General features: G+C 44.9%; 8 protein-coding genes and 3 long non-coding RNA genes across 23 annotated transcripts; 6 read left to right on the top strand and 5 right to left on the bottom strand.

Moving 5' to 3' along the window:
• Positions 1-32,358: 32,358 nt before the first annotated feature.
• LOC139184502 (uncharacterized) lies at positions 32,359-55,893 on the top strand. 2 transcript variants are annotated; one of them, XR_011567998.1, is made up of 5 exons: positions 32,359-32,601; positions 34,508-34,604; positions 34,807-34,899; positions 36,128-36,394; positions 54,871-55,893. It is a non-coding gene; the product is annotated as an uncharacterized lncRNA (long non-coding RNA). The 2 variants fall into 2 exon arrangements; XR_011567999.1 differs by lacking the exon at positions 34,807-34,899.
• Positions 55,894-126,054: 70,161 nt separating this feature from the next.
• MSRA (methionine sulfoxide reductase A) lies at positions 126,055-511,709 on the top strand. 3 transcript variants are annotated; one of them, XM_070794409.1, is made up of 6 exons: positions 126,058-126,469; positions 287,784-287,852; positions 310,987-311,106; positions 373,348-373,452; positions 412,352-412,458; positions 510,944-511,709. In XM_070794409.1, exons 1-6 carry the CDS (start codon positions 126,334-126,336, stop codon positions 511,106-511,108), a joined length of 702 nt encoding a protein of 233 aa, XP_070650510.1. In that variant the 5' UTR covers positions 126,058-126,333; the 3' UTR covers positions 511,109-511,709. The 3 variants fall into 3 exon arrangements, with proteins under 3 accessions (XP_070650511.1, XP_070650510.1, XP_070650512.1); XM_070794411.1 differs by lacking the exon at positions 126,058-126,469 and adding an exon at positions 174,669-175,083; XM_070794410.1 differs by lacking the exon at positions 310,987-311,106 and having other exon boundaries at positions 126,055-126,469.
• Positions 511,710-513,863: 2,154 nt separating this feature from the next.
• Positions 513,864-525,681, bottom strand: LOC109562439 (serine protease 52-like). The gene is made up of 5 exons (XM_070794412.1): positions 525,255-525,681; positions 521,402-521,594; positions 519,382-519,623; positions 517,941-518,083; positions 513,864-514,311 (listed from the first exon to the last, which is right to left on the bottom strand). Exons 1-5 carry the CDS (start codon positions 525,334-525,336, stop codon positions 514,042-514,044), a joined length of 930 nt encoding a protein of 309 aa, XP_070650513.1. The 5' UTR covers positions 525,337-525,681; the 3' UTR covers positions 513,864-514,041.
• A 668-nt stretch (positions 525,682-526,349) lies between these two features.
• On the top strand, positions 526,350-542,612 carry LOC109562792 (uncharacterized). Its single transcript, XR_002181221.2, has 3 exons — positions 526,350-527,084; positions 538,983-539,056; positions 542,327-542,612. It is a non-coding gene; the product is annotated as an uncharacterized lncRNA (long non-coding RNA).
• Positions 531,499-543,485, bottom strand: PRSS51 (serine protease 51). Its single transcript, XM_070794408.1, is given in 6 exon segments — positions 531,499-533,222; positions 533,224-533,460; positions 533,894-534,036; positions 535,779-536,038; positions 537,005-537,102; positions 543,387-543,485. Coding segments are annotated over 5 exon segments (723 nt in total). The 5' UTR covers positions 537,025-537,102; positions 543,387-543,485; the 3' UTR covers positions 531,499-533,159.
• Positions 543,486-557,121: 13,636 nt separating this feature from the next.
• On the top strand, positions 557,122-573,479 carry PRSS55 (serine protease 55). Its single transcript, XM_019965811.2, has 5 exons — positions 557,122-557,253; positions 558,537-558,729; positions 560,577-560,827; positions 562,358-562,500; positions 573,152-573,479. The coding sequence occupies exons 1-5, from the start codon at positions 557,199-557,201 to the stop codon at positions 573,452-573,454; spliced, it is 945 nt and encodes a 314-aa protein (XP_019821370.2). The 5' UTR covers positions 557,122-557,198; the 3' UTR covers positions 573,455-573,479.
• Positions 573,480-580,499: 7,020 nt separating this feature from the next.
• RP1L1 (RP1 like 1) lies at positions 580,500-638,755 on the bottom strand. Its single transcript, XM_070794333.1, has 8 exons — positions 638,148-638,755; positions 637,268-637,409; positions 630,311-635,329; positions 615,187-615,281; positions 598,505-598,849; positions 595,886-595,976; positions 580,863-580,923; positions 580,500-580,746 (listed from the first exon to the last, which is right to left on the bottom strand). Exons 1-8 carry the CDS (start codon positions 638,742-638,744, stop codon positions 580,500-580,502), a joined length of 6,597 nt encoding a protein of 2,198 aa, XP_070650434.1. The 5' UTR covers positions 638,745-638,755.
• A 40,900-nt stretch (positions 638,756-679,655) lies between these two features.
• On the top strand, positions 679,656-710,572 carry C8H8orf74 (chromosome 8 C8orf74 homolog). The gene is made up of 4 exons (XM_019965645.2): positions 679,656-679,754; positions 681,263-681,455; positions 709,081-709,484; positions 710,201-710,572. The coding sequence occupies exons 1-4, from the start codon at positions 679,707-679,709 to the stop codon at positions 710,435-710,437; spliced, it is 882 nt and encodes a 293-aa protein (XP_019821204.2). The 5' UTR covers positions 679,656-679,706; the 3' UTR covers positions 710,438-710,572.
• A 22,146-nt stretch (positions 710,573-732,718) lies between these two features.
• On the bottom strand, positions 732,719-739,727 carry SOX7 (SRY-box transcription factor 7). 2 transcript variants are annotated; one of them, XR_011567994.1, is made up of 3 exons: positions 739,334-739,727; positions 734,490-735,802; positions 732,719-734,328 (listed from the first exon to the last, which is right to left on the bottom strand). XR_011567994.1 is itself a non-coding variant. In XM_070794406.1 (2 exons), the coding sequence occupies exons 1-2, from the start codon at positions 739,569-739,571 to the stop codon at positions 734,877-734,879; spliced, it is 1,164 nt and encodes a 387-aa protein (XP_070650507.1). In that variant the 5' UTR covers positions 739,572-739,727; the 3' UTR covers positions 732,719-734,876. The 2 variants fall into 2 exon arrangements, 1 of the variants encoding a protein (XP_070650507.1); XM_070794406.1 differs by having other exon boundaries at positions 732,719-735,802.
• Positions 739,728-739,789: 62 nt separating this feature from the next.
• Positions 739,790-755,990, top strand: LOC109562789 (uncharacterized). 8 transcript variants are annotated; one of them, XR_011567997.1, is made up of 7 exons: positions 739,824-740,059; positions 741,137-741,244; positions 741,724-741,859; positions 744,357-744,413; positions 744,975-745,134; positions 755,213-755,351; positions 755,470-755,990. It is a non-coding gene; the product is annotated as an uncharacterized lncRNA (long non-coding RNA). The 8 variants fall into 8 exon arrangements; XR_011567995.1 differs by having other exon boundaries at positions 739,825-740,095; XR_002181218.2 differs by having other exon boundaries at positions 739,812-741,244; positions 741,724-741,958.
• On the bottom strand, positions 755,986-821,775 carry PINX1 (PIN2 (TERF1) interacting telomerase inhibitor 1). Of its 2 annotated transcripts, none has more exons than XM_019965810.2 (7): positions 821,643-821,775; positions 816,741-816,850; positions 814,374-814,466; positions 812,446-812,524; positions 804,389-804,481; positions 798,028-798,101; positions 755,986-756,681 (listed from the first exon to the last, which is right to left on the bottom strand). In XM_019965810.2, the coding sequence occupies exons 1-7, from the start codon at positions 821,659-821,661 to the stop codon at positions 756,220-756,222; spliced, it is 930 nt and encodes a 309-aa protein (XP_019821369.1). In that variant the 5' UTR covers positions 821,662-821,775; the 3' UTR covers positions 755,986-756,219. The 2 variants fall into 2 exon arrangements, with proteins under 2 accessions (XP_019821369.1, XP_070650508.1); XM_070794407.1 differs by lacking the exon at positions 821,643-821,775 and adding an exon at positions 820,797-821,349.
• Positions 821,776-883,917: the final 62,142 nt, after the last annotated feature.

Below are 883,917 nucleotides of genomic sequence, written 5' to 3'. Positions count from 1 at the left end.
GCCTTAAATATTTTAAAATAAGAGAAAGGAAAAAAAAACCCACAGAAAATGCTCACAAATCAAACTGGAGAGTGAAATGGGAGAAGGGATACTGGTTAGAGGATTAGATTAATAAACTCTGAGTCCAAAGTCAGTCAACATTGTTTTGGAGAAATTATTTCAGGAGTAAAACTACATCTTGTGAAAGCCTTACATAGATTTAACAGATACTGAAGTGTTCCTTTATTGTCAGTTCCCATCTTTGGAAATAGACCCAGATAGTTCTGCAGTGACTGCGGCTTTAAAAAAATTAAGCAATTTTGGAGATATTATTTTAGTGGCATAACTAATGATGGAACCCTGGAGATCATTTGGTTTCTTTCTTACTCGAATAGAAGAGGAAAACATGGCCTAGAGAGAAGGAGAAATTGCTTCTAGATATCATATGGATGGCTTGTAGCAAATTCAGCGATAAAGTTAAGAACAAAACCAGCTCATATTTTGCCTGGATGTTTTTCTCATATCATACTTGAACTTTAGGTTTTCTTAGGATTTTGTAAGTAACAGCCCACCGATCCTAGCAAGTACCTTTTGTGTGTGGGTGGGATTTAATTTTGAAATTCAAGTTTTTCTCTTTAGATTCTCGAGTTTGATGGATATTTCAGAACAAATTTAGGAACACACACACTGCCAACCTCTTATGGCCCCAGAAGGACAGGCTAGAGTCACACAAAAGTTTCCGAGCATGTGGGAGAGTGAATTAAGCGCCACAACAGGCCTAGAAGATAATGACATAAAGCCGGAGCTGGAGGTTTTGCAGAAGGACCCTGGGACAGAGGTCTGGCAAACGACGTCCTTTCATAATTATTTTGGAGAAAGGATAAGGCGTGTGACAAGTTTCCTGATACAGACCTAGTTTATCAGGTGGCAGTTCTAAAGTCAGTTTGTTTTGTTTCTGCATTATTTAATAAATTATTCATACTGTACAAAAAAAGGGATCTTTGGGGGAAAAAAAACCCGAAAGTGAAAGAAACTGGGGCGTGGTAAAGATGACCTCTATGACCTTGGGTGAGTGAGTCACTCTATCATAGAGGATATGAAACCTTCAACAGGAGATACTTGGAGTAGATGGTTTCTAAAGTCCCTTTCAACACAAATAACATTTGATTCTGTTGTTTAAAAAGCAGAAAATCCACATATTCCCCAGTCTGGAAAATATTGTTTCCCTTTTAAGATCTTCTCTTAGATACTGTTCTTAAGATATCTTAAGATACCATTCAGGTCCTGAAAAGTTGAACCTAGAAAGCTTTAAGGAGGGTTGTATGTGTGTTTCAATGACATTCATCTGAAAGTACAACGCTCTTTATTCTTGATGACTCTCTGGGTCAGGAGAAGGTCCCTTCAGCAGGTGAAAGCATTTTTCTATAGCTCTGAGAATCCCTTGCCACAGTGGAACTGTCTGCCTGCTGTGCCTGCACATAAGCAGATCCAAGCTGAGCCCTGTAGCAGATTTAAAAGCCCTTCCCTTTAGCTCCATCCTGACCTAGATTGCCGGATGAAGACTAATGATTCATTTGCAATGCTTATGATGGGCATCCAGGCAGGGTCTTCCCTCCCCCTTGTTCGGAAAGAAGCCCTGTTATCCTTATCATATGATATTACCACAAGTAAATATTTTTGTTCAAATTGCTACATAGGGCATGAGGCTATTTCCTAATGAATTATCTGCCCCAGGGAGATCTATAACTTGCCAGTGCTTCAGGCAATTTTTAGCATGTGTCAGATTGTGTTTGCATTAGAGAATTTGGACTGGTTTTTTTTTTTTTGGTGCAGTCAAACTATTCGGTTTTTTCTTTCTGTCTTCCTACAGAGATACACAATTCAACATACCTTTACAAAGAAGAAAGCCTTGTTTGTATTTAATAAGAGTCTGACGGGAGCACGCATGTAAACGGTGTTCTTATACATAAAGGATCTGGTCGTGAAGAGGAAAGAATGTTGGCATTCATATGCCGGATACTGTTTTAATGCAAACTGGACAAGGCTTTCTTTGGGTTTCATTTCAAGGCAGCTACCCAGTAAGTTATGAAACCAGCGCGTTACCCTTGGAAAAATGGTCCTGACTAATAATGAGATGCCAATTGTTGTGTTCACTGCATATACAGATTTGAAGCAGAATTAGTAGAAATTACTGAAATGGAAATCGTGTCAATCACAACTGAGACAGCTGACAAGTCAGAAGGAAAAAAAAAAAGCGCCAAATGTGATTCATATCTTGTAGGATTCTGTCTGAGGATGATTTAAATAAATTTGGACATTAGGTGGTGACAAGATGAAAATGAAAAATAACATCCAATTGGGCAAAAAGACTGTATAGTAGGCCTGGGGGAATGTGAAAAAAAAAAAGGAAAGGGGAAAGGGAAGATCGAGGGGGTCGTTTGGAGGATGGCTTGTTTGTAATGAATGAATGAATAGATGAAATTTAGAATATTTATTTCCCAGTAGCTGACACTCAGTAGACATTCAACTGTTGTTCATAAAATAAAATCAGTGTCCCTTCTGTGTTGAGCAGCATCAAACAGATTATCTGCATATATAACTCTGCTGGGAGGCCACCGTATCCGCAGTGAGCAGTGTAGCACGGGCAAAGTCAGTTTACTACCCATCTTTAATTTCCAAATGCGGTGGACAGGCATTTAAAAAACAGTGTACAGAAAACAAAGGGCCGCTGCATGCCAGGCAGCTACGGGCCAGGCACAGTGCTGTTCAGGTGTTTTCCTTGTGTGATCTAAACCTCACAGCCTTACTAACCCCATTTTAAAAGAAGAGGTAACTGCTTTCCCGAGTGGTTAAATGACTTTGTCAAGTGCATAGACTGGAATTGGAATCCAGTTAAGACCAGCCTCTAAGACTCCATGCCGCAGGCTTCCCAGAAGAAACAGGAACGACGGTATATAATGTAAAGCTGATACAGAGCGTTTGTCCTGCTTCCTGTACCAAGTTGAAGCCAGTAGCACGAGACTGACAGAGCAGATGAGAAACACCACTTAAGATAATTTCTCCTGCTAAACTCTGTTGTACACTATGCAAATATGATTGCAAAAGTGGAACATGATCAACACTTTCATGCTAGTTATCTTTCAAAGATGATACTTGGAGCAATCAACATAAACTTAGTATACTGTATCCTAAATAATAAAAATGTTGGCCTGCATCATTCTGACATCTGAGTACAACCTAGGAAAGCCTATCTGGATGATATGTAGTGATAATAACCTCCATCCAGACAGCATCTTCACAGCCACAGCTTTTTGTCACCTGGGGTAGGGTGGGGGAGGGGAGCTGGAAAATAGAAAAGGACTTAGGGGCTCCCAGAATACCTGGGGGAATTCTTGGGGTGGAGGACTATAAATCAAGATGAATGTACTTCCATTTGGTTCTGGGAGGTCTCCTGCATCCTGTCTCCCTCAAGGCAGGACTGAAAAGCAAGAGCCTTGCTCCGCAGAGATGTTTCCTGTTTTCTGTGCGTGACTAGATACCCTGAGCTGGTCCTAAACAGCCACCACCACCAAAAAAGAAAGAAAGAAAGAAAAAGAATTAAGAAGAACAAGCCAAACAAGGGTTGAAGCAAGTGATGGAAAAGGCAGAAGGTAAAAATAAATTAAAAAATAGAATAAATAAAAAAGAGAAAAGGTAGGAGGGAATAAAAAAAAGGAATGATGGGAATTTAGTTTTTATGGGATTTGTTTCTCTGTTTAATATTTATTTTAAAACTATTGAGCTGCCCGGAACAGGGGCATTGCATTTCAAATTCCTTAACTTGTCGTATGTCAACGATATTACAGATCGTTGTTACGATATTACCAAGAGTTCCTGGTCTGGTAGAGGAGCCAGAGTGCCCACAGAATGCTGTCTGCGTGGGGTGGGCTACTGGTCTGGGAGCCAGGAGGCCAGGTTTCTGGGTTTGCTGCAGTGACCTTGGACAAGGCACTTTCCCCAGTGGGGATGCAGGAGGTGGACCTAGGGCTCCAGCCTGCATTTGTTCTGTTCCCCACTTCTCAGGGCTCCCTCCTGATGCTTGCAGGACAACGTTCCAACTCTGAAACCATCACCTCACTACGTTTCTTATCCTCATGCGTGCATGCTAAGTCACTGCAGTCGTGTCTGACTCTTTGCAACCCTGTGGACTGTAGCCCATCAGGGTGCTCTGTCCATGGGATTTTCCAGGCAAGGATACTGGAGTGGGTTGCCATTTCCTTCTCCAGGGGATCTTCCCGACCCAGGGATCAAACCTGTGTCTCATGTCTCCTGCCTTGGCAGGCGGGTTCTTTACCACTAGCACCACCTGGGAAGTCCTTCGTCTCCTCAGGAGATTTTAGGAACCCCTGAGCCACTGAAGGATGGCTAGGGGAGACAGAGGAGGCTTTACTGGCATTTCTGAAATTGTACCGGCTTTGCATGGGTCCTTGTCTTCCTCCACCATAGAGGGTGGACTCTCTCTCGGAGAACAAGCAGGAGTCTGGGGGTCCAGACAGATGCAAGACCACATACCAGCTCCACCACCTACTTGCTCTGTTACTTTGGCTAGTTTTTCACATGGAATATGGGAATGATGATAAGGCAGACCTCACAGGGCTAGTGTTCACTGAGAGAACATCCTGTAAATGCCAGTTTTAGACTTCACTTTCTGTGTTCTCTCTAAAAGACAGGAGGGGGCCAGTGATGATCTCCGCTCCTGTCACCCCCTGTGCCTCCCCAGTAAAAGAGGATGCAGGGAAGTGGGCAGGGAAAAATGCCATGGCCTGTGCTATGAGGTCCGTGGCTGGCCCCAGTCTGAGCAGAAGGCGGACCTGGGGAGGGTTGAGTTCACGACTCACATTCTGTAGTTGATCCACCATGCTCTCACTGAACAAGCAATTTGAAAACAGCACATTATGAAATAGGGAGAAATACAGCTATGAACTCCTCCTGAATCCTGGTGGGAACGTTTTGGAATCCTGAGGGTCTCAGAAGCTGCCACGTGAAAGGAGCTGGAGCAGGTGGGGGTCATTGCCTTCTTGAGATGACCAGCCATCTTGGCCCCCACCCCCATTTTGTGTGGAGTGGTCAGAGATGGAAGAGAAATTCAGAGCTGGAGGAGTGAAGCACCTTCCCTTGGCTCCCTAGTTACCATTAGGTGACTGGAATCAAAGGGGACAGGGCTGCACAAGTGTGGGAAGGGGCAGAGGAGGGTACAGATGAGAAGAGTAGAATTCTATGCAGGGGGCAGGGCGGAGGTGATGTGGAGAGCTGGGGACTTGTTTCCGCCCTGGGCCTGAGCACACCTCTGGCAGAACTGCAAGCTTCTGAGGGTCTCTTTCAGGTGGGTAACAGCTATTCCTACCTCAGAGAGTGGTAATCAGGATAAAACGGCACAGTGTATGACAGACGCTTAACACAACGCCTCGTCAGAGTACGTGCTCAATCATATTAGCTGAAGACATTTTTTTTAACTAAAAAACAAGAAAGAAAGGCAGCCATGTTGCTATTCACCAAGGAAGACTGTTAGGTTATCGGCTTTCTTCTTAGTGAAAAAGCCAGGGAAGTTCCCCAACTGCCCGTGGTAATGACATCACCATTAATGGCAGAGAAGGCCAATTGTAACTCCATTTTCCAAGGGTCTAAGTGACCCTCTTTCTTTCGGAGACCTGACTCTTAAAGTTAAGGTCTGTTTTCAAGAAATAGAGAGGCCTACAGTATCTACTCTGTCATCATTTCACTTGTAGTACTGTCTATTAGCAGGAACACAAGGAGACTTGGAAGACTTTAGCTGTGGATGTGAAGTTCTTTGGGGATATATGAGAGACACAAGATAAAATTCAGGACTTGTTTGGTGTGATGGAACAGCACAGACTGAGTGAGAGAAAGAGTCAATTTTTAACATCCTAAGGGCGGCGTTGTAAAAAGACATCTTCTTACATAGCAGGGTCCTAGACCCTTAATTTCTGGCAATAAGAAACCTGAAAACTTCATGAAAATTAGCACCTAAAAATCTTAGATAAGATATATGAATATTCTTTTAATTGCCTAGTAGAGTTTGAAGGAAATAAATACAACTGGACCAGAGATAAAATCCGCTGCTGCTGCTGCTAAGTCGCTTCAGTCGTGTCCGACTCTGTGCGACCCCATAGACAGCAGCCCACCAGGCTCCCTGGTCCCTGGGATTCTCCAGGCAAGAACACTGGAGTGGGTTGCCATTTCCTTCTCCAAGAGATAAAATCTAGCTATATATTATTCATAACAGTTGCATCCAAAACATGAAACAAAAAAGCTAAAAGGAGAAAGATGAGAAAAGAAATAGTAGGTAACTAATAACCAAAAGAAAACAGACGTAGTTTATTAATGTAATATAAAATAGACTTGAAGACAGATATTACTAGTGATAAAGATGGTCTTCACATGATGAACAATTTAAAAAGGACAATTAAGTAGAAGAATAGTTCTAACATTGTATGCCCCTAGAAACATGCTTCAAAATATAAAAACAAAAAGTGAAGCAATTTCAGGGAGAAAGTGATGAATTGGAAATGATATGAAAGCTTGCTTAGTCATGCCTGTCTCTGCGACCCCAAGGACTGCAGCCCGCCAGGCTCCACTGTCCATGGAATTTTCCAGGTAAGAATACTGGCGTGGGTTGCCATTTCCTCTTCCAGTGGAAGTAATAGTAAGATCCTTTAATGCACCTTTCTCCATAACTGATAAAAACAGAAAGGATCATCTAGAAGGTGTGAACAAAACATTCTCAAGCTTGCTTTAATGGATATGGTTGGAAACCCCTTATTAATAATTAGAAAAATCACATTCTTTTTGTGCATATGTGGGACACTTAGAAAATCTGATCATGTACTAGCTCAGAAATGAAGTCCCAACAAATGCTGTGATATAATATCATACAGATTGTATTATTTGACCACAGTATCATGTAGTGAGAGATCTTGGCAAAAAAAAAAAATCCACCTGCTTCTCTTCATACATTTGGGAGTGAGGGGAAAGGCATTTCTAAATTACTCACTGGTTCAAGAAGAAATCATATGATAGTTAATTAATGAATTAAAATTCTACTTATCAAGATTTCATGTCTTTCAATCACAGAAATAAGTAAAGGATATCACATAGGCTGAAAATGCTTATATTAGTAAAGAAAAAACACCAAAATTAATGATCTATGTCAAGTGGAGGAGGTGAAAAAAAAGGAAGAAAAACAGAGTAAGACCAAAGAAAGGAGAAGAAAAAAAAAATAATGGAGGAAAAGGTGATGAGATTCAGACTCTGATGACATCTGGAATAGGTCCATGGTTACTTTATGGTCGAGAAACATCATTCCATTGAAAATACCTATCCCTTTTAGGATCATATAATCTCTCTCCCCACAAAGACCCTTCCCACTGAATCTGCACCATCTTTGCAATGGAGGGACTAAAATCATGTTTTGTTCATCTCTGTAGGCTTTATGTCTAGCATAGGTGCTCAGAATTCTATTCGATGACTTTTCCTTTGGAGTTATTTATTTACTCTCTTGGCTGGATTATAAACTCTTTGAGGCTGAAACTAGATCTTTCTCAACTCTGCTCCTCCACAGCCTGTAAGCTAGGATTTGTGAAAAGGAGCCACCTGATATTTAAATGTGTTTGAAGTTGTATTGAATTTGTAGAGAGAGCATTAGCTTATAGGCTGGAAGAGAAATGGAAGGAGGAAGGTGGAGTGATTTCTGATTCGTTCAGACTTGGGAATCTGATCATATTCAGAATAGGCTACTGATGACTTTCAGCACAGAAAGAAATTTTCTGATGCCTGGGCATGATTTTAAGTCTTCTTAAGAAACTTGGAAAAAAATTACTAAACTCTCCATTGGGGAAGGAATATATACCTTTCTGATTCCTGTCTGTGGTGGGGATGAATGAGTGATTAGGTGTAGAATGTTTTAGAGTTGGATGCTACTTAGCTTTAAGTTCCCCTTTACTTTTATTATGATGATTAGATATCCGTATAAAACTTATCCCTTTGGCCATGTTAAACTGTACCATTCAGTGGCATTAAGTACATTCATAATGCTGTGCAACTGCCACTGTTACGTATTTCCAGAACTTTTCCAATAATGATCTCAAACAGAAACTTCATCCCCATTCCTTTTTAACTGTGCAATTTTGCTAGTTTCTTCATCTGAGAATCAGGGCTAATCATATTATCTATTGAATAGGATATTGTCCAGATTAAATGATGTAATGCATGAAAACTGCTCAGCACAGTGCCTGGCACTGTGTTTCATTGGGTAAGCAGTCAACAAATGTTATTATAGAAAAGAGCAAGGGGAGAGGAAAGTCACGTCCTCAAGAGCTGGGAGGGTGGCTTGAGGTAAGCATAGTTCAGGAAAGCATGCTGGACAAGGTCTTGATGGGGCTGCTCTAGAATCACACAAGTACCCTCTCCAGTCTCAAAGCTGCGGGACTAGAGGAGGTTATCTCCAAAACTCCTTCCACCAGCGTCGCACCTGGAGTGTCGCGGGACCTCAAGAAACGCGCAAGTGAATGAATGAAACATAGGCAAACATTTCACTGCTCCCTGGGAAGTAGAACTCGCTTAGTCTTAGTTGTCAGGTTATAAATCAGAAGACTGAGGCTCAGAAAAGTAAAGTGACTTGTTTCCAGATCACACAGTTTGGGGGAGAGCTGCGTTAAAAAAAAAAAAAAGCCAAAGTTCCTAAGCATATGGTGTAATCTTAACTTGAACCAGAACCCAGAAAAATAGGAGGAAAACCTGAGAAAACCCGAAAGGTCCAGGCAATGCCTAATTTTAGAGGCAAAGTCTCCAAATGTTCGGTGACATTTTCCTGCTCTGACTACATATCTGATCCAGAATGTTGCAGATAATTGCTTTTTGTTCAGGGGAGAACATTTCCTACCATTTCAGGGGCCATGGTCATTCTGGTAAGGAAGACCACAGAAAATAACTATTTTTAAAACCGTAATTCTTGGAAGAGCTAGAAATTTTTAAAAGACCCAAAAATAGCCTGCACATTTTCATCTCATCCAGCCTCAGTTTTACTTGTCAGGTATAAATAATAATACCAGAGACGCAGCAGTGAGAATTAAATGAGATAAAGAATGTCACGGTCGCTTTTGCAGTGCCTGGCATATGGATGCTGTTCAGCAAATATTTGTTCCAAGCAAAGGGAGGTATTATTGATGAAGCATACCCTCCATTCCTATCAGCAGCCCACTTCACCCTGCTGGGAAGATTTGCTGGTGCTGTAGACACTTTGTTTGCAGTGTGACCCAAAGAACAACCTAGAGGGGAGGAGGTAGCCATTAGGACTGAAGCAATTTGTAGCAAACAAGTGCTGGGTTTTTGCTTTTCTGCCCCAGGCTGCAGTTAGTCGGAAACTGCTTCCCATGTTTCCTGGAAGCATCCAGAAGGGTTTCCGGGACTTGAAGGCTGTGCCTGTAGGTTTTCAGTCCATTCTCAGGGACAGAGGTCACTTGGCATAGAGGGGAGTCCTCTTATACCCAGACAGAGCGGTGGGAAGACTCCTGTCTTGGGAGCCAGGATGCTGGCTTCTAGACCTGGCCGCTTACTAGCTCTGTGACCTCAGGCAAAGGGCTTCACCTCTCTGAACCTCAGGCTCCTCTTCTGTGAACCAAGGGGCTTGGAGTACATGATTTCTGTGTCTCTCTCCATCTTGACCACACTACATTCTATTTATTTATTCTACTCACAGCTTTCCAAGTATTGCTGCTCACTGAAAATATGAAATGTCCATACATGTGTACAGTCACACACACACACACACACACACACACACACACACACACACCCTCTTGCATCCAGAATCGTCACCTAGGGAAACAGAGCAAAAACCTAACTGCCCAGTGAATAGCCATGTTACTCACCACCTTCAGAGTGACAAAGCCCAGCAGCTTCTGGACTAGAACCTCATCTTCCTTGTGACCCGGTACTTCTGCTGCCAAATGAGGTAGAAATGCTGCGATCTGATTTCTAACCCCTAGAGCAACTGCTGCTGTGGCTGCTGCAGCCGCCCGCCTTTTCGACCATGGATGCAGCATCAGCACAGAAATGCTGAGCACAGCACATTTCTCAGCATTGGGAGGCGGACTGGGTTGCTGCAGAGGAAACTGGGTTGCCATTCCTCCAAGGGCTATTTCTACCCAGTGAGTTTTGGTGGTGGGAGGATATTTACTTTTAAACCTTGCACTCCTCAAAGGGATGACTGTGAAAAACCTTGGCTTTTGCTAAGATCAAGCCTCCCTTGTGGAGTCAGATTCAGTCATCAGGAGATTGTGATCTTGCTTCCTGCCCCAGACTTAGAGATCTTGGTGCTTGTGGACGAGGATGGTGACAGGGTCTTTAAGCATCCTTAAATGCTAGGGGAAATGCCTGGCTTTTTTTCTAAAAGGGTAATATTTCTGTGGGCTTCCAGGGTTCCAGGAGACCTCATTCAGTCTGATAGGATGAGATATGCTTTGTGGTGCAGGCTTTCTTGGCATAATCTTTTAGGAACAGAACAGGGCAGAGCCTGGAACTCATTCGCTCTGGGGGTGGAGTTTGCTTATTAATTTCCACAGATGTCTCCCTGAATTCCTCACTCAGCTTTTGGGGTGCAAGTTTCACTGGTGGCTAGTCTTTTTCAAAAAAATTTTGTTTATTTTTAACTGGAGGATAATTGCTTTACGATGCTGTGTTGGTTTCTGCCACACATCAACATGGATCAGCCATGGATCTATATCTGTCGCCTTTCTCTTGAGCCTCCCTCCCACCCCCACCCCATCCCACCCATCCTGGTTGTCACAGAGCACCAAATGGAACTCCCTGCCTCACACAGCAAATTCCCACTGGCTATCTATTTTATATATGGTAATGTATATGTTTCCATGCTACTCTCTCTGTTCGTCCCACTCCCTCCTTCCCCTGCTGTGTTCACAAGTCTGTTCTCAATGTCTGTGTCTCTATGGCTGCCCTACAAATAGATTCATCGTTGTCAATGGTGACTAGCTTTTGCTTCCCCATACATTCTGTAGCTGATGGGCTCTGGGAGTTTTTGTCATCCTGAATTTCAGTCTTCTCATCTGCAAAATAACACCACCCACAGGGTGATCAGGAAGAATTTACATGATTTATGGCAATGGTCTCCAAATCTTGAGTGTGCTCTCCATCAGTAAAAATTTATTTGCGAGTGTACCCCCAGTGTAGGTATGTTTATGTATTTGTAAATTATATAACACACATGCCATTAGCTAACACCTCAAGTCAAAATATACACTAAAGATGACGTTCATTACTAATGGTAGTGGATGTTAAATGGTATTTCAAATGCTTGTGATAATTTCAAAAAACCTTGGCCAACTTCTCTTTTGGACCTGGATAAGTCACCATTATTTTGATCTTATATTCTGGTTATGAATATGGTTGTAGCATGGTTGATCTCTTACTAGGACTGAAGGTGTCAGCTTCACCTTTTCTCATTGCTTGTGTTGTTAGTATTCATCTCCATTTGGGATTTCTTCATGGGCATATTTCTAAACCAAGCATCCACTGTATGTGTGTGGGGTTAGTTTAAAACTAAGATGGTTTGGGTAGCCAACAAGGCCCTACTGTACAGCACAAGGAACTCTGTGTTCTGCCAGGCTCCTCTGTCCAAGGGATTCTCCAGGCAAGGATACTGGAGGGGGTTGCCATTTCCTTCTCCAGGGGGATCTTCTCAACCCAGGGATTGAACCCAGGTCTCCTGCATTGCAGGCGGAGTCTTTACTATCTAAGCCGCCAGGGAGGCCCCAAGGAACTCTGCTCAAGGTTATTTGATAACATGGATGGGAAGGGAGTTTAGGGGGAGAATGGATACATGTATGTGTACGATGGAGCGCTTTGCTATTCCCCTGAAACTATCATAACATTTTAAATTGGCTATCCACCAATATAAAATAAAAAGTTTTAAAAAACAAAACAACTAAAATGGTTTGCTCTGCAACTCCACTTAACTCTTCTACATATGGAACTCTCACTCTCATGGACTCTATACAGTCCATGGGGTTGCAGAGTCAGACACGACTGAGCAACTTTCACTTTGCTTTACTTTTAACTTCTTTCTGACATTTAAGACAAAATAGACGTTCTCATATTGAAGAAGGAATTCATAGGGCCTGGACTCCATCTTAGGCCTGTTCATGCTGACCATGCTCAGCCACCTTTCCAATGGACTCTGAACTCTGTGTTTAGTGCCTATGAAAACAACAACAGAAGGATAAGACCCCCTCCCGACAGGGGAACCTTGAAGATCGTACCTAGGTTACTCATCGCCTAAGAGAAAACATACACTAATCATCCCTTCCTCCAGACAGGTCATAAATTTGTCTGTATCTATTGGAGTGTAACCTCGGGTTTATTGATTATTGGCTAATTGTTTGACTGTTTGAGCACATAAGCACATAGCACATGAATGATGGGGTTATTGGGATTGTATTTTCCTTGGTTTAGGTAAGTCTCAAGGAATTTGGAGTGGTGGGTTCAGACACGTACTCATGGGGTAGAAAAGATTTTCACAAATGCTGGTCGGGGTCCTTGGCTAAGAGGAGACTCTGCCTTGGGCCCGCCGGTGTAATAAACTGCACTCCACTATCTGCATTGTCCTGAGTGAGTTGTTTCCCGGAACGTGTGGCTACAACAATATTCTTTCTCCTGCACTTCAGTGAATGGCTCTGCGTGTCTCCTGCGTGCTGCTCAGTTACTTCAGCCTTGTCTGTAGCCCCCGGTGTACCTATTTGTATCCTTGTTTGGAAATTCCTGAGTTCATGGATGTAAATGTGCCTTGTAAGCTGCCAAGAACAGACTACCTGAAAGCAGCAGTGAGGAGGCATTCTCAGGGAAGAATGTCTTCATAGGTAGAACTGTTGTTACCTAAAGCCCTAAGGATTTCTGAACACTGTTCCAAGAAGGATGAACCCACTGGTGCTCACCAGTGAGAACAGACACACCCGGATCTTCTTGACCCCAGCTATGCTTCCTGCACAGAAGCACCTTAGCAGAGATCCCAATTCCTTATTCGTTGGACTAGAGACCTAAGAGAACGCTCGGAATTGACTTGTGGACACAACAGGGGAAGGAGAGGGTGGGAGCTGACAGAGTAGCATTGAAATATACACATTACCATACGTAAACTAGCCAGTGGGAAGTTGCTGTTACAATATGGGGAGCTCAGCTGGGTGCTCTGTGATGACCTAGAGGGGTGAGGTGGGGCATGGGGTGGAGGTTCAAAGGGAGGGTATGTGGCTGATTCATGTTGATATATGGCAGAAATCAACATAACATTGTAAATTATTCTTCAATTAAAAATAAATTTTAAAAATATTTCATAAATGAAAAAAAAAAAAGAATGCTCTGGAAGAAGGAAGTTTAGTGTGGCTATAGGATTATATTCTTTAAGCCTTTAAGCAGTGTTGGGTTTATTTGTCGCAGCACCGCAAAGCTAACCTTAATTCAATTACTGCTCGTGTGTACGTGTGCTCAGCTGTATCTGACTCTTTGCACCCTCATAGATTGTAGCCTGCCAGACTTCTCTGTCCATGGGATTTTCCAGGCAAGAATACTGGAGCAGGTTGATATTTCCTACCCAGGGATCAAACTAGCATCTCTTGTGTTGGCAGGTGGATTCTTTACCACTGCGCCACCTGGGAAGCCCAATCTCATTGAGCAGTGAGAAACAAAACCTGACCTGAGAACTAGAAGACCTGAATCTTATTATTATTTTTTTTTTTCAGGAGCTCTCTCTTTTTTTTTTTTTTACTTTGAACTTCACCTTTCTTGACCCTAATCTTATCTGTAAAATGAAAGTGTTGGATTAGATCATGATCATTTTAAAGGTTTATTCCAACATTAATAATCTGTGTTATCTTCTTTCTTAAAAGTATCTCTTTATGAAGCTCTAGCGATATCCAGTGGAGGTTGTATTCGATGAAAATTTCCACCCAAGCAAAAGATTTGGAATGTGACCTCCACCATGACCTCTGTTTTGCTTCTCCTCCTTTCCCTTCTGCCCACACCACCTGTCCTCTCTTCCTTCCTGATTCATCTCATCCACCAGCCAGAGAGTAGGTCCAGAAAACCTCAGTCATTTCTTTGAGCTTAGCTGCTGCTGTATGCTTCCAGCTGAAATTCCATCTGGAGCTAATGTTTTAGGCCAGCTCCCCCTGTGAGAGCTGTCTTTTTTTCTGTTGCGCCTCTCTGGCCTGCACCCCAGGGGTGGTTTGGGCAGAACTGGCCACTAAGGACAAACACTGTATTTTTTCTTCCCCAAGTCAGAGCTCTTTTGGAATCAGGATGCTCTTGATAACTCCCTCTGGGAATGTGAATCTGTGCTAGGCACTGTATTCGGCAAGAAGGACCCGGCCTTGCCTTCATGGCACTTACATGCAAGCTTAGGTACTGCCACTCAGTTAGAAAATGGTTAAGCTTTTTATTTCACGGTGCTTTGAAGTCTAGGAAGTGTGTTTTTATGGTAACTCAATTCATCTCTAAAATAACTCAGTAAGAGACCCCCTGCCAGTCCAGCGGGTAAGACTCTGCACTTCAGACGTAGAGAGCAGACTTGTGGACACAGTGGGAGAAGATAAGGGTGGGATGAATAGAGAGACTAGCCTTGAGAAATATACACTACCATGTGTAAAATAGATGGCTAGCGGGAAGCTGCTGTATAACACAGGGAGTTCAGCCCCGGTATTCTGTGACAAGCCAGAGGGGTGGGATGGGGGATTGGGGGAGGTCAGAGGGAGGCTCAAGAGGGAGGGGATATATATTTATATATATGTGTAATTATATGTATATGTATATATGTGTATATACATACATGTATATGTAAATGTATATTTATGGCTGATTCACATTATTGTAAGGCAGAAAACAACACACTCTTGCAAAGCAATTATCCTCCAATTAAAATTTTTTTAAAAAATTTAAAAAGGACTGTTTCCAATGCAGGGGGCAAGGGTTTGCTCCCTGGTCAGGGAACTAAGATCCCTCTTGCCACATGGCCAGGCTAAAATAGAATAAAATAGCTCAGTAAGTCTGGTATTTTTCTTCTCCTGTGACAGGTGATTCTCCTAAGAAAACATCATAATGGGCAGAATTAGGGCTGGAATCCACATCTTCTAACCATGAAATCTACACTTTTTTCCTTTTCCCTTTCATTAATCTAATAAATATCTTCTCTAGATCCATGCCTAGATCCTTCAGGCAGGACTCTGAGCACCCATGAAACTTGGCTCATGTGTTGGTGTATAAATGATTGGTTTGTAATATGCCACCCATCCTCCCAACTGGATTGGAAATGCATTGAGAATAGAGTCTGTTTCTCAGCCATCCTTATGACTAAATAAGTCTGGTTTATAAGTTAAGTGTGTTTTTTTCTATAGCACCAAAACCCTTCACATTGTGTCATGATAATAGTAACCAGGACCGGCTATCTGTTGAGATAGTAAGAAGTTGCTTTTGGGTGTGAAAACCTGGAGGACTCCCCTTTTCTTACTGCCTCCCAAATACCTTTCTTCATGATTAAAAGAAAAAAATTCGGCTGTCATGGGTCTTTGTTGCTGCATGCGGGCTCTCTCTAGTTGCGGCGAGCGGGAGCTATGCTTTGTGGCGGCGTGCCAGCTTCTCTCTGTGGTGGCCTCTTTTGTTGGGGAGCACGGGCTCCAGAGAGCAGTAGAAGCTTCGGTAGTTGTAGCATGCAGGCTTTAGGGGTTGTGGTGCACGGGCTTAGTTGCCCCAGTGCATGTAAAATCTCCCCAGACAAGGAATCAAACCCATGTCCCTTGCATGGCAGGTGGATTCTTAACCACTGGACCACCGGGGAAGTCCCCAAAATACCTTTCTTAAGTGGTAGTGTAAACTTTCATTTCAAGGCATGTAAGATTTCAAATTAAGTCCCACACAGATGTGAATTCACTACTTTGTGAAAGATTTCTCCCAGACTCTCTTTCAAGATCAGGCCTGGGAAGCAGTTTGTGGAAGAGCTGCACTTGAGACAGGGTGAGGGAGAACCACAGAAAGAGAGAATGAGGACATGAAAAGTGGACTCATGCACTCAGGAGGTGCATGATCTGACCTGGCTGTTTGCCTGGTACTAGTCTTAAAACTTCAAAAAGCCCTTTTCTGGGCTTGCGAGAAGCTGGCTTGAGTGGTGAGAGTAAAAGTAAAGGTGGGCGTTTAAGGCACTCTGGCCCAGATCTGAAACAGGCAATTCAAGGGCCGCATGACTCCAGAGTGAAATCAGACGCACAGCCTGGGCTGTCACCCTTGCTGCCTCTGCGAGTTCCCTGCGCCAGGCTGTGCTACTTCAGCACCGAAGACAGCGCCTCGGGAGCCCCTTGACTCTGAGCTGGGACTCTGTGGCTGTTTACATTGGGGACTTCTGTCTGTTTGATTCAGTGTTCTTGGCAAGCTGTGCTGAAGATTGGGACCTGGGGAAGGCTCAGAATCCTAGGAACTAACCCAGATTCCCTTAAAGTACATTCTTTGGGCTCTCTTTTTTCCAGCTGCTTGAGGCATTTATCTAATCTTTTCTTCCCCATTCTATCAGAAAGAAAGAAGATAGAGTCCTATGGCATCTCTTTCCCCATCCCCATAACTAATCTGGTTCCTTCTGGTCTAAGTATGCTCTTTTTTTCCTTGGACCCCTTGCTGTTTTCCACGCAAGAGTTGTCTAAACTACCCTGGATTTTGGGGAAAGTATGGATAGGCACTAAGGTATAACTGACAAGACAGCAGAATGCCTATTTCTTTTCCACTTTCCCAGGTGGTACATGGACATTTTGCAGCGCCTTAGATCAATGGATATTCTCCCACTAGTAGGAATTTCAGGTTCAATTTCAGGCCACGGTAGAAGATAGTCTCCAAGAATCTTCAGGGCCTCAGAGATGCCACAAAGCATGCAATAAAAGGCACATTGATATTCTACCTCTACAAGAGGCTGCCCTGGTTATAGTTCTAATTCTTCACCAACTGTGAAGATTAGAACAGGTCACTTAACTTCCTGGAGCCTCAGTTTCCTCAACTATAAAAAGAGGGTAACAACAAAAACCCATCTTGAGTAAAAATTAATGGGATCATTCATGAGAAATCCTGTTGTTGACTGCAGAGTACTACCCAATAATTAATAATAACAGTCCCTGCAAAACCACTGATAGGAAGATATCGGCATTTCTGGTTTCCAAACCCCAATGTGGGCTGTGAGAGGGTCAAACAATGCCTGTCAGAGAGACACAGATAGTGATGCCAGGACAATTCAAAAGGACACTTGTCATCCTACCTTGAGTTGGCCATTGTCTCTGAGCTTGGCTTTAGTCCCTTCTGTATCTGAATTTTTTTTCTTTCATTAACTTAATAAGCCAGGGACACTCACACTGACACCCTTGATTTATCAGACAGTCACAGTGCTGCTGGAAACAGCTAGTGACACATCCCTGCCTCCACCTCACTTCCCACTGGCAGTTATACATCCCAGAATCTTGCAGAAACCTATGGGTTTTTATTTGTCATTGCCCACATGCTCTCATCCACCCCTCGGCTACCTTCATGTCACTTCCACTCATTGCTGCCACATCTTTTAGATAATTTGACCTTCCTATGGAGTTCCTAGGGAGAAGGCAATGGCACCCCACTCCAATACTCTTGCCTGGAAAATCCCATGGACGGAGGAGCCTGGTAGGCTGCAGTCCATGGGGTTGCTACGAGTCGGACACAACTGAGCAAATTCACTTTCACTTTTCACTTTCATGCACTGGAGAAGGAAATGACAACCCACTCCAGTGTTCTTGCCTAGAGAATCCCAGGGACGGGGGAGCCTGGTGGGCTGCCATCACACGACTGAAGCGACTTAGCAGCAGCAGCATGGAGTTCCTAAGAAAGACTACTTTGTGTTTTCTCTAAGAGAGGGTAAGCCCTAAGGCTGTGGACAATGCAATTCCTGCCTCTATGCTCACAGAGGCGTTCAGGCTTTGCCAGTCCTAGGGTGGTCTGTACAATGATCATGCTTGGTTATCTACACCGACTCCACTTCCCCTTCTTTTCTAACAGAGCTGCAACTGGGTTCATGTATCCTCCATTCCCCACGTAGCCATGTACCTGCAGAAAGCTGACCTTGTCCCCCAGCTCCAGAGTAAGCCTCTGTCGTCTCCCCTGTGCCAGTGGTTAGTGCTGTGAGGTCTCTGGAAAAGGCTTCCTTACCTCTAAGAGACGGTGACATGTCTGGATGAGATGCTGAGAACTGTTGCTGCCAAACTGCTACTGGCCTAATATTAAAGCCAACAGCGTGGATGACAGAGAAGTGAAAAGAACCTAGGTTCTTGGTCACATTGCTATGCTACCAAATCAATCAATTCTGAAGCCTGCATTTCTTCTGGCCTTCCAGTTTTGTGAGATAGTCAAGTTCCGTGTTGATTGAGCAGGGGTTTCTGTTACTTGCAGCTAAAAGCATTCTTTTCTAATACACTCAGTTGCTGGTCAGGAGATGAGTCTAGGTCATTTGTAAAAGATACAGTGCACACTTGACCTGCTGTTGAGCTCCACAAACAGTACTCCAGATGAATTTACTGAGCTTAAACCAACAGCATTTCACTTACTCCTGCCAATCTCAGCCACATGTTTCCAATGATGTAAGCTGGCAGTTGTTAGGAGACATATTCTGCGTTTATGGATTCTGTTTTCTTAGATACTCAGATTTGTTCTTAATCATAGCTGATTCTATTTCTTCTGGATGCCAATCCTCATCTTCTAACTCAATTGCTTGATGTACATAGTTTTTTTTTGTTTGGGTAGGAGAGATATCCTCTGGTTACACAGAACAAGAAGCCTACCAGGGTAGGAGATATTTGTCAAGCAGCAAGACTCTTTTCTCCTTAGAAGCCAGTTTGGGAGCCCAAGATTCTATATATAAAGGGTTTCTGGAGGCCATATTTGTTAATCTTCCTTGAAGGACCATATTAAGAGGGTATCATGCCCACCCTTCTAGGCAAGACTCTTCAGCTGACAATCTGTCAGTTACAATAATGATTTCTTCCTCTCAGCTCTGTGTATTGTCTGACTCACGGGGGTGGTAGAAAGTGGAGGAAGCCATTAAAAAAAAAATTTTTTTTTGGCCATGCCTTGCAGCATGAGGGATCCTAGTTCCCTGACCAGGGATCGAACCTACATCCCCTGCATTGGAAGTGCAGAGTCCTAACCACTGGATCACCACGGAAGTCCTGGAGGAAGCCATTTTTAAAGACTGATTCTTTACACTCATAGATAGATGACTGATGAGCCACTAGATGGAAATCAGAAAAGAAAGACAAATGGGGAAACAGGGGGACACAGGAAGCTGTAAGGAAACTAGTTTCGTCCTCCCAACAGATGCCATAATATAACCCGGTCAAAAAATCATATTGAGGGCCTCCGAAGTGCAAGTGTTGTTGAGAGAGAGCACTGAGATACTTTCTCTATCCTTGGGGTTTCATAGTCTAGCTGAAAGACGATATAAACAAGCAAAAAGTTACTTTTAGCTGTAAAACTAGCTGAATAGAAAATAGGAATTAAAAAAAAAAAGAAAATAGGAACAATTGTTCTGGACAACAGAGCCATCACAAAAAGATAGATCACTAATTTTTCAATTTTTCCAAATGAAGTGTATAGATATCAATTGAGAAGAAAGGGAATTTTGGGCTACAATGACTAAGAAACTATGAAGGATATGAGAATACTTTCAATATCATCCCTATCATAATCACTATGACTACTGCTGCTCCGACAATAAGATATTCTGTAACTTGAGCATCTACTGTACGGCGATACTTGGCATTTCACTATAATCACTTAGTGTCTGCATTAGCATTTTAAGGTATTGTCCTCATTTTGTAATAATGAAACTGGGAATTAGATGCCTAGGAATTTTAAGAAAGTTTCATTGAGGTGTAGTTCACTTTCCATACAATTCACTCATTTAAAGTATACAATTCAATGCTTTTTAGAATACTCACCATAATGCAATCATCACCACAATTTTTGAACATTTTCATCACTGCAAAAAGAAACCACAAGTCCATTCTCCCCAGATTCCTGAGACTTTTGCTTAAGGATTAAAAAAAAAAAATCTTTTGGCCACACCCCATGGCATATGGGATCTTAGATCCTTAATCGGGAATCATGTGGTATCTTAGCTCCCCAACCAGGGATCGAACCCACAACCCCCTGCATTGGCAGCATGGAACTTTAGTCAATAGACTACCAGTGAAGTCTCTTGCTTAAGGATTTTGAACTCAGGCCTATTGGGCACTGAAGGATTTGTTAATGCTTGCAACTCTGGCATGAATAGAATATTACTTGGCCTCCCAAGTCCTACTAACTTTGAGACTAATTCTGACAAGACAAGGAAGTAGATAGTTCAGTTTAAATATGAGGATGAATTCCTGAATGAATGCTTTCTAAATAGTGCCTAGAGGGTTCGATTTTCCAATGTACTGAGATATTGGAAGTTCTAGAACTGCATTTTTGTCCATTTCTCTCTTCTATGTTTATGTGCTGCCCAAGGCTGAGACTGTTGGAAATTTCAAATAAAATTTCCTTGGCAGTGTGGGCTGAGAGCTGAGAAAGATGATTCATAGATGACTAAACAAACAGTGCTTAACACCCTTGGCCTTACCTTCAAGCAAGGAAATTGTTACTGAATAGCATGCTCTACGAAGGCAAGGGCTCTGTCTCTTCTCTCATCCCTGAGTGGTTTAACCAAGTTGGAAATCTCTAACCAAGTTAGAAATTGATCTGTCGGGAGTTCTGAACTCCCAACAGATCGCTCTGTAGGAGAACGGGTCAACAAAACTTAAAGCATAGTGTGTAAGTATAAAATCCTGGAGGGCTGAGACATGGACTCCAGAACTGAATGTTAAAACATCTGAACTGCAAGGACTAGGATGTTGAAATATTAAGCAAGGACCTGGACTCTTTTTTCTTTTAGTTTAAGGGCTTTAACATTTTATTTCGTTTCATTGCACTTAAAAAAACCTCTCTGAGTATTCTGTCTTTTGCAGACTCTTTGCGATCCCATTGTAGCCCACCAGGCTCCTCTGTCCATGAAATTCTCCAGGCCAGCATACTGGAGTGGGTAGCCTTTCCCTTCCCCAGGGGATCTTCCCAACCCAGGGATTGGACCCAGGTCTTCCGCATTGTGGGTGGATTCTATACCAGGTGAGCCACCAGGGGAGCCCAAGAATACTGGAGTGGGTAGCCTTTCCCTTCTCCAGTGGATCTTCCCGAGCCAGGAATCAAACCAGGGTCTCCTGCATTGCAGGTGGATTCTTTACCAGCAGCTCTCAGGGAAGCCTGTGTATTCTGTCAGATGCAATATAAGATGAGTAAAGAGAATATATTCTTGTTTCTAGAAATAGTGGCTCCTAGAAGTTCTCCTGTTCCTGCTATTTTTTTAATCTTAGAATGAACTTTCATTTATTTTAAAAATTTATTTATTTTTGATTGGAGGATAATTGCTTTACAATATTGTATTGGTTGGACTTCCCACATGGTGCAGTGGTAAAGAATCTGTCTGCTAATGCAGGAGATGCAAGAGATGTGGGTTTGATCCCTGGGTCAGGACGATCCCCTGGATGAGGAAATGGTAACACATTCCAGTATTCTTGCCTGGAGAATTCCATGGGCAGAGGAGTCTGATGGGTTACAGCCCATGGGTTTGCAAAGAGTCAGACATTACTGAGCACACAACACAACAACAGCATTGTGTTGGTTTCTGCCACACATCAACATGAATCAGCTATGTATACATATGAGGATCTGGACTCTTCTGATATCTTATTTGAGTAACCTAGAACAGGGAATCAGAGTGTTGGACTTCAAATGGGCCCGTCCAGACTGTTTTTGGCCCTGAGATGCAAAGAATATTAAGTAACTTGTCTAAAATCACAGTTTTTCAGTGGAGAAAGAGCTGAGCTTTAAACCCAAGTCTGTCTGATTCCAAAATGCATGTTCTTTCCACTACGAAAGTGTTAGTCACTCAGTTGTGTCTGACTCTTTGCAACCCCACTGACTGTAGCCCACCAGGTTCCTCTGTCCATGGAATTCTCCTGGCAAGAATACTGGCGTGTGTTGCCATTCCCTTCTCCAGGGAATCTTCCAGACCCAGGGATCGAACCCGGGCCTCCTCCATTGCAGGCAGATTCTTTACTGTCTGAGTCACCAGGGAAGCCCTCTTTCCACTATACCAATGTGCTAAAAGCAAGTAGTCAGGAAGGAAAACCAAAGACCCAGAAGAATGAGTGATGAACAAAACATACTCTGAGCATCCTGGAAGGGGTAGAAACTGCTTCTCTCCTGGCCACAGGAAAGGTAGTCCCAATCTCCAGAGGCTATTTTGAAGGTGAGGAGCTGAAGTTTGCTCCTTTCAGTTTGTTTCATCTCTCTGGGCTTCTGTTTGCACCTCTGGAAGATGCGAGGTAGGTTATGGAGAGGCGGGGAGGTCAGAATGGGGCTCAGAACAGTAAAGTCCCTCTCATCTCTAATAGTCTCCACACCTCGCAGCATATTTATTTCTTCATCTTTTAAACTTGATGGGGCAAACCACGGGCCTCACATAAATTCCCACTTTCATGTAACATTGCCAATGGTGTGACATCTTTATTTTCCATGCTGGTAGGAAAAAAATGAAGAGGAGCAAGTTCAGACACATGGGCGGGTGCCGTGAGCCTTCCTCTAGTCTCACCCCGCAGAGAACTGCCCCGGTCAATTCTCTGGTTTCTTTTCTGAGGTCCTGCAGAGAAGAATGAGATCATGTCTGAAAAGGGAACTAAGCTTCTTGGAGCAAGAAGCTAAATAACTCCAATGCCCACAAGTGCCATTATCTGGCTTCCATTTCGAATCCTGATTCAAGGACCTGATTGAGTTTATCTTTTGAAAGAACTGGTCAGCTCTTGAATCAAAGAGTTGAGTCCTCTTCTTTTCCTCTTCTGGGTTTTTGAATGGTGTTGAGAGCCCCTACTGCCATGGCAACAGGAGATGTGGAAAACTGAACCTGAAATCGTGGGATGGAAAGGACCCTGTGGAGAAGGCAGCCTCTGAGGGACCAGAGAGTCCTTATTCTGAAGGTGGATAGGAAGCTGGTTCTTTGCTTCATCCTGACATTGTCCTCTGTGGCTAAGATTTTAGGCACAAACGTTGACTGGTTCTGGTGTCATGCAAACCTCAGTCTGAATGCCAGCTCTGATATGCCAGCTCTGTCACACGGCTGTGCGACAGCTGGCAGGCTGATTAACCTCTCTGAGCCTGTGCTGTAGGACTGTTGTGTGGATTGTATCAGAGGATAAATCACTGGGTGCTTGGCACTTATTAGATGCTCAATAATTAGGAGTCCTTGTGGCCTATTTTAAGTGTTAGTTTCTTAGCTCTTGTTCCACGTGCTCTGCTGGCTGTCTCTAAAGATGTGGTTCCATCCATTTGGAAGCATATGGGTAAAATCAAGTTCCTCTATGTCAGGCTTACTTAGATCTTGGAGGATCAGGAAAAACCTGCCTGACATTCTCCTTGTACACCCGGCTCTTCTCTGCTCAAGTAGTGATGATGATGGAGGGGAGAGACATTTGCAGGCAGAGAACCAGGAACCAGAAAATCTGGATTCCTCCAGCCTCGGCACACACAGACACTCTGGGCCAGTCATTTCCTCTCACTGGCTTTGAACATCTGCTCTGTCACATGGGTTCCTGAGGCCTGTAACCTATTGCCCAAGCCTTCTCCCCTGGGCTAATCCAAGCTGGGTGTTGTCTGCCAGGCCAAGTGCAATCTCTAGTTGAATCACCATCTCTCCACAGCTCTGGAAAAGTTAGGAAAGGACAGCCGCGGGCAGGGGTGAGGAGGGACGAGTACATAGAAAACCAAAGCTGCTAGATGCCGTTGCATCCTCTGCCTCGGGCATTTTGTCAACAGCTGGGCCATTGGTCACCTACCAACAAATCCCCATGAATCAGGAGAGAGGCTAGAGGGACTCAGAAGCTCACTGCATGCATTTGGGCAGGTCGCTCCATCTCACTGGGTCCCAGAATCCGCATCTGTAAAATGAGAGGGTTTGATCCTTTCAACTCTGCTGCTCTGATAATGCACTTACATGGGAGGATGCTGCCTGGGTTCCAAGGGCCAGGGGCCAGCAGCCAGGAACTCCAAGGTGGGGCTCTCAGTTCTAGCTTCTCCGCTGCTGGAAGCCTGCTCAAAGGGAAAGGCAAAGGTCATGGCTTGAACTGAGGTTTTCTTTGCCTCTTGTGTGGTTTTCTTCTCCTCTCTTACAAGCCATGGAGGAGAGAAAGAGCTGATGGGGAGAGGAATTCTTCAGGAAGCAGGCGTGGTGCATTGAAGGGGACCCCCTCTCCCTTTCTTGTTTAGTATTACTGTTTTTTCTCAATAAATATTTATTGAGCACCTATGATGAACTCAGTACTTGTTCACATCAGTGTACAAAACACACAAATCCATGTCTTTGTAAAGCATATGCTCTAGTGCAGGGAGACAGACAGTAAAAAATAAAGGTAGAAAATCATATCTTAACAATATTTTCTTGGCTATAAAGACTAGAAGAGATACGGAATCAAGGTTGTGACTGTGGGGTTTTGATAGAGGGCAGTGGTAATAATTAAAATAGTTGACTTCTGAAGGAAGATTGATACAGGCTGGCCAAGGGGAGGACAATATTTAGAATATAACTACATTTAATATTCACAAAATGCTTTTTAATAATGATATTCATTAGTGCTACTTGTTAATAATTAATAAATGAGCCATCCTCCGTTCATCCGATTTTTTCTTTCATAAAGTCTTCCACAGCTCTGGGGTGTCCCCGGCTGTCCAACTTTTATTCTCTTTGTCTCCCTCCTCTTATGGATGTTCTTGTTTCTTGCCTGGTCACCTGGGCTTTTTCCATCTCGAATCTTCCTCCGGCCTCGCCCCTCCTCCACCCGCCTCCCCCCATCCCGCTCTGCTCTAGCTCTCTGGCCAGCCTGTCAGTTTCAGTCCGATGAGGGCAAACCGAGTGGAACAAGCTGGTGGATGGGGGAGAAGAGGAAGGGCAAGCCTTCGAGCAGCCAGATCTCATAGCGAGATCCCCCGCCGCGGCTTGGGCGGAAGTTCCTTCGGCTCGCGTTTTGGAAGTGGCTGGGGCGCTGGGGACTGACCGTACTGCAGTTGAGCGGGGAGGGTGGGGCGGAACGATGATGATCTCCTCTCCTTTCCGAGGAAGAGGGCCACCTGGAGCATAGGCGCTCCACGGCGAACCCCTGCTTCTTCAGATTGAGAATAAGGGTAATGATGCTAGGCTAGTCATCATACTAGCTCAGGCTTCTTGTGAGAGATCAGTTTTAAAAGTAGAAGACAGGGCTTTGGTAGGTGCTGTGCTAAATCTCAAGAGATTCTTCCCGAGGCCGAGCAGGCGGCTCTGTGCTGGGTTCCCAGGGGAAGGGCGATGACGACACCACCTTATGACGTCCAGGAGTTTGTGTTTCCCCATGGGGGAGGAGCGGGGAGGCGTGCCACTCCCTGTGGCAGAATGCAGGCTGTTTTAAAGCCAAGGAGAGGGTCTGTCCTGGCTGGAGGACTAGTGACCACCCCTCTAGGTATTGCACTGGAGTATATGTAACTGTGACCACTGTATGTTCACATTCCAATGATGACTTGGATTGAAAAGGTACAATTGAAGGACACGTTTAAATATGGGATGGGTCTCAGTTTCACATAAGGAATTTGGTGACCTGACGTGCTGGGTATCGCTCAGGATGCTGAGTCTGGTGTGATGAAGGCAAAAGGGCTGAGAATGTTGTTACCATGCTGGAAAGAAGCCCTTTCCCTACCAGAAGGTTCACGCCTCACTGATGATCTTTATAGATGCTGGTCCTTCAGACTCCTTGGTGAACTGCGTGTATTTTTACATTCTGTTCCAGCAAAACACTTAGAGGCAAGCATGTTTGTCATTTGTTTTTGTTTCTGAATCACCTACTTGTGCTCTGTACCCATTTTCCATTGTTTTATTTTTTGTATATTTTTTCTTTGTTGGGGCTTTTAATATATTATGACTAATACTCTTTTTCTGACTTGCTGCCAATAATTTTTCAAGTTTGTTTGTCGTATTTTTTTTTCTTATACCTTTAGGGGGTATAGTTGTGTACAATAAAGTGCACATAGTTAAAATGTTCAATTTTGTTTGAAATAGTATTTCAAAACTGGTATAAACCGGTGGTATAAACTGGTTATACCAGTGGTATAAACCAGTGAAGCCATCATCATAATCAGATTAACATGCATTTTATTCACCCTTCAAAGAGTTTTCAGACTTCCCTAGCGGCTCAGATAGTGAAGAAAATGAAAACCAAAGTGAAGGTGGTTCAGTCATGTCTGACTCTTTGAGACCTCATGACTGTATAGTCCATGGAATTCGCCAGGCCAGAATACTAGAGTGGGTAGCCGTTCCCTTCTCCAGGGGATCTTCCCAACCCGGGGATCGAATCCATGTCTCCCTCATTGCAGGCGGATTCTTTACCAGCTGAGCCACAAGGGAAGCCAGTAAAAAATCTGCCTGCAATGCGAGAAGACTGGGTTTGATCCCTGGAAAAGGAAGATCCCCTGGAGAAGGGAATGGCAACCTACTTTGGTATTCTTGCCTGGAGAATTCCATGGACAGAGGAGCCTGGTGGGTTACAGTCCATGGGGTTAAAAAGAGTAGGACACGACTGAGCGACTACACTTTCATTGTCAAAGAGTTCTCGAGGCCCTTGGTAACCCCTTATTTCTCTGTCTTCATCCCCAGGCAGCCTCTTGATCCCCTTTCTGCCACTATAAATTAATTTACAATTGCTAGAATTTTATATAAATGAAATTATACAGTATATGCTCTTTTTCATCTGGCTTCTTTCACTCAGTGTAATGATTTGAAGATTCACCCCTGTTGCTGCTTGGGTCAAGAGTGTGTTCTTTGTTGCTGAGTAGAGTCCATTGTATGGATATACCACAGTTTGTGTATCCATTCACCTGTTGATGGACATTTGGATTGTTTCCAGTTTGTGGCTATTAAAAGTTGAGCTTCTGTGAAGATTTATGTATAAGTCTTTGCATTTCAAGTAGGTTTTGACAGCTGGAGGTGAAAATATATTTCAGACAAAAGGTCACAGAGAAGCAAAGGCAAGAGGTGGACAGGGAACAGGGTTGTAGCAGTCTGGGGTAGATGGCATGAAGGATATTCACTTGGAGAGCAAGGTGAGAAGAGAACAGTTTGGGGGTGGATCTCGGGGGCTTTGGAGCATATGCCTTGGGCTTTATTTCATTCTATACACAATGGAGAGCCATGTAATTTTTTTTTATTGAAATATGGTTGTTTTACAGTGTTGTGTTAATTTCTGCTGTACAAAAAGTGGTTTAGTTATACATATACTATACATTTTTTTTTAACCATTATGGTTTAATTTTTTTTTTTAAGGCAGGAAAGACACAATTGGAATTCCAGCTCTTCAGATTAACAGCTCCTCAATCCATATTTTGCTGAATGTGTGTGTGTGTGCTAATTGCTTCAGTCGTGTCCGACTTTGTGCAACCCTATGGACTGTAGCCTGCCAAGGTCCTCTGTCCATGGGGTTCTCTCCTCAAGAATTCTGGAGTGGGTTGCCATTTCCTTCTTCAGAGGATCTTCCAGAACCAGGGATCAAACCCGTGTCTCTTAAGTCTCATGCGTTGGCAGGTAGGTTCTTTACCACTAGCACCACCCAGGAAGCCCACATTTTGCTGAATAGTTAAGCTAAATGGTCAGTTTGCTTTTCATGTTAGCATGGGGAGAGATTTTCTTATGCTGAAGTTCAGAACCAGCAGTAGCAGAGTCTCAAGGTCATGGAGGAAAGGAAAGTCCTCCTCTCTTATGCTCCCCACTTGTATAAGAAAATAATTCTATTGAACTCTTCCTTGTCCAGGTATCCCGTAAGTAGTGGGATGTATACACTCTGAAAGGGTTTGTAAAATGTAAAAATGGATTTCAGGTAAATAAATTCAAATTTCTCATTACTTTCTATTAAAAAAATTGGAGCTGTATGACTATAGAAAAATCCCACCTTAGAAAGATCATCCTTATAAAGTGAATTCGTCAGGGTCCCAACAGGAAAGAGGCAACACACTAGAATTGGGTAAGTCAAAGGGACATAAAAAAAAAAGAAAAAGCTCTTTACAAAGGTGTGGGGCTGTAGGGTGGCCACAGGAGACAGTGACATAATCAGAAAGGACAACTGGAGAGAGCGTTACCGGAGCCTGAAGGGAAAGCTGTGTAGAGTCAGCCTCCCTTTGTGGAGGGACACACTTAGCCTGAGATGACCAGAAAAATAAATGCTGTGTTCACATCCTTGTCTTTGCCAATGGTTACCCCAGCTAGAAGCCCGAGATCATGGGAAGCCTTCGATATGGTCCACGCAAGTAGAAAGTAGGAGGAAGGGTGAGAATACTTTTGGGAGGCGTGTGAAATTAACTTGTTACATTTGCCCCCACCCCTTGTCCCCCATCCTGATCCACTCTCCATCCTTCACTCTGCTTTGGGCCTCAGGACCACCCTTGCCCTCTGGCTTCAGGATGCACCACCTGGAGGAGTGGCGGGGCATCTATTTCCCTGGCTTCCTCCTTGCTGCCTTGCTACAGATGGCTGTGTCCCTGTACCAAAGGCCACAGCTCCTATTAGGGAGCATCTCTTTATATAGTTACTGTCCTGGAGGCAGCAGTATTATACTTCTTCTCCTTTTGGCTCCAGGAATGGTAATGGGTTCCCAGTGTTGCTAGCCCTGGGGTACCACGCCATCTCTGGTTAGTTTCTTCTTATCCCGACCACTCCATTATAAATAGTCTCTTATTATTGTCTCTCCTCTTTTACTTGGCTTGAGTTGCCATCTGTATCCTGCCAGGACTCTGGTTGATACAGAAGTCAAATACATGTAAAATTCCACTTGGCTGACCTACTCTATCAGGTTGATTCTGTGAACCTGGATGAACAAACAGGCACCTAGACCAGCTGGCCCATTCCATCATCTCTCCTGGCCGCTGGAGTCCTCAAATCTTCCTGCAGATTGTTCTAGAGCCCCAGGAACCCTTTGCCATTTCAGCCTCCTGCATCTGACTGCTCCATCTTACCTGATCACTGTTGGGAGCCCCAGGTAGATGCTTCCCACATGGTATCTGATTTTGTACATAACCCTATGACTCTATGGTCTCTCCTTGGGTAACAGTACACTTTGCATCTCCTCTATCAGATTGCATGTACCTTGTCTTAAACCCTTTGAGCTGCTACAACAGAATACCATCGACTGGGTGGCTAATATAAAAAAAGGAAATTATTTCTCACTGTTCTAGAGCCTAAGAAGCTCAAAACCAAGTTTTATCAGAAGACTCAGTGTCTGATGAGAGCCCACTTTCTGGTTCACAGATGGCCATCTTCTTGCTATGTATGTCTTTACAAGGCAGAAAGGGAGAGGGAGTTCTCTGGAGTCTCTTATAAGGACACTAATCCTACTCATGAGGGTTCCACCTTCATGACCTAATCACCTCTCCAAAACTCCACCCCCTAAGACCATCAGGCTGAGGGGTAGGTTTCAACATATGAATTTTGGAGGGACACAAACATTCAGTCCAGAACATACCTCTAGGGCAACTCTGTATTTTTCATGGTGCTTAACATAGGTACTTTCGATTGGTGATTATTGAAAAATGTCGAGTAGTTGCTCTTGTTGTTTAGTCATTAAGTCATGTCTGATTCTTTGCAACCCCATGTACTGTAGGCTGCCGGGCTCCTCTGTCCATGGGATTTCCCAGGCAAGAATACAGGAGTGGGTTGCCATTCCCCTCTCCAGGGGATCTTTCTGAACCAGGGATTGAACCCAAGTCTCTTGCATTGGCAGGCGGATTCTTTACCATTGAGCCACCAGGGAAGCCAAAAATAGTTGCTAACACTTACCAAATATTTACTACCTGTTAGGCAGCACTGTCCTGACTATTGATGCGGGCAAAACCTCTGTGAAGGAAGAGGTACTACTACTCCAGTTTTATAGTTGAGAGAATGGAGGTACAGAGAATATTAAGTAAATTGACTAAGATCATAGAGATTAAAAACAAAAAATCAGAGTCACGATTTGAACCCAGGAATCTGGTTCTAAAGCCCAGATGTTCTAACTACTGCACTAAACTGACTCCAGAGAGGTCTTTAATGGGGTCGTATATCCAGACAACACAGTCAGGACACAGGGATGGATAAAGATGGTCACACAAGATCTCACGTTCTCGACATGGAGGGAGGGCTCAACTTTCTGATGTCACTAAGGCATTTCATTCATTTGGCTCCAGGGCTGCTTTAATGGCTCACATCTGCATTTGAAGAAGTTGCTACAGATTCCTTAGAGTACATTTGCTTGTTCTTTTCCTTGCAGTCTGCAGATCTTTCCAGGCTCTTTTACATAGTATCCATTATGCTTTTGAAAAACTTCAGAGCTTCGATTATACAGTGGAACAGAGTGAGTGAAACTAACTGAATTACGTACCTGTGATCTTCTAAGTTTTTGTCAACTTCTAGTCCATTCCCGGAAGTTGGCCAACTCAAGAGGCAGTGGGCCAAAACTGTGGGCTGGAGCCTAGACCTTTATTTGGCCTTCTCTGTGGCCAAGGGCTGTGCACAAGGAATTCAGCTTCTGTGAGTTTCATCAGCTGGTGGTATTGGGTTGGCCAAAAAGTCTGTTCAGGCTTTTCTATACAATGTCATGGAAAAATCCAAATGAACTTTTTGGCCAACCCAATATAATGGAAAGACCTTTCCCAGCTTGACACTTTCTGATTTCCTGTCATTTCTGCCCTACCTGTCAGACTTTGTTCTCCAAACATTTATTTGTGGACTATGTCTTAAGCCCAGCTAAGTGTAAGAGAGAGATGATTTTTTTTTTTTTACCTTGAAGAACTCCTGGTCTGGTGGACCTAGAGAATTAATATGCCAGAGAGGGGATCATCAGGCGCCAGAACAAGCTGTGTGCTGTTCTTAGTCGCTCAGTCATATCCGACTCTTTGTGACCCCATGGACTGTAGCCTGCCAGGCTCCTCTGTCCATGGGGATTCTCCAGGAAAGAATACTGAAGTGGGTTGCCATGCCCTCCTCCAGGGGATCTTCCCAACCCACGGATCAAACCCAGGTCTCCCACATTGGAGGCAGATTCTTTACCATCTGAGCCATCAGGGAAGTCCTGGTGAATAAGCTGAGAGTAAGCTGAGGAGCCAATTATGAATTCAGATTCCTGGGCTCCACCTCCAATGTACTGAATTAGAGTCTCTGGTTCTTATGCAGAATCAGGTGGAGAACTCTTGCTGGGCTGCATTTGGATGATGTTGGTGATGGACCACAGATGGGATGCCCAGCAAGAGGTTCCATGGAAGATGGTATTCATCCCTGGACCACCTTCATGTTCTTGGCCATAACTGTGTGAGTCTGCTGTATTATTTACTTCATCATTTTCTTTAAATTTATTCACTTGGAGACCTGAAATGTATTTATTGAAAAATGAAAACCTTATGCCAGAAATGGAGAAGTAAATATTGCCACAATAGAAGGCAACTGTAGAGGGAACATGACAGAGGAAAGAAAAAAGGTTATGCAATGCCAGCTAGATACAGCTAAGGGCTCTAGCCCACAATTTCTCAGCTAAAGTGGGAAATTTGCAAGTGTCAGAGAGATGGGAGTCTGGGCTCAGAAAGAGGAAGCCTGATCACTGAAACAGAGGTCAGCTTGATGTTCAATTTGATGTCATTGATGCTAAACATTTCAAGGTTGAACAAGAAAAGAGACTTTCAAATTGATTTTCTTGACCTTTCTTCAGAAAACATCTTACATAAAGATCAGTGTGTAAGACAGATTAAAAGCAACAACAACAACAAAATAAAAAACAAAGCAGCTGCTCTGAAAAAAGTCAGGGGAGGGGTCCATTTCCTGCTGTGTCAGACCCCAAAGCATTCAGTCTGCACTTTGAGAAGTAGTGGCCTTGGGGAACCACGGGGTTCTGGAGGCTGGTGGAGTAAGTGAAGGTTGAGGACCCGGGCACAGCGACAGGACCCCGCAATCTTTGTGGCAGCAGGGACTGAAGGAGGAGCATGGGGGTAGGTCATGGAGAATTGAAAGGTTGGCTATACCTGCGGTGGGGGAGGGTTATGAGATTTCTGAGCTAGGAGTGAGTTTCTATTTTATTTTACTAGTTTCTTTGAGTCTAAGGAGGCAAAAGGACAGTGGTTTCTTCGTCTGGAGTGCATATCTGGGTTTATCCTTTGGTCAGGAGGGACAAGGAAGTCTCGGCATTGTGATGAAGAAAGGTACATTTGTATTTCAGAGTATTTGCAAAGGCAAATCTTCCTGGAATTTGGGGTTACCTGTGGCCTGGCTCCTGTCCCTGTCACTCTGATGAATCCAGGAATCATCTGATGCTGGAAAGAAACATCACGTGGTCATTCTCAACACGTCTTGAGAATATCTTATGACAACTAATGGGAAGCCTTTTTGACTCCTGAGAAAAGTCTAAGGTGAATCAGTGTGCTCATTTTGGGAGGAAAACCAGAGATGGCTAAGTTGTAATTCTTATCATGTGAAGGTTAGTCAAGACAGTAGCCAACTCTCATGGATATGCTGGCATCCCACCTAGATACCACCCCCCTTTTTAAGATTTTTTTTTTTGATGTGGGCCATTTTTAAAGCCTGTAGTGAATTTGTTACAGTATTGTTTCTGTTTTTTTTTTTTTTTTTTTTGCCTCGAGGCATCTTGGATCCACCTCGAGGCATGCGGGATCTTAGCTTCCCGACCAGAGGTTGAACCCATTGAAAGGTGAAGTCTTAACCACTGGACCTCTAGAGAAGTCCCTAGAGCTCCTTTTGGGGGCTGAAATTCCCAACCCTGGTCACCAGCAACACTGGCCTTGAAGGGTTCAAGATTGTGTCTCTTGTTGCTGTTGGCTCTGGCAGCAGGTGTCCAAGGTTCCAATCCCCTCAAGGAGTGATCTGCTCCATGCCTCGCTAATGTAGGGACACAAAGGCTGGGCCCTTGTCTTCACACTGGGGCAACTCTGCAGGGCCGTCTTAGCTCCAGAGCTCTGTGTAGGATTGATTTGGGTTTTAGTTGCAATCTCATCCTGGGTCAGCTCCCATCTTCCTGTGTTCTTGGTAACATCATGATATGAAACCAGACAATGGAATTACATAATATTAAGTTTCCAGGAAAGTGGAATTCTCCAGAGGAATAAGGATGTCTCCATGAAATGAAACTGCTCAGAGCCACAGGAGCTCCTCCTAAGCCTCCTATATGGGGTGGCTCTTTCCTGGGGACAAATAAAGTCTGAGTCAATAAGATAATACCTGAATGTGTATGTCTACATATACATTAGATATATTTAATGTGTATATATACATATATGTGTATTATGTGTTTTATATATAAATATATAAATATATATATATATAATGTGTAACCTCTTTCTCCCAGGTGGCGCTAGTGGTAAAGAACCCACCTGCCAGTATAGGAGATGCAAGAGATGTGGGTTTGATCCCTGGGTCAGGAAGATCCCCTGGAGGAGGAAATGGCAACCCACTCCAGTATTCTTGTCTGGGAAATCCCATGGACAGAGGAGCCTGGTGGGCCATGGTCCACGGGGTTGGAAAGAGTCAGATGCTACTGAGCACACAGCACACAGCGCGTGTGCGCTCACACACACCCGCAACCTTTCCCCTAAGCCTCCTGTATAGGGTGGGCTCTTCCTCAGGGACAAATAATAACATCTGAGTCAATACAGGTAACACTTGAATGTATGTACATATATTATATATAAAATGTATATATTTTATATAGCATGTACACATTATATAATGTATACATACTATATATACTATATATTTTATATAGCATGTGTATATTATGTAATGTATATGCACATTCTATATAATGTATATATTATATATATATACACAGTTCAGATATAAAAGTAGCATCTTCATGAGTAGGTGTTCATCTGTGTGTACATCTGTTCCAAACCCAGTTTATATTCCTGCCTGATTTGCTCAGCCTCACCTACTCTCCAGTTCTTGGCTGCCTGATCAACGAAGAACCCCAGCTGCTTCCTCTGTCACCTCGTCTCCTAACACTGCCATCTGTCCCAGCTCCCCAGAGTGAAGGCCAGACTTTGGCAAAGCCTCATTGCATCTGCCGTGGTTGTAGCCACCACAGATCTGGTGCCCAAGGGTGACCAGATGCACCTATAGAGGCTTTGGTTTCAGGGGAAGCCCCAGGTCCCTGCAAGCGACTTGGTTTCCCCAAAGGAGCTGGCTAACATAACTTGCAGGTTTAGGGAGGTTATAATGTCCCATTGGATGAAGTTTGACCACAGGGAGAGACAGGAAGGAACCAACAAATAAATGACTCCCTTTTTCTCCCCCTCCTAGACCGTTCCAGGTGCCCTGACTCCATATGGTCTTTCTGGAGACTTCCGGTGTGAATGAGCGGCTGGCTGTGTTGTCTGATGAAGTCGAAGCCAGCTTGGTAATTACCACCTTGCATTCGTCTCCATCCTTTCCCTCATCTTTTCCCTCCCCTACCTAACCCTGGTGGTCCTGAGATTGCACTGCTGGTAACATGTTGGCACCTAAGATCTGCTTCAGAGGGCTTTCTCTTGGAGACCCACCAAGGTAACGCAGTATCCGAGAGCTTTTCTATGCATTGAAATGAATATTTTGTATTTCAGTGCTGTGTTTAGCATCCAAATATATGAAATGAAAGAAATGAAATACCAACATGTACCTAACAACTGAGCTGGACATATGTGTCACAACTGAATGTGAGTGTTAACATTCAAACAACAGTGGGAAACGGCTAGATTGGTGTCCATAGCTGTGGGGTCCATCCTTGTTAAAGTTGGTGCATTAGTTCTCATCTATCGCTGTGTTATAAGTCACCCCAAAACATTGTTGTTCAGTTGCTAAGCTGTGTCTGACACTTTGTGACCCCGTGGACTGCAGCACACCAGGCTCATCTGTTCTCAACTGTCTGCCAGAGTTTGCTCAAATTTACGTCTACTGAGTCAGTGAGGCTATCTGACCGTCTCATCCTCTGCCACCCCTTCTCCTCTTGCCCTCAACCTTTCCCAGCATTAGGGTCTTTTCTAATGAGCCAGCTCTTCGTATCAGGTGGTCAAAGGATTGGAGCTTAAGTTTCAGCAACAGTCCTTCTAATGAATATTCAGGGTTGATTTCCTTTAGGACTGACTGGCTTGATCTCTTTGCAGTCCAAGGAACTCTCAAGAGTCTTCTCCAGCACCACAGTTTGAAAGCATCAGTTCTTCAGTGCTCAGCCTTCTTTATGGTCCAACTTTCACATCCATACATGACTACAGGAAAAACCATAGCTTTGACTAGATGAACCTTGGTCAGCAAAGTGATGTCTCTGCTTTCTAATACATGTACAGCAGCTGAGAACAGCGAATGTTTATTATCTGACAGTTCTAAGTGGGTCAGGAATCTGGGAGCAGCTTAAACAGCAGTTCTGGCTCAAGCTCCCTGACGATGCAGTCAGGTTGTCAGCTGGGGCTCCAGGTTCAACTGGCGGAGACTCTGCCTTCACGCTCACTCACGCGGCTATTGGCTGGCCTCAGGTCCTCTCCACGTGTGCCTTTTTGTGGGGCTGCCTCGAGCGTGGCAGCTGCCTTCTTTGAAGAGAGCAGAAACAGCCTCCAAAGGAAGCCATAGTCTTTTTATAGCTAAATCTTGGAAGTGGTGTACCATTATTTCTGCCATATTCTATTCATTTGAAGTGAGTCAATATATACAGCCCACATTCAAAGGGAGGGGATTACACAAACGTGTGAATACCGAGGGTGGGGATGCTTGGGGGTTATTTTAGAGGCTACCTACCAACCACATGGGTATACTATTCCAGTGGTAACTTACATCAACTGTCTCTGCTGAGTCTCAGAGAAATTCCCTTCTGTCTTATTCCAGGAGCCTCTTGGGTTTATTCTGGAAATTTTTCTGATTGGGCTGAATAATTTCTGCTGTTTTCGTCTCCAGTTGTGTGGGAGCTGAAAAATCTGTGTTGGTGTTGGTATTTTGGTCAAGCCTGGGAGAAGTGTGGCGTTCATGTAGGAGTGAAGATGGACAGACCCCTGGAATGCCACAGGGACAAGTCACCCTCAAGCGTCCTGACAGTGGAACCACGGGCCTGAGCCACGAGGACTGGACTGTCCAGGCTGCATGACCAATCTCACCTCTATTTGGGAAGCAGAGAATGTCGTGCAGCATCTCTCACCCACACCGGCTGCCTCAGTATTGCCGCAGGTACCATGAGGGATGATGGACAGTTGAATGAAGACAGTCTCTGTCCTCACGGCATTTATTTATATGAGCTTAGAGCTCAGAGTGGGAGTTCAAGGCTACACGCATAAATTTGGGACGCATCAAGCAATAGAAACACTTTTCGGCAGTGGTCCTTAACTTTTTTGGCACCGGGACCAATTTCGTGGAAGACAATTTTCCCACAGATATGGCAAGGGGGTGGTTTGGAGATGATTCAAGTGCATTGCATTTATAGTACACTTTATTTCTTTTATTATTACATCAGGTCCACTTCAAATCATCAGCCATTAGATCCTGGAGGCTGGGGATCCTTGCTTTAGGGGAGTGAGTATAGATAGAGTCCAAAGAGGCTAAAAGCCTCCTGGGCACTCCAATTTTAGTGATTAGGAAGAGGTGGAGCTGCCAGCACAGAAGACAGAGAAGTCCCATCTTATTTGTCCCTAAGCAACGTTTTACCCAGCAGACCAGTGGTTGACCTGGTTAATCCCTGCTTATGAGACTGCCTGTGGGTCCTCACAGCGGCTCCAGGCTCCCAGACCTCCAGATGAGGATAAGCACAGAATAAGGGAGTTCTCAGGCTTCTCTGGGAGTTCAGATGGTAAAGAATTTGCCTGCAGTGTGGGAGACCTGGTTTTGATCCCTGGGCTAGGAAGATCCCTGGAGGAGGGCATGGCAACCCACTCCAGTATTCTTGCCTGGAGAATACTGAGGAGCCTGGTGGGCTACAGTCCATGGGGTGGCAAAGAGTCGGACATGACTGAGTGACTAAGCATGGCACAAGGGAGTTCTCAGCCTCAGGTATTGTTTCTTTTTTTTACATAGGCTTTTTTTTTTTTGGAGCAGTCTTAGGTTCACAGCAAACTGAGCAGAAGCTCAGACTTCAGAACTCAGAAACCGAAGTTTCCCACAGACTCCCTGCCTCCACCCCCAGGCATGCCTCCCCTATTATCAACACCCCATTCCAGAGGGGCGCACTTGTTATAACTGATGAAGGTACACGGACACATCATTATGCCTCAAAGTCCGGTGAGTTATGTTAAGGTTCACTAGGGATTTTTCTTGGCGTTGTATATTCTGTGACTTTGGAAAAATGTCTAAGGACAGGTAGCCACCACACAGTACTTTTGGTGCCCTAAAAATCTTTGTTCAGCAGTGTTTTTTAAAACCTCTTTTTAAGAGCAAAGTGGAAGGGGTTGGGGAAGTAAAGGAGCACCATGCTGCTTGTGGCTTCTAGAATAATCCCAGATGTGGTCCTCTGTCTCACTCACAATTGGACCAATGTCTACTGGAGCTGAGTTTCCCAACCCTGGACACTGGAACCAGCAGCTGCGGCTTCAATCCTGCTCACACTTGCCCTCATTTTTCTGTTCCATCTATAGTACATGGGAATATTTGTTGACTTCTGAGTCAAGCTATCCATTTGAATTTTCCCCCTAAGATCATGTTATCTATTAACACTATATAGATGGAGCAGAAAGGTCCACCAGATTTTGAACTTATTGCATCATTTTGAATCCAAGTCTTTTTTGGAGTCAGATGTGCTCCTTTTGGGTATGAATGATCCCCAAATCTCAGATCCCAAGAGTTGAGTCTGATAACAGGCGCAAGAAGGCTAAATTTTATTTAGGTTATTATACCTGAGGCAGGTGAGAGAACATTGATTCTTGATTGTGAAATAAGAAAAATAATATCTTATTTTGCATCAAGTGTCAGTGAAATGATAATGTGGCAGTGTTTCATAAACTGTCAAATGCCCTGTGAATTATAACTGTTACTAAAGAAGGGCCATCAAACAGGGAGGGGGCCCTTTCCATAGATTTGGCTCATGGAAACCTAGTATACCCACTCTACTTTCTTCCAGCAAAGTGCAGTCAGCAAAACTGTGGGTTGAAGAAAAGAATGCACATTCGTTTCTCATTCATCCTTCCTGTAGGCTCTAGTGCTGTAACCAGATATGGACCTGAGGCCATGCCAGAATGAAGGGGAAACATGTGGCCAATTTAATCAATTCAATAAAAGCATCCTTTCAAGCTGGTCCAGAAATTTGGAGCCCAGAGCTCTAGGTAAATGACTGCAAAATCTTCTGATTCAACTGATAAGATGTTTTGGGGTTGTGTAGATACTACTTAAGAGATCAAAGGTCAAGCAGTAAATGGAGAATCTAATTGGGATTAAAACCTGGAGTCCTTAGGCGGTGCCACTGCAGGGTAGACGCTGGGGAGAGATGGATGAGTCCTGGAAGGGACACATCTAGTTCATTCTTCTGGGCATTAGTCAGGGAACTCCTTTCTGTGGGTCCCTGTCCGCTGGCTCTTCCCAGATTCATTTTAAATGTCACGAGTGATGAATCACTTCCTGGGGATGCCCTTTCCTTAATGCACCATCCTCCGGGAACTGTTCTTTCCTGCTCTTCTCCATGGAAGTCTCCATTTGGGTCAAGGTCACACTGGGGATCTCAGCCTATTGAGACCAGTCTCTTCTCTTTCCCAGAATCATTTTATGACTAAGACCAAAGACAGGCTCAGAGGCCCTGCACAGCAGGAAGGAAGCTCAGGAAACAGAAGCCAGGATGGTTAGGGGAAAACTAAGCAAGGTGGAGAGGGGAATGAAGAGACTTTTCCATAGCATATTATGTCTATAATGACTATTATTATCATCATGGTCATTTGCATCTCTCATGGCAATTTGTTTCTTGCCACTTTGTAATGGTGAGAGAATGGATGCAAACTTCCTAGCATTGGACTTGACACGAATTGGTGCTCAAGGAAAGTTTTCTTCTCTGTATGTGTCTTCCTTCAGGCTTCTCTGTATCACTCACAGTGCCTTGCAGGAAGCTGATGCTGCATTCAATCTCTTGACTGAATAGAGATACTTCATTCTATTTGACTTAACCAGCAAGCAAGCTGTTCAAAAATGTTTCTCAGTTAAGAGCACTGTTTGTCGAGGAAGGGAAACCATGGCCACTCACATCACCGCATGCAAGGGTAGCGGGGCTGGATGTCTGCAAAGATAAGGACAGCCCTCTTCCCTCACAGGTGAGGGGGAAGCCATGTGAGTTTAGTCTTCCTGAATTTCTCAGGGGGTGTTGATAGTTGCTCCCTGCATTACATATTCATCCACTTACTTCTACCCCTAATTGGCTGCCCTAAAAAATTTCACTTAGGACTCAGGACTTTCACTTAGGACTTTCCTGGTGGCTCAGATGGTAAAATGCCTACAATGTGGGAGACCCAGGTTCAATCCCTGGGTCAGGAAGATCTCCTGGAGAAGGAAATGGCAACCCACTCCAGTATTCTTGCCTGGAGAATCTCATGGATGGAGGAGCCTAGTAGGCTACAGTCCATGGGGTTGCAAAGAGTCAGACAGGACTGAGCAACTTCACTTTCACTTTCAAAAAATTTCACTCAGAGACCTCATAATACCTCGTGGCTAAGCAAGGTCCTGACCCCCCTTTTTTCAGAAAGCTGCCTTTCTAGACCTGCTTCCTGCTGTTACCGGAAACACTGAAATGACCCACTCTGGCCAGGTACTATAGTAACCATCTGCATTAGTTATTTTACAACAGGAGGTCCTCGTAAGGAACATGAAACCAACAAGCCACCACCAACCAGAAGAATTCGGGAAAGGTCAAAAGGAGATACCACATGTCCTGCCCTCCCAGAATCCTCCTCGCTGGAATCCATCTTGGTTGAGCAATGCCTGTGTCACCAGGAAGGACCCTGAGTCAGAATGATTGGCCAGAGACAACCTGAAAACTAATCCCATCACCATAAAAACCTGAAACTGCAAGCCACATGGCAGAGCAGTCCTGCTGGATCCATTTATCCTCCTGCTCTCCCCGTGGACAGTCCTTCCCAACAAAGTCTCTGCCTTTGTCAGTACATGTGTCTCCTTGGACAGTTAATTTCTGAGTGTTAGATAAGAGCCCACTCTTGGGCCCTGTAAGAGGTCCCCCTTCCTGCAACATTGCCACTCCAGGACCTGAGATATAAAAAACCTGAAGCTCATGCAGCTGAGAAAAGTAATCCACAGAGAAGCACAGCTGCAATCAGAACCCAGGGCTTTGGACTCTCCACCCAGTGCTCTTCCGATTTTACTTAAGCTAGTGCCCCTCTTCTTTTAAAAATATGCAACCCATGAAAGGTTCCATTTCTTTGTGTTCTTAGATGATCATTTCTTAAAAAGGGAATGAATCAAATTAATTTCTAATGAACTCAGCATAAATGACATCCCCCAGAGACATGGCCACTTTTCAAGGTCCCCTCTATGGGGTATCTCAGGTGCTACACTAGGTTGGACCGTGGCAGGAGGGGGTGTCTTTTAAGTAGGAGGATTCTTCCTGAGGGGTGAGAAGAAGCTGCAGGACACTTGGGAAGTTGGCTAAGCATCGGTGGTGGGTGGATGGGCTCCAGATTTGAAAGCCCGGCTCGTTTGTCAGTGGGCTACCAGACAAGTGAAAGTGAAAGTTGCTCAGTCGTTTCCGACTCTTTGCAACCCCATGAACTATACAGTCCATGGAATTCTCCAGGCCAGAATACTGGAGTGGGTAGCCTTTCCCTTCTCCAGGGAATCTTCCCAACCCAGGGATTGAACCCAGGGCTCCTGCATTGCAGGTGGATTCTTTACCAGCTAAGCCACAAGGGAAGCCCAAGAATACTGGAGTGGGTAGCCTAACCCTTCTCCAGTGGATCTTCCTGACCCAGGAATCAAACCAGGGTCTCCTGCATTGTGGGTGGATTCTTTACTAACTAACCTAGGCAAGGGTGTATAAAAGTTTTTCCTCATCATAATTTAGGCTGAATAGCCCTCTTGGCTCAGCTGCACTAGTTTGATCTGTTTATTGAAAGTGCAAGTCCCAAAACTGACCTGGTTGAACATTATTTTTGATCATTCCTCAAGTCCCATCTCTAGAAGTAGAAGTCCCCTGTATAGACCACATTAAAGTGGGACAGGAAGAGCTTGAAACCAGACAGCCCTTGGTTCCCAGTCTGGCTCTCCTGACCTACCAGCCAGATTAGCTTAGTAGGGATAATGATACCAGTCTTGAGGGGTTATTGTTGTGTGATTACATGTAATGTATGTATGTGCTAGGTATTCCATTGGAGAAGGAAATGGCTACCCACTCCAATATTTTTGCCTGGGAAATGCCATAGACAGAGGAGACTGGCAGGCTTCAGTTCATGGGCTTGCAAAGTGTCAGTCATGACTGTGCGACTGAGCATGCATGCCCTAGGTATTCCATGCGTGATAGCTACTATTGTCATGAATATTGTTAATTATGTAATCTTGGGCAAGTTACTTAACCTCTTTGAGATTCTCCTCTGCAAATTAGGGATAATGTTAATTTTATTGTAGTCAAATTTATCAACCTTTTGAAAAAGAAATTGTTTTGTACTCTGAGGCCATGAAGATTCAAGCTCCCTATTACTTTTTTTAAATGGGGGTTTTGTTTTTAAAGAACATCTGTTTTTTTAAAAAATGTTTATCTGTTGATATTTTTATTTTTGTCTGCATTGGTCTTCATTGCTGCCTGAGGGCTTTCTCTAGTTGCAGCAAGAGGGACCTACTTTTTTGGAGCACAGGCTCTAGGTGCATGGGCTCAGGAGTTGTGGTGCCTGGGCTTAATTGTCCTGAAGCACATGGACCTTCCCAGATCAGGGAGTGAACCCACGTCCCCTGGATTGGAAGGCGGATTCTTAATCACTTGACCACCAGTGTGTGCTTAGTCACTCAGCCATGTCCAACTCTTTACAACCCAAAGGACTGCAGCCCACCAGGCTCCTCTGTTCATGGAGATTCTCCAGGCAAGAATACTGGAATGGGTTGCCATGTCCTTCTCCAGGGGATCTTCCCAACCCAGGGGCCGAACCCAGGTCTCCTGCATTGCTGGTGGATTCTTTACTGTCTGAACCACCAGGGAAGCCTAAGATTACTGGAGTGAGTAACTGAAGAATACTGGAGTGAGACCACCAGGGAAGATGTGTACCTTTCTTGTCTTAAAAGTTCTTTATAGACATCAGCGTCCCTTAGTAACCCAGAGTTTTGCTTGCATGCCTCCTATGATGACTGTGAAATATCTAGTGCCTGTCCTGGAATGGGCTGTGTCTGTTTGTCCTGTATTCTGTGGGAACCATGCCATATAGCTTCATACTATCTCTATGAAATATGTGTTAGAATTATTCCATTTTATAGGTGAGGAAGTTGCCTTATATGATTATGTTTTTTGCTTACAGCAGACATGTTAACTTCTGTCTTGCCTCCTTTGACTATAAAAGGGTGAGAAAGCTAAATACTCATTCTCCCAGACTCCTCTGCAGCTAGAAGTGTCATCTGACAGTACTGATCAACCTAAATGAGAATGTCTAAATGCTTCAAGGAAAACCCTGTTTTCCTAATAAAGTGAACTGGAGTCACATCCCTTCTCCCTTCTGTCTTTCTGGAATGCAGATGTGATGCCTGGAGCAGGTGCAGTTATCCTGAGACCGTTAGATGACAAAAACCCAACAAGCTAAGGATGGCAGAATGGAAAGATGGACTCAGAATTGCTGGTGGCATCACTGAAGTCTAACCCAGTAGAAAAATAACTACCTACCTCCAGGTGTCTAACTCTAAAATGAAGAGCTCTGTGGACATCTTGGAGGGAGTTGCAAGAGCCCTCCTTAAGCCAAGAGGGGATCACAGAACTTCTTGGCTCTGTCTCAGGGCAGACAGAAAGGGGCAGCTGAGCATATGAGGACATTTGCTTTCTTTGCCTTATTGGGAATTTTGAATGCATTACTAAAACAAGCTCCACAGAGGGACCTGCTTTGAGCTGTCCACCAGGGTGGTGCTGATACTTCATGTTATGCAGCTGAGCTAGTGAGAAACCTGGGTGCTGTGCCTGCAACTGCCACAGCATGGCAGCAGCAAAAAGAGAGGACAAGGTATGTGTGTGTGTGTGTGTGTGTGTGTGTGTGTACCATTCCAGTAATTTATGCCTGACAGCTGGGAGAACTCACTGGCCATGACATTTCCAAATATTCTTTGCTAAGAAGGGAGAACAGGAATCTGGTGGGGATGGAAGGCTAAGAATTCTTGTGGGACCCCAGATCAACTGTGAGAGAGCTTAACTTATTTTCCAGTCCACTTGGTTCAATGTGGGACACCACAGGGGATCTAGGAAGACTGATCACGTGATTTGGTTCTGCTCTTTCAGGTAAGTGAGGAATAAAATTCTGAAGTATCCCAAGGAACTGTCCCACCAAGGGTCTTCTGGGGCAGTTCACCTGAGAGCACATCTGGATGTCAGAGATGCCTCCAGGCTTTGATTTTTCTTTTCAGGACTCCAAGAATTAGACCTTTTACTCAACTTTTTTGCTCTCCTGTCTTGTCACATATTTTTCCCCCTTACCTCTCATCCCTCAGTAAATGGACAATCCTAAACACCCTTTTTTTTTTTTTTTTCTGATATTAACTACAGAGAAACTGACTTGGATAAAAACAAAACAAAAAACAAACATAGGTCAGTTGCTAAGTTACACGAAGTCTTAAAAGCTTTTGAGAAATAGCTGGTACTGATCTTGGTTGAAATCTAAATGGAACTTCTTTTGACGCCACTTAACCCCTTTCTGACCCTTTCACTGGCCCATCTCTTGAATTTCTTTTTCATCCCAGGAATTCTTTTTTGATTCACTGGACTGGTGCTTCTGTATCTCCCAACCTCCTGCTGATTCAGCCTTCGCCTATAGGAAGGGGGCATTCTACTTTATAGAAAGTGTGAGGTTCTGAGGTTGATCCTAGATGACTTTTGGGAAGAGGAGTGTACTTGGTTCTTATCTGCTCATCCTGGGCTCTGTCTTGGAGTCCTATACCATGCTTATAAATGGATATATCTTTCTATTTGGGAGTTCATGACTTATGCTTGATAACTTAAAGAGAGTTTTAAAGAACTATACATTTAATTCTGTTTCATTTTTCCTATTATCAAATTACCAAACTTTGCCCACCTTTTATTTTTTGCCTATCTTTCAATTTGTCATTCAAGTTCCTTCTGTGAAGACATTCCAAGAAGTCTAATACAGAAGAACATCTCCTTTCATCCCTTAGACTCAGGATATGCGAGATCACTTGATAAAATTGCTTCTGTATTACACTGCTCTCACCCAGAATGTCTCTCTAGCTAATTAGGAATTCACAGATACTCCTCAGGTAGTCGTGTTAAGAGAATTTTGAAACGTTCTAGATACCAGCACTATAAATCTTGAGATGAGTAAAAGAAATATTTAATCATAATTTAGGTACAACCCCCAGACTTTTTGTGTTCACTCATCCTTTCTTCTGTTGCCTCCAATATACTGTCTACTAATCCATCTGCTCTTATCAGTCTTCCACCTACTTCGCTTGACCCTCGAGTCTTAGATTTTCTTCTAGTCACCAAGTTATGTGTTATTATATCTACAGATCCACTTGCCTCGGGGATAGTACTCTCCTCTCCTTTCAAGGGTGGGTTCCCTAGGCTTTCTTTATAGAATTCATTTCTGTGGCATACAGACAAGCTGTCCTCCACTGGACGTCTGTGGGGGTGATTTTCCAATCACGGTGTGTTTGGGAACTTCACCTTCACAGAACTCCAGATTGAACAAAAGCTTCATTAGTGAGTGATTATCTACTTTACAAAGGATTCCTTTAAATAGCAAATTCCCAGAGTGGATTTGAAATAGGTTTAATTTAACCCCAGTCCAAAGGTATACCCCATTCAATAACAAACTGATTGTTAAGGATAAGGTACACTTGTGCTTATACATAGACTAATTGCTTGTTTGTCCTTCTGACCCCCCTACTTCTTACCTAGTAGAGCACACTTCTTTCAAATTCTTCAAGATTCACTTCCGGGGGAAGGCTTTTTTTCCGATGAAAAGGAGTGCCTTGGGGAAGACCCAGCTTAGTCCCGTTGTCACTACTTCCCATAATGAAAGAGAGGAAGTTATCTCTATCAAAGGCCACCTCGTCAAGACCCGCAACCTCTCACACCTCTTTTCAGATTCTCTGTCTCTGTCTCTATATATCTCTCAGCATAGCCAATCAGCAATTTTAAAGTTCACAACTGATTTTCATCTAGGTCTCTGATTCCCCACTACCGAGATAGTGTTCACCTTACACATGGTGTTTGAAATAAAGAGAGAAAGGCTACGGTCTCATTGCTACACCTATTGTCAAAACTAGATTAAAGGAACTTTTCTTCCCTTCTGCTGAAACTTTACCTGAAATTCCACAATGAGCAGCACTGCATATTCCAGTGTATACAACCTGTGGTTCTCATACTATAGTAGTGTCTTTAGGATTCTGGCTAATCTGGTGAGAAATGAAAAAAAAATTCAGATTGTCTATACAAGTGTTGCTTGAGTGTTTCATTACCGACTGGATGTTTCGGATGAGGGTCTATCTGTAGGTGTTTGTTAAAGAACTGTTTCAAAGGGTGGTATAACGAATCATTACCAAAGCCTCCTAACTGGTCTTTCTAAAGTTTTACCTTTCTTTTTCATGAAAATTTCTCCTTTTAGCTATGCATCTCCAACTTTAATTTGTGTATGAATCATCTGCGGAGCTTGTTAAAATGCAGATTCTGATTTAGTACATTTGGGATGGGAATGGAATTTTTTTTTTTAACTTCTAACAAGCTCCCATGTGATCTTGATGTCGACCTGTGGACCACGCTTTGAGGGGTAAGGCTCTATAAACTGCTGGATGAACATTCTAACTGTGAACCTGATCCTGTCACTTTCCTACTTGAAATCCATCCATAAACTCCATCACTTTCAAAGTTAAACCCCAAATCCTTAGATGACATACAGGTCTTTATCTTCTGCTCCTTGCCTATCTTTCCAGCTTTATTTATCACTCTTGCTGTTTCCAGAAATGGTCATGCACCTCCTCACTTGGGCACAGCTCGTGGACCCCACTGATCTAGCAGACGTCCACCCACCCTTTTAGAGTCATCTCATGCTTACCTGTTCTAGGAGTCCTCATCTGTTACCTCAAGGCTTCTTTGCTCCTCAGTGCTCCCCAGGCACTGACTGTGAACTTCAGTTACATATTGTATGCCAGCAAAGTTTTGTCTCCAATTCTTCCTTCCTGTTAGCCTGTCAGTTCCTATAGGGGCATCATTTTCTATTCTCTTAATCTCAGACTCTCTCTACCCTAGCATAGTGCTGGGCACATTTAATAAATACTTGAGTGAAGGTAGACATGAGTTTGTAGTTCCGTCTTGTTTCTTTCATGGTACTTGCTCAGCCAAGGTCAGCCTGTCTCTGGTTCTTGTCTGCCAAGCTCTAGGTCTCGGAAATCCGTGTTCAACCCTCTCTCTGGGGAGATGAATCTGATGCCTTACAAGTCATGTCTAATTCCATGGTCTGAACATTAGCAGCAGTTTAAGTCATTGCTGTTGCTTGGAAAATGCTAGTTAATCAACATGATTTGTCTGGTGCTCAAGGGAAAAAGTCAAACTTTTAAAAGCAGCATTTACCTCAGGTAAGTGACTTCTGTTAACTAAGGCGGGAGGTCTCAACCCAGGCTGCCCACTGGAACCACTTGGGAATCTTTTAAAAAACACTGTTGCCTTGGCCCAGCCCCTAGGAATTCTGATTTAATTGGCCTGGAGGTAAGGTGTGGCATCAATAGTTTAAAGAACTACCCGTAAAAATCACTGTACCAAATTAGGCATCATAACTCTTCTCTTTTTAAAAAAATTTTTGTATTGGAGTATATTTGCTTTACAAAATTGTGTTAGCTTTTGCTGTACAACAAAGTGAATCAGTCACACATACATATATCCCTCTTTTGTGGATTTCCTTCCCATTTAGGTCACCACAGAGCACTGCTATAACTCTCCTCTAAAAGAGTTGCCACTTATCTGATGGATTATCCAACCATTGTTCTCCCTCCTTGTAGTTGTTCAGTCACTAAGTTGCTTCCAACTCTTTGTGACTCCATGGACTGTAGTTAGACTGCATGCTAGACTCCATGGGGTTCTCCAGGCAAGAATACTGGAGTGGGTTGCCATTTCCTTCTCCAGGGGATCTTTCTGGACCAGGGTTCAAACCTATGTCTCCTGCATTAGCAGGCGGATTCTTTACTACTGAGCCACCAGGGAAGCCCCTTGTTCCTCCTTAGAAACTCTTGATGTAAATTTCTTCTCGACATAGTTAGCAAAGGTGATTAAGTTCTTATTTCAGCTTATTCAGTAGCTCTCACTTACAGTTATGCTCTATGAAGTCTGTAATCTTACTAAGAGGACTTTTGAATGAAAACTCTTGCTCATCAACTCCAATTGACTTCGAATCAGAAAGAGGGGAAATTGGTTTTGGGATGTTTTATATCAACTATGGAAGTATTCTCTGCTTATCTCTAGAATGGACACAGGTAAAGGAGAAGTTCAGCTGAGGGCAGGGGTAAAGCTTTTAAGTTTTCCCTGGCTTAGTTTGGATGGAGTGATTTCTCTGAGGCATTGTGCAGTTGGAGCCCCAAGATATGACTTTGGAATCAGCTATAATTCTGAAAAACAGCTGCTCATGATATTCCTCCCTTGGCACAGAGAATGAATAAGAAACCTTATAGAATCAGAGGTGCTTTTATAGTGGGTGGGCTTCCTTGATGGCTCAGATGGTAAAGAATTCACCTGCAACGCAGGAGACCTGGATTTGATCCCTGCGTTGGGAAGATCCTTTTTTCTTCAGAGGGGATGGGGTTTTTGTTTCTGTTCTTTTTTTGTTTTGTTTTTTGGCCACACTGCACAGCGTGAGGGATCTTAGTTTCCTGACCAGGGATTGCACCCCGTGCCCCCTGCATCCCTGCATTGGAAGCGGGGAATCTTAACTATTGGATCCCCAGGGAAGTCCCAAGGGGATGGGTTTTGATGGGGCCTGGTCTGAGAAGGTCCTCTTTACCCCTGCTCTCCTATAGTTGGCATATATACAGGGTCCTGGGAGCCACCATCCCATAAAGGGGAATTTGAAGGCCATCCATAAACAGTAGCCAAGAGCACCCTTGTATGTTTCGTAAGGCTGTAATACTTTCAGATATCAAACACATTGGTGCAAAAGCTCAGTGTGAGGGGTAGGACAAAGGCTGGTAAACTCTTGGCCAACACTTGGCAGTTTAAAGTCACTCATTTTACCTAGTCTGGTTTAAAGTCACTCATTTTACCTAGCCTGGTTTAAAGTCACTCATTTTACCTAGTCTGGTTCAAAGGAGAGTTAGCTTTTGGGCTCATATATATTCCAAGAAGATTTCCCACCTCTGGCTTATAAAGGTGACTTCTGAACAAGGGTTTTGATGTGGTTTTGACTCAGGCTGGTAGCACCTTCATGACCCCAGAAAGAAAGTTGAGATTTTTTTCCTGAGCAGTTTATAGGAAAAATTTAAACGTAACCTCACTAGATGTAATTTGTTTGAAAGTAGGGGGCTATTTTGTTCTTTTCCCTATTCTTTTTTTCACCCCTTCCCCACTTTGCTTTGTATATTATGGATTCCCATAAATGATAGTAAATAATTACAGCTAAAATTTCTGAGCACTTATTAGTTTTTGGCCTCACTGTGTGGCACATGGCATCTTAGTACCCCAACCTCATCAGTCCTGTGCCTCCCCGCACCGGGCATTGGAAGGGTGGTGTCTTAACCACTGGACCTCCAGGGAAGTCCTGCCTGGTATATCTTAAATGGCCCTAGGAATATCTCAACTAGCGTCATGGGGTGGGGAAGGTGATTTGTGGAAATTCAGATTTCTGGGCTTGATTCCCACGGGATTCAGGTTCAGCTGATTTGGTGTCAGACCCACTCGTCTTTAGCGTCTCAGTCACAAGCTTTTTGAGTTGTCTGGCACGACAACCCAGCTCTCTTGGTGAGTAGGTATCCTCATCTTTGTCTCATGTGACGCTTGTCAGGACACCTCGAATGGTTCAAACCTCATGAGTCCAGACTTTCCGTAGCAACATTAAGCCCTCTACACATCAAGGGGAGTTCTTGTATAACACAAATCCATTTCACCTCAGTCTCCTATGAGGCAACTAGCTTCACCTGTTTACTGACGCGGCCCACCCCACCTCACTCACATCAGTATTAATGTATAATTCACATACAATGAGTGAAAGCTCTTGGAATATATCAAGTTCCTCCACCACTGTAAACTGGGCTCTTGTTCATATGCTCCAAGTGTGGTATTTCCATCAGCCTTAAATATTTATCCTGCATCACTTCGTAAAGGTGTTGGTCCAGATTCTCAGGTAATGTGAGCTTCTTCTTTCCTGCAAGTTCTAGAATATGACTTAAGGAAGAATCTGAGACTTGGAGCAATGGAAGGAAACTCTGGAATCCTTTTCTGACCTCCCACCTGCCCTGTGCCTGATGGAGGGGAATGTCTGTAATTGTTTGCTCCGTTAGGGGGCGCTCATCCTCTCCAGCGACAGCTGGATACAGCTGGTTGACCGCTGTAGTTATTCCTTAAAATATATATATTTATATAAATATATAAAATATATAATATATATGTTCAGGAGATGTGGCTTTGATCCCTGGATTGGGAAGATCCTCTGGAGACGAAAAGTGCAACCACTCTAGTATTCTTGCCTGGGAAATCTTGCCTGGTGGGCTACGTCCATGAGGTCTCAAAGAATCGGACACGACTTAGCAACTAAACTACCACCACAACAGCAATGGGCTTAGCTGCTCCTCAGCATGTGTGATCCCTCAGTCAGGGATCAAACTCGCGTCTCCTGCATTGGCGGGTGGATTCTTTACCACTGAGCCACCTGGGAAGCCCAATTCTTTCTTTCTTCCTTGTATTATTTTTCATTTGTATTTTTTAAATTGAAGTATAGTTGATTTATTAAAAGGTTTCAGGTGTGAGCAAAGTGATTCAGTTATACATATAAACATATCTATTCTTTTTTCCGATTATTTTCATTATAAGTTATTACTAGATATTGAATATAGTTCCCTGTGCTCTAACAGGAGGTAGGTCCTTGTTGTTTATTGCACATATAGTGTCATGTATCTATTAATCTCCAATTCCTCATTTATCCCTTCCATTGTTTTTCTTATAGATGGCTTTCACCTGCCAGAAATAGAAATGATTTAAAAAATAAACAAACATACTTAATAAGTGAAAATTATCACTAGACACCACCATTTTCTTCTTTACTTAAATCAAGATATAACTTCTAGTGTTAAGAAAACTTCCCTGTAAAATCAGCAGCTATAGGGGAAATATAGATCTGCATTCTGAGTTTTCTAACTGAGGAGTAAGGCAAGAGCAAACTCAGTTTTCTGAGCCCTGAATTTGATTTTAAGCCCTTTGACGCCATCTGTGTCCTCTTCCTTCCCTCTCCTAAGACATGCCTTGAGTCCTTGAAAACCCAGTGTGTATTCACAGTGAGCTATTAAGAGACTCAAGACAGCTATGACGTTGAACCCAGGAACTTGCCAACTTTCTACCATTTTTTATTATAAGGTCATTTCATATGGTCCAATGTACCATTTTGGAGAAGGCAATGGCACCCCACTCCAGTACTCTTGCCTGGAAAATTCAATGGACGGAGGAGCCTGGTAGGCTGCAGTCCAGGGGGTCGCTAAGAGTCGGGCACGACTGAGCGACTTCACTTTCATTTTTCACTTTCATGCATTGGAGAAGGAAATGGCAACCTACTCCAGTATTCTTGCCTGGAGAATCCTGGGGACAGAGGAGCCTAATGGGCTGCCATCTATGGGGTCGCACAGAGTCGGACACGACTGAAGCAACTTAGCAGCAATGTACGTTTAGTTTTCCAGATCTGACCCATTTCTTCTCGGGCCTCTCCCAGCAGATCTGTTGAGTGATCCTTTCCCAGAAATGGAATCTTTCCATTTCGAGGGGCTCAGAGAAGTCTCGAGTCCTAGATAGGGAAGTGTGTGTGTGTTTGTGTCTGTGTGTGCTCAGCCATGTCTAACTCTTTGTGGCCCCATGGACTGTAGCCCACCAGGCTCCTCTGTCCATGGAATTTTCCAGGCAAGAATACTGGAGTGGGTTGCCATTTTTTACTTCAGGGGATCTTCCTGACCCAGGGATCAAACCCACATCCCTTGCATCTCCTGCATTGGCAGGTGGATGCTTTACCACTGAGCCACCAGGGAAGCCTGGGTAGAGAAGCGTGGCTTCATCTTATCTCCACAGCCAAGCTTTTCATAGTTGTTACCAGAACCTAAGTCCAAGGGCCAGCCCTCCTCCCCACCCCAGGTATCCATCAAGGAAGAGCCTGTTTCATTCACAGTGGATAAATCATGACCGACATGTGAACTGTTAAAGAAAAATTATTCATGACACTTGTTGGTGACGATAAGGAAGCCTTTATTCAAAGGGGTTATTACAGTGGGATTTTTTAAAATTCCATTTATATATTTATTTTTTAACCCCCAAAACATTTTGTATTGTGGTACAGCTGATTAACAGTGGGGTTTTGCAGGATGAGAGAGAGACTGGGTTCAGCTCTGAAAACAAGAAGGAGAAGTAGGGATTTCTAACCAAGGAGGAGGGTTGATGGGGGAGGTCAGTGGAAGGAAAATTACTAAAAGAAAACATCAGGAAGAGCTGGGTTCTTGCTAAACTGACCTCACAGGGTCATTGCTGAAGGCAGCCTGGGGTAAGGGGATATCACTCAGGGGCTTGGTGGGGACAAGGAAATTTGATCAGATATTGAAGGTAGGGATTCACTCTAAACTGATGGAGCAGGATTCCTGCTAAAACTGGATCTATAAGGACAGAGATGGAAGCCCAAGTTTGGGCCTAGCTGAGCAGAGGGCTCAGGGAAACCTGGTTAAATTTGGTCAAAGAGAGATTCTTTGAATGTAAGTAGGTAACCGTGTTTATTACAGCCAGGGGTCCAGTTTCTCTCTCAAGCACTGTTGCGAATTTGCAGCCCGAGCCATCCTTTGTCCTGAATACACTTCTACGGCCACCCCAATACATCTGTTGTTGTTGCTTATTCTCTAAGTCATGTCCCGCTCTTTGCGACCTCATAGACTGTAGCCCACCATGCTCCTCTGTCCATAGGATTTCCCAGGCAAGAGTACTGGAGTGGGTTATCATTTCCCTTTCCAGGGGATCTTCCCAACCCAGGAACTGAATCCACATCTCCCGCACTGGCAGGTGGGTTCTTTACCGCTGAGCCACCAGGGAAGCCCCTCTGCCCCAATACATCTATGCTTGACTGAAATCAGGATTTAAATTGGACAATGGTTCAGCGCTTCTTCTGACCTAGAAAAACTGATACATATAATTTTTGGAGTAGAGAAAGGTTTATTGCAGGGCCAAGCAAGGAGAACCGGTGGCCCATGCCCCAAATCTGATTTTTATTTTCAAACTATTAATGTTCACACAAGACTAGGGGCCAGGGGCTCTGTCCACCCAATGTAAAAATAACTGTTTTTCATTCTAGCAATTGATCAGTTCTGTGAGGGAAAAAAATCACAAAGGCTGTTTGAATTTCAGTCAAAAGTAGTCAATCTATTGACCCTGGATTAACATATGTGTTTCCTGGAAGGCCAAGAGATGAATTTTCATTGTCATCCCATTTGAAAGAAGGGACATATCAGTTTCTGCCTGCTGAAGTCTGCCTTAGAAAATTCACGCCTGCCACTGGCCCTCAAACTGCAGGACAAGCTGCCAGAGGCTGTCACAGGTTACTGATCCTGTGCTCAGAGACGCGGGCCTGAGAGCCCTAGCTGGGCCACTTGATGGGAACCTTACCCTGTCTCCTTTGTGGACTTCTGCACACACACAGGGCTGGCACACATGTAGACACAAACACAGAGATCACCTGCAAACCTACACAGACCCACACTCACACCATGGGTGCTGCCACAGACCCCTACTGTTAGCTGCAGGGCAGTCGCGACAGAAAAGCAGTGGAATCCAATCTCAGCTTAATCAATAGGCAATCTCTCAAATGGCGTAAGTAAAGGTCTGGGCAGCAGCAGATCTGAATCTATAGTAGATCTGAATCTGAATCTACAGTGCGTGACTTTGGGGCGGTAACGTCACCTCTCCGTGTCTCAGTGTTTCTATCTGTACAGGGTGAGTGTTGAAATAGCACAGCAGTTCTCAAACTTTAACGTGGAGTCCTGTCCGGAGGCTGGGGCTTCCCAGGTGGTGCTAGTGGTAAAGAACCCGCCTGCCAACGCAGGAGATGTAAGAGGTTCGATCCCTGGGTCAAGAAGATCCCCTGGAGAAGAAAATGGCAACCCACTTCAGTATTCCTGCCTGGAGAATCCCATGGGCAGAGGAGCTAGAGTCCATGGAGTCGCAAAGAGCTGGATATGAGTGAAGTGACTGAGCCAAGGCCACAAGTGTGAGGCCTTGCTCTAGGGCCACAGAAGCTGAGCCCAGAAAGGAGGTCATCTCCGGAACTGACAACCCCTTTGTAACTGTTGCCAAAAGCCCCCCTGATTATCACCAGCAGGTTTCCTGATCCCATATTAGTCAAAAATGCCTGCCCCCAGTACTCACCCTATAGCATCCTAACCTGTCACCTAAGGCCACTCTTTCAGCAGGAATTTTCTCTGTCTTGAGGTTATAAAAACTGGCTGCTGCTAAGTCACTCCAGTCGTGTCCAACTCTGTGACACCATAGACGGCACCCCACCAGGCTCCTCCTCCCCACCAGGATTCTCCTGGAGAATCCCAGGTAAGAATACTGGAGTGGGTTGCCATTTCCTGGCTACTAACCCATGAAAAGTGTCGGCTCTTCCATGAGCCACCCGCTGTCCTAACAGTGTCCTGTTGACTCTCCCTGATCTCTCAGGAGTTCGACCCACTGGGCTCTCAGCGCCCAAATTATCTCTGCTCTCTGTTCTTAGTAAACTCACTCCTTTCTGCAATACTCCATGTCTGGGAATTCTTTTCCAGCTCATGTTCAGACTGCCACGACATTTAACTCTAGTCCGAATCACCTGGAAGGCTTATTAAAACAGAATGCTTGGGCCTCATCCTAGGGTTTTTGACTCAATCTGGGTGGGGCTCCCTAATTTGCATTTTTAACAAGTTTCTAGCTGATGCTGGTCAGGAGCACCACACTTTAAGAATCAGAGGAGTAGAGGAACGCTCTTGTTTTTATTAGGTCTGAAAAATTTCAACTTTGGACAGAAGTCAGGACTAAATGTAAGTTGTCTCAGTTCTCAACCAAAGCTGATTCTGCCTGCAGGGGCCATTCGGCAAGGTCTAGAAACATTTTTGATTGTCTTGGAATCAGGATGTGTTGCTCCCTGCCTCTAGTAAGTAGATGCCTGAGATGCTGTTCAACATTTGAAAATGCCCAGGACAGTCCTCACTACAAAGAATTATCTTGTTTAGAATATCACTGGAAAAAGCCGAGGCTCTTTCAAAGATTTTTTTTTTGATGTGGACCATTTTTAAAGTCTTTATTGAACTTATTATAATATTGCTTCTGTTTCTAGGTTTTGATTTTTTTGGATCTGAACCCACCCCTGCTGCACTAGGAGGCAAGGTCCCAAGCACTGGACTGCCAGGGAAGTCCAGAGAAACCCTGCTCTAAGTGATCCAACTGGGCAAGACTTGGATTTGTATAAAAGTGGTGGACGTTGGAATATACCTCAGGAGATGATTGATGTTGACTTTTCATTTCCTGGAAGGAAAAGATCCTCAAAAACTACCTAACATTCTCTGAAGCTAGATTCTGCTCCTTGCTCCTGGATCTCACTCAAGGATGAGCAAGACAGTTACGCCTCTCAGGAAGCTTGCAGATTTCAGATCCCAGGGCAGCCGCCCAACAAAGCACCAGAGCTGGCTCCCAGCGGGGCATATTCCCAGAGCAGCATCCATCCGAGATCCGCATCCGGCAGGCCTTGCTCTGCTCTGCATCCTCGCTTAGGATGGCATAGGTGTTGATTACACCGTGTTCCCATTCTCTGCTTCCAACCCATGGGCTAACGAATGAGGGCAGTCCTCGTGGGTTCTGATTAGAATCTTCACATATCCGTCCCTAAATTTGCAGAATATCATAAGCCAGAAAGACTGTGTGTGTGTGTGTGTGTGTGTGTGTGGGGTGAGAACCACATATTCGAACCATTCCCTATTTCTGCACCTCATCCTGCCAATTACAATCTGCTTGGTGGTGTGAAACTGACAGCCCGCAGCAGTGATGGAGACAGGAGAACGATGAACAAGGGCTTTGTGCATTCTCAGCTTTAGAGAGAATGTTCAGTGGGGCGGACAGGCATGTAACTGGCAGGTTTAGGAATCAGTAAAAACCAAGAACTGGAAGTCCTAATTTATCGTCTGTTTCAGTACAAGGCTAGACACAGGCTATTTAATATAATGCATTGTTTACAAGTGGAGGAGAGTGGAAGTTATTGATGCATTACAAATGCAGGCAAATGCATCTCATAAGCCAAGGGGTAGGTAATAACAATTGCAGGAGACTAAATTTGACTTTAATCCCCTGAAGAATGGCATGCATACAGCTTAAAATGATAAAAGCTGGAGGGGGTGTGGGGAGAGGGAAGGAGGGAGGGAGGAGATCAAGGGAGACAGAAGGAGACAGAGTGGGTGGGTGGAGGGAGAGAGACAGAAAAAGAGAAATGAGAGCTGGCTTTCTCCTGGGATTATGCATTTCTCGATTAGGAAATAGAGTGGAAATTGAAGGAAAGATTTTTTTAAACCTTGTTTGGATAAACAAGCATCACGCTTGGCAGAGTGTTTTCAGTAGCAGGTCTGGCGTCATGGTCAAGCAGCTTGGAGTGATTTAAAGACCTGCCAATCCCTTAGATAACCCCCAAAGGCAGAAACAGAAAACAAGTCTTCGTTTGATCAGTGCGTGTAGGCTGTTCTGCGTCCCCCATCCCGGGGTCATTAGCACCTCAGCCACACTGGCTGGGTGTAAACAAACTTGCCCAGCCTTTGTGGTTAAAATTCCCCACTGTTGACACTTAGTGCCCAATGCTTTGGACATGGTTGATGTCCCGTGAACGTTGGCTGAGTGGACTTGGGGTGATGCAGATGCCCATAAAGAAGTGATATAGCTAGCCTCCATATTTCAGAGTCCCTGCAGGGAATGTGGCTTTGGAGTCAGTAAAATTGAGTCTACCCCCCACCCACACTGAAATCTCCTCTGCCACATTATTGACTGCAGCTGCTGCTGCTTAGTCACTCAGTCGTGTCCAACTCTTTGAGATCCCATGGACTGTAGCCTGTCAGGCTCCTCTGTCCATGGGATTCTCCAGGCAAGAACACTGGCGTGGGTTGCCATTTCCTTCTCCAGGGGATCTTTCCGACCCAGGCATCGAACCCACGTCTCCTGCATTGGCAGGCAGATTGTTTACCACAGAGCCATCCAGGAAGCCCACTGTGTGGCAAGCACTGTGCTAAAACATCCATGTAGCATTTCTTTAAGCTCCTCTCCAACTTAGGAGGCAGCAAGCATCATTTATTTTTAAAGATGTGGAGATTGAGGCATGGAGAGTTTTCACAGCTGGTGCTGCTGGGGGAGGCTGGCTCTGCGGGGCATCCTTGTCACTGCTGAGGATGTTCTTCGTGTGGACCTGAAGCTGGCCTCCCATTCCCACCCAGCAGTCCCCATGGGCTAGTGTGCCCGATGCCGGATTTCCACTATCAACACGGTTCACATTTGCCTAGTTTGTGGATGCGTTTACAGTGCACCATCTGCCTTTTCTGGTGATCCAGGGGCAAACAGAGGGAGAAAGAAGACTGGCACTGAAGATCTTTCTATGAGAGCTCTCTGAGTGTGGAGCCAAGTGCGTCCAGCCTGGGTCATGGAGCACGGAGGCCCTGCTCATCACTGCGAGAAGCCAGTGTTTGTGGATCAGTCCGGGAGAAAGAAATGAACTTACTCTGGAGAACAAACAGTGGTGTCAGTGACCCATCTGTGTGCTTAAGCCGGATGAATCCTGAAGGGAGCCAGTAATGTCACCTCTCTAGGCGAACGCCAATCTGGTAGGTCCTCAGTGAACATTCGTTGAGTATCTCATCAGACAGCATTCTGGCTGATGGTTGTGCTGCCAGCCCGTGTCCTCAGAAAGGCTAAGCCTGGAGAGAGAAAACATTTTTTTATTTGGAAGAATGATCTTGACCACTTGCCTCAGACTTTGGGTAATTAGACCTCACCATCTGAAGTACTATTTCCTTGCAGCTGGTTTGTATTTTGGGGCTATGTGTCTTCTGGGTGTTTGCCCTTGAGGCACGATGGGGCTCATCCCTAGTTTTCTGTGGGAACCTGTGGGCAAGTCAGCTCCTCTCTCTGGGATGTGTAAGACTTCCCTGGATATTCCAAAGAGAGAAGCTGAACTATTCCGTGGTTGGCAAGCCCTGTCCATTTTGATTATTTCCTTTCCTTTCTGAGAGCCAGTTCTTTTTCTGTTTGTTTGTTTTTTTTTTAAATTTATTGGACTACAGTTGATTTATAATGTGTTAGTTTCTGCTGCACACCAAAGTGAATCATATATATATGTATATACACACATATATCCACTTTTTTTTTAGATTCTTTCCCCATGTAGATCATTGCAGAGTACTGAGCAGAGTTCCCTGTGCTATTGACATATGTCTGTGAGCAGTCAGTCAAGTTCGACTTTTTGCAACCCCATGGACTATAGTCTGCCAGGCTCCTCTCTTCATGAAATCTTCAAGGCAAGAATATTGGAGTGGGTTGCCATTTCTTTCTCCAGGGGATCTTCCCAACCCAGGGATTGAACTTGCGTTTCTTGCATCACCTGTGTTGGCAGGAGGGTTCTTTACCAGCTGAGCCAGTGGGGAAATGCTGTTGACATATGTGTGTATGTGTTAGTCACTTAGTCATGTACGACTCTTTGCGACCCCATAGGCTGGAGCCCACCAGGCTCCTCTGTTGGTGGAATTCTCTAGGCAAGAATACTGCAGTGGGTTGCAATTCCCTTCACCAGGGGATCTTCCCGACCCAGGAATGAACCCAGGTCTCCTGCATTGCAGGCAGATTCTTTACTGTCTGAGCCACCAGGGAAACCCCTATTGACATATACATACTACTATATATATATATATGTAAAATAGATAACTAATAAGGACCTACTGTACAGCCAGTTCTTCTAATGGCACCTTTTCACAGTCTAACAGGCTTGAAAAATTAGAGGCATCTTTGTCCTCGCTCCTGACTCTTATATCCAACCAACTGTCCTTTCTAGTGACTTTATCTCGGAAGTGTCTCCTACCTAGGCCAGTCTGGCCTTCATGATTGCTCACTCATGCAATGGCAGGAAGCTCTGAACTGGTTTTGTTGCCCCCAGCTCTCAATCCAGTTTGCCCCTGCACAGGCAGAGAGCTTCCAAATGCAGTGTTTACTGGTGACAATGAGCAGAACACCTTTTACCAAGGAACGATGAGGGAGGTGCGATGGAGCTTTGTGATGGTATTGGTGCATGATAAGGGATGCAGACATCGTGGTAGCTGGATCATTTAATGAGCACCTACTCTGTGTCAGACTGCTTCAAATGCTAGTCAAACATAATTTTTTTTTTTAAATTTCTTGATAGGGATCATTTTCAAAGTCTTTAGGTACTTGTTACAACATCGTTTCTGTTTTATGCTTTGGTTTTCTGGCCACAAGGCATGCAGGATACCTGACCAGGGAATGAACCCTCACCTCCCGCATTGGAAGGCAAAGTCTTAACCACTGGACTGCCAGGGAAGTCCCCACAATTTCTAATCTTTGTTAACAGGCTTGATGCCTCTATTATCATCTCAGTGGTAAAGAAGCCTCCTGCCAATGCAGGAGACATGGGTTTGATCCCTGGGTGGGGAAGATCCCCTGGAGAAGGGAATGGCACCCATCCCAGTATTCTTGCCTGGAGAATTCCATGGACAGAGGAGACTGGTGGGCTACAGTCCATGGGGTTGCAAAGAGCCGGACACAACTGAACGACCAACACTTTCACCTTTTTATGGGACCATCAGATGTATTTTGTTTTTCTCTTTTTTAAAAATATTTTTTGGCCACATCACATAGCATATGGGATCTTAGTTCCCTGACCAGGGATAGGATCTACCCCCCTTGCCTTGGCAGCACAGAATCTTAACCACTGAACTTCCAGGGAAATCCCCATCATGTGTATTTTAATACAAATACTGTTTTATAGACTCAGGGTCCAAACTTTCCTGTAGGATTATAACAAGGTTGCTCAGATTGAGATCTAAACCAAATCGGGGGAAAATATTCTTTTATTTACATATATTTGATCGTTAAATACAGTTTCCGCCTATGGTAACCCACCCTCAACCAATCCTTAGAAAGTGAAAGTCTATAAAGGCAAAAAAATATGATTCGTTTTTTAAAGCTCATGTATCCTTGAAATGTTTCAGTTCTTAATTGAGTTCTTGATACAATAGCAGTGTTTTACTATGGTCAGAATGCAAGGAGAATCCAGTTTGGTTGGGGGCAAATCTGGTAAATTTGTTCTCACACAACAGAGAATGTGAAATGGTCAAAGAATCAAATCTAGCGGATTTCCCTGGTGGTCCAGTGGTTAAGAATCCACCTGCTAATGCAAGGAACACAGGTCTGATCCCTGGTCTATGAAGATTCCACGTGCTGTGGGGCAACTAAGCCTATGCACCCAAACTACTGAGCCTGAGCACCCTAGAGCCTGTGCTCTGCAACAAGAGAAGCCACCGCCATGATAAGACCGTGCACCGCAACTAGGGAGTAACCCCACCCGCCACAACTAGAGAAAACCCACTCAGCAACGAAGACCCAGCACGACCGAATAGGAAATGAATACATAACATTTAAATTTTTTTAAAAAAAGAATCAAATCTAGGGCTACTGTTGGCAGAGAGGGTGTGCCAGAAGTAGCAAGCCAGTAATGATTTTGCAGAGGTGGGGAAGAGAAACATTTCTATATGGATTTGCAAAAGTTATTATTCCTATCAAAAGGAGCAAGCTTCTAAATGTCCTATCTTTCTTGAGGATTTTTTTGGGGGCAACCCAGAGGTTTCAGACGGGTATTCAGGGAGAGACAGAAAGCCACAGTCATGGAGGAGAAAAGGCCAGTCCCATGGTGATAAATGGCTGGCAAATAGGCATTCAACAGAGAGCCCTGGGAGAAAAGCAAGCACTCTTCTGTAAGTACAATACATGAAGACTCTTTAGAAAACCTGAGGCTAAGAGACAGACATTTTCTGAAATTAGTGGTAATGATGCTGATATCAGGAAATAACCATTCCGGCACAGAATGGCCTGGAACAAGAACAGCCTGAGATGCAGAGGATCGGCCGAACCGGGATCACACGAGAAGAAAATCCCCACAGGACCAGACAGAGGCAGTTCCCGTCACCTTTGAAGAAGGCTTTTCACCCATTCTCCAATGAGGGGAGATTGGAAGTGAGCATCAGAACCCTGCTGTACACTTCTTATCGTTGTCCCTTGTATAATTATATTTAAGTTAACTGTACAGGAAACTCTGCAGCTCTTATTCCATGGGTCGGACCCCATTCAACTTTTTGTTGTCTTCATTAATGCCCCGAGTGAGACAGCCACTTCAGGTGTCCTTGTACACTGATTTGTGGACCAGTGGAACCTTCTGACTTCTGCACATGAAATTCTGGTCCAAGCATGGTCCTCATGGAAGTTGGACTTAGCCTGGAGTATTCCTGTCTGAGTGTGCTGCACCTCCCCAGACCACTGTTTAAAAAATGGCAATTTACTTGCAATTTCCTGCCTTGATGGATTCCTTTTTTTTAAAAAGTTGTTGATTTACAGTGTTTTGCCAATCTCTTCTGTATAGCAAAGAGACTCAGTTGTACACATATATACATTCTTTTTTAATATTCTTTTCCGTTATGGTTTATCAGAGAATGCTGAGTGATAATTCCCTGTTATTAAAATCCTCGTATGGTAGGACTTTGCTGTTTATCCATTCTAAATGTAATAGTCTGTTCGTAACTCCCGATCCAGAGAGTCTGTTCTCTCCCTCTATGAGTCTGTCTCTGTTTTGTCTTTGAGTTCATTTGTGTTAGATTCCACATGTAAATGATATCATATGGTATTTGTCGTTCTCTTTCTGACTTCACATACTCTGGCTGTACCCATGTTGCTGCAAACAGCATTCTTTTTATGGCTGAGTCTTATTCCATTTGTATATAGGCACCACATCTTCTTTATCCATTCATCTGTTGATGGACATTTAGGTCGTTCCCATGTCTTGGCTATTCTGAAAAGTGCTGCTAACGAACATAGAGGTGCATGTATCTTATTGAATTATAGTTTTGTCCAGGTATATTTCCAGGAGTGGAATTGCTGCATCATACGGTAATTCAATTTTTAGTTTTCTGAGAAACCTCCATACTGTTTTCCATAGTGGCTGCACAAATTTACATTCCTGCCAACAGTGTAGGAGGGTTGCCTTTACTTCACAGCTTTTCTAGGATTTGTTATTTGTAGACTTTTTATTGATGGCCATTCTGACTGGTGTGAGGTGGTACCTCATTGTAGTTTTCATTTGCTTTTGTTTAATAATTAGTGATGCTGAGCATCTTTTCCTGTGCCTACTGGCCATTTGTATGTCTTCTTTAGAGCTGCCTCAATAGATTTCTGGGGCCCACCAGCCTTTTTGTTTTCTCCAGCTATTTCTTAATGCTCCTAAACATCTCCAGAGATGAATGCAGGAGTGGGGAGACATATACTGATCAAGGACAGAGTTCCTCAAATGGTTTTGCTCTTGAATAGAAAGTAAGAAGAGAAAAGGCCAGTAGGTAAGTAATCAGACTGACACTGGGAAGTGGCTAGAGCCTTCTGCAATGATTATATATATATATAGGCCTCCCTGATATCTCAGTTGGTAAAGAATCTGCTGCAATGTAGGAGACCCTGATTCAGTTCCTGGGTCGGGAAGATCCACTGGAGAAGGGATATATGCTGTGCTTAGTTGCTCAGTCATGTCCAACTCTTTGCGACCACAGGGACTGTAGCCTACTAGGTTCCTCCGTCCATGGGGATTCTCCAGGCAAGAATACTGGAGTTGGTTGCCATGCCCTCTTCCAACGGATCTTCCTGTCCCGGGGATCAAACCCAGGTCTCCCACATTGCAGGTGGATTCTTTACCATCTGAGCCACCAGGTAAACTCAATGCAATGATGATGCAGCAGCCTAAACTTGAGCAGAGAACGTCTACATCTGGCTGCCTGTCAGCTGCTGGCTCTTGAGGTACAACCCTTGAAGCTTATTAAAGCAATCAGTCTTTTGAGTTGCTAAATCTTCCCTCCCAGTGCTTGTTTACACACCCTGGTACAGAGCAATTGCTTGGCTAAGGGCTGCCCTGTACCAGACCATGTTCCCCTGTGTGACTGCCTCAGAAGCCAGCATCCTTGGTGGCTTCCCTGTATGGAGGCACTTGACTTATGTTTCTCCCCCAATTTTTTCTGGGGAGGACGAAGGGTGGGAAACATGAAGATGGATGAGGGTAGGCTCATTTTCCCTGAAGTAAGAACAAGCTGCCTGTTATTTGTTAATCTTTAATACTTATTCATTTATTTGGCTCTACTGAGTCTTAGTGGCAGCATTCGGGATTTTTAGTTGCAGCATTTGGGATCTAGTTCCCTGACCAGGGATTGAACCCAGGCCCCCTGCATTGGGAGCCTAGAGTCTTAGCCACTGGACCACCAGGCAAGTTCTGCTGCTTTTTATTTTTAGTTAGTTGTTCTTTGGCCTGGCTTCTGGGGCAAAATATGGTATTCGTCCATCAAGTTCTGAGTCACCATTGATTTTCTGGATCATCTCAGGTGGGACATCTTCCTTAGCCTCTGTTTAGATATCTGTAAATTGGAAAATTCCAGGTCATTTTTCTGTATAGTTCTTAGGGATATAGAAAACCCAGTAAGACTGTTCTACACGATAAAAGAAGTATTGGGGTGGGGGAAGAGTCCAGACTCAACTTTCTGTCATGTTTTCATAGATGCGAAAGGCAACTTGAGAACATTTACACCTCGGCACCTTCCATCACGGGGCTTCCCTGGTGGGTCAGCAGTAAAGAATCTGTCTGTAATGCAGTAGATCTGGGTTTGATCCCTCAGATGGGAAGATGCCCTGGAGAAGGAAATGGCAACCAATTCCAGCATTCTTGCCTGGGACATCCCATGGACAGAGGAGTCTGGTGAGCTGCAGTTCATGGGGTTGCAAAAGAATCAGACAGGACTTGGTGACTAAAACAACCACCTTCTATCACATGTGACAGAACTACAGTGCAGGACGTGACAGAGGTCCTAAAGGACTCCATGGCTGGCTGCCTCTAGGACTCAAAGTCTCCAATTCTGAAAGCATGCCCCTTCCCCATTATACCTTGCTCTTTCCCCATTGCCTTTGTTTAAGGTACCTCACAATTCTCAAATCTTAGACCTTTAGGCTCCTGGGTGCACCACTCAAAAGAAATCATTCTATGTAGATGTGAATGTAATTAAAGTTGCTTTTCTTAACAATGTGGTAAGATTGACATTTTAGCAGCTTAAGTCCTTTTTTTCCCCCTGACAGATTATTTTCTTTATTCAGATAAAGCCTGTGTTCTATTTTGAATGCTGGGAGAAGGCAGATTTTTTTTTTTCATTTAGAGTTTGAGGCAATTAGAGCTACAGATTAATTTCTCACATGAAGAGGAATGTTTTGTCTTCAGATCTGCACCTGCTCAACCCCCATTTCCAGAGAATCATCGTAAGTTGTAGTACTAAAGAGGAAGAGGAAATACTTAGCAGGGTCAGAGGGAATCACTAACGGCAAATCAATAATGGAGTGTTTCAGAGCTCTAAAGAGACATGGCATAGTGTAATGGAAAATGGTGGGATCATTTAGGTGTGGTTTCACTTGTGTGGGGCTACTGGAAAGAGCCAGAACTGACCATCAAGCATCAAAGAACTATATGTCTTTCGTTGTTGTTTAGCCACTAAGTCATACCTGACTGTTTTGTGACCCCCATGGACTATAGCCTGCCGGGTTCCTCTGTCCATAGGATATGTCTCTTAGTTCTTTCCAACAACAAATTCATGTGTGCCCCTTACCTCTCTGTGCCACCCTCAAAAGTGCTTCTCCTCTTATATTTCTGGTCTTTGTTAAGAGCATCTATGTCCTCAGCTAGCCACGCCAGAAATCTTGGGGCCATCTTTGATGACCCCTTGTTCCTTTTACTCTATCATGGACCAGAGTTGACTTCTTTTTAAAATTATTTATTTACTATGTATTTATTTATGGCTGCACTGGGTCTTCACTGCTGTGCATGGGCTTTCTTTAGTGAAAGAAAGTGAAAGCAGTGAGTGGTGGCTATCTTCATTGTGGTGGCAAGCTTCTCATGGCATTGCTTTCTCTTGCCGTGGAGCATGGCTCTAGGCACTTGGGCTCAGTATCTGGGGCATGTGGGTTCTAGGGTGTTCAGGCTTCAGAAGTTGCAGCACGCAGGCCTGATAGTTGAGGTTCGAGGGCTCTAGAGCCAGGCCCAGTAGTTGTGGGACATGTGCTTAGTTGCTCCGAGGCATTTGGGATCATCAGGGATTGAACCCATGTCCCCTGCATTGGCAGGCGGATTCTTATCCACTGCACAACCAGGGAAATCCAAGAGTTGGCTTCTTACCTAGCATCCATTCCTTCCCTCTCCCATTGCTCACAGCCTGCAGATTTCCTTTGAAGAATCACTTCCTTACTTTGTATTGCTATGCGGTTTGGGTAGACTTTACCCTGCCCTTCACCCAAGGGGTGGGCTCCTGATTAGACTCAGTCAGCAAAATTCTGTCTCATGTCACAGAGATCGGCTCAGAGGTCCAAGCTGTTCCCTGTATGGGCACTTCTTTACTCCAGAGTTTGGTTCCGTTTGATCCACATGGAATAAATGCAGGACTTCTGTATGAGAGCTGGAGGAAGGAATACCTGTTTGTTTTTTTTCCTTTGAATGAGGTGGTATGCAAATATGAGGTCTGGAAGGCGGAGCCCATTTTTCTACCACGAAGGTCAGCAAGCCGATACAGTTGCAGAAACCAGTAATAGAGAAACCAAGCACCACCCTCGGGGAGTTGGAGAATTCAGGTTTATTACCTCGGCAGGCCCAGAGCTCTGAGCCCCACACAAAGGGGTCACAGAGTTTTTATAAACCTACTATAGTGGTCACCACAACTGCTAATAGGCTGGTTTAAACCAAGTGGTTTCACACATGTGGGAACAGCAGTCAAGACGAGGAGGGGGATGCCTGACCTTTACACGGACAGGCATGATTAAGCAGGTTTCCAGGGGCTGGGCAATTGCAAAGAGCAGGACCAGGGTGAGTGAGATAAGCTCCAGTTCCTAGTTTTGTAAATCCCTGCTTTCTGAGACCATGTGACCTACGTGATCCAGTAAGCTGAGTTACAGAGGCAGAAGGAGCAGGAGGTTACGTAAAACTTTAACTTTACCTCTTCAATACAGACCATTCCTCCAGGAGAACAGAGCCAATGGGTGATAGGGATGCAGAACCGGAGCCCAGGGTTTGTCTTTTTGTGACTGGTTTATTTCGTTTAGCGTGACATCTCAGGACTCGTCCATGTTGTAGCACATGATAGAGTTTCCCTCCTTGTTAAGGCTGAAGAGCATCCCACTGTGTGTATACATTACCACATTTAGTTTATCTGTTTATTCATCGATGGACATTTGGGTTGCTTCTACCACTTGGCTTTTGTGAATAATGCTGTTATTAACCTGAGTGTGTAAATATCTCTTCTAGATCTTGTTTTGAGTGTTTTGGATGAATTCCCCAAAGTGGAATTGCTGAATCTAAAAATAGTTCTATTTTTGATTTTTAACGAAACTCTATGCTGTTTTCCATCTGACTGCATCATTTTACAATCCCACCAACAGTGCACAAGGGTTTCATTTTCTCTACATCCTTGCCAACACTTGGTATTTTCTGGTTTTTTTGATGGTAGCCATTCCAATGGATGGGTTTCCCAGGTGGCTCAGTGGTAAAGAATCTGCCTGTAATACGGGAGATGTGGGTTCAATCCCTGGGTAGGGAAGATCCCCTGGAGGTGGAAATGGCAACCCACTCCAATATTATTGCCTGGGAAATCCCTTGGTCAGGGGAGCCTTGTGGGCTATATTCTGTGGGATCACAAAGAGTTGAACATGACTGAGCGACTAACACTTTCTTTTCTTTCTTTCCTCCCCAGGAATACTGGAATGGGGGAGACGGTGATGTGTGTATTCTGAAGAAGTTTCTCAAGTAATTCTGATGCCCCTCTCCATCTGCATTTCTCACCCCAGGATCACCCTCAAAGGAGATCCTGCATCTTCTTGTGTCTTTTGTTCAGTTCAGTTCAGTTCAGTTCAGTTGCTCAGTCATGTCCGACTCTTTGCGACCCCATGAATTGCAGCATGCCAGGCCTCCCTGTCCATCACCAACTCCCAGAGTTCACTCAGACTCACGTCCATCGAGTCAGTGATGCCATCCAGCCATCTCATCCTCTGTCATCCCCTTCTCCTCCTGCCCCCAATCCCTCCCAGCATCACAGTCTTTTCCAGTGAGTCAACACTTCTCATGAGGTGGCCAAAGTACTGGAGTTTCAGCTTTAGCATCCTTCCTTCCAAAGAAATCCCAGGGCTGATCTCCTTCAGAATGGACTGGTTGGATCTCCTTGCAGTCCAAGGGACTCTCACGAGTCTTTGTACTTCTGCCCAAATTCTTCCCTATATTCTGACTATATTCAGTCTCTGCCTTTGCTGGTGTTGTTCCAGAATGTTCTTTTCCATACCAACCTTCTGTCACACCCGAGATCCTCCTGCTCACACCTAGCATCCCCGAATGTTCTCTTCTTCACTCTGTCCCCAAATCTTCTTTCCCCCTCAACCCATGGTTAAAATAAAATTCACGCCCCTTTGGGCCACCACATTAACTTCCACGTGGGGACAGAAACTTTGCCTCGCTATCACTTCTTTACTTGCCTTCTGGTCCTACCAGAGGTGAACCCTTAGAGGACCAGGGCTGTGTGGGTTTCATCTTTAGAGCTTTGCCAGGCACACGCGGCGCTCAGTCACTAAGTGAGGGAATACATGCCTGAACACATCAGAGAGAATAAAGTCCAGGAGACGTTTCGTAAACCAGACAGTGCAGCAAAGATGGAAAGCATCATTATTTATTTTATTTACTTATTCGGCTGTGTGGGTTCTTTGATCTTCATTGTGGCATGCGGGATCTAGTTCCCTGACCAGGCATTGAACTTGGGCCCCCTCCACTGGAAGCATGGAGTCTTAGCCACTGGACCATCAGGGAAGTCCCCAGGTGGAAAGCACTGTTGAAAGTGAAGTCACTCAGTCGTGTCCAGCTCTTTGCAACCCCATGAACTGTAGCCTACCAGGGTCCTCTGTCCATGGGATTTTCCAGGCAAGAATACTGGAGTGGGTTGCCATTTCCTTCTCCAGGGGATCTTCCCAACCCAGGGATCGAACTCCAGGTCTCCCGCATTGCAGGCAGATGCTTTACCATCTGAGCCACCAGGGAAGCCCACTGTTACCACTATTTAATAAAACTGAAAAATCTAGAAAGTCTTCAATATTTTCTTCCCTGTGAATATCTATCTTGATGTTCCCCAAGACAGAACTGATGACTCCTTTCTGGGGACTCTCTCAGTAGGCTGGCTTTGATATTTTCTCCCAGGATTCTTTATGCGAATTACAATTCAGTCAACTGTCTCCCTTTAGGAGCCCTTTAGGAGAGGGGTGGGACACCTGCATCCCGTGGATCCGGACTCAGACTCACCTCAGTGCTTGGACCATTAATATTAGTGGATTTTCTGCCCTACTTTTCCCTCAGGGCAATACCTTCATCTGCACCCATCTTCTTTTCCTTCTTCAGCCTCAGAGAAAGCAGTAAACCTATGCTATTCTCCTGTGCCCTTGGGAGCTGAAGATGTGGGTGGATCTAGAGCGTTCCTTAATAGATGACAGCTAAGGTGTCCACGTGATGGATAAACACAAGAGCCCACTTTGCCTCCCTGGAGAGGACTTTATGCATGTGGCTTTCTTATCAAAAAAAGAAAAGGAGGAGAAACCAGGGACCAGGGCTGAGAAGGAGCAGCACAGAAAATAGAAACTGGGCTGTGTTGAGGAGCAGACTTCCTGAGTAGATACAGAAACCCCACAAGGATCTGCTGGTGCCTGTGCAGAGCTAGAAGCATCCTTGATGGAGAAAGGCACCTGGGATCGCCTGGACTTAATCAGATTGGGCAAAACCTTGCAAGAGCAGCCTTTGAGCTGACCTCTGTGTCTAGCCTGAGGTTCAGTGCTTGCCTGAGATGAACACGTACAGTATTAGGCCCTGTTTATAGATCTTGCCTGTCCGTGGTGGGGAAGCTATTTTCCTCAAGATGGAGACCTATATGTAGACTGTGAGTAGGTGACCAGCCCAAGGAGGAAGCTGAGGGGAAGGGGAAGGGCCAGGGCTGCAGCCACAAACAAAATGCAAAGCTGGTGGATGGAGCTGGCCAGCGTGACCCAGTATCACAGGATTCTGGAGCAGGAGGAATTCTTAGAGATCATGTGGTGTGTCCTTTACTGTACGAGCACCCTTAAGATGAGGCCTCAGAGAGGTTAAACGACTTGCCCAAGGTCATTCAGATAAGCAGAGCTTCAACAGGATTGCAGGTCTCACAGCTGACGGGCTAGTGCTCTGTCCACAGTACCACAGATTGGGCATCTGGGTAGAAAAAAAGGGCTTTATGGAGGTCAAACCAAGGATAGTCCTTCATCCTCAGGGGCTGGGAGCCTAGGGTCAGGAGAGAAGCTGGTTTGGACCAAGGAGATGTTGAGATAGGGCGGAGAGTAGCTCTTCACTCCAGGCATAGATCGTGTTTGTTTTACCCAGCAGCTAATTAGATCAGTTCTATTACTACTTGCTAATTGTCTACTTGTGCTATATAAGGCTGACTTCCTCCTTGCCTCTGCCCTTCCCTTCTTTCCCTCTCTCTTCCCTTCCTTTCCTTCTTCTTGCCTCCTATCCTCCTTCCCTCCCTTCCTCTCTTCCTTCCATCCTGTAAACTCCCTTCCTCCCTGTCTCTCTCCTTCCCTCCCTCCTTCTTTTTTTCCTGACCACTACTCTCAGGTCAGATGTCATGTACTGTTGATCAGAGATGGAAAACATCCATTTCTGTCTTCTGTGAAAACACACAACATACGGAGGGGAAGAGATGAGCAGGGATTGGGTGCTGATGGGGGAATTCATCTTTGACCCAAGGGTTCCTCAGGGGTCTCATCATAAGGAAAAACACTGGTAACTGAGTGAGGTGATGGGTGTTAACTAGACGTAACGTGGTGGATATTTCACAGTATATACAAATGTCCAATCACTGTGCTCTCTGCCTTAAACTTGTAAAATGTTGTATGTCAATTATATCTCAATGAATCTGAAAACAATTTGTTGATTTAGAAAACGAATGACTCTGAAATGAGTTTGCAAAGGCAGCATACAAAGACCGCCCCCTTGAATTTGGTGTGTTTCCCTTCCTCTCAGTCTAGAAGACAGTGTGGCTGGGATTCCTCAGCCTGTATTTCAACCTCCTTCTCTCTAAAGGGCTGCTAATTATAGAGTCTGAAAAGCCAAGCATCCCCTCCCTAGACTCCCTTGCAGTTCCACTTCTGATGTGATTTATTTTATTTTTTAAAAGGTTTATCTTATTTATTTATTATTTGTTTGGCTGTGCTGGGTCTTAGCTGTAGCTTGAGGGATCTTCCATCTAAGTTGCAGCATGTGGGATCCAGTTCCCGGACCAGGGATTGAACCCAGGCCCCTTGCATTGGGAGCGTGGAGCCTCAGCCACCGGACCACCAGAGAAATCTCCTGGTGTGATTTAGATCCTACCAACTGGTTACACTGGTGGGAAAGGCACCTTTGGAGGTGGGAGGGGCAGGAGGCTGCACCGCAGCAGATGTGTGGTTCTGGATTCAATGGTGTATTGACAGCTTTGGGATTTGACCAGGAAGTTCCTGATTGTGGCCAGAAACCTGGCAGTCTAGTTCTGTGGTGTGTGTTTGAAAGCTGTTTTAGAAGGTCAGGGCAGATCTCTCTCCAAAGCCCTCTGCCTCTGATACTGTGAACCGTGAGTACAATTCCTTGCGAATCTCCTTCTGTTTGAATCAGGGAGAGTGGATTGTGTTATTGGCAACTTATCTTGATTAGTACACTTTTGCAGGGTGCATGCATGCATGTTTGTGGTCGTTCCTTTGTTACTCCATGGACTGTATAGCCAGGCAGGCTCCTCTGTCCATGGAACTTTCCAGGAGTGGGTTGCCATTTCCTCCGCCAGGAGATCTTCCTGACCCAGGGATCAAAGCTGTGTCTCCTGGGTCTCCAGGGACAGATGCCTAAACTTTAGGGAAGGTAGAGTTCATGTGAGTCAATTTGCTTTCTCACTAATGTATCCACATGGACTGGTTATGAGAGAAACAGACTGCCCATCTTCTCAAATAATAAAATCTTACATGTTATTTGAGATAAAGTGTTTTTTGTTTTTTTTTTTTAAATCCAGTTACCTTGCAATCTGGAACTGGAGAGGAAGCAGGAAAGCTAGTAGGAGGCTATGGGGCTGTAAATCTAATAAGAAAGTAACAGAAAGTAGGAGTCAGTTGACTCATTGGGAGACACAATAGTCAGACATTGTAGGAGGTCTGAATTCACAGTGTGTACTGAATGTGTGTGTACCCCCAGACTCAGATACTGAAGTCCTAATTCCAACAATGTGGATTTTGGAGACAGCCTTTGGGAGGTACTTGGATTTGGAAGAGATCATCAATGGAGCCCTCAGACCAGGATTGGGGCCCTTATAAGGGAATTAAGAGACCAGAGTTCATTCTATGCCACATGAATACTCAGTGAGAGGGCGGTCATCTACAAGCCAGGAAGAAGGTTCTCCCCAGACATCAGATCTGCTGGCACCTTGACCTTGCACTTCCCAGCCTCCAGAGCTACAGCAGTGAGCCCGACAAAGTTCTTGCCTGGGGCTTGCCTTCTAATAGCGGATTACAGACAGAAAACAAAGGGACGATGAAATATGTGACCCAATGGACTATGACCCACTAGACTCCTCTGTCCAGGAGGTTCTCCAGGCAAGAATACTGGAGTGGGTAGCCATTCCCTTCTCTAGAGGATCTTCCCTATCCAGGGATCAAACGCAGGTCTCCTGCGCTGGCAGGCGGGTTCTTTACTGGCTGAGCCACCAGGGAAGCCCTAAATGTGTAATATGTCAGGTCAATTCACTAATGGTTTAGTAGATGCTTGCCCCAATTTTTAAAAGAAATTTGTAAGAACCTTGTGGGAAAAAGGTCTACCATTTTGTGACCCCTAATAACCCTAGCACCAGACTCATGGTGAGTCATAGAGAAATGCTTGTCAACTTATAATTTGAGGTGAGCTGGATTTGCATGGCAAGACAGCCTCGCTTATGTAACTCCAAATGCCACGAACAATTTGCCTCTTTCTGGGTTGGAAGTAATATTTCTAAGGTCCCTTCTAGCACTAAGAGCTATGGAATTTTTTTCCTTCTTAACTACCATGATTGTTTTAAAAATCAAATGGTACAAATATAGACTGAACATATATAATATTTATTTCAAAATGACTTGGTTAAGGAATGGTATCAAAAGGAAAGAGAAGGAATTTTATTAAAATCTTTATAAACATGGTCCCGAGCGTACTGCTCTAATATGTGCAATTAGCCTATATTCTCCCCTTTAAAATGGATTTTTCCCTCCAAACCTACATAAATTTTGCTTTATAGCCTTTTGCCTTCTATATCCATATATCATTAAAACTTTATTGCTTTAATACAAAATTGTGCGCTCCTTCTGATTACAACCAAACAAAATTATGTGTTCACATGGACTAGAGCCAGGAGAGAATAAGCATTGAGTGGGAACAGTGAGATGCGTGGCTGTTTTTTTTCTCCCTTAGGTGATCCTTGAATGCTATTTTTTAACTTTTGTACAAGACTAAGATTTACTAGTGATTTAATTTGAAAAAAATGTTTCTCTACAAAGAGTTTAAAACCCAGCAGAGCAACCCCTCCCGCTGGCCTCAGTGAAGGAGTGCCCTTGCCTGGGCTTAATACACCTACAGACTGCAGAAAGGATTTCCTTGCCCCAGGTGCCCAGCCTCTCAGGTCCAGGATCTCAGATTCAGAAGGGCCTCAGAATTTTCTGGAATGGCCTAGTTTGGGAAAGGACTGGGCAGGGAGACCTGGGCAGGCTCAGTGATCAGTTACTGCCATTGAGGCTCCTTTGTACCCCCATCTGTGTTCTCTGGGCTTCCCTGGTGGCTCAGATGGTAAAGAATCTGCCTTCAGTACAGGAGAATCTCCCCTGGGTTGGGAAGATCCCCTGGAGAAGTGAATGGCTACCCACTCCAGTGTTCTTGCCTGGAGAATTCCATGGACGGAAGAGCCTGGTGGGCTGCAGCCTATGGGGTCACAAAGGGTCAGACAAAACTGAGTGGCTGAACAACATAGAATACTCTGGTTGAGGTGAGCAGAGAGGTCTCAAACCCAGAAATTCAATTGAGTCACCCACCCTAATCAAATCAGCGGGACCTCCTTAGATTTAAAGACAGCATTGCTAGATAAACTTGGACTTACCACTTAAAATAGAATTCTATTATTAATTCATAAAGCAAGGAACTTTCAACTTGCTAGGCAGATACACAGTACTTGGCATCCAACACACACAGGTTTGCAAAGACAGGAAGGCAAGGTCGTCCACTGGAGGCGGGGAGGGAGTAGAGGCTGTTGGTGTGTATGGGGCCTTCTTAAAACATTCTTTTTACGTATTTAGCAAATTTCTTTGACTGCGCTAGGTCTTAGTGGGGATCTTAGTTCCCAGACCAGGGACTGAACCTAACTGGGAGCATGCATTGGGCCCCCTGCATTGGGAGCATGGGATCTTAGCCACTGGACCACCAGGCACCTTCCTATGTTGGTCATTTTTAAGACAAAATCCAGAGAGCCAATTCAAAATCAGACTTGCTGGCTTATGCTATGGTCTGAATGTGTGGCCCCTGCCTTCATATGTTGCAATCCTAACCAACCTGGTGATGGTTTTTGGAGGTAGGGCCTTTGGAAGTGATGAGGTAATGAGAATAGAATCTTCATGAATGGGATTGATGCCCTTATGAGAGAGCTCCCTCGTCCTTCTCACGAGGACACAGTGAGAAGACTCTGAGGAGGCTGATTTTCGGGGGACATCAAATCTGCCAGCACCTTGATCTTGAACTTTCCAGTGTCTAGATCTGTGGGAAATGAATTTCTATTGTTTATAAGCCTCCCAGTTTGTGGTATTTTGTTAAAGCAGCCCAAAGGTACTCAGATAGCCTGCATAATTAAAAGTCCAGTTCTGCACTCAGCTTGACTGAGAGAGTCTAACAAGTCATCAGACCTGAATTATTCTCTCTGTCTCCAGATCCTGGTCACCTATGCAGCCTTCACTCTGAGCCAATCCCTCCGCTCAAGGAGCCTCAGGGTTCCAAGGAGACATTGTTCTCACTTCGAGGCTCATTCCCTAGGACAATCACTTTTTTCAACCATTCCTGTTTTGGGTTCTTTTAGTTAGTCACTTTTATAGTCTCTAAGACATATAGTGATATGATAACATTGTTGTTGTTTAGTAGCTTAGTAATGTCTGAGTCTTCTGCAACCCCACTGGGAACTCATAGGGAAAGGAATTTTAAGAACCAGTTTTGTTTTGTCAAGATGACACACTACAAAGCCACCACACTCCCAGATCTACAATTCTGCTCAGAAAGATGATGTGAATTATTCAAAGCACAATAATTTTTTAGTGGTAGAACTTAGACTAGACAGAGGTCTCTTGATTATCAATTCAAGTGCCTTTTTAAAAGTTTTCCCCCTTATTATAGATATATTATGATTTAAAAAAAATTCAGTAACATAGAAAAGTTGGGTGAGATTAAAGATTACTCATAGTTCCATCATTTAAGTTCAATAGTCGCTAATTCCTTTTGTCTTTTTTATGCATATCTGCTTGTATTTCCCTAATTATACATACATACATATTTTCATATGCATGAAAGTCTTTATTAGCATCATAAAACTATTTGTCTAAAAATAGACATTAAGGATACTTCTTTTTTAAAGAAGAAGGGCTTTTAAATTTTTACTATTTATTTAATTTGGCCATGCTGCTTGGCATGTGGGATCTTAGTTCCACAACCAGAGATTGAAACTGTGTCCCCTGCAGTGGAAGCACAGTCTTAACCACCGGGCCACCAGGGAAGCCCAAGGATACTTCTAATTTTGTTGCTATTACCAATACTGCTGAGTATACAAAAAGTGCTGAGTATTTTGTGTAAATATTTTATCCATTTTATCCTTATGAGAAAATCTTCAAGTTGAAAGTAAACACCCTGATATTTCTTTCATCAAAAATTTTACCCATTGACCAGAGTATCTGTCTTCCTAAACCTTTGCAACATTGGATATCATCTTTTAAATATTTTTATTACCAAACTTTATTTTTTCATTGTTTCAATTTGTATTACTTTGATTACTTGAGAAGGTGAAAATTTCATCTGAGTTTATTAATCGTGTTTAATTTTGGTGAATTGTTTCTTTATTCACTTGTTAATTGAAGACCTTAATTTTTTGTGTCATCTTTTTCTATATTAAATATACTTACTCCTTGTTATTTTGTTGGAAAGTTTTTCCTCTAATTCGGTACTCTTAACTATGTCATAGTCATAACCATGACAAAACAATGGGCCCCTGGAAACAGAAGCACTGCCACGCAGAAGGTGGGGACAAACTGACATTTGGAAATATTCTGTCAAGAGTTCTGACTGGTGTTTGTTGAGGATGCTGTTGTGAAGCCCAGATGAGTCATCAGGGGTCAAAGGTAACCCCCAAGCAGATTAACAGGGTCAGGTGGGGGCTGGGAACAAGACAGAGGGGGATGAAGGGCACAGGCTCTGGGGTGCCTTTAAAATCCGAAAAAAGTATCTGGTGAATGGATGTGATGGGAACAGTTGGAGAAAGTGACTCTGATATCTTTGACTTTATAGGCAAGGACTGTCCTCAGATTTTGGAGAAAGCTTCTTTGAAAAAGTTCAGATGACAGATGGATGCAATTTCATTCCCTAGGATGAAGGAAAGCTGCTCAAAAACAAAATTATGACAACTGCATACAGGAGGATCCTAAAAATTTAAACTTGTAGAAAAGAGCCAAAATATTTTGCTTTTCAATGTATGGAGAACAGTGGGAAATGTGTTTGAATAGGGATTTTATTCTGGAATGACAAGTGAATTCTCTACACATTGAATGGGAACTTGTATTCTCACCTACATAGCTTGTAACTATCACATAGCTCATACATATTGCAAATATATATGTTAAGAACAGAAAACATACATGATTAAGGGGAGGGTATTCCCTTATCTGAAGAAGGCTTTATTTGTCTTGAAGAGAGCTACTGAGGAGAGAGTTTCTGACTAGGTTTGAAGTAGACAGGATAAGAAAGGGGATTTTACAGAAAGTTACTAGACTGTGTTTACAGAGGTGAGATTATGTAAATTAATCAGTAATAGTTATTTCAGAAAGCGCTAAGCACATCCAACATGATCTGAGCTTCAGACAGACCTCAATTCAGATGCCAGTCCCTGTGTTTGTGGCCATATGATAGTAGTAAAGGGTAGGCTCTCTGAGCTACATCTCTGAAAATAAGGCTAATAATTCACTTTTTACATATTCTTGGGAAGAATGAATGAGCTGCTAGCCAAGTGTCTACCATAGTGTTAAAAAAAAGTTGTATTATCAACAAATAGTAACCATAATTCATTGATTATTTTTAAATACACTTTTTGAAGTGAACTTATTTTGAAGACCTCTAGTATCCTGTGATATGCTGGCTATTCAGTGGTACCTGCTCTTGGATTTTTCCCCATTTATATCAACAACCTCAGATATGCAGATGACACCACCTTATGGCAGAAAGGGAAGAAGAACTAAAGAGCCTCTTGATGAAAGTGAAAGAGGAGAGTTTGGGTAAGCTCCAGGAGTTGATGATGGACAGGGAGGCCTGGCATGCTGCAGTCCATAGGGTCTCAGAGTCAGACACGACTGAGGGACTGAACTGAACTGAATGGATAAATGTTAGTATCAAGTTGATTTAAGAAAAAATATTTGTTCAAATGGCATCTAACTAATTTGTGAGATAGACAGACACATCAGATGTAACAAATAAAAGATCTTCTCAAAAAAAAAAAGGGGGGGAATTCACTAAATGTTGCTGTAGCCTATGTAAATTTCCTTTAATGTTTCAATAGAAGTGCGTTAATAGTGGTATCCCCTTTTGTTTTTTATTGTCTGTCGAACTGTACCTTTTGGTAAAGAACTCCAAAACTGAACTGCTTCTGCTGCAGTTCATAAAGGTTGTGTCTTCTTTAAGATGTTTTAGGGACTTATTTTTAGAAAAAGAAACAAAAGCAAATTCCACAATTTCTCGTTACATATGTTAATAGGATTAGAGAGAAAAATTACTGTTTTATCTTGAGATTAAAAGCATGGATTTTTGTTGTTGTTTAGTCGCTAAGGCATGTCCAGCTCTTTGCTACCTCATGAACTGTAGCCCACCAGGCTCCTCTATCCGTGGAACTTTCTAGGCGAGAATTCTGGAGTGGATTGTCCTTTCCTCCTTCAGGGTATCTTCCCTACCGGGGATCGAACCCTCATCTCCCCCTTGGCAGGTAGATTCTTTACCACTGAGCCACCTGTGAGATTGAAGCTCTCACTGAGCTTCTACTGAGATTAATTTTATTTCAGAACGATTTTTTTCTATGTTTACAATTATTTCTTTTTAAAAATCTTTTTGTAAAATTTATTTATTTATTAGGGTATGGTTGCTTTACAATGTTGTACAACAAAGTGAATTAGCCATCAGTTTATTTCAGTCGCTTAGTTGTGTCCGACTCTCTGTGACCCCGTGGACTGCAGCCCGCCAGGCTTCCCTGTCCACGGTCAACTCCCGGAGCTTGCTCACACTCATGTCCATTGAGTGGGTCATGCCATCCAACTGTCTCTTCTGTTGTTCCTTTCTCCTCCTGCCTTCAATCTTTCCCAGCATCAGGGTCTTTTCCAATGAATCAGTTCTTCACACCACATTTAATGTACTGGAGCTTCTTCAGCTTCAGCATTAGTCCTTCCAATGAATATTCAGGACTGATTTCCTTTGGGATTGACTGGTTTGATTTCCTTGCAGTGCAAGGGACTCTCAAGAGTCTTCTCCAACACCACAGTTCAAAAGCATCAATACTTTAGTGCTCAGCTTTCTTTATGGTCCAACTCTCACATCCATAAATAATTATTGGAAAAACCATAACTTTCACTATATGGACCTTTGTCGGCAAAGTAATGTCTCTGCTTTTTAATATGCTAACTAGGTTGGTCATAGCTTTTCTTCCAAGGAGCAAGCATCTTTTAATTTCATGGCTGCAGTCATTATCTGCAGTGCTTTTGGAGTCCAAGAAAATCAAGTCTGTCACTATTTCCATTGTTTCTCCATCTACTTGCCATAAAGTGATGGGCCCAGATGCCATGATCTTCATTTTTTGAATGTTGAGTTTTAAGCCAGCTTTTTCACTCTCCTCTTTCACTTTCATCGAGAGGCTCTTTAGTTCCTCTTTGCTTTCTGCCATAAGGGTGGTGTCATCTGTATATCTAAGGTTATTGATATTTCTCCCAGCAATCTTGATTCTAGTGTGTGCTTCATCTAGCCCAGCATTTCACATGATGTACTCTTCATAGAAGTTAAATAAACAGGGTGATAACATATAGCCTTGACATACTCCTTTCCCAATTTGGAACCAGTCCATTGTTCCATGTCTGGTTCTAACTTGCTTCCTGACCTGCATACAGTTTTCTCAGGAGGCAGGAAAGGTGGTCTGGTATTCCCATCTCTTGAAGAATTTTCCAGTTTGTTGTGATCCACACAGTCAAAGGCTTTGGCATATCCACTGAAGCAGAAGTAGATGTTTTTCTGGAATTCTCTTGCTTTTTCGATGATCCAATGAATGTTGGCAATTTGATCTCTGGTTCCTCTGCCTTTTCTAAATCCAGCTTGAACATCTGAAAGTTTTTGGTTCATATACTGTTGAAGCCTTGCTTGGAGAATTTTGAGCATTATTTGCTAGCATGTGAGAGATGAGTGCAATTGTACAGTAGTTTGAACATTCTGTGACATTGCCTTTCTTTGGGATAGGAATGTCCTGTGGCCAATGCTGAGTGTTCCAAATTTGCTGGCATTTTGAGTGCACACTTTCACAGCATTGTCTTTTAGGATTTGAAGTAACTCTTCTGGAATTCCATCACCTCCACTAGCTTTGTTCATAGTGATGATTCCCAAAGCCCACTTGACGTCATATCCAGGATGTCTGGCTCTAGGTGAGTGATCATACCATCATGGTTATCTGGATTATTAAGATCTCCTTTGTATAGTCCTTCTGTGTATTCTCGCCACCTCTTCTTAATATCATCTACTTCTGTTAGGGCCATACCATTTCTGTCCTTTATTGTGCCCATATTTGCATGAAATGTTCCCTTGGTATCTCTAATTTTCTTGAAGAGATCTCTAGTCTTTCTCATTCTATTGTTTTCCTCTATTTCTTTGTACTGATCACTTAGGAAGGCTTTCTTATCTCTCCTTGCTATTCTTTGGAACTCTGCATTTGGATGGGTATATCTTTCCTTTCCTCCTTTGCTATAAGTACACATAGATGTCATCCCTCATGGCCCTTCCTCCCACCCGCCTCCCAAGAAAAGCACAGATTTTCATCCGAATTTTGCCTTTAACCTTGGTGTGTAGAAAAGTAAGATATGATAGTATATAGCTTTGTACTCTTGAGGCCTTTTTGTGTGTGTTTATTTGTGCCTCATTTCATTTCATAGTTTCACCTTTCCTGTCTTTGCTCTGATGCTTCCCTTACTGGGAATAATTCCCTTCCTTTGCTTCTCCATCTGGTAAATGCCTACACAAAATCCAAGAGCCAAATGACTTATCACCTGCTCTGTGAAACCTTCCCAGTTCACCCAAGGAGAATGAACTCTGCCCTTCTGAATGCACGGCTTCCTAATGTATGGCTATCACATTGGATTGTTAATGAGTATGTGCTTGCTCAGTCGTGTCCTACTCTTTGCGACCCCCTGAACTATAGCCTGCCAGCCTCTGTCCATGGGATTTCGCAGGCAAGAATACTGGAGTGGGTGGCCATTTCCTCTTCCAGGGAATCTTCCCAGCCCAGATATTGAACCCACGTCTCCCAAGTCTCCTGCATTGGCAGGCAGATTCTTCACCACTGAGCCACCTGGAAAATCCTTGGATTGTTAATAGTTTCTGCTAGATTATAAATGCTTTGAGGTCTCATTGATTTCTACATTTCCAGCATCTAACATAGAGCCTGCAGGGTATATACGCATGAGGGACTGAAGCATGAAGCACAGAAAGTCCTTTATGAGGAATGGATGGTTTATACTTCTCTTTGTGTTTCAATATGAGGGACTTAGAACAGGAGTCCCCAACCTCTGGGATCTAATGCCTGATGATCTGAGGTGGAGCTGATGTAGTAATAATAATAATAAAAACAAGGTGCATAATAAATATAATATGCTTTAATAATTCCAAAACCAACCTCCTAGTCCATGGAAAAATTGTCTTCCACAAATTAGCCCCTGGTGCCAAAAAAAGGTTGGGGACCACTGACTTAGAGTAACACTCTGGCTTCCCCTTACCCTGCTCCTTACCTCACACTTCCTAGGGGAGGAGGTTGATGCCTCTGATTAGCCTATTTTGACTCATCTGATGAGCCAAGGAACTCTGATCAGTTCCTTGGTCTACCTGTTTTGCAGGCAATCAGACCTGGGTGGATAAGTTTAATTCTGGGGCGAAATGTGAGGAAGTTCACTGTGGCCCTGAATCTGTACCAGCTGTTATCTGTAGTAAGTCTGATGAGTTGATCTGCAATCTGGCTGACTCCCCATGTGTCTCTGTCTCCACTGGTTTCTGACTCAGGAATGGAAGAAATGCATTATCTATTGCTCCCCTGCTAAGCCACCAACATCTGACATTTGTACAGTGCTTTTCAGTTTACAAAGCACTTCCACATCTATTATTTCAAGGGCTATAAATGAGGTAACGAAGGGCTATGGGAGTCTGGGGAGCCAGTGATTAATTTCAGTTGGGAAAACCACGTGGAGCTGCCTGTTGGTGAGCCTCATTCAGCACAGCTGTTGGGCCAGAAGTTCCTGAACTCTGCCCCTTCCATGTGCTAAGTCACTTCAGTTATGTCCGACTCTTTGCAACCCTATAGTCTGTAGCCTGCCAGGCTCCTTTGTGGATGGGATTCTCCAGGCAAGAATACTGGAATGGGTTGCTGTGCCCTTCTCCAGGGGATCTTCCCAACCCAGAAATTGAACCCATATCTCCAGCGTCTCCTGAATTGCAGGCAGATTCTTAACCAATGAGCCACCTGGGGAAGCCCCTGCCCTTCTCGAGCCCTTACAAAAAGAAGGAAAGTGGCAAAGGACACTAGCCCATTTCCAGAATTTGCCTCCAACATCTAGTTTTCTTTTCTGGTCCACCGCACACCTAGAGCAGCTTTTCCTGATTTCTGATATCTATCGGTTATGCCTAAAAGATGATGCTGTGAAAGTGCTGCACTCAATATGTCAAATTTGGAAAACTCAGCAGTGGCCACAGGACTGGAAAAGGTCAGTTTTCATTCCAATCCCAAAGAAAGGCAATGCCAAAGAATGCTCAAACTACCACACAATTGCACTCATCTCACACGCTAGTAAAGTAATGCTCAAAATTCTCCAAGCCAGGCTTCAGCAATATTGAACTGTGAACTTCCAGATGTTCAAGCTGGTTTTAGAAAAGGCAGAGGAATCAGAGATCAAATGGCCAACATCTGCTGGATCGTCAAAAAAGCAAGAGAGTTCCAGAAAAACATCTATTTCTGCTTTATTGACTATGCCAAAGCATAGCCTGTGTGGATCACAATAAACTGTGGAAAATTCTGAAAGAGATGGGAATACCAGACCACCTGACCTGCCTCTTGAGAAACCTATATGCAGGTCAGGAAGCAACAGTTAGAACTGAACATGGAACAACAGACTGGTTCCAAATAGGAAAACGAGTATGTCAAGGCTGTATATTGTCACCCTGCTAATTTAACTTATATGCAGAGCACATCATGAAAAATGCTGGACTGGAAGAAACACAAGCTGGAATCAAGATTGCTGGGAGAAATATCAATAACCTCATATATGCAGATGATACCACCGTTATGGCAGAAAGTGAAGAAGAACTAAGGAGCCTCTTGATGAAAGTGAAAGAGGAGAGTGAAAAAGTTGGCTTAAAGCTCAACGTTCAGAAAACTAAGATCATGGCATCTGGCCCCATCCCTTCATGACAAATAGATGGGGAAATAGTGGAAACAGTGTCAGACTTTATTTTTGGGGGTTCCAAAATCACTGCAGATGGTGTTTGCAGCCATGAAATTAAAAGATGCTTACTCCTTGGAAGGAAAGTTATGACCAACCTAGACAGCATATTCAGAGAAGGCAATGGCACCCCACTCCAGTACTCTTGCCTGGAAAATGGACTGAGGAGCCTGGTAGGCTGCAGTCCATGGGGTCACTAAGAGTCGGACACAGCTGAGCGACTTCACTTTCACTTTCCACTTTCATGCACTGGAGAAGGAAATGGCAAACCACTCCAGTATTCTTTTTTTTATTTTTATTTTATTAAAAAATTTTTTTTAATTTTATTTTTTAACTTTACAATGTTGTATTGGTTTTGCCATACATCAAAATGAATCCGCCACAGGTATACATGTGTTCCCCATCCTGAACCCTCCTCTCTCCCCATACCATCCCTCTAGGTCTTCCCAGTGCACCAGCCCCAAGCATCCAGTATTGTACATCGAACCTGGACTGGCGACTCGTTTCATATATGATATTATACATGTTTCAATGCCATTCTCGCAAATCATCCCACCCTCTCCCTCTCCCACAGAGTCCAAAAGACTGTTCTACACATCAGTGTCTCTTTTGCTGTCTCGTATACAGGGTTATTGTTACCATCTTTCTAAATTCCATATATATGCATTAGTATACTGTATTGGTGTTTTTCTTTCTGGCTTACTTCACTCTGTATAATAGGCTCCAGTTTTATCCACCTCATTAGAACTGATTCAAATGTATTCTTTTTAATGGCTGAATAATACTCCATTGTGTATATGTGCCACAGCTTTCTTATCCATTCATCTGCTGATGGACATCTAGGTTGCTTCCATGTCCTGGCTATTATAAACAGTGCTGTGATGAACACTGGGGTACATGTGTCTCTTTCAATTCTGGTTTCCTCAGTGTGTATGCCCAGCAGTGGGATTGCTGGATCATAAGGCAGTTCTATTTCCAGTTTTTTAAGGAATCTCCACACTGTTCTCCATAGTGGCTGCACTAGTTTGCATTCCCACCAACAGTGTAAGAGGGTTCCCTTTTCTCCACACCCTCTCCAGCATTTATTGCTTGTAGACTTTTCACTCCAGTATTCTTGCCTGGAGAATCCCAGGGATGGGGGAGCCCAGTGGGCTGCCGTCTATGGGGTCACACAGAGTGGGACACGACTGAAGCGACTTAGCAGTAGCAGCAACAGACAGCATATTCAAAAGCAGAGACATTACTTTGCCAACAAAGGTCCATCTAGTCAAGGCTATGGTTTTTCCAATAGTCATGTATGGATGTGAGAGTTGGACTATAAAGAAAGCTGAGCACAGAAGAATTGATGCTTTTGAACTGTGGTGTTGGAGAAGACTCTTGAGAATCCCTTGGACTGCAAGGAGATCCAACCAGTTCTTCCTAAAGGAGATCAGTCCTGGGTGTTCATTGGAAGGACTGATGCTGAAGCTGAAACTCCAATACTTTGGCCACCTAATGCTAAGAACTGACTCATTTGAAAAGACCCTGATGCTGGGAAAGATTGAGGGCAGGAGGAGAAGGGGACGACAGAGGATGAGATAGTTGATCACTGACTCAATGGACATGAGTTTGAGTAAACTCCAGGAGTTGATGATGGACAGGGAGGCCTGGCGTGCTGCGGTTCATGGGGTCACAAAGAGTCAGACACAACTGAGTGACTGAACTGAAGTGAACCGATTGGTTATGCATTTGTATTTCTGATTCTTATGTCAGGAAACCCTGGCTTTGCCAACCTCTTCAGACATGCTCTTGTGACATGACCTGGCATCCTCTGTGGGTCAGGACCTGAGGATAACTCTCAGATAATGCTCTGTGACTAATGCTCCTTTCCCTATCACACCTCCGTAAATCAGGGGGCGTGGACAGCTCTGTGCTCTAACAGTCTATCATCATTGGACTTAATAACTTTGTTCTCAGAGTTATTTTTCCCAGTTTTTACTTTTTGGCTTCACCAAATAGTAGGGGGCATGCGACAGCTCTGTGCTCTAACAGTCTATCGTCATTGGACTTAATAACTTTGTTCTCAGAGTTATTTTTCCCAAGTTTTACTTTTTGGCTTCACCAAATAATGCATGGGAGTCTTAGTTTCCCGACCAGTGATCAAACCTGCACCCCCTGCAATGGAAGTTGGGAGTCTTAACCACCGGATGACCAGGGAAGTTCCTGGATGTAATAATTGTAAAACAACTGGGTCTCTTTCCTCTTTGCAGCAAAGGCTTCACGACATCAGAGACATTGTCATTCCTAAGACACACACCAGGTGACTTTGTAGTCACCCTCAGTTTCCTTTGGGTGTGGGTCCACCAAAACATCAATGTGGATGTGCTTAAAGGCATTTTGGGAACAAACAGCTTCCACAAAATGGCCAAATTCTTTTTTTTTTTTTTTGCATAAAAAAACCCTTATTTTATATAGGATTATAGCCGATTAACAATGTGATAGTTTCAGGTGGACAGCAAAGGGATTCAGCCACAAATACACATGTATCCTTTCTCCCCGCAAATCCCCTCCTATCCAGGCTGCCATATAAGATTGAGCAGAGTTCCCTGTGCTATACAGTAGGTCCTTGCTGGTTCTCTATTTTAAATATAGTGGTGTATACCTGTCCATCCCAAACTCCCTACCTATCCCTTCCCCCAATCCTTCCCCTACCTCCCTGAGAAGTGCCAAATTCTAATTGACGTTGTTTTTCAAAGTGTTGGAATATAATTTGAATTTCAAGGCAAAGGGAAAAAATTAGAAGTGGAAGTCAAGAAAGGGAATTAGCAAGCAGAAATGAAACGAGTCAATCTAATTTCGAAGCCTGTCCTGAATCAAGGGTAAAATAACAAATAGGACTTGTGAAAAAAGAGAATCTAATATTTTTATAAGGAGTTCCACATCTGAAAGATGATAAATGGCACTTAAGAGGAAAAGCTGCATTAGAAAAATTGTCTTGACAATGAACCCTTTCACATGCCTGTAGAACTTGTCTCGTACATCTGTTGTAGCCCACATACCAGTCTGTCCCTGGTAGTAGCTGAAGGGTTATTTTTCTGAGAAAAAAATCTGTTTGACTTAGAAGCTAGGAGAAAGAGAGGGAGTCTCAGAGATTGGAATCCAAATGAGTAATAGAAAAATTTCAAATGCCACCATGATGGGAAAAAGAAGAACAAGTCTTCGATCATTGACACCTCTTCTTACATTGCATTCCATTCTATATGATCTTCCACCTAAAATTCTTGGCCTGGGTTAACATCATTGAGGGCAATTTAGAATCATGATAGAGAATGTGACAAGGGAAGTTAAATCAGGAAAATGCATTGTTGGGTGAAATTACCTCTGGAGATCAGACCCTTGGAGATGGGACACTGGTGGTTCTGACACTTCTGACACTGGTGGTGCCCCTTCCCTGATACCAGTGGGGCAGAAAGAATGAGGAGGGAAAGACTGAGTTCAGAGATGGGGGTGTACAGATTTGTGTGGGTAGGAAGGGGCACACACAGATGGTGTTTGTGTGCACACACCCATGCAGGTGAGCAATGAAGAGTGAAAATCAGAACCTAAATCGTGGGGTGAACGGGTGCGGTCAGGTGATGTTGTGGCCGGTAGTTTTTGCTGCAGTACCTCCCTTCTTTGCTTCATGATTCAGCTTTCTTTGTTGGTGATATCCCTTATTCAGAGGAGGTGTATAAGACATTGCAGTCTTTATAAGTGCCACTTGCAGTTTTCAGTAAATGACCAGTAATGGCTGCTCACAAACAGGCATTTACGACGAGTACTTCAGTATTGAGAAGCTGGACAAAATGATCTCTTGGGCTCTACCCCATGGATGTAATCCATCTTAGCAAACCTTTAGGCTGAGCTGGAGCACAGAGTGGAGCGCTTATCACCTGTCTTGAACTGTTTTGGAGGAATACATCTTATCTCCTGAACTGGTAAATTCTGGGAAGGCAGAGACGGTTACTTTTTATTCATCTCCATAGCTCTGGGTGCAGGGTGGAGCACATAGTAGGTAGTCAGTAAACACTGACTGATTAAGATCTTCTAATTCCAGATGCTTATAACACCAGGACACTTGAAGTTGGGTCAGATCAAGGAAGGACTCTAAATAATGATCCTTAAGAGCCATTGTAAAATATAGTAAAAACAGAACAAAAATATTATAGTGCATTAGGTATTCTAAGTAATCCACAAATGATGCAAAGTTTACAAGAGGATGTTTATAGGTTATAGCCAAATACTGTGCCATTTAACACAAGGGATTTGAGCTTCCTGGGATTGCGGTGTCTGTGGGGGTTCTGGAATCCCCACAGATGGTGGCTCAGATTGTGAAGAATCCTCCTGCAGTGCAGGAGACCGGGGTTCAATCCCTGGCTTGGGAAGATCCCCTGGAGAAGGTAATAACTAACCAGTATTCTTGTCTGGAAATCCCTTGGACAGAGGAGCTTGGCAGGGCTATAGTCCATGGGATCTTAAAGAGTCGGGTATGACTGAGCTACTAACACTTTCACACAGATACCAAGGGGTAACTCTATACATCCTCCTGAAAGTGATGCTATAAATTGAAACATGCTCAAATCCGGATGGAGACGATCAAATTGAGGGGACATCTTTATACTGTTACTGGGATCAGGGAAATGGAGAGAGAGAGGAAGTGAGCAAAAAAGGCTCACTCAGTCTAACTGTTAGGGATACATCTCAAAACAAAACAGGCAATATGTTCTGTTCTCATGGAGCTTGCAGTGTGGAGGAGGAAAACACAGCAAATAAATATTATATGGTGTGCTAGAAGATGACAAGGCAAGGAAAGGGATGGCCAGGAAGGGGATAACAGGATGTGGGATGAGGGATGCAATTTTCAATACAGGGATGAGGGAAGGCTGCAAGGACCAGGTGATGTCTGAGTGAATCCTGAAAGTAGAAAAGAAAGTGAGCTATGCAAATAATTACACGGAATGCATTCCAGGCAGAGGGAGTAGCAGGCGCAAAAGACTGAGGTCAGAGGCTGGATGGCTTGTTTAAGAAACAGCAAGCAGGGTACTTTCCTGGTGGTTCAGTGGTTAAGAATCCACCTTGCAATGCAGGGGACATGGGTTTGATCCCTGATTCTGGCGCCCATGTGGAGCCAGAATGAATGATCCTGCATGCTTCAACAACGATGCTACATGCTACAACCAAGACCTGAGGCAGCCAAATAAATAAATTAATAAAAGGGAGAGACCCAAGCCATGGAAACAGAAAAGAAAAGAAACAGCAAGGAGACCAGCATACCTGAAACTGAATGAGCCAGGGAAAGCGTAGCAGGAAACAGAGTTAGAGAGGTTATAAGCCAAGGGATAAAAGTGTTAAATTTTATCCAATTCCTTTTTTGCACCTGTGACATGATTATGTGATTTTTTTTTCTCCTTTGATTTCTTAATGTAGAAAATTATGTTTTATATTTGTCTATGTTAAATGTTGTCACCTTCCTGAAAGTGAAAGTGAATGGGTTAGTCGCTCATGTCCAACTCTGCAACCCCATGGGTTGTAGCCCGCCAGGCTCCTCTGTCCATGGGATTCTCCAGGTAAGAATACTGGGGTGGGTAGCTATTCCCTTCTCCAGGGAATCTTCCTGATTCAGGGATCGAATCCAGGTCTCCCGTGTGGAAGGCAGATTCTTTAGAGTCTGAGCTACCAGGGAAGCTTTACCTGCCAGGGCTAAGCTAAATTTGATCATGATATGTGACGTGTTAATATAAACTAAATTTAGTTTGGCAATTTTTTTCAGAATGTTTGAATCTATTTTCTTGAGTGAGTGGGGCCAGTCATTTTCCTTTTAATACCCCCAAAGTCATACTAGCCCTCATGGAAAGTGTTCCCTCATTTTTCACAGAAATTGTTAGCTTGGATTTACCCTCGCGTTTGTCAGTTTTCTTGTTTTCATTTCCTTCTTGCATCACAGACCTCCTTATAGTAGTATTTTCTTTCTTCCTAGAATACACATTTTAGGAGCCCCTTTAGTAAAGCAATGCTGCGATAGAGTATCATACTTCTATTTATTTGACAATGTCATTATTTTGCTTTCGTTTCTTTTTTCCGCTTTCATTTCTGAAAGATAGTTTTTCTGGGCTTATAGTCCTCAACTGACAGTTACTTTTCCTTCAGAACTTTGAAAATAGTATCAAACTTTGACTGTGATATGATGCATATCATATCAATTTTGTAAATGGACTAGGAGTAAACACAAAAATGATCATGAACACAGAACCCACATGACTGAAGTTCTCTGTCTGTCGCCCCTTCATTCAACCCCCTTACCTCCCCAAACAGAAGGCAAGTCTCTTGAATTTTCTGTTTACCTTCCCTTTACTTAAAAAACCCCAGAAGTTGTAGAATTAAGGTCAAACAACTATGAGACTATGGTGATAGAACAGAAAATAGGTATTATTATATACATTTTCACTGGAAGAAAGAATAATATAACTGAAAAACTAAGACTAGGAAAGGAAATATGAGAAATGCCATTTCCTTATCTTTCATTAGAGACAGTATTTTTGTCTATAATTTTTTAATTTTTGTCTAAAATGAAAACATATACAGATCTTTTATTTTTAACTTCTAATTTTACATGGGAGCAAACCAATTACCAATGTTGTAAGTTTCGGGTGCACGGTGGAGCAACTCAGTCATACATATACATGTACCACTCTTCCCCAAGCTCCCCTCCCATCCAGGCTGCCAAATATCATTGAGGAGAGATCCATGTGCTATACAGTTGGTCCTTGATGGTTATCCTTTAAAAAATAGCAGTGTGTACAAAAACATGTACAGATCTTAAATGACTCCAATCTGTTTTTTCCTTAAACCTTTTTTACTTTAATTTCATAAAATGATACCAAGGGAATATTTCATGCAAAGACAAGCACAATAAAGGACAGAAACAGTACGGACCTAACAGAAGCAGAAGATATTAAGAAGAGGTGGCGAGAATACACAAAAGAAGTATACAAAAGAGACCTTGATGACGCAGATAACCACCATGGTGTGATCACTTACCTAGAGCCGGACATCCTGGAGTGCGAAGTCAAGTGGGCCTTAGGAAGCATCACTACGAACAAAGCTAGTGGAGGTGATGGAATTCCAGCTGAGCTACTTCAAATCCTAAAAGATAATGCTGTGAAAGTGCTGCACTCGAAATGCCAGCAAATTTGGAACACTCAGCAGTGGTCACAGGACTGGAAAAAGTCACTGTTCATTCCTATCCCAAAGAAAGGCAGTGCCACAGAATATTCAAACTACTGCACAATTGCACTCATCTCACATGCTATCAAAGTAAAGCTCAAAATTTTCCAAGCGAGACTTCAACAGTACGTGAACTGAGAATTTCCAGATGTTCAAGCTAGATTTAGAAAAGGCAGAGAAACTAGAGATCAAATGGCCAACATCTACTGGATCATTGAAAAAGCAAGAGAATCCAGAAAAACATCTACTTCTGCTTCAATGGATATGCCAAAGCCTTTGACTGTGTGGATCACAACAAACTGTGGAAAATTCTTCAAGAGATAGGAATACCAGACCACCTTTCCTGCCTCCTGAGAAATCTGTATGCAGGTCAGGAAACAACAGTTAGAACCAGACATGGAACAATGGACTGGTTCCAAATTGGGAAAGGAGTATGTCAAAGCTATATATTGTCACCCTGCTTATTTAACTTCTATAGCAGAGTACATCATGTGAAATGCTGGGTTAGATGAAGCACACGCTGGAATCAAGATTGCCGGGAGAAATATCAATAACCTCAGATATGCAGATGACACCACCCTTATGGCAGAAAGTGAAGAATGAAAGAGCCTCTTGATGAAAATGAAGGAGGAGAGTGAAAAAGTTGGCTTAAAACTCAACATTTGAAAAATGAAGATGATGGCATCTGGTCCTATCACTTCATGGCAAATAGACGGGAAAACAATGGAAACAGTGTCAGGCTTTATTTTCTTGGGCTCCAAAATCACTGCAGATGGTGACTGCAGCCATGAAATTAAAAGACGCTTACTCCTTCGAAGGAAAGTTATGACCAACCTAGATAGCATATTTAAAAGCAGAGACATTACTTTGCCAACAAAGGTCCGTCTAGTCAAGGCTATGGTTTTTCCTGTGGTCATGTATGCATGTGAGAGTTGGACTGTGAAGAAGGCTGAGTGCCGAAGAATTGATGCTTTTGAACTGTGGTGTTGGAGAAGACTCTTGAGAGTCCCTTGGACTGCAAGGATATCCAACCAGTCCATCCTAAAGGAAATCAGTCCTGAATATTCATTGAAAGGACTGATGCTAAAGCTGAAGCTGCAATACATTAGCCATGTGATGCAAAGACCGAATTGTTAGAAAAGACCCTGATTATGGAAAAGATTGAAGGCAGGAGGAGAAGGGGACGACAGAGGATGAGATGGTTGGATGGTATCACCAACTAATGGACATGAGTTTGAGCAAGCTCCAGGAGTTGGTGATGCACAGGGAAGCCTGGCATGCTGCAGTCCATGGGGTTGTAGAGTCAGATACAACTGAGTAACTGAACTGAACTGATCTGAACTGGAGTGGTCTAGAAAAATATTTATCTAGGCTTCAGCAATTCCTTTAAGTTTTACTTTATTTTCTCTTCTTTCTATAAAATTATAGCAAAATTAAATGTAATACTTTTTAATAAAAATAAAAGTTATATTATGATCCTATTTTTATGAAAGTGTTTCTTCTATGTAGTTTATATATGATGGAGAGCTCCTGGAATGATATGCATTTTGGTATTTATAACAATTTATTTCACGTCGTGGTGTTTGGGTTAAAATTTAGCTTTGTGTATTCCATGTTATTTGAATTCCTTGTTACTTGTATGTACTATTTTTAAAAAATCATTTAAAAATGCAGTATCAGCAACTTTGCAGGGCATTCCTTATTGAGACAATTTCCCCCTCTTCATCTACTCCTTTATTCATAGACTTAACCCTCAGCTTCACTTCTTTTCTTACTCCAGAAACTAGTCAATATATGCAAGCTAATTATAGCTGTAGAATTTCATATCCTCAGAGTTCTGCCCTGCAGTGTGCTATATCGACAGAATGTGATCTGGAAATTCATATGTTAAAATCCTAACATTTGGTGTGATGGTATTACTAGCTGTGGATTTTGGGAGGTGACTAGGTCACTAGAGTGCCATCCTCATAAATGGAATTAACATCTTTTGTAAAAGCCACCCCAGAGCAATCCCTAGCTCCCTCCATCATGTGAGGATACAGTGAGAAGATGAGTGGCTGTGAGCCAGGAAGTGGGCTCTTACCAGACACTGAATCTGCCGGCACCTTGATCTTGGACTTCCCACCCTCCAGAACTGTGAGAAATAAACATCTGTTGTTTACAGGCCACCCAGTCTGCAGTATTTTTGTTATAGCAGCCTGAATGGATGGAGGCAGGTGTCTGGTCTGGCTTGAGCTGGACTTCTAGATGTCATTTTCCTAATCTTGGAGTTTTACATTGTTTTTGATGAAGTTGGTGATTTTTTAAAAAATTAATTATTATTGGAGTATAGTTGTTTCATAATGTTGTGTTAGTTTCTTCTGTACAGCAAAGTGAATCAGCTATACGTATTCATATGTCCCCTCTTTTCTGAATCCAAAAAATCCTTCCCATTTAGGTCATCAAAGAGCATTGGGTAGAGTTCTCTGTACTACATGGTAGGTTCTCGTTAGTTACCTATTTTATACATAGTACTGTACACACATCAATCCAATCTCCCGATTCATCCCACCAAGGTTAGTAATTTTAATCTGCCGCCATTGTTCTTCTACACAAATCTTTGTTCATAACTTTCTTTACTTCTTAGGATGAAATCTTAGAGGTAGGGTTAAAGCATGTGGCTATTTTCTTAATGCTTATGATTTTATACAGCCAAATTGATTTTCAGAAGAGTTATACTAATTGATGCTTTCACTAGAAGTATTTATAGAAATGCCTCTTCCTTAACTCTCTTGCCAACACCCATCCTGTCTTTGTTTGACATCTGTCCCCATTTGATAATCAAAAAGATATTAAATGGCTGTTTTAATTAGCATTTTTATTATTTGTAAGGTTGAATACTCTTCATATGACGATTGAATTTTTAAAATTTCCATGGAATTCTGTAAGTGGGCAGAAAGCATGATCACATTTATGTTTTAGAACTGTAATGTGGGTGGGAGTGTTGCAAATGGGTGGTGGCTGGAGGAACCTGAGGTCAGGAATGCCAAAGGAGAACTCAGTGATGGGCTGCTGATAGATGATGAAGGCCTAAACCAGGTGGGGAATCCAGAGACCTGACAGCATTCCGGCTCCACTTCTGAATTTTCAGGGTTCCTGAGTCCCCATTATTAATACATTTTCCACTTTGAAAAACTAGGAGAGTAGCAATGGTGTTGTTCAGTCACTCAGTCATGTCTGACTCTGACTCATGACTAACCGCATGGACCGCAGTACGCCAGGCTTCCTTGTCCTTCACCAACTCCTGGAGCTTACTCAGACTCGTGTCCATTAAGTCGGTGATGCCATCCAACCATCTCATCCTCTGTCATCCCCTTTTCCTCCTACCTTCAATCTTTCCCATAATCAGGGTCTTTTTAATGAGTCGGCTCTTCACATCAGGTGGATAGAGTATCAGAGCTTCAGCTTCAGCATCAGTCCTTTCAATGAATATTCAGGATTGATTTCCTTTAGGATTGACTGGTTTGATCTCCTTGCAGTCCAAGGGACTCTCAAGAGTCTTCTCCAACACCACAGTTCAAAAGCATCAATTCTTTGGCACTCAGCCTTCTTTATGGTCCTACTCTCACATTCATATATGACTACTGGAAAAACCATAGCTCTGACTATACAGACCTTTGTTGGCTGAAAAAATGTCTCTGCTTTTTAATATGCTGTCTAGGTTGGTCATAGCTTTTCTTCCAAAGAGCAAGTGTCTTTTAATTTCATGGCTGCAGTCAAAATCTGCAGTGATTTTGGAGTCTAATAAAATAAAATCTGTCACTGTTTCCATTGTTTTCCCATCTGTTTGCCATGAAGTGATGGGACCAGATGCCATGATCTTCATTTTTTGAATGTTGAGTTTTAAGCCAGCTTTTTTACTCTCCTCTTTCACCTTCATCAAGAGGCTCTTTAGTTCCTCTTTGCTTTCTGCCATAAGGGTGGTGTCGTCTGCATACCTGAGGTTATTGATATTTCCCCCAGCAATCTTGATTCCAGCTTGCGCTTCGTCTAGCTTGGCATTTTGCATGATGTACTCTGCTATAGACGTTAAATAAGCAGGGTGACAATATACAGCCTTGACATACTCCTTTCCCAGTTTGAAACCATCTGTTGTTGCATGTCTGGTTCTAACTGTTGCTTCTTGAGCTGCCTACAGGTTTCTCAAGAGGCAGGTCAGGTGGTCTGGTATTCCCATCTCTTGAATAATTTTCAACAGCCTGTTGTGATCCACACAGTCAAAGGCTTTGGTGTATCCATTGAAGCAGAAGTAGATGTTTTTCTGGAATTCCCTTGTTTTTTCTATGATCCAGTGGATGTTGGCAATTTGATCTCTGGTTTCTCTGCCTTTTCTAAATCCAGCTTGAACATCTGGAAGTTCTCGGTTCATATATTGCTGAAGCCAGGTTGGAGAATTTTGAGCATTACTTTGATAGCGTATGAGATGAGTGCAATTATGTGGTAGTTTGAACATTCTTTGGCATTGTCTTTCTTTGGAATTGAAATGAAAACTGACCTTTTACAATTATATGGCCACTGCTGAGTTTTCCAAATTTGCTAGCATATTGAGTGCAGCATTTTCACAGCATCATCTTTTAGGATTTGAAATAGCTCAGCTAGAATTCCATCACCTCCACTAGCTTTGTTCGTAGTGGTGCTTCCTAAGGCTCATTTGACTTCACACTCCAGGATGTTTGGCTCTAGGTGAATGATCACACTATCAAGGTTGTCAGGGTTATTAAGATCTCTTTTGTATAGTTCTTCTGTGTATTCTTACCACCTCTTCTTAATATCATCTACTTCTGTTAGGTCCATACTGTTTCCATCTTTGCATTAAATGTTCCCTTGGTATCTCTAATTTTCTTGAAGAGATCTATAGTCTTTCCCATTCTGTTGTTTTCCTCTATTTCTTTGCATTGATCACTTAGGCAGGCTTTCTTATCCCTCCTTGGTCTTTTTTGGAACTCTGCATTCAGATAGGTATATCTTTTCTCCTTTGCCTTTTGCTTCTCTTCTTTTCTCAATTATTTATAAAGCCTCCTCAGACAACCATTTTGCCTTTTTGCATTTCTTTTTCTTGGGGATGGTTTAGATCACCACCTTCTGAACAATGTTATGAACCTCCATCCATAGTTCTTCAGGTATTCTGTCCATAAGATCCAATCTCTTGAGTCTATCTGTCATTTCCACTGTATATCATAAGGATTTGATTTAGGTCATACCTGAATAGTGTAGTGGTTTTCTCTACTTTCTTCAACTTAAGTCTGAATTTGGTCATAAGGTGTTCATGATCTGAGCTATAGTCAGCTCCCAGTCTTGTTTTTGCTGACCGTATAGAGCTTCTCAATCTTTGGCTGCAAATTTGTAATTAATCTGGTTTCTTCTTTTGGTGTTGACCATCTGGTGATGTCCACATGTAGAGTCATCTCTTGTGTTGTTGGAAGAGGGTGTTTGCTATGACCAGTGCATTCTCTTGGTAAAACTTTGTGGGCCTTTGCCCTGCTTCAGTTTGTACTCCAAGTCCAAACTTGCCTTTTACTCCAGGTGTCTCTTGAATTCCTATTTTTGCATTCCAGTCCCCTATGATGAAAAGAACATCTTTTTTGGGTGTTAGTTCTAGAAGTTCTTGTAGGTCATCATAGTACCATTTGACTTCAGCTTCTTTGGCATTAGTGATTAGGGCATAGACTTGGATTACTGTGATACTGAATGGTTAGCCTTGGAAACAAGCAGAGATCATTTTGTTGTTTTTGAGATTGCACCCAAGTACTGCATTTCAGACTCTTTTGGTGACAATGAGGGCTACTTCATTTCTTCTAAGGGATTCCAACCCACAGTAGTAGATATAATGGTCATCTGAATTAAGTTCACCCATTCTGTGAACTGATTTCTAAAATGTCTATGTTCACTCTTGCCATCTCCTCTTTGACCACTTCCAATTTACCTTGATTCATGAACCTAACATTCCAGGAGGTTCCTAGCCATATTGTTCTTTCAGCTTCGGACTTTACTTTCACCACCAGACACACCCACACCTGGGTGTTGTTTCCCCGTTGGCTCAGCTGCTTCATTCCTTCTGGAGCTATTTCTCCACTCTTCTCCAGTAGCATATTGGGCACCTACCAACCTGGGGAGTTCATCTTTCAGTATCATATCTTTTTGACTTTTCATACTGTTCATGGGGTTCTCAAGGCAAGAATTCTCAAGTGGGTTGCCATTCCCTTCTCCAGTGGACCACATTTTGTCAGGACTCTCCACCATGATCCGTCCAATCTCATGATGCTCCCAATCTATTTAAATTTGGGGAGATTTTATAATTCTCCTGAGAGGTCCATTTCTTCACTTCCCATCTACAGAATCAATAACTCAGAAAGGAATTTGACTGCAAGATGATGAATTATGTCCCCCTGTGACTTGGCACTAGTGGTAAAGAACCTGCCTGCCAATGCAAGAGACTGTAAGAGATGCGGGTTTGATCCCTGGGTCGGGAAGATCCCCTGGAGGAGGGAGTGGCAACCCACTCCAGTATTCTTGCCTGGAAAATCCCATGGTCAGAGGAACCTGGCAGGCTATAGTTCATAGAGTTGCACAGAGTTGGACATGACTGAAGCATCTTAGCACAGCATAGCAGCACAGCACACATGACTCCTGCACTGGAAAAGTGGAAAAGGATTCTGTAGGTCCAAACAAGCTGAAGAAATACATTGATCTGCTACTGGCTTTTGCTAGTATTGGTTAGTCTCTTGGCTTTGACTTTAAAGCCCTTCCATGTTACACTTTTAAAACAGGGAAATGAAACATACATAGTCAGGTTTTAGCCAAAGCTAACCCTGATGGAAAAAACGACCAGCCCTCTGTAATTCTGAGCTGAATTGTAATTCTTTGTTCTCTGTAGACTTCAGATAAAAGGATTCATGTGGAATGGTAGATAGTGCAGTTTTAATTTGGATCATCTGGACTTAACTGCTGGATTTTACACCAGCCATGCTGAGAGGCAGGGTCTTTGTTTTCAGCAATTATCAAACTAAGCCTAATTAAACTTGCTTGGCTTTGATGTGCTGTAATGTTTTCCATAATTTTATATTATGAACCATTTTCCTAAGTCCTTGTTTGAAATCAAGGATAGACTGTGGATTCATTTTCTATCTGTCATGCCATGATTTCTTATGTATCTAATCAGGTTTTCAGATGCTTACTTTGGGTTGATAGAATTCAACATGCTTCTTGTGTTTTTGCAATTTGAATGCATGGAATTGTTTTTAGATAAAATATGCTAATATACTAAATTCAGTAGATACATGTGAAAGGAAAGTGCAAAGATTTTCAATCCTACCAATTAAATATAGATCTTAAACCATAGAATACAGTCTTCTGTCTTGTAAAATGCAATTGATTCCCCTTTTCCTTGTGAAATTCCTTAAGGGGACTCTTGTTTTTTTAAAAAGCTCATCTGGTCCAGTTGACTCCATGTATATTTCGTTTGTGTAGATGAGTTAAACAAGGTACTGCACTGTCTGTTTTGCATTTACAAGTTGTTCAGTACCCACTTACTGGTGCTTCTATTAGATCTCTTTTGCTTTTTGGGTGCTAGCATACAATACGTAAGTGTTCTTTAAAGAGCATTTTTCTCTACCATGAAATAGAAATAATTTAAAGGCACATTTATTTCACTCAGCTAGTACCCTACCTGGGGTTCTTGTTAGTCTCCATGTTCTCCTCTGCCTTTAAAAAGGAGTTGATTGTTCTTATTATTTTATCCTAATTTCCTGTAACTTTTAGCCTATCAATTGGAATGGGCAAAGACTACAAAAACCTGATCAATTATGTGGCATGAATTCTTCCTTCAGCCTGTATGTGAAGAGAACTTTGATATGAAGAGCCGTTTAAGCATCTTTGAACAAAGTAATTCTTCTTTCTGAGATTTGTCTTGAAGAAGTATTACTCTTATCTGTTTCTATAAAAAAATGAGGAAAACATAGAGCTAAACTATTATCAATATTAAAAAACTGCAGTTTGATCATATTTTTTAAAAACTTTGTGTTGAAATATAATATACATAGAGAAAAGGGCATGTATCATGAGCACACAGGTCAGTGCATTTTTACAAATTGAACACACTTGTTTTAACCGGTACTCAGACTGAGAGAATATCACCAGCACCCCAGAATACTCACATGTTGCTAATCAGTCTTTGATCCCCACCGGCTTATGCCCGGACACCCGCTTTCCTGATGTCTAACGACATAGCTTGGTTTGGCCTGCTTTTTCGCATTATATATAAGAATTATATGGCACACATCCTTCAACGTCTACCTGCTATCATCCAACAGTTCGTGTGTAGGATTCATCGGATTATTGAGTGTTGGTGTAGATGTTCATTCTCATTATTTGTGGTTTTCCATTGTTTGACTATACCACAATTTATTTATCCTTTTTGCTGTTGAAAGGCAGCTTTATGTGGGGGTGGTGGTGATGAGAAGGCTTGGGAAGAGGGGTCACGTGACTTCACCTTTACTACTGTGCACCAGTACCTGATTAGCAGGAATCGTAAGCAAGCAAAATAGATTTGGTAGCATCCTCTAAGTGCTTACTCATTCTAGATAGTAAATATCTCGAGGACAGGGACTAGCTTTGTTTACCCTCCTCCTCCCCACTAACTCAGTGCCTCCTACAAAGGTAATTCAGTGAAAGGTGATAGGTTTTAAAACAGCTTGCCCAAATAGAGAAATAATTAAATGCAATTAAGAGGATGTACTGGAGAAGGAAATGGCAACCCACTTCAGTATTCTTGCCTGGAGAATCCCATGGATGGAGGAGCCTGGTGGGCTACAATCCATGGGGTCACAAAGAGTTGAACACAACTGAACAACTTAGCACAAGAGGATGTAAAACATGAGACATGAAAAAAATAGCTCAGGACTTTCCAGAAGGAGAGCCCACCAAAAGACAGAGAAAGCAGAAGAAGCTATAACGTGAAACAGCATAAAACAATACTTATTTATCTTGCTATCACATAAGTGAGTTTAATTAAATAGATTTTGTGGGGCTCTAGTAAATCCTCTGATAAAACATATAAATAAAACAATGGTTGGGTTTGCTATTTTCTTGCTCACTGCTACACAGTAACTTCCCCTGACCTCCCATCTTTGAATCTTTGATCATTTTAAATGTGTTTTTTTAATTCACATGATTTTTTTTTAATCCTCAAAGCGTCTGAACTGAAGAAAGCAATAATTGTATAAAGCTGATGTTCATCACAGCCATGCAAATGTTTGGTATTTCAACCAGTTTTGCTTTTCTAGTTTGTTTTTTGTAGTTTCTAGTTTGTTTACTGTGGATTCTATCAAATCTAGTTTATTTATTTACTTATTTTGGTAAAGCACATGATAACTTCTATTATTTTTTCACTTCTTATATTGACTTGATTGAAGCTGCTCCACAATCTCAATAATCAGTACACTAGTATGTGAATAATTGTTGCCATATCCCAGCAAGTGGTAGTAAGATAATTGTAGAACTAATACCAGTGACATACATAAATTATTCATTGAAACATCTAGTGCCTATTTAATGTATTGCTGCATTCTCCTAGCAAAAACATCAAATACTTTATTGGAGTCTCTCATTTTAATAAAAAAAATTAAGATGACCCATTCTTTCTGACATTTTTTACATCCTATTCTCTTTTAATTTTTTTTTATGGTAAGGTTAAAAAAAAAGCTATAGTCTATAGAGAATAATCAAATACTGGAAAACACCACTGAACATCACTGAGTAATATTCAAATAATGTAATATTTGGATATCCTAGTAAGTACTTCACAGAATCATGTGTTGGCATTGCCATTATTTTTTACCTACTGATGATCATATTTTCATTTGTTATTGTTTTTTTGTTATGGCTGCTCCATGTGCCACGTGGGATCTTAGTTCCCTGACCAGGAGTGGAACCCTTGCCCCCTGCAGTGGAAGAGCAGAGTCTTAACCACTGGACCACCAGGAAGTCCTAGCATTGCCAAGTGAAGGATTCATTTGTTTCCAAAACTTATTTCTTAGAATATCACTCATTGAACTTACATAATGTATTCTATGCATTCAAACTTAATACTATTCATTTTGTTCGCAGGCATAGTTTACCGTTAATAGCAGAGTAGCCCAGGAGACACACTTACCACAGGGCACCCACAAGCAGACCCACTCATGACACATGTGACCTCCTTCCTTCTGCGTGTCCTATCCTGGTTCCCAGAAACATCATAACTGACTGTGGTCAAGCCTAGCTGCCCTTGCTTTTAACTTGGTGTCAATGGGTTGCTTCAAACTCTGTCTGTCTGATGATTGTACAAGAGAAATTCCATTTTCCTGATTTTTTTAAAGAGTCTGCCTACAGTGCAGGAGACCCAGGTTTGATCCCTGGATTGGGAATATCCCCTGGAGAAGGAAATGGCAACCCACTCCAATATTCTTGCCTGGAGAATCCCATGGACTGAGGAGCCTCGCAGGCTACAGTCAATGGGGTCACAAAGAGTCAGACACGACTGAGCGACTAACATTTTCACTTCTTAGGATTCAGAAAAAGGGGCCTAATATACTACTCTCCAGAAGGAGCCCTTCCTAAAGGAAGGCAGGCACACTGGTTGGACCTTAAAACGACGCCTTAGTGTTCAGAGCACTGGGATGCTTCTGAGCACAGTTGGAATCTCCCTTGGGAGTGGTCTTCTAGGGCAGCTCCTCTGGACTCTGAGTTCCGTGGAAAGAAGGGGCCAAAGCCAGAACACAGGGGAATGTCTTCGCTGTAGGCTCTGCAGCATAATATGTTCTAGAACACTGTAGGAACTGCGGTGGGAGGTGGGGCTGGTATTTTATGGGCATAAGGAGACAGAACACGCAGTACTGACATTCAGACTCTCTTAGTGAGCCCCAGGGGTAGAGGAAGAAGGGAGAGCTTCATGTGGGCTTGTGAGTAGCTAGGTGTGAAAGGCAAGTGTCTCTATTGGGACAGAAAAGCATGAAAATGGTAGCTATCCTATTGGTATTAGGATAATTTGTTCACTAGCATTGTCAAAAGTGAAAGTGAAGTCACTCAGTTGTGTCTGACTCTTTGCGACCCCGTGGACTGTAGCCCACCAGGCTCCTCTGTCCATGGGATTCTCCAGGCAAGAATATGGAGTGGGTTGCCATTTCCTTCTCCCGGGGATCTTCCCCACCCAGGGATGGAACCCGGGTCTCCTGCATTGCAGGTAGATGCTTTACCCTCTGAGCCACCAGGGAAGCCTGCTAGCATTGTCAAAGACACCTGGAAATTCCAAGAAATAACTAAGGAGGCTTTCTTTTTCCCCCAACCAGGGATTGAAACTGTACCCCCTGTATTGAACCACTGGACCACCAGAGAAGTCCCACGAAGGAGGTTTTCCGAGGCAATGGAAGTTTTATAATAGAGGGTGAGAGAAATATGACTGTGAATATGATCACTGATCACTCCTGGTATCATCATAGCAATGTGTGACTTGGGAAACTGAAAAGAACAAAACCCTGCATAATAAATGACCTTGACCCTTGGCATCAGAGAAGGCAATGGCACCCCACTCCAGTACTCTTGCCTGGAAAATCCTATGGATGAAGGAGCCTGGTAGGCTGCAGTCCATGGGGTTGCTAAGAGGCGGACACGACAGAGTGACTTCACTTTCACTTTTCCCTTTGATGCATTGGAGAAGGAAATGGCAACCCACTCCAGTGTTCTTGCCTGGAGAATCCCAGGGATGGGGGAGCCTGGTAGGTTGCCATCTATGGGGTCACACAGAGTCGGACATGACTGAAGTGACTTAGCAGCAGCAGCAGCAGCATGACCCTTGGCATACAGAGCTCTCCTATACTTTCGCTAACAAAAGACTGTAAGACTGTAATCAGCAAACGGCTGCCCATCTCTGTGCTATCATATGTGCTGGGTATAGAAATGCTGGAAAAGGCCATTCGTGCTTCTTTGCACAGCCAGAAAAGGATCAACCACTGCTTTCTTCAAAGGCTTAAGATGAGACTAGCAGCCCTTTGAGTCTTTACAAGAAGTCTATGATAATCTTGAAAGACTTCTGGGAGGCACTGAAAAATGCCTGGGGATATTTGATCAAAGTTTGCTTTGTTTTTCATTTTTTTGGAGTATGGTTATTTTATAATGCTGTATTAGTTTCTACTGTACAACAAAGTGAATCAGCTATACATATACAGCTGGATTTGGATTTCCTTCCCATTTAGTTGACTGAAATTTTGATTTAAGTTCTTTAAAAGAGTTGAGGCCCATCAAGGATTCTGCCACACAGTCTACCATGTTTTACCTTTGAGCCTGTTTCAGAGCATAAGGCATAGTCTGTACCTTCTGACTTCATTAGAACTGCTACCAGAGATGCTGTGCATAGTTTAAGCAAGATGATGAAGAACCATTTTCAGGAATGATAGCATGATCACCTCATATAAGGCAATGTATGACTAGTCATGTTGAAATCTTGTGTATGATTTAATTTCCCTAAGCAGTGTCTCATAGGCATTCTTCAATATTTCCCCTCCCCATTAATCCTTCAGACTGCATCAGCCTGAAGAGAAAATGACCTATGGAGGTGACATATTATAAGCCAGAGTATTCAATAGTCAATGACCCAAGCCATTCGTATTCATATTACTGCAGACAAGCACATAGATCTAAGTCTTAAGCAGACATTTCACCACTGCATACATATGTAAGCCACACACAGCAGAAGGCATGAGAGAGGAAAGCAGTTAAACTCCATGGGGCAGTGGGTGTCTGCTTTAAATTCCAGTTGCAGTGAAGGAAGAGGGTGGGGTGAAGAGGGTGGGGAGTTTCATGGTGGAGGCAGGGCATAATCTTAGGAAAAAATGGCTGCTGCGTGGTGGGGGAGTGTTTCAGGCTGTACTTGGAATTAAAGGCCATTACATCATCTAAGGACATGCAGAGGATGCTCAGGGTGAAGGCCAGGTGTAGAGTCATTCAGCGTTGGAGGGGAATCACCTCCACAGCATTTTCTACATTTCTTAGTTTTGTGAAAGGCAAACAAGGAAAGACATCACAAGAGCAGTAAAAATGCTCTTAATATTTTTGATGCTCAAAGCTGGTAGAGTGAGTTTTGAGCAATTGTGGATGGCACCTAGGAGAACTTTGAAACCAGAAAGCAAATGGACTATTATGAGACCTGCGGGAAAAGCAGGCAGCAAGACACCTTTGTCCCCCAGACGCCCAAACCAGACCCCGACTCACTACTGCTTCCTTCAATTTCCTCCTCTTGCCTTCAAATGAGTTATTTCTAGTTTTTTTTTTCTCTTAAGAATTATATTGCTATGGACATTTTATACGTATTTCCTGGTACATTTGTGCAAGAATTTCTATAAAATGATACCAGATTGTTTTCAAAAGTGATTGAGCTGACATTAAAACCACACACAGTGCCTGAATCTTCTGCTGGGTAAAAATGTAAAAGACGTGTTTGGGACAAGTGAGAAAATTTGACTATGGAATGAATATTGAGTGATACTGTGGAATTACTGTTAATTTAAAAAGTATGAATGGTATTGGAGTTACGTTTGAAAATGTCCTTTCTTTGTTCTTTCAGAGCATTTAGGAGTGAAGTGACAAGATATCCATTGTTCATTTTCTTTCTTTTTTAAATTTATTTTTTAAAATTGTAGTGAAGTAATTTTGGGGGGCTTCCCTGGTGGCTCAGATAGTAAAGAATCTTCCTGCAATGCGGGAGACCCGAGTTCAATCCCTGGGTTGGAAAGATCACCTGGAGAAGGGCATGGCAACCCACTCCAGTATTCTTGCCTGGAGAATCCCATGGACAGAGGCGCCATTAACATTGAGCAGAGTTTCCTGTGCTATACAGTAAGTCCTTGTTGGTTATCCATTTTAAATCTAGCAGCGCCCCTGTCCATCCCAAACTCCCTAACTACCCCTTCCCCCTACCCTTCCCTCCAGGAACCATAACACACAGCACCATTTCGAATAGCAAGAACATGATTCTAAAACAACTCAAGGGTTCAACAGTACAACATTAGATAAATATAGGTTATTCTTTAGGTGGAATACTCTGCACCATTTGGTAAAAACTGCACTGTGAAAGTACGTCTGTTGACAATGAGAGATGTTTATGATATTGCTTAGTTAATAAACCGTGTTGTAATAGTGCATGTATAATGCAGTCTCATTTGTGTAAAAAATAGATAAATATAAGTGACACTTGAATGAACGTTCACCAAAATATTAACAGTATTTATCTCTGGGTGGCAGAATTATGTATGATTTAAGCATTATTTCTGCTTGTCAACAATTTCTAGTCTTTCTACAAGGAACATATATTTCTAGTGAAATGAAAAAGAAATGTATGTTGTATGAAAAAAATTCTTTTAGGATATGAATCCCAGTCAGCCAGTTGACCTCATAAAACTCTGCAATAAATATTTAACCAATCAGTTCAGGTGCAGAGTCAGCTCTGTTCAGGGAAGGAGCCCAAGCTCAGTTATTAATACCTATATATGCTTAGTTGCTCAGTTGTGTCCGACTTTTTGCAACCCCATGGATTGTAGCCACCAGGATCCTCCGTCCATGGGCTTTCCCAGGCAAGAATACTGGAGTGACTTGCCCTTTCTTCCTCCAGGATGCTTGGTTACCTACCAGTTTTTAAAGACCAATTTAAAAAAATTTTGATAGAAGTCCACTTCTTTTTTTTTTTTTTCCCCTGGAAACTTGTGCTATAGAACAGTAATAAGCAGATAAGGAATGATCAGACCATGAATATGGCATTATTTTATTGCTTCAATTATTGTAAGGGCCAACCTCACTGCAGAGTATGGGTTGCATTTAACCCATGGGAAGACATAAACCACCAGAGCTCTCGCTTTGAATGGCTTGTCCTGCTCCTGGACATATGGAACAAGCACCAGAACTTAAACACTTAGATGAATGCTCTTGAAGATGTGTGTTTGATGATGTTATTAATCAAAGCCTTTTTGGAGAAGTCTTTTTTGATCCATAACAATGGCAGTCATCTGGTAAGCACCATGCCTCTGTGACTGCTCTATATGCATTGTTTCTTTTTTTTTTTTTCATTTTAATTGGAGGCTAATTACTTTACAATATTGTGGTGGTTTTTGCCATACATTCACATGAAAATCAGATCATCACTAATCTTAAAGGATGGTTAAAAAGAAACAATGTATTCACATGTACACCCATGGCTGATTCATGTGAATGCGTTGTTTCTTTTTAACAGTCCTTTAAGATTAGGGATGATCTGCTTTTACTGAGGAGACAGGCTTGGAGAGGTTAAGCCACTTGCGTGCATGTGTGCTCAGTTGTTTTAGTCACGTCCTACTCTTTGCGACCCTAGGGGCTCCTAGGGTCCCTTTGCCACCCGCCAGATTCCTCTGTCCAAGGGATTCTCAAGAATACTGGAGTGGGTTGCCATGCCCTCTTCCAGGGGATGTTCCCAACCCAGGGATCAAACCCAAGTCTCTTTCGTCTCCTGCATTTGCAGCTGGGTTCTTTACCCCTGGGAGGACCATTAAGCCACTTGCTGCTGCTGCGGCTGCTAAGTCGCTTCAGTCGTGTCCAACTCTGTGCGACCCCATAGACATTAAGCCACTTACTCAAGGTCAAATAGTAAGCGGCAAAACAGATTTCAGACCCTTTCTTTCTTCCTGGCTTCAAATCAAGTGCAGGAACTTGGTCAAGCTGTTTCTAGATCTATACTGAAAATCTATCCTGTATCTTTATAGTCAACCATGTTTGATCTAAAATATGAGTGCTCAGTTTAATCACCTGCTATGTTCTCCGTGTTCCACTCAGAAAGCCTTCAGAGTTGAAGATTTGCCACTTCAGGGTAATAAATAATAGAATGTACATCAGGGGACTTCCCTGGTGGTTCAGAGGTTAGGGCTCGAGCTTCCATTGCAGGGAGCATGGGTTTCACCTCTGGTCAGGGAACTAAGATACTGCAAGTCACATGGTGCAGCTCTGCACCTCCCCCACCCCCACAATGTACATCAGGTTCTGAAGACCTGAATCTTTGAAGTGTCCCCCAAATGAAACAAAGAACAGCTAATCATCAGAACTGCTGTTTAACCTGCTAAGAAATAGCTGTGAAGGGCATTATGTATTTGAATAATTCCAAGTCTTCTTGTGAAAGACAATGCATTGTTTTCTTTAAAATTCTGTCACCTGAAACTAACATGATCTTGTAAAGCAGCCACACTTCCATTAAAAAAAAAAAATTCCCCTCTTTGATTCTGTTACTTTGAGAGTCTGAATGGAGGTTTTAGAAAATCCACAGCTTTATATGTATGGAATCTAGAAAGACGGTCCTGATGAACCAATTTGCAGGGCAGCAATGGAGATGCAGACCCAGAGCACAGACTTGTGGGCCCCAAGGTTGGGTAGGAGAGGGTGGGGTGAATGGAGAGAGCAGCATGGAAGCATGTGAAGTGAAGTGAAATGAAAGTCGCTCAGTCGTGTCCGACTCTTTGCAACCCCATAGACTATACAGTCCGTGGGATTCTCTAGGACAGAATACTGGAGTGGGTAGCCTTTCCCTTTTCCAGGGGATCTTCTCAACTCAGGGATCAAACCCAGGTCTCCTGCACTGCACACAGATTCTTTGCCAACTGAGCCACAAGGGAAGCCCGGAAACACATATACTACCACATATACAGTAGATGCTGCTGCTGCTGCTGCTAAGTCGCTTCAGTCGTGTCCGACTCTGTGCGACCCCATAGATGGCAGCCCAATAGGCTCCCCTGTCCCTGGGATTCTCCAGGCAAGAATACTGGAGTGGGTTGCCACTTCCTTCTCCAGTGCATGAAAGTGAGAAGTGAAAGTGAAGTCGCTCAGTTGTGTCCGACTCCTAGTGACCCCATGGACTGCAGCCTACCAGGCTCCTCCATCCATGGGATTTTCCAGGCAAGAGTACTGGAGTGGGGTGCCATTGCCTTTTCCCATACAGTAGATAGCCTGTGGGAATTTGCTGTATGACTCTGGGAGCTCAAACTCGGGCTCTGTGACTACCTAGAGGGGTGATTTAACAGTAAATATATATATATTTAAAAAGAAACAATAATCCAGAGACATTTTGAGTCAGAGACATTAGACCCTGTCCCTTAGCACCTGTGTGATCTTGGGCTTGTCATTCACCCGTTCTGAGGCTCAATTCCGCCACCTTTGAAGCAAGTCGTACCTCAGCTTCATTACGTTGTTTTGAGGGTTAATATTTGGGCACCCAGTCTCTTGTGCCTGGCCTAGGGAATCATTTTCCATGGAGCACAAGCACGGAGAGTTCCTCCTCCCATAAAGTAGTTTTGATCCTCTATGGCTGATTAAATCACAGAGGTAGTGTCTTTCAACGCAAGTTATATATATATATGAAATGAGGTGCCAAGTTAACAGCCCAAGAAAACAGAAGGCTTATGTTTTTCCACATAATAAACTGTGAGGAAATGAGTCAGGCCAGCTTTCCAGCCCCTCCAGGAGCACGATGTGCCTGTAAAACGCCACGGACACGCAGGGTCTTCTTTAAGACACAGTGTCACTGTGAGTGAGGAGTCGCATGCTCCAGATCATCCAGAAATTTGCTTGAATATGCAGCTAAACTGTAAAAGGCAGGTCTGTTCAGTTCAGCACTTGCACAGGAATTCTATTATGCACCAGGCACTGAGTATGAAAGGTTCAGAAATAAGTAAGCCCACCTCCCCCAACAGAATCCTCGATCAGGGAGGGGGCGGTGAGAAAGGCACACGTAGACCCTTTTAATTGTCTGTGGCAGAGCAAGGATAGAAGATTTACCAGAATGAGCTAGGAGTCCAGCGGAGAGATGTTTAACTGATTCACATACGAAGAGTGAGGCTGACCTATGCTATTAACAGCAATATGAACCTCGATGAAGCTCCCATATGCTAAGTCACTTCAGTCGTGTCCGACTCTGTGCGACCCCATAGACGGCAGCCACCAGGCTCACCCATCCCTGGGATTCTCCAGGCAAGAACACTGGAGTGGGTTGCCATCTCCTTCTCCAATGCATGAAAATGAAAAGTGAAAGCGAAGTCGCTCAGTCGTGTCTGACTCTTAGCGACCCCATGGACTGCAGCCTACCAGGCTCCTCCATCCATGGGATTTTCCAGGCAAAAGTACTGGAGTGGGGTGCCATTGCCTTCTCCGGAAGCTCCCAAGTGGGCTTCAAGAACATAACGCAGACATCACATGGGGAGAAAAGGGTCCTAATTCCTCCAGAGTGTTAGCCCCATCCCCATAGCCACCTCCCACATGAGTGTCAAAGGAGCTGCTCAGGACTACCCTGGTGGTCCAGTGTTTTAAGAATCCGCCTGCCAATGCAGGGAACTTGGGTTTGATCCCTGGTTCAGGAAGATCCCACATGCCACGGGACAACTAAGCCCGTGTGCCACAGCTACTGAAGCCTGAGCCTTCTCTGCAACAAGGGAAGCCACTGCCATGAGCAGTCTATGCACCACAACTCGAGTGTAGCTTCCATTTGTCACCACTAAAGAAAGCCTGTGTGCAGCAACAAAGACCCAGCCCAGCCAAAAATAAAAATAAATAGATTAACAAAACAGTGGTAGCTGCTCAGCCAACCCAGGGTGAGGCCTCAGCTTTGGGGATCTGAGGAGAATGAGTGCGTTTCTCTGTCACACCTGCTATGAGACACACTCTGAAGGGGAAAAGTGAACAAGGCATGACCTGCCTTCCAGAAGCTTGTAGTCTAGTGGGGTGGGCTAGTTCCATACAGCTGCCATGACAAATTATAAGCTGGATGACTTAAAAGCACGGAAATGTATTCCCTCACAACTGCAAAGGCTGAAAGTCCAAACAATGTGTCTGCAGGGCTATGATCCCTCTTAGACTCTGGGGTGATCCTTCTTGGCCCTTCTTAGCGTCCAGTGGGGGCAGCAATCCTTGGTGTTCCTTGGCTTGAGCTCCATCACTCCAGCCTGTCTCCATCATTCCATGGCATCTCCTCTGGGTCGTCCCACCATCTTCCTATTAGAACACTAGTCCTATTAGATAAAGAGCCCACCTTACCCCAGTATGACTTCATCTTAACTGATCACATCTGCAATAATGGCTTTCTACCCTGGGTCGTCCCACCATCTTCCTATTAGAACACTAGTCCTATTAGATAAAGAGCCCACCTTACTCCAGTATCACTTCATCTTAACTGATCACATCTGCAATAACCCTATTTCCAAAGACAGTCATATTCTGAGATTCTGGGGGTTAGGACCTCCAACAAACCCTTTGGGGCCCACAATTCAACCTTTAACAGGGAGTGAAGGTGAACCCACAAGTGTGACTGTGTATCAGCACTCCTCCAGCGCCCCGCTTCCCCCTTCCCTCTTTGGGAGGGAGAAGATACATGTATACATGTGGTTGATTGACTTTGCCATACAGCAGAAAGTAATGCAACATTGTAAAGCAATTATACTCCAATGGAAAAAATAACACTGCTTACCTCTGGGGCCTGTGTCTCGCATCACCCTCTACTATATGACCTCTCTCCCCTTGCCTCTCCCCACTGGTAGCCACTGGTTTGTTCTTTATATCTGTGGGTCTGCTTCTTTTGTTATATTCACTAGTCTGTTATGTTTGTTTTTTTAGATTTTTTTAGATTCCACATATAAGTGATAACATACAGTATTTTTCTTTCTCCGTCTGAGTTATTTCTGTGAGCATAATACCTCCAGGTCTATCCACGTTGTTGCAAATGGCAAAGTGTGTTCTTTTTAACAACTGAGTAGTATTCCATTATACTATTTGTGTATATATTTATATATACCACAACACTTTATCTATTCATCTGTTGATAGATCCTTCCATATTCTGACAACTGTAAATAATGCTGCTATGAACATTGAGGTGCATGTATTTTTCTGAAGTGGTGTTTTTGTTTTTTTACAAATACATACCCAGGAGTGGACTCACTGGGTCATATGGTAGAGCTCTTTTTAGTTCTTGGAGACACGGCCGTACTGTTTCCATAGTTGGTTGCACCATCTCACCAACAGTGTATAAGAGTTCCTTTTCTCCACATCTTCACCAACATGTTATTTGTGTCATTCTGATCGGTGTGAGATGATATCTCATTTCTCTGGGGATTAACAATGTTAAGCACCTTTTTGTGTGCCTGTGGTCATTTGGATGTCTTCCTTGGAAAAAAATGTCTACTCTTATCTTCTCCTTTATTTTTTAATCAGGTTGTTTGTTTTATGATGTTGAGTTGTATGAACTGTTTATATAGGTTAGATATTAACCCCTTACCAGTCATGTCATTTGCAAATTATTTTCTCCCATTCGTAAGGTTGTCTTTTTGTTTTGTCAATTTCTTTCACTATGCAGAAGCTTTTAAGTTTAGTTAGGTCCCATGTGCTTATTTTTGCTTTTATTTCTTTTGGTTTAGGAGACAGATCCAGAAAAATATTGCTATAATTTACATCAAAGAGTGTTCCGATTATGTTTTTCTCTAGGAGTTTTATGGTTTCTGTTCTTGCATTTAGGTCTTTAATCCATTTTGAATTTATTTTGTATAGGGTCTTAGAGAATGTTTTAATTTCATCCTTTTATATAAAGCTGTCTAGTTTTCCAGCACCACTTATTGAAGAGGCTGTCTTTTCTCTGTTTTATAGTCTTGGCTCCTTTGTTATAGGTTAATTGACCGTAAGTACATGGGTTTATTTCTGGGCTCTCTATTCTGTTCTGTTGATCTATATTTCTGCTTTTGTGCCAGTAGTCTACTCTTTTGATTACTGTAGTTTTGTAGTATAGTCAGAAGTCAGGAAGTGTGGTTTCCCTAGCTCTTTTTTTTTCAAGACTATTTTGGCCATTCGGAGTCTGTGGTGTTTCTAAACAATTTTAAAATTATTTATTCCAGTTAGGTTAAAAATGCCCTTGGTATTTTGGTAGGGGTTTCATTGAATCTGTAAATTGCCTTGGGTAGTATGGTCATTTTAACAATGCTAATTCTTCCAACCCAGGAACACTATGTATCTTTCCATCTGTTTGTGTAATTTTCAGCTTATTTCATCAGTGTCTTATAGTTTTTCAGAAAACTATAAGTACAGGTCTTTTACCTCTTTAGTCAGGTTTTTTTTTCTACTTATATATTAAAAAAATTTTTGGATTAATGTGATGTATACTTAAGTCTATATAAACTCAGCTTTCTGTTGCTATTCAATTTTTCTTCCTAGGTTCTTTGAAGTATAATATACATATAACAATAGTTCCTCAAAATATAAAGCATTTTCATCACCCAAAAATAGTTCTTCTGCTACTTTGTAATCAAGCCCATTCCCCAATCCTTGGCCCAAGGCAACCATGATCTGCTTTCTGTTACAATAATTTATCTCTCCTAGAATTTTATATCGTTAGAATTATACTGTTTTTAGTTTTAGTGTCTCATTTATTTTACTTAATAGACACTTTTTGAGACTTGACCATGTTGTATGATTTAATATAATATTTCCCTTTTATTTCTAAGTAATAGTTCATTTTATAGCATATGTAACTCATGTATCAGTTGGTGGATATTTGGGTTGCTTCCAATTTGGGGGCTGCTATGAGTAATGAGACACATACACTCATGTACGTGTCTTTGTGTGAGCATACATTTTCACTTCTGCTGGGTAAATACAGGGCGACTTCACGAGTGGGAGCAATGGGCCTTGGCCCTCAGAAGGGCTGTGTGCTCGGTTTGATGTTCTGCCTTGCTGTCTTGAGCAGTTGTACCACTTTGCACCCCAGTGACAACACACGAGATTTCCAGTTGCTCTGTACCTTTATCAGCTCCTGCTGCTTTCTACCATAGTCGTCTCTTCAAACCTGTAAATCTAGAGAAGGCATTAGTATGTTGTAAGGGTCTTAATGCTTATCCGTGATAACCCCCACCCTCTCTGTCTCCTTTGGACTCGGGCTTCCATGACTTAATAAAACACTAAATAAACTGGTGAGATAGGAATAGTAGAATTCACAGAATCATGGAGTTTTACATTTATGGTCCTCTCTTTGTTCTCAAGCTGACATTGTTATGTAGTCTAATATTAATAGCCATACACCGGGAATTTAAGCACAGGAATATTTTCTAAACAAGTAGACCAAGAGAATTACATTGCTTTTTTTAAAAAAAAAATTCCATTTAATACAATTTTATTTTATTTTTAGCTTTTATTGAAGTAGAGTTGATTTACAATGTTGTGTTAATTTCAGAGGTAGAGCAGTATCCATACTTTTCTTTTCCCATACAAGCCACAGAGTATTGAGTAGCATTCCCTGTGCTACAGGAGGTCCTTACTAGTTATCTGTTTTATATAGTAGTGGGTATTTGTTGCTGTTGTTTAGTTACTAAGTCGTGTCTGACTCTTTTGCAACCCCATGGACTGTAGCAGCCAGGCTCCTCTGTCGATGAGATTTTCCAGGGAAGAATACTGGAGTGGGTTGCTATTTCCTTCATTAGGGGATTTTCCTGACCCAGGGATCAAACCTGTGTCTCCTGCATTGGCAGGTAGAGTCTTTACCACTGAGCTACCTGGGAAGCCCAGTAGTGGGTATATATTAATCTCAATCTTCCAATTTATCCCCCATCCCCAACACCCCAGGTGACTGTGATCAACAGAAACTTTGGGAAAAGTTATTTGGGTTGTCCTGTAAGAATAATGTATGTTTGTCATATGGCTATTGCCTTTTAATTTAATAAATAAACAGAGTTAAACAGCCCCTTCTCACATAGAAACTCTCCAACAAAGGAGTCAGCACCAGAGTATTCTTTTGTGACAGAACCATTTTCATTAAAAATAAACACTTCCTGAAATCCAAGTGCTTCACATGTAATTCTTCACTCCTATCTAAAAGTCAGCTATCTTGATCAAAAAGAAAACAGATCTATCTGACATTGTGTGCTCTTCAAAAACCACATTTCCTGCAGTCACACTGTAATTTTGTAGGTATTTCCATAAAGCAACCAAAATGTAATTTATAAAACAAGCCATTTCTTCATAAAAAAAGATGAACTCCTACATTTTTCTCTATTTTCCGTGATTTCTTAAAATACCATACTAGAAATACTTCAGTTCTTCAAGTGTCACTCTAGCTTGCACTTTTGCACATATTTTAAGTGCAGCAAAACGGTTGCAAAATAACAATGAATAAACTTAATAGGTAGGCCCACATAAAGAAAATGCTGTAATTCACTGAGGCAGGAAAAGAAGGAAGAAATGGAGCGATCTATCACTCTTATGGATGTGAAAACTGAAGATGTCTGTTTTCTCCAATTTATGACATAAAAATGAAAAGATTTCAATCAAAACCCCAAAGAATTTGGGGGAGCCACTGACAAACTTATTAAAAATCTATCCACAAAAATGAATAGGGAGAAGGACCAAAGTAGTTTGAAAAAAAATACTAACAAGGGAATACTTACCTTATTAAATGTCAAAATATTTTATAAAAAGTGCTTGATCTCATTGAGGAAACTATTCTGTTTATCTGACCATGTTAATAAAGACAATAATAAATATTAGAGCAGAAATGTGGTGAAGTATGTATACGTTTTTTACTTTTGAACATTTCAATAAGGGAAGTGAGGGTTCTTTCCACGAGGTTCAAATTCATTCCAATACTATCCTTGTATGGACATCTCTTCCTTTAGAATATCTTGCTGATTGCCTAAAAGTGACAGGGAGCTCTTAATATTAATAAAAGGGCTTAGTATCTTTCCATTAGTGCATCGCTTATAAAATAATGTGAGGATATTCTGATTGGTTTCAAGAGCAGATGGATACTGAGAGCATTTAAATGATTGAAAACCAAGTGTGTTGTTGATACCCAGATTAACAGACAGACTTGGTGAATCACAAGAGCTGTGTCCACAAGCATCCTTCATAATTTCTGGATACTCATTTTTGTATTAACTGGAATGCGTTTCTTTTAAAATATAATAGGATGGAAGATGAGAGAGGAAAGTTGATTTATTGATAGAAGGAAAATAATCCCCACCCCCTAAAGAATTAGGTAGCTTTTAAATTTAAAGTTCCAGTAAATGAATAGTGTTGATATTTCTTCAGAGTGACCTTGATTGCCATTTGCCCCCAGTGTGAGATGGCCAGAAAAAGATAGAGGTGCATTTTTCATAGCTCCATACTGGCCGCTCTCATCTCTCCTCACTTTCCATTTCACCATGCTGGTTGGGTCCAGGGTTTAATGCTCCAAACAAGGCTGAAGATAAGCAGTGATAGCCTCCTGTGGGTAAGTGTGACTGTGACTTAGCACTTTGACTTCCAGTATGGTAAAGAATTTGCCCGCCAATGCAGGAGACATAAGAGATGTGGGATCGATCCCTGGGTTGGGAAGATCCCTTGGAGGAGGAATCTACAACCCATTCCAGTATTCTTGCCTGCAGAATCCCAGACAAGAGGGATTTGGACAGAGGGCAAATCCCATGGACAGAGGAGCCTGGCAGGCTATAGTCCATGGGGGTGAAAGAGTCATACATGACTGAGCAGACAGGCAGACAGATAGGATATTAATGCAGCTGGACATATACTTGGTGGAAAATTTATTTTTAGAATTATCCACAACATCTTCATGAACCCAGATCTTCACTTCCCTCCAGGTCTCCCCCTACTTGACTCCAATGTCATTTCCAGGCAGTAGTCTGCAGAAAAAGCCAGGCTGACTTCCTCCTATTCAACCTGCTGGGTGTTCTGTAAATAATCAGGTGTATATAAGAATACAGGTTTATTCATTTGAAATGTATTTAACACATCTCTTCCAAAGCGGATACCACAATATTTTGGTAAGGCTGTATCTCATTACCCTTGAACAAAAAAATGTTATTGGAACACTTTCTGAGTTGAAAGGTTCGAGAAGGTTCCTGAGAGGTTGTGAAATTTTGGTGGAACTTTGATATTATTTTCTGGTGTCTTGTGTATTCTTGGAGGGAATAGTGCCCATTTCCTGGTGTCCAGTGGGAGATAAACGAGCCCAGTGAAGGTCTTCCTGTCTCCACTTCAGCATGGCTATTATATTAAATAACACTTAGACTCTGTTCACATATCAATTTGCCCCTATTCCCTGAAAATATGGGAACTGCATTGGTTTTTCTAACCTATGCACTCTGTCTGGCACATGGTGGGTACTTCATAAACCTTATCTTATTATATAACTGTAATAAAATAATATAATTTCTCTGAGTCCATCACCCATAGCCTCCATCATGTTGCCCTTGATATTCATGTGTTCCCGAGGTGAAAATCATGACTACTTCTCTTGGGTTTTTAACACCTACACATTACTTAGGTATCATGTCATCATAACATCATGTCATCATAACATCTCATAAGAGACATTAAGAAAAAAATGACCGAGCTTGCCTGTGTTGAGGGGTGTAGATAAGTGCTGTTTGGCCATTTGCTGATGTTGTAGTTACAAGTGAAAGCCACCAGATGGCTTAAGGAAATGAGTTTATTTCCAGTTGAGATGTTAGCTGAGAAATCTAGGATCAAGAAGTAAAGCATGATTGAAGGCGTTCAAAATACTCTCTGTGGTGAACCCCAAATAACTCACAAACCCCTCACTTACCAATGTCACCTGATTTCAGGAATGGGTGTGTAGAGGCTCTGAAGTGAAAAACACCGAAGTATGCATCCTCCTCCCAACATCTACATGCTTTAAAAATTACAGAATAATTACTGAAATTCAATTTAATCCCACAAATATTTATTAAGTGCCTAAGTCCCAATTAGACCTTCTGGGAGCCTGATTGAAGCACATGACACATGAAACACAGCTCACTCAAGATGGAAAATGTGCACGAGACTGGAGGTAAAAATGGATGCGTTTTTCCTCTTTGTGTGCCCTGCTGCTGGTTATAGTTTCAAGGAGAGATGCTGGTGGAAAATAATGGTGACCTAGAAAATTTTTGCATCTTATCTTCAGGCAGAGTAGGTAAAAGACAAAACAAAAGAAAGCAAAGCAAAACTTGAGAAGACCACATTATTTCTAAATCAAAATGTGTTTTATATGGTGTTTGTCTATGAGAACCAGAATTGAAATTTCAGACCAGATTAAAAAATGTTTTAATGAAGCAATTTAAAAATAAATCTATATTTAAAAAGATCTGAGAGGATGTATGCCAATGATAGAATATGTTCAAGTGGCTGCTTTATCTCTGGATGTTCTGTACTGTGTGATGTTTTTGGAACAAGCACATGTTTATTTATAATTTTGGAGTGTAAAGAATGACATATAAACCTAGTTAAAGAGAATTTCATTCATTTATTTGTCAAATATACTAAGGGGTAGCCACCGTGAGGGAAGCAGAACTTGAAGATAGTCTTGAATTAGAGATCTTAATTTCTATTTATACTCACATTGAGATAGTTGACCTTTCAGTTGAAGATATTTATATCTGGTTCTGATTCTGGCAAACTGGAAGTCTAAACTAATTTGAAGTCCTCCTAACACAAGTATTTACAATTTAATTTTTAATGAAATTCATAATTGAGAACAACAACAAAAAAAAACCTTTCGAGATTATTTAAAAATTATGTCAATCTTCAATGCCTACTTTTAAATATGTTAATATATTTAAATAAATAATATACTTCAAAATATTTTAAATGCTGCTTTTTAAAACATGCATTAAAAAGCCTCTTTTTAATACTCAATATCAGATCATTAAATTACTGAACAAATTTGAAGTAGGTATAAAGGAATTCAGCAAATATTTCTGAGGGCACATGCATCTTATAATTATTGGTTAGCAATTTTTAAATATTTATTTGCTAATGAGAATTGAATAAAAGAAGACCAATAAATAGGGAACCATTCCCTTTTCAAACATAACCTAAAATTGGACAATTAACTGTTGAAAGCACTGGTTTCTTCTGAAGGTGCAGAAAGAATATTTTCTTTTGCTGATAAAGCAGTTTTATCCTCCTATTCAGGTTATGAATAAACCAAAGGAGATAAAAATTTAAGTTAATAAGATAGTCCAGTATTTGAAGTTAAGAGAAAAATTGAACTTGTTAAGACAGTTTACTTTTTTTTTTTTTACTATTCTATAATTCATCTTTGCAATAATCATTTTTTGTTGAAATAAACTATGTTCTGATTACAAAAGTGATACATATATACTGTAGAAAATTCAAAAATAGAAAAGTATAATGAAAAAAATAAAAATTAACCACAGTCCCATTATAAAGAGAAAACCACTGTCAGCATTTGGGTTACAGGATCATCTCAGAGATATTGTGGGTGGGGTTCCAGACCACCCAATAAAGCACATATTGCACTAAAATGAATCACATGAATGTTTTGGATTCCCAGTGCATATAAAAGTTATATTTATGTAATACTGCAGTCTACTGAATGTGCAATAGTGTTATGTCTAAAAAAAGCAATGTTTATATCTTAATTAAAAATATTGCTAAAAAATGCTACACATTATCTGAGCCTTTAGTGAATAGATAGCTTTTTGCTGGTGGAGGGTGTTGTCTGGATGTTGAAGACTGCTGACTGATCAGGGTGGTGACTGCTGAAGGCTGGGTGGCTGTGGCAACTTCTTAAAATAAGACAACGAAGAGTCTGCCATATCCACTGACTCTCTCATGAATGACTTCTCTGCAGCCTGCAGTGCTGACAGCGTTTTACCCACAGTGGCACTTCCTTCAAGACTGAAGCCAGTCTTCTCCAACCCTGCTTATCAACTGAATTTATGTCCGATTCTAAATCTTTTGTCATCCTTTCAATAATTAAGTTGCCTTCTTATATGGGTGTGGTTTGTGGTGCCCCAAAACAATTACAACAGAAGATCACTGATACACAGATCACCAGAAGCAACATAATAATAATGAAAAATTTTCAAGTACTGCAAGAATCACCAAGTTGGGACACAGAGATACTAAGTGGAGCATGTGCTGTTGGACACAGGATTGTCACAAGCCTTCAATTTATAAAAAATGCCATATCTGCCAAATACAACAAAGTGGAACATGGTAAAATGAGGTGAAAGTGAAAGTTAGCTGCTCAATCATGTCCAACTCTGTGTGAGGCCATGGACTATAGCCGCCAGGCTCCTGTGTCCACGGAATTCTCCAGGTGAGAATACTGGAGTGGGTTGCCATTTCCTTCTCCAGGGGATCTTCCTGACCTAGGGATCGAACCCAGGTTTCCCACTTTGCAGGTGGATTCTTTACTGTGTGAACCACCAGGGAAGCCCCATATGAGGTATGATTGTATTTTATTTTGTTCTTTTCCCTCTGATTTTAAATATGACATATATGTCACTGGATGCTGAGGGAAATCTCACTTTTTTCTCTGGAGTTGAAGAAGACCCAAAGAAGACCCAAAATTTAAGAATTATTGTTGATAACCAATAGTCAAATAAATACGTTGTTTGATAATTAAGCTTTAAAAAGCCTATCTAAATCAGCTTTAAATTAGATAACACTGGATTGTTCACTGTTTATTCAGCACATAGTTACTGAGACTTTCTGTGTGGCTAGAGGCGTTTTCTGGGCTAAGAACCAGACAGTCTTGTTTTTCAAGCCTGAACAACTGGACAATATCACTTTCGGACTCTGGGTGAACCCGATGAACCAGCGCAGGGTTCTGCCAAATGCTCTCTCAGGTTAAAAAGTTGGCGACTCAGTGCATTTAGAGAAGTTGTGACTTCTCTCTCCTCTTGCTTCAACTTTACAATGACAGAAACTAAGAGACATATAACTAGGGGAAGACCACAGAACTAGTTAATCCAAAATGAGTATTGTAAATCAGCACTCACTCCTTTTTTGTACTCATTCGCTTTGCCATTTATTCATTTAATCTTCAAATGTCTATTGTCCCTCCAAAGGCGGTCCAGGCCTCTGGGCTCGTCATTTTCCATAACAAAGACAAAATAATAATAACAATAGCTACTAGGCATTAGTGAAAGTGAAATCGCTCAGTTGTTCCGACTCTTTGTGACCCCATGGACTGTAGCCCGCCAGGCTCCTCCGTCCATGGGATTCACCAGGCAAGAATACTGGAGTGGGGGGCCATTTCCTTCTCCAGGGGATCTTCCCGACCCAGGGATTGAACCTGGGTCTCCAGGGATTGAACCTGGGTCTCCTGCATTGCAGGCAGACGCTTTACCGTCTGAGCCACCAGGCATTAGGGACTATATTAAGAATTCTCGCTTGGATTATCTTGTTTAATGGTTATATAATCTCAGCAAGCACTTAGAGCAGAAAAAATAATGCTGACAAATTACAGCATTCTTTTTTAAAACTATTTTTATGGTGGTAAAAGTCACATATTAAAAAATATACTATTTTAACCATATTTAACTGTAGAGTTCAGTGGCAGTAAGTACATTCACACAGTTGTGCAACTCTCACCATCCTCTATCACCCAAATTTTTCACCTTCCTAAACTGAAACTCTGTCCTCATTAAGTACTCAGTCTCCCTGCCCACTCCCCACTCCAACCCTTGCATCTACCAGTGTACTTTCTGACACTATGAATTTGACTGTTCTGGGTACCTTGTATAAGTGGACCTAGAGACTGTCACACAGAGTAAAGTCAGACAGAAAAACAAACATATTGATGTGTATATGTGGAATCTAGAAAATGGTACTGAGGAACCTATTTGCAAAGGAGAAATAGAGACACAGACGTAGAGAACAAACATACGGACGACAAGGAGGGGAAAGGGGGTGGGGTGAGTTGGGAGGTTGGGAATGACATATACACACAACTGAGACTATGTATAAAATAGATAACTAATGAGAACCTACTGTGAAGCACAGGGTAAAAAGAAGAAGGTACAATCTGTTGTGGAACATGTATTAAGTTAACCTTAAAAACTACAATATTCTTAATAAACTTTCTGGAGAGTCCCGGTAGGGGAAGTAAATAGGCAGAGCACAGAGGATTTTTAGGACAGTGAAAATACCATATATTATATGATATTATATGTATGGTATTATAGTCACAGATATATGTCATTATGCATCTGTGCTAAGTCTCTCAGTCGTGTCCGACTCTATGTGACCCCATGGACTGTAGCCTGCCAGGCTCCTTTGTCCATGGAATTCTCCAGGCAAGAATACTGGAGTAGTTTGCTATGCCCTCCTCCAGGATATGTCATTCTACATCTGTCCAAATCCATAGAATGCACAATACCAAGAGTGAACCCTAAGGTAAACTATGGCCTTTGTGTGATTATGATGCGCTAATGTAAAAATCTTTGGTAAGGAAATATACCATTCTAGAGAGTGATGTTGATCATTGGGGCAGTAGTCTATGCTTGTGAGGAAACAGAGGGTTAGTGGGAAATCTTTGTACCTCTCTCTTAATTTTGTTGTAAACCTAAATATGCCCTTTAAAAATTGTCTTATAAAACATCCTAAAGAGATCTTCTGGCTATTTATAATAGCGAGAACATGGAAACAACCAAAGTGTCCATCAATGGATGAAAATAGGCCATATACACACAATGAAATATTATCCAGCCTTTGAAAAGAGAGAAATTCTTTCATTTGCGGTACCATGGATGAGCCTGAAGGACATTATGCTAAGTTAAATAAGTCAGTCATAGCAGGACAAATACTGCATGATTCCACTTATAAGAGGTACCTAAAATAGTCAAACTCATAGAAACAAAGAACAGAATGGTGGTTCCAGGGATTGAGAGGTGGGGCAAGTGAGATGTTATTCAACAGGTATAAACTTTCAGTTACAAAATAGTAATGAGTTCTAGAAATCTGCTGTACAACATAATGCCTGTGGTGAACAATACTGTATTGTGCATTTAAAGATTTATTAAGAGGGTAGATCTCTTGTTAAGTGATCTTACCACATGAAACCAAATCAAAACAAAACAAAGGGAGACGAGAATTTTGGAGATGATGGAAATATCTGTCACCATGATTGTGGTGCTGGTTTCAGAGGTGTTTGCCTGTGTCCAAACCAACCAAATTTATCTATTAAATATGTGCAGCTTTTGGATATCAATGATTCATCTTGATAAAGCTGTTAAAATAAAGAAAACTCTCCTTGCATCCTTCGGGGGACGCTGACGTGCATGTGTCTGTGTGTGTGTATGGAGCTTAACTTATATACTAACTAGAGAACACTTAGAGGCAAAATAAGAGATCAGTCAGTCCTACTTGCATCAGGACCCATCAGACATTGAGGAGAAGTAGAAAGAAGGAACTTTTGGAACGATTTGTCCAGTTGGTTCCAGAGCCGCTATGATTGATTCATGCGTTCATTTGACCAATATTGGCTGAATGCTTACTGTGACCTTGACACTGAGTAGGCAGTTGGGATAAAACGGAAAAAAAAAAAAAGGACATAACATAACGTCTATTCCTAGAGTTCATGGTCTAGTGGATGAGACAGATTTCCAACAATCACACAAATAAATGTTTAAAATAATTATAGCTAATATTTACTGAGGGCTTCCTATGTGTCAGACATGATTTCAGGCACTTTTCTTGTATTGACTTATGCAATCATCACCAAGAAAAAAAACAACCAAAATAAAAAATCTGAGTTAGGTGCTACTCTTACTATCCGCAATTATTTTTCTGATACGAGCTACGAAGGAATGGTTCATATGATATGAGATCATTCCTTAGGGAAACTAACCTGGCTTGGGGGCATACCCCAAGGAGACTGAGAAAAGATTGTCACTGGCTGTCCTGCCTTCCAAGGTGGCAGTGAAGTGAAAGTGAAAATGGAAGTCGCTCAGTTGTCTCTCTTTGCAATCCCAAGGAATTCTCTAATTAAAACAAGGTGACCCCTGAACCCTAGGGAGTGGCAGCCACATAGGGTTGGCAGTGTCAGATGCTCTGATGGTGGCAGCATGAGAGTGGCATCTGTTGTGGCAAGGTGGGGCTTCTCTGTTAATGGAATTCTCCAGGCAAGAATACTGGAGTGGGTCGCCGTGCCGTCCTCCAGGAGATTTTCCCAACCCAGGTATAAAACCTATGTCTCTTATGTCTCCCACGTTGGTGGGAGGGTCATCACTAGTGCCGTCTGGGAAGCCCACGACAGGGTGGCTAATAGGTGCTTAACAACCAGTAACTAGAGTCATTCCTCTGTATCTTTGAGGATATTGCCCAAGCTACCCAGTAGATGCCTGAAACACGGCAAGCATGGAACCCTATCTCTGTGCTGTGCTTTTTTCTGTACATACATTCTATGATCAAGCTTAATTTATAGATTAGGCATAGAAAGAGATGAACAACAATAACTAATAATAAAATAGAACAATTAAAACAATGCACTGTAATACAATTTATGTGAATATGGTGGAGCTTTTGTTCTCAAAATATTATACAGATTTAATGTCTTTTCCGTCTTAACTACCCACTTATCACTCACTGTGGCTGTTAACTTTTTTGGCCTGAGGTGTGACAGCAAAACTAGCACGAATTTCTCTTTCCTTCTTCACACTTTCACAGATAGATTTGTTCTTACCGAAGATCTTCACAACCTCAGCATATGATTTTTTTCCTCTATCTTTTCAAAGATTTTTTTTTTTTGATGTGGACCATTTTTTAAGTCATTATCGAATTTATTACAATACTGTTTCTGTTTTATGTTTTGGCTTTTTGGTCCCGAGGCAGGTGGATCTCAGCTCCCTGACCAGGGACTGAATCCGTCCACCCTGCACTGGAAGGCAAAGTCTCAACCACTGGACCGCCAGGGAAGTCTCGATGAAAGGAAGTGCTTTATGGCTGCTCTTGACTACTACTACTAAGTCGCTTCAGTTGTGTCCGACTCTGTGCGACCCCATAGACGGCAGCCCACCAGGCTTCCCCGTCCCTGGGACTCTCCAGGCAAGAACACTGGAGTGGGTTGCCATTTCCTTCTCCAATGCATGAAAGTGAAAAGTGAAAGTGAAAGTGAAGTCACTCAGTCGTGTCCGACTCTTCGAGACCCCGTGGACTACAGCCTTCCAGGCTCCTCCGTCCATGGGATTTTCCAGGCAAGAGTACTGGAGTGGGGTGCCATCTTTGGCACATCCCAATTTCCAGTTTCACCAATCTTGCCCTTTGGGGCCATTATTAAGTAAAATAAGGTTTACTTAAACTCCTGAGACACCTGAAAGTTGCTCTGATAGTGGAGTAAGCTACTAAGTAACTAATGGATGGGATATGCAGAACAAAGTGATGATTCATGTGGGGCTGGGGGCGGGGAGTGTTGCGGGGGGAGATGGAGAGGGACAGCAAGAGTTCATCACACTGCTCAGTACGGCACAAAAATGAAAACTTTTACATTATTTATTTCTGGAATTTTCCATTAAATATTTTCAGACTGAGATTGACTTCAGGAAACTGAAACCCTGGCAAGAGAAACTTCAAATAACTATATTATTATTGTGATTTTTCTCCTCTTAAAACACAGTAAAATAATCTAAGCAATGAATTAACATGCTTAAGATAGCTCTGAATCTTCTACAGACAGACCATAAATAAGGCACAGGGTTTTAAGTATGCAAACATCAAGTGTCAGAGTAAGCTTTCTGTTTATTCACTTACAAGGGTGTCTCTTGCCTGCTGAAGTGGATTTCTCTAAAAAGACCAAAAAAAGCCTTGTATCAGTTTGAGTCCACCAGGTGCCCCCTGCAGTTATTCATGGTTTAATAAAGAACAGGGGCAGAGCTGAAATGCCTCTTGGAGGGGACAAAGCTCACCCTTTGCACCATTTAGCTCAGTTGGTAAATAATCCACCTGCATTGCAGGAGACACCGGTTTCGATTCCTGGGTCGGGAAGATCCACTGGAGAAGGGATAGGCTACCCACTCCAGTAATCTTGGGCTTCCCTTGTGGCTCAGCTGGTAAAGAAGCCGCCTGCGATGGGGGAGAGACCTGGGTGCGGGAGACCTGGCTTTGATCCCTGGGTTTGGAAGATCCCTTGGAGAAGGGAAAGGCTAGTGTTCTGGCCTGGAGAATTCCATGGATTGTATAGTTCATGGGATCTCAAAGAGTCAGACACGACTGAGTGACTTTCACTTTCTTTCACTTTGTACCATTTGTCCTTGAGTTCATCTTCCACACCTGTGACAGCTCTTTTTTCAGCCCTGGGGCATGGACTCCCATGTTCAATCTTTTGAGGTTCTCTCCAAGGCTTTCCTTATTCCTTTCAAGACAATATCTGGGTTCTTGGAGAGCTTCACATGCTCCTGGTCTCGTGGTGTCCCACTAAGGTGTCTCTCGGCTTTGGCCCCCGTCCTAAGCATGTGTGTCGATGTGGTATGGACTCCTGGTCACTGGGCTCCTGCCAGGCTGAGACACAGTTGTTCCTGGATGTCCTTTGGGCATCAGGCAGGCTCCTGCTCCAGATGAGTGAGGGCTTTGCAGTTCCATCTGGTCACATGGTCTCAGCACTGGGGGCTCCTTATTCTAACTCCAGGCTTTATCTGGGTCATGGGTTCTCTCAGTCCTGCCACATCCCCATGCACCTTGGGAGACCTGGCCACGCTCTTCTGCTTTCTGCACACTGAACCTGCTGGTGCAAGTACCTGTGAGGCTGTCCTCTGGTCCCTGGCTTTGGCCCTGCCCTTAGTCACCGCTCCCCCTGTGCACAGGCACTGGAGTGCATGCCCTGCGGAAAGTAAGGGCCTTCTGAGAATTTATAGTCTTTTTAGAACACGGCTTTCAAACTTTGTAAAGAACAGACATGGTCTGGCTCAGTGCTGAACCACCTATTTCTGGATCGTTACATAATAGAAGAAATAAACTTATTTTGTCTACACTGCTGTATTTTGGCTCTTTATTGTACCAAAGAAGATGGTTAGACTGAATCCTAAAGAACATACATTGTTAGAATTCGTTGGAAAAGCAGAGCATAATCACAAAAATAACACATCAAAGCAGTGTGTGCCCAATGGGGAATATGGACAAAAAAAGACTCTCAGTGTGGAGAAGCTCAGAAGGGATTAGGAGCAGTTTGAAGAAAAGGAAACTCTAATGATGAAAATGGCATCATTGAAGGCAACAACAGTCATTCAACAAACCAATCTCAATTCAACTTTTCTGTCATCTATTCTGGTAAATGAGGTAAGAAACTCCTGTTTTATGAAATCAGGTATTTTTCTCTTTTAAAAGGTTTATTTTTAAAAATAATAATAAAAGTAACACAGCTATTGGAACATCTGAGAACACTGTAAAAATGTAACTATTTCAACCCAGAAGTTTAAAGCAAGAGAAAACTAGTCAGCCATTACCATGATCAACAACACAACTGCAAACATCATTTTAATTTTTTCTAGCCTTTCTTCAGTGGGTGCCTAAGGAGAGGTGTATGCATTTATTATAATGTCGAAGAATTGATGCTTTTGAACTGTGGTGTTGGAGAAGACTCTTGAGAGTCCCTTGGACAGCAAGGAGATCCAACCAGTCCATTCTGAAGGAGATCAGCCCTGAGTGTTCATTGGAAGGAATGATGCTAAAGCTGAAACTCCAGTACTTTGGCCACCTCATGCGAAGAGTTGACTCATTGGAAAAGACTCTGATGCTGGGAGGGATTGGGGGCAGGAGGAGAAGGGGACGACAGAGGATGAGATGGCTGGATGGCATCACCACTCGATGGACATGAGTCTGAGTGAACTCCGGGAGTTGGTGATGGACAGGGAGGCCTGGTGTGCTGCGATTCATGGGGTCGCAAACAGTCGGACAGGACTGAGCGACTGAACTGAACAGACACTACATACTACACATAGACACTCTGTAGCTTTGTTGTGCCTTCTTGCTTAACACAATTTTAAGTACTTCTTGACATGAAAAATTCTTCAGCTCTTAATTTTATACAATCAATCACAAAAAACAGAAAAAGCAAATCAGGATGTATCAAAATGCAGAAATGAAAAAGAAAACAGACTATTTCCTTTGACAGAAGAATGATCTTACCACCCAGAATGGACACCTTGGAGGGTTTTCAGGAAAGGCCTACAGAAACTACTTCCTGTAATCTCATAGCAAAACCAAATAAATAAGAAGTAAAAACCGAGGCACACTGCCCAGACAGAATCCGTATTACAAAATAAACACTTTCAATTTTAATATTTCCTGTCAGGCCATATCCTACATACAACACAGGAGCGCTAATCCTCCTATCCTCATGTTACAGACCACATGAAGAAAGCAAGGAAACTGAACCGGTGTGGAAGGTTGGGTCAAAGCCTTCTCATCTCTGTGGGTGCTAATCTGAAGTTCCTTTCTTCATGAGACTATCTGCCCATTTTGGCATAACATTTGCGGAAAACCAACATTTCACATATGGAACTCCCAAGTCACCCATCTGCCTCCACCCACCTTATTTTTTGCTTCGAAAATTTGTCACAGAACAAATGTTATGCCCCGTGATTTGAAAGGCAAGAATGATCCAATGGCACCCTTAAGTTCACCTGGACTGCGTTAACAAAGTATTAGTATCTCGCTCTTTTCTTCCCCCTTGTAAAATGGGGGAAATACATTATTATGATAATCATCAATGTATTATTTATATGTGTGTATATGTGTTATATATAAAACATTATCTTCCCTATTCTTTTTGAAAATTGTGGTTTTCACTTTCGATAAATAATCCATCTTTTGAATTATTTATCATCATATTGGCTCCAGTGGAAACAGACATAGATGCTAGTTTGAAAGTCAGGTCGTCGTACAGCTTACTGGGCATACCCAGCAATTGGTAAGGAAGCTGTGAAAACCGTAGTGACTTTAAAGTCAAAGCAGCGGAGTATTATTATTATTTTGGCCTCTTCCGCTTCACGTACTTTGCACTGCACTGCCATTAGGACACTCGTTCTCTGCCCGGGAACTTTGTACGGAAGGGGAGCCAGAACTCGCAGGTGCCTCCCTGCACAGGCCCTGCTCAGGGCGAGAACACGCCCTCTGTCTTGGCTATCCCGGCCCGAGGCTGAAGTAATAACCTCGGTTCCGGGGCGGCGGCAGCGGCACAACCAGCGGCACACGTGTCGTCGCTGACCCGCCCGCCGACCCCGCGTCCAGTGCACGCAGCTCCCGCCGCGCCGCGCCAGCCGCCCACTCCGCAGCGGCGCCTCCGCTCCCGACCGCCCGGCGGCCCCTTGGCCAGCGGCCCGTCCATGCTCTCGGCCACCAGGAGGGCCCTCCAGCTCTTTCACAGCCTCTTCCCCATCCCGAGAATGGGTGACTCCGCCGCCAAGATCGTCAGCCCCCAGGAAGCCTTGCCGGGCCGGAAGGAGCCCCTCGTCGTAGCGGGTAAGGACGCGACCACGCACCGAGGGCGCGGTCCTCGCCTCTGCGCACGCGCATGCTCCGGCCGCCGGAAGGGAGCCGGGGGCCGGCCTGGCCGGGTCGGCAGCTGGGGGTCTGCGCAGGCGCGGAGGGCGCTGGGAGTGGAGGGGGACGAGGGATTGATCGTTTTTCTTTGTTTAGGTTTTCATCCACTAGAACAACGGAAAACACACTGAAGGGATCTAGTACGTTGATACGGCCCACCTAGACTGTAAATACCCCTCGGCGGCTTCAAACTTCCGCCCTTTCTCACGGGTGTGCATCCACTTTCCTTTCTTTTCTGCTTCGGCGGCTGGGATTCGGGCCACTTGGCAGCAGTAGCAGCAGCAGCAGAGGTGGTGCGGGTTTGTGTTGTCACGGGAGCTATGGAATAATACAGAACGGTGTATATACTGAGGTTTTGAAATTGTTTTTCACGCCAGTGTTCTGGTTGCAGGAGTTAGCCTCACGCTGCCCTTATCCTCCAGAACTGCCCGATTTCCCCGACTTGTCAGGAGCTTCCCCTGGCCCCGTGCTCCCGATTCTGCACTTGTGTATCAGTCATGCAGAAGAGCTGTACTTGCCAACTTAAAAATAATTTCCCAATCGTATACCAATACTTTTGGCGACTCTAGTAGAATATGTAAAATGTAATAACAGTGAGATGCTAGGAAAACGAAATAAAGTGAATAAAATGAAGGAAGAAATATGAAGTTCTGGAAACTGCTCTAAAAGTTTTGAAAGCTTCACTCTGTAAATTTCTTTCAGCACCGTAGAAGGCCGCAGACAGCACAAGTCCACCAACCGGTTGTTTAGTCACTCAGTCGTATCTTGACTGTTTGCGACCGCATGAACTGCAGTACGCTGGGCTTCCTTGTCCTTCACCATATCTCGGAGCTTGCTTAAACTCCTAGTTCCTTGAGTCAGTGATGCCATCCAGCCATCTCGTCCTCTTGTCCCCTTTTCCTCCTGCCACCAACGTGAGGATCATGCTTTGAAAAGGATTACCTTGGTGCATTGCTTCTCAAAGTGTTATCTTTTAAACAAGCCCTTCCAGTGATACTAATGCATTCAATAGTTGAAAACCGCTGCCTTAGAGCTGCTGGAGAAGGACATGGCACCCCACTCCAGTGTTCTTGCCTGGAGAATCCCAGGGACGGGGCAGCCTGGTGGGCTGCCGTCTATGGGGTCGCACAGAGGCGGACACGACTGAAGCGACTTAGCAGGAGCAGAGCTGTTGGAGGGTTAAGTGGTGATAAATCTTTCACGTATGGTTCGATGCCAAGATAAATTATACTTTTACAATTTCTTAGGGATTCTCATTTTTCTTTTCCTTAAAGATTTGTTGAGTATACACAGGAGAAGATTGTTCTGTGTAGCATACACCCTACTCAGTACGAGAATGGACAAGGTAGAGGTCTTTGCGTTTGAGGTAGTTTGGGAACTGACGGTGTGTGACCTGTTTCTCATTCACCTACATCAGCAGCTTTATATCCTATGTCCCCCATCACTTCACTCCCAACTCATCAAGAGCCTTAAAAAGCTTATTTTAGACTCAAATTCAGAGAATAAGTTTCAAAAAAAAAATCCAGATTATTTCTAAACTATATAACCCTATTATCTAAATTTTATTTATCTTGAAAGTGAATTCTCCTTTAACAAACAAGAATTCATAAATGGATATTTAAAGGCAATGCTTCTCAATGCTGAACTTCCCCAACTTGTATGAAGCTTCATTTTTATACACTAGTATCTTTGGTGTGTCCTCCCAGACAAAACAAACAAGCCTGATCAGATCCCCAAACTGGTTGAAGATTAAAATTTTTCTGAATTTAGTTCTTTATCTTAACCAAAGTCTTCCCAGTCAGTTATTTAGTATATAGATGACACTTTTGGTAAAAGATTAGCTAGCATGACAGAAATGAGCCAACAGGTTTTTTTTTCTTTTTTTTTTTTCCCTTTTCTCTATCCATCTACTAATTCTGACTGCAAAACCTCAAGACCTAACTCTTCTGTCTTTCTGTATAGCCATGCATACATTGCTGGACCAATAAACCAATTTTTTTTTTTTTTTTTTTGGTGTAGGGCTAAGCCTATAATGCACGTCCTTTGTGTTCAGCTGCTGTAACCCCGCCCCCTCCCCCCCCCCAATACTTAAATTTTAGATAGTGGCTTTCCTGTCTCTACCCTGGGACTGCTGCCTTGACAGGTTGTCAAAGGTTCTGATTGGCCTCAGAAATGGGCAGCGTTACTTCTCAGGTGTGTTTTCAGTGGCTTAAGATTGAAGCCTACAGACTTAATACTATTGCTTTGGAAGTTAAATTCATCTCTGCTCTAACCTCCAATCTGTTTAACAGCTCTTCACCTCTCTATATTACCTCTGTCTATATCTGTTGTTATTCGCACCCCTACTCTCTGAAAAATTCTGTGGCAAAAGCATCACCTTTTGATTTTAGAAGACAAAGCCTATCTGTTTAGTGTCTTTGGCTCAGTGTTTTTGGCTCAGCCTAGTACCAGGTGTGCACTATTACCAAATACGTTTGGGGTGAAGGGTTATCATCTTAGCTTTAACCCTACCTTTTTTGGGTATTCTTCTGGAAATGTACACCCTTTCATAAACTACAGTCTAGTAGTAGATTTCTACTTTGCAAGAAGTTGAGATTCAACCCTTCAGACTTCTTTAATTTCTCCCAGGCTACCTAAAGTGGATCAAAACATGAGGAGGCCTACTTTGGGTGGCTGGTTAGAACTAAACCTGGCCTAGACTGCCTCATCTGAAGCACGCTCTGTTTAGATCAGGGGTAGGCTCTGGGCACCACTGACTGGCAGGGCATGCAGGAACTTGCTGGTCTTTTTATGTAGTGGTGGTCTCTTTGTTTCAGTACCTGCCTACAGAGCAATATTCAGAGAACTTTGGGACTCGGGGAAAAGGGGAATTCATGCTTGCTGGACTGAATTGGTGGTCAGTCAATTGCTAGAGATAGGCAGGAGGCAGAAAGCTTATAATTAAAACCTCAGAGTGCCTCCTGTGTTATTAAAATCTAAGTTTATTATAGTTAGAACTGATCTTCATGGGAGGGATAAATTAGGAGTTTAGGATTAAAATATACACACTACTATAAGTAAGATAAGTAACCAACAAGGACCTAAGGTACAGCACAGGAAACTATTCTAAATAGCTTACAATAGCCGCCTATAATGGAAAAGAATCAGAGAAAGAATGTATCTATATTTGAATATATATATCTGAATCACTTTGCTATACATCTGAAACTTATACAGCTTTGTAATTCAACTATATTTCAATAAAAATTTTTTAAAAATATAAAAAAGCAATCAATAGAAAAAGAGGAACTGATAATATTTTTAATGAATTAATTATTGTGAAAGCCCAGCTTTTTATTTATATGGCTCATTTTTTCCCAGCCATATTGAAAATGTGGCTAATCTATTTTTTGATCAGGTGTTTGCGATTTGGGTATTTCATCCAAGAGAATGTTGGCAGCTCCCGTCTAATCTTTGCTTTCTTGCCTGTATATCCGTAGGTAGTGTTTGCTGTATTTATTACTGTGATGTCTCTTTGGGGAGAGGAAGAGGTGTAGAACACCTGCTAAAGGTTTGCTCTTCTAAGAACTATAAATATAAGCAGAAAAACAGAACAATGTGAGTAATTGTTCAAAGGTGGCTCTTTGAAAAAAACAATTGTACTGTGACTATTAGCTATCTAATAAAGGAGAAAAGGAATAAAGTACAAATACATGAAATAAGAACTGAAAGAGTGAATGTGGCGGATTCTTTATGATATTTGGCAAAACTAATACAATTATGTAAAGTTTAAAAATAAAATAAAATAAAAATAAATAAAACAGATGAATAAAGACTCATTTTAGGCAGAAAAAAAAAGTTGAAGAATCATAAGGGACTATTTACTCATTTCTTTTAAAATAAATTTGAAAACTTGGATGAAATAGATAACTTTTAGGAAAATATAACTGACCTAAACTGACCCCAGAAAGAGAAAATCTTAACAGATTGATTTTTCTAGAAGAAATAAAGTTGTCAGAGATTGCCTCCTCTCAAAGCATTATGTCCAGTCAGTTTTACAGGTGACGTCTAAATAGTTAAAGAACGTATAATTCCAATAGTATATTTAAACTGAAAGGATTGTCAAATTCTTTTTATGAAACAAGTATAATATTGAAACCAAACCTGATAAATACTGCACTGAGAAAAAAACAAACCATTCTCACTTATGAATGTAGATACAAAACTGCTAAATAAATATTAGTAAGCAGAATCTAGCAATGGGATTTAGTCTAAGAATGCAAGGACTTGTCAATATTAGGAAATTTATTAATATAGTTCGTTGTGTGTGGCTCAGTTATATTGGACTCTTTGTGACCCCACGGACTATAGCCTGCAAGGCTCCTCTGTCCATGGAATTTTCCAGGCAAGAATTCTGGAGTAGCTTGCCACTTCCTACTCCAGGGGATATTCCCCACCCAGGGATTGAACCCATATTTCTTGCCTTTCCTTCATTGGCAGGTGGATTCTTTACCACCGTGCCACCTGGGAAGCCCTTATTAATATAATTCATCATTTAGTTAGTCTAGGGAGAAAAATGATATAACTATTTCCCTAGATGCTGTGAAGTTATTTGACCATATTTAACAACCATTCTTGGTAACATTCAGAGATGGCTACTTCTTAATGTGATAAAGCATATCGGCCAGCATCATGCTTAATAAAGAGATATTAGAGATTTCCATTTAAGTCCCAGTCAAGAAAGTACGTGGAGGTGGTTAATGCTTGCTTTGCCTGGTGGCAGGTGTGCACGGTTACTGAATTTTGTTCTTAAGGGCCATCATCTTGGCTTTAATCTTACCTTTTTTGTGTTCTTAAAAAATCTCCATCCTTTTATGAACTGTGGCCTGGTAGATGACTACGCTGCAAGAAGTTAAGAGTCAAACCTTCAAGTTTCTTTACTGCTTAGTTTTTCCAGGGCTGCCTGTGTTGTATCAAGTTACGACTTGGCCCACTTTGGATGACTGTTTATTATTACCGTTGTGTTGTAGGTGCTAGTCAATACAGTCAGAGAAGACAAGGCAATTAGAGATGTTCATATTGGAAAAGAGAAGGTAAAACTAATGCCATTTGCAGATGATAAGATTGTATAACTGGAAAATCCAAGAGAGTTTAATAAGGTATCGATTTATATACTTACTAGACGGAAACCAATAGCTTTACTCTAAACAACCTGTTGGAAAATATAATGGAAAAAAACACCCCTTTTGTAATAGCAACCAAAAAAGTTAAAATTTAAGAATAAACTTGGCAAGAAATATGTCCAATCTTTGTGAAGAAGACATACAGAGGAGCACAAAAAGAAAACTTTAACAAATGGAAGAACATACCAGTTTATTGGATTCGAGGACTAAGCAGGAAACATATATCAGTTGTCCTTAAAGTCAATTTATAAAGGTAACATGATTTGAAGAAAAATACTAATGATATTTTTATTTTGTTTTAGAAATGCTGCTACTGCTAAGTCGCTTCAGTCGTGTCCGACTCTGTGCGACCCCATAGACGGCAGCCCAATAGGCTCCCCTGCCCCTGGGATTCTCCAGGCAAGAATACTGGAGTGGGTTGCCATTTCCTTCTCCAGTGCATGAAAGTGAGAAGTGAAAGTGAAGTCGCTCAGTCATGTCTGACTCTTAGCGACCCCATGGACTGCAGCCTACCAGGCTCCTCCATCCATGGGATTTTCCAGGCAAGAGTACTCATTTTAGAAATGGATGCATTCATTTAAAAAATTCGTTTGGAAAAATAAACAGGAATAGTTATGGTAACTGTAAAATAAGAACAAAGAGGAACAGTTGGCTCTTACAGATAGTAAATGCAAAGCTTAATAATTTAAACAACATGGGACTGTTCATGAACAGATAAGTCAATATACAGAATAGAAAGATCAGAAATTCTTAAATATGTGTGAAAATATAGTATATGATACAGGTGACATCTTAAATCAGTGAGGAAAAATGAAATATTCAATAAATGGTTATGGTACAACTGTGTAGCCATATGGAAGAAACAAAACCAGAAAACCCTCCAAAGTTGGATCTATACTTCACATTCTTAAACCAGGGTAAGTTCCAAAAGATATATGTTGATAATAGCTCATGCATAGTGAGTGCTTAACTATATGCCAGACACGGTAGTAATTGATTTACATTTGTTGTTGTTTAGTTGCTAAGTCATGTCTGACTAATGCATTTATTCTTCACCATAACACCCCAGGAGGTGTAACTGTTTTACCCTCACTTGTTGGAGTGGAAACTGAAGCCTATGGAGTTTTAGGTGACTTATGCAAGGTCACTTGGCTAATAAGTGGTAGATCTGGGATATGAATGTAGGCAGTTTGCCTCTAGAGTTTGTGATCTTAACAGTACTAGATGTACTGTTTTTTCATTTAGTTAAATGTAAAGAATGAAATAATTTAAGAATGAGCAAGGGAGAATTCTTTTAGAAAGCAAAGCCTTTCTAACCACAACTTGAAAATCAGAAGACAAAAAAGATGGATAAATTAGATCACGACAGAATGAAAATCTTCTGCAGGCAAAAATTACTGTAAGCAAATTCAAAAGACAAACTGGGGTGAATACTTGCAATTCATATCATAGGTGAAGGACTAATCTCCCTAATATATAGGAAACTTCTAGAAGATAATAAGAAAACAACATCCATTAGAAAAATAGAGGTTAGAGCAGTTCACAGAAAAGGAAGTATAATTTGCTCTTATACATATAAAAAGATGCTCAACTTCTTTCATAATGAGGAGAGTGTAAGTACCATTTTTCATTTTTCAGATTGGCAAAAACCCAGAACTCTGATGATACAGTTTGTTGGTAATCCTTAAGGAAAAAGACACCCTCCTCCTTCGCTGGCAAGAATGTAGATTGGCCCAACTCTTATGGAAGGCAATTTGGCAACATCTACCCAAAATTTAAATGCATATACCTTTTGACCCAGGAATGTAATTTTTGGGAATTTATCCTACAGATATACTCGCATTCGTGCCAAATGATGACTGTACCAGGTTATTCACTGCAGCTTTGTTTGCAGTCATCGACGATTGGAAACAACCCAAACGCCCATCAATAGGGGCTAGTTAAATAAATTATGGTTCCTCCTCACAATGGAAAATGCAGCTGTAAAAAAGAACATGGAATATCTATGTGAATAGATACAGAGAGATTGCCAAGGTACAGTGTTAGGTGGGAAGTGCAAGGTCAGAGCAGTGTTATATATTAACTTTTGTGTGAACAGGGAGGAAAATAATAATAGAAACTTTGAAGCTTTGGAAGGATAGCTCAGAAAGTAATGGCTACGGATATGCTGGTGGTGGAGGGGGACACAGCCAGGAGACCTGACTCTGTGCTTTTTAAAAAACTTTTGATTCTTGTAAATCTGACTGCATTACTGAATTAAACAACTCCGCTTTGCAGATGATCTCCTTCTGATATTTTTAGTCTAATTGACCACCTTTCTATCATCTTTTGTCATCCCTATTTCAAGTTCTGTTTTTTTTCCTTCTTTTTAAATTTTGCTCTTTTTCATGTCAAGTTCTTTTTTTCTGCCCCAACTTGCTTTTGTAATCAAAATCCACATTTTGGCGTGATTTAAAAATCTAAATTTAGAGGGTGAAATTGGAATAAGTTAATCCAAGTCATTTTACATTTCATAAATATTCATTTTTATTGAAGTGTCAATTGTGGTGGCATCATTTATACAAAGAAAAGATCTTTGGGGACAGATTTATTCCACTATTATGTAGAAGGAATTATGTGTATTTCTTTTATTTTGAGTGATGTACATAGACTTTTTAGAAGAAAATGATAGAAAACAATTTTCCTTTTAGAAAAAATTTTCCCCAGTGTGCGATTAATTTCTAAATTGTAGGACACAGGACTATTATCTTTCCTCTCTGCATCCCGTCTAAAGCTCTTTATTTTCCCCTCTATTTCAGAATCTGCAGTACTTCTCTGAAGTCCCTGGGATAAGGGGATTCCAGAGCTCCCACAATCTAACCCTCACCTTCCCAGCTTTTCTTCCCACTGTGCCCCCTGTAGAACAGGGGTCCCCAACCTTCTGGACCTAATATCTGATGATCTGAGGTGGAGCTGATGTTATAATAATAGAAATTAAGTGCACAGTCAATGTAACGTTCTTGACTCCCCGTGGACCCACCCACCACCCTGCCCCCATCTGTGGAAAAGTTGTCTTCCATGAAACTGGACCCTGGTGCCAGAAAGGTTGGGGACCACTGCTCTAGAACCCCATCTTCTGGTTAGCATGTGGTTCAGTGTTTTGCCTCTGGAAAAGTCCAAGTGGGATCCACACTCAAATCTTTTCATTCAGTCACCTTTGTTAAATGTTTGCTAAATGCTTGCTTGGGTGAAATATTGTGTTTTCCATATAGCCTTATCCTGTTCTTCCTCAAAACTTTCCCTGCTTGAATATAATTTCTCCCATAAACTCATCTGCCTCCCATTTCCAAATTCTTGTATTCATTCGTGTCCGACTCTTTGCGACCCTGTACACTGTAGCCTGCCAGGCTCCTCTGTCCATGGGGATTCTCCAAGCAAGAAAACTGGAGTGGGTTGCCATGCTCTCCTTCAGGGGATCTTCCCAACCCAGGGATTGAAACTCGGTCTCCCACGTTGTAGGTGGATTCTTTACTGACTGAGCCACCAGGAAAGCCCTAGAGGATTGTATATCGTGCCATAACCCCAAACTCAGTTCTAAAACCAAACCATTTTCCCTTCAAAACATTGGATGCATATTTTAATTTCCCCATTTCTGTTGGTGACATTACTCCTATGCTCTCAAGTCCCCCAAACCTTAGCCACATGCATCTTCAACCCTTGCCTCTGTATTTAAACTGGCCCTTCTCCAACAAATCTTGATTGTTCCTTGCCTTCTGTATTAGTCAGGGTTTTCCAGAGAAACAGAACCAATTGTATATGTGTGTGTGTGTGGGGGGGGTGTGTGTGTGGGGGGTGTGTGTGTGTGTGTGTGTGTGTGGTGTGTGTGTGTGTGGTGTGTAAAGAGATTTATTAGGAGGGATTGGCTCACATGATAATGGAGGCTGAGGAGTTCAAGATCTGCTGTCTGTAAGCTGGTGATGTAATTCAGCCCAACCCTGAAAGCTGAGAACCAGGGGAGCCAATGGTTCCAGTCTGAATCCTAAAGCCCGAGAACCAGGAGCATCTGAGGGCCGAAGGAGATGGATGTTCCAGATCAGACAAGGAAAGTGAATTTACCCTTCTTCCACCTTTTGTTCCGGTCTGATGGGACTGGATGAGATGCACACCTGCCCTCCTCTGCCTCCCCGCACCATGTTGGTGGGATCACCTTCTTTACTCAGTGTATAATTCAAATGTTAATCTCTTCTGGAAGTACCTTCACAACATACACAGAAATAACGTTTAACCAGCTGCCTGGGCATCCTTTAGCCCAGTCAGCTTGGCAGAGGAAAGTAACCATCGTACTTTTCTTGGTTACTGCTTTAAGTCTTCTCAGTCTGTCATGAGCACCACTATCAGGCATCTGTTTAAACCTCAGATTTCTTTCTGTCACTTCTAAGAAAATAAAGATAACTCTGTGTGATCTGGCAATGACTGTTCATCCTGGGGTTAGAAGCCTTCTTTAACTTGCTGCTAATCCCAGTGTTCTTCATTTCTGCTTTCGCCCCTGAGCCTGACTCCTGCTCTTAGTAACTTCCTCCGGGAAGTTGGCTTTCTTCATCACAGCCCATTTCAACCTTCCCGGGCCTTTCAAGGCCACTCTCAGTTCTGCCCCTTCCGTGCTGCTTTGGGGGACTGTTTCAGCATCGATTGCTCTTAGAGTTGGACGCGGAGCTAGAGCTTTGAGGCCCTGTTTGACACTTTTATTCCAGTGTGTCTCCTTCAGGGTGGTGGAGTTGAGTTCCTTCAATGTCTTTGGAGCTCAGAGATTGCCACTTTTCTCCCTTGTGTTTCCTTAACTTCTCGCCTGGTTACATGACCAGAGCTCGGGGATTGCAAGGACCAGGCCGCTTGGTCTTCTGGTAACATCCTCTCTGGGAGTCCTGTTGGAATGTTCTTCCCTTTTGGCAAGACATTTGACTACTTTGAGCATGATGCTGTTAGCATAAACTTATATTAAAACTTATAAGCTTTTAAGGAGTTTATTTGAGCAAAAATTCATTTGAATTGGGCTGCATCCAATCTCGCTGATAGAAAGGAGCTCTGAGGAGCTGTACAAAGTGAAAGATTCTTAGAGCCAGAAGGGAGCAGAAACAAAGAAGTTGTGCTAGGCAGGGTGGTTATAGTAAGGTTACTTTCCTCCCAGCATGGCAGGATGTCTGCCACATAGATTACCCAGCTAGTGCCCGTCAGGAGATTCCTGATTGACTCGTTCTTAAACCATTTCTCTCCCATTTTGGGGAGAGCCAAAACCATAGATAGCCAAGGTAAATCTTGATTTGGTGTCATGGGGCTTAGCATGTGCTCAGTTGCTGAGTCGTGTTCAACTGTTTGGGACCCCGTGGACTGTAGTCTGCCAGGCTCCTCTGTCCATGGGATTTCCTAGGCAAAAAGACTGGAGTGAATTGCCATTCCCGACCCAGGGATCAAATCCACATCTCCTGCATTTCTTGCATTGACAGGTAGATTCTTTACCACTGAGCCACCTGGGAAGCCATGAGGCTTAGCATAAGTGACTCTATTTGAGGCCTATTTTTGGTTTGTTTGTTTTTAAAAACCACCAAATGCTTGGTTTTGCCTTGACCAGAGACTGCCATACCCTTTGAACCAGCTGGGACCTCTTCTGTAAGCTAGGTCTCTTATAAAAGGTTGACTAAGGCTACTGCCCTTGACAGAGAAAAAGATGGTCCCTTACATTTCTGTAGAACTTTCGTAACATTTCACATGGGCATATCTACAAAGTTTCTCAGCAGGGTATATTTCTGATCCACTAGCTTGCTGAATAAGTGTGTTAAATTTGCATTATAATACAGCAAAGACTGCTAGTAGTGAAACTGGAGGAAATGCAGCATTACAATATGTTTTGATGAATATATTATCATTACATTTTTTAAAAATGAAGAATAAAATTCAGAAACACTGACTGTGTTCCCAGAGCGTGTATATAAAATGAATTCTTTTGAAAATGTTACCATGGTAAGGTAATACCATTAGTGTTGAATTTTCCTCTGGAACTTTTTCATATTTTACCTTTAATTTTTTTTAAACTTGTAGTTTACTCTTAGGCAATTTATAGTTTGCTTAGGTCAAACACAGTGTGAAAAATTAAAAAGCATTGTTCCCAGGAGGCCCAAAATTATTCTTTGGCCAGCTGAAGAAAATTTGATATTTTAGCAGATTTTACCCAGAAGGCGAGAGCCATGAAAATGAAATACTGCAATGGAATTCAGAGCTTTCCAGCTGGAGCAAATGAAACCTCAAGAAAAAAAAAAAAGTCCCGAATGTACCGTAGTTAGCAGATGAAAAGGAAACCACGTTAGGGCTGGCCGAATGGAGCAGCCAGCTTGCAAATAGAGCCCCGGAGAAAACACTGCATGGCTGCAAATCTCCATTTCCTTACTCTTCCTAAGAACCAATTCATGAAGAACGACGTCATCCAGCAGGAAGCCCAATGTAGCAAGTCCTGCTGGTCCCTGGGGTTCCTGGCCCACCACTTAGCATTCCTCGCACACCAAGCTGTGTGCACTGGCACGAAGCAGCTGCATGGAGCTGTCCGCTCCACCCGCGCCCCCCCCCCGCCCCCCACCAACCTAGGCTGCACCTCGCCAGATAACAGCCTTGCTCACCAGCTCCTCTCCCTGACAACTGGAGGCAGGTTGCCAGGAAACCGCACCCCCCCTCCGCCCCACAGAGGAGACTCTGCACCCAACTGCCTCTGCAAATAAAAGCGGCTGGAGGAGGCCCTTTGCAGATAACTTTATTTTCAGAAATTTAAAAAAACAATTTTTTTTTCTCTTCTTCAGGATTATGCTCATCCTAAGAAGCTCTGTGGATTTATTTTGATAAGTAGAGTAAAAGGGAATAATTATTTTCTGGTAAAAATTAGGGGTCGGATGAGTGAGATAATATAGCTGTTTGCTGCAGTATTTTGGGGGGCGGTAAACATACAGGAATAAGCTATATAAATGTACATAGGAATTTCCAGGGACAAAATATGAACCAAGGGGTTTCTGTGAGTATGATGGAGCTTAAGCCTTAGCTGTTTCAGTTAAATAGAAACCCAACCATTATTTTTCTCAGAAAAACGAGATTGATTAAAGACCGGAAGCCTAGGCTTCTTTTTCTGTATATGTTTGCTTTGCAACTTATTGGGTGGTTGACAAACGAAATTGATATAATTTTAAAAATGAGGATTCTCTATTGTTTGCTCTCTTAGAAAGGAACCAAGGTGTTTTTGCTCTCAGTCTCTGGGTTTTCTTCCCAGGGAGTCTGAACATAGCCTCTTCTCACTGTTCTGCCCAGCCTGTGCTGAGATGGCTTCTCTTTGCTTCAGGGCCTTTATTAAACCTTAAATTTTTATCCATATTTTTGCTCAAAGTTTGGAAGTTTTTAATCATTTTTATTTTCTTGGGCTCCAGAATCGCTGCAGATGGTGACTGCAGCCATGAAATTAAACAGGCGCTTGCTCCTTGGAAGAAAAGCTATGACAAACTTAGACAGCATATTAAAAAGCAAAGATATTACTTTGCCAACAAAGGTATGTCTAGTCAAAGCTATGGTTTTTCTAGTAGTCGTGTACAGATATGAGATTTGGGCCATAAAGGAGGCTGAGAGCCGAAGAATTGATGCTTTTGAACTGTGGTGTTGAAGAAGACTCTTCAACTGAGTGACTGAACAATAACAACAGCAAATCAGTTTTATCCTCTTCTCTCAGCTTTCCAAGTAACCACTGTCCAGAACCAAGGGGGCATTCTTTAGTGCCTTTCTTCATATCCATAAAGTCCTACCTAAACACTCACATTATTTATTGTTGCTATTTTATAAAAGTGGATCAGTTTGCATTCTCTGCATCTCACTTTTCTCGCTTAACAGTGCATTATGGAAACACTTCCTTGTCAGCTGGTATATCTTAATGTAATTCATTTTAACAATATTAATAGATTTAATTTTTTGGAGAAGTTTTAGGTTTATAGCAAAATCGAGTGAAAAACACGAGTTCCCATATACACCCGTCCCTCCACCCAACTCCCCCTATTATTAATATTTTGCTTTACTGTGGTACATGTTAAAATAGACAAGTCATAGCAATATGTTATTATTATCTGAAGTCCATACTTTATATCAGAGTTCATTCTTTGTGTTTGTACATGCTGTGGGCTTACAAAATGACAGGTATCTACTGTTACAGTATCATGCAGGATAGTTTCACTGCCCTAAAAACCTCTGCCTTCCACCTACTCTTCAGTTCCTCCCTGATGCACTGCTGGCAACCACTCATCTTTTTACTGTCTCCACAATTTTGCCTTTTTGAAAATATCATTTAGTTGGAATCATACAGTATGCAGCCTTTTCAGATTGACTTCTTTCACTTAGAAGCATTTAGGGTTTCTCTGTATCTGGATAGCTCATTTCTTTTTAGTGCTGAGTAATATTCCATTGTATGGATTTATCACAGTTTGTTTATCCATTCACCTGTTGAAGAGCATCTTGGTTGCTTCCAGGTTTTGACAGTTATGAATACATTACGGTAAACATTCTTATGAAAGTTTTTGTGTGAATGTAAGTGTTCAGCTCCTTTGGGATAAATACCATGGAGCACAATTGCTAGATCTTATTACCATAAGAATATGTTTAGTTTTGTAAGAAACTGCCAAACTGTGTTCCAAGTTGATTGTACCATTTCAGATCCTCATCAGCAATGAATGAGGTTCCCGGTGATTCGCATCCTTGTCACTATTTGGTTTAGTCAGTGTTTTAGATTTTAGCCATTCTAAAGGTATGAAGTGGTATTTCATTGTTGTTTTAATTTGCAGTTCCCTAATTTGGCCACCTCATGCGAAGAGTTGACTCATTGGAAAAGACTCTGATGCTGGGAGGGATTGGGGGCAGGAGGAGAAGGGGACGCCAGAGGATGAGATGGCTGGATGGCATCACTGACTCAATGGACGTGAGTTTGAGTGAACTCTGGGAGTTGGTGATGGACAGGGAGGCCTGGCGTGCTGCGATTCATGGGGTTGCAAAGAGTCGGACACGACTGAGCGACTGAACTGAACTGAACTGAACTGAATGACATATGACGGACATCTTTTCACATTCTTATTTACCATCTGTATATCTTCTTTGATGAAATGTCCGTTTATGTCCTTTGTCCACTTTTTAATTCGATTTCAAGATTTTCTTATTGTTGAATTTTTAAGAATTCTTCTTATACTTTGGATAGCAGTTCTTTATCAGATATGTATTTTGCAAATATTTTCTCCTGGATTGTGGCCTGTCTTCTTATACTCTTGACAATATCTTTTGCTGAGCAGACATTTTTAATTTTAATGAAGCCCAACATCGATTTTTTCTTTCACAGATAATACTTAGTATCTCAAAAATCATTGCCAAATCTAAAGTCACAGGTACTTTCTAGAAGCTTTATAGATTTGCATTTTAAATTTTGAGTTAATTTTTGTCAAAGATGTAATATCTAGGTCTAGATTAAAAATTTTTTTTTTCTTGTGAATGTCCAGTTGTTAAGCACCATTTCGAAAGACTATCTTCATTCCATTGCATTGGCTTTCTTCCCTTTCCAAACATCAGTTGACTGTATTTGTGTGTGTCTATTTCTGGGCTCTTTATTCTATTCTGTTGAGCCATTTGTCTATTCTTTCACCAATACCACACTGTCTTGATTATGGTATTTTATGGTGAGTCTTGAAGTTGGGTGGCATCAGCTCTCTGTCTTTGTTTTCTTCCATATCATGTTGTCAGCTTTGGCTCTTTCCCCTCTCCGTATGAAGAATCACTGCAGATGGTGACTGCAGCCATGAAATCAAAAGACACTTGGTCCTTAGAAGAAAAGCTGTGACCAACCTTGTTGTTGTTGTTCAGTAGCTCAGTTGTGTCCAACTCTCTGCCACCCCTTTGACTGTAGCCCACCAGGCTCCTCTGTCCATGGAATTCTCCAGGCAAGAACACCAGAGTGGGTTGCCATTTCCTTCTCCAGATGACCAACCTAGACAGCATATTAAAAAGCAGAGACATTACTTTGCCATCAAAGGTCTCTCTAGTCAAAGCTATGGTTTTACCAGTAGTCATGTATGGATGTGAGAGTTGGACTATAAAGAAAGCTGAGCGCCGAAGAATTGATGCTTTTGAACTGTGGTGTTGGAGAAGACTCTTGAGAGTCTCTTGGACTGCAAGGAGATCAAACCAGTCAATCCTAAAGGAAATCAGTCCTAAATATTCATTGGAAGGACTGATGCTGAAGCTAAAGCTCCAGTACTTTCTTTGGCCACCTGATAAGAACCGACTCATTGGAAAAGACCCTGATGCTGGAAAAGATTGAAGGTGGGAGGAGAAGGGGACGACAGAGGATCAGATGGTTGGATGGCATCACCGATGCGATGGACCTGAGTTTGAGTAAGCTCCAGGAGTTGTTGATGGACAGGGAAGCCTGGCTTGCTGCAGTCCATGGTGTTGCAAAGAGTCAGGCATGACTGAGCGACTGAACTGACTGGCAAAATAACTTGTTGGGATTTTGATAGTGTTGAATCTATAGATCAAGTTGGGAAGACTTTACATCTTGATAGTAATGAGTCTTCCTATCCATGTGCATGAAATATCTCTGCATTTATTTAGATATTCTTTGATTTCTTTCATCAGAATTTTATAGTTTTCCCTATATAGATCTTGTACATATTTTGTTAGATGTATACCTCAGTATTTAACTTTTTTAGTGCTAATGTAAAAGGTATTTTTAAAATTTCAAATCCCAATTATTCATGGTTGGCATATAAGAAAACATTTTGCTTTAGTAAAATTATATCCTGTAATCTTTTTGTTTTTGTTGATTCATTGGGATTTAGACAATCATGTCATCTGCAAACAAAGGCATCTTAATTTCTTTTTCCCCATCTGTATACCTTTTATTTCCTTTTCTTATTGCATTAGCTAGAACTTCCAGTATGATGTTGAGTAGTAGTGGTGAGAGGGGACATGTGTGTATGTGCGCCAAGTCACTTCAGTTGTGTCCAACTCTTGGTGACCCTATGGCATCCTTGCCTTATTCCTGATCTTAGTGGTAAAGCATCTGGTTTCTCACCATTAGTTATCATGTTAGCTTAGGCTTTTTTTTTGTACATGTTCTTTATCAGGTTGAGGAAGTTCCCCCCATTCCTAGTTTGCTGAAATTCAATATGGTGTTTTAAATGGTTGCATAATGGCCCTCTGTATGTATGTTCAGTTCAGTTCAGTTGCTCAGTTGTGTCCGACTCTTTGCGACCCCATGAATCGCAGCATGCCAGGCCTCCCTGTCCATCACCAACTCCCAGAGTTCATTCAAACTCATGTCCATCGAGTCAGTGATGCCATCCAGCCATTTCATCCTCTGTCGTCCCCTTCTCCTCTTGCCCCCAATCCTTCCGAGCATCAGAGTCTTTTCCAATGAGTCAGCTCTTCACATGAGGTGGCCAAAGTACTGGAGTTTCAGCTTTAGCATCAGTGCTTCCAAAGAAATCCCAGGACTGATCTCCTTTAGAATGGACTGTATGTATGTAGCCCATATTAAACTATAGTTTATTAAAATAAGCAAAGTTGAACTCTTGATCAGTTATTATGTGTTTGGCTCCAGTAGTGCTGTAGCTATGTTTATTAATCATGGTCTGTTGTGCACATACTGTAAGCACGTATGAATACCTTCCTGGTAAATCCAGTCAAAGGAGGTAAAGTTGGTGCCAGGTTGTGCAATGCCTCGAAGCCAACCTAAATAAGGGGTTTGGATCAGAATAGAAAATGGGCAGAATGTAGGTTCTCTGATGATGCGTACGAGGGAAAGCCAGAGGTTCAGGTGTGCAGAGGTTTGCCCTCTGTCCACGAAGTATAAACGTCCTGTGGGTCGTGGATGCTTGCTGGTACTGTTTGGATTGGTTTCTGGATACAGCTTTGCAACCAGGTTATGGAATTATTTATTCTGGGAACTAACAGGTCAGTTTACATCTGGAGTTATAACCTGGTTACATGTAATGAATTGGACTACACAGTTTCAGTACCTTTACTGTGCACTAGGGGTTGGCAGAATATGGTCTGTGCGTCATATTTGGCCTATACTATGGTCTGGTTTTTTAAAAATTAAACTTTTTATTCTGAGATAATTATAGATTCACACACAGTTGTAAAACAATAATACAGAGAGATTCTGTATTTTTCTTTTGCCCAGTTTCCCCAAAAGTTGCATCTAGGAAATCTGTTGTACACAGTTAGGATGCTGACAGGGGCTGAGTCAATTTCCAGAACAGTTCTGTCGCAAGGATCCCCTGAGTGGCCCCGTTACAGGGCACCTATAGAAGGCGGCACCCACCCCCACCTCCTTCCTCACACCCCTGTCCCCAGCACTTGGCAACCACTCATCTCCATTTCTAATTTTATCAAATCAAGAGTGTTATATAAATGGAATCATACAGCATGTAACTTTTCAGGTTGGCTTTCTTCAGTTCGTGTAATTCCCTGGGGATTCAGCAAAGTTGCTGCGTGTGTCAGTGTCAACACTTTGTTCCCTTTGATTGTGGAATAGTATGGCACCCACTCCAGTACTCTCACCTGGAAAACCCCATGGACGGAGGAGCCTGGTGGGCTGCAGTCCATGGGGTCGCTAAGAGTCAGACACGACTGAGTGACTTCCCTTTCACTTTTCACTTTCATGCATTGGAGAAGGAAATGGCAACCCGCTCCTGTGTTCTTGCCTGGAGAATCCCAGGGATGGGGGAGCCTGGTGGGCTGCCGTCTATGGGGTCGCACAGAGTCAGACACGACCAAAGCGACTTAGCAGCAGCAGCAGCAGTATCCCATGCTACGGTATGAATGTACCACAGTTTGTGTAACCATTTACCCACTGAAAGACATATGGAGTATTTCCAGTTTTTGGCTATTATAAATATATCTGTTATGACCATTTGCGTACAGTTTTTAAAAATTTATTTATTTTAATTGTAGGCTAATTACAATATCGTGGTGGTTTTTACCATACATTGACATGAATCAGCCACGGATGCACATGTGGTCCTCCCATTGAACCCCCTCCCACACTCTCTCCCCATCCCATCCCTCTGGCTTTGAGTGCCCTGTTTCATGCATCGAACTTGGACTGGTCATCTATTTCACATATGGTAATATACACGTTTCATTGTTATTCTCTCAAATCATCCCACCTTTGCCTTCTCACACAGAGTCTAAGAGTCTGTTCTTTATATCTGTGTCTGAAACCGGCCAGCCTTCAGAATGTTCAAGTGTTTATGTGAACATAGTTTTTTTTCTCTGGGGGTCAGGGCCCATGAGTGCAACTGCTGGATCATAGCGTAGTCCCGTGTTTAGTTTTATAGGAAAGTGCTGAAGTATTTTCCAGAGTGCTTGTACCATTTCGTGTTCCCACCAGCAATGTCTGAGTGATTTCAGGCTCTGCATCCTCGCCAGCATTTGATGTTATCACTTTTTGGTTTTTTTTTTTGACTGCACTGTACAGCTTATGGGATCTTAGTTCCCTGAACAGGGACTGAACCTGTGCTCCTTGCATTAGAAGCACAGAGTGTTAACCACTGGACTTAACCAATGGAGAAGTCCCCATTATTTTTTATTTTAGCCATTCTGATAGGTGTGTAGTGATGTCTCATTGGTTTAAATTTTCACTTCCCTCATGGCTAAGGATGTTGAACACCTTTTCATGGGCTGTCATGTCATTTGTATATCCTCTTCCGTGAAATATCTTTGGTAAAACGTTAGACATTTCTATTTGGATTATATGCCTTTATACTGCTCATTTTTGTAAGTTCTTATATATGTTCTAAATATCAGTTCTCTGTCAGATACGTGGCTTGCAAATATTTTCTCCTATCCTGTAACTTGTTTTTTTTTTTTTAAATTTTCTTATTAGAGGCTTTGCAGGTAAAAATTTTCAATTTTGATGAGTTCCAGTTTATCATTTCTTCCTTTTATGGATTATGCTTTTTGTGTTAAGCCTAAGAACTCTGCCTAACCTTGATCTCAGAGACTCTCTCCTATTTTTTTTTTTTTTTGGTAAAAGTTTTGTAGTTTTACATTTTACATTTGAGTCTGTGATCCATTTTGAGTTATTTTTTGTTTAAAGTTTGAGATTTAGTTTGAGGTTCTTCTCTCTTTTTTTGCCCTATGGATATCCAGTTGCTGAAGAACCATTTGTTGAAATCTCATGTTCCAAAGCAATGGCACCCCACTCCACTACTCTTGCCTGGAAAATCCCATGGACAGAGGAGCCTGGTAGGCTGCAGTCCATGGGGTTGTGGAGAGTCAGACATGACTGAGCGACTTCACTTTCACTTTTCACTTTCATGTATTGGAGAAGGAAATGGCAACCCACTCCAGTGTTCTTGCCTGGAGAATCCCAGGGACAGGGGAGCCTGGTGGGCTGCCATCTATGGGGTCGCACAGAGTCAGACATGACTGAAGCGACTTAGCAGCAGCAGCAGCAGCATGTTCCAAACATTAGGGGGAAAGCATTCAGTCTTTCGTTGTTAAGTGTGATGGTAGCTGTAGAGTTTTTGCAGATCTTCTTTATAGAAGTGACGTAATCCCACTGTATTCCTAACTTGCTGAGACTTTTATCATGAAAGAGTCTTCTACCACCTGTTTTTGTAAATAAAGTTTTATTGGAACACAGGTATGCTTATTGGTTTGTCTACTATCTCTATTTTGACAGTACAACACCAGAACTGAGTACTTGTGACAGGGATCTGTACAGTTCAGTTCAATCACTCAGTCGTGTCTGACTCTTTGCGACTCCATGGACTGCAGCACGCCAGGCTTCCCTGTCCATCACCCAACTCCTAGAGCTTGCTCAAACTCATGTCCATTGAGTCAGTTATGCCATCTAACCATCTCATCCTCTGTTGTCCCCTTCTCCTTCTGCCATCAATTTTTCCCAGCATCAGAATCTTTTCCAGTGAGTCAGTTCTTTGCATCAGGTGGCCAAAGTACTGGAGTTTCAGCTTCAGCATCAGTCCTTCCAATGAATATTCAGGACTGATTTCCTTTAGAATTGACTGGTTGGATCTCCTTGCAGTCCAAGGGACTCTCAAGAGCCTTCTCCAACACCACAGTTCAACAGCATCAATCAATTTTCATTCCAATCCCAAAGAAAGGCAATGCCAAAGAATGTTCAAACTACCACACAATTGCACTCATCACACAGGCTAGCAAAGTAATGCTCAAAAGTCTCCAAGTGAGACTTCAACAGTATGTGAACCAAGAAATTCCAGATGTTCAAGCTGGATTTAGAAAAGGCAGAGGAACCAGATATCAAATTGCCAACATCTGTTGGATCAGAGAAAAAGCAAGCGTGTTCCAGAAAAACATCTACTTCTGCTTCAGTGGATATGCCAAAGCCTTTGACTGTGTGGATCACAACAAACTGTGGAAAATTCTAAAAGAGATGGGAATACCAGACCACCTTACCTGCCTCCTGAGAAATCTGTATGCAGGTCAAGTTAGAACTGGACATGGAACAATGGACTGGTTCCAAGTTGGGAAAGGAGTACGTTAAGGTTGGTTTATTGTCATCCTGGTTATTTAACTTCTATGCCGAGTACATCATGTGAAATGCTGGGCTGGATGAAGCACAAGCTGGAATCAAGATTGCTGGGAGAAATATCAATAACCTCAGATATGCAGATGGCATCACCCTTATGGCAGAAATCAAAGAGGGACTGAAGAGCCTCTTGATGAAAGTGAAAGAGGAGAGTGAAAAAGCTGGCTTAAAACTCAAAATTCAAAAAATGAAGATTATGGCATCTGGTCCCATCACTTCGTGACAAATAAATGGGGAAACAGTGGAAATGGTGAGACACTATTTTCTTGGGCTCCAAAATCACTGCAGATAGTGACTGCAGCCATGAAATTAAAAAGACGCTTGCTCCTTGGAAGAAAAGTGAAGTTGCTCAGTCATGTCCAACTCTTCGTGAGCCCATGGACTGTAGTTTGCCAGGCTCCTCTGTCCATGGGATTTTCCAGGCAGTAATACTGGAGTGGGTTTCCATTTCCTTCTCCAGGGTCCTTGGAAGAAAAGCTATGACAAACCTAGACAGCATATGAAAAAGCAGAGGCTTTACTTTGCCGACAAAGGTCCGTCTAGTCGAAGCTATGGTTTTTCCAGTAGTCATGTATGGATGTGAGAGTTGGACACGGATCTTGTGACCCACAAAGCCTGAAATATTTATTATCTAGCCTTTCATAGAAAAGGTTTTCTGACTGCTACTGTGGTTCATAGTCTTCATTTTGGTCACCTTTTTTTTTTTTCCTTTCCCCATCAGAATTCCTCCTATTTCTTGATATTGTAAGATGGTTACAAACTCTTAATCACTCTACATGTGCATCTTCAGTTGTCCAAGACTTATACCCTGAGTTGTTGGCAGTTCCCACCTTGAAATGTGGTATGGGAAGGGATGTGTGAATATCTGGCTGACTTCCCAAGGCCTTCTTTACTGTAAACATGTCTGTATTTCTGTTAATATCAGCGGTAGTATTTTGCGGAGTTCTTGGCCAGTAACTACTGTTAACTTCTTACCTTGACCATCCACCTGAACAAATTACTTGCATTACACTGGCCCTTGTTTCCTGCCCAAATTCCTGGACTCTTACTGTACATCATCTGCACTGCTGTGTTTCAGAATGTTTACATGATGGGATGACTCATGATTTTAGTGATCTCTAAAGGGTCCAGACTCTTGAGAGTCCTTTGGACTGCAAGGAGATCAAACCAGTCAATCCTAAAGGAAAGCAGTTCTGAATATTCGTTGGAAGGACTGATGCTGAAGCTCTAATACTTTGGCCACCTGATGAGAACTGACTCATTGGAAAAGACCCTGATGCTGGCAAAGATTGAAAGCAGGAGGAGAAGGGGACGACAGAGGATGAGATGGTTGGATGGCATCACTGACTAATGAGTTTGGGCAAGCTCCGGCAGTTGATGATGAACAGAGAGTACTGGCTGAATACTGTTCTGCAGTCCATGGGGTCGCAAAGAGTCCGACATGACCGAGCCACTGAACTGACCTGAAAAGGTCCAGTGGTGTGTGGTGCTCCACACTCAGTGACTCTTTACACTATAGATACATATTTGTTGTGTTGTGTTTTGTTTTTCTAAGCGGTTTTAGAATTTTGGCAGGTGTGTTGCTTTGGTTGAAAATGAGGACCTGGATGAATGATGGCCCTTAAGTTAGGAAATAAACGAATATATTCCTTGGATCACTGAAAGGTAAACCATTGTAGGTTTGTGCTTATAGATTATTAATTGGTAGAGATATTACGTCCTGCATCTCTGCAGATACATTTTGTTTAAACTTGCTTGATCTACTCTCTCCAGAACATGCTTTGACCAAAAATGCATCTCTTTTTTTTCTCTTCACCTAACTTCCTTTTCACGTTTACCACCTCCATCCTCAGCGATGTCTTCCCTTACACTCCAAGCCATTTGATCTTGTCTCTTAGAACATTTAGCATATTTTCTTTACCATTCATTGAATGTACAATCTTATTCTCTGAAGATGTCTTATATTGTTGTCTTACCATTGTTTAACTTTATAATAACAATTTAGCTTTAATATATGTACATATTTCTCTATAACTGCCTTTTTAGTGATGGCTTATTTACTTATTCATATCGAGTAATATACAAATTTGTATAAGTAGTTTACCCATTTGTATAATTCTATGCCTGTGTGTGTTTATGTTACATAGTAATTATTAGTTAAGTGAATGAAAGAATGATTGAGCTAATATTCTGTGTAGTATTAAGTTTGGAAGTTGTCTGTTCAATAAAGTCTTTTTAGTATGATGCAGGTCAATACATAGTAATATTAATTGAATCTCAATAAATGGGTGTTCACTTTTAAACTTATCTTCCAGCAGCATGAGCTATCCATCTTTAGAAATTTGATTATGACTGCTTGTGTGAACCCAATGGCTGACTTTCCAAATAGTTGTTAGAGGAGATCTGAGCCCTTAGCTGTTACATTGTAATTTGTGTTTCATATTTATGGGAGAGAAGTCTTTCTACAAATATGTAAAAATATTGATGAGTGAAGGAAATGGCTCCCACTGTGACAGAAGAAAATATCTTAAAAAAGATCCGTAGTTATCCTTGTTTCCCCAAGGTTGTGTTTACATAAAAAGACATTGTTTTATGTTCCAGAATCAAGAGATGATTTTATGATTTAACACTTTCCACTAAGAACGTTTGTAAGGTTATCATCACCAGCATAACTACTACAGAGATCACATAATAATATTAGTCTCTGGATTTATTGAGTTTGTTGTGTTCCTGTGGCATCATTCATAATTTTCTCCTGAGGATTTCCACTTTCCCCTCTTGACTTAATACCAAGATATGGAAACTCGTTTACACTGCAGCGTACGGTGCTGGGATATGAACGCCTGTTATCTCACTCTGCAGGACCTGTCACGACCATAGGTGGACGTTTGCCGCCTCACCATCGATAGGCGATGTTCAGAAATGTATTCTTCAGTGAGCGGTGAGTTGGGAGGGTGGAAAGCACAGGCACATAACCTTCGGACAGTGACTCTGAACTTCGTTTTGTGTGCTTACCAGCTGCGTGAGCATGAATAGATTGGCCTCGGTTTTCTCATTTGTAAAACGGACACGGTGGCACCTTCCTCAAATGGATGTTTCTGGAAACAGCTGAGATCACAGGGAAAGAACCGAAAGACCCAGTGTGACACCTGGCTGTTGGCAGATGCACGGAATGTTGCTTTTGCAGTGTGATGTCCCAGTGGAGAGGCTGAGGGAACGGCTTCCCCCCGCGTCGTTGCCCCTGTCCTGTGACTCTGGTTGGCGGTTGTCTTATGAGCGTGCTCACCAAGAGCTGCGGGACAGGTCAACAAAGTGACCCGGACACAGGCTCATCGTGACCTCAGACTCACTTCATTTCCTTTTCTAGGCTAGCTTTCCTTTCAGAAGGATTGACCCTGGATCCACCTGTGGCACAGGGAGGTCCAACATTACTTATACCGTACACCTCTCAGAGGACTTTAGGTGGACAGCAAGGGGTGTGCGTGTACTTAGCCTCTGTCCTACCGCTCCCTGGAGATGGGTCCTTCTTGACTGCCCACTCCATTCTCTCATGGCTGAACTGCTTTGTGGTCAGTGAGCTTAACTCTGACCCTAACCCTCACCCTAACCCTAACCCTGATCCTAGTGTTAACTGCGTTAGTCACCCGCCAGGCTCCTCAGCCCATGGGATTCTCCAGGCAGAAATACTGCACCGGGTTGCCATTTCCTCCTCCAGGGGATCTTCCCGACCCAGGAATGGAAGCTGGATCTCCTGCATTTCAGGCAGGCTCTTTACCATCTGAGTCACCAGGGAAGCCCACCCTGATCCTAACTAACCCTGATCCTAACCCTAACCCTAACACTGTCACTAGAAGAGTTCAAGCAAAGCCTGGGTGATTCTTTTTTTTTTTTTTTAAATTGCAGTATGATTGATTTACAATGTGTTAGTTTTTGTGTCAGCACGAGTGATTCCTTACTGAGAAGTTTGCAGAGCCCTGGTTGACAGTAGAGGCTGCAGTTGTTGCCATGAGGGTGCCCCTCAGCTCTGGGTTCCTTTTCTAGAGTCCAGAGCCTGGACCCATGGCTCTCTGCTCCCATGAAGTATACAGCGTCAAAAGGAGAGAGAAGAGAGTCTTGGGATGGGGTGTGGTAGAATCCCAAAACTTAAGAGCGAAGGAGGATGAGCCATTGTGGATGCACAGAAGAGGCAGTCAGAAAAGAGAAAGGAGCACTCAGGAAACCAAGGGGAGAGCAAGCGGGAAAGATGGGGACAGTCAGCCAGAACCACTTGCTTTGGTGGGCATGGGGACAGGAGGGCAGAAACTGGTGGCCAGGGTTGGCTGGTGAGGAAGTGGAGAAAAGAATGGATTCCATCTTCTCTTTCAACAAAGTTGGTTGGAGTGGAAAGCAAATAGGGCAATAGTTAAGTTCAAAAGGGAGATAGTTTTTAAAAAAGATGGGAGTGACTCAAGAATGTATATATTCTGAAGGAGGAAGATATGGGAGGATGTTATAGAAAAGAGGTTCATTTAAATTTGCCCTGCTTTTGGTCATTTTACGGGTGGGTTCTTCTCTTCCTGACTACCAGTCCTCGTTTGTTTTTCTAATTCATGATTATTTTCCTGCTTCATTTTCCTTCTGGTAACTTCCCTTCATCACTGCTTCCTTCACTCTCTCTCCCTCCTTTCTTCTCCTCCTCTCTCTCCTTTTGAGATTTCTTTTCTTCCTCCCTCCTTTTTTTTGGCCACACTACACAGTATATGGGATCTTAGCTCCCCAACCAGTGATGGAACCCATGTGCCACGAGTGTTAGCCACTGAACTGCCAGGGAAGTCCCCCAGTATGAGATTTCTGACAACTTGTCTATTAATTGATGTCTTACAGTCCTGTCCCTTTGGATATCACGAGTACGACAAGAGTTCTGGGTATGACGACTTCTTATTAACCTTTTAGGAAGAAACTCATATTGTCTATTGGTCCCAGTCATTTGTCTTCAGCTATAAACTAATCCTTCCTAACGCTCTTTACATTGTTTACTGCCTGATTTGTTATATGTCAAGCCACATCTCAGGGCACTGTATTTGCCCTGTGCCATTTCTAAGTTTTTCATGCTTAATTCTCTGTAGGTTTTCAGATGCAAGCCCAACCAGCTTTTGTCAAGAGCAGTGGCACAGGAAATGAAACACACAAAATAATTTTTTTTTTTTTTTTGGTTTTAGAACTGATACAAAGCCCATGTGGGAAAACTTAGTTACTGCTTTCCAATGAGTGTTTTGTAATTGTGTTTGTTGGAGGGGGAGAAGTGAGTGCAATGAGGAGGCATCTGCAGTTTTGAAACTTCCTTTCTGTTCTTCTGTTCGACCTCATGGACTGTAGCCCACCAGGCTCCTCTGTCCATGGGATTTTCCAGGCAAGAGTACTGGAGTGGGGTGCCATTGCCTTTTCCATTCCTACAGTGACTTAAAGTGCTTTCTTTATATTATACTTATGATTTTCTCTTTTCCCTTCAGAATTAATCTCCTTCCTTAGAAGCTTATTAACTCCAGCTCTAAAGCCTGCATCTTTCTTGCATGGTTGTACTTGCTTTCTTCTCCCTCTTCTTTTCTGTTCTTTTCTCCCCTTGAGGAAAAGGCAGAGAAAGGGAAAGAAAGTGGAGGCATGCAAGGTGGTTGTGCTTATGGTTACAATATTTCCTGATAGCTTGTTTCTCAATCTGGAGGAAGTTACTTTGGCAACTGTGAATTCATCTCTCTGCTGCCGAACTAACTTTGTTGTTCAGTGGTCAAGTCGTGTCTGAATCTTCTCAACACCATGGACTACAGCACACCAGGCTTTCCTGTCCTTAACTATCTCCTGGAGTTTGCCCAAATTCATGCCCATTGAATTGATGATGCCATCCAACCATCTCATCCTCTGTTGTCCCTTTCTCCTCCTGCCTTTAATCTTTCCTAGCATTAGGGTTTTTTCCAATGAGTCAGCTCTTTGCATCAGGTGGCCAAAGTATTGGAGCTTCAGCTTCAGCATCAGTCATTGCAAAGAGTATTCAGGGTTGACTTCCTTTGAGATTGACTGGTTTGATCTCCTTGCTTTCCAAGGGACTCTCAAGAGTCTTCTCCAGGACCACAGTTCAAAATCATCAATTCTTCGGTGCTCAGCCTTCTTTATCCCTCCTTATTTCATTTTAATGGGACAGCTTAGTCTTATATGCATTTTATCAGCCTCCTCACTCCCCCTCTGGACAGTAATATCTTTAAAGACAAGAACTGTTTCTACTTTATTACTTTGTCCTGTACCATATACCGAAGAGCCTTGAACATAGTAGGTATTCAGTAAATATTTACTGAGTAAATAGATGGGTCATAGTAGTGCTAATGGATGATTTAAAAAGTTAATGATCTCTTAAGGAGTTTATAGTTCATTCAGGAAGATAAAAATAATAAAGTGAGAATAGTTAAGCCATGAACCTTGTGGCACTGACGAGAAGGTAAATTTATCAAGAATTTGGAAGCACTTATTATTATTTGCATTCTTTGTTGTGTATGGTTTTCTTTTGGACATTCTTGGAGATCAACTTTTCCCCACTATACATGAATATTCCAAAGTACAGTCGAAGCAAACCCACACTGTGATTTTTTTTTCACTGAGCAAAGTTCTTCCCACACAGACTACACGTGGACCTTATTCTTTGCAGACTCGGTCCAGTTCCCACCTGTAATTCTGTCTCCTAAACGTGGAATTTGTCTACAGCTTTTCCATCTGAAGTCTAGTCTCCTCCTAATCATGGTGCCCAGGTCTTCTGCAGTGCCTGTGTGGCCAGCCCTTGTCCTGTGAGCTCTCGGTGTGAAAAGAGAAGTAGTTAATGGGCTGCAGAGACAGTTGCGGTTGTGTGCTGGGGAAATGCTTGGGGGAGGTGTCACACACAGGTAGAAGCAGAAGTGGACTGGGGCTGGATAGGGGCAGTCAACACAGCGGGAGGTGGCAGCCCCGGTTAGGGTTATGTGCCGGTCACCATCAGGAGGGGGTGGTCAGGAGGCATCATCAGGACCAGTCTGGATGAGACCAGGTGTAGGGGACCGCCTCTGAAGCTACTGGCACCCCTTCATGCTCTGAACCCCGCCTAGCTGACTGTGTAACTCACTTGCCCGTGGGGACCTCCTGCTCTTGACTCAAACCCCAGTTCCTAACCGTGAAAGTCCCAAGCCATCCTTAAGATTCCTCTGAATTCTGGAGTATGTGTGTGGGATGCTTGTATTGTCTTGATTACCACTGCCTCCCTGTTCCTGCATCCCCAGGTATTCTCTCTTTATCACACTGAATTGGCCCCGTTAGCCTTTATCTCCCAGACCCTACATAGCAGAAGGGAGCACGTCACAGGCTGGACTGAAGGTTGGGCCAGGAGTGCTGGAGGGGGGTTGACTGCGCAGAGCAGAGCCTGTGCCCATCCGGCTCACCTGCGCCTTTGGCCCAGCGGCCTCCTCCCTGGCCCTCCCCAATGCGGGCCGAGCCTGCCCCCTCTGTATCCTCTCAGCTCCCACCCCCTGATTCCTCACTTATTTCAGCCTCTTTCCAAGAAAATGTAAATCTTCTCACATGAAACAGACCTAGCACTTCTCTATGACTTGCCTGCGTGCTCAGTCATGTCCGACTTGTTGCGACTCCACGGACTGTAGCCCGTTAGGCTCCTCTGTCCATGGGATTTACCAGGCAAGAATACTGGAGTGGATTACCATTTCCTCCTCCACGGGATCTTCCGAACCCAGGGATCGAATTCACATTACCTGTCTTCTGCATCGCAAATGGATTCTTTACCTGCTGAGACATTGGGGAAGCCCCTCTCTATGCCTTGAGTTCCAGCTAATATCCAGTTCTAAGGGTCTTGTCTAATGTTTCAAAAACATATCAAGTTGTTTTCTCAAAGACCAAAGACTTTTCCTGCGTTGACCTAGGATTAAATTTTGTAATATAGGAACTTGAACTGGATGGCAAACTAAATAGGTTTCAGACCGGGAAGAGGGGATGGTAAAGAGCGATTGGGTTTAGAAGGCCCTTCTCTCCCCTGAGGGATATTTGCAAACCTCTACTCTTATATGCATTTTATATGCATCAGCCTCCCCACTTCTCCCTCTGGACAGTAGCATCTTTGAAGGCAAAGACTGTTTCAGCTTCATTAAATAGTTTATCCCTGTAGCACTTACCAAGGTGCCTTTTAACATAGTAGGTATTCAGTAAATATTTACTGAGCAGATAGATGGGTCAGTGTGGTGCTAATGGAACAGTTTAAAAATTAATAATCCCTTAAGGAATTTGTAGTTCAGTCAAGAAGACAAAAATAATATAGATAAGAGTAGTTCAGCCATGAACCTTGTGACACTGATGCGGGGTTGAATTTATCAAGAATTTGGAAGCATGTACTGTTATTTACAGTCTTTGTTGTGTATGTAGTAGTATTTAAATAAAGTTCAGACTTCTATCCAGCTTGTCACTAAATCAGATACATTTTTTCCAGATTAAAAGCAGAAATGTAAAGACATATTTCCAGGGATTTAAAGGGTACATCAAAGACTATGCATTTCATCTTAGTATCAGCAAATGACAATTGAGTTTTAATAAGTTATTTTGAACTTGAGTTCGGTTCAGTTCAGTCGTGTTCGACGCTTTGCAACCCCATGAACCGCAGCACACCAGGCTTCCCTGTCCATCACCAACTCCCGGAGTCCACACAAACCCATGTCCATCGAGTTGATGATGCCATCCAACCATCTCATCCTCTGTCGTCCCCTTCTTCTCCTGCCCTCAATCTTTCTCAGCATGAGGGTCTTTTCCAGTGAGTCAGCTCTTCGCATCAGGTGGCCAAAGTATTGGAGTTTCAGCTTCAACGTCAGTCCTTCCAATAAACAACCAGGACTGATCTCCTTTAGGATGGACTGGTTGGATCTCCTTGCAGTCCAAGGGACTCTCAAGAGTCTTCTCCAACACCACAGTTCAAAAGCATCAATTCTTTGCTGCTCAGCTTTCTTTATAGTCCAACTCTCACATCCGTATATGACCACTGGAAAAACCATAGCCTTGACTAGATAGACCTTTGTTGCAAAGTGATGTCTCTGCTTTTTAGTATGCTGTCTAGGTTGGTCATAACTTTCCTTCCAAGAAGTAAGGGTCTTTTAATTTCGTGGCTGCAATCACCATCTGCAGTGATTTTGGAGCCCCCCCAAATAAAGTCTGACACTGTTTCCACTGTTTCCCCATCTGTCTGCCATGAAGTGATGGGACCGGATGCCATGATCTTAGTTTTCTGAATATTGAGCTTTAAGCCAACTTTTTCACTTTCCCCTTTCACTTTCATCAAGAGGCTCTTTAGTTCTTCTTCACTTTCTGCCATAAGGGTGGTGTCATCTGCATATCTGAGTTTATTGATATTTCTCCGAGCAGTCTTGATTCCAGCTGTACTTCATACAGCCCAGCTTTTCTCATGATGTACTCTACATATAAGTTAAATAAGCAGGGTGACAATATACAGCCTTGACGTACTCCTTTTCTTATTTGGAACCAGTCTGTTGTTCCGTGTCCAGTTCTAACTGTTGCTTCCTGACCTGCATACAGGTTTCTCAAGAGGCAGGTCAGGTGGTCTGGTATTCCCATCTCTTTCAGAATTTTCCACAGTTTATTGTGATCCACACAGGCAAAGGCTTTGGCATAGTCAATAAAGCAGAAATAGATGTTTTTCTGGAACTCTCTTGCTTTTTTGATGATCTAGCAGATGTTGGCAATTTGATCTGTGGTTCCTCTGCCTTTTCTAAAACCAGCTTGAACATCTGAAAGTTCATGGTTCACGTATTGCTGAAGCCTGGCTTGGGGAATTTTAAGCATTACTAAAGAAAGCTGAGCGCTGAAGAATTGATGCTTTTGCACTGTGGTGTTGGAGAAGACTCTTGAGAGTCCCTTGGACTGCAAGGAAATCCAACTAGTCCATCCTAAAGGAGATCAGTCCTGGTTGCTCATTGGAAGGACTGATGTTGAGGCTGAAACTCCAATACTTTGGCCACCTGATGCGAAGAGCTGACTCATTGGAAAAGACCCTGATGCCGGGAAAGATTGAGGGCAGGAGGAGAAGGGGATGACAGAGGATGAGATGGTTGGATGGCATCATCGACTTGATGGACATGGGTCTGTGTGGACTCCGGGAGTTGGTGATGGACAGGGAGGCCTGGTGTGCTGCGGTTCATGGGGTTGCAAAGAGTTGGACACGACTGAGCAACTGAACTGAACTGAACTAAACTGGCATGTGAGATGAGTGCAATTGTGTGGTAGTTTGAGCATTCTTTGGCGTTGCCTTTCTTTGGGATTGGAATGAAAACTGACCCTTTCCAGTCCTGTGGCCACTGCTGAGTTTTCCAAATTTGCTGGCATATTGAGTGCAGCACTTTCACAGCATCATCTTTCAGGATTTGAAATAGCTCAACTTGAATTCCATCCCTCCACTAGCTTTGTTTGTAGTGATGCTTCCTAAGGCCCACTTGACTTCACATTCCAGGATGTCTGGCTCTAGGTGAGTGATCACACCATTGTGATTATCTGGGTCATGCAGATCTTATTTGTACAGTTCTGTGTATTCTTGCCACCTCGTCTTAATATCTTCTGCTTCTGTTAGGTCCCTACCATTTCTGTCCTTTATTGAGCCCATCTTTGCATGAAATGTTCCCTTGGTATATCTAATTTTCTTAAAGAGATCTCTAGTCTTTCCCATTCTATTGTTCTCCTATATTTCTTTGCACTTATCACTGAGGAAGGCTTTCTTATCTCTCCTTGGTATTCTTTGGAACTCTGCATTCAAATGGGTATATCTTTCCTTTTCTCCTCTGCTTTTCACTTCCTGTCTTTTCACAGCTATTTGTAAGGCCTTCTCAGACACCCATTTTGCTTTTTTTTTGCGTTTCTTTTTCTTGGGGATAGTCTTGATTCCTGTCTCCCATACAATGTCATGGACCTCCATCCATAGTTCATCAGGCACTCTGTCTATCAGATCTAGTCCCTTAAATCTATTTCTCACTTCCACTGTATAGTCATAAGGGATTTGATTTAGGTCATACCTGAATGGTTTAGTGGTTTTCTCCACTTTTTTGATTTCAGTCTGAATTTGGCAATAAGGAGTTCATGATCTGAGCCACAGGCAGCTCCCAGTCTTGTTTTTGCTGACCGTATAGAGCGTCTCCATCTTTGGCTGCAAAGAATATAATCAGTCTGATTTCAGTGTCAACCATCTGGTGATGTCCATGTGTAGAGTCTTCTCTTGTGTTGTTGGAAGAGGGTATTTGCTATGACCAGTGTATTCTCTTGGCAGAAGTCTATTAACCTTTACCTTGCTTCATTCTGTACTCCAAGGCCAAATTTGCCCGTTAGTCCAGGTGTTTCTTGACTTCCTACTTTTGCATTCCAGTCCCCTATAATGAAAAGGACATCTTTTTGGGGTGTTAGTTCTAGAAGGTCTTGTAGGTCTTCACAGAACTGTTCAACTTCAGCTTCTTTGGTGTTACTGGTTGGGGCATAGACTTGAATCACCGTGATATTGAATGGTTTGCCATGGAAACGAACAGAGGTCATTCTGTCATTTTTGAGACTGCATCCAAGTACTGGATTTTGGACTCTTTTGTTGACCATGATGGCTACTCCATTTCTTCTAAGGGATTCCTGCCCACAGTAGCAGATATAATGGTCATCTGAGTTAAATTCACCCATTCCAGTCCATCTTAGTTCACTGATTCCTGGAATGTCAATGTTCACTCTTGTCATCTCCTGTTTGACCACTTCCAATTTGCCTTAATTCATGGACCTAACATTCCGGGTTCCTATGCAGTGTTGCTCTTTACAGTATCGAATCTTGCTTCTATCACCAGTCCCATTCACAACTGGTTGTTGTTTTTGCTTTGGCTCCATCCCTTCGTTCTTTCTGGAGTTATTTCTCCACTGATCTCCAGTAGCATATTGGGCACCTACTGACCTGGGGAGTTCATCTTTCAGTGTCCTATCTTTTTGCCTTTTCATACTGTTCATGAGGTTCTCAAGGCAAGAATACTGAACTTAGTATATCTAAAACTCCGGTTAGTTTTGTTTTCTGGCTAATTATTCTAATGGGGAGATATTTCCACAGAGGTATTAGGATAAAATATTGTTTTTGGATATGTGACATGTTTCCTTGTATTTTTAAAATCTCTTGGGTATTTTAAGGGAAATTTAATCCGTCTGATTTTGATCTAAATATAATTTACTCACAATAATGGAGAAATACTTGATATCCAGAGAAATCTATTGATGCTCTTAAAGCTTTTCTCCTGGGAAATAAGAAATCACATTTTCCCAACTTACAAAGTTGAATTTTTCTACCTTTTTAACAAAGCCTGAGTTTAGCATCAAACCAGGCAGTCCAGATAAGTTATTTTTGTTCTTAATTTTTTGAGTCTTTCTTTTTCCATGCATAGAGCGTTTTCTTTGAGGAGGTTTTCTGACAGTTTTATCTGCTATCTTATTTTTTTTTTCAAACAATGATTTTGGAAGATTTAAGGTAATAAAGCAATTTTTATGTCTGTGGATGAATGGTGTCGGTATTCAAGATATTTCAGACCTGTCAGAAGCTTGGAAATGCCATTTAAATGTGTATCTTAATTTTAATTTTAAAACACTCTGTCTGAGAACTGGATACTAGCCCTAAGTGTGTATTTTGAATTTAAAGGAGGTTTAGGCCAAGATACATCCATATTTCCTGCTTTTGAAAGACCTGAAATCCATTAAAAAAAAAAAAAAAAAAAGAGGTCATGGTGTTGCTGTTACTTTTGGAAGTGAAATATGGACGAGCTTAGTGTCAGAGTGTAGGAGGTCTTTAGGGGCAGCCCAGGGCCTGGTGTCTCAGCCACCTGGCCGCTCTGAGACGCTGCTCCGCTAGCACCTCTTTGCTCGCTCTGGGCTCATCCCCACGTCCAGGGTTGACTTCTCCTGGTCCCTAAGGACGGTGGTGTCCCTAGCCCTTCTGTTTCTGGTGTAGGCTGTGCATCTCTGACTTGAGTCTTAGGCCTGTTTCCCTTCTGCATCGGAAGTCCCTGGCTGGAAGTCTGGGCGGGGGGGCCCAGCTATTGCTCCACAGCCCTCTACTGCCCTCTGCTGTCCACAGCAAATGGCAATAAACCCTTCCAGCCCAGCTGCCCAAGGGATCCGTAGTTGCCTGGGTCATTGCAGTAGTCTTCTGGCCTCTCTTTCCTTTAGTTCAGCAAGCAAATCATAGCCAGATGAATCTTCCAGAAATGTCATTTCACATGAGAATCTGCTCAGTTGCAATGGTTAAGTTCATAGACTGGAGACAGGCTGCCTGGGTTCAGTCCCAGCTCTGCCATTTATTAACTGTGTGACCTTGGGCAAGTTGTATGACCTTGGACAAGTTAGTTAAACTCTGTATGCCTCAGTTTCTTAATCTGAAAATAGGTTGACAGTACCCTTTTGAGGTAGGTATTGTTACTATGAGGATTACATGAGAAATGTTTAGAACAGTGACTGGCACGTAGTAAATGCTAAATAAATATTAATTATCCCTTCTGTCCCGCTCCCCCGCCCCCAGGATTTACTGTACTCCAGCATTTTCCACAATGTGGAACTCCTAATACAGGGTGATATTAGACAGTTCAAAGCTATGGCATAAATGAGACTAAACCACAGAGAGAAAGCTATTCATTTTTTCAATTGTCTTTAGCTCTTCCGATTATATCAAGGAAAGTACCAGTTTGGTGCTTGAATGTTGAGTGTTTTTAAGCCTTCTCCCTCACTTGTTAAGTCTTTCTTTTTAATAGAGATAGGCCTCTGGCTTAGAGATGGCTTCAGGCTTTGACAATTTAATACACCCGTATTTATAGTATTTTCTGTTTTTGGCAAAGATGCTAGTTTTCATCGTCTAGTTGTATTATAGTCTCCTTTAGAAATGAATCTAGGTAAAATAAGTGAGAATTATGTTAAGCCAATAATACATAAATCATACTATAATTTTAAATATGGCAAAAATCATAAACGTGGTGCTCAGATGCCTGAGGTCTGAGGAAGCCGCATGAGAAGGCCCAGGCTTCATGCTTCCACGGTTGCTGGGCCCCTTTCTGCTCTCTCCGTGGCCTCTGTTTCGGCCAGCCTGCCCCACTAATTGCTCATTCCTGCCCTGGGTCTTTCCTCAGGACGGCCCTCCAGATCCCACTTTTCTGATGATCATCCATCCTTCAGAGGTTAGTTAAACCTAACCTCCTCTGTAAGGCCTCCCCAACACCTTGCTCCCCATTGCTCTGGTCTTTGTCACATTCACTGCCTGTTCCATTTATTGGGCGGTCATTTTTTGGTGTGTGATGTCTGTGATGTCCATGTTCTCTTTCTGCAATTGGAAGAAGGGGGCTGGGAGCTCCTTCAGGGTGGGGACAGTGTCTTAGTCCCTCCTTTGGGGCCTAATACAGTGTCTTGGATGAAGTAAATTATTGCTAAACACTTCAACTGTTCACCTGTCCTGAGTGTATGGTTTGATGACTTTTAATAAATTGAAGTCTTGAAATGAGCAGTGCAGTTCAACTGAAAACACTTCCCTCACCCTGCAAAGTTCTCTCTTGCTTGTTTGCTGTCAATCCTTTCTCCTACCCCAGCCCCACACCACAAATGATCTGCTTTCTGTTTCTGCAGTTTTATCTTTTTAAGTGTATTTTATAGGCATTGGATTGTGCAACATGTAGTCCCGTCTGTCTGCCTTTTCCCCTTTAGTACAGTGTTTCTGAGCTTCATCCACGTTGTTGAATTTGTTAGTAATTTGTACCTTTTCACCATGTAGTAGTGAAAGGTAGACCACATTTTGTTGTCCATTCCTCACCCGGTGGACTGTGGGTAGTTTCCAGTCTTTGTCTATTAGGAGTAATTCTCCAGTGAATGTTCCTGCCCAGGTCTTTGTGTGGACATGTGTTCTCACAGGTAGACTTAGGGGTGGACATCATTGGCTCCTTCAGTGAGTATAAATTGAACTTTTAAAGAAACTGCCAAGGTGTTTACCGTGTTACATTCCCATCACAGTGTAAGAGGTTCCAGTTTCCAGCATCCTTACCAGCTCCTGGTGTTAATCTTTTTCCTTTTAGCCTTTCTAGTGGCTGATGGAAGATGAATCCGGGATGACTCTTGGACTCTCGTTTAATGGAGGCTGAGGGAGGAAAGAACTTTTCTAAGAGAAATCAAGATTTCTGGTTTGGCCAAGTTGGCTTTGAGGTGCCACTCAGAGTTTACCACCCAGAGGGATTGTTCAGTAGGTAAAGGGATGTATGAGGCTGCTTGTGTTCATTGCATCTTCTTAACTTCCTCAAGTAATGAAACCTGGCATAGTTGCTTCAGTTTTCTGTACTCTAGATAGGTGTCTGATGCCCTGGACAAGTCATGTAACTTCCTTTGATGTCAGTTTCCTCTATAAAGTAAGACCTGTCTTCCTCCAAAGGCTGGATGAGGAGTGAATGCATTAGTGAATGTGAAAGTGCTTATTATCATGATTATTATTACTAATATATGAATTTTATTTCATTTTTGTGTCCATTGTGGCTTCTGACCCTATATTTTGTACATAAGCAAGTGCTCAGTAAATAGTGACTTAATGAATGCAGGTAACAACTAAATGCATGATGTTAGAGAAGGGAGAAAGAAGAGAAGTAAGAAAGAAGGAGAAAGAGAGAGGGGAGGAGAGAGGAAAGAGAGAGTGGATATAATTTGGATTGGCTTTAGGAAGGATGGCCGTCACAATTTCACACTCAAGCTTTGTAGACAGGCAATTTATTTTTATATTGTGTACTCCAGGAAGGAACATGGGAACATTTGGATTTGGGGAGATATTTTTATTTACTTATTTACTTTTTAAAATTAATTTTTGATGGAGTATAGTTGCTTTACAATGCTGTGTTAGTTTCTGCTGTACAGCAAAATGAATCAGCCATACATATACCTATATGGGGAGATATTTAAATAATAACATCTATCACATAAAGTGGAGTATTTTGTAGGTATCTTATCTTCGTACTAGACTTTCAGCTTCTTGAGGGCTGGGGTGATTTCTGATGTGCCTCTGGATCCCCCAGAGCATTAACTTAAGTGTAATATGAACACAACAAATGTGTATAAAATGATTTGAGTACACTTTTTAAACTTCTCTATTCATTCTAACTAGAATGACATGTGTTTGACTTTTAGTTGGTGGGTAGATGACTCTTCAGCAGCTTATTTCTTTCCTATGTCCGTAGGATGTTGTGGACATGCTTCTCTCATAGCTGACAGATGACCTGGAATTGTAATTACCTGTTGACATATCTGCCCTGTGATGGCAGGGGCTTCATGTCCTTGCACACACCTGGCACAAAGTCGTCATTCAGATAGTGCTTGAGAGAGTTATTCCTGAGCGCATAACTGTATTCAAGACTTATAAATTGCTTTGGGTAAGCTACCAACAGTATTCTTCACAGAGCTAGAACAAATAATTTCACAATTTATATGGAAATACAAAAAACCTCGAATAGCCAAAGCGATCTTGAGAAAGAAGAATGGAGCTGGAGGAATCAACCTACCTGACTTCAGGCTCTACTACAAAGCCACAGTTATCAAGACAGTATGGTACTGGCACAAAGACAGAAATATGGATCAATGGAATAAAATAGAAAGCCCAGAGATAAATCCACGCACATATGGACACCTTATCTTCGACAAAGGAGGCAAGAATATACAATGGATTAAAGACAATCTCTTCAACAAGTGGTGCTGGGAAATCTGGTCAACCACTTGTAAAAGAATGAAACTGGACCACTTTCTAACACCATACACAAAAATAAACTCAAAATGGATTAAAGATCTAAACGTAAGACCAGAAACTATAAAACTCCTAGAGGAGAACATAGGCAAAACACTCTCCGACATATATCACAGCAGGATCCTCTATGACCCACCTCCCAGAATAATGGAAATAAAAGCAAAAATAAACAAATGGGACCTAATTAACCTTAAAAGCTTCTGCACATCAAAGGAAACTATTAGCAAGGTGAAAAGACAGCCTTCAGAATGGGAGAAAATAATAGCAAATGAAGCAACCGACAAACAACTAATCTCAAAAATATACAAGCAACTCCTACAGCTCAACTCCAGAAAAATAAACGACCCAATCAAAAAATGGGCCAAAGAACTAAATAGACATTTCTCCAAAAAAGACATACAGATGGCTAACAAACACATGAAAAGATGCTCAACATCACTCATTATCAGAGAAATGCAAATCAAAACCACTATGAGGTACCATTTCACACCAGTCAGAATGGCTGCGATCCAAAAGTCTACAAATAATAAATGCTGGAGAGGGTGTGGAGAAAAGGGAACCCTCTTACACTGTTGGTGGGAATGCAAACTAGTACAGCCACTATGGAGAACAGTGTGGAGATTCCTTAAAAAACTGGAAATAGAACTGCCTTATGATCCAGCAATCCCACTGCTGGGCATACACACTGAGAAAACCAGAAGGGAAAGAGACACGTGTACCCCAATGTTCATCGCAGCACTGTTTATAATAGCCAAGACATGGAAGCAACCTAGATGTCCATCAGCAGATGAATGGATAAGAAAGCTGTGGTACATATACACAATGGAGTATTACTCAGCCATTAAAAAGAATACATTTGAATCAGTTCTAATGAGGTGGATGAAACTGGAGCCTATTATACAGAGTGAAGTAAGCCAGAAGGAAAAACATAAATACAGTATACTAACGCATATATATGGAATTTAGAAAGATGGTAACAATAACCCGGTGTACGAGACAGCAAAAGAGACACTGATGTATAGAACAGTCTTATGGACTCTGTGGGAGAGGGAGAGGGTGGGAAGATTTGGGAGAATGGCAATGAAACATGTAAAATATCATGTAGGAAACGAGTTGCCAGTCCAGATTCGATGCATGATGCTGGATGCTTGGGGCTGGTGCACTGGGACGGCCCAGAGGGATGGTATGGGGAGGGAGGAGGGAGGAGGGTTCGGGATGGGGAACACATGTATACCTGTGGCGGATTCATTTTGATATTTGGCAAAACGAAAAAAAAAAAAAAAAGACTTAATGCGTAGCTGGGAAAGAAGATCAGATTCATGCTCTTTGGGGTTTCAGATTATAACTCTAAAGATATAAATCTAGGGAGCAAAAGACAGTAGGTAAATGGTCCAGTAACTCTATTTTCTATCTTGTGGATGAGGTAGATATAATCTCAATATGTTAGGGAGTAGCTCCCCATGACTATCTTAAATCTCAGATGACAACATTAGCTCATATTGTAAACATTCTGAGAGGGCTGCAGTCTTAGAAGTCATTGTCAAGTTAGCTCGTTAGGGAGTGTTTTCCTGAATTGGCTTAAAGTAAAGGACTGGTGGTAAAGAATCCGCCTGCAATGCAAGAGATGCGGGTTTGATCCCTGGGTTGGCAAGATCCAGTGGAGAAGGAAATGGTAACCCACTCCACTATTCTTGCCTGCAAAATCCCATGGACAGAGGAGCCTGGTGGACTATAGACCATAAGGTCACAAAGAGTCAGACACGACTAAGCACGTATATATACATACAAAGGAAATTAAACTTTTTTTTTTTTTAAAGAAAACCTTTTTTTCTTTTTTTGGCCAAATAGAATCTTGTGTGAACCCCAAACATACACATCATAAAAGCAGAACTACTCTGGTCAATGCAGGGCTTTTGCCCTAGAACCCTGCCTGCTTATCTTTTCTTTCACCTCTGTGAAGGCCCTGAAGCATCTCCAAGGATCCGTGCAAGGAAGTTTGAAAAACCACAGGTTTAGAGGAAGTCTTGCATTTTGACCCCGTATTTCTTCTGCTGCCCTCAATACACTTTGGCTGTCTGTAGAAAGACCAAGCTCCTATCTGAAACCACTAACTTGTGGGTTAGATAAAACTTCTGAGAATCAATGCCTTCTGAGTGTACTTTCTCTCGGAGAGTTTGAATCAATGGAAGGTTTTGAGGCCACCGGTGAATCAGATAAACAGTACACAGTGGAAAGAAATGTCCCATGTTTATGAATTTGGGGTCTCCTGGTCAGTATCCTGGTGGGTGTGGGGAGTAGTGTCCCACTGAAGTGGGGAGCTGGGAGCAGGGGAACACAGAGAGGTGGAGAAAGGCCGAGATTAAAAGGTTGAGTCAGAACATGGGTTCGCACCGAGAAGGTCTTGGTAAGCCCTCTGTCATTGGACTGCATGGGAAGAGCTAATGTGTAGTATTTCCTTTAAGAAAGAGGCTTGAAGGGTTTTTGAGGGTTTACCCGGGGGTATAATTGTTTATAACACTTAGAAATACTGGAGAGATGGACTGCAACTCTTTTCTTTATTGAGATATAATTGACATACCGTAAAATCCACCATTCTGTAGTATACAATCCAGTGGGTTTTAGCTTCTCAGGTGGCTCAGATGGTAAAGAATCTGGCCTGCAATGCAGGAAACCCAGGTTCAGTCCCTGGGTTGGGAAGATCCCCTGGAGAAGGGAATGGCTACCCACTTCATTATTCTTGCCTGAAAAGAATTTCATGGACAGAGGAGCCTAGCGGGCTATAGTCCATGGGGTCTCAAAGTCAGACATGGCAGAGTGACTAACACTTTCACTTTTCACTTCCCAGGCTGTAAACCCCACCATTCTGTAGTATACAGTCCAGTGGGTCTTAGTATACTGACTGTGTTGTGCAGCCATCACCACTAATTCCATAGCACGTTCTTCACTCCAAGGGGAAACCTCGTACCCAGGAGCAGCCACTCCCTGTTGTTCTTGCTGCCCAGCCCCTGGAACCGCTAGTCTTGTGTCTGTACACTTGCCTGTTCTGGACCTTTCAATACATAGAAACATATAGTATGTGGACTTTGTGTCTGGCTTCTTTTACTTAGCATACATTTTTCAAAGGCCATCCATATTGTGGCATGCATTGCGGTTTCATCCCTTTTTATTGCTGAATAATATTCCACAGTATGGAGAAAACACATTTTGTTTACCTGTTCAACAGTTGATGGACATTTGGATTGTTTTCACTTTTTGGCTATTATGAATAATGCTGTTATGAACATTTGTGTACAGTTTTTTTGTGTGTAGAAATATGTTTTTGATCCACAGTGACAATCTCTTGTCTTGTATTGATGCATGTAGAGTATTGGTGTTCAAGGTGAAAATTGATATACTTGGATAAATATCTACCATGTTTGTTTCTCTTTTCTATTTGTTGCCTTGTTTTATATCTGTTTTTGTCTTGTATTTTTCCCCTGCCTTTTGTGGTTTTAATTGAGCATTTCGTATGATTCAGTTTTCTTGCTTTTATCAGTATATCAGTTATACAACTAATCCAAATCCAGTTTCAAATAATGTTATACTCCTTTATGGGTAGCATGAGTGCCTTATAATAACAAAATAATCCTAGTTAATCCTTCTTGACTCTTGTATCATTGCTGTCATTCATTTTGCTTATATGTAACTGTACATCAGCATATATACATATATGTATTTTTTTTTTTTTTAGTTGCTAAGTCATGTCCTACTCTCTTGTAACCCCATGAACTGTAGCTCTGCCAGGCTTCTTTGTCCATGCGGTTTCCCAGGCAAGAATTCTGGAGTGGGTTGTCATTTCCTTCTCCAGGGGATCTTCCCGACCCAGGGATTGAACCTGAGTCTCTTGGTTGCAAGCGGGTTCTTTATTGCTGTCAGGGAAGCTCCCACATGTATGTATATGCCTAAGCATATATAACTGAATACATTATTGCTATCATTTTGAACAACTGTTATCTGTTTGATCAATTAAAAATAAGAACAATAAAAGTTTTTACCTTCATTTATTCCTTCAGTGCTTTTCCTTTCTTTCTGAAGACCTAGATTTCTAATCATGAAAGGTATTTGGTTTGTCAGATGCTTTTTCTGTCTTTTGATGCAAGTGGTTTTTATCCTTTATTAATATAGTATATTTCATTGATTTTTCTGTGTTGAACCAATCTTGCATTCCTGGTCTAATTCCCACTTGGTCAAGGTTTATGATCCTTTTTATTTGTTGCTACATTCAGTTTGTTAATGTTTTGTTCAGAAATTTTACAGGGATAATCATAAGGGATATTGGTGTGTGGTTTTCTTACAGTATCTTTGATTTTCTGTGTCAATTTCTATTCTCTATTTCATTTAGTTCCACTCTCAGCTCAGTTCAGTCGCTCATGACTGACTCTTTGCAACCCCATGGACTGCAGCATGCCAGGGTTTCCTGTCCATCACCAACTCCATGAGCTTGCTCAAACTCATGTCCATTGAATTGGTGATGCCATCCAGCCATACTGTCCTCTCTCGTCCCCTTCTTCTCCTGCCTTCAATCTTTCTCACCATCAGGGTCTTTTCCAATGAGTCAGCACTTGCATGAGGTGGCCAAAGTTGGAGCTTCAGCTTTAGCATAGGTCCTTCCAATTATTCAAATATTTAGGACTTATTTCCTGTAGAATTGATTGGTTTGATCTCCTTGCAGTCCAAGGGACTCTCAAGAGTCTTCTCCAACACTACAGTTCAAAAGCAACAATACTTCAGTGCTCAGCTTTCTTTGTGGTCCAACTCTCACATCCATACATAACTATTGGGAAAACCATAACTTTGACTATAAGGACCCTTGTTGGCAAAGTCATGTCTCTACTTTTTAATAAGCTGTCTAGGTTGTCATAATTTTTCTTCCAAGGAGCAAGCATCTTTTAATTTCATGGCTGTAGTCACCATCTGCAGTGATTTTGGAGCCCAAGAAAATAAAGTCTGTCACTGTTTCCATTGTTTCTCCATCTACTTGCCATGAAGTGATGGGACCAGATACTATGATCTTAGTTTTTTGAACATTGAGTTTTAAACTAGGCTTTTCACTCTCCTCTTTCACTTTCATCAAGAGGCTCTTCATTTCCTCTTCACTTTCTGCCATAAGGGGGTGTATCTGAGGTTATTGATATTTCTCCTGGAAATCTTGATTCCAGCTTGTGCTTCATCTAGCCCAGAATTTCACATGATGTACTCTGCATAGACGTTAAATAAAGAAAGTGACAATATACAGCCTTGACATACTCCTTTCCCAATTTGGAACCAGTCTGTTATTCCATGTCTGGTTCTAACTGTTGCTTCTTGACCTGCACACAGATTTCTCAGGAGGCAGGTAAGGAGGTCTGGTATTCCCATCTCTTGAAGAATTTTCCACAGTTTGTTGTGATCCACACAGTCAAAAAGGCTTTAGCATAGTCAATGAAGAAGTAGATGTTTTTCTGGAACTCTTGCTTTTTCGATGATCCAGCGGATGTTGGCAATTCGATCTCTGGTTCCTCTGCATTTTCTAAATCCAGCCTGAACATCTGGAAGTTCTTGGTTCATGTACTGTTGAAGCCTAGCTTGGAGAATTTTGAGCCTTACTTTGTTAGTGTGTGAGATGAGTGCAACTGTGCGATAGTTTGAGTATTCTTTGGCATTGCCTTTCTTTAGGATTGGAATGAAAACTGACTTTTTCCAGTCGTGTGGCCACTGCTGAGTTTTCTGGATTTGCTGGCATATTGAGCACAGCACTTTCACAGCATCATCTTTCAGGATTTGAAATAGGTCAGCTTGAATTCCATCAGCTCCACTAGCTTTGTTCTTCGTGATGCTTCCCAAGGCTCACTTGACTTCACATTCCAGCATGTCTGGCTGTAGGTGAGTGATCACACCATCGTGATTATCTGGGTTGTGAAGATCTTTTTTGTACAGTTCTTCTGTGTATTCTTGCCACCTCTTCTTAATATCTTCTGCTTCTGTTAGGTCCATACCATTTCTGTCCTTTATTGAGCCCATTTTTTCATGAAATGTTCCCTTGGTGTCTCTAATATTCTTGAAGAGATCTCTAGTCTTTCCCATTCTATTGTTTTCCTCTCTTTCTTTGCACTGATCACTTACGAAGGCTTCATCATCTCTCCTAAGGCTTCATCATCTCTCCTTGCTATTATTTGGAACTCTTCATTCAAATTGATATATCTTTCCTTTTCTCCTTTGCTTTTCACTTCTCTTCTTTTCTCACCTATTTGTAAGGCCTCCTCAGACAACCACTTTGCCTTTTTGCTTTTTTTTCTTGGGGATGGTTTTGATCACCACCTCCTATACAATGTTATGAATGTCTATCCATAGTTCTTCAGGCACTCTATCAGATCTAATCCCTTGAATCTATTTGTCGCTTCCACTGTATAATCATAAGGGATTTGATTTAGGTCACACGTGAATGTCCTAGTGGTTTTCCCTACTTTCTTCAATTAAGTCTGAATTTTGCAGTAAGGAGTTCATGATCTGAGCCACAGTCAGCTCCTGGTCTTGTTTTTGCTGGCTGTATAGAGCTTCTCCCTCTTTGGCTGCAAAGAATATAATCAGTCTGATTTTGGTGTTGACCATCTGGTGATGTCCATGTGTAGAGTCTTCTCTTGTGTTGTTGGAAGAGGGTGTTTGCTATGACCAGTGCGTTCTCTTGGCAATACTCTGTTAGTCTTTGCCCTGCTTCATTTTGTACGCCAGGGCCAAACTTGCCTGTTCTTCCAGGTATCTCTTGATTTCCTACTTTTGACAGTGTTGTTCAAATCTCCTATTTTCTTGCTAAACATTCCACTGTAGTCTTTATATTTTTTAATTGGTTATTCAGGAGCATTATTTAATTTTGATATATTTGTGACTTTCCTAATCTTTTTCCCTATTACTGATTCCTACATTTATACCATTGTGGTTGAAGATATACTTAGTATGGTTTCAAATCCTTTAAATTTATTGGAGCTTGTTTTATGGCCTAAAATGTTGTCCTGAAGATGTTCCTTGTGCCCCTGAGAAGAATGTGCATTCTGCTGCTCTTGAGGGCAGTATTCTATAAATGTCTGTTAGGCCTAGTTACTTACCAATGGTGTTCAAATCTTCTATTTTCATGCTAACGTCTATCTAGTTGTTTTATCCATTATTGAAAGTTGTTTACTGAAGTCTGTGACCATTATTGAATTGTTTATTTGTTGAATTGTCTATTCCTTCATTTATTTCATGTTTTGCTTTATGCATTTTGAACTTTTTTGTTTTGCATATATATGTTTATAATGGTTGTATCTTCTTGATTAACTGACCCTTTTATCATTAGAAATTGTCCTTATTTTCTTCTAATAATAATTTTGTCTTAATGTTTATTCTATCTTATAGTAGTAAATCACTCCAGCTTTCTTTTGGTTGCTGTTTGGGTGGTGTAGGTTTTTTTATTCTTTTCTTTCAACCTATTTGTTTCTTTGGACCCAAAATGTATCTCTTATAGAGAGAATGGAGTTGGGTCATGTATTTTTACTCATCCTGCCTATCTGTGTCTTTTAATTGGAGCCTTTAGTTTATTTACATTTTATTAAATACTGGTAAGGTTGGATTTACTTTTGCCATTTTGTTATTTTCTATGTGTCTGTCTTTTTATGTCTTTGTCCTTTCATTACCACCTTCTTTTGTTTTAAATAAATATTTTTCTATGGTAACATTTTAATTCCATTGTTGTTTTCTTAGTGATTGCTGTGGTAATTATAGTTAACATCTTAATTTATAGTGATGCAATTAAGATTAATACCCACTTAACTTTAGTGGTACACAGAAGCTTTTTCCTATATAGCTGGTTGATCCTTCCTTTATTCTGTTGTTGCAAATCTTCATACATTATGTGCCTATCAACAATATTTTATAATTCTGCTTTATGCTTTTGTCTTTGAAATCAAATAAAAGAAAAAGAATTACAAACAAAACATATATTTCTACTGTTTTTAACATTTGCTTCTGTGGGTTTACCTGTGCTTTTTATTTCTTCATGTGGATTTGAGTTGCTATCTAGTCTCCTTTCATTGCAGCCTGAAGGAAAATTCCTTTAGTGTTTCTTATAGGGCAGATCTGCTAACAATAAACTCTTGTTTTTGTTTATCTGGGAGTGTCTTAATATCTGCTTGAATTGTGAAGGAGAGTTTTGCTGACAGAATTCCTGGTGGGTGATGTTTTCCTTTCAGGGCTTTTGGTGTGTCATACCACCTCCTTCTGGCCTCCATGGTTTTCACTGATCAGTCAGCTGTTAATCTCTTGAAGCCTTCTTTGTTCAGTAAGTCCCCTGTATACGAACACATTCCATCCCCAGAGCACATTCATAAGCCCAATTTGTTTGTAAGTCCAACAAAGTTAGCCTCGGTACCCGACTAACACTATTGGCTGTATAGTACTGTACTGTACTGTGTAGGTTTATATCCTATAAACCTTGCTCCACTCTCTAAATTATTTTCACTTTAGTTTCCATTGTTATCGCCTGGCACTTCTTAGCAGGACCAGCTACAGAACTGCTGCTTTAACACTTGCTTTTGTACCTCCTGGACTTGAAATAAAGATATTCTACTGCTTTAGTACAGTAATGGAGTACAGTAAAGTACTGTACAGTTAAGTACTTAAAAGCTCAACCGCTTGTAGAAGATGCATGTGTGTAACAACGTATGCCAGACATGTGAACTGACTTATGTAATTGGACAGGTAAACACACGTTCACATCTTTGAAAGTTTGCATCTTGAAGGTTCATATGTAGGGAACTTACTATACCTGAAGAGTCAGTTCTTGCTACTTTCAAGATTTTCTCTTTGTCTTTGGTTTCAACACTTTGATTAGAAATTGCAAATCCACTGTCACACTGCCTGTCAGTCCTTATTTGAAAGGTTAATATGGAACCTTTTGGTTACTGCTTTAGTTTGTCCCTCAAGGTATCTCTGTAGCATTTCTCTCATCTGTCAACTGTATGGTTTAGTAGGATGTTGTTTGGTTTTTCAGTGCTATATTTCATAGTTTTATAGAACTTCAGAGTGATGTTTATATGATTGATCCCCATAATTCATTCACAATAGATTTGTTGAGCTCCTGCATACGCAAGACTCCTTGCAAGACTTTCAGGTTTCTTAGGTAAGTGACAAATGGTCCTCTATATGAGGATGACACATTTGGTTGGTAGAGGACACATACTCAACCAATTATTATACATTTAGAATGGAGGTATACTGAATATAAACAGAGTGTTTTGGGAGCACAGAGGAGGAAATCACTGATTTTTATATTTGATAGAAAAGCAAACTAAGTATTATATGGATTAAGCAGTTGAAAACCCTGAGGTTACATAAGTTAGAAGGACTGAGCCAAAGACTAGAGGCTACTGTTCTGGGTTCTTTCTATGAAACCATGTCTAGAGTATTCTGTATTTTCAAACACCAGAGGTAAAAATGATTTCTTAAATGAAATATGATTTTGTAGACCGCGATGCTCTTGGTGCTGGAATTTGAATACCATACCCACAGTTTCCTGTTTTTAAATGTATTACCTGATCCACAAAGGACAGGTATGTGTGTGAAACACAGACTGGATGTTTCGCTTCAAAAGCTGTGCATGCTGCAAATAAAAATAAACAGCATTTATTTATACTTATTAGGTGGTATGAATTTAGTAAACAAGTGGCTGTGTTGATACTTGAAGTTCAGAATATCAAAAGATGCTTAATTTTACTCTGTCCACTCTTTTTTTCCCCTTTTAATGATATTTGTGTTTTGAAAAGAAAATTTTCTGCCTTTCATGTCCAGTAACATTTTGGATGGGTACAGTTAATAATAGAGTTTCCTTGAACATAGGAATTGCTGATCAATCAGAACTCTGTTCTTTTCCTTTAGGATAAAGCATGACTTATTTGGGCATACAGTTTTAATTTTAATCTGCATGCCTCCTTCTCTATTCTCCCATGATTCTTTGCAGCAGGGCAAGGGAAAGCAAGCCTTATAAAAAGAAATACAGTATGTGGTGCTTATTAAAGTTACATACATCTCTTCTCACAGGAGAATTTTGATTTACTGCAGGTTGTGCATATGTCGCATATGGACATTTCTAGGGAACAGATTCCTTATCGCTGAACAGTGAATGGCTTCTAGTACTCCATTATTGCTCCGGGAACATGTTAGTAATGATGATGAAAGGTAGGATACCATGAAATCTGTAAGGTGATTTGGCAGAAGTCGATGCTGTTGGTGCCAGGATTGGGGTACCGTACCACAGTTTTCCTGTTTTCAGATGTATTAATTGATCCGCAAAGGACATCTTTTGGAGACAAGAATTCAGACAGGCTGGCACAGGCTGGACCTCCGCCAAGACTGCTCGGAAGGTTGCCATACTGGGAGCAAAAGAGTGAGAGAGAGAAAGAGAGAGAGAGAGGGAAGGGAGAGAGAGGCAGAGGGAGAGCTGAGGAAAGAAAAAAAGGCAAGACTTGGCACAGCTCAGTCAAATCAGCTTCTTTTGTCTGCTTTCTCGGCTTGAGCTTCAGGAAAGAAAACCGTCCTGGGGTACAGAAAACTCAGAACTTTTTGGTTTTCAAACTTAGAAGGCTTTTTAAGTCTCTTGGGCTATTTGAAAGTGTTGGTACATACAATGATGTTTAGGCACCAGTATTAAGGGAAATAAAAGCCTTTTTCAAAATGAAGCTTCCACAGTGTCCATGCATTTGGGAAATACTGTATTTGATTTTTTTTTTTTGCATGTATGATTATACTCTGAGAGACAGGATTGACAGTGTAGAAGATGGCAAGGCAAAAATCTAATTAGAGAGACTATTAATTTTCTACAAAATAAACTTTGTTCATCAATACAAACCTGCTTTCAAATCAAATCAGACCTCCTTCGGAATGTGTTCAGAACGTAAGTTTTTAGATTTTATCTTATTTTATTTTTTCCCATTTGTAGACATTCACTTGTCAAGGAGTGTTTCTAAGATTTTATGCAACCCAGCCAGGAAGTCAGAGTAGAAGTTGTTTTATCCATGTGTTTAAGAAAACGTTTTCTTAAAGCAACAGCTTTTATTTCTGCTGCTTCATGCTGTCCTAAACTACATCCCCCAGCAATGAGTGACAACACTGAAGACCAGAAAGGCAAGCTGAAGACACCAGACTTCGCTTGAAGGGCAAACAAGAAATGTGAGCTTGGTCATTATTTTTGTGTGTGTCTTTGGTCTGAACCAGTTTTTGGAGGTGGGTGGGGAGGTGGGTGGGGAGGTGTCTCTGTCTAAAAGATGTGTGCGATTAGGGAATTCTCATTGTGAGAAGGAAATGATAAAAGGTAATTTTTATGATGTTGGCAGAAATGGCTGGGAATGGCAGAGAATAGGCAATTTAAATCTTTTGGATAAGAAGTAGTGAGCTGTGCTTGAGATACTTGGAGAAAAATTCTATTGTGTTTAGTTGATTAGATTGTATAATTAAACGATGACTATAGCCTGCCTCTCTCAAAATGTTTTTAAGTGGAAGGAAAATCTAGAAAGTTCATCGATTTCCTTTCCAATACTACCTGGTGTTCTACTTAGATATATATATGCTTTATATCTAATTTCTTAACAATAAATACTTCCTATTAGGCCTGGGTATGGTTGGATTGTGATAGTTCTGCTCTTAAAAATCAGCATTATTATAGGAGAGGTGCCCTGTAAGGCACGTATTTTTGTCCACCACCCTCATTGTCAGTGAGTATTCGATTTCTAAAGAAGAGAGTTTGAGTGGTAGAATTAGGTTCTGACTTCCTGTAATAATATATTTTCTTTTACATTTTGTGTACTAAAAGAATACAGGAAATTCATGTATATTCACATAAGTAGTAATCATTTTGGGCAGTTTAAGAGATTGCTCCATGAGCCATGCTTTTGTTTTGAGTTTGTCATCATGGATCTGTGAATCCTTTGACAAAAAAAAAAAATTTCTTTTTTGTTTGTAGCTTGATATTATTGTGCGCCTTAGATAATCAATTGTTTTAATTGGTTTTTATGGTATTATCATGACACATCAGCAGTTGTGAGGATGACATGGAGTACACAAATACAATTTAAAAATATGTGAAATCTAATACAGGTGTTCTGCATAGTCCAGCTTAAATAGTTCCCTCAACTTTTTTTTTTTCACTCATCAACATTTTGATCTTCATTTTATTGAAATCACTCGATGTTCATGTGGGTTGCCAAAATGACAACCTTTGTTTTCTAAGCTTCTTTATACACCACCTCGCTGATGCTCTAAAATGGACGCCAAGACATAAAAGACGTGCTGATAGGCACTGGAAGGGATGTTTGCCTGGCTACCGTCTTCCCTTTTGAAATGATCACAGGATCATTCATGCCTCCACTAAAAACCAACCATATAGGAAACAAAAGCAAAGTTCAGTAAATAAGTTCAAATTAGAGCTACATTTTAATAGTGACCGACCGTCTTATTACCGATTTATATTTACTTTCATTTACTTCTTAAACGTTTGACATAACCTCTTGTCATTTAGATCTGCTAGATGTATAACTTCTCTTATTTATTGAAGACTTTTATTCTTTTATTTATTTCCCTTTAAGGTAGAATAATTATTTGCTAGGTTATTTCATAATTTCTTTGCGGCGAACTCAGTAAGAACAAACTTACATCCAGACTATTTTATCCAGCTATTTTCTAACAGTATAATAAAAAATAAGTGAATTGAAAAACAAAGATAACAGAACATACCTATAATAATAATGAATTTTTCGATAGTGGTAAAGTTACATGTTATAGTGTTTATTAGACTTAAGATTTGGTAATAAACATAAGCTGTTATAGCTAATAAAGTTTCTTACTAGTATATTCTCTCTGGCCTACTTGTTACTTATCTTGAAAAAATTTCTGTATTAAGTTGATCCTTCTTAATGGGATATAATAGAGACTTTTTGTACAGCCTTTTTTTTTTTTTTTCAAAGATGTGTTTAAGAAGTGTTGGTTACATTGCCAAATACACTTATCTAGATTTAACGTAGTGCATTCTTCTTTTCTTTCAGACCTTTTATTTTACAAACACATTGGCATTTAGTTTATAAATTTCCACAGTAGTGTTAATATTTCAAATCTTAAAGTGTGTAAATACAAGCGATATGATTGTAAATGAACTTTATCTCAGCATTTACTCATTGTAGTTGTATTGTGTCATATTTTGAAGTAGATTTATTAAGGCAGAAATAGATTAATATTTAACTGCTTCTTGATGCTTGTTATTAAGTCCTGTTTAGATATACCTGAACATACAAATGCAAAATGCTGTAATAGTACTAATACAAACCTCCTGGGGGCTTTAGTCCAACATTTTATAATTATTCACTCATTTATTCATTTATTGAACAAATGTTTATTGAGTACCCGCTCTAGTATGCTAATACCTTATTGATCTGGGGTAACAGGGAAGGAAGCCACATACATGATTGGAAGAGGGAAAAGATTTAAAATAGAACTACAGGATTCTAAAGAGAAAGGAGCACTACTGTAATGAGATTTATTTCAATAAGTTACAGTTTTGTTAACTTTTGCTGTACGGTATTGTTGCGTTTGTTTCAAAACAATCAGGAGATTAGTAGTAGGTCGTATGGATAGCTCTGAGGGTTTTGTTTTACCATTATTTAGGTTTCTACATCTTATTGACCAAAAGTCTTCAGCTGCTCAAGTCTTCTGATGGACATCTGAAATAAGCAATTCAAATATTAAGAGGCGGAAATTAAATAGGGAGGATGGAACCACCACTCACAGGCTAGAATTTTGTGTATGTCCAAGCAGGTGTCACTGAGCCTTCAAAGATGTGGCTGCAGTGTAAAAAACAGTGGCTTCTTTACGAGGGAATATTTTTCCTTTCCTTTGTTTTCTTTTGTGAGAAAGAGGAAGAAGAGGAGGCCAAGCCCACATCTGTAAGCCAGCATCGTCCTTAGGAATAAGTGTGCTGGAGGGCGGTGTACTTTAAATGGACCAATCTGTTCAAGCTCTGCGTTCTCTCTGTTTCCTTTTGTCTCAGTGTTTCCCTTAGCTTTGTTCACCAACATAAAGACTCTTGGGCATAATACATCTAGACATAGAGGAGCATTTAACTTAGTGGCTTAACTTTCTGCCATGCAGTTGGTCTCTACTATAAAGAGAACCTGGCATAGGTTCATTTTCTGAAAGGAGGTAAAAGTCACAGGACCCAGGGAACAGAGCTTGGAGGCATTTGTGGCAGCAGTGGCCTCTGTCTGGGCTGGTAGCCGATGGAATGGAGACGAGAAATGTTTCAGCTGCAGGCGTGCGCCACTGAGTCCTTCAAGTGAATATTCTCAAAGGTGCTCTGCGCCAGGCACCATGTGGAATGTAGGGGATACGAAGATAGAATTTCTGCCCAGAAGGGATTCAGGGTCTAGTTGTGGGGAAAGGGAGGATCAGAATAACTGGCAATTGTATAGGTCATCACAGTTTACCAAAGGCTGTCACCTATTGCCTTTAATTCCAGTGGCAATGCCTGGCACAGGAGCTGGTTCATAATGGCCACCCAATAAGGATTCCTTGAAGGAACAAACCAAGTTGTGAACCAGTTAATTATCTTCTTCAGTCTTATTTAATTAAGATAGTTTTTCTCCCTCATGGTTGCTTTTGTCCTGAGCCTTTGTTGCTAGTTATGGTTTTAGAGAGGGTGAAGTGTAGGGCCACATTCTTGTGACCACATTACAACCCCTGAGTCTGCCGTCAGAGACAACACAGAACAAGGATTTGATCGATTTCACAGTGGCCCTGACCAGCTCTTCCCTCCAGCCGACCCTCCATCGTCTCATTCTGTCACTCCTAATCTCCCCGAGGGAGAAGCCAATGGCACCCCACTCCAGTACTCTTTTGTCTGGAAAATCCCATGGATGGAGGAGCCTGGTGGGCTGCAGTCCATGGGGTCACTGAGAGTCAGACACGACTGAGTGACTTCACTTTCACTTTTCACTTTCATGCATTGGAGAAGGAAATGGCAATCCACTCCAGAGTTCTTGCCTGGAGAATCCCAGGGACAGGGGAGCCTGGTGGATTGCCGTCTATGGGGTCGCACAGAGTCGGACTTAGCAGCAGCAGCAGCAGTCTCCCTGAAGGATCCCATAACTGTACCTTATGCCTTGGTGGTGTGGCCTCAGCATGGAGGAGACCAGCAGTTGTCTAACAAACTTAAGCCTCTCTGATGAGCCTGGGAAGAAAGCTGAGGGGACTGAGAGAGAGAGTGCGATGAGGGAGCACATGGAGAGCTGAGGGCAGTGCTCAGTGGTTGGCTTCAGTCTGACGGTAACTTTACCAGGAGAATGAGGGTGCAAGTGGGGTCTTGGGGTTAGACTGGAATATCAGAAAGAGCTCGCTTTGAGGGTGACAATGACGAAGGGTTGCTGAGGCTAGTTCATGTTGACCAGCATCTTTCTAGGTCTTTCTCCAGGGCTGTTTTGAGGCTCAGGAGAGGGAGGGGCAGGTCAGGACCATTGTGAACTATTGTGTACTGCAGGGGCCTCAGGGGTGGGGGTGCTGAAATTCAGCCTGCCCTTTCCTCCCCAAGCCCTGTGCCTTGGTCGGCTAAAGGAAGGTACAAAGTCACTCCGGGTGTGAGCAGTGGCCCTGGAGAGAGAGAGGGCCTGGGTTGAGGCTTGGAATTGGAATTTCAGGAAAGGAAGAAGGTCTGAGGGTCTGGGGTGGGGAGGGAAGCATTCCAGTATTTGATTTAGGGGTCCAGGTGGGGTGTATGTGTGTATGTATGTGTGTGTGTGGCTCACATACACATGATCTGAATCTTTGCGACCCCATGGACTGTAGCCCGCCAGGCTCCTCTGTCCATGGGATTTTCCAGGCAAGAGTACTGGAGTGGGGTGCCATTTCTTTCTCCGGGTGTGGTAGGAGATGTGATTAGAAGAGTTCCAGAGAACACAGTTGAAAACAATGAGAGATGAGTATCTAGAAATTCTTGTGGTAAAGTGAAAGAAAAGGTTTGGAGAATACTGAAGTTAGCAGTTATTCTGAAACCCAGCAGGCTGTGAATAATAATAGCCCCAACTGCAAATTGCCCCAGCCAAACAAATCTCTTAGTTTGGTCATTGGTTGTTTTAAGGCCATTTTATTTCTTTAAAGCTTCCCTGCTAGCTCAACTGGTCAAGAATTCACCCGCTATGCAGGAGACCCTAATTCGATTCCTAGGTTGGGAAGATCCACTGGAGAAGGGATAGGCTACCCACTCCAGTGTTCTTGGAATTCCCTGGTGGCTCAGCTGGTAAAGAATCTACCTGCAGTGTGGGAGACCTGGGTTCGATCCCTGGGTTGGGAGGATCTCCTGGAGAAGGGAAAGGCTACCCACTCCAGTATTCTGGCCTGGAGAAGTCCATGAAGTATTCCATGGGGTTGCAAAGAGTTGGAGATGACTTTCTCTTTCACTTTTTTTATTTCTTGCAAAGCAAGTGTAGAAAAGGAAAAAGGTTACCTAATTTCCACAATGTTGTAAGAGTTTAAATTCTCTCTTCTGTTTTGCAGTTAGGAATCTCTTGGTCCTATATAATCAGAATACCCATGAAGTATGGATGTTGAGGTTTTGTGGGACATACTTTGGTATTAGAGTTTGGGTTTTGAAGAATTAGCCCCTCTGTAGTGATGTCATCCTTTTCATCTCATATGTCAAAGCCATTTGTATCTTTTCCATTAGACACTCTAAGTGACTTTCCCCAACTTGAGAAGATCAGGTTGCTCTCTGACACTCAGGACTGCTTTATCCCAGTGCCTTTGAAAACAGCCCTTTACCATCTTAGGTTAGAGAGAATGGGCTTCAGAGTCTCACCAGTGTCCAGTTGAATTTTAACTCCATTTTTCACTTGTTGAACTTTGGTCAAGTTATATAAACTTAGTTTCTTCTTGTATAAAACAGGGATCATGATACCTTCCTCAAAGATTGTTGGGAGGAGATTTAGGGAAATATATACAAAGCTCTTAGCATAGTGTTTGGTACATAAAAAGTGCTCAATGAATGCCAGATATGGTTTTTTCAAATTATTATAAAAATTCATAACATAAACTTTACCAACTTACTTTACCAACTTAACTATCTTTAAGTGTTCATTTGGTGGCATTTAGTATATTCATTTGGTTTTTTTGTGCTGTCATCACCATGATCCATCCTCAGAAATATTTTCATCTTACAAAACTAAAACTCTGTCCCTATTAAATAACAACTTCCCATTTCCCCTCCTCCTAGTTCCCCGGCAGCCCCCATTTTACTTTCTGTCTCTATGAATTTGACTACTGTAGGTACTGCATGTAAGTGGTATCAGACTGTATTTGTGACTGGATATTTCACTTAGCATAATGTCCTCAAGGTTCATGCATGCTGTAGCACATGTCAGAATGTCCTTTGTTTTTAAGGCTGAATAATATTGCATTGTATATGTATACAGCACATTCTACCTACCTGTTTGTCTGTCAATGGACACTTGGGTTGTTTCCACCTTTGGCTATTATAAATAATGCTGCTTTGAGTGTGGGTGTACAAATATTGGGTTGCCCAGAAAGTTTTCTCGAGTGTTTTCATAACATGGGAAAACCCAAATCCATTTTTTGACCAACCCGATATCTGTATGAATCTCTTCTTTCAATTCTTTTGGTGTATGCCCAGAAGTGGAATTGCTGGTCAGAAGGCAGTATGAACTCTCACAGCAGGTTGTGTTTTTGAAGAGCTCATTGTAAGCTGAAAGCTGTAAGTTGAATTAGACTTTCCAGCATAGATAATGGTGAAGTAAAAAGAAAGTTATAGACTTGACTAAGGGCTCATGATGTCTAGATTTTGTGGAAATAACCCAAACACCACATTCATCATCTGTAAATTATTTTATGTGTAAAATGTTGCCTGGTGTGTTAATCAGGGCAATACTGTAATCACCACATAAAATAGTATTTGTACATTATCATGGGATAGTCCTATTTCTTTCTTAACCTAAGTGGTTTCTTTGCATTCTTGCCATTTCTTTTTTTCTTTTTTAATTTCAATACAGTTGATTTACAATGTTGTATTAGTTTTTGGTATACAGCATTGTGATTCAGTTTGTATGTGTGTATGTGTGTGTGTATATATCTTCTTTTTAAGGTTATTTTCCATTATAGGTTGTTACAAGATACTGACTGAGGTCCCTGTGCTATACAGAAGAAACCTGTTGCATTCTTACCATCTCTGTTTAGGTATTTTCCTTTGGCCATTCTTTTAGGGAAGGTCTGCTGGCAACAAATCTCTTAATTTTCCTTTATCTGAAAATGTCTTGATACCCCCCCCCCCCCTTTTTTTTCCCTGAAGGACAGTTTTGCTGGGTATAGATTTCTGGGCCAGTAACTTTCCCCTCTGTCAGCACTTGAACAGTGTACCACTGCCTTCTGCCTCTGTGGTTTCTGGTGAGAAACTGCTGTCATTCCAATTGTTTTCTACTCTCTGTAAGATGTTTCTTTCTCCTGACTTTCACAATCTTTTGCTTTGTCTAGTTTTCAAAGAGTTTGATTATGATGTGTCTTGGCATGGATTTTTTTGAATTTATCCTAGTGTTCACTCATCTTCTTAAATATGGGGGTTTATGTTTTTGTTTTTGGTTTTTTGCCAGATTTGTAAGGTTTTCAGCCATAATTTCTTTGAGTCTATTTTTAGGCCTTTCCTCTTTCTCGTTTTCTTCCAGAACTTGAATGATATGAATGATAGATTTTGTTGTTGTTATGGTCTTCCAGGTGCTTGACACCAATCATGTCTTTTTTAAAGCCTGTTCTGTCTTTATTGTTCATATTGGGTAATTTCTGTTGTTCCTATCTCCGGGTTCACTGATTCTTTCCTCTGTTACCCTCATTCTGTAGTTGAGGCTACCCAGTGAGTTTTAATTTGCATTTTTATCTGCCATTCTTTGCTGAGACTTTCTGTTTTTTTTTTTTTTTCATGTGTTCAGTGTGCTTATTGAAACAGTTTTATGATAACTGCTTTAAAATCCTTGTCAGAGATAATTCCAGCATATGTGTCAATTTGGTGTCAGCATCAGTTCACTTTCTTTTCTCGTTTGGGTTGAGATTTTTCTTGTTCTTAGTATGATGAGTGGTTGTGATTGTATCTCGGGTGTTTGGGGTATTATGTTATGAGAATGTGGATCTTACTTAAATCTCTGTTTTAATACAACTCCTCTGACCCCCCTGGCTGCAGGGAAGAGGAGACACTTCCTCACTACTAGGAGGTGGGGGTGGAAGTCCAGGCTCCTCACTAGCCTTCCTTTGCAGCTTGGATGGGAAGGGTGCCTTGCGACTGCAGGTGGGGGTGAAGTTCAGGTTCCCCTAGGTGATACTGTTATTCACGTTGTTTGTTTTATATGTGGTAAAATAACCTGAACAGAACTGGAGCTGTATCTTGCTTAAAATTTTAGCTTATATTGTTGGTGGTACTTATGTTTGATAACTTATTTAATGATATTTAAATTCTCAAATTAGGAACAAGGTCCTGTCTAATCACTAGCTTTCTTAAGATTGGTATGTGTTTACCATGAGCACATTGAATGAAAGATTTTAAGTGAAGAAACAAGATTATAATTTCTAGTTGATTAACTTTGAACATTTATTAGAAATAATTCTGTTTATTTATTCACCTGTGCTGGGTCTTAGTTACTACGTGGGCTTTCTCTAGCTGAGGTGAGCTGGGACTGCTCTCCAGTTGCGTTGCCTGGGCTTCTCATTGCCGTGGCTTCTCTTATTGCAGAGCACGGGCTCTGAGAAATGCAGGCTTCAGTGGTTGCAGCCTGTGGGCTCAGTAGCTGTGGCTCCCAGGCTCTAGACACAGACTCAATAGTTGTGGTGCATGGGTTTAGTTGCTCCATGGCATGTGGGATCTTCCTGGATCAGGGATTGAACCTGAGTCTCTGGCCAAACTGCATTGGCCAGTTTACCACTGAGCCACCAGGGAAGCGCTGAACATTTATTTTTAAAAGAAGAAGAAAAGCCTGCTGGTGCAAGGTTTCCAATTTTCCTATTAATAACATGCTAGATTTTATCAGACTTTTGTACTTATTTTTAGAAGAGGTCAGTATATTAGAAATAGAATAAAAGGGTCTGACTGGGTGGCTTTAAAAATTTCAGTGATAAAAATATTTCATTTCATTTACTTACTAACACCTGTGGTTTCAGGTCAATAGCACAGATCTTGATGATGATGTGTATGTCTTTAGAGTAATTGATTTTCAGAGTTCTTAATGGTCATCTGAAGTATAGTAATGACAATACTGAATCCCAGGACTAGATCGCTTACTAACTAGGTGATCTTGAGAAAATCTCCAGAAATCTTAAGGTTGACTTTTCCTCTCGGAAAAGCAGATGTCATAATATCAAATCAAAAGATTGTTAAGAACATTAATTGAGGCAATATGACCGAAAGCATATTGAAAGTATTGGTGAAGATGTAGAAGATACAGACATATGAGAACTTTGATGCCCTCATGCAGGAATGTTAACTGGGACATGTGCTTTGATGAATAACCTGGCAATATTGAGTAATTTGGGTGTCCCTGCTGGCTCAGTCAGAAAAGAGTCTTCCTGCAATGTGGGAGACCGGGGTTCAATCCCTGGTTTGAAAAGATCCCCTGGAGGAGGAAATGGCCACCCACTCCAGTATTCTTGCCTAGAAAATCTCACGGACAGAGGAGCCTGGTGGGCCACTACAGTCCATGGGGTCACAAAGAATCAGACACGACTGAGTGACTAACACTTATACTTGTAGTGAGTAATTTGACATATTTGGCAACACAGCCTCATTTCTAGGTAATTCCCCTAGAGATCACAAATATGTGTAGAAGGCAAGTTCAAGTTAGCCATGATAGCACAGTCAGCACAAGACAAAAAATTTAAATGTCCATCAACAGAAGAAAAGATAAACAGAAGAAAGGATAAAATCATTTATATACATTTTAAATTATGTAAAACAACAGATACATTGTTTATGGCTATATATATGTATGTGTGTGCCATGTCACTTCAGTCGTGTCTGACTCCTTGTGACCCTATGGACCGTAGTCCACCAGGCTCCTCTGTTCATGGGATTCTCTAGGGAAGAATACTGGAGTGGGTTGCCATTTCCTTCTCCAGGGGTCTTCCTGACCCGGGGATCGAACCCATGTCTCCTGTATTGGCAGGCGGATTCTTCACCACTGAGCCACCTTATGACTGTTGGGAAGTGTTATTTTGCTGTTTGCAGAGCCTCCTAAGCCCACCAATAAGGCATGTTGCTATTGAATCAGCAGCTTCACCAGAGAGGGGCTCTCAGACTCTTAGCAAGAATGTTCTGTTGATCTGCTTACACTGATTTCTATACAGTGAATAATCTCGGTGCAATAAGCACTTTCTCCTTTCCCTCACCAGTCCTCTTGCTAACAAAATAACTTAATTGAGAAATTCAAACTGTTGGGGCAAGGGGGATTGAGTTGTGGCAGAGGCTTCTTGTGAATCTTTTGTGGTGCAATCAAGTAGCACTTATTCCCCGACTTTCCGCAGCCATCCCGCCTAAACAAAACCCACCTAATCTCCCAAATCACTTTGCAAAACAAAAGAACACACAGAAGGTCCCGAACCCAGAAGACTGGGGGCGGTTGCTGGGTGTTGTGTGTGAGGCACGCCCTCTCCTTTCCCAGCTCCTTGCAATTTAAGTGGAACTGACTGGCGATTGTGTGTGTTTTAAAATCTGCGTGTGTATATGTGCTCCCAGAGAAAACTTGAATGTTCAGACCATTGGGCACTGCTGTCTGTTGGATGCTAGCTTGCACATAACCAAGGGTAATGCTCTAGATAGAAATTAACAACTGCTAGAAGAGTGGACTTGCAGTTCCAAACCTTCAGGCAAGACTCGTGGCCTGCACTTGGCATCCTTGCTTTTTTTTTTTTTTTCCTTTCTTTCAGTTTTCTTGAGATATAATTGACACATAGCACTGCATCAGTTTAAGGTGTACAGCATAATGATTTGACATACAAATATCATGAAATGATGACTACAGTAAGTTTAGTGAACACCTGCAACCTCATACAGATACAACATGAAAGAGAAAAAAAGTTTTTCCTTGTGATAAGAACTCTTAGGATTTACTCTCTGAACAACTTTCATATATGACATTGGCTGAGGCTTAGTTGCTCAGCCATGTCTGACTCTTTGCGACCCTGTGAACTGTATCCCACCAGGCTCCTCTGTCCATGGGAATTCTCCAGGCAAGAATACTGGAGTGGGTTGTCATGCCCTCCTTCAAGGGATCCTCCCAAACCAGGGATCAAACCCACGTCTCCCTCATTGCAGGCGGATTATTTATGGTCTGAGCCACTAGGGAAGCCCGTATGTAACATCAGTTCAGTTCAGTCGCTCAGTCGTATCTCTTTGCGACCCCATGGACTGCAGTATGCCAGGCCTCCCTGTCCATCACCAACTCCCAGAATTTACCCAAACTCATGTCCATTGAGTCAGTAATGCCATCCAACCATCTCATCCTCTGTTGTCCCCTTTTCCTCTCGCCTTCAGTCTTTCCCAGCATCAGAGTCTTTTCAAATGAGTCAGCTCTTCTCATCAGGTGGCCAAAGTATTGGAGTTTCAGCTTCAGCATCAGTCCTTCCAATGAACACCCAGGACTGATCTCCTTTAGGATGGACTGGTTGGATGTCCTTGCAGTCCAAGGGACTCTCAAGAGTCTTCTCCAGCAACACAGTTTAAAAGCATCAATTCTTCAGTGCTCAGCTTTCTTTATAGTCCAACTCTCACATCCATACATGACTATTGGGAAAACCATAGCCTTGACTAGACGGACCTTTGTTGACAAAGTAATGTCTCTTCTTTTAAATATACTGTCTAGGTTGGTCATAACTTTCCTTCCAAAGAGTAAGCGTCTTTTAATTTCATGACTGCAATCATCATCTGCAGTGATTTTGGAGCCCCCCAAAATAAAGTCTGACACTGTTTCCTCTGTTTCTCCCATCTATTTGCCATGATGTGATGGGACCGGATGTCATGATCTTTGTTTTCTAAATGTTGAGCTTTAAGCCAACTTTTTCACTCTCTTCTTTCACTTTCATCAACAGGCTCTTTAGTTCTTCTTCACTTTCTGCCATAGGGGTGGTGTCATCTGCATATCTGAGGTTATAGATATTTCTCCCAGCAGTCTTGATTCCAGCTTGTACTTCATCCAGCCCAGCGTTTCTCATGATGTACTCTGCATAGAAGTTAAATAAGCAGGGTGACAATATACAGCCTTGACGTACTCCTTTTCTTATTTGGAGCCAGTCTGTTGTTCCATGTCTGGTTCTAACTATTGCCTCCTGACCTGCATACAGATTTCTCAGGAGGCAGGTCAGGTAGTCTGGTATTCCTATCACTTGAAGAATTTTCCACAGCTTGTTGTGATCCACACCGTCAAAGGCTTTGACATAGTCAATAAAGCAGATGGTTTTCTGGAACTCTCTTGCTTTTTTGATGATCCAGCGGATGTTGGCAATTTGATCTCTGGTTCCTCTGCCTTTTCTAAAACCAGCTTGAACATCTGGAAGTTCACGGTTCACATACTATTGAAACCTGACTTGGAGAATTTTGAGGATTACTTTGCTAGCATGTGAGATGAGTGCAATTGTGTGGCAGTTTGAACATTCTTTGGCTTTGCCTTCCTTAGGGAATGGAATGAAAATTGGCCTTTTCCAGTCCTGTGGCCACTGGTGAGTTTTCCAAATTTGCTGGCGTATTGCGTGCAGAACCTTCACAGCATCATCTTTTAGGATTTGAAATAGCTCAACTGGAGTTCCATCACCTCCACTAGCTTTGTTTGTAGTGATGCTTCCTAAGGCTCATTTGACTTCACATTCCAGGATATCTGGCTCTAGGTGAGTGATCATACCATCGTGGTTGTCTGGGTCGTGAAGCTCTTTTTTGTACAGTTCTTCTGTGTATTCTTGCCACCTCTTCTTAATATATTCTGCTTTTCTTAGGTCCATACCATTTCTGTCCTTTATTGTGCCCATCTTTGCATGACATGTTTCCTTGGTATCTCTAATTTTCTTGAAGAGATCTCTAGTCTTTCCCATTCTACTGTTTTCCTCTATTTCTTTGCACTTATCACTGAGGAAGGCTTTCTTATCTCTCCTTGGTATTCTTTGGAACTCTGCATTCAAATGGGTATATCTTTCCTTTTCTCTTTTGTAACATATGTAATATACATATGTTACATACCATATGTAACATACAATGGTGTTAATTATATTTCACATGTTGTATATCACATCCCCAGGACTTATAACTGGAAGCTTGTACTTTTGACTGCTTTCATCCAGCCCCCCTTCCCCAATCACCTACCCATCCATACCCACAAATCTATTCTCTTTTTCTATGATTGATTGATTGTTTTTATAATTGACCTACAAGACTGTGTTAGTTCCTGGTGTACAACATAGTGATTTGCTATATCTATGCATTTTCTTTATTTTTTTAAATATTTTTTTTGATGTGGACTATTTTCAAAATTTTTATTGAATTTGTTACAGTATTGCTTCTGGTTTATGTTTTTGAGTTTTTTGGCCACTAGATATGTGGGATGTGAGTTCCCCAACCAGGGATTGAACCCATACCCCTGGCATTGGAAGGCAAAGTCTTACCCACTGGGCTGCCAGAGAAGTCCCATTTCTATACATTTTAAATTTATCACCACCAGACTCGCCTTTCTTAAGGGCAGTGGCCACATGCTTTGCTCAATGCATGTTTGCCTTATTATAATGAAAGTGTTAGTCATTCAGTCATGTCCAGCACTTTGCGACCCCATGGACTGTAGCCTGCCAGGCTCCTTTGTCCATGGAATTCTCCAGGCAAGAATACTGGAGTGGGTAGCCATTCCCTTCTTCAGGATATCTTCCCAACCCAGGGATCGAGCCCAGGTCTTCTGCTTTGCAGGCAGATTCTTTACCATCTGAGCTGCCTTATTGTACTTGTTGGCTGCTTAGTGCAGTGAATGAGGGTCCTGACAGCACAGAAGGAAGCCAGCTGAGTGTCCTCTCCTTGGCTGTGCTTGTACATTTCTTCTTTCTTCCATTTATTGAATTCTTCCCTAGAATCAGCTGGCAGGGAGAGTCACCATCCCTGTATCACCCCTCCACTGTTTAGAAGTTTTGGGAAAAGTTTAATAAAGAAAGTGTGAAAATTATGATTACCCTTTGTTTCGTCACAAACCTTGTTTTCTCTGTATCTGCAGCCTAAGTGATTGCAACAGCGTGAGGCACACACACACGATACATACAGCATACACACTTCAAGGTGAGCAAATTGAAGCACAGAGAGGTGAAGTACCTGACCTAGTTAATGACAACACTGCTTCCCTTGTAGCTCAGTCGGTAAAGAGTCTGCCTGCAGTGCAGGAGACCTGGGTTCGATTCCTGGGTTGGGAAGATCCCCTGCAGAAGGAAATGGCAACCTACTCCAGTATTCTTGCCTGGAGAATCCCATGGACAGAGGAACCTGGCGGGCTACAGTCCATAGGGTTGCAAGAGTCGGACACGACTTAGCGACTAAACCACCACCAGGGCTCTTTCAAGTCTTCTGCCTCTAGAATATCGTATTCATTCCATTGCTTGATTTTTGTTCACTCTGTGATGGGGTCACTAGGAGGAGAGTAAGTTGCTACTTTTATATTAGCTCTTCCCCTTGAAACTGTGTACTGAGGTTAATCCTCTGCTCTTCATTTATTCATTCAGACACTCAATTCATCATTCATTTACTATCTGAGTGTCTATTAGAGCTAAGTATTGAGGATGCTGTAGTGGATAGAACATAAGCAATCTCTGCCCTCATGGAGCCTGTAGTAAAGCGGTAGAGAAAAGACCACAAAAAAGTCAGTTCAATCAAATGTAATGTCAGGTATGCCAGGTAAAGAAAGGCCTGTTTAAAAAGTCTTCTTTCCCTCTTCAAATAAAGGGAGAATCATTAATATCCATGTACTTTAAAGAACATGGAGCTGTTTGACTGTAAGACTCTTTTGCATTTTTAAAATATGACATTGAATATAAATCCATAAAATGAACAAAGACTCCAGAATTTTAGAATCCTGGAGGTCAGTAAATCTGCCTCCTTGTGGCCAGAGCAATGGGAATCGCCTTTCTTAGCCTCCTAAGAAGCAAATCTTAGAGTCTCTGGGTGGTAGTTTCTGTGCTAAACAGCACCTAGCAGAGAAGTGCATGATGAATTGTTTTATGTGTCTCTGGCTCAGAACCTTCTCCTCACTTAATCGTCTATCCAGATTCCTTTTAATGCATTGGAATCACAAACTGGTGCAAGTGACCTTTGTTTGGCTATTTCTGGATGTGTGTTAGGAAAAGGAAAAAAAATAAAACGACACAAAAACCCAACTTGCAGTTTAAATAAAGAAAAATGTGTTTTACTTCCAGGAGAGCTTTTGCCATTTCCTTAATGCTTATTCTTCTTCAGAGAGCTTATTATTGAACAGAGTGTGACAGTAGTTTACCGTGGTGGATGTGTCCTGTCCGGGCCAGGGGATGAATTAGAGCACTGATAAAGGCCAGAGGAGCAGGCAGAGCTCACCTAAATTACCCCCAGATAGTTGCCAAGCTATTCTACTTTTTTAAAGACCTCCAGAGAGCATCCCTAATCGCCTCTAGTTTCCCTTTTCTGTGTTTAATAACTTGAGCTGTCAAGAACATCCTCCTCGTATTTAACCCGGTTTTCCCTTGCCACAGTTCAGTCCCATTTCTCTTGTTGTCCTTGGTAGTGACAGAATAGCAGGTCATTATCTTCTTGATAGTATCCTTAATGTTCTTGAAAGGCATCAGGGCATTTCCCCTAAGCCTGCACTTCTCCCAATGAAATAAACACTCCTGTTCCCCCTGCCCGTCTCCCCCTCCTCCAGGGTCCTATTTGGAAGTATGATCTCTGACATTTTGCTCTTAAGTATCTGGTCAGAATAGTCCCATTCATTGGTTCTTTGACTCACACCTAGAAGGAGGGACCAGAATGTTTCTTGCCCCTCCTGTTCTTTCTCATAGTCTATGGATTGTGCCTGCTGGTTTCTCTTTCCACAAAAATGTTTCCTTCTGATTGCTGTTTTGGTCCATTTTGGATTTCCATTGACTTCATCCTCAGGACAATATGGTACATCAGTGAAGTTGGCATTATCTGGTTACTGGTGCTCTCCTCCTTCTTGATTCAGTTTTGTTTTGTTTTTTTTTAGTTTAAATTAAAAAAATTTTTTAATTTTATGGCTCTGCTGTGTAGCATGGAGATCTTAGTTCCCCCATCAGGGATTGAACCCTTGCCCCTTGCACTGGAAGCTTGGAGTCCTAATCACTGGACTGTCAGGGAAATCTCCTGATTCAGTGTTGTAGATGCTGCAAGGGAAGTTGGAACATAGAAACTTTGCCCTGTAAGCAATGAGTGAAGATGTCCTTCCCATCAGATTCTGTATGATCCTTACGAGGAAGTGAGATTGATTCACATCCCCCAGTACTCAACAGAAATGCCTGACATGTTTTAAACAGATTTGGCAACCAACTGTTGGTTGGTTGCCAAATGAGTTACTGGGAAGCTGCCTTCATTTTGTTGTTTGAGGTTTCTGTCTCCTTGCCCCTTCTACCCAAACATAAAAGCGGCTTCTGGCCTTTGCCTGACTGCCGGTGTAGGCAGCCTCCCACTTCAGCTGCCAGGCTTGTAGCAGATGAAATAAAAATATCTCTATAACTGGTCTCTGGTAGATTTCCTCCCTACCTGTGCTAGTGCACCATCAGCAGGTGTACTGAGCAGATGGAGAGGCTTTTAATTTTTTCAGTTCAATTAGATAAACTCTCCAGGTTCAGACCAGTGCACCCTCTTCCTTACTTAGTTTCTTCCTCCTGGCATTAAAGTTGTTGAGCATTGCAAATACACATTAAGACCAAGAGGTAAAACAAATATAGTGCCTGCCTTTAACACAAATTATTTAACAGAAGGACCACATTGGACATTAGATGAAAAACCAGTTTTAACCAGTTTCTTACCTACTGTTCAATTTTATCATTCTTTAAATTAATAGATGGAATGCTAAAATGCTGGAGTATAAATGCTGTCTTTTTGCTTATGATGTACCTTTAGCCTTTGAAATTAACCCATTTAAAAATACACTGTTTTTGAGGCAACAGTTTGTCTCTGATAGTTCAGTGGATATTAGAGAGAATTTTAATGAGAAGCTGAAGAAGCTGATTTCAGGACGCTCTTTTGATACCTTGTTTCATTGTCAGCTGACTTGTCCAGGATCGTGATTTCATGCTAGCCTACAGTCTCAACCAGTTTGCATGGTGACCCTACCTGGCTCTGGGTTTTACTGTCACCAACCTGTGAAAGATAGGTTGCCACAGTTTCTGGCTTTATATGTAGGTCCTTTCTACTTACTATGCTTGCCCCCAGCAGGTTGTATGCTCTTTTGTTCCCAAGATCCCAGATTTCAGTTTATCCCTGGCTCTCAGATATGAGGCTGGACTGACTGCCTTGTTCAACAGACTTTACTGAGCTCCTGCCCAGGGCTCTGACATGGCCTCCAGTGAGGCCCTTTGTCGGCCTTGTTTTGCTCCCTGAGCACCATCAAAATTATTTCGTTACTATCCATTGGAATCTGGGGTAAAGCAAGCAAGACTTGACCTATTATTTCATGATAGGGATCTTAGTTCCCTGACCAGGGATTGAACCCATGCCCCTGGCTTTGGAAGCACAGAGTGTTAACCACTGGACACTAGGAAAGTTCCTTACTCACTTCTTAATTATTTCTGGGTGAGTGTTTCAAGGATATGCAGTATCCAGATGTGTGGCTCCTTCTCTAGCTTCTCTCCCTTTTTACTGCCTATTAAGACTGTGGTAAAGACCCTACCTGCAGTGCAGGAGATGCAAGAGACTTGGGTTCAATCCCTGAGTTTGAAAGATCCCCTGATGGAGAGCATGGCAACCCACTCCAGTGTTCTTGCCTGGAATATCCCATGGACAGGGGAGCCTGGCAGGCTACAGTCCGTGGGGACATGACTGAGTGACTCCACAGCACAGGTTTGTATTGGCGATGTCCGGAGCTGAAAAGAGATTCAGATGAGTCATTCTCACTGCTGTCTAGAAGTGGGGTGAGGAGTTTAGTTAGGAGAAGCTATAGGAACAAGAGCCACCACTTCTCGTCTGTCATTCTGATGAGTGCATCTGAAGATTCCCTGTGGTTGTTTTAATAGGAGCTCATATTTGGGAGACGATTGAAATGTTATCTGGCAAAATCACTTCCCTGATCCTTCCACATTCTTTGCAGAACCTGAATGACTGTCTTGGTTTCACAATAGCGATCTTGCTTTCTCCCAGCCTGGCTGACCCATGTGATCTTGGGTTATTCTACTGAGCTGTGCTGCTGTGATCTTTTCTTCCTGTACTTTCATCTGCTGATCCTCCTTCTGCCTCTTGGGGTCATACAGAACAGAATCGAATCCCAACACGTGGCAGCCTTTCACATCTTTGGAAAATGCCCCTCTGTATGTACCATTTATACGTGACATGATGTAGTTACATGGCTTTCCTCTCACCTGCTCCGGTTCAGCTGTCAGCTACCTCTTTATTATGGAGTGGCCTCAGGAGAGCGCCATCTCATCCAGGTGCAGTGTGACAAGTGCCAAGAAGTCTGGGCCATCACTGTGCTATTTAGAGGTTAAGCGAGTCTGGTGGCTTCCTGTTTGCTTGGTTGGACTGAACAGAGCCTTGTATCCCTCAGCAGGACAGCAGGGTTTCTGCTGTATGCAGCGCCAGGTGGGATGTTTCTGGACTGTGATAGATTCACTCTAATCGTCTGGGCCTCGCTTACCGTCACTCTTGGGTGCCCCCTATGTGGCTGTGTGTTTGTGGTGTGTGAATGCATGGTGGACAGTATCACATGGGCACTGAATGACAAATTTGGGGCTGTCTGGAATGCCGATGTGGCCTATGAAAGTGACTCTCTCCTTCCCCCAGCTCCTACCCTCTTTAGAGGGCCACTCCACTGTCTGTCTCCCTCCCATAGGACCTCAAATCTCATCTCCTTTTAGAGACGTTGTAAAAGCCCAAACAGCAGGATGCTAGGCTCTCAAAGTATGTAAATTCAATCCCCAGATGAACTCTGTGATTGATTTGTCTGCCTTTTCTCTTGTAGTGAGTAGACTTGTCACCAGGAGGGACCATCAGACAGGTTTTGAGGGGATTGTTTTCTTCATAGCATTGATGTATCATGCCTAGTTTCCAAAGGGGACAGCTGTGTGATTGGGTTGAGAGTGTCTGAATGTAGGAATGTTCAGTTTCTCCAGAAGTCCCTGGCACATGACAGGCATTCAGTATGTGTTTGTTAAATGAATGAATGAGGCAGGTGGCCATCCTGTGGCCACCATTGTTTCAGAAGCTGTTGTGCCACAAGAGCACCAGAATTTCCTCTTTCAGAAATGAGGAAATCCTGATACGTCTTCAGCTGGTGACCATACTTGGTGGGCTCTAGGATAAGGGTCTCTCGAATCTCTACTGATATGTCAAATCCCCAGGCTGTCTTAGGTGAAGCCATCTTGCTCGCAGACAAACAGTTGCCTCATGTAGATTCACATACTTAATTTATGACAAATAATGTTCCTCAATAGATTCTTTTTTGAGCATTTACATCTCATATGTAGATGAAACATAACTCCAGCCAAACTCCCAATTAAAACTCTTTGAAGGATTCACTAAAATAGATATGAAGTTCAAGTGGAAATAATACATGCATGAAAATACCCAAGGTATGTTTGGAGAAAAAAATATATATTTGGGGACAAAAGAACAATAATGATGAAAACTTATATACCAGTTATTAAAGCATGTTATAAAGTTAGTGAGCAGTGTGGTTTTAGCAATGGAATAAGCCAGTGGATAGATGGAAGAGAAGAGGCAACCCAAGTTCCTGTGGGGATTTATTGTAAGGCAAAGATGACATTGCATCATCAGAAGTGAAAGGATGGTTGACTTCATAAATGGTGTTGGGGCAACTATATTAAAAAAGTAAAGTTATGCCCCTGCCTCAAACCTTATAGCCAAATCAGTTTGAGATAGGTTAAAATTTATGAGGAAAAACATGTTCATAGAACATTAGAAGAGAAACTTTGGCAGTTGGGTGTGGGCTCGATTTTGTGGGATGGTGGGGAGACCAGTGATACAGGGAAGAAGGCCATGTGAGGACACTCAGGGAAGATCGGTCATGCTAGAAGGAGGCCATGTGGAGACGCCTGGAGAAGGAGGCCATGCAGAGATGGAGGTAGACATTGATGTGATGCCGCTACATACTGGGGAGCACCAAGGGTTGCCAGGAGTCACCAAGGAAGAACCCTTGCCTACAGCCTGCAGGAGGAGCATGGCCCTGCTGTACCCTAATTGTAAACTTCAGGCCTCCAGAACTATGAGAGAATGAATTTGTTTCAGCCCCCAAATTTGTGGTAATTTGTTAATGCAGCCCTAGGAAATGAATACAGTGATGAATCAGATTTGATTTGACAGAGGGAGTAGTCAGAAACATTACTGAGTTTTCGAAAAGGTTAATACCAGAAGCTGTGTTTGATTATTCAGTCCTCGGATAGATAAGAAGTACGATTTCATGGTTAAGGCGGCCTCACAGATCCACATGATGAATCTCAAGAGTCTGGACTGGCCCCAGAGGGGCAGAAACTTTGTCTTAGTCACCACTGTTTCCCCAGCCTTTAGAACAGTTAGAACAGAATGTAGCTGACACTCAGTGACTCTTTAATGAATGAATTAATAAATGGAAGATATGCCGAAGTACAATGTGTCCATTTTTAAAGCAACGAAGACACTGATTTGATTAAAAATGAGGCTGTGGGAGACGGTAGGGCCAGAATAGCTGTAGTTCCTGTAGATCCTTCATGCTTCTTTATTGTGTAACCACCAGTGACAAAAGATGGAGGAGGTGTCACTTCAGACCTAGAGCCCCTGCTGTGACCCAGTGCTGCTGAAGTAGTAGCCTGGTTCTCTGCTGTAGGACACATGGCTTGAAGCTGTGTCCGAGAAGGAAAGAACCATCACAACCTAAGTTAGATTACAGTCTTAATGTACCAAAGAATAGTTCACTGATTTCACATATTGAGTAAAAACGTATTCAGTTGACAAGCGTTACTGAGCACTCACTATCTTCTGAGTAATGTGCTGGGCTCTAGGGTACAGAGATCAAAACTATAGTCCCTGCTCTTAAGGCATCTACAGGATTTGGAGGACTAGAGGTCAGACAAGTAAACACATAATTTTGATCCAGTGTGATAACATGTCAGTGTTATAAGCCTGGGATTATAATATTGTTATTAAGCCTGTGCCAAGGTACAACTAGGCATCTTAGAGTTCAGAAGAGATTAAGTTCTATTTGGACTGTATATGAGGGAAAGGCTTGGCCACTGGCAACGTGATTGGTCCATTTACCTCATGGAATAACATGAGGGGTGCTGAAAACACACACTTGCCCTCTTCCCACCCCCACCAAAGCTCTGGCTGCATAATGCCTCAAATTGTAAAATTGTACCTTGGACAGTTATTTCTTCATCTTGTACTTTCCAGGAGGCCTCTTTCAGAATGCAGATTCTTCTCTAGGACTTTGTGAGGCATTCTAACTAGGCATTCCTGCTTGGTTGGGAATTGATTTCCCAGATTGGTTTTGAAGGGAAGAGCCAATGATGAAGGATGGAACACTGGGTAAGCCTAGAGAGGGGATGCTCCCTGGGCCCAGAGAGAGCACTGGGCATTGAAGGATTTAAGGACTGCCAGGGAAGAGAGGGGAGTGCCTGGAAGGGGCCCCAAAGAGAGTCTGCAAAATCCACTGCCTCCCCTTAGGCTGGCTTGGCCCAGCCTTCTTTTCCAGCACCCTGGACAGCTGCCGTGCGCATAGAAGGGGGAGCGTGGGCTGCCCTATCCTGTGAGTAAGTGTAAGCTCATGCCTCTTCTCTTTCTTCTCTTCTCAGCCAGGAGAAAGAGACTGGCTTTTGTAAGTGTGAGTTTCTATATTCTGGGTATTAGAATGAATCTTAGTTATTGGGACCATGTCTTTTATTAATCCAGTAGAGTGTCTTGTATGTATGGATAGTCAAATAGTGCCATTGTGAATAAAATCAACACCTGTACTTGGCCTGTTATCTTCAGATCGAGCAAATATGTTTCAGGCTTTTTGGTGATGGCTGTGACTGTTACTTGCTAGTATTAAAATATTTGAAATTTTGATACCTTGGACTCCCTTTGGTCTGATGAACCAGTTAGAAATGTTGTCAGAGAAAACCTAAATTTCCTTTCATTTTTAGTCGTGAATGAATCTCTGATTGCTGTGATGAAGAAAAATCTCAGGTCCTGACTTCCTTGCTTGAATTCACACAAATGTGACATTCCATCTTGATCAGGAGATACCAAAGGCTGAACATAAACAAAAACACGTGAGCACTTCATCACTTAGAGGAGAAGTTTAATTTTCATCAGTCAGGAAAGACACAGACACCAAATCAAAGGTGCTTACAGTGTTTTAGTAGAAGTTTCTGGTGATTTTATTTTTACTGGGTTTTAAGTGTCGCCCCAGGCTAAGTTGGTTGGCACATTTGAGCTTTAACTCTAGCTTTTCTTATCCCTCACTCCTGCATTGGAGGCAGGGTTTTATTTCTTTGTCTGTGTAGCCTTGGCAGGTATAATCTGTTACTGCTGTCTATACTTGATAATCTGTCATTGCTGTCTATCCTTGATTATTCGAAAGACTTCAGAAATAATGACTCTTTTGTTCATTCATTCAGTGAAAAAGCAGACTGAGTATAAACCATGTGTAGTGAACTATGGGGAATGGTAAGAAGAAACAGAAGTATGTGAATCATGGGTCCAACAGTGTGTAAAAGACCCTGGATGACAAATAATCACAGAAGGCATAGATTTACCTCAAGTGGTTTCTAATCTCACTAAGGAAATACCAGAGGCCTTACCATCTCTTTTCAGAGACCCTCAGTGGCTCTCCGTTTTCCCCATGATCAAGTCCAGACTCTTCTGATGAGTCCTTCCAGTTCTCTATGATCTCACCCCCAGCCGTCTTGATATGCTGTCTTCCTCCCGAGCTTCTCCCTACCCTGTGCTTGGTCTTTCCACCCTTCCCCCAGATTCCATGATCTTCCCTACCCCTGTGTCTCTGAACCTTCTACTTTCATTGCTTAGACTACCCTTTTTTATTTTCACTAGCTGGTAAACTTCCACACATTCCCTAAAACCATATCCTCTGTTCCTCTTTTGTGAAACTTCTGTCTAATTTCCTTCTCTCCCTCCCATGGCAGACTTGGTCACTGGGCTTGTCTCTAGAACGTGTGGGATGTAGGACCACTTTAGGTTGAAGTCTTTGGTGCCCAGAATATTGGAAGGCAGCCATCCTCAGCTTTCCTGGCTCAGCCCAGGTTGATTTGCCCTCCTTTGAAGAGAATCACAGTCTCTATGAAGGCAGATTCTGGAGACCCTTGAGGAGAATATCCTGTTACAGAGACCCCCGGAACCTTCTGAGGGTGTGGAAGACCTAGAGTGTGCCTTGTAGCTCTCGTACATATGCGTCGGCATTACAGCCATTAACTCCATGCAGATCCATTACCCTGGATATTGTTTTAGGTGTGTTTTAATATTGCTATATAATTTGTCCACAAAATACATGTTTTCATAATAAAATTATGAATGGGTGTCTGTTGAAGGAAAAAGATTTCTGATGATCAGGATGGTGGCAGGACACTCCTGGAGCCTCTTATTTAAGTTCTCATTGGTCACCATCCTTTGCTTCTTGAGGAGGGAGTGAAGGCCATTTGGCTAATGTGCTTTTCTGTTGCAGCCTTGGAGAATGGTGATTCATCCTACACTTGGGAGTGGTTTGCAGGAGGCTGAACGATTGAAGTGTGGAGTTACTCTAGCATAGAAAAGCAGGCATGGCAAGGTATTTTCATATGTATTTGGGTTTCTGATAAGCACTTAGGTTACTGAGATAATTTAATGCATAGCCTTGCCCTTTTGTAGAGAAACTCATTCAAAGAAATGAGTGAAAAAGTGTTGAGTGCTCTCATAGAATCTTGTGCTTGATTCTTGGCAAGTTCCAGGCTGTCAGTGAAGATTAGTCTTAGGGGTAAGACAGGAGATGTGGTTGAGGGGAGGATTTCCCAGAATTTTGGCCTTGAGTAGAATACCAATAACAGTAGATTCTTGCAGTGAGCTCTGTGCATAGTGGGCAAAAGGACTGTCTTGATCAGAGTCCTGGTATAAATACACTCACGGCAGATAACTGGAGAAAGCTGAATAAGGGTACCATTTACCCGTTTGTAGGCAGGATGATTAAAAGAAACCAACAAGGGCTGGTGGAGTGCCCAGGAACTAGCAACAACTTTACCACTTCTAGACCCAAAGGGGCAAGAGGAGGGAGCAATGAAGAGAATGCAACTGGGGTTGTTGGACAGGTTACCCTACAGGAATGTGGCCTTCAGAAGGGGAATACAACCACTGCTAAATTCTGGCCTGGCAGGGAGAGCCAGGGGAATACACTGTCAGCCAATCTCTGTGCTGTCCAACCTCCCAGCGGTGTCTCCCATTGGCCAAACTCAACTAGAAGCTAGAGATCAAGGGAGCCTATTGATACATAGTCAGTGCAGGACATGAACAGGGCAGAGAAGAGTGGAGAACTGTTCTGGAAAAGCAAGCAGACTATCTGGCAGAGGAACTTATTTGACATACATGAACATAATATTCAGCAACACTGAGGCTCTGCTCACAATTGACACAAAGAATCTGTAATTGTACAGACTGTAAAGAGGAAGGAGATGGGCATTGCAGTGGGTGAGCAAGGAGAGCTCTCTTGTCACCTGGAAGAGATGCCACACTAAGACCTCGAGTCTGCCAGTTGATTTCTGACCCTAGCACCATGAAATATGTACAGAGGGGTAGTGACACCAGCTTAAGGACCCACCTTTTTATTCATAGCTCAGTCACACCAGAAATGCATCTATAACTTTTTGAATAAAGAAGACTGAGCACCAAAGAATTCATGCTTTCAAACTGTGGTGCTGAAGAGGACTCTTAAGAGTCCCTTGGATAGCAAAGAGATCAAACCAGTCAATCCTAAAGGAAATCAGCCCTGAATATTCACTAGAAGGACTGATGCTGAAGCTCTAATCCTTTGGCCACCTGATGTGAAGAGCTGACTCACTGGAAAAGACCCTGATGCTGGGAAAGATGGAAGGCAGGAGGAGAAGGGAGTGACAGAGGATGAGATGGTTGGATGGCATCATCGGCTCTATGGACATGACTTTGAGCAAAGTCCGGGAGATAGTGAAGGACAGGGAAGCCTGGCTTGCTGCAGTCCAGGGGGTTGCAGAGGGTTGGACACACCTGAGTGCCTGAACAACAACCACCACCTCGGTTCAGTACGTGTCAGTTTAATTCAATTCAATTCGGAACATTTGCTCAACATCTCTGATTTCCTTCAAACCATGCTAGATCTGCTTAGGAGAAGGCATAGCACCTTTCCTCAAGGAGTCAGACTACAGGAGGGGAGATGATAATGTAAACAAATTGTATAAATAAAGTATGATAAATATGAAACAGGACAGAAGAAACTTGACTGATATCTACTTAAGAGACTCACTGTATTCATTCATAAGCCTTATTTTCTCTTAAAGTATTGTGACTGAAGTATTGCTAGACAAATGCTTTCAGCTGGTAGCCAATATCTTCATGTACCTGTGCACTTCACTAATTTGTGTGCTTTACGAAGGGTCTACTGTGTTTGATCCCAAACTTTTTTATGTCACTTGGGCTTGTTACTACATTTATGTAATTTAATTACTTATTAGGCAAGTCAGCAAAATATAGATGCAAAAAAGCCTTTAATTTGCATTAAATTAAGTCAAAAATTTTGGATAAACTTAACAAATATTAGTCACTTGAAAAAAATACTGTTGGAATACATATGGATAAGACAGCACCTCATCTCCTGAACTTGGCAGCGAGGATGATCTTGACAAAGATAAATGTGTTGATAGTGGGCACAGTTAAGATAGTACCTTTTGGGGTTTCTAGATTTTTATGTGAGGTAGGAGTGGGCAGTGAGATGAGGGCATGGGGGCTTGAGGAGAGTGAAGAAGCCTTGAAATGGATTATGTGGACTGGGACAGAAGCAGCTCTTTGGAGGCATATGGAAAGATTGTAGCGATGGTCTTCCTGAGGCTGGAGACCATCACTTTGTCAGGGCACCAACCTGAATGACCACATGACCTCCTCTAGCAGTCCCCAGGAACTGATTTCGAAGTGGAGAAATAGATGCTTATAGCTATCCAGGTGTGGGATTTTGTGGAGCAGTCATGTCAGAAGTTTCAAGGGAAAAGAGGGGTGGACGTTGAGGCAAACAGTGATGTAAGCTTTTTTTGGGAGCTGCCATTTTCCAGTAACTCTCAAAAATGACAAATGCAAAGGGAAAAAGGAGGGGCACCTGCCCTGTGTCCTCCAGGCTTTTCAGAAAACTGGAGTTGCCCACTTGGCAGTACACATATGTGTCAGGAAGTGGAATGACTGCTCTTCAAAAAGGACTGGCCCACAGCTGTTACCATGGAAAAACCAGGAGAGGCTGTGGCGTACCCACCACGCAGCATTGGTGTAAAGAGACACCTTAAAGGCAAGGTTATTGCCAAGATGTTAATATACACGTTGAGCATAGTGAGTGTCCTGAGAGCCAAGCGAGCGTCATGAGATGCTTGAAGGACAATGACCAGAAAAAGGAGGAAACCAGAGTTCAGCTGAAGCACCACCCTCCTCTGTCCAGAGAAGCATGGTTTGTGAGAACTGATGGGGAAGAGCCTGAGCTGCTGGAACCTGCCCCCCATGAATGCCTGGCATGATAGATATGCATTTAAAAAGACTTCTGGTCATTTAAAAAAGTGATCTAAATGATGAATTGTGATGTACAATCTGATGAGGAATGAACTGGCTCCAGAGGACATGGTGGGGCCAAGGGGATGGAAGGCTTGATGAGGTTAGCGAGCACGTGTGATGAGAGGGGAAGTTCTGGCATTTGGGGTTGCCGAGATGGAGGGATTTCTGGTCTGGGTGTGGCGTGGGTGACGCGGGTATATAAGTGAAGTGGCAGTGATGGTCGGTGGAACTGAAGTCATCTAGAAACTAAGAGGCAAGGGAGTTTCAATGCATTCTTTGCAGACATTGAGAGCACCTCAAATGATGTCAGGATCTGGCATGGAGAGGTGGACGGGGAAACAGTTGACAAAGTTATTGACCATAGGAAACAGTTCCAAGGAGGTCCGTAGGTAAGAGGCATGAATGCCAAAGCGTTTTAAATTGTATTACCCGCATCTTCTGTGTCTCCTGCCTTGCAGGTGGTTTCTTTACTGCTACTTCAGGGAAGCCCTCCAATTAATTAATTTTTAAAAACTTTTATTTATTTATTTTTGGCTGAGCTGGGTCTTCTTTGTGGTGAGTGGGCTTCTCTAGTTGTGGCAAGGGATTAGTTGCCCTGATACATGCGGGATCTTAGTTCCTTGACCAGAAATCAAACCTGTATCCCCTTCATTGGAAAGTGGATTCTTAACCACTGGACCACCAAGGAAGTCCCCCTGAAGGGTTTTCACTAAGGAGGGAATGATGGCTTCACAATTCTAATTTCAAAGTGACAAGTCAGAGCTCTTCTTCTACAATATAAGTGCAAAATTTGTGCTTGTAATTGGGCAAGGTATCTACCCCACTTTGAGCAGGCATCTGCTCTGATATATGTATGAATCTTACAGAAAATCTAAAAGTAACTTTCATGCCATATTGGAAACTGAGACTCACTTCTTCCCCCTCTATGATTCTACTTCGACATTAAATAAGTTTTCCTTTAGAAGACATCAGTAAGTAAATAGAACAGAATGTATGGTTAAATAATTAAAATTACTTTCATCATTACAATTATAATATGTCTTGCCATTTCAAACCAAATATCTACTTATCATTCCTGAAATTTTGTGAGAAATCTATTATTCAAGGGTGCAGAGATGATTTTTTTTTTTTGGTTGAGTTAAACATTTTTATGGATTAGATATGAATTCAGTAAAAATAATTGAATTAAATTGGATGGCATGAATAATTCATGACATGTAATTTCACATCAGTTACAGCATAAAAGTAAAGCTCTTGGTTTATGTGCTGGGAAAATGTATTTTATTATTTAGAAAGGTAGTGAACATTTATTAGTTTGGGAGATAATTCACTTTATGATTAAATAGAGATATTAAATTGTAAGATTGAAAGAGAGCGTAAAATTCGACTAAGGCCTTGATGCAAGTCACCACTTCCATCTACCTGACGAACCACCAGTTGCTGTGTATTAGTTGTCAGTGATTTGAGAAAATCAGCCTCCATCTTACCCATTGAGGATAAGTCCAGTTATTGTGCCAGAACATTCTAGGGAGTGTAAAGGCTGCCTATTTCCTTTGAAGAGCAGAGCACACCTTTCTGGTTAGGTCTGTCTTCTGGGGCTGGGTCCTCAGACCCTTGACTGTATGGGCGATGTGCCCCTCCTTCATCCTGCTTCCCAAGGCACAGGCTGAGCACCTCTCCTCTGCTGGTTATATTTTACATCTTTGCCAGAGGGGAGCATGCAGTTTGGCCCCTGGACTGACTCCTGATGCATATAGAGAGCTGGCCTTCTGAGATCTCAATCTGGTGCTGCTGACCATGGGAGCCCATTCTTCTTAAAACAAAGTCGTTAGTTAATGACTTCATTCATTCGTTCAAACACATTTGCCATGTGCTTCCTCTGTGTGTAGTCCAGGATACTGGGACCTCTGGTTGAACATAGCTTGGGAGTTCCTCACGGGGTTACATAGGGTGATATGGTGGGTTGGAACCAGTAGCAGGGAGACAGGGATCAAAGTAGATCAAGTAGAAGCTGTAACCATGAAACAATAATTCCCCATATCCTTCTCCCCTGAGCCCCTGGTGCCCTCTGTGTTGCCTCTGTCTCTATGACTTTATCTGTTCTAGGTGGAATCAGTGATTGTGTTTGTCCTTTAATGTCTGACATTTATTTCATTTAGCATAATGTCTTGAAGGTTCAACCCATGTTGCAGGGTGTATTAGAATTTTATTCCTTTGTAAGGCTGAATAATGTTCCTTTGTGTGCATATACCACATTTCACTGGATAATCAATCCACTTTTTGAATTCGGTTTAGGGTTCATGCTTATGCTTAGTGGTACTTTTACAGGGTAAATTTGTTTCACAAGAGACGTTACTAGACGTCAGCTGGAAGGAATGGACAGAGGGAGATGTATCTCTTCCAGGGGATCTTCGCGACCCAGGGATGGGTCGTCTCCTGCATTGGCAGGTGGGTTCTTTAACTCTAGTGCCACCTGAGAAACCCTTCACCCAGGGCAGTGTTTCTTAAACTAGGGTGAGTCATCAACCTTTCCATGGTGGGAAAGAGGAGGAAAGCAGATATATACCCCTGTGGATGCATTATTCAGGAGATCTTTAAGAAATTTCTATCTGAATTCCAACGAGAGTAAAACCTTCACAGAAACATATTCAGGATCATGTGGCATTACTGGAATTGCCATTTCTCATTTTTACTATCTTTTAGTATATCCATCTGTGTGATTCATATTAATTTATAATTCTTACAGCGCATAGCTCTTCAGGCTGGTGTGGCTCCCTTTGCTAGTAACTGAGCTTCGAAAACCAGCTACTCAGCATTCACCTCTCAGCTTGGCTTTGTTATCTGTACAAGTGTATTTTATGAGGGGAATCCTACCCCTGGTGATATTCCAAATTTAGGCCAGTCTCCAGAATGGGAAGGGATTACGGTATCATTATCTTTTGCCTTTAGACAGTGCTAAAGACCTACTGTAAAGATCTTTGCTCTCCAGCTCTTCCTTTTCATCAGAGGTACTGTTCATCACCTCATTCATTCACTCACCCAACATTGACATGCTGTAATGAATCATATCAGAAGCTTGTTAATTATACTTCGTGTATTTTTTTCCAGGATAGGAATCAAGGAAGACATTCAGGTCTCCTTGGTAAACAAACAAAATATGAAGCAATGTATAACATGTGCTTTTTCTAAGTCTGAATTTTCTCACTGCTTTGCAAGCTCCCCCACCCCCAAGGGGAGAAGACTGTATCATAACATCCCGACTCTTATGAGCTACCAGAAGGGCTTTGTGACTAACTGATAGGTTTCATCAACCCTATCTTGTTCCATCTTGTGCCTCTAGATTCTGGCTGCCCAAGACTGTAACTGCAGTCAGACATGAATTTGCTGCCGGTTCTCTCTTGCTGTGGACACTCCTTGGCGTTATTGTTACTCTCATCATTATTATTAGTGGTGATGGTGGCTTAGTGTGACATCGTGGAGGCAGAGAGGTAAAGAGAAGCCAGTGCAGTTTTGGAGCAAACAGGTTTCCCATCTGCTCCCTTAGAAAACGTATTTGGCCTTAAATGAATGAAAATACACACCTGTTTGACAGTTGCTGAGAAAATTAAATGAAGTAATATATATAACTGCTGGTGCAATAACTCAAAACAACAATTTCCTTCATTTGCCCTCAAGCTGATACCCGCCCCCCAGCCCCACTGTTTTGGGTCTAGGGGAACCATGAACACACCAAGAAGCAAAACTTTGAGGAAAAGAAGGAGAAAGACCACTTTAGATTTTAATAACAAAATTAGAACACAGAATTCACTGAGTGGGACTGTCTGTGCACGTCAGCAAGGGAAGAAATGCTATTAATGGGAGGTTTTAGGTTTTCTCTCCCCGTCCTGCCTTCTTTGAGTCCCAGGAAGCTCAAAACAGTAAAGATAACAGTTATTAGGAGAAAATAAAGACCCTCTGTATTTGTAAATGGCCGAGTTGAATCTGTCCAAACCTGCCCTTACCTGTGAAGGCAGCGCACACCTGGCTAGCTCACAGTGGGCAGTGACCAACGTCCCTCCACTCTCCACATCTCCCCTTACTTTACTGCCTTATCTCGCTAGTGATCCTTATGTTTATCTAACCCATAGAATATGTAGTCACAATGTGGATTGTAGAATGTGTGTGTCCCCGTCGGTCCACACCCAGAAGCCCTCACCTTCCTCAAGAGAAGCCGGATGGCTGGGAATTTGGGGGTGCATTTCTGGGAGTCAAAATGATTAGGGATGGCTACTGACATTATGAGGGATGCAGGACCTTCAGCAGAGGTCAGGAAAGCCCCCCGCCCAACCCTCCCCCCATTGAAGACCATCCTGCCCCAAGTGTGGCAGCAGGCCCTTTGAAAAACACTGCGTTTATGGTGTGGGAAGAATCCTCAGCCACTTGATGACCCAGAAACTGTTTATAATTCGATCACAAAAGAGGACAAGTTTTCAGAGGAAGTGAGAGAGCCTGTGCCTTGACCAATGTATTACTTGGTGATAACACTGCATCTTGATGCCTGTTGTGAAATTCTAGAGATGTTATATTCTGACCTACATGGGACTATTATTTCAGATTTTAGGGCCCTGCTCTCACTGTTCTCTTAATATAGAAAGGGGTGAAATAAGGGTTGTTACTGTGTAGATTTTTCTCCCCCTAGACATTCTTTCATTGGGAAGACATTAGATAAAAATTGGGTAGGCTTTGTAGACAAGACATTTGACCAGAAAAATAATCTTTAGCGTCACCGCACACACACACAGAGACAGCAAGCACAAAGAAACTTTGGAGGGCTCTTTTGATATGACACAGGGAACCCGACAGTGCCAGTAATAGCACGGGGCTCTATCTCGCACAGTGCTTTTGAAGGCATAGAAAGCAAGCGCCAATTCCAGCAGCAGCTAAGATATATTTTGCAGTGGCTGGAAAGAAACGGGCATTCTTACAGGAGTCCAGGAAATTGTCTTTGAGCCTTTGAAGGCACACAGAAAGCTAATGACACCTCAGAGGAATAGCACTCTCAGGTTTTAGACGCCACAGATGCCAGCAATGCTAAAGCCAGGATATAAAACCCCTCTTATAGGGCCTTTAAGAATCCTCAGTGTGCTTTTATTAGCAGGCTGAGTGTGTATATGGAAATGTTAATGGTCTGTGCAGCAAACTCAGCTTGTTTTTGCAAACTACAGAACTATAAAAGTTATCCGAAAGGGCACTCCTTCTCCTTCCTTCCTTTGTTCTTTGTTCTCATTTGTTTCTTTCTCTATATAGTAACAGAGCGCCTATATGTGCTGGGGGCCGTAGACACAAAGGTGAAGACAACGTGGATTCGTCTCTCCAGAGGCTTGCCATCTAATGTAGGAGAAACGTGTGTGTTAATATCTACAAGGGAAGGTGGAAGGTGGTAATGATGCAAATAAAGCACAAATTAAATGGAAATGTAGCCACAGAAGAAATTACTTCTAGCTGATAGGATCAAAGAAAGTGACAGGGAAGAAAGAGTGGAAATGGTATTTAACTGTTTTCAAGCACATGTAGGATTTGGGCAGGTAGCAATTAGCTTGCGGGGAGAAAGAAGAGGGTGTTGGTAAGGGAGGGTGTCCCAATGGGTGGAAGAGCCCTGAAGAGGTTAAACAGGAGTAGTGTGAAATGAGGGGCAGCTCAGGAGTAGAGGGGGTCCTGGCCTGGGTCCTACGGACCGTTCAGAAGAGCCTTCATTTGCTGTTATTAGAGAATGATTTGGAGTCCTGGCCCTCACGTTCTGATGTGCCTTAGAAATTCCTCTGCGTGTGTTAGTCGCTCAGTCGTGTCTGACTCTGCCACTCCATGGACTGTAGCCTGCCAGGCTCCTCTGTCCATGGCATTCTCCAGGCAAGGATACTGGAGCGGGTTGCCATTTCCTTCTCCTTCCATCTCCAGGGGATCTTCCCGATGCAGGGAACAAACCCGAGTCTCCTGCATTGCAGACAGATTCTTGACTGTCTGAGCCACCAGGGAAGCCCCAGATGGAGCTTGTTAAAAATTCCAGTGCCCGGGACCCCCTCTGTACGTCTCCATTTAGAAGATCCCATGGGTCCCGTGGTCCCCGTGGCCATGGCCAGTGTGGACTCCACAGCCAGCTGCCGGAGTGTCTGCTGTGCATGTTTGTATGTGTCACTGAGGAGCTGGGACGCGATGCTGAAACACCAGAGCAGGAGGGAAATGGAAATTACTTTTCTAAGAAGTACGATCCCCCAATCTCCTCTTAAGCAACTACAATAACATCTCATATTTTATTTAATTTTCTTTTAATGGAAAAACCAGTTATACTAAATGAAACCAAATGACTGGTAAAGAAGATCTGAATGATGTCTATAAGCCTTTTATATGATTTTTTTATTGAGGTTTTTGGTCTCCTAATTGATGAATAAAGGGAAGATGGGGAAGACGGGCATGTGTTATGTTCTGTCAGGGTTCAGAGAGAGTGAAATTATTCCCACCCTGCCAATAAAATTCTCCAGGTTGATTGCTGTTTTTAATTTATCCAAGCAGTGGTTTTCAGTGAAGTGACATTGGTCCTGATCGTTGTGTAAATAGACAGTGTTAGCTGAGGAAGTAAAGTCCTCTCCTCAAAGAAAGCTGGGTTTTCTGCTTTGTCTGATGCACAGCATCTGATGACCGGCGATGCACCACAGCAGTCCTCCCAGGCCACTGTCTGGGTTTGTCAGCAGGCTCCCTCCCTATGGGGTCCTTGACCCGAGTTGAGCCTCCCACCCCACCCCTAAGCCTAGGATGTGGTGTATGTTGCGTAACCTGCCTGAGTATGAAGAGCGTTCTGACAATCAGTAAGCCACACATTCTTGTCCGAAACACCGAGGGCTGCTGTTCTAACAGCTTGACTTAGAAGTTCCCTGCTTCCCAGCCTGGTCCAGCCGTCCCAGCCCTGACACTTCTCTGTGCATTGAAAGCCCCCACCATAGTCGTGAGTGTGTAAATGCAGTAAGCATGCTTGTTCTTTACTGAGTGCCTGTTTTTCTGAGACTGAGCTCAGGTCGGAAAGGTTAAATGGCTTCCCCGAGCTCAGAAAGTCAACAGGTGGCGGAGTCAGTCCACTCAGGTGTGTCTTTAGACTTTTCCGTCTGGATGGATCCCTCTTAGGGGAACAAGGTCTCAGCCATTTACTCTCTGTCACGTGGGCGAGAATGCTGGAGGTCTCCATACCAGGCCTGGCCTCACACACATTGTAGCATGGTCTGGTCTCAGGGAGGCAAAGCCAGGCTGGCTGTGATGTTCTGGGAAGATGTGCCTGGTCCCTGGTCTGCATCAGCCAGACCTACATATTGAATCCTGTTTTTCATGAACTGTGCGGGGAGGCAGTGAGGGTGGTTGGAGGGGAGGGAGTTTCTGTGGATGGACTGAACACCAGCTGCCAGGGGCTAAGTGCTGTACATTCTGTTCTGGCTCAGTGTGGCCTCAGACCACGCGGTGAGGTTCTTAGTATAGATGTGTTTTAGAAACGAGCCCAGGCACTGGGACTCCCCGCTCAGGGAAGCTCTGGGCCCACAGCCAGACCCTGCTCTGCTTGTGTTGACACTTGAGTGCCAAGATCCTAGCCATGGGCATGACCGGGTCCTGGGGTTCTCCCCTCTGACTCTCAGAAAAGATGTGTTAAAGACACACCGTGCTAGGGTCAGCTAGCCCAGGTTCAGACCTGGGCTTCACTGTGTACTAACCAGTCAGCCTTGAGCCTAGCCAGACCTTTGTTTTATTGTCCCTAAAGGAGGAAAAAGTACCTAAGTTATAGGATCATCACTGGGCTTCAGTGAGAAAATTGATGCAAAGTAGGAAGCATACAGTCTGGCACATGGTGAGTGCTCAGGAAATGGTGATGGCCGTTGTCACTGTGATTCCTTGAGGCTGAGAATACATATCCTCTCCCACAAATCCACCTCTTTGGATTCCGTCTGAAAAGAACGTATGTGATGGTAAATTATAAAATGTCTTTTCCACGCCATCTGGTTTCCCACGTTCACTCTTCCCCTCTCTCTACCTTCCCATTGTTCAGCTACAGGTGAGCTTCTCAGAAGCCCAGGTGCAAATCTGTTGCCCGACAAGAAAACCAGAGCTAGAGGAGCTTACCACTTCCTGGTGGTCACCAGTTAGAAAGCCCAACACAGCACTTTTCAGTGTTGAGCTCCTGTGTAGTCTGCATTCAAATTGGAGATAAATTAGTTTCACGCCCAACTAGTTGGTACAAAAAGGGAACTAAAAAAATTTTGTACAGTTTTGAAAGATTACTTTCCACTTATAGTACATGTATCGGCTGTGGTCCTTGCATTGTATAATACATCCTTGGGCCTGTCTTACACCCAGTGCTTGGTACCTCCGTTCCCACCCCTAGCTGGACCTCCCCTCCCCACTGATAACCACTAGTCTGCTCTCTCTGTCTGTGAGTCTGCTTCTCTCAAAAAGGGAATTTTATTTGCCACTCTTGCTCTCGAGTACAGGTGAGAGTGACGTATCTATGTCTGTGTCACACACTCAAGTCACTGTCAGGGCTTGTTCGGCTCAAGGACCCTTTTCTAAGAGGCTCAGTTTTGGGCACAGTCTCTGGTCTAAGTTTACCCCGTGGCCCATGGCCATTCCCTGCACAGTGGGTCCGAGCTCTGAAGCCGGTGGTCCAGAACCAGCCTGCTGTTTCAGAGAGAAGTGTTGAGAAGGATAGGCTTTTCCCGCGACAGAAGAGAGCAACAAAACCAAGTGCTTGGTTGAAATATGTCTGCGATGAACCCGCTTTAACTTTTGTTTAAAAATGTCATTACATGTTCTGTTCAAATGTTTTACAAGCTGTGTTCTGACTACAATGGAGGCTTTCTAAGAAATCAATTCCCAAGAACTCTTGGTGGAATATTCTGTATCCAGGGCTATAAAAGTTAGAGCTGTTGCCAAGGAAACCAGCGGAGGAATTTAAATGTATAAATCTCGCTATTATATTTAAATTTCATGGAACATCTGACCCAAGCTTTACTTTGAGGTGAAGAGGAAAACAAAGTAGAAATTATAACAAAGACTCATGAGGTGGCCACCATCATATTTTTTTTTAAAAAGATTGTCTACCATTAGTGTTTATATTTTACAATAAGCAATTCTGGTTTTCTTCTTACAAAGGTCCCAGGTACACTATACCTGCAGAGGCGCCCTGCCTTTCAGGCCAAGTCCTCGGTGAAGGGAGTTCCCATGGCTGGGGGTGGCTTACCTTCAGAGAAAGGCACAGTGATGAAGAAGTAGTTCTCCTGTGTTTTTACCATTGACGCCAACATTGCTAGAGTGACAGAAGAAATTCCACCATTTAGTTGATGTGATTTTTTTTTTTTTGGTCAGTTCCATTCTACCTAAAATGCTTTTTTGGACTCTTAAAATACTGGATAGAAAGAAGTAATTTTTTTGTGCTGAAGACTGATCAGACCCTTTCCAGGGAGTAGGAGACATAAGACAATGTGGGTTTGATCCCTGGGTTGGGAAGATCCCCTGGCAGAGGGCAAGGCAACCCACTCCAGTATTCTTGCCTGGAGAATCCCATGGACAAGCAGCCTGGCAGGCTACAGTCCATAGGGCCAGAAAGAGTCAAACACAACTGAGCAGCTGAGCAGCAGCAGCAATACTAATGATTACATTAGTAATATTGAGATATGATTCATGCTGAGTATCATCCAGTTGACCCTTGGGTAACTCAGGGCTCAGGGGTTCAGACCCCTGAGCAGTTGAATGTCCATGTATTATTGTACGGTCAGTACTCCATACCTGCAGTTCCACATCTGTGGAATCAACCAAGCACCCATGGAGCATGTAGTACTGTAGCTCTATTTAGTGGAAAAAGTCCATGTATAAGGGGACCTGCACAATGCAAACCTGTGCTGCTTACTGTATTAGGAATTTAATTGCATTATTGCACTTAAATGTATACTGTGATAAGACAGAGATGTGGTTCATTATCCCAAGCATGTAAAATGCACAGCAGCTGAATATGAGATGACAGCAATGTTCTCAGCATCAGCGTGTGCCCCTATGCTAAAAATATTTAGAGTGAACCATATGAAATTGCTGTTTTGTGAGCAGAAAGAGTCAAATATGGGCAGTTTCATGTGGTTCCACACAGCATGGGTTGGTGTTTGTGTATCCCCACCTGGCAGACACAGGTCTCAAATTTCCTTGGGGATATATCTGACGTTTCACAGGCATGAAAACATGTGGAATTTCCCACAAATGTACAACTAGCCCCACAGGAAAGAAAAACTGTTAAAGGTTCTTTCTAATAATCACAGATCTGAAGACCCAGAAAATTCCCAGGGTTTATGTGGTGGGCCGGCCTGGTTTTAGAGAAGCAGGTCCCTGGGAGGTGAGGAGACATGCCCGTCCACTCTCATGGGTGCATTGGGACCAAGTGTGAGGTGGGGACACAAGCCCGTGCTCCGTCTGTAACACCTGCTTGGCCTTCCACTACTGACTGTCAATTACAGGGCATCAAAGGTAACGCCGCAGATGACGTCTCCAACTTAGATGTCAGCTCCCTGAGCTTGACTGTACCCGGCACAGAATACTCGGCAGTAGGCAGTCCTGTAATGCCGAGACAGGGATGGGGAGGGAGGTCGACGTCCTGTGTGGAGGCGACGGAGGGTGTCAGCTGATGGTCAGGTGAGGAGGGGGCAGCCAACTCGGAGCAGAACCCTTCTGGGGGGTCAGTGAGATGGACCGTGGGCAGATAAGTCACTCATGATGATGCATGTTGGCCTGAGAGGAAATCCACTTCCATTTCAAATCCCTGTTAAATACTGAGGGTTATACGCTTAACAAACAAGACGTGTCTTGTTCACTGTGACTTCGAGTGGCTCAGGAACTCATCAGTGGTGGCTTCTTCATTGTGACCCCAGCTACAGGAAATAGCATTTCTGCCTCTATTTCTCATTTTTATCCAAAAGTTTATTTTTAAAAAATTGGTTTTCTGTATTTGTGTATAAAGAAATTGTTTTATGGTTTTGTTTAATTTTGGGGGCTTCCCTGGTGGCTCTTGGGCTCCAAAATCACTGCAGAGGGTGACTACAGCCATGAAATTAAAATATGTTTGCTCCTTGGAAGAAAAACTATGACAAAACTAGACAACATATTAAAAAGCAGAGACATTACTTTGCCAACAAAAGTCTGTCTAGTCAAATCTATGGTTTTTCCAGTAGTCGTGTGTGGATGTGAGAGTTGGACCATAAAGAAAGCTAAGCACCAAAGAATTGATGTTTTTGAACTGTGGTATTAAAGAAGACTCTTGAGAGTCCCTTGGACTGCAAGGAGATCAAACCAATCAATCCTAAAGGAAATCAATCCTGAATATTCATTGGAAGGACTGATGCTGAAGCTGACGCTCCAAAACTTTGGCTACCTGATGTGAAGAACTGATTCATTGGACAAGACCTTGATGCTGGGAAAGATTGAAGGCAGGAGGAGAAGGGGATGACAGAGGATGAGATGGTTGGATGGCATCACTGACTCGATGGACATGAGTTTGGGCAAGCTCTGGGAGTTGGTGATGGACAGGGAGGCCTGGCATGCTGCAGTTCATGGGGTCACAAAGAGTCAGACATGGCGGAGAGACTGAACTGAACTGGTGGCTCAGATGGTAAAGAATGTGCCAGCAAAGCAGGAATCTCAGGTTCGATCCCTGGGTCGGCAAGGGATCGACCCTGGAAAAGGGAATGGCAACTCACTCCAGTATTCTTGCCTGGAGAATTCACGGACAGAGGAGCTGAGCAGGCTACAGTCTGTGGGGTCGCAAAGAGTTGGACACGACTGAGTGACTAACACTTTCACACACTTTAATTCAGGAACTTTGAAGTGCCTGCCATTTTTCATGGCAGTCATTTGAAAGATCCTTTTGACATTCAGAAGTTAACTGCCTTCTTTGAAAGCCAAAAAATACACACTTGGAATCAGCATTAAAAACAGAAATCCATGCCTGTTTCATCATAAAAGGATTGTGATATACTAAGAAATGAATTCCTCAGTGGTCAATGCAAAGAAATATAGGAAAATAATAGAATGGGAAAGACTAGAGATCTCTTCAAGAAAACTAGAGCTACCAAGGGAACATTTCATGCAAAGATGGGCACAATAGAAAGGTATGAAGGTATGGGCACAATAGAAAAGACAGAAATGGTATGGACCTAACAGAAGTAGAAGATATTAAGAAGAGGTGGCAAGAATACACTGAAGAACTATACAAAAAGGATCTCTATGACCTAGATAACCACAATGGTGTAATCACTCACCTAGAGCTAGACATCCTGGAATGAGAAGTCAAGTGGGCCTTAGGAAGCATCACTACGAACAAAGCTAGTGGAGGTGATGGAATTCCATTTGAGCTCTTTTCAAGTCCTAAAAGATGATGCTCTGAAAGTGCTGCACTCAATATGCCAGCATATTTGGAAAACTCAGCAGTGGCCACAGGACTGGGAAAGGTCAGTTTTCATTCCAATCCGAAAGAAAGGCAATGCCAAAGAATGTTCAAACTGCCGCACAATTGCACTCATCCCTCACTCTAGCAAAGTAATGCTCAAAATTCTCCAAGACAGGCTTCAATAGTATGTGAACTGTGAAGTTCCAGTTGGTCAAGCTGGATTTAGAAAAGGCAGAGGAACCAGAGATCAAATAGCCAATATCTGCTGGATCATCGAAAAAGCAAGAGAGTTCCAGAAAAACATCCACTTCTGCTTTATTGACTGCCCCAAAGCCTTTGACTAGGTGGATCACAACAAACTGTAGAAAACTGTTCAAGAGATGGGAATACCAGACCACCTGACCTGCCTCTTGAGAAATCTGTATGCAGTGTAGAAAACTGTTCAAGAGATGGGAATACCAGAGCACCTGACCTGCCTCCTGAGACATCTGTATGCAGGTCAAGAAGCAACAGTTAGAATTGGACATGGAACAACAGACTGGTTCCAAATAGGGAAAGGAGTACATCAAGGCTGTATATTGTCACCCTGCTTATTTAACTTCTATGCAGAGTACATCATGTGAAATGCTGGACTGGATGAAGCACAAGCTGGAATCAAGATTGCCAGAAGAAATATCAATAACCTCAGATATGCAGATGACACCACACTTATGGCAGAAAGCGAAGAGGAACTAAAGAACCTCTTGATGAAAGTGAAAGAGGAGAGTGAAAAAACTGGCTTAAAACTCAACATTCAGAAAACTAAGATCATGGCATCTGGTCTCATCACTTCATGGCAAATAGATGGGGAAACAATGAAAACAGTGACAGACTTTCTTTTTGGGGGCTCCAAAATCACTGCAGATGGTAACTGCAGCCATGAAATTAAAAGAGGCTTGCTCCTTGGAAGAAAAGCTGTGACCAACCTAGACAACATATTAAAAAGCACAGACGTTACTTTGCTGACACAGGTCCGTCTAGTCAAAGTTATAGTTTTTCCAGTAGTCATGTGTGGATGTGAGAGTTGGACCATAAAGAAAGCTAAGCACCGAAGAATTGATGCTTTTGAACTGTGGTGTTAGAGAATACTTTTGAGAGTCTGTTGGACTGCAAGGAGATCAAACCAGGAAATCCTAAAGGAAATCAGTCCTGAATATTCATTAGAAGGACTGATGCTAAAGCTGAAGCTTCAACACTTTGGCCACCTGATGCAAAGAACTGACTCCTTGGAAAAGTCCCTTATGCTGGGAAAGGTACTTGAAGGCGGGAGGAGAAGGGAATGACAGAGGATGAGTTGGTTGGATGGCATCACCGACTTGATGGATGTGAATTTGGGCAAGCTCTGGAGTGGGTGGTAGACAGGAAGGCCTGGCATGCTGCAGTCGATGGGGTTGCAAAGAGTCAGATAGGACTGAGTGACTGAACTGAACTGAACTTAGGAAATAAATTCAGTAAAACTCATCTCATTATAAATGAGTTAAGCCATTAGAGCAAACTGACCATCAGCTTAATAGGAATCATTCATGTAATGCTGGAGCTAACAATAACAGTTAATGCAGTGGTTTTCAGTCTTTTTTAAAGTGGGAAGGACTTTCCTAGTGGCTCAATGGTAAAGAATCCACCTGCAATGCAGGAAACACAATGTTTGATCCCTGAGTTGGGAAGATCCTCTGGAGAAGGAAATGGCAATTCACTCCAGTATTCTTGCCTGGAAAATCCCATGGACAGAGGAGCCTGGCTGCAGTCCATGGGGTCACAAAGAGTCAGACACGACTGAAGCGACTGAGCACAGAATGCAACACAGCATAAAGTGGGAAAGTTCTTTTCTCAATGGAAATCTTGAAACCCTGTGCTTAAAACAGACAGAAGCTGAGTGGTGGTCGGGAGGTGGAAGGATCCCAGAGTCTGGGCAGTAGAGCCTGCTCTGCACCTCTCCTCTCTCGCTGGTCTCCTTCTCAGAACCTTGAAAACCGTTATGCTAAGGCATACATTACCTACATACAGTAATCCTTTAAGTGAGCATAAGTGTTGTCATTTTCCAGGCATGTTTTTATACATCACTTTATATGACTCTGGAGAATAGACAGCAAAGCCTTACCCCATTGTCCTTATTTTTCATCCAAGGAAATTGAGGATCAGAGAGGTTAGTAACAGATCCAATGCTGCACAACTAATATGTCAAGCAGCAGGGTTTGGAGTATAGTTCTTCCGACTCTCAGTTTAGGGTTCATTTCACTGAATCATAGGGTTGTCTATGGATGAAATAAAAATCCAGGCTTCTTTGAGCTGGTGAACCTCCTTCTAGAATGTTTTGTTCTGTTCTTGTCGTTCCGTCGCTCAACTGTATCCAACTCCTTGCCACCCCATGGACTGCAGCATGCCAGGCTTCCCTGTCCTTCACTGTCTCCTGGAGTTTGCTTAAACTCTTGTTTTATTCTGTGGTGGATGGTCAACAGAGGATGTTCAAGCTGGGGCAACTGGACTACAGTGCTTCTCATTGTAGGTAAAAGGAAAAGATTTTGAAAATGGACCTGTCTTTTAGAGTTCATTCACTGATATGGCCTGATTTTGTAAATGCACAAGATGCTTGGTAATGAGGGGCTTGAGGCCTAAAGGCTCTGGAGCCTCAGGACAGGGTATGAAAGTCACAGCGAAGGGAGAGAGAGAAGAGAAGGGAGAGAGAGCTAAGTTGACACTTCTGCAGCTTCAGAGATGAGCATTCCTGGCTGAGGGAACACATGCAGCCCATCAATATTTAAAATACAGCCTTTGTCCCTTTTTTTCAGGATAAAATTTAAAGGCTGCTTTCATGTTTCTACTTCTCAAATATGTCAATTTTTTCAATGACAGCCTTTCACTCAATATAGTAGGTAATCTGAATTGTAAGAATATTGTATAGTTCCCCCTGGGACTAAATTAAGCTATTTGCATCTTGAATGGAATAAAAGGCTCCAAAAACATTTTCCCCTCCTGAATCATTTTTGGAAAAAGAATTTGCTCGCCCCTGATCTATTTCATAATACTATCTGGGTAAAAGCCACTTTGCCGAAAACACACGTACCCGAATGCAACGATGCTAGCATAGAATTCAGCCCAAAGGGTGGAAAATTTAGTGAGAAAGGTTTTGGTTCAACCTGACAGCAGCAGCAGCAAGGTCACAGCAGCAGAGCTAGTCGCCAGGAGTAGGTGGGCTTGTGGTCCCATCTCCCCATCCCTGGAGACATGCACTGCCAGCTCCGCATCAGTGATGCATTAGACCGCTCGGGTCTTTTGAGGCCCAAGATTCTATTGTTTTATTATTTGATTGCACTTATCACTTCATAGGGCTTCCCCAGTGGCTCAGCAGATAAAGAATCCGCCTGCAGTGCTGGAGATGTGGGTTTGACCCTGGGTCGGGAAGAGCCCCTGGAGGAGGAAATGGCAACCCACTCCAGTACCGTTGCCTGGGAAATCCCATGAATGGAGGAGCCTGATGGGCTACAGCCCATGGGGGTCGGAAAGAGCTGGACACGACTGAGCAACTGAGCACTCACATCACTTCAGAAAGAGTGCTTTGACTTTCTTGCATTTGAGTACATGATGCTGAAGAATACTTAGGCTTAAGTTACTTATGTTTCATGAATTTCTCACTTTTGAAATTTTTATCAGAAAGAATCTGAGAACATTATGGTATTAATTGGACCAGGTTTGCTAATGTATTTTAAGAGCATATAATCTGTGAGTTAAAAAAAAAGTCACCTGAATATTGGATGATAAAACAATAGACTACATACTTTTTCTTTTAAAAATACTATTTTTTACAAGTCTTGGAATGACAGTGGTGTTGACAAATGTGTCCTCATAGTAGATAGTAGAGAGGGGGTGCTGAAAGTTGTGTAAATTCCCCATATTTTCTATTATTTGCATAAGTTTTCAAAGATTTTCTATTTTTATTTTTGATTCATTTTCAGATTTCAGGTATTTTCCCCCAATGCTTAGTTTTACCTTTCTTTATCACTATTAGTCCTTAATGGTCTGTAATAAATTCATTTTTTCAATGTCATAAGGGCACAATATCGTAAACAACAGTAAAAAGAACAAAAGCCTCTAAATGAACTCCTTTGTGATACACATAATTTTTCAATTTATCTATTTTATACCCTGAATTTTCTTGCAGCAGAGGTAGAGAGCACTTTTTCTACCCTAAGTCACTGATCCATGGGAAGAATGAATCAAGCTCTACTAAGTAAAGAGAAACTTAATTTCTTTAAGAGAGAAATGCATTCTATTTCTCTGCCTTAAAAAATAAGAGCAGGAAACATAAAACTCTATTTTAATAAATGCTAGAGATAAAAATTAAGAGAGATTGAGGATGAAAATAGGAAAGAGATCATAGAAACACACACACACATATACACATGTAGGTAAAAATGAAGACCTGGGAACACACACAGACACACACACACACACACACACACACACGCACACATAAACACACAAAGGTGAAAAGACCTAGAGTGAGAATTGGACACAAAATGGAACAGACACCGGAAGATGAATGTCCAGGGACCTCCGCAAGGCTGGCAACATGGAATCTTTCATGGAGGCCAGTCAGGCAGTGATGTCACATAATGTGGTGGTTTAGTCGCTAAGTCGTGTCTGACTCTTTGCCACCCCATGGACTGTAACCTGCCAGGCTCCTCTGTCCATGGGATTTTCCCAGCAAGAATACTGGAGTGGGTTGCCACTTCCTTCTCCAGGGGATCTCCCCAACCCAGGGATGGAACCCACGACATGTCGTGTTTCTCCTGCATTGCAGGTGGGTTCTTTACCACCGAGTCACGTCATGAGAGGTGGGCAAATGTGGAAATTGTGGCGTGCCTGTCCTGGCTGAAGACACTCAAATCCCAAAAAAAACCCCCATAACACTAGGAAATCCTATTATCTGCTGGCCACCAAGTTAGACCCCTGGCTTATGAACACCCACAGGAATGAGAGCTAACATTTACTGAGGGCCTACTCTGTGCCAGGCCGCGTTCCGTGTGCCTTACTTTTAATAACCATAATCCTCCTAACATCCTTGGAGGCACATGCTACTGCCGTTATTCCCATTTCACTGGTGAGGAAGCTGAGACACCAAGAGGTTATGGGACCTTCATAACTGGTCCTCGGAGGAGCTAAAGTTTGTACCCAAGAAGTTGGGCTGCAGAAAGGGCTTTGTGCACAAAGGAAAATCCACACAGAGACTGGCACTGACACCTAGGCCCAGCCATCAGCCCTGTCCCTTCACCTGCCTCATAGACATGCAGACTTGAAAATGGCAGAGACAGAGAAGGCATCTTGGAGAACACGCAGGAGTCTGAGCTAGGCTCTCATGGGATAACCTCCCAAGCTTCTGACTTTTGCTGAGTGCATAATTTGTATCATGTTTGTTTTACCGTAATTAAAAACACTTTATTGCTTAAAAATGCCAACTTAAAGTGACCAACACTGTTGTCTACCTACTAAAGGTGTATAAATAAATGGGGCCAGGATAAAGGAGTCACTCCCAGCAAATGCCTTCTTTTTAAATGAAACAAAGCGTGTTTTATTTGTTTGCCTGTTTTGATGTGGTGGAAACTTAAAGTGACTGAATCTGTTAGAGACAATAAAAACTTGACACCATTTTTTTTGGTAGAAGAAAATGGCATTTTAGAAGGACTGTCATGGCTGTGTTGTGTCCAGCATGTGGTATACACTCAGTAAGTGTTGAATATTCAAATCACAATGTTAAGCAGTTCTTTGACAACAGACACCATTGCTCTTTTCAGGTTGTATGTACGTGTGTGTGTGCCTGTGTGCTCAGTCGTGACCAGCTCTTTGCGACCCCATGGACTGTAGCCCGGCAGGCTACAGTCTCTGTCCATGAAATTTTCCAGGCAAGAGTACCAGAGTGGGTTGCCATTTCCTTCTCCAGTATTTATGCACAGTATTTGCTAATTATGGCAGAAACTTCTTGAGTTAAGCAAGGTAGGTGTTGTTATTCGCATTTTACAGATGAGGAAACCAAGACCCTTGGGGCCAAGGGACTTGACCAGGGCTCACAGATGGCAAGTGATCCATCTGGAACCCGAGGGCTCTGCCTCTAAATCCATGTTCTTTCATGAGACCCTACTACCCTTCCATGATTTAAATTGAAAGCCGTGGATAAATCTTGAGGAAACTGTGTTTTATTTTAGAGTTGCAACATTTCTGAAAAATGTGAAGCTCTGATTTTTTCCCCCTGTCTTGAAAAGAGGAATATTAAATATCTGCAGTATTTAAATGTCCATGACCCCCTTTCAACCTTTAACCCCTTTTAAGAGGATGTTTGCGAGGATGATTTCTCTGTTTATTTTTAATGTCTCATTTTTTTATTCCTCTGCAATTGAAAGAGAGCATCGAGTATGATATTTTAATGCTGAAGATTTTTTCCAAGGCTGTTTGATAAAATCTGTTTTATAAAAGGTTCACCACCAAAGTCAATTGCAATAATAGCCACAAGAATTTTAAAGAGATAGGGACCAATGCAAATTTTTCTATCGCACAATTCTGAAATAATTTCAAGTAGCTTTTGGAAAGTACCATTATTTTAAAACTCTGTTCTTATTCTTCAAAATCTTAAATGGAGAGACTTCCCTGGCAGTTCAGTGGTTAAGACCCCGCCTTCCAACGCAGGGGGGTGCAGGTTCAATCCTTGCTCGGGGATCCCACAAAACCCGGGGCTCCAAAACCAAAACCAAACCATAAATCAGAAGTAGTATTGGAACAAATTCAGTGAAGATTTTAAAAATGGTCCACGTCAAAAAAAATCTTAAAAAAAGCAATCTTAATTGAAAATTAAGCATCATGGGGACAAAGGAAATATCTTCTTTCCCAACCCCCACTCTGCTCCTCTATTTGTTCCTCTCCCTATAAATTCAGAGAACTTTGTTATTTGGAGTGAGAGGTGAATATTGTACTGGGCCAGGCTTCAACTCCTCCCACTCCCTAAATCAAAGAATTAAGCATTATTTCCTCAAAAGAATGATATGAAAGGAAGATTCCCTTTGCCATAATTTTGTTTTGTCCTCTTCTTTCAGGAGAGAGAGGGGCTGAAATGTGCTGAATTTTTTGGCTGTATCTCCTGCACGTACATATTTATCTCTCATATTATCTGAGACCAGCTGAAGAGGGAGTGTTTAGAAAGAAAGAGAGGAAAGCTAATACATGTTGAAAGTAAGATGCTTGCATCTTAATTTTAAGAGAACACAGAAGGCCAAATGCTTTCAGAAAAGGGCCCCTTCATGGAGTAATTTGCCTGGTGTGGCATCACAGTTTGTTGTATAATTTCAGCCCTGTTACTATGGAAACCTGCTTTAGTGTAGCAGTGACTGTTAATCAGGATTTGTCGTTATTCCCCTTTCATCACAAGGCTCTATATCCTTATGGATTAAATCACAGTTCTCATTGACAATGGCATAGATCAAACATTATTGCCACACATAAAACCCGGGGCTGCTCCCTGTCATTTCCTCCCATCACTAAGAGCTGTGCATGCCAGCTGAAGTCTTAACTTTTACTAGGAAATCAAGGCTCTTCTCAGCTCTTCTGCTATCTGCCCTCATGACAGAATGCCGGGGAGCTGAGGAAGAGGGCCACTTTCATGTAGACCCACCCTGTGACCACGGGAAAGGCGAGCATCGTCTCATGTCTTCCCAAACTTGCATCTGTGGGTGCAGACCTGGGCAAGAAGTTGTTTCAGGGCAACCACTGACTTCTTCAGTCCTGTTCCTGTGTTTGCACTTCGTCAGGCATTTCCCTGAACTCTAAGGAGCAGCACGCTTGCCCTTTCCTTGCCGTGGGTTTTCTGGAGTTCTAGCTGCGGCCTTGCCCTAGGAAGACTATCAGGGTGGGGATCCCAGTTCAGTGGTACACCCTTGAGAGCCCTGTGGGGCTCTGGCTGTTCAGTGGTATACCCCAGAGAGCCCTGTGGGGCTGCCGAGTGCCCTCTGCCCTTCCCATTTTGGAGAGTTGGATGAGGACCTTATCTGGACGGAGATGTTCACAACCCCGGACTACCGGACTTGGCCCCCGCCTCTGGGAAAGCCAGCTTGCAGGAATATGGGAATGACAGAGCCTGAACCAGGCCTTGTTTCGGCTTCAGGGCCCTCACCAGCCTCCGTGTGCCTTCTGATTGCTAGCTGATTTGAGAGCAAGAATCTTTAAACTCTGCTGGTTCCCGTGCAGCCTCCGGATTCAGTCTGCCAGGGTTCCATTTATAACCCTCCCACTTACTAGCTGTGTGGTCTTGGCAAGCTGTTTAACCTCTCTGAACTTCCTATGTAAAATGAGGTTAATAATAGCACCTACCCCATGGTCATGAGGAAGAAATAAACCAGTGTTTGTAAGATGCTCAGACTAGCGACTGGCACCTCACGAGTGCTGAATAGGTGTTTGTTTGCACATAAATAGAAAAGAAACATCATGCTTACGTGTATTCAAAATATATTCCAGATCAGATTATCCAGATATTAGTAAGGTGTGGAAAACAGCGCTCCCCTCCCCCCTGCAGTCATCCGCTCCTCTTCCCTGCCCCTGCTTTCTCTCCTTCATCTCTGCAATGTGCCCAGCCCCCTAGTATAATTCTGATTGGCTAAATTAATTCTGTAGCATCCTGCTGTGAATAATTATGTTGATCCAGTGTGTATTCTGATGCCTTTTTTTTTCCCTTAGCCTAAATTATAATGTGACAATTGCGGCTCACAGCTGGCTCATCAGAGGTGGGCAGTTTGGGAATTGGCGCATCTGAATACGCTTCTCTGTTAACCCTCTGCCTTGATTGCTTAAGACAAGACATATGTAAACCCCATGATTATTGCCATTTGTTTGGACTTTGCAAAGACTCTGCCTTCAAACATAAAGCTGCTGGGTTTGTTTTGGGGGAGGGGGACCTGGAGACCTCCCCTCCCCTCTTCCCCTCCCCCCTTCCCCTCCCCCCCTCCCTTTCAGACAATAAATAGCTGTCAGGCTTATGTCAAGGATGAAATTATAGGTGCACATGAGGCCTTGATTACATTGTTTTGGAGACATTGCTATTAGCATACTGAAATGAAGTCTAATTTTTCACTGACGGAGCTGAGTCAAAACTCCAGTGACAGAGGCCTGGCAGACAGTGTGAGGGAAAAAGGGTCCCGTCTGAGCCCCTTGTTTCACATGGGGGTGGCGGCAGGGGTTGGGGGGAGTGGCGCTTCTCCTTATCGAACCAAACAATAAACACAAAATAGTTGATACGAAACATATCTCATTGGAAAAGAAAGGCTGACTGATCAAGGATGAAATAAGACGTTGGGGTTGGATAAGGTCCTCTGTGAAGTTACCCTGTGTGATTTTCACGTGTATTTAATCCACGTTAAGGCAGAGTTGAGATGTGCAAGTCAGCCTGTGTTTTAGCTGAAGAATGTACTGTCTTGATTTTTCGCTTTGCTTGCTGCTCGCATAATTCATTTCCTCCTGCCCCTTTCCCCATGCACGCATTCTCTGAACATGCTGCTGCTGCTACTGCTGCTAAGTCGCTTCAGTCGTGTCTGACTCTGTGTGACCCCATAGATAGCAGCCCATCAGGCTCCCCCGTCCCTGGGATTCTCCAGGCAAGAACACTGGAGTGGGTTGCCATTTCCTTCTCCAATGCATGAAAGTGAAAAGTGAAAGTGAAGTTGCTCAGTCGTGTCCGACTCTTCGCTACCCCATGGACTGCAGCTGTCCAGGCTCCTCCGTCCATGGGATTTTCCAGGCAATGAATGCTTGTGATTCCTGTATCTGCAGGGCGAGTGCCTGGGCGGTACTTCTGCTGTTTATCCATTCTGATGATGTGAATGCACAACTTGTTCATTTGCAAAACCCTTTATTTAAAGAAAAGTTCTTTGCATGTGGTTTCCTTGACTTGTTTGAAGGACTGGTGCCTCATGTGGTACAAATTTAAGAATCACACACACACATTCACTGCATGGTTGTGCGTGCATGTACCTGAGCATATGTGTGTGTGCGTAGAAAGATTTTGGCATTGTAAGTAACTAGAAAGGCTGTTCCACACCACTGTTTCATTATTGCTTTTATTAAAGGGAAAGAAATGGACATTTAGTGTGGATGAGAGAGAGAAGAGAGTGTTCTTCAGTTTGAAATCTTGTGACAGTGGAGAAAATGTGTGGACAGACCATATTTTTATTTATTTGGAATACATATTTTAAGTACCTGTCAAGTGCAAGACCCTGCACTGTAATTATTACTGTGGGGCTTCAGAGGTGGATTAGAAATGGTTCCTGCAGTTCCAGAACGTGTGGTCTACACAGGAAGAGCACACTTTGCCCACCAAATTCTAGTGGAGCCAAGAATAGTGGGGCTGGAGGCAAAGAACCGGGGTTTACTTTGCTACTTGCTCTCTAGGCGATGCCAAAGTAAATGGAGAAAGAGGAGGAATCACTGAAGGTTTAATAGAAGTGCAGGAGGGAATTTTATACAGAGAAATGGAACAAAAACCTCCCAAGCAGAGTGCAACTTGTAAACTGGTGACCGGTCTGGTTTGGCTAGAGGTCCCCACCCTGGTTATGCTTTTGCATTCCTGGAGAACTAGTAATCATGCCTGAACATGGATGGGTCTAGAAGTGATCATACTAAATGAAACATACGAAGATTATACTAGTAAGACAAAGACAAATACCATGTGATATCACTTATACGGGGAATCTAAAATCTGATACAAATGAACTTATTTACAACACAGAAATAGACTCACAGAGATAGAGACATTTAGGGTTATAGACCAGGAAAGGAAAGGTGGGGCAGGGAAAAACTGGGAATTTGGGATGAACAGATACACACTACTATATGTAAAACAGACAGACAACTAGAACCTGCTGTATAGCACAGGGAATCCTATTTCATGTCTCGTAATAACCTGTAATGGGCTTCCCAGGTGGCACTATTGGTAAAGAACCCGCCTGCCAATGCAGGTAGACTTAAGAGACACAGATTTGATCCCTGGGTTGCGAAGATCCCCTGGAAGAGGGCTTGGCAGCCCACTCCAGTATTCTTGCCTGGAGAATCCCATGGACAGAGGAGCCTGGCAGGCTGCAGTCTATAGGGTCACCAAGAGTTGGACATGACTGAAGCGACTTGGCACGCATGCACGCTATCACCTACAATGGAAAAGAATCTGAAAAAGGATATGTATGTATGTATTTTAAAAACTGACTGCTGCCTGAAATGTACAGAGACAGAAAGCAGATTAGAAGATGCCTAGGGCAGAGTGAACTGGTGGAGAAAGGGAGTGATTACTGATGGGTAGTGGGTCTTGTCAGGGTGATGAAAATGTCCTCAATTTGAGCATGGTGATGCATACACAAATCTGTAGATGTACTAAAAAACTCTGAGTTGTGTACTTTAAATAGATCAGTCATATAGTATGTGAATTAGAGCTCCTTGAAGTTGCTATAAAAAATGACTGCAGTCTGGTGCCCATGCCAGACCAATGAGATGAGAAACTCGGGAGTGGCAGGTCCTCAGGTGACTGTGTGACATCAGGTCCCCCTGCCGCTACCACTCAGGGTGGACCGAGGAGCCACAGGGGTGCCGGCTGGAAGGTTGGGTGGGCTTCATCTCAGAGAGCCTCGGCGCAGGTCCTGCTTAAAGTTTTGTGTTTATACCAGCCAAAGGGAACCGTTGGTGGCTTTAAAGTAGGGCCTTGGTGACATTAGTGTTCTTTAAGAAGCCACTCATAGGTGTATGGGCGCTTCCCAGGTGGGGCTAGTGGTAAAGAACCCACCTGCCAATGCAAGTAGACGTAAGCGACGTGGGTTCGATCCCTGGGTTGGGAAGATCCCCTGGAGGAGGACACGGTAACCCACTCCAGTATTCTTGCCTGGAGAATCCCATGGACAGAGGAGCCTGGTGGGCTATGGTCCGTGGGGTCGTAAAGAGTTGGATACCACTGAAGCAGCTTAGCATGCATGCATAGGTGTGTGAAGGATGGATTCTGGAAGACGAGAGCCAGCTGAGGCTGTTTTAGCTTGACATCGTAGATGCACAGTGGCCCTCAGCCAGTGCAGGTGGGGGTGGGCAGCAAGGATGAAGAGGAAGAGACAATAGGAGAGACACGGCAAGAACAGAGCTCTTGCTGGGCCTGCTGGCTGCCTGGATGAGGGGGATAAGGTGGGGGGGCTGTGTTTCTGGAGGGACTTGGAAGAGAGGCCGGACAAGGAGGTGGAGGTGCAGGGAGGGGCAGGCTGGAAAGAGAAGACACGCAGAGCTTTGCATAGGCTGGGCTCGAGGGACCCATGATCCATCCACAAGCAGTGCTCTGCACTGGGTGGGGCATGTGGCTGTGGGCCCAGAGAAGAGGCTGATCACAGACAGCCGGGAGTCTGCAGCCCGGGGCCTCATGCCACCTGCTTCCCTAGTGGCTCACTCACCTGACCGTGGGCAGGAAGACCCAGCTCCTCACCACGTGGGCTGCCTGCTGTCCTCCCAAGACAGCCGCTGGCTCCCCGCAGAGTGAGTGACCTGAGATTAAGCAAGCTGAGGTAGAAGTCAGTCAGTGCTTTTAGCGACCTGGTCTTAGAGTGACACTCCATCATTTCTGCAGGATGCTTTTGTTCACACAGACCAGCTGTAATGAAGGGTCAGAGGGACCCCAGGAGGTGTGAACCAGGGGCCACTAGGGGCTCTCCTGGCCTGGCTCCCACACCCTGATTCCCAGCACGGTGCTGGCAGTGGTCAAAGGAACAGTGTTGACACTGACACTGAAAAGTGTGTGATGGGAAGCGCGCTCAGGTGTCAGGCAGCTACAAGCTCACTGCAGGGACGCCTACGCTGCCTAGGGGCACCCCTGTGTGCAGAGGCAGGAAAGGAAAATGAACATGGGCCCGTCTGTCACACCTGGAAGTTTAGTGTCCCCCGTATCTGGAGGGCCAGCGGGTTGGGGTTGTCCCCAGTGCCCAGCCGTGATGCACAGCTCTGATGAGAGGAAAAATAACTTTGGAGAAATAAGAAAAGGCAGTATTGATAAGTTTTTCCATCATCTGAAGTATCGCTGCCTACTGGTCTGTTTTGTCGCATTGAAAGTGACTGCCTCGTGCCTCAGACAGTAAAGAATCTGTCTGCAATGCGGGAGACACGGGTTCGATCCCAGGGTCAGGAAGATCCCCTGGAGGAAGGAATGGCAGCCGACTCCAGTGTTCTTGCCTGGAGAATCCCATGGACAGAGGAGCCTGGCGGGCTACAGTCCATGGGGTCACAAAGAGTTGGACACCACTGAGCAACTAAAGAAAAAAAAAAGTGACTCCCGTTAGAAACACCATCATTGCAGCTGCCAGGAAGGGCTGCATGAATGATCTCAGGCTGACATCACATCTGAGCCCAGTGAACCAGGGTGAGAGTGGACAGAGTGAATCTTCCCAGCTCCGCAGCATACTCGATTTCATCCCATGAAGCTAGAAAGGGGAAGTCTTTTTCGAATAAGGGTGACTGATTGATTTCTGGGGACACAGGAATGAGATGAGCCCTCTTAAATGGCGTGGCCTCTGATCTGTTAAAAAGTATATGAACATTTATCCCCCAGTGAAATTCACCCTGTTTTAATTTTGGCATCAGAGCTGAAGAGTTTGCTTCTATTTAGAAATGAGAAATGTTGTTTTTGAAATGAAGGATAGGAATTTATTTGTATTTAAAAAAGTAATGAGTTCTAAATGGAGAAGGGAGACAGATAAGAGTGGGTTTCAGAGAGAAGGGACTTAGCGCAGTGACGAGTTGGGGGCCGGGAGTGGGGAGTGGTGTCCAGGGGTGCATTCGTCCAGGGTAACTTTGTTTACATCACCTCTGTCCGGCCTGCCCTCCTAGACCCCCAGGTCCCCTTGGATCCCCCTGCTTAATGAAAGGAGGTCTCACCTTCACTACCTCATCAACACCTCTCTAGTACTCGCTGATTTCCTTTTTTTTTTTTTTTAAATGAAGAGAGAGGAGGGCTCAGAAGCCTTGGGTTGGCTAACACTTTAGTGACATTGGTTTTCATTGTATTTATGATGGAATTACTATATTTTCTGTGGTCAGTGAGACGGGGCTTCCATTTCTGGCGTTGGTGTGGCATTTTCTCTCTGGAAAGTAAATGCATATACATCTCGGAAGTGGTTCATGTGAAGGATATCAGATAATATTACAGTGGACAGAAATCGTGAGGGTGGTAGTGAAATGACTGAAATTTAGGAAGCACCACCTTAGAGCACGTCAGTTTGGCATCATTCATCGAGTCACAGACGGGTTGTCCCAGGTGTCTCCGGCTGCCACAGCAAAATAATGTGGGCTGGGAGGCTTCCATGACAGACACTGACTCCCCACAGCTCTGGACATTGGGAAGTCCAAGGTCAGGGAGCCGTCGTGGTCTGCTTCCTGGTGAGGGCTCTTTTTTGGTGTGCAGATGGCCACCTTCTCACTGCGTCCTCACACAGTTCTAGAATGAGCTCTGTTCTCCCGCCTTCTGTAAAGACACTCAGCCCATCATGGGGGCCCCATGCTCAGGACTACATCTCAACCGAATCACCCCCCCAAAGGCCTTGCAAACTAACGCCATCACACAGGGGGGTTGGGTCTTCAACATATGGATTTGGGGGAACTCAGAGGTCAGTTGCGGCGTGACGCGTTGCTGTATGTCCATGTTGTGGGGAATGGCACTCTGTAGGAAGTGCCGGGGTTGGTGTCATCACATCTTGGGTGTGTGGAGCTGACAGATCATTCAGCTTCACTTCCTGCATCTCTAAAATGGTGTTTAGGACTATTCTGAGGCACAAATGAAGGAACATTTGTGTAGCTTAGATCACTTCAGGCTGGTAAAATGCCCCTCTGTTAAACTTGTTCTTTTATCGTGTATGCAAGATGGCTATTAGAATAACCTATATTTTTATTAGAGAACTTGGAAAATATTAAAAGATACATCTTAGATCTAAAATCTAAATCTAAAGTACATATAGCCATATTTTAGTTTTGTTATCTTGATTTTCAGATGGTATTATTGATCTTCAGACCTCACTCCTTTTCATGTCAATTAAGAAAGAGTTAGTCTCTTCCTCCCCTCAGCTCCTGGCTTTCCCTGTAGTTCACCTTCCAGGTCAGTCCGTGTCTCCCCCCACTCCACCCCCCCGCCGTCCCCCAACCCCTGCAATCTTTAACTTTATTAAACGAGGAACTTAAACTAGGAATTTACTCCTGCTTGCTCATTTATTTTTATGTTGGAGAAGCGCTGAGTCCAGGACTGGGGCGTTGCTGGAACGTGTGTGTGTGCACGCTGGGGTGCCATGGCTGATGACCGGGCAGGCCGCCCTCCCTCTGCTTTGTGGAGGGGAACACTAAGCAGGGGTCGGCACCGTTAACGGAGTCACTCCTTTTTTCCAGCACAGCTGCCTTTGCGCCCTCTGCACCGGGTGGGGCGAGGCGGCCCTGGGGGCAGGGTCGGGGCAGTTTCTCTGGTAGCATCTGGCTGCCCTTCAGGAGACAAAGGACTAAAGCCTCTTCAGTGCTCAGGAGTTGGCGGGGTTCGGGGTGGGGAGGGAGAAGGCGTTGTGCCTACACCACCACGTTTCTGGGCCCTAGCAGATATTTCTGGAACCCAGTGGATAAAGGTGACAGGCAGGGTCTCATAGGAGACCTCAGTCTGTAACAGCGATTTTGTTGATGGACAGACAGGGAGGATGTTAAAACTGAGCCCATAAGATTCATGATTGTTTCTCATGAATCAGGGATTTCACTTATTTATTTATTTTGTTAAGGACAGCAGTTAAAAAAAACACTCTGACGTTTTTGCCACCTTCATCTGCCATTTTACTCAGCCCATTGGTAAGTGCTGTGTTTTTCTACCAAAAGTAGTTAAAGCAATATGGGAGGCTTTCTCGCGCTCGGACTGTGATAGTCTGCTAGGCTGGGGAAACAGCAGCCTAATGATACAGGAAGGCTTTAATGCAGTTGATACTGTGGGAATGTTGAGAGCTAGCTGAAATGCAGAAAGAGAAGCTTTCTGAGTGACTGATTGTCAAAGAGAGAAAAGTGGAGCTCGATGTGGCTTTTAGGATGTCCACGGCTTCTCTAAGCTCTTTTCAAACCCAAGCATGTGGATGACACAGAGATGTTGCTAATTACATCTGTGAAGAAAGTGAAACAGCGCAACCAGCTCGGAGCAAAGACCAAAGCAACTTTAGAGAGAAAATCAGTCTGTCATATTTATACAAATATGTGCACTTCAATGATAATTGCCATAGTCATTGTTTACTATTGCTACACTATATTAATTATCTATTCAATGATAATTAAATACAGAATTCTAAGCATCATCCCCAAACAAATTACCTTTTATCAATTGAAACAAACCAATTAAAAATTTCAAAATGCAACCATGTAATCAACATCTTAATACATGTTAATTATGACCAAAATTTCAATTAATGTGTTAATATATGACCTTAGATCTCCAGAAACAAACAACAAAAAAAGCAGCCTCACATAGCAATTACGGTCTTGTTTGATTGACAGTTATCTGTGAATTTGTTTTTGTGTCTGGTTTGGTAATTTGACTTATATCAAAAAAGCCGGCTTCTTCTCTTCTCTGTTCTGAAACCGCTGCATAAAAAGCTCGCAAGGTCTGAAAACGCAACTCTCTTCTCTTCAGCATCTGCATCCTGCCTTCCTGCGCTGTACCGTCTGTTGTGTCTCTTTTGAGCCTGGTTTCAGCTGCTCCACGAACCCACAGAGGGGCTAGCACAGGCTGTGATCTCTTCATTTTGCAGATGGGTAAGGTGAGGAATGGGGCATCCCTGGCGGCAAAGTGGTGAAAGAACCCACCTGCCAATGCAGGAGACTCAGGTTCGATCCCCGAGCTGGGAAGATTCATGGGAGAAGGAAATAGCAACCCGCTTTAGTAGGTGGGATGGCACAGAGTCGGACGCGACTGAAGCAACTCAGCAGCAGCAGCAGTTAGTATTTTTGCCTGGGAAATCCAATGGACAGAGGAACCTGGTGGGCTACAATTCATTGGGTTGCAAAAGACTTGGACATGACTGAGCGACTGGACAGCACGGTGAGGAATGGACAGGTTCATGCTGCTGCCTGAAAGTGCTGGTGTTGGGCTGTCTGAGGGCCTCCTCAGTCTATGCCCTGACCAGTAACACTGAAGAAGCTGAAGCTGAATGGTTCTATGGAGAGCTACAAGACCTTCTAGAACTAACACCCCAAAAAGATGTCCTTTTCATTATAGGGGATTGGAGTGCAAAAATAAAAAGTCAAGAGATAGCTGGAGTCACAGGCAAATTTGGCCTTGGAGTACAGAATGAAGCTGTATAAAAAGCTCTGCAAAGGCCTTACAAATAGTTGTGAAAAGAAGTGAAAGGCAAAGGAGAAAAGGAAAGATATACCCATTTGAATGCAGAGTTCCAAAGAATTGCAAGGAGAGATAAGAAAGCCTTCCTCAGTAATCAATGCAAAGAAATAGAGGAAAACAATAGAATGGGAAAGAGTAGAGATCTTTTCAAGAAAATTAGAGATACCAAGGGAACATGTCATGCAAAGATGGGCTCAATAAAGGACAGAAATGGTATGGACCTAACAGAAGCAGAAGATATTAAGAAGAGGTGGCAAGAATACACAGAAGAACTGTACAAAAAAGATCTTCATGACCCAGATAATCACGATGGTGTGATCACTCATCTAGAGCCAGACATCCTGGAATGTGAAGTCAAGTGGGCCTTAGGAAGCATCACTATGAACAAAACTAGCAGAGGTGATGGAATTCCAGTTGAGCTATTTCAAATCCTAAAAGATGATGCTGTGAAAGTGCTGCACTCAATATGCCAGCATATTTGAAAAACTCAGCAGTGTCCACAGAATTGGAAAAGGTCAGTTTTCATTCCAATCCCAAAGAAAGGCAATGCCAAGAATGCTCAAACTACAGCACAATTGCACTCATCTCACACGCTAGTAAAGCAATGCTCAAAATTCTCCAAGCCAGGCTTCAGCAGTACGTGAACCGTGACCTTCCAGATGTTCAAGCTGGTTTTATAAAAGGCAGAGGAACCAGAGATCAAATTGCCAACATCCGCTGGATCATCGAAAAAGCAAAAGAGTTCCAGAAAAACATCTGCTTTATTGATTACACCAAAGCCTTTGACTGTGTGGATCACAACAAGCTGTGGAAAATTCTTCAAGAGATGGGAATACCAGACCAACTGACCTGCCTCCTGAGAAATCTGTATGCAGGTCAAGAAGCAACAGTTAGAACTGGACATGGAACAACAGACTGGTTCCAAATAGGAAAAGGAGTACATCAAGGCTGTGTATTGTCACCCTGCTTATTTAACTTATATGCAGAGCACATCATGAAAAATGCTGGACTGGGTGAACCACAAGCTGGAATCGAGATTGCCAGAAGAAATATCACTAACCTCAGATATGCAGATGACACCACACTTATGGCAGAAAGTGAAGAACTAAAGAGCCTCTTGATGAAAGTGAAAAAGGAGAGTGAAAAGACTGACTTAAAACTCAACATTCAGAAAACTAAGATCATAAATCTTTTCCCATCACTTCATGGCAAATAGATGGGGAAACAATGGAAACAGTGAGATACTTTAATTTTGGGGGCTCCGAATTCACTGCAGATAGTGACTGCAGCCATGAAATTGAAAGGTGCTTGCTCCTTGGAAGAAAAGCTATGACCAACCTAGACAGCATATTAAAAAGCATAGACATTACTTTGCCAATAAAGGTCCATCTAGTCAAAGCTATGGTTTTTCCAGTAGTCATGTATGGATGTGAGAGTTGGACTATAAAAAAAGCTGAGTGCTGAAGAATTGATGCTTTTGAACTGTGGTGTTGGAGAAGACTCTTGAGAGTCCCCTGGACCGCAAGGAGATCCAACCAGTCCATCCTAAAGGAGACCAGTCCTGGGTGTTCATTGGAGGGACTGATGTTGAAGCTGAAACTCCAATACTTTGGCCATGTGATGCGAAGAACTGATTCATTTGATAAGACCTTGATGCTGGGAAAGATTGAAGGTGGGAGGAGAAGGGGACGACAGAGGATGAGATGGTTGGATAGTATCACCAACTCAGTGGACATGAGTTTGAGTAAACTCCAGGAGTTGGTGATGGACAGGGAGGCCTAGCGTGCAGGAAGTGGTCGCAAAGAGTCGGACATGACTGAGCTACTGAACTAAACTGAACTGACAGGGGCTGTCAGAGAGCCCTGGCTGGTGTGTTCACACATGAGGTTGCAGGGCCACGGGGATGAGACATGGCAGGAATTCATCACTTGCTCTTTGTTCCCATTGGGAACCATCTTGAGCAAGATTAGAGGAGGGAGAACTCAGGCATGCCTGCTGAGTGTCAAGAAGGGCCTCAGGGAGGCGATTTAGTGGATGGAAAGGATATAGACATTGGGGGTGAAGAACATTCTAGCAGAAGAGTTGGGTCAGAATACAAGTTTGACTGGAACTTACAGTCATTGGAAGAAAAACAGTGATAAGTTCACCTGGGAGGATGAATATATCAATCTTTATTTATTTATTTATTTTTAAACATTTATTTAACTTGGCTGTGCCAGGTCTTGGCTGTTCACATGGGGTCTTCGATCTTTGTTGCAGCACCTGGGGTCTTTAGCTGTGGCATATGAACCTCTTAGTTGCAGCATGTGGGATCTGGTTCCCTGACCAGGAATTGAACCTGGGCCCCCTGCGTTGGGAATGCAGAGTCTTAGCCCCTGGGCCACCAAAGAAATAGCCAAACATATCTGTCTTATTTCTTTTTCTACATACGCTACTTGATAAGAAGGCCTGAGGTCGAGGATGAGGTCATTTAAAAGGCTACCTGACCTTCTCATCTGACTTAAAATGTTTCACAACCACATAGCATCTATGTTCCATCACCTGACCCTTGTATCCTTGGTTTCTTATGGCCAGTTTATTGTGAGACTATACTTTGGCCACCTCCTGTGAAGAGTTGACTCATTGGAAAAGACTCTGATGCTGGGAGGGATTGGGGGCAAGAGGAGAAGGGGACGACAAGAGGATGAGATGGCTGGATGGTATCACTGACTCGATGGACAGGAGTCTGGGTGAACTCCAGGAGTTGGTGATGGACAGGGAGGCCTGGCGTGCTGCGATTCATGGGGTTGCAAAGAGTCGGACACGACTGAGTGACTGATCTGATCTGATCTGATAGTTGATTCAAAAGAAAACTGGAGGTGCTTCTAAAATACTTCTTTATTTTAGCTTGAACATACTTCTACTCTGAAACATGGCTCACTTAACTGCACTGGCAATTTTATTATGTGCTATAAATTGTGAGCGTATTTTTTATGTATTGAAGTGGAAAATCCCCTTGGAAATTCAGCAAACTGGACTTTAGCTTGAATAGGACAGATGAAGAATAGAACTCACTGTGTGTAAATAAATGTGTATATGTGTATGTATAAAATGTTATATATTCATATATTAATATATACATACACATATATAAACACGTGCATCAGTATGTGTATGTAAATAAATAAAATTGGATTGAGTCATAAAAGTATAAATATGTCAAATATAAAATCTATTAGGAAAGGAGTTTGTTTTTATGACTCAGAAGGGAGGTGTAATAAAGAAGTATTTTTAAGACCAGGAACTAGTGTGTGTCAGTTTCTTTGTGTTCAGTTCCTCATCTTTTGACAGGAAGACGAGTCACTGGATTTGAATCATAAGGCTGTAAAGGATGCTGGGGCGAACTTATTTCAGGCTGAATATTTAGAAACATCAGCAAAGTCAGCGGCTGGATATCTGAGTGGATTGGGGAATCATCAAAACAAATACTCCTCTTCAGTTGTTCAGATTCTGTGGATATCCTGCTGAGTACAGAAGGATCTTTAAAAAAATTAATAGACAGATCATGCTGTCTGTACATTCTAAAGGAGGTTGTTAAAAATGACTGGAGGAGCGTGAATACCCATGTTCATTGCAGCATTATTCACTGTGGCCAAACAGTGGAAATGATCAGGTGTCTGTTCAACAGGTGGACGGATAAACGAAATGTGGTCTGTACATACGGGAGTATATTATTCAGTCTTGAAAAGGAAGGACATATTGATGTAGACTACAGCATGGATGAACTGTGAGGACCTTGTGCTCAGTGAAATAAGCCAGCTGAGCGCCAAAGAATTGATGCTTTTGAACTGTGGTGTTGGAGAAGACTCTTGAGAGTCCCTTGGACTGCAAGGAGATCCAACCAGTCCATCCTAAAGGAGATCAGTCCTGGGTGTTCATTGGAAGGACTGATGCTGAGGCTGAAACTCCAGTACTTTGGCCACCTCATGTGAAGAGTTGACTCATTGGAAAAGACCCTGATGCTGGGAGGGATTGGGGGCAGGAGGAGAAGGGGACGACAGAGGATGAGATGGCTGGTTGGCATCACTGACTCAGTGCTCATGAGTTTGGGTGAACTCTGGGAGTTGGTGATGGACAGGGAGGCCTGGCATGCTGCGATTCATGGGGTTGCAAAGAGTCGGACACGACTGAGCAACTGAACTGAACTGAAAGGACAAATACTGGATGATTCTACTTTTCTGTGGAGTACCCAGAAGAGTCAAATCCACAGAGACAGAAAATGGAAAGAGGCTTACCAGCGGCCGGGAGAAAGGAGGAATGGGGGATGCGTGTTCACTGGGGACAGAGTTTCAGCTGTAAAGATGAGAACATTTTGGAGATTGGTGGTGGAGATGGTTGCCCAACAGTGCGAATGTACTGAGTGCCACTGCACTGCAAACTTAAAAAATGGTCAGGATGGTACATTTTATGTTCTGTGTGTTTTATCGCAGTTTGAAAAATCAGCAGGACATTTTATTCAGGACCTGAGAAAGCAGAAGCCCGAGAAGCTGGCGTGGCTAGACTGTTGTCTGGGATGGAAATGCCCATAAGCCACTAGGTGTGGAAAGAAGCACTGGGTCTTTCTTCCAGTAAAATAATTCTTTCCACCACATTTTCCACCTTCATTTCCAGCCCCCCTAGTAATGCATCCCAGCTTTCACCTCTTCATTTACCCATCAGTCTTGACTCCCTCATCTTTAGTCTCTTCTACATCCTCGGAGAACACTCACATAAGTATCTTTCTTCTGCATCAGCCTTCTAGGCTCTTTTTTCGCTTTTTAAGGCACAAGACTCAAAGTTGGGTAGACATGTAGTGATGATTTTTTTGGCTGAGCATTAGGGTTTTGATGTTGGTCACTTCCCAAGGCGATAGCAGCCGGTACCACCTCCAGTGAGGACATTGCCCGCTGTCAGAAGCACATGACATGCATTGGCTGCTTTTCCTCGCTGAAGAGTGTGTTATTGTTGCTAAATAAATCTGCTTCTGGAAGAAGCAAGTGAAACAGACTTAGAAAAAAAGTTTGAGAAAGGGCATGCAATTGGTTTTTGAGTCTTGTATTCTCAATCTAAATAAAATTCATTTTATTTAGGATCAGGGTTTTAGGATGTTCTTGTTGGTATCATTAATTAAAAATTATGTTAACACCACACAGAAGGAACACAGCAGTGGTGTTTTGACCATTTACATGCAGGTAGTCAATGCCTGTGGGCACTGATGGCTCAGTGGTAAAGAATCTGCCTGCTAATGCAGGAGATGCAGGTGTGATCCCTGGGTCAGGAATATACCCTGGAGGAGAAAATGGCAACCCATTCCAGTATTCTTGCCTGGGAAATCCCATGGACAGAGGAGCCTGGAGGGCTACAGACCATGGGGTCGCAAAAGAGTCAGACAAGACTTAGTACCTAAACAACAGCTATGGTTTTGTCCTAAGAGTTCTGTACTTTCAGAGATAGTCATGGAGAAGAGGAAGTAATAATCTGGGATCCTCAACAGATATTGTAGGTTTTATTTGTTGAAAATAGAACACAAGAAGGGATAAGACCTGATCTTGAGGAACCGAGCCATTGACTAAACGTGCATGGTGGGGACACCTGCTTTCCAGCCTTGCAGAGGAGTAGCTGTCTTACCACGGTCACAGTAGATGTGACTATGCAATTAAAAGCACTGGTTACTGAGGTGCTACCAAAATCTGCTTCAGCATGATATAAACCTCAAGGCCATATTTGTGTTTTATAGGAACAAGAGATTTCCATTTTAAATAGAACAGTTTCATTTATTTCTTGTGAAAGAATGTTAAAGCATGAATCAGACTTATTAATTGTTTGAAGGTCATCTTAAGAAAATTACTTACATATTGAAAAAATTTTAATTTTTTTCTTGGAAATAGCGATGTATTTCGATGGAAATTGGAACCATGGTTCTTAAAAGCTCTGTAATGTTGACTAGCTTAACATTATCTATTTAAATATCACAGGTCCTCTAAAACTTAATGTGAAAGCTAATTTTCATAGTTTGATTATTATGTGTATATACGTATTGGTATTATCTTGAATTTGCATGTTGAGAGAACAGACTAATTTTATGATTAGCAGACTCACTGAAGAGATCTTTTTATTCTAAGCTTGCCAGACTGTCCAGTATTTAAAGAATTCTGTCCATACTAGACATAGTTTAATGGCAAAAGGACTTCTGTTGATAGAGATACTGGTGATGAAATTCTGAAAACATGTGTCTATTTAAGAGAGAGCAAATAAGTAAAGGTATTGATGTGTTGGAAACCAGAAATTGTGCTGCAGATGAGGGAGTAACACACATATGGAGAAGAGGAAATGTAAAGGAGGCTCTCAAGGTATTGGATTTGAGTTGAAAGTATCAGTATGAACTCATGTTAGACAGACAGACAGAAACCCCCCACACCCCACCCCCCACACGACTGTAGCTACTGAGAGAGCCTAGAAGTCACGTCATGCCAGTAGTAATGAGCAACTCAGTGCCTGGGTATTGGTTTCTAAATTTTATATTCCACTAAAAGAATTCACTGAGCTATTTGGTTGTGTCAGAAGCAAGGAAGTGCTGAAGGCCTAGTGAGGTCATGTCAAGGGACCAGCTGAAAGGGACTCTGAGGACCCAAACCTTGGGAACATCTCAGTATTCAAAAATGTTTTGATGGCCATGGATTATAACACATTACATTTTTCTAGAAATCACGAGTTAGCAATGATGAGAGGGGTACAGGAAGGTGGGAGTTGGCAGATGCTCTACTTAGAGGAAGGTTAGCTGATAAATATAGAAGGAATTATAGAATTGAAAACAATCATTGTTTTGTAACACCAGTGTCATCACTGACTCAGGATGGATGCTAACACTGCTGGGACAAAGGTTGATGTTGAAGAACAGAGTGTTCTCATGTCCTCCACAGAGTCCTTAAGAGAACAACGTGCCTTTGACGTGGAGAGATTGGTGGTCAGCACCTTAACCAGTCAGGCTTGACATCACAGATCCTGAGACCCTGATGTGTTGGAGTGGGGGCACACAGCTTCCGCAGGATTGGTCTGCACCCCATTAACTGTTTAATGTCCTGAAGGACAGAGGAAAATGGAGAAGCTGTATTAGATTTAGGGAGACTGAAGGGAAATAACAGCCAACTGAAGTGAGTGAAACTTAGTTGGATTCTGAATCAAAAGAAGCCAAATAGATCTAAGGGTCATTTTTGAGACAATGGGGGAAATATTGGATGATCATAGTAACGTTCAGCTTCTTAAAGTTGTGTTTAGGTGGGAGAAGGTCCTTGTTCCTGAAGGGTGAAATAGTGAGGTAAACAGGGTGAAATTTCATGATGTCTTAAGCTCAGTTTTGGAAAGTTTAGCAAAAGGAAAACATATACATATATATATATAAGTGAGTGAAGTGAAGTCGCTCAGTCTTGTCCCACTCTTTGCGACCCCATGGACAGTAGCCTGCACCAGGCTTCTCCATCCATGGGATTTTCTAGACAAGAGTACTGGAGTGGGTTGCCATTTCCTTCTCTGATATATATATATATCATATATATGTTACTATATATATATATATATATATATATATATTCATATATATATATATTCATATCAGAGGAAGACAGCCAGAGACCTAGAGAGACGGAGAGAGAGGCCGGGGGGAGAGGAGGACTGTCAGAACGTGAACAGCTGATGAATCTGGATGAGGAGCACGTGAATGTTTAGTGTACTGTCGGTTCAGCATTTCTGTAGGCTTGAAAGTTTTCAAAATAAAAAAATTAATTAAAAACAAATGAAAAAGGATACTGTTTATATATATATAGAAGCATTTATATGTATTTATTTATATATATATATATACTTTTTATATAGGTATATAGATATACTGTACTATATATATATAGGTGTATATATATACGTTTTTCCTTATAGAAGCAAAGATTTGGTAGTGGAGTGCGTGTGCTAAATTACTTTAGTCTTTGTCCGACTCTTTGTGACCCCATGGACTGTGGCTCTGCCAGGCTCCTCTGTCCATGGGATTCTCCAGGCAAGAATACTGGAGTGGGTTTTTCCCATGTCCTCCTTTAAGGGACCTCCCCAACCCAGGGATTGAACTCATGTCTCTTATGCCTCCTTCACTGACAGATGGGTTCTTTACAGCTAGTGCCACCTGGGAAGCTCTGGTAGCAGAGTAGTCCCTGGGCAATGATTTGCAATAAGACAAGTATAATTTTTCTCCACTACTCCCACTGTGGAAATGTGATTGCTACTGCATTCACATTTGAGCAGTGGTAATGGGGTGGAATTTTCTAGTGATTCAGTTGTCCTTGATTTCTTTGGGCTGTCTATCAATAAACTTAGTTTCTTATAAATTAGATGATTCTTTATATGTTAGTTCAAAGCGGATTTTTTACGTTTCCCCCAGTGAATTATGGTTAGTAAGGTAACACGGGAACTAGTAATAATGCTCATCTATCATTTATTGAACAACTGCTATGTGCTTGGAAATGTGCTATTTTATTTTTTTCACTTCACTTGTTTCCATTCTTCATTATCTTGTATTATCTGTTAGGAAACAGGCTCAGGGTGTTCAGCACCTTTCACAAGGTCACGTGATAAATAAGTTAGAGAGTTCAGGTTTAAACCCAACTGTTTCTGACTCTGCTTTTTTACATATTCATCTTACGTCATGTTGTCTATACCTGAAAATAGATGACTTCGAATGGTTTCCAAAGTCATGCCGTTTTTTTTGAGGACATTCACAGTAGTAAAGATCAAGTTAATATTTCTCTGAATGCGTGATATTTAAATGTTAGTAAACAGAGATGGTGAAGGACTTTTACTGGGAGTAAAGTCCTGGCACCAGTTCTAGTTCTGTTACTAACGATGTGCCCCGGGGTGGGCCTTAGTCTTCTTGAATATAATCATTGGTTTGTCTGATTGATATCTCAATAGGTTCAAGGAATTAAGATAGCATCATGACACTTTCAAAGAAGTTTTAAAAAGGTCAGCGTGGTAGAGATAAGGTTTAGGGGTAGAGATGAGAAGGAGGGCTTGGGAGGAAAGTGATGGGAGAGTCTGACTGCAGAGAGAGGCAGGGCTAGCTTATTCAGGTTCTGTGAGCCATCTCAGAAGTTTCAGCTAAATTACAAGGGCAAGCGAAAGTTCTTGTAGGGTTTTGCTTTTTCACTTCAAAAATTTAATAGCCGTTCTCTAATGTCATCAAATATTAGAGTCGGTGTCAATTTTCCCTCGTTTATAGTTTGTTCAAATCAGGATCTGAAGAAGGTTCATACATTGCAATTGGTTACTTTCTCTCTCCCTCCCTTTTAATAACAGATCTGTTGAGATATAATTCATGTACCATACAGTTCACCTATTTCAAGTGTGCAATGCAGCGGTTTTTAGTACAGTCACACAGTTGTACAAGCATCACCACGGTCAGTTTCAGAACATTTCCCATCACCCAGTGTCCCTGTCAGCAGTCGTTCCTCATTTCCTCTCAAACCTCTCCTAGCCCTAGGCAAACACAGGTCTACTTTCTGTCGCTCTGGATTTGTTTGCTATGGACATTTCGCATAAATGAAATCATATGTGGTCTTTTGGCTCCTTTCGCTTTAGCATACATTTTCAGGGCTTGTCCATGTTGCAGCATCTATCAGTGCCTCTCTCCTTCTCATTGCTGAGTAATACTCCATTGTATGGATGCATTACATTTTATTTATTCATTCCTCAGCTGATGGCCATTTGGGTTGTTTCTATTTTTCATCTATAATGAATAATGCTGCAGTCACTTGTGTATAAGTTTTCATGTCTTAAAGTTGTTTTAATTTCTCTTGGGTGAGTATCTTGGAATGGGATTTCTGGGTCATGTGGTGACTTTCTGTTTATTTACCTTTTGCTAGACTATTTCCCTACACCATTTTACAATCCTACCAGCAGTGTATTCTGTCAGCAGAGGGGTTCAATTTCTCCACATCCTCCCCAACATTTGTTATTATCTTTCTCTCTCTCTCTTTGTTTTTTTTTTGGCCATGCCACACAACATGGAGAATCTTCCCAGACCAGGGATCAAACCTGCACCCACTGCAGTGGAAGCATGGTTTCTTAACCACCAGACCAGTAAGGAAGTCCACATCTGTCTTTTTTAAAGCTGTCTAGTGGGTGTGGTGGAGAAGGCAATGGCACCCCACTCCAGTACTCTTGCCTGGAAAATCGCATGGATGGAGGAGCCTGGTAAGCTGCAGTCCATGGGGTCGCTAAGGGTCAGACATGACTGAGCGACTTCCCTTTCACTTTTCACTTTCATGCATTGGAGAAGGAAATAGCAACCCACTCCAGTGTTCTTGCCTGGAGAATCCCAGGGACAGGGGAGCCTGGTGGGCTGCCGTCTATGGGGTCGCACAGAGTCGGACACGACTGAAGCGACTAGCAGCAGCAGTGGTGGCTTGCTGTAATTTTGATTTGCATTTCCCTGATGGTTCCTCAGAAGGTTTTACCTGGTAGAATGCCAGTCTCTGAGATGTAAACTAGAAGCTCATTCTTACTGTGTCATAGAGCATGGGTGAGGGGTGTATAGGAGATAAACAGGTGAAATAAGCCTGGGGACAGACCAAGCTAGTGGGAGTGAGGAAGGTGAGAAGGAGATGGATTCCAGGGCTAAGAGATACAGGAATTTGGGAGTGACTGGATGTAGTGGGTGGGGAATGAATGCTTGCAACTGGATTTCTTGCCTGGGCAATGGGGTGGAGTGTGATGGCATTTACTGATGTCTTGGACAGAGCCTTGCAGAGAGGGGAGTATGTTTATATTTGAGTTTGAGGTAATGGGCTTCCTTGGTGACGCAGTGGTAGAGAATCTGCCTGCAATGCAGGAGACACAGGTTCAGTCCTGGGGTCGGAAAGATCCCCTGGAGAAGGGAATGGCTACCCACTATAGTTTTCTTGCCTGGAGAATTCCATGGACAGAGGAGCCTGGTGGGCTACAGTTCTTGGGGTCACAAAGAGTTGGACACAACTGAGTTTCTAACACTTTAGCTTTCGGAGGTGATGGTGGTTATTGTCAGGAGGGCAGATCAGGAGAGAAGTCCAGGCTGGATGTATGCACTCGAGGATTATTGTCTATCAGAAGTAATTCAAGATGGGGAGTAGGGGTGTGCTCTGAGAAGTCAGCCCATGGGGACAAGGAGTTCAAGGGCAGATCTGACCCATAGATAGGGGCACATTCCCACCCCTGCGGGTGGGGAGCTGTGTCAGTGCCACGTGGGACACACTCCCTACAGGGAATGAGTGCGAGGAAGATGACAGGGCCAGCTCTCTGGTCCCTTTCCTCCTCCCTCGTCACCAGGCCAGAGGCAGTTTAGGCTGGCATGGGGTCAGTCCAGGTGAGATGACCTCTACATCCCTTCCAGGGCTTACATGCAAGCATCGGGGAAAGAGCTCCGAACTTTCTGTCCTGGGGGCTATGTGGAGGGACCTTGATGCATTTCTAGAGTCCAGTTGCTTTCCCTTCTAAAGATGCATAGAAGTGCTAGTCTACTCAGTACAGAAGGTGGTGAGAGAACCACTTTTCCTTCAGTTCACTGAAATCTGTTCCGGGATGACATCTCTGCCCAAGTTTTCTAGTGAGTAGACTTGTGTGTGTGTTACGCCAGTGGGGAGATGGGAGAGAGGTCTCTTGTAGGCAGAATTTGGTTGGCATTACCTCTTGCAGCATTATTTCCAGAAAAAAAATCTTGTTAACATGCTGTTTGGATTTAACTGATGATGGGTGGACAGTATTTCAAGAAGAGGTGCACTGATGAGAACTGCCTCTGAATACTTTTTAAAAAGTTTTTTCAGGAGATACATTCTTCATGTGAAGGACATTAATTGTTAACAGACATCTTATAATTTAAATTCGTTAAATCGTAAAGTTTCCCTTGGTTTTTCCCCAGGAAGGCACCTTTATAACTTGAAATCTTTCAAAATCCTTTCGAAACATGAGTTACTATAATTCTGAGTGGCATGTTGAAATCAACTACTTTTGTTTTCTTTCTTTGCCGTTTGTCAGTTGATGTGCAAAGAAGTCCATTTGAAATTCTCATTGGGCCACTTAATTCAACTTCATCACGGAGGAAGTGGGATGAGAATAATATCAAACAAGCCCAATAGGTGACTAGAAATATAGTTGTAGCGAATCCACGGCTCATCCTTAAAATGGCTTTGTTTTTCCATTTCATGAATTCATCCAGGGAAGGTCCTTCTTAGCTAAAACCCTAGACTATCTTTCCTTCTGTGCAGGGTTAGTTAGAAAGGATGGGCAAATAGATTTTAGCTATTAAAAGTGTGAATCCAAGAAGTCACTTGAATTCCAAATAAATGAATTTATAAATTCACTTACATCCTAGAATAAATGGAAGTAATTATGACTGCATTAGTGCAGCATTAATTAACATTGCTAATTCTTTGTATGCAATTATGTCAAATAATAACACTCATAAAATGTAAATATCAAATGAATAAGAGAGGTGCCTCCCTTCTCTTTTTTATGCCGCCGTGTCACAGCGTCAGATGATGAACGCGAAATATCATTAAGCTTCCAGACACCTACTTTCTAAACACAGGCTGTGTGAATTCTAATGAAAACATGAATTCCACGGTATAAATTTTCTCTGCTGCCTGGTTCAGTGAGGGGCTGCCCAGTAAGCCAATAATTCCATTCCTCGGAGCATTGCTGAGAATATTTATCTAGTTAAATATCGTCTGTTTCCCCATTTAATTCCTGGTGGCTTTTCTTCTTCCCGCCACCGGCTTTTTTTTTCTTTTGCTGTTTCCTTGTGCAGGAATGGCCATAGCTCTGATGGATTATCTTCATTAGCTACTTGGGGTGATGAGTCCCTGAGTGAAGCTGAACTTGATTTACCGCATTCGAAAGCTGAATCTCTCTTGGAAGCTCTAAGTAGGGCAGGTTTTATGCAGCCTTTACACTGGTGTGTTTGAAGAAGAGAAAAAAAAATCAAGTTTTTCTTTTAGGAAAAAATTTGGGGATGTATTTTGGTCTCCTGGGAGAACTTCCTTTTACATGATAACACCGAACTGCTGATGTTGAAAATGCTTTTTGATAAAGAAAAGGTGAATGAAGAGCATGGTGTTCTCCTGAGAAGAACACAGGGGGCCTGGGCTCTGAGTCTGGGGGCACTGCTGACACGAGGCACAGATTTTTGGGTCTCGGGAAGCTGGGGAACTGGATTGGCAGCTCTCCAAGGCTCCTTCCATCCAAGAACCCAGCTCCCGGGAAGGTCACCTAGTCTCCCTAAGCCGCACGTTCTGCATCCTAAAAATGGGGACACGCCGCTCGTTACAGGTCACTTCGTCGCCCGGCCTCCAGACAGAGGAGTGGTCGGCCGTGGAACAGGGTCCTCATTCTTCCTATAGCTCTGAGCCCAAGCTCCGGTTCATTTTCAGAAAGGGCGCTGGCAGAACTGAGGCTTTGGGGCTGTGATGTGTGATCGTGAGTGCATCCTGCTATCATTAGTGGGTATTTGACGATCTGCTTGCCAATGCAGGAGATGCCAGGAGAGACATGGGTTCGATCCCTGAGTCAGGAAGATCCCCTGGAGTAGGGAATGGGAACCTGCTCCAGTATTCTTGCCTGGGAAATCCCATGGATAGAGGAGCCTGGCGGGCTGCATCCATGGGGTGGCAGAGTCAGACATGAATGAGTGACTCAGCAGCAGCGGCAACACCCAGGGGTGTCAACATTGCCTCTTCTATAATTCATAGGTAGTTTGCTTTCTGAGTTCTGCTGTGAGGCGCTTGCTTTGGGGCTGGCCACGTGCCGGTTGGAGGGACCAGCCAGCTCCCTTGAAGTTGGGCAGAGGGGCTTTTCTTGAAGGCCTTGTCCAATTGTGGCAAAGGGGCAATCTGGAGGAGAAGTCTGTGGCGAAGATGCTTGGCCTAAAGGACCAAGCACAAGAAAAGACAGACCAAGAAAACAGTCTTCTTTTATACCCTCAGGCCTGGGCCCAGTAGCCTTAATCTCCCCTGTGGGTTGAGAACGCAAGGTATATTCCATCATGTGAATTACCCATTCCTAGCCCCGAGGCTTCTGCCACTCCAGGAAGCGGGGTCTCTTGGCGGTGCTGCCACGTCATTGGCTGCAGAATGTTCCCGTCATTTCCATGGCTGCACCCTGCCCTTGTTTCCCGAGAGACCTCGGGGAAGAGGAGGAAGACGGAAGGCAATGACCTGGAGGTCAGGGGCTCCTGAAGAACAAGAAAGAAGGAATGCAGAATTCGGTAGCCTCCTCAGTCAAGGCCACTTGCAAATGGTAGAAGCACGAGGGGCAGGGACGGTCTCCAGTGGGCCTGGCTGGGAACCTCTGTGACAGCACAGATGCCCCCACCGAGTGAAGGTAGTAATAACAGCAAGAGTGGCTGGTACATATTGACCGAATTCTGTGTTTCAGCCTTTGTTCTAAGTACTTTATATACACCGCCTCACTGACTTCTCACAGCTCTCTGTGGGTAGGTACTAACATCGTTCCCGTTTGTAAATGGGAAAAGTGAGGCTCAGAGACGTACAGTGACTTGCTCAAGGTCTCACAGGTTAGAAACCAGGACTCAAAGGCAGGCACTCTGATCTGAGCTTTCTCTCTCTTAACCATGACTGAGATGTGTGTTGTGAGAGTTCCAGAGTGACACGGTGCCTTATGTGCTAAGAACCTAGGGTGGATCTTTACCGGTTATTTAACTTCTCCTGGGGAATCTCTATTTTTTCTTGGATATAATAATACCCAGGCTTCCCCCCAGTGGCTCAGTGGTAAAGAATCCTACTGCAATGCAGGAGACACAGGTTCAATCCCTGGGTCGGGAAGATTCCGTGGAGGAGGAAATGGTAACTCACTCCAGTATTCTTGCCTGGTAAAGCCCATGGATAGAGGAGCCTGACAGGCTAGAGTCCATGGGGTCACAAAAGAGTCAGACATGACTGAGCAACTGAGTGCACGCACACATGGGAAGAGGACAGGGTGACGCAGAGAAGCCCGTCTTAACAATAGCTGTAGAGGAGTGGCAGGGTCAAATCCCTCAGCTCCTGGTTCTTAGGCCTTACCCACTCTCCCCTTTCTCCTTCTCTCCGCACCATCCTCTTCCAGCATCGCCCTTGCCTGTAAGCCCCCCTCTCTCAGGCAAGGAATTAAAATGTTTTGTCTGGAAATAAGCAGACTTGACAAACACGGCCGGGGCTCCTGCCGCAGCTGTGTTCAGCGTATTTAGATGCCGGCAACGCCAGCTTTAACATGGAGATTGGTGTCCAAAGGCACCTGATATCGTTATGTCCATTTCCATTGTGCCCAACAGCACGTGGAAACCCATCAAATAATGATCTTGGGAATGAAATATTCAACGTACAATGTTATTAACATATAAAAGACTTATGGGCAAATCACTTTTAAGTATGACAGGGCTTCAAAATGTGTTTCATTTGAGTATAGGAAGGAAGGTTTTGGGGGTTGTTTATCAGCAGTACCATGAGGAAGGCTTATTTTTTCCCTTTAAATCTGGATGAATATGCATGTGTGCGCTGCATGATAATAACAATCACGCAGCCAGGAGATTAGCTGAGCTCCTGCTCCAGTGATTCCTGCATGCAAATGCGGACAATGCAGAGCCGGCGAGGGAGGCGCAGGCAGCACCCTCCACTTGTCTGCCCCCCAGCCTTCATGTTGTCTCCTGGGTGTGTGTCAGCAACGGCTGAACATGGCAAAGTCACAAGGCTGCACAGCTGGAAACTTGCCCAGGTGCCAGTCCACCTTGTCTTATTGTGAGACATACCAACAGAAAAGTACATGAAATTTAACGAGTGATTATGGATCCATGGAGCTACCCCATCCCCCAAGAAACAGAATGTTGCCAGTGCTCTAGAAGAGCCCCGTATGCCCCTCATGTTGTTTAAGAAAGCTGGGCTCCTGGAACAGGCACATAGGTGGCCATGAATGGAAAAACTGTTAGGACTTGGCAATGCCACTTCTTGACCAAAAGATAGCTCCTTTCTTTTGCTTTAGAAAGTCTTTAGGAGGCAGTAGGAAGTCTGGAACCCAGCGATGGGTTGGAATCTCATCTCTGTGACCTTGAGCAAGACCCTCATGCTCCCTGTGCCTTAGTTTTCCCATCTGTAAAATTGCAGATAATGAAAGTATCTGTTTCATGGAATTGTTGTGAGGATCACGTGTGTTAATACATGTAAAATGCTCAGAACAGTGTCAGGTGCCTATATATATTATAGCTACTGTTGTTCCTAATTTTATTAATCGTCTTGGTTCTATATATTTGTATAATTCTATGGGAATTGTCAGTCTGGCAAATAATATCAATGCATCAGATTTCTGTGTTATTCTGGTCCATCTACATCACCAAGGTGAGGTCATCCCAAGCCAGGTCAGGTGTCACTGGGTAGGTCTCAGGCATATACTTTGTTTCTCCCTTCACTCCCATGTAGAAAATTGCAGCTGGGCACAACTATAATGTTTAAGAGAATTCTAGAGCATGAATGTGATTGTTGGGAAATAGGGAGGAGACAACTAGATGTTGATTGAATATCTAAACAGTGCTATTTAACCCTGGAGAGAAAAAAAAAGATCTCTGTAAGATAAGGTACTTTTAGTTCATTTTACAATTAGGAAAATGAAATACAGAGAAGTGAAGCAACTTGCTATTATCACATAGCTAGGAAGTGGTTCAGCAGGGATTCGACATGCATGTTTTCAAAGACTTAAGGGACCTTAAGCTCATTCAGTTCAACCTCCCACCCATGCAGGAGTACTTTCTTCCATGTACCTGCAAAGCGATAACCCAGGTTTTGCTTGAATAAATCATAAATTTAGAAGAGCACGACATTATGCCAAGTATGTATCAGTACACCTGATTTATTGCTTCCTGTCACAGGAAAGGCTAATTGACTTTAAGTCATGTATAGCTAGATATTCATGATCAAAAAAAGCACAAAGTAACTTATTAATCACTATGTGGTATGGGCAGGATGTAAGGTAGAAGTGAATAAAGAGAATGTTGTAAATGTACTTGGCATTTTTATAATTTTTTTCATAACCTTCTCTAGTGATGGTAAGAGTTATCTCTCTTACCCAGATGCTAAATTGAGACATAAGCCATAGCAACCTACTAGGGCTTCAGAGTGATATTAGAGAAGACAGTGGTGGAATTCTGAGTCTGTTTGGCTGTTATTGGAGACCAGTATATTTATTCCCTCACTTCTTTATTATTCTAACTGCTCAACAGAAGAACTTATACAACAGGAAAACTGGCAAAAACTTTATCATACTCATCAACTGGCATTGCTATATTAATTGCATCTCTTTGCTTCAACAAAGGAAGTTAGCAGAAAGATTGATTTAGCTGTGTGTGTACCCTCTGATTTTCATCGATTTTTCAGTTTCCTGTGTTAGTGCCACTTTAGTTTATGAGAGTTTGCTTAATTCAGAAATACACTCTATGAGAATAACTCAAAATGGAGGAGGAACCTAAATATGAAACTTAAAACCATCAGGTTTCTTGAAGAAAACATTGAAGAAAACTTGTGTGACCTTGAGTTAGGCAAATAATTCTTAGATAAGACACAAAAATCACAAACTATAAAAAAAACACCCAAAGGCCAAATTGGACTTCATAGAAATTTTTTTTTTTAGAGTGCTACACATAGTATAATGCTTTTGTTTATTTTTATTACATAAGTTTCAGTTGTCTAATATTATAGTTCAACATATCCATTCATTACAGAATTATCTCCACCACAAGTCTAGATACCATCTACCATATAGTTACCAATTTCACCCACCCCCAATTCCCTTCCTCTCTGGTAACCACTAATCTGTTCTCTGTATCTATGAGGGTTTTTTTTTTTAATTTTATTTTGTTTGTTCATTTTCTTTGGACTTGACTTTTTGTGGTTCTATACCAATTTTAGAATTATTTCTTCTAGTTCCAGGAAATATGCCATTGGTATTTTAATAGGAATTGCATTGAAATAATAGATTGGTTTGGGTAGTATGAACATTTTAACAATATTAACTCTTCTAATCCATGAGCATGGAATATCTTTCTATCATTTACATGTCTTTCTCAATTTCTTTTGTTAGTGTCTTATAGTTTTCAGTGTACAGATCTTTTGCCTTCTTGGTTATGTTTATTCTGAAGTATTTTATCCCTTTTGAGGCAATTTTATTTTATTTTTTAACTTTACAATATTGTATTGGTTTTGCCATATATCAACATGAATCTGCCACAGGTATACATGTGTTCCCCATTCTGAACCCTCCTCCCTCCTCCCTCCCCATACCATCCCTCTGGGTCGTCCCAGTGCACCAGCCTCAAGCATCCAGTATCATGCATCGAACCTGGACTGGGGACTCGTTTCATATATGATATTATACATGTTTCAGTGCCGTTCTCCCAAATCATCCCACCCTCTCCCTCTCCCACAGAGTCCAGAAGACTGAAATTTTTAAAAAATATGTTCTTCAAAAGAAATTAAGAAAATGAAAAGACAAATCTTGCATATATTTATTCCTAATCTCTTCATTTTGTCTGGTGCTGTTTTAAATGATACCTTAAAATGTTTTTCAGTTTCTAACTGCTCGTTGTTAGTACATAAAATTAACTTGATTTTTTTCTGTTGACTTTGTATCTTGGAGGCCTGTTAAACTCACTTATTAATTCTGGTAACTTTTTTGCCTATTTCTTGGTGTTTTCCACATAGTCCATCCTGTCTTCTGTGAATAACGATTTCTTCTTTGCCAGTCTGAATGCATTTTATTTCTTTTTCTTACCTTATCACACTGGCTAGGACCTCCAGGATGATGTTAAGTAGGAATGGTAGAGTGGATAGCCTCACCTTGTTCAAGATTTTAGGGGAAAATTATTTACCATTAAGAATGATGCTGGCTGTTTGCTTGCTAGCATCTAGTTAGGTTTTCTGCCAAATACTTTCACTTAGGCATTTCAATAGAGATGTTGAAGCTTCTTAAGTGACTTTCTCCTGAATCTTTAACAGTCTTCTGATAGGTAGTGAAAGGAAAGGCTGGACCAGATGTAGTCTAATTAGAAAAACCTTCTATTTGGGAGTCAGTTTTAATTTATTTTAGAAATATTTGATCTTGCTCTCCTGTAGACCAGTGCAGGCATATTCTTTCCAGGGTGTCCTTGTTTTTTTCTCTTTCTTCTCCCTGGACCTGAAAAAGACCTCAAGAGCTAACATTTTATGTGTGTTACTACAATTTAAACCTTAGTTTTTGAAAATAGAACTTTAAGAAAATGAATAGTGCTCTACATTTCCTTGTATTTGTGACAAGAATTCATATCAGCTTTTAACCCTCTGGTTTCTGTGAGAGAAAACAAGCACCTTATATTTTTGTTGATAAGACACCAAGTAACTGATATCAATGAATAAAACTGTAAGAAGAAATTTACTTTTTAATTTGTCAGCACTGTTCTTTCCCCAGTGACTAAATTGCTGCACATTTGACAGCACTGGCAGCAATAGCAAACTACCGATACGGAATCATCCAGTTAATTAAATAAAGATTATATTACTGGAAAAAGCTAAATCATCAGCTCAACCATGTGAAAACACTTTTAAAATCATGTTAAAAATGTCTTTGCAATTTGTTTAGCTTGTAGTAGAATTTGTGCAAAGTACCAATCATTATAATAGCATTATAGTTCTGTTAGCAACTACTTGAAATCAGAAAGTGTTTATTTTACCTGTTGTTTAGATTTTGCCAAAGCATTTCTTTTTTTTTTTTTGGAGGAAATAGAAAGGTGGCTTTATTTTTTTATTTTTGTTTTCTTTTTTTTAAATTTAAATTTATTTGTTTTATTTATTTTTTTAATTTAAACTTATTTATTTTAATTAGAGGCTAATTACTTTACAATATTGTATTGGTTTTGCCATACATCAACATAATTTTATAATGTTATAAGGTGTTGATGTGATTCTTCTTAGAAGAGACAACACCGTATCTGAAGTCTGAAGTAGGCAATGGAATCAGAGAAATTTAAGTTCTGGGCTGGGGGTATATAGATGATGTCCTAAATATAATGACAGTAGCAGCAGTAGTAGTAATAAAAATAATAATAAAGCTGAGAAACTCCTTCCCCGATTTCTCTCTGGACTAGGGAGTACCCTCCAAAGTGGGTGGGGTCAGATTTAGAGACATACATTTCTTCCACGCTAGTGTCTGAGAAGGAGGTGACAGGGTAAAAGTCAGTGGGACTTGGGGAGGAAGGGTGGCTGGAGTGACAGTCTCCTTGCATGGGAGATGATGCTAGACTACTAAAGGAGCTCATGGGTTTCAGAAGAGCCAAGGAATGAGTTTTAGGAGTGCTCAGAAAGTACTGGCTGAGGTTAGAGGAACAAAATAAGCAAGAATGAGGTGGACTCTGACGCCTGAGGCAGAGAGTTCAATTCTGGTCATTTGACAGGGGAGGGGAGATGGGGAAAGAGGGAAAAGAAAAGAATGACATGAAACTCGTAGCTTGGCCCACTGGTTGGCTGGTAAGGTATTAATTGAGAGACAGGGGTTAGGAAATGTGCCAATTAAGGAACCAGTTGGTAGAAGGAATTAAGGCGCACTTGAATGCAAAGTCAATATGCACTCAATATGTTGGCAAATTTGGAAAATTCACCAGTGGCCACAGAACTGGAAAGGGTCAGTTTTCATTCCAATCCCAAAGAAGGACAATGGCAAAGAATGTTCAAACTGCCACACAATTGCACTCATCTCACACGCTAGCAAAGTAATGCTCAAAATTCTCCAAGCCAGGCTTCAACAATATGTGAACCTTGAACTTCCAGATGTTCAAGCTGAATTTAGAAAAAGCAGAGGAACCAGAGATCAAATTGCCAACATCTGTTGGATCATCGAAAAAGCAAGAGAATTCCAGAAAAACATCTACTTCTGCTTTACTGATTATGCCAAAGCCTTTGACTGTGTAGATCACAACAAACTGGAAAATTCTTCAAGAGATGGGAATACCAGACCACCTGACCTGCCTCCTGAGACATCTGTATGCAGGTCAGGAAGCAACAGTTAGAACTGGACATGGGAACAACAGACTGGTTCCAAGTTGGAAAAGGAGTACCTCAAGGCTGTGTATTGTCACCCTGCTTATTTAACTTGTATGCAGAATACATCATGTGAAGTGCCGGGCTAGATGAAACACAAGCTGGAATCAAGATTTCCAGAAGAAATATCAATAACCTCAGATAGGCAGATGACACCACCCTGATGGCAGAAAGTGAAGAGGAACTAAAGAGCCTCTTGGTGAAAGTGAAAGAGGAGAGTGAAAAAGCTGGCTTAAAACTAAACATTCAAAAAACTAAGATCATGGCATCTAGTCACATCACTCCATGGCAAATAGATGGAAAAACAATGGAAACAGTGACAGACTTTATTTTTGGGGGCTCCAAAATCACTGCAGATGGTTACTACAGCCATGAAATTAAAAGACGCTTACTCCTTGGAAGGAAAGTTATGACCAACCTAGACAGCATATTAAAAAGCAGAAACGTTACTTTGCCGACAAATGTCCCTCTAGTCAAAGCTATGGTTTTTCCAGTAGTCATGTACGGATGTGAGAGTTGGACTATAAAGGAAGCTGAGCGCCGAAAAATTGATGCTTTTGAACTGTGGTGTTGGAGAAGACTCTTGAGGGTCTCTTGGACTGCAAGGAGATCAAAACCAGTCAATCCTAAGGAAAATCAGTACTGAATATTCATTGGAAGGACTGATGCTGAATCTGAAGCTCCAATACTTTGGCCACCTAATGTGAAGAGCTGACTCATTGGAAAAGACCCTGAGGCTGGGAAAGATTGAAGGTGGGAGGAGAAGGGGATGACAGAGGATGATGGCATCACCAACTCGATGGACATGAGTTTGAGCAAGCTTCGGGAGTTGGTGATGGATAGGGAAGCCTGGCATGCTACAGTCCATGGGGTTGCAAAGAGTTGGACACGACTGAGTGACGGAACTTAATTGGACTGGTAGAGGGAATAGAGGATGGACTAAAACTCAGGCTAAGCAGACAAAAGAAATAGCCAAATTGGTATTGGGAATGGACATTAGAATGAACTTCTAGAAGAGAAGCTAGGGCCAGGGTATATCTTGACAAGAAGAAGTGGTTCACCAGAGAGGGGACACCAGGGAGCCTTGGAGGAATGGAGTTATGTTCTATTCCAAGCGGCAAAAGACTCTGGATGCCTGTACTCACCTGCTCCTTAAGTGGATGGAATCTTTTGCTCATTCATCAGGCCATATATATCAAACACTGATCTCTTTGCTCATTAACCAGGCCATACATGAAAAGTACCTATCTCTTGTTCCAGGCATAGTTGCTGTGGTACCAAGAGGATTAAAAGAGTCTCCAGGTTATGTGTGAGAAGGGGACAGACTGAATAGTTAATTACAAATAGAATACGAAGTGGAAATTACCCCAACAAAGAAAGGAGTAAAGGGAAGTGACATTTGAGTTGGGTCTCTAAAGGGTTTGGAAGGTGAAGGGGAGAGAGGAAGGGGAAAAAACATTCCAGGCATGAATAAAGTGTGTAGAAGGACCTCTTAAAAGCACATACTGTGTGTATGTGCTCAGTTTCTCATTCGTATCCGACTCTTGTGACTGCATGGACGGTAGCCTGCCAGGCTTCTCTGTCCATGGGATTTCCCAGGCAAGAATACCTGGGTTTCCCAGGCAAGAAATGGGTTGCCATTTCCTTCTTCTGGGGATCTTCCCAACCCAGGGATCGAACCTGAGTGTCCTACATTGGTAGGCAGATTCTTTACCACTGAGCCGCCTGGGAAGGCGAAAGAGCAAATAGCACTTTCAGAAATAAATGAGCATGGAGGGAGAGTTACTTCTTTCTCTCAGCAAACTCTGTCCCTCATGAGCTCTTTTTGTCTTCATTGGTACAGACTGTTTAATTTAAAATATTAGTAACTTTTGTTCATGTGTGTGGTTTCTAGCTTTGCAGAGAAAAGGCAATTTAAGGCCAGGGCACCTATTGAGCTTAAGGTTCTCCGTGCTTGACTGTTTGTAATCTGTGTTCTCTGCTCTGTGAGACATTAAACATGGTACCAGCAATCTCACCCAAAGTTAGTTTGAAATCAAGAAGTCACTCTGGTGAAGAATCTGAGAGTGTAGACTAGACTAGTTGAAATGGCCACTGTCAGGTTTAACTTGGTCCAGTAAAGACAGGGGTCATTTTCAGTAGCTGTTGTCTCCTTTCTTCTCCTGCCGAGTACTCTGTCTCTGTCCCTAAACTTGAAAGAATCAGCCCCTTCTGGCTGGTTCCAGGCATTGCCCACACTTGGAGGCCACAGCAGCTCTCCAGCATCTCCCTGACACTTGAAACTGAGCCCTTCTTAGGCCCCACGCCCAGGAATCTTTCCGCTTGTCTCTCTTCTGGGCTTGCAGCCAGGCTCAACTTTTCAAGATGCTGTCTTCCAAATCCTGCCTTGATTAACTCGGTCTGCAGCCCCTTCTTTGTCGCTGTTTTCTTGTCACTCTTTTAGTTTTTCCTGCAGTCATCTGTGTTCGTAGTCTGTCTCATCTTAGACATTTGCATTTGCAAATGGCTACATTTCCATTTAACGCGCAGGAGGCAGCTTGTGTAGACTGCAGAAAGAAACACCTGGACCACACAGAAAACCGAAGCACCCGGGCTCGTCTGCCCGCGGGGGTCATGGGTGTGGTCGTCGGGGCTCCACATCCAAACCGTAGCAGATCGGTCTGGGCAGATTTTTTAAGACAGGCACTCCCAGCCCTATGGTCATCTACAAGAGGTTTTCGGGGAAGGGAACTGGGAGCAGCCAGAGCCCTCTGCATATTACTAAAGGGGATATGGATGTTGTTAATGGATGCGTTGGTGAGGGTGTGTGGTGGGGTGGAAGTAGGGAGCTTGTGCCCAGCCCTGTAGGAGGGGAGAGGGTGTGAGGGAATGCAGATGGTGGAGCTTATGGTAGCAACTAGAAAAGGGAAAGCAGGCCAAGTAGTCCCAAGTAGTGCCTGGGGCATGTGGGTGGGAGGAGAGATGACTAGGCATGGCCTCTGGATGGCAGAAACCCAGACTGACCAGTAGCAGCCGGTATGTTTGCAGCCATTCCTTCCCGTGGCTCTTCCTTCTTGGAGCTGATGACCTTGTTATCATTCTCCTCGTCCCCAATGATTGCTTCTTCTCCAGACACCTTACCAGCTCACTTCAACCCATTGCCCTCTTTTTTGGACTCAGACCCCAGCCCGAAGTTCAGCTTCCCCTTCAGGAGCTCACCCATCCTCCTAGCTTTAATTATTACCTCTGTGGCCACACATGCCCAAATCTTTGTCTGCATCCTGGACCTCTCATTTGATCCTGTTCCCCATTTGCATTGCCTCTTGGACATGTCCAGTGGCTGTCCCACTGTCATCTCCGACTCAGTGTCGTGTACTCAGAGGATGTGTACTCCTCCTCTTCTTGGAGGAGTCCAATTAAGTGACCGCTAAGGTCTCTTCCAGCTCTGAATTCCTGTGGCTTATGGAAAAAGACAAACTCACCATCTTCACCTCTTTAAATAGCATTTTCTTCTGTTTCCAGGTAGACTTCAGCTATTTCTGGTGTTACCTCTCTCTTCACTGCCTTGTTGATCTTGCATCAAGCTCTTCCCCTTGGGTCCACGTGGTCACCACCGCTTCTGAGTTTGTTCCTAAACACCTGACCTCTGACTCACCTGATCTTCTGTGACCCACCCTGTCAGCCTCAGCACCCATCAACACTGCTTCCATCAGTCATGCGACTGGGACTTCTCTCCTATTTAGCCCTTCATTCTCCAGCTTTTTTTGCCCTTACCTGGCTATTCTCCAGCCACACCAGAGCGCCTTCCACACTCTAGAAGCTCTGCATTCAAGATGCCAGGATGCAAACCTTCCCAGCCTATATTGATCATCCTGTTTTTTCCTTTATTCTTCTAGAACAGATCATTTCTGCTACACAATTTAACACTAACCATATACGTTTAGTGTTTTCTTTTTCAAGTATTTTCTCCAACTTGAACATACACTGTTATCAAATCACAATGGTCGAATGTTTTTCTTGTCTTCCTCCCTAATGCCAAGAATGTGAAGTAGGCTCAACAAATAGGGGTTAGTCAATAATTGATCACTGAGAGTCTGGATTGAAGGAAAATTTTAGTTTAATGAGCTTTAAACTCCAGGTGGGAAGTCTGGTCAGATATACCCTCCTCCATTTGCGGATGGTTAAGGTGACTATCTTGAATCCCTCTTCCCCTTTCCCTCCTGTGTTTCTCCCGTCTTCCTGCCAATGCCAGTGGGTGTCTTTGTCATCAATCTCATGTCCTTCCCACTCAAATTAGAATATGTTTCCAGTACTTAAGTTACTCCCCTGCTTAAAAACCAAATGTTGACGAGATACAGTCTAGCTCTCTGTTATGATATTTGAAACCTTCCATGATCTGGCTCCTGCCTGCCCACTTTCTCGGACCCAACCTAACCCAACTTCTGGCCCAGCCATGCTTGTCGATGATCCACCCTCCACTGTGGTTTCATTGCTGTGCGCACTCGGCACCCTCTGCCTGGAACGTGGGTAGTCCCTTTCTTCACCTGGCTTAACGCCTGTCCCTTTGGAGACTCATCTCTGGCAGTCATTTCTCCTAGAATTCTTGCATGGCTCCATCTACTCTGGGTTAGCTGCAACAGTAACACCCTGATGTGGTCCAGTTTCACCCTGTGTATACATTTCTGTCAAACAGGTACCATGTTATGTTACAGTAGTTGGGGGACTGACTTATCTCCCTAACAGTCCTAAAGCTTCTGGTGTTTCATTAACGTTTGTATCCCCAGCACCTAGCCTGAAACCTTACTGATTGAAAAAGCTGTTCAATGAGTATCTGTTTCAGCTTTTCATGTTGAAGATGTTTGGTTCAGATTCAGTCCTCTACTTAGGCAAGCACTGCAGCTCATGCTTGGAGGGCCTTCAAACCAGTCATGGATTCAAGGAGGCATTTTGCTTTCTCCTTTAATCTAGGTAGACACGACTCTGTTTTACATTTTTAATATTCACGTCTGGACTTATCACTCTATCAAGTTTATTGATATTTGATTCATCCCTTACAACTGATGGAGCAGAATGGGATAAGGCAGCAGCATTTCTTCCATCCCTTTTAAACTCTTATCAGCATTTTGTTATTCACGTATAGCTTTGCCTTAGTCATCAGTATTGGGCTGATGGACTGGAACGGCCCAAGTTGAACGGTAATTACTTACTCTGTTGCTGATAGCCCAGATGAGAATAGGACTTATTAGATCTGTAATAATGGAAATCTGTGTTTAATGCAGATCTTTTAAGCAGTTTGAAACGATCTCAAATTCATCTCTCTTTGCCATATGTTAAAATGTCACATTATGGTTTTAAAATTCAGGATGAGAACTGAAGTTTCAGAAGAAACTGTGGAAAAGTTCTCAAATCTGTCCTTTCTAAAATCAGAAGCATTTGTTCATCTCACATCAAGCCTCCACGGAGAGGCAGCGCTGTCTGTGCAGTACCCCAAAAGGGGGTGCTTCCAGGAAGCAGACGGCCTGTTTCACCAGGACCCAGGAATAGGCAGGGTAGAGGGGAAGCAGGTGTGGAGACCCCTGGGGGTCCCTGGGGGCCTTCCTAGATGCATAAGGCTGGACTTCAGCAGATGAACCCAAGTCGAGGGTTCTTTAAGCTCAGAGGTCAAGATGGGCACCACATCTGAATGCTCACCCTTGAGTCATTAGGCGGTCTCTTGTTTCAGCTGTGGCAAACTTTAGCATTTCCATCAGTCCTGCCTGATTTCTTCTTTCTCCTTGTCACAAGAGGAAGAAAGTTAGAAGAAATCTGACTCAAGAAACTGCTGTGACTGGTGCTTAGTAATCATGATCCACCCTCCTCATTGTGCGGACCTGAAGACCAGATCAAGGAACTTTAATAGCTCACTCACGGGCCCGTATCATGAGCGCTGCAGTAGGGATGGAGGCAGAATTGAGCGCTCACTCAGGGGTCCCACCATCACTTTTAGGAGTATGTTCCTACAGGGTCTTTGGACCAGCCCAGCCGCTGTGTTTTCAAGTTATTTCCACTAAACCATATCCTTCTTCTTGACTGGGAAATGGCCTACATAATTTAGCTTCCTGTCTTAGAATAGAGTCTTGTCTGGAGACTTATTAATAGGAGCTGTAACTCACTGAATTTTATAAATGAAGCAGGGTCTTGAAAGACCTCTTGTTTCTCAGCAGAGGTCTTATGAGTGAGAAATGGTTCTGCAGACTCAGATGCAGCTTTTCTCTTTGGTTCAGTGAGTCTCATGCTTCTTTGCAAACAGTAAATGTCCTGAGTGGTGTCATTATACTGTTGGAGAGCTTGGTGCTGGTCAATTGCACCAAGCATCTACCTCTTGCGATTTTGAAAATGTCACAGCTTTCCTGTGAAAGACAGGCTGATGCTAATTCTCTAGCTAGAGATTGCCTTGGCTCCTATGACTCTATTATATATATCATCAACTTGATAGGCCTGATATAACTGGCAAGGTACTCTGATGGATGTTGTGGGGGATAAAAAATCCGAGGATTCTCTGGACTCAGCGTGCTTGTATATACTATCAATATATTTATTTGTGTATTTATCTTTCTTTCTTTTTGAGATACTTATTTTTGGCTGCATCTGGTCTTGGTTGCTGCATTCAGGATCTTCATTGCAGCTTGCAGGCTTCTCTCTAGTTGTAGGAAACAGGCCTAGTTGCTCCACAGCATATGGGATCTTAGTTCCCCAACAAGGGATCGAACCTGCATCTCCTGCATTGAAGGGCGGATTCTTAACCATGGGACCACTGGGGAAGTCTCTTTTCTTTTTACTCTTGAATCTTGATACTTTCTTGTTGGTAAGCTTTTTGAGTTCAATGAGCTTGCTAGGTGCATGAAAAGTGGAATGAAAGTGTTAGTCGCTCAGTCTTGTCCGACTCTTTGCGACCCCATGAACTCTAGCCTGCCAGGCTCCTCTGTCCATGGGATTCTCCTGGCAAGAATACTGGAGTGGGTAGCCATTCCCTTCTCCAGAAGATCTTCTGGACCCAGGGATTAAATTGGGGTCTCCCACATTGCAGATGGATTCTTTACCATTGAGCCACCAGAGAAGCCCTTGCTAGGTGCATATTGCTTTATGGATTTTAGCAACTCCTACTTTGGGAGAAAATAGTCACGTTTTAGTACTTTCCCCAATAACTTTAAAACCGTATTATGTGATATATTGTCATTGACTTAAAAGTTGCTCATATGTATTTGCCACATGTTTTGGTAACACAATGTGGAAAAAGTAGGGAAATTTGAGGACTTTTTGGGAACAAAATTCTCAGCTTGTATCTGATATTTGTTGATGAACAACAGCAGTATTCTATGAACAGCCCTGAAATTTCTTAAAAACGTTCTTGTAAAGAAGACAAGCTATGGAATCCTTGGATGCCTATTGAAAGTCCAAGTTACTTGTATAGTATCTTCCTCATTTGAGGATGTCTGTCTATGGGTGAGGTCCATGAGGGTTTTTAAGAACTGAAAGGAGTCTTCTGGGTCCCCAGTTGAGAAAATAGAAGTAAAGAGGCAAAGCGACTTCTCCAGAATCGCTTAGAACTAGAGAACCTGGGTCTTCTCACCTCTCGACCTGCATTCTTTCCACCACACCACCCGCTTCTTTTATTCCAGAAAAATAAACAATTATTTTACATCCGATCACCTTCTAATGAGTACATCTATTCCCGAGACTGGCAAACTTTGTGATTCTATCAGCAGGCAATCTTATTTGTAAAGAGGCTGGCTAATTATCCATGACATTTTAAATGTCTGCATTGTCCTTGAGCTAAGAGTATGAAGTCAGAAGACTCAGGGGTGTATACACTTCCTGATAGATTTCACTTAGTTTAGCACACTCTGACAGTAAAAACAAATCTTAGCTGTTCAACGACAGTAACATTCCAACCGGGAAAGTAATTTTAAAAACCTGTTAACTGTATTATTGCTAATTTGGTATCACAGGAACTACCAGAGTTGTCAGTATAGCTGTGAAGTTACGATAGACATATTTTGTCTAAGAAAAATGAAAAAAGCAGATACTCACTTTGCATCGGCATCGATGACAATAGTGGTCATTTTTGTAAACCTAGGTTTTATTTCTTCAGTTGAAATTCAAAGTAACCCAGGTGGAAAAGATGGCTATTATGTTGAAGGATTGGAAGCTCTTGATTTTATCAAGGATTAGAACTAAGATGAGATACTGTGGGATGTTTTACTAGATAAAGAGACAGGGGAGATGACTGCCATCTGTGATTTGAGAAGACCCGCCGCCCAGACATGCTTGCTGCCCAGTAAAGAGAGTCCTCCACAAAGGCTTTTATTTCCTGGTATTTCTGTTTTCTGTTTTTACTGGAAGGATGTATCTCTTATTAATTATACTTACACCTGGTTTCAAATTTCTGGGTGTCCTGTTGATTCAGGGGTATTGTTATTGCTGTTGTTCAGTCATGTCCGACTCTTTGCAATCCTATGGACCGTAGCCTGCCAGGCTTCTCTGTCCATGGGATTTCCCAGGTGAGAATACTGGAGTCGATTGCTATTTCCTGCTCCAGGGAATCTTCCTGACCCAGGGATCAAATCTCTGTCTCTTGCATTACAGGTGGATTCTTTTACTGTTGAGCCACCTGAAGAGCCCTACAGGGACTTTAGAAAGAACTAAAACCCCTTTTCCATCCCAAGTTCCCCCTTGGCCATACCTGGTTCAGTCTGATGACTGTAGTGGGTCTTCCTCCCCACCCCCCACCCTGCCTTGGTCATGGCTGCCGCCCAAATGAGCAGTATCGTTGGATAAAGTGAGAAAAAATTATTATTTTGGCCTCCATAGTATTTTTATTTGTATAAAATGACTATTATTTTTGCCTGTGTGTGGTGTGGTGATAAGAAAGATCTTTATTTTTTAAAATGTAGCAACATTTTCAAGTTTGAATCAATCAAATTTATTGTAGGAGCTGCAGATATATATATACGCTGTATACTGAATAGATAGCAAGGGCAGAAGCCCAGGGGTTTCACTTCTCTAACTGTGGGACTCTTGGTTCTGGGAGGTGATCTCTTCCCCTTTCTGGTACAGGGATAGGACTGAGTGGTGTCTATGGTTACCTTCAGCTCGTACAAGCTCTCATTTATAATTATAATGCTTGCTGCATCTGTGCATTTCAGTCCTTCTGAAAAGAAAGAAGGCTTTGTCTTCAAATGGTACATCTATTTTTATTTAATGGATGGCCACTGCCTGGTTCTGGCATGCTCCTGTCTCGCTTTCTTCTCTGTAGACATTCCTGGTTTCTAGTCCAGGCCTGAATACATCACCCAGCTGATGAGACACGTCATTAAAATGGGCTCTGGAGTTGAACACACCTGAATTTAAGTCCTGGTTCTAAATCCCAGTTGGGCTAGTTTTCTCATATGTGAAATGGAGGTGATGTTGACTTTGTGGGTTGATGTGAGATATTGAGGGTAAAGCCCTTGCTTGGCACAGAGCCGGGTTCCTGCCCATGCCTGCCTCATTCTCTATTCCCCTTCTCCCAAGTAAAGGTTCCTCTGTGCAGAAATATGAAACATTAAGTTGTATATCACTGGTTCTATTCTCTGTTTTTATGGTTCCGCTCTTTTAGATTCCACATAAAATGATATGAAGATTGTATTTATATTTAAGACAATGACTGTCTTATCAGGTTGGGCTGCTGTAACAAAATACCATAGATGGAGTACATTAAATAAAAGGCATTTATTCTCATAGCTCTGGAGGCGGGGAAGTCCAAGATCAGGTGCTGGCAGACTGGGATCCCGGTGAGGATCTCTGCTTGGCTTACAGACAGCCACCTTCTCATTGTGCTATCTCGTGGAAGAGAGTAAGCGCTCAACCTTTTCCCCTCCTGTTATAAGGATACTAATTCCACCATGGGGCCCTCACCCTTGTGATCTCATCTAAACCTATTTACTTCCCAAAGCTCCCACCTCCAAATACCATTGCACTGGGGATTAAGGCTTCAACATGTGAAATTGAGGGGAAACATACAAATTTGTTGTATAGACACAAAGTTGTCTATAACAACTCACAGGTTGCTCAGTAGAGAATAGACTGGGGGTGGGGGAACCTCCAGGCGTTTTTCTAGCAGAGGTAATTAGCTGAACTAGTTGAGTAGTGATGGAGCTGGTGAGATGTGGTTATTAAGTCAGTGGGACTTCTTGACATCAGGTAGAGTTCGTCTCTCTACATGCTCAGTGCACTAGGGGCCTTGCTTCTGTCCTGTGGGTCATGCTTCTCCATGGGAATAGCCTTTTGTCTTTTCCCATCTGTATTGGCCTGACAATGTGATTGGCGTGCAATTTGTGTGAGGGGTGGGTGAGGGGAGATTAAGGGGCTTCCCAGGTGGCGCTAGTGGTAAAGAACCCACCAGGAGTAAAGAACTCCTGCCAATGCAGGAGAAGTAAAAGACACAGGTTCAGGTCGATCCTTGGGTTGAGAAGATCCCCTCGAGGAGGGTGTGGCAACCCACTCCAATATGCTGCAGTCCATGGGTTACAAAGAGTCAGACAGGACTGAAATGACTTAACATGCATGCATGTGTGGAAGGGAGATTAACATAAGAAACTACTTTCTCTTCTCAAAATATGGATACGTAGGTGAAATACAAGGAGGAGGGGAGAGGAGTTGCTGTTCTCTTGGCACATGATTCCATCTACAACTTCACAGCTCTTTTCTCCTGCCCTCAGACTTCTTGAGACTGAGGCATGGACATGGAGGTGATTGAGAGGCTTTCATGACTTTCCTGCTATGGCACCTAAATTAGATTTCCTGGTTGCTGGCCTCAATTCCAGGTGATCCTTCATAGATATACAGAATTCCATAAGAACATCCAAAGCGAGAGGCAGAGATGCAGCCCATCAAGGCCACGGATACAAACAGTGCTATGTGTATTAGTTACTTATGGTTGTATAATAAATTATTACAAAGCTTAGTGGCTCAGAGCAACATACATCTATTGTCACACAGGTTTTTTGAGTCAGGAATGTAGCACAGCTTTGCTGCGTCTTCTACTTCAGCTTCTCTTCCAAGGCTGCACTCAAGATATTGGCCAAGATTGAGATCTTGTCCGAAGGCTCAACTGGGGAAGGATCTGCCTTCAAACTCACTGATGCGGTGGTTGGCAGTTCCTCAAGGGTTGTTGGACTCAGGGCCTCAGTGCCTTGCTTGATTTGCCTGGAAGCTGCCCTCAGCACTCTTGCTGGGTTGGTCTCTCCAGCCTGGCAGCTTGCTTCACTAGAACATGCAATAGAGAGTCTAGCCAGATGGAAGTCACAGTCTTTTGTAACTTAATCACAGAAGTGTCATCTCCTCAATGGTGCCATATTCTGTTGGGCAGAAGCAAGTTACTCAGAGAGAAGGGATTACACAAAGCCATGAATGCCAAGAGGTGAGGCTCTTTGGGGCCATCCTAGAAGTTGCCTGCCACAGCTGTATATCATGGCTTCATTCAGTATATTAGAGCAGAAAGGACCTTAGTGATCATCCTAGACTCTCCTCATTATTTTTCCTTTTTAAATATTTATTTATTTTTAATCGGAGGATAATTGCTTTTCAGAATAGTGTTGGTTTCTGCCCTACACAACCTGGCCTCATTTTTATAGGCAAGGATAGTGAAGTGATTTACTCAGGGCCATAACTACTCTCAGGTAGAGCTGGCACTTCTGACTTGCATCCCAGTGAACTGTAAGTGGGCTGTACTTAACCTCCTAGGCTGGCAGGTAGCGGTTGTTCAGTTTGCAGTTTCAGCCTCAAGGAGCTTTATTCTTCTGCGTATGTGCACTGCCACACGTGTTGGCCCCAGGCCAGACTCTGAGTGGGTGTAAATGGCGCGCCTTGGGCTTTGTTTGAGACCCAGGGCATAGAGGCTTTGCCTAAGCATATCCAGCTTAAATTCTATGCTTTCTATGTTTTATCTCCCCTTTACATCATCATGTCTTTAAAACAACATGCACCGTGATGCAATTAGCTGTCTCACCTGTTTTTAACATTTCCCTCATAATCTCATGTAATGCTATAGACCACCATGTTAAGAACCCTCAGTTCTATCAGTTCAGTTCAGTTCAGTCGCTCAGTCGTGTTCGACTGTGTGACCCCATGAACGCCAGGCCTCCCTGTCCGTCACCAACTCCCAGGGTCTACCCAAACCCATGTCCATTGAGTCAGTGATGCCATCCAACCATCTCATCCTCTGTCGTCCTCTTCTCCTCCTGCCCTCAATCTTTCCCAGCATCACAGTCTTTTCAAATGAGTCAGCTCTTCGCATCAGGTGGCCAAAGTATTGGAGTTTCAGCTTTAGCATCAGTCCTTCCAATGGACACCCAGGGCTGATCTCCTTTAGTATGAACTGGTTGGATCTCCTTGCAGTCCAAGGGACTCTCAAGAGTCTTCTCCAACACCATAGTTCAAAAGCATCAATTCTTTGGTGCTCAGCTTTCTTTATAGTCCAACTCTCACATCCATACATGACCACAGGAAAAACCATAGCCTTGACTAGACGGACCTTTTTTGGCAAAGTAATGTCTCTGATTTTTAATATACTGTCTAGGCTGGTCATAACTTTCCTTCCAAGGAGTAAGCATCTTTTAATTTCATGGCTGCAGTCACCATCTGCAATGATTTTGGAGCCCCCCAAAATAAAGTCTGACACTGTTTCCACTGTTTCCCCATCTATTTCCCATGAAGTGATGGGACCAGATGCCATGATCTTAGTTTTCTGAATGTTGAGCTTTAAGCCAACCTTTTCACTCTCCTCTTTCACTTTCATCAAGAGGCTTTTTAGTTCCTCTTCACTTTCTGCCATAAGGGTGGTGTCATCTGCATATCTGAGGTTATTGATATTTCTTCCAGCAATCTTGATTCCAGCTGGTGCTTCTTCCAGCCCAGCATTTCTCATGATGTGCTCTGCCTGTAAGTATAGTTTATCTTGAATCTTAACTCTGTGCTTACTCTTAACTCTTGAGGCTGCTTGCTCTCTAGACTTGGCATTATGTTGGCCCCTTTTTCTTGGCTGTGTGTTATTTTAGGCTGTTGTCACAGGAGGATGTAGGAGGCAATGGAGGCATGTTAGTTATGCTCAGGACTCGGATTGCATGAGACAGACCTGAGGCGTGTCACCTGGAACTTCCAGGGCCAAATGTGAGTGACAGTGGTCAGACAGTGGGACATTCAGAAAATGGCTGTGGTGCTCCCTGGGATCTACTCTTGAGAGCCAGGATCCTCCAGTGAAGAAGTCAGAACAGTGCCTGGGAGTCTTTTGAAGCATTAGTCACCTCAGACCAAAAATCTGGGAGTGACACAGTAGCAATCAAGGCAGAAAGAGTTTAAAATATAAAAGTTCAATAAAATAGTAAAATAACAATGCCAGCAAGAGCCAGACCAGTTCATTCTCTAATTTTGTCCCCAAGATTTTGTCCCCTTTTCTTTAATTTTTATTCTTCAGTGGAAGCTCAGACATAGATGTAGAGGCCTTGTATTTTTTCATGCTAAATGGAGAAGGTATAGCATCAGAGGAGGCAAAGCTGAGCCTGGTGCTTTTGAAGTTGGTAGTGGTGTTGTGGTGCTGGTGGTATTGGTGATGTTGGTGTTGGTTGAGGTATTAATGGTGGTGATGGTGGTGGAGGTATTGTTGCTGGTGGTGGTGGTGGTAGTGGTGATGGTGGTGGTGGAGGTGTTGTTGCTGGTGGTGATGGTGGTGGTGGAGGTGTTGCTGGTGGTGATGTGGTGGTGATGGTGGTGGCAGTGATGGTGGTGGTGTTGTTGGTGGGGGAGGTGGTGGTGATGGTGGTGGTGATGGTGGTGGTGGTGATGATGGTGGTGGAGGTGTTGCCAGTAGTGGTAGAGATGGTGGTGGCAGTGATGCTGGTGGTGGTGGTGCTGGTGGTGGCAGTGATGCTGGTGGAGGTGTTGCCAGTGGTGGGGGAGATGGTGGTGGTGATGGTGGTGGTGATGGTGGTGGCAGTGATGCTGGTGGAGGTGTTGCCGGTGGTGGGGGAGATGGTGGTGGTGATGGTGGTGGTGATGGTGGTGGCAGTGATGCTGGTGGTGGAGGTGTTGCCGGTGGTGGTGGTGGTGCTGGTGGTGGCAGTGATGCTGGTGGAGGTGTTGCCGGTGGTGGGGGAGATGGTGGAGGTGTGATGGTGGTAACACTGGTATTGCTGGTGCTGGTGGAGTTTCAGTTCCCTCACTGCTCTGAAATCCTTCCCATCTTCTAGACCCCACCACTCCCTCCTTAGAGATTTATAGACTCCAAACCTCTTTCCATGATGTAGAAAGAGTCAGTTTCCTGTCCCTGGAAACAGAACACCTTGATAACTACATGCCCTCTAGATGTGGAAGATTTGCTTACTATGTTATATTTAGTGAAAATAGCAGAAAAGCCCTCTTCTCCTTCAGGCTGGGATTAAATGGCTTGGTTTACATTGGATTCTAGGTTTTTTTTTTTTAATACTTCTTTTCCCATGCCAATTCTTTAAGAAACTGGCAAGAATCATTGAAAATGAAGATCTGTGTAAAGAAACACTGGGACCCTTAGGTTTGTCTGATGCTTTAACTTACCACACCCATCTCCCCTCCGTTTTCACTTGACCCACTTAACAAGCTTAGCAGGCAAGTAGAGCAGGCATGGTCCAAATGTGATGGCTGAAGAGCTCTAGATTCAGAAAAGGCAGGTGATATGTCAAAGGACATACATAGCTGTAGGCCATACAGCTCAAAATCATAGGCAGCCAGGATTCCTACCCGGGCCTTCCCCTTCCAAATCCTGTACTCAAATCACATGGAAAATAGCCAGATTTTATCACCCAGCTTGTGAAAGAAGAGAAAGCAAGGGTGAGCCAAGGGAGAGACGGTAAATGGTGCTGAATAAAACATGAGGCTAATAGTTTGCATATGTAGCCTCATGATTCTTATTGCAGGACTAAGACCTGCTTTTTGAGTGTTCTTTGCTGGTGCCGTCTGCTTTTTGTAAATATTCCCGACATTTACCGTGATATCCTCTACCTGCAGGCTGCTGTTCTCATCTGCATGGCCCTTGCTTCTCTTTCATCTCTGGAGACTGTCTGTGCCCTTAGCGAATGGGAATCCCCCTGTGGACAATTGGTGATTGAGGGGGGACAGCTGGCTACAAGGGCTGGTTCATCAGTATGCATCGTGATCAAGTCCTGCCAGTTATTAGAATTCATTATAAATTACTCAGAATCCCAGGAATCTCATTTAGTTCTTACTCAGCAGCTGGAACAGGCTACCAGCTGTGGCTCTAGGGTATCCCCTAAGGACTTCACCTAAGCATGGGGGGCAAATAGGTCAAATGAACTGATGCTGACTGGACGGGGGTCAACAGGAAAGCCTGTTTCTACCTTGGAATAGATGCTCTGCAGATGCCATGTTTTTGTTGTTTAGTCGCTCAGTTTTGTTTCCAACTCTTTGTGAACCCATGGACTGTGTAGCCCACCAGGCTCCTCTGTCCATGGGATTCTCCAGGAAAGAATACCGGAGTGGGCTGCCATTTCCTTCTCCAGGAGATCTTCTTGACCCAGGGATTGAAGTTAACGTTTCCTGCATTGGCAGGCAGATGCTTTACCACTGAGCCAGCAGATGCCATGGAGGGAATTAGAGTTGTGGACACAGTTTAGTTTTTGGCCTCTGATGAACCAGGGAACACTCCAGTGTGTCTTTGAGGGTGATTGGAGAGAGGGAACAGAGAAGGGAGAGAAGTAAACAAAGGGGGAGTGAAAAGAGTTGTACATGCTAGCTTTTCCATCAAAATCTGGCCTCTGATTGCCTCTTCTGCTCTGACACTTTTCACTGAATCCTAGATGATGGCCCGAACTGACCATTCACTTACTCCTCTGGACCTTTGAACCCTGTGTTCTTTCAATTTCAGACATTCCCTTTCTTCTCCCACTTTCCACTTGCGGACACCTCCTAATCTTTCAAGGCTCAGGCCCAGCAGGCCAGGTGCTTTCATGTGGATCATCCCCTCACAAGTCGAGACATGATTTCCATTCACTTTTTTTTTTTTTAAGATAAGGAAACTGAAGCTCCGAGGTCTTATGTGACTTGCTCAAAGGCATGGTTCTGGTGAGGAGTGGAGTCCTCTGGCCACGGCTTTTCCGCATAATACTGCATGTGTGTCTTACTGGTGCTCCCCTTCCTCATGACATAATTCTCTGCTGGCCCTGACTCGGTGGTGAGGTCAGCCACGTTTGAGTTCTGTTTTCCCGGCTCTTTGTCATGTAGCCCTTTCCCTGTGTAACTACCTCTTCGTTAAGGAAGGGTAAGACCGTGACCTCACATCTGGTCCTCAGATGCTCTGCCTCTTAGAGCTTTGCACTAGGACAAAGGTTGGAAAACTTTTCTACGGAGGTGTGAATGGTAAATATTATAGGGTCTGCAGGCCATACAGTCTCTGTCACAACTACACCTCTCTTCCATTGCAGAGCGAAAGCAGCCATAGACAACAAAACAATGAATGAGTGCGGCTGTGTGCCAATAAAACTTTATTTAATGACACTCAGTTTTGAATTTCATGTCAGTAATTTGCATGTGTCACAAAATTTTTTTCTTCTTGTTTTTTTTCAATCATTAAAAAAAAAAAAAAGCTACACTTGGCTCATGAAAGTGAAAGTGTTAGTCACTCAGTTGTGTCCGACTCTTTGCAACTCCATGGACTGTAGCCTGCCAGGCTGCTCTGTCCATGGAATTCTCTAGGCAAGAATACTAGAGAGGATTGATTTTCCCTTCTCCAAGGGATCTTCCTGACCCAGGGTTCAACCTGGGTCTCCTGCATTGCAGGAAGAATCTTTACCCTCTGAGCCACCAGGGAAGCCCATGGGTCACCCAGAAATAGATTGGTTGGTGGGCTTTAGTTTGCCAGCTCTTGTTCTAGAACTAATTGGGTAGCAGTCATTCGTATTTCAGTAAAATTGTCACTGTGTCATTTCTTCCGGAAGCACTGACAGTGTAAGCCTTTAGCATCAGGTAAAAGGCTTTGTCACCTCCTGAAAGGATTTTGGGCAGCTGTGGCTATGATGGTGGTGGGCTGGGAGAGGTGATGCCAGGGCATAGATTCCTCCACGTAAAATAAGGTCAGTCCTGCTTTGGTCCTCTTGTCTACTAGTGAAAATGTTAGATTTAAATCCTAAATGTTATTTATCTTTGAGTTTTGTATAGAGGAAAAGATTTTGCTTTGGTTTTTGTATGAATACCAGGCTTAGATCTTTTTGTGTGAGCTGTTATCAGCCATTGTAATTGTTGATCTTGTAAATTCATGCTTTTTAGTGCTGGTGGAAGGATTGCTTTTGTTTCTGAACAGTTTCAGTAAGTGTTTGTTTCAGTAGGGAACTTGCATTGAATTTCAACTTTAGCTATGTTTTTCATCTCAACTGGATTTGTAAGATGAGCAATTGCCAGTTATGCTACAGAGGAGTGCTTTGGAATCCTTTTGGTGTCAAAATAAAAAAAATGATCAGTAAGAGCAATGTTAAGTGGCTTCCTCTAGGAGTTTTATGATTTCAGGTCTTACATTCAGATCGTTAATGCATTTTGAGTTGATTTTTATGTTTGGCATAAAATAAGGATCCTGTATCATTCTTTTGCATATGACTATGTCCAGTTTCCCCAGTAACATTTATTGAAGCTATCCTTTGCTTAGTATATATTCTTGACTCCTTTGCTATGAATTATTTGACCACACATGTGTGAGTTTATTTCTAACCTCTCTTTCCTGTTCCATTGACCTATGTGTCTGTTTTTATGCCAATATCATACAATTTTGATTATTATAGCTTTGTAATATAGTTTTAAATCAGGACATGTAATGCCTCCAGCTTTTTTGTTTTTATTCAAGATTGCCTGGGCCATTTAGGGTTTTGGTGGTTTCCACTAAAATTTTAGGATTATTTATTCTATTTCTGTGAAAAATGCCTTTAGAATTTTGAGAGGGTTGCATTGACTCTGTAGATTGCTTTTGGTAGTATGGACATTTCAACAATATTAATTCTTCCATTCCATGATCATGGAATATCTTTCCATTTATTTATGTCTTCTTCCTTTTCTTTCATCAGTGTTTTAAAGTTTTTAGTGCATGGGTTTTGTTTTGGTTATTTTAAGTCTTTTGACTTGCCATATAAATTTTAGAATTAACTCGTCAACTTCTACAAAAGCTTCCTGAGGTGTTCATCAACATTTGTTGAACTGTAGATTAATTTGGGGAAAATTGACATCTTAATGATTATTAAAAATATTTATTATTTTTGAGCCTGTGCTCATAAAGGGTGATTTGTCTGTAACTTTCTGTGTCTTTGTCTGGTTTTGTTTTCATGGTAATACTAAACTCATAAAATCAGCTGTGAAACATTGCTTCTCCTCTGTTTCTTTTCTTGTAACCATTTTCTAAAAATGGAAGCATAGTTAATTTACAATATTGTTTTAGTTTCATGTGTATCTTCTCTGTTTTTGAAGGAATTTACCTAGGATTGGTATTGTCTCTTCCTTAAATGTATCTAGAATTTCAATCCACAAACGTATTCTGTTTCTCCATTTATTTAGATATTCTTGAATTTTCTCAGTGTTTCATGGTACAAGTTTTATACCTATTTTGTTAAAAATCTCCCTAAGTATTTCATTCTATTTGATGCTATTGTAAATGATATTACTTTTCTCATTCTATTTATTTGTTGCAACTGTATCAGTTCAGTTCCTCAGTTGTGTCCGACTCTTTGCAACCCCATGGACTGCAGCATGCCAGGCCTCCCTGTCCATCACCAACTCCTGGAATGTATTCAGACTCATGTCCATTGAGTCAGTGATGCCATCCAGCCATTTCATCCTCTGTTGTCCATCCCCTTCTCCTCTCACCTTCAGTTTTTTCCCAGCATCAGGGTCTTTTCCAATGAGTCAGTACATCACATCAGGTGGCCAAAGTATTGGAGTTTCAGCTTCAGCATCAGTCCTTCCTATGAGTATCCAGGACTGATTTCCTTTAGAATGGACTGGTTGGATCTCCTTGCAGTCCAAGGGACTCTCAAGAGTCTTCTCCAACACCACAGTTCAAAAGCATCAATTCTTCAGTGCTCAGCTTTCTTTATGGTCCAACTCTCACATCCATACATGACTACTGGAAAAACTATAGCTTTGACTAGACAGACCTTTTTTGGCAAAGTAATGGCTCTACTTTTTAATATGCTGTCTAGGTTGGTTATAACTTTCCTTCCAAGGAGTAAGTGTCTTTTAATTTCATGGCTGCAGTCACCATCTGCAGTGATTTTGGAGCCCAAAAAAATAAAGTCAGCCACTGTTTCCACTGTCTCTCCATCTATTTGCCATGAAGTGATGGGACTGGATGCCATGATCTTTATTTTCTGAATGTTGAGCTTTAAGCCATCTTTTTCACTTTCCCCTTTCACATTCATCAAGAGGCTCTTTAGTTCTTCTTCACTTTCTGCCATAAGGGTGGTGTCATCTGCATATCTGAGGTTAGTGATATTTCTCCAGAAATCTTGATTCCAGCTTGTGCTTCCTGCAGCCCAGTGTTTCTCATGATGTACTCTGCATAAAAATTAAATAAGCAGGGTGACATTATACAGCCTTTACGTACTCCTTTCCCAACTTGGAACCAGTCTGTTGTTCCATGTCCAGTTCTAACTGTTGCTTCCTGACCTGCATACAGATTTCTCAGGAGGCAGGTCAGGTGGTCTGGTATTCCCATCTCTTTCAGAATTTTCCACAGTTTATTGTGATCCACACAGTCAAAGGCTTTGGCATAGTCAATAAAGCAGAAATAGATGTTTTTCTGGAACTCTCTTGCATTTTCGATGATCCAACAGATGTTGGCAATTTGATCTCTGTTTTCTCCACCTTTTGTGAATCCAGCTTGAACATCTGGAAGTTCACAGTTCATGTACTGTTGAAGCGTGTTTTGGAGAATTTTGAACAATACGTTACTAGCGTGTGAGATGAGTGTAATTGTGCATTCTTTGGCATTGCCCTTCTTTGGGATTGGAATGAAAACTGACCTTTTTCAGTCCTGTGGCCACTGCTGTGTTTTCCAAATATGCTGGCATATTGAGTGCAGCACTCTCACGGCATCGTCTTTCAGGACTTGCACTTTATAGGAAGAGTTTATTTTTGATATTGCCCTAGTACTCTGTGATCTTGATAAAACTTAATTGTTAATACAAAAAAGTTTCTTGATAGATTCCTTGGGGTTTTTAATTTACACAATCACATCATTGACATATACAGATAGTTTTTTCTTCTTTTTTCCTTTTGGCATGCTAGGTATAGGTTTCTTGTAGATATTCTTTATCAAACTGTTTTCCTGATTTACTGAGAAATTTAAGAAATCATGAATAGGTACTGAATTATGTCAGATGGTTTTTTAGCTTCTGTTGAGATGATCATTTTTTCCCCTGTTAGTATGATAAATTACATTGCATTTTTGATTGTTAAAAGAACTTTCAGTTCCCTAGATGAATCTCATTTAGCCATGATTATTGTACTTTTAAAATATATTCCTGAACTTAATGTTTATTAAAAATATTTATTATTTTTGAGCCTGTGCTCATAAAGGGTGATTTGCCTGTAGTTTTCGGTGTCTTTGTCTGGTTTTGTTACCATGGTAATGCTAAACTCATAAAATCATCTGTGAAACTTCCCTTCTCCTCTGTTTCTTCTTTTGTAACCACTTTTTTAAAGTGGAAGCATAGTTAATTCACAATCTTGTTTTAGTTTCAGGTGTGTCTTCTCTGTTTTTGAAGGAATTTATATAGGATTGGTATTGTCTCTTCCTTAAATGTATCCAGAATTTCCCAATGAAGCTATGAGTCTGGAGTTTTATTTCAGATTTTTCCATTTCTTTTATGGTTTTGGTAATTGTATAGTTTTCAAAATTTGTTACTAATTTATTGCTTCTCAGCTCTGAATTCATCATTCTGAATAGGCTCCATGATAAAGGAGTTTCTCTAGTGTTTTTCCTATGCTGTGAGCATGGTGTTGTTTCAGTAGAGGGCGCTGGGGAGACTTTGTGCGAGGAGTCTCTTGCTGTTTCGGTTGTGGCTGGTGGTGGTGGTGTGGATACCTCCAGAGGAGCCTGCCCCACCCACCGCCCAGAACTCAGTTCTGTGACCGTACAGCCTTGGCCTGGTGGTAACTTTTCTGCAGCCCTCTTGACAAGGAAGCCAGATTCAGTCTGAGTCTTAGAGTCCCTGCAGATGCTCACAATCTCCCGTGTGCCTGGATCCCACTGTGCACTCACACCTCTGGTTTCTGATCACCTGCATTCTGGAAGATAGCCTATTGTTTGCCCAGCATCTCCAGATTAGCTGTAGCCTACAAGCCAGTGAACTGTACTATCCCGTAGCTTAACTGCACCTTCTCTAAGGAGGTTTGAATCCTTCTAAGTCTGTCCTTCTTTAGGTACCCTCAGTCCACAGATAGCATAGAGTTTCCTTAGATTATATAGTTACTTCTAAAATTATGGTTAATATTCTCTATGTTAGACTTCTGCTGTCTGACCTACTGTGTGGTTTCCATCTCCTTGATTGGACCAGACTGCTCCACAGGGATTTCTTATGAGCACTATTTGGGTTGAGACTTTAGTGATCTGTGGGTGTTGTCCTCATGTCGAGAAGGGTAGGAAACATTGCCATGTATTCAACTGGTATTTTTCCTCCTTCCCTCACTCACCCCACTCCCCTTGGGCTTTAATCTGAGATTTAACTAAAGTGACAGGGCATACCAAGAGTGTGGTGAGTGATATTTTTGTAAGAACTGAAATTTGGTGAACAGTGAGCCAGGAACATGGTTTCCTAAATCACTGCAATGACCAGCTCAAGCTTAACCCTTCTAGTGTCTTATGGTAGTTAGCAGAGATGTTTGGAATTTCTTAGCACATGGTAAACACAGGATATAATAGGATCCTGCTATTTGGCTGCTTAGAGTAGCCTTAAGCTGCTGTGGATGAAGTGTCCAAGACTTGTAGAAAAACCAAGTTTAATATCAGCAACAATTTTGATTTTTAGCTTGTATTTTGATTCTCATAGAAAAGGGGGAAAACCGTATTTCTTATAGGTACCACTATAGATAAAAATAATCCAATTGTCTTTTTGCTTCCATCTAGTCAAAGAGGAAAGCCCCCAACTCAACTAAACAACCAATCAACCAAACAAAAAACCATTCAAATAGAGAAGATTTTCTCCATTGCTGTTAAGGCCTTTGGCATGAATTTAAATTTAGCTTCCCTGGGAATTTTGGAAAAACATTTTTCTTCATTGTTTTTGTAAGCCCTATGAGGCAAAGATATAAATTCCCCAAACAAAGCAGCAGGAAAAGCAACTAATAGTCCTCTGGATGATGCAAATGAATAAAAATTGCCAGAATTATTGCAGAAATGCTGAAAGCCTTACTCTGGTATTTTATACACTATTCCTAGACTTCAGTAGTTCAGGAATGCCTGTTTTAGCAATCCCAGCACACTAGAGAAGAAGTTGGTGGAAAAATAAAATTACATAGGGGTAGTCTTCAGTTAGAAATGGATCATTTGCCAGCGGTTGACTTGTAAGTCAGACTGGAAATACCTTTTTCCTTTGTATAATATACTCTAAGTTCTCTGTGTGCATGAGTGCTCAGTTGCTGTAAGTTCCATACAGCTTTATAAAAGATGGTTTGAGCTCCTGCCAAATGTCAGTAGTTGTCCTTTGCTCAAAACTATATTATTTCCCCTTTATTAGAACATGTTAATGGTTATCTATTGCTGTATAACCAATTATCTCCAAATGTAGCAGCTTAAAAGAAAAATCATATATGATCTCATATTTTTTTTGGATGGTAGGCGGTTAGGAAATCTGGGTGTAGCTTAGCTGGGTGGCCCTGGATCCAGGTCTCATGAGGCTAGAATCGAGATGTGAGCTGTGCTGCGTCTTCTGAAGGCTCTTTGTGGGGAGGATCTATGCTACAGTTCAGCAGGCTCAACCTTTTGGGCACCAGGGACTGGTTTTGTGGGAGACAATTTTCCATGGATTGGGGCGGTGGTGGGATGTGTGGTTTTGGGATGATTCTCATGAGGAGCGTGTAACCTAGATCCCTCGCATGAGCAGTTCATAGGGTTTGCGCTCCTATGAGAATCTAATGCCACTGCTGATCTGACAGAAGGTGGAGCTTAGGCATTAATGCAAATGATGGCAATTGGTTGTAATTACAGATGAAGCTTTGCTTGCTTGCCCACTGCTCACCTCCTGCTATGTGGCCTGGTTCTTAACTGGCCAGGGACTAGTATCCGTCTGTGGCCCAAGGACTGGGGACCCCTGCTCTAGCTCACTGAGGCCTGCCATCAAATGAGCTTGAGAGCAGTCCTTTCCCGGTCAAGTCATCAGATGAGACTGCAGCCCTAGCCAGCATCTTGACCCCAGCTTGTAGGAGACCCTGAACCAGAACTACCCAGCTTTACAGTCTCACCTGCAGTGACGCCACTGAATTTAAAATGTACTTGGCATTTGAATGGCGAATTTCTTCCTCTTTGGGGGAAGAAATCTGCTTTCTACAGTGATGAATAAAGTGGAGATTTCTTTCTACTGTGAAGTTAGTAGCTGGTCAGGTTGAAAAGGTAGGGAAATGTATTCTGTTCTCTAGCTGTAGCTTATAGCCAACTTGGCTGGTGTGAAAGGGTGTGTTCTTGGTGTCGTAGGGTAGAACTTAGAGTATTTTTTCGTGTTGTGACAGTATCTCATGCATGGTGGTTAGAATCCTAGAAAGAGTTATATTTGAAACTATTACAGGTTGAGCAGGCTCTTGTGGGCTAGCTTACCACCATTTATAACAGCATGTTCATGAGAAAATGGATTCTGTGTCCCAGATGTCCATCTCTTAAACATGCTTTTGAAATGTGACTCATTTTAAAGTTGGGGACTTGCCTGTATTTCATTAGCTCCTCTCCAGCTACTTTCCTCACAGTAGTTTACATTTTGAGCTATCAGCCTTTTGGGAAGATAAAGTGACAGAAAATAGAGATGACTATAATTTACTCCTAGCACTAAGAGCCTGGCAGGCCTATCAAGGCATAATTTTATTCAAAATCAGACTTTCTGTTGGGCCTGCATTGAAGTCCCTTTATGGTTGAGTTTTACTGGGTCACATTCATCTCCTTTTGTAGAATTCTAGAGTCTTAATCAGGTATTTCCAAAATCACTCAATCAGATTTAGTATATGAGAATGTACCAAAATGAGAAATACTCTTGTTCTGCCTTATATCCCTCTACTCCCAGCTCGTGTCTCTGTGGAAACTGATGGCCTTCCAGCTGGCAGAGACCATCATTTGGGCCCTGGGAGGGCTCAGTGGAAGGCTGCTTGCCTTGGCCATGCACGTGCTTGATATTTTCAAACACAACACTCATTTAATTCAGCAATGCTCCAGCCAGTTGTTAGAGAATTCATCCCAGAATCAACCCATCGCTTAAATATCCAAGGGTCTGCTTGAGCACATATTCAAGGAAGATAACCCAGTAGGCTTTGCTCTGCCGCCTGTGCTCTCTGTCCCTTCATTAAGTCAGGGGACCAGAAGCATGTCTGAAGAACCACTCCTGTCCCCACTCAACTTCCCTGAATTAGAGGTTCAGGTTTTGGTCACTCTTTCATGGTAGACAAGTATACAAAAACACCATAAATTCTGTATCATTTGTAGAATTGTAGTTGAAGATTTTGTCTGCCATATTCCCTAATGTGAATATGCACTAGGTCATCAGGCATCCCTTAGTCATGTGACCAAGCCTGCTCTCTCAGGACAAGGGTCTTCAAAGCGGATGAGCTACTGTGCTATTGCTCTAAGAAGAGCTGGATTAAAACATTTTTTTTTTCACTGCTTTTGGGAAACCAGTGGAGACCTTCATAGTAAAAACTTGATTTATCTTTCTTTTGAGGGAAATATAGAACATTTCCATCAGTTTTAAAATTATGAATGATGAGCTTAATCTCTATTCAGTCAATCTAAAATAGATTTTAAAATAGCCTTTTCTTCTTTTTTAGAGAAAAATTACAAGGATGAGAGAAACAGACAGGATGAGAGAGAGGAGGGAGAGGGGGCAGAGAAATAATATATGTGTATATTATATTATTTTAATATGTATTTAAGATATATATATTATATAAAATTCCAGAATGGCAAAGTACTACTGATATACCAGTCTGTTTCTTCCTTTCCTGCTTCCTTTCTTCCCTTCCTCCCTCCCTCTTTCTTCTTTCCGGTAAAATAAAGAAAAGGTAAACCTAGAAATAGGGCTTCCCAGATGGCACATTGGTAAAGAATCCTCCTGCTAATGCAGGAGGCGTGGGTTTGATCCCTGGGTCGGGAAGATCCTATGGAAGTGGAAATGGCAACCCACTGCAGTCTTCTTGCTTGGAGAATCCCCATGGACAGAGGGAGCTTGGCGGGCTCCATGCAGTCCATGGGGTCACAAAGAGTTGGAGATGACTAAGCATACACACACACACACACACACACACACAAACCTAGAAATACTTTTTATTTCAAGATAAATGATATTTTAATCCCATCTAAAATTTATAGTGGTTGATCCTCTTAAAATCCTTTTCCTTTTGAAAGGAGGATAATCAATCCACTGCTTTGGAGAAGGCAGATGGAAACAAGTGGAATCACCTCTGGCATTTGTCCTGAGCCTGGATAAAATGTAAACATGGGGCTGAGCTGATCTGATTTCAGGGGCTGCTTACTCACCACTGGCCGCTCTTGCGTCTCCGGCGTGCCCTCAGCCCTGCCTGGGAAGAAGCTCCCAGGCTGCAGGGGTCATCACAGGGTAGCAAAGGCTGGGGACATTTAAAATGTCCTTTGTTTCTGTTTTCAAGCAAGTAATGCATCCCATGGAGCAAAATTCAGAAGGTAAAAATAGGGTATTAAAAAAATTAATTGTAGCATATTATGCACATTATCTTACCTATTGGTTTCCCCCCCCAGTTAATGATGCCTCTTATGGATAATTTCATGTCTTAATCTATAGAATTACTTCATTCTTTATAACGGGTGCATATTATTCCCCATTCTGGACTATTTTGTGTAAAAGGTTAGTGCCAATCTCTTACACACAATCCTGAAACAACTATCTGTACATGAGCGAAATGTATTGTAGGAGCTAATGGGTGATGAATCTGGTTAACGGTCAGCGTTGATGTCACATCTCCTTATCAATGTTTGATTCCCCTCAGACTATTTTATCTCTTTCTCCTTACCTCTGACATCAGTAATCATTTAATAGATTGAAAATGTATTGATTTCAGTGGAAGCCAATGTTTCTATCCATGACCATTCCTCTTTCTTTCTAATTAAACTCCCAGATTTAGCTGTATCTCCTTCATTTTTAATGTCAAAGGATAGTCGAGAAAAGTTCCTGTAAGGCTTGTAACAACATATTCCATTTTTTTTGATTAGCAGCTTCCACTTAGAAATGAAGTTCTAATTCGTTTTTCTGAAACAACAGTCACAGAAAGCAGATTGGTCTGGCCTTACCCCGGTGCAGGCTCGCTTGGCGTGCTCAGGGGGGCTTTGCGGGGGAAAGATTGGTGATGGGCTGAAACAGATTGCAAGGGGAGGTCCGTCCCGTCAGGCTCAGCTGAGCAAAGGGCCCGGGCATTTATCACTGTCACAGGGGGTGGAGGTGGGGGTGGGGATAGAGGCGTCACTGGGCCAGTCGGCCCATCAGCGGCCTGACAGCAGATGCTGTGCCACCCAGGGGCAATGCGTGTCCTGCTCGAGGCCGCTGCCAGGGTCACAGGAAAGGAGGAAGCCGACCGCTGATTACTAGGGTGCTTTGCTCCAGACAGGCACGGCCTCTTCTCAGGGTGGTGTGTACAGCTGCATGTAAGAGCCGATTCAGCAGTCTCAGTGGCAGACACGGAGCGTCCTAAGTGATGCTAGATGCTGCTGATGAGATGAGAACGTACCTCTGTGGGGCTCATGCTTTAATTCCATTCCCAGGACTCGGATGCTCTGTATCACGCTGGTTATTTTCACATGGGGAACTGACACTGGTAAACGCAAGCTGGGGGCACCAAGTCTCTGAAGGGCAATTTTTTTTAAGCTTTTTATTTTGTATTGGGGTATAGCCGATTAAACCCACTCCAGTGTTCTTGCCTGGAGAATCCCAGGGACGGGGGAGCCTGGTGGGCTGCCGTCTATGGGGTCGCACAGAGTCGGACTTAGCAGCAGCAGCAGTAGCAGCAGCAGCATAGCCGATTAACAAACAAAGGTTGTGATAGTTTCAGGTAAGCAGCGAAGGAACTCATTCTTACATATACATATATCCATCCTCCCCCAAACTCCCCTCCAATCCAGCCTGTGAAGGGCAACATTTTAAAAAACAATACTAAAAAGTATGATCTCTGTGAGATCCTCTATAGGTACATTTGACATCCATCTTTGAAATCTAAAGTATGTTTTAGGATCAATAACAAGCATCCCTTAGAAATCATTTTGGTGTACAGCCACATTTTTCAATACAACTGTTTTCAGCACTGTTATTCATGAAGAGGTCACATTCATCAAACTGACATATAGATCTTAACCCTTCAAGTAAGCTTATTTTTAAATGGAATTTCTCATCTCAAGATTGTCTAATTTGGGTGGTCATTAGGAATTACTTGTGTTTAGAGGGGGCAGGGAGATTTCACAAAAATCAGGTGGAGATTTTTCCGTCGATTAATATCACATGCTTAGCATAGATGCCTAAGTTGACATGGTTCTTACATGTGGTAATTAATAACAGTATTACATGAGTGAAATGGAGTCCTAAAAATGAAATGAACAATGATGGAATGCTTTTCTTGGGATAAAGTAGCATGAATCGGGAACTCATGCTTGTCTGAGAATTGTAACAGGATGCATTAGGAGCTGTAGGCAGTGCTGCTAACACAGGAGATGTGTGTAGACGTACCTGGTCTGCAGCCCTAACAAGTGGGGCAGAGTCGTTGCTGGTCAGTGAAGAATGAATAGAAGGCAGGCACTGTCTATCCTGTAGTAACACTGACAGCAAACCCAGTGCCTGGCACATAAGCTGTGTTCCGTCATTGTTTTCTGAACTGTAATTTTATTTGGACAGAATATAGATCCCTGTGCCTTGACTTGGTGGAGCAGATATGTCCCCCGAGTCCCTCCATCAGCCTTCCCTCCTCCAGCCCCTGCACGCCTGCCTTCCTGGGTCCATAAGCCCCAGAGCCCTGCACATCAGAGGGGGTGTAATAGGGCAGCCGTGTTTCTGGGCTGGGTTGGTCCTGAAGTCCCTGAGCATCCCCAGTGGCACTCAACATGCAGGGGCCGTGGGCTCAGGGACAGGCAAGAGTTCAAGGTACTCTGGAACCCTGGAAAGAAAAGGATCCTTACGTGATCAAGCAGTAAGCAATCTACCCGTCAGTTATTCTCATTTAAGAGAGTTTCTCTCGTTTCTCTTGCTCTTTCTCCTCCTCGAAGAAAACAGAGGAACAGGGTTCAAAGGAAAATGTTTAGATTTGTACAACTTGAAAATCTAGGTAAGATCTAGATTTCTTCTTTTATCTTACTGTTTCCCCACTTTAATGTTTATATATATTACTATTTTCTGATGTCATGATAAAAAAAAAAACTACTAATGGTCATACTTTTTAAATTGCTATTATTCCATCTGAGGCTGTGTCACAGTTTACTTCATTGTCTCCCTTTTGGTGAGCCAAGTAATGGTTTTTCATTCTTATAATCAGTTCTGCTGTAATTTGTGTTGTTTAGTTGCTCAGTCGTGTCTGACTCTTTGAGACCCCATGGACTGTACCCCACCAGGCTCCTCTGTCCATGGGATTCTCTAGGCAAGAATACTGGAGTGGGTTGCCATTCCCTCCTCCAGGGGATCTTCCCGACCCAGAGGTCGGACCCATGTCTCCTGCATTGGCAGGTGAGTTCTTTCCCACTGAGTCACCAGAGAAGCCCTTGTTTGGAAACCTTTGCCTCAGTTCTGATGATTCCCTAAGGTAGAAATAATTCACTTGTGAGGTTTGTCACAGCTCAAATGACTGAGAGTAACATAGGACACAACTTGGTGGCTGAACAGCAACAGCAACAACTCAGGACATGTTTAAGTTGGTTGTGATGTGTGGGGTGAATAACGTGATGGTGGGGGCTCACACCACCGGGTGGTCTGCAGCCCTGAGGCTTTAGTCCAGTCCAGGGATGGTTCTGGGCCCAGCAGTGGGCCTGGACTCCCAGGACAGTGGCAGCAGTTACAAGACTCTTCAGTTAGCTGGTGTCGCCAATATGACCTGTCTGGAGAGGCTTGACCCTTTAGGAGAACGTGGGGGCCCACTCTCCAGCCCCCAACGAAATACTTTGCCATTTACCTTATAAATCCATGCCCTCCCCACCCAGAAGATAGAAATTTTAGCTCTCAACTTGAGCACAGGACACGGCACTAATCGCCAGGTAGTTTGTGTCTGTATTTGCATTGTTGCAAGTACATGGTTGAAGAGTTTTACTGTGTTTTTGTCAAGGAAGAAGACAGTAATAAAGTCTGAAGTGCATTAGACATTCATAAAGCAAAACAAGAAGCAGCGTCAGTATCATCTTCTAAAGCTTTTGAACGTGTTCCTCCGAGCCCCGCACCAAATCCCCTTCAGAATCTCTCCGAGAGTTGACTTTGACCCAGTCTTGCTCTAATTAACCTCCCTGCTCCTCAAGCACTGGGCTTTCAAGATAAATGGAAATCTATTCCTCGTCCTCACACGCCCTTGACTGAGGACACGTCACGGCCATCAGCCCAGGTCGTCCCCCTGGAGTGCGGCACTTTGGAACGTGTGCCCACAGCGCCCAGCCAGCCAGACGGGAGGCACCCGCCTGCTGGGCCGGGCAGCAGATGTCCTTGTCAGACGGACAGACCCCTCCTGTCTCCTGCTCTGCTGGTGATCAATACTCTCAGTGCCCAGTCAATGAGAGATGGCTCTGTTTAGTCAGTTTGATTGTTTCTGTGGTGAAATGTGCCACCACTTTTGAAAAAAAAAATATAAATGCTTTTTAAAAAATATTTTTAATTATAAATTATAAATGCTCCTCACCCTCCAGTCTCATCTGACCTTTAGAATATGCTTCAGCAGTCTCAGGTTCTTTGGCCCCCGAGTACTTGCCTGAGCAGAGTGTCAATGGGAAGCTGCCCTTGGTCTGCAGGACTAGAACTGCCCTTGCTTGGTTTTTAACACCTCCCCTGTTCTCTCCTTCTGGAATAGAAAGTAGCACACAGTATCTATTCTCTTATCCATAAAGCCGTATAGAGTCTGGAGGCTTTCAAAGAGTCTTTTTAAAAAATTGCAATGGGTGATGTAGAAATGAGAAGGAAAAATGGCTTCTTTCTTTGTACCATCTTTATGGTTTATTCACTGAGACCAGGAATAGCAGAATGATTTCATCACACATGCCTTTCCTGAGGAGTAAGAGACTCTGTGGGGTGCTAAGTCCAGACGAGATTTTGTGGTCATAATCAGGGAATTGTGAAAGTGTGCTGGGATTGATTAATGATGTCTGCCATGGACATGGACGTGGAGGAGAGGTACATGTGTGCCGTGTATTTGCCAGTCCTGACTCAGATCTTGGGTGAAGCAAGTCCACATGTAGATGCTGATACAAGCCTGACAGTTGTGTGTATTGTGCGCCAGGCACTCTTCTCAGTGCCTTACATATATTAACTCCTTTGATTCTCAGAGCAACCCGTGAGGTAGGTACGGATGAGGAAATGGAAGCACAGAGAGGCTGCGTTGCTGAGCCAAGGTCATACGACTAGGCAGCGGGAGAGCTGAGATTCAGGGTCAGACAGTTTTATCGCAGAGTCCAGGTCCTTAGCCCTAGATTCTGCACTCTTTATCCTTGGCTAATGCTGTGTCTTTGCTCTCCAGGGGATGATGTAAGGCTCAGCTGTGGTTCAGAAAAAGATGCAAGATCAAGTTTAGAGCCTTGTTATCTTTGGGCCTCAGGCTGCAGAATGAAAGATAAGACAGAGTCCCGGAGAGCCTGGGCAGTGAGGAGGGAGTTGCTTATGAACTTCCTCCTTCCTCTCTGGGTAGCATGTCCAGTCTTTCCACTTCTACCTTCTCAGACGGGAGAAGGTGGTTTGGAAGGGAAGAGGAATGGTGTTTAGGGACTGGAACAGAGGAGTTCCTTGGTCTCCAGGCCATCCGACTGGGGAGACTTTCTGAGTGGCCTTTTTCAATGATCATTTATGTATAAGGGACACATGTGTGTGTATGTAGAGATACATCAGTGTATCAAATAATAATCTTTCATAATGGCTAAAGAGGGACTTTTTAGTACCTTAGTAGTTTGTTTCCCTTCATTAATTTAGCAGCTATTCATTAAACACCTATGTTGGGTCTTACAATGTGAGGAAACTGTGGGAACCATGAACCCATATGAGCCCTGCCTTCTCTGAGCTTGTAGTCTACTCGCTGAAATAATGACTAAGTGTAGGGTGCAGCTCTGACTGTAGTCGAGGGAATGAGGGGCGGAGGTGGCCAGACCACATGGGTTTTTGAAGCTGCATTGAAGAGTTCTGATTTCTGCGTATGAGCAGTGGGAAGCCATGGAAAGTGGGGGAGAGGACCAGGGACTTGGTGTTATATAATCAGTTAAAAGATAATTGTGATGATAATGGGAAGAATGAATTGGAGATGGGATATGGAAGAGCTGGAGGTGCTTGTAAGGGTCCAGGGCAGAGGCCATAAGAGTTGGGACGAGGGTGGTTTGGGTGGTGAAGGGAAGAAGTGAAAGGATTCTAAAGCTATCTGAAAGGCAAAATTAGCCAGATTTGGTGATGGATTAGGTATGCGTAGCAAGGGAGAGAGAATGGGCAAGGATGCCTCGAAAGTAGGAGTATGTGGTCCTATTCCCAGGGGTAGGGATGCTGGAAGAGGGTCCGGTTTGGTGAGGAAGGTCATCCTGCATTGGAAGTGCTTTTGAGCTGTGCCCGAGGAGATGTCAAATAAGCCACAATGTTTATGGAAGCCATGTAGTGGTTTGGCTGGCTATACATATGTCCTGATGGACTGTCCTGGGACACTAAGTGCTGCAGAACAAATTTTAGAAATCTACAGCTTTGTTGACTTCGAAAAATTCAAACAAACATTTTCATCTGGGAAGTAAGAATCTAACAATGACAAAGACAACTGATAGTGATAAATATCTTGCATAATATTCATAGTTATTTTTGGTTTTGCATATTTCTCTGCCAGTCTTTTCCCACAAGCATTCATATTTTTGTTAGCCGTCATTATAGTCTGCATTCAGTATGTAATAGCATTGTTTTCACTTACTATTATCCCAAATATTTTTTCACATTTCTATTTCTCTCTCAAATACTGTGTTTAAAATGTTACATGATATTCCATGCTTGTGATAAATTATGAATGATAATTTTCTATGTTTTGATAATGTTTGATAATGATAATGTTTCTCTGTTTTTGGATATTTAGTTGATATAAAGATTTATTACCAGTAGTACATGAGTAAATATTATGTCTACCACCTTTTTTTTTTTCTCTCGCATTTTTCTTTAAATTCTCATGAGTGAGCTTAGTGGGTTAGCCTTTGAATGGGATTATAGCTCTTTGATATATGTTTTAATACCTCTGACAGGGGCTCTGGGGTCCTAACTATAGAATAGAGCTGTGAGTTCCTCGTGGAGCCTCACCACCTTCCTTTGGATTCAGTAACCAATGATCCTACCATTGTCTGAACACTGTCCAAGGTACCACGGCCACCTGTGACCTTACCTCCTGCATCTGCTGGAGGGGCCAGTTAGTGCCTTGAGACTGTAAGGCTCGTGAGCCAGGTTCAGCCTGGTTCCTCCCCTTCACCCAGTTCTTCTGTTCCTCAAATAGTACACCGTTGCTTAGGAACCTGTGGAGGCCCCTGAAATGATGGAAGAGAGGCAGGAATCGACTAACCTAGACTGAACCTTATCAGCCTCCAGGTTCTAAAAGACCTGTGGTCTGTGGTGTGGTGCCACGGCGGCTGTGGTGTAGCTGTGGTGCTCCGGCGGCTGCCTAGGGTCTTGTGGGTTTGGATGGGAATCTCAAGACCTTTTATGATCAGGTGCCTGCCTACCAATCTATCCTTAAGTGCCGCTGCTTCTCAACACATCACCTTTACTTGCCTGGACTAGTCTGTCCTCTGGCCCAGGACAGTGTCTTGGCTGCATCGACTTCTGGCTCTCACTCGAGTTGCTCCCTCACCCTCTGCTTTTCTGAGTCCTAGTCCTCCTTTTAGACTCGACACTAACTGTAATTTCCCCAGGTCCCTGGCTCCACCTTGCAGCTGACTGTCCCTCTGCTGCAAACTCTTCCAGTACCTTTAGTCCCCACTCCAGGACTTAGCACATCATTGTAAACTTGCTTTTGAAATTTTACCTCTTGAAGATAATTGTACACTCCTCATAAAGGCAAGAATCATGTCAGTCTCCACCCAACTCTGCCAAAGCCCTCAGTACCTAGCTTTAGTGCTGAGCCCTGTGCCAGAGCTCAGTAAATCTAATGTGACCCATTAGATCAAAATATCCATGCACCATGATGCAGTGTCAAAGTGTTTTCGATGTAAATGTCCATGTTCCCAAATTGCTTAGGCTACTCATAGATGGGCCATACTCAGATCTTCTCTTACCTGGTTTTGGTTTGGGAGCTATGAGAGTAAGTTAAGGCTGGAAAACCATAAGCCGGTCACTTTTAATTTCTAAGTCCTTGATATGCATTCAGGTGGAAGGGTGACTGGCGGATGTGATGAGGCTGGATGAGGGGTAGTAGGAAGCAGTGAAATGAAGGTCTGTCTGGTCTTTAAGAAGGCAAGTGTCATTGGCCCCTGAAATGGTGCTTGACTTGCGAAATGATGCTGTCTGCAGTGTTACCCTGTTGTCTTTTTATTATGGTTATTTTAATACTTATGCGTTTATTTCTTTGGTTGCGTTGGGTTTTAGCTGCAGCGTATCTTTGTTGTGCCATGCGGGATCGTTTGTTGTAGTGCACAGACTCTCTAGTTGTGGCACACAGGCTGCATTGCTCCTCAGCATGTGGGATCCTAGTTCTGCAACCAGGGTTCTCACCTGCATCCCCTGCTTGGCAAGGCAAATTCTTAACCACTGGATCACTAAGGAAGTCCCTACCCTGTAGTCTTTACAGCTTACTTCTGATCATCAGCAATCCTCAGGGAGAGCCACCGCAGTTCACCCCGAGCCCCACGCTCCCTTTGTTCTCCAGGGCATGTCCTGGCACAGAGGGACCCTCTGGCCGGGAGTCAGGAGCTTCCAGGCCGGCTGGCTTTGCCACCCCCAGCTGCACGGCTCTGCACATACTCGGGCCTGGGAGTGCTCACTGGTGAAATGCCATGCCCGAATGAGGCCATCTCTGGGCTTTTTTGTAACTGAGATTAAAAAAAAATAATAATTGAAACTCTCTTAAGAGGGTGAACTTTAGTGCTGTTTCTAACTAAAAATGAGAAATAGGCTCTCTGACACATTTAATGACATGTGTTAGTATGTGTGTAGAACTTTACACTTCACTTGATTTTCTTTCTTTCTTTCTTTTTTTCTAGCCAAACATCATGTCAATGGCAACAGAACAGTTGAACCTTTCCCAGAGGGAACACAGATGGCTGTATTTGGTAAGATATCAATTCTGAAAGAAAACCCAAATTGTGTGCAAAGACTCGTGCCAAATTTCTGAGTTTTAGCAAGTGTCCTCAGGGCTTCAAAATCTGGGCTCTTCTAGATATTTACAAGTTGTTGCAGCCAAAAAATTATCGAGTTCTTAGAATTTCAGGGATCAGAAAAGCTTATTCTATAGAATTTAGTATGCTTTCCTTCCTCACTTTGCAAGTCAAATATCAAACTGTATATTTACTATTCTTATGTCCACACTCTGAATTAACCTGATAATTTAGGAGTTGAGTTTTTCTTCCCTAGGAAAGATTTTTTCCGTATACACATATACATATATATGTGCATGCTCAGTCTCTTCAGTCGTGTCCAACTCTTTGCGACCCCGTGGACTGTAGCCTGCCAGGCTCTTCTGTCCATGGGATTCTCCAGGCAGGAATACCGGAGTGGGTTGTCATTCTCTTCTCCAGGGGGTCTTCCTGAACCTAGGTCCTCTACATTGCAAACAGATTCTTTACTGTCTGAGCCACCGGGGAAGCCTATATGTATACATACATGTACTATACATACATGTGTATATGCATAAAAGCTGGGGTTCAAATAGCTTTGAGATGTTATTCCACAGAGATCAATCTAATTGAACAGTCTCTTTCTCCTCCATTATGAACTGAGCATATTCCTGTTTTTTGTTTGTTTGTTTCTCTGGTTCCTTCCCCTTAGCCTTTAGACACATTCTCTGATCTCTTTCATCCTAAAGCCCTCAATTCCCCTGACTTCACACCCCCTCCAGCTTCCATCTCCCCTTTGGTCCTGATGGAAGTCTCCTGCAAGGGCTTTTGATGTAAAATTGCTTTAAGCACTGAAGTGTCTTTGAGCCAGAAATTAGCCTTCTGACAACAGTGTCTCTAAATTAGCATATTCAGGATAAAATGTTTCCCTAATCCCAGAGTTAGTCATCACTGATGATTAACCCTGGAGAGTTATGAAACAGGGACCCACTTCTGCCCAGGTGTTTGTAAATCTTGCTGTGTGTGGGCTGTCACCTTTTAAAATATACTGGTCAGTAATTAGAAGTTCTAATGCCCAGAAATTTAAACGCAGTATCTGGTTTTTGTAGAAAAAAGCATTTGTTGTTGTTCAGTCACTAAGTTGTGTCTGACTCTTTTCAACCACGTGGACTGGAGCATGCCAGGCTTCCCTGTCCTTCACTGTCTCCTGGAGTTTGCTCAAATTCACGTCTACTGAGTCGGTGATGCTGTCTAACCATTTCATCCTCTATCGCCCCCTTCTCCTTTTGCCTTCAGTCTTCCCAGAAGAAGGGAAAAAGTCGGCTCCAGTGAGTCGGCTCTTTGTGTTGGGTGGCAAAAATATTGGAGGTTTAACTTCAGTATCAGTCCTTCCTATGAATATTCAGGGTCGATTTTCTTTAGGATTGACTGATTTGATCTCCTTGCATTAGTTATTACTATAAGATGTGTGCTCACTGTTTGATTTGTTAAGTTTCCTCTGAGAAATTACATTCAATGACAGCATTTTTACTCAAGTCATAGACCAAGCTGAGTGTCTGTTACCAGGGCACGAAAAGAGTCATGTAATTGTACAAAGGGTTCTTTCGGTGTCTTTTAGCTTTGTGAACCCCCAGAAACTAGGTTAGAAACTAGGTTCCATGTCATACTGGGAAATGTGAAATGAGACTGACTGGTCATAGATTTCCTCCTGTCCTGATATTTTAGGAAAGACTCTTTCCCAAAGGACTAATAATGTTGTTGGCCACATAATTGAAAATATCAGTGCATAAAGCTCTGTAGCGGGATTATTATTACTATAAGTTTGTGAAAGGTTTGCTTTAGAGTGACTTCCCTAAAAATCCTAACCCAAGGCCTTCATTGTTTGACTGGGCAAGCAGCTCCCCCTCTCCCAGCCTCAGTTTTCTTAGCCATGGAGTGGGGAGGCTGATGGGGTTCCTCTGAGACTCTCCCCTTGGCTTCTGCATCTTCCGTACTCCAGGCTGTAGGCTCATCTGGCTGCAGGCTACCCTGGGAAGCCCACTGTGAATGGCCAAGGGGTGTGCTTTTAAAAGAAACAAATTGTGTACCTAACCTCTACCAGTGCAGAAATATACAGATCGTAAACCAGAATAACATCCCCTGACATCTGAGGAGTTTTGCTTTATTAGAACTGCAGTTTGCCTCTTCCAGGTGCTTAAATGAAGGCCTCTGCTTTGGTTAACTGCACGCAAACATTTGATATTTGTGCTTTCAAAACCATCCTCTCTTGATATAGCTTGTCCACCTGGTCTGTGCTGGGGAGTGGATGGGTTTTGGGGTGGGGTTCCGTCATTCAAGTTGTTTATAGTTGTACTGAAAAAGTAAGACTAACTGCAGCTTCTTGACACGTCTTGGGCATTTAGTCCTCACAGTACCTTGTAAAGCTGGTCGGAGTACATAATCCCCTTCTCAGAGAGCTCATATGATTTATCACAAGTCCCTCAGCCATAGAGATGATGGAGCTCAAATGTGAGCCTAGGTCTAACTGACCGGAAGTCCACACTCTTTTCCTCATGTCCCCGGACACTTGGCTCTGGTTACAGGAGTCCTGGGACAGTCTGGTAGAGTCAGAATTGCCTTTCAGCTAGATCATCCATGCACAAAAGCATGATTTCCAGCCAAGTCAATTTAGCAAATTGATTTGTGAATTTCTGTGCATTTCCAGAGTGCTCTGAAGGACTCTTGAGATACAGCTTTTGCCGGGAAAACACTGCTTGGAGTGACATCTCCTACTATTTATCATTTCCCCCCATCTGATCTTAGTAGCAAGCATTAACATGCAGGAGAATGTCTTACATCAACTTCCCTGCGAGGTCACCAAAGCAACAGTGGCATTGTGTACTCGTCCAAACTCATTCTTTAGCCTGGGAAGGCTTTAGTATTTTATGCCAACAGAGTATCAGCTATTCCTGTTTCATTATCTGTCAGTTAATCATTTGAATGGACCTTATGGAATGCTGTCTAAATATAAACTTTTAAATTTAATCCACTCTGAAAATGCACTCCCATTAGCATTTAGCTTAGGATGGGTGATGTAAGGAAGGGTACAGTGAGGGTCAAGGGCAGGTTTCATTCTAAGAAATGTATGAATGTGTTATTATGTCAAGTGGCCAGATAATGTATGGACAGTTCCTTAAAAGCTGTTTCTGGCATGCAGTCTTCAAAGATTATTTTTAAGACAAGACGTTCATTTTTTTCAGGCTCTCTTTTGTGGCCCAGTTAGTTTTACCCTTGTCTTGTTTTTCTGTGATCACTGTTCTTTAACTTTTCATGGCTCTTTTCTTCCCTCCGCACTTTAGGACAATGATAATGAAGGTAATAGGCCTGCTCTCCCGGTGGGCTTCTCCTCGTCTGTGCGTGTTGCTCTCTTTCAAGTCAGTGGGAGCCCCTTTTTCACAGGCTGGGGAAGTGGACCCGAACATTTTGCAATTACTGAGTGTCTTTGTTCCTGGCGGCTGAGTGCCCAATGGCAGCCAGCCCTTTGATCACACCACAGCCCTGTGAAGTGGGCATCACTGGGCGCTTTTAGAGACGGAAAAACTGAGGCACCCAAAGATGAAAGAGATCTGGTCAAGTAAAGGGAGTGCTTCCTCTGGCACAAGGACATCCCCGTGACAGTTGCCCACATGCTGTGCCTGACTTTGAAGGGTCCTCTCCAGCTCTCCGTATCTTAGTGAAAGTGAACAGAGGACCCCTCCACCCAGGCAAAGAGCATGAGCCCCTACCTCTGTAGTGGTCATTCTCAAGTATGGAACAGCTATTCAGTTTACTAAAGGTACTCCATCGTCAGGAAGAGTTATCATTTCCAAATAAGATAGGAATTTGTTCATTGAGAAGAGTGCAGAGAAATCAGGGGTGTGTGGGGCGCCAGCCTTAATATGTGAAGAGTTTTAGTGCAATCTGAAAAAGTGAGATACAGAGTTTTAAAACTTTCGAGTTCAATACTTGATCATAACACTTATTATCCAAACTCAGATACTTTTAGGAGTGAAAAGGGTGCTGTTAAAAAATGTTATGTATTTAAAAATTTTTATTGGAATGTAGTTGCTTTATAATATTGTGTTACTTTCTGCTGCACAGCAAAGTGAATCAGCCACATGTACACGTGTATCCCCTCTCTTTTGGATTTCCTTCCCATTTAGGTCACCATGACGCAGTGAGTAGAGTTCCCTGTGCTATACACACATACACGTACTCACACATAAGAATCCTAATGAGAGTGTGTATTGTAAGCTATTGTGCCAAGAATAATAAATACATTGAGTAAAGTTGCATTGAAAAATAATGAACTTAGAGATATAAAAGGAAATAAAAATTCCAACACAGTAGCCTTCCCTTATGTACCACAGAGTCAATACCAGTAGTTACATTAACTTCCAAGATTTTACTCAGTATACCTGGCTGTTGTTATATTCTTTCTAAATGCCTTGAAATGAATAGTTAGTTCATATTTATACCTGGCTATTGTTATATTCTTTTGAATGACCTGAAATGAACAGTTAATTCATATTTATACCTGGCTTATAGCACTTAAGTAAGAGATGGGGAATTATCTGATTATACCTTTGCAATTCTAATATTGTACTAGTACCGTCCAGTGGGGCTTCCCTGGTAGCTCAGTGGATAAAGAATCCGTCTGCAATGCAGGAGATATAGGACACGCAGGTTTGAACCCTGGGTCAGGAAGATCTCCTGGAGGAGGACATGGCAACCCACTCCAGTATTCTTGCTTAGAGAATCCCATGGACAGAGGAGCCTGGTGGGCTACAGTCCATGGTGTTGCACAGAGTCGTACACAACTGAGCAACTAACACACACTGTCCAGTGCTGTAGGGCAATGAACTCTTCATCAGTAGAGGTATTCAAATGGGAAATCAATTCTACCTAGTTGGGAAGTGGAAGTAAATAACTTTTAAGAGGTTTTCTTCTCAATTAATGAGAATTGTCTTTGTTTCAGAGTGTTAAACCATTTTGAAAAAAATTACTTCTAACTGTAAATTCTTTGGTGCTGTCGTTTAGAAACCCCCATCTAGGCAGTTTGGTGAGAGGTAAAAATTCTGCAGTGAGAGGCTGCAGTGGTCAGGAAATGATAGATGACAAACAACAACAGCAGAAGTAGCTCAGGGAATTCTTAAGGTTATTCTGGGTTTTAGGCTCCCCCCAGCCTGGCAGATCAACATTCAGAAAACGAAGATCATGGCATCTGGTCCCATCAGTTCATGGCAAATAGATGGGGAAGCAGTGACAGACTTTATTTTGGGGGGCTCCAAAATCACTGCAGATGGTGACTGCAGCCATGAAATTAGAAGATACTTGCTCGTTGGAAGAAAAGATATGACCAACCTAGACAGCATATTAAAAAGCAGAGACATTACTTTGCCAACAAAGGCCTGTCTAGCCAAAGCTATGGTTTTTCCAGTGGTCATGTATGGATGTGAGAGTTGGACTATAAAGAAACCTGAGCGCTGAAGAATTGATGCTTTTGAACTGTGGTGTTGGAGGAGACTCTTGAGAGTCCCTTGGACTGCAAGGAGATCCAAGCAGTCCATCCTAAAGGAAATCAATCCTGAATATTAATTGGAAGGACTGATGCTGAAGCCGAAACTCCAATACTTTGGTCACCTGATGCGAAGAATTGACTCATTTGAAAAGACCCTGATGCTGGAAAAGATTGAAGGTGGAAGGAGAAGGGGATGACAGAGGATGAGATGGTTGGATGGCATCAGCAACTCGGTGGACATGAGTTTGAGTAAGCTCCGGGAGTTGGTGACGGACAGGGAAGCCTGGCATGCTTCAGTCCATGGGGTCACAAAGAGTTGGATACGACTGAGCGACTGAACTGAACTGATCCTGGCAGGGATAGCTCTGGAAACTCAAACTACTACAAAACCTGTTTTCTGTGTCCTAGTCTTTTGGGCTCTTCAAACAAGAGGAAGCAAAAGACAACCCAAGACATCATGAGAATGTACTGTGATCTTGTTACACTTCTCTGTTTCTAGCCACAGAGCCAAGAATTTGCTAAACTCTTTCCCAACTAGCTGTGTGGGAGGACTGATCCCAGAGCAGGGGCCAGTGGCTGTCAGAGGCCCATAGACATGCCCCACCTCAGGGGACACACCTTCTGTAGGAGAAGGGCTCATTGTCTGTAAGATGAACCAATCATAAGATATCTGCACCCCCCTCCCCACCCCGAATTGAATCAGAGGTGATTTTTGAAACAGCCACAGTTATTTTGTCTCCTGGCCAAGAACACAGCATTGAAAGCAGCAGGCAATATGTCAGACTTCAAAGGAAAAATATATTGGTGTCTCGTTGGCCAGGATCCAACATTATGTTGGTAAATAATCAAATCCCGGTGTGGCATATTTCTCCCTGAACCTTGACTGAAAACTATGGAAGACTATTCTGTGAGCTGTGGAGCGGCAGTCACTCATTCCAAGGAAAAGGCCAGAAAGAATGACTTTGAAATGTGTTTATAATTAACCAAACAATCTAAATTCACAAGATGGTTAGAACAGCAGGCTGCTCACTGGTGCGAACTTCTGAAGTGAGGAGGCACTTGGGGAAGCCAAAATAGGCCTTTCTCAGGGTAATCTGAGACACCTTTAAGGGACATGTAGCTGGTCATGTGGAGACATGCTTTAAGACACATTTTATTTTATGTGTCTTTTGCATGTGTGTAATGATCTCAGCTTTCATTTCCTTTTTGAGTGTGGAAAGGTCAAATAACAGGGGCAAGGCGGGGAGAGACTTTTCAAAGTGCCATGTTGAAAATTCCTTTTGTTGTGTGTGGCACTGCCCAGGATTGTCCTGGCCCTGGTCCTGGTCCAGAAGGCACAGGCATGGTGTTGGAGATGCCCGTCCTGGGGTGGGGAGGGTGAGAGCATGGCAGCTGGAGGTTGGTGGGGATTTCTGTGTCTGGAGAAAGCAACTGCACCCTTGGTAGGAAGCAGTGGGTCAAGTAGTGTCTGATAAAGTAACCCTTGATTGGTCTGGAGATCACGTATCCATCAACCCCAACCACGTGGAACACTTGTAAGAACCAGAAAGTAAGCACACCCTCCCACCAAAAGTTGCAGGGTCCCTGAAGAACTCAGAATTCACAGACATCTTTGGAGTTAGGTGATGGGCTTCCCCAATAGCTCAGACGGTCAAGAATCTGCCTGCAATGCAGGAGACCTGGGTTCGATGCCTGGGTGGGGAAGATCCCCTGGAGCAGGGAATGGCAACCCACTCCAGTATTTGTGCCTGGAGAATCCCACAGACAGAGGAGCCTGGCAGGCTACAGTCCATGGGGTCACAAAGAGTCGGACACGACTGAGTGACTGAGCATGAGCCCTGTTATTTCTTTCAGTGGAGTTTTAAAAAATGCTTAATTTTTCATTCTTTATTATGAAAAATCTCAACCATGTGTAAAAGTAGACTAATATAGTGAAGCTTCAGTAACTCAGCTTCAGCAGTTGTCACTCAGGGATTATGTGCTTCATCTCTGTTCCTACTCACACTCTCTTCTCCATCCCAGGTTGTTTCACAGCAAATCTCAGGTATCATATCATTTCATCCCAGGAATAGTTAGGCACGTATCTCTTTCTAAGAGCAGATTTTAAGAAAACGTACCACAATGCCATTATCATACCTCAAAAAATAGTTCCATAATATCATCAAATATCCCATGAGTGCGTATTTCTACTCTTGTCTTATAAATGTTTTTTCAAACCATCCCTTTGAATCAAGATCCAAATAGAGTCCATATACTGCAATTGATTTAGTCTCTTTTGGTCTATAAATTCACCCTTCTATCTATTTTTCCTTATAATTTATTTGTTTAAAAAACTAGATCATTTATTCTGGTACTGTCTCCTTCAGCCTGGATTGCATGAACATGCTTGTAAAGCCTCTGTATTTTCTGCAAATTGGAAATTAGAAGACTGATCAGAATCCATAGGTGGGGTGTGTAAGCATCCAGGAGACATTGAATAACTGGTTCTCTCTCTTTTGGTGAAGTCAGCAGCCCCTAATGATCATTGTCTTAATCTGTTATTTTATTAGAAGCTGCAAGATGGTGGTATTTAAATTCTTGCATTCCCCTTTATTTATGGCCTACAATATTTCTAAAAAAAGAAACTTCCCTTTATCAACAATTTGGTTACCTTGACCTCCGGTTGATTAGGAAAGCAACTTCGTTTTTTTCCCTATGTTTACTGTTTTGCTCCATGTATCTGAATATGGATTAAATGTATATTCATGAGTCAGAAGCATGTATAAGTATAGTTGCTTAAGTCAAAAGTGATTTAACAAGTGATGGAAACCTCTTTAATTGGACTGAATGACCATTTTCACTTGGGCATTTAATCAACCTATTAAAACTTGTAACCATTTGGTCAAACATTTGAAAATATAATCACAGTAGACAGATTGCCTCAACAGATTTGGGTAAAACAAAGAAGCAGGCGCACAGTCAGGTGGCAGAAGCAAAGCTGGATCTGAGGGGCCACCATCTTCTCTCTAGTTCTCGCCCCAGATCTTGTGACCAGATGCTCCTGGGCATGTCCCAGTCCTGAACTTCCACAGCCCAGGGTGTAAAAGCAACTCCAGAGAGGGCCTAAGGGCTCGGGGCTGGCTGGCTTCTAGAGGTGACATGCTTTCAGAATATCAAAATGATGACAATGTATGAGGATCCAAGCAGTGACAAAGCCTTCCCAGGAATGCTGCCCACTGCAAAGACTAACAGCTGGGCTCTCTCACCTGGAGCTCTTTTTTATGTTTTTGGCTTAATATTGTGACTGTGTTAGAGGTAACAGGAGACATATTTATCAGGGTGCGTTTTCTCTGCTTTCCAGTTTTTACAGACAGAGTAGGTAAAACCGTCTGTGATTCTCACTGCCAAATATTTTGAAATTCAAGAAGGGAAGCTATTTACTGACTCATTTTTGGTCTCATTTTATTTTTATTATTTATTATTTAATATGTTTTTTTGGTAAGTTGTCTCAAATTCTTCTTTTGGAATAATGCTGTGTATAAGTAAAGTAAATAAAAGTAAAGTAATTCCTATGAATGAAATTTCTTATGCCCAATGCAACAGTTTTTTTTTTGTTTGTTTGTTTTGTTTTTTTAAGGGCAAGGAAATATAGCACAGGGAGCTTAGCCAGTACTCTGTGATGACCTAGAAGGGTGGGACGGGAGGTGGGTGGGAGGGAGGTCCAAGAGGGTGTGTATGTATATATACATATGTATATATGTATCGGAGAAGGCAATGGCACCCCACTCCAGAACTCTTGCCTGGAAAATCCCATGGACAGAGGAGCCTGGAAGGCTGCAGTCCATGGGGTCGCTGAGGGTCGGACATGACTGAGCGACTTCACTTTCACTTTTCACTTTCATGCATTGGAGAATGAAATGGCAACCCACTCCAGTGTTCTTGCCTGGAGAATCCCAGGGATGGGGAGCCTGGTGGGCTGCTGTCTATGGGGTCGCACAGCTGATTCATGTTGTCATACAGCAGTAACTAACACAATATTATTAAACCATCATGTGTGTGTGTTAGTCGTTCAGTCATGTCCAACTCTTTGTGACCCTATGGATTGTAGCCTGCTGGGCTCCCCTGTCCATGGAATTCTCCAGGCAAGAATACTGGAGTGGGTAACCATTCCCTTCTTCAGGGGATCTTCCCGACCCAGGAATCGAACCCAGGTTTTCTGCATTGCAGGCAGACTCTTTACCATCTGAGCCACTGAAGGGCATCCAGGTATGGCTCTGGGCAGAACCTGGAGGGAACACAGTTCTTGAAATAAGGGAAACAAACTTGGTAAGCACCACACTGAACCAGCCTTTTCCCTGAGGGCACTTCCAAAAGTTCACAGTTGCTTATTTAAAAGAGTAAGAGCAAGCAGGCGAATAGAAAGTGTCTCCCTTACTAGGCTGAAGGGGCAGAGTCTAAGGGCGGCTAGAGTACCGGTAAGTCACTGGGAAATATTCCATAAGGAAGGAGTAATAGAAAGAAACAAACAAAAGAGATTAATAGTTAAAGGAAAAAAGTCAATAGAAGCAGACCAAGAGGTGAGTCCGATGTTTAAATTAGCAGACGAGGATCAAAAATAGATATTATAAATACATGAAGCAATTTACAGGAAAAAGATGGACAGGGTGGGGTAATAGAGTAATATCAACAGAGAAATGTAAACTATAAAATAATGAAATAGAATTTCTAGGACTGAAAAACACAGCATCTGAAATTTAAAGAGCTATTACTGGATTATCTTCACAGGAGATTGGACTTTACATTAGAAGTGATCAGTAAACTTGAAGACAAGTCAATAGAAATTATCTACACAAAAGGACAGAGAGAAAAAATAATTTAAAAAAATGAAGAGAGCCTTGGTAATTATGAGACCATGTCAGTTGGTCTAATGTATGTGTAATTGGAGTGTCAGAAGGAGCCCAGAGAGAGATACTGGGGCAGAAATACATGTTTGAGGAAATAATAGCCATAAATTTGATGAAATATTATTGGGAGGTAGTCAAGATAAATGCCAAAACTGGAGAGTCAAACGCAAGGCTCAAATCAGGACCAAGGAATAAAGTTTTGCGTGGGCATAAAGACTTAGTGATGGAACAGCAACAACAGCAAAGATTAATAAACATGGATGCATATATAGTGGGGAGGATCTGTTTTTCTCAAAGGCCACCCGTTTCCCCATTTTCACTCTCTTAACTCCTTCTGGAAGGCGTTGTTCCCCCTTCTCTGGTTCCATGGTGACGTTGAGATGGACTCAGACTTGGGTTCAGATCCTAGCTCTCCTTCTCACTAGGAAATCATTGCAATCTGCATCCTGGAATCATCATTTATTAAATGAAAATAATGATAACTTTTTCACAGGGCAGGTCTCAATGGTATAGACTACGTGCATTTTATAGAGTCACAATGGCCATATCATCGTAGGCACTCAACAAATAATAATTTCTTTCTTCTGCTAAACTGAATCCTCATTGTGGTTAGCTGGCATCACTACCCACCCAGTTAGCCAGGTTAAGGAAATTGTGCTTTATCTTAAGGGCAACAAGAACCATAGAGATGCTTTTCACCAACTGTCCTCCCACCAACTGTACCATACCGTTCCTTCTTGACGAAGTGGAATGATCCAGGCTGACCTGAGCCTCCCTTTAATGTTTTTCTGTTTCTCAGGAAAGATAAGAAGACGGTCCGATTGTACTTCGTGGTTGCAGATTATCTGGGCGGCCTTTCAGGAAAATTCCTTTATCTGGAGTTTCTTTTCCGCCTCCACGTGTCCTACATTTTCTCTTAGGATTCAGCTAGAACTGAAGGCCTTCTGCTGTGTTAATCAGCACCCACTGGCAAATGTCATGTTCATTTGTTCACAGAAATTCCATCAATCTCTCACCCACTGTAAAACAAATTTGCAAGTGCCTAGAGAAGGCATGGCCCATGAACAGACATATCTAGGAAATAGAGTAATACTAAAGGATGCTTCCTAGGAAAACTGAATACTATTTTTTTTTTCTTAAGGCTTTCTTTTCTTTGCCCCGGCGAGCTGTTGAACATATTTGTCAGGCCCTGATAAAATGGACTGCTCACTCTAACCTGGCTTGGTCTCCAGCCTTGTGTTCACCTTCACAGGAAGAGCGTGTTTCTCCTGAATCGGTGCAGCTGTCCATCTGTCATCGATTTTCCTCTAGTCCAGCTAGCAACCACTTGCTTTCCAGCAGCTGGGAGGACCATGATGCTTCCAATGAGCTGGTTTGTGAAGCCTATAGGCTTTCCAGTGCTGACATGGCCAGGGTCATCCTGTCCAGGGCACCACTGCCTCATCAGCCCATTCCTGGGGAGTGGTTGTGGCTCCACTGTCCTTGAAGGGGCCCAGACACACTGTGCACACTCTGAGGAAAGCACATGGTGAGCAGATTCAGAAATCTGTGTAGTGAGGAAAAGATGAAGATGCTTGTAATCAGCTTGCAAGAGGAGGTTCATGGAGTTACCAGAGCCTGCAGATGGCCAAAGGGTTGAAAAGTTGTCCTGAGGAAGAGGGGCTAAATTTGTCCTGTATGACCTCACAGGAGAGCATCAGAGCGAAGGAGGGAGCACTCTAGGGTTTTGGCTCAGTGGAGGAAAGAGCTTCCTAAATGTCGTTAGATCTACAGGGGTGGACTGGACTGCTTCAAGGTTAATGGCAGTTCAACTGTTTGCCATGATGCTGAGGAATGTGTTAATAATATTAATAGCAGGGTCTTGGGACTTCCCTGGTGGTCCAGTGGTTGAGACTTCGCTTTCCAATGCAGGGGTTGCAGGTTCTATCCCTGGTCAGGGACCTAAGAGCCCACATGTCCTGGGGCTAAAAAAAAAACACAACATAAAACAGAAGCAGTATTGTAAAAGATTCAGTGAAGACTTTAAAAATAGTCTGCGTTAAAAAAAAATCTTAAAAAAAAATACCAGCAGGGCCTTTAAGCTACTTGAGAGATCAGGTCCCTTACAACCTTGGAATTCTCATTCTTGAATCCTCTTGGTGAATAAAGATCTACTGCTCTTCAGAGGCTATTCCCAGGGTAGAGGGTGAAACACAGCAACGTGTAGAAAGACCTGGGAGCTGCATTCATCATGGAACAGCAACACAATGTGTCTATATGGACATGTTTTAAATGTGGGAAGAGACTGCAAAGAATACTTAATAAAACTAAAGCAGTATTAGGAATGACGTGGACAGAAGGTAATTAACTGTTACCAAACACTGATAATATCAATCAGATTCTGATTGCTGTATGGTTTCTTGTGTTAAAATTGTATAGTTTTCAAGTAAAAGTTGTGATACGTAAAGCATCTTACTGAATTATTTAATATGATGTGTGTGTGTGTGTGTGTGTGTGCGTTCAGTCTCTCAGTTGAGTCCAACTCTTTGTGACCTCAAGGACTGTAGCCAGCCAGGCTCCTCTGTCCATGGGATTCTCCAGGCAAGAATACTGGAGTGGGTTGCCATGCCCTCCTCCAGGGGATTGAGAAGTTAACAGGCAGGAAGGCCAGGGGTCTCCAAAGGGAGGAAATAGGCTGCAAGTGTCTCTTAAAATTCTTTGTTGCTATGATGACACCTGGTTCCACCTGAACTTAACCTTTCTCAAACCTTGAGCTAACCAATACATTTTTCTTACGGAAGTTTTTTTTTAAGCTGTGTTAATGAAACTATGTATTTGCTTTGGAATTTGCCTTTCTTCAAAATGGTTCCACCTAAGGCTAACTTTTGGCTGATAATAGCTCAACAAACCAGTATTCATATCAATTGTTTTATGGCCGGGGGATGACACACCTCATGCCTTCCTATCTCAAAAATGCATATTGTGGGAGAGGGGCCTGGTGAAACTCCCTCAGCCTTGAGGTGTCTCTCTTATCTGATTAATAACTTTTTAACAGACATAAAACAGCTTGCTAAAACTAGCAGGGGGCACTGTCCACCCCGCTTCTGATGTCTATGTCAGAAGTTTTCTCTGTCCCTTTTTATGCTTTAATAAAACTCTGCTATACGAAAGCTCATGAGTGATCAAGCCTGGTCCCTGGTCCCGAAGTTAAATCTTCTTTGAAGACCATTCACCGTAAGCTATCAGGCCCTTCCCAATCCAAGGATTGAACCTGTGGCTCCTGCATTGCAGGCAGATTCTTTTCCGCTGCACCATCTGGCAAGTCCCAAGATTCTTACATGTTACCTACTCATGATTTTAAAGAAGACAAAGAGCAAATTTGAAAGTGTCTGTGATGGAAATTGACTTGAAAGCGGTGGGTGGGGTGAGGGAGCGGGGCTGAGGTACGAGGACAGTTGAAGAGGCAGCAGCTGATCGGGACTAGGATGGTGGGGGCAAAGGGGTGAGGGTGAGGGGCTGGACCCCAGGAAACTGCTGAGGCTGAGGCAAGTGAAAGGGAAGAATAGCAGAGACTCCCAGATTTCCTATGAAGGGTCTAGGAAAATGCCAGTAGCATTAAAACAGAGACATCGAAACGATGCTGGCTTGCTTGGTCAATTAAGTGTTAGATGTTTTGAATTCAGGATGTCAGGGGGCCTTCCAGGTGGAGATAACGCAGGAGGGAGTTGGAAATGCATCTTTCTAAAGCTTTCTTAGCTGGGTGGTCCGGGGTTAGACCTATGGGTTCAGAGCCATTTCCAAATAGATGATATGTGGTTTGAACCGTATAGAAAAAGCCTGCTTTAAAGGCATAAAAAGGCAAGTGTAAATGTGGACCTTACAGCAAGTTAAAAACAGGCAAAGTGACTTTGTGAGCTTGAGCTGTCAAACTGCAAAGGAGCTGAGGAAGATGGGGAGCCTGTGATCTCAGGAGTAGGAAGGCTGTGTCTCTCTTGCTGTCCTGTCTGACTTTCTGAGATCCCTCTCATGGAGGTAGCTCTGGAAATGACTGGGAACATGGCTGTGTTCTGAGTAATGTCTAACGGTAGGGCAAAGAGCTGGAAGAGAGGAAGCATTTGGATAAAATGTGAAAGAAATATGGATCACAACACATGTACTATTTTTTAAGAGACATAATTTCTGTGTGTTTACTTGGCTGCATCAGGTCTTAGTTACGGCACGCAGGATCTTTCGCTGCGGTGCTTGGACTCTCTACTTGTGGCCCTCAGGATCAGCAGTTGCAACGCGCAGGCTTACTTGCTGCACAGCATGTGGGATCTTCCCAGACCAGGGATTGAACCCGTGTCCCTGCATCGGCAGGTGGATTCTTTACCCCTGGATCACCAGGGAAGTCCCAAAGATAAAATATTGTTTAAAGAGTCATTTTGTTATATTCTGTAAATGACACCTCTTATGCTCCAAGTATCCAAGGTTCACCTGTCTCAACAGATTTCAAAAGAACACAATAAAGACCATGTTCTCTAAGTGCAAAGCAAAAAATGAAGATACAGTGTAAGAAACAGGCCATATGTTTGAAAGCTAAATTTTATACCCTTAAGTAATCCTGCGTTAGAAGGAAGTAACTTGGAAATTATAAAATATCTAGAAAAGAGCGACGAGGAAAGTACCACATATTTAAGTATGTGGGATGTATCTAAAGCTTTAAAGTTGTTTATCAGAAAATAAGAACACTTGAAAATAAACAGCCTAAGTATTCATATCAAGAAACTAGGGAAGGAACAGACTAAAAGTAAACTGTATAACAAGATAATTGTAAAGAAAGAGCAGATGTAGAAAACTAAAAAAAAGGGGAGGAATCACTGAAAGCCAAATTTTGTTTTGTGATGAGAATGTCTAAAAACAGAAATAGAAATAGGACCACTTGAATAAACTCATGGCAGTGAAGCAATCAAAGTTTTTCCTAATGCCTCCCCTCTCCTCTCCAAAGACACAAGGTCTAGGGGGTTCAGAAAGGTTTATTATAACTCCAAGGACCAAATAAATTTTTCTAATGCAGCGTTAAATAGGAGAAAAAAGAAAAAAATGTTAACAATCCATTTTATGAGGCCAATATAACCTTGATTCTAATTGTGGACAAGGTCGTACAAGGAAATAAAATTATGACATATTTTCCTTACAAACATAAATGAAAACATTGAAGTAAAATATTCATAAAAGTATTTCTTTCATATTAAAAAGCATTATGAGTAGGTAAGGTTTATTGAAGGATGGTTCAGAAAAACTTATAAATGTGATATATTACTTTGAGAGATTAAAAGGTTTGGAATCTCTATGATCTTCTCAAAAGGATGCAAGCATTGTTAAAACTCAAAACTTATTCACGGCATAAAGCTCTTTACAACTCGGAATGGAAGGAAATGTTCCTAACCTGAAAAAGGATATTTGCCGAAAACCTGCAGCAAACCTCATCCTTATTGGAGCATTCTCACTAGCATTAGGATGAAACAAGGCTTTCTCCTGTCACCCCCATTATTCAGCCTTGTGTGGAAGGTCCTAGCCAATGCAATAGGATGAGATAAAAGAAGGACAATAATGATTGGACAGGGAGATACAAAATTGTCATTTGTATGAAGTATTATATAGAAAATCAAAGAGAACATGGAGTAAAACCATTAGAACTAGGAAGAGAATTCTTTAAGTTTTCTGAGTGTATGAAAAGCAAACTAAGATCAGCGGGTTTTATATATCCCAGCTCTAACCAATAAAAAGGTATAATAGAAAGTTTATAGCAGTGACACAAATCGTAAGATACACAGAACTGTATGTAATAAAAATATATAAGACCTTTATGGAGAAAACAATAAGATGGTATTGAAGGACAGCCAAGAAGACCTGAATAAATGGATAGCTGTATTATGTTCATCGACAGAAAGAGTCAAGAATAGCTTTTTTTAAATTTTCTTTTCTTTCTTTTTAAAGTTTTTCCTAATGCCTAATGCCTAAAAAGAAAGAAAAGAAAAGAAAAAAAGAAAATTTTGAAGACGTGTGAGATAAGAAGACTTGCTCTACCAAATTAGTATGCCTCATTAAAATTCAAGTGATTGCAACCCCTGATCTTTCCCTACAAACCATCCCCACCCACACTGTTCTCCACTCAAACCAATAATCTTAGAACCATCCTTGCCTCTCTGTTTCTCTCAAACCCTGCTGTCGGGAAATCCTTTTGGTTCTACAAGATGTATCCCACATCTGATCATGACACGTGACTGCTCTCTGGTGTAATCCACCATCATCTCTCACTTGGATCACAGCAGTGGTTTCCTCCCTGCTTCTCTGCTTGGTCCACTCCAGTCTGTTCTCAGCAGAGAACAGCCAGAGTGGACCTCGTGAAACATGAGTTATATAATTTCCCTCTCCTGCTCAAAACTTAGCCATGGTTATCCATTTCATTCAAAGTAAAGTCCAAAGTCCTTACAGTAGCCCCCAAGACCCTGTGTGATCCAGCTTACTGCTGTGTATCTCACTGCTTCTGCCAACTCCACCCATCATCCTGGCGTCTTTCCTGCCACTTCAGACATTGCAGGCATGTTCTTAGTGCCTTTGTGGTGATGCTTTTCTATTCCAAGAACATGGGAGAACATGTTCTTGGAATATGTCCAAGAACATATTCCTATGGCCCAGAAAACTGAATGGGTGACCTCTTCACTGCATTCAAGTCTTTGTTGCAGTTACTACCTCTTTGAGGTTCACCCCAAAACCTTATTTAACATTGCACCTTCTCCAGCATTCCTGATCCATCTGACCCTGTTCAACTTTTCTTTTTTTAAAAAAATAGCTCCTTACCTCTAACTTGCCATATCACATGCTTATTTATTATTTATACTGTATATTATCTGTCTTTTGCCACCAGAGTATAAGCACTGTAAAAGTTAGGCTCTTTGTTTTATTCATTCATGTACTCCAAGTGCCTAGAGTACTTCTTGACACCTGGTGGGCAATGAATAAATATTTGTTGAATACATGAACGAAGACCAGTGTGTTATTTGTACAGAGTCGGTCGTGTCCAACTCTGTGCAACCCCATAGACGGCAGCCCACCAGGCTCCTGTGTCCCTGGGATTCTCCAGGCGAGAATACTGGAGTGGGTTGCCGTTCCCTTCTCCAATGCATGAAAGTGAAAACTGAAAGTGAAGTTGCTCAGTCGTGTTCGACCCTCAGCGACCCCATGGACTGCCGCCTACCAGGCTCCTCCATCCATGGGATTTTCCAGGCAAGAGTAGTGGAGTGGGTTGCTCATGCCTTCTCCTAATAGACAAATGAGTGGAACATAATATATAGCCCAGAACAGGATCACTCAAAATGATATAGGATAGAGATGAGATTAGAGATAAATGAGGAAATAATAGATTATTTAATAAATAATAATTTATTTTGGATACTTGGTTATCCATATAGATGGATGCAGTTCCAAGAGGGAAGTGTATAGTGATGAGTGCCTACATTGAAGGAAAAGAGAGATCTCAAGTAAACAGCCTTACTTTACACCTTAAGGATTTAGAAAAAGAATACTCTAAGACCAAAGTTATCAGAAGGAAGGAAATAATAAAGATCAGAGCAGAAGTAAATGAAATCGAGAGTAGAAAGACAACAGAAAAAAATAATTGAAACAAAGGGTTGGTTTCTTGAAAGAGAAAAGAAAATTGACAAACCTTTAGCTAGACTAACCAAGAATAAAGGAGAGAGGGTTCAAATAAACAAAACTCTAAATGAAAGAGGAGACATTACAACTGATACCATAGGTATGGAGAAAAGGGAACCCTAGGGCACTGTTGGTGGGAATATAAATTGGTATAGCCATTATGGAAAGCAGTGTGGAAGTTCCTCAGAAATTAGAACTAGAACTACCATATAATCAACTAGTCCCACTTCTGAGTTATATATCTGAAGAAAACGAAATCACTGTCTTAAAGAGATATCTCTACTCCCATGTTCATTTCAGCATTATCCATGGTAGCCAACAGATGGAGACAACCTAAGTGGCTATCAACAGATTAATGGATAAAATGGTGTGTTGTTGCTGCTGGTGCTAAGTCACTTCAGTCGTGTCTGACTCTGTGTGACCCCACAGACGGCAGCCCACCAGGCTCCCCCGTCCCTGGGATTCTCCAGGCGTGTTATTGATGTGTGTGTAAATATATACACACACATAATGGAATAATTACTATAATAATAATGATAAAAACCATAAAAAGCCACTAAAAACAGGAATTCTGCCATTTGTGACAACACGCTAGAACTTTCAGGCATTATCCTAAATGAAATAAGTCGTACAGAGGAAGACAGATACTGTATCATTTCACTTACATTGGAATCTAAAGAAACCGCCACATTCATCGGAACACAGAGTAGAATGGTGGTTTCCAGAGTCTGTGTGTGGGGGATAAAAAATTCTAGTGATGAGTAAATTCTGGGGATCTAATATTCCCCATGGTGACTATAGCTAATAATACTATATAATTGAAAGTTGCTAAGAGAGTAAGTTTTACATATTCTCACTACAAAAAATTGGAATCGTGTGAGGTGATAAATGCGTTAACTAACCTTATTGCTTTAATTATTTCACAGTATGTTTGTGTGTCAAGTACGTGATGACATTCTTTACAGTAAACTTACATGTCATATGTCAATCATATACCAATAAAGCTGGAAAAACTTTTAAAAAGTTAAAAACATACCATAGTACCACCCATAGTTTTGCCAAAGGATGAAATCTGAGTGTGGATCACACCTCTGGATCCAGCAGCAAATTTGCAGGAAATATTAAGGATAGAGGAACAGGTTGACTTGCACCAGGAGAATGCAATTGGCAAAATCTACACTGTGGGAAATTCTGCAGGTCAAGTGGCTTGAGTTTTCTTCAGTGGATAAAGGATTAGAATGGAGTGGGAGCCTGTCCACTGAAAGAATTTAAAAGACATAATCAGATTTTTTAAATGAGTAGGACCAAACTGTAGTATCAGGATGGATACCTAGAATGATAAAATGATAAAAGAAGCATCAATAAGTAAACACTATAAAATTCAGACAGTGGTTAGCCTTGGGGGAAGAAAGAGAGTTGTGATTGGGGTGTGATGTAAGGAAGGTTTCCTGGGGTGGATGGCAAATTCTAAATTTTGAGCTGGGTGGTGGTTACTAGACTGTTCGAGTATAATAACACACTGAGTTGTGCATATGTTGCATGTGGGTTTTCTGTATCTGGTTTATTTATAATAAAAGGTTAAAATATAAAATATTTTAAATAAAACATATTTTAGATGATATTCGTGTTGCTTACTAGACCCATAAATTCTGAGACATTCTGCCATAAATAAACCTCTCTTTGTTTAAACACATACATACTCAAAGGCAAATAAAAGAATGCTTAGGTTATACTGGAAGCCACTAGATAAAACATCTGATTGCTTCAAGGAGTTTTATTCTTACAGCCACCCCCATCCTAAGTTAAATACCTTTACAGAAATATCAACCTTGGTTATATACCCTGGGACATTATTTCAGCCACGCCCCTCTTGGAGACCTTTTCCCAGATGGAGCTAGTTCATTCTCCTTGCTATCAGAGTTCTTTTCTTGATCCCCAGTAAACGAAAAGGGGGGTGGGTAAATATTTCTCTACCTTCAGTAGATTTTTGTTTGGTCGTTTTAAGTTTTATGAATCTATATCATGAGGATGTAGTGAAGACATAGGAGATTTAGACTCTGGGGGCATAGACAGTAGGACTGTAGACGACGATCAGGGTAAGCTGGCTGCTAAAACAACCTGTTATAGACCCTGTGTGGGCTTCCCTGGTGGCTCAGTGGTAAAGAATCCGCCCACAGTGTGGGAGACATGGGTTCGATCCCTGTTCCGGGAAGATTTCCTGGAGAAGGGAATGGCAACCCACTCCAGTATTCTTGCCTGGAGAACCCCATGGAGCCTGGAGGGCTACAGTCCGTGGGGTCACCAAAGAGCTGGACACGACCTAGCGACTAGACACCAGCACCATACCGTGTGTGGAGAATACTGAAGGCGTGCAGTACTCTTTCGTACCATCACGCTTAGTCACTGTGAGACACAGAAATATTTTCTTCAGCAACTCCTACAGACTACTAAACTTCGGAGGCTCAGGTGCCTTCAGCTTGCACACTGCCCATCTCCTGGATGGCTCTGTGGCCTTTTCTGTGCAGTGGTACTGCCCAGCTCCTTTTTCACCCGTCTTTCTCCAGAGATTCCCTGTCGTCATTCCCGTGACCGATCATTTTATGTGTCAACTTGACCTGGCTCTGGGATGCCCAGAAAACCTGTGAAGCGTCATTTCTGGATGTGTCCATGAGAGTTTCTGCAAGAGCTTAGCATTTGAGTCAGTACATGGAATAGATCAACCTCACCAGCGTGAGTGGGCATCATCCAGTCCATTGAGGGGCTGCATAGAACAAAGCAGGAGACGGAGGGTGAATTCACTCTGTCTGAGCTGGGACACCCATCTCCTCCTGCCCTCAAACATCAGTGCTCTGGTTATCAGCCTTCAAACTTAGACTGGGATTCACATCATTGGATTCCCTGACTCTCAGACTTTCAGGTTTGGACTAAGATTATGCCTTTCCTGGGCCTCCAGCTTGCAGACTGTAGCTCATGGGACGTCCTTGCCTCCATAACTTAGGATCAAATTCCTCATAATGAATCTCTCTATATAGATCTGTTTAAATCCTGTTGGTTCTGTTTCTTCAGAAAACTCTGACTAATATAGTCCCCTCATCTCAGGAATGCAATGAAATAAAATTAATAGTGAATTCTTGTTCCAGAGACTTGAGGATGGTCAGTTTTTAGGAATACTCAGTAAATACCTAGTCATATTCACTCCTGCATTGTAGGCAGATTCTTTACCATCTGAACCACCAAGGAAGCCCAGTTACATTCACTAGTAGCAAACAATTCACTTGTAAACAGAAAAAAATGATATTTAGTGGCATGTAACTCGAACAATGCAGATGCTTATTTTTTCTTTGAATTGTTTGCTTTCCTTTTTAAAAGGTATGTATTTTTGTTTTTAAAGTAATGTGAACCTATTATATAAGAACTTGAAAAAAAAATTGTGTATTCTCACCACTGTAATATAATCATGATTATGATTTTATGTATTTCTTTCTAGTCTATTTTGGTATGAATATTTTTTCATAGTTATAATAAGAACACGCCTATAATTGTCTTATTCCCTTTTAAATTTAGCTTTGGGTTAATTATGATGCAGTTATATACATATTTCCATATTGCATTGTTACCACAACAGTAACTTTTTACTGCATTAAATTTCATCATTTGGCTCTATCATATTTTTTAACTTAGCCTATTTTCGGTTAGTATGTTTCCCATCACATTTGAGCAAGTGTATTTTTGTATAATGTATAACATCATGCACATTTGGTTTTGGTGGTTGTTGCTCTGAATTCTTAAAGTAGAATATTAACAAGTGTCAAGAATTTCACTAAACTTCTAATTTTTCTTTTAGCTCTGTCATCAAATCTAACAGATCTAGTGATTGTTAAAGCAGGAGGCATATATTAATTTGATAACTGTTGTTCTACCCAATATTTTAATTATATATGACTTAATAAAGCCAGGTAAACTTGAGTAAGGCAGTAATCTTGTTTACGTCTAGAAATTGACCACAGAATAGTTGTGGAAGTTTAGAAATTCATGGTAGAAAAAGGAAGGTTCTTTATCTGGAGACAAGGAAATGTAATACAACATTTTAGATGAGTGTAAGTATGTGCATTCTTGGGAGGTAGGTCTTAGTTTTCATCATATATTCAAAGGAATCTAATACCTAACCACTGGTGTGAGCACATGTGTGCTAATTGAATGGAAAACAACTTTTGTGCCTTTATTTGTTACTCTCTTTCCCTGCCTTCCTCTGTCTCTTTCTTTCTTTATCATATTCAGTAATTGAACTCAGAAAAATGTTCTTTTTGGTGAGCAGTGATTTATCACATGAAAATTTCTAATGAATTAAAAAAAATTTCAAACTGAACACATGTGTGAAATTGTTAATCAAATACTGTGTCAATCTGTTTTGATCTGGGGGATGTTTTCCCATTTAAATCAGTAATTTAGTGTTACCTTCCTTTGTTAGAATTTTTAAAGAAAGCCTGACCAGGATACTGATCATTAAATAAATTTCTACTGTTCCTACAACTTATTATGTTTTGACAAGTCCATAATGAATGGAGTGTGGAAATCATTCATCAAATCCAGTTATCCTTTTGCTATATTATTTCAAAAGGTATAACTTTACAAACTATTAAAATTTGAGGTTTTTTTAAAAGTTTTTACACAACTAAAGCAAAGAGGATGAGATGATTAGAAAGCATCACTGACTCAATGGACATGAATTTGAACAGACCTGGGGAGATAGTGGAGGACAGAGGAGCCCGGCATGCTGCAGTGCATGGGGTCAAAAAGAGTGAGACATAATGACTGAACAACACTAACAAAAGCAAAGAGACATTCTGTGAAAACAACCTTAAATTAAATTCTTTATAGACGTTAAAAACTCTACTTCTTTAAAAGATAAAATCTTACTCATGTTTGATTACCAGATAACAAGAAGAACGTTTTCCTAGTGTGACAGAACTCCTGATATGCAATGACTGCCTTGTTTTTAATAAAGGACTAACCAGTATCATGTTTTTCTTAGGAATGGGCTGTTTCTGGGGAGCTGAAAGGAAATTCTGGACCCTGAAAGGTGTATATTCAACTCAAGTTGGTTTTGCAGGAGGCTATACTCCCAATCCTACTTATAAAGAAGTCTGCTCAGGTAGGAAGACTTTCCGGACTTGTCCCTGCTGGCAGGTGACAGGATCTTCAAAATGGAAATATATTTGGCAAAACTAATACAATTATGTAAAGTTTAAAAATAAAATTTAAAAAAAAAGATAAAAAAAAACAAAAAACAAAATGGAAATAAATTTTTTGTGTGTTTTTTTCAGTTTTCTCTTGCCCATTTCTATAAATATAGTTGCTGACCTTTCACTTTTTATATTCAGAAAACAATAGACTTCCTACAGAACGTGCCATGTAGCTTTTCTTGCAGAAGAATCACCCTGAAACGTAATCTCTAAAATGATCATTTGTTACCTTATGATTCTGTGGGTCAGCAATTTAGACTACGTTCAGCTGGATGGTTCTTCTGCTGATTTCATCTGGGTTCATTCATGGGACTGCAGTCGACTGTTGGGTTCCCTGGGTGCTGATTGGTCATCAGTGGCTTCATCATATATTGGGCAATTTCTGCTGCCATCACCTCTTCTTGCCTAGGGTAATGAGGATGATGAGTATATCTTCAGCACCCTGGCCTGGGTAAATTCACGCGATAGTGGATGCAGAGTAAGAGAGAACAAGCGCCATTCTGCTAGTACTTTTCAAGTTTCTGTATCACATTTACTATGGTCCCATTGACCACAGCAGGTCACATGGTCTAGCCTGGAGTCTGTGTGTTTACAGGGTGATGTGAAGAAATTGGGACCGTTACCGCATCATTCTATCACCTGGGACAAGAATGTCATCTACCAGACTTCTTTCTTGAGGGAAAAACATGAAAAATCAGGCTATACTGAGGGAAAGGCAAACTGTGGCTTGGAGGCTAAATTCTGCCTGCTGTCTGTTTATATAAGTAAAATCTTTTTGAAACACAGTCGTTTGCTCTTTGTTTATGTTATCTGTGAATGTTTTCATGCCACAGTCTCAGAGTTGAGTGGATGCCTCTGAGACTGTATGTCCTCTGAAACCTAAAATGTTTATGATCTGGACCTTTACAGAAAAATATTTGCTGACCTGGATAGGCAGATGCTTCCATGACATCCTCTATCTCAATTACCAAATCGTCTTTCTGGAATTTGTTTTGTTTTATTGTTTCTGGCCTTTGAAGATTTTTTGTCTTTCTGCCAGCTCCAGGAGCATTTAAAACGTATTATTTTTCTATTTTAAAACTTTATTTTTCATTTTTAAAATAAAAGTAGTATATATTTAAGATGTAAAATGTGATACTTTGGTATACGTAGTGAAGTTATTCTAATAATCAAGCTAATTAACATACCCATCTCCTCACAAACTTTTTTTAATGTGTGATGAAAGCACCTTTGATCTATTCTCTTAGACGATTCCAAGTATATAACACTGTATTAAGTACAGTCACCACACTGTACATTGCATCTCTAGAACTAATTTGTTTTACATGAAGGAAAGTTTGTACGCTTTGACCAACATCTCCCCATTTCCCTGGTAACCACCATTCTACTCTGCTTCTGTGAGTTCAGTTTTTTTTAGATTCCACTTCTGAGTGAAATCGTATAGTATTTTTTTCTGTGTCTAGCTTATTTTGCTTAGCATAATGTCCTGCAGGTTCATCCATGTTATTGCACATGGCAGGATTTCCTTCATTTTTAGGCTGAATTATGTTCCATTGTGTATGTGGCATGTCTTCTTTTTCCCTTCACTGACAAATACTTAAGATTGTTTCCATACCTTGTCCATTTCAAATAATGCTGCAGTGAGCATGGGAACCCAGATGTCTCTTTAAGACGTGGATTTCTCTATCTTTGTATATATACCCAGAAGAGAGGTCATTGAATCATATAATAGTTCTGTTTTGAATTTTTTGAGGCACATCTATACTGTGAAACACATTTTTTAAAAGAATATTTTATTTACTATCTTAAACAGTTCTTAATAGAGAGAGTTTATCTAGCATATAGTCCATCACATTGACAGAAGTAGGATTTTTAAAAATATGTAAATAGTTTTATTGTTTAAAAATAAAGGTTCACATTGGTGTTATCTGTGGAGGGCCCTCTCAGCTCTTTAAGGGCACTGAGGATGAGTCAGGGAGGAACTGGAGTGTAGGAATTTGTTCAATAATGAGCATGTTGATGTGTTTGCTACAATATGAATTCTGGTTTTGATGTGAGATTTGAACTGTGCAACTATGAAATTATCATAAAAATATTCCTATTCTTATTTTTCTTCCTTCTGGAGAAGAAGTGAAATATTCTGATTGATGTTGAGAATATAGTATATCAGACAAATTTGTTAATGGTTAATCTTCTTTTTCCCTTTGCTTCTGTTTCAAAATGAAACAGCTTATGCAGAACTATAAATAGAGAGATTCAGATGAACCCTGGAGATTGCCCAGGTGTATCCTCTTAAGTCTTAGGAATGGAAATGAATATATTCCTTCCTATAATTGCAGACACAACTTAATAGCTTAAGAGAAAAGGTTGCTAAGATAACATCCAGATATCTTCTGCTTATATTGTTACTCTCTACCAGCAAAATGTTAATCATCAGTTAGAATATTGTGGTTGCTGTTTGCTCAGACTCTCTCCAATTAAGTTCTTCACCATAAGAAGAACAACATGATAATTGCCCTTTGTTGAGTTCCTACTGTGTGCCAGACACCATTAAGTAGCTTGTGCTCAGTCATATCCAACTCCTTGTGACCCCATGGACTGTACCCCTCTAGGGTCCTCTGTCCATGGGATTTCCCAGGCAAGAATCCTGGAGTGGGCTGCCATTTCCTTCTCCAGGGGTCTTCCCGACCCAGGATTGAACCCGTATCTCCTGAGTCTCCTGCATGGCAGGCAGGTTCTTTACCCTTGAGCTACTGGCCAAACATTGTACAAGAGCTTTTTTCATCTTTGCTTTTTTTTCCATCCAGTCTTTCAAACAGCCCCATGAAGGGTCTCAGTTTCTGTTTTTCACGAAGGGAGTGTTGAGGCTCAGAGAAAATAAGTGACTTAGCCAGGGTCATAACTCCCAACCTTTAGGTCTCAGCTCAAAACTGATGCCATTGACCATGGTGTAAGTCACCCAGCTGTCATCATGGCCCAGCCATTTCCCATCCACCTATTCATGCTTCCCTTCTTCCCACGTTTTCTTTCATGTATACTTTTGAACCTTTTGGTATGCTTTTTCATGATTACTGTAAGGAAAATAGCAAGCAGTCTTCTGGGTCTTGGTGATGTTTGCAAGGAAAAAGGAAAAAAATCCCTTTTAAGATATAGTTCATGCCGACATCTGGCATGTTACAGAGGCCTGTAGCAATGGTGAAATACAGAAATCACGGAGGTTGGTAAAGAACTCTCTATTTGATGTGAACACTACCTGCTAAGTTAGTGGTGGCATTCGGAAGCATGGTTGTCATGGAAACTTGCTCCTGATTGGGCAAAGATAGTTATAGGGTTTTTTCCAGACACAGAGGGAGAGATGATTTCTTTCCCCAGGCTTTTTGTTGTTGTTGTTGCTGTTGTTGTTGTTCTGATCATGAAAGAGAAAAACAAAAATGCATAGAGAGGCTGTGATGGAAAGGTCCGTCTGGCCCAGAAGTGATGGAGCCTTCAGATTTGTGGGAATAGCAGGGAAGGAGAACAAGCAAGGTCCCCAGCTAGCATAATTATGGTAACCAGCTAATTAAAGGTTTTTGACCAAGGAGAGGGATGGGGGAAACAGAGAACAAGCTGTAGTGGTTGGGCCTCCCTACTGGGGCCTAGGGTGCTCAAAGCCTTGTTGAACAAGTCAGCCCTGGGTGGGTCTGCCTTGCAGGAGAGAAAACCCCAGGCTCTGATAAGATGTATAATCATTGCTGAGGTTTCATGTGAGAGAAATACTAGTCTGTGCTTTGGTATTTGCATTTATTTCAAATTGCTTACTCTTGTGTTTGCAGTTAGGCTTGGAAGACATTGGTCACAACCAGGAGTCTTTTTAAAGATATTCCTTCCTTCCTTCCTCCCTCTCTTTCTTCTTTCCTTCCAGAAAAGAAGCCTAAGGACCTGGATTGTTTGCCAACCTCCTTCCCTCACAGAGAAGGACACCTGAGTCTGAGTTGCCATTGGATTTCTTGGGGCAGGTTCCAGAATTACAGGGCTCACACTCAGGAAGGGGTTCTCAAAACCCATGAAATTAGCTCTTATTCCCTTCTGCCATGAACGATCACCTTGGAGGTGCTTCCAGCAGTGAGAGCTTGTGTCCGAGCTTCCACGAGTATTGTCTTGATGAACAGATCAGTGATCACAAACCATGGAACCAGAACCACTTTATGAAGTTGGTCATGCCCACTTGCTAGTGGGTATGCATGTGAGTGTGAAAGCAAGTATGTACCCAGACAGGCTGTCTATTAATGTCTGACCAGTGGATTTCTATGTGGTTATTGATGGGCCAGCAATTCAGAAACCTGAACTGGAGTTGTGCCTCGGCATGTGGAAAAGACCTGTGCCTTCTAGTAAGAGCCAGGAGAGGAGGCGGCCCCCATGAGGCCATTCATTAATGATTCCCCAGCGGGTCTGTTACGTGTTGGGTGATGTGTGTGCATCTAAAGCCTGACACACGTAGAAGATCCTTGGGGAAAACAGTTCCTTGGGCGTTTGCAAAGTTGCCTTTTAGGAATGAAATAAACCTGTAACGCATCAGAGCTGAGATAGGCAGTCTCTTAGAAGAGAGCTCGGCTTCTGGCTCTTCAGGACCTCCGAGTAACCTGGAAAAGGGGAGGTCCTGCTGCCTCCCACCCCACATAGGTTGCTCCGTAAGGTTTGGCTGAAGGAAATGGCAACCCACTCCAGTGTTCTTGCCTGGAGAATCCCAGGGACGGGGGAGCCTGGTGGGCTGCCGTCTATGGGGTCGCACAGAGTCGGACACGACTGAAGCAACTTAACAGCAGCAGGTTCCCAGAGCCTGAGGCCATGACACTTTTAAGTTCTATCACTAACTGCACTTGATCTGATCAGCACTCTGTAGAAACTTCTCATCTTTTGTCCTCCTAGGGAGGTTATTTACAGGAAGAAAGAGCAAGGAGACAAGGCCAGCCAGATAGTTCTAACGCTCATTTCCAATTCAGTAAGATGCTATCCTGAGACGTATGTGTCAGTCGGTTGTGAGTTTAGTCTACACAGGTCATTCTCTCTGTGTTGGATTAACCTTGTTAAATTCAGTGTAGAAATGGAATTTGGCCTTCGAAGCTGAGAGTCGGGAGCCTGGTCACCATGATTTTCCAAAGGCTGTGGTCTTTGCATTTCCTTACAGATCCCCTGTCCCTCACACGTGTCCATCATTTCATTTCAACCTGATTTAAGAGTGACCACCCTCCTGTAATAGGCACTTAAACTTCCCTTTCTCAGATTCATCAGTTGGCGCTGGAGCTCAGAGACTGAGAAACTTGCATCTGCCAGGTGGTTTTTTTTTTAATCTGTATTTATTTGTTTTATTTGTCTTTATTTGGCTGCACGAGGTCTTAGTTGTGCCCCTCAGGATCTTTAGTTGTGGCATGTGGGAGTTCAGTTCCCTGACTAGGGATCGAACCCTGCTCCCCAGAATTGGAAGTGTAGAGTCTTAGCCACTGTACACCAAGGAAGTCCTTGCTGGGTATTTTAAGCCTGAATTCTGAGTCCTCTGCGAGCTGGCCACCACCAGCTCCTGCACCAAGAATCCAGTCTCAGCTGGGATGCAGGGTAGCATTGCTCACAGCCACTGTTAGGCTGCTCTTGCTCATTTGTCTGGTCCCCATCCTTCTGTTCCTAAAATGATTTCCAAGGATTCATTCATTCACATGGTGTTCCTTAACAGCTGACTATATGCCTGGCACTGGAGAACCCGTAAAAGCCTGGGAGGGCACAGCCAGGAGGAGCCTCAATTTCATGTAGGCTTTCTTGTATGAATTAAATTCACCATTCATTGGGAATGTACCATATATGCAAGACATTGTATTAGGTACTCTGTATCATTGTATGTGAAACAGAGTTGAAAAATGCTAGTACCTGTCTGCCAGAATTCTTTCTCTGTAGTCAGATGAAAGCTTGATCTTTCACATTTAAAGAGTTGTGCTGACCCTGGTTGTAGACACACACACATACACAAATACACACATGCATACTCACACAGATCGCACACTTGTTATGCAAACCAACTGATTAACTGGCATGCTGTTGCTTTCCTACGTTGATTTTAGAAGTAATTGAGCCATTCAGTGTCTTGAATACCCTGATAGAGAATTATCCTTACATTTTATAATCACGACGACACAGATGAAAATATGAAAAGACATTCTGCCATGGATAAGCATTCTGGGTTAATTTCAGTGCATTAGCCTAATACACAAATAACCCCATTTCTGGCAAGAAAACCCAGGATGTTCATTCACTGGGTAATATCTTTTCGTATTTTGCTTACAGATGTTCAGAACAATTCCATGTTCATTAGTCTATTCAAAAGCTTTTAGAAATCTGCACAGCCAAGTGGCACCAAACCCAGAAGCATGAAAGAGGCTGTACAACTTTCTCTCATAAGGGAGATCTACACAGTCACCACGGAAACTCAAAGGCCCAGACATTTTTCTTTATCATCAGAAGACTCTGGTGGATTTTCACGCGGTGCATTTGGTAGAAGTCTTGAGCAGGTGCCAGGGCTTGGGAGGAGCAGAGATTGGGAGGGTCCTGTCAACTCCCACTGCGATGTCCATGCCAAGGCCATATTACTCTTTATCCTCAAAGAGTTGCCTTTCTTATAAAATGGGGGGTATTGCTGATCTATGAAGCCCATAGAGTTATGGTGAGGTTCTTATTTGAAAATCAAATCATGTCATATTGGGAGTAGCAAATCCAGGACATATGCTTTCTGTGACTTCAGCTCTTGGGCATATTAAAGATAAAAGCAGTGGGTCAGGAAGCGTCGCTTGGCAGGGTCATGGGCTCAGCACACGGAATGTGCTCATGACACAACAAACAAAAGCCGATGTTTTCTTTTCCTCTTCTGTGTTCTCAGGAGGTCATATCCAACCCCCTCTCCACATGCAAATCCTAGTTTCCTCCATGCTTAAGAGCTCTAACAAAGCACTGAGTAATTTTCCCACTAATAGAAGAAACTCAATATGCTTTTTTAGTTCGACTTGATTTCTGAAGTGTTTGGGTGGATGTACATGTCTGTGTATCTTGCGTGAGATTAATGACCCCATTCTTTTCCAAAGTAGTAATGAGTTCTGTTATTAGCAGATTTTACCAAGCAACATAAAACTCTTTCTTAATTCCTTGCAGACTACATTAAAGCTCTCTTTAGTGCATAGTTAAGTCTTATTGTACTCTTTTCAGTGTCAGTCAAGGTAAATTACTAAGTTATTGACATGTCCCTGAAAATGCAAGAATTCTGCTCTTCAAGTTCTTGCTATAAGCAATTTGATCACTTTCTGCTCCTTTTATATTAGACGTAATATTAACCTTGAACTTGTAGTAGGCAGGATGAAAATGCTTACCTCTCTCAAACCACCAGGCAGAAAGCAAACCCTGAGGTTGGGGTCCTGTGATTCCTAGTTATAACCCCTAGGACCAAATACAGGCTGTCCATTCATCATGGCCTTTTAAGTGAGGATGGGAATCAAGATTTCAGAATGGATGTGGCTGTTGAGTTTGAAAATGTTAAGATTTCGAGAGATCATTATTTTTTGTCAGCTAAGTCCTGGTTATCATTTCAGTGAAGCTAGATTTTGTTTTTTAAAAAAATCGAGCGCTGGGATTTTTTTACCAGTCAGTTCGTATGTTCTGAGACCTGGATGCTCTCAGGGCTGAGTCTAGGAGCAGCCAGGAGCAGAGCTGAGAGTGTAACAGCAAAGCCCACCAGAGCCTCTCCTGTTAACCTGTATGCTGGCATCTCTCATTTCCCTCAGCCTCGGAACAAAAAAGGAAATCATCCGACCAGTGGGTGTTACTGCCTCGCCCTCTTTCAGAGCTTCCCTAGGTCTGGTTTCCAGTCTGGGCTGTGGACCTGCAGGGCCTGTGGAGTTGGGAACTGTCTGCAAATTGATTTTGTCCACCAACCAGTCCCGAAGGCCCGACGAACCCTCTCTCTCACGTCTACTCCTGATCTTCAGTCTGTAAGAGAGATGACATTGTGAAGATGAATGACACATTCGTGCACTCTTACTGAACTCAGAGAAGCTTTTGGTCCTCACAGTATGCTCTTCACCCCTGGCTTCCAGAACCAGAGCGCCTGTACCTGGGCAGAGGCTTGACAAAGTCACGTGGTCTCTCGCACTCACACAGCCATGGAGCCACCATGCTAACAGGCTGTCCAGAGTTCCCAGGGTTGGAACACGGTAGACTTGAGCACCCTTTGCTAGAGATATTTCGAGTTTGCTACAATAATTCAATCCAGCAATTAAGCATCACAGAGGAGGAGAAAGATATTTCTATAGCTTCAAAGAGCTGACAGCTGGCAAGCACCAAAACAGGAGGCAACACAAGACCTCGGCTCCTCAGGCTCATAACCTTCCCTCCTTGCTGTGTTTAGTGGCCGAGGACACCTCTGTATTATTTTCTGTTGTTTGTCATTTACGAGGAGAGTTGATGAATGAATTTTGATGCTTTATAGAGTCTCTGAAGATATTGTATGTTCAGTATATTCTTCTTATGTCCTTGATGTTTTCATTTTCTCTAGCTTGTTTGACTTTTCCATCACCTCTCTCCTTGAGCAGCTTAATTCACAGTTGGGAACAGGTGTGGTGGTCAAAGGTCAATAGACCGACAGACTCCAAGTAGTTACATGTGTCAGTATTTCGGCATATCTGATGTAAAATTTGAATAGGCCATTTAAATGGAGAATAAATGAGAAGGAACAATAGTAAAAACATTATACTCATCCAGCACTAGAAATAGGTTGTTCTTTCATTATTTTGGGATTATATTCTCAGAGATTTAGGAGGGAGATGAAGAGGAGTTTGCTATAGCAAGCAGTTCTTGAAACAATTGCAAAAGCAATTGATGAATATGCCCGCATCGTTATTTTCAAATCACATCTAATGGAGTCGTAATGTAATATGAGGAAAAAACCCTTAGAGGGGGGTTGAGCTGTTCGAGGAGTTTTATGTAATACTTTGGGTCTTAATTACTTCATAATGACTAACAATTTTTAAAACTTGAGAATGAGGTTTCTTTCTTTCATTTTTTTTTTTTTTTCGTCTAAGTGACATCAGAAATAAATATCTGGGTCAGTTGTTGCCCCATCTGCCAAGGTAAAACTGCAAGGGACTCTCATGAAAACACGGGTGCCCATGGTGCAAGCGACTCGCCTGGTAGAAACAGGGCAGCTTCGGAGAGGCCACTGCTCTGTGCCAGGCCAGCCTCGAACTTGCTGGGGCCTCGTCAGCATGAGAGTCAGTCACAGGTCACTGAGTCCCCTCAGCCGTGGGCCAGGCCCTGCTTAATAACCCCTGCTCTCTGATGCATGGAACTGCAGGGTCCTCTGAGGGTGCTGAGAGGCAGGGCTGACCTCAGGCTCTTCAGTCTGCACACGGGAGCCAGCCCCCTGGCTCTGCGGCCAAGGCTTTCTGGGGAGAATGCTCACCCGCAGCAGGGTCGGACCCTCTTATCTGTAGTTGTCTCCTTCCTCTTCTTCTCATCGTATTCTCTCCCTACTTCTCCTTCCCTCCCTTGTTTTTCTCTTTCTTCCCTCTAGTTAATGATAGGATGCTTTTTTTTACTCCAGTACTATTAATGTTACAATAGTCCTAAAAAAAGTCACAAGAACTAGTAATGTATATGGTGCCCATCTTAGGTTTAGGACAGTTTATAACATAAAATTCTCAACAGATATTATTATAATTGTTGTTGTTCAGTCGCTCAGTCGCGTCCGACTTTTTGCGACCCCATGGACTGCAGCACGCCAGGCTTCCCTGTCCTTCACCATCTCCCGGAGCTTGCTCAAACTCATGTTCATTGAGTCAGCGATGCCATCCAACCATCTCATCCTCTGTCGTCCCCTTCTCCTCCTGCTTTCAATCTTTCCCAGCATCAGGGTCTTTTCCAATGAGTCGGCTCTTTGCATCAGGTGGCCAAAATATTATTATAATGGTGCTTATATTATTCCTGGTTTATACAATCTGTGAAGCATTTCCAGTGACTGAGCTTTGTTACAGGTCTGTGAATGGGGTAGCATTGTCGCTCCTGCCTGTAAATGTGCAAAGCCCTCTGGAGCAGATAGTTACTCATAGAGTCACCCACTAGATAGAGGTCCTGCCATCTCTTCTGATGGCATTTCCTTTGAAGAAAACAGAGTTTATTTTTCAGACCATCTCCTTCTAAGCTTTTTCTTTATCCATTTCCAATAAATGCATTTTCACACACCTTTCTTGAGAATTTTAGGATACTTCAGAATATATTAAGTGAGGAAGTTCTTGTAGGAATAAACTAGAGTTTAGCAAATGGTATATTTAAAAATTTCTGATAGTCTGAAACTATTTAGGTGACCTATATAAACATGGATTTCTTTTTCTTTTCATTGAGCATATCTTAGAGGTCATCTGTTTCAGTGACTGGTAGGGCTTTTGATAAGCATTCAAATATTTTCTTCTGTTGAAGATTTTGCATAGAGGTCTATTATTAAAACACGATGTCCAAGATAAATACTCTGATTAGTGGGGGAGGGGTGGGCTCCCTCTACACAAGGGTTTCCCAGGTGACTCAGTGGTATAAAGAACCTGCCTGCCAATGCAGGAGATGTGAGTTCAATCCCTGGGTCAGGAAGATTCCCTGGAGAAGGAAATGGCAACCCACTCCAGTATTCTTGCATGGAAATCCCATGGACAGAGGAGCCTGGCAGGCTACAGTCCTTGGGGCTACAGAGTGTTGGACATGACTGAGCAACTGAGAACACATGCTCCCTCAACACTGTCCTTGTTCTTTAAGTCAAGAAGATGCTTCCTTGGGGCCAAGTTGGAAAGAAGTTGAGGAACAGGGACAGCTTCACTCTGGGCTGAAACATACACTGAAAAGGCGAAGACCTCCCAACCACATTATACACTAGAGGAGAAGACCTCCTGATACTTTATGCACTAGGGAAGAAGACCTCTTGACCACATCACACATGAGAGGGAGCTCCCCTTTCTGACCACAGTATACACTCATGCCTGCTTTAAGGCTACACACTAGAAGTTACAGAGTTCCTGGGATTGTCAGGGAGACCATCCAGAGATAAAGTACTGGAACATGTTCAAATGGGGCCTGGTATCCTCTGCCTTCTCAGAAGTGTAGTTAGGTGCTGAGATGTCCCCAGGAGCCTTAAGAGTAGACATTGTTGTGTGCGTTCTGAGTCTTGAGGCAGAGGCCCAGAGCCTCCAGTTTCTTCTAGGCATTTGTTTGTGTCCATTTTCAGTTTCAGCTCTGGCGCCCTGAGCATGTTGATTTTAAAGCCTTCCCTCCCCTTCTCCTTCTTGGAGGTAAGAAACCGTTGGCTGCTGTTGTACCCAGTCCGCGGTCTGCGCAGCTGCCTGGCTGCTGAAGGGGAGGTTGACAAAAAGTCATAGGCGCCTGAACTTGTGCATCTTTGCGCACAAGAAAAAGAAAACTCTGTCCGCTTGTTTAAGGCTTGTTGGTTTGTGTCTGGTGACTTGAAACTGCTCCAGGGAAAACCATCTGTCCACCTTGGAGAATCAGGTTATAAACGGGTTAAGCCACTTACTTGCAGGTGAGGTCGGCATGGGAAAAAGCTATCTGTTTTTGGCTTTTTTGGCTCTAACAGTTTTTAATTAATAAACTTTATTTTTTAGAGAACTTTTAGGTTCACAGCAAAATTAAGAGGAAGGTACCCATATACACTCTGCTTCCACCCCACGACTTCCCCTTGTTCCCACCCCCTCCATATGGTGCATTTGTCACAGTTGAGGACCCTACAGTGACACGTCCCTGTTACCCAGAGGCCCCAGTTTACATTAGGGCTTACTCTTGGTGTTGTCCATGCTGTGAGTTTGGACAGAGGTACACTTGTATCCACCATTGTAGTGTAACACAGAGTAATTCTTATCTTCCATTCTCCGACTTTGCAAATTGTGGCTGCTGCTCTCCTGGGTTTTTCTCTTTGGGTTTGTAGCTTTGCTCTGCTCCTTGGTGTTCCTGACATTGGTGCTTCAGGCTCTGCCTGCCTCGCCCTTACCTCGTGCATGGATGGGTGGCTCTGTTGCTCATGGTTCTGCTTTGTTATACTCAGATAACCTCCACACAGAAGCTTCAGAAGGCAGTGGCAGGGGTGGGGCTAGACCTGTTTCCCTGAGATTCTGTAAGATTTGGAGGTTCAAGTAAAGAAAAAGACAACCTCCTTACTTCGGCTTGTTTACATATATGGATTGGACACAAACACTGCTGATACAAAGTGGACACCATAGGATCTACCAGAATAAATGGCAAAGAAATGGGAGCAGTCAGCGGCTGTGTGTGAGTCATTGGTGAATGGGGCACACTCTGTGATTTGGACCGGTTGCAGCAGAATAAAAGCTCTACTTGTAAGTGAAGAATTGCATGTGACCAACGAGCAAAAGCTACTTAGTGCCTCCATGCCCGGGCCAGGTGTACAGGGCACAGAATTCCACTTAGTGATGAAAGTGAAGTAAGTTGCATATAGCCCAAGATCCATGGAATAGAGAACTGGCAACATTTCCTTGGCTTCTTAGGGGAGGGGAGCGGAGCGGGGAGGAGGGGATGGGGGAGAGGGAGAACACCTCACAGCACTAGCAGCACGGGTTTGTAAGTGAGGCAGCTCCTAATGTGGACGGGCACAGGTGGGCTGGTCACGTAGCCTGGAGTTAGGGCAACTGATGGACAATGCATCACATAAATTGGATACCCAGGAACCGCAGTGCCTGTTGGGAAATCCAAGGATGCAGCTGGTTGACCCAGTGACACCATACCTGGGCAGAGGTAGAACTCAGGTGCTCGTGGTCTAAAAGGGAAGTGAATAGCCCTGTGCACTGGTGGGGAGAAAAGCGAAATTCAGTAAGAATAAAGGAAAACCCATCATCGGCATGCGTGTTTAAAAAGTGTTCTTTGTAAGAGCACTGACTGTCTTTCATTTATCTTTACAAGACCTGGGCTTATTATGTCACTTCTGAATGTTGTGATCATATCATATTCAGAGCACTGGAAGGGGAAATAATATTTGGGTATTTGATATATATGCACAGTATATTTGAAATAAACTTTCTTAATATTGAATTTTTACTCTAAGCACAAACTGAAAAATTAGTTTCTTGAAAAGAATGATAGAATGTGGTTCAGTTTTCAAAATACAGTATAAGATATAGAAAAGATGAAGCCTTTAAAAACCAAACAATATTAAATTAAAACAAAAATAATTCTATGTGACTCCTCATAAGTCACTTTAATAGGGTGTCACAGTAGCTATAGTCAGCTCTGATGGTACTGATAACTTTTCCATTTGATGATAAAAATGAATGAAATGGCATGTTTCTAAGCTGCTACATACTCAGCCTTTTTATATACACTTAGTAAGTGTACGCATTCATGTTGGGGTCTCCGTTTAGTTCAGTCACTCAGTCGTGTCCGACTCTTTGTGACCCCATGAACCACAGAACGCCAGGCCTCCCTGTCCATCACCAACTCCCGAAGTCCACCAAACCCATGTCCATCGAGTCTGTGATGCCATCCAACCATCTCATCCTCTGTTGTCCCCCTTTCCTCCTGCCCCCAATCCCTCCCAGCATCAGGGTCTTTTCAAATGAGTCAGCTCTTCCCATCAGGTGGCCAAAGTATTGGAGTTTCAGCTTCAACATCAGTCCTTCCAATGGACACCCAGGAGTGATCTCCTTAGGATGGACTGGTTGGATCTCCTTGCAGTCCAAGGGACTCTCAAGAGTCTTCTCCAACACCACAGTTCAAAAACATCAATTCTTCTGTGCCCAGCTTTCTCTATAGTCCAACTCTCACATCCATACATGACTACGGAAGAACCATAGCCTTGACTAGATGGACCTTTGTTGACAAAGTAATATCTCTGCTTTTTAATATACTGTCTAGTTTGATCATAACTTTCCTTCCAAGGAGCAAGCTTCTTTTAATTTCATGGCTGAAATCACCATCTGCAGTGATTTTGGAGCCCCCAAAATTAAAGTCAGCCATTGTTTCCACTGTTTCCCCATCTATTTCCCATGAAGTGATGGGACCAGATGCCATGATCTTACTTTTCTGAATGTTGAGAACCATCTTTAAGCCAACTTTTTCACTCTCCTTTTTCACTTTCATCAAGAAGCTCTTTAGTTCTTCTTCACTTTCTGCCATAACGGTGGTGTCATCTGCATAGCTGAGGTTATTGATATTTCTCTTGGCAATCTTGATTCCAGCTGGTGCTTCTTCCAGCCCAGCATTTCTCATGATGTACTCTGCATATAAGTTAAATAAGCGGGGTGACAATATACAGCCTTGATGTACTCCTTTTCCTATTTGGAACCAGTCTGTTGTTCCATGTCCAGTTCTAACTGTTGCTTCCTGACCTGCATAAAAATTTCTCAAGAGGCAGGTCAGGTGGTCTGGTATTCCCATCTCTTTCAGAATTTTCCACAGTTTATTGTGATCCACACAGTCAAAGGCTTTGGTATAGTCAATAAAGACAAAAAAAAGATGTTTTTCTGGAACTCTCTTGCTTTTCCGATGATCCAGCAGATGTTGGCTATTTGATCTCTGGTTCCTCTGGTCTCCGTTGAAGGCCTTTAGATGTTCATCACCTACTCTGTGAAAGTTCTTGTGTCAGATACAGTGGGAGGCAGGAGAGATTAGTTTTTGTTTTCATGAAGGTACACATACAGGGAAGCCTTGATGGATGGGCCAGGGGTACTGTCTCTGGTATCCAGCCCAAGTAAATAAAATGGGAATAATGTGAGAGGCCAAAGGAGAGGGTCCCAGGAACTCAGTTAAATAGAGAGATGGGCTGATGTATTGAAGAGATTGAAGTAAGAGCCAAATGTGGAAATGGGGGTCAGGCCAGTCCTCAGAGGAAGAGGAATCTTTAAACCCAGCTCTGAGAGTATGCTTCCACTGGTGCGGGGATTGAGTGAGTCAGGGTTGGCTGCTGGGATCAGGTCATGGCAGACTGAGGGTTTTGCCTTTGATTCAGGAAACCTAGAGCATGGAGCACCAGTGCTTACGTTTCACCTGTGGCTGTTTGGAGGGAAAGTCTGAATGTCCTGCTGGTGTTTTCCCAGTGAAGTCCTGCCTGTCTGAGAGGCCAAACCATAGTCCAGAATCAGACCTGCTGCTCAGGTGCCAAGTGGCTGATGAAGGAGAGCTTGACCAAACACCAGCTGGTGCAGAGAGAAGAAGGAGGCAAAGGGCACAGGCTGGTCTGGGGCAGCCACACAGAGCCAAGGTTGATTCCTGGCTGTGGGGTACACTGGATGGTGATTCGGACAGGGATATCACTGGGGCCTTCTGAGTGGCTGTCAGCTCGGGGCCTTCCCTGTCTTCCAGGTCTTTAGGCTGATTGGAAGGGCCTGAGATCATCACAAACTTACGACTGCTGGAATGAGTGACCCCTGGTGCAACCAAGCTGACAGAACATGAAGGGCTTGTGGAATCATCTCTTTTCACACAGTGGGAAGTGAAAACTCAAGAAGGCTACTGTCATTAACATTGACATTGTACAGTGTACAGCACTGACTTGGTCAGGACCGGAGCCTTTTGTTTTTATATAATTGACGTATAGTAAAATACACATATTTAAAGTATACAGTTTGGTAAGTTTTAACATTTGTAGACACCATAAAACCATCACCACATTGAACGTATCCTTCACCCTCAAAGTTTCCCCATGGACCTTTGTAATTCTCCTTTCCTGCCTTCTCTGTGCCCCCTTGCCCCTGCCACCCAACCACCAGGACTCCAACTCCCCATGCCCAGGCAACCTCTGATCTGCTTTCTCAGATTTCTAGATAAATTTGCATTTTGTGAAGTTCTATATGGAATCATATGCATACGATTATCATACGTCTGGCTTCCTTCATTCAACATAACTGTTCTGAGATTCATTGTGTCTTTTTTTTTTCCTCAATAGTTTGTTCCTTTGTATTGTTGAATAGTATTCCATTGTGTAGATATACCATGAGTTCACCTGTTGGTTAATATTTGTTTCAGTTAGCCTGTTACAGATAACACTGCCGTGAACGTTCATTCCAAGTCTTTGTGTGGACATATCCCTCTATTTCTTTTGGATAAATACCTAGAAATGGGGTGACTCAGTCACAAGCTGTGTGTGTGCACGTGGCACAGTCACTCAGTTGTGTCCGACTCTTTGAGACCCCGTGGACTGTAGCCCACCAGGTTCCTCTGTCCATGGGGTGGGATAGGTGTATATTTCACTTCTTAAGACATTGCCAGGATGTTTTCCTAAATGGTTGTGCCATTTTACATTCCTTCTGGTTGTGTGTGAGAGTTCCAGCTCCTCCACATTTTCACCAGCACTTGGCGTGGTCAGTCTTTTCAACTTGAGTCCTTCTAATAGGTGTGCAGTGATACAGCTTTGTGCTTTTCACATGCATTTCTCTAAAGACTAAATGGTATTGAGTATTTTTTAAGGTGCTTACTTGCAATCTGTATGTCTTTCATAAAATTATCTGTTCATATCTTTCATATATTTTTATTGGATTATTTTCTAATTTTAGAGTTTTGAGAGTTCTTTGTATATTATGATTATGAGTACTTTATCAGATATATGATTTATAGATATTTTACTCTGAGTCAGTGGCTTGTCTTTGCATTCTTTTAACAGTATCTTTCAAAGATTAGAAGTTTTAAATTTTGATGAGGGGCCGGTGTATCAATTTATTATTTGATGGATTTTCCTCTTAGATATGACAGTGTATCTAAGACGTCTTTGCCTAATCCACATTCACAAAGATTTTCCCCTATTTTTATTCTAGAAGTTGTATACTTTGACATGTACATTTAGGTCTGTGATTCCTTTTGAATAAATTTTTGTTTATGTTGCAAGAACCCCACAGTCTTGACAAGTGTGCAATATAATAAAAGGCATGTGGTCTCATTATCCATATGTGGTTATAAGAATTTTCTACCAATGCCATCATGTTTCAATGCAAAGGTTAGCCATACATTAAATATGTACATCATTCGAAAAACACCCCACTGAAACACATTGCCCAGCTTTCATAATACATTTGACGAAAGAATAATAAGGTCATTGAGGGCAATCAGTGTTTTGTTATATTCTTGATTATGTCCTTGATTATAGTTAGTTGTATATCTTGATATGAACATAGCTGGTGTAAGAAGTAAGCCTTGTCCCTCTTACTGGGGACCAACATTGTCCTGGACTCAAGTTTAAAACCTTGACAACAGCATTGATTACACATTGTTTATCTGTCCCCCTCCTGTTGCAGTGATTATGGCACTTGAGAATTCCTGGAGAGGACGCAGTGCTCAATCACGTAATTGTGTCCCAAATAGCGTGGGTGCTCTTGCTGCCGTTCACAGGAACAGCGCAAAGAGAAGTTTGTTTGGGTTCTTATTGTGGATATCCAGTGGGAGGAGAGGCTGCTGTGGCGGAAGAGAGCAGCTTGGAGATGGAAGCAGTTGATTTGGAGACTGAATGGGGCCATGTGGGGATATCAAGGGTTTTGTTGTGCTTGTCTGCTAATTATAGGAGTAATTAGCACCATCCCATTGACCATAGTGTATGACTCAGGTTCCACAGCACAGGACTGGAGCTGATCATTTCATCCCTGGGGATTCTTCTTGGGCCCTCATATTCTGCCTTTCAGATATGTGCTCCTAGCCCCTGGGATGTAGTTCCTTTCTGAAAAGCAGTAGAGAAATACCAAAGGGGCTGTTGGATTCGAGGTTGGCAGATGGAAGGTGTTTGTGTTCTGAGAGACCCCTACATCTGCTGGGGGACCAGGGATAAGTCAGGTACGACTCTCCTAATACCTTCTCTGCCAAACAAGGAGAAGAGGACCTTTTAGTGTCCTCGTGGGCATGCTGGGAGAATGTGCTCTCCACCTGTACTGTATTCCTGTGAGTAGGTAGGGGCCATGTGTGTACTTTGATCTTTTCCTACAGAAAAAAAATTACTTGCACTTTTGTTTTGGAGGCACCGTGGGAACCAGTCTTCTCTCCTGTCCCCTCACCCCTACACCCAGGCCCTGAGGCTAGGCCAGCTCACCCTCCACCGCCCGTTCCCCTTTGTTTCCCTGTTGCTCATACCCTATCACAGTGATGGCTTTTCTCCCTGCCTGGAGTAGGCGTTTCTTTAAGGGCCATGATCTCTAACTTATCTTTATAACCTCAGTGCCATTTAGTAAATGTTTGTTGAATCAGCAGCTAAATAGGTAAATACAGAGGTGAGCAGGACATTCCGGCGTTAAAGGAACTCACTGCCTAACGCAGGAGTTGGACGTGTATATGAGTGCTTGCCGCCCACTGTTCGGACTACAGCAGCAGTTCATTGATTTATTTTTAAACAAAATGGGACCACTTCATTCTCATCTGACAAAATAGCTTCTGTTGACACTCAAGACATTTGGGTGGACAGTATGTAACTGAGAAATGGTTTCTAAAAAGAGTAGAAGAGAGAAAGGGAGACATTCCTCTTTCATTCCAGTCTGTACGTCTCTTATGTCTGTGGCGCCTCCCTCTCCACTCCCTAGGTTGGGTTAGCCCCTGCCTCCAACCCCTTGTATATTCTCACAACACTGTGACTCTCTTTTCTGACAAATTATTTGTTTACCGTGTGCCTCGGCAGCTGTATTGTTCACTGCTCTAGCCTTGTCATCTTTTTGTTGTTGTTGTTTAGTCATTAAGTCGTGTCTGACTCTTCCGAGATCTCATGGGCTGTAGCCCACCAGCCTCCTCCGTCCATGGGATTTCCCAGGCAAGAATCCTGGGCTGGGTTGCTGTTTCCTTCTCCAGTGGATCTTTCTGACCCAGGGACCGAACCTGCGTCTCCTGCATTACAGGCAGGTTCTTTACCACCGTGTGTGCGTGCTCAGTCGCTTCAGTCGTGTCTGACTCTTTGCAGCCCTATGGGGTGTAGCTCACAAGACTCCTCTGTCCATGGGATTCTCCAGGCAAGAATACTGGAGTGGGTTGCCATGCCCTCCTCCAGGGGATCTTCCCCATCCGAGGTTCGAACTCACATCTGCCTTCATCTCCTGCTCTGCAGGCGGGTTCTTTACCCACTGAGCCACCTGGGAAGCCCTCTTTACTACTGAGCCTAGTTCAAATAGTAAACTCTCCCATTGCTGTTGAGTAATTGAGTACACGTGCAAAAATATTCTGCACCATAAAGAATTGAAAAAAACAAACAACAAAAAAACCAACCCTGATGTCAACAATTGTAGGCCATGACTCCTTTTCTACCAGTCATGGGCTTTCAATATGGCTCTGTGACCCAGGATTTCCTCTGAGCAGGACCATGGGCTGATCTTCTCCACAGGTCACAGTAAACCATTTAATGGATCTCCAGATACCATGCTGAGCTGACCTATTGAGGAGAAATATTTCCTGTCTTCCTCCTGGAATCCAGGTACAATTGAACTTCTTTACGTTATCACACAACTATGTAGCAGAAACCCTTCCCCACCTCTGGGGACCTTTGTCTTTAGCTTTCTGGAGAAGGTGCAGCTTTAAACGCCACGGCACAGGCAGGGACGGCAAACCCCGCACGCTCCCGCAGGTGCTCTGTGTTTCCGCGCGTTCATTTGTCTCCAGGTTTGAATGCTTCTCCAGCGTCTTTATTGGCAGCTGAAAATAGAGTTCTAGCCAATGTAGATGCATTGTTACCACAAAATGCAATTTGCTGTCACACGTTGTGTTCAGATAATGGAAGAGAGTAGAATTCATCCAAACAATTGTGCTCAAACAATTGTGTTCAAAGCAGTGATACCACAGAGTGAGCCATGCTTGGTTTTTCTGAATCATTTAAATGGTTTCATTGTAAGACAGCCCTTTGTCAACTATTTTCCAGTGGGAAAATAAAGGCTCAAAGGAATTTCTTTTCTTAAAGAAACAGAACTTTGAGCAGAATCAGGACTACGTCAGGTTATATAACCATTTATGAAAAAAAGAAGCATGTTACCGATGACGGGATCACTTTTCTAAAGTTGGAACAGCGTTGTTAATTCTTGTTGGCTGGATGCTTCAGGCATGGACTAGTGTGGACCGCAGGAAAGTGTTACCTGTGGGGAAGCAAGGGCACAGTGACAAAAAGCATGGGATTTGAGGCAAAAGACGTGGCCATCTGCTTTGCCTCTCCCGCTTGCTCTCTATGTGGTCATGGAAAGATTGTCTTTACAGCTACCTTGTGGGTTTGTTATGAGTTTCAAAGAAGACGACGCTCATGTGTAGAGTATTGTTTAAACAGTGGAGGAGGGAGATTTTTTTGTTACTATCGAAGTAATATATTCTTTTTTAAAAAATCTGTTTTTTATTGAAGAATAACCGCTTTACAATATTGGTTTGGTTTCTGTCGTACATCAAAGTGAATTAGCCGTAGGTATACATATGTCCCTTCCCTCTTGAACCTCCCTCCCACCCTTTTCCGCCCCTCTAGGCAGTTGCAGAGCCCCTGTTTGAGTTCCTTAAGTCCAACAGCAAGTTTTCATTGGCTGTCTATGTACATATGTTAGTGTATATGCTTGCGTGCTACTCTCCATTTGTCTTGCCCTCTCCTTCCTCCCCCATCCCCGCGTCCATAAGTCTGTGCTCTGTGTCAGCATCTCCATTGCTAAGTCACTTCAGTTGTGTCCGACTCTGTGCGACCCCATAGACAGCAGCCCACCAGGCTCCCCTGTCCCTGGGATTCTCCAGGCAAGAACACTGGAGTGGGTTGCCATTTCCTTCTCCAATGCAGGAAAGTGAAAAGTGAAAGTCAAGTTGCTCAGTCGTGTCCGACTCTTAGTGACCCCATGGACTGCAGCCTACCAGGCTCCTCCATCCATGGGATTTTCCAGGCAAGAGTACTGGAGTGGGGTGCCGTTGCCTTCTCTGATATATATGTTTTAATATACTATATTTGTTCTCCTGTGAACTGGAAAACTTGACATTCAAGCTTCACATTGGAGGTTTGGTCTTTCTTTTCTTTTTCTATTTTTTGGCTGTACCTCACAGAATGTGGAATCTTATTAATAGTTCCCCAACCAGGGGTTGAACCTATGCCCGATGCAGTGGAAGGGCGGTATCTTAACCACTGAACTGCCAGGGAATTCCCTGGTCTTCCTTAAATTTGACATTATCAGAAAAAAAAAATGGTTTGTTACGTATATATCTTTGGAAGTTTTACTTGTATAGCAGATTCTAAAATAAACATCCGCCTATCAATAACTATTTTTGCTTTAAGGTGATTCACTGAGTTGCAAAATTCGAAATAAAAGGCACCCGATATCCTTTGGTAGAGGACCATGTTTCTATTTGTTTTCCATAGAAAGATAACAAGTAATAACAAGTATGTCTCTCTCTCTCTCTTTTTTTAAAGAAAACACATAGAAAAAATAATGTATAACCTACCCATTGCCTTATCCATGTAATGGAAATTTTAACCCAAGTTTAATTAGAAAAAATGATAAAGAGAGTTTTGCTGATTAAAGACTGGCAGTTTGAAGGCTGTCGCGCAACAGATTCATGCTTTAAGACCTAGCTCAAACACAGATTCTATAGTAAAGCCTCCACATGTCTATTTTACGTAGATTTCTAAGCCTGTGTTTTAGTCTAAGCTGTTAAGCACCTTAACCCAGAGGTTATGTCTCACTCGTCTCCCAGTCACTAGAGACTAATCTAGAAACTGGCGTGAAACAGATATCCAATAAATGTCTGCTGAGTGAATTAATGCCGGAGTGATTGCTTGTGCTCTGCAGTAGATTTGGGAGAAACTCCACAAGTTAGAAAGTACCAAATTTTAATGTTCTAAATTTAAATATGACTCTAGTCAGAGAATGGGTTTTAGGATTGATATAAGTAACCATGAAGGATGATGGCCTATTCAACAGTAAATTAAATAATAGCAAAATTATCAAATTCATTCCTTTTTTTTTTTTTGGCTGCGCCCTCAGCATGTAGGATCTTAGTTCCCCAACCAGGGAAACCCTGGCCCTCTGCACTGGGAATGTGGAGTCTTAAATACTGGACCGTCAGGGAAGTCCTCAAAGTCATTCTTAAAGACAATTTGTGTACAGATTTGAGATTACAGATATGACCAAGTTATTAGTCAACAGAATCTGTTTGTCTGTTGTTTTAGTCTCAGTTATGGTGAGTTATTTTACCAAATTTTATATGAATATGGTTAAAAAGCAAAATAAAAGGAAAATAAATCAAAAATCAAAGAAATGTTCCTTTTCCTTATTCTGGTCTACCTTAAATCCCACTCCCCAGGAGTCTGTACCTTATTTCGGCTGTTTCTTCTACTCTGTAGATTAAGATAGTAACTTATACACTCAAGCCTTGCTTTCCTGCAGTTTGCTTTATTGTGCTTTGCAGATACTGCATTTCCTGCAGACAGAACGTTTGTGGCAGTCCCATGGCAAGCTAGCCTGTTGGTGCCATTTTTCCCAACAGCTTTTGCTCACTTTGTGTCTCTGTGTCACATTTTGGTAGTTCTTGCATTATTTCAGACATTTTCATCATCATCATCATCACCGTAATAATATTTGCTAAGGTGATCTGTGATCTTTGACGTTACAATTGATCTGGGGCACCATGAACCATGCCCATCCAAGATGGCAAACTTAATAAATGTTGTGTGTGTTCTGAATGCTTCACCAATCAACCAGTCCCTATCTCTCTCCCCCTCCTTGGACTTCCCTGTTCTCTGAGACACACAATATTGAAACTAGGCCAAGTAACTGGAATTACTTGAAGCACAACCTGATAAAGAGAATTGGGGGCTGACGGTATGAGCCTGGAGCCAGGGCCAGTTGGATTTAGTGGCTTCCTGTCTATGGATGCACCCTCATGAGCCTTGTGAGAGGAAGCTGTGCATTATTTGAAACTTTTTCTTCTTCATCATCATCATTATTATTATATTTGCTGTGATGATCTGTGATCAATGATCTTTGATGTTACTATTGTAATTGTTCTGTAAGTGTCTCTTCCATACTCCGGGGTGGCAAGGTTTAAAATCATGGCATCTGGCAAAGAAGGGTATTTATACCTCCATTGTCACAAAGTGGGAGGGAAGGGTGACTTTGGAGCTAAGCGGCAATGGCTTACTAACTGCTACTTGTATCAAATCCAGAAGCCTTCCAACATACTATTGTGGTTAAATTCCAAATGCTCAGGCAGAGGCCTGGGTGTGTGTGGTGGGGGATGGGAGCATGTTGTTTTCAAATAAAGACCTGCCACATGAAGTACAAAGTCATTATTGCATGTTGCTCAAAGGGAGTAAGACTAGTGAAAGGGACAGGGAGGCAGATTTTGGCAGATTCCCTGAGGAACTCAGATGCTTATCTCCAAATGTTACAGTTATCTTGTTACTGAGAAGGATGAAACACAGGCTAGGGTGATCCTCGGTGAAGTTGGAGTTCACCCAGGATAGTGGGTGGAGCCAGACCATCTCCAAGGACTGCTCCAATCTGGAGAAGCCATGAGCTTTTCAGGACCTGAAGTGTGTGTGTTGTGTGAGGTGTGCTAGCTATTGTGTGGTATTGTGTCTGCCCACACATACCCCCACTTATTTACCTATTGGCGCACTATCTATCTATCTGGCAATCCATCCATCTCTTCTGAGTTGCTTTAAAACTCAATGAAGTTATTTCACTCAATTAAAACTCATATTATTTGGACCAACATTTATTGGTTTGCTTCCTAGGGCTATTACAATAATATTGGAATTAATTGACAGTACATATAAATATGTTATTTCCATTTGGTTTAACTATTAGAATAAATTTTAATTGCTGTCTTTTCTATTCCAAATGCCCTTTTTTCTAAAAATTTCTTGTAATACACCAAAAAGCAGGAGTAATATCAGCAGAATATTACTGTCATCAGAATAAAAGCACATATACCCAAAGCACTAAGATGAGAAAACACAACATATTGTACCATAAGGGCTTCCCAGGTAGCACTTGTGGTAAAGAACCCACCTGCCAATGCAGGAGACATAAGAGACACAGGTTCGATCCCTGGGTTGGGAAGATCCCATGGAGGAGGGCATGGCAACCCACTCCAGTATTCTTGGCTGGGGAACCCATGGAGAGAGGAGCCTGGCGGGCTACAGCCCATGGGGTCTCAAAGAGTCAGACATGAGTGAAGCGACTTAGCATGCATGCATGCATTGTACAATAAACCAAGTGATTCTAAGGTAATTCCACACCAAAGTTTTAGAAATGGCACCTACAACTGTCTAAGCAGAGGAGCTGGGATCAGGACCGAGCTCACTGTTGTCCCTGAGGGCGTCTTTTTCTTAGTTCAGGCCTGGTCTCGTGATTTTACTGTTTGAAATCGGATGTGTTTTCCTTTCCAACATATGGGACTTGTAAAAAGTTGGAGAGCTACAACAAATGCAATCATGAAAAACTGTTCCTTGGTAGAGGCTCTTCTTTGTTCAGTAGCGAAACAAGTAGTAATAACGATAGTAATAGGAGTGAGGGATAGAAAGTGAAAGTGTTAGTCACTCAATCGTGTCTGACTCTTTGCGACCCCATGGACTGTAGCTGGCCAGGCTCCTCTGTCCATGGGCTTCTCCAGGCAAGAATACTGGAGTGGGTTGCTGTTCCCTTCTCCTGGGGATCTTCCAAACCCAGGGGTCAAACCCAGGTCTTTTGCATTGCAGGCAGACTCTTTACCATCTGAGCCACCTGGGAAGCTTGTGAGGGACAGAACTAATTTTCAAACCCAGGCATACTGGTCCCAGAATCCCAGCTCCTACTGTGCAGTGGCATCTCCTGATTCGATGGAAAATGTGTATGTGTGAGGGACATTTGGAGTCGGTCAGCTCTGCTGTTTGCAAACCATGTAACACTGGACTGGGACTTGGTTCGATTCATGAAGAAAGTAGGGTCCAGTGAGTAAAGTGAGTTGCCCAGCATCACACAGGCAGAGTTGCACATCTGGGATTAGAAAGTAGACCTCTTAATTCACAGCCTAGAACCTGGGTTTTGTTTGTTTGTTTTTGAACTACTTTTTCAGTTAGTTGCACAGAAAATCGTTCAGATAAATTGCTCAGGAAAATCAAATCCCCCAGCGGCAGACCCGTTCTCAAGAGTTTAGCCCCTTCTGGCCGTCAGATGTTCCAGCAGTCTTTCTCTGTGGGTGCCTGTCCAGCCCCGCTGTCCATGTCTGGGTCAGCGCAGCCCCCATGTCTGTGGAGGAGCGTGTATAGGATGCTGTCCACCGTGGTGCTTAGGGACCAGCCTTTTTCTAATCGCCCGAAGGAGTGGCTCCTGACTGCTTCCTGCAGCAGCTGCTGGGGGCTCAGTGGCAGTGAGTGCATGCCACCCCATCCCGACAGAGAGAGCTGGCTAATCACATAGAGGCCGCTAACAGTGGGCCGCCTTGTGACTGTTCCGGGCCCTTTCAATTTCTTGCAGTTTCCTTTGTCTCAGCAGTTTTGGTTGCATCCTGAAAACTGTCAAGCTTCCTTGTTTCTGTAAGGACTTGACAATTCTGGCCTCACAATGCAGCTTAAATTGGACCAGCTGCTGCCTCAATGGAGCAGTCTGCCCATCTCGAAGGCATTAAGCCCAAAATTATTTTGAAAATTGAAGCCTTTGACTTGCTCTGGATTAATGTGATTAAGTCGGGCTTGCTTTAATTGGTAGCCATCTCTTCCTTTATTAATAACATCTCATCAGTTGGAGCAGCACGTACGTACGCGAGACAACAGAAAGTTAGGTTGATTGCAGTTTGTCTGTAAAGAACAGTCTTTCATGTTTCAGTAGCAACTGATACGAGACTTCAGTTGTGGGCAGATTTATATCTGCTTGTTATTCTTAATTTTTTATGGAAACTTAATAAGCAAATGAGCCCTCCCTCCCTCTCTCCCTTTGTCCTCATGCCCCTGAGGTCGACATTTGATTTACAGCTCCCTTTAAGTAATAAAGGAAGGATCTTTTTTTCATTTGAATTGTATCAGCTGGTGAAATCTGGAAGAAATCTCCTTCAGGGTTAAGGAAAGTAGAATTAAAAGGGATTTGATTTTTTTTCCTCTCTGTAATTGAAAGTGTATAACTAGTACGATGATTAAAAATAATCTGTTAGCTTTGCTGAATAACAAAGTGTATCCCTCATTACTTGAGACCTAGATTTTTATAACAACAATAGTGGGTGATAGAAGAAGAAATTAAGGGCAGTGTTTTAAAAATGTCTTTAATAATTTTTTTAAGCTCAATGAAATTATTCTTATGAAATGTATCCTGGCCCACTTAAGACAGTCCAAATTCTAGGTCACATCTCTGTCCTCATAGTATAATTTAGCTAGTTGAAAGTACAGTTCAAGTATTTTTCTGAGGTTAAGTTTGATTTTCCTTCTATGCTGTCAGAGCCAAGGAACTCAGGTCTGGGAGTCAAAACCTGGAGTCATTCCTTTTTTTTTTTTTCTCTCTCACAAAAAAGCTATGTTATGTTGGGAAAGTGACTCAACCTCTCTGGGCCTCACTGAGTCATGTGGCCACACTGCCTGCCAGGAAAGCCAGGAAACCCAGTAGAGGTGGGCTTCTGAAGATGAGGGGCTGCTTTTGTTTCTGGTGAAGAGCCTGCAGGATCTACTGCAGTCTGTGAGTTGCTTTCAGCTCTACCTTCTGCAGTTTTTTAGGAACTCCTGGAAGAAGGTGCTGGAATGGTTATCATTTGAGAGTGCAGCTCTTTGTGGAGACCTAGACATCTTGGGTGTTTTTTTTAAGTTGATTTCAAAGGACCTAATAAGCTTCTCCAGACCCCGCTTCTGACTTGTTTGATTTCTGGCTTAGTCTTTGAACGTTATTGGAGCTCTGACTCTTACTGGCACCATTTGGGTAACATTATGGTGGCCTCGTTGAGCGTGCTTAGCAACCAGAATAGATTTTTGCCTTGGAGAAGGCAATGGCACATGGAAAATCCCATGGACGGAGGAGCCTGGTGGGCTGCAGTCCATGGAGTCGCTAAGAGTCGGACATGACTGAGCAACTTCACTTTCACTTTTCACTTTCATGTATTGGAGAAGGAAATGGCAACCCACTCCAGTGTTCTTGCCTGGAGAATCCCAGGGACGGGGAGCCTGGTGGGCTGCCATCTATGGGGTTGCCCAGAGTCGGACACGACTGAAGCGACTTAGCAGCAGCAGCAGCAGCAGCAGAATTAAACAGGGCTTCCCTTGTAGCTCAGATGGTCAAGAATCTGCCTGCGAGGCGGGAGACATGGATTCAATCCCTGAATCAGGAAGATCCCCTGGAGAAAGAAATGGCAACCCATTCCAGTATTCTTGCCTGGAGAATCCCATGGACAGAGGAGCCTGGTGGGCTACAGTCCATGGGGTCACAAAGAGTTGGCTATGACTGAGCAACTAACACAGAATTAAACACGTTTTTTCCTTTGGTGGTTGAGATTTTTCTATTTTTCAACATAGGGCATGTAAGCCATTGATTATATGGGAATCCTGCTATTGTTTTTCATCTTATTTCCTACCATAATTTTTTCCAGACTCAGCTACTAAATGGCTACATGTTCTTGGGTATCTGTTTGAGCCTCTGTAACTTCATTAGTAAAAGTGGGGATACTAATTCTCACCTTAATGGATGGGTGATAATTAAAGAGTGCATTTGTACATGTCTTCTGTATAAACCACTCACTGTAACTCTGTTAAAAGAATTAATTAATATACAACAGCTGGCTTTCCAGACGTGCGTGATGGGTAAAAATAGAAAGGAGTATGAGCATTCATTTAGAAATACAGATCTTCAGAGGTTTAAGAAATCAGTCATATGAAAACTGCTTCCCACTGAGAACTCAGTTTAACTGAGTTTAAGTCAGTTTAACTCCTCTTTGGGGCAGCCTTCCCTGACTCCACCAGTTTAGGCTCTGTGTTCCCCTGCCCACAAGCCCTTATTCCACCCCATACATGCCCTCCTGCCAAGCACTTGTCCACTGTATCGTTACTGAGATCTACTTCTCTGAACCTCTCTGACTCTCTCACTACATCATGCTTTCTATTTTCTACTGCATCTGGGTCTAGCTAGGTTGAAACACACAAAATTGCCATTTTTAGTTAAAAAAAAAAGATTTGTTGTTATTTAGTCGTTAAGTCATGCCCAACTCTATGTCACCCCGTGGACTGTAGCCCACTAGGCTCCTCTGTCCATTGGATTTCCCAGACAAGAATACTGGGGTGGGTTGCCATATCCTTCTCCAGGGGATCTTCCTGACCCAGGGATCGAACCTGCATCTTCTGCATTGACAGGAGAATTCTTTGCCACCGAGCCACCAGGGAAGCCTCCCCCCAGAGGATTAGCTATTAGCAATTTCATATGTTTGAAGCCAATACATGGGAGGCATGAGATATTTTGTTGGCTGTTGAGTGATGTGTGACACCTGGATGGGAGATCCATACTACCTGGAGTCTCATGCTATATTTAGGCTAATATGGGATATGGTTTTTCCAGTAGTCGTGTATGGATGTGAGAGTTGGACTATAATGAAAGCTGAGCACTGAAGAAATGATGCTTTTGAACTGTGGCATTGGAAAAGACTCTTGAGAGCTCTTGGACTGCAAGGAGATCCAACCAGTCTATCCTAAAGGAAATCAGTCCTGAATGTTCATTGGAAGGACTGATGCTGAAGCTGAAACTCCAGTGCTTTGGCCACTTGATGTGAAGAACTGACTCATTGGAAGAGACCCTGATGCTGGGAAAGATTGAAGGCAGAAGAAGAAGGGGACAACAGAGGATGAGATGGTTGGATGGCATGACCGACTCGATGGACATGAGTTTGAGCAAGCTCTGGGAGTTGGTGATGGACAGGGAAGCCTGGTGTGCTGTAGTCTATGGGGTCACAAAGAGTCGGACACGACTGAGCGACTGAACTGAACCGAGGGTATAATCCTTAGTGTGTTTCTTTAGCTATTTCACATACTATAATGACTCAGATTTTCAGGTGAACAGGTTCCTTTCCTTAAGGACAAGCTAGCATTTGGTTTGTTGTGTATCACTCACAATACCAAATAGTTGTGGATGAATGGTTGTCTCTTAATATTTTTAGATTTGTCTTGAAGTTGCTTGATTTAAATTATGGTCTTTATGACTCCTAATTGAGAAATGTTAAGTGATTTAGCCATAACCCTGGAGTCTTTGACAGAATTAGTATTTGCACTCTGTGGCTAGTCTATTTCCATGATGGCATGGTTGCCTTAGGCTCGTTAAGAATGTCAGGATGATTTGACAGTGTTTTCTTGCTCTAGGCTTTGTGTGTGTGTGTGTGTCATCAGGTTTCATGGGAAGAAACACCAAATTTGGAATCAGACCGGGTTTCAGATCCACTTATACCATTTATAGATGTGTGACCTTGGCACAGAAGTTTAACTATTTGCTGTTTCATTTGCTTCACTTGTAAAATGCCTGTTTCACACCATTGTTGTAAGGATTTAATGAGATCCAATATGCAGATTATTTAGGAGAATTTTAGGGGCAAGTAACAGAAATCTCAACTAAAATTGGCTTAAAAAAATAGGAGCATGTATTCTTTCTCATAATTAGAAGTCAGAAGGTTCCAGGGTAATTAATTCAGTGGCTCAAAAAAAAAAAAAAAAATCAAGAATTCAGGTTCTTCCTGTCTTTCTACTCTGCCATTCTCAGCTTTGGAAACATCCCTCATTGGTTCTGGATGACTGCCACAATTTCATGCATTAAGTCCTCAATTTCAGGATTCACTGACAGGAAAAGGGGGTTCATGCTCCATTTTTCTGTCCTTTTTGTAAGAAGAGGAGTTTCCTAGAAGTGCTTCAGATGACATGTGAAGACAGAAGCCATCCCTTTAAATCTCTTTAGCTGGAATTGCTTCACATGCCTGTGCATAGACCAGTCACTGGAAAGAGGAACACGATGGCCACAGAGAGTCTGAATAGTCTAAACGTACACCTGGTAAGTCTGGGGGACCCAGCATGCCGGCAGTTGCCTGACCACCTGACTCCTCAGGTGACTTGGTTATTCGACAAGTAAGGAAAAAGTGAGAGGCAGATGGTTTTCAGAGAGACAGCCAGCAGTGTGTGCAATACCATGGACCAATGCTTGGCTACCAGTAAAATATGCCAAGTGCAAGCTTAGGGTTATAATATTTAACTAGGTGGCTCATTACCACCTTGCGTGTATGCTCTATCGTGTCCGACTCCTTGCGACTCCATGGACTGTAGCCTGCCAGACTCCTCTGTCCATGAAATTTTCCAGGCAAGAATACTGGAATGGGTTTCCATTTCCTTCTCCGGGGGTCTTCCCGACCCAGAGATTGAACCCATGTCTCCTGCTTTAGCAGACAGGTTCTTTGCCATTGCGCTACCTGGGAAGCCTCCAACTGGGTGTGTATTTAAAACTCCAGATGTGTTCTTTTCCTGTGGTTTTCATTTCATACACACATAAATCAAAGTTCTTGTTCCTTAATCCTGTTTCATTTGAAGGTCTATGTCTAAAAATAATCTCTATAAAAATAGAACTTTAAGAATGCAGCAGGATTTTAATACTCAGGGACATCCATTTGGATAAAACATGTGCTCTCTGGGGCTTTGCAATAAGAATAAACAAGTGGCTGTATAGATGTTTAGACATTCCATTCAATTACCATACAAAAGTGAGCATAAAATAGAAACAATATAAAACCTTTGTCATCTTTAAGGCTGGACTTATAAGAGAAAGTGTTGCTGTAAGATGATCAGATTTCTCTTACTCATTATTGTGAACTTGATATAAGATATGATTGGCTAATAGGGGAATAGATTTTAGAAAAATGTTTCTAAGTTTTTCTATGCATATTTTACTTTCTGAAGGAAAAAGAATCCATTTAAAAAATCATGATTTTGTTTTACTGTAAAAAGAAAAAATTGATAAAGCCACACCTATAATCAAACCTGTAACTCATGCGTGTTAGCTCTCTTTGTCAGTTGTTCCCATCACCAAAGAATAAATTACGTGCATTGTTACAACACACGCATGTTATACAAAAATTCTTTCAGCACTTGAGTGCCTTTCTATGGTACTTGTCAGTGTGGGTGCTGTGAGTGGTACAGAGGTCCTCAGGACATAAGTGAAAGTGAAAGTCGCTTAGTCGTGTCCAACTTTTTGCGACCCCACGGATTGTATAGTCCATGGAATTCTCCAGGCCAGAATACTGGAGTGGGTAGCCTTTCCCTTCTCCAGGGGATCTTCCCAACACAGGGATTGAACCCAGGTCTCCTGCCTTAGAGGCAGATTCTTTACCAGCTGGGCCACAAGGGAAGCCCAAGAATACTGGAATGGGTAGCCTATCCCTTCTCCAGTGGATCTTCCTGACCCAGGAATCAAACCAGGGTCTCCTGCACTGCAGGCAGATTCTTTACCAGCTGAGTCACCAGGGAAACCTTAGGACATAACTGTGTTGTAATCCAAGAAGCTTGTCATCCAGCTGGAGAAGGGAATGGCAACCCACTCCAGTATTCTTGCCTGGAGAATCCCAGGGACAGAGCTGCCTGGTGGGCTATGGTCCATGGGCTTGCAAGGAGTCGGACACGACTAAGTGACTGTCACTCATCATCCAGTAGGGCAGAGAAGATAATTCTAATCCAAGTTGGTAAGTGCTCAGGGCCCCAGGACTGATCCAGGTAGGGAGCTCTGAGAACTCAGAGGAGCAAGAAGGAATTTCTAGCTGGGACTCAGAATGGTGTCATGTAGGAGCTTCTGACCCTGGGCAGATGAAAGAGCCAGGAAGGAAGGTGAGTCCAGATTGATGCCCCTGAGTGTGTGTTTGAGGACAGTGTTAGGACAGGGTGGCCTTGGAGGAGAAGTGGAGGGAAAGGCTGGCAGGAAAGGAACATTGAGGGAAAATCATGGAGAGCGCCTAGAGAATTTAACACCTGCTCCTGGAATCTGGAAAGTGTAAGGACTGGTGTGTAATTCCTGCCTGTGTAGTTTTAAAGGCTAATACGGATGTGGCAGGAGCTGCCTGGCTGACGAAGGAAGGAAGACACAGCCAGCCTGGAGTCTACTGAGGCTTCCTCCATTGTGGGGCAAAAGTGTGTGCTGTCCTCATTTGGGCCCCATGCTAAGGAGCAGCCTGGGATCTTTCACAGAGTACCTCTCCCATGAGAACCATGTGGAGGGGCCAAGGGACTCCCACAGAGAAAATCTATAGGGAGGATTACTGGAAGCCTAGGGGTTGGGGAACAGGGAGGGCAGTTAGTAGTAAGTAACCAGCTGGAGCAGATGGGGAGAGGCCCTCCCCACCTCCAGAGAACAGTGGCCAGAGATCCTCAAAGGCAGGGTCTCCCAGAATTACGCAGTGAGATTTAATTACCCACCTACCACATACTGTAGCCAAAGATGGAGAAGCTCTATACAGTCAACAAAAACAAGACCAGGAGCTGACTGTGGCTCAGATCATGAACTCCTTATTACCAAATTCAGACTTAAATTGAAGAAAGTAGGGAAAACCACTAGACCATTCAGGTATGACCTAAATCAAGTCCCTTATGATTATACAGTGGAAGTGAGAAATAGATTTAAGGGCCTAGATCTGATAGATAGAGTGCCTGGAACTATGGACGGAGGTTCGTGACATTGAACCGGAGACAGGGATCAAGAACATCCCCAAGGAAAAGAAATGCAAAAAAGCAAAATGGCTGCCTGGGAAGGCCTTACAAATAGCTGTGAAAAGAAGAGAAGCGAAAGCAAAGGAGAAAAGGAAAGATATAAGCATCTGAATGCAGAGTTCCAAAGAATAGCAAGAAGAGATAAGAAAGCCTTCCTCAGTGATCAGTGCAAAGAAATAGAGGAATACAACAGAATGGGAAAGACTAGAGCTCTCTTCAAGAAAATTAGAGATACCAAGGGAACATTTCATGCAAAGATGGGCTTGATAAAGGACAGAAATGGTATGGACCTAACAGAAGCAGAAGATATTAAGAAGAGGTGGCAAGAATGCACGGAAGAACTGTACAAAAAAGATCACGACCCAGATAATCACAATGGTGTGGTCACTCACCTAGAGCCAGACATCCGGGAATGTGAAGTCAAGTGGGCCTTAGAAAGCATCACGACGAACAAAGCTAGTGGAGGCGATGGAATTCCAGTGGAGCTATTTCAAATCCTGAAAGATGATGCTGTGAAAGTGCTGCACTCAACATGCCAGCAAATTTGGAAAACTCAGCAGTGGCCACAGGACTGGAAAAGGTCAGTTTTCATTCCAATCCCAAAGAAAGGCAATGCCAAAGAATGTTCAAATTACCGCACAATTGCACTCATCTCACATGCTAGTAAAGTAATGCTCAAAATTCTCCAAGCCAGGCTTCAGCAATACGTGAACCATGAACTTCCTGATGTTCAAGCTGGTTTTAGAAAAGGCAGAGGAACCAGAGATCAAATTGCCAACATCCGCTGGATCATGGAAAAAGCAAGAGAGTTCCAGAAAAACATCTATTTCTGCTTTATTGACTATGCCAAAGCCTTTGACTGTGTGGATCACAATAAACTGTGGAAAATTCTAAAAGAGATGGGAATACCAGACCACCTGACCTGCCTCTTGAGACATCTGTATGCAGGTCAGGAAGCAGCAGTTAGAACTGGACATGGAACAACAGACTGGTTCCAAATAGGAAAAGGAGTTCGTCAAGGCTGTATATTGTCACCCTGCTCATTTAACTTATATGCAGAGTATATCATGAGAAACACTGGACTCGAAGAAACACAAGCTGGAATCAAGATTGCCCGGAGAAATATCAATAACCTCAGATATGCAGATGACACCACCCTTATGGCAGAAAGTGAAGAGGAACTCAAAAGCCTCTTGATGAAAGTGAAAGTGGAGAGTGAAAAAGTTGGCTTAAAGCTCAACATTCAGAAAACAAAGATCATGGCATCCGGTCCCACCACTTCATGGGAAATAGATGGGGAAACAGTGGAAACAGTGTCAGACTTTATTTTTCTGGGCTCCCAAATCACTGCAGATGGTGACTACAGCCATGAAATTAAAAGACACTTACTCCTTGGAAGGAAAGTTATGACCAACCTAGATAGCATATTCAAAAGCAGAGACTTTGCCAACAAAGTCTGTCTAGTCAAGGCTATGGTTTTTCCTGTGGTCACATATGGATGTGAGAGTTGGACTGTGAAGAAGGCTGAGTGCCGAAGAATTGATGCTTTTGAACTGTGGTGTTGGAGAAGACTCTTGAGAGTCCCTCGGACTGCAAGGAGATCCAACCAGTCCATTCTGAAGGAGATCAGCCCTGGGATTTCTTTGGAAGGAATGATGCTAAAGCTGAAACTCCAGTACTTTGGCCACCTCATGCGAAGAGTTGACTCATTGGAAAAGACTCTGATGCTGGGAGGGATTGGGGGCAGGAGGAGAAGGGGACGCCAGAGGATGAGATGGCTGGATGGCATCACTGACTCGATGGACGTGAGTCTGAGTGAACTTCGGGAGTTGGTAATGGACAGGGAGGCCTGGTGTGCTGCGATTCATGGGGTTGCAAAGAGTCTGACACGACTGAGCGACTGAACTGAACTGAACCACATACAGAGGTAACTCTTGTAGCAGACACATTAATTTCCTAGGGCCACCATAATAAAATCCGTTATCTGTGTGGTATAAACAACAAAAGGCTATCATGTTTAACTTCCTAGCAGAGACCCTCTAGGACTCGTTGAACAACCTTTGGGTTTTATTATTAGCAAGGCTTCTGAAGAGTAGCTTTTAACAGAATAGGGAGAAAGAGGTTTGAATCATGGCCTCTGTAATGAAAATGATTATTTTCAGTTCTAGATTGACACAGTATAACTTAAAAAAATGTAGTAGACTGGTGATTAACTTGTATATATGTATGTATAATTAAATGCCTAGGAGAGGTGTTTGGAATAACTTGGTCTTAAATGAAAAATAAAAGTTAGTATCCATCAGTCAGTCAGTTCAGTCGCTCAGTCGTGTCCGACTCTTTGTGACCCCATGAATCACAGCACGCCAGGCCTCCCTGTCCATCACGAACTCCCGGAGTTCACCCAAACCCATGTCCATTGAGTTGGTGATGCCATCCAGCGATCTCATCCTCTCTCCTCGTCCCAGCATCAGGGTCTTTTCCAATGAGTCAACTCTTCGCATGAGGTGGCCAAAGTACTGGAGTTTCAGCTTTAGCATCAGTCCTTCCAAAGAACACCCATAGTCTCTTTTAATAAAACCAGGTATAACACTGATGTTCTAGAGACATTATAAATGTTCTTTTTTTAAAAGAAATATATGACCCATGAAAGGGGTTATATAAAATAAATTTAAATTATAAAACCTAAGAATAAAAGGAGCCCACCACTCAGTTTAAGAACTAGAGCTTTACCAATTATGTGGGTGCCCTTGGCATGCTTCCCCTCTCCCCCATTGCATTCCTAGGCCTTCTTTTCAGCATTGTGTACTATGTGAACAATGGTGTTTATTATTCCTTTGCTTTTTGGGGTAGTTTTGCCACATGCTTGTGTGTCCTGAAGCAATAGGTCCTGTTTAGACCATTTTATAAGTGGTTTCATACTGTATGGATTCTTGCAGGAATTATTTTTCTCAGTCAACAGTGTGTTCCTGAGATTCATCTGTGTTGAGCCACACAGCTGTAGGTCAGCACTGCTGTTCTGCCAGTGGTATGGCATTGTGTGGCCATGTATTTTTTTTTCATTTTTCTGTAGCTGAGCATTGGATTGTTGACATTATTTTCCTGTCGTAAACAGTGCTGCTTTGCACATCCTTGCATGTCTCTGGATACCTGTGTGTAAGAGCCTCTCTAGGCGCCTTCTGGAATTTTGAAGAGAACTGTAGTTTTTGATTTCAAAGCAGTATGGGCCTATTTCAAGGTATACATTTTTTGCCAATTCTGTAAGTATGAAATGGCATCTTGTGATTTTAATTTGCATTTTCTTGATTACTAATGCGATAGGAGTAATTTTCATATGTTTGTTGACTGTTTGTATTTCTCATCTGTGAAATGCCTATTTAGATCTTTTGCTAATTATCCTATTGAGACTTTTGTTTTTTTCCTTCCTGATTTTAAGGAATTCTTGATATATTTTGGATGCTAATCCTTTGACAGTTATATGTATAACAAATGTTTTTCTTGCCTTTGATGGCTTTTAAAAAATTCTTTATTGTTTCTTTTGGTGAGAAGTTTTAAGTTTTAATATGGTTGAATTTATTAAACTTTTTCTTTATGGTTTGTTCATTTTGTATCTTATGTAGATTAATCCAGGATCACTAATTATCTTCCTCTCTGTTGGCAATAAAAACAATAAAGGAGTTTTGCCTTTTACATTAAAAGCTTTAATGTAAATAGAATTGGTTTTTGTTTGTTACATAAGCATCTGACTTTATTTTTGTTTTTATAAATAATCCAGCGTTCCAGGGATCTAGTGATATAGTGTAACCTCTGTCATATAGTAGGTTTTCATCCTCGCGAAGGTCTCTTTCTAGGCTCATTGCTTCATTCCTTAGCTGTATTTACCTATCATTGTACCAATGAACTATCTTAATTATTAATTACAAAATTGATAAGACCAATCTTTTCAGCTAGATTTCGAGTAGAGTTTCACTATTCTTAGCCCTTTGCTGAATTTTCATGAAAAATTCCTGGTCATGTTTTTGATTACATTTTGTGAAAAACCCAAGTTAGCCATGACGTTTTAGTTTTTAAATATATTGCTAGGTTCACCTTGATGTTAATTTTGGTTTGGAGTTTGTATCTTGATTCATGCATGAGATTAGCCTATAATTTTCTGTTGTCTTTGTCTAATTTTAGTATCAAGTTATACCCGCCTCACAATATGTGTTAGGAAGTGTTCACCTTTTTTCTATTAAGAATTTGTAAAAGATTTGGATAATCTGTTTCTTGACTGTTCGATAGCATTTGCCTTTAAAGCTCTTTCAGGCCTTATGTTTCCCTTTTGATAAGATTTTTTTTTTTAAACTAACAATCCTGTTTTTAAACCGTTACAGAAGAGAATTCAGTCTTTCTCTTTCTTTGGGGGTCAGTTTTGGAAAGTTACATTTTCTAAGAAATTTATGAATATGAGGTTATTACAATGTTTTTCTCGTCTTTTAAGTGTTTGCTTCATCAGTAGATAGGGTCTCATTTTATTTGTAATAGAATTTATATGTGCTTTCTTTTTTTTTTCATGTTTCATTAGCTTATGCTTCTCTCTTTGACCTCCTTTCTTCAAATATCTGTGTTATTCTGTAGTTCTTTTTCTGACTTGTTCCTTTGTTAATTGATAGTTTTACCTTTTGCTCCTTCCTCAGAATCCCAGGGATGGCAGAGCCTGGTGGGCTGCCGTCTATGGGGTCGCACAGAGTCGGACACGACTGAAGCGACTTAGCAGCAGCAGCATAATATAATTGAGTTAAAGTTATAAATATCCATCAAAGAACCACTTTTGATGCCTCCTAATAGTTCTGATAGTAGTGTTTTCTTTGTACTTTGGTTTTAAGTATTTAAAATTTTTAATTGTGGATTATGTATTTTTAAAATTACTTTTTGATACTGATTTCTGTTAGTATTGAGTCAGAAAAGCCTTTGTAACCCTCATACATTGCTGGAGGGAAGGTACAGTCCCTTTTGAATACAGTCTGGCAGTTTCTCAAAAGATTAAACATAGAGTTACTATATAATCTAGCAGTCTTGCCCCTGGATCTATACTCAAGAGAAATGCCAATGTATGTTCCCACAAAAGTTTATGCATGAATGCTCATGGAAGCAATATTTGGCTATTTATAGTAGCAAAAACCTGGAAACAGCTCAAATGCCCATCAGTCAGTGAAGGCATAAATAAAATGTGATCCATACATATAATGGAATATTATTTGGCAATAAAAAAGAATACAATACTGATACATTTAACAACATGACTGACTTTGGAAATGTTATTCCAAGTGAAAGAAACTAGTCTCAGAAGAAAACATAGTGTATGGCTCCATGTATTTGAAATGTCCAGAATATAGAAATCTAGAGAGGCAGAAATAGACAGATCATTGGTTGCCTAGGACTGGAGGGGATGGAGGTTTGGGAGGATAAGAGTTAGAAGATGTGGAGTTTCTGTTTGGAGTCATGAAGATGCTTTCAAATTGATTGTGGTGATGGATGCCCAACTCTGTGAATTTACTAAAACACATTGAACTGTACACTTTACCTAGCTGAATTGTGTAGTATGTGGATTTTCATCTCAATAAAACTGCTACCAAAGAAAACAGCACTTTCTACTGAAATCACCAATAAATTATAATAGTCCTAAAGGGCTTCTCTGGTGGCTCAGCTGGTAAAGAATCCCCCTGCAATGTGGGAGACCTAGGTTCAATCCCTGGGTTAGGAAGATCCCCTGGAGAAGGGAAAGGTTACCCACTCCAGTATTCTGGCCTGGAGAATTCCATGGACTGTATAGTCCACGGGGTCACAAAGAGTGAGAATGCCTGAGCGATTTCCACTTTTCACTTAGTTTACATTTGTATATGTCAGTTCTCATTCTCTCTCCTCTCCCTCCCTCTCTCCCCCTTCTTTTTCTTCCTCCTCTTCCTTTCTCTCATTGGAAATGTTGACTTATTTATCAAAAAGGATCAACTTAGTGAAAATTAATGGGGAACACTGATATGAACACAATTTTCCAGTTTACACCCCTATCAGACCAGATCAGATCAGATCAGTCGCTCAGTCGTGTCCGACTCTTTGAGACCCCATGAATCGCAGCACGCCAGGCCTCCCTGTCCATCACCAAATCCCGGAGTTCACTCAGACTCACGTCCATCCAGGCAGTGATGCCATCCAGCCATCTCATCCTCTGTTGTTCCCTTCTCCTCCTGCCCCCAATCCCTCCCAGCATCAGAGTCTTTTCCAGTGAGTCAACTCTTTGCATCAAGTGGCCAAAGTACTGGAGTTTCAGCTTTAGCATCAGTCCTTCCAAAGAAATCCCGGGCTGATCTCCTTCAGGATGGACTGGTTGGATGTCCTTGCAGTCCAAGGGACTCTCAAGAGTCTTCTCCAACACCACAGTTCAAAAGCATCAATTCTTTGGTGCTCAGCTTTCTTCACAGTCCAATTGTCACATCCATACATGACCACTGGAAAAACCATAGCCTTGACTAGATGAACCTTTGTTGGCAAAGTAATGTCTCTGCTTTTGAATATGCTATCTAGGTTGGTCATAACTTTCCTTCCAAGAAGTAAGCGTCTTTTAATTTCATGGCTGCAGTCACCATCTGCTCTGATTTTGGAGCCCAGAAAATAAAGTCTAACACTGTTTCCCCATCTATTTCCCATGAAGTGGTGGGACCGGATGCCATGATCTTCGTTTTCTGAATGTTGAGTTTAAGCCAACTTTTTCACTCTCCACTTTCACTTTCATCAAGAGGCTTTTGAGTTCCTCTTCACTTTCTGCCATAAGGGTGGTGTCATCTGCATATCTGAGGTGATTGATATTTCTCCCAGCAATCTTGATTCCAGCTTGTGTTTCTTCCAGTCCAGTGTTTCTCATGATATACTCTGCATATAAGTTAAATGAGCAGGGTGACAATATACAGCCTTGACGAACTCCTTTTCCTATTTGGAACCAGTCTGTTGTTCCATGTCCAGTTCTAACTGTTGCTTCCTGACCTGCATACAGATGTCTCAAGAGGCAGGTCAGGTGGTCTGGTATTCCCATCTCTTTTAGAATTTTCCACAGTTTATTGTGATCCACACAGTCAAAGGCTTTGGCATAGTCAATAAAGCAGAAATAGATGTTTTTCTGGAACTCTCTTGCTTTTTCCATGATCCAGCGGATGGTGGCAATTTGATCTCTGGTTCCTCTGCCTTTTCTAAAACCAGCTTGAACATCAGGAAGTTCATGGTTCACGTATTGCTGAAGCCTGGCTTGGAGAATTTTGAGCATTACTTTACTAGCGTGTGAGATGAGTGCAATTGTGCAGTAGTTTGAGCACTCTTTGGCATTGCCTTTATTTGGGATTGGAATGAAAACTGACCTCTTCCAGTCCTGTGGCCACTGCTGAGTTTTCCAAATTTGCTGGCATATTGAGTGCAGCACTTTCACAGCATCATCTTTCAGGATTTGGAATAGCTCAACTGGAATTCCATCACCTCCACTAGCTTTGTTCGTAGTGATGCTTTCTAAGGCCCACTTGACTTCACATTCCAGGATGTCTGGCTCTAGGTGAGTGATCACACCATCGTGATTATCTGGGTTGTGAAGATCTTTTTTGTACAGTTCTTCTGTGTATTCTTTCCATCTGTTCTTAATATCTCCTGCTTCTGTTAGGTCCATACCATTTCTGTCCTTTATCGAGCTCATCTTTGCATGAAATGTTCCTTTTGTATCTCTGATTTTATTGAAGAGATCTCTAGTGTTTCCCATTCTGTTGTTTTCCTCTATTTCTTTGCATTGATCGCTGAAGAAGGCTTTCTTATCTCTTCTTGCTATTCTTTGGAACTCTGCATTCAGATGCTTATATCTTTCCTTTTCTCCTTTGCTTTTCATTTCTATTCTTTTCACAGCTATTTGTAAGGCCTTCCCAGACAGCCATTTTGCTTTTTTGCATTTCTTTTCCGTGGGATGGTCTTGATCCCTGTCTACTGTACAATGTCACGAACCTCTGTCCATAGTTCATCAGGCACTCTATCTATCAGATCTAGTCCCTTAAATCTATTTCTCACTTCCACTGTATAATCATAAGGGATTTGATTTAGGTCATACCTGAATGGTCTAGTGGTTTTCCCTACTTTCTTCAATTTAAGTCTGAATTTGGCAATAAGGAATTCATGGTCTGAGCCACAGTCAGCTCCTGGTCTTGTTTTTGCTGACTGTATAGAGCTTCTCCATCTTTGGCTGCAAAGAATATAGTCAATCTGATTTCGGTGTTGACCATCTGGTGATGTCCATGTATAGAGTCTTCTCTTGTGACCCCTATAGATAATCGTATACTGAGAGACAGAGACGGTGCAACCTTGAGAATCTGATGGTATTGACCACTTAGCACAAAGAGCGTAGACTGTATGATTCTGAGTAAGCAGAATCTTAAAACAATACAAGCACAGTAACCATAGGAGCAAGTAGGCTGTATGTAACACATTAGAAAAATGCCATAGATGAGAAATGATCCTTAAGAGATGATGTCTGGCATGTGCCACAGGGGAGAATGGTATCAGATCTCCACAATGATGGATTGCATGGAGTGGCTCCTTTGGGGAGGATTTCACTTTATTCTGTGTTCCAGAAACCCTGACCCCACCCTGCCTGTGAAGTAGGAACTTGCTTTGTAAAGGGGCACTGATCAAGAAGGTGGCCATTATCGAGCTGGGAGCCAAACATCTGAAGCTTATAACCGAGTACAATGGCCAAGGCTTCTTATCCACGTTTCTAATTATATTCTTTCCTGCTTTTAGATAAAGGGACAAAGAAATCTGAGACTGACTTTTCAGGGTTTTCAGGCTGCTCTGAAGTGTTCCTTTTTAAAGTAGAGGGATGTAGTTTTGTTTAACAGCAGTGCTGCGAACGGGGTGTGTCCTCCAAGACTGTCCTCTTGTGTACAATAGCACGTCGATGTCAGAGATGCATTAGGGGATGAAGTAATTCATTTGTTCTTTCTAATGAATAGTCATAATTTATAATTTGTACTAATCAAAAACCTTTCATCCACAAAAAACCAACAAGCTTTGCAAACATTATCCTCTCACCAACCTCTGAAGTAAGTGTCTTGCAAGTACAATTATCCCTAATTTGCAGAAGGGCCAGGATAGAGAACATAGTGCAGAAATAGTTATTGATGTATCTTCAGCTCAAAATTTATATTTTGAAAGTCACTTTGAACTTATTTTCATTTGTTATTTCAGTGCTCAGGGAATATAATTTATCCTGAGCTACATAATGGGTATCTACCAAGCTGAAAACTTATAAAGTTCATGTATCCAGATGTTTTTCATATTAAAAAACGTAGAGGAGCTCGTACTTTGCAGCCACTTGGGAGACGAGTGTCCACTCTGTGCCCCACTGGCATCCAGCTCAATCGTCTCTGGAGCCCAGGTGTGTGTCTTCATGTCCTGAGGCAGTCGTGGTGGCATCACCTGATGCAAAGCCTTCTAATCTGTTCTCTGATCACTGAGTGATGGGGAAGGCAGATGAGGGTAAGCCCAGAAGAGTCCTTTTAATCACTGTCTCTGCCTCCAGACTATATTACCACCAAAACACGCCACACAGGGCTGTAAAGTTAATCTTAAAATAACACAGCCTTAGCAACTCACTTTGTCTTGTCACAAAATTTGTACTCGTGGTCCTTGAATTCAGACCTCTCCATTAAAAAATATACAAAAGCACCTTGCTGCCATCTCTCTCACCTCCTCTCTATCGTTTGTTGAGGAGAAGACTTGGATATAATTTGATTAACGTCCCACCCCTGCTGACCCCCCACATGCAAAACTGAGGTCAGAGCTGACCTCATAGAACTTGTGTGCTGCTTTTGTAGACAAAATGAGGGAAAGTTCCGTGCTCAGTCCCAGGAACTTCCTTAAAGCTAGCCCAGAGGACTTCCTTGAAAGCTCAGTCAATTCAAATGGCAGATGCAGACAGCTGGTATGCATGTATGTTCACCTTATGTACTGCACAAAAGCTTATGCTCGCATGCACACACACACAAACACTGCTTTCTCTTTGCTCGGTAAAGGCTTCTTATGGGAGTTTCTGTTCCAATCATGTACCATGTGAGATGCATCCAGGCATTCTCTTAGGGTCCAGTGCCACACAGGGCATCTTACATTCCGTCATATAAAGACGCACATCAGCACTGCTGACTAGAGAGCCCCGCTCCGTGTTTGTCAGGATTCCTAGGATGCTGTGGTGCTTGGACTGCTGAAGCCGCCCCTTCGTGTGGACCACCCGAGTGGGCGGACAGCATGTTTCCCAGGTTGCAGTAGGACCCTAGGTTCCAGTTAGAATTAATATAGTAGAAGTGTCTTATCCACTGCTTTTCTTGGATGATGATTACTTATTAAGGAAAATTGGTTAAAGAGAGGGTGAATCATTTTTTTTTTTTTTCCAAAAAGGTTTACAGAAACCTTACATTTTTTCTTAGCTAAATGTATCTTGTGCCAGCCTTTAGAGTTGGGGTCCCTGTCTTCCCTTCAGTCGTGGGTCCTCTCCCAGAACTGCCTGCCTGTCTCCTTTTCCTAGGACAGTGGGGGTGGGAAAGAGTGCACACTAGACTGGGGCTAAACTCCTTACTCTGTATTGTGACTCTGCCCATTACTGGTTTGTGATCTTGGTTGTGCCCTTTAACTGCTCTGTGCCTCATTGTTCTCATCTTTAAAATGGGTATATTAATAGTACCTCCTTTATGGGCTTCCGGGAGGGTTAGATAAGTTAATGTATGTGAACCATGCCTCATACCGAGTAAGCTCTAAGTGTCCACCATTATTATTATTATTATTAGTGATTTCTGATGTTGCCTTCTTTCAAATCAAATGAGAACTTAAGGACAAGTGGGAGCCATCTGAGCACAGCATTTACCTGGATTTTAATGCTTTCCTCCTCAATCTTCTTTTTCTCTTTAATTACGATAAAATATACGTAAAATTTACCAACTGAACTATTTTTAAGGCAAGGAAGCTGCGACTCAGAGAAGTTGTGTGATTCATTCCAATCAGATAGTCTGACTGCACTGTCCGTGCCGTCGGCAGTGTCTCAGTGCTTCACTGCTGAGACTCTTTTTTTCCTTGAGGCATGTTTCTGGGCTCCTAAGTTAATTACTGGCTGTCACCAAAGACCTGCTAATCAAGACTAAAAGATTCCCAGCATCAATCAGATTCCAGCTGAATCTGAATGTATAGGTAGCCATTGGCAGCTGTCATGTAGGGGTTACCATGAGCCCCGTGTTTATGGGAAAGAGCGTGAGGTCAGGGATCCTGGACTCAAACCTACTGTGCTCTGCCACCTGCTGGGTGACCTTCATTCAGCACATAATTTGACCTCACAGAGTCTCAGTTTTCTCATTTGTAAAGTGGACGGAATGAAACATGGAGTTACTGTGGAGACTTCCTAGTGTTTCATGATCTATAAAACTATTGCCATCATCTCCCGCACTTTCTGAGGAACCATTCACCTGAAGGTATAAAAAGTCCAGGGCAGAGTTTGGGTTAATGTGGAACAAGCTCCCTCAAGTCCCAGATTGGGCCTCTGGTGTTAGTCACCATAGGAATCCCTGTGGGACATACACCCTTTTAATGTGATATGTTTGGTATTAGTGTACAGGATTCATGAATTTTTTTCCCAAGGCCTTGTTTCCCATAATAGGTTAAAATAACTTGAGGCAAAGGTAGTCTAGATAAATGCTCCCCATGTTTGTTTTGTGTCACCAGGATGGCTGACACGTGAAGTTGCCAAGAATGAGAGAGGCCTCAAGGTCCTGGGAGGCTGTGTTAGAGCTTAGTGTTAAGAGTACTGGCGTCTTCCCTGAGTCTTTGAGGCTGGCTTTGGTGCTCCTCCCGTGTGCTCCTGTAGACCTGAGCACAGCCTGATCCTAGCGGTAGTGGCTTCACCCTGTACACTCCCATTTACATGTTCCTCTGCCCTCCTGGACTGTGTACTCCTCTAGGCCAGGACCCGTGTTATTCGTTGTTATTTCAGCTGCACCCCAAAGAGCGCCCAGAGCCCATGCAAGTTCAGTTCAGTTCAGTCACTCAGTCGTGTCCGACTCTTTGCAACCCCATGAGTCGCAGCACACCAGGCCTCCCTGTCCATCACCAAATCCCGGAGTTCACTCAGACTCATGTCCATCGAGTTGGTGATGCCATCCAGCCATCTCATCCTCTGTCGTCCCCTTCGCCTCCTGCCCCCAATCCCTCCCAGTGTCAGAGTCTTTTCCACTGAGTCAACTCTTCGCATGAGGTGGCCAAAGTATTGGAGTTTCAGCTTCAGCATTAGTCCTTCCAATGAACACCCAGGACTGATCTCCTTTAGGATGGACTAGTTGGATGTCCTTGCAGTCCAAGGGACTCTCAAGAGTCTTCTCCAACACCACAGTTCAAAAGCATCAATTCTTCGGCGCTCAGCCTTCTTCACAGTCCAACTCTCACATCCATACATGACCACTGGAAAAACCATAGCCTTGACTAGATGGACCTTTGTTGGCAAAGTAATATCTCTGCTTTTCAATATGCTGTCTAGGTTGGTCATAACTTTCCTTCCAAGGAGTAAGCGTCTTTTAATTTCATGGCTGCAGTCACCATCTGCAATGATTTTGGAGCCCAAAAAATAAAGTCTGACACTGTTTCCACTGTTTCCCCATCTATTTGCCATGAAGTGATGGGACCAGATGCCATGATCTTTGTTTTCTGAATGTTCAGCTTTAAGCCAACTTTTTCACTCTCCACTTTCACTTTCATCAAGAGGCTCTTTAGTTCTTCTTCACTTTCTGCCATAAAGGAGCTGTCATATGCATATCTGTGGTTATTGATATTTCTCCTGGCAATCTTGATTCCAGCTTGTGCTTCTTCCAGCCCAGCGTTTCTCATGATGTACTCTGCATATAAGTTAAATAAGAAGGGTGACAATATATAGCCTTGACGTACTCCTTTTCCTATTTGGAACCAGTCTGTTGTTCCATGTCCAGTTCTAACTGTTGCTTCCTGACCTGCATACAGATGTCTCAAGAGGCAGGTCAGGTGGTCTGGTATTCCCATCTCTTTTAGAATTTTCCACAGTTTATTGTGATCCACACAGTCAAAGGCTTTGGCATAGTCAAGAAAGCAGAAATAGATGTTTTTCTGGGACTCTCTTGCTTTTCCATGATCCAGCGGATGTTGGCAATTTGATCTCTGGTTCCTCTGCCTTTTCTAAAACCAGCTTGAACATCTGGAAGTTCACGATTCACGTATTGCTGAAGCCTGGCTTGGGGAATTTTGAGCATTACTTTACTAGCGTGTGAGATGAGTGCAATTGTGCGGTAGTTTGAACATTCTTTGGCATTGCCTTTCTTTGGGATTGGAATGAAAACTGACCTTTTCCAGTCCTGTGGTCACTGCTGAGTTTTCCAATTTTGCTGTCAGACCTCTCCGCCATGACCCTCCTGTCTTGGGTGGCCCCACATGGCATGGCTTAGTTTCATTGAGTTAGACAAGGCTGTGGTCCGTGTGATCAGATTGGCAAGCCCATGCTAACTCTCCATAAATACTTGTTGAATGAATTCCATCTCTGGTGGTCCTATTTCAAGTCCCATCCAGAAATGGAAATGAGGCTGTTGGTGGGGATGTAAATTGTGCATCTACTATGAAAAGCAGTATGAAGTTTCCTCAAAAAATTAAAGGTAGCCCTACCATATGGTTCAGAATTCCACTCCTGTCTGTTATCTGAAGAAAATGAAAATACGAGTTCAGAAAGAAACATGCACCCTCATATTTGTTGCAGCATTATTTTCAGTAGGAACAACCTCAGTGTCCATTGATGGATGAATGGATAAAGAAAATGTGGTATAATATACAGTAGAATATTATTCTGTTTTTAAAAAGAATGAAGTCTTGCTATTTACAACACTTCTACCTTGGATAGACCTTGAGGGCATTATGCTAAGTGAAGTAAGTCAGAAAGACAAATGCCACATGATCTCACTTATATGTGGAATCTTAAAGCCACGAAAAAAAAACCAAAACAAAACAAAATAAGCTCATAGATATAGAGAATAGAATGGTAGTGGCTGCCTGAGGCGGGGGTGGGATGTGAGAGAAATGAGTGAAGGCAAGAAAAAGAAAAAAACCTGGTGGCTCAATGGTTAAGAGTCTGCCTCCAGTGCAGGAGATGCAGGAGATGTGGGTTCGATCCCTAGGGCAGGAAGATCCTCTGGAGTAGGAAAGAGCAACACACTTCAGTATTCTTGCCTGGAAAATCCCATGGACAGAGGAGCCTGGCGGGCTACAGTTCATGAGGTTGCAAAGAGTCAGACACAACTTAGCAACTAAACAACAACATTTCTAAAACGTTCTAGTAACCAATTATGATGCTTTCTAATAGTGATACCAAATGAAGAGAGACATGAGACAATATTTAAAGCAATTGAAGGAAAAATCATTGAACATGATTGACAATTTATTGAAAGTATTTTTATGTTTGTTCATTCTAAAGGAGAACGTTATGCAGTACAGATCTAGTGCTTGGTGAGAAAGTGAAGAAAAGCAGGAGAGTGAGTGCTCAGGGAAAGCAGTACTTTCAGGCAGGTTTCAATATAATCAGTTTCAATATAAATACCAAAGTGTATGTCTCATGCACTTCAGTCTGAGGAAAAAAAGCAACTATAATGTGGTTTGTATGCAAAATGAATAGGCAGTTATTATCTTTGGATGATTTAAAGTACCTCTTCTGGAAATTCTGCATATATGGTGGGAGCTAGCAATGTTGAGCTTCAAATAAGGGTGCCTTTTCTCATCCATGTTATTATGAGTGAGAGCAGTTTTAGAATATGAAAAAAATACCTGACTTGATTTTAACGACCCCTTCTGTTATCATGATTTCAGAGGTTCTCTAGCTGTCTTTTCACTCTGATTTAAATCTGCCCTAGGCAGTTTATCCAAAGAAGCCTATCTTTTCTTGGAGAGTAGTCCATATTGTTCTGTTTGTATTAACTCAGATCCTGAATGTTTGAAAGCTTCTGGCTTTGCATTCAGTTCAGTTCAGTTGCTCAGTCGTGTCCGACTCTTTGCAACCCCATGAATCGCAGCATGCCAGGCCTCCTTGTCCATCACAAACTCCCGGAGTTCACTTAGACTCACGTCCATCCAGGCAGTGATGCCATCCAGCCATCTCATCCTCTGTCGTCCCCTTCTCCTCCTGCCCCCAATCTCTCCCAGCATCAGAGTCTTTTCCAATGAGTCAACTCTTCGCGTGAGGTGGCCAAAGTACTGGAGTTTCAGCTTCAGCATCATTCCCTCCAAAGAAATCTCAGGGCTGATCTCCTTCAGAATGCACTGGTTGGATCTCCTTGCAGTCCAAGGGACTCTCAAGAGTCTTCTCCAACACCACATTTCAAAAGCATCAATTCTTCGGCGCTCAGCCTTCCTCACAGTCCAACTCTCACATCCATACATGACCACAGGAAAAACCATAGCCTTGACTAGATGGACCTTTGTTGGCAAAGTAATGTCTCTGCTTTTGAATATGCTATCTAGGTTGGTCATAACTTTTCTTCCAAGGAGTAAGCGTCTTTTAATTTCATGGCTGCAATCACTATCTGCAGTGATTTTGGAGCCCCAAAAATAAAGTCTGACACTGTTCCCACTGTTTCCCCATCTATTTCCCATGAAGTGATGGGACCGGATGCCATGATCTTAGTTTTCTGCGTAGTGAAGTTCTATTTTGACATGTCTCATTCTTAGTGCTACCCAACGTGAGTTTGTGTGCCTGACACATTCAGTTCAGCTCAGTTCAATCGCTGAATCGTGTCCAACTCTTTGTGACCCCATGAATCGCAGCACGCCAGGCCTCCCTGTCCATCACCAACTCCCGGAGTTTACCCAAACTCGTGTCCATCGAGTAGGTGATGCCATCCAGCCATCTCATCCTCTGTCATCCCCTTCTCCTCCTGCCCCCAGTCCCTCCCAGCATCAGGGTCTTTTCCAATGAGTCAATGAGCCTGACACATAGTAAGGCCAAAAAACTGAAACATCAAAGTTTGGAGCAGAGAAAGATTTATTGCAGAGCCATGCAAGGAGAATGGGTAGCTCATGCCTCCCAAACCCTGAACTCCCCAAAGGGTTTCAGCAAAGCATTTTTAAAGGCAAAGTAGTGGGAGACATGACTAGTTGTTGCAAACAAACTTCTTGGTGTTGGAATCCTTTTTCTTGCAGCTGACCATATAGGTCAGGTTGCAATGTTCCTGCAAACTTCTAAGAAGACATTATCTGCAACTTTTTGTCTCTATATGAACAGAAACGGGTTACACCTTTAAAGGTCAGAGCCTTGAGAATGAGCTGTATATTTCAGGCTATAGGCAACCATCTTAGCTTGCAGCAAAAGCAATAGAATACAAAGATTAAAATGAAAGAAACAGAGCTAATATGGTGTCACATTTTTTCGTCCCTATTACCGTAGTATATGGATACGGAAAGACTAGTAATGATACCATAGATTTGATTACTACAGTCAGTTCCCAGAGTGCTTCCCCCTTTTATGTCTGTTATTTAGTGCTTTCAGCCACACTCCCAGATTGATGGGACAGGTGTTATTTCCCCCATTTTACGATGAGAAACTTGTGACTAGAAGAGATTAACCAGCTTCTCTGGCAGGCGATGCCTTCAAATTCAGGTCTTCTGATTTCAGAATCAGTGCCCAGTTCACTACTCCGCAATATCCTAAACCTTAAGCCTTCTCAACAGTCGTTGTGGAGGAATGAGTAGACCCCAAAAGGCACAGCCTGGACCTGTGAGTAGAGGGAGGTAGGTCTGACTCAATAACGACAGGATATTCCAGCAATGGCACGGATTATTTTGTGAAATTGCATATACCCTATCTCTTGAAACAGTCATTTGGATGTTGCAATGGGGTAGAACACAATATTGCATTAGGCTAGGTGACCTTTTGTGTACCTTGCAATTCTAAGACTTTGTTAAAATCACCTGTCTGGTTTCCTCTCCCTTGTTGTAGCCACATATATCAAACGCTCAATTTCATGGTTCCCTTTCCCAGCTTTCCATCAAAAGTACCTGTCAGGCTGTGTGAGGGTACATACATATGCCCAGGCCTGACCCCAGACCTCCTGTATCAGAATTCCAGCGTGGGTGAAATGTGGAGTGTGGGGTGTAAGAGTATTTTTCCAAAAGTTCTATGTGATTCTAAGGTATAGGGCTGTGAACCACTCTTCTGAGTAGCCCACTAATAACAAGATACAGGAAGGCCTCACTTTGTACTTTTGGGTGGAATTTAGCAGCTTCAAGGAATCAGTTTCTCAGCATTCAATACCATTTTTAGTATTAATCAAGCCATTGAATAGCACTGTGTTTTCTCTTGGCTGCAAGGATACCGTGATCTCCACTTGTCAGGTTAGCTTTGCTGACATCTCATAATGCCTGCTTGTCTCCGGGGTGGGTGGGAGTTGGTACCAGTCTAGGAAATAGACATTGATCAACTCAATCACATAGGGCTTTCCATAAGCTTCCTGTTATGGGGAAAAAAAAAACAAAAACAAAAACAAACAGTTCAAAGAGGGTGAAGGCCAGCCTCTACAATCAGCAAAAGTGTTTATCACTCAGTTGTGTTTGACTGTTTGTGATCCCAAGGACTGTAGCCCACCAGGATCCTCTGTCCATGGAATTCTCCAGGCAAGAATACTGGAATGGGTAGTCATTCCTTTCTCCAGGGGCTCTTCCCAATCCAGGCATCGAACCGTGGTCTCCTGCATTGCAAGCAGATTCTTTACCACCTGAGCCACCAGGGAAGCTCCTATGATCAGCAGGTTGGATACGGAAACTAGTGAGCCACTCACTCCTAGACTCGTTACCTCCTAGTTAGCTTTGTAGCATTAAGAAACCTTACGTAGCATGAAAAACTAATGGTTATAGCTTATTGTCTTCCTGAGGAATTTTCCTGATAAAGTACTCAACAGTGTTTAGAGCAGTGCTCTGAGAGAATGATTGCTGAAGGATTACACACCTCCCACCATGTCTCCCCATGGTGGGCCAGGAAAAAATTACAATTGCTCTAACAGTATTTTTTTTCTACTTTTCAATCAATAGGATGCTTTTTAAAGCTTACATTTCTCTTTGGACACTTTAAGTGACTGATGAGACAAAAGGAAAAAAAAAGCCAAGATAAAATGACAGTAGAGACACTCCTCAAGTCCTGTAATGAACTCCACAGGGCATCCAATTTTGATGTATTAGGGATTTTTTTATATAATGAGTACATTGTTGGAAATCACATTTTGTATCTGCAGGAGCTAGAGATGAAACTGAGCTGACATCTTACCTCTTTTGTAGTTAATTAGCAAGAGGAAAGTAGTGGTTTGAATCTTGTATGGTAAAGGGAGGTATTAGTCATCCACTGCTCCCCTTTCCCCTTCAACCACCTGGATCTTTTTCTGTGCTCTTTGATTTGGTTTGACGGTTTGGATTGGTCTTGTTGGCTGGGAAAGATGAGGGGAATTGAAGAACCGTTATTATTTAATGAAAAAATGACTGTAGCTCACTTCTCCCCTCCATCTTGCCTGTAGGATAAATAGAACGGATCGAGTCTTTTTCCTCCAAATAGCAATTCTTTACCTGGACTCAGACGATAAGCAGTACCGGTACTGCAAGAGTCTTTAGTTGTCACTGAATTAACATTTGCCACTATTGAATCCCTAGTGCTTGGTACAGTACTGGAACTTAGTATTCAGGAAATATTTATTAATTAATGAGTAAACGAAGCACTGTGTTGACCCAAACAGCAAGGTATTCACTTGCATTCATGGTGTCTGATCACTTTCTCCAGGAAGTGTTGTTATTCAGCCACTCAGTCTTGTCCGAGTCTTTGCAGCCCCAAGGACTGCAGCACGCCAGGCTCCCCTGTCCATCACCATTTCCCAGAGTTTGCTCAAACTCATCTTACCTACTATGCTTTGTCCTGGGCATCATGCCTCTTCTCAAGGTCTCATACTCAGGGAGGGCTTTATGGAGGAAGCAGCACCTAAGAGGACCTTGAGAATAGGAGAGGACTTGGATTGCAGATAACTGGAGGGAGTGCACTGTGGGCTTCACATGGGGGCAGCAGGATCTGGGGGTGGAGGTGGGGTGTGGAATGCCTGGGTCAGGAAAATGGCATGGGGAAATGAAGTTAGCATACCCCCAGCTATGGAGAAAGAGACCTGGTGACCAGGTGGGGCTCGGGAGGGCAGAGGACAGCTGTGGGGGAGGCAGCAGGAAGGGGGTGCCTTGTGCCCTGGCCACATTCTGGTCAGTGGCCTGGAGGCAAGCCCAGTGCTAACTGTGTGACCACTCATCACTGCTGCCCACCAACCTGCAGGCACATGGCTCTGGCCAGAGAGAGGGGCCTCCCATGCTCCCAGCCCAGGGTCCAAGGGGCTTCTGCTCATCTCTGTTCAGGCAGCTCTGTGCTGTCTCCTGCCTGCACCAACTGTGATGGACAGAGGCTCTTATAGGAAGGAAATTGTCACAACCGTAGCATGGCTGTGTTGTTGTTGTTCAGTTGCTAAGTCGTGTCCTACTCTTTGCAGCCCCATGGACTGCAGCACACCAGGCTTCCCTGTTCTTCGTCATCTCCCCAAATCTTCTCAAACCCATGTCCATTGAGTTGGTGATGCCATGCAACCATCTCATCCTCTGTCATCCCCTTGTCCTTCTGCCTTCAATCTTTCCCATCATCAGTATTTTCCAATGAGTCGGCTCTTTGTATCAAGTGGCCAAAGTATTGGAGCTTCAGCATCAGTCCTTCCGATGAATATTGAGGGTTGATTTCCTTTAGGATTGACTGGTTTGATCTCCTTGCTGTCCAAGAGACTCTCAAGAGTCTTCTCCAGTGCCACAGTTGGCAGTATGGTAGGACACAGCTCCTCCAGGAAGACGAGATCACAGCCTCAGCTTGTGCTCCTAGAGCCCTGCTTCGAGAGGTTTCTTTTTACCCAAATTGACCACTCTTTTACTGTCATTTTATTCCTGATTCTAAAGTGGGGAATCAAACTTGAAAATCACAGTCTTCCTCCACCACCCTACACACGATCAAAAGAGTGAGCATCTGGGTTCTTCATAGTGTAGAAAAACGCCGGATCTCCATCCCCATCAGGGCCAGAATGTGCCAGCTGGGACTGCATCTCAACACCTGGTTGTAGACACTTGACCGATGTTTCTGTTAGTTTAATGGATAAATAAAATAAGAATTATCCACCTGCAGAGATGCCTCCTGTCTATGTATAGAGAGCTGGCCTCTTCCCCAGAACGTCCCTACATCTGACCTCGTTCAGTCTTTATGACTCTTCTGTCACAGAGACTATATTTATTCTCATCTAAAACCTGAGGAAGCCTTACAAATAGCTGTGAAAAGAAGAGAAGCAAAAAGCAAAGGAGAAAAGGAAAGATATAAGCATCTGAATGCAGAGTTCCAAAGAATAACAAGAGATAAGAAAGCCTTCCTCAGTGATCAATGCAAAGAAATAGAGGAAAACAACAGAATGGGAAACACTAGAGATCTCTTCAAGAAAATTAGAGATACCAAGGGAACATTTCATGCAAAGATTGGCTCCATAAAGGACCGAAATGGTATGGACCTAACAGAAGCAGAAGATATTAAGAAGAGGTGGCAGGAATACACAGAAGAACTGTACAAAAAAGATCTTCACGACCAAGATAATCATGATGGTGTGATCACTCACCTAGAGCCAGACATCCTGGGATGTGAAGTCAAGTGGGCCTTAGGAAGCATCACTACAAACAAAGCTAGTGGAGGTGATGGAATTTCAGTTGAGCTATTTCAAATCGTGAAAGATGATGCTGTGAAAATGCTGCACTCAGTATGCCAGCAACTTTGGACAACTCACCAGTGGCCACAGGACTGGAAAAGGACAGTTTTCATTCCAATCCCAAAGAAGTGAGTGAAGTCTCTCAGTCATGTCCGACTCTTTGCAACCCTGTGGACTGGAGCCCACCAGGCTCCTCCATCCACGGGATTCTCCAGGCAAGAATACTGAAGTGGGGTGCCATTTCCTTCTCCAGGGGATCTTCCCAACCCAGGGATCAAACCCGGGTCTCCAGCATTGCAGGCAGATGCTTTAACCGCTGAGCTACCAGAGAATCTCAAAGAAAGGCAATGCCAAAGAATGCTCAAACTACCGCACAATTGCACTCGTCTCACACGCTAGTAAAGTAATGCTCAAAATTCTCCAAGCCAGGCTTCGGCAATATGTGAACCATGAACTTCCAGATGTTCAAGCTGGCTTTAGAAAAGGCAAAGGAACCAGAGATCAAATTGCCAACATCCACCGGATCATGGAAAAAGCAAGAGAGTTCCAGAAAAACATCTATTTCTGCTTTCTTGACTATGCCAAAGCCTTTGACTGTGTGGATCACAATAAACTGTGGAAAATTCTGAAAGAGATGGCAATACCAGACCACCTGATCTGCCTCTTGAGAAATCTATATATGCAGGTCAGGAAGCAATAGAACTGGACATGAAACAACAGACTGGTTCCAAATAGGAAAAGGAGCACGTCAAGGCTGTATATTGTCACCCTTCCCATTTAACTTCTATGCAGAGTACATCATGAGAAACTCTGGGCTGGAAGAAGCACAAGCTGGAATCAAGATTGCCCGGAGAAATATCAATAACCACAGATATGCAGATGACACCACCCTTATGGCAGAAAGTGAAGAAGAACTAAAGAGCCTCTTGATGAAAGTGAAAGTGGAGAGTGAAAAAGTTGGCTTAAAGCTGAACATTCAGAAAACAAAGATCATGGCATCCGGTCCCATCACTTCATGGGAAATAGATGGGGAAACAGTGGAAACAGTGTCAGACTTTATTTTTTGGGCTCCAAAATCACTGCAGATGGTGATTGCAGCCATGAAATTAAAAGACGCTTACTCCTTGGAAGGAAAATTATGACCAACCTAGATAACATATTCAAAAGCAGAGATATTACTTTGCCAACAAAGGTCCATCTAGTCAAGGCTATGGTTTTTCCTGTGGTCATGTATGGATGTGAGAGTTGGACTCTGAAGAAAGCTGAGCGCCGGAGAATTGATGCTTTTGAACTGTGGTGTTGGAGAAGACTCCTGAGAGTCCCTTGGGCAAGGAGATCCAACCAGTCCATTCTAAAGGAGATCAGCCCTGGGATTTCTTTGGACGGAATGATACTAAAGCTGAAACTCCAGTACTTTGGCCACCTCGTGCGAAGAGTTGACTCATTGGAAAAGACTCTGATGCTGGGAGGGATTGGGGGCAGGAGGAGAAGGGGACGACAGAGGATGAGATGGCTGGATGGCATCACTGCCTGGATGGACGTGAGTCTGAGTGAACTCCGGGAGTTGGTGATGGACAGGGAGGCCTGGCGTGCTACGATTCATGGCGTCGCAAAGAGTCGGACACGACTGAGCAACTGAATTGAACTGAACTGAAAATGCTAAGAGACCCGGGATCACAGTCCTGAGTGTTGAACTGCTTGTGAAAACTGTGGTTTAAGTTACTGCTTGTGGCTTTGATTTTCAGTTTAAGAGTTCAGCTTCTAGTAAGACATAGAGACTTAGAGTCTTGTGTGCCAGGTGCTATTCTGACTCCCCATTTTGCAGATGAGAAACTGAGGCAGTGAGTGGCGAAGTAGATAAAGGGCCTTCGATAGTGGGTGTGGTGGGGACTGGGGTTGGAGCCCCCTTTCTCCTCCCTCCCGGGGCACACAGTGGCCAGGGAGCAGTGTGCCTGTCAGCAGAGCACAATGCTGTCCCCTTGCTACCACCCCTGCCTCCTCTGTGTCTCACCAGCTTCCCGCCTCTTTTCCGGTCTCGTCTTCTGGAGAGGCCACCTCGCTGCTTTCTCTCTCCTCACCAGCCACCAGTAGTGACAGTTCATGGGGCAGACCTGGAAGAGCTGAAGACAGTGTTTTCCCTGTGGGGTGGAAAGCAGTCACAGAAGACTTTCAGAACTGGCTGATTTGTCTTGGGGTTCTCTTTAAACACACCTGGTTCTGTGCATGACTTGGCTTCCACAGAGCTCTGGCTGACTCCAGGTGTGTGGTTTTTCTGCTCCTGGAGCACTCCCGCGTGTATCTTCTGCGATGTTTTTTGTCTCGTAAGGAATAACTGTCCGTAGTCTACCCCTTGGTGTTCCTTCACCTCCCTTTGGAGTCACGAGGTAAAGCAGCAAGGGGACACGCTCAGAAAGACATTTGTCCTTTGCATGTTTCCTCTCAAGGTACTTTGAACGACAACATTAAAGCACCTATAATACTACTGTGAATTGTTAACAAGCACATTTGCACATCACATCTGTCATGCTATTTGCACGATGTTATGTGAAGAAATGACTCAAAGTATTTTAAAGATATAGCCTTTCATCTTTGGAAGCACCAGAAACTATTTGCAGATTGGTCTTGGGAATCAAATTAGCCTAGCACATCGGTGAGTTCTTAGAGGCATGGGCATTTCTGTAAGTGGTTGCTGGCCCCCTTAATCCTTTTGATCATTTGCACTGTGTATTTTTATACAAGCTCTTGTACTTTGGAGAAATAAAATAAAGAAACTTAAAGGTGAGTTTGACAAGGGCTTCTCCACACTGTTTGTCAATGCAGATAGATCCTGAATTTTAATAGCAGTACCTTCTTTTAAACAACCAAGGCTCTTTAAACCTCTCTACAAATAGTGTCAGTGCTCAGATTATGTCTGAAAGTGTTTGCTGGTGAGGGGAAATCTTTCCTGACCCTGTATTGCAACCACGAAAGAAGACCCTATCCTGGAAAATAGTCTTGACCACCTGGGTGTCAGTTATCCCCACAGCTGTGGGCCACTTGCTGTGTGACATTTGCTGTCATTGATGACTTCCGGTGACATTCAGGAGCCGGCTTGGAGTCATAGAATGAGCCAGATTTTCTACCTTCAGTTGAAACGTGATTGGCTCCTCACTGGATCCTGCCGTTTACTGGCTGCAGGATGTTATGTGAGAAAACTTGTGGTGAGGCCTTGGTTTCCTCATCTGTAAAATGGGGACGACATCCCTGTTGTGAAATTGTTGGGAGCAACATCTGTGCACCCGTATTCATAGAAGCACTATTCACGAAAGCCTAAAAGTGGAAGCAGCCCAAGCGTCCATTGACAGATAGATGGATAAACAAATGTGGCACGTCTGTGCAATGAGATCTTATTCAGCCTTTAAAAAGGACATTCTGACACAGGCTTCAACCTGGATGAATCTTGAGGACATTCTGCTGAGTGAAATAAGCCAATCACGAGAGGGAAAATAAAATATGATTCCACTGACATGGGGTTTAGAGGACCGAGACAGAAGTAGAATGGCAGTCACCTGGGACTGGGAGAAGAGGAAATTGGGAAGTTAGTGTTTAATGGATATAAAGTTTCAGTTTTGCAGGATTAAAAAAATTCTGGAGATAAATGATGGTGATGGTAGCTCAACGATATGACTCTACTTAATGCCACTGAATTGTATACTTAAAAATAGTTAAGATAGTAAATTTTGGAAAGTGTGTGTGTGTGTGTGTGTGTTTTTATCTCAATAGAGAAAAACTGGGGGAAAAAAGTATGAGCATTGAACAACATCCAGTAGGTAAGGTGCCTCCCATATTATCAGGGTTCAGTAAATAGTAACAGCTTTTAGTAGGATTCAGAGTTGTAATGCATGATTCCATGATATCGCCTCATGTGGCCATGCCATGGTTGGTTTCTTTCTGTTTGACTTCTGGATTTCTTATGGTACTTCACCACTGTATTAATAGCAATGACGGAACGAGCTTTTGTGTTTGTGTCTGCCTTTTCTTTTCTTTGGGTTTATATCTCTGAGGTTAATTTCCCAGGTCACTGTTAATCAGGGTGAATTCATCTTTGAGGCTCTTGCTTCCTATGCCCATGGGGTTTCAGAAGGGTCCTGTCATCTTCACTGTCTCCACCCAAGGACACCGGACGCCTCACAGTGTCCTCATCAGCACTAGGCGTGATTTTAAGCAGTTTTACAAAGTGACATGAGTAGGAGATGGTATTTTAATGTTTAAGATGCATTCATTTGCTTTTATCTGATCACTGAAACTGTTGAGAACTTTTCATGTCTTGATCTGCATTTATTTTTTTCAATGTGTATTGCCTGTTTACATCTTTTGCCTGTATTTCTAGTGTGGTTTCAGTGCTTTTCTTTTTTAAAATAATTTTAATTTATTTTTAAATTTTATTGGATTATAGTTGTTTTACAATGTTGTGTTCATTTCTGCTCTGTAGAGCTATATGTTTACATGTGTTTGGTTAGTTGCTCAGTCGTGTCCGACTCTTTGTGACCCCATGGACTTGGACTGTAGCCTGCCAGTCTCCTCTGTCCATGGAATTCTCCAGGTAAGAGCGCTGCAGTGGGTAGCCATTCCCTTCGCCAGGGGATCTTCTCGACCCAGAGAGAGAACCCAGATCTACTGCATTTTGCAGGCAGACTCTTTACCATCTGAGCCACCAGGAAAGCCCCTTAAGTTTACATATATCCCCTCTTTCTGGAGTTCCTTCTCTTTTAGGTCACTACGGAGCATTGAGTAGAGTTCCCTGTGCTGTGCAGTAGGTTCTTGTCAGTTATCTATTTCAATGTTTTTCTCATCTAGTATATTTTGCCACGTTTGTAACATGTCATTTTTAATATTCAGTTTTACTAGTTATGTAGTTAAATCATCATTCAAACATTTCAAAACACAAAATAGTACGATTTTTAAAGTAGATTTAAAATGGCTTTACAATAACATGGTTATTATACTTAATGAATCTTCTTCACATAATCCCCCTGTCATACTTTTCTTGTCTATTAGCATAACATCTGTTTAGATGTTAATTTACATGACTATAGTATTTGAATTAAAATTATGTAGACTGACCAATTAAGAATAAAATATTAATAACCCAACATAAAGAAGACATAACAAAATTAGAGAAAATAAATGATTAAAATTATTAATAAGCATGACATTTTACCTCACTAATAATAAAATTCATTAAAATAAAATCACAGGCTACTATTAATATCTTCCATCCATAAATTAGTAGGGATAAAAAACACTCTGAAGGTAACTGAGACTGACCCTCAGATATGCTGCCAAAGGGGAGAGAAGATTGGCTCAACTTTAATGATTAGCAAGAAACTTAAAAATGTTTATAAACACTGATTTAGAAAATTCACTTATATAGCTGAGGCTAGAGGCAGCCTCAAAAATGGAGAAAAAATATTTACATTCATAGATAAAAAGAGGATTCCGTACAAATGCCCAATGACAGAGAATAATTGAATAAGTAATAACACAGTCATCTTTGGAGTGTTAAGTATTTATTATGTATGTATAAATGGTGTTTACTAAAAATTTCAGTGGTGGGGAAAACACTCACAATGTGCTTTTAAGTGGAAGAAGCATGATGCAGTGATTATAGTAAAATAAGCTGTGTGTCCTGCTGTGCATGTGTGTATGTTTTGTGTGTGTGTGTCTCATGCATATCTAGAAAGAAATGCATAAAAAATACTGAAAGTGCTTATCTGGTAGGAGTATGGATGATTTTTATTTTCTTTTTTATATTTCTGCACATGTTCTGAGCTTCATTTTATCTACAAATCATTGTTTCTACAATCAGAAATATATTTTACTGTTAAGGAAGACTAAAGATGATGAGTAAATCTCTCTCCTTTACCGGATTCGTGTTCGCTTTGCTCTCATTGCTTTAATGCATTGAACAGAATCCTGGACAAGGAGTCAGAAGGTGTTTTTTCAGGTATGGTCCAGAAATTTACTAGGTATATGACATTGGGCAAATCTGACTTGTATGTGCTGTTGATGTTGTTTAGTTGCTAAGTTGTTTCTGACTCTTTGAGACCCCATGGGCTGTAGCCTGCCAGGTTCCTCTGTCCGTGGGATTTTCCAGCAAGAATACTGCAGTGGGTTGCCGTTTCCTTCTCTGGAGGATCTTCCTGACCCAGGAATCAAACCCACATTTCCTGTGTCTCCTACATTGGCAGGCAGATTCTTTATCACTGAGGCACCTTAACTTGTAAAATGGGGATTTCTACCTTCCCTGCGTGTACCATTGGAGGATTGTAAGAATTCAGGTGAAAATACCAACATAGATGAAAAAACTTTGCAAACCAAGATGCAAAGGATTCCTGAAACCGCTGTGAGGTTTGATAATTTCTTAGAACTCAAAAGCTGTTATCCCCACAGTTACAGTTGGTTACAGGAAAAGGATAGAGATCAAAGTCAGCTAAAGGAAAAGTCACACAGGGCAGAGTCTGGAAGGGCTCAGGGCAGAGCCCCTGTGTCATCTCCTTCTTGGCCTCTGTGTGTGACACTATGCAGAGCATTGCCACCCAGGAACCTGGTGGTGTCCCAAACTTTGGTGTCCAGAGTTTTTACTGGGGCTTCAGTACATAGGTATGATTGATCGATTGCCTGCATGGTTGAACTCAGGTTCTAGGTCAACCGATACCATGTTACCCAAAGTCCCCTCCCTCAGTCACATGGTTGGCCTTTCTGGCATGACAGCCCCTACCCTAAGACTGTTAGCATAGCAGCCCCTACCCTAACCCTACCCTAAGATTTAGTGTGGCCAATCTCCACCCTAAGAGCACCAGTGTGGCGGCCCCTCTGTAAATAAAGACACTCCTATCAGGTATGACCTAGATTACCTACAAGAGTCAAGGCAAAGACCAGCTACCTGTTTTCAGTTCAGTTCAGTTGCTCAGTAGTGTCTGACTCTTTGTGACCCCATGAACCGCAGCACACCAGGCCTCCCTGTCCATCACCAACTCCTGGAGTTTACCCAAACTCATGTCCATTGAGTCAGTGATGCCATCCAACCATCTCATCCTCTGTCATCCCCTTCTCCTCCTGCCCTCAATCTTTCCCAGCATCAGGGTCTTTTCAAATGAGTTAGCTCTTCGCGTCAGGTGGCCAAAGTATTAGAGTTTCAGCTTCACCATCAGTTCTTCCAATGAACACCCAGAACTGATCTCCTTTAGGATGGACTGATTGGATCTCCTTGCAGTCCAAGGAACTCTCAAGAGTCTTCTCCAACACCACAGTTCAAAAGCATAAATTGTTCAGAGCTCAGCTTTCTTTATAGTCGAACTCTCATAACCATACATGACTACTGGAAAAACCACAGCCTTGACTAGACAGACCTTTGTTGACAAAGTAATGTCTCTGCTTTTGAATATGCTCTCTAGGTTGGTCATAACTTTCCTTCCAAGGAGTAAGCGTCTTTTAATTTCATTTTGGACCGGGCTAAAGTCCTTACTAGGACTTCCCAGCGGTGCAAGTAGTAAAGAATCCACTTGCCAGTGCAGGAGATACAAGAGTTGAGGGTTCCGTCCCTGGGTTGGGAAGATCTCCTGGAGTAGGAAATGGCAACCCACTTCAGTATGTGACCAAAAAGAGATGGAAAACAAATTTGTGGAGGGCTCTATTATTTACTGGCTTCCCAGGTGGTGCTAGTGGTAGAGAACCCCTCTGCCAAGGCAGGAGACGTAAGAGACGCAGGTTCGATCCCTGGGTCAGGAAGATCCCCTGGAGGAGGACATGACAACCCACTCCAGTGTTCTTGCCTAGAGAATCCAATGGACAGAGGAGCCTGGCGGGCTACAGTCCATGGGGTCACAAAGGACTGAAGCAACTTAGCACGCTATTATTTACTAGGTTATAACACTGAAGTAAGAGAGGATAGGATTTCCACAGGTACAAGTGGCAATGCAAATACATTCTTCGCTGACCCACAGAACCTTGGGGACCACCTTTGAGAAGGGAATGTGCTAACGGGTGCTGCAGAGAGACATTTGCTATGGTCCTTATTTACCGCAGAGATGAATTAGGCTGGGGAACCACTTACCGGTCCACCGGGTATAGGAACCTGACCCTCTTCTCAGTGTTAGCAGCACAGCAAATATGTCTCTCTGTTACCAAATGTATCTAATGTGAGCCAGTTATAAGCCTGTTTTTTCACAGGTTCCTTTATCTGGCACCATCTCCCTCTGTAGTGCAGCTAAGCTTGCTACATACAGGGAGGGGGAGATGATAAAAATAAGCTGGCTCCTTTCCCTTTGCAGAGATTCAAATCTCTAGCACCATGTCAGGTTGGATCCATAAGGTTTCATAAGAATGAGATTAGAAGAAGGAAAGCCCAAGTTTATTTTCTCATGAAATTTAAAAAAAAAAAAAAAAATTAGAGCACAATGAAGAGAAAGATCCTCCTCAGAAAACTTGCTCGAGGACAACCGCATGCTTTTATGGGAAAAGGACCAGCGACAGAGACTCAGAATGAAAGTGTTCAGGCACAATTGCCTTCAGAGGGAAGAATTTCAGCCTTTGTCTGGTGGTTTTGGGGAAACAGATAACTTGTCGTAAATCGGTGTTGTCAGTAAATTGGCGTTGTATGTTCTGTCTCTTTCAAGGAAAAACTGGCCATGCAGAAGTAGTCCGGGTGGTGTTCCAGCCAGAACGCATCAGCTTTGAGGAACTGCTCAAGGTCTTCTGGGAGAATCATGACCCGACCCAAGGTAGATGAGTGAGCCAGTATTTAATTATCTTACTAATTACAGCTGGGATAATTAGTGTTTGAGCTGCACGGAAGAGATGAACCTTGAAATCACACAGGAGCTCAAGAATATGATTGCAGACATTTATTGACGGAGAAAGGGAGGGGCTGGGGAAAAGAGGGCGAGAGAATAAAGGCACAGCCCCCCATCTGCGCCCCTCCCTCCTTTACAGCTGTCACGGGTGGGAAAATTCCCACAGAGAAAGACGCCAGACAATAGAGTTTCGTTCACCTTTGATTATTGCATTATTCCTCCTTAATGCAGTCTTTTGTCTACAAAATTAAAGTGTCTTTCTAGCAGCTCCAAAGTTTTCCTGATTTATGGTTCCTTTATTTCCCTGAATTTAGCCTTTCTCATCTTTTGATGTTATCAGCCTTTTTTTTTTTCCCCCTTTAAATGTCTGAGGGTGATAAAAAAAAATAAAGGTAAAATGCAGTATGCAGTGGGTTCACAATGTTTGGGTTATTTAAATATTTATTTTGTCTTCTTTGGAATTTATTGTATGGAGATATTAATATATTTGGGCTGTAAACAATGGTGGTCAGGAATTTTATTTGAATGCACACACAAGTGAATATCTCATGCTGGCAAATATCATTGTAATATCCAATAAAGGAGCAGTTTCCAGATTTCAACTTAACAGCCTTACAAGCACTGCTTTGCCAGTGTGATGATCTGGTATTATGAGTCTTATGAACTGAAAAGTCCTATATGTACGATATGATTTTCACAAACCCTGTTCATTTAGCAGGCTTCCCTGGCGGCTCCGACGGTAATGAATCTGCCTGCAATGCAGGAGACTGGGGTTCGATCCCTGGGTCGGAAATGGCTATCCACTCCAGTATTCTTGCCTGGAGGATTCATAACCTACATCTAACTAGGCTGAGAATTCTGTTGGCTTTAACAAAATATTTGGGCTTCCCAGCTGGCACAGAGGTGAAAGAACTTGACTGCCAATGCAAGAGATGCAAGAGACGTAGGTTCAGTTCCTGGTTAGGAAAATACCCTGGAGAAGGAAATGGTGAGTCACTCCAGTATTCTTGCCTAGAAAATCCCATGGACAGAGGAACCTGGCAGGCTACCATCCATGGGGTTGCAAAAGATAGCAATTGGTCTATTTAATAAAAATCTTTTTCCCTTTGGTGTCAGGTCTTGTGGGAGTGGGTGAGTGGTGTTGGCTCTTTCCTGATGAATGGATGTGTTCTTCCAAACATGCATTGTGTTTTGGGGTGGAACCTTTCCAAGATCCCAGCAACCCCAGCGCCAGTTGGTCAGTCCTGAGTCCTGGTTACACCTGAGTCTAGGGTGATTTCCCAGAAGGCAGCGGTCAGAGCTAAGGCAAGAACAGCAACATGGTCAGCAGAGGAGCCAGGGTCAGGCAGGTCCAGGATGCAGGCTGATCCAGCAGGGTGACTGAAGGTGGGAATGAAGCCAGGAGCAGGTTCTCCATGACCGTCAAGTCTGGTTGACGTGGGGGCATGAGTCCCTGGCGGGGAAGCAGTGAGATGGGGTGCAGGGGAGGTATAGGACTGTTAAGGGCAAGAGTACTGTCATCAGAAGGTTCAGATGCCACCCTGGCTTGGACTGCCGCACTGCCATGTCATATAAGCATGGCAGGCCTGATGGCTTAGACATCCGTGCCTCAACGAGAAACTGATTGGTGAGCTCCATAAAGAAGGGGGTGATGGCCAGGGTCATTCTGAAGAGCCTTTGATTCAGAGGCAGCAGCCTCTTGCTCAGAGCCGAGGGTCAAGGCAGGATGCTGGGGGCTCCAGAGTTCTAAGTGGAGACACCTATCAGGAGCCCAGGTGAGCCTGAAGTCATGGAGCAGACAGGCTCTATTCGGGCCCACAAGGCTGGGTATGTGGCCTTGGCCTGGCCACCCATGTCCTGATAGAACCACCTTGTTCTTGGCCTCCGCAACATTTTAAAGAAGGTGAAGTCTGCCATCTACTTCTCTCTCCTTACTCCTCTTAATGTCTTACCCATTTTATCATTTTCAGGGGACGGGAATGTGAACCATTTTTAATGGTCTTTATTGAATTTGTTACTATATTGTGTCCATTATATGTTTGGGTTTTTTGGCCCCGAGGCATGTGGGATCTTGGCTCCCAGACCAGGGATTGAACCCGCACCCCCTGAATTGGAAGGTGAAGTCTTAACCACTGGACCGCCAAGGAAGTCCCCACCCATTTTATCATATCTTTACTAGTGCGCCTCAGGTCACTAGTTCTTGACCCTGATTCTCAGGGGAATTCCACCTGCAAAAGCATTTTATTAGAATCTCTTGTTCTCCCCATCTCATGGATCAGATTGGTCTCAACTTTGGAAATTCTTGGTTGGCTATCGATATGAATTTGCTAGGGCTGCCATCATAAAGTATCACAGACTGGGTGGCTTAACCAACAGAAATGAATTTTCTTACAGTCCTGGAGGCGAGGGGCCAAAGTTGAAGGCATTGGCAGGGTTGGCTTCATGTTGGCTTGCCCATGGCTGTCTTCTCATGTAGCCTTCCCTCTGTGTGTGTCTGTGTCCTAATCTCTTTGTATAAGATCATGAGTCAGATTGGATTAGGGCCCACCCAGATGGCCTCATTTAATCTTAATCATTAAAGACTCTGTCTCCAGATTCAGTTACACTCAGGACTGGAGATTAGAGCTTCAACATGTAAACTATGAGAGGAGGTGGGATGCACTTTAGCCCACAGCACTGTCTGATAATGTAATATTTAATAGGTTGATGTGCTGGTTTTTCAGAGGTACCTTTTTTCTGACAGGGTGTTCATAGGCTTATAGACTGAAAGAGACTGATCATCTGTTCCAACCTCAGCTTCAATTCTATGAGTCAGAAGATGAAATTGCTCATGGTGGGGGTCACAGACAATGGGATTGGAGTATTGAGTGACCTATTCTTACACTAATATTTTGGGCAAATTATACATGTAGGAGGAGAGTTTTTCTACCCTTGTGTATACTTGTTTCTGCTTAGAGTAGTGCTTCATGCAATATACACAGTCATGCATTAAATCCCAAGGTATCTGATCTTCCCACATTATTATTAGAATTATTTTTTAGATAGTTCAGTGTAATGGGTCATGGTAAGAATCTTTTTCTACCTTGTAGGGTTACCTATGACCCTTCTGGAAATAGGGCCAGTGGAATGATCTAGGCCTGATCAGTCACAGTATCTTTTCCTGTTGTTATCAATGTTCAATCCAAACAACAGGCGTGTGACTCCAGCAGAACCAACTAGAGTCTTTCCCTGGGGGTATTGTATGTTGTCACTTGGCTATGGGTGCCAGGGGAATAACCCACACAGAGCACCTGACCATGTGGTCCCCCAAATTCCCCAGTCTCCAGATACCATAGCAGAGCCTGACATTTAGATCTGGGTTCTGGCCCCAGTTGGGCCTCTTCCCAACCTCGAAACCTTGGCCAAGACACTTAATCTGAAACTCTGTTTTCTCATCTACAGAGAGGGGATAATAATGTCTATCCTGCCCACTTCTTGGGTTGTCATAGGAATGAAATGAAGCCATGTGAAAATCACTTGAAAGAACCATGGTCAAAAACCAGGGTCAAGAACCCTGCAGGTGGTGGCATTATAGCTGTGTCCTTCTCAGCACAATACAGGGTCACCAGAGTTATTTAGTTATTTTTGTTTCCTTGATTTCTGTGGGGAACTATTTACCGTCTGCCTACTACAGTGTGGGTTTTCTGCCGCGAAAGCTCTTCTGTACTTCCTGCTAGTTGGAAAGATTTCCGCATTGCTTGTGTTCTCATTTGGTGATGTAACTGCTGGCGGTGATAGTCATGAGGTTGATAGACAGAAAGCTCCTTATCTTTACTTCTGATACAGTCCTCAGAAGAACCAGATAAAGTCCCAGCCTCTCATGCGTGCTCTGCATCCCTGTACCTCGTATGCTCTGTGCATGAATTCCATCATTTTGGTCCTCCTGTTTCTGCATAGGAATGCAGGTCCCAGACCCTGAACCTTGGGCCAAACCACAAACACACAAGTGTACAATGTGGAGACTCAGCTTTGCCTTACTTGATTGCATAAACCTGACTTTTCTATTCCAACCCGTTACACTCTCCTCGATCCTGAGGGAAAGGACAACACATTTATGAAGTACCCCTTATGGCCCAGTCTCAGTGGTAGATGTGTTATACCTATAATTTCATTTAACCCCTACCATAACCTGATGAACTGGGGTTTACTGTCTTCACTTAACAGAAGAGGAGAAATGAGATTCCAGAATACTGACAGTCTTGCTTGATGGTGTTGGCAGTAGTTGAACACAGCTCTGACCAAAGCCCAAATCTATTTTCTTTCCTCTACACTGGAAGGACCCATGCTTCCTGATGAGGAAGACCTCTTCTAAGGATAGCATTGTTCAGGATCCCCAATGTAATATAGCTGTGCCCCTAACAACCTTTTTAAAGCAAATATATGAGGATGCTACTACAAATTTAATCATGCTGTAAATTGAATGCCCCTTTTATTAACCAGCACCATGTCACTTAACTCTGCAAAATGGAGATGCTCCCATGCATAATGTGCTCAACAGTCACTAGGCCACACCTGCTGCCCAGTTGGATGTATGGACCTCTGGTAGTAGCTCTGGACCTTCCCAGGGACTAGGGCACAGATGGGGAATTTCTCCAGTGTACTACCAAGGGAGCAGTGGCCTTTCTGCAGAGGCCTTCTGGCTGAGACTGAACTGAACCCAATATCAGTTTCCCCATTTCTAAAGGATTGGAATTTCAGCTGGATGTGCAGCCACCAATAAAAATGAAATTTCCCAGACTCTGAGTGACTAAGTATAGCCACGTGTCCAAAACCAGACTAGAAGAGCATGAGTGCAAGTGACAGTGTGAACTTCCGGGTTAAGTGCACTTAGGGGGAGGGCAGATGACGTCCGCTTCCCAGTCTGGTGTGCTTAGAGGAAGGGCAGATGACGTCAGCTTCTGGGTCCAGTGCACACAGAGGAAAGGCCGTTCTCTTCTTCTTTCTCCCCTCTCACATACTGCCTGCGGTTGCAGTGATGACTGTCTTGGACTACAGGGATGGGGGCCTCACCCTTGTAATTGAGGACCTACAAGATAGAAGTTTCTAGAGTCAGTACCCCAGGCTGGACTCTTTATGTAAGAACTGTCTTCTCTAAGCTACTGTTATTTTGGTTCATTTTAGGCCTTTTTTTTTTTTCTTCTTTTTCTTCTCCTACAACAGTTGTGCTAATCCTTACTAAAATAGCTTTCAATATAAGCTGGTGATGAACTCCCAGTCACTCCTCTGAAGATCTTAATTAAAATGTTTCTTAATTAAAACGTCTTTAATCAAATCTCTTAAGAGTATGGACTCTAGGGTTAGAGGATATGGCTTTAACCAGTCCTGCCACGTGCTGTCTGTGTGGCCCGGGCAAGTTAACAGTCACTCACCGCCTCTTTTCTCTGTGCCTGACCACCAGGTCCCAGCTCTAATTGCTCTCATCTGGCTGCCACGCCAGCCTCCACCTGGCCTTAACCTTTCCTGATCTAGTACCCATAGTGACCTGTCAGAAGCACAAAAGGGAACTACATCCCTCTCCTGACTTTTCTTTGTGATGATATACACACTCTTCAGACTTCCCTGGTACCTCAGTGGCAAAGAATCCGCCTGTAATGCAGAAGCTGCAGGTTTGATCCCTCGGTCTGGAAGATCCCATGGAAGAGAACATGGCAACCCACACCAGTATTCTTGCCTGGAGAATCCCATAGACAGGGGAGCCTGGTGGGCTACAGTCCATGGGCTCCCAAAGAGTTTGACACGACTGAGCAACTAACCCTTTTGGAAAGTAAGCTTCATATTAAATAATTTTTCACTGAACAACTGGATGAATGAACCTCAGTTTTCCCATCTGTACAATGGTTGTTCTCCCTTCAGTGGTGTCAGGATGTACTAAGGAATATAGTCTGTTATGCAGAGCCCAGCGCTGGGTACAGAATAACGACATTGTATATAATAGCCGCCATCCTCATCCTGCCCATGTCCTAAAGAGCCATTTCACCGGCTCCCATCCATCTGCCTTGCTTTCTCTTGTACCCCAGTACTTCTCGATTTTTTTCTTTCTCATTTCCCCCATCTCATGTTCTGAATACCCTTGATCATCCCTTACATTTGGTTTATACCCTTTATCCTCAATCAACATTCCTTTTCCTCCCATGCCCACCCTCCACCCTCCCACAGGGAGCTCCCAGTTGTGCTCAGTAGCTTCATCTGTCTGCCCTCATGTCTCTGGTGTTGGTTTCATGGAGCCCTAGGACCACATACCCTAGCTTGCTCCCTTCCCCTCAGAGCCAACAGTAGGGGATTAATGTGGTTTCTTAGCTTGTGGTTGGAACTAGAGACCCCAAGGACTCTTCTCTACTCGGTGCCCATGGACCACACGTTCCCCGCTCCCAGCCTACTCCCACACTCCCTGTGCAGCATTGTTCAAGGTGCATGGTTCCCAGGAGGTCCCCAGAAGGTCAGGAGTGGGACTGGTCCACTCCATCTTTAGCAGATTTGCTTCATAGCCTCTCTCCAGGTGCATCGTAGAGAAGCCAGTGCCCTGTGCTGTCTACTGAACAATGTTAATTGGAGAGGAAAAAAAAAATCCTCTTGTGTTTTCTCAATAAGTTGCCATTTAAGTGCTGGTGCTTATATATTTGAACTTGCCAAATTAATATCTGAACTTCATTGTGCTGACCCTTTTAAGTTAGTTTTTTCAAAATAAGTCTCCGGTTTTGAAGGACTATCCCTTTTTTAGCCCACGTACAAGGAATCTATCATCTGCAAATAATTAGACAGTGGGAATTATATTGTATTGCTAATGAGCAGATGTGCATACTTATAGTGGAGGAACAGCTGCACACATACAAAATGCAAAAACGACCCAAACCCAGCATTATGAATTCTGAAAGGGATTGCATTCTTTTAAGAATTTCAGAAACAGGAAAAAAAAAAGAATTTAACTGATACTTTTATTAATTGTTCTTTCAGTCGTACTTTTCCTTGCATAACATTATCACACATGGACATAGCATCTTTGCTACTTGCAAATGTGCTATTTGCACTTTCAAATCCCTCTCTCATATAATACTATAAAGCTTATATTTAACATTTTTCCTGTGCCTTTCTAGTGCTTTAAGGGTTTGGTGCCTACAGACTCAATGACAGACTCCTCCTGGGTGTTTACTCTGGGCTGGGCGTAGTGCTAGGTTCTTAATGAGCATGTGATCCCATCTGATCCTTAAAGCAACGCAAGAGTAGGCAGTCTTAGACCCATTTTACAGATGAACAGATGGGCCCAGGGAGGTGAAATGATTTGCTATGAGCCAGTTGGTACGTTATTGTCAGAGCTGGGATTTGGACCTACCAGTTCAATTTCAAACCTTGTGTTACTTCCATTGTATGGTATGTGGTCCTGCATTGACACAAGATGCTATGGACTGACAGAATACACAGCTGCACCCTAACCTACAACAGCAGCAAAGTATCCAATGAAGAGTATCTGTCCTCATGAGCACCTTGTAATAGCTGTTACAATTTTGTAATCCTTTTAAGGATTTTCAGTGTGAAAAAGTTCAAGTAGACTTTTTTTATACTATAAATCAAAATTTGTTTGTAAGGGATAGTGTGGTAGCAGTGTGTGTGTGTGTGTGTGCACACTCGCTCAGTCATGTCTGATTCTTTGTAGCCCCATGGACTGTAGCCCTCCAGCTCCTCTGTCCATGGGATTTCCCAGGCAAGAATATTGGAGTGGAGTGGGTTGCCATTTTCTTCTCCAGAGGATCTTCCTGACCCAGGAATCAAACCCATGTCTCTTGAGTCTCCTGCATTGGCAGTGGGTTCTTTACCACTGACACCACTGGGGAAGCCCCAGAAGAGTTTAGGAATGCTACTATCTTTTGTCAGCCTATACAAAGGGCACGTATCTGAGAATTTCCCTTGAAAGATGTGATTGGATCAGTGAATTCAAATAGACTTTTGCAGACTTTCAGCCAGGAAGAATTCCACATATCTTAGATTGGAGTGGTTAGGTCATTTAAACTTTGCTGATCAGTTCCTGAAATCATGTAAAATCAGTAAGAAGAAATGAAGTCAGAAGAATTAATTCACATAAAAGAATATTAAATTAGATAAGAGGAAAAATTAGAAATGATAACATTGGCAGAAACTAGAATTTCCAGGTTCTTAAATGGCAGACTAGCTACTTGTATCAGCTATCTCATGAAAAGCCACTCAACATGTTGGATAAGATATAAAAAACATATTAAAAGCATCACATCAAAATACTGATGAAATGATTATGAATTACCATGTTAAAATTGAAGGGAACACAGGAATCTAGAAAGGTAAACAGGGGGCTAAAACCCTTTTGCTCTAGGAAGTTTGCCAGTTCCAGAAGAGTTGAGTCTTGAAGGCCTTATTAATCAAAGTACAATGAGATGCCCCCTCACACCTGTCAGAATAGCTAACATCAGAAAGTCTACAAATAACAAATGTTGGCTAGGATTTGGAGAAAAGGAAACCCTTGTTCACTCTTGGTAGGAATGTAAATTGGGGCAGTCACTCAGGAAAACAGTATGCAAGTTCCTCAAAAAACTAAAAATAGACCTGCCATATGATCTAGCAATTCCACTCCTGTATATATATCCCCTCCAAAAAGAAAATTGAAAACATTAACTTGAAAAGATACATGCACCCAGTTTCCATAGCAGCATTATTTACAGTAGCCAAGATATGGAAGTAACCCAAGTGTTCATTAACAGATGAATGGAAAGAGAAGTTGTGGGGTGTGTGGGTGTATGATGGAATATTACTCAGTCATAAAAATTACATGCTACCATTTGCAACAGTGTGGATGGACCTAGAGCGTATTATGTTTAGTCAAATAAATCAGAGAAAGACAAATGCTCTATGTTGTCATTTATATGTAGAATCTAAGAAATAACACAAACAAATGTGTGTAACGAAACAGAAACAGACATGCTAATGTAGAGAACAAATTAGTGCTTACTAGTGGGGAGACGGAGGAGAGGGGCAACGTAGAAAATTAAAGTACAAACTGCTGCTGCTGCTGCTGCTAAGTCGCTACAGTCATGTGCGACCCCATAGATGGCAACCCACCAGGCTCCGGCAACCCACCAGGCTCCGCCATCCCTGGGATTCTCCAGGCAAGAACACTGGAGTGGGCTGCCATTTCCTTCTCCAATAAGTACAAACTACTAGGTATAAAATAAATAAGTGCAGGTCATCTAAAACCCCCAATCTCAACTTCGTGGGCCACCTAGCCTGGCCTTTGAATGAAGTTTCTGAAAACCAAGCAAAGCCCCAAGGTGAGCTTAACATGTAGGCTGTAAATAATAAAACCTGCCAGCTTCCTTGCCAAGAACTACAGGCAAATTTGTCCTGAAATTCCGTGTGAAATGAATGTATTTTCTACCTCCTAGTCCCCACCACACTGTCCAGGTCACTCACCCCCGTGCTCTGGCTTTGACTCAAGGTCAGTAGTTGAAACACAGTGAGAAAGAGTCAGCTAACTTTTGCAGAAGCAAGAGCAAGTACAAACACCCTAAGTAGCTAAGTTGTGTCTGATTCTGTGATCCTATGGACTGCACTACAAGTGGAGGAGTGGAGGCTCCTCTGTCCTCCACTACTTCCTGGAGTTTGCTCAAATTCATGTCCATTGAGTCTGTGGTGCTATTTAACCATCTCATCCTCTGCTGCCCTCTTCTCCTTCAGTCTTCCCCAGTATCAGAGTCTTTTAAATACAATGTCCATGGATAATAATGTATGACTGCAGGACAACTTCCTTGTGTTAAGAAGTAAACACCAGGGCTGGCAGAGGGATGGTGGCAGAACCTGTGGGCTAGGTGGGAAGCTCACCCTCCATGAAGAAGGGAAGTGGGGACCGCTGCTGCCAAGGAGTGAGGAGACACCTGGAGGCCAAGGGTCAGGCCACCACTATCTCCTCCAGCAGCAGACACCATAGAGATCGGGCAGCCGGTGGGTGCACTGGCCACCAACGGCGACCCTGCACACAGGTGGCAGTGTAGAAGCCACGACGGGAGCTTCCAGAAGTACTTTCAGAAAAATAAGAGTGAACCTCAGTACGCAAACACAGGGAACTGAAAAACCACAGTAAGCCTCGTTACTGAGTTTGAGAGCAGAAGCGACTGCAATTATACACTTAACAAGTTCTTTCCATATCTGGACCCCTGCCTGTCTATAATCAATTGTCTTCAGATGGAGAACTGAGTCCTAAAAGGTTGCAACATCCTTGAAGTTATGCAAAGAACTAAAGTAGCGTGTGGCTTATCTAGGAGGTAAAGATGGGAATGGCTTCTGCTTGGTTGGTGCCCTCTTGAAGAGAAATACTTTTGCTCAGCTTAAGATCAAGCCCTGAGCCTTTGAAGTAGGAGCACTGACTCCAAGACCCTAGACTACCAGAGAAGTAACCCTGCTGCTGCTACTGTTAAGTTGCTTCAGTTGTGTCCAACTCTGTGCGACCCTATAGATGGCAGCCCACCAGGCTCCCCTGTTCCTGGGATTCTCCAGGCAAGAACACTGGAGTGGGCTGCCATTTCCTTCTCCAATGCATGAAAGTGAAAAGTGAAAGGAAGTCGCTCAGTCGTGTCTGACTCTTCGCGACCCCATGGACTGCAGCCCACCAGGCTCTTCCATCCATGGGATTTTCCAGGCAAAAGTACTGGAGTGGGGTGCCATAACCCTAGGGAGTATCAAATAGTGAGAACTCACACAAACGAAACCACTTGAATACAAGACCCAGCATCACCCAACCATCAGTAGCACCCTGGGCAGAATGTCTCATCTAAGCAAAAATCAAAACAAAAATGCAAACCCAATCATCAGCAGACAGGATTATCATCTCACTCACTCTTGCCCATCAGAGGAAAAACAAACAAACAAAAACTCAGCAGAAATCTCACACTATATAAAGCTTACACAAAACAGAAAGGAAAAAAGAATTCAACCTTCTGCAAGGAAATAAGTCAACTTTCCTTGAAGCCTGGGAAAAGGAGACCTCAAACACAATAAGTTAAAAAAAATAGCAAAAAGGCAGAGAAATACTACACAGGTGAAGGAACAAACTAGAAACACAGAAGTCCAAATAAATGAAGAAGAAATAGGCAAACTACCTGAAAAAGAATTCAGAATAATGATAGTAAAGATAATCAAAAACCTTGAAAACAAAATGGAGAAAATGCAAGAATCAATTAACAAAGACCTAGAAGAATTAAAGAATAAACAAACAAACAACACAATTACTGAAATTAAAAATACTCTAGAAGGAATCAATAGCAGAATATCTGAAGCAGAAGAATGAATCAGTGAGCTGGAAGATAAAATGGTGGAAATAATTTCTGAAGAGCAGAATAAAGTAAAAAGAGTGAAAAGACTGAGGATAGTCTCAGAGACCTCTGGGACCATATCAAATGCACCAAAATTCGAATTATAGGGGTCCCAGAAGAAGAAAAGAAAAAGAAAGCGTATGAAAAAAATTTTGAAGAGATTATAGTTGAAAATTTCCCCAACATGGAAAAGGAAATAGTCAATCAAGTCCAAGAGGCACAAAGAGTCCCATACAGGATAAGCCAAAGGAGAAACACACCAAGACACATACTAATCAAACTAACAAACACTAAACACAAAGAAAGAATATTAAAAACACCAAGGAGAAGCAACAAGTAACATACAAGGGAAACCCTGTATGCTTAACAGCTGATCTTTCAGCAGAAACTCTGCAGGCCAGAAGGGAATGGCAGGATATATTTAAAATATTGAAAGGGAAAAATCTACAACCAAGATTACTGTACCTGGCAAGGATCCCATTTAAAATTGATGGAGAAATAAAAAGCTTTTCAGACAAGCAAAAGTTAAGAGAATTCAGTACCATCAAACCAGCTTTACAACAAATGTTAAAGGGATTTATATAGTCAAGAAATACAGGAGAAGAAAAAAGATCTACAAAATCAACCCCAACCAATTAAGAAAATGGCAATAGGAACATATATATCAATAATTACTTTAAATGTAAATGGATTAAATACTCCAACCAAAAGACACAGACTGGCTGAATGGATACCAAAACAAGACACATATATACGCTGTCTACAAGAAACCCACTTCAGACCTCAAGACACATACAGATTGAAAGTGAGAGGCCGGAAAAATATATTCCATGCAAATGGGAAGCTAAAGAAAGCTAGCGTAGAAATCTTCATATCAGACAAAATAGATCTTAAAGAAGATTATAATAGATAAGGAAGGATACTACATAATGATCAAGGGGTCAATCCAAGAGGAAGACATAACAACTGTAAATATCAATGCACCCAACATAGGAGCACCTCAATACACAAGACAAACACTAACAGACATAAAAGGAGAAATTGACAGGAACACAATAATAGTAGGAGACTTTAACACCCCACTCACACCAATGGACAGAACATCAGAGCAGAAAATTAATAAGGAAACACAAGTCTTAACTGACACATTAGATGAGATGGACCTCATTGATATCTTCAGGACATTCCATCCAAATGCAAAAGAATACACCTTCTTCTGTGCACATGGAACATTCTCCAGGCTAGACCACATCTAAGGTCACAAATCAAACCTCAGTAAATTTAAGAAAATTGAAATTGTATCAAGCATCTTCTCCAACCACAATGCTATGAGACTAGATATCAATTACAAGAAAAAAAACTGGAAGAAACACAAACACATGGAGATTAAACAACATGTTTCTAAATAACCAATAGGTTACTGAAGAAATCAAAAGGGAAATAAAAAATTTTCTAGAAACAAATAGCAGTGAAAACACAACAACTCAAAACCTATGAGATGCAGCAAAATCAGTTCTAAGAGGGAAGTTTATAGCCATACAATCCTACCTCAAGAAACAAGAAAAATGTCAAATAGACAAACCAACTTTACACCTAAAACAACTGGGGAAAAAAAAAAGAACATTTCTATATACTAACAATGAAAAATCAGAAAGAGAAATTAAGGAATCAATCCCATTCACCATTGCAACAAAAGCAATTAAATATATAGGAATAAACTTACCTAAGGAGACAAAAGAACTGTACACAGAAAATTGTAAGACACTGATGATCATTATCCTCAATGGTGAAAAATGGAAAGCATTTCCCCTAAAGTCAGGAACAAGACAAGGGTGCCCACTCTCACCACTACTATTCAACATAGTTTTGGAAGTTTTGGCCACAGCAATCAGAGCAGAAAAAGAAATAAAAGGAATCTAGATTGGAAAAGAAGAAGTAAAACTCTCACTGTTTGCAGATGACATGATCCTCTACATAGAAAACCCTAAAGACTCCACCATAAAATTACTAGAGCTAATCAATGAATATAGTAAAGTTGCAGGATATAAAATCAACACACAGAAATCCCTTGCATTCCTATACACTAATAATGAGAAAATAGAGAAATTAAGGAAACAATTCCATTCACCATTGCAACGAAAAGAATAAAATACTTAGCAATATATCTACCTAAAGAAACAAAAGACCTATATATAGAAAACTATAAAACACTGGTGAAAGAAATGAAAGAGGACACTAATACATGGAGAGATATACTGTGTTCATGGATCAGAAGAATCAATATAGTGAAAATGAGTATACTATCCAAAGCAATCTATATTTTCAATGCAATCCCTATCAAGCTACTAACGGTATTTTTCACAGAGCTAGAACAAATAATTTCACAATTTGTATGGAAATACAAAAAAAACCTTGAATAGCCAAAGCAGTCTTGAAAAAGAAGAATGGAACTGGAGGTACCAACTTGCCTGACTTCAGGCTGTACTACAAAGCCATAGTCATCAAGACAGTATGGTACTGGTACAAAGACAGAAATATAGATCAATGGAACAAAATAGAAAGCCTAGAGATAAATGCATGCACCTATGGACACCTTATCTTTGACAAAGGAGGCAAGAATATGCAATGGAGAAAAGACAATCTCTTTAACAAGTGGTGCTGGGAAAACTGGTCAACCACTTGTAAAAGAATGAAACTAGGACACTTTCTAACAACATACACAAAAATAAACTCAAATGGATTAAAGATCTAAACGTAAGACCAGAAACTATAAAACTCCTAGAGGAGAACATAGACAAAACTCTCTCCGACATAAATCACAGCAGCATCCTCTATGACCCGCCTCCCAGAATATTGGAAATAAAAGGAAAAAAAAAAAATGGGACCTAATTAAATTAAAATCTTCTGCACAACAAAGGAAACTATAAGCAAGGTGAAAAGACAGCCTTCAGAATGGGAGAAAATAATAGCAAATGAAGCAACTGACAAAGAACTAATCTCAAAAAAATACAAGCAACTCCTGCAGCTCAATTCCAGAAAAATAAACGACCGAATCAAAAAATGGGCCAAAGAACTAAACAGACATTTCTCCAAAGAATACATACACATGGCTAACAAACACATGAAAAGATGCTTAACATCGCTCATTATTCAGTTCAGTTCAGTTCAGTCGATCAGTCGTGTCCAGCTCTTTTCCACCCCATGAATTACAGCATGCCAGGCCTCCCTGTCCATCACCAACTCCCGGAGTTCACTCAAACTCATGTCCATCCAGTCGGTGATGCCATCCAGCCATCTCACCTCTGTCGTCCCCTTCTTCTCCTGCCCCCAATCCCTTCCAGCAACAGAGTCTTTTCCAATGAGTCAACTCTTCGTATGAGGTGGCCAAAGTACTGGAGTTTCAGCTTTAGCATCATTCCTTCCAAAGAACACCCAGGACTGATCTACTTTAGAATGGACTGGTTGGATCTCCTTGCAGTCCAAGGGACTCTCAAGAGTCTTCTCCAACACCACAGTTCAAAAGCATCAGTGCTTTGGGGCTCAGCTTTCTTCACAGTCCAATTGTCACATCCATACATGACCACTGGAAAAACCATAGCCTTGACTAGATGGACCTTTGTTAGCAAAGTATTGTCTCTGCTTTTGAATATGCTATCTAGGTTGGTCATAACTTTCCTTCCAAAGAGTAAGCGTCTTTTAATTTCATGGCTACAATCATCATCTGCAGTGATTTTGGAACCCCCAAAAATAAAGTGTGACACTGTTTCCACTGTTTCCCCATCTATTTGCCACAGAAGCAGAAGATACTAAGAAGACGTGGCAAGAATACACAGAAGAACTGTACAAAAAAGATCTTCAAGACCCAGATAATCAAGATGGTGTGATAATCACCTAGAGCCAGACATCCTGGAATGTGAAGTCAAGTGGGCCTTAGAAAGCATCACTACGAACAAAGCTAGTGGAGGTGATGGAATTCCAGTTGAGCTATTTCAAATCCTGAAAGATGATGCTGTGAAAGTGCTGCACTCAGTATGCCAGCAAATTTGGAAAACTCAGCAGTGGCCACAGGACTGGAAAAGGTCAGTTTTCATTTCAATCCCAAAGAAAGGCAATGCCAAAGAATGCTCAAACTACTACACAATTGCACTCATCTCACATGCTAGTAAAGTAGTGCTCAAAATTCTCCAAGCCAGGCTTCAGCAATACATGAACCGTGAACTTCCAGATGTTCAAGCTGGTTTTAGAAAAAGCAGAGGAACCAGAGACCAAAGTGCCAACATCCGCTGGATCATGGAAAAAGCAAGAGAGTTCCAGAAAAACATCTATTTCTGCTTTATTGACTATGCCAAAGCCTTTGACTGTGTGGATCACAGCAAACTGTGGAAAATTCTGAAAGAGATGGGAATACCAGACCACCTGACCTGCCTCTTGAGAAACCTATGTATGCAGGTCAGGAAGCAACAGTTAGAACTGGACATGGAATAACAGACTGGTTCCAAATAGGAAATGGAGTATGTCAAGGCTGTATATTGTCACCCTGCTTATTTAACTTCTATGCAGAGTACATCATGAGAAACTCTGGGCTGGAAGAAGCACAAGCTGGAATCAAGATTTCTGGGAGAAATATCAATAACCTCAGATATGAGATGACACCACCCTTATGGCAGAAAGTGAAGAGGAACTAAAAAGCCTCTTGATGAAGGTGAAAGAGGGAGAGTGAAGAAGTTGGCTTAAAACTCAACATTCAGAAAACAAAGATCATGGCATCTGGTCCCATCACTTCATGGGAAATAGATGAGGAAATAGTGGAAACAGTGTCAGACTTTATTTTTTGGGGCTCCAAAATCACTGCAGATGGTGACTGCAGCCATGAAATTAAAGGACGCTTACTCCTTGGAAGGAAAGTTATGACCAACCTAGATAGCATATTGAAAAGCAGAGACATTACTTTGCCAACAAAGGTCCGTCTAGTCAAGGCTATGATTTTTCCAGTGGTCATGTATGGATGTGAGAGTTGGACTGTGTAGAAAGCTGAGCGCCAAAGAATTGATGCTTTTGAACTGTGATGTTGGAGAAGACCCTTTAGAGTCCCTTGGACTGCAAGGAGATCCAACTAGTCCATTCTGAAGGAGATCAGCCCTGGGATTTCTTTGGAAGGACTGATGCTAAAGCTGAAACTGCAGTACTTTGGCCACCTCATGCTAAGAGTTGACTCATTGGAAAAGACTCTGATGCTGGGAGGGATCGGGGGCAGGAGGAGAAGGGGATGACAGAGGATGAGATGGCTGGATGGCATCACTGACTGATGGATGTGAGTCTGAGTGAACTTCGGGAGTTGGTGATGGACAGGGAGGCCTGGGGTGCTGCGATTCATGGGGTCCCAAAGAGTCGGACATGAATGAGCGACTGAACTGAACTGAACTGGACTGAGGGGACCAGATGCCATGATCTTAGTTTTCTGAATGTTGAGCTTTAAGCCAACTTTTTCACTCTCCTCTTTCACTTTTATCAACAGGCTTTTTAGTTCCTTTTCACTTTCTGCCATAAGGGTGGTGTCATCTGCATATCTGAGGTTATTGATATTTCTCCCAGAATTCTTGATTCCAGCTTGTGCTTCTTCCAACCCAGCGTTTTTCATGATGTACTCTGCATATAAGTTAAATAAGCAGGGTGACAATATACAGCCTTGACATACTCCTTTTCCTATTTGGAACCAGTCTGTTGTTCCATGTCCAGTTCTAACTGTTGCTTCCTGACCTGCATACATAGGTTTCTCAAGAGGCAGGTCAGGTGGTCTGGTATTCCCATCTCTTTCAGAATTTTCCACAGTTTGCTGTGATCCACACAGTCAAAGGCTTTGGCATAGTCAATAAAGCAGAAATAGATGTTTTTCTGGAACTCTCTTGCTTTTTCCATGATCCAGCGGATGTTGGCAATTTGGTCTCTGGTTCCTCTGCCTTTTCTAAAACCAGCTTGAACATCTGGAAGTTCACGGTTCATGTATTGCTGAAGCCTGGCTTGGAGAATTTTGAGCATTACTTTACTAGCGTGTGAGATGAGTGCAACTGTGCAGTAGTTTGAGCATTCTTTGGCATTGCCTTTCTTTGGGATTGAAATGAAAACTGACCTTTTCCAGTCCTGTGGCCACTGCTGAGTTTTCCAAATTTGCTGGCATACTGAGTGCAGCACTTTCACAGCATCATCTTTCAGGATTTGAAATAGCTCCACTGGAATTCCATCACCTCCACTAGCTTTGTTCGTAGTGATGCTTTCTAAGGCCCACTTGACTTCACATTCTAGGATGTCTGGCTCTAGGTGATTATCACACCATCGTGATTATCTGGGTCATGAAGATCTTTTTTGTATAGTTCTTCTGTGTATTCCTGCCACCTCTTCTTAATATCTTCTGCTTCTGTTAGGTCCATACCATTTCTGTCCTTTATCGAGCCCATCTTTGGATGAAATATTCCCTTGGTATCTCTAATTTTCTTGAAGAGATCTCTAGTCTTTCCCATTCTGTTGTTTTCCTCTATTTCTTTGCACTGATCACTGAGGAAGGCTTTCTTATCTCTTCTTGCTATTCTTTGGAATTCTGCATTCAGATGCTTATATCTTTCCTTTTCTCCTTTGCTTTTCGCTTCTCTTCTTTTCACAGCTATTTGTAAGGCCTCCTCAGACAGTCATTTTGCTTTTTTGCATTTCTTTTCCATGGGGATGGTCTGGATCCCTGTCTCCTATACAATGTCACGAACCTCATTCCATAGTTCATCAGGCACTCTATCTATTAGAGGTAGTCCCTTAAATCTATTTCTCACTTCCACTGTATAATCATAAGGGATTTGATTTAGGTCATACCTGAATGGTCTAGTGGTTTTCCCTACTTTCTTCAAAAAGTCTGAATTTGGCAATAAGGAGTTCATGATCAGAGCCACAGTCAGCTCCTCGTCTTGTTTATAGGTTTGCTGCTGCTGCTAAGTCGCTTCAGTCGTGTCCGACTCTGTGCAACCCCAGAGATGGCAGCCCACCAGGCTCCCCTGTCCCTGGGATTCTCCAGGCAAGAATACTGGCATGGGTTGCCATTTCCTTCTCCAATGCATGAAAGTGAAAAGTGAAAGTGAAGTCACTCAGTCGTGTCTGACTCCCAGCAACCCCATGGACTGCAGCCTACCAGGCTCGTCCGTCCATGGGATTTTCCAGGCAAGAGTACTGCAGTGGGATGACATTGCCTTCTACTGTTTATAGGTTTGGAGAAATCCAAATCAATACCACAATGAGATATCACCTCACACTGGTCAGAATAGCCATCATCAAAAAGTCTACAAACAATAAACACCAGAGAGGGTGTGGAGATAAGGGAAAGCTCATGCACTGTTGGTGGGATTGTAAATTGGTACAGCCACTATGGAAGATGGTAAGGAAATTCCTTTAAAAACTAGGAATAAGGTCACCATATTACTCAGAAATCCCACTCCTAGGCATATACCCTGAGGAAACCAAAATTGAAAAAGACACAAGTATCCTGTTGTTCATTATGGCACTATTTACAATAGCTAGATACGGAAGCAACGTAGATGTTTTAGCAAGCTAGAACATGGAAGATGTCCATTGACAGATGAATAGATAAAGAAGTTGTGGTACATATACACAATGGAATATTACTCAGCCATAAAAAGGAATGCCTTGGAGTCAGTTCTGATGAGGTAGATGAACCTAGAACCTATTATACAGAGTGAAGTAAGTCAGAAAGAGAAAGATACATATTGTATTCTAATGCATATATATGGAATCTAGAAAAATGGTACTGAAGAATTTATTTACAGGGCCACAATGGAGAAACAGATAGAGAGAATAGACTTATGGACCTGGGGAGAGGGGAGGAGAGGGTGAGATGTATGGAGAGAGTAACATGGAAACTTACATTACCATATGTAAAATAGATAGCCAGTGGGAATTTGCTATATGGCTCAGGAAACTCAAACAGGGGCTTTGTATCAACCTAAAGGGGTGGGATGGGGAGGGAGTTTCAAAAGGGAGGGGATATATGTATACCTATGGCTGATTAATGTTGAGCTTTGACAGAAAAAAACAGAATTCTGTAAAGCAATTATCCTTCAATAAAAAATACATAGTTTTAAGCATTAAGGATATGTTGTACAACACAAGGAAATATGATCATTATTTTGTAATAACTTTATTTTTTACTTTAGAAAGTTGGTATTTCACTTTTAAAATTTTTATTCGAGTCTAGTTGATTTACAACGTTGTCTTAGCTCAGGTGTGGGCTTCGCAGGTGGCTCAGTGGGAAAGAATCGCCTACCAACGCAGGAGATGCGAGTTCTATCCTTGGGTTAGTAAGATCCCCTGGAGTAGGAAATGGCAACCCACTTCAGTATTCTTGCTTGGAAAATTCATTTGGGCAGAGGAGTATGGAGGGCCACAGTCCATGGGATTGCAAAGAGTCGGACACGACTGAGTAAACATGTAGGCTGGGTTAGTTTCAGGTGTACAGCAAGCTGATTCAGCTATTCTGTACACATGTCCACTCTTTTTCAGAGGCTTTTCCTATATAGGTCGTTGCAGAGTACTGAGTAGACTTCTTGTGCTATCGAGTAGGTCCTTATTAGTTATCCATTTTGTATACAGTGGTTTAAATGAAGTATAGTCTAAAAACGAAGTATAATCCATAAAAATATGGACTCACCATGTGGTACACCTGAAATGAATATAATACAAATAAATTATTCTTCAATAAAAATAAGTTAAAAAGAAAATCTAAAATACTGTAAGAGGAGTGAAAAAATAAATTCTAAATATTTTACAGACCTAAATGTGAAAACAAAACTACAAAACTTCACATAGATAGTATTATTATGATCTTTGGTTTGAGAAGTGTTTCTTAAACAAGATATAAAAAGCACTAGCCATAAGGGAAGCTATTTGATAAATTTAACAATATTAAAATCAGAACTTCGGTTCATCAAAAAACATCATAAAAAGATGTAAGAGTAGATTATATTTGCCAACATATTAATATCCAAGACATATAAAAAGTAGATTTTAAAAATATCTGCAATAGATTTTTTAAAATGCAGGCCACTGACTAGAAAAATCGGCAAAGGACTTGTAGTGGTGAGGAAACATGAAATGATAATCTATGCCATTATTAACCAAGGAAATGCAAATTAAGATCAAGTGAGATTTCATTAGACAGCGAGTTCAGTTCAGTTCAGTCCCTCAGTCATGTCCAACTCTTTTTAACCCCAGGGACTGCAGCACACCAGGCCTCCCTGTCCATCACCAACTCCCGGAGTTTACTCAAACTCATGTCCATTGAGTCGGTGATGCCATCCAACCATCTCATCCTCTGTCGTCCCCTTCTCCTCCTGCCCTCAATCTTCCCTAGCATCCAGGGCTTTTCAAATGAATCACCTCGTCGCATCAGGTGGCCAAAGTATTGGAGTTTCACCTTCAACATCAGTCCTTTCAATGAACACCCAGGACTAATCTCCTTTAAGATGGACTGATTGAATCTCCTTGCAGTCCAAGGGACTCTCAAGAATCTTCTCCAACACCACAGTTCAAAAACACATGTATACCTGTGGTGGATTCATTTTGATATTTGGCAAAACTAATACAATTATGTAAAGTTTAAAAATAAAATAAAATTAAAAAAAAAAAGACAAAAGCATCAATTCTTCTGCACTCAGCTTTTTTTATAGTCCAACAATCACATCCATACATGATTACTGGAAAAATCATAGCCTTGACTAGACGGACCTTTGTGGGCAAAGTAATGTCTCTGCTTTTCAATATGCTATCTAGGTTGGTCATAACTTTCCTTCCAAGGAGTAAGCGTCTTTTAATTTCATGGCTGCAGTCACCATCTGCAGTGATTTTGGAGCCCCCCCAAATAAAGTCAGCCACTGTTTCCACTGTTTCCCCATCTATTTTCCATGAAGTGATGGGACCAGATGCCATGATCTTAGTTTTCTGAATGTTTAGCTTTGACCAACTTTTTCAGTCTCCTCTTTCACTTTCATCAAGAGGCTCTTTAGTTCTTCTTCACTTTCTGCCATAAGGGTGGTGTCATCTGCATATCTGAGGTTATTGATATTTCTCCTGGCAATCTTGATTCCAGCTTGTGCTTCCTCCAGCCCAGTGTTTCTCATGATGTACTCTGCATATAAGTTAAATAAGCAGGGTGACAATATACAGCCTTGACGTACTCCTTTTCCTATTTGGAACCAGTCTGTTTTTCCATGTCCAGTTCTAATGCTTCCTGACCTGCATACAGATTTCTCAAGATGCAGGTCAGGTGGTCTGGTTTTCCATATCTTTCAGAATTTTCCACAGCAAGCATACTGACAAAAAGTAAAAAGTCTGACATTAACAGACTTGAATGAATTGGTAAACATTTAGAGCTCTGAGCACTCTCATGCATTGATGTAGGTTTATTAATTGGTACACCTACTCTGGAAAATGGTTCAACATCTAGTTAAGATGAGAACATGCAAATCCAACAAGCCAAGAATTTTATTTCTAGGTATGTACTCAAGTGAAATTCATACATATATAACAATGCAGGTCTTAGCAGCCCCAAGCTGGTAATGTTAATCAGCAGTAGAATGGATAAACAAATTATGATCTATTCATACAAAGGGATATTTCAAAGCAGTGAAAATGAAGAAAATAAAACAATCTCATGAACATAACAGTTAGTGAAATATTAAAACCACAGTATAACTTCACTGATGTAAATTTTTTTTAAAAAAGGTGATGACTGTTATAAAAATCAGGTATGGTTAGTACTGAAAAAGGGAAGGGACTGTCATCAGTAGGGACACATGGTGGGTTGTCAGGTTGCTGATAATGCTCTGTTTCTTGACATAAGTGGTGGTTATGTTTTCACTTTATCATAAAAATGTATAGTAATATATCTTGCCATATATAGTATGAGAATATTAATGTGAATACTTTAATAAACTGCATTTATGTTTTATGTAGTTTTGTACATGTATGTACCTTTCTGTATTCAGATCTAGAAATTATAAAGCATTGCAATATTGATTCCTGGTGCTTGTGCTCAGTTGTGTCCGACTCTTTGCGACCCCGTGGACTGTAGCCCACCAGGCCCCCCTGTCCATGGAATTCTCCAGGCAAGAATACTGGAGTTGCCATTTCCATCTCCAGGGGATCTTCCTGACCCAGAGATCGAACCGGGGTCTCCTGTGTCTCCTGCATTGGAAGGTGGATTCTCTACCACTGAGCCACCTGAGTAACTTGTCGATTGCTACTTTTGTGAATAATATGAACAATGCCCATGATGAAAGACTAGCTTTGTGAATGTATGTGCACATACGTTCTTGGTATTGACTCAAATGTAAACATCTTATAAATCTAATTTCATGCCTAATGTTCTGTAAGGAAATACTTTGGCTGACTTATTGCTACAAAACTTTAAGATTTGGATAAGAAACAGTGACATAGAAGTTTTAACATTCTGGAAATTTTCATACATTTTGATGATAGTCTGAATATTTCAAGATTCAATCATTGGTCAAAATTGGGAGTTTGTAGTACAAGTGGATATGGAGTCCCAGACATTCTTTAAAAAGATATAATAGTTTAAAATAGTTCCCTTGCCATCACAAATAGAATTTCCCTTTCATAAAAGCAAAGCTATATTAAAATGATTTCTTTTTTTTTTGCTTTTTAGGAAGAAATCACCACATCTTTTCAAACTAATTTATTTATGGTTACGGAAGTAGTGTTTTTTCATTACTGAAAATCAAATCCTTCTTTTTAGGCACAGAGTGAATATTTGACACCTCTGTTACATAGCAATTTTCTTTTATCTCTTGAGATACGTTGCGTTAAAAAAATAGAATATTGGGAAATGATAGGGAACACGGAGTATTTCCTTTTAGAAGGGAGCCACGTGATATCTTTCATAGTCCACTATGTGCTACTTCATTTTTTTTTTACTTAAGTGATACATAATGTACAAGTTGAGGTTGGTGTGTTTGTTCAGTTGCTAAGTCATGTCCGAGTCACTGCGACCCCATGGACTGCAGCACGCCAGGGCTCCTTGCCTCTCACTATATCCCAGAGTGAGACAGTACTGATTAAGAGCATGATTTTGTAGTTAGCTAGTTTCCGATCAGCACTGGCGTTGGGCAGGCCCTCAACCTTTCTCTGAGTGTTAACTTAGTATTTTAACTTTAAAATGAGATGTCTTCAGGATGGGGAACACATGTATACTAATTAAGTAATTTTCTATTAAAGAAAAAAAATAAATAAAATGAGATGTCATTTAAAATGGACAGAATTAATTTTCAGTCAGGTAAAGTGAGATAATTCCACATGAATAAGACTTGTCTCAAACACCTGAATTAACGTCCAGGTGTGTCAGGAATGGTCACATGGGTGATAATAAGAGGTGCCATCTCTTGCTGTGGGGGATGCTACTTCATCTACCTGCTGGGAGACTTTAGGGCCCAGTGAGAACTTGTCTCCAGATTATTTTGAAACCACAGTGAGATACTATTATACATATTTGACACTGGCTAAAATTAAAAATGACTGATCATGCCAAGTATTTAAGTAGATATAAGATGACTGGAGCCTTCATACATTGCTGGTAGGTAACAGAAAATGTTATAACCACTCGGGGAAAACTTTTTCGGTTTCTTAAAAAAAAAAATACAAATGTACCAGCCATTCCACTCCCAGGTATTTATCCAGGAGAAGTGAAAGCATATATACAAAATGAAAGCATATATACAAAACCAGTACATGAATGATCACAGTAGCTATATTTTTATAGCCAAAGGCTGCAGAGAACCCAAATGTCCATTAGTATGTCAATGACTAATGGACATATTTGGCATAGCCAATCAATGGAAATTCCCTGTGGCTCAGATGGTGAAGAATCTGCCCACAATGCGGGGGACCTGGGTTCAGTCCCTGGGTCGGGAAGATCCTCTGGAGAAGGGAATGGCTACCCACTCCAGTATTCTTGCCTGGAGAATCCTATGGACAGAGGAGTCTGGTGGGTTACAATCCATGGGATCTCATAGAGTCGGACACAACTGAGTGACTTACATTTAATCAATGGAACACTGCTCAGCAATAAAAGAAAGCAACAGGCAACAACATGCTGCTGCTGCTAAGTTGCTTCAGTCGTGTCCGACTCTGTGCGACCCCATAGACGGCAGCCCACGAGGCTCCCCCATCCCTGGGATTCTCCAGGCAAGAACACCGGAGTGGGTGCCATTGCCTTCTCCAATGTAGGAAAGTGAAAAGTGAAAGTGAAGTTGCTGAGTCTTGTCCGACTCTTATCGACCCCTTGGACTGCGGCCCACCAGGCTCCTCCATCCATGGGATTTTCCAGGCAAGAGTACTGGAGTGGGGTGCCATTGCCTTCTCCGATACAACAACATAGTTGAGTTAGAGAAAAAAAAAGTGTACATATTATATATGATTCCAATTGTATAGAATTCTAAAAAAATACAGATGAGTCTATAATGACAGAATTTAGATCAGTGTTTGCCTTGGGCTTTAGGGTGGGGGCTGGGAGTGGTGAGAAGGGGAGATCTGAAAGGGGTATGAGGGGCACTTGACTCATACTCATACAGTGGGTACATACTCATACAGTGGCTAAGATTCCACACTTCCAATGCAGGGTACATGGCTTCCATCCCTGGTTGGGGAACTAAAGTCCCACCTGCAGCCAAAAAACAAAGGAAAGGAGATATGAGGAAACTTTTAGAAGTGTTCATTATCTTGACTGTGGTGAGGGTGATTTCATGGCTTATGCATATGTCAAAATTGATCAAATTGTACAGTTTAAATATATACGATTTACGATATGTTGATTATACCTCAATAAAGCTGGTTTTAAAGGATCTAACCTAAATCCATCTTTGGCTGCAAAGAATATAATCAATCTGATTTCAGTGTTGACCATCTGGTGATGTCCATGTGTAGAGTCTTCTCTTTTGTTGCTGGAAGAGGGTGTTTGCTATGACCAGTGCATTTTCTTGGCAAAACTCTATTAGTCTTTGCCCTGCTTCATTCCATATTCCAGGGCCAAATTTGCCTGTTACTCCAGGTGTTTCTTGACTTCCTACTTTTGCATTCCAGTCCCCTATAATGAAAAGGATATCTTTTTTGGGTGTTAGTTCTAAAAGGTCTTGTAAGTCTTCATAGAACCGTTCAACTTCAGCTTCTTCAGTGTTACTGGTTGGGGGCATAGACTTGGATTACTGTGATATTGAATGGTTTGCCTTGGAAACGAACAGAGATCATTCTGTTGTTTTTGAGACTGCATCCAAGTACTGCATTTCGGACTCTTTTGTTGACCATGAAGGCTACTCCATTTCTTCTAAGAGATTCCTGCCTGCAGTAGTAGATATAATGGTCATCGGAGTTAAATTCACCCATTCCAGTCCAAGACCAGGAGCTGACTGTGACTTGGATCATGAACTCCTTATTGCCAAATTCAGATTTAAATTGAAGAAAGTAGGGAAAACCACTAGACTATTCAGGTATGACCTAAATCAAATCCCTTATGATTATACAATAGAAGTGAGAAATAGATTTAAGGAACTAGATCTGATAGAGTGCCTGATGAACTATGGACGGAGGTTCGTGACATTGTACAGGAGACAGGGATCAAGACCATCCCCATGGAAAAGAAATGCAAAAAAGTAAAATGGCTGTCTGAGGAGGCCTTACAAATAGCTGTGAAAAGAAGAGAAGCGAAAAGCAAAGGAGAAAAGGAAAGATATGAGCATCTGAATGCCGAATTCCAAAGAATAGCAAGAAGAGATAAGAAAGCCTTCCTCAGTAATCAATGCAAAGAAATAGAGGAAAACAACATTTATCTATATTTCTGTCTTTGTGCCAGTACCATACTGTCTTGATGACTGTGGCTTTGTAGTAGAGCCTGAAGTCAGGCAGGTTGATTCCTCCAGTTCCATTCTTTTTTCTCAAGATTGCTTTGGCTATTCGACGTTTTTTTGTATTTCCATACAAATTGTGAAATTATTTGTTATAGCTCTGTGAAAAATACCGTTAGTAGCTTGATAGGGATTGCATTGAATCTATAGATTGCTTTGGGTAGTATACTCATTTTCACTATACTGATTCTTTTGATCCATGAACATGGTATATTTCTCCATCTGTTAGTGTCTTCTTTGATTTCTTTCACCAGTGTTTTATAGTTTTCTATATATAGATCTTTAGTTTCTTTAGGTAGATATATTGCTAAGTATTTTATTCTTTTCATTGCAATGGTGAATGGAATTGTTTCCTTAATTTCTCTTTCTATTTTCTCAATATTAGTGTATAGGAATGCAAGGGATTTCTGTGTGTTGATTTTATATCCTGCAACTTTACTATATTCATTGATTAGCTCTAATAATCTTATGGTGGAGTCTTTAGGGTTTTCTGTGTAGAGGATCATGTCATCTGCAAACAGTGAGAATTTTACTTCTTCTTTTCCAATCTGGATTCCTTTTATTTCTTTTTCTGCTCTGATTGCTGTGGCCAAAACTTCCAAAACTATGTTGAATAGTAGTGGTGGGAGTGGGCACCCTTGTCTTGTTCCTGACTTTAGGGGAAATGCTTTCAATTTTTCACCATTGAGGATAATGTTTGCTGTGGGTCTGTCATATGTAGCTTTTATTATGTTGAGGTATGTTCCTTCTATTCCTGCTTTCTGGAGAGTTTTTATCATAAATGGATGTTGAATTTTGTCAAAGGCTTTCTCTGCATCTATTGAGATAATCATATGGCTTTTATTTTTCAATTTGTTAATGTGGTGTATTACATTGATTGATTTGCCCATACAACCCAGCGATCCCACTGCTGGGCATACACACCAAGGAAACCAGAATTGAAAGAGGCACGTGTACCCCAATGTTCATCGCAGCACTGTTTATAATAGCCAGGACATGGAAGAAACCTAGATGTCCATCAGCAGATGAATGGATAAGACAGCTGTGGTACATATACACAATGGAGTATTACTCAGCCATTAAAAAGAATACATTTGAATCAGTTCTAATGAGGTGGATGAAAATGGAGCCTATTATACAGAGTGAAGTAAGCCAGAAAGAAAAACACCAATACAGTATACTAATGCATATATATGGAATTTAGAAAGATGGTAATGACAACCCTGTATGTGAGACAGCAAAAGAGACACAGATGTATAGAACAGTCTTTTGGACTCTGTGGGAGATGGAAGAGGGGGGACGACTTGAGAGAATGGCATTAAAACATGTATAATATCATATAAGAAACAAAAAAAAAGAAAGAAAACAACAGAATGGGAAAGACTAGAGATCTCTTCAAGAAAATTAGAGATACCAAGGGAACATTTCATGCAAAGATGGGCTCGATAAAGGACAGATATGGTATGGACCTAAAAGAAGCATAAGATATTAAGAAGAGGTGGCAAGAATACACAGAAGAACAGTACAAAAAAGATCTTCATGACCCAGATAATCACGACGGTGTGATCACTCACCTAGAGCCAGACATCCTGGAATGTGAAGTCAAGTGGGCCTTAGAAAGCATCACTACGAACAAAGCTAGTGGAGGTGATGGAATTTCAGTTGAGCTATTTCAAATCCTGAAAGATGATGCTGTGAAAGTGCTGCACTCAATGGGCCAGCAAATTTGGAAAACTCAGCAGTGGCCACAGGACTGGAAAAGGTCAGTTTTCATTTCAATCTTAAGATAAGGCAATGCCAAAGAATGCTCAAACTACCACACAATTGCACTCATCTCACACACTAGTAAAATAATGCTCAAAATTCTCTAAGCCAGGCTTCAGCAATACATGAACCATGAACTTTGAGATGTTCAAGCTGGTTTTAGAAACGGCAGAAGAACCAGAGATCAAATTGCCAACATCTGCTGGATCATGGAAAAAGCAAGAGATTGCAGAAAAACATCTATTTCTGCTTTATTGACTATGCCAAAGCCTTTGACTGTGTGGATCACAATAAACTGTGGAAAATTCTGAAAGAGATGGGAATACCAGACCACCTGACCTGCCTCTTGAGAAACCTATATGCAGGTCAGGAAGCAACAGTTAGAACTGCACATGGAACAGCAGACTGGTTCCAAATAGGAAAAGGAGTATGTCAAGGCTGTATATTGTCACCCTGCTTATTTAACTTATATGCAGAGTACATCATGAGAAATGCTGGGCTGGAAGAAGCACAAGCTGGAATCAAGGTTGCCAGGAGAAATATCAATAACTTTAGGTATGCAGATGACACCCCCCTTATGGCAGAAAGTGAAGAGGAACTAAAGAGCCTCTTGATGAAAGTGAAAGTGGACGGTGAAAAAGTTGGCTTAACCCTCAACATTCAGAAAACTAAGATCATGGCATCTGGTCCCATCACTTCATGGGAAATAGATGGGCAAACAGTGGAAACAGTGTCAGAATTTATTTTTCTGGGCTCCAAAATCAGAGCAGATGGTGACTGCAGCCATGAAATTAAAAGACGCTTACTCCTTGGAAGGAAAGTTATGACCAACCTAGATAGCATATTGAAAAGCAGAGACATTACTTTGCCAACAAAGGTCCGTCTAGTCAAGGCTTTGGTTTTTCCAGTGGTCATGTATGCATGTGAGAGTTGGACTGTGAAGAAGACTGAGCACCTAAGAATTGATGCTTTTGCACTGTGGTGTTGGAGGAGACTCTTGAGAGTCCCTTGGACTGCAAGGAGATCCACCCAGTCCATTCTGAAGGAGATCAGCCCTGGGTGTTCTTTGGAAGGAATGATGCTAAAGCGGAAACTCCAGTACTTTGGCCACCTCACGTAAAGAGTTGACTCATTGGAAAAGACTCTGATGCTGGAAGGGATTGGGGGCAGGAGGAGAAGGGGATGACAGAGGATGAGATGGCTGAATGGCATCACTGACTCGATGGACGTGAGTTTGAGTGAACTCCGGGAGTTGGTGATGGACAGGGAGGCCTGGCGTGCTGCGATTCATGGGGTCGCAAAGAGCTGGACACAACTGAGGGACTGAACTGAACTGAACTGAACCGAAATCCTTACTGTAAATGATGAATTGAGGCCAGAGAGGTTAAAGTGTGTGGATTCTAGGTGGATCCATGTTCATCCTAGTGATCACAGCTTGCTTCTCTTCATTTGTATCTGTTTGTTGTTACATTGTAGACAGTTCTCTGTTGATACATTACATACATTTCTGGAAACTGAGATCAGGCTCAATGGTCTGTTATAGCTAAAGCTCTTACAAGTTTACTGGACTCAGCTAGATGCCCAGTGACTCTTTTTCTTGACAGAATTTTAAAATTTGTTAAGTACTAGGTTGAAAACTTCTCCTCCTTGAATTTCTGCATTAGAAGTCACAAGGGGACAGGGGAGATGTGTTTATTGAGCTTCTATGTAAGACACCTTACAACCCTGTGAAGTACACGTCACCATCCCCATCTTCCCAAATAAAGTCACTGAAGCTTAGATGGGTCTAGTCCCTTGCCTGAGGTTGCCCAGTTAATAATTGCACAGAGGTGGAATTAGAAACAGAACCATCTCTTGACAAAACTCATGCCAGTTTCTCTGCTTCATTCAGCAGACGTGGCTCGAGATCTGTTTTTCTCCCTAGCAACAGTCTGTAGAAGAGAATACAGATTTATCCTGGTGGGTGTCACCCTGTTTCTGCATCCAACATGGGTAGTCCTCTAGTGAAGTTGCCCCTTTTAAGTTCTCAACACAGTCAGTAACCCCAGACCCTTAGGAATGTGTCCTTCCTTGCCCTGTTGTTCACTATCAGCTGGTGACTCCTAAAATTTCTTAAAATAATTACCTCTCAACAACTCATAGTGTGAACTTCCCTTTAAAATTCCCACGTTCACACACATTTCTCATCTCTCAAGTCTGAATATGTAAAAAAGGGCTAGCACCCAATGAGGAGCTAAAGTTTAGAGGGCTACTGGGTAGATGAGAAGTCATCTGCTCAGTCTTTTTGCTTCATTATAGACTAAGCATTTCTCTTTTTTCCAGCACTTTCTCTGACCCTGCTGAGAGAGAGGGAAATCTAAGAGCAGTCTCAGGATAGCTTGTCCTTTCAGATCTTATTTGGAGAAGGTAGATGGCGAAACCTCAAACAGTTGTGGATGCCAAGAGGTGAGTTCTTTCCAAGAATGCCCCAAAGCCCAGTCCCCATTAGTCAGTGCAGAGAGGGTTCTGGAAGAATTTTAAGTACAGAATGTTGTTTCTGAGCCAGTTATTCTCTCCTCACTCCCTGCAGCAAGTCCATTGTTTACTTTCCTGGGATGTGAAGACAGCCAGCTAATGTCAATAATTTATCTTTGTTTTCCCAAAGCCAAGTGGAAGGCACAATGAACTTTGCAACACTCATTGAATCAGTGTGAAAGAGAGCTCTGGATTTTTGATGATTATGCTCACTCAGGGTCCCACCGGAATCTGTGGCTCCCTCGAAATGGATCTTTCCATGCATCTCTGGTCTCCTGTGTGTCCTTTCAAAATACCTGTGTGGTCTCACACACAAGCGACTGACTTCACTTCCTTGCAGGACACTTGGCGGAACCCAGTCTTGTCTCCTCACAGCCCTCAGCGTAGACCAAGCTCGTCCTTGTTCCTGGGTCTCGGGCTGGGATTCTCCGCCCGCCACCAGTTGCACCATGCACACACACTTTGTCCTGCTGTCTTCCGTCGGTTTGCTCCCACTTCTTGTGTATCAGTCTTGGAAAGAGAAAGCGCGTCAGGGACATGTAGGTTTAAATCCTCGGATGGCATTCCCTGTACTAGGAGGGGGACCTCATTGGAAAATGAGACTGTCTTATTTCTGAATCCCAGGACCTAGTACCTTGCCTGATTCAGGGGAAAATGGATGAATGAGTGGAAGGAAGTAAAGAAGCCAGGAAATCAGAAAGAAGGCCTTTCAAAATTGCGTTTTTTAAAAATAATTTTTAATTGTTTTGTTTCTTCCTACCACCCACTCTGCAAGTCTTTCTTTCTCCCTTTTTGGTAACCCAGTGGGTGTGAGCTTGAGAGAGACAAGATAATATTAACAGGCCAGATTTTTCCTAATTTCAAATTAGAGACCAAGAGTGAGGACACTGCATTTGAAAGCTCTTCATGGGTAGGAGCAGGGGAGGGAGAATTCACTCAAAGAGTTTTTCCCTTTTCTTAGGTTTGGATCTGTTGAAATGAGGAGCTGGGATGGAGATTAACAAAGTTAAAATATAACTGGGAAGGTAATTCTAGTTTTTAAAAAAGTAATAAACTAGTTAAAAACAGAATAATACAGGGTTTTTGTTACCATCTTTCTAAATTCCATATATATGCGTTAGTATACTGTATTGGTGTTTTTCTTTCTGGCTTACTTGGGAGAATGGCATTGAAATATGTATAATATCATATATGAAACGAATTGCCAGTCCAGGTTCGATGCACGATACAGGATGCTTGGGGCTGGTGCACTGGGACGACCCAGAGGGAGGGTATGGGGAGTTAGGAGGGAGGAGGGTTCAGGATGGGGAACACGTGTATACCAGTGGCGAATTCATTTCGATATATGGCAAAACCAATACAATATTGTAAAGGTAAAAAATAAAATAAAATGTTAAAAAATAAATTAAAAAAAAAAACAGAATAATACATTTCTACACATGTAAAATGAATCATGATCATTTACCTGTGTGACCCCTGCTGTTTGAGTATCTGAGGTATTAATTTAAATAATGCTTTTCTGGGGAAAAAGGATTACTCCTTGAGTACCCACCCCAGTATTTTTGCCTGGGAAATCCCATGGACAGAGGAGCCTGATGGGCTACAGTCCATGGGGTCACAAAGAGTCAGACACAACTGAGCGACTAAGCACTAGAGTATCTTGTGTGATGTCATTTGTTATTTTTATTTCAAACTAGTTATTAGGAGCTTTTCTAAGATTAAGAAAATTTTTAAAAATAAAATGATTTAACAATTTTTTTGTATTTGACGATCTGTTTTAAATTTCCTCTCATTTACTTCTCAAACAAATCGATAGGTTAGGCCCTTATAATCCTTGTTCTACAGAAGAGGTTTGAAACTCAGAAAGATTAGGAAATTTGCATAAAATGTAAAATGTGTCAGTGGTAGAGACAAACTTGAAAACAATCTCTTGCAGCTCTAAGTCTTAGACTTCTTACACGAGATTTAGTAAACAGGTTTTCCTCACATCTGAATTACTGTTTTGCATTCATTATATAAACCAATGGAGGCTGAAAGAAATGGTGGAAAGTTTAATGATGCTAAACATCTACAAATGCAATGTATTAAAAGTAATAAGAACAGAAAAGCCAGAGTTCTATATGTTTCTCAATCTGTTGAGCATCAGATCATATATCCTAGTGAACCATCTGCTTTCAGATTTGAAGCTTCTACCCATTTAATACTGGAGTAGGAAATGACAACCCACTCCAGTATTCTTGTCTGGAAAACTCTATGTATAGGGGAGCCTGGCAATCTTCAGTCCATGGGGTCTCAAAGCATCAGACATGACGGAACACACACACACACACACACACACACACACACACACACACACACCCATCCATTTAATAAGTGCCTTCATTAGTTAAAGGAAAGTACATGGATTGCAGGTGACCAAATACACACACGTGTGTGTGGATATGGATGTATGGTTTGAGTTTAAGATATTACACCTCTTCCTGAGGATGAACTCTGATGGGAAAATATAATCAAAATAACCTTATCCTTGAGTACAATGGAGAGTTAACTCCTAGTCTAGTATCACTCAAGACTTACAGAAATCTGAACAAAGGTTTTGATGTTTTCTCTCCATCCACTACTACATCTCTTTAACACTCTCTTGTCATGCTTTCTGGTCAGTCAGGGGTTTAGCCAGAGTGACCAGGAAGAGAGTGTATTGTTTCTGACAGGAGGAGCTTTTAGTTTTATTAGAACATCCAATAACGGACGTGATCAGGAGGTCCAGGCTGTAAATTAAAATTGGAAAGATTTCTGCCCACAGATGTGGCTGTAACTGTGTGAATAACTTCCATCTGTCCAACTGATGTGTAGTCTGGGTTTGTACAAAAGGTAACAGGTTCAGTGAGTCTGATGTAGAGCTATGGGTAATGCCCATAAAATTATTCCTCTCTTTGTAAAAAAAAAAAAAAAGATTTTTTTTTAAAAATGTGGACCATTTTTAAAGTCTTTGTTGAATTTGTTACAATATTGTTTCTGTTTTATGTTTTGCTTTTTGGCCACGAGGCTTATGGGATCTTAGCTCCCTGACCAGGGATTGAACCAGCAGCCTCTGCATTGGAAGGCAGATTCTTACCCACTGGACCACCAGGGAGGTCCTCAAGTCAACCCTCTTTAAAGTTACGCCTCTGTGCACAGTGTGTTGGGGACAGCCCAAATCTGCACAGGAAGACAGGGACAGCAGTGGCAGGAGCCATATCAGTATGACAGTGTTACAGTGATCAATGTTACAATGATCAAGTTAGAATGTAGAGTCAAGGGGTCATGATTCAAGGAAGAGTCCAGAAATTCCTGTCCCAGAGTGCAGTAGTAGTATGAACTCTTCATTGTATAAATAAATCCATGAATTATTTTTTATAAAAATCCATCCCCATACATGGGCTTGTCTGGTGGATTGGCAGTAAAGAATCCACCTGCCAATGTAGGAGCCGCCAGTTTCACCCTTGGGTCGGGAAGATCCCCTGGAGGAGGAAATAGCAACCCACTCCAGTATTCTTGCCTGGGAAATCCCGTGGAGAGAGGAACCTGCTGGGCTACAGTCCACGGGGTCAGAAGGAGTCGGACACAACTGAGTGACTAGACAGCAACAGTTACCTTTCATGCTTGCCCAGGATGACAGCCGTGTGCCTCTTTTCCGCCCAGCCACACAATGTTGTGAAATCTCCCAGGTGTTTCTACCCCTTAGGTTGTCATGTCACTACAAGAGGAGCTCTAGACATGGAGGTAGACTTAAGGGTTTCACTGTGTCATCCTTCTGCCAGATAATCTGTGAAAATATCACCAGTGCAAGAGTCCACTGTAAACCATATCCTGGGAGGGATTCTTCATTATTCTCACTCTGTTTTCTCAAAAGCAGGTCTTTATCCATAAGCCACAATTTTCCATAATCTTATGATAATTTAGAGACCTCCAGATACACACACAGATAATTATTGTCTTCTGTGTACAAGATGTATGTAATCTTACTCAAACTTGTTAAATAATATAACCATCTGCAGGCTCTCTTTTCCTCACATGCTATTTCTCTTAAAAAAAAAAAAAGATTTAAACAACTGCACATGGAGTTGCAAAAGTAAGTAGTCAGGATACCTGGAGTAACAGGCAAATTTGGCCAAAATGAAGCAAGGCAAAGGCTAACAGAGTTTTGCCAAGAGAATGCACTCGTCATAGCAAACACCCTCTTCCAACAACACAACAGAAGACTCTACACATGGACATTACCAGATGGTCAACACCGAAATCAGATTGATTATGTTCTTTGCAGCCAAAGATGGAGAAGCTCTATACAGTCAGCAAAAACAAGACCGGGAGCTGACTGTGGCTCAGATCATGAACTCCTTATTGCCAAATTCAGACTTATATTGAAGAAAGTAGGGAAAACCACTAGCCCATTCAGGCATGACCTAATCAAATCCCTTACGACAAGGGATCAGATCTGCTAGACACAGTGCCTGACGAACTATGGACGGAGGTTCGTGACACTGTAAGGAGGCAGGGATCAAGACCATCCCCATGGAAAAGAAATGCAAAAAAGCAAAATGGCTGCCTGGGGAGGCCTTACAAAATAGCTGTGAAAAGAAGAGAAGCAAAAGGCAAAGGAGAAAAGGAAAGATATACCCATTTGAATGCAGAGTTCCAAAGAATACCAAGGAGAGATAAGAAAGCCTTCCTCAGTGATCAATGCAAAGAAATAGAGGAAAACAATAGAATGGGAAAGACTAGATATCTCTTCAAGAAAATTAGAGATACCAAGGGAACATTTCATGCAAAAATGGGCACAATAAAGAACAGAAATGGTATGGACCTAACAGAAGCAGAGGATATTAAGAAGAGGTAGCAAGAATACAGAGAAGAACTATACAAAAAAGATCTTCATGACCCTGATAAACATAATGGTGTGGTCACTCACCTAGAGCCAGACATCCTGGAATGTGAAGTCAAGTGAGCTTTAGGAAGCATCACTATGCACAAAACTAGTAGAGGCGATGGAATTCTAGCTGAGCTATTTCAAATCCTAATAGGTGATGCTGTGAAAGTGCTGCACTCAATATGCCAGCAAATTTGGAAAACTCAGCAGTGGCCACAGGACTGGAAAAGGTCAGTTTTCATTCCAATCCCAAAGAAGGGCAATGCCAAAGACTGTTCAAACTACTGCACAATTGGACTTATCTCATATACTAGCAAAGTAATGCTCAAAATTCTCCAAGTGAGGTTTCAGCAGTATGTGATCGGTGAACTTCCAGATGTTCAAGCTGGATTTAGAAAAGGCAGAGGAACCAGAGATCAAATTGCCAACATCTGTTGGATCATAGAAAAAGCAAGAGGATTCCAGAAAAACATCTACTTCTGCTTTATTGATTACACCAAAGCTTTTGACTGTGTTGGTCACAACAAACTGTGGAAAATTCTTCAAGAGATGGTAATAGCAGACCACCTTGCCTGCCTCCTGAGAAATCTTATGCAGGTCAAGAAGCAGCAGTTAGAACTGGACATGGAACAACAAACTGGTTCCAAATTGGGGAAGGAATACGTCAAGGCTGCATGTTGTCACCTTGCTTATTTAACTTCTATGCAGAGCACATCATGTGAAATGCCAGGCTGGATGAAGCACAAGCTGGAATCAAGATTGCTGAGAGGAATATCAATAACCTCAGATACACAATAACCTCAGATGACTCTGCCACCCTTATGGCAGAAAGTGAAGAGGAACTGAAGAGCCTCTTGATAAAAATGAAAGAGGAGAGTGAAAAAGCTGGCTTAAAACTCAACATTCAAAAAAAAATAAAGATCAAAACAATGGAAACAGTGTCAGACTTTATTTTTGGGGGCTCCAAAATCACTGCAGATGGTGACTGCAGCCATGAAATTAAGAGATGCTTGCTCCTTGGAAGAAAAGCTATGACCAACCTAGACGGCATATTAAAAAGCAGATACATTACTTTGCCAACAAAAGTCTGTCTAGTCAAAGCTATAGTTTTTCCAGTAGTCATGTATGGATGTGAGAGTTGGACTATAAAGAAAGCTGAGCACCAAAGAATTGATGCTTTTGAACTGTGATGTCGGAGAATACTCTTGAGAGTCCCTTAGACTGCAAGAAGATCAAACCAGTCAATCCTAAAGAAAATCAGTCCTGAATATTCATTGGAAGGACTGATGCTGAAGCTGAAACTCCAGCACTTTGGCCACCTGATGCAAAGAACTGAGTCATTTAAAAAGACCCTGATGCTGGGAAAGATTGAAGGTGGGAAAAGAAGGGGACGACAGAGGAAGAGATGATTGGATGCTATCATCGACTCGATGGACATGAGTTTGGGCAATCTCTGGGAGTTGGTGGTGGACAGAGGCCTGGTGTGCTGCAGTCAATGGGGTTGCAAAGAGTCAGACACGACTGAGTGACTGAACTGACTGACTGCCACGTGGAGAACCTGGTTTTCTGCATCTTGTGCCAAATGGAGAGGGATGCGACTTGATGTAAAGATCAGTGATCTGGCAGTGCTTTTTCTTCACAGGAATATTTCAGAAGGAACTGTGATGCTACCCTCCTGCCCTTATGCAAATAGATGTTAGGACAAAAGGGTGGGATATAGTCACACCGGAGGAGCCCTACTTGTAAGAGAAGGAGGGAAAACTGAAGAAGACAGAGAACAGTCTGGAATGTATATTTATCCACTCTCTTACACAGTCTCTTAAGTAACATTTACAAGAATACATACATATCATATACTATAAATAATACTTAATATAATATATGCATTGGTGCGTGCTAAGTCGCTTCAGTCGTGTCTGACTCTGCGACCCTATGGACTGTAGCCTGCCAGGCTCCTCTGTCCGTGGGATTCTCCAGGCAAGAATACTTGAGTGGGTTGCCATGCCCTCCTCCAAGGGATCTTCCCGACCCAGGGATCAAAGCAGTGTCTGTCTCCTATTAGCTGGTGGATTCTTTACCATTAACACCACCTTGGAAGCTCCTACTAATATGTATCTACACTATAGTACCACCACTATAATACTTAAATGAATATATAACTTACAAAGAAATGAAATAGATATCCCAATTTGATATTACTCAGTGCTTATTGGAGGTATGGGATGGTTAATCTTTAGGATACAATATTAATATTTCAATGTCATTATTGATATTGGCTTTTTAATAATGAGTTCCTGATCCCCCTTGGACCTTTGTATATGGAGGAGAGGAGGGGGTTCCACAGGTGAGAGAATGGGATTTCTAGAAGTCACCTAAGCTGGCTGGAGGAGGGCATGGCAATCGTTCCAGTGTTCTTGCCTGGAGAATCCCATGGGCAGAGACAGAGGATCCTGGGGGCTTTTCTCCACGGGGTCACAGAGTTGGACAGGACCGAGCAACCCAACAGCAACAGCAGCAGCACCTACACTGCGGGCTGGGGAACTTGGATCTGTTGCTTTAGGAAGGTTGCATCTTTTATGGGGGGAGTTTGCGGGTACTTGTTAAACTGAAACCGATGCTTTAGTGACGCAGTAAATGTGTGTGAAGTTCTTTCCTCAGCAGCATGGGGATCTGTAGGGGATCTCTGACAGGCCGGTGGCAGTGTATGATGGGGACCCCACCATTCAGTTAGAAGTTGACCTTGAGCTACTGTTAGCTCTACACTCGAGCTGCTGTGACTGGGAAAGTGCCCTGGGCTGACTTGAAAATGCCAGGTTTTCCTTTGACTGGGTGTGTGACCTTAGGCAAACTCTTTAAACCCGTTGAGCATCAGTCACTTTGTCATTTATTAGGCGTCTCCTCTGTGTAGGGCACCACGCCAGGCACTTCTCCGCATATTATTCCATTTCCTTATCTGCCAAGCAAGGGATGGTACCACCTGCCACACAGTCTCTCATCAGAATCCATAGAAACAGTGTGTTATCACAGAGCTTCACAATCAAAAAATGGTTATGACTTCAATATCTGCATGGAAGAATGCATGTTTGTAGAGCATCTACTATGATGCGAGACTTGAGATAAATTTTCCTAAAACGCAGATACGTTATAATTAAAACAGGCAAAGCAAAACAGATACATTGCCTGCTTGTTCAAGGAGAGTTGTGTCAGGATGAAACTGAAACGAGCACTTAGCAGGACGTGAGTCCTGAAGGACGTGTGACACTGGCCTCATGGCCCAGGCCACCCCAGTAACCCTACGCTTTCCACTTCCCCAGGCATGCGCCAAGGCAATGACCACGGCTCTCAGTACCGCTCAGCCATCTACCCGACCTCTGCCGAGCACGTGGGGGCAGCCCTGAAGTCCAAGGAGGACTACCAGAAGGTAGGTCCCATCTCCCTCCCAGGCCACCTGTGGAGGAAGAGTCTGGTTCTTGGCACCTGGCCCTGCGTTCTGTTTGCATGTTCTGGGAAATTTCTGTCAGCCTCGTGGAATAGAGCCCTTTTGCTCCATAGAAGAACGTGCTCTTATGAATGTCTCCTAAACTCAGCTCATCCAGATGAACATACAACTTAACATCAAATTTCTCTCTCTCTCTCTGAGTCTCTTTTTTTTCTTCTTTCTGTATTAATCTGCTTGGGCTGCCATGACAAAGCACTACAGATGGGATGCTTAAGCAGCAGAAATCTGTGGTCTCACAGCCCTGTTGAATCACAGGGTGTTTAAAGTCATGGTGTTGGCAGGACTGAATCTGCTCGGGGACTCTCTCCTGGGCTTGTAGCTGACTGTCTTCTCCCTGTCTTCTCATCATCGGCTCTTTGTGCGTCTGTTTCTGGGTCCAAATTAATACCATTTATGACAACTCCAGTCACGTTAGGTCAAGGCCTTAGCTAATGACTATATTTAACTCCATCACCTCTGTTAATGTCTCCAGGGGATGTCACATGCTGAGGTCCTGGTAGTTGGGATTTCCGCGTATCTTTTTGGGGGACACATAATTATGACTGTTAACTGGGTTGATGTTTGTGAAGCATAGAGCGTAGCAAAGTGCTCAACAGATGGTAGCCCATATCACTGTTGGGATTTCAGCTTCAGTTTGGGAGATGAAGCCTTGGTTGCTGATACCATCACTTGAGAAAAGTAATGCATGACGAGAGAGGAGGCTTAGGGCCGGAAGAACAGTAGCACTTGAGAGATGGGTTAGAGAAGTGCCTAGGGCAGACGAGACATGGTGGCAGGTTCAACAGAGGACCAGCGCCAAGCAAAAACTTCACAGTTCATTCTGTTTGGTTTAATCTCACTATATTTAATTATAAAGGTTATGTTATTAATACTAAAAGTAACATATAATTAGTGCTATATATTGATTTCCTAATGTAATGATTCACAGTCTCTCTTAAAAACTCCAGAAGAATATTAATTTCCCTCCAGACCATCTCAAAATGAGTTGATCTTCTTGTGTTCACCTTGAAGAGGTTAAGGTCAAAAGGTTAGTGCCTCCCACATGAGGACGAAGAGGCTAACTTACACCTAATAGTCTGGTTTCTACCCCAGTATAGTTTCTATCTTTAGCTTTGAGTAGAACCCACATTGACCATTGACCTTAGATAACTGATAGACATATGAAGTAAAATTTAGATATTAAGTGTTACTTGTTTCAATAATTTCTCCGTTACTTTTGTAGATTGGGGGAATGTTAATCTTAAACAATCTTGTTCAGTGTTAATCAATGAATAATCTTGACAGTTGTTCTAACCTAGTGCTCTTTGGATGTTCTGTACCTAGGGACATGGGAATTAAATACATTCCTATATATACGTATATCCCCTTCATGGATCACAGCCTTGGCTTTTAAAAGTAAGGTCTATTTCAAAAATAAAAATTGGGCTCTTCTGTGCCCCCAACATCCAGATATCCATTGTGGTTCATGTACCCACGTAGAATTGCTTGATCACCAACTCAGAGAACAAATAATGTCATGTCTCTTTTAGTTTTATACATAAATAAAAACTGGCTCTGAATTATACTGACAGATGAGTAGAAAGTCCAGTACTTTTCTCCTGGCAAACTAACTCCAGAGAGTCGTGACTCTAGACCAGTGCCGCCGTACAACCCTCTGCCCAACAGCAGTGGTCTGCCCTGCAGTGTCCGGATACTGTGGGGAAGAGAGAGGTGAGGCCAAGGGCATCTGAGTTGGTGCACGAGAGGTGGCTGGTGTGACAATATGCAAAGGGTCCTTCACCTGCCCCCGCCTGGTCCACGCCAGGCAGCTGACTGCAGTCTCCAGGATGATTTTCTATGACTTAGTGGCTTTTTGGCTCCTCTGTTAGAGCAAACAAGTCTAGTTTTAGCAGGCATCCTGGTACCATTGTTGAGTTATGTAATGTGCAGAGATATAGAGAGCAGACTACATCATGAGAAACGCTGGGCTGGAAGAAGCACAAGCTGTAATCAAGATTGCCGGGAGAAATATCAATAACCAGAAGCATAAGATATTAAGAAGAGATGGCAGGAATACACAGAAGAACTGTACAAAAAAGATCTTCATGACCAAGATAATCACGATGGTGTGATCACTCACCTAGAGCCAGACATCCTGGAATGTGAAGTCAAGTGGGCCTTAGGAAGCATCACTACAAACAAAGCTAGTGGAGGTGATGGAATTTCAGTTGAGCTATTTCAAATCCTGAAAGATGATGCTGTGAAAGTGCTGCACTCAATATGCCAGCAAATTTGGACAACTCACCAGTGGCCACAGGACTAGAAAAGGTCAGTTTTCATTTCAATCCTGAAGAAAGGCAATGCCAAAGAATGCTCAAACTACCGCATAATTGCACTCATCTCACACGCCTGTAAAGTAATGCTCAAAATTCTCCAAGCCAGGCTTCAGCAATACTTGAACTGTGAACTTCCAGATGTTCAAGCTGGTTTTAGAAAAGGCAGAGGAACCAGAGATCAAATGGCCAACATCCGCTGGATCATGGGAAAAGCAAGAGAGGTCCAGAAAAACATCTATTTCTGCTTTATTGACTATGCCAAAGCCTTTGGCTGTGTGGATCACAATAAACTGTGGAAAATTCTGAAAGAGAAGGGAATACCAGACCACCTGACCTCTTGAGAACCCTATATGCAGGTCAGGAAGCAACAGTTAGAACTGGACATGGAACAACAGACTGGTTCCAAATAGGAAAAGGAGTTCGCAAAGGCTGTTTATTTAAGTCATATAAGTCAACCCTGCTTATTTAACTTATATGCAGAGAACATCATGAGAATTGCTGGGCTGGAAAAAGCACAAGCTGGAATCAAGATTGCCAGGAGAAATATCAATAACCTCAGATATGCAGATGACACCACCCTATGGCAGAAAATGAAGAGAAACTAAAAAGCCTCTTGAAGAAAGTGAAAGAGGAGAGTGAAAAAGTTGGCTTAAGGCTCAACATTCAGAAAAGTAAGATCATGGCATCTGGTCCCATCACTTCATGGGAAATAGATGGGGAAACAGTGGAAACAGTGTCAGACTTTATTTTGGAGGGCTCCACAATCACTGCAGATGGTCATTGCAGCCATGAAATTAAAAGACGCTTGCTCCTTGGAAGGAAAGTTATGACCAACCTAGATAGCATATTCAAAAGCAGAGACATTACTTTGCCAACAAAGGTCCGTCTAGTCAAGGCTATGGTTTTTCCTATGGTCATATATGGATGTGAGAGTTGGACTGTGAAGAAGGCTGAGTGCTGAAGAATTAATGCTTTTGCACTGTGGTGTTGGAGAAGTCTCTTGAGAGTCCCTTGGATTGCAAGGAGATCCAGCCAGTCCATTCTAAAGGAGATCAGTCCTGGGTGTTCATTGGAAGGACTGATGTTGAAATTGAAACTCCAGTACTTTGGCCACCTCATGTGAAGAGCTGACTCATTGGAAAAGACCCTGATGCTGGGAAAGATTGAAGGCGGGAGGAGAAGGGGACAACAGAGGATGAGATGGTTGGATGGCATCACCGACTTGATGCACATGAGTTTGGGTAAACTCTGGGAGTTGGTGATGGACAGGGAGGCCTGGTGTGCTTCGATTCATGGGGTCGCAAAGAGTTGGACACAGCTGAGCAACGCAAGTGAACTGATGGTTGATATATCTATGTGTATATATGATATTGATAATAGAACAGCAACCATAGTACTGACTACTTACTACATGATAATTACTGTTTTAAGCATTTTGTATAAAGGGAACCATTTCTATATCTCTGACTCTATGTATAAACATACATAGATATAATGGATGTATAGATATAATGGATCTAATGGACATGTTTAGATATAGGTATGAATATATCTCTCTGTATCTTTATATAAAATTGTATGCACCCATGACTCTTGTTTCTAATTTTGAAGACTTGTATCATTTTCCAACTGTCCATTTAATTGATATAATTGATAAAGACACACAGAAAAAGAGAAAAGAAAAATCAGTAATCACAGTGCAGTGAGAGGCGGGTGTAATTAGCTTTTACACCGTAAAGAGGTTGATCTGTGCTTTTATGTTTACCTTAAAGAATAATGTGGTTTTTATTAGGTCCACTAAGTAGGGAGAGAGACTCAGATACCACGAGTTGCCTCCTCACAGGTCAGTGAAGGAGCAGAGGCTTGGCTTCCAGGGTTTCCTCTCCAGGGTAACCCTTGGACAGATCCCTGAAGCAGTAGGGGTCTTTAATCTGGGAGAGTTATCCTTAACAATACTGGATGAGGGTCTAGGAGTCTGTAATCTATCTCATCACGAACTTTGGGGTTTACTTCTGAGAATGGGGAGGTTCTGAAGATGGATTTCCGTCATTTTACATGTACTGTTTTCTCCTGTAAGAGTTGGCATTGCTGGTGGCTCTGTCACCGCATCTAGGGGGGATCATCTTATCTGAACCCTGGCGGGACCCCTCTGCACTAATTATAACATTGTTGACTCAGATTACTAATTTAATAGTCTTCACTAGTTTGCCCCCAGTGACCCCCTAATAACCAGCTTCTTCAGCAACTTCTTTATGCCGTGCAAAGTTGAGAGTGACAGTACTGCTTACCACCCAGCAGCCATTTGCACATAAAACTAGCTGATTTTATCACAGGGACCAATTGTTGAGCTAATTAGATGTGCAGTACTGCTGATGAGCCAGAAACCCAAAGTGATTTTTCCATCTAAGCCATGGTTTTCTGCAGAGTTGACTGGGTTGTAGACACCAGGCGCACCAACAATCCTTGAAGAGGAAGAAAGGCTGAAGACATTTGCTAATTTCCATTCAGATGAGGGCAGGCTGGAGAATCTCACAGGAGAGGACTGAGAGGAACCTCAACTTCACACCGAGTTCCTTGACCTTGAAAGGGCAGGTTTCTGTTTACAGAATTTGACAGCTGCTTCATATCTTTGGTGAGCTGCAGCCTTGGCACAAATGTGGGATCTTCTTGCCTTTGGACAAAGTCTTCATGGTGGTGGTGGTGTAGTCAGTAAGTTGTATCAGACTTTTGTGACCCCATGGACTGTAGCCCTCCAGGCTCCTCTGTCCATGGGATTTCCCAGGCAAGAGTACTGGAGGGGGTTGTCATTCCCTTCTCCAGGGGATCTTCCCCACCCAGAGATCAAACCCAGGTCTCCTGCACTGCAGGTGGATTCTTTACCACTGAGCCACCAGGGAAGCCAAAGACTTCATAATCTTTCATTAATAGCATTTTCATATTTTTTTTTTTTTGCCAGAGTTTCATAGTGGAATCATCTGCTTATGGTATTCATTGGAGGAGATAATTGGATGTATCTTGTTTTTGGATCACCAGATGTAGACAGTTTCCCTCTCAAGTGAGCCCGTGATGATGTTTTCTAATATTCTAAACTGACTCATAGCTTCTGGCAGGGAGGGGGGTTGTTCACATGTGATTTTTATGTCCTGAAAATCCAACTCTTCCTCATTTAGGAACTGGATCTTTTGATCAGTAATAGATTATGTTCCCTGAAATTTGCTGAAGAATTAATAAATCAAAAGACTGTTCTGGCCACATGACCTACTTCCTTCCCAATGCCTCAGAGCTTCATGAACAGTAAGCACAAGCTTTCCTCTGGACAGTCTTTTTGGATGAATGTTAAATTACTCACCATGTGTCAAATATGAAACAGGGCCTTAATGTCTCTGTCTCCCAGCATGTTTGTTTATCCACCCACCCACCTATCCATCCATCCATCCATATCTTCAGCATAGCTATAGTCTCCAAGTGTTTATCATGTTTTATCTTTAATTTCAATTATCTAGCAATCTGTTACTGTACCGTACACAGTGTCATTATAAAGCAAAGTACCCAAAATGAAAGGTAAAAAGCAACAAGTATTTCTCGGCATTGCTTCAACTTCCCTGATGGCTCAGTTGATAAAGAATCTGCCTGCAATGCAGGAGACCCCAGTCCAGTTTCTGGGTTGGGAAGATCCACTGAAGAAGGGATAGGCTACCCATTCAATATTCTTGGGCTTCCCTTGTGGCTTAGCTGGTAAAGAATCTGCCTGCGATGTGAGAGACTGGGGTTTGATCTCTGGGTTGGGAAGATCCTCTGGAGAAGGGAAAGGCTACCCACTCCAGTATTCTGGCCTGGAGAATTCCATGGATTGTATAGTCCATGGGGTCACAGAGTCAGACATGACTGAGTGTTTTTCACTTTCACTTTGATTATTTAGTTTGATCAGTGGCTGCCAATGGTCCTTGGCATGTGGCCACATCCTCCCAGTCTCTAAGTAGGTGGCCAAGTGGCCTTCTCCACTCCTGTGTGTCCAGTCTCCCCCTCCTTCTCTCTTAAAGGACACATGTGATCACATGTAGGGCCCACTGGATAAGCCAGAATAATCTCCCCATCACGAGATCCTTAATTTAATCACAGCTGGGATGTCTTTGCCGTATAAAGTAACTTTTACACGTTCTGGGGATTAGGGCACGGACGTTTGGCCGGCAGCAGTATTGAGCCTACTACAGTCCTCAGGCCTGGATTCCATCCTGCAATTGTCGCATGCCATGACTCATGTGACAGTGGTAGCCTTTGGAGGCTGAAACTGGGAGTTCTTTTTTCCTGGGCTGCTCACCCAGTGGGCACACATCTGGCTTCTTCTGAGCCCCAGGGCCACACAGATCACACTTGGTACCCCAGAGAGGATGGAGCTTGCTCTCCTTTCTCTAGGGAACCTTGTCTAGTTTTGAACAGAGATACAAATTTGTATCAGCTTATCCTCTTTCAAACATCTCTACCTTCAAAAAAGATCCAGCTTTATCCCCATCCTGCTTACCAAAATAAAGTAGCATACTAAAAATAACAACAGGGAAAAAATCCTGAGAACTAGATTTGGAGGAGAAAACTATGTGTGTGTGTGTGTGTGTGTGTGTGCACACATGCACGCGCGTGTGCATGTGTGTGTATAATCAAAATAATGTTTGAATGATTGGAGAGGATGTGCTAGTGCTGTCTTAGTCACTTACTACCTGTGGATCCCTGACTTCTATTTCTTGTCTTCATTTTAAAATTATCTGAGTGTGGATAGCATAATTTCCTCATAGATTTGTTATAAGAATTAAATAATATTTTCTATATATGTAAAAATACATTAAAAATTCTATATATGTAAAAATACCTCTTGTTATGGACATATATGTGTATGTATGTATGTATGTATACACACACACACGCACATACTATAATATAGCTAGCATGTTGTACCCACCCAATATTCATTCAATGAAGCTAAGCCCCTTCAGTCTTCCAGTCAAGAAATAGTCAATTGAGAGAAACTAAATATACTCAATAAATATCCAGTTATGCTATAATCATAATAATATAACTGGACCTGATAATTCCCTACCAGAAGGTTCAGATCCTTTGTGTTTCCTTATATGCATCGATAGCCTGAAAATTTGAAAATGTCTTTCCTTCTGTACCTTCCCCAGTAAATAATACATTAATTACCTTATCAGCTATTAATTATATACTGATTAGTTGCCAGACTCACATTACAGTTGTTTCAAACACAGCTATCAGAAGAAGGATCTCGTAAGGTTTCTTTTCAATAAACTGTGCTACGCAGCAGCACAGAAGCCCATGTGTCACAAATGCTCTTCCCTGTAGACCATTCTCTGGGAACTGTCCTAACTTTAAGTGGGCTGTCTGGGGGCTCCTGGTTCATCCTTGTTTCCCCCAAGACCTGGTTCTGTTCTTCGAATCTAGCAGATTGTCAGCAAATATTTGTTGACCTGAACCGAAAAGATGTAGCAGAGTCAGGAACCATCTTTACTCCTTGTTACAGACTGAATAGTTGAGTCCTCCAAAAATTTGTATTTTGAAGCCCTAACTCTCAATGTGATAGTATTAGGATCTGGGGTCTTTGAATGATTAGAGTTAGATGAGGTCATGAGGGTGGGGCCCTCATGGTGGGATTAGTGTCCTTGTAAAAAGAGACACCAGAGAGCACCCTCTCCCTCTTTTTCTCTCTCCCCTCAAGCACACAGAGAAGAGGTTACCTGAGCACACAGTGAGACGGTAGTCATCTCTACTACTACTACTACTAAGTCACTTCAGTCGTGTCCGACTCTGTGCGACCCCACAGATGGCAGCCCACCAGGCTCCGCTGTCCCTGGGATTCTCCAGGCAAGAACACTGGAGTGGGTTGCCATTTCCTTCTCCAATGCATGAAAGTGAAAAGTGAAAGTGAAGTCGCTCAGTCGTGTCCGACTCTTCACGACCCCATGGACTGCAGCCCACCAGGCTCCTCTGTCCATGGGATTTTCCAGGCAAGAGTACTGGAGTGGGGTGCCATTGCCTTCTCCTGAAATAATATTCACAATGAAACCTATCCTGCTGGCACCTCCCTTCCTCCAGAACTGGGAGAAATAACTGTTGTTTTTTTTTTTTAAACCCACCCAGTCTGTAGTATGTGTTGTGGCAGCCAGAGCTTACTGAGATGCCAGGAAAGGGCGGGGAGAACCTCGGCGATGGGTGAGGGCACCTGGCTGGGGTCCTGCTCTGCCTTACTGACTCTGACCTTGGATGAGCCCTTACAGCTCTACTTCCTTGTGTATAAAGTGGGAAGATAAGAACAGCAAAAGTTTTTATAAATCATAACAGTTTCTTGTGCTTTGTCCCACGTCATATGAGTGGTAACCCCACCCCACACAGGGAGGTCATTCAGGATCTGCACTCCTACCTGCCTTAGAAAGAAAGGGAAGCTTAAATGGCTTCATTCACCTTTCCAAGATGACCCAGGGAATACATATAGTCAGTGAAAGCCATCTGACTCTGCATTCCATATGATTTCCTCACACACTGTACTGGGTAATCTGTCAAGCATTTCATGAATATCACGGTTTAATGGGGTGACTCCAGAGACAAGGCTATTGGCAACAACTTCATCCTGTTTTTCCAGGGGCCCTCAGATTTCAAACCATTGAAGAAATTTAGGATCAGAGAACCTTCCTGTCATGAACAGAGAAAATGGCAGGCTGATTCCTGTTTCTTTGTTCACAAAGAAATGGATAGGTTGTGTTCTAGATATATCCCTTCTCGATCCCTTGCATTCTCTATGCTCTGATGTGAAAACCAGCAACAGCACTAAAAGACTCTGCTTTCATCAACACCAAAAATCATTTATGAATATTTGCATCTAAGCACCCTGAGTAGACATAGGTAAATGTCAGTTGATATTTTATGGTTTTGGGGATTAGCCAGCTCTTCCTCTTTTTTTTTTTTTTTAACTTGTGCTATTGTTTAAAGCACACATGGAGTTATGATTTTTAAATGTCCATGGAAAAGCCCTGAATAATTCATTCACTTACCTTAGTCCAAGAGAAAAATCCCTTTGTCTGCCCAGCAATAAAGATGAAATTCCTCTTACACAGGTATTATTATGAACCCTAAACAAGAACGTGTGAAATGAATGTTTTTAAAATGCCCATTTCTGCGAGGCAGGCGTCTATATCTCTGTGTGTGCAGCCATATAGACAGATAAATCTTTGGCCTTAATGGTTTAGTTGCACCGAGTGATTATTTTCATTTCTACTTATTACTGTGTGTTAGACTCCTCGTGTATGAGTACGGATTGCTCTTTCTTGACTGTATTTAGAAATATCCGCATTACCCTTGGGTATTTGTTCATTAATAGGAGGTGGGGAGAGAAAAAGCTTGTAATAATGGGCTTTACATATTATTAAACTGTGTGCGTTCACATTAGGGTCCAAGTGGAAAAAAATCTGGTTTGTGTTACTGCCCTCTGGTGGTTGCAGTGTGTTGCTGCAGTGGCAGGGAAGTAAGCGCGTCCCTCGGGTGGAGCTCTGCCTGCAGTGGCTGAGAGCCATGCAGACCCCCGGGCTTTGCGGGCCATCAGTCTTTGCTTCACATTTACTGCTCTTCATCCAGGTGCACTGCAAGCGCCCTAGGATTCTGCTCAGTGGCCAGAATAATGATCAAAAAGCCCGTATCCACACAAAATAACTCTGACCAACGTAGGGTGACATTCCAGTGAATTCAGATTCTCCACGGACCACACTCTTTCTCATCTTTCCAGATCAGCGTGAGAAGATGCAATGGCTCCCCTTGTGCGACATATGTAACCCCTGTGGTATCCAGAGTGACTTTGGATGTCTCCAGATGAGTGTTTTCAATGTTAATAGTTATGTGTTAATATTTTACCATGTTTTAGGCACAATGCAGGGAGTGTTTGATACCCATGGCCTCCTGGAGGTAGGTGCTGACCAGGAGATGGTGCCCACGCACAGCGGCTCTCTCTGCAGCGACGCAGCACTGGGTTGGTGAGCTGTTGGTTGATGGGGCAAGGCGCACATGGAGGTGGGGGGATGACTGGGAGCAGCAGCAGCTCAGCTTCTTGCGTGTGGTGTGACCTTGGAGTGTTCACCTCGATAAGCCTGGGTGTCCTGATTTGTTGAATAGGATCGTAATGGCTCCTTCTTAGGGTGCTGTAGCTTTTTAAAGGTGCGGTGCACATGTCAGGTGTCTGTCTCGGAATAGGGTCCCCTGTCTCCCCACACTCAGACACTTCTCTGAGCCTGCTTTCCTCCCTGATTGAATCCTGCTGTGCTTGCCACGCTCATTCTGTTCTTCATCAGGCCCACTGTAAGCTTCCATGTTCTTCTCCCTCTTGAATACAGGTGGGCTCTCTCCTGTGGAGTGCACTCCACTTGGCACCCTGCACAAAGCAGGCTCTTTTCTCGTGCTTGTGGCAGGAGTTAAGCACAGGAGCAAAATAATTCTAAGTGACGTTTGCCAGTCCTTTGACAGTCAGTGTCTTGCATCTATCAGATGAGGACAGGACCTATCCATTGTCCCTCCTGTCTCCCTGATTCATGTGGTCTGATAGGGTTAGGTTCCTACCCATGGGCTGCAGGCAGGGAGGAGGAAAGGTCTGCAGTGTCTAGAGCCCGCCTGAGCTAATCTCTCTCTTATCTTACCAACTGATATACATATAGGTTTATGGTCTGCGCCTGCGTGCACATGCTCTACTTGTTAATTTCAGCGGAAGAGAAAGGAAAGGCAATGGGAACATTTTAAATAACAGTATTTTGCAGTAGGATAGGGTCTATTCTAGAGATGACAGAGGAGCCTTTGTTGCTCATGCAGGTAGATTTATAAGCGTTGCCCTAGCTTAATCTGTGTAAAAAACACACTCCCGTCTTCTTAGGAGTGGTCTGATGGGAGAAACTACCCCGGGGTGGGGATTGGCGGCGGGTGGGGGGAGGAGCCCTGGTAGTTCAGGGATAAACGGAGTGAAGCAGGGTTGTTGTCTGCCTTTAAAATCCTTGTGGATTTTGTCTCAGCTCTGTGTGATTCGAAGTTTCTCCGCTTGCCCTCCATGGAGCTTCCCACTCTCTTCCTAAATGGCTGCAGAACGCCCGCTTACATGTCTGCTATGGAGACGATGTTCATTTAAGGCTTCGAGAAGTCAGAGCTTTCATGTTGGCCGTGAAAGCCAGAGAGCCGCAAGCACCTCAGTGGCGGAGATGAAAGGACATGTGTGTGTGTTTGGAACTTAAAGGACAAGGAGAAAAAGAAAATAGATGTTACCGCTTTGCACTTACTTCAAAATATGCCTGACTCCCTCTGGTGGGACCGTTTAACTCCAAATGCGCCCCCCCCCCATCCCCCACCACTCCCCGCACACGCTCCCCGCCCCCACCACATTCATCTTGGCTCATGTGACATCTGTTCTGGGCACTGCGGAGCAAGTCTTCTCGTTGCCATGGCAGCCAGTGGAGAGAGCCCGCCCATTGGCTGCTAGCAGAGAGGAGGAAAAAAGGCCCACAGTGTCAGAGGTCGTGTGCCTAGGGCCCGCCTGCCACTGTTTTCAGTCAGCTGCTGGCGGGGCCACATTAGCGGAGCGCGAGACAACGGGCAGAGGCCCACAGGGACCACCCGCCACAGCTGTGGGCACCGCCGGGCGGGATGGGGGCCCCCGAGGTCAATGTCATTAGTTTCTCCCTCAAGTGTGAAGTGCGTGAAGGACAAAAGCAGAGCCTGTGGAGAAGAGTGGGCTGCCTTTTCCTTCACCTTGAACTACTCTGAGCTCTCTTTTCTTCTGTAGCGTTTGGATTGAAATTCCTAGGATGACCCTTCCTACTCCCAGCCTTCCCCATAGTGAGAGAGGCCCTGGGCTCCAGTTAAGCTGTCGAAATCAAAGCCTGTCTCAGATTCCATTTACCTTGACCATTGCCCTGTCACTCTAACACCAAAAGAGGACAGCGTTCCATTTCAAAATCTACACCCAAAACCTGATTGTTTTTAAAATCGTTTTCCTCTTGTTGGAGTCGTCGCTGAATTTCATGATGTGATTGGAATCATAGCTTTAGGGTCTTGTAGTCATGGCGTCAGAGCTATAGGTCACTCACATTCTTACCTCCTGGCCAAGTGAATCTCTGTCGCCAGGGCCTGATAGCGCACATGGACAGGTAGAGGGAGGAGCAGCCTTGAAATCCTCATTTGCTGAACCCCAGCTGCCTCTCTTGGCTCCCTTCTCCAGGTGGGTTTTAGGTCCCCACTGATGAGTGATGGGGTGTCCTGGCACCAGCCACACCCGGGGCCTTCAGTCTCCAGAGCATGGCACCGGTTGGGATTTGGCTGGGTGGCTCCTTGGGCAAACACTGACACCACCAGTTCAGCATAATTGAGGCTGGAGAAGGAAGGTTCATGAACATTTCCTCATCTGTTCCTCCCGTGTGTGGTCCCTGCTTCACAGGAGGCTGAACCTGGTGGTCTCCAAGGTCACACACTTGTAGATGGGTGAGCTCGGAATGCACACTGCAGTTCTTTGCTTCCAAACTCTATTCGCATTCGTCACTGAAGCCGCAGTGGGCCCCTGGATGTCTAAGGCCCCCGCAGATTTATCTATGGGGAAGGTAGCCTATGATGAAGACCATTCCTCCCAGCTCTACTCGTGCTTTGTCATGCCTGTTTCACACTTGATGAGAAGGTATCGTTGGTGTTTAATTTGTCGAGATCAGAGACTAATGGCTTGAGGAATTTTTCTTGCTCCTTATGGCAGCTGCTTGGCTTATAGCTCCTGGCTGATGACAAGGAGGGGATTTGTGTCAGAACCAGTGAGACCAAGTTGAAAATTACCATCCCCTTTGCTTCATCCTCTCAGACTTATTTATTTTGGCCCCTTATTTATGTTCATATAGTTTGGGCTGTATCAGAATAGAAATGTGGGGGGATTCCCTGATGGTCCAGTGGTTAGCACTCAGCACTTCCACTGTAGGGAGCAGGGATTCGAGTCCTGATCAGAGAACTAAGATCCTGCAAGCAGCATGGAGTCGCCAAAAAAGAAATGTGCCACAAAAGAATGTTGGAGAAGGTCTGTGTTATTAATGTCTGCCTGTCTGCCATCTTTGCTCATTCCTTTGGCCTGAATCTAGAAGTTTGAGGGTTTACTCCTGAATCTTTGAAAGAACTAAGGAACAGAAAAAGAAGTCATGTCACTTACTGTCTTTGTATGATTATAAGAGAGTGACTGCTTCTGCAGTTCGGCCAAACCAGGACCAAGACAGTTGCCAGTGATCCAGGTACTAGTCTTTGTATCCACGTGCTGATCAGTCAGGAAAGTTGACAAACAGTGGGATGGGTTGGAAAGGAGGCAGGCAGTCCCCACAAGCTTGCTGTCAAATCCAGTATCCTGAGTCACTAGAGGTTATTAAACCTACCAGCAAAACTGATCGCGTTCCTCTCCTCCCTCTTACACTGAGAACAGTACCCACTTAGGGAAAATTAAGCAAAATTGAGAGCCTTTGCATTTCTAGAAATAGGACCTTAACAAGCATTCAGAAGAATGTGCTTCAGTGGCAAGAATGCTAGAATATTTCACAGTGCAACTCATATGATGCTTTTTATCAAAACTCGAGTGGTGAAGTTACCATGAGTCACATTTTGCCCGAAAAGATAGGATCAAGTCTGTACAGTAAAGATATAAGAAAGTAGGTTTTCACTTAAAAAACCTACAGACAACTGTTCTTCTAATTACACTTTCCACTCACCCCAGCATTCACTGCTAATGCTCTTTTTATTGTCCTTGATCCGTCTTTATGAGGCCATAAGAAAAAAATGTAGTGAGAAACAGGTTAACAGTGAGTTTTCCAGAAAGAAAATTAAACAAGCAAAAGCCAGGGAAGTTCCTGGTGTCCGTTTAAACACGTGGAAGAGAAGTCAGTCAACGCCCTGAACTGCTAAGAAATCCTCCACCGCCTGCCATCATGATTCCCTGGAGACGCAGGGCTAAGACCACTGATGTCACTCCTCCTGCTGCCCACTCCACACTGAAAGCACAACCAGGTTTCTTTCCTCCCCACAACCCATTTTCTTATCTGTAAGTTTAGACTCATCTATCTGGAGAAATTTCTCTAAGATATTTAATGCAACATTATTTAGCCACATGATGTGGATTAATGGTTGTATAACATGACTTTTAGGGCTTCCAAGGTGGCTCAGTGGTAAAGAATCCGCCTGCCAATGCAGGAGACACAATAAATGGAGGTTTGACTCCTGGGTCAGGAAGATCCCTAGAGGAGGAAATGGCAACCCACTCCAGCATTCTGTCCTGGGAAATCCCGTGGACAGAGGAGCCTGGTGGGCTACAGTCCATGGGGGTCACAAAGAGTTGGCCACGACTGAGCATAGCACAGCAGCAAAATGACCCTTGATGTCCTCACTAATTCTCAGATTGTGTAACATAATGACTTAAATTGAAGAAAGTGGGGAAAACCAATAGACTACTCAGGAATGACCTAAATCAAATCACTTACAATTATACAGTGGAAGTGAGAAACAGATTTAAGGGACTAGATCTGATAGACAAAGTGCCTGATGAACTATGGACAGAGGTTCGTGACGTTGTACAGGAGACAGGGAGCAAGACCATCCCCATGGAAAAGAAAAGCAAAAAAACAAAATGGCTGTCTGAGGAGGCCTTACAAATCGCTGTGAAAAGAAGAGAAGTGAAAAGCAAAGGAGAAAAGGAAAGATATACCCATTTGAATGCAGAGTTCCAAAGAATAGCAAGGAGAGATAAGAAAGCCTTCCTCAGTGATCAATGCAAAGAAATAGAGGAAAGCAATAGAATGGGAAAGACTAGAGATCTCTTCAACAAAAATTAGAGATACCAAGGGAACATTTCATGCAAAGATGGCCTCAATAAAGGACAGAAATGGTATGGACCTAACAGAAGCATAAGATATTAAGAAGAGGTGGCAAGAATACACAGAAGAACTATACAAAAAAGATCTTCACAACCCAGATAATCACGATGGTATAATCACTCACCTAGAGCCAGACATCCTGGAATGTGAAGTCAAGTGGGCCTTAGGAAGCATCACTACAAACAAAGCTAGTGGAGGTGTTGGAATTCCAGTTGAACTCTTTCAAATCCTGAAAGATGATGCTGTGAAAGTGCTGCACTCAATATGCCAGCAAATTTGGAAAACTCAGCAGTGGCCACAGGACTGGAAAAGGTCGGTTTTCATTCCAATCCCAAAGAAAGACAGTGCCAAAGAATGCTCAAACTACTGCACAATTGCACTCATCTCACACGCTAGTAAAGTAATGCTCAAAATTCTCCAAACCAGGCTTCAGCAATACATGAACCGTGAACTTCCAGATGTTCAAGCTGGTTTTAGAAAAGGCAGAGGAACCAGAGATCAAATTGCCAACATCCGCTGGATCATGGAAAAAGCAAGAGAGTTCCAGAAAAACATCTATTTCTGCTTTCTTGACTATGCCAAAGCCTTTGACTGTGTAGATCACAATAAACTGTGGAAAATTCTGAAAGAGATAGGAATACCAAACCACCTGACCTACCTCTTGAGAAACCTATGTATGCAGGTCAGGAAGCAACAGTTAGAACTGGACATGGAACAACAGACTGGTTCCAAATAGGAAAAGGAGCACGTCAAGGCTGTATATTGTCACCCTGCTTATTTAACTTCTATGCAGAGTACATCATGAGAAACGCTGGGCTGGAAGAAGCACAAGCTGGAATCAAGATTGCCTGGAGAAATATCAATAACCTCAGATATGCAGAAGACACCACCCTTACGGCAGAAGTGAAGAAGAACTAAAGAGCCTCTTGATGAAAGTGAAAGAGGAGAGTGAAAAAGTTGGCTTAAAGCTCAACATTCAGAAAACTAAGATCATGGCATCCGGTCCCATCACTTCATGGCAAATAGATGGGGAAACAGTGGAAACAGTGGCTGACTTTATTTTTTGGGCTCCAAAATCACTGCAGATGGTGATTGCAGCCATGAAATTAAAAGACGCTTACTTCTTGAAAGTTATGACCAACCTAGACAGCATATTAAAAAGCAGAGATATCACTTTGTCAACAAAGATCTGTCTAGTCAAGGCTATGGTTTTTCCAGTAGTCATGAATGGATGTGAGAATTGGACTATAAAGAAAGCTGAGCACCAAAGAATGGATGCTTTTGAACTGTGGTGTTGGAGAAGACTCTTGAGAGTCCCTTGGACTGCAAGGAGATCCAACCAGTCCATCCTAAAGATCAGTCCTGGGTGTTCATAGGAAGGACTGATGCTGAAGCTGAAATTCCAATACTTTGGCCACCTGATGCGAAGAGTTGACTAATTGGAAAATACCTTGATGCTGAGAAAGATCGAGGGTAGGAGGAGAAGGGGTCGACAGAGGATGAGATGGTTGGATGGCATTGTCAACTCAATGGACATGGGTTTGGGTAAACTCCCGGAGTTGGTAATGGACAGGGAGGCCTGGCGTGCTGCGGTTCACGGGGTCACAAAGAGTTGGACACGACTGAGCAACTGAACTGAACGGAACTGATAACATAATGATGATTTAAATATATATATACATATATATATGGACTGGGTTAGAGCTTGATATCCTCTCAGTAGATTTATTGGGCACCTACTGTATACCAGGAGACTACATGACAGCACTTGTTTTTGATCTAAACACTAAACTCTTGACACCGTGTGTTGTTTGCATCAGTTTCTTACAGGGCAATAAACACAATGTACAGTATCTTTCAAATATAGCTTGAATGTTTGTTTTATTTAGGCATTCTCATTTCCTTAAGGAAAGCATCAGACCCCTCATGCCACAAGGATTCCTTTCCAAGCTTAGAAACACATTTACCAGTGTAGATACTTTATTACAAAATAGAAAGATTCAGTAGGAAAGAAAAATCCTTGTGGAAGGAAAAAGGAACCTGGTTTCAGGAATATCATTATTTGTGCCATGAACACTAATTTATTGTTTATACACTTATTCACCCAAAGGGTGTGGTATGGTTTCAGGAATTCACAGAGCACAACACCCAAGCACTTGTGATAGGAAAATGGTATTCAGCAAAGTGCTCTTCTTTCTGCTACATCAGTTTGTAAAGTGGTCCTAAAAACACACACGTTCTTTGTTATGACAGCACGGCTTTGTGTTTCTGATGTAAGACTAACAGGACTTGAAAGCAGGCGTAAATTAGGAGCCTAGAATATTGAGGACTGCGGGTTGATAAGCAGTAAATGAGCACTGCTTGGCATACCTAGTCGCTTCAGTCACGTCCGACTCTTTTGCAACCCCGAGGAGCCCACCAGGCTCCTCTGTCCATGGGATTCTCCAGGCAAGAATACTGGAGTGGGTTGCCATGCCGTCCTCCAGGGGGTCTTCCCGACCCAGGGATCAAACCCGTGTCTCCTGCATTGCAGGCAGATTCTTTACCACTGAGCCACCGGGGACGCCCAAATGAACAGTAGGAATCCTCAAAGAGTCGTGGAAGAGAAAGTATCCTTATGTAGGAGGTAAAGGCAAGGAGGACACGTGTGTTGAAGGGGTCAGGTGGGACTAAGAAGAAAATGCAGGCCACTGTATGTACATTATGGAAAAGGCACCTGGGAACATAGACCTGGGGAGAGAAGCAGAGCAGAAAATGAAAGCCGGGCCAGAATCAGGCTTTCTTGGTAGGAAAAAAAAACAAAAACGCGTATTTTAAGACTGAGAGAACACTGGAAAGATCACACAGACCAAAAAATGTGTGAGAAGCGCTGCCTCTGTGCTGAAAGTTTCTACCACCACCTGATGGGTTTTTGTGGTGCTTCAGCCACTCATGGGTTCCCAGGTGGCTCAGTGGTAAAGAATCCGCCTGCCAATGCAGGAGACGTGGATTCGATGCCTGGGTCCGGAAGAGCCCCTGGAGAAGGAAATGGCAACCCGCTCCAGTATTCTTGCTTGGGAAACCCCATGGAGAGAGGAGCCTGGTGGGCTACAGTCCATGGGGTGGCAAAGAGTCGGACACGACTAAAGAACAACAGCAGCCACGCATGTGACTTTTTAAAAGTAATTTGCTCCTCTGCACAGTGGAGCTAATAATCCTCAGCCCACTTGCTCACACTGTGGGGCTGGAAGATCTAGGGAGATGCAGGCATGAAGACCATTGTCAACTCAAAATGTAGATGCCCGGTCTGAGCTGGATTGCGGTTGCTGTGGCAGAAGAGAACCCAGTTCCCAGTCCTGGAAGCCAGGCCGCATTTTCCATCTGATGGCAGAGCTGACATTTTGTTCTTTCTGATTTTTTTTTCACTCACCGGGGTTCTTAACTGGTTCTTATGCAGAGTGATGACATGATTGCCAAGAGAAAGTGGAGGGTGGCTTCCATATAAAAGTTTTATCTTCTCTGCATCACCAGCTATCACCCTTTGCTTTAGCTTGAAACACCGTAGCTCATGGATCCACACTCCTGGCCCATGTTTCAGTTGGTGTTTGTGAAATCCTTTTTTTTTTTTTTTAATTTTTATTTTATATCAGAGCATAGGCAATTAACAATTTTGTGATAGTTTCATATGAACCGCGGACTGTTCAGGGACTTGGACATACATATACATGTATCCATTCTCCCCCGAATGGCCCTCCCATCCACATGACATTGAGCAGAGTCCCCTGTGCTGTACAGGGTCCTTACTGGTTATCCATTTTAAATATAGCAGTGTGTACATGTCCATCCCAGCGGATTTTGTGAAATTCTTTCATTGCTGTCCCATTCTTTGAATTTGGAGGCAGGCGCTTTTCTGTAACTTATTGGCTAGATAGCTTCTTGAGAAGGCAACCCATCCTTTAAATCAGAGTTGAGTGTGTATCATGAATTGCCGTAATTTATAATCAGATTCTAAACTGGCCACTTTTAAATTGGGATCTGTTTAGAGGTCAGCATATTTAACACAAGCAAAATAAACTCCACACCTATCTGTGCGGGGTTTTTTCTCCCATAAGTAATGGGGTTTTCACTGCAGATTGACAACTTAGGAGAAGCGGGGACTTTTGTGGCCTCTCCTTTTATTGTGTCCTCAGGCCCTGTCCCACCCAGGCCTCACACACACACACACACACACACACACACAAAATCCTGTCTTGGGACTTCCCTGGGGGTCCAGTGGTTAAGACACTATGCTTCCACTGTAGTGGACATGGGTCGATCCCTGGTCGGGGAACTAAGATCCCCCATGACGAGTGCGGCCAAAAAATGGAAAAAACAGAAACTAAAAAAAAAAAAAATTATTAAAAAAAAAAAAAAAGCGTGACTGCTCAGCATTTGGAAGAACACTCTGCATCAATTTCCCTGTGTTTATTGGCTGAGCCTCCAGTTCGTTTCAGGTAGAGAGCAATGCTCATGAGGTAATAAACAACATTTCTTCCAGTAAAAAAAGGCAGAGAAGAAAGCCAACTAGTATAGTGCTGGTGTGGAAAAGACTTTCAAATGTGAAATGACTTATCCCTCTAATGATATAGTTATTTAAAAGCCAAGCCAGAAGCTCACTTGTTTATAGGGTTCTATATTCTGGAATCCCACCCAGACCTACCGAATTAGAATCTTCACGGGTGGAGCCAAGAATCGTGAAATGGTTTAAACTTTCCAAGTGATTCTGATGCATAGCTAGGTTTGGGAAGCTCAGCATAGTGGCTGAGCCCTTAGTCTTGGGTGTCCCTAGTCCTTAGTCCTCAGACCTAGGACTCAGTCTTGGGGGTTTGAGCCTGGATGACTCCCTGAACCAGTTAACTTCAATTTCCTAATCTCCAACATGGATCTAATCTAATCATGTGTTCCTGGGGAGAGTACTGTATAGAATAAATGAGATGGCATATTCCAAGCCCCTGGTTTGCAGAAGAGCTTTGATCAGTAGAAATCATCTTCCCCCCTTTGGTGCATCTTGGCACCTTGTCCTCAGCAGAAACTGAAATCTTGAGTCACATCAGCAGTTGGCATTTCCCGGCAAATGATGTGCTCGACAAATGAGACACTGAACACTCAGCTGTTGATGAGGAAGGGCTGGGTTGGAGCACTTGCTCACTGAGGTGTGTTGATAACTCACTTTGCACCAGTACATTTCCTCCCCTGAGGTCAGCTGCGCCCCCGAGGCGCTCTCTGCCCCACGAGGTGTTCATCACAGCTGTCCGTCCCACTCTCCTTCTGTGCCTGTGAATCAGCTGGGTCGGCTCCACTCCAGGAGTTAAAATGGCTCGTTCGTAATCAGCTGTGTCAAAGCTAATGGTCCTTTTTGTTCTTAAATTCTGCTCTCCAGGCTTTGAGATTTTAGGCGATTTCATTTCCATTGGTCTTCTAGGCATGACTTGAGCAGCAATTCTCTGACTTTTTGATCCCTGGACCTCTAAAATCTCCAAAAAATAATTGAGGACCCCAGTGATCTGTTTTGGGGGGGTTGTGTCTATAGATAGTACCATATTAGGAATGAAGGCTGAGATTTTGAAGACACAAGCACACATTCCATTAGCCATCAGAGTGATGATGTCATCAGGCTTCCTGTAGCTTCCTGAAGGTGGAAAATCCCACCTTCACTGGTGAGAAAATGAGAGTGAAAGAAGGAAATAGGTCTTAGTACTTTGACAATAGTTTTGGCCTTGTGGACCCTAGAAAAAGTGTTGGGGACACTCAGGGGTCCCTTTTTCACTCTGAATTGCTGATGATCCCTCAGAGTATGTCCTGCCCTGTTGATCTGTCCCAGAGAAGCACAGAGATCAAAGCAGAGGTCATTGAACCATTCACCCATACAGCTGGGAGCATCTCTTCCAGAAGGCCTCAGAGCTTGGTTGCCAAACTGAGTTCACTCAGGTTAATGGCTTAGGGCCCAGGCTCAAGTGAAAGATAGCTGGGTTCCAACCCAGCTGTGCTTCTGGTGACTCTGGGCAAGTTTCTTAGCTTCTCTGGCCTCTGTGTCCTCACATATGAAATGTGGATCATAAAAATACTCACCTGGTGGGCTTGCTAGGAAAATTAAATAAGAATGTTTAGAAAGGAACAAGGATCTTGCAGAAGTATCCAGTAAATATTAGCCATAACTACGTTCTGATGGAACCCCCTGGCTTGTTAATCCTTTTATATTCCTCTGTTAGCTTCAAAAACATCTTGGAGGTGTGTGTGCACGCTCAGTCGTTTCAGTCGTGTCCACTCTTTGTGACCCCATGTACTGTAGCCCACTCAGCTCCTCAGCCTATGGGATTCTCCAGGCAAGAATACTGGAGTGGGTTGCCATGCCCTCTTAGAGGTGTATGTTTGTATTAATAACAGGTAGCCGCCATCACTCCTGGAAATTACTGCCGCTTTCCACAGCCCTGGTCACCATTGCTCCTCTTTCTGCCAACCCCCAGGTTGGCTGAGCAAGTGAGCAGAGCACAGGGTTTCCAGGCTGCACGGCGAGTGCCATCTCTCTCCGCCTTCCCACCAGACTGAAGGCAGAGCTAAAATCAGATGCGATGAGTTTACACATCAGACCCAACAATCATGCTGTACATCATGCTGGCTTGATCAGTGTTTTCAAGGTGGTATGAAACCCCTAATGCTCCAGCTCATAGTATTATTACACTCGAATAAACAGAAGCATGATTTATAATGATTAAAGTTTGTTTGTAGCATATGTTTGTCTTTTACTTTTCTTCCCCCCCAAGTGGAATGTGTGTTTCTGTAGCACCTTCCATGTTGCAAATTGCATTCCCAAACCTCTTTTTAATTGTCTATTAATCAAGTCATGGGAGAATTCAGCGATGGTAGGTGACCCAGTTTTCCTTATTTGACAAATGTAAATGTAATGCCTCATTCCTTGCAGGGGGTGGTGGGGAAGCCCCTGGTGGCCCTCACATGTAAGTCAACAGATTTCTGTTGCAAAAAATGTTAATATTGTTTTTAAACCCTATGGGTGAATTTAAAGACTTTACTAACACACAGACAACAAAAGACTGGGGTTTTAAAGTGATGTCCTGTAAATAACTAGTTTGACATATCCAACCACGTGAGATAATCTACAAGCCATCTCAGACCCTGTCCAGCATATACGGGGTATCAGTAAGGAATGAAGAAATTAACTCATCCTCATTCTTGCTGAGTGTCTCTCTGGGAGCCACCTCTTGTGGCTGTGGGTCACCCAAAGGTCTTTGAAGCTATAACACCCTGTAGCCCCAGCTGGCAGCATCATGCCCAGAACTGACATGGGATCATCAGCTCTGAGCAGTGGGATTGGAGCTTCTTCTCCCTCTCACTAAGGATTTAGCATGTGTCCTCTAAAAGATGTTGGCTTTGGATGAACAGACCTGGGTCCTCACCCTGTCCCTTGTACCCGCAGCTGCAGGAGGGAGGACAGGGCCTCTGTTTCTCTGGTTGTCCTTCTTCCCGTGGGTACAAAGGTGTCTCAGCAGCTGTCCCCTCTAATGCTGGTCTAGAGAGTGGTGGCTGGTTCCCTCCATCCTTGGGCATGCAAAACCAGCTACACCCTATGCCCTTGAGGGGAGGAGGAAGTTGCAAAAAATGAGAATCAGAAAGCATCAAGCTGCTGGACGAGCTGATCTCAGTGATTTTGAGTGAACCTGGAACTTGGATTCTCAAGTTTCCAAGACAGGGAAGCTCAGTTGAACAAAATATTCTCTATTCCTGGGTGAGGTGGTGGATTTCGAAGACCTCGCATCCAGTCTTGGGTCTGTGAATGACTGGCGTGGACATATTTCTTTTTCCTTAGTGTATCAATTATCTGTCACTGCATAACAAACCACCCCAAAGCTTACTGCTGCTGCTGTTGCTAAGTCGCTTCAGTCATATCCGACTCTGTGCGACCCCATAGACGGCAGCCCACCAGGCTCTACCATCCCTGGGATTCTCCAGGCAAGAACACTGGAGTGGGTTGCCATTTCCTTCTCCAACCAAAGCTTACTAGTTGCAAGCAAAAATGATTTTCTGTTTCTTGTCCATGTGACTATATTTAGATGGTGGCTGGGCTCAGCTGGGCAGCTGGGAGGTCTGGACCTCTTTCTCTTCACAAGGACTTTCCTCCTCCATAAGGTTAGAGCAGGCTGGATTGCCTCACGGGATGGTGGTGGCAGCATGCTATGCCCTGGTGTGCAAATGCTAACCACACCTCTGCTGACTTTGCTGATGCTCCTTTGGCTGAAGCGCACCACGTGTTCAAGCTCAAAGTTGGTATGGGAGGGGCTTGCCCAAGAATGTGTGTATTAGTAGGTGTGAGGCATTGAGGCTATTAGTATACAGTCTCTCCTTTACTCTTGGCCTCAGTCTTTTGATCAGTGGGATGGGAATGTGTTGCATAGAGGACCAGCCTGGGAGTCAAGAGACATACTTTTTACATCCAGTCTGTTTCTAAGTATGTGTATGATTACAGGCTCCATTTTCCTCAAGAGTAAAGGGAAAGTCTTGGACCAAATGATCCCGGGGCTCACCAATGAACACATACACACACTCCCTTTTCCATCTTCCATAAAATGTGGAAATCAAATGTGCTTGGAACTGTCTTGAAAGTGATAGCTATACAAATGTAATTTGTTATTACAGATACTATTTGTAGAGAATTTGGTAAATGTATTTTCAAAAATAGCGTGATGAGATTATAAACCTATCTATGAAAATACAGCAGAATTAAAAGCAACACCTTATTCAGAGTCCATTAAAACACTCTTCTGGTGTTTTAAGTTCGCACTATGGAAGTTTGGCCAGTCAAGGCATGTTTGTATGAAATTAAATTTAATGGGGGCCGGGGACTAAAAGGTTAAATCCACCATTGGGCTGGAGCCTTTGTTCAAAATGGAGGTGTTTAGCTAATTCAAGTTTTGGTTTATTCTAGCCATTTAACAGGCTGCTCTGACACAGCATCATAATTCAGCCTTTTTTTCTTGTCTTCCTCGTGTTTTGTTTATTTGCTTGCTTTGTGGTGTTGTGTTTGGTTCTATGTGTTCATGCGTGTGTATGTGTGTGTGTTAGGGCAGCTCCAGCATCATTCAGCATCCCAAGCTTGTAGAGGTCCCTAAGGGGACCAGGGCATCCATGGACCCTGCATTTCTCATATGGCGGGCAAAGACTGAGTGATTTCCTTATTCATTAACAGTTGGCACTTGTATGTTATCCTGGAAAGGGGGAAAGGCTGCTAGAATTTGGGACCAGCAGATAGCTGGGATCTGGGAGGCAGTAGGGTAGAGTAGGTTTGCTGAAGCAGAGGAACACGTGACAAAAGGCCAGCGTGGTGGAAAAGAAGGAGACGGTGGTGCTGTGGCTTGTTCAGTTCAGTTCAGTTGCTCAGTCATGTCTGACTCTTTGTGACCCCATGGACTGCAGCATGCCAGGCTTCCCTGTCCACCAGCAACTTCTAGAGCTTGCTCAAACTCATGTCCATCGAGTCAGGGATGCCATCCAACCATCTCGTCCTCTGTCGTCCCCTTCTCCTCCTGCCTTCAGTCTTTCCCAGCATCAAGGTCTTTTCTAATGAGTTAGCTCTTCACATCAGGTGGCCAAAGTATCGGAGCTTCAGCATCAGTCCTTCCAATGAATATTCAGGATTGATTCTCTTTAGGATTGACTGGTTTGATCTCCTTGCAATCCAAGGGACTCTCAGGAGTTTTCTACAACATCACAGCTCAAAAGCATCAATTCTTCAGTGCTCAACTTTCTTTATAGTCCAACTCTCACATCCATACATGACTACTGGAAAAACCATCGCTTTGACTATACGGATGTTTGTCAGCAAAGTAATGTCTCTGCTTTTTAATATGCTGCCTAGGTTGGTCATAGCTTTTCTTCCAAGGAGCAAGTGTCTTTTAATTTCATGGCTGCAGTCACCATCTGCAGTGATTTTGGAGCCCAAGAAAATAAAGTTTCTCACTATTTCCATTGTTTCCCCATCTATTTGCCATGAAGTGATGGGACCAGATGCCATGATCTTCATTTTTTGAATGTTGAGTTTTAAGCCAGGTTTTCCAGCTGTGGCTTGTACTATCTGAAAGAACTTGCCTACCTGGTATTTTAGTTCTTGGATTTCTGTATCTAACATAGAGAGTAACGGCACAGTGTAGAATGCTGGCCTAAGAAAATGGAATGAAAAGAATGCCTGCCAAAAAAAAAAAGAAAAGAATGCCTACCCAATCTGAACAATCACACGCAATACATCTATTCATTTTAAAACATGATTAGATAATGAAAATTGTACATGATCATCATCAACAAAAACAATTACAGTAAACCAGAATGCATTTATTGCTTAAATTGCAAAAGTTTATATTCAGATATTGCTTTTGGTGGCATCAACATTTACACCGCTGGCAAATTCACCTTTGCTGTCACGAGTTGCAAGGCAGTTATTTCTAATGGTTTTTAATAACGTGCACAGTTTATGCAATAAAACGTCTCCCTGATCCACTCTGCTCCTCCCCATTCTCCTTGGTTGCACCGTCATATGCTTTTATACGTACTGTTCCCACTGCCTAGAATATCTTTATCCCTTCTCCATTTTTTTTCATTCTTCAAGATTTATTTAAAACCCAACTCTTCGGCGATGCCACCCCTAACTCCCTGTGGTGTTGCCTTCTCCTCTGCAACCACACTGCCTCCTGCTCATCTGCTAACATTTGCACATTTGCACCCGTGACCTTGGTGATATACCTTGAGAATGCATGTCTCTCTCCCTGAAACTCTTGACCATAAGGAGGCCTTACCTTGTTCCCTTTGTAAACTCCTATTACGCTACTCCTGGGTTTCCCAGCGTCTCAGTGGTAAAGAGTCTGCCAGCAATGCAGGGGCGGGAGACATGGGTTTGAGCGCTGGGTCAGGAAGATCCTCTGGAGAAGGAAATGGTAACCCACTCCTATTTTCTTGCCTGGGAAATCCCATGGACAGAGGAGCCTGGTGGGCTACTGTCCATGGGGTCTCAAATAGTCAGACGCGACAGCACGCACACACACACACACAGAATCAATCACCATCCTAATCACTCCCAGAGTCCCACCTCCTAACACCATCGCCTTCAAGATTAGGTTTCTAATACACGATTTTGGGGACGGGGCACATTCAGATCAAAGCACGCCTCAGTCTACAGGCACAAACTACCAGACTGGTGAAGGGACTAATGGAAGGTCACAAGTTCCCTTCAAGTTGCTATTTAAACTTTTGACTTTGTTAAACAAGCCTCTATGGAGAAGGAAATGGCAACCCACTCCAGTGTTCTTGCCTGGAGAATCCCAGGGACGGGGGAGCCTGGTGGGCTGGCGTCTGTGGGGTCGCACAGAATCAGACACAACTGAAGCGACTTAGCAGCAGCAGCAGCAAACAAGCCTCTACAGGAAAATTGGAGACCTGGCTTTTCATTTTAGACTTTATGTTAACCAAAGAACTATTGGGGCACTTCCTCTCTTTTAAAAAAAAATCCTTAAGTCACAAACCAGTGACTTGTGAGTGGAATTTGATGTGTAGTCTTCTTTTTTTCTTGTTTTCTTTAATCTTGAGTTTTGATGCTTTTCAGAAGGCATCTGCTTTGTGGTTGGCTGTAGTCTCCATGCTTCCCCGTTGCTCCAGACCAGCACTGTCCCGTAGAAATATGATATGAATCACAAACCGAGTCACATACATCATTTAAAGTTTTCTAGCATCCACATTAAAAACATTAGAAAGAAACCAGAGAAATTAATCATTTCTTTAACCCAATATATCAATATACTTTCATTAAATTAATATAAAACTTATTAACGAGCTATTTACTTACTTTCTTCTTCTGTGCTTTGGAATAGCATTGTATTTTCTACTTACAGCACGTGTCCTTTTGAACTAGCCACATACAAGGTGTTCAATTGCCACCTGTGTCCAGTGGTTTAGAACTGGGCCGTCCAGTTTCTAGATCCTCCTCACGGAACTCATATTTACTGCTCTTGGTGCCCTCTAGAGGCATTTGAACCTGAACCCCCTGGATGAGAGGTTCATACGAGGTTCTTTCTGCTGTGACATCCTGTCATTCTATGGTCAGGGTGAATTTCGGAGTTACATTAGTCCAGAACTCCCAAAGTTGTTTCACCAAATTAGACCTTAGCAGCAGCTAGTGTTGAAATGGGATCCAGAAAGCACCTCTCATATTTGCAGGGTTGGAGTTTTTGGCCCCAGAGCTGAGTGGGCTTGTAACTAGTTCCTCCTTTGTTCTGACCCAGGCATGATGGTCTGTGACGCAGCAGGCAGCCCCCCTCCCCAAGCTGAGTAGCATGGAGACCAAGCCCTGGAAGCTCACTCCTCATAGCAGTGCCTGCAGAGGCCCCTGCCTTCACAGCAACAAGCTTCCTTCTTGTGCGTCTCCTCTGGATCTGTCATTTCAGACTCTCTCAACCCTTTGCTACAGTCAACTGGGCAGGGAAGGGTTAAGTGGGAGCTTCTGAAGTCCACTGAGGCCTTCTCCCTAACCCCTCCTGCCGGTGGCTCCCAACTAAGATGGCAAAGAGTATGTTTTTTAAACCAGCTCACAGAACTGTTATTTCCTGTAAGTTCTGTGCACCTGCTTCAGAAATTGGCTGCAAAGAGAACCTCGTTTAAGCTGCCCAAGCAGGAGAAGGCTGTGAGTCAGAAGACATCTTGCCAAAGGAAGCCGGAGATCCTTCCCTGGAAGTTTATCTCTTGGTAGTGACACCCTGTTTTCAAGCTCATCCGTTCAAGTGAAAACCAGTATGCTTTTCCTCCCTCCATACCAAGAATACTTCGTGATGAACGATGATTTTTTTTTTCTTCTTCTTCTTACCAGCAGGGAGACTTTGTAAAGATGATCACTATTGAAAAAGTCAAAGGTTTTTGTTCAAGCCTGGTACTTGTAAAATATCTTTAGAAGGAACAGTTCTAGATAACTAAACTACTTCCCCACGAAGACAGTGCAACCTATAAGAACACTTGTGATCTGGATTCAAACATTGTTATACATGATTAGGGGCTTCCTTGGTAGCTCAGCTGGTAAAGAATCTGCCTGCAATGCAGGAGACCTAGGTTCAATTCCTGGGTCAGGAAGATCCCCTGGAGAAGGGAATGGCAACCCACTGCAGTATTCTTGCCTGGAAAATCCCATGGACAGAGGAGCCTGGTGAACTACAGTCCATGGGGTTGCAAAAAGTCAGACACGACTGAGCAACTGACACTTTCACTTTTACATTCATGATTAGATGACAATAAGGCTGTGCTTTTCAAGCTTACATCTATGTAGGAATCACTGGAGGATCTTGTTAAAATGAATGTAGACGTGGATTCAGAAGGTTTGGGATGGGGCCTGAGATTGAGCATTTTTAAACCAGCTCTCACGTGAGACCCAAGTTTCAAGGATATAAGGAGTTTGTCTGGACCTTGGATGAACCAACGGTCACAGTTCAAGAGAAAAGAACTCGGTTTGTGGCTGTCAGCTTTGTTGGGAGAGAGACCAGAATAAAGCTGACTTTAGAAGCTATGACTTTAATGTTTGTATGCTGAATTGCCAAGATTTAGTCAGATAGCAGGAAGTGGGGGAGTTTAGAGAAGGGAGCAAGGGATCTATACTGAACAGCTTCCTGTTCCCTGATTCTTTATTAGGAGCCCACCATTTTGTTTGCTGGTGATGACGACCAGGAAAATACTTAGTTGAACCAAGTTCTATCCCAGTTGGGCAAGATGGAGATCTTGTAGAGTTAATGAATTTTTTTCTAAATCCTAAAATTATTGTTATAGGTAAGAACATATAGATTAAAAGAACATGTGAAAAGATTGTGTGTGTGTGTTTATGTGTACCCTGTGACAAATGTTTTTGCTAGTATGCAAATAAGAAAATCTTGTGTTTGGAATGAATTCTACCTTGTGCTTTGGGACCACGAGTTCAGCTTGGGGCAGCACAGGGGGTTGGTAAAGAGAAATGGGGTGGGAAGGCAGGATGGAGCTATCATTCCTGGGCAGTTCATAGTGTATTACTTTAATTTTGGTTAAAGGCTGATCTGAGAGCTGGGTTATCAACGTATAGGAGACTGCAGTTGCAATTTGCTGGTTAGTCTCTGTTCTTTTAATGCTTTCCTGAAGTGCCATTTTGTCTCAGTAAAATGCTCCCTAAAAATACTCAAATATTTTTAGTTGGAGAGTACAAATCAGATTGAGCTGCACATTTCCCTGGTGAGCAAAAGGGATGAGTTTGTGTTCATTAACTCGAGGCCATCTGGTGCAGACACGCAGCAGTCTGTGAATCAAACGTGCATCAAACTCCAGGGATCAGAACCCGCGCCAGACCCAGTGTTTTGGAGAGTCAACAACTAGAGGGAGAAGAGGGATTCGACTCTCTTTTTCTTTCACTTTAAAAATCAGCTCCGCCCTGCAGAATATCAGAGCCACATCGCCTCCTCTTCATTGCCCATCTGAGCTGTCTTTGGGGGGGGGGTGCTTCCGCAGTTGAAGTCGTTATGGTCCCCACCTCCCTTTGCGTGGGTGTGCAGGAGCCTTAGCCTCCCTCCCTCCACGTGGGGCCGGAACCAGGGCCTGCGCATGCGCACACAGGCACACTGCCTCTCTCCACGAGACAAAGAATGCGGAAGTAGAGCAGTACTCAAGGTAGTCTGCGAATAGCCCGTTCCTGGAGGAGAGACCCTGTGCTTCCTGTACCCTTGCTGATAGCTTTCTGTTTAGGCGTGCTCACCAAAATATCAATAAAGGAAATAAATCGCTTCGCTGATTTGTTACTGATGCCACCAGACCCCTGAATGGAGTTATTTGGGGAACCCTTTCCTCCCCACCGTGTTTCCCAATATTGGAAAGGTCAGTGTATTAAAACGAATGGAAGGGTCCCAATATTGGAAGAGGGTCAGTGTATTAAAACGAATGGTCAGTGGGTCGGTGTATTAAAACGAATGGTCAGTGTCTCCTGCAGAGCCGCATGGATGACTTTGCCTTGATCAGAGACAATCTTCTGGGTAACGTCTGTTCTTTAATGCTTTCCTAATTACAACCTTTCCAGCTCTGCAACTCTCTTTAAGACTTCGAGGGGCTGCCCTCTACTGAAGATCTGAACTAGTGACTATTCCTCTCTAGGTCTTTGCATCTGTCAGAACCCTTCTGCATTATAAGATGCCAAGCAGGTGGCAGTTCCATTTGGAAAATTTTTGGAGTGCCACGCAGGAGAGTAATGAGAGATAAATAAGCAGCTATCTTCCCTTGTCTTGTGACATGTCTTAGCAAACTGCATTTCAAAAATCATAAAGAAAAATGATGAGACAAAGGACTTTAAAGATGGATGCAGACAACTTTATTATTAATGGAAAGCAGGAAACCTATGTCTAAGAAAATTTCCCTAAGTGCTATAAGGAATGTTAAAACTAATTCTTTTTCTTTTTTTAAATGGGTTAACTTTCAGAAGTGTGTATTATTCAGTGTGGTGCATTGCAATACTTCTTATTACAGTCTTATCAGCCCCAAGTGTTATCATTGTTTCTAATGTTTGCTGATATGGGAAGCATAAAACAGCATTTTATTTTGTTTTGCATATCTTTGGTTAGCTGCTGCTGCTGCTGCTGCTAAGTCGCTTCAGTCGTGTCCGACTCTGTGCGACCCCATAGACAGCAGCCCACCAGACTCCCCCGTCCCTGGGATTCTCCAGGCAAGAGCACTGGAGTGGGTTGCCATTTCCTTCTCCAATACATGAAAGTGAAAAGTGAAAGTGAAGTCGCTCAGTCGTGTCTGACTCTTAGTGACCCCATGGACTGCAGCCTACCAGGCTCCTCCGTCCATGGGATTTTCCAGGCAAGAGTACTGGAGTGGGGTGCCACCTGAGTTTAAATTTATTGTTTTTTTTTTTTAAACCCTGAATAAAGTTTTTTTTTGTACTTAGGAAAGCTTATCTTCTAAGTTGGACAGAAGAGCTAGCTCAAGGTCCTGTTAAGACATGAATTCTAATGTGTTTGCTTTGGACTTGATCTCGAAGTTGGTGAAATCCACGCTGTTTGCAAGATTCAAGTATAGAGCACAAATTTGAGGATGCACAAGTGAGAATGAGTGAGAGAATCAGACAAGTTTCTAAGTTTTCTAGAGGAAGAAAGTTTTGTTTTAATCGTTTATTACACACTGATGTATGTTTATTGTGGAAAACACAAAGAGAATAAAAATTACCTTTAATAATAATATTTTTAAGCATTTGGTATATATGTTCTGTTCCTTTCTCTGTGGGAGTGAGTACCTCAAATGATTGAATCTTAGTATGCATTCTATTTTATGTGTTTTCACTGATCAGTATTTCATGAGTATCTTTTCATATCATTTCATGTTATTTTCCTATATTATTTTCTGACTACATCGTTTGCACTGAATGGATATACCACAATTAATTTAAACAATCCAGTATGTTGGACATTTCACAGTTGTAAACACTGCTGTGGTGTGCATACTTGTAGTGAAATCTTTTCATGCATCCATGATTATTTAACTGGGACAAGTTCCTAGAAGAAGCATTGCTGCATCTATGGGCATACATACTTTCATAGCTTTTGATATGTGTATGCCCACAACACCATGTCGTTTCTATGCCTTGGTATTGTTACAGAAGGAAGTATTCATGACATTTTAAAATTATTTTTTAATTGAAGGATAAGTGAGTTACAATGTTGTGTTGGTTTCTGCCATGCAACCACTCAAATCAGTCATAACTACATATATATTCCCTCCCTCTTGAGTCTCCCTTCCACCCCTCCCCCCATCCTTTAGATCATCACAGGGCACCAAGCTGGGCTCCTTGTGTTATATAGCAACTTCCCACTAGCTGTCTATCCATGGCATTTGTTGAAGGTGGTAAGGAAAACTTTATTCAAGGGGGCCATGGTGGAGATATAGAGACCACTGCAGTGGGGGTCTTGCAGTGGGGTAGAGATTGGACTCAATTCCAAATACAGCATGAGCAAATGGGAATTTATAGTCAGGGAACAGCGTGGGGATCAGTGCATAGAAAATTACTGAGAGGATACATCAGGGGTGAATGGGGTGGTTCTGCCTAAACCAAGCTATCAAGATTCTTGCTGAAGGCAGGACAGATGCTCAGGCATCACCTGTGGGATGGGGGGTAATGAGGAGCCTGATCAGATGTCAAGGGTGATCACATAGTGGGGTTGGGAGGGTCTATTCAACTGATTTAGCAGGATTCTGTCTCAATAAAATTGGATGATGCAGAGATGAACACAGATATCCAAGAGTCAGGTCTGGTTGGACAAGTGTTCAGGGGAGTCTGCTCAGAGTCTGGTCAATGAGAGAGTCTGTGTCCGCATTTAGCATGCTGTTTGGTAATAAACTTCTTGTTTATTGCTCTTCCTGTAAATCTTTATTAGTGGTAGGGCAGGGCTGTGTGTTCCTGTAGCACCAAGAGACCCTCCCGGCCCCCAGCGCCACCTCTGCCCACCCAGCATCATTCCTGGCACGGAGGTAATGTCAACTTGCATGGAAGCGCCGAGTATTAATGCACATTTAAAAAGAGGCCATGGCCAAGGATGGGTAGAGATGGAGGGGTGAGAAAGTCATTGTCAGAGAATCCTGGGCCTAGTTCAAGTCTTATCAATTAAATGTGGGGTCTGCCAAATCTGACGTCTGTTCTTTGATGCTCAGTTTCCTAACAAAAGTGAATGAGGTAATTTTTAAAAGATGATCTGTCCGATGGCATTTCACATCTGCAGATTTATGAGTCTTTGACCGTGAGTCGTGTGTGAGGGCTGGAAAAAAGCTGACATGATTCGGGTGAGGAAGATACTGCAGTGAAGCTGGGGGGTTTATCTACTGGATGAAGTCCTCAGAGCATAAGTGACAGCAGAAGGGCCTGAGCTGCAGCAGGACAGTCATACCCTGGGCTCTCAAGGTGGCTTGGAAAGAGGCAACATAGAGGCCAGCTTCAGACTCCTGACGGGCTCCTTCAGGACGTAGATGATTGGTTCCTGGGGGAGGACTTCCATAAGCGGGTAATAGAGGTTCAGCCAGGCAGATGACCTGCATCAGGGTGACCCAACAGTCACAGAAACCCAATTTCTTTCTTTTTATATTTATTTATGTATTTATTTGGCTGTGCTGGGTCTTCATGGCTGCATGTGGATACTAGTTCCCTGACCAAGGATTGAACCTGGGCCCCGTGCATTGGGAGCCTAGAGTCTTAGCCACTGGACCACCAGGGAAATCCCAGGAAACCAATTTCTTAGAGATTTGGAGATGATAAAGTCTGTCCTTTTCTCACTGAAACTGGGTTCGTGGCAACAAGAAATCTTGTAAGCCAGGCTAGAACTGGGTTTTTTAAAAAGGCTTGTTCACAATGGTCAGGGTGGGGCCAGCAGCCTAGTCTGCCAAGCTGTTGACCAGAAGCCCCTTACCTTATCTGATGAGCTAAAAAATTAAGTGGTCCCAGCCGCAGCAGGTTGAGTGGCTACAGCCATGAAATCTGGACATTCCCTACTGTTAACTCTTTAGTTGACAACCTGATCGCTTGTTTGTTTTTTTTTCCCATAAAGAGTTTAAAGCATCCTGAACATTCTTTAAAATTGATTGCTGTTGGAATGTTTAAAGATTTGTTTTCACCTTCATGTTGTGAAATAAAACCGATACAGAAGGCAATACTAAACAAATCCATAGCTTAGTGAATTTTTGTAAGGCAAACATGTTTGTTCCATGACACTTGGCCAGCTACCCTGGAAGCTCCTCCGTTGTCCATTACAATTATAGTCCTCTCTACCCTTCTCAACTTTCATGGTAATCACTCTCTTTCATTTATCTGTAGATTTTTCACTTTAGTGTGCCTTCCCCACTATTTTTTTACTGTATATATATATTTTTTTATTGAAATATAGTTGATATACAATATAATTTTAAGATGTATAGTATAGTGATTCACAATTTTAAAGATTATATTCCCTTTATAGTTATTATAAAATGTATAAAGTATATAAATATATTATAAAATATATAAATATAATATTACATATAAAATTACATATATATTCCCTCTGTTGTACAGTATAATATATCCTTGTAACTTATTTTATACATAATAGTTTATACCTTTAATCCCCTACTCCTATATCACCCTTCCCCGATTCCTCTACCTACTGGTCACCACTAGTTTCTTCTCTATATCTGTGAGTGTCTTTCTTTTTCGTTACATTCACTAGTTTGTTATACCTTTTAGATTCCACATATAAGTGATGTCATGCAGTATTTGTCTTTATCTGTCTGACTTATTTCGTGTCATAATACCCTCCAGGTCCATTCATGTTGTTGCAAATGACAAAATTTCATTCTTTCTTACAACTGAATTCCTTGGTATGTATGTATGTGTTTAAGTGTGGCGTGCTGCAGTCCATGGGGTCACAAAGAGTCAGGCACAACTGAGCGACTGAACAACAAATATACATATGTATGTACATATATAATATACCCACATATATGCCGCATCGTCTTCATCCGTTCACCTGTTGATGGACCGTTAGGTTACCTCCACGTCTTGGCTATTGTAAATAATGCTGCTGTGAACATTGGGTGCATGTATCTTTAAAAATTAGTGTTTTTTTTTTCAGATATACACCCAGCTGAGTCACATGGTAGTCTTATTTTTAGTGTTTTGAGAAACCTCCACACTGTTTTCCGCATTTCACTGCTGTTTTTTAGGTATGCCAGTTTAAAAAAAAAAAATTTGTATTTGAAATTTCTCTTAAAAGCTGCGGCATCCCCTCCCTCCCTTTCTTTCCTTATACTTTTTCTGCGGAAGGACTCAGGCATCTTCAATCTCTAGAGTTACACAAGCTTCTATATTTGTGGCGCGGTTCAATGTGTCCTGTCCTTTGTGTTTCCTGCACCCTGGCAGCTGCTTCCAGAGACTTGACCAGACTCAGTTTCAGCCTCTTCAGCACGGTGATGATGTTTTTCATCAGGAAGCGTGTAACGTGGTTTCTACTTTTTTCATGTTAGCACTCAGTGGTGCTTAATGTCTAGATCCACCGCTTCCCTGAAGGCTGAAAAATGATGTAATTCTCACTCTATAATTTTGTTTTCAGTTACTGGCTGTGATAATTTTTTAATGCTTCCAAATGGAGAAGCTTCCATTTTTCTATCACTTGGCCACCCAACAGTATAGTTCTTACAGGAAAGGCAGGATAAACATCAAGTTCATTTATATATCCAGTTTTCAAGCTAACACATTGGCTTCCTGTCATGCTTAAAATGGGACTTCCCAGGTGCCTCAGTGGGTATAGAATCCACTTGCAACACAGGAGATTCAGGTTTGATCCGTGGATTGGGAAGATCCCCTAGAGAAGGAAATGACAACTCACTGCAGTATCTTGCTCAGAGAATGCTATGGACAAGGGAGCCTAGTGGGCTACAGTCCATAGAGTTGCGAAGGGTTGGATGTGACTGAAGCAACTGAGCATGCACACACATGCACACACCTTGAAATGTAACCAATTAGTTCTTTTAAAATACTATTGTGAACTTACGGATTTATACATTTGTGATGGATTTCAGTCCATTCGCATTTGGAGCTTCTTCAGTTGGTTCCTGGGTCCCCTTTGACGTGACCTCAGGAAGTTTGTGATCTTTCTAAGTTTCTGATCTTTCTAACTATCTGATATATGATATATATATGAATATATGAATATGCTCTGATATATGAATATGCTCCAGACTCATGTTGTGTATCTCCTGCCCCAAGTTTGGAATCAACCTTTTCTGCAAGAAGCCTGGTTTCTGTTAATAGGAAAAGGTATTTCAAGACCACAATCTGGTTACTCTGTATGCTCATTCCTAACTGGCCTGGTCCTTGTTTCTAGCTTTTCAGCAGACATAGCTTACACATGTGTAATATGCTGCTGCTGCTGCTGCTAAGTCGCTTCAGTCATGTCCAATTCTGTGCGATCCCATAGACAGCAGCCCACCAGGCTCACCCATCCCTGGGATTCTCCAGGCAAGAACACTGGAGTGGGTTGCCATTTCCTTCTCCGATGCATAATAGTGAAAAGTGAAAGTGAAGTCGCTCAGTCGTGTCCAACTCTTAGCGACCCCATGGACTGCAGCCTACCAGGCTCCTCCATCCATGGGATATTCCAGGCAAGAGTACTGGAGTAGGGTGCCATTGCCTTCTCTGGTGTAATATGAGTGAGATCAAATATTCTATAAGTTCAAACCATTTCAGATTCAGATTCAAAACTATAGATGTTTTACTTAGCTTTTATATTGCATTTGAATCTCCTTTATTTTGAACCAAGAGTCCTGATTCTTAAAAACACAGAACTAGAATTAGAACATCTCATAATTATTGCAAAACTCTCACAATAATAATAATAACAGTACTACCACCATCAACTTTGATTACTGAAAATAGCTAAATTTGTAAAGCTCCAAAGTCTCTTCCATCCCCCCAGTTTTTCTAGTTATATTTTTATTATTAATCATATAGTCAATATATACTACAGTCTATTCCTTTTAACCCTCATTTAGCTTTAGTTCTATAGGTAGATCTCTACTTAACATTCAGTGTCCTTATTGATGCCAATTTAGTAATTTTGTTTGTCTGAAACTAATTCTTTGGTAGATTCCTTAGTCAGTGTTCATTTCATGGAAACAACATTCTCTGAGTTCATAAGTGTTGATAACAGTTTGTGCTCTTCCTACGTGAAGTCAGTTTTGCTGGGTATAAAATCTGTAACCAACTTTTTTCTTTAAATATCATAAATATAGGTATTAAAAATAGAATAGTCTAGTTTCTTTTAGCACAAATATTGTTATCAAAAATCATATGATAGTCTAATTTTGTTTCCCTTACAAGTATTGTAAAGACATTTTTCTTTATCTTTCAGTTCAGTTCAGTTCAGTCACTCAGTTGTGTCTGACTCTTTGCGACCCCAAAGACCTATAATTGTATCACATCATGTCTTGATGTTGATAGTTCTGGGTTGAGAGTTTCAAGTATGAGGTGAGCTCTTTCAATGTGTATTTTCAAATATTTTTTTTTTTAATTCAGGAAAATTGTTTGAATCATACATTTTAATATTTTTTTTTATTCCTTTGCCTTGGGATTCTAATCCAGAGGTGCTTTTGGTAACTCATCCTATTTCCAAACACACTTGTGTTCACTGGGACAGCAGAAACACAGGGTATGTGTCTGGTGCTAGAGGAGTTCATCATCTGGTGGGAGGACAGTGTCTCTTTACTGCCTGTTACATGGAGATAATGAGTTGCAAATGTTGAATTGGCTTTTGGAGTTCACAGCCTGCCACTTTGAACCACAACCAGGATGGGAATCAGTTGGGCAAGCTTGTGACTCCCAGTTCCTTTGTCTATTGAAGCAATTTATGACTTATCTGCTTCTTTGCTTAGGTCCCTAATTAAAGCTATTTTCAACCCAATAAACATCCCCATCCCTCATCCAGCCAAGAGAGTTGGACAGCTCCCCTGTGGCCTCTGCCTTCATCCGCTTAGGCTCTGTGGTTTAGGGTTAAGTTCCTATACCTTTAGCAGGGCCACTCTCTGAAATGCAAGGAGAAGAGTATTGTTTCTTGGAGACATAATTACAGAGACAATGCAGCCTTCTCTGAGATAACAGGCCTTTTGAAATGCAACGTGCTGGGGGAAGATCCAGCCCAGGTCAGTGCCTGCCTTAGCTGTTAGGACTCCTATTAATAATGCTGTGTTTCTGCTTGGCTGAAAGGCTCTGGGGTTGGTATCTAAAGTTCGTTAACCTTTTGTCTGAGGGACTTATACTTGGAACTTATGGTTCTATGTCTTTTCTTACAGCTTTTCAAGCTGTAACTACAGTTTGGTGGTTGTGGCTATGAGCACAACTGTGAAATGGCTAACTTCGCCTTTGAATCATCCATTACTTTTAAGAACATTATGTTCTAGATATGGGGAGCACGTAAGCCTATTTTTGCATTTGGTTAGCCTAATGGATGATTCAAAGGCAAAGTTAGCTATTTCACAGCTGTGCCCGTAGTGGCTTAGACAGTAAAGCGTCTGACTGCAGTTCTGGAGACCCGGGTTTGATCCCTGGGTTGGGAAGATCCCCTGGAGAAGGAAATGGCAACCCACTCCAGTACTCTTGCCTGGAAAATCTCATGGACAAAGGGCTACAGTCCATGGGGTCGCAAAGAGTCGGACACGACTGAGCAACTTCACTTTCACTTTCTTTCAGGATTCTTAGAAGACTGGAAGCTCTGAATGCAAACAAAACTGCTGAGAGACACATTTAAGGACTTATTTTTTTTCTGTCTTCTCAGAAGTCTGCCTGTCTTTGTCCAAAGTTACATGTGAAAGAGTTTTATTTGTCACTTAGTTTAAATGTACAATGTACATTGGATGCCATTTACCTAAAGTAACTCTTAAGAAAATCACTTTGTGAAGTAAATGCAACTTTGGCAATGTGAAAAATGTCTCCCTAATTTATCTGTCTTAAACTTACAACTTATTAATATCACACTGTCATCTATCAAAGCAAACCTGTGTTTTATTCTTTTTTTCCCCTTCCCATTGCCTCCCTGGGAAGGGAAGTAGTTTCCTTCAGGTGAGATAGGTGATTTCTCTTTCTCTCACCTCCTATGTCATTGTTTCACTGCTCTCAAATCTTTTGTTTATGAGGAAACAAGGAAAAATCTTGGACTTGGAGTGAGAGAGCCTAGCATTCCCATCTGGCTTTGTCCTAAGCAGCTATGAGACTTGAACAAGCTAGTTAAGCTCTTTGAGTCTTAGTTTATTCACCAATAAAGTGGGTATGAAAATCCCTTCATCACTTTATTGCTGCAGGATTAATTATAATAATATATGTAAAGCACTTGGTATCTGGCACAAATAATCATCCTTACTTGGGAACTCTTGGCATCATTGACTCAAAGGACATGAGTTTGAGCAAACTTCACGAGATAGTGAAGGACCGGGAAGCCTGGCTTGCTGGAGTCAGTGGGGTCACAAAGAGTTGGACAAGACTTAGTGACTGAATAACAGCAACCTGCCAATGAAAATGTTACCACTTGCCTATGAAAAATAGTTAGTGATATCTGTTCTCACTCCCCCTGACCCCCTTGGGTGGGGCTTCATCCCTGTTTTCCTTCTGTGCTGTTGAGGATGTATTGCTCCATACGAATACATCTACAGCCACTAAAACAAATCAGAGATACCATTCACAGTGATTCATAAGCAAAGAAATCCAAACCGAGCCCATGGGTATGGATCTTTAACAATGTGGGGGGTGGGATATGAGAGGAGGGGTCACCCTGCCATTTCTCACCTCCATACCCACATCTGAGTTTTTCTTGCCTCAACTATTCTCTCTGCATACACGTGATGGGCTCTTTTTATAGACGCAACTCCTAGCCAAGCAGTCCCCATAGACTCTGAGAAGCCCCCTCTCTAGCTTGCCCCCACATTGTGTTCCAAGGGGAGGGTGGTCTCTGATGAGGGCCCTTTTGCAAAAAGTTGCTTCAGAGGCTGGAAAATCAGACTCATGCGTGCCAGTCCTGATTTCCCTCCCGGCCTCCTGGCCCTTCTCTTCCCCTCCTGTTCAGGTCCCTCCACCAAGCTAAGCTGTCCCTGATCCACCCCACCCCTCCTGACCCCCAGTTCTGTTGTTCATCCATCCCTGCCACTGCCCCCTCCCCCCACCCCAGTACAGTCAGCCTCACTGCTGCTTAAATGTCATTTTTGAAACAACAGAAGGACATGCTGATTTTTGTGGCATCTCAGGAGGAAAAAAAATTTTTTTTTTAATCCATTTGGTGTTGAGAGAACTCACAAGAAATGTATTCAGGGACCCTCGCCAGCCTCTCTCACTGCTGTGGTTCACATTTGGTGGCTGGTGATACACAACACACATAGCATTTTCCCCCCAGAAATGTCCATGCTCCTCTCATCCTCACCCTGCTTCCTTTAGATTTCTTTGTCTCTCGGCTAATTCTGTACTTGAAGCACTGCAGTTCCCGATTTATTTTCAAGCCGGGGATCCATTCTGATCCCGTCTCGGGGGTTTGAACCAGGCTCTTGGGAAACCTGGGTTTCCCAACACAGTCAAGCCTGGCTTACATCTCTGGAGGGGAAGGCATGAGACACTGCACCACCACCCCCCGCCCCGCCCCTTGACCCATGGGGAATCCGCCAGGCTCCTGTGTCAGGCCCTCAATTCCAGAAGGGAACGGTGCGTTTCTGCAGGAAACTGGAAACTCGAGTTCCCTTTGTCCTTCATCTGTCTGTCTTCCAGGCCCCGCCATGCTCCATCCGTGATGATGTATATTCACACCTTATTATTCCCATTAGATGGAAAGGTCCTGAGGGCAGGATCCATGTGTCTCCTGTTCTTGTCCCTCAGCCCTGGAACGGGGCCTTGCAGGTGGCCCCATGGCTGCAGCGTCGTCCTGTGTGAGGAGGACACGGGGAGTGGGGCTCATCTTCCGTAGGCTTCTTCACTGCCACACTCTGCTGGAGAAAGGGCTCACACTGGCTCGGAGCATCATTTTAAAACCCAGAGACCCTCTACTCATTACTAAAGGTCCAGATGAGCAATTAAGTTATGAATTGGAATTGTAATGAGCTGATGTTCTGGCCCCAAATACCTAATTGCAGTACAGTGACTAGATTATCCCCACCCGTCTGCGTTTCTCACAGTCACTCAGACCATCTTGCTCTGGGTTCAGTGGTTGTCATCCACAGACACCCAGAGTGGGAGGTCTGCTGTGTCTCGGGATCATCAGAGCCAGCCCTCAAGCCTTGCCTCAGCTAGAGGACCCTCATACAAGAGTGGTTTGAGGGCTACTGTTAATCTCCAAGTCTCACCTGGCACATCTCCATCCCAGCTCCTTTCCTGGGCCTCCTGCACACGTGGGGCACCCTGGAGAGAACCACCGGTCACCTAACAGGTGCTCCTCAACTTGCCTTCTAGCCATGACATGAATTTAGAGGAAATCAGAGAAAGTTCAGTTTTCACACCACACACACACACACCAAAAATTCTTGTCCTAATGACTTGTTTGGACATTCTACTTGACGAGTATCTGAAATTTGAGGTTTGCAGCCTGAGCAACCTTCTTTTTTTTTTTTTAATTTTATTTTATTTTTAAACTTTACAATATTATGTTAGTTTTGCCAAATATCGAAATGAATCCGCCACAGGTATACATGTGTTCCCCATCCTGAACCCTCCTCCCTCCTCCCTCCCCATACCATCCCTCTGGGTCGTCCCAGTGCACCAGCCCCAAGCATCCAGTATCGTGCATCGAACCTGGACTGGTGACTCGTTTCATACATGATATTATACATGTTTCAATGCCATTCTCCCAAATCTTCCCACCCTCTCCCTCTCCCACAGAGTCCATAAGACTGATCTATACATCAGTAAAAGGACCCTGTGTCTTCCCTGGCTTTAAATAGACCTTCCTGATGGCTAAATCTGGGCAGAGTCCAGATGCCCTGCTGACTGGCACACCACGAGTCACACACCACCCAGAATCTAATCGAGCGCGTGGTAGACACTGCCTCCCTCTGACTCTGTTTGGGGACGTTCCCCGGATGTAGAAACACCTGGTTGTCCATTTCACGTGTGGAGGTCTTTCCTTAACCGTGAATTCTGGTCCCTCCTTCTTGAAATGTCATTAATTGTTCCTGTCTTAAAAACCGTCTTGGAGACAGGCTCCTTATGTGACATTGTTCCTGGCGTCTCTCTGTTGAAGAATATGTTTGAGCTTCTCTTTATCTGCTTTTCCCTCACCCTGGAATTCCTCATGGGGGCTAAGCTTTGCCAAACAGACAGTTACGGAGCAAAATTAGAAGATTTTCGCTGGGCCGGCTTCTAAGGGCCCGCCTAGTTTTCTAAGAAGCAACCATAAAAAGAAGAAAGAAAGAAAAAAAAAGAAAAAGTAGAGACTGGAAGAAGCAAACTTTCGGCTAATTACCATCTTTTTTTCCCCTCTGAGCTCAGAGTACTGTTCTTAATTTCCTGACCAGCTTGCGCCCCTCCCCCGCTCCCTCCGAGCATCTGTGGTGGTTTCAAATTGAACTGCATACCTGCTGCTCTGAATTTCCAACATACCATACCAGTTGGTTTGCCAAACAGTGAACTGCCAGCCATCTGCCATCCAAAGTCAGAATTTACATTGTTTCATCTTAAAATAACGCCTCCGGAATAGCAAGCCACTCTGTGCATCAGGTTTTAAAGTTGACAATCAGCCAGAATTAAAAACAAATACCAAATGGGCATAAAAAAAGAACATAGTGGGGAGTTGGGGTTGGGGAGGGGGTGGCTGGCATTTGACAGAGAGTTTATTTTTCAGCATTTTTACCTGATTTTCCACCAAAATAGCCATGCCATTTAATTTTATCTGCAACAGCAGGAACTACTTATAGACTGAGAGGCTTAACTTTTTACTCGCCTGGCTCTACTCGAACAGACGAGGCTGGAGCTGTTGTCCGCATCTCAGGGAGGGGCTATGTCTTTATAACCTCCCCAGATGCAGGGGAGGAAGAGCTGCCGTAGCCTCTTCTCAATAGGACTTCCTGGTTGCTCAGATGACACAGGTAAGATGCATGAAGGTGGACTACCATACGCTAGTTAATGGTGAACCCAGGACTGCCAGGCCAGTCTTCCCACCCCTGGATGTGTCCATGCAGATGTGGGAGTCCCTCCACCCCTGCCTTTATTTCCCCTCACCCGACTGTAGCAACCCTTCTGTGCCTTATTCCCCTGCTGCTCCAGGACAGTTGTTTAGTTGCTAAGTTGAGTCAGACTCTTTGCATCCCTATGGACTGTAGCCCGCCAGGCTTCTCTATCCATGGAATTCTCCAGGCAAGAGTACTGGAGTGGATTGCTGTTCCCTTCTCCAGGGGATCTTCCAAATCCAGGGATCGAACCCAGGTCTTCTGCATTGCAGGCAAATTCTTTACCTCTGAGTCACCAAGGAAACCCAGGAAAGAAGGGGTTTCTGCAGGGTCAGGAGCCCCTGCTGACCTGTGATGGTGGCCTTGCGGCAGAGCTGCCATGAAATCTGGGTGACTTTCCAGAGCAGATGGGCCTGAAGGAGTTTTTTTTTTTTCTCAAGAGAAAAATGAAAGAGGTTTCATGTTTCCTTTAGGGAAGCTGTTCCAGGCGAAGGCAGCTTGGGGAAAAGTGTGAAGTTATGAGTGGGCAGAGGAAGCAGAGGGCTCTAAATTTATACCAAAGCCACCTGCCTACAGCGTGGCGCCCCAGGCCACAGGCCTGCAGACGAGGAGCGCTAGTCCCTGAGCCTGGGCTGGGCAAGAACCCCGAGTCAGCCTGATGCACCCCGTGGAAATCTCCGGGGGCCAACCTTGGGCATTGTAGGTCCAGGCGAGCTGCCAGCTCAGTCCAGTCCTGATGTGGGTGTCAGAAGTGGGTACTGTGGTAACTGCTGTGCGTAGGTTTGCTTCTGGGCCAGCTGGTTCTCCTCCTGGAAGCCATATGCCAACCCAGACCAGACCCAAGGCCCATCTTGTGTGTTCCCCTGGCCCCTGCCTGTGGCTCTGACCTACCCACCCTGTAAGCTGTCTCTGTAGCTGGAACAAGCTCTACTTCCTGTGAGGCGGGGCCAACTCCCCCATCTTTGGGGTCCCGAACACCATTGTTGTTGAGTTGCTCAGTCATGTCTGACTCTTTTGAGACCCCATGGACTGTAGCCCGCCAGGCTTCTCTGTCCATGGGGATTCTCCAGGCAAGGATACTGGAGGGGGTTGCCATTTCCTTCTCCAATCCATTTCCTTCTCCAAACACCTTTGGTGAGTGGTTAAAGAATTCGCCTACAACGCAGGACACTCAGATTCAATCCCTGGGTGGGGAAGATCCCCTGGAGGAGGGCATGACAACCCACTCCAGTATTCTTGCCTGGGAAATCCCATGGACAGAGGAGCCATGAAGGTTACAGTCCGTAGGTCGCAAAGAGTCAGAACGACTGAAGCGACTGAGCACACACAGCACACACACCAGTGGTATGTGCCTCTCGTGCTCGCTTAGCGAGTGAGTCAGCGCTTTGCTGGGATAATGCAGAACCTAACTGGTTGTGTTGATCACAAGACTCAGTCCCACAGTACTGAACTGGCCAGTAAGTTCCTTCAGGTTTTTCCTTAAGATGGAACAGAAAAATCCAAACCAAGTTTTTGGCTAACACAATATTTCTCCTATGAAAGCTACTTTTGATTTACCCAAAATCTTCCAATTTTGTTGTGTTCCAGTTAGCACTGTTGATACTGAGAGTGCTCAGGGGCCACTGCCCAAGGTACCTTGCATACGTTCTTATCTCTCATGCATGGATGCCTCTTTGCGATCCCATGGATTGTAGCCCACCAGGCTCCTCTGTCCATGGGATTTCCCAGGCAAGAATACTGGAGTGGGTTGCCATTTCCTCCTCCAGGGGATCTTCCTGACCTGGAGATTGAACCTGAGTGCCCTGCATTGCAGGCAGATTCTTTTACCGCTGAGCCATAGGGGAAGCCATTCTTATCTACTTTGACTTAATTCAGTTTATTAATAATACGTTGTGAAGCCCCTGTGGTCATTACAGAGATCAGCCAACCAAGGCTGAATAGGTGTTAGTTTTCCATGAGATGCCCCTTAGGCAGGTGTCAGAGGCAGATTTTAACCCAGGGGCCCAAGAGCTCCTGTGAGGTGAGCCCATTGCTCGGAATCTGGCCCTGGTCAGGGCCAGTGTTCAATATGGGTGACAGCCAGAAGCGCCTGACACCCGCTGCACACCTGGGGAGGAGAACTAAGATGGGAGGGTTCCCATGAGGAAAGTTCAAGAAAGTGGCTCCATTTAGCATTTAGCCTGGGAAGAAAACACTGAAGTGAGAAATATGAAGGCTGCATGCAAGATTCCCACGACGAACTGTCCTTGGAGGGGAAGGGTGTGCGCACTTGCTCCAGGGCTCGGGAGCAATGAGGCAGATGTTAGCCCATCAGGAAGGATTCCCAGGCAAGTGGAGCCGCCCATCAGTGGAATTCCCTGCTCACAAAGGGGTGAACAGCCTGCCCAGGAAGATCAGGCAGCTGCAGAATGACCCTTTGTCAGGATGTCATAGAAAGGTCAGCTCGTGATCCGGAGCTTGGTGCAAGTGCTCCCTGAAAATGTCCATTCCGACTCCGAAGCCCCTCAGCTCTGTGTTCTTAGTTTAGTACATAAAACAATGGTGCTCATGATGACACATTTCTAAAGCTTAAAATAGTCGTCACTCCTTTTCCCAGAATGAGTCATTTTAAGACCTCCTCCCCATTCCTCCCTTTGAGAGTCTAATCAGAAGCCCGAGTTTTTAAAAACTAGAAATGTAAAAAACGAAACCTAAATGCAACACTGTCATTGGATTTCCTAAAAGGGCGTTTTTCCTTTCCAAAATCAGAAGGTGAAGGAGTGACCCCTCCAGGCCCTGGAGGTGTTGGTGTGCAGGGGTCCTGGGGAGAAGGCTGCAGGTCCCGCTCAGCAGGGCTGGGGTGTGAGCTGGAGGGTGGGGAAGGGGTTCTGATTCAGGCCAAAGCCACTAAACAGGGCCTCCCCTGCAATGGCTTCTGGGCATGAAAGCTTCTGGACTAGAGCTTAAAACTCTGCCTAGCTGTCTGCACAAATGCTGTTTGCAGGACGTACTGTTTTGTGATAAAAGATAAAAGAGATCTTCTCTAAAGCAGTTGTGAGGCAGTTTGTATCTGACCCCGAGTTAGAGTCGTTACTAAGGGAACCACAAAGAGAGAGAGCCTATATTTAAATGAGCCGACATCTCAAGATTCCCTTGGGCAGGAAGCATGTTTCTCCCCTAAGAAAGAACAGAACATGACTTCCTCCCATGTAGCGGAAGGACTCATGGTGTTTGCTGCCCACAGGTGCTTGTACCTGTCTGTCGCTGCTTTTCTCCTCTGTCTGGGAGATGGAGTCTTCTCGCTGATCTGACAGCCAGGAAAGCAGAGCGTGGCTTCCCTTCTAGTTGTCTCTGAGCAGCCCAGTAAGACAGTAGAGTTCTTGTGGTTATAGGACACAGCTATGCCAACCCTATGCAAGGGATCTCATCCCACAGGTGTGTGGGAACAATGGGCATGAAGTTCAAAGTGAAAAGGCCGAGTGTCAGAATCCACATTCAGGACTCTCAGTGAGTTTGAAATGAACTCTGAATTCAGTTCTGGAGGAGAAGCAGGTATATTAAATAATGACTACACAATTGGGCTGCCATGGTGGCTCAGACAGTGAAGAATCGACCTGCAATGTGGGAGACCTGGCTTCAGTCCCTGGGTTGGGAAGATCCCCTGGAGGAAGAAATGACAACCCACTCCAGTATTCTCGCCTGGAGAATCCCATGGACAGAGGGGGCCTGGCGGGCTACAGTCCAGGGGGTCACAAAGAGATGGACATGGCTGAGTGACTCAGCACAGCACAGCACAGTTAATGTAAAGATGGTAATAGTTTTAATACTTGTCCAGTCACCAAGTCATGTCTGACTCTTTGCCACCCAATTCAAGATTCCTTGGGGAAGGAGTAGTTTGATACTCCTTTTATCTTAAATATTAAAAACTATAGTGGTATTTTCAATGCTGTTGAAATGTAGGTATTTTTGTAATTTTTTTTTTTTTTGAGAAAATTAGATTCTCTCAGCTAAGACTCTATTGTAGACAGTCTTGCTTGAACACAGCATGATTATGACACTACTGCCACCTAATGGTAGATTGCCTTAATTGCAGACCGAGTGCCTAAAAAAATGTTTAGTTGCCAAGTCCTGTCTGATTCTTCGTGACCCCATGGACTGTAGTCCACCAGACTCCTCTGTTTGTGGGATTTCCCAGGCAAGAATACTGGAGAGGGTTACCATTTCCTTCTCCACCGACCCAGGGATAAAACTTGAGTCTCCTGTGTTGCAGGTGGATTCTTTACCACTGAGCCACCAGGGAAGCCTGCCTAAAGAAATGAGCAGACACTAATTTCAAAACTAAATTACAGGGACTTCCCTGGTGGTCCAGTGGCTAAGATTCCACGCTCTCAATGCAGAATGTCTGGTCTTGATCCCCGATCCTGGAACTAGACCAGTTAAATATACTTTTAATGAAACGTCAGTTCTCATCAACTCATGTATTCACTCAACAGTAATTACTGTAAGAGTCGCAACCGTATCGCCTGCGCTGTCAGCAGAGAGACAGGCAGCCTGGCCCGTGGCCTGGAGGGTCCCACATTATGGTGACCTGTAAATACCTCCCCTTTGTCCCAAACCCTCTTTCTCTTCACCTGCCATCTCCTGTCCGTGTTGCATCCCTGGACTATCAGGGGAATGTCCTTGCTTGTCATGATCAGCAGCAAGGAGGAAAACATATTAAAAATGCCTAAGACTCGCCAAATCTTGTAGGTCACCAAGCCTGTGTGGTTTGGTGCTTGGATCTGTTCTGCCAGATGGACCGGGGTTGCCATGGAGGCAAAAAGGCACCTGTGTTTTGTTCTGAGGCATGTTGTCACATATGCATGGGCGCACACACCAGCTAGTCCTTAAAACATGTGTCTTAAGTATGGTCCAAGTCTCCTCTCCGTAATTCTACTCCTTTCCTGACTTTGGTCCTTCCTACAAATGAAGATTTCTTTTGCACCATCCCGTGTGGTCATATCCTCGTGGGCATATCATAGTCCCCTAGGGATATTGCCAAGCCATGCTTACCTACTGCACCCTCTCTACAACCCCTGTTTTAACACAGAGCTCTCTGTGTCATGAGAGGTCATAAGCAACTGAATTCATTGCTTATTTTGGGGTGTATTATTTGGGGACAAGACCAGGAAGGAGATAAATACCAGGAGGTGCTTCAGCGTCAGAAAGGTCATTTGCCATCCAAGCCATTAGAGCTGGTGCAGATTGAAGATGGGGAAGTGCGTATGTTACAGAAGAAGGCCTCTTCCATGGCTCTTCTTCATGCTGGACACCAGCCCCCACACCTCAGCTGGCCCACGCCCATTCCCCAGTTTCCCTGACCCTCCTGTGGTGAATTCAGGATTCACACGGGCCTTTCTCAGATGGTCCCTGCACTTTGGGAATGGCAGAGTTGTTTCTCAGCTTCTTGCCCCATCACCCTTCACCTCCAGTTCTGCTCTGGGTCCTCTCACCAGGTGTCACTGGCCCTGCTGGGCAGCGGCTGCCATCTGAGCCAGAGGGGTCCAATTAAGAATTAAGAACTAGACTATTACAATCACAGGCTTCATTGAGCCAAAAGTGTTGAGAGTAATTTTCCAAGTGAATTCCATGGAGACTGTTTTCACTATGCTTGCAAATCAGATCAACAGATTCCTCATGCCTCTGTAGTGCTCTGTCCTTAGAAGAGGCCTCTTCATACACTTTCTTCTCCTTTGCTCCCCACAGGAATGTTATGAGGTAGGTAGGGCACGTATTTTCTTCCCTGTTTCTGGATAACTCAACTGAATCCCAGAGAATCTGACTTATACTGCCACTCTGTTCCAGGTGACATGGATCATCTTCTCCCTCAATCTCTCTCTGGGATGTCAACAAAGGCAGGAAGTCTACACTTAGACAAAGCCAAGATAGGAAAGGGGCTTCTTATGTGGCACTAGCGGTACCATCTGCCAAAGCAGGAGATGTGAGAGACTCAAGTTCATTCCCTCAGTTGGGAAGATCCCCTGGAGGAGGAAATGGCAACCTGCTCTCGTATTCTTGCTGAGAATATCCCATGGACAGAGTGACCTGGGGGGCTACAGTCCATGGGGTCATGAAGAGTCAGACACGACTGAGCATTTGAACACATAGCACAAGATAGGAAAACCACAGCGAATAAAGCTGAACGATGGGGATCAGACCACAGGCTCTACAGGGATTGGCAAGAAAAGGTTGGTATACTTAGGGAGCAATAACTAAACTAACTGGTTTAGAAACTCCCATAAAGTTAAAAATGGGATTTCCTATAAAGGTTTAACTCCATTCCAAGCCCTGTGCTGAGTGTCTGCAAGCGTGATCTTATTTCGTTCTCCGTCCAGCCCAGGAGATTGTTGCTATTATTGAGTCACAGGGGCAGGACAGATGAGCTCTCTGAAACTCTGGGGATGCCAGGAGGGGTGGGGGGCAATGGGGATCGAGTGGGAAGTGGTAAGGATGGGCCAGGTTATGATGAGACCTCAGATCAATCGGGGCTCTTGGACATGGCTCAGGGCAGGCCGTGCAGTGCCTGGAGGGTTTTGAGCAGGTGCAGGGCCCGAGAAGGGTGTGTATGTAAAGACCTCTGAAGCAAAGCCTTGGCTGTGAGGGTCCATGTCACGGCCACTGGTTTCAGAACCAAGGAGAAGTCCATGGGCCTGGCCTGAAAGCAGGTGCCTGAGTCACTGCTATGTGAGCATCCTGGTGGGGGCTTGCCCTCGCCTGGCCACCGCACAGCCCCATTCCTGGCTTACATGCAAACTCAGGGACACGCGTAGAGACTCGTTCCCCTGCCATCAGGCTGATTGATGGAGGAGTCAAGCCTCCTTCTGCTCAGTGCACTGAGCTGATGGGCTTTTGTTCTCCAGGCCAAATTCCTAGGATCCTTTTGGTCTCAGAACGCTTTGCCTGTGGAGTTTAGAATAAGAAAGTACAGAAATGAACTCATAATATAGTTTGGGGATTACAGGGAGAGATCCTATCGGGGGAAATGGTGATTCTCCTAAATCCAGGGCCTTGTGCGCTGGGGTCCATTGGCTGCCTGAGTGGGAGTGGGCAGATCCTGCATGGCCCTGAGCTGTGTCAGAGATGAGCAATGATGCAGATCCTGCGTGTCGGGCTCCAGGCTGGGTGCCTACAAGTGTGTCTTACAGAACTCTGAGGAAGGTGTTCCGAGTCCAATTTGTTGTTGCTTTTGTTTAGTCTCTCAGTCGTGTCCGCTTCTTTGCAACCCCATGGACTGTAGCCCTCCAGGCTCCTCTGTCGATGGGATTCTCCAGGCAAGAATACCGGAGTGGGTTGTCATTCCCTTCTCCAGGGGAATCTTCTTGACCCAATAATAGAACCCGCTTCTCCTGCGTTGGCAGGTGGATTCTTTACCGCTGAGCCACCTGGGAAGCCCTGAATCCCGTTTACAGATCAGTAAATTTAAGTCCCAGAAATCGTGTCTCATCTGCCCAGGGCTTCCAGCTAGCAAATGACAAGTGAAAGTGCAGTATGGGTCGCTCTGCGTCCTTCCCACTGCATGTCGGAGGAGAACACTCTCGCACAGGGAGCCGGCTGGGTCTTTGCTTGGAAACATTCAGTGAGGTTAACCAGTTAGAGTCCAGTCTCCCCTCAATTTTGCTTTTGCAATCTCTCGAACCTTTGAATAGATGAGAGACTTTATCTGCTCCTCCTCTGCCTGCCTTTTTCCTCTTTTTCTGGCATCTTCCCTCTTCTCCATCCCCAATACACTTAGAAAAATTTAGGTCAGCCCTCGCTCTATCGAAACATGACTTACTGTTCGACTTAAGCTGCCCAGGAGTTATCGGCACTGGGTACCACAGATGGATGCCCAGAGTGGCTCGTTGGCCTTTGAAGTGGAGGAGCGAGTCACGGCCAGGGCGCTGCCACAACACATGTGTCTGCAAAACTGAATTCATATGCTGGTGGTTCTGTCTGAATGCCGCAGGGGGCTGATCGTCAGTGGAGCCCGTGGTGCTGTGGGTGTGTCAGTGGAAACAGGCTGTGTCTGAAGAAGCAGGGACCTAGGGCAGGTGCAAGACTTCATGGGCCAAGCACCAGCAGGGAGTCGAGGATTCATGGGAGAGGGGTCCCTGCGCTGTGGGCTTTCCAAAGTGGCACCCGATTGGTAAATGAGGCACCAAGCCCGTGACTGTCCCTTTGCCTGCAGGTGGCCACATCACTAATGGGAACGGGGGGACGCACAAGGTACATACTCTCTGCAGGTGCCTGCACCCTGCAAAGACCAGTACAGATCTGGGGGGAGGGGGAGGGGGCAAAGTCAAGTTGCAGGACTTGGTACAAATGCCGGGTCATAGTCACTCCCATTTTTGTAACTATGGTTGTCCCAGTTTGGGACTGTTTGTGACCCCACTGACTGCGTCACACCAGACCTCCCTGCCCCTCACTATCTCTCAGAGTTTGCCGAGTTCATGTCCATTGAATCAGTGGTGCTGTCCAACCATCTCATTCTCTGTCACCTGCTTCTCTTTCTGCCTTCAATCTTCCTCAGCAGCAGGGTCTTTTCCAGTGAGTCACCTGTTTGCATCAGGTGGCCAATGTATTCTCAAACCTGCTTCCTAGGGTTTGGTAAATAGTAAGAAGTTATTCCATGTGACTCATAGAATAGCTCCTCATACATAGTAAGTGGTCAGTAAACATTAGCTGTTATTAAGCTCCTCAAACCCCAAGGAAACACTGTTTTTAAAGAAGCGGAGGGGTGTTGAGGCTCAAGAGGACTGAATCTAAACCCAGATACATTCATCATGGGCCTTGGGTGAGCCACTCATCTGTAAAATGGGCTGCAAAGTTACATCCTAACTGCTCCTGGTAACTTATGCAGCTATGTGGAAGGACCATGGTAATCCATGCTACTGAAAGTGATGTTCCCAAGGATTTCTGGGGGACTGAGTCACAGGTGGACCCAGCCAGAGGGTAAAAACCAAGCCTGTTTGCCTGCTTGCTTTTACATTAATCACATATGACGTTCTCGGCTGGAAAAATCCCAAACCTGAAGGCGGCCTGCACGCCCCTTACGGAGATCTCCGCCAGTATCACAGTGGGGCCGCTGGTTTGAAGCTCAGTTTGACCTGTGAGGAGCCAGATCCTTTCGTGTTACTGGTGGCCATCTTTTCCCATTAGCAGATATCGATTCTTTGTCTCTTACCGGAGCAGCAACAGGCTGTGTTAGAGGGCATAGCTTCTCTGTAGCGATGTCCTTAGGGTGGGTGAGAAGGGACATCTGAGGCAAGGAGTGTCGGCATTTTCACCCGGAAATGCATTGTGTGCCTCCAACCGTTGGGTTTTGTATCTGCCCAGCAAGACGGCAGCTCCAGACCGTCTCACGGAGGCGGCTGGGAGCCTGTGAACCAGAGCCGGGGACAGCAGGCAGTGTGTTTCTTTCAGAACACCGAGCTGACTGATTCCAGGCTCTGAAATCAGATCTGACCCTCTGCTGGGTCTCTCTGGACAGCTTTAATTATGGTAGGCTCACAGGGCCAACTCCTGCTGGCAAAACATTCTTTTCAGAAGAGGGTCACGAACTCGGAGGTGCTGGGTGTCCAGGGGCCCTAGGTCTCCCAGGACCAGCCGGATGGCACCTGCTTTGCACAGACCCCACCCCCACCCGCCCCTCCTGGGTGAAGCTTCCTGGTGGTGCTGGCACTCATAGTCCAGGAGGGTCTCTGTGTGAGCCTGGGTGGTGGCAGAGAGCGGGTGACCCCCAGGCTGGGGGTGCTGGCCCAGGGAACAGCCGCTTCCGTCAGCAACACCCGTTTGGGGCCGGGGGAGACTCCGGGTGTCTGGGGCAGATGTCTTTATCAGTGACTGCGTGCTGGCAGAGGGGCTCTGCTTACTCTTGGGAGCACAGTGTCGAGGGAGAGGACGGGCTGGGAGCCGTGAGCCCCGGGTTCTGGTCTCCGCTCTGCCAGGAGCTGGTTGCGTGGCTTCTCTCCCCCTCCCCCTCCCCAGGCTTTGTTTCTTCACATTTGAAAGCTGCGAGTGGGGTTAGGTCACTCAGGGGGCTCTGGGATGCCCTCCCACTGTGTTCTGGATTCCAGGGGACCACAGGGATGGGCAGATATGGAAGAGCAAGGGCCCAGTGAGAGATTCTGAAGACTAGGGGGCCTGATAGCTGTAATATCTGGGTGCAGTAATAGTCCCTTGGTCTCTTGTGAGCCAGGAGGAGCTTTCCAGTGAGGATGTTGACACCAGGGACCTTGCTGACTTGGTGACCCTGCCCATGAACCAAGGCAAGCAGGCCCACTGCATCCGTCAGCACGTAGTCTGGCGTCATCTCCTGGGCCAGCTGGAGCCTCACTGCACAGGTTCCTGACAGCCTCCTCACCACCTCCACCTTCGTAGCGACCACGCACCAGTGCAGTGGTTCTCAAAGTGTGGGCCCAGTGGCCCCAGCATCATCTGGGAAATGGTTGAAAATGCAAAGTCCTGGGCGCCCCCCCACACCAGACCTACTGACTCAGAAACCCTGGGGGTGGGCTTAGCCATCTGTTTAACGAGCCCTGCCCGTGGCCCCAGGCAGACGGAGGTCTAAGAATCACTGCACCAGCCCAAGCCTGTAGTTTGAGAACCATTGTCTCTCTCTCTCTCTTTTGTGTAAAACTATTTTTAGTTATTAAAGCAAGGTTACAGCAATACTTTTTAAAAAATTACCAGAGCCCTTCTGCCCCATCCCAGTCGCCGATTTCATCTTTCTGGCTCTCTTCTGGGCTTTGTCCACCTGGACACGTGGTTTTTACACAGGACACCATTGGATAGAGACTTCCTTTCGCTGTACTTTTTTTGCACTGAAGCATGATTAGTGTGTTTCCCCTGTTGCCTCATCACCTTCATACTTACCGTTTTCAGTGACTGTGAAACACTTCCCTCTCGTGACCGGCTTTACACGCTTGGCCGCCCTGTCCCTAGACATTTGGCGACTTGCTGCTGTCCACTATTGGAGAAGTCGCTGTCCGTCCAGGGTGAGGTCAGCTTCCGGGATGTTCCATATGACCCGCTGTCAGCCCCACGTCTGACCTTCCTGTAAGTCTATGACCCGAGGCTGTCTGAAATAGATTATTTAGTGCAGAGAGTAAACAAACCCAAAATACCCCTGAATCCGCGGTGATGCACTGTGACTGAAATGCCCCCGTCTGCCGAGTTTTGTTAACCGAGCATCTTCTCATTTGGCTCACAGGTGGCGTCGGCAGAGGGGGGCATGGCGTGGGGGCAGCGCCCCCACCCCCGCCCCGATGGGCTGGGTGCCCGGGGCCTCGCCCTGTGCCAGGCCTGCTGTCGGTCATTTCCTGAGCATCCTGGTCCCCAGCAGGAAGGGCCCCCCTTCTTTCTCATACCGCCCTCACCTCCCCGCCCCCACACCTGTGTGCCTCTTGTCTCCTTCCTTCTCCCAGCCTGGCTCAACCCTGGCGGTGGGGCGGGAGGGGAGCCGGAGACACACAGCTTGACCAGCACGGCCCCTAGTGGTAGACCCTTTGTTTTGACAAGACCACTGACCATTCTTGGATCATATACACAATGCTGTATCTTTTGAAATGATTTGGTTAAGGTAACCCCCTAGATACAGGCTGAGGGTAATCCATAGGGCATCTTGTATCCACTGTCCCTTCTGTTAGTGATGACGTGTGTTTATGCCCTGTCTGTGGCTCCTTGTTGCTCTTCACAGCCTGGCAAACTAGGCTTTTCCTTATTTGGCTCTTGGATCACAAAAGAGCTCAGATGCCTGGAGGAGGCAGGCCGGTTGATTAGGGCAGACCGTCAGAAAGGAGAGGGGCTGTGTGCAAAGGACTCCCAACTGAGACACGCTCCTGTGCAGTGGGGAGAGAGCTCCAGGGAACTAGAAAAGATAGAGGATGTGCGTTTCAACCTCAGTTGTCATCCTCTCTCTAGCGTCACCTACCCCATGTCTCCTACCTTTTCCCGCCACACCCAAGTGGACCTAGCTCACTCTTGCCTGCTTGGGGTTTGGTTGGGCCTTGTGGCCTTTTCACAAGCTGTTTCCTTGCCTAGAAAGTCTCTTCCCTTGAAGACTCAGTCAGAATGGTCTCCTCCTACAGGAAGCTTTCCCAGACCAGTGGTCACTGGCTTAGGAGGAGGCTTGGCCTCTGGGTGGGGAGCCAGAGAGGGCACTCCCTGCACTGTGCTTGAGGGGATGACCACAGGGTGCTGGCTCTTACTTCCCTTTGAGAGCATCTCTGCAATTCAGTTTTGAAGTTGCTTTAAGAATATCCCAAAGGACCTGTGAAGGACACGGATGGTGTGATGGTGTGGCCATCTGTCTTTTGCACCTTTCCTGGGTAGGTCAGAACTAGTGACAAGCCCTTAGGAAAATCCACTTACCATCAGCTACATTCCTTTCCCCTTTCTAGACTAAGGACTTTGTTTTTTCATCTCTTTGTCTTCAGAAATCAGTAAGCTGCTTGGCACACAATAGGTATTTGGTAATTTTTTTTTTTTTTTGGATGTATGGGTAGATGAATGGATGGGTGGGTAGATGGATGGATGGATGGATAAATGGATGGAAGGATGGATGGATGAATGTTCTATATCTGAATGCCCTGTGGCCCCTGAAAGAACACTTAAGCAGTGTCTTCTCCAGTGGGTCTCCGCCAAGCCTCTCCCTCTCAGCCTCCCCATCTCTCTCTTCCTTCCTTCCTTCTCAGCTTCTACTCACCTGTGCTAGCCCCTTCCTGGGAAGTTTCCACCATCTTTTGCTTTGGCCTCGGTCCTCTCCTGGGCCTGGCTGTGGGGAGGGGAACATGCACGCACCCAGCCCCTGTGGTGGAGACTCTAGGTTCCTGTCATCTCTCTGAAGTTTCTAGATTGAACCACCAAGGGGCCCACGTGCCACACCTGCCCTGTGATGGTGCAGTTCTGTTCAGTCGCTCAGTCGTGTCTGACTGTTTGCAATCCCATGGAGAGGCCTCCCTGTCCATCACCAACTCCCAGAGTTTACTCAAACTGATGTCCATCGAGTCGGTGATGCCATCCAGCCATCTCATCCTCTATTCTCCCCTTCTCCCTCCTTCAATCTTTCCCAGCATCAGGGTCTTTTCCAGTGAGTCAGTTCTTCGCATCAGGTGGCGAAAGTATTGGAATTTAAGCTTCAGCATTAGTCCTTTTAATGAACACCCAGGACTGATCTCCTTTAGCATGGACTGGTTGGATCTCCTTGCAGTCCAAGGGACTCTCAAGAGTCTTCTCCAACATCACAGTTCAGAAGCATCAATTCTTCGGTGCTTAGCTTTCTTTATAGGCCAAATCTCACATCCATACATAACCACTGGAAAAACCATAGCTTTGACTAGACAGACCTTTGTTAGCCAAGTAATGTCTCTGCTTTTTAATATGCTGTCTAGATTGGTCATAACTTTCCTTCCAAGGAGCAAGCGTCTTTTAATTTCATGGCTGCAGTCATCATCTGCAGTGATTTTGGAGCCCAAAAAAATAAAGTCAGCCACTGTTTCCCCATCTATTTCCCATGAAGTGATGGGACCAGATGCCATGATCTTAGTTTTCTGAATGTTGAGCTTTAAGCCAACTTTTTCACTCTCTTCTTTCACTTTCATCAAGAGGCTCTTTAGTTCTTTGCCTTCTGCCATGGTGGTGTCATCTGCATATCTGAGGTTACTGATATTTCTCCCAGCAATCTCGATTCCAGCTGGTGCTTCTTCCAGCCAAGCATTTCTCATGATGTAAAAGTTAAATAAGCAGGGTGACAGTATACAGCCTTGACGTACTCCTTTCCCAATTTGGAACCAGTCTGTTGTTCCATGTCCAGTTCTAACTGTTGCTTCCTGACCTGCATAGATTTCTCAAGAGCCAGGTCAGGTGGTCTGGTATTCCCATCTGTTTAAGAATTTTCCACAGTTTGCTGTGATCCACACAGTCAAAGGCTTTGGCATAGTCAATAAAGCAGAAATAGATGTTTTTCTGGAACTCTCTTGCTTTTCTGATGACCCAATGGATGTTGGAAATTTGATCTGTGGTTCCTCTGCCTTTTCTAAATCCAGCTTGAACATCTGGAAGTTCACGGTTCACGTACTGTTGAAGCCTGGCTTGGAGAATTTTGAGCATTACTTTACTAGCATGTGAGATGAGTGTAATTGTGCAGTAGTTTGAGCATTCTTTGGCTTTGCCTTTTTTTGAAATTTACCCTTTCCAGTCCTGTGGCCACTGCTGAGTTTTCCAAATTTGCTGGCATATTGAGTGCAGCACTTTCACAGCATCATCTTTTAGGATTTGAATTGGAACTGGAATTCCATCACCTCCACTAGCTTTGTTCATAGTGATGCTTTCAAAGGCCCACTTGACTTCACATTCCAGGATGTCTGGCTCTAGGTGAGTGATCATACCATCGTGATTATCTGGATCGTGAAGATCTTTTTTGTACAGTTCTTCTGTGTATTCTTGCCACCTCTTCTTAATATCTTCTGCTTCTGTTAAGGTCATACCATTTCTGTCCTTTATTGTGCCCATCTTTACATGAAGTGTTCCCTTGATATCTCTAATTTTCTTGAAGAGAGCTCTAGTCTTTCCCATTCTATTTTTTTCCTCTATTTCTTTCCACTGATCACTGAGGAAGGCTTTCTTATCTCTCCTTGCTATTCTTTGGAACTCTGCATTCAGATGGGTATATCTTTCCTTTTCTCCTTTGCTTTTCTCTTCTCTGCTTTTCACAGCTATTTGTAAGGCCTCCTCAGACAGCCATTTTGCTTTTTTGCATTTCTTTTTCTTGGGGATGGTCTTGATCGTGGTCTTCTGTACAATGTCACAAACCTCCATCCATAGTTCTTCAGGCACTCTGTCTATCAGATCTAATCCCTTGAATCTATTTGTCACTCCCACTGTATAATCATAAGGGATTTGATTTAGGTCATACCTGAATGGTCGAGTGGTTTTCCCTACTTTCTTCAATATAAGTCTGAATTTGGCAATAAGGAGTTCATGATCTGAGCCACAGTCAGCTCCTGGTCTTGTTTTTACTGACTGTATAGAAATTCTCCATCTTTGGATGCGAAGAATATAATCAGTCTGATTTCAGTATTGACCATCTGGTGATGTCCATGTGTAGAGTCTTCTCTTGTGTCATTGGAGGAGGGTGTTTGCTATGACGAGGGCATTCTCTTGGCAAAACTCCATTATCCTTTGCCCTGCTTCATTCTGTTCCCCAAGGCCAAATTTGCCTGTTACTCCAGGTGTTTCTTGACTTCCTACTTTTGCGTTCCAGTCCCCTATAATGAAAAGAACATCTTTTTTGGATGTTAGTTCTAGAAGGTCTTGTAGGTCTTCAGCTTCTTCAGCATTACTGCTCGGGGCATAGACTTGGATTGCTGTGATGGTGGGGGTGCTAGATTCCGTCCCAGCCGTAGTGTCAAAGCAGAGGCAGGGCAGCCTCTCAGGGAGCTGATGAGACTCTTGCCTCTCCTTAGAGATCTAGGAACTGTGGCAGGGACCCTTGAAGTCAGAACCATCCCTGGTGGCTGGAAAAATCACCCCAGCCTTGTCTGCTCCCTGCCTTACCTCCAGCACCATCGCTGTTGTGATCCTAGGACCAGAGGTGCCCCACGGGCCAATCTGCAGGGGACAAACCAAGAGTAGGCACCTGGAGAGGTTGAATGTGGCCGGAGAATAGTGATGCCGAGGTGTTATGTGTTGTGTGTGTGTGTGCAGGGGGGGGTCCTCCTGTCCACTCTGTGTTTAGTTGCTCAGTCATGTCTGACTCTTTGCAACCTCATGGACTGTAGCCCACCAGGCTTCTCTGTCCATGGAATTCTCCAGCAAGACTACTGGAGTGGATTGCCATTTCCTCCTCCAGGGGATCTTCGTGACTCAGGGATTGAACCCAGGTCTCCTGCATTGGCAAGCGGAGTTTTTACCATCTCAGCCAGGAGACAGGCCAAGTGGGGTTAGGAGGCCTGCAGTGCCCACCGGACTGGGGCCAGGACTGTCATGTGTTACCTGGTGGTGGGTCTTTAGCTTCACCTCAGCAGGTGGGGCCACCTCCTTCCCCTCCTCCAGGGGCTTCTCCAGCCACTCAGAAGCCTTTGACCTTGGAGAGGCTGCGCCTGTGGGCATCTCCTCCCCCCTCCACTGTGGTCCTCTCACTGTGGTCCTCTCACTGCGGTCTCTAGGAAGACAGACCAGGGTCAGAACCTGGTTAATCGTTATCCCTCAACCCACACTGGTTTTGAGGAGACACCTGACACCAGAGTCGCCCTTGAATGGCTTTTTGTGCCAAGCCCTGTCGGTAGCAGCTGGCGGACAGGCTCAGCTCACCCCGGGAGGGAGGCACACCTTGAGTGCCCTATTTGCAAAATGACCAGCGGCTGTCATTCTACACCTGCCTCTCTTTTGGAGACCTGAGCTAGAGCTGTAAAGGTGGTGCCAGGACAAGCCTTGGCCAGAGCATCTCACGAAGATCTGGCCAGCAGGCCTTCAGGGTCCACTGGCTACAGCTTCATGTAGCAGACACCTCAGCTCTGCTTTCAGACGTGGCAGGTGGCAGAGGTCTCAGTGGGGCTGAAGGTCATTCAACGGCCAGAACGGCATCTTTCCTTCAAGGGGATATACCAGCCCACTTGTGGAAGGACAAGGCCATGCTTGGAAGAGCCCCAGCTCTGCCTCCGAGTAGCTGACAATGAGACCGGAGCCACCCAGGCAGCTCCAGCCCATTGCCGGCCCCTCTTGACCTACCTTAGAGCACCGCCTCCCTCACACGCTGCGCCCTCGTGGCTATCAGCTTCCCACGGGTGATTTTCTCCTTAGAACTCCCGTCTTCTCCTGGGTTCTGGTGGGACCAGAGAATTCCTGGACCTTCACCGCTTTTCCCTAGAGCTGGGACAGTGCCCATGAAAGAAAAACACCAGTTCAGCCTCCTGACCTTCAAAGCAGAACATTCGAGGGTGATGATTTGCTCAGGTCCAGGGACTGGTGGGGTTTCCCTGTGGCTCAGCTGGTAAAGAACCTGCCTGCAATGCAGGAGACCTGGGTTCAATCCCTGGGTTGGGAAGATGCCCTGGAAAAGGGAAAGGCTACCCACCCCAGTATTCTGGCCTGGAGAATTCCATGGACTGTATAGTCCATGGGGTCGCAAAGAGTCGGGCACGACTGAGCGACTTTCACTTTCAGGGGACTGGCTGGGCTTCCCAGGTGGTGCTAGTGGTAAAGAATCTACCTGCCAGTGCAGGAGATGTAAGAGACTCGGGCTCGATCCCTGGGTCGGGAAGATCCCCTGGAGGAGGCCATGGCAACCCACTCCAGTATTCTTGTCTGGAGAGTCCCATGGACAGAGGAGCCTGGCAGGCTACAGTCCGTAGGGTCGCACAGAGTTGGACACAACTGAAGCGACTTAGCACGCAGGCACACGTGGGACTGGCTGTCGGCACCTTCAGGACTGTCCAGGGAAGGGCATTGCCATCTGGATGGCAGGAAGGCTGAGGCGGAGGGGAGGGGTTCAGGCTTTAGTGGGATTGCCCGTGTGAGCCATGGGTCACAGGGCGCTCAGGATGGCATGTGGGGGGATGGAGGTCCTGTGACAAGAAGAGGCTCCAGTGCATCTCAACTGGTTCCATTAAAAAAAAATTGAAGTATATTAAGATAATTAAGAATTGTACATATTTAAGTTGTATACTTTGATGATTTGATATACACTGTGAGACAATCACCATATTGAATCTAATCGATCTCTCTCTTCTGATGGTTACGACTTTTCTTTATAGGGGAAAACCTTAAGTTCTACCCTCTTAGCAACTTGGCTCAGTCTTAAAGTCTGTGAGTGTGTGTGTGTGCGCGTTGTGAGAAAGGAAGAAGGAGGGGACGCGAGGGGGTGGGGGGGCGTGTTTTGTGGTCTATTCTTACTCAGGCAGTTTCTGGGCTCAAGTGAAGCCATTTCAATTTGGTTCTTGTGGCTTAAAAGGTCCCTGAAACACTTCAGTGAAATTATAGCTCCTTAATTTAGCTGCCTGTCAGTTACTTTTTTTTTTTTCCAGGTGGTTTAGGGTTGACAGTGAGCTTGACATTTGTAAAAATGTTTTGGAAAGCATGACAGACGCCTTGAAGTCAAAAGGAATATAAAACACATTATTCCGGGAAGCGCAATTGGAATTATTCTTCTGGCCACTCCAAGTCCTGTCTCTCTTCTTTCAACAGTCTTTGCAGACAGAGCCCAGTGATGGGTTGTGAAATTGCAGACTGCGTGTGAGCCTTGCCGTCTTTATGAATTTCCTTCCGGCTTCCTGTCACCCTCATGTTAGTGACTTCTGCTTCACTGGCGCACAGCTAAGGACAAAGCACTCCTATTGTGTCGGCCTGAGTGCTGTAGGATATTAGAGATGGAAAGTACTTTGGGGACCTTCTTCACCTGCTCACCTCCACTTTTCTCCCAAGGGAGGGCAGGAGATGTGACCACATTCATGTGACTGACGCTCGCAGAGCTGAGATTCACCCCCAGATCTCTGACTGTGCGGCAACACATTAAAATGCTGTGACCTTTACGTGCCAGTTTTAGGACAGCAACATGTCCAGAGCTTGTGCCTTAAGTTGGAATATGCCTGACACACAGGGCTGTGTCTCCAGGGGAACACTGTGCCCTTATGGATGGGACGAGGTAGCGGGAGCCTGCCTTGAACTTGAAGTCTCTCCCTCTGCCCCACCTGGTTGCTCTGACTCCTTCCAATCAGTTCAGAAGCATTGACGGGCACGCTGCCAGTGCTGGGCATCCAGAGAGCGAAAACTCCAGAATTCCTCCCCTCCAAATGATGACAGTACAGTGTGGGAATCACCCTAACGCCAGTCAGTATGGAGTCCCTCCAGACAGCCCGGGCGGAACTGCTTTCTCCATCTAGGTGGGAATGGAGAGAGTATTCTCAACCTTGGCTGCTCATTGGGGCCACCTGTGCAGTTAAAAACTCCACCTACCCAACCCCCAGCCCCATTCTGATGTTTGAGGCAAGCATGAGGAGGTTTTTTGTTTTTTTTTTAAGAACCTTCCAGATGTTTCCAGGATGCATCCAGGATTGAGAGATGCTATGTAGAAGGACTCTGTCCATGGGGTTCTCCAGACAGGAATACTAGAGTGGGTTCCCCCACCACCAGGTAAAAGGACTTACATTTGAGTCTTACTCGAAGTGAAAGAAAGTGAAAATGTTAGTCACTCAGCCATTTCCAACTCTCTGCCATCCCATGGACTGTAGCCTGCCAGGCTCCTCTGTCCATGGGGTTCTCCAGGCAAGAATACTCGAGTAGGTTGCCATTCCCTTCTCCAAGGGATCTTCCCCACCCAGGGATCGAACTCAGGTCTCCTGCATTGCAGGCAGATTCTTTACCATCTGAACCACCAGGGAAGCCCAGTCTTTTGGGGGGAACTGTTAAAAACCCGTGTGTTGCTTGTTAAAGACTAGAAGAAAGACATGATTCAAGGGGCTTACTACCGTAGGGCTTTGCAGTAGGGAAGAGAGTCGGGGCTCAACTCCGCAGACAACAGGAGGAGTGGGGACTTCTTGCCACGGAGCAGGGTGGGATGAGGGTTGGAGAAGTACGTCATGGGTAAACCAGCCTCACAGGGTTCTTGCTGAATGCCAGGGTGATCAAACATCACCGGGGGGACCCATCTTAGTGAGGGCGATTGGACGTGGAGGTGGGGGTTCCGGTTAAACTGACCTTGCAGGATTCTTGCTGCGTCTGGACACTACAGAGACAAACACAGAGTCCCTGAAGTCAGACTTGGCCGCGAGAGTTCCAAGGAGCCTGAATGGAGCTTGGTCTAGGAGGGAATTTGTTGGAATGTTGCCACAGAGGCTGTGCCTAGGGTGTAGGGCAGAGGGAAGGGTGGGTGAGTCAACATGGGTGGGTTTGACCTTTACGATTAGGGTTGGGTGGGGACAGGGGAGTGAGATGATCAGGTCTGTGATTCTAAATGATTATACTCTGGTCAGGAGATCGGTGGGGACGGGTGCTGATTCTCAGAGCAAGGGACCCTGTTCAGTGTGGGGCATGTGATTATCTGAGGTCCTCATGGGACCATCTAGGAGGCACTGAAATAAAGGTGCAGGCGGAGGAGATACAAAAGTAGGAGTTGTCAGCGTGTCAAGAATGGTTGATGGGTTCTGCAGCCGCAGGAGTCAATTGTGAATTTTCTCCCCCACCCAGCGGGAGGTGTCCTGTAAAATCAGGTCAAGGGCTGAACATGGGCAGTTGCAGAGGCGGCAGAGGCAGAGGCATTTGCAGAGGAGACCCAGAGTGAGCAGTGACAGCGGAGAAAGAGGGGATATCATGGAAGCCAGGGCTTGGGGGCGATTTTAGGGATGCTGCCCCTCCCTTCGGCATCACCCCTCCCTCAGTGGGCCCCGCCTGTGGGAATTTCATGAGGGTGAGAGAGATGGGCTGTCTCACGTCAGTTCTTAAAATTTCAGAACATAGGTATCATTCAAGGGTACGTTGTCTGTATCGCTGCCTATTTATTAAAAATAATTATGAAACTAATACATATTGAGTTTCCTTTAATTCTCATGTCTTCTGTGAGATAAGTATTATCATCTGCAGTTTACAGATGGAGAAGCCAGAGCTCAGAGAGGTGAAATAACTCCCCAAAGTGAAAGAGGCAATCGAGATCTGTCTGATTCCAGGCTGTTCCAACGTCTCACATGATTTTTGCACCAGTTACTTTTCTCTGATTAGACTTTGGGAAGGCAGCTAAGGAATTGGGATGGGGAAGGGTGGTGGTGGAGAAGAAACATATGTTAATAACCAAAGGAGGAAAGAAAAGGGTTTTATAGGATGATGTGTTTCCGTTGCCCACAACCAGACTGAACTTCTTCCCGAAGTTCAAGGCAATTCACTACAGAACCCGTGCACGTACAACAGCCTGGGTGTCTGACTCTCCCAGGCCTCCCACGCTCTACTCACCTTGTCCTCCCCCACAGCTGAACTGGCCTGCCACATCTGCTGCGTCCCCTGCTTAGACCCCAGTCCCTCTCGCTTTTGTAGTCCCTTGGTTCCCAGCTGGACCACTTTCAGATTTTCCCAGAGTCCTTCTGACTTAAAGCTCTGCGTCCGGGTTGGGCGTCTAGCCCAGCTGGGGTTTTGCCGTGAGGGATCAGTGGGGAGGGCGCATGTCCAGACTGAGTGCAGGGGGTCCTCGGGTGGTCGTGCGTTGGCAGCCTGGTGTTTCCTTGTGCAAAGGCAGGGGCCGGGCAGTTATCGGGTTAATGGTCCATCAAGGACAGATGAGCCTCTAACTAGTCTGGTGAGCTGTCAGCTCTGACCAGGCTCATCTGTCAGGGCTCCTCGCCCTGTGGGTGTCTCAGCACAGCTCTGGATCCTTCCCCTACCCACCCCTGGGGCCAGGGGCATCCAAGTGGGCACTAGTGATGAGACAGAGGGCAAAAGGAAAACTTGTGGTTAAACTGCATCCTTATTCGTCTGATCATGGTGGCATGATGATTTGAGAAACCTCTTAGATATTTATTTAGGCAAAGTAATAATTACAACAATAAAATGCCACCTTCCACTTGTGTAGTGAGTTATGGTTGTCATACTGTTTTTGTATATTTATCTTTCTTGAGATTCCCAAGAGGTGTGGATATCAACTCCATTTTAAAGATGAAGAAATGAAGGATACAAAATTACGTTTTAAAAACAATGCGAGGGGCTGTTTTTAAAAGTGAATTCTACCTAGTCTTAAATGGAGCTCCTTCAAAACACAAAAACAGAGGGAAATAGTTCTCAAACTTACTTATCAATATTCTGACTCCATAGGGGTCAATGTTTATAAAGACATTAACCTAATTTTACATTAATATTTCCCCCTTTTTATTTCCCCCTCCAACCTTTACACTATCTGTAACCCAACCCAACCTAACCCAGTTAGAAAAGAGCTTTATTCATCATCACTGTGGCAGCAGGGACCCTGGGTTCCAGTCCTGCTCTGACACGGAGCAGGCTTGATGCTCCGGCATCTTCTGTTCCCATGTGTTCATCTGAAAATGGGGATTGTTCCTTAAACTGGCCCTGTCTGGGGGAAAACTCTAGCCTGTCTTGAGCACAGCCTGGGACCCAGCAGATGGTGGTAGGTGTCTATGACTTTCTGGGTGATTAAACCAAAGTCATATCTTTAATGAAAACTCTAGAAAAATATCTTTCATCACTCATTGGGCTTCTATGGACATTTTATTAGCAGTAAATCCAGAGGATTTACTCGGGATTTATGCTCGAGGTCCCATAAAGCCAGCAGTGCCGTGACAGAGATTGACGATGCTGGGGCCAGAAGAGGTGGGCAATCCCCAGGGTCGCACCACTGCAGTCTGAGTCCTGGTGAGCCAGGCTCAGCAGCCCATTCTCCTTCCACTCGCCACGCCAGACACCCGCTGTCCCAGCCTGCCCTGCCCTTGAGTCCAGGAAGAGGAATTCGTGGCCTCATTTGTCCATGGCTTCATTTATCCCACGTCAAAGAAGCAGATGAAGCAGTGAGCGGGCAGATGGTAACAGCTTTAAAATACTGTGTTCCCCTTGCGAGGGCCTTGGGTCGGTGGCCTAGTTTTGCCGCAGGGCTGCTGGTCATGCCGTGAAAACGTCCTGATCTATAGAAACATCTGAAACATTTCCCTACATTTCTAAAGGTTGGTGCCTTAATCTCAGTTTTCAGACTTTTGTCTTTACACTGCATGAACGCAGATTGTTCAGACAACAAGACACAACCTTGCCCGTTGGCTTTGCAGCAGAAGGTTCACCTCTGTGCAGGTAAAGTGGTCAAGGGTGGTCTTCCTGGACGATGGTCACAGTTGCTCAAGTCCCTCATGATGAGGGAGAGGCTGAGGGACCCTGCCTAGGCTGGCCCAAGCTGAGTGGGCAAACATGTGTCCCCGGCCCTCGTGAGTTTCAGCTGTCTGCCCGCCAGGGCTTCCTTCCACCATGAGTGATGCTCATACCTCCTGAATCCTTCTGAATTTAAGCATGAAGGGATCGCAGAGGCTGGCTTCTTCCATGTACAGCTCGAGAAGTGGCCGGCCAGAGAGGGAAGGAGGCTTCCCTGAGACCACGCGGCTGGTCAGGGGGTCAGTGCCGGCCACCGAGTCCAGCCCAGCGTCCCTCCCAGCTGGACCCTCACACCTCCAACCTGCTCTCTGTCCTGAGCCCCATGTCCCGCCCTCATCTCCCACGCCTTCCCTCCTTCTGGGGCTGGCCATGATGCTCTTTTTGTTATTCTTAGATGTGCTCAGTAGCCAAGCAAACATTACAATTAAAAGTTCACCTGCTGGCTGTGTGTGTCACTGTGAAGAGACGTCAGCCTTCCATCGGGGGTGCAGCCCGCAGCCATCACTGTGCCCCCAGCCCCAGCGGCTCATCTGTGATGTGAGGAGGCTCAGTCAGCCAACCTCAGGGGAACGCTCCCCTGCTGAGGAAGCGTGGTGCTGAGCAGAGTTACACTGTGAGAACCGAGCGGACCTCAGAGGCCCGTAGCTACCCCCGAGTCCCGGGACGAGGGGCTGGGGGACAGAAAGCAGAGCCTACCCCTCCCCCTGCCAGGGTTTCCATCTAAGATGTGAGGAGGCATTGGAGTCTCTTCTGCTTTTAGAGCCAGTGCGACAGCAGCCTGAGGTCTATGTCCTTCCCATTGGTCGGGCACGTTTTTACCTGATTTTTCCATCAAACTTGCCATAATGGAGTTTTCAGACTTGAATCCAAAGTTATGACAGCAAATCCTGCTGTAGAGATGAGAGGCATTTCTTGGCTTTTGGTGAAATGGGCTTTGTGGTCTGGCAGAAGGTCTAGGCACAGTAATTTTGTGAGTGGCACATGCTGCCTTCCTGGGTGCTGTGTGAACAGTGCTGTGACCAGACGGGATGCATGGTTATACATGCACAGACCGTATATGGAAATGCTCCGTGCAGTAGATTACAGCACGGGAATGATAGCGTTTGGGACCAGCTAGCATGCAGCCCTCCTGGACGGCTGGTGACCTGCGTCAGGCAGCGTGAATCTCCAGGTGTCTGGTAAACCCGTGGCTCTCACGCACATGCGGTGATGTGGCCGGCAGGTGAGCACGCTGGTATCAAATTGTGACGCTTTGGGGACTGGCCGCTGGGTATCAGGTGTGCTTTTCTGCAGGTCACCATGGAGGCTTCAGGCGTGTACATATATCGGGCAGGCATGAAGATGGCCCCTGGCTGGTTTTGTGGTCTGCAGGCAGAGTGCTGTACGCATGGCCACACGGCTGGCCCCGGGCTCTGGTGTGCTGTAAGCTTCCTGCCATCAGTGGTGAGGTCAAGAGTAGATGGGAGAGACCCCCAAGATTGCATGCACAGGGTTGGCTTTGGGTTTCTAAGGAGTTGCTGTGAACTGTTAGCTAGATGGCATCTGTGTCTTGTGTATTTATAATAGCATTTAAATATTTCACCAGTCTTAATGGACTTCCCTGATGGCTCAGTGATAAAGAATCCACTTGCCAGTGCAGGAGACTCACGTGTGATCCCTGGGTCAGGAGGATTCCCTGGAGGGGGAAATGGCAACCCACTCCAGTGTTCTTGCCTGGATGATCCCATGGACAGAGGAGCCTGGGGGCGATAGCCCATGGGGTCGAAAAAGAGTCAGACACAACTGAGCAACAGAACAACACCAATCTGTCCCATATATACACTATTGATACAACATATAGAATAAATAATGGGAACCTACAGTATAGAGCAGGAAACACCACCCAGTGCCCTGCAGTGACCTCAATGGGAAGGAAATCCGAAAGAGAGGAGATATTTGTATACATATAGCTGAGTCACTTTGCTGTATGGTAGAATATTGAAAAGCAACTATGCTCCAATAAAAATTTGGTCAAAAAATATTTTACCAGTTTCTTCATCTTCCTTGTTACAATGAGTTTTTCTCATTGACCTTTCCGAACCCAAAGGAGACTGCTCAGTGTTTGTGTTGTAGAAAAACATGTTAACACTAGGTATCTGTATTTTTGGCAGCCAGGAGGACCTGTGGTCCCCAAATATAATAGTCTATATTTTCAGAGAAGTTATCCCAGAGTATCAGACCCTATACCAGCTCAGGGGTTGTTGTTGTTTAGTCGCTAAGTCATGTCCAACTCTTTGTAACCCCATGGACTGCAGCATGCCAGGCCTCCTGTCCCTCACCGTCTCCCAGAGTTTGCCAAGTTCATGTCCACCGAATCGGTGATGCCATCCAACCATCTCATCCTCAGTCACCCTCTTCTTCTGCCTCCAGTCTTTCCCAGCATCAGGGGAAGTCAACGCAGGGCTATTAACCATAAATAGAGCTCCCCACTCTTCCTAGCCCATCCTTTCTTCACTCAGGCCAGAAAAGGGGATTAGCGTTATATTAATTACAAAAAAATTTGCTTATCATAGTAGGATTCACAGAATGATTATGTAAGTTTTCTTATTTGCATAGCATATTTTTAGTTCTTAAATCCCTTTTATAAATAACGTCTCATCGCTTCTCTGAGCAGCCTTGCTTGAGTGGCAGAATTCATGCATCCGTTTTAGGGATGGGGGAACCAAGGCTCAGAAGGTCAGTGGGACTTACCCAAAGTCACAGCTGCTGGGGGACAGACCGATTCCTCAGCCAGCTCATGTTCCATACCTCCCACTGCTCTCAGTAATGAACCAGGACCTCTTCCTTTCAAATGGCATCAGTTACTTTCTAAATCATGTGTGTGCATGTGTGCATGCTCAGCTGCTTCGGTCGTGCCCGACTCTTTATGACCCCATGGACTGTAGCCTGCCAGGCTCCTCTGTCCATGGGGATTCTCCAGGCAAGAATACTGGAATGGGTTGCCATTTCCTCATCCAGGGGATCTTCCCAACCCAGGGATCAGACTTGCCTCCCTTACATCTCCTGCATTGACAGGTGGGTTCTTTATGATTAGTGCCACCTAAATAATGTGTACTGAAGTACAAATGTGAATTGGCTTGCCAAATTTCTGTCCAATACTAGAGAGGTTGTTTGTTCAGAATTGAATCCAGAGTCCTTTCAATATTGTCCATACTTACTGACTGTAAGTCAATGACTTGCAGTTACAGACTCAATTCAGTCTAGCCACTAACTGAGTGTCTACCATGAAGACACTGCCTTTAGGCCTGGGATAGGAGGGAGGGTGGTGAGACCGGTAAGAACGGTTTCAGCTCCATCTCTGCCATCTAGCTGACTTAATTCAGGTGGCAGAAACTCACACACACACACACAGAGGCTCCTAGAGCAGTGTGATCAGTGAGTCATCCGGGTTATCTTGATGCTCTAGGAACTTCAGGGTGCTCATGCCTAAGGAGTGTCGAATTCCAACCTGGGAAATAGGAAGGCTGTCCAGAGGATGCTCCAGAGGAATATGCCTCAAAAGATGAGTGAGATTTTTAACCAGACATGGAAGAGTGTGTGTGTGTGTGCGTGTGTGCGTGTGTGTGTGCGCACACGTGCACGTGCATGCGTGCACCTGTGTGCACACACACACATGTTCTCAAAGGGCTATGATGTACCCATGGGGAGAGACAATGCATTTCAAGGAAGAGTAACCTACACGGGTGTGATTCTGGGCAGCAGTGTGTTCACTGGGGCAGTGTGATGCACATAGAATGACCATGGAAGGTGGAGGGATCAAAATTGGAAAGTTTGATTGAGGCCAAAATTCAGAAAACACATTTAGCCATACTCTTGAGCAGGGGGAGGACATGGCCAGGGTGTATTTGAGAAAAACTGCTCTGACAGTGGTGAGAGGAGGGGAGCAGAGGAGGCAGACGCTAGAGGTTGGTGCTGAGGCCAGAGTGAAGGGTCTGGCAGGTCCTGGCCTAGCAGGGCGAGCGTCTCAGCCTGGGGTGAGAGGCATCCTTGCCGCCACCCCTCCACTTGTAACAAAATGCTGCAAAGCCTATCAGCTAACCCTGGGTCCAGCCTGGCTACAGAAGTAACCTTTGGGCAGAGGGCAATTCTTGCCTAATTCTGAGAGTGTTTTTCAGCTTCTCTGAAATCTCTTTTACGGCTCGCCAACTGGGACCTTTGGCCAGTTGGATTATGGGGACAAGTAGGGGGTGTTCTTATGGAGGGTCTCCATCCTTGGTAGGACCGACCTCCCTGGGGAGAGCACGCATGCGCTCAGCTGGGGCTGCTGTTCTTCAGAATCATCTGTTCTCCACCTGGGAAGTCCCCTCCCTGCTTTTCTCTCTCCACATTGAGTGCCAAGGGCTCTGAAATAAGATGGTTGGCTTCAGAGGGGGAAGATGCAACATTTCAGTAACTTCTCACGTTCCTGTATTTGGAGCTTCCGTGTGATAAAAGGCTGTATCATTAAAGGAAAATACTATTTGGAGGAAAAGCAGATAAGCGTTCTAGCGAAAATGGGATTAGTTTTTGAAGATTATGCATTGAGGACTCAGGTTGTGATCCCCTGAAAGAGTGTCCTGGCTGTTAAACCTTTGGGGAATGACTGTTGGTCATTTCAGATTGCCGGGAGTGAAGGACTTCAGGTGTGGGTTGAAGATAATTTAGGGATTATAACTTTCTAGATGATAACGTGTGTTTTTGACTGTTGAATGACCTTGTCTCTTTACCCAAAGGAGCCACCATTAGAAGTGTCCCAAGACTGGTAGCTCCAGGTAGAACTTTGAGGTTGTTAAGTGAATAGAATCGCCCAAGCCTAGGGAATTGCAGATCTGAGGTGTGACCCTGAAACTGAGGTTCCAGCACACCTTGTTGCCAACACGCCCTGTTCAGTGGGGCCACAATTACTTGAGGACCTGTGTGGCATTTTTCTTCATCGTACCACTTCCATTCTAGCATAATGGCGACAGTAATGACTGGCTTGGCAAACTTGGGCAGTCTTTCCATCAAAGTCGTCCAACGGAGATGAAACCCTGGGCAAAGCCTTCCCCGACCCTCCCAGCCCAAGTAATTCAGCCGGATGTCAGGCTCTGAGGCATGACCTTGTGTTCTGATGCCCCAGTGGGCATCCAAACTGTGAACCCGTCTAGAGCATCCACTTCTATGCTTTTGTGCCAGGAAATTGATACAAGGGCTGCTCTTCCATCCCCAGACAGCTTGGAGACTATGTTCTGTTCATCTATGGAGTCACATCTGTGGTTCTATCAAAACCTTACCGACTACCTAGGACTCTATGATGTCCGTGTGGGGTATTCAGGATCTACCTTTGTCTCTTGGCTTGACCTTCCCTCTGTGTAGTCACTCAGTTGTGTCCAACTCTTTGTAATCCTACAGACTGTAGCCCGCCAGGCTCCTCTATCTATGGAATTCTCCAGGCGAGAACACTGGAGTGGGTTGCCATTCCCTTCTCCAGGCGATCTTTCCAATCCAGGGGTGGAACCTGTGTCTCCTGCATTGCAGGCAGATTCTTTACCATCTGAGCCATGAAGGAAGCCCCTGACCTCCCCTGCTCCTGTTTTATTTGTGCATGTGTGTGTGTGTGTGTGTGCTCAGTCACTTAGTTCAGTCCTACTCTTTGCAACTCCATGGAAGGTAGCCTGCCAGGCTCCTCTGTCCATGGGATTCTCCAGGCAAAAATACTGGAGCTGGGGTTTCCATTGCCTTTGCCAGAGGATCTTCCCAACTCAGGGATCGAACCCTCGTCTCCTGTGTCTCCTGCATTGCCAGGCCAGTTCTTCACCACTGGGCCACCTGGGAAGCCCAAGCCACCTCTAATGCTTGGGGAATCAAGTGGAGATACAAACAAATAAGAGACACGTGTTTAGAAGCTACTTACCTCCTCCTCCAAGGCCATTACATTGACCTCAGCGCTTTTTGTGGGGGGTTAACAAATTTTGCTTGAACTGAGCTCTCTTTGAAATACAAGCTACAAGAGGACAAAGCTGTCGACATGCACAGTCCATGGGGCTAGGTGGAGGGTGTGTGGAGAGGTAAGAACTGCCCAGGTGGGCAGTGCCCTGGGGTGAACAGCCTGGAGGGCACATGCCACATCCCCAAAGGGCAGGGTCCCACCTTTGGTGGTAGCTCATATAGGGGCTGGCAGGTAACAGGTAACCTCTCAGTTTGAATTGGAGAGCTCTCTGCCAGTGAGAATTATTTTTTCTTCTAGCGACTTCACGTTCTCTTGCTTCAGACTTCTGTTATTCCACACTGAATGTGAAGATGTTTCTGGAGTGCCAGATAGCTGGATTGAATAGCAATGCAGAATCTTTCTTTGAAGAACATTTTGTTTTCTCACAGTCTTCAGGACTTTTTGTTCCCGTTGTTCTAAATTATCACAAGTGGGGAAAAAAAAAAAAAAAAGCAGAAGTAAAGTGAGCCCATTGTGACAACTTGGCGAAGACTAGAAGTGGGCACTGGCCCTCTGTTCTCTTGCACGTCGATGTGGAAAGCCTTGAACTTGGGCTGTCACATCCACACGACAAAAGGCAGTCTGGATTCAGCACAAAGTCAAGAAGTCTGGCTATTACTCAGTGGCTTTCATCAGAGAAAAATCAACAAATGTTTAGTTTTGCCTAAAAATCCTCTCTGGAGTCTCTTAAAATTTTGGTGTCCTGTGTCCAGTGGTCTGTCCACAGTGATTATTTTCATCAACCCCTAAGTGGTCTCCACTGCCCTTCCCAGCTTTAAAAAATGAACTCCCTTTTACTCCATCCAAGGATCCTGCTTATAAAATTTCTGGCAAGTGGTAAGCCCACCAGCCACCATTTAATCAGGTCTAAGACAGCTCGTTCCACCACCGGGGACCTCTGTCTGAGGGGTTTCTTGCTTATAATGAAGTGGCTGCATCCTGCCTTCATGGGGTCCCACCGGCCCATCCTGGTCCCAGGTTTAGACCAGACAGAGCTGGTCTTCTCCCCTGTTCTAAAAGGGAACTTCCTTGGAGGGCACCAGTGAAGTTCCCCTGGAGCCTCTACCCTTATCTCCATTAAGGGTCCCCCAGAAGGTCTGACCTGTCCCTGGGAAGATCAGAGCCAGATGCCCAGGCTGGAAAGATGGCCCTGGCACCTCTGCCTCTGTGGTGGGGAGATGCCACCCGCTGCCAAGTCCTCCACCAGCTGTTCTGCCAAAAATAAGTTCTCAGCTGCCAAGGGTTCATCTTTCCGCTCCCCTTCTTCTCAGAAGCTGAGAGTCCAGCAGCCTGCCAGCTGGAGACTGGGGAGACTGGGAATTTTTTTTTTTTTTTAGTTCAACTGAAAGGAAAGGCAGGATGGGTTTTTTCCTCTTTTTTTTTTTTAAACCTTATTATGTCAAGGCAGTTGTCTTGTTCTTCAGGGGAAAGAATACCACCGCCGCCGCTTCTGAATTTGCTTTTAAAATAGCCCTCGAAAGGGTAGGGCTGCAGGACCGTCTCCACATCCTGGGGCAGGAGCCCTGCACAGGGCATAGGACATGGCAGGCTCCCGCTCGAGTGAAGAGCCGGCTCTGGGAGAAAGCCCGGGAACTGAGCTCGGCTCAGCAGACCCGCTGCCAGCCTCAGGACTAGTGAGCTTCCCGTTTGCACGGAGGACGAACGCCGCTGCCCCAACAGTGGAATTCTCCACGGGCTGCAAAACCCTTTTTTTTTTTTTAAGCAAATGAGTCTTAGCATCTGCTGGGTGTCAGACCCTGTGCCGTAACTTCAGAGATGAAGACAAGGCAGTCCCCATGCTCACGTCTCTCACTGTCCAGGAAAGAAAGGGACAAGAGAAACCAGCAAGGCCTTCCTGGGACAGGTGGTGTACAGGCATCCCCCTGGTGTTGGAACAGGCAGGACTGCAGTATGTCCCTGCGGAGATGGGGCTGGTAGTGGTGGAGGAACATAGATTGTTATCATCATCGTGGTTGCAGCTAATAAACCATGCTGATAAATCACCTATGCATGAAGGTGAGATTTCTGCTTCACCCAGATGGTTTGGGGGGATGATCCAGAACTTGTCACAAAGGAGGTGATATTTGAGCTGTTTTGGAACAATAAGGTGGACGGACAGTGGGGAGCACAGACTCTCCTGACCAAAGGAGAGTAACATGCAAAGACAGGAGGGATAAAACAGGATATTTTGAGACTTCCCTGGTGGTCCAGTGGCTAAGACTCCACGCTCCCAATGCAGTGGGGGGCAGGGGACGGGGGGTGGGCTTAGGCTTGATCTCTGGGCGGAGAACTAGATCTCACATACCGCAACTAAAGATCAGAGAGCCTGTGTGCTGCTACTAAGACCCGGGGCAGATAAATAAATATTTCAACTGAAAACAAGGTATTTATGGACAGCAGGGGTTCCGGTGTGACAGGGAGGCCTGGCGTCGCAAAGAGCTGGACACAACTGAGTGACTGAACTGAACTAGGGTTCTGGTGTATCCGAGGCTGTGTGTGTGTGTGTGTGTGTGTGTGTGTGTGTGTCGGGTGGAGAGGTGATAGACTGCCTTCCTAGATGGGGCATCTTTGAGGAACTCTGAGCAGCAGAGACCACATCAGACTGACCTGTTCCACAATCCCTTCAGAGGAAGTGTCGGGGCTAGGCTGGTTGCGGGGGTCTGGGAGCAGGAGATGGTGGTGGGTGAAAAGTGATGAGAGAGAGCCTGGGTTAAGGCAGCCGTACAGAGAAGAGAAAGGAGGGGATAGATTGAAGGGGAAAAACCAGGGATAAGATGGGAAGAATCATGACCTGTTCTGTCTGTGGAGGGTGGAGGGCAGTGATGATAAACGATGAGGGCATGAGAGCTGGAGCCGGGGCTGACAGGAAGGTTTTCCCTTGTGTGGCTGGCATTGGAACCGAGAAAGGGAAGCCAGGAGTGGGAACAGATGTGGGAGAACAGAGAGAGAATGAGGGTGCCTGTGCTGACTTTGAATAGGGCACCTGCTTCTGGGGGGCTGTGGCCCGGAGGCAAAAGTGATTTGGTTGGAAGATGTTGGGGATGGGCCGTTGTCAGCCTTTGGGGGCAGCCACGATACTGCTGTGGCAGCAGAATGAAAAGGGTATGCGACGGTATTGAAAAGGAAGGCTGGACCGTCACACGTTTGGTCAATTGATTTTTGACAAAGAGTGTCAAGACCATTCCACGGGGAAAGGACAGTCTTTTCAACAAAGGGCACTGGGAAAACCGGATATCCGGTTCTGTGGCTGAATGTAAGGGCAAAAGAATGAAGTTCCCTTACAGTGCATATAAAAATTAACTCAACATGGATTAAAGACCTAGTATTCAGAGCTAAAGCTATAAACTCTTTGAAGAAAACAGAGAGGAAAATCTTCATTGGAACTTTTTCAGTAGATTTAGTGCAGATCTGCATTGGATTGGGCAATAATCTCTTGGCTGGCACAACAAAAACACAGGCAACAAAAGAAAAATAAATTGGACTTCACCAAGATTTAAACCTTTCATGCTTCCAAAGACACAATCAGCGAAGTGAAAAGCCAAAGGGCAGAACGGGAAGGAGACCCTGCCACAGAGGGTCTCGTGGTGGATTGCCAAGCTGTTTTACAACGGATAACACAGTGTTACCTTGGGGTGGAATTTGTTACTTTGCTTTGCAAGAAAAGTCAGTAGGGAATTTTCCAGACTTGAGTTTAAGCCCAGAGCTATGTTTTCCCTGCCCTGCCTGGCCCTGACAATGGTGGGGTGCAGGGTGGGAGGTGGGGGGTGAGTGTGTTCCTCCTCCCTTTGTTTCTGAGAAGCAGAGAGCTGACCACACCTTTCATGTCCTTGGCCCCTGAGCCCACGGCTGAAGCATGTACCTTCCAAGTAACGAAGTGGGTTCAAATATCTGAAAACCACAAGAGAAAACAGCTTCTGAGTGACCACAAGTCACCAAATCCTTGCACTCGAGCCAGGGCCCCCCAATCCCGCAGGGCTCCGGGGTTTGTTCTCCGTACACAGAAATCTGGAGAATCTTGTTTACCAACCCCCACAAGTTAGAAGCCACGGACTCAGACATCTCAGGATTGGATTGAGGATGGCCCTCTGAAGGCATCAGTGAAGTTTCTGGAAGTTTGAGTGGAAAGAAAGCAGCCTGAGTGGAAAACAACACCAGGGGAAGACCAGGGCAAGCAGGTGTGATGATTCCAGAAGCAAGGTTCCTCACTGTGTGACGTCCCAGGAGAAGGACGTGGACCGGCCAATAACAAGTCCTGCCATGAGAGAGTGGGACGGCGCCTCACAGGGTTCAGCAGACCAACTGAGCAGCAGCTGCAAGTGACCAGCACCCAAGACATGTTGTTGTTCAGTCATGTCTGACTCTTTGCAACCCCATGGACTGTAGCACACCAGACTCCTCTGTCCTTCACCATCTCCCAGAGTTTGCCCAAGTTCATGTCCATTGAGTCAGTGATGCCATCCAACCATCTCATCCTCTTTTGCAATGAATCAGCTAAGACACAACAGACTTAAAGGCATGGTCGGCAGGGGAGTGCATAGCTCACTTTGGAAAGCTTTTTGGTGAAAAGCGATCATAGTAAAGGTTTTCATTTCATCTTATTGAAGTTCACTTGTTGTACCTGAAAGAAGATGCTTCAGAGGACTCAGCCCCCGACCGTGTCCCCGTCTGATGGTCCTCATCCCAGCTCTTGGCTCACTGCAGCCCCCCTGACATAGAGGGGACGTCTCCCTGACAGCGGGGCCGGGAGAGTGAGTGTCACTGCTCTCCCTCGCAGGCAGAGAGGCAGAGACCCTCGCGTGGGAGTCTCACACTCACAGCCCCAGGGGAGAGTCACCCCCAGAAGTTCTGTCTTCCCAACAGGAATCCTGATTGCGTTTTTCCCCCGGCCCCCGTGACAAGCGACAGTCACAGCCAGTGCCGGGGAGGAAAGACACGTGTGTTCCCTCTGTCCTGCCCGCGCAAGGAAGCGATGGACAGCGTGGGGTGCCATCACATCCCCTCCGAACTGGGATGGGCTTCAAAGTGAGCAGCTGGCGCTTCTGCGGGGACAGGCCATGCTCCCTGCGATCAGCCGCGGGGGTGGGGCCGCTCCCCCTCCTCACCTCTGATCTGCCGTCTGCAGCTGTTTCCGACAGGTGCTTGGGCTCTCCGCGGCAGATGGTGACCAAAATGGGCCGCTTGGCAGGGCCTACCACACGCCGCCCTCCGCCACACGCTGATGTGTGTACAGACACATGTCCGAGCGCGGCTTTATCCTAAAGGACCGCCTGGGGGTCCAGGTGGCGCCAGAGGGCTCATTCCAGAGGACACCCTTGGTCCCTGGGCCCTTCCCCTCCACCTGAGACCTTTGGTGTTTGGCCACCAGACTGGAAATGGCCCGGGACCACCCCCAGACGCCACTCTCCCTCCCACACTCGGCGGCCAAGTGAGTCCTTGCTGGTGCGTTTGCCCAGCGTGCTCCCCAGGGTGCCCCACGAGGTTTCGGGCCCAGCCTGATGAGACCCATTGAGGCCAGACTGCAGCGCCCGCATCACAGGACTTCAGAGCGGAGGCCTCGCCCCCAGATGCTCCTGCCGTCTGTATCCCAGAGTGCAGTCCTGTGGACATAGGCTGGGGACACCCCCAGATGCACTCAGAGTGTCATCCTTGTGAAATAGCAGGACGCGTCTGTGCCCTGATGCTGGGAACAAGACACACAGCTCACCGTCAGGAGGGAGCCGGGGCAGTGAGCGGCGGGCGCTTCCCAGGCCCCCTCTGCACCTGAGTGGAGAGCCGCCTGCTGACAACGTGTCCTGCCACCCCCCAGAGGAGCAGGGCCACCCCCAGCCCGCAGCGTTCCTGCCCATGGCCTCCAGGAGCCCCCCGCACTGTGTTTGGGCTGCTCTTTCTAAACAGCTAAGCAGCCAAGGCAACCAGATGAGGTGACATCTGGCTTGAGACCGCTGCCAAGTCACTGCCGTTCCATCCCTGGCAGGAAGGAGGTGAGCTCTTTGTGCCAGATTCTTAAAGAGAGAGAGAGAGAATAAAACTGTGTGTTCCATGCCCCACATTTTTTCTTCTTTTTATACCCTGACACCTCGGCTGTCACTTTTTCTTTCCCTGGTACTTGGGCGCCAAGGACCCAATATCTATTAACTATTTAGAGCAGATTCTTACCACCTGATGGGGATCAAAGTGCTGGAGTAAATGATGTGAATGGGGCTGGCATGGGGAGATTTAAAGGTGAATTCTGAGGGAAATGCAAGGTAAAGAATCTGCCTGCCAGTGAAGGAGACACAGGAGATGTGGGTTCAATCCCTGGGTCAGAAAGATCCCCCGGAGGAGGAAATGGCAACCCACTGCAGTATTCTTGCCTGGAGAATCCCATGGACAGAGGAGCCCCGCAGGCCACAGTCCATGGGGTCACACAGAGTCGGATACGACTGAGTGCACATGTGCACACACACGTGAGCACACACGTATGCATGATGGCTCGTAAGGGACAGAGGGTGACAGAGGGCAGCCGTCCACAGTGTTTGCCATGGAATGGAGGGCCCTGTTCCCTGCCTTTTCACGGTATGGAGGAGAAACGTTAACAATTTTCAGTCTATCCCCTTCTTTGTGGAGTGACAGGAACAGCCTGGTGCCTGTGGGCCAGGCTGAACCTGGAAACCAGATTCATCCATTTGTGGCGGGCAGGGTGGCTGGAGAAAGTCCAGCTGGCAGGCCAAGTACGGTACCGAACAGTCATGGTAGCTTGTCAGCTATGTGACCTTGGGCAAGTTCCTTAGCCTCTCTGAGCCTCTGTCATCCATCTGGAAAAGAGACATTTGTGAATGTCCAGCAGACACCTCTATGAGGTGATATTCTCCTTTGTATTCTTAGAGATGAGGACATTGAGGCACAGACAGGATAAGGGACCTGGCCAGGTCGTGCAGGTAAGTGAGGGTAGCCTGATAGGAAGTAAAAGGACCGAAAGGGGAGAGGTGGCGTGGGGATGCCCAGGAGCAGGCAAGCTGGGACTTACCTCAGGAAGGCCAGACAGCAGATCCGACAGCACAACCCAGGGTGTGTTGGCCCTCTCTCCCCACACTGGCCACTAGACGTTGCTTACTTATATTCAAGGCGCCCGCTTTTCCCTCTTGGCGTCAGTTAAGCTGATATCATACTCCCAGACACAAGAATGTGTTATTTCTTTTCCTCATGTGAGCCGTGTCTCCCCTGCTCTGCGCTCGTTCCTTTGATTTTTTTGCAGCATAAAGGGGCTTTCTTTATCCCTTAGAAACATCTTGTTTGGACCTACTTTTATGGCCAGCTGAGAACTTGAAACACATCCAGTTCAAGGAACCAAGGTGGGATTCATGCTGAGTCCTGCCTTGGGTCCTACCTTGCCACACGTGACATTTTCTTCGTGTGGTTGGTGAATGCAGCGGAGCCATGTATTTCACACTGTGAATGTTGACATGCCATCCCCAGCCTTTCACCAGCTCCCCTCAGCTCCAGATCAGGGTGGGGGATAGAGTCGAGGATCATGGCCTGAGTCAGCAGGCCTGGGGCGGCGGGGGAAGCGGGGCAGAGGGCGTGCTATGGTGACAGTCCAGGCAGAGGTTGGCGCTGGCACCGCCTGGGAAGCGTTGATGACGACAGGGTGGGCTCGTGCTGCGTTCAGGACAGACCGTCGGGGTTTGCTTGATGAGTGTGACTTGCTGGGAGACGTCAGCAAGGAGACAGTTGGCAATGGCAGTGAGAGGTAGTTTGGGGACTAGGTGGCTGCTTCTGTCGGGAATTCAGAGACAGCGACCAGGAGAAGACGAACGACCTTGGGAGACAGAAAAGAAAGACTCCAGTTTGGGGTGTGGTTTGTCTGAAGCCCTGGGAGGGTGTGTGGCAGAATTCAGTAAGCAAAAGAAGGGTCTGGCTCCCCCGAAGTATGGCAAGTGAGTCGTCCTCAGTCTACACAGCACAGCACCTGGAGTGTAGGATGGTTTTGCATTTCTGTCAGAATTCTTGCATGCTCCTTGCACTTCTATTTTATGCCTTTTCTGTCTCCTGTGGTGACTGCCTTCCGAATCCAGATCCGATATTGATTCTGGCAGTTTTGCCAAGGATCCCTTAAATCTTTAAGCTACTCTGGCCATGCAGAGGTTCTTTGAGTGGATTAATGATTGTAAAAAAAAAAAGAGCCAATAGGTAACAAAAATTCTTTCTCCAAAGCAGTGGACATACTGACAAGCTCTGTTTCAGGGGTGATCATGAGAGGAGCAGTGTGGCAGACAGTCTGTGTTATCACAGGCAGGGAACTAGTTTAATGACAGGACTCAAAAGCCAGAGATAAATGGGCACATCTCTGGGAGGAAAAGTATCAAAACCAAGGTTCTCAGGATCATGAAGATCCAACATACATTGGACCAGTCCCTAACTTACATCTTTATGTTGATATTCAAAGGGGAATGTATTTTTAAAAATCCAAGTGTCTTTTTTTTGCTGCTGTTGTTGTTCAGTCAGTAAGTCATGTCTGACTCTTTGCAACTCCATGAACTACAGCACACCAGGTTTCCCTGTCCTTCACCATCTCCTGGAGTTTGCTCAAACTCATGTTCATTGAGTCAGTGATACCATTCAACCATCTCATCCTCTGTCACCCCCTTCTTTTGCCTTCAGTCTTTCCCAGCATCAGGGTCTTTTCTCAGATGAGTCGGCTCTTCCCATCAGGTGGCAAAAGTATTAGAGCTTCAGCATCAGTCTTTCCAATGAATTTTGGAACTGATTTCCTTCAGGATTGACTGGTCTCCTTGTTATCCAGGGGACTCTCAAGAGTCTTCTCCAGCACCAGGTTTTTAGATGAAGTTGATTTCTTCCATCATGTTGAGAACAGACAATATGCATATTCTACCATGGTATATTGTCAATGGACCTGAAATACGTTTTAGTTCATAAGAGGGCAGCCACAGTGAGTGGTTAAGAGCAGGGACTCGGGAGTGGGACTGTCTGGGTTTGAATCCTGGTCCCTCCCTCTTCTCTGTGCTGAGTCTGAGAGGCTGTTATGAGGATGGCGTGTGTAATCCATGCAGGATGGTGCCTTGCACAGGGTGAGGGCTCCAGGCATGTCAGCTCTCAGCTCCTTGTCATCTCTGCCCTGCTCCTTACATCCACATTCCCTTCCTTGCCTGCCAGAAACACAGTCTTCATAGACTTTCATCAAGATACTTATTCTTCGAGAAAATCAAAGGGAAAGAGATTATCCCCCGAGACCTGTGTCCAGGTTCTCCCCAGGGGGCACTGCCATTGTCCCACGGCAATGCTCAATGCTTGTGCATCAGCGGAGCCCCAGCACTCTGGTGCAGGAAGTCTGGTTCCTGGGCTGCCTCCCAAGTACCAAAAACCTGTGTGACATGTAAAATGTGAAGTCACGCGTCAGATGTGTCTGACGAGGAAAGGGTGAAACGAGACTTCAGTTAGTAGGCTCCGGTTTTCCCACCTTCTCTGGGCATAATCCTACCACTTTCCACAGTGGGACATATTGAGGGCTCAAAAAAATATTATGTGGTTGTTGTTCAGTCGCTAAGTTGTGTCCGACTCTTTGCAACCCCATGGACAGCAGCACACTCCTCAAAAGATCATAACATCTTCAAAGTAGCCCACAGCACATGAGCAGTGCTGCTGGGATGGAATGTGTAACCTTATCCATTCCTCAAAGGGAGATCACTTCATCCCCATTTTGCAGAAGAGACAGCCAGGCCTCAAGGTCACGTGGTTTGGTTGAGCCAAGAATAGAATTCAGACCCCTCTTGTCTGTCTCATCTCTATAAAGTGATCTACTTGAGAACCCCTGAGATATTATCAAGATGTTTTGATACTCGGGGATACAGAGTGCTGCTTTAAACACGCAGCCTGTCGTCTCACCTCTGGGTAACATGGGCTCAGATCACCTTCACCAGAAAGCGTGAGAGGTGATCTGTGGTGGCGTTACCGCACTGAAGTTGTATAACCAGCTTATGTTCCTGCCATCTTCTCTCAAGGGAGTTCCAGTTCTCCCACTGGTTCTAAGCCTTAAAGAAAATTAAAATTATGCTTCGGCAAAGAACACCCATAGCCTATTTTGGACTCCTTCTTTTTTTATGTTTCTGTTTCTTTTCTCTCTCCTTCTCTCCCTTCCTTTCTTCTTTTGAAAAAAAAAGAAAGAAAAAGAAAAACAACCCTGACTGTACTTCATTGCTAAGAAGCTTAAACAGCCTGAATAGAGTCTTCATTAATCCAGACCCCTCCATCTTATCTCCACTCAGGTGTCATTTGTTCCTTTGTGATTGTGTTAGCAATTAGGAGCATTGCGGAGGCAAGGGTCCTCCCATGATGGCAGCTTAGAGGTTGAGATGCAGTTGCCGGAAACTAGGAGACGCACAGGCTCATCACCTCCAGCTTCTGGACTGCACACTGACAGTGTCACAGGGAACAGCCTTTTGTTGGCCATCTTCCCATTTACTTGCACTGTGTCAGCTTTAAGCCTTAGAGGAAACCAACAAAAGCTTCTTTTCTTTCTTTCTTTAGCATCATCATATATTCTCTGCCATGCGAGGCTGGAAGCAAAAGCATTAAAGTAAAATATATCTTCAATGCATTTCCTCTTAGAGCTTTTATTTTACTTCATAGTCCTATTTTTAGTTTCCTTTGATAATAAAAAAGAAAAAGCCCAATCATTTCATTCTTAGCCCTAGACAATACAGTGCGAGGTTATACATATTGCAGCCCTGGGGAGAATTTCTGCTTGCAAGCTGGCCAGCCTGTTTGCAGTTGACAGATGTAACCTACTCCAGGGCAGAGAAAGTCTCAAGGGAGGTTTTAATTTCTTAATATTGAAATGAGCACAACTTTTATTGTCTTAATCAGTGAATAAAAAAACAATAAAATTGCTAAGTCTCATTTTTTTTTTAACTCAATGTAAGAGGATTTTAAGAAATTGCAATTGCTTTTTAAATTACTGTTGCAAAGTTAATTTTCTCTGTGTTTGAGAAGATTCTACCAGTCGTTCTGCAGATAGATAGTTGTACCACAGTGATATGAAACATTCTTCCAAGCTTTTGCATGGGTGCCACTCCTCAGTAGGGAAAAGGTGTGTGCTAAGGTGTGCAGAGTGAGTGTACTTGTCTTTGAGGAGAACATGACTTGGCTTTCATCACGTTTCATGAGCTGAGGATCCAGGACTATCCATTTAAAATTGCAGCAGAAATCTTTTAATGTGAACTGCATCCTTTCAGAATATATGCTACTTTTAGCAAGGGGCTCCATAGAGGAATATTTCTGACTATGAATAAAGAAAAGATTTTCTGATGGTAATTAGTAGCTTTTATAAAGTCATAATGAATATGTTTCAACTGTTTGTCTGAACAAATAATTTTATACAAACAAAGCTGATTTATTACATGCAGTCATTTTTATGCATTTCTTAATTTAATCCAACCTAAGAAAAATTTCTTAAAAATGAAGGTTCACCAGTTGCTGGGACCATATGTGAGCCAGTTGTGGTTCCCTGGTACCTTGTACAGTGCCTTCAGAAGGACAGAATGGATGTTTCTTGCACTAAATTGAAAAAGAAAATTGCCTGAGGAGCTGTGTGTGTATATGTGGATATGTATTTATATAGAGATATAGATACCATATGCAAATAAAATATGAAACAGCACCTTACAGCTAGAGAGCCAAGATGCTCAGTGGGAGCACAGCAGAGTTTCAGGGCAGAGGTTGTGCACTTGAAATCAAAACTTAACTTTGGAATATATAAAGAATCCTCAAAGCTCAACAATAGGAACAAATAAATCAGTTTAAAAAATGGATAAAAGATTGGAACAGACACTTCACCACAGAAGATATACAGAAGGCAGATAAGATCATTAAAATATGCTTAATGTTATTGGTCATTAGGGAAATGCCAATTACAACTGCACTGGAAGACTGCTACCCACCAGTCAGGATGGGTAAATTAAAAAATAATGGCCGTACCAGGTGCTGACAAGATGCAGAACAGTAGGGCCTCTCAAACATTGCTGGTGGGAATGTGGAATGGTACGACCAGTCTGGAAAACCCTTTGGGACTTTCTCATCAAGTTCACTGTGCACTTGCCACATGACCCAGCAGTCCCACCCACCGCAGCCATGAAATTAAAAGACACTCGCTCCTTGGAAGGAAAGTTATGACCAGCCTAGATAGCATATTCAAAAGCAGAGACGTTGCTTTGCCAACAAAGGTCCATTTAGTCAAGGCTATGGTTTTTCCTGTGGTCATGTATGGATGCGAGAGTTGGAGTGTGAAGAAAACTGAGCACCGAAGAATTGATGCTTTTGAACTGTGGTGTTGGAGAAGACTCTTGAGAGTCCCTTGGACTGCAAGGAGATCCAACCAGTCCATTCTGAAGGAGATCAGCCCTGGGTGTTCTTTGGAAGGAATGATGCTAAAGCTGAAACTTCAGTACTTTGGCCACCTCATGCGAAGAGTTGACTCATTGGAAAAGACTCTGATGCTGGGAGGGATTGGGGGCAGGAGGAGAAGGGGACGACAGAGGATGAGATGGCTGGATGGCATCACTGACTCGATGGATGTGAGTCTGAGTGAACTCCAGGAGTTGGTGATGGACAGGGAGGCCTGGCATGCTGTGATTCATGGGGTCACAAAGAGTCGGACACGACTGAGCAACTGAACTGAACTGAACTGAAGAGAATGCAGACTTATGTTAATACAAAAACTATGCTCGAATGTTTGGAGCAGCATTATTTATGATAGCCCCGAACTGAAAATAACCCAGATGTCCTTCAGTGTTGAATAGATGGCCAGATCGTGGTATGTATACATCTGAGAATTCCCTGCTCACTCGCCTCTGGCTGACCTCAAAGCCCTACAAGAGGAGAGAGAGAGAGAGAGAGAAAAAAGGCAGAACTTAAAACCACCGTCATGTTGAAGCTGTGTTTGCTCCAACTCACATGCAGGCCCGAAGGGTAGACGTCTTGTCGCTTCCCAACAGGTAAGGAACCCTGTGCCCAATCATTAAGTCTAAGAAGTCAGTGAATAAATGAACAGCAGCAGCAGCAACAAACCCAGAGTGAGGGTCATCTGATCTTCAGTGACCACTATATTGATGTAAATGGCTAGTTTTCAGGAAAAAATTATGGGACAAAGTAACACGGAAGTAAGACTCACTAGATGAATACTTTAAATTAGCTATTATAAATATGCTCAAAGGCCTGAGGAGACCGTGACTAAAGAATGAAAGGAGGACCTCCCTGGTGGCTCAGTGGTAAAGAATCCACCTGCCAATGCAGAAGACATGGGTTCAGTTCCTGACCCAGGAAGATCCCACATACCTTGGAGCCACTAAGCCTGGGTGCCATGGCTACTGAGCCTGTGCTCAGGAGAAGCCACCACAGTGAGAAGCCTGCACATCACTACCAGAGACTAGCCCCCCTGCTCACTGCAACGAGAAAAGTCCACACGGCAATGAAGACCCAGCACAGCCACAGCTAAAGAAATATAATTTGAAAAAAAAAAGATGAAAGGAAAATATATGACCAGTGCTCATCAAATAAAGAATATTAACAAGGAGATAGAAATTATACTGAAAAAAGAACTAAATAGAAATTCAGAGGTATGATAACTTAAGCAGAAGAAGAAATCACTAAAGGGGTTGAGTTGGCAGAAGAGAGAATGAACAAATGAAGCTAAGTTAATTGGAATTGTCCAGTCTGAAGAACAGAATTGAAAAATATTGGTCATAGCTGCACAGCTCTGAGACTATGCTAAAAACCACTAAGATGTCAACTTCAACATGAATAACAGGAAGCACAGTTTAGAAAAGGCTCAGGAACACACGATTCAAAGACAGACTGGCGGTGACTGGAGGACAATCTCCTAGTTAAATCCTCTTGCTTTACAATTGGGGAAACAGGGGCCCAGGTGGATGAAACAAGCTGCCCAGTGCCTGCGGTGTAATCGACACAAATTTCTTTACACATTTTACAATTCTAGTGACCAGCCAGCCCAGCTGACCCTAGACTTTTCTAGTTTTAACACCAACAACCCCACAGTCTGAGGAGCCCCTGGTTGGTTGGTTGGTTGGTTGGTTAGTTGCTAAGTTGTATCCGACTCTTTGCAACCCCATGGACTGTAGCCCGCCAGGCTCCTCTGTCCATGGAATTCTCCAGACAAGAATACTGGAGTGGGTTGCCATTTCCTTCTCCTGGGGATCTTCCCGACCCAGGGATGGAACCCACGTCTCCTGCATTAACAGGTGGCTTCTTTACCACTGAGCCGTCGGGGAAGCCCAGACACCCCTGGTCCTGGGCAAATCAGGGTGGTTGGCTACACTGTCTGCAGTGCAAACTGGGATGAATATTCTTTCCTGTGACTCTGAACCCCTGAAGCTCATACATAAACGAGAAATGGTGGTATGCAGAAAAGTCCTCTGCTTTGCTGAACTCAATGTTCTAAACTTAAGCAGCTGGCATTTTGCTTTAAGTTCTTTTCTATTCAACCTTTCAGAATGAAGGATCTTTCCTTTTAATGAAATTTGCATTTCATCCACAAGGTAAAAGCCAGTGTCCTTGACTTCCCTGAAAAGTGACAAGTGGATGCTTTTGTAAACCAAACACTAAGGATATAACAAAAACAGAGGTTGCCGTTAATTGAGTTCAGATATGAAAAAGTAGATGAAAACCCTTAAAGATATATTCGGGAGAGAGAGAGATTCAGAGGAGAGACAGAAAGGAGAGGGAGAGAGATCCATTTCCTGTAAAATGAAAAGCCATGAAAGGAAAACTCATATAGGAAAAGTCACTTGAATTCCTTTTTGAACCCAGCAGATTCAAAAGGAAAGAGAAACCAGCAGTCCTTGAATGTGTGATTGATGTCAGTGACCTCACAGGTGAAAGAGGAGAGTGAAAAAGCTGGCTTAAAACTCAATATTCAAAAAACTAAGAACATGGCATCTGGTCCCATCACTTCATGGCAAGCAGCGGGGGGGGAAACAATGGAAACAGTGACAGACTTTATTTTCTTGGGCTCCAAAATCACTGCAGACGGTGACTGCAGCCATGAAATTAAGAGACGCTTGCTGCTTGGAAGAAAAACTATGACAAACCTAGACAGCATATTAAAAAGCAGAGACATCACTTTGCTGACAAAGGTTTATATAATCAAAGCTGTGGTTTTTCCAGTAGTCATGTACTGATGTGAGAGTTGGACCATAAAGAAGGCTGAGCACCAAAGAATTGATGCTTTCGAGCTGTGGTGCTGCAGAAGACTCTTGACAGTCCCTTGGACTGCAAGGAGATCAAACCACTCCATCCTAAAGGAAATCAACCCTGAATATTCATTGAAAGGACTGATGTTGAAGCTGAAGCTCCAATCCTTTGGCCACCTGATGCGAAGAGCCTACTCATCAGAAAACACCCTGATGCTGGGAAAGATTGAAGGCAAGAGAAGAGGGTGACAGAGGATGAGACGGTTGGATGGCATCACTGACTCAATGGACATGAGTTTGAGCAGACTCTGGGAGTTGGTGAAGGACAGGGAAGCCTGATGTGCTGCAGTCCTTGGGGTTGCAAAGAGTCGGACACGACTGAGCGAGTGAACAGCAACCTCATGGGTGGAGGAGGCACTGCAGAAAGCAGAGCCAGTGGGCGGGGGCAGATTTCAGCTACACAGCTCTGGGCTCCTCCCTGGGGTTGCAGCCTGACTGCTCAACTCAGCCTTCCCTTTCCATGACAGGGCTGTTACCAGTCCAATCTGCTATGTGGCTCCTCCTTTCAATGCACAAAGTAAAGAAGAAGGAAGGAGCCAGGAAATGGTGCTTGGAGTTTGCAAGGTGCAGGGAGGTGAAGGATGACAATGGAGTTATGGAAAAATGAATAGCCACTTCCTTCCCCACCTTGGCTCATTTTGCCTTTGAAGCCATGGCTGCAGCCAGGCAGGTGAACCTGAGAGGCATCTGGAAGCTTTGCCTGGGTTCACGTGAATCCCTTCATCCTGCAGAGTGTTCCTGCATGTCTCTGTGATCACAGGGCAGTGGATGGACAGAGATTATGTGGCTGAGTTACCTTAAATGGGAGTGAATGGAAAAAAGTAGACCATAAACTCGATGGCTCTGAAGGTCTCTTTCTCTGTCTGCTTTTTTAAAAGACAGTTTTAGAAAATATTTATTGATTTTTGACTGTGTGGGGTCTCAGTTGCCGCATGTGGGATCTTTAATTGTCACATACAAGATCTAGTTCCCTGACCAGGGATTGAACCTAGGCCCCTGCATTGGAAGAGCAGAGTCTTAGCCACTGGGCCACCGGGGACATCCCTCCCCCACCACCCCCCAATCTGCTTTTGTCTCTTCCTGCTGTTCAGCTGAGTCCCGTTCAGATTCCTCCCACCCCAGCCAGGCCCTCCAGCACCCTTCACATAGGCTTCATGACCCCTTCCTCCACGCACTTGGAGCAGACGCATCACTGTGGTCTCAACAGTGGTCATAAGATTCCCACGTCAGCCTCCACTCCTTCAGGAACCCTTTCACAGTGGGTTGGTTTTGCCCTCCTCCATGACCACAGTAGACTCTGCACCTCTAGTATTCCAGCACGTTCTTCCCTCTGTCTTCACACGCGTGTATGACCCGTCCCCTCTAGCAGAACCCTGCCCTCTCGATGGTGGATGGTGGTGCTCCGCACTCCGGAGCCTGTGGGCGGGGCTCCCACCTTGTCACTGTGAGGGGCGTTAACCATTGCTCCACCCCCCGAGGCCATCCCATCCTCGTCCCTGTCTTTAGACCATAAGCTCCTTGAACTCAGGAGCCTTTTCCTCCTCAGTCCTGCCTCGCCAGCATCTACTACGTACATACAGGGCACTTAAGAGTGTAATTGCGCTCATGCCTGTCATGATTCCCACTCTAGAGACTGTCTTCTTCACCTCTCTGTTCCCAATGTCTAGCACAGTCCACCACACCACGATCGCTGAAATTCGTTTATTAAATGAAATTGGAGAGTTTCAAAAACTTTATTTGCGGGAAAGTCACACGATGGGCTTGCGTGTCTGTCTTCCTGGATCTCTCAGCCTCACACCCCCAGACCAGGGAAGAGCAGGGTCCGTGATAGAGGAAATGAGATATTCTGTGGGGACTCTGCCCCAGGTGGTCACTGCCCTCACAGCAGGGCCAGCTGCAGCGGTGCTGGCTGCTGTGGCAGAGTGAAAGTGAAGCTGTTAGTCGCTCATTCGCGTCCGACTCTTTGGGACCACAATGGACTGTAGCCCGCCAGGCTCCACCATCCAAGGGATTCTCCAGGCAAGAGTACTGGAGTGGGTTGCCATGCCCGCTAGCTCACGCCAGTGCTGGAGGGCTTGTGCCCACAAATGACAAGGGTCCCTTCCACTTGCACCCTAGTGATCCGAGCAAGTCACGTGGGCAAGTTGACATCAGAAGTGACATTGGTGAGCATGAGCACAGTCTGCAAGCCTGTCCTCTAGAGTTGACGTTTTCAAGTCTATGCGCGTGGATCACCTGGAGAGGATTTTAAGACAGATCCTGATTCAGTAGGTCTGGGGAGGCGGCCGGATTCTGCACGTCTCACCGTTGTCGACACTCTGAGGGCCAAGGGGAAAGCGTTGAATCCTTCCTGGCGAAACTGAACTCCTTCCCCTCACCCACCTCTGCAGAGACTGAACTCAGCTCATAGCGCTCTCGGCTTGTGTCACAAACCAAGAAAAACCTCCTTGCCAGACAGAAGACACTCGTGGTTCACCTCGAGGGCAAGGCGGGCAGAGAGGACTAGATAACGAAACCACAGACGGTGCGACCCAACCGCAAAGTCTGGAGAAGGAGAGAGCACGAGGGTGGGGCAGCTCTTCTAAGAAGCCAGAGTCCTTCCATCCAGAGGCCACCATCTGCATAAGCAGGTTTGGCTCAGGGGCCGAATTAGATCTAATTGTGTCACTTCGTGGTCTCCTGTGACTCCCTTAGTTTCTCGGAGCCCGGAAGGGTCAGGGCAGCTCTGACCAGGTCTCACGAAGGCTTCAGCCCTGGAGCATCCTACTTGTCCATGGCGCGTCGTTGCTGTCCCAGGATCTTCCACTTGCCCTTGCAAGTGGTGACGGTCACTGGTGGATGGGGGTGTCCGTGGTTCCAGGACCTAGAGCCCCTGTCACTCCGGGGTCCTCTCTGATGCTGGAGGCAGTGAGCCTGTCCCCTCCTCCTGGTGGATGAAGCTGAACCTCTGTGGTCAATGGCACAACTTCTCCCCACGTGTACCTGCGCTTGTGCGGTGCTGAACCGCAAACACGCGTGCTTCTGCTCAGCCCAGAAGAGACGGTGTTTTTCTTCATAGTAGTTTTATTTAAAAGCCGTGCCAGTCACTTTATATCCTTTCCCCCAAAGTTTTTTATTGATGGCAATCTGGCCAGCCCGAAGCTGCCGGTGGAATAAAACTGCTGACTTGGGCATTGGCTTTGACTGAGCTTATTAAACGTGCATGGTGTGTGTGCGCGCACGTGTGTGCACGATGAAAACATAGCACAGGATTCGATGGAATGAGATCTGGAAGAAACTGAAGGGCTCTCCGTTCAGAAAAGCAAAGTAGGAACTGAGGAGGGGCTGTGCCTTTACATGCTCCCTGCCGCCACTAGAGGGCGGCATTCAGGCCGGCCTCCTCCTCTCCTGCCCGGAGCCTTTCTCTCTAAGGCAGAGCTGACTGGCCTTAGGCAGCAGTCTCTGGTTGATTTGTTAAAAGTCAGCCCCTCATTTCCTGTGAGCTCTGTATCAAAAACTGGATTTCACTTCTAGGACACTAATTTCTTCCCATGAAAATATCTTTTGAAAGTGATCATAACATGAAACACACTTACATGTTCCAAATAATTACATCAAAACCGAACACATGGCTGAATTCCTTTGGTGGGTGGAGGAGGTGGAGTTTGCTTGGATCAGGCAGCTTTAAACATATGCATCTGATGAGGTTTGAACTGCAGGCACCTTCTTCGCTTCCTGGTGACTTTCTCACTGGCAACAGAGCCATTTTTCACTGGGTCTTTAAACTGTGATTGAAATTAAGATTCACCTAAAAATGGTTAAGTTCTCCATTGGAGAACTTGAAGTTATGTGGATTTTACCACAATTAAAAAAAAAATAAGTGAGATGACCAAGAAATATGTTGCATGTTTTTGAGTCACAGGGATGTGAGCAGGGTAGGGGGATGTGATCGAAGTATGGGCGCCTAGGTCTCTTTTGGAGATTTTAAAATAACTCCTAAGGGGTTGTGGGTAGCACCTTCATCTGGCTGAGGTGTTCTTGCAGCAGTGCTGGAAATAGTCAGGGGACAGGTTCTCATCTGAATCTGTTCTCATCTGAATCAACCATGAATACTCTTTGGAAGGAATATTCCAAAATACTGAAGCTGAAGCTGCAATACTTCGGCTGAAGCTGAAGCTACAATACTTTGGCCACCTGATTCAAACAGCTGGCTCACTGGAAAATACCCTGATGCTGGAAAAGCTTGAGGAGAGGGGGTAGACAGAAAATGAGATGGTTGGATGGCATCACTGATTCAATGGATATGAACTTGGGCAAACTCCGAGAGATGGCGAGGGACAGGGAAGCCTGGCGTGCTGTGGTCCACGGACTCGCAAAGAGTCAGACCCAACTTCCGGACTGAACAACAACAGGTTCTCATCAGAGCTCAGCTGTAAGTGGCTGTGGACAAGCCTCCTCTCTCCCTGGGCTTCACTGTCCTCCACTGAGAAATAATAGAAATAATTGTTTCCTCTTCATGGGCTAGAGTGTGTGGAGAAGCCCTTTGGAGACACTGAGTACAGAGACTTGGGACTGAGGCTGCTTCTCTGCCTCGGTATCTGTCCTCGTCAGGCCCCGCCTGTGGATCCTCCAGGCAGGCATTCAGGGTGGCGTCAGAGTCTGTCTTTCCCTCACAGTAGGCCGAGTAGCCCCAGACGCTGGGAGAATCAAAGCTGACAGTGAGCTCGTTAGCAGGTTGCAGAAGCAGAGTGGTCTTGTGTTCACTCATTTTGTTAAAGGCTTCCTGCCGGCAGCCCTGGAAAGATAGGTCAGGCCCAGGACACTCCCACAGGCAGAACATCTGTAAGGGAACGCCCGGCCACCTCCTCTGCAGGCTGGGGCCAGAGCCGCCCCAGAGCCGCTGGGGGCAGGGAGCTCTGCCCAGCTCTGTGAACACCCCCCAACAACCTCTTTTTCCTGCCCCCCAGAGACGGCGGCACAGCCATAGAAGTAGGGCGTGCGTGGGAGGGAGTGGAGGTGGAGGCCTGCCTACCGCGGGCAAGACGGTGGGCTCCTTTTCCCCAGGAAAGTGGGCCAGGCCTGCCACGAAGTCAGCACGCGCCAGGGTGCCAGGTGCCGTCTGTGCCTGACCTTGGATGCTCATCAGAGCACACCTACAGTGCTCTAGGGTGCGTGTGTGTGTGTGTGTCTGTGTGTGTGTCTGTGTGTTGGTGTGTGCCTGTGTGCGTTTGTGTATCTGTGTGTGCGTCTGTGTGTGTGTATGTGTCCGTGTGTGTGCACCCCTCCAGTATGTGTGTGTGTGTGTGCATGCCTCTCCAGTGTGTGTCTCTGTGTGCACGTGTGTGTGTGTCTGTGTGTGCGTACATGTGAGTGTGTACCCCTTGGAGGATGGTAGCCCCTGGGAGGGGCAGGGGGCAATGACACGTGTGTGTGCGTGTACCCCGCAGAGGAGGCAGGCCCTGGTGTGTGTGTGCCCGTGTCTGTGTGTGCCCGTGTCTCTGTGTGTGTGTACCCCTCCAGAGGAGGCAGGCCCTGGGAGGGGCTGGGGGCAGTGACTTGCTCTTGTTAAGGATGAACCTGAGGAAGCAGAGGGCCAGGGCTCTGGGAAGGAGGGAAACCAGGGACGAGGCAGGGTTTCTCGTTTTCCTACTTCCTCTGTCTTTCCATCCAGTATCTTTTGTGCAATTTTGTCCTCACTCCTCAGTTTCAGATGGAGGTTGAGGATAGCCCTGTGCTAAGCGAGGCTTCAGCCCAGAGGCCGCTGGCCCAGTGCACGGGGGTGGCCTGCACCCTAGAGCAGACATGTCCAGGATGTCCTACTCTAACAGGAAGTGCAGGAGGGCAGCATGCGGTTCTGTCTCCGGTGGGTTTTCATCGCCATTTATTCTCAGGCTCTCATCTCTCAAATGAGAGTGTGGTGTCTGCCATCTTGTGGCAGAACTTGGTAGTGCTGGCCCCCGCCCCATACCTCCTCCCTGCAGCTCCTGAAGGCCTCTGCTCTTTGGGTGGTGCTGGGTAAGGGTCACTCCGAGCCTGGGCAATAGCGCTCATTGCCGCCGGGTCCCTGCCTCTGGGAAAAGAAGCTTCTGGAGAAGGCGGCTGTGAGCTCCGGGGCCTTATGAAGGTTGTCCTTGTTTGACCCAGGAGGGTGGCCGTTTGTGAGGGAGAGGGGTCCATGCCGAGCGGGTGTTGAGTGAGGAGGTGACCCACAGAGAGGATGAGCCAGGGTGGGGAGTGAGCAGGGACAGCCCTGGTCTGAGATCCTCAAATCTCAGAGCAAGCTGACTCTCATCCAGAGCGCTCCATCGTGGCCTCGGCGGGGAAAGGTGCCAGGTCAGAATTTAAGGTCACCTTGGCACATGGGGACTCGTGTCAAAGCTTAGGGTCTCCTGAGTGGGGACCAGGGTCCCTGCGTCAAAATCCGGCCATTGTGGCTGAGCAGCAGACTGGCGAGAGTGTGAACTCTGCTCATAAGTCTGAGACCCTCAGAGTCCAACCTTTGATTTGGTACTTGGCTCTGGCTACAAGAGACAGGACGTTAGTATCACTATTTGAAGTCAGTCTGAGAAGCTCTCTGGTTCTCTGAACTTGGGCCAGGCTTGTCAGGTCCCAGCCCCACATCTTCCTCTTTCACAAGCTCTTAAGTAGTGCCCGGAGCACAGCACGCACCCCAGAGTGTTCCCTGGCCACAGCCACCTCATGTTGCAGAGCCAGCCGCCCGTCAGTGGTCCTTCTTCACAGGCAAACCTTACTGACCTGGAAGTGAATGCCTGGCAGCACACATGGAGGGCGGAGCGCCACTGTGCTCTGCACTCATGACGAGGCCACTCTTGACTTGAAGTCTGACCAGGATGGTTAGCCAGTACCCTGGTCTTGATGCGCAGGGAGGTTTTGGTTCCTGCAAACAGTTCTGGCACCAAAGGCCATGTTCACTGGCTGAGGTTCATCACAGAAACAGAACATGTTTGAGATATTTTAAGGGGGGGTAGTTTTACAAAGAGAATTTGGTGCCTCCAGAATGATCTGAAAGGCTGTTGGAGTGAAGGTCAGGGAACAGCACCTCTGGATCTGGGGATACCAAAAAGTGACAGAAATTGCTAGAATCACTGTGATGACTGCGATTGTCCTCAGCACAAGAGCCCATGGTTCTCAGGAGGAGCTGACGGAGCCCCAGGTCTGCTCTGTGCCGGCTCCTGTGCCCATGCTCACAGCTACACCTGGCGGGTGGCGGCTTCTCCTTGGATTTGCCTGCCAGGGGTTGCGTGCACATCTGCCACTGGTGGGATCTAGACTGGGGCGCTGGCGGTAGGATCTGGGAAATGCAGTTCCCCAACTTGCAGCCATGGCTTCCCTGGTGGCGCAGGCGGTAAAGAATCTGTATGCTAATACAGGAGGCCTGAGTTCAGTTCCTGGGTTGGGAAGATCCCTGGAGGAGGGAATGGCAACCCACTCCAGTATTCTTGCCTGGAGGATCCCATGGACAGAGGAGGCTGGCAGGGTACAGTCCGTAGGGTCACAAAGAGTCAGACACGACTGAGCAACTAACACTTTCAGCTTGCAGCCTGTGCAATAGCAGGGCAAGCTGAGGACATCAGGGGCCAAAGCGCAGTGCTGGACACACACTTAAATACCGACAATAGTAATAGTTACTATTGTTACTTCAGATGCTATTGTGAAGCTGAAATTAACACAGAGTGTGGCACGTGGTAAACCGTTGATAATTGCTTGTTTATAAAAGATTGTCCCAAAGTCAGAATGGCTCCCCATTTTCCTTTCTAATGCTTATAAGGAAACTGCCTGTGTCTGAGCTGTGGTGTCCAAACCGCAAGCCTTGGTGAGGCCCCTTTCATTAATCCTGCACCTGCCCGGCATCAGATTCTCTGTTGGCCTCATTCTGGCTCAGAGGACTGGCAGGAGATCCAGCAGAAAGGTGAAGGCTCTCAGGGAAGAATGGATCAGTGACTCATGCATCCTTGCTAAGTTGCTTCAGTTCAGTTCAGGCGCTCGGTCATGTCCAACTCTTTGCGACCCCATGAATTGCAGCACACCAGGCCTCCCTGTCCATCACCAACTCCTGGAGTTCACCCAAATTCATGTGCATCAAGTCGGTGATGCCATCCAACCATCTCATCCTCTGTCGTCCCCTTCTCCTCCTGCCCCTAATCCCTCCCAGCATCAGGGTCTTTTACAATGAGTCAACTCTTCCCATGAGGTGGTCAAAGTATTGGAGTTTCAGCCTCAGCATCTGTCCTTCCAATGAACACCCAGAACTGGTATCCTTTAGGATGGACTGGTTGGATCTCCTTGCAGTCCACGGGACTCTCAAGAGTCTTCTCCAACACCACAGTGCAAAAGCATCAATTCTTTGGTGCTCAGCTTTCTTCACAGTCCAACTCCCACATCCATACATGACTACTGGAAAAACCATAGCCTTGACTAGACAGACCTTTGTTGGCAAAGTGATGTCTCTGCTTTTGAATATGCTATCTAGGTTGGACATAACTTTCCTTCCAAGGAGTAAGCGTCTTTTAATTTCATGGCTGCAATCACCATCTGCAGTGATTTTGGAGCCCCCCAAAATAAAGTCTGACACTGTTTCCACTGTTTCCCCATCTATTTGCCATGAAGTGAGGGGACCAGATGCCATGATCTTCGTTTTCTGAATGTTGAGCTTTAAGCCAACTTTTTCACTCTCCTCTTTCACTTTCATCAAGAGGCTTTTTAGTTCCTCTTCACTTTCTACCATAAGGGTGGTGTCATCTGCGTATCTGAGGTTATTGATATTTCTCCCGGCAATCTTGATCCCAGCTTGTGCTTCTTCCAGCCCAGCGTTTCTCATGATGTACTCTGCATAGAAGTTAAATAAGCAGGGTGACAATATACAGCCTTGATGTACTCCTTTTCCTATTTGGAACCAGTCTGTTGTTCCACGTCCAGTTCTAACTGTTGCTTCCTGACCTGCATACAGGTTTCTCAAGAGGCAGATCAGGGAGTCTGGTATTCCCATCTCTTTCAGAATTTTCCACAGTTTATTGTGATCCACACAGTCAAAGGCTTTGGCATAGTCAAGAAAGCAGAAATAGATGTGTTTCTGGAACTCTCTTGCTTTTTCGATGATCCAGCGGATGTTGGCAATTTGATCTCTGGTTCCTCTGCCTTTTCTAAAATCAACTTGAACATCAGGAAGTTCACGGTTCACGTATTGCTGAAGCCTGGCTTAGAGAATTTTGAGCTTACTTTACTAGTGTGTGAGATGAGTGCAATTGTGCGGTAGTTTGAGCATTCTTTGGCATTACCTTTCTTAGGGATTGGGATGAAAACTGACCTTTTCCAGTTCTGTGACCACTGCTGAGTTTTCCAAATTTGCTGGCATGTTGAGTGCAGCACTTTCACAGCATCATCTTTAAGGATCTGAAATAACTCAACTGGAATTCCATCACCTGCACTAGCTTTGTTTGTAGTGATGCTTTCTAAGGCCCACTTGACTTCACATTCCAGGATGTCTGGCTCTAGGTGAGTGATCACACTATCATGATTTCTGGATCATAAAGATCTTTTTTATACAGTTCTTCTGTGTATTCTTGCCACCTCTTCTTAATATCTTCTGCTTCTGTTAGGTCCATACCATTTCTGTCCTTAATTGTGCCCATCTTTGCATGAAATGTTCCCTTGGTATCTCTAATTTTCTTGAAGAGATCTCTAGTCTTTCCCATTCTGTTGTTTTCCTCTATTTCTTTGCATTGATCGCTGAGGAAGGCTTTTTTTAAATCACTCCTGGCTATTCTTTGGAACTCTGCATTCAGATGCTCATATCTTTCCTTTTCTCCTTTGCTTTTCGCTTCTCTTCTTTTCACAGCTATTTGTAAGGCCTCATCAGACAGCCATTTTGCTTTTTTGCATTTCTTTTCCATGGGGATGGTCTTGATCCCTGTCTCCGGTACAATGTCATGAACCTCCATCCATAGTTCATCGGGCACTCTATCAGATCTAGTCCCTTAAATCTATTTCTCACTTCCACTGTATAATCATAAGGGATTTGATTTAGGTCATACCTGAATGGTCTAGTGGTTTTCCCTACTTTCTTCAATTTATGTCTGAATTTGGCAATAAGTAGTTCATGATCTGAGCCACAGTCAGCTCCCGGTCTTGTTTTTGCTGACTGTATAGAGCTTCTCCATCTTTGGTTGCAAAGAATATGATCAATCTGATTTCGGTATTGACCATCGCTTCAGTTGTCTCCAACTCTGGGTGACCCTATGGCCTATAACCCACCAGGCTCCTCTGTCCATGGGATTCTCCAGGCAAGAATACTCGAGTGTGTTGCCATACCCTCCTCCAGGGGATCTTCCCAACCCAGGGGCCGAACCTGCATCTCCTACATTGCAGGAGGATTCTTTACCGTCTGAGCCACCAGGGAAGCCCTTCAGTGACTCATGCCAAAAATTAAATTGGATTTCCCATGCTGGGCCAATTCGACAACTTCATCTTAAATGGACCAACAACAGTCAAATCCTGATCTCTCCTCTTAAAGACAAAAGCTGGAATTCTGCCTTGCACCCCCGTCCAAAATGGAATGTGTGAACCCAGGTCGCGTCACTGTGGCCTTGAGCTCAGAGACCCCAAGCAGCCTGTACCAAGAAAGAACTAGGGCACAGCTGAAATCCAGAAGGGAGAGGAAACAGGCGGAGATCCACGGGGAACAATGTCTATTTCTTAATCCGTCTCCTGCCCCAAATAGCTGGGCTCTCCTCCCCCACTGGTGTTTACTGTGTTCCTCTCCCTGGCAGCAGGTGCCACCAGGCCTTAAACTGGGTCACAGAGGGCGGTGAGGAGCCGACCAGGCCCTCTGGCCACATCCTCCCCTGACTTCACTCCCCAGGCTCCAGACTGCAGGGGCAGAGCCCAGACTCCAGGTGGCCCCTGCCCTCCAGGGCGTCCTGGCGGGGTCCCTGCTGCCCAGAGCCACAACCAGCGAGGGGGCCATGCTCTGTCCATCCCGTGCTGGGGCAGAGGGGCCACACTGCCCCCCCCCACTGCAGTCGCAGTGAGTCCCCTCAGGGACCCCTCCTCCCCAGGGCAGCCAGAACCCACACAAGGGCTCCCAACACCCTGAGGGCAGAGCTAGTGTAGAGCGTAGAGTATAAATTTCAGAATCAGAAAACAAACAAATTAAACCCCAGATTTGAAACCCCAGACCCCTGAGACACAGGGAGGGAGATGCTTGCTCAGGATAACGCAGCGGGAAGTGGTCCAGCGCATGCCCCAAGCACCACTGCTCACCCCCTCCCCTCTGTGGCCACGTGTCTGCCCCTCCCGTCCCACCCCGCCCCTCCTCATTCCCAGGATCCCCGGCATCTGGTCCTGATGGCTCTTTTTTCTCCACAGGTTCTGTCGGAGCATGGTTTCGGCCTGATCACCACGGACATCCGGGAGGGACAGACCTTTTACTATGCGGAAGATTACCACCAGCAGTACCTGAGCAAGGACCCCGACGGGTACTGCGGCCTCGGGGGCACCGGAGTGTCTTGTCCCCTGGGTATTAAAAAGTAATTTCTCCCCATGTGGTCAGCCCTCGAGGTCACAGCAAAAATGCTTCCAACAAATCGGAGAATTCTTTTGTGGTTCACGCCAGGGATTTTTTGAAGTGCACAAAGGCATTCATAAAAATCTGGTTTATTAAGGGGTAATTTACATGAAGTGCCATGGCAAGTTGATAACGTGTGATTTATCTTCTAATAAGTTATGGTGGGAGGAGCCCGCGGTGAAATTTTTTGGATCATTTGATGTCTGAGGTTAATGAATAATTAGTGTTCACCTTTTTTGTGCTTGGGTGCCTGCCCTGGACTTCAGGGAACCAAGCTGGGAGAATATGTGTTGGGAGGGGAGAGGTCAGGGCTTCCTTCACCACAGCCGGCCCTCCTCAAAAGCCCTCCTGCCCTTCAGTGCCTTAAAATTTGCAGATGTTTATAGCCTCAATGAATCGTTCACTGAAATACTTTGCTTAACTGATCCTATACATGTATAAGGGGCTTTCTCTCTCTTTTTCGCCCTCCTTATGGCAGGGAGAAGCTGTGAGTTAGCTTGATAAATTTTAACGCTTTGCTCACAGCTATGGCATATGCTTATTCTAATAAAGGTCTGCTAATACGAACTGATGTCTCATCTGTCTTTTGCTTGTTTAGGTAGGATACTTGTAAGTGTTGTAAATTTTAGAGCTCTCAAAGGCTAAGTATCATTTTCCCCCAGATGGGAAATCTGATTGCAATCTTTAGAAAACATGTATAGCTCTAGCTCCTTGCAACTTTAGTAATAATAGCTGTTTTCCATCTGCCTATTATAGTCATCACATCAGGGGCTAGTCCAGGCAGAGAATAGACACATGGAATCCCTGCCCTTAAGAGTCTGTATTGAGGACAAGGGGCAGAGGACACATGCAATAAACAGGTAAACCCATGAAAAAGTAAGATAATTTCTGGTCCTCACAAATGATAGGGAGATGGCAAATCAGATAAGCTAGTAAGTTGGGCCTGGGGGCTGCTGAGCTGGGTTTAGAACTGTTTTAGCTAGGCGGGTCAGGGGAGGTGGTGCCATGTAAGTTGAGGACTGAGTACTCTGAATGGTGCAAAGGAGAAATGAACTCACAGGTTGGGGCAGAGAACGGCATTCTGGGGTCAGGAGGTGGATGAAGAAATAGAACACGGTCCCCCTTGGATAGAGCCCGGAAGACCAGGAAGTATACATGGCCCAAGGCGGGGGAAAATTTGTGGTGTTTGAGAACAAAGAAGCCAGTGGGGCTGCAATGGTTGTGAATGGGGACGATATTAGGGAGAAGTATCCCAGAGAAATAGGAAAAGCCAGACCATGCTGAGTCTTCTAAAGACATGTTAAGAAGACTAAAAAATTGTATTCTAATTCGTCCTTCCCCTACCCGCTTTCCCCTTTGGTAACCATAAACTTGTTTTCTATGTCTGCGAGTCCGTTTCTATTTTGTAAATAAGTTCATTTAGATTCCACATAGCAGTGATATCATATGGTATTTGTCTTTCTCTCTCTGATTTACTTTACTTAGTACGATAATCCCCAGGTCCATCCATGTCACTGCAAATAACATTATTTCATTCTCTTTTGTGGCTGAGTGATATTCTGTTGTATATGTATGCACCACATCTTCTGTGTCCATTCCTCTGTCAGGGACATTTAGGTTGCTTCCATGTCTTGGCTATTGTAAATAGTGCTGTTCTAGACATACAGGTGCATATATCTTTTTGAATTTAGAGATTTCTCCAGATATGTGCCCAGGAGTGGGATTACTGGGTCATATGGTAACTCTATTTTTAATTTTTTTCAGGAACTTCCATAATATTCTCCATAGTGGCTTCACCAATTTAATTCCCACCAACAATGTGGGAGAGTTCCCTTTTCTCCACACCCTCTCCAGCATGTCTATTTGTAGACATTTTAATAATGGCCATTCTGACTGGTTAAAACCAATTCCTCACCGTAGTTTTGATTTGCATTTCTCTACTAATGAGTGATGTCGAACATCTTTTCATGTGCCTGTTGGCCGTCTGTATGTCATCTTTGAAGAAATATCTATTTAGATCTTCTACCCATGATTGGACCGACAAGGGCTTAATTTCCAAACAGCTCATGAAACTCAATAACAAAAAAGCAAACAACCCAATGAGCTGTGTGTTTCTCTCCCACCTCATCTCTAGGACATTTCTGCGTCAGTGACACACTGATCCTGAATCTCAGCGTTGTTACTCGTGGTCTCTGAGAGCCAGCAGCAGCATTTACTGGGGCTCCGAACCAAGTGGAGACAAAGGAAGGTAAAGGGCAGGGACCTTTCTGGAGACCAAGTCCGTAGGTCTCAGGGATGAGCTATGAGTGAAGGAAGCACGGAGTTGAAATATTTCTCCACACAGGAGCAAAAGAAATGGAAAATGAAAGAAGCTGTAGAAGAGACCTGATTGTGAGAGAGAAAGAGAACAGGCTTTCTATTTCAGAGATCCTCGGACCACTCCCCGTGGAAAGATGCTCCATCCAAACTCTTGGAGAGGCCTCAGGGTCAAGTCGGGAATCTGCCTCCAGCTCCCACCCCGGTTGTATTTTAAGCACTGCTATAGGTAGATGACCGGAGCTTCCCAGGTGGTGCAAAGAATCCCCCTGCCAATGCAGGAGGCGCAGGGGACACGAGTTTGATCCCTGGGTCAGGAAGATCCCCTGGAGGAGGAAATGGCAGCCGGCTCCCGTATTCTTGCCTGGAAAATTCCACGGAGAGAGGAGCCTGGTGGGCTACAGTCCACGGGGTCACAAAGAGCCAGACACGACTGAGTGTCCGAGCATGAACACACACGGATAGGTATCTGATTATTTCAGGCACAGCTAATTGTATCAGAATCCTGGCAACCTACAACCCACCCTTGAACTTGCTTCAAAGGCTGAGAAGGACACTTGGTTTTGAGCCAATGCATGTTTAATCACGGGGACAATAGAAACATCAGAAAATACAGTACCAAGATGGCCCAGGGCGATAGAAGCAAACTGTACCCAGAGTCTGGCTCATGCTTGTAGGGCCTTTTTGACAGCTTGGTCTTCGTCTCAATCCATGACAGGTAACTAGACACCTGTGTGTACACTCCAGGCTGTTTCTTCTGGCCACAGCCCACTCCCCAGCTGACAATGCCCAGTTGGTACCATTTGCTTTTCCTGGTTTTTTTCTGGCAAACCAGAGGCCCCCCACTGTCACCCTAGGAGAGAAAAGTTGTTTGGATATGGAAGGTGTGGCAGCAGGTTGCTCTTACAGCCTACTGAGGGGTGGCATCTGGCACAAAGCACACGGTGTCATTGGATGGGTGGATGTTTTTAATCTTGATTTGGCTCTCCAACCATGACTATGCTCCCAGCTCTTCAACTCTCAGAAAAGGGAGCAAGCAATTTAGTCAAAAGCAATGACGATGAATGACAATTTGGTCAAAAAAGTAAATATCCAGCATCATCGTCCAGTCACATGCGTTCATTTTGATGTACCAAGGAGTGGTTTCCAAATTTGTTTTGCCTCTAAGCACTTTTTTGTTTTTCAGAATTCTTCCAGTTTCCCCAGGAAAAGCTTCATTTTGCTCTGAGTTGTTCACAATAGCAAAATGGAAAAACCCAAACCAAAAACCCATTATGCTTTACAATAGGTCATTGGTTTAAGACAACAGGCATACAGACTATATATTCAGAAGGCAGAAAGTACAAAAATCATGTCAAAATGTTAGACTGTGGTTTAAGACATCAAATTTTCAACAATTTACCAATCTTAAAGCATCATGGAGAAGGCAATGGCACCCCACTCCAGTACGCTTGCCTGGAAAATCCCATGGATGGAGGAGCCTGGTGGGCTGCAGTCCATGGGGTCGCTAGGAGTCATACATGACTGAGCGACTTCACTTTCACTTTTCACTGTCACGCATTGGAGAAGGAAATGGCAACCCACTCCAGTGTTCTTGCCTGGAGAATCCCAGGGACGGGGGAGCCTGGTGGGCTGCCGTCTATGGGGTTGCATAGAGTTGGACACGACTGAAGCGACTTAGCAGCAGCAGCAGCAGCAAATCATCATGAAAGAGATTGCCCCCAAAAGCCCAGGTGGAGCAGACATCATTGACATGAAAACAAAGGAACACACAAACTTTCATGCCCCCAAAGCTTTTGCACCATTTTACAATTTCTATTAAAGAATCATGCATCTTGATAAAAAATCAGAAAACTGAGATATGGAAAAAGAACATAAAGAATACTCATAATAACATTAGTAAGTAAATTTATGTATAAGAATGGACACAGTTGTGTATGAAAGGTAAGATATAGTTAATACGTTGACAGTGATTTCTCTGGGGAGTGAAAAGGAAAACAATTATAAAAGGCAAACTTCCTGTTCACTGCGCACCTTCCTCTACCCCTGGCATTTTCTTTACGTGTGCTCAAATAAATAAGTGAAATAAACAACACTGCTAATTCCAGCCACGAAGAGGCAGCTCCTTAGTCCAGTGTAACTTTCTGCATCCTCCTGTTTGCAAATACACAGACACGTCATTATTATTTTACAGAAAGAGGATCCAGCAGCACATAGCGTCTCCCAGCTTACAAAGATTTATTGTTGAGAATACTAAGTGACACGCAGGAAAGTCAAGAAGAATTACCATTTAAACGACATGCCAAAAATCCAAATACAAAACAAACAACCCCACCTCCCCAGTAGTATATGGGTTGGAGTTTTTAAAACCAAATTGTTTTTGTGGACAAATTGCTGTGCCCATCAACTTAATTTGAACTAAACTGTTCTTTACCTAATTCTTTGACGTCATTGGAAATTCCCATAATCTCTCTTTAAAATGAAGAATAATACTCGCTTCTCTAGGGATGAAGGGCATCTATGTGAAAGATGTATGTGTGGGAAGTCACTTCATTCATGTCTGACTCTGTGCAACCCCATGAACTGAAGCCCGCCAGGCTCCTCTGTCCATGGGATTCTCCAAGCAAGAATACTGGAGTGGGTTGCCATTTCCTTCTCCAGGGGATCTTCCTGACCCAGGGATCAAAGCCATGTCTCTTAGGTTTCCTGCATTGGCAGGTGAGTTCTTTACCACCAGCGCCACCTGGGAAGCTGAATGATGTAGTTAAGAACTTAAATTTCTGGAGCCAGACCTGGATTCATACCCCAGGATGAATACTTAGTTGAGAGAATGTGAACTTTTCCTTCAATGTTTTGAGGCTCATTTTTTTTGCTGGTGATCATCGCACCTCTCCCATAGGACCGCTGTGTAAAGGGAAGGAAGTGACCCCTGTAAAACACACCCTGTGATGTATGGCAAGCCTCACTCACTAGTAGCTCCCAGCATCTTTGTGGCGGTTGAATCTTTGTGGAGCTGCTGCATTTTGGAGCCCCATTTCTATTGGAACCCCAAAGATGGCTCTTCCCCCTGAGGTCATCATGCCTTGGTTAGAACTCAGAGTCTGTCACCACATCTCCCTGGTGTGTCCTCTGCAAGGCTGTCAGCTTTCCTGGTCTTCCTTTTCCCATCTGAAATAGGCCTGCTTCCCAGGGCTAGTTCACAAGCCTTAGGTGTATTTGTGGAAGTACTCTGTGTGGTGTTGAGCACTGAGCAGATGTAAGACAGGGTGATGGAGAAGGCGGTATTTGTATTGTTTACCATGACCCTCCTCTGCTCTGTGCATTTCTAAATGCGTTCGTACATGACTCACTTTATCTTCACAGCAATCCTAAGAAGACTCTTGTGCATGCTAAGTCACTTCAGTCCTGTCTGACTCTTTGCGATTCTATGGACCATAGACCGCCAGGCTCCTCTGCCAATAGGATTCTCCAGGCAAGAATACTGGAGTTGGTTGCCGTGCCCTCCTCCAGGGGATCTTCCCCACCCAGAGATCAAACCCGTGTCTCTTACATCCCCTGCACTGGCAGGCAAGTTCTTTACCACTAGCACCACCTGGAAAGTCCTCAAAAGACCCTTAGTTGTCCCATTTTATAGACAGGGAAATCTGAAAAGGCACAGAGGGGAGCCCAGGCAGGGAGTAGAGGAGCCAGAAGGGAAGCTTAGGCAGCCTGCGGACCTAACCACTACCCCGCACAGCCCCCATTTGGTCACGGAGCAGCCCTCCCAAATTCTTGTCCACCTGGAACCTCAGGATTTGACCTTATTTGGAAATAGAATCTGTGTGGATGTAATTAGTTCCTTTAAGATGAAGTCCCACTGGATTAGTGTGGACCCTAATCCACACTATTAGGCAACCCTATAAGAAGACGAATCAGAGGAGACACACGGGGAGAAGGCCATCTGACCCGAGTTCTTATCTGTAGCAGGTTGACAGTGTCCACCCAAAAGATATGTTCTAACCCCTTGTATCCATCACTGTGACCTTGTTTGGAAAGAGAGTCTTTACAGGTCTAATTGAGGATCTTTGGGGATGATTACTCTGGATTCAGGGTGAGTTCTAAATCCAACGAGTGGTGTCCTTATAAGAAAAAAGAAAAGAGTGACACAGAAGAGAAGGCATTTTAAGACAGAGGCAGAGACTGGAATAATGCCCCTACATTATTGAAGATGGATGCGGAGAGCAGAAGGATGCACCTGCAGGCTAAGCAAAACCCAGGAATGCCTGCAACCACCTGAAACCAGAAAAGGCAAAGAAGGGTCCTCCCCTAGACCCTCGAGAGGGAGCAGAGCCCCGCCAATGCCCTGATTTGGGACTTCTGGTATCTGTGAGAGCAACACGTTTCTGTTGTTTTAATCCACCTCCTATTCAGAGGAGAGAGAGGGAAGCCAGGTATCCCACCCTCTCAGCCAGCTTTCTGGGGCAGCCTCTCTCCCAGCTTTACCTGGCAGGCATCCTTCCCACCTTCAAGGTCCCCGGCACACAGCATGCTCTTGGTGAGTAGCGGCATCAGCTCAAAGCAGGTTTCCCACTTGATCAGCTGGATGTTGACTTTCTGGAGCCCCATCTCCGTACTCCGCTGAGGAACTGACCCATAGAAGAAGCAGATGGGGAAAGGACCCTGAGCACTGCATGGTCCCCTTGGTGGGCCCACCCACATCATGTCTTTTCACCTCCACAACATGGAACCGCTCCGTGGCCCAGGGAACAACCCAAATTTGGATTGGCTAAGGAGGGAGTAGGTGGGTTATCCAGGAGACTCTTGAACCCACTCTCTGTGAATCAAGAGCTCCAAGGACTGGGTTTCTATTGATTTCAGCCTCAGCGAGCCATCTTCTGGTCCTGCCAAGGGTGCCAGGTTCCAGCTAGGATCCGAAAAAGGTGTTTGATTCAAATCCATGAGGATGTAAAGAGAACCCACAGTGACAAATTCTGTCCTGGGACCCATGGCCCAAAAAGATGGACTTCATGCCAGGGCCCCTGAGTTCACTGCCTATGCACTCAAGCTGAGCCCAACTCCTAGAATGTCCACTCTCAAAGACGGGCATGTTTTCCTCTTTGTATGTTGCTGAGCTCCTGGAGCCTACAGCACTGCCTGGATCCTAGAGGAGTTTCATTGAAAATGAGGTAAATGAAGCATGAGGAACCCTACATGAAGAAGGTGGCCTTTTTTTTTTTTTTGAAGCTACTGAAAGGCTTCTAAGGGCAATTCCCAAGAAGGAATCTAACCTAGCTCTGAGCTCTGGGACCATGTGGGGATCCATGTAGAGTCATTCGGGTGCCCCCTTGCAAGAACAGCACCAAGTGGAATCTGTTTTTCCTTTCCCTGATGATTATGGGGAAAGTCGCATTAACCAAGAAGGAAAACAAGAGGACACCACTGTGTGGGTCGGCTGAACCGAGCAGCAGGAGTTGACTCTAGAAGGATGATTTTATATTCAATGAATCTCCTCTATCTTGGCCTGGATCTGTGGTTTGAGATTTTAGCCACAGGGGAGAAGAACTGGTTCCATCAACTGTGTAAGAGTTGCCCTGGCTGACATCAGCGTGTTTTTCCCAGAGCCCAGCCCCTTTGCCTATTGGGATGTCCCTCCAGATTCCTCCAGATCATCCTTAGGACACTGAATATGTTTGCCTGGGTTTTCCCTGAGGCCCTGTTTGGGATTCCTACCTCACAATATGGACCTGAAACTTGCTACGGGTGCTCAGAAAGGATGGGCATGCAGACCAAGAAGGTTCATGGTGGGACCTTAACTGAGAATCAGAAGTGCCCAGGTCCACCAAGTAGACCTCCAAGGGCCAGCAGAGCCCCCAGAGTCTGCTTCTCATTGCAATCCTCAGCCAGGGTGCCAGCCCTCACCCCGGGGTGGGCCATAATCACTCACCGGTAGTGCCCCACCCGCTCACCCAGCAGTTCCTCCATCTCTCTATGGCAGTGACCTCTGAAAGGCAAATGGGTACCTTCCTGACACCCAAGCTCAGAGGGGATTTGAGCAACAGCAAAGCGATGTCATTAAGGTAGAACCAACTGTCAAAATAATTGTGAATAATTAGCTTGTCCACTTTTATCTTCGTCAAGTTCTGGGTGTCAAGATTTTCTTCACCATGTGTGACCTCCAAGGTAGATCTTATTCCAAAATAAAAGAAAGAGGAGAAAGGTAAGTGGTGGGAAGATGAAAACTGAACCGTAGGAGAAAATAACTGCCCCACCTCCCCTATCTGAGACTGTGATCCTGGGGATGGAGGTGGGGGGAGGAGGGGTCGGGCAGCTAGGGCTCTGCACTTGGCTCATAGCCAAGGAGGAGGAGCCAGACCTGACTCCTCTGCCCTGCTTTATAGCCAACCAGCTCTTGACCTAATGGCAAGACTTGGGCAAAATTCACCTGTAGATTTCATCAACAAATGTCTAGGAAGCCATACTATGCATAAGTCAGGGGTTTCCAACCTCTGGAATCTAATGCCTGATGATCTGAGATGGAGCTGATGTAATAATAATAGAAATAAAGTGCACAATAAATGTGATGCACTTGAATCATCCCCAAACCATCCCCTCTCCCCGTCCATGGAAAAATTGTCTTTTATGAAACTTGGTCCCTGGTGCCAAAAAGTTGGAGACTGCTGGCATAAGTGATTGAGGGGCTTGACCTTGACTTGCAAGAAAAGCTGGACTGGCTGTATTACAGACAAATGAGAAGTTTTGCAAAAATACTATTTTGTGGACTGGCGCTCAGACAATGCCTTCTGCCATGCAGCCAGGCCTGTGTCCTACCCTCGGGGCCTACTGCTTCTAGGATTCCCCAGTTCCATGGTCACTGTCATGGTCAGCCCAATCCTTAGGAAAGGACCCTCCACAGGACTACATGCACTTAGCAAACTGCTGTTCCTTTCCTTAGCAAAGGAACATTTGCTCCGCAGTGTAGAACCCACACAACAAGCTGTGCAGCGTCCTAGGAGAACAGCTTCCTTCTACCTGCAAAGCATCATATTTAACCACACAAGTATCTACCTCCTTGTATTTTATTTTATGCCTGATGAATGAATAATAGGCACGTAGGGGCAAAATAATGTTAAAAATATAAATAATATAAAGTATAAAATAATATAAATACTAAAATAAATTAAATATAAATTAAATTTTAATATAATTAAAATAAATTATAATTATAAAAATAAAATGATTAAATATGTAGATATACAAATAAAATATAATTAATGTAATTTAAAATTTAAAGTTAAATAATGTAAAATATATAAATAATACAAAAAGATAATAGGCATGTAGGGTCAAAAGGCTTCCCCGGTAGCTCATATGGTAAAGAATCCTGCAATGCAGGAGACCCTGGTTTGATTCCTTGGTTGGGAAGATTCCCCATAGAGAAGGGATAGGCTACCCACTCCAGTATTCTTGGGCTTCCCTTCCTCAGACGGTAAAGAATCTGCCTGCAATGCCGGAGACCTGGGTTCGATCACTGGGTTGGGATGATACCCTGGAGGAGGGCATGGCAACCCACTCCAGTATTCCTGCCTGGAGAATCCCATGGACAGAGGAGCCTGGTGGGCTACAGTCCATGGAGTCGCAAAGAGTTGGACATGACTGAGAGACTAAGCACAGCACACAGCACAGAGGCAAATATGGGTTTCTCTGGTGGCCCAGTGGTAAAGAATCCACCTGCCAATGCAGGAGATTCGGGTTTGATCCATGGGTGAGGAAGATCCCCTGGAGAAGGAAGTGGAAACCCATTCTAGTATTCTTGCCTGGGAAATCCCAAGGACAGAGGAACCTGGCGAGCTACAGTCCATGGGGTAGACACACAAAGAGTCAGACACAACCGAGAGACTAAACAACAGCACAGGGCAAATATTCTACTACATTGCTTAAAAAAAAATTCTATCTGCAACACTTACGCATTTTTGCTTTTGAAGCAATGGGCTGCGGTCAGAATCCACCACTCACTGAGGATCGATCCTCCACAGAGATGACTCCCGTTTTCAAGGATACGTATCTGCCAGGGGAAATCTCTGATGTTTGCAGGCACCCCACCTATGATTTCCAAAACTTCAGACTTCTCAGAAGTGTTCATTTTTTGGCCACATTGCACTAAGAGCAGGAAGCAGGAAGAGGGAGGAGAAACCCAGGGCATCACACAGCAGAGTACAACAAATGGCAGAATTTGTATACTTGTGTAAGGCTTCATGCCGCCATATGGTCTTCGCCCCTCGATACTGGAGCTGAGCAAGTCTGATGCCACATCTTTAGGAAAACCATGCAGAAATCTGAAGGTCCATCCTCTTATTTTATATCATATTCTATATATATTAAATATTATGTTATTTATTTTATATTTAATATAAAACATAACTTTTTAAATTCTGAGTCTTATATGTAAACACTGCAGCAAACTTTAGCTTCCCTATTCTGAATTTTTGTTTAAGAGGTATGTGATTTTAAGTACCGCAGTTTAAGTGCGACCATCAGTGGTCATGCAAATTGAAATGTGAATGTATTTACACAAAAAATTTTGTGCAAGTACAAAAGTTCTTCTATATTTTTGCATGCTCAATGGCTCAACTTTGTGGAAAATGAGAGTTGGGACTGGCTTGGAAAATAGGAGACACATGGTTGTGAATTTTAAGAGAGTCCCTTGGAGAATGAGATGGCAACTCACTCCAGTATTCTTGCCTGGAGAATTCCATGGACAGAGAAGCCTGGCAGGCTATAGTCCATGCGGTCACAAAGGGTCAGACATGACTGAGTGACTAACACATACACATACATGCTGGGATCCTAAGGGGTTTCTATAATCTACAGATAGAAAACTGAATGAAGCCTTGCGTCTGCCAGCACCACAGAGCAAAACTCCTGGTGGGGGAATTTGGAGATCTTCCCTTGCAAATCCCACTGAAATGAAATTACTGCAGACTCTAGATTTTTTCCCAGGTGACTAATTGATCCAGATCCAGAGATGTGACCAAACAGATTAAGATAGGGAGGTCTCATCTTAGGTTTTTACTTATTTTTTCTTTGCCTGCACCATCAGGATGTCCCAGAAAATCTTTTTTCCCCAAAAAGACCCTTTCAGTATATGTCACCATGAGAAAGAGAAACATGACTGGATTTTAGCGTGGAAAGTTCCTACCTGGCAGGGAACCTGTGAAGAGGGAAAGAAGTAGGGTTTGAAGTCAGAAGTTCTGAGTTGGCCCCACTGTTTGCTAGCTGTGTATCTTAGAGCCACTGATTTAACCTCTCTGAGCCTCTGTCCTCTCGTCTTCAATACAAAGATAAGTATTAACACAGTCTGCTGCCTATTTTTTCATGTCACATCAATTTAAAGGGATGACATTTGGTTTCATTCAAGTCTGGATCAGGGAGTCTCAGTTGAGCCCAAGACTCTTGGTTCAACCTGGGGTTATCTCTGTGCAGTGTTTCCTTGGGAGGATGTCCTTGCTGGTCATCTTCCGACATCAGTGGCCATTCCTTCTCATACTGCTTCCCTGAATCCACCTCCTCTTCCAAAACTCAAGGCTGAATCCTCAGACCACTTTATTCCCTATGCATTTTGGCTGAAATGCCAAATGCCCAGCCCAGCCCAAGTTCAAGTATCACCATTATACAGACTCAAAGCTCTCATGCTTACCCTCAGGCCTCTCCGCTGAGCTCCCCCTCTTTACTGCTAAGTCGCTTCAGTCGTGTCCAACTCTGTGTGACCCCACAGACAGCAGCCCACCAGGCTCCCCCGTCTCTGGGATTCTCCAGGCAAGAACACTGGAGTGGGTTGCCATTTCCTCCTCCAATGCATGAAAGTGAAAAGTAAAAGTGAAGTCGCTCAGTCATGTCTGACTCTTAGCGACCCCATGGACTGCAGCCCACCAGGCTCCTCCATCCATGGGATTTTCCAGGCAAGAGTACTGGAGTGGGGTACCATTGCCTTCTCCATCCCCTCTTTAACAACTGCCCTATTCCATAGTTCCTAAGAACATCTAAGAGGAGCCTCAAATTAAAGCAGCCCAAACTGAACCGTCTACTTGCCTAACCTCACTTCTATGTCTTTCTCATGAGCCTGGCACAGTTCTATGGATGGTACCACACCCATCTATTTGCTTAGGCAAGAAGATCAGGCTCGAGTTATCCCTGAGTTCTCTTTCTCTCACTCCCCAGCAACCAGTTCCATCAACATTACCAAACAATGTTGAAACAGAAGCCAGACACTCCTCTGCATCCCTGTGGCTATAAACCCAGCCTGGCTATTATCCTGTCCTGCTCACTAATGCTTCTCCCCACTTCCACTCTTGCACCCCCACAGTCTATCCTCTGGAGCAGCCAGAATGTCTTTCTCAAGCACATCTCATTTTTCACTCTCCCAGTTAGACTCTCTGATGGCTTCCCATTGTCACCGGAATAAAATCCCCAAGTCCTCACTGTGCCTATATGAGCCCATCTTTCTCCAGCAACCCCTCCCCATTCACTCTGCTCCAACTAAACCGGCCTGTCTGCCTCCAAAACACACTGGACTCATTCACAGCTCAGGACCTTTGCACTTGCTGTCACTTCTGCTTGGAAATAGGTTTCCTTCTCATAGGATGGGTCTCCACCCAAGTCTTGTCGTCCCAGGAAAGCTTTCCATGACTGCCTACTAGGACAGTCTCAGCACTCCCCTGCAGATCTCCCATCACATTAGCCTGTTTTATATGTTTCATACCATTTAACAGGAACCAGAATTAACTTATATTTATTCATTTCTAAGATTAATACTTCCCTCCAGACACTAGATAGTAAAACTCCTTAAGGGTAGGAATTGAATATGTCATTCTCTGCTATAAAACATCTCTCTCCTGGACTTCCCTGCTTGCCCAGTGGTTAAGCCTCTGCGCTTCCACCACAGGGAACATGGGTTTGATCCCTGGTCAGGGAACTAAGATCACACAACACACCCAAAACAAAGACAAAACCAAAAGACATCTCTCTCCTAAAACAGCTCCCAAGTTGCTGTATAACACGGGGAGCTCAGCCTGGTGCTCTGTGACCACCTAGAGGGGTGGGATGGGAGTGGGAGGGAGGTTCAACAGAGAGGGCACGTTGTACACTTAAGGCGGATTCAATTTGTTGTATGGCAGAAACCAACACAACATTGTAAAGCAATTATCCTCCAATTTAAAAAAATAAACAGCTCCCAGCATGTAATAGAGGTTTGCTAACTGTCAACCAACAAATTGAAAATATAACACGAGTCTCCCTAAGCTCTCCAGACCCAGGGAGATGAATCCATAGTAGGTATTAAGACACTGCCTTCATTATAGCTTATATTACTTATGTTTTGCATTAGACCAATTAGGCTCCACATGATCCTTCAGAATGTTTTCAAAGAGAAAACAGCAGAGAAATTCCTTTTCAAGGATCACACGGGGCCTTAAAGCTGCAGGACAGGGCTAGTTAGCATCTTCAGATGGACAGCTGGTTACCCTTCTCAAGGGATTTACTAACATTGGCCATTCACTCTGGAAAACTGGTACCTAACATAGATGTTACACACACCAGGCTTCTCCACAGTTGGGGGTATGTGGGGAGCAATGATCTGAAAGTCTGGTCCAGGGGCCCTGGCATCAGATTCACTGGAGAGGCAGTTCCACGGATCCCACCGAGAACTACAGAATCTGCATCCTAGAACCTGACCCTTTGAACAAGCTCCCAGGTGATACACCTGATGGCAAAGGAGCGAGAGCCCTGGAGAGGCGCAGACTACAAACACCGGCAGAGACCTACGTTCCAGGCTGCTGTGTGGCCAGCGCAGCAGCAGGGCAACCGGCAGCAGGAGCATGGCTCTTCCATCCCTCCATCTTGTCATTGGCCCTGGCGTTGACTCAAGCCCATGGAGAGGCTTCAGGTAGGACTGCTCACGTGCAGTTTCAGAGGGACCCCTCAGGGCCTCGCTGTCTGTGCCTGCAGTCTTACAGCCCAGCCTGCTGCCCAGGTCACAATAGGGCACTGGGTGGAGCCAGCACAGTCCAGACAAGACAGCCAGGAGGCATCCTGGCCCGGAAGCTGATGATTCCACGAGCCAGTCCTCTGGGATGCAGAGGTCAGTGTGGAACTGGCGAGGTGGCGGGTAGCAGAGTGGAAGGATTCCACACCAGCTGGTCTCCTGTAAATCAAGGCGTCTCAGATTCACTGATGCAGCAGGAAAAAAGAGAGCTGAAGGTATTCTTCAGAAGGGACCCAAGACTGCTGATCCTAACAAATCAGGTGACACAGTGGAGCGAGCACAGGCTCAGAGTCCTACATTAGAATTCATCAACCTAACTCAAATCTTTTCTCTGCCAGGAGGGGGCCTGAAATGGGAGACACAGCCTCTTATCTCTGTTCTTTGGAAAACAACATGAATTTGGGCTCAGCAGAGAGAAATATTTCATTGCAGCTTTAAGTGTTTGCAAACTTGGGGGCCCTGGAGGGCATGTGTTCATACACGGTGGAACAGGGCATAAATAAAGGATTCCCAAGGTCACCTGGCTTATATACATAGCTTCCATGGCTGGCCCTGAACTTCTGAACAGGTGAACACAGCATGTGCACAACTGTCATTCAGATCCCCAAGAATTCCCAATATCCCAGCACATGTATGCACGAATTCACATTTTTATCAAAACACCATTGCAGGAAGACACATGTCCACACTAAGACATGTGTGGTGTGGTACGTAATGCTTATGGTGTTTTTATAAATAATTACTAAAAACTAGCACCCTACATGGGTTTCCCTGGTGGCTTAGCAGTTAAGAATCCACCTGTAAATGCAGGAGATGCTGGTTTGATCCCTGGGTCGGGAAGATCCCCTGGAGAAGGAAATGGCAACCCACTCCAGTATACTTGCCTGGAGAATCCCATGGACAGAGGAGCCTGGTGGGCAACAGTCCATACAGTCACAAAACAATCGGACACGACTGACTTAAAAACAGCACCCTACCTGTCTATCAGTGGTCCGTCCAGACAACAGTAATAGCCATGAATAATGAAAAGGAACAGGCCACTGACCACAGGAACCTCCAAGGCCTTCTGCTAAGTTGAAGAGGCTGGCTAGCTACTGCCTTCCATATGCTGCACAGACAGGCAGAGAGAGCACACCAACTGTCACCAGAGGCTGCGATTTGGGGCAGGGGCGGGTTCCCAGGGGCACCAGAGAACTTTCTGGGGTGGTGGAAAGTGCTATGCCTTGACTGTGGTGGTGGTTACACAACCATATGGCAGTTGTCAGAATTCATGGAACCATATGTCTTAAAAAGGTAATTTCCTAAATTATATCTCAAAGACCAGACTTAAAAAATGCTTTCGTGCATTTCAAAAAGCCACTGTGAACCACAAAACAACTGCCTGCTTCCTTTCAAGTGTTTTTGTTGTGACCTCAAGAGCCGACCACATAGGGAGTGATTCCTTTTTCATTCTGGCTTGGTCAAACCGAGCTGCCCTAATGAAATGCCATAGACTGCTGGCTTACACAACAGAAATTTATCTTCTCACAGTGCTAGAGGCTGGAAGTCCAAGATCCAGGTGGCAGCCGACCCAGTTCCTCCTGACCCACATGGCCTCCCTGTGGATTCAGGTAGTGAGTGAGACCCCACCCCCCACCCCCAACCCTGCCTTGTGACCTCATTTAGCCATAATTCTTTCCTGGCATGCATGCTAACCATGCTAACTCGCTTCAGTCGTGATCGACTCTCTGCAACTGTATGGACTGTAGCCCACAGGCTCCTCTGTCCCTGGGAGTCTCCAGGCAAGAATACTGGAGTGGGTTGCCATGCCCTCCTCCAGGGGCTCTTCCGGACCCAGGGATGGAACCAGGTCTCTTATGTCTCCTGCATTGGCAGGTGACTTCTTTACCATTATCACCACTTGGGAAGCTCATTCTTTCCTCAATGTCACCATCAGAAAACATGGCCATGCTGGGGCCGAGGGTTCCAACATGTGAATTCTGGGTCCAAAATAAATACCCAGGGCACAGGACACTCCGGTGCCCCCGAGGTCACAGAACCCATTGGGGTTCTTGTCTAGGTACTGCTCGTGGTAATCCTCCACGTAGTTAAAGGTCTATCCCTCCCGGATGTCCGTGGTGAACAGGCCAAAACCATGCTCCGACAGAACCTGTGAAGAGAAAGGGGCCATCAGGACCAGATGCCGGGGATCCTGGGAAGGAGGAGGGGTGGGGTCGGACGGGAGGGGCGGAGTCGGGACGGGAGGGGCGGGGTCGGGACAGGAGGGGCAGACACGTGGCCGCAGAGGTGGAGAGGGTGAGCAGTGGTGCTTGGGGCCTGCGCTGGGCCACTTCCCCGCTGCGTTATCCTGAGCAAGCATCTCCCTCCCTGTGTCTCAGGGGTCTGGGGTTTCAAATCTGGGGTTTAATTTGTTTGTTTTCTGATTCTGAAATTTATACTCTACGCTCTACACTAGCTCTGCCCCCAGGGTGTTGGGAGCCCTTGTGTGGGTTCTGGCTGCCCTGGGGAGGAGGGGTTCCTGAGGGGACTCACTGCGGCTGCAGTGAGAGGGGGGGCAGTGTGGCCCCTCTGCCCCAGCACGGGATGGGCAGAGCATGGCCTCCTCGCTGGTTGTGGCTCTGGGCAGCAGGGACCCTGCCTGGACGCCCTGGAGGGCAGGAGCCACCTGGAGTCTGGGCTCTGCCCCTGCAGTCTGGAGCCTGGGGAGTGAAGTCAGGGGAGGATGTGGCCTGAGGGCCTGGTCGGCTCCTCGCCGCCCTCTGTGACCCAGTTTAAGGCCTGGTGGCACCTGCTGCCAGGGAGAGGAACACAGTAAACACCAGTGGGGGAGGAGAGCCCAGCTATTTGGGGCAGGAGACGGATTAAGAAATAGACATTGTTCCCCGTGGATCTCCGCCTGTTTCCTCTCCCTTCTGGATTTCAGCTGTGCCCTAGTTCTTTCTTGGTACAGGCTGCTCGGGGTCTCTGAGCTCAAGGCCACAGAGATGCGACCTGGGTTTATGCATTCCGTTTTAGACAATGGTGGGAGGCGGGACCTAGGACTCTTGTCTCCGTTAGGGACCTGCTGTTACTGATAGCCTCTGGGCTCCTGGGGATGAATTCCTCACGTCCGCCAGGAAGGGCGGTGGGTCTAGTCTTTGAATTCAGTGTGAACCCATGGCCTGACCATCTGATGAACCCTGCTGTGACTTTCTGAATTTCCTTTTAGCCCGCTGAGGGGTAAGCAAAGGGATGGCTCCAAAACCTCAGGCCCGGGTGTTTAGGAAGATAACCTTGAGCAGAGAAATTCAAGAAGGTCCCAGAAGGAAATTCCACTCAGAAAATTGAAGTGAGGCTACTTTCATGGCGGGGTGGAAGGCTGTGGGCATCATAAAGTGTCCTGATGAAGGAGGGCATTTCAGAGACCAGCTGTAGCCGTCAGCTACGGGACAAGAACAGGAAGCCTTGTTGTTGGAGTCCAGTGAGGAGGGCAGGTGTGGAGGGGAGATTCCGGCAGGAACCAGGTCAAGGAGGGACCCTGCCCCTGGGAGCAAGTGGCCCCAACAGAAAGGGATAGCGAGGAAGTCCCCCAATCTCCTCCTACCTGCCTCCTGCCTCTGTGCATGCCTCCCACTGCCAAGGACGAACCATGTGACATTCAGGGACACCGCCCCCGCCTCCCCAGGTGACCAGTCTGGAGGCGTCAGCCTCCTGGGACTCAGGGAAGGACAGCCAGTGGATTTGTACTGGTGAAATGGGGACAGATGGAAAATAACTGCAGTATCATCCCAGTGTTCCCTCCCAAAGAACAGAACTGAAAGCTGTGAGCCATCCTTATTTCAGAGAGGATAAAGATAGCCAACTGCCCAGTAAGGCTTTTCATGGCTTTGTGTTGGTCTCAGCCTATTGATAGCCATGCCGTCAGCTAGGAATATGGGTGGCACTCGTCCAGACCGTGTTACTTGCAGCCAGCCCCCATGGACATCTCCTCCAGTGAGTGGCTGGATCAGCCTTTGTGGTTCTCATTAGGATGGCAGGATATGCTTCAGCAAAAACCATCAGAGAACTTAAAAAAAATTATTTTTTTGTGGCTGTGCTGGGTCTTCATTGCGGCGTGGGCTTTTCTCTAGTTGCAGCAAGCAGGGGCTAATCTCTGGTTGTGATGCAAGGGCTTCTTATTATGATGGCTTCTCTCATTGTGAAGCACGGGCTCTAGGCACACGGGCTTCAGTAGTTGTGGCACATGGGCTCATCGTTGTGGTTCCTGGGCTCTAGAGCACAGGCTCAATCGTTGTGGCATGTGGGCTTAGTTGCTCTGAGGCATGTGGCATCTTCCCAGACCAGGGATTGAACCCGTGTCTCTGCATTGGCAGGCAGATTCTTTACCAATGAGCCACCAGGGAACCCCAACAGGGAACTTTGAGGAATAAGATTTATTACTCCAAGTCCTGGAGTGTACACAGCACACCTGAGGTTGCAGGGAGAGAGAGAAAGATATAACAGACCTGGGGATCTCGCTTTCATTAGCATTGAGGGTAGGGTGTATAGGGTCTCGCAGATTCATTCTTTATTGACTAACTTAAAGCATATGACCAGGAATTGGGGTGCAGGAAGGGAGAAGCAGGTCACTCAGGCAGTTATATAGGTTATCCAGGGCTTTCTGGAAAAAGGACCTTCATAGATGGGGACCTTCACGAGCCTGATTCCTGATCTGGTTGGTTGGCTGATGGCTGAGCCGTCCAGCTGACATTATGTGTATTCAGGATGAATGTCTTTTGAACTGGATGATTCAGCAATCAAAAACTTAAAATGTCAAGCACTTAACGCACGTATAATATACTGTGCTTAGGACTTTGCAGGTGTTCGCTCATTTAATCCTCATAGCAATCACTGGAGGGAATTGTTCTTCTACTTTCCACATTTAGTTTATCAGTGTGCCGGCTATTGTGTCTTGATGCTCAGCTCCATCTCTGCCTTTCTAAACTCTCCTAAGAATTTTAGATGCTGAAAGCTGCTCACATTGCTCAGAGTCCCAGCAGGCTTCAGATTTAGATCCTCAGGCGAGTTTTAGAAGGCAGGAGACCAGGAGAAACAGTTTTCCTTAGCAGCTGTACACAGGCATGAAGATTTCAGCAGAAGACAGTTGGGAGGTTTGGCCTTTAAGTTTGGGTGTCCTTCCGCAAATTGTTACATTAATGCTGAAGAGAATCATAAGATGATTAGCAGTGAGTTATTATCATTCCTGAGGCCTACTGAGCTTCACAAAGCAAGCAACTGTTTTTCTTGGCCTTTGCACTCAAGCCCTTTTAATGGTTCTGTAAGCATCCATCTCTATGTACTAAATCCCTTTCGGCTTGAGATATGTAGGTTATTTTCTATTTTCCTGATAGAATCCTGACTGATATAGTTATTTGGTATTGAATGTGGTTTCAGGAAATACAACTGCACAGATGGGAATCTAAGATTTCTTGTCAGGCCTAATTTGATTTGAAGGGAATAATGACCTCTTTGCTGATGGAAAATGGGATTCTGGGAGACCAGGGTATGCAATGTCAAAACAGTTTCTCAAATTATTACCTGTCATTCTTAGAATCCTGTTAGAGGAGAACAAGTGACATTTGCAATAGAATTTTCTGGTGGAAGAGATAAGTACAAGAGCTACTATTACCAAATACGGTGGAAAGTTTACAGGGAAAGAAAGAACAATAATATTGGAGTTTTACATTGTCAACTCAAAGGCATTATCCAACAACCAGAGAAGTTTCTACAACTGCCCTAAAGGAATCTCTTTATCTATTGCATCAAAAATTAGACCCAGGGTTGGTCCTGCAGGTGGCAGAATGACAACATAACTTGAATTCACAATTTCATTAGGTCCATACATAAATGGTGATTAATTGGAGAAGAAGGTGACCAAGAAAATTACAGTGGAATGTTTGGATGGATTAAAATGAGTTAGTGTACTTTAAAACCTCAAATCTGGGAATTCCCTGGCTATCCAGTGGTAAAGACTCCTTGATGCCAAGGCAGAGGGTACAGACTCAATCTCTGGTTGGGGAACTAAGATCCTGAATGCTGTGTGGTGCAGCCAAAAAAGAATAAAATAAAAATAAAATACTTCAAAATCTCACTGAACTTCCATTCCTGTTAGAAGCAGTCCTTCTACCCCATTCTTGGGAGGCTAGTCTCCTCTCCATGAAGACTTTGTAATGACTTAACTGAAATTACTTTCCCAGAAGATGCTGGGGACTTCCCAGGTGGCTCTGGTGGTAAAGAATGCTCCTGCCAATGCAGGAGACATGGGTTCACCATCCCTGGGTTGGGAAGATCCCCTGGAGTAGCAAACAGCAACCCACTCCGGTATTCTTGCCTGGAAAATTTCATGGGCAGAGGAGACTGGCAGGCTACAGTCCTTGGGGCTGCAGAAAACTGGACACAACTGATCAACTAAGCATATATACATACACGATACTGGGTTCTCCCCCATGACCCATCCTTACGACCTCCTATGGCAGCCAGAACCATAAGTGAAGTCATCCCAATATCCTTCATATGGGATCAGGTAAATCTGACCCAGGAGAAGATATTATCCACAATAACAGACCTGCAACCTTCCGCTGATGCATATTTGTAGACACTTGAGGATTATGTGTGAGAAGAGACTCTAAAGGAGTTGTTAAAATGCTCAGTCATGTCCAATTCTTTTGTGACCCCGGACTGTCCATCAGGCTCCTCTGTCCTTGGGATTTTCCAGACAAGAATACTGGAATGGGTTGCCGTTTCCTTACCTAGGGGATCTTCCTGCCCAGGAATCAAACCCATGTCTCTTGCATTAGCAGGTGGATTCTTTACCACTGAGCCATCAGGAAAGCCCTCTAAAAGAATTAGGCAGAGGATAAAGTAATAAATGATTGGACCAAATGTATCAGTCTGAGAGCACTTTAGAGAAAATCTGTATTCTAATGAGTAACCTGGCACAGCTAGAAGTAGCTCTGTTTGTTTAGTTGACAGACTAAAACCCTGGATAAGAGATGGCCTACATTAAATGGAATTCTTTGTAAAATATAAAAGAAGGAGTACAAAATCTTGGGTAGGAATGTCAGGATGAATTTATTAAATGTGACCTGCTCACTGATCCTCTAACTCCATCCCTTAATTGAGTCACGAGGATACGGTGTTAAATTAGGCATTGAAAAGTACAACTCCATTCGGAGGCTCAGCACCCTCAGGGTACCCTGTTATGGCCATCATCCATAGGCTGAGGATGGTCAGACGTGTAACCCATCTTGTGGAAGGTCAGTCATACTTGACTTCTTCCCTTTTGGAGTAGGCAGTAATTTTTCATCATAGAAATAGACATTAATCTGTATATGGATGTGTCTGCCTTGCCCACAAAGCTTCTGCCACCTAACCACCCATAACTCACTAAATGACTAGTTATTCCTCACATGGTTTTCCACTTGGCACAACTTCTGATCAATTGGTTATAGTAGAACAGAAGTAAGGCAACGTGTTGATGTCCGTGGGATTCACTGATCTTGACATCCCAACTCAAAGCAGCGCAAGCAATAGCTCCTGTGAGATTTGGGATCACAGACTCCATGTCTATCTTCCAGGGTCTAACAGAGAAACCCTGGAATGCTTCAAAGGTACTTGTGTAAGGATGGGTGGGGAGAAAGGAGGAGAAGATAGTATGGATCTGAAGCTTAGTGACCTGATTTATCACCAGTAAACATGCTGGTAAGCTGTACTTGAGACCCCCAAGCCAAACCATATGGGGTACCACAGAACACGATGCAGGGAGCTGCTTCTCTGAGTTCCTGAGAAGGTGTAGGCTTTCCCCTCCTTTTCTGTTTCTTCCTGGATCCATGGAAGAAATTGAGCCACAGACACAAACATACCAGGCCTCCCCCTGAAGCCAGATCGTATGCCCCAACTGAACACACCCACTTGGAAGAGCCTCTGGCTTCCATGGATAGTACAGACCATAGGTGCCCCACTGTCTCCCTAAGAATGAGAAAAGAGAGAAGGAACAGTCTAGAGCAATCAACAGCACCTCTAACTAGAGTGCAGAGTGAGAGGGTCCTAGTGGCATGGGTCAGGGAAGTGGTATCCAACCTTTTTGGCACCAGGGAGCTGTTTTGTGGAAGACAGTTTTTCCTTGGACCCAGTTGGAGGGTGGTTTGGTGATAATTCAAGCACATTACATTTATCATGCTGCCACTGATCTGATAGGAGGCGGAGCTCAGGCAGTAATAAGAGTGATGGGGAGCAGCTGTAAATACACATGGGGCTTGGCTCACTCACCCACAGCTCACCTCCTGTCTATGGCCCAGAGGTTGGGGACCCCTGGGCTAGGGCTTCCCTCCTTGTCTCCCTCCTGGGAACCCAGAACGTGGTGGGGCATGTGGAGGTTGGAGCTGAGATGGGGGCTGAGTACCTGGCAGTTGCCTTTGGTGCCCAGTTCTTGCCAGGCGCAAAGCATGTTCCTGGAGAGGTGGTCTACCCTCTGGCTGCAGTCTCTCCAGGTAATCTGCACCACTCTCAGCTTCTGCAGGTACATGTTGAAGTTGTCCTTTCGGTCTAGCAAAATGAGGAAGCTAGAGTGAGGATGCGGAGAAGGCAGTGGCACCCCACTCCAGTCCTCTTGCCTGGAAAATCCCATGGGCGGAGGAGCCTGGCAGGCTGCAGTCCATGGGGTTGCTAAGAATCAGACACGACTGAGTGACTTCACTTTCACTTTTCACTTTCCTGCATTGAAGGAAATGGCAACCCACTCCAGTGTTCTTGCCTGGAGAATCCCAGGGACGGGGGAGCCTGGTGGGCTGCCGTTTCTGGGGTTGCACAGAGTCAGACAACTGAAGCGACTTAGCAGCAGCAGCAGCAGAGTAAGGATGAGCACTGCTCCACCACGGAGAGGGATGGACCCACAAGTGACGAGGGTGGAGGCCCTGGCAAGCATGTAGACACTCAGACCATCACAGACTTAGAGTGACCTAACCCAATGCCCACTCAATCTCCTCTCCACCATCTCCCAGGAGTGGTTTCTCCATCTCTGCTTATTTCTCTGCTTCCCATTGGGAAGCTCACTCCCTCTGGAAGCAGCCTACCAAACCCTCACCCCAGCCTCTGCCAGGTGAGTATGGAAAGAGCTTTCTCAGTGACCCCACCATCTCTTCACAGCCAGGTTTGCCTTGTGCAGAGGTTCATAACAGCCTAACTTCTGTACCCACCTCTGCCAGGCCAGTGGAGAGGCCAGGAGGATGGCATACCTAAAGGTGCCATCTCGAAGGAAAGAAACAACCCGGATCCAAGAGGATCCTGCTCATCGCCTTCTGGCATCCCTGTCTAGTCAGCCTGGAGGTAGCGGAGGACTGTGCTTGCTTGGGGAATCACTGTCTCAGAGTCGTCTCAGGATGGTGGTCTAGTGAAAGTGTTGCCACTCCGTCGTGTCCAACTATTTGCAACCTCGTGGAGCCCACCAGGCTCCTCTGTGCATGGGATTCTTCAGGCAAGAATACTGGAGTGGGTTGCCATGCCCTCCTCCAGGGGATCTTCCCTACCCAGGGACCAAACCCGCATCTCCTTTGTCCCCTGCATTGGCAGGTGGGTTCTTTACCATCTGAGCCACCAGGGAAGTCTACATGAGCTTCATCTGATGATAAACATTTGGGGAGATGTGCTTGTAAAACCACCTAGGAGGGAAGAATCCAAGCTTTCTTTCTACAGTGCTTCTGGGCTCCGAAAGAAATCACCATCACTCCCGTGCATTTAGGTTCGTCTATGTTCCATTGGAGGGACTGATGCTGAAGCTGAAACTCCAGTACTTTGGCCACCTCATGCGAAGAGTTGACTCATTGGAAAAGACCCTGATGCTGGGAGGGATTGGGGGCAGGAGGAGAAGGGGACAACAGAGGATGAGATGGCTGGATGGCATCACTGACTCGATGGACATGAGTTTAAGTAAACTCCAGGAGTTGGTGATGGACAGGGAGGCCTGGCGTGCTGTGATTCATGGGGTCGCAAAAAGTCGGACACGACTGAACTGAACTGAACTGATGTTCCAGGCTTGTATTGATGGTAAGGACCTTACATGTATAATCTCACTTAATTTAATCCACACAGGGTATTTGAAGGCTGCAGTCTTGTCATTCTACAGATGAGAAAACATGAAAGAAAATAATCTGGGGGAGCTAGGTCGGAATCACAAAGCGAGGGTGGTGAGACCAAAATTCCGACCTGAGTCTTCCAAAGCATCATGCTGTCTAGCCTGGGGCTAGACATTTAGGCATAAATTTTCTGGGTTCAGAAGGGAAGGTACATACCATATGAAGGAGCCATCACCCACTCTGTCATCCAGCAGCGGCCCCAGATCTTCTCCTTCTTCTGCAGGCAGATGGGCATTTTGAAGTTATTGAATTGTACTGGTGTGGCAAGCAGCAACAGGGAGAGGTCGCTGTCCAGGTGAGGTGGTTCATAATCTTTGTGAATAATTATCTTCTGCACTTGCTTTCTCTCCAGGCGGGAGTCCTTGAGTGTTCTGGATCCCATGACCACAGTGATGTTTTCCAAGGTCATTTCTAACCTAAAGAATGCATATAATAACTACAAACTACAATATAATAATAGTCATATTGCATTTCTCACTTACAGGCACATTTATTAACACCTTGTGGCTCTGACGGTAAAGAATCTGCCTGCAATGCAGGAGACCCAGGTTCCATCCCTCTGGGTCAGGAAGATTCCCCTGGAGAAGGAAATGTCTATCCACTCCAGTATTCTTGCCTGGAGAATTCCATGGATGGAGGAGCCTGGTGGGCTACAGTCCATGGGGTCACAAAGAGTCGAACACAACTGAGTGACTAACACTTTAACACTTTGTAAACAGTAGAGTTTAGAGTTGAATACTGAGAAGTCCAAAGCATTGGGTGTACAGTGGCCGAAGAGAGGCTAGAGATCAGAGTGGCAGAAGTCAGGGGTCTAAACTCAGGCAAAACTCTGGGCTAGTGAACAGTCAGCTCAAGGAGACTTTCCCACAGAAGACAGTGGGGTGAATCCACCCAAGAAACTGGACTGTGAACTCCTTGACAACTGGAGACTTGACTGTCTTGCGGACTACCGTATTGTCATCACTTAAAACAGCATGTGGTAGCCTGTATGTGTACAGTGAGTGAATACAGTGGTGGTCTACACAGAGGGCAGGCAGGGGAGGGGAAGCTTTGTACTGATTTTCCTATACTGGGCGCATAGTCACGACTAGCAGCCAATGTTTGGATCTGGTTAGCTTGAGAGAGTAAGTATAGAGCAGATACCTTTCGGTACAAGTCCAGTGGACACACACTTGGGGTAGAGCCCATGGCTTCACATGTGTCATGTAGTAACCCACTAAGCTACCCAGCCCAGGCAATACATCGAGAAAACCTGATGTAAAGTAAGACAACGCCTCAGAAACTTACAAGGTTCTTGGGAAGCAGTGTGCAGCGGTCAGAACCCACCACCGATGTATGATTGAGCCTCCACAGAGGTGTTTCTGCGAGATCTGGATACTCACTTGCCATGGGAACTCGCCATCCTGGACGTTCAACAGTTCGTGAGCTTGTAGCACGGTTGAGTTTGAAAACTTGGGTCTGTAGCCACAGTGAACTTCATCTGAAAGGGAAAAGAAAGAACGCTTGGTCCAGGAGAAGCACTAAGAAATCCTTATCACGCCTTCCCAGCAGAGACTGCTGGGATAGAACTGAGTGAAGTGGGCTGGTGCAGAGAGGACAGACCTCAGACCACTCCAGTCAAACACACCCCCTGTACTCTTTGTCCCTCACATTCAAGAGGAGCTGTGAGATCTGGGAAGGTCAGGGCGGCGATACAGCAGGAGCTGTCAAGTTGTTGGAATGGCAGCGGAGAAGTGCAAAGATGTGCAGGGTCCATTCAGGAAACAGAGACTATGCAGGGCTGGGACAGGAAAAGCTTACTATCAAGAATTACATCGCTCATGATCAGAGAAACGCAAATCAGAGCCACAATGAGGCACCATCTCATGCCAGTCAGAATGGCTGCCATCAAAAAGTCTACAAGCAATAAATGCTAGAGAGGGTGTGGACAAAAGAGAACTGTTCTCCATAGTGGCTGTACTAGTTGCAAACTAGTACAGCCACTATGGAGAACAGTGTGGAGATTCCTTAAAAAGCTGGAAACAGAACTGCCTTATGATCCAGCAATCTCACTTCTGGGCATACATACTGAGGAAACCAGAATTGAAAGAGACACGTGTACCCCAATGTTCATCACAGCACTGTTTATAATAGCCAGGACATGGAAGCAACTTAGATGTCTATCTACAGATGAATGGATAAGGAAGTTGTGGTACATATGCACAATGGAATATTACTCAGCTATTAAAAATACTACATTTGAGTCAGTTCTAATGAGGTGGATGAAACTGGAGCCTATTACACAGAGTGAAGTAAGTTAGAAAGAAAAAACACGAATACAGCATATTAATGCACATATATGGAATTTAGAAAGATGGTAATGACGATCCTATATGCAAGACAGCAAAAGAGACACAGATGTAAAGAACAGACTTTTGGACTCTGTGGGAGAAGGTGAGGGTGGGATGATTTGAGAGAATAGCATTGAAACATGTATACTACCATATGTGAAATAGATGATCAGTCCAAGTTTGATGCATGAAACAGGGCGCTCAGGGCTGGTGCACTGGAACGACCCTGAGGGATGGGATGGGGAGGGAGGTGGGAGGGGTTTTGGGATGGGGGGACACATGTACACCCATGACTGATTGATGTCAGTGTGTGGCAAAAACCGCCACAATATTGTAAGTAATTAGCCCCCAATTAAAATTAATTAATTAATTAAAAAGAAAGAATTATAGATGAGGGACTTCCCTGGCAGTCCCCTGGTTAAGACTCCATTTTCCAACGCAGGAAGGAGCAGGTTTGACCCCTGATCGGGAAGCTAAGGTCCCACATATCTCATGGCCAAAAAACCAAAACATGAAACAGAAACACTCCTGTAACAAATTCAATAAAGATTTTAAAAATGTTCCACATTAAAAAAAAAATCTTTTTAAAAAAGAGTTATAAAGGATAACAGAGGAGTAACTATTTAATACAAAGAGTCTAGAGGACTCCAAGAATACCCCAGGGTTAGGGAAGAAAAGAAGGACCAAACTTGGCAAGGGAGTCCCTCCCCCAGGTTGGGATTCAGGATTCACTGGAGAACATAGGTTTGCCACACAAGGGAAGAGAGAGGTTTGCCAGTCTGCATTGCTACCCAGAGATGCTTTCCAGGTGGTGCTAGAGGTAAAGAATCTGCCTGCCAATGCCAGAGATGAAAGAGACATAGGTCCGATCCCTGGGTCGGGAAGATCCCCTGGAGTAGGAAATGGCTACCCACTCCAGTATTCTTGCCTGGAGAATCCCATGGACAGAGGAGCCTGGCAGCCTACAGTCCATGGGATTGCAAAGAGTCAGACATGAAGCTTAGCACTGAACTGATTGCTCTCCACGCAGGAAACACCTCTCCAGAGAGCAGCTGGGCTACGGCACCCTTCCTGGGTACAGGTGGAGTGCTGGTTGGGGGGCAGGTAAGTGGAAGGAGCTTAGGTATGATATGTACATATCATTTTGTAAAAAAGCTATTTAGACATTAAAGATGATAATTCTTTAGCTGAAAAAAATACTATAAGGACTTAACCCAATTTGTCATTTCTTTTGTCTTTGATGTTCAGGAAATTAAAATTTGTTGCTGAGTCAAAACTATTCCTGTATGATTTTTCCCTTATGTGCTTATAAATTCATTCCTTTTGCTAAAAAGTTACTCAGTTCAGTCACTCAGTTGTGTCTGACTCTTTGTGACCCCATGGACTGCAGCACACCAGGCCTCCCTGTCCAACAAACTCCGGCGTTTATTCAAACTCATGTCCGTTGAGTTGGTGATGCCATCCAACCATCCCTTCCTCTGTCGTCCACTTCTCCTCTTGCCTTCAATCCTTCCCAGCATCAAGGAGCTTTTCTCTAAGGAGTCTGTCCATGTCCATCTGTCATGATTGCCTTTACATGGCATAAGAACATCAGTAATCTCTGGAGTCCCTCCTCAGCCAATTTAGCTGTATCGTTTGCTCTAATCCTTCTCATCAATACCCAGGAGTCATCTTTGGTTGGTTCAGGACAAATATTTCTTATCTCTTGCCCCTAGTTTTCATATTGCCCCCAAATTTTGGAATCCAGACATGAACTATTACTCAGCCATAAAAAAGAACAAATCATTGCCATATGCAGTAACATAGATGGTCCTAGAGACTGGCATAACTGAGTGAAGTAAGTCAGACACAGAGAGACAAATATCATATAGTATCGCTTATATGTGAAATCTTTAAAAATGGGTAAAAATGAACTTATTTACAAAAAAAAATAAACAGAATCACAGACGTAGAAAGCAAACTTATGATTACCAGGGGAGAGGAGGAGAGAGGGCTAAATTGAGAGACTGGGATTGACATACACACACTACTATATACAAAATAGATGACTAGTAAGAACCTATTGTATATAGCACAGGGAACTCTGCTCAATACTTTGTAATGACCTATATAGGAAGAGTGTTAGTTGCTCAGTTGTGTCCAACTCCTTGTGACCCCATGGACTGTAGCCTGCCAGGTTCTTCTGTCCATGGGATTCTCCAGGCAAGAATACTGGACTGGGTAGACATTTCCTTCTTCAGGGGATCTTCCCAACCCAGGGATTGAACCCAGGTCTCCTGCGTTGCAGGAGGCAGACCCTTTGCCATCTGAACCACCAGGGAAACTTTCTCAGAAATTATCACCAATAGAATCTTTTTTAAAAAGTGGATGTTTGTATATGTGTAACTGATCGACTTTTCTGTACACCTGAAACTCAGTTCAGTTCAGTTGCTCAGTTGTGTCCGACTCTTTGTGACCCCATGAACCGCAGCACACCAGGCCTCCCTGTCCATCACCAGCTCCCAGAGTTTACCCAAACTCATGTCCAATGAGTTGGTGATGCCATCTAACCATCTCATCCTCTGTCGTCCCCTTTTCCTCCCACCTTCAATCTTTCCCAACATCAGGGTCTTTTCAAAAGAGTCAGCTCTTCACATCAGGTGGCCAAAATATTGATGTGTCAGCTTCAACATCAGTCCTTCCAATGAACACCCAGGACTGATTTCCTTCAGAATGGACTGGTTGGATCTCCTTGCAGTCCAAGGGACTCACAAGAGTCTTCTCCAACACCACAGTTCAAAAGCATCAATTCTTCAGCACTCAGCTTTCTTTACAGTCCAACTCTCACATCCATACATGACTACTGGAAAAACCATAGCCTTGATTAGACGGACCTTTGTTGATAAAGTAATGTCTCTGCTTTCTAATATGCTATCTAGGTTGGTCATAACTTTCCTTCCAAGGAGCAAGCATCTTTTAATTTCATGGCTGCAGTCACCATCTGTAGTGATTTTGGAGCCCAGAAAAATAAAGTCTGACACTGTTTCCCCATCTATTTCCCATGAAGTGATGGGACCGGATCCCATGATCTTCGTTCTCCGAATGTTGAGCTTTAAGCCAACTTTTTCACTCTCCTCTTTCACTTTCATCAAGAGGCTCTTTAGTTCTTCACTTTCTGAAACTAACACATTGTAAATTAATTATACTTCAATAAATTTTTTTTAAAAACTGCAAAAAATAAAAATAATCAGAGAGTGAAGGGTCCCTTTCTCTCACCTCTGCTTTTGGTCTCCTTTTTCTCCTCCCCACCATCTCCTCCACCTCCTGAGAACTTCTTAAACTCTCAGGTGAGAACACACATTTGGATGCATACTCCCCTTGTGCTCTAAAGGGCATTTAGCATGAATATGTGGCAATATCTCAGCACAGCTCTCGCCAATGCCCCATGCTTATTTCAGTTTTGCTTCTTAAAGTTGATACTCAGTAGTAGGCATCCTTCTAGATACTCTGGCTGCCTCAGATATAGCATTTGAGACAAATGTTTGTTTTTAAGAGATTTAAACTAAACCAGAGTCCACTGCTTGAATCCTTCATTCAGATTTTACCTATGAAATCTTCTGGGTTTGTTGCCACCATGTTTAAGAACAGATCAGGTCAGTGGTTGCAATGGTTGAATTAATTTAATATTTCGGTCAAAGACTAATGAGAACTCTACAACTAGGAGCACTTGAACAAATGATCATCATTCACTTCATGTTGAATGCTGACAAAATGTTCAAAACTAAATGAATATAGTTTGCTGAGTAAACTGAGTTTATGACAATAAATTAGTAGATATTTATTTTTGGAGATGTTACTTTCCTGAAACTGGCGTTGTTTTTTTTTTAACTCCTCCTCCACTGTCAGAGGAGAAGGCAATGGCAACCCACTCCACTCTTCTTGCCTGGAGAATCCCACGGACGGAGGAGCCTGGTGGGCTGCCGTCTACGGGGTGGCACAGAGTCAGACACAACTGAAGCGACTTAGCAGCAGCAGCCACTGTCAGAATATCACACTTCCCTTCAAGTCAGTTGTTCTTGTTCTTTTTTTAAATTATTATTTCTCATTGACATGGACCTTTTTCAAAGTTTTTATTGAATTTATTACAGGATTGCTTCCATTTTATATTTCAGTTTGTTGTTACAAGGCATGTGGGATTTTGGCTCCCTGACCAGGAATCAAACCCACACCCCTGTGCTAGTGCCATACAGCTAGTAAGGGCTAGGACCAGGCATTCTGATTCTAGAATCACTGAAAGCAGTGAAATTGGCCTTTGGAGTTGCTTCTCGGGACACAGTCCTTTGTGCCAAAAGATGCAGGCTCTGTTCTAATATACACTTTATATATCTGCCTTAGGCTAGACTCCATGGGAACTCACTGGTACTCTACTACCTTACGAGCATGCAATCCTCAGAGACTTTGCCATCAAGGATTTCCATTGGCTGTTCATCTCCTGTGATACTTCAGCCTGAAACCCATCCCTAATTGTTTTCAAGCCCTGGATGAATGCTCTATATTCCAGTTCCCTTATACAGACACTCATTTATCACAGCTACACCACCGTTCTGCCAGATGACTCAGACTCTTCTTAATATATTTAGATATTTTCAATAAAACACAGCAGTTCCAAATAAAACTGGGTTTGTGGTTTAAGTTTTAAGATGTGATATTCCTGTTGCTTTGTTGGAATTGTCAAATAACTTCAAAATGAGTCGGAGGAAAGATGGCTTGTAAATACACTTACACACACACACTCTCACTCTGCACATACACTCCCATCCCTGATGTACACTGACATTGACCAAACTACATTTTTTAAAGGAAAAAAAAATCATTATGCTTAAATGAGAAGAACTGAAACTCATGCAGCAAACTTTGAGGATTTTCAGATGATGGCGTTATAGTTGTATCAGAGTATAAGAAGACACTGAGACATAACAGACACAGCCTGTTCTGGAGTTCCTCACAGTGCAAACCATTGTAAACAAAGTGGAAACAAAAAAAGCCTATGGAGTCCCACACTAGCCACAGCTCAAAGGACAAAAGCCCGTGGCCCAGGCAGGAGAAGGGGAAGACGGGGGCTGCTTCTTTTGAGCCACTTGACCTCTGCTGGAACAGGCTGGAGTCAACCAGCCTGTGAAACTTCTCCACCCCCACCGCCACCCCCACCCTTTGACATAGCTTCTTAATGGCTCTATTCTTCCAGATCTCTGGGTCCAGACCCTGCAGGATCATTTTAACTGGTGTATTCACTGAGGCCAATCCATCTACTTTGATTCATCCGCTGTAATCTCATTTCCTGAGCCAATTGCTCCAGCTCTGCACCCCCTCTGGCCTCTAAATCAGCTCTACAGGAGCCAGGTAAGAGGGTGCAGGCATCCGCCCACCCTTTGCTCTGGCTCAGCCTGGCACAAACCTGAAGTTTTCTGGGCACGTCCCTTGAGTGCCATGAGCAGTGGAATTAGAAGCTGGAGCATTGTCTTTTCATTCCAGTCCAGAATTTCCCAACCTGGGCCCCGAGCCAAAGCTGACAAAATGCCAGCCGTGGCTGCTTCAGTGGCAGCCATCACAAACGCATGGCAGGGCTGGTCCTGGGTGACGTCACAGTAAGCCCGGGGTCAGGAGGAAGCAGGGGCCACGGGGCAGCCAGGCTCAGGAGCGTCCACACAGCCCGCTCCCTGCCTGTCTGCCTTCTCTCTGCAGCAGGGACTAGGGGGACACCATATCAGGCACACTTGTCTGCACCCACTCCCCCACCCACGACTGTGAGTCTCTTGAGGAGGCGTGTGTTCTAGTGTCTGCTTGAGCATTAAAAGGCTCTGGGTCTTTGGGTGAGTTTTCATATTCTCTGGAAGCGGATCCCAAAGCCTGCTATTGTGACCAAACCCAGGTCTAGCTGCTCACCGCTCAAAAGCCAATAAAGGGGCCAGGTAGGTGGAAAGGAAAGTTTGCTTTATTTTGGAGGCTGGCAACCTGGGGAGAGGGCAGACATCTGTCCAAAGGCTGACCTTCCCCCCACCCTACACATGCACACAAGACCACTGGGGGCAAGAGATTTTATAGTCAGACGGAGGGGGCTACATGCAGAAACAGCACAGTCAACTCTGATAGTCATCTTGAAATTGGCCATCAGAGGTCTGACCAGCATTATCTTGACTGTTTTTACGCACAGTTACTCTTTAGTCCTAGGGTCAGTTTGCTCCCATTTCCCTAAGGCCAGTTCTCAGAACTGTGGCAGCTTCTGTCATGGCTACAGTCTGGTCATCAGTAGTTAACTTCTCCCCATGGTGGGGGTTTCAATTTCTATACAACAGCTCACAGGAGATGGTTCAGCATATCATCCATAGTCCTTGAGGGGGAACGAGAGGTCCTTGACTTTGCTTAATTGCTACATTATTATTATTTTATCTCCTTTGACTATTTTCCTTTGTTTCCGCAAGTTCTCACTTTGCTGATTAAACTTATTCTTTGGCTAAAGTTTTTCCACAGAAAAAAAAAGCCAGGCATGAGGGACAAATTCTATACAGTTTATCTCAATTCAGACAGTACTTGGAGTCAGTGCAGACCCCACAGGTGAGAGACTCAACCCCACAAGACCACCCCCGCTTCAGATGCCAATTGCAAGTCTAAGTTGTGAGAAATGGAATTTTCCCGGCCATACCAGTAAGCAAAGGATGTCACAGTTATTAGTGACTGAAACCACAACCGACTAAGGTGAGCTGGTGAGCCTTGAGGTAACTCAAGAAGGAAAAGAATATTGGCCATCTAGTAACCATTAGGCTGCAGCCACTCTCTACACTGAGCCCTGAGGAAATCTAGGATAAGAAAACACAGGATACTAGCCCCCGGTAGGTGAGATGCATATGAAATGAGTGATTACAGTGAGCCCAGACTCTTGCATCTTCCATATAGAAAAGTGCCAAATTCTTTAATTTGAGATACCTGGTTATCTTTAATTCAGTTCAGTTCAGTTCAGTTACTCAGTCGTGTCTGACTCTTTGCAACCCCATGAAGTGCGGCACGCCAGGCCTCCCTGTCCATTACCAACTCCCAAAGTTCACTCAAACTCACATCCATCAAGTTGGTGATGCCATCCAGCCATCTCATCCTCTGTTGTCCCCTTCTCCTCCTGCCCCAAATCCCTCCCAGCATCAGAGCCTTTTCAAATGAGTCAGGTCTTCGCATGAGGTGGCCAAAGTACTGGAGTTTCAGCTTTAGCATCATTCCTTCCAAAGAACACCCAGGACTGATCTCCTTTAGAATGGACTGGTTGGATCTCCTTGCAATCCAAGGGACTCTCAAGAGTCTTCTCCAACACCACAGTTCAAAAACATCAGTTCTCCTGCGCTCAGCTTTCTTTACAGTCCAACTCTCACATCCATACATGACCACTGGAAAAACCATAGCCTTGACTAGATGGACCTTTATTGGCAAAGTAATGTCTCTGCTTTTGAATATGCTGTCTAGGTTGGTCATAACTTTCCTTCCAAGGAGCAAGTGTCTTTTAATTTCATGGCTGCAGTCACCATCTGTAGTGATTTTGGAGCTCAAAAAAATAAAGTCTGACACTGTTTCCACTGTTTCCCCATCTATTTGCCATGAAGTGAGGGGACCAGATGCCATGATCTTAGTTTTCTGAATGTTGAGCTTTAAGCCAACTTTTTCACTCTCCACTTTCACTTTCATCAAGAGGCTTTTGAGTTCCTCTTCACTTTCTGCCATAAGGGTGGTGTCATCTGCATATCTGAGGTTATTGATATTTCTCCCGGCAATCTTGATTCCAGCTTGTGCTTCTTCCAGCCCAGCGTTTCTCATGATGTATTCTGCATAGAAGTTAAATAAGCAGGGTGACAGTATACAGCCTTGACGTACTCCTTTTCCTATTTGGAACCAGTCTGTTGTTCCATGTCCAGTTCTAACTGTTGCTTCCTGACATGCATATAGGTTTCTCAAGAAGCAGATCAGGTGGTCTGGTATTCTCATCTCTTTCAGAATTTTCCACAGTTTATTGTGATCCACACAGTCAAAGGCTTTGGCATAGTCAAGAAAGCAGAAATAGATGTTTTTCTGGAACTCTCTTGCTTTTTCCATGATCCAGCAGATGTTGGCAATTTGATCTCTGGTTCCTCTCCCTTTTCTAAAACCAGCTTGAACCTCTGGAAGTTCACAGTTCACATATTGCTGAAGCCTGGCTTAGAGAATTTTGAGCATTAATTTATTAGCACGTGCTGCTGCTGCTGCTGCTGCTAAGTCGTTTCAGTAGTGTCCGACTCTGTGCGACCCCATAGACGAGCCCACCAGGCTCCCCCGTCCCTGGGATTCTCCAGGCAAGAACACTGGAGTGGGCCGCCATTTCCTTCTCCAATGCATGAAAGTGAAAAGTGAAAGTGAAGGCGCTCAGTCGTGTCCGACCCTCAGTGACCCCATGGACTGCAGCCTACCAAGCTCCTCCGTCCATGGGATTTTCCAGGCAAGAACACTGGAGTGGGTTGCCATTTCCTTCTCCAGTGCATGAAAGTGAAAAGTGAAAGGGAAGTTGCTCAGTCGTGTCCGACTCTAAGTGACCCTATGGACTGCAGCCCACCAGGCTCCTCCATCCATGGGATTTTCCAGGCAAGAGTACTAGAGTGGGTTGCCATTGCCTTCTCCGACTAGCATGTGAGATAAGTGTAATTGTGCTGTAGTTTGAGCATTCTTTGGCACTGTCTTTCTTTGGGATTGGAATGAAAACTGACCTTTTCCAGTCCTGTGGCCACTGCTGAGTTTTCCAAATTTGCTGGCATATTGAGTGCAGCACTTTCACAGCATCATCTTTCAGGATTTGAAATAGCTCAACTGGAATTCCATCACCTCCACTAGCTTTGTTCGTAGTGATGCTTTCTAAGGCCCACTTGACTTCACATTCCAGGATATCTGGCTCTAGGTGAGTGATCACATCATCATGATTATCTGGGTCATGAAGATCTTTTTTGTACAGTTCTTCTATGTATTCTTGCCACCTCTTCTTAATATCTTCTGCTTCTGTTAGGTCCATACCATTTCTGTCCTTTATCTTTAATTAGCATCCACCTTTTGATGTTCAGACTACCACCCTTTGTTACAAAACTATTATATCCTGGCTCCCTGCTCATCTCCTCAGAGCAGTTCTCTCAGGTTACTTGAGATGCTGCCTCCTGGGCTTGAAGTACTAAAAATCCCCACCGAATAAAACGTAGCTCTCAACTTCTGGGTTCTGAATTTTTTTCTCAGGTTCACCTCTTGTCACCTCTACTTCCAACCGACTGGCTACAAATCAGATTCCCATGACCCCCTCCTCAGGTTTGATAATTTGCTAGAATTGCTCACAGAATTCAGGAAAGTGCTTTACTTATGATTACCAACTTATTAAAAGGTACAACTCAGGAACAGCCACATGGGAGAGATGCCTGAGTCAGTGCTGGAGAGGGGTGAAGAGCTGCCATGCCCTCCCAGCACCTCCATATGCTCACAATCCAGACACTGTTTGAATCCCTTCAGTTAGGGTTTTCATGGTGGCTTCCTGACACAGGCATGATTGGTTACATCATTGGCTATTGGTGATTAACTCAACCCCCAGCCCCTCTCCCCTCCCTAAAAGTCCAGGGCTGGGGTTGAAAGTTCCAAACCTCTAACCAGGGGGCTGGTCTGCCTGGCAACCAGCCCCCATCCTTGGGGGCTTTTGAAAAGTCACCTAACTGATGCAATAAAAGTGCATTTGAACCCACTTTATGGCTTTAGGGGAAATGTAAACATAGTTTGAAATTTCTTTTTAAATGCCTCAGCGTAAGCTGTGACATGTAAGCAGTGAAAGTAGATACTAAATGCAACATGTACCGTGTATCATCGGTTCATGGGCTTCCCTGCTGGTGCAGAGAGTAAAGAATCCGCCTACAGTGCGGGAGACTTGGGTTCGATCCCTGGGTTGGGAAGATCCTCTGCAGGAGGGCATGGCAACCCTCTCCAGTATTTTTGCCTGGAGAATCCCCATGAACAGAGGAGCCTGGTCACAAAGTCGGACACGACTGAGCGACTAAGCACAGCACATCATTGGTTCATACCGAGTTGTAACCACTATTACAAGAGTTTGATGCTCATTTTAGTAAGCCAGTCTCTTTTTTTTTTTAATATAAATGTATTTATTTTAATTGGAGGCTAATTACTTTACAATATTGTATTGGTTTTGCCATACATCAACATGAATCCACCATGGGTGTACACGTGTTCCCCATCCTGAACCCCCCTCCCACCTCCCTCTCCATCCTATCCCTCTGGGTCATCCCAGTGCACCAGCCCCGAGCACCCTGTCTCATGCATCGAACCTGGACTGGCGATTCGTTTCACATATAATAATATACATGTTTCAATGCCATTCTCCCAAATCATCCCACCCTCTCCCTCTCCCACAGAGTCCATAAGACTGTTCTATACATCTATGTCTCTTTTGCTGTCTCGCATACAGGGTTATCTTTACCATCTTTCTAAATTCCATATATATGCATTAGTATACTGTACTGGTATTTTTCTTTCTGGCTTACTTCACTCTGTATAATAGGCTCCATTTTCATCCACCTCATTAGAACTGATTCAAATGTATTCTTTTTAATGGCTGAGTAATATAAGCTAATCTCCCATGCCCAAGGTAAGAGAAACCCAAGTAAGACGGTAAGTGTTGCAAGAGGGCATCAGAGGGCAAACACACTGAAACCATACTCACAGAAAACTAGTCAATCTAATCACACTAGGACCACAGCCTTGTCTAACTCAATGAAACTAAGCCATGTCCGTGGGGCAACCCAAGATGGGCGGGTCACGGTGGAGAGATTTGACAGAATGTGGCCCACTGGAGAAGGGAATGGCAAACCACTTCAATATTCTTGCCTTGAGAACCCCATGAACAGTATGAAAAGGCAAAATGATAGGATACTGAAAGAGAAACTCCCCAGGTGAGTAGGTGCCCAATATGCTACTGGAGATCAGTGGAGAAATAACTCCAGAAAGAATGAAGGGATGGAGCCAAAGCAAAAACAATACCCAGCTGTGGATGTGACTGGTGATAGAAGCAAGGTCCGATGCTGTAAAGAGCAATATTGCATAGGAACCTGGAATGTCAGGTCCATGAATCAAGGCAAATTGAAAGTGGTCAAACAAGAAATGGCAAGAGTGAATGTCCACATTCTAGGAATCAGCGAACTGAAATGGACTGGAATGGGTGAATTCAACTCAGATGACCATTATATCTACTACTGCGAGCAGGAATCCCTTAGAAGAAATGGAGTGGCCATCATGGTCAACAAAAGAGTCTGAAATGCAGTACTTGGATGCAATCTCAAAAACGAAAGAATGATGTCTGTTCGTTTCCAAGGCAAACCATTCAATATCACAGTAATCCAAGTCTATGCCCCAATGAGTAACGCTGAAGAAGCTGAAGTTGAACGGTTCTATGAAGACCTACAAGACCTTTTAGAACTAACACCCAAAAAAGATGTCCTTTTCATTATAGGGGACTGGAATGCAAAAGTAGGAAGTCAAGAAACACCTGGAGTAACAGGCAAATTTGGCCTTGGAATACAGAATGAAGCAGGGCAAAGACTAATAGAGTTTTGCCAAGAAAATGCACTGGTCATAACAAACACCCTCTTCCAACAACACAAGAGAAGACTCTATACATGGACACACCAGATGGTCAACACTGAAATCAGATTGACTATATTCTTTGCAGCCAAAGATGGAGAAGCTCTATACAGTCAGCAAAAACAAGACCAGGAGCTGACTGTGGCTCAGACCATGAACTCCTTATTGCCAAATTCAGACTTAAATTGAAGAAAGTAGGGAAAACCACTAGACCATTCAGGTATGACCTAAATCAAATCCCTTATGATTATACAGTGGAAGTGAGAAATAGATTTAAGGGCTTAGATCTGATAGATAGAGTGCCTGATGAACTATGGAATGAGGTTCGTGACATTGTACAGGAGACAGGGATCAAGACCATTCCCATGGAAAAGAAATGCAAAAAAGCAAAATGGCTGTCTGGGGAGGCCTTACTAATAGCTGTGAAAAGAAGAGAAGCGAAAAGGAGAAAAGGAAAGATATAAACATCTGAATGCAGAGTTCCAAAGAATAGCAAGAGATAAGAAAGCCTTCCTCAGCGATCAATGCAAAGAAATAGAGGAAAACAACAGAATGGGAAAGACTAGAGATCTCTTCAAGAAAATCAGAGATACCAAAGGAACATTTCATGCAAAGATGAGCTCAATAAAGGACAGAAATGGTATGGACCTAACAGAAGCATAAGATATTAAGAAGAGATGGCAAGAATACACAGAAGAACTGTACAAAAAAGATCTTCACGACCCAGATAATCACGATGGTGTGATCACTGACCTAGAGCCAGACATCCTGGAATGTGAAGTCAAGTGGGCCTTAGAAAGCATCACTACGAACAAAGCTAGTGGAGGTGATGGAATTCCAGTGGAGCTATTCCAAATCCTGAAAGATGATGCTGTGAAAGTGCTGCACTCAATATGCCAGCAAATTTGGAAAACTCAGCAGTGGCCACAGGACTGGAAAAGGTCAGTTTTCATTCCAATCCCAAAGAAAGGCAATGCCAAAGAATGTTCAAACTACTGCACAATTGCACTCATCTCACACGCTAGTAAAGTAATGCTCAAAATTCTCCAAGCCAGGCTTCAGCAATATGTGAACTGTGAACTTCCTGATGTTCAAGCTGGTTTTAGAAAAGGCAGAGGAACCAGAGATCAAATTGCCAACATCCGCTGGATCATGGAAAAAGCAAGAGAGCTCCAGAAAAACATCTATTTCTGCTTTCTTGACTATGCCAAAGCCTTTGACTGTGTGGATCACAATAAACTGTGGAAAATTCTGAAAGAGATGGCAATACCAGACCACCTGACCTGCCTCTTGAGAAATCTGTATGCAGGTCAGGAAGCAACAGTTAGAACTGGACATGGAACAACAGACTGGTTCCAAATAGGAAAGGAGTACATCAAGGCTGTATATTGTCACCCTGCTTATTTAACTTCTATGCAGAGTACATCATGAGAAACGCTGGACTGGAAGAAACACAAACTGGAATCAAGATTGCCGGGAGAAATATCAATAACCTCAGATATGCAGATGACACCACCCTTATGGCAGAAAGTGAAGAGGAACTCAAAAGCCTCTTGATGAAAGTGAAAGTGGAGAGTGAAAAAGTTGGCTGAAAGCTCAACATTCAGAAAACGAAGATCATGGCATCCGGTCCCACCACTTCATGGGAAATAGATGGGGAAACAGTGGAAATAGTGTCAGACTTTATTTTTCTGGGCTCCAAAATCACTGCAGATGGTGACTGCAGCCGTGAAATTAAAAGACGCTTACTCCTTGGAAGGAAAGTTATGACCAAGCTAGATAGCATATTCAAAAGCAGAGACATTACTTTGCCAACAAAGGTCCTTCTAGTCAAGGCTATGGTTTTTCCAGTGGTCATGTATGGATATGAGAGTTGGACTGTGAAGAAGGCTGAGCGCCGAAGAATTGATGCTTTTGAACTGTGGTGTTGGAGAAGACTCTTGAGAGTCCCTTGGACTGCAAGGAGATCCAACCAGTCAATTCAGAAGGAGATCAGCCCTGGGTGTTCTTTGGAAGGAATGATGCTAAAGCTGAAACTCCAGTACTTTGGCCACCTCATGCGAAGAGTTGACTCATTGGAAAAGACTCTGATGCTGGGAGGGATTGGGGGCAGGAGGAGAAGGGGACAACAGAGGATGAGATGGCTGGATGGCATCACTGACTCGATAGATGTGAGTCTGAGTGAACTCCAGGAGTTGGTAATGGATAGGGAGGCCCTGCGTGCTGCGATTCATGGGGTCGCAAAGAGTCGGACACGACTGAGCGACTGATCTGATCTGACTTAAATATTTATTGAGAAATTATTGGTTAATGATGATAGATCAATGAGTAAAACAAAATTACAGAAAAATAATCACCTCATTAACGCAAACTCAGGTAGGGCTGAAAGGGGCCTATTATGAATAACAAAGGATGGTCTTTTCACCTTTATCACTTTAGAGCTGTTTTAGAAGCCAGGGGGAAAAAATAGAGTAAATACTAAAACAAAGATGTTCCTATTGTTCTGATCACTTAGGAAATTAAAAAGGGTTTAGGAGCTCTGGTCAAAAGTCTGAATAAAGATCAGAACGTATATTTCTTCTTATATCAAAATATCACAAGTTTCCTTGTTACCTTCGAGGGTCCCCAATTATCTACAAACCTTGCTCCCTCTTTCCTTCTGGTCTCTTCTGTCACCCTGTCCAGGAGACTTCCCTCTCACTCTACTGAAAACAGCCCCTGTGGAACTTCCATGATGGTGCAGTGGCTAAGACTGCACGTTTCCAGTGCAGGGGGCCAGGTTCGATCCCTGGTCAGGGAACGAGATCCCACATGCCTTAACTAAGATCCTGCAAGCTACAACTAAGTCCTGATGCAGCCAAGTAAATTAAAAATAAAAATATAAAAAAACACCTGCGATTTTCTCCAACCATACTTCCTATGCCCTCTCCCTGCTTTAATTTTTTCCATAGCACTTACGATCATCTGAGGTAGTCTCTTCTACTAGACTATAACATTCGTGAGAACAAGAGATTTTTTCTTCATGTACTCCAATATCCCAGTTCTTGAGCGATGCTGTTGTAGCAGTCAAAGCGAAGATACACTGTCACCCCAGCCAATCCTCATATCGACTCCGATAGTTGTAATGTCCCCTGTGTAGAGATAAGGGAAACTCTGAGAGGATAGCAGCTTGTCTAAGGCCCTTTAGGGGCTTCCTTGGTGGCTCAGATGGCAAAGAATCTGCCTGCAATGTGGAGGCCTGGGTTCCATCCTTGGGTCGGGAAGATCCCCTGGAGAAGGAAATGGCAACCCACTCCCGTGTTCTTACCTGGAGAATCCCATGGACAGAGGAGCCTGGCGGGCTACAGTCCATGGGACCACAGAGTCGGACACAACTGAGCAACTTAAGCACAGCACAAGGCCCTTTAGAGAAGTGTGACATCAGGGACTTTCCTGGTGATCCAGTGGTTAAAAATCCGCCTTTCAAGGCAGGGGATGGAGGTTCAACCCCTAGTCAGGAAACTAAGATCCCACATGCCATGGGTCAAATAAATCCTCTCACCACAACTAGAGAGCTGCCCCCACGTACCACCACTAGAGAAAGTCCTCGAGCAGCAACGAAGAACCCGCACAGCCACAACAAATAAATAAAAATAAAAATGCAACTTGCACAAGGTTGACTTAAAGCATGAATGCCATCACTATTTTTTTTAAAAATATTGATGTATGATGTTGGAAACAGGATTCGAGGTTAGTCTTTTCATTGGAAAAGACTCTGATGCTGGGAGGGATTGGGGCAGGAGGAGAAGGGGACGACAGAGGATGAGATGGCTGGATGGCATCACTGACTCGATGGACGTGAGTCTGGGTGAACTCCGGGAGTTGGTGATGGACAGGGAGGCCTGGCATGCTGCGATTCATGGGGTCGCAAAGAGTCGGACATGACTGAGCGACTGATCTGATCTGACTCTGGAATCCACACAGACCGCTTCTTAAATAATGCAGCATAATATAAGCAGGAGGACACCTTCCAGGAGCAGCCCATCCCTTCATGAACGTGTGTAGTGTGTGTGCGCAGTCGTGTCCGACTCTTTGTGACCCCATGGACTGTGACCCACTAGACTCCTCTGTCCATGGGGTTCTCCAGGCAAGAATTCTGGAGTGGGTTGCCATTTCCTTCTCCAGGGGATCTTCCTGACCTGGAGATTGAACTCTTGTCTCTTGCATTGGCAGGCAGGTTCCTTACCATTGAGCCACCAGGAAAGCTCTGCGTGAACACAAGAGGAGACCAAATACATCCCCCAAGGCATCTGACCGTTGTCTTTACTGGATGTTGGTGAGGCCTTTGCACCAACTCTGGAGCAGCCACCAGGCAGCCCATGTCAGCAAGTACCTGCTTTCCTCTTGGGATTTCTACAGATCCCTTACATTCCTAAGTTTCTCTCCATATGCAATGGGGCAGGCCATGTTTGCCCAATTCCAGGGGGGAGACATTCTCATCAGGGCCTACAGGAATGGTGGCTTCTGGGGTAGCAGCTGTGCACGGCATCTCTGGCCCCACTGGTCACTCTCTCCACTGACTCAGATGTGGTGGGAGCCATTGGTGTTGTGAAGAAGCTTGGCCAAAAACTGCTGGGCAGCGATTGAGGGTTTCGCAATAGATAGGGCTCAGTTTAGGGCAGGTGTGCCCATCCGGCCTCCCAGGACAGAGACGGCCATGGTCCTCCAGTCTCCCAGCAGATGGGGGGGCCCAGGCTACACCTCCCTCCACACCTTCCTCCAGGACCAGAGCAATCAGGAGGCGGGTAGCGGGTACAGGGTCGGGGGTTGCAGAGGGGGAGCTCTGAGTCCAAAAGAAGAGCAGATGGAAGACGCAGAGCCAGACCCAAGCCAGTGACCCAGTGTGCTTTGGGAATCTTTATCCATGTGCCAGGAAACAAAGGCTTAGCCCTCGTTCAAGGCCAAGGTAGACGAGTTAGCACGTGTTATTCAGCACAGGTGGGGAAAGAGCCACATTACAGGCCCCGCCCTCCCTTCAGCATGGACTCCTGGATTCTGTAGAGCAGCTGCTCACAGAGGGCCCTGATCCTGGAGGAGGAGCAAGCCCCATGTCCTGGTATTTCTCCTCCCAGAGTAGCTGGGGCCACAGCCTTGGTGTAGTAAAGAGGTGCCCCACCCAAGGCGTATGATTTCATCTGAAGATTCACAACAACTTTTTTAATGAGTTTTCATTTATTAAAATGTTTCTTCTATTTAATGACAACATGATGATTTTACCTTCTAGTTACAATTTATTTATTTATTTATTTTTGACACGTGATCATAGTTTATATGGCACTAGTGGTAAAGAAACTGCCTGCCGATGCAGGAAACATAAGAGACGCGAGTTCAATCCCTGGGTCAGGAAGATCCCCTGGAGAAGGGAATGGCAACCGACTCCAATATTCTTGCCTGGAGAATCCCATGGACAGAAGAGCCCAGCAGGCTATGGTCTATAGCGTCGCAAAGAATCAGACACAATTGAAATGACTTAGCACACACGCACACATAATAGTTTATACAGCTTCACAGCAACTTTACTGTCTGAGCATCAGTATTCCTCTTCTTCAGAGAGGAAAACCCAGGGTAGACACAGCTGCGGGGAGCGAGCTCCGCCTCTGGCAAAGGTCATGAGGAAGGAGGCTTGGCATACGCAAAGGCGGGATCAAGCCTCAGGAGTCTCCCTGGAAATTCTCGAGCAATCTACCCCCAAAACCAGAGTCTGCCTACTTTCTGCTTTGTGCTTTCACCTACACCTCTGACTTTACGGGGGGCTGTCCCCCACTACCTCTCTGAAAAAAGAGTTAGCTTATAGCTCCAGTTAATAATTCCTGGGTGTGACAGTGTTTCAACCTACAAACTCCCTTGGAAGTCCTCTAGCCTGCCTGAATAGGTTTTTCCGGCCACATGTGATTGCTCAGAGCCTCCAAACTGTGAGAGGCATGAGATGTTCTAAACTGTCTAAATACAGATTCCTTTGAGCAGTCAAAAGATTGATTAGAAATTGTATTGGTGAAGGGATTTTCACTTGTTGGGCCAATGTTTGCTGCTAAGTCTCCATATCCCTTACCTGCTGTGTCCCTGGCAGTGTATTGATTAATATAATTGGTTTAAATAGTAGCTTTAATGTTTGTAACCTGGGACCCTTGAATTAATTCTTTTTCTTGTTATAGCCCACCACACCTTTGCTCTGTAGGAATGCAACTTTATCTAATGCTTTTTGGAGGCTGGCGCCTGACTTTAGAATAATCACCTTTAGAGAAAAAGGCCTCCGGGCCAGAAGATGATGCAAATCACCTAAACTTTTGCATATGATAAGTTTGCAGGAAGAAAGCCTGGCTTACTGCATGACTCTACCCCTTCCCCCATTATCCTCTATGCATAACTTAAGGTATAAAAACTACTTTGGAAAATAAAGTGTGGGCCTTGTTCACCGAAACTTGTTCTCACCATGTCGTTCTTTCTCTTACCTTCTGGCTGAATTATTCAGCCTCTTTTCTACACTGAATTTCCTCACTGAGCTATCCTTATTTCAGCCTCTTTTCTCCACTGAATTTTCCTACTGAGCTATCCTCATTCTATTACTCTTTATATCCTTAATTAACGTTTAATTAAGCAATTGTTTCCTGATCTTCGCCGACGCCGTCCCCGCTTCGAATTCCCTGGATCAGCCGGGGCTGGTCCCCGGCACACAGCAAGTCTAGAAAATGACCAGAGGTCACTTTGGGACCTGAATTAGCACATGATTCACGTCTAAACATCAGGCCTGGCCAGTGGTCAGGAAAGTGCCACTGAGGGTGCCTGGATAGAGTCCATCCAAGTCCGTGTACTCAAAGTGTCAAAAAAAATAAAGTAAGGTCCAGATCATACAGCTGAGCCAATAACATGAGCAAAGGCTTGGGCTGGGCACTTCCACCTGTGAGTCTGACCTTTCCATCCTTGGAAATGGATAGGGGCCTGTCTGGAGGTTTGGGGGCCACATGGAATAAAGCCAGAGAGAGTGGGAAGGGGGACTGCTGCCTGCTGGGCTGAGTGTGGGGCAGGCTGGGGCCTCTGAACCCAGCCCGTGGTCCATGCTGGTGGCCCAGGTCAAGGGGCCTGAGTGGAGAACTCCGTGGGCACCTGGACTGCCCAGGGTTTGGGCGACACAGACCTCAGGGTCTCCCTGGGCACCTTCCTGAATGACTCCTGTTTCCAAGGGTGCAGCCTGGCAGCCCCTGGTGCAGGCCTTCTGCTCACAGTCACTGTGGAAGGGGAGGCTGCTGAGCCTTAAAAAATGCCGGGTGTGACGGGCCACCCACCACCCCCCTCCAAGGACGCGTGAAGAGAGGGCTGTGCCCACGTCAGGAAGGGAAGCTCAGGCAAGGAGGCATCTAGAATGAGGCTCATCTCAGAAGCAGAGTGGCCAGAAGAGAAGCCCGCGTGACTTGGCCTGAGTTCTCTGACCCGCTGCCCATTGTGACATCACTGGAGGGGTGGCTCTGACCGGGAGGCCTTGACAGCGTCATTTCCCTCAGCCCTGGCCTCCGTCACCTCCAGGCCAACTGCCACGCCCTGGGCCATGTTCCTGTGGTCCCTTTTGCTGCTCATGTCCCAGGCCAGGGATGCACACCTTGGTATGTGGACACCTGCCTGGGGGCCTGAATGACTCTGCAAGTGGGGCTGGGTCCCTCCCTTCCATCCTGCCAGGAGCCCAAGGGACAAAGGGACAGCTCTTATTGTTCTTTGGTCCCTCAGTCGTGTCTGACTCTGCGATCCCCTGGACTGTAGCCCACCAGGCTCCTCTGTCCATGGGATTCTCCAGGCAAGAATACTGGAGTGGGTTGCCATTTCCTTCTCTAGGGGATCTTCCCTATACAGGGATCAATCCTGAGTCTCCTGCATTGCAGGCAGATTCTTTACCACTGAGCCACCTGGGAAGCCCAAGGAGCAGCTCTCAAATAAGTTAATGGCCACTAAGAGGCCAGCTCACAAGAGCAGTGGCTTCTGATATCCCACACACTCTTCCTGGAAAACACTTCCCTTGCTCCTTGTCTTGTGCCAGCCCCAAGTTGTAGCTTGAGAACTCTTAGTTGTGGTATGTGGGAGCTAGTTTCCCGACCAGGGATTGAACCCCAATCCCCCTGCATTGGGAATGCCTGGGAAATCCCACAAATGCTTTATCTTACAGTTCTGTAGGACTTCTACGTGGGCCTCACTGGTCTAAGATCAGGGTGTCAGCAGGACTGTGTTTCTACTGGAAGCTTTAGAGGGAGTGTATTAACTGGGGTTTTCTGACTTCTGGAGGTCATCAGTATCCCTTGGCTTGTGGCCCCTTCCTTCATCTTCAAAGCCAGTGATATTGCACCTCTCCATGCCTTTCTCCTATAGTCACATCTCTCTCCTTCTGCTGTCCTCCACCACCCTTAGGGGCCAGTGTGACTACAGTGGGCTTACTCAGATTATCCAAGACAATCTCCCCATTTTAAGATCAGATGATTAGCAATTTTCATTCCACCTTCAAAGTCCCCTTTGCTTCATAAGGCAACATATTCACGAGTTCCAAATCATGGTCCATTAGGACATGGACATCTTTTTAGAGGGAGGCATTATTCTGCCAAGCACTACAGGTTGGTCTGGGCAGGTATTCTCTCTGATTTCTCCTGGATGAAAGCAGAAACTAGCACACTAAAGTGAGTTGCTTATTTGGAAGGGAGACAGAGCCAACACTTTTGACCATGTCCCAGGCTCTGGGAAACAAATGTGAAGCCTCTGTTGGCTTACTTGTGTTTCTAAGGTGCTTCACTGGGCCAGCCTCAGTTTCCCCATCTCTAGAATGGGTATGATAGCTACTTATGGCTCTCCTATAGGTATTGACTAAGTGTTGCATCTTTTGCCTTCCTTTCTCTCATTCTACCAGAATGTGGTGAAAGACCCATGTTTGCAAGAGGAGCTCAGTATTCCAGAATCACAGGAGGGATAGAGGCTGGGGTGGGTGAGTTTCCATGGCAGGTGAGTATTCAGGCAAGAAATGAACATTTCTGTGGTGGCGCCATCCTCAACGAGTGGTGGATTATCACGGCGGCTCACTGCTTTTACCCTGAGCAGTTACCGTAAGTACCAAGTTCATCCCATTTCTTCTGACAGTGCGCGCCCCCAGGGCACCCCACACTCAGCCAAGCCTGATTGCTGAGGGGAGTTCTGGAGTTGCTGCATCCCGAATCAGAAATGAATGGCCACCACCTACTGCCTTCCACCCTGGGGATTGGTCTGTCCACCTCTCCTGTGACATTCAAGTCCTTTTAGGTGGAAGTTCTCCAAATTCTGGAGGTCTCGGTTCCTGGGCCATCTGACACCTGACTTCCCTGCCCTGTGTAGAGTTTTCTCTGCATTCCAGGAGACTGGTGGAAAACAGAGGATTTAGTGATTACAAATCATGTTCTAAGAAACCATGTGCATTAACTGATTTAACCATATACACCAACCCCAAGGAAGGCAGAATGAATTGCTCCCTTTTCACTCCTTCGATCTTACAACAACCCTAGGGCAGCTAAAATGAACATCTTTATCTTATAGAGCAGGAAGCTGAAGCCCAGTAAGGCTGGGTGATTCACCCAAGGTACACATCTAGCAGACAAGAAATAGCATTTAAATCCACTTCTAGCACTTGTACTTTTCTGCTCCACCATCTCATGAAAGATTGAAGATACATCGAAAGATGACCTTTAAAAGGTTAATCAAAACCACAGGCCAAGTTTCACCCTGGGGTAACCAAGGAAACTGGCTGCATCTGCTCTCATGGGATGCTTAGGGATTGGAAAATTCCTGGCCATTCTGCCTGGAAGGAAATTCCTGAAGAGTCTTTCTGCTTCATCAGTGGCAGTGCGTCTTGCATGCTAAGTTGCTTCAGTCATATCTGACTCTTTGTGGCCCTAAGGACAGTAGCCACCAGGCTCCTCTGTCCATGGGATTCTCCAGGCAAGAATACTGAAGTGGGTTGCCATGCCCTCCTCCAGGAGGTCATCTCAACCCAGGTATCAAACGTGAGTCTCTTATGTCTCTTGCATTGGCAGGTGAGTTCTTTACCACTAGGCCACCTGGGAAGCCCCATCAATGGCAGGTCTAGATTAAATTCCATTCTTGATTCTTGCATGGGCCTTCTATATATGTGTACAAGAGTTTATTTCTAAGAGATAAGTTGTAGAATCATAGGGCTGTACATCTTCAAGTTTATTAGAAGACACCAAATGATTTTTCAAAGTGGTTGCACCAATTTAAATTTCCCCCAGTGGTATATAAGTGTTAAATTCATCACCGATACTTGCTACTTTTTCAGAACTTTTAATTTTTGCTTTTCTGATGGGTGTGAAAGACTATTATCTTTGTGGTCATAATTTGTATTTTTCTTACTACTGCTACATTGATATTTTCAAGTTGATTGGTATATTTTCTCTCCTATAATGACTCTTTGAGTTTGACAGTTTTTTATTTGTAGAATCTCTTTATATATTCTGAATATTTAACTTTGGTCAGTTGTGTATGCTGCAAACAAACAAAATCCAAGTCTCTAAATTGCTGGTAGACAGGTTGATATGATAACCCTTTACCTATCTGAGGGCTGGTTTGTGTGTGCCAGTGTCGATCTGTGCTAAGTGGTCTTTTGTGGGCTCTTTGGGCAGGTGCTTGAGGGGCAAAGCTAAGTCCTGCCTTTGCCCAGTGAGGCAGGACTGTCTCATTCGGGTCTCTGGGATGATGCTGGAGCACCAAGGCGGCTGTGGTCCCACACGGGCTGTTTCACCTTCCTTCTCTACCTTTTACAAATGCTCACACCCTCTGAGCAACAGCCCCAGTAGGACAAGTCCAGAAGGCTAGTAGGACCATGTGGGGTTTAAGTCTTAGCCGTAGCAGATTCTGGGCCCCCTGTGACTTTCCTTCCTCTCTGGTTCTCCACCTCCACCAGGCCCACAGATCTGAGAGTCGTGCTGGGAACCAATAGCCTAACCAGCCCATCCCTGGAGATAAAGGGAGTCACAACCATCATTCGTCACAAGGACTTTCAAAGAGTCAGCATGGACAATGACATCGCTCTGCTGATGCTGGACAATCCCATCACGTTCAACGAGCTCAAAGAACCCATCTGCCTGCCCATGCAGCCCGGCCTCTCCCAGTGGCACAAATGCTGGGTGGCAGGATGGGGGCAGGTCAAATCCGGTACGTCACAGCTCAGCATCTCCTGGGTGCAGCCAGGGTAAGAGCCGCATCACTGGCATCTGAGGACGGGCCAGTAAACCTAGAGGAGAAGGCGAAAGAGACAGCGAGCTGAGGAAGCGGGGGCGGGGAGGGCTTGCCTCAGAGCTAATCCCTGAACACTAGAAACCCAGGGAGGCCTGATCTCAGCCTCTTCCAAGTTACCAAGGAAACAGCCCCCCCAACCCCCGCCAAGGCCCAGCGCTCGGATGCCAGGTGTGGGCCATCCCTGGGTGTGGTCCTCCCTTGCGAGCCAGCGCACAACCATCCTGTTGGCTTCACTGAATGCAAACCTCCAGCTTGCCAGGGGCTCCCTGCTCTGTCCTCTCTCATCTCCCTGATTCATGCGTGTATGCTTTCCACCTGATTCCTTCAGGCGTTCAAGACACCTGCCCTGGCCTAGACTTTAGATGGTCCTGGAGGGTTGCCCATCCATTCTTAGAAATGAATCTGTTCTTGCTACTTGTCAATACATTGTCACTTGGCCTCTCCTCCTGGAGGAGCTGGACCAGGGTACAAAGGGATCATGAAAGCCCCCACTGAACTGTCCCCAAAGAAAACTCAATAACATAGGTGTGGGAGGGGTGGGAACGGCACAGCACTAGCTCAGGCCTGAACAAGACTACAGGTCCTTGGGGGACGCTTTGCAACAAGTTGGGGTCTGAAACACGGTAGGTATTTCAGGAATTTAGTGACTGGAGGGTAATTGGTGTTAACACTGATTGAGGGCTTCAGACATGACTCAAAATTTAGAAGTGAGGAAGAGGCAGGTGGGTTCCTGCAAAATTAAGAATATGCAATAAGAATAAGACCTTTGAAATCTCCTTGTGGTTAGAGTTAATGAGATGGAGACAAATCCAGACAAATTCCTGGAAGCTGGCAGTCCAGGAAGGGCCTTGGCAAACCCCTTGTCCAGCCTGTCAACCACTGACAGAAAACAACAAAATTTTGTAAAGCAATTATCCTTCAATTGAAAAGTCATTAAATTAGAAAACAAAAAAGACTCTCAACCAACCTACCCTACCTTTGTCTGGGGGACCTGAGAGTTTCTCACTGAAAGCGCAAACCCAGTTTCAGTGGCACTGCGTCAGAAGTGCCGTACTCACATAATAGAGGGGCAATAGGCAAACATGGCTTGAAGAGGTGGGATTATGTAAGAACTGATCAACAGCCAGTTCTAAGAAGTCAAATCGGTGGGGTTGCTGGAGCCAAGGTGGAAGTCTTCCTGGAGGCAGGAATAGGATTTTGAATGGGAGGAATGAAAAATTTAAATAGATGGGGACTTGTTTAGAAGAGCCTGGGCCGGTGGAATGAGTAAATTGCAAGGGATTACTAGAAGGATGTGGAGCATGAGGTTCTGTGAAAATGTGAAAAAAGGGTGGATGGGTGGCTGGTGGGATGCTGGGCAGGATGGCCTGGGGCCCACTCGGTTGCATTAGCAGCACTGGGGCTGGAGTCCAGTGACCATTGTAATGGGCCTTCTTCATGGTTCAGGTCTCAACCAGCCTATGGAAACTGAGCTGCTGAAAGCACCCATGACCATAATGAACTGGGATAAGTGTTTTAAGGAATTTCCCAAACTTACCAAAAACATGCTGTGTGCTGGATATGAGAATGAGAGCTACGATTCTTGCCAGGTAACTTGGGGGTACCTGGGGTGGTACAGTGCAAAGGCACCCTCTGTCCATGGGAAGCAGACAGTAAGAGTTTGGGGAAAGTGCAGGAATCGGGCTTAGTTGTGAGAAGGGGGACCTGGATTCAGGAATACTTGGTGTCAGGTCCTGTGAGTCAGTAAGCAGCAACCCTGAATAAATATTTCTGGCCTTCTCCAGGTAGGGCCTCAAGACTTTTTCCATCTCAGACTTGTTTAAAAAAAAAAAAGGTGAAGAAGATTTGAAATCCATACAAGAAATTCTTTTCCTTCATTAATTTTAGCTACCTCTGTTGAGTGCACTGAGCCCTGAGATCCAAACTTTTTTTCTTTCCTTTTTTTTTTTTGTCTGGGTCAGATCTTGGTTCTGACACTTGGGCTTCTCTCTAGTTGTGGCATGCAAGCTCAGTACTCGAGACTCCGGATCTTAGTTACCCAACCAGGGATGGAACCCACATCCTTTGCATTGGAAGGTGGATTCTCAACCACTGTACCACCAGGGAAGTCCCAGGTTCTAAACCACTGGTGAGACACGGGTTCCTGAGCCCACTGTGTCCTGGGCAGGCAGTTGGGTAAACTACCATAACATATCGGATAATGTATGCAGCTTCCACTGAACAAAAGTCTGGTGCCTTAGTTTCTCTTTAATAAAATGGACACAACATTTAAAAACAGTTTTGATTGGTACTAGAAAAGAAATAGAGGGAAAACCCTCATAAACTAACTTCCTCTGGTTGTAAGGATGGGAGAGATTCATCTTGGGAGTGCTCACTTGAGGAGCCCCCTTAGTCCTGCTCATCAGCTGGGCAGCAGATCTGGTCACTGGTGTGAAACTGTAAGTGTGGATGTTAGATGCTCTACGAGTGACGAAAAGGCTGTCTCGTGCAAAGGCTGTGAGGAAGCAAAGAGTGGACTCCAGCAGCAATGGCATCTCAGAAGGTGCCCCCTCTGTGGTGAACATTGTGGGGACCACAGAGAGAGACGGAACCAGTGTCACACAAGCCTTGTGTTTTTCCCATATCCTGGACAATTTAAAACATTTCAAAACAAAACAAGATAATTGCAACTTCTAGTTCTGGACAAGATGAAGTAGACACCTTTCTCTTGATCCCTCTCTCTAAATACAGCTGAAAGCCCTGGACATTACACTGTGAAACAAAAGTAAAGGCTCTGAAAGGGAGAGAGAAGATGAAATTGGAAACAAATATCCTACTACTTAAGGCATGATACAGCAGTGAATTCCCTGGATTTTCTTTACGCCTCTTACCTCCCAGCCTGGATCACAGTACTTAAGGGCACTGTATTTCCTAGGACTGCTGCTGCTGCTGCTGCTGTAAGTCTCTTCAGTCATGTGCGACTTTGTGCGACCCCATAGATGGCAGCCCACCAGGCTGCCCCATCCCTGGGATTCTCCAGGCAAGAACACTGGAGTGGGTTGCCATTTCCTTCTCCAATGCATAAAAGTGAAAAGTCAAAGTGAAGTCACTCAGTCATGTCTGACTCTTAGCGACCCCATGGACTACCTGGGGGGAAAAATGCCAATGGTCATAGATACAAACTAACAAAACAAAACAAGAAAAACTTCCTCTCTTTGGAGAAAAAGAAAGGACAATCTAGCAAGGCAGAAACTATTTAACAATAATCCTTCTATTCCAGCAATATACCAGGAAAAACCCCCATAGCACTCCTACCCCAGCAAGCAAGGTCTAGCAGACACCCTCGCCCTCCCCACTTCTGCCCACCATGGTGGTGTCAGAGGAGGCTGAATGGAAAGGCAGGACTTTACTATCTAGTCATAACGAACCATCCTCGGTCCCCCTCAGTGTCCGTGGAAGCCACCTGAGGAACTTGGGCTCCCACCCAGCAGCAGTCACACTCCTGTTCCTTCCCTTAGTGTTGTTGCTGGCCTGAGTGGGGGGTCTTGACTTCTACCCCAAGTTAATGGAAAGGAGTTGGCTTCCCACACTCCAGTTTCATAAGAAGCCTGTTAAAACAGGTGATTCATACGAGAACCAGAATCCCATAACCTAATGCTCAAGACGTTATCTGTAATAGAATAGAGAGTTTCATTAATACACGTGGATTCCATTTATTAAAGCACACAAGATAAGGAAAAATAAAACTAAAAATCTGAGTAAAGAACCTTTTGGGAGGACTTCCCTGGTAGTCCAGCGGCTAAGACTCTGTACTCCCAATGCAGGGAGCCTGGGTTCAGTCCCCGGTCAGGGAACTAGATCCCACATGCCACAACAGCTAAGAGTTTTCGTGCCCAACAAAAGATCCCTCATGGGGCAATTAAGATCTAAGCAAATAAATGTCTAAAAATTAAAAACAAAGCCAAGCAGCTTGCTCTAAAATAGTATTTTTTTTGAAAAATTGAGAACTATGAATTCCTGGAGTAAATTCAATTAAAACATGAAATGAATCATGCACTTAAATATAAAACTATACAAATTTTTTAGGACAAAATAAATCTTTGGGACATAGCATAACACCAAAACATAACTCATAAGAAGAAAAATTGATCAACTGGACCTCATCAAAATTTGAAAAGACCATATTAAGAGGATGAGGAAGGAACTTCCCTGGCGGTCCAGTGGCTAAGACTCCATGCTCCCAATGCCAGGAGCCTGGGTTCAATCCCTGGTTGGGGAATTAGATCCCACATGCTTCAACTAAGACCCGGTGAAGTCAAATAAAAATAATTTTTAAAAAAGGGAATGAGAGAGGGGATATATATATATATATATATATATATATATACCTATAGCTGATTCACTTCATTGTACAGCAGAGACTAACACAACATCATAAAGCAATTATACTCAAATAATATATATGTATAATAAATTAAAATTAAGAGGATGAAATTACAAGCAATTGATTGGGAGGTAGTATCCAACAAAGGAACTATGCTTAGAAATATAAAGCACTCTCAAACTCAAAAGCAGAAAGACAAACTGCCCAGTGCAAAAATGGGCAAAAGAAAAGGACAGACATTTTGTTGATGAGGATATACAGATGGCAAACAAAATAGATGTTCAATGGCATTCGTCATCAAGAAAATGCAAATTAAAACTACTACACACCTCAGAATGGTTAAAATTAAAAAAAAAAAAAAAAAGTAACACCAGATGCTGACAAGAACGCAGAGAAACTGGATCATGAATACATTGCTGGGGTGGGAGTGGGGGATGGGGTGAGGTTTAAAATAATTTAATCACTCTGAAAACCAATTTTGTAGTTTTTAAAAAACTGAAGGTGTTCTTGCCTTATAACCCAGCAAATGCCATTCCTGGGCATTTACTCCAGAGAAATGAAGGCTTGTGTTCACATAAAAAACCATGCAGGGGTGCTTATAGCAGATCCACTCATCAGAGCCTGAAATTGGAAGCAAACACCCTACAAGACATGGATAACTGAATATGCCGTGGTGCGTCTGTGCCATGCAATACCACTCAGCTGGGACAGAAGCAATCTATCAAACTAGTGACACAGTAATGACATGGATGTGCCCAGAGATTTGTGCTGTGTGCAACAAGCTGACCCCAAAGGTCCCACACGGTGTGACTCCGTTTACGTAACACTCCTGAAACGATAAAACTAAAGAAAGGGAGATGGGTTAGTGGTTGCCAGGATTTAAGGAGAGTTTAGGGCTGGAAGGAAGTGGAAGTGGAGATGGCCTTAAAAGGGCAGCATGGGGGATCCTTTGCTTGATGGACAAGTTCTATATATTGACTGTATCAGTGTTAATACCCCTGATGGTGCTATTGTATTATACATATTTCTGCAAGATGGTCTCATTGGGAGAAACTTGTAAAGGGTATGTCGGATCCCTCTAAATTGTTTCTTTCAACTGCACGTGAATCTACAGTTGTACATAAGATAACAAAGAGAAGACAACTCTTCCCAGTTTGCTGTGCTGTGCTATGCTCAGTCATGTCCAATTCTTTTTGACCCCATGGACTATAGTCCACCAGGCTCCTCTGTCCATGGGATTTTCCCAGTAGGAATACTGGAAGAGATTGCCATTTCCTTCTCCAGGGGATCTTCTTGACTCAGGGATCAAACCTGCATCTCTTGCATCTCAGCAACAAGGATTAAAAGAAAATCTTGGATCCTAGCCATGCCACTGACCTAGGAAGCAGCCAGTTCATGTTGCAGTAAGAGATAAAGGATTCCAATAGTAATAGAAAAGGAGGAAAACAACATTTAGTAGAACTGGGAGAAAGTCACAGAGGCTTGAAACAGCATCGTGTGTTCAGGGAACTTTCAATATTTCAGAAGCCAGAGGTTACAGGGTGAGTGTGGAGAGGTAAGCAGAGCAAGGTCACCAGGGCTGGGCGGCCATGCGGGGAGACTAGGGGTTGACCCAGGCTTTTGCCCCTGCTGTTCACCCAAGAATATAAGACTCAAGTCCCATCAGTATGCACACCTATCTTTTCAATCTCTTTGATTTATCACCATCCAATATTCAAATGGCCAAAGCCAACAATGGCAACACAAGCGTCAAGATGATGTTTTCTGTGCCTACCATCTGGAGTCTAGGATTTTTTGCTTAAATCCATCCCTTATCAAAATGTACTTTAATGAAAGCTTCTAAAATTAAACTTCTATAACTTGAGTGCTATAAATAAATGTGCTATTATCATTTTAAGCCTTTTTTTAAAAAAAAATCATGATGTGAAAAGTTTTGTTCTCTGTTTAGAAAGCTTTCTATTGCTGATAATCAGCTGACAGTGATCTGGGCAAGGAAAGTTTTCTGAAATTATATAATATTATCATCACTTAAAACCAGATAAGCCAGACAAGAAAATCCCTTCAGTTCAGTTCAGTTCAGTTCAGTCGCTCAGTCATGTCCGACTCTTTGCGACCCCATGAACTGCAGCACACCAGGCCTCCCTGTCCATCACCAACTCCCGGAGTTCACCCAGACTCACGTCCATCGAGTCAGTGATGCCATCCAGCCATCTCATCCTCTGTCGTCCTCTTCTTCTCCTGCCCCCAATCCCTCCCAGCATCAGAGTCTTTTCCAATGAGTCAGCTCTTTGCATGAGGTGGCCAAAGTACTGGAGTTTCAGCTTCAGCATCATTCCCTCCAAAGAAAATCCCTTAGGGTTTAAAAATAATTGCCCTTAAAAATAAAATCACACTTTTTAACTTGGCAAAGTTGAAAAAAAATGTAATCACATAATGAAGGGAAATTATAATTGGATTATGAAAACATTGAAATATGTCCAAAGTAACAAGCAAGATTATGCTATCCTTAAAATACAAATTAAAATTGAATCAACTGAATTTTGTGGTTTACTTTTCCAGCACGTTTCCTCTTTGTAATCCCCTATTAATTACACTATTTAAAAATATTCAACTTAAAAAAAAATCAGTGAGTGGCACAATGCCGCAAAATATAAAATCAAATAAGTCCCCAGCTAGCTACGCTGTAGTTTTTGTGAAGGACCAGCAGCCGTCTGAGAAACAGGCATCACCGTGCTGCGTAGCTTTCTCGTCCGTCTCCTCAATCCCGGTGGAAATGGCGTCTTACTCATGGCTGGCCAGTGTCTCAAACAGTGCCTGGCATGGAAAATACTCAACAAAAATGTCTGCCAAAGAGATGAACCTTCCTAAGAAGCTGAAAACTGCCTGTAATATAACGGTAATCTTAGCAGAGAGGACATCCAAGAGAGAGACCGTGGTGGACAGTGGTTAAGAGCTGGCAGTCAACTGGGCTGTCAGGCAATGTGGTCACGGGGCTGCCAAGCTGAGTTGGAGGTCAACCTCAGCTATTGGGTTGGCCAAAGAATTTGTTCGGCTTTTCCTATAAGCTATTATGAACGAACCAACCCAAAACTCTCTTTAAAGATCTTTTTTAAAAAAAATTTTTTTTTGAGCAGTTTGAGGGTCATAGCAAAATTGAGAGGAAGGTATAGAGATTTTCCATTAACCCCCTGCCCCTCCCCACATGCATCATCTCCCCTGTTATCAGCATCCCCATCAGAGAGGTATCTGTGTTATAACTGATGAACCCACACTGACACATCACAATCACCCAAAGCCCGTGGTTTGTATTAGCATTCATTCTTGGTATTGCCCAGTCTGTGATTAAACATATAATGACATGCACCGCAATGGATGGCACCACACAGAGTATTTTCACCATCCTGGGCTACTTGCCAGGGTGTTATGAGCCCATCATCACCCATGATACTTGCATAAAAGTCTTATTTCACTCCATAGAGCTTTAGACTTTTAGAGCCAGAAAGACATGTAAAAAAAAAAATGTTTAATTGGATCTGTTTCACAGATGAGAAAACGTGGTTATTGTAATCATCAATCATCCTCTTCACTATCTGAATGGATCCGAAGCCGTGTGATAATTTCACAGCTCTTTCACACGTATTCAATAATTTCATTCTCTCCAACTACCCTGTAAAATGGGTGTGGGAAAGTCTCACTCTCTCTGAGAAAATAGAAATTTCAGAATTTAAGTGATTTGCCTGAGGTAGTGGGGCCAGGCTGGAAGCCAGGTCATGTGCTTCTCGCCCAAAACAGACAGGAGTGATCATGTGATGTAATTAACATGGCAATGAACTTAGGAAGTTCTGTGGTCAGTATGTTTCTAACCAGACCAGTCTCTGGCTTCCAGCGTTAGTCTCGAAACAAAGTTCCTATTAATGTGGACTGTCATTAGTCCTGGGTCCTTGCTGGCTGAGGCCAGATCCTCCTCTGAGATAATCCTTCCTGCCTTTGCTAGAGAAAGAGAAAAAGATTGAAGGCTCTATGCATGAAAGAACATGAATTTACAGATGTCCCTCTGAAATTCCAGCATGTAGAGTACATCATGAGAAATGCTGGGCTGGAAGAAGCACAAGCTGGAATCAAGACTGCCGGGAGAAATATCAATAACCTCAGATATGAAGATGACACCACCCTTATGGCAGAAAGTGAAGAGGAACTACAAAGCCTCTTGATGAAAGTGAAAGAGGAGAGTGTAAAAGTTGGCTTAAAACTCAACATTCAGAAAACTAAGATCATGGCATCTGGTCCCATCACTTCATGGGAAATAGATGGGGAAACAGTGTTAGACCTTACTTTTTGGGCTCCAAAATCACTGCAAATGGTAATTGCAGCCATGAAATTAAAAGACACTTACTCCTTGGAAGGAAAGTTATGACCAACCTAGACAGCATATGCAAAGAAATAGAGGAAAACAACAGAATGGGAAAGACTAGAGATCTCTTCAAGAAAGTTAGAGATACCAAGAGAACATTTCATGCAAACATGGGCTTGATAAAGGACAGGAATGGTATGGACCTAACAGAAGCATAAGATATTAAGAAGAGGTGGCAAGAATACACAGAAGAACTGTACAAAAAAGATCTTCACGACCCAGATAATCACGATGGTGTGATCACTCACCTAGAGCCAGACATCCTGGAATGTGAAGTCAAGTGGGCCTTAGAAAGCATCACTATGAACAAAGCTAGTGGAGGTGATGGAATTCCAGTGGAGCTATTTCAAATCCTGAAAGATGATGCTGTGAAAGTGCTGCACTCAATATGCCAACAGATTTTGAAAACTCAGCAGTGGCCACAGGACTGGAAAAGGTCAGTTTTCATTCTAATCCCAAAGAAAGGCAATGCCAAAGAATGTTCAAACTCCCACACAATTGCACTCATCTCACATGCTAGTAAAGTAATGCTCAAAATTCTCCAAGCCAGGCTTCAGCAATATGTGAACTGTGAACTTCCAGAGGTTCAAGCTGGTTTTAGAAAAGGCAGAGGAACCAGAGATCAAATGGCCAACATCTGCTGGATCATGGAAAAAGCAAGAGAGTTCCAGAAAAACATCTATTTCTGGTTTCTTGACTATGCCAAAGCCTTTGACTGTGTGGATCACAATAAACTGTGGAAAATTCTGAAACAGATGGCAATACCAGACCACCTGACCTGCCTCTTGAGAAATCTGTATGCAGGTCAGGAAGCAACAGTTAGAACTGGACATGGAACAACAGACTGGTTCCAAATAGGAAAGGAGTAAATCAAGGCTGTATATTGTCACCCTGCTTATTTAACTTCTATGCAGAGTACATCATGAGAAACGCTGGGCTGGAAGAAGCACAAGCTGGAATCAAGACTGCTGGGAGAAATATCAATAACCTCAGATATGCAGATGACACCACCCTTATGGCAGAAAGTGAAGAGGAACTCAAAAGCCTCTTGATGAAAGTGAAAGTGGAGAGTGAAAAAGTTGGCTTAAAGCTCAACATTAAGAAAACGAAGATCATGGCATCTGGTCCCATCACTTCATGGAAAATAGATGGGGAAACAGTGGAAACAGTGTCAGACTTTATTTTTGGGGGCTCCAAAATCACTGCAGATGGTGACTGCAGCCACGAAATTAAAAGACGCTTACTCCTTGGAAGGAAAGTTATGTCCAACCTAGATAGCATATTTAAAAGCAGAGACATTACTTTGCCAACAAAGGTCCATCTAGTCAAGGCTATGGTTTTTCCTGTGGTCATGTATGGATGTGAGAGTTGGACTGTGAAGAAAGCTGAGCGCTGGAGAATTGATGCTTTTGAACTGTGATGTTGGAGAAGACTCCTGAGAGTCCCTTGGACTGCAAGGAGATCCAACTAGTCCATTCTAAAGGAGATCAGCCCTGGGTGTTCTTTGGAAGGAATGATGCTAAAGCTGAAACTCCAGTACTTTGGCCACCTCATGCGAAGAGTTGACTCATTGGAAAAGACTCTGATGCTGGGAGGGATTGGGGGCAGGAGGAGAAGGGGACGACAGAGGATGAGATGGCTGGATGGCATCACTGACTCGATGGACGTGAGTCTGAGTGAACTCCGGGAGTTGGTGACGGACAGGGAGGCCTGGCGTGCTGCGATTCATGGGGTCACAAAGAGTCGGACACGACTGAGTGACTGAACTGAACTGAAGAAAGGACTCTCTGCTTCCTAAATACACAAGTAGTATGTGTAATGTGTGCATGGGAAGTCACTTGAGTCACGTCCAACTCTGTGCGACCCTGTGAACTCTAGCCCTCCAGGCTTCTCTGTCCGTGGGATTCTCCAGGCAAGAATACTGGAGTGGGTTGCCATGGCCTCCTCCAGGGGATCTTTCCAACCCAGGGACTGAACCCAAGTCTCTTACGTCTCCTGCACTGGCAGGCAGGTTCATTACCACTAAGGCCACCTGGGAGCCCTAGTGGTAAAGGGCCTATATTTGTAATACATGAGGCCAAAATAATAAATACTAACATATTTCTAGGGCATTTACTACGTAGAATTTACCCTATGCCGAGTGATTTATAGATTTTTAAAATTTCACTGCCAGCACTTTTGGGAAATACTTGGTACTATCTCCATTATAACGATGCAGAAACAGGCTTAGAAGTTACGTTTCCAAGCATAGTTCTCTCCCAGCTATGTAAGGAAATAATCAGCATATTAAATAGATCTTTAAATATCATTTATACCATCATAACATGAAGAAAAATGATTAAAAACAGCACTTATGGAAGGAGCTGTTTGAGTGGAAATCCTATTGATTTGGTTCTCGTCCCTTGACCTTGAACTAGAACTCACACAAAGAAAAGCTCGCTGGAACTTCCCTGGGGGTCCAGTGGTTACGACTCTGCACTTCCACTGCAGTAGGCAAGGGCCTTTTACATCACGTCCAGGAAGTGCTTATCCTCTTCCTCCTCGTTAAGAGTTCATATAAGATCTCATTCATTCCAGTCCCGTTTATGATCATGGAATGGGAGGCTATCCCTCTGGTAAGAAAGGAAGATGGTTTGAGTGACTGTAGCCACCAACCCACCACCCTCGCCGGAGGGAAAGAACATGTGCTTGGCATCAGGAAGGTTTGGCTCCAACTTTAGCCCCAACACCATGTAACCCTGAGTAAGCCCTTCATCCTTCTTAAGCTTCATTTTCCCTGTATTAATATGGACAAAAGGAAGCCATATCCATGTGCGGGACATGGTGCGGACTGCATACATATTTTCTATATAAATAGATAATTCTCTGAGTCATAGACCAATGTGATTCCACCCTGGAGGAGCCACGCATTCAAAAAAGCTTAGCTCACATGCCCCCTGCAAACACCCACACCACAGGATTAAAAAGAGACATACTTCACCCGCAGGCCTCTGGAAGAACATCAAAGGAGACCCAGTTCCTATCCACAGCCCCAACCGCAGCCTGTTTTCCTTCCTTCCCTTCTGTCCAGCGTTTCTGATTTAAGACCCGCAAAACAGGTCCCTACTCGTCCTCAGCCTGGGCGACACATCCTCCGTGTTCCGGATCCCCGTCTCGGTGTCGCACGTGGAATGGAGCTAGTCTCTAGGCCAGCCCTCCCTCTCTGCCTCCCTCCCGAGTCCCGTCCGGTCACCTGAAGACCACAATTCGTGGAGGTGGGCGGAGCAGGGCGCCCGTCCCACCCCCACCGGCCGCAGCTGTGAAGCCGGGATGGGGGCGGGGGGGCACTGACTGGCAGTGACTTGATTTCGCTTGGTGGCTCGGAGTTGGGAGGCTCATGAGCCCTCTTCCATGAGTGAGCCGCGCTGTGCCTCAGACGGACAGCGGAGAGTGGGGCTCACTGCTGATCTGTGTTCTCTGTCCGCAGGGCGACAGCGGGGGGCCTCTAGCCTGTACCCAAGAATCTGGCAAGAAGTGGTACCACGTGGGCATCATCAGCTGGGGAAGGTCCTGTGGCCTGAAGAACACTCCAGGAATATACACCTTGTTAGAAAACTACCACTCCTGGATTAAGAAGGTGACTGAGTTAGAGGGAAGGCCCTTTAGAGCCGAGCAAATGGTAGGGACTTCCAAACAAAAAGCAAAGGTCTCTCGTGCCTCAGAATTCCCGAAGCCAGGCAGCCCCACACTCTGGCTGCTCCTCTGCCTTCTGCCCTATGTGACGTTCTAAGCTATTTTTCTACTAATAATAAAACAGATGCTATTCTTTAATCGAGGAGGACGTGTGAATGTGAGCCACCAGCAGGGGGACTGGCTACAGGTTAGAGGCTAAGGGCTTAGAACTGAGGCTGCGGACAGCAAACCGGAAGTCAGGTGGGCTGGAGAGTTTAGGGACTGGTCTTTGAGTCCCTGTAGTAGTCATGACTCTTTTCATTGCAGATGAGTTACCAAGCTCAAACCATCTAAAGCCAGAGAGTGTTGCTTATAGGTGTATATAACAGAAAAGGAAACAAAAACAAAATCGAAGAACAAGAGTGTTGCCTTCAGGTTTATGGCTGGACCCAGGAGCTCAGCAGATGTGACTGGGGCTGTTTCTCCAAAAGGGCTTCCAAGAAATGGCCGCAATGGCCTCTAGTACCTTCGGTTTGCATCCCACCAGCTTAGCAGCTCCCAAAGACAGAGCCACGTTCCTGAAAATTCCAGCAGAACTCCTGGCCTCCCTTACTTGATACAGAGGCCATGCCCATTGCCGCTCCAATTGCTGTGGCACATTCCTAGGCTAGGCCTGAGTCACGTGCCCACAGGAGCCGGCAAAGGGCCAGCCACCTAAAACAGTGTGCCCTGATAGTGAGTACGGGTGGTGCCCCCCGACACACAGAAATCAGGGCGCTGGGAACACATCAGTGGGACTGGGTACTGGAGATGGCCCTTGATACTGGACCTTCTGGCTGACCTACCTCTTGGACAGTCGAATCTCAGGCGCTCAGGAGCGCCTGAAGGAATGACGTCCAGAGACCGTTGCCTTCAGACCACTGGAGGAGCAGGGTTAGAGTGGGACAAGGGAGATCTGGCAAGTGTTTTCTCTCGCAGTCTCTTTCTGCAGAAGTATCACCCATGCTGTATGTCCGGGAAAAGCCCAAGATTCCCTTCAAAGCTTTTCTATTGAATCTTGAGTCGGAGCCCAGGGCACCCAATAGGACCCAAAGCCCGAGGGAAGAGGCACAAAAGGCAGCACCGAGCTGTTCAGTCTTATCTTGAGAGGCAAAATACCGAGTAGGTTGCTGATTTCCTCTTCTGGGGGATCGTCCGGACTCAGGGATCGAACCCTCACCTCAGCAGGCGGATTCTTTACCAACTGAGCCACCTGGAAAGCCCTTTTCACCCTAACCTAGGCAACAACTTCATTTTGGACACGAGGGAGGAGAGGGAGAGAGTGACAGGCAGAGCAGGGCAGGCGGGTGGAGAAGGAGGTGGGGTGGTGAGAGGTGGGATGGCAGGGCTGTGGGGGGTGAAGGAGCCATGTTTCCTGCCATCTCTGCTGTCCATCATCCCCTCCTGGAGGGGAAATCAGTATTCCTCCCTCTGGTCCTCTCCCCAAATGTTCTGTATTTAGAAAAGAAAGAGCAAACCCTGACAAATGCATATTGTTTTCCAACTAAAAATGCCACATCCGCTTCCGCCCCCACACAGATGTCAGCCCCTCTTCCTGGCTGCCCGGGTGTTGGTGTCGCTGGCCCGGGCACTCTGCCACCGCCCCTGGCATCGCCCGCTGTGAGCGCAGATGGAGCCCACGAACTGGACGGCTGGCCTCCCCTCGAGGTCGCCTGGTTTCCTGAGAAACAGATTCTCTGCAGTTTCTTGCAGGAGGAGCATTTCCAACTCAAAACTCTTCTGGTCTCCTCTCCCAGCTCCCACACCCCTCCCTGCCACACACACACACACACAACTCACTTGTTTGGAAAGTGTCCACTCAGTGTCGTGTTCGACCCTTTGCAACCCCATGGACTGTAGCCCACCAGGCTCCTCTGTCCATGTGATTCTCCAGGCAAGAATACTGGAGTGGGTTGCCATTTCCTTCTCCAGGGGATCCTCCCCACCCAGGGATCGAACCTGTGTCTCCTGCATTGGCAGGTAGATTCTTTAACACTGAGCCACCTGGGAAGCCTGAACCTTTTATTCTTCCTGTTGAAAAGCACCTTCTCCCCCAACCCTTTTGCCTGTTGACGTGAAAGGGGAGAGAGGACCACTTCCACTGCTCAGATGAGGAAGTTGAGGCTCAGTGAAGAAAAGGTGTTCACTGAAAGTGAAGAGGGCTAAGAGCCAGCATTAGGGGGAGGCGTGCTAGAGCCCCCAGGGCACCCCAGGAGCCCCTCACTCCACCATGGCATGAGTTCTAATTCCACTGCTCCCTTGCTGCAGAAGTCAGGAATGCTCAGAGTCCACAGCCTTCTGGCTCCCAGCTGAGCAACTCTGAGCAGGCAGAAAACACACTGTGCAGCTCTGCTTGTTACTAAAGTCTGCCGTGTGCAGAATAACTCCTATATGCCAACCACACTTTTAAATACTCTTCTATGTATTAAGAGGAGAAGGCAATGGCACCCCACTCCAGTACTCTTGCCTGGAAAATCCCATGGATGGAGAAGCCTGGTAGGTTGCAGTCCATGGGGTTGCTGAGGGTCGGACACGACTGAGCGACTTCACTTTCACTTTTCACTTTCATGCATTGGAGAAGGAAATTGCAACCCACTCCAGTGTTCTTGCCTGGAGAATCCCAGGGACGGGGGAGTCTGGTGGGCTGCCGTCTCTGGGGTCGCACAGAGTCGGACACGACTGAAGTGACTTAACAGCAGCATGTATTAAGATCCCCCTCAGGGGACTTCCCTAGTGATCCAGTGGCCAAGACTCTGCACTTCCAATGCAGAGAGTGTGGGTTCCATCCCTGGTTGCAGAACTAAGATCCACCCTGCCTCTGGACACTGTCCAAGACAAGGACACGGACCCATGGGTCTGATACCTGGGTTCAGGTATCCCTCACTCTTTGAGGAATTGGATCCAGCTGGTTCAAATCCTGTGTCCTCCTTGGTCAAAGGGATTTCTAGAGAAGGTTAGAGAGTAAAAACCCATGATTTCACGTTTGCAAAGAATGTCAAGGCAGTATGTCAGCTCTTTATCCTGGATCCTGAAAGAGCAATAGGGCAGTGAAGGAGGCTCCTGCTTCCTCTCCAGATTGTGGTTCTTCCACCGGGAACATGGAAGCCATCAGTCAATAAACCACTCAGTCAACACACAGTGTTAGGCACCCACATGCCCCTAGGTCCAGGCATATCACTCTGATCAAGGTAGACATGGTGAATGCCTCTTTGGAGCTTGCACTGGGGTAGGGAAGCCAGCAATGGACAGGAAATGACAGAGGGGCAAATCTCACTAAAGGGAAGCCCAGTGTTCCATGTTGCTAACCTTCTTTTTATTTAGTCGGTGTATAGTTGCTTTACAGTGGTGTGTTGGTTTCTGGTGTACAATAACCTGAATCAGCTATGTGTATACATGTGTCCTCTCCCTCTCCAGCCTCCCTCTCACCCCTCTAGGTCATCACAAAGCACCGAACTGAGCTCCCTGTACTATACAGCAGCTTCCCATTATCTAAATATTTTACACATGGCAGGGCTTCCGGGGGGGCTCAGCTGGTAAAGAACCCACCTGCAATGCAGGAGACCTGGGTTCGATCCCTGGGTTGGGAAGATCCCCTAGAGAAGGCAACACCCACTCCATTGATTATACTGGACAGTGTAGTCAATGGGGTCGCAAAGAGTTGGACACCACTGAGCAACTTTCACTTTCACTTTACAAGAGGCAATGTATGGATGTCAGTGCTGCTCTCTCAGTTCATCCCACCTTCTCCTTCCCCTCACTGCATCTGTCAATGCTGCTCTCTCAGTTCATCCCACCTTCTCCTTCCCCTCACTGCGTCCACAAGTCCAGTCTGTTCTCTGAGTCTGCAACATTCTACGGTTCCTCCGGGATTCAGGGAGGCCCTGTGCTTAACGTTGTTTGCAGTCTGCAGTCATCTCTGAGAGCAAGACTAGCAATGGATATGCTCCGCTTGCGTGGCTGGGGTGCGTAGAGTACTGGGGATGGACACGAACCTGCAGACCGTGAGAGGACAGGATGATCTACCTAAGAAAGGGCGTGTGGTCCCGCGGAAAAGATGACGATGGAGAGGGCAGGGGTCTGACCTGGGGACCGTTGCCTCATGCCGCCTTTAGAGGTACCTGGTCCCCTCCACCCATCCCAAGCCCACTACATGATACAGGACGACAGGCTTTTAACAATGACATTCAACGAACGTGAGATGGTGAGAACACAGGAAGGGCTGGCCCTTGCTAAACAAAGAATAAGACCGACAAGCTTTCTGAGCGACTGACCATCAAAGCTTTGTGCAGCCCGACAAAACAGGGCGGTCTTGGGGCCAGCCTCAGCCACTGCTGCATTCAGAATAAATACAGATTTCACTCCAGAAACTTTGAGGTACGTCGGAGGTCTTCACTGGAAGTTTTCTTGAAGGGGAGAAGAAGAGAGAACACTGGATTCACAGCCACACTTGACACAAATTATCTGGTAGCAGCCCTCTTTCCCTAAATGCACATTTCACAGCAGCTGCTCAGCTTCATCTCTCTTGATCTTCCAATTCCCACCCTGCCTGGTCTTCCTCCCCTATCCCCCTCCTGCCTCTCCCAAGGGCAAAAGCCCTTCCCCACCTTCTTCTCTTCCCTGCCTATTGTAAATAGTGCTGGTAAGAACATAAACGTGGAATCTAGAAAACGGTACAACAAATCTTAATTATGTTGAATTGGTTCATGGTGCTTTTCAGGTCTACCATGTCCTTCTACTTTTCTAAATATTCATTCTACTAATTTTTGAGAATTTAATATTGAAATTCCAACTAAAAATCTTAATTTATCTTCTTAAAAAATGATTGTAATATATAGTGAAACTGGCTTTCCCCGGTCACTCAGCTGGTAAAGGATCTGCCTGCAATGCAGGAGACCCCGGTTCAATTCCTGGGTTGGGAAGACCCACTGGAGAAGGGATAGGCTACCCTCTCCAGTATTCTTGTGCTTCCCTGGTGGCTCAGATGGTAAAGAATCTGCCTGCAACGTGGGAGACCTGGGTTGGGAAGATCCCCTGGAGGAGGGCATGGCAACCCACTCCAGTACTCTTCCCTGAAGAATCCCCATGGACAGAGGAGCCTGGCGGGCTACAGTCCATGGGGTCACAAAGCGTTGGACACGACTGAGCAACCAAATTACATGTAACAAGCAACTAAACTACATGTAACTTTGTTCTACATTTTTCAAGCTTCCTGTAAAACGTATTAGCATACTTTCATAATTTAAAAAATAAAAAGAGAAAAAAAAGAAAAACAGTACAGATGAACATAGCAACACAGGCATAGAAAACAAGCGTGTGGATAGCAACAGGGGAAGGGGAAGTGGGAGGAACTGGGAGATTGGGACTGACATCGGCACACTTTCGATACTACACATAAAATAAATTACTAATGAGAACCTACGGTAAAGCACAGGGAACTCCACTCAGTGCTCTGTGGTGACCTAAATGGGAAGGAAGTCCAAAAGAGAAGGGAATGTATGTGGAGCTGATTCACTCTGCTGTACAGCAGAAACTAACGCAAGATTGTAAAGCAACTCTACGCCACTGAAAATTTGAAAAAACAATTGCCTTCCACATGCTATGAAAGCTAAATTAGAAATCTGTCTTTGACTTCACTGCTGTGAAATGAGTATCTCAGTGATTCCCAGGGTTGAAGTCCCATAATGAGAGAACCGGAAGGGCTGTTAAAAAGATGGAAAACCTGACACCCACAGAGGAAGGTGAGTTGCCCAAGGTCCCCCAACAGCTTCATGGCAAAGTCAGGTTTTGAGTTCCGACAGCCTGATTCAGTCGCTGGCACACAAGTCTCGGGGAGGGACACCATGGGCCCAGAGGTCAGCCGTGGTCACCCACTAAGGGTCACACAGCCGAAGCCCAGCAGGCACGGAGAGCCCTGCGGTGAATGAAGCGCCCTGTGTGGACTTAATCTCTGTGCTCGGTAGACACGGCTGCAGTGAGGAGCAGGAAAGGCTGTGGTCTTGGACCTACATACAAGTCTCAGACCATCTGTGGGGAAGGACAGAGCTTGTGGGCTCTTGTTTTAAATTTCTAACTTCTTGCAAACCAATACTTACATACAATATAAGACAATTTGATCACTAGAAAAATGAACCACAAAATGAACGTATACAAGTTCAAACTTGTATTATTCGTATTAGATGCAACTCACATAAAATCACCCTGTTAAACAGTTCTGAAGGTTTCTAAACATTTCCTCTTCATTTCTGACCTTGTCCTGGGCCAGGAACGAGTTGTTTGCTGACCAACGGTGGTCCGTGTTCCACTCTTGGAGAAGTATTTCCCCGAAAGATCCAGACTTGAATTACTGAGAGGTAAAGGGCTTCCCTTGTGGCTCAGCTGGTAAAGAATCTGCCTGCAATGCAAGAGACCCGGATTCGATCCCTGGGTTGGGAAAATCCCTTGGAGAAGGAAATGGCAATCCACTCCAGTATTCTGGCCTGGAGAATTCCATAGACTGCATAGTCCATGGGGTCGCAAAGAATTGGACACAGCTGCTGCTGCTGCTGCTGCTAAGTCACTTCAGTCGTGTCTGACTCTGTGCAACCCCATAGATGGCCTCCTACCAGGCTCCTCTGTCCCTGGCATTCTCCAGGCAAGAACACTGGAGTGGGTTGCCATTTCCTTCTCTAATGCATGAAAGTGAAAGTGAAAGGGAAGTCGCTCAGTCATGTCTGACTCTTAGCGACCTCATGGACTGCAGCCTACCAGGCTCCTCCGTCCATGGGATTTTCCAGGCAAGAGTACTGGAGTGGAGTGCCATTGCCTTCTCCAGACACAGCTGAGCGACTTTCAATTCAATTCAATTCAAAGGGCCACTGCAATGAGAAGCCCACTGGCCACAACTAGAGAAAGCCCACGCAAAGCAACGAAGACCCAGTGCAGCCAAAAATAAATACATAAAATTTTAAACAATTTAAAGAAAAGAAGTAGGGGGCCCCTGACTTTCTAAAGTCTAGGAGGATCACATTAAAATATGGGTTAGATTGAAATGTGATGCATGAGTCATCATTTGAATTGAGACTCTACAGACTTATGTATTATTCATTGTCTTGAGCAATAAAAACTCACAAAATGCCAAAGTGCCCTCAGGCCCCAGAATAGCTTAATTGGGCACCATTGCTCTGTGCTGCAAAGCCGCTGTTTAATTCTGAGTTCTGCAGTTTTACATCAGAACAGGCCCAGGAAGAGGCCGTTTTCCGTCTTTGGTCCCTGGCGCCTCTGCTCAAGTGCAGGAAGTATGCAGCATCCTTCCAAAGTGCTGTCCCCGGATCACCCAGGGACTCAGGTGCTGGGTGAGCAGCTGCCGGCACAGTCGAGGAGGGGAAAGGTCCTCTGGGGTGGGAAGAGAAGAGTCCGATTGGTGTCACCCACACCAGGGAGGCAGGCAGGCCTGGGTTCTCTGTCCTGAGCTGGCCTTGATGGCCGTGGAGGGTCAGGTCCAGAATTACCCTGACCGAGACTCAGGGCTTAGCCCCAGGAACATGAGCACCTCTGCCCCAGGTTCCTGGCCTGTGAGACAGGGGGATTGTCACGAGCACTGCCAAGGCCAATGCCAGGCCATGATGACGCAGAGGGAGTGATGCAAAGCCAGGTGTGGGCAACACTCAGGAAAACCCAACTCCTGTACGGGGCAAAGCTAAGTGCCAAGACCTCAGGCTGGGCTGGGGAGGCTTGGTGAGTGCTCACTCCTTCTCCCACCCCTCCCTGGCCTGGACTTGAGTTTCCTTGAAGTTCTCTGTATTGTTCAACTTGAATGCCACCCATGACAGGGAATTCACCCCCCACAGGAAGGCCTCCTCAGCTATGTACAGCTTTGACCTGGAGAACAAGGTCTCAGGCTGAGCTGCATTGACTCCCCATGGGTCTCACCCCAGCACTGGGTGCGGCTCCTGGGGGGCCACCCAGACTGTTGTGGGCACCCTCGAAGACCACTCTTCTGACTTTAGGGAGTCCTGGCTTCTGTAAGCTGCATATCCTAGCTCCCTGTCACATCTCCTAAGTATACTTCTACAATCGGCAACATCTTGTCACGCAGAACACATTCCCAGGGGAGATGCCTTCCAGGGTGAGAGCCATCCCCCTCCTGCTGCTGTGGGGCCTCTTTGTGGACCCCAAGGGGGGCCCCACCAGCTCTTCCAGAACCATAGAATGTGTGTGCAAAGCCGACCTCAGTGTCCTCAACTGCCTTCTTTTTCTTTTCTTGACACATGACTGTCCCTCCCTCAGTCCCGGGCCCTGTTGGTCCTTCTGTTGCTCCTACCGACCCCCACTCTGGGATGGACTCACAACTAAAGCCTCAAGCTCCGCACTTCCCCTCTCTTCCGTTTCGTTCTGAGCAATTCAGCCCCAAACCCCTGATGTGGCACAGAGCACTGCTGTGCCTTCAGTTCAAGGACAGGAGGGTCTCAGGACTGCGTGGGGACAGCAGGGCCCATGGGAAAGGGGGCTGGGTGAGGGGTGTAGGAGCCCACATGGGGTGGGGAGGGTGGTCAGAGCCTGGCTGGGGTGGCAGCATGTCCGTATGGCAGGACAGGTGACACAGGAAGTCAGGGTCCAAGCCAGGGGTCCCTGGCCAGGGGGCCTGACATCCAGGAACATTCTACAGAATAGCTGGAACAAAATCTACAGAAGTACTGAGGCTGTGGAAATCAAAGAAAAATGGAGGAGTTGTCCCAGGAAAAGAAGACCAAAAGGAAGTGACAATTCAGGATAGCGCGTCATTCTAAATGGATCCTTTGGCTCTGAAAGACATTATCAGGCCAGTTGGTAAAGCCTCAGTGAGGTCTGAGGATTCCAAGGATGGATATATCAGCATGCATCTCCTGGTTGTCGAGGAGAGTGTCCTTGTTTGTAGACACATACACATGGATAGAAAATCAGGTCAGCAACTTACACTCCAATGAGCAGGAAGGAAAAGGCTTTCTTATATAATTGTACTTTCTATTTTTCTGTAATTTTATAATTGCTTGATTTTTTTTAAGTAGATGATTTCAGAACTGGCACTGAATTAGAGCTTCCCTGATCCTCCATTGTATTTATGAGAAGAGGACAAAGTTGCAGAGAGGTTAAAGCAACTTGAGCGTGGTCACACAACTGGTAGGTGTGAGTCGTGGCTCCCAAACTCTCCTTTCAAGTCTTATGATTGAATCTAGTCCATGTGCTTCATTTTCCAGGTTAAGAAACTCGGGCACCAGGGCCATGAAGAGACTTACCCCAAAATGAGCTGAACGCATTTCAGGTGGCAGGTTAATTTGGGCAAATTTGGAGAGTCTCTAAGTGTCTGAAATTGATCTCTGGATGCTGGTCTGCTCCATCCATGTGCCCAGAAAATTCTCACAGGTGTTGGTTTGAAGCCATTCCTCTCAGACAGGAAGTCCTCTGCTACTTGCTAGGGGCTTTCAGTTTGTTGCCAAAGTGGTTATGGTATATGGAGCTACTCTGCCTGCAGGGGTCTGTAGGGGTCTCTGGGGGTTTTCTGCCCTCTTAGTCACTGACAGCCTGAGACCTTGCCCTTCCAGGAGGCAGCCTTATCTCTGGCAATTCTGAAGAGGCAGAATAGCATCCAGAGTGTCTCTAAGGAGAACACAAGCCCATGGAGAAAGAAGCCGACGAGTGCCTGCTAGGGGGCAAGGGTGGGAGCTGAACTGTGTCCCCCAACATTCGTATGCTGAGGTTCTAGCCCCCAGGACATCAGAATGTGACTGTAGTAAGAGACAGAGCCTTTCGAGAGGTGATTAAGGTCACAGGAGGTCACTGGAGCGGACCCTGATCTGCTGTGACTGGTGTCCTTGTGAGAAGAGAGGATGGGGACACAGACACAGAGAGACAACCCTGTGAGGACCCAGGGAGAAGCTAGTTGTCTGCACGCCAAGGAGAGAGGCCTCAGGAGAAACCTAACCTGCTGACACCTTGACCTCGGACATCCAGCCTCCAGAGCTGGGAGAACATGAACTTCTGTTGTTGAAGCCCCGGCTCTATGGGACTTTGTTCTGTCCTCCTGACAGATTAGCACAGCAGGAGTGAGGAATGCTGGAGGAATGACTTTTCTACAGACCACAGGCTCTTTGCACAGATCCCCTCTGCCCACACTAAAATGTCACCTTCCCTCTATGACCGCACCAGGTGACACTCTTCCCATCGGGACCCAAATCAACAGAAGCAGAGAACAGTACGCTCAGTCTGGAGTCAGAAGTCCCAGCACATCCACTTAGGAGTTGTGTGGTCTTCTGCAAGTCACTTAAGCTTACTGAGACCCAGTTTCCTTATATAAAAATAGGATTCATAGTTTCTGCCTTAGTCCTTCATAGAATTGTTGAGAAGATCAAATGTAGAAACTAATAGAAGTAATAAAGCAGATTATACATGCAATGAATTGCTACTGATGAGAGAAATACTATAGTTGGGGCTTCCCAGGTGACGCTAGTGGTAAAGAACCTGCCTGCCAATGCAGGAGATGCAACAGACATGGGTTCAATCCCTGGACTGGAAAAGATGCCCTGGAGGAGGGCATGGCAACCCACTCCAGTACTCATGCCTGGAGAATGCCATAAGCAGAGGAACCTGGTGGGCTATGATCCATAGGGTTGCAAAGAGTCATACACGACCGAAGTGACTTAGCACAGCACACAGCACTCAATACTATAGTATTCATAAGTTTTTAAATGTATTCACTGAATTTCTACTTCAGTTAGAAAATGAAAACACCATCTCCAGAATTTATAATCCAGGAGGGACTATGAGAGTTACACACATAAAGCCATGTAAAGGATGGCACGCAATGAAATACTGTCAACAAACAGAAATTGTGTGCTCAGAGGAAGAAAGTCATCACAATCTGATGTGCGTTATTGTTGCTCATTCATTCTTCAAACACTTCCCGGGAGACGTTATGTGCCAGCCTGTTCTAACCCAGGGATAGAGCTGTGAACAGAACTGGAAACACTCAGAAAGCCTAGGTTCTAGGCTAGGTTCAGAGTTTTGCAGAATGAATAGGACTCATTAGGTTATTCTAGGGGAGGGCTTCAGAGGTATAGGAATACAGCCAGCAGACAGTGGGATTGGCCCAGATGCGACTGCAATCCCCAGATACAGCCACCAGATGGCAGAGTGACTTCAGACAAAAAGTTCATCAAAGTTTGGGAAGAAATTTCTTTCTTCCTCCAAATGAGGAATGCTTGCACAGGTTTGGGATCTCCCAGAAGTCTAGGGGAGCAGAAGATACAGACTTCAGGGGTGAGAATGAAGAAGAGGCTCTTTGCCTAACAACTGGTGGGAGCTTTCCAGAGCCACTGGATTGGCCCTCAGAGGTGGGGCTCCGGGCTCAGAGCAGCCGTAGCCAATAGATATTCTTGAGGGAGCCTGGCCCCTGGGGGTCCTCTCAGGACTGGGAACTGACGAGTGGTTCCCCTTGCTCTGTGGATGGGTCACTTTGGGGTCCTCTCTTCCCTCTGCCCTAGGGAGCCAGGAATCTTGCCCTACAATTCCCCTGGTAATCTGCAAAGCCTGGGGGCTCCTTCTGCTGAGATGTTAGGCAGGGTGATGTTGGAGGCAGAAGCCCTGATTTGGCAGCATAGAGCAGAACCCCACTGCCCGAGCCTTCTTACTGTGCCAGAGTGTAAGACTTGGATCCTCAGAAAAACGAGTTTTTCCTCACTGTCCCCTCCACACAGCCCTCCGGGTCATATATCCATTCAAAACTTTCATGAATGATCTACATCGCCAGGCAAGGGGCTTTCATTGTGGCTCAGTAGTAAAGAATCCACCTGCCAAAGCAAGTGATGTAAGAGACTTGGGTTCGCTCCCTGGGTTGGGAAGATCCCTTTGGGGTAGGAAATGGCAACTGGTTCCAGTATTCTTGCCTGGAGAATCCCATGGACAGAGGAGGCTGGCTAGCTACAGTGCAGGGGATCTCAAAGAGACACAACTGGGCAACACACACACACACACACACACACACACACACACACTGCCCGTCTATGCGCTGGGGACCCAGGAGTCCATGAGACAGGCCATTCACAGAACGGGCTGAAACTAGACTCCAAGGGCTGAATGCAGGCTGCTGCCCATGTGTGTTCATATTGTCCACAGCTGCTTTGTGCTACAAGGCAGAGATGAGTAGCCATTACAGAGACCATATGGCCCACAGTCCTAAAGCATGTGCTATAGAAAATGTTTGCTGACTGCCCATCTTGGGGGAGAGACAAGGAAGTGAAGAGAGGACAACGTCACTATAAACAGAGCTGTGATGGAGGCAGGGCCACGGTAAAGGTGGGCGCAGGTGAGAGATGAAGTTGAGTAGGTGAACAGACAGACAAATGGATAAAGATGTGGTACATACATACGATGGGATACTACTCAGCCATTAACAAGAATGAAATAATGCTCTTTGCAGCAACATGGATAGAACTGGAGATTCCCATACTAAGTGAAATAAGGAAGTCAGAGAAAGACAAATGTCATGATACCACTTACATGTGGAATCTAAAAAAAATGATACAAATGAACTTCCTTACAAAACAAAAGCAGACTCACAGACTTAGAGAATGATCTTATGAATACTAGGGGAGAAGGGTTGGGGGAGATAGATTGGGAGTTTGGGATTGATATATACACATTACATATACTATATTTAAGATATATAACGATCAAGGACTTACTGTATAGCACAGGGAACTCTGCTCAATATTCTGTAATAGCCTAAATGGGACAAGAATTTGAATAGGAATAGATACATGGATACGTACAACTGAATCACTTTGCTGTACACCTGAAGTTAACGCAGCATTGTTAATCAGTTATGTTCTAATATAAAATAAAGATTGTTTTAAAAAGAGGAAAAAAGAGAGAGAGCTGTGTTAGAGGCAGGGCCGTGATGGAAGCAGGGGCAGGTGAGAGATGAAGTTGAGTGGGAGGCTGGACGGGGGAGCATCCAGGTGGGCCTGTCTTTTTGGACCCCCGGGGGCCCCTGAAGCAGCCATGAGAAGCCATTGAAGGGCCATGAGCTGGAGTGACAAGATCCCATCCCAGGAACCACTGTGTGGAAAGTGGAGCAGGGGGAGACAACAGCAGAGGCAAGCAGCCCAGTGAGAGACTGTGGTGGCCCCATCTAGGACAGAGGAGAGAGGCCTGCAGGGGCCAGGAGCTGTGGGCATGGAGAAGGGCTAATCCTGGAAGGCTTTCTAGGGTGGGGGACAGAGAGGCAGGTCAGGGCTGAGTGTGTGTCCAGCCAGGATCCCCAAACTCTGGGGTCTCAAGAGGCTCACCAAACCCTCCAGATGTGGTCGTGGAGGAGCCATGCAGATCACCGAGAGAAGTCCCTCGTTCGAAGGAGGGGAAATGAAGTCGGAGGTTTCCTGATGTGCGTTTCCAGGCTCTGGGCTGCAGCCTCCTGATGTTAGTGTCCGTGCTCCACACCCCTTTCTGGCTGAGTGTGGGGTGCGGGGTATTTTCCAGGAGTTTCCTAGCCAGTGACATTGGCATGGACCTCTTAGGATGGATGCCCTGTGGGTGGGACCAGGGCTATTGTGAACTCAGGGAGCCTTAAAAACCCAGTGCATCCCAGCCCAAGTCCTTTCAACGAAAGAGAGATAAAGGCTAAGCCTATCTCACGGGTTTCCCCAAGGTGCCCAGGGTGGTGCAGGGGAGCGACAAGACCAGCCCTGGGGGCTGGAAGCAGAGACCTCCACAAGTACAGGAGGTACCTAAATCTCCAGTGTGTTTTATTTTTGGCCACACTTCACAGCATGGGAGACCTTAGTTCCTTGACTAGGGATTGAACACATGCCCCTTGCATTGGAAGGCAAGTCCCAAGCTTCAGGTTTTATTATTATTATTTTTCAATCAGGTGCCTTTGCATTCTGTTTCATCATATATATTTTGTGTTTTGAAGAAGAAAATTTTATATTACTAAAGGTGAGCCTCTAAGAAGCTGCTTCAGGAACATGTTCAGGGTGTTCTGTAGCTCCTGGCATCCCCCACTCAGCCAGGTGGGGGACTGGGGCAGGAAAACGAGGATGCAGCTGCAGCCTGCAGAGAGGGAGACAGCTGTTTATGCTGATATCACAGCAAAGATGTAAGGAGGGACAGAGAGGCGATCAGCCCCGAAGCTCCCTGACAGTAGGGACACAGCTTTCAGCCCTGGATCCCCTCGGTTACAAGGCTCTGACACAAAGCATTTACACATGGTGAATATGCCTCATTTCAATAATGAGGAGGATGACAGAATGCCCCAGGCCATCAAACAGCTAAAGCATGGCCAGCTGCTCCCTTCCCTCTGTAATTTCTCTAAACTGCAATTTTCTTACCTGCAAGGTGTTAGTAATGACCCCTTCCTGCCTAGATGTTAGTCCTTTGGCAAGGCAGTAAGGCAAAGTTCAGTTCAGTCACTCAGTTGTGTCCAACTCTCTGCAACCCTATGAACCGCAGCATGCCAGGCCTCCCTGCCCATCACCAACTCCCAGAGTTTACGCAAACTCATGTCCATTGAGTCCGTGATGCCACCCATCTCATCCTCTGTCATCCCCTTCTCCTCCTGCCCTCAATATTTACCAGCATCAAGGCCTTTTCAAATGAGTCAGCTCTGCATCAGGTGGCCAAACTATTGGAGTTTCAGCTTCAACATTAGTCCTGCCAAAAAACATCCAGGACTGATCCCTTTAGGGTGGATCTTTAGGATGGATCTCCTTGCAGTACAAGGGACTTTCAAGAGTCTTCTCTAACACCACAGTTCAAAAGCATCAATTCTTCAGCGCTCAGCTTTCTTCACAGTCCAACTCTCACATTCATACATGACCATGGGAAAACCATAGCCTTGACTAGATGGATTTTTGTTGACAAAGTAACGTCTCTGCTTTCTAATATGCTGTCTAAGTTGGTCATAACTTTCCTCCCAAGGAGTAAGCATCTTTTAATTTCATGGCTGCAATCACCATCTGCAGTGATTTTGAAGCCCAGAAAAATAAAGTCTGACACTGTTTCCACTGTTTCCCCATCTATTTGCCATGAAGTGATGGGACCAGATGCCATGATCTTACTTTTCTCAATGTTGAGCTTTAAGCCAACTTTTTCACTCTCCTCTTTCACTTTCATCATGAGGCTCTTTAGTTCTTCTTCACTTTCTGCCATAAGGGTGGTGTCATCTGCATATCTGAAGTTATTAATATTTCTCCCGGCAATCTTGATTCCAGCTTCTGCTTCCTCCAGCCCAGTGTTTCTCATTATGTACTCTGCATAGAAGTTAAATAAGCAGGGTGACAATATACAGCCTTGACGTACTCCTTTTCCTATTTGGAACCAGTCTGTTGTTCCATGTCCAGTTCTAATTGTTGCTCCCTGACCTGCATACAGGTTTCTCAAGAGGCAGGTCAGATAGTCTGGTATTCCCATCTCTTTAAGAATTTTCTACAGTTTGTTGTGATCCACAGTCAAAGGCTTTGGCATAGTCAATAAAGCAGAAATAGATGTTTTTCTGGAACTCTCTTACTTTTTAGATGATCCAGCAGATGTTGGCAATTTGATCTCTGGTTCCTCTGACTTTTCTAAAACCAGCTTGAACATCTGGAAGTTCACGGTTCACTTACTGCTGAAGCCTGGCTTAGAGAATTTTGAGCATTACTTTACTAGCATGTGAGATGAGTGCAATTGTGCGGTAGTTTGAGTATTCTTTGGCATTGCCTTTCTTTGGGATTGGAATGAAAACTGACCATTTCCAGTCCTGTGGCCACTGCTGAGTTTTCCAAATTTGCTGGCATATTGAGTGCAGGACTTTCACAGCATCTTTTATGATTTGAAATAGCTCAACTGGAATTCCATCACCTCCACTAGCTTTGTAGTGATGCTTCCTAAGGCCCACTTGACTTCACATTCCAGGATGTCTGGCTCTAGGTGAGTGATCACACCATCGTGATTATCTGGGTCATGAAGATCGTTTTTGTACAGTTCTTCTGTGTATTCTTGCCACCTCTTCTTAATATCTTCTGCTTCTGTTAGGTCCATACCATTTCTGTCCTTAATTGTGCCCATCTTTGCATGAAATTTTCCCTTGGTATCTCTCATTTTCTTGAAGAAATCTCTAGTCTTTCCCATTCTATTGTTTTCCTCTATTTCTTTGCACCGATCACTGAGGAAGACTTTCTTATCTCTCCTTGCTATCCTTTGAACTCTGCATTCAAATGGGTATATCTTTCCTTTTCTCCTTTGCTTTTCACTTCTCTTCTTTTCACAGCTATTTGTAAGGCCTCCTCAAACAGCCATTTTGCTTTTTTGCATTTCTTTTTCTTGTGGATGGTCTTGATCCCTGTCTCCTGTACAATGTCATGAACCTCCACCCACAGTTCATCAGGCACTCTGTCTATCATATCTAATCCCTTAAATCTATTTCTCACTTCCACTGTATAATCATAAGGGATTTGATTTAGGTCTTACCAGAATGGTTTAGTGGTTTCCCCTACTTTCTTCATTTTAAGTCTGAATTTGGCAATAAGGAGTTCATGATCTGAGCCACAGTCAGCTCCTGGTCTTGTTTTTGCTGACTTCTCCATCTTTGGCTGCAAATAATATAATCAATATAATCAATCTGATTTCGGTATTGGCCATTGGTGATTTCCATGTGTAGAGTCTTCTCTTGTGTTGTTGGAAGAGGGTGTTTGCTATGACCAGTGCATTTTCTTGGCAAAACTCTATTAGCTTTGCCCTGCTTCATTCTGTACTCCAAGGCCAAATTTGCCTGTTACTCCAGGTGTTTCTTGACTTCCTACTTTTGCATTCCAGTCCCTTATAATGAAAAGGACATCTTTTGGGGGTGTTAGTTCTAAAAGGTCTTGTAAGTCTTCATAGAACCGTTCAACTTCAGCTTCTTCAGCATTACTCGTCGGGGCATAGACTTGGATTACTGTGATATTGAATGGTTTGCCTTGAAAATGAACAGAGATCATTCTGTCGTTTCAAAGATTGCACCCAAGTACTGCATTTTGGACTCCTTTGTTGACTATGATGGCTACTCCATTTCTTCTAAGGATTCTTGCCCACGGTAGTAGATATAATGGTCATCTGAGTTAAATTCACCCATTCCAGTCCATTTCAGTTCGCTGATTCCTAGAATGTCGATGTTCACTCTTGCCATCTGCTGTTTGACCACTTCAAATTTGCCTTGATTCATGGACCTGACATTCCAGGTTCCTATGCAATATTGCTCTTTACAGCATCAGACCTTGCTTCTATCACCAGTCACATCCACAACTGGGTGTTGTTTTTGCTTTGGCTCCATCCCTTCATTCTTTCTGGAGTTATTTCTCCACTCTTCTCCAGTAGCATATTGGGCACCTACTGACCTGGGGAGTTCATCTTTCAGTGTCCTATCTTTTTGCCTTTTCATACTGTTCATGGGGTTCTCAAGGCAAGAATATTGAAGTGGTTTGACATTCCCTTTTCAAATGGACCACATTCTGTCAGAACTCGCCACCATGACCTGTCTGTCTTGGGTGGCCCCACATGGTATGGCTTAGTTTCATTGAGTTAGACAAAGCTGTGGTCCATGTGATCAGATTGGCGAGTTTTCTGTGATTGTGGTTTCAGTCTGTCTGCCCTCAGATGCCCTCTCTTAGCACCTACCATCTTACTTGCGTTTCTGTTACCTTGGACGTGGGATATCTCTTCACGGCTGCTCCAGCAAAGTGCAGCCGCTGCTCCTTATGGGCTTCCCAAATAGCTCAATTGGTAAAGAATCTGCCTGCAATGCAGGAGATTCCTGGGTTGGGAAGATCCGCTGGAGAAGGGAGAGGCTACCCACTCTTGTATTCTTGGGCTTCCCTTGTGGCTCAGCTGGTAAAGAATCTGCCTGCAATGCAAGAGACCTGGGTTCGATCCCTGGGTTTGGAAGATGCCCTGGAGAAGGGAAATGCTACCCACTCCAGTGTTCTGGCCTGGAGAATTCCATGGACTGTATAGTCCATGGGGTCACAAAGAGTCAGACACGACTGAGTAAGGCAAAGGAAGCACTTCAAAACCTACAAGACCAATTTAGATACACAAAGAGCACCATTATCCTGTAGAGTATCACTACAGTAAAACCCTGCCATGAGGCTCTTAATGGGGTAGGAGGAGCTGAGAAATCCAAGGCCCTAAAATGCAGAGTTGTGGGGTGTTGCAAAGCAGAAGAATGAATGAGTGAGCCTTGGGTCCCAGGTGGTGTATTGTCTCTCCCAGCACAAGCTCTTGTTTGGCGCCACCTGGTGGCAGCTGTCTACCCTGCCTTAAGTATCAAAGATTCTAGTCCTGGGACTTTTGCTGGGACTTCCAAGACAGATCCCTGGAGGGCTACAGTCCATGGGGTCACAAAGAGTCGAACACGATTGAATGACTGAGAGTGCACGAACACACAAGCTCTTCTGAAGAAGCGATTTTCTATTCAAAACCTGTGTCTTCCATGTGATCTGTTTCCCAAAAGGTGCAATATGTGTGTGTTCAAGTGTTTATATGTGTGTATGGGTGTGTGTGCACAATTGTATGTTTGGGGGATGAGCCATGCTCAGTTATCCTGTCTTCTGTCACATTCAGATGACTCTCAATCAATCAACTATTTCCACTGAGACTCGTCACCCCACTTCAGCCCCCCACTGCCCTCGGCCAAAAGGGACCATCTTCCCTCCAGGGCTGCTTTGAAAATCCCCATGATTGCCACTTTCCCTTACTGTTTCTTCCTTTTAAAAAAGTTTTATGTATTTATTTTTGGCTGTGCTCGGTCTTTGTTGCTTTGTGGTCCGTGTTGTACCGTGGGGTTTTTTTCTCTAGTTGAAGCAAACAGAAGCACTCTCTTGTTGCAGTGCTGGGCTTCTCGTTGCAGTGGCTTCTCTCGTTGAGGAACATGGGGTCTGTGGTGTGCAGGCTTCGGTAGCTGTGCCACGTGGGCTCAGTGGTTGCAGATCCCAGGTTCTTAGAGCACCGGCTCTGTGGTCCACGGGCTTAGGTGCTCTGCACAATGTGAGATCTTCCCAGCCCAGGGATGGGACTCATGTCTCCTGCATTGGCAGGCAGATTCTTTAACCGCTGAGCCACCAGGGAAGCCCTACTGTCTTCTTATTTCAGAGCACACACAGAAGGTCCTTAAAGTGGTGGGCTCGTAGCACCATCCAGTCTCCCCTTCCTTCTGGGAGGACAGTGGAGGGATATCCTTTAAAAGCAGCCTCTGCTCGACAAGCAGTAAAGGTCATGCTTCATAGCTGAGGCTCAAAAGGCACAGGAAGCAATCCTTCACACGGGGCTTCTTCCGAAGCTCCCTCTCACTTGTCTGCTTTCCTCACAAGAGGATAACTCTGTGAGGCAGAAACACCAGTGACTTAAAAATGCACTCATTCATTCACTCACTCACTCATTTTGTTATTGAATCAGAGTGAGTGCTAAGTGCCTTGTCTATGCTGGGAATCACAGTTTTTTTTGCTGCTGTTCATGTTTTTTTTTTAGTGTCCTCTGAGATGTCACTTCCTTTGCGAAACCTTTGCACTCATCCCCAAGGAGTAGTTGGGTGATGTGCTCCAGGCCCTCATAATTATACACACCTCTAGGGTGCTCCCAGAGCCCAGGTTTTAACTACCTGTGAACTTGCAGAGTGTCTCCTTTAGAACTACCATCCTTTGTCCAGCACCTGCCCCTGGTGGGCATGCGTTAGAAACGTGGATGAACAAAGACAAGAATGGATGAATGAATTCATGAATGCATGAATGAAGCTGTGTAGGCTAAGGCGAAGTGAAGGGCACTTGGAGTAAGAGGTGCTTCTCTGGGGTCCAGCCGGGCAGGGAAAGAGGTGGGTCCCCTCCCTGGATGGAATTTCACTCCTTTCGCTGGTGGTGAAACAACGGAGAAGAACCTTGTCTCCTAGTGGTTAATCACAAGCAACAGCTCCCAGCATACAGGCAAAGAACCCAAACTGGAGCCCAGAGAACTAAACACCTGAAGTTCCTGCAAGTTCCCTGCATCCCACAGTGGAGATAGATTTTGATCATTCCTCTGTAACTGGGCAATTTTCAAAGAGAAAAGAGAGCCCAGACCTCAGTCTTAGGAGCACATATTCACCCCTGGGAGGGCTTTAGGGAGACAACAAGAACATGAGTCCTTCCTGAGTGGACTCCAGAATTGCTGCCTCTGCAGCGTTTTGGGGGGATTCCTGAGATTCCGAAGGCTTCAGGGAAGCCTCCTGGAATGGAGGCCTGGGGCTGTAGGTGTGAGACCTGATGGTCCCAAATGTGCTGACATCATCTGCTGGAATAGAGCAGAAAGCACATCCACACAGTGGATGCTCAGCCACATGAAATCCGTGAGGCAGTACCTAGACCCGTCCTCGGGCGGCATTTTTCTCTGCTCCTAGGTGGCAGTTGTCCATGGTTTTACTGTCACTACCAGGGGGAGACCCCAGGAGGGGAGGATGCTGGTTTAGAGGGTGGCTCAGGCCTCAGGCCACCTGGGCTATGAGTCTGGAAGCTCCCTCAGCTGGGATCTCCTCTGCAGCGACCCCAGACCCACCCTTCTCACACCAGCGTCTTTGTCTCCAGCAGATGTGACATTTGCATTCCTTTCCTGGGTCTCCTGCCTGGACTGCCACTCTAAACTGGCCTCTCCGTCTAACACTTGTGCCCAAGTCCCCCAGACCTCAAGGGGAAGAAGTTGTCTTTTCCTCTAAAGCAGATATTGTCCTCCTGTTTCTTTAAGGTCACTTGTCCCCAGTCCTACAAAAATTTCCCATCAGACCCCTCTTCTGTCTTTCCCTCGTCTCTCACCCCTCACATGGCTGCTTGATCTTGGCATGAGCTGTCCTCTCCCGGAGTCCAGAGTCAGCTTTTCCTCATCCAACAGATTCTGTTGTCAGCATCAGACAGCGTTTCCCAAAGAGGGTTCCAAGGATCCCACAGAATGCACTGTATTCAGGTGGGTTTGAGAAACTCCCTATCTTGGGGATATACAACACAGGAAAGGTCTGGAGAGCCCTGCAGCAGAGGCTACTGCTTGACCTGGGAAGACCCAGGCTTCCCTAGGCTTTTGGGACCTTGGAAGACCTTTCTCCGTGTAACACGTGTGAACATCCCCCACAGGGCAGAGGCCGAGGCCAATATGAGAGGACTTCCCAGGTGGTGCTAGTGGTAAAAAAAACCTGCCTGCCAATGCAAGAAACATAAGAGACACAGGTTTGATTCCTGGGTCAGAAAGCTCCCCTGGAAGAGAGCATGGCAATCCACTCCAGTATTCTTGCCTGGAGAATCCCATGAACAGAGGAACCCGGCAGGCTACGGTCCGTGGGATCGCAGAGAGTGGGTCGTGACTGGGCTGAGTGCAGCCCTGGGTCAGGGTAGAGGTGGCCTCCTCTGCCCCTCCTCCAGCGAGCTGCCAGACACCTGTCCTGTGTGCGGCCCTTGCCCGGGGGCCCAGGCGCATTGTCCCAAGGTCAGTACACCCAGGACAGACGCTACCCAGCAGACAACCATGACCCCATCCCAGCATCTTATGCTCATCTCCCAAAGCCCCCCAATATCCCCGCAAGACCCTCCCCACAAACCCCATGGCCACCCCATTCCCACACTCACTCCCTCTCCTCTAGGAAGCTCCCCAACACTGTCCCTCTACACCACCCCCCACCCCCAGCCAGGGGCTATCCAAAGGGCAAACTGAAAAAAAAAAAGGGAAACCAAAGCAAACAAAAGAATTCCCCTGACCCCCCAATACACACACATACAAAAGAGCAGGCTTGTGGGAAGAGGAAGCTGCCCCAGCACCTAGCCCTGGGGGTGGGGGAGCCGGGCTCCCCCCATTGTTCTCTGCCCAGGCCTGTGATGACAATCCCAGCCCGGACAGGTTGCAGCCCCCCTGCCCTGCACCAGCGGCCCCCTCTCCTCCCCACCTCGGCTCCTGAGAAAGACGCCTCAGAGCAGCTGTCATAGGCCCACAAGAGGTTCCCACAGGAGGAGGAAGTGAATGCTCACAAAAGACCGGGCTTTTCCCTGAGGAAGCAGTGCTGGCCTTTCAGTGACAGACTCGGGCGAGGACGAGGGACAGGGCAGGCCGCGGACCCAGGGGACCAGGCCAGGAGAGGAGCCGGCTCTCGGAGGAAAGACGGGCATTGTGAGCCCTTGTTTACGGGCGGCGGGGCCCTGACCTTGCTACTAGTCAACAGGCCCTCGGGCCCCGCCCCCCGCAGCCTCCCGCATTGTTGTGGCGTTGGCCCATTCATAATTTTATTTGGGGGTGGTTGTTTTGTCGGTCTCCAGCCCCTCCCCGAACTGGCTCCCTTTCAGCATTGTAACCCGGATAAAAAGGCAAGATATCCTTCCCCTTTCCTGGACCTCGCTTCCTACCCTGGCCTCGCAGGCCTCGCAGACTCTGTTAACCCTTCAAGCAGCGGAGGACAGGGCTCTCTAATGACAGGCCTGCGAGGCAGGCTGAGTCCCTGTCCCAACTCCGACTCCGTCTCCCCTCGGCCGCCTCCCCATACCTGCTGGTGGGCAGAAACCCAGGGTCACAGGAAGGGCTTGGGCGCAAAGCACTTTGGGATCACAGAGCAAGATGCCGGCGTGTCGGAACTGCTGAAGAGCGGGAGGATGGAGAGGTGCGGAGCGGGGCCATCCCGAAAAGGGCTGACACCTCACCAGCCGTCCTTGTTTATTCGCTCAATCATGTCCGAGTCTTTTGCGAACCAAGGACTGTAGTCTGCCAAGGACCTGGCAGGGTCCTTGGCACCTCCGTCCAAGGGGTTTCCCAGGCAAGAACGCTGGATGGAAAGGAAAAGGTTAGTCGCTCAGTCTTTTCTGTGACCCCATGGACTGTAGCCCCCCAAGCTCCTCTGTCCATGGGATTCTCCAGACAAGAATACTGAAGTGAGCTGCCATTTCCTCCTCAGGGGATCTTCCTGACCCAGGGATCAAACCTGCATTTCCTGCATTGGCAGGTGGATTTTTTACCACTGAGCCACCTGGGAAGCCTGCCTAGAACTGGAGGCCTAGTTCATGTCAATCAAAGATGTTCCCCATTGGGACATTCCTGGCAGTCAAGGGTTAAGCCTTGCCTTCCAATCCAGGGGGTGTGGGTTCAATTCCTAGTCAGAGAGCTAAGACCCCACACACCTCAAGGACAAAAACCCAAAACATAAAACAGAAGCAATATTGTAACAAGTTCAATAAAGACTTTAAAATGGTCCACATCCCAAACAGATGAGGTTCCCTGTGTTGGCAGCGGGGTTCCCACCTGGGAACCCTGGAAAAGCCATGAACCCATGTCTCAAAGCAGAGCCTGGGCATGAGAGTGGGGCCACCAGAAGGTGCCCAGGTACCACCGAGACCAGGTGTCCAACTCAGGGCTGCACGGGGAGCCCAGAGCAAAGCCAGGACAGGCACCCAGGCTCTGGACTCTGGGAGCCGAAGCCAAGGCTGGCTGCCCCTGACGGGGTGAAGCTTTCAGCAAGAAGGTGGTCCCATGGGAGTTTAGAGCTCCTTCCGCACTGAGACCAAAGCTTGGAGGACTTTGGGCTTCACCCTCTTGCTCTGAGTGATCTTCCTTCGTGACACCCTGGGTAGTTAGACCCATTTCTTCCCCGATCTGGTCCCTCACATCTCACACCTTCTCTACTTGATCCCTGGCTCCAGCTCAGGATATCACATGCTGCCCGAGCACCCAGACAGCTTGTTCCCACCCTTGGAATTACTTCCCTGTCCTAACGTGCCACCTCCCACCTGCCTCCCCACCACGAGTCCTGTTGCCTACGCAAGGCCCTGTCTAACTCTGAAGCACACTTGCCCCCAGGGACACTGCCCTGAGGGTCCTAAGTGCTCTGAGGGTTTCCTGCCTCTGCAGCCACCACAGACCCTTTGCAGTGTCTTATTTGCCCCCACAGAGGTATCATATCCCAGAGCTTCCACCATTTAGGTTTATGCCCTGTAAGTGACAGCTCAGACAGTAAAGAATCCACCTGCAAGGCAGGAGACCTGGGTTCGATCCCAGGGGCAGGACGATCCCCTGCAGAAGGGAATGGCAACCCACTCCAATGGTCTAGCCTGGAGAATCCCACGGCCATAGGAGCCTGGTGGGCCACAGTTTGTGGGGTCTCAAAGAGTTGGACATGACTGAGTGACTGAGCACACATGCCTATGAATTGGTGGGAGGGGGCCACAATTCAGCCCAAAACAGGGGGAGTAGTCTGTCTCTAAGATCATCTTGAAGAGCTCACTGATTCTATGAATAGTCAAGCAGATAAAGAGATAGAATAAAAAATACAAAGGAAGGATAGAGGGATCTGAACTTGAAGACTGGGGTGGGGGCTAATGTCCAGAGAGGCACGTCCCCCGTCTCAGCTGTCTCTTCAGTGTATAACCTGTTGGCATCTTGGGCAGCCTGAAGCCCACCATGCCCATCCATGGCTTTTTTGTGAGGGTCTCAGTCAGGTCTGCATGCAAGGTAATGATATCTGTGACGGTGACAGAAGTGAACGGAAAGGCAGTAGGGTCCACTCTGGGTAGATGCTTTGAAAGAAGTGGCCCAGCTGGGGATGGGGAGAGGTGTATGGGGTTGGGACACTGACGGGTTATGGATGCCCAGAAAGGCTGCTAATCCTGACCCAACGAGGTCACAAAAAGGTGAGGTAAGCAAAAGCCTTCCTAGGAATCCAAGATCCCTGATGGGGAGCCAGCATCTCCCCCAAAACTCCCTTGCCCGGGTGTGCATGTGTGTGTATGCAATGCGTGTTTGTGCCTCTGTGTGTGTATGCTTGCGTGCATCCATGCGTGCATGTTTGTGTGTGTCTTCATGCACTGCAAGTGACCGAGTATCCCAGAGGAGGTGAGGGAAGATTTGGGCCCAGCCGGAGTGTGGAGGCTGCAATTCAGGCCACAGGGATCTTTGCACCTGAGCACCCCAGCAAGCACCTAATAAGCACCTGGTTTTCCCTTGGAGCAGACAGGGGCACCCACTTCTCTCCACAGCCCACCTCTTCTGCAGAGGCTTCTTTCTGGCTCCTTGTGGGTCTGTTTGCTCTTCTTTAGAGTGACAGGGACCAAAAGGATTTGAGAGAGGGGGCATCTTCTGCCCAGAGTCAATGTGAGGGGTTCTGAGAAGCCCTTACACCCGTCATGTTACTCTGGAGCCCAAAGACACACTCCCGTGAGTTCCTCCGTGTGGTTTTCTGCGACGGGGGGGCAGGGGGCGGTGAGGGAGACTGTGGAGTACAAGGACACACTCCCGTGAGTTCCTCCATGTGGTTCTCCTGGAGGGTGGGGGCGAAGACTGTGGAGTACAAGCCATCCGCCTTCTGCAGCCTGACCACGAGCACTGGCCGTGGGCATGGGAGCCAGAGGGACCAGCGCTGGGCTCCTGGCTCAGCCACTAGGCAATGTGGAACTGAGGGCAAAGTCTCTGATTCCCAGTCTCCTGGAATGTAGAATGGGGCTCTCTGCGCCTGCGGGGGATCCTTGTAGGCGCAGAATGAGATAAAGGAGCTAAACCTGAAGCTCAGTTAGAGTAGGTGGGGCAGCCCCCCACCCCCACTCCTCCAGGGGTCACAAAGAGCAGGGTCGGGGGGCTTAGACTCCGGAGTGCCTGTCTCCACCCACCCTCTGTCTGTCTCTAGAAAACTCTTTGTTCAGCTGTCCTACCCCAAGGCTGCCTCTTAGCCAAACCTCCAAAGTCTGGGATTAAGATGAAGTTGAAAAACCAATGCATCGTTTCCACTTCCAGCAGCCCACAAACTAGCAAAATTCCGGATCAGACCTAAAAAGGTTGCCTAGACCCTTCTCAGAACCCAGGACAGCCAGGGGTCCAGAGCTTCACCTCCTCAGGGGTCTGCAGATAGCGGCTCGGAGGCCAGGAATGCACCCTGCCCGACCCCACTTCTCACCTCTCTGTCCCCCCATGTCCATCCCCCACACATTCATTCCTTTGACCTCACACATTCATTCCCTACTTCATGAGCCCCAGCCCATGGTAGAGAAGAAGCCCCGCACCCACCTGGGTCCTCCCAGAGTTGACAACTCCTGCCCACTCCGCTCCTCCAGCTACAAGCAACTGAGAAAATGCTGAAGAACAAGAAAGGTCAAATGCCCACAGGCTGCTCCATGTCAAGCCTGTCATTCCCAAAGCACATCTCCATCCTAGACTCAGAATCAGAAGGCTGCTGAGTCAGGGTCTAGACCCTGTTCCCAGCTGAGCAGAGCCCCTCCTACTAGGATCCACGAGAGAACTTGCCGGTAGGCAGGGAGACGGGTCACCAAGACCCAGGAAAGAAAGCTAGGATGTCCCTGGCAAACCCACTTCCCATGCCTGAGACAGGCCTGTGACAAAGACTCAGACCCCTCCACGCCGTCTGTTCTACCTGGCCTCAACCCTGGGCTTCTGTCTGTTCTTTCAGGGTCTAGTTTTAGCGAGAGTCTGGCTAAGTCCATTTGCATACTTGACATCTAATCACTCTTGACATTGACATCGGATTAAATTCCTCATTCCCGGAGATCTCGCAGTTGATAACCAGCCACCCAGGGCTGCCTTCAGGGACAATCACGCTCTCGGATCCTTTTAGCAAGAATCCCTCTACCCTTGATATTGTTTCTTAGAGATCTCCATCCACTGACCTCTCCCTGCCAACTGCTCCTTAGAAACCCCCACGTATTCTTGTGGTATTGAGGGTTTAGCCCCATCTGTCTCCCCTATCGCAACAGTCTGAACACTATTACAGTAGTCCTGAGGTCTGAATGTTCGTTTCCTTAACAGTTAATATTAAAAGCAATGGAGGAAGGCATGGCAACCCATTCCAGTATTCCTGCCTGGGAAATCCCGTGGACAGAGAAACCTGGTGGGCTACAGTCCATGGGGTCGCAAAGAGTCAGACATGACTGAGCGACTGAGCATGCAGGCACTAAACGCAGCCAAGCAAACAGGTATCTGTTCTGTTGGGGTGGCTGTGTTGAAGACAGGTGCTTGCTTCTGAGTTTTACGAGCCATACAGCCAGCCAACTTTTGAGGATCAATCGTGAGGATTATTAACAATCCACAGAGTCGTGGCCAGGCGGAAGGTTCCAGGCTCTATCTAGGATTTCCCTTTCAGGGACAAGAATTTAGAGACAAGGACAGACGTCTCAGTAGGTCCAGGCATTAGCCCTGGCACTGACCCCCTCTGGCAGGGTGGAACCCCCACTGCGTTAGAGGCTAGCAAAGCTGACACCTCTTTATTATGGATATGACTCAGAAATGAAGCCTGAGCTCGTGGTCACCCGTTCTCTGAGGGTCTCTGATTATCAGGGGGCGCTGCCCAAGGGCGTCTGTGGAACGCCGGGGGCTGTGGTCGCCTCTCGCCTGGGGATGAGCTGGGCTGGTTTTACCCCCCTTGAAATAGAGACTCCCCTCCAGGGCTACGTTTGAGAAAGATTTGACCATGTGCTGTTTGATTCAGAACTTGGGAACCAAAAGAGACCCTAAATTCAGGCAGACCTCAGAGACACTGTGGGTCCGGTTCCAGGCCACAGAAGTAAAGTGGATATCACAATAAAGCCAGTCACACACATTTTTTTTTTTTGGTTTCCTACTGCATATAAAAATTATGTTTATACTATACTATATTGTAGTCTATTAGGTATGCAATAACATTAAATTTAAAAAACCAGTATTGTACCTTAATTTAAAAATAATTTCTTACTAAAAAAAAAAAAATACTACTAACCATCATCTGAGCCTTTAGAGTCATCATCTTCGTGCAATAGTAACTTCAAAGATCCCTGGTCAGAGAGCACGAGCACGGATATCTTCATAATGAAAAGGTGTGAAGAATTGTGAGAATTACTAACATGTGACACAGAGGAACCAAGGGAGCAAATGCTGCTGGAAAAATGGTGCTGATAGACTTGCTCGACGCAGGGTTCCCACAAACCCTCACTTTATAAATAATAATAATAATAAAAGTGATATCTGTGAGGCACTACCTCTATGTGGCCCACGCCCTCCTTTGACAGCTGGGAGCTGAAGCGTTGGGTAGAGAGCCCCCCCGCCATCCAAAACCAACCCGTTGAGGTGTGGGCAGAGCCAGGTTAGCATCCACACCTGAGTCCTTCCAGTGAGCAGGTTCTCACACAGTCTTCTCCAGAAAGACTCAGAGATGGAGCTCATAGTTATTTTTCACCTTGGCAGTTGGGAGAAAACTACCCTAAGTTTTCTTTGTGGGAGGAGGAAAAAATAAGAACCTGCAATTCAGCAGGGAGTACAATTTTAAAAATAAGTCTCCGGGCCAGTGCATTTAATGCCGGCCCCTTGGGGATGCAGGGCCCATAACTCAGGAGCACAATGGCTTTTCTTGTTGTGAATGAGTGTGAAGTGCCAGCAGAGGAAATAGGAAGCCCCCAATGCAGCCTGAATGGACCTGTGAACAGGCATAATAAAAGTTGTCCTGGATTTCCTCTACCACCAGGTGCTTCCGCCGGGACTTGTATTCATTCAGGCCTGGGGGTGGCCACCGTGCCAAACCTTCCCCGCGACCCCAGCCCCTGCTCACTCTCCTGACCTCACGCATCCAACAGGGGCCCCTCGGGCCTGGACTCCTGGGACTGGGTGGCAGATGAGCTTTCACCCCACCCGAGCGCCCCAAAGGTGGGGTTGGTTCTAGAGTAATGGGGAGGGCTGGGGTGGGAGACAGGAGGGGGGTCACCAGATTACAGCGCCTCCGTGCTGCGAGTCTGATAAGAGAAGCTTGCGGGAGGAAACCCGAGGGCACGTGGAGACAGGTGGTCACCAGCTACGAGTGACAGACACAGTGAGGGGTTTGGCCCATGCGGCAGGAGGTGCCAGCTGCAGGAAGGGTGCGGGTGAGAGGCTGAGAAGGACACCCATCAGTGAGGGGGGTGGAGATGCGTCTGCACCAGGCACAGACACTTGGGAACAGCCAGAGGCGAGCACCCGCAGGCCACCCACTTGCCGTGTGACTTCGAGCCTGTAGCTCTCTCCCGAACCTGCCCCTGGGCTCCCAAACGAGAAGGTTGGATGGAACACACTGCCCATCTGGTGCTGCCTCCTGTGATCTGAAGTCCGAATGTAAGCTGGGAATGCTTCTAATGAAAGGGAAAAGGAGACTGCGGTCTCAGAGGCCCACACCACCCAGCGGGGCATAGATGAGTGAGGCCAGCGTGGTGTGAGGTGGGGACTGTGGGGACAGGAAAATTCCAACAAGACATGGGCCACAGAACACGCGCCTGCCCGCCGCCCAAGGGGGACTCCATCTAGGGCAGGCCTCCAGGCACCGGACGCTGAGGAAGCTGCTGAGACGGCGTGCATGCATGCTAAGTTGCTTCAGTCGTGTCCGACTCTGTGTGACCCCAGGCTCCTCTGTCCATGGGATTTCCCAGGCAAGATTACTGGAGTGGGTTGCTGTGCCGTCCTTCAGGTATCTTCCTGACCCAGGGATGGAACCTGCATCTCTTGTGTCTCCTGCATCGGCAGGCGGGTTCTTTACCACTAGCGCCACCTGGGAAGCTGGCCGAGATGGCAAGCCTGCCCTTTATTAACCATCTTAATAGAGCGGATTCAGAGAGATGCTGCCACATCCCTATGACAAAGCAAGGAGGGGCTTTGTCATTCTGAAATGGGGTAAGGTGAGGGGGGCGGTGGATTTACTCTCGAGGTATGAAAGAGAATGCACCAGAAATGCCTTGGCTCTTAACACAGTGGATGGTTTATAACAGGGGTCCCCAGTCTCCGGGATCTAATGTCTGATGATCTGAGGTGGAACTGATGTAATAGAAATGCAATGTGCTTGAATCGTCCCAAAAGCATTTCCTCCTCCCCTCCCCATGTCCCAGTCCATGGAAAGATCGTCTAACACAAAACTGATCCCTGGTGCCAAAAAGGCTGGGGACCACTGGTTTGCAACACACACCATCCAGGTGGATAAGAAGTCATGGACCAGCCACGGCCCTGATCCCGAGTAGGGAATCAGTCACCCACCCCCCCATCACAAGTAAGAAGCCTCACCTCTTCCTGGAAGCCTGCCCAGCTCTGGGGGATCCTGCCTGGAATCTGTGGATAGCTGACCCCTTGGGCACTAGAACATATTAACTGGGTTTGACAAAGACCCTGAGTCCTTGTCTTTTGAAGTAAAATGCTGACTCAAGAGTTAATGATGGGGAGATGTGAAGATATAGATAAATCAGATAAATCAGAGCTGTTGAGCTGAGAAACTGGTAACAATTTAGACTATAAATCTGCCACATAGCAGAATTACCAAACTCAGTTCCCTGAAAGATATGGATAAAGGTCTGATACACATTCCTGAGCTGTTTTTACAGGAAGCAGACCTCCCTTCAGATGAAAACTGCTGACCGCAGGAGCATGGACTTTAGACTGGTTGAAACCAGAGAGTTGATGATGCCTGAAACTTCACCTTAATGTCAACCAATCCAAGAATTGTCCATGAGCTGATCACGCCCTACTCCTTGAACACTATAAAACTCCCCACGGCCCCTTCCAGTCTTGAAGGCATTAGCCCGCTGCGGCCCCCTTTGCCTGGCAAAGCAATAAAAGCCACTCTTTTCTACTTTGCCCAGAACTCCATCTCTCCATTTCTATACACCGATGAACCAAGTTCCGGCAACAGGGTCATTCCTCTTTGGCACCAGCACTGTGGCAGGGAGGGGACCCTCCAGCTGGAAGCCCTTCGTCCTCCCACGTCTAGCCTCCCGGTTCCATCTGTAAGACAGGAGGCGAGCCAAGCAGTCAACATGGACTAGGAACCGCCTGGGCGCTGAGCAGCCCTCTGGCTGCCAGTGTTTGGAGAGCAAGTTGGGACTATGGACAGCCCAGGTGTCTGATATCTTTATTAGTCACCTAAGGGCTGCTATTATCAGTGCTTAGGTTATGCATGCATCGCAGAATGAAGATAAGATTCATCTTCAGTTCCCCCAGGTGACGATGAAAACGACAATGATACGGCAATGGTGATGTTGTTGATAACACGGATAAGCAGCATCAGAGGGAATACAGAGTTACAGGCTTCTTGTACCATATGCCTTATGCGGAGTCTAGCAATAATATGATTCCAGAGACAGAGGACCCTGGCTGGCTATGGTCCATGGGGTCGCAAAGAGTTGGACACGACTGAAGCGGCTAACACTTTTACTTTCAATGATGATGTAAGAAGGGTGTATATTATTTTTCAAACATTTTTTTAACTTTTTATTTTATACTGGAGTATAAAATAAACTGGAGTATAGCCAGTTAACAGTGTATGGTTTCAGGTGGACAACAAAATGATTCAACCATACATATTGTTGTCATTGTTGTTTAGTCACTGAGTGATGTCCAACTCCGTGAGCCCATGGACTGTAACCCGCCAGGCTCCTCTGTCCATGGGATTCTCCAGGCAGGAATACTGGAGTGGGCTGCCATTCCCTTCTACAGGAGCTCTTCCTGACCCAGGGATTGAACCCGTGTCTCCTGCATTGCAGGCGGATTCTTAACTGCTGAGCCACACTCCCCTCCCATCTGTACTCCCCTCCCATCCAGGCTGCCACATGACATTGAGCAGAGTTTCCTGTGCTATACAGCAGGTCCTTGTTGGTTATCCATTTTAAATACAGCAGTATGTACATGTCCATCTCAAACTCCCCAACTATCCCTTCCCCCTGTGTTTCCCCCACTCCCTGCAACCATAATTTCGTTCTCTAACGCTGTGAGTCTCTTTCTGTTTTGTAGATAAGTTCTTTTGTACCATTTCTTTTCAGATTCTGCATATAAGGGATGCCATATGATATTTCTCAGAAGGGCGAATTTATTCTGCAGGTAAGAGCATTGAGGCTTAGAGAAGCACAAGGGTCATATCTGCATCAAAGTTCTCATAACTAGTAAGTATCAGAGATGATTTTTCTTTCCCCACCCAAGGAATGAGGGTCTGCCAAGTGCTGTCCACCATGATGGCTTCATTCAGAGATGGTAAATGGGCTGAATATTGTCCACACTGGGGACATCTGCTGGGCTCTGAAACATCCCCGGGACTGGATGACTTTAGATTTTCTTAAAACAAATGTCGGACTCTTGGTCTTCCTCCAACTCTTTGGGAAGCTGAGTGGGTCTGGGGCCTCTGGCAGATCTCAGAGGATGGCCATACTGCCCTCTTCTCAATTGCCCACAGGACCTGAGCCTATCTGGGAGGACATCCTTGGTCAAGACCAGTTTGGGCCTAAGACCGTGGGATCAGCTACGTCGTGTGCTAGAAAGAGCCCGAGGCTTGGGCTCCAGCAATCCAGAGCTTGGCTTCTCTTCCGATTCCTTGACAGACTAGCTGTGGAATCAGGGGCCAAAATGACACGGCGTGAGCATTGACTGGTGCCCTGGTGGTCCAGTGGTGTAGGCCCCACGCTTCCAACGCAGGGGGCCCAGGTTCCATCGCTGGTTAGGGAACTAGATCCGACTTGCCACAAATAAGACCCAGTGCTCAGTCAGTCGCTCAGTCGTGTCCCACTCTGTGACCCCATGGACTGTAGCCCACCAGGCTCCTCTGTCCATAGGATTTTTCAGGCAAGAATACTAGAGTGGGTTGCCATGCCCTCCTCCATTCGACCCAGGGATCGAATCTGCGTCTCCTGCATTGCAGGCAGATCCTTTACCACTGAGCCACAAAAGTAAACAAACACAAGCCAGACAGAAAACCGGGATCCACAGTGTGTGGTCAGCAGAGTCAGGAGGACCGCTCAGGCCTGGGGTTCAGGCGCTGCCCCAGCTCCGAGCCCTGTAAGGAAAGAAAGTCTAGGATGGTGACCCTCTGTTCTAGGCTAGAACCTCTATGTCACAGGGCAGGCTGTGGTCAGCAAGGAGCCAGAAGCTGAGGTCCAGAAAATAACCTCTTTTGAGGGGCGGGGGCGGACAGAGAAGCTTTCTTTCCCTCGGGCCTCTTGCTCAGGCCAGGTCGTTATCATTCCATATGATTAAAGGTAGCGGACCCCTCCTCTATGAAAACGTGTGGACCAAACTCACCTCCTCTGAGACTGGAGGCAGCACAGATTTGCTTTTACTCCCAAGGACTCTGATAAATGGGAACACGCTTTCAGCCTGAGCCCACAGTGACTGGATGGTGGTATCTAAGTTCGAAATGACCGGTTGTGTTGAATACAGGCAAACCACACACACCCAGCCCTGATGTCATAGGATACGATGCAGGTGTTTAAGGGGAGGCTTTGTGGACTCAGCTACTGTGAGATTTGGTGGAGCCAGGCTAGGCTTGGAGTCGCAGAATCTGATGGCACCCTGACCACAGGACTCACTGGGTCTGTGGTCCTGGGTGAGGTACCTAGTCCCAAGAGCATTTGTTTTTCTCACCTGTAAAATGGGACAGTGGAATGACATGAGTGTAGGAACATTGTCTACAGTTGAATGGGATCTGGAGCTTCAAATACTGCCACGTGCTGTAGAAAAGCTGAGTGTTGTGTTCTTTGAGCCCTAAGGTTGGTTTTCTTGGCCTGAAGTCTCTCTTGGGACTTCCCTGGTGGGGCAGTGGATAAGAATCCGCCTGCCAGCACAGGAGATGTGGGTTTGATCCCACGTGCCTTGGGGCAGCTAACTGCTGAGCCTGTGTGAGCCCGTGCTCCACAGGAAGAGAAGCCACTGCAACGAGAAGCCCACACGCCGCAACCAAGAGAAGCCCCAGCTCCCTGCAACTGGAGAAAGCCCGCACAGCAATGAAGACCCAGGGCAGCCAAAAACAAGTAAATAAATAAAATTATAAAAATAAATTTCAAAAAGCTCTTGCTCAAAGCCATCACGGTCTACCTGGGTGTTGTCCCTCTGCTCTCCTTGGGTGTAGGGAGGTGGGGCTGCCCCTGGTGAAATACGGTAATGGGTCACGGGCTTCTCCTGTCCCTGTTCCTGGGGGGAGCATCCGGGGAGCCTGCCGCCTCTCTCCCCACTTGCAGGCAGAAGGCAGTCTCTCTGGGAGTTGGGGAGATGCTATGGGAAGCAGGACACACTCACAAAGCCGAGGTTCTCCCTCCAGCCCTGCCATTCACCTGTCCTGTGGCCTGGGGCAAATCATACCCTCTCTCTGAGCCTGTTTTTGGCCTGGAATGATCTCTAAGATCCTTGCCAGCTCTGATCATTGTCCTTCAAAAACTCCACATGTAACCCCTTTGCTCTTAGAGCTCAGAATTCAATGCTACAGCAAGAAAAGCAGTTGATTCATTTTGGTCTGCTCCTCTGCCCCACTAGATAATGCCAAGAGTCATTGTCACCCCAGGCTTGTCCCTCCTGACACTGGCATGTCGAACCTGGGCCCTGGCACTGCCCCTGACCTCCAGGCCTGTCTGACTGGCTCTCTCCTCCCAAACAATGAGATTTAGTGCTGGGGTGATCCCAGATCCCCCTCCCAGGCTATATCCACACCAACAAGGCCTCATCTAATACAGTGCTCCCACTCACAAAGCACCCCAACTTTTTGTTTAACAAAGAGTCAAGCAGTAGACACTTCATTTTGGAAAGGTTAGCAGATTGATGAGAGATCTGGGATCAAGCAGCCTTGGTGACGGGGAAGGGAAGTGTGGGACAAATTGAGAGAGTAGCACTCTGCCATGCGTAAAACAGCTAGCTTGTGGGAAGCTGCTGTAGAGCAGAGGGAGCTCAGCTCAGTGCCCTGTGATGATCTAGAGGGGTGGGATGAGGGGGAGGGAGGGAGGCTCAGCTGGGAGGGGATATATGTATATATTTAGCTGATTCACGCTGTTGTACAGCAGAAACGAACACACTATAAAGCAACTATTCTCCATTTAAATACATGAAGAAATAAGATCTGGGGTCAGTAAGGCCTTCCAGGGCCCCCCAGGTCAAACAGCTGGGCAACCTTCAGATCATTCTCTGTGGGTCATCTCTGTGTTAGTTTGATGATGCTCAGGGCAGGTTCATTAGCTGGACCCTTGATGAATAAAGGCTGATGGGAAGGGGCCTCTTGGCGATAGAGCAATTCGGCAGGGTAGGGACAGAGGATGGGTGTCACAGCACCCAGCTGGGCAATTGCCAAGGGGCTGAGTCCAGTGATCAGATACTTCATAAAATAGCCAGTTTTGCGGTCCCATCTTCCTTAATCCTAAGGCAATGTCTGTTCTCAGATGAAACAGAGCAGAGCAGTCTGAGCACATGGTTAGGGTGGCCCCTTCCAGAAGGGCAGGCTGAGACCCGGATTCCAGCCCCGGCTTGGACCAGCTCACTCTAATGAGGGATGGGACAGGAGGAGGACACTGGTTTCCATGCCAGCAAAGACAGGGGACACTTGTCCTGGCGCAGTGCCCAGGCCGGCCATCAGGGGTCATCCTGGGAGCCAGACACACAGCTCCCAGACAGCCTCCTATAAATAGCTATAAATAGTCTTGGTTTTGTGTGTGCACACGCCTGGCCGCCGTGTACAGGGCGGCGTGCACAAGCTCGGGGCGCGGTGAATGGGGATTGTTGAGCGGGAGATGGCTTGTATTCACCGGCGCTGCTTGGGTTGGCGCCAGCCTCTTTTCTCCGGGCAATCCCATTTGGGCTATTGTGCCCATTATGGCTGATCCTTATCTTGGTTGTTTATCCAGTTGCTGTATAGATTGACTTTCTGAATGTCAGGGTTGGGCTGTTTCCATAACAGGAAGCTGCTTGCTGTCTTACTGTTTAAGAAACTCCAGTCTACACAATAGAGTCCCAACAAAACCCTAAACACTGCATGCGCCAGGGGGACCTCATTGAATCCAGCTCTTATTGTTTCTGTTGCAGGCTGAATCCTGTATTTACAGTCAGACGGGGGTGTGTGTGTGTGTGTGTGTGTGTGCGTGCACACGCGTGCATGCAGGCACAGGATATTAAGCCTGGCTTTTCACTTTCCAAGTTCTCAGCATAGATTAGGGTGCCCAGATTCCCCAGATGTAAACCTCCTGAAGGTGGGGGAGAGGGGACGAGTAGGGCCCATCCCCAGAGAGTTTCCTCCCGTTCTCCTGGGGCCTTGTGTTCAGAAGGAAGTTGGCGTTTGTGTTTTCATACTGGGGCACAAACAGTAGAACAAATGCTCAAGTCAGCATTGACCCAGGCGCCAAGACCCCTATGGAGGAAGTAGAAGATCAAAGGGAGTACTTGGCCCTGTTTCTGTCTGTCAGTATTATTTATTATCTTCTGAGCTGGTTCCCAGGCCCAGTTTTCAAAAACCCCTCTAGGCTGGTTAAGGATCATGGATTCATCTTCAATTTTTTTCAAGCCTCCTCTCCAACCCTCAGCAGCCAAGGAGCTTAGAGAAGAAATCAAATGGAGTCTGAGACCTCTAGGGAGAGCTGCCTCCTGGCATATCAGAGAATCACCTGTTTAGAGCTTGGCTGGGAGCTCCTGGAAGGCTCAGGATCCCTCAGCCAAGTTCCTGGAGGGGAGGGAGGGGGTGCCACCTTGAAGTTGGAAGGACCCTATGAGCTTGCAGCCCCTTGGGATGTAATTCTCAATGGAGAACAATGCTGGGTTCCTTGGCAGTAGAGCCTCCTGGTTATCTTTAAACCTTGAAAATATAAACACAGATGAGTTTAGGCATCATACCTGATGTCACCAATGAAGCCAGGGAAATGGCTTATCAAGGCATCTCCAGCGGTTAAGGGAGCGTGTGCACAGTGGTCCTTCTTCCACAGAGCATAAGGGCTTTGCTTGACATTGTCCATCCTCATCTTGGGAAGGAGCAGGTGGACCCTAGATTCAGATGGTCAAGCACAGGTTGCAGAGAAACCAGTCAGTAGATTCATCAGGGTATTGTTAGTAGATCCCTTAGACCATGCAGTAGATCCCTTAGACCAACACGGCTGGGACCCTTTCTCCGCTTGAAGGAGCAAGTGATCTCAGCAGAAGTTTAAGGAGACGGAAGTGGGGTTGGTGGATCCCAGAAGGAGCTGCAGATACTGTAGACCACACTGAGTTAATCCATTTCTTCCTTTTACAGGAGAGGAAGAGTGAAGATGAGACAAGCAAAGAGCCTGGGCTCAGATCGCTGGTTAAATGCAGAGCTTCAGGAGAGGCTGGCCTGCTCCCCCAGCCCCCCAGCCTCCCAGTGAGGGGCAGTGGGAAGAGTGACCATTCCTCTCAAAGCCCCGGTGAGAAGGAAGTGGCAGCCTCACCACCCAGAAAGCCCAGGCACCAGAAAATGTAGACAAAGGGCTTCATCTCAAATGACTGGGTCATCCCAAATCACCACGCACACGTGTTTGTCACCTCCAAACATCTTCAGAAGAAAGTTTAGGTTTCCTGGGGGAGATGAGCCAATGGTCTGGACTTCTCTTAAATTAAGTAAAATTGGAGGTCCTGGGAGAAGAGAAGTGCTTAACGCTTGATTGTTAGAACAAGTTCTGAATTGACAAAGCCTTCCTTTCTGCTTGCAAAGAACTGATCTGGTGAGCTACAGACACCAGCCAAACCACCAAATCCAAAGAGGTAAAAAAAATTGAGTTTGTGTACTTGAACAAATGTGAACAGTCTTCTATTTCGATACTGATAGTTTTCTAAGGGCCACATAGTCCACGCTATCAGAGGCTTGAATCTGAATCTAAGACCAAAACTTCCATTTTGGTTGAAGACTCTGGTCTTATGGAGCAAATGATCATTGTCACCTTTTCCCACTCCCAGGGAAGGTTCCCTGGAAACGGCCTGGGAGGGAACCATTGCCCTGTGAGCTGTCGTGAAAGCCATTTAGCAGTAGAGGGCACTGTTTACCTAATATCCAAGCATGAGCCTGCGATGAGAGAAAGAATTCTGATGCTCTTAAGAGTGGTCATCTAGCTGCCTCTCCCATCTCCTCCAGACCATGTTCGACCAGCCTGATGGATGGGAAAGTTGTAAGTTCACAAAGAGCTCCCTGTCCTACTTGGCAACTCAGTCCTGTCATAGCCGTCTTCCTTGTTAAGAAGCTCTTAAACCAACCTGCACCCATTGTGTTACATTTCCTCTTGTTCTATGTCACTGACTTTGAACCTCGTGTCCACGGTGCTGCAGAGTGAATTGCTTCCCTGAGATGCCTTCCCTCTATTATTCTTGTTTGCCCAGCATTCACTACCATGGCAACCTCCCGCGGGTGGGGCACAGGGTAGGGTTGGGACAGCACAATTTGGACCTAATATGAACACTGCAGATCAAATTTAACATTGTCTGAAAATATGGGATAGAGCTAGATCTTATAAATGGTAAATAAAGAGCATTTAATTATCAATTGGGCTTACAGGTTAGGAGCCTGTTTCCTGTAAAACACAGGCAGACATCAGAATCACTGTTAGAAAATACTTTCAAGACACTCTGAACACAGGAAATAACCAGATGTCCTTAGTGTTATTCTCAAAATATTAGCCACATTTGTGGATAATGTTGACTTTGTTTTGAGATTTGGCCTTGGTCTACATGTGATGGCTCAGACAGTAAAGAATCTGCCTGCAATGCAGGAGATCTGGGTTCTATCCCTGGGTAGGAAAAATCCCCTGGAGAAGGGAACGGCTACCCACTCCAGTATTCTTGCCTGGAGAATTCCATGGACAGAGGAGCCTGGCGGGCTATAGTCCATGAGGTCACAAAGAATCAGACACGACTGAGTGACTGACACTTATATATGGTGGGTGGTTTACCCTGGAGCCAACAACGGTTAAGACTCAAGGTTCTTCTTGGCTAGCCAAGGGCCTAGCAATCTCTCGTTCAAACAGCATGTTTATTTGTGAAATTTGCAAGCATAAACTATTTTAATCCCAAATTGGTCAAAAGTGCTGTTTGTTTCTACTCTGATTTCTGTCCATCATACTTATCAACACACACACACACACTTTAGTTGCTTCTGTGTAGTTAAACATGGCCAACTGTTCTGGTGTAGAAATAGCTTCCAGGCATACCCCAGTGCCAGCCCATGCCATTGATGAAGGCACAAGACCAGGCGTGGTGATCAGTGGGGACCTGTCTTAGGGCTCCAAGCACTAGAAGCCTGTCCCAAGCAGAGGATAAACACATATACAGAGCCAGAAGCTTGTCTGGATTATTTTTCTGGTTTCCTAATATTCCTGTTTTCCATCTTTTAAAAATCTGCTATTTGGGCAGAACTATGGAGAAAATAAAAAGATCAGTGGTCACCAGAAGTTGGGGGAGGGAGGGTTGGGCAGGGGAAGCCAAGGACATTTAGGGCAAGGAAATCACTTTATGGTCTTCTCATGGTGGAGACAAGTCACTGGACATTTGTCCAAACCCACAGGACTTGCCACACTGACTGTGCCTGCATGGTGAGCAATGCTCAGTCGTGTCCGAATCTTTGCGACCCCGTGGACTGCAGCCTGTCAGGCTCCACTGTCCACGGGATTTTCTGTCAAGAACACTGGAGTGAGTTGCCATTTCCTCCTCCAGGGGAACTTCCCAACCCAGGGACTGAAACTGCATTTCCTGTGTCTCCTGCATTGCAGGCAGATTCTTTATAACTGAGCCACCGGGAAGCCCCACGCTAAGCCTGACCCTAATGTAAACCATGGTGATGATGAGGTGTTAAATCAGGGTCATCAGCTGTAACAAAGGCTCCGCTGTGGTGAGGGATGTTGATGGTGGGGGAGGCTATGCATATGCAGAGTGGCAAGGGTACATGGGAAATCTCTCTACCTTCTTCTCTATTTTGCTGTGAATCTAGAATGGCTCTGAAACATAGTCTTACAAAGTATGCAAATAGTTACCATTCATTTACTCATTCCAAATAAATATTCACTTATGAAACTTGTTATGCATTTGCAATCATGCAGGCTATTTTTAAGAAGCCCCTGGTTTGTTGAGATGCCCACAAAACCTGGGTCTGCTCTGCTCATAAGTCATAAGTCCTTGCCACTGTTATTAGCTCATACTTACAACTATATCACTTTTCCATTTGGATTATAAATATCTTAAAGATGAAAAAGTACCTTTTGTTTCCTGTGCTCAGTGCATTAAGTAAAACTTTTCATTGGCTGGAGTTGATAGATGCCTCTCCCGATCCTCTTTGGCTGTTACCTGCAGGAGCTGTGTTACTGGTTTGTGGAACAGAGTGTAGAGAGTTGTGTCCTGAGATCTTTAGTTACTTGAAGGTGTCTTGAGCTGAAACAGGGGCTCCAGGGAAGCATATAATTACCCATGTCAATAGAAGGGGACAGCAGAGAGTGAACCACCCAGAGAATTGCGTTCCTGGTACAGAGAACAAGATGATGGTCAATCCTTCCTGTTGCTCCCACCACTATTAGTGACTCTGAGGCACAGTATCTCACAGACTGAGAAACAGTCACCGCTTTCCGTTTCTTGAAATTCTGGAGTCCACTCCTTCCAGAGGGCAAAATTAGTGAATGTTTTGTCTCCTTTTCTCCAAGATCCTGCTTGGCTAGCGTTAAAAAATGGAGTTTTTTCAACAACCAAGATTCACGACGGTGAATCTTTCTTCACAGAAAAGCCACAATTCCAACTGTCCCAGAGCAGGTGAAGAAGAGTGGAAAATAAACTGAATATGTCTGGTAATTCTGTCAGGGACTGCCCCTGAAAGAGACACCAGTCATACCAGCACTTGCCAGCAGAGGGCAAGATGTCCCCGCTGGTGGGACTGAAGTTGGCTGAGCTACCTGTCTGGGTTCTTTTCTTTGGTCCACCTGGATTATCTGGACGAATCTGCAGAATTCTCTATTTGTACCCACTCTCTTTGAGGAGGTGGATCCACCAGAGGAGGCTGCAAAGAGCCCAGGGTCTAAATATCCCGCCTGGGCTGCTCTGGGGGCCTCAGACTTGGGGCCTCCCTGTGCCCTGGAGAGCCACCTCCAGGCTGCGGTTCTCCCAGAGGATTCTGGGATGAGAAAGATCTGAAGGTCCCTCTGCCCTCCCCTGTCCCCTCCCACTATCCCATTCCCAGTCCTGTCTGAACATCCCAACGACCTCCCTGCAGCATTCTGAACCCCACAAAAGGTCTTCTGTAGGGGTGCCTGATACAATCCAGGATGCTCAATTCAATTTGAATTTCAAATAAACAAAGAGTAATCTATTATTAATAATCTATCCCAAATATTGCAGGGGACATACTTACATGTTACAAATCCTTCTTGATCTAAAATTCAAGTTGAATTGGGTGTCTTTTCTCTTTATTTGCTAAATCTATACCATCTGGGGCTTCCCAGGTGGCTCAGACAGTAAAGAATCTGCCCGCAATGCAGGAGACTTGGGTTGGGAAGATACAGTGGAGAAATGAATGGCAACCCACTCCAATATTCTTGCCTGGAGAATTCCATGGGCAGAGGAGCCTGGCGGACTACAGTCCATGAGGTCACCAAGAGCCAGATACGACTGAGGTGAGACTTAGCACACGTGCATACCACCCCAGCTCTCCTGAGAAGCCTAAAATACTCTAACACAGTGCAGACCAAAAGCAAGATTCCTACTCCCTCCCTCTAACCCCTTCTTCCCCCAAAACACTCTGGCTGGGATCTGCCTTATTAGGCCTGCTCTAATCTGAACCGCTCACTTCACACACTTTCATTTCCTCAGCCTTATTTGGTCCTGTCAATAAACCAGGCAGGCCTGCACCTAAACAGAAGGAAACAGACGCGGGATTCTGACTGTGCAGGGCATCGGCCTTGATGCAGTGACTTGGCGAGGCTGCCTGAGACTCCAGACATGACAGCTGGAAGTGGGGGGTGGGGCAGGCTCAGAGTCTCCTGTCCTTCCCCCTAAGCACCGAGAACCAAGATCTCCCCCAAGGAGCCCAGTCGTCTGCAATGTACCCCCATTGCAGGCTCTGGGGCAAGCCTGGGGGACCCAACTGGGCAGGCAGACCTGCCACCGGGACACCTGGGTCCTGTCCATGGGCTTCAGCCACGGCCTCAGCAGCAGCCATGCCTTCCTGTGCAGCCGCTGCGGCGTGTAGGATGCTGATAACAGGAACAATGAGGCAGAGGAAAAGTGGCAGGAGCAGGACAATGAGTGGGCCTCAGGGACTCTCCCAGGCCAAGAGGGATGGAGGAAGGAGCTGCAGGTCCCAAGGGCCAGCCTGGGGACTACTGTGTGGTGGGATGGAGAGCGGGGTAACCCAGGGCCCCGGGAAGGAGCTGGGGGGCAGCCTCAGCCTTGCTCCCACCCCTGAGAGAACCCCTTTCTCTGTGGTTGGGGCCAGGGAAGACAGGGAATTACTCCAAGCCCATTACCCCAAGAAGGGACCTTCTAGTCTCCCCTGGGGCAGAAGAGTAAGCATCTCACAGCTGGAGTGAGGACAGAGTGGCTCCTGGGATGATCTCAGCTCTGCCACCCGGAGGCCCACGACCTCTAAGTCCCTCGTCTACTCTCCAGCCTGTCCCAGGCCCCGCAGGAGGGCTCTTCAACAACCCTACCTGTGCAGAGTGAAGGGTGCACATGCAGGACTCCAGTTGTGCAGGGAAACCAGCCAGCGGGGCAGCAGATGAAGACCTTGGGGTTTGTCCAGAATGAGGCCGAGTTGTCTTGTTGGGGGCTGAGTGCCTGCAGCTGCTGACCAAGTCATCCTGAGAGGAGCTGCCTCTGGGCCAGGAGTGGCCGCTGGGACATCCCAGGTGTCACTGTCACTTCATTTATGTGGAGCAAAGTGTATAGACTGTGTGATCAAATCTCCCCGGGCCAGAACTGGAGATGGTACAAAGGTGGTCCAGGGGCTAAATGAGGTGCCTTGAGGGTATTTATCTCTTTTCTAAATCCAGACCGTGGCTACTGAGTCTGTGTCTATTTATTCGTTGCTTAGTTCAGCCTAGTATGAAAAAGATGTACAGCAACCAGTAAGATGCAGACAAAAGAAGAGGCTAAATCAAAGTAAAGAACGAAGTGGAGGGAAACAAAGGAAGAGAGGTTCCGCGGAGCCAGGAGAAAGGATGAGGATGCAACGGAGCCTGCCATGAGGCCCCTGCGGGCGAGTGGCGCAGTCGCCAGGAAGGAGAAGCATCCCCGTCACAGGCTGTTTGGGAGGAGCCAAAATAACAACAAACAAAAATGTCAACATGTTATTCCTGATACTAACACCAGAGACCAAGCCTCATCCAAAGTCCTCAGGGAGAGAACGCAGAGCAAGGTGCTGGAAACGTCCAGGCTCCGGGATCCTGCATCTCAGAGCATGTCGAGGGTCGGGCAGGGGCCGCTCATGAAAGGCTCTGTGAGGAGGGCTCTGAGATAGGCCCAAGCCCCCTACTGTGGGTGGCTTAAGCTGAATATTTTAAAATTCATTTTTATTGAAGTTTATGTAGTTGCTTTACGATGTTGTGTTAGTTTCAGCTGTACCACAAAGCAAATCAGCTATACGTATACATATACCCCCTCTTTTTTGGATTTCCTTTCCATTCAGGTCACCACGGAGCACTGAGTGGAGTTCCCTATGCTATACAGCAGGTTCTCGGTAGCTATCTATCTTACACATAGTCTCAGTCGTGTATATTAGTCAACCCCAAATTCCCAACTCATTCCACCCTCAGTTCTTGCCTTAGTATCCATATGTTTGTTCTCTATGGCTGGGTCTTTATTTCTGCTTTGCAAATAAGTTCATCTGTATCATTTTTCTAGATTTCACTTATAAGCGATATTATACAATATGCGTTTTTCTCTTTCTGGCTTACTTTACTCTCTATGACAGTCTCTAGGTCTATCCATAGCTTTGAAAACAGCAAGTTTTTTTCCTTTTTATGGCTGAGTATATTCCATTGTATGTACGTACCACATCTTCTTTATCCATTTCTCCGCTGAAGGACATTTAGGTTACTTCCACGTCCTGGCTATTGTAAACAGTGCTACAATGAGCATTAGGCTGCATGTATCTTTTTGAATTATGCTTTTCTCAGGGTATATCCCCAGGAGTGGGATTGCTGAGGCATATGGTAGTTCTATTTTTAAATTCTTAAGGAACCACTATACTATTCTCAATAGTGGCTGTGTCAATTTACATTCCCACCAACAGTGCAGGAGAATTCTCTTTTCTCACAGCCTCTCCAGCATTTACTGTTTGTAGATTTTTTTGATAATGGCTATTCTGACGGGGTGGGAAGTGATACCTTATCTACTCAAAACAAGCTACTTGTCAATGCAATCCCAATCAAATTACCAATGACATTTTTCACAGAACTAGAACACAATTTTTTACGATTTGTATGGAAACACAAAAGACCCCCAATAACCAAAGCAATCTTGAAAAAGAAAAACTGGAGGAATCAGGCTCCCTAATTTCAGGTTATCCTACAAAACTACAGTAGTCAAGACAGTATCGACTGGCACAAAAATAGAAATATAAGCCAATAGAACAGGATAATGGCAACCCACTCCAGTGTTCTTGCCTGGAGAATCCCAGGGACGGGGGATCCTGGTAGGCTGCAGTCCATGGGGTCGAACAGAGTTGGACACGACTGAAGCGACTTAGCAGCAGCAGCAGCAGCAGCAGAACAGGATAGAAAGCCAAAAGATAAACCCATACACCTATGATCAAAAAGGCAAGAATACACAATGGAGAAAACAAGCTCCTCAATAAGTGATACTGGGAAACTGGACAGCTACATGTAAAAGAATGAAATTAGAACACTCCCTAACACGACACACAAAAATAAACTCAAAATGGATTAAAGGCCTAAATGTAAGGCCAGACACTATAAAACTCTTAGAGGAAAACATAGGCAGAACACTCTTTGACATGAATCATAGCAAGATCTTCTTTGACCCACCTCCTAGAGTAATGAAAATAAAAACAAAAATAAACAAATTGGACCTAATTAAACTTAAAAGCTTTCGCACAGTTATGGAAACCATAAACAAGACTAAAAGACAACCCTTAGAACGGGAGAAAATATTTGCAAATGAAACTGACAAGGGATTAATCTCCAAAATATACAAACAACCCCTGCAGCTCAATATCAAAAAAATAAACAGCCCAATCAAAAAATAGACAGAAGACCTAAATAGACATTTCTCCAAAGAAGAAATACAGATGGCCAACAAACATTAAAAGATGCTCAACATCACTAAATATTGAGTGCGTGCATGCTGAACTGCTTCAGTTGTGTCCAACTCTTTGCAGCCCTTTGGACTGTAGCCCGCCAGGCTCCTCTGTCCATGGGATTTTCCAGGCAAGACTACTGGAGTGGGTTGCCATGCCCTCCTCCTCCAGGAGATGTTCCCAACCCAGGGAGAGAACCCATGTCTCCTGCACTGGCAGGCGGGTTCTTTACCACTAGCGCCACTTGGGAAGCCCTCGTTAATTATTAAAGAAATGCAAGTCAGCTGAATTTTAAGGAAGAATTCTAAAGCACAGGTGCCTAAGGAAGGAGAGAGGTGGACGTTTGCCCCGCCCCCAGGCAGCCCTCCATCAGCCGGTTTATCTGTCTGTCTGGCCAGGGACCGGGTAGCGGGTGTAGGTGTTCCTCCCAGGCCACACCCCCAGGGCCTCTCTGTGAGTTCCTGGTTCACGGCCTGCCACCTCTCTGCTAAGGCTAAGCTGTGTGCCCGGGTGGGGCCTCCATCCTCTTGTGAAAGATGAGACATTTGGGAGGCCCCTCCCCTCCCTGCTCTCTGCCCGGGAGGCTAGAAAGGCCCCAGCTCGGTCCAATTGGGCCTGGCCTGACGTAAGGTCTGCTGGGTCACGAGCAGATGACCTGACCTTTATCCTCCTGAGCGCACCCTCCTCAAAACCTCCCCTGCCAACACCTGTATTCTTGATAAAACTCATCTAACCTTAGACACGTCGCGTGCACTGGGGAACACAGCACCTTTGCGGCAGGAGGCAGGACCGCTCCTGGAGAGCCCCTGCACCCGCTGCCCTGGCCCGGAGCAGCGTGGACTGCAATGATCAGAGAGGTGTGTGTCCAGCCCCCAGAGCAGCCTTGGGGGTGAACCAGCGGCTCTCGAACACTGTCCTGCCCCAGTTTAGCAGGATTCCGGCACATCCTCCAGGTCAGGGGACAGGATACCTTGGCACTGACCCCCACAGGTCTGGCAGGGCCGACTGCCTCTCCCTGGGTCAATTGGCTCAGTCCCCTGTGGTTTCCTCGTCCACACAATCAAGCCCAGCGCCCCGGAGCTCCCTGTTAGGGACTGTTTTGTCAGCACTTGGCACGCAATCCACAGAGGTGACACCAATTACTCGTGTCACAGCTTCTAGAGAAGACGGAGATGTATGAAATCCAGCATGGGGACCATCCATCAAGGTCTGAGAAGAGTGGGCTGGGGGTCTGTCACGGTGACAGGGATCGGGGTAGGGGGCAGGGTCTCTCAGGACAGCTGCTTGGGAAAGTGCATTCCATCAGCAGAGCTGCCACCTCGGCAGCGGCGCTGAGCCAAGGCGACGACCAGGACTTTTGGAGCCGGGCATCCAAACCAAAAGCCCTCCCTCCCCCACGGGCCGGCTCTGGCCATGCTGGATCTTGCCTGCCTCCTACACCTCTGGGTTTTAGACCATTCTGTTTCCTCCCCCTGGAATCGCCCCAGCCCAGCTCCCACTGCCTCCATCAAAAGCCCTTCTCTTTCATCAAAGTGCTGATCAAATGCACTTTCTCTCTTTTTTTTTAATCAGTAACTCCATTTGTGTTTTATTCAGTTACAATAATAGATAATTTATGTAATAACTTTCATGCATTTAAAAGTGTAGACAATAGAAGTTCTAGGGTAAGTGTGACTTCCACGAACTTGTTATACAGATCTAAAAATAATTCATACTTATTAGTGGAATAAAGCCCTAAAATTCCTTTCTTTCTTTTCCTCCTTCTTTTTTTATTTTTTAAATTATAAAAGTATGATAAGATATGTATAGGAGACTTGGAAAATACAGAAACGAAGTTGTGTATAGTTCCACTATAAATTACAATTATTTTTTAAGGTAGATAAATTAAGATTTTTGTTGGAATTTCAATATTAAAAAATCAATGGAATGACTATACAGAAAAGTAAAAGGATATGGTAAACCTGAAAAGCACCATGAACCAAGTCATACTGAGATTTATAAAATTTTCACACAACAGTAGGGTACAAATCCTATTCAAGTTCCCATAGACTATAAACTAGGAGACACTGGAATGTATCCAGGGACATAAAATAAGGAAATGCACTCTCTTTTGTAAAACCCTCCCTAGTTTACTCCCTTCCAGTGGGAATATGCTTTCTCTCCCATGGCTTCCAGGAACCTCTGCACCACCCCCACCCCCAGACAACTCATTTCCAACCTGTCCCAAGAATAACTGATGTATTAAATACTCAGTATGGCACATACACCGTTATCATACCGATTAATTCTCATAGCCACTTAAATATGTGGGCATCGGACCCATTTTGATAGATGGGTAAACTGAGGCTCAGAGACATTGGTAATTTGGCCAGAACACATGATTGGTGAGTAGGGGGTGGCAGATGGGCAAACTGTGGGTATAAAGGAAGGCATGACATAGGGATCTACCAGTGGACTCTTCAGGATCTACTGATTGCTCCTGGGAACTCTGCACTAGATGGAGCGCTCACTTGGGACACGAGGAAGATGAGGTCCGTCCTGGAAGTCCCACCAGTCACAGGAGGATGCTGGTCTTGCAGGAGGACCTGCCAGGGCCTGAGGAGGCCAGCACAGGTCTACTGGTCAGGGGTCCCCAGCTCCTTTTAGGCTTTGGGGGCCTGATTTTGAGTCCCCCTTGTAGAGTCAACTTGGAATGTCACTCCAGGCCTAGGGAATTTGAGTCTTTCCTGTAAAATGTGATGCCCACTTACAGTCACACACAGTGTGCATGGCTTACACCAAACCCCAAGACATTCCAGGGAAGGACACTTCATCCATGGGGAGGGGCCAGCTTCACCTTACAGCCATCTGTCCCCTCGGCTCTCAGAACCTGGCTCCTGTCCATTACTTTCTGAGCATCTCTCCATCAGAGGCCTTTTACTGGAGGATTTCTCAACCCTGTTCATCCATCTGTCTGTATCAGTTTTTCCATCCATCAAATGGGTACAGCAGACCTTATATTGTTTCTTCACTGGGTCATTCTGAAGGCCTAAGGAAACCAGGCTGTGCTTCGTAAAATGGGCCCCTTGTGTGTGAAGGGCAGCGTGGTGGAGCCCCACAGTCTATTTTGTGGGACTGAGGGGGATGGGAACAGAACCCCCAAGCCTGAGAGGTGTATGTCTCGATCAAAGTCAAAAATGGCCGAGGCTGGCAGCTCACAGAATGGACCCAGGACTCAGGACCCAGGACCACTCAAGACGTTTTGCAGAATGACTCTTAAGTACGCGGCCCTGGCTCTCCGATGGGAAGTTCAAGGAGGGCGCTCAGCCCAGCCTCAGAGCTGGAAGGGACTCTAGGGGTGTTGCAGATGAGGACATGGGCCTGGAGGAGGGGAGGGGCTGGTCTAAGCCACCCCACTCAGCTCACCGCCAGAGAGCCGGGATGGGAGGCCCCTCCCCCCAAGGTGGTCCCACAGGGGGATCTTCCCAGGAGACAGCTAGCAGTCGGCACAGAGCTTCTCCTCTGCTTTCGGTGTCCGCGTCTAAGAAACCGGTTCTCTGAGGCAGCTGGGGAGTCACTCAACCCACTCGCCCTTCAGAGGACTCGTGCAGGGTGGCCCTCTGCCCCAGCAAAGGGCTGTCTTTTCTAACTCAGTTGAGGAAGTTGAAACCAAATGGGGGTGACACTCCAATGCTGGACGCGTTCCTGGATCCTTCACCATGTGGTCACACAGCTCCATACCACCCCACACCATAGCCTGGCAGGCCTCTGGCCTAGGTTTTCTCCTCCTAATTTTCCTCATTCCAGCTCCTGACAACACAGGTTACCTCCAAAGTAAAAAACACATCCAACTCACCCAAATATTCAAGCTGGACCCGAGTTCTCTGCAGAGAACACCAAGGGCTGGAACGTGCACCCATCAGCCCTTTTCTTATTCAAAGTGACTCTGGGGTGACATGGATACACGGCTATGTATAAAATAGGGAACCTACTGGGTAGCACAGGCAACTCTACTCAGTGCTCCGTGGTGACCTAAATGGGAAGGAAATCCAAAAACGAGGCGATATATGTATATGTTTCGGAGCAGAACATGACAACACACTCCAGTGTTCTTGCCTGGAGAATCCCATGGACAGAGGAGCCTGGCGTACAGTCCATGGGGTCGCAAAGAGCCAAACGTGACTGGAGTGACTTAGCACGCACGCATGTATACACATGGCTGATTCACTTTGCTGTACAACAGAAACTAACACAACATTGTAAAGCAACTATACCCCAATCAAAAAAGGAAAGAAAGTAAATGCTTAGGGAACAGACACAGGAAAAAATAAAATGAAACAAAGTAACTCTGTTATAGTAATTATTGGGTTGGCCCAAAAGCTCACTCACGTTCTTCAGTAAGATGATACAGAAAAACCCGTGCGAACTTTTGGGCCAACCCAATAATTAAGCCTCCTTGGCCTTTCAGAGAAGAGGGCAGAGAGTTATTCCTACTTAAAGCTGGGCTGAGGGCACAGGGAGGTAGGCAAGCTCCACCTCATCTGTTAAAAGAACAAATGTAGGCAGAGACATGGGTTCTATGCCGCACACCTGAATAGATCCCAGATGTTAAATCTGAGAAGGTTCCACACCCCCCTCCCTCTGGGCCACAGGTTGTGGGGAAGGGGCTTCAGAACACACGGGAAAGGGAAGGGGTGGAAAAAAAAAATACAACAGCCCAGAAAATGCGAATTGGCTCAGGGAGCAGCATAATGGGAAGATTTCAGCGTGATATATGGTGGCGGGGACATTATTAATGGTTTGCTGATTTTTACCTTTAAAACCTTTGGGCAGATTATTTATTATGTCCTTGGCATGCCTATGATCTATGGAGGGGGCACTAATGTGCGAGCAGGGCCCCCCGTGTCCCCGCACCTCTACAGTTTCTAATTAGGCTGCGATGCTGCTCTACCTGCCTGCTCTCCACCCACCCAGGCAGAGGAGGCAGCGCCGCCTGGGCTCTGAGGCTCTTTTGTAGAATCAACTCATGCCTAAGAATCCAGGGAACTCAGCTTCCTGGGCTGACTCTGTACTGACCCACTGTGTGACCTTGGGCCAGCGTGGGCACCTCTGAACCTCTGCGCTTGTATCTCTTGAACAACACAGAGATAAAAATGGCAGAATGAAGATGGAGCTGGGTATACGGTCTTCCTGGTCCGAAAGCCTCTGGCTCCTGGGACACAGAGAGATGGAGACCAGCAGTGTTCTTCCGACAGTTCACCATCATCCGCCCCAGAAACCAAGCATCTCTGGGTAAGGTGGGAAGTCAGCCTTTCTCCTCTGGCCTGTCTGCTGTGGATCCACTGGGAGGGGAGTCTGGACCCTCCAAAGACCTCCAAGAATGACCCTCCAATGCCCCAGGTTGGAGCACTGGACTAGAAGTTAGGGACAGAGCCAGAAACCAAGGCCTAGAAACCAAGTGCAGCCAGGAAGGCCACCCGGACTGTCTCCAGGCAGAAACACTGGACTAGAGAAGACCACGCCTCTCTGGGACCCCTCCCCCATGCAACCTCAAGGTCCTGCTGGTTCCCGCTTCTCTCATCCAGTCCCATTCAGCGACTCCCCAGTCTGACAGCAGCCCTCACCTCTCTTAGATCCTCTGTCGTCCCTTCCTGTGCTTTGGGGCCCTACTGGCTGAGTGCAGCTTTGAGCCGGGCCAACCGGAGCTCTGGTCCTGCTTGAGCAGACGGGGCAGGGAGGATGCCTTGCCCTTGTACTGGCCAAAGCTCCAGCCTATTTAATTGGAAGTTCCTGGGGAGGTCCTAAGATTTTCACTCCCACCCACCTCCATTCTAATAAAACTCTTCCTCCTTCCAGAACAGGTGTCTCTCGGGTCATTGGCCTGGGGGTCAACAGAGCCTCCTTCTCAACCAGGCAGCATTTCTCTGACTCTCTACTTCCCTCCTGCCCAAAGACACCCCCAACACACCACATGACTCCTGAAGGCTTCTCCTAATTGCTGTTACCCCTACTCTACAGCCCCTGACCCCCAGTCTCAGCTCATGATGAATGTACCTCATCCTGGCTCCTGTCCTTTCTTCCTGGAGAACACCCAGACCACCACTGTCCCTAGTCAAAACAACTCAGGCAAACCGGTCTTTCTGCTGCTATGGTTGATACCGGATCCACTTCCATGCATCTCCCAGTTTCCTTAGCCACTGTCTGGGTTTTGGCTGTCACTGCCACCCCTGAGCACATGGAACAGGAATACAGCTCTGTTTTCACTTGTCCATCAGGAGGGCAGCCCCACTGACTGCTGAGCTCCAGGGAGGGGCCACAGTAGGTCCAAGGAGTGGGGCTCACAGGGGCCGTCTTTGATCTCTGCGTCCTCAGCAGCTGCCACGTGGCCTGGCCCAGCAGAGCTGCTCATCATAGGCTGGATAGAAGAACTAACAAATGCCAATGGTCCTGGTATGTAGTGTGCCCTGAAACGCAGGCCTGGGTAACATGGGGAAACCCTATCTCAAGGAGCTTCTGCTCTTGGGACATGTGACTGCAATGAATCCATAACACAAGTCATAATCTCTGTCTGTAAGAACAGCTTTGTAGAAGGGGGGAAGAGCTCCAGACACAAAAGGGAATAGTTTACTCTGTAGATGTTTTTTCTCCTCACCCTCACCCCTTAAATTCAGAACTTTTGTGGGTTTGATTCTGATAGGCATTTGAGATGGTCAGGTGGGCTTAGAAGGCTGAGACCAAATAAGGGAAGAGAGACCATGGCTCCTTGACGGTGGAACAGAGGATCTGCAAAGCATTCCATTTATCCCCGGGTCCCCAACATTTTCTGGAGCCGTCTGTCCTGTTGGGGCCTGTCTTTCCAGGGCAAGGAAGAGCTTGCCAAGCTAGGGCAGAACAAAATGGGATGTGGAATTCAGCCTTTTCCAAGAAAATGAGTCACTTCCAAATTTCATCCTTCCCACCTTCCATTCATTGCACCAGAGGGCATCTGACCCTAGGATTGTCTTTTCCCAGAACTGCTATGATGATGAAGCTTTGAGAAGTCACCCAGTTCATCCCTTCGCCTTGAGGCAGGTGCTCCCAACTCAGCCGGGAGGGCTGGGAGCCATCTCATTCCTTCTCGGATATGATGGGAGAGTCAGGACTCAGGAGAGAAATGCTTGTGTGTGCCCTGGCCCTGTGCTCTGGGGAATCCACTGTACCGAACTTCAGCCTTGCCGGCCGTAAAGTGCAGCAGTCGTAATACCCGTGGCATCTGGGGTGGGACCACTCATCCTGGTAAGAGACTGGCCCAGAGCTGCCGGGCGTTTAGCCTGCTGGCCCCTGCATGCCGCAACACCAGTTGCTGGGATTGACAAAAATATTCAATGCTTTTCCCAGGCTGCCCACAGGTGGAAAACCATAAATTCGCCTTTGTTTATCAGGAACGGGCCAAGGAGGGTGGGCCCTGGAGTAGGGAGATGCTGGCTAGGACAAGGTGTGAACTCGGAAGGTCAGCCCCCAAGCCAAGGGCAGGCAAGGTCGCCAGAGGTGTGGCTCAGTGGAGCCCAACCTCCCCCAGGTGATCCCTGGAAATGGCGATCCAAAGGGAGGAGCCGGAGGTTGAAGCCCAGCCCAAGGGGTGCGTATAAGCAGTCTGTCAGGCCTTGACTCAGGCCCTGGCTGCATGGAAGAAGGGACCGGGCCTATGAGCGTCAGGTTTGGGTTCGGACATGGCTTCAGGATCTATCCAGCACATGTCCTTGAGTGACTCCCCTCTGAACTCATTTCTTCAGCTAGAAAGCGGCAGCAGGTGACCGTGTATTAACGCATAAAAGTATCTTCTGGATATGCTTCAGGGGTGCAGTAAGGGATCATGGGTTTTCACTGGGAGTCCTCGGACCAAAGAAGGAGCAGAAACAGCAAAAGTGCGTGAGGTCCTCTGGGGAGAGGAAGGAAAAAGACCAGCGGGCTGGGAATGAGGAGACGTCGGTGTTTGGATGCAACATGCAGGCAGAAAGGATGGGAAGCCAGAGCTGGACTGGCGAGGGGCTTGAGGGGGAGATACTCACTGAGTCAGGGGGCATCATTAGGACTGTGGGCCACCACCATCTCAGGAGAAAGGGTTACTAGTGTTTGGAAGATCCACAACCAGCAGCGATTTCAGGACCAAGGGTAGAGGGGTGTGATGAGCTGAGATAGGATGGGAGGTTAGATGAAAGTGGGGGTGTAGTGGTGAGGGCTAGGTGCTCTCTTGACCTGTAGGGGCTTCAACTGGTTTCCTCATTAACGACTGGGTGCCTTGAGCTATGAGTGCCCCCCTCCCCTGCCGCCGCCAACCAGGTCTAAACATTTAACCCAGGAGGACATGGAGGACAGGGCAGGGCTCTGTAAACCCTGCTAGGAATAAAGGAACAGGTGGGATCTGGTGGGGACTCAGAGTGAGGGTGTGGAAGCAAGGGGAGGGCACAGAACTGGCCCAGAGGAGGGACACCACCAGGTACCCATTCACTAATGCTGTCACTGCGACATGAGCTTGGTCATCTGTCTCCAAGTCCCACGACCTTTTCGTTTTCTTCTCTTGACCAGAGACGAACATGCCATTTTAGTGACGTGCTGGGTCAGTAAGAGCTGGGGTGGTTGTCTCTGTCACTTGAGGAGATAGCAGATTATGAAGCAAAGAGGTTGAAACATCTCTTGGGAAATGACTGAGGACCTCAGGTCACAGAAGAGGTGCACAGTGGAAGCCCCATGTCAACTAGCAGTTACAAGGTCTGGACAATCCTAAATACCATTGTATCTAATCCAAGCTTACAAGGCAATGTGTTTCACTAGGAGTTTCTGACCAAGATGAGTGAGTTCAAGTCGCTTAGTCGTGTCCGACTCTTTGCGACACCATGGATTATAGCCCACGAGGCTCCTCTGTCCATGGAATTCTCCAGGAAAGAATACTGGAGTGGGTTGCCATTCCCTTCTCCAGGGGATCTTCCCAACCCAGGGACAGAACCCAGGTTTCCTGCATTGCAGGCATCCGAGCCACCAGGGAAGCCTAACCAGTTCATATATACATAAGTGTGTGTGTGCATATACACTTACATACATATATATACTTCTAAATATTTATTTTTAAAAATTGAAGTATAGTTGATTTACAATGTTGTATTAGTTTCTGGTATACAGCAAAGTGATTCAGTGATACGTACATTTATACATATTCTTTTTCGTATATACTTTCCATGTAAAAACTTTAAAAACTCACCTCCGAAAGAACTTTTATAAACCTGTCAAATTAAGAACATCTCCAGCACTCAGATATAGAGGAGAACAGATGACTGTGATGTGAGGACACAGCCTACACTCAACATTTGCTTTATTTTCTATTATTAACATATCTATTTTATTTTTTACATTTATATTTAAACAACCAGTAAATGGTACCTGTTCTTGTAGCACAGACCTTCATTTTAATCATTTTGAATACACAAAATGGTCCCGTGTGGACGGGAATGCTGGTGAGAACCTGTGAAGGAGATTCTGAACCAGCAAGGACAGCCCCAGTTCAAGGCTTGCTGGAGAAATGTGCTGAGAAAGGGCATTTTTTTTTTCAACCTCAAAAATGACAAATAGAGATTTTTGAAATTATAAAGGACACATGTAAATCTATTTATCTAAAAAAACTAGAATCCTAGCTGAAAATGGGCGAAAGACATACACATATAATCTATGTGTAAACAGATTTTTTATAAAGACTAGAAAACTCTTTAATCTCATTAGCAATAAAATATAGCTAAAATAATTCCAACTCAAAATGAGGTACTGTTTTTGCCCATAAAATTAGCAAAGGATTTCTCATTTTTAATGACTCTAACAAACACAGATGAGAATGTAGTGGGCCAGGTGATGTAATTTAGTACAACTTAGATGTTTAGAAAAACAATTTGGCGGAAGATATGAAGAACTTTTCAAAAGTTGGTATCTTTAGACCTAGTAATTCCGTGCCTGGGAAACTATCCTAAGGAAATCATCTGCCATTCGGGGCAAAAAAAAATTTGTGTATACACACACACACACACACACACACACACATACATACAATTAATTATATATATGGAAAATCCCATATATATTGGAAAAAATAATGGAAATCATCTAAATAGTCAACAAACGGAAATGGTGAAAAAGCATTTTATAGTCTCATGTTATTTGGGCATTAAAGACATTATCCAGGTATTAAAAATAGGTTTATGAAGATTTTGAGATTAAAAGGGGAATTTCTTATGTTAAGTTTAAAAAAAAAGGAAGTAATAAGGATGAGCACAACTATCAATTAGAAAAATGATGGGAAAGAAATGCATCAAATTGCTAATATCAGTTATCCCTAAGGGATGGGATTATGCGTGACTACTTTCCCTTCTTTCTGCTTTTTTGCATTTTCCAATATTTTTCATTACAAAAGCATATATATATATAAATATATATATATATATATATATGAATTAAGGAAAGATACAGCCTTTGGAGCCAAGAACAAATTTTGTCCAATGACACTGAATTTATCTTCTTCTCCCAAGCATCCATATCTCCAGAGTCACCAAATATAGTCAAGACTAGAAAAAAAGCACTTCAAAGTTGAGCGAGGTCATTGCCTAGGAGAGGCCAAGGAGAGAAATAACTGGAGATCAATAGGCAGAAGAAGGAGGGAAACTCTAGCTGGTAAAAAACACACAAACAAAATCTCTCCTGGACTACAGCCAGCCAGTTCCATCCTCTTGGGTTCAGCAGGCATATGGAGGGGAGCTGACTTCTGATAGCCAGGCAGATCTGAGACCCTCCCTCACTTGGTGGGTGGATGGGCCAATGGGGCCTCAGAATTTAGAACCCAGGGCAGTGAGGGGTGGTCATGTCCTTGGCAAGTCCTTGATTTTTGCCTGTGTCCTTTGCGCATCTTCAGTGGATTGAACTTCTGACTCAGGACTGTCTCCCAGGTAGTTCTCTAGAAATCTAAGTCATCTTGGTCAAAGCCATCTGTCCGGTCCATGGGGAGGTTTCTAAACTGTGTTTCTGTGGAAGCGAGACATTTCACTACTTTTTTGGCTTCTAAGTTAGAGCCTTCCTCTGTCTCCTGCTCTGGAGCTGAGCCTTCCTCTCCCTCATGCTCTGGAGCCAGACCCTCCTCTCCCTCCTGCTCTGAAGCCAGGCCCTCCTCTCCCTCCTGCTCTGGAGCCGGGCCCTCCTCTGTCTCCTGCTCTGGAGCCGGGCCCTCCTCTCCCTCCTGCTCTGGAGCCGGGCCCTCCTCTCCCTCCTGCTCTGGAGCCGGGCCCTCCTCTCCCTCCTGCTCTGGAGCCGGGCCCTCCTCTCCCTCCTGCTCTGGAGCCGGGCCCTCCTCTCCCTCCTGCTCTGGAGCCGGACCCTCCTCTGTCTCCTGCTCTGGAGCCGGGCCCTCCTCTCCCTCCTGCTCTGGAGCCGGGCCCTCCTCTCCCTCCTGCTCTGGAGCCGGACCCTCCTCTGTCTCCTGCTCTGGAGCCGGACCCTCCTCTGTCTCCTGCTCTGGAGCCGGGCCCTCCTCTCCCTCCTGCTCTGGAGCCGGGCCCTCCTCTCCCTCCTGCTCTGGAGCCGGGCCCTCCTCTCCCTCCTGCTCTGGAGCCGGGCCCTCCTCTCCCTCCTGCTCTGGAGCCGGGCCCTCCTCTCCCTCCTGCTCTGGAGCCGGGCCCTCCTCTCCCTCCTGCTCTGGAGCCGGGCCCTCCTCTCCCTCCTGCTCTGGAGCCGGGCCCTCCTCTCCCTCCTGCTCTGGAGCCGGGCCCTCCTCTCCCTCCTGCTCTGGAGCCGGGCCCTCCTCTGTCTCCTGCTCTGGAGCCGGGCCCTCCTCTCCCTCCTGCTCTGGAGCCGGGCCCTCCTCTCCCTCCTGCTCTGGAGCCGGGCCCTCCTCTCCCTCCTGCTCTGGAGCCGGGCCCTCCTCTCCCTCCTGCTCTGGAGCCGGGCCCTCCTCTGTCTCCTGCTCTGGAGCAGGACCCTCCTCTGTCTCCTGCTCTGGAGCCGGGCCCTCCTCTGTCTCCTGCTCTGGAGCCGGGCCCTCCTCTTTGCTCTGCTCTGGACTCAGACCTTTCTCTGTCCCTTGCTCTGGAGTTCTGGTGCCTGATGGGGCTCCTTCTTGCTCAGAAGCGGAGCTTTCTGGGTACATGCCTGTGACTTTTCTCTCTGGATCAGGGATGTCCATGGCCTGGTCTTCAGTGCTCCTCATGCATCTGTCCCATGGCTCATCTTCGGAGCCTTTCTGAGAGAGCAGAGAGCAGCTCCCCAGAGAGGACGTGCTGAAGGAAGAGAGGCCTGACCTGGGGCCTGACCGCTGTTGAAGGGGATCTGCCCCTGGGGTCGGGCTCCTGTCTCCAGAAGCCTCACGGGACTGGCCACATCCCAGGCCAACCTGAAGGCCCCCTTCTTCGTCACCTCCATGTCCTCCTCCTGTCTCTGACCGCTCCTCCCTTGCAGCCTCCAGGGCCTCTGTTGTTTCAGCACCAGCATCTTGTCCGCATGGACCCGGACCACCTCCTCCCAGGCCATGAGCCTCCCCAGTGTCCTCAGCCCCACAGTCTGCCTCCAGGTCTCCTTCCTCACCACCCATGCCCTGCTCCCCCCTCCCCAGCCCCTCCCAGGGGTCGCTGCCTACACAGGGCTCTGTTTTCCTCTCTTCCTCCTGAGCACCCGCCTCCTCCTCTGTCCCCCAGGGGTCTTCATCCCTGCCAAGGGTCTGGTCCCCCTCCTCCGCTCTGGGGCCCTGGCCTGATCCGAGCTCAGGGTCTCCATCAGCTCCCTGGACAGTGCTTGTCCTCGAGGGGTCCCTGTGAAGGGGCTCCACCTCCCTCTCCACAGCGGGGGCCACCTCCACTGTCTCTCCATCAGCACACCCTCCTTTCTTCTTCTGCAGAATGTGTTGCAGGTCGAAGGCCTTTCTGATGGGTGCGCTGGCTGACCCCGCAGCATCCACTGGGGATGCGGGAGCCATTTTCTTCCTCACGCAGGCCTCGCAGGGACAGAACTCCTCCCCCTTGGCCTCTACCGCAAGTTGGGTCCCCAGGGCTCCTCTGAAGATCGGCAGGTCCTCCAGGGAGAAGGAGGGGGGCCCCCGGCCTCGCATCTGCTCGGAGAAGGGCGAGAGGTTGCGCAGGGCCTGGAGGCGCCGCCTGCGCTGCTCGGTCTGCAGGGACGCCTCCCAGTGGAGGGCTTCCCTGGGCAGCCCCGTGCCCGCGCCCCCTGCCCAGCTCTGGACCTTGAGAAGCTCCTTCTCCACACTGTCCTGGAGCCGCTGGCCCACATCCCGCTGCAGCTCGGCCACCATCTGGTCCAGCAGGTGGTCGCCCTGCAGGCCCCAGCGGGTGCAGAGCTCGGCCGTGGCAGTGGCGAGGTGGTCCATGAAGGCCTTCTCCATCTTCTTCAACAACTTGGACACCCACACGGGGTCCAAGATCAGAGACCCCCTGCGGCCCTTGCAAGTGCCCCTCTCACCAGCCCCCTGGGTGATCTTGTCCAGGGTTTGCCCACAGCCAGTCTCAGCTGCTCCGAGCAACTTCTCCAAAGGGGGCTCAGCTTTGGGGCCACTTTGACTCCCACTGGCATCCAGGTACCTCTCGCTGAGGCTCCTGGGGGGCTCTGGCGGGCTCCCTCTCCTCTCTGAAGAGCTCTGCGTGGCAACGGCAGTGGGGTCTCCTGGCTCCTCTTCATTCAGGCTCTTATTTTCCCAGACACCAGCCCCATCCTGAGAGCCTGCCCCTGACAATCCTAGTTCCATGACTCCTTCCTCTTCCGGAAACCCTCTGACACCCTCTACTTGCAGTTCTGCTCTTTCTTTTTCTTCTTTTATTTCCTCCAATTGTACCCCCTCTTCCTGCATTGTGTTTTTATCTCCTTGGTCTGGGTCACCCCCAAGCGTCTGCTCCCTGCCGTTTTTTTCTGCCCCGTTGTCACTGGCAGCACCCTCAGCCTCATAACTACTCAGCTGTTGGTTTCCCGGAACTTCTGGGTTCCCCAAGGTTCTGGAATCAGGCCCCTGGCAGGAGATGCTTAAGGGCAGCTCCATCTTCTCAGACACCAAGCTGCAGTCCACGGTGCAGGGTCCGCTGCCCTCCCCCGAGCCACCAGAACCACTGCCGACATCCACCCCAGAGGAGGACGTGGGCCTGAAGTCCTCGGTTGCAATGTGGGGCCCGAGGGCCGGCAGGGCCTGGCGCCAGCCGAGCTCCCGGAGGTCCAATTCCAGCTCAGTGTTCCTGAGGCCACTCCCTGGCCACAGGGCCTGGAAGGTACTTAGGAGCTCCTGGTACCGAGGGGAGTCTGTGAACCTCACTTTGCTAGCGGGAGACCCAAGATCATCATCATCAAAGAAGTGGAGCCTGGCAAGACAGGTGATGAGGGCCTGGGCCGAGCGGCTGAGCCTCCTGCCCGCTGAGTGGGACACTTCAGGCAGACTGCTGGGCCGGCCCGGCCGGGACCCCATCAGTGCCTTCATGATCTGTAAGGAGGTGGAGACCCTGCTGGGCAGCACGCGCCCCTCCCACCGTCCACAGCCTGTTCCAGCCTCCGTAGGGGTTTCTGACACTCCACGGCAAGGCATACCCTCTCCTGACTTGGGACTGGCACTGCTAGCCACTGGAAAGGCTTTATCTGGTTCTGCTTCCTCAGTGGCCGCCTGTTCCAGGGGCAGTTGTCTGGCCCAAACTGATCTTTCCAGACTGTCTGGGGAATGTTTGTCCACAGGGTCCTCTTGGGGGCCTTCCAGGCCATGCCCGGCCACATCCTCGCCCTTGTCCTCCAGCTCGTGTTTGATGGGCTCTTCCGGGATGTTGCTCAGCCACGCACGGACCACAGCTTCTGGGGAGGCTCGGGGCAGAGCTCCCAGCAGCTCACTGCCACCTTCCTCTGGCTCCTCCAGGCCTCCTCCTCTGCCTGAGAGCTTCCCTTGGACCATTCTCCTGAGCTGGGGACCGCTGCGAGGCCTGCCCCTTCTCACAGCTCTGACTGCTCTCCCCAAGGCTGCTCCCTGAGAGCCAGGGGGCCGCGGATGCCACGCATCCAACTTTTCTTCCCCCACCTGCTCCCCACTAGGCTTCCCATCAGCGCTGCGGTCACCCTCGCTGCGGCTGCCTGAAGGATGCCTCTTGCCCAAGGGCCGTGTCCTGGGGGGCGTGGGACAGTACCTGCTGCACACCCAGCAGGCCTTGGAGGAGGGCCTCTGGCTGCCCTGCAGCTGTGGGGCTGGTATCGTCTGTATCGTCCCACAGGAGGCTCCGCGAGCCAGGGATGTTCCCAGGTGTGAACAGCAGCTGCCCCATTGTGCTCCCAGCCTCCCTCCCTCAGGCCACCCAGCTGGCAGGACCAAGGGCCAGGAAGGCTGGAATCTGTCACCCCTAGTCTTTTCACCCAGGCCATCAGCTGGGGCACTGAAAGGGCCGGATGTGTTTGAAGGTGTGAGAGCCGGTGAGCACGGCCTGAACTCAGGGCCCCCTTCAGTCTCAGGAGAGGGAGAATCGGGGAGATAGAAATTGGAAACACAGTCAGAATTGCTCCCAGGGGTAATGGGGATGCTGCTTAGCCTGCGTGTGTCCTGGGAATAAAGAGAGCCTGAGAAGGGTGGCCTTGGGTCCCAAGAAGCCTGGTTCCAGGTGCCCTGTGGGCTTTCAGAAAGGCTGGGTGGGGGGCCGTGTGGGTGGGCCCTGTCTCTGCTGGACAGCCCTGGCATTGGCCGGGACACAGACGAGTGGACTGGGCAGTGAATGTCCTTAGGGCTGTGGTGCTGCCTGGGGCAGGCCCTCTGGGCCCCTTGGCTGGGAACAGAACTGCTGGCTGAATACAGGGTGCTGGCTCTGCTCTCCTGCTTTCTGCTTCTGCCCAGGGCTGAGGCACAGGCAGAAGGTGGGGTGTAGCCTCCCGCATCATCCCCAGAAGCAGCTGGGCCCCGAGTCGAGGGTGGCCTCACCCCAGACCTGTTTCTGGCCTGGGGGTGCCCTGCTCCCTGTCCAAACTCCTCTGCCTGTGGGTCCTTGTTCGCTATAGACAAGGGGCTCACAGTGGGGGAACCCGGAACTCCCTGCTGGGTGGCCCCCTGGGGAGTCTCGCTGGGGCGGCCCTGGGACAGCTTGTCCCTTTTGCTGCACTTCTCATGAGACCTGGCGCTTGCGGAGGAGTCAGGAAGAGCATCTGTCAGGCCGCGGGTCCTGGGTTTCAGGCAGCCATCATGGTCCCTGCAGCCCAGCGCTGCTCCCTCGCCTTTGCCTTCACCAGCCCCCGAGGCCAGATGTGGGCCACAGCTGGCCACAGCATCCACCAGGGACCCAGAGCAGCAGGAGGAGTTTAGCTCAGAGCCTCCAGGGGGTGTGTCGCTGGAGGCAGGGCTGGCCCTGTCCTTGCTCCCTCTTTTCCTGCTGGCTACCCTTTGGCTCCGGGGGGCCCTGGAGTGGCAGTTCTGGGTCAGCCCAGACCTCCACCGAGAGGCTGACCACTCTCCCTGGGAGATGTACAGGGGGTTCATCCAGATCTCGTATCTAGACCCCTGCTGCCGCTGGCCTTGGTCAAAGGCTCCCACCCCTCCCACCTCGCAGGGCCCCAGTCCCCTTGCCCCAGGCTCTGAGGGGTCCCCAGAGTGGCCCTTCCACACACAGCCAAGCAGATCCACCTCCCCAGCATCGGGGCCCTCCCCACTGGTCGCGGTGAGGGTGCTGGCCCTCCCGAGCCTCCTGGAACACAGAAGCGGGTCCTCCCCCAGCAGGTGGAAGCGGACTTTCATCTCTACAGATAGGCTGCCATCCTCATTCACGCTCACATTCTTCTCGATGTCTTCACCTGTCACCAAGGGGCCGAGCTGGGCAGGAGTGTTCAGAGGGTGCCTGTCCGGGGCAGGGCACATGCAGGCACGATGCGGGAACACCGAGGGGTCGCTGTGCCCCGACCTCTCCGACATCAAGGAGAACTGCCGTGGCCTGTTCTCCAACCTGGACCGTGCGTGGATCACGCTCTGTTTGGCCTTGGGCCCCCAGCTCCCTGGCGCACAATGACGAGCAAGAGAAAAGAGGGAAAGACAATAAGCTGCTGGTGGGGGCTTCAGGGCAGAAGAGTCAAGGTCATGAGCCTTCCACAGCCTGTACACCCCTCTCTGTACGCTACCATCTCAGTCGTGTCTGACTCTTTATGACCACATGAACTGTAGCCCACCAGGCTCCTGTGTCCATGGGATTTTCCAGGCAATAATACTGTATACTCCTGCCACCTCCCAAACCAGCAGTTAGGACAGAAACCATTCTAGAATGAATCTTTGCAGAGTTCCCGGGTGGTGAACCAGTACAGCCCAGAGAGATGAACTTGAAGTCCGAGTTCAATCTCAACCCTGCCACTTCCTAGCTGTGTAAGCTTTGGCAGAGCCTCTTTCCTGAACTGTAAAAGTAATAGATCTATCTGGCAGGTTTATTTTGAGGATGCAAGGCAGTGCATATAAGACTTCCTCAGAGTTGCTGGCACAGAGTAGGTTCTTCATAGACAGTAGGGTGGGCTGTACAGCATCAGTGCCCTGAGTTAGCTTCTAGCCCTCTTCACACCCACCCCCAGTGCAGGAAATAAAATCAGTAAGTTGCTGCATACACCCCTGATTGTATAACTGTAAGATGGTTTGCAATTACTTCTGCTGCTAAGTTGCTTCAGTCGTGTCCGACTCTGTGCGACCCCATAGACAGCAGCCCACCAGGCTCCCCCGTCCCTGGGATTCTCCAGGCAAGAACACTGGAGTGGGCTGCCATTTCCTTCTCCAAGGCATGAAAGTGAAAAGTGAAAGTGAAGTTGCTCAGTCGTGTCCGTCTCAGTGACCCCATGGACTGCAGCCTACCAGGCTCCTCCATCCATGGGATTTTCCAGGCAAGAGTACTGGAGTGGGGTGCCTTTGCCTTCTCCAACTGGTGATTTATCATTTATCATCTTAACACTCATCAAGTTTTGGGGTTGATAAATGATGGCAAGGAAGGGCCTACACAGATGACAGCTAAACTTGTCCCTCAGCATGAAAAAGGGAAAAAGAGGGGGTCACTGGGGACAGAAAGACGTGACCCTGAGAAAAAAGGAAACCCCTAGTACTTTCTCATTTTATCTCCTGAGTTAACACTTGGCAAAGAGGGAGTGGCTGGTGGAGGCTGAGCCTACGGCCAGCAAAAGAGCAGATTTGCTTGAGTCCAGCTGGGTAGGAGAAGGTTTGCCAAGCTCCGCTTCTCCATAAGCATCAAGTGAGACTGAGGGTTCCCCCAGGGGAGTGGCTGGGATTGACATGTCTCTGTCCAGAACTTGGCATGGACAATCACGGAAACCATTGTTGTCATTCTCTTAATAGCTTTTCACAAAGGGTGTTATATTGATTATTCACCAAAATTTGCCCATAGTAATTCCAATAATTTTGCTGAAATGTTTCTCTGTACTTGTTGATTGTGCTTTAATTTTTTTTTTTAATAACCAAGGCTACCTCTGGCACATAGACTTTTTGGATGGGTATATGGCTGGCTGCATAGATTGATGGATGGATGGGTGACCCGTGGTTGTGATTTGTTTCTTTGGTCTGTTTGATCCCCACTGTTGCCTAAGAGAGTCATGACTCTTGAAAGATGCAAATGCCACATACCCATGATTCACTGTGCCCATAATGGTACACCCACTGTGGTCCTTAACAAAAGCTTATTTTAGAGCCTAGAATCTTAGAGCTCAAGGTCTCTTAATTCTGCTCTCTTTAAATACCAGACTCCCCTCTCTCCTATCCCAGTCAACTGTCCAGCTCAGTTAATGTGATGAGAAGGAGGAAGGGGCAAGAGAGACCTCTAGAGAACTGAGATGCCAGGTGTGGGGCCAAAGGCAGGTTTCCTAAATGATTTACAAAGGATATCTGCCCGACCCTCCTGAACCACCATCCAGTGCAAATAAACTGGGCATCCTCCAGACCCAACTCACCACTTTTGTTCCTTGAAGTCTGCCCAGATGAAGGTTCACTTCCTTTTCTTCTGATATCTTCCGTCACCAGCGGTCTGAAGGGCTCGAGACCGGCGCACACCAGCACAGAGGGGCTTCGCAGCAGAGCCTTCAGAGAGTCCACCTGGGGAAGGAGAGTGTGGAGTCAAGGGGCCCGGTCTGCAGGACCCCCTTCTGCCCAGCAAAGCACAGGTAGAGGGCGGGATCGAACCCATGTTTCCTGCTTTGCAGGCAGATGCTTTACGGCTGAGCCACCTGGGAATCCCATATATATACATCCATCCTCTCTTTCCTGATTTCCTTCCCATTCGGGTCACCACAGAGCACTGCGTAGAGTTCTCTGTACTGTACAGTGAGTGAGTGAGTGAAGTCGCTCAGTCGTGTCTGACCCTTTGCGACCCCATGGACTATAGCCTACCAGGCTTCTCCATCCATGGGATTTTCCAGGCAAGGGTGCTGGAGTGGGTTGCCAGTAGGTCCTCATTAGTTATCTATTTAATACACAGTAGCAGTTGTGTCTGATGGCTTCTCTGGTGGCTCAGATGGTAAAGAATCTGCCTGCAATACAGGAGACCTGAGTTTGATACCTGGATTGGGCAGATACCCTGGAGGAGGAAATAGCAACCCACTCCATTATTCTTGCCCCTTGGACAGAGGAGCCTGGCGGGCTACAGTCCATGAGGTCGCAAAGAGTCAGACACGACTGAGCAACTAATACACACACACACACACACACACACACACACACACACATCAATTGTGTCAGTGCCTCTTTTAAAGGAATAACTGTCCAGTTCCATCTAAGTGTTTCGAGCTGAGATCCGGACATCTTTTTAAGGAAACGGTATCCTGGACAGCCTACCCTTTTCCCACCGGTCGTGTACACATGCTTCACGGGAAAGCGCAGTAGGTCCGACGCTTTGCTGAGAAAGGCCGTCAGGTTCCTGGTGTTTCTGTGGCTGAGCACCACTGTCTGCTGGAGCCGAGGGTCCCCGTTCTTAACCAGTGTGATCCTCCTCGAGGCTTTGAGACCTTTGCAGGTAGAGGCTGTTCCCGGTGCCTCAAATTCCCTCAACTGCTGAGCGGAAGGGCTTCTCCCCTGGGGCTGGCCCAGCCCACCGGGAGTCCTGGGGGGCTTCTTATCGGAGCAGAGATAGCAGCCACCATCCTGCAGCTGCTCCAGGGTGCTGAGGCCGTGCAGGCCCCGGGGTGTGGTGACCGAGCGCACCCCAAAGGAGAGCGGTACCCGCTGAGAGAGCTCGTCCATCAGGGCCCCAAAGCTCCTGAAGGCGCGCTGGTGAACAGCCACGCGGACCCCAGCAAACCGGGGATCCCCTCGCTTGAGGAAGGTTATCTTCTTGGCCGGCGTGACCTGGGTGACAGAGGGGGTCCGGGCCGCAGAAGGCAGGAGGCACTCGCGGTGGCCGGGGGCCGGGGCGTCCCTCGGAGTGCTGTTCATGGTGGGGAGGACCAGGCAGCTGGAAGGGATTGGAGAAAGGAAAGTCAGAGAGCAACCTGAGGGTCTGCGCGTTTCCTCCTGACGTTGGCCCAGAGGTGCTCCCTTTCCACCCAAAATCTCCCCCACCCCGTCTTGGAGAGGCACGTTCGTTCATTCTGATGAGCGGCTACTACTGCTCGGTCACGTCCAACTCTTTACGACCCCATGGACTGTAGCCCGCCAAGTGCCTCTGTCCATGGTATTTCCTGGGCAAGAATACTGGAGTGGGTTACCTTCTCCAGGGGATTTTCCTGATCCAAGGATCGAACCCATGTCTCTTGCATCTCCTGCACTGCAAGTGGATTCTTTACCACTGAGCCACCCTGAAAGCCCTTTGATGAGTAGAAGGAAGAGCAAAGGTTTGGCATCAGAAGATATGAATTAAAATCCCAACCCCCCACCTCCCTCTCACTGCCTGTGCAACCCAAGAGGTTGATGACTAGTCTGGTTTTGGTAAAATGCAGCCATATTCATCTGTACAACACAATTCAATGGATTTACGAATACAAAGCAAGCATCAATAGCTAAAAGGCATGGGGCACAGAATCTGTAACCCTCAGGGCACCCAGCCCCCTGCTAGAGACAGCAGGGACCCAAAAAATACTAGTGATTGATGACACCTAGGCTTCACAAGCTGCCCCACAGAGCCCAGGCCTGCCAATCACCGCCATGCACACAGTCAGAATCCAGTGAGGGGTCTCCCCTGATTACATGGGTTCAGACCTAGCAGGACCTGTGTTGCCATGCACGTGGCAGGTGACCACAGTCTCCCCTGCCGCAGCCATCTCTCCTCACTCACGGTCCAGCCAGAGGCCACATCTCCTTTTTACCTTGACTCACCATGTACCCCCAATTCATTTTTGGGGAAAGAGCTCTGCTCTCATTTTCAAAATCTTGGTGCACAAGAGCACTTGTAATCGTCTCTCATCTCTGCACAAACTTTATAATTAGCTTCTTCAGCCTCCTCCCTCCCAGCTAAGCCCTCTAAGCTGCTTTCTCAGCACCCCCCACCCCCGACCCAGCACATCCCTGTAGCTGCCAGGCACTGGCCCTCAGGCACGCCTTCCAGAGGGCTACTTTGCTTCCTGCTTGACTGGCGGTTCCACTTGTGACCGTGAACATCCTTCTCGGCCCCACTGAAGGGCTGAGAGGGGGAAGAAGGTCACCGTGTCTCCTGCAGTCACCACCATGTCCCCCGGCATCATTGTGTTCCCAGTGTCATCGTGTCCCCCTGTGCCACCATGTCCCTAGTGTGGCCATGCGCCCCAGCATCACCATGTCCCCCATAATCACCATATCCCCAGCATTGCTATGCCCCCAGGATCACTGCAGTCTGTCACTCTGTCCTTTAGTGTCCCCATGTCTTCCAGTGTCCCCACCACCTCCAAGGACTGCTCCTCCCAGTCTACTTCTGAATACAGAGCCCTCCTCAACACCTCTCAACAGCAGCTCTGCAGGGATGGGAGAGACCGTGAAGGCAGAGGTCATGCCGGCTCCCAGGAGACTCGGGCTCAAGAGTCTCACGGCAACGTTGCGGTAAGCACCCCCCAGTGCCGACGGCCCCTTCCCTCTGACATCCCTCTAGAAAATTCTAGGGGTAACTTCTTACTCTCCAGCCTCTTCGGCAGAAACAAACAGGCTCTGCTTCCCCTGCACGGTGAGTCACTGAGAACTGCCACCTCCTCCTCAGCCACAGGGAAGGGAGAAGCCAATCAATTTTCTTTTTCAAAGAGACAATGAACTTTTGATTCTTTCACCTTCAAAGTATCCTGGCCAGGATATTCATTCATTCAGTCACTCCTTCATTCACTCATCTGTGTACCCAACAAAGATTTTTTGAGTTTTGTTATGTGCCAGCGTCTATGCTGGGCCCTGGAAATACAAAGATCACTGAGACACGGCACTCATCTTCAAAGACGTCCCATTCTGCTGTGGCGCTGCTGCTGCTGCTGCTAAGTCGCTTCAGTCGTGTCTGACTCTGTGCGACCCCGGAGATGGCAGCCCACCAGGCTCCTCTGTCCCTGGGATTCTCCAAGCAAGAACACTGGAGTGGGTTGCCATTTCCTCCTCCGATGCATGCATGTGACACTATAGATGGCAGCCCACCAGGCTCCTCTGTCCCTGGGATTCTCCAGGCAAGAACACTGGAGTAGGTTGCCATGTCCTTCTCCAATTCTACTGTGGCAAGTAGGCGATAATTAAGATGCAGCATAAGACATGATCTGAGATGGAGATACAGATACAGATGTATTATAAACAGGGTGTGACTGAAAGCAGATCAAGGGGAATGCAAGTCAAGGAAGACTTCCTGAAGGAGGTGACATGCCGAGTTCCTGAGCAGAGACCTGCAGGACAACTCGAGGATTAGCCAGAGAAGGAGGAAGTTAGCACCGGTGTGGCAAATAGATGCGGCCTTGGTGCCAACTCTGACCTGCTGGATAGGCTGGCAGGATGGGCAGAGGAGGTGCCAGGCTTCCTGCATGCTGTGATCAGATGGCAGTGTGGACACAGCGTCAGGGCGGACGGGCCACACAGTGCCTGGCCTTCCCATCCATGCTCTGCTCCCAGCAGTCGGGGCGGCGGCCTATGTGCAAACACGCGGTGGAAAGAGAAAGATCAGATGTTCTGGAAGGGCTTCAGTGGATGGACGCAGAGCATCTGACAGGCTCTATTAAGGGAGCTGACAGAGGCTCCGGGGGGATGGAACCGCACTGAGAGTAAGGTCAGCTCTGGCCCCTAGAACTACAATAGCAGAACACAGAGCCCTTCCCCACTGAAATCTGAGATGCTGGCAAAAGCCAACTCAGGGGTTCCTACCTCTAATCCCAAAACAGGTGAGTAAGGAAGAAGGGGATGGTAACTGAGTCTCGCAAAAGCTAGTGGAAAGTTGCTATATGACAAAGGGAGATCAGTCTGATGCTCGCGATGCCCTGGAGGGGTTGGGGCGGGATGGAAGGGAGATTCAAGACGGAGGGGACATAGGTATATGTGTGGTTGATGCATGTTGTTGAAGGGCAGAAACCAACAAAACATTGTAAAGCAATTACCCTCCAATTAAAAATAAATGAATAAATTTTTTTAAAAAGCAGAGGAGAAATAAGCAAGCGTCACTGCAGGCTGAGTTTACCTGGACTGCTCCTGCTTTAGCACTGAAGGGCCCTGGTGCTGGGACTCCCCACTCCCCTGCCACCCCAGGTCCCCTGATAGATTCCCAGGATCAGGTGGCCCTCTTCCTGGCACTGGCCCGGTTGGCAGTGAGGCCAAGAAGAGCTGATTGCCTCGTGCAGCTGGAAAAAGATGCTGCCACCAAGGATGGGAAACCAAGTCTTAACGACCTGGCTGCCCCCCTGGATGCACTGTTTGGGCCCAAAAAGTGAAGTGAGTGTTAGTCCCTCAGTCGAGTCCGACTCCTCAAGCGCCTCTGTCCATGAGGCGAGGATACTGGAGTGGGTTGCCATTTCCTTCTTCAGGGGATCTTCCTGACCCAGGGATTGAATCCGTGTCTCTTGCATTGTAGGTTGTTTCTTTACCATCTGAACCACCAGAGAAGCCCCTGAACACAGCACCCAAACTGGAAAACTGGTCTCTTCGGATATACCAGCCGGCTATTCTCCCCTTAGCTTAAGGAATTTGAGCTGGAGCTTCTGTCGTTTGAAACAGAAAGGGATACAGAGCCTCCAGGGAGCAGCACCAGTGAACACTCAGTATTTCCCAAATTCCAAAACTGGATTTCTGAGCTAGGGGACCCCTGAGGGTGGGAGGCAGGGCTCTGAGGCTCCTGCCAGATCCTCCCACTAGATCCCCAGGAATAGATGTCAGTTCAGTTCAGTTCAGTTGCTCACTCGTGTCCGAATCTTTGTGACTCTATGGACTGCAGCACACCAGGCCTCCCTGTCCATCACCAACCCCCGGAGTTTACTCAAACCCATGTCCATTGAGTCGGTGATGCCATCCAACCATCTCAGCCTCTGTCGTCCCCTTCTCCTCCTGCCCTCAAACTTTCCCACCATCAGGGTCTTTTCCAATGAGTCAGTTCTCCGCATCAGGTGGCCAACATGTTGGAGTTTCAGCTTCAACATCAGTCCTTCCAAAGAATATTCAGGACTGATTTCCTTTAGAATGGACTGCTTGGATCTCCTTGCTGTCCAAGGGACTCTCAAGAGTCTTCTCCAACACCATAGTTCAAAAGCATCAATTGGCGTTCAGCTTTCTTTATAGTCCAACTCTCACATCCATACATGATTACTGGAGAAACCATAGCATTGACTAGATGGACCTTTGTTGGCAAAGTAATATCTCTGCTTTTTAATATTCTGTCTAGGTTGGTCATAACTTTTCTTCTAAGGAGCAAGCATCTTTTGATTTCATGGCTGCAGTCACCATCTGCAGTGATTTTGGAGCCCCAAAAAATAACGTCTGACACTGTTTCCACTGTTTCCCCATCTATTTCCCATGAAGTGATGGGACCGGATGCCATGATCTTCATCTTCTGAATGTTGAGCTTTAAGCCAACTTTTTCACTCTCTTCTTTCACTTTCATCAAGAGGCTCTTCAGTTCTTTTTCACTTTCTGCCATAGGGGTGGTGTCATCTGCATATCTGAGTTTATTGGTATTTCTCCTGGCAATCTTGATTCCAGCGTGTGTTTCATCCAGCCCAACATTTCTCATGACTTACTCTGCATATAAGTTAAATAAGTAGGGTGACAATATACAGCCTTGACGTACTCCTTTCTCATTTGGGAACCAGTCTGTTGTTTCATGTCCAGTTCTAACTGTTGCTTCTGGACCTGCATATATAGATTTCTCAGGAGGCAGGTCAGGTGGTCTTGTATTCCCATCTCTTGAAGAACTTTCCACAGTTTGTTGTGATCCACATAGTCAAAGGCTTTGGCATAGTCAACAAAGCAGAAGTAGCTGTTTCTCTGGAATTCTCTTGCTTTTTCAGTGATCCAACGGATGTTGGCAATTTGATCTCTGGTTCCTCTGCCTTTTCTAACTCCAGCTTGAACATCTGGAAGTTCACAGTACATGTACTGTTGAAGCCTGTCTCGGAGAATTTTGAGCATTACTTTGTTAGCATGTGAGATGAGTGTAATTGTGCAGTAGTTTGAGCATTCTTTGGCATTGCCTTTCTTTGGGATTGGAATGAAAACTGACCATTTCCAGTCCTGTGGCCACTGCTGAGTTTTCCAAATTTGCTGGCATATTGAGTGCAGCACTTTCACAGCATCATCTTTTAGGATTTGAAATAGATCAACTGGAATTCCATCACCTCCTCTAGCTTTGTTCATAGTGATGCTTCCTAAGGCCCACTGGACTTCACATTCCAGGATGTCTGGCTCTAGGTGAGTGATCACACCATCGTGGTTATCTGGGTCGTGAAGATCTTTTTTGTATAGTTCTTCTGTGTATTCTTGCCACCTCTTCTTAATATCTTCTGCTTCTGTTAGGTCCATACTTTTTCTGTCCTTTATTGTGCCCATCTTTGCATGAAATGTTCCCTTGGTATCTCTCATTTTCTTGAAGAGATCTCTGATCTTCCCCATTCTGTTGTTTTCCTCTATTTCTTTGCACTGATCACTGAAGAAGGCTTTCTTATCTCTCCTTGCTATTCTTTGGAACTCTGCATTCAGATGGGTGCATCTTTCCTTTTCTCCTTTGCCTTTTGCTTCTCTTCTTTTCACAGCTATTTGTAAGGCCTCCCAGGCAGCCGTTCTGCCTTTGGCATTGCTTCTTCTTGGGGATGGTCTTGGTCCCTGTCTCCTGTACAGTGTCACAAACCTCTGTCCATAGTTCTTCAGGGACTCTTGTCTACCAGATTAAATCTTTTGAATCTATTTCTCACTTCCACTGTATAATCGTAAGGTATTTGATGTAGGTCATCCCTGAATGGTCTAGTGGTTTTCCCTACTTTCTTCAATTTAAGTCTGAATTAGGCAATAAGGGGTTTATGATCTGAGCCACAGTCAGCTCCCGGTCTTGTTTTTGCTGACTGTCTAGAGCTTCTCCATCTTTGGCTGCAAAGAATATAATCAATATGAGTTTAGTGTTGGCTATCTGGTGATGTCCATGTATAGAGTCTTCTCTTGTGTTGTTGGAAGAGGGTGTTTGCTATGACTAGTGCATTCTTTTGGCAAAACTCTATTATTCTTTGCCCTCCTTCATTCTGTACTCCAAGACAAATTTTTCCTGTTACTCCAGGTGTTTCTTGACTTCCTACTTTTGCATTCCAGTCCCCTATAATGAAAAGGACATGTTGTTTTTGGTTTTAGTTCTAGAAGGTCTTGTAGGTCTTTATAGAACAGTTCAATTTCAGCTTCTTCAGCATTAGTGGTCAGGGCATAGATTTGGATTACTGTGATATTGAATGGTTTGCCTTGGAAATGAAGAGATCATTCTGTCTTTTTTAAGATTGCATCCAAGTACTGCATTTTGGAGTCTTTTGTTGACTATAATGGCTACTCCATTTTCTTTTAAGGGTTGGAGATAACTGTCCCATATTCCTACATTCCTTGATGGGGGAAGGGGAAGTGTCACACAGGCCCTCAAAGGAGGGGAAAAGGGTTACTGCTCAGCTGATATGCGAAGTCACTTGTATGGGGTTATCTCTCATCGTCACTATCTTCCTTTCAAAATCAAAAGGTTTCTCTCTCTGTCTTAATTCTTTCCCTCTTCCCTTGTGGCTCAGCTGGTAAAGAATCTGCCTGCAATGCGGGAGACCTGGGTTTGATCCCTGGGTTGGGAAGATGCCCTGGAGAAGGGAAAGGCTACCCACTCTAGTATTCTGGCCTGGAGAATTCCATGGACTGTATATAGTCCATGGGGTCGCAAAGAGTCAGACACGACTGGGTGACTTTCACTTTCTCTTCTCTCAGCAGGAGTGGAAGGACTTGATCTCTTTAACAAGACGAGACAGGTAGGGTACCAGGTCTGGCCCATGCGGAGGGTCCATGTATGTCTTCGTTACCACATATGACCCAGGAGGGCCACATGGTCAGGAGACCCCCCTCACAGTCCTTCCCCCATTAACTCACAGTGAGGGTGGGAGGCGGGGGAGGGAGACAGCAAGAGAAGGCTGTGGAGGAAGTGGGGAGCCCGACTCTTCCGAGTACAAGGAAGTACTGGGGAGAAGGGCAAAGAGATGATGGGAGCAGAGCTGTGGGACAGCAAAAGATGTCCCCCAGTTGGGGTCACTTGGGGGAGACCAGTGGTGGACTCCACTGGATAAGATGAGAGACGCTCTGATAGCAAATGGTTTCTGCCCAGCTATGCCTGTGACTGGGCAGTAAAGGGCACCTCCTTTTGAACCCCCCAACCCCCTCCCACTCGGGACAGAGCCTCAGGGTATGTTGGGTTGAGCAGATTGGAGGAGGCTCTGATGGTGAGCTTTCCTGAACCCCTGGGAGGACCAGGGTCTGGCTGTTAGGCTGTGGTGAGTGGGCTCGGTCAACCCACAAACTGGAGGGCAAATCACTAGAGCTCAGTGTTGTTGCTGCTGTTCAGTCACTCAGTCGTGTCGGACTCTCTGTGACCCCAGGGACCGCAGCACACCAGGCTTCCCTGTCCCTCACTGTCTTCTGGAGTTTGCTCAAACTCATGTCCATTGAGTTGATGATGCCATCCAACCATCTCATCCTCTGTTGCCCCTTTCTCCTGCTGCCTTCAATCTTTCCTAGCATCAAGGTCTTTTCCAATGTGTCAGCTCTTTGCATCAGGTGGTCAAAGTATTGGAGCATCAGTCCTTCAACATCAGTCCTTCCAGTGAATATTCAGGGTTGATCTCTTGCAGTTCAAGGGACTCTCAAGAGTCTTCTCCAGCACCACAGTTAGAAAGCATCGATTCCTCGGCGCTCAGCCTTCATGGGTCCCAGCAAAACCCAGACCCAAAGTACCACGTCCTAGCAATGTCAGGACTGGTTTGGGGCAGCAAAGGATGGGGGTGGGTGTAGGGGATTTCAGGAGGAAGACAGCCAGCCAAGGAGGACTTCCAGCTGTGTGTGGGCAGGGGAGGGAAGTGGAGAAAAACAGATTAAGGGGCAAAAGGGGGAAAAAAATAGAAGTCTCAGGAAATGTTCAGAAAGGTTACAGCCCTGGTGGAGGAATTAGGCAGAGTGGGCTTGAACGGGAGGAAATGGTCTTGTTGGCAGTCCTTCCAGGGGGCTAGGGTGAAGGGCTGGGAGCAGGGCAGTCAGCAAGAGTGATGGATTCAGGAAAAGAATAAATAGGGTGAGAGAAGTCTCCAGGCAGGATGGAGGGCTGGCTTGGCAGGCAGAAAACTTCAGTGTGCAGACACTAAATGTGACCTAAGAGGGAGGGAGCAGGAACGGGTGGGAGTTGGCGGCGGGGCGTGGTTGCTGTGGAAAAACCTTGAAGGTGGATTGAGTGAGGTTACAAATAAACAGCTGCAAGGAGTGAGGATGATGTGAACAGTAAATGTGAACAGAAAAACACTTGCAGCACGCATGTAGCCTCCAAGGAGAACCGCCAATGATCAGAGGCACCTAAGCCCCTACTGGGGTCTTCCAGTACTGCGTGGTCTACACAGGCTGTTTGGAGTCTGGAGACACTTTCAACACCGCATTTAAGTGACTCGAATTTGCTGTTATTTTATGAGTCAAGAAGAAAGAAAGAAAAATTGGTGACAGACGAAGACATGCTGTTCATTGCAAGGTGCATCCTGATTTCAGGGATATTTAAACATGGGAGCAGGAGGGGGACAGGAAATCTGCATTTTAAAGTCAGTGAGTCATAGCAGGACAAGGAGCTGAACGTAGACTGCACACAGATCCATGAGAAAGACCCAGTCTGCAGTTGCTTCTGTCTTGGCTCTTGTGAAGAGCACCTACACGGCTTCACAGCTTACGAAAGAACGTGTGTCCTTTGACAACCTAAATGTCCATCGACAGATGAATGGAGAAAAAAAGATGTGGTGCATAAATAAAACAGAATATTACTCAAGCACTAAAAGGAAAGAAATAGGGTCATTTGTAGAGATGTCGATGGATCTAGAGTCTGTCATACAGAGTGAAGTAAGTCAGAAAGAGAAAAGCAAATATTGGACCAAGGGATTCATGCTAATACAGCCTTGCAAAAATATTCCTTGAAACAAATATGTCATAGTAACATCTCCTTCCTGGATAGTCACATATAAATTTAACATGTGAAAATGGTTACATTGAAGTGTTTTACTTTGCGATTATTTTGTAGCTTGTGAAGCGGTATATGTACAACCCTGTGTTAGTCATTGCTCCCTTAAACAAAAATTGTGAAAATCCTTAGTATGGTGCTTGCATTCATGTCTTTGATAGCATTATTCAAAAAGAATTGGAGGCTTTTTTCCCACAAAATGCTTGCCATTTATTTTGTGTATATATAGATATATTTGTGAGAATATTTGACACTACATGATTTTTGTGTGAAGTGAAAGTCACTCAGTCATGTCTGACTCTTTGCAACCCCATGGAATGTAGCCTGCCAGGCTCCTCTGTCCATGGAATTCTCCAGGCCAGAATACTGGAGTGGTGAGAGAAGTCTCCAGGCAGGATGGAGGGCTGGCTTGGCAGGCAGAAAACTTCAGTGTGCAAAAACACTAAAGCTGATTAGGGGATCTTCCCAACCCAGGAATCAAACCCAGTCTCCCGCATTGCAGGCAGATTCTTTTTACCATCTGAGCCACCAGGGAAGCCCAAGAACACCTGAGTGGGTAGCCTACCCCTTCTCCAGCAGATCTTCCCGACCCAGGAATCAAACCGGGGTCTCCTGCATTGCAGGTGGATTCTTTATCAGCTGAGCCACCAGGGGAGCCAGTAGCTCAGCTGGCAAAATTTTATGTGGTCAAATCTAAAATAAATAAATTACATGACTTCCTATATTCAAGGTTCTGAGTGGAGGATTCAGGAAGGAAATAAACAGAGTTCTAGTGGACAAAGTTCTAACAAGAGTAGAACTTACTTAACAGGTGTAAAGTAATCTTACAGCCCATATTGAGAGCTATAATGTGCTAGAAATGTGTTAGACGCAGAGAATTAGGCTCAATGTTTTGAGATGGGCTCGTGCCTCACGAAATTTAAAATCCAGGAAAGAAAACAGAAGCTCTGCACCCGAGTCCTCCTTCTTTGGTCCCACCACCGCTTCCAGGCGATCACAGGATCAAGAGCCTACCTTACTCTGCCAGTAACTAGCTAATCACTGTGGGCAAACTACTTGACTTCTGGGAGTTTCCGTTACTTTAATCCTAAAATGAAGATGCTAAACCAAAGGGCCACTGAGGTTACACTAGGAGTTTATGGGAAAAGACAGCAGATGACACTATGGTAAAAATGATTACCCTTGACGGAAGACCTGTTGAGAAAAACATCAAAGGCGTTCGTTTTAAAATTTTTCCAGGTGAGGGACTTCCCTGATGGTCCAGTGGCTAAGACCCCGAGTTCCCAATGCAGGAATCCTGGGCTTGATTCCTGGTCAGGGAACATAATCCCATAGGCTATAGCTAATAATCTTTAGTTGAATGCTGCAACTAAAGATTCTGCATGCCGCAACTAAGACCTGGCACAGCCAAATAAAATAAATATTAAAAACAAAATAGTAAAAATAAAAAATTTCCAGGTAATGTATCCTTTCAAAATTCCAGTAAAACCTTGAACAGTGACCTTCTTCTAAATAATGAGCACATTCCCATATGTGCAAAATGCTGCATACAATTTCAGGGGACATTGGCATCTAAAACCCACCCACAGAAAGCCGCCAGAAATCACAAAGCCCAAGTTACAAACCTTTGATCTAAGTCTAAGGATTTAACGTATAACATGGTGACTATAGTTGACACTGCATTGTATAATAGAAATTTGCTAAGAGAATAGAACTTAAATGTTTGCAACAACAACAGTGAAAAAGAACCTTTGATGTAGTCCTTGAAGACGAGGAAACCAGAGAGGAGGAACAATAGAGAGAAAAAAAACGCGGCGCTCCGGTTTCCCAGTATACCCGGACGGTGTGGCTTAAAAAGAGGGTGTGTCTGTGAATATAAACCTACTTGTTTAACCATAGCTCCTGAGAAAAGTTTTCACAAAGATGGTTCTCTTTCTGGTGATAATGGAAAGACATACACAGGCCAACACATTCATGGCAACTCAGGAAGAGAGACTCAGGGCTGGAAGAACCCAGATACCTGATATTGAAACAGGAAGGAGAATCCTAGGAAAGTCTTAAAAAAAAAAACCCACCAGCATTAGAGTATCTTCCTGACCCGCTCCCCACACACTTGCTAATATTCTCTAGACAGTTTATCAACAAGGAATTAGGCTAATGAGAAGGCTTGGATTTACAGAGCTTAAACTGCAGTGTGGGACAGCTGAGCTCCTTGCAGGCAGGAAGTGTTGTGACTGTGGCCCTCTTGCCCCAGGCAGTTCTTGGCACATCATAAGTGCTTGACCCATGTTTGCAGAATAAATGATGCTTGGAAGGCCATGCAGTGATGAGAGTGGGGTGAGTTCTTTGATCTTAGCTGCGGAACGTGGAATCTAGGAGGCTTCCTAGGTGGCTCAGTGGTAAAGAATCTGCCTGCCAGTGCAGGAGACTCTAGAGACACTAGTTCAATCCCAGGGTCAGAAAGATCCCCTGGAGAAAGAAATGGCTACCCACTCCAGTATTCTTGCCTGGAAAATTCCATGGACAGAGGAGCCTAGAAGGCTCCAATCCATCGCGTTGCAAAGAGTCGGACATGACTGAGTGCACACACACACACAGACACATTCTCACAGTTCTTGAGGCTGGAAGCCCAAGACCAAGGAGTGAACAGGGTTGGTTTCTCCCGAGGCCTCTCTCCTGGCTGTGTAGACAGCCATCCTCCCCTCACATCTTCACACAGTCTTCTTTCTGTGTGTCTGTGTCCTAATCTCCTCTTCTTATCCAGACAGAGTCCTATTGGATTAGTGCCCACCTTAATTAATCAGCTCGTTTAACTCAATTACCTCTTGAAAAGCCCTGTGTCCAAATACAGTCGCATTCCTCAGAGTGCCCTGGGGTTAGCGTTTCAGAATATGACTGTAGTGGGGAGCCAGGGGGGGCGTATGCAATTAAGCCCATACCTCCGGGAAAGGTTTTGAAAGTACCGACATCCGTACTCCACCTTCAGAGATCCAGAGACTGGGTTTGATCAGAGGCCCAAATTAGCTTTTAGTACTTAAAAGTGTTTTCAGTTTCTTTTTTAAAGTTCCCCAGCTGACTGGAACACCCCTAAGCAAAAGGAACAGCCGGACGCGATACGATGCCAACAGGGTACCAGCCCACACGATGAGGTGAAGTTCAAGTACAATACAACAGAGGTTCATAGAAGGAGCGTCTGGCCGACATAACCAGAGACTTTGACAAAGGCTTTCCAGTGGGTTGGGGGGATGGGAAGATGTCCATTGACAGAGCAGGGTGGGGCCTCCAGCAACTTTGCAAGCAGGGCCTTGCTTGATAGAGCGAATGCGTGCCTCTCAGGAGGGTGGCATTGCCTGGCTTGGGGAAGAAGGGAAAGAGAAAGCAGACACTGCAGCTGGGAGCCATGGTAGGCTTCTGAGCAGGGGCGAGATGTCGTAAATATGGTGATCGCCCAAGATCAATGAGCAGGATCGTGTGGAGGGCCAACGCAGTGTAATGGCCAGGTGGGGATGTTTTCATGGCAACAGTAGCCGTGCGCGCGCACTTACACACACACACACACACACACACACACAAGGGGGAGGGGCACTTCTTCAGAGCACTCGGTGAATCTGAACCACAGCTCAGAAAGAGTTCATAAAACCTAAAGAATTCTTAACTGGACATAAGAAATCATACAGTATATAATCCTTTATGTAGTTCAAAATAGGAATGATGCATCCATGTTGTTAAAAGAGAGGGACTTCCCTGGAGGTCCAGTAGCTGGGACTCTGTGCTCCCAATGCAGGGGGCTTAGGTTTGATCCCTGGTCAGGGAACTAGATCCCACATGCTGCAACTAAGACCTAGCACAGCCAAATAAATAAATATTAAAAAAAATAGTAAATAAAAGAGAGGTTGTTGTTGTTCAGTCACTCAGTTGTCTGACTCTTTGCTACCCCATCGACTGCAGCACACGAGGCTTCCCTGTCCTTCACCATCTCCCGGAATTTGTTCAAACTCATGTCCATTGAGTCGGCGATGCCATCCACTCATCTCATCCTCTGTCGCCTCCTTCTCATCCTGCCCTCAGTCTTTTCCAGCACCAGGGTCTTTTCCAATGAGCTCGCTCTTGGCATCAGGTGGCCAAAGTATTGGAGTTTCAGCTTCAGCATCGGTCGTCCCAATGAATATTCAGGGTTGATTTCCTTTAGGATTGACTGGTTTGATCTTGCAATCCAAGGGACTCTCAAGAGTCTTCTCCAGCACCACAGTCCAAAGGCATCAATTCTTTGGCATTCAGCCTTTTTTATTGTCCCGCTCTCACACCTATGCGTGACTACTGGAAAAACCATTGTTTTGACTATCCGGACCTTTGTAGGCAGAGTTAGAGGAGAGGACAGTAGCCCTATGCAAGGCAGAGGGAAAGGCTGAAGGTTGCAAACACACCGAGGACCGCTCTGGAATACTGGTGATGTTCTTGTTCTTTTTTTATTTTATTTTAATTTTAGTTTTTTTTAAAGTATCATTGAATTACAGTATTGTGTTGGTGATGCTCTGACTATTGATCTGTGTGGTGGTTGTACTGGCCTGCTAAGTGATAATACATCCAGATCTCTACTCCCGACTTATATGCTTTTCTGCATGTATGTTGTATTTCAACAAGAACAAAATTTTATTTTATTTTTTTGGCCACACTGAGAGGCATGAGGGATCTCAGCTACACGACCAGGGACTGAACCAGCGCCACCTGCATTGGAAGGTGCCGTCTTAACCGCTGGACAACCAGCGAAGTCCCTGAAGTTTAATTTTTCAAAAAGCTTCATGAGTGGCAGCCTGGACGGGAGGGGAGTTTGGGAGAGAGTGGGTGCATGCCTGTGAATGGCTGAGCCCCTTCACAGGTCACCTGAAACATCACAGCATTGTTTGTTACTCGGTTACACCCCAGCACAAAATAAAAGTTTTTTAAAAAAACTTCATGATGTCCCATTGAAGAGATTTATTACAAATATGCAACCAATACTCTAAGGGTGGGCATTTCCCTCTGAGGTCATTATAGACGACACTGAAATAAATGGCCTTGTAGACACAAAAAAATTTTCAAAGAACTCTTAAAAACCAACATGCATAAAGCTCTTATCAGCTTACAAAGTGATTGTATCCATAAATCTATAAATATATACAGGTCAGTTAATATTTACTTATAGAATTGTCTTGAAATCATGTATAAATATAATAGCATTTATATAAGATAAATACATACACGCAAGTGTTATCTCATTGCTCCTGCAATGACCTACGCAGAGAGCAGGGGCCGGGAAAGCCCCCTGAACAAAGGAGAAACTGGACGGGCAGAGTGCCAGGCTCTGCTACTTCTTGGCCCCAGCTTGCAGGCGCCCTGGGAAGCTTCCCTCAGCCTGCCTTCTCATCCCCAGCAAGGCCCCCACCCGTCCATGAGGGTTGGTGGAAAGCAAAAGAGAAGCAGCCTATTCTTGACAAAATGGAAACCAAGGACCCCTGGCCCTTAAACGATTCTGCACCCACCGAGGGAAAGCTACTGTGACCGCAAGTGTCCGGATTCAAAAACAGGAAGAGGGAAACCAGCGCAGGGCCGATTTGGAACCGTTCCATGGAAGTGGAATGAATACCTCCGAATCCTGCTTTCTCTGACACTCACGGTGGCCTCCGTGAGCGGGGCAGCTCGTTTCCTTGGAAATGTTTTTGTCATTTTGTCATCAGGCTTCTCGCAGTAGGGGGGCAAAGTGGGAGGTTCTGGGGGAGAGGTAAAGGGAGGGAGAAGGGGCAGGGGAGGGGTCACCTTGAGCCAGATGCTGCTGAGGAAGGAAAGGCAGAGAAGATGGGGGTACCCAGCCCCGGGGGAGGTCGAGGAGTGCAGGCTTGGCGGGGGGCAGGGTGGGGGTGCCTCTGAGTTCACAGTCCTATCTCTGTGTTAGTCTGGGTTCTTTAGAGGAACAGAACCCATGGGATATATACAGATTCACAGAAAGAGATTCATCATGAGGGTTTGGGGCAGGCACTTACGGAGGCTGAGGAGTCCCACAGTCTGCTGTCTGCAAGCTGGAGGGTCAGGAGGGCCAGGGGATGCCATCCCATCAGACAACCGAGGCCTGAGCAGCAGGTACAAGTCCTGGTAGCGGCAGAAGGCCCAGAACCGGGAGCTGGGTGTCCAAAGGCAGACAAGGGCTGTCCCAGCGCAAGCAGTGAGAGAATTCTCCTTCCTCAGCCTTTTTGTCCTCTCCAGGCTCTCGATGGTGCCCACCCCGTTGGAAGACCATCTTCTTTATTCAGCTGATGATTCAAATACTAATCTCTTCCAGAAACACCCTCACAAACACACACTCAGAAACAATGTCTTAATCGCTAACTGGGCACACACTGACCTTACCAAGTTGACACACAAAATAGACCATCACACACCGGTTCTAACAAATGACCTAAAATAACCTGGGGAAGCCACGGGGTGCGAGAGTAGTGGAGAGGGACCTCTCTAGAGGCCTAGTGGTTAAGACTTTGCCTTCCAAGGCAGGGAGTGCAGGTTTGATTTTGGTCGGGAAGCTGAGACCCCCACATGCCTCGTGGCCAAAAGTCCAATATGTAAAACAGAAGCAATATTGTAACAAATTGAATAAAGACTTTAATTATGGCCCATATCAAAAAAAAAACAGTGGGAAATCCCCGTCCCCTGCTCAGGTGGAGGTACACCCGGCCAGCACTCCACTCATGACCCTTCAGTGGGATGGAGGCAGAACATGCTACTTGAGTCTTTTCTCTTCTGGACAATGGATGGGAGCAGTTTGTGTGTGAAGTCTGGAGGTGGAAGGGGCTGCAGGGAGACAGGCCTTGAATCTGGAGCTTGCTGGGCAACCATCCAACCGTCAAAGCTGTTTCCTCCCCTGTGTGGTGGGGACAACAGTGTTTACCAGGAAGTTGGTGATGATGTTACGAAGCACCTGGCACACAGTAGGACATCAATAAAGATTAGGTCTCCCTTTCAGTTTAGCTCATTAAATTCTTGGCTATGCCATTCAACTTACCCAATCGATATACGTGACTATCTCCACCCAAAATTCAGGAGAGGAGATGCTCTACCTTATCCTGATTTCCTGTTTCTGCCCTAAACTCCTTTAGCACTTCCTGTCTCATTCTCATGCTGACTGTGTAGCTGTCATGTGTGTGTGTGTGTGCATGCGTGTGCACAGCTTATTTCTCCCGCTGTATTAAAAGAGGGTTGGGGTGAGAATCAGGCATTTGTTCTGGGGTCCCCAGTGCATGGCACCTGGCAGCATGTTTGCTCAGGAAATATGTGTTGAGTATCTGCATAAGTAATGGCCTATGAATCTCTACCTGAGGTTGATCCGATACAGGGTCAGTGAGGTCAGCACTGGGATTTCAAAGCATTCGAGGGCCCTTTGATGGTTCTGGCACTATTTGGAACCAAGAATGACCTACCTTTTGAGACTGCTTGGTTCATCCATCAGAGATATCAGTTTCTACTGTCTGCTCTTTGGGCTGAGGTTGTGCTGTTTGAGTGGTACCCAAGCCACTGTCCTGGTTTATCTGTTATGCTTGGCTGCCCTCACCACCCCCCTCATCTCAGGGCCTGGGGCTGCTGAATCCCAAGTGCCGTTCCAAGAGAGAGGCTCATCCTCTGAAGTACCCTAACCTTGACCTCACTGATTCTATACCAGATCAATCTCAGATGGAGAATCACAGGCCACTCTGTCCAATGAGCGCTCATCATTTACTCATTCAGTTGCTCAACACACATTCCTGAGTACCTCCAAGGTGCCATGCACTGACCCCAAAATAAATGTCCTAGTTCTCACCCCCAGCCATCTCCTAGTACAGTAGGAGAAATAAGTTGTGCATACCTGTGTCATTCAGGGTCCCCATGGGAAACACAGGGCACAGTCCAAGGGTTAATTGAAGGGTGTTTAGGGAAGAAACAGGACTTCCCTGAGTCTTTACTCAGTGGTAACGAATCTGCCTGCAATTCAGAGACAAGGGTTGAGGTCAATTCCTGGGTTGGGAAGATCCCCTGGAGTAGGAGATGGCAAGCCACTCCAGTAGTCTCACTGAAAAATATCATGGACAGAGGAGCCTGGCAGGCTATAATCTGGGGGTCACAAAGAGTCGACACAACTGAGTGACTACGCAGGGAATAAACAAGGGGGAGCATGTCTAACACTCTGTGTCCAACAAGGGACAGAGATGTGCCTAGGAGACAGTGTCAGTGGGAAGCTATGCCTCAAGGGGCATCAGGGAGAAGATGGCACTGCTGAACAGTGAGAGCTGAAGCTATGGGGCAGCCACCACATGGCTCTGAGTAAAAGAACACAGACATTGCCTAAGCTATTACCTGGCAAGGAAGGGGAATGAAATATTCCAACCTCTCTCTCCTATTTGCCTCTCATCTCCTGCTGGCGCTTCCCATTGGTCAAACCCAACCGGAAGCCAGAGGGCAAGGGAGCCCATGAGGTGAACCATGTAGGTCAACTCCTAGGTCAAAGGACTAAGAATAAATCAGGAAGGGCAGATGGAGATTTAACAAGCCAAACGCCCCAAATGAGATCAGCTTCCAGCCAGAGGAAGCCTTGGGCAGGGTCATCTAAGACTCTGAGTGCATTTCGGCTCCATAAACATGCTCTGTAACCCCACTACCTGCCAGACACTGGGGAGTCAGAAGCCTGCCCAGAGGAGTCCACAGACTTGGCAGAGAAGCCAAATGACATCTTTTTTTTTTTTAATCCTTCTTGAATCTGTTATCAACCTAGAACAACAGGTGGGAGGGACTCCAAACCTTGTCATCCCCACCCACCCTAGAAACCCAAAGCTTCATATGCTTTCTATCCTCTCTCAAGCGTCCTAAAAGAATGTGACTAGTAGAACTGACATCATCCTATGAGACCAATCCATGCCTTCACTGGGCAGTGACTTACTGAAGACCTGCTACATTCTGGGCTTTGTCAAGAAGGACCAGGCGACTTCTCAGGACAGAAGAGTTCTTTAAGGTTCTACTCTCCAGGAAACTGGGAAACTCTTTGATTGAAAACAACACAAAGAGCCTCCCATCTCCTCTGGTCTCTTCCCTTCCCCTCCTGGCACAAAGTATTGGTCAGGGAAGTGGCTAATGGGGGTGATGGGGCATGTGTGGAGAAGGCAGAGGATGAGGGAGCTCCTTGTACTGTTCTCAAAACTTTTCTGTAGCTTTGGAAGTTCTTCAAATTAAGTGTTGGTCACTTAAAGAGCACAAGTAGTATGGACTTGGGATCAGGTGGAGACCACTGGGTGGAGGCAGCAGACATGAGAAGATGCCCCCCTCCCCGGTCAGGCCATTGCACTGACCCGTGGACAGAACTATTCCCATGGAAGCACAGGCTGGGGGAGGGGCTTGGGCTCCTGTTCAGCTTTGCCGCTAACTCCATCCTTTATTCAGCAGCTTTCCGTGGATGACCTGCCTGCTACCAGGTATGGTGTTAAGTGCTGTGTGGGTGTGGATAAATTGCTTTCCCTCTCTAGGCCTTGCTTTCCTGATCTCTAAAATGAGTTATTTGGACTCAGTAATGTTTGTGGGTCTTTCTAATGCTCACCCTTTCTGAACCCATAAGAAAGGCTCCAGGCCATCTCATGTTTGGTCCTTGAAGACGGATGCTGGGGACTTTCGCAGTAAGGTTAAGACTAGCTTTGTCCAGCATAAAGAAGGCAAAAAGGAGAGAAGCAGGAAGGTCAGCCACAACCCCTCCAAGGTCCAGGGCTTCCCTTTGGTAGCTGTAAAACCGTGAACTTGGGCTAATGAATGAACCTGTCTGCACCTGGTCACCTCTCCTGTATGAAGTGGTGATGTCAGCACCTGCCCTCAGGGCTCTGTTGGGGATTCCCTGAGCCCTCCCTGCCCACGCAGTGCCTTCCCTCTTCCCCTTCCCTCCTCGAATAGCATCTCAGCACCCCCACCCCCACCCCGCCAGCCCCGAGGAGCCTGCTTCGTACTGACCTCCTTGGATGAAAGGCGCTGGGGCAACAGGAAGGACTGTTGTTTTAACTGCTCTGCGTTTCCTCCCATTGTCTCCAGCATTATAAACAAGCCTATTCCCCAAAGCCACATCTGATAATCCAGCTGCAGGAGGTCAGTGGTCAAGCAATCAGAAGTGCTTTTAGCTGGGATTAGGTAATTCAGAGCTGGGCTTGATGCCCGCAGCAGGTCGGAACCAACCCATCCTTGATGACACGGGGACTGAGCTGGGCAAAGATGCCTCTCAGCAGGGAAGATGTCAGATGCCCAAACAGTGACCAGGGCAAGGGTCAGCCCATGCACACGGCTCCCTGAGACAGCTCCCCAGGCAGCCCAGCCTCAGAACCTGAGGTCATAACAAAAACCCTGCTCAAGGGAGGCCCTTTGCAATATACAAAGCACTTTCACCCACTCTCAGCTGTTCCTTGCAACTACTTCGTAAGGGAGATAGGCAGAGTGTTTAGAGGGAGAGAACCTGGGGCCCAGAGATTAGACACGTCTACTGAAGGTCCACAGAGCAGGTAAGGAGAGAGCAGAGCCTTCTGGATCAGATTTCTGGGCTCAGATGGTCAGAAGCTTCGGCCCCTCCAGGCTTATCACAGAGTCTGCCCCTGAGTGGAGCTCACAGTCTCCTTCAGTGTTTCTCTAATGACTGAAATCAAGCCAATTAGGGGACACATTAAAGCCACACTTACTGTGTGTGATGTTGTGTGGGGACCAGAAGAGTCCTCCAGGTCTTTGTGGCATTAATTGGAGGAATTATGCTGTTGTTTAGTCGCTAAGTCGTATCCAACTCTTTGCGACCCCATGGACAATAGTCTACCAGGCTCCTCTGCCCATGGGATTTCCCAGGCAAAAATGCTGGAGTCCAGCAAAAAAAAAAAAAAAAAATACTGGAGCGCGCTGCCATTTCCTTCTCCAGGGGATCGTCTCGACCCAGGGATTGAACCCACGTCTCCCGCATTGGCAGGTGGATTCTTTACCACTGAGCCACCACAGAAGCCTTTAAACAGAGAAATAAGTGTATAAATAAAAAAGTTACATGTATATATACTTGAAAGAACTCCCCATTTAGTCAGGCAACCCACTAGATGTGTACTACATGCTCTAGTTAATTACAGCTCGGCTGAGCTTTCCTGCAAGGAAGGGGTTAATAGAGCTGTTATTTGTGGTCACTTATTTCCCTAAATTGGTTGAGACAGCAGAGGAAAGGGGGGGGGGGGAATAGGAAGAGAGAGAGGAAAAATGGATTAGTTTCAAGATCAAAAGATGCTCAGAGATCCAAAAGGAAATACAAGGTCCAGGGGTGGGGGGATTTTCAGGACTCTGTATCCTCTTGATAAGGAACTAGTTCTTGGGATGGCCCCACCCTCCTGTCTGAAGCCCCAGGGCCAGGTCCCCTCGGCAGCGAGAGCAAGCCATGCACCCCCTCCCAGAGCCCATGAGCCGCTTAGGTGGTACAAACCCAGACCTGGAAGAAGCCCTAAATCCACAACAAGAAACATCTAAAAAGCACCTGCTTTGTAATGTTTTGTTACTTTCAGGTATGGCTTATGTCAATGCTGTACGTGAACACCAAACTATCGGCTCAGCTTGCCTGTGCAAAGTAAACACATTCGGACACATTTCCATTCATCCACAGGCATTTGTGATGCTCTACCGAGTTCTAACCAGTACTAAAGCAATGTGGTTAACCTTGAAGGTAAATGTATAAATGGAAGGATGAAGTAGGAACTTTCCATGGATGCTTGGGACTTCCACAAGAATCTGAGACTGATTCACATAGGAAAAGGGTTGAAGAAAGAATTGCAGTAATACATTGCCTTGATTTTTTGTTTTCTCACAAAATTAGATCAAACTTTCTGCTCAAATTTTTCGAGGGTTGGACTACTGGGACCAGAGCTGAGGACAAATAAGAAGGTTCACCAGATCGAGGAATGCAGATAAAACCTGTTAACTGTTCCACAGATTGATGGAGGAAATACACATGGGCACTTGGGGCCAGTCATTCTCAGCTCCTCTGCTCTCTGATAGAACAGGCACGTGTCGTTTCTGCTGAGGCCCTTGGATTATCTCCAGTTCTGGTCCCTGTTACTCCATTATCACCAGGAAAGTTGATGCAGCAGAGAGAGAAGGAGAGAGTGAAGGGGAGAGAGAGAGAGATTGACAGCACTTGGAGATAGTTTATAATCCAGGATTCGGCTAAAGCAGTTCTATCCTAGGTGTGTCCCATCTCTTTCCTTTGGCTTCTTGTTGATGTTTTCAATTTATTTAATAAACTGTGCTATTTGAGCATCTTACTGCAAAATGTAAGCCTTTCTATTTCATGCCTCCCGGGAAAGCTTGGCTAAACACTACTTACGCTACCAAACCATCAAAATATCCCCAGACAACAAATGCAAAAGATGAAGGGCATTTAACTTGGCAAAGATGAAACGAAAAGCATTTTGAGTACAAGGAATGGCATGGGCAAAGGCCGTGGGGCATTTCCCTCCTTTTAGGGCAGGGGTCCCCAACCTCTAGAATCTCACACCTGATAACTTGAGGGACACATTCTCAGCTTCTCAGAAAGGAGGAGAAAGTATTTATAGTAATGTCTTGAGGGAGGCGGGAGAAGCCCTGTCTTTCCATCTGTTTCTCCGGCCAGGTAACAGAGTCTGGAAAAAGCTGGAATGTGGTCTTTCCTGCCTGGGAGAGAAAAGCCAATCCTTGCACCAAGAAAGAGAAGACCCAGGTTCAGCCAACGACCTAGACCTAACATGGGTGGTGGAAAGATAGTCCTTGCTCGCCCTGGGGCTTGCTGGCTACCTTTCACCTGGGTAGGTGATGGTACGTGGCAAAGCCTCCTGTTCCAGGAGCATGTTGATAGATCCATGGAAATTCAGAGGATGGAAGCAAGTGGAAGTTTACAAGAGACTGATTTACAAGACCAGAGCAATAAAACTGGGTACTGTGTGTGTCATTCTGGCAGACATGGCAGGGGCGTGTGGAAGGAGAGTGGGAGGGAGCCCGGGAGGGTAGCAGCATGTTCCAGCATCTGTCAGCAAGGGCGAGTGTTGCCAGGAACTGGTTTGGGATTTGGGGAGGCCCTATTGGGTTCCAAGAGCACCCAGCCTCGTTCTGCCTTATGGGAAAACTTGGCTGCTCCTGCCTTTCTTCTCCCGGAGGACCAAAGCTGCATTCAAGGGCTGGCAACTGGCACCATAGAGAGAATGCTCAGGTCTGGGGGTCAGCGACCCCGATGCTGTCTCCCTGGGGTGGTGAGGGCTCAGGGACTTCACACCACATCTCTGGACTTCTTATTTCTTCTCCAAAAAGTGATGAGGCTGGACAACATGGTCCCTAAAAATCTTGGCCATCTCCAGTCTGTGTTTCTGCAGGAAACCAGCAGATCTCCTGAACTGTAGGGGAATGTTCAGGGATGGCCATCCATCCCTGCCACACCCTGTCCTTAGAAGGCGTCCATGAAGCTACATGGGCCCAATTCACCCCTGTTCTCCACTACACAGAGAGCTATGGTGACTGAGAACTGACCAGCTCAAGGCGAGGTTACCATATCCTCCAAGAGAGACACAGTACCTGCCCGTTCCCTGTTTAGCTTTTAGCTGGCCCATTCACTATCTGGACCTTAGTTTTTTCATCAGTAAAATAAAAACAAAATCTCTGCCTATTTCACAGGCTTGCCCTGAGGATGTTATGAAGCTGGTGATGGTGGGAGCTCTGTTAATGCAGAGCAGTTCTCACACTTGGCTGTGTGTTAGAATTCATCCAGAGCCTCCTCAGAGACCCCTACCAAACTGGCACTTTCCCAATGTACAATCCTAATGTACAGCCAGGGAAATACTTCTCTTCAACTCTGTGTAAATGTAGGGGCTATTAACACCCATAAAGATGAAATTTCAGTCAAGCAATTATTTAGTTTATATAAAACTAAGCTGGAGAAGGCTCTTGAGAGTCCCTTGGACAGCAAGGAGATCAAACCAGTCAATCCTAAAGGAAATCAATCCTGAATATTCATTGGAAGGAGTGATAGTGACGCTGAAGCTCCAGTACTTTGGCCGCCTCATGTGAAGAGCCACCTCCTTGGGAAAAGACCACGATGGGCTGGGAAAGACTGAGGGCAGAGGAGAAGGGGGCTACCGATGATGAAATGGTTGGATGGCATCAACAATTCAATGGACATGAGTTTGAGCAAACTCCGGGAGACAGCAAAGGACAGGGAAGCCTGGCGTGCTGCAGTTCATGGGGTCGCAAAGAGTTGGACACAACTGGGCGACTGAACAACAGCAGCAACAACCAGTGTGACTCCATTTCTCTCCTAATGATTATGTTAACATTGTTTCACATAACACTGAGTGACTACAGTGCTTCAGATTCTCCTGGAAATGAGGAAATAAACAAATAGAAAAAACAAAATCTTAATCTCTGTAAAGATCTCAAACCAGTGGTTCCCAATCATCAGTCTTCAAGACTAAGTGTGTATCTAAACCACCAGAGGTTCTGGTTGAAGTTACAGGTTTTCTAAACTCCACTCCACAGAATGAATGCAAACCTCTGAGTGGGAAAGGGGTATGAGCCATTGGACTAGGTGGTTCTGAAGTACAGCCAGGCTGGAGAACCTCTGCCAACACCTTCTGGGATGGGTACATCCTGCCGGGAAAGAGGGCCTCCTGGAAGGGAAGAAGTTGTGTGGCTGTGAGCCTTCGGGTTCTGCTACCTGGGTCTTCGTGTTTCCAACTGTGCAATGAGATCCTGTGAAAGATGGGTTCTGGTGGTGCTCGGGGTCTTAGCCAGCAGGTGGTTTACTGTCGTGCAGCTCCCATCTTGCAGGCTTCCCAGGCGGCGCCGGTGGTAAAGAACCCGCCTGCCAGTGCAGGAGATGTAAGAGACATGGGTTCCATCCCTGGGTTGGGAAGATCCCGTGGAGGAGGGCATGGCAACCCACTCCAGTATTCTTGCCTGGGAAGTCCTATGGACAGGGGAGCCTAGCGGGCTACAGCCCATGGGGTCACAAAGAGTAGGACACGACTGAAGCAACTTAGCACACGCAAGCACGCAGACACGTCTTAAAGCCCTGTCGCAACTGGCCTGAGTGGAGGCTGCTAGTGGACTCAGATTCCATGCTGTTGCTGGCTTTGGCTGGCTCCCCGCTCTCCCCCACCCGCACCCACACTGGCTCAGCCCCTCATCTCACTCAGAAAGTCCGATTCCCTCAGCTCCCTGAGGACTCTCCTGCCCCATCTTCATCCCTCCACTCAACAGACACAGACTGAGCCCCAGACTCAGCACTGGGCCACCGCAGAAAACACGACAGAAACCTCCCCTGCACCTGGAGCTTGGGGTCTAGGCTGGGAGAGAGACGAGGGCCGGGCTGCGACGGGAACAGCAAAAGGCGCCACGGGAACAGTATAGACGGACCCTGAAATGTTGCTGAGAGTCTGCTGTGATACTGATCTCACAACTTCAGCATCCGTTTGTAACCTCGGGACCCGCATTATCACCTTCTTGATGACAGAGGAAATGGAGGCTGGGAGATTGAAATTACCTGGAGGTAGGCGACAACTGAGGAATGAAGTTGGGGTTGGAACCGGAAAGTGAGGAGAGCAATGCTGGTTTTCTGAATAAGTGCCCTCTGTGCTCTGTTTAGACCGTGTCTTTTATTCAAGCCATTGAAGGATTTTACTTTACGTACCTTACCAGGGCCCTGGGGGGGATGGACCCAGAGAAGAGGTGATCCAAGCCCTAGAAACTTCCCAGAAATTCCGTGTCCCCAGTTCCTGGTCAGAAGGGAGGGAAAGATGTGAAGTCCAGGTGGGGCGCATCCCCTTGTCCCTCTGGACTCCCCATCCCCAGGAAGGGGTGTAGATAGAGGAAGGTCAGAGATAGCCCCTCAAATGTCCAGCGCCCAAGGCAGAGCCTCTGTTGCTGGTGCCTAAGGGTGGAAGGCAGAGCCCTGGGCTCAGATGGTGAGGTGGGAGTTCTAAAGCAGTTCAGCTACTCCCTAGCTCTGAGGCCATGCAAGAGACTTCACTGCAGGGTGCCTTGCATACAAAGCCAGGAGACACTGCTTGCCTCTGAGACTGCTACATGAAGACAAAAGATGGGTAGGAAAAGCCTATGGTGCACCTCTGCTCTTAGGCACTTTGCATCTTTTTTTTTTTTTCAAATAACAGCTCTCAGCTGTCGCCCTCCTTAGAGCTTGCTTCCGTGGAAGGCAGCCTGGTCCAAGGCCACGCCCTTGCGAAAGAGCACAACCAATGACAGGCCCACTCCCCGGCTCTAAAGGCCTGTCCTCCTGCTCCCAGTGGGGCTGCACTGAAGAGCTGTCCTGCCTTCAGACTCCCCATGAAATCGGCTGCGTTGCCATCGAGACTCCATGGCAACCTAGCTCCTCCTGCCCATCCTGCTTCTTTCTCTCCCCTTCATGGGGATGGTCTCATGTGCCACAACTGCTGAAGCCCGAGCACCTTGAGCCCGTGCTCTGCAACAGGAGAAGCCACTGGCAGTGAGAAGCCCACACACCGCAACCAGAGAGTAGCCCCCACTCGGCCTGAAACTAAAGAACAGCCCACTCAACAGTGAAGATCCAGTACAGCTACATAAATAAATAAAATTAAGCTTAAAAAAAAAAAAGAATTCCAAAGTCTTGGTCAAGCCGTTGAAAGAAGCAACCTTGAAACCACCCGCCTCTGGACTTCTGGTTAGATGATATGGGGTTAGACAGCAAACTCCGTATCTGAAAGCTACTTTTAGCTGAAGTTCTATTTCTTGCTGGCAGAAGCGTCCTAACTTGCAACAGTGGCCCAACATGCAGTTTTGACCAAAGGGACCCAAGGACCCAGGGTGGCATCAGCCAGGATATCAAACACGAACTTGCATTAATCTACACCTAGAGCAGTGAACTGCCGCGCGACCAGCACTGGCACACACCGTGAACATGGAGGCCATCCTCTCATACGACAAATGAGGAAATTATAAGAACAAGAATCCATAGTTCTTTATATTTCACAAATTGCTTTTATATAGATCATCACACTTAATCTTTACAAAAATTACTATTATTATCCCCATGTTATAGGTGAGTAAGCTAAAGCTGATGGCGGGTATTAAACCATTAACAAATATGTTGTGTTCTATAGTTTATAAAGTGCTTTGCACATCATCATTTGTCTAATTATTACCTTTAAATCCCATCTCTAAGGTGGAATTTTATAGATGAAGAGGCTGGCTCGGAGGGTCGGCTCACTTGGCCGAGCTCCACTAAGCTCCAGGCTGTTCTTCCTACCTCAGTGGTTCTCACGGTGCAGGCCCAGGACAGACAGCCTCAGCATCACCAGAGAACATCTTAGAAATGCAAATTATTGGGTTCCACCCAGACTGACTGAATCAGAATCTCCAGGGTGGAGCCCAGCCATCTCCTTTGCTAAGACCTCCAGGTGACTCTGATGCACACTCACAGGTGAGAAACGTTTGCTCCGCAGCTGCAAGTGTCTCTTGGCTGACTGGTCCGAAGTTCCCCTGCTCAGTGAGACGGGGGTCTCAGTTAAGGCCAAGTGCTCTTTCTAGCACAGAAAGTGAAAGTGAGAGTCATTCAGTTGTGTCCGACTCTTTGCGATCCCATGGATTATACAGTCCATGGAATTCTCCAGGCCAGAATACTGAAGTGGGTAGCCTTTCCCTTCTCCAGGGGATCTTCCCAACCCAGGGATTAAACCCAGGTCTCCTATATTTCAGGCAGATTTTTTACCAGCTGAGCTACCAGGAAAGCCCAGCACAAAAAACTGAGGTTAAACTCAAAAAGGAATTTGGATCCCGAACCAGAAGATAAAAGCTAAGTTCACAGCTACTGACCTGAGACTGTAAAATTATGAAGCATACATTCTACTGTTGAAAGAGGATTGTCTTTCAACCTTGAAGAAAATGGTCTCAGATCAAAAAGCAGAGGCAATTCCATCGTATACATCATACGATGTATGAGAATCCAGCTAGTGGGATGGCCAACAATATAACAGTATATCCACCCAGAATAATTGAACACTCTTTGGAAATGGATCCATAATTTGGTGTGGGGAAGAGATAATAAATGCAGATCACCAGCCATTTACAAATGTGATGTCATCTAAGCCTAAATAATCCTTCCTGGTAGGTATAATCCTGCCACGTTATGCTTAAAGTACCTGGGGCTCAGAAAGCTTAAATAACTTACCCAAGACTCACTCAGTTAATGAATGGTGAAATCACTATTCAAATAAAGGTCTGGTTTTCTCCAGATTCTGAATTTTTTTTTTTTTTTTGCTGTTTCACTTTACTATTGATCATACTGCATTTGGGAGAAAACCTTCCAAAGCAGCCTAGCGCCAACGTCTCATCTGCAACCTTGAGGTTGGCTTGGTACCCAGTGAGGACCGTCTTAAGCCCTCTTTGCTTCCACGCCCTCCACTCTGTAACCCTTGCAGTGATTCATTCAATGATTTCTTAAAGTATTTTCAGACACTGCAGCTGAGGGAAGGTCTTGCTCTTTGGGGCTTCTTCATTAAAAGGAACAATGTCCACCCAGCATGACCCCGGTGCCTCTGGCCGCAAGCAGACAAATGCACCCAAAATCCGAGCCGGAGTGAACATTCTTTGTGTTCCTGTGTGGTTGGTTTGTATCAGCCCGGCACCTCCTGCAAGCCACAGGGTGGTTGCTCAAGAAATATTGTTGACAGATTGATTTACTGACTAATTTATACGACATACTTATCCAATGACATCGGTGTCTTGGAGGGAGTTCAGAGGAAAATAACCAAGTTGATTAAAGGATTGGAAAATGTGCTTTACAGGGAAAGGTTATAGGGACAAGGGTTATTTAACTTGGAGCTGAGAAGCTGATGAACACTGCATGTACAGGCCATCTTGCTGGAAAGAAATGATGGCTGGTTACATCTAACCAAGCCTCTTCCCACCTGGGAGCCAGGCCCCAGAGAGCACGGGCACCACACAAGCAGCCAGAGCAGGGCTGGGCATTGTGGCTGCTGGTAGCAACCATATCTCCCCAGTGCCAGGTCTCCCCCGCCCGCACATGCACATATGCACAAACACAAGGAAACCCCTGCACATACATATACACACACGTGCAGGCTTGCACACCCCGCCCCCCCACCCCACACACACATACGTAGACGTGCATTTGAGAATGGTAACCAGCTCTTCTGTTTCCCCAAGGTTAGCCAAGGCTCTTCCCAGGTCACCACAACTGATAAGAATCTGTGATGACGCATCTTAGAGGGGGCACAGGGAACAACTTAGGTTATACTTCTCTGGAGGCTGCCCCACAAGGGGATGTTAGCACTATCTACGTGGCTCTTTTGGCTGAAGGAAGGACCAAATGCCCGCCCAGGGCCTCCTCCACAGTCACACCGCCAGGAGGCAATGGCTTCTGCCCTTTCCCGTGACTGCGGAGCAGATTCCTCCTCCACGGAAGGAGCCATGAGCGGGGGCACGAAGAGGATGAAGGCCAGGGTGCAGGCACACCTAGGGGCAGTCGTGCTGGGCTTGGTCCTCACTGCTTGAACGCCTTCTGCCAACCACCCTGGTCCCCTGGCCTGGGTCTCTCTGTAGGCAAACCTGGGACAGGAGGATGGCACTTGCCCCACCCAGGGATGAACATGAATGTGAGAAGAACAAGGAGGAAAGAGCTCACAGGCAGATATGGGCTGGGCTTGGTGGCCTTTCCGTAACTTAATCCTTCGGTGCCACCCTTTCCTCTTCTGTAGAAACAGGCTCAGCGATGCTAGCCTTAAAGTCAGAAAATGCAGAGGCAATGCCTAGGGGCCCCAACCCTAGGGACCCCAACCCACTCTTTGCCATTCTTCTGTCGCCCTGGCTCTGGGTCCTCCGAAAAGCAAACGTGCTCAACCCCCAACACGGGAGTTCTGCTCCCCTGCAGGTATAGAAGAGGGGCAGTCTCCCTCCTCCAGGAGCCCGAGGAGGGTCCTCAGGAGAGATTTCTCCCTCTCTGGCTCTAGCGACTGTCTTGTTCCCTCCCCAGGTCCAGGCTCTGATAGTAACAACCTGTACGTCAACGAGCAGGAACCTGCATCTCAGCAATGCCATGTTGCAACATGACCTCCTAGCACACAGCCCGGCCAGCGGGGGAAAAGACCCGGCCTTCTGTCATGCGAGCATCTCACTCAGGACGTCTGTCCTGCAGTCTTGGGCCCAAGCACCTCCCTGTTGGCTGTTGCCCAGACCCCAGATACTCTGCCCGTGGGCTGACCGACCCCATGACAGGGACTCACCATCCTCTGAGAGAGCACAAGGGCAGGCCAGCTCCCCTGAGTCCTCTGAGCCCCCTGGGGCGGGGGTGACATCCAGCGGAGGGAAGTCACGCCTCTCTACCTGCCGTGGTTCAGCCTCCTGGAGCCGCAGGGCTGGCGTACTCACAGCCGCTCTCCTTGTCTCCAGAGCCCAGAGTCCCAGCCCCAGAGAGCAGGTACCTGGTCTCCTCTGCCCATTTGCACTGAGGCCAGACACCCAGCATCTCTCCCCAGAACAGAGCTGGATTACGACAAACCCAGGATTAGGGGGACGCCATCTGCAGAGAGAGTAATTAGCTTAGCAGGCTACACAGACTGTTCCTGGCCCTCTGCCCAAGGGTACACTCTTCAAGACAGTTAAACACAGGCTTGTAGGGGAGCCCACCAAGCACCAGGGCTAAAAGGGGCTCTCCTCGGCCCCGATTCCAGTTGCCTGCATGGCCCACAAGCGGCCTGTGCTGGCAAAGGGCACAGGACACCCACCCCACGGAAACGCCAGTCCTGAGTGGGGGACACTGGGGGACGAGGTAGCTGGCTGGTTGCCGTACACGAGATAGGAATTAGGTACATTGAGTCCCCTACGTATGAACCTTCAAGTTGAGAGCTTTCAAAGCGTGTCAGCGTCAGGCATGAGTGAAAGCACAGCTTGCCCTCCGTCTCATATAGCTGATGACCCTTCAGCTCTACCATCTCCCACCTCTTCTCCTTCCTCCAGTCAGTAACTCTTCTTGGCCATTCTCTCGATGCCAGCCCCTGTATGCCTGCTGTAAGTATTACCGAACTTTTCAAGGTACTATACTGTAAGATTAAAAATGTTTATTTTCTGTGTTTGTTTTTTAATGTATCATTTGTGTGAAAAGTGTCATAAAGCTGTGACAGTACAGTACTACACAGCCGACTGTGTTAATGGACTCCTAGGCTACTGTGGCTGGGTTTTGTTTGCTCTTGTTTAGTCACTAAGTTGTGTCCCACTCTTTTGCAACCCCTCGGGCTGCAGCCCACCGGGCTCCTCTGTCCGTGGGATTTTCCAAGCAAGAATACAGGCACGGGTTGGGATTTTCCAGTTGGTTCAGTGGTAAATGTTGTTGGATCTACAAACAAATTGGATTTACGAACATGCTCTTACAACAGAACTCGTTCAGATGTGGGGACTTAATGTACACGGAGCCCTGAAAGAACCAGCTAACAAGTTGACCCATCCATCAGCTGTTTTCTCTACCAACACTGAGTAACCAGTTTCCTGGGAGGACTATTCTTACTATTTTAGAGTAAATTGGTCATTTGGGTTTTATGTTGGCAGCAGTTTGGGGGAAACCTAGCATTCTCAAATACACTCTGAGGGCAGAAATTGATTCTTTCTTAAAATATTGTGTTTAGGTTGTCCGGGGTTGCCTGCAGGCAGGGATAACCATGTGATCTGAAGCATTACGTTTTCCTCACTGGAAATCAATCAGGTTGATAAGTCATCTGTAGAAACTTCCAAGCCTGAGCGTGCTGGGCCCCAAGCACGGTGCTCTCTGAGGTCAGCTCTGCTGCATTGTCCACTCTTTTGTGGCATGAGCCCTCCACTTCCTCGCTGTCACTGTAGCCCCGCCCTCCTGATATCCTCGAGGGGATCCCCATGTTACCCCTGACCCCGTGCCTTCCGAGGGATTGACTGGTCTTCGACAAAACTGCAGCCTCCAGACCACATTTCTCACTTTAGTGCAAACTGCCTTGTCCCTTTGGGGAGTTCACCACCTAGCCTGTCCAGACTTGTGCACTCTCTCAGTCCCCTTAGGCACATTTTATAAAAAAAAGAAAGAAATAAAATTATGTATCTATTTATTTGGTTGTGCCAGGTCTTAGTTGCGGTATGAGGAAAAAAAAATTTTTTTTTCACTGTGGCATGTGGGATCTAATCCCCTAACCAGGGATCAAACCCTGGCCCCCTGCACTGGGGGCATGAAGTCTTAGCCGTGGACCACTAGGGAAGTCCCCCCTTGGGCACCTGTGATGGAGATCCTCGCTCCCGCTCCAGTCCTGCCACAGTCCCGTGAGACTGGGATGTGTGTGGCACCCAGCCCACAACCTGGCCTCATGTTCCCTTGACTCAATCCCCTGTGTCTGCACCCCACATCACCAGCTCACTGCCCAGGACTCGGCCCTCATTTCAGGCTCGACTCTGGAAGCCTCGACCTGTGGGGGGAATCTCGGCCCGGCCGTCTTGCTCTGGCTCTTCCTCTCCCGCCACTTCCATTCTTCACTCTTAGCCAACTATAGCCACCCTCCCCGATCCCGTCACCCGCTCCTAGCTTGAGAACTCTCTGTACCAGTCTAGCGCCCTTGGGGCATGGCTTCAGCCACTCTCTTGATCCACTCTTGCCCAAGACAGGAAGCATCTGCGGTAAGGCCTGACTCCATTCCTCCAACAAATATGCATGGAGTGTCCACCACACGACAGACCCTGTTCTAGGCACTGGGTCCTAACAGAGCAAAGACCCTGCCGTCATGGAGGTTACGTTCTTGTGGGAGAAAGCAGAGTAAATCCATATGTGTTAGGTGGTTGTAAGTGCTGGGAAGGAAAATAAAGCAGGACCAGAGGCTAGAAGGGCTTCCCTGGTGGTTCAGCTGGTAAAAAATTTGCCTGCAATTCAGGAGACCCTGGTTCAATTCCTGAGTTGGGAAGATCCCCTGGGGAAGGGATAGGCTACCCACTCCAGTATTCATGGGCTTCCCTGGTGGTTCAGGTGGTAAAGAATCAGCCCGCAATGTGGGAGACCTGGGTTCGATTCCTTGGTTGGAAAGATGCCCTGGAAGAGGGCATGGCAACCCTCTCCAGTATTCTTGTCTGGAGAATCCCCATGGACAGAAGAGCCTGGAGGGCTATAGTCCATGGTGTCACAAAGAGTCAGACACAGCTGAGTAATTAAGCACAGCACAGTACACAGGCTAGAGAGAGCAGGGGGGTGGGCCTTTTAAAGGCGGGGTCAAAGGGTGCATCTCTGGGGCTGTGATCTGTGGTTAAGGCCAGAGTGAAGTGAGCTGGCCAAACAGGCACCTGGGAGATGAGCTGCCCCCCACCCCCCAGGACAGGGGCAAGAAAAACACAAAAGCCCTGAGAAGACATGATCAAGGCCTAGAGAGTCCAGCAGTGCAAATAAAGTAAAGGAGAGTGAGCGCAGACAGGATGGGAGAGGGAGGCAGGAGTCGCATTAGAGCAGACTTTGGAGGCTGTGTCTGCATCTCACACTTTTAGCAGGCTGGTGGCTCTTCTGTGCTCCATTCAGTCTTTGAGTAAATGAATGAACCAAACTTGGAGTCATACAGAGGTTTATTAACAGGCTGAGGTGTCTTAAAAATGACCTTTGTCATCTGTGTATCTGCCCATCCCTTCGGGGTCCTCCCCCGGGAAACCAAGGGTTCCCATCTGTCGAAGGGCTGCATACTCCCAAGGCTTACATCTGCCTTCGGAGAAGTGTCCACAGTAGGTTAGACTCCTGTCTCATTAGCATGATTTGCCCTCCATGGGGCTCCTTTTCTGTTAATGAGCAGACTTCCCACCCTCCCCAGCCCTGGAAAAGTCTCCCAAGACTGTCCCTTTCTCAGGGCCCTGCCAGGAAGTTGGACGTGCAGCTCACTTTGGTGACCAGGGGACATATCCGGCAACCAAAACACCCCCACTTCCTGGTTCTGGCAAATCACTTTACTTCTGTGAACAAGAACGTTTCTCGGCCTGGTCCATCTTATGACCTGGCTTGACCCAACTAGAGCTCAGAAATCAGTCTCCATACACCGAGAGACTGAATATAGCTACCTGTAACTCTAAAGCCCAAGTAACAGTGGCTTAACCAAATGTGGGTGGTTTTTCCTCTCACATCACAAAAACTCCTGAGGTCAGTGGTCAGTGGCTGGTGCAGCAGACCTCAGCTGTATCACCAGGGGCCCCAGGATGGGATTCCCACGCATGTGCTTACAACATGACCGCAGGTGTTGTGAGACCCAGTTGCTGCTGTTGTTGAGTCACTAAATTGTGTCCAACTCTTGCGACCCCAGGGACTATAGCCTGCAAGGGTCCTCTGCCCATGGGTTTAACCCAGGCAAGAATATACTGGAGTGGATTGCCATTTCCTTCTCCAAGGGATCTTCCAGACCCAGGGATCAAACCCACATCTCCTGCACTGGCGAGTGATAAAGAATCCACCTGTCAAGCAGGAGATGTGGGTTCTATCTCAGGATCATAAAGATTCTGTAGAGGAAGAAATGTTGACCCACTCCAGTATTCTTGCCTGGGAAATCTCATGGACAGAGGAGCCTAGTGAGCTACAGTCCAAAGGGTCACAAAGTCAGACACAACTGAGTGACTTAAAAACAAACAGCAACAACATATATGTGAACAGAAAGCTCTGTATGCCATGTAAGTCCCTTTACGGCAGTGTTATCAGTCAGGAGTCTTCAGAGGAACACAACCAAGAAGATAGATGGATAATAGAGGGATAGGTAGGAGATAGACAGACAGATGGTAGGTATTTAATAGATTGATATATGATTAATGGATAATTTGATTAAATGATAGCTAAATAGATAAACGGGTTTCCCTGGTGGCTCAGCTGGTAAAGAATCCACATTCAATGCAGGACCCAATGAGCCATGCCACGTAGGGCCACCCATAGACGGGTCATGGTGGAGAGTTCTGACAAAATGTGGTTGCTTGGAGAAAGGAATGGCAAGCCACTTCAGTATCCTTGCCTTAAGAACCCCATGAACAGTATGAAAAGGTAAAAACATATGACACTGAAAGATGAATGCCCCAGGTAGGCAGGTGCCCAATGTGCTACTAGAGAAGAGTGCAGAAATAACTCCAGAAAGAATGAAGAGACGGAGCCAAAGCGAAACAATACCCAGTTGTGGCTGTGACTGGTGATGCGAGTGAAGTCGGATGCTGTAAAGAACAATATTGCATAGGAACCTGGAGTGTTAGCTCCATGAATCAAGGTAAATTGGAAGTGGTCAAACAAGAGATGGGAAGAGTGAACATCGACATTTTGGGAATCAATGAACCAAAATGGACGAAAATGAGTGAATTTAACTCAGATGACCATTGTATCTACTACTGTGGGCAAGAATCCTGTAGAAGAAAAGGAGTAGCCATCATAGTCAACAAGAGAGTCCAAAATGCAGTACTTGGATGCAATCTCAAAAACGACAGAATGATCTCTGTCCGTTTCCAAGGCAAACCATTCAATATCACAGTAATCCAAGTCTATGCCCCAACAACTAATGCTGAAGAAGCTGAAACTGAACAGTTCTGTGATGACCTACAAGACCTTCTAGAACTAACAGCAAAAAAAAAAAGATGTCCTTTTCATCATAGGGGACTAAAATGCAAAAATAGGAACTCAAGAGATACCTGGGGTAACAGGCAAGTTTGGGCTTGGAGTACAAAATGAAGCAGAGCAAGGGCTAACAGAGTTTTGCCAAGAGAATGCACTAGTCATAGCAAACACCATCTTCCAACAACACAAGAGACAACACTACACATGGACCTCATGAGATGGTCAATACCGAAACCAAATTGATTATGTTCTCTGCAGCAGAAGATGGAGAAGCGCTATACAGTCAGCAAATCAAGACCAGAAGCTGACTGTGGCTCAGATGGTGAACTCCTCATTGCAAAATTCATACATAAATAGAAGAAAGTAGAGAAAACCATTAGACCATTCACATATGACCTAAATCAAATCCCTTACAGTTATACAGTGGAAGTGACAAATAGATTTAAGAGATTAGATCTGATTGAGAGAGTGCCTGAAGAAATATGGACACAGGTTCATGACATTGTATAGGACGTGGTGATCAAGACCATCCCCAAGAAAAAGAAATGCAAAAAGGCAGAATGGTTGTCTGAAGAGGCCTTACAAATAGCTGAGAAAAGAAAAGAAGCTAAAGACAAAGGAGAAAAGGAAAGATATACCCATCAGAATGCAGAGTTCCAAAGAATAGCAAGAAGAGATAAGAAAGCCTCCTAAGTGATCAATGCAAAGAAATAGTGGAAAACAATAGAACAGGAAAGACTAGAGATCTCTTCAAGAAAATTAGAGATACCAAGGAAACATTTCATGCAAAGACGGGCACAATAAAGGACAGAAACTGTATGAACCTAACAGAAGCAGAAGATATTAAGAAGAGGTGGAAAGAACACACACAAGAACTATGCAAAAAAGATCTTCACGACCCAGATAACCACAACGGTGTGATCACTCACCTAGAGCCAGACATCCTGGAGTGTGAAGCCAAGTGGGCCTTAGGAAGCATCACTACAAAGCTAGTGGAGGTGATGGAATTCCAGTTGAGCTATTTCAAATCCTAAAAGATGATGCCTTGAAAGTGCTGCACTCAATATGCCAGCAAATTTGGAAAACTCAGCAATGGCCACAGGACTGGAAAAAGTCAGTTTCATTCCTTTCCCAAAGAAAGGCAATGCCAAAGAATTTTCAAACTACCACACAATCAGTTGCACTCATCTCACACACTAGCAAAGTAATGTTCAAAATTCTCCAAGCGAGGGTTCAACAGTACATGACCCGAGAAATTCCAGATGTTCAAGCTGAATTTAGAAAAGGCAGAGGAACCAAAGATCAAATTGCCACCATCCGCTGGATCATAGAAAAAGCAAGAGAGTTCCAGAAAAATATCTACTTCTGCTTTATTGACTACGCCAAAGCCTTTGACTGTAGATCACAACAAACTGGAAAATTCTGAAAGAGATGGGAATACCAGACCACCTTATCTGACCCTGAGAAACCTGTATGCAGGTCAAGAAACAGGTTAGAACCGGACATGGAACAATAGACTGGTTCCAAATTGGGAAAGGAGTACGTCAAGGCTGTATATTGTCACCCTGCTTATTTAACTTATATGCAGAGTACATCATGAGAAATGCTAGGCTGGAAGAAGCACAAGCTGGAACCAAGATTGCCGGAAGAAATATCAATAACCTCATATATGCAGATAACACCACCCTTATGGCAGAAAGCAGAGAGGAACTAAAGAGCCTTTTGATGAAAAGTGAAAGAGCAGAGTGAAAAAGCTGGCTTAAAACTCAACCTTCAAAAAATGAAGATGATAGCATCCAGTCCCATCACTTTATGGCTAATAGATGGGGAAACAATGACAGACTTTATTTTCTTGGGCTCCAAAGTCACTGTGGATGGTGACTGCAGCCGTGAAATTAAAAGATGCTTGCTCTTTGGAAGAAAAGCTATGACCAACCTAGATATCATATTGAAAAGCAGAAATATTACTTTGCCTACAAAGGTTCATCTAGTCAAACTATGGCTTTTCCAGTAGTCACATATGGATGTGAGAGTTGGACCATAAAGAAAGCTGAGCACCAAAGAATTGATATTTTTGAACTATGGTGTTGGAGAAGACTCTTGCGAGTCCCCTGGACTGTAAGATCATCAAACCAGTCAATCCTAAAGGAAATCAGTCCTAAATATTCACTGGAAGGACTGATGCTGAAGCTGAAAGTCCAATACTTTGGCCACCTGATGCGAAGAACTGACTCCTTGGTAAAGACCCTGATGCTGAGAATGACTGAAGGCAGGAAGAGAAGGAGGTGACAGAGGATGAGATGATTGGATAGCATCACCGACTCAATGGACATGAGTTTGAGCAAACTCCAGGAGTTGGTGATGGACAGGGAAGCCTGGCGTGCTGCAGTCCACGGGGCCACAAAGACATGACTGGGTGAGTGAACTAAACTGCACTGGGCATGTGCTCTTGTATGTATGTCTTGCATCCAAACTCATGTCTTAGTAGGGCTTCAATTCTGATGACTAAGATGATAAAAATGATGTTGATGAGAATCAACGTTATGGAGTATGGAGGTTCCTCAAAAAATTAAGAAATAGAACTACCGTATGATCCAGCAATCCCACTTCTGGGTCTGTACCCAGAGGAAATGAAAACAGGATTTTGAAGAGGTATCTATACCCCTATGTTCACTGCAGCATTTTTCACAACTGCCAAGATACGGAAACAAACTAAGTGTCCATCAATGGTATGTACACACAATGAAATATTATTCAGCCATTGGGAAGAAGAAAATCCTGCCATTTATGACTACACAGACAGAACTTACGGGCATTATGCTAAGTGAGATAAGACAGCCAGAGAAAGACAAACACTGCATGGAAGCTACTTATATGTGGACCCTAAAAAGAAAGTCAAACTCATAGAAACAGAGAATAGGAAGTGTTACCAGGGGCTGGAGAGTGGGGGAGTCAGGGAGAGGTTGGTAAAAGGGTTCAGACTTTAAGCTGTATGATGAGTAAGTTCTGAGAGTCTAACGGTGACGGTAAAATAAAAAATAGAAAAATAAAACCAAGGTTGGTGATGCTGATAAAGGATAAAAAGAAACAATAATGGCCAAATCTGCCCTGAATCATTCAAGGATAGTCAAAAATCTGTTGGTGGTGATTATGTATATTGTAGACTGAAGCAAGCAGTTAAGTCAGTTCTACTTGAGCATTAACTAGAGTCTATGAAGCCTGAATGTTCTGAACTTATCTAGAAGACTCTTGAATTCTGCAGTAGTATTTAGTATGGACAACTGTGGTTTTCTTTTTTGGGGCTGCACTGTACATGGATCTCAGTTCCCCTACCAGGGATCCACAGCGCCCTCTGCAGTGGAAGCACAGAGTCTTACCCACTGGACCACCAGGGAAGCCCCATTATGGCCAGTTGTTAAGACCAAGGTGCCAGCACTAGTTTGTGATCTTATGCAAGATACATAATCACACTAGGACTCAGTCTCCTCATATGTCAAACGGGAATGATAATCATTATACCTATCTCATGGAATTGTGAAGATTAAAAGAGATAATGTATTTAACACTCCTGGACTATAACTTCCATTATTTACTAACTAAAAACATTCTTTAGCATTGTTTGGTAATTCTATGAGATTTTTGTTTTGTTTCTATGACTAAACAGGCCTTTAGGATAAGTAAGCTGAGATATATTCATTCCACAAATGGTACATAAAAAAGATACCTTAAAGGTTAATAAGTTCAAAGCCAGACTATGTGGCTTTTGTATGGATCTCAAGCAGGATTCAAGGATGTCCATTTTAATAAAAGAACCCTGGAAGTGTTAGTCGCTCATTCCTGTCTGATTCATTGTGACCTCATGAACTGTAGTCCGCCAGTTTCTTCTCTCTATGGGATTCTCCAGGCAAGAATACTGGAGTGGGTTGCTATGCCTTTCTCCAGGGGATCTTCCTGACTCAGGGATTGAACTCGGGTCTCCCATATTGCAGGCAGATTCTTTACCGTTTGAGCCACAAGGGATGCCTCCTGGATATGGGGGAAATGAGTCAAGTGCCTAGGCAGACTCTGTCCGTAGCCTGTTTTCATTCAATCGGTATCACTTTATGATGCTTCCAATTATTCACCTAGCAAAAATTTACTGGGTGCCAGCCACCATCCAGGCTGTCCACTAGGCCCCAGGGCCCCAGGGGTGAAGAAGACATTGTCCACACCCTCAAGGGACAAGTAGGCTGGACGGGGAGGCATCCACTCAGTAGAAAGGTGAAATGTCACGTCCTAGGGTCATGATAAAGATAGCCACAGCCACTCAGCAACTTCCCTGGTGGTCCAGTGGCTAAGGCTGCACACTCCCAATGCCAGGGGCCTGGGTTCAACCCCTGGTCAGGGAACTAGATCCCACATTCTGCATCTAAGAGTTACAGGCCACAGCTAAGACCCAGTGCAGCCAAATAGATAAATATATATTTTTTAAGGTGAAATGCCACATCATAGGGTCATGATAAAGACAGTCACGGGCATTCAGCATACAGTGGAACACACCGCGGCATGTTAAGTGGTGAGTAAAAGTCATCAATAAGAGGAAATGCCCTCGCGTCTCACAACCTAGAGGAAACAGGCATCAAAACAAATCATCAAAAGGGTTAAGTGAACACTTACAAAGTGTGAAGTGCTGCCGATGATGCATTCAGGGCTACGGACCCTGTTACACGGACCCGGAAAGGTTTTCCTGGGAAAGAGATGATTAAGCTGAGACCCGAGGCACCAGAAGGATGAAGGCAGAGAGAGGTTAGAAGAGCTTCCAGGAAGAGAAGCAGTACATGTAAAGTTCTGGAAGGGGGAGAGGAAGGGGCTGGAGAAGAATGGCTCAAATCACAGGGCCTTCCTTGTAAGCCCCATGTAGTCTTTTATAAGGGGGCTGCTCCACAAAAAACCATGGAAGGGTTTGAAGCAAGAAACTGACGTAGTCCATTTTTTTTTCCTCTGATGTAAACGTTTAATTGTATTTTGAAATTGTGTATCAGTAAAAATTATAAAGAATAGAATTTTTAAAGCATGGGCAGTATGATCCTATTTTAAATTTTTTTAAAAAATGTTTAATTTTTATTGTTATTTCATATTGTCTATCAATTATCTTTCCATCTATCTGTATACTCATAGACAATTGCCTGAATATTTATGACATAGTTAATTTTTAAGTGCATGTGTATCTGTGTGTGCAGAGAGAGGGGACAATAGAACTCACATAAAATAATCAGAGATCCTAAGTGAGTTGCCCACAAGGTCAAGGAAGGTGGAGTCATATGGCCAAAGGGGATGCTGGCTCTGTGTGGTTGGGACCTTTGGGAGTGCTCACGTCTGGCCAGGACCCCCCTCTCACCCCCAAAAGAGCCAAGGGAACTGGGCAGGTATCAGTGGGGGTGGCCCCAGGACCCGAGGGCTCAACCACCAACTCCCTACAACATCCCAGGCTTTCCCCAGGATGCTCCTGTGCACAGTCAGGGCTTACAGGCAGGGAGGCGGGGGGTAGCAGGGAGCAGGACTCGACCCACGGGTCACCAGCTGGGTTTCCAGGAGAGAGCGAGGCGAGGCTAACCAGGAAAGAGACTGGATCCCCATGGGGTCTCCACATTGGGGTGTTTGGGCACTGCACAGGGACACCCCTACAGAGCTGTTTTCTGTACCCAAGACAAAACTGGGTTGCACAAAACCGGAAGTCACAATTCCACTGGCCAGTGCAGAAGTGGGTAGAAACCAGATCCTGGCAGGACGAGGCATCGGTGAGGATGGCATATGGAAGCCAGCTTCTCCATAGAGAAAAAATCCCCGACTATGGAAGGAAGGAGAAAAATCGGGCTTGGATTAGAAAGATGTAGCACCTGAGGGGCCATGTGTATGTGTGCCGGAAAGCCTGAGAAGGCTCACTGCCTGAAGGAGAACAACTTTCAAGGAACGGGGCTAGAAATAGAAAGGGCTCCAGGTCACTGAGCAGCTGTGGGGGCCCAGAGCCCGCTGGAGAAGAGGGACCAGAGGAGGGAAGCTGGGAGAGCCACCTCCAAGTGGGTCTTCATGACCTCACAAAGCAGGCATCCTCAGCCCAGCGTTCCTGAAGCTCCAAGGCAGTCCTGGTTAGGTCTCCTAGCAACTGGATGCAGGGGCCATGGCACTCCTAACAGCCCAGGGAGTGAAAAAAGTCTTCCAATTTCAGGTGAAGAGAACATATGACTTTTAAGAGAAAGTGTGCTCCTATTGGCCTAAGAGGGAGGTGTGTCCTCCCAGCGACCCCTGGACAGCTCTCCTGTCCCTGCGTGTCAGCTCGGAGGCCCAAGACAGGCAGGTGTGGGCCCAGGGAATGTGCGTGCCAGGTGTATGCCAGGCCAAAGTTAGCCCAGTCTTTGGAGCTGGAGGGCTATCTTCCAGGCCTGCGGTGACAGCCCTTGATGCAGCAGAGCCTGCATGGAAGGACAGAGGAGGTGGGCGTGGAGGTGCTGTGCCTGCCTACACTCCAGGGAGGGCCTGGGAGTCCCCTGCAGCCGGTCACAGGGGTGCCACCTTCACCAGAGCCCTCGGGCCCTGAGAGCCTGTCAGGATTGTAGGCCACTGTGTAGAGGGAATATGTGTGTGGTTGTGGGTGTGGTGGGAGCCGGGGGCTCTGTGTCTTTAAGGCAGAGAAGGGGGCAGATTTCGATGGTTGCTCAGAATCATTTCTGAGGCCAAAATGCATGAGCAATGTGAACACTTGTGGATGGAGGAGACTCTAGCCTGCAGGGCCTGGGCCTCCGGTCCATCCAGAAAGGCTCTGCTGTAGAACTCAGGCAAGACCACCCCGGGCCAGCGGTGTGCACAGGTCAGCCTCTGACCAGCAGTCTTGAGCTGACGGGGAGGCAGCAGGCAAGGCACCCCCGGCTGAGGCTTCCTTCCCTGGCCCAGGACGGGTGCTTTCATCATCTTTCCTGGATTTTCCAGCCAGCTGTCCTTTCAGATGCTGACTTAGGGGTCTACAGGAGCTGTGGGGGAGGGGAGAGGATCCCCAGGGGCTGAGACAGGCTCTGGGCCTCCCTCAAGCGCTGTCTACCATCACTTCTCCACTCCTCTCCCCCCAGGGGAGCAACACTCTTGTGTTCACTGAATCCCCATTCATGCCACACCTTTTCTTACCCCCTCCTTGAAAGGGACTTGATTCTCCTACATGTGTTGGTGATCTCTAAGAAACTTTCTAGAAAGGCCAGATGAACTCTCAAGTAAAACTAATTCTAACCTAAAGAAAGGATTAAAAGGTACCTTAACCAGTCTTGAGGCCCTAGCTTCACCAAGCAAGATGCATTTCTTCTGCTAAAGCATTGCTTCATCAAGCTTCTTCTTGGCTAGTCATTTACACTTTAGTATGAATTTCATGGTCACATCACTATCTCTGGAGCAGTCTCAGAGGGAAGTCAAATTTTGTTTGAGGGAAGAGGATCATACTAATTCAGGACTTGAGGGCTGCTGGCGGGGTAGAAACCTGGAGCTGTAGCAGCTAGGATGAAAACTCCCAGAGGAAGGAGCAGGGCTAGAAAGGTGAGGGAAAGCTGTCCAGAAATGAAAGACTAATTCTGTCCAAGTGTACCCCTAGTCCTGGTCACTCTTCAGGATCCAGGGGCACAGCATGGATTCCCAGTGATGATGTTGTCCTGATTCCTCAGTCTCACCCTCCACCCCTCATATCACACCCTGCAGAAACCAGAAGGTCGGGAGCACCTGCGGAGACTGCTGAACTGGGAAGAGTTTGACGAGCTCAGAGACTCCCGCAGAAGCATCCTGCTGGACACCCTCTATGAAAGCATCATCTTCGCTGTGGGCAAAGGCTTCCCATGGCGGGAGGTGGCGCAGGTGGTCAAGTTCACGGAAGAGCTGCTCAAGGAAACCAAAGGTACGGGGCAGGCAGGGCAGGAGTCAGTGAGGCCTGGGGAGGGCTCACAGCCCTAGGGGCCCTCCAAAGAGCGTGAAGCTACTTGCTTTCTTTCCCTGGCATTTAGCCTCTTCATATGGTCCAGAACAGGGCCCTGTCCAGACTTTCTGAAAAGTGGAACAAACAGAATGTTCTTGCTGAGTCTTATTCCTGATCACCCTGGTGGGAACTCTTGCACCACGCCAAGCTATTCACAAAGCAACCAAGGATGTTCGTTTTTTCAGTCAGTCATTTATACTTTAGTATGAACTACATTATATTTCCCTGGAGGCTCAGTGGTAAAGAATCCACCTGCCAATGCAAGAGACATAAGAGACACAGGTTCGATCCTTGAGTTGGGAAGACCCCTGGAGAAGGAAGTTTCAAGCCAGTCCAGTATTCTTGCCTGGGAAATCCCATGGACAGAGGAGCCTGGTGGGCTACAGTCCATGGGGTTGCAGAGAGTCAGTTACAACTTAGCAAATAAACAACAGCAATGAACTTCATCATTAAACCTATATCTCTGGGGCAGTGAGTTGAGAGTAGGGTCCAAGAGAAGTCAATGTTTGTTTTAGAAAAGAGAGAAGGAATAATAATAATTCAGAAGTTTTGTTTTGGTCCTGCTTAACTTAAATGTGTCACTATTCTGCTTAAAATCCTTCACTGAATTTCCATTGTACTCCTGAGAGACTGCAAATTGTTCCCAGCATCCGTTTTTGCTCTGCTGAATGTCTTGGAGGAATCCTCTATAGATGTCAGCTTGCTGGCAGGGATGCTGGAACCAGAGTCAGGTTGTGGAAAGAGCATCTCTCCCACCCCTACCCTGTGTTGGGCTTCAGAAGAAGAGGGTAAGCCTCTCTCGCTGTGATCCACAGCACGAGGGGGTGTGGCCACAACTTCCCACTCCTTGTCTGAGATGCAGATTCATTCATTAAGCAGATACATGGAGCATCCCCTCCAGGACCACCACTGTAGTAATACTCAACCAAGAATCATCAGTAGGTGCTAAAGTCAGAGGCTGAATGCTTGATGGGAAATGAGATATTTACACACTTCCTCAGAGTCTCCCCACAACATCATTACTGATGGCAAAGGGGAAAAGAATACTTTTAGGGTGAGGGAGCCTGGGGGACACCTCCTCAATCAATGTTCCATCAGTAAGAGGACACAGATTATCGTGCCACCCAGTGGGATGCGAAAGAAGCAGCCAGCATCCTTCTGTAATGGTTGTAGCAGAGACTCAGAGCCTGACATCATCGGGAAAAACTTCCAATTAAGAGCACTACACAAAGGCCCTCTCCTGTAAGCTGCAAAGCACAGAGGGCATGAGAACCAAGGAAAGACAGAGGAACTGCTCCAAACTGAAAGACACTGAGGGAACGTGTCCACTAAACGTGACAGGTGGACCCGGTTTGGGTCCTTTCACTGTACAGAATGTCACTGGGATAACTGGAGAACCTTGGGTCAGGTCTGGTTATTGCACACTAGTGTTGTGTTGAGGTGATCTCTAACTCTGGTGGTTGTGATTGTGAAGGTCCTTGTGTAGGAAATGCACACGAAAAGATCCTGCCTGATGGGGCATTAACTGGATCACTTGTTCTTTAAGTACTTCAGGAAATTTTTCTTTGTACTATTTTTTTCTAGCTTCATTGAGATATAATTGACATACAGTATTGTATAAGGTATGCAACATGGTTTGATATATGTATATATTGTGAAATAATTAGCACAATAAGTTTAATGAACACCACCTCACCTAGTTTTTTTTTTCCTTGGGATGAGAATTTTTAAGGTCTGCTCTCTTGGCAACTCTCAGATACACAATATGATATTGTTAATTATAGTCATCATGTTTTACATTATATCCTCAGGTGTTAATTATCTTATAACTGGAAGTTTGTACCTTTGGCCACCTTAACCTATTTCACCCATGCACCAACCCATGGCTTCTGGCAACCACCTGTCTTTACTTTTTCCATGATGAAGTTGAGGGTTGTTTTGATTCCACATGTAAGTGAAATCATACCGTATTTGTCTTTCTCTGACTTTTCTCACTTAACACATAATGACTTCAAAGTTCATCATGTTGTTACAAATGCTACGATTTCCTTCTTTTATGGCTGAATAATAACTGTGGTGTTGGAGAAGACTCTTGAGAGTTCCTTGGACTGCAAGGAGATCCAACCAGTCCATTCTAAAGGAGATCAGTCCTGGGTGTTCTTTGGAAGGAATGATGCTAAAGCTGAAACTCCAGTACTTTGGCCAGATCATGCGAAGAGTTGACTCATTGGAAAAGACTCTGATGCTGGGAGGGATTGGGGGCAGGAGGAGAAGAGGACGACAGAGGATGAGATGGCTGGATGGCATCACTGACTCGATGGACATGAGTTTGAGTGAACTCCGGGAGTTGGTGATGGACAGGGAGGCCTGGCGTGCTGCAAATCATGGGGTCGCAAAGAGTTGGACACCACTGAGTGACTGAACTGAACTGAACTGAATATTCCTTTGTATATATGCATGCATTTATACACATGTATGCATATATGTGGAGAAGGAAATGGCAACCCACTCCAGTGTTCTTGCCTGGAGAATCCCAGGGACAGGGGAGCCTGGTGGGCTGCCGTCTATGGGATCAGACAGACTAAAGTGACTTAACAACAACATCAACAATGCATATATGTGTATATACCCACATATATATAGTGTATATTCACATTTTCTTTATCCATTTGTCTGTCATTTGATACAGGGGTTATTTCTGTATCTTGGCTATTGTGAATAATGCCACAGTGAATATGTGTTAGTGTGAGTCACTCAATCATGTCCAAGTCTTTGCTACCCCATGGACTGTAGCCCACCAGGTGATTCTGCAGAATTTTCCAGGCAAGAACATTGGAGTGGGTAGTCATTCCCTTCTCCAGGGGATCTTCCTGATCCAGGAATCAAAACCAGGTCTCCTGCATTGCAAGCAGCTTCTTTACCATCTGAGCCACTAGGGAAGCCCACAGCCAACATGGGGGTCTGATATCTCTTAGAGAGTGATTTCATTTCCTTTGAACATGTACCCAGAAATGGGACCACTGTATCTTGTGGTAGCTTTATTTGTAATTTGTTGAGGAATAGATTCAAGGGATTAGATCTGATAGACAGAGTGCCTGAAGAACTATGGATGGAGGTTTGTGACATTGTACAGAAGACAGGGATCAAGACCATCCCTAAGAAAAAGAAATGCAAAAAAGCAAAATGGTTGTCTGAGGAGGCCTTATGAATAGCTGCAAAAGGAAGAGAAGTGAAAAGCAAAGGAGAAAAGGAAAGATATACCCATTGAATGCAGAGTTCCAAAGAATAACAAGGAGAGATAAGAAAGCTTTCCACAGTGATCAGTGCAAAGAAATAGAGGAAAACAACAGAATGGGAAAGACTAGAGATCTCTTCAAGAAAATTGGAGATACCAAGGGAATACTTCATGCAAAGATGGGCTCAATAAAGGACAGAAATGGTATGGACCTAACAGAAGCAGATGATATTAAGCAGAGGAGGCAAGAATACACAGAACTATACAAAAAAGATCTTCACGACCCAGATAATCACGATGGTGTGATCACTCACCTGGAGCCAGACATCGTGGAATGTGAAGTCAAGTGGGCCTTAGGAAGCATCACTACGAACAAAGCTAGAGGAGGTGATAGAATTCCAGCTGAGCTATTTCAAATCCTAAAAGATGATGCTGTGATAGTGTTGCACTCAATATGCCAGCAAATTTGGAAAACTCAGCAGTGACCATAGGACTGGAAATGGTCAGTTCTCATCTCAATCCCAAAGAATGTTCAAACTACCGCACACTGCCCTCATCTCACATGCTAGCAAAGTAATGCTTAAAATTCTCCAAGCCAGATTTCAAGAGTACATGAATCAAGAAATCCCAGGTGTTCAAGCTGTATTTAGAAAAGGCAGAGGAACCAGAGATCAAATTGCCAACATCCATTGGATCACTGAAAAAACAAGAGAGCTCCAGAAAAACATCTATTTCTGCTTTATTAACTATGCCAAAGCCTTTGACTGTGTAGATCACAACAAAGTCTGGAAAATTCTTCAAGAGATGGGGATACCAGACAACCTGACCTGCCTCCTGAGAAATCTGTATGCAAGTCAAGAAGCAACAGTTAGAACTGGACATGGAACAATGGGCTGGTTCCAAATCAGGAAAGGAGTACGTCAAGGCTGTATATTGTCACCCTGCTTATTTAACTTCTATGCAGAGTACATCATGAGAAACGCTGGGCTGGAGGAAGCTCATGCTGGAATCAAGATTGCCGGGAGAAATATCACTAACCTCAGATATGCAGATGACACCACCCTTATGGCAGAAATCGAAGAAGAGCTAAAGTGCCTCTTGATGAAAGTGAAAGAGGAGAGTAAAAAAGTTGGCTGAAAACTCAACATTCAGAAAACTAAGATCATGGCATCTGGTCCCATCACTTCATGGGAAACAGATGGGGAAACAGAGGAAACAGTGACAGACTTTATTTTTTTGGGCTCCAAAATCACTGCGGATGGTGACTGCAGCCATGAAATTAAAAGACACTTGCTCCTTGGAAGAAAAGTTATGATCAACCTAGACAGCATATTAAAAAGCAGAGACATTACTTTGCCAACAAAGGTCCATCTTGTCAAAGCTATGGTTTTTCCAGTAGTCATGTATGGATGTGAGAGTTGGACTATAAAGAAAGCTGACCACAAAAGAACTGATGCTTTTGAATTGTGGTATTGGAGAAGACTCTTGAGAGTCCCTTGGACTGCAAGGAGATCCAACCAGTCCATCCTAAAGGAAATCACTCCTGAATACTCATTGGAAGGACTGATGCTGAAGCTGAAACTCTTAATACTTTGGCCACCTGATGTGAAGAACTGACTCATTTAAAAAGACCCTGATGCTGGAAAGATTGAAGGTGGGAAGAGAAGGGGATGACAGAGGATGAGATGGTTGGATGGCATCACCAACTCAGTAGACATGAGTTTGAGTAAACTCCGGGAGTTAGTGATGGACAGGGAGGCCTGGCATACTGGAGTCCATGGGGTTGGAAAGAGTCGGACACAACTGAGCGACTGAACTGACTGGCTAAGGAGCCTCTATACTATTTTTTGTAGTGACTGCAGCAATTTACAGTCCCACCAAAATTGCACAAGTGTGCCCTTTTATCTACATCCTCTCCAGGACTTGTTATTTCTAGTCTTTTTGATGATAACCATACTAAAAGGTATGAAATGAGATCTCACTATGGTTCTGATTTGCATTCCCTTATGGTAGTTATGCTGAACAGCTTTTCATGTACCTGCTGGACACCTGTATGTCTTCTTTGGGAAAAAGTATATTCAAGTACTTTCCCCATTTTTACTTGAGTAAAAATACTCAAGTACTTTATTTGAGTGTTTACTGTTGAGTTCTATGATTTCTCAACATATTTTGGGTCCTAACCCCTTATCAGGCATATGATTTGCAAATATTTTTTCCCATCCTGTAGGTTGCTTTTATTTATTTAAATATTTATGGTGATGATATTGGCTTTTTTTTTTTTCTTCGTGGATCTTAGTTCCCTAGCCAGGAATCAAACCCATGCCCCCTGCATTGAAAGCTCAGAGTCTCAACCACTGGGCCACCAGGGAAGTCTCTTCAGGTGGCCCTTTGTATTTTCTTGATCATTTCTCTTACCGTGCAAAAGCTTTCAGTTTGATGTAGTCCTCCTCGTTGGTTTTTGCTCTGGTTGCCTTTACTTGTGCTGTCTTACCCCCAAAATTATTTAAGATTAATGTCAAGGAGCTTTCACCTGTTTTCTTCTAGGAGTTTTATGATTTCAGGTTGTACTATTTTTTAATAGACTTTGTTTTTTAGAGTAGTTTTATGTTCCCAGTGAAATAGAGCAGAAGGTACAGAGGTTCCCCACGGAAACCCTGCCTTCCCCCAACCCACACTCACAGCATTTCCCACTATCAACATCCCCCTCCAGGGAGGGTACTTGTGGTCTAATTGATGAACCGACACTGATACGTGATTATCACTTCAACTCCATACTTTACATTAAAGTTCGCACCTGGTGTTATTTCTCCCGGCAATCTTGATTTCAGCTTGTGATTCCTCCAGCCCAGCGTTTCTCAAGATGTACTCTGCATAGAAGTTAAATAAGCAGGGTGACAATATACAGGCTTGACGTACTCCTTTCTTGTTTTGGAACCAGTCTGTTGTTCCACGTCCAGTTCTAACTGTTGCTTCCTGACCTGCATGCAGGTTTCTCAAGAGGCAGGTCAGGTGGTCTGGTATTCCCATCTCTTTCAGATTTTTCCACAGTTTATTTATTTATTTTTAATTTTATTTTATTTAACTTTACAATATTGTATTGGTTTTGCCATATATCACAATGAATCTGCCACAGGTATACATGTGTCCCCATCCTGAACCCTCCTCCCTCCTCCCTCCCCATACCATCCCTCTGGGTCGTCCCAGTGCACCAGCCCCAAGCATCCAGTATCGTGCATCGAACCTGGACTGGTGACTTGTTTCATATATGATATTATACATATTTCAATGCCATTCTCCCAAATCATCCCACCCTCTCCCTCTCCCACAGAGTCCAAAAGACTGTTTTATACATCTGTGTCTCTTTTGCTGTCTTGTAAACAGGGTTATTGTTACCATCTTTCTAAATTCCATATATATGCATTAGTATACTGTATTGGTGTTTTTCTTTCTGGCTTACTTCACTCTGTATAATAGGCTCCAGTTTCATCCACCTCATTAGAACTGATTCAAGTTTATTCTTTTTAATGGCTGAGTAATACTCCATTGTGTATATGTACCACAGCTTTCTTATCCATTCATCTGCTGATGGACATCTAGGTTGCTTCCATGTCCTGGCTATTATAAACAGTGCTGCGATGAACACTGGGGTACACATGTCTCTTTCCCTTCTGGTTTCCTCAGTGTGTATGCCCAGCAGTGGGATTGCTGGATCATAAGGCAGTTCTATTTCCAGTTTTTTAAGGAATCTCCACACTGTTCTCCATAGTGGCTGTACTAGTTTGCATTCCCACCAACAGTGTAAGAGGGTTCCCTTTTCTCCACACCCTCTCCAGCATTTATTGCTTGTAGACTTTTGGATCGCAGCCATTCTGACTGGCATGAAATGGTACCTCATAGTGGTTTTGATTTGCATTTCTCTGATAATGAGTGATGTTGAGCATCTTTTCATGTGTTTGTTAGCCATCTGTATGTCTTCTTTGGAGAAATGTTTATTTAGTTCTTTGGCCCATTTTTTGATTGGGTTGTTTATTTTTCTGGAATTGAGCTGTAGGAGTTGCTTGTGTATTTTTGAGATTAGTTGTTTGTCAGTTGCTTCATTTGCTATTATTTTCTCCCATTCTGAAGGCTGTCTTTTCACCTTGCTTATAGTTTCCTTTGTTGTGCAGAAGCTTTTAAGTTTAATTAGGTCCCATTTGTTTATTTTTGCTTTTATTTCCAATATTCTGGGAGGTGGGTCATAGAGGATCCTGCTGTGATGTATGTCAGAGAGTGTTTTGCCTATGTTCTCCTCTAGGAGTTTTATAGTTTCTGGTCTTACATTTAGATCTTTAATCCATTTTGAGTTTATTTTTGTGTATGGTGTCAGAAAGTGCTCTAGTTTCATTCTTTTGCAAGTGGTTGACCAGTTTTCCCAGTACCACTTGTTAAAGAGATTGTCTTTAATCCATTGTATATTCTTGCCTCCTTTGTCAACGATAAGGTGTCCATATGTGCATGGATTTATCTCTGGGCTTTCTATTTTGTTCCATTGATCTATATTTCTGTCTTTGTGCCAGTACCATACTGTCTTGATGACTGTGGCTTTGTAGTAGAGCCTGAAGTCAGGCAGATTGAGAATTTTCCACAGTTTATTGTGGATCACACAGTCAAAGGCTTTGACATAGTCAATAAAGCATAAATAGATGTTTTTCTGGAACTCTCTTACTTTTTCAGGGATCCTTCGAATGTTGGCAATTTGATCTCTGGTTCCTCTGCCTTTTCTAAAACCAGCTTGAACATCTGGAAGTTCATGGTTCACGCATTGCTGAAGCCTGGCTTGGAGAATTTCAAGCCTTACTTTACTAACGTGTGAAATGAGTGCAATTGTGCGGTAGTTTGAGCATTCTTTGGCATTGCCTTTCTTTGGGATTGGAATGAAAACTGACCTTTTCCAGTCCTGTGGCCACTGCTGAGTTTTCCAAATTTGCTGGCATATTGAGTGCAGCACTTTCATAGCATCATCTTTCAGGATTTGATGAAATTCAGATATGCAGATGACACCACCCTTATGGCAGAAAGTTAAGAAGAACTAAAGAGCCTCTTGATGAAAGTGAAAGAGGAGAGTGAAAAAGTTGACTTAAAGCTCAACATTCAGAAAACTAAGATCATGGCATCTGGTCCCATCACTTCATGGCAGATAGATGGGGAAACAGTGGAAATAGTGGCTGACTTTATTTTTCTGGGCTCTAAAATCACTGCAGATGGTGATTGCAGCAATGAAATTAAAAGACGCTTACTCCTTGGAAGGAAAGTTATGACCAACCTAGACAGCATATTAAAAAGCAGAGACATTACTTTGCCAACAAAGGTCTGTCTAGTCAAGGCTATGGTTTTTTCAGTGGTCATGTATGGATGTGAGAGTTGGACTATAAAGAAAGCTGAGCCCCGAAGAATGATGCTTTTGAATTGTAGTATTGGAGAAGACTCTTGAGAGTCCCTTGGACTGCAAAGAGATACAACCAGTCCATCCTAAATGAGATCAGTCCTGGGTGTTCATTGGAAGGACTGATGTTGAAGCTGAAACTCCAGTAACTTGGCCACCTGATGCAAAGAACTGACTCATTTGAAAAGACCCTGATGCTGGAAAGATTGAAGGCGGGAAGAGAAGAGGATGACAGAGGATGAGATGGTTGGATGGCATCACCAACTCGATGGACATGGGTTTGGGTGGACTCCAGGAGTTAGTGATGGACAGGGAGGCCTGGCGTGCTGCGGTTCATAGGGTCGCAAAGAGTCGGACACGACTGAGCAACTGAATTGAGCTGAACTGGTGTTATGCGTTCTTGGGTTTTGACAAATGTGTTGTGGCATGTATCCATCATTACAGTATCAGAGAATGCTTTCACTACCCTAGGAATTCTCCAAGTCCAATCTAATCCTCCTTCCCTTCCCCTCAACCAGTAGAAAGTAGATGTTTCCACTGCCTCTGTAGTTTTTGCCTTTTGTCATATAGTTGGAATCCGACAGTCTGTCGCCTTTTCAGATTGACTACTTCCACAAGTAATATGCATTTTAGTTTCCTCCGTGTCTTTACATGGCAGGATAGTTCATTTAAGGACTGAATAATATTCCATTGTCTGGATGTATCACAGCTGATGTGTCCGTTCACCTACTGAAGGATGTCTTGCACCTCAGCGTCCAGTCTTAGCCACTTTTCACTCCTTGTCCACCACCCTTCCGAACCTATCTCCATCTCTCAACCAGTTCACGGCTTTCACATCATGCATCCGTTCACCAAACCGCTCCATGATTCTTTTCAGACACAAATAAAATCCATCACTCCTCTACTTCAAGCCACTCAGTGTTCCTATTGTATATCTTACGTGCACTTGCATCAGCCCTTCCTTTTTATTTCTGGGGCTGTCAGGTGGGCACCCTTCCATGCCTGTCCTTCAGGCCAGCATTCCAACCCAGTGATCACAGCCCAAAGGCTGAAGCAAGACATGCAGCACTCAGGGGCTGGTTTCCGGGATCCTTAGGAAATTTCATCCCACCGCAGACAACCCCCTGCCCTTTGGAGCCTTCCTGGCATCCCTCTGGATCCCACTCCCCGCTGCTCACAGCGATGCCTGGGTACCAGGTTCAGCCTTGTGGTTTGAGCTCTGCCATGGCTCACGGCCAGAACAAACACTGACGAGCAGGAGAAGAATGTCAGCCCCGAGCAGGTGGGAACTCGGGCTCTTTCAAGTTTCCATCAGAGCCTTCCACAGGCTGAGCCCTTGAGAAACAGTCGACGATGATGCAAACCCAACTTCAAACCGAGGAGATTAGATCGCTCTGGCACTTTCAGTATTTCTGGCTATTGCATACCTTGCCAATACACGGTCTATCTATATCTCTAGACTCCTAAACCTCAGAGTTACCAGGAGACTTGGCGATCAGAAAACTCAATTCCCTCTACTGAAGGGACTCCCCCTCAACAAGCCAGCAAGGCTTTCCTGGCTTCTGATGGCACTGTAAGCAACAGAGAGCTCCCTCCTTCTGAGGAAGTCCACTCCCTTGTACAGCCACTCTCATTATTCGAAATTCCTCCTCATATCTAGTTACACCCTCCTCTGACACCTTCTATTCATACTCACATGCCCAAAGCCTGTCCTCTAGAAGCAGTGGGTGGGCCCTGCAAATACTCAATGGGCTTCATACACTCTGATCATCATGTCTTCACATGTCAACTGGACAACCCGAGTGCATTTTATCATTCTTACCATGATGTCATTTCCATAGACCCCTCCACCGCATGGGCATCCCTGGTAGCTCAGACGGTTAAGAATCTTCCTGCAATGCAGGAGACCTGGGTTTGATCCGTGTGTCAGGAAGATTTCCTGGAGAAGGGAATGTCTACCCACTCTAGTATTCTTACCTGGAGAATTCCATGGACAGAGGAGCCTGGAGGACTACAGTCCATGGGGTCACAAAGAGTTGGACAGGACTAAGTGACTAACACTTTCACTTTCCTTCCTCTACCCTACCTCTTCATCCTGCCCCCTCTCTTGCTGCCCTTCTCTGAGCATCCTTGTGTTTGTTAATGTCATTCTCAAACTATGGCTTCCGGATCCCAACACAATACCACCTGCGATTTGATCGATGCAGTGATGAGGGATTCTATCATCACGCTTTATCCTAGTGGTGATGCTCCTGCTTCTATAGCTTATGGGCACATTTACTTTGTCAGCATCAATGTCACAGTTATATTGGGCAGGCAGTGCACGCCCATAGTCGTGTTCCCCATCCTGCCCTTGCACTTGGCGATATGGAATACACATGCAGGACTTTACAATCATTCCCACTGATTCCATTTGTCACTGTTGACCCGTCTTTTCCTCCTTCTGGCAGCTTTTAAATCTTGATCCTGGGACATCCAGCTTACAAGATCTTCCTCTTACTTTTAAATCCACTCCAAGTTTGTGAAACTTGGTTGTTAAAAATATCAAGTAGAAACAAGCTCTTGGGAGGGCTCCTAGTGCCTGAAATTGGACTCAATGAAGCTATAATTCATCTGGAGGCTCCGAGCCCAGATGGAAGACTCAAATCCTAGTTCAGTCCCTTGTAGGACGTGTGGTCCTAGGCAGCCACACCACCACTGAGCCTCTGATTACACATCAAAAGGAAAAAAAAAAGAGCACTCAATTGGTAGGATTGAGGTTATGAAGATGAAGCCTACAGCATGGCTCTCGGTGCATGGAGGGGCTCAGTGAGGACTGGCTCTTATTTTCAGGAGGGACCCAGAGACTCGAGGTGGGTGATGTGATTCTGAGATGGCCTGATCAAGCGCGGCCAGGTATGCTTCTCATCAGCCTCCAAACATACCGAAGTCATCAGCCCTTTCTCAGGATCAGCAGAGATGGCCCCGAGACCCTTTCTCCTCAGATGCATCAGAGGAAAGGGGGCAGGACAATGGGCAGAGGACCTAGAGGTAAAGCAAACGGCAGACTCACCCCTGAAGTTGGGGCGCAAGGAAGGAGGCAGAAAAGACGGTCCCGGGTAATGGACCCGCCACGAGTGCCGACTTTGGCTGGCTCTGGGCTTGGAGGGTGCAGACAGTGGGGTGCAGCAGGGAACCCCATAGGTGGGAGCCACCCTAGAACTCTGCCTCCTGAGCTGGGCCCTTGCACTCGAGCCCTGCCATGGTGCCAAACAGATGATATCTGCCACTCCAGAAGGCAGCCAGGCCAGCCCAGACATCAGGCTATGTCCGTACTGCCTCCCAGAACCCCATCCTCAGGACACTCAAGGGCATGAACAAGCACCTCAATCCTCTGAAGCAGGGAGTGCCTTCCACTCCAGGGCACTCCTTCTCACTCTGCATCAGCTCCAGGCCCAGGCTGGGCCGGGCCAAAGGCCACGCAGCAGAACCAGGAGGCACCGAACTCTTCAGTCCATAGACCTGGGTTCAAGTCCATCTCCAGCATGTATTACTGTGCAACCTTGAAAACATCACTTTACCTCTCTGGGCCTGCAGTTCCTAATCTCTAAAATGAAGGCCATAAGAGTTCCCACACACAGTGGGGTTGGAAAAAGACACAGGCCTGCAGAGGATGATAGCGTGACAGACAGGAAGTGCTTGGCAAAGGTCAGCCCCCCAACCAGGCGTGGAGGTGAAGCGGGTCACACAGCAGAGACTGTGGTCCGGGACCAGAGGTTGCTGCACGCTTTCCCCCCTCCCCACCCCTGAGAGTGGGGGGCTCGCTGTCTGGCCCATTTCTTGTCTCCTCCTTCCCTGCAGATAGGGCTGCAGCTGGGTTCAAGTCAGGGGCCAGGGGAAGGGAGGTCCAGACTGGCCTGTGAGGCAGCTGCCCTGCCCTTGGCACACAGGCAAGGAGACCCCAGTGCTCACCACTCATTCCCCTTGTTAGGGGACCCAGGCCATGAGAGGCAGGCAGGTCAGATTCCAGATGAGCTGTACTCCTCACCTCGTGCCTCATCTCATCTCCTGCCTGCCTCCTGCCCCCAGGCCTGGCCCACCCATCACAGGTTGTGGGGTGCGAGATGCCAACAGCCAGGGTTCCCACTGGCTATCATCTCACCTTCAAGCTTCTGTTTCAGCTAAAGTCCACACTGGGCTGTCACTTTTCTTGGAAGGTAGCTTCTCTGAGGGTGATTTTTTTGTTTGTTTTTGTTTAGTTAATCTGGGGCTGTGGTGGTTGAGTTCTGTTTGCAGACAAGGTAACAAAGTTGGCCGGCAGCCTCTAAGGAGGGTCATGTTTGCACAACAGTGATTCAGAGCTCCGCCAGGCTGGCCGCCAGCTCAGCTTATCTCCAGGTCCAATCGGGCCCCAGAACTGAGAGGGAAAGGGTGGCCCTTTATTCAAAAGCAGAAGCTGATTCCGCTTCGGCAAACGGCTCATCGGCATGTTCGGGTTTCAGCTCCAAGCCAGAAGAAAGAGTCCTTGTGTTGGCCCCTCCTCTACCAGGCTCCGGGAAGCCCCGGGCAGATCCTATCCTGCCGCGTCCTTGGGGCCCAGGGTGAAGTCACCACTCTCAGCGCAGAGGGACAGAAGTCTGCCAGCTCCAGCCCGGTGGGAGGAAACCGCAGGAAGTGGCAGATTTTGCACACCCTACCTCAGCTCCGGGAGAGGAGAGAGGAGAGATACTGGGGCATTTGGGGACCTCAGGGAGCTGCAGAGATTCAGAGTGCCGTGGAGACCCCAAGCTTCCTATCTCCAGTGGGCCCATAGCAGCAGGAGAAGGGGAGCAGGGAGCAGCCTCCTCTGACTCAGGCTTCGCTCAGTGGGGAACTGAGGGCTGGAGGCACCCAAGCTCACCCGGGACCTGGGAACACCTGCCCACCATCACTGGAGCCACTTTGCAGCTTCCATCTCTTGTCATCATCAACATCTGGCAAGCATCGGCCTCCTCTGGGGTTCCGTGTGCACATCTGGGCTGGGGAACACCTCTTTCCTGCTGACCTGGCCCCCAAATCATGAGTCCGGGAGGAAGTGGGCCTTGATGACCAGTCAGTGGAGGCAAGAGGCGATCAGGCAAGGGTCCAGTGAACTGCGTCATGGCCCTGGCATCTGTGGTCCCACCCACAGCCACACCTGACTCTCCAGGAAATGTTATCCAGGCAGCTGTAGGGTGGAAGGGGGCTGGCGGGAGGTAATGACTCCCCCAAGCTCCCTGCACGAATGCTCCCTCCCAGCGCACTCACAGCCATGCCTAGGAGCCACACCGTCAGCCCCTAAGCATCCGCCCACATGGGGGAGCCTCCAGTGACTCAGGACCAGCGCTGCAGAGAGCAGGTGCCCTCTGCCTTCCTGAGAGCCTGTCCATCTAGTGGCTTTCTCCCGGGCAGCCAGAACACCACACCCCTCGGACTAAACTCTTGGAGACAACTTTGCTGATGGAGGATGGAAGTTCCCACAGAGGGCACTAATTGAGATCTTAGGAGACCATCTCTTGGGGCAAAGAGGCAACTCTTTTTTTAAAAAACTTTTTATTTTCTATTGGCATATAATCGATTAACAATGTTGTGACAGTTTCAGGTGTACGGGGAAGGGACTCAGACATACATACACATGTATCCTTTCTCCCCCAAACCCCCTCCCATCCAGGCTGCCACATAATGTTGAGTAGAGTTCCCTGTGCTGTACATTAAGTTCTTGTTGGTTATCCATTTTAAATACAACAGTGTGTACATGTCCATCTCAAACTCCACATCAAAGGGGCAACTCTTAGAGATTTTCCCCTGAGTGTATTCGTTTGCTCAGGCTGCTATAACAAAGTTCCCCAGACTGGGCAGCTTCAACGACAAAAGTTAATTTTCTCTAGTTCTGGAGGTTGGAAGTCCAAGATCAAGGTGTGAGCAAGATTGCATTCTTCCAAGGCCTCTCGGGCTTTGCAGACGGCCGTCTCCTCACTATACACCGCATGCGGCCTTTCTTGTGTGTGTGTGTGCCCTAATCTCTTCTTATAAACACATCAGTCATAGCCGATTAGGGCCACCCTCATGACCTCATTTAAACTTAATTACCTCTGTAAAGACCCTGTCTCCAAGTACAGTCATATTCTGGGATCCTGGGGGTGAGGACTTCCATGGATGACTAGGGGCCGGGGGACACTGAGTTAATACAGCCCATGATGCTGAGAGAGGTCACAGACCACCAGGTGGGGCTGAACCAGTCGACCAGCCAGAAATCAAGGTGCCGCTGGAACATTTCCTGAGAGGCTGCACCTGCTGCAGAGGAAGGTACAGAATCTCAGCGTTTTCACATGTAGCGTCTGTAAGCCTCACTGTGACCTTGTCATAGACATTATTTGTTTCAATTGGAGTATAATTGCTTTACAAGTGTTGCCTTAGTTTCTGCTGTATAATGAAGTGAATCAGCTATATATACGTATATCCCCTCCTTCTTGAACCTCCCTCCCACCCACCCCCTAGGTCATCACAGAGCACCGAGCTGAGCTCCCTGTGCTCTGCAGCAGCTTCCCACTAGCTATATGTTTTACACGTGGTAGTGTCTATAGTAAATCCTAATCTCCTTATTCATCCCACCCTACCTTTCCCCATCCCGAATCCACACGTCTAGTCTCTACGTCTGTGTCTCTATTCATGGCCTGCAAAAAGGTTCACCTGTACCGGTTTTCAGATTCCACATATGTGCGTTAATATACGATATTTGTTTTTCTCTTTCTGACTTACTTCACTCTGTGTGACAGTCTCTAGGTCCATCCATGTCTCTTCAAGTGACCCAATTTCATCCCTTTTTATGGCTGAGTAGTATGCCATTATATATATGTACTACATTTTCTTTATCCATTCACCTGTCAATGGGCATTTAGGTTGCCCCATGACTTGGCTGTTGTAAATAGTGCTATAATGAACATTGGGGTGCGTGCGTCTTTTTGAATCATGGCTTTCTTGGAGTGTATGTCCAGGAGTGAGACTGCACCCTCAGCATCAGCTGCTGTGTTCTGGATGGCTGTGCTCCCTGTGTGGGGTGGGGGTGATACTGGTGTCCTTGGGACCAGACTGCTGGCCCTTTGGAGTGGTCCCCTCCCCTACCTCTAACTGCCCATGTCGTTCCTTGGCTGGGTGGACGTTTTGGTCAGTCTCTGAGTCCCCCACCGGCAGAAGGGACAAAGAATGGTATGAAGTCACCAAATATTAGTCTTGGTACAGTGCCCTGTCCCTGAGACAGTGAGATTACGTGGTCATTTTCACCTTGGGGGTGATGAAGAGTAGGAGGATGAAGATCCAAAGTCAGCGGCCCTTCAGCAAACTTGAGACGGCTGCAGGAGGCCCCCACCTCACCCCAGAATGTGGGACTGTGAGCTTGGTGGAGTTCACCACGGCTGCTTAGAATCAAAAGGACCCCAAAAGTCACCTGATTCAAGCCTCCCTTCCTCCCACCACCACCACACACTCATTATTCAGGAATTATCTTCCCAGCTAACTGCCTGCTCACTCCTCCACTGATAAAGCTCTCACTTCTAGAAAGTTCTCCCTGCTGCTGAACTGAAATCTGTCTCTCTGATGCTTCCATCTGATGGCTCCTGTTCTGACCTCTGAACCTTTCCAAATCAGCTTAATCCTTGCTCCACTCACTCAGCCATCCTCCAGCCAGCACTGGCAGAGCTCTGCACCAGTGGGTGGAGAAGAGCAAGCATCCACTCAGCAGTCGTGATGCGCAGGCTCTCCACATGGATCATCTCATTTAATGTTCACACCAAGCTCGGTTGGGTGGGTACTATTGTCCTTATTTCACAAGGATGCCACTGAGGTTCAGAGAGGTTAGGTAACTTGCAAATCATCACACAGCGAAAAATAATACCAGTATTAACCTCGAGATTGCCCGGCACCAGAGTCTGTCCTTCCTGCCAAAGCTATTTAGCAGTAGCCAACTTCTCGAGGACTAGGGGTGAAAGATGGTGAAGAGTGTATTTGCTGAGCAGAAAAGGCAAGAGGGCCACTACGGACGAAGAGAAGAGCTTAGGCAAAAGCTCAACAATCTTTAAAATACCTGATCCTGTGTTTGCTCCTTGAGTTCCAAGAAAATGAACAGGGAAGAAAATTCTAAAAGGACAACAAAATCTTTCCAAATCTTAATGTATGGGTAGATTTTTCCTTTAATGTGGCTATTGGTTTTTCTTTAAGATAAACACAAAAGCTTAGTGAACGGGGAAACATTAAGCACTTACTCAAAAAATTAAACATAGAATTACCCTACCCATAGAATTACCTATGTTCCAGCAATTCCACTTCTGGGGATACATCCAAAAGAAGTGAAAGCAGGGACTGGAGCAGATATTTGCACACCCATGTTCATAGCAGCAATGGCCAGACAGTGGAAGTAACCCACCAACAGATGGATGGATAAACAAAATGTGGTCTATACATAAAATACAATATTATTCAGCCTTTAAAAGAAAGGAAATTCAGATACAGGCTTCAATATGGATGAACTTTAAGGACCTTCTACTAAAGGAAAGAAACCAATCACAAAAAGACAAATACTGTATGATTCCACTTATATAAGGTACCTAGGGCGATCAAATCTGTAGAGACAGAAAACAGAAAAGGATTTGCAGGGGACTGTGAGGAGGGGAAAGTGGAAGGTAGTGTTTAATGGATACAGAGTTTCAGTTTTGCAAGATGAAAAAAGTCCTGGAGACGGATGGTGGTGATGGTTCCACAGCAACGACAATGGACTTAATGCCACTGAACTGACACCAAAAAAGGGTTAAAAAGGTAAATGTTATGTTGTGTGTATTTTACCACAATAAAATTAAAATTAAAAAGTTCTAGTGGAAGTACTGTAGTTCTACGGAGCCCATGTCTTCTGTTCACACCTTAAAAATACCCCAGTAGCTGAGGCATACTTCTTGGAGCTGGAGAACCTGGGTTTGAGTCCTGATTCTGGTTGCATACACTAAACCTCAATTTCCTCATCTGTTAAATGGCAGCAATTACCTCTTTCATAGGTTGATTGTGACCAATTAAATAAATTGATGGATAATTAAATGCTTTAAACCTATAAAGTAGCACACCTGTGCAGGCTGGTTGTATTATTATTTACTAAGAGCTGAATCCTGGGCAGCAACTACATGTCCAGAGCTTTTTGGAAAGATCCTTTGGAAATGAGAAATCTAGTCCTTTCCAGCAGGTACTGAGAAGTTCACAGTAGCAGGGAGAGAAGAGAATACTCCAGAGATCTGGGGAGAACTGTGTACTATTGGGTCCTCACTACATGTTCTGACCAGAAGGGTTGCCTCTTCTTCTGTCCTCTGCAACCCTCTAGCCAACTCCCAGCCATCCTTTACCCTTAGCAGCCGGTGTGGCCAGGAGAGAAAGCACATCAGCATCCCATGCCCCACCCCCAGCAAGGAAGAGAGAGACTCCAGGTAAAGACCTAGGAAACAGTGGATTGAGGAAAACCAGCCTCTAGGAACTCATTGCCCTAGGAGTCTTCGGAGTCCTTGGGGAAGACAGATTTATCCCAGAACAGCCCCCGGGGAGTGGGGGATGCCTGGAATCTTCACAATGACAATGATGACAACCATGTGATTTATTGAGTGCCACTGTGTACCAGGGTTTCCCAGGTGGCACTAGTGGTAAAGAACATGCCTGCCAATGCAGGAGATGTAAGAGACACAGGTTCGATCCCTGGGTCAGGAAGATCCCCTGAAGGTGCGCATGGCAACCCACTTCAGTATTCTTGCCTGGGAGAACCCCATGGACAGCGGAGCACGTCAGGCTACAGTTCATAGGGTCGCAAAGAACTGGACACAACTGAAGTGAAGCACACACGCACGCACTGTGTACCAAGCACTGTGGGAGCTCTATCCCCTATGCTCACATCTAACCCTACGAGTTAGATGTTTTTACTGCTTCCATTTTACAGATGAGAACACTGATGCCCATAGAGGCAAAATAACTCATGCAAGTAGTTAAGGAGCACAAACAAGCTAGGAGCTCACAGCTGCCTGAATTCCCAGTCTATGCTCTTACAACCACAGAAAGTTCTGAGGCACGGCCCCAGCATCAAGGCCATCTTCAGGCCAGGGGCTGCCCTGGACTCCCAGGTGGCCTCCTCACGACTCTGAGTGGTGGCTGAGAACAGAGCACGTGCCTGGCAAGGTGCACTGTGACCGGATCCTAGGTACTGTGGTCTCGGTGTCCGTCAGGCAGCAGCCATCAGCATCCAGGCAAGACCCTCCACCAGCAAAAAGATGACACCTCCCTGAAGGTTCAGGTGATGGTTAGCATTTTTAGAAGTAAATATTTTTTTTTAAAGAGTTGCACACTATTTTATAGACAGAGTGCTACTGTACACTTAAGACTACAGACAGTGTAATGTTCATGAGCACTGGGAAACCAAAAAATTCAGGTGACTCACTTTATTGCACTGTTCACTTCATTGCAGTGGTCTGCAACTGAACTCGATATACCTCCAAGATCTGCGTGTGTTTGCCTCCAATAAATCTAAGAAATATTGCATAGACTCAACCCTTTCTGGCCATTTGCTGAGCTTGTTAGCATACTCTGCTGTGCTCATGAGCATATTAAGGACACATGTTTAATTTCCCTGGCTCCAACCTATATTCAAGGCCACGCATTTCTACGTAATACCTGTTGCAAAACAACCTTTGGAAAACTATGACCAAGAGTGTTGGAGGCCCCTTCCAGTGTCCATATCCAGGGTTTACAAAGCAAGTCCAAGCCACCTCAATCTGGATACTGAAAGAGGCCTCCCCAGGTCAAGCTGGGGTTGGAACTTTGGAACTCTGGCTCTGCAACTCCCCAGCTGTGTGTGTGCTTGCATGCTAAGTCGCTTCAGTAGTCGTGTTCAACTCTTTGCCACTCTGGACCATAGCCCACCAGGCTCCTGTGTCCATGGGATTCTCCAGGCAAGAATACTTGAGTGAGTTTCTATGCCCTCCTCCAGGGGATCTTCTGGACCCAGGGATTAAACTTGCGTTTCTTATGTCTCCTGCATTGGCAGGCTGGTTCTTTACCACTAGGGCCACCTCTGTGCCCTGCAGCATATCCCTTGACCTCCTGAAGCCTCAGTTTCTTTTGAAGGTAAAGTGGTGATGGTGGTTACACCTGCTCACCTTGCCAGGAGGTCTTGGGCAGAGCCTGAGATGACCCAGGGCATGCGGGCCAACAAAGGGAACTCCCTGAACAAGAGCCCTCTCTTGCCCAAAGAAAACACACACCCTCTTCTGAGCTGGCACCAGCACCCTGGGGTGGATGAGTTTGGCAGAACCTTTTCAAGGGCAGAAAGGGGCTTGTCAGGGGCAGCATTCGGGACCCCGAATGGGGGTGGGGTGGAGGGTCCTGGCTTTCTTCCGCTTTCCCACCATCCCAGGCTGCCCTGGCAGGAGTTCAGGTATTGGGAACTGTAAGCCAGGTCAGGCTGCAGCCTGACCGGTTTCGTCCCCTGGCAGCCAAGGCGGGGGCAACCAAACTGGTTTGTCAGGGCCACCAGTGGCACCTGGATTCTCCCCCTCATGCCCACCCAGAAGGAGCAGCCCCTCTTCTCCTTTCCCAAACCCCCACTTCCACGTGGTCCCCCTTGCCCAGCCCCAGATCCTACAGTCTGGATGGGGAAAGGAGGGAGCCCAGCCCGTCTGGTCCAGGCCTTGCACCCCTTTGCCCTGATTCTGGAGGCTGTCATCCCACCCACGCTCTCCCCAAGCTCCCCTCCCCACTCCCACCAGCTCCGCGCAGGTGCTGGCCTCCAGGCCCTTGGGGACCGTCTTCAGGAAGTTCCCAGCAGCCAATGCAAATGAAGCCAGCCACTCCCTGTAATTGAAGAGTAACTTGCAAGGACAGATCTGGCCGCCTGGCAGCTGGAGGCTTCTCCAGGAGACTTAATCCTTAGCTTTCTGAGTCATCGGGGGCTTCTTGGCTCGAGACAAAACGGAGGGTGGTCTAGGGGCCAAGTGTGTCTCGTAAGCCAGCTTTGGACAACCTCTGCTAAAAACCAGAACTGGTCCAAAGAGTGTCTTGGGGCTGAAAGTTAGAATTCCACCCAGGACAAGGCCCACACTTGCGTTTGAAGGCTGAGGTCATGGCCAAGACTGTAGGAGGGCATCTGCCAGGATGACAGGCAGCTGGGACACCTGTGGGTGTTAGCACGATGGGGCCCAAGGACTTCTCACTTCAAACCTGGGCTCTGCGCTTGGCTGCTGGCCTGGCCGAATGGGACAGTGATGGCTGCCCCCATTGGGAGGTTGCAGGTGACCCCAGCTCCACGCAGGTATTGCCCGGCCAGATAGGAGGAGATCAGAGCACCCTCCGGCAGGTTCAGCTCTGCAAAGCCCAGAACAACTTCCATAATTCACCTCCCCAGGTCCACACACAAGTGCCTCCACACAGGTCTGAAGTTCAGCTTTGAGCATCAGAAACCAATGACCCCACACTGCTACCTGCCCTCTGGGACACGTTTGCTGGCCTTGCCCATCATCCTCCACACACCATCCTTCAGAAATACCCTCCCAGCATCTCACTTCTCAACTTAAGGCCTCTGAGTGGCCTACATGCTCTCCTTCTGAAATACCCACCCAGCATCTCACTTCTCAAGTTAAGGCCTCTGAGTGGCCCAGGGCTCTCAGCTGAGATTCTTAACCTTTCTTTTAGGAATTTGACCATTCTCTCTATGGACACTCTCCCCAGAAAAAAATGTGCATGCAAATTCCAGATGCAATTCTGGGCTCCGGTCAGTCCTGAGATCCTTCCTTGGATGTCCTCACGTTTCGTGAATTCCAGTTCAAGAGCCCAGCTTCTGTGATGAAGTCCAGTGCTCTCACATGATCTATACAGCTTGCCCTCTGCAGACTGAAGCCTTCAGGCCCTCTGTCCCCAAGCCCAGACCCTCAGACTTCAGTTTTTCCCCCCAGAAACTGCAAACCAGGTGTGGTCCCTTTACGCAAAGAGCGCACTCCACTTGCCTCTGGTCTCTGCCCTTGCTGACCCTCCATCGGGACTGCCTATTCCCACTGACTCCCACCAAACTCCTCCTCGTTGTCCCACACTGGACTCCACAGCCTCCCTGCAGGAAAGCTTCCCCTGCTCCCACACTCAGCATCCTGGGTCAGGACATTTCCCCCATGTGAACATCTCTCCTCCTGGTGCCTGGTTTTGCCCTAAGCCTGGGCACCTGCTCGCATGTTGCTTTTGGAGGAATCTTCAGTTCCTGCTATGTCATTATGTCATGTACACAAGTGTCATAAAAAAAGAACAGGACTCCATTCTGGCAGTCCATTGGTTAAGACACCACGCTCCCACTTCAAAGAGTGCAGGTTTGATACCTGGTTGGGGAACTAAAATCCCACATGCTGTGCAGTATTATGATCAAAAAAATAAAAAAGAATTAAACCAGAGACTGTCATTTTCTATCCATCCCTCCACAAAAGCAAAAAAGAGTAGTACAGATGCCCACCGAATCCGAGCAGTGCAAAGCTCACGTCTTTGCAGGAAGAGACCAGGCGCCAGGTGTCACGGTCTCTTGGCAGAGAAGAGTGTTATGGGGCTTTGGCTCCAGCCTTCTACCAGTTGGTCAATTTGTGATGGCCCCTGGGTATGGAAGTCTGAGTTCTCTGGCTCAATCTGCCTCATAACTCTGATGGAAGTCAGGCAGCAGTTCTCGAGCCAGACCCCATCCTGGAGTCAGTGGTTGTTTCTCTGAGGTGGTTGGGAGTATGTGTATATGGGGAGGGATGGGGTGCTGTATTTTTAGAAAGCTCTGGGTGGTGATGGAACCCAGGGCTCCTGCTGGTCCCTGGGGCAGAGGTTCAGGGGTGAAGGGGACCTCAGGATCAGCAGCCAGCTTATTTCCTGGCACAGGAGACACTCCAAGGAATGCATGGGTCACTGGTTTCTGTGACACAGGCAGGTAGCCATGAGGCTTGATTACAAACAGGAGGAAAGCGCGTTGCTCTGGAGCTGCCGGAGCTGTGTCTCCACCCATGTAGTTTTATCACCATCATTTCCCTGAGAAGCTGTCGTACTTATTTATTTTTCTGGGTGGTTGTTTGTTGTTTAGTTGCTAAGTCATATCCTACTCTTTTGTGACCCTCATGGACTGTAGCTCTCCAGGCTCCTCTGTCCATGGGATTCTCCAGGCAAGAGTACTGCAGTGGGTTGCTATTTCCTTCTCTAGGGGATCTTCCCAACACAGGGATCGAACTTGAGTCTCCTGACAAATCAAAATGTATCAATTTGTCAATAAATGAGAAATAAGTGCTTCAGTTACACCCCGCGATTTCCTCATCCACTGCCTCACAGAGTCACCACTTCAGTTTGTAGTGAGAACACTCAAGACATACTCTTGTAGCACATTTCAAATGCACAGAGCAGTGTGGTTGGCTGCGGGGACATCCTCCGTGGTCCATCTCCAGGGCTTTCTTGTCCTGTGTAACTGAAGCTCTGTCCTTGACTCACAGCTCCGCGTGTCCCCCTCTGCGTCTGCGAGTTCCACCTTTTTAGATTCCAAATATGAGTGAAATCATGCAGTGCTTGCCCTTCTGTGTCTTGCTTATTTCATTTAGCATAATGCCCTTCAGGTCCGTCCATGTTGTTGCTAATGACAGGATTTCCTCCTTTTTAAGGCTGAATAGTATTCCATCGTATGTGTGTGTATCACAGTTCCTTTAACCATTCATCTGTCAACAGACCTGGCCTGACACAGCCTGTTTGCATACCTTGGCTCTTGTGAATAACATGGGGGTACAGCCACAGCTTCAAGATCCTGGTTTCATTTCTTTGCATGTATACTCTGAAGTGGGATTGCTGGAGCCTTTTGAGAAACCATTTTGGAGATTTTTTTCCCTAATTGTCCAACCTCATCAAATTTTAATAACATAGGTATTCTGTATGTCTGATTATATACTATATCTGCTTTATACATTATAAAGCTTACTCTTTATATTCAATGCAAGGTTAAAGATAAGTAAATAACATTTTAAGATTAAATTTAAAACTGAAAAACTATTAACATCAAACTTAATTGTACTTTCTGAGTAACTTTTAATGTGGCTTATTTATGTACCTAATTTGTAATTGTCAATTTATATAAGCAAAGAAACAATTTATATAAATATATCATGACAAGAGCAATGCAAACAATTCTTAAACTGTCATTCAAAACTGTTATTTTCCTGGGAAAACAATGGGCAAAATTAATTCCTTAAAATTATTTTCAGTAAATTTAACTTTCAACTTTTGCTTAACACAGCGAGGCAACCAGTTGATAAGGGATGTGGGGTGGGTGGTCTAGGAGACCTCTGTGAGAACCAGGGACCCCACTGGCTGCCCTCTAGTCCACCAGCCCCCAGTCCTCAGCATTCCCATTCCTCAGATGAGCCACGTTTTCTCCAATGGGGCCTTTGCACACGCTGTTTCCCCTGTCTGCTTCCTCCTTTTCCACCTTTCTTTGCTCAGTGATCCCCTCTGACACAGCCCATCCTTCCCCACTTCCTCAGGGACCTGCTCCCTGACTTCCTCGAGCAAGTCCCTTCTTTCTACGGTGCCCACCCAGCACTAAGCAGCCCTGAGCAGGATTATACTATGCGTGTTTCCCCCAGGACTTCACCACCTTCCTGGACCACAGATGAGTTCTTGACCCATGGAAGGAAGGCCCCTAATGAACACTTGTTGAAGGGATAAATGAATAGCTCCATTACTACACTTCACATGTCACAATTTGTCCATTTACTCATTAGACATGTTTTGGCCCTCACTGAGCACAGAGCGCTGAGCTGGGCACTGAGAGAAAAGAGGGGATGCCATCTGTCCAGCTGTCTCCTCTTCCCCAGGCTGGAAGCTCTCTGAGGGCAGGGGTCACGACAGAGGTACGTCCCACCTGCGTCATATTCTCTTGGTGGCCCTCCTGCTCCTTAAGGGTCCCCGGGGACAGGCTGCGGTCAGGCAGGCCTCTATCCCCCTCCACACCCGACCATCGGTCCTGCCGCTCAAATCTGCCCTTGCTGCCCGTGCCTGCTGACCTGGCACTCTCAGGCCACACTGACTCCTGTCTGGACTGGGCCGAAGTCTCCCCGCAGGCCACCACATGACCACGGTCTCCCTGGGCAGGCCCTGGGCTGCCTGGAGTACAAAGCCCTGGCTTCTAACACAGCACTCACGGCCCTCCCAGCTGCCTTCCTCCCACCTCTCCACTCAACATGCGGTTTTCTGCCTCCCCCGACAGGTGCCAACGACAACAAACTCAGTCTTGTTTCCCACCCGTGCCATGTGGCTCCTTGCCCCTCGGATCTCAGGCAGGCCGCACCCACGCCGTGCCTCCCCCACAGTCTTTCCTGCCTCAGTCCCACTCAGCCACTGAGATGTCGCTTAAGCCTCGTCCTCTCCAGGAGAACCCATATCCTCAACGGAGCATTCCCCGTCACCTGATTTTGTTCCTCTTTACACATGTGTCAATATCGGCTTGTGTATCTCTCCTGTGAGAACTCTGAAGGCAAGAGATGTGTCTAACAAGACACATCCTAATGTTGCTAGAACTTAGCACAGTGCCTAGTGATTAACAGGCCCTCAGGAACAGCTTGACAGATTAATTGTGGATGGATAAATGAATGGATGCACATGCATGGATGGAAAGATGGTTGGGTGGAGAGATGAATGAATGAACAATGAGTGAATGGGCGATAGATGGATTGAGAGATGGGTGAATGGATGACGAGTGAGTATTCGGATGGTGGATAGATGGATGGAGAGAGGGATGGATGAATGAAAAGACCTATGGAGAGATGCAAAGATGCGGCCTGGAGAGTTTTCCCACAGTGCAGAAACAAACACTTCTTTTCCTACAGCGTTCATTGACTACTGCCTTGCAGTGGGCTCTGTATAAGGCACTTGGACACACCATCCCACTTGATCCCCCTGACAATCCTATGAAGTAAACACGCCTATTCCCCATTTTACGTTGGAGGGAGTGGTGGTCCAGGAGTCACAACTAGGAGGAGCCAGAGCTGTGTCCATCATCCACCCAACACCCTCCCCTCCCCCATCCTCAGACAGGGTACTGTCTTGGACCCTGGAGTCGCTGATTTGCCTTGAAAGGAAGGCAAAACACAGCCCACTAACCTTTAATTCTGCACGATGCAGAAGCCCCACCCTTCCCCCAGGAGTTGCTGTTGTTCAGTCACTCAGTTGTGTCTGACTCTGTGACCCCATGGACTAGAGCACGCCTGGCTTCCCTGCCCTTCTCTATCTCTTGGAGTTTACACAAATTCATGTCCAGTGAATGAGTGAGGCCATCCAACCATCTCATCCTCTGTCACCCTCTTCTCCTTCTGCCCTTAATTTTTTCTAGCATCAGGGTCTTTTCCAATGACTTAGCTTTTCCTGTCAGGTGGCTAAAGTATTGGAGCTTCAGCTTCAGCAACAGTATTTTCAATGACTATTTAGAGTTGATTTCCTTTAGGATAGATGGGCTTGATCTCCCCTGGGAGACTGAAGCCTAAATCCTAGTGACACTTCACAGCACTTTCTGCTGAGGCTCAAGGTGGAGCAGTGCTCCGTGTGCTAATATTTGTGTAAAGCCCTGCTCTCTCAGACTCTGGGGAGAGTTAAGGTAAAAACACTCATGCAGAGCCAAGACTGAGGAGCCAAAGTGAAGGCAGAATCAGCGGGTGGGGAGGGCTTGAAAAACAGCCCTATGGGCCGGGCAGAGACAGCCCCTCCTGAAGGCCCCAGGGGTACTCTGGCAGGGCCCTGAAGAGGGTGGTCACCAGGTGGGGGGCATCTGCAAGCAGGCTGGCCTCCACCCCAGGAGAAAAGCCAGGCTCCCTGTGTGCAGCACCTGGTCTCCATCTTCATAGAGGGAGCTGTGGAATACCCCTGTCTGTGCCCAAGCTCTTGTCCTGCAGAGCTGACACTGAGACAGGGGGCGAGAGAGACACGGCTGAGTTCACGGTGCCCCTGGTGGTGGCATCCATATGAGGGTCCAGGGTCCTTCTCTGTCACTTGTCCTGTCCTCTCCCTGCCAGAGATCTGTCCACAGGGCATGCACCTCACTCAGCAAGACCCTTTACTGAACCACCTCTGTCTTGAGATGCAATCATATGCTGGGGAGAGTCTTGCCCTCCTGACCACACTCTTACCCTGAGCCTCTGATGGAGTTGTGAGCAAGAGGCATGAAAGGCGGACTTCTCTGGTGGTCCAGTGGTTAAGAATCTGTTCTTCCATTGCAGGGGGCATGAGTTCGATCCCTGGTCAGGGAACTAAGATCCTGTATGCCACACAGTGCAGCTGAAAAGTAAACAAATTAAAAAGAGAGAGATGTGAAAGGAAGAAGATGGGAGAAGATGGCTTATCCTCCAAGGAGCATTGCCCAGTGCTACCCTCAGAGCTGATCTCTACATGGTCTAAACAATACTTGCCTAAGTCAGTGACCCAAGTGGCCAGTATAATGTCCCTGTCTCTGCAACCATCTCACGCTCCACTCATATCAGAATCTCTTTTATACTCTCACCTCCTTCCTGAAGGGTCTGAAGTGGAAACAGCATAAAGCATAGCTGAAATCAGCCTTTAAAACAAGAGCTAAATGTCAAAATATAGGCAAGGAGTGGGATAATCATATAAGAAAAAAATAGGATAAATGTAAGTTACTGTATAAAATTGCCCCCTGACCTTCCCAGGAGCCAAGGGAAAAAGGGAAACATGATACACTCCATGGCTTTCTCGAGCTAAAAATTGGTGACATACAACCGTTCATAGGACATGGACTCTGGGGTGAGCACATATTGATCAGCCATCCCTGCCACTTTGGTCTGGTTCATACTTGCTGCCCAGCCCTTCTGTGCCCCCAGGTTGCTCCATCACCGAGGCCGTGACAATCCTGGGAAACAAGCTCAGAGATTACCAGGGGCAGTTCAACACCACCCACCTGCTGGCCCTGTGCGACTACTTCCACAACACCTTCATCCGCCACTACAAACTCTACCAGTATGTGCTGGGCCAGGACCAGGATGTCAACCTGACTGTTACTAACCTGGAGGTGTGCACGCCGCCCCAGCCGCTCCCACTGGCCGAGGGCAAGGACCGGGAAGTCTGGAAGCACGAGCAGCAGCTGGAGGAGCTGAGCACGGCCGAGGTGCAGAAGCAGACCAACATGCTGCTGCTGAAGGGGGCCCTGCGCCTAGAGCAGCAGCACCTGCTGCAGGAGACATTCTCCCAGCTGCCTGGGCGGCGGCACCAGACTCTGAACAGAGAAGTGAGAGGGGCCCGTGGGGCAGGGGGAGGCTCTCCTGCCCCAGTCTATGTCCCTTCCCTCCAAGAGAACCCGCGGGCGGGACCCTGGGGTCCTCACCCTTGGGAGGGCACAGGAGGGCACAGGTTTTGTGCACATGTTTCATGAAACATCCCTCAGATGTATTCAATCCCCCATTTTAGTGATGAGATGACTGAGGCTCAGAGAGTTTAACTGATTTAACCCAAGGTTCCCGAGCTGGCATGTGGCCGAGTTTACATTTGGACTGAGGCCTGGTTGACCCCAAAGTCCAAGTTCTTTCTAGCACAGATTCCACCAAAGGAGCCCCCAGGTTCCAAACCACCATAGACTTCCGCAGTGCCCTGTCTGCCTGCAGAGCTGGCATTCATGGAGGCCTGGGGGATGGAGGAAGGGCCATGGTGGTTTCATCCTCTCCCCGCCCTCCGATCTCCTGCCAGGGCCTCCCACTGGCTGAACCCAGTCGGTAGTGACAGGTCAAGGGAGCTGGTTGATGCAGCTCTTAAAAGTCAGCCTCCTGGGGCATAGAGTAGGGTGGAGATGGACAGAGAGTAGGTCTGGGGAGCAGGGAATGGAAGATCCCAGCATATTGAGAAAGGAGACAGCTGGGTTGAGGAGAGGCACCTGAGGTGGGACTCTGCCTGCAGGTGGCCTCAGCTTTCCCCAGGCCCTGTTTACCAGCCACGTTCTGTTTCTTGCAGGAGCTAGAGAAACTCATCACTGAGGCCATTCACATCCAGATCGAGTGCCTCAAGGAGCTGCTGCAGTATGAGATACAGATAACCTTTGATATTTTGGACCTGAAACTTCAGAAGAAGACTCTAAACCTCAACGCTCCCATCCCTCCCTTGGTCCCCATTGCTGGTCAGCCAGGCCAAGACGAAGCTCTTAAGTTGTCCAAAACCCACAAAGGGAAGAAAGCAAAAGCAAAGAAGTAGAAGGCCCCTGATGTCTACGGTCTGAACACTCTGATTGAGGAAGAGCCATTTTCACTTATGAAAGGATTATGTGATGCACTCGGCACCCAATAGGTCAGAGATCTCTAGTGATTAAAAGAAACACACGGAAGTCCTGGCTGCAGAACTTGTTGAATGTCTGTTTCATGTGTAACTGAGTTACGTGGGTGAAGGAGGTGGGGACGGGGAAGACACAACACTTATTGCATGTTCTGTATCTTCTTGCTGGATACCACCTTTCACCTCCTGAAAATCCAATCCAAATAGATTTTCCCTGCAGGGTGGGAGAGGGCTGTCCCATGAGGCCAGTCAGACGCCACTGGTGACTAAGTCTGAGCTCAGACAACAGACATGAACAACACAACAGCCCCAAGAAGGTCTCAACAGGTAAGAGGGAGGGTGGTGGTCCTGTCCCTCAGTGGGGTGCTTCCCCTGCAGCACCGTCAGGGAAACAGGTGCTGGGACCCCTTCCTCTCTGAGGATCTACCACATGCAGCCTGCTGTACCCACCGGCTTTCCTGCTGGAGGGCACAGAGCCCACACCTCTGGAAAACACTTCCTTCTGTGAGAATCCATCTTGTTTAGCCTGAGACAGGGGAACAGGCACCATCCTGGAGGCCAGAGACCCAGCACTGCACCAGCACTGTTGGCATCTGTGACCTTGTCCATGTCCTTTCTGTCTCTGAGCCCAGCGCTCCCTCCTGTCAAGTGGGAGACCTGCTGGCCAGAGTGGAAGGCCCACTCCCACACTAACATCCTCAGAGAGAGATGAATCATCCCCGAGAGCCCAAGAATAAAGCGTTCCAGAGGTGAGGTGACCATCCGCTCCGGTTGGTCTAGGACAGTCCTGGTTGACTTTTATTGTCCTGGAGTCCTGCCTGATGGGTCACTGTTCAGTGGAGTGTTATTCAGAATCTCTGTATGAGAAGCCAGGACAAGACTGACACCCCTCCACTTGGACTTCCAGCTCCTGCCAGCTTCCTGGTTTGTGAGTCACATGGGCAGTGAGTGAGTTTTCAGTAAACTTGACGCTAAAACCGGAAGATGACAAGGCTTGACCTCTGTCTCCTTCCCAAGCTTTTCCTGCCTTGGTGTAACCCTCTAAAAGACAGCGTGTGCGGCTCTCCCTGGGATGCTGGAATTCTGGCAGGTACAAGCAACTCAGAAGAGCTGACTCCTGCTCTGGGGTGGGCAAAGGGATGGACTGTTGCTGCTCCAGCCGGTGGTGGCTGGCCTGTAAGAGTCACGAGGCCACCTGGCCACCGGAAGGCCAGTGGGGAAGCGGGAGTGGCAGGCAAAGGGTATATTCGTGATGTGCAGGACCTCGAAGGCGGAATCTTGATGAAGGGCTCAGAGGGAGCAGTTGGAGCAGACTTGCTGCAGCAACTTTGCCACTTACTGGAGGGTGTAAACCTGCAACTATTTATCTTGGTATTTGCAACTGCATTTTCGTTTTCCAATACACCTATAACAGCAATGAGTTCAACAAGAAAGTGCGTGAGTTAGGAAAATGCAAGGATCTAGACTTCCTCTTTTTCAAGAAGGTTAATACAAATGGTTCTCTGCATTTAGCAACCACCCTGAGAACCATACCGGTGTTACTGAAAACAAGACAAAAATCTGCTCTAGTATCATCAGCGTGTAACTCAAAAGACTGTCTAAAGTCCTGGCCAAACATTATTCTGCATGTTTCTGACAGGGTGTTTTTTTTTTTTTGGATGAGACTAAGATTTGAATCTGCAGATGGAGTAAAGCAAATTGCCTTCCCTAATGTGGGTGGGCCTTGTCCAGTTAGTTGAAGGCTTAATAAACCAAAACCCCTGACCTTTCGAGTAAGAGCAAAATGATTGGAGGGATATAGAATCTGGAAGAGAGGAGACCAGGAAGGAAGCTATTAAAATAATTCAAGCCAAGTATAATATTAACTATCAGGTATGTAGTACACAGATATTTAGTAAGTACCTACTGTGTGCTAGCAACTATTCTGAGCCTTGAGAATACTGCACCAAACAGTAAAAAAAGAGCCCCTGCTCATGAAGTTTATAATCTGGTGGGACGAGAGAAAGTCAGTGAATCGACAAGCAAATATTTGATGTAACATGATGACAAGTTACGTGAGTTGAACACATGCTGTGTGCTAGGTACTCCTGTAAGCACTTGATGTGTAGTAACATTTTATTTTCATGACAGTCCTATGAAGTGGGTACTGTTATTACCATCACCATTTTACAGATGAGGAAGCTGATGGGCAGGGGCTAAGAAACACCAGGGAGTCTAGACATAGGTCATATTCTTCACCTCCCCATTTTACTGCCTTTCAAGTATCGGTGGCCTGGCAGTGGCAGGGGGTAGGGAGAAGTCCACAGGCAGGGGTCGTCCTCTCCCCAGCCCAGACATCCTGAGTCCCACAGCCTCCCTGCTCTTCTCCACTCCAGCAGCTCCTGAGCACTCATTGTTTTGCACCATTTTGCACTCCTGGTCCTCGTTTGCAAGTCCTGCCAGCTTACAACTCCTTTGAGAGCCAGGAGCCGTTGTACATCTGTGATGTCTTCTTAGACCGTCACACGGTGTCAGGCACATTGTATGTCTGTAGACCTGAGAGCATTGCCCAAAACCACCAGTTCAGCCAAACACAGCTGTGTGGATAGAGTAGAAAAAGAAAACCACGATGGGAGAAGTCCTTTAAAGGCACTTGCACAGTGTTCTCTGTTTTTAAATGAGAGAACTGTTGTATCAATAAGACATGGAATTTTCATTAATAGGCGATAAATCAAGTCCTCAACCTTCTTGGCCAGGATACTCAGACTGGAGCAGGGTCTCAGTCCCTGGTCATCCTCACAGAAACTCAGGTACAGGGCTAACAACAGAAATATTGACATTACTTTACAGGGACCTGGCACCTATTGGCTTACAAAATAGCCCTATGCCTCAGCGCACACATACAGTTTTGACTGCCCAGATCAACAACTTCTTTGAAAAACTGGTCTCTGCTGCCTGCACCAACCACAGGGTTCTGATGGAGGCTCTTAGCCTTAATGCCTCCCTCCCTGGCCAAAGGAAGAGCACATTTCACACGTGGACCAGTACTAGAACACCATTGTGCTGGGCCACAGTGATTGGGCCAGGCATGGGCACATGACCCAAGCTAGACCAATCAAAATGCTCTTTAATCACCCCACCTACCACACCTCCAGCCCTGGTGATTGATTCAGGTGTTTTTCCACTTAGAGCTGTCAGGGTTCCCTCCCTTTTGGTGGGAGGCTATAAGGATTCTAGGAGACTGATATTCTAGCAGCTAAGATTCCAGGCTGAGAGAAGGAAGACACCATGCAAAGGGAAGCAGAAGACACAGAAGAGAGGTTGCTCCTTAATCCAATCGCCTGGGAGGCAGCTCCACCCTGTCAGTGGTTTGAGCCAAGGAGCACACACCCATTATTTGATTGACGTTAGGAAGCTGGCAAGGCAGGGAATGCTTCTCCCATGACAGATGAAGAAACTGAGGCTCACACAGGTGAAATGATTACTCAAGGTCACTTGACTAATGAGGTGGGGGGAGGAGGGGTGGAGATTGAAGTCATGACAGACGCATCCAGAGCTCCAACCTCTAGAAGAGAGCTTTTGTCTTCTCTACTATCTCAAAAGGCAGGGTCCCTGTAGCCAAGACCACCCCTCTGCCTGCATGTGTGATGGCTCCTGGGTTTAAGCCACACTTTTTACTCTGGACTCTCAGCCAGACTACAGTATCCACTCTTAGACGGAAGACTGTTCAGGGGCCAGGGGACAGAATCTGAATAGTCTCTTCTGTGGGAACCTGGACCTTTAAAGTCACTCTGCTTATTTAGCTTATATGCAGAGTACATCATGAGAAACGCTGGGCTGGAAGAAGCACAAGCTGGAATCAAGATTGCCGGGAGAAATATCAATAACTTTAGATATGCAGATGACACCACCCTTATAGCAGAAAGTGAAGAGGAACTAAAAAGCCTCTTGATGAAAGTGAAAGAGGAGAGTGAAAAAGTTGGCTTAAAGCTCAACATTCAGAAAACTAAGATCATGGCATCTGGTCCCATCACTTCATGGGAAAAAGATGGGGAAATAGTGGAAACAGTGTCAGACTTTATTTTGGGGGGCTCCAAAATCACTGCAGATGGTGACTGCAGCCATGAAATTAAAAGACGCTTACTCCTTGGAAGGAAAGTTATGACTAACCTAGATAGTATATTGAAAAGCAGAGATATTACTCTGGCAACAAAGGTCTGTCTAGTCAAGGCTATGGTTTTTCCTGTGGTCATGTATGGATGTGAGAGTTGGACTGTGAAGAAGGCTGAGCACTGAAGAATTGATGCTTTTAAACTATGGTGTTGGAGAAGACTCCTGAGAGTCCCTTGGACTGCAAGGAGATCCAACCAGTCCATCCTAAAGGAGATCAGTCCTGGGTGTTCATTGGAAGGACTGATGCTGAAGCCAAAACTCCAATACTTTGGCCACCTCATGCGAAGAGTTGACTCATTGGAAAAGACTCTGATGCTGGGAGGGATGGGGGGCAGGAGGAGAAGCGGATGACAGAGGATGAGATGGCTGGATGGCATAACTGACGTAAGTTTGGGCAAACTCCGGGAGTTGGTGATGGACAGGGAGGCCTGGCGTGCTGCGATTCATGGGTCGCAAAGAGTCGGACACAACTGAGTGACTGAACTGAACTGACCTGACCTGGGTTTATCCATCATTATCATTCCCTCTTCAGAAAACATTCACCCCAACAGCAATGTCATCATACCCTATTCATTCAGTAATCTCTGCTATAAAATTCATTAAGTCCAAACTTCTGTCAACCATTCATGCTTTATTATTATAACTCCCTGTGATGGTACTTTTAAAATGTCCTCCAAAGGACTTTCTGACATTTTCTGTAAAGTTCTTTCATACCAGCTCCAAAGGTTGAGGAAACAGAGACCATCCCCAGTGCCCACATTTTTGAAATGAGGAGCAAGATAACCCTGGTAACGTTTCTGAAAGTGAAAGTGTTAGTCACTCAGTCGTGTCTGACTCTTTGTGACTCCATGGACTGTAGCCCACCAGGCTCCTCTGTTCATGGGATTCTCCAGGCCAGAATACTGGAGTGGGTTGCCATGCCCTCCTCCAGGGGATCTTCCCAACCCAGGGATCAAACCTGCGTCTCTTATATGTCCTGCATTGGCCGGTGGGTTCTTTACCATCTGAGGATCCCGCCTACTCCAGTCTTCTGAGAACTTGGCCATGTAGTTCCCAGCCTAGGTTCCAAGGCAGAATGAGAGCAGAGACATAGTTTTCTGAACTTGCTACAATATTGACATGTAGACACTACCATGTGTAAAATAGATAGCTAGTGGGAAGCGGCTGTATAGTGCAGGAAGCTCAGCTGGGTGCTCTGTGATGACCTAGAGGGATGGGATGTGGGGTGGGAGGGAGAGCCAAGAGGGAGGGGACCTATGTACACTTATGGCTAATTCACACTGTTGTACAGCAGTGTACACAACACAACATTGTAAAGCAACTACATTCCAATTGGAAAAAAAAAAAGATGGTATTCTCCAGACACCATCATCTCAGAAGAGTTTCTGGGGAGGCTGTCCTTCCTGTGGAGTTCAGATTTCCAGCACAATCTGGAAATGCCACCTCCATGATCCCCGTGCAAAGGAAGTGGTACAGCTAGAAAGAGTCTCTTCTGTAAACCGGCCTTAGGTGTTTTCTTCTGGAAGACTCCAAATGCCTCTATCGTTTTTGTGAATAGGCCAGATGAGTGAAAAAAAAGCTTTGGAACTCCCCTAGCAAAAGGATAGGGCTGTTGCTGAAAGGTGGGCAGCGCTACTCAAGATTCTTTGCAAGAAGCACTAACGTGGGCCAGCAGCTACTGCCTCCAGAACAAAGCCAGTTGGACGTCTTAGTGTCCTGAGGAGACTCACTTTCAAACTCTGAACCAGGAGGTTGCTGGTAATGGGGACTCAAAGCCCAGAGTTATCCCCACCCTGCAGGTGCAACTGAGAGAGACTGACAACTTCATGGAGTAGCCACGGCGCATGCGCTAAGAAGGTCCCCAGCTGTTCGGCTTCTTCAAACGTGTCATCCCATACGTTTCTTGTGGGGCCACCTCTCATTCTCAGGGCCTCACCTCAGATTCCAGCCAAGCCTACAGTAACTGCTCCATGCCAATTTTGTCCATTCCATAGTGCCTGTCCTTACTCCAGTGTTTGTCAAATGTCCCCTGCTTTCTGCCCGGGACTTTGCTCCTGTCACAGCCTGAGGCACTGTCAGGAACCATGCACGTCCTGGAAGTGTGGGATCCCTAAGATCCCATAGAACACTCTAGCCAGTGGGGGGAGGGGGCCTGTGGCTAAATGCTTCTTCCTTTCATCTCTCAGGCAGACCATTCTGAGACACCATCTATGGGGGCTTCTCAGAAGGTCCCATGGGATGAAGCACTAGTTGCTCCCAGTAGCGGACAACTCAGAGACACACCTAAATATTGGCTTTTCCTCCTCTGTCTTCCCCCTTTGGGCTTCATTTCTTCTTTTTGAGGACACTTCTCAAAGAAGCTATATGCTGCAAGCAAGCCTTTGTCTTAGGTTCTGGTTTTAAAAGGAACATAGGCTAAGACATGAATTTATCTTTGGGTTTCCATATACCAGCACTCCTGGAGAATGAAACGGCTACCCACTCCATTATTCTTGCCTGGAGAATTCCATGGACAGAGGAGCCTGGCAGGCTATAGTCCATGGGGTCACAAGAGTTGGACACAACTGAAAAACTGAACCGCCACCACCACACTAGCACTAACTCTGAAGTTTCAGTGACTATTGCTGGGTAACAAACTATCTCCAAAATTAATGGCTTAAAATAGCAATAATCAGGATCGTTCTATTTGGGCAGGGTTCATATGGACTGCTTGTCTCTGCTCCACATGGAATCAGCTAAAATAGCTCAACTTGAGCTGAAGGAATCACTTCAAAGATGCTTGACTTGCATGGCTAGCGGGTACGCTGGTGCTGGTGGCTGGCTGGGAGCTCAGCTGAGACTGTTGACTCGGAGCCCTGACCTTCCATGTGGGTTCTCTCTATGGTTGCTTGGGCTTCCTCACAACATGGCAACCAGGTTCCAAGCAGTAGGAAATAGAAGGTGACAATCCTCTTAAAGCAGAACTGTATTCTATTGTCCTATTGGTCAAAGCAGTGCTAGATCCAGCTCAGAATCAGGGGAGTGGGAAAATAGACATGCCTTTCAGGGCAAGGAGTGACAAAGCATTCTTAACCAACTTTGATCTGCCACACTGACCCAGAACACAGGATAAATGAAGAGTTAAGTAAACTGTTAATTACAGAAGCAAATTTGTTAATTAATGCTACCCACCAATACTCAGCAATTACTATCCCTTGAAACCCATATGGCTACTGTCATTCTATCTGAAATTTGAGAATAAAATACTACTTTTATTTGAGATAAGGAGGATTTTTTTTCCTCAGAGATGTAGAACAGCAGAGATGAAGGGATCCTAGGGGTACCCACTTTAGCCACCTTGCAGTACAGCTGAGGAGAATGAGTAACAGGGAGAGAAAGGAAATTGCCCAAGGTCACCATCGTGGTCTTTGGTGATGACATCAACTCAGGGCTCAAACACCTGGAATGCTGGGTGGAAGGGTGCCAGAAGGGCTGCCTTCTCCCTGCCATCAGGTCTTTGTCCCCGGAAATCCCACACTCAGATCTATTGTGAACAGCTACTGAAAACTTTTCAAACGTGTAGCACAGGAGGGAGTCTGTGAAAGGGCTGAGGGTTTCAACTCGGGGAAGGAGCTCAGACTGGAACCAAAAAGGCCTCCAGGAACAGCTTTGCTTGCACCATGTTCATGACCATCACTGGCACACAACCCAGTCAAGCATGCTGGCTGCTACTCCATTCAAGGAGTATTTGTAGAACCCCTGGAATGAATGAGACACAGAGAAGACTTCAAAAAATAGCACAGTGAAGATCATCTCTAACTTAAGACCTTATTTCAATACCCTCATCTGAAGTTCAGAGGAGTCAGAGAACTCACCTACTGTCCCCAAGCTAATAAGTGACCTGCTGGGTTTCGAGCCTAGGCCCCTCACACCTAACCCTAAGCGTCCACTCTTCTCCCTAAACCAGCCATCACAGCAATGCAACCCCTCCCCTCTCGGAGGCTGGAGCTAGAGGTGAGCCCCAAGGAGTAGGAACCCTGTCCATAGGGCACTGTGTGACCGTGGGTGACAGCCTACAGGCACACAGGTCAGGAGGGCACCAGAAGGGAGGCCTCAGCGACAGGTGGCTCTTGAGTAAGGGCTTCTGCTGGGAGGAGGGTGATGGTTAGGGTGGGTGGCAGTGTCAGAGAAAAGGCTGGCTGGTGGAATCTGGAGCTCAGAATGTCTGTGTGTAGGGGGTGCTGGGGGCCTCCTGGAGTCCAAGTTTAAAGGGAAATAAGGGAGCCTGTCTTGAAGTTGCATTTGCACAGCGACCCTATTGTATTTTGATTGTTGTGCACCCAGGCGCCGTCCACCAGGCCAGATTGGTGCAGACCAGGGTTGGGAGGGACTGTGGAAAAGGGCCCCCAGTGTGAGTCGTGTCCGCGGATGGGCAGTAACAGGATGAAGCCAAAAGAAAAGCGCGAATTTATTAAGCACCACCTTTGAGTCATTTGATGAGAACCTGGAATCTCGATCCACCCTCTCACCCCGTGAGGGGGTCTTCAGGATCCCTGTTCTTCCAGCTAAGGAAACTGAGGCTGGAGGAAGTGAGTGACTCACCCCAGGCCCCACAGGCAGCAAGAGGGGGAGCCCTGCCCTCTGGGCATACTCTTCCCCGACATCGAGGAGACAGGAAGACCATGTCCTGCACAGTCACAGCCAAGCTGAACCGAGGGGAAGTGCACAGGAAAAGGTCACCCCAAAGTCACTGGGCCGTTTCTAGCAGAGGAGGCACCTCCAAGCCCGGGCACCCCTGGGCCTTTACCCTCCTTCCCAGGAAGAGAGGTTTCCGCCCTGAGCAAGACGGTGCACGTCAGAGGCTTGGGCAGCGGTGCTGGGCCCCGGGCCGGTTCCCAGCACTCAGGGCAGCCGGGCCAAGCTGCTGACTCACTGCGCAGCCACGGACAAGTCACTTCCCTCTGGGTGCCCGGCCTGGCCTTGCAAGTGGGCATCCTTGCAGCCTGCACCTGGGCCCTAGGGGCCTTCCCCTGAGATCCGGCTGGCAGATGACTCCGGGGAGCAGGAAACATGTCATTTGAGAATAGACGTTCGGTTGCAAACAAAACCCACATTCATTTATTTAGCTCCCCAGCATATGGGATCTTAGTTCCTGAAGCAGGAATCGAAACTGCACCCCCTGCATTGGAAGCATAGAGTCTTAACCACTGGACCACCAGGGAAGTCCCAGAACCCACATTCAGAAAGTGAACATGTGCCTCCTTATCTTTGTGGCAAGAAAGCCCCACACACTCTTTGGGCACACATGCTCAGGACAGAGTCCTGAGGTAGGATGGCTTCTGCAGAGGGGGCCCTGCTGAAGGCTGAGGTACCCCAAAGATTGGGGTTGTACACCTTTCCTCCTCAGTGTGACCGGCAGGTCAACTCTCTGGTTGAGGAAGTGGATCCTCATTTACGGCAATTCAGGCTTCCTCAGCAAACTGTGGGGCATTTGTGGGGTTCCGTAACATGGGGATCGGAAACGTGACTTCTAGAAGAGCCTACAACAGAGTTCATCACCTGTTCAGAGGCCTGCAGTGCTGCAGAAATGTATTCAGGCTACATTTTCACTTTTTACAAAAGCAAATTTACAAAACAATGTAATCCCAATATCCTAAAATAAAGTTTAAAAATACGTGGGTAAACACATACATAGACCTAGGGGGAGAAAAGTCTAGAAGGACTACAACAAAAAATAATAAAGGGTTTTAAAATTAGGCCTGGAAAAGATAACTTACCAAGGGGCTAAATTTACTTGCAAAGAGAACTTACAACCTTATTACTATAGAATTAGCAGCCAACTCCTTACTTTGAAGGCTGAGCACCACAGAATTGATGCTTTTGAACTGTGGTGCTGGAGAAGACTCTTGAGAGTCTCTTGGACTGCAAGGAGATCAAACCAGTCAATCCTAAAGGAAATCAGTCCTGAATATTTATTGGAAGGACTGACATTGAAGCTGAAGCTCTAATGCTTTGGCCATCTGATGTGAAGAGCTGATTCATTGGAAAAGATCCTGATGCTAGAAAAGATTGAGGGCAGGACAAGAGAGTGACAGAGGATGAGATGGTTGGATGGCATCATTGACTCAATGGACATGAGTTTGAACAAAATCTGGAAATAGTGAGGGATAGGGAAGCCTAGCGTGCTGCAGTCCATGGGGTCACAAACAGTTGGACACGACTGAGCAACTGAACAACAGCAGCAACAGGAATCATTAGAGTCAGCTGCTTGGATTGGCCCATTGGGTTGGGAGAATAAGCTGTCCCAAAATCTTTTGTATCAGGCCTTGGAAAGTCATGATATGTATGCGTATGTGTGCAATATGTATTTATGTATAACTGATTGTGTGCAATATATGTGTGTACAGGTGTATAATATATGTGTATATAATACATATGTGTGTGTAATATACGTATATAGATGAGTTTGTGTAATATATATCTGTATGTATCATCTCCCCACACGTAGCACCGATTTTCTTCCTGACCTGCTCCTCTGGGGACATTACAAATAGCTTTCATTCCTGACAGATGGCCAAGGGTGGGGTACAGACAGACTAAAAGGTGGCAGACGGCCAGTGTAGAATTAAAATTTTCCAGTGATCATCAAAAGGTGATTGTGGGACTTCCCTGGTGGTACAGTGGATAAGAATCTGCCTGCCAAACGCAGGGGACACAGGTTCGCTCCCTGGATCAGGGTGAGTCCACGTGCTGAGGAGTAACGAAGCCCATGCACCACGATTACTGCACCTAGTGAAGCAGTCGTGAGCCTGCACGCTGCAACCAGCGAAGCCCGCGCTCCGCAGCAAGAGGCACCGCCCCAGTGAGCCGCCCACTGCACCCCAACTACACGAAGCCCCAACAGCAACGAAGACCCAGTGCAGCCAAACTTAAAAAGAAGAGAGAGAGAGATTGCATTATGAATGTAAATCTCACCATCGACCATCTCCTGAGTTTCTATTTTTAATTACCGTAATCTGAAATCTCTCGACATAAGCGAGTACTAACCGATTTACAAGTAGAAAAGCCGAGTCCCAGAGAAAAATGAAGCAACTCGTCTAAGATCAAACACTGAGCAGAGGGCGGACCAGAAGTGTTCGAGCCCTGAGCAGCTTCTATGATCCAGCAGACGCTGACGGGGCATCCACTGTGTGCCTGGCATGGAGCAGGCCCCGTGGAATCAGAGATAAAGAAGATGCCTTTCCCAGATAAATCCATTCCTAGACTAGTGGGAGGACACAGGCTGGAAAACAGATTGCATTATCACATGCTCGGTACTGCATGAGAGGCTGATGGGAACATGCACACACTCTCTGGGGACACGGGCTGGGGGAGGTGGGTTGGATGGGTGGAGTGTGTGTGGAAGAGGCTTTCTGAGAGGAGAAACATCCAAGCTGCGTCCTAAGACTTGAGTGGGAGTCCACCAAGTGAAAATGTGGGGAAGGGCATTTCAGCCTGAGGGAACAGCCTAAGCAAAGGCATAGGGGAATGAGGAAACAAGCCCCATTTGGAAATCTGCTGTGCCCAGAACACAGTGTGCTCTATGGGCAGTAAGTCAGGGGAGAGGAGGCTGCTAGCTGGGTTGGGGCCTGAGCATCCCTCAGAAAGGTCTGGGCCTCACCTTACTGGTGGTAGCAGGCAGGCAGAAGCTTGTCCCAAAGGGACATTTGCAGACGTTATGGGCCCCTCTGGCTGGCCTCAGGACCATAGTCAAGTGGCTGTGGGGAGGCCTGGGAGTGGACAGCACTTGTGGGCTTGGGAGGATGGCGTCCTGGAGTCCCCCTTGGCCACGGAGGACCCAGTTGCAGACTTCACTTGGTCCCACCTGACGGGAGGGACGCTCCTGGGTATCAGGGTTACGTGGGGACCTACCAGGCTGGGCTCTGACAGCAGGGGCCTCTTGCCTCATTTTGTCAGGCCAAACACCCTCTGTGGATAGGTAGATGGATCAGATGACTTGGGCAAGGTGAGGCAGAGTTCCAAGGAGGTGGTGCCAAGGCCTGGTGACACATAGAACTGGGGCCCAGCCAGGTGTCTGGGGGCCTTAGGCCGTGGCCTGGTGACAAGGCTGGGCGAGAGCCCAAGGCAGCTGAGGCAAGAAGGGATGATGAGGAGGGATGTGTTCAGGGCCTGAATGTGGGAGCCACACCCCCAGCAAAGATGTGTGCAGCTCAGGGGGACCCCATCCAGGGCCCCCCATAACTGCCACCTCCCTAGAGACCACTTCCAGGCTGAGGCCAGGAGTAGAGAGGAGGGGAACACCTCTTCTTCTTGCTCCTTTTCACAGGTTCAGAGAACCAAGGTATTCTAGCCTCTAGAAACTTCAAGTCCAGATTCCTAATTTACAGAGGCCCAGAGAGGGAAAGTAACTTGCCCAAGGTCACACAGCAGACAAATGGCTGAGCCAGCTCTGCAGAGCATAAAATGGAAAGGCTTAGAATACAATTTTCCTTCCTTCACCCACCTCTCCTATCTATAGGCCTCCCATGACCAGGGGACCCCAGATCCGGGGACAGCACAGCCCAGGCAGCTCGTGTGGCCCTGCACCATCACCCGGGCTGCGAGCCGACTAGCAGCCCAGGGAATTCCCCACCTTCCTCTCCGCCGCCCACCAGCTGTTCAGGGTCAGCTGTGGTGGGTGGACACTCACCCCAGGCACAGCCGAGAGACAGTCCGTCCTCCGAAGCAGGAGCCAGGGAGGGCACGTTTGTCTCCTGCTTCATCGGCGGGATCCCCATCTCTGCTTATCAGCGACGGGACCTGACTCAGCCCTGCTTTACTTCACCTGAGCATCAGCTCCACCTGTGAAAGGGTATAATCATACCTGCATTGGGATGGCTGCCATGGTCACGGGAGACACCAAACCCAGGAGCGCTTTGTAGACAGTGCCCGCAAGTGTGAAGAGCAGAGTGCTGCCTATGTCTCCTCGTGCACGTGCCCACTAGGGTGTCTGCCAATACCTATGCACATGTTTTCTGCAAGGCAAGCACATGTTCACCTGTGCTGGACATTAAATTCTCCCTTTGTGCACTTTAATGACCAAGAACTGGCTTCCTGATGAGGGTGGAGGGGATGCCTTTATCAGGGGCCTAGGGAGCAGGTCTGGGCTTGAGTGAGGAGATGCACCCCAGTTTGGGGGCAGAGTACCCAGAGCGGGGGGCCTGTGAGAAAGCCAGCTGCTGGGTTGGTGGGGGCGGGGGGGCATGCCTGGATGTCGGCAGCCTGCAGTCCTGGTGGGGTCCCCATTGATGGCTGTGTGTCTGAGCAGCCCCCTAACCCTTTCCAGGACTGGTGTCTCTGAGAAGCCCCCTCTTGCCTGCCTTGGGGTCCTAGGCATAATCCTTGCCCCCAACCTGGAGTCCCAGGTATCCTGGCTCCCAGGGAGGAGACTGGGCCCAGGGACAGGATGGTGGGAACGAGACCAGAGAGGACATTATCTACGGGAGAGGAAAGCAGAGCAGGGGCAAGTCAGCTCGAGGTGACATTAATGAGCAGGCGCTGCCCCTCCAGGCCCTCCTTCCCTCCCTCAGTGGGGATGGGCTGCTCTCTGAGAGCCAGCCCTTCTCAGAGGGGTGGTCACTGCCCATGCAGCTCCCCAAGTCCCTGGGAGGGAGACCCTCTGCTCCTGTGTGGCTGCTGCTCCTCACCCTTCCAGTTAGAAGGGAGCAAGGCTCAGAGAGGGTCGGAATCTCACTCCAGCCACACAGCCCATTAGGGCAGAGCAGGGCAGCAGCTGGGGCCCAGGGCAGCCCTGGCCCCTCCCTCTGCGCCAGCCTGGCGTCGGGCCTGCCCAGCCCACCACTGTCCACCCTCTGCCCTCGGATGGTGGCCAGGTGGGAGGGGGCTGGTGCGTGGACTGACACTAAAGAAACGGACCAGCTTTGCAGCCTGAACCCCAGGCACGAGATCTGACAAACGCATAAAAAGATTTACACTCCCTGCCCTCCTTGGAGATGATTGACTTTGGAGCAGGAAGGCGTCCGCTCTCGGGGGACGTGGCCTCTGAGGCCCCAAGACAGGCCAGAGTCCCTGGGCCTGGAGCCTGAGTGCTCTGAAGGTGGGGACCTCTGGGCGTGCTGGCCCCAGCCCTGTTTCCTGTGGCTGCTTCGGGACGGGGTGGGGGAGGAAGGCTCGGCCTGGGCTAGCTAATCTGGAGAAGTGATTTTCCTCCTCGGCCGGCCCCTCCCTGGGCAGGGCTCTGGGCGCGAAGGTAGCCTGGCCGTGGCTCCCAGGGAGGGGCCGGCTTATCAGGCAGGAAACACTGGGCTCAGGCCACATCCTCCTCCTCCTGGTCACAGCAGCTCCCAGGGGCAGGAAAACACTCGGCACCAGGCTGCTCCTCCGCCCTCTCCGGGCCCCTCCTGCAGCCCTTCGTCCTCCTTTCAGTCCCCCAACCACCAGGGCGGCAGACAGTGCTGGGCTATGATGGCCACTTCGGGGTTCTGCCCCGGCTTCCCAGCCCCTCTGCCAACCCTGAACCACCTACTACCTTTTTGGGCGCCTGCAGCCAGGTCACAGGGGGCAGGTAGGGGTGGCAGAAACACAACAAAGGGGCCCAGGCTCCCAGAGACGTCCGGCTCCTTCTGTGCCCCCTCCCCCATTCCCAGAAGGGCCTGGGAGCCTAGGGCCATGTGCCCACCTCCCACCAGAGCAGACTGGAGCTCTCCCTTCCCAGGACACTCATCCCCAGCCCCCCTCTCCTGGGTCAGCACCCGGAGGATGCAGGAATCCAGGAAGAATCTTCTTGGGAAGTCTCCTGGGCATGCCCACTCATAGGCTCCTGCATCCCCTACCGGCTGCATTCCGAGGAACACTTTGTCCCATCACCCGTGTCCTTGTTGTGCCACTAGCCACCCCCCCAGCCCCCACTCAAGGCTCCCCCCATCCAGCAGAGAGGCCATGGAGGTGGAGGTCTCCCCTAGCCCTGTCCCAGCCAGCCTCCTGGGCCAGCACTGCTGAGGATGACTGACCAGGCTGGGTCCTGAGGGCGGGGCCCTCCTGGCCCCTCCCCTTCACAGCTCCGCACTCAAGGCCCTTCACCAGTTTCTGCTCCAAGCTGCTCCCTCTCAAGTGAATCCCTTGACCTCTCCTGGCCTCCAGTTCCTTTTTCATCAAGTCTGGGGATTGACAACACGATAACAGTTCCTGGGGTTCCCTGGTGGTCCAGTGGATAAGAATCTGCCTGCCAATGCAGGGAACACAGGTTCAAGTCCTGGTCTAGGAAGATCCCACATGCCAAGGAGCCTGTACACCATGGCCACTGAGCCTGTGCTCTACAACAGGAGAAGCCACGACAATGAGAAGCCTCTGCACCGTAAGAGAATAGTCCCCACAGTCTGCAACTAGAGAAAGCCTGTGTGCAGCAACATAGACCCAGTGCAGCCAAAAGTAAATAAGTAATAAATAAAGCCAAAAAAATAAATTCCTTCCAGCTCTGACCTCTGATTTTTTTCAAGATCACAGAGCTAGGATGAGAATTCTTTCCAGTAAAATTGTAACTGCTTTGTTTACATGAGGATACCTAATTCGATTGATGGCCCACATCGGAACAAATCAATCTATCTTATTATACCCTGTCTTGCAGATCTTAAGGATGTTACACATGCTTTCCTGGACCTTCACAGCACCCTGAGATGTGGCAGCTGGTGCTTCTATTTTTCAGGAAAGGGGATAAAGAAAAAGGAAGTCATAAGGCTTGTCAAAATTGGAGCAGAGGAGCTACACAGCTCTCTTGGGTTCTCTGATGTCATAAGGGCAAGCCAGCATGCTGAGACACGTATGGAGCACATGGACACCTTGGGGCACCCGTCCTCGTGGCGGGACCCCCACCTGTGGAAGTCAACCACATCTCTCAGATCCCATCAACAGAACCTCTAAGACACAATGGCCCTGAGGTCCCTGCTGCAAAGCTATTTCACTCATCAGAATCCACTGATTTTTTTCAGAATCCAGGGGCTTATGTTCCTTGTTTTAAGGTTCCCCAATTTGTCCTAATAAACTGTGGAAAATTCTGAAAGAGATGGGAATACCAGACCACCTGACCTGCCTCTTGAGAAATTTGTATGCAGGTCAGGAAGCAATAGTTAGAACTGGACATGGAACAACAGACTGGTTCCAAATAGGAAAAGGAGTATATCAAGGCTGTATATTGTCACCCTACTTATTTAACTTATATGCAGAGTACATCATGAGAAATGCTGGGCTGGAAGAAGTACAAGCTGGAATCAAGACTGATGGGAGAAATATCAATAACCTCAGATATGCAGATGACACCATCCTTATGGCAGAAAGTGAAGAGGAACTAAAAAGCCTCTTGATGAAGGTGAAAGAGGAGAGTGAAAAAGTTGGCTTAAAACTCAACATTCAGAAAACGAAGATCATGGCATCTGGTCCCATCACTTCATGGGAAATAGATGGGGAAACAGTGGAAACAGTGTCAGACTTTATTTTGGGGGGCTCCAAAATCACTGCAGATGGTGACTGCAGCCATGAAATTAAAAGACACTTACTCCTTGGAAGAAAAGTTATGACCAATCTAGATAGCATATTCAAAAGCAGAGACACTAGTTTGGCAGCAAAAGTTCGTCTAGTCAAGGCTATGGTTTTTCCTGTGGTCATGTATGGATGTGAGAGTTGGACTGTGAAGAAAGCTGAGCACTGAAGAATTGATGCTTTTGAACTGTGGTGTTGGAGAAGACTCTTGAGAGTTCCTTGGACTGCAAGAAGATCCAACCAGTCCATTCTGAAGGAGATCAGCCCTGGGATTTCTTTGGAAGGAATGATGCTAAAGCTGAAACTCCAGTACTTTGGCCACCTCATGCAAAGAGTTGACTCATTGGAAAAGACTCTGATGCTGGGAGGGATTGGGGGCAGGAGGAGAAGCGGATGACAGAGGATGAGATGGCTGGATGGCATCACTGACTCGATGGACGTGAGTCTGAGTGAACTCCAGGAGTTGGTGATGGACAGGGAGGCCTGACATGCTGCGGTTCATGGGGTCACAAAGAGTCGGACACGACTGAGCGACTGAACTGAACTGAACTGAACTGAATTTGTCCTAGAACTGTGCCTCCCCAGGCCTCTTGGATGGATGGAAGGTGAGTGACCAGTGAAAGGACAGTGAGCAGAGCTAGGGGACTCACATTTTGGCCCAGGTGTGACCCTCTGAGAGATGGCTACACTCCGTGCCTACACGTAGAACATCCCAAAAGTGCCCATAATAGAGTCCTCTCCCAGTCTTGGGTGATCCCCCGCCTTCCTCGCTCATGGTTTGTATAACAGGGGGACCTTCCTTGTCACCCCCACCCTAATCCCATGTCCCTCTGGTTCAAGGGAAGGCAGGCCTGAGAGGATCTGGAGGAAATCCAGGCTGCATCGGGGCCTTTACATGGTCCCATGATGAAGAAGGGAAGAGCATGACCAACAGCCTCCAGGGGGAGGATCACTTGGGGACAAGTCCCGTTAATTTCTGCAGATGACATCAAGCGTACATGGATTTAAACTGAGCTAGGAGGGATTTAGGCGAGGTACAAAAAGGTACAAAGTAGAACTTTCTAAAAACTTTCTGGCCGCACTGTGCAGCATACGGGATCTTGTTCCCTGTCCAGCGATCAAATCCACGCCTCCTGGAGTAGAAGCTCAGAGTCTTAACAAGTCAAGGATCTTCCTGGATTGCCAAGGGAAGTCCTGAGAAAGAACTTTTTGATGATGGAACTCATTCGACTCTCTTAAGAGAAAAACCTCTTTCTGTAGAAGACTCAAATCAATTAGAAACCCGTCTGAAGAAGAATGGCTAAGACTCAGTCCTCAGTAGAGACAGGGAAATGGACTCAACGACCCAGACTGTCTCTGTCAATCCCAGCTCCGTGCCAGACAAGGAGGGTTCCTCTCTACAAGCCCCTCTCCCACATCGTGAGGTCTCCTGCACAATCGGTCTCAGTGTGATAAACTGAGAAACACGTGGATCCAGGCTTTTTAATCTAGTACCAGCCTCCAGCTCTAAAAGTCATAAAAATTGCTTAAAGAGATCTGAAGTAGACAACAGCTATTCTGTACATGTGTATAAAGCCTTACAACTTCTCACAAGCCCAGAAATTCACTATCTGTCCTGGATGAGAGAACAGGTCCAGAGATTAGCCCAAGTTCCAATCAAAATCCAGGGATGGGGGGAGGTCACTCCTGCCCTGGTTCCCAGCTCTTTCCAGACCCTCTCCTGCTCCCTGGAGCTCTGAGCGCCCTGTGAATGCAGCCAGCTGCCCTGTGCCCTGGGGGACTCTGAGGACCAATTCGGTTCCCACATTGACTGACGGAGGAAGCCTTTCTTCCATAGAGTAAACTGGCGCTTCAGGAAGGGTGTGCCGTCTACTGTGGTGACCGAGGAAAGGAATACCTCCAATGTGTCGGTGAAGCGACGGTAAGCTCATCACTGTCCTCAGGAAGATGAGCTGCCGTGACAGGGGAAGACCACTGAGCATGGGCAGGCTGGAATCAGGTAAAAACTGTCCTCAGGAGCCTGCCTTCTTCCTGGTAGGAGAGAGTTCATTCTGGGGACTGCTTGCATGGAGCCATTCTGTGCCTCGATGAAAAGCTGTAAACTCACTCATAGCTCAGACCTGCGATACCTGACTGTGAATCTAGCCAAGGACAGAAACAAGTAAATGTGCACTGCCGTGCTGTTTATAATGGCGAAACACGAAAACGGAACAACTTAGTTATCTAGTACTAAGTAAATCAAGCCACATTCATACACTGAAGTACTGTGTTGTCATCAAAAGTGATAAACATGAAGACAGCTATCAATGTGGCAAAATTTCTATAATAGGATGTTGAAAGGATAAAACCAAATACCAATGGTATCTATATCTTGAATGCTTGAATACAGGACTGGGGAGTTGAGTATACAAAAATGAACCAGTTATATCAAGGTCATGGAGTGTGTAATTTTTCTTTTTTTCTAATATTTTTTTTCATGTTGATTTTTCAACTGCCCTTTTCAACACTCTTAGCAGAAAGGTAAAGTTTAAGGACAAGAAAATGTCTATGTAATATTAATAACTAAAAATGCCTATCATAAAATACCCGTGTCTCTGTAAAGCTAGACGAACAAAAAAGGACTGGTCTGAGTAAACAAACAAAATACACTGATGTGTATAAAAAAAAATTACCAGTAATGTTGCTAAGTTGTTGACAATAGATGACTTATTTTTTTACCTATGATGTTACTTTTTACTAAACTTTCTACAAAGACTATGTTTCTTTTGAAAATTAAAATATCAGTAGATTATGCGAAGAGTTGACTCATTGGAAAAGACTCTGATGCTGGGAGGGATTGGGGGCAGGAGGAGAAGGGGACGACAGAGGATGAGATGGCTGGATGGCATCACCGACTCGATGGACATGAGTTTGAGTGAATTCCAGGAGTTGGTGATGGACAGGGAGGCCTGGCGTGCTGCAATTCATGGGGTTGCAAAGAGTTGGACACGACTGAGCGGCTGAACTGAATTGATAGCTAGATAGGTGATAAATGGTTAAGTGGGTGGATGGATGGGTAGAAAGATGAAGTAAGTGAAGTAGGTGGATGAGCTCAATGGATGGATAGATAATACAGATAAATATTTTGTTCCCTTCCTTCCTTCCTTCCTTCTGTCCAAATCCCTTTCACGGGGATGAAATCAACAGCAAAGGCTTTTCAAAAGGAAAGGTAGGAAGTTAAAAATGCTACAAATCACCTGCCCTCAGCTCTATTTTGGTACTCTAGGATAAGACAGGAGAGGAGATGCTTGGGTCCTCTGTGTCCACCTCCTGACTCATTTACTTCTGTAACAGGGGAGGCTATATGGCCATGGCTATATCACATTCTGTCTCAGAGCCCTGAGAACTGCACACACATGGGCTCCAGGGTCTGGGTTTCCAGAGAGATGAGTGAGGAGATTAGGGACCCAGAAGATTTCAGGTCTTTAGCACCAGGACTCACTGGAATACCTACAGGACTTCTCAGATGTTTACCTTATTCATTTATTCATCCACTTACTTGTTGAGCAGCTACTATGTATCTGCCCTGCTGGGGAAGACTCACACAAATGGATCACACCAACACCAGCTGTAAGTGCTAGATCCCATCAAGTTCCCGCTGGAGCTCAGAGACGAGAGTGACCTGCCCCCGGCCAGCACGAGTGGGAGTGTCTGAGCTGGATTTGGACAGTGGGTCGATGTCATCAGACAGGCCATGAGAGTGAGGGTCTCCCTGGTAGGGGAACAGTGCTGGGAAAAGCACAGAAGCCTGGGGCAGAAAGCATTTTCAGAGAACAATAGGCTTTCCAGGCCGTGGCTACACTGTGGGGAAGGGGCAGGGGGTGGGGGCTGGCCGTGTGGACACAGTACCAGGGCCCCTCCTCAGATCCATGAACCTCGCGGGGTCCCTGGGGACCCTGTGTGCCATGGGCGACGCACAGGCACCGAAGGGTCTTAAGGAAGTGTGACGTGGTAACATTCGTGTTTTAGGAAAACAACCCATAAAACGGTGCACGCACATCAATTCTCATCAGCCAAAGCCAAAAGTACGCTTGTCCCAGGAGGGGCAGGCAGGAGAGCTGGGTACCTGGGAGGGGCGGCCAGAACTCTATAATGCCCCTGGCTTCCAGGCATGACCGTCTTACTCACAGCTGGGCAAAAGTGAGAAAGCTCCCTGTCGCAGGTCAGTGCCCTGCCCTCCCGAAGGCGGGGGACACCACCCTCGCCCCCACAGTATGACCCGGAATGACACACGCCCCTCTGGCCCCGTCCAGGGCCGGACACTGACGCTGACACATAGATAGGGCCAGTGGACGTTGCAGGACAAGCTCTCCCGCCAGGCGATGACGCTGCAGGCGGCCACTGTCGGCTGGCCACGGTGGTGGGCCTCGGCAGCAAGGAATTCGGGTGTCATCTCATGTTAGCCTTGTCATTTCCCCTTTGTCCATCCTTTTTCCCTGGGATGTGAGAGGTAAAAACCGGCCAGATGTAATCCTACGTCTGGTGAGTCTCTATAAAAGGCATGAGCCTTCTAACTGGGAGACTGTCAATGCCAGCGAAACCCCAGCCTCCACCAGTTGAGTAGGGTGACCCCAGGGTGCCCCCTCCCTCCCTGGGCCTCAGTGTTCCTGACTGTGCAATGGGGTGGAGTGATGATGGGCCCCATCTGGGGCTGGGAATGAGAAACAGACCATAAAACTTGCTGTAAAACTCCCTACATCTATAAAGTGCTATTAAAGTAATGACGAGAGATTACGATCCAAATTTGCAGAAAGAACGTCTGCCTGATCGGACCCTCCCAAGACCCACTCCTTGGCCCAGAGGCCCTGGAAGAACACAGGGCTTCTATTGACATGAACAAGTTACAACGGCTTTCCCACAGAGAGGAGCCAGATGTAGTGAATGGCCTGGGGACTGAGGAATCATCGCTTTTTTCCGGACACTGTTTGGCTGGGATTTTCATCTTGAACCTTAACAAGATATTACATCCTTTAATTACCCACCCTTGTGTTGCCCTGTTTTCTCTGCAACATTCCAGGGAGCTTTGAGAGCACATGATTCTTATAAGACCACATCCCTAGATGCATAGGAAAGAGGACAATCTAAATAGTCTTCAAAAGATGATTTCAAAAAGAAGGGGAAAATGGAGTTTCCCCTTAAGGAAGCAAATATTTGGGCCCTACTTCCCATCTTGAGACAGTCTGACAACCACTGCATTCCACCTTACAAGTGTGAAGTCATCCTATCCAAGGAGAAAATTGTTTTGCAACTAGGCTGTGAATTTGTCTTTTCTTTCAATATCAAGAAGAATGACACTGTTTCTAAGGTGTAAAATTAGGCTTTATCTCTTTACCATAATTCATAAAATCAACCAATCAACCACTCCAACAAGGTAAGTTTTTTAAAATAAAAAAATGATGGAGAGAACATTTTGACCAACACCGGAAGGAGAACTGGCATAATATCTACGCCTCACTTGAAAACTTCTTCCTTCACCAAACTGTATTTCAAATGACAGAATGGTCGTGGTACAAAAATGTTTATTTAAATTAAATATTTTAGGCAAACCAATATCTACAACCATTCCAAAGCATATATAGTTCCTACAGAAAGTGGAACAGTTTAGCTTAATGTCTGTGATACTGTTTTATAAGATTATTAATACACATTCTGGACTGCACCAATCATATTGTCCATGGTTTACTATTTATTACCAAAAGTCACATACAGTAATAGCATAAAGATTAATCATATTTTATAAGTGATTTTACAAGAGAATTCCTTGGAAGGAAAAAAAAAGGATCTTTCAACAATACAAAATATAAGGTGAAAATAATAGGAGAATATATAAAAACACTTACATATTTCATACAGGCATAAAATGCTGAAATCATAAGACAACTGTCTTTTATGTCTGATAGGTATGTTCCTTCAACAGAGACTTGGAGGAAGGATGGAAATGTTTTTGGGATGGGGTCAGGGCTCAGAAATATTTTCTGAATCACAGTGCATTTCTATTCTTTGGGAAGTAAGTATAATAAAGGGAAGTTGCTTTGATGTGTTGGCCGAAGATCTTACCTGAAGAACCAGAGGGCTGGTGAGGAGAACGAATTCCCATTTCTGCCATAGGAACCATGCCTGGGATTTTTAAGTCAAGGGATCTTTGAATCAGTAGCCAATTCAGGGGTGGAGAAAGAATAGAAAAGAAGAGAAAAAAGAAAGTCCAGGAAAGGAAGATGGAGACAGAGGAAAGGAAAATCTTTTTGCATCTGCAGAAGGGAGAGCACGGTAAAATTTTGCTCAAGAAATCAGCACATTCAGATTCAAAGACACTGATGCTCCAGTGCTGAAACTCTTTCCAGCTCCCTGCTCTTTGGGTCATTAGGAACGGAAGGCTGACAAGGCATTGCCAAGGTCAGCAAACTGTATCTGATTCCGGCTGAGCATGAAGGCGTGTGTGTTGTGTGTGTCTCATACACACTGTAAATATTCAGACATGTATTTTCTTTTGAAATGTATGAAAGTGAAAAGAAAGTCACTCAGTCATGTCTGACTCTGCAATCCCATGGACTATACAGTCCATGGAATTCTCCAGGCCAGAAACTGGAATGGGTAGCCTTTCCCTTCTCCAGGGGATCTTCCCAACCCGGGGATCGAACCCAGGTCTCCCGCATTGCGGGTGGATTCTTTACCAGCTGAGCCATAAGGGAAGCCCAAAAACACTGGAGTGGGTAGCCTATCCCTTCTCCAGCAGATCTTCCTGACCCAGAAATCAAACCAGGGTCTCCTGCATTGCAGGCAGATTCTTTACCAACTGAGCTATCAAAGAACTTATCTTTAAATATATATATATATATATATATGTTTTTTAAAAAGCAGCTTGAATTCAATTTCGTTGTCAGTGATGCAGTTAACCCCCGGCGTTAATTCCCCAAATCACGATGAGTGTTTTTTCTCAAACTCTTAAAAGGGTCCTTTTGGAAGACTAGGATCATTCATGTTGGAAGATGGTGACCAAGTGCAGCAGCCTGAGGTCCTTGGGCAGTGCACGGAATCCTCACCAGGTTGCACGTGAATGAGTTCACTGAGGCCAGCTTCAGCTTCCTTTGGAGAGAATCCTAAATCGGAAAACCCTGGAGCGGAGGGTACCTAAGATACGGAGTCTGTCCCTCACTCCGCAGATGGGGGGATGGGCTGGAAGGAGAGGCGAGGGGAGTCAGGGCTCCCCAGCCCCCGGAGGCAGAACTGGGATTGGGCCGCCAGTCCCCGAATCTTAGCCCAGAGCTCTCCTCACCTGCAAGACCAAAGGTCAGGACGGCAGGACCCCTGCAGCTGTGTCAGAAGCGGCAGGGATGCGAATGTTGCTGGGCTTTTCCCGAATTTGTTTCCGGATTGAAAACTGGGAGGAGAGGTCAGTGAAAACTCTACCGGGAAATAGCGTCCTCAGCAACGACCGCGCCTGATTCCCAGGGTGGAGCCAATGGAAACTCTTTTGAAGGAATATACTCAGAACACTGGCCGCAGCGGGGCGGGGCGGAGGGGAAGGGGCGGGGGAGGGGCCCCGGACCCGCAGAGCCTGTCTGCGCGCGGCTCGTGGAAGTGTGTGCCCACCCCGGGGCGCTGCGCTCAGCGCGGGAAGGACCGGCGGCGGTGAGGCCGGGCCGGATGGGCCGCCCGGGCTCTATGACACACTGTAGCTGTTGTAGTACGTGGCCGTGGCATCAGCCAGCACGGAAATGAGGCTGGTCTCTGTGGGGCCCGTCGGTGTCACCTGAGAGACCGCGCCCTGCGCGCTGAGGGCCCCAGCCGCAGAGTCTGGGTGGCCAGGAGTGTTCAAGTACTGGTCGAATTCATTGCGATCCATGTCCCCCAGGAGTTCCACCTGGCTCAGCTGATCCAGGGCTTCGAAGCCGGGATGCTCGGGAGGCGGGGAGAGCTGGCCCAGGTGGGCGTGCAGGTTGGAGTGGAGAGGCGGGTAGGCGGCCTGGGAGTAATAGGCTGGAGACGGGGGACAGCCAGGCACGGTGGACATCATAGAGACGCCCGAGGACTGACTGAGGGCCAGGGAGCCCAGGGGGTGGCCGCAGTGGAGGGGGTTGGGGGCGTACTCCGGGGAGTAGGGGGGCCCCGGCAGGTGGGCGATGCGGCGGGAGTGCGCATGGTCCTCCTGGCAAGGGGAGGAGAAGAAGGTCTGCTCCGGCTCCAGCACGTCCAAGGGTGACATCTCCGGCGGGGTGGGCAGCCCGTAGGGGTACGCGTCCACGCTGCCCGGGGTGCCGCCGCCGCCGCTGCCGCCGGCCGGGCCGTCGTGGAAGCAGCCCCGCAGGCCGGGCAGCGCGGAGCGCGGAGAGTACTCACCCCGGTCCTCCTTCTCCCCCGGCGCCCCCCGGCCGCCGCCCCGCTTCTCGGGCAGGGAGTTCTGGTCGCGGGAGAGCGAGCTGAGCAGGAAGCCTGGGTCCACGCGCTTGCACAGGCGCTTGGCTTGCTTCTTCCTGCGTGGCCGGTACTTGTAGTTGGGGTAGTCCTGCATGTGCTGCAGTCGCAGCCGCTCCGCCTCGTCCACGTAGGGCCTCTTCTGGGACAGCGTCAGCGCCTTCCACGACTTTCCTGCTCACACAAGTCAGACAAGGCCGCCGTCAGCCTCTGCGCAGCTCGGCTCGGGGCGCCCGGTGCACCTGTCTCGACTGGGGCCGCCGAGCATCGCACACGCCTGCTGCCTCGAGTCCCCTGTCCCTCCCCCCCAACCCAGTGCCCCCTCTTCACACAAGGCACCCCACACTCCGCACCCTCTTCTCAGCCCACATCCTGCACGTGCAGTAAGGCCAAACCAACCTCTCCCACTTGCCTGCTCCAAGGCACGCGAGCAAAAGACACACACACACACACACACACACACACACACACGCACGCACGCACGCACGATCATGGCACCTCTCCTATCAAAGCCACCGGACAACAGGAAGGTATAAACAGTGTGAGATTCTCAGTGAAGGGTCCACCTAACCCAATATCACCCACAGGACAAAAATATGTAGACTACAACATTGATTTGGGCTCCCTTTTACCTTCTGAGGGTCAGTTCTTATCATTTGTGCATCCTAATGAAACTTCTGCCTTCCTAGGTTATCGCTGCCCTTCGGGAAGTGACACTATATTATTTGTGGCATACATCTATCACAGCTTTCTTGTGAGGGTACTCAGGATCAGTCAACAGCTTCACAGATGGAGGTAAAATTACAAGATGTAAATTACAGGATCTCATTTATGGCAACAGAGGATTAGCTCTTATATCTGAAGATCAAACAGAACCTTCATGCCACACACACACACACAAGCTATGGCTTCTAACTGTTTACTGTGACCATGGGAGAGGGCACCTTATCAGTCACTGACTCTCCATATAGAAGTAAACCCCTTACCTTCCCTGGATCTTTGTTTTCCCTGCAGTAAAAAATATACTGTGATGCTCCCCAAAATGCTCTTCTGAAGAAGCATCCCACACTTGTGTCCCACTGGTGCACAAATGCTGCTCTCATGTGTATTTTCCATTCATCCTTTTCACTTGTATGTTATTGCGTAGATTAGTGTCTCTTTCTTTCTTAAAGCACATTGCCCATCCTGCTGCAGGTTTTCTAAAGGTCACTTCTGGACACCTTAGATGGTTACCTCCTAGGGTAGGCTTGGGAACTTAAGTTCCCCTATGACTCTACTGTATCCTGAAGTTTGAGACAAATTGCCCAGAGGGCAGCCCCCTGCCCCAAATCTTGGAAGGCAAGGGGCTGCATCTCCCACCCAGAGCCCTCGGCACAGGGCCAAGTCCAGAGCTATGTATGTGGTTGCCCTTCATGGGGGTGCCCTTCATGGGGGCTGGCCCTGGGTGTCAGGTACACAGAGGGGGCTGAAGGAAGGTGATTATCCAGTACCGTTTGGATGAAAGTATATAACACTATTCCAGTGAAGTTGTCAATTAATACAGTTAGCTCTCATTTGAAAAGACAACTTTAAAAGTGTCAGGAACTCCAATTTTAGTATATGTGCTGCCGAAGCGAGCACTGTCAGGAACTCCAGATTTGGAGTTGGCCATTAGTTTCCAGCCTGTGGTTAAGGCCACAAGTTGTGGCAAGAGGTCCAAGACCCAGACACACCCACACCCTGACTGTGGACTGAATATAAAATGTGACTCAAAGTTTCTGAGTGTACCGAGATATTGTAGTATTCATAAAATATAGGTTCATTTTTAAAACCACTAAATGTATAACTGTCTTTACCTGCTTTCTCATCCATAACATACATGAGTGCTACTGTGTGAAGTTTTTAGAGTCAAAGACTGGAGAGCTAATAGTCAAAAAAGTCTGGGCTCTCGCATTCAGCCCTTTCCCTTTCCTAAGTCAGAAAGGAAAGGGCTGGGCAAGATCATGGGCTTGGGATGGAAATAGATCATCCTGCTGCCCCCTCCGCTTCAGCAGGTGTAGAAAATCCACATTTTTCAAAGCAACACTAGGTCAGTTTCCTTTCCCTAGTGCCAGGGGCTGTGTGGTTAAGCAGGAAGGAATCCATATCTTTCCTGCAAAATGCACTGTAACCTCTAGAAGCCTAAGTGCCAACTGCCAAGAGGAATCAGCTCACAGGAGGCATTTGTCACCCAAGTCCCTTTGCCTGTCCTTTCCCTGGGAGCAGGCAGCCCCAGTCCTACAAGGCTCTCCAAACTGAGTTCTCCCACCCTTGGCTGGGCCTGCTCTATCCTCGTCACAAGAGCTGTGCTTGGGCAACAGGCACAGCACCTGGGTCACACCAAAAATTACATTTAGGGGCTCACCGAAAAAAAAATGTTTTCATTGCTTTAGAAATCTCAAGAAAAATATAAACTTTCTGCTTTAAGAAACTGTTTTATTATTGTATATCTTAATATATTTGTCTTTATGCCAACACATTATAAAGTATGATTTTAAGTATTTTTTTTCTGGGACAGGGCTGGCTAAGACACACTGGCCCACTAACTCGTCCTGGGAACAGCTAGCCAAGGGGGCTGGGCAGAGGGTGGGAGACTCTTTGAAACCCGCACTCTTATCAGCTGCTTTGAAAGGGCAATCAAACTGCAAGAGGACCCTTTCTGCCAGAGGGCCTGTGGCTTCAGACAGCACAAAGAGGGGTGTCAGGCCTCATTCCACCGATCTGGGGAAGGAGCCCCAAGCTCCAGCGGAAAAAGGAAAAAGAAAAGGCTCCAAGATGGGCCGGGTGGGGTTGCTGGGGGCAGGGCCAGCCTCGGGTGACCACACACTGTCCTTTTTTACAGGGCCTGGCGCCTGCTGGGCACACAAAGTGCTTTGAAAGGTTCCCATCCGTCAAAATGAATAAAAACTACCACAAAGGGCAAAGAGATTAGGTGTTGGCTGGAGCTGATATAGTGCCCAGCTTCTGACAGTGGAGAGAGAAGCCCCCCGCCTCCAGAACATCCTTTCTCTATTGGCCTGACTTGTCCCCAGTCCAGCGTCCGGGGCTGGGACCGCAGGGCAGCCCTGGGGAATTGGCCGGGTTCTCGGACATACCCGCACAGGCCGTCCTAAGCATCCGAATCAAATTTTCTACACTCCTGCGACTGGGAAAGAGGCTCGAATCAAGTCCATTTTGCTGTTGGTTTGATAATTAAGTTAAAGCAGGAATGCGCCACCGCAAGGTCTCTCTTCACCAATATTCGTTAATGAGAGGTACGACTTCCTGTGACTGTGCCCGTGGTGAAGTTCAGCGGATGATGGGTTTTCCTGCTCCCTTACACCCGACCTGTCCGTGCGCGCGAGGATCTCCCTAGCCGAGTACCCGCACCAGGCCGCAGCTCAGACCCGCCCGTGCCCCAGGGCCCCTAACTCTGCTCCCGTCTCTTACAGTGGGCCTCCCCGGCCACCCCGGCGGGCCGTGCCAGTTCACTCTGGGCCTGGTCAACGCGTCCCTGCTCGGAATCCCAGTCCCCGCGCGCACACCCACGCTCGCCCAGATGCCCAGCGGGCACGGTGCGCGCCCCCGTGGGTCCGCACGCCGAGTCTGTCCCACCCTCGCCCCGCGCGCCTTCACTACACCCGCCCGGCCTCCAGCCGCCAGACCCCCGCCCGCCGACTTCGGGCCGCGCCCCGCCCGCTCACTCACCCAGCATCTTGCTGAGCTCCGCGTTGTGCAGGTCCGGGTTCTGCACCGCCAGACGTTTCCTCTCGTCCTTGGCCCACACCATGAAGGCGTTCATGGGCCGCCGGATACGGCTCTCCGAGCCCTTGTCCCCCGGCGGGCGGGGGGCGGCCGGCGGCGACAGCCCGTCCGACAGCTCGGCTTCCAGGGCAGGGCACTCGAGACCCTCAGGCCACGGGTAAGTTCCTAGCAGCGAGGCCATGGCCGCACGGGGGTCGCCTCGCTTCGCGTCGTCGGGCCGGCGCTGACCTGGCCCTCGCACCGGTTGGGGCGTCCAACTTGGCCGGCAGCCGCGGCCCGGCCCCTTATTTATCAGCTTCGAGAGGCCGCGTCCTCCAATGACTCTCGAAGGCGGCGCGGCCCCTCCCTCCTTCACGGCGCGGGCCCCCTCCCTGCGTCCCGGGCCGCAGCGTCCCCGCTCCGACCTGCCGGGAGGAGAGGCGGGAGGCGGGCCGCTTCCCCAGCGTGCGCCCGCCCCCGGCCCGCCCCTCCGCCTCCCAGGTGGTTCCCGGGGATCAGTGCCCCGAAGCCCCGGGGCCGCCCCTCGGCCCGCTAGCTCGCAGCGCAGGTGCCTCCGGTCGGGAGGAGGGAGCCGCCGGTGATCGCGGGGCCGGGGAGCGGGAGCCGGACTCCAGCCCTTCATCCCGACTGGCCGCGGCCTCCCGGGGCCAGGTTCCGCCGGCTCCTCCCGTGCGTGGAATCCTACGAAGAATAGAAGCCAAACAGGTTTTGCTGGGAATGGCCGGGCACGAGTGACTTTTGGCCGTGACACCCGGCCTTTGAACTCTTCTTGACAGAACACACTTCGTGCTTTTGTAAATGACCTGGGCGGCGACAATCTCGCCCCCCAACCCCAGCCGACTTGGGCAGCCAGAGAGACTGGGGTGGGGGTGGGGGGCTGGATCCCGTTTCGGGTTCCCCGTGGCACCCACTGGAGGGTCCCCTCGATGCTCAGCAGCTCCCTGGCTCTTCAGAGAGCATGCCTGCAGCCTCAGTTCTCTCCTTCACCCTGGCCTCTGTCGTCTCTCTTTTTGTACCTTTACCCCCACCCCACCCTGGTCTCTGGCGTCCCAGCCTCCAGCTCCCTCCCTCCGGCCTTTCTCTGGCGAAATTCCCTTTTCCTGTGTTCTCTGTTCTCTGCTAACCATCAGTCCTGCTTCTCAGAGCAGAGTCCTTCTGTCCCTCCACCCCTGCCGTCTGACCATCCTAGACTTTGGCACAACCTGGGCTGCTGAGTTCTCCTCCTCCTGACACCTGCCCCCACCTTACCCCCTAGACCAGACTGGGCCTGCCCTCCACTGGAAGGCCCGCGGGCTGGAAGCTCAGGGCCCTCCATCGGGCATGGGAAGCCCTGCTCAGAGGACAGCTCCTCATCCTGCTTTATCGTGTGAATAGGGCCGAATAAGTGGATGAATAAACGAGTGAGCAGATATGGCTTAGACACACGCTACTATATAAAACAGGGAAGTCCTGAGGAATCCGATCCTGGAATCGGATCCACCGTGCATTTACTGAGCAGCCATCCCAGTGCAGGGCTCCGCAGAGGTGACCCTGAAAGCACTGGCACTGGGAGAGAGGACCATGGGTTTGGGTCTGGAGGCAGGACCTGTTTTCAATGCTGGGTTACTTAATGCATGACTCAGGGCTCCTCTCCCAGTCCAAAATGTGGAGGAGGATAAGACTGACCTCACAGGGCTGTGTATGAAAGCTGAAACTCCATACATAAATGACGGTTGATGTTAAATTAACATAACTGTTCACATGCAGCCATAAATTCTAAGCCTGGACTTCAGGGTCCCTGCGTGCAGTGACTGAGTTCACAGGCGCCTCTGTGGGCAAGGTACTCTCCGGAAGCAGCACCAGGGCTAAGACTTGGTAAGTGGAAGGAAAAATGCAACTTCTCGTTTTCAAGTCCCACTTGCAACCTACAGCGCCCCGGGTTTTACACGTAGAATAGATTGCCTAGTTTTCCTACCTCCTTCAGCCAAGACCCAGAGGCAGCACCCTAGGCTCCAGCTCTCCACCCCGAGTGGAGCGGGCGGAGCTGGCTAGCACCGGGGACCGGGAGGGGTGGGGGTGATTTGCATAGTGAGTGTGTCCGCGGTCTAGGTGGACTTTCGTATTTAGGGACGCCTAGGCCGTTTCCTCTGTTGAACTCCTCTGCCAGAAATCTCTCAATTAAAATCTCCAGACCGGAATGCTCCGTGAACCTCGGGGGGCTAGGGCCGCACCTGGCCAGGGGTGACCCTAGTCGTAGAGATAGAGAAAGGATCCCCGCAGGGGTATTTGCGCGGCAACCCATGGACCCCTGGAAGGACTCTACCCTTTCTAACTGCACTGCCTCTCCCGGACAGGACGATGGTCCGCAGGATCAGAAGCCTCTAGGGGACAGCGCCCCCTTCCCGGCCGCGGGCGTCCCCTTCCCCGCCTGCAGCCTCAGGCGCTCTCGGTGCGCGGTTCCGGAGCAGAGTGCACGCAGTCAGGCACCAGGTGAGGAAGATGCTCCGGCGCCGGGGAGCGTAGAGTTGTCCAGAAGGATTCCAAAGTCCGACAGCAAGATGGAGAAAACGGCGAGGGCAGAGAGAATAGGTATTGAGGTTGTTGTCTACAGTAATAATTTCTGGCATTTCGTCGGACAGAGCGCGAGAGCCTGGATTGTGCAGGACCTTGGCGTTAAACGCCGTGTTGCCAGCAGGGGCTCCGCCCAGACCGCGTGAGCTGTGAGCACGCAGGAACTCGGGCTCTTTCGCTCTCTCCCTTTCTTTGTTTCTTCATTGATTTGAATCCACTCATTGATTCACCTGGGCAACTTTATGCAAACGCGCCCTGGTGCGGGCGGCGCTCAGGGGTGCTGGGTAGCTGTGACCCCGGCTGCCTCTCCGACCTTCGGTACCTGAGCTCCAAGGGTCCCCAAAGCCCGGGGCTCAGAAGGCTGAGCGAGAGGGGCCAGGACTGGAAGTCCTCCGAGGCATCCCCATACCTGTCTGGCCAGCGCTGGGCCCAGGACCTGTCTGGCCAGTTGTTGGCAGAGGTTCATCTGTGGAGATAGCGAGGTGGATTCAGGGCAACTATGCCAAGAAGGACTGAGATGTATAAGTCTGCAGTGCCGGGTCCTGCGGGTGCTTGGACCCACCGCAGGATGGGATGCGGGTTCCCGCATCCGTGGACAGTAGAGCCAAGGGTTTCCCATGTGAAGATTCAGGGGGACAGTGGACCTGTCTGCTCACGGACTGAGCCTTACTCTTGCGGTGTGTATTGTGCGAACTCTCCCCTCTCTCTCACATGAGTTTTTTCCATCTTCCCTTTTCTGTTTCCTTTCCTCCTTCCCTGCTTCGCTGCTCACCTCCTTCTCTTTCCAGTCCCTGCCCCCCTCCTTCCCCTTTCTCCTGCTTCCCCTCTCTCCTTCCTCTCCTCTCCTCTCTCTCCCCTCTCCCCTCCCCGCCATCTTCCTTTAGGTCTGTAGTTCACTGAACAGCATTTACAGGAGCACAGGACGTGAAGTCAGAAACGGTTACTTCAAGTTACTAGTGGTGTGATGATAGTCCATTCACCTGATCTCAGCCTCAATTTCTTCGCCAGTAAAATGGGAATAATACAGGATTCCTGACATGGTGTTTTTGAAAGAACCTCAGGCATCCGGTCCCATCACTTCGTGACGGATAGATGGGGAAACAGTGGAAACAGTGGCTGGCTTTGTTTTTCTAGGCTCCAAAATCACTGCAGATGGTGATTGCAGCCATGAAATTAAAAGACGCTTACTCCTTGGAAGGAAAGTTATGACCAACGTAGATAGCATATTCAAAAACAGAGACATCACTTTGCCAACAAAGGTCCATCTAGTCAAGGCTATGGTTTTCCCAGTGGTCATGTATTGGATGTGAGAGTTGGACTATAAAGAAAACTGAGCACCAAAGAATTGATGCTTTTGAACTGTGATGTTGGAGAAGACTCTTGAGAGTCCCTTGGACTGCAGGGAGATCCAACCAGTCCATCCTAAAGGAGATCAGTCCTGGGTGTTCATTGGAAGGACTGATGTTGAAGCTGAAACTCCAATACTTTGGCCACCTGATGCAAAGAGCTGACTCACTGGAAAAGACCCCGATGAGGGCAGGAAGAGAAGGGGACAAACAGAGGATGAGATGGTTGGATGGCATCACCGACTCGATGGACATGGGTTTAGGTGGACTCCGGGAGTTGGTGATGGACAGGGAGGCCTGGCGTGCTGCAGTTCATGGGGTCCCAAAGAGTCAGACACGACTGAGCGACTGAACTGAGTTCAATGTGCACCTTTAATAACTGTGAAATGTTATACAATAATGAACGGATGGGACCTTAAATATAGAATTAATAGGGTTCAGCCCACAAAACTTTCCCCTCGAGGATCTTTCCTGATTCTATTCCCAACTGAAGAGTTTTGGTGATTCTAGAAGGAGAGAGAAGGCAGGGGGCACACATTCTTGCCTCGAGGCAGCAACCCTGGCTCCGGACCCTGGACTCTGCTCAGGACCACATCTGGTTGGCCACACTGAGCTGGGGCTGCCACAGCTCCCAACCCTACCCTCTGTGGTTTTGTGCACGTGTCTTATCAGGGCTTTCTGTCCCTCACACCAGGCTGGAGGTCAAAATCATCATCACCAGGATGATCAGCTTTGCTCACACAGATTTATCTTTGCTCCACTGACAGTCCTTGTAAAGGTCATTCCCAGCTCATCCTTGCCTCCATACAACCCTCTGTGAATTAGGCATCCCAGATGGTAGTATTAATTCCCAGATAAGGCAGGTGGCAGAGCAGAGACCTGAATCCACATCTCTTATCCTCAGGTCTCTACTCCTCAGTTCTGGGGCTCCCCTGTGTCGGCTTCCGACTCAGATCAGAGCCCCACTCCAGACAGAAGTGCTTTTCACCAGCACTGATGGTTAGTGCCAGTTCTGGTGCTTCTGATCAGAACATAAGTGCTTCTAACCCCTGCTTGTCTACCCTCTCCAGATGCATCACTCAAGTTCCACTGGACCTTTCCTCCTCAAAGGGCACTTGAAGTTCAAGGTAAGGTGAAAAGCAAATGGGTTAACCCTGTTGGCTACAGGGAAGGTGCATGCTGAAGAGGCGGGAGACCTGGTCTAGGCCTGCTGGCTGCCTTCTCCTTCCTCCTGCCCCGCCACCTCCAGGCCTGACTTCCCTCTAAGAAACAGAGTTTCTCTTTCAGCCAACAGATATCTCTTCACAGTCAGAAGTTTAGGAGAAATTCATCATGTTCTTGGATTTAGAATAATTTGGGGGGATTAAACCAGACAGCAGAGATGTGTGATATACCTGGAGGGTTACCTGAGTGGACACAGGACACCTGGACAGACTTCCACAGCATCCTAGATGTGACAGCTACTCTACAGGACACTTGTGGGAGGTGGGAATAGGATTTTCAGATGACATTGCTCCTGAGTGTGGGTAGCAGAGACCCCTGGTAACATCAAAACCCTTGATGTTCGGATTCAAGAGTAGAGAAACCGCAGGGGTAGAGAAACTTGGGGTTTCCCAGATCAGACTCTCTGGTTACTACAGAATGCCCCTCTACCTGTGTGTTTATCTCTGATCAGTCACATCTCTCAGTGAATAGGGGACAGATCCTGACTTAGAGCCAGAAGTCCAGTCCCATCTGGGCACATCTGAGCAAGTCTCTCAGCCAGCACACAGGGTGGAAAGCCTCGGAGGCCCAGGGAACCGCTGAGGGGCTGGCCTGTGTTGCGTACGTACCCAAGACAGCGCCCAGGTAAGCGGTGCTCATCCTGGGATCTGTGTTTGCCCCCTCCCTAGCACCGAGGGCCAGGAGAGTTCCATGTCAAGAACAGACATTTTCTACGTTAATTTTCTCCTGCTCCACTCTGAACAATGATCAGATTTCCTTCTGTAAGGGAGCATGCATGTAGAATGACTGCGCTGAAATGATCTTTATTTTTTTAATGTTTATTTGTGTGTGTGTGTGTGTGTGTGTGTGTGTGTGTGTGTGTGTGATGGCTGCACAGGGTCTACACTGCAGCAAGCAGGGACCTTTAGTTGCAGCAGGCGAACTCTTAGTTGGGTCACATGGGATCTAGTTCCCTGACCAGGGATAGACTCCAGGCGCCCTGCATTGGGAGTCTTAGCCACTGGACCACCAGGGAAAGTCCCTGAAATGATCTCTACTTGGTCAGAAGCTAACTCTCAGATGAATTTAAATGAAAAACCAGCAAATGACAAGAAAAACTAACAACTGGTTCAAGGAGGTATGTTTCTATCTCTTCAATTCTACTGTGTCTTCTTTTCAAATGTCTCAGAGGAAGAAGAGAAACTGGCTAGGGGTCGCCTATAATTAATACAAAATGGGAAATATGTCTTTTCTGAGCCTCTGTGCACACATGTCAGGATAATGAGTGACATGGTGAGGCAGAACTGATAGCGATCTCATCACGGGGCACTCTGTCATCAGCCAGCAATTCTGGTGTGATAAAGCAAGGATACTTCTTAATTTGTTTGGCTCTAGGTGATCGATTTACTGGGTGGGTTTCAAGCTACCATTATTTTATGTTTTGTTTTTTAATCAGGTGCTCATTGAGGTTTTGGCACCCCACTCCAGTGCTCTTGCCTGGAAAATCCCATGGACGGAGGAGCCTGGTGGGCTGCGGTCCATGGGGTCGCGAGGAGTCGAACACGACTGAGCGACTTCACTTTCACTTTCACTTTCCACTTTCATGCATTGGAGAAGGAGATGGCAACCCACTCCAGTGTTCTTGCCTGGAGAGTCCCAGGGACGGTGGAGCCTGGTGGGCTCCGTCTATGGGGTCGCACAGAGTCGGACACGACTGAAGTGACTTAGCAGCAGCAGCAGCACCGAGGTTCAGTGTACCCACAGAGAAGTGCACAGACGTGCGTGCTGGCAGAGATTTCCCAGGGACCACACCTGCGTAAGCAGTGCTCACATCATGTAACAGAATGCTGCTCCCACTGCCACTAACTTTGAAACTCCTTTAGGGCAGGGACTGGGTAAAAAAAAATCAGTTAATCCAATTTATCCAAGACAGGAAAACAGGAGAAAAGAAACAACAAACAAAAAAACATATGGGACAAATAGAAAACACTATAAGATGTTAGATTACAACCCAACCATATCAATGATCACAATAAGCATTTATGACCAAGCTACTCCATTTAAAAGGCAGCAATTGTCAGATTGGATAAAAAGAAGCAAGACTCAAACTGCATGGTGACTGTAAAGAAATCCACTTTAAACACAAAGATACAGATGAATTAAAAGTAAAAGAACGGGAATTTTGGTTTCTAGTTTGCCATGCAAGGGGCTTAGACGTTATCAGTCACATTCGTGTTGTTCACTCACTAAGTTATGTCCAACTCTTTGCGACCCCGTGGACTGCAGTGTGCCAGCTTACCTGTCCTTCACTATCTCCCAGAGTTTGTGCAAATTCATGTCCACTGAATCAGTAATGCCATCCAACCATCTGATCCTCTGCTGCCCCCTTCTCCTTTTGCCTTCAGTCTTTCCCAGCATCAGGGTCTTTTTCATTGAGTCAATTCTCTATATCAGGTGGCCAAAGTCCTTCCAATGAATATTCAGGGCTGATTTCCTCTAGGATTGACTGGTTTGATCTCCTTGCAGTCCAAGGGACTCTCAAGAGTCTTCTCCAACACCATAGTTCAAAAGCATCAATTCTTCGGCACTCAGCTTTCTTTATGGTCCACATCTTACATCCATACGTGACTACTGGTAAAACCAAAGCTTTGACTATACAGATTTTTATTGGCAAAGTAATATCACTGCTTTTTTAATACACTGTCTAGATTTGTCACAGCTTTTCTTCCAAGGAACAAGCATCTTTTAACTTCATAGCTACAGTCACCGTCTGCAGTGATTTTGGAGCCCAGGAGTGTAAAATCAGTCACTGTTTCCACTTTTTCCCCTTCTATTTGCCGTGAAGTGATGGGACCAGATGCCGTGATCTTAGTTTTTTGAATGTTGAGTTTTAAACCAGCCAAGTCACATTCTAACAATACGAAAAAAAAGATGAACAAACCAAAAATCAACAATCTTTTTAGATCCATCAGAGAATTCGGTCACAGGATGTGAGATAATAGAAAATATATACTGGTCTCTGCCTCTGGTTCCTGGCACAGAGTTCCCAAAGCCCTTGTAAATTCCTAAGTGATAAGAGCACTGGGGGCATCTTTTGTTCTATTGAGGTAACTCTGGGTGGGCATCTGGACAGGGGCTGGTCACCAGAAAGACCAAAGCATAATTAGAAGCTTGGAATTTTCAGCCCCACCCTCCATCCTCCTGAGAAGGGAAAGGGGCTGAAAATAGAGTTGACAATTGATCATGCCTACATGAAAAAACCTCCATAAAAATCCTGAAGTACAGTATTCAGAGAGCCTTCAAGATGATGAACACATCCACATCAGGAGGGTGATGCACCCCCAGCTTCAGGGGACAGAAGTTCCTGTGCTGGGGACCCTCCCAGACCTCTGACCTATGTATCTCTTCATCTGGCTGTTCATGTGTATCCTTTATCTCATCCTTTAATAAACTGGTAAGCATAAGGAAGAGTTTCCCTGAGTTCTTGCAATTTGATCATACCCAAGGAGCGGGGTATTGGAACCTCTGATCTGTAGTTTGTTGGTCAGAAGCAGGCAATAACCTGGGTTTGCAGCTGGGGTCTGAAGTGTGGCAGGGGGCCCCTGGGGGGGGGCAGTCTTTTGAGACTGAATCCTTAACCTGTGGGGTTTGATGCTATCTCTGGGTAGATGGTGTCAGGAGTTAAAATTGTAGAACACCCAGGTGGTATTGCAGAGAATTGCTTGGTGAAAAACCACACATTTGGTGACCAGAAATGAAGTGTTTTGTGTGAGTTAGTAAAGGAGAGTCATCGGGAAGAAACATACAGTAGGGAAGAACTGGTCTGTTTGCGTTCCCCACCCCCCGCCACATTCAGGAGACAAACACTGAGGTTTTGTCCAAACACAGGACAAACTGATGCTCCTGAGACTGGAGAGACATATAGATGGATATGGAAGAGTGGTAACTTAGCAGAGGACAAACCCTGAGGATAGACCTCCTCAGGAAGCAGCACCAGATTCCTTTTTACCCAGTACATCATGTCTGGCTTTCAACAAAAAGTTTACAAATTATACTAAACGGCAAAACACACAGTTTGAAAAGAAGGAGCAAGTACCAGAGTAAATTCAGATATGACAGGGATGTTGTGGTTATCAGACTGGGGATTTCAACTGTGATCAGTAACTCCTTGGTGGTCCAGTAGTTAGGATTCCTCACTTCCACTGAAAGGGCATAGGTTCAGTCCCCTGATCTGGGAACTAAGGCCCCACAAGCCTTGCAGTGTGGCCAAAAAACAGAGAAAAATCTCTATGATTAAATGTGCTAAAGGTCTAGTGGAAAAACTAGACAACATTCAAGAACAGATGGGTAATATAAGCCGGTAGATGGGAATTCCAGGAAAGAGTAAAAAAGAGACGCTCAAAATCAAAAACACTGTCACAGAAGTGAAGAATGCCTTTTGGGTTCATTTGTAGACTGCACACAGCTGAGCAAAGAGTCAGTGAGCTTGAGGACATGTCAATAAAAAGGCCCCAAACTGAAAAGCAAAGAGAAAAAAGAAAAAAGAAACAGTATATTCAAGCACGATGATTCAACTACAAAAGATGTGACGTGTTAGTCACTCAGACATGTCTGACTCTTTGCAACCCCATGGACTGTAGCCTGCCAGGCTCCTCTGTCCATGGGATTTCCCAGGCAAGAATACAACAGTGGGTTTCCATTTCCTTTTTCAAGAGATCTTCCCGACCCAGGCTTCCATGCTCAAATGGACTAAGTTACACCTTGAGCAAAACTAATTCAACTATTCAAAACAAAAATCAAATGTAGTACCCATCACCTTTCCAGGATCAAGAAAGGTTTGGGCCTGGGGAGACACCATTCCAATGGCTACTTTATGAACGAATGACTTTGGTCAAGGTACTTAGAAACTCTGAGCCTCTTTCTTCAAGACAGGGAATGTAATACAGTGGCTCTTATGGTGTTGAGGAGAGCAGAACTGCTTTTCTCAGGGACGGATATTTGGAAGGGTCCTCTGGTTTGGAAGCCTGAGTACACTTGTCGCCGCGCTCCTGGCACCGGCTCATACTGTGCGCTCATCTCAGGTTGGCAGCACCTCACCCCATCATGGCAGGATGTTGTAATCCCTCCAGGCTGAATTGCAACAACTTGCTTGACTCAGCCCACCAAGGAGACCCAGGGAGGGCAGGATCCGGAGTCTGTCACCTGAGAAATCTGAGTCAATGTGACCACACCCAGCCTGCCTCAGGGCCCAGCCCACAGCTCACCTCCCAGTGGGAGTGCTGAGCCCTCTTGGGACTCTTATGTCTTCAGGATGATCTGGCCACACCTTCCTCTGCTGCACCCAGAGCTGGTCACCCACAAAGGGGTTCGGGAACCCCCAGTGCCAGGGAGCTGGCTTTGCTGCCAGTACTTCCTCTTCTGAGGGGCCACCAGTGCCTTCCCATGACTGGGGTCCCCAGTTCGTGCGGTGATCTAGTTGCTAAAGTGAAGTGAAAGTGATAAGTCACTCAATCGTGTCCGAATCTTTGCGACCCCACGGACTGACTATACAGTCCATGGGATTCTCCAGGACAGGATACTGGAGTGGGTAGCCTTTCCCTTCTCCAGATCTTCCCAACCCAGGGAATGAACTCAGGTCTCTCACATTGCAGGCAGATTTTTTACCAGCTGAGCCACGAGGGAAGCCTGATTTAGTTGCTAAGTTGTGTCCAACTCTTGTGACCCCGTGGACTGTAACCCGCCAGGCTCTTCTGTCCATGGGATTTCCTGTAGGCAGCTCTTATGTTCATTTCTCCGCTTGGGCTTGGAGGAAGAGAGGAACTGCATTGAGGCTCTTCTCCAGGTGTTTCACTAAGTCCTTTTCTCGTTTAATTCTACAACCACCACTGGAGGAAGGGAGCCTCGAGAATGGGGCCCTGAGAGGGGCCATTTGAGCTCCCAGTGGCAAGGTGACAAGGAAGGCGTAGGGGTAAAGTGGGGAGAAGTTCGTGATCAAGCCCTTAGGCTGGGTGTGGAGGTCTCAGACATAGGGGTTCTCGTATTGAGACTTGGAAGGAACTACCAAGTTGGGGCTGTGGCTACGGCAGTGCAGCCCTGATTAAGCATCTTCATCTTGGGATACACTTCAGGCCTTCAGAGCATGGTCCCTGCTGTGGTCTCTTCATTTGCTTCTTCATTTAAGGGTCCTCCTGAACCTGCTGTGCGCCAGGCACTGTCCTGGGCGCTCCAGGAATACAAAGATTAACTCTGCCTCCAGAGGCCCTCGACCTGAATGGGGAAAATGATACATCCCAAAGTTGTAACACTGGGCTTCCCAGGTGCCACTCGTGTGAAGAATCTGCCTGCCAACCCACTCCAGTATTCTTGCCTAGGAAATCCCATGGACAGAGGAGCCTGGTAGGCTACAGCCCATGGGGTCCCATGCAGCCCCTCACCAGGGAAAGCCCCAAGGATGAGGGAGAAGGGGACTCTTCTGCCAGCCGAGGTGCTGGGCATTGCCCCTGAGTTCTCACACCTTCATTTCCCCCGGTTCTGAAGGCTGGATGGAATTGGGATCTGCCTTCAGCTCTTTTCCATTTTCTTAACAAATGTTTGTTAATAGGGTTTTTTGCTTGTTTGTTTTTAATTATCTATTCTTTTTGCTTTTGACTGTTCTGGGTCTTCGTGGCTTCGTGTAGGCTTTCTCTAGACTCCTTGAGCAGGGCTGTGCTCTAGTTGTGATGCCGACTTCTCACTGCGGGGGTTTCTCTTGCTGCAGAGGACTGGCTACAGAGTGTGGGCTCAATAGTTGTGGCACACGGGTTTAGTTGCCCTGTGGCACGTGGCTCATGCAATCTTCCCAAATCAGGGATCGAATCCATGTTCCCTGTGTTAGCAGGTGGATTCTTATCCACTGCACCACCAGGGAAGTCCTGTTAATAGGCTTTTGTTCCATCTGGGTTCAAAGGGTGTCCCGGCTGTTAGGTGAAGTGAGGCTACCTGTAGGCCACCCCCTCTAGTTCTTCCACACCTGGCTCCCTCACCTGATGTGCAGGTGACAGGAGGGACAAGGGGAAGGGAGGCTGAGATAGAAGCTGGGGTCTTTCTCACACTCCCCACTTACACAAAACACATTTTTGGGTTACTCCATATGGAGGAATGTGGCTTCTCAGGTGGGATAGTGGTAAAGAATCCACCTGCCAATGCAGGAAATGCAGTTTCAATCCCTGGGTTGGGAAGATCCCCTGGAGGAGGAAATGGCAACCCACTCCAGTATTCATGCCCGGGAAATCCCACAGACATAGGAGCCTGGTGGGCTACAGTCTCTGGGGTCACAGAGAGATACCACTGAGCACACACACATATGGAGGATGTGCATATAATTCTGCTTATTTATCACAGAGTTAAAAATGTTGTTAATAAGGGAGATTGTAGGAGAAAGTCACTCTTCAGGTTCAGGTCAAATGAGTCAGCAAAGAATTTCCCAAAGCTCACCACCCAACTTGATAACACCCGCATGAAAGCCGAGGAAGGTGCAGCACCATCAAGCCTGTGTAAACATAGCCAGGTGTCAGGTATGGCCCAGAGTACGTCCCAGGGCATGGCAGCGCATTCTCAATGACACAAGTTGGTAGGTCTTGAGGGTGGGTGGACCCTGCAGTGAATTTGTTTCTTTGTCTTGAACTGGCCTGGGCTCAGCCTGAGGTTGGGGCTCAGTAGACGTTTTCAGAACTAATAAATGTCTTTCAGCAACCATGTACTTTTCTCTGAGGAAATGCGACATGGGACATACTAACAGAAAATTTAAGATGAAACTGATTACGAAATTCTTCCTTTGGTCAAATAACTCACTGTACTGTAGTTTTCCTTAAAAGTTGACTACTTATGCAGCGGTAAAGAATCCCCCCTGCAATGTAGGACACGTGGGTTTGATCCCTGGGTCTGGAAGATCTCCTGCAGAAGGAAATGGCAACCCACTCCAGTATACTGGCCTGGAGAATTCCATGGACAGAGGAGCCTGGCGGGCTCCAGTCCATGAGGTCACAGAGTCGGACACAATTTAGTGATTAAACAGCAGCGCTTACGCAAAAGTTCAGCTCAGGTGGGAGGAAAGCACCCTGCAGCCACTCCTCACTGGCAACCTAGATGCGCCCATTCCTACCTACCCTTTCCTACGCACCGCCTCTATCTGCATTCCTGCGCGGACCCCATCACGGCTTTGAGCATGACTTTTGAGTGTATTCAGGATTTCCTAACTGAAGAGCATATTTTCCTCAAGCAGTCTAGTCATCCTCTTTATTAGGACACGATACTAATTTGCTCAGTAATAACTGAGCGCTATAAAACCTGATATCGGAGCATCCAATCTGACCTGGCCAGCTCCACAAGCCAGTGCAACAGGCTCCAAACTGCAGTGGCTGCAGAACCTGCGAGACAAACAGGGTGACGGCAGGGAATTTCTTACTCAAATCTAAGGAAGGCGCTGCTGGCCAGACCAGAGGCTGCGCTGGCTGGGGCAGACGGTGCTGACACGTTTCTCTGATGTTGTTCCTAAAAAAGGCAGGTCCTGGCTTGTCCTGCCAGGGTCAGCCAGCAGGTGAGTAGAGAAGAGATACACGCTGTGGTATGAAGAAATGCTCGTTTTGGTTTCATCTTTCAGTAGCATGAGTATTTTCTACAAATTGGAAGGAATTTCATCTTTGTTTCATAGACTGGCGAACGGTTTAAGGAAGCTGAGTTACTCACACACTATCCCACCAACCTCTTGACCACATTAGAAAAGAAAACCTATTGAGAATCTCTGACGTGCCATGAACCCAAAAGTATTTTCCACAGTTTGTATAAACAATACTAACTCAAGTTAACTGTAAAACTCTTTGCAGTTTGCCAGCTGCTTTCACATACATTCTCATTTAAAAGTAACCAGGGCATGTGAAGAGCATCAGCCATAGAAACTCTTGCTAAGATCCCACATGTTGCATGGCCATGGCCACACACACACAAAATTTTTTTGCTAGGACAGGTGACATCACAAGGGTGAGGACTAAATAAAAAATTGTGGGTGTGTTGGCCAGGGAAGAGAAGGGACTGGAGCATCACCAACCTAGTGATAAAAATTGAAAGAGGTCCTTTTATAAAACACAGTTTACCCATAAAAGGGGATAACAATAATAGTTATCTTACTGGGTTGTTTGAAGACTAAACGAGTTGATTTATTTAAAGTGCTTGGAACAAGGCCGGGCACATAAGACCACATGTAGTGATAATTATTTTCTATTACAATTAACAGTAAAGGAAAGAAGGGCATCACCGACAACATTTAAGAACCCCTTAATGGCAGAAAGATTTTCCTGGGCACCTACATTCCCCCTCTTAAAATTGTAGGATGCCAAAGAAAGCATTGACAGCTACAGTATTAATATATTTTCACCTAGTGAGATAACCTAAGGCAAAAAACATGGCTCATATATTAACTGTTTTTAAAGTATCATACCTATGAAATTCAAGTGTCCAGAGAGCATGCACTTCATTGTTCTAAATTCCACCTTAGATCCAGAAAACTAAGTGACCTGAGAAAGAGCTACTTCAGAAAAATGAAAGCCGAGCATTTCTAGAGAAAATAAAAGATGCTGTGTCAAAGCAAATGGTCACACTGTCTGCTCTTTGCTGCGTGTGTGCCTTTTTCTCAGGCTGCCCTCTTGATTATTAAAATCATTTGGTTCTTTCTGTGGCCCATTAAAATAATCATCACAGTCTACAGGTGCTCTCTGTGAGAGTCACACTTAACTAGTCTTGCGATGTCACTGCCTTGGGTTTCCAACTCCGAGAGCTCCCTGCAGCCCCTCCCTCCTCTGTTCTTCCCACCAGCCCCTGAACCCCAGATGACTGGTGTGCAGCTCCCTGCTCCCTAAATGCCCATTCACTTCCTCCCCCTGCACACAATTCAGCATATTCTTCTGACTCTTCACTTTTATTGGTAAAGGAAGTCAAAGTAAATAAAAGGCAAAAAAAGAAACAAACCCACCCCAGTCTATATACATATAAAGATAATTATCTTTAGGTTTTCTACATGGCCACTCCCTTCTGAAACTCGTTTCATTACAAGACAGGACAAGCAGAGATACCTTGGGCATGTGCCTTCTGGGAAGAAAAGTGACTTTAAAAATCTTTGGTGCTTTATTATACTGGACCTTGCTTGGAATTCTGAATGCTGAGGGCCACAATAAACTCAGAAGCTCGACTTCATAAGAATTTTCCCTGTGGTATGTGCCTGTATACTTTTAAGCAGTTAGCATCATTCAGAGTCTTAGGAGACTAAAATCAAACGTACTTCATGCACTTTCTCTGTTTTAAGAATCTCAAGGCCATGCTTCTTCATATATAATGTGTGACCCCAGGGGTTCAGGTCAAGGGCACGAGCTCATCAGGTGGTGGTTGAGTTTTCATTCCTCTTATCCAGGAGAATAGCTACAAGCCAGGTGGAAGGCAGCACACTGCCAGCCCGCGTGCCACAGCCCCGCGGCTCCAGACAGGTCTGCGGGATGGGGAGCAGGCAGCCAGCAAGGGCTGAGAGGAAAACCGGGAACTGAAAATAAGAGGGGAGCAGGGGTGAGGGAGTGCAAGGGTGAAAGGTCGCAGAAGAGAAGAAAGCAGAGGTCAAGAGAACAAAGAGAGCGGGAGAGAGGCAACCACCGCTGGACCGCAAAACCAGCTGCACTTTCCTTTTTCATTCTGTGTCCCAAAGAGGGTGTGACGGTGTCTGCAGTTTTCTGGGGAAACCCGCGTGTAGAGAGTTGAACCATCACACAGGCAGACACGCCAGGGTGTGTCGGGGCGCATATAAACACAGGAGGTGACACCAGTTGGTGTGAGCAAGGCTGAAGGTATCTTTTACACTTTATGTAATATTCATTTATTTTATTAATATTATGGCAGTCTCAGTCGTGATGAAATTAACTTCATAAACTTAAGAGTCTCATTCTTTTGTTTTGTTTTGTTTAGCGTACTGAGGATCTCTTGATGGTCAGCGGTGAAGAAGAGCCCTCTCCAGGGGATCTGTCCTCAGGGATGCGTATCTGACCACCGACTCCCGCTGAGGAACCGCGAGAGGCCTCCTGTGAGAGCTGGGAAGTTAAACTGTGTCCACTGTCACCTCACTGCTTCCAATCTGTAGTCTTGGGGAAGAAGACCTCAAAATACACGGCTGTCACTGCTCAGTGGAAGAGAGAGCATTAAAGCAATTTCCCCATCACCACCAAACCAGACCAAAACAACTCTCTGATTTGAGAATGTAATCATATAAAACCGACTTGGCAAAAATGCGCGGGCTGGCTATAGAACAAAAAGAACTCTCTGAATGCCTTTTAATCCTTTAATTAGACTAAGTCCTTCAGAAGTGAGCACAGTTCATTGTTACTGAAGGAAACCAAGAGCAAATACAGACAGTGAGAGACACACACACGTGTGTGTACATATAACGCTGTGCTCACATGAAGGTGAATAAATGTGCCAAAGGACTCAGAGTCCAGTAAGGAATTTATTTGTGTGTGACAGCCATGATTTGGAACATTGAAAAGTTCTGGGAATAGGATTTGGGAAAACGTGGTGTGGGCGAGACGCGACAGGGGCCAGGCATGTTGGAGGCGGTGCGCACACGGCTCCCTGGGTGAACCCGCCTGACGCCCAGCCAGGGGAGTCTGTCCTGGCAGCGCCCTGGCAGCAGAGGAGCTGGGAGGCGCTGCTCCAGAGAACTTATTTGGAACCTTTCTTCTTTTTCACTGGTGTTTCATCTAGAGTACTATCCACTGCTGCCTCAACTTGCTTTGCTCCCTTTTCCTTTTCTTTCCTTTTTTTGGGCTTTGGCGGGGAGTCCTGGTTGTCGAGTGGACCCACGTGACCCTCTCCAGCCTCAGCAGGAGCCCCCGGATTCTCATCCCAGCGAGGGTCCCCCAGCTCACATTCCACTTGGTTTCTCTTCTTCTTGGCCTTAGGTTGGATGTGGTTTTCCACATTTTTATCTTTTGCCTCTTTCTTTCTTTTCTTCCCCCTTTTCCTTTCCACTGGGGTCTCTGAAGCCTCCGGCCCTGCAGCCATGCCTTGAGCTTTGCTCTTCCGCTCCGCCATGCGCCTGGCAAAGTACTCGTGGATGGTGAAGGCACTGGTGGTCGTGGTGGAGGTGTCAGTCTCCTCTGTGGCAGACAGGCTGGGGTGGTCCTGGGGTGGGGAAGAGTGAAAAACGGTTATTTATCAGCTAATTATGCTTCACCACATCTAGGAAGCCTCTGCCCGGAGACCCACATGCTTGTCAGCCCGGAGACCTAGCTAGGGGACCAGGTCTCCTCTTGTTTCCTCCTCCTTGCTGGCCAGAGCTGAGCTGCACAACACGGAACAAGGTGGCCAGATGCACCGGCTGAGGACTCTACAGGGTGGGAGGCTGGACCGGAAGATGCTAACTTCACAAGGTAGACGGCAAGTTACCCGGACAGAATTCTGAATGAACAGCTCCTGCACAACAACATGAAAACTGGCAACAAAAGTCCTAGAGGCTCAGAAACAAAGACCCTGAAAGCCTGGAGCTTTGTGGTGTCATCAAGACACCTCCTTCGGCTTGCTGTGGATTCACAGGCTTTTGTGCCCTGACCCACAAGCTTAGAAACCGTGTATATGTAAACCCCAGACGTGCCAACCTGGACCTTGGTGTGTCCAGGGCACCTTCTTTTCCCTCCAAAGGCAAAGCATGGCCCTCTGGCAGCCGCTTGGGGGAGGAGGCGCCAGGGCTGGGAGACGGGAGACGTCCCCTCCCACCCCTCAACTCTGCCATGACCTAGACACTCCTGGCTGTGTTCGTCCTGCTTCTAAATGGAGGAATTACTCACTTGTAACCACGGGGATTAACTGCGGTTTACATTTTAATTTTAAATAAATATACTCCCGGTTGTAAAGCTTGAGAAGAGGAAAAAAAAAAAAACAACCTTAACTTAATAGGTTGGGAGAAAAAATGAAATGCTGCTATCACACCATATAGGTTGTGGCTGGCTGGCAGTAAGGAGGTGAAAAAGTGTGTGTAGAAAAGGAAGCACCTTCGAGTGGAAGAATATAAGGACTGTGTTTTAAGTAAACTCAGTGTCTGGAATACTTTTGCCCACAGTCTTTTAAAGTAATCAAGCCATTAAGCAACTAAGCTAAACTTAGGTTCTTCCTTCATATTCACTTATTCGCACAGGAAGAGATTGGTTGTCCGACCCTTTCCAGGCTGGAAAACAGTTTTCTAAATAAATCCATTTCCAATTGGAGTCCACAAATTATTCTGAACTTGGTGGGCAAAACTCTGCTCACGCAGCTAACTTTATTACAACCAACACATATAACTGAACTATATATTTTCTTGTTACAGCAGCACTCCAGACCCAGCCCAGAGGCCTCCAGCCTGAAGCTTTGACTGACTCAGTATTATTTCAGTGGGCAATGGGGCTTTGAATGGCCATTGGCCCGGATAGCTGTCACCAAAGATACCTTACCAACAACATCAAACTTCTCCGATCAACACAAACCTAATTTTATGAAGGGCTAAAACCACAAAATCATGTAGTCAGTTTTTTAAACTTCAAAAGGGAAAATGTAGAACACCATTTAACCAAGGTGGAATAAACCAACTGACCTTTTTAAATGTTATCTATCAGTATTCGATTTTGCCTGGAAGCCCATGAAGTAATTTTGAGGAAAATTTAAAAATAGCTGCACAGAAGCCAAAAACAAGGTCACTTTGTCTTTTGGTTCCTCAAATATTGAAAAAGATCTGAAGTTTTGCAGAACAGGATGAAAAATCTTAAGACTCTCTTGATCCCAGCCAATCCCAGTCTCATGGACAAGAAAAGTCATGCCTTCCATGAAGTAAGGGCACACAGCCACACACAGCAAGTCTGTATGAAGGCGGCCTGTTTATATAAAACAGGGCTCATTTAGCTTCACAGTATTAAAGGAGTTTATCTTATGTGGGCCAACTCCTCTGGAGCGTCTCTGTGTCTTAGACTCTCAAATGCAAGTCATATCCTATGGCTCCTTACCTTGTTCACCCATTTATTAGCTTCTGAATTCCTGCTTTTAACAGTTAAATCACAGGAACTAATTACTGGTATTAATCACACTTTTAGTTACTAGAAAATACAAGATCGTTTTTGAGTCACTTGTTGAATTCAGCGGGCCTTTCTAGTCCCAGAAAATAACTCTGCTCATAATCAACTCCTATGGTGATAAGAATTTTGATAATCACGGGCCACTGCACAACAAGCTCAGCAGGGCATAGAGACAAGCCAGAGAGGTGCCAGCACCCAAATGCTATTGATCCCAAGGAGAGTATGGGCAAGACAATGACTTTCGGGGAGAGCTGGGGGGAATGCCAGGGGCAGCCTCCCACACTCCAAGAGTGTATGTGATTAGAAACCATGGAAGCAAAGGAGGGACAGGTTGCAAATCTGAATGCTGTAGAAGCAAGGAAGGCCCTGGTCTCATATTTTATGCTTTTACAAATCCGACACCCAATTTTACTGCAGTGATTACAATTCTTGTTTCTAGAGTCTCAGCCACAAATGTGAAAAATGTATACTTCTTCAAGAAAACATACTTTTCATATCTGGTCGCTTCTTCAAAGTAAGTAAGTACTGAGAAACGCACTAGATACTTTTTAGTACTGAAATAGAATCCACTCGCTTCTTCCCAGGTTTCCACTAAACACATAATACAACCTCAAAAAGTAAATTCTGTAATACCACATGTGACTTACACTACTTCATAAACCTTGAGAATCCCAATTTGCTAGCAGTGTTCTAAAAACGAGGAAAGTAAGTTTACAAATAACTGGAAAACTTCCTGTTCCATACAAAATACTAGCAAGGGAGGTCTGGCTAACTAATGATTTTACCAAATATTTGACTTAACCTCAGGGATTTAGGAAACCTCTTCTTTTAAAATTCCAATTCCTGCTATTAACTAATGGAGAACCTTAGATAAATCCCATAACTTTTCTGGGTCTCAGTTACTAAGCAAGTCAAATAAGTAGATTAGATTCAACTTGAAAGTCTAAAAGTTACTGAACTCTGAAATGATATTTGGGGCAGCCATTCCTCTGTGACACCAAGAGCAGAGGAGGAGAGTGAGGCAGGACAAGCAAGTAGCAGGACGAGCTCGGCTCAGGGAGGACTAGCACCCCGACTGCCAAATCAAGATGTAGAAGTGCTAGCAATGCACTTATAAGTCTATGCACAGAAAAATACTTTATACTAACCACCTGTATAAAAATATTTTATACCAAGCATCTGCCAGAGAGCAGACCTAGTAATACCACTTAGGAGAGCAGAAGGGGCCAAATACTATTTGCACTGAATAATTTGTAAGAATACATTTAAAAGAATTGACACTATATATTAGAAGCTAAAATCAATAAAAGCAAGAAACTGGGGTTGACTATTAACTGGAATATGAATCTATTTTAAGTTTACTTCCTGGAAATCATTCCAATGTTTCTAAAAAAGGTGGCAAGAAGCTGTAACTTTAAAAATAACAATCCTATTTTGTACTTAAGGTTGTTTTTTTTTAAATTATTATTATTTATTTGGCTGCATCTTGTCTTAGTTGTAGGCTTCCCAGGTGGCGCTAGTGGTAAAGAACCCACCTGCCAACGTAGGTAGACATAAGACATGTGGGTTTAATCCCTGGGTCAGGAAGATCCCCTGGAAGAGGGCATGGCAACCCACTCCAGGATTCTTGCCTGGAGAATCCCATGGACTGAGGAGCCTGGCAGGCTGCAGTTCATAGAATTGCACAGAGTTGGACACGACTGAAGCAACTTAGCATGCACAGTCTTAATAGAGGCATGCAAAGTGTTAGTTACAGCATGTGGGATCTAGTTCCCTGACCGGGGATCAAACCTGGGCCCCCTGCACTGGGAGTGTGAAATCCCATGGACAGAGGAGACTGGCGGGCTACAGTCCATGGGGTCACCAAGAGTCAGACACAACTGGGTGACTGAGCACACACACATACCACAATCATCTCAGGTGCCTGAAAGATGCTCGTCACCTTTTCTCAAAAGAGGTTGTTCTTTGCTTTTGTTAGGTACTCTCTCTAGAGGCTGGGCAGCTCAATGAGCCACGTACTCAAAGCTCTCCTGGGTTCCTTGTCCTCTGTGTCACTCAAACATATCTAATCAGATAAAGAGGCTTCTCTTTATTATTCTCAGAAGACTGCTGTTAGTAACGTTTGAGGCAGGGAAACATAGCAGTCTGGATGGAGAATTTAGAAAGATGTTATGGCAGATGCACCTTAAACCTAAAATCTTACCACTTGTGATAAGCTTACAGGGCAGGATGAAGTTTAAAGGCAAAACTTAGCAACCTAGCCTTTCTCATGTGTCACTGCTGATCTTAAGTTACAAGATGACTGAAGCCTTTTGATTTCCATGCCAAGACACAGAGATCAGGGTGTGATAGTAATCCTTCAGTGAGCTTTTCTCACTGAAAGGAAAAGCAGACACCAGAGCTCCAGGGTGATAGACTCGGCAGTGGGGGCATTAGCTCTGAGTGCTGTGGCTTGTGATAAACAGAAGCTCACTTCCGCCCTGGCCTGTCGTCAGCTTGCGCTGGATCAGTCTGGGAAGAGTTAAGAGAGCTTGGCAAGTGAGGAGTTCGAAAGAACACTTGGCATATTTTCTAAGCTTTCCAGCGGGACAGTTCTAACAAACACAATTATGTCTTGATGTCATCATGGGAGGTAGAAATTGTACCCATCCACTTAGGACAGTGATGAATTCAAGTCAGAAGCGATTTCACGTCCCATCAAGAGGAGGGCAGAGCTGAGGTGAGGGCGGTGCCTGACTGTGGGGGCATGAAACGCTTTGCTGACAGAGGGAGCAGAGGACGCTGCTGGGGTCATCCACTATGTTCGCTGCAATGGTCTTCAGACCCTCGCTATGCAGCCGTGGCCATCACTTCCTTAAAGATCAAGTACAAAAGCACCTCCCCCCAGAAGCTGGTCCTTTGGGGAACAACCTCTCTTCTTTACTACCTGTGACTAGCAATTCGTTACTTTTACCTTCTGGTCTTAAAAAGTCTGTTTTCTAAGCATCTTCCCATGGAAACTTTAAGTTCCCTGAAGGCAGGAACCATTCCTCTTTCATTTGTAGCACAGCCTCTCAAGAGCAAACACGTGGTTGGGTTCCAGGAAAGCACAACAGACACCAACCCCGGGCAGATCAAGGCTGGGAAGCACTCCCACCACCCCCACTGCACCAGCTCTGTGTTTGTGGGCTCAGATTCCCTGGCAAGCCAGGCAGGGCTAATGACTAGAAGGTGCATGGAAGAGTGGGAAGGAAAGACAGAGGTGGCATTTTGAGGTGGCTGTTCTTCCTACAGGATGAAACCATGCTCCTCTAATCAGATGCCACCTTGCCTCTTGGGGCACTACTACAGGCACATCCCAGAGCCTTTTTAATGTGATCAGCCGATTACTCCCTGTGGTCCTGAGCGATGCACAGCTCTGGCAAATGATCCATTTGTGTCTCCTCTGGTCTGTTATTCCACTTGTTATCACACCACCTTCCAGAAGATTAGGCATGAATAAATCAGCAAAATGAGGTGGTGTGCTGTAGGGGAACTGTCACAGGCATGATGTGTGGTGAGCTGAACACAAGCAATAAAATAACCTGTATGGGTTAACTGTTCTTGCCATCAAAAGAAGAGGCTGGAAAGCAAGAGAGTTCTAGGGTACATCAGAGGCAGAGATAGGAGATGTTCTGAGAAGACAGTCGGGTCAAGCTCCACTAGAAGCCCCACCTTGACAGCAGGGTGTTAAGGTGCAACCTGCAGGCTGTCTTGAGCTATCACACAACTGGCGAAGCTGCTGACGGCAGGCAGTCATCAAGATGGTTTGTCTCCAAAGGTTTTAAGCTCAGAAGTGATCAACACGCTGGTTAGAAAACACGGATGGTGCGACTCTGTCGACCCCTCTTCTCTTGTCTTCTATGGTGTCTTTTTGGTTTCCACATGATTGAAAACAGTGTTTCACTGACAAAGAGCTATTTCTGCACTCACAAGAAGTTTACTCAAGTGTGAACTCTTGCGTGTTTTTTTTTTTTCTTCAAGATTATCATTTACTCACATCTGGAGTTAGGCTAAACATACAAAGTCTCAGGAAATAACCAGCCTTGTGGAATCTGCCTGGAAGACATAATCACTTTCAGGTGGGCAAGTATCCTAAGAGTTAAAAACAAATACCAGACTCTACTGAACAGAGGGAAAGTTTGATTTGAAGAGGGGTTAAAAACAAAAAAGCACAACGGGACTAGAATTATGCAGTACCTCTTAACTTTATGTGTGTGTGTAATGTGTATCTGCTCATGCATACAGGTTCTAGGAATCCAGGGCCTGTGCAGGGGTTCCAGGAGGGCCCAAGTTCTCTCTCTTTTTTTTTGCCACAGCACGCAGCATGCAACATACGGACCTCAGTTCCCCAACCAGAGATCAAACCAGTGCCCCTCGCCCCCACATTGGGAGTGCAGAGTCTTAAACACTGGACCACCAGGGAAGTCTCCGGGAGGGCTCTGTCTAGAACAGGGCGAGCAGAGAACAGCCCAAGGGCCAAATCCGACCGCTGCAGATCTCTGCACACCTCATAAGCTAAGAATGCTTTTTACATCATAAATAGTTCGGGGAGAAAATTATCAAAGGACGACTATTTCATGACATGTGAAAATTATGTGAATTTCAAACTTAAATAAAGTTTTGAATTTCATCAGAAAAAAAAATGTGGAAATGTGTTTTTTCTCCAGTATATAAGTAAACTAAGTAACTAAGCTAAGTAAATACCTGCTGAATGAATGAATACACTGATTGTGAAATATAATCTGCTATTTGGAAATGTTAGATGCATGTGAAGTACACACACACCCACACACACACCCACACCCACACACCGAGTTGGAGGGCTTTGGGTTTTGATGAAGTTCTAATCTCAGTCTCTTGCTACTTTACTGAATTATACTGGTGAGTGTTGGAGAGGGCTGCTATTTGCCATTTGATTTCTGGCAGACAAGGAAGTTTGGTTATGAAGTGATCTATGTTAAAGAGAACTCACAACCCCCTGTAACCTCTCTAATGTTAAAACGCTGGAACACTGCCTGGAACCTACAGACTCAGAAATGAACTGGACATCTCAGAGAAGATAATGGGAACTGGAAGGGACAAAATACCTTGCTTTTCTCTGGACAACAGCAGAGAAATACAAATAATGCCAAATTCTTCATAGGAAGGTCAGTGCTAACAAAGCTGTTCATTTTGTTTTTCCACTTGCCTCATCAGCTGCTCAAATGACCACTTATTAAGAAAAGCCAATATAAACATATTTTAAAAGGATGGTTCTCTATGACAACAACTCCTCTCAAGTAACTGACATCAGAGCTCCTGATAAGAGTCATGCAGCCTCTGGGGAAAGAAGAAAGGAGTAGGTTTCCAGCCTCCCTGAAAGGTCTCAAGGCTTGGAAAGTTGCAGCGATCCGTGTGGCAACAGCTCACAACACACGGGCCGTTACAAGATAAACGAGGCTCCTCCAAAGCCAGAAATGATCAATGTGACATAGGTACCAACTGCTTTGAATGAAGCCTAAAAATAATCCAAGTTGACTGTATTTAATAATTCTAGGTCAACTGGTTCCGTTCCCTGCTCTCTGGAGGCAGGACAAATAGCTTTGATAAGTGGTTGCAGGCTAGTGCCGGGACCTCCAAAAGCAGACGCAGCGGCTAACAAAGGGTCTGTCTCTTCCTTCTTTACTCCACTGACTTGAAAATTGCTTAAGAATCATAATAACTCAAATTTAGGCCTCTTATTATAGAAAGCATAGCATCTTTTGAAGATGTTAGAGAATCTAGTATTTTGAAACAAGGAATAGAATATGAACAGTTATTTGGAAGAGTCACCATTATTAAGAAGAGAAAGATAAATTAATTTAGGTGAACAAAGTTATTATTAAGTCCTCTCCCTATGTTCTTGTGTACTATATAAAGTTAATTATTATATAGACGTCTTTTTAAATTTTTTATTGGAGTTGATTTGCAATGTTATGTTAGTTTCTGATGTACAGTGGAGTCAGTTTTATCTGTATGTGTGTATCCACTGTTTTTTAGATTTTCTTCCCATATAGGTTATTACAGAGTACTGAATAAAGTTTCCTGTGCTATACCGTAGGTTATTATTATCTATTTTAAATATAGTAGTACGTATATGTCATTCCCAATCTCCCAATTTATCCCTTCCACCCCATGACCACAAATTTGTTTTCTACATCTGTGATTCAACTTCTGTTTTGTAAATGAGTTCACGTGTACCATTTCTTTAGATTCCACATATAAGTGATGTCATACTTGTCTTTCTCTGATTTACTTCACTCAGTATGACAATCTCTACTATAGACCTCTTTTTAATTGACCAGGAATTAAAATAGCAAATAAAAATATTTCTAAAATACTTCGAGGAGTAAATTTGGAAGTGCAAAATAATTCTGTGTTTAAAGGATATTTAAGGTGCCTCAGTGGTAAAGAATCTTTCTGCCAATGCAAGAGACACAGGAGATGTGGGTTTGATCCTTGGGTCGGGAAGATCCCTTGGAGGAGGAAATGGCAACCCACTCCAATATTTTTGCCTGGGAAATCCCATGGACAGAGGAGCCTGGAAGGCTACAGTCCACAAGGCTGCTAAGAGTCAGGCACGACTGAACACGCATGCACAAGTTAGTAAGAGTAAATTAGATAAAATTCTGAAGTCACTGAGTCATGCAATAAAAGTAAATTATACAAAAAAAAAAAAAGAGAGAGAGACTGAGGACCCAAAATGCGGCCATCCAGCCCTGCATGGAGCAGCTAGAGTGGCTGCTGTTGACTTGACCAGGCCTGGGGCCCAGAAAGGAGCTCCCACCTGCGGGAGACACACAGTTGAAAAAAAAGGGGGGCGGGATGGTCTGAGATCTCATGGAAGTGTTCTTACCACAATATTTTTTTTTTTTTTAAATAACACATCAGGAGAATTTATTTTTTAGAATAGACAGAAACTAAACAAGAAAACTAACTACAACACAACTCCATTCAACAAAACCTCTAACCAATTAAACTGAAATTACCATTCCAGAGAGTTCATAAAAAATAAATAAAATTATTACTGCTATTAAATAAATAATCCTTCTCTTATACATTATCATACATATAATGTAAATATATAATCTCTTAGTTTCACATAAGCTATAGTTTTATAAGCGAAAAATTATTAGAGAGAAAGAACAAGTAATATACTGCCTCCCTATCTGCTCAGAACCCAAAAAGTTCCTAAAGCAAGAGCTGCCGCTTGTTTGTAGCCCCCTGACTGGCTCAACTCAATGCCTACAGCACAGCGCTTCCCTAAGGAGAAGGACAATTTTTTACTTGTTTTTCTTTTTTAAAATCTCCTATCTGTTGCAGACCAAGATTTTGGTTTAAAAGAAAATTTTAAATTACTAGGAAGACAAAATTTCAAAAACACATATAAAACACAAGTTCAAATTTCTAAAAATTAATATCACACTATTATAAATGTTTCTAAATGCTTACTCTCAATTTCTTGCCCTGTCACAGGCTGGCCATACTTTGAGCGGCACTGGTATTCAAAGGAAAGAAAGAAAGGGGCTGAGTTTGGTACAATGGAAATGGCAATGTGTCAAGAAATCTGTCCTTTGGGACCTCAAAGCAAATCGTTTGCAAAACAAGGCAGGAGGGCTACTCAGTGACTTTTCCAAACACGGCTTCAGCAGTGTGTGCCTTTTTCCAAGCACAATCTTTTTTTTTTTTTTTTTTAAACTTTACATAATTGTATTAGTTTTGCCAAATATCAAAATGAATCCCCCACAGGTATACATGTGTTCCCCATCCTGAACCCTCCTCCCTCCTCCCTCCCCACACCATCCCTCTGGGTCGTCCCAGTGCACCAGCCCCAAGCATCCAGTACCGTGCATCGAACCTGGACTGGCAACTCGTTTCATACATGATATTATACATGTTTCAATGCTATTCTCCCAAATCTCCCCACCCTCTCCCTCTCCTACAGAGTCCATAAGACTGTTCTATACATCAGTGTCTCTTTTGCTGTCTCGGACACCGGGTTATTGTTAAACAGAAGGTTAGTGTGTAACACCTGAGGGGAACGGTGGTTGAGGTGGCACTCGGGGAACCAGAGCTCAAATACCTCCTCTCCCCTTGCCAGGCCCCGGACAAACCCAGGGCTCTATGGAATACCGTTTGAAAAGCAACAGCCATTGCTAAGGTCCATTACAATTTTAATGTTCATTGTAGCCTAGATAATTTCACAGCACTCAGGAACAGGAGACTAAGAAGCTTTCAAGAATAAAATTGGACATTTACCATTACCTAACAAGTACAATTCTTAAGGTGTTATTAACCTTTGGAATTCCAACAACCTGCTGTTTGTGAGTACGGGCCTGTGACCAACGTCTTCCAAAAGTGGTAGCAGAGTACCAAACCTAGTCTCTTCCACAGTGTAAAGTCTTAAGCTGCAAACCAGACTCTGAGGGTCTAAGTGACTGAGGATGAAGTCAAGGTTGACTGACTCCTACCTAGTATGGCTCCAAAGAGGACCCAGAGGAGAAATGGTTAACTTGGAGACCTGCGTCACCAGTGGCCCCAGCAGTCCCTGCAGACTACAGCGAGAGAAGCAAAGCGCCACCTCACTAGCCACTGGCTGTGCTCTAACCCAAAGGAAGGCACCCCTTCATCCTATTTTCATTACAGCACAGGATGGCGATCAGGGAGAGAATGTTATTTCTGCTTTCCAGCCAGAGGGAGCAAAGGAAAAATGTATCAATATTTCACTCCTCTCCTCCAACACTGAGCCATCAATGTGTCGATTTCTTACTATCACAAAAGCTCTTAAACCTTTTGCTTGATCTGTCAACAAACAAAAAGCCAAATCTAATCCTTTCAGGCCAAACCTACGTCCTGGCAAAAGTCTAACCAAACAAAACCGCCCAGGGACTTGCAGCTCTGGCTGGTTCAGTAGCCCTTTCTTTCCCTCAGCCCTCGCTGCTTTTTCTTTCCTCCTGTTTTTTTCATTTGTGTCTTATTATGAAGTTATCTTTGTTGATCTGGAAGATGACACACACATTTAGTGGTACTAAAACAACCTTCAAATAAGTGATGACCCACTTTCTCCTTTCTGGCCTTACAGAGTAGAGGCAAGCCCCCGAGCCCTGTTTGAAGTCCTTGCTGCCAGGAGATGGTTGGTTTATGTCTCTTGTCCGAGGACAGGAAAAGGACGCACTCTCGGCACCGTGTGCTGGAGAGAGATAAGACCAGAGATTTCTGTCCTCAGCACCTTATCAGCTCTTCCTGCTACTTTCCAGAGCGGAGAGCACCATGACTGGCAATAAACCAGCCTACACAGGGGCTGGGTGGCGGGCAGCTTGGGGACTGGAAGGAGGGAGGTAGGAAGGGGTGCAGAATGAGGTTTTTAATATATCTCTAAATGGTTCGGTCCAAATAAAACTGTCTTAAAAAAAAAAGTTTAAAACACCCATATTTTACATCTCACTCTGCTAAAACTGCAGCAACGGGGGTAGACGTTTTTATAAGAACTTCCTCTCTGGTTGGAATGCACTACCACTTTTCCTTGCTCGGAGCCCTGCCCCTAACTGCTTTGTGCTACTGGCTTCCGGGCACGGGCACGTAGCAGGAGTCTGACCTGCCTGTGGGCCTGGCGGTGGGGGGGCGCGATGGGGGGCACGCGGCGGGAGGCCCGTAAACTAGAGGCTGCGGACGGAATGGTTTCTATAGGCACCCGTGCCTCCACTTATTTGACTTTTAAGTTAATTTTTCTTGGAGTACAGTTGCTTTACAATGTTGTTTAAGTTTCAACTGTACAGTAGATGTGTCTTCATTTAGACAACCAGGGTTTTCTCTTGGGGATTATGTGCGAGCAGTAACAGCTGCACAGCCTGACCAATGGGGTAACGAGGTAAAGAAGAAAGATCTTGGAATCAGGCTCCATGCAAAAAGTCTGTGCAGAATTTAAATTACACAAGTGAATAATCTACAACATAAGAGAATAAAAATGGAGAATATAATCAGGAATCAGTGGACATATAACAAAAGTAAAATTTAAGAATGCAATTTCTAAAAATAAAATGAAGGCTTCCCTGGTGGCTCAGTGGTAAAGAACCTGCCTGCCAATGCAGAAGACACGGCTTCTATCCCTGGTCCGGGAGGATCCCATATATCGTGGAGTAATTAAGCCCACGCACTACTGAGCCTGACCTTGACTCCGGGAGCCACAGTAAGCAAAGCCACTGCAGTAAGTCTATGCGCCCCAACTAGAGAGCAGCCTCCGTTCTCCACAACTAGAGAAAGTCTGTACACAGCAACGAAGACCAAGACGGCCAAAAATAAATACATAAAATTCTCAAAAAATTAAATGAAATGAACTGGATTTTGCAACCAGTCAGTTGAATCCTTTTGCAGAACAAAATTCCAAATGACTTTGAAACACTGTCATTTGACTGTACATAACCTAATAGATGTACCATAAGGGACAAAAAGAATTGGCCAAAAAAAATTTTTTTAAAACACCTCAACCTACTTTTTTTTTTTGATAATCAAGTTATTGATGTTATTCTGTAACTACTATATATTCAATGGGAAATAAGCAAATGAATAATGTGGCATTTAAATGCTTTTTATTTCTAGAATTGAGAAATTCCTAGATTTCTTACTGTGGCTAAATAAAAACAAAAGATTAATAACATTAAGTCTTGTGGTCCTGAATTTGAATGAGCAATGTGAATATAAACTCATGATATACTTTATCATTCGAAAAGAGTTGTGTCTTATTTGTTTAATCACCTGTCATTCAACAATGCTCTTGGATGGCAAGGAGAAACATCTGAGTTAAGAAAAAAAAGGAATTGGAAGGGTCTGGATCAAGGGAACTAGAAAGGAAGAAAGCAATTAAAATAATGTTACTCAGAAGAAGAATGATAAAATAATGAGAGACTATACTGCAGGGACTTGTGACCATACTTGGAGCCTCTTTATACATGGCCTGCTACACAGAATTGGCTAAACTATAAGATCCAGGCTGAGCCTCAATGATTAGAAAGTGGGCTCTGAAGTTCACTTGTAACTTCAACTCAAAGACAGCTGCTTTTATCCAATAATTTTAAGAAGGTGCCTCCAAGATATCAGCCTAAGAGTCCTAGATTTTTCTTGGGATCTCTAAAAAGGAGTCTAAGATACATGGTAACCAATGATAATGTGTCATACATCATGACTGATCCAATCCCAAGTAACTGGGGCCCATTAAAAAACAGAATAGTATGAATGCCAAGTTTTTGCCTCCATAAAAATGTACTTATCATGGTAACAAGGAGGAAGGGCTGGGATGAACATGGGGGGTGATAATCTAAAATTAGATGACTGATTTAACTAAATGAATAAAGTCACTGTTTTAAAAGTACGTTACACATTTTTTAAAAAGAATTTCTTAGGATCACAAGATAGACAGGTAAACACCGTCCAATCTGAAACTATAATTTTGGAATAAGAATTAGACGACTATCTAAAACTGATACCCTATTATAGGCGTCCTTTTATTTACTTTAATACTTTTACATATTGATTTTCGGCTGTGCTGGGTCTTCACCGCTGGGCACGGCTTTCTCTAGTTGTGGTGTGCAGGCCCCTCACTGCAGCGGCTTCTGTTGCTGTGGGGCACGGGCCCTAGACGCACAAGCCTCGGTAGCTGTGGCACCCGGGCTCCTAGTTACAGCTCCCGGGCTCTAGAGCACAGGCTCAGTAGTTGTGGCGCACGGGCTTAGTTGCTCCCAGGCATGTGAGATCTTCCTGGACCAGGGATCGAACCTGTGTCTCCTGCACTGACAGGTGGATTTTTACCACTGAGCTTCCAGGGAAGCCTACAGGCTTCCTTTTAGGAATAGCACCGACAAGAATGTTCAGAATGTACTTAGGGAAAGCAGCTTCCTCAGGTCAGCTTCTCTGTTTGAAACCCCATCTAATCTAGGTTACAGAAATCCAGACATAAAATGCATTTAAGCACTTAAATGCATTTAAGGCTATTTAAAGTTCAGGCCCACAAAATGTTTCAAAACTGGTCAAGTAAAACTGAGACCCTCCATATGATTTTAAGAGTTGGAATGAGAATTACAAAAGGAGCCCTGGACAAATGTCAGGGGATGCAAGTGAGTAGGCTGGCTGTCACTATAGCTACTACATTGCTTAAAATGACTCTTTCTAATGCAGAAAACATCAGAAAGGCAACAGATGACAAAACAAAACCCAGCCACTCTGGCCTTGTGCTATTTGCAGAGACTGAGTGCTGTTTGAAGAAAAAAAAAAAGCTGAGTGACTTTCCTAGCACCTCACTGGGTTTCAGTTAAAAAGTAACAGAACCCTGACCTACCATTTTATGGTGGGATGACAAGGGAGATTAGGACTGAGATATAGCCACTACTATGTGTAAAACAGATAGCTAGTGGGAACCCGTGTAATGCACAGGGAGCTCAGCTCAGCGCTCTGTGATGACCTAGAGGGGTGGGATGCGGGGGAGGGGTGGGAGGTCCAAGAGGTAGGAGATATATGTATCAGTTCAGTTCAGTTCAGTCGCTCAGTCGTGTCCGACTCTTTGTGACCCCATGAATCGCAGCACGCCAGGCCTCCCCGTCCATCACCAACTCCCGGAGTTCACTCAGACTCACGTCCATTGAGTCAGTGATGCCATCCAGCCATCTCATCCTCTGTCGTCCCCTTCTCCTCCTGCCCCCAATCCCTCCCAGCATCAGAGTCTTTTCCAATGAGTCAACTCTTGGCACGAGGTGGCCAAAGTACTGGAGTTTCAGCTTCAGCATCATTCCCTCCAAAGAAATCCCAGGGCTGATCTTCAGAATGGACTGGTTGGATCTCCTTGCAGTCCAAGGGACTCTCAAGAGTCTTCTCCAACACCACAGTTCAAAAGCATCAATTCTTCGGCGCTCAGCTTTCTTCACAGTCCAACTCTCACATCCATACATGACCACAGGAAAAACCATAGCCTTGACTAGATGGCCCTTTGTTGGCAAAGTAAAGTTTCTGCTTTTGAATATGCTATCTAGGTTGGTCATAACTTTTCTTCCAAGGTGTAAGCGTCTTTTAATTTCATGGCTGCAGTCACCATCTGCAGTGATGTATATGTATAGCTAATTCACTTTGTTGTTCAGCAGAAACTATCACAAAATTGTAAAGCAATTACACTCCAATTAAAATAATAGAATACCATTATAATACCAAAAAAGAAAGACCTACCAGAACTCTGACTCCCAGTAAACACAGAGAACTTATCATTTAAACCTTATGGAAGAAAACAATTATCCAGAAAATTCCTGTAAAGCTTTAGGTTAAATGTTTTCTGTTTTAAACAGAATTTTTTGGCTGTTAAAAAGTAGATCCAGTGGCATTACCTACCATTACGATGTAATGACTGATAAGCACTGAGAATTCTATTAAACTACACTAAGAGCTCCTGGTGAAATCCTACTAATTTAGGGCTGAGTTTAAGCTTCCCACATTATCTCTATGGCCTGGCAAATTAACAAATCAGAATCCTCCTTAATACTTTCCAACCAAAGTCTACAGAAGACAAGATTCTTATGCTTCATCCAATAGTGTTTCAGTGATCAATTCTCCAAATGACTTAATGACAAAACAGTCCAAAGTACAAAGAGTGCCTAAGAGAAATACTTATTTAAACAACACTGAACATGCCAGTGTTGAAACAGCAATTTTTAAATAACCAAGTTTATGAATGCATGTTGTGGTATACGACTCTCTACATCTCTCTATATATCAATATGTGGGTATACATTCTCCACGTGAGGATGGAGTCATGCATCCTATCAGGAATATGGCAATGTACCGTGAATAGTTCTTTCCTCCTTAGCGAAACAAGGAGCGATTTGTTGCCAGGGAAATCGAATTAAACATGGAAGACTGGTTACCTACAAGCTCCTGGGCTGGTGCTATGGCTAGGAGATGAGGGGCTTCCGTGTGGCTGACCTGGCAGAACTAGGACACGCTGTGCGGAAGGATGAGACTGTCCATTCACCACGAAGATGCAGAGATCCCACGGGACACACAATGTTCAGACTGTTCTTAGGCAAAGTAGCTTCCCTATTCATAGAAACAGAAACCTCACCAAATCGAGGTTACTGAAGTCAGACACACAAAACATGTCTAAGCACTTGTTGGAAAGCTATTTGGAGTTCATGACCCTGGTCATTTTTTTTTCACATTTTCATTAATCCAAAACACCTTGCAATACTATAGAATTAGCCCTTTATCATTTGCTTCTTTGTCAACGTACGTGAAGAGTCATTGAGGGGAATTAGCCAGCTGAGAGTTTTGATGACCAGAGAAACGACTCCTTTCCCAGTTCCTCTGCTGTTCTGTAGTAACAACCAGGTAAGTCTGTGATGTGCCATCTGGTGGGAGAGGATGCCTGAGTCAGCTACAACTGATCACGTGCCACCCTGGCAGGAGCCTGACATTTCAGATGAGTTTTTCAAGGCCATTAAGCCTGATAATATGGCCAGGACCAAGTCTGTGGATGGTGACACCTTCTCAAGTCAATGAAAAAGTGAAGAGGCCTTGATATTATTCCTTTTCACTTCTCTTGCCTGGCTTGTAGTGTGACAACAGCTGTATCTGTAACAACAAGCAGTTTGTCTGGCACAGGTAAACAGTCACAGTAAAACATGGAAGCTGTGTGACTTTCCCTAGGCTAGCAGAGCCAGGACAGTGTGAGCAGAAATATGCTCCCTGAAGGAAAGGAAAACACCTCCAAACCTCTCAGTTTGGCTGTTGCTCAGGCAGAACCCTTTTGGCTCTATTTTCAGAAAATTAAAATGAGCTCTGGCAGCAATGGCTGTGCTGCCTCCCCAGACCTGCCCTTTAGGACTGAAGGGTTTGTTCCTGGGTCAGTCCTCCTGGGAGCAGCCACCTGACCTAAGGTCACACTCCCATTCCTGGGGGACAGGGGCCTGGCCCCAGTGACTGCTCACCGAAGGGCCATGAAGGCCCAGCTCCTGCAAAGATCTGGAGGGATTCTGAGGAGGTCCTGGGGAGCCAGCTGAGGACTTGACTACATCATGGAGGCCCAGCTGCTCTCCCTGCCCGATCCTGTTTCCTCCCCCTGAGCACCCCTCAAAGCTAAGTCTCCACACAGCAGCTCGCAATACATTTCCTTCATGCTAATTAATGTCCATTTGAGAGTCTGCTTCCCGGGGAACCAGGCTTAATGGTGTCCGCGTAGTTCAGAGCTCCACTTCTGTCCTTAGTAACTTAGCAGCTACAAGCCAATATATTCATGCTACTGTTTTTGAGTTTTAAAGATCCCCCTGAGTAGTCTCCTTGGTCTGAGTGAATTATTTCATGAGGCAACAGTGTGTGGGGGGGTGGGGAAAGGTGCTATGGGGAGGCCCACATGTGTGGTCTTGGTTACAAAACTGCATAGATTTTAGCAGTTTACCTCTTACCTGAGGTTCCCCACAAACTCTATTATTTTTAACATGGAATTCTGCAAAATATAACATTTTTCAAGAACACACACACTGCGTTTTAACAGAGAAGCCTATATTTGACATTATACTTTATAATATTTATTTCTGGACACTGGTACTTTGGAAGAGCTTATGATATTAACTACTGTCTTTCAGAATACACTGAGTCACATGAAGGCAAGAACCATACACCTGGTAAAGAGCCAGGCAAGTTGCTCCGTTAGATACAAGAGGGGTGTCAGCAGGCATGGTGATTTATGCTGTAAAAGGATTCATTGTAGGACTTAAAAACTGAATGTAGTCAATATATTAAAGGATGTAGGAGATGAAGTCAACAAGATCCAGCAGATGGAAAAAGCTTGTAGGTCAAAGAACTCAAGGTTTCTTCAACAATAAAGTAAGTACAAGGAAAAAAGAGAGGAGGAATTAGAACCTATAGGTTAGAAGAGTCTAAAGACATTATCATTTAACTGCAATATACAAATCTTGTTAGGATCCTGATTCAAACACACACACTAACTAAAAGATTACAAGGCAACTGGGAACATTTTTGAATACTGACTGGATCTGATGCCATTCAGAAATTGTGGTTCAATATTTAGGTGTGATAACAGTGCTGGGGTGGTGTGTTTAAGAGTCCTATCTGTTAGAGAAGTATAATGAAATGCTAAAATCTGATAATAAGATAAAGTGATATTATGTCTAGGAATTGCTTCAATAACTGGAGAGAAAAGTGGGTGGAGTACAGCTGACACAATACTGGCCACTGAACTGATCACTGAGAATTGAGCTGGGAATGGATAAGGTAGGGACTCTGATTAGTCTGCATTTTTACATGTTAAGTTTTCTATAATAAAATGTTTTAAAAAGTGAATGCTGGTATATAAGGAGAATTGTCCCTGGAGTAGAGTGGGTAACCCAAGGCATCTACTGGTGAGTTAAAGTGATCACTAAGTGGCCTAACTGAAGCTGGCGGTTCCATTATCCCAAGAGACATCACTTAGGGCTCCAAGAAGGGATAAGGCAGAGGGGAACCCGACCGTGGCCGAGCGGTCATCCCACATGCATGCTGACTCAGACAGGAACACAGAGGCCAGCACGGCGGTGTGTTTCCCATGTGAGATCATGGATTGGCCACCGACAGTCACTACTAATGTTAGAACAGGGTTTTTCCCTGAAAGAGTCACAATTCCTCTTCGCTAGCAAAACAGGAACTGATTCTAACAGGAATATTATGTAATTCCAGGGAACTGAGGAGACTGGGAAAAGCAGGATGAGGGGGAGAGAAGAGCACAGGATGAAGGTGGAGGCGGGGAATGGAAACTGCCCATGGGCTCCTGAAAGGGGCCCAGCCCAGGACAGCTTCCTGCCTGCCTCACCCCTTCCAGCCAGCTCCTTCGCTCCCTGGATTACCACACAACTTTCAGGCCATTAAAACATGATGGGGGTGGGGGGATCATTTGGCGGGGGACATGATGGGGGAGTGAAAAAGCCTTTCTTCTCCACAGCTAACAAGCAGAACTGAGGGGACCCCAGGGAAAGAGAACAGTGGGCTAATGATGGGGAGCCAGGCCACTTTCACTGTAGAAAGAACAGTAGTCCAGTGGGGTGCCTTCAGGAACTGGCCAGGAAGTATGGGGCCCGTAAGCAGCACGCTTCTCAGGCTCAGTGGCAGAGCTAAAATCGCAAGCTCCCAAAGAGACATGTGCACATTTTTAAAAAGCTGCACCAAGGTATGTACACTGTGATCCTGCTTTTGAGATGCCAGGAGGTGGCAGACACCATCTCCAGCATGCCTACACTCCTCCACACTCTGACGTTTAATTAGGGTTATCTCTGGGTGTTTGGATGATGGCTTTCTTCCTTTTTCCCTTACCCTCAATTTAATGAGAAAGTCTTTTTTTTGGCCACGGAACATGGCGGATCTTAGTTCCCTGACCAGGGATCGAACCCACACCCTCTGCAGTGAAGGTGCAGAGTCTTAACTACCAGACCACCAGGGAAGTCCCTGGATCATGCCTTTTTTCTTCTTCTAAATCCATACCTATAGGCAGTAGTTTTTCTACAGTGAATATTTACTGCTTTTATAATAAAGAGATCATTTGAAATTTACACACACACAAACAGGGGAAAAAAAAAACCCACAAGCTTAGGGCAGAGTGCTCTTTCCTCCAGGATAATCACACTTAGGGCAGACTGCTGTCATCCCAAGTGGCAGGTGTAACCTTGACTCTGAACTAATAACCCCAGGAGGAATTTTCTGAGTTCCCTCTGCCACTCGCCCAGCTCCTTCCCGCATCCCTGCACCTCCAGGGGAAGTCCCTATGCGTCTCCAAGGCCTCTCCCCCTCAAACCCACCAGCTTGTGTCTGGTGGACACAAGGGACTCTGGTGAGACCCAAGGGAGAATGCCTTCAATCACATGAAGTGACAGGAGAAAGGAGCCCAGTGACAAGGAAGGAGGGTTAGCAGGAAGACATGGCTCAAGGGAAGAGAGGCTTTGGCAGATGCGTCCACAGAAAAAGGACATCATGCCATCAGGTGAAGGGTGAGAAAAAACAATAGTAACAGCAAGTAAATGAGAGGCAAGTGAATGCGTAGTGAGTGGGAACAAAGAAAAAAGTGTGACAGCAGGGAAGGCCCGAGCGACAGGCACACGTGCTGAGCTAGTACTTCACTGCTGCGCTGATCAGTAGCCCAGATCGGCTCCCAGCTCGGTACTCCTCATCCCCGGGAACCACACTACCGTCCACTCGTGCAGCTGCCTAGCCGAGTCAGACCCCAAGTCCTGGGGCATCCACCCTGCCCTCTGGTATCACTCAAACCTGCTCCTTTCTCTAGCTTGGCCCAGGCTTTCCAGGCCCTTCTGGAACAACAGCCTCTCCACCGAGGGGTCTGTTTAGTCTTGCCCCCTCCGGCCTTCACTCTTCTTTCCTATCTCCTGCAGCCAAGGGATCTTTCTAAATTGCAGAAATGATCATGCTCTTTCTGTGCTTCAGATCCCTCAGTTGCTCCAAGTGCATGCAGAGTTCCCGGCGCGTGTCTGCACAAGGTTCCCTGGATGCCTGTCTCCAGTATGCCTGCACTGAAGAGCGCCCGGCACATGGCAGACTCAGGAGTTGCTCATGATTAATGAAGGAAGTAAAGCAGATTCACAGTAAGACAGTCTTAGAATGGATTTAGGAGGGATTTGCAAAAGGCATGCCATATGCAGACAAGGGACTCATGCAGTTTCGTGATATTTTTAGGTCTTTCAGACTAACAGTTTATCAACAGGTGAACATAATAGGGAAAAAGCACTAATTAAGTGCTTCCAGGTGGGCTTCCAGGGTGGCTCAATGGGTAAAGAACCTGCCTGAAATGCAGGAGATGCAGGAGATGTGGGTTCGATTCCTGTGTCAGGAAGATCCCCTGGAGGAGGACATGGCAACCCACCCCAGTATTCTTGCCTGGAGCATCCGATGGACAGGTGAGCCTGGCGGGCTATGGTCACAAAGAGTCAGACACAACTGGAGCAACTGAGCACGAACAAAGGACAGGACAGGATCACTCTAATGTGTGATGCACGGCCCACAGTGTGCATGACTCAGATTAGCAACAAACGGCATTCTACATTGTATGCACGTGTGTATACAGATATCACACGTATATACGATGTGGTTACAATCTGTGATATTACTTATGTCGTAAGGTATATTCAGTTCAGTTCAGTCGCTCAGTCGTGTCCGACTCTGCGACTCCATGAACCGCAGCACACCAGGCCTCTCTGTCCATCACCAACTCCCGGAGTTCACTCAGACTCACATCCATCGAGTCAGTGATGCCATCCAGCCATTTCATCCTCTGTCGTCCCCTTCTCCTCCTGCCCCCAATCCCTCCCAGCATCAGGGTATTTTCCAATGAGTCAGTTCTTCACATCAGGTGGCCAAAGTATTGGGGTTTCAGTTTCAACATCAGTCCTTCCAATGAATACCCAAGACTGATCTCCTTTAGGATGGACTGGTTGGATCTCCTTGCAGTCCAAGGGACTCTCAATTACATATAGTTATAATATATCGTATGTACAACTGAACAAAATAAACCCCTTTTCACTGAGACTCCCATCTGACAGGCTATCCCAGGTCACTGCCCACCTCCTCCCCAGGCAGGCACCTTCCATGCCCAGGTGGACGCTGGCCCTCCCCATGCACTCCTAGTCCCATTCCACACTGTCTTCTTCCCCAGTCACACTGCCCTGGCTGTGGCTCTCAGTGCACGCATGCACGCACACCTCCAACCCTCGCACCATCTGCGGCGTGCCTACTGCAGGCGAAGACTTTGCTAGAGGTGGAGATCTGCCTTGAGGAGTTTCTAGAAGTATAAGCTTGTGTAGTTCCTGCTCTCAAATGTGTATCCACTCTTGCTTGCATTCCCTAAACTATTTTAACGAGCAAGTGTCTATATAATCCTCCATTAGCCAGTCTGTAAAAATTGTCAAGCCAAATGATTATTTATGACACAAGAGTTTTCTGAGCCAAGACTTATGTTCCTGAGCCTGGTCTGTTCAAATGTCTTGTGCTAGGCGATTATTTTCCCACTCAAGAGCCTCTAATGGGCTAACCCTAAGGGAGGAACTCAGAGATCCACCGGAACGTAGGCACTTGCTTTAACTTTTATGGTGAAAGGTCATTAGTTTTAATAACCAAACATAAAGGAGTCTATCTTCAAAAATAAAAGTAGAGTAAGTTTACGAGTCATTTAGCCTCAGGGACCTCTGTCAAAAAGCAGCAACATGAATACAGTTAATGAATGTTGTTATAACAAATCATGGTAACATGAGTCATTTCAGTGTCTTCCTTATTACCTGTGGAGATCTGACTTAAGATAAACTTAAAACAAATATTATTGCAATGAGTATCCATTAACATATTCAAACAAGAAGCAAGATAACTCAAACAGGGTGTGTGAAAGCTACGCTGACCAGCATAGCTTTTGTACAAGGAAACTACATCCAAAGATTTAGGAATTTGAACAAATGTAAACTGTTAAAAAAGGGATTTGCTAGTGGCCTAGTAGTTGTTTGTCAATTAATATAATAACTCTCTTCACTGACTTTTCCGTTCAGAAACAAGAATGCAACGGAACCGTGAGGGGGTACTTCTAGGAACGGTCTCACAAGAACCAAAGTTACCAATGCTCACTGACTGGTAATTTGTCACCAATTAAAATGTGTAATTACCAATATATAGCTTCTGTAAACATTCACACATACACCTCTTTTAACCAAGAAGAAAAGGAACTTTTGTTTTCCCACAAGAAGTAGCTTTGTTATGTATCTGCTGAAGGCTGAAGCAATATGGCGAAGTAAAAAGCACCAAGCCTTTTGCCTGTTATTACTTTTGCTTTGGTTCAGCTGTGCTACATGTGGGATCTTAGCTCCTGACCAGGGATTGAATTTGTGCCCCCTGCAGCGGAAGTACAGAGTCGTAACAACTGGACCATCAGGGAAGTCCCTATTATTAGTTTTAAAATGAGTGGGAAAATAATGTATGCCTTCAAATTAGACTTTTAGAATTTAAAACTAAAATCCAACTGCACCAGTATTTTTAAGATGGCATTTTTTGTGTTGTGATATCAAAAACAAAAAGTGCTCTGAATTCTTCCCGGGAAGAGAAAGACCATTTATTTATTGTATTTATTCAGGGCAAGCTTCCTTGCGTGTGTCAGAACAGGCACTTTAACATCACTGTAGAAGAGAAACAGTGATAAAGGAGGTGGAAGTCAGAAAAAGCACACCACGCATTTCCAAATATTTACAGAGGGTCCATGTTCTGCCCACTTAGAAAGAGAAATGCAGATCAAATGCAAATCAAAACCACTATGAGATACCATTTCACACCAGTCAGAATGGCTGCGATCCAAAAGTCTACAAATAATAAATGCTGGAGAGGGTGTGGAGAAAAGGGAACCCTCTTACACTGTTGGTGGGAATGCAAACTAGTACAGCCACTATGGAGAACAGTGTGGAGATTCCTTAAAAAACTGGAAACAGAATTGCCTTATGATCCAGCAATCCCACTGCTGGGCATACACACTGAGGAAACCAGAAGGGAAAGAGACACATGTACCCCAATGTTCATCGCAGCACTGTTTATAATAGCCAGGACATGGAAGCAACCTAGATGTCCATCAGCAGATGAATGGATAAGAAAGCTGTGGTACATATACACAATGGAGTATTACTCAGCCATTAAAAAGAATACATTTGAATCAGTTCTAATGAGGTGGATGAAACTGGAACCTATTATACAGAGTGAAGTAAGCCAGAAGGAAAAACACCAGTACAGTATACTAACGCATATATATGGAATTTAGAAAGATGGTAACGATAACCCTGTATACGAGACAGCAAAAGAGACACTGATGTATAGAACAGGCTTATGGACTCTGTGGGAGAGGGAGAGGGTGGGAAGATTTGGGAGAATGGCATTGAAACATGTGAAATGTCATGTATGAAACGAGATGCCAGTCCAGGTTCAATGCACGATGCTGGATGCTTGGGGCTGGTGCACTGGGACGACCCAGAGGGATGGTATGGGGAGGGAGGAGGGAGGAGGGTTCAGGATGGGGAACACATGAGAAATAAAGGAATAAAAAATTAAAAAAAAAAAAAAAAGAAAGAAAGTGGGCATTCATTTAGAGAATCAGAAAATTCAAGTTTCTTGATTTTAAAAGTGAAAAAGTCTAAGATTAATGCACTCAATAGCAACAACAACCACTTGGACGGGGGTAAAGTGCTAATATCAGAGGAAAAAAATATCACCAGACCCACAGCGCTAAGGGTTATCAAGCTTCCTCCTCAGCCAAGTAAGCTCGCAGAATTCCTCTGACTTGGTTACAAAGAACTTGGTTCACTCCCATATGCTGTCTTTCTTAGCTGCTATAATCAATGAGGTAGAAAGGGTTCTTTCTAAAGGTGCCAACAAAAATTTTCAACAATCAATGTCACCTTAAGTGAAAGAAAGTCTTTACCTTGTAACTTCGTGACACACTTTATAGTCACTACTTATTTAAAAAAGAAAAAAAAAAAAAAATCAAGACTCCCATAGCATACCTAAATTGGTAAAGTTAAATTTAAGGTGATCCCACAGTTTTTAAAATTCAAGTTTATGATAGGGAGTTTCAAATATTATGACAGTCATAAAAAACAACCAAAAAGGCCCCTATCCACAAATATTACTTGAATCCTTTTCATACTGCCTACCATCCCTTCCTTTCAACTGAACATAGAATTTGTATGGGTGAATAAAATAAAGACTCCTTTAATTGCCAGTTGCAGTTTAAGCAAAACTATTATCCCCACAGAAGAAAGGTAAAGATACTGCATGAAGAGAATTAGCTGATGACTTGGGATGCCAAGTGGTAAAAGAGCTCAGAGATGGAGAAATGGGTTCAGAAAAGAATGAGATGGAAGGTTTCTAATGCTGCAAAGCATATCTAATAACCACTGAATGCACAAAGCAGCTTGTTTGCACTGATAAGAAAGACTTCTACGGAACTGTATGCAAAATCTAGGGACTGGGCAGCCTGTGTAGGAGGGCTCGCGTCTGAAGACAGAGGACCCCAGGCAGGTTGAGGGCGCAGGTGCTGTCCCCCAGGCCAGACGGAGCTGCCGGGAATTTTGATTTGGTTAATTTCCACCAGAGTGAAGACAATCTGTAAGAAATCCGATGAGTCAGAACCTTTCAAACTTACATTACAGCCTCCATTCTGATATCCACTTGGCCATCAAATCATACTCCAGAGAAGAGAACAGGAAAAGAAAGGCCAGTAGTTCTCTGTTATACAGAAGAGCCAGTGAGTGAGGCATGCCTCGTCCACTGCTGTCCTATTTGTTTAGTTTTATCCTGGTAATAAATTTTCCTCTAAGCATACAATGTATAGGACATAGGAAAGCCCTAGAAAATTAACTTATTAACTTCAGATAGATTATAAAAGTCTGTTGCTCTGCTACATTTCTTTATGGGTAATTTCACCTTTTAGTGACCTAGAGCAGTGTTCCTCAACTTTCTGGAAGAGGCATAAACAGGTGGTTTTTCAAAAAGAGGTGTCCACAGTCAAATAAGTAACAGAAGCTTTGAAGATATACCATGTTCATTACCACATAGAGAATTTTAAGAATGCAGTTAAAAAAAAAAAAAAAAAAAACTTGTTATGTAATCATATTTTTCATCAGGTGTTTCCCAAATGTATTCAAACATGTGACATGACAATCATCAACTTCCACCCTCAAATATCTATTAACACCGTCTCGTGTTTGAGGAACATCTTTGGGGGGATCCCTCCCTTACACCAATGTTGACAGTAAGAACCAACCACGAGAAACAGCACCACGGTGTGAACTGAGGCTGATCCGGTCTCTCTGACCCTCTGCACAGCTCCCCTAGGTCAGTCTGCAGCACCGGGAGGCTGAACTACAGCATGAATGCTCCTGAGTTCAAATCAAAATCCCGGTTTTACGGCACAGGGCCTCACACTAGTTTGAATCCTCAACAAAGTAATAAAATCTCTGAATCTTCCTCATATTCCACACCTGCCCTGCCCACCTCTCAGAGTTGGTATCTCATGATGTAAAATGAAACAATATTGAGACTGTACTCGCTAACCCAAAAATGCCATAAAAAATAAGGCATTATTATTACTGTTGACAAGAACGACTCCTTGTCAGTTTAACAGCCTGGACCTTCTGTATTTAGCTCAGACCTGCCAGGGAGAGTCTGAACCAGTCAATAGTAGTTCTACTGATCTCAATGAAAGTTTTGAACCCATGGTTGGTTATAGTAGGCAATATAATTGCTATCCAAATGACAACAACAGTAAAACTCACAACAACAACAGAAACTTTCTAAAGACAAAAACAAGTTTGAGTCATGTAGATTATTGCAGTCTGAGAGTATCAGCACACAAATATTTTATCAAAAATAAAAAGAGAAGCTCTGAGTCAGAGATACAGAAAAGAAATCTAAATCATAGACGCCTGGGATCAAAGATATCTGAAATTCACTTTTATTCCTAGCACTTCATCAGCATGATAAAAAGCTCCAAAGACATCTTTTGGTAATTTCTAACAATCTAAAGAAACAGTGAACTTGTAGCATACTTTCAGTCACAGAGAAATTCATAATTATTTGGTAATTACGAAATGGTACAATAGTAACTAATGTCCTTTCAGTTTCTGATGGAGAGAAGAAATCTGCATTAACACATCAATGTCAGAAGAATCTGTCACCCTAAAATGTGTTAAAACTACAAGTGATGAATTAAGCTAAGACAACAACTGCTACTCTACTTAATCTTTAGGTCTTACATTTAAGTCTTTAATCAATTTTGAGTTTATTTTTGTATCTGGTGTAAGAAAGTAGTCCAGTTTGATTCTTTGCATACAGCTGAGCAATCTTCCCAGCACTATTGATGAGACTGTCGTTTCCTCGGTGTATAATATAATCTTGGCTCCTTTGTGATAAATTGACCATATAAGCCTGGGTCTGCTTCTGGGCTCTATTCTGTTCCTCTGATCTGTGTGTCTGTGTTTGTGCCAACACCATACTGGTTTTGATGACTACAGGACTACAGTTTTGCAGTATGGCTGAAATCAGGGAGAATGATACCTTCAGCTTCATTCTTTTTTTTTTAAGATTATTTTAGCCATTTGAGGTCTTTTGTAGATACACAGAAATTTTAGGATTACTAGTTACAGTTCTGTATTTTGAGAGCAGTTGCATTCAATCTATAGATTGCTTTGGGTGGTATGAAGACTAACAATATTAATTCTTCCAATTCATGAGCACAGGATATCTTCCCATTTATTTGCATTGTCTTCAGCTTCTTTCAACAGTGTTTTCGTTTTTAGACTATATGTCTTCCACTTCCTTGGTTAAATTTGTTCTTGTTATAAAGTTCCTAGGTATTTTATTCTTATTCAGGCAATTATAAGTGGGACTGTTTCTTAATTTCTCTTTCTCATTGCTCATTACTAGTGTAGAGAAATGTAGGTTTCTGTATATTGATTAGCTTCTCCTAGAGTGTGTGTGATCTGGGTAAAGCTTTCAAAGCCCACTAAAGTGTGTGCATGTGTGTAGGACTAGAATACTGAGAGAAGCATAATGGTCAGCACCAAGACCTTATTTAAAGATGGCTTTCAGGCCTTCCCACATCCATTTGCCCCAAACATAACTGATGAATGAGCTGGTGTGGCTACATATATATATGTATATATATATTTTTTTTTTTTTACCAGCTTTTAAATAGCAGGTGCTTCAAAAAGGAAAAGTCAATATGAAGGTATACTTTGAGTTGATATATATTTATAAAATAAAACCATAAAATGGAAATTATTAAAGAGAAAAAATAAAATTTCTTATTATAGCTCAAGCTTGCAGCTGGACTCCTGATTATGAAAAGTCAACCAGGAAATTCAAAAGCTGTGCTGGGTGGGTATTTAGGAGAAGTCCTTTGGCAGTAAGCTGCTGGAAACTGAAACCCTTCCACATCATCATCAATTGCTTTTGCAACTAATATGATGCGGGTCTGGGGGCTGCAAATAAGTCACTGCTCAGTAGCTCCCTCTAGTGTCAGCTTGAGTGAACTCCGGGAATTGGTGATGGACAGGGAGGCCTGGCGTGCTGCGATTCATGGGGTCGCGAAGAGACAGACACGACTGAGTGACTGAACTGAACTGAACTGAATGGTTTTCCCAAATTATGCACAAGAAACAATTATTTGATATTAGGAAAACAACCATCACCTCCCCCCCCCCGCCCCCCCACACAAAGGCTTGCCTCAGTGAGAAAACCCTCCCCTCGCCTCAGTTGTTAGTTTGGTTAGGGACTATCTGTGCTGAGCTACATATGTTGCCTGCACCTCACTTTCTACTCTAAGAAAAGTTGCCCCTTCCATCCACATGTATTGTAAGAAAGTGAGAGCTTATACCTAAAAACACTTACAGAAAAGAAATTAGAGATGGGGACTATTCCTATTTTCTTAGAAAAATAAGTGCAGCATGATGTTTCAGATTTATTTGAATAAACTACAGGATTTGAGAAAGGTTTTCTATTTGTCCATATTTTAAGTTTCAGTGCATTTGGAATCTATTCTATTTGGACAGAAGAAAAAATTTCAGAAAATGGTAGGCCTAGATAAATGTATGACAGACCTGTATTTATGTTTTATACTATTAACTATATTTGAATACGTTATCTATGTAAGATAGTCTCAGTAAAACTGACAGGACTTCGAAACGCCTGAAGCATTTCAGTGTTGTTTTTACGTCACAGGATAAACAGTTCCCTTCAGGCCCCAGAAGCCTGGCAGCTGCTGGGGAGACGAATGGACCTGTCTGCTCTTGCTTTCCTTTTCTCCAGTCTGGCTCTGCTACTCACCTTACTCTGCGTTCCAGGTCATTCCCACCACATCTGCCTGGCTTGTGGAAGTCCACCTGTGATGGGATCTGAAATGCACAGGTGAGTGGCTAGCCCAGACGAAGTATGCAGGAAGAAGCACAAATACTTGAGCCAAAGCCAAATGGGCAAGCGGCCCACAGAGGTCTGGAGTCCCCCTCTGCCACTCCCAGCTTGGGCACAGGGAACAGAACAAGATGTCCGCACGCACCTGAGCACGCACAGGGGCCGGGAGATGAGAAGTCAGCGGACAGCGGTCAGAGGACAATGTTCAAGGAGTATGGATTTGAACATGGATCTTAGAAATGTTACTGGGAAAAGTAGGGTTTTTTTTTCTCCAAGTTAGGGTAACTTCCAACAAAGCTGAAGAGGGAACCTGTTCCAAACTGGAGTCTGGGTAGTCTTGGCTGGGCTATCTGTCACCACCTGCCTCCTGGAAAGCTGGCAAAATTCCTGCTGAAGGTCAGAGAACTCACAGGGCTGAGTTAAGACTGAGACCCAGGTCTGCAGTAAGCCTGTACCTCATCTACTACCCCACACCGTTCTTCCATTTGTTACCTCTGTTCTTTAAGATTTCTGTTCATCTCAGTTTTAATTTAAATTACATTTTCTACTGACAATGTCACTGCCACAAAGTACCTGGGCGCAGGTACATTACCTAGTAAGACTCTGTTATTTGGCACGGGCCTTAGGGCTTCAGGGCTGCTTCGACACTGGAAATGTATGTAAACAGTGGCAATGTGAGGGTGACCCTGTCACTAAACTGGGCTTCCCTGGTGGCTTAGACAGTAAAGAATCCGCCTGGAATGCAGGAGATCTGGGTTCAATCCCTGGGTTGGGAAGACACCCTGGAGAAGGGCGTGGCAGCCCACTCCAGTGTTCTTGCCTGGAGAATCCCAGGCAGAGGAGCCTGGCGGGCTGCAGTGCATGGACTGCAAAGAGCCAGACACGCTTGAGCGACTGGCACACATCACTGTCACTAAACTACACTGACGCGATCGGATGTCACTGCAGAGTTCTATACAGTGCCGACAATTATACAATGTCAACGGGAATTACTTTCTGGCTCTTTTACTGTAAGCACTGTTGTGAGTAAACTGGATTTCTCTGGGTCATGGTTAACTAAAACAATAGGATGGAGTTCATCTACACGTGATGGTTGAGAATAAAGTACAAATTCTTAAGATGACACGAGCCTCAAAAAGAAAGGCCACCACCCTCTTGTCCTTGGCCCCCAGAGCCTCCAGTCACACACCTACCAAGGCGAGCGCTCAGCAGAACCCACGTAACCAAGCATGTGGGCAATGAATCTGCCCAACTCTCCTCTCTGCCCTCTGCCTATGCTGACGTAGTGGCCCTGCTGGATCCGTGGCAGAGGTCTGCTACATTTTAGTATCACAAGCTCAGCAAAATAGAGACAAATACATTTCATGTACATACTGCTACTAAAAATAGAATGCTAGAACACGCAAAAACTTAAGTGAATTCTTTCTAATATCACGGATTAATCTGGCCTCATCCTACAGAGAGAGAAGTAAGGTGGGAATAAAGACTGAAGACTCACACAACTGCACCTCAAAGTCAATTTCTCATGTGCTAAAGTAGAAGAAAATGAATATGATCCAGGTTATTTGTTTGTACTTCTTGCCAATCATTTGAAAGATAATGACACTCTTTACATTTGCTTTTTGTCTGAATGAGTCTCAAAAATGCTCTCTCTCTCTCTCTCACACACACACACACAATCTTATCCATACTGTCCAGATGAGGAAGCAGAACCATAGGACAATTAAGTAGCCAGATAACAGTGTAGTTCCTCAACCACAAGTGAAGAATGGAATCCTCTTACCTAGACTGTGGTTGAGCCCAACCTCTACAGACTTCAGTTTCCTTTTCTGAAAGTCAAGGGGAGAACTAGATGGTCCCTTTCTGTTCTAAAACCCTACAACCTGCTCAAAGTCACACAGAGGGTTGAGTGAAAGAACGGGGATTTGCACCTAAGTTTTCTGGCTTTTGAAACAATCAATATTCACTGAACTATGCCAAGTCCCTTCTAATAAATACAGCATCCATTGTCCTTCTAATCTGATCCTGGATGTTATAAACCTGTGATCAGTAACTCAAGAATCCTAATACCAGCCAAACAAGTTTGCCTAAAAGATAAAAGCACTTCTATCACAGACTGTGGATTTCATCACAGCCCCACAAGAGACCCTGCTGGTCATAGAGTAAGAGTGGTAAAGAAAACATTGCATCCTGCAAGGGAGCCACTGAAATGCAGCCAACTTACAACACTGTCCCTCCAACATGAAAAGGAAGTAAGAGACGTATTAAATGCCTGACAAGTCATGACTCTGTCCTATGAATAAGCTGAAAATGCACAGTGAAGATAAGGAAAGGAACCCAAAGATGTCAGAGAAATGAGCAAATAAAGAGCTTGGGGGATGGGGGAGCAGAGGGACAAGTCATAAATCAGAGGAACTCCCTCCCCAGGAGCACACGGAACAGCTTCAGGAATAAGCTCAGGGAGCCAATGACACCTGAGTCCCCTGGCCGGTGAGACAAACCTCTGAGACTTCACGCAGTGAGTAACTCACGAGTCAAAGACAAGTCCCTCTGAATTTTTCACTGCACATACAAGGGTAAACTTCACTATGAAAACAACTTTCACTCGTGGAAAATGAAAGTGAAAGTTGCTCAGTTGTGTCCAACTCTTTGCGACCCTATGGACTATACAGAGCATGGAATTTTCCAGGCCAGAATACTGGAGTGGGTAGCCTTTCCCTTCTCCAGGGGATCTTCCCAACCCAGGGATTGAATCCAGGTCTCCTGCATTCCAGGTGGAATCTTTACCAGCTGAGCCACAAGTGAAGCCCAAGAATCTTGGAGTGGATAGCCTATCCCTTCTCCAGTGGATTTTCCCGACCCAGGAATTGAGCCAGGGTCTCCCGCACTTGTGGATCACTAATCAAATCTGGATACTGTAGGCCTGGAAAAGCTTTGCATTCCACTCCTAAGTCTGATGATAAAACCACCATTTTTCAAACTTGTTCCCATTCTGGGACTAAAGTCTCTTTGCCAGAAGCCAAATGATGACAAAAACCTATGAGTTACCCTGTACTCCTATATCTTTCTTCCTGCTTGTCATTCCCAGATCTAGATATCCCAAGCAGGCACGAACAGACAGAGGAGAGTGGACCCAGGAGAAACCAAGGACTCTGCTGTCTCTACACCTCATCTCTGTGCCACGCCATCAGGATGATGAACTGTAAGTAAGGACCATGGCCGAACTCTAGGTACTGGGGAAGGAAGTGCTCAGAGAACAGGCAAATAACGTTCTGTGAAAGAATCAAAATATCTATTCTCTGGTGGCATGCATCCTTCATCCACCATTATTCCCTCTCTCCTCTGGCTTCCATCCTTGATTTCTATTAATATTAACACAGATGACAAGAAGACTTATTGAAAGGATTTAAGGGAGGAGCAAACTAGGACACATTATGACAAAAATAAACCAGGCACTAACGACTTTGCACTTGAAGAATGACCATGACATTGTGACCTACCGAGGAAATAATTCAACCATTCCTTGAGCAGAGTGAAATAAACATTAAAGAATGTTACAACTAACGGGTTCTTTGACAGATTTTATATTATGAAAACTTTCAGATATATACAAAATTGATGAACTCCCAATATTTCTGTCAATGACTAGCAAGGTTTTGCCACATCATTACTTCATTCTTTTGTTCTTTGCTAATGTAATTTTATTAATTTTTTTTTGCTAATGTAATTTTTAAAGCAGTAACCAGAAGCTTAACAATTCTTAGGTACAGTTATCGATTAAGAAACAGGAAAATTAACCTGTAACTAAAACAATACATTTGGATTCCCATGAGTATTAAAAAAAAAAAGTTCAATCTATCTAAGCATTTAATTATACCAACTAACTCACAGTTATCTAGTTTCTTAGTAAGCAACTATTAGAGACAGTGGGCTAGGGCCTATGAATGAACAGAAGCCGTGGCCACAGTCTGATGGGTGAATGAGAAGACAGGGACTCTCCCAGTGGTCCAGTGGGTGAGATCGCCTTCCAGGGCAAAGGTGCAGGTTCTATCCCTGGCTGGGGAGCTGAGACTCCACGGGACTCATGGCCAAGAAACCAAAACGTAAAAAAAAAAACAAACCCAGAAACAATATTGTAACAAATTTAATACAGACTTCAAAAATGGTCCATGTGGCTGCATGAAAAAAAAATCTTAAAGTTAAAAAAAAAAATTAAAGGGAGAAGTGAGACAGACATGATGCAAAGGAAAATGAAGAGCTAACTTGCTAAGGCAGCACATGGGGAGAGCAAATTCAAACAACTGCAGAGGTTGGTGAAGAGAGAGGCCGCGGCGAGGAATCCCTTCCTGAAGGTGCAGCTGTGATGCAGGCCCCCGAGGGCAGGACTCCCTGTCTGCTCTGCCACGGCTGCATCACTAGTGCCCAGCAAAGAGGCATTTAGTCAAAATCTGCAGAACACATGAACGAGCCAGGACTCTAAGTCCAGTGCTTGCTCAACTGAGCAACTGTGTGTCCCCTCTTCCTTCCTCGATGGCAGGAAGCAGGACTAGAGCTGCACGGGAAGGACTCGGACAGGCAGAGCAGACCAGGCCAGGGCAATGAAGGTGGAGGCAGTGAGGTGGGGACACGGAGACGTGAGGACAGAAGCCGCCCGGGGCTGTAGGGGACCGTCCTTGGTGGGGGGCGTGGTGCTCTGCAGCTCGGAGAAGCAGGCATTTGCACCAGGAAGAGAGAGCAGGGCGAGCTGGTGGAGGGTCTGGTGCGCTGGTCAAAGGGAGTCAGTGAGTGAGTGTGTGTGTGGGGGGGATGTAGGCGATGACTGAGAAGACACTAATACTACAAGAGAGAGATTTTGAAAGAACAGATGATAACAGGACACTCTGAAAAGAAAAACTGGGGTCAGGGAGAATTTCTCCAGTTCCGAGAGAAATTCAGGGACAATAATGATCAGGACATCAGTAAACATGGAAAACCAGGAATAATGCAATAGCTATGTTAAACATACAAAATCAACAGAGTTGGTGATGTCTGACAGGATATGAAGGTTAAAGGAAAGAAACAAATCAAATATTATCCTCAAGTTCATGATCCAACTATGCAGGGTAAATAAGATCCACAATGATGAAAGAGATGCTTCGTGCTCTTAGGTTTGCCCCCTATAACTTGGGGTACCTGTTTCATCTACTCATAGTCGTTCTCACCTGGAGTGACCCCGCCAATGCCTCCATCTAAAACTCAGGACCAGAGAAGTTAAAAGCTTGGCTTGGGGTCATAAGAGTGACCTGAGACTAAAGAGGAGACACTCTTGTCACTGAGTTCATGACCCTTTCCACTTCAGCATGACTAGTGTCCACGCATCTTTCCCAACAGAGCGATTATAATTCTGAGAAAGGCACGCCTGCAGCAGGCGAGGCCCCTGTCTTCCAGCAGAACGCCGTGCATTCTTTCTGCCGGAGAGGAAACCGGAGCCAGGGGCAGACACATGACCCACGACCTCCCACGTGTGCACGGAGAACACACAAGAGGCAGCTGGCCAGCCCCAGGACTCAGCCTAAGAGTCTTCCGCGCCGGGCTCACAGCAACAACAGTGTACTTCTGACCGCTCAGAGTGCTTTCTGCCATCTACTCACACACCGCTACGGGCTGAGTTGGGAACTGCACATTTCCACGACACACTGTAGACAACCGAGGAGCTCGGCGAATGAGTTGTGCTAAAATTCATAACAAAGGTGAATATTAGAGCCGATTATTTACCAGCAGAGCCACGAGGGAAGCACAAGAATACTGGAGTGGGTAGCCTATCCCTTCTCCAGGGGATCTTCCCAACCCAGGAATCCAACCGGGGTCTCCCGCATTGCAGGCGGGTTCTTTACCAACTGAGTAATGCGGGAGACCTGGGTTCGATCCCTGGGATTGGAAGATCCCCTGGAGAAGGGGAAGGCTACCCACTCCAGTATTCTGGACTAGAGAATTACAGTCCATGGGGTTGCAAAGAGTCGGACACACTGAGCAACTTTCATTTTCACTTTTCATTAGAGCCGAGGGAGAGAAGAGTAACAAAAAATACACAAACTCCTTCACTTCGAACTGGGGGCTTTTCAGTCTTACCAGATTCATGTTCTGAAGGTAGGAGTGGGAGATACTCAAGAGGATGGGGAGCAGGAAGAGGAAGTCCACAGGAGAGGCCAGGGACAACCTGTAGTTCAGATTATTTCTAGACCAACCCTGTTTAAAGACACTTCATATGAGGAAGAAAATCTGAGTAGCAAATAAAGCAAGCTTTTGGTTTTTTGTTTTAGAATTGGAAAAATGCTGGGGCCAGGATATGAAAACAACACCTCTACCCAAGTCTTTTGAGATAGAACAGCTTACAATTTGGAACTGATAAATGAAGAAAAGGGTTGTTAAATTTTGAACAAAGGTTTTCTTTTGATGCAAAAGGGCTTTCTCTCAGTTTCTAACCTTCTTTCCTTTAGTAACTATTAGCTGAATGTCCCTATCCACTTACAGAATGAGGAACAGACATTTTTTCCCCTTAAAATAAAAATGTGTGAGGAGACACCAGGCTTACTCTTTCAGGGAGACTGAGCTTGAGTGGCTCAGCTACACAAAAGCTCTGCCAGGCCGCAGCTGGAGAGCAGGGTGAGACAGCCACGGAGAAGACAGAGCATGGCGCAGTGACCTCCTGCCCCACGTTCCCCTGGGGCAAGAGCGCCTTTCTGGAGAAGCTGAACCCACCGAAGAAAAGACCTGCAAGAATTCTGACCTCTGGGGGTTCCCTAAGGAAAATGCCAACTCGCCATGACCACTCCACAGCACAACTCAGCCGCTGAGAAGTGCTGCCTAGGCAAACAGCTCTCAATCTGCTGCTCACTGACTAACTCTTAGACCACTGAGCAAAGGAACATCAGACAGTGGGGAACTCCTCCAACACGAAAGAAACAAGGCAAAACTAAGAGAGAAAAGGAGCCCGGGGGACAAAGACAGAAAAACAACCTGTACATCTCATAACATCATGCATTCAGAGACAAGGGAGTATGTACGGAATCCATGAAATAAGAATAAGATGCTATTTCAAGATAAAGATAAATAAATAAAAAGGGACAATCAGGTGATGAAAAATAGCTCAGGGAAATTAAAAATATGAGAGCAAAACTCAAAATTTTAATAGAAAAATTGGAAGATAAAAATCAAGAAAATCTCCCCCAAAGAAGAACAAAATAGGAGACAAAAGATAAGAAAAATCTGAGGAACAACCCGATGTCCACCACTTACCTAATGATTCCAGACAAAACAAAAGAGAAAAAAAAAAAAAACAAAGAATAAAAAGTAATTTTTCAGAACTGACAGAATAATATGAATCTTCACACTGGGAGGCCTAGCAAGAGTCTGATGAATAAAAATATGCAACAATTGACATTTCCACAAGATTTTCGAAATCCAAGGATAAGAAGATTCTAAAAACTCTTGAAGACAAAATAAAGAAAATAAATATGTGTCATGGAGAGAAATAAGAAGAGTACCAGTGGATATCAGAAGACAGTAGAGCAACACCATCTCAATTCTGAAAGCAAATTCAGTCCAGAATTCTATACCCACACAATCTGCCATGACATTCTGATAGAGACTTTCAGAACTGCAGGCCTTCTTAAAAAGCTGCTGGAAGATGAGTGAGGAGACAGACACGGGATGCAGGCCAGAGCAGGTAACAGGAGCCAGGTGGAGCGGACCATCGACAGGGATAGGAACAAGGCAAATCCAACAGCCAGTCCAGAGTGAACGGGCCGGGAGGGCCTGAGGAGGGCAGTGTCCTGGGGAAAACACCGAGCTGACAGACCATCAGACATGAATGACACAGCAGAAAGTGTTGTACGCTGTGCCTAGTAGAGAGTATGGGGAAAATTACAGTTACACCTCGCTCCCCCACCAGAAAACATCACAAACGTGTTAGAGTACACTACTTGGCTTAGCAGGGAACACTATTTAGTCATAAAAATATAAACACCAAACACTAAAATAACACTATAATAAATAATAAGAATAATGCATCAGTATTTTGAGTGGTAAAAGGCCTAAATTCTAACCTACCAAAATAAAAATCCAGATAACGTCAGGAACTAACACATGAAGAAAGTCAATGTAAGATCTGTGCTTTAAATGTAAAGATAAATACCGTATAAGATACCATGTGAAAAATGAAGGTGCTGTAAGAAACAGGCACAGGAGATAAAGAGGCGAGGGGGTATGACGGAGGAATGTTGTTTTTTGTGCTGTTTAGTGCAGCTTAATTTTTTAAATCTATGTGCATATATTACTTTGGAACCAGGATTCAAATTCAGACAGTGTGGACCCAAATCTGGAGCTCTTAACTTTGAAAGAAGGCAGGAAAATTTATAATCCATCAATTATTTTGGAGACAGCTATCTGATTGTCTTTCACCTCCTGATAAGCCTAGGCAATCAAAAGCAATCAGACTAACAGACACGAGTAAGGAGAAAGCATTCATTTTCTCGTATCTAAAATCCTATATTTTTCTATCAACAACAACAGAAAACACAGCCTAAACAGCAAGAACAGCAGAAAAGGAAAAGTTGGAAAAAACTGCAGTCACACAAACTATAGTTAAAAAATGACTAAGTTTCTTTGATATATGAATTTGTTGGAAAACCATTTATCAACAGCCTGTTTCTCTCCAGCAGAGTCCCTCAAGCCGAGAGCCATGTCATTCCCCTTTGACTGATTAATTAGCCAATCAGGGGACATTTTTCATTGTGAGGCATGATGGTTTATTCCAGCTAATGTTTGGTCTCTAATGGCAACATATTAAAGCCAACTCGGCTATTTTAGCCCCGTGGAGTGACCAAAAGGAAAGAATAGAAGATAAATCAAAAGAGCTCCCTTCAGTTTCCCTTCAGTCCTTAACAAAACCCCCAAGGAGCAAATGGCTGGGGGAAAGATCCTCTACCAATAAAGAGAAAAAACAAAGAAAAGAAGGGTGGAAATGCCTTCAAGCCAGGGGGATCCTTTCCTGCTTCTGAAGAACAATAATTTATCCTCTGTTGATTAACAGACCACTGATAGAACAGGCACCAAAAAGTCAATACCTAGCTCTTCTTGCTTTTATCAAAAGCTGTGCTCAATAGAAAATCCCGCTCTGCAATGCTTCTTCCTCACTTGGAACGGTTTCACCCGCACTCTGAATTAGACACGGCCAGCGAGGAACCTGATTGAAGGCACTATTTATACACCTGAAGAGAGGCAGCTACCCACTGTGCTACACGTGCTCTAAGCTTCTTACCCTTCTCTGTGCCCTTGACAGGCAAAGCATGGAGAAGGAGAACTTGGAGTATCAGAGGAATACAAGCTCCTACAGAAGACACATATGAGTATTCACATATCCAGGAGACAGGAAGCACATCTTAGACACGCTCAGTATATACTGCCAAAACACTCAACAAGACAGTCCAAGCAGCTAGTCTCCGCTATGCAATTCCACTCTTGCGTACATAACACTGCCCAGCTTTCTCACTTGATGGTAAGTGAAGGATTACAAACTAGCAGTCTGCGTCCGGTGAGATCACTGACTCCATCATCATGGTTATTATTTTGTGAATCTTGCACACTTTCAGACCAGGCTATGAGTTTCCCTGGTTCCCTGTCATCTTAAAGTCAGACTACGCACACATTTCCAGTCACATGCCTGGATCCACTGGCATTTGAGTGTGAGGCCTGGGAAGAGCTGTTACTCACGGTACATATTCTTTTTTGTGCTTTGTCTATTCAGGGACTCCTGCCCTTTGGTTCTAGGTTTGGGCGCATCAATTTTCTCTGCAGCTGTTTCTAACTTCTCCAGTAGTCGTGTTAACGATGCCCTAGTCTGTGTTGTTCCCCCAAGGATTAAAGTATATATCAACAGCTGAGTTCAATTCAACAAAACCTTCGTTGAGAACCTACTCCATGGCAGGCCTGGTTCTAGGTGGTATGGAGTACAAAACTCCTGCCCTCTAGGAGGTTCCAGTCTACTAAGGAAAGACAGACGGTACAAGCAAACTATTGAGTACCTCAGATAGTGACAACTGCTATGGAGAAAAATAAAGCAAAGGAGAGGGGACAAGAGTATCAGGGATTTTTGTTGTTATTGTTTGTATTTTCTGCTATAAATTAGGGTGTCAAGGAAGGCCAGCTGAGGCGACATTTGCACAAAAATGTGAGCTGGGGACAAGCACTCCATGCAGAGGAGCCACCAAGTGCTGAGAGTCAAGGCAGGAGCCCTCCTGAAGTACTGGAGGAACTGGAGGCCAGAGCGACAAGGGCAGAGCTGCAGGGAGAACCAGCCGAGGATGGCAGTGACCATGAGTGTGTGAGAGCTGGGAGGTGTCGTCACGCAGGACTTCAGGCCCCTGGGAGGGAAACCTGCTATTTCACCTCAACATTATTTGATTTCTTATTTAAACACATCAAACAATTCAGACTCATCTCCTGGAAAAAGGACATAAGTAGATAAAGTCAAAATTGCCCACATACCTGAAGATAAGGAAGAGCAATCGCAGTAACGGTCTCTCCTTTGTAGTCTAGGAAAATGTAAACCCTCAAGTCAAGTACCGTTTCAAATGTGAGTATTTCATGTGTTCGCTTTCCTCCAGAATCAGAGAACCTTCGACCCGGAAGTGCTCACATGCACGGCGTTCACGCTCCCCTATTACAAGACGGCCTCCAGGAAGCTGGCCACGCGGTACATCCTGCACGGCTGGCCCGCTCTGCCAGCCCACGCTGTTTCCTTTCTCTGAGGAGGAATCTTTCTATGAATTTCATCCACCAGTTCCAGTCTGTCCTCTGAAGTTTACCAAACCAATCTGTTCCTTTCCTAGAGGACCCCTGAAACCATTCACACCTTCAAAGTCAGGGTCTTTCTGTAGTCCAGGCAGAATTTCCTAACTGCTCATCTGCTAATTGCCCGTGCAAAACTTGCTTTCCAGATCGCTTCAGCCCAAGTGCCACGCTCTAAACACATTCTTATAAAATACAGCACCCAGTTCAAATACAGTCACCAGTGCAGAAAACACCCCCAACATCTGTTGCTTCCAGCTGCTCTTAAAGCACCCCAAGCCTGAACTCAGGACAGTTACCATACTGCATTTCTTATTTTGACTTAGGTCAAACTTGTGGTCAGTTTACATGTTCCCAGCCTCTAAGTTAATTCTCATTCAGATGAGTTCTTTTCAAAGATTCAGTGAGATCTTACACATCTTCACAAATTTGATCTATCTGGCTTTGGTCAAATGCCCCAGCTCAGAGAGAGTATTGTGAATCTTGATTCAAAATCAATGGTCAACACGCTGATAAAAATTACTGAAGTCATCACTGCTGGCAAAAAAATACAGACCTAAAATGTGATAATGAGCTTGTTTGTGGGCTTAGTTTAATTTTACTGCTAACCAAAAGGTGCTTCCTTGTAAAATGACCTTAGCAAACTCTAGGCTGGGAAAGCAACTCAATTCATGAATGGTGATGCCAGGTCCAGGTGAGGAGAGGGAGGCAGAGTGACAGAGACTTGTAGGAGGAAGCGAAATTCAAATTCAAGAGTGCACATCTAGCAAACCACTTACAAAACTCAACCCAATTCACAAAAAAGAACATGAAAATTCAAAACTAATGAGAAACAACCAACCAACCAGGGACTTCCGTGGTTGTCCAGTGGCTAAGACTCTGGGCTTCCAATGCAGGGGCCCGGGTTTCCATCCCTGGTCAGGGAACTAGCTCCCACATGCTGCAACTAAAGATCTCATGTGAAATCAATCAACTAATCAATCAATAATTCTTTTTTTTTAAATTTAACCAACCAAAAAAGAAAAGTCTGCTTGGAAGTTAGTTTTCAGATTTCACAATCAGCAAGAAATGGGAGACACTAAAAAACTATTTCCATTAGTTCCTATCTGGTTGAACTTCCTGATACTCCTTTTTTTTTTTTTCCTTCTCTCAATTTTTCCCTCCCCCACATTCCCAGTTTCCTTCCGCTATCCAGCTTGTTTCCTGTTTCAGCCTTATCACTACAGAAAATACTCCTAAACCACATAGAGGATCGAGAGTGTGCCCCAGCATTCCTGCTCTGTTTCTCTAAACAACACGCCTCTGGCTCAGGCTTTTGGCAAAGGGTGTTCTTCCCTGAGGTTAGTCTAGTCCACACACCAGGAGGAAAAAAAACCCAGATAATACACACTGTTTTTAAGGCTCCTTGTAATCTATCAACTGTTATTATCATCTATCAATCATTACTAAGAGGATCACATTTAGCCTTTGTATGAAGCCTCTAAAAGTTTTTTTTTTGGTAACTTTGTCTGGAAAGTACTGTTAGTAATAAACATAAATAGCTCTATACACAGTTGAAAATCAGTGTTGAGACACAACGTATCAATCGTAGGTGGTTTCATACCTCAGGGGTCCTCTTCTGTCTTTTTCCAAAAATGCAGTCAAGATCTGTTTGGCTCCGAGATGAGAGATCCTTCCCTAGAAATACATGATGCCTTCAGTAATACATTCTAGAACAAGAAGCACAAATATAAACTATAAAACTGGGTTTGGGAAATAAATAAACAATTTTGTAAATGACCAACTTTCTCTTTCCCTTTCACTGACTTTTGCTGTTTTTCAGTTGCCAAGTCTTGCCTGCCTCCTTGCAGCTCCATGGACTGTAGCAGGCTGGGCCTCCCTGTCCCTCACCATCTCCCAGAGTTTGCTCAAACTCATGTCCATTGAGTCAGTGATGCCCTCCAACCATCTCATCCTCTGCTGCCCCCTTCTCCTTTTGCCTTCAATCTTTTCCAGCATCAGGGTCACACTGTTTAATCACTAAATACAATTAATTAAACTTAAAAATTAAACAAGTGAACCAGAACCCCTGACTTCCTCTTAATGGGACAAACAAGCCTGAGCATGCAGGTGGAGAGGAAAACTAAATTCTCAAGCTAGCTCTACTACTGGTACACTTTCAAGGTATAATTTCTGGGCCTCTGGGTTCCCTTAGTAAACAGTAAAATTCTGTTACTTCAAGGAGACAGGAGTTATACTCAATGAGGGTTACAAATGCAGAATAAAAATATGCTGCTAAGATACATAGCTCCAAAACCCCACCTGTGCACAGGAAAGAGAACATTCTGTATTGACACATACAAGCTCAGTAATTAATTGAATGTATGAAATTTTTTTATAAATACAAATTAAAATTGCTGCATTAGGGTGAAAAGATTTCAGACTTTTTCTGTTTGTTTTTTTCACTGTAATAGTGTTATCATTTTAAATAAAAGGATAAGTAATAAGTAGGAAATTAAATGGCTTCTGGAAAACTGGTATCCAAAGGACCCTTGATTCTTATTAAAAACACTAAACTCTTTAACTTAATTTCAAACCCACAAACCAACTAATTTAAAACTCACTTCTATGGAATTTCCACTTCTACCGACAATACTGTGTGAGCAGCCAACCAAATCTAGTCCCATTTGTCAACTTCATGGTAGATGTATATATAAAGTCTGGAAGCTCCGGGGGAGTGAGGCTCTGGCTTAGACACAGGAATCTGTTTTGAGTTGGAAGCCTGAGTTCCACTGTCACGGATTCAGTTATCTTCTTGGCTTCCTGCAGCAACCTGACTTGGCACAGCACTGTCGTGACCCAGAAGGGTTCCAGTTCACTGGCTACCACTGGGGCATTCAAATATGATATTGCTCAGTGACTCCATGAAATTAAAAAAAAAAAAAACAAAACACCCTGCAATGTAATGCAAAACCAGGTGCCCAAACCAGTCTCTGAGGCTGCCGTACCAGACTCCTAAGTCCAGTCGGCGTGACCTGTTCCCACCTGGAGGGCAGGCTCTGCATTGCTCTCACCCCTCTGCCTGAGCTGGAAATAAAGAAAGCTTCCTGGTTCTAGCTGCTTAGTCCATAGAGTCCAGACAGATGATCCCAGAGGAAGCCTACTCATGAGCAAAATGAAGCCTCCCAGATGGAAACGCAGACAATGAACCGGAATAGTGGAGGATAAAGCTGGCCACTGGGAGGAGACGTGGGCAACCCTCAGGAGGCCTGAGGTCTGTTCTGAGCTTAGTCCTCAGTGTAACCCGTTCCACACTGCAGAGAACATTCAGGGCGGCAGCTTCTATTTCAGAAAAAGGAGTTGTACTGGGATCAAAATACGTACTGGCCACCCACCCCTAAGCTAGCTTCTGAAATGGAACAGACACCCTAAAAGAAATGCAAATGACAATCACTTTTACAACAACTCAACTAAAAAGAATGCTGGAGGGATTAGAAAGCGGGGGGACGGACATGCAAGATCACAATTCTAAAACAGGATGTCAAAACATGAACACACGGAGATGAAAAATGAAGCTAAAAATCAAAGGGAAGCTGTCAAGCTAATAAGAGAATGTACCAATGAAAGTGCAAGTGTTTCTAAAGTTTTGGTGACGGGTTCTTGTATGCTTGTATGCTTATCCTTTAGCAAAGTTCACTTAAGCAAATGTGGAAACCAGGACTGTTACAGGCCTTGCTCTGGATTTGATCTGGAAAACAAAACACGGAGAAGAATTAAGAGTCAGAGACCAAAGGAAAGGAACTTCAAGGCAGATGAAACTGTGAAGATGGAAGTGGTATTGCAATAGTCATTAGTTAATGGTCCTGGTTGACTAGTTTATAAATGTTATAAAATTATGGCCAGTTTTGAATACAATATGTATATTAAAAATGAGTTTGAAAGTTACTGGTCTCCATTCTCAATCATGGTCAACTCACAGCAAACACTGTTGATGAACTTCTCTTAGAGAAAAGGACATCAAATCATTGAACAGAATAGGAATATATGACATCTGCCTGGATTTGGTTTCTGTACTCACTAGTCTTCAACTGGCCACAATACTCCAAGAACCAAGGATAAAAAGATTCCAGTAGCCAAGCTGATGTAACAAAGTCATGAAAGGATGACCTGATTCTTTCAGAGAACAGCACTTTACTTATGATCATTTTAGCTGTTTTTCTAATAATGAGGACTTTCAGGTGTTCCCTTCAATCAGTGTAGCAATTTGGAGAGAAGAACATGACCCCTACAGCCAGACTCACTTACAACACCAAGAAGCCCACATGGGAAGCAAGTAAAACTGTAAAAAACCAACACAAGAACTTAAGAATCATGGAGATGTACAGCCTCTCTCAGTTCAAGGGCAAAAGTCATACAGAGCCCAACAAGGGAGCACTGTGTTATAACCAGAGCTCAAAACACTGAGTTTTTTAACTTGTAGTAAAGGTACAAGGGAAAGGAAATGCAGGTTGAAAAATACACCAGTTAAATAAAAAACACTGAAGTGTTACATAGGTAGCTAGCTTCACTTGCTTCAAAAATTTATTTGCATACCCCAATCAAGAAGGATAAAACAGACGATATTATATTTTGACTTTGTTTTTTAATGAAAACATATAGAATGGATAATAAGCCGAGGAATGGAAGATGAGGAAACTTCTCTGAAAGGGTAATAATGTGAGAAAATCAGGAAACCTGAAAGAATCGAAACGGGGTGAAATGAGATCTTCACACCTGATGATAAGACAGTTGGAATATTTTTTTAAAGCCTGCAATGGTGCTCCTTTACACTTAAATGTCAAAAGAGCCAGAAGAAGGAGAACACCCACCTCTAGCAGAGTCTGGCTGCAGGGAGCCAGCCTTGCCAGGACACTAAAGTCGGTGTCAGACGAGCAGCTGACCACCAGGACACGCGAGACGAGTACGAGTACTTTCCTTATTTAAGGAGTGAAGTATCACAGATTGTTACAGGAAAAAGAAGTCTAAACACAACGAAGCTGCACAAGTGCTGTCTACACAACCTTCCACCCACTCAGCCACCGCACGACTGGGAGCAAAAAGCCAGGCTTTCTGGACAACCTCGCCCTGTTAAATATTAAAAACATCAAAAGTGGCTTTGGAGAAATTGCCATCTTCCCTAATTTTCTTTTCTCTGTGGGTACAGCCTCACCAAACGTTTTTTAGATTAAAAGAAACCACCACTGAGTTTAGGCCCTTAAACAAATATGGATGAAATTAACATCTTGAAATTATGTAATAAATTACGTCGACTTTAAATGATAAACTTAGGATGAGAGAAAGGAATAATTATGTATCAGAACTAAAATGCTACAGCCAATATTTAAGCAGTAACAAATTTTACAATACTGTTCGCTGCTGTAATCTCTCTGCAGTGAAATTTTTATCTTCATTTTTCTCACCGAGCTAAATAAAATGCTGCCTTCTCGTGTTTGGGGTTTCTGGACCATTGATGGAGCTATAATATGAACCCTCCTCATCCAATGAGTGAGTTACTGTAAAAGCAGATCCCTGAGCTAAAATCCTTATCATCCATTATGCCGAACACCCATGATTTCCATATAATGGCATCATTTCTGATAAATTCTGAAAAAGAACCTATTTTAGAACTCAACAATGACTTAAAAAGATCTTTCATTTCACAAAAAAAGGAGACTGAGGCTGACAGAAGGCAAGAGGTTAAGTGATTTGTCTGAGAGTCACAGCCAGAAGCCAGGTTCCTGTGGCCTAAGATAGTCTGCCGTGGAGGAGACACAGTTTATCATTCACATTCAATGACAACAGTTGCTCTACAAGGGAGACTTCTTTCAATAAATTAAAGCACTTTAAAATAAACTTACACTGTGGACTGTTAAAATAGATGGCAACTGATTATTTCCTCACTACCTGGATTCCTGCCTCCTCCTGTGTTCTCTACTGATTTCCACTCTGCTTTTCCCCTGTTTTCCCACTCATTCTCTATCTTTGTAATATATCTTGAATTATCTTCCCTGCATTCCATTGCCCCCCTTCTCCCCAAACAAAGCTAATTAATAAGCAAACCTCATATTATTTTATTTTTAAGATTTTTTTTTAAGTCTTCAATTGAACTCATTACAATATTGCTTCGGTTTTATGTTTTTTGGTCCTGAGGCATGTGGGATCCTAACTCCCTGACCAGGGAATGAACCTGCACTCCCTGCATTGGAAAGCGAAGTCTTAACCACTGGACCACCAGGGAAGTCCCACAAACTTCATTTCAAAACAGAGAAAAAGAAGGAATAACACACCAAGCAGGCTGACAGGGTGAACTGGCAAGGGGATGGCTTAACTAGAAACAGAAAGAAGACGCTCCCGGCATCCACAGATTAAAGTAGATCGAAGAGGTTTATTCTGGCTTCAGCAAATGCTTCAGGTGAAATCACACATGCAGGCTGCCATAAGAAGAAGATTCTGTTGCAAAAGTGAAAGCTTAAAAGGCTGCCATGCTATCCAAAAGTCACAGGGCACTTTTAATTTCATTAGTTTGCTAAGCACCCTGCTCCTGTATCTATTTTTTTCCCCTATAGGGTCTAATGAAAAGGAAGGATATTTCAGGGATGGGGGTGAAGTGACCATTTAGCCCCTCCTGGAAAGGACTGATGGGCGACCAAGGACTGTTTTCTGTCCTGCAGCAGGTCAGGAGTGGAGAGAAGCTCTGCTTAGGGCCATACCGGAGAATGACAGAGAAGGTTCTACCCTGGGAGAAAGACGAGGGGCTAACGTGATGAGCCAGATGACCATGCCTGCTAGGAGACGGAAGGGGGAAGCCCCAGTCTCTCTCTGCACATGTCCCCAAAACTAATCAGCTCTGCCATGAGCCCTCCGTCACACCGAGCCCAGTCTACCTTGTGGGGTCCCGCTCCAAATGAGAACCACCATGAAGAGTTTAGAGCAGTGGGAACTCCAGCTCCCTACTGCCGTTCAGGAGGTTCTAGGAATCAGGGAATTCCCAATCACGTCAACAAGACTAAAGCAAAGATATGCTTTTCCTGCCATATAGAGGTAGAAATATACATCCAGTCTTCCATAGATGAACCATCACAAGGTGACTAGATAACATAATTATCATCATACTTATACTTTAAGTATATTAATATGATAAACAGGGGTTTATACCTGGGAAGTATGCTTAATACATGACAATGGGAAAATATCTGGGGAGTTGATGAGGTCAAGTTAAATGGTTTCTTTCCAATACAAGACTGCCACCTCCTGGTTATAGAGGACAGCTGCACCCACGACTGACCACGTACAGCCCTGGAACCGGAGTCGGGAGGAGACGATGGGGGAAGACAAGTTTTCTAACACTACCTTTGCAGTGACCGTGGAACAGTTAAGTCCGCACTCCATGAAACAGAGAAACGGTGTGGAACAGTAGAAGAGTTAACTCGGGAGTGAGATCTTTCATACTGGAGAACTCAATATAGAGGCCACTTCATGAATGTTTATGAATCTCATATAGATTCTATGTGATTCTCTAAATGGGTCCATTTTAAAAGCTTTTCAACACCAAAATTAAACTCTAAAAAAAGCTTAATGCAACTAAGAGAAATGTAACTAAAAGTACTGAGTGATAAATTTAGCCACATAAAAGTCTGTCTTCTCCTCTAAATATTAATAGCATGTTAACTTCCACGCTCAGCTTTGCCAGAGGACTTGCACGCAGTCTAAGGGCAAAGCTGGGGCCCACCTCGGCATGAGTGAGGCTGCGTCTGCCTCACTCTAACAAGACCCCCGGTGACTCACAAGTGCGGACACCTCAGCACTGCTGTGGATCAAGCCGGTCAGTGAGTCCCTCCTTTTCCATTTTGTACATAAGACAAGTGATGCTGGTGAAGAGCTAAAAATACTCTAAGAAATCCAGATGTGAACACAGAGATTTAAAACAAAGAAACGTGTGATTTTACCTTTTGTGAATTTCATATAGTGAACACGGTTTTTGGAGATTTTGGACTTCTCTTCAAGACTGAAAGACTTCTTTTCCTTGTTGTCTGGGGAGTCTTATAAAAAAAAAAAGGATGAAAAGTATTTCATTAAACTCTCCACATTCCATTCTCAATCCCCTACAGTGACACGGTCTTGTCTAAATAAAATCCTTAGGAGCTTTATCATTTATTATTGAACTGTAACCAAAGATTAGAAATATTCTTAAATTGTGTACTACCCATCAGGCAGGGCTATTCTCCAGAAATCTGTAACATCCTGGAGGAAGAGAAATGAAAATTTGTGTTCACACAAAACCTCCGCATGAATGTTCATGACAGTCTTATTTGTGATAATAAGTTACTGGAAATAAACCAAAATTCCTTCAATGGGTGAATGGCTAAGCAAATTCTGGTACTCCCTTTTATGGGAACATTACTCCACAATAAAGAGGAAGGAGATATTGATACTGTGTGACAACCTGGATGTACTTCACTGGCGGGCGACTGACGGGCGTTATGCTTAAGTGAAAAAAGTCAATCTACATACTAAATGATCCACTCAGACATTCTGGAAAGGAAAAACTACTGAGATGGAGAACAGTGAAAGGTTTAACGGGGACAAAGATGAAAGCGGAGTTTGGAAGCTGGAGGGGTAAGGTGGGTATAAATACAGAAAGGCAGCGTGAGGCAGCTCTTTTGTGGTGACAAAGCGGTTCCGTATCTTGAATGTGGTGGTAGCTACACGAATCCATACATGTGATAAAACTGCACTGGAACTACACACACACAATTAAATGAAGGCTAAAAAACCCAAAATACCAGTGAAAACTGAATAAGAACTGTGGTCTAGTTAACAGTCAACACCAGTGTCAGTTTCCTAGTTTTGATATCATGCTATGGCTCTATTAGATGTCATCGTTGGAGAAACTGGATGAAAGGTATTCAGGACTCTTTCTACAACTATTTTTGCAATTTCCTGGAAGCCTAAAATTGTTTCAAAATAAAAACTTCTTTTAGAAAGTGAGTAAAGGTAAGACAGATTGATAATCCAAAAACAGGTCAGAGATGAGATGAGGAGCAGAGCTGGCACTATGCTCTGAGTCTGAGCCACCACCTCAAACTCCAGATTTAGCTGGAGGCTCACCTTTCAGGGTAAAAACAACAATAAAAACAAATCGCTGAGGAATGAAGTCATGTGGTTATATTCCTTTGACAAAAGAGGAAAATGTGGGGGAGAATGTAGTCCCTCACCTGAAATATCAAAGCAAGTAGATCTGGGGTAAGAGTCAGTGACAGGATTCTAACGAGCTGCCTGTATGCCCTTATCTTTATCTATTTGTCAAATTCAAGTAGCAGAAAGAGAATGTCATAGGTAGAAAAGACACTGAATTTTCCTATGGTTATGTCATAAGGAAATATATAAAGATGAGATTAGAGAAAGGAGAAAAAAAGAAATTTTCACCTTAATACTGAAGCAAAACAAGCACATGCTTGTTTAACATGATTAAACATGTTAACTAACTGTAATTCTTCCCAGGAAATTACACAGTAAGTTTCCGAACATAAAGGTAGATGCTTCAAGCTTTCAGATTAAGCACGGCTTAATCACCTCAACAGCCTGAAACATTCTCCATGATCACTTTCCAAGAACAACTTGCACCTTCTTTCAAAGACATCCTACCTGTAAATTTCTCCTGCTCTTTTTGCAGGCAAAAAACTTCATATAGCACATTACATTCTCAATTTGGATGTTCCAAACACAAATCACCAAGCAGCATACCAGATTGAAGTAGTTTTTACCAATGGAAAGCTTCTTAAGTACTAGCTGTTGGGCTAAGCTTTCTATGCATTCCTGCATTTCATCTCACAACCACCCTGGAAGATAGCTGCTATGATTATTAAACCAACCTCACAGGACACTGAAGCATGGAGGGTAAAGTAAGACCCACTGAGGAGGTGGCTATGAGGGAACTGGGAGCCAGGCAGATACATGTGACAGTGCACATCCTTAACCTGTGCACTGTGTTGCCGCAGAGCTGTGCTCACACTCAGGGGAGGGGAGAACCTCCTGGGAGCCTCAACACTTTCCCAGAGCAAACCTGAGCCCTGACGCGTCCTAGGGCACCAGTTTCTACCTGCCTGTCCACACGCACGCTTACCTAAAGCTGCTCTGTCCTGTGCAGATACATCACTCTGGTCCTCCTCCCACTTGACACCAGAGGAGCACAGGTCTCCTTGCACCAGGATCAGTAAGGAACAAGCTGCAGAGCTGGTGTCAGGGAGGGGTCCTTTCATCAAAGCCAGTCCCCTCCCCACCCTATCTATCTCATCAAGAGAGGCAGTTCCAAAAAGGTTTTACCATTCTAACAACTATTTATCAAAACTTACATTTCCTGGTTTTGTTAATTGTTGTGCAGTTACCCAGTCGTGTCCAACTCTTTGCGACCCCATGGACGACAGCACGCTGGGCCTTTCTCCCTCACCATCTCCCGGAGTTTACCCAAGTTCAAGTTCACTGCATCGGTGATACTGTCCAGCTGTCTCATCCTCTGATGCCTTCTTTCCTTTCTGCCCTCAATCTTTCCTAGCATCAGGGTCTTTTCCAATGAGATGTCTGTTTGCATCAGATGACAAAAATACTAGTTTGCTAGTTATAACCTACTAATTAGTAATGACAACTGAATCCAAAGGAAAAATATTTACACATAGGCCTTGAGGTTACTAGAAATAAACCAAAAATTTACATGTATTTGTTTTGTAGCAGAAAAACAAGACAAGATGATGAGTTTTTTAAAATTCAAGCAAAAAATATATTAATACAAAATATCATGGGGTATATACAATGGAATTATTTCAGAGGAAAAGAAACTAGAAAATATAATATTGCTGAGTATTAAAGAACTTGCTTTTCTATGTCTAAACAGAAGACCATGGATATCAAATTGCTCTAGTATTAAATACCTACTGAACACATTTGGGACTGATGAAAAGCTCTTATTTTCAAAAGTCGATATTTCCCAAATAGGCCAGATACACATTCTTTGCAACTATTTAAAACTACGATGAAAAACATTATAGACATCAATCTAAAAATGTGAGACAGTATCAGTTCAGTTCAGTTCAATCGCTCAGTCGTGTCTGACTCTTGGCAACCCCATGAATCACAGCACACCAGGCCTCCCTGTCCATCACCAACTCCCAGAGTTCACTCAAACTCACATCCATTGAGTCAGTGGTGCCATCCAACCATCTCATCCTCTGTCGTCCCTTTCTCCTCCTGCCCTCAATCTTTCCCAACATCAGGGTCTTTTCACATGAGTCAGCTCTTCGCATCAGGTGGCCAATGTATTGGAGTTTCAGCTTCAACATCACTCCTTCCAATGAACACCTAGGACTGATTTCCTTTAGGATGCACTGGTTGGATCTCCTTGCAGTCCAAGGGACTCTCAAGAGTCTTCTCCAACACCACAGTTCAAAAGCATCAATTCTCTGGTGCTCAGCTTTCTTCACAGTCCAACTCTCACATCCATACATGACCACTGGAAAAACCATAGCCTTGACTAGACGGACCTTTGTTGGCAAAGTAATGTCTCTGCTTTTTAATATGCTATCTAGGTTGGTCATAACTTTCCTTCCGAGGAGTAAGTGTCTTTTACTGTTTTTCAAATTGCCTCAGAGGCTCTGGAAGCAAAAAAATTTGAAGATCCTTGTCCTAAACCACCTTTGTGGATGACAGGCTATCAGCATCCCAATGTATTTCCAAAAATATTTAAAATCACAAGGAACAAAATATCTGATAGAAGTAAAAAGCATTTCTTAAAACCATGAGGTAAGTCCACCAAAAAGCCAAGCTGAGTCATATGTTAACTACTTGAGATAGGATAATTTTTAAAAATAAAAATGTAAAGACTATGGAGTTTTCTTGTGTCCCACAAAGAAGTAAGGGTTATTTCTAAAATTTTTGCAAGATTCTGTGAAGAAAATAGTTTGGAATCTGTTTAGTTGAAAGGCAAACTGTAATTAGGTAAGCAATCTTAAAGAACTAAAAATATTATAGCAGAAAAATAGGTTACCAGGTTATCCTGTCAGCTTTAATTCAAGTAATATGACCAAAAATTCATCTGGATGAAGATACTGTATTTACCAAAGATGATTTGGCAGAAAAATGATCTCAGCTCTCCAGGGCCCTGGCCAAGTTTTCCCTTAAAGGAATATTCTAAAGGCTTTTCAGTACTTGGACTAGCAGTTAGCAAGGCCTGGTTTGAATTGTACTGAGCTAACGTGGAGACAGAGCTAATAGCACTGTACCTATCACAGGATACGGTGTGACAGGTATCAGCGAACTCAAATGGACTGGAAAGGTGAATTTAACTCAGATGACCATTGTATCTACTACTGCGGGCAGGAATCCCTTAGAAGAAATGGAGTAGCCATCATGGTCAACAAAAGAGTCCAAAATGCAGTACTTGGATGCAATCTCAAAAATGAAAGAATGATCTCTGTTCGTTTCCAAGGCAAACCATTCAATATCACATTAATCCAAGTCTATACCCCAACCAGTAACGCTGAAGAAGCTGAAGTTGAACGGTTCTATGAAGACCTACAAGACCTTTTAGAACTAACACCCAAAAAAGATGTCCTTTTCATTATAGGGGACTGGAATGCAAAAGTAGGAAGTCAAGAAACACCTAGAGTAACAGGCATATTTGGCCTTAGGATATGGAATGAAGCAGGGCAAAGGCTAATAGAATTTTGCCAAGAGAACGCACTGGTCATAGCAAACACCCTCTTCCAACAACGCAAGAGAAGACTCTACACATGGACATCACCAGATGGTCAACACCAAAATCAGACTGATTATATTCTTTGCAGCCAAAGATAGAGAAGCTCTATACAGTCAGCAAAAACAAGACCAGGACCTGACTGTGGCTCAGATCATGAGTTTCTTATTGCCAAATTCAGACTTAAATTGAAGAAAATAGGGAAAACCACTAGACCATTCAGGTATGAACTAAATCAAATCCCTTATGATTAGACAGTGGAAGTGAGAAATAGATTTAAGGGACTAGATCTGATAGACAGAGTGCCTGATGAACTATGGACAGAGGTTCGTGACATTGTACAGGAGACAGGGATCAAGACCATCCTCATGGAAAAGAAATGCAAAAAAGCAAAATGGCTGTCTGGGGAGGCCTTACAAATACCTGTGAAAAGAAGAGAAGCAAAAAGCAAAGGAGAAAAGGAAAGATATAAGCATCTGAATGCAGAGTTCCAAAGAATAGCAAGGAGAGATAAGAAAGCTTTCCTCAGGGATCAATGCAAAGAAATAGAGGAAAAGAACAGAATGGGAAAGACTAGAGATCTCTTCAAGAAAATTAGAGATACCAAGGGAACATTTCATGCAAAGATGGGCTCGATAAAGGACAGAAATGGTATGGACCTAACAGAAGAAGAAGATATTAAGAGGTGGCAATAATACACAGAAGAACTGTACAAAAAAGATCTTCATACCCAGATAATCATGATGGTGTGATCACTCACCTAGAGCCAGATATCCGGGAATGTGAAGTCAAGTGGGCCTTAGAAAGCATCACTACGAGCAAAGCTAGTGGAGGTGATGGAATTCCAGTTGATCTATTTCAAATTCTGGAAGATGATGCTGTGAAAGTGCTGCACTCAATATGTCAGCAAATTTGGAAAACTCAGCAGTGGCCACAGGACTGGAAAAGGTCAGTTTTCATTCCAATCCCAAAGAAAGGCAACGCCAAAGAATGCTCAAACTACTGCACAATTGCACTCATCTCACACGCTACTAAAGTAACACTGAATATTCTCCAAGCCAGGCTTCAGCAATACGTGAATCATGAACTTCCAGATGTTCAAGCTGGTTTTAGAAAAGGCAGAGGAACGAGAGATAAAATTGCCAATGGCAATTTTCTACTGGATCATGGAAAAAGCAAGAGAGTGCCAGAAAAACATCTATTTCTGCTTTATTGACTATGCCAAAGCCTTTGACTGTATGGATCACAATAAACTGTGGAAAATTCTGAAAGAGATGGGAATACCAGACCACCTGACCTGCCTCTTGAGAAACCTATATGCAGGTCAGGAAGCCACAGTTAGAACTGGACATGGAACAACAGACTGGTTCCAAATAGGAAAAGGAGTACTTCAAGGCTGTGTATTGTCACCCTGCTTATTTAACTTAAATGCAGAGTACTCATGAGAAACGCTGGGCTGGAAGAAGCACAAGCTGGAATCAAGATTGCCGGGAGAAATATCAATAATCTCAGATATGCAGATGACACCACCCTTATGGCAGAAAGTGAAGAGGAACTAAAAAGCCTCTTGATGAAGGTGAAAGTGGAGACTGAAAATGTTGGCTTAAAGCTCAACATTCAGAAAACAAAGATCATGGCATCTGGTCCCATCACTTCATGGGAAATAGATGGGGAAACAGTGGAAACAGTGTCAGACTTTATCTTTTTGGGCTCCAAAATCAGTGCAGATGGTGATTGCAGCCATGAAATTAAAAGACGCTTACTCCTTGGAAGAAAAGTTATGACCAACCTAGATAGCATATTTAAAAGCAGAAACTTTACTTTGCCAACAAAGGTTCGTCTAGTCAAGGCTATGGTTTTTCCTGTGGTCATGTATGGATGTGAGAGTTAGACTGTGAAGAAGTCTGAGCGCCGAAGAATTGATGCTTTTGAACTGTGGTGTTGGAGAAGACTCTTGAGAGTCCCTTGGACTGCAAGGAGATCCAACCGGTCCATTCTGAAGGAGATCAGCCTGGGATTTCTTTGGAAGGAATGATGCTAAAGCTGAAACTCCAGTACTTTGGCCACCTCATGCGAAGAATTGACTCATTGGAAAAGACTCTGATGCTGGGAGGGATTGGGGGCAGGAGGAAAAGGGGACGACAGAGGATGAGATGGCTGGATGGCATCACTGACTCGATGGACGTGAGTCTGAGTGAGCTCCTGGAGTTGGTGATGGACAGGGAGGCCTGGCGTGCTGCAGTTCATGGGGTCACAGAGTCGGACACGACTGAGCGACTGAACTATCACAGGGAGACAGCACCCTCTAGTGGTCTTGAGGTAAGTCCACGGGGGGACGGAGTTTAGAGTTGGGGCATTGTGCCCAGGGGACATTTGGTGATATCAGGAGATATTTTTGTCACAACTAGGGAGAGGGTGCAAATGGTGTCCAGTGGATAGCAGTCAAGGATGCTGCTAATCATCCTAAATGCAGAGGACGTGCCTCACAGCAAAGAATGATCTGGCCCAAAACATCAGCAGTGCCATGCCTGAGAAAGGCTTTACAGGCTCTTGCAATAATCCACAGGAAATACCAGCTGCTCAGACCATGCTGGGTACAGTGTAGGTGACAAGAGGAAGTCAGGGTCTGCGTATATTTTAGAGGCAGAACCGACAGCAGTTCTTTCGCTGGAACAACCAGAAGCATGAAGCTGACATCAACTGAGCTGGGGAAGATGGTGGATAAAACAGGTTGTGGGGTATGCGGGTCCAGCAGTTTACAGGGCGGGAGTTGGGGAGGTGCAGAATTGAAGTCTGGAAGTTGAGGAAACTGATGAAGATACTGAGCAGCGGGCTCAGTACAAGTCTGGGGTTCAGGAGAGAGGGTGAAGCAGTAGAGAGAAGTGTGGCCATGGTCACCACATTGCCCTGGGAGACCGGATGGCGTAATAAGAGAGTGCAGATGGAAGATGCAAAAGGCCTGAATTGCAGGACCCCGGACACTGTAAGGCCGGGTAAGGGAACTGCAGCAGAGAAATGCAAACCAAGTAACTCTTAACGGGGAGAAAAAGCCTCCGCTTACGACTAATGTTAATTCAATGCGAGTACCCAGAAATGTAAACAGAAGTGACTATCTGTGATAGCTACAAGCAGTTAACTTTCAGATATGACACTAACAGTAAAAAAAAAAAAAAGTTGATAAAAATATTTTATATTGAGATTCAGTTCAGTTCAGTCACTCAGTTGCGTCTAATGGATAAAAAGCAAAGGTTTCCCCACCTGCTGTTTCCTGCCCATGGCAAGTGTTCAACTGGGCCAGAAGCTGGTTAAAATCATCTTGATGAGCAATCCAGTTATCCTGAAAAATAGCAAAAAATCAATTAGAGGCAAACCTGTTATCTACCTATGCTGAGATAAGATATATATTGGAATCAAGGAAATCTGTGAATTTTTAAATGTTTCACCAAAATATTACTTTATAAATTTGAATGAAGAAGAAATAGTATAAATTTGAACTGTAATTTATCTATTTGTTGTTGTGTCCGACTCTTTTTCGACCCCATGGACTGCAGACCACCAGGCTCCCCTGTCCATGGGGTTTCCCAGGCTAGCATACTGGAGTGGGTTGCCATCTCCTTCTCCAGGCGATCTTCTCGGCCCAGGGATCAAATCTCAGTCTCCTGCCCTTACTACTGAGCCCCTGAGCATCTTGGAAGCTTAAGCCCTGATTTCAAATGTGGGTAACTTATCAAGTCAACTTATAGTCAAATAAACAGCAGGCAACCTTTGTGTTAAATATTAAAATAAAGCAAAACAAAGATTTTTTTCACACTAAGGGAAAACTATGTAGGTTAAAGGAAAAAAACAGGGATAGATTTGAGAGCTCTTTGCTTTGCTTTTTTGAGCCTATATGCCAATTCTATTTGCTTACACCCATCCCAATTTGAGAAAACACCACTGGGGAAGGGTGGGGGAAGGGCTCCAAGTCCCCCAAATCAATTAGCACCCACTGATAAGGTGCTCAGTTAGTAACTTCATCATAATAAAGAGAATCTGACTTTAAAACAGAATGAGCATCTCCAGAATAATATCAACTTGCAGGGTTTCCCTTTAGGAATTTGCCTCATAGGTACTTTTCAAAGAATGCTTAAATATGTTTACCTTTGAAAATGTTCAAGCCTATTGAATAGGCAATGCTTCTCCTAAAAAATTAAGTATATCTGTATATCCACCTCTAAAAAGCTACCTGCAAAAATCAACATTATGTAAACTCTTTTTAAAAAATTGTCCACAGTATGTTTATTAATTGATGAAAATACAGAAGATATTGCTACGCACTCCAACTACTAAGTGTGTGCATTGTGAACCTTCTGAAGTACTGGTCTTGGATTTTGTCAGATGGTTACAGCAATTGTTTCAGTTTTATTGAGATACAACTGACAAAAAACATTGTATTAGTTTTAGGTGTACAACATGATGATTTGATGAATGTATAAACTCTTCCTTTTGGTTTAAGCTTTCAGCTGTTAGCCCAAACAATCTTAGCTGCTCAGCCCACCACTCAGAGCACCTGAACAAAGCAAAGTAATCCAGTTCACCTAAAGTCATTCCTCAGATTTTCTACCAGATTCTGTTGGCTGCAAAAATGTATGAACAAGGCTTTCAGTTCAGATGCTTTCTAAAGTGAGCAACGATACTAAAAATGAAAGGCAGGGCAAGCCATGAACTTTTAATTACAGAGTCATATTTGCAAAGTGTTAGTGTTTACTAGGAAATGTAACTTATCTCAACTGCTATACACCAACAGTCAGAAACAGACAATGGGACAAGAAAAGAACGGTATTCTCTTGCAGTATTTCTGAAACAAAATGCCACCAATTTTAGCAACATAATCTAATATTCCAACAGAGGTCAAGAAGAAAATTCCTCTCTGTCCTGAAGTGCAAAAAAAACACACAACACTTTTTGCAAAGTTCAGCAATAAGGCTACTTGGAATCTTTTATGCATAAGCAACAAGGCAAAATGACTGCATGTTACATGATGCACAGAAGCTTAGTCACTGGCTTGTTATCCAAAACATGGACTGTACATTCTTGAATAGCTTAAAACTGATCAATCAATTTGACTGGATTAATTTTTTTTTTTTTACACTGACAAAAATAACAACGATGCAAGGAAACCCCCCAGCAGACACGCTGTTGCTCACTTCGTTATTGATAGTAGCTCCTAGTCCCAGGTGGTTATTTTTGACTTGAACTTTAATATGATCAGTGGCTCCTTGCTCCTGAGCCCCTAAACCCTGTGGAGATTAAACATAAACAGAGTTAGCATTTTCATCAGGTAGAAAAAGAAATTACCTCTCTCTTCCTTCATTAACTGATTCATCACTCACATTAGGAGGCTTTACCCTTGTGCTCAAAGAGGATAGTCTAGTGGAGTCTTTCAAGATATGTCTGTAACACCAAGGAGGCACTTACAGTGTTGTGCTGGGCTAAGTCGCTTCAGTCGCATCCAACTCTTTGAGAACCTGTAGGCTGTAGCCCCCCAGGCTCCTCTGTCCGTGGGATTCTCCAGGCAAGAATCCTGGAGTGGGTTGCCATGACCTCCTCCAGGGGATCTTTTGACCCAGATATCAGATCTGTGTCTCTTATGTCACCGGCATGGGCAGGCGAGTTCTTTCCCACTAGCGCCACCTGGGAAGCCCTGCACTCACAGTGAAAGTGAAGTCGCTCAGTTGTGTCTGACTCTCTGCGACCCCATGGACTGCAGCCTACCAGGCTCCTCTGTCCATGGGATTTTCCAGGCAAGAGTACTGAAGTGGGTTGCCATTTCCTTCTCCAGGGGATCTTCCCAACCCAGGGATTGAACCCGGGTCTCCTGCATTGCAAGCAGACACTTTACCATCTGAGCCACCAGGGAATGCCAGTTCTTCAACCTGAGGCTCACTTTAAAGACCATGGAAAAACTAAAAAGAACATGCCTTTTCTTGATGCGCAAAAGCAGAATGCTACTACCAAACTAACAGAAGCCCATCAGAGGCATTACAAGTCCGTGGCACTTGCCATTAAATAATTCTACAAAACAACCCTGAAGAAGGGGATCCCAAGTCCCCCGCATCATTAACACTCATTTGTCCCTGAGCACTTAGTGTACTAAAAGTCACCCAAGGTGGCTCTAATACAGTGGATGGAGAAAAAAAAAAGAGATATAAAGGGACCACATCTCAAAGATCTTGGACATTATAGGAGGAATTTGGATTCTACTGTTGTTGTTTTTTTGGCCATGCCCCATGGCTTGCAGGATCTTAGTTCCCCAGACCGGGATTGAACCCGTGCCCCCTGACAGTGAAAGTGCGAGTCCTAATCAAGGACTGCCATGGGATTTCCAGATTTTATTTCTTTAGAACAACGGGAAATCACTGAGCTTTTAAGCAAAGGAATGACATGATCTAATTTCTATATTCTAAAAGCTCACAATGGCTGCTGTAAGGCAAATGGCCCAGAGAAGGAAAAGAAGGGAGGCAGGGAAGCAGCTGAGAGGCTGCTGTGCTGATCAGGACAGGCAGTGGTGGTGGCTGGTCCAGGACAGGGCCTGTAGAGAGGAACGATGACCGGAGGGGCAGGAAGTGAGTGAGGTGGTGGAACCAAGCACCACTGCCAGGTTTCTGGCTTAACTAAATAAACCCTTGACGGGGCATATTGGCAAAAATGAGGAAAACTTGAGAATAAAAAGATTTGGGAGCGATCAAAAAGTTTTACAATAAAAATAATCGACTTAAGATGCTAACTCAAGTAAAAATGCCAAGCAGGCTGATGAATTTATAACTTTGGAGCTCAAAGGACAGACCTGAATCTGGACTAGATATAGAAAAGTGACAACTCTCAGAATTTAGGTAATTCAAAGCATGGCATGGAATGAATGAGCTCACCCAAGCTGAGGACAGAAAAGGGCCTGGGGCTGAACCCCAAGGAATTCCAAAGCTCAAGAGTCTAGAGGAGGAAAAGCCAGCAACACATCTCAGGGTGGTTGGTAAAGCAGAGGGGAAAACCAGGACAGAGGGCAGTATTGTGGAAGCCAAGCAGGGGTAGTCGATGACATTCAATGCTGCTAAGGGATAAAGTGATGTGAGAACCAAAAAAGGATCCATTGGGTTTGGAAACAAGATCTTTAAAGACCTTAGCAATAATTGTTTAAGTATAGAGATGTCAGCAGAAGCCCTATTTGAGTAAGGAATAAATGAAATGTGAGGAAAAGGAGAAAATGTGTAGTCCAGTTATAAGGGTGAATAAAACTTTAAGCAACATAAAACTCTGATGATTAAGTGTGATTCCAAATGCAACCAACTAAAAGGCACCATCTACGAAAATCAGAGCAGGTTAAACAATAAACAAAGACAGCTGGCATTTATGTTCAATTCTAATTTTACTATCGCAATGTCTTTAAAAGTTAGTTATTTTTCCAAAATCACTTATTGATCCAAAACAAATTTCTCCCAGCCTCCTAAGAAAGATATATTTTCCTGATCTATAATCTCTCTGCATGGCTCCAATTCCTTTGCTCTTCTTCAAGATACCTTTCCTTTAGACCACCCCATCTTCTCTAGCATCCTCTGGCCAAACTTGGAGTCATCATTACTCCACGCAGTGTTTCTTGGATCCACAGCCCACTTCTGCTTCCGCCGACCTGTCAATGACAAAGTATCGCATCAGCAGCTTATCTTTCAAACCCAGAAAACACCTCACAAACACACACATACCTATGGCATACACACGATACTTCTATAGATGCAACATACACTGTTTTATTAGATATAGATATCAGATTCGGCCAGAGAAGGCAATGGCACCCCACTCCAGTACTCTTGCCTGGAAAATCCCATGGATGGAGGAGCCTGGTAGGCTGCAGTCCATGGGGTCGCTAAGAGTCGGACACGACTGAGCTACTTCGCTTTCACTTTTCACTTTCCTGCATTGGAGAAGGAAATGGCAACCCACTCCAGTGTTCTTGCCTGGAGAATCCCAGGGACGGGGGAGCCTGGTAGCTGCCGTCTATGGGGTTACACAGAGTCGGACACGACTGAAGTGACTTAGCATAGCATAGCATCAGATTCGTCATCCACTGGAACACAGTATCAGCTTGGATCATTTATCCTGGCTTCCCCAAACATTCTATAATCTGAACATACAAATTGATCTTGGAAAAGTGAAATAAAAATGTTTCAAATGTGACAAATCGAAATACATGACGTACCATCAATTGGGCCTTCCATTCAGCGATTGGCAGCGATGTAAGGCACCCGTGACACCAAGGTCACCATCAGCAGTCATCACACACACGCTAAGTGCCAAATGCATCCATGTACTCTCAGCTTCCACAGTAACCCAATGAGGGGAGGCAGTCTGATCTCTACTTTTCAGATGAGAAAATCTGAGGCCTTCAGGAGGCATGTGCCTAATACCCCCAAGCAAGGACCAGAGTCTTTATACAAACCAAGGTCCTACCAACTCCAAAGCTCACATTCTTAATCCATAGCACACAACTGTCATGACCTTGGGGAGAATCAACCTACAGATACTAATCGAGACCTACAGATAACTAATCTCACTGAAACTCCCTACAGCCATATGTGACCCCTTCTCGGAACTCACACGATAAATTCCCTGTTTCTTTTCTTTGGCATTTATTTAACACTCCTCTGTATTACAGTTGTTTATATCCCTCTCTCATGTATGCTGCTATGCCATAAGCTCTTTAATGCTCACACCCATGTTCTTATTCTTTCTTATGCTTCACTGCATTTGCCCATAGCAGGCATTCAGGAAAAACATAATGAATATATGAATGACTGAGAAACAAAAAAAAAAAGGAGGGAAGGAAAAAGAAAGGCGACAAGAAAAGGGGGAAAGGAAACAAGGAAGATAACTGAATTGAGGAAACTGCTTTGAGTCCCTACAAGTTGTTTTTGTTTTTTAATGTATATAGCTAACTGACCATTAGAAACTCAAACTTACCACTACACTTTTAAGGAAAATTACAGCAGAGAAAAAGGACTCCAGAAGTTTCTTACACAAGCATATGAAACCCAAAAGTAAACGGTGGCCAAGTGGGAAATCTGGAGGTCAAATGTCATCATCATGTACCTGGTGCACCACTGGAAGCAGAGTACCAACAGCGGCTCATGCCTCAGCAGTGTCCTAATTGATTCACTGCAGGTAAAACCAATACAGAGATCCTTAACCATCCACACTGTAGCAAAAACAGGTAAACCTTTACAGGCACGCAGGCAGAAAAAGAGCACTTAAAAAGGAAAATGAGCTAGGCTCAGATGTATCATGTTTCACAGGGAAAGGGGGACCCCAAAATGCTACTAAGGTGACTAGTTACCACTTTACTTATCTTAGTAAATACACAGCCTCATGTCGCCTCTGCTAGTGAACAGCATATGAGATGAGCCTGGCTAACTAGGGCTCTCTCTGCAAGGCTGCTTCTGGGTGCATGTTGGAGCGCATGTCTCCAAACTAGCGTCGGCCAGGGGTCTCTGACTGGGGCTTGTGTGAAAGAGACATTTTTGAGAATGACTGTGCCCACCCTCTGCAATAAAGACGGCATACAGTTTATGTCACAAACGCATATACTATAATGCTGGCACAAGAGACTGGAGAGTCGGCTGAGGTCAGCTTTTCTTCCCCAGGGAAATGGCAGGTATCTCCAACCAACAGAGTGCACACATATGCGCTCAGTCGTGTCCAATTCTGTGCAACCCCATGGACTGTAGCCCGCCAGGCTCCTCTGTCCAGTGGATTTCCCAGGCAAGAATACTGGGGTAGGTTGCCATTTTCCTCTCCAGGCGATCTTCCCAACCCAAGGATCAAACCTGCATCTCTTGTGTCTCCTGCACTGCAGGCAGATTCTTTACCAGTGTACCACCTGGAAAGCAATGGAGTAGGGTAGTGTTTCCCAAGTAAGGATGTTAAATGCAGGGGAGGACTCAGGACAGAGTGTCCTGAATCTGCAGAATCACTCTTTGGGGTGAAGGGGGTAACCATCCTCTGGCAGGGACTCCTCCTACATGGAGATCTAGCCAGACATTTTCAGGGTAACCCCAACAAACAACCCTGCACACAAGAGGTGCCAGGTCTAATCACTCCACGCCCAGGACCACAAAGTTTATGCCAGGATTCAGCTTACCCTGAGAAGTGTGTTGAGAGCCAAGAGCCAGGGGCAAAGTTTTGTCTTTTTTTTTTTTTTTCGCCCAAAGACACTTGCAGATATTCAAGACCTCAAAAAAAATATCCTCCATCCATGTATTCTTGTTAAAACATTTTTTGAGACATAGATTAAGGCATAGATTAATCTTGACATACAGTCAAGATTAAGGAAACAGCAGTATAAAATTGTAATGCGATGACCATTAAAATCTGTTAATGATAGCACTGTCATTTGATTAGAAAATGTAATAATTGCAAGTGTCAAAAACTGGTCCTAATAAAACGTGGGTCTAAGACTCCAAATTAAAGACTGAGAAGTGAGCATGATAAATGAAATTTTTCTCTTATGTTTCGGTAGGCTAGATTTCTTACCTTAAATAGGGGAAAATCAATTAAATATATTTGACAATTAGAGAAATGCAGGATAAAGGATGTTTTTGAGAAACATAAAGAAAACTACTAGATTTTTAAAACAGGAATAGATGCCTGGGAAGATAAAAGAGAACACAATCTAGTCCATATGGCAAGGGAAAACAAAGGAAACAGCATACTTACTGAAGTGAAAATATTAAGGTTAATCAGCGGAAAAAAGTAGGTTACAAAACTGTATCTACAGAATTATTACAATTGTATAAACGATCAGAGAAAATAATTGCTGGGTAGGGAAATGGCGGGCTGGGATTTCTCTAAGCTTCTGCTTTCTCACTTCTAAAACAAGAAGACCAGTCCTAAGTGTCTAATCACAGGGGATGCTACTAATTTACTAACCCATATTAAAAGGCAACACAAAATATTGGGTTGGCCAAAGTATAGGGTGTGGAAAACACTTGAGTGAACTTTTGGGCCAACCCCCTGTTATCTATTATTATGCCAAAGATTTGAAAATCTGGAGACACGGGGTTGGGGGGAGAACTGAAAATACTCTCTTGAAATCCTGCAGTCTGAATTTCTGATGTCCACAGATGGCACCACGCATCCATACTTTGAACTATTTCACATTCACCATCTCATTGACTTTTTTAAGACAACCTAGTGATGACCGTAATCCAAGATGTTTTTAATAGCCACAGAGAAACTGATCACGGAAAGAGACATAAATGAACAGCAGAACTAGTACTAATGTTTCCACGTACATGCTGAACTAAGTGTACATCAGAGAATATTAAAACCAGAAGAGATTTAGCCACGCTGGTTATACAGATGAAGAAACAGGGCCCACAGGGTCACACGAACACATACATACTCCGTTCCGTAAGTCCTTATTTAAAAAACAATAGTAGTCTGCTGACCCTAGTGACAAGAATGTAAAGAAACAGCGACAACTAGATCGATTTTGTCACTTTCTACCTCAATGACTTGGGGTGAATTATTTTCCTCTGAATCTCAACTTCTGCCCCTGTAAAATTTGAATGGTGTCTTACCCACTTAGTTTCGTGCTCCCATTCCTCCACCTCTTTAGATGAGAGGATGCCGACAGCATTTATTTCATGGAGTCCCTGTGTAGTTGCTGTTGGTCTGTTAAGCTGTTTCTGGTTCTTGTTCACTAAACACTTTCAAAGGGACCGGCCGGCTTTTCAGGACCAAACCATGACTGCCCTCTGGTGGCCGGTAGCCTTAACTACAGGTCCCATTCAAAAGTTAAAAAGCCGGTCCAAAGGAAGGAAATTGACGAACTTCACAAAAGAATTGTAAATGTCAAAGGCAAACCCAAGCACCGCGGGCGTTGCGGCCAACACTCCTCTCAAAAAAGGCTGTTACTAATTCCAACTACCAAAGTCACAACCACCACGATAACATTTAGAATCACTCATTAGCCCTGCCTCCCCTAAAAAACATGAACTTCCAGTGTTTACTGCTTCTAAGCTCTTGGCTTTTCTATTTTCTTGATTCAATACATCTTCAAAGACGGGGTTTCACTGCTGGCCCAACAACTTCTTTTTAGCCAGAGGACGCTGAGGCCTGGGGAAGTAAGAGTTCAGGTTCCCAAAAACCAGAGTCCTGACCCCTCACTGGAACCCACCGCCCACGTGTGCAGGTTTGAGAGCGAAGACAAGCGTCCCAAGTGGACATTCGGTCTCATCAGCAGACCTGTAGCTAACTTTGGAGGAAGGCTGAGCTGGGAAATCTCCGCGGCAGCCAGGAAGAGCCGAGATGGGCTTCCAGGACGCCGTCCCCCGGCCCCCTCCAGCCCACTGCGCGCCGCGGGCCACCGGGTCACCCGGAACCTTCACCCTCGGGCCGATCAAACCTCCGCGCCCAACACTCACGCTCAGCCAGCATCGACATGTCGCCGAGCCTGTGACGCTGCGGATCTCGGGACCTGAACGACAGCAATTACCGCAGGGCTGATAAGAGGAGAAGCTGAAACTACCGGACTCGCACGCCAGCGGCGGGGGGCGCACTCTGATGACGTAAGCGAGGCGCGACTGGCTCTTGAACCGCGCGGCGGCGAGTGGGCGGGGTGCGGGCAGCATAGCACTCTGCCTTTGGGAGGATACTGGGTAGGCTAATGGTTTCCAAGGCTTGTTTCAACTTCAGCGTTCCGTGTGTCTGTGATATATCTATAAGGAACATCCACTAAAAAGAACCGTTATAAGTTTGGGTGTTTTTTTTTTTTTAATTACAGAATCTTGATATTTTTAAATTGTCAGCTGGAAGTTCTGGTGGTTCAGACGGTAAAGAAAATGCCTACAAGGCAGAAGACTCGACTTCATCCCTCTGTGGGGAAGATCCTCTGGAGAAGGGAACGGCTACCCATTCCAATATTCTTGCCTAGAGAATTCCATGAACAGAGGTGGGCTATAGTCAGGGCATGGAGTCGCGAAGAGTTGGACTCGACTGAGAAAGTAACACTTTAACTATTTTTCAGTAGATACTGCACTTTTAAAAAGAAGGTGACAGTTCTAGTTCCAGTTTTTTAAGAAATCTCTATACTGTTCCCCATAGTGGCTGTACTAGTTTGCATTTCCACGAACAGTATAAGAGGGTTCGATTTTCTCCACACCCTCTCCAGCATTTATTTCTTGTAGACTTTTGGATCGCAGCCATTTTGGTGAGAAATGGTACCTCATTGTGGTTTTGATTTGCATTTCTCTGATAATGAGTGATGTTGAGCATCTTTTCATGTGTTTGTTAGCCATCTGTATGTCTTCTTTGGAGAAATATCTGTTTAGTTCTTTGGCCCATTTTTTGATTGGGTCGTTTATTTTTCTGGAATTGAGCTGCAGGAGTTGCTTGTATATTTTTGAGCTTAATTCTTTGTTGCTTCATTTGCTATTATTTTCTCCCATTCCGAAGGCTGTCTTTTCACCTTGCTTATAGTTTCCTTTGTTGTGCAGAAGCTTTTAATTTTAATTAGGTCCCATTTGTTTATTTTTCCTTTTATTTCCAATATTCTGGGAGGTGAGTCATAGAGGATCCTGCTGTGATTTATGTCGGAGAGTGTTTTGCCTATGTTTTCCTCTAGGAGTTTTATAGTTTCTGGTCTTAGGTTTAGATCTTTAATCCGTTTTGAGTTTATTTTTGTGTATGGTGTTAGAAAGTGTTCTAGTTTCATTCTTTTACAAGTGGTTGACCAGTTTTCCCAGCACCACTTGTTGCTGGGCATACACACTGAGGAAACCAGAATTTAAAGAGACACATGTACCCCAATGTTCATTGCAGCACTGTTTGTAATAGCCAGGACATGGAAGCAACCTAGCTGTCCACCAGCAGATGAATGGATAAGAAAGCTGTGGTACATATACACAATGGAGTATTACTCAGCCAATAAAAAGAATACATTTGAATCAGTTCTAATGAGGTGGATGAAACTGGAGCCTATTATACAGAGTGTAGTAAGCCAGAAAGAAAAACACCAATACAGTATACTAACACATATATATGGAATTTAGAAAGATGGTAAAGATAACCCTGTATGCGAGACAGCAAAAGAGACACAGATGTATAGAACAGTCTTTTGGACTCTGTGGGAGAGGGAGAGGGGGGATGATTTGGAGGAATGGCATTGAAATATGTATATTATCATATGTGAAACGAATCGCCAGTCCAGGTTTGATGCATGACACAGGATGCTTGGGGCTGGTGCACTGGGATGACCCAGAGGGATGGGATGGGGAGGGAGGCGGGAGGGGGGTTCAGGATGGGGAACACGTGTACACCCGTGGCGGATTCATGTCAATGTATGGCAAAACCAATACAATATTGTAAAGTAATTAACCTCCAATTAAAATAAATAAATTTATACTAAAAAATATAAATAAATAAGTAAAAAGAAGGTGACAGTGTGAGACATTCCATTCTATTCTTTAGTCTCATTGCAGACTTGCTTAGAGCAGGGCTTCCCAAACTTTAAAGTGCGAGTAAATCACCTGGGAATCTTGTTGAAATGCAGTTTCTGGCTCAGCAGGTTGAATGGGGCCAGAGATTCTGTATTTCTAACAAGCTTCCAAGGATGTGGCTGATGATGGCCTTACTTTGTATAGCAGGCCATGGAACAACCAAAGTCAGGAAGGAACTCAGGGTTAAGGTATACTTTTTTCTTTTTTACCTGTTCAAGAAAAATACTTTATGAAGAACACTTTAGATGATGGCGATGCTGCTGCTGCTGCTAAGTCGCTTCAGTCGTGTCCAACTCTGTGCGACCCCATAGACGGCAGCCCACCAGGCTCCGCCGTCCCTGGGATTCTCCAGGCAAGAACACTGGAGTGGGTTGCCATTTCTTTCTCCAATGCATGAAAGTGAAAAGTGAAAGTGAAGTCGCTCAGTCGTGTCCGACTCTTAGCGACCCCATAGACTGCAGCCCACCAGGCTCCTCCGTCCATGGGATTTTCCAGGCAAGAGTGCTGGAGTGGGGTGCCATTAAACACTTTCAAAACACTTCAAAGAACTGAACCCAGATGGTTTAGGTAAGTCGTCTGTGCTATCCCCCTACCTTAAGGCAAGTAAAGACCAGTATCAGGGACTGACGGTCACAACTTCTTTTCTACGCCTCTGGCAAGTCTCATACCATCCTTGCTCCCCGCCCCCCACCGCCCCCCCCCATTACACACAGTTGTAAAAACTAGCTACACATTTCTGTACAATCACAAAAAAGGATTATGTGTTGCGTTACATCTTTATTTTCTATTCCAGATATATCACTAACGTTGTATCTATAGGAAATAAAGCTGAATCTTGCCAGTTTAATTTAGCTCATTGCTAAGCAGCACTAGAGGGATACAATGCAGGGCTGGGGGATACGGAGCAGTCAGAGAACACTGACAAAGCCCAAGTTCTGCTGCCAGCTTGGGATGAGCCCTTGGGCAAGTCATTTCACCTCTTTTGCTATCTCCTTCCAATCTATGAAAAAAAGGATGATCTCTGGGATCATTTCCAAAATCTGAAAGATTTTCAGCGAATTGCTTTAATCGAATCTAGTTGCTGTTGCCCAAAGAATGAAAGGCTCATTGCTCCTGGAGGATTTCTCCTGCAGTCCTGGCCATGTCTTCCTTAGTCCCCACGAGGAACACAAGTTAAGAAGCATCTACCCACCCTGAGATCCAATCCACTGGAAATGGTTGCTTGATGAGATTTATTTACCCATTGTGGGAGATGGGGACTGTCTGGTTTTGCTGGGTTCCTCCCCCTTCAATCTGCTTTAAATTCCATCCCATTTCAGTTGCTTATACTGAGTAGGAGAATGTGTCAGTCATACTGGGTTGTTGGGGTTTTTTTAAGATTTTTTTTTTTTAATGTGGACAATTTTTAAGTCTTTGGTGAATTTGTTACAATATTGCTTCTTTTTTTTAACCTTTTAGTTTTGTTTTGTTTTTAGACCTGGAGGCATGTGGGATCTCAGCTCCCCAACCACAGATGGAACCTACCCCCCTGCATTGGAAGGGGAAGTTCTCACCACTGGATGCTAGGGAAGTCCCTGAGAGTGTTTTTTTTTCAAGTCGACAAGCCCAGTAAATACCAACTAGCGGCCCTCATGTTCCTGGCCCTAGCCGACTGTTGTGGGCAGAGTACCCTCTTTCTTGATCCCAGTCCAGAAATGACTTCTGGCTCCCCAGCAGCAGTTCTGGCCTGCCATCCCTCCTCTGTTAATCCTGCCTATCAAAATGTTGTGACTTCAAGCTTTAAGTTCAGTTCAGTTCAGTTCAGTCGCCCAGTCATGTCTGACTCTTTGCAACCCCATGAATCACAGCATTCCAGGCCTCCCTGTCCATCACCAACTCCCAGAGTTCACTCAAACTCATGTCCATTGAGTCGGTGATGCCATCCAGCCATCGCATCCTCTGTCGTCCCCTTCTCCTCCTGCCCCCAATCACTCATCAGTCTTTTCCAATGAGTCAATTCTTCGCATCAGGTGGCCAAAGTATTAGAGTTTCAGCTTCAACATCAGTCCTTCCAATGAACAGCCAGGACTGATCTCCTTTAGGATGGACTGGTTGGATCTCCCTGCAGTCCAAGGGACTCTCAAGAGTCTTCTCCAACACCACAGTTCAAAAGCATCAATTCTTCGGCACTCAGCTTTCTTCACAGTCCAACTCTCACATCCATACATGATCACTGGAAAAACCATAGCTTTGACCTTTGTTGGCAAAGTAATGTCTCTGCTTTACAATATGCTATCTAGGTTGGTCATAACTTTCCTTCCAAGGAGTAAACGTCTTTTAATTTCATGGCTGCAGTCACCATCTGCAGTGATTTTGGAGCCCCCCAAAATAAAGTCTGACACTGTTTCCACTGTTTCCCCATCTATTTCCCATGAAGTGATGGGACCAGATCCATGATCTTCATTTTTTGAATGTTGAGCTTTAAGCCAACATCTTCACTCTCTTCTTTCAATTTCATCAGGAGGCCTTTTAGTTCCTCTTCACTTTCTGCCATAAGGGTGGTGTCATCTGCATATCTGAGGTTAGTGATATTTCTCCCGGCAATCTTTTGATTCCAGCTTGTGCTTCTTCCAGCCCAGTGTTTCTCATGATGTACTCTACATTTAAGTTAAATAAGCAGGGTGACAATATACAGCCTTGACTTACTCCTTTTCCTATTTGGAACCAGTCTGTTGTTCCATGTCCAGTTCTAATGGTTGCTTCCTGACCTGCATATAGGTTTCTCAAGAGGCAGGTAAGGTGGTCTGGTATTCCCATCTCTTTCAGAATTTTCCACAGTTTATTGTGATCCACACAGTCAAAGGCTTTGGCATAGTCAATAAAGCAGAAATAGATGTTTTTCTGGAACTCTCTTGCTTTCTCAATGATCCAGCGGATGTTGGCAGTTTGATCTCTGGTTCCTCTGCCTTTTCTAAAACCAGCTTGAACATCTGGAAGTTCACGGTTCACGTATTGCTGAAGCCTGGCTTGGAGAATTTTGAGCATTACTTTTCTAGAGTGTGAGATGAGTGCAGTTGTGCGGTAGTTTGAGCATTCTTTGGCATTGTCTTTCTTTGGGATTGGAATGAAAACTGACCTTTTCCAGTCCTGTGGCCACTGCTGAGTTTTCCAAATTTGCTGACATATTGAGTGCAGCACTTTCACAGCATCATCTTCCAGAATTTGAAATAGCTCAACTGGAATTCCATCACCTCCACTGGCTTTGTTCATAGTGATGCTTTCTAAGGCCCACTTGACTTCACATTCCAGGATGTCTGGCTCTAGGTCAGTGATCACACCATCGTGATTATCTTGGTTGTGTAGCTATTTTTTGTACAGTTCTTCTGTGTATTCTTGCCACCTCTTCTTAATGTCTTCTTCTTCTGTTAGGTCCATACAATTTCTGTCCTTTATCGAGCCCATCTTTGCATGAAATGTTCCCTTGGTATCTCTAATTTTCTTGAAGAGATCTCTAGTCTTTCCCATTCTATTGTTTTCCTATATTTCTTTGCACTGATCGCTGAGGAAGGCTTTCTTATCTCTCCTTGCTATTCTTTGGAACTCTGCATTCAGATGCTTATATCTTTCCTTTTCTCCTTTGCTTTTTGCTTCTCTTCTTTTCGCAGCTATTTGTAAGGCCTCCCCAGACAGCCATTTTGCTTTTTTGCATTTCTTTTCCATGGGGATGGTCTTGATCCCTGTCTCCTGTACAATGTCATGAACCTCCTTCCATAGTTCATCAGGCACTCTGTCTATCAGATCTAGTCCCTTAAATCTATTTCTCACTTCCACTGTCTAATCATAAGGGATTTGATTTAGGTCATACCTGAATGGTCTAGTGGTTTTCCCTACTTTCTTCAATTTAAGTCTGAATTTGGCAATAAGAAGTTCATGATCTGAGCCACAGTCAGCTCCCGGTCTTGTTTTTGCTGACTGTGTAGAGTTTCTCTATCCTTGGCTGCAAAGAATATAATCAATCTGATTTTGGTGTTGACCATCTGGTGATGTCCATTTGTAGAGTCTTCTATTGTGTTGTTGGAAGAGAGTGTTTGCTATGACCAGTGCATTTTCTTGGCAAAACTCTATTAGCCTTTGCCCTGCTTCATTCCGTATTCCAAGGCCAAATTTGTCTGTTACTCCAGGTGTTTCTTGACTTCCTACTTTTGCATTCCAGTCCCCCATAATGAAAAAGACATATTTTTTGGGTGTTAGTTCTAAAAGGTCTTGTAGGTCTTCATAGAACCGTTCAACTTCAGCTTCTTCAGCGTTACTGGTTGGGGCATAGACTTGGATTACTATGATATTGAATGGTTTGCCTTAGAAACGAACAGAGATCATTCTGTCATTTTTGAGATTATATCCAAATACCGCATTTCGGACTCTTTTGTTGACCATGATGGCTACTCAATTTCTTCTAAGGGATTCCTGCCCACAGTAGTAGATATAATGGTCATCTGAGTTAAATTCACCCATTCAGTCCATTTTAGTTCGCTGATTCCTAGAATGTTGATGTTCACTCTTGCCATCTCTTGTTTGACCACTTCCAATTTGCCTTGATTCGTGGACCTAACATTCCAGGTTCTTATGCAATATTGCTCTTTACAGCATTGGACCTTGCTTCTATCACCAGTCACATCCACAACTGGGTGTTGTTTTTGCTTTGGCTCCATCCCTTCATTCTTTCTGGAGTTATTTCTCCACTGATCTCCAGTAGCATATTGGACACTACCGACCCAGGAAGTTCCTCTTTCAGTATCCTATCATTTTGCCTTTTCATACTTTTCATGGGGTTCCCAAGGCAAGAATACTGAAGTGGTTTGCCATTCCCTTCTCCAGTGGACCACATTCTGTCAGACCTCTCCACCATGACCCTCCTGTCTTGGGTGGCCCCACATGGCACGGCTTAGTTTCATTAAGTTAGACAAGGCTGTGGTCCATGTGATCAGGTTGGCTGGTTTTCCGTGATTATGGTTTCAGTGCATCTGCCCTCCGATGCCCTCTTGCAACACCTACCATCTTACTTGGGTTTCTCTTCCCTTGGACCTGGGGTATCTCTTCACAGTTGCTCCAGAAAGCACAGCCCTGCTGCTCGTTACCTTGGATGAAGGGTATCTCCTCACAGCTGCCTTTCCTGACCTTGAAGGTGGAGTAGCTCCTCTCCGTCCTCCTGCGCCCAAGAGGACTTCAAGCTTTAGTGTCCACTAAATCTGTGAATCTCAACAATGGAAAATTGTGTCCAGAGATCAAATCTGATTTTTTTGACTGCCTTATGATTGTTTTCTTTACTGTCTTAGGTGAGCCTTCTCTGGCCTTTGAGCAAAACGATAACACTTTAGTTTCTTTCTCTTGAGATAGTTTTAGGACTACAGGTGGTGGGGAGGAAAGGTGTAGGAGTAGGTTCAGGGAGATGCCTGCAAAGGGAACCAAGAGACACAGAGTGGGAGTTGGATGATGAAGGAGGAAGGGCTGACTTGGTTAGCAAGGGCTGACATAGTGTGGAGGCTACGCTAGTCCACTGGGACCAGAGCTGAAATAGCTCAGGTCACTTGGAGAATGTGGTGAGGAGTCCAGAGTGTGGGAGCCTGGCTGTTTGCAAAGGTATTTATTGCTCTTTCACTCTTACCTGATATTTAGAAAGGGCATTTGGAAGGCTCCAGCAGTGAAGGGAGTTGGGGCTGCAGTGGCAGGCACAGAGGTACCCCTTGGAGAGTCACTTTCTCGGGCTAAACCTAGCAGAGCCTGAAGTTGTTTTATTTATTTTTTCCAAACTTATTTATTTTTAATTGAAAGAAAATTGCCTCAGAATATTGTGTTGGCCTCTGCCATACATCAACGTGAGCCAGCCGTAGGTATACATGTGTCTCCTCCCTCTTGAACCTCCCTCCCACCTCCCACCCCTTCCCTCTCCTCTGGGTTGTTACAGAGCCCTGGTTTGCATTCCCTGAGTCATACAGCAAATTCCCATTGGTTGTCTATTTTACACATGGTAGGCAGTGTATATGCTTCTGTGTTACCCTCTCCATTCATCCCATCCATTTGTGTGTTTTACTTTATCTTTTTTGGAAATCATAATTGGACCACAAACAATTAACAGCAAACCTGGGAAACCTCCCTCCCAAGGAGAAGCAGCAGGTGGAAAAACAAAACAAAACCAATTCTGGGAGTCTAGGCTCTAGGCCGAGCTGATTTTCTGGAGGCATATCAAGATGTTTTCTTGAAGTCATCCGACATCGTTTTATGATTCTAGGCTCTTGATTCAAGGTCTGTAAGAGATCGGCTGCTCCCAGAAAACAAACAGCAAATGAAAAATTTTCCAAGCGTTTTCTTTCCTTCTCTGTGTTCACGTTTATGTGGTATTTCCAGATACAGGGCCAGACACAGCAGAATTTCCATCTTCCTGGTACAGCTTCTAAAATTCCTCCCCAAATGCCTAAGGCTCTTCCTCTTCAGCAGATAGATGAGGAGAGCTTGCATAACATGATGAGAGTAACATCCAAATAAAGTTGTGGAGGGGTGGGGAGGGGGGCTTAATGTACGCTTGAAAATTCTTGACTATTCCTTTGTGTTCTGTCATAATCTGTGTGTGGGTTAGAAAAGAATTTCCAGATGTGAGGCAAAATGTGAGGAGAATTAAGTTTATTAGAGTGGGAGACACCATTAGAACAGTGAGCTGGCTCAAGGGAGAGCTGACCCCTTTCGCGGGCTGGTAGCCAATTTTTATGACCTCAAGACAGAGAAGATTCCTACTGGAACACCTAGGTAGCATTAGTTGATTGGTTAGGATGTTATACGATGGGTATTTTATCTAAAATGAGGTCAGGAAACTGGCTGATTTAGATCCAGAGGCTCATGGCAACAATTACAAAGTTGTTCAGTTGCTAATTTGTGTCTGATTCATTGTGACCCCATGGACTGCCATATGCTACACTTCCCTGTCCTCTTGGAGCTTGCTCAGACTCGTGTCCATTGGGTCGGTGATGCCATCCAACCATCTCGTCCTCTGTTACTGTGGGACTTGGTTAATTCTGGAGATTTTCATCCTGTGACCTTGGTATAGGGCTGCTCAGTACCTTAGCTGATACACCGCCTCATTTCCACATTCTTCTGGAGTTGCCTTCAGAATGAGGCATTGCCTTTATTTGACTTTGTCTTAAGTATGTCTTTTTATTCTGATGCTTTAACATCTGGGGCCTTGCTGACCCAGTTCATGGATGGAGTAAACTTAACACAAGTTCATGTGACTGACGCACAGTGAGGCCAAACAGACTGAAATGTTGGGGTTTGGTGTAGAGGAGGGTTTATTGCAGGGCCATGCAAGGTGGCCCTAAAAGAGCCCCACGTTCCCTGAAGTTTCGGCAAAGCACTTTTAAAGCCAGGTGTGGGGGTCGGGGGATGGCGTTGCAGGGTCTGTGATCAGCTTATGCACATTTCTCTGGTTGGCTTATGGTGAGGTAACAGGGCAGTGTCCCAGGGTTGAACAGTATCAATCCTTAGGCTCCAGGAAGCCTGGCGCTGTGTCCTGGTCGCCAGGTAGTTAATGTCCTCTTTTTGTTGGAGAGGGAGAGGGTTTTTTGTGTTTTTTGGGGGTTTTTTTTTGTGTGTTTTTTTTTATGTCTGCCAAACAGCTCAGGGAGTGTGCATTAATTACTGTTATCTAGGTACTTCAGTTCAGTCACTCACTCATGTCCGACTCTTTGCGACCCCATGAACTGCAGCGTGCCAGGCCTCCCTGTCCATTACCAACTCCTGGAGTTTACCCAAACTCATGTCCATTGAATCAGTGATGCCATCCAACCATCTCATCCTCTGTCATCCCCTTCTCCTCCTACCCTTAATCTTTCCCAGCATCAGGGTCTTTTCAAATGAGTCAGCTCTTCGCATCAGGTGCCCAAAGTATTGGAGTTTCAGCTTCAACATCAGTCCTTCCAATGAACAGCCAGGACTGATCTCCTTTAGGATGGATTGGTTGGATCTCCTTACAGTCCAAGAGACTCTCAAGAGTCTTCTCCAACACCACAGTTCAAAAGCATCAATTCTTTGGCGCTCAGCTTTCTTTATAGTCCAAGTCTCACATCCATACATGACCACAGGAAAAACCATAGCCTGGACTAGATGGACCTTTGTTGGCAAAGTAATGTCTCTGCTTTTTAATATGCTGTCTAGGTTGGTCAGAGAGGAGCTAAAGCAGAGGATGTGGGGGAAGTTCCCACACGCCCCCAATCTGCCAAGGCCCCGTGGGGACATGCTCCAACTGGGTTACAAAACCACTTGGCCAGGCGCTCTCCTTTCCTGTGCAAACAACCCGTCCAGCCACTTCCCAGACCACCTCCTTTATTGGGCTCTGACACTCTGGGCCACTGTCTCCTTGTCCTAATCACCCCAGGCCCAGGTACCAGACAACTAGGGACCGCCCTGTGCCCCCCAAAATTATTCAGACTAGCCCACCTCAGCCTGCTTCTCCTCGTGTAAACCACAGCTTCCCCTTTCTCCCGCTGCATCCCGACCAACCCTAGTGCTTCCCCATGCGGCTCCCCTTAGTGTCATGTGCTCCCTCCTCTTGAGACCTGTGAGTCATAAACTATTCTTTCACTGTGAGTCTTCTCTTGACCTGTTGGCCTTACCATACCTGAATCATAATAAATGCCCACATTTTAAAAGCAGATATATTGTGAAGTTTCAGGATGTCAGACCCATGTATGTTCAAGTGTAGGTTCCTGGGCAGTTTCCACTATCTGGGAGTATCTGGCATATTGAGCACAGCACTTTAACAGCATCGACTTTTAGGAGTTGAAATAGCTCAGTTGGAGTCCCATCACCTCCACTAGCTTTGTATGCACTAATGCTTCCTGAGACCCACTAGACTTCACATTCCAGGATGTCTGGCTGTAGGTGAGTGACCACACCACCTTGGTTATCTGAGTCAGTAAGACCTTTTTTGGTACAATTCTTCTGTGTATTCTTGCCTCCTCTTCTTAATCTCTTCTGCTTCTGTTAGGTCCTTACCTTTGCATGAAATGTTCTCTTGGTATCTCTAACATTCTGGAAGAGATTGTTTTCCTCTGTTTCTCTGCACTGTTAACTTAAGAAAGAGTATCTACTGTGGTTCAGAAATAGTGCTGCTAATGGAAGCTGTGTAGGTGTCAGGCCTAGGCAGGGCTGGATCAGTGTGGCAGAGCCACTGGAGTCTATATGACATGGTATGTTCTACCAGGGTGCTGGTATGGCGAACTGCCTGCAGAGACAGGGGTGTGGTCCTTTGCAGCCAAGGGCAGGTGTTTGCTATCTGATGTGAGAGAGAGGACGCCTCCCCATGGAGCAAAATTCAGACCAGCCTCCAGCCCACTGGAAACAGCTGGGTTCATGAAGCTTCTTCCCTGTGAAGCCAGCTGTACCTGTGCAGGCAGCTGGTTCCTATCACAGCACCTGCTGGGAACTGGGGTGGGGGGACAGGCTGGTACCCTGGGTACTGCTGTTGCTCCAAGTAATAGCATCCTTTGTCTCTGACCCAGAAGTCTCGTGTCTTCTGTCAGCAAGCAGGAACCTGACAGGCTAACTCCCCAGCTTGTTAGTAGGGTTAATCTTAGCTCCCCCTCCCCACAGTTGTTGGCCCTCTCTACCCAATACCAGTCTCCTGGGGTGGGGTTGGGGTGGGTCTTGTTCTTCCCTCTATCACTATCAGTGAGGATGGTCTCCTTGAGGAATGGCTCTGTGTCCACCTCTGGAGGGACAGGCGTCAGGAGGTAGAGCCAGGCTGGCTGTGCTTACCCAAATGAGGGGTCACTGACCACTGGGTCACAGAGGCCCCACCAACCACCAAGTCAAGTAACAGAAGGAACTCCCTTTGGGAAAGCCCCTCTATTAGTCTGCTCAACTTTCCATCACAAAATGTCACAGACTGTGGGATTTAAACTGCAGAGATATATTTTCTCAGTTCTGGAGCCTGGAAGCCCCTGGTCAAGGTGTTGGCCACTTCAGGTCCGCATGAGAACACTCTTCCTGGCTTGCAGATGGCCACCTTCCTAATCTATCCTCGTATGGGGCTGCTCCAAACACAACCCCATGCAGAGTAGGAATGTGCGCCTGTCCTTTTTCTTCCTTTTCCCCTGGAGGGAGAGGTGCCATCCACTTGTCAAAGGGAAGGGGGATCAGGTGGTATAGTCAGCTTGAGAAAGAATGTAAAGGTCCCATCACCTCCCTGCTGGCTCAGTGGTAAAGAATCTGTCTGCCAGTGCAGGAGATGCAGGAGATATGGGTTCGATCCCTGGATTGGGGAGATACCCTCGAGGAGGAAATGGCAGCCCACTCCATTATTCTTGCCTGGAGAATTCCACGGACAAAGGAACCCGGCAGGCTACAGTCCATGGGGTTGCAAGAACTGGACACGACTTAGCAACTACACCATCACCATCATCATGGGGAAAGGAGCTTGACAGACAAGGGGAAGTGACAGGCAGCTGCCGCAAAAGAGAGGGAGTGTAGGGGGGCAGGCATCCAGGACACAGCACTAACACCAGGAAAGCTCCCGAGGCTTGTCGAGAGCTCCAGAAGCTGCACGGGGATCCTTTGTTAGCTGGCTTCAGTCTTGCTCAGAGGTGACCACATAGGTGGAATTAGCTAAGACCCTCCCAAATGCCAGTGAACAGCCACTCACCTGGGCTCATATTCTGCAGAAGAGAAGTCAGGGAGGAGAGGCATAGAACCCCCTTGTTGAATGTCTAGAATATTTCTTCCAGGACAACAGCATTGAGCTGGTGCAAGTGTGCTTCCCAATGTACATATCTGACTTTGGGCGCTTCAGAAAGACATCTGCTCAACCATCTCAAGCACCTGCCAGCCATGGAGATTCAGAGACGTTTTTTCAATAAGCAGAGGGTTTTTGGTTTTCTTTTTTCTTGTTACAAATCCCTGAGTGACCAAAGCACAGATTCTTGCTGGGACTGCAGAACGCTGGCAGTGATAGCCCGAGGCTGCTATCTAAGGAAAACATTCTGCTGAGGCCTTGTGGACAACATGGTCTCATGTGCTCATTTATTTCACACCCGTGTTTTAAAATAATTCCTTTCAGCTGAAAATGTATCTTCACATAACATAATAGAAGGAAGTTGTGAGCTGGTTCCATTTCCCCAGTGACATTAACATATGGGCTAACTTTCCTTCCAGAATCCCACCCCCTCTTTCTCTTTTTGCTTTTCTGTCTTTTTCTGGTGCCAAGAAGGAAAATTTGAAAAGAGAATATTACCTGTATAACATAGCTCTTACTTATCTTTCTTCCCCCAACCATTTTACAGGAGACAGTGGGGAATCTTCCTACCCTGGTCCTTACCCATTCCTGCCTCTCCATCCCCATGGTCTTTGCCCAAGTCAAGCCCTTGCCTTCTCCTGCCTGGATCATTACAGTACCCCTACCCTCTCCTGGGCTTCCCTGGTGGCTCAGATGGTAAAGAGAATCTGCCTGTGTTACAGGAGACCTGGATTTGATCCCTGGGTCGGGAAGAACCCCTCGAGAAAGGAATGGCTACCCCCTCCAGTATTCTTGCCTGGAGAATTCCAAGATCGGCTAGAGTCCATGGAGTTGCAAAAAGTTGAACATGACTGAGCTACTGAGACTTCCACTTTTCACGTTCACCCTCTCCTGGTGGGCCTGTGATCTTCCAATTTGCCTTCCATTGCAAAAAGGGTAATCTCTCTGAAACTGCACACTGGGTCCTGCTGCACTCCTGTTTCACCCTTTACTGCCCTCCCATTGGTTGCAGGATGTACCCAGGCTCCATAGCAAGCCATTCACCTCTCAGTCTTCTCCCTCCCCCATCACTCCACATGGTATCAAGCTGTTCTACTCAGGTTCATGGCTTTTCTATCTTCCCGAAATGCCTTTGCTCTTCTTGCCCAACTGGCAAATTCCTAGTCTCTCAGGCATCACTTACTCTTGGAAATGTCTCAAGTCCATTCAAGTTGAGCTGATCACTGCTTATGAGGCTCTTCCATCAAGCCTGGCATGTGCTCCCGAGGATTTTCCCTGCCTGACTGAGTACCTACCTATGAGGACTGATCTTCCTCTTCTTTGCAACTTCAACACTAGTCCAGTGTTTGACTTAAAGCAGACTCTTTAAAAATGTGTGTAGAATTGAAAAGCTATGTTGAAGAAGTTTGACTGGCTGGTGGCAATGGTAAATTATACCCTTTATGATTACTAGAAGGGTCACTCCAGTTCAACAAATATATATGGACTCTTTCAGTCTGTGCTGGGTGTTCTTCTGTGCAATGAGGACACCCAGATAAACAGAACATCATTTCTTCAGTTAATGACCCCATAGTTGATGAAAGGCTTCCCTGGTGGCTCAGACGGTAAAGCATCTGCCTGCAAGGAGGTAGACCTGGGTTCAATCCCTGGGTTGGCTTCCCCTGGAGGAGAGTATGGCAACCCACTCCAGTATTTTGGACAGAGGAGCATGGTGGGCTACAGTCCATGGGGTCACAAAGAGCTGGACATGACTAAGTGACTAAGGACAGCGCACACTAGTTGATGAAAGAAGACTAGCAAGGAATACTTCTGATACTAAATGATTGTTACTATACTGTGGGTAGGAGCAAAGTACTGTGCCAGGTGTCCTCAACATGGCTATACAGCCAACTCTAGGGAGTTTCAAAAATACGCATAATTCCATTTATATTAAGTTTCTGAAATAGTCAAACTGGGGAATTCCCTGGTGGTCCACTGGTTGGAGCTCCGAGCTCTCACTGCTGGGGGCTTGGGTTTGATCCCTGGTCAGGGAACTAAGATCCCACAAGCCAAGCAGTGTGGCCAAATAAATAAATACAAATAAAACAGTCAAACACATAGAAGCAGAAAATATAAAAGTAGATGCCTGGGGGAAGAGGAAATAAGTTGCTAATTAACATGTATAAAATTTCAATTATGCAAGGTAAGTTAGCTCTAGAGATCTGATATACATTGTTCCTATAATTGAAATCATACAATATGTAATCATTTGTGTGTGGCTTCTTTTTACTCAAGTGTATGCTCTAGAAAGAGTTCCCAGTGTTATGCAGCTGTATTTGTTCATTCCCATCATCATAAAGTAGTTCCTAGAGTAAAATACCCATTCTACGGTGTTCCAGTGTTTGGCTACTATGACTTGTGCTGTTACGAACATTCTTGTGTCTTTTGGTGAATATATGTACGTTTTTACGTGGCGCTTACACCTAGGAGTAGAAATGTTGGACTATAGATTATATACACATGCAGCTTTGTAGATGCTGTGAAGCAGTTTTTGAAAGTGGTTGTACAAATATACACTCCTGTCGACAGTCTATGAGCATTTCAGTTCTACATCTACTTAATATGTTCTGTCTTTTTCATTTTAGCCATTCTGGTTGGGATGGGGCGGCATCTCATTTTGGTTTTAATTTATATTTCCCTGATGACAAATGAAGTGTAGCCCCTTCCATGGGCTTATAGGTCATTTGGGTGTCCTTTTGAAGTGACTGTTCATGTCTTTTGTCCATTTTTCTATTGAGTGGCATTCCTTTTTCTTGTAGGTTTGTAGGATTTTTTTTCTATATATTCTAGATATGAATTTTTGTTTGGTATATAGTATAAATGTCCTCCCTCATTCTGTGGGTCACGTTTGATTCTCTATGGTAATGTTTGATGAACAGTTCTTAATTTTAATATAATCTAAATTTATCTATTTTTTTCCTTTATGGCTATTGTTTTTTGCATCTTATTTTTATATTTCCTTCAAAGTCATGAAAATGTTCTGCCTCCCTAAAATCTGTGTTGTTTTACTTTTCATGCTTGGGTATACGATCCATTGGAGATGGTTGTTTCGTTTGGTGTAAAAGTCATGATTAATTTTCTCCCATGTGGATGTCAAGCTGATCCAGCATGATCTATTGAAGGGCTTCCCAGTGGTAAAGAACTTGCCTGCCAATGCAGGAGATGTAAGAGATGTAGGTCCCATCCCTGGGTCAGGAAGATCTTGCCTGGATCTAGTATTCTTGCCTGGAGAATTCCATGGACAGAGGAGCCTGGTCAGCTACAATCCATAGGGTCGGAAAGAGCTGGACACGACTGAAGCGGTAAGCACACTTGCTTTCAGTTATATAAGCTATATGTAAGTGGATCACTGTGTTGTACACCTTAAACTAATGCAACTTTGTAAGTCAACTATACCAATAAATCAGTCAAAATAAAATTTTAAAAAGGAAAAAGATCATTTTTCTCCAGTCCGCCTTCAATATCCACTAAAATGCCTTTATTGTAGTCCAGGTAACCATACATATATGAGATTATCTCTGGACACTCTATTCTGTACCAGTGGTCTTCTTGTCTGTGCTTGAATGAATGCCATATTTGTCTTAACTATTACATATTTCAATAGGTCTTAATACTGACAGTGTAAGTCCCCCAGTTTTTTGGAAACTACCTCCTACAAATGAGGAGCCAGGTGAGGTTATCCACTATCATCAGGTCCACTCAACATTGTCCTGGCAGCTGTAGGCCATGCAATAAGGCAAGGGGGAAGAAGGAATAGGGACTGGGAAGGAAGAAAGACAACTGGTATTATCTTCAGATAACATGGTAGGTACATTTATTTTACGTTCCTGGTGGTCCAGTGGTTAAGACTTCACCTTCTAGCACTCAGGGTACGGGTTCTATCCCTGGTTGGGGAGCTAAGATCCACATGCCTTGTGGCCAAAAAACCAAAACGTAAGACGGAAGCAATATTATAACAAACTCAATAAAGACTTTAAAAATACCCCACATTTAAAAAGTCTAAAAAAAAAAGTCTATCAACTAGATATAGGGTTCTACGTTAAAAACTATATAATAATATAGGTACTCACTGTCTTATTCTTTGCGACCCTATGGACTATAGCCAGCCAGGCTTCTCTGTTCATGGAATTCTCCAGGCAAGAATACTGGAGTGGGTAGCCATTCTCTTTTTTCCGGGCATCTTCCCCACCCAGGGATTGAACCTGGGTCTCCTGCATGGCAGGCAGATTCTTTACCGTCTGAGCCAGTAGAAATATTCCTTTGGCAAGATTTGGTGGTTCATTTGAGTTAAGAGACAGGCAAGAGGAAGAGGAAAAAAGGGCAACTAATGACCATGGCAACCCACCCCAATATTCTTGCCTGGAGAATTCCATGGACAGATGAGCCTGGTGGGCTATATATAGTCCATGGGGTCACAGAGAGTCAGACGTGACTGAGTGACTCTCACACACACACACAATGACCAAACCCTGCGTAAAGGTTGTACTATTTTTCTGACACAGTACTTTGCTGGGGAAAGGACACAGATGTACCTACACTTTAGCTTTCTAGGTGTGGGAGCCCTTGCAGTGCGTTTGGGAAGACAAGGGTTTTAAGTTAAAACAATGTAAACAGTTTGAAATTCAAGTTTACATAGCCCGGTTCTTCTGAGTTGTTTCTCAACCATGGCTTAGCCTCCGTCCTTGTTTCTCTGCAGCCCTGCCTTCTGTTCCTTCTTGCTGTCTGTCTCTCTTATCTGTTTTAAATGCAGAACAGTTTTAGCAATTACTTTTCTGTTTTGTTTTCTGGGTTTTGTTTATGTCTTTGATGCCCCCTGGATATAAGTGTCCAGGGCCAACAGGCTTGAAATCTGGTGCCAGGTGTTAGGGGCCTGCGTTTATTACTCCATTACAGAACTTCCGATCTTTCATTATATATAAATTTGACTCTAGAGAGGTCCACCCTGTGGCCTGATGTCCTCAGCTATGAATGGTTATATTCATGCATTGACTCTGTATTTTAATTTATAAAGGGAAACCTGAATACAGAGCTCTTAAAACATTAGCGTGAGTTGACTGACAATCACTTGGAGAGCTCGAGGAAATACAGGGTTTAAGGCTTCACTTTTAAAGAGCCCTTTAGTAGGTTAGGAATAAAGCCAAAAAATCTCCCTTTCTGGCATCTTACACTCAGCCCTTCTCCCAGATGGTTTTGAAAAAGGTGGTTCCAGCACCGCCCTGAGAAGCAATGCCGTGGTGGCTGTGGAAACGCTACGGGACTCCGCCCCCCATGCAACCAGCCTGTTTCCACTGCCCAAGAGCAACTGGTCTTAGACATAGCGGTTCACTATCCCAGCAACCCTAAGTAATAGGTAGTAGTATTATCCCCATTTCACAGGTGGGAAAACTGAGGCTCAGAATCATTCACTTGCTCCAGATGTCACAACGAGTACTCAGCCATTCACTGACTCATTCATTTCTGCACCTCCATATGATCGGCACTGTTCCAGGGGCCAGCAGGTGGCAGAGCAAGCATATGAGCTCAACTCCGAGCCCATGTTCTTATTCTTCCTAAATACTGCTCAGACAGCTTATAGACCGCGGAGGCTGTGTATCGGGTTGGGAAAAGGTTCGTTCCAGTTTTTCCATTCCTTGTTATGGAAAACCCAAATGAACTTTTTGACCAACCCACTACAATGATAGGCCAGAGGGTGCAGGTGGAAAGGGGGCTTCATCGTGCGGGGCTGGTGCTGGCATCCCAGAGGATGCAGACAGGGCCTTGTGGGCCTGCAGGGGGCATCCTGTGGGTGTCGAGGTGTGACCAGGGGCCACTCTGGTGGATGGCAAGACCAGGAGCAGCAGGAACAACTCCCTGCAGAGCTGGAAGTCCTGGGATTCAGGAGAGAACGGAGTTCGTGTTCAAATCCGTCCACCCTCCCTAAACTCCTCTTTTTCTTCCTTCCTCTCTTCTCCCCTCCTGGCTCTTCTCTGCCCCCCTCCATTTCCTCTATCTTCTTCCTTCTTCAGCCCCTGCCTTCCCTTTTCCCACTTTCCTTTGATCTCCTCTCCTCTGACTCTTTGGCTGGGTGTCCTTGGAGGTCTGGGTTCCTGGGATCATGCCTCCCTAGCTCCCTCCCCTGGGAGGACTCTTTACAGTTTCAGCCCCACCCCTGGGCCCCAGGACTGGTCTTGAGGGAGACAGTGTGAAATTACTCAGCCATCCCTCACCTGAGCTCCACTTGGGTTCAAGGACCGTGCAAGAGCCTGAGGCAAAATGAGATCTCTGCCCCCAAGACATCAGGGACACAACTCAGGGAGGGGAGGAGACATTTTAAAAAGTGGGAAAACGTTACGAAAGAGGTACAGAGCGATTCACCCAGACACTTTCTTCATCTGTTGCCTTTTCTACATTCTTACCCCACTGCCTTGGTCTCTTGTTCACCTGGATCCTGTGTACCTGGTTTACTGCAAGAGCCTCCTGCACCACAACAGCATCACCTGGTACATTCTAAGTTGTGTCCAACTCTGCCACCCCACGGGCTGTAGCCCACCAGGCTCCTCTGTCCATGGGATTTTCCAGGTGACAATACTGGAGTGGGTTGCCATTTCCTTCTCTAGGGATCTTCCCTACCCAGGGATCTAACCTGTGTCTTTTATGTACTGCACTGGTGTCCTGTGCTTGCCTTTCTGTCTGCCTCTCCCACTTGAAGCTCCAAGGACAGGGAAGAGCCCTATAGTCTTCTCCTTGCAGTGGGCGCTTCATACACATGCCCAGATTAGTCCTTTTCTGTCCCGTCTTTCTCTCCAGGCTCCCACAGTGCAGTTACTCTTGTGTTTATCTGTTTCTCCAGGGCATCAAGTACTGGTAACCTACACAGACGTGCTCCACTCTTCTTCTTAAGTATAAGCCTCGAGACATTTTTGGTCTAGTCTTGTCAAGACATGGGACTTCCCAGGTGGCACTATGGTACAGAACCCACCTGCCAATGCAGGAGACAGAAGCAGGTTCAATCCCTGGGTCAGGAAGATCCCCTGGAGGAGGGCATGGCAACCCACTCCAGTATTCTCACCTGGAAAATTGCATGGATGGAGGAGCCTGGTGGGCTACAGTCCACAGGTTGCAAAGAGTCGGACACAAACAAACCAACTCAGCATGTACGCACACCAAGACACAGGCCACATCTGAGCCTCTGCCTTTGTGTGAATTCCCCTCCATCCTCCTATTAGTCCACCTGCCTGGCACTGCAGGTGACTTCCAGAAGGGGCACAGCATATATCTTAGAATGTGCCCCTTTTCTTCTGATGTGGCAGCATTTCCACAAGCAAAGCATTTCAGCCTAGTGAGCCCCCTGCCTCAGGCCTGCTAAACTCAGTCCCACAGCCCTAATGAGCATGAGAATTTCAAAGAAGGGGGAGGAGAGGTGAGCTGCATATTTTTTTCTTAAGGCAAAGATCTTTTCTTTAACATTTTAAGCAGCACAATAGCAGCAGGCACTATTTTAAAGCCTTGGATAATTCAATCTTAATTATATGGTATGTAGAGGCAGTAATAAGTTTACAAATCTGCCAGCAACACTAAACACATATGTCTTAGAAAATGCTACCCTCTTCCTTGCTTATTATAAGACTAGGAACTTGAGTAATTGTGAGCAATTAAGAGGGAGTGACCAAATGGTGACTCACAAGAATCCTCCAGAGACAAGGACGCCCATGGAAGCCGCAAGTCTGGCTGGGTGGGCGAGGGGAACCTGGGGGCTAGAGAGGCAGCCTGGGGCTCAAAACTGTGGATTGATCCATCACAGCTGAATAATCCGGAAAAGCATGTCAGGAGAGCCAAGGGGTGTTACGTGGATGCCAAGAAGCCCGGGGTAGCTTTGAGGAGAAAAACGCTGTGGAAGAAACACAAGTGCCTCCCAGTGCCTCGAGTCGGTGGGGAAAGCTGGTGTGGACCTTGGCCTCCCAATCTGGATCTTTACTCATCAGCCGGATGTCATTGGGCAAGTTACCGTGGGTGTCCCTTAGTGTCTTCATTGTAGAGCAGGGAAAAGACTTCCCTCGTGGGAATCACGTTGGAAGTAACTTACAGCATGTGTGCAAACTCAAGCGGATGTAGCTATGCAGTTAATACCTATTCCATTCCCTCCTGCCTCCTTTCTTCAGAAAAAGACAGAACGCTCTTACTAAGGCCACCTATACATTCCTGGCCTGTGGAAGGTACTTCATCCATATTGGTTCCAGGAAGGAACAAATAATTGTTTCTTCTGTGTGTGTGTTAGTCGCTCAGTCGTGTCCAACCCTTTGCCACCCCAGGGACTCTAGACCACTATGTCTCTGTCCATGGGATTCTTCAGTCAAGAATATTGGAGCGGGTTCCCAGTTCCTTCCCCAGGGCATCTTCCTGACCCAAGGATTGAACTCAGGTCTCCCACATTGCAGGCAGATTCTTTACCATCTGAACCATCAGGGAAGCCCCGATTATTTCCTACCTCATCAAAAAAACCAAAAGCCCAGAGAGGCTAAGTAACCTGGCAAAAGCATACAGCAAATAGACGGTGAGCTGGACTTTAGACCTAACTGGGGTCCAAACTCAGCAGAGCTGAATTCAACAGAGAGACCCAGACTACAGTGTGGGCTCAATTCTTCAATCTTTGTTCTGAGGTTGCACTATTTAAAAAAAAATTTTGGCTGCACTCCACGGCATATGGGACAGTAATTTCTGGACCAGGGATGGAATCCACACCCCCTGCATTAGAAGGCCGAATCTTAACCACTGGACCTCCAGGGAAATCCCTGAGGTTGCACTAGTTTACAAGAATGTTTATTTCAAAGAGGATGAAAAGAATCAGCCAAAGAGCTAAAGGAGTATGAATGCCTGATTACAGTCTTCTTTGAATAAAATGGAAACTTTGCTTCTGTGGTATGTGTGTTTAGGCAGATTAAATTCATGTTTGATTATAAACCCCAGGGTAGAAGGAAAATATGTTCATGAAGACTAGGAGGTCCCAAAGGGAGGAAGAGGAAAAAAATCATTAGTTTATACCCTGGTGGCTGCTGTCTCTAGGAGCGTCTCGATGAATCTCACCATGGCACCCCCGTGCTCAGAGACCCTCTTTGGATGGTTCCCTCATCTCCCCACAATGTCTATGCTCCCAAGCATGGCTCTCATGGCTCTCTTGTCTGAATCCAAAATATTTTCTGGCCCCAGCTCTTTCGCCTTCTCCTCTGGTGTGCGTGCTACGTCTCTTCAGTCATGTCCAACTCTTTGCAGCCCCATGGACTGTAACCCACCAGGCTCCTCAATCCAGGGGGTTCTCCAGGCAAGAATACTGGGATGGGTTGCCACGGCCGCCTCCAGGGGATCTTCCCGACCCAGGGATCAAATGCACCCAGGGATCTCCTGCACTGGCAGGAGGGTTCTTCACCACTACTGCACCAGAGGACCCTCTCCTAAGTCACACGGCAGAGGGCTGGTTGTGCTTCAACCAGCTTCTGAGATTTGCTGCCAGAAGGCCTTGGCCCCTCCTCTTCCTTACCTGTTGGGAAATATTAATCAACCTTTAAAAAGTCCAGTTGAAATGGCTAAACCCCCTCTAAGTCCTTTCCTAGCACCTTGGCAGGAAGTGATTGCTTCCTCTGCAGCCCCAAAGCACTTGGTAGCTTTCTTGTTCCATTCATCAAAATCTGCCTTCTATTAAAAGGACATTTATTTGTGAACATGTCTGTCTTTCCCTCTGAATCTGTAAACATCCTCTTGGTCTCCCACCTACAAGGCCCTGCACACAAGAAGTGTTCAAAGAATGTTAATTGATGGAAAACGATTTCAGTAGCAGCCCAGATGAATCGGGTATGGAACAGCCTTGCAGTGGGAGCGTGCATTTAAAAGATACAGAAGTATAGCTTTTGGCATTTGTGTTTGTGCTACCCTGGCATGACCACAGCTTCTCACAGAACATTCCATCTGCTTTCACGCATCTCCCTGCCTCGTTGCCTGAGTTAGGTGGGGCCATGGGAGTATTTAACCAATGGGATAGAACCACAAGTGATTCTACCAAAGCAATGAAAAGCCCATGTGACCGTCCCAGGCTTTCCTATGCTGCCGTGGTGACTGACATGGCCAAAGGGTCCAGACAGTGCAGCTACCAAATGTCAGTGCCTCCATTACCTGGATACCTGAGGGACCGTGTGCTGCAGAGGTTTGATGCACAGGTTTCAGAAATGAGAACTAAATCTTTGTTGTGTCAAGCCACTGGGATTTTGAGCGAAATACAAAACAAATATGTCAGTACCTCCTGTAGAGGCTACCACAACCATGCAATGTGAGCACAGAACCTAACACAGTGCTTGGCGTGCATCACTAGTGAATACGTGCCCAATACTAGCTCTGTCTCCGCGTCTGTTCTCCCGTGTGATGACCTTTAAACTTTCCATGGGTAGATCCAGTTATTTAGCAGAGTGGAAGTTGCACTGGAGCCTAGAGCATATGGTGTTGCGCCGGCTCCAAGTGTGACCCAGACGGGTGTCTTGGAGCAGCGATCCCCAACCTTTTTGGCCCCAGGTACTGTTTTTGTGGATGACAGTTTTCCACGGACGGAAGTGGGGGATGGTTTAAGGACAATTCATGTGCACAATACACATGAATTACATTTATTGTGCACTTTATTTCTACTATTATTACATCAGCTCCACCTCAGATGATCAGGCATTAGATCCCGGACGCTGGGGACCCCTGACTCTGAGGAAACTCTGAGAGGACCAGTGTGATGGCTCTGAGCCTCCAGCATGGATTCAGAAATGAGGAGCCCAGGGATGCCCAGAGTTTGGTAGTTTTGACTTCTGGCTTATTTGCCCTCTCTCATATCATGGAAGAAATTAATCCTTGCCTGAGTAGGGCAAGAGGGAGAGGCACACAAAGACATTTCTGGGTGTCCGGCATGATGGACAGAGCAGAGAGTTAGGGGGCTGTGTCAGGGGATAAGAGGTTGTGAAAAGGGGGTGAGGTTTAGGAGGCTGCCTGAGAAAGAAAAGTGTCATGTTTAATCCTATTTATCCTGTGGGAGTTTTCCAAAGCCAGACAAAGGACATGGTGTCTAATGCCCAGTCACACACAGATACCCAGGACAATCTTCATGTTCTTTTTATACTTTGCCACACACTTGGCTGCACAGATTTTAAGATGGACAAAGGTTGTTTTAATAGCGTTAATGGGGGGTGATGGGCGGATCATAATCTTATAACCAAAATGGTTCACTCATTCGTGTCAGCTATTGAAAGCAAAGACTCTTTGGTAGGTAAAGAAGAAAAGGCTTTGAAATTGCTTGCCACCCACCTCCTCCACAGGAGAGCTGTGAGCATTAATGAGGGAACGTCTTAGTGCTGTGATCGCCCTGGAAAGAAGTTGCTTTGCCAATTTCAAATATTACTGTGACTCACTTAGGCAGAGCTGAAGGAATGACGGAGGTGGGAGGCTGGCCACTCCATGTGGTGTTTTTCTTTGGGGGCTCCCGAGTTGTTTCAGAAGCAGAATGACTGCTGAGAAAGAGCCAAGGAGAGCAGAGTAACTATTCTGGATTCTTTGTCCCCCAATGCACTTGTCTTCCTGGGGGACCCTAGTCTCCATATGGTGCCTTGCTGTGGTTTCACATGGCTTCAGCAGCTAGCTTTTAAACTTAGTTTTGAAGGGGCATATTCAGAACTTGCAAAAGCTTGTTGGAAACATGGAACTAAACAAATACCATTAGCATAATAATGCCATGGAGATAAACCTTAGAAATGTTCTGTCATCTTCTTTGCCAAACAACTTAAAATGCTTCCAAGGGAGTATTTCACTGGTGGAGAGCTGCGTGTTTAACTACTAGCATGAAGTTGGGTCACAGAAAATCATCACAGTAATAATAACTATCTTGTATTTGTAAAGCAGTTTAGAGCTTACAAAGCACATTCGATGCATTTATCTTCTGTGATCCTACAACACTGAATTCAGGTAAGCAGATGAACCTGATCACAATTGCCTCTGTGTCATAGGTAAGAGCAACAAGGCTGTCTGAGCAAAATAGCTAGTACAGTCTTCTGGTTTCAAGTCCCTTTTTTGTTTTTTTTTTTGTTCTACCAAGCAAACAAACAAAAAAGGAAATATACCAAAATGAAAAACAAAACACACCAAGAAAAATGACTAAGACACATACTCAATGACTTTTTTTTAAATAATAGAAGTGATGAGGAGAGACTTTATAGACGTTTAAGTAGTGATTTTTAAACAAATTTTGTTTTGTTTCGTTTTTTGCATAAGGAAACTGTGGTATATGTTGATGGAAGGGAGCACAGCCTTTTTGTCTTGTGGAAGAAGGGAACATGGTGGGTTCCAGAGGCACGAGGGAAGATGCTATGCTATGCTATGCTATGCTATGCTAAGTCACTTCAGTCGTGTCCAACTCTGTGCAACCCCTTAGATGGCAGCCCACCAGGCTCCCCCGTCCCCGGGGTTCTCCAGGCAAGAACACTGGAGTGGGTTGCCATTTCCTTCTCCAATGCATGAAAGTGAAAAGAGAAAGTGAAGTTGCTCAGTCGTGTCCAACTCTTAGCAACCCCATGGACTGCAGCCCACCAGGCTCCTCCATCCATGGGATTTTCCAGGCAAGAGTACTGGAGTGGGGTGCCATTGCCTTCTCTGATGAGGGAAGATAGTACTTTGCTAATGGGCTTCCTCGGTGGCTCAGATGGTAAAGAATCTGCCTGCAATGCAGGAAACCCAGGTTTGATCCCTGGGTTGGGAAGATCCTCTGGAAAAGGAAATGGCAACCCACTCCAGTATTCTTGCCTGAGAAATCCCATGGACAGAGGGGGCTTGCGAGCTACAGTCCTTGGGGTCACAAAGAGGTCGACACGACTGACTGACTGACTGAGTGACTAACATTTTCACTACTTTCCATTCTGAAGATACAATGAAACTCAGGGTGGTACAAAGAGAGGGCACTTGGATAAATTAGTGGAAAAACCTCAAAGTCCGTGATTAGTTTAAATTTGACTCAAGGAATCATTAGAAACCTGAGTCCATTTCTAAGAAAGGATGTGACAGAGGCAAAATGCTTGAGGGACATGATTCTGAAGACATACGAAGCCTTACAAAAGGGGGAAATAGGTGTGTCACTGGGCGATGTCCTGGAGGGAGAGGTGTAAGGCTTTGTGACAGGATGCAGGAGTCACACTGGTCCTTAGAGCAGAAACTGGAGTGGAGGAAACCATATTGGAGGCCGACAACCAGTCACCTAAATAGTCACTGAAGTGACAAAACCCTCGTTCTCTACACCACCCTGCTCTCATATGTATCTCTCAAGATGCCCAATAGACTTTCCGGGAGTTGGGTGTCTATCAGGAAAGGCTCTCCAGGTGGGACACAAAAGGATGACAATGAGACCCCAGTCTCAGGAGAACTGAGGTCTAACAACTGAGTGCCCAGATGGTGAACCAGAACCACACTACGCTGTGCTGTGTGATATGATGGAGGTGTATGGAGAGAGCTCTGGAAATGTGAGTGAAGGAATGATTCAGGCACATCCCACATAGAGAAGAGGAGGGTCACACAAAGTGAAGGAGAGTCATTTTCATCCCTCACTGCACATTTAAAAAAACCAATATATTCAGACTCTGCAGGGTGGGACATGGGCATTGTGTGTTCAGTTGCCTCTGACTCTTTGTGACCCTATGGACCATAGCCCACCAGGCTCCTCTGAATACTGGGGTGGGTTGCCATGCCCTCCTCCAGGGGATCTTCCTGACCCAGGAATCCTTCACCACTAGCACCATCTGAGAAGCCTAGTAGGATTTCTAAAAAGCTCCTCAGGTGATTCTAGTGCATCTGGGGCTGAGAATGGCCTTTGGAGCTGAAGGTTATCTCAGCCTTTGAGGAAGGAATAGATGTTTTCTAGCAAGATCATCCTGAAAGTACTAAGAATATTTTTTAGAAGAGTGATAAGAGAGACCTGTTTTATAACAATTCCAGAGGGTAAGAACCAAAGGATTTCTAACTTTGTCTTAGTTTCTTTGGACTATGGGACCCATTTTTGCCTGTCAGTTCAGTTCAGTCACTCAGTCGTGTTCAACTGTTGGCAACCCCATGAACTACAGCACAGCAGGCTTCCTTGTCCAACACCAACTCCTGAAGCTTACTCAAACTCATGTCCTTTGAGTCAGTGATGCCATCTAACCATCTCATCCTCTGTCATCCCCTTCTCCTTCTGCCCTCCATCTTTCCCAGCATCAGAGTCTTTTCAATGAGTCAGTTCTTCACATCAGGTGGCCAAGTACTGAAGTTTCAGCTTCAGCATCAATCCTTCCAATGAATATTCAGGACTGATTTCCTTCAGGATTGACTGGATTAATCTCTTTGCAGTCCAAGGGACTCTCAAGAGTCTTCTCCAACACCACAGTTCAAAAGCATCAATTCTTTGGCACTCAGCTTTCTTTATAGACCAACTCTCACATCCATACATGACCACTGGAAAAGCCATAGCTTTGACTAGATGGACCTTTGTTGGCAAAATAATGTCTCTGTTTTTTGATATGCTGTCTAGGTTGGTCATAGCTTTTCTTCCAAAGAGCAAGCGTCTTTTAATTTCATGGCTGCAATCACCATCTGCAGTGATTTGGGAGCCCAAGAAAATAAAGTCTGTCCTGGTTTCCATTGTTTCCCCATCTATTTGCCATGAAGTAATGGGACCAGATGCCATGATCTTAGTTTTTTGAATGTTGAGTTTAAGTCAGCTTTTTCAATCTCCTCTTTCACTTCCATCAAGAGGCTCTTTAGTTCTTCACTTTCTGCCATAAGGGTGGTGTCATCTGCATATCTGAGGTTATTGATATTTCTCCCGGCAATCTTGATTCCAGCGTGTGCTTCATCCAGCTCAGCATTTCACGTGATGTATTCTGCATAGAAGTTAAATGTGCAGGATGACAATATACAGCCTTGATGTATTCCTCTCCTGATTTGGAACCAGTCTGTTGTTCCATGTCCAGTTCTAATTGTTGCTTCTTGACCTGCATACAGATTTCTCAGGAGGCAGGTCAGGTGGTCTGGTATTCCCATCTCTTGAAGAATTTTCCACAGTTTGCAGTGATCCACCCAGTCAAAGGCTTTGGTGTAGTCAATAAAGCAGAAATAGATATTTTTCTGGAACTCTCTTGCTTTTTTGATGATCAAGTGGATGTTGGCAATTTGATTTCTGGTTCCTCTGCCTTTTCTAAATCCAGCTTGAACATCTGGAAGTTCTTGGTTCACGTACTGTTGAAGCCTGGCTTGGAGAAATTTGAGATGAGTGCTATTGTGCAGTAGTTTGAACAATTTTTGGCATTGCCTTTCTTTGGGATTGGAATGGAGACTGACCTTTTCCAGTCCTGTGGCCACTGCTGAGTTTTCCAAATTCGCTGGCATATTGAGTGTAGCACTTTCACAACATCATCTTTAGGATTTGAAATAGCTCAACTGGAATTCCGTAACCTCCACTACCTTTGTTCATAGTGATGCTTTCTAAGGCCCACTTGTCTTTGCATTCTAGGATGTCCGGCTCTGGGTGAGTGATCACACCATCATGGTTATCTGGGTCATGAACATCTTTTTTGTATAGTTTTTCTGTGTATTCTTGCCACCTCTTAATATCTTCTGCTTCTGTTAGGTCCATACCGTTTCTGTCCATTATTGTGCCCATCTTTGCATGAAATGTTCCCTTGGTATCTCTAATTTTCTTGAAGAGATCTCTAGTCTTTCCCATTCTATTGTTTTCCTCTATTTCTTTGGATTGATCACTGAGGAAGACTTTCTTATCTCTCCTTGCTCTTCTTTGGAACTCTGCATTCAGATGGGTGCATCTTTCCTTTTCTCCTTTGCCTTTAGCTTCTCTTCTTTTCTTAGCAATTTGTAAGGCCTCCTCAGACAACCATTCTGCCTTTTTGCATTTCTTTTTCTTGGGGATGGTCTTAATCACTGCCTCTTGTACAGTGTTATGAACCTCTGTCCATAGTTCTTCAGGCACTGTAGGTCAGATCTAATCCCTTGAATCTATATGTCACCTCCACTGTAGAATCATAAGGGATTTGATTCAGGTTGTACCTGAATAACTAGTGGTTTTCCCTACTTTCTTCAATTTAAGTCTGAATTTGGCAATAAGTAGTTCATGATCTAAGCCACGGTCAGCTCCCGTTCTTGTTTTTGCTGACTGTATAGAGCTTCTCCATCTTTGGCTGCAAAGAATATAATCAATTTGATTTTGGTATTGGCCATTGGTGATGTCCATGTGTAGAGTCATCTCTTGTATTGGAAGAGGATGTTTGCTATGATGAATGCGTTCTCTTGGCAAAATTCTGTTAGCCTTTGCCCTGCTTCATTTTGTACTCCAAGGCCAAACTTGCCTTTTACTCCAGGTATCTGTTAACTTTGTTCTTTTGCATTCCAGTCCCCTATGATGAAAAGGATATCTTTTTTTTGGTGTTTGTTCTAGAAGGTCTTGTAGGTCTTCATAGAACCATACAACTTCAGCTTCTTCAGCATTAGTGATTGGGGCATAGACTTGGGTTCCTGTGATATTGAATGGTTTGCCTTGGAAACAGAGATCATTCTATCGTTTTTGACACTGCACCCAAGTACTGTATTTTGGACTCTTTTGTTGACTATGAGGGCTACTTCATTTCTTCTAAGGGATTTTTGTCCACAGTAATAGATATAATGGTCATCTGAATTAAATTCACCCATTCTGGTCCATTTTAGTTCACCGATTCCTAAAATGTCGGTATTCACTCTTGCCATCTCCTCTTCGTCCCCTTCCAATTTCCCTTGATTCGTGGACCTAACATCCCAGGTTCCTTTGCAATATTGTTCTTTACAGCATCAGAGTTTACTTCCATCACCAGTCACAGCCACAACTGGGCGCTGTTTTCGCTTTGGCTCCATCTCTTCATTCTTTCTGGAGCTATTTCTCCACTCTTCTCCAGTAGCATATTGGGCACCTACCAACCTAGGGAGTTCACCTTTCTATGTCATATCTTTTTGCCTTATCATACTGTCTGTTCATGGGATTCTTGTTTTTGCCTATAATTGTGATAAAGCAATGGTCATCGAGTCCTGGAAAGTAATATGCTTGATAGCCACAAAGATGAATGTGGTTATTCTCCATGAAATTATTCTTTGTTAGTAGAATGAAAAGTGTCAGGGCCCACTTCTCTTCCAAAGTACCAAAGTGTGAGATTTTTCTCCCTTCCCTGTCCTCTGAACATTAGGAGGAGTGATTTCAAGATTGCCAGTCCTTTCAAATGAGGAATTTAACCCCTCTGCCCCAACTTTTGATAACAATTTCATGCAACGCATTTGTATCTGGAGACACATACAGGCAGGCATTTCAAAGTCAGTCTTAGACAATGAGGCTGATCTTTGTCCCGGGGTAAGGGGAGGGCTATGTGCATATTAAGTCTTCCCTTTTCTGTCTTTCCCTGTCTTCCTTATTGTTTTTCAGTCGCTCAGTCATGTCAGACTCTTTACAACCCGCCAGGCGTCTCTGTCCCTGGGATTTCCAAGGCAAGAGTACCAAGTGACCTTAATATTACACTGAGGTTTTATTTTAATTCTTCATTGCTTTTACAGAATAATTCTATTTCTGTTTTGAAATTTAAAAATTGATGAATGAAAGTTCATATTTAACCCTTTTCAAAACCTTTCAATTAAGTTGATGTTTATACCTTTGTTTTTGGATTGTGGGCCTTTTTTCTTTCTTCCCCTTCTGTGAATCCTATCTGTTAATACAAAGTACACAAACAGTTTCCAGATGGTAGTAAAAGTTTAATGGTGGGTGGGAACACTGAGGACCTGAGGTTTACAGATGCTTAATTTTAGTTTTAGACTCAGATGGATTTCCTCCTTCAAAGATGCACCCCTCAAATATTCACTGAACACCCACTGAATATCCATTATGGATCAAGCCCCCTGGGTGGGGGTGGAGGACAGAGATGAATAAGGCAGTCAGTCCTTGGTCCCATCTCATCTTCCCAGTAACTTTTACGTATAAGGAGGTAACAAGATTATTTTTACATAATGAACCTGGGACCCAGCAGAGTAGAAGGCACAGCTGGAGGCTGAATAAAAGTGGATCCAAGATGGCTCTATTCTTAGAGTGATGCTCAAAGCAAAGCCTTGCATTGTGTGATGCGTTTCAGTAGCACCTGACTTACTGCAGAGGCGGTGGTGACTGGTAATTTACTTTACCATGATGGGGAAAGTGATATTTCTATTACATGTTATTGTTTTGAGATTTTAAAGCATGAACTGAAAAAATTGATAGATCCTGCTGAAGCAATTATTTAACATAAGGGATTAACTACTTCATTCCTGTTTCCTGTTGGAAAAGAAGATAATTGTTTTTTGCTTGTTTTAAATTTTATTATTGGAGTATAATTGCTTTACAATGTTGAGTTAGTTTCTGCTGTGCAACACCGTGACTTAGCCCTATGTACACATATATCCCTTCCCTCTTAAGCCTCCCACCGCTGCCCCATCCCTGCCTTTAGGTCATCACAGAGCACCCTGCCAAGCTCCCTGTGCCACACAGCAGCTTCCCACTAGCTGTCTGTTTAACACATGGTACTGTGTGTATGTCAGTGCTACTCCTCCAGTCTGCCCGGCCCTCCTGCTCCCCTTCTGCATTCCAAATGGGCTCATCTGCACTATTTTTCTAGATTCCATATATATGGGTTAATATACAACATTTTTTTTCTCTTTCCGACTTATTCACTCTGAATGACAGACTCTAGGAAGAACAAGATGCTTTAATAAGATGTTTTAATAAATATTTTTATTTAATATTTTAATAGAACATTGTCCTCAAAAATCCTTTCAGAATTATAGACCCTTAACAAGCATTAATTGAGTCAAAAACTATTAAATTCGATATGGTTTATATTTATATTTTTAAAATTTTAAGCAAGAGCACTGATAACAATGAGGATGATTTTGCATTTTCATCTAACTATCTTAAAACTTTGAAGTACAATAGACACCAAAATATGAAAATTCTAGCCTACAAGGAATCTTCCTGACTTAACCCATACCAGTGTTTTAGACCTGAAAAAAGTTGTTTTTTTTTTTTTAACTAAGGGAGAAATATCAATAACCTCAGATATGCAGATGACACCATCCTTATGGCAGAAAGTGAAGAAGAACTAAAGAGCCTCTTGATGAAAGTGAAAGAGGAGAGTGAAAAGCTGGCTTAAAGCTCAACATTCAAAAAATGAACATCATGGCATCTGGTCCCATCACTTCATGGGAAAAAGATGGGGAAACAGTGGAAACAGTATCAGACTTTATTTTTGGGGGCTCCAAAATCACTGCAGATGGTGATTGTAGCCATGAAATTAAAAGATGCTTACTCTTTGGAAGGAAAGTTATGACCAACCTAGACAACATATTAAAAAGCAAAGATATTACTTTGCCAACAAAAGTCCGTCTAGTCAAGGCTATGGTTTTCCCAGTGGTCATGTATGGATGTGAGAGTTGGACTATAAAGAAAGCTGAGCGCCAAAGAATTGATGCTTTTGAACTGTGGTGTTGGAGAAGACGCTTGAGAGTCCCTTGGACTGCAAGGAAATCCAACCAGTCCATCCTAAAAGAGATCAGTCCTGAGTGTTCATTGGAAGGACTGATGTTGAAGCTGAAACTCCAATACTTTGGGCACCTGATGTGAAGAGCTGACTCATTGGAAAAGACCCTGATGCTGGGAAAGATGGAGGGCAGGAGGAGAAGGGGATGACAGAGGATGAGGTGGTTGGATGGCATCACTGACTCAATGGACATGGGATTGGGTGGACTCCAGAAGTTGATGATGGACAGGGAGGCCTGGTGTGCTGCGGTTCATGGGGTTGCAAAGAGTTGGACATAACTGAGTGACTGAACTGAACTGGAAGGGATCCTGTAATTCTTTATATCGTAATCTACTCCTGAACTTCAATTTAAAAATAAGCAACAATAAACTTTCTGAGCTATTGAATAGACACACAAATAGTTACATGTTCCCTTTTTACTCACTGCTATCTTCTGTTCCTTCTCCATGCAATGTCTTCCTTTTTGCATTGGATAATACAGGTGATTCTGATAATTTTCTTAAATAAATTGAAGTAGCTAAGGTGTAATTCATTAACTTCATATTTTGTGTTTTCAATGTTGAAAGGTCACTCATGTGGTACTAAGGATTCTGGGCTTCCCAGGTGGCTGAGGGGTAAAGAATCCTCCTGCCAATGCAAGAGACACAGGAGAGGCGGGTTCCATCCCTGGGTCAGGATGGTTCCCTGGAGGAGGAAATGTCAACCCACTCCAGTATTCTTGCCGGGAAAATTCCATGGACAGAGGAGCCCGTAGGGCTACAGTCCATGGGGTCACTAGGAGTCAGATACGACTGAGCACACAGTAAGGACTCCACCCCATTTCTTACCCCACCTCAGATCAATTCTCTTTTTATGCCACTTTGCTGAGTATAAGGCAAAGAGCAAGAACTCTTGCAATCAGTGTACAGAGGAACTCGAATTAAAATCCCAGCTTCACTACTTATTGGCTGTTAACTTGGGGAAACCACTCTCAACTTCTCTGCAGCTAAGTTTCCTCCTGGGCAAAATGGGGATAATTTCTTGTCTTCAGGAGGGTGGTAAAAATTAAATAATAATGCATGTTAAACCCCTGGGCCAAAGCCTGGTACAGAGCAAGTTCTTAATTGAGGTGAGTTTCCCTGTCTCTGGTGAGCAAATAAATGAAAACATAAACAAAACCCTTCTTACTCTGGATACGTCCCTTCCTAGCTCTTTTTGTTTTAAGCCACAAAATCACATTCACAGACTTTTTATCCTGAATCAGACATGTTCAAATGCACATGCCATGAAAGTTGAGTTCTTATTTCTATTCCTCTAGAGAAAGAGCAGCTGTATTAACTCTGCTTTCTTTGGGAAATGCTAACTTTCACTTCAGAAATCACAATCTTAGGAGGTTGGGTTAAACATTTGAAAAGTCAGTTAGGTTGCAATTGCAAGCACATCTAAGTAAGTTAAAGGTATGTTTTATTATTTCTTTCTATAATAGGGCATACCAAAGATGGATGCTCTTATCAGTTGGGCAACCAGCCACAAGTATAAATGATAAATCTGTTTGTTCTGGACTTTTATGGGATTTTCCCTTCTCTTGGGAACCTAACCTTTCTGTGGTTTTCCCTCTAAGTTCTTCCCTGACTCACTCTGCCTTCTGCCCCAACCATGATTGATTGACCCAGGAGAGGGCACCCAGAAGCAGAGCCAAAGAGTCTTTTCTCTAGGATTTTTGGCCTCAGAACAAAAGAGGTCAATTAGCATTTCCCTAGCGGCACAAACTGGAAGATGTGAAATGTGAGAACCACAGTGGACGAATTACCTACCACTTGGATAAATCTCGTGAAACAAGTAGGGATGAAAGATGCAGAGTGAATCTTGGATGTTTTGGGAGGCAATGAGTTGTAAAACCCATTCCCAAGTGAACTTATAATCCTCCAGTTAACTCTCCTTGGGGCTTTGTATTTCTTTATTCCGAAGATAAAGGATTTTCAGTAAGGAGGTGGGAGAGAGAGAGAAAGGGAAACTAAGTTCTCTATCCTTTGGGGAAAGCTTCTCTGGAGGTAGTTGGTTTTAAACCAGTCAATCTAAACGGCAACCCACTCCGGTGCTCTTGCCTGGGAAATCCCACGGACAGAGGAGCGTGGCGGGCTACAGTCCTTGGGGTCACAAAGAGTTGGACACACGTGAGTGGCTAAACAACAACAAATTCATAACTATGCAGTAGTCACATGAGTTATTATTTTAAAGTTTGTAGGCTAGAGCCTGCAATCAACTGTTTGCCGGGTTGTCTGTCTCCTCTTCATCAACAAACTGACCCATACCTTTGATTGTAAAGTGATTTTCGGTGAGGATTAGAAGACAAAGTATGTTTATATGTGTGTCTTTGGACGTCTGGAGCATGACACTTCACAATTAAAATGAAATGATAGTGAGTTTTTATCGTGTGGTACTGCATATTGTTCTGAGTTTACATGTAGTAACTGATTTAATTCCTACAATATCCAACGTCAAGGTAGTTGTCATCCCCATTGTATAGTTGAAGATACTGTGGCTCAGAGAGGCTAAGTAACTTGTTCAAGGTCACACAGGTAAAATGTGGGTGTTGAGGGTCAGGATTCAGACCCAGGCAGCCTTACTTCAGAGTCCTTGCTCTGAGTCCTTGCTCTTACTGCCCATTACTTTAGTCACTAAGTCGTGTCCTATTTTGGGATGCCATGGACTATAGCCCACCAGGCTCCTCTGTCCATGGGATTTCTCAGGCAAGAATACTGGAGTTGATTGCCATTTCCTTCTCCAGGTGATCTTTTCACCTCAAGAACTAAACCTCATCTCCTGTGTCTCCTGCATTGCAGGCAGATTCTTTACCCAATGAACCATTGGGGAAGCCCTTTCTTACCCATAATAAACAGCTAACACACAATTGATGGGTGAACAAATGAGCAACAACTAGTTATAAAGGCTGTCTAAAGGTATAAGAGGGATCTGAAACTTGATGGGCCAATCTGAGTGGTTGGATTACAGATGATTTTCACTCTGTGTTTTCCACTTTTTTAACCAAAAGCATGTATCCCATTTTTTCATTCAGAAAAAAAAGTATGTTTCAAAAGAGGAACATTCAGATACATTGATGATTATGTGTTGGATTTTGATTCATCTTTTAGTTTTATAATCCTGGGTTCAGAAATATTTCATGTGAGCCCAGTGTAAAGTTTAACATAGGTCCTAAATAAATACTTGTTATGGTATTTATTAATAATATATTCCCTTTGTATAAGACCCTGTCATTCTTGTTTGAAAAAAAAATGATACAATTACAAGATACTAAACAGAACTCTTAGAACACTGAAATTAGAAAAAGTACAAATACCCATGGACACGTGTATTAGTTATATGCAGCTAAATAGTAATTGAAAATCCTAATTTTTTCTACATTTTTTTGTATCTTTTGATTCAAGCAGATACTTCATCACCTTAGGGAAAGGCAGAGGCAGGCAGGAAGTAGAAAGTGTCTATCAGATCTCCAGGCTTGTGTTTCAAAAAGCCTAATTCATTAAGGATGACAGAGTCAGAGAGAGAGGGTTCCAAAATCAAAAAGGAAAAGTTCCTATTTGGATTACAGAAGTGAGACTGCAGTGCTGGAATAGCAGAGTTCCCTCTGTCATTAGCTGGGGGTGATGGGGAGGGGTGCAAGATGTGTTTGGGATGCGGGACAATGTACACGAGGGAGTCTGGCCTTGTGGACCCATCGTGATGCCCCAACACTGCTTGAAAGCAGTTGGACTGAGTGTACCAGCCTTTCTTGACCAGAGATAAGGAAGAGTAATTCTACAAATACAGAATCTTCATAATTTCACCCATGAAAAATGTTTAACCCTCTTTAGAAAGGGAGCTGTATGTAGAATGAGATCACATGCTGCAAGATAGCAAGTATCCCTTTTATATTTGAAATGTTTGTTTTAGCAATTAATCAGTTCAGTTCAGTCACTCAGTCATGTCCGACTCTTTGCAATCCCATGGACTGCAGTATGCCAGGCCTCCCTCTCCATCACCAAATCCTAGACTTTACTTAAACTCATGTCCATTGAGTCAGTGATGCCATCCAACAATCTCATACTCTGTCGTCTGCTTCTCCTCCTGCCTTCAATCTTTCCCAGCATTAGGGTCTTTTCAAATGAGTCAGTTCTTCACATCAGGTGGCCAAAGTACTGTAGTTTCAGCTTCAGCATGAGTCCTTCCAATGAATATTCAGGACTGGTTTCCTTTAGGATGAACTAGTTGGACTCCTTGTTGTCAAAGGGACTCCCAAGAGTCTTCTCCATCACCATAGTTCAAAAGCATCAATTCTTCAGTGATCAGCTTTCTTTATAGTCCAATTCTCACATCCATACATGATTACTGGAAAAAATCATAATTTTGACTAGATGGACCTTTGTTGGCAAAGTAATATCTGTGCTTTTTAATAAGCTGTCTAGGTTGGCCATAATTTTTCTTCCAAGGAGCAAGCGTCTTTTGATTTCATAGCTGCAATCACCATCTGCAGTGATTTTGGAGCCCCCCAAAATAAAGTCTGTCGCTGTTTCCACTGTTTCCCCATCTATTTGCCATGGGAAATATGGGAAATGATATGGGACCAGAAGTGGTCCCGTCACATGGGAAGTGATGGGGCCAGATGCCACGATCTTAGTTTTCTGAATGTTGAGTTTTAAGTCAGGTTTTTCACTTTCACTTTAATCAAGAGGCTCTTTATCTTCTTTGCTTTCTGCCATAAGGGTGGTGTCATCTGCATATCTCACATTATTGATATTTCTCCCAGCAATCTTGATTCCAGCATGTGCTTCATCCAATCCAGCATTTCTCATGATGTACTCTGCATGGAAGTTAAATAAGCAGGGTGACAGTATGCAGCCTTGACATACTCCTTTCCTGAATTGGAACCAGTCTATTGTTCCATGTCCAGTTGTAACTGTTGCTCTTGATATGCATACAGGTTTCTCAAGAGGCAGGTCAGGTGGTCTAGTATTCCCATCTCTTGAAGAATTTTCCACAGTTTGCTGTGATCCACACAGTCAAAGGCTTTGGCATAGTCAGTAAAGCAGAAGTAGATGTTTTTCTGGAACTCTCTTGCTTTTTCAATGATCCAGTGGATGTTGGCAATTTGATCTCTGGTTCCTCTGCCTTTTCTTAATCCAGCTTTAATATCTGGAAGTTCATGGTTCATGTATTGTTGAAGTGTATCTTGAAGAATTTTGAGCATTACTTTGCTAGTGTGTGAGATGAGTGCAATTGTATGGTAATTTGAGCATTCTTTGGCATTGCCTTTAAAAGACACTTACTCCTTGGAAGGAAAGTTATGACCAACTTAGATAGCATATTCAAAAGCAGAGACATTACTTTACCAACAAAGGTTCATCTAGTCAAGGCTATAGTTTTTCCAGTAGTCATGTATGGATGTGAGAGTTGGACCGTGAAGAAAGCTGAGCACCAAAGAAACGATGCTTTTAAACTGTGGTGTTCGAGAAGATTCTTGAGAGTCCCTTGGACAGCAAGGAGATCCAAGCAGTCCATCCTAAAGGAAATCAGTCCTGGGTGTTCATTGGAAGGACTGATGTTGAAGCTGAAACTCCAATACATTGGCCACCTGATGCGAAGAACTGACTCATTTGAAAAGACCCTGATGTTGGGAAAGATTGAGGGCAGGAGGAGAAGGGGACGATAGAGGATGAGATGGCTGGATGGCATCACCGACTCGATGGACGTGAGTTTGGGTGAAGTCCAGGAGCTGGTGATGGACAGGGAGGCCTGGCGTGCTGCAATTCATGAGGTCACAAAGAGTTGGAGATGACTGAGTGACTGAACTGAACTGAACTGAACTTCTTTCGGATTGGAAAGGAGACTGACCTTTTCCAGTCCTGTGGCCACTGCTGAGTTTTCCAAATTTGCTGGCATATTGAGTGCAGCACTGTCACAGCATCATCTTTTAGGATTTGAAATAACTCAACTAGAATTCCATCACCTCCTCTAGCTTTGTTCATAGTGATGCTTTCTAAGGCCCACTTGTCTTTGCATTCTAGGATGTCCGGCTCTGGGTGAGTGATCACACCATTGTAGTTATCTGGGTCATGAACATCTTTTTTGTATAGTTTTTCTGTGTATTCTTGCCACCTCTTCTTAATATCTTCTGCTTCTGTTAGCTCCATAATGTTTCTGTCCTTTATTGTGCCCATCTTTGCGTGAAATGTTCCCTTGGTATCTCTAATTTTCTTGAAGAGCTCTCTAGTCTTTCTCATTCTGTTGTTTTTCTCTATTTCTTTACACTGATCATTGAGGAAGGCCTTCTTATCTCTCCTTGCTATTCTTTGGAACTCTGCATTCAAATGAGTTTATCTTTCCTTTTCTCCTTTGCCTTTCACTTCTCTTTTCATAGCTGTATGTAAGGCCTCCTTAGACAACCATTTTGCCTTTTTGCATTTCTTTTTCTTGGGGATGGTCTTGATCCCTGCATCCTGTACAAACTCACGAACCTCTGTTCATAGTTCTTCAGGCACACCGCCTATCAGATCTAATCCCTTGAATCTATTTGTCGCTTCTACTGTATAATCATAAGGGATTTGATTTAGGTCATAACTGAATGGTTAGTGGTTTTCCCCACTTTCTTCAATTTAAGTCTGAATTTGACAATAAGGAGTTCATGATCTGAGCCACAGTAAGCTCCCGGTCTTGTTTTTGCTGATTGTATAGAGCTTCTCCATCTTTGGCTAAAAAGAATATAATCAATCTGATTTTGGTATTGGCCATTGGTGACGTCCATGTGTAGAGTCTTGTCTTGTTTTGTTGGAAGAGGGTGTTTGCTATGACCAATGCGTTCTCTTGGCAAAACTCTGTAGGCCTTTGCCCTGCCAAATTTGCCTGTTACCCCAGGTGTTTCTTGACTTCCTACTTTTGCATACCAGTCCCCTATAATGAAAAGGACATCTTTTTTGGGTGTTAATTCTAGACGATCTTGTAGGTCTCCATAGAACCATTCAATTTCAGCTTCTTCAGCAATATTGGTCTGGCCATAGACCTGGATTCCTGTGATGTTGAATGGTTTGCCTTGGAAATGAACAGAGGTCATTCTGTCATTTTTGAGATTGCATCCAGGCACTGCATTTTGGACTCTTTTGTGACCATGATGGCTACTGCATTTCTTCTAAGGGATTCCTGCCCACAGTAGTAGATATAATGGTCATCTGAGTTAAATTCACCCATTCAGTCCATTTTAGTTCGCTGATTCCTAAAATGTCGATGTTCACTCTTGCCATCTCTTGTTTGACCACTTCCAATTTGCCTTGATTCATGGACCTGACATTCCAGGTTCCTATGCAATATTGCTCTTTACAGCATCAGACTTTACTTCCATCACCAGTCACTTCCACAACTGGGTGTTGTTTTTGCTTGGCTCTGTTTCTTTATTCTTTCTGGAGTTATTTCTCCTCTGATCTTTAGTAGCATATTGGGCACCTACTAACCTGGGGAGTTCATCTTTCTGTGTCCTATCTTTTTGTCATTTCATACTATTCATGGGGTTCTCAAGGCAAGAACACGGAAGTGGTTTGCATTCCCTCCTCCAGTGGACCATGTTTTGTCAGACTCTCCACAGTGAGGCTTCCGTCTTGGGTGGCCCTGCACGGCATGGCTCCTAGTTCCATTGAGTCAGACAACGCTGTGGTCCATGTGGGGAGCAACCCCACATCCAAGGAGTGGTGGCTGCGTGGGTGCAGGAGGGCCGAGAGGAGCTACTCCACGTTCAAGGTAAGGAGGTTGCGGCTGCGCTTTGCTGGAGCAGCTGTGAAGAGATACCCTACGTCCGAGGTAAGAGAAACCCAAGTAAGACAGTAGTTGTTGTGAGAGGCATCAGAGGGCAGACACACAAACTGTAATCACAGAAAACTAGTCAATCTAGTCACACGGACCACAGCCTTGTCTAATTCAGAAACTAAGCCATGTCATGTGGGGCCACCCAAGACGGGTGGGTCAATGGTAGAGATGTCTAACAGAATGTGGTCCACTGGAGAAGGGAATGGCAAATGACTTCAGTATTCTTGCCTTGAGAACCCGATGAATAGGACGAAAAGGCAAAATGATAGGATACTGAAAGCAGAACTCCCCAGGTCAGTAGGTACCCAATATGCTACTGGAGATCAGTGGAGAAATAACTCCAAAAAGAATGAAGGGATGGAGCCAAAGCAAAAACAACACCCAGCTGTGGATGTGACTGGTGATAGAAGCAAGTTCGGATGCTATAAAGAGCAATACTTCATAGGAACCTGGAATGTCAGGTCCATGAATCAAGGCAAATTGGAAGTGGTCAAACAAGAGGTGGCAAGAGTGAACATTGACATTTTAGGAATCAGTGAACTAAAATGGACTGAATGGGTGAATTTAACTCAGATGACCATTATATCTACTACTGTGGGCAGGAATCCCTTAGAAGAAATGGAGTAGCCATCATGGTCAACAAAAGAGTCCAAAATGCAGTATTTGGATGCAGTCTCAAAAACGACAGAATGATCTCTGTTCGTTTCCAAGGCAGACCACTCAATATCACAGTAATCCAAGCCTATGCTCCAACCAGTAATGCAGAAGAAGCTGAAGTTGAACGGTTCTATGAAGACCTACAAGACCTTTTAGAACTAAAACCCCAAAAAGATGTCCTTTTCATTTTGGGGACTGGAATGCAAAAGTAGGAAGTCAAGAAACACCTGGAGTAACAGGCAAATTTGGCCTTGGAATACGGAATGAGACAGGGCAAAGGCTAATAGAGTTTTGCCAAGAGAACACACTGGTCATAGCAAACACCGTCTTCCAACAACACAAGAGAAGACTCTATACATGGACATTACCAGATGGTCAACACTGAAATCAGATTGATTATATTCTTCGTAGCCAAAGATGGAGAAGCTCTATACAGTCAACAAGAACAAGACCGGGAGCTGACTGTGGCTCAGATCATGAACTTCTTATTGCTAAATTCAGACTTAAATTGAAGAAAGTAGGGAAAACCACTAGACCATTCAGATCAGATCAGATCAGATCAGTCGCTCAGTCGTGTCCGACTCTTTGCAACCCCATGAATCGCAGCACGCCAGGCCTCCCTGTCCATCACCAACTCCTGGAGTTCACTCATGTCCATCAAGTCAGTGATGCCATCCAGCCATCTCATCCTCCATCGTCCCCTTCTCCTTTTGCCCCCAATCCCTCCCAGCATCAGAGTCTTTTCCAATGAGTCAACTCTTCACATGAGGTGGCCAAAGTACTGGAGTTTCAACTTTAGCATCATTCCTTCCAAAGAAACCCCAGGGCTGATCTCCTTCAGAATGGACTGGTTGGATCTTCTTGCAGTCCAAGGGACTCTCAAGAGTCTTCTCCAACACCACAGTTCAAAAGCATCAATTCTTTGGCGCTCAGCCTTCTTCACAGTCCAACTCTCACATGCATACGTGACCACAGGAAAAACCACAGCCTTGACTAGACGAACCTTTGTTGGCAAAGTAATGTCTCTGCTTTTGAATATGCTATCTAGGTTGGTCATAATTTTCCTTCCAAGGAGTAAGCGTCTTTTATTTTCATGGCTGCAATCACCATCTGCAGTGATTTTGGAGCCCCCCAAAATAAAGTCTGACACTGTTTCCACTGTTTCTCCATCTATTTCCCATGAAGTGATGGGATCAGATGCCATGATCTTCGTTTTCTGAATGTTGAGCTTTAAGCCAACATTTTCAGTCTCCACTTTCACCTTCATCAAGAGGCTTTTTAGTTCCTCTTCATTTTCTGCTATAAGGGTGGTGTCATCTGTATATCTAAGGTTATTGATATTTCTCCCAGCAATCTAGACCATTCAGGTATGATTTAAATCAAATTCCTTATGATTATACAGTGGAAGTGAGAAATAGATTTAAGGGACAAGATCCGATAGATAGAGTGCCTGATGAACTATGGAAGGAGGTTCGTGACATTGTACAGGAGACAGGGATCAAGACCATCCCCAGGGAAAAGCAATGCAAAAAAGCAAAATGGCTTTCTGGGGAGGCCTTACAAATAGCTGTGAAAAGAAGAGAAGTGAAAAGCAAAGGAGAAAGGGAAAGATATAAGCATCTGAATGCAGAGTTCCAAAGAATAGCAAGGAGAGATAAGAAAGCCTTCCTCAGCGATCAGTGCAAAGAAATATAGGAAAACAATAGAATGGGAAAGACTAGAGATCTCTTCAAGAAAATTAGAGATACCAAAGGAACATTTCATGCAAAGATGGGCTCAATAAAGGACAGAAATGGTATGCACCTAACAGAAGCAGAAGATATTAAGAAGAGGTGGCAAGAATATACAGAAGAACTGTAGAAAAAAGATCTTCACAACCAAGATAATCATGATGGTGTGATCACTGACCTAGAACCAGACATCCAGGAATGTGAAGTCAAGTGGACCTTGGAAAACATCACTACGAACAAAGCTAGAGGAGGTGATGGAATTCCAGTTGAGCTACTTCAAATTCTGGAAGATGATTCTGTGAAAGTGCTGCACTCAATATGCCAGCAAATTTGGAATACTCAGCAGTGGCCACAGGACTGGAAAATGTCAGTGTTCATTTCAATCCCAAAGAAAGGCAATGCCAAAGAATACTCAAACTACCGCACAATTGCACTCATCTCACACACTAGTAAAGTAATGCTCAAAATTCTCCAAGCCAGGCTTCAGCAATATGTGAACCGTGAACTTGCAGATGTTCAAGCTGGTTTTAGAAAAGGCAGAGGAACCAGAGATCAAATTGCCAACATCAGCTGGATCATCGAGAAAGCAAGAGAGTTCCAGAAAAACATCTATTTCTGCTTTATTGACTATGCCAAAGCCTTTGACTGAGTGGATCACAATAAACTGTGGAAAATTCTTCAAGAGATGGGAATACCACACCACCTGACCTGCCTCTTGAGAAACCTGTATGCAGGTCAGGAAGCAACAGTTAGAACTGGACATGGAAGAACAGACTGGTTCCAAATAGGAAAAGGAGTACATCAAGGCTGTATATTGTCACCCTGCTTATTTAACTTATATGCAGAGTACATTGGAGAAGGCAATGGCACCCCACTCCAATACTCTTGCCTGGAAAATCCCATGGATGGAGGAGCCTGGTAGGCTGTAGTCCATGGGGTCACTAAGAGTCGGACACCACTGAGCAACTTCCCTTTCACTTTTCACTTTCATGCATTGGAGAAGGAAATGGCAACCCATTCCAGTGTTCTTGCCTGGAGAATCCCAAGGAAGGGGGAGCCTGATGGGCTGCAGTCTATCGGGTTGTACAGAGTCGGACACGACTGAAGTGACTTAGCAGCAGCAGCAGCAGAGTACATCATGAGAAATGCTGGGCTGGAAGAACCACAAGCTGGAATCAAGATTGCCAGGAGAAATCTCAATAACCTCAGATATGCAGATGACACCACCCTTATGGCTGAAAGTGAAGAGGAATTAAAAAGCCTCTTGATGAAAGTGAAAGTGGAGAGTGAAAAAGTTGGCTTAAAGCTCAACATTCAGAAAACGAAGATCATGCATCTGGTCCCATTACTTCATGGCAAATAGACGGAGAAACAGTGGAAACAGTGTCAGACTTTATTTTGGGGGGCTCCAAAATCACTGCAGATGGTGATTGCAGCCATGAAATTAAAAGATGCTTACTCTTTGGAAGGAAAGTTATGACCAACCTAGATAGCATATTCAAAAGCAGAGACATTACTTTGCCAACAAAAGTCCGTCTAGTCAAGGCTATGGTTTTTCCAATGGTCATGTATGGATGTGAGAGTTGGACTGTGAAGAAAGCTGAGTGCCAAAGAATTGATGCTTTTGAACTGTGGTTGGAGAAGACTCTTAAGGGTCCCTTAGACTGCAAGGAGATCCAACCAGTCCATTCTAAAGGAGATCAGCCCTGGGTGTTCTTCGGAAGAACTGACGCTAAAGCTGAAACTCCAATACTTTGGCCACTCATGAGAAGAGTTGACTCATTGGAAAAGACCCTGATCCTGTGAGGGATGGGGGCAGGAGGAGAAGGGGACGACGGAGGATGAGATGGCTGGATGGCATCACCGACTCGATGGACATGAGTTTGGGTTAACTCTGGGAGTTGGTGATGGACAGGGAGGCCTGGTGTGCTGCAGTTCATAGGGTTGCAAAGAGTCAAACATGACTAAGCAACTGAACTGAACTGAACTGAACTGTGGTTCATGTGATTAGATTGGTTAGTTTTCTGTGATTGTGGTTTTCAGTCTGTCTGTCCTCTGATGGAGAAGGATAAGAGGCTTGTGGAAGCTTCCTGATGGGAGAGACTGACTGACGGGGAAACCAGGTCTTGTTCTGATGGGTGAGGCCATGCTCAGTAAATCTTTAATTCAATTTCCTGTTGAAGGGGCTGTGTTCCCTCCCTGCTATTTGACCTGAGGCCAAATTAATTAATAGGAGGACAATTTTATGACTAAAAGTTTAATGACATGAATGATTATTTTTTAGCCACCTTAAAGTTGTATCTCTATCTGATGGGGAAATGGAACACGATATGTCAGTGTAATTGTTTCATATGAAATGAGCTACTGAACAGTGGTGATTGTGACATAAAATCACAGAAGATGTATTTGGGTCTTTTTGTCACATTTTCCTGATAATAGTGTACCTTTGGAGAAAAATGTTCTCAGTAAAGTGACTTCATATGTAATGTGTAAACCCAAATTTAGAAAAAAAAAAAAAAAAAGTGGAAGACTGGCTGAGGGCCAGAAGGAGTTACCCCATTTTAGGCCGTTTATGGGCTGAGTTGTGCCCACATGCCCCCTCCCCCAAATTTATATGTTGAAACTTAACCCTCAGTACCCCAGAGTGTGAATATATTTGGAGATAGGATATTAAAGAGGTAATTAATGTAAAACAAGGTCATATTGATGAGCTTTAATCCAGTCCTACCGGTTTCCCTTAAGAAGAGATTAGGACATAGACAAGCACAGAGGGAAGACTTGTGAAGACAGGGCATGGAGGCGAGGCGCCATCTAGAAGCCAAGGAGCGGGTCCTTAGAAGAAGCCAACTGTCCTAACGCTTTAGTCTTGGACTTCTGGCCTCCAGAAGTGTGAGAAATAAACTTTTGTTATTTAAGCCACGGACTGTGGAATTTTGTTATGACAACCCAAGCAAACTAATATGCACTGACTCTGTACCTGACCTCAGGATCTTATCACATCCCTGGGAGGACCACTCTAGGATGCTGGCAGCTAAGAACTTACTGATAGGATTAGCAGAATAGAAATTCAATTGTTTAATGAATACTAAAACAGTATCTTATTTCTTCTACACCTAACCTTGACCCCTAAGTAGTTGTGCTATTTTGTTTCATATTGATTTTGCTACATTATATTTTGAGGGATTTGTTTTTATTTATATACTATTTGTTATTCATCCTTTTAATGTATCTCTCTTAGAACAATTATTTTATGACCCATTGTCAAGTTGTTTAAAATCACCTAGTACATTTCCCACTTCTTTTTTTGTTCCCAGAAAGCTTGGTTATAGTAAATTTTGTGTTAAGTGTTCAAAGGGGAGATGCAGAAGACCCAGGTGTGATCCCAGTCCAGCGATGTGCCTAGGCAGAAAATAATCCTCTAATACACAGATCAAGAAAAGGATTTAGGGATTTTTCTTGAAAAATCTTTAAAACTATCAGTCTAGTGCATGGTTCTAAGCAAATAAACACAGTGTTAGCAGAGAGAAAGCACAGAAACTGGAGGTGGTATCTGCTAGTTTGAAAACGACTTGTTTGATCTAGTTGGGATTCTCACCATGTTAGCCATTATGATGCAAGAAGGTGACAGAAGAATCATGAAAACTCAAGAATCACACGTGTTTACTTATGTGAGAGGGTGTTAGTCACTCAGTCCTGTCTGACCCTGTGACCCTATAGACTGTAGCCCGCCAGGCTCCTCTGTCCAAGGGATTTCCCAGGCAAGAATACTGGAGTGGGTAGCCATTCCCTTCTCCAGGGGATCTTTCTGGCCTAGGGATCAAACCCTGGTCTCCTACATTGCAGGCAGATTCTTTACTGTTTGAGCCACCAGGGAAGCCCTGTATAAGAGGGCCGCAAACTCATATACCTCCCAGAATCAAGCAGATGAGGAAATGTGTGAGTTGTCATGGTAAGACTTTGCGGAAGGGTGGGAACTGGGTCAGAATGGAGGATGCTTGCTGCTGCTAAGTCGCTTCAGTCGTGTCCGACTCTGTGCGACCCCATAGATGGCAGCCCACGAGGCTCCCCCGTCCCTGGGATTCTCCAGGCAAGAACACTGGAGTGGGTTGCCATTTCCTTCTCCAATGCATGAAAGTGAAAAGGGAAAGTGAAGTCGCTCAGTTGTGTCTGACCCTCAGCGACCCCATGGACTGCAGCCTTCCAGGCTTCTCCAGCCATGGGATTTTCCAGGCAAGAGTACTGGAGTGGGGTGCCATTGCCTTCTCTGAAGGCAGGATCCATCCGTAGGAGGATGCTTAAAGGCTTTTAGATTCACACACACACACACACACACACACACACTGTCACTGCCCAATAGAACACATCCCTCTGCTCAATTCAGCTCTTTGGATCCCTGACTTAGAGAGTTTTGTTCTGTCTCTCTCCTGACCCCTCCCTAATCCAAAGGACCCTGGAGGATAGGGCCATGTCTTAATCTTATGTCCTGCACTGTATTAAGCATTGTTCTCTGTGCCCTGAAGATTGGTTGAAAATAAAGAAACTCTCTGGTCTACCTAGCAGAACATGCTGCTGACACTTGCTGCGTCTATTTCTCAGTAGCTGCTATGTCTGAAGTTGTGTCTTAAAGATCTTGTGAGTGGGCGTGGAAGCCCACTCTGTGCTTGGCTCAGCCTCACAGTACCTGATTTGCATACGGTGTGTAAATTATTTCTGTCTCTGTTATGTACAATGCTGCGTTTTCTCTCTTCTGTCTGCTCCTCCCACCTAAATCTGCTTTTCTTCATCTCAGATATTCCCCCTTTCCTTTTTTAGAGACATAAAAAGGAATTTCTCAGATGGTTTTTCCTTTTCTGCCTTCTCATCCTGGTTTGTTTTGCTTTGTATTCTTCCCTTTTTCTCATTATACCTATGCTATAAAAGATGGGAAACAAAAACCATTTCAATGAATTATGTCTTCAGGGAGTATGATATTCTGGTTAGCAGAGTTTGTGTTTAGCTGATATTCCACTCTTTCAAATGGCACAGTCCTGTTATGGTAGGTAAGAGAAACACGTTAACAATTAAGAAGTACATTAGGCTAATCTTAAGATTTATTTATATTTTTTAACATGCACTTATATATACAGAAAACCTGGGCTTCCCTGGTGGCTCAAATGGTAAAGAATCTGCCTGCAATGCAGGAGACCCAGGTTTGACTCCTGGGTCAGGAAGATTCCCCGAAGAAGGGAATGTCTAACCACTACAGTATTCTTGGCTGGAGAATTCCATGGACAGAGGACTCCGGCAGGCTACAGTACATGGAGTCACAAAAGAGTTGGACACAACTGACAGACTAACACAAACTAAATTATTAAACATAATAATAAATGAATAGCAGTGAACCTACCTCTCAAGAACTGTAATATTACAAATACTGTTAAAGCTTCTGTACTTTACTTAGTGTTTCTTTGATGTCCACCAATCCTGCCTTAGGACCATTACCATGAGCATCAGTTATGACTGTACAGTACTTTGGTTGCTCAGGCTAATGCTGACAAATAAGGATGTCCCCGGTGGTCCAGTGCTTAAGAGGTTACCATGCTTCCAATGCAGGGGGGGCGGGTTCCATCCCTTTAAGGGGAACTAAGATCCCACATGCTGTGCAGCATGGCCAAAAAAATCTCTTTCTCTTGCTTGCTCAGTCATGTCCAACTCTTTGTGACCCCATGGACTGTAGTCCACTGGGTTCCTCTGTCCATGGGATTCTCCAGCCGAGAATACTGGCGTGGGCTGCCATTCCCTTCTCCAGGGAATCTTCCTGACCCAGGGATAGAACCGATGTCTCCTGCATCACCTGCATTGCAGCCAGATTCTTTACTATCTATCTATCTATCTAGATAGTTATATATACACTATCTGTACTATATAATAAGACTGAGTTGTTTCTTGCATCTGTCTCCTTTTCTTCTTCCAGATTCTATTGCTGAGGCCGAGGCCTGAGATGGCTTTAGACCACAATGCCAGCCCCTTTACCTGTCTGTCCTCACCCAGGTTTTTTAATTATCCAGGTAATTTGGCTGTACCAGGTGTTAGTTGCAGCACATGGGACCTTTGATCTTCACTGCTGCATGGGAACTCTTAGTAGCAGCAGGTGGGATCTAGTTCCCTGACCAGGGATTGAACCCAGACCCCCCTGTACTGGGAACTTGGAATCTTAGCCACTGGACCACCAGGGAAGTCCCTTCACCCAGGGTTGAAACTGTATCTGGATCATGGGCAGGCCAGTACGGCAGCTGTGGGTGGGGGGATTCAGTGTATTAGAAAGAGAAACATATTTGAACCAATTAGAAATATGGTGCCAATTACTTAAATTTTTATACAACTCTAAATAGCCAGTAAAATGTGAATTGCTTCTGTCTAGATGCTGTATTAGTTTTCTATTGTTCCATAACAAATAACCACACACCAAGCAAGTTTAAAACAACACACATTTATTTTCTTGCAGTTTCTTGAGAGCAGGAGTTCACGCACAGTTTGACTTGGTCCTCTGCTCAGCTGTCATACGGCTGGGATCAAGGTTGGACTGGGCAGTGTTCTCATATGGAGTCTCGACAGAGGAAGAGTCTGCTGCCAAAGTCAGGTTTCTGGCAGAAATTGTTTCTTTCCTTGTGGTTTTATCACTGAAGGCCCTAGCTTCTTGCTGGCGGGAGGTTGTTCCCCCATCCTAGAGGTCAGCTTGCCACATCCAGCCCACAGGGGGAGGCTCCAGCTTCAGGCTGCTGAGATGGAGTCTTATATGATGGATTCTTTTATCCAGGAGAGTGATATCATGTCACTTCTGCCGCATTCCACAGGTTAGAAGCAAGCCACATAGTTCCTGTCCACATTCAAAGGGAGGGGACTACAAAGGTGTGAACACTAGGAGACAAATCCTTGAAGGTCATCTTAGGATGAGTCCACAACATATACCTAGGTAGACAATGATTTGGAGTAGGAAAAAAATCCTAGTCAGCCATATATATATACATTTTCAAAGTCTCTTTGCAAAGATTTTGTGTGATTATAATTAACTGAAAGTTGGCATTCTGCTGAAATTTTAAAACCAGATAATGTGTTGCGTAGTGCTGACTATTTGAAAGGAGTGAGTTATTTTAGTATCTAAAATTTAAATCCTTTAATGTGTGCCCCGAAAGTTCTTTAGCTTGGAAAATCATAAAATAGAACTGATGAACACAAGAGGACTGCATAAAAGGAGTAACATTTTGCCAGTTTTTTAAAGGACAATTGATTCTGCTTTGTTATTCAGTCACTCAGTTGTGTCCAGCTTTTTGTGACCGCATGGACTGTAGTCCACCAGGCTCTCCTGTCCTTCACTGTCTCCTGGAGTTTGCTCAAACTCATGTCCATTGAGTCAATGATGCCATCCAACCATCTCATCCTCTGTCACCCCCTTCTCCTCCTGCCCTCAGTCTTTCCCAGCATGATTTTGTTTGGACTAGGAACATTGCATCCGTTTCTGTATATGATTTTTATCAAAAAGAATATTAGTTTCTCCCCATCTGCGCTAATAAATGTTGAGCCAAAAAAATTCTGTTTTATAGGGATGCCAAAGAATTAGTCACCTTAGGATATCCACATGTTAGCGTCTGCTCTAACTTCTACACTTTCATCAAAGCTGTTTGTCTAAAACAAAAACTTAATTTTGTCCTTTCTCTGAATCAAAGCCTCTGATGATTTTCCACTTCCTATACAATCAACTTGAGTCTTAAACCTGATTTTTATATATCTTCAAAAATTGGTCCCAGTCTGCACTCACCGTCTTCCTTTCTCTTCACACATCTCCCTGCATCTGATGCTATAGACACACGAACAATTTAATGAGCCACAGAGCTCCTTCCAGTCACTGCCTCTGCATCTGTTACATCTGCAACTTGACACATGTCCATCCCCTTTTCTGGGAGTTCTAGAGACTTTGCTTTGTTCACCACTAGATTTCCTTGGGCAAAGTGCTTAATACATAGTATGCATGCATGCTCAGTCATTTCAAGTCATATCTAACTCTTTGCGACCCCGTGGACTATAGCCCACCAGGCCTCTTTGTCCATGGGATTCTCTAGGCAAGAATTCTGGAGTGGGTTGCCATTCCCTCCTCCAGGGGATCTTCCTGACCCAGGGATCAAACCCATGTCTCTTGTGTCACCAGCATTGGAGGCAGATTCTTTACCCTCTAAGCCACCTGCAAAGCCCTAATACATAGTAAGTACTCAACAAACATTGCTTGAATAAACGGGTCCCAGATTGCTCTTATTTCAAAAGAGATTGGATGAAATGATGGCTCCTTACTGCTCTATTTCTTTCTTTTTTTTTTAAAAGTTTTATTTATTTGTGGCTTCACTTTGTGCAGTCTTTCTCCAGTTTCAGTAACTGGGGGCTACTCTACGTTGCTGCATGTGGGCTTCTCATTACAGTGGTTTCTCTTGTTGTGGAGTATGCTCTAGGCACATAGGCTTTAGTAGCTGTGGTACATGGGCTCAGTAGTTGTAAGGACTGTAGATCTCTGGCTCAGTAGTTGTACACGTGGGCTTAGTTGTTTTGAGGCATGTGGGATCTTCCCTGACCAGTGATAGAACCCATGTTTCCTGCAATGGCAGACAGATTCTTTACCACTGAGCTACCAGTGAAGCCCTCTATTTCTCTTTTTAAGCATTACACAAAATTAGAGAATTTAAGACTACATATAGATAAATTAAGATTTGTGGTTGAAATTTTAAATGCCATAGCATTTCAGAGGAGGAAGGTATCATTCTGTGTTGGAGTAATCAAGGACATATTTTACTGAAGAAGGTGAGATTTCAAACAGGTATTGAAAGATGAGAGTGATTTTGAGCCATTGCTAGTGTGACACCTTCTTCATAGTAGACCTTCATTACATTTACTGATTTGAATATTTGAACTGAATGATAGACAAAGAGGAGGTAAATAGATTTTGTGAATGGAAACCAACAAGATCAGAAGTCCAAGTGCAGGAATGAGCCAGATATGTCTGGAAAATGAGAAATTTTTCCTGATACGGTTGTGTTCTGTTCAACATTGAAGATTTTGACTATGTAGGTTGGGAACAAAATTATGGAAGATCTGAAAACTATGGGGTGCCGGTGGATTTGGTACTATAGTAAATAGTGAGCTATTACCTGTTTTCACAATACTGTGATAGGACTTTAGGTTTGTTAGTCCAGGGATGGTAAGCAGGCTTGGTGGAAAAGCAAGAGAATAAAGTCATGGTGATTAGGTAGGGGTCTCAACTTGGATAAAAGTCACCCCTTAGGTATTTTACATCTCTTTATGATTTAGAAAGCATCCATTAAACCTACAAGAGAGCTTCTCACAGCAAGCCTCGGAGGAAGGTGGGGCAGATGCTAATATTCTTACCCTATATGAGAACTGAGATTCAATCTGGATTTGTCTGAAGATGTAGATCTGGCAAAGGGTGTCCCTGGAACTCACACCTACTTTGTGTGTTTTTAATCTCTAAGTCCACTATTCCTGTCATTAAGAAATAGAAACGAAAGAGGAGATATCAGATATTGAAAGCTGAAAAATCTGAACAACTTTATAAGGTATAATCCACATTGTGCAGTAGAAAGAGTTCCAGCCTGAAAACCAGGAAATCTTAAATCCTATCTTTGAATTAATGTGATCAAGTGTGACCTTAAATAAATGTCTTCTGTGGTCCCCTTCACCTTCTGCATCTGTAACATAAGAGTTGTACACACAACACTCTTTAAGTTCATTCTGGCTCAGAGGCCTTGGAGTTTGTGAGAGAGTCATAATAGGATGATTTCTTTTTTATTTTTTAAAATAAAAAAACATTTTAAGGAGACAATTTAGTGGTTTTGGGTTTGCCTGGTGGCCCAGATGGTAAAGAATCTGCCTACAATGCAGGAGTCCCAGGTTTGATCCCTGGGTTGGGAAGATCCCCTGGAGAAGAGAATGGCTACCCAGTCTAGAGAATTCTTGCCTGGAGAATACCACAGATAGAGGAGCCTGGTGGGCTACAGCCTACGGGGTCACAAAGAGTCAGACACGATTGAGTGACTAACACTTTACAGAGGTGACGTGATTGCTGGTTTTGAATATGGAGGAGGGATAGGAGCTGAGGAATGCAAGGAGCCTCTGGATCTCAAAAGGCAAGGACATGGTCTCTCCCCAGAGCCTCCAGAAGAAACACAACCCTGCTAACCCCTTGACACCCACTGAGACCCACTCTGGACTTGTGACTTTCAAAACTGTGAAGTAATAAATCTGTGTTGGTTTAAGCCACTAAGTTTGTGGTAATTTGTTATAGCAGCCTCAGTAGAAAACAAGTACGGGGGCGAGGGGCGGTCACTGGGGAAGGAGGACTAATATTATTCACTTAGCATCGACTGTCCTTCAGGCATTGGTATGCTTACTGTTTTATCCATCAGGAAAGTAGATCTGAGAGTGGAAGTGACTTTCCTGGGTGAACACAGTAAGGGGCTGGGCTGGGAATTCAGACTTGGGGCTGTGTGACTCTTGGTTCTGTCACCCAGTTTCTAGTAAGAAAGGCAAAGTCCACAAGAAACTTGACAGTACTTAACCTCACAGTGCTGGAAAACCAGAGGAACTATGATAAAAAAATCAATGAACCAGGAGCTTGGGAACCAGAGAAGACAGTAAGATCTGGCTACATGAAGCAGGGGAGGGCCAGCAACATGTATTAATACTCCATAGCAGGTACATTATACACACGCTATTTCCATAAACCATCACAAACCACACTATGAGGTAAATTTTATTCTCCCTATTTTTATGGCTGAGGAACTGAGACTTGAATAAGAAAGTACTTTGCCTCAACTCAGGGGTCCCCAACCTCTGGCCCAAGAACAAGTACCTTCTGTCAGATCTGTGGCAACATTAGGTTAGAAATAAAGTCCCTAACAAATGTTATGTGATTAAACCATCCCCAAACCATGCTTCCCAGTCCATGGAACAATTGTCTTTCAGGAAACCCGACCCTGGTGCCAAAAGGTTGGGGACCACTGCTATAGTTAACGACAGAGCTGGGGTTTAAATACAAAGCTTACCTTTTTGACCCCCCCACAAATACACCCCAAACAAAATCAACCAACCCCCACAACTTTTATTTCTTTAAAAAGGAAGAGCCAGAGAAAGGCATAATTTAATTATCATTTGGAAATATATGATACCCCCTTCCCCCCATGTCCAGACTCACACAGAAGATTGTAGTTGGCTTGAGGTCAAGGATGTTTATATCATTACTTGTTCTCAGAGTGCTTACAATCAATCACTTTAGAACAGACTCTAGGCACCCAATATATACTCACTAGATGGAGTCTGTCAGCAGGATAGAGGGGCTTTTGTATAAGGTTGACTGAAAAGACTGGAACCCACAGTCTGGAAGGATGAAGGTTGAGATCTGATGGAACCTAAATGTAGCAGAGTCCCCACTCCCCCTTATACCTATTCCCCATGACTCCATCCACTACTAATTTCCTTTCTCCTTCCTGATTGCCCCAAGCTCTTGAGCACTTGATCACTCAGTTTTGCCCTTTGTCCCGCTGCACTGATAACAAGAGCGCCCCCTGCCTCTTGCATCAAGCCTAACTTTCTAGTCTCCCCACCCCTCTTTCATCTTTCCTCTCCAGCCTGATCCTTTGTCTATGCAAATCCTTGTCCTTGGTCTGCCTGATAACTGGAACCCTGCCTCATACCAACCTTTATCTAGGTCCTCCTTGTCCATTGCCACAACTTTTGGGATTAATTTTCCCTTCCCCCACGACACCTTTTAATCTTCCAGTCGTTATCCTCTACTTCCTCTAATCCTTTTGTTAGTGTTGCCTGTACCATGTAATTAACACTTCAAATAAAACAAAATTCTCTAGTGTGATTTAAATGCCTCCTTCTTCAATCTTACAGTTTCTTTCCCCCCACCTAATCACTCAAGTGTGGTAAAATACACATAAGATTTACCATCTTTTTTTTCCAATAATTTTATTTTCTAATTTTTCTTTGCTATTATATGAATATAAATGGATTTTTGTAATTGACCTTGTATCATTCAGTTCAGTTCAGTCACTCAGTCGTGTCCGACTCTTTGTAACCCCATGAATCACAGCACACCAGGCCTCCCTGTCCATCACTAACTCCCAGAGTTCACTCAAACTAACGTCCATCAAGTCGGTGATGCCATCCAGCCATCTCATCCTCTGTCGTCCCCTTCTCCTCCTGCCCCCAATCCCTCCCAGCATCAGAGTCTTTTCCAATGAGTCAACTCTTCACTTGAGGTGGCCAAAGTACTGGAGTTTCAGCTTCAACATCAGTCCTTCCAAAGAACACCCAGGGCTGATTTCCTTTAGGATGGACTGGTTGGATCTCCTTGCAGTTCAAGGGAACACCACAATTCAAAAGCATCAATTCTTTGGCACTCAGCTTTCTTCACAGTCCAACTCTCACATCCATACATGACCACTGGAAAAACCATAGCCTTGACTAGACGGACTTTTGTTGGCAAAGTAATGTCTCTGCTTTTCAATATGCTATCTAGGTTGGTCATAACTTTCCTTCCAAGGAGTAAGCGTCTTTTAATTTCATGGCTGCAATCACCATCTGCAGTGATTTTGGAGCCCCAAAAGATAAAGTCTGACACTGTTTCCACTGTTTCCCCATCTATTTCCCATGAAGTGATGGGATCAGATGCTATGATCTTCAGTTAAATTAGTATATTAGTTCCAGTTTCATGTTTAAAGAATCTTGGGATTTTCTAATAGACAATCCAATAAATTTTCCAAATAAAGAGAATTTCACTTCTTTTTCCAATCTGTATGCCTTCAATTCAAAATTTCTCCCCTATATTTTTACATTGGCTAAAACCTCCAGTTCAGTACTGTACAGACATGGTGAGAGCAGGCGTCTTTGCTTGTTTCCAACCTTAAGGAAGAAGTTTTCATTGTTCACTCTAAACTATGTTGTTAGCTCTAGGTATTTCTTAAAGATATCCTTTATCAGTTTGAGGAAGTTTTTTCTCATTCCTAACTTGTTGAGAAGGTTTTTCTTTCCCCCTGCAGTTTTATTTTTTTAATTAATTTTAAAACATTTTTATTTGTTTGTTTCTTTGTAGCTGTGGTGGGTCTTTGTTGCTGCACAGGCTTTTCTCTAGTTGGGGTGAGCTGGGGGCTGTGCTCTAGTTGTGGTACATGGGCTTCTCGTAGCGGGGGCTTCTCTTGTTGGAGGACACGGGCTCTGTGGCACACAGGCTTTAGAGGTTGCAGCACGAGGGCTCAGTAGTTACGGCTTCTGAGCTCTAGGGCACAGGGTCAGTAGTTGTGGTGCAAGGGCGTAGTTGCTCCGCCGCCTGCTCCACCACATATGGATCTTCCCAGCCCAGGGACTGAACCCATCTCTCCTGCATTGGCAGTCAGAATCTTTACCATTGAGTCACCAGGGAAGCCCCCAGATTAATTTTTATTGGAGTATAGTTCCTTTACAATATTGTATTAGTTTCTATTGTACAGCAAAATGAATTAGCTTTATGTATACATATATCTGGAAAAGGCAATGGCACCCCACTCCAGTACTCTTGCCTGGAAAATCCCATGGATGGAGGAGCCTGGTGGGCTGCAGTCCATGGGGTCACTACAAGTCGGACACGACTGAGTGACTTCACTTTCACTTTTCACCTTCATGCATTGGAGAAGGAAATGGCAACCCACTCCAGTGTTCTTGCCTGGAGAATCCCAGGGACGGGGGAGCCTGGTGAGCTGCCGTCTATGGGGTCGCACAGAGTCAGACATGACTGAAATGACTTGGCAGCAGCAGCAGCAGCAGCATACATATATCTCCTCTTTAATGCAAAAGCAAAAGTCACTCAGTTGTATCTGACTCTTTGCAACCCCACGGACTGTAGCCTGCCAGGCTCCTCTGTCCATGGACTTCTCTAGGCCAGAATACTGGAGTGGGTGGCTGTTTTGTTCTCCAGTGGATCTTCCTAACCCAGAGATTGAACCCAGGTCTCCCACATTGCAAGCAGATTCTGAGCCACCAGGGAAACCCCTAAATCTCTTTAAAATTTACCATCATAATCATGGTTAAGTGTACAGTTTAGCAGTATGAAGTACATTCACATTGCTGAGCAACCATCACCGCCATCCATCTCCAGATGAATATCTTGCAAAGCTGAAACTCTGTACCACACAGTCTTCTCAGATCCACTCTCCCCTTTGCAATGCTGGGTACCTGCACGCTGGCCTCATGTCAGTTTCTCCAACAAGCCAAGCAGTTCATAGCTCAGGCCCTGACAAGATGATTTTCTTCATCTGGAAGGCATTTTTCAGCACCAGTCTCACCCCCACCACATGGTCAGCAAAGACTGGTCCTTCCTCACCCTTCAATCTCAACTTAAATGTCACCTTAGAATTGGCATCCTGATCTCTTATATTTAAGTAAGTTCTCTGCTTAAAACAAAAACAAGCAAAACTCCACCCATTGGGTATTTCTTAAAGCTTTTATAAATATTCTCTTGTCCTCTTCATCTTTAGAATTATTCAGTTACTTATTATCTGTCACTTCTATGTAACTGTAAGCTCTATGGGGGCCAGAACCAGGCCTGTTTTGTTCTCAGTGCCTTGGAGGGTGTTTGACATGAACCAGGCACTTCAATATTTGGTGGTAAATTAATATCCTATATTGTACTCTCTAATTAATAATAGTTTTATGAATTTACACATCACTTCATGACTTATTCATAATGCTGTTTTGTTAACTGATGTTTGTAGGTGTCTATTTTCCATCTTCAATGGACGGCAGTTTGTAGAAATTACATCTATTTCTTTGGACCGAAGGAAGTTAGATACATTGTGGGTTTTCAATAAATGCTTGGTAAATTAAATTAGACTTAACATATTGTCTGTCACATACTGAAATGCTACAATCAGGAAATATGTCTAAAACTTGAAAGAGACACAACTGTGGGGTTACATATTACTTGGGGGTACTGTTGGTAATGGTTAGCCTTTGCAGTTAGCACTGAGCATAAAAGCTGTGTATGCTCAAATTTTTCTTTGTTTTGAAGACATCATTATCAGTTTGCCAAAAACACCAACCCAGCCAGATTTTCTTCCAGTATCAGATAAAGTCTTGTACCTTTGGTTGAAGACCACAGAAGAGACCTGGCTTGCATTCAGGGGCCATGTTGCAGGATATATATATAAATCTTTAAATTCTAGACTCATACTTGGCCTGGTAAGACAATCCTATGATTGGAATGAAGGTCCAGTGTGAAAATAGCATATTTCCATTTCCCGTCTCACACTCAACCTGGGGGCAGTGTAGGCTTCATCTCTGAAACGGCCTATATGATTTTGGTTTATTACTTGTTCTTCATCTTCCTTTAGTGGAGCATGAATACTTGATTTCACATAAGTTAAGGGTATGTATGGCTTCCCAGGTGGCACAGTGGTAAAGAACCCACCTGCTGATACAGGAGACCTGAGTTGAATCCCAGATCAGGAAGATCCCCTGGAGAAGGAAATGGCAACCCGCTCCAGTATTCCTGCCTGGAAAATCCCATGGACAGAGGAGCCTGGCGGGCTACAGTGCTTAGGGCTGCAAAGAGTTGGACATGACTGAACACAACAACAAGGATATGTATGATGAACTTATACTGTCCTCTGCTCTGTGGGGCGTTAACTCAAGGAACTCATTGTTCTTATTTAGACAATATAGTGGATAAAAATATAAGGTCGCTGAAGAAGTATTTAAGTCAATTCACAGATGTCAGAGTTCTTGAGACAGAAACACTTACAAAATACTCCTCCGTTGAGTTATTATCCAGAAGTACAGATGCGCCTTCCATAGAGATTGTACCATTTTGTAAGACCAGCAGGAATGTATGCGAGCTCGTTAAAATTTCAGTTCTTAACATCAAACACAGATATAAAGCTTCTCAGGATAATGGGTTCTCTGTACTCTCTCTGCAGTGCTCAAAGAAGTACTATTTCTATAGAAGACAACACAATATAGGGAATAGAATTGATAAGGATGACATCTGCCTACTGGTTGTGAGGCTTTACCCAGTCTCAAATTAGGAAAATCTTGTGAAGCACGTATGAGGAAGATTCTCTGGAATACTTTTGCTAGGGCAAATTCTCATGTTGGAATTCAAGTGTCCTGTCTCCTAGAGAGGTATCAGCAACATAATAGAGAACCTCCAGTGACTAATACAGTAACATTGGCTTCATTTTGAGGGTCCAAGCACTGCCTGGCCCAGGGAAACAGTAGAGTGAGTAAAGAATCCTCCTGCAATGCAGGACACCCCAGTTTGATTCCTGGGTCAAGAAAATCTGCTGGAGAAGATATAGGCTCCCCACTCCAGTATTCTTGGGCTTCCTTGGTGGCTCAGCTGGTAAAGAATCTGCCCACAATGTCGAAGACCTGGGTTTGATCCCTGTGTTGGGAAGATCCTCTGGGTTGGGAAGATCCCCTGGAGAAGTGGACAGCTACCCATTCCAGTATTCTGGCCTGGAGAATTCCATAGACTGTATAGTCCATGGGGTCACAGAGTTGGACATGACTGAGTGACTTTCACTTTCAAGTACTTTATTAGTAGGTTTTGGATTCTAATCTAGGCTACCCTACCATTCTGAAGGAGATCAGCCCTGGGATTTCTTTGGAAGGAATGATGCTAAAGCTGAAACTCTAGTACTTTGGCTACCTTGTGTGAAGAGTTGACTCATTGGAAAAGACTCTGATGCTGGGAGGGGTTGGGGCAGGAGGAGAAGGGGACGACAGAGGATGAAATGGCTGGATGGCATCACTGATTCAATGGACATGAGTCTGAGTGAACTCTGGGAGTTGGTGATGGATGGGGAGGTCTGGCGTGCTGCGATTCATGGGGTCACAAAGAGTCGGACACGACTGAGCGACTGAACTGAACTGAACCTCCCACAGTTGTGATTCTGGATGTCATTAGGCTGATTCAAGGCTGCCTTCTAGACTATTAAAATGGTGATACTAATGCCCATTGTGTTTTGGACTGTTGTGAGATCAAATGGCATTGTGTTTGGGACAGTGACTGATACACACTAGCATTCAACACTAACTCTCCTCTCTCTGCCTTTCTGAAAATGAGAGAGTGGGGATAAAAATCCCCAGAGTTCTCTCTGAACAGCCCAAAACATATGCCACAATTTCTACATACTATATCTGCCTTACTTTACTTATAGAAGAGTCTCTAAAAATCTGTTTACTATTATTCATGTGTTATTCCAATACCTTTTGTGGTTTGGCTTCTCAGCCTATATCAGAGTGGAAAGAACAGGGCTACACTTGTTAACTGACTGAAGGATGAAAAGTAGAGCTTAAAAAATTATTCAGAAACAACAATAATAATAAAAGTGACCAGCAGGTATGGTGGCTTACCAGTAGTAGGGTGGCTCCTTGGTAAGTCCACAAATAGTCAGAGCCTCTTAGCATAAGGCTGCCTTAAGGTCAAGTTATCAAGAAAGGGTTAACTGTTGTGCTGGTAGGAAAGCAGATCAGTGGACAATACATTTATTTATTTATTTTATTTCCTTCCCCATCTCTTGTTTACTAAAGAATTGAGGTATTGTTTTAATATATCAATTGAGTTTTATGAAGATTTACATCTTAAAATGTAAAATAATACAATGGAAAGCATTTGAAAGGATAAATTTCAGTTGTCTGAAAAATAATTTACTCATTTCACCAGTATTTATTGAGTGCTCACTATGCATTCAGCACTGTGCCGACTGTTGGATTTGCTTGGACAACTAATTGCCCCAAAGTTCTACATAAAAAAGTACCATTCATAGCACAGTCCAAATTTATGTTAACCTTTTAGTGAGTCTTTGTGATAGGTTTCTTATCACTGATTTTAATTTTAGAACCTCCTGGGTTCTACACAGTATCCCCTCCAAAGAAGGCAGAATGATAAAATTGTTGAAACAGCAAATGTAAAGTTGAAATCAATTGACAGTCTGTCAATCTTTAAATATATACTTGAAACTTCAACTCTGATAAAGCCGTTTGACTTAGTCCTATTTGTCAGCCTGATATAGTGAATGTAATTTACTTAGCTAATTTCACTAGTAGATGATGTTCTTCCAGGGCACAGAGAAATAGGAGTCATAAATATGTCATTGCTGCTTGCTTTTGTATCTCATTTCACAGCCTCACAGGTTCAAATAGACAAAATATATTTAAAAACAAATTAATTGCATCTATTTCCTGGAAGCATCTGAAAATGTTTTCATTTTAGAGATACCAAATCTACTGGATCATAGAATTTAAGTAACTATATGTTGGCATATGCGAACATAACAAATAGTTACCATTCATCCAATGCTTACTACTCATCAAGTATATTGTGTTGAGAGCTTTAAATAGATTACTATCTTTAAACTGCCCAACAAGTTTTCAAAGAGGGCACTGTTACATTCTCATTATATAATGGAGGAAACTGGGGTTTAAGGAGGTTAGCTATCTTGCTCACATTATTCATGTATTATTTTAGTGGAATTGGGATCCAAACCTGGGCAGTCCTATTCTATACCTATGCCATCTTTTAAAGGTATTATTAATTCAAATTCATTAAAGAAACAAAATCTCAACTGTATGCAGAAATAATCCTTACCCATTGTCTATAAGTTTTACTCCCCTAGGAACAAGGAGGCTTAAATCATAGTGTGAAATAAAAGGATACCTTTATGCGACTTGTTTCCAAAAGCAGATTTTGTATTACTTTTCCCCTACCCCTGTCCTCCCCAAATGGCAGATGTAAAAATTCTCTATGAGTACTTTCTGTAAAGTCCTTACAGGTTTTACCTTGGCATAAATACTCATGAAAAATTGTGTACTAAAATACGGAATCCTCACCTTGCTCTGTCACCTCCAATACTTAAGTAGGAACTTTGGTGTTAAACAGTATATCCCAAAATAAGGGTACTGAAAATTTCAAAGGCATCTTTCTTCCATAAAACCTCAATGCCATACAAATATTACCTAGCTTGTCCTCTATATTCCAAAGAAAATTATTGGCGTCATTAGGTTTTTCTGAAGGGACATGTAGATAGAATCAGAAAAATGAGCACAAAAATCCAGAGAAGTCAAGGAGAAAATTCACGGTTAGACATTTTTTTCTTGTAACTCCAAAATGTTCCTTTCACCTGACCCGTAACAACTGTGACCATGTAGCTTGCTCTATCTGGCTTCAAGTATACTTTCACTAGAAGATCATTGTAATTCAAATCCATTCAGTGCTGCTTCACTTTTGTAAATTGTTAAGATTAAGTAGTGTACCCTGCACCTATTTTAATGATTTAGCACATTGATAATATTTTCACTTATTTAAAGCCATATTTATTGACAGAGGCTTAGCACCCAAAAAATTCTAGGAAGCAATTTTCACACATCCAAAACCTTGAACAAGTAATTGACACAGCTTAAACTCTAGCTAGTTTTGAATTTTCCAAATTAAGGTCACAGAATTGAAAAAACTGCATACTTTTTAAAAAAGTTGGTAGAAACACATTCTAATGGTGAAG

Source organism: Bos indicus, chromosome 8 (assembly GCF_029378745.1).
Source record: "Bos indicus isolate NIAB-ARS_2022 breed Sahiwal x Tharparkar chromosome 8, NIAB-ARS_B.indTharparkar_mat_pri_1.0, whole genome shotgun sequence".
NCBI lineage: Eukaryota > Metazoa > Chordata > Mammalia > Artiodactyla > Bovidae > Bos > Bos indicus.
The sequence above is the reverse complement of the archived record's forward strand: the minus strand, read 5'-3'. Positions and strand labels throughout refer to the sequence as shown.

Coding starts and splice junctions, on each gene's coding strand:
- LOC109562439 (XM_070794412.1), bottom strand. CDS start 525,336: ATGACAAGATGGAGGGATGGAAGAGCCATGCTCCTGCTGCCGGTTGCC. Junction 521,595..525,254: donor GCCACACAGCAGCCTGGAAC/GTAGGTCTCTGC, acceptor TCCTGCTCTTAG/TGCAATGTGGCCAAAAAATG. Junction 514,312..517,940: donor GTGGGAAGGATGCCTGCCAG/GTAAAGCTGGGA, acceptor TTTCTCTCCTAG/GGTGACAGTGGGGGGCCTCT.
- RP1L1 (XM_070794333.1), bottom strand. CDS start 638,744: ATGAACAGCACTCCGAGGGACGCCCCGGCCCCCGGCCACCGCGAGTGC. Junction 595,977..598,504: donor TCCAGAGTAACATGACGGGT/GTAAGGGCTTCT, acceptor CCCGCTCTTCAG/CAGTTCCGACACGCCGGCAT. Junction 580,747..580,862: donor AGCCCTGAGTCTCGGTCAGG/GTAATTCTGGAC, acceptor TTCCCACCCCAG/AGGACCTTTCCCCTCCTCGA.
- MSRA (XM_070794409.1), top strand. CDS start 126,334: ATGCTCTCGGCCACCAGGAGGGCCCTCCAGCTCTTTCACAGCCTCTTC. Junction 287,853..310,986: donor AACACAGATGGCTGTATTTG/GTAAGATATCAA, acceptor TGTTTTTCTTAG/GAATGGGCTGTTTCTGGGGA. Junction 373,453..412,351: donor GAATCATGACCCGACCCAAG/GTAGATGAGTGA, acceptor CCACTTCCCCAG/GCATGCGCCAAGGCAATGAC.
- PINX1 (XM_019965810.2), bottom strand. Junction 812,525..814,373: donor GAGCTACTATCAATAACGAA/GTGAGCAACAGC, acceptor GCTATTTTTCAG/GATAACTGGATTGCTCATCA. Junction 756,682..798,027: donor GACAGAAGAGGACCCCTGAG/GTATGAAACCAC, acceptor TCCCCACCCCAG/GACCACCCCAGCCTGTCTGC.
- PRSS55 (XM_019965811.2), top strand. CDS start 557,199: ATGTTCCTGTGGTCCCTTTTGCTGCTCATGTCCCAGGCCAGGGATGCA. Junction 557,254..558,536: donor GGCCAGGGATGCACACCTTG/GTATGTGGACAC, acceptor TCATTCTACCAG/AATGTGGTGAAAGACCCATG. Junction 562,501..573,151: donor AGAGCTACGATTCTTGCCAG/GTAACTTGGGGG, acceptor CTCTGTCCGCAG/GGCGACAGCGGGGGGCCTCT.
- SOX7 (XM_070794406.1), bottom strand. CDS start 739,571: ATGGCCTCGCTGCTAGGAACTTACCCGTGGCCTGAGGGTCTCGAGTGC. Junction 735,803..739,333: donor GGAGCTCAGCAAGATGCTGG/GTGAGTGAGCGG, acceptor TTGTGTGAGCAG/GAAAGTCGTGGAAGGCGCTG.
- C8H8orf74 (XM_019965645.2), top strand. CDS start 679,707: ATGGCACTCCTAACAGCCCAGGGAGTGAAAAAAGTCTTCCAATTTCAG. Junction 681,456..709,080: donor GCTGCTCAAGGAAACCAAAG/GTACGGGGCAGG, acceptor CTGTGCCCCCAG/GTTGCTCCATCACCGAGGCC. Junction 709,485..710,200: donor ACCAGACTCTGAACAGAGAA/GTGAGAGGGGCC, acceptor TGTTTCTTGCAG/GAGCTAGAGAAACTCATCAC.